Below are 1153433 nucleotides of genomic sequence, written 5' to 3'. Positions count from 1 at the left end.
ATAAATAGATTTTGCCAGGTTGGCTTTGAACCTATCTTTCACACCACTGTGAAGTGCGCTGCCAGGATGTGCGATATGTAGTTAGAAGCAGCAGATGGAAAGGCATTTTTGAGGGGCTTTTTGATGGTTCTGAATCTATGCAGCATTTACACACCAAAGCATGCTTGTTCATCTGTTATATATTTAGGGATATTTAAACTGTGAACATTTGTCTTCCTTAAAGACTACAAAAGTATCTGGAGACTGACTGACTTACTAAATAGATATAGTAAATTGATCAATAACTACTTTGACATCCCTTGTTCCCCTGCCCCCTCACTCCCAACCAACTCCTGGCCCCCATTCTGTATTGCCTGGCAGTAGCCTCATGTGGGGCCACAAGCATCCTATGTCATGGGAAAATGTCACAGCACCCAAAGAAAAATACCCTCCCAGTGTGTGTGTGTGCGTGCGTGTGTGTGTGTGTGTGTGTGTGTGTGTGGAGAGACAGAGAGAGACAGACAGACAGAAGGCACTTTTAAGAAGCCCTGTCGAATATGTGGGGCAGTGGGATGATATTTAATGTTGCCTCTACTTCAGCAAAAGTAGAAGTTTCCACTAACCTGGGCTCTCTGCTTAGAACTTTCTCCTAATATTTCTAAATATGATCCTGGAGATGAGTACCACCAAAACAAAATATATGTGAATGAGTCATAGGCTACTCTTTTTTTTTTTTGTCCCAGGTGCATGGGTCTTACCCAGGAGAGACCAATGAGTATAAAACCAAATCCTTGAAATTTAACCCTGGTGTTAGGAACTGAGTATTTGGGTCTCCCCAAATTTCTTATGTTGAAGCCTTGATCTCCAAATTTGGTGGTACCTCGAGGGAAGGCCTTTAAGAGGAAATTAGGTTTAGATGAAGTCATGGGGTAGAGTCTCATGATGCAATTAGTGTGTCTGTAAGAGGCGAGCAGAGGGAGTTTGGTCTCCCTCCCCGCTCTGGGAAGATACAATGAGACAGCCATCTGCACATCAGGAACCAAGTCTTCATCAGACAACAAAACTGTTGGGACCTTGATCTTACACTTTCCAGCATCCAGAACTGTGTGATAAGTAAATGTCTATTGTTTAAGCCACCTGAGCTAAGGTATTTGTTATAGCCTAAGCGAAGACACCTGGGATAAGCTGATAGCTACACTTCACAGAGCAAGCAACCAAAGGGGCCCTAAATTCATAACATTTAAACAAAATGACTGATCGTCTCTGAAATAGCCTAGGATCAGTCATCTGTGTTTATTACATACCCTCCCATCCATTCCTAACCCTGGGTGCCCAAAACTGACAGTTTCAGAGGAAGACATCATAGCAAGAGCAGGTAAGCAGCTACTCAGGGTCAACAAAGGAACTATTATAATATCATACTGGGTAAGAAGATAAAATTATTGACTCTAAATTGTTCTATGAATTTCTAAATACAAAGATTAATTAAGAGCTTCCCAAAACTTCCTTCAGCTCATCAGCCCATACTCTGTGCTCACATTGTGTAAATGCTACGGGGGATGTGAAAGAAAAGAAGGGACAGCAGAACTCTGAAAACAAGTACATCCACTTTCAGCACAACATCGGCAAATCAAACCAAAACTCTCTTCCAGAAAAAAAAAGTATTAATTTTTGACCTTCAAAACCAAGTTTATTTTCTCACTACTTGGTTGTCGCTTGGGTTCCCCACAATTGATACTCAAAGAGAAAGAAATCAATAGACTTAAACAATCAGTTGTTTGGATCCCATGGGTCTTCTGTGTTATACTTGCTCCATCTCAGAGTGATGAGAACACTGACCGTTTAATCTCACAGCCTAAACTCCAAAACTCCCCAAATTAATTAATGTGGACAAAGTACTGAGCACACAGCAGGAGTCCCAGAAGAGCCAATCAATAGGTATCCATCTGTCCCAAACTCCCTTGCAGTGTTGTTTTGAGGATTTCCTAAGTGAGACAATATTGCCTGGCATGTATTAGGAGCTCAATAAATGTTAATTCCATCCTCTCTGCCCTTTCCCTTATGGTTAAACAAAACCAAAAACCATGACATTTTTAAAATGCGAAACTCTGATAAATTTGAAAGAACATTCTGTGGACCCAAGAATTAAAAAAAAAAAAAAAATATCTTCTAACTAAAAATAATGTTTGTGAAACTGATTTGCATTTCAAATTTTGGCAGTACACCTATGAAGGGTGTCTCTGGCTCAGAATCCTGGCAAGAGGTGATGAGGACTTGAACTAAGGTGGTGGCAGGAGATTGGAGACAAACGGTTCTACGAACAGCAGAATTGTCAGGACTCGGGTGCTGTCGGCAGGCAACCTGGATTCCACTCACTACCAACCCTTACTAACTGTGCCGCTCAAGAGCTTGTCTCTCCTTCCAATCTGTGGAATCAAGGGGGGATGTCATCCCTACTTCACCAAAGTATGTGAGAATTAAATGGGACTATAGACATGAAGCACTTTGCATGGTTCCTGACACGTTTATGCCATGGGTGGTCATTACTAATACACGTCATTCACAACCGCATGCACACTCACAAGGACACACACATGCTCTATGTAGTCCCCATTTGGTCCCTGATCACATTAAAAATCTTCAATGAAAAAAAAAAAATGTCCCCTGGAGACTGGTCGGACTATTTGTTCTGTACAAAAAAAGTACAAGTCAAAATCTTTCGTTTTTCTAGCAGAATGTTAATTGGGACCTAACGATATCGCTTTTGGTGTTTGAGTCCTGCTTCAACCAACAACATAGAATTCTGGTGCCTCAGGTACTGGCCAAAAAGCTCGGACTGAGTCGAATGCCATTCAGTTTTTGCCAACAATCAGTTAGAAAAGTATATTTGAGAAAGGGTCTAAAATAGAGTGAACTCAACCATTCCCCCAAAGAGGGTCCGATTCTTGATAAAAGCAGTGTCCTGGGCCCAAGTTAGTTAGCTTTCTATTGAAATATTTTGGTTATATTTATTTTAAATTCAGAGTCAGTAGAAGACTTATCTAGGTGAAAAACATTTTGTATCACCAGGGAAACTAGACATATTACTCATTAAGTTCCTTAATTATCTGTGCGTAAGACACCACATAATAATTCCTCTTAGATATGCATGTTAGAAAGAGTCACTCCTGAAAAAATATTAGATCTCGGTGTTTATTTTTTTCTTTCCATCACTAATTACACTGTTTTGTTGCAGCTTCTGTGGGTATAATGATTAAACTTTGTGTCCAATATAATGTGATTTGTAATTAAAGTTAATAAAATTGGTGGAATTGTTCCCCTTATTTTCCCAGCATTGTTTTCTAGTCATTATGAGAGGACGTCACTAGAGGACCTAGTAAAGAACTGGCACATAATGGGTGGTCAACGTGTAATCTACCAACAAGTTTCCATTTTCTCTCAGATATTGTAACTGTTCCAGATGAGATTTTGGCAAAAGCTGTCACAAAAAAATGTAAGTGAAATATACATGATCTATCAATCAATTAAATAATAGGCCTCCACATATGTAGTTCTGATTGAAGCATTAAATAAATGTCTGTGGGATACCTATTGTGGGATAAGACGAAACCATACGGTATTGACAATGACAGATAAAATCTATTAGTTCAATACATAAATCAAAGTATTGGAAACAGATTACATACTCCTTTGGCTTTCTAAAGGAAGTTTTACATGACATGAGTAGTACATAACCATTTAAAGAAAAAGACTGAATTTAAAAAACCACCAGGTAGTAGCCAATCTAAAGAGACAGGAAAACTTTAGAACTACTACTTTAAACTAGTGATGTGAGTGTGAGCACCTAGAAGGCTGGGGAAATGCATGCTCTCCTGCCCACAGCCGGGTGTGTGAATTGTTATGGCTGGTCAGGGGAAAAATTGACAAGACCCTTCAAAAAGCCTAGCAAGGCACAGATCTTTTAAACTAGCAACCTGGCTTCCTAAAAGTTATCCAAAGAGAATAACTGAATCAGTTATGTCTCTTTATACAGATTATCACTTCTCAGTGGGATTAAAATAAGGAAAAACAAGATTTAGGAAAAGCTTCCCTATCTCTGTATTTTCTTCCCAGTACTTAATTTTTAAGTTTTATTTAAGCAATTGCTACACCCAGTGTGGGGCTGGACATTGTGACCCAGATCATGATCCAGAAATCAAGAGCTACATGTTCTGCCAACTGAGCCAGTCAGGTACCCCTCCCCCCAGTACTTAAATTTTTAAATCTAAGTTTTTCTAAATTTAATCTAAATTTTTCTAAATTTAATCCAAATTTTTAAATTAAGCCCTCTACAACCTGTTTTGCTATAACTTTGTTACCTGATAAATAATTAGTCATATATCCCAACACCATTTACTAATTAATCTGTCTTATTCACAATGCTATCAATAAAACTTTAAACATTACATTTCTTTAAAAAGCATATAGTTAGCTGAGTTTCATTCTGCCCCATAGGTTTGCCTTCTATCCCACTGACGGTACCAAATCAATTTTATCATTATAATTCCATAATTTTGAAAGTATTTACCTATGCAACAAATATTTATTGCAGATTGATTTATTTATAAGGTTTGATAGTAGACATGTGAGCAAAAAGAGATAATTGTTGCCATTATGAGGTTTACAGTTTAATGGGGAAGATGGAGAATAATAAAATCATCTCACAAGTAAATTTATGAATTTATAAAATATGAGGAGTACTAAGAAGGGAAGATTCAGAGTACTATGAAAGTATATATTAACTCTGGTATAAGAGATGCTTAATTCCTTCCAATTAATATTTTCTTCCAGAATTTTCCTAACTAAATATATTCCACAAATGTCAGATATATTTTCAAGTTTTTAAATAAATTCCATCTGGGTTTTGATCAAGGTTGAATTAAATCTGTAGTTGACTTCAGGAAGATTTCATATTGTATAATACTAAAAATTTATAGCTAAGAACAAGGTGTGTTTTAACTGTGTCTTTTTTGAAAAGCCCTTTATTAATTAAATTACAAGTTTTGGATAAAACTTGGACACTTTGTAACAAATATCTTAGCAGACATTTAATTCTTTTTGCTATAACTGTTAACAGAATCTGTTTCCATATCATTTTCTAAAGGCAGGTATTGTCATACAACATAGCTATGTAGTTTTGTGAGTATATTTGATGATCTACAGCATGCCTGGAATATTCTTCACTGTTAGAAGTTCTTGACTGCAACCATTTTCAATTGATTCTCTTGGTATTCTCTATTCTATTCCAGATAGATCATCAAATAATTTTTCTTTCCAATATTCACACTAACTGTTAATATTTTATTTAACTTTACTCACTAGCTCTGTCTTAACATTGTTACATGAAAATTTAGCAAGTGTATTTTTTTTTCTGACTTCAAATGCAATTCTTGTTACACTGATATGCATTATGCTGCCTGTTGGCCTGCTAGAAAGTGTATTTATTTAGCTTGTTAGAAGATACCTCTAGTATAGATAGAAATAGTGTTTTTTTTATTCACTAATTAAAATTTATTTATTTTTATTATTTATTTTATTTACTATTTTATTTATTAATTTATAATAAATAAATTATTCATTCATTTGTCAGACAGAGAGAACACAAGCGGTGGGGCTTGGGGAGCGGCAGACAAAGGGAGAAGCAGTCTCCCAGCCAAGCAAGGAGGCCCATGCTGGACTCTAGAATTCTGGGATCATGACCTGAGCGGAAAGCAGCCGCTTAAACTGCTGAACCACCTAGGTGTCCGTTATTTTTGAATATATTGACCATTTGAGGAGCTGATCATGATCTTTTTCTTCTTTTTGTCCTAAGGATATGGTAACTTACATTACTAAATTTCCTGATATTGAGCTATCCTTGAATAAAGGACAAAAATTGACCTGTGATAATTTACTCAAGATTTTTGTACTTTAAGAGAGTTCAATCCATACTTAGTTTTCTCTTTTTTCTTACATCTTTTACTGATCTTTCTCTGTGATAACGGGATTTTTGATACCAGAATATTCTGGTTCTTATATAGAAACTTTCTGTCTTCTTTTATTCTATTAAAGATGCTAATAGTTTAAGAATTTTCCATTTCTTAAGGTTTTGAAACAAGTTTTCCAAGAAACTCTGTAAGCCAAGAACACTTACAAAGGGAAATTTCTTTGATAATTTTAACATCCTCTATGATTACTAATATATTCAAGTTTTATTTAAATTTTTAACAGTATTTATTGGTCAAATGTATTAATATTTGTCAAATTTTATTAAATGTACTGTAAAAATCAATTTTATTTAATCTGGGTATGTAATTATATCATCTTCTCAGATTGAATTTAGAATATTTCTGTCTTCTTTCTTGTACTTGTTTATTATCTATTATTTTATTCTAAGAACCAGCTCTTACAATATTACCAATTTACTATTTGCTCTTATCTAAATTACTACCGTGTTTTTATTTTTATTTTTTTGGTAATGTTTTACTAGCATACTTTTGCTTGCTGCTTTTTTCCAACTTCACCAAATAGGCTCAGTTAATTTCTATATTTCCCCCCTTGGTTTTTTGCTTGATCATATCTCCTCTTGTATTCTGCTTTGACAATGAAAACCCTTCAGGTGAAGAATCTTGCTCTAAGAAAAATTTTTGGTTACATGTTGTGTAGTTTGACACATAGTGTTCTAAATTATTTTTTTTATTTTTGAAATAATCTATAACGGCAACTCCAGTTTAATTGTGAATCCATATGTGTGTATATATATATATATATATATATATACACACATATATATATATATATTTGTATTTCATGTGTGTGTATATAGATGTGTATACATTTAATATCCAAGTTGGTGTGTTTTTTATACATGTTATTAATTTCTAGTTTTATTTTATTATTGTTAGACAATGTGGCCTGTGTTGGAATTTACTAAGGTTTTCCATTTTTACAAATAGTCTATGGATGTTTGAAAATAAAGTCTATATCTAATCTATTGGTAATCCCATATTCTTGGCCATTTGTTGGCTAACCAGTTTGATAGAGTAAGATAAAGAAATGGATACACTGTTCCCTCCAACAACTAACTTCTCCATCTCTCTTTAAATTTATCCATTTTCAATTCTCCTTAAGGCTTTTCTCTAGACACATCGACTCTACCTTGGCTTCCTTTACACATTTTACTTTTTCCTGCCTGGTTTTGCTTATGTTATTCCTTGACTCTGTTATTCCCAGGAAGTATCCCTCCTGATCCACAGTCAACGTTTTACTGAAATCATTCCTCCTTCTACCCTTTGCCTCCTAGCAGCCTCACTTAACTAACCCTGTCATTCCCTTTTGCTAGACTCCCTGAGGACATGGATGGCCGACACTCTTGGTTGCCTACTCAACAGCGATTTCCTCATTACTGCTAACAGAACTCTAATATTAGTTATGATGAGAATACGCCCAGCTCCAAAGCAACGAACGGTGAATGGACTAAGCCAATCATGGCATTTCTCTGACATACTTTTTCAGATTACCTTGCAGCTAGGAGTGCCTATAGGACTGATAAAATATTCAGATTTTTATGGGATGTTGGAAAGCATTTGGAAAAGTCTGCCGGAGAGTATGGCTTCTGAGAAAGTTTTAGCTTCCCTAAAGAAATGTACCACATTTTCTAATGCTTTCCCAACTAGAATAAGGGTTTCATGGTTTGTAACTATTAGGAAAATGTTGAGAAAGCTGCAGAAACACTGGCACTAGTCAATATTCTAACACTAGCAACATCCTAGCCTCAAACTCCTTATATGAGAAATATAAATCCCTATTAAACAAAAAAATAGGCTTTTTTGTTATTTGCAGCCAAGTGCATCCCTAACTAATTCACTTCTGTGTTGCTTTTTAGTTATCCCTCATTTTCTTTAATTAACTTAAAACTACTAATGTGCAGGAAATTTTTTTTCATATAAATAAGCTATGGCCAGAAGTCAACACTTGTTGGCATTTAATTATGCAATTAGTTAGCATAACTAACATTTATAAAGCACTTTTCATGAACCATACACTCCCCTAGGTACTATACATATGTTCATTATTTACTCTCCAAAACCATTTATGAGGCAGCTATTATTATTGCATTCCACAAGGAATAATAGACAAGGAAATAATAGACAAGGAAACTAAGACACAAGGTCACATATTTTAAGTGGCAAAGCCAAGATAGGCACTAAAGAAATCTTGCCCCAAAACCTGTCTTATTAATAACCACACTACACTCTTATTTTCTGAGTGATTTCCACTTTCCAGTTTGGCAATGGCTTTTCACATTTGTATATACCTGACAAATATAGGTACAGGGCCATACCCACATATTCACAAATAGTAATAAGAATCCTTTACTATACAGGACAATCAGTCTAACAGATGGTCATTCTTTTCCCAGGAAGTCCCTGTTTTGGTAGCTGTGGTCAATCATTGAGTCCCCTTTTCAGTGAAAAGATTAATTTCAGCATTTCCCTTCAAAGGCTAGCTAAAACCAGAACTACCGCAATTCTAACTACTAGCTTGTTTCAAAATGAAGGCAGTCATTTTATATAAAATAAGATTTGACCTGACTCTTGACCCTTTATTGGACTGAAATCAAAACCTCAACTTTCCAAAGCTTTGAAAATGAACTTTGGTTGGCTTCCTCTTCTTTGTTTTTATACACCTCTTCACATTGAGTTTGCCCAGACTGAAAAACTGAATGACCAAAATACCAGAGGGAAGATGTCTTCTAAGCCCAGTAGAGCCAAGAATAATGGAAATCTAGAAAGAAAGCCTGGTTGTCTTTTTGTTTGTTTGTTTCTAGTGTCATTTCTAAATCACTATTGTTTGAATAGAAAATCAGATGTTTATATGCCCAATCATATGCGTTGTTATGTCTACGGCCATACCACCCTAAACGTGCCCGATCTCGTCATATGCGTTGTTATTTTATTATACCAAAGCAAAATTCTAGACTATCTAACTAACCAACTTATAGTAGAGTGTTTAAAAAAGAGTCCTTCCAAACATTATACACTTTGTGACCTTGGGCAAGGTACTTAACTCTTCTAGCCATCCATAATGAGATCAATAACGGTGCCGACAACTAGGGTTGACATGGATTTTCTAAGAGATGATGCTTGCAAAACATCATCATCATTATCATCACAGCAGAAGCTAATAGTTACATAGTTCTTACTATGTGTCAGGCTCTATTTTACATGTTTTATGGGTATTAATTTGTCTAATACTTACAACAATGCTATGAGATAACTACTGTTGTCATCATTTTGAGAGAGGAGAAAATTGAGGCAGATTGAGTAAATAACTTGCCCAAATTGACTTTTGAAGTGATGGAGGGGATTCAAACCAGGCAATCTGTCCCCCATGCTCATGCTTTTAACTGTCATACTATACCATGCTTTCAGAAATAACGATTCTTGTTAAGTTTTTGAAAATAATATATAAATAGCTCTTTAAACTAAATAAAATTACAGGTTAAATACTCAACATAAATAATTTCTACATGGACAAGTGTTTACATGAAACATTTCCAAAAATGAGTATAATCAATATTATGTTTTTTATTCAACTCGTTATTTTGAGATAATTATACATTAATATGTAGTTGTAAGATTTAACAGAGAGAACCCATGTACTCTCTGTTTTGTTACCCAAAGGTAACATTTTGTAAAACTCTGGCACAGTATCAAAACTGGAATATTTATATTTAAATACTTTATAAAAAATATTTCAAGGAGGGAGAGAGAGAGAGAGTACACATGCAAATGCTGGGGGAGGGAGAGGAAGAGAGAATCTCAAGTTGAATGCCCACTGAGCCTGGATTCCCAAAAGGGGGCTTGATCTCATGACCCTGAGATCATGATCTGAGCCAAAATCGAGAGTCATATGCTCACGTGCCTGGGTGGCACAGTGGGTTAAGCCACTGCCTTCGGCTCAGGTCATGATCTCAGAGTCCTGGGATCAAGTCCTGCATTGGACTCTGCTCAGCTGGGAGCCTGCTCCCCTCACCTCACACCTGCCTCTCTGCATACTTGTGATCTCTGTCAAGTGAATAAATAAATAAATCTTAAAAAAAAAAAAAAGGCAGATGCTCAACTAACTGAGCCACCCAGGTGCCCCATTATTTATATTTAGGATATGGTACATTTCTCTCATCAGTAAGGATCCTTTGTACTTCTGTTTCATAGCTGCACTCAATCTCCTCTCTCCCCTGTCTCCCTTAACTTCAAACCTCTAATATGTTCTCCACCTCTAAATTTTGTCCTACACAAATATACATATTTCCCAAGTTGGCACAAATACCAAATAACTCTTTGCTTTTAGGGATTCTGAACTTTCCTTGTGTTTTTTATGCCCTTAGAGTTGCCTACTGAATTTCCTCAATTCTAAGAGTGATCACAATTGTGAATGGTGAGAGAAGTGACAGCATTAACAAGAAAACAGACAATAAATAAAACATAAACAAGAGGGACTCCTGCTTGCTCCTCCTTGTCCATCTTCTTCCTACTTGTAACTACTGGTTTTAAGAAGAGTTTTGTCACTTATAAGCGTGAGGCATCTCTTTAGAAAATTTCATTTTTTGAGATCATATATTAATAAGCATTCATGGTAATAATATCAGAGGTCTTCCTGTTCACACTGTATTTCATGAAAGCATGTAAAGATGAATAGAGGAAACCTCATTCGAAACGGAGTCAGCAATGCAGGGAGGATTCTCACTCAGGTGACACTCATTGCAGCTTACACTACAAACCCGCAACAAGAAGAGCAAAGATTTCCTTTTAGCCTGGCAACGACCCAGCCAATGGGAAAGCACCATACATCGGCCAATGAGAAGCTGCAATCCCAAACGCTTGCTCTATCTCTAATGAAGTTTTGTTTAAAACAACCTCTCTCAAATTCCTCCTTTCCCCTATAAAATATGTTCCCCTCCTTTGGACTTTATGATTTGCCATAATTTCCATGTCTTAAGTTGAAATTCCATTGCTATTACCGAATAAACTCATTTGTTATTTGATATCTTTTGTGGTTGAATTTTTAAGGTTGATGGAAGGAAGCACAAACGATTATCTGGAAATGTCCAAAAGAAGCTCGCCTATGCACAATGAAAGGAACCTGGGTTACTAAGGAATTCTGCAGAGAAGGATCAAGATTTCATACAGAGTATGAGCAACATATAGAAAACAGCAGAAATTATCAGTATTTATTTGTGGAATTTGGAGCCATGAGTGAATTATTGTTTTATACTTTTTTATACTTGTATAATAAGCATGCATAACCCTTAAAAAATGGTACTTTTAAACAGAAACACAATGAACTTCTTTTCCTTATTCTGTACCACAGGGGCTGTTTAGGAGAAGAAAATATGCAACTGTATAGTGTCTCTGCATCTAGGAATGTGTGTTTATCCTGATCTCTCTGTGTATTATATTCTGAAAAACTACTTGGCAAATATTTATTAGGAAAGAGTAATGATTTTACTTACTTTCCTAAATGGAATTACGCCTGGTTTTATCAATAGGTCAGTAAAAATTAATTATCCTGCATAGAAGAATGCTCAAAAGTTGCCTTTCACACTTACAAAATGTTACTTCTTAAAAGCTTTAATGGGTTAAAATTTTACTGACCTCACATAAGCTATCTTACATGTAAGGTAGAGTGTTGAAATTAGCAAAAAACAAACAAACAAAAATCTTGACGAGTAAATGTAATCACTCTGAATTTGTTTATATTAAAAAATAAACTATCCTTATATTTTTCCAGCCTTCATTGTTGTTTGCACAATTCAAGGTTGCACTTTATTTTTCCCTAATCTCTTTTTTAGCCTTAGCTTTATTTTTTGAACTAGTTTGGTGAATAAAAAATATATATATAGAACACCTGGGTGGCTCAGTAGGTTAAAGCCTCCCCCTCCGGCTCAGGTCATGATTCCAGGACCCCATGATTGAGCTCTGCATCAGGCTCTCTGCTCAACAGGGAGCCTGCTTCCTCCTCTCTCTTTGCCTCCTTGTGAACTCTGTCTGTCAAATAAATAAATAAAATCTTTAAAAAAATGTAAAATAAATCTTTTAAAAAATGTAAATCTTCAAAAAAATAAATAAAATCTTTAAAAAATGTAAAAAAAATAGCATTTTTTCTTTCCTACCCCCTCCTCTATTTGGATTCTTATAAACATCTTTGCTGCTTGGAAAGATAGCTGTAATATCTCATGTACAAAAAAGCATTTCTAAAGTGGTCTAATTACCAATCTCAGAGCTCTCAGTTAGAGGCAAAAATTGCAGTGGACAAATAATAATAAAAATTCAGAGTCATTGGGGCGCCTGGATGGCTCAGTGGGTTAAGCCGCTGCCTTCGGCTCAGGTCATGATCTCAGGGTCCTGGGATCGAGTCCCGCATTGGGCTCTCTGCTCAGCAGGGAGCCTGCTTCCCTCTCTCTCTCTCTCTGCCTGCCTCTCTGTCTACTTGTGATCTCTCTCTGTCAAATAAATAAATAAATAAATAAATAAATTCAGAGTCATTAATTAATATATGATTTCTCTAGACTGACTCATACCTAAAGATCTTTGGGAGTTCCAAACAAACGTACTTATCAGGTGAGCACAAATGCTGCAAATAATACCAGGCAATTCTATCATTCTGAACATCCTCCTGATGGCCAGTATCTTGCGGCCAGTCCTTTACACACATGGCTCCTCCCACCCTTGACAATAGCATTTGGACCATCTGTACAGCACTAACATGCACAGTAAATGCTTCCCCTTCAAAGGCAGTTTTTTTGTTTGTTTTGTTTTGCTTTGTTTTGTTTTTTAGGCCCAGATAATATGAAGGCAATCATTTGAAATGGATCTAGCTGATTCCTTTTTTTTTTTTTAAAGATTTTATTTATTTATCAGAGGGGGGGGGGAGAGCGAGCACAGGCAGACAGAATGGCAGGCAGAGGCAGAGGGAGAAGCAGGCTCCCCGCCGAGCAAGGAGCCTGATGTGGGACTCGATCCCAGGACACTGGGATCATGACCTGAGCCGAAGGCAGCTGCTTAACCAACTGAGCCACCCAGGCGCCCCTAGCTGATTCCTTTTTTAAATCAGGAATCGGTCTATGGCGAATTTGCTGATTTATTAGCTGTTTTTTTGCCTTGATGCTTTGATAACGATTTTTGTGGGCTCACAGAAAGAAAACTCACTTTTCTTTTATCTAAGCTTTCGTTGCTGACAAGTAGATAATCAGTAACTCAAGTCTCAGTAACTTAATAGGCACATTTGATTCAAGTTCATATAAGTTTTTCCCAATAAGTGCCCTGGGAAATGAAGCAAACAAGAGAGCATCCACTTGCTTGGGTTGACTTACCAGGCTTGGCAAACAGAGGTGAAATCAGGCCTCATCGAGGATTATCGAATACAATTTTTAATGCTCGCTTAGAATTGGGTAACCATTCAGAACAAAAGAAACTTTCAGATTCATAGCATTTACAATGCTGGCCATCTGCACATTTGCTTCACCTTACAACACCAAAGACAAAGAATTTTGTCTTAGAAGTGCTGATGGTCAGATTGCAAAGTGATCAAACTCCTTTGCTTCAGAGTCAAATGTTAATTCTGTTACACAAACTGCTCAAGGTGATCTAATGGCCCACATTTATCCCTCCACTAAAAACTCCTCCTGGTCCCTGGGACCCCTGACTCATCATCCTGAGTCCCTGCGTTCTGTCGCAAGCAACAAATCAGTGGCCCTCACCGCTGCCCACAGGCAATTCAAAGTTCTGCTAAAGTTAACTTAGGAAACATGTAGACTATAAAGAAAGGGAAGCATCTGGGAGATAGATAGATAGAGAGAGAGAGAGAGAGAGACTGTGTGTGTGTGTGTGTGTGTGTGTGTGTGTTGGCATCCATTAAAATATATCTACTCATCCCAAAGTGCCCCCATTGTAAGGGGACTACGTAGATGAATTCCCCTATTTCTGTTTACTTGTTTAACTAACTATTAAGTGACATAATACTTGCCTGTTATGTAGCTATGTGTATTATGAATGACATAGTTATCAAAATTCTCAGTTTTAAAAGCCCTCTGTCTAAGAGGTTTTTTTTTCTTTGTGAAAATTAAAACAGTTACTTCGCTACATGCTCTATTGGGATGACTGACAATTGATGAAAACATACAAAGCTCCCACAAATAATTTTAATTTCCATCCAAAATAAAAATGTGTTAACTCCTCATGCCTATAACAAAAATATTTTCATAATGATACTGTTTGCGCAGATTTAATCAGTTGTGTCACTGGGGTACAGCAAAAACAGCAATGTGACCCGCTGAGTCTTAGCACCAGATTGCGATTTACAATCAAGGCAGCAAGAGTCACTGAAGTGCATAGCTCTCGCCCCAATTACTAATTAATCAGACCCAAAGAGGTCTCCATAAAAGGCACAATATTCAGCTGTGCATCCCATAAATTTAAAGGGCTCTTCTATTTTTTGAGAAGAAAAGGTGACCTAAAGAGGCAAATCATTACATGGTACCTGTCTTGTATCAAGCTCATTGAATCCATTCCACAGGGGGCGGGCTTCATCTTTTTGCCACTCCCTTTTTAAATGTTCTGAATACAAAATTTTACACCATGGCAGTATCCAGCATCATTAAAATGTCAGTATGCTGGTTTCTGTATAAAAACAACTGACTGGCTTGCTTTTTGAGTTTCTGTATCTGCACAAGTTTTTTTGTTGTCATTGCTTTTCTTCTGCAGTGTCTGTAAGAAAATGAAGGGGTATAATAGGTAAATGTATTTTAAGAGTTTGTTGGGAATTGTAGGGAAGAGCAATCAGTATAATTCAGTTCAGTTTCTACACAACTTCATCACATGAAAAATATATTTGATCCCCTTTGTATAGGGATCAGATAATAGGAGCCTTATAAACAACCCAGCTTTGACCAAAAGAGCCAACGGAGAAGTCTAAAAGAAAACATGCATCGCCGACTTGTTTATTTTAACCATCTTTAAAATAATGAGTTTGATTCTCATTTTTCTCCCTTTCCTAGATACCTCCTCTACAAGGAGCATTCCCTTTGAAGTAAATGGCAGCCCTGGACCTAGAGGAGACCTGCAAAGGGGAAGGAGCAAAATGAGAATCAGGCTGATGATTTCAGATTCTTGCTGAGCAGCCTGGCTGAATGAAAGCTAAAATGATTCAAGTCATGTTGCATTAACCACACATGGCTCTAAACGGACCACCCTAACACACGGCATTAAACTTAAAGGAAGAAGTATTAGTGGCCTCATCTGTGCGCAAGAAGAACTACCAACTGCAGAAATGGTAACTGTTTTAGCAGGAAGTCTGACCGTGCAGGCTGCCGCCACTTTTGCTTGTAGGGGATTTTTGGAAACCATCCCGAAAAGGGGTGTCTTAGAATAGATCAGGTTTTGCAGAGAAAAAGTATAACGACTGGGGATGTACGTCCTTTCTTTAAAAAAAAAAATGTATTTATGTATTATTTACTTATTTATTTATTTGAGAGAGTGGGCACACATGTGCGCTGGCGGGTGGGGACAATGGAGAGCTGAAGGAAAGGGAGAGAGACTCTCCAGCAGACTCCCTGCCGAGCTTGGAGCTCTACATGGAGTCCCATCTAAGACCCTGAGATCACAACCTGAGCCAAAACCAGTAGGTTAATACTGCACCATCTGAGCGTCCCTGGAGTTGGATGTTCTTAATCAAGGGTCACATTATATTAATCATGGCTGTGGAAAATACAGGCTGCAGTAGAAAAACAGGATAGCTCTAAGTCACCAAAATAATTTAAAAGTTTACTTATCCTTCAAGTCCAAAATGCATATTAGATACTGAGCAGACAGACGAGGGATCATAAGATCATGACCTGCTGTGTTCAGTCCTCTGCTGCCACTATGGGGCTGTGTGACCCAATGCAAGCCTCCACACCTTTCCCCTTCTCTGCAAATGAAACGCACTGAACTAGATGATCTCTGAGGTCCCTGATAGTTCCAGTACGTGTCAGCCCCACGAGGAGATTTTTTTTTTTTTAATCACCATTAATGGTACGCCTAGGTGGCTCAGTTGATTAAGCAACTGCCTTCGGCTCAGGTCATGATTCCAGGGTCCTGAGATCAAGCCCCACATCAGGCTCCTTGCTCAGCAGGGAGCCTGCTGCCTTGCTTGTGCTCTCTCTCTCTCTCTCTGACAAATAAATAAATAAAATATTTTTAAAAAATCACCATTTACTGTATGCACCAATTTAGTATTTGATTTTTAATGATTGTGTGTATTTCCTTAGCACATAGAAATACGCATATAATCAAATCACTTACAATGTAGCCAAAGAAGTTTGATCTGGCTGATGTTTCTTTCTCTCCTTCATGACTTTCTCTTCAGTAAATGGATGTGAGTGACAAAGATGGCAATGGTATTTCAACAGTAACTGTGTTCATATTAAGAATTTACCATATGCCAAGCACTTTGTTTAGTGCCTCCTGTAGATTCTTATTGTACCCTCACAACTCCATAAAGCTTTGATTATTACCCCAATTTTCAAGGGAAAAAATTGAGGCAAAAGAGGTAAAACACCTCTCATCTCCTCATGAACACTCACTCCCACTCCACTGTTAGGATTAAAAAAGTGCTTACCTGCTTTTAACCTCTGTGCTTCATTATAGTTGGGAATTCATTTATAAAATGATGAAGTCATAGGACTGTTTCTGAGGAATGTTAAGTCTTGCCTCAGAAACTGCTAACTAGCAGGGCCAGCTACCTAACCGGGACCTGTGCCAGAGGAAAACGTGGCCCCACCCCCCGGGAAGTCAATTTCCCCTTCCATGGACCTCTGCCCCAACACACGGCAGATGGGAAACCCCCAAGGAATTGTACTTTCTGTGCTTGAATGTGCTCAGCACAGAGATCAGAGTTGGCCAAGGGCCTCCATTGGGTCTTCTGCCAAATGAGCCATGGTGCTGCCAGTTCTAATCCCAGAAGCCAAGAAAGTGTGCAGTACATGCCTGACCCTACCCTCCTTTGGACTCAGGACCCCTGAGGGTAGAAACGGAATGTGGGTTCCTCCATCCCACTCACACACCCAGGAAACCCAAAGCGATACCTAGGGAGGGTGTTGGAGGTTATGGAAGATGATGGGAAGAAAGATCTGGCCAGGCCTCCAGCACTGGAGCAGACAGCTAAGAATCAGCTGGGGATAGGAGAGAGATCGTTCACGGAGGGTATGGAACAGACCTCACCTGAGCCCCAGAATATGTTCCAATGCCTTGTTAACATCTTTGAAACACAAATATCAACATAAAATTCAGAATTTCAATAAGGAAGCCACAGAGCATTAAACTCCAAGGGCTGGACCCTTCTGAGCATGAGCCCTGTGCATCGGTCACAGGCCCATGGCCCGGCCTGCCTAATAATCCTCCAAACTTTCCATGAAGCTGCATGTGAATGAGTGAAGTTGGTCACTGGAAAAGGAAATTGACTTTATATGCGTGCAGCATACTATTTCATGACTTCTATGAGGCAACACGACTCTGAATTATGCTTCCCCATCTATCATTGTTCCTTTCTCTCTTCAGCCCTCTTATAAATCTTCCTTGCATGGGGCGCCTGGGTGGCTCAGTGGGTTGGGCCTCTGCCTGCGGCTCAGGTCATGATCCCAGGGTCCTAGGATCGAGACCCACATCGGGCTTTCTGCTCAGCAGGGCGCCTGCTTCCTTCTCTTTCTCTGCCTGCTGCTCTGTCTACTTGTGATCTCTGTCAAATAAATAAATAAATAAATAAATAAATAAATAAATAAATAATCTTAAATATTCCTTGCAGTTTCCCTCCTGAGAGAAGGTCACAGAGGAGACAGGTTAAACCCCAGAAAAGCCACCTGGGGTGTTTATTTAGTAAAATTTTTCCCCAGGGGACCTCTTCCCTATGATATTCATATTTAATATTGAAATGCCAGATGCAGCAAATCTGAAAGTTTCTATGATTGTTACAAAGAGTACCTGTAGTCATCAAGTGTTAAGTGATGTTTTCTAATAATTTAGAAAAGAGCATTCAAATATTAGAACTTCTATCTTATATAAAGCACATTATAATCGTAGAGCTTTAAAACCATGTTCACTATGATAAATCACAATAAATCGGATAACCGTATTTCAATTTCCTTTCTCAGAATTTAAGTGTTTTGTTCCGTCTCTTACTATTTCTTCTGTGTGGTATAGGAAAACCTGCCTAATGTTTCTTTCTGCTCCGGTGATTCATGATGATGATACTCTTGTGCATAAAGTGTGTTACAGTAAATAAAACATTCTGTGAGTGGGCTGGTATAAATGTTACTGTCTCTGTCTTCTACATGAGGATAAAAGTTTCTAGAAGTCAAAGAATTTGTTCAAAGTTGGACAGAGTGAATGACTGAGCTCAATGTAGACCCTGGCCTGTGAGGGTCAGGCTGCTGCCCCCCTCCACCATCTGCCTGCCCCAGGAGTTGGGGTTTGGAGTGGGGGTGAAGCCCATCCATGGGTACCTGCTATAGGTCTGGTGCTTTTCACACGATCACACTGACTCCTCACAACCTCCACAACCTTGGAGGTTTTAGCTTCCACTTTTTATATCGTCTCCCTATGTTCCCAAGGGGGAGAAATGAAGCCTGTCTAAAACAGGAGGGAACACAAACTAAGCCCGATAAATTAGAATGCAGGTTGTGTATCTGTGACAGTGAGCACACCACCCATTTCGTGAAAGGTCAGAGAATAAAAACAACCCCCAACTGCTCTTGTGTGAAACCACAGGTTTGGAGTTGAGGTGGGCAATGACACGTGCTTCCTCTCTCCTGGGACAAGAGCAGGCTCTGCCCTCATTGTGCCCAGGTCTAGCAGTGAAATGACTACCGTCCAACAGGAAGGGAGCCTGGCTTCCATGAGGCCACATTAAAATCAGATTCTAGGCACAGCTTTGGCATAGATGGATTGAAGGCAAAAACAGAAATGCAGCTTTCTCCACACCATCTATATCAAAACATTTTTGGCTATCAACCAGAATTTTTAATGAGTGAAAGGGAATTGTCTATCACTGTGAATGCATAAAACCACTCTGAAGCACTTTTCATAAAATGAATTACTGACATGCTTCGTTTCCTTGTGCTCTCCACAAAAGAAAGAGTTGGAAATGCTTCGAAACCTTGCTTACCACAGTAAGACAACCTCTTTTAAATATGACTTGATAAAGTACAATGCTTCAGCCAATTTTACGTACAGCTTCTTTCCCTCATTAGATCTTTAAAGAATACTGAAATGAACTTCTAGCGGGAGAAAGCAGCTGGGTTTTGAAAGTAACTCTCTGCACTTCCAGGCCCTGAGCAGTACCTGACCAGCTCCCAAGGAACTGCCTGACAGCTTTCGAGGAAGCGTAGAACAGAATGGTGTCAAGCACAGAAGATATAAATCATTGTCTTTGCCTTTCACACGTACTTCTGTACCCCTTGCCTTTGCTTTTACTAGAACGTTATTTAAGCTAATCTAAAAGATATTCTTTTCATACCCACTTTTTTTTTTTTTTTTTTTTTTTTTTTTTTTTTTTTTTTATTTTTTATAAACATATATTTTTATCCCCAGGGGTGCAGCCACTCTGGAAAACAGCATGGAGGTTCCTCAAAATGTTGAAAATAGAACTGCCCTATGACCCAGCAATTGCACTATTGGGTATTTACCCTAAAGATCATACCCACTTTTCATTCCTGAATTTCCCAAAACCCATTTCAACTTCTCATGGTGAGGATATGTATATTCTGGGGAATGTATATTACAGTTCTGAATATGGAAAATAAACATGTATTGTTTTGCCTCAGTTTGACTATTGATGTTGCTGGTCAGGTTGTTTTGTGTTGTGCCTACGGTTTAAACTGTAAGCCTGTGATTTTTAATATGAAACTAATGCATGCTATAATAGAAAACCACGGTGTAGTGTTATTGTAGCATTAAAAAGAAAAGAAAGGAATAATAGTTTACTATTTTGAAAGATGAGCCAGACACTTTAAAGAGAATTCTAAAAAAAGAGAGAGAATTCGATACTAATTCATATCTGACAACTACCCATGAAATCAAACATGAGGCTATTTCTATTTCTTATTTTGTCAAATGCATGGCTATTCCCATAACACTGGTGGGGGTAGGGTGGGGAGGGAGAGCCTTTAAACTCTTCCTACCCCTCAACAACATAACAGGGAACTGAAATGCACATCTGTAAATAAATGCATCATTAGATTCTCATCAATTTGTAAGCTTCGCTTGATGTATGGCTAAAATAATCCCTCAAGGAAAACTAAAGAAGAATTTGGTTCCAAGCACATGCCAAATAGATGTAGGGAGGGGGTTGGTGGGTGGGGACCAAATTATTTACATGAAGAATTTTGCAGATACTACAAATATCTTTTACAACAGTCCAAAACAAGGAATTATTTTAAATACACTGTAACCAATGTATTCATTAAGAGAGGAGAGCTTTGGACATATTAAAGGAGCCAGTAAAACAACTAATGATGCACTTGAGCGGTAACAGGTTGTCATTAGACCAGCATCTGCTCTCATCAGAGTTAATTATTCAGTTGCTTTGTTTTCCAAGTAGGTGTCTGGTAAAATTTAGCAGAATCTTAATTAAAACACATTTTCAAACTCCTTGGATGCTCATCTCATCTAAAGAAATCAAGACAATTTCCACCATAAACATCAAGCTTCGGTTGAGCCATCAAATGGAAGAAGGAACTCAGCCAGTGTAAGTTGCTAGGTATTAACTATTAGGATGCCCAGAGCATGCAGATAATGAAAACCTACCTTGAGAAACAATCTACTTTTTCCAAACCACTGAAAATAGCACACAGTCAAATAAGAGGAATACCTAAGATGCATAATTCACCTTCTCGATGCAATATCGGAATGTTGTATATGAGTTCAAGACATCTAAAAGACAATGTGAGCTTCTGCATTTACCTTTGAATGCATTATTTAAACATTACAATAAGACATATATAGCAACTTCAATATTTGTAATACATTTCCCAAAAAGTGGAATTACTTCCCCAAATGACCACTGCTTACAATCAGCTACTTATATGGGGACACCAAGTTTGTTCTAATTAAAATTGTTGTGAATAGCAATATAAATCCAACAAAATATGAAAATCTGAATGATGAATCAAAAATTACCATCACCTTTAACCTACTACCTAAACAGTTGGAAAGTATACCACTGGAATGAATGGAATAGAAGGTAGAGAAAACAAAATTAACCAGGAGAATAAAGTCCAGAAATATGGCAGCAATTAGAGTGAAATCAAGGGGTGCTACCAGCTCCTTCCCTAGATGGTGAAGATTGTGCCTTCATTCTGAATCCCCAGGAGCTATAAAATGGTATGGAGCTACATACTGCACATTCAACAAAAAGGTTCTTTGTATGAAAAACTGATGAATATTGATTGCATTCTGACATCAAAATAAGGATAAATTTGCCATATACTTCCAATGTGAACCTAGAATTCTTAGAAAAAAAAATCAGATGCTGGCTATATAGTTCTATCTATTCTGGAGGCTATAATATCAACTCCCTAAATCAGACAGGGTCTGCTTGAACAAGTAACTATATACTATAATTTTCCATGGCTGGAGAATTATGGAGTTATGAAGATAACAATAAAGTTATTAAGATGAATAAACTCAATCAATAATAGAAATATATAGAGTTAATATTATCTAATGAACTATGAAGGATATACAGTGGTTTTGGCTTCGCCAGTTCTTCCTCACCAAGGAATAGTTAAAGGATAACCTTAACCACTATGACTAAGGGAAATTTGGTGCTCCATTTATATATTTGTGTAACTTTTTTAAAAAATATTTATTAATTTATTTGAGAAAGAGAGAGAGAGCATAGGTAGGGGTAGAGAGGGATGGAAGGGGAAAGAGAATCTCCAGCAGACTCCTCGCTATGCATGGAGCCCAGTACTGGGCTAAAGCCCAGGACCCTAAGATCATCACCTGAGCTGAAACCAAGAGTCAGACGCTTTACCAACTGAGCCACCCAGGTGCCACTCTTTGTGTAAGGACTTATTGCTTTAATTCTGCAGAGTCTGATGGCCCTCTTATGTTTGTTTCTTAATTCAGGGCCCATTTTATACTTTGATTTGGCACTTGCTCAATGCATAGCCTTTGGGAACTGAGTTATTCATGAAAGACCATCACTCTGTGCACAAGAGCAAGAGAAGGGCAGCTAGGTCCCTGACTCTCTCAAATGTTAGTGTTTTGTGTAAAGCTATGGTGATTGTATACTTCTCCTGCTGGGAGATATATACCATTCAGGCTAAGCCCTCTGAAATAAATAGATCCCCAACAGTGAATTGAGGAAGAGAGAATTTTATTTTTTCTTTATAAGGGAAGCTCCAGTTAATGGCACAGCTCTGTTCTAGAAAGTCACGCAGGTCTCAGTTTGTCTAGTTTGCCTTCATCTTGTTACACACACGAACCTCCAGTTCCCTAAGGCACTGCTGTCATCAACATAACTGGATGGGGGTCACATCTTTATTCCAGCCCATGGTATGGAGGGAAAAAGGGAAATGGTATAAACGTGATTTCCTTTTAAGTAAGTGACACATTAGAGCACATTGTTTGAAAATAGAATACATCACTTGAATATATACCACACTGATAAAAACTTAGTCCCACTAACCAACCTAGCTGCAAGAGAGGCCAAGAAATTTAGTCTATAATAGGGCAGTAATATGCCCAGCCATTTATTATCTTAAAAAAAGAAAGAAAGAAAGAAAGAAAGAAAGAAAGAAAGAAAGAAAGAAAGAAAGAAAGAAAGAAAAGTGGACTTTGGTGGCCAACCAACACATAAGCATTGAAATTTGGTCATTGTAGAACTAGTTGCTACTCATCTTTAATAGCTATCATTGTTTTATAACAAGAAATGGAAGCCTCCATACCACCTATTTGCCCACAGGGGAGGCAAAGGTAAATGAAAAGCAAGCATGAGGCACGAAACCCATAAAACACCGTCATTGTCATAAAAGAGCTTACAGTTTAGTGAACAATAAAGAAAATGTATTTGGGTCATACAACACTCAACTTCTCAGCAAATCAACAAAATGACACCGGGAAAAGGCAAATTGAGAGTAATATACATTTTCAGGGAAAAGGGGTGAAAAAAACAAATAAGCCTAACCCAGAAGCCCACCTAGAAACAATGTTTTGGGCTACAAATGTACTGGGCTACAAATGAGGGAGCAGTCATGTAAACATGAGGCTAGCGGAGAAGGACATCCCATAGGCAGGGGATCACTTCATCACAGTTGGCTCAACCTAAGAACCAATGTTCAGAATCGGGATGGGCCCAACGGGAGTCAAGGAGGGTAGGCTTCCATGAGAGCAACTTGGAATTGATGTTTTTCATTTGAAACTTCTAAGAAAGATTTCACTTGAAGAAATGATTTACCTGCCAAAAAATATTCTACCACTCAAGCATGATCTCAAAAGTCTATCTCTCATTCTCTCCAGAATGATATTGTATTATTTCAGTCCAATGAAAGGAAGTCATACCAGTATGGCCAACGGTTGAAGGGAGGGGGACGGATGCTAACCTGACTCTGCACGAGGTGAAAACAAGATTGAACATAAAAGACTGAGGAGCGACACAATGAGACACCAGCATACTGGCCTCAGGCTGTCTTTCTATAGCTGCCATTATTTCCTTCCATATATCATGTATTCCTTATGTATTCCTTATACAGCCTGTGATTTCTAGGTCTCATGCCCATCTAGTGAGACAAAATGGAAATTAAGGTCCACGTCCCAGGGAAAATATTGCACTTGGATAGTAATGCATAACAATGTTCATATGGTCTGATTTCACATCCTGCAAATCTTACCACTACAAATTAATTTCAATAAAACAATCACAGTCTAGAAAGTTGAATAAGACATAATCCATAGTTCTTCCTTGAGTCAAGTTTGGGAGCTACTGGTGACTGGTGGATACATTATGGCATGGGAATTCTTTAAACAGGAGGAATCATACTTTTGTCTGAAGCCTTGTTCATTCCCAGTCCTATTGCAGACATGACCTCAGACAAGGTGAAGTTGCAAGTTATTAAAAAAACCATCTCAATTCTAGACTCACACAAAGAATGTCAAATCGGAAGGCCAAGTTCATACTGAATCTAGTGTAATTGTTTAGTTTTAGTTCTAGTGCCGATATTTAGTTTTAAGAACTTTTTCCATAATTTGTAGATTTCATGTTTTCTGCCATTCTCTTAGTGTGTTACATTAGAGTTGGTATTCCACAGGAAATGATGCTTTTTAAAGAGCTTAGAGCTTTTGTTTTCCACTGCAGATTTTTTTTTTCTTGCTCCTGTCTTCCTTCTCTCCTTTCCTTTCTTTCCTCCTAGCTTCCTTCCACAAATATTGATTGAGCACTTAGGTGTGCTGGGGACCCTGTTCTAGATTAGGGTTATAGTAGGAATAAGACAATATTTGCTTACATTACACTTACAGTTTATTAGTGAAAGCTGACACCCACAATAATTTCTATTTTTGTTTAGGATAGTGGTGTATTCTCAGTATATGAGTATTTAAACAATCTTCCTTCGTCAATTTCTTTCATCTCAAGTTTGGAGAAATTTCAAAGTTCTACCCAAAGAAACATTCTTTCTAAAAAAAAAAAAAAATGCTTCTCATATTAAGTCCAACTCAGCAAACTCCCTTCTGAGATCAGGATTTGGAGGTATGCAATGATCACCCATCTAGGCCCTACTACAGCTTCTCTGTGCCCTAAAGCCTTTCATGGCCAGAGCAGTAGGAAATTTCCTCAGTAGACAACAAACTGACTGTTGGGCTCAATATTGCAAATTTGAATTTTCCATTGCTCTGGGCATAGAGTGTGCCTCTCTAAAAATGTTTGTGAACCTGTTATATTTCTATGAGTTAGCAAACTTGAAATTCAAGAATGGATAATAAAGCTTCACTCTAAACAAATGAAAAATAAAAGGAGAAGGGGAAGAGGAGTGGGAGAAGGAGCGAGGGGGAGAGAGGAGGGAGGGGTGCAGAACAAGGGAACTGAAAATTCCCACCACAACAGATGGCTTGTGCCATTTTGAATTTAGTCTCCCCAAGGAACAAACCCTTGTAGAGGCTATTAAAGCTTCTGCTTGCATGAGAAAATGCTATTTCAATATTGATGGCTATATCTATGTGACCTCCATTGAAAACAAAGTCACAGAGATTTACCCTTAATTCAGGAAGCATAAAACAATGAGGTTGGAAGACCACGCTCACGCAGTGTCACATGCGTCTTTGAGAACTGATTAAAGTGACAGCCGGGTAACAAAACCGCACCAGTCTATGCAAGATTTGCCTCTAGGAATAAAAATAAAATAGGCACATTACTCCTCAAAGACACATATTTTATTTAGTTGTTAAGAGTAGAGTGTTGGAATTTTTGAAGAACTGTTGCTATTTAATAGAGGTGAAAGTTTTAATGTGAATACTGCCTGTGTGAGCGTGTGTGTGCAAAGTTGGCGTGACACATTCTGCTCAAATTAGACTTCTAAATAACTAGTAACAGCTGTGGTGCTTAGAAATCGGTTTGATTTAAACGATGATGTCATGTGCTTATATAAGGAAAATAGGTGTAGTCATTGGAGGGGGGGAGTATATAACTCGCTTTTTATCTAAGAGATGGTGTGCAGGTATCTTCGTTTAGAGGCTATAAATATGCACACCTAAATCGAAATTATATTTTTCAACATCCTCAAAATTGTTAATGATCATGGACCCTTCATATGTATGTCCATATAGATAGCAGAGATAAGAATAGACATACAAAAATTACTTTGTGGCAGCAAGAAAAATTACCAAGTGCAAAATTACGAGTCTTTACTCACTGGTATTTCTATATCTTGGTTAAGATTCCTCGTACATAATTCACTTGGATCCTTTGACCATGGGAGGCGAAACAAGACCTCCAAAAACAGCATGTTTGTACAATTTTTACTTTCTAAAGGCGCGCAAATAATGGAAGCTGGCAAATAAAAATTATTTTGAGGCTCAATTACCATTAATTTGCTCATTTCTATCTGTAAACATTGGCCAAAGATTCATGTAAGGGAGCATGTTAGCCTGAAATTTAGAAAAATATATTATGGTAAATGGCAGTGAATTATTTTCTAGCCAATCTGATTCTAATAATTTGAGAAAGTGTTGTTATTTGGGTGGAGAAGAGGGAGAAATTTTTCCAATTAAGGATAAAAGGCAGGGATTCTTCTCTATTACTAGAGGTTTGAAATAATGAGTAAGTCTGGATCTGATGTCTCTCTTCCCGCCCACGAAGGTAGAGAGTTGGCAAGAAAGAACACAATGTGCTTACCTTGATACAATCTTATAAAAGACCAGGTATATTGATAAAAGCATTATTCATTTGTGTTAAAAGATTTCACTCATGAAATTGATTAAAGAAAAGCTCAAAGGAAATGAATTATTTTTGTTTTGAAACTCAAAATACAGCTCTCTTAAATGTCTTCCCATCCAAAGCCTAAAAAAGGGAGGGGGGCGGGGACAGGAATGAACAGTTTCTCATTCAGAAACATAGGAGACAAGAGCTCTTCCAAGGAAACCCACTGTGTTCATTCTTTGTACCCCTCATCTCTGAAACTGGGAGAGTGAGTCTCATGCTAACACACTTTTTTTTTTTTTGAAGATCACCAGCACCTCTCATTTCGGCTATTAAGTATTTAAGGGCAAGTAGTTTGAGAGTCTCACTCTTCTGCTAATCTTGTGTGGGCTAAATTAAGACCAAATTCTCAAAATGGCTTGTCATCTTAGAGAAAGAAGGAAGAAGTGTTTTAAGAGGACACTTAGAGGAAGAAGTGTTTCCAGAAGAAGTTATGGTGATACAATATGGTAAGCAAAAAAATGTTTGCTATGTCCTACCCTCGGCTGGAACCTCTCCTGTATGGAGATATTTCACAAAGTGATTTCACAGGCAAATGGTTTAATGTATGGCCAGCCAATTTAGCCTTTATTTTAAATATATTCTTTATGCATATAGATATTTTGAGATTGTGCCTTCTGGAATGATTACTGAAACCACATTGAAAAGTCATTATGCAGAAACATGGGTGTACAAATAGTTCATAGCTTAGGGGAACTATAAATAGAACTGACTGAATCTTGCTAAAGAGTTCATGTCCTGGTTATTTAAAACAACTATTTTGGTGACATTGATTAGCTATAACATTTCTAATTTGCATATCACTAAAATAAAGTAAGAAAAACAATCACATTCAATTTTTGGAAAGGAATATGATGAAAAATACACTGAATCAGAAAATGAAACACGGTCTAATTCTGACAAAAGGACAAGTTTTTCTTCTCCATTGATCATAATTCTTTAATTCTGAGGAAGTATAAAGAAAGTGCCTATAATTTTTAGGCTAACATATTCTAGAGGCCAAGAGTAATTGGGAAATACAGAAATATCTAGCTAGATACCAAGAATTTCACTGTTAATTGTTTGGAATAAAGTAACTATTGTGCCATGAATCATTCCAATGTTTTGTGACAATGTCAATTACATAGAGCTATAGTATAACACTAGTAGCCATCACTGGGGTACAGAAAATACAATTTTCAAAGTTTTTAGGGAAATTTATAAATTTGGTGAAATAAAATAGCATGCTAGCTTTGATAACATCCTCATCTTAAGAAATAGAGCTGTTAAGTAGTGATACGCTCACTTTACTATCCCTCTTCTCAGGGAATTCTTAAATGACTAATAAAATCTCCATTTCAACATGCCCACTTGGTTTTTCACATTTAATGTCTAATTCCTAGTATTCTATAATTTAGGAGAAATAGACAATGCATTGATACATTTGGTAGACTGCTAAAAGCCATTGAGAATAGTTTACGTTGAATATAGATATACCCATATATGTTTATACAAAAGATGTGTGTGTACACACATATATTCTACTTCAGCATCTACACAATCATAACAGTCATCCAAAGTTAAAACTACCTTGTTTTTGAATTAATGTGAACAACCTTATTCCTGAATGGGAAGTTTAAAGAAATACTTTAAATAAGAAGCCATAAAGATGGTTTAGGCTTATACACAGTAGCTGAGTTGGGAGTAAGATCCTTGATCTCCAGGGAGTCCTTTCCCTGAATACACTAATACTCTCTTCTCTACCACTGTCTTTAGCTGTGAATAAGGGTAATGGAAACCTAGCAAATTAGCCAATAATAATCTTATTTTAAATACTTTACATGTACAAGCCTCATAAAAAGAAGAGTGATAAATCATAATGCTTTAAGAGTTTGAAGGAGATTGTGTCACAGTATTTATTTATTTTATTATTTATTTGATTTTTAACTTATTATTTTTTAAATATTTTATTTCTTTATTTGATAGAGAGAAATAGGGAGAGAGAGAGCACAAGCAGGGAGAGTGGCAGACAGAAAGAGAAAGAGAGACAAGCTCTCTGCTGAGCAGGGAGCCTGATGTGGGACTCGATCCCAGAACCCTGGAATCATGACCTGAGCTCAAGGCAGTCGCTTAACTGACTGAGCCACCAAGGTGCCCTGTGTCATAGTATTTAAATAGGACTAGCTACTGAATTGTGTTCTATGAAGTATTATACAGACAAAGTGCTGAGGTATACAGAGGGAAAATTAAGCCAAGAACAATAGGAAAGATGTTTTTACAACATTTTTCAATGAAATAGTCACTTGCCATCACTTATTTAAAAGAACACTGGGTGTGGTGAAAAAATAATGAATACTGTTATGCTGAAAATAAATAAATTAATAAAAAAAACACAAAACATAGTATCTGGGACTTTTATCTAAAAAGGAGGGTTTGGTAGGGAATTACAAAAACTTCAAACTAGGGAAATGTACTCTCAATTCACTTCAAATTAAATGGTTATGGTTTAGTTTAGATATGCCTTATTAATCCACTTTAATGGATATTAATCACTTCAGTGCTTGTTTTCATACATTAGAAGACTGGTTTTTCATAAAAGGTACAATGAGGTTGGATCCACATCAGGAAATAGAACAAAGAAACCGCTAAGTTGAAATGATATGATACTGCCTTATAGACATGGACAAGTCTCTCACTTCTTTAATCAAATAACACATTATATTGTTGATCAGCAAATAATTACAAATGCTTATATGTGTTTATAACTCTGCTAAATATATAAGGAATACAATGCAGTTATTATTTGTTCATTTTTGTCACCTCACTTAAGAGAGAACCGACAACCTACTTGGCTTTAGTGGGGCCAGTAATAACAACCTACTGTCAATATTAAGTCATCCCTAGGCAAACACCTGACTCATGATAGAGCAGCTAGAGCTTTAACCCCAAACTCTTTAACAATGAGCGAGAGGGTGGAGATTATTTACTCTCTGGTGGTCAGTTTGTGATACGTGAGGCTTGTGAGTTCAGTGGTCATGTTTCCTGCCAAATGAACTGGGAAACCAAAGTCTGTGTTTAGAGTAGAGAGGAGACCAAGAGAGAGTCCTGGAGGCATTCTGTCCCTACTAGTCCCCAGAGCCAACAGGATCCTTGCTCTTCTTATAGTTACGTTAAATACTTCAGGGTCCTTCAAATCAATCTCTTCTAATACAATTCAAGTTATCATTTTTTGTTCTAAAGAATTATGATGAATATACCATTGAATTGGTTAACATGTATGCTTTTTCAATGTTTACTACTCTTGAAGACATTAAGAAGAATCCATAGATTTAGGTACAGCACACTAAGGTGAAATAGGAAACTCATTCAAACTCATTCAAACAACTCATTCAAACAACTGCAATCCAGCCCACATTACACAGGACCATGTATGGTCCTGTGTAATGACCATAGTAGGGCCAGAGGTGCCAAGGATACACTCTTTGGATAAATGCTAAAAATTAGAATAAATAAGTGGGGGAAAGAAAAACACTGAAGACAATAAAAACTGAGGTATATCAAAGAATATTATGCTGATTGTAAATGGTTTCTGCTCTCTTCAGCTTCAACTTACTCTTACCAGTTCATTAGCTTCCCATATACGCTACATTAGGGTAAAAAGAGTTAAGAGCTGCTAAAAAAATAGTTGAGATGGTAGAAATTTTAGTACCCCCACCCCAATAGCAAACACAGGACTAAAGCATGATTCTTTCAACCTTTTGATTTTTAAGATCTAGAAACCAAGAGTTTAGGAAACTCCTAGGAGTTTCCTGCGCTATGCCGCAGGAAAGTCCAAGTGGCTTAGAGTAGCTGAACACCCAAAATAATGGTGGAGGGAGGCATCTCTACACAGTATCTGAAGGTAACCTACAGAAGCCCTACCGGGGCTGGAAAAGCAGAAAAGAACTCCTAAACAGCCCTGAGGCCTCCCCTCTACAACATGAACTCACACTTAAGCAGCAACATTTTGAGAAGGCTGAGGAGAACAGGAGGGCACTGAGGTGAGAACAAGGTGAGGACGAGAGTGGTTTACATCGAGGTCTGCATCCTGGCAAGGAATATGGAACCTGAAGACAGATGACAGCACCACATGCTCATGGACCAGAGAGAGAAAAAGAGGTCAGCAGGGACCCAAGGTCCCTACTCAGACCAAAAGCCCTCCTGCTCCCCTTCACTCCTTGATGGTTGATGGTATGTAAACTCAGTCCTCACCCCAACACAGATGGCCCCAGAGAGGAGGCGGGGAAAAGGTACTGGAAATCAGAATGTTCACTGGGCTGACATGAAATTCTGGATTATGTTTAAGTTAGATTGTGACTGAAATATCTCCTACTGTCACACTGCCTATTCATTTTGTCATTAGTAAGAAAGTGTTAAATTTCCAATATGTTTGTGTATTTGACTATTTCTACTTGATGTTCCATTAATTTTGCTCTGGATATTTTGAAGCAGAAACTTTGTTGTTGAAAGATATGTTTGCTGGGTACAAAATTCTAGCTAAATGTTTCTGTTTGTTTCTTACTTTCAGTAATTTAAACATGTTGCCTCATTTCCTATTGCTTGTTTTTGACAAGAAATAGGACTTTATTCATCTTTGTTTCTCTATATGTAATACATGATTTTCCTCTGGTTTCTTTATATATATATATATATATATATATATATATATATATATATATATATTTTTTTTTTTTTTTCCCACTGTTTTGGACAATGTGGTTAAAATGTGCCTTGCTATAGTTTTAGGTTTCTTGTTGCCTGGGGTTCATTGAAATTATTGGTTCTCCAAAGCTATAGTTTTCATCAAGTTTGGAATCTTTCATCCATTATTTTCAATTTTTTTTTTCTGTCTCATTCCCTCCAGTGCTGCAGGGATTCCACTTAAACGCAATATTGACATGTTTGAAATCATTCCATAGCTCATTGCTGCTATGTTCATCTTTAAATGACCTTTACTGTTTTCCTATTTTATTTTTTATTGCTTCTAATAGTATTTATTCAAAATGCCTACTTTACCCTGCTGTGTATATCTGATATCATTTTCATCTCAGACATAGTACTTTTCATTTCTCAAAGTTTGCTTTGCAACTTTTTTTTAATCTTCCATGGCTCTACTTAACTTTTTGAACATGTGGAATATAATTATAATGACTTTTAATGTTCTTCTCTGCCAATTTTAACATCTGTATCTATTCTGGGTCAGTTTCAATTGACTGATTTTCTCCTCATCATAGATATTTTCCTAGTTCTTTGAATTTCAATTTCTGATTGGATGCCAGACACTATGAATTTTACCTTGTTAGATGCTGGATAGTTTTATATTTTTATAAGTGTTCTTGAGCTTTGTTATGAGACCCAGCTAAGTAACTTGGAAACGATTTGATCCTTTCTTGATTTTAAGATTTATTATGTAGGATCTGAGTATTTCCTGATCAAAGGTTAATTATTTCCTACTACTGAAGCAAGATCCTCAGTACCTTATAAAATACCCCATGAATCATACAATTTTCCAGTCTGGCTGATGGTAATAGGCACTATTCACTCTTCTGTGTCATTATCAATATGTTGTTGGTCCTTTTATTATTATTCTTACCCATTCACCAGACATTCAGTGAACTTTTAACCTGGATCTCATGTCCTCCAGCTCAAGGAAGTCTTACTCTTATTTCTTTGATAATTTTTCTTCTCTGTTTTCTAATAACAGTGCCTATTACCCTAATTAGTCTGACATTGGACTTTCTGGACTAATGTATGTATAAAATATCTTTCTTACTCTGCAAATGTTTCTTTTTATAGCATCATATTCTTTTTCTCTTCATTTTATTTCTTTTCAGTGTTCCAAAATTCATTGTTTATGCACCACACCCAGTGCTCCATGCAATATGTGCTCTCCATAATACCCACCACCAGGCTTGCCCAACCCCTCAATGCTCTCCCCTCCAAAACCCTCAGTTTGTTACTTAGAGTCCACAGTCTCTCATGGTTCATCTCCCCTCTGATTTCCCCCAATTCACTTTTCCTTTCCTTTTCCTAATGTCCTCCATGTTGTTCCTTATGCTCCACAAGTAAGTGAAACTATATGATAATTGACTCTCTCTGCTTGACTTATTTCACTCAGCATAATCTCTTCCAGTCCCATCCATGTTGATATAAAAGTTGGGTATTCATCCTTTCTAGTGGAGGCATAATACTCCATTGTATACATGAACCATATCTTCTTTATCCATTTGTCTATTGAAGGGCATCTTGGTTCTTTCCACAGTTTGGCGACTGTGGCCATTGCTGCTATGAACACTGGGGTACAGGTGGCCCTTCTTTTCACTGCATCTGTATCTTTGGGGTAAATTCGGTAATGCAATATCTACTCATTATCTTTCTGGGTATATTAAATACAAATTAAGTCTTTTGGTTTGGTATCCTTTCTTTAGTCTTCTGAACTCTGAATTGTCTGCTTTCTCTGTGTTATTGTGTTTTATTTATATATTTTGATCTTTGTCATTTATGTTATTGGGTTCCCTTATATTGCTATGATCTTAACTTACCATTCATATTTTTTTTGTTTTTTTTTGTTTTTGTTTTTGTTTTTTGTTTTTGTTTTGTTTTGTTTTTTAGAGAGAGAGTATGAGAAAGAGTGGGGTAAAGGGAAGGGGCAGAGATGAGAGAAAATCTCAAGCAGACTCCATGCTCAGCATGGAGCCTGATATGGGGCTTGATCTTATATCTCTCACCATTCATATTTTAATGGTAAGAATCTAAAATGCTGTTGGAAAACTCTAAGTGCATACGTAAGATCTTCAGGCTTTAATGAGAGATTCCCAAATGCCAATATATGTAAATGTTTTCTCATTTACTGGTAAGTTTCCCCAGAGAATATATCAATCCCTTGACTGGTGCTACAGCTTGGCTGCCAGTATTTTAGGGCTAAGATGGAAAAGGAGGTTAAATCTCAAGATTCAGTGGGAAGGAGTAATCCTGATAATTTCAATCTAGCAGTTCACCTTAGCATCTACTGTGTTTGGGACTCTCAAGGTCAGACTTCATTTCTCCATGGAATATATGCTATCTGTCTTCTGCAGGGACAAAACAGTAAATATGAGTGGTCTAAATATTTATAATACAGGTTGTCAATTAACCATTTCTTGACACTTACTGAAGTCCTTCCGTGCAAATTATCTTGCTTTTTCATTGTCTTCTTTCACTAAGAATGTGATGTATTGGCTTTCTCCATTCTGCTAACCTTTAAAATTTCCATCTTCTAAAATGTTGTTTACATCTCTAGTCTTCAGTTGTTCTTTTTGTCTTTGTGTAATTATTACTGTAATTTTAGTACAGTTTGGAGAGAGCCGGAATACACACACACACACACACACACACATATATATTTAAAATCTTTCACTTAACTGATCATCACTTTAAAGTTAAGAACAAGACCTTTTTTTTTTTTTTTTTTTTTGCAAAAGCCTAATTATTAGGGAAAAGAGTAAACAGATGCACAAAGAATTCAAAAGAATAAAAGAAACTACTGGATATCTGGTATACTCACATGTACATGTGTGCACATATGATGGTGAGAGAAAAGAGATAATTATGTTTGTGTTGGGGGCACTTGGGTGGCTCAGTTGGTTAAGTGTCCAACTCTCAATTTCAGCTCAGGTTATGATCTCAGGGTCCTGGAATGGAGCCTTATGTCTGGCTCCACATTCAACAGGGAGTCTGCTTGTGAATTCTCTCCCTCTGTCCCTCCCCCAGCTCTCTCTCTCTCTCTCTCTCAAATAAAATCTCAATAATTCTATTTCTCTTTGATCACAAAGGTTTATATTTGATTATAATTATATATTGTCTTCTCTGCTTTACAAAATCAATTTAGGGCAATAGTACTCTTCTTCATTCATGTCCCACAATTCTATTGGAATTAGATCCATCTTAGAAAGTAGTGAACACTCATGCATGGTAGACAGCATCTTAAATTCCCCTGGTCACAGGGACTAGTTCAGGAATGAACATGCAACCCACATAGAGCCAATGAGGTATCAGGCAATTTTTGCTGAGGTGGCCAAAAAGCCAAGTGTCCCTTCCCAGTGGAGTTGAGAGGACCTACATACTAGAGCCTCCAAAACACTGATACACAGGAGGGAAAATATATACAAATGGAGTCAACTTAAAAAGGAAATAAGCATCCATAGCAGGAAGAAAAAGCTAGGGCCTGAAGACTGTTTGAATTCCTGTCTTAAATGTCTGAGCGATATTGCCCCCTATTCCATTGCTTCCCAATAAGCCCCATTGGATTAGATTTTCTGTTACTGTCATCCAGAAGAATCATAATTAATACTTTACTGAAGACACTCCCAAGCTTCTCAGACCAAAATGATTCCAAATGAAAGGAAAGAAAGACACTCTTAAGTATCAGCAGACTTCACAATATTAGAAAACACTGGTAAGAGAAATTGAAACCCAAATCAGAGAGCATATGGCAAGAACCACTTAAATGTTCTCAGAAGCAGGTTTCCTGACCTGGTTCAAGTGAATGAAATACTGTAGCAAAAAACCATTTGACCACTACAATAGTTCTTTAGGAATGATAATGTGCAGTGCCAATGACTAGGAATTGGGAAAAAGAGAATGTTGCAATGTACAGTGTCAGTAAACTTGACATACATTTAGACAAAATTCTAGAAAAAAATTATTTAAAGATTGTGAAAACTTAGAATGTAAACTATTAATCACTTGAAGACAGAATAACATCAGGAGAAGTATCTTAGGTCAGAATTAATCTTAACTCTTTTATATTTTTTCTTACAGAGAAGATGGAGATATGAGAGCCAGAAAATAATTTTAGATGGACACTTAAATGACTGAATAATGTGGCTCAAGGAGTGCAGAATAAAAAATACCAAACAAACAAACAAAAACCTCACCTATTAGAGATCACTAGTAGCATAATTTAGGATTCACATCCCAGTCCTTTTCATTAAAGAATTTCATCACAGCCCAAATGAATATATGGATGGATTATTTATGAAACCACAATGAGAGAGAAAATACTATGGAAGATGGAATTAGGGGTATAACAATGACTATTTCTTACCACTGGGTTCCAGGTGCTATACCAAGTACTACCCTTATCTCAACACTGTAAATGCTCACTCAGAAATCCTATGTGGACAATATTGTCCCTACTTTATAGATGAGAGAATCAAGCTCCAACTGGATTTAATAATGTCTCAAAGCCATAAATGTTAGAATTAGGATTTAAACACAGGTATGACAACAAAAAAATTTACTCTTAACCAAAAATTTGTACTCTTTTTAAATGTAGATGAAATAAAGTATCTCCACTTCAATCTTAAAAGATAAACAATGTAAATGTTAAAGGGGGTATTGAAGTAGACAATGATGAAAGGTAACAGTGTTTTAAAATGATTTCATGATTTTGGTTGACTTCAAGCTCAAGAAAAATCTAGAAGATGTAACTGCCAAAAAATCAATGCTACTCTGAATTGACCAGAACACATTTTCAGTATCATGTATAATTTTTAAATTGGTTTGAGAACCAATTTAAAATCCTTCAACATGTTCAAATTCATTTAACTAGAAACTGAGTCATGAGGAAAGAGATTTTTTTTAAAGATTTTATTTATTTATTTGACAGAGATCACAAGTAGGCAGAGATGCAGGCAGAGAGGGAGAGAGAGGAGAAAGCAGTCTCCCCGCTGAGCAGGGAGCCCAATGCAGGGCTCAATCCCAGAACCCTGGAATCATGACCTGAGCCTAAGCCAGAGGCTTTAACCCACTGAGCCACCCAGGTGCCCCGAAAAGAGATTTTTTTTTAAAAGATTTATTTATTTATTTATTTATTTGCCCTATTTTAGAGTAGGGGGAGGAGCACAGGAGCACAGTCTTCAAGCAGACTCTCCGCTGAGTCCACAAACCATGAAATCACCACCTGAGCCAAAAATGAGTGGGACAATCAATGAACTGAGCCATCCAGGCACTCCAAGAAAAAGAGAGTAAAGAAGAACCCATATGAGCTTACAGGAAAAATATATAGGGTAGACACAGGTGCATTCTCCAAATATAGGAAAGGCTATTAAACAAAAGAGGGCTTAAAGTCATTCTACATTGCTCCAAAATTATGATTGCAACATATACTGATTGCAATATATACTGATTTCAGCTCCAGGAATTAAATTTATTTAACCTAATTCTCTCATTTTATAAGGAGAAAATGATGCTACAGGAAATAAGGTGATTTGTCCAGAGTGGTATTAGATAATTATAGATATAAAGTCTTATTAGTGATTATAGTGCTGATAAAGCTGAGACTAGAACTCATGTCTCACAACTTCCATTGCAGAGGGAAGGTTTCTACTACATTCCACTGTTAAAATAGTTAACAATAGTATCTGTATCTCAAGCTATCATGTTTGAACTTTCTAGTCAACAGGACCCACAGTTAAGAAAAAGTAACTTATTTAAAATCATTAATGAAAACTGTATTAATTGAAAGATTCTTATCCTTAGATGGTAAATCACCAAGTTCCATACTTATTTCTTTGTTCCATTTTAAAAGAATAGAACACCTATAGTGAATCTTAAGGGTCTCTCTGCAGAAGATAGTCCACTTGGTATTAGAAGCTGCTACCCTTGAACCACTACAGGGCAACATCATTCTGTCTTTATCCCCCCAGTCCCTAAAGCTGTAGGTCTGTCCTCCCTTTCAGGCCACTTCTAGGAAGTCAGCCTTCCAATCTGCTCCTTAGTGTGGGAGCAGAGCAGCTGAAGGGGAAGCAGTGATGCTGTGGCTCAGAACACACCCACTCAATTGCCTTCCTGCTTCTGAACATCAGCTGTTGAGCGGGGGAATGAAGCCAGAATTATCACCAGCTGTTTCTCAAGCTGTTTTGGCAGAAAGGCATAGAAGAATAGACTCCCCAGGCATATTCTTGAGTAATGTTAGTGGAATTGAAGATCTGTCTTCACAAATATACAGTACAGAGAAGAGACAGAAGAGATAAATGGGCTTGATCTCTTTCTCTTCCAATCTTCATACTAAAAAGCCATTTCAAGCCCTCCATACCAAGCTTATGGTCTCTAACATCTGCAACAGTAACCAACCCTTTTTATCATCCTACCGTCCATGTCTCTATGAGTTTTTGGTGCTTTTTTACTAACCAAATCCAACTGGAATTTGGTTTTGACATGAGAAACTATAGGAAAGACTAAGAGTCTACAAAACCCAAGTCAAACCAGCTTGATTTTTTTTTTCTTTGCAGTTGCAGTGTATTGTACAGAAAATTACTTTGAGTTTGAACAGAAAGAAGTTATCTCAAGCAGAAGTCATCTCCATGTTTACAGCCTGGAGAAGATCAGAGGGCAGAATTGCAGTATAGCTCATGGCCTAGGTTTCTAACTGTAGTCAACCAAACAAGAACTTCTGTTCATTATGATGTTCCAAATATGTGCACCTCCACACACATTCCTAGCCCTCATGTGCTTCAGACTATTTTTATGTAACTGGGAGGAATAATGTTCCCATGATAATCTCCTAAAGAAATATATAAACATGATCAATGTTCACTGTATATAAATTTATATGAAAATATAAATCATACGGTCTTTTACAACAAAGAATACTTGGAAAGAAATCATGTTTAATGAAAGTTCATTTAGAAAAGAAACTAGTCAAGAAAAACGCAAATGTAACAAAAGTTTATTGGGAAGTCAGAGCTAAGACAAATGTAACTCCTAAATTATTTTCCTTTGAGGGTTTTTCCAAAAGGATTCAAGATATCTCACATGTTTTTAGTGCATGACTGTTTTCTTGCCAAATCTAACTTGAAATATTATATTCTAAATATACATGTCACATAATCATGAATATCCTTTCCCTTACTTGAATGAGTCCTGGCCAAACATTTTCCTGGCAGTTATTATGTCTATAAGAATGTACTAGGATATTATAGAGCTAGCCAAGAAATTAGTAGGCTAACTGCCATGTAAGAAGATGAGAATACTTATTTGGTCAATATTAACAGGCATTATGAAACAGATTTATAACACAGACATTTGACATCAGTCTTTCAAAAGAACTTAATGGTAGAAGGGGAAAAAAGTTTTTGGAAAAGTACCACTATGAAGTGCATTTACCTCTGTATTTTATTTAATGAGGAAGAGGAAATTTAAATATGCAAAAATAAAGAGGAAAACTGCATTCATCTACAGTAGAAACAAATTAGGGTTTAATTAAACAAGAACACTTGCTATCCCTAGGCTCATTTGTTTAGGAATATTGGCATTCTACATCTACATACTTTTAGGTGTCTTATAGCACAAGCCAGGACCTTCAGTGAAATGTTAAAGAGGAGTGGTAAGAGCAAACATTCTCCCCTTATTCCAAATAGTAAGGGGAAAGGACTTAATCTGATTATGTATGGTGTTTGCTGTAGATTTTTTTTGTACACACCATTTATCAGATTGAGGAAATTCCCTCCTATTCATAGTTTACTCAGTTTTTTTTTTTTGTAATCATGAATGGATATTGAATTTTTCACAATTTTTCTGCTTCAGTTGAAATGATCATGTTTTTTTTTTCTCTTTTAGTCTATTAATACAGCAAATTATATTGATTGATTTTGGAAAAGTACAGTCTTGTATTTCTAGGATAACCATACTTGGCCAGGATGTTATATTCTTTTCATATACTGTTAGATTTGATTTGGTAACATTTTGTATCTGTGTCCATGAGTGATACTCTCCTAGAGTTTTTTGGTTGTTTAGATGATTGGTTTTAAAGATTTCATTTTCAGAGTAGTTTTAAGTTTGTAATATAATTGCAAGGAAGATAGAGATTTGTCATATGACCTCTGCTCTCACACATGTACTGCCTTCCCCATATCAACATCACACATCAAAATCATCCTATTTTTATTTTGATGAAGCTACATTGACATATCATCTGACATGCTCATCTATCTGAATGCTCATCTGTTAAGGTTTTTGACCCATTTTTCATTAGATTGTTTTCTTACTGTTGAATTTTAAAAGTTCTTTGGAAATTTTGGATAATAGTTTTTTATCAGATGTGTCTTTGTAGATATTTTTTTCCCATTTTTGTGGCTTCTCATTCTCTTGACATTTTCTTTCACAGAGCACAACTTTTTAACTTGAATGAAGTCCAGATTATCAATTATTTCTTTCATGGACCATGTCTAAGAAAGCATCATCATACCCACGGTTGTCTAGTTATCCTCTAAGAATTTTACAGTTTTGTATTTTACATTTAGATCTGTGAGCCATTTACTTTTTTGTGAAATATGAATAGACTTAGTTATTCTTCTAAACTTATCTTTTTGCATGGATATCCAGTTATTCCATACTCTTCTATAAAAGACTATCTTTGGGGCAATTGGGTGGCTCAGAGGGTTAAGCCTCTGCGTTCAGCTCAGGTCATGATCTCAGGATCCTGGGATCAAGCCCTGCATCTGGCTCCCTGCTCCCCACCCCCACCCCCTACCTCCCCGCCTACTCCTGATCTCTCTTTCTCTGTGTCAAATAAATAAATAAAATCTTAAAAAAAAAGACTATATTTGCTCCATTGTATTGCTTATGCTCATTTGTAAAATATTAGTTGACTATATTTATGCAGGTCTATTTCTTGTATCCCTATTCAGTTCCACTGCCTTTTCTATCTATGCTTTTGCCAATACCACATGGTCTTGGTTACTGTAGCTTTACAGTAAGTCTTGGTAGTATCAGCCCTCCAACACTTGTTCTTCTGACGGCTGGTCTCCTTCAATATTGTGTTGACTATTCTAGGTCTTTTTCCTCTCCAAATAACATTCAGAAGTAATTTATTTTTATCCACAAAATAACTTTCTGGGATTTTGATAGGAATTTCATTGAATTTATAGATCAAGTGAGAAAGAATGGACATCTTGACAAGATTGAGTCTTTCTACCCATTAACATGTATGTCTCTCCATTTAGTTTTCTGGTTCTGTTCATCAGAGTTTTATAGTTTTCCCAATATAGATCTTGTACATATGTTATTATACTTAAACATTTCATTTTGGTGGGTATGCTAATGTAAATGGTATTGTGTTTTTAATTTCAAATTCCACTTGCTGGTATTTGCTGGTATTTGAGAAAGAAACTGATTTTTACATATTAACCTTGTATCCTGCAATGTTGCTATAACAGCTTATTAGTTGTAGTTTTTTGTAGATTCTTTCAAATTTTCTATATAGACAATTATATCATCTGCTAACAAAGATAACAAAGTTTTCTTCCTCAGTCCATATACCTCTTATCCCTCTTTTTCTTGCCTTATTGTATTAGCAGGGATTTCCAGTATCCTTATTACCTGATCTTAATGGGAAAGCTTTAAGTTTCTCAACATTTAATATTAATTGTAGATTATTTTGTAGTCTTTATGAGGTTGACAAGTTTTTTCTCTATTCCTAGTTTGTTGGGAGTTTTTTTTTTTTTTATCATGAATCAGTTTCTGATTTTGTCAAACGCTTTTTCTCCAGCTACTGATATGATCATGTGATTTTTCTATTTTAGACTTTATGTGATAGATTACATAAATTGGTTTCAGAATGTTGATCCAGCCTTGCACACCTAGAATAAATTCAACTTGGTCATAGTGTGTAAATATTTCAATACTTTTAAATTCCATTTGCTAATATTCTGTTGAAGATTTTTTCATCTATGTTCATGAAAAACATTGTTACATAGTTTTCTTATAATATCTTTATCTAGTTTTAGTATTAGGCTAATGCTGGCCTCATAGAATGAGTTAACAAGAATTCCCTCTACTTTTAACCTGTGAAAGAGACTTTATGGAATTGGTTTAATTGCTTCCTTAAATGTTTGGTAGAATTCACCAGTGAACTGATTTGGGTTTAATCTTTTAATCACTTACAAACTATTTTAAGTGACAGTGCTGTACAAAGACAGTCGGCTATATTTGACCTGTGGGCTATAGTTTGCTGACCCCTGGTCAAGAGCTAATTTTGCTCCACAACTAAGGTAATATCTCTTCATGATATCCTATGTGATAGGAATTCTTTTTATTTTGCTGTGGCAACACAAACTATTCCTGGCTGTGTGTGAGCAAGCCATGTCTGATCTATCCTTTCTGGGGCTTCCCTAGCCTCATGCATTTCCTTCACATGCATATAGTAATCAAATCTCAACCGAAGACTACACTCCCATCTCTCTCTCTAACTGAACAGTTATCTTCTCTCCAACACTTTGCCCAAGGTCTAGCCACCTTGGCCACTCTAAATTGCATCTCCTTGTAGAGACTACTGGAATCTTTGAGGTTGATCATCTCTCTAGCACAGCGCTACTCGTGCAGGGGATCTGGGAATGTTAAAGCTGGGCAGTGTCAGAGGCTCTCTTGTGAGTTGCCTGCTTTTCAATCTCTAAATCCTTGTCCCCCCCCCCATATATTTTGTCTGGGTTTTTTAGTTGTTTAAGGCAGGAAGATAAATTGCGTCCCTGTTCCTGCCTCCCTAAGACTCCTAACAGTCTTTAAAATACTTAGCAGATTTCCCTGATAAGCAAGCCAAAATGCATATGATCAAAAAGAAATAGAGAAATTTTCCTGGTAGCTCTTTTTGTTTAAAGTTTTACTCTAGAAAAACAAATTCTGAAAGAGTATTCTTTAGAATATAAATTTACAAAATAAATCTCATCTAGTTACTCTTTACATATTTTTAAGTTCACACCTCAGGAATACTTCTAAATATATTTGCCCCTAAAATAAAACTGACAAAGAAATCTTGAAAATCTAGCAGGCCAGAAGTATAGAACTTTTAAAAAATAAATTATCCTTAAAATTTCTAATTGCTCCTTGAAACTGCTCAGTCATGTAATTGGTTAATAAGACATTATAAATCTGATATTATACCAATCTAGGCTGGATTCAAAGCTAAATGTAGTATCTACAAAACAGTGTTGGGAAATTACACCTAACTGTGAATGTGTAAGAGCCTATTTTCAAATAGTAATAACTATACTCATTTTCCTAAGAAAAATATTAGTTTAATAATGATCTTTCCTACAAATTTAAATGAGAAGTGGATATAACAAAGGTCTTTGAGTACATTAACATTTACAAGAAGCTTAAATGTCCAATTCTTAATGTTGAACAAGTTTTATGAATATAAAATGCAAGAATCTCTTAGTTACCAATTAAAAAGTATTTGCATTATTTTAGACAATAAACTAATTAAATAATTATTCTAGTTTTAATTATGTGCTTTTCCAAAAATAAACCCTTAATTTACCAAGCTTTAGATAGTCTTGGTTTAAAATGTATTATCTAGGGTGCCTGGGTGGCTTAGTGGGTTAAGGCCTCTGCCTTCATTCAGTTCAGGTCATGATCCCAGGGTCCTGAGATCAAGTCCCACATGTAGCCCCACATCAGACTCTCCACTCAGCAGGGAGCCTGCCTCCCCCTTTCTCTGCCTGCCTCTCTGACTGCTTGTGATCTCTGTCAAATAAGTAAATAAAATCTTTTAAAAAAATAAATAAAATGCATTGTCTTTTTATATGATAGATAGGCAGATAGATATTAATCTGCAATCTACCTTCAGTGGAACAGGCATTCAGAACAATATTTTCAAAAGGACTGAAAAATTGTAGAGACTCTCCCATGTTCTCCAAAATCTACACTGCTGTGTGAATTGAGACAAATGTATTTCAAGACTTCTGGTTATCGCTGCAGGTTATGGTAGTAGAAGAGAAATTGTGACACTGGAAACTGGTATTCATTTGCTCTAATACTTCAATCAGCCTGGGGAAAAAAAAAAAATCCAGCCCTTCCTTGTCCTGAAATAAAACTTTATTGAAAGTGGGCTCATATTTACCTATGGAAGATAAAGTTGTAAAGAACTCATCAAGTCATTTTTATATTATGGAAGAGATGGTATTTGTGACATTAGGAAGTATTTATTTATTCTAAAGTACCATAATTTCAAAATAATTAAGCATTAAATACATTAACATGACAATAACGGAGTTTTTTTAGGTTCAGTCAAATTTGTTATGATATCTGGCTTCCAGGAAAAGAACCATTTAGGCTTTTATCCTCTAATAAAAAGTCCTTTACATTTTGCATTATAATTGGGCTGTTTTAAGAGAACTGTCACTTGGCTAATTCCCTGTTACTTGCTGAGTTTAAAAGTGCCTCCAAGGACAGACATGCAGCTAATTTAACCTAAAATTCATTTTTAACCTGTAAATGCCCTAGTCATACTTTCCATCTGGAAATGATCAGATTTGGGGCAGGGGGAGGAGGGAGGCATATTATAAGAGTATTCTGACTGGCACTTGAGTCCATGACTTCAACAGGAAGCAAGTTGAGTTTTCTAGGGAAACATATGCTCAAGCACCCCATTCACAGCATGCACCCTGGGGCCTAAATATGTTTTCTGGGTTGAATGTAAGCAAAAGAAACATCAAATATTATCGACGGTAGTGGAGTAGTCAAGAATAACTTTTATCACAGTGTTTTGCATTTTTAATATAATTCACTCTTAATAATTATTGTAAGGTTAAATAAAATCCCTTCTCTTTTCTTTTTTTAATTTACCTGGTTTATGGGACACCTGTTCATTACTTCAGATCCTCTGGTGCTCCACACTCCCTTATGATCATCAGTTCCGTATCAGTTTTGACTTCTTTAACTCTGATCCAACCTGACATACCTGATCACATTTCTTGCCCGTCTCCCTAAGATTTCACTAATGTCCTGGTGTGGAGTATGCATGGGAGCTGTAAATCCATAGAGCAACTTTTCACCAAAAAAGAGGAGAGCCAATGATTAAATTATTTTCTTCTCTTCAAGCTTCCAGCTTCCAGTTGAACTATGAGATATTGGAATGTCTATATACTTGGCTTAAGGTAGGATTCAATAGAGACGAATAGAAATTGAGCCTGAGAACATCCAATAGTTTTCATGAATTCTACTCTTAACTAGCATAAAAGTACTTTATCTTTACAATTCTCCTCACCCCAGGTTTTTGTTTCCTAAAGGAATCAATTTGATTTTTCTTTTCCTCAGGATCACCCAAATAGATTTTTATTCTTCCAGGCCCTAATCCCACTGACTAGAAAAATAGATATATTTGAAAAAAGGGAAAGAAAAAAAAAAAAGAATCCGGGAAACGTGTAATAGAGATTTCCCTGTGTAAGCAAGAGTATAATTCTAAATTGACCAACTATGTGAAATTGTCCCCCATTTTCCCTAAAGGAACAATGATGCCCTCTCTAGTGTTTATGTTTCAGGACCTCAGTTTCAGTTATGCTAGGTTTGGCAGGCTTTTGCCCCACTGGTCTTTATTCCTACAGAATAGTGGTAAGGACTAAGGATAAGAAGCTGTAATTGGAGGTTAGTGAGGCACAAGTGAAAACACTCTCAGTAGGCTGCATTCAGATCCTACTAATAGAAATACAACAGAGAAATCAGTCAAAATTCCCAGTTTATAAAGGAGTTTTCTATCTCTGCGCTGAAGAAAAGCTTTTAAGGTATCCTGCATTTTATCTCCCAGAGTTCCTGATATGTGCTGCACGTGTCCACCCCAAAATTCATGTCTAAGTTTCAAGTCCCAGGACCTCAGAATATATAAAGAACTTTTACAATGCCTCAAAACAAACAAACAAACAAAAAAAACCAAACCCCTCGAATCCCACTTAAATATGAACTTAGGACTCGTTATTTAATTCTTACATTGTAGCATTCCTTGCTTCTACAATGCTATTATCTACCAGAATATGATGTCTCCGTTATTCCTCTCTGTGCCCTGCAATATCTAAGATGATGCTGAGCTCAGAGTAACCACTTCAGAAATGTTAGTGGATAAGACAAAACTACAATTCAAGCCTTGTGGATGAGTCATGAAATGGAATGCTACCCAGTAATAAAAAAGGAATGAGCTAGCAAAGCATGCAAAGATATGGATGAATCTTAAATTTACATTGATAATTAAAGAAGCTACATTCTCTGTTATTACATTTATAAGTGCAGGGAATAAACAAGATAAGCATAGAGCATTTTTTAGTGCCTTAAGGAAGAATGTGGTCTCACACACACACATACACATACACAGCCGATGAGGAGAGGTCAAAGAAGCATACAAGCCAATTGAAAAAGCTCCCAAAAGGTCAAAGGTGCAACAAGTTAGCAAAGAAATCAAAGTCGTATTTGAATTATAATCCAAAGTTAAAACAAATATTCTTGGGTCCATATTAAAATAATTGAATCAATCAATAAATGGAGAGAAAATAGATATCTCTCTCATACAAAAGAATTCAAAAAGCTTTAGGAAGATATTTTGCCCTCAAGGTGGTACCCATAACCCCCACTCCAAGTCTATTAAGTATTAGCTGCCCATAGTGACTTCCTACCAAAGAGTACAGTGTTAAAAGGAGGTGGGGGTCGAGGACAGGACAACAGCAACACCTGACAAATACTAGCCTCACAGGGTGGTCAAGATTATCAGCAGTGATAAATCATATACGTAGTACTTACTCTTGGTAGCGTATGGGGAGACTGGTACTTTGTTTCTGTGGGTCTTCTTTCCCCAAAATCACAACCTCAGTCTAATCATAAGAAAAACACCAGACAAATCCTAATAGAGGGTCATTCTACAAAATCTCTGGCAATTATTCTTCGAAAATGTCATGGTATGAAATCCAAGGAAAGTCTGAGAAATGGTCACAGATGAGAGAAACCTAAGGAGATAAGACTAAAGGAAATACGGTGTTCTGGATGGAATCCTGGAACTAAAAAGGAATATTAGACAAAAACTAAGGAAATGAATAAAGCAGAGGTTTCAGTTAATACTAAGGTATATTGGTTCATTAACAGTGATAGATGCACCATTCTAATGCAAGTTGTTAATCACAGAAGAAACTGGATATAGCGTATATAGAAGCTAACTTTGTAACTTTTTTGTAAGTATAAAACTATTCTAAAATTAAAAATCTATTTAAAAAAATGAATAAACTAAAGCTACATGCACCAATAGAGACGAATCCCACAAATATAATACCCTCCCCTTTTTTTACGAGAGAAAAAGCATGCACGTGCAAGTTGGGGGTAGGGGCACCGGGAGAGGGAGAGAGAATGCCTTCACGTCCACTTGGAGCCCACACAGGGCTCAATCTCAGGACCTGAGTCCAAGTCAAGTGTTTGCCACTTAACTGACTGAGCCACCCAAGCACTCTCCCCACAAATTGATTCTTGAATGAAAGAATCAAAGAGCAAAGGATGGATAATTTGTGAAACTGTTTTTCTAAGCTACGAAGATGGATTATACATGATGTATTAGATATCAAGAACATGATTACCTTAAGAGGACAGAAAATAAACGTAGAGGGCATGACAGCTAGTTCTGAAGTACTAGTGATACTCTGTAACCTCATCTGGATATTGGTTACACTGTTGTGTTCACTTTGTGCTAATTACTTAGCAGCACACTTGTCTATTGTTCACTTGTAGGTATATATATAACATATCAATAAAATATTTTAAAAATTAAACTTTGCATGGTCCAGTGTCTTCAAGATTCCTATATAGAATTAGAGAACTTCTTCAAAGAAATGTGATTGCATGACAACGGAGCAGCTCAGTGGGTTAAGCATCTGCCGTTGGCTCGGGTCATGATACCAGGGTCCTGGGATCGAGTCCTGCATCAGGCTTCTTGCTCAGGGAGGAACCAGCTGCTCCCTTTGACTGCTGTTCCCCCCCAACCCCCCGGCTTGTATGCTTTCTCTCACTCGCTGACAAATCAGTAAGTAAATAAATAGAATCTTTAAAAGAATTATGATTGCTGACTTTGAGAAAAAATGTTTTACATGGCATTTAATATCTGCTTAGCTATTTCAGCAACATCCCATTTTAAAAAGATGAAAGTTGTCTTTCTACTAGAAAATATGGATGGCCTCATTCTCACAGGAAATAACTCCAACTTGTCACTCAGAAAAAACTAGTATAGGGTTCCTTACTTTCTTCTGAGCATGTGAAATTCTAGATCTTCAATGTGATGAAATTTCTGAAAAATTCTACCTACTAAATCAAATTATGGGATAAGATGCATATCTGATTTCCAGTGACCAAACAAAAAGGCAGGTAATATTTGGCTAATGAAGAACTACATGAACATCATGTTTTCTTACATATTTCTAAGATTTCCTATCATTTAAACCTTTAGCTATCCTTGCTCTAGGCAAATCACATAATGACTGACAGGATTTTAATATCTAGTCAAGAAGGTTATCTATAGATAAAGAGAGTTAATGGTCTATATATTTAAAGTAAATTCTTTATGAACACTTGTAAGAAACATAACTAAAACCACTAATGGAAAACAGTGTGGGTTATTGGCAGAAAAATCATACATGCTACTTGTATGTACATATTTCCCATGTTAAGTAAGTGAATAAATCAGCAATGTTTCCCATTCTGGCAGGGGTGAAGAAAGGGAAGTTTCAGTGGCCAATACAAAGTTAAAAATAATCCTATCATATCGATACTTAACCTTTGCCTAGACTTCGATGTCAACAAACATGTCATTTAAAAATGCCTCAGTTTTGTTGGCATGTCTTCAATTGATGCCCAAGAAACAGATCCAAATATACTTTTTCACTGTTTATCATTTATCCTTTTTTCTGCCCAGCCATTAACAAAGGAGTGGTTTACACTGTTTAGTCTCTCGTTAAGATGGGATGCAAGATCTAAAGCCCCAGGGCAAGTTTTCTCCAATGCACTCTGTTTAGCCCACTGGTGAAATTACAGTATGTGGTTTAAAAGAGTCTTTGAGTCTTCATCTTTATTCAAATATATATAATCCTCAGGCAAAGGAGGTTTGGGAAAGTGCATTACAAAGAAAGTTCTCAACATTTTCACAAAGGAAAAAAATGTTTAGAATTCACTATTTTGAAGTTGAATTGTATTTGACTAGTTGCCTAATATTGATAACTATTTACTGACCAAGGAACCAGAAAATCTGATTTATGGTAATTTCATATATAAGGAAAGTGGACAGAAAATTAATAATTTAAGTAATTCTACTTCAACTGCAAATATACAGCCAACGAGATTGGGACTTAAAATTATACTGTAGGTCAGAAAATATTTTAATGTCATTTCCCATAATTTTGGTTACAAATAGCATATGGTTTGAAATCCTTTACCACAACCTTGCTGCCTAGATTCAAAAGAATACCAACATTTTGTTTCCTTCCCAACTACTCATTAGAGTTCCTTCTTTAGACCAAAAAGGTTCTTCAAGTACACTAGAATTGCCCTTCACTGTAAAAATAAAACACTTATCCTTTTTATCTACCAAAGAGAGGTAGACAATGTAAAATTATTAAAAATAAGAAGAGTCAGAGTTTCACAAATTCACAAAAAAAATTTAATTTGCTTTTAATACTAGTTGAATTAGATCATAGCATATCACTCAAGTATAGTGTCTATTGAAAACAAAGCATGCTTCAAGTTAAGTAATTTCTTCTCAGCAGAAGAAAAAGAACTGATACCCCATTACAGATAATCTTCCTTTTGCAAAAGTCTTGTGTACAAATTCTCACCCACACAGGCCTGCTCCAGCACCTACATGTTTGAATGAAGGTCCATCCCTGTGGATTATTGCAGTATTTTCCAAATAGTGTGTTGCTGCAGATGAATTCTTTAATGTAGAAAAGGGAAATAAATTTGGGAAATACCACATATTATTTTTAATTATTGGGGAATTAAAATGTACATTAAAATAAAATGGAATTTAAGACCTATTTTAAAAGACAGATCTTTTAAATTTTGTTTAAATCAATTATTTGCCCAAATTTAGAGGGCCATGGAATCCATGTGAGTTTGTGTCTATGCATGTGTATTTTTGCATATCTGTGTGTAACACTTATTAACATACCATGGCAGTCAGTGTTTCTGGAGGTGCTGGGGGAAAAGAGCATAAAGGCATTAAGCTCCAAAAAGCCACCTCTAACATGCAAGAATTAAACACCTGTTGAGGTCAATAGGTGTTCTTCAAAAACTGGGAGCAAGCTCTAATGGGCATTTGGTTTAGGTGAGGTTCAGTAAATCATGAACTCTAGAAATAAGTCAAAGAGGGGGTTGTCAAAGTAAAAGGTCACTGAGCTGACAATTTTTCCCACTAATAACCTAACTACTTACACATAAGAAACAATCATACTTACCAGAAGTTGAACATGAATGTACATTTCACTTTTTATTTTTTGAGGTATAATTGGTATACAGTACTGTATTAATTCAGATGTGTAACACGATTCAATATTTGTATATATTAAAAAATGATCATCACAATAAACCTAGCTCAGATTTGTCACCATATACAGTTAGAGCATTTTTTTCTTGTGATGAGAACTTCCAAGATCTACTGTCATAGCCAATCTCAAATATGCGGTATAATATTATAAACTAAGGTCACCATGTTGTATGTTACATCCCTTGACTTACTTCTTTATAACCGAAAATCTGTATCTTTTGATTCCTTTCACCCATTTCACCTACTCCCTACCTCCATCCTATCTGGGAGCTTTTTTAAGATTCCTCAGGAAAGTGAGATCACACACTATCCATCCTTATTTATCTGACTCGCTTCACTTAGCATAATGCCCTCAAGGTCCATCCATGTTGTGACAAATGAAGAGATTTCAATCTTTTTTTAAGGATGAATAATATCCCATTGTATATACATATACCTCATCTTCTTTATCCATTCATCCAGCAGTGGATACTTAGGTGATTTTATTTGCTGACTACTGTAAACAATGCTAATGACATGGTGGTACATGTGTCTTATTGAGTTAGTGTTAGTGTTTTTGTATTTTTTGAATTAATACCCGAAGTAGCATTGCTGAGTCATATGGGAATTCTTCTTAATTTTTTTGAGGAACCTCCATAGTGTTTCCATAGTAGCTGTGCTAATTTACATTTCTCATCAACAGCACACAATTGTTCCCTTTTCTCCACATCCTTATCCACACTTTATAGCTATTTTAATAGGTATGAGGTGATACCTCATTATGGTTTCAATTTACACTTCCCTGATGACCCGTGATGCTGAACATCTTTTCATGTACCTATTGACCATCCCTAAGTCTTCTTTGGAAAAAGGTCTATCCAGATCCTCTGACTATTTTTTAAATGAAATTGCTTGGCTTTTGTTATTGAGTTGTAGGAGTTCTTTATATATTTTAGATTTTTTAAATAGGTTTTACTTAGTTATTTGACAGAGAGAGGGTGAGGGAGCACAAGCAGGGTTGATGTAGAGAAGGAAGGAGAGGCAGGCTCACCACTGAGCAGAGAGCCCAATGCAGGGCTTGATCCAAGGACCCAGGGATAATGACCTGAGCCAAAAGCAGCTGCTTAACCAACTGAGCCACCCAAGCGCCCCTATATTAGATATTAACCTTTTATTAGATACATGATTTAAAAATATTTTTTCCCATTTAGTTGGCTATCTTTTCATTTTGTTTATGGCTTCCTTTGCTGTGTAGAAGCTTTTTAGTTTGATATGGTCTTATTTATTTTTGCTTTTGGTGTCAAATTCAAAAACTTATCATCAAGACTGATGTCAAGGAGCTTACCATGTATGTCCTTGTCTAGGAACTTATGATTTTGGGTCTTAGGTTAAAATTTTTAATCCATTTTGAATTACTATTTATTTTCTGCTGGTAAACAATTTTTTTAATTTATTTTAAGCATAACAGTATTCATTATTTTTGCACCATACCCAGTGCTCTATGCAATCCGTGCCCTCTATAATACCCACGACCTGATACCCCAACCTCTCACCCACCCCACCACTTCAAACCCCTCAGATTGTTTTTCAGAGTCCATAGTCTCTCATGGTTCACCTCCCCTTCCAATTTCCCCCAACTCCCTTATCCTCTCTAACTCCTCTTGTCCTCCATTATTTGTTTGTTCCACAAATAAGTGAAACCATATGATAATTGACTCTCTCTGCTTGACTTATTTCACGCAGCATAATCTCTTCCAGTCCCGTCCTTGTTGCTACAAAAGTTGGTATTCATCCTTTCTGATGGAGGCATCATACTCCATAGTGTATATGGACCACATCTTCCTTATCCATTCGTCCGTAAGGGCATCTTGGTTCTTTCCACAGTTTGGCGACTGTGACCATTGCTGCTATAAACATTGGGGTACAGATGGCCCTTCTTTTCACTACGTCTGTATCTTTGGGGCAAATACCCAGTATTATAATTGCAGGGTCATAGGGAAGCTCTATTTTTAATTTTTTGAGGAATCTCCACACTGTTCTCCAAAGTGGCTGCACCAACTTGCATTCCCACCAACAGTGTAAGAGGGTTCCCCTTTCTCCACATCCTCTCCAACACATGTTGTTTCCTGTCTTGCTAATTTTGGCCATTCTAACTGGTGTAAGGTGTTATCTCAATGTGGTTTTAATTTGAATCTCCCTGAGGGCTAGTGATGATGAAAATTTTTTCATGTGTCTGATAGCCATTTGTATGTCTTCATTGGAGAAGTATCTGTTCATACCTTCTGCCCATTTTTTTATATGATTGTCTGTTTTGTGTGTGTTGAGTTTGAGGAGTTCTTGATAGATCCTGGATATCAACCTTTTGTCTGTACTGTCATTTGCAAATCTCTTCTCCCATTCCGTGGGTTGCCTCTTTGAATTACTATTTGTATATAGTAGTAGATAGTGGTCCAGTGTGATTCTTTTTCATGTACTGTCCCGTTCTCCCAACATCATTTGATGAAAAGACCATCTTTTTTTTTTTTTTTTAATTTTTTATTTTTGATAAACATATATTTTTATCCCCAGGGGTACAGGTCTGTGAATCACCAGGTTTACACACTTCACAGCACTCACCAAATCACATACCCTCCCCAATGTCCATAATCCCACCCCCTTCTCCCAAACCCCCTGCCCCCGGCAAACCTCAGTTTGTTTTGTGAGATTAAGAGTCACTTATGGTTTGTCTCCCTCCCAATCCCATCTTGTTTCATTTATTCTTCTTCTACCCACTTAAGTCTCCATGTTGTATCACCACTTCCTCATATCAGGGAGATCATATGATAGTTGTCTTTCTCTGCTTGACTTATTTCGCTAAGCATGATACGCTCTAGTTCCATCCACGTTGTTGCAAATGGCAAGATTTCATTTCTTTTGATGGCTGCATAGTATTCCATTGTGTATATATACCACATCTTCTTGATCCATTCATCTGTTGATGGACATCTAGGTTCTTTCCATAGTTTGGCTATTGTGGACATTGCTGCCATAAACATTCGGGTGCATGTGCCCCTTTGGATCACTACATTTGTATCTTTAGGGTAAATTCCCAATAGTGCAATTGCTGGGTCATAGGGCAGTTCTATTTTCAACATTTTGAGGAACCTCCATGCTGTTTTCCAGAGTTGCTGCACCAGCTTGCATTCCCACCAACAGTGTAGGAGGGTTCCCCTTTCTCCGCATCCTCGCCAGCATCTGTCATTTCCTGACTTGTTGATTTTAGCCATTCTGACTGGTGTGAGGTGATATCTCATTGTGGTTTTGATTTGTATTTCCCTGATGCCGAGTGATATGGAGCACTTTTTCATGTGTCTGTTCGCCATCTGGATGTCTTCTTTAGAGAAATGTCTGTTCATGTCCTCTGCCCATTTCTTGATTGGATTATTTATTCTTTGGGTGTTGAGTTTGCTAAGTTCTTTATAGATTCTGGACACTAGTCCTTTATCTGATATGTCGTTTGCAAATATCTTCTCCCATTCTGTCAGTTGTCTTTTGATTTTGTTAACTGTTTCCTTTGCTGTGCAAAAGCTTTTGATCTTGATGAAATCCCAGTAGTTCATTTTTTCCCTTGCTTCCCTTGCCTTTTGCGTTGTTCCTAGGAAGATGTTGCTGCGGCAGAGGTCGAAGAGGTTGCTGCCTGTGTTCTCCTCAAGGATTTTGATGGATTCCTTTCGTACATTGAGGTCCTTCATCCATTTTGAGTCTATTTTTGTGTGTGGTGTAAGGGAATGGTCCAATTTCATTTTTCTGCATGTGGCTGTCCAATTTTCCCAGCACCATTTATTGAAAAGGCTGTCTTTTTTCCATTGGACATTCTTTCCTGCTTTGTCGAAGATTAGTTGACCATAGAGTTGAGGGTCTATTTCTGGGCTCTCTATTCTGTTCCATTGATCTATGGGTCTGTTTTTGTGCCAGTACCATGCTGTCTTGATGATGACAGCTTTGTAATAGAGCCTGAAGTCCGGAATTGTGATGCCACCAACGTTGGCTTTCTTTTTCAATATCCCTTTGGCTATTTGAGGTCTTTTCTGGTTCCATATAAATTTTAGCATTATTTGTTCCATTTCTTTGAAAAAGATGGATGGTACTTTGATAGGAATTGCATTAAATGTGTAGATTGCTTTAGGTAGCATAGACATTTTCACAATATTTATTCTTCCAATCCAGGAGCATGGAACATTTTTCCATTTCTTTGTGTCTTCCTCAATTTCTTTCATGAGTACTTTATAGTTTTCTGAGTATAGATTCTGTGTCTCTTTGGTTAGGTTTATTCCTAGGTATCTTATGGTTTTGGATGCAATTGTAAATGGGATTGACTCCTTAATATCTCTTTCTTCTGTCTTGCTGTTGGTGTAGAGAAATGCAACTGATTTCTGTGCATTGATTTTATATCCTGACACTTTACTGAATTCCTGTATAAGTTCTAGCAGTTTTGGAGTGGAGTCTTTTGGGTTTTCCACATATAGTATCATATCATCTGCGAAGAGTGATAATTTGACTTCTTCTTTGCCGATTTGGAAGCCTTTAATTTCCTTTTGTTGTTTGATTGCTGAGGCTAGGACCTCTAGTACGATGTTGAATAGCAGTGGTGATAATGGACATCCCTGCCGTGTTCCTGACCTTAGAGGAAAAGCTTTCAGTTTTTCTCCATTGAGAATGATATTTGCGGTGGGTTTTTCATAGATGGCTTTGATGATATTGAGGTATGTGCCCTCTATCCCTACACTTTGAAGAGTTTTGATCAGGAATGGATGTTGTACTTTGTCAAATGCTTTTTCAGCATCTATTGAGAGTATCATATGGTTCTTGTTCTTTCTTTTATTGATGTGTTGTATCACATTGACTGATTTGCGGATGTTGAACCAACCTTGCAGCCCTGGAATAAATCCCACTTGGTCGTGGTGAATAATACTTTTAATAAGAGATGAGGAAGGACACTATATCGTACTCAAAGGGTCTGTCCAACAAGAAGATTTAACAATTTTAAATATCTATGCCCCCAATGTGGGAGCAGCCAACTATATAAACCAATTAATAACAAAATCAAAGAAACACATCAACAATAATACAATAATAGTAGGGGACTTTAACACTCCCCTCACTGAAATGGACAGGTCATCCAAGCAAAAGATCAGCAAGGAAATAAAGGCCTTAAACGACACACTGGACCAGATGGACATCACAGATATATTCAGAATATTTCATCCCAAAGCAACAGAATACACATTCTTCTCTAGTGCACATGGAACATTCTCCAGAATAGATCACATCCTCGGTCCTAAATCAGGACTCAACCGGTATCAAAAGATTGGGATCATTCCCTGCATATTTTCAGACCACAATGCTCTAAAGCTAGAACTCAACCACAAAAGGAAGTTTGGAAAGAACCCAAATACATGGAGACTAAACAGTATCCTTCTAAAGAATGAATGGGTCAACCGGGAAATTAAAGAAGAATTGAAAAAAATCATGGAAACAAATGATAATGAAAATACAACGGTTCAAAATCTGTGGGACACAACAAAGGCAGTCCTGAGAGGAAAATATATAGCACTACAAGCCTTTCTCAAGAAACAAGAAAGGTCTCAGGTACACAACCTAACCCTACACCTAAAGGAGCTGGAGAAAGAACAAGAAAGAAACCCTAAGCCCAGCAGGAGAAGAGAAATCATAAAGATCAGAGCAGAAATCAATGAAATAGAAATCAAAAAAACAATAGAACAAATCAACGAAACTAGGAGCTGGTTCTTTGAAAGAATTAATAAAATTGATAAACCCCTGGCCCGACTTATCAAAAAGAAAAGAGAAAGGACCCAAATAAATAAAATCATGAATGAAAGAGGAGAGATCACAACTAACACCAAAGAAATACAAACTATTATAAGAACATACTATGAGCAACTCTACGGCAATAAATTTGACAATCTGGAAGAAATGGATGCATTCCTAGAAACATATAAACTACCACAACTGAGCCAGGAAGAAATAGAAAGCCTGAACAGACCCATAACCAGTAAGGAGATTGAAACAGTCATTAAAAATCTCCAAACAAACAAAAGCCCAGGGCCAGACGGCTTCCCGGGGGAATTCTACCAAACATTTAAAGAAGAACTAATTCCTATTCTCCTGAAACTGTTCCAAAAAATAGAAATGGAAGGAAAACTTCCAAACTCATTTTATGAGGCCAGCATCACCTTGATCCCAAAACCAGACAAGGATCCCACCAAAAAAGAGAGCTATAGACCGATATCCTTGATGAACACAGATGCGAAAATACTCAACAAAATACTAGCCAATAGGATTCAACAGTACTTTGAAAAGACCATCTTTTACCCATTGTACATTGTTGAATCTTTTGTTACAAATCAATGGACTATATAGGAATAGGTTTATTTGGGGGCCCTCTGTTCTGTTTTAGTAAATCTATGTGGCTGTTTTTATGCCAATACCACACCATTTTGATTATTATAGCTTTGTAATATAGTTTAAAATTAGAGAGTGTCGTGCTTCCAGCTTTGTTCTTTCTTAAGATTGATTTGGCTATGTGAGGTTTTTTTATGGTTCCATACAAATTCTAGGACTGTTTGTATTATTTCTGCCAAAAAAAAAAATGCCATTGGAATTTTGATAGGGATTGAAACTATAGATTGCTTTGGATAGTATGGACATTTTAACAACATTAATTCTTCAAATCCATGAGCATAGAATATCTTTCCATTTGTTTTGTTTGTTTGTTTGTTTGTTTTTAGTCTTTCATCAATGTCTTTTAGGTTTCTGGGCTTTTTATTTTTTTTTTTTTTACATATTTCATTCTTTTTGATGCAATTGTAAACAGTGTTTTCTTTTTTTATAGTTATTAATGTATTGAAGTGCAACAGATTTCTATATGTTGATTTTGTGTCCTGCAACTTTATCAAATGCATTTATTAGTTCTAACAGTTTTTTGGTGGTGTCTTCAGAGTTTTCCCACATATAGTGTGATGTCATCTGCAATAGTGACAGTTTTACTCCTTCCTTTCCAATTTGGATGAATTTTATTTCTTTTCCTTGTCTAAGTGCTCTGAGTAGGATTCCCATACCATGGTGAATAAAAGTGGCAAGAATGGGCATCCTGTCTTCTTCCTGATCGTAGAGGAAATTTTTCAGCTTTTGACTTTTAAGTATAACATTGTCTGTGGGCTTATCCTATATGGACTTTATTATGTTGAAATACCTTCCTCCCATATCTACTTTTTTGAGTGATTCTGTCATAAATAGAAGTTGAATTTTGTCAAATGTTTTTTCTGCATCTAGTGAGATGGTCATGTGATTTTTAGCTTTCATTTTGTTAATGTGGCATAGCACATTGATTGACTTGAGGATGTTGAACCATCCTTGTAACCCTAAAATAAATTCCACTTTGATCAGTTTATGAGCCTTTTAATGTATTGTGGAATTAGGTTTGCTAACATTTTACTGGGGATTTTTGCATCTATATTCAACAAGATTATTGGCCTGAAATTTTATTTTCTTGTGGTTTCCTGATTTTGGTATCAGGGTAATTCTGACCCTGTAAAATGAGTTTGGAAGTGTTCCTTCCTCTACTGTCTTCTTGGAAGAGTTTGAGAAAGTTAATTATTCTTTGAATACTCGGTAGAATTCACAGGTGGAGCCATCTGGTCCTGGACTTTTGTTTGTCAGGAGGCATTTGATTACTGATTCAATCTCCTTTATGGTAATCAATCTGTTCAGATTTTGTTTTTTCATGATTCAGCCTTAGAAGGTTGAAATTTTCTAGGAATTATCCATTTCTTCCAGGCTGTCCAATTTGTTGGTATATTATTGTTTGTCTATCTCTCTGTATTTCTGTGGTATCAGTTATAATATCTCCTCCTTCATTTCTAGTTTTATCATAGTCCATCCTTTTTTTCCTTTGCAAATCTAGCTTAAGGTCTGTCAATTTAATACTATTTTTCAAAGAATCAGCTCTTAGTTTCATTAATCTTTTCTATTATCTCTCTATCTCTCTATTACATTGATTTCTGCTCTAGTTTTTGTTATTTCTTTCTTTCTACTAACTTTGGGCCTCATTTGTTTTGTTTCATTTTTAGTTCCTTGAGGTTTTAGATAAGGAAATATTTCATTAAAATATATTTTTAAATATTTTATTTATTTATTTGACAGACAGAGATCACAAGTAGGCAGAGAAGCGGGCAGAGAGAGGTTGGGTGGGAGAAGCAGACTCCCCACTGAGCAGAGAGCTTGATGCAAGACTCCATCCCAGGACCCCAGGATCATGACCTGAGCCAAAGGCAGCAGCTTAACCCACTGAGCCACCAGGGTGCCCCTCATTAAAATACTTTTAAAGAGTAGAATTGGAAGTTATTTTTTTTTTTGAAGCTTACAGTGTAATGTAAAGATACTACCTTGTGAAAGCTAAAGTTTATGAAAAAATTATTGAATATCAGATATATAAGCAGCTTATAAATCTAGAAAGAATAACTATAGTAAAGTCTGTCTAGTTTTTCTGTTCCCCTTCCCTCCTAGGGAAGTCCAACTAGACATTTCCCAGTCTCCCTTTAAAAAAAAAAAAAAAAAACAAAGATTTACTTATTTGACAGTCAGAGATCACAAGTAAGCAGAGAGAGAGAGAGGAGGAAACAGGCTCCCTGCTGAGTAGAGAACCCGACGTAGGACTCGATCCCAGAACCCCAGGATCATGACCTGAGCCGAAGGCAGAGGCTTTAGCCCACTGAGCCACCCAGGTGCCCTCCAGTCTCCCTTTTAAGTAGGTGAAGATGTGACTCTGAATTTTGACCAAATGAAGGTAGATGGAATTGACAGACCCATCATAGGCCTGGCCCAAAAATACCCTCTCATGGGATCATTCTCTTTACTTCTTTTATGGCTGGAGAGCAAGATTTCAGCAGAAACCTATGAGACTGTCAGGGATAGTAGCACAAGAAATAAATGGAAACTGAGTCCCTGAATCAATATATGAAAAGCTGCTCCCAAAACATACATGTTGACCTGTGTGAACAGGAGTAAGAAATAAACTTACATAGATCTTAACTGAGATTTGGTATTTATTGTAGCAGTTAGATTACCCCAATATCTAGAGTGTCCAAAAAAAGATTAACAAATTGGGTGTCTGGGTGGCTCAGTGGGTTAAGCCTCTGCCTTCGGCTCAGGTCATGATCCCGGAGTCCTTGGATTGAGTCCCGCATCAGGCTCTTTGCTCAGCAGGGGGCCTGCTTCTCTCTCTCTCTCTCTCTCTCTCTGCCTGCCTCTCTGCCTACTTGTGATCTCTGTCAAAAAAAAAAAAAAGAAAAAGATTAACAAATTGCATATAGTACCTTTTGGTCTTTTGTGAGAACTGGACCTTTGAAGTATTTATTACAACAAATATACGAAGCACTATACTTTGAAAAGCACCCTTTAAATATAAAAGAATATTTATCAATCATTAAAATGAAGCATCTCTTTAAATCTAAAATACCAAAATCACAAAAAGACTGTTTATATAGCACCTGTCAGCAATAAGCTTAAACTTGCTGAATAATGTTAAAAGGGTCACATTATGCGGCATGCTGTATTTTAGAGTGTGAATGAGGAACACAGGCAAAATCTTCTGAAGTTACATATTATATAGTTATAAAAATATGAACAATAGAGAGAGAAAGCTTTATGGAAGAATGGAAACAGTTAACAGGCAGAAGGGAATAGCAGCTGGAGAGAACTCTAAACTCCTAGTAACGGGCACATAGGTATTTCTGTCACCTAGAAATAGGCTGACATCAGGTAGATCCCGTTGCAGTGACCCGATGTCAATGCTATTTTCCAGGAATCTAAGCCACATGGTTTCTATAACTTTCCTAGGATTTAGCCTGAGTAGGACTGGGGAGAGTGTACTTGGCTGCTGTAGGCAAACTGTGGCTAAAAACAGATTTCCCACTTCTATAATAGTCAATAACTTCATATAATCAGGCAAGAGACAATTATGCCAACTTGGTTGGAATTAGTCTCTTTCTGCTCTGTGCTCCAACAGAACTTAGATAACACTTCTATGCTAGTATTCATCACTTTGAGCAACCACGGTACGCGCCACGAATAGACTGAAAGTTCCTGGTGGTCAATTAATCCCTGCAACTCCTAAATTAACATATTCTGACAGCATTTACAACTTCTTGCTTAAGGAAAATTGCTTTATGTGATTTCTGCAACTTGTGTGTTTCTTTAAAAATATGAATATATAAACCATCTTAAAATTTCTCTTGAAAGAATTACATCTATTCAGTTCTCACAGAAGGTGACCTTCCAAGCAAGATTATGGCAGTTGCAAAAAAACCAAACATTCAATTCTTGAAATGATACTTGGCAAGGTTGACTGTGTGCAAAGAAAAAATATATCTGGATATGTATTGTTCAAACACCCCCTTTACAGAAAAGGTTCCTAGACTCCTGAAGGGCTCCAGGACCCCACAGAAAACTAAGATAAGGCTGTCTGGCTCAAGAGATCAAATCCTGACGATATCCACATTATGAGCATTAGAGGAAATGGTAAAAGATGGCTTCAAATAATTTCAATAGTTGAAATGAGGACTCCTGCTCTTTCCAAGTATAGTAATATCTAACACCTCTTTTGCACTTCGTGGCTACAAAAGTTGCCAAGGGAGATTTTTTCAGTGCCATTATATCATGCTGTCTGCTTTGCAAAGAACTGGAATCATCAGTCTGATTCATCTCATGCCAGTTGCTGATGCTACAATCCCACAGAAAATGACTAAAATTTAACACATTTTTACACAAAGATTTACCACTGAGCAACATTCATCATCTCTTAAATGCATATTTTTTAGTCCTTTACAGAAAACAGTCCTCAGCATCTCACAATAAAGGCCAGGAAGAGAGTATTCTTTGCAATGTCCAAGTTTGTGGGATTTTGGCTAGGAGAAGAGAAGAAGGCTTTACACTAAGAGAGAAAATGAGGTGTAGCATTTTCATTTCATCACAAGTTAAATAGAAGAGGCTGTTTCCATTGGAAACTGTGACAAATGTTAACCTGAATTTCCTGTGTTACTTTTAAGTTGCTTGTAATTGGCTTTATATGCATACATATCTGAGGTGTAGACTATATTAGGCACATATTATAAACTTGATCCAAATAGCGTAGCTTGGGCATCTTTTTATAAAACCAAATCACTATAAGATACAGGATCTGAAACTAAAATATTCTTCATTTCATCTTTGATCTTTCATCAACCTAATAATAAAATGGAAAATATGAAACTAAAACCACCTTTCTCTCAATGGAATTAAAAGAAATAGAAAGACCAGAACTAGGTTCAGAGGGAGGGGTATAAAAGCACAGAGACTCATTGTAATTTAGGTCCCACTTCCCTTTCCAAAGTATTTTCTAACTGCTTTTACACATATGCTGCTCTCTTCCAATCAACTGATATTCATAACATGCAATACTCCTTCCATACCCTGACCTCGAATATCTTTACATTTCTCCTACCTATTTATATCATTCTACACTGCTCAATACCAAACTTATGTCTTTGACAATCCCATCCTGGAGTGTTTATTTTTTTTTTTTTCTTTGAAACTTGAGAGGTAATCTTGTCTTACTTTGAATAAGTTACTTGATTTCCTTCCATAGAAATGAAGGGACTAAGACCAAATTTCAGTATTGCTGTAAGCATTAAGCAAAATCATTCAAGGAAAGGTATATGCATGCACCTTAGATATGTATGCATATAAAGCCAGGATTTTAACAGGCATATAGCAGCTGCTCAATAAATTCTAGAGAACTTAATTCTTATTTTTAAAATCATTCTGGTTAGTTCAGTGAATATACTTTTGCACTCACTAATATAAAAAAAATGAACTATATCTTTTACATATTTTTATCTCTCATAGTCTTGCTGCACACATAGATGCCCAGGAAATATCTACAAATTGAGAAATGGAATAATTCTGCCTTTTCGTCATACACAGACATGATCTTTTTATCTTTGGGTTTCTTCCAGGATCAGTTTTCTAGGATTTTTATCTGTCCTTCAAAAAGACTGGACATTGTCAGCAGTTATCCATGGTCATTACCAAAGTGCAACAGGCACAACCCCCACAGACCTACAGCCTAGCCTTCTATCCAGGCAGCTGCTAATTTACATATTCCAAATACATCACCAACACATCTTGGAAGCTACAGTGTTTATTCCGACATGTTTCCTTCATTGTTCACATGCCCTTGCCACCCTTGACATCCTTAGTCATTGCAAGTCCTAAACTCCTGAACTCCAAGGCAATCTGTAGCTCAAAGAGACTTTCTTTTCCCTTGTAGTACATCTATGAAGGAATGGTCTCACTATCTCATGCTATTCACTTCAAAATCTGTTACTATTAGTTTCCTCACCTTTATAAAAGCAATAGTGTATTTTCTGCCGTTTTTCCATCATGATTTGAGCAGAGTTGTGAATCAACATCAAACCTGTGATTTTTCACCTTTCAATGGAAATTTTTATAGATACATTAAGCTTCAAATAATCATTCAAGCTTCTCTTTTTATCCATAAATTACAAATTCTTTATAGCTTTAACCAGTCAATGTATTTAAGTCAATGTATTTACTTCTTTTTTATGTATTATCTTCCTCAAAAAAATGTTGCTACTTACTCTCTATCAAATCACTAGATCATTATATAGCAGGAAAAAATAAGAAATTCATACGATGAGAGTTAAAATTGGTGAGCAGGAGACAGGGAGAATTCTACAGCAATGTCTTTGAGTAGGGGAGAAATTTGGGAAACTACTGCACCATTACAAGACTGGCTTTAGAAAGGAAGAGTGAAGGAGGCGGAAGTAGAGCACAGGGGAAAATGAGGATAGATCTAACCCTTGCACTAACTGCTGGTTCACCTGTTAACTACAAAAACAATAAAACTGTTGTGCATGACTAGATTGGCTTACATAAGCTGGCAACACTAATTTCTCTATTCAACTGTTAGGGTCAAAGCTATATATATCACCCTACAATCAAGTCCAATATTGTGATATTTTGCCAGGACCCTTTGGGCAAGATTATCTTTTTGACTTTGCCCTGAAAATGCTCATTCACTCCTCCAGGAAGAACACTTCTCTCTTCAGCCCACCTTATACCCTGCTTACATAATAGTCTTGGTTTCTTCCACAGACTCTTTTTATTTAAGCTCCTAAAAGATAAAAACACTTTATAGTTCCATATTTTGATGTGAACTTCATAAGAATTTACACAGTATGCAAGTTGCTAATTATTAAATAACTCAAGTTCATGTAATTCACATAACCCTCTTTTCTACATCTGGAAATGCAAAAGGCAGTTGCTACACATTATGTTGATTATGGAATATAATATGCCAACTCCACTTACAAATAAAGCTAACTCAGCCTCTTTCTTCACACAAATGAATTTGAATCAAGTTTAGATTTCCAAATAATGAGAGATCTACAACTCAATTTAGGATGAATTCATCTTCAAGTAATTAGGAGTATGTGGTTTTAAGTGAGACAAGCCTCAATTTGAAGTTCAGTATCATCATTCACTAATTCACATGATTGAGTCTCAGGTACCTCATGTATAAAATGGGGATAATGCCAATCTCATAAGGTTATTACAAACGCCAAATGTGATAAGACACGTGTAGCATTCATCAGGGTACCTGACATGATCAATGTGACTACTATGCACTGGCTCCTACAACATACTTCTCTGATGGAATCTTGTAAAGTCATCTACTTTGTCAGCAAAAAACCTACAATACCCAGCTGAAAATTTAAATAATTTCTACAACAAATGTTGGAAAATTATTATATAAACTTATTCTCACTTTTTCCATTGGGGGATTTCATTTATAGCAAGCCTAATTTAAAACTGTAAACTCCATGATGTAAGACCTGGCGGAAGTGGTAAAATGGTCTAGGTCCATTTGGTGCTTATAAGGAATACACCATAACTGGCTGTATTCCTTATATGGCTGATGCTTTGAAGAAGCTATATGATACAGAGTTTTATATTGATAACTGAGTTTGGCTCCCCCTCTATCAAGCCCTGGGTTACTCTGAACTCCACTTCTGATCAGAAGAGTTTCTCAAAGGTGCTTACCCCCTTTCAACCAGCACCATGAAGCTGCATCAAGCTTGTTGAGTACTAGTGAAAAAGTATCTTGGCTAAGAATCTGCGTGAATAACTTGGGAATAACCTACAACAAGTATGATGAAAATAAAATGTAACAGTGTTGTTTCCTAAAATTTAAAGTCTTAGAAATATGATTACATCATCGGCATACTGCTCAACAATAAAAGCAGCATGGTGGTAATGAACAATTCCTATTCCACCAAGGTTAACAGAGAAGATTTCTAAGCAAAAGAAGAACTGTTAGTGATTCAGTTAGAATAACTTTGGGCTGTCTTACAGTTTTCCTAACTGAAAATAAAACAAAGTTCTTATGTGTCTCTGAAGTCTAAATCTCAGTGTCCTCCTTCTGGAACAGGAGCTGTTTGAACTATAAGCACTTTCCAGTTCTAAAGATCACGGTCTTTATGAAATTCACATAATCACTGAGAAAGAGGTCAACCTAGGTTTATTATATAACTGATGTCTTTTAACGGACTATTATAACACACACTTATTATACATAGTTGTATATATCCTTTATTTACACCAAAGCTTAACTTTCCCAACATCAATATATCATCAGAATTTGGGGGGAGGAAAACATTGGACCAGTTGTTTCAACCCCATGCAGGAATATATACCCTCTGTCCTGGCTCTAGACCAGACAACTATTACTGAGAGAGATGTCTGTATAAGGGTAGCAGGAAAGAAAAGAAGACAAATGCACACACAATTATAATACAATATAGCACATGTCCCATCATAGGCAGGTTTGAGGTCATATGCAAACCAAGAATAGGAAAGTTCCTCAGAAGAGTTGCACCTTGAGATAAGCCTTGAAACATGTACCAAATATTCTTCTTCATATTTTAACACAAATGTGGTGGTATAGAAAAAGGCCTTGACTCTTCATTTGAATGAGTTATCAAGCATATAACATGGAGTCCATGACATACTAAGAATTTATCTACGAAAGATGTGATTTAGTCATACTCACTGAATTTCATACAGGCCTTCAATTATGAAAAGGGAGGCATAAATAGCATTACTTACGGCATCTATCCTTAAGAAATGATAACAACGGGTGTTTTTTCTTGATAGACAGTTTTCTCTGCATGCTTGTTCATCTAAACGAACCCTCTGACAAACAAATGCCCCGTAAACCTCGTTTTTTTTTTCTTTGTTTGACATCTATAAATTTGGCACCAGCATTTCTAACATGGATGGCAGTTTGGGTTGGGGGATGTTCACAAACAGCTATATTCTGGCAGTTCTGCACGCACATGTGAGGCATGCAGCTGTTTCACTTTTTGAATTCCAACTCTAATACAGTCCTCAAAAAAGAAAAAAAAGGGAGGAAAGGAAAGAGAGGGAGGGAAGGAGGGAGGAGTGAAGGAAGGTAGGTAAAGAAAAGAAAAACTGGATAGTTGGATGTTTCTTCGAATAAAAGCCCAGAGCTCAGAGGCAAAATACTTGAAGACAATGTACAATAAGGGCTTTTTTTTTCAAGTCTTATAAAAGCTGTTTTATGAAATTAAGCTGGAAATATTATAAGTGGGAAATGACCACAGAATAAATAGGAACCTTTTAGAAAGAAAGCAAACATGTGTTATTTATTTTCCTAGTAAACAGAAGTGGCAGATTCAATCAGCAAGAAACATTGGATAGTTATGACCATTTTAATCATGTAAAAAATTCATAAGATTTGTTTATGGTGCATTAAACAGCATCTTCAGGTTACTATTAAGGAAAGTGAATAAATTCTATTTACCAATAGACTAGAGATAAGAAGAGGCTGGTTCTCTTATGTGGCTAGTAATGAAAAGGGACATAGAACATTTCAGCATCTCTGCTGTTACCTCCTTTTACTCTTTATAAACATATGGAAATAGTTATACCCAATTGCATAAAAAATATTTAAAACTATAAAACAGTTCCAAAGCATGTACTGTGCCATATTTCATGTGGAGAAAGACTGCCTTTAGTTCCGTTTTGAAAGGCCTAAAAAGTGCAAAGCAATAGTACTTTAAGTATTTATATCTACTTAGATTCTCTAATGTTTAAAGTCATGTTGAAAATGTTAATTTTAGATGTTAATTATAGAGCTGGAATAAAGCATTGGTTATAAAATAGCTAGCTGAGGTTAAATCCCTCCATAATGATCAGTTTTTTGGTACTCCCTGTTATTTAAAATACTACCAAAGAAATACATTACAAAAAATACACTAGCATGTGGCATATCTCTTCACTTGGAATTTTTATGAATGATCTAACAGAGGAATACAAGGAAACCAAATATTTATCTGGTCCTGACTCTACTTTATTCCCTAACTTGGGACATGCACATCTTACATTTTGTTTGTATAATCAAGCGTTAAAGATAATATCCCTAGTATGAAGCAAAGATAACAAGTGTTTCTAGAAGGATAGAGCCTCACCTTTACACAACTCTTAATTTTACTTTTTTTTTGCTTTGAAAATTCTTATTGGTTTTTGAGATAGGGATGTACAATTTTTTTTACATGTCAAGAACTATAAAGATTTAGTAAAATCCTGAAGGATTCTTTTAAGACATATGCATTCCAACCATGAACAAGTCTACTTCAGGAAGTCAACATAGAGAATTCCACAGTATGATGTTTCTTGGCAAAGCAGATTGACCAAGAGTAACTTTCTTTTTAAGAATCCTGCATCCACTCTCCTCCCTAGGTATATATGATATGGTTGTCCAAGGAGAAGTCAGATTTCCCTTGGATGTGCAGTAAGAGATCAGTATCATAAATTCACCTGTACTTTATTCTCTTTAGAGCAATATGTGAAGAGACTGATGCAGGTCATATGATCCAGGTCATATTGAGAAGATGGTGCAACATCTCTGATGCTTCCCTGCCTCTATGCACCAGCTCTCTTGTTTCTCTTTCAGCCTTTTCCTTCCTTTCAACCCCAAGTCTCCCATGGCACATGCACTTCTTGGACATCAATAATATTTGCTTTTGTATGAACTTCTGATCTACTTTCCCCTCATTACAAATACACCTGATCTTTATTCCAAGCCTTGTAAAAATTTTACCCATTTTTCAGTACAATAGCTGATAACCTCATACATAAAATTATTTTAAGGCAATCACAAATGAAAAAAATTAACGTGGTAGTCTTACATAGATATGTTTTTATTTTGTAGGCATGTAAATCTCAGTGCCTAATCTGAAAGTTGCCTGCTGCTCTACCTAAAGCCCCACTCCACTGTTAACAGTACAGAGAACGCCATCCATTGTAAGGCATATATTTATTTTATAACCACTAAGAAAAAATGCTGCTATTTAAACCATGACATGATGTCTTCATGTTAATCCTGTGCAACATGTGAATTGATAACATCAGCCCTTCATTGCTTTGAAATGATTTCGTCTATTCCAAAGATTTTGGCAATCTATCCTACCTTCAGTTACAGTGCTTAGAGGGTGAGAATAATCTCTTTGCAAGTATTTCAGGAACAAAACATAACACATCTTTATCTACTTGCAGATATCTTTCTTTTTATGTCCATAAAACCCTTGGCTGTTAATTTGCAAGAAAATATAAAATTCTGATCATTTCTACAATGACACTCCATTAATATCAAACGTCTTTTCTACCCAGCAATGTGGAGAGCTGGAAAGAGTGTTATTTACCCTTACATAAGAGATTTTTTAAAAAATCATGAATTTTCTTGAAATCACTGAAAACTAAGATTGAAGGGCAACCAATTAACCCAAAATCTAAGAAAAGACAGGTGCCTGCTAGGAGTGTGAAGACATAAGTCATAGCTTATGTAGGGCAGATGCAATTGAAACCAGCAAAAAAGAGTTCAATTGGATTATTTGGAAAACCGATGGAGGCAAAATATAATCCGGAGAAAGTGTGAAGTCCCTGGGAGATGAGAAACTTGAGGGATTCCATATTCTCTTTAGTTTTTTTTTCTTCTCCATGAACAAAGGACAAACACAAAAAATACTGAAGAAAGTTTTAAAGTGTTAATTATAGTGCAATCAGCCACTATAAGTGCTGGAACACGACCCTACCTATATCCTTCTATGATGGATCAAAAACTTTTTCTAAGTATTCCATCCTCCCCACCACCCAGATGGAGAAAAATATTCCCCTTAAACTATGAAGGTGTGGGGAAAAACAAAACAAGATAAACACACTTTCACCTTAATGACACCGGTGAAAACCAATTGCATAAGGGGAAGGGAAAAGACAATAAAAGAAATCCTACCCTGAGATGAGAAGACTGAATACAGGGCCCAGGACTAGAATCTGGGGAGGAACATCACTGAGGAGCCCACACCCCAGGACCCAGGGACATGATACCAAGCTGGTCTAAGAGTAAGGCTTCATGCGAACAAGAGAGAATGCCCACTATCACTCCCTTCTGACAAGTCAACAAGCGTCAAGTAACAGGTGAATTCAGAATATGGCTGAGAGAGTGATAGGGAGAAAGAAGAGCAAGGAAAGAACACTCTGAAGCTTGGCAAAAAGGAAGGTCTAAAATTAACATCAGAGAACTTGTTAAGGGGAAAAAAAAACTCTGACGAACCAACCTAAAACATGGAATCATTGCAAGAATTTGAAGCTGGTGATGCCCGAAGAGTAACCACCACAGCAACAAACTTAAAACTAGGCCCAACTTCTAACTACATTAATTCAAATCTCTACATTATAGATTTTAGCAGAAGGAAAGACATGCTGATTTTCAGGCATAAAAACTACACAAGATGCCCAACTTTCAATAACAGAAATTGCAAGACATATAAAAGGGCAAAAAAAAAAAAATACAACACACTCCTGAGAGGAAAAAAAGAAATAATCATTAAAACCAGACTTAGATATGACACAGATGGTGAAATTTTCAGAGAGGAAATTTAAAATAACTGTGTTGAATATGCTAAAACCTCTAATGGAAGAGGTAGACAGCATGCAAGATCAGTGGGTATATTCAGGAGGGAGATAGAAGCCATAAGAAAGAATCAACTACAAATGCTGAAAATTAAAAATACAACAACAAAAATGAAGAATGTCTTTGCCATGGCTCATCATTAGAACTGACACAGCTAGGAAAGGAATCAGTGAACATGAAGATAATCTGAAGATAGAGCCACAGAAATTACCAAACCAAACCAGAAAAAGAGTGGAGAAGAAAAAACCAAAAACAAAATCCAAAATGAAACCTATGGCATCTATGCTGAGTGAAATCAGTCAAGCAGAGAGAGTCAATTATCATATGGTTTCACTTATTTATAAGTGGAGCATAACAAATATCATGGAGGACATGGGGAGTTGGAGAGGAGAAGGGAGTTGGGGGAAGTTGGAAGGGGAGGTGAACCATAAGAGACTATGGACTCTAAAAAACAATTTGAGAGGTTTGAATTGGCTGGTGGGTGGGATGTTGGGGTACCAGGTGGTGGGTATCATAGAGGGCACAGATTGTATGGAGCACTGGGTGTGGTGAAAAAATAATAAATACTGCCATGCCAAAAATAAATAAATAAATAAATAAATATTTTTAAAAAGTTGAAATATTAAAAAAAGACACTATGGCATCTAAAGCTGTAGAACAATATTAATATGTCTATTTATCTAACATACATATAATTTGAATCCCACAAAGAGTAGAGAGGGAAAGAGGAAAAAAACAAAAAACAAAAACAGGGCAAAAGAATTATTTGAGTATAAAATGGCCAAGAATTTTCCAATATTAATGACTAATAGTAAACCACAGACTGAAGAGCCTCAGAAAACACCAGTAAGTGAAGTATAAACACACTACATAAGCATATTATACTCATAATGTTGGAAACAAGAGACAATATCTTAAAGGAAGTCAATAAAAAAGACATAATACCTACAGAACAATAAAAGACTTACACATTTCTCACTAGAAATCAATGTAGAAGGCAACAAGTGGTGTTTTTTAAATGTTTTAAAAAATATTTTAACCCAGAATTCTGTACCAAACAAAAATATGTTTCCAAACAAAAGTAAAGATTCTCTCAGGTAGGTAAGTACTGAGGAAATTTAGCACCAAAAGTACTACTCTAAGAAATACAGCAGGATTTTTTTCTATAGATAAAGAATATGGTACCATGGCAATTTATTTTTATATTTATAACAAATGTACTACTAAAATGTATGACAAAAAATAGCACAAAGAACGGGGAGGAAAGTGAGAACACACTATTATAAAGATACAACACTATCCATGAAGTAGTAAAGTATTACTTGAAGATAGACTTTGATCAATTAAATGTATATATTATAGACTCTAAGGCAACCACTGTTTTAAAAAATATAAATAATAAATCAATAGAAGAGATGAAGTTAGATAATAAAAATGCTCAATTAAGCTAGAAAAGATAAGAAAACAGGAAAAGAGAAACAAAGAACAGATGGGAAAAATAGAATATAGCTAGTAAGATAATTGACTTAATTCAATTATACCAATAATCACATAAAATGTGAATGGCTAAACTACAAGTTTAAATACAGAGATTATTTTCAGATTAAGTAAAAATGCAAAGTCCAATAATATACTGTCAATAAGAAACCCATTTCAACTATAAATACACAGATAGTTTAAATATAAAAGAATACACACACTCTTATTATATAAATGTTAATCCAAAGAAAGCTGGATTAGCTTTATTAGTTAGTGTCAAATATGTTGAACTTCGAAAAAATAATTACTATTAGAGATGTAGAGGGACAAATTACACAATGACAAAACTGTCAATTCTCCAAGAAGACATAAGAATCCTAAATGAGTATCACCTAAGAACAGAGCTTCAAAATATATGAACTTAAAATTGACTGAACTAAAAAAAAAAAGTAGACAAATCCACATTTGTAGTAGGAGACTTCAATAACCCTCTCTAACTGGTTAAACAAGGGAATCATATTATACAGATGGTTTGAAGACTATTAACCTCTAAATTTGATTGACAGTTATAGAACACTCCAACCAACAACATCAAAATACACATTTAAGCACACATGATACAATCACTAAGATAAACCATAGCCTGGGACATAAAACAAACTTTAACAAATTTAAAATAAAAGAAATCATGCAAAGTATGTTTTTGGACCAAAATGAAGTTAAATTAGAAATCATTAAGAGAAAAAAAAATGTTGGAAAAATTCCCCTGTACTTGGAGATTAAACAATACACTTTTAAATAACTACAGTAAAAAATGAGTTTTCAAAGGCAATTTTAAAAAATTTTGAACTGACTTTAAAAAAAGGAACAAAAAATTATAGGTGTACTTAAAGCATTTTAGAGGGAAAGTTGTAGGACAAAGTGTTTATAGTAGAAAAGAAAGGTTTCAAACCAGTACCTTTTAAGAAACTAGAAAAAGAACAGATTAAACACAAATAAAGGAGTAAAGAAACAAAGGCAAGAGCCTAAATAAATGAAAACAAAAATAGAAAGATAGGAAAAAATAATCAGTAAAATCAAAAGCTGGTTCTTGGGAAAAAAAATTAATCAATTTATCCCAGTTTCTATGCCTTCCTAAATATACAGTAAGTTTTCATTTCAACATTAAATCATAGGGTAATCTTCTAGAAGATATTTTAAGTGGCAATTGAACACAATATGCATCGTTTCAGAAGTGTACATCAATTAAAACAGAAATCAAGACAGATCCACAGATATTTCAAACAAAGGAGCTATCACCTAAGGAGGAACTTCTAAATAACTTTGATTAACATATTTTTTAAAATAAAATCATGTACAAAATAGATGAAAGCATGAAGGATTTTAACACTGAATTTCAAAAAAATGAAATGGAAATTCTAGAACCGAGTGATACAACATCTGAAATTCAGAACTTGCTAGATGAGTTTAACATTAGACTGGATACAGTCAGAGACTTGGATGAGTAAACTTGAAGACAGATAAATAGAAAATATTCAAGATGAAGACCCAGATGAAAAAAAAAAAGTTTTTTTTTAAGAGCATAGAATAACATGTGGGACATAAACTTCAACCTTCATTCATCCCATCCCAGAAAGAGAAGAGAGAGAAACTAGGAAAGAAGTAATATTCAAAGAGATAATGGCAAAGGTGTGGACCGACAGAAATGCTGATGCACTGCAGATGGAAGGATACATCGTCAACCACTTTGGACATCAGTTCAGTAGTAGTTACTACGACTAAAATATGTACATTCTGTGACCCCCAAAATTCCATTTCTGGATATATATCACAAAGTGAGTGCTTATATTTACAGAAGACCTGTGCAAGACTTCTTATAACAGCTTTATTCAATAGCCGAAAACTAGAAACAAACCGAATGCCCATCAATGAGAAAGTGACCAAATTATGATCCACATACAATGGGATACAGCACACTAATGAAAGAGAATAACGACACACGAAAACATCAAAGTTCTCAAAAACACTAGGTTCGGAAAAAAAAGAAAGCCAGACACATAACAAGATTATATACTGCATAATTTTACTAATATACATTTCAGTCGTAGTCATGTTTGCAGGTATTGACTGGGAAAGGCTACAATGAGACTTCTGAGTGCTAAACTATTCTGCACCTTGACCCAGATGATGATTATATAGGGGATTCACACACACACACACACACACACACACACACACACACACATTTTCATCAACCTTTAAAGATTCATGCACTGCGACAGATCAAATCCCCCCCCCCCCAGATACATATATGGAAACCTAATTCCCAAGGCGACAGTATCTGGAACTGCGGAAAGTTCCTCAGTTATGAGGGTAGGTCCTCGTGATGAGAGTCCCTGCCCTTACAACGGAGAGCCCCCTCAGCTCAGTGCCCTGCCCGAGAGAGCTGGCACACCCCCTTCTCCCATGTGAAGACAAAGCAAGAAAATAGCTGTGTATGAACCCGAAAGCGGCTTCGCGCCAGACACAGGGTGGGCCCCACCTTGACCTTAAACTTCGCAGACTGCGGAACTGTGAGAAATACATTTCTGTTGTTTATAAGCCACTACCTTCTGGCGTCCTGAACCAAGACACATACTTACTACGAACTGTATTTCAGTTGAACACATTTGAAATGGGGCGCCTGGGTGGCTCAGTGGGTTAAGCGACTGCCTTTGTCTCAGGTCATGACCTGGGGTCGCGGGATCGAGGCCCGCTTCACGCTCCCTGCTTGGCCGAGAGTCGGCTCCTCCCTCTGACCCTCCCCCTTCTCGTGTTCTCTCTCTCTTGATCTCTCTCTAAAACAAACAGGAAGCCCGCCGGAAGCTCACGGGAACAAAGAGGAAGGAGGAAGTCCCCGCTTTCTCCGCTCCGGCTCCCTAGCTTCCCCCTAGCGCCCTCTACTGGCCGAGTCGTCCAGAGCGGGGGGCGGCGGGGCAGGGGGAGCGCGCCCTCTGGCCAGGCGGAAATGTGGGGCGCAGAGGCCTGCCCGCAGCATCTTCAAACTGTGTGCAGAAGGCGGGCTGTGGACCTGAGGCAGAACTTATCCATAAGCACCGCTTTCGTTATAATTTGTGTGGAGCCATAAGCCGTCTTTGTTTAGGAATAAGATTTTCCACGTCTACACTCCCAGGAAAACATAATAAAACAAGAACTGTGGGGGAGGGGTCTATGTGCTAGTGGCTAAAAACCCAAGAAATCTGACTTTGTCTCTTATCAGTCAGTAAGACTTTTGTAAAGAACAAGCTGTCAGTTTTTTGCTTGTTTGTTTGCTTTTTCTTGAAGGTAGGAGTTTTTTGTTTTGTTTTGTTTTTTTCTCTCCCTGATGCCCTGATGGTCTGTGTCCTGGCTCCCACAGTCTCCTCCTCCCACTACCTCTTAGGTACTATATGGAAATGGGTTTTTGCGGGTTAGTCCTTAGCATCTATCACAGTATCTGGTAGGTCTTCAGGAAACATTACCAATACATATTATGTTCTTTGTCTTACGATATAACAGTGCAGTGTAACTTGAAAGGTTATCACTGCTATTCTTTCTTACCGTTGATAACGATTAATGCATTAAGAAATCTCTGGTTCAAGGTTTTACATGAAATAGTTTATTTTTTTGTTTGGCTACTACAGGCTTAGAGGTAATGAATGTTCAAGGTGCACAGTTCAGAGATCATCTTGCTCAACCACACCCACATTTACTGATAAATAAGTTGAATTCCAGGAAGGCTCCATGACTTGCCTATCATCACATAACTTGAATTTGGGTTTGCCATTCCCTATACCCCACCTACTCCTCTCTTGTTCAATGATTTTGCCATCAATATAGGCCTTTAAATATGTTCCAGAAAGAAGCAATGGACCATGGCTAGAAAAGAGTCTGTTCAAAATCCTAGATTGTATCTTTTTTTTTCTCCTAGATTGTATCTTAAAACTTCTCACATAGTAATAATTTTATATTACTTTATTTTATATCTCACCTGTTCTATAATAGCTGTCATTGTGTGTCAAAACTGTCCTAAGGACCTTACATATATCTCAAATAATTTTAATAACCATCAACCATCAGTAGGTTTCCAATTTTACAGATGAGGAGAACGTAGTATAGCGAAAGTAATCCGACCAGGGTCACAGAGCTATTAAACTGTTGGAACCAAAATTCTAGCCTGCATCTTTTGCCTGTAGAGGCTGTATTTATTAAGACAACATATTGACTGTGCAAGTTATCTCATTTTCCCCAATTTTTTTATTCCTTCTGAAAACAATTTTAATTTCCAGTTCAATTTTCCAGGTGTATGCTTCCTCTACTTGAAATCATTAAGAACTTGGAAATCTAAATGATGTGCTCTTTAATAAATTGGAAACTTCACATAATCCTGTAGGAAAACTGGCCACCAAATCAATTACCTATTGCTACAATAACACTATGTGATGATCTTTAGAGTTGGTGGCTTAAAACAACCATTAATTATATAAACCCAGGTTATCACTGGGTAGAGCAGTTCAGCTGATCAAGGGTGAGTTCCACCCATCCAGGCTGGCTCCTCCTACATTCAGTCAGCTGCTGGATGGACTGAGAGGCCTCAGCTAGGACACCTACCACCTTTTCTACCCTCACCCATCCCTCCAGCTAGCTAGTCTGGGTGTTCTTCTGAAGGTGGCAAGAGTCCAAGAGAATAAATGGAAATGCAGAGGCACTTTTCCAACCTCTTCTTGGTCAAATTTTCTGTAATTGGGGAAAAAAAGTTATGCAGCCAGGTCTAAGATCAGTGTGCGAGGGTGGTACCAAAGGACATGACTGCAGGAGATATAAAAAATTGGGACGATTGAGTCACTCTACAATATACACATTTCTTATTATCCCTGGACTCCATCTTCAAATTTATCAAAAGAAATCCGTTATTTGGGTAACGTGCAAGATGCTTATATCTCAAAGCATTCTTCTTTTCCCTTGAGGAGTCTTATAACTGAAGTGGTATTTCCCTAAGGGAATTATCAAATGTCACCTCAGTAATGAAGATTAATGCCTTATAAGGCTCGCTTTACTACATAAGCATCTAAAATTTCTTCTGCATATAGTAATATTTAACTCAGCTTTATTTTATGATAAAGTAAATGAGCTAAGATAAATGAAAGGCAATGTCTGCAAATATTAATGTTAATTTGAATCATTGTGAATTAACACCTTCTGCAGAACAGTCTGCACATGGTGAGTTCATTTGGTTGGTGAATGGAGCTAATACAGATAGAATCATGTATTTAATTTCCACTTATTTTGCCCCATGGTCAAAGAGACATTCTCTTATTCTAACTAGTTATTATATTAATTACTAGGACAATGGACAAACAAGTCCCAATTCATTGATTAGTGGATTACTCATTCATGCAGGGAATATTTAATGAGCACTTGTTATATCCTTAGTTCTGGGTTTACAAGTAGTAGTAGTTCTGGTCCCTGTCCAACTCCCCCTTATGGTAGAGAAGGAGGTGCACAGTGGGTACTACAGAGAACTTCTGTGGTCAGGTTTATTTAGATGGGTGAGCTCCAGCTGAGTCTCAGGTAGCAACAATGCAGCAGAGCCAGCTGACAGAATCCAAGCTGTTGCCAGGGTCAAGGGAGTTTGTTTTACATTAGTACTCTGGTGCACAGATGAAGTAGACCCATGGGAAGGTACAGAATTAGGTCAGACAGACACTTTCTTCCAAGAGGTCCTATGGCAAAGAGTTCTGTACAGATCAAGTACTTTGGAAATGATCTGAACCAAGTGCTAGGAGAACTTGGAGGACATGAGAGCAAAACAAACAAATACGAAACAATATGAACAACAGTAATGATGATGGTGATATGTTGTTTCAAGTGTTGTGACCCTCTTGTGCATGAATCCTATAGCTTCAGTTTCCTTTCCCCTGTAAGAGGTGGCAAAATATGGGGTCTAAAATGCATGGGGAAGCATGGACATGAGGTACAAGGAAAAACATTTGCAGGCTTTCTGTCCAAAGATGCTTTCTCTCCTCCAAGGGCTAGTGAGTCTTGGGTGTGTTTATTTTATTCTCATGATTGTGTGTTATTGTTATTGTTGTTGTTGTTTTAAGAAAAGTCAATGATAAGTGCTTAAGTTTTGAATACAATCATTTGATACTCTAGAAGAAGAGGAAGAGGAAGAGAAAGAGGAGTAGGAAAAGGAGAGGAAGAAAAGGTTGTTCTATTTCAACTGATGCAAACTAGGGGCCTAGAAGGTATCAGATCTGTGTGTATATGAGGATATAAAGCCCTGAACTATGTCACTAGAAATTTCACATTGGCAAAATTAATTTAGCCCCTGTCTTTACATGCAAGAATAAGGTAAGAAAATATCTGTTAAACCAACAACAACAACAACAATGTCAATAACAGAAAGGGCCTTCCAGTTTTAGGGAGATGATGTATTCACTTGAGAGGATCTGAGTGGGGGAAAAGACAGAATGTATCATTTTGAAACAGAACTAGGGAAACACTCTAGAAAGTCTACATAAGAAGAAGGATTTAGCGACAAAGAAAATATGCTATTTTTGGAGCCCAGTCAAGTCCAATAATTGGTAAATTGCTTCCCCCAGAAGACAGCCCATGATACATATCCCAGGAGGCAGGTAGCATTCTGTTGCCTCTGTTTGCATGCAAGCATGCTTCTTCGGTGGCAATTGGACATGTGAGGTGATGGTGCAATGAGGAAGTTGGTCCTCCTTCTGGACTTGTTGAATATTAACAAATGTCAAAGCTGTCTGGGGAAAAAACACTTTGAAAAAAATGTCTCTGGTGGAAAGCCCAAAAACCACATTAAGTCTTAGTATAAAATCCTTTGGTCAAGTTATAATTTTTGAAATAGGGACTCATTATGAAAATGCTGACATCATTTTAACCATAAAAACACTGATTATTCATAGTGCCCATACTATTATCTATTTCTGTAACTATATTTGGAACTTTCATATTATGTTGAGATTAGTTATATATTTCATCAGAGTGACACATCTGTATTTTGTTAGTGTGAATTTTATGTGGCACTGGATCACAGTAAAAACTTATGTAAGAACAAGCTAAATATAAAATCAGTTTATCAGAGGAAAAGAAGTCTAGAGATTTGAAACACCTCAATATCTTACCTTTTTGAATTGAAAAAAATGGGGGTGAAAACTTAACAAATATCCAGCATGAAAGAAGAGGGCAAAATGGTTACTTTAAATGGTTTCAATTACATTATAACTATATAATATTCTTAGATATTTTGAAATACACTTTTTGGTCAGTAGCATTATACTGCATTTGTGTGTTAGGCTAATTATATGACAACTATTTATAAGCAAAGAACACATTTTCAATAAATTTTAACTTCCTGCTTATCTCCTTTGTTTTGTATGCTGCTCTTTGCATTAAATGCACTTCTCAAATCAGAGATTTTGTTCTACACTAAGCTATAGCCCCTTTCTGTACCCATAATCAGGTATGATCACAAAAAACAAGCATGGGATTTAGATGATTCAAAGGCAGAGAGTGCCAAGTTAGTTGGAGCCTTTCATTCTCAACTGCAAGGCCTGTTCACATCCTGTGCTCCCTCACCTATGAACACGATATCCTCGAGCTTTAGGCAGTGTCCTTCCTCTTATGGAAATGGCACCTTACTCCTCCCAAGTTGTGAAATCTTCTGTGCCTTCAGTAACACACTGTGTTACAGGAAACTCTGAGAGGTGGTAGAAACCCAAGCGACAAGGTATGTCACATATGCATACTTCTGCTTTGCTGTTATTCTACGTATAAATAATCTGGTGTCCTGTTTCTTCCCCAGGCCTCACCGGAGCAGGTATGGACTCCACCTAATGGCATAGTCAACTCTTATTTGAGATTCATCGTGCCTAAGCTTTCAATACTGAAATAAAATATTACCTCTCTTCACTCTCTGCATTCAGAAGCAATAAAGGTAAAATGTTTTTCTGGGCAGGGATAAGAAGTAAGAAAGAAATACCAAGAACATAAGCACATCAGCTAATACCTCAAAAATATCTTCTGGGGTAGGGGACACCTGGGCGGCTCAGTCGGTTAAGCATCTGACTTATTTCTGGCTCAGGTTATGATCTCATGGGGTGGGATAGAGCCCCACATTGGGCTCCACACTCAGAGGGGAGTCTGCTTGAAGATTCTCTCCTTCTGCTCCTCCCCCACTTTCTTTCTCTTTCTCTCTCTCTCTAATAAGCCTTTAAAAAATATTTTCTTGGGATCATGAATATTGAGATCATGAATAAAAGAACATGGTTACTCTCCTTTATAGAATCACAATTCACGCTACAGGTAGCAATCACTCTGAATGTTTGCTCAATTCCTGCTTTGAAACTGCCCTCACCATCTTGATCCCACTATTGAACTTGTGCCAGAAAGTAAGTTCATAGGAAACCCTAAGAGCCAGGGCTCACTTACACTTTTGTGTAAGGCCTCGCCTGGTGCCAGTTGGAGCAGAGAACACCGTCTCTCAGTCCAGAGGACAAGCCTGGGAGATAGAACCTGAATCCTAAGGGCAGAATGGGGTAAAGACAGGATACAGAGTAAAGGGGGTTCTCTGGTAGGTTTTATTCCATCCCTAAAATCTCATGTGGAATTGAATGAGAGGCAGTTAGCTGTAAAGGCTATGAAAACTCTATTCTGTAATCAATTTTTATGTGTCACATACTCCTCAAATGTACTTTTTTGTACCTCCAAGTATTTAAGTAAAACTACTCAGGAGTCATGAGGTGCCTGGCTCCAAGGGAAAGGATTTTGACTCTGTTTGGGTAATAACCTACATGAAAAGAGTGGCATACCTCTGGAGACCAGTTCAGAGAGATCTCTGGGTGAGAAACCCAAAGAACTCAGGAGACTCAGGTTTGCTCTTTTCTCCACTGGAGATCCTCCTCTCCAAAGGCAAATCTAAAAGGAGTACTTTTCAAAGTCAGGCCCTCTTTTCCTAAAGATGAACACCATGCCCATGCACATATATACATACACTGCATCTCCCAAATGACAAATTACGTCATCTTTCCAGGGTAACCAATCCCGCACCGACTGAACACACATCAGTCTATCACTCACACCAAAGATGACTCATTCAACTTTACCTTTTCCGATTTTGTGTTCCAAATATAAACTTGTATATTGTATTGCCTTTTAAATGATGCAAACCCTAGTCCTTCTACCACTGATGGAAAGTCAATGCTATAAGGGATTTTGAGTTTTACCTGATTAAGGGTGATTTTAATATCTAATAGACCTATTGCATGTCAGACACCAAGGACGTAACATTAAACAAAACTTGGTTTCTCCATTCAAGAAGCTTAGAGTCTAGTGGTAGAGACAGAAATATAAACAAGTTACTGGAACACAATTTCCTAATAGATGCTGTGGGAAGACAAAATGGGAGCAATTAACACGGAGCTAGGCGAGCTACCTCAAGAAAAGACATTTAAGGTACGTGTGTTTGTGCATGTGTGTGCATGCGTGCTCAGTGTAATTCAGGTGATTTTTGTGATTATAAAAACTATGGCAGAAAAAACAACAACAACAAAAAATGCCACCAGGAATATCCATTAAAATGTTTTGTTCTGTTTTAGAATAATCTGTTTTTTAAAAAGAAATTTGACATATATATTTGATAATTTACTTTTCTTGAGACTATAGTTTTCAAAATTTTTTACTCACTCACTATTATTCCACAGAATGATTGGCAATGTAAGTACCTTTCCATAAGAATAAAAAGTACAGGGCACCTGGGTGGCTCAGTGGGTTAAGCCTCTGCCTTTAGCTCAAGTCATGATCTTGGGGTCCTGGGATCCAACCCCACATCGGGCTCTCTGCTCAGCCAGGGAGCCTGCTTCCCGCTCTCTCTCTGCCTGCCTCTCTGCCTACTTGTGATCTCTCTCTCTCTGTCAAATAAATAAAATAAAATCTTTTAAAAAAAAGAATAATAAGTACATATATGGGGTACTTAGCATGTGCCTCAAAATTTTCTAAATGCTTTATATGTATTATATAATTTCTAAATTAAATAAATAAAAGTAAAAATGAAAGCATTAATCCTTATTTTAATATTCTTATTTTATAGTAAATAAGGCAGAGAGCAATGATGTAAATTAGTCAAGGCTAGTAAATTCATAGCTAGTGATCATAGTAATACCTCATAAAAACAAAAGGAGAGAAGTGCCTCAGTGGCTCAGTGGGTTAAAGCCTCTGCCTTTGGCTCAGGTCATGATCCCAGAGTCCTGGGAGCAAGTCCCACATCAGGCTCTCTGCTCAGCAGGGAGCCTGCTTCCCAGCCTCACTCTCTCTCTCTGCCTATCTCTCTGCCTACTTATGATCTCTGTCTGTCAAATAAATAAATAAAATCTTAAAAAAAAAAAAAAAGTAAAAGGAGAACTCAATCCAGAAGTCTATTTCCAATGGTTCTACCAAATTCTCTCTCCAGTCTACTTTAAATACACACACACACACACACACACACACACACACACACACACACACCCTGTTGTGGGTTTTTTATGTATTTGACTCCTGTCAACTTCATGTACCAGAAGCCACACTCATGATTTTTAAAAAAGGCATATGGTCCATGGCACTGGAGATGAATCAGACATTTGTAAGATCATTCCCTTGAGTTTTCTAGGACCTTTTTTGTCCTAGGAGAGATCTCCTAGAAATCACCCTGATCCTTTTGAGTATCTTAAGAGGTGTTTCAGCCACACCCTTGGTTTGGTTATATCCTACTAGCTAGGTCTTTCTGATAGTACCTTAGATTTAGTCTTTAACCTGAGATTGTGTTATATTGATCAATTGTGTTGTAATTGATTTGGTAAGAAACAGTTTTATAGTTTTAACCTGCAATTTCTGGGTTATGATATTCCCTCTCCATTCTGCACATAAACTGACCAGTCCTTTTCCAAGCACTCACTCCGTAGGTTATCAAATTCAGTTGGCAGCAGCCAGTTCATACTTTCAGCGTTCCCTCTCAAATCTCTTCACCCAAATTTCCAGGTTTATTTGATACATTGTCTTTATCCCACAGGCAACAGTTTTACCAGGTTTCTCTGCTACTATGTAACACGGGTTGCATTTTTTTCAAACCTTGTGGAAGAGTTTCCCCATCATCCTACCGTCCTGACCAAAAGCCAAGGCCCTGCATTTCAAGGTTTTTTTTATAGGAATTCCCTATTTCTTGGTATCAGTTTCTGTACTCGCCACTTTTTTTCTGCATGAAAGGGACCATAACCATTTAGTGGCATTTAGCAATAGAGGATTTTTCTTGACCCTGCATCTGTGGGTGACTGGGCAGCTCTGCTTGACGAAGCAGGCCGATGGGTTGGCCTGAATAGCTCTGCCTTACAGGTCTCCTTCAGGCCGTCAGAATGGGAAGGCAGTGGGTCTCCGCGAATGTCATTCTTACAGCTGTGTCAGAAGGATAAGAAAGCAAGACCAACTGCAAAAGCCTAGTTCAAGCCTTCGTGCTGCATCCCTGACATGTCAGTGGCCACAGCAAGTCACATTGCAAAGTCCAAATGCAAGGGATGAGGAACTATATTCCACCCACCAGCAGGCCCAGACCAAAGTGGTACATGATACTGTTCCAGAGGAGTCCATATTTAGAACCGATCATTCAATCACTTCCAAGGAGAGTGGGAGAAGAGGAGTTGGAGAAAGAGGAAGAGCGAGGGAGGGGTTAGCTGGAGGCAGAAAGTGGGGAGGGAAGAGGAGGGAGAGGAATGAAAGAAGAGACGCCATGGGAAGGGTGAGGACGGAACGTGTACAGGCTTATAGGTACACAGGCTCTTACTTATTTTTTCATTATTATTTGTTTTGTGTTCAATTAACCAGAGTATAGCACAACATGAGTTTTTGATGTGCTCAAGGATGCATTAGTTGCGTATAACACTCAGTGCTCATCACCACACATGCCCTCCTTAATACCCAGCACCCCGTTACCCCTTCCCTCACCCCCCTCCCTTCTGTAACCCTCAGTTTAGTTCCCAGAGTCCAGAGTCTCTCCTGGTTTGTCTCCCTCTCTGATTTCTTCCCCTTCCGTTTTCCCTCCCTTCTCCTGTGGTCCTCTGCCTTATTCCTTATGTTCCACATATGAGTGAAACCATATGATAATTGTCTTTCTCTGCTTATTTCACTTAGCATATACAATGGAATATTACTCAGCCATCAGAAAAGATGAATACCCACTATTTGCATCGACATGGATCGAACTGGAGGGAATTATTCTAGGGAAACAGGTTTTCAATAAATGCTTCTGTTTTATGCCAGTTGCTTCTCCTGTCCCTCAGTATGTCTGCTGTATCTAATCCTAGAGCCACTTTGGGATTCTGGTGAGCACCTCAAGCTTCACTTCTCTGCTGAAATCCTCTTCTGTATATATTCTGTATTTAATGCATCTAGAGGTTTCCAAAGCCTTTCCTTATTCTGCCATGTGTTTGTAGGCTTATCACGGTGGGTCTCCTACTTCTCTGTACTATTCAACCAGGACAGATTAGGAGACAGCTATGCTGCAGTGGACTCTCATAAAAGGACCAGAATTGAAGGAGGCAAAGAACATTCCTGGAAGACAGATTGATAAGGGCCAGAGTATGAAGTACTTTGAAAAACATCCAATAGGTTCAGGTTTTACTCTGTATGTATGGGGAAGCCATGGAGAGTATTAAACAATAGATAAATAGGACACTTGTAGAATAATTGTCCCGAAGATCTCCAACTGAACATGGCATCCAAACCCAGACATTTATCTTATTTCAATCCCCAAATCCTACCAAAACCATAAAACTGCTATAATTCCAGAAGATCCAAAGAGGCAATGAGACTGGATGACATCAACTATGTTGTAAAAGACAGAAGTTCAAATGACTGCTGATTTAACAAGGCTGAAAAGGATCTAAGTGTCAAAGGAAGGGACTCCAATGAGGTAAAAATGGCCCTGCACTATAAGAACCTGGAAAGGCCACGAAGAAGAGCAAGCAAGTACTTCTGGCAACAGAAAAAGGTGCTTCCAATGAGAAATAGGAGGACTGGCTGAAACCTGGAAGATGGAGAACATGAACTTCAGCTCCTTACTCACCATCCTGCTCAGCCAGGAGGAAAGCCCTCTTGAGCCCAGCCAGAGCAGAGAAGGCAGACACCCTGGAAGAAGGTAAATGGAACAACCTGTGTCCTGGGGACACCAGGCAAACGGAAGGCTTCAGGGAAGCAACATTCTAAAATGAGTGGGATTAAATAAAATCTATTTTCTAAGCCCTGGCTTGTGTCTTCTAAGCATGAGTCTGAAGGGTTAGAGAACCCAAGACTAATTAGAGAACATGAAAACTGAAACAAGCTCAAGAAAAACATGCAGTCAGTCTCAAATTTGGCAGCAATCAAGTAAGATGACAATTTAAGAATGTCCTTGGAATGTGACAGTTAGAAAGTCATTTGCACCTTAAAAATAAAAAGGCAAAGATAAAGAAGCTGGGTTTGGGAGGCAATATTTTAACCCTGAGGAATTTCTAATGCGTCATGTCTATCACTGTGACTCATGCGGGTTGCAAAAAAATTTCGAGCGAGAAGGCATTCCTGGAATCTTCCCATCATATAACACAGATGACCACCCACTCGACATATGTAAAAGACAAGTCATGGGAGGAGCTCTAATGAGCCAAACTTTTTCAATTTAATCTTTAAATGATCCTGAAATTGATAGCCTAAAATTTAGGCCCTAAATCATCTAAAGATGCAGAAATCTATAGATAAAAGACCACCATGTTTGAATGGACTTAATAACCTCTGTTCTTAAAGAAAAATGGCAGGAAATTTTCAGTCTGATTACTTAAACAGTTTTATAATAACATTATCAAGACTATGAACTTTTCAATCATGATAGTAACCGAAAATGTAATGTGTAGAATGAGGTTTTCAGCCTTACAGCCTTCTCAGTTACAGATAGAACATTCTAAAGGCTTTAGCTTCTTTTCTTTTTGCAGAAACCTCAGTGAAGCTAGAGTCTGTTCACCATTCCTTGCCACAATGCCCCCTGTACCCTCTGTTCCAACCCTGGTGATCATTCTTGTATCATACCATACATTTCCCATCTCCATGCGTCTCTCCTCTTTGGAGAATGCCCTCCTCTTTGTTTTTTACCCCCTTTACATGGCCCACCTCTACTCCTTTTTAACTAGCAGTCCAGAAGTCTCATCTGTGGAGTCTTGGTGGCCCTCAAGGCTGAGTTTTTAGTATTTCATTCTTTATGTATCAAAGCACTTCATAAAAGACTTTTCTAGGGCACTTAATAATTGTATTACACGTACCTGCTTATACACATGTCTCCCCAATGCAATGAAATCAAAGACCATATCACATACAGCTTGAGAGTCCACAGCCCAGAAAACTTTCTGGAATACAGTGAGTTTTCAGTAAGTGTCAGCTAAAAATAATATAATTATTTGATTACTATTTTCTTTCTCTCTGTGCTTTTTTTCCCCTCATGACTATAGTTTTTGTTTTTCATTTTATAGCTATCAGTAAAAATATCTCATGAATATTTCATTATGGAGTTTTACATTTTTTTCCACCTGTTGGCACATCTTTTACTGAATGAGGATCACTAGGTCAAGCAGTTAACCATAAGTTTTGAATCAGAAATTTGATGTATATTAGAGCTGGAGTCAAGAAAGCAAGCTCGAGTCTGTATGTAAAATTATTTTAATGGCACAGTGTTCCCACATCTGCTTTTCCATTAATTATTTCTAAATAGTTTTAAGACTTTAAAATAGAAAGTACCACATAATTATAGAGTGTTATTATATAAGCGCTTATAATTGGAGATTACTGTTATCCAAAAAAAGTATGGAATCTCTTTTGAGTATGTATGTTTTTAGAAAAAGAAAAATTTTTATTGAATATGGTGTAATATAGTGGAGAAAGGAAATAGAAGGGGAAAAAAAAAAAAAAAAACCAAACCACTTGTTTCAAGATGAATTTGGTACAGACTCCTCTCTCCAACTCCTGACTACCAGGAAATGTGCTAAGCCTGAGAAGCTCAGCAGTAACCTAAAGACATGGTTGTCTGACCTCATGGCACTTACCATTTACTGGGGGATAGGATTAATTTGATACATAAATGAAAAAAGTAAATAAGCATAAATTATAATTCTCAAAAGGGAAACTACCAGGATGATGTATTAAAGATTTAAAAAGGTGGATCAGTATTAAATAGTGAGTCAAGGAAGATTTCTCTGGGGGTCTGATATTTAAACCAAGACCCAGATAGTGAAGAATCAGTTCTGGGGGTTTGGGGTCAATAATGAAAGAATAGGAAAGGGTCAGGCAGTCTAGGCAGAAAGATAAGCATAAGTACAGGCTCTGGAAGAAGTCAAGGTAGGTAAAGTCTGGTGTCCAAGGTGAAAAGCACATAGAGATGAAACTCTGGAGACAGGTATAAACCACATGATGTAGGATATCACTGGCCTTAAGGAGTCTGGATTTTATTTCAGAGGGATAGGAAAATATTAAAGGGTTTTAAATAAGAGAACTACAAAACCTGATTGTCATTTTAAAAAGGTCACTCTGACTGATAGGTACAAAATAGAGTAGAAGAAGCAAAAAGGAGAGTTGGCTGCTTTTGTTGTGCAGGTGTTTGTGTGAGAGGTAGTCATGTTTGGACTAGCAGGGTGGTTGGGGTGATGTAGACAGAAGCAGAGGGATTCAAGAATATAGTTTGAAAGTAAAATCAATGGGACTTACTGATGGTTTAGAGGTGGAAGTGAAGTTAAAGCAAAATCGAGCTTAAATGAGGAAAACTGGAGGAAGACCTGTTGGAGCAGGTGGCTGGGTTAAGATCAGGAGTATATATAGTTTGAGATGTCTGTTAAGTATCCAAGTGGATGTGGGGAAGATATAGGAGTCTGGAGTTAAGGAGAATCTGGGCTGAAGACAGAAATTTAGGAGGTATGGGCATATGGATGATATTTAAACTCATGAAAGGGATGAGCAGCCCAAAATGATGTAGAGAGAGAAGACAGCAAACCCAATGCTGTCCAAAGTTTACCCATCAGTTGACCGAGGAAGTAAAAAGAAGACATCAGGAAAATGAGACAAAGACCCAAAGATCATAGTGTTGGTGAAACTAAGAAAGGTTTCAATAGGGAAAGAGTAGTCAGCTCTGTTGAATGCTGCTAAACAGCTAGTAAGATGAAGACAGAAAATTATGTTTTTTGATGTACTTGACAACATGAATGTTACTTTGACCCTGACAAAATCTGTCTTCAGTTGAGCGGTAGAGGAGAAATCCATGTTCAACTGAAAAAGTAATGGGGTAGAGGGAGGGAGACAGCTGTTGAAGAATCTCCAAGAAGTTTATGCTCAAGAAATGAGATAGTAGCTGCCCAGAGTGTGAGAGCCAAATAAAGTCTTTGATGGCTTAAGTGGGATGGAGTGGGGGGCTTTCAGGAAGAGAAATTCTAGAATGGTTTGAATGCTAGTAGAAATAATTCAATATAGAGAGGGAAATGGTTGATGTGGGAGAGATTTGAGGGAATAACTGAAGAAGGAAAGTATTCAAAAAGGAAGGGCGGACATGTCCTACAGGACAAGTGGAACCATTTATCTGTTCTTGAAAGGTGGAGGTACAATTCCTCCACTTGAACAGCAAAAAGAAAGAAAGTGGATTGGCTGTAAGATTTATAAATGTATTGTTAGGAGGATGGAACACTCTAATAAGTTAGGTTTCTTTCCTTTTCATAAATAGAATGGGGAAGTCATGCTGTCAAGAATCTAAGAGGCCAGAAACAGACCTCCTCTTTACTGAAGAACCATGAAGAAGTAAATAGTAGTAAGAAGAAGGCATGTGGTCACCCCATGGATGCTGAAAAGCACAGCAAGATAGCCAAGTGTTGGAATATAACATGAAACTCAGATGAATAAGGATAAAATGTCCAAGTTGGTAGGTTTGTGAGAGGAGAGGATGAGAACATGGCTTGGCAGTACTAGGACATGACTTCAGAGTGGCAATAGGTTGTGCAGGAGTGAAGCAAACTGAAGCTTAATCTAGGCAACCCCAAGAGAGGAGGACACCTGCCTTCCCTAGTGACCCTGAAGCTTGGGAGGGCTACAGAGAAAGCAGTCTTCTGAAGGGACAACAGTTCTCAATTAAGGAGAGCAGAAGGAGTTCTCCAGAGCAAAGTTTAAGAAATATGGAAAGTCACTGGGCACCAAAGGGAGTGTTTGGTAGATAAACCAGAAGAGTCTGTGGATGGACACAGCACTGTCAGGTTGGGACCTGGAGTGATGGCTGAGATGGGACTGCAACGTGGTGACGGAGATCATAAGGGACGTGAGGGATGGTGAATTCTCTCTCAGTGTCTTAGAGAAGAAACGTAGCCTCGACTACCTCTTTGATAAGAAGCCAGCAAAATTCTAGAACATTCTTGGTCCTAAGTCCATTGTCAGAGCAGCTGTTGCTTTTGGTTACAGACAGAATCATGGCAGTCATGGGTGGTATCCCGGGATGCCCTTGGATGGCAGCTTATTGCTCTATATTTTATTACTCAAAATATACTGTCTTTTCCATTTTGATGTACTTAGCTCAGTCTGAGTTTTTTTAAAAATAGAATCCTATCTATAATGTATATTGTATACTTGAATTTGCTGCTCATGGCCATACTCCTCATAGGCTTATGATTGTTGTCAGGGATGGGTCTGGCAAGGCTTTTGAACTTCAGGCACCATGGAGGCTGTCCCGTGAGAAGAAGTTCTAGCGGGTGATCTTTGTCTCTGAAACAGCTACGTTTCCAGAAGCTGATTCTGGAGAAAATGGAAGACGATCTCCGGATTTGTCAGCCTCATCCCCTCTGGTGAAGTTTTCAATGGGAATGAATAGCTCTTTCATTTGTCATGCACAAAGTTATGTCCCAGCTGCATTCGGACCCCAATCGGAAGAATTAGAAACAGTAGCACCTGTATCCCCAAGAAGCCAAAAGGAAGCAGAAGGACCTAGTGGGGTGGCACTGAGAAGCTTTCTGTAAGAGATCCTTAAGAAGATAAGAGAAAAATGAGGGCTTTAATGAATTATGCAGAATGACAACTATATCAGAGCAGTCATGACCTTAGTATTTTGAGTAAGTAACATTTCTTCAGTTGAACCAGAGGAATTGGTCATTTCTCTCTGATGAGAATATTAGAATCAGGCTCAGAAGTAGACTCACGGACAAAATAGAGAATTTCATGCTAACAAGCAAAACTTATGCCATTTTTCTTCTCCTGACTACACATATCCTCTTCGACAAATATGAAAATTTTATCTCAACAGCTATCTGTGCAAGTGTAGGTTATCTTTTTATCAAAGGAATAAATGAATTTCATGCTTTAATGGGGGGACATAGGAAGCTGCAAGAATTGGAATCTTTGAGAACTGCTTTTACAAAGATTATATACATACTTACATGCACTTAATTTTAATGAGGAAATATAAAATGTGTTCTCCGCCTGTTATTTCTCTGACATTAAGCTCTCTCTCCTTCTGCTTCTTTCTCTCTCCCCTTCCCCTTCCTATCCTTCCCTCTCCCTCCCACCCCCCTCTCTTTCTCTGTCTCTCCCTCCACCACCCCCTTCCGTTTTCAGCTAAAATGTCAGAATCTACATAACTAAAACCTACCATAGCCTGTGATGACAAAGGCAATCAAACAGCACTGGTTTGAGGAATCTGGGGCAGGCCATCCATTGGCACCACCTTTGTTAAACCACACACAGAACAAAATATTCAGCCCCTTGAAGAGATTCTCTTGAAATTTCCAGGTGCCCTGGAACAGGAGAAGCGGCCCCTGGGCTTGGGGAAGAGAGCATGGTGAGACAGAGGAGGAGAAGCAAACACACTGCAGGGCTTTCCTTCCCTTGAGCTCGGCCAGAGCTACTGGGAACCATTCTCCTGGCAGCACGTCCCCCACAGGCAAGGACTGAGGCGAGCCCCCTCCACCCCCTGTGCCTCTCTGAGGGCTCCGTCTGCTTCCTCCCTTTCTGCATTGCTTCCCAAGCACACTGCATGTCCTGTCCCCACGGCAGGTTCCCTGCAGCAGCCCCTATGGATACCTCTGCCTATGGCTGCGGCTGGTCTGGCCCCAGGCTCTCCTTACTCAAGGGGCCACTTCTCAGAGCAAAATGCGCAGGAGCAAGCTAGCCAGAGGGAGTAATTGGTGTCATTATTTGTCTCTGAATAGATTTCTTTCTTTTTCCTGAGAACCCAGGCTGTGGGCTGTGTCCTCAAAAGCCCAGGGGCGCAGGGTGTTCGTCCTCTCCCCAAGGCAGTAATGACAAGTCATCCGCCTACTACGAAGCAGTGATACCGCTAGGATCAGGCCGAGGACAGGGAAAGACACAGAGAGAGACTAACAGGAATGCAGAGGAGACACACGGGCAGACAGGGTTCTTGTCTCCAAATGCTAAAAAAGCACTAAGACCCGAGGATGTGTGTGGGTTCCCAGCTGCAGATTTTATGCCTTTGATTTGATTGTCACCCCTGGTGGCTTTGCCACCTCAGTGTCCCACCTGGTGGCCTGGCAGCCTGAAGATGTACCCAGCCTGCTTCTGGGCCGGAGACAGGCCTAGATGACAGGGTTCCTTAAATGGGGCCATGGAGGAGTGATTACATGGTTCAATTCTTCCAACTTATTTTATTATTACTGTTGAAGGATAAATATAGAAAGGGGAGAAAAGCCACTGCAGACTTTGAAAAGAGTGTCTAGCAATTTCTCTGTGGTATGTTTAGTCTCCTGCATTTACCCCAGCTTTAAGTGCAATTAAACATCTGAAAATCTGATATAAAAAATAAAGGTAATGCTGAGATAAGACCTTTTTAAGTTAATTCTTTCCTCAGAGTCTTCTGCTGCCAATTTCCTCTATTTAATTCCTTCCTTTAAAATGTCCAACCATTCATTAAAAACCATTTGAATCATATTTATAAATATTATTGTTCCTCCACCTTGATACATATACATATATATAAACACACACACAAGATATATATATATATATATATACATACACATATATATACACACAATATATATATAACATATATTTATATATTATATATAAATATATGTATTTAAGACATATTTAATATATCTTGATGTTTAATCTCTCTAAATGGAATGGCCAACCCACGGCATTATGTGGATGTCACTGTGACCAGCGTAGTCATCTTCACGATCACCACCAAAACCGTGTCTAAAGAAATCAATCAACAGCCTGCGTTTATTCCTGGAGGGGGTTACAATCCAACTGGCCATTTGGAAATCCAGTTCAAGAACAGGGACCAAAAATGTGGTCAGAGCCAGCAAAATGCACATAAAATATGTGCATATATACATCTCACTAGTGGACATCCTGTTTGCTTCATTTTCATTCATTCTTTATATTCACTGATCGCCTACTCTGGGCAAGCATCCTGGTGGATCCAGGTGTCCCAGGGGTAGCAGGGACCATGAGGGAGCCGCAGGGACCTCCCTCAGGGTGTAGGGAGTGTGGCTGTGGTCTGGCAGAGGTGTACTCTCAGTGGGGAAGCACGGGGCATTCTGGGAACACAGGCGGGTCTCCTGACCTTGCCTGGGGCTCACCAAGTCTTGGGGACAGGGGAACCTCTAGGCAGACGCTGAAGGACAGTAGGATTTAACCATTTAACTGGGGAAAGGTGGGCGGGTGGGAGGTGGGAAAAGAGCAATCCTGAGCAGAGGGACCAAAGCATTGGAAAGAAAAAGCCCAGGTGATTAAGCAAACAGCGCGCAGTATGCCCAGGCCCAGAATGAGGGGAAGTCAGGGAGAGGGAGTAGAAGCCCGCCATCACCAGGAACTGAGCAAGCCCTGAAGTCTCAGTTCATCCAAGCAGTGGTTGTCCTCCAAACACTGTCTTTATGATCACTGTGTAATCCGAGTTTCAAAACCAAATTTTTAAATAAACCAAAGTTATCATTTAGAAGTTTTTATATTTTTCAGGAAAAAAATTTCATTTGCTCTTTTAATCTTTGCACAAAGCTTACAGCATATTTAGAATACAAATCAAACTAAATTTTCAGAAATGCTGTTTATGCTTATTTGTGGCAATTATTTACAGGATCCTTTCAATTATTAATTAAGTGAACAAAAAAGTTCAGTTCTGAAATTCCAGCTGACTCTGAATTTATTTTATAAAATTTTTCCCGAGCACCACTATCTCACTCAACATGCAAATTATAAAATGTTTGGCATCAGATTTTTAATAAAAATCTAAAATATTTATAACAGTTGCTAATGATTAATGAAGAGCTCTTCTGAAACCCATATGTGAATTATTCATATTATCCTTTATTTTTCTAATCTGTACCAGACTCTGTTCTATTTTTCTTTGATATTAAAATTAATTTCCAAATATTAAATATATGATGAAAATAATCAACTTAGGATAGCTGTTTTCTCCACTGCCACCTGTTATATATTGACAGCCATATGAATTTTAAACCTTAAAAAATGTGCACATTTTATATTTCTGGAATATATAACATTTCTGGAAATAAATCTAATAAGACATTGTTTATGTTTGAGTTAAAAAAATCACAAAACCGGGATAATGTCAGATAAAAATTAAAATTTCACAAGAATATAATCTATATTTCTTAAAAGCTAATGCCAGTAAAACAACTATGCTATTTACAATTCCATATGGAATCAGATGAGGAAGCTGGTTAAGAAAACAGCTTGGTAATCAGAATTAATGACAGTACATTAGGAAGACTCTTACAGTGCTGACATAGAATCACATTGAATTCTATGCAAAAGGAGAGCAATCAATTTCTATAGGCCCATCATAACTCAAGCACATCTATTTAGTAAAAATTTTCAAAACCAACTTGTTCTATAGTAGAACATAGAAGATACATATATTGGCATAACTAAGATCAAAACTCTGATTTTCAATAAAAATACGTTAGTACCAAGAGAGATCTCAGTAGCAGGCCTAAGATAAATGCCTCTTCTGATTATCTTCATCAGCCTGACTTATTTCATGATTTTCCAATTTCTTATTGCTAGAGGAAGGAAGGAGAGGGATAAGAACACATGTTCCTTCTTCTTTTACCTCATTTAATCATTTAATATTTACAACCAGCCAGATAGTTAGATACAACCCCCCTCACACTGATGAGAAGATGAGTTGTCCATAGTCACAAAGCAGATTCAAAGTAAAGCCCCTCCTTTACTGCATATAGAGCTCTCCCTTGCAAGATACTGCTTACGTTCAAAAAGGGGAAATTACATTTTATTGGAAGAGCTTTTTCTAGGCCTTAGACAATAATCTTCGGGTGGCAACATCCTTACTCAGCTAACTTTATCTGCCAAGAAATTGAAACATGCCTAAGAGGACCTATTATGTCTATAATATTTTTCTATGTTCCAAAGGAGATGGATACAAAATGTTTTAAATGACCCTTGTATTAATAAAAACTAAATTGGGATATGTATGTAGAAAACTTTAAAATCAGTGAAGTTTATACTAATAGGAGTTACTTTCTCTTTTACATAAGAAGTCTGAAAACTGGCAGTCTAACATTGCTCCTTCGAGTAAGGCAGCCCCATCAGGAAACCAGATTCTCATCTTTCTGCTTCATCATTCTAATGTATGGATTGGTCCAAGATGGCTGCTGAAGCTCCAGCCATCACAAAAGTGTTCAAGCCAGAATAAAAAAGAAAGAAAGATAAAAGAGTAGAAGACTGGGCACTCTCAGCTCAGATAGCTCCCTTTAATCAGCCTTCCTAGAAGTCTCATAAACTACCTCCTTATATACGGTATCCTAGGTAGGAACCTTGTCACATGGACACCCCTTAAAGCAGATGGATGGGAAATCCTTTTTTTCAGATGGCTGCATGTCCATCTAAAAGTTGGAGTCTGATGCTAAAAAGCAAAGAAAGAATGGATATTGCTGTAACCACACATCCTACTCTGGACTGTAGACTTTATGTGCAAAGACATTATAATGGAAATTAACACACATGTAGTGTTAAAAAAAGGAATAAATTAAGTATCTTTGTCTATAAGGTTAGATCTATATTTAAGCTGGCTTCAAGATCCCTCCCATCTTGATATTTTATAATTACACCTACACTACACATCCCATAAACCTTCAGCTTCACTCAGACCCAAACATCTCCTCAAGAAATGTGTGGGCCCTCTGCTTTCACTGACTCAGGAGTGATCACATTTTTGTTTTGTACATCCCAAAGCCTAACACAGTGCCTGGCATGCAGCAGTTACACTCAGCTTCACGAGTCTCTGCACCTACCTTGGGCAAGGTCATATAGACCATGCAGGATAAAAATTCACAAAGACTCCTCAGAAATATTGTTTGCCTCAAGGTGTAATAAATCTCAGTCAGACATACAAAAGAGAGACAGTATCTCTACCCTGTTAGGATGTCATTTGGATTGATTATTTTTACAGTTCTTTATTAAGTAGGTTTCTAGAGCAAAACACAAAGCGAAGTGCTACAGAGACCACAGAGTGGATGAGACATTGATCTAGCTTCTGAGGGAGTATCTTTTGAAGGAGGTGAGATGACATACAGAGAAGTAAATATAGTTCTTGGGGTGTCTGGATTGTTCAGTTGGTTAAGCATCTGCCTTCTTCTCAGGTCATAATCTTGGGGTTCTGGGATGGAGCCCCATGTCAGACTCCCTACTCAGTGGGAAGTCGTCTCCCTCTGCCTGCCCCTCCCCCCTGCTTGGGCTTGCTCACATGTTCTCTCTCCCAAATAAACAAAATCTTAGAGTAAATATGGTTCTAGATATCAAATGAAAATAAAGAGAGAATATACAAAAAGTGCTCTGGAATCCCACAGTATAGGTTGCAGCACACACACACACACACACACACACACACACACCAGGAAAGAAGAAGCTGTTCTAAATGGCAGAGTAAAAAAAGTTGGAATTCAAGCTTATTGGGCTTTTTTTTTTTTTTTATGATTCATAAGCCCATATATGGAGTAAGAAGAAGCAACCAAGTTAGCCATAATTGTGTTTTTATTAACTTGACCAGTTCGATGACTAATCCATGTCCAAATTGGATGGTTTTATAGGTACACATTTAGGTAATACTATGCCACATTAAAATCAGCTATTAAGTTGATTAAGACTGAACTCATTTTCAGGATCCATTGAAAACAATTTTCCATGCTTGACGTACACTCAGAGAACTTGCGGAAGGTACTGAAATGGGAGCAAAAGTGGGGGAGAGAGTGGCCCGTGGTGATGATAGCCTGCCAGGCACTGCTGCAGGCTTTAAACCAAATACCATCCTAGAATTTTACAACAGTGGCAGGTCAAGGAGAAACAGCGTCATAATCTTCTTTAGCTAATCAGGTACTCTATAATGGAAAATGGGCTCACACGTAAAATGAATTAGGGAAGGTCCAAGGCAACACTTTAAAGAGTCGCCAAAATCTGTTAAAAGTTTTCAGGGCTAGGTTTATGAGACTAAAAAAAGGTGGGGAGGGCGCTCATTTTTGTTTAAAAAAATCAAACTGAAGGAGACCATTTCACAACGATTTTCAGATATGTGAAAACAGGTTGCATGCTTCCTGAAGGACCATTCACAGGCAAAAGCGAGGCATAAAAGTCTCCTGACCCGCTGCCGCTCCCCCTGCAGCCTGGCTCTGTGCCACATCGAGCAAAAGCAACAATTCACCTGGGTTTCCTACCTTCTCCTTGTCATGGCAGACTCCAGCGGTTTTTTCAGTAGCTGAAGAGCTTTGACCTTCTTTGCTGCTCCCTGGGTTTAAATTCCCTGACTAGGTGTGCTGCAGGTGGGACCCTCACATATTTCCTGAGGAAAATGCACTGACCCACCCTCTCCATGGACACTGTTTGCTTCACCTTCATCTCCCTCGTTCCTCCCAGCGATTTCCTTCTACTTCTCTTATAGGATTTTTGTTCCATCCTTTTCTTATTGCTATAAATCCTCTGTCTGGCTGGCTTTTACCCATTTTCCCCCCCCCCCCCCCCACCTTTTTTTTTTTTTTTTTTTTTTTTTGATGGCTACCTTTATCTTTCTGCTCCGTTTCAATGATCAGATCCAGGCTAGGACTTAAATCTGCACTTATGCCGCTTATGTCTAGAATTCCCTATCGGAATTTCCAGTTCTCTACATAGGAATGTCCAGAACATCTCAGATTCATTGGACCAGAAACTGCATTTGTAGCTTCCCACCATGAGGCTTCCCACTTCCCGCCCCCCTCCTTCCCATCAGCCATGCGAGAAGAATCAGAGAGATGTGCCAACTCTTTGAGGACCACACACCCTCTCAGTCTTCCTCTACTACAATTTAAAAGACCCAGCACCCCCCCCACCCTTATTATCTGGTTTAGGGCCTCTAACCTAGTTTATCACAGCAGACTTTTACCCAGTTTTCTCATCTCCAGTTTTTCATAGAGATAGTCCTATCCATCTCTCATACCTGTGCCTGCATATACATGAACCTGGAGGTTTTTTTATTTCCCATAAGGTAAACCTACTCAAGGTCTCAGACATCAATAGGTCTAAGCTTGTTAAGGTGAGATTCTCAACATCCTGTTCTTGAATTCCCGTATTTTTGCCACTTTATCTGAGGCAAGCAAAAAAAAAAAAAAACTTTAACTTTCAAGAGACGGTAATATTTTTCACCTTGTCTACTTTTGCTCAAACTATTCTGTCAGCCTGAAATGCCATTTCCTCTTCTCTACCCCTTGCAATCATTTACAATAAAACTTTTCATAAACAATGAAAACCCCAAATGCTTTGTGGCCCACGTTGGCAAAAAAGAAGATTTGGACAAAATTCACAACAAAATATCCAAAACAAAAAGCGTAAACTGAGACAAATCTAACAACATAAAAGATCATGTTTTAAATATAGTGAATCAGTGGCCATAAAACAGAAAAATCATCACAAATAGTTTTTAATATCTCAGTCTAAGAAGGACCTTTGAAACTGTAGATCAGGAAGGCAAATGTTCATTGAACATTCAGTTGTTCCTGATGACTTTCCTGCTATTATGTACTGTTTATGAAAGTCCTTTTCTATTGATTGATGTTACTATGGCCTTGGAGATTATGAAAAAATTTAAATGAAATAATTCCATTTTGTCTGCTGTTCTGCAATAATCTTACAAGGAAATTCATCCATGGAAATATTCATTTATTTACTTGACGTGTTGAATAGTATTATTGTTTGAGACACATTTGTGGATAAAAATGCCTGGATGGTTAAAAACAAAATGTAAGCTGATAAATGCTGTAAGGATTGTGTCATGGACAATTCAAAGAAGAAAAAGATCACTAACTCAAGTCAGATTAACACCATGGAGGAAAAGACATTTGCAATAGTTCCTGAAAAATGTATGGTATTTCAAACGTAGCAAGATGACAGAGAGTACGGCTGAAGAAATTCCCCAAACAAAATGGGAGTATTAGGATTGTTTGACAACAGTCCAACAGTCAAACTTATTCAGTCCAACTTAATGCTTGAAAGTGGCATGGAAAAGAAGTGGGAAACAAATGAGATCAGGCTTTTGATCCAACCATCATGGGTGACCCTGAATGTCAGATTAAATAAAACTTGGACCAGGGGTGTCTGGCTGGTGTGCTTGGTTAAGTCTCTGACTCTTGGTTTCAGCTCAGTCATGATCTCAGAGTCCTGAGATCAAGCCCAGCCTGGGGCTCTGCCTGCCGCTCTCACTCCCCCTCTGCCCCGCCCTCTCACTCCCCCTCTCTCTCCCTCCCCTCTCCCCTCCCTCTCACTCCTCCCCCTCCCCCCTCCCTCTCTCCCCCCTCTGCCCCTCCCCCTCTCCCTCTCTCCCCCCCTCCCCCCCTCCCTCTCACTCCCCCTCACTCCCCCTCTGCCCCGCCCTCTCACTCCCCCTCTGCCCTCCCTCTCACTCCCCCTCTGCCCCGCCCTCTCACTCCCCCTCTGCCCCTCCCTCTCACTCCCCCTCTGCCCCTCCCTCTCACTCCCCCTCTGCCCCGCCCTCTCACTCCCCCTCTGCCCCGCCCTCTCACTCCCCCTCTGCCCCGCCCTCTCACTCCCCCTCTGCCCCGCCCTCTCACTCCCCCCACTGCCCCCCCTCTCACTCCCCCTCTGCCCCGCCCTCTCACTCCCCCTCTGCCCCGCCCTCTCACTCCCCCTCTGCCCCGCCCTCTCACTCCCCCTCTGCCCCGCCCTCTCATTCCCTCCCTTCTGCTAGCACCCCTGCCAGTGCTTTTCCCTCTCTCCAAAATAAATAAATAAAACTTAAAAAAAATAGAATTTGGACCAGTTTGTTCCTTATTCTGTCATCGAGGATGGTACATCCATGAGGTCTGAGCTTTAAGAGATTGGTCTGGCAGCATCATCCAGACTAGATTTTCGGAAGATAGGGAAGCACTAGTGAAGGAAAAGAAATAATGAGTGTGTCATAGGAAATCTTCAGATCCTAGCAAATACTTGGCTATGTTGGTAAGATAGGTGAGAGACCAGAAACACTGTGAAGCTTCCAGCTTCTGCAAAACGGAAATGCGGTGGGGAGTTGGGGGGTAGGGGGTAGGGCAGGAGCATCAGCAGAAATCACAAAAGGAGAAAGGAAATCAAGTGTGGGGAAAAATGCAAGGAATTGCAGTGAGATGTTTTCTTCTGGTGGTACAAAATGAGTTACTTGACAAACAGCGCTACTGCTAGCAGCTCCCAAGATCACTCACGTTCAAACTGGTTTCCTCCCACCACTAACCACCAATAATGCTGTGTTCCCACTGTCCCTCCTCTTGCCCACTGCAGCATTTTTGTAGCATGACATCCTAGCGCTCCTAACAAATTCTCCTCTTCAACCCTCAAAAACTTTAGACCAGACATTTTTTAAAGGAGGGGGGAAATACCACTTCATTGACCTAGGGAATGGATCATTTGGGATCTAAAAAGAAACTTTAGGCGAAATAAGTCAAGCAGAGAAAGACAACTATCATATGATCTCCCTGAAATGAGGAAGTGGTGATGCAACATGGGGGCTTAAGTGGGTACCAGAAGAATAAATGAAAGAAGATGGGATTGGGAGGGAGACAAACCATAAGTGACTCTTAATCTCACAAAACAAACTGAGGGTTGTTGGGGGGAGGGGGTTTGGGAGAAGGGGGTGGGATTATGGACATTGGGGAGGGTATGTGCTTTGGTGAGTGCTGTGAAGTGTGTCAACCTGGTGATTCACAGACCTGTACCCCTGGGGATAAAAATATATGTCTATAAAAAATAAATAAATTAATTAATTAATTAAAAAAAAAGAAACTTTAGGACTCCTGGGTGGCTCAATCAGTTAAGCATCTGCCTTCAGCTAGGGTCATGATCTCAGCGTCTTGGGATCGGAGCCCCACATTGGGCTCCTTGCTCAGCAGGGAGTCTGCTTCATCTTCTCACTCCGTTTGTTCTCTCCCTCTTTCTAATACATAAACAAAATCTTTTTAATTAATTAATTAATTAATTAATTAAAAGAAATTTTACCTTCAACCTAACTGCACCCCATCCCCCCCCACACACACCTTACAGGTTCCCAAGTCAGGGAATGGGAGGGAGAAGACTCAAGCCCGCCAGCTCACCTGGATCACCCAAGGCTTTGTTGCTGAAAGCCAAACGTTTTCAAATGTATTTTAAAACCCCTCTAATGTGAGTGCCTCAGTGCTCAGTCAGTTAAGCAGCTGCCTTCAGCTCTAGTCATGGTCTCTGGGTCCTGGGATCCAGCCCAGAGTCAGGCTCACTGCTCAGCCGAAGGTCTGCTTCTTTCTCACCCTCTGGCCCTCCCCACAGAGACCCTCTCCTAGATGCACATTCTCTATCAAATAAAACCTTAAAAAAAAAAAAACCTCTTAAATGTTTCTAGTTGTTATGACTTTCTCACTGATAAATTTGGATCAATTACTCTGCATCAAGAACAGTGTTATTTCTTAAACTAGTTTATACAGTTCTGCTAAAAAAAAAAAAAAAAGTAAAACAAGATACAAAAAACCCTGTTCTTATAATCCAATTTTGTCAATTACCTAATCATGTCAAAACGACTGGTCATACGTTAATGCTGATGACAACATACCTTGAAGTGATGGAAATATTTAATTTGGGGTATTTCATTCTGCTCAATATGTTTACTTTTAAATCTTCTAGATACTTAAACGCCAGAGAGATATAGAAATTCCTGGAGGTTTTGAATAGTTCATAACTAACATTAACATTTTATGAAACCCAATAAAGGCAGTTTTGCAAATGATTCTAAAAAGTTAATAACTTGGGAAGGCACCAGCTTATTATGTAATTAGCAGGCCAAAACTTTTCCAACTAATAACTCTAGAAGCCTGATTCAAAGATCAACTCCTTTTCCAAGAGAAACAGAACTACGTATGGCCTTCTGGACGTGTTTTCCTGTTTTAACTAGCCTTTCAAATTTCTTTTTGTGTGTGTGTTGAGTAAAAAATAGCTGAAATACTAAAACCAAAGCAAAACGTGGCACAAAATTCAGCTGATATGATGAAAATACTGTATCTTTAGCACTGACATCACCCACCATCAAGAACTCAGGTGTTGCTGCCAAAGGCAAACCAGAGTTTAGATATGTGGTGACATTTCATAACTCAACCCTCCAAAATTGCCTATTTTTTTTTCTTTATTTCATTCACTCACCCAGTCATTAAATGTTTGTTCACCATCTATTGCCACAAAGCCCTGAGAGGAATACAGAAATAAACAAAGTCATGAGCCTAAAGGCACATATTATCTGACTTCCTAGTAGTCTGCAATACCAAATTATCAGCCTAAGCATAATAACATTTTTTCAAAACTGAGATCAAAGAAATCTTCAGGAAACTGAAGATAGGCCTGTACCAAAATTTTAAATAAACAAATCTCCAGAAGCAATGGACATAAGGGCCTGAAATGTGATTTGAAGGATACTAAACACAAAATTGCAACACTACCAACAAGTATTCTAGTCTGGTTGACTTTTAAGAAAACAACAGAGAAGCAAGTAGATCCAATAAGAACTAAATGCAAAGACAAGTAGATTTATAAAACCACCTGTATATTGCTACTTTATAGTTTATAAAGTGTTTTTATATATGTGATTTCCTCTAATCTTATCTTTAGATATAGTACTTATGGCAGTGTGTGTGTGTGTGTGTGTGTGTGTGTACATTTTTTTTTAAAGATTTTATTTATTTATTTGACAGACAGAGATCACAAGTAGGCAGAGAGGCAGGCAGGGAGAGGGGGGAAGCAGGCATCCTGCTGAGCAGCGAGCCCAATGTGGTGCTCAATCCCAGGACCCAGAGAGCCGGATGCGGGGCTCGATCCCAAGACCTTGGGATCATGACCTGAGCCAAAGGAAGAGGCTTTAACCCACTGAGCCACCCAGGTACCCCTGTGTATACATTTTTTTAAGCAAACCATCATTCCTTTTCCTGTAGTATCTTCTATCTCCACAAACACTGATGATTCATCCATCTCTATCTAAGTTATGACAAGAAATGCTTTCTCTGATTTATTAGTAAACAACCGACCAGCAACATTAGCTTTTAGGAAAAGATTAACAACATTGCACTATAGTAGCTGTCATGTTAATTTAAGGAAAAGCTGTTTAAAATGTTTATTCTTTGTAACAGACCATTCAATAATCATTACCTAATGGATAGGAAAATATTATGAAATACCTTTAGAACTAAAGCAGAGTAATCAAGAAGTTGTGATGTTGGGGCACCAGGGTGGCTCAGTGGGTTAAAGCCTCTGCCTTCAGCTCAGGTCATGATCCCAAGGTCTTGGGATCGAGCCCCGCATCCGGCTCTCTGCTCAGCAGGAAGCCTGCTTCCACTTCTCTCTCTCTCTCTCTCTCTGCTTGCCTCTCTGCCTACTTGTGATCTCTGTCTGTCAAATAAATAAATAAAATCTTAAAAAAAAATTGTGATGTTTTAGTCTAAAAATTTAAAAACTAATACTGATGCTAAATTCTGAATGTAGGATATTTCTTTATGGTTCTTTAATTTTACAAAACATTTTTCTTTATTATAAAATCTTAATTCTATATTGCATATGAAATCAAGTATTTGATAAAACTGTTCCTTAATATTACAACTTTACTTGTTTTTGTCTGAAGATAGCTACCAATATATAGGCAGATCGTCTTCCTAGGTTGCAAAACAGTCAAATATGAGACTATGGGATTTTCTCCTGTAAATGTAATTATCATTTTTAGTCTGAAAGTGGGAAAATAAATCACTGATGAATAAAATTGTTTTCAGTTACATAAGAAATAACAGAATTAAGAAAAGAACCCTAAAACTTAAGTTATTGCTTTTCACCAAAAGCTATAGTAAATGTTCATTCCATCTATCCATTTAGATTAAGATTTTTTTTCAAGCCCTTGATAATATGCTCAAGCAAATCAACTTCATTCTGGCTCTGAATTATTAATATGAAGTTTATCTATCTCAGACATTAAATTTCTGAGTTCCTATTTAGAGATCAGGTTCATGTTCTTCTGAAAAACCTAGGTCAATGTGGTATTTCCATCCCAAATTTCTTTTCCTCTTCTGATTACAAGGTTGAACAACATGTGAAATCTGAATCTATAAATGTTTCCATTATACCCACATTTGTTACATAAGCAATGATAAATCAAAGGTAGTTGTACATATTTGTTTAGTTGATTTATTTATTTTTATGAACCTCTGAGACTAGAATCCCTATACTTTACCTAATTTATATTCATAGATACTAACCAAAATTCTTTCACTTGGAAAGAAATAAAAACATGCTAACTCCAAGAATGTCGATTTCAACGTAGGTTAAAAATATATTAAAGATAGGTACTGGTGGTCTTTATACAACAGAGACATTCAAGAAATCAATCAGCATCAAAAAGGCAACTTTAGAAAGTAGAAGTTGAATATTACCTATTGTAGACTAGTATTGGAACACCAATGAACAAAAGGGGTGTGTGTGTATGTGTGTGTTCCAAAAATGAAATGTAGAAAACTAATACAATTTTATTGTAAGATGGAATAGAATCCTGTGAGACTAAGTCATCTAGGAAATGTCTACCCATGTATGAAATACACTTAGAACAAGTGAATTCGCATATGCATGTAGCAGAACCGTGTGCAAGAAAGCAATGTGGGCTGAAGACCATTAGAAGCCTTCAAAGATGAGTGAGACAACACACATGGCACAGGAAAATTATTAGAACTTGTATTCATGTTTACTATTTATATAAAATGAGAAAGAAATAAAGCTTTATTAATATTCACATTTAGGTTGACACTCATGCCCTTGTTTGGTCTCTATTGGTGGGTAATGTGTGCCCCACAGTGTTCTTAATATTTGGATGGGAGAATCAGAGTGGGTGATGGAGGAACACACACTCATTTGGGAGTTCTCAGCAGCCCCTGGTGGACCACAGGGCATGGGTGCTCAAGGAAGTGGATTTACATGCTATCAAATTTTAACTAAACTAATTCTCACAAAAAGAACAATGGCTTGAAAGGTTACTGCAAAGAGGGGCACCTGGGTGGCTCAGTCAGTTAAGCATCCAACTCTTGATTTCGGCTCAGGTCATGATCTCAGGGTTGTGAGATCAAGCCTGGTGCTGGGTCTGCAGCCTGCTTAAGATTCTCTCTCATCTTCTGCTCCTCTCACCCTGTTGCACGCTTAAAAAAAAAAGGTATTGCAAAGAAACTAAACTATGGACGGACTTACCACAAAGTAGAAACAAACAGCAGGAGAAAGATAGTGTTGTCACTTCTCTTCTCCCTGTGATGAGCTTGCCAGCCACATTTTGGGGAAAAAGCAACTTCTAAGATGATGTAGGTTTGACTTTTTGCAGTCTTCAAATAGAATACTTAAAATATGGATTTACATCCACTATTTCTTACAGTAAACCTCTATTTAAGGGTCTAGTTTGCCATGTGATGTTACCGCATGTAAGTAGTACACTAGCTTATACAATATACTATTTTAAATTATTGGGTTTTTATATTAAATTTTGTTATAGTATTAAAATATTGGGTATATTAAAATATGACAAAACATGAGACTTTTAATCTCAGGAAACAAACAGTGTCGCTGGGGGTGGGGAGGAGGGATGGGGTGGCTGGGTGATGGACATTAGGGAGGGTATGTGCTATGGTGAGTGCTGTGAATTATGTAAGACTAATGATTCAGAGACCTGTGTCCCTGAAGCAAATAATACATTATATATTAATAAAAAAATATGTATTAAAGTAGTATCCTATGTAATAATAATGTAACAGATAAAAACACATGCATTTATTGAGTGCTCATGGTCTAAATCTTTCTCCTGAAGTGGGTCCATGACAAAAGATGTCTGACAATGGAACAAATAATCCTAAAACTTGTAGAGAACCAGAAAAGACCCCAAATAGCCAGAGGAATGTTGAGAAGTAAAGCTAAAGTGGGTGGTATCATAATTCCAGACTTCAAACTCTATTACAAAGCTGTAATCACCAAGGCAGTATGGTACCAGCACAAAAATAGACACATAGATCAATGGAAAAGAATAGAGAGCCCAGAAATGGACCCTCAATGCTATGGTCAACTAATCTTTGACAAAGCAGGAAAGAACGCCCAGTGCAAAAAAAGACAGTCTCTTCAACAAATGGTGTTGGGAAAATTGGACAGCCACATGCAGAAGAATGAAACTGGACCATTTCCTTATACCACACACAAAAATAGACTCAAAAATGGATGAAAGACCTAAATGTAAAATAGGAATCCAACAAAATCCTGGAGGAAAACACAGGCAGCAACTTCTTCGACCTCAGCTGCAGCAACTTCTTCTGAGAAACATCACCAAAGGCAAGGGAAGCAAGGGCAAAAATGAACCATTGGGACTTCATCAAGATCAAAAGCTTTTGCACAGCAAAAGAAACATTCAGCAAAACCAAAAGACAACTGACAGAATGGGAGAAGATATTCACAAATGACATATCAGATCAAGGGCTCGTATCCAAAATCTATAAAGAACTTATCAAATTCAATGAGAGACAAATAAAGAACAAATAAACCAATCAAGAAATGAGCAGAAGACATGAACAGACATTTCTCCAAAGAAGACATCCAGATGGCCAACAGACACATGAAAAACTGTTCCACATCACTCTGTATCAGGGAAATACAAATCAAAACCACAGTGAGATACCACCTCACACCAGTCAGAATGGCTAAAATTAACAAGTCAAGAAATTACAGGTGTTAGAGAGGATGCAGAGAAAGGGGAACCCTCCTACACTGTTGGTGAGAATGCAAGCTGGTACAGCCACTCTGGGAAACAGCATGGAGGTTCCTCAAAAAGTTGAAAATAGAGCTACCCTACAACCCAGCATTTGCACTACTGGGCATTTACACTAAAGATAGAAATGTAGGCATCGAAGGGGCATGTGCACCTGAATGTTTATAGCAGCAATGTCCACAATAGCCTAAACTAGGGAAAGACCATAGATGTCCATAGACAGATGAATGGATAAAGATGTGATTTTATATATATGTATATGTGTGTATACACACACACACACACACACACACACACGAAATATTATGTAGCCATTTAAAAAAAGAAATCTTGCCATTTGCAATGTCATGGATGGAACTAGAGGGTATTATGCTAAGCAAAATAAGTCAACCAGCGAAAGACGATTATCATATCATCTCATATAATCTTATATAATCTCACTGATATGAGGAATTTGAGAAACAACACAGAGGATCAAGGGAGGGAAAAATGAAACAAGAAGAAACCAGAGGGAGACAAACCATAAGAGACCCTTAATCTCAGGAACAAACTCAGGGTTGCTGGAGTGGAGGGCGGTGGTAGGGATGGGGTGGCCGGGTGATGGACACTGGGGATGGTATGTGTTGTGGTGAGCACTGTGTGTAGTGTAAGACTGGTGAATCATAGACCTGTACCCCTGAAACAAATAATACATCATACATTGATGAAATAAGATTCACATTGCCCTTACCTGGCGTCTTTTGTAACATTTTATTTATTTTTAAAACTCCTCAGAATTGTACCCTTTTTGTCTAGGTTCACTCAGTCCTCCACAGCCAGCTGGCCATTAAATAAATTCAGAGAGCGAGAGGTTAAAAAAAAAAAAAAAAAGATGTCTGTGTTCCACTGTGAGAGTAAATAAAAGAGTTCATGGTTTATCTATTGAAACACGTAATGGAGAGCTCTAGGAACCCATACCCTTAAGAAAAGCAAACCAGAAGAAAGCAGAGAGACCAGCAATGAGTCTGGTCATTTTTGTTGCGGATACCCGAGCCTCATTAAGTTGGTGTGTTCTGGTATTTGGGTCAGAGCATTTCTATGCATGTCTAACATGGCGAGGACACAGTTGTGTCGTAAAGAAGGAAGGAAGGGAGGGAACAGGGAGAAGGCAAGGAACGAAGGAGGAGCGGAAGGAGGAAGAAAGAACAGAAGGAAGGAACTAGACAAGAAAAAGCACAACTAGTAGTGCTCCTGTAAGAGACATAATGGCTCTTGTACCCAGTGTCTCTCTAGGGAACTGGGCCATGCTGCCCGAGCACTGGGGTGTCTGGTGGTCCTGAGGCCCTTCCTGCTTGTTCTCCCACCAGCCTTGCTAACCTCTCACCTCCCACAGGAAAAGCTCTAGACACTTAGAAGTGCTTATTTTCCCTCACGCCACAGGAATGAGCTGACGGCCACAATTTCCATTGCAAAGAAGATAAGAGCAAAGTACAAAACAGCAAGTAATTTATAATAAGGGCTAATTAGGTCTTTAAATGGCAGAAACCTTAATGTATAATCTTTTTCCAAAACATAGAGCAAAGCTGCAGCACAAACTCTGCAAAGAAGAAGGATTTATTTATCCCCAAGGATGGCTCTGTAGGTAGCAGCTGGTCAAGAGTGGTAGCTGGAGGGGCTAGAGATACTTGCAGGGTCTGGAATGTAGCATATTGATTTAATACAGGATGGGCCAGACTACCACCCATAATACGGGCATCAAAACGTAATGTTTTACATTTTCAAGACCTCACAACATGCCATAGACAATAGCTTTGGACCTTCAAGCACGCTTACTCTGCCTCCACAAGTTCAGGCCTGATGACCAACCATCTCCAGTACTTCACTCATCTTTTATGCGGCCACCCCGTCCTCCATTTTCCTCACTTCAAACTATCTCCGTAAGTATTGCCATAACCACTTTCCTAAAATGTTTTTGTTTTGTTTGGGTTTTTTGAGTTTTGTTTTTTTTTTTTAGGACTCTGTTTAAAATTTGTCAATGGGTACTCACTTCCCACTCAACACTTCAGTCTGGAATTCAACAGGTTCCCAACCCATCTTTCTAGGACTATTGCACTTTGTTCCCCCATCATCTGACAAGGTGGGTCCCCATCCCCTTGATTTAACTCAAAGATCCTCCGGCACCAAGGAGCCCAGCCAGCTGCACGCTCTCTCCCTCTCAACTCACCCAGCTCTTCGTCTTCATCAGCATGCTCTTGGCCTCCCCAAGATATGACCTTCAAACAAGGGACATGGTCTTGTTAAATTGCTGTCCGGATGCCACTGGAATGCTTCCGAGCACATTATAGGGCTCAGGAAACAGCTATGAAGGGACAGAGGAAGAAGGGAAGGAGAAAGGGCGGGAAGAACAGAGTGAGAAGTATGCCTATGTGTCATTGGTTACTTACCTTATTTTCCCTCCTGACCTAATCATATTAAAAACAAGACTGATGTCTTCTCATCAGAGCTCCTGCAGATCCTACATAGTAACTCATGTATGAAAACCCTACTTTTAATTCTCATATGATCAAGTATTATAACCTTCCAATCCTTTTGAAAAGGTGGGGGAGGTGGGGGGTGGAATTTGCTTCAAAGAGCAGATTCCATTTAATCGCCTATCTTTCTAAGCAATGTGCAAGCAAGCACTGGTCTGTAAGCCCGCTGCTGGGAGGAGGGCCCCACAGTCATTGCGACAGTGATTTCATTAATGGGCCAATAGAACCTCAGTCATGTCCTCACTCAGAAGGGACACAAAGGCCAGCAATTCTATCATCCTACACTGCTGCTCTCCGTGAAATGCAGCCCTCTGTGCACTAGGTCATCTGTCTTCGGTATGCTTAAACGGAGGACAACCCACTGTTATTCATTGTGAATAAAAGTAAGGTTTTCAATCACCAATAGTCCCGATCTTTTTAAGGACCAATGGGCCTTTCTGCTATAATCATACATCTGAAAAGACCAAGCATACCATATTTTGTCACTTTAACTCCACTTTAAATAAAAATTATTGCACCTTTGTTAAAGGACTACTTAACTTCTATTTTGATACTTGGGAACATTTTTTTTTTAAGATTTTAATTTATTTGACAAACAGAGATCACAAGCAGGCAGAGAGGCAGGCAGAGAGAATGGGTAGCAGGATCCCCACGGAGCAGAGAGCCCAACGTGGGGCTCGATCCCAGGACCCTGGGATCATGACCTGAGCCAAAGGCAGAGGCTTTAATCCACTGAGCCACCCAGGAACCCCTTGGGAGCACTTATTAAAGGGAAAAATTACATTCTCAAACCTATCCCCGCACTGTTCATCCACAGCATCATCATTAGCGATTAGCAACCAAGTAAAAGCCTTTTCATTAACAGAAGCTAAGAAATAGTTAAAGTAATCATTGTTTAACTGTTTTATAATTAATACCATGTTTCATAGCAATTCAATTTTATTCAAATTTAATAATAAGTATTTTATGTCAGTACAATTTTATTATCTTTATCATTCTTTTAAAAAAAAGTACAAGCCCACATATAATTCGGCCACAAGTGATTTCAGATATTGTGCCTTTTTTTTTCTTAAACCAGCTCTATTGTTACAACAGAGGCTCCACATAGGATATCAGCATTACAGAGAAAGAAGTGTTTCTTCAAGATCTGACTGCCTCAGTGGTCTGTACGGTGCATTTATCCACCCAGCCTGATGAAAAAACAATAAACTATGGTTCCTCAGAAGAACAAGATAAAACTCAGGGAGAGAGCCCTATCTCTCTACACAGACACAGATTCTCCCTACACAGACAACTGAGAGAATTCTGGCAAAAGCGAACATGGAGTTATACAACTATCAAATAGTCCCTAAATTTTCACTTTTGTAAGCAAAATATTGCTTTTCTCTAGCTAAGAAAACAGGCACTAAATTTGCAGTTTTGCTTCTTAAAAACACCTTCAACTCTTTTGTAGTTAGATCTTGTTTTGCACACAGCAGGATGAAAACAATTGTGTGTACAAATTCTCTGAGATTCTTACCTGTAAATGATCAGAGTTATGGTAATAGGCGAACTTTCCACGTTTGTGTTTTTTTTAGCATGGATCTTTCTTCACAAGAAAGATTCTTCCTCCCCGAAAATAGCCTTCTGTTGCCATTTCATATTAATTTTATGAAACATAAAAAATACATTTCATGGGTCTCCTGAGAGCTTCTAGGTAAACAATGAAAACCAAAATAAAACCGTGGTAAAAATCACCAAATAAAAACTTACAACTGCTTAAAAGTCACATACATACATACTTCATGTGCATTTTCTTTAGAAAATAATAAATGGCTTTTAATAGGTGAATTTTATGACAATCACCTACTAATTGACATCTGGCCCTTTGGGGAAAATAATTTATATTAACCTGAGCTCCTCAAACACTCCTTACTTGTGAGCTGGAGACCACATAGGATTCAGTAATTCTCAGTGTGTGCAAATTAAAATGATCTAATACTAATATTAATCCATCTTTGAGCTTTCAATTAAAGATATGAAGAAGCTCAAAGAGACTGAGTCAACATGAAGGCTGAAAGGCATGTGGTAGAGGGCTTCAAACAAGCATCTGGAGGCCAGATTTTTGGAGTTGGAATGCTGGTTCTTCTACATTTTTACCAATGGAACTTCTCTGGACCTTAGTTTTCTTACCCCAGAAGTGGTACAATAGTAGTGCTTACTGAACTACTGTGAGAGTTACATGAATTAGCATTTGTAAAGCTTGAGCAGTACCTAGCACATAATAAAAACTAGATGAACTTTTATTTGAAAGCGATACTTGTACTATGAATTCCATATGGTTCCAACTAAATGACATTCTAGGAAAGACAAAACTATGGAGACAAGAAGCACATCAGCAGTTGCCATGGCCAAAGGGAGAGGAGAGAAGTTAGGGCACAGAGGATGTTAAAGGCAGTGAAAATACTTTGTAGGATATATCTGATGGACATAGGTTATTACACATTCGTTCAAACATGCAATGTATAACACAGACACTGAAAGCCTAAGGTAACCTGGGGACTCTGGGTGATTATAATGCATCAACATAGGTTCATTCTTGGTTAAAACAAAACAAAACAAAAATACCATTCTGATGAGTGATGTTGATAGTGGAGGAGGCTGTACATGTATGGAGGTGGAGAGTATATAAAGAATCTCTGCATCTTCCTCTCAATTTTATTACAAATCTAAAAAAAAAAAATGCTCTTAAAAAATGTGTTTTTAGGGGTGCCTGGGTGGCCCAGTCATTAAGCATCTGCCTTTGGCTCAGGTCAGGATCCATGTCTAGTCCCACATCAGGCTCCTTGAACAGCAGAGAGCCTGCTTCTCCCTCTGCCTCCTGCTCCCCTGGCTTGTGTGCTCTCTGACAATTAACATCTTAAAAAAATACTGTCTTTTTAAAATAAAGTTAAATAACTATGAACAACAAAATAAAGTGTGAGCAACTATAAGGAAAAAAGAGTTACATCTGACAAGATAGCACTTCTCTGCCTACTTGTGATCTCTGTCTGTCAAATAAATAAATAAAATCTTAAAAAAGAGAGAGACAAATGAACAACAACAACAACAAAAAAGGACTCTTAAATACAGAGACCAAACTGGTGGTTGCCAGAGGGGAAGTAGGTGGGGGTGAGGGAATGGGCAAAATGAATGAAGGTGTTCAAGAGTGCACTTATCTTGATGAAAACTGAGTAATGTATAGAATCACTGAATCATATAGAACACCTAAAACTAATATAAGTCTTTGTTAATTACACTTCAATTTAAAGAGAAAAGTTGTTTTTAAAAACAATGTAGTTTGGGGCACCTAAGTGGGTCAGTGGGTTAAGCCTCTGTCTTTAGCTCCGGTCATGATCTCAGGGTCCTGGGATCAAACCCTGCATCGGGCTCTCTGCTCTGCAAGAGCCTGCTTCCTCCTCTCTCTCTGCCTGCTTGTGATCTGTCTGTCAAATAAATAAATAAAATCTTTTTTAAAAATGTAGTTCATTTCCTAGCTCATGAATGGATGGTAATCTCGTAGTCAAAAACTGACCATTGTTCTTCCCTCATATACCTATATTAGAGAAAATGGACAAGGTTGTGAATGTCTGCTGGGAGTTGGAGGAGAAAAAGGTGATAAATCCACACCTTCTGTAGTGGGAAACCAAAAATAGAAGAATAACAATAATAAACATGTTATTCAGAGACGTGAAGGCAAATTCTAAAATAATTGCAAGGGTTGGCTTTGGAAGGGGAAAATTCAGGAAAGGAGGGGTCAAGGAACTGCTATTTTTCATAAATAAAGCCCTTGTAATTTTGATTCCTTAAACTATGTCTCAAGTATAACTTTCATTAAAAACAACTAAACATAAAGGTGTTTAAATGGAAATGTAAAAATTTAAAATTAAAAAAATATATATGGGAGGGGAGCATGGCAGCAGAATTGGAGGACCCCAGCTCACCTTTTCCCATGAACACGACTTGATAACTATCAAATCAACCCAAATTTTCCCAAAATCAACCTGAGGACTGGCAGAACAAACTCCACAACTAAAGGTAGATATTAGGCCACATCAAAGAAGGTAGGAAGCGTGGAGACACAATTTGAGAGAGAAATAGATCATAGATGCTGTGAGGAAAGTGCTGCAGTCACAGAGAAGGGCAAGAGACAGACTAACACACAAGGGAGGTCACAGGGAAAATGATTCCCCATAGCAGCTGGCTAGGAAAGCAAAAGGGTGCCAAATTTGTGAGTTCTAGCAACCTGCAAGCCTTAAATCTTAGAGTTCTAAGGGCCAGTGGGTTTGGCTTGGGGAGATCCCAAAGTGATTGATGTGCTCTTGCAGAGAAGACAGGGAGAACAGCCTAGAGAACACAGCATGGAACCAGTCACTTAAAAAGCCCCTGGGGCAACTGTGAGGAGGTTATTTGATCATCTCAGAGTGCACCCCAGAGAGAGAGCAGTCACGGAAAGACCACTCGGTGAACAAAGGAACTGACAAATACCATTTCCCTCCCCTACTCCTCAACATAAATAGGAACCAGAACAGCACCTAAACTAGCTACGTAACTTGCTTATGTCAAGCCCCACCCTACTACTGCACTCTGCTAGAAATACCCTTCCCAATCATGCTTGCCTCCAAAAGAGCACAGCAGACCCCCCTCCCCCATTCCAGATGTCCAAACCCCTGCCCACACCTCTTCTCCTGATGCAGGAGTTACAGAGAGCCCCAGTTTTGGAGGTGGTGGTGACAAGTCTCATTTCACACACAGACCAGTGCACACCTAGTTAAAATGCACCACATTCAGGCCAGGGACGAAACACTGCCCACAAAAGGCAGAGAGGTTCTGCAGATGACTGGCCAAAAGGACAAAAGAGCAGAGCCCATGCAACACACATTGGAGACACCCTGGGAAGCACCAGGCTCTGCAGAACAGGGAACACTGCATGGCAGGTGACCACAGGACCTTTTCCTCTTAAGGCCATACCTCTCAAGAACAGAACATGTACCTGACTTTCCTAACACAGAGAAACACACAGAGAGACTTAGACAAGAATCATAAGACAGAGAAATTTGTCCCAAAGGAAAGAAGTAGATAAAAACCACAGCAAGATCTGTGTCAAGAGGGACACAAGTAATATGACTTAAAGCAATGGCCATTAGGATACTCACTGGACTGGAGATGAGTAGAAGGCATCAGTGAGACTCTCAACACAGAGATTTAAAAAAAAAAAAAGTACCAATCATTAGATAAGGAATGCAGTAAACAAGATTAGAAACACATTTGATACAATGAACAGACTGGAAGAAGCAGAGGAATGAATTAATGGCCTTGAAGATAGAATAATAGAAAGTAATCAAGGTGAACAAGGGAGAAATTAAAAAATCACACAAAATGAGAATAGACTTAGGGAACTCAGTGACTACCATCAAACATAATGACATTCATATTAGAGGAGTCCCAGAGGAGAGAGAAAAAAAAAAAGAACAGAAAATGTATTCAAAGAAGTAATAGCTGAAAACCATTAATCTGGGGGAAGAAAACATATATACGGATCCATGAGGCACAGAGAACTCCCAACAAAAATCAACAAAAGTAGACCCAGAACAAGACATTATAGTTAAATTATCAAATATAGTGATAAAGAAATATTTTTACAAAAAGCAAGACAAAAAAAGGGTAAGAGAAACCCCATTAAGTTAGGAAATTTGCAGCCAAGAATACTCTATCCAGAAAGACCATCATTCAGAATAAAGGAGAGAGTTTCTCAGATGAACAAATCCAGAGGAGTTCAATACCACTAACTAGGCCCGCAGAAAATATTAAAGGGGACTCTGAGTGGAAAGGAAAAACCAAAAGTGACAGTATGAAGGTATGAAACACAAAAGCACTAAAAATTATTTCTGAAAAAAAAAATCAGTCAAAGATATCACAAAATAAAAGGATGTAAAAAATGACAACATATACCTAAAACATACAGGGTAGAGGAGTAAAGAAATGGTTTCAAACTTAACCAACTTAATACAGCTTGGTATATGAAGAAAAGGTTATGTATAAACCTAATGGTAACCATATATCAAAAAAGCACTATTTCTATATGCAAAGAATAAAGAGAAGGAAATCCAAATACATCACTAAAGAAAATCAGCAAACCATGAAAAAGACAAGGATCAGAGAAAATCTTCAGAAATAACCACATAACAATAAAATAACAATAAATATATATCAATAATTACTTTGAATATAAATGGACTAAATGCTCTAATCAAAAGACATAAGGTGACAAAATGTTTAAAAAAGCAACACCCATCTATCTATACTGCCTCCAGGAGACTCATTTTAGACCTAAAGATACCTGCAGATTTAAGTGAGAGGATGGAGAAACAATGATCAAATGGATGTCAAAAGAAAGCTGGGGTAGTGATGCTTATTTTGGACAAAATTGACTTAAAAACAAGGACCGTAACAAGAGGGGGGAAGAAAAAAGGACACTGTACCAAAATAAAGGGGACAATACAGTTTATCATATAATACTTGTGACAATACAAATTATCACAATTGTAATATTTATGCCCCAACATGACAGCATCCAAATATATAAAGCAGATAGTAATATAAAGGATCTAATTGATATTAACAAATAGTAGGGGATTTTAACACCCCCGTTATATCAATGGACAGATCATTTAAACAGAAAAGTCAACAAGGAAACAACAGCTTTGAATGACACACTGGGATTGGTGGATTTAACAAGTATTCAGAACATTCCATCCTACAATAGAATACAAATTCGTTTCAAATGCACATGAAACACTCTCCAGGATAAATCACATATTAGCCCACAAAACAAACCCCACAAATCAAGAAGATCAAAGTCATCTTATGCATATTTTTTAATCATCATACTATGGAAAGACCACAAATGCAAGGAGGTTAAATATTATGTTACTAAACAATGAATGGGTCAAGCAAAAAGAACAAAGAGGAAATAAAAAAATGCATGGAGACAAATGAAAATGAAAACATGAAGGTCCAAAACCTTTGGGATGCAATAAAAACAGTACTAAGAGGGAAGTTTATAGCAATATGGGCCTACCTCAAGAAGCAAAAAAGTCTTAACCTCACCTTACACCTAAAGGAGGTAGAAAAAGAACAAACAAAATCTAAAACCATCAGAAGTAAGAAAATAAGACTAGAGCAGAAATAAATTATATAGAAGATTAAAAAAAAATAATAGAATAGCTCCATGAAACCAGGAGCTGGTTCTTTTTTTGGGGGGGGGATGGGGGTTTCAATAAAATTGATAAACCTCTAACCAAATTTGTCAAGAAAAAAAAGAGAGAAAGGATTCAAATAAAACCACAAATGGGAGATGAGAAATAACAACCAAGACCATGGGAATACCACCAATTATAAGATTATGGAAAACTACATGCCAACAAATTGGACAACCTAGAAGAGATAGATGAATGAATTCCTAGAAACATGCAACCTACTAAAGCTGAAACAAGAAGAAATAGAAAATTTGAACAGAACCGTAACCAGCAAAGAAACTGAGTTAGTAATCAAAAAATTCCCAACAACAAAATGGCAGGACCAGATGGCTTCACAGAGAAATTCTACGAAACATTTAAAGAAGAAATGATACTTATTCTTTCCAAACTATTCTAAAAAATATCAAAAGAAGGAAGGAAAACTGCCGAATTCATTCTATGAGACCAGCATTACCTTCATACCTCAACCAGAGAGAAACCATGAAAGAGAGAAAAGAATAGGCCAATATCCCTGATATACATAGATACAAAAATTCTCAAGATACTAGCAAACCAAATTTAACAATACATTTAAAAAGTCATTCACACAATCAAATGGGATTTATTCCTGGGTTACAAGGGTGGTTCAATATTAATATTATAATATCAATATCAATGTTAATATCAATCATGATACATAATGTCAATTAGAGAAAGTATAAGAACCATATGGTCATTTCAATAGATGCGGAAAAATCATCTGATAAAGTAAAACATCCATTCATGGTAAAAAAACCCTCAACAACATCTGTCTAGAGGGAATATTCCTTAATGTAATAAAGGCCATAGATGAAAAACCCACAGCTAACATCTTCCTTAATGGGGAAAAACTGAGATCTTTTCTCCCATAAGGTACAAGATGAGGATGTCCTCTCTTACCACTTTTATTCAACATAGTAGTGGAAGTCCTAGACACAGCAATCAATCAGTAAGGAAGAAGTAAAACTTTTATTATTTGCAGATGACATGATACTATGTATAGAAAACCCAAAAGACTCCATCATAAAACTGCTAGAACTGATAAAGGAATTCGATAAGGTTGCAGGATACAAAAATCAATATACAGAAATCTGTTGCATTTTTATACATGAATAATGAAGTAGCAGAAAGAAAAATAAAACAATCCCATTTTCAACTGCACTAAAAATAATAAGATACTTAGGCATAAACCTAACCAAAGATCTAGAAGACCTGTACTCTGAAAACTATAAAATACTAATGAAGAAATTGAAGACCACATGAAGAAATGGAATGACATTCCATACGGTTGGACTGGAAGAATATTGTTAAAATGTCTTAATACCCAAAGCCATCTACACATTTAATGCAATCCCTATCAAATTACCAACCGCATTTTTCACGGAACTAGAACAATCCTAAAATTTTATCAAACCACCAAAACCCCTGAATAGTCAAAGCAATCCTGAAGAAGAAAAGTAAAGCTGGAGGCATCACAAATCTGGAATTCAAGTTATGTAATGCAGCTATAGTGATCAAAACAGTATGGTATTGGCACCAAAAAAGGTACATACACCAATGAAATGGAATAGAAAATCCAGAAATGAACCCATAATTACATGGTCAGTTAATCTTTAACAAACCAGGAAAGAATATTCAATGAGAAAAAGAAGGTTTCTTTAACAAATTGTGTTGGAAATATTGGACAGCAATATGCAAAAGAATGAAACTGGACCATTATCTTACACTACACAAAAAAATATTCAAAATGGATTAAAGATCTAAATATGAGACCTGAAACCACAAAAAGTATACAAAAGAACACAGGAAGTAAATTCTTTCACATTGGCCACAACAACTTCTTTTTAGATAGGACTCCTAAGGCAAGGGGGAAAAAAAGCAAAAATGAACTATTGGGACTTCATCAAAATAAAAAGCTTCTGCACAGCAAAGGAAACAATCAGCTAAACTAAAAGGCACCCTACAGAATGGAGGAAGATATTTGCGAATGACCTATCCAATAAAAGGTTAGTATCCAAATATATGAGGAACTTATGCAACTCAACACCCAAAAAACAAATAACTCATTAAAAAATGGGCAGAAGACATGAATAGACATTTTACCAAGACATACAGATGGCCAACAGACACATGAAAAGATAATCATCATCACTCATCATCAGGGAAATGCAAATCAAAGCTACAATGAGATACCACCTCACACCTGTCAGAACGCCTAAAATCAGCAGCACAAGAAACAAGTGTCGGTGAGGATGTAGAGAAAGGGGAACTCTCTTGCAGTGTTGGTGGGAATGCAAGCTGGTGTAGCCACTGTGGAAAGTAGTATGGAGTTCCTCAAGAAAGTTAAAAATAGAACTACCTTATAATTTACCAATGCACTACTGAATATTTATCTCCAAAAAACAAAAACACTAATTCAAAGGGATATATGCACACCTACGTTTACAGCAGCCAAGATTATGGAAGCAGCCAAAGGGTTCGTCAATAGTTGAATGGATAAAGAAGTGATATATATCTATATATAGATCTAGATCTATATATAGATATATTTTCAATGATTATTATTCAGCCATAAGAATGAAATGTTGCCATTTTCAACAACATGGATGGAACTAGAGACTGTAATGCTAAGGAAAATAATTTCAACAAATACTATATTATTTTAATCATATATGGAACTTAAGCAACAAAACAAACAAGCAAAGAAAAAAGGGAGAGAGAGAAACCAAGAAACAGACTCTTTAAATTACAGAACAAACCGATGGTTCCCAGAGGGGAGGTGATTGGGGGAGAGTGGGAGAAATCGGTGATGGGGTTTAAGGAACCTACTTGCTGTGATGAGTACCAGGTGATGTATGGAACCGTTGACTCACTGTATAGAACAACTAAAACTAACATAACACTGTATAGTAACTAGAATTAAAATGAAAACTTTAAAAAATATAATAAAAGGTGTAGCCTTTTAATGAAAGGGAACATACAACCTTTTTCACTTTTGCAAAGACTCTCATAAAAATCCCAACTCATCTGCAATATACAGTTTTTTGAAATATTCTAATTCACTTAAAATTTTGCCATACATCCATGCATCCCTTCCTCACAATTGAAAATATCCATTTTATATTTGTACATTTTCAACTTCTACATTCCAAATTTTCACAAGAATAATCTAAACCAGATACATTTTAAATGAAACATTTGCTCCTGGGAATCCAGACAGACAAACCTGGAAGAAATATGCAAAAGATCCAGTATTGAAAATGTTTACAAGCCAATGAGAGAAGAGCATTCTATAGGCAAAAGGATGCAGAGGGAAGCATACCAAGCGTCCAGAAAAACAGACATTAGAGGAAAATCAGTGCCTCTCCATGACTGGTCAAGGATGAAGGGCTGCATAGAGGTGTTTGGTGTTTGTTCCGGGTACAAAGGCCCAACACCAGGAAATGACTGAAGTCTAGCGTAATGGAAAAGAAGGCTTTCAAGTTTTCTGACTTAAAGAGACCTCAGAGACTTGCAAGTTCAAGCCCTTATTTTAAACATGGCAAAATAAAATGTCCACACTTCGTATATCAGATTAATGCTTCCTGAGCAGACCCTCAAGCTCACCGGGGAGAAGAGTTTTGTTTTCCCTCAACTCCAGGTTCATACTCAAGTGGGATGTGAAGCTACCTCCCAGCCTAACTTACCTGATGCCACCTCCGACCTTTCAGGGCAACAACATAACCTGCAATGCTCTGGGGGGGCCTCTTTCGCCATCCTCATTGCCTTGCCCCCATGTCCTAGGTCACATGTTGAGAATTTGGCAGAACCAGGAAGATTATTTTTTTATTCCACATCTCAGAATTCCCCCCACCCAAAAGCAGTTCAAGAAGAAAGTGGCTCTTTTCGTGTAGAGCATTTTACTACCTTTTCAGGAAATAAGATCTTATTTGTAAAAATAGCCACCCAATCACGTCTACATTTTAAAGTACAGGCACCCACTTTCGCCCTGAGACCACCACCACCAACATGCAGTTTGCTTTTAAAGATTTCTTTATTTCGGAGAGAGCGCATGTGCGGGTGCACCCGTACACCGGGGAGGGGCCTACGGAGAGGGAGGATCTCCAGGTGACTCTCCTGAGAACGGAGCCAGAATTGGGACAGATCTCACATCTCTGAGACCAGGACCTGAGCCAAAATCAAGAGTTGGATGTTTAACTGACTGAGCCACCCAGGCACTCCCATGCAGTAGTTTATATAGACCCAGTGTTCATTATATCACAACTAAAATGGATTTACTCCTACTAGGCATGACCTCCTTGTAAGCTATAGATGGTCTAGTACTTTCCTACTGCTGGATATTGATAAATGGTTATCTTTTTTTTTTTTTTTTTAAGATTTTATTTATTTATTTGACAGACAGAGATCACATGTAGGCAGAGAGGCAGGCAGAGAGAGAGAGAGGAGAAAGCAGGCTCCCTGCAGAGCAGAGAGCCTGATGTGGGGCTCGATCCTAGGACCCCAGGGTCATGACCTGAGCCGAAGGCAGGGGCTTTAACCCACTGAGCCACCCAGGTGCCCGATAAATGATTATCTTAAGATCTGAGGATCTTGGTTCAAAGAAGGCAGTTTAATAAAACTATTATGAAAACATTTACTCCTGTGAGATCACTGTAAAGTTTAAATAATATACCTGTTGACTGTTTCCTTATTGGTCATGCTGATTTCAAACTAGTCTTGAAGGCATTTCATTTGCATATACAAAATATTCAATGATAATTGATGGTTTAGCCTGATTTACATGGTCTCTATTGAAACACTTCTATTAAACTTAAGGTAATTTTCGTGCACTGATGATTACATTTCTGGCAGTTTGCTAGTTTTTGCTCAGTATCATTTTTTTTGCTCTGAAAATCTCCAGGCAACCCTTCAAGATTTTCACAATTAAAAACAAACAAACAAACAAACAAACAAAAACCAGCACCATGGTAGTTACTTTACATATTCTACTTAACAAGACCTGTTTATTCTGAACCCAGTTTTCTATTTCAGCTGTAAACAATACTTTTTAAAGACACTAACACATTACAGGTGCATAAATTATAAAATTTAGTACCCTTTTAAAAAATATAATGAAACATTCATAACCACTAGAATCGATTCAGAAATATCACACGTGCAATCCCCTTTCAGCAAGTGATAATGCATATCCCCGAGTTTGGGTAAAAGCTTCTGTGAGCTCTGTAGTTCAAAGACAAAGGTTGTAGTACAGAGCAGCTCGGTTGAACACCTGAGTGGCAATCAGGAAATCTGGAAGCTGTCTGTTCCAAGACTTAGCTCCCCCACCCAACCTCACAAATGAACTGCATTCTCCGCCCGATAATTACTATGTGCTTTATAGTAGACTTCATTGCATACATTCCATTTTTACAAAAAAAAAAAAAATGGAAATGTTTGGTATCATGTATTGTTCTCATAACCTAAAATAGCTAGGAAGAGCATTGAAAAGAAGCACTATCAATTTTATGTGAATTACAAAAAAAGAATGGGCTATGGAAGATTGAAAGTTCACACAAAAATACATGTTAGATGTATTTCAGTTATTCAGGTAACAGATCATGGGAAAATGTGCCAACAGAAATAGAATTTGCAAAAATGTCATGCAAGTTTGAGGGAAGCTAAATAGAATATTGACCTTAATATGTCATTTAAGTGAAAGTATTTGAGCCCCTTTAAGGAGTAATATCTTCTGAGTGCATATAAGCTTATAAGAAGAAATACGAGGAACTCTCACTAGTACTCATTTATAATTAGCCATAATTTGTCAGTACATATATTGGTTGTAATATAGGGCAAATGGTAACACTTTAAGTCACTATTGAATATCAAAATATTTGTATTATTGTTGTAGACATTTTATTGATAACATGTTAGTTTCAAGAAAAAAAATTCCAGTCCCACTTTACAGTACTGGTTTTTATCATAGTAGGTAGAGATTCTGATGCAGTTACTTGTGTAATCTCAACCTGGTCATACACTCTGCTTGTTTAGACAGATTTTGACATAGAGTATGACTGCATACACTCTTGTTGCAAAGGAAATTTGTGTTGTTCTATTTCTTCCTCCTTATGCAGGTGAGGGAGGTACATAAAAAATACTTTCTAAACCTTATTTGATTAGAAACTTTCATTCTAGGTATGTCTTGATATGTAAATGTTTCAAATTTCAGATTTCTAATGTCACAAAACTGATAGTACTCTAACCAAAACTGGTATTTCAATGCATTAATGTATACACTAAAATACCAAAAACTAGTATGGACTCTGAATTTAAAAAGAAAAAAAAATCTAAGATTTGATTAAATTCTCCCCTTTTGTGAACATAAACAAAAACAGTCCCCATGCATGTCCTTGAGCGCAAATGCTGCTCTAGTGGATGTATCTATGTGTGATTATACGTCTCCATCTAGGAGGATAATATTGGTTACAGTCATTGCCAACATTACAAGCAACCAAACTCTACCTAAAGCTGAAGTATCAAATTCACTGCTGCAGGGGCGCCTGGGTGGCTCAGTGGGTTAAAGCCTTTGTCTTTGGCTCAAGTCATGATCCCAGAGTCCTGGGATCAATCCCGGCATGGGCTCTCTGCTCAGCAGGGAGCCTGCTTCCTCCCCTCTCTCTGCCTGCCTCTCTGCCTCCTTGTGATCTCTGTCTGTCAAATAAATAAATAAAATCTTTGGAAAAAAAAATTCACTGCTGCAATCTGACTGGTAGATGGGTTATTTTTTTTTCTAAGTTTTATTCAGTTGCCAACATTTAAAAATTGTAAGATTTCACATCAAAAGTCCATCTTTTCCATGAAAATCTAAGCTTCTAGTTCCTCTTGAAAACTCCATTCTTACTTGGCAACAAAAAGTTGTCTCCGGGAAGTCTTTGAGTAGGAGCTTGTGTTCCCCACGTGGCCCCAGCTTGCACCCAACACAACTGGCTTATTTAGATCAACTATCCGGGTGGGGGGCATTAGAGTTTGCAAATCCTTAACTTAAGGTGTGCTGGATGTGTCACTGCTGGGGGCCTAAGGGATGCAGGAGTCTAAATATGTGGAGACTGCTGAACCGTTATTATTCTGAGTGGTCCTAATCACAGGATTCTGAGCACAGACCCAAAAAATGCCATGTTGAGGAGGAGGTGTTAGGATCCATCTACATTGTAACCTCTTGCTTCTTCCTGGTCTTTAATGCAGTGGAGAAAGTTAAGCCTCTCTTCCTGGCTTTGGGGCAAAAAGAGCAGGCATCTAGAAGCCTACCCGTCCCTCCACGCAGGAAAAAATTTGGTTTATTGTGATTACTTTTGAAGGTCTGATTCCTATTCCACTCTTCTTTCTGAAAACTAATTTCCACATAGGTTGCTCTCAAAGATTTCAAACACAGCAAAATAGAAATACAGAAGGAAAGAATTTAAACCCTAGTAGTTTACTATAGAAATGACTTTATGCCTTAGTCCACTCAAGCTGCTGTAACAAAAATATCATATACTAGATGTCTTATAAGCAATCAACATTTATTTCTCATCACTCTTAAGACTGGAAAGTCCAAGATCATGGCACAGGCAAAGGTCTGGTGAAGGCCCACTTCTTGGTTCATGGGTTTCACCTTTGTCCTGAGTCTTCATATTGTGGAAGGGATGAGCTAGCTTTCTGGAGTCCCATTTATTAAGATTCTAATACGAATTATGAGGCTTCTGCCCTCCTGAACTAATCAATGCCCTTGCGCCACCACCTCTTAATATCATCACCTTTGGGGTTAAGATGCCAATATTTGATTTAGGGGGCACACAAACATTCAGAACATAGCACCAAAATCTCTTCACTTTTATTATTTAGGTCACTAGCTCCTATCAACTTAATACCATTTTATAAACTATCTCTTGGAAATATTAAAAATCAGAAAGATAATCAGTTTCTTACATTTGATCCTACATGAAGAAGTCTCACCCGGAACCTCCCTGACTCTCAGCCCAACCACCACCATTTACCCAGTACCTTACCTGGCGTTAGCATCGCCAGAGTTCAGAAAACTTAATTCATAAGGTAAGATGTGATTCAATGTGAGAATGAGTCAAATTATCCCTCAGGGTCTGAGGTGCCCAGGATGGGCAACACAAATATTCGAAGTCTTGGTCAGGGAATGCAATAAGAAACAATGGCCTCTTTTACCAGCTCCTCTACCTGGGACACAAACCAACTACTCAGCATCCCTGGCTTTTGACCATAATGATCACGTGAGGAGGAAACAGACTGAACCCAGCATTCCATCAACAAGGCTGAAAAGCAGAATGATTAGCATCAAGCTAATACTATTTTCTGCTCCCTTAAGAGTCTGGTGTGACCCTCTGCTGGACAGCAACTCTGCCCCACTTTGGGTATCACATCAATTTCCACATTTTGATATTTAGATATTTTCTAACTCATAAACTATTGCTGCTGGTGAGAAAAATATAACTACTGAGGTAATTTTTTTTCAAGATACAGAATAGATATTAGGAAGAATACATAGTTTACTGTCAGAATGAATCAGAAATATAATTATGTTATCCCAATTAAAGCATGAATGGATGTAAAAACTGGGGAGGGGGGATGAAATGTGTCTGAATTTTATTGAAGACAGATATTGTAAAGTTGTTTTTAGAAATTTGACACATCAGTTTTAATCCCCTCAATGCTGGAAAAAGAGAGCATTTCGAATAATGCTTTGCCCTAGTTTAGACTAGGTGAATTGAGTGTTTCTTTGATGTAACTGATCCCAAATCTTTTAAATATAACTGATCAATAATCTGCCTTACTATGATTTATACCTGGTTCCTGTGTCCTATCAAAAAGTTATTAAAATTAAAACAATTATCACAAATAACAAGTAAAATATTGTGTTCTGATGGAGTCCATTTTCTAAAACAGCAATAATGATTTCTCATTTTGTATGAGATTTGCTGAAAAACTAAAGGAGTCATATAGGCTTAAAGATATATCTATGATGACTTTTTATTAATTTGTTAACAAGGAAATGCTCTTAAAATTAAGAAATGAAAATTTATTTAAATACCAAACTTAAATAGATACTTTTTTAGAAGTTTGTATATGTTAAAGGCTTATTTAACTTTAAAAAGACAATTTGTATAACCCTAAAAAAAAAAATCAGCTCATTTTGCTTTTACTTCTCTCAGAGGAAGCAAACAATGCAAGCTCCAGACTTTTAAAATTCCTTTTAAAGTTTTACACTAAAGCCAGAAATAACACTGACGCAAAGAGAAACTCAAATAAAAGCATTCTAATATAAGAAAGCCATAGTGAATTTATAGAATTTGCTTTATATGTAACCAAATTTACTGCTAAACACATGCAGAGAAATTTTTTCGAATTCAAAATTTTTTTGCAGGTGTGACTGTATGTCTGCAATTTCTTGGTTTTAAAAAACCTGTATTTGAAATGAGTTATTCTTCCAATTACCAAATTATCCTCATGACAGGTGTACCTCATTCCATGATTGAACAGCTATGTAACTACTTAGCAGTAAGAACCAATCTGTAATTGAAATCCTTCCACTGAAGTGTTAAAAATTCTGCGTGCTTCTAGTCAAGGCATGCAAAACAAAGATCATTCGTCCATAAACAGGGTGGACTTATCCATAAACACTTCTAAGAGTCATGGACTCTTACTGCTACTTATGGGGAAATTGAAGCATATAGTCTTGTCCAAAATGGCCATCTGACATCAATCAATCAAACAGGAATTCTATTATCCCCAGATAAAGCCTGACTGGAAGTCAAGTCAGGAGAATGGCAGTACAAGAGTTCAAGTATCCAGACTCCAACCAAAATGTTTTTTCTGATCAATTTTCCTTTCTAATTCTTTTTCAAGGGAAGAATGTAGGAGTGTAGCAGTGGACATAGAGAGAGGGTGAGGCAAGTGAGCAAAGTGGCATTTTATATGATTTAAATGTGAGCTTCTGGCTCATTTAAATCCCAAAATGACTTTCCTATATATTAATGCTCTTAGGCCAAAATTTTTCAATCCAAATATTAAAGTTATACTCTAAAGAAAAAAAAAAAGATTACAAATAAAAAAGCAGTAATAATCCTGACAAGTAAATTTTAGTCTTAAGAACTATAAAGCTATGTATAACTAATGTGCCTTCCCCAGGTAATTTCCCACATATGTAAACATGCACATCTAAATCCAAAGGCCTGTGCAGCTGTAAAATAACACTGGGTCTGTTCTTACTGTTTGTTTGCAAGTTTTTCTGTCTCCATCTTTGAACACTATACCCCGTGGACACAGCACAATTGTAGGAGGCATCAGAACAAGGGCTGGGTGAGATCATTCTAGAACAGAAGGACCACATGATATGTGGGGTAGAGTTGGGGGAAAAAACAGTTGCAGTTATTCTCCAGATAATATCTGGATATATTCAGCAGTATTCTCCAGATAAACCCCGAATTAGTGTGTTTCTGATTAAAGCAGTTTTTTTTTTTTTTTTTTTTTTGGATCTCTTACTCTTTTAAAAGATTTTCAAAGATTGGGAGCACATAAGGTCTGCTACAGACAGGAACACCTTGGATTAGTACAGCTCCTTTCCATTCTAGTAGGACTTCAACATTCATTGACTGAGAAGACGATTTTGTTAAGCCACTATTTCAAAACCGTAAGATGTGACAGGTAGATCTTCAAGAGTAACTCTTTAAAAAATAAAAGAATTGGGAACCTGGGTGGCTCAGTGGGTTAAGCCGCTGCCTTCGGCTCAGGTCATGGTCTCAGGGTCCTGGGATCGAGTCCCGCATCGGGCTCTCTGCTCGGCAGGGAGCCTGCTTCCTCCTCTCTATCTCTGCCTGCCTCTCTGCCTACTTGTGATCTCTGTCTGTCAAATAAATAAAATCTTAAAAAAATAAAATAAAATAAAAAAATAAAAGAATTATTTAAATCAATCTCTTACTAGCAAAAACAAAAATCTCTACCACCCAATGTGGTAAAATAAGGGAACTCTGAAGGTCTTGCTGTGCCCAGCGTTCGTTCCCTCCATACCATGTTGTCCTCTCCCCTTTGCTCCCTCCCCCATTCTCGTTGTTCTCTCATTTCCCCCATACCCCCGCGGACATTACCCTGTCAAGTGAGTGATTAGATAAGAGAAAAATTCAGATTGCTTCTCTGAAACATGAATACAACCTATTGGTGGGCTGTAGTGCGTCAATAATTGATCAAAGCAGGGATGCATAAACCAAAATGGCTTGAGAAAACTAACCCAATTTGTGACTAACTAGCATAGTCAATTCAACAAGAATGATCTAAATGTTTCAGTCTAAGTGTTTCACTTTGTCCCCCCTGGACTTGTGAAGGGGAAAAGTAAAGTGAAGTAAACTATACTTTACTATAAATGTATTATGCTACAAAGATTTTTGTTTACGTTTTAAAAAATTTGTCTTGGAAAAATACTAAAACAATCCTTTCCAGATGCCTGCAGGTAATAAAATGATATTATACAGATTTTCCTTTAATGCCTACCATCTACTATTATTCAGGTATTACCAATCATTATATTTCTCATTCCTACCTTTGGCAGACATGCTGCTTGCCTACCTGATAGCAACGTCCTTCTTTTTTTGTTGTTAAATGTATCTCCATTTTCTTTATGTATCACACAGCCTTAGCCTTCCTGGAAGGGATGGAATGCTGATCATGTTTAAGTGCCAGACGGTAATTCCATTCTCCTGGCCATGGACAATACAGGCATGGCAACGTGACCCACCCTCAGACCAATGAGTCAAATGGGAATCTCTGATTTATGATGGCAGGGAGTGTTTTTTCCTCCCTTACCCTGGGACACATGACAGAAACCTTGTCATGTGTTTGGCAACATTGAGACACAAGAAGGAAGTCCCTGAATTAAACAGTCACGGACATGCCATCCACTTCTCGTTCTGTATGATAATAAAATGCCCTTTATGTTTTAGCCACATTTTAGGATGAGTTTGTTACTTGCAGCCAAAATCATCCTAGCTAATACACTGGTGTTTAGAACAAGAAAAAAAAAAAGCAAGTAGTTGTGGATTCTTCCTCGTCTTATGTAGGAATTGGCAAGATCTAAATAATTTAATAAGGGGTGCAGAGTCCATGTGAGAATATATGTTAATGCTATTACAAACAGAGGATAGCCATTTAAGAATTGAGCCACACCTTATCTGACCTAATTAAGAGACTTTCAAAAGTCTGGAAATAAAGCTGTGTTTAGTCCATATTTCTTTGTTTTTGTTTTGTTTTGTTTTGTTTTGTTTTGTTTCCCAAGTGTCCAGTCTATTTCACATGTCAATTTCAGAATCCCTTTTCTATCAAACACTGTCTGCAAAACAACACAAGGTAAAGGGAATCTTTGTAATTTTCTAATCAGTTGATTCTGTAGGTGAAAATGTTTTCACCAATTTAAACTATAGCTCAGGTTTAAAACGCACAAAAGATTGAACCTTGCTAAGTAGTCCCACCATTTTCTCATCTATTTGGAATAGAACTCACAGGTGTGCTTTGAAGTTTACAAACCATCAGTACTTTGAAAATAACTTCTGGAAAATTTAAAAAGGAGAGAGTGTGAATCAGCCCATGCTCAGGAAGGTGGACCATGATCATCATATTTGCTATTATGATATATTAGATTATTTTCTTTCAGTGCTCGAAAGGCACACACTTTCCAAAAGAGAAATACAGTTCTTTATATTTGGTTCACATAATCCAGACCTGCACTGTCAGTGCCTGAAACAAATTACTGTTTATATTAGAAACTTAGTTTAATAAATTAGGTCTGGTCTATGGACTGTCAAAGTCCTTATAGTCTGCAAATCATATATAACAGATGCCTTTTCCATGACTCTTAACTAGAAGTGGCCAACGTGATTGCTTCCTCCTTGCCGTTACTACATTTTGTAGGTTTAGTTATCTACTGCCCACAGAGAATTAAAAACAATTTAAAAGGGCATCTGGAATAAAGCACTCCAAGGGAAAAAAAAAATCTTTCCATATGCAATAACTTTCTGTTTAGGTCTGAGAATTATTCAATAATTGGCACTTGTTTAAATAGACCATTCAGGATCGGTTTGGTTTTCCAATTTCAGATTGAGTTACAGGACTCCATTTTTTTTTTTTTTTCCCAAACTCACTTTTACAAGTCCTAATTTCCAGCATATTTGTGGCACCACTGTGATTAACAGAGGAGCTAATTTTTGTATAAGATACAAACACATTTTTCAAAAGTGTGGTAAATAATTCACTAATTTTTCCACAGATTGTTTATAAATTATGAATTTTAGCTTACTTGCCCTAGTTTAGAAAATATACCAGTAAAACAGAGGAGCAAAAAGCAGTAACTTTTGTTTATGAATTTATACAATTTAAATTTCATGAGAAACCTGGGTTCCTTCATCTTTCGTGCTATTTTCCACACTAGCGTCCCTATAAGGGCAGGACCAAGAAATGTGTGCCTGCCACTGCTGGGATCTGAACGTCTTGCATTGTCTGCGCTCAACACAGGAACAGTTGCAGCATAAAAAGTTAATAATGACAAACATGTAGAAGATTAAATAATAAGGCCACGGCAACTTACATCAACTCAAACTAACACTTACAAATTCAGATCTATGGATATTTTCACCACCACGTTTTCCCTTTTGAAGCTCCACTGTGAACGTTATAATGTGTTTCCTTTGGGTTGTTTGGTCAGCAAACTCTATTCTAGAATTTCTATGCAAAGGATCAAGCAGATTGTATTAGCTCACATCTTGAAGACTAGATGGAGAAGGTCCTCAGTGACCTTCTGACGTTTATGTCACTCCATTGACATTTCAATAAAGAAAATTATTCTTGGTCTGATTTCCTTATAAAACCACCACCACCACCACCACCACCAAAAATACCAAGCAAAATTTTTAAAATCTTACAGATTTAAAGCATGCTTAGTAGATACCATATTTGTGTTAAATAGAAAGAAAGGTATTAGCCTGTTCCCACAATGAAACGCAGGTACGCAATCATCAATGCCTTCTTTACCAGCAACACAGTGATTTGCGAATATGTAATCTTATTTTAAATTTCACTCTTGTTCTTCGATCTTTCAAATGATTATAGTTTTCCTGGAGTGAAAATAACTTAAACTTACTAGACTTTTTAATATCTTTACAGCCAAACTGCTACAATTCTCACTTTGCTAATCTGTAATTCTCACAGAAGAACTGGCAGCGTTACCCGGCCTTTAGCAAGGACCCTGAAGTGAAATCACTTAAAACTTCCTCTATTTTAATTTCAAATGATATACTCTGTATATAAACCACACAAATATGCTCTATCAAATACGCTGACATGTACCTGCGACGTTAACATTTCTTCCCGAAACCCTGGGGCTGTGGACAGTCTTGCATCGTGGAAGACTTGGCTGACTGCAGAACCGGGACAGAACTCAGAAATCCAGAGCTCTCTACCGAAGGCCCAGACATTTTACAAAATTTGACTAAGATGCCACAGCTGAGCTGGGGCAGCAACTAGATCTGAACCCACATGTGTTACCTTAGTTTGTTTTTTAATCCTGGTTACCCATCAGATCAGATCACCTGGGAAGTTTTGCAAAGATAACATCTCAGACTTAACTCTACGTTCTTAGTTGGTCTGAGGTGGCAGCTAAGTCTTCAGTATTTTTTTCATCTCCTTGGTGATTCCAACATAGTCTAGATTTGGAACCACTGGACCACTGCTCTTTGTACCACAGTTTTGTATCTCAAAAAAATCAGAATTATATTTCCAGATTTATCATCCTTTCACAGCCTCTTCTCTGAAAGCGGCTGACAAATGTATTTGAATATTCAGAGAATGAAGCTGAAATTTGAAAAGTAAAGACTTCATTTCATAAGTACCCAACTGTACAGGACCCCTGAGGAACTAGATCATGGCAAGGCACTCTGGTTTAAATAGACACACTAATCACAAGACAGTATGGACATTTGATTTCAGCAAGGAAAGTCAAGGGAGAGAAAACATTTAAGTAAAGGATATACATATATTTAGGAAAACTCAAAATTGATTTTTCTCATAGAAATCTAGAGCTATAATAAAATGTAAAATAACAAATTAGAAAATTAAGCATCTTCTCCAAATAATAAACTCACAAAACAGGTAGAAACCATTACTTTATATATAGTATAATAGCCATAGTAACGTTGCCATTTTTTGCCAAATAAATTTATGTCTCCCCACTGTCGCATTTTTTTAATTTAAAATATCCTATGTCAACAGGCATTTTAGGAAACTAGACACTCTCCACTGATGATAATGTTAAGTTGATACAACATTTTCCCCTTGGAGGCTATGATGGCTAATTTTATTTGGCAATGGGATGCCCAGATAAGTGATTAATCATTAACTGTGGGTATGTGTCTGGAGGGTATTTCCAGAAGATAATAACACTTTGGTGAACTGAGTGAAACAGATGACCCTCCCCGAACTGTGTGGACTTCATCCTGTCTACCGAGGGCCTAAATAGAAGAAAAAGACACAGGAAGTTTGTTCTCTCTCTGTCTGCCTCTCTCTCACTTTCTCTCTTCCTCACTGCTGAACTGTGACATCAATCTCTTCCAGCTCATGGAGCTCCTGGTTCTCAAGCCTTCAGACTAACTGAAATTAATACCATGGGTAGCTTCCAGATTTTGTCTTGAGATTAGTATTAGTTTATCCCAATTTACTAAGCACTTAGAGCACTAGCTACACAGCTCCCTGGGAGAAAAGCATATAGACTCATGGGAACAACTAAGGGTCCAAGTCAGGTCACAATAGAGGAGAAGGAGAAGAAATGACACTGAGTACCTGAAATAAATGCAGTCCTAGACTAGGTATTTTTTTAGCCATCACTTAATTTACTCCCCTCTACAACCCTATGAGATGCAGATGATCCAGTTTCCCATTTTACAGGTGAAAACACTCGGGCTCAGAGCAGAAAACCAATTTATAGCTAAGGATCCAAACCTATGGCTTCAAAATCCATGCTGTTTCCCTCATTTTCTCCCCACAGTGACGGAAGACCCTGTGATGCCCACCTTCAACCAATAACTTGGAAATCCCTATATCTTGGAGGCCAAATGGAGAGTCTATCAATGTAATGAGAGCAGCTTATCATGATGCCATGTGGGGACCACAGGCTTCCAAAGGAGCTTCAGGCGCTTATCTTACCAGCTCCCCTGTGGGCGAAGCAGCACATCATCAAGCTCTTTGGGCTGCTTGGGATGAAGTCTTAGTGCAAATTGTACCTTCTCAGATCATTTGATCTATATCTGATACTTAAAATATCTGATACTTGAAATTTTATAAACCCAAGGAACATTCAAGGAATATTTGTCATCTCTATAGTGTTAAACAAGCGCTCAGGGAGGGAAAAAACAAACAAAAAAAAAACCTGATGTTTCTGTACCATCTTGGTTCCAGATTTTCACCAAGAGCCAAATGTAAGCAAAGAAAAACATCAGTGCTTAGAATTTAATATCAGCTCGCAGGAAAAACCCTATTAACTAGGCTGTCAATTTGCAACTCATGACATCTTTTATGTTTCTTAATATTTCCAGTATAGGCCTGGGAACTAGAATAAAAACAATTTCTCTTCAAAAATATGATCCTTTCTCAGGGTGCTTGGGTGGCTCAGTCAGTTAAGCGTCTGATTTTTTATTTTAGTTTAGGTCATGATCTCAGAGTCATGAGACTGAGGCCCCTGTTGAGTTCGACCCATCCCCCCCATGCCCACTTGCATGCTTTCTCTCACTCTTTCCCTTTCTGTCTGTTAAAAAAAAAAAAAAATCCTTTCTGATTGTGCATATTTAGCACAATCCAAATGTTGGTTTATTATATTTAAATATTAAACTCAAACTAAAAAGAATATAAAGTGAGGCAAGTTATGAGTCCATATTCTATTTTTAAACACAATTTTGATTATATATGATGTACTATTCCACTTAGAAATATCCAATAAATAGCACTGGAGTATATCAATCGTGATTCAATTAAATTGTTTAAAATCAATGACTACTGATAAAAAGGAAGTATTTTATTCTTGCCTCTAATGTTCTACATTACTGAAACAATTAGAAACCTCCTCAGAATTATCTTTAAGAAAGCAAAACATTTCATTATTCTGAAACCCAATACTTTATTCTCAATAGGACTACGGGAGAAGGGGGGTCTTCAGTTGCTCAGCCTCTATTTCCAGAAAGGATGAAAGACCTTTCTCAATCCTGTCACAGGACTAGAAATCTCCAGTCTCAACATCATTTTTAAAACATCTCTTTAAAGGACAAATATTGCAATTTCCCTAAAGTGCTCATATTGTAGAATAAATCTTTCATTTCCATAATTTCGCACCTGACATTGCAGTGGTTCCCTGAGGGAACAGAACATGCCATAAACCCATTGTGATAGGAAGAGCATATTGTGGTACCACAATGAGACCTTATATAGGCAGCATGAAAGAGCACCTTTTTATTCAATCGAGTAGAAAATTGTAACACTCTTCATTTGACACAATAACTTAAGACCAGACTGCAAGTGCTTCATTTAATTTTTTTTCTTTTCCTTCTCTTAACTTTCTACTCCTTTGTTGTGTTATTGAGCATTAATCTTTTACATTCATATTTATTTTTTTAAGATTTTACTTATTTATTCAAGAGAGAGTAAAAAGCAGAGGGAGAAGCAGGCTCCCCACGGAGCAGGAAGCCTGATGTGGGGCTCAATCCCATGTCCTTGGGATCAGGACTTGAGTTGAAAGCAGACACTTAGCCCACTGAGCCATCCTGGAACCCTCCACCCATATTTCTTTGTAATGCTTTCAGCATCCTTTCTTCGGTTTCATTGAAATTAAAGTCATGTCAATGGACTTGAGGGTGTTCCAAAACTCAGAGGATCCTGTGGACATTGACCTGAAGTAGTCTTAGAATGATGCTCATAGAACTTTGGTGGGCTCTTTGTACAAATGAGAACAGAGGACATGGTTTTCCTGTTGCTAAAAGTTAGGCAGCATTGTGCCATTACTTTCTACCTTCACCTATCACCAGCATTTTTCAAAATTTTAATTGTAGGTCTGCACATGTTCACAATGGTAAAAGTAAAATGTGTTCCTAACACAAACGTCAAATGAAAGTCTATAATCTTTGAAATAACTTATAGAAAATGAATCATGCTACTTTATTCATTTTTAGCTTTCTTTATGCTATAATCGCAAATACTTAAAAGACAGCTGGTAGAAACCGACTCCAAATGAGAAATTTATACTTTACATTTTAGTAAAATAAGTTATTTTAAAACTTGGTCCCATGTTTTCTTGAACACCTAGGCACATCCCTTGTTTGAATTTTCATCGGAACTCTCTTCTGAAACAATACTAGCCCAACCACACAACATCTTAATGAATTTAACCTTTTAACAACTTCCAAAGGCACCATATAACCTGGCTCCTTAACTTGTATACTTCCAGTAAAATGAATAGCTTAAATTTTATTTAGCTGTCACTTTCTCTTTTTAAGAAACTGAAAATAAATAATTGGATACTTTTTTACTTTTCTCTATTCACTAAGTTTTTATCTAGCCATATGCAAGCTCAAGATCATGTACCAGTCCCTTGAGGCTTTCATTCTCCAAGTGTAAGTTTGACATAATTTTTGAATGGAAAAAATGGGTTAAGAGAAAACGGTCATAGAAAATATTAATATATAGTACGTCCTCACCTTTGTATCTGCTGGGAGCAGAATCTCCATAGTTTATTACCATGTTTACTAATATTCAACCACTAACCTCTATCCTAAGAAAGAATTATAATGATGTATTTTTGGTTAACAAAAAATAACAAATAATAATCATTATAGATGTGTCTCTGAGGTTAAGTGAAATAGATAATGCCCTGAGATTAAAGGAAATAAGACAAATAAGAAAATAAGACAAATTTGTCCAAGACAAATAAAGAATTGAAACCAAAGATATACATGAAGCATCAGTTTCACTTACTTAAGCATTTCCCATCTCAGTCTAAAAGTATTATATGGCAAAAGGTCTGGATCCACTGTGTGAAGCCACTATGACTTCAGGGAGAAATAGTAAGTTATGGACCAGGTGCCCCTTAATTCAAGTCAATCAAAACAATTTTTTTGAGCATCTTTACAAAAAGCTCTGTACAGTAGAGTCTTAATAATTTCTCTGTTACTCTCTCTCTCTCTCTCTCTGTGTCTCTCTCACACACACAAAGATAATTACTATTCTTGCTCATACTTAGTCTGAAGCTAAGAAATATATGTTAAGTATTAATTGTATGTCAGTCCTACCCAGAGACACCATGACCAATCAGACAAGGTCTCTGTTCTAAGGACATCACAGTGTAGAAGAAGGAGATGGATAAGTGATCTCTCTATAGTTGTTCTGACATATTCTACTTGTTGGAATAAAAACAAATATGTGAATATCATGAATGCAAGATTCCCTGTGAGGGGTGTAATAAGAATAATGAAGTCATGGAAATAACCAAGTGCTCTTCACATCATGTGCCTCCTTAATGACCATCACCCACTTACCCTGCCCCCCCACCTCCCCTCCAGCAACCCTCAGTTTGTTTCCCAGAGTTAAGAGTCTCTCGTGGTTTGTGTCCCCCTCTGATTTCTTCACTACATCTGAAACTAATGATGTACTATATGTTGGCTAATGGAATTTAAATTAAAAAAATTCACTCAACAACAACAACAAAAATATATCATCAATGTGTCAGCTTTGTGAAATACTCTTCTAAGCTTTATATGGGTTATCCCAACCGAACTCTGACAGCAACCCAGACACCATTTACAGATAAAGAAACTGAGGCAGAGAGAGTTTTAATAGCCTCTCCAAGGACAGTAAGGGGCAGAATTAGGATATATTATAGGAATTATGTCTCCAAAGATTGTGTGTTTAATCCGATTCCTTCTCAAAATGCTAGGAAATAGATGGGAAGGAGAACTAATGATGGCAGAGGCCCTGGTGATGGTTTTTGATGGAGGTGGCATATTTCATTCATTGAACAAATATTTACTATCACTGGGGCATAAGACACTATCTAGACACCAGGGATACATTGACAGATAAATAACAGAAATACATCAGAGAGGCCAACTTGATGTTTAGGTGGGGTTTCAATAAAAAGAGATGAATCAGGGTAGGGATTAGGAATAAAAAGCCATTCCCCCATGAAAATCGCTCTATTTGCAAATGGACCCAAATGCAGATGAGTGATTGCTTCCACGTTTAACTGCAGGGAAATATATGAATTATATTTAAATTCCATTTTATTTACTTTTTTGAGTATCGTTGACACACAGTATTACATTCATCTCAGGTGTAAAACGTGGTGGTTCGACAAGTTCATACATTATGCTATGCTTACAAATGTAGCTCCCATCTGTCCTAATACATTGTGTTACAATATCATTGACTATATGCCCTATGCTGTGCCTTGTATTACCATGACTTTCTCCCTCCACAACTGTAAGCTTGTACCTCCCGCTCTCCTTTGCCCATTTTGCCCGTCACTCCTTCCCCTTCCCCCTGGGAGCCATCAGTTTGTTCTCTATATTTATGGGTCTGATTCTGTTTTCCGTTTATTCATTTTTTTTCTCTAGATTCTGTTGTAAGGGAAAGGAGGAGTGGGGAGACAAAATAAATACTTGGACCTTGTGGTCAGCAGCCTCTAAAATGGCCCCAAATAACCCCCACTTCCTGATAGTCATGCCCTTGTGCAGCCCTGTCCTTGAGGGGAGGAAGGGCTGAATGACTCACTTTCAGTGGACAGAACGTAGCAGAACTGAGAGGGGGTCACTTCTAATATTAGGTTATAAAAAGACTGTGGTTTCCATTTTGCATTCTCTCTGTCACTCTGTCCTGAGGCACTGTCAATGGGAAAACAGCCACATCATGACACAGTCTTGAAGAGAGGCCTGTGTGGTGAAAAACCGAAACCTGCCAACAACCGGCTGAGTAGTGGATTCAGCTGAAAGCGCGTTCAGACCCACCCTCCCCGCCGGAGCCTTGGCCAGCTTGAGTCTCAGATAAGACCCCAGCCCCAGCAGACAGTTTGACTACAACCTCATGAGATAACGGAGTTAAAAATTCATCTACACCTAGATTCTTAACCCCCAGAATCTGTGAGGTAATAAATACTTTTTAAGCTGCTATTTTAGAGTTATTTGTTACTCAGCCCTAAATGCCAATGCAAACATCTTTGTAGAGAACTTGAGCCTCTTCCTACAATGTTCACACATTTGAATACACCACATTTGCATCACGGAATCCTATTTCACAAAGAACCCTTACCAAGAGGATAGGAAGGCACAAAAGGAGAGAAGAAGGAAAAGAGGGAGACTAAGGTATGAAAGGAGGGAGCGAGAGAGGGAATGAAAGTTACTGCAAAGGCAACTCTGAGCAGATCCTCGGGCCCAGAGAGAAACTCCAGACTTAACTGTATGAGCCTGTGTGGGCAGAGTCGGCCTGGATATGAGTGATATCTATGTGTTGGAGGCACGAATGGGTTCTTGGTGTTCACACAGCTCTTGTGTAGTATTTTCTGGTTTGTCATGCTTGCACTTGGAAGTGGGTGACGGTGTTGGCTGAATCAATTTGAAAGCGTAGCCATTTCCTTAGTTGATGCTTATTGTTCCAGGATTGCTGCTTCTTAATTAATCTTTTGATTAATACTATGTGTGGCCCAGAAGTTCAATCAGAGATACACCTTTATTTATAGACAATCAACAGCATGTATCACCTGATGCAACTCAGCTTGGATAGGTAGTTAGAGTGGGCATTATTTTTTATTTGCTTTCAAACTACCGAGCGGGCTGAACAATAGACAATAAACAAGTCGTTGTGTATGGCTTTTGTGGGGCTTGAAAATAATTTTGACTTAATGGAAACTGATGCTTTGTTGGAAACCCTGCCAGGGAAGCAAAAGAAGACCCACATGGTAAGTGCCCCAGACGATCTTCACGAACGATAGAGTCACATTTAACTCGAAAATTGGGTGGCAAAGGTCAGCCTGTAGTGTAGAATTAATAGGTGGTGTCTCACTAAGGCTCTTCACCTCCCGCCTTGAGAAAACTTTCAAGGTTTCTACAGATAAAGAAAAGGACTCAAGGACCAGGGACACCTCAAATATGTAGATGACACTGTCATCTTTCGTTTAAGCTAAAGACCTTGAAGCAATGGTGAAAGAATGTAACAGAAGAGCAAAGAATCTGGATCATTATATAAAAGAAGCATATGCAAAATCACATCGAGTACATACATTCAAGAGGGAAAGCTGGCTGCAAAAAAATTAGGCATTGCAAAGAAGTGTTTGTTGAGGCCATATGGCGTACATTGTTACAAACCAGAAAGGTTCAGAAAGCAGAATAGACCCTTGTTAGAGTCTCTGAGGAGCTGAAAATGAATGGTTTTCTACATTTAAAGGACTAACTACTAGAAAGAGAGATAGGATACTAGCACATTCCTGGTTTTGGCAACTATAGTAAAAGCACACATATAGAACACGGAGAGAGAATAAAATGTAATAAAGTAGGAAACACTTTGACTGTGGTACTGTGTGAAGAGACAAAAGAAAAACTGGTAGTAGCAGAACAAGGTAGACAATCATGGGGAAGAAAATATATGGCCTCCCTTGGAGTTGTGACACATTAGAGTGCAGGATGAGCCTGGTACACACCCATGTGAACAGCTCTTCCCAGCAGGTTCAAAGAGGTCAATTAGGTCCCTTCGTGAATTCATATCTAAGTCTTTCTACGTTTACGTGGATGAGAATCATCAAAGAACTTACAACGAGATGAAAAGTCTGATTCTCTTATCTCTTAGCATAAAACTGGACTGTGGTTAGATTTCTTTAAACTGGTCCTGCCCTAGACTTGTATCATTACTACTTCCGCCTTGGAATCAGAGGGATGACGGGAAAAGTAATATCAGATGCATCAGGTTCTTTGTCAATATGCATGGCAAAATCTTCCCAGAGTCTTGAAAGATACAGGATTTTTCTAGGTTTTTAAAAAAATATATAATTTCTCTTGAAGTCAAGTGAGTAAGCAGATACTGAGATAAATATCACCAAAAGGAGGATCCTCTTCAAACAAAATCAGTGAGTAAGCACTTACTCCCTATACTCTTTCATACATCAAGCATTGTGCTGGGATTCATGGTGAATGCAACAGAAAAGTCCCCTGGATAGGCTCTCAGTTCAGTGGGGGAGAGAAGGAAGATGGACAAATAAGTGATGTCAAACTAAATAATCACAATTATTCTAACAGAGGTTAAGGAGGTGTGTACGTTGCAATGGAAGTGTATAACAAGTGTCCCAATCTAACTGGAGGGGCAGGAAAAGTTTTTATAAGTGAGTCCCTTCTAGTCGATTGAGGAAAAGATATATTCAGGCAGTAGGTGTGTGTGTGTGTGTGTGTGTGTGTTCACACATGCACACCTGCAAGTCCATAAGGAAGCAGGGGACAGAAAAAGAGTAACAGAAAGGAAAACACCTTGAAACCACCTGTGGAGATACAAGAAATCCAGTACTGAGTAGAGAAGCAAGGAAGTGGTACAAAGTGAAACCAGAGACCGTGTGAGGTCCGATCATGCAGGACCTTGTAGGTCAATATAAAGACTTTGGACTTGATTCTGACAACAGTGGAAAGCCATGAAAAAATGGCCAGCTGAAAATTCAGATTCTCTTTCCCTGAGAGAGATTATGGGACATAAATATTTGGTAAACCTCTAGCAATTCTCTGCATCTGATGTCGGACTCTGGAAGACGGGATCCATATCAAATTCATCCCTGTGTTTTACATTGGGCTTCTCAGGGGAATAGAGCAGAGCCAAAGTTGGCTGTAATGCAGCCTAACAAGCCACAGCACCCAAAGGAAAGCATGAGCGGATGCTCCTGAAAATCAGCTTTGAGATAGGTCACTTGCAAAATGGAATCCGTCTTAGTTTCCTGAAAGACATTATCTGAAAGGATGAGTACAGCATTCTAAATAACGGCCTCCAAATCCCTAAAACCTGTGAGTGTCATCTTATCTGGGAAAGCAACATTGCAAGCATGGTTAACTTAAGGCTCTTGAGATGGGCAGCTTATCCTGGATTAACCCGAAGGGTAGTCACGCAGGTCATCCTACGAGGGAGGCAAGAGGGTTAAAGGAAGACAAGGCGAAAGTGCCAGCAGAAGCAGGGAAGCAAAGACAATACGATGCAGTACCATGAGCCACGGGATGCAGGCAGCATCTGGTAGGTGAAAAAAAGGAAACTGATTCTTTCCGGAGCCATCAGAAAAATTCACCTCTGCTGTCATCTTGAATCTAGCCTGCAAGCCTTATTTCAGATTTCAGACCTTCTGAACTGTAGTAGAATAAACTTGTGTTTTTCTAAGCCCCTGAACTGGTGGAAATTTATTATAGCAGCAATAAGGAACTAATACAATAGGTATGATTTCCATAGAATAGTCGAAGAGTTACAATATCACTAGGGTGACTATAAGCCCCAGACTGTCCAGGGAAGTCTTGCGTATTACCCCCAGTGTATTTATTAGCGGTGTCTCTTTTATCTCCTGCAAGTGTCTTGGTTTGGATTATAAGTCTGTATATAAAAAGATGTTGAGTCAAGTATTGGGAATAGTAAGCAGGACCAAAGGGACATTCACATAGAAGCAGCCCCTGCCTTCTAGTCTGGCCACATAAAGCCCAACTTATGAATAACCATAGCAACACCTATAAAAGCCTCAAATTACACATTGATTGATAATATTGCTTAAATTTTGTTCTTAAATAAATGAGAAGAGGTCAGGAAAAAGACACTCCCAGATAAAGACAAGACTAGAAGGACCCAGACTCCCACAGTCAGTATAGTGAGGCAGAGAGGCCTCACCATGAGATGGTGAACGATAATCCTAAAATGCACACAGCCCAAACAGTGCAGTATCGGTCAGATAACCTGTTAGCACAGACAACCTATCCAAGGTTTTAAGATGGCTTGAAAGTGAAGATGCCGTCTTGTTTGGAATTCTAAGAGGTAGATTTGACATCTCTGAGGGGAGCAGAAATAACTCTGGTTTGTTTCTGTTCCAGGGACCGTCAGCATTCTGAACCCAACCTAGTTTTATCCAGTCCCTATCTTCATGTACAAGACCTATTTTACCACAGAAGGCTGTTTGCCTTATGCTCTTCAGCCATGCTATTTTCACCTCATAAGAACCAACAACAGTGTCCACGTTCCCTTCATTTAAGGTCGATCATACTGCCTCCCACTCTGTCAAAAAAAGTCACAGTTCAGATCTCTCCATTGTTCCCCAGACAGATGTCCCTTGTCCTTTGTATCACAGCCAATATTCTCCTGCACGTGGAATACCTTCTGTCTTCTCACTCACTCTTCAAAGACAAGCCCAGGAATCCTTTTGGGACTACTCCACAGGCCTCTTGCTTCTCTGAATATCTGTTGTATCTTTATCTAACTATGAAGCCATTTATGACATCAAGCTTTACACTGGTCACTGACACAGGTTGGTGAATTAAAAAATCTAGTCTCTGCCTTTAGATGACTAATGGCATGTAAAATTTACTGGGGAAATGAATAGCAGTCAAGGATAGAGAATATTTGGGGGGCCTTGACTTTACCAGGGCAGTTACTGATGAGGTGACATTTAAGCCAACACCTTAAAGAAAGCCTTGGCCATCCAAATCCATCCAGTAAGTGTTCATAGCTAGTAGAATGTCAAAGTTAGAAGGGGAAACTCTGATATAATTTAATTGCCTTAAGAGAAAATGAAGGAGAACTCCAGAACTCTGAACAACTTCCCCATGATTGTACAACCTGGGTCTACTGATTCTCAGTCTGAAATCAGGCTCACATCACCTTCTTTATCCAATTATCTCATGCGATTTTGGATAAGCAGAAATTCTATATCTTAAACTTAATTTTGTTTCCAACAATTCAGCATATATAAAAAGGCACTCAATAAGTATTTGCCAATTATAGACTTTTCTCCCTGTAACAGTGGCTATGTTTTGCTTCTATGTTCTGGACACTTCTACTACAGCACACATAATAGTGGGTTGGTGCTAAACAGTATTCCATAGGACGTGCCACAGCATCCACATTTCCACACAAGGGAGGAATTCTTGTTTTAGCTCAGATCCAATATACACTCAACCCACCACTTGGAGTAGATACTGATACCTTTTGTTGGTCCAGCATCGCCAGAACATAAAGGTAGCTGGCCTGGAAACAGAGGACACATACAGTACACAGGGGGCTGCTCTCACCAGTCAATTCTGTATTTCTCCAATAAGCTCACTCTCCATCTCTCCCCTGTGACTATTTATGCTCTCCCACCAAATTCCACTTTAGGCCACAACCAGCAAGTTCCAGACTTCTCAAACTCCATGAGAAAATAGAAGCCCTCAGCTGGGAACATCCCATCTTCTCAACCCCAAATCTTCCTCTGCTTTCCATTTGCCTTCCCCTCTCTCCTGGCCCATAAAATTGAAAATGTGACCTTTCTCTTGCCAAAGTCCAAGCCCCCAGATTTTGTTCTGGATCCCATCCTCTTAAACCTTCTCACTGTTTCCAGAACTTCTCTCCTTCAGTTATCCCCTCTGTCATTCAAATCTTCAAACTATCTCTCTACAAAGTCATTACCTGAGCGTTCAACGTCAGCCTGGTAACTATCATCATAACCAAACTTTCACTAATGCCTGTGTTCACCACCAGCATCCACATGGATTGTTTGTTTGTTTGTTTGTTTGTTTTTTAATCGCCAAGGAACTCAGTCATCATCATCATCATCATCATCATCACATCATCATCTACATAAACTGTGTCAACTACTTTACTTCCTAATCTCTATTTTTTAATTTTATATCAATAAAACTACTTTTGATATATAAAATCCAGAGTAATTTTTAGAAAGCAAACAACAAATAAAAGTGTAACAAGAAAAGTAAAAAGAACCTGAAATTCCATCTCTCTGAGTTGGTCACCACTAACATTTCAGAAAACCTCTTTTCAAGCTTCAATTCATGTATCTGAGCCCAGTCATAGTTACAATTTTATATACATGTCATCCTATTCCACTATGATCACTTTGTCTAAATGCAGTTTAAAAATTTTCTTCTTTTTCTCCCACCCCTCCAAAATGACAATGCACCCCACTGTGGGAGTCAATTCTAACCTAATCCAAATCCTTCTTTCAAGTTTTTTTTGTTCATTCAAATTGCTTGCAAAGATACATGTGTGTATTATACAGGTGTTCTAAATCTTGTTTACCTCCACGTAACAGTAGATGGTGAAGATGTCTCGAAGTTAACTGATATACATCACACTGATTTTTTTTTAATTTTATTTATTTTAGAGGTGGGGTGGGGCAAAGGGAGAGAGAGAGAGAAACTCAAGCAGATTCCACAATGAGCTTAGAACTCATCCTGGGGCACAATCTCCTAGCTCTGAGACCACAACCTGAGATGAAACCAAGAGTCAGATGCTTAACTAACTGTGCCCCTCAGGTACCCCACACACGGATTCTTCTTAATGGCTGTATAATATCCCATCATAAAAATGTAGCACAAATCATACAACTCTATAGTGACAGGCATTCATGTTATTTCCAGTAGAGGGTTGGCGGGGCACTTGTTGTTTCTTGAGACCCCAAACTCTGTTGCAAACTAATCATCCTTATACCTATACCCTTACATACTCCTGTGGAATAGATTTCCAGTAGGGGGAATGATGTTTGGAGATTATATATAGTATATTTTTCTTTTTAAAAGATATCACCAGGCACCTGAGTGGCCCAGTCAGTTAAGCATATGCCTTTGGCTCAGGTCATGATCTCAGGGTCCTGGGATCAAGCCCGATGTCAGTCTCATTGCACAGCAGGGAGCTAGCACTTCCCTCTCCTTATGCTGCTTCCCCTGCTTGTGTTCTCCCTCTGTCAAGTAAATAAATAAAATCTTCAAAAAAAAATCTAAAAAGTAAAAATAAAAAAGTAAAAGATCAAATCAAAACCACAATGGGATACCACTGCACGCCAGTCAGAATGGCTAAAATTAACAAGTCAGGATATGATAAATGTTGGAGAGGATTCAGAGAAAGGGGAACCCTCCTACAGTGTTTGTGGGAATGCAAGCTGGTGCAGTCACTCTGGAAAACAGTATGGAGGTTCCTCAAAAAGTTGAAAATAGAGTTACTCTATGACCCAGCAATCACACTACTGGGTATTTATCCTAAAAATACAAATGTAGTGATCCAAAGGGGCACATGTACCCAAATGTTTATAGCAGCGATGTCCACAATAGCCAGACTATGGAAAGAACCTAGATGTCCACCAACAGATGAATAGATAAAAAGATGTGCTATATATGTACAATGGAATACTATGCAGCCATCAAAAGAAATGATATCTTGCCATTTGCGACAATGTGGATGGAACTAGAGGGTATTATGCTGAGTGAAATAAGTTAATCAGAGAAAGACAATTATCATATGATCTCCCTGATATGAGGAATGGGGAATTTGAGGGGTAGGGAAGGAAAAAATGAAACTAGATGGGATAGGGAGGGAGACAAACCATAAGAGACTCTTAATCTCACAAACAAACTGCGGGTTGCCAGGGGGAGGGCTGTGAGTGAAGGTGCCTGGGTAATGGACATATGTGCTATGGTGAGTGCTGTAAAGTGTGTAAGCCTAACGATTCACAGATCTGTACCTCTGGGGCAAATAATACATTATATGTTAATAAAAATAATTATTAAAAAATTAGAAAAAATAATAAAAGATATCACAGGTTGTTTTCTCAAACAACTCCAATTTATCAGAGATTTATAATGCCCTTTATTCTTCAGCCACTCCTGAATAGGGGCTTAAAAAGCAATAATTAAGATACTAAATTCTAGGCATAATTCTAAAATTTCTATATATATTAGTTCCCTAATTGAGACCCTGTGGGGTTTAGGAATTTTCTCAATGAAGTACCATTTATCAACAGAAAAGCAGTGATTTAAACCCAGGCTATTTGTTTTCATAGCCCATGTTCTTAATTTTGAGCTAATTTTACTTTAACTAGTGTGTGTGTAGTGTGTATTTAGTGTGATGGGTATAAAGTGATATGCTCTGTTCCCTTAATTTCATTTATTTCCTGAATATTAAAATGGTAGAATTCCTTGTCAAAAGTATATTTCTCATTTAGATATGTTCTCTGGTGAATTATTTATTTATGTTCATATCACGGATTAATTTGGGTTGCTTTTCACAGAAAGCACAAATAAAAGTGACATAACAAGGATTTATTTTTCTTTCCTATAAAACCCAGAGCAAAGGTGAGCAGTCCAGCCATGGCGCTGTGGCTTCCCAAGGTCACCAGGGCCCTGGACTGCTTTGAGCTCTTCTCCTCATTCCTTCTTGAGGTATGACCTCATCCCACGCTCCCAGTGTGGCTGCAGAGCTCCAGTTAGAGAAGAAAGTGAAGTGTGAAAAAGCAAAAAGAATTTTCTCAGAGGTTCATACAGCAACCTGTGCTTATGCACATTGGCCAAAACCACAGCACGAGGACCTTGAACTGCAATGGAAGACGCAGTTCTTAGCTGGGACCAGGATGCCCTGGATGAAATCAGAGCTTTAGTTGTAAGGAAGGGAGAGAGAATAGACATTGGGTGGAACAACTGGCCTTCAGATTAATGGTCATTGCTCATTTTTCTATTGAGCTCGCTTCTTACTATGAATTTGTAAAAACTCTTTCTCTATGTAGATATTAATCCTTTACCTGCCATCTGATCTGCATCTGTTTTCTCTGTATTTCTTTTTTTAAATTTATTTATTTATTTTAAGCATGACAGTATTCATTATTTTTGCACCACACCCAGTGCTCCATGCAATCCATGCCCTCCATAATACCCACCACCTGGTACCTCGACCTCCCACTCCCCGCCCCTTCAAAACCTTCAGATTGTTTTTCAGAGTCCATAGTCTCTCATGGTTCACCTCCCCTTCCAGTTTCCCCCCAACTCCCTTCTCCTCTCTAACTCCCCATGTCCTCCATGATATTTGTTATGCTCCACAAGTAAGTGAAACCATATGATAATTGACTCTCTCTGCTTGACTTATTTCACTCAGCATCATCTCCTCCAGTCCTGTCCATGTTGCTACAAAAGTTGGGTATTCTGTATTTCTTTTGTCTACAGACTCACATACTCATCCTAGAGTTATTGGGGCTCCTCGGTGGCTCAGTTGGTTAAATGCCTGCTTTTGGCTCAGTCAGGGTCCCAGGGTCCTGTTTTGGAACTCCACATCCTTCTCACTGCTCAGAGGGGAGCCTGCTTCTCCCTCTACCTCTGCCTCTCCCTCCTACTCCTGTTCTCTCTCTCTTGCTCTGCATTTGCTCTCTCAAAAAAATTAATAAAACCTTTTTTAAAAGAGAATTATTTAGTATGTCCCTTATAAATATCAGGCAGGGCTCTTTTCCAAGCACTAAGGATGCAGTAGGGAACAAAACAAAGCAGAAACTCCCTGGAGGTGGGAGGCCTGAATGTCTCAGTCTGTTAACCATCTGCCTTTGGCTCAGGTCATGATCCTGGGGTCCTGAGATCAAGCCCCATGTGGGGTACCCTGCTCCGCAGGGGGTGTGCTTCTACTTCTCCCTCTGACCCTCCCACCTGCTTGTGCTCTCTCTCAAATGAATAAATAAAAATTCTTTAAGAAAAATACCTGATGCTTACATTCTAGTGGGAGAATTCACAGACCAAAAAAAAAAAAGGCAATGAGGGGTATGTAGTAATAATTCTGATGAAGAAAAATGAAGCTGAGATTGCAGAGATCCAATTTTAAGTAGTTTCATCAAAGTTAGCTACCAAGAGGGTGGCATTTGTGAAAAGACATGAAGGAAACGGAGGAATATTTAAGCCTTCAAAATACCTGCAGGAAGATATTTCCAGAAAGGACAGCAAGGAGGGAGTGACATTCCAACAGGTTAAAAAAGAGCATAATATATGGGGTGGTAGAGCCACTGTAAAAATTTTGACTTTTCCTCTTGTTGGCGTGGATACCATTGAAGGGTTTTATGTGAAGTTAGATAATCTGAGCTACATTTTAAAATGGTTATTTTTCTTGATTTCAAAATCAAGAAGACGTATAAACCAATAAAACAGAATCAAGAGGCCAGAAATAAACATAGGCATATATGGTCAACTAGAATTTGACAAGGGAGCCAAGAATACTTAGTGGAGAAAAACCATCTCTTCAACAAATGGTGCTGAGATAATTGGGTGCTGCTCTGAAAAGGAATGAAACTGGACCCGTATCTGTAACATTCACAAAAATTAATTGAAAGTGGATTAAAGACTTTAAATGTAAGACCTGAAACCATGAAACTCCTAAAGGAAAACATAAGAATGATGTTTCCTCGGCATGAGTCTTGGTAATATTTTTTTGGATATAACACCAGGCAGAAAGTACAGGCAACATAATAAAAATTAAAAAGTGGGACTATCTCAAACTAAAAAGCTTCGGCACAATAAAAGAAACCATCAACAAGTGAAAAGAAAACCTACCAAATGGGGAAAAAAAATTTGCAAACCATATGTCTTATAAAGTGTTGATATCCAAAATATACAAATTCCTACAACTCAATAGCAAAAGAGTAATAATAGTAGTAATAATAATAACCTAACTTAAAAATGGGCAAAGGACCTGAAAATACTTCTCCGAAGATGATATATGAAAAGATACTCAGCATCACTAGTCATTAGGGAAATGCAAGTTAAAACCACAATGACCAGAATGATATATTACCTGAGGCCTGCTAGAATGGCTATTAGAAAAAGAGTTAGCAAATGCTGTCACAGATGTGGAAAAAGGAGAACTCTTGTGCATTTTTGGTGATATTGTAAATTGATGCAGCTACAATGAAAAACAATATGGAAGAGCCTCAAAAAGTTAAAACTAGAACCAGCAAATTACCCAGCAATTCTACATCTGGGAATATATCAAAAGAAACAAAAATACTAAGTCAAAAAGATGTCTGTATCTCCATGTTCATATAGTAACATTATTTATAATAGCCGAGACATGAAAACAACCAGTGTTCATCAGTGGATGGATGGATGGATAAGAAATTGTGGTATACATATATAAAATAAAATACTATTCAGTCACAAAAAATATTAGGAAATTCTACCATTTGTACCAACATGGATGAACCTTGAAAACATTACGATAATTGAAATAATTCAGGCAAAGAAAGGCAAATACTCTATAATCTGATCTCACATACATGTAAAATATAAAAAAGAAAAAAATTCAATTCATGGAAAGATATTAGAGTTATGGTTACCAGAGGTGAAGCGTGGGAGAGGGGAAATTGGAGGAAGGTGGTCCAAAATACAATCTCTGAATTACAAGATACATAAGTACTAGGGATATAATGGACAACATGATGACTATGGCTAACACTGCTGTATGATATATAGGAAAGTGGTTAAGAGAGGAAATGCCAAATACTAAAAGTTCTCATGACAAGATTTTTGTTTCCTTTTCTACTTCATGTATATATATAAGACGGATGTTATCTGAACATATTGTAGTAATCATTTGACAATATATGTAAATCAAGAGCACCTGGGTGGCTTGGTGGGTTAAGCCTCTGCCTTCGGCTCAGGTCATGGGTTCAGGGTCCTGGAATCAAGCCCCTTATCGGGCTCTCTGCTCAGCAGGGAGCTTTCTTCCTCCTCTCTCTCTCTCTGCCTGCCTCACTGCCTACTTGTGACCTCTCTGTCAAATAAATAAACAAAATCTTTAAAAAATATATGTATGTAGATCAAACCATCATGCTGTATAAACATAAAAAATATATATTTTTGTATAAACAAAAAAATAAAAATGGAGTCATGTATATATTATTTCTCAGTAAAATGGGAGGGAAAGATTATCTGTGTGTTAGAATAAGGGAAAGGACACAAAATGGGAGCCAGTTAGGAGTTTATAGAAGTAACCTAGATCAGAGTGTATGAATGAATGACAAGTGGTTAGATTTTGTACATATTGGGAAGATAGATCATCCAGGTATACTGTTAAGTTGCAGGTGGGCAACAGACAAGGAGCTGGCGGTATTAAAGAGGACACATATTGCACGGAGCACAGGGTGTTATGTGCAAACAATGAATCATGGAATGCTACATCAAAAACTAATGATGTACTATATGGTGACTAACATAACATAATAAAAAAAAAAACACCACACACACACACACACACACACACACACACACACTAGGAAAAAAAAAAAAAAAGATAGATAAATTTCAGGTGGGTTGTAACTGAAGACAGCCCAGAATGACTCCAAGGTTTTTGGCCTGAGCCACGAGAATGATAGAGTTACTAGAAATTGTGTTAGGGAAGTCTGTGGATGGAGCCAGTTGGGGGAGGGCGTGCTGAGACTCTGGTCAAAACTTAATCTCACAAAACAAACTGAGGGTTGCTGGGGGGAGGGGGTTTGGGAGAAGGGGGTGGGATTATGGACATTGGGGAGGGTATGTGCTTTGGTGAGTGCTGTGAAGTGTGTAAACCTGGTGATTCACAGACCTGTACCCCTGGGGATAAAAATATATGTTTATAAAAAATAAAAAATTAAAAAAAAAACTGGATGTATAAATTTCAGTTTTTGATAGATACATGTTTTCTGACGTGATGAGATTGGGTGAACTTCTGAGATCCCAAAACCCTCACACTGGAAGCTGCAGTTTGGGTCAGTTATTACGTTCATATATACACATGCTAACACCAAAATCTCGAGGCACCATGCACATGGCCTTGATTTCACTAATGAATAGATTGGTGTCCCCTTTTCAGAGTTCGAGTTGGCAAACCAGTTAATTGTATATATCATGATCTAATCTATTATCCATCTGGCATTCATACATTGCAGTGGTCTCCACATTTTCATGAGCATGAGCCTGTACAAACATACGTGTGTGTGGGTAGTTGAAAAACTTCTTGCAAATAATACCTTTACTATAGGAAATGCTTTGTATACACTCTTTTCCATTTCTTTCTTTAAATTACTGGTTGTTCTTCACCAAATTTATTATATTACATCTTTATTATATTATGCCCTCATGACTGCAACCCACGGTTTGAAAAATACCAATTTAGATGCCTTTTAGTATACTAAGGCAAAATAAAATAGGAATAGATAATATTCTTCAAACTTTATAATGCATAAGGAACTATGCTAAGCACTTTACATGGATTATCTCATTCAATCTTAAAATAAGCATCAAGTTAATTATTACTGACCCCTCCAGGGTATGGAAGAGAATATGAGTATTAGAATGGTCAATTTGGTGAAGATCGCACAATATAGCCATGTCATTCTCAACACAATGCTGATAACTGCTATGGTCTGTTATCATCTACCTCACTCTCTGAAACGCTGAATCAATATACCTTGAAAAATTACAATTCCAAAATGCATGACTCCTTTCCCATGCATGTACCATCTCCACAGCCCTTTCAGTAATTACATCTCTTAGGAGGAGCTATGTGGTCTCCTGTGGTGCACTAATTCAATGTTTGTGGTGCCTGTTCTAATTTTCTCCATATACTGACTGGTGTCCTTTGTTTTCTTATATTCTCTGCTACCTCATGGCTATCCTGAATTCTTATCTTTCTTCATGATCTTTCTGATTAAGTACACACTGCTAATTGGCTAATTCAGTATACTTGGTTTAAACTCCTAAGGGAAGACATCTGATTAAATCTGCTCGTTTTTTTCCCCCTATATTTACAACCAGGGCACTGAGTACCTATACAATTCTCTACCTACTTCACCTACTTCTCTCTCTCCCCCTTGTAAGATTATAAACCCCTTGAGAGCAACAGGTGCATCTTATTCGCCATTGTACCACCTAATCTTGATGTATAGGAGACATACAGTAGTGAATAAATCAAAAGGAGTGAGCTTGCTAATCAAGTAGCCATGCAAAAGACAGAAAGATAACAAAATCATAGAACAAGAAGTCAGGAAGAGAAGAATAATAGAGAAGCTGTGTGGACAAAGTTCAGCCCTTAATAACAGAAAAGGATCCAGTGGGAGAGAATAAAAGAAACCTTAACAAAAGGAGCCTTACACATGATCTCAACCTTTCTTCAGAAGAAGAAATGAAAGATGGTGCCAAATGCTTTGCCTAAGCAATAGCTTGGAAATGAGGAATGGAGAACTGATTTGCTCCAAGCTCAAACTACTACAGACAAGTATAAGATGAATTCAATATGTTAAAAATATTTAGGAAAGCAGCATTGGTCAATTTGACTAGCACTTTTGTGTTAATTAAGTAATTTTCTGAGTCAAATGTTCATACCCAAGGAGTCTGGTTTGAATCACAAAAACCCAGGAAGCAGAGGCATGTCAGACTCTAGGGGAGATAGAGGGTCAGAAGGTAAAGCATGTCCCAGACTAGGAGCAAGCCAGAACTCACTCTCATGGACCAACATCAGGTCTCAAATCAACCAACAACTTTCAAGATGTAAGGAAACTTAAGGGAACAAAACAAGTTCCTGGCTGCTAAGTATTTTGTTTTGCACCCTTTCAAAGTCAAGCAAATATGAAGCCGGCTATTGAAAAGTTTGTATTGATAAAAGGAAAGGCACATTGGTGTTGCTGTGTATTCTAACTGGTCTGAAAAAAAATTAAATTAATTTTATGGAACTGAGTTTCTGATGATACTGAATGTAACTTAATGTAATTCATATATATGTTTTCAAGATGACATTATCAGATATTAAATTAAATTTGATTTTTCCTTAGATCAATCACCCAGATATGTATAAAGTGAATATAAAAAGTAAAAATTTAGGTAACATTTTAACGACTCTTTTATTGCTAAAAATAAGTTAACTTTCTTTCTCCTTCCTTCCTACTCCCAATATTTTGCCTCTAAATTTTTCATGGGTTTCCTTAGAGAATAATTCAGGTATCTAAACATTTCAAAAAGCTCTAACCAACGGATTCCCTTTGTTTGTTCCTTTGATTCCTTGTTTGTTTTGCTATTGTCACATTTGCTTCAAAGGCAAATTCTGTCTTTTAATGGCTCTGTGCATGTTTCCAAGGACAGGCTAGCCTTGTGTTTGCTACAACACTGTTTTTATGACCACTCTGTGCTTCTGTTGACCAACCCCATGAATTTACGTAAGCTCCCCTTATTTTTCCTCCCTCATCTCCCTTCTATGAGCCTTTAAGTATTAGGAAACCCATTTCTTCTTCTGTTGAAGCCTGTCAGATGTTTAGTAGTTTCCATCCTAACACGTGTTTAAAACAGTAATACTTGAGCACTCATGGTTGATCATGGATCTTTCTTTAAACCTCTTGAAAATCATACAGGAAATGGTACCTACTTATAAGTAGGTTCTCTAGAAGGTTATTGAATATAATGGCATAATTATTGAGGGCTTTTTCTCTTATTTAATAAACTGTCCTGACCGTATACTTTAACGTAGAAAATGCAAAAGAATGTTTACTACTTTTAAGTAATAAATCTTAAAATATCATGGTGCATAGATTTTGTTTTCATAAATTATTTTTTTCTTTTCTTAATTATCTTTTCTTAAATTACATTTTCTTAATTTCTTTTCTTCCAGACCTTTTGACTGGCTACTATGAGTCGTATCTCCTAACACATACTCTTGGCATATGAAACTAAAGACAATTTTTTCATAAATAGACCATGCTATGCCTTCATTTTAAATTAAAACTTATCATTACAATTTCAGATAGGAAAAATTTAGCTACTGGTATTGGGCCATTTATCATATTATGACTATCAATAAGACCAAAGGCTGCTGAAGACTCTCCAGTGGAAGTTAAGCTCATGCCACAAGCTTCGGATAAAAATTGGATTGCACTCAGGCAATGGGTTTGATGAATAGAGGTGTATATTCCATTAGTGAAGGCACAGAAACTACTCCAAATTAAGAGTAAGAAAAGGGGTGGGGGAGCACCTAGATGGCTCAGCTGGTTAAGCCTCCAATTCTTGATTTCAGGTCAGGTCATGATCTGGGGGTCATGTGGTTGAGCCCACAGCAGGCTTGCATCGTGCTGTGTTGGGCTCTGCACTCAGTAGGAAGTCTACTCAAGATTCTCTCCCTCTGCCCCGCCCCTGCTTACCCTCTCTCACAAATAAATAAATAATTTTTTTAAAAATTTAAATAAATAAATAAATAAATAAGTAGTATGAAAAAGGATCCCATTCTCTATCATGATGAAAATAAAGATCAAGTGTGGAAGAAGATAGATGACCAGCCAGCATTTTCAAATACCCATTTGAAAGCATCTATTACTTATTTATTTTTTTTATGTTTAGTTAGCCTGCATACAGTACACCATTAGTTTTTGATGCAGTGTTCAACAATTCATTAGTTGCATATAATACCCAGAGCTCATCACAACATGTGCCCTCCTTAATACCCTATCCTGCTTACCTGCTTAATACCCTCCTGCTTCCCATATCCCCCTACCTCTTCCCTTCTGTAACCCTCAGTTTGTTTCCCAGAATCCAGAGTCTTTCATGGTTTGTCTCCCTCTCTGATTTCTTCCCTTTCAATTTTCCCTCCCTTCCCTGTGGTCCTCTGTGCCATTCTTTATGTTCCACATATGAGTGAAACTACATGGTATTTGTCTTTCTCCTCTTGACTTATTTCACTTAGCATAATCCCCTCCAGTTCCAACCATGTCAATGTAAATGATAGCTATTCATCCTTTCTGATGATTCAGTAATATTCCATTGTATGAAAAAAAAAAAAAGAAAGAAAACATCTATTAGGGTATATGAGTGTGAAGGAGATCTACGCTACATCATTGCATACCATGTAATATTGAAAATATTTCAAATGGACACATGTATTGTCATTTAGAGTACCACACAACTATATAAAAAGTTCTAGGAAGTTATCAAAATGACCACAGTGACTAAATTAGGTGAAATAAGCCTAAAAAAAAAATAAAGAGGAGAGCTTAGGAAAGAGTTTTCAATATGGTGGTGAAGTCAAAGAGTGAGGAGAACCATGGAAATGGAACAGTTGCCATCTGCAAAGATTTAGGAGGCAGGAGTTTGGGATCTTGTACACATCAGCTTGTTTGCAACACTAAGAATTAGGGGATCTGATAGAAACTGTATTCCCATGGAGTCATGTGGTTTGGAATCTAAGGGCCAAAAGCAAGACCTCGCACAAATTATCAGTAGGGATATGTTGGATGGAATGATTCATGGGTGAATGGATGGAAGCAAGAAAACTAACATTAGCAGACATGCCAGCTATAATGCTGGGTACTTTCACCTACATGACATGATTTTATCTTTCAGCTCTAAAATTTAGGTATTATCCCATTTTTGAAGGTGAGGAAATTGAGGCACAGAGAGGACAGTTTCAAAGCCAAAGAGAATTTGGTAGACTGGAAAAAGGGGGTTTTCAACGGTAGAGGTAATTCATTGTTCTTTTTTTACATTATGCTTTTAAATGTATCTTTAAATTTTAAATAAAATCATTTCTGGTGGTAAAATAGGCAGGCTCCATAGGTAAAGCATTCTCTCCCTTATGAAACATTTCTTCTAGAGCTGAATGGGCCTCCCTACTCAGAGTTCTTCTCTACTTTTTCTCCTCTGTAAATTGACTTGTCTGTTCACTGACTATGACCACCACTGAACTTCTACTTGTTTATTTGCTTTGGAGTAGCCATTGTCCTGTGGTCACTGACCCAACCTCTTTGCAAATATTATAGAGTCTTTGAAGCATCTTCTTTGGAGGTGGTCAGCCAGCAAGGCCAACTGTATCATGTGTTATTTATCAAGGCAAAATTATATGGCTAGCAAAAAAAACAGCACACAGACAAATTATAGAGAGATGCTTATGTCTTTAGACCAATACCCACAGTGCACTGTTTTCCTTCTGAAAAACAGGTATTTGTTCACATCATATTGCTGTGAAACAAGAAAAGAATCTGGACTTTATAAACTAATTGACTGGAAATAATTACAGCCAATGAAGCAATGAAATCTATTTGTTTATTCTTTTCCATATGTAACTGACCTACATGTTTAAAAATGTAAACTTATTTTTGCATTTATTTGTAACTATGGCATTATTTATGTTTCTGTCAACTGACTTTTAGTGTGCTGCACTTTTATTTTTGCCAAGAGTATTGACAAACCAGTTCTTACATGAAAACAAAAGGCACGGGGTACATATGTGTTGTTTCCCATTTGCTCATCTCTAACTAATACTTTTTAAAAATATCATTACTCTACATTCGCTGCCTGAACTTCTCATGATCAAATATACACCAAACATAGGTCTGTCAGCTGATGAAGATTAGGTAAATTTAGCCCTGCCCATTTGCCCATTTGCTTGTCATAATATGTCCAAGGAAATAAAGACTGATAGCTGTTTCTTAGACAAACCCTTTATCCAAGATTATTCATGTTTCTTGCCACGGAACAGGTCTAGTACAAAAAGTGATAATAAAAATACTAAACTTTCAGGTTATACTCTGACCCCTGAGAATTAGTCTGTAGTTATTCTTTTTGTTCTGAAAAACAATCTAGCACTTAAAAAATCATTCCCAGAACCACAAAGAACTCTTCTTTACCCCGAGTCCTCCCGCTGAAGAGCTTTGGTCTTTAACATACTGATGCAGCTCAATGTCTCTATGTTCATTACCCTCCAGATACCATTATCATTGTGCCACAGACTGTGCTAAACCCCAGGAATGCAAAAACAAATCTGACACAATTACTACCCTCAAAGAGTTTACAGCTCTGTGAAGAAGAAAAGCAATAGACATGTTGTTTTTTTTTTTCCTACTGTGTCGTGGTGAAAACACTTAGCTTCCTAGGAACACTCAGGAAGAGCATGACATCTACCTTCTTAACAACATTTTAAGCGTACAATACAGCAGTATTAACTATAGGCACATTGTTGTACAACAGATCTCTAGAACTTACCATCTTGCACAACTGAAACTTTGTTCCTTTGGATTAATATCTCCTGTTTCCCCTTCCACCAGGTCCTGGAAACCACCATCCCACTTCTTGCTTCTATGGGTTTGACTGTGTTAGGTAAGTAGAATCATACAGTACTTGTCTTTGTGTGATTGGCTTCTTTGACTTAGTGTCCTAAGTCACATCTAATGTCCTCAAGATTCATCCATGTTATCACATATTGCAAGATTTTCTCTTGTTTTTTTTTTTTTTTAATTTTAAAGTGGCATTCTATTGAACGTATATACCATATTTTCTTTATCCATCCATCTTTTAAGGGACATTTAGGTTGTTTTCACATCTTGGCTATCATGAAGAGTGCTGCAATAAACAGGAAAGTGCTAGTATCTCCTCTGATGTCAGTGTTTTTGATAAATACCCAGAAGTTGGATTACTGAATCCCTTGGTAATTTTCCTTTTAACTTTTTAAGGAGCCTCCATCCCATTTACCTTAGGAACTACACCATATTGCATTTCTTTTCTTTTTTTTTCTTCTTTCTTTCTTTCTTTTTTTTTTTTTTTAAGATTTACTTATTTGGTGGAGGGAGAGGGAGAGATAATTTCTTTTTTTTTTATTTTAAAGAATTTATTATTTTTTTATTTTTTATTTTTTTTAATTAATTTTTTATTTTTTATAAACATATATTTTTATCCCCAGGGGTACAGGTCTGTGAATCACCAGGTTTACATACTTCACAGCACTCACCAAAGCACATACCCTCCCCAATGTCCATAATCCCACTCCCTTCTCCCAAACCCCCTCCCCCCAGCAACCCTCAGTTTGTTTTGTGAGATTAAGAGTCACTTATGGTTTGTCTCCCTCCCAATCCCATCTTGTTTCATTTATTCTTCTCCTACCCACTTAAGCCTCCATGTTGCATCACCACTTCCTCATATCAGGGAGATCATATGATAGTTGTCTTTCTCTGCTTGACTTATTTCACTAAGCATGATACGCTCTAGTTCCATCCATGTTGTCGCAAATGGCAAGATTTCATTTCTTTTGATGGCTGCATAGTATTCCATTGTGTATATATACCACATCTTCTTGATCCATTCATCTGTTGATGAACATCTAGGAAAGGAATCCATCAAAATCCTTGAGGAGAACACAGGCAGCAACCTCTTCGACCCCTGCCGCAGCAACATCTTCCTAGGAACAACGCCAAAGGCAAGGGAAGCAAGGGCAAAAATGAACTATTGGGATTTCATCAAGATCAAAAGCTTTTGCACAGCAAAGGAAACAGTTAACAAAATCAAAAGACAACTGACAGGATGGGAGAAGATATTTGCAAACGACATATCAGATAAAGGACTAGTGTCCAGAATCTATAAAGAACTTAGCAAACTCAACACCCAAAGAACAAATAATCCAATCAAGAAATGGGTAGAGGACATGAACAGACATTTCTGCAAAGAAGACATCCAGATGGCCAACAGACACATGAAAAAGTGCTCCATATCACTCGGCATCAGGGAAATACAAATCAAAACCACAATGAGATATCACCTCACACCAGTCAGAATGGCTAAAATCAACAAGTCAGGAAATGACAGATGCTGGCGAGGATGCGGAGAAAGGGGAACCCTCCTACACTGTTGGTGGGAATGCAAGCTGGTGCAGCCACTCTGGAAAACAGCATGGAGGTTCCTCAAAATGTTGAAAATAGAACTTCCCTATGACCCAGCAATTGCACTATTGGGTATTTACCCTAAAGATACAAACGTAGTGATCCAAAGGGGCACGTGCACCCGAATGTTTATAGCAGCAATGTCCACAATAGCCAAACTATGGAAAGAACCTGGAGAGATAATTTCAAGCAGATTCCCCACTGAGAGCAGAGACTGACATGGGACTTTATCCCACAACCCTGAGAACATGACCAGATGCTCAGCCAACTAAGCCACCCAGGTACCCCTCCACTTTTCATTTCAAACAATGTACATGGGTTCTAATTCCTCCACACCTTCACCAATACTTGTTGTCTTTTTATTATTTTTTAATAATAGCTGTCCTAACAGGTGTGAAGTCATAGCTCGTTATAGTTTTCATTTGCACTTCTTTGATGATTAATGGCATCAAGAATCTTTTTATATACCTCCTGACCATTTATATGTGTTCTTTGGAGAAAAATTTATTTGAGTCCTTAGCCTATTTTTTCCCATTGAGTTGTTTTTGCCATTGAGTTATAGGAGTTCCTTGTATATTTAGAAATTAACTCCTTATCAAATATATAATCTGAAAATATTTCTTGCCATTCTGTAGGCTGCTTTTTGCCTTAGTTGATTGTTTCCTTTGTTGTGTGTAAGTTAGCTTGGTGTAGTCACATCGATTTTTGCTTTTGTTGCACATGTTTTTTGTATAACTGGAGACATCCCACTTCTGATTTCAAAACACACTACAAAGCTACAGTAAGTAAAATAGTTTAGCGCTGACATAAAGATAAGCATATAGATCAGTGGGACAAAATAGAGAGCCCAGAAATAAATCCACACATACTCAGTCAACTAATATTCAACAAGGGCACCAAGAATGTATAGTAAGAGAAGGATCGTCTCTTCAGGAGATGGAGTTGGAGATACTGGATATCTACATGCAAAATCTTGAAACTGGACCCCTATGCACACACAAACACACACACACACACATCAACTCAAAAAGGATTAGACTCGAACATGAGGCCTGACACCATGAAATTCCTCGGCAAAACGAAAACTTCATGATATTGGTCTTGACAATGATTTCATGGACCATAGGTAATTTTAATGTTCCATATTGTGTGATATGAGGGGTGTCACTTTTTCCCAAGTATCCTGTTGGACATTCACTAATTTACATTGCGGCTGAGGATGTTCTGAGTTTGCAAAACAAGTTGAACCACATTTACAGCTGAGGGTTTATACTTATCTGACCATCTGAAGGGAAGCAAAAATCCTGAGCAGGGATAATAGTATCCTTAAGAAAGAATGTGTCACAAGGACAAATGTTTGGAAGGGTGACCAGATCCCACCAGCAAGTATGAGTGTCAGAGGGGAAGAATGGTTGCAGTCCCACTATGGTTGGTACGAGAACCCAGCCAGACTCAGCAAATTTGATGACATATGTGACCTTAGGAAGGGAAGAATCCTGTCATCACATAAAGAACTCCATAAATTTGGTAGCATTTCAGGACTCAATCAAGCCTCTGTGGGCGCCTCTCACAGAGGGTAACCCCAGATGGAAAAGAATTCTTAGCTCACCATGGTGGAAATTACTTAAGCCAGCTCAGCTCCCTGTGCAGCAGGGAAGGTAGCTTTGTTGGCAGTGGTATCTCAGCATGGTCAAGGCCAATTCTTTATACCACTTGAGGTAAGCCCAGAGCAATAGACCATATCCTGAAGTTTTTATACCCTATGAGAAAGATACCCTAAAGCCTTTTGAGACTTTCAATAAGGGCAATGGTTTAATCACATTTATGTTTTAGCATAATCATGCTGGTGGTTTTGAAAATGAACTGGAGTGAATTAAGGCATGTACACCCTTGCTTGGCTTACACCGTTGGGTAGCACCACACTGCCCTTTGTGCCTTGACCACAGATAAATCAAGAAAACACAAACAGGTAAGAGAGGGGGAAAAACTTCTTTTGGGTGACCCAGCCAGAATATACATGGAATAGTTAGGGGTTCCAGTAAGCTGTCAAACCATCACCAATAAAAATTTTAAATTTTGTATTTTGAGGTGGGGTTGAGGAAAACAAAATAATGGTTCAGAAATTGGGTTATAAATGAAAGAGAGAGCCTGCAATAACTACATGTATTTTGAAATGCTTTCAAAAGATAAAAATTTTACGCTTTTTTTGGGGGCGCCTGGGTGGCTCAGTGGGTTAAGCCACTGCCTTCGGCTCAGGTCATGATCTCAGGGTCCTGGGATCGAGTCCCGCATCGGGCTCTCTGCTCAGCAGGGAGCCTGAGTCCTCCTCTCTCTCTCTGCCTGCCTCTCTGACTACTTGTAATCTCTCTCTGTCAAATAAATAAATAAAATCTTTAAAAAAAAATTTACGCTTTTTTTAATTTCTTCTTTTAAAAAATTTTATTATTTTTTAAAATTTTTTAATTTTTTAAATTTCTTTTCAGAGTTCCAGAATACATAACCTTCAAGTATTTCCACTGAAAGGCAACAATTACAGTAGATAGGTTATTCAAGAAATGATTTAAACACTTAGGCAATAGCTTCTCAAAAACAATCCAGGTCAGTAACCTATTGTTTGGACCATAACATACATAAGAGCTAAACACTCCATTGGAGATCTTCTGGTGGCCCAAGGCCTTCACCTTGTGAACCACTTTATCCATAAATTTTCCCACCAAGTAGTCCTTTCAAATGTATACCATGGGTTGGACATCAAAGGAATGTGGTTTGGGACATGATTTTTGTGATTCATCTCTTTCCATGGGCTACACCTACTCTACCTTGATGCTTAAGAAAATAAAATGTGCACATGGTACCTGACACTCAGAAGGTGTTGCATAAGCATAGTTAAAATGAGTTAAGGAGCTACACCTATAAAATTAAAACACCATGCACAAGTTCTATCAGGTAGTGCTATTGAAAAAAGGTTGAAAAGAGAAAAAAGAGATTTAAAGATTTTAGCATCATTCCAAATATATATATAAAGTATACAGTAAGCACTTTCCATTTACATCCAGGAAAAACTTGTTCAGTTTCCAACTACTCATTCAGGTCAAATATTCCAGTGCTCTGATATTTCTCCATAACGTGCATCAGGGGAGGCATTCACAATATTAATTCTAGGAATTTCCAAATAAAAATTATATCCTCAATCCTTCATGAGTTTCATAGGATCTGGTTCCATTTTCTTGCCCAATAGTCACAGAAAACATTCCATGACCTGCCTTGCATCTGTTGTTTTAAAATAACTTCACAATAATGTATGATTTCTATTCTTATTTTGTTGAAACCACGGGCATTTGCCCAACCCGTAAACAAAAACAGCGTTCTAGAAACCGCCAGACATCAAGTATGCAATTTTCTTCCCTAATACTTGGTCTAAAAGAAAGGCTACACTTGCACATTTACTGTAACCATTGTGCGTGCTGTTCATATTCTGCCACCATCTAGTTAAATTCATGTTTAATGAGTCACATCATGAAGCACTGTATATTTTTGTTGCTAAATTTATTAACATATACTTATGGGCATACAGTTATACAGTTTTCCTTGCGGTATTTGTGTTTGGACTAATTTTTGCTAATTTTCTTTTGTTTTTCTAAAGAATATTTTTGTCTTTCTAGACCTCAAGAATTACCTTTGATGTGGTCATCAGAGAATTTAGAAGTTTGGGTGTTCTAAGGCATATATTCCTAATATGTAACACATATATATACACACTGAAAATTGATCTGGAAGATAAACCTGGAATGTAAATTTTACGTTCAAAGTTTCCTTCACTGGACTCAGTCCCAGGTATTAGAAATAAAGGGCAGCAATTATAGTGAGTGTGTTATGCCACTAAATTTCATACCTACACTCAAGATCTACAAGCTATCACAAAAAAAAAAAACAAAAAACAAGGTGGTCTATGTTGTGATCAATGAGAATAAGAACACAGTAACAAAAATAACAGTATGAGACAATAGAAATGACTATCGGCTTTGGAGTAAACAGACTTAGTGTGAATCAGAGTTACAAAAAGTGTTTTCATCTCTTGGAATCTGTTTCTTCCAATGGAATATGAGATTAATAATACCCACCTCAGAAAGCCATCCGAAATCTTAGATAAAATATGCCTGAAAATTCTTAATTTTGGAAACATCGATTCAATTGACATTAAATAAAACAGCCAGTTAATAATTTTGTGGCTTTACTCTACATAGCCTTGGGAATTTATGTGTAAATTTATATCAAATTATACATACTATAGACTTAAAGCCAGCTATGCTAACACAAACAAAAGTCCACAAAGAAGCAGGAATTATATGAGACTTGAGTTAGATAAGTGTAGAAAGATCTTATTTTCCTATTAAGGTCAGTTATATACATGCATCATTATTAAATAGGAAGTTGGACATTTATTCAATGTCAAGAAAAGCCATTTAGCACTGATGATTCACATTTTGCCTTGAGTAGTCTGGCAGGAAACTGGCATATCACTTATTGGCAAATTTGAATGGTATTAAATTGAACAGGTAAAAAATAGACTTGTGAATTAACCAAATTAAATTTGCAATACATGTTTCTGAGTGGCATGGACCAAGGAATGCTGACGTAATTTATAGAAAGTACAGGGATACACAGCACAGGCATCTTTTCCAAAATCAAACCTCTAGGGCATTTCAGAAGCCCCTATTCCTCCCACCTGTCTATCTGTCTGATGCATGGCCTTGAGCCCCAAGTTTCCTCCATCACAGCCAGAAGTCATCAGTCCCTACTCGGTCAGATAGATGAGAAGGTAAGGCAAAGCTCCATGGTCATCTGTCTGGTAAACCACCTACACTTACATTCACTTGCTTTTATAAACACTCTATTTGCACTTCTGCTTCATGTAGAATGCCATTTTGGTATTAACTCACTTCTCTACTTTGACCTTTAATTTCCAACAATTTCCTAGATCCAGACAATCTCTCGACCCTCCGATTCACCATTTTCAGCCTTCACTGATTTGGGTTGTAGCTTGAACCTCTAATTCTGCTTCCATCTCCCCCACTTCCATTCCCTTTCATTCCTCCAGTGATGTAAAATCATCAATAGTGTATTCACTCCAGGTATGCACACTTCAGGGCATCAACAGGGCAAGGACTTATTCCAACATTGTAATCACTGAACGGGAAAAGGGAATCCCTGATTTGCTTTTAGGAATGAAATTATGCCATTCATCCAAGGGAATATGAGTTCTCAGAGAGGAACTGCTCGTGCTGCATGAACATTTTCAGAGGGATATTTTTTACTTTTGTGTGTTCAACATAACAACCAAAATACAATTTCATGGGAGGTAGGAAGAACCTGGAATTGCCTCTCTTAGATGTTGACTTTTTTAGTTTTTCCACAAATCCAAGTAAAATCAAAATATAACTAATTTAGAATACTAAACTAACTCCAAAGCCTTGACTGGATCCTTCAGCAAAATTAGACCTCCTGGGCACAGTCCCAAGAGACAAGCTGATGTCCTGATGTTTCAAAAACAGTAACAAAGAAAAATGAGGTTTCCAACCACCAGTCTTTTTTCCATTTTAAACAAACAAGTCTTGGAATACTGATTTTAACCATGGCAAACCCGTCCTCAGCATACAGTCTGGATATCACTGGAAGATACAGGCTCTGTCAGACTAGCACCTCTCCGTGTTTGGGATGAATGGTAGTTTTATTTCCAGAGTGTTCTGCATTTCTAAGTTGCTTCTCCAACCTCCCAAAATGTTCATAGCTATGAGCCTTCGAATCTCATTCATTGCAGTGTTCCTAAATGGAGACCAGATGAGATGCCCTTTCTGAAGCCAGCCACTAGCCTTGATAACGACTGCTATTCCCTTTCAGAAAAGTGCCAAATGTCCAGGTTGGACCTATCATATACAGCAAATGCTTTACTGTCCCCTCCTGAGGACAACTTTTTTCCTCTCTTTCCTGACCCATATTACTCTGGGGATTCTTTTGTATCTGCCTCCTTCTCCCATGCAAATCCCAAAGATATGATCATAATAGATAAGGCTATCGACTTCTTGTGATTTTTCTTCTCATCTCTTATGGGACTGGCATCCAACCAAACCCAGATTAATTTCACATTAGAGATCTTTCACGCAATGGGCTTCAAAGGAAGAGCTTCAGAAAGGAGTTAACATTTTTCGTAAATGGCAACAAAAAAAACAAAAAAGCTATCATGTTGGAGTCCGAATATATACCATAAGTCACATATAGCAATACCTCTATAATTATTCTCTAAAACCCAGAAAACCAAAGTGGTTTGCATTCCTTGGTAGCTGGGGGCAGAAACACTTTCCCCTTACAAAACAATTGATGGAACTAAAATGAAGATCAACAACACAGAAACCCAAGGTTATAGGTGTGCTCCCTTTGAAAACAGTGGATGTTTGCTACAGTGCAGGGAGTCACACATGTCTCAGACATTCCCAAATACTTGCCAGGTCATATAGGCTCTACTGAAAAAAAAAAAAAAAAAACAAAACAAAACTGTAGTCAGGGCAAGAAGAAAGAACTCTCTAAAGATAATTTCAAGCTCAACCTAAGAAATGTGGCATAATTCTACAGTGTCATGAAGAAGGAGGAGCCAAAAAGCACATCTGTCATGTAGCAGGCAAAGAATGGTATATATGGGCAAAAGGAAATGGTATAATAAGGCAGAAAGGCAGAGCTGAGAATAGTAACATAAAGGCTTCCGTATATTTTCCTAAGTGAATCTGAGAGGCACAGAATGCATGAACACTTGTTCTGAGATGGGAAAAGATCTCTTCCTTTTCTGAGTCCAGCTTTCAACAAATACTCACTTAATACCACATGCTGGCTCTGTAAGACATACAAAGCTCTGCGGATACAGTTGCTCGCTGTGCCAGGCAGAGGTAACTTTGCTTTTAGCATCACTATTACATGCCTTTCACAGTGTGTTAATTTCACAGTTGACTTTACATGTTTCTAAATGATTCTCCACAACTAGGGAGGGCTCATGGAAAGAGAACTACCTGTTTATGGACAAGTTTTCAACATGGTCCCTACCATATATACAACTTTTAAATGCAAGGAGCAGTGACTGCATTATCATCAGTCGTAAATAAGGATGTATTTCTAATTGCTGGGTCATCATTCCCCCCTAAAAAATGGCACATATCTGTGCATGTCAGTTCTCATAGCTTGTGCGTGTTCTTAATACAGAAATAGAAAGGGCCACACATTCAATAGTGTGATTCTAAACAAAGAAAATGTGTGTGGGAGAGCATCCATTTATATTTAATTATAATTAATATTGAAAGTTAATTTCCAATAAAATGTCTTTTTGAGTCTATTAAAGTTAGCGATTCACAGGATGCCTGATCCATTCATTCTTTCCTTTTCCATCACTGTTTTTTGGGTTTTTGTTTTTTTTTTCTCAGATGTGTAGGATGTGATTGGATGGACGGATGATGGATGGATGGGCAATTAGCCATGATTAATTATATATCTTCCCCTTAACTTTTATTCCTCTGTCCACTGGCATCTGAAATACATTATCTACATCTTTGAGGAAACTTGATTTCTTAATTATTTTCTTCTCTTTCATTAATTTTCAAATGCTACATTTCTTTTACCTCTCTCCAACATATTCAGTGCATTCAGGACCCCCAGCTCCTCAAGAATGACACATGAGCCCCTACTGCACCTCCCCCTGTCAAAAAAATGATCTGGATTTAAAACTTCCCCATGGTACATACATTATCTTTTTAAATCTTATTAATAAAAATCAAAACTCTTTTTTTTTTTTTTCTCGGAAGTCTTTCCTGCCAAGGTCTCTGGTTTCCCACTGCCAAATTATCAAGCCATCATGATCACTTAATCATTCAAAGAATTCTTGATGACTCTCATTCCTAGAGAGCCAAGTCAGGAAAGCTCTTCCGTGTCTCCTGTCCCACGGTTGCTTAACCGTAGCTGAGCAATGTCAGTGGCAAGCCACAGAGAGCAAAGAAGACAGAAAATTGGTACATGTAACAGTACTTCAAGAAAAGTTAAAATCTCAGTGCCAAGAGAATGTTTTCAGAAAAGACCAGGTAACCTAATGATGGTGAGTGTAGGTCCCCGGCAACCATTAGCCAAGCTTTCTTATTCCCACTCTCTCTCTCAGAAGCCATGTGACCTTAAACAAGTTACTTTGTGTCTCTGTGACCTCAGTTCCTCTGAGTCTTTTTTTTCCCCCCATTTTCTTTTCTTTTGGGTATGAAATATCAGAGGTATTTTCAATTCTTTACGAGTTTATACACCTTCAGATGAACCTTACAAGCAAAACTTCTTCCTGAAAGCAACCCCCAAGTAGTCTTTTTCTCTTTATTCCAAAGTTGTATCTCAGGTTCTGAATTCCCTCTACTTTGAAACCTTACTTTTTTAAACAGCAGATACTGAGAATTTTAATAATCTTCTCTGACACAAATATATAATGCCTTCTTCTAGAAGCCCCATTACCTTACATAAAGGGGCCATTTTCCTTTCTATGTTCACAAGGTCCATTTTCCATTTACAGAAGACTCTAAAACCCTCACATTTCTTCAATGCTTCTGATCTGACTGTCCTACTCTGCTCTAGTCCTCTTCTATTCTCTTGTACTCAAAATTTCCTTTATCATCTTGATTCAATTTACCCAGATAAATCTAATTTCACTAACACTTTCTTTAAAAAAAAAAAAAAAAGTTTTATTTATTTGAGACAGAGACAGAGAGAGAGAGAGAGAGAGAGTGCACAAGCAAGGTGAGGGGCAGAGGGAAACGTAATTGCCTCCTGAGCAGGGAGGCCCATGCAAGGCTTGATCCTGGGACCGCGGGATAATGACCTGAGCAGAAGACAGACACTTAACCCCGGTGCTTCTCACCTACACTTTCAGCTCCACACTTAGTCACATCCATCTGACTGATACTTAAGCATGATGGATACAGAAATGGTGCTCCTAAACTTCCCAGAGTTTTGCTGGGAAGGGCAAACAACAAATCAGGAAATATATAACACATAGGCAGTAATACATTTTATAAGAAATTAAGCAGACTAAGAGGACACTAGCTAGAGCTACTACCGTCTAGGAAACTTGGTTAGAGAGGGCCTTTCTGATAAGGCGATATTTGAGCAGACACTTGAATATGGTGAAAGAATAAAAGATGTAAAAATCTCATCTACTGTCCTGAGTAATAGCCCAGGCAGGCATCAGCATCTTTAAAATCTGGAAAATGACTTCTATGAGCCTCAATTTCCTTCTCTGTAAAATGATGATGATGGCAATACCATCCTCTTCAGGTTGTTGTAACCACTAAAGATAATGTTTAACAAAAGATTAGAAAAAGACCTCGTGTCGGGCCACCTGGGTGGCTCAGTTGGTTAAGGGTAGGGGCCTTGATTTAGGCTCAGATCAGAATCTCAAGGTTGTGGGGTCGCCCTGCATCGGGCCATGCTCAGAGGAGATACTCTCCCTCTGCACCTCACAGATTGTCAAAATTTAGTATATATCATACTAACATACATATTATATTATTATATACATACTACTTTCTGAAGACTGTCTAAAAAGCATTTTAGAATTTATAGCAAATTATGTCAAGCTGATAATACAGAAGGGAGCATAATTCACTGAAAAGAATACAAGTTTGAGATACAGAAAAATCTCAGAAACCAAGCACACTAACACCCTGGGTCTAAGCTATATAATCTTTCCAAGTTTCAATTTCTATCTGTATAATGGGTTGCATTAAGGACTAAATAAGCTGAAATAGGAAAAGGCCTAGCATAATCTTTGGCCCAATCAAGTTGGTTTCTTTCTACATAGCTTCTTCCACACTTACATGGGTAAAGTCCCACCATTAGGTTATATAATTTGATGCACACAATTAAACATGTTACCTCTCGTAGGAAGAATATTTAAAATGTAATCCCACATGGTTACAATAATCTTGAGGTCATTGGGGTATGAAGGAAAGGCCAGGAGAACAGGAAAGAGAGAGTCCTGTAATCAACTACTTCTACCAAATTCCCCAAAATTCTGTAAAAAGAGAAGATTTTAACAGAAACTTTTTGCTCCATGTTTGTCCACCTCAGGAGTGCTTTTTCATTTTAGCAAAAGTAGGAAAGTCCATTCTAATGGGATTTGACTTTCCTAAACCCCAATAATTGCAAACCCCCTTTAAGAAACAAAACAAAATCCTCCTCCAAAGGGGGAAAAAAAAAGGCCTGAAGTCTAATGAGTTACTACATCAGATACTTATTAAATGTCAAAATGAAAAGAAGTTCAAAGTCAATTAAAAAGAATAGCCAAAGATACCAAAACAAAAGAAGGTGGCATCATTTTGAAAAGTTCTTTTAAGTCAGAAAGCAAGTTTTAAAACATAAGAGACAGAATATAAGTCAAATCCTGGTTGGATCCCAAATTTGGATGTTGATCCTTTCACAGGTGGTATATACTAAAATGGGTTCATTCATTCAGCAAATTTTCCTGAGAGTCTAGCACATATCAAATATCCTTCTAGGCAGTGGAGATGCCAGAGCAGAAACACTTTGGAAACACCTGTCCCTGGAAGATACCTACTGATGGGGCAACAATGACCAGTAAGTGAGTATCTCATAGGCAGATGATGATCGTAAGTGCTCTAGAGACAAATAATAATGGCAGGAAGTAGCGATACAGAATGCAGGGTCTGGTCAAGTAGACTTCCTGTTCTAAATAAGGTGGCCAGGGAAGTCCTGGTGACATTGGGGGAAAGACCTTACAGATGCGAAGGAGACAGTCATAAAGACCCCCGGGGAGAAGAGCACTCTAAGTCAAGATGCTCTGAGGAGGGACTTAGTAGGATTATTAAGCAAGTGCAAGGCCGTGTGTGTGGCTGACATGAAGTGAGTCAGGAAGAAGAGTAGGGGTGAGGCCTAGAAGTATCTCAGGGGCTGTGACATTTAGTGGGAGCTGAGGAGCCACCAGTGGCTGAAGGAGCTCCCATTGACCCACTGCTATATTATTGATGTATGTGTGTATTGGTGTGGACAGAAGCAGGGAGACAATAATTAAGATGAATGAAGACAGTGGCTTGGACTGTCATATAGACTGAGGTTTTATCTTGAGAAAACTCCCTTTGCTAAGAGGGGAAGACTGTGAAGAAGTGGGTTTGTTGGTTGGCCGGTTGGCTGGTTTGGGTGGGGATGGGTAGAATGGAGATCGAGAGAAGATGAGAGAAACCTAGAGAGACAGAGTATAGATATAGAAGATGGGCCTATGGACAGCCCCTTGGGATTCAAGGAGGTAACAGACAACTATGGGAGGAGCAGAGAAGGAGCTGTTGGCAATTTGGGGGGCAAGGAGACAGCCAATCTCCCAAAAGTCCAAGAAAGAACTATTTCAAGGCGTAAGTAGTCCACAGTGAGGGGGAAAAAATGTTACCGCAAGGACGGATCATTAGGTGTAGCAACATGGAGGTCACTGGTGAAGAGAGAGTCCGTGGAGCAAGTGGTGCGAGGGGACAACGGGAGGGACGGGAGTTGGTGCCACCAAGTAAGGCCAACTCTGGGAGGCGCTTTGCTGTAAAAGGAAACTGAGAAAGAAGAGATTGCAGATTGGAGAAATGGGATGAAGAGAGGGAGTCTTTTGAAAGTAGGAGAAATTACAACACAGAGCAGGAAAGTCTGACGACAAGGAGGGAGCAGCACCCAAAGTGCAGAGGAGGGAGAGAGTCTCCCTCCCAAGAGAAGGGACTGGTCCCAGACAGGAGGAAGGGGAGTCAGGGCCTTGAGAGATGCATGCCCCGCAGGAAAACCAGGAAAACGGGGAGGGCAGCGCGCCCAGATGCAGGGTAAGAAGTTTTCTGCAGAAGGAAAGGAAGTCTCCAAGCTAGGAGGCCAGGGAGTGCTACTGGTCTCTCTGAGAGGTAAGTACGGAAAGCCATAAAAAGCCCGAAGCAGCTGCACCAGCTGCTGCTGTGAACCCTGAAGGTAGAGACATGTGAGAGGCCCGTGTCATTATGCAGGGAAAAGGGATCTTGGGATTGCCACACAAGCAGTCTGTTGGGGATGGGGCAGGTCAGGGAAGTGAGAGGAGAGGGAAGGGAGTGGAGAGAAGGCCACACACAATCCTAAATTCAATATTTCACTCCCATTAAAGATAAGCTGTTTATAAGCTTCAGTGCAGGGCACATAATTCTATGTAAAAACTCTGTGGTTCCTCTTCCCAAACATAAATCATGATCATTCCACACCCTGCTCTCTGGGAGTCCTCAAGGCAAAGAGACAAGACTTGAGGTATAGTAATAAAAATCTGGGTATTATAAAATCCACCCTGAGCTCCAAGTAGAAAAGAATAACAAGAGGAGAGCTCTGGAAAGTACTTATTTACCCAGGCACAACGCAGCATTATAAAATTTTATTAACATCCCCAGGAAGCCAAATGCCCACCTTGATACCTCAGCGAGATTTCTTTTTTACTCAGTTATGAACATACGTGCTTTCAGGGTGAGCTATGAAGTCTTTTTAGACTAAATGCCTTGATAAAATAATGAATATTAAATACGTCTCAGAGCCACAAAAAAGGACTGAGCTTAAGATGGTCTCTGCTGCAGCTGAGGAGTGCCCCCTACAGTCTGACGCGCGCAACGCAAGCAGATGACACGGCAAGACCAGAACCACAGTGTCTGAGGATTCTCAGTAAGCGTCAGGGAGAGGAAGGTAAGAAGGCTCTGCTCACAAAATGTGACTTAAAGCCTAAGAAATACGCGGACACTAGGAATGACTATTTTTACATATTTGTGAACAGCAAGGAATGAAAAACTTTTGCATAAATGTGACTATCACCACGTATTGCCTACACCTCAAGGAAATGTAACCTCTTAGTAAAGTCTGTTTTTGTATTTTGGTTATTTCACATCAGTATTTGAATATACATGAAAATAACAGTGAAAGGAAACATTATATTTTGCTACGAAAAAGAAAACTATCTGGGATCAGAAATCACTTGATGTTAGTAGCATGAAAAGAAAATGTGACATATTTATTACAATGAAGTTCTGGTTTGAGGGTTATTCCTTTTTTAAAGATTTCACAGAGAAATGTTTACTTTCTGTGAACATTCTCTCTTAAAATGTTAGTGATTTTCAAAATAAAAATCACAAGAAGACATGAAAGACAAATCCTGTGGTTAGCAATATATTTTAAAATACTACATAAATAGATTTAAAAATCCTGTGAAATATGTTACACTAACACCCAATATTATATACTGTATAAGATATATTAAAATATTATTTGAGGTGCATAAAGTTTTATGGTATATCAACAAATCAGTTAGTACTTCTCATATATGATCACATATTCCAGTTTAAATTTCCATTCGTAAGAAAAAGGAGAGACAAGACATACAAAAACCTTTGAAAATTTTTAATGGAAGTGTTTTGAGTACTAACAGAGATGCAATCTAAGTGTATCAATGTATTTGATGATTGAAACTGTTAAACTAAAAGCCAGAATTATACAAATGTTTAGCAAAAAACACAGCAATAGGAGGGGACAAGATTAAAAAAAAAAAAAGCAATATTTATCAAAGCTAATTGCCTTTTACATGATCTATGAATAAATACGGATCTTTGGAAAACTGCATTTAACCTCATAAAATGTTCATTTAGACTCAGTTTCACATATACTCATGAGATATACATAAGTGTATGTGATTAAATTGATAAATTATACTTTAAGCATTTTCATAAAGAATATTTCTCACCCTCAGAAAGAGGCAATTAGGGTCATATGGCTTAAATACTTGTTTTTTCCTCAGGAACTTAATAAAATTCAAACTAATATCCATATAGCATTACTTCCTCTAAAATTATAAAGAAAATTGTATAATGATGAAGCTATTCAAATATATTATTTCCCATATATAATAAAAGCTCCATTATTTAAGAAAAACTGCTTTATATGTAAATATTCCTAAGTATCCTGGTTATTGACCTAACAATCACAATTGTCTCTTTTACTTTGTAATAATATATATGTGATACATTCAGATGTTAAAACACTTGTGGAAATGTCTGCTAAAAAATATCAGTATATAGCCCCACAAATGTACATTCAAATTAATTAATCTGCTTTCATATTTAACTATTCTTTTGAATTCACTCACCCACTTATAGAATCCTTGCCAAAATGCAGTTTGAAATTAAAATGATTCTTTTGTAATATGAAATAATTAAAATATTTCAACACTGCAATGATTCTTTGGTTTCTAATTTTAAAAAAAAAGGAAGGAAAAAAAAGAAGGAAGGAAGGAAGGATGGAAAGAAGGAAAGAAGAAATAAATCCCAGGGATTGATTAAATAAAATTGACATTAACAAGGTAAGATTTGTAAAATTAACAATTTCCAGAAGAAATTGAAATTAACAATTTCCAGAAATAGCACTGATCCAGAATGAAATTTTAATGTCCCTGGATAACAATTGTAAACAAGAAACTAAAATGTATCCGAGCCTTAAATATTATATAATGTTGATTATACAGATTCGACTTGTGGAAATGTACCAAAGAGCAATTAAGACCATTTTAAATAAACTTTTATTCAGATTGAAAACATAACTGTAGGTTGTATATACTTGCTCGGTATTTAGAAGAGATCATAAATTCAGTCACTTCCTCATGCCCCAGAAAATTCGAACATTTTTTAGCAAGGCTATTGCTTTCATACTATTCCTACCATGAAAAATGCTACCTTTTTTGGCTAATACAAAGAAACCACAATTAACAGTGAAACCATAAATACTTTCTGTGTTAACCACAAATGGCCTTTCCCATAGAGAAATGGCTTACATGTGTTCTAAATGTGTTTGGTTTCATTTTGTATGGAAGGAGCTGTGGGTATGTTTTTATCTAAGAAAAGAACATGGCATGCACATGCACAGCTTTCTAAAATGAGAAACACTCATTGAATTTAATCGGAGTTTTGTCTGGGCCGGAAATTCAGAATTAAGCTCCATGGGTGATGATTTTGGATTCTCTGGACAGGACTTGGGGCTCTACTTGCCAAACTTTCTTGGACTCTCAGTGTGACACAAGGCAGGAGGACTTCTGCCTGTGTCTTATTATCAGATCTGGTGTAACTGTGGTCGATCTCACGAATGCAGAGGGCTCGCACATTTCCACTGGGTTATCCGCTCAGTTTGGGTCAATCCCTTACAGCACTGTCAAATGCTCCCGTTCAGTCCTCTGTGTGTGCGGGTCTGTGTGTGACTGTACCTAATTTCTTGAGTATTCACTCATGATGTGAACATTAAAAAGTGTAGGGAAATCTACATGTGTTGATGTTAAAAATCATTTCTCTATTTGAATATAACATGTGCAGGGTCATTTTTTTAAAATTGTCCACAGTCTGAGAGTACATACGAAAGAGGAAGGACCTCCCACAATGTGGCGTTTTGCTCATTTCCATAACCAAGTCTCCTTGGAAAAGTTCTAAATGTAAATTAAATCAAATTTTGTTCTATAGATTTTCAGTGCTCACATATAAAATACGGAAATCCAACAGAAAATTAGGAATTATTCAGAATATTCTTTACCCAATTGAACTTACACCTACAAAATAAATACATCTGAGCAAAAGATTCTCCCCGTACAAATTATCTTTGGCAAACTTTTTGAAGAAAAGTGTGTCCCAATGATGATACCCCTAGTCCTCCATTTTAAGTTGATCTTAATAATTTATGCGACCAACACAAAACATAAAAAAGCGACGTTCCTATCATTTGTAAGCTTAAAACAATAAAACAAACATTTGTTTTTTCATCCTGTTTACTTGAAATATGCTAAGAGAATCACTAGTTTTAAAAGAAGGAAAGCTATAATCTTCAGGCCCCTATAAGTTCTCTCACTAAACAAATAAGCTGGGTGTTCATTGCACTAAAACCAGCTAAAAAAGAACAAAATTCAGGTCAGAAAACTAATAAACTCAATTGTTTAAGTGTCACACAAACAGAACTATTGATTATCAGTTGAGGGTTTTTTTATGATTTGTGAATTTGTGATTGATTTAAATATAAAAACCAATTATTAAGAAAAGGGCAGATGATCTGTAATTCAAAATTAGAATTCTGTGGTCGGTTGATTCATTTTCATAAGGATGAAGTTTAGAGAGGGTGTGGCAGGGAGCTTTTGTGGGGGTGGGGCCTAGTGCTAGAAGGAAGGGGCAATGCTGTTATCCACAATGGGGGTCTTTATTTATGCTTTTCCTTTGTTTTGGGCTACATGGTATACTCTAATAACACTTGAAAAGTCTTTTATTCTGCTTCCAGCCACTATTTTTAAAAGCCACTATCTTTTAAAATACATTTAGAATCAAATATATGAAGTCAAAAAACCTGTATTAGTCTTTGATCTGGGTGGCTCAGTGGGTTAAAGCGTCTGCCTTTGGCTCAGGTCATGATCCCAGGGTCCTGGGATCGAGTCCCACACTGGGCTCTCTGCTCAGCAGGAAGCCCACTTCCCCACCTCCCTACCTGCCTCTCTGCCTTCTTGTGATCTCTGTCAAATAAATAAATAAAATCTAAAAAAAAAAAAAAAAATTAAAGAATTAAGCTTTTCTCTTTGTAACCAGGGAAGTACTCCATATTTAAAATTTTATCAGATGTATCCTATTAGAAGGGTATGTGTCATGAGGGACATTATGATTTTAACTGTAGTTAAAAACTTCAAGTTAATGAAAACAAAATATTTACCTAATGAGAAAAATTGTAAACACTTTAGGTGTAAACACCTAATCTTTAGGTGTTTCTTAAAAAAGAAATTGTAAGGCAATAAAAAAAATCCTAGAAATAATTTTAGTATAACATGGTATTAAAAAGACAACTTTTAAAATTGTGAATTAAAGAAATAATTCATTTGTTTTATTACATAATGCTTCATTTCACCATTTGAGTCAAAAATAGTTTTTATGAGGATGACAGGGAGCAGGAGACCAAAAAACAAAACAAAACAATTCAATTTTAAATATTTAAATATGTCTCCCCCCCAAAAAAAATTATCTTGCAAAACAGAACAACTATTTTTCTCAACATATTTCCATCCCCAATACATTTCCATTTCTAATATCAGCAAAAGAAAACATATCATCACGCCACCTATAACCAAGACTATTTTTACTGTCACAAGAATGTTAAAACAACAACATTTTACCAAGAGCATCAGTTCTATTATGGTGTCTTAAAAAATATATTCCCTCATCATTTACATTCACTTATTTTTGAAATGACTAGAAGTTCCCTTTCGAGATGAATCTCAAAATTCCCCCAAGGGTTGCCATTCATTTTCCAAACGCAGAAAATTCTCAGGAGAAACACACTAGGTTCTTTGTCCACCCATACTGTTGTTTCTGAAAGTGAGACTCGGGAATTACATTAGAATTTCTCTCGAACACTTGCTGAAAACGCATACTGGAATACCGGAGTTCGCGCCTGGGAATATGCATTTAATCATTCCTCCAGGGCTTCTGACACTCACAGAAGCCGGAAATGCCCTAGAATGGAAGCTCTGGGAGCACAGGCCCTTCCTAACCTGTTCTCCCTCTACACCTGGCCCCGCACCTGGCCGAGAACTGCTCTGAGCAGACACCAGTTTAAATGCATATCCCTGCACCACTGCCCTCATGCCTGAGACCCACAGCAGTCCTTCGCTTCTGCCTGCAGAGGGTGTCCCCTCTTCCTTAAATTCTTATAGCACTCACCATGCAACCAGTTCTTGGAATGCTTGGGGAGCCAAGGCCTTGCTGTATGCATTACTATAGTGAACTGTCATTCCAACTAGGTGATAAATTCCTGAAGGAACAGGCTTGGATTTGGGTTTGCTTTTTTCTTTTGCTCATTCAGCATTCATTGAATAAATAAATATTGACCACTTAGTCCATGCCACTCAGAGTGGTGTCAGAACATTTACAGAATACATACCTATTATTTTATATTTTAGTATTTCCTATGTATTATAATTATGGCATTGCAGATTTTTTTTTTTAATGATGTGTAAAGGTAGGTATTATCTGTGAATTCCATTTGATTACTAAATCAAGCATCAAAAATACATATTGTCGAAAGGGAGCATATGGTTGAAAATCACTGACCTGGTGAACATTTTAACTTTAACCTGAAGATTCCCTTAACATAAGCAGAGTAGTATTTCCAAGTATTTGTTTAATAGAAATGGATAACTTACTGGAAGAAGTAGTATAATTTCACCAACAACTTCCTGATTTTACTGTAAACTTCCCTTTAGTCAATAAGAGTTTCCACATAATTCTCAGATATATACATTAATGGTCTGTGTGACATCAGATGACCAAAATATTTAAAGATACATCATCTCTATTAGCTGGCTATGGGTAACAGATATTCTATCACACTGAGGACATTCCGACCAACTAGGTGATTATCTTTCTCTAAATGACTTTTTAAAAAAATCAAACTGTCATGGTAATATAGTTTTATAATCTAGATTTCGCCCCATTCCAAAGGAAGCAAACAAAAGCTTCTAAGAAAAGTAAGTGAGATTTAGCCTATGACTACATACACTCTTGATCTTTTCTTATACTTGCAAGACAAAGAAATAAAAATTACTCAAAAGCAATTAAAAAACACTAACAACCCAAAATTTCAGGAGCTCTTTCCTTCATCTGAGTGCTAAATCAGAGGGACACTAACTGAGTTCTACCTTCTTAATAGGAATTGTCATGACTGTGCAAAATCTTTAAATGATTATCCTGTTCTAACATATATTGGTAATGAAATGCACCTGATAGAGCTCTTTGTTTGCAAATTAGAGTACAGTTCCAGAAATCAGTCTTTAGCATCAGGAGAAACTCTATCAGCAAAAGAAGAGTCAAAAATGACACCAAATAGAAAGTAAGTGATGATCCATAGAGTTCCAACAAGCTTTCTATCACCACTCTGTGTGAAGGCCATCACTGTACAAGGAATGGCCTTTCTCACCCAAGCTGCCCCCTCTAATGAAACCTGTCTCCCTCTTAATGAGCAATAACTCTAAGATGCTTATAGTTTGGCTTGCCACAGTAACTACGGATTTATAGGAAAGAGGTTAAAATAAACACAAATAATTTAAAATGCATTAAGTAGGAAATGTCTCTTTTCACTAAACGATGTTGTAAATTTATGAAAAATGTCAGAAAATATTTATAAATCTTATTTTCTCCTTTCTGCAAGAAAAAGTGATGTTCATTTTGCTTGGTTCAGCAGTACGAAGAGTTGTGTGAAACTAAAAACTTTGGGGGCACCTGGGTGGCTCAATGGCTCAAGCCTCTGCCTCCAGCTCAGGTCATGATCTGAGGGTCCTGGTTTCAAGCCCTGCATCAGCTCTCTGCTCAGTGGGGAGCCTGCTTCTCCCTCTCCCTCTGTCTGCCTGCCTACTTGTGATCTCTCTCTCTGTCAACTAAATAAAATCTTAAAAAAGAAAAAAGAAAAGAGAAAAACTAAAAACTTTTAAAAATAATAAATAGCTTTTAGGAAACTAAATGTCCTAAATGTAAAAGGAATTGTATAAAGAGTGTGTGTTTTTTTTTTCCTTAAAACTATTGTTTTTTCCCTTTAAAACTATGGTTTCAATAGTTTTGATTTACTGGGCCACAATTAATTTAATATATGCTTCATAATTATCTTTTTCCATATAACTAGTACAAAGCAGAAACAACGGATATGTTAAGACAAAGGTCTAGGACAGTGTGACATTTAGGCCATAAACATGTCCATTTGTGAAATACAGAATTAGTTCCTTTAGACAGATGATGGGGAACAAGAAGGCAAACTCCTATATGGCATCCAGATATGTAAGCCTTGTCCTACATAAAGTTTTCGAGATTCTGCAGGATTGGATTGATTTTCACTTATTCCAACACCTCTTCCTACGGCTATGATTTTGGTCTGAGCCCCTGGAACAGAGCTGCAACCCAGGAGACATGGAGGTGATAGAGTGCCGCTGAGCAACTTAATCTTTGTCAGAATGGAGCAGGCTGGCAACTTGGGAAGTCTGTCAACTACAGTGAGTCCCACTTCTGCTCAGTCCACCATTCTGCCTGCTTCAGCCCAGGATTTCCAGTCCCTTCCTCTCCCTCCTTCCCTGGGAGAATAATGGGTGAAAGAGGGTCTATGTATGTTCACACCAGTCTCCCAAGAAGAGGGAAGTAAGAACAAAGGAGAAAAGAAGAGGCAGGTCATTGGCCCTATTACACCCCCTGCTTAGATTTCCTTGACCCCAGAGGCAGAATAACACTGCTTCACTGGAGACCCAAGGACACACGATGGCCTGTCCAGGGTCTTTGTATCCTTACCCACCACAGAACCCCAGTGAAGGGCCACAGTGGCCCTTGCACAGCAGGTGGGCATGGGATGGGGGCGGGGAGTTGGTCCAGATTACACTGTGTGCGTTAGAAGAAGCTATTTCATGAAGAAGTCCTCATTCCACAATACATGTGGAAGATGTTCCTGCAGAGGAAAAATATAAAAAGGGAACCACCTTGTCCAAGGTTGGGCAAAAACGTGTTCGTTTTCACTGTCCGCTAAAAAGCCACTGAGGCTTCAAGCCCTACGTCTTCTTTGTCTTTAACCTCACCCCTGCCGCTTTCTTCCCCATGGTCCATAGTGGCTATCCAAAAATTCTTTTTTTTTTTAAAGATTTGTTTATTTGACAGAGATCACAAGTAGACAGAGAGGCAGGCAGAGAGAGAGGAGGAAGCAGGCTCCACACGAAGCAGAGAGCCGGATGCAGGGCTCGATCCCAGGACCCTGGGATCATGACCTGAGCAGAAGGCAGTGGCTTTACCCACTGAGCCACCCAGGTGCCCTATCCAAAGATTCTAAACTCCAGATTGTCTTGGTGCATCAACTGAAATCCCTTCTCAGGGAACCATCCCCCTAAAATGGCTCCCCAGTCCTAACCCCTGCAGTTCTCCTTCTACAACACTTGATGCCTCTGTATTTGTTCATTATCTTTCCAGAGAGACTGCAGTTCCAGGAGAGCAGAGACCATGTCCATATAGATCACCACTAGATTCCCAATGCCCATTCCTTGCATGGCATAGGTGTTTAACAAAACATCAGTTGAAGGAATGAGTGATAACTTAGCTCCAACTGATAGCAAATATTTTGTCATGGGACTCTAATAAATTCTCCAAATAATGTGTCATGCATGGGTGATACGGACTGACCATGACATTGCCCTGAAGACTGAACCCTACCAAGTTCTCTGGGTTCTTGTTCTACGTGGGTTCATCTTCCACCAGATTTCTTTTGCTGCCATTATCTTACCACACTACTCTCTCAGTTTTCTGCATGCTCCATTGATTCCTTTACCACTGCGGAGGTGCTAAGGGGCAATTTCTTTTGTTTGAAATGTTCTCCCCACCTCCATCTTGTGTCTGTCCTATATGGTCTTTCTCGTGGTTGAATCTGGCATTGATTTCTATGACCTTTTAATTCTCCATCAGATTGTGTGTTCCATGAAACTGGAACATTTCCTCATGCTATTATATCCCAATGCCTATCCCAACGTAGGTGCCCGATAAACACTGCTGCATGATGGAATGAATGAACAAACAAATATATTCTACCATAGCAAAATAATCCAAATGAAACTACCATCTCCTTATTGGCATTTATGGCAATATTATCTTTGGAACTTTAAATTCTTCCACTGCTTCTAAAGATGACGGAAAGCTAAAAGCGTGCCACCTCTTTCATAATTTCTCTTCTGTACCAAGCCAAGAATTTTTCATAGATATACATCAGATTTACCAATCCCTGGATTTTTCCAAGAGTATGCCTTTCCTGTGGGAAATGTTTGCCCTTGCATCCATGACTTGGGCATATTATTATAACCTTGGATTGTGGTTGGTCATGCTCCGTGGTCCTTGATATTGGTTCTTAGCAGATAGAATCTAAATTACTGCTCCTTCAAAAATGGGTCCTGGGGTGCCTGGATGGCTCAGTCATTAAGCGTCTGCCTTTGGCTCAGGTCATGATCCCCGAGTCCTGGGATCAAGCCCCACATAGGGCTCCCTGTTCAGCAGGAAGCCTGCTTCTCCCTCTCCCACTACCCTGCCTGTGTTCCCTCTCTCCCTGTGTCTCTCTCTGTCAAATAAATAAATAAAATCTTAAAAAAAAAAGGGGGGGGGTCCTAAGGACAAGATTGAGACTATTTAAGAGCTGTATCAGGCCAATGCATTAAAAAATATCCAAACTACTCACGTTTTATGGGAGGCCCACTCTCTCTCTTTTATGCACAGCCTCATTGCTACCCACTGCGGGGTGGATGATTGGAATTGGTATTTTGATTTCTTGCCTCAAAATGGGAAGGCCTGACATCACCTCTCATCAGAAGTATCTAAAATTGATTTCTTAAAATGGATGAAAGTGACTTTATGGATTACACAACGGACAGACAATGAAGCCGACTCAGAACAAATGGATAAAAACATACTTTGCTTCATCTCAGGAGCCCTCCGGGTGTTTGCCACTTGGTACGCAGCTCATTTGCTGTCATTCCTCTATTTTTGCTGTTTTTAAACCACAGGTCACCCTAAAGTAGATATAATTAGTCAATCCAATAGCCTCTTTTGCTGATCTGGGCCCGGTTGTGACAGAATCCGTGGGAAGTTGAATTTGGTCACCAAACCCAAGCAATTCAAAACTGCTGATGTGCCAGATGCAGGTTTACTTATAGGCATATGTCAGAGGCACAGTGCGTGCTCTGGCTCCCAAACAGAAGGGTTTTAGATCTGTTGGCTCCCTAGGTTGCAATTTAAACCCTGGAACAAAAGTATTCTTCTGGGTAGTGTGGGTGCGGTGTTTGCAAGCTTTAAGTTGTTTAAGCTGAGTTGCCCCACAAGGCAATTACTGGCACCATTTCACTATCTTTCTGTTCTTTTGATGTGGTATTCATTTTGTTCGAGGCATTTGCCTAATTTAGGAGGTACAGTGATTCTGTTAGGATTACCCCTGAACCCTCCTAGGTTTGGGGAATGGGTAGTCTCTGTGCAAACCACAGAGCCCACTGCATAAACTGAAACCCTAAGAGAGAAAGAGAGAGAGAGAGAGAAAGAGAAATTGCACATCCAGAATAATGGAACCTGCATCTAGGAAGGAAACCTGATGTCTGCAGATTATAGACGGGATCTTACCCATCTATAATCTGCAGACATCGGGTTTCCTTCCTAGATGCACTTTGGCCTCCTTCTCTGGTGAGACTCATAAGTAAATGTTTTGAACAACAACAGCAAAAGAAAACAAAAAATGCTCTGCTTTTGGATTGACAGCTAAAAGGTGTTATGGGCAGCTCTGTGCCCTTATTGTTTGAACTCACACAGATCTCGCGGCCATGAGGAAACATCTTCCATGTGTGAACACACAAGTCTTCACCTGGAAAAGAGTATGCCAGGTGGGTCCCAGAGCTCCATGAGCAGAAATAGAAGAAAGTCCTAGAGAATGAGCCAACATGCCTACAGCAACAGGTCGGGGCCTGTCTTCCCTCACTTTTAAATTACATCAGGGTTGAGCCTTGGTGAAACCCTCAAGTCCCATAGGCACTAGAGGAAGAGAGAGGCTTTGAAGCTGCCTGACAAGGAAGCTTCAACATGGAAGTAGGCCATAGTGATGCTCAAAAGTAGAGTTCCATTCAAAGATCAATAAAGGTTATTCCTCAGATACGAATAAAAACAACCTTGGGTTGTTGTTGGGTTTTGTTTTTTTTTTTTTTCTTTTCATGAAACTTTATTTTTGGAAAGCAAAGCATGGACAGACTTTTAAAACAAGTTATAAGAAATGAACCCATTTTCTTGAACTATTTTAAAACAATCCACTTTCCTTCATTGGATTTTTACTAGCATAAAACTTCAACTTATTAATCTAAACTGTATTAATATCCCAGCTACGAGAATCAATGTGCATATGTTAAACTATTGTGTACCCTTTAATTTGGGGCATGCACATTATTATTTATATGACTAATAATAATGGCTCCAAACCTGCAAACTTGACTTTTCTTTGCAAAATGATTTAATCATTCCCACATTGTCAGTATTACCACTATCACTCAGGATAATCTCTTTCTTTTTAAACAAACCTTTGCCTCAAAATATCTAGTTGCTACTGATAGGAATTCAGGAAGCATGGAGTTAAAGAAGTTGGCTTTTTTTTTTTTTCTTAAATCTGAACAATTGGAATCAGCAGTTTGCATTATTTTAAAAATGAATGCTTAGAATCAGCAATTTTCTTGTTTTTTTTTTTTTAAAGATCTTGAGGGTTTTTTTTATTTAAAGTGGAAAACTACATTAAGTGCAAGGCAGTCAACAAAGAAGCAGCCATAAAGCCTAAGTATTCCTAGAGTTATAAAATATGTCCATTGTGCCAATTCCACTGCCAACAATGAAGTTTTAAGCATTAATATGCCTTCATTGCAGTTTTAATGCCTTAATATTGAGTCGATAGCTCTTTGGGGTAATTCTGCGTTCTCTGGTACTTGAAAGGTGATGATGTCAGCGTTCTTCGCACTGATTCATATGCAGGTTGACGAAGCTGAGTTATTTATTCAGTTCCATTATATTTTCTATAAACATTAGTTCTCAATAAACAGAGACATTTAGCCGAGGGTTTATTTATTAAATAGGTACTGTACAGATGGTTTTGCCACACATGATGTGCTGCAGAGGATATTACTCAGGAATAATCAGCTGTGTTATAGCTTGGCTAAATTAATAAGATGATAATGATGAAATTGATGCTTTTGAGCTAGGCTTGGTAAATGGTTTTTGCATAAACAAACTGATAAATTTGAGAAGCAATTACTTGCTTGTCAAAGATAAAAACACAACAGGGCCCATTTATAGTTAGGTCCTATTTATTTTTAAAGATTGTACCAGATTTTATGTTTAATACGCTGCAATTAAAAAATAATACTTAAATGGAGAAGAATAAAAAAAAAAACACTAACTTTCTGAGTTCTCCTTCAAATCTGAAAAAGCAGCGTTGCTTGATTAGACACCAAGCAAACTTTTTTGCTGCGTGTGGAAGGAAAATCTATCTGACAAAAAACAGGGTAATACTCCACATGCATTTTTTAATCATAGAGGCATGTTGCAGAAATAGTTGACTGACAACTCCCTCTGCTCTGGTTCGTCCCCTTCCCCAGACACAAAAACACACACTAAATAAGGGCTCTCAAAAAACTTTTCGATCTGGTTCCTAAATAGCAAAGGACATGCTTAACCTGGCTTAGTGCTTTCTAAGTGGTACAGCATTCATCCACTCTCTTCACCCGAAGATTGTTCCATTTTTACTTGGAGCCTGAACACAAAAAACACATGCTAATTTACTGATACAATTTCATTACATAATGCTAACTTGTGTATTGTAAAAGTCAGAAATGAAGTCCAAGTTCAGAGAAATGTTAGCTTCCCTCCTCAGCTTCAGTGGAATTTTTTTTTTTTTTAGAATTCTGATTAAATCACACCCTGAGGGCCCACCTTTTAGACCTGAACATGAGCTGCATATCAAATATATAGTTTACATCTGTTTGTGTGTGTGTGTATTTTAACCATGAAAGAATACTAACCTACGGAAACCATCTTTATATATCCCACAGTATCTTATCAGAAACTGTTTCATGCTAGATGACAGGTTTCATTTTTCTTCTTCCCAAAGAGTTTATGATTACCGAAGGTAAGTTATAGCATATTTTTACTACTCGGGTATACTTTACTGTTATTTACAATGAACTAGCAGTCATACAGGAAGAGAATCATATGCAAAAATAAATATTTTAATTCTGAATGTTAGGATCCCAAACTCCTGTAATTGCAATACTTTTTTTAAGTTAAGTGACAGAGGCAACACCATCACTCTTCAAAAGGGCAGGATGAGGTCATCAGCTGCGAGATGAAATCAGATACCTGTTTCATTAAAATAGTTGCCTTCTTTACTTTTTTAAAAGAGTACTTAGGTGCCCTTCATTCAACAGTCTGTTAGCTGAAAATAAATTAATGCTGTGACTATTAAATGCAAGCCACTGTGTTAGAATGGGTATTTTGCATTTTGTTGTTTGTGTGAAATAAGTGAGTTACAGCAAAATGCTGTGTATGTGCATGGTAGAAATTCTGTCCCTCTGAGCAGCTCAAAATCAAGATATTTGTCTTCTCAAAAACTGCCAATAAAAACAGAAATATAATGATCACAGATAAGAATCAGCAGGATTATTTTTAAGATCCATAACAGGTTTATATCACAGAATTCAGAATATATTGGTCTGATATCAAAATGCCTAATGATTTGTTATAAAACTTCAGTTGTGATTTCCTCCTCCTGGCTAATTGGAAACAACTGCTCCCCAGGACTAATTACAACTCCATCAAAAAGAAAGGCGAGCACAAATATGTCTTAAGGGAACATGAAAACTTTGAAGGTGAGGCCCTGCAAACTGAATTAAGGGATGAAATTTAAAACCATTCTATGAGCTCTGCTTTCTAGAGACTGTTGCAGCGAGCATCAAGGAAACAAATCCAATGAGATTTTTAGTGCTGATATCAAGAGGCATGAAAGCATAACATATTGAAATGTTTGAGACTGCGAATCCTATCGATCAGCTGACAAATTGATTATTGTGAATAGAAATTCTATGTTGGATCTGTACTGTCACATGCTTTACTGAAAATAATCTTTGGTAAGTGCTCAGCAGAAACTTCTGCTGCTTGAAACTAATCTGAATTCTCTAACGCAGCACTACTATGCATATGAACTCTGCACAAGCTATAATCTTGGTAGGAATCTTGCCTTACAAGATGTACCATTTGGCTTGTAATTGAAGATATTCTAAATTACCTGTAAAATTAGAGAATGAATGAGGGCAATGGTCCATCTGTGTTTCTTGTTCTGCTATTAGAGATTGCAACCTCTGAACTGATTTTCCCTGGTTTCAAATATATATGGTCCTATGTCACAAACCTGTGTATCTGATTTCCCCTTTCCTTGGATAAATATTTTGCAATGGTGATTCTACCTAAAACACAGCACACTCCTGACAACTAATACAAGAGTTATTTGGTTCTGATAACAAGACAAATTGTAAAGATCTGCTGTTTGGGTGCTTGATAATCTAACGTTCAAGACAAGCATGTACAATATTGAACTAGGAAACTACATTGCTGCAAATGACAATATGAAAATGGTCATGTTTGTGAAGTTGTTTTTAATCAATATTCGGGTGACAGACATTTTTTTCTCAAAAAATTCTGTAAGAAACTACCCTAGTCAGAATTTACAATCAGAGCAAAAAACATTTAACTAGTCAAAAATCTTAAAAAGGAACTTTAGAGTTTTTATGTTTTTTCAGTCTATGTACTTTATCACATATTTTTGACACATATACCAGTTTATATGCACCATTTCTACATTTAATAGTCCTATTTAAAAACATTAGTTATTTATTCAAGTGAATAATCAAAATAACAATGAAATTAAGCTCTCTTTTTTAGACACGTTGACAACTATTTTTAGGTTTATAATTTTAAAATGGTACTTTAAAACTGGGGGGCAGGTAAATTATTATTTTTTTTTAAAGCAGAACACTTGGGAACATTTACTTGGTTCTCATGTATTTGAGTAAAACAGTTGTAATATATTTATTTGCAGTACCAAAATACAGACACGGTTTTTCATGTGTATGACATTCTCCCTTTTGTCGTAAGTGATTTCAATGATTAGGATAGTCAAAATCATTGTCATTAAATTATTAATTCATGTGAGATGAAGAATACTGGATTTAGCCGTGGTGAGACTATAAACTCTAACAGAGAACACAGAACCCCCCCCCCCCTTATAAACATACACTGGAGAAGGCTCTCAGTTACAAAGCTAAATTATACCGATTACAAAGCAATTGTGTCGGATGGCTTGCATGGATTGGAACACTAAGCAACCATTCAAAATGCAAGTGGGAGAATTTCAAAGGCACCAAATAGAATAGAATTACAAATTCCTACCGCTCCATCTCTTAAAATCTGTCTCTTTTCCTACTTACTCCTCATTTCATTCCTACATGTCAATATATGTCTCCAACGGGCTAAGAATGCATTCATTCATTCATTCATTCATTCACACATTGCTTCTTTCTTGTATTTGTTTTCTGAGTATCTGATATGCGCTCTGCAAGGTACCAAGTGCAGGGACAGTAAAATGAATCAAGCAAGGATCCTGTTCTCAAGGAGCTCCGAACAGTGGGAAAGACTGAAGAGGAAAGTGTAAGAACTTGTATCCCAATACAACCGAGTTAAATATGTCATGGAAGAAAATGCATCAATGGGTAGCCATTGAACCAAGATGCTCAGCAGTCTTGTGCACATGAGGACAAAGGTACCTTAAATCAGCAAGAAAACCAGCAAAGAACTCTGCAGACGAACTGATAAGAGAATAGAGTAGATACCCAAGCAGATGTTCTTTCAACTCAGAACATGCAGAATGGAACAGGAGATACAGAATAGAACAGGAGACCACAAGTCCAGTTTTAACACATAAAGGGATATGGAAGTAGAAAAAGAAATAAGAGAATGATGATGGACAAATAACAGACATTTCTTTCAATAGTGGAAATACCTTACCCTTCATCTAGTAGTGACTGTTATTTTCTGCTTATCTCCCCAAAACCTTTCTTATCTAAAGCAGGGGAATTTTCCATCATCTGTTGTTGGAAAGGAAACTTTTGAAGGGCAGGGCAATAATAATTTCTCCTCTCCCCCCACTGATTCCTCTGCTTCTCTGCTGAGACTCCCAGTAGGGGTGCTAATTAGTGCCAATTGTCATGATGTTTTGAGATGTAGACACCTGTCTTCTAATAACCGGACTGAGACCACTGACTCATTTCACACAGACCATCAAACAGACATCAACTAGTAATGGCCTATATTTACTACCAACCTGGGCTTAAGCCAAGGCCTTCTCCCACATAACTCTGTTAACATCCTTCATGACAAACAGTAAGTTCCATGTGTGTTCACTCCCCTCCAATAAATGGACCCGTGGCTGTCGCTGTAAGGGCCACTAGACAACGACGGTTCTCTCTAATTATCTATTCTACCTTCATATTTGAACTTTGTAGAGTCAGCCTCTCCTAGGCAAGTATTTTTAATACCCATTGAATTGGAATGCAGATTAAGATTCATGTACAATTTTTTAATATAGAAACTAAATTTGCATATTCATGTCCCACCATAAGATGAGGAGGTAAAGAAGGCCTGCTCTATGTTAAATTCCAAGAAGAAAAATAAACAGTATCAACATCAGGGATGCATGAATTCTATATAAAGTATTTTATAACCATCTGCATATTGTAGTTCTCTAAAATAATCTTTAAAGTAACTTTAAAGTACTTAAGTAGAAGTAGAGTCTCCAATTCCCATATATAACTTCAGACTTTAAGGGGGGTTTATTTTTTTTTCTCACATGTAAATCAAAATTATCCAAAACAAAAAAGAAAAAGTGATTTAGAGACAATGAAAGAATTCAAAGAAATTAATAAGCTCCTAAAGAAGTAAAATTTAAAGAGAAATAATCTTTAGCTCCAGTTATAAGAAATAGGGTTGAAGAAGTAAATTTGGGCCAGTTCTTAGTCCTCAGAGGGCTAAAGGATTTGTTGGGAAGAGTGTGTCTCAGGGATGATAACCTAACACTGTAAAGTATACATATGGAAGAAAGACTGGAAGCAGGAAGGGCAGTTAGAAGACAGTGACAATTGTCCAGCTAAGAGCTAGGGGATATCTCAGAGAGATTGTTGAAAAGAAGAATCAAGAAACTATAGTTTAGAAGTAATAAAACCTTTAATTGATTGGTAAAGGAAATGAAGAAGGAAAAGTGATAAAGTTTACCCTAAGCTGTGCCTAGATTCCTAGAAGACGAGTTAGTAAGAAAAAAAAATAATAATAATAATAAGACATAGAAGGCACAGATGCAAGGGGAAGGTGAGTTAAGTGGGATTAACAGTCATTTCCAGAGCTGGAGGAACAAGCAAGCACACCCATATTTCTATCTACTTTGAGAGTCGTCTGAGATGTAATAAGGAAATACAGAAGTGAATGAAAATGCAAGAGACTGCAGAGCTGGAAGAGAAAAAGATACAGATCCTTAGAAATACAACCCAGTCCCCACCCTCAGAAGCACCCTGTCTGACCATGAAGAGGATACATCTTCCTAACAAAACCACAAGAGAGAGAGTGTGTTAGCATGAAGGATATATTAGAGTCTCATTTAAATATGTATGCGTTTATTCTCTATAATCTATATCTAACTAATTTTACTGTCCCAGAGTTTTTGAAATTGTGAGTCGTGAAAGCTGAAGGTTCTCAAGTCACTACAGAGCAGTGGCTCTCAAATGAGGATAGTTTTGTTCCCCAGGGCAATATCAAGGGACATTGTTGGTCATCATAACTGAAAGTTGCTACTGGCATCTAGTGACTAGAGGCCAGGGGTGCTTAACAAACATCCCACAACGTATGAGGCAGTGACCCCCAACAAAGAATTAGGGGATCCAAAATATTGACAATGGTGAGGTTAAAACACACTGCTGTAAAGTTACTTTGGCACTGTGATTCATATTATAGAAGGTACTTGACCAGTAATGCTCACTATTGAGATGAGTTAGTGTATGTCCCTGACTTTGATTACTTATGACAGCCATTCAAGAGACAAAGAAGACACCAGAATTTTCTAGGGTTATTTCTACCATAAAGCAATATTTCTGGAAACTTGGACAAGTACGTGGTTTTAAGCATGCATTTAAAAAATCAGGTATTTAAAATGGCCAACATTTTCTGGTGTAATTGTGTTTCCTAAGTTTCTGTTTTCCAAAGTTCTATTAACCAGTTCATTCTCCACAGTTCCAAGCTGTGAAAATGTTAAAATAACTTAGTAGATACCGAAACTGACCATGCCTGACTCCACGGCTAATTTTCTCCTTAATACCATATAACCTCTCCAGCACTTAAATTCCAGTACACCCTTCCTCCTTGTTTTGTTATTTATGTCCATGTATCTCTGCAAAAACTTATCCTGCTTTTCTGCAGATTTTATTTTGGCAATGCTGCTACCGTTGTGTACAACTGCCTCCAACTAAGCTCTCTCGCAAGGAGTCCAGTCACAGAATTGCTTCACGTCTGTGATTTATTGCTCCCAAAGTGCTGCCATGACATCATCTCACTCTTCCAACAGCCCCATGATACCGTGTGGTACTTCATAGCATGTGCCAAGAGTTATCACCATGTTGGGAGTAGGGAACTGCGGCTCAGCAATGGTACTGAGGGCTGCAGTCATACCTAGAATCCCGGTTGTCTTATCCCTGGTCCATTCACCCACATCGCCTACCTGTCAGATGACTCCCTCAGGAACACCTGGTACCTCTTGCTCCTGCCTCCAAGTTCCATGTTCATACAGTTCATCGCTGTGTCTCCATCTCATACTGCACCACTAGGGTAGACAAAATAAAATGTCTCTTTTGATAATGACATTAAGGCTGAAATAATAGACTGCTTCAAAGAACAAGATTTTGATGACCATACTCCTTCTGGACAGACACTTCAACTACCCTTTCAGATAAGGCTAAAAGATGCTGGTTTAGCCCACCCTTCATTCCTTGGTAGCACAAAACACAAAATTGTAAGGGTACAAGTTAAGTTGCTGGCTTAAAATATTAAACAGCACTAGATTCTGCTTATATACATGGATTTCTTTGTTGGATATTCACAGATGTGTTGATGTGTGAGAGAGAATACTACCCATATGACATCCATATTTGCTTCCAGTGCTAATAAGGGAGCCCCATGGTCATCACGTTTCCCAGTTTCTTTCCCACCATACGGCCGCCAACCACCAACCCACACCTTGACATGTTGGCAAACTGACAGGCAGTGGAGTCAGTTGTCCACGTATAGCTCTGAAATGTAATGAGAGGTGACCAGAAATTAGACGGGACCCCTCTGAGTGACACACGGAGAAGTGGGAAATGGTATTTGTAGCTGATTAGAACTCATGAAGAAAAAAACGTACATTAGAACCAGAGAAAGAACCTGGCAGTTCATTTTTCCAACAATGTCACTTCCGACTGAGAAAACTGAGCCTCAAAGAAGAAAAACTTCAACAAATCCAAATCATGGCCATTGTAAATGTATTTTTCAAATGGTGAGAATATTTGCTGTCCATGAAAATGACCTTACATTCTAAAGCACTGATTTCTGTGTTTTGTTTTGTTTGTTGTTGGTTCTTCTTTCTCAGTATTTTGCCGTTTTTGTGACTCATCACTGAAGGGGATTATTTGCGCTGACACTCAGTCTGAGCTCTGGGACTACCTACATGCGCCTCCCACGGCCATCACTTAATAAGGGAGAGGTACTGGAGAGAGACTGAAGCTCCCTGGCCTTTATTTCCTCCTCTTTAACATAGTGATAAAGTTGTACCTACTCCATAGACGCTCAGAGAAAATAAAATGTGTGTGTGTGTGTCTGTTCACGCATGCATAAGTGCGTGCAAGTGCACACGCTTATATACACCAAGACATCCATGCCCAATGCTATGCCAGGCACGTAGTAAATGCTCATCAACATCAGCTATTATTTCTAAGACTGGTTCCTTTAATTACCAAAATCCTGGCTATTCAATTAAATTTGATAAAGAAAGATAGGTCCCAAATAAAACCACCTCATGGGTCACTATGTCTCTGCAGCAAGTAGAAGCAACACAAACATGCTGGGTAGGATGGTAACTATTGACCAGCACTGGGTACCAAGCATTGTGGTCAGAGATTTTGCTGCTTCATCTACCTGCCTCTTAAAACCATCCAACCCTCTTCTCCTTTTTCAGTCGAGAAAACATAACCAGGTCTGAAAGAGATGAAGATCGTTTGGAGACAAGACAGGAAATTTAAGGTGTCTCACGCCAAAACCCTTTGCATCTAAACCACTTTGCTATTTTCCTTCTCTAGTATGTGCCCAGATCTGGAGAGGGAACAGTACACGACAGCAAAGTGGCAGCAGTCCCCTGACCCAATTCTCACCCAATTTCCTGACATATACCGCTATTTGGTTGTAGTGCATGTCCCACCCAGTCTGGAGTTTAAATTCAGACTCCCGTCACAGGCCTTCTCCTGCCATTACAGATATCTTCATTTCTGTGCCATTTTACAAAAATGATTCAAAACAAAAGCAGTCAAAGTGCATTACAGGTACACTCAAGAAATGTTGTTTTTTTTTTTTTTTAAGTTCACCAATTTTATTCTATCTGCACAAAAGAAAAGAAAATTAAGAAATTTTCTCAGTGGCTCACTACTTCCAAAAAATTTCTGTCACATTCGTAGATGCTGAATAATAATACTTAGAGAAATAACAATGCTGCAATAAATAATTTTTATTACTTTTCTTCTGGTTAGGAATATTATGTATGTGTACATGTGCATGTGCATGTGTGTGCGTGTGTGTGTGTGTGTGTGTGTGTGAGAGAGAGAGAGAAAGAGATATGTGTTTGCCTTTTATATAGCCTCTAAACAAAATTGGAGGGTATCCAATCCAGGAAGCTCTAATGTCAATCTTTATTTTACAAGCACCAAAATGTATATCACAAGAAATTGTCATTCATCATGACACTTCACATGTACTGCATTGTTTTAATAGAAAAATCTAAAGTTTCATTATGTTAATGTTGAGCAATGAAAATAAAAGATCATAAAAAAATAAGCACTTTTTGGTGATTGGCTATAGCAATTTTCTGTCAGCTTCAAGCACAATAAAAGCACACTGAAAGGATATAGGGCAAATTCTAGGAATCCAGCAGCACCAAAAATGTTTTGCCGGATCCCTGGAAATCTAGTGTCAGCAAGTGTCATCCCAAATACAACACAACTTACCCAGTAAATTGGGTAATCATTTAACCACTTCAAGGAAGAATTTTTGGAGTCTTCCTATATACCGATGCTGAAAGCAATCAATCCATATAATATCTCTCATTCAAAGTGATAGAGTGACTTAGCTTGAAATTTAATAACTGGTTTAGGTCAAGTTCAAAATAGAGGAGTACTACTCTGAGGAGTAAATGCATCACAGAAGCTCATCAATAACTGTGTTGATTTTTCTCTTTTGTAGGCAACACAAATATAGAATTGCTACACTAAGAGGAGATCCATCTAGCACATGACCCTTGTGCCGACAAAGAAAAAAAAAAAACACCCATACAATACTGCTGTGAATAAGCCTAAGTATTTTCTGTATCCAGACGCGTATTTACTGGGCAATTAACTAAAAATGTGGATTGATATAAGAGGGAAGTGTAGAATTGGCTCGATATAAAATATGTTAATCTTAGGAAGTAAACTATTTCTTCTTAGGTGTCAAAACTTCCACATTTAGAAGACTTTATTTCATTCATATTTTTTCCTCTCTACTTTTTTCCCTAAATACTCCTCTGTTACAGAGATTATCTTTGCAATGGAACAAAAATTTTTCATGCGATGTGGTGGGTTAAACAAGATATAATATATATCATATGATAGACCTGTTATAAGCCATCAATATTTATCAAATCAAATGACATTTAATACTTTTATATAAAAATCCCTGAGCTCACCACTCTATAAATAAACTACATACCTCTATAATGTACTAATGTACATCTATTCCTTTACAAACTACTTGAAAGGAAGGACATACAGACTAGGTATCAAGCCAATACTTTTTACGTATCAACAGAGTATTCAGGTAATAAGATTTATAAAACATTTTTTTAGGAGATGATTAAAGATGTTTTAATTTGGTTTTCCTGAGTCAAACAAGGACATTATTCTTGAATACATTCCACTCTTTGATGAAATATATCTTGGAATACTGGTCAATTTCACTAAATTTTATCTATTTTGTGTCAAAGAGTTTGGATCTTTGCCAAAATTGACTTTCTACAACTCTGATTTCCTCTACTATTCCAATTCCTTTATATTCTAGAACAGTGACTATCCCATAAAAGCAAAATCTGAAATGATTGCCCAAACTGGTTTCATAACACCTTTTTTGGTATATCTGGTTTTAGCTTTGCCTTTTGTTAATAGCCGACGAGTATTTTGCTGAAGACTTGAATAAAAATGCCTACTTCAAGCGAAGGTTTGTAGGCAATTGGGGTCTGTAATATGTTCTATATGTTTTACAGTACACTGAATTGCAAGACAGCTCTATGTTCTCATCTTTTGAAAGTATCTATGTTGTTACTGACTTCAAAGCCTGAGTAATCCTGATTGGTTCTCGTAAGTTTGTTTTATAGGAATGGATACTTTCCATCTCCAAGAGGGCAAGCATTACCTGTCCTATGATATGTGACCTTGTCTTAAGAATTGATATGATGTGCAGGAAAGAAAAATAAGTATACTCCTTGCAAGAGACCTAGCTAGGATTTCTTGGGGTTTTCAGGACCCACTGGATCTTTTCAGTCTTGGTGCTCCTGCTTCCCTGATAGCAGAGGCAGGTCTGTGGCCGCTGGTCTGGTCCTGCCCATACCCTCCGCTGCGCCCTCTGCCTGAGTCCACACGGGACTCTCTTTGTTCTGTCGTCTGCGCAGACAACAGTCACTCGACTGGGCAAAGTGCTAGACTGGATCTGCATGCACATCAGTGAAATACTGTTGAATAGTGCCTAAGGAGATAGAAGAACATTATTTTAAATTATCTCGATCATAAAATTCAAGTGAAGATTTGGCAATATAGCAGCAAAAAAAAAAAAAAATCTCAAAACCAGTTATTCCTTTTAAATAAAAACAAAAATGAGAAACAGTAACTATTAGAAATCCCACCTGGTGCTTTTCCTGTGTTAATGATGCTTCTTAAATTGCATGTGGGTAAATGGTAATTTTGTCTCACACCATTAAAAACTAATGGAACCCTTGATGATAAGAAATGCCATAGCTAGCTTGTTGGAAAACGTTTAATTAATAAAGTAATAAAATTATTGTAAACTAGTGCAGTTTCAGGGAGAATTCAATGGGATATAAAACAGATAAAACATTCTAGAGAGTTTGTATAGGAAATAAACATTACTATATAAAATACCATATAAAGTTAAGGGGGTTTGTGTGACACAGAATTAAAATTAGCTATTACACTAATAAAAAAGAATTATTCTTTCAGGGAAAAAAATGCTAGAGAACCCAATTTATAAAAATCTATTTTTAATCATCCAAGAAAGTATCTCAATTATTTTTTAAAAAGGGGGAGAGTTGATTGTATTATTCCATAAACTGCAACTCAGAATTTAGATATTAGCATGTATATATAACCCAACCTTAAAATGATTAAACAATTGGTTACAGTGAAAACAATAAGTCATTTTCCTGTCTTTTTTTAATGGAGGTTAATTCTTTATATTATCTCTCACACTTTTCCCTATATACTTTACATCTTTGTCAGACATCTTTGCTCAAGAGTCCCAAATGAAAAAGATTCCAAAATGTCTTTTGTCATTCGTTTGTGGGTAAAGCACAAATAATGAATATTCTAGTGTCAGCCCAGTTTTAGCTTCTCTAATGTAGTGGTGATTCCTTTTTAATTCTCTTATCCTCCTTGGCATTATATTACTCAAAGACTAAAATTTGGGATCTTAAGGCAAGGAAAAAACTCTCAATAAACAAAAGGATTTTGAAGCTTAAATTACCAGTTTCCCAGTGAGAGTGAAAGTTGACATTGGTGTTCTCTCTCCTATTGGTGCTTATAGGAATAATACTGATTTTTAAATATTTCCTAATTCAACTTTTCACATGCTCATTCAGGCAAGCTTGGATGCATGCATGCTTTAATTCAAAAATATTATTAAGCAACATCTCTGTTCTAGGTGCTGCCACAGGGGGACACAGCAGTAAACAAGACCGATCTCCCCACCTCGTGCAATTTATAGCCTAGTCCTTTTTCCACTTTATTGTGAAATTAAACAAGTTTCTCCTTTTATTAGAGACCATCCCACAGTCTTTTTTTTTTTTTTTTAATCATCCCATAGTTTTTTTGCAATTCCCTGTTTTCTGTTAGTAAGCTCTGGGATTTCTTAAAAATTTTTCACGTGATCTTTTATCCCTAGGTTTTTTTGGTTTTAATGAAAATTTACTCTACTTATAATCTTGAGGAAGGGGAAGGCTCTCTTAGCAAATCTCCAAATCCTAAGTTGTAAGAAAAAGTTTGACTTTAGCATAGGAAGAGCTTTTCATAATCAATAAACAAAGGGGAACACAACAGAAAATTCAGCAAAAAACTTTATCAAGTAATTTGTAAAAGAGAATATGTAAAAGAATGATAAACATAAGATAAACAGTACCTGTTAAAGATAGAAGGTATCTAAGTTAAAGTAGTTATGAGTTTTGATTTGTTCTTCCTGCTTCTTAGAGAAAGAAAAATCAAAAGTTGATTACAACAAGGTAGGTAACAGTATGTGGAGAAAAGTGCTTAGTGGAACTTGAGATGTTAATTTGGAAAATATTTACCCAAATTCAAAATATATGTAGCATTTGATGCAATAGTCCTACTTTAGAAATTTATTCAAATGAAGGAATGGAAAACATAATAAATAAATATGTACCAGAATATTCATAGCAACACAGTTAGTTGAAAATTTAGGGGAAAAAGCTAAGAAGGAACTCAGTGAATAAATCAGATATATATAAAATAACACAAAGGATAGTCACGTATGTATTTCATGGAAATACATTCGTGACATTGGTAATTTAAAAAGACATATTACAGAAACTATGCGTAATAGCATTAAAAAAAAAATGCGTGTGCATCTGAAAGATAAGTCCAAACGTTAACCATTGTTTCAGTGATGGTATCGGGAAAGACACCATGGCACTTCTGATTTTTTATTTTAAACATTTTTCTTTTGTTTCTCTTTTGTTCGCAGTGAACATTTATGAAGTTTACAAACACAAAAGTAAGTATTTTCCACTTTAAAAAAATGTAAAAGCCATTCTACTCTCACAGATGCAAAGACTAAATAGAACCGTCCAGGTCAGTTCTCAGGATGCCAAAGCCAATTGGCGAATGGAAAAAAAAGTGAGGTTTCTTTGGGTTTTTTAGTGACTTTCAAGTATTCATGTTTCATAATTTATGAAAACTTTCAAATTCCTAGGATCAAATATAATCCCAGGGAAAAGAAAGAAAATGCCTGACATTTATATCAACTTTATACACTTTTCTGTACCATGGGGAAAAGCATCCTTGTGAATTCAGAGCATTTTCATTTTAGAATTACATTAGCATTTGTATATGGTTAATCATGTGTCATAGAACATAAATGGAGGCCTAGGATTTTTTTGTTAAGGTTTTATTTATTTATTTGAGAGAGAGAAAGAGACAGAGATAGCAAGAGAGAGCCTGAGTAGGGAGGTAAGAGAGAAGCAGGCTCCCCACTGAGCAGGGAGGCCTTTGGGGGGGCTCCATCCCAGGATCCTGGGGTCATGACCTGAGCTGAAGGCAGATGCTTAACTGACTGAGCCACCCAGATGCCCTGGATTTTTTTTTTAAGATTTTATTTATTTATTTGAACAGACAGAGATCACAAGTAGGCAGAGAGGCAGGCAGAGAGAGAGGAGGAAGCAGGCTCCCCGCTGAGCAGAGAGCCTGATGCGGTACTCGATTCCAGGACCCTGGAATCATGACCTGAGCCAAAGACAGAGGCTTTAGCCACCCAGGCGCCCCTGCCCTGGATTTTTTAATCAAGGTCCCCAATAATACTAAAAAGATGCCACTAAATCACACTCATATTTGGGAATTTTTTAATATACTGTATTTAAGAAATTTTAGCTGGTCACTGTCATTAAATGAACACTGTTGTTCAATGGGACGCTGTCATTCAGAAACTTAAATGCTTCCCTGTGTATAAACCAGCTATTCCGGTTACCACGACGCACATCCCAGTACCGTTAGCTCTAGAAATCCAAAGTAGGAATCACTGAGAAGGAAGCATGACCCTCACAAGGCTTCCCCTCCAGGTTACACCAAATTGGTCATGGAGCTCAGGCGATTCGATCTTCTTCTAGTCTCTCTCCTCTTTTCTCCTACTCATACACATAATCTCAGCTCGGGGTAGAATCTGTCACCTGGGTTTTTGGTCTCATGATCCCAGTCACACCTCCTTCTAATTCAGTGTTGGTATTCCTAAAAGACTGATGGTGTTACATGACTCTTTTGCTCAAAAACAATCTGCGAATTTCCAAAATTCTCCTAAAATCCAACCTCCTTAAGAGCAAGGCCTCCCCAGCCTTCCCACTCATCAAACTCTGCACATGCACCCTGAGCTCCAGACATAGGACATGCTGACTCCTCCCATCATGCTCCCACAATGCATCAGGCTTTCTACTGCTGGCTTATGCCTCTCAGCCTCTGCACATATTTTTCCTTCTGCTTGACAGTCTTCTTTTTCTTCTCTGTCACTCTCCCTCTCCTTACTCGTCCTCTAAGCTCATCCTTCTTCCTCATGCCACTGTCACCAGAAAACACTTGTTGAACGGGTACTCCACCTAGATGGATTCCAGAACAATCCAAGAGCCCAATGTTCACAGTGGAGCCATCTTGCCCTCGTCATATGATATTCTCATAATACACTGATTTTTCTGTCTCTCTTACAAAACTGAGACCACCCTCCAAAGCAGGATATACTGGCCTAGTTCTTGGGAACTAAGGAAATTTTTATAGTTTGACTAAATGAGTGAATTATTAAGGAATGTGCTATCCTGCACCCGGGAAACCTGCACATAGCCAAATATTTTCAATGATATTGCCGAATTGAAAACCATCACTTGCCTTTTGTACCCACTGACTAAACCAGCCTTCGGAGCTCTGGCTGACAAAGTCATAAAACCATCCAATGAGAAGCACATATACTCCTAGTGAGATGTGCAGGTCGGTTTGGCACCCGAAGACCATCGGGGTCCAGGTTAAACTCCAATTACACAGAGCAGTTTTGTTATCTCTCCTGATGTATGGCTCGAAGTCCACATGTTGTTTAAGATAATGGTGTTCCTAGTGACAGTCATACAAAACTATGTCCTCAAAATAGGTTACTAGACTGGAGGGAATCTCTTCCTATTGCAAAATGTCTGGATCTCTGTATGATTTGAATAGTAACAGCAGCTTCATGGTGTGATGAAGTTAGTCAACACAGGATATAGCTGTGGATTTGAAGGAAATGATAGCAGCAGACAGATGGACACACAAGCCTGGCCAAAAAAAAAGCAAGACTAGAGGAGCTTCTTCACAGCAACCAAGAGGCAAAGGAAAAACTCAAAGGGCAGCTAGAATGGCGGCAAGGGGTCTGGACTAGGGGAAGGGAGTAGGTTGGCTCCAAGCTACAAAGTGGGCCTACCCTCCTCTAAACCGCCAGTTGCCAACATGTGTGTGTGTGTGTGTGTACGGATCAAGTAAGATAATCCTTCTAATAGCCCGTTCAACATTATAAGGTACAATACATAGGAAAATATCATCATTAAATTATAATACAATTGTCAAAGACATGATTGGAAAAGATGGCTGGTCACCCACAGATTTTCAGTTTACCCCTTCACCTGGAAACATGCCAAAGTCTTTCACCATCTCCAAAACCAACAAAATGTAAACTTAATTTTTTACCCACCTCTAGCTATTTTTAACTGCCTTCCTTCTCCTTCACTTCAGAACTAAGCTCCTCAAGTCAATAACGCAAAGTTATGTATCGGTTCCCATTGCACTGAGGCTTTGGACCCCGATACTCTGGCAGCCACCACTCAATGCCTTTTTGTCTCCCTCTTACGTTATTTCTCTGTGGCTTTTGACACTTGGTTACCCTCTGCTGCTTGACATTCTTTCCTTCGTCTTCCATTTTCTGCTGCTTTTCCTCCCATATCTTTGACCCTTTCTCCTCAGTCCCACTCACTAGCCCTCTTCTTCAGTTTGTCCCTTAGGATTAGTGTCCTACCCCAACCACACATGCGCACACACACACACGCATGCACGCACACACACACACACACACACACACAGCCACCTAGGAAAAGAGACCCTTTGTTTCACTTTCCCTACTGTTCTTGGGCAGATTATCTGAGGCGTTTGAACATAGTTAGAAGAGACTTATGAAAATTTGGGTATAGATTAATAATATGGAAAAAAAGATAAACTCCGAGACTGTCCAAGAAGTTTTCAGCAAGGGTATTGTTGGGGAAGGAAGGACAGGAAGGTGTTAAATTCCTATCTTCCATACAAAGAAATTAGTAGGTATATCCAACACTGAAACATAAGGACTCTGTAATGTAAGTTGTTTTAAATATGGAAATAAACACCAGGAAAAAAGAAGTCCACTAGAAGAGTCAGCGGTGCTTCTCAGAAGAGTGAGAACCACAGGAATCCAGAGGCGACTAGACAGACAACTGCTGCTTCTCACAATACCCATTCTAATACCATTTGCCTTTTTTTTTTTTTTTAAAGATTTTATTTATTTATTTGACAGAGAGAAACCACAAGTAGTCGGAGAGGCAGGCAGAGAGAGAGAGAGGGAAGCAGGCTCCCTGCTGAGCAGAGAGCCCGATGCGGGACTCGATCCCAGGACCCCGAGATCATGACCTGAGCCGAAGGCAGCGGCTTAACCCACTGAGCCACCCAGGCGCCCACCATTTGCCTTTTTAAACGTTGTGCACATTCATATAAAAGGCGACAGGGATACTATTCAAAAGCCACCAGTTTCCTCATACGGAAAATCAGCATTTTGATATAAACTTTGCCTAAATGGTAAAAAATAACTGGCACCCTTTGAAAACAGACCTCAAGAATGGAGCAATAGAGAAGGGAGGAAAATGCTCACATGGCAGTTGAAGGAGGAGACGAAGCGATAACTGCTGTTCGGGATGATCAAGAATTACCCACACACCCGCTTTGGTATTAAGCTCAAAGCCGTATCACGACAACCATCTCCCAGGTCTTCCTGGGCCTGCTGTGAGCAACTGCCATGCTTGCCAGTGGGAGTCTCCTAGGTAAAATTCCATCTGCCAATTCTTGTTTCTGAAGTTAAATCTGTTCTATTTGATTCTTAATTTAGATGTTAGAATAAGTAACATAGCCTTATCTTTTAGGTCACTTAGGATAGCTCCCTTGACTCTATACAACAAGTATCAAAAATTTCAAAAGAAATTACAAATAGAAATGCCCTATAATCCAGTAATTTCACTACTGAATATCTACCCAAAGAACATAAAACACTAATTTATGGACCCTATATTTATTGCAACATTATTTAAATAGTCAAGATTAAAAAAAACAGCTCAGGTGTCCATCAATAGATGAATGAATAAAGAAGATGTGATGTATATGGGTACACACACACACACACACACACACACACACTGGAATATTACTCAGCCACAAAAAAAAAAAAAAAGAGTTCTTGCCATTTGTGACAAGTTCGATGGACCTATCATGCTAAGCAAAATAGACAAAGACAAATATCATATGATTTCACTTATATTTTAATATAAGAAAAACAAAACAAAGGAACAAAGTAGAAACAGACTCATTAATACAGACAGCTGGTGGTTGTCAGAATGGAGAGGGATGGGAAAAACGGGTAAATTACTATGTTGTACAACTGCAACTTTTGTAATATGGTAATATTGTGTGTCCACCATACTTCAATAAAATAAAGGACTGAACAATCATTATGAATTAAGAATCCACTAAAAAAATTCAAATACAAAATCCTTGACAGTATATCAAGGGTTTCATATTTATAGGACCTATATTTTCTGTATAAAATATATCATGAAAGAAGTGAACACAGCACCTTCCAGAGTCATATGTATCCCATGCTGTAGGATGTATAGTGGGAAGCCCCAGAGGGGCATCTCACAGAAGCCTTTGAAGCTTTACAAGTGTTATTGGGTTCTAGTCCCAAAAATTGTTCTGATACATCTTGTTTACAGGCACTCCTGATTAAAAAACATAAAAGAACTAGGTAGGTAGAGGAGGAGGGAGAAAGAAGGAAGATTCATTAGCAATCTCAAACTAAAAGGTACTCATAATCCATAAACTATTGACCCAATAGACAGAAATTTCCTTTTGTTTTAAATCAATTAACATTTATACATGAGCCATGAAAAAGCCATCATGCTTATAAGCCATTACGGCGTGTACCTATTGTATTGATTGGCGTGCAGTCGGTTATTAATTAATGACATCATCACTCTCAAACCTCTTACAGGCTTTAGGGCCTTAAAGACACACGGCACCCTTTAGAGCCAAGTACTCGACACGTGGCGTCTTTTATAGCCTTGAGCAGAAACATCTGTTTTTGCAGATCCTCTGTCCTAACGCATTAGTCAGCCCATAATATTGCATGGTGTGTCCTCCAAAATATCCCATCTCGTTTGATAGGTAAGCCCTAGAAATCAATGATTTACAAGAGTTTTAACGCTATTTGTATGCATGATAGTGGTCTATTAACTTATCAGCGCTTACTCAGGATGAAAAGTACAGTCATCTACAATGTCTAGAGGTCAATGCTCTGCTCCTGAAGTACCTACTGAAGCGAGGCCCAAAGCCGCATGAAAAGAAACTCTGTCAATGCTGTAATCTCAAAAGGGCTTCCCTTAATGCATTCAAACCAAACGACATATTTTATTAATTCCCTTTTCTCCTCTTTATCATCAGTCACAAGATGATCATCTCTTCAGAAAACAAAGACGTCTTTAAAACTCGGAGGATGAAAATTTTGTTTCAAATCTCCACCTGGATTCAAGGAGAACTAGACCACGACCCCAGATCATACCGGGACACGGAGTCACTGCCGTTTAGTCTGGTAAGGGACCGCACACTCTCACGCAATGATAAAAGTCACAGTAAGTGCACCATAGGGTCATCGAGTAAAAGCTACCCGCCCCCCGCCCCGGGAAGCTGAGATCTTCTCCAGAATGCTAACATCATCTTTCTGTCTAAATCAGACTAGCCTCTGAAGAGACAGACACACCACGAGATAACTGCTTATCATTCACCCCATCCCCCACGACTGCTCATCATGAATAAGCTAGTTGTTTGGTGTTCTCCATTAAACTGTTTAAATAATACAGAAATTTAATTAACATCTCTTCTTTTTTCAATTGTATTTTGTGGTTTAAAGAAGTTTCCCAATAGAGCGTCATTAAATAAGCACGAGGATGAGACCAAACCACCTGAATTAAAATCCTTCATTTTCCTACTGTCTTCTCCTCTGGGGTCTTCGCAAATTATTCATCGTCCTCATTCAGACTCATTGCAAAAAGAAGGTTGGACAAGTTTATGTTAATTAAGCCTGTTGAGGATGAAATACTGCACGGCCACGTTGACTGTGCGCTATCATCTCCCCGTCTAACGTTGTTACAGGCTCGCCGCTCAGGCTGGAGGACGGAAGGAAGCACCCTTGTAAGATGACATTATTATTATTACCGTCATCAGTATCGTTATTTTGCACAAAAGAGCTCGCTCTCATTAGGTTAGAGACTGTCCTGAAATCACGGCGACAATGTGAGAGGGTAGGGCAAGATATAGGTTAAATCATGCCCCGGCATCTGAGGCTTTACAATAGAAATCAGGTGTATTTGCTTTTATTGGACGATTGTGGTGCGTGGAACAGTTTTTTGGGTGATTTTTTTTTAAAACCACAACCAAGATAAGCTTATTTCTTCCATAAAGGAAGACATCTTTTTTTTTTTTTTTTAATAAAATTGGCAGTGAGGGTATGTGTAAGGCAAATTGTGACGGAGCCAATAATCTGTCATTCTTACCATCCAGAATGTTCACATGAAGATATAAACAGAAAAAGAAGCCACTTCATATGTAAAGAAAAAGGAAGATGCTTCCTCAAGATCTCAAAAGCCCGGATTCACACTCCTCATCCTCGCAGGGAGGAGCGAGGTGAGCAACAGAGGAGGTGCGAAGGGACAGAGAGGCAGGACGAACAGGGCGACGTCCCCACGCACGATTTTATGGCACGGACAGTGAAGCATGAACAAGAACCTCTGGTAGGTTTGCTAACACTGCTCTCATTGTCTTCATGACAGAAAATCATAACGTGCTACGTGGTTAGGACATGGGTACAAACAGGCTTTTTTTCCTTAGAAAGAATACCACCACCTCTAACCTCAGGGCCCTGAGATTATCCATGGATCATTAAAGGGTTCAGGGCAAGTTCTCCCCTTGGCCTCTCCTCTTTCTGTCCCTCGAATTCCCGGGGTTACATGAGTGTCTCTCCAGTTAAGGGAACATTTGTGGCACTTGAAAACTACCATTCACGTGCTCTGGGTACATCTCACTCTCTAAGATAATTATAGAAAGGTTGAGCAATTTAAGAAGAATACATTCACTGACCAGAGAAAAAGAAAAACCCCATCTCTAAGTATGCATGCATTAGCTACGTGGCACAGATCATTTTCCTGGCACTTCTCCTAGATGTCAGAGCCAAACAGTCCGCTTCTATGCACCCAGGAACCTCTTCACTAACGATCTTCGTTTACCTTAAAATAAAACACACAGCTAGACTGGAGCTGACCTAGGGAAAGCTCTATCGGGCCTCTCACTATTCTGAGATCACAAGGGAAAAGGGAGCGCCAAGGAACAAAATGTGTGTGAAGCATCCATTGTGTGTCAATGACTTTGTGTGTAAATGATTTTTCCCATCCATCCCTCACACAGCACCCCTGTTTGACAGATGAGGATCCTAGGGAAAACCACAGCTTACAAGTACTCAAGGCTGAATTTGAACCCAGCTCCTGCTGATGCTGAAGCACACTTCCTCACCACACCAGCCACCCCCACCCCCAATTTCATCTTGGTTGAGTTACACCAGGAGCAGTTATCAAAGGATTTCTCACAGCACAGAGCTCAGTCCCCAGCTAAGGCATGGCAAGGCCAGGGCTCATGCGTCGAGTGTTGTTGGCCCTGTTAAGCCTGCTTTGCAGCATGGGTCAGGGCGCAGACAGGTGTTAGGGACCACGGCCTGCCGTGCGTCATCTAGCAGAGGACTTCCCAGCAGACAGTAGCTATTTACTACTGATCGTGTTTTCTTGAGAAATACAGAAAACCAAAGTCCCAGGGAAATGGGTCACCTGTACACCGCAGTTTCTCCCAGTGGTAAAGAGCTTTACTTGTTCACAAAGAACGTGACAGAGTGAAAAAAAATAAATCAGCCGACATGAAATCGAAAGAAATTATTGATGCGTCTTCAAAAACCTCAAACCTATAATTTAAAAACAACAAAAATGGCAAAATTAAAATTGATAGCAGCATGAATTTTCATGTACACAAACACACCATATAGCCATGTGCGCTTTAAGGGAAATGTTCCCTGTCTTACGAGAGAGAGGCAACTTGTTATGATTTGTGCACACTTTCGTGAAATACCAAAGAGGGGAAAAAACCTCCTGTCACTTGTCAGCTAGTTCAGTCCCTGCTGCTGTAGAGGTACCCTAACATATGCACGTCCCCTTCTGAAAATGTATCAGAAGGGGCTTTGGTAAACTCCTGTACAAGCATATCGTATGTGCTAAAGCCAAAATGACTTCAATTCTATTCCCTGATGGATCTGCACATCAGATGCAAAACTGATTAGTGACAACTGACACAGAAACAGTGAAAATGTTCACTGTTAGGACGAACACACGATTCACGCAGGAGTGCCATCAAGATGGCAAACTACATTTTTTATATGTACAGAAAGTATGTCCCACTTCCAGGAGAAGATTCTTGTCAAAGACCTTTGCCCAGTCAGACTAAGCCCTCAAACAGACTTGGAGTTACTTCTTCAGGAATGCTTAGCAACTGAAGGTGTTCATCATTGGAAGTATAAACATTCCACTCTTTTGCGAAAAATAATTCATTCACAAATACTTCTCAAGTGCCTACTCTGGGTAGTGTACGTACTTCATTAAAGCATAAGGGACACGTTGAAAATAAGCTGGTGGCTGGTGGCATGCAGGACTTAACATGTAAAGTGATCAGATCATGCAAAGGATTCATACATTGAACGGTTCTCAAGGATTTCAGAGGAGGGGCCTCCAACGATGAGTGACTCACACCGAGAAAGGGATCAAGCATCAGAGGAAGAGACAATATCCGTCCTATACGCGAAAGACACATCGACGAAACACTGAATTCCTCAACTTGTTCATTTTAATCTGTCCTTCAGGAAACTTACCATGAGTATTTCACTAACGTGTGGAAAACTATATCATAGCATTGAGAACAATAAAGAATTCGAGCCAAGCGTGAAACTGACTTAGAAATACCGTCTTCTTTCGGAAAAAGCAAAACTATATTAGATGAGTGATTTCTACAAGTCTCACATTGGCAAAAATGGCATGTACCCTTGGCCTTAAATGTCATTTGATATTTTTTTTCCTTTTTTTTTTTTTGCTTTTTTTCAGGAAGTTTTTCCTCTCCCTGGATGTGGACATGATTCATTTTGTGATGTCCCCCCGACACCTCTCAAGGTTTGTGGTACACGATGAGGAAAGTTGTGTGTAAGGTTTCTGAGAATCAAAACAAAACAATTCTAGATTAGACCTCACTCCCATATTTCTTATTCTGAATCATTCGTGTGGGGTGTTTAGCTTCTCTTCCCTAAAAGCTTACTCTTGACCCCTACCTACCCACCTCTCAAAAATCTGATATCCAGCTCGTTGGACAGAAGGCTTCCCTCCACTATTATCTCTGCTCCTTCAGATCACGGGGAAGAGGTCAATGAAAATCCCCTTCTAGCAGTTGCTTAAAACCAATGCCTTCTTGACCCCCATCCCAAGTGCTAGGACATCTGGCCGCCTCCTGGGAACATGTACTATTATTGGTAGGGTACAAGGCCCTTGCGGCCACATCTTGTCAGAGCAGTAGGAATAGGGTAGCAGAGCACAGAGAACAGACATACTTCTAAGTACAGCACTTGTGATCAACTGCGATCTCTTCTTACTTCCATACCCATTTGAAGACCCTTCTTGTTCCTGGCCCTTTTCCACCTCTCCCTTCAGGTAGCATTTGCACAGAAAGCTACTGTGGATGTGCCATCTCTGGGACGGTGGTGGGCCTGTCTTGCCTGAAAGAAGGTGCTCTGCCCTGCACGCTTTGCTGCCTGGTGCCCCTGCCCTCGGAGAGCTCTGCAACCCAAAGCTCCCATCCCCAAGCCAATACCATACTTTGACTTCTATGCGGAAGCCAGCCACTCCAGAATGCTATGTATTTAAAGTGTTCCATACCCAGAAGTGCAGATAGAGGAAGAGGCATTTCCTTTTATTATTATTATTATTTATTTAAATTCAGCTAGCCAACTGATAATGCATCATTAGTTTCAGGTATGGTGTTCAGTAAATTACCAGCCGCCTACAGCACCCAGTGCTCCTCCCGCACACCTTCTCCTTAATGCCCATCCCCCAATTACCCCACCCCCCCCAATCCACCTCCCCTCCAGCAATGCAAACTCATCAGAGGGAGAGAAAAGCCATGGGAGACTCCTACCCAATGGAGGAAATCAATGGAAGGTCCATGAAGATGCATTTCTTCAACCAAACACCAAAACAAACCCCTGGAGAGAAGGAATCATCTCCTTCAAGTGAGAACCTAAAGGTTCTCACCCTACCTTCTAGGCCCTGAGAGTGTCCTTTTCTTGGGTTCTTTTTTACAAAAAGTTGCTTTTGCATTCTTCTTCCACAGAAGGAAAAATAAAATCATGTCGATTTTATACAAATAAAAAAAAAATTCTCTTAGGGCCATTTTTTTGTTGCTCTAGCCATTGGCACCAATGTCCTTGGTAGTCCTCTCCTAGCTCTCTTGCCTGATGCGTCTTTCACACGTCATTCTTCTCGGTCGTGTAACATATAATGAACATTTCCAGTCTCTGCCGACACTGTTTGCCAGGGATGGTTTACAGAAAACACAGCCAACCTATATGGAGTATAACATCCGAGGAATATTTCAAATTTTATGAGAAAAAAGCTGACAGGAGAGGTTTTGTTTTGTTTTGTTTTGTTTTTTCCTACTAAACAGGCCCACATGCCAGTTAACAGTTTACCAGGACGTTATCTCCTTCCATGAGTTGGCTGCCTTTTGCACCAGTTCCTGATGTTAGGCTGGGGCGGAGGAAGATTAAAAAAAAAAAAAAAAAAAGTAAAATATAGAGGAATAATATTACAAACCAACCTGTTGATATTTTGAATGAGAAAGCTCCTTCTCCTGCACTAAGTTAAACCCCAACTATGATCTAATATTTGGGATGATACTGTAATGCACTACAGAAGGCCTGTAAGATTTAAATTCTGATCCTTTCACTTCTAATAATTTTTATGATCCAAAGGAGTTCTCTCTCTAACATAAAACCTATCCCTGACTACCTACTAGTTCCGAAAGCCATTAAATTCTTGCAGATTGAAGGTGGAAAAATAAATTGTGTGTATTTTAGACCCTGAATGATCTTCCTATAGCAATTTTAGAACAAACTATGAAGAATTCTGCAATTTTAATCTCGTCAGTAGCTTCCCATTACTAAACAAGCAGAACGCCACGGTACAAATGTAGACGTTACATGTCATCTTGATCTGCTGCTTTTTTCTTTCATTAAAGCTTTAATGCAGCAATTATGGCTACGTTGCCCTATAAAAAAAGGAAAAGGCAGTTTACTTTAAAAAGTGAAATTGCATAGCCTACTATTTAATTATACACAAATGTAAATGGCCTATTTTTCCATAACTGGTTATTACAGCACTGTTTTACTTTCTGAGTTTTGACAATCTCTAAAACCTACAAAGCTTCCTGCTATATAATTGTTTTGTTACATTATTGTTTTCATCTTATTTTTTCTTTTAATGTGAGTGCAGCGGGATAAATCTTGGTTTTAAGCCAGCCACTACTTCATCTACTTAAGCTTTTATAGATGAAGATTGCTGTAATTATCAGAATACCCACTTATTTCTGCAGTATTATCCTGGCAACCTGCTGGCATTTACAACCAATTAACAAGCTTTGCCATTAGTTGCATAAGGGGTATCGCAGAGTAAACCCATTGTGTGCTAATTTTCTATTTTAGATAATCAGTTTGGCCATCCAGAATGGAAAGAAGAAGAAAAGGAAAGGTTTGACACTCAGTGGTAGACACGTAAAAATTGCTGCGTGCCCCGGAGAGACAAAGGTATCCTGCAACTCAATGATTGCTTCGTTGCTGTCACTATTGGTTCTTAAGTATCTCCCTTTGTCTCTTTTGGAAGAGAAAAAAAGTGGGGATTCAGCAAAGTAATCATGTCCTGTCTCTCAGGCTCTCTGTCTTTTAAAGCTGACTAGCTTCTCTTGCTGCCCTGCCCATAATTTGACCAAATTGTACAAGTGTTAAACACCTTTAAAAAAAGACAGAAAGAAATTGAGCGTGAGTTCTTTGGGCTTTTTTTTTTTTTTTAAACAATTCCTTTCAACCTCTTTTCCCCTCTCCTCCCCGCCTTGCTATTAGAGTAAATTAATGCATGGGCTTCCTCCAACAGGGCTGCCTTAAAATTAGCCCGCAAGCTGGGCTTAGTTAAAATGGTGCGTTGCCGTTTTATTGCTCTGTTTAAACAGCCTCTGATATTAATACGTCCCGAAGTTTGGTCTAAAGCAAGACAAGAAGCTGCAGTTCTGTTTTGCTCTTAAAACTCGAGCTTCACTCCAAGACAGTAGATGGCATCGCGAGGCTGACAAGGTCAGCGTGGGGTACAGGAGACACCCCGGGCTCGCGTGCAGAACTAATCCGACCCCGTCAGTCTTGGGAGGTACTAATAATTACTTCATCTCCGTTCTCTCCACTTCCATCTGAAAAGTGCTCCTAATGAAAACACTGTGTCCTCTCTCCCAACCCCCCACCCCCACCCCAGATGATTCCTAGCTAAATGCAACTACAATCTCCATGAAGAAAAGCACACTGACATTTTGGGAGTACCAGGAATGACCAACACCCATGCTTGGCATTTGTAAAGCTCTTTGGTCCCAGAGCTTCTTAAATCCCCATGCCTAGCCCCATTTTAAAGTCAAAGCCTTCGGCACTTTCAGCGTGAGTTAGTAGGTTTCTCTATTTGTCCTCACACTGGTTTCAGACCTGACCAGCAGCCTCCTTACTTTGCTCCTTCCTTCTCAAGGGACTTAGGACAACGCAGTGTTAAGAAGGACCAGGAGCTGCTTTACCCAGGCTTAATTAACTGCCTTACACACACACACACACACACACACACACATCCATGAGGAGACACCATCCCATACATCACAATGAAACTTCTAATAATTTCCTTTTGTCCAAGAGTTTGGTCACCGATGCAGGTGACAAATGCGTCTAGAGGCCGAGTCATATTATCAAGGCATGACACCACTATAACAAACTTTTCTATCTCGTAACCAAATTCACTCATTATGATGAGTGAATAATCAAATTATTATTTGAGTCTCGTAACTCAAATTCAAACTCATTATGGCATGATATTTGAACATACCTTTCCAACAAATGAAGACATTATTATGCTTCTCACAAATAGGGCTTACTGAAATCAGGAGGAAACACTCTCTTCAAGATTTGTTATATTCTTTCTATTGGAAAATTCTTATGGAGAAAATCCTAGCTTTCCACTTTCAAAGCACTAGGACCTAAAGACTTGTGTTTTATGCACAGAACCACCTAATCTCTCTCTCTGTCTTTCTCTCTCACACTCACACACACACGCACATGCACATATAAATTGAAATCTTGGAGAGGTAGAGAGGAGAAAAGGAAAAAATGCTGGCATTTCCTTTCTTGTTATGACTATTCGAGGTGACTATGTTGGTTAACCTAATAAAATAAATGTATATAGTTATTAAGTTAGCTATTATTATTGTATTTGTTTCTAGTAAAGAAATTACAGCTTTCATAGTTCAGTGAGTTGAATTTTAACCTTGCTGGGTCTATTGGCGCTGTTGTAAAAGAAGAGAGAAAGACAACAACCTTAAAATGCTTTTTAGAGATGCTGGAATTAGTAGGTTTGACAGGTAAAAAAGAAGAGCCTTCCCTGAGTCTTGCTCCTTCAATAAGAAGGCCACAGCTATATATTTTTGCAACTGAGAGACATTTATTTATTTCATGTGCCCTATATATATGCCTACATCTCAGAAGTTCCAGAGCTATAAAAATAGTTTTCCCCAGGGACACCTGTGTGGCTCAGCCCATTAAGCGTCTGCCTTCTGCTCAGGTCATGATCCCAGGGTCCCGGGATGGAGCCTGGCATCAGGCTTCCTGCTTGGCAGGGAGCCTGCTTCTCTCTCTGCCTCTGTCTCTCTCTGCCTGCAGCTCTGCCAGCTTGTGCTCTGTCTCTGACAAATAAATAAATAAAATCATTTAGAAAATAGAGTTTTCCCCAATAAATATTTAATCGCAGTGTTGGTGAGAATCATCTCTCCAGGGCAAGCCTTTTTCCCACTTTACTCTAACTTTGTGATCTTAGCCACATTCTGTGTGTGCTCAGTCTTCTTTTTTTTTTTTTTTAAAGATTTTATTTATTTATTTGACAGACAGAGATCACAAGTAGGCAGAGAAGCAGGCAGAGAGAGAGAGGAGGAAGCAGGCTCCCCGCTGAGCAGAGAGTCCGATGCGGGACTTGATCCAAGGACCCTGAGATCTTGACCTGAGCCAAAGGCAGCGGCTTAACCCACTGAGCCACCCAGGCGCCCCTGTGCTCAGTCTTCTTATCTGTAAAATGTGAGAGTAACTACCTCATTGAGTTGTTGCAATAATAAAATACAACATAGCATGTAAAATGCTTAACACAATGAAGCACATAGTAATACAAATGTGACTTATTGTTATATAATTTTATCTGGTGTCCCAAGGATTATGCTAATAACTTTGGGACTACTAAAATTCATCAGGGCAGGAGTCCTTCCCACATAGAGTTTACATAACCAAGTAAAAAACACTGGGAGAAGCCAAAGAGGAAGAATTTAAGAGTAGGTCACCATGTCCTCCTAAAGGTATTACCTACAGTTTTGATTGTGTTTGTTACATAGGTAAACCTTAAGCTAAAAAGATTGCAGCAGGGGTGCCTGGGTGGCTCAGTGGGTTAAAGCCTCTGCCTTTGGCTCAGGTCATGATCCCAGGGTCCTGGGATTGAGCCCTGCATTGGGCTGTCTGCTCCACAGGGAGCCTGCTTCCTCCCCTCTCTCTCTGCCTGCCTCTCTGCCTACTTGTGATCTCTGTCTGTCAAATAAATAAATAAAATCTTAAAAAAAAAAAAAAAGATTGCAGCAAAGGGGAGCTAATCTCAGATATGACATACCAGTAAGCACAGGCATAATGTTTTACAATCATTTGTTAATTTTCAAAAAAAAAAAAAAAAAGCCATTCCACCAGAGTAAATAAAATAAATAGTAGTATATGTCTATTACCAGTCAGTATTTGAAATCAGCTAGAGTTTATCTTACACAATTTTATTTTCAAAATTAGTGCCATTAGAGTTTCATTAGTGTCAATGAGATGTGCAGCCCTCAAAGGAAGGGGGTTTATTTTCATTGCCTGGAAGCCCCAGGACAGCAAAGACTATTTTGCTCATGTCTGTGTCTCCAGGACTCAGCCCATGTTTTACACAATCACTATTTACTGAGTGGATAAGTGAATGATCTTGTTTTCTGTTATGATATGTCTATCAACCATTGATCTTTAATGAAATAGTAAGTTAATAACTACTAAGCATCTAGTGGTGTGTTAAATTAGAGATCTAAAAATGCAAAGAAATTGATATGGAAGGATTTTGTTTCAAAACACTTTCCTAAACAGTTTCAGGATCTCTTTCAAGTCCATACAGTAAGGTTGCCAAGTTCAAAAACAGCATTACACTTTGCTGAAATCTACAACGGCATCCTCAGCCTGCAGTTGTTGTATAAACAGCAAACCGAACCTTTCCAGGTCATGAAAAATGCAAAACAATGACTTATCAAAACCCAAAAGTCTACTAAAGAATCCCAAATTTGCTTCTTCCAAGGAAAGCTTTACAAATTTGTGCAATGATAGGACCAGCCCTTCTTGATCTAATAATCCCTCATAAAAGTTAGAAAAGAAAAAGTACCGTCTTCATCGCAGTTTAGAATGATTAAACAAAGGAGAATTTAAAACTGAATATGCGTCAGTTTCCAAAATAAGTTAACAGTTTTTAATTTTAGAACAGAACCAGAACGTATCTTACAACTTGAAAACCTCTGTGACACATTTCCTTTGCTGTCAAGAGGTGAAATCGACTTCACCTCACTACAGGGTCCTCGAAGTTTTCAAATTGCAGACTTTAGCTGTTGAGTGTTAAGTTTTGATTTTATTTCAGATGACTTTTCTCACGTGTTTTTTAATTGGCAGGAGCTCAGGAAACGTTTTTGTATCACAGAATTTCCTTTTACATTAATGAAAATGAATCAAACCTTGGAGATCATTTTCTAGCCACTTGAAGTTCGTATTTTTCTGTATGATGTCAAATTAAGTAATAGCTGATCCAGCCGTGGGAAAGGTTTAGGATAAAATTACTGCTGGTTACATTAAAGGTACTTAAAATCTAGTCTCGCAAATGGATCTTGCAAGATACCTGTAGTTCTTGAAGAAAAAGCCAGTAAACATAATTGCAGCATATGTACGTTTCTAGCCCAATAATTGGAAGGGGAGGTGAACCATGAGAGACTATGGACCCTGAAAAACAATCTGAGGGTTTTGAAGGGGTGGGGGGTGGGAGGTCGGGGTACCAGGTGGTGGGTATTAGAGAGGGCACGGATTGCATGGAGCACTGGGTGTGATGCAAAAACAATGAATACTGTTACGCTGAAAAGAAATAAATTAAAAAAAAATACATTTTAATTGTCATTGTTAAGTTAAAACGTATTTTCATGGGAATGTTAGACCACAAAAGGATGTAAAGTTGTCTGCACTTCTCTTGAGTTCTTCCTGTATTACAGTATAAAATCACAAGAAATTCTTAGTTCGGCTCAAATATCACTATTACAGATTTTGTCTATGATACAAAAAAGGCAAGCACGTTCTGTCATTATGACTAGATTTTTCATTGTCTTCATAACATATCCTCCTAAGTTGTAGAATGTCATTTTTAACAAATTTAAAAATGCTCTAGAGGATATGAAAGTCTTTTTAAAATACCTATACATCCTTTTTCTCTAGAGTATAATAATTTCAAAAACATGTACCTAATCTTCCTTTTTGTTCTTTAAATTTATGGCTGAGAGCTTTTTGCATTGCAACCACACACACACACACACACACACACCTCTTTATCACTTTTTAACAACTTTCCTCAAAAGCATTTTAAAACAGTCACATATGTAAGACGATGTTTTCAAGATATTTGTGAAAGGAGCCTAGAGCAGAACCAAAAAATAAATAAAAGTGGAGAGACTCTGAGGAATATGCTTTACCATGTTACCACTTCTGAAAGGGAAGGGAATAAAGGTCAGGAAAAGCAGCTGCTCAGCACAACAATCTGGCAAGAAGAAGAAGTGTTGTTTACAATGACATACAAACCATCCACACAGACGAAGCGTTCCTGGGCTGGAGAAGGGTAACTCTCTGAAAGCGTTGCGGAATGTGGTGGCAGAGCAGTGGCAGAGAGGGTCTCTCTTCTTGATTCTCTGATACACTAACAGCAGCCCACGCTGTCCCGTGCCCTGGGACTCACTCCCTCCCATGCTGGGGAGGCGAACCGGCAGGCCAGATGCCAGCCTCAAGGCCAGCACCAAGGCTACCTCCTCTGCTCTAGGTCATCATCTTTCTGACCTTGACCCACACCCCCAGCCCCAGTCCTGACTACAGACCCTCTTGTTACCACCTTCACTGGAGGCCAGAGGGCGGAGAAGGAATCACAAAGGAAAGCAGGGGAGATCTGAAACCCACTCCCATTTCTAGGGCAGCAGCCATGTCTGAGAGAGTTCTAGGGCTTGGGATCAATTCTAACTTTGCCACTTTCCAGCCCTATGACCTCACGTAAGTTACATAAACTCTCTGTGGGCTTCGGGACTTCGGTTTCACGCTTTGTAAAATGGAGATGAGGATAGCACCGACCACGTAAACTTGTTTTGAGAATTAAACGAGTGCTAAGGCTCCCTGTGATATGCTTGGCGCGATGCCCAGCACGTAATCGGTCCTCTGGAAGCATCAGCCATTATTATCATTATTGCAATATGAACAGCGTCGGTCCCCTGACCCCTGGCACCATCCCATCTCTCTTCCTGATGTTGACCCAAAGTACCAGAGACGGGCAAAATACATCTGTGACTGTGGGCACACAGGAACATTTAGATAGTTTGAGAGAGCACAGTATAACTTCTGGTATTGAACGCTGCTCGTCTGGGAACCCTTTGGTATTGCACAAGCAGGGATAAGAAGAGGACCCCCATGGCCAGGACGAGTGTGTCATGAGAAGAGGGTCCCCATGGCCAGGACGACTGTGTCATGAGAAGAGGGTCCCCATGGCCAGGACGAGTGTGTCCCGCCGTAGACGTTCTAAGGCAGGCTGTCCGATGGGACCTGGAATCCCTTCTCTACCATGTAGGTGCTATGTAAATCTGTGACTTGGGCACCTTTCATAACCTTCCTAAGCAACAGCTCCTGGTCCTTAAAGTGGAAAAAATAATACCAATTACTTGCTTGCAGGGTCGTGGGGAATTAGAAAGTCATAGTTTGGATCTCACATCTAGAAAGCACCAATATGCGGTAATTTAATGATTAAGATTCAGGAAAGCATCGACCAACCATGGACCCAAGGGGCCCGGAGGAAGCCCCTAATAATGATTCCCCAAAGAAGTCCATGCTCCAATCCCTGGAATTTGTGAATGCTATATTTCACAGCCAAGGGGACTTTGCAGATGTAGAGAAGGTTAAAAATCTTAAAATAGAGAAATTATCTTAGATGACCTCAGTGAGCCTGATGTAATCACATGAGCCCTTAAAAGCAGGAAAGCTTTTCCAGCTGGAGGCAGAAGACTGGTGATGTAGAAGGGTAGAAATCAACAAGATTCCAAGCAGGAGACTGATTTGACTCACCGTTACTGGCTTGGGGAAGTAGGGGCCCACACACAGAGAAAGCCCTCTGGGAGCGAAGGGCCGCTCAGCCGACAGCCAGCAAGGAAGTGAGAGCCTGACTCCTAAAACTGTCAAGGACCAGATCAGCCAACACCTGAGTGAGCTGAGAAGCAGATTCTTCCCAGCCCCTCCAACAAGAGTCAGCTGGTCAAGATCTTGATTTCAGCCTCCTGAAACAAGGAGCGGAGAAACCAGCCAAATCCGCCCAGGCTCCTGGTCCTGAGAACCACGAGATAGCACATTTGTGTCATTTTTAAGTGCTAGGTTTGTGGTAATGTCATGGCACTGATCAAAAATATAAAACAGGAGTTATTAATGGGAATGGTGTTTACAAACCCCAGGTTGTGATGTGCTCGGTTGGAATGAGAGCTGCTGGAAGACAGAGATGTCACCAACTAATAGCTAAAGTTTTTGATCCTTTACTCGGTGGGGCACAATGCCAAGCATTTTACCCGTGTTACTGCCTGTTATCTTCACGAAGCTCATTACTTAGATGCTATTATCATTGCTATTTTATAAGTGAAGAGATAGAGAAACCAAAGCACAGGAAGACTTTTGACAATAAAGACGTGACAGTAATCGCACAGAGTGGAGCCGGGATTCAAACTCAGGCGGTGATTCCAGAGTACGTGCTACGAATCACAATATCATGCTCCCCTCTGCAGAGCTCAGGGCTTGACATACAATCTATACGGGTACCTTGCCAAGCAGTTGAACAAGTTAATAAAAGAAGACAAATGAAAAGTTGCTCTCTTCTGAATGAACCAGGGTTTTCATGATCTTTTCACAATTCTAAAACGTAAAGATTGAGCTGTCCAAGGCCGTATTAGTCGGCGAAGCTATGCTATAGTATGGTAAGTAGCCCCATAGTCGGCTCAACACTACCAAGGTTCATTACTCAATTATGCGAAGTCTCCTCTGAGCTCAGGCAGCATTCCTACCTTCCATGCAGTTACTTGGAGAATCTCAGCTACTTTAATTTTGTGGCTCTGTCTTCACAACAGGAGATCCTAGGAACTGCTAAGGCAGAAGAATCCCTGGAGACCTCTAACCTACATTTCCAGACTTCGGCCTAGAGGTGACATCACTGACACAGTGCATCGGTCAGAACTAGTCACATGTCAGCCCCAACCGCAAAGAGCCCAAGACGTGCAGCTGTCCATGCACCAGGGAGGAGAGAAGAATCGGACACAGATGAGCACTAACTAGTAACATCCACGGAAATCACTAAATCCCAGTCTCTCCCGAAGAAACAGCTTGAGTTATTAAAAAATAAGAATAATTTTGGGGCGCCTGGGTAGGGCAGTTGGTTAAGCATCAGACTCTTGGTTTCTGCTCAGACCATGATCTTAGGGTGGTGAGTTCGAACCCTGCATGGGGCTCCGTGCTCAGTGTGGAGTCTGCTTGAGATTCCCTCTCCCTCTTCCTTTGCCCCTCCCATTCATGCTAGCATGCACACGTGCTCTCTCTCTCTCTCACATAAATAAATAAATCTTTAAAACTTAGGGGCGCCTGGGTGGCTCAGTGGGTTAAGCCGCTGCCTTCGGCTCAGGTCATGATCCCAGGGTCCTGGGATCGAGCCCCATATCGGGCTCCCCCTGCTTTGCAGGGAGCCTGCTTCTCCCTCTCCCTCTGCCTCTCCCCCTGTTGTACTCTCTCTCTGTGTCAAATAAATAAATAAAATCTTAAAAAAAAAAGAAAAGAAAGAAAGAAAGATGACTTTCAGAGCTTAGTGAAACTGAAGTTTCCTAGTGACTTTCCCTCTCAAATGCCTGCTTCCGTAGGGGTTCTATGTGGTCCCAAAACCACATCCAACAAGCAACCCAGGTGCTACTGTATCAACCAGTGCTGCTCCAAGTGGTTAAAATACCAAGTGTTTATTCTCAGTCTGCCATGAAATGAGGAACTCAGGTCAGACCAGAGATGGGTGACCAGGTTTGTTCATCAATAAAATCCTGCTACCAAAAATTTTTTAAAGTTAATCAAGCTTAGCAGTGCTTTTGGTGAAGACTATTTCCATTCCGGAGCAAGCTTCTTGTCTTGGGCAGACAACAGTGGACAGACCCGGACTCGATGCACATTCCACAGTCTGAGGAGTGATACTTGGAAAAACTCCAGCTCTAAGAATACTGAGATGAGAGTTAGGATTCCTATAAAATAACCTCCTCTCCCTCAGGGAAGTCACTATAAAGTCAGACCCTGGTGAATAGAGATACTGAGGATGTTGTTCATCCTTGTTTTAATTGTCGGTTACAATTATATCCTAAAGTGTAAAAATGCAGCTCCGGTTCTTCCTGGGTGTTCTGATATGGGCCCTATACACATAGGCTTAAATAATCTTTTCCGGCACTGAGCCCAATTCCCACGTTTATTCATTTATCAGTGTTTTAGGAATGACCATACTGTGCATGGTTATTTATTGAATAAAATAAGCTTCTAGGACAAGACACAAATATTGTTTCTACTTTCAATGGAATCAATTAAAATCAGAATGTTAATTAAATAGAGCAAAACTTCAACTATCCCTGGTTATGGAGGTAATGGGTCAACTCTAATCCAAACTACCAGACATGACAGAATATGTACATTTTGACTTTGTAATCATATTATCATATTTAAGCATTAAATTACACTCATGGTTGAGAGAAGCTAGTCTTAAAGGCAAGATTTGAATATATTATGCAATACTATAACATCAGAGTCACAAAAAATGGATGAATTTGAGTTTCTTATTTTATCTTTTCATTGTGAAATGACAAATTTATTAAAGATAAAAGGGCAAAGTGCATGACTTACTCATCTTCATATCATTCAGAGTAACACAGACACAGTAGGGCTCAATGAATCAAATGAACTGAACGGTAGATTTAATCAAACATAATAATTGTCTGTTATGTGCTTAATAAAGGAAAATTTAGCTCTTTGTTTTAGTCCAACCAATAACTGTTTATCAAATACCAACTATATACCAATTACTGAGATAGATGCAAAATCAACTAGGACCAAGCGCTTGCATTCCAATCTACGAGACTGACCAACTAAATAAGAAGTTACTTTATCATATGACAGTGTCAGAAGAGTGATGACAAAGGAGTCACCAGTATTTCCACAGTTACTTGGAACCAAGTAGTACTGAAGCACTTTTCCTGTATTAACTTGCTATTCCTCCGAAGCGCAAATGTACTCTTTTGGTCTGGATTCTTGGATGCAAGCAACAGAAACCAAGTCTAGCTACTTTAGGGGGGAAAAAAAAAAAGAAAGTCTATGGGAAGATATCGTGGACCTCATGAAATAACAGGAAACAGGAAGATTGACTATAGGGCAGGATCCAAGAATCCACCAAAGGACCAAGAAAAAGGAAGCAGAAATCACAGCACCCAGCTCATGGCTGGAATTGCTGGTCAGAAAACATCACCACTACAGCAGCCCTGTCTGCCTCTGCTGCTGGTATGAAAGTCTCTAATCATGCCCCAGACCTTGTCATTTCCTCAAGACTTGATGTTCCCAAAGTGGGTGTCTAATTAGCCAAAATTGATAGTCATTCACCCCCTGGCAGAAGTAGGAAGGAAGAAAGACAGAATCCGATCCCTTGGATGAAAATTCAACTTCACCCCAGGACTACTTGCTATAGTACCCAAAAGGAGGAGAAAGTGCTTAAAGAAATAGTAGAGATTTGGGACAGCTAAAAATTGACAAATGTTAGAGTCAATGTAGATAAGACAAGGGCTATATTGAGTGTAAGGAGAGAATGCACAAACAAAGATGTTTTGAAAAACATTAAGGTTAAGGATTTCCCAAATTCTAATCCGTGTTTAAGAATTTGAATTCAACCGCTCTTTGAGGATACACCTGAGTTATTTCTTTCCACAGCCTGAACCACCCAAACTTTCAGAAACTCCCTACTGCTCTAGAAAGAATAAAGCCAGTTAAGTTACACTGAAGGAAATTTATCTGTTCATTTAACGAAAATTCATCCAGAGTCATTTTTTTTTTTTTTTTCTGCATGAAACATTTTTATTTATTTGTCTGTCAAACACAGTAACTGATTTCCATCTACAATGACTTAAGGTAAGCAACTGAGGGTCGAGTGGAGGAGGCATGCGGCCTTCCAGGAGCGCCTGTGGGGCCCAGCGGGGCAGGAGGGAAGCGCGGGCGGGGCCTTAGCGGGCCTTCTCCAGGAAGGCCTTGCAGCACCTCACACACTGCTGGTAGACAGTCTCAAAGTCGGACTCATTCCCATAATAGGGGTCTTCGATAATGAGTTGGTTTTGTGGATCATAGCTCCCAAGTAGCTCAATTTTAGCTTTGCAGTTTTTAATTTGATTACTTTTTCTATTCAAGTCTCTCAGATTGCTTTCATCCATACACAGTATATAATCGAATGTGGCAAAGTCTTCCTTGGTAACATGATCTGAAAGCTTTTGGTCAGTGACAAGTTTTCTGAACACTGCTTCCGCAATGGGCGACCGACAGATGTTACCCAGACACACGAACAGCACCGACTTGGGCACCGGCTCAGCCATCTTCCCGCGCGCACCCAGAGTCATTTTTGAGTTGGACATCTGTCACATACAGAGTGGCATACACCAAGGCAGACTTCTTGGGCCTTTTAGGCTCAAGAGTTTTGGTTTTGGTTTTCAGGTCCAAGAGTTTAAAAGCGAATTTAACCATAACACAACTTACATCCTATATTCCTTTTCATAGTCATAATGCCTTGCATTAAAATACATTTTTTAACTCAAGATATTTCACTGTCCCTAATCCTCACAGGCCTCTAGAACCTAAACAGAAAGTATCATTTATTTCACTCCAGATAATTAAGTCACTTGTCTGAAATCACACCAGCTATTTAGAAAGGGAATTACCAGACCATTCATGCTTATCTTTAAAAGTTAAAGTATTTTTCAAAGTCTAACTCTCATTCCAATATTCCTCTCACTTTAATAGAGAGCTAGATGAAAATAATGGGTAACCTAGGTTCCAGGATTTCCTCCTTCAAATTTTATAGTATCTGAAAATATTGGATGACAAAGTGCACAGTGACAGTGAGACAAGCCCGGAAGTGTTTATACAACTAATTTTCTCAGTGGTAACAGCAAGGCCTAGGGGGAAGGAGAGACTAAACCACACCTATAAATGGCAGATGAATCAGGCTGTGGCTCCAGAGTCTTTGTTTTGTTACCTTCACGTAGGATATGGACCACCACAACAGAAATCATTAGTGGGCACTAACCTCTAGTTATGGGAACAAACTGGTTATGTTACCATCATTTATTTCACACAGAGAAGTCTGCCTTGAGTGGGGAAAAAACACCTTTTGTGTTAACGATCATCTTTCACAACTAAGGACCACAAGACTCTAGTGAAGGTTAAATGAGATAATATATATGAAAATGCTTTCATAAACAGTAAGAGTATCCAGACGTCTGGTAGACCAGGAGTAGTACAATACAATATGTGAAGGGAGACGTTCACACACTTTTTAATAAGTAGCAAAGAAAGCCAGTGGCTAAATAAAGATTGAAAATAGCCACTGTTAGGAAAAATGCTCAGTTTTGTTAGCCTTTTTCCATAGTGAAATGAATGCCCTCCACTTCTGCAATGCTACTCCTGACACTAGGATATTTTTGCAAACCAACACCGGAGACATCCACAGGAAGAGCATTGGTTCATTTGTTGAAGACATTGAGCTCTACCTTGTATCACTTTCTTATTCCTGAGTTCACCTCTTTCAGACCTGTCCCCCAGCCCTATAGGGTAGCTGTTGTCTAACACTCTCATTTCCCTCCCCCCGACACACAAACTCTTAATAGGACAGCAAATCCCAAACTGATCACTAATTTTCCTTCCCAGTGAAGTACGAAACACTGAAAATGGTAAGGACTGCACCTCCCCCAAGAAAATGAACGCACACCTCCCTGAAATCGTTGCAACTGGTATGACCAAGGCATGAAGTAACAATGGCAGAATTTCAGGGATCAGACAAGTGAGGAAGAAAAAGATTGTGTGACATTGAAGGTCTCATGAAAACCCTGAAACCAAACTCCTCTGGTGATCAGCTGGTTGAAATAAATTGAGGCTGCGTGAAAGTGAATTCGAAGGACAACTGGTGATGGTCAAAATCCAATTAGTGATGACCGTCTGGTCCGCAACAATCAGAAGCCAGCATGACACACCGGGGTGCTCAGAGAGGTAAGATTTCTTTGCTCTCTGAAACCACTCACCCGGCAGCCAGTTTGATGTTAATTTGAGCTACTGAAGTTGGTATTTCTGCCATGGGGGCACTGGGAACCCAGTGGCAGCTGACGCCTGGTTTCCTTTCACTGGTCTCATGCTCTCTCAGAAGATACATCACTGAGTGTAAAATGGTCAAAGGCGAAAGAAAGGTATGTACCAGAGCCTTGAAGGCTACCTCAAGTTTCTTTCAGAGTCCTGACATCCTTGAGATTCAGGAACAAAAGACCATACTCATCTGTACTACTGAATTACTTGAAAAATATCTGGCAAAAAATACAAGTAAAATTTTATCCATTCAACAAATATAAATGAGGCACTTACTATGTGTCACCTACACTGTTCTAGGTAGGCATTTTATTTAAAAGGAGATGTGAACCAGGAAACAAAATTAATTAATTTGAGTGGAAAATGTCCAAGGTACTTTTTAATGGGATATGTGGGTAAAAATTGGGAGATATTCTGAAATAAATCAAAAAGATTGTAAGTGCTCTAAAATATCCTTCCAGGTTTCTTCCTTTCCTTGTGTTCGAACTGCTTTTCATCTCTGTGAGTGGTAGAAAATTAACAATAATGAAAATTCCTCGGGTCCTTAGAAATAGAAATATTAGGACCTCTAGAACGCAGCTGACTACTGCCCTGCACATACTGATCAGTTTCACATGTCTGTCCACTTCTGTCAACATTCTTCATCTGCCTATCTGTATGTGAATACAAATCTGAATTTTCCTTTGAGCAGGTTATAACACCTTACTGCTTCTCTCATTAATTAAAGAATAAATAAAACCTTTAAGCACGTGTTCATTTTGTGTTTATATGAAAATCACAATGATACATTTATATATATATATATATATAAATGATACCACTTAAGGGATATATATATATATATATATATATATATAAATGATACATTATATATATATATATATATATATATATCCCTTAAGTGGTTTTTAATAAATGCCCATTCTGGGACCACCTTCCTCAAAAGAACATGTTTGGAAAGAAACAGTAAATTAATTCTAAAGCTCTTCAAATGCGACGCCTTCAGTGCAGGGAAACGGTATCTTCTCGATACAATTATGATATTTAAGGCGCATTCAATAAGGCCTCCCTGTGCCCTCGCATCACTGATCCCAGAGAAAGGAATAGAGCTGAGCTGTGGGTTAAAAAAAGAAAACGAAAAAGAAAGAAAGGAAAAGAAGAGAATCTAAGATCCCCTCTGATTTTTTGCTTTAAAGAAGTAATAAACTGCATTGTTGTAACTCAGTGTAAGTGGCTTCGAGTAAGGCAATAGAGATGCGTGCCAGAAGCTACTCATATCGTTCTTTAAAATGGAAATTTACCGTCTGCTGCATCACATGGACAAAATACAGAACTATTTTTCACAGCTTGTTCACTGAACAGATTATTGTAGAAAAAAAAACTTTTACATTTTCCGCAGATTCCCAAATCTCAGTCAAAAAACTCTTGGCAATTTTTAGCAGTGAAACAGATTTCACTTTCAGATTGAGATACTCCATTTAGCAGTAGTCAGATGATCTTCCAAATAAATATAGACTCGTTTCACTCTTGATTTTATTTAAAAAAAAAAAAAAAAAAATGTTTTCATGAGGTGTCTTGGAGGAAACTTGCACTTATTTGGTTTTCCCAAGCTCAAGCAAAGAAAAACTCGAAGGTCTTAAAATCAGAGTTAAATAAAAAAGGAATGTTAAACTAAAAATGTTATTACAAATAATGCATGTTCATCACACTACCAATAAATAAATAACCCTATAAAATTTTAGAATTAGTTGCAGAGATGCTCCAGTCTTTCCTGCCCTAAATCTCAGCTCCCCAAAATATTACTAAACAGAAGTGCATGTGTTCGGTACAATATAACAGACAGCAATATGTTGAGTTACTTCACACAAAGAGGTCTCTGGGCCACTTTTCTTTTCCTACATTAGTTTTATCACTTAGGTACAAGGCAACTGCATTTAGGATTTTATTTCCAGGACCGTGTTTTCCTTGCCTCCCAGTGTTTCATGCCACAGAAAATAATGGGAAGTATGAAATTTAATAAAAAGTTAAAATCATGAGGAAATACCAAGATAATTTTAGTATTATTTTAATAATACTATACATAATTCTATACCCAAAACCCCGGTCTACAGACTCTACTGCCTCCTCTCCAAAGTCCTACACTAAATTTTCCCCATGCTTTTTCCTTCTATGAAAGGAAATTATATGAGAAATAGTACTAACACCAGCAATAGTGATTATGCCCTGCTTTTGTATTTGTAAAATCATATATGAATACCCTAGAATGCCCCTTAAATTTCACAAAGTTTGTTGCTATTTTTAACAAGATTGTATGGATTTGTTCAAAGATCATCTCAGTGACATTAAAGATCATCTCAATCAGAAGCAAAGCAACTTTAATTTAAAGCAACAGCTTTACCAAGTAAAGAAACCAGGAAAGAGTTTATACTATTATTCTTCCAATGACAAATTTACCAGTTGAAAAGGATTCACAGTATCTAATTCCAAAAGCCACATTTCTATGGTTAATTTGACATATGAGAATAGGTCAGTTTTTGAATCTGCTATGAATCATTACAAAATTTCAAAAAAAACCCACTAATTTTTCACATCCTAATTATCATTATATAAACATTTGGATACTGTGAAAGAACAAAATCATTCTTTTCATACAGATTCCTTAACAAAAAAAAAAAAACTAAACTAATATAAAGTGTCAGAAATGGAATAAAGTTACTATGTCATGAGGCTAAAGTATTAAATTTTATAAAATTTCCTATGATAAAAACTAACCTGGTTCCAAGGGACCACTGTGTGAGACAAGGTTACTGTGCTTCTGGATTTAAGTGTTGGCTTAGTTTTGGGTCAATAATCAAGGAGTAGGGATGGTAGAGCAAAGAGATAAATATAAAAGCTTCATGTTGAGACATTTTTCAATCCGAAAAAAAAAAAAATTTGAATTATATCTAAAAACTTCTTGAAATTGTAACTTAAACACGTGAGACATTTAGATCTCATTTGCAAAACTGTTAACACCCCCAAATAATATTTTTTTCTTCCCTTTCATAAGGTTAATCCAGCTGCTATGCCTGCGTTTAAAAGACTTACTGGAATAGTATATGTTATGAATCTCAAACTGATGAAAGTTTAGACAACTAAGGAGAATAACCTGGAAAAGTGAGGAAAATTGAACACCAACCTCCCAGATGCGTACAGCCAATCAGCAGACCTTTCACACGTGGTCAGTAATGAGCCCGTGACTTTGGGATTGAGAAGGGACTAGAGAAGCTGCAGGGAAAGAGAGAGGGAGACAGAGGCGCTGCTCCTAATTTTTTCTAAGCATCATGAAGTTCAAGCAAACCCAAAAAATCACATAAGCATTATACTTTGAAATATTCCTACATGACTCAGAAATTAATTCTGAATTCTGATCTTTTCTTATATTAAAGACAAGACAACAGGCCCAAAGTGGAGTCCCTTATGCTAAGCCTCACGTCATTGCACAGTTTCGGATGTTCCAGAAATGTACATTTATCCAGTCAATCAGGAATCGTCTGACCAGCATTACTTAAGTCATGTGCCTGATAAACCCCTTGCCATCCTCTGTAAAGAAAGGCACCTTGCAATAACCCATTAGCCTTTTTTGTCTCGTACAATTCCCTTGTTTCGGCTGCCTTCTGCGCATAGAACCTCTTGCCTCGTAAAGCTCTTCATAGGTCCTTTCTATCTGCCAGATTGGTTGCTGCCCCATTCATGAATTGCTGAATTAAGTCAATAAGACCTTTAAAATTTACTCAGTTGAATTTCATTTTTTTGCACTTATAAAAACTATCTGCGATTCTAATGTATCAAGAGAAATACTAATCTAAATAATAGTACTAATACTATAACAGCATCTCCTATTCCTAAAAATAAAGGATTCTTCCTGGGTCCTACATTTCCTTTTCGAGTTAGCATTCTGGTAGGAATGTATGTTGGTGCTGGCTACCAGCCTATGCTGCTGAAGCCCACTGCACAGGCTAGGAACCCAGACCTGTGCACAGTTCAAGACCATCTTGCTTAATGGTTAGGTCCCCTCCCTCCCTGATTGGGCTTTGGGCTATCACCCGTACAAGGCCTCTATCAGATACCTGAATCAAGCCCTTCATTAGCGCATCTTCAGTAGAGTCAGTGATTGCTGGACACTGAGAACTTTAATCCAAGCTCACAGCCCTTGTAAGAGATCCTCCCCTGTGGAAAAGGGTTAAGCCGATTCTATCACAGCTAGATTTTAGCTAAAAGAATCCACCGTAATGCTTGGTTGACAACTGATGTTTTCTGGCAAATGAAAATAATAACACAAGCTGGTGGTGAGGGTCTGGTCAGATCTAGCTGCCTGTCAGGCGCTGGTAGCCAATGATGCAACACCACAGGTCTTAGAGTCTAAAGTGCTGGGTATAGAAGGCAATTGGGGTTTTCCCAGGCAGCTGGTGCCTCCGCAGTAGGATCCGTTTAGTGGCTGTGGCTGGTTTTTTCCTTTTACGTTAAAGAGGACTAAAGGCAAAGAGGGTTAAGGTTACTGCTAAGAAGAGTTAAGGTAGTGAATTATTCATCAAGCAATTTCTATCACCCGGCCCTTGGCTGGGCTCACCTTTTACTTTCCTCCCCACTGAACTTCCTCCTTACATTCTCACTAAGCCAATCCATCTACCTGACATTTTGCTGACCTCACAGGTGGTGTGCTCACTCATTCGAACTCATTTTGAGCCATTTACATTTTTTAATGAAAAAAAATTGTTTTTTAAACTCAGTGCCTCACCATTGTAATAATGTGCATCTATATTTTTAGTGGATACAAAATATGGTAATCAAGAGATAAAACTCCCTTGATCCTACACAGGACACCTATGGTAAATCTCCCATGCAAAGATAGATAGTCAGCACTTCCCACTTTCTCTCTTTTCTTCTTGTGCTTTGGCTCTCTTTTGGTAGTGGGGAGGGGGAAATATTTTACCTACTTTAGAACCTCTGTTGTTCAGTGAGAGATGGCTTCTCAGCATTTATCTGTTTCTGGAGTAATACCTATACATTTCCGCCCACTTCCTTCCTTCCACGGCTCCCAGCAGCCATTTTACTATTCATTTTACTCTACATTCTTTGCATGACCTGTAATTGACTCTTTTGTTTGTGCATGCCAAAATACATTTTCTAACTCATTTTCCAAAACTGAGCATATAACATCGGAAGGTAGCATAGTATGAATCACCTGAAAAATACGAACAGCACCTTTTAAATAAAAAGAAAAATCAAATGGTATTTTCATTACAATTTCAAAAGTCATAAAATTATAAAGCTTGTCCAGACCCAAGAAATCACCTAACCAACCCCAAATCCTCATTTGATATCTGAGGAAACTAAGACAAAGAGAGCTTATTCAGACCTAGAACCAACTCATGGGACTCCGAAAATATGTTCCACTGCTCTATGAAACCAATGGTTCATTTTCACCTGTAACTTCAATTTTACTCTCTCAATAAATTAAGAAGTAAATATTTACCACACTGCATCTGTACTGACTATACTTTGTAAGGACTTCCTTATGAAATTCCTGACACCATAAAAAAAAGCATCCGAAATTATTATGCATTTGTTTTACTGCCCAACTGTTCTTGAGGACAATACGATGTGTTGTCACCCACTGGTAAGGTTATTTTTAGTCACTGACTATGACCCACACATTAGCCTCTTCTGGATTGATAATTTACAAGAATTTGGGTGTAAATGTGTATTTATTTTGCTATTTAGATTGTCATGGTTTCTTCTGCTCCAAAGACTTCTTTTTACATGAGTTTCTATCCCAGAAATGAATGTTGTGATTACCTTTCACCACTGACCCATCTGACTCACTCTCAATTCTTCTCCAGTGTGAAGCAGCCTCATTTTTTTTGAGCTATAAGTTTTGGTTAATTCACAGCCTCTGAGGAATCTGTTGAACGTCTGAGTGCCATTCCTTATTGGACCTTGCTCACAACCAAGGGTAGATTGTAAAAGAAATATTTTACTAAGTAAATTAAAAAATATAACACATCCATCTGAAACTCTCGCGGAAAAAAATAAAGCTAAATGTCAGTGGTGTTGCCACATAAAGTTTATAGTAACATGAGCCTCTGACTTCTCAGGCAACCTGGGATTTTGGCAGAAACACACTCGGAAGGGGGTCTTGGGTCATTACCCTCAGATCAACTCTATCAAAATTAGCAGAGATAAAAGCACTGAATGTCTTGACAGCCCTGATTTTTATTAAAAGCTTCCCTTACCTCCCTGGCTGGATGTACTATTCTCAACAGATTCTGGTGGTACCCATGGTTCAGATTCTATAACCTGGCCCTTTCAATTAACCTGTGTAGTGAAACCATGTCTTGGCCGTGGAGACGTAATTTGTGTTGGCACCACCAGTGACGAAAGGAAGATTAATAACTCAGCTTTAGAAAGAATATTCTTTTTTACCAGATTTAACTCCTTTGTATGTAATTTGCTCTTAATTCCACTTAAAGAGTCAAAGAAAATCTCAATGCATACACACACAAAAATTATGAGCATAAGAAATTTGAACAGTGAGTAATTATCCATTGACCATTAAATGTTTCTTTCTGTAATCAGCCAGACTCAGAGCCCTCACCCACAGATTACGCCCTGGCCAGAAGAGAAGGCTCAACAGTGTGATAGAACATATTAAATGAAATCTCTGTCTCGAATAAATAAAACATTCCCTCTCCTCCCTTCCATGTTTGAGAAGTCTAGTTTATTAAATCAGGAATATTTCTCATTTAGAGAAACACTGAATATTTACACAGTGCACTACAATTTAACAATTTGGGTTAAAAAATATGTGTTCCATCTGTATTTGCCAGTAAATCCCGAGCTTCGATCTTATTATCTTTTCAAAAGCTAAGGCTCTGCTCTTTATTTTTTTGCTCTCCTTTTCCTTAACTCTTACTAAGGTAAACTTTTCCTTTTAAAATACCTTTTCTGTCATCTACTACCCAGGCTGCAGTTGAAAAATCCATGAATTTACAATGGTAAAGAATTCCATTTACCGAAGAGCAAGAAACAAGTCATCTTAAATACCTTGGGCTTTTTATAATTATACAGCACGTTTTTATTTTTTTTTTTTTTAGAAAAGAAGAAAATAATATAGTATCTTCACATTCATATTATGCCATGCGACAAAAGTAATTCGTAACTTTCCCTCCTATTCAACCAAGTTTTCTATTAGAACTTCTTCCTGGCTATTTAAACATGCTTAAACTAATGGTTTTCTATAATTTGTCTTTTTTCTTTGGAAACATACCGTGCCATTGTCAGTTTTTAAAAAGAAGCAATTTTCTGACTTTTGAGATTGAGCAGGTCAAGAAAAAATTACTACTGTTGAAAACCTGTAATTAAATAGGAAAATGCAGCTGCATTTATGAGAAACTAAAATTAAGTTTATTCTATTAATTCTTGATTCTGAAATGCTGTTTGAATTTTTGGTTACGGATACATTTAGAGCCATGTCTTATCTATCTGCTATCTTTGCTGATTACTTTTAATAAGTAACATGTAGGAATATAATAGTCTTATTCTTACCGAGAGATAATTCTGATCACTTTCCCTTTTTTCCTTAAAATATCATTTTCGGCAGTACTTTTAAATGAACTAATGAAATATTCTTTACTAATTTGCATTTATTTTTATTACAATTATTCTGAATAAATATGTTGCCCAAACGTTAAAACTGTATATTCAAGAAATACACGTTAAACACTAAATCTTTATGACTCTAGAAAAAGGCTAGCATTTAGGAAATAAAATAATCTAAGCTTCATTTTCTGATTTATTTTCATTTTCATTAATTTTTCTAAATGTGATGTATACTATCTTATCACAATAGACAATACTCATGAAGGAGGGTTTACTAAGAAATCAAACTGATTGGTGAATTTATAAGATTACCAGACCTATTTCCTGATTACAGCTCCTGTATGAACAATTCATCAAAGTAGGTTATATTTAAAGAGTTAAATATTTTGTATAAACACAAGTCTAATAAACAAATACAACCATTTAGGACAATTTAAAAAGTCATAATATTTGTCACTGCTTAATTTTAATGGTGCATTTAACAAATCAAGATAAACACCCTTTAACCTCCCCTACAAAACTCTTGGATTGAAATCTGAATAACATTTACATAAAATTAGGTAAAATGTGAAAGCTTTATTAAAGCAAGTGGATGATACTACAAAATTATTTATGTACTGAAATGGTAGTAATCTGTATTTGAAAGCTGAAGCTGGATATCAGAATATACATAATTTTGCTATATCCTTCATCATATTTTATAAGGATATTTTAAGTGGCACAGTAATATAAAAAATAGTACTTACAAAACTGTAAATATATCTAAAAGCTTAAGCTTTGAAACTTATTTCTACTTTGGGGAAAAAAACTTTTTTTCTGGGAAAGAATGTTCTGGTTTTGCTTTTGCCTTTGTTTAGATTTGTTTTAAACATATCTTCAGCCAACGTGTGGATTTCTTCACTGTGGCTCCAGACCTATGTGATACTTTAAAACTGCGGTACAGTGGCTGGGAGACAGATAAACACACACACAAAATATACTTTTCAATAACAACAGATTTATGGAAAGAAAAGTAGTAGGAAGTAGTAAAAGTACGTGGTGTGAGGGGAAAAATACTACAATAAAACAAGGGCTTTAAGGACCATATTCCTCTTTCACATTCCCGTTCAATCCTGTTACCTGTTTTGTTTGGTCATTTCTGTTCATGTGTTAATGTGCTAAGACTCTTGGAATTCTATTTTCCAGATGCTTATATTCCACAGAGGAAAGGAAAACTGATCCATGAAGTTGCTATTTGCATAAAATGCAGAAGCATCTGTCACAGGCTCCTTCCTGGTTGAGTCTGGCATCTAGGGATCGTGCAGCTGGTCTGCCTCAACATTAGGTCCCCGTGAAGGCAAAGAAAGTCCCCAGTGAGGACAGCATCGAGGGGCAGGGCAAGAACTCGCTCAGTTCACAATCGGCATATTGACAATTTTATATTTGATCGGATGATGACATAACTGGCCTTGTCACAGACATACACACACTCACCACATAAACTAGCTCAGGTTCAGCCTGAGAACCATTGTAATTGACAACACTTCCCTGTAAATATGTTTCTTGTCAAGGTCATGATGAATTAATCATCACCATACTGCATTTTAGTAGGTAGCACAGAGGGTGGAAATTTTAAGGCAAGATTAGGGTTATTCACAAGGTTTTATTTTAGTGGGGATTTTTGCTTTGTTTAGTTTTGTTTTGTCTTGTTCTCTCTTACATCTAATTAAGATCCTAGGAGTGTGGATATCTTTGTGCCCACTTCACATGCGCACAGAAAATGCTTCTGTTGCTGAAGTAAATCGGAAAATCAGGATGGCTCAAATAAACTTTAAAGAGGTATATTTCAGTTTCATTCTTTTCCACACTTATTCCTCCCTGGCGCTCAAACCGACAATTCTAAGTGTCAAGGCCGGTGACCAGAAATATCCGTAAATGTCTATAAATGTCTGTTACTGGGTCACTGCAGAAAATGAGATACGGTTTCCCACACGGATGAAGATGATAAACCAATCCAAAGCCAAAATTATTTGCAGTATTTTCTAAAGTACATTTTAAATCTATCTCGGTGTCTGGTGTAGTAATGCTACTTAGAAGTAGTTTTTATTATTAGCCTCCTTTAATTTTCCCATGCCAATACATTCACTATTCCTTGTTGCCTGCAGATAGAGTTAAAACAATCTGACAAGGTCTTTGTGAGTAAATGGCACAGAGAAGCAGGCATAGTAACCAGTTAACAAATTCAGACTTTGTAATAATAACAGTTCTTTATAACAAACTGGCATAATTGGACTAAAACTTTCTCTGATGCAAGTTCATCAGTAAGCAGTAATCAGATAGGAGGCTTCTTTGAAACTTTTCTGATTCATAAATAATATAGTAGTTTACAAAGAGGAAGTTTGTGGGAAGCAGCAGTAAACAGTCTCGCAATCCATCTGTTATTATGGAATCCAGAAGAGCTGAATCAGGATCCACGTTGTTTATGATAGAAAAGATGCTTGGGAAATGTTGCTGAAATAATTATTAACCAAAAATGTCATGTTTTTACTTTTTAGAAGTCTAAGTCATATGGATTGCAATGAAGTGTACCCACCTGTGTGAATAAATGTAGGAAGTTTACCTGAATTAATTATTTGGTAGAATACCAAATGCGATTTGGGGTGGGGGGGGGGGCCATGCCATGGCAGAATATAACCTTATTCTTTAATTATTGATTAATTTTTAAAGTTGTTTTCAACTATGTTCTTTTTCAAGCATTGTGTGACTTTTAAGAATGAAGCTTGAAAGTCCCACATAGAACGCAATTAAATTCAGTATGTGGCACATGGAATTAAAATAGCCAAAGCCAGAATGTCTTTCTACTCTCTAGTCTCCTGACCTAAACCTCACCCCATTTTTCCTCCTCACTATGTTCCCAACACACACACACACACACACACACACACACACACACACAGGCACTCACACACGCACCCTTAAATGAAAGTAAAGATACAGTGTGAGTTTCACTCGTGTTGCCCTTTTAGGTACTGGAATTATTCCTCAGTTCTAACTTGCTTGATATGTATGTAATTTCATTTCGATTTTGGAAAGAACAAAACCAAGAAATGTGTTAATGCAAGGGAATTTCAACAGTGAGGCAGGCTTTGTTTCAGATTTACTCTAAATGAGATCAAAGTGTCTGTCCTTGTACAGTTTTTGTCCAAAGCATGATGACAATATACCCCACTATCATATGGTAAGCAACCACAGATGGAAGACGGGATAATATAAAACAAGAACAGAGGTTTAGGGTTTTTTGTTTGTTTGTTTGTTTTTAAATATCCTAAAACAATAGCAATACCAGTATTTCTATAGATATCCAATAATACTTAAAAATATAATACAATGAGTCTATCTCAGGTTTTTAATGAGCTAGAAATACATTTTGCTCTTTCTGGAAGAAATGAACTGAAAACTTAACCAAAAAGAATGCCAATGGAAAACTCGAACTACTCTGGCCTTTAGGGAGGTAGTAGGCATAAGGATCTAAAACATCTACCCTGTTTCACCTTCCTTGTTTCAAATTGTTTTGGAATATTTTGTTGTCATTTGCGGATAACAAAAACCTACACAAAATCCTCCCTTAAGTACATTCTGTTGCGCAGAACCGCACAGAAACCAGCTTGATACATTGTTATCGGGGCCCCAGAGCTAGAAGGCTATTTCCCTGCAAACGTTGACAATAGTGCCATCTCCTGGCTCCAGGAATAAAGTAATTCCTACGTTCTACTTTTGTCAAACTGCTGAAAGATCATTATTCGGATAATGAATAAACTTCAGCTTGGTTTTTAAACAGAGCACTTTTTTTTCAGTAAGTGTGATGTTGTGCCTCTGTAACTAGTACAGGGACAACATAAGTTCTCTCTTGTCTTTTGATGTACAATACACCTATGTCCCTAGAAAACCCTTGATTGCTTCTAGCAGCTAAATTATTTTAATTTCCTTTTCCCCCTTTCCCCTTATCTTTAATTCCTGGCATTTTACCTTAACCTTAACCTATGCCTACTTACTCATCTTATCCTAAGGATTATTTCTCTCTAAACAGTTCTGTGTGTGTCTTTGCCATTCTGTTGTATTTGATCTCCCCAGGACTATAGGTGACATTTATGGGAAATTCATTTCATATTTTAATTCTCACTCTCCTTTTCTAGCAATTTTTTATTCTTAACAATCTTTTCATGGCTCCTCAGGGGTGCCTGGGTTGCTCAATGGGTTAAGCCTCTGCCTTCGGCTCAGGTCATGATCTCAGTGTCCTGGGATCAAGCCCCTCATTGGGTTTCCTGTTCAGCAGGAAGCCTACTTTCCCCTCTCTTTCTGCCTGCTGCTCTGCCTACTTGTGATCTCTCTCTCTCTCTCTGTGTGTCAAATAAATAAATAAAATCTTAAAAAATGCTTATATATTTCTAACGTCACCCAAATTAGTAAAATTTAACAATCAGTAAAATGTACATGAATAGCTATAATTACTTTAAAATCTCCATAGCCATAAAATGCTAGCTGCTGTTGATGAACGTTGGAAGAAAAGCTACATCTTTTCATGTACATTCGGCAATAGATAAATAGCCAAAATAGCAATGTCTCTTTCAACCTTTCAATATGTTCAGTAGAGCTAAACACCAAATGGAGTAATGGTAATATGCAAGGAAAATTCTGTATCCTCATAAGCATTTAAAACACTCCCAAGGAGAGAGGAATGGTGGTGCTTTGGACAGGAAGCTCAACAGATACAGGCTGCAAAATAATTAGGTGACCAGGTCGGAACAGGAGCTCAAGAAACTAAAACTGGCACCAGTGAATGGAATACTGTTTTACCAACGGAAGGCAGAGCACGTGTAAATTTCCTAACCAAATGAGTTGCACAAGACACTTGAGCTTTTCTTATTCTAAAAAAAAAAAAAAAAAAAGTTGTTTTTTTAAGTACTGAGCTTGTCAAATTTTAATCAGGGAGATGGATGAGTGACAGATGAGGAGTAGCAAATGATGAGAAAATCTAAGTGGGCAAAAAGAAACAAGTGAGAGTGGAGAACAAAAGCTCGCCCAGGGAAGCCGAGGTTGCGGGGCAGCAGGGGGGTTGCGGGGTGGGTAGGGCTGCAGAGAGAGTGAGGCCCCAGAAACCCAGGCTGAGACTCTAGTTAACCCTGGACTAGGAGAAAACAGACCGAAGCACCCATTATTTCAGACGCTCCGGGAATCAAAGCATCTGTTCCATCCAGACCAAAGTGCGGGACACAGAAACGAGCCCACCTGAGGGTCCGCTGCACTGTTTCCAGCGCCCAAGGAATTATGGAAGTTCCTGCACATGCCAACCCTCGGCCAGGCCAGGGCTGCCCTGCTCTTCTGCGTCGCAGTCAACGTCCGCCAGCTCCACTCCCCGACCAGCCCGGGGGCTCCCAAACTTGGATGGCACCTCAAGGTCACAGGTCACTCGGGGAGTTGCTCCTGCTGTCCAGCTCACACTGCATGCGAGCCACCTGCAGGACTCTCCGGGATCCGGCAGGCATTTGCACGAGCTACAGATACCCAGGTCCTGCCAGCGGGGCCCAGTGTCTGGGAGCCACTGGAGCAAGTTAAACACCTCCCCAGGGGCAGACGTTAACCTCGGGGTATTCAGAAGCTACGAACACACCTTTGTTTGGTCAAAGTAACCAACATTAGCTTCTTGACTTTCATGGATTTTCATGCCAAATCTTTTTTTTTTTTTTTTTTTTTTCTTTTTCCCCCTTCTCCTGTGCTCTCCAGAATCCAACATTTCCACGTCTCAAGCCTGTGACCTGGGACGAGCTCCTGCACTCCCTCGGCTTCGGCTTCCTTGTTGCGCAGTGGGCTTCATGGTGCAGCCGCGGAGAGGATCAAGGAAGATATAACTCCAGCAAATCCCTCGGCTCAGCGTCTGCCAAACCGCGCTCCAAAAATGTCAGCCACTATTATTATCCATTTATTCATGAGTTAATTCCCTGCCAGCACCAAGGATTTTTTTAAAAGGCTTTTGTAAAAGAAAGTATCAAGAACTTCATCACAGTAGCCTGAAAAGGGAAAGTTCAAGAGACGAAAGGAAGAAGCGATCTCCATTGCAAGGTTCGGGCAGCGTCCAGGAGGAGGCTGGACGGCTGAGGACTTCTTTGCAGACCCAAAGGCAACCACACACCTTACCGTCCTCGCCCACAGCCTCCACTTCAAGACCGTGAGATTTGGAAAATCAACAGATAACCCATCAGCTGGAGAAACAGAAATGTGCTTCGAGGGAGGGAATGAGATTACAAGTGGTGACCAGGTGTGCCCGGGGCCTGACCTCCGAGCCTGGACAGGGCGAGCCTTCCACCTGCCGCGCGTGGATCCTCGAGAAATGCACCGCCCCCCCCCAGGGCAGTGTACACAGAGGTTGCCCGGGACGCCAGCCTCCCGAGGTCCACCAAGGAGACCTCCTTCTGCCTGGGTCCACACGGCTAGAAACTCTTCCTCAAAGAGCAGAGCGCCTCGTGGAATGAAGAGTCCCTGATCCCTGCCCCTGGGGCCCCCTGCGTGTGGGACACCCCGTGCAAGTTGTCCAGTTGCAAAGAACTCAGTTATCGCCCCTCGAGTTAGGGACGGGGCTGCAGGGGCCGAAGCCACCTCACTGTGCCCAAGACAGACGCGTATAATTGAGTTAAGTGTATTATCTTGAAGCCCGTGAAGTCTGAAAGGCAAATTAACCCAAGAGGCCCCTCCGTAAGCTTTATGGAGGGGTAAAAAGCAGATTGCTCTGGGTAGGAAGGGTTTCATCAAAGGCCAGGAAAGCTAGATGATTGGCCATTATGTGTAAATTGGAATCTATTTTCACAATAATCAACTTGTTAATTTTCCGTGAAATTATTTCAAAGAAATTTCAGCATTTCCTGAACTCTCTTTATTTGCCTCTATCCTTTTCTTTCACCAGATGGACATAATGTCAATGTTTAAAAGGAAGTATTTATGTCTTTCTTTCAGCAGTTAATTGCTACCTGTCAGGCAGTTGAAGATTTCAGGCAAGCCTGAGAAGAGTAAAATGTGTAGCCTTTCAAGGCAGAAATTCACTCATCCAACAAACCTGTATTGGGCATCGCCTGCGTGTAGGGCTCCGTGGTGGTTTCAGTCGAAGGTGGGCAGTGAACACTCCGAAGGAAGACTCTTACCCTCTCCATATTAAACTAACACAAATAGGAAGTCAAGTTGGGATGGGCTGATCTGGGTTCTCTCCAAATTTATAGGTGGAAACCCTCACCCCAAGTAGATCAGAATGTGACTCTGGAGACGAGGCCTTTAAAGAGGTGGGGAAGTTAAAATACGCCGTTTAGGTGGGCCCCTGGCCAATTTGACCAATGTCCTCATAAGACAAAGAAATGTGGACACACAAGGAGACACCGGGGCTGGGTGCGCGTGGAGGAGAGGCCATGTGAGGACAGAGAGACAAGGGAGCCACTTGAAAGTCAAGGACAGGGGCCCCAGGAGAAATGGACCCTGCCCACACCTTGAACTTGGACTTTGGGACTCCACAACTATGAAACAATAAATTTCTGTTGCTTTAAACTGCCTAGTCTGTAGATTCTTGGTACGGCAGCTCTGTCTAATACACAAGCCAAATCTCTATCTGGCAAAAACGCCTCAGTTTTCTTCCGCACCTACAACAAACTCCCGTTCTTTTAGGTACCATTTTGTGTCCTCTTTTTTCCAGAAATCTCAGCCCTAAATTAGCCACTGAGTCCCCTGGACGGCGATGAACTATTCTTTGCCTCTAATAAAGGAAATTTAATGTGTGTGTGTGTGTGTGTGTGTGTGTGTGTGTAGTAAGTAGCCTATGGCCAAAAACTATTTCTTAATGAGTTACAGAGAAAAAAATGTTTGAAAAAGTATGTGACAACTTGTTACATTCTCTTAATTTGCTCTAGAGTGAGTACAATAAAGTAAAGCTTCATTATAACACGGAATATAATTTGTACAAAATACTACTACTACTTGCGTGTTGAAAGATTAGTTCTGCCTGGATCCAGCACACGTGTCATATTTCTGGAAAGTCATTTGACACGAATCAGTCTAAAAAATAAAACAAGCAGGTGCATAATATATTACCCAGAATAAAATAAACATGGCTTCATTTTTAAGTGCCAGAGTTTATTTCGTCCATTAAATCTCCATCAGCTACCGCATGTTTGGCATAGAGGCTTGGCGCCCTCTTGTGTTCGCTCTGGGACAGCTTGGTTCATGGAATCCGAGCAATTCACCCCACACCGTCTTTGAATCCTTAAAAATTGCAATAGAACACGCAACAGAAATCAAACTCCCCTTTGCTACATGAGTTATAGCAATTATGAAAATACGAAGTTGCTATAATATACAGTGTTATAAAATTTCAAGTTTAAAATAAACCTTTCTGCTCCTGTGTGACTCCCTGAATATTTGAGCTGTCTTTTCTCTAGGTTCTTAAAGACAAAAGGGTTTTCACTTGCTTTTATAGTCAGCAGGCCTTCATATTGATTTGTTAATCCTTCAAAATTTTAGTTCTAAATCTAGTTTTAGTTCTCCAAGAGCCTTCTAGAAATTATGGATTTGACTCAGACTTCCCTGAAGATATTATACAAAATATTTTCAGAAATTAAGCCATAAAGCATGTTATCTGTAATGACTGTGTATCTGTACAGTTTTAAGAGGGCAATTGTTAATGTCACTGTTACCATTCCCATCAAAAAGATGCATAATCATAAGCAAATTGCCGAAACATGACCTCATGCAGGCTAGTTTAGTCTGTCGGTGATTACAGCACAAAAGGTCACATTGCACATTAAAGCTAATCTCCCCAATTCAGATCTAATGGGCATCCACCTTGGTAATTTCCTTGCTTTGTGTAGATATCATAAAATATGAATTGGCACCTCTGCTCCAAACCGTATGAGCCTCTCCTTATTTCTCATTACAAAAATTTAGTTCGAATAGCATACACCAAAATCTAACCACCCAGTTTATATTTACACCGTACTCAGATATATAACCATTTCCATCTGAGGTATAAGCTTCATTTTCCTATAGGCATCATTAAACTCCCCAAGCGAATTTGTTAAACTGAACTCCAAAGGCAAGAGGACTGGCAAACGGACAAGGGCTACTTCAGAAGCTTCCAGAAGATGCAAATACAAAACAAACACCTCCTAAGTCCTAAAAGACACTGCCAACTGTAGAGAACAAAGAGAAGCAATTTGAAGCTGGTATCAGCAGGAGCAGCTGTGAGGCTGAATAAGAACATTTGGTATAAAAGCAGAAAACAAGGGTTTGATCAAACTCTGCCACAGAGAGCCAGGGACCTTGGTCAGATCTGGCCATTTCCCTGAACCTCAATATCACTACCAGTAAAATGGAGATAATTCTTTATGAATTACTAATGATAAAGCACTTAATAAATACTCCAGTAGAAGGCTAAACTAGGAAGATGCAGTTAATTAATCAATGCGGCTTAGATGTTTAATACCGGCTTAGAAGCAACCGCACTAACAACTCCCTCATTCTTGAGAATGTGTCTTTGTTTTTTTGGACCTTGAGAGGAAGTCTGAAATCAGAGGTAAGCGCAAATGACCAAGACTAAGGTAGGAAGTTCTGGTCTGGATTCTGGAGGACAATTCATCAGGACAAGCAGTCCTGGGTCACTTTCTCACCCCCGTGAGATGCACCCATGCACATGCACACACACAGGCACACACAAATGCACACACAAAAGGCTCCCTACTCTTTGTAAGCCCAATGCAGTAATATAGATCAAATCTCCTAGTATGCCTCAATCACCTTTTAAAATTGTCTTTTCAATGATTAAAACAAAATAAAACGTGTAAAGATTTCATAACTGTTTGCTTCCTTCTTCCCTTCATTTCTGTCCTCCATCCCTTCCTCCGAGATGGCTTTGGCCAAGAATTTGAATTATTAGATTTTTCACCATGAGCTGCGCAAAGATTTGGGGCACACTAGTGAGCCCTGAGACCCAAAAGAGTTGAGTTCTTCACTCTGTAGCACCAGAAGAACCTTCCCTCGTCCCAGATAGAGTTCCTCCATCTTTGGAGTCTCCAAAAACTTTGTTCTTGCCCTTATTAAAATTAAAGTGAGATTGTAGTTGGACACAAATGTATGTTTGAGTGGGGCCACACGTTCCTTGAGGGCAGGAACCCTGTTTGATTCAGCTTATTTGAATTCCCAAGGGTCTAGACAGACCTGTGTGAGGTGGGGAGTGGAGAAGGCCTGAGCAGGAGAACCCACAGTCCTGGCTGAGTGTCCTAAGTGTGACCCTAGCCCCTGAGGCATGTTGAAACACAGCTCTGGACCTCATTTTCCTCCCCTGTAAAGTGGGTTAATAGAATTTCTACCTCTCAAGATGGTTGAGAAGATCAAATAGTGTGCACGAAAGCAAATTTTGAATGGCACGGCACCAAAAAAACAAAAACAAAAACAAAAAAAAAATCCTTGAGTTTGGCAACTTTGGGCCATGAAAGGAGCCGAACAGGGGTATGTAGAATCATGCAATTGTCTGTCACCCCTGAATTCCCCCTATTATGGGGAACACAGAAAAAAGTAAAGCAAGTAGTCTATAGTGGTGAATTTTAGGTGTCAACTTGGCTAGACTTTGGTGCCCAGTTTTTTGGTCAAACACAGACTGGATGTTGCTGGGAAGGTATCATTTAGATGTGGATTTACAATTAAAATGATGGACTTTGAGTGAAGCAGATTACCTTCCATAATGTGTGTGGGCCACATCTAATCAGTTGAAGGTCTGAATAGGACAGAAAGATAAGCCTTCTCCAGCAAATGAATTCTGTGAATTCTGCAACAAACAATCTTCAGACTTGAACTGTCAACACTGGCTCCCTTGGATCTCCAGCCTGCCAGCCCACCTTCCAGATTTTACACATAGTGAGTTCCATAAACCACCAGCCAACTCACTAAAATTAGTCCCTTTCATACATATATACAGATCCTAATGGTTCTGTTTCTCTGGAAAGCCCTACCTAATACACACACACACACACACACACACACACACACACAAGACACACACACAAGACACACACACATGTATTTTACACATACATATGCATACAGGCATGCAATGTTTTGTGTGCACATTAGATATATTGTGTATGCTTTATATGTATAGAGATGTTCTTATGTATGTATTTTTGAGAAAACCAGGCCCAAAATGCCCTCAGTGAAGAGATAGTGCCTATGGTCCTGAATAAGTGGAAGTTAGAGAAGAGCTAAAGGGTAGTATCCATCTCCAGGCCTGGATACAACCGGGGCCTGGGATCATCTGATTCTGCAGAACTTGCCCTCATGCTCCTCCCTGGAGGCCACAGAGCTAACATGGCTCCCTCAGCCCTCATTACACCCAAACCTGCCACTCCTCCCTCTCCCCACCGTCACTCCTTAGGCTCTATGCCCCTTGTCTGGCATTCTGTCTCCCTGGCAGCGTGGTCCCGGCCCCTCTCTCTGCAGCCTCCCTACCCCGTGCAAGCACCCCCTCTCCAGAGGAAGCCCGTCAGTCACATCACTCTTGCTTCTGATCTGTGGGAGACTGTCGCGCGCCTCCCCTCTGCCGCCCGCATGCTTGGAGCACGCGATCACTTGTATTTCTTCGACCACATTCTATTGTTTGCAGCTCCACAGGCTCGCGTTAAGTGCTACTGCGTGAGGTGGTCTTCTTCCCTTGCTTGCTCCGCATCTCTTGTCCACCAGTGCAACACAGTCCCTCGGGGACGCCTTCCCTCCAAACCATGTGCAGTCGCATATGCGCCAGCCTCCTCTGGGGGCTTCTGTCCATGCCCCTGGCACAGCGATCCACCCCGTGTACTCATCTTTGCCAACAAAGCCCCCGCCCCCTGCCCAACACAGTTTGCCCTTCCTACAAAATGACCAGATAGAAGTGGATTTGTTGCTTGGGGTGCTGAGTGCCGGCTGCGGTCCGGACTTACTAACCAGGGTGAGACCTTCTGAGAATGAGGAAGGTGACTGAGCCCTCCTCTGAGGTGTGTTCAGGAAACCTAGAGTCAGTGATCTGGTGCCTGGCAGGCCGGGACACAGGCCCCGAGGAGAACACCGGGCTGAAGACAGATGGGCAGTGCACGAGTGTGGAAGGGACAAGGTGCACGAGGGCAGGGTGGTGTGAACGGACAGAGAAGGTGATGAGGACGAGGATGACAGGGGAAGGTAAACAACAGCAGCACAACAATGATGGAGAGCGAGACTGGGGTAGAATGAATGGCGGCAGCTCCGGATTAGCAGGAAGAGAGAATAAGCAAATACAATTGTGTTGAAGGGAAACGAAGGGTCAACACATGGAGAAAAGGGGCGCAGGGCAACACGGTTTTTTCCTAATGAGTGACTTGTCTTAAGATGGTAAAAGAATTTGCTATTGATTTTTATACTCATCTTAGAAAAACTTCTTTGGGGAGCACCTGGGTGGCATATCCAGCCAAGGGTCTGCCTTGGGCTCAGGTCATGACCTGGGGTTCTGTGTTGGGCTCCCTGCTCAGCAGGGAGTCTGTTTCTCCCTCTGCCCCTCCTCCCCACTCATGGGGGCACGGTGCTCTTTCTCTCTCTTTCTCAAATAAATCAATAAAATCTTTAAAAAAAAAAAAAAAGAGAAACTTCTTTGGGAATGATGAGCCCTCAGATGACATAATATGATGCTGTCTTTGAAGTTTCCACGGATTTTTTTTTTTTTATAGCTGCCAACTTAAATTACATTGTTTATTATAATTTTTCTTTTGGGAAACACTCGTAGAAAATGTTTCAGAATCCGGTTATGAAAAAAAATTAAATTATCTTGAATTAATATGAAGGAAGAAAGTAAGAACATTCAAGGAAATACCAAAAAGGAAATTAAATCCAACAGTTTCCTATGTAACTTTAACAAACTCTAATAAAAGGATGACTCGTAAAATCAATAATCTCTCTCTTCTTGCCTGTAGAATCAAATCGGTTCAAAAAAGAAGCCAAACTTTTTACATTAAGAACAACTGGCATACTAAAATAATGACTTAAAAGTACTAACATGTTGGCCTGAAACTTTAGACACCAGCGCGGAATCTCAGGCCTGGAAACTGCGCTCGGCCCCGAGAGGGAGCCGCTGAAACACTGTGGGTTTGGCATCTCACGTCAAGCCAATCCCTTTGCTATTTGAGTTCATTTATTCTTGGCAAAATGGAACTTCCTGTCTCTAAGAAGAAAGATTTTTAAAGTCTCATAAAAATTATTCCAAAGTTTTCTTGGACTTCAAAAGGGTCTTATGAAACAACATTTTTATTAGTTAAATTTATGGAATACGGTACATAAGGATTATATTTTCTTCGATCTTAAATAAGTAACAATTAGGGCAAAACCAATGGGACGCAGAGTTTGGAGATGGTTGGCAAGGAAATCCCCCAGGGGACCACTTGACTGTGAGTTAAAGAAAAACACATACTTTCCAAGGAGGGAATGTGTTCTCTGTCTAGGAACTCCAGAACTGGGGTGTGGCCCTTTAAACCAAGTCCAAAGCGTACCACCAAGGGAGGCCTTCTTACACTAGGATCCTCCAGAACTTCTGAAGGTGAAAGCAGAAAAATGCCTTTGTGTTAACTACTGTGGCCTCTATCCGTTACCTATTCTCATGGGAACCAGTCTCCCAATTCCCACTTTAGGAGGCAAAGAAGTAAGATTCTCTGTGGCATGACTGTCATGAGGTCCATTCCAACACCAGGAGGCCAAAAGAATCCCACAGCCCCTATTGCTGGCACTTCACTCAGTGGGCACTTCACTCATCGAGACATGCCGAGATGGAAAGTTAGCTTCTCGATAAAGGGTGAGCACCAGCCCGAAGAGCTGAGGTCTGGGAAGAGAAGGCTAAGAAGCTTGTTCGCCTTCCAGGCTCACAGTGTGGGCAGTCTCCAGCCTCGGAGAGACCACAGGATGCTGTTGCACTCTTCCAGATGGCCAAGCAGGTTGATTATTTATTTTAAATTTTGAATAGTGGGTTAGGTTGGACATCTTGGAATTTAGTCCACCAGATTTATTTAATCTAATAGATCTTGTGAACCACACATTAATTATGCCATTTCCTGAAGTTGCCATATTGCTTAGCAAAGCAAAAGTCGTCAAAACATGAAATATTTATTAATAACCTGACCACAAATAAGAATGAGTCCTCATTCCAACAACCCTCCCAGCTGTGTCTATCCAACGCAGAAGGTCAAGTCTTTATTCATTTTCCTCAGAGAGTCTGCTTTTGTGAATGGTGAACAATACAGTGCTAAAATACCGCAAATGGATTGCAAGGGGAAATGCAAGTCATGCCAAAGAGGTAAGCCTTCAGGGAGCCCGCGGCAGTGGACCATGGAGAGCCGCGTAAACTGCAGGCAAAGCTAATTCCCTTTCTGCCTTGGAAGGCGGCTGGACAGCCAGCCGGCAGGGTGGCACTCCCTAAGGGGACGGGGGTCCTCAGGGGGCCAGTCTGTGAGTAGAGCAGGCGTCTGCGAGGGAAAGCGAAGAAAGTCCGTTGATAAACAGGCTAAGGGCCAACAGTGAGACTGGGTTAGGATGGTCCTGTGGGTGTCAGGAAACAAGGACAATGGCATGAATGATAGGGACAGTGACCAAAGATCCAAAGATTCCACATGAGAGCTTCTCAGTGGAACACTGTACTCATGCAAATGTAAAATGACTGATACTAAGTTATCCAGTAAAACAACAATTACTCAAATACCACTAAATCCTATTATAAAAAATGCTATTGGTCTTATGGTTATTTATGATGGCTCGATCGAGAAAATTGAAAATCATAATCAAATAAGACTTTTTAAATACAAAAAGGGAGTTGTAATATAAAAGAAAGATAAAAACAGGATTTACATTTGTCGTTATTTCATGAAGTATGCAATGTGTACGTGTGTGTATTCCTTTATGTATATCAATGGAGATATATATATATATGCACACACATTTTTTGCCATTACATTACTTTATAAATATATGTGTGTACATGTGTGTGTTTGTGTGTGTAACATCTAATATATGTTCTGGATACGTAGGAAAGAAGAGTGGTAAAAACAACTAGGGGGGCACCTGGGAGGCGTCTGCCTTCAGCTCATGATCCCAGGGTCCTGGGATTGAGCCCCGTGTCAGGCTCCCTGCTCAGTGGAAAGTCTGCTTCTCCCTCTGCCTCTTGCCCTGCTCGTGCTCACTCTTTTTCTCAAATAAATAATAAAATCTTTTTTAAAAAATTTAAGATTGAGCTAATGCAGAAATAAAAGAAACTATGCTCAGAATCTGATCAGCATTCTGGGAACCCACTTTTAACCAGCTCTGACAGCCACACACAAAATCACTAATAGAAGCAAGCTTCAACAGTGTGCCACACGCTGATAAAAGAGAGCAATGGTCCACAGAGGAGGGTTCTGGGAGCAGACCGACCTCATCTCTAGGTAATCCAGAGATTATTATAAAATACTAATAAGGAGTCACATTTCTTTTTTTTTTTTTTTTTTTTTTGGTTTTAGGAGTCACATTTCTAATGAGACTAAGTCAGTGAACCATGTCAGGACAATGGTTAGTACTCAATCCTGTGAATGGTTAGTACTTAACCTTCTTTGTGTTTATTCTGTTTTTAATAGTTTTCAATCTTTTAAAGATATGTGATCTATTGGGGCACCTGGGTGGCTCTGTGGGTTAAGTCTCCGTCTTCGGCTCAGGTCATGATCTCAGGGTCTTGGGATCTCTCTCTCTGTCAAGTAAATAAATTAAATCTTAAAAAAAATGTGATCTGTTAAACTTGTGATTTTAATTGTTTAGAATGCTCAATTATTTCATTATTTATTGTTGGAGAAATTTTATTTTGAAAATGCACTTTCTATGTAGTATGTGGATATTTAGTATAATTGTTTACTTTTTCAAATGCTAGCAGTTTGATATTCTGATTATCAAATTATCAATTACCAAAGTTAAAATTATTGAATTATCACACAAGGTGATTTTGTATATCCTTCCACACTACAAGAACCCTTAATGGCCTTTTTGCTGGAGAAGAATCTATTCATTTTTTTTTTTGTTCGTTTGAAAACAAACATAGAGTTGCAATTTCTACTTGTATTATATTAAATATAGCTTATCTTGATAAATTTAATTCCCTTCTTGAAGATAAAGTCTTATGTAAATTAGCATGAACCTCTTTGTATATCAGTTTATGAGCAAACTACCCTGGGATTGATCTTCCCTTGATGCTATTTCCAATACTTCCTAAATCAAAACATTTCAGAGCAATAAATAGAAGACATAGGAAAGTTGGTTTCTTGTGTGTGTGTGTGTGTGTGCATGTGTGTAGGAGGTAGAGGTGAGCAAACTTGTCACAATGTGACATGGATATTTCTGAAATAGATATTTCTTGGACAGTAAATCCTCTTGCCACCAACCCAGTGTCACAAAGTTATCCTGTAACAAAGTTGCAGTCTGTGACCTGCGCGGCAACAAAGCAAGACGATGCCCACAGAAACACAACCTCTGTGTGTCCCAGAGTCCCTCCCACTGGACCAACCTTTCGGAAAGCTGGGCCTTTGCCCTGAAATTTTCAACAAGTTACTCGTCTTTGCCTCTCTTTACAGAAAATAAAATGGCAACATTATCTGCTTCTTACTGTGAAGATAAAAAAAAGGCTGAGTAATTCTAAAATGTAAGGTCCTTTAGAAGCCATCGTGGTGGAGTAGGGGGTCAGTAAGAGAGGAAAGGGTGAATGAAACTCCGAAGACGAAACAAGCATTTGGAAGGCCCTACAGTGATGCGCTAAGTGACGTTGGTTGGACGAAAATCCTACACAGCGGCTCACGACAACATCGATCAAACAACCAAGCTTCAGGTGAGAAGAGGAAAACTGGAGGGAAGTTTCTCTCATCAAAGAAGAGACTCGGCTGCCCAGACCAGGCCAGGTCCCACTGCCGGTGCCTCCTCTACCAGGACACGTTTGCGGGGCTGGTGTGCCATCCTAGTGCCAACGAGGGATTCCAACAAGGTCGGGGGGGTTGGTTCCCAGCCCCTGCCTTCCTGCCGTAGTACTTGCTCTGACCACCAGCTCTGTGCAAGCTCCGTGCATGGGACCACAGAGGTGGGAAGCCCAGAACCAGGCATTGTAAAATGTCACCATGCAACAGATTGAGACAGTCCTTTCTCCAGAATGTTCCCGAAGTTCCCCAAGTGAAACAAGAGTTGTCTGAACCACTCAGACTCCTCCTGCTCCTGACAGGGTCACCACCCCCTCCAACCTTCTTCACGAAGGCCCAGGGTTCCTGCCTTTGGGGAGAGCCCAGTGAGTAACCTGGGAATTTCCCCCAGTTTTCGCCTGATTGGGTTCACAGGCACACCCGTGGCTAGTCAGGACAGGCCTGTGCATCCCTCCCCTGGCCCTACACTGTTGCTGCGTTTCAGATTTACAACGTCTCTGACTCTCTGCTTTCTAGATCTGGACGTTAACCTTGAACCAAGTTCTGTGGGACGTGCTGGACATTGAAGGAAGTTCTCCCCATCTTTTCAATTATCCCAAGCGCCTTTTAGCAGTTTCAAAATCCAGTGGGTAAAACACTGTGGGGAGAATATTCACAGTCACAGAGCATCAGGGCACGGAAACCTCATTCATTCCCTCTGGGGAAAGACCCCTGGACGTGGTAAATGCCCTGGGGTGGGGAGCTTTATGTCAACTTGACTAGGCTAGTCAAGTCCCAGTACACTGAGAAGAGCAAATTGCCCTGCACTATGTGGGTGGCCCTCGTCCCCTGAAACCCAACTAGAACAGAAGAGGCTGAGCTGCCCTCAAGTAGGGAGGAATTCTGTCAGCCTGACTGCTGAGCGGGGACCCTGGTCGATTCCTGCCTTCAGCCTGGAACTGAAAATTGTGTTCATCTTGGGTCTCGAGCCTACTGGCCTTTGGACTGGAACTTCTATCATCAGTCCTGGTTCAGGCCTTCAAATTTGCACTGGCAGTCCTGGGTCCCCAGCTTGCTAAATGCATACCTTGGGATTATTCTATCATTATAACTGCTTGGGCCAATTCCTTATTTTATATTTATATATATATATACATATATATATATACACATAAGTAAAAATGTTACATATGTGAACATATAAATAAAATATGAAATATATAGAAATACATATATATGCTATTGGTTCTGTTTCTCTGGACAACATGGACCAATTAAACAGATCAGGAGGTTAACCTCGGCCTCATTCATATTGGCGCAAACGGGAAGGCTGCAAGGTCACCCATACGGTTATTCTTGTCAGACCAGAGCCTCACCAGATGGAATTCTATCAGACAACAGAATCTTACTGGCCCGTGCACTTCGAAAATGGCAATGCTCTGCAAAAAACAGGCAAGGGACATGGTGAAGGGGACTTAGGAGACGAGAGAGCTAAGTGCTTTGATTGGATGCTGAATCAGAAAAAAAAAGCTACAAAAGACATGATGGAAACAGTTGGAGAAATTGTAAAGTAGATTATATGTAAGATAATATTGCTGTATCACTGCTAAATTGATTGGAGATAATGAAGATGATACAGCTACTTAGGGATGAAAAGAGGCAGGAGATAAAGCAAATTTAACATGTCACCATGCATGAAGCCAGATGAAGAATGTATGTATTATACTATTCTTTTAAAATTCCTGTTTCAACTATTTCTTTAAGTATTTCTTAAGAAGTACTTCTTTAAGTATTTCTTTAAGTACAATTTTGGGGAAATACCTATGCACACCAGCACTGAAACACCCAGACATTGTGAGCCCCCTGATGTGTTGCTGAGTGAGGGACACAGCCCACCTATGAAGTATTTGTGCAAAAAGGGGGGAAGGGGAGGGACGCCTGGGTGGCTCAGTTGGTTGGACAACTGCCTTCGGCTCAGGTCATGATCCTGGAGTCCCGGGATCGAGTCCCGCATCGGACTCCCAGCTCCATGGGGAGTCTGCTTCTCTCTCTGACCTTCTCCTCATTCATGCTCTCTCTCACTGTCTCTCTCTCAAGTAAATAAATAAAATCTTTAAAAAAAAGGGGGGGGGGGACCGAGCTTGAGTATAACCAGTTCTCTAGAGCTAACCTCCATTCTCAGGAATTATGGTCAGAGCGGAGAGAGTTATATGACACCACAACGGACCAAACAGACAACTGTGGAGTGGAGGACATTCTTTAGGACACATGACCTGTTTCTATAAGTCATGGCAGTGGGTAGGGGGAGAGGACTGTCCATACTAAAAGAGACTAAACATATAACAATCCTGGGCACCTCGGTGGCTCAATCGGTTGAGCATCTGACTCTGGCTCAGGTCATGATCTCAAGTCCTGGAATGGAGCCCCCGGCATCAGGCTCCGCACAGCAGGGAGTCTGCGTGTCCCTCTGCCCTCCCCACTCCCCCACCCCCTCCTTCTTTCTCTCTCTCTCTCAAATAAATAAATAAAATCTTTAAAAAAAAAGACATAACAATCAAATGGTATGTTTGGACCTTGTTTGAATCAAGATTTGAACAAACCAACAGAAAACATAATTCTGAGTTGCTTGAGGAAATTCAGTTATGGACTAGATTTTGGATGCTACTCAGGTATTACTGTTAATTGTATGAGGCATTCAGTGACATCATGGTAAGCAGATGTTCATATTTTTTAGGAATGCCTAAGGATGTTCTAAGACTGGAATGTTTGAGATCTGTTTAAATTCCTTAAAAATAAAAATGGAAGACAAGAAGATGAATTAAATGTGGCAGATGCTAACCGAGTGATGCTAACACTGGTAAACTGGGGTGATGGATAAGTTGGGGTTCATTACGGCTCGACATTTATGCAGGTTTGAAAATCTTCATGATAAAAATCTAATGCATCACATATTAAATATGTACACAACTAAATCCTTAATCAGTCTTTTTCACTTTATCAGAGTTTATTATTTTATCTTAAACAAGAACCACTAACGCAGGAAGCGCTGTTGGGGAAACACTTAATGCCCTCCACCTCGAAAAAAAATGAAGTCATTTTCAAGAGATTAAGAGGAGAAGGGACTAGAGGTAATTCCCTAAAGCCAAGGCCTTTTTGAGACTTGAAATGGGGGGGGGGGGCGTGCAGCTCAGCTACAAAAAAAAAAAAGAGAGAGAGAGAGAGAATGACACTGTTGTTGGCTCAAGGACAAAGGGTAAATTATGGTTTCTCTTTTTCCAGTGTTGGTTAAATGAATTACAAACAAATTTTAGATCATCTTAACTTTGAGGTACTCTTGGGGTATGTGGCTCAGCAGAACCAAATGATTTAAGTCAGGCTGGAGATTCCCCTGGCAGAAATGCCGCGGACTGCCTTCCCTTATCCATTTTTGAAATCCGCTGCAATTACTCCCGCCACCAAGAACATCGGGGGAAGAGCTTCGGGGTGTTTGTCTCAGCATCGTCAGGACACGGTCCCTCTGGGGTGCGAGGCAAGCAGCGAACCAGGACGCGCCTCCAATCGAAGTCTAAGTCTCACTCTCTGTACAACTCTCGCCAGGCTTCTTTGCCGTTTGTGTTTGTTTTTAATAAAATGGGAAGGTGGGTGAGTCCGTTCCTACTCAGACTCTGGAAGAGCTCTCCCGGGACAAACACTCCGCCGCGCTCCTTCATCCATACCCAGCGCCTGGCACTTCTTAAACATAGCAGTTCAATTTATATTTAATAAAAGGGGGGGAAAAAACCCAGAATGCCAAACAATAGGTCGAACTTAAGTACCACTCCAAGAACTTGTTGATCCAGAGAGTTTCCGATATTTGTCTATCTCTTTGCCCTTTCCAAGTTTAATCATGTCTGACCCCCACCCCCGCCCCAAGACTCCCTAACTGAGGGCGGTGCTACCACACATGACCACTAGATGGCAGCATGAGCCTGCCACAGAATCGCGCGCGCCGTGGGGCGCTCAGACGCAGGGTCACACACCCGCACGTGGACGGAGGCGTCGCGCAGCGCTGCAGCTGCCCGGGCTGGTGTTTACCCGACACCTCTTCCCTTGGTCTTTGATTATAAGGAGCCCACCGGAGTTTCACTCTTGAGGGGAACAGAACTATTCTTTGGTTTCAGCCCTGGGATATTGATCTCGCCTTTTTTTTTTTTACATTTTTGAGATGTTATTCATCATGAATCTTTTACATTAAATTTTTTTTAATTATTACTTTAAAATATCATTTGTCTCGGTTCCTGAGTTTTTCGGTGCCCCCGGGAAGTGCGTCGCCTCACTCTCCTCACACTGGGCCTGAAAAAAGAAGACTGCTTCGAACGTTCTGCAAAATAATCCTACAAAGACACCAGCAGGAAGCATCAGAGACCCAAGAGACCCAGAGATGGGAGATGGGAGGCCCATCAGGGACCTAAAACACACACGCAGGAGCTCGGGAAGGTCCTTGGGGTTTGAATGAACAAGGAGAAGGGTACTCAAAAGCCAAATGCATGGGTCAAAGATGAGTGGTGCTTTGTTTCTCCTCCGCCTGCTCTGTGCTCACTGCTCCATGGTCTGTCCCCTCTCCTCCTCCTCCCCCTGAGCTCCCTCTGCTTCACTCGGCACCACATTTCCAACTTCCTCACACACACCCGTTTTTACCAACTCCCTTCCATTCTCTCCTTCTGCATCTCTCACACATCGAAGTTCCCCTTCCTTCTGAGCCCATCTGACTTCTTCTTAGTGCCCCCAAGGAAGTGAGAAGATGGCCGTGGGAGGAAGCAGGGCAAGGGAGAAACTCCAAGACTGGAAGGCTCAGACCACTGTGCCTGCAGTCGGAGTCTCCCCACCAAGACCACTGGCTCCTCAGGGCACAGGCTGTGACTGGACTTGGACAGGGCTTTGCAGAAAACAGTTGAACAGAAGTTGGTAGAAAAGATTACGCATGTTGATTAACCGCATGTTCTTACAAATAATGAAAAGTCACATAATGAAGTGATTTGACTTTACCTCAGCCTACCTCATAGGCTGAACCAAGTGGCCACATCTACTAATACTGTGGCTCATGTCCTTGGAGCCTCTCCCCATTTTCCAGGGGCTTCAAGTGCTCAACTCTCAAAAAGCATGAAGATCAAAGAGTAAACAGATCCCAGACTTCCTTCGGGACCTTCTCTGAGACCCAGCACATGTCAGGCCACCGGCACTGCGATCTTCTCCTGCTTGGTGTTGGTAAAGCATTTACTGTGGCTGAGGCGCTGTTCACCAGCACAACCAGTGTCTGGCGCCTGTGTCTTCCCCTCCAGATTCTCTGCCCGTCCCTGGCTGCTCTCAGGCCTGGGGAAACTCCATCACCATGATTCCCAAGCCCTCTACATCCAAGGTGGGGGGACACTAGTGGGGACCTCTGCGACCAGCAGGAGGAAATGTTCTTCTGCCCCCTTCCTGCAAGCTTATCTGCATTTGACTGTGTCTCTAGAAAGAAGAGACAAGGGCAACATAGTCGACAGAGCTCAAGGGCGACATAGTCGACAAGGCCTCCTTCGCCTCCCACACCTAGAATCGGGAGAGCTCTGCTGCTACTCATAGATTCGGGCGCTGATGAACCTTTACTGAGGTCCCACTTGTAGAATGTTCTGTACACTCAGAAACTGGAATTCCCCACCCAAAGAGATCAGTTTCCCAGGTCTGAGCAGGTCTTATCCTCAGTTGTGACTCGGGTCTTACCCCTAGATCGAAAATGGCTAAAAGATAGCTCTTTGTGCAACTGTGAGCAGAGCTTGGATGCATGGGCCAGGGTTGTCCATGCACGAGCTAGTAAAAGTGTTTGCTGCATGCGCAGGGCTGGAGGAAGGCTGAGAGGGGGTAGGTGGCCCGGGCTGGCTCTTTCTTCCCACCATGTTCTGGCCCTACGGTCAATGAGCAGAAGAGTGCAGTGATTCCACATGCAGACCCAGCCTTCCGGGCCATTTCACAAGCGCCCTATTTGTGGAGGCAGGAACACAGAACAGATTTTATTCAACAACATGTTCTCTGGAGTTACAACTTTGAACTAGTCTGACGGGTGACACACGGGTGCTCATCGGTACTTTTGCCTAAGGCTCCCGGGTTGTCAGGGGAGAACCGCCTACTGGCTCCAGCTGCCAGACTAGCGTAGCTCCCTGTGTATGCAAAGTCGGCGGACAGCACCTGGTGCCTACACTCTCTTTGAATGATCTCTGTTGGAGTAAACCCTGTTTTCTATCGATGCCCTGACTGACCTAGATCACAAAGGCTTAACTCTCTCTGACACAGAAGCTCAGTTTTAACGAAAAAGTGGACTTTGATTGAATGGGTGGAAAAGGGAAAGAAACAAACCCTCACACAAAACTCCCCAAGGAGCAACTCGAAACAGGGGGGGTGAGATCAGGGTCGTACTCTTAGGAGTATGTGTTCCAGGAAGATACAGGCATGCCAAGGGCATGGGGAAGAGATGTCCAGCCCCTTGGAGGCCCCACCTGAAACAGCCCCAATGGGCCACTGCACATTGGGGGATCATGGACCCCGGGGCTGTATCTTGCTCGTCTTTTCTAGACCGTTACAATTCAATTTTTAAATGTTTGTTTAATAGCATCCCAAAGATCCGATGAAAGTCCTGATGGAACTGTCATCTTCCAAGAGTGATGATCTTGGATGGATACCTCAGAGTTATTCTGGGCTTTTCTGGAAATTTCCACATATGGGTTTATAATGACTATGCTCCCCTCAAGAACAGTTTTCGTGTGCTTTCTCCTGGCTTTGTTCACATACTCATTAAAAACACTTATTGAAATTAACATGTGCCACACACTATTGTTGGAGCTGGGGAAACAGTGTAGAGACAGATGGCAATGTCCTTGCCCTTGTGCAGATTGTGTTCTAGTGGGAGAAACAGAAATATTTAGATAAACATTCATTGGTTCAACTAATATTTATTGAGTCCTTTCAATAAGCCAGACACTGTCCAACACTCTAAGAATACAACCTTACAAGAAACACAGACACACACACACACACACACCCTGCTCTAAGCAGCTTATCTAGCATATCTACTAGCAGGAGAGATAAACAAGAATCAAAGTTAAAAAGTAAAGTATCTGAGGGGTTTGAAGAGGCGGGGGTGGGTGGGGTGGGGGGGAGGTTGGGGGAACCAGATGGTGGGTATTGGAGAGGGCACGGAATGCATGGAGCACTGGGTGTGGTGCAAAAATAATGAATACTGTTATGCTGGAAATAAAAAATAAAAAAATTTAAAAAATTAAATTAAAGAAAAAAAAGTAAAGTATATGATCTGGGACTTACCTTGGGTTTCCCCCAACACAGAACAGAACCTGAAGCAAAAGCTTATGACTAACACTTTCTCGAAGAGTGAAATACACCTATGCAGGAATGAGAGGAGAGAGGCAAGGAGAGAAGAGGACCAACTCAAGGGGATGGTTTACCAGTTGGCTCTAGCTTCCTAAAAAAGCACAGCCAATTACTTGATCTGAAGCAAGGTCTTATGATTTACTGCCTCAGAGCAATTCATCAAAGAAAGAAGTATGGCAGACTAAAAATAGCCACAACTTCTCTGACCTCCCTTCCACTGAGAGCTGGAACCTACATCCCTTCTCAGGAATCTGGACTGGCCTGTGACTCTTTGACCAAGAGAACATAGTAGAAGTGACAAGAAAAACTCTGTATTCAAGGGAAAAACAAATGATTGTTATTTTGAACCATTAAGATTGTTTACTACTCAGCAGTACAGAACCACAGTGGGAAGGGAGAAAACTTGAACCACAGGCTCTTGTGACGTATTAGATGAGTTTGCCCCATGAACCATCAACCCCACTACCTTACAGGTTGTGCCATCCTGCCTCTCCGGTAGCCACTAGAAAAGAAAGACCCAAGTCAGAAACAGCAGGCTTGTAGCTTATGAGCACAGGGCAGGGTGAGCTAGAGCATTCTCTGCCTGCCCCTCCCTGCCCCTCCACCCCTGGAAGCCTAGTGGCCGGCCACGGAAGTTGCTGTCTGCATGGGTGACGCACGACATCCCACAAATTCTCAGTCCTCAGCAGCGACCAAGATGCCAGAGGCGCAGACGTGTGAGATGGGATATGAGGCTCCCCTGGGGTATGTCTAAGCAGGGCACACAGGACCAGAAGCAGCTAGAAGGCTCACCTGCCCAACCCAGTGACAGCAGCTTGCTGCCCTGCTGAAATGGTAGCAGGGCTCTGGGAGTCTTTTCTCAGGGGAGACGAAGCCCCCTCCCCTGTATGTCCCCCAGTACGTGGTGGGGCTAGGTGGTCTTCCTGGAGGGTCATCAGTACCACTGAGCAGAAAAAGCAGGGCCGGGTGAGTCCTGGAAGGTGCCTAAATTGGGTCTAAAAGAGTATCTCAAAGGGGCCAAGTGTCCTAAATACCCATGAATTAGGACTAGGTGAGAAGAAGCAGCCAGAGGTCTGGGGAGTGACAGTTGTGGAGACTCGCAGTCAGGCAAGACCCCCTAAGAGGGGTGTGAACATTTGAACAAGTGTTTGAACCTATCTGGGAACAAGTACGGGGAACATTCTAGACAGAACAGTGGTGTGGCGTGGGGGCAAAGGAGACCAGTGGAAAGAGCGAGTGCAGGTGCCCAGGCCCCAGCGCGATGGAGGCCAGGAGAGAAGCCTGCTGAGAACGGCCTGAGGCCAGGGCAGGAGACCCCCTGGATGGACCGACGGCAGATGGAGGAGGGGGCATGAGGATCGCCAGGCCCGGGCTGGAGTCCAGGCAAGAGGCCGTGAGGACTCACACCGGACTGGAAATGGCAGAAGCGCTGAGAAAGGCTCAGAGCTCAGACAGACCAGGGAGGCAAGGCCAGGGGGGCTGCCGGGGCACAGGTGCGGAGCACAGGAGCGCGAGAGAAGGCAGGAGGACCCCCAGACTCTGGCCTGAGCAACGGGAAGGATGGAGACGTCGCAACCATCGTGGGGGCGGGTAAGAGCAGCAGGGCGACGGCCGCGTCAGAAGCTCAAGGTCTGGGCCTTCGCGTAGCAATAACGGGGTGTCACTTGTAAATCTGACCTGTTCAGGGCAGAAGTCCTCACTAGAGCTCTTATATGGGGACCTGTCCAGAGATGAATGGTTACTAGAGCCACTAACAAACAAGATGATTGCAGACAGTGGGCTCTAGAGGAGCGGTCAACAGGGTCCTGTAACCAGAGGCATCGAGGGGGATGGGCTGTCTAGGCGGGGGGTCAGAGGCCTCTCGAGAAGGGTATAAGAGGAGTCTTAAACAAGAATGATACATGAGCACAGTCCCCTATGCAAAATTATTGGGGAAGCGTATGTTTCAGGAAGAGAGTTTTTAGGCTTTAGAATGGAATGCGGTAGGCGCACCCTTTTGTATTCGAATTCTCAGCCAGGTGCGGGCAACACCTTATAGTTTTATCAGTAGTTCCACCCAAAACACTTAATCACACTAAGCAGGGCAGACAAACCCCAATAGCCTCAAGTCTGTTCAGATCACATTTTGCTGCTAAAAGACCTAGATTTTTTTCCACCTTTCTATGCAAGGCACTTTTTTAGGGGCTCACAGACATTGGTTTATTTACTCTTCACCACAGCTCTGTGAGTCAGGTGTGAGGAAACAGACAAAGAGAGGTGACCTGGGCTCCTACAGCTCATCCGGACTCCTCAGTCTGCCCTCTTGCATGCCAGGCCACTACCAAGTGCAAAGGTCCTGCGGCAGGAATAAGCATAGGGTGTGTGAGGAACTGACTGGCTGGAGGCAGAGAGTAAGCAGGGATTTGTATGGGACCAGGCAGGGGGTCTGACTGAGACCCATCCGGCAAGTTCTCCATGGACTCCTCTGCAAGACTGAGAATCCCAAGTACAGTACTCTTTCTTTGGACTATTCCTGCTTGGTTGCTGTCATATGAATTAATCAGATTTATGTCTTCATAAATTCATGCTGGCTGCCCCATAAGGGAGAGATTGAAGGGGTGTGTAGTGGACGCAGATGGACGGGTAACTCCTCCGGTCACACTACTCTGAGCCCCATGTTCTAATCTCGGCAGCCCAGGAGACCCAAATGGCATCTTGAACACTTCAAGTTTAAGCAATGCTAGAAAGGGAAATGAGAATGGCTTCTTAGTCCCACACAATTAATTAAAGAGTAAAATCAACCCAAAACTTGACTTGCCATCTACAATTTGGTCCCACATACACCTTCAAGAGATATTCCCTCACAGAAATACGTCAGCATTTTTTCTTAACTTTACCCCACCCCTGCCTTTATGCTGCTTTACGCTTTTAGGATTTTTGAGGCAGTTATGGCTACTCAGTTGCATGCCCCTCCCACACCCTGATGATCCGTCTCTCATGATAACTAGAATGACTCTGTATAATCTCCAGACTGCCAAACAGACTGGGAGTCCTGCCTCCCCGAGCTACCCACAGGCTTCAGCAGAACTTGGGAAGGCTCTGCCTGGCAAATCCACTAGCAGGCTCTCTGAAAGGAAATTTTGTTTGACACTTCATTGCCGTGCAGAATTGAGGCCATTAAATATCTAAAGGTGCAGGCAGATCAAGGCATTCACGAGCCAGTACTTTATAATACTTCTTGTTGCAGCCTCAGAAATACATCTCCCCAGGCTACTGCCAACCACATATTTACTGTTCTCTCCTTTCCTTGGATCTGCGCTGTCCGTTGCAAGTGGCCAGGAACCCATGTGACTACTGAGCCCTCGTTACGTGGCCAAGTCTGAAGTGAGCTGTGCTATGAGTGCAAAATACACGTCAATTTCAAAACATAGTACCCAAACAAACTAACAAAAAAACTCACAGAACCAAAACCAAAAGAATACAAAAGAGCACCTTAATAATATTTATATTGATCACATGTTAACATATAATATTTGTGGGAGATCATGTTAAATAATATTTTATTAAAATTAATGTTTCTGGGTACCTCGGTGGCTCAGTGGTTTAGGTCTCTTCCTTTGGCTCAGGTCATGATCTCAGGGTCCTGGGATGGAGCCCTGCATCGGGTTCTCTGCTCGGTGGGGAGCCTGCATCCCTGCCTGCCTCTCTGCCTACTTGTGATTTCTGTGAAATAAATTAAATCTTTTAAAAAGTTAATGTTTTGTTTCGTTTTTTAACTTTTTAAATGTACCTGCAAAGCGCTGGAGGAGACAGAAAGGAGAGGAAGAAAAAAGAATGGAGGGGAAGCAAAGAAAGATGGGGGGGAACAGTAAGTAGAAGAAAAAACTAATTTTTTCTTAATACCATTATCTCTTGTCTCTGGTCTTAATTCTATGTTTCCAGAGCTCAGTGATATTTCTACAGTGTAGTCAGATAGCATCTTCATAATCTCAGTCTACGGAGTCATGTTATCTTTGAGAAAAAGAAAGACACTGTATATGTCCTTTGATGAATCCTGTCAATTCACTATAGTCCCCCCAACACTCGCCCCACCAAGTCTCATTCAGACAGAGCCTGTCTCCTCACCCCAAACGCTCCCGGGATAGAGGGTAGACCCGCTCAGCTGCCCTCGGGATTTCTGAAACTTGATCTTAATCGGTACAGATCTCACCTGGAGCTCACTTAGCTGGGGCATAGCTCATTTAAGAATAATAAGAAAAGGGGAGAAAGTTAATCATTCTCTTCTTGCAATGACTTGTGAATTTATAGAAAATAAAGAATGCACAAGATTTTTCTCCTCTGAATGTCTGTTTCTGAATATCATTAAAGGCAAGTTTATTTTCATAACTTGCTAAGTTTTATAATATCCCTAAATATTATTTGACATCTTTATACAACTATGTTATCAAGTTCACCTCTAGTTAAACTGTTAAAATGAATGTTAATACACCATCTTTAAGGACACCCTTAGAAAGGAAAGGAGTTACCTTGTGAAGGATATTTTATAAAATTTATAAAATTCTAATGGGTTGAGATGGCCATTTGTTAATCAAGTGTACTTATTAATTTACCTGATACTACACATTCAAATGGAATTTGCCTCTTCCATTAGATTTTAGAATTGGCTCTATTACACACATCAGACAGCAGCCTGGCCCGTCTGAAAGGAGATCTGAACAAACGTCTCTCTTCCTGGGCATCAGCTCTAAAGGGAGGGCTAATTGGGTTATCATCCATGAGGAATGCAGTTGCCAACTCTACAACATCAAAAAGCAAATATTTACCTGATAATTTAAATTTAAATTACTTCCTTCGCAGCTAGGCAAAATGTCCTAGAGTTTACTGCTTTTGCTTTTTGTGTGTGTGTCTGACGTCAGTCACCATACAGTACTTCATTAGTTCTCTATGAAGTGCTCCATGATTCATTGTTTGCGCACAACACCCAGTGCTCCGTGCAATACATGCCCTCCTTAATACTCATCACCCAGCTAACTCATCCCCCAAACCCCCTCCTCTCTGAAACTCTCAGTTTGTTTCCCACAGCCCATAGTCTTTCATGGTTCATCTACCCTTCTGGTTTCCCCCACCTTCCTTTTTCCCTTCCTTTTCCTAATGTCCTCCATGCTATTCCTTATGTTCCACATATTAGTAAAATCATATGATAATTGTCTTTCTCTGACTTATTTCACTTAACATAATCCCCTCCAGTTCTGACCATGTCATTGCAAATGGTGGGTGTTCATCTTTTCTGATGGCTGAGTAATATTCCATTGCATATATGAACCATATCTTCTTTATCCATTCATCTATTGAAGGACATCTCGGCTCCTTCCACAGTTTGGCTATTGTGGACATTAGTGCTATGAACACTGGGGTGCATGTGTCCCTTCTTTTTACCACATCTGTATCTTCAGGGTAAATACCCAGTAGTGCAATTTCTGGGTCATAGGGTAGCTCCATTTCTAACTTTTTGAGGAACCTCCACACTGTTTTCCAAAGTGGCTGCACCAACTTGCATTCTCATCAACAGTGTAAGAGGGTTCCCTTTCCCCACAACCTCTCCAACACTTGTTGTTTCTGTCTTGTCAATTTTTGCCATTCTAACTAGTGTAAGGTGGTATTTCATCGTGGTTTTGATTTGAATTTTCCTGAAGGTTAATGATGATGAACACATTTTCATGGGTCTTTTAGCCATTTGTATGTCTTCTTTAGAGAAGTGTCTGTTCATGTCTTCTACCGAGTTTTTTACTTGATTATTTGTTTTTTGGGTGTTGAGTTTCAGAAGTTCTTTATAGATCTTGCTTTTGCTTTCCAAGTCTGGAGAATACTTGAAACATCATGGCTTAGGATTTTAAATAACCATCAAGTACTAGTAATGCTAAGCCACAAGGACGACTGTCTTTGCTCTTCTGCTCCGTCAACGGATGGTCCAGAATCCGGCAGCTTAACCTTCACCTTCCACAATATGTATTAAGTGCTACATGTTTTCTAGTTAGAAGCATCTTGGTAAGGCCTTAGAACACAGACAGTACATAAATCATCAATCTTTTATGGAGTCTCAGGATTTGCTTAAGCCTCATGTAATAAATGTTGATGCTTGGCATCTGAGTAGATGAATAGAGAATATTTCTGGATTATATGAGAAGTCATTTCCTTCACTCTCCCAGAGCCCAGGGCAGCAGAGCTCTGCATGACAGTGAGTCTCCCTGCTGGAGACTGCATCTCAGGGTCTGCCCTTCCACCCCGAGCGGGAAAATAAAGCCACTGCCCACTGATGCCGATGCAAATGCAGTGTGTGTCCATGGAAAGAAAGGAAAAAGAAGATGGGAAGTTTGGAATAGAGAGCAGAGAGTACTTCTGCAAGCAGCCAAAACCATTCCAGCTAGTGATCACATGTGCTCTCTAGAGCTGGGCCCATTGTACAAACACTCCACTAGAGACCCCACGATTGTGTCCCCTAAAATTCCTATCTTGAAATCTAACCCCATGTTATGGGATTTGGAGATGGGGCCCTTGGGAAGTGCTTGGATCATGCGAGTGGAGCCCTCACAAATGAGATTGACCTTCATAAAAGGCACCCCAGGGGATCCCTTGCTCCTTCTATCATGTGAGGTCACAGTGAAAAGATGGTTGTCATAAGGCAGGAGGTGGGCTTCCACCAGAACCTCGTCATTCTGACACCTTGATCTTCAACTTCCCAATCTCCAGAACTGTGAGGAATTAAGTTCTGTTGCTTAGAAGCCACCCAGGCTAGAGTATTCTGTGATGGCCTAAATGGATTAAGACATACACTAAATCTTGAAACCATTTTGTCTCACAAAAAGAAGTGCGTCTATTGCTTGGACCTATTTGGGGCAAAGAAATGAATGAAGAGAAGCCCTGCCATGTTCCGTCTATGGCAAAGACGACCCGTTGACTCTCTGCACTCCGTTCTGCCTTCTTTCTTTGTCACAGAGCCCTGAACCAAGTGCCCACAAATAGTGTCCCACTATCCCCTGTGTGATACAGTTAGATACAACCATGAACTGTAAAACTAGACACAAAAGCTCAATCCATGAATCTAAGTGCAGATGGAGAGACTCTGAGACAACCTAGCAGATTGTTTTCCTACTTCTAAAACTCTGATAAAAAGACCATGCATTAGTTGGGGCTCTCTAGAGAAACAAAACCCATAGGATACACACACACACGCACACACGGATGGATGGATGGATGGATAGGTAGGTAGGTAGGTAAACAGAGATTTTAAGGAATTGGGTCATGTGACTATGGAAGCTAGCAAGTCCAAAATCTGTGGTAGAGGCTGGCAAGCTGGAGACACAGAGAAGAGCTGATATTGGAGATCAAGTTCAAAGGTAGTCTCTTGACAGAATTCCCTCATTCCTGAGGAAGGTTTTTGTTTGTTTGTTTGTTTGTTTTGTTTTGTTTTTGTCCTTAGTGTTCAACTGATTCCACATTATGGAAGTGCTTTATTCAAAGTAAAAACTGAGTGAAGCAATTTGCTTTACTCAAAGTCTACTAATGTAAATTTTAATCTCATCTAAAGAGTATCTTCACAGAAACATCTAGAATAATGATTGACCAAACATTTGAGTGCTGTTGTCTAGCCAAATGGATATATGAAATTAATATCCCAAACCAACAAACAGAAGTACTTGTGAATGAGAAAATGTGAGAAAATTTAAGCCCATTCCTGGATGCACACTGTCCATCAGCATATATTTATCCATGCAGTAAAACTCTAAAGCAATGCACAGGAATAAATTTCAGGGGTCGGCCCTGCAGGATATGGCAGAAAAGACACTGGGGAAAGGTTCCCAAGGAACATGAAGACACCCAGTAAAACTACCAGCAAGCAGTGCTCCCCAGATTTCTATACTTCAGCTCTGTGGGGCTACTTCCAGAAGCTTCTAGTTTTTAACAATTCCACCTTCTCTTAGTTCTCCCAGCTGCAGGGAGAAGAGAGTTGTCTTCCTACTCTACCTCTTACGTACTCCCTCCTAATTCAGTGAGACATAACCTCTGGAATAATAAGCATAAGTCACTCCAGGAGTTGTTAGCAAGTGATACCTGCCTGCTTCCTAGCCAGCCAGCGTACAGAGAAGCCTGTTGATCAGAATGTGCCACCTGCTTTCACGGGGACGAGTACCATCCTTTCCATTCATGGGAGGAGTTTAGAGGGAAAATAGATCTGTGCAACCCAACAGGAAACCCATACCAACTGCCTGTACAAACCAACATAGGTTTATACATACAAACATACATTGATCAGTTTAAATAGTATGTGTATATCTTATATATATCATGCCATATTATGAATGAAATATGTGTATACAAATACCTTTGCTTCATTACATATTATCTCACACACACACACACACACACACACACACACACATAAAATATCAGATCTTTGAAGAAGACCAGTATCATAAAAGAAGGACACTGGTAAACTGTATTACTGTTTAACAGTATTTACTACCCTTTCTTGCAACAGGATTACATAACTATTCATTTGACATGTGAGTTGCAGTGTTTTGTCTTAGTTCAGGCTGGTATGAAAAAAAAAAAATGCTGTGAAGTGTGTAAACTTGCCGATTCACAGACCTGTACCCCTGGGGATAAAAATACATTATATGTTTATTAAAATATATATATATATACATATATATGTGTGTGTGTATATATATATATATATATATATATATATATATATATATATCTCCAGTAGTACTAAACCATTTGTTTTAGAGAGGTAATATAATCCATAAACAATTAGTTATTGGTTTTCTTGCTCTTCTACAATTCTTTGTTCACCTCTAAATTAGAGCACTGAATAATATTGCTGTGAAATTATGCTAAATATTTCATATAAAGCATATAAAATATAGATTCTATAAAATGAAAAAAAAATGCACACTGGGTAGATTTTAAACAACAGAAAGTTTTTTTAGGCTGGAATTCTGAGATCAAGGTACCAGCGTGGTCAGGTCCTGGTAAGGATCCTCTTCTCGTCTACAAACTGCCCTCCCCGTCTTGTGCCCTCACAGAGCAGAGAGAGAAATCTAGCCCCTTCCTCACCTTATAATGCCATTCATGAGGTCTCAGTCCTCATGACCTATTACTCCAAAGGCCCCATCTCTTAACACCACAATGGATATTAGATTCCAACTATGAATTTGGCAGGGGACAGAACATTCAGTCTGTAACATGCCTCCTTTGGGACAAACATACTTTCCATTCTATTGACAACACATCTATCCTTCAACTTGCTTCGGCAATAGCATGGAAGCAGATGTGATAGACTCCCTCCCCCATCCAAGCAAAACTTTTAAGAGCCCCTGTAGGTTTCTAGCAACCCTCTTGCTCTTTTCCTTCTCCTTCAGGAAAAACATAGCCCATATGAAGTCCCCTCCTTCAAGCCTCCTGGGATAAAGATATGAGGGACCAAGAGATGAACCAGCACTGACCTTTATTCAACATAATACATAAACAAGAAATAAACTTTTGTCCTTATAAACCACTAGGATTTGTAGGCTCATTCGTTACCACAGGACAGCTGACAAAGGAACAAACTGAATAAGGAAAACTGAAAGGAACATTTTGAGATGATATTACATCTGTAAGCAAGATTAGACTATGACAAAAATGAATAATCAAGAATTCAAAAAGTGTATAAAATTAAAATCTCATCTAAAATAAATTTCATGGGTGGGCTATATAATGAAATTGGCATCACGAAGACTGACCAGGTGATCTAGAACAGGGCTTCTCAACCTTAACGGTGCTTACTGGTCACCTGGGGATTTTGTTGAAAAGCAGACTCTGACTTAGCAGGAGTCCTCAGATGGGGAATGAGAAATCGCATTTCTAACAAATTCCCAGGGGATTCGGGTACTTTGGGTCTGAGTTTCAGAATTTGAGAACCACTGTTCTAGATCTGTGCTATTCAGAGTGTAGGCCAAAGGCCAGTAGCTTTATCACCTGGTAGCTTGTTAGAAATGCCATCCTGATCCTCCCACCGAGTAGCAAGGACAGGTAAGAGGTCTCTCAAATTGTGGTCCCCATACTATCAGCATCAGAGCCACCTGGGAATTTGTTAGAAGTGCTATTTCTTGGCCCCCACCCCAAAACTACTGAATCCAAACTCTGGGGGATGGAATCGATCAATTTATTTTTTAATAAGCCTCCCAAGTGATTCTGATGCACACGAAAAATTTGAGAACTACTGAATTAGAAATAATAGCAATGTCTCACAGAACATATAACAAAAAGAAAGAAAAGAAAAGAGGCAAGAAATTGTGAGGAAAAAAGGTAAAACAACAGATGTTAGATTGCCAGAAGAAGCCATAAAAGTTGAGAAGAGATTCAGTGAAGGTGAGAAGGGAGGCTTCTCAGACCAAAGGACCCATGAAATGCCAAGCAGAATGAATAAAGCAAACCCACGTCCAGATACCAGCCTCTAAATGTGCAAAGGGAGAGTTCTAAAATCGTCCATATAGAAAACACATTTTGTTCCATAAATCCCAGGCAATCCATTTCCCTTTTTTCATTTATAAACTCTGTAATTGATATTAGTGCTTTTAATGTCCTGCTCAAAATGAGCAATGAGGGGAGGTGCCTGAGTGGCTCAGTTTGTTAAACATTTGCCTTTGGCTCAGGTCGTGATCTCAGGGTCCTAGGATAGAGCTGGCACTCCTGGGCTCCCCGCTCAGCAGGGAGTCTGCTTGTCCCTCTCCCTCTGCCCCTCCCCCTGCTTGGGTATATGCTTTCTGTCTCAAGTAAATAAATAAAATCTTTTTTTAAAAAATGAGCAATATGGAATTAAAATGAGTAGACAGACACTTCTCTAATGAAGACATACAAATGGCTATCAGACACATGAAAAAATGTTCATCATCACTAGCCATCAGGGAGATTCAAATTAAAACCACATTGAGATACCACCTTACACCAGTTAGAATGGCCAAAATTAGCAAGACAGGAAACAACATGTGTTGGAGAGGATGTGGAGAAAGGGGAACCTTCTTACACTGTTGGTGGGAATGCAAGTTGGTGCAGCCTCTTTGGAGAACAGTGTGGAGATTCCTCAAGAAATTAAAAATAGAACTTCCCTATGACCCTGCAATTGCACTACTGAGTATTTACCCCAAAGATACAGATGTAGTGAAAAGAAGGGCCATCTGTACCCCAATGTTTATAGCAGCAATGGCCACGGTCGCCAAACTGTGGAAAGAACAAGATGCCCTTCAACGGATGAATGGATAAGGAAGATGTGGTCCATATACATTATGGAGTATTATGCCTCCATCAGAAAGGATGAATACCCAACTTTTGTAGCAACATGGACGGGACTGGAAAAGATTATGCTGAGTGAAGTAAGTCAAGCAGAGAGAGTCAATTATCATATGGTTTCACTTATTTGTGGAACAAACAAATAACATGGAGGACAAGAGGAGTTAGAGAGGAGAAGGGAGTTGGGGGAAATTGGAGGGGAGGTGAACCATGAGAGACTATGGACTCTGAAAAACAATCTGAGGGTTTTGAAGGGGCCGGGGGTGGGAGGTTGGGGTACCAGGTGGTGGGTATTGGAGAGGGCATGGATTGCATGGAGCACTGGGTGTGGTGCAAAAACAATGAATACTGTTAAGCTGAAAATAAATAAAAAATAATTTAAAAAATAAACTAAAATGAGTAGAGATTAAATTCTCAATTTCCCTCCCAGGTACCCTTCAAATGACTTCTAAAACCTGTTTGGCAAATTACTTGGTAATTTCATATTTACCAGAGAACACTGGAATAAAATACGCATGATTTCAGATAAATGTTATAGCTAACTTATTTTTTGTTGTTGTTCATGAGGCAAAAGTGCTTAAATTAAATGGCATTTGAATTTTGTTACCTTTAAATGTATCAACTTGATTTTTTTTTAAAAGAAGTCATTTTAATTGCTGGTTGTCAGAAAGCAATCTACCTATAATCTGTTTAGCAGCTTTGGGTCTAGTAATATAAATATTAAACTATGTAATTAAGTTACTATTAAACACATGTATAATAAAAATATTATAAAATTTTAGACAGTAAATTTGTTTCTGAAGAATTTTGTCTTGACAAACTAGAGAAACTGAACATATGTTTCATTAGTAGAGGAGAAAAATCACAAATTTGAGAGGAATTTCCATGTCCTTGTTGTGAATTAATTATCAGCTCCGTGTTGAGCATTTCTTAGGAGCCTGGCAGGCTCTGAGGAAGCAAGAGTAGAGCTGGCCACTGGCAATACCCAGATGGAGCTTCCGTTCTAGGCAGGCAACAGTAAAAGGGATGACGTCATTACAGTGGTGATGTGTGCTTCAAAGGAAAAGAACAAGGCACTGGGGTTATCCTTACAAAGGGTGCTGGGGACCCTTGCAGAGGTAGAAACACAAAGAATAATATAAGCTGCCATCCATGCAAAATGAGGCAGTACGGAAGTCACACCAGAGGGAAGAACGAACAGAAAAATCCTCACCGGAGGTAGACTTTACAGTGTCCTCGGAAAGCAAGGGGGAGTCATAGGATGAAGTTAGAAAAACAAGCAGGGGACAGACACGTTCAGGTCTGATGGCTTATGATAAAGGGTCATGAAAAGCCATGGAGTTTTAGGCAGGAAATGGTATTAATTTTTGTTTTGAAAATATCACATGTGCATTTCTTAGAATGATTATTATTTCAAAAAATAGCAAACGGACACATGTTGGGAAGGATGTGGAGAAATGGGAACTCTTAAGCAGTGCTAGGGCAGCTACTGTGGAAAACAGTATGGTGCCTCCAGAAAAACTAAAAAGAATCATCATATGATCTGGCAATTCTACTTCTGGGTATACACTCAAAAGAATTGAGAGCAGGGACTCAGATAGCTGTTTGTACACCAACATTGACACCAGCAGCAGTATTCACGAAGCCGAAACATGGAAACAACCCAAATGTCTATCAACAGATGAATGGATAAACAAGTATACAGTGGAATAATATTCAGCCTTAAAAAGGAAGGTAATTACACATGCTATGATGTGTACGAAACTTGAAGACATTATGCTAAACGAAATAAGCCAGACCCCAAAGGTCTGCTAATATGAGGGACCTAGAGTAGTCAAACTCAGAGACGGTAAATAGAATAGTGATTACCAAGGACTGGAGGTAGAAGGAAAAGGGAATTAGTGTTTAAACCATACAGGGTTTCAGTTTATGATGATACAAATTCTGGAGATGGGCAGTAGTGATGACTGCACAACAATGTGAGGGTACTCAGTGCCACTGAATTAATACATGTGAAAATGATTCAAATGCTGAGTTTGGCAAGTTTTCAGTTATGTTGGAGGCCACAGCACGGTTGGAGTCGTGGATCAAACCAGGCCCTGACTTGTGTCTCCTTTAAAGTCCAGACACCTTGGTAAAGGGTTAAGGACAGGAAAGTTGAGTAACACTGAGAAAGGGTCTGTGCTATGTGTCATACGCTCGCCTACGTGACTTCCCACACGCTCTCCCTACGGAAGGGAACAATGTGGTCAGGGTCATGAATTCCTAGTTGGTCTTTGTTGTTCCTGTACTTCCCATAATCCACTCCCTGGTTGATTGCAACTTCTTGAATCAATAGTAGCTAATGGCACTAGCCATGACTACCTGGCATCATGAAGTTTGCTTGTAGTTAATGTAAGACTTGTTATAGGAACTTGCGGTTGTCTGACACTGATGTGTTATTCCTTCTCTTGTGATCTGCCTTATAAATGCTTGTAAGATGTGGAATAAAATTGGCACTGTTGGACATCCTCCTCAGTGCTTCTCCTGCCCCCATCTCTTTGTCTCTTAATTTCTTTTCACCATCCTCTTACCCTCACGTTCCTGATCGAATTGTCGCGCCGGCTGCGACACAGTTATCTATATTTTACAATTTTAAAAGATCTATATTTTATAATTTTACAATTTTAGAAACCTTAAAAAATACATTTCACTTTTGCTGTTGTGTGAATGGACTCTAACGGGACAATAATGGAAGTGGAAAGACCAACTGGGAGACTGAGCAGCAGTGGAGGTGAAAGACAATGGCAGCTTGGGCTAGAGAGGGCACGTCGGCCTTCCCACTGGTGACGCCACCGTAATAACTGTTTTTGTGACAATAGTGTGAAACAAGTATGTTCTACAGCCACAAGTACCTTGATCAAGAATACTTACATTCCTATCCCGAGTGGTTCTACTTTGAGTCAATTTAACTGTTTTTAAACTAATGCTCTTCAGGGTTGTGCATGTGGGTGTGGATGTGGGTGTATGCGGCCATGCATTTGCAGAGAAGGAGCACCGTACTACTCTCTAAGAGTGGGAAACTCCTCATCTTAAGTATACTGTACTGTTAGCTCAGATTTCTGGCTATTTTTTGAAGTAAATGATAACTTTAAAATCACAGAGAAGTTCGATTAAAATAGAGGCCACATCAATACCTTTTTTAGCTTTTTCTTAAATATTTAATAAATTTTATTGGTTCTCAGTGAATCATTGTTTCTTGTATTTCATTTATTGGGTTAATTTTTCTTCCTGTGAGAGCACATCAGTTAGTATTATTTTCAAAAGGGAATTTTTTTTCAGTACTTAACATTCCAGGAAACCACATGTCTTTAGGATGTGGTTTTATTCTTACGTTTAACTGGGTATAGAATTTTGAGGTTGAAATTATTTTTCCTTATATTTTGAAGGTAATTAGTTCATTTTCTTCTTGCTTCTAGCATTATGTTGTTTGCAACTACCCTGGTTTTTGTCTGGAAATATTTATTTTCATTTTTTATTTTTTTAATTTAAATTCAAATAAGTTAACATACACTGTGGTATTGGCTTCAGAAGCAGAATTTAGTGATTCATCACTTATACATAACACCTAAGAGCACCTGGGGGGCTCAGTCTTTAAGCATCTGTCTTTGGCTCAGGCTACGATCCCAGGGTTGTGGGTTCAAGTTCCATATTGGGCTCCCTGCTCAGTAAGAAACCTGCTTCTCTCTCTCCCTCTCCCCCTGCTTGTATTTCCTCTCTCACCATCTCTCTCTGTCAAATAAATAAATAAAATATTTATAAATAAATAAATAAATAAATAATGACACCCAGTACTCATCCCAGAAAGTGCCCTCCTTAAGACCCACCCCCCATTTAGCCCATCCTCCCACCTATACCCCCTCCAGTAACCTTCAGTTTGTTCTCCATATTTAAGTCTCTTATGGTTTACCCACTTGTTTTCAACTTATTTTATTTTTCCTTCCCTTCCCCTATTTCATCTGTTTTTTTCCTTAATTTCTACATGAGCAAAATCATATATTTGTCTTTCTCTAACTTATTCTTAGCTAGTTCCATACATGTTGTTGCAAAGGGCAAGATTTCATTCTTTATGATTCCTGAGTAATATTCCATTGCATATGTATGCCACTTCTTCTTTATCCATCCATCAGCTGATGGACATTTGGACTTTTCCCATAATTTATCTATTATGGACATCACTGCTATAAACATCGAAGTGCCACTTCGAATCAGCATTTTTGTATCCTTTGGATAAATACCTAGTAGTTCAATTGTTGGGTCATAAGGTAGTTCTATTTTTAACTTTTTAAGGAACCTCCATGCTGTTTTCCGGAGTGGCTGCACCATCTTGCATTCCCAGCAACCCAGTGCACAAGGCTTCCCCTTTATTTGCATCCTCACCAACATCTGTTGTTTCCTGAGTTAATTTTAGCCATTCTCACAGGTGTGAAGTGGTATCTCATCCTGGTTTTGATTTGTATTTCCCTGATGCTGAGGAGGGTTGAGCATCTTTTCATGTGTCTATTAACCATATGGGTATCTTCTTTGAAAAAAATGTCTATTTGTGTTTTCTGTTCATTTCTTAACTGGATTATATGTTCCTTAGGTGTTGAGTTTGATCATTTCTTTATGGATTTTGGACACTAACTCTTTATCCAATATGTCATTTGCAAATATCTTTTCCCATTCCATCAGTTTTCCTTTAGTTTTGTTGATTTTTCCCTTCACTGTTCAGAAGCTTTTTATCTTGATTACATCCCAATGGTTCATTTTTGCTTTTGTTTCCCTTGCCTCCAGAGACGTGTCTAGTAAGAAGCTATTGCAGCTGAGGTCAAAGAGGTTCCTACCTGCTTTCTTCATGAGGATTTTGATGATTTCCTGTCTTACATTTAGGTCTTTCATCCACTTTTGACTTTATTTTTGTGTGTAGTATAAGACAGTGGTCCAATTTCATTCTTCTGCATGTCACAGTCCAGTTTTCCCCAAAACATTTGTTGAAGAGACTGTCTTTTTTCCAATGGACATTCTTTCCTGCTTTGTTGAAGATTAGTTGGCATTATAGTTGTGGGCCCATTTCTGGGTTCTCTATTCTGTTCCATGGAACTATGTGTCTGTTTGTGCCAGTACCATACTGTCTTAATGATTACAACTTTATAATACTGCTTGAAATCTGGAATTGTGATGCCTCCCACTTTGTGCTTTTTTTTTTTTTCAACATTACTTTAGCTATGTGGGGCCTTTTCTGGTTCCATACAAATTTTAGAATTTTTTGTTCTAGCACTGTGAAAAATGCTGGTGGTATTTTGATTGGGATTGTGTTGGATGTTCAGATTACTTTGGGTAGTATAGACATTTTAACAATATTTGTTCTTCCAAGAACATGGAATGTTTTTCCATTTCTTTGCATCTTCCTCAATTTCTTTCATGAGTGTCCTATAGCTTTCAGTGTACTTAACTTTTACCTCTTTGGTTATGTGTATTCTTAAGTATCTTGTGATTTTTGGTGCTGTTGTAAATGGGATCGATTCCTTGGTTTCTCTTTCTGTTGCTTCCTTATTGGTTATAGAAATGCTACAGATCTCTGTACATTGATTTTGTATCCTGCAACTTTGCTGAATTCATGTAACAGTTCTAGCAATTGTTTGGTGGAGTCTTTCAGGTTTTCTACATAGAGTATCATGTCGTCTGAGAAGAGCAGAAGTTTGACTTCCTCCTTGCCGATTTGGATGCCTTTTTAAAATTTCTTTTTGTTGTCTGATTACTGAGGCTAAGCTTCCAGTACTATGTGGAACAACAGTGGTGACAGCAGACATCCCTGCCATGTTCTTGCAGGCCCGATCAATTCTAAGTTCCATATGACAGATATTGGAACAATCATGAAGATTGAGTTCTTCTTATTTCAATAAATACAATATTAACTGGTTTCTGTGAATTTTATCTAATAAAATTTTTACAGCATAAATGAATAAACTTCTTATACACATATGGGGGAAGAAAGGTTTCCAATCATTTAAGATTTTTGTGTAAAATTCCTTTCTCTACACAGAACATCTGGAAATATGTTAATCTCTTTCCAGATATATTATATATATATATATATATATATATATAATATATATATATAATATATATATATATAAATGAATGACAAGGCATGCTAAACCCCTCTCTAATATATATATATATATTAGAGAGGGAAGGAAGGGGCAGAAGGAGAGAGAGAGAGAATCTTAAGCAGGCTCACACCCAGCACGGAGCCTGATGCAGAGCTCCAACCCACAAAACTAAGATTGTGACCTGAGCTGAAATCAGGAATTGGACACTTAAATGACTGAGCCACCCAGGTACCCTGGATATATATTTTTTTTTAATTTCAGGTTAAGCTCCCTTAATTTCTGCAGCAGGACCTACTCATGGGCCTCTTAGAAAGATGTGAAAGCAGCTTCTGTACCAAGATTCAGGTCTGAATTTCAAAGTGATGGTGACATAACAAAAACCTATAAAGGATTTTTTTCCAAGGGGATGCATGACAGACTGAGACCAAAATGCAAAATTATGAATTTTTGACACCCAAGTACAATATTTGAATATCATTTTTCTATCTTCATGACCTGTTTAGGAGTGACGTCTCTGTTGTAAATGAAGGCTTGACTTAAGAACACTTTTTAGTCTTTACTTTGGCTTCTCTCTCCTCCCTTTACAATTTGTGAAAACTTGGAACTGTATTACTTGGTGAAAATTTTCAGAATGTATTATTTAATTCTGTCTGCTCTAAAAGGAACTTTAGAAAACAATTCCCACTGGCACATGAACAAATAGCTTCCATTTGTGAAACAATACCCTTCTGGTTTTTAACTCTCCTGCTTCCTGAAAGTTATTTCCAAGGAAACAAACTGTAAATGTGGCATTCTATTTGTTCGGATTGAATTGCTACTTCCTAATGAATCAATGTTCAGAAATTTTTACATCTTGCTCAGCAGCCAAAGTTCTGCAAACTGTCCACATAACAGCAGCAGAAAATGAGAAGACAAAGAAGGAAAGACCCCACAAATCCTCTGTGGGCCACTGTGTAACCTTGGATGAGGCATTGGGAAAATCTTGCTTCTAATTGGAAACATACACACACTTAATGCTTTTGCCAGCTGGGAAATTGAAGCTTTTAAAATCTGGACAGAAAGATGTGCTACATGAATTTTTAGTGGAGGGGTTTCAAAAACTGAGATTTTTCACATGACTTCTTATAAATAGCAAATAGTGTGCTAGTTAAATTAATAGTTTTTAAAAGGTCTAAAATGAGACAAACTAGAAGTAGTGTTGTAAAGGTAACTTTTTTTTTTTTTTGAGGGAAAAGCAGTTTACTTCATTATAAACTTTGTAACATGAAAACAAGGAATAGAATTTTATTTTTCTTTTATTTACTCGGGGTTCCAAATTAAACCGTATCACAGTTTTCAATTGCACTGAACTGACCCAATAAGTATACTCTATACTAGTAGTGTATCTTCAAAAAGCTCCTACTTAAGGAACTGTGTTCTCAATGAAAAGCAAAAGGTATTTTAGTCTTAACTATGTATATATAATATATTATACTTATATATGCAAATTGCTTTTAAAACTATCTAATTTAGAAGACAAGGTAAGAGAAAATTTTACATTAATTTTTAAAAGGCAGTAAATTTTACTTTAGTTTCCTATAATAATATAATGTGAAAATCATGGACTCTATGTTTCATGTTACCAGAGGGAAAGGCCAGCTCTTGGAGACATCACAGTATAGGAAAGCACTTTGTATTTTGGCATTGATGGCACATTTAATAAGTAAAGCTAGCTGTATCAAAGCAGAAATCAAATAGCCATATAAATATCCATAATAGCCTTTTACAAGTTTTCCAATGAAGAAAAAATAACAATTGTTACTTCACTCTTACAAAAGCCATATAAATGTTGGGCTCTAATGTGCCTCAAAATTTGTTTGCACATGAATGTCCTAGGGATCAAAATACTGATATGAATGCATGGTCCCACATGGAGCTTGAGAATCTCCATTTCTAACAACCTTTCAGGGCATCCTACCTAACATAGTTTAGTAAATGTTCTGCTTTACTGTCTACACCATGTACTTATTTTGACACAGAAGAACCTCACTATCCCCTGTTAAATGAAGCATGCAGATTTCTAACCAATATATACTGTATGGTACTATTGTTGGGGGGCGAGCATTCCTATGTGCAAAGAAAATTATTGAAAAAAAAAAAAACCCCTGCTATTTCAAATAACTGGTCAGAGCTGTTTTTGCCCACCAGATGCATGGCATGATTCTTCTCCAGCCTAAAATACCTGTTGTTTAGGAAAGACATCTTAGTAGGCTTGAGTTTGGAAACTGACACCGTCCAGAAAAAGATCTGGAAAGAACCATTAAAACAGACAGAAAATTAACTTGCTCCCTCTAGGAAACTCACAAGAGTGGGCACAGTTGGAGGACTAAGTGAGGAGAGGCACGGGTTGAAAGAGAGAGAATGCCCCAGCCCAGCAAAGCAGATAGCAAGGCATCTTCAGGATGAGGTAGCTGTAGGCTTTCCAAAAAGTAGAGATGTGTTAAGCATGTTCTTTTCTGTAGCATTTCCCAGACTGTTCCTGCCCTGTCCTGGAAAGGAGAAGTACAGAATCAAGGATAAGGGGCTGTGTCCCACATTTGAGTCTACACTAGAAACTAGACACAGGGGAGATGGAAACAGCAGTGGAAGCAGGAAATTGAAGTGAGATGTGACCAAGAGAGATGTTTGCCCAACCCAAAACTCCCTAGAGAAACTGGCAAAGATAATGAGTTTTCCAACATAAAGAAGCAGCCCTGGTGTGAATTACATCTTATATTTATAGGATAAAATGATTCCCCCCAATTATAGGCCTTGGGGCCATGTAAACAACAGATACCTAGGCTATGCAGACAGAGAAAAGGTCTAGAAAAATACATACCAAGATGTTAACTATGTTTATTTTTGAGTGAAGGATGATGATGACTATTATTTTTACTTACCTGTATTTTCTAATTCAAAAAATATTACTTAAGAATTGAAAAATGCCATTTTTAAAATCACACACACATGTACATAATGATACCACATTCGAGGATAAGAGATGCTTAGGCTGAGATCTAATGGATGAACGAGCATTAGACAGGGTAGGAGTGGTAGTGAGAGGAGGGTTTTCCTGTGTTAAGGCCTTGGGACAAGACTGCAATGGTAGAGCTAAGAGATGGCATGGCCAGAGTGGATGACAAGGAGAATGACCCAGGTTGAGACTAGACCTACAGTCATAAGACAGGGCATGCTAATCTTTGGAAGCCAGAAAAAGCACTGTGCTTTTCTTCTGAGTGCAGTGACAAGTCACTGAAAGGTTTGAAGCAGGCAGTGACATGATCTGATTTATGTTTTAAAAATACCAGGGTAGGTAAGAGAACGGATGAGAGTAAGAGATCTGGACAAGTGTGGAAAGCTAGGCATCTGTTAGGAGTTCTTTGCAGCACCTTCCTCCTCCCCCACTCCCTATAGAGTTGAGAATCCATCTCTGGGTTCTCTATTCTGTTCAATTCATCTATGTGTTTCTGTTTGTTCCAGTACTATACTGTCTTAATGATTATAGGTTTGTCTGGCATTGTGATACCACCAGCTTTGATTTTCTTTTTCAATATTCCTCTGGCTATCTGGGGTCTTTTCTGATTCCATACAAATTTAGGATTTGTTCCAGCTCAAAGAAAAATGTTGATGGTATTTTGATAGGGATTGCATTGAATGTGTAGGTTGCTCTGGGTGGCCTAGACATTTTAATATTTATTCTTCTAATCCATGAGGATAGAATGTTTTTCCATTTCTCTGTATCTTTCTCAATTTCTTTTTAAGTGTTCTATAGTTCCTGGAGTACAGATCCTTTACTTCTTTTTCTAGGTTTATTCCTAGGCTTCTTATGGTTTTGGGCGCAATTGCAAATAGGATCAATTCCTTAATTTCTCCTTCTTCTGTCTCATTGTTAGTGTATTAGTGTATAGAAATGCAACTGATTTCTGTGCATTGACTTTATATCTTGCCACATTGTTGATTATTGTATGAGTTCTACCAATTTGGGGGTGGAGTTTTTTGGGTTTTCCACATAAAGTATGTCACCTATGAAGAGTGAGAGTTTGACTTCTTCTTTGCCAATTTGAATGCCTTTTATTTCTCCAAGGAAGACATACAAATGGCCAACAGACATATGAAAAAAGTGCTCCATATCACTTAGCATCAGGAAATACAAATCAAAGCCACAGTGAGATACCACCTCACACAGTCAGAATGGCTAAAATTAACAAGACAGGAAATGACAGGAGAGGATGTAGAGATGCAGTCTTACCTGTTGGTGGGAATGCAAGCCGGTACAGCCACTCTGGGAAACAGTATGGAGTTCCTCAAGAAGTTACAAAGAGAGCTACCCTATGACCAGAAATTGTGTTAGTAGGTATTTATCCCAAAGACACAAATGTAGTGATCTTAAAGAGCACATGCATTCCAGTGTTCACAGCGACAATGTCCACAATAGCCAACTGTAGGAAGAGCTAAGATGTTCACTGACAGATGAATAAAGAAGATGTGGCATATATATATACAATAGTATATATACATAAAATAGTATATAGTGTGTATGAGTATATATATCTATATATATAGTGTATATATAATGTATATAGTGTGTATGTGTATGTGTATACTCATTCATCAGAAAGGATGAATGCTTACCTTTTGCATTGACATGGATGGAACTGGAGGGTACTATGCTGAGCGAAATAAGTCAAATAGAGAAAAGCAATTACCATATAGTTTCACTCCAATGTGCAATATAAGCAACAGGGCAGAGGACTGCAGGGGAAGGGAGGGAGAATAGAATGAGACGTCATCACAGGGAAGAAGACCCATGAGGGACTCTGAACTCCAGGAAACACACTGAGGGTTGCTGGGGGGGAGGTGGGTGGGGAAATGGGGTAATTGGGTGATGGGCGTTAAGTAGGGTATCTGATATCATGAGCACTGAGTGTTATACACAACTGATAAATTATTGAACACTCCATCTGAAACTAATGATGTACTATAAGTTGGCTCATTGAATTTAAATTTTAAAAAATTGATAGGTCTCAGCAACAGATGGTCTGAGAAATGGGGAATTATAAAATACAAAATGGGGAATTATAAAATACAAAAAAAAATAAAAATAAAAATAAAGTCTCTAAGTTTAGAGTTTCAGTAATTAAGTGAGTGGAAGTACCATTTTGTGAGTTGAACACAAAGGAAAAGAAATGGGTTTTGGAAGGAAAAAAACAATTTTAGAGGTTTTTTTTTTTTTTTTTAAGATTTATTTATTTATTTTAGAGAGACAGAGAAAGAGAATGTGCATGCACTCGTGCATGTGAACCTAGGGAGAGGGACACAGGGAGAGGGAAAGACAGAACCCAAAGTGCTCTACCCACTGAGTGGGGAGCCCAACACAGGGCTCAGCCTCAGGACTGCGATCATGACCTGAGCTGAAATCAAGAATCAGCCGCTTAACCATCTGAGCTACCCAGGCACCCCTACACATGTTAAAGTGCCCACACAATATCCAAAAAAGATAATTAGTAGAAGGTTTGATAAATAAGAAGTCATGGATGAACCAGGAGCCATTGATATCTAGGGAAGGAGGATATATAACTTGTCATCAAACTAGGACACTTTAGAGAGTAAAAGTGTATAAATTAATTTTGCTTAAGATGCTAGAGGGGAGAGGGTTGGAGGAATGAGCAAAGAGGGTAAGTGGAGTGGGAGATACAGGCTTCCCTTTATATGAAATGAATAAGTCATGGGAATAAAAGGCACAGCATAGAGAATATAGTCAATGATATTGTAATAGCTTGTATAGTGACAGATGGTAGCTATACTTGTGCTGAGCATAGCATACCATATAAACTTGTCAAATCAATATGGTATACATTTGAAACTAATTTAACATTGTGTATCAACTATACTTCAATTTAAACAATTTAAAAAAAAAAGATTTTTGCTACAACAGAAGACATAAATAGGGCCACCTCTGGGAAATAACAGAGTGAGAAGAGAAAGAAACCTCAAGCTGACCTTGAAGAATTCTAATATATATCTTTAAGTAGTAAGCGGCGTGGGGGGAACAACAAAATATAGACAGAAAGAAGAAATCAAAGAGACTGTGGTGACATGGAAGCCAAAAGAAAGAATTTTAACAAGGAGGGAATACTCAATTGGGTCAAACACAGCTAACCATAGTTCTAATAAGACTGCAGGGAAATGTCCATTGGATTTGGCATATGAAAATCATTGATAACCTCAGCAAAATAGTCTGGGTGCAGAAGCCATAAGAGATTGATTTGAAGAGTGACTACACAGAGTAGACTGTATGTATACACTCTTAGAAGAGTCTTGGCTGGAAAAAAGAACACAGAGATCTGCGAGCAGTTGAAAGAGAATGTAGGGTAAGGGTAGGAACAGGTGAATTTAGCATAAGAGGCACTAAAGCATGTTTGAATGACAGTGAAAATAATCCAGGAAAAAATCTTCCTTCTAATAGAATAAATATGCTAGAGTGTTCAAAGTAGTATTGTTCATAGTAGTAATAACCTGGAAATAACCCAAATACCACCGACAGGAGAAAAGATGAATACAGGGTGGTATAGTCACACAACGGAATGTCACACAGCAGCAAAAATGAATGAAGTACAGTAACGCACAACGGTATAGATAGTCCTGGCAATGTAAGTGGAAAGTAAATCCCAAACAGTTACATCTATTATGATAATTCTTATCAAGTTAAAAATGTAGATTTTTAGGATTCTAAACAGATGAAATAAAACTTTGTGAAATAGGTAGAAAAGGAAAAATGATGAACATGGTATTTTGGATGATGAGTCCTCTTGGGTCAAGAAGGCAGAGTGAAGGGAAGAAGGGGTTAAGAAGATTATATAACATCTTCCCAGCTTCTGTTTCAAGTGGTGGGTTCATAGATGTTTACTACATTGTGAAAAATAAAAATAACTAGATACTAAAAAATCCATGACTAGGTCTATGTTGGGAGGATGTCATAAATCTTCTTCATGATTAATCTAGGTCTGTGTAGCAGGGTCCATTGCCCAGGGTGGGCATAGCAGGGAGACTGATCTACAATGATCTTGATATCATCAGAGAATACTTACATGGATCCCACAGTGGTCTCCAATATAATGGTCAAAGCAGAAGAAAGGAGACTGTGGCAAAGACCAAAGCAAAAACTAAAGAGTAAAGTCTTCTGTCTTTACAATCAAGGCAGTTCAAGGCATTTCTGTAAACAGCAGAGAGATGCTGTGTCATCTTCAATTCTGATATTGCCTCCTAGCCCTCTTTCTAGGCATCAGAGAATATTTAGTCCACCACTATGCACGGTTTGGGACTATTTTCCAAATCTACCATTCTTGCGTCAATTACAGCAGCCACTTGACTGTCTCATGTACGATGAAATGATTTTGCTAAGGTACCTTTATCTCTGATGTTTCTACTGACACTAAACAATATACCTACTGTCATTGTAACACACTCCCATGATTCCTGATCACATCAGTCATAGCAGAATCTTCACAAGCCTACGCGGCAGTATTATAGAAGCTACATCTTGCCCAGTTGAACTCTCTACTTTCATTTCTCCCCAGGTGGGCTACTTTACTAATTATTTTTAATGATATCAGGCTATGTCTTCATTTATCAAGATCGAATCACATTTTAAGAACATCTGAACTATTTGTAATTCCTTCCCGTTTTTGTATCATCTGCAGACTCATTCCATTAGAGTACTTTCCCACTTTGCTTCTGGATGCTTCAGAAACACATGTGGGAGAAACTGAAACAGACACTCAACAGTAAGCAAGACAGAATGTTGTTAGAGACAAAAGCTAACAGGATAGGATGGCCTCAGATGACTCATTTCCTACTGCTTGCTCAGCTGCTACAACACACGCTTGTAAGAAAATTCACAGTAGCTTGGTTTTGGTTCTGTCTTCACAACGACACGGAAACACTCTCCAGACCGCAGAAGGAGGGAATTGCTGATTTCCTAGGGGTTATATTAGCCAAATGTTTGCCCTGACAACAGATTTGGCCCCTGCCTGTCTTCTGGGAATTACACTTCTAAACAGAATTCAGGACTATGTAATGCGGGGCTTAACTCAGCATCAGCAATGCTGTCACTATTCTGACTACCTCATCGGACCTCACCGTACTTTCCAAGTGAGACGGGACAGCTGTCAGCCAGATTGTCAACTCTTCTTCTGGATTTTGATTAATTCAATGATTTGCTGATGTATGCATCCCTTCATTTACTTAAATGATTATAGAGTCTAGTATGCATTTAGTCCATTATAGGATGAAGGCTAGAAAATCTAAGTTAGCTGACTAATGCGTGCAGATCTCGTGGTCACTCCCCGCCTCCCATATTTCACTGTTGCCTTCCTCCCTTGGAACAGAGAGGCAATGATCGTGCCAGCCAAGACTTGTGATTTGAAAGATCCAGTGTTTTGAAACTTAAAGGCTGAGCCTTAAAGGAAATGAGGCTCAGAGTTCCTGCCATAACAAAAGATTGGAAGGAGACTAGAGAAAAGCCAGACCACCCCGCCTCCACAGAGAAAATCTGTTCACACTCTGAGCAGCACTTCTAGACAGGGGGAAAGAAAAGTCTAGATGCTGTGGCCTGTCCTACCCCAGTCAAGTCCTCTACAAGGTAAACCCTTTCCCCGTTTCTACCTCTATATCCTCAGTAGCGATCAGATATGGTTACTGACTAGCTGTAAGGTTCTTTTACAATGTTAACCACAAAACCAGCAGATGATGACACATTAGAAGCAAATTAATAATGTTTAGAAGCAAATTAATAATCACTTATTCAAACAGTATTTATTGAGCAGCTATTTTGTGCTACAGCTATGTACACATACTGTACTAAGTACTAGAAACAAAAGAAGAAGAAAGAAAGATGAAAGAAAGAAAGAAAGAAAGAAAGAAAGAAAGAAAGAAAGGCACAAAACTCCTACTTTCCTGCTGCCTGAGATCACTCTGCACCAGGAGACAAGATGCCTAAGGATGAAGAATGTATCCAGCTGGATATGGCCGAAGAAAAGAATAGAAAAACCCAGGCCATGTTGATTCCACTGGCTGGATAAAATAGTTCCTCTGTGCTTCCTGCCTCCAGGCTTCTGGTTATGTGAGATACATAAATATTCTTTGCTTAAGCCACGCTTGGTAGGTTTTTTGTTGTGGTAACGGAAAGTATCCTAAGTGATACATTCACCCCTTCCACCAAAGACCCTGCTCCAAGACCCCTTCTTACTCTTGGCTTATTAGGTATGAACCATTCTCTGATGGTATTCACACAAAGTATTATTGTGCCCCTAACATTTCTTATGATTCCAGGAACACCAACCCCTTTCCACTTGCCTCTGCCCCAAATCCGTCCTCAGTGGGCTCTGGCAACCAGCTTAGAACTCCCAATGCCAGTGCAACAATGTCCTTCCTTTTGCCACCCCCCAAGCCATTCTTGCCTGATGAAAGAGTCTATTTTCAATAATTCTTCATCTAATTCCCTAAATATATTGGAACTATTTTCTTCACAACATTTTAAACCACAAAGTAAAAGAAGACATAATCACACAAGAACAAACGTCTCTGCCCATCATTTTCCCTCCCCCCACCAGAAGAGAAGCATGGGGATGAACAGGAAAAGGGATGTGACAGCCAACCACGCCTGCCCTCCATTCCTTATGACTAAAGTCACTGCCTGATTTACATCTCTAGTCACATCTCCCTCCGACTCTGGACTTTCCTTGTCTCTCTCTTCTACTTTTAAGAATGCTTGTGATTTTTTTGGACCCATCTTGATAATCCAAATTAAGTTCCTCCAATTCTGACACAAATTCCAATATGTTTCTGCACCACCAAGAAATTCTCAGATACCAGTAGGTGTCCCACAATTCAACTTAATTCTGACACTCTCTACCTGGAGATAACATCATATCCCACAAGTTAAGGGCTCAGTTACCCAAGGCTGTCCCTCCCCTCCCCACAGCTTCAAATTCCAATCTCAAGTTCGTATGTCACTGTGCTTTCTAACCCACTGGCTATCAACCTGAGCTTCCAATTGACATGGGCAACAAAGGCAAATGAAAAATTTAATTTCCTTACTACTTACAGCCCATTGACAAATCCTTGAAACAAGCAGTGACATTCCTCTAGGAACTCAGCTGCCTTGATATTAATACTTTACTAAGGGATAAGCAAACTTATCCCTACCCTCAGGATCCTGTAAGTCTTCTTTAACATATAAAAATCCCTTCGGCAACTTCCTTTATCTCTACCCCCTAAGACACATGTTAGGGATCACCCTCCCAGCCCATGGCCCACTGCTGTACCTCTGAAGGGTCTCATGACTGTGTTTTTACTAAATAGTAATAAATGACCTTTTCCAAGAGCTACCCCCCTGAGGATCCCGGGAATCTCATTTCCAAAATACCCGAGGCTTGTGCTTGTCCCTAACCCCTTCCAACTTGAAAGTATACAGTCACCTGTCACAACGCCAGTGCAGCTCTTTCTGCCCGTGGGTCCTGTCCCCACGCTTTAATAAAATCACCTTTTTGCACCAAAAATGTTTCAAGAATTCTTTCTTGGTCATCAGCTACAAACCCCAACATTTTTCTACATCACAATGACCCTTTCTTCATGTTCCATTAATTTGCTAAAGTGGCTCACAAAATGCAGAGAAACATTTTGCTTACTAGATCACCCACTTACTCTAAAAAGATATAACTCAGAAACCACCAGATAGCAGAAATGCATAGAGCGAGATATGTGGAAAGGGGTGTGGAATGTCTATGGCCTCTCCTTGTGGGCCACTGCTCTAGGACGTCCACGTGTTCACCAACTGGAAGCTCCGCAAACACTGCCCTTTTTGAGTTTTTATGGAGGCTTCGTTACTTAGGCATGATTGATGAAATCACTGGCCATGGGCAAGTGATTCAACCTTCAGTTCCTTTCTAGTCCCTGGAGGTCAGGGAATAGAACTGAAAGTTCCAACGGGGTTGTTTCCCCTAGCAACCAGGGGCATTCCAAAAGTCACTCATTAACCATAAACCAAGGTGTGGTTGAAAGGGGTTTGTGATGAAAATCAGGACACTTACCACTCTTAGCACTTAAGGAATTCTGAGTTTTAAGTTCTGTGCCAGAAACAGGAACAAAGACCAAATACATAGTTCTTATTATAAATCATAGTATCACAACTTCCTATCTTAAAGTCAGCTAATTAGCAAATTGAATTCTATCTGCAACCTTAATTCTTCTTGCCTTGTACTGTAACATGCTATGGAGGTAGGGACTCACCAACCAAAGTCTCCAGAGAAACAGAACCTATAAGATGTGCATGCATATGTGCATATATATATATATATATATATATATATAAAATAAACATACATACATACATATTTATGTACATATATACATATATTTATGCATATATATACATATATACATATATCGAGAGAGAGAGAGAGAGAGAAGAATATGTATATATACAGAGAGAGAAAGACGGAGAGACGGGGGGAGTTATTTTAAGGAATTAACTCATGTGATTGTGGAGGTCTGATAGGTCCAAAATGTGATAGGGAAGCAGGCAGCAGGCAGGAGACTCCGAAGACAGTTGCAGTTCAAACCCAAAGCAGTCTGCCATAGAACCAGAAAGAACCATTGCTGACGAAGCCCAAAGGCAAATGGCACAGAATGCCCTCTTGGCCTCAGGAGGTCAGTCTTCTATTCTCGTCAGACCTTCAGTTGATTGGATGAGGCCTATTTGTGCTGTGGAGCGCAATCTGCTTTCCTCAAAGTCTGCTGATTTAAACCTAAATACCATCTAAGGTCACCTTCACAGAAACATCTAGAATAATGTTTCACCACATATCTGGGCACCATGGCCCAGCCAAGTTGACATATAAAGTCAGCCATCACAGTGTTACTCTACCAAAAGTAGAAATGTTTCAATAATCCATTTAGACTTACGTCTAGCTATTCCATCAAACCTGAGATGGGATAGCCAAAAAGCAGGCACTAACTGCCAGTGTTTTGTCCATTCTGTTTCTAATTCTCCCTTTAAAGCTTTTTTAAGGAGTCCTTTTCCTATGCAGGCCCATAATAATACCTAATATTTATTGAGTGCGTATTATTTGGCGGGTAATATTCTCTTTACACATATTAACTCAATTAACTGCAAGGCCACTAAATCTATTATTTTTCTCACGCTGGAGAGGAGAAAACTGAGACACATGGAGATTAGTGACTTGCTCAAGTCATTTACTTGAGGAAGAGACCACATCTAGACAGATAGCAAAGTAGGGATCCAAACACAGTGACCCCCATAGCCCTGCTCCTGATGATTAGGTAGAGCACCCAAGCAGGGAAATTACCAGTGACTACACAAACTGCCGTATTCCACCATGGTCAATGTAAGGTTGTAAAACAGACTAACAAAATCAGCCCATATAGCTGGGGTATCAAAACTTTTTTGAGTCTAAATCTCTTTGGGTGAGCTGCAGCCTCAGTCCAGCCACAGTCCCCATCTCTCCTGGATCATTTTACTTCCCTCCTCTTTAGGCATCAATGTTCCCTGCCTGACCTGTGACAACAATGGAATTTGCAACCTCAGAGTCAACTTTGACAAAGGCCATAATCGCCTTTATCTTGTTCATAGCCATCTTTCTGTGCTTAAGACAGCCACTGGCACCTAGTTAATATCTGGCTCTCAAAATAGAATCTGGTAAGGAGCAATCTGAGACTCAGAGAAAATTACAGTTGCCCAGAGTCACAAACTCCAGAAGGGGACAGATTTAGTCTCTCGGGTCCTCACACCTAAAAGCCTGTGCTTTACTCAATATAACATGATGTGCATAGATGGTGCTTCATTGCACATGCCTACAGGTTCCATCAGTTCTTTCAAATAAAGCCATGATGTATAAATAATGATTAAAAAAAAGTTTGGGGGCACTTGGGTGGCTCAGCTGGCTAAGCATCTGCTTCAGCTCCAGTTATGATCCCAGGGTCCTGGGACTGAGCTCTGCATCAGGCTCCCTGCTCTGCTAAGAGCCTGCTTCTCCCTCTCCTGCCTGCTTGTTCTCTCTCTCACTATCTCTGTCACTATCTCTGTCTCTCTCTCTCTCTCTAATAAATAAAGAAAAAATCTTTTAAAAAATCTGGTTTAGAAGAATAACTCAGGTTTTGCCATAATAACCCAAATTTCACAAAATACATCCCTGTGATATGTGGCATTTGGGGACAGGAGAACTCTGCATAGTTCTGTTCCCTAGAAATCTGTTCTTACAGAGGCCCTCTTGGATAACTTAAAATCCTGTGCTATCTCAATCACAAATGGAGTTTGGCAGAGTAAGGCTAAAGAGACCTCTACACATAAGATTTCAAAGATTGGAAGTCTACCGAGAGTCCCCCCCAACCCTCCTCTGTATATGTACTTTCCTGAGAGAATTGACCTATGACATAAAGGGATGCAAAATAAATCAAACTGCTAATCAGACCACTGCCAGTTTGCCAGCCTCAATTACAATCTCCTAGACAAGAAAGTCTGACAGTGCAGCTATATGACACAACCTTTGACTTATAAATGTTATTGTTCTGACCCAATAGGCCATATGTGAAGGCAGGATGAGAAAGGAACAATAGTGAAGTAAATGAGGATCCAACACATTTATCAGTAAAATCACACAAGAGCTTGTAGCAAAATAATGGACCATGACGTCCTCAAAATGGATGTAATACACATATAAAATTATATACACTAACAAGGGCCGGTAGTGCTTCCCAAAAGCATTTCAAATAGTACACACAACAGATTTATGCTCTTTTTTTTTTTTAAGATTTTATTTATTTATTTGACAGAGAGAGAGAGAGAGAGATCACAAGTAGGCTAAGCAGCAGGCAGGGAGAGAGGGGAAAGCAGGCTCCCTGCTGAGCAGAGAGCCCAATGCTGGGCTCGATCCCAGGACCCTGTGATCAAAGGCAGAGGCTTAATCCACTGAGCCACCCAGGCGCCCCAGATTTATGGTCTTTTAATCATAATTGAGTCCATTAAGGTCTCTATATAAACTTCTAAGGCCCTGGCAGGCAAGTGCAAAGATGTATTCATTGTGCAGCACCCAAGACAAGCCTCATACGTAAGTTCCCTTGCTTACTAGGACGGCCACTATCAACATGGAATGGTCTGATCTCTCCTTGCCTTTCATGTATGGAGGCCAGTTGCAAATTCATCCAGGCAACTCCCACGTTTTCGAACCAACGAGACATAAAAGAAGGACACCAGGATGTTGATGACCAGGGGGCTGCTGTACCAGTCCTGAGTTTCCCAACTCCAGAACTCTTATTTCTGAAAGGAAAACAGACCTAATGTGTTTAAACTACTATATTTTCTAAATCACTAAAGCTCAAACATTTCCTAATGGATAGACTCCACCTTGCCATGAGCTTTAGTATCAAGATCAAATATTAAATTTGAATATTTGTTTTAACTATTTTTTTTTGCCATTTTTAAGGAGTTCACTTCAGTCTCTTTATTTCACCAGAAATATTAGGTTAATAAATTGACAAGAGACAAATCTGGTTGAAGGATAGAATAACCGATGCATGCAGGACACGCATCAAATTTCTTTCTTGTCCCAACTGATTTCTGACCCAAAGCCAGGAATCCAACAGCCAGTTTGTGAGCAGGATCTGTTAGCATATGAATCTGCCTACAAGTTTAAACTCAGCAATTTACTAATTTCTACTTGTAAAACTTGGAGTTTGCCTTGGTACACCACCATTAACAATTTCTTAAATACACATACCTATAGGTGCGGAGTCAGCTTTCCTAAAGTGAATTTACTCAAAATGTTCATGATATGGAAAAAGTCTATTTAAACCTTGAAATTGGTCAGTTAATGTAGAAAAGGTTCCATACCCTGGTTTTGGCTACTGGCCTTCACCAGATGTTTCTTAATGGATCTCTCCTCAGTATCTCCTGAGTTGGAAGTTAGATTCCTAATTCAATAACCTAATTAATGTTAATTAGCCTCAGATTTGAATTTTGGACACATGCACTCCACAACTGGTGCCATGCATTTTATCCTGCATCATAACCGGAGTCCCTTCTTACCTGGTGTTTTCACTTTTAGTGATGCTAGAATTGATCAGGATATTCAACACTCCCCATCAACACTTCATCTAATAATTCTTGCAACTGCTGATGACCATTATCTGCATCAGTTGTTTCATTAGAGCTTGCAAAATGGTAATTTTTTCCAATTCTATTATTCCTTCTGCATTTATAAGCTGAAATTCTCCTGTACAGAAAATCTTTCCCTCATCCACCAATACCATTTGATTACCCTGAAAAATAGTTTATATGAGAAATCCAACATGAATACTTAATTCTTTTCCTTTAATTATCAATTTTCAGAGTAATGAACTGTGCCCTGACTCCCCTTGGTCTTAGTCAACCTACAAGACTCCAAGTACGCCATTTTCATCGGTGCATCGACCATGAATATTAATGAGCAGGCAGGCACTGAACTCACTGCTCTCTAAAAGACCTGTTTTCTGACTCTGCTAAGCTTCTTTTTACACTAGAGGAGCATGTGGGAGGAAAACCAAACAAAATAATGAAGCCGTGACCAGTCTTAATGTTTTTGAACAGATGTCTCCCTGCCTTTCTGCCTAACACTGCACCTGGTTATCCTCCCTCATTTAGAGCTTCTTTAAAACACATTTGACGGACAAGACCAAGAACAAATCCTAATGTAAATTAGGACTTGGGGCGATGGGGTGATAATGGTAGGTGAATGTAGGTTCATCAGTTACAACAAATGCACCACTCTGCTGAGGGGTGGTGATTATGGGGGAGGCTGCACATCGTGGAGGGGGCAGGGAGTATATGGGATATCTTGGTACATTCTGCTCAATATTTCCGTGAACATAAAACTGCTATAAAAAATAAATTCTGTTTACATAAATAAAAAGCACCACTTGGCTGCCAGAGCTGTCTCTACCATTTCCCCTTCTAAGCCTGCTTCCTTATATGATGCCTGATGCTCCCAAATTATTCCTCTCCACCAATGGGTACAAATTCCTATGATGCTCACTTCCTTCTTTCAGTTGTCAACTCATATAAATTAATACACAATGGGATTTTAGAATGGATTACTGAAAAAACATGATGGTTTCACCTTAACGTGTTCTAATAGGAGCAGTAGTTTGTGCTGACTGGCAAGAAATGTTTCCAAAGTCCTTTGCTATTACACTTTTCACCTCACATTGTAATTATATCTTATCTATGTTTTGCCCTCAACTAGACGATGAGCTTCTCAAGGGTAGGATGTATCATTCATTTTTGTATCCTCCAGCACCTCTCATGGTTCCTAGTCCATAGTGGGTGCTCAGTAAATGTTCTGAGTGAGAAGAGTAAATGAAATATTCCCACTTAATAAAAGCAAATGCAGTGTATTATAAATATAACAATCTATACTAGGGTTTGGGATGGGAAATAAGAAAGGAGCATCCATCCTCTGATACCTCAGTCCCAGCAAATGTAGGTATTAGAGAAGAAAAGAGTGGAAATGGGATGGTACCTCAGAGGGTCTGCACCTATTTACTAACTGAGCAGATGAATTAATAACAGCTATCGAAGGATGATGTTATTTAGGACCATTTGGGCATTTATTTAAAGAAAAATGCCTTCACAACAACCAGCACTCTAATCATTGAACACTGGGAAAACCCAAAGTAATGATGTACCATTTCTTTAGATTTGTTATTTCTCTAAATCTTCCAGACTACACAATTTTATAAGAGAGCAACCAAAAGAGGTGTGAGAAAATTAATCATGCTAAGGCTCAGCATTTAATTTCCTTTTATCCTGTAGTACCTTTAGCAATACATTTTGAACCTAACCCATTTTCATATTCTCCCTGAACAGGCAGACGCTTTTCGGAAATTTTTGTTTAAGAGATACAGTAGAGATATATTGTGTAACGTTCCTTTAATGACATTTGGAAATATAGCCAACACTGCCTAAACTGAGTTTATTGCAATTTCTAGGTGTTTGAATCAGTATTGAGCTCAATACTGAATTTTTTTAAGGCTATAGCTTTCATGTATCTTTATTCACCACCTCTCGCACCACAAAGATACAAAAAGCAAAAATGCTATTGGAAAATCATAATAGTTGTAGGTGAATTCACATAAATTCCATCAGTTCATGTTTGAAAAAGTAGACCAATGGATGTACAAGTACATTATATGATAAATCCTATCAATATGTCTCAAACTCAATACCCTGACAATAGAGAATACATTTTTGTGTGTATTCCCATGAAATCTCATACAACTGGTTATTTATTAGGTCACCAAAAAAGCTCAATAAGTTCACAAAAGTAGAAATCATATAGATCATATTAATTTACTTTTAACCTAAATAACCTAAATATTCTTTTTTGTTTTATTTTTTTTAATTTTTAATTTATTTTTATATTTTATTTTATATTTTATTTATTTTTATTATTTTTACATTATTATATATTTATTTTTATTTATTTTTAAATTATTTTTATTTTTTTAATTTAATTTTTTTTCAGTGTTCCAAAATTCATTGCTTGTGCACCACACCCAAAGCTCCATACAGTATGTGCCCTCCACAGTATCCACCACCAGGGTCACCAGTCCATCCCCCCTCCAAAACACTCAGTTTGTCTCTCAGAGTCCACAGTCTCTCATAGTTTGTCTCACACTCCAATTTCCCCCAACTCACTTCTCCTCTCCATCTCCCAATGTCCTCCATGTTATTCCTTATGTTCCATAAATAAGTGAAACCATATGATATCTGCCTCTCTCTGCTTGACTTATTTCACTCAGCATAATCTCTTCCAGTCCCATCCATGTTGGGTATTCATCCTTTCTGATAGAGGCATAATACTCCATTGTATACATAAACCATATCTTCTTTATCCATTTGTCAGTTGAAGGGCATCTTGGTTCTTTCCACAGTTTTGCAACTGTGGCCATTGCTGCTATGAACATTGGGGTACAGGTGGTCCTTCTTTTCACTACATCTGTATCTTTGGGGTAAATACCCAGTAGTGCAATGGCAGGGTCATAGGGTAGCTCTATTTTTTAATTTCTTAAGGAATATTCACACCATTTTCCAAAGTGGCTGCACCAACTTGCATTCCCACCAACAGTATAAGAGTTTTCCCCTTTTTCCACATCCTCTCCAACACTTGTTGTTTCCTGTCCTGTTGATTTTTGCCATTGTAACTGGTGTAAGGTGGTATCTCAATGTGGTTTTGATTTGAGTCATCCTGATGGCTAATGATGATCAACATTTTTTCATGTGTCTGTTAGCCACTTGTATGTCTTCTTTGGAGAAGTGTCTGATCTTGTCTTCTTCCCATTTTCAAAAATGATTATCTGTTTTGTGTGTGTTGAGTTTGAGGAGTTCTCTATAGATCTCTATAGATCTTCTCTATAGCTCTTGTCTGTCGTGTCATTTGTGAATATCTTTTCCCATTCTGTGGATTGCCTCTTTGTTTTGTTGACTGTTTGCTTTGCTGTGCAGAAGCTTTTGATCTTGATGAAGTCTCAAAAGTTCATTTTCACTTTTGTTTCCTTTGACTTTGGGGACATGTCTTGAAAGAAGTTGTTGTGGCCAATGTCAAAGAGGTTACTGCCTATATTCTCCTCTAGGATTTTGATAGATTCCTGCCTCACTTTGAAGTCTCTTAGCCATCTCGAGTTTATCTTTATGTATGGTGTAAGAGAATAATGGAGTTTCATTATTCTATACATAGTTGTCCAATTTTCCCAGCACCATTTATTGAAGAGTCTGCCTTTTTTTCACTGTATATTTTTTCCTGCTTTGTCGAAGATTATTTGACAATAGGGTTGACAGTCCATATCTGGGCTCTCTACTCTGTTCTTCTGGTTTTTGTCTGTTTTTGTGCCAGTACCATGCTGTCTTGGTGATCACAGCTTTGTAGTAAAGCTTGAAATCAGCCAACGTGATGCCCCCAGTTTTGTTTTTCTTTTGTAACATTTCCTTAGTGATTTGGCATCTTTTCTGGTTCCATACAAATTTTAGGATTGTTTGTTCCAGCTCTTTGAAAAATGCCAGTAGAATTTTGATAGGGATGGCATTGAAAATATATATGGCTCTAGGCAGTATAGAGATTTTAACAATGTATATTCTCCCAATCCACGAGCATGGAATGCTCTTCCATATTTTTGTGTTTTCTTCAATTTCTTTCATGAGTGTTCTGTAGTTCTTCGAGTACAGATCCTTGACCTCTTTGGTTAGGTTAACTCCCAGGTATCTTGTGGTTTTTGGTGGTAAATGGAATCGATTCTCCAATTTCCCTTTCTACTTTTTCATTGTTAGTGTATAAGAAAGCAACTGATTTCTGTACATTGATTTTGTATCCTGCCACATTACTGAATTGCTGTATGAGTTCTAGTAGTTTGAGGGTGGAGTCTTTTGAGTTTTCCATATAAAGTATCATGTCTTCTGCAAAGAGGGAGAGTTTGACTTCTTATTTGCTGATTTGAATACCTTTTATTTCTTTTTGTTGTCTGATTGCTATTGCTAGAACTTCTAGTACTATGTCGAACAACAGTGGCAGAAGTGGACATCCTTGTCATTTCCTGACCTCAAAAAGAAGGCTGTCAGCTTTTCCCCACTGAGGATGATATTCACTGTGGCTTCATTTATTTCCCTAATTCTGTTTTCATGGCTTCTCAGCTGCTTGTTCCAGGTCTCCTCCTGATCCTTTTTCTCTATCCGTTTGTCCTCCAGATCATTAATTCTATCTTCTGCCTTAGTTACCCTAGAAGTTATTTCTATATGTATATTAAAAAAAAAATAGAAAAGGAAAAGAAAAACCCAGGTATAAGTATGAAAAAAGTTCAAGTTAAAAGGTTATTATGGAATATGTTGTATTAAACCTCTAGTTGTAATGGTAAGTAGGCTTAAAAAAATTAAAAAGAACAAGAATAGTGAAAACAAATTTAAAATTAAAGTTGTATTTATGAAATACACAGGTTTTAGGGCAATACTGGGAGATTAATATATTATTTTCCCCTGGGGTTTTACAGTTTTATGAGAACCCTGTGGTGGTTGTCCTCTCCTTCTTTTGTCTGGCTTTCTGGGGGAGGGGCCTGACGCATTGTTTTTCAGTCAGTCTTGCTTAGGTTGGTCCTCCTGCCCTCTATCAAGGGGCTGGGCTCTGTGGAAACCAGTTTTTTAGGCTTTTTTTTTCTGGAGGTTTTTGTTCTTTGGCAGCTTTTTGCAGCTTTTCAGAGGTTTAGTGGAAAGCAAGCTGCACTCAGACCTCTGACTCAGAAAGACGCCTCAGTCCACTCCCCTCTGGGTGGTCCAGAGCACACAGCTTCCCCCTCTGCAAGCTCTGCTGAGCCATTAACCTCCCATAGTCAGTACACAACCCCAGACACCATCTCAGGGTCGCCTAAAGCGCCTACCCATCCCTGCACCCCCATTCCAAAACCACAATCGATAATGATCCAGGGAGCCCACTTTCGGTGGCTGCCTTTGCCAGGACTGCTGTCTGGGGTAGTTCCTTCAAGTCTGGGCTGGGAGTGTTCAGACTTTCCTCTGGTCCTGGAGACCACCATCTAGCACCCTCACAGAGCATTCTCAGGCATGGGTGGGGAGCGCCATTCAGACTCAGCAATTAGTTGATTCTGGTGGCTCTCTCCCCCTTCTGTTTATCCTCCAATATCAGTCCTATGGTTCCCAGTATGCTTTATCCCTCCACTAACCTCTTCTGCCCCTGTAAAGATCCAAATGTGTATAATCCTATGTCTCAGGCTGATTTCAAGGGTGTCCAGAGTGTTCTGGTAGATAATTAGCTCACTTTAGGGGACCGGTTGAAACAGGGTCTCCTACTTCACCATCTTGCCCCTCCCTCAATACTGCATTTTTAAATTGAGGTTGAATTCATGCAAATCTTTATTGAGTATACTAATTTATACAGACCTAGACATTCAATTTACCACCCAAGAAAGTATGACAAGAATAATGTCATAGTAAAGAGACTGTTATTTTTATGCTTAACTGTGAAGGGATGCTGCTTCTCCTTAAAAAATAATCTTTGATGTCACTTAGAGTTGAAAATAAGTATTTTTTTAATCTGACCATGCTCTCATAATACAAATATACAATGTTCCAAATATTACTTAACCCCCTATAGCTGAGATGGTTTTATAAAATAAATCTTTGTGGATATTAACTTTCAGACCTGCATAACTTATTTCTTCCCATTCTACTCCCTTCAATTCACTAGCGACACCCTATAGCAACCTTTACTGCAAGGCTATAGAAACAACATACAGTCTGCTCCCCTCCACAGTATTTCTCTACTCTCTGGGGTACCAGGAGGTACCAGGGCTCTGTCTTAGCACCTGCCAGACTGTGATTTGCCTCCTTTCTCCAAACCAGATATTTTCTATACAATTTTTTCTTCATTTCATCAAAGCGAAGCAAAAATTGCAAGTAATCATGAAAAAGATGAGTCAAAAGATTGCACTTCTCATTTAATCCCTGTAGGAACCAATGCCAAGTAATGTTGGTTTATTTTTTTTTAATGTGGTTGTTAGAAAACTTGAAATTGCTGTGGCTGACATTGGTGGCTTGCATTATATATATCTGTTGGACAACACTGATAAACATTCACTTCTCTTGCCTTTTCCCTGCCTCTACAGATGGATTCTTTCAATGACACAGAGTCCTGAACTTTAGAACTTACGGATTCCTTTTGGGGAACATAAGGCAAAAGAACTGTACACAACTTGTAGATGAACCTACATGAACACAAACCTTCCTGAGAGATGTTCCATGTGAGGAGATGGGAATTGTTCTCACCCTTTTTTTATTACTTTTCATTGGAAAGAAACTATAGCCCCATTATGACATCCTTTCAGTCAGTTACATCAGCTGAGACATAGAAAGGTGGGACAGTCTTCTTTTTTTTAGAAGCATAAAAAGCAAAAAAGCATGATCCCTAAAGAAAGAGGAAGGTTTAGGTAGGAATTCTGCCAAAGTCACATGTGTTCCTCCTTGACACGGATCTAATCTGTAGCCAGAGAACCTGGCCAGAGAAGGACAGAACAACTCCAAAGTCAGTCAATGGCATCCATTTCTGTTAGAAGTAAAAATGGTCCCATAGTGATACTAAAAACATAGGCCCCCACCAAATGGGATTCTTTAAAGTGTCTTCCATGAAAGACTCCTTGACTTCTCAGACCAAAGAAGCTAACACTATGTCATCGGTATGCTGCACTCTAAACATGTTGGTGAAGAGAACACAGTGCATCCTTTTTCAGAAGTTTCCAAAAATAGCTAATTACCAATATTACTGGGGGAGCTTTTGAAAAACCACAAATCCCCTCAGTAAGGATCTCTGGGGGTGAATTAATATGATCCAATGGCCAGAGTCTGAATGGTACCCACCTTTCATTCTGGGCAAAGAGAATTCTTAAGAGAATAAAATGAAAGAGGCCAGCTTCTGTCCCCAGCTTCTTTGAGAAGTTCTTTGTTTATATGCTGCGGAGGAAAAAAAAGGGTGGGATGAAAAACGGTGCTATGAACTAAAATTTGGACATATGTTAAGGCACATATACAACACAGAATGATTCATGAATTGGACTCAGCAAGCCTATAGTATATAATATATCCAAACAGTATTAATTACCAGATACACTGAGACATAAATTACATGTGTTGTTCTCACAGTGTTTTAAAAACACACTAGTGCACATTATGACTCTATCCTTAAAATCAATGCCTGGGGAGGTAATACCGTGTCTGGGACACATCAGCAACTTACCAAACAAAGGGAAGAAAGCCGAAAATATAAGGTAGACTGAATATGTTATTTTTACCCATTAGCTGCCCTCTTCCCAGTGTGAAGATGTTCCTCCCTGATCCATGCAATATGGAAAGAAATGTCAATTACGGGCCTTTCCTGACAGGTATCCACAAGAGTGAGCAAGTGACCCAAGCCTTGCCAACCCTCAGCTTCCAAACTGAGGTTGGTTCAAGATCCAGTCTCCAAGTAAAGTCAACTGTTGACTGTTTCTCTTCTCTTTGGCGCTGTAACCTGAGAAAACCTTGAAGCCTAGAGCTCTTCCACATCCTTTTACTCTTTCCTAGTTAAACACCAGCCATGGTTTGGTGTGATTGGCCTGAGCCCCAGATCCAGAGATGGACCCAAAGGGTAATCTGGTAAGTGTAATCTGATCATCCTAGACACAGTGACTGGTCCCATCAGCAGGAATGTGCAGGACTTCTATTTAACAGCTGAGGGCTCTCTTGTCCTGGACAGTATGGTGGATATGCAATACCTGAAGCTGCCACAGCCATTTCATTACCTAAGAGAAATTAGCAAGAGAATGTAGTCAAGATGAAAGAGGACAGAGTCAAACAAAATAGAGGCAGGGAGATAAATCCATGATCAAACCTCACTCAAGCCCTATCTACCTCCAGAATGTAATACTTAGTTTTGTAAACCATGTAACCATGTAATTTTGTTATTTATGTCAGGTTAATTATATTCTCTATTATTTCCAACTCAAAGGACTCAAAACTGGTAGAGTTTGATATTAAGAATGGGATACCACGTTGAGGTCTTTTATCCATTTTAAGTTTATCTTTGTGTACTGTGTGAGAGAATGATCGAGTTTCATTCTTCTACATATACTTGTCCAGTTTACCCAGCACCTGGAGGAGAACGTAGGCAGTAAGCTCTTCAATATCAGCCACAGAAACTTCTTTCAAGATATGTCTCCAAAGGCAAAGGAAACAAAAGCAAAAATGAACTTTTGGGACTTCATCAAGATCAAAAGCTTCTACACAGCAAACGAAACAGTTAACAAAACAAAGAGGCAACCCACAGAATGGGAGAAGATATTTGCAAATGACTGTACAGACAAAAGGTTGATATCCAAAATCTATAAAGAACTCCTCAAACTCAACACACACAGAACAGACAATCATATAAAAAAAAATGGGCAGAAGATATGAACAGACACTTCTCCAATGAAGACATACAAATGGCTATCAGACACGAAAAAAAATGTTTATCATCACTAGCCATCAGGAAGATTCAAATTAAAACCACATTGAGATACCACCTTACACCACTTAGAATGGCCAAAATTAGCAAGACAGGAAACAACATGTGTTGGAGAGGATGTGGAGAAAGGGGAACCCTCTTACACCGTTGGTGGGAATGCAAGCTGGTGCAGCCACTTTGGAGAACAGTGTGGAGATTCCTCAAGAAATTAAAAATAGAGCTACCCTATGACCCTGCCATTGCACTACTGGGCATTTACCCCAAAGATACAGATGTAGTGAAAAGAAGGGCCATCTGTACCCCAATGTTTATAGCAGCAATGACCATGGTCACCAAACTGTGGAAAGAACCAAGATGCACTTCAACGGACGAGTGGATAAGGAAGATGTGGTCCATATACACTATGGAGTATGATGCCTCCATCAGAAAGGATGAATACCCAACTTTTGTAGCAACATGGACGGGACTGGAAGAGATTATGCTGAGTGAAATAAGTCAAGCAGAGAGAGTCAATTATCATATGGTTTCACTTATTTGTGGAGCATAACAAATAGCATGGAGGACAAGGGGAGATGGAGAGGAGAAGGGAGTTGAGGGAAATTGGAAGAGGAGGTGAACCATGAGAGACTATGGACTCTGAAAAACAATCTGAGGGTTTTGAAGGGGCGGGGGGGTGGGAGGTTGGGGGAAGCAGGTGGTAGGTATTAGGGAGGGCATGGATTGCATGGAGCACTGGGTGTGGTACAAAAACAATAAATACTGTTACACTGAAAAGAAATAAAAAATTTTAAAAAATAGAGGCGCCTGGGCGCCTGGGTGGCTCAGTGGGTTAAATAAAGCCTCTGCCTTCGGCTCGGGTCATGATCCCAGAGTCCTGGGATTGAGCCCCACATCGGGCTCTCTGCTCCACAGGGAGCCTGCTTCCTCCTCTCTCTCACTCTGCCTCTCTGCCTACTTGTGATCTCTGTCTGTCAAATAAATAAATAAAACCTTTAAAAAAAAAATTTTTTTTTAAATAAAAAAAAAAAAAGAATGGGATACCAAAAAGGAAGACTAAAAAGAAGAGGGCCAGCAGAGGGCAATAGGGAGCCCAGTGTTCCAGTACGGAGGTTGGCAATCTTCAACTGAAGGCAAAGTGACAACTGACTTTTATCACCTTAATTGCAGTGTGGTTTTCTTCACAGTAGAGAACCTTTCTCCCATTGCCATATCTCTATCAAAAGCAGAAAAATATAAGATAGCAGACAATACTGCTGGTTTTAAGAAAAAGGAGGGAGGGACCTCTGGGCCTGCTATATTCATTTACATTATGGTCTGATCTCTATAGGTATTTGAATTCACATAGCCTGGAGTAGCTATACACCAGATGGCAAGCGGTGTGTGTGTGTGTGTGTGTGTGTGTGTGTGTGTGTGTGTGTAGGACAGTGGTCAAGAAGTGGCAGGGAATTGAACTACATTATCTCTGAGGTCTTAGAATTCTATGGCTTAAAAATATAGTATACGTGATAGATCTCATTGATTTTCTTGCACAACATTTATTCCTTTTTTTTTACATTTATTCCTTTTAGTTAATGAAGGCATGCATGAAATTAGAAGGATATTATGACCAAGAGAATATCATCATATCACAAAGTTTTGAAATTATTGTTGTTAATAATATTTAACTGTTTCAAATATTCTCATTGTTGAACTTATATGGGCTCTATCAAAAAAGCTCATGCTAATCAGGATTCTAAATGTTTTTTTCTCTTATTACAATAATTCTGAGCATTACTGTGTCAAAGTCACCAAGAGCCATCAGGATTTTTATAAAAATGCTTTCAAATACAACACCAAGAAAGAGTACTGCAAAACACCTAGTTTACATCTGTTACTATAGAGGTTTTGCAAGATGGGAGAAAGCAAAGCACAAGGAGATGTCGAGTTATTTGGTTTTGACATCATAAACTTGAGGAAAAGAGTGCTAGGAAAAAATAACTTAATTATATACTTGCCCCCCCCCAAAAATAATTTTTTTAGTGATATAATCAACTCTAAAACACTTTAGAGGTAAAAAAAAAAAATAGTGTTCTGTGGTAGAGTTGTGGGACTCTACAACCTTGTGAGTTAAATTTCTAACAGGCTGCATTTCCAATACTTCTACCTCCTGAGTCAGGACCAGACTAAACCATTTTTTTTTTTTTAATGGTCACAAATCAGGTGTTCACAAAAACATATCAGGCAAAACTCCATGTGATTTTATGTGAAAGATAGTGAAAGACAGAATTGATGGTAAATTGGTGCTTTCTCTTTGGTTGAGAGAAGTAAAGAATGTAACAGTGTGACCATAAAGAGGAGAGACGGACCCTTCCAAGGCTGGGCACAGCTCTGTATGTCGAGTGGGAGGTAAGAAGCTCAGGGCCAAGAAGTGAGACTCCCTGGCCTGAATCCATCTCCACCGCTTACTACCTAGGAAACCCTGTACAAGTTATTTATCCTCACTCAGTCTCCTTTTTTTCTATGTCAATTACAGCTTCTTTAGCAGTGTCCCATAAAGTTGTGAAGATTATATGAGCTAATCAAGTTAGAACAGCATCTGGCACATAATAGTTCTCAGTAAATATCACTATGTCCCTAACATCTAAATGTTGACATTTTTCAAGACACCTGGTAATATCAAGTTCTATTATGGGTTTCCATAACTTGCTGTTTGTAGGATACTTCTTTTTTTTTTTTTTAAGATTTTATTTATTTATTTGACAGATAGAGATCACAAGTAGGCAGAGAGGCAGGCAGGGAGAGAGGGGGAAACAGGCTCCCCGCTGAGCAGAGAGCCCGATGCAAGGCTCGATCCCAGGACCCTGGGACCATGACCTGAGCCGAAGGCAGAGGCTTTAACCCACTGAGCCACCCAGGCACTCCTGTAGGGTACTTCTGATCACTTTCTTGGAATTAGTTAACTTCTCCTGCTGACCTGGATTTTTTTTTTTAATTTATTTATTTATTTATTTGACAGACAGAGATCACAAGTAGGAGAGATGCAGGCAGAGAGAGAGAGGAGGAAGCAGGCTTCCCATCGAAGCAGAGAGCCTGATGCGGGACCCGATCCCAGAACCCTGGGATCATGACCTGAGCCGAAAGCAGAGGCTTTAACCCACTGAGCCACCCAGGTGTCCCTGACCTGGATTTTTGATAGAAGATATATAAAAGTGATTCCCTTAACTATTTCTCCGTACCATTTCTTAAATGTCAGTTTCTGAGAATGTCTGAACAATGCCTGAATTGTATAGTTCCATGTATTAAGTTAATTATTTTTGTTAAATGTCTTCATTATCAAACACTTATGAGCATAAGACACAATGCAGTGGCTGATGGCCACGTTCACCTTGGGCTTTATAACAAAACTTGCGTCAAGATAGTATAAGGAGATACTTCTTCAGGCCTAGGGATTTTCCTGTACAAACAGGATGTATGTCAAGGCTAAAAATTGGGTTACTGTGCAAATAGGGGAAAAGCAATGAGCACATTACTTATAATCCTATTTTTAGTTCCACTGCCTTCCACACTGCTGCCAGAGTGATATCAGAAACACAGATGGAATTGTGTTATTCTACTGCTTAATAGTCTTCAAATGGCTCCTCACTTCCTAGAAAATGTCCAAATTCCTTAAAAGCCCAAGGCTTTAAACAATCTGGTCTCAATCTGCCCCTAGAACCTCATCTTTACTCATTCCCTGCCCTACATCCACATTCTGACTTCTGAATACATCATGTACTTACTTGTTTCAATTCCTTTATTTATGTTACTCCCACAATTTCAATACCTTCCTTTTCTGGCATATCATCATCTGCCAAGCTAAACTAATATGCTATCTGTGTTGTGCTTCACACTTATTTCATCTCTTGCTGGCCCAGGAAGAATTAATCATTTCTCTCTCTGACTTTGTAGAGGACTCCTTTCAAGTACTATGCTGGGGAGACAATATGAGGTCAAAACAGACATCATCCCTGCCCCTCATGGAGCCTGAAGTCTCCTGGCAAGTCAGGTTTTAATGATATCTCACAAATATAAGTTAAGCTATGATAAGAGGAAATGGTGTCTTAAGATCATTTAGGCACTAAATTTTTTTTAAAAGACTTTCCTAAAAGATCTGAAGAATAGTGGTAAACTACATGAAAAAAGGCAGGAAGGGTAATAAAATCATATGCAAAGTCCCCATAGGCAGGAAAGATCATCAAAGTGCAAGAGCTAGAAGTCCAGAACAGTGGGGATGAAAAGATCGTTAAGAAGCCTACAGATGTGGGGCACCTGGGTGACTCAGTGGGTTAAGCCTCTGCCTTCAGCTTAGGTCATGATCTCAGGGTCCTGGGATCAACCCCACAGGGGCTCAGTGGGGAGCCTGTTTCCTCCTCTCTCTCTGCCTGCCTCTCTGCCTACTTGTGATCTCTGTCTGTCAAATAAATAAATAAAATCTTGAAGAAGAAAAAAAAAAAAAAGAGGCCTACAGATGGTTGACCCTGGAGAGTAGCACAAGAGTTTTCCTCCTCAACCCTTTACATTTACCTATTCTAATTAACCCTTTTGTCTCTAGAGAAAGATAATATGAAATGCCAAGAAAACTCAATATAGAATTTGTCAGATTTTCAATATTCTATTACTGCTAATTCTTAATGAGAAGGCCAACCAATTACTGAAGACTTCTTACAGCATTCACAAATAAAATTTCTCTATTCGTGGGGTGCCTTTGTGGCTCAGTCGGTTAAGCATCTAACTCTTGATTTCGACTCAGGTCATGATCTCAGCATCATGAGATTGAGCCCCATTGGGCTCCATGCTCAGCAGGAAGTCTGCTTAAGATTCTCTCTCTCCCTTACCCTCTGCCCCTCCCCCACTTTAAGATAAAGAATAAATAGATCTCGGGTGCCTGGGTGGCTCAGTGGGTTAAAGCCTCTGCCTTCGGCTCAGGTCATGATCTCAGGGTCCTGGGATCGAACCCCGCATCGGGCTCTCTGCTCAGCGGGGAGCCTGCTTCTTCCTCTCTCTCTCTTTCTCTCTGCCTACCTGTGATCTCTATCAGTCAAATAAATAAATAAAATCTTAAAAAAAAGAGAGAGAGAGAGAGAATAAATAGATCTTTTTAAAAAATGTTCTGGGGTGCCTGGGTGGCTCAGTTGTTAAACAGCTGCCTTCAGCTCAGGCCATGATCCCAGGGTCCTAGGATTGAGTCCCACATCAGGCTCCCTGCTCAGCAGGAAGGCCTGCTTCTCCCTCTCCCACTCCTCCTGCTGTGTTCCCTTTCTCGCTGTTTGCTGTGTCTCTCTGTCAAATAAATAAATAAAATCATTTTTTTAAAAAAATGTTCTTTGTTTTTTGTAGTCCTTTATATACTGCCCCTAACTGTTTATGAGTTACGAAATCTGTAAGCTCAGCATCCCGGGCTGCCATTGCTCAAAAAATAAAGTAACAGCTTGTTTTCACTGGCAGGAGTAAATCAGCCCTTCTGCCAACATCCTCCACCAGTACACCCTGATATACATACCCTATATAACCTGTAGAAGACAAATAACCTAATTGATGAGAAAATTTTGCCCCAAGTTTACTCCAGGTTATATTCCTTACAAGATTTCTAGTGTCATTGGTCATAGAAAATTGAGTATATCGCTCTAAAAGTAAATTCTTTAAAAACTTCCTCAAGAGATTGATTTGCTAGAGGCTTTTCACAGTAACAATAAGGGAGATAGCCAACTCTCAGGGTTCATTACAAAAACAAGAGTTTTTCTGGATCATGGATTTGAGGGTACTTTGTGACTATTTCTTTTAGGAAAGACATATCTGAATCCCGTGTGCATTACAAGTGCATTTTTAAAAAAATATTTTTATTTATTTATTTGACAGAGAGAGATCACAAGTAGGCAGAGAGGCAGGCACAGAGAGAGGGGGAGCAGGCTCCCTGCTGAACAAAGAGCCTGATGCGGGGCTTGATCCCAGGACCCTGGATCATGACCTGAGCCGAAAGCAGAGGCTTTAATGCACTGAGCCACCCAGGTGCCCCTACAAATGCATTTAGAAAAAGCAATGATTTGGGGCATCTGAGAGGCTCAGTTAGTTGAGCAGCTGCCTTAGGCTCAGGTCATGATCTCAGGGTCCTGGGATTGAGACCCACATGGGGCTCCCTGTTCAGTGGGAAGTCTACTTCTCCCTCTGTCCCTCACCCAGATTGTGCTCTCTCTCTCTCAAATAAATAAATAAAATCTAAAAAAGAAAGGAAGAAAGAAAGAAGAAAAGAAAGAAAGATATTTATTCCACTTACTCATGCAACAGATATTTAAGCATTTACCTTGGCTTCATCTCTATGACAACTGTAGTCAGAAATGCTATGTATTTATGATCTATTTTATTTCCTTAACTCAGACAACTGAAGAATCATAGAAAACGAAACTTATTTTCTATAAGACTTGCATATCTGTTTTATCTACTTGATCTTCAAATGCACACATAGCAGCTATGAATTTCCATTTCGTGGTTGAGAACACTCGCATTCCATAATTAATTTTAGTGACGGTCCCAGAAATGAGAGATGGATCAGCAGAAACTGTGAAGATGAGTCCAGAACCAAAGCGCTTCATCACTTTTGATAGAATCAGAACAGAACTCTCCATTCAATTTATGTGAGGTAGGTTACAGAGTAAAACAAATATGTAACTGGTCCCTCTCAATTCTAAAATTAAGGTTTTTTGGGTTTTTACTTAATGCTTTTGTTGGAGCTTCTCTATAACCATTCAGGACAAGAAGTTCTAAAGCTTAAATCTTTGGGGCAGGGGGAAGATGGAGTCATAGCAGCTAGCACTGTGTTCAATATTTGCTGGTAACCCTTCTTATTACTATAAAGGAGACATCACCTGTTTGCTCACAAGCAGACAGACCTAGACAACTAGACACACAAATGGATTTTTGCAGTGTCTCCTACAAGTTCAACATTATATTCTTTCTGTTCTTTTTAAAGTGAACCTTGTAGGACAGTTGCCTGGATACCAAGACTCCAACTTGTACTGCGGTAGTTCATACTTCTGTTTCCATCTGTTGAGTATTTAAGTCTTTACAATATCAAACACTAAACCTAGAGTTTACAATTGTAGGGAAACTAAGTTCCCTCCAAAGAGAGGCAAGAGAGATGGTGGTTTCTTTTCTCCCCTCATTAAATCACAGTTTTGCAAATAGCTATCTTTGTGATTTTGGACAACACAGATTCCTCAGTATTTTATTTTCAACCAAGGGTTACCCTGCTTCTTGTGTTTGTATATGTTTAGGTTACCTTTTTGAAAATAGTGCACTTGCAACAAGATGACCCTTTAAAAACCAGACCCTCAAGAATTTTGAAATTCTTATGCGTAGAAGTTGTAAACAAACCAAAAACTGACATTTAAAACCTGAAAAAATATTTTCTCTTAGAAGACACAGTAACTAATTCTCTTTTGAGACTTGCTAATTTCTTTTTTCTCACAAATGAATTGCCACACTTAGGTATACAAATAAAAGCCAAAAATTAATCGATTCTCTTTGGAGGGAGGGAGGACAAGTCTGAAGCCTCATAAACCCTTATGTTGGCATTATGAACGACCAACTAGCAGTTGATTGCTACCATAAGCTGGATGGGGTCTCTGCAGACATCGTTGCTTTTTTGTTGGACAGCCAAAGGAGCTGAGAAAAAATGTTTTCCTTTGAAATTTAGTGCGTACTCTGCCTACAAATTGTTACTGGTTTATGTGAAGAAATTGTATTCCTGTTTGAGCACAAACTCTTAGGCAAGATGAGGAGCTGAAATCCAGAAAACTGGGAAGAGATTCTTCAAATCAAGTTGGAAAAAGGACTCAAAAGAAACTTGACAGAACCTAATTGGTTTCAAGCAATAACAAGCTGCTAATGTTCTCCTTGTGCTATTTCATATGAGACAACCCAGACTTTGACAGATACAACTATTTTGGACCATTATGCTCTGAGATGATTAATTTATTGAGGCCAGCATATGAAGCCACAACCACATCCTGCAAGTACAGCTGGGCATTTCCTTGAAGGCGGTGGATTTCCCACTGTCAATCACTTGAGAAAAGTAATTCCAGGAACAGGAGACAAAAGTCTTAGACTTTGGTGAGGGCAAAAATTTCTTACCCATTCTTTGCCTCATGGCTATTTGTAATAAACTGACAAATAAAAGACAAATTCCCTTGCTTTCCTGGTAATGAGGATCAAGCCATTACCAGCTACATGGAAACAGCCTGGGGAATAGCCCTATTTATACTAGAACTAAGCATGTAAGTCCTGGTAAGATTTCCTGGTAGAAGTCTGGATCTGTGGATTCTGAAAGTCACCCCACCCAGTAGCATTTGTACATTTTTGTGTGTGTGCTCAACTTCCTTTTGAGTATGTCAATGTGCAGAAATCAGTGGCTTTCTTATACACTAACAATGAAAATACAGAAAGGGAAATTAGAGAATCGATTCCATTTACTATAGCACCAAGAACCATAAGATACCTGGGAATAAACCTAACCAAAGAGGTAAAGGATCTGCACTCGAGGAACTACAGAACACTCATGAAAGAAATTGAAGAAGACACAAAAAGATGGAAGACCATTCCATGCTCTTGGATCAGAAGAATAAACATTGTTAAAATGTCTATACTGCCTAGAGCAATATATACTTTTAATGCCATTCCGATCAAAATTCCACCGGTATTCTTCAAAGAGCTGGAGCAAATAATCCCAAAATTTGTATGGAATCAGAAGAGACCCTGAATCACTAAGGAAATGTTGAAAAACAAAAATAAAGCTGGGGGCATCACGTTACCTGATTTCAAGCTTTATTACAAAGCTGTGATCACCAAAACAGCATGGTACTGGCATAAAAACAGACACATAGACCAGTGGAACAGAGTAGAGAGCCCAGATATGGACCCTCAACTCTACGGTCAATTAATCTTCAACAAAACAGGAAAAAATATACTGTGGAAAAAAGACAGTCTCTTCAATAAATGGTGCTGGGAAAACTGGACAGCTATACGTAGAAGAATGAAACTCGACCATTCTCTTACACTGTATCCAAACATAGTAAAATGTAGTTAAAGGTTACTGTTTAATGGGTGACTCCCAGAATGGTACCGTAAGAACATTCTAAAAATCTGCTTTTCTATAAACACAAGAAGAACACTGGCAAAAAAATAAAATAAAATAAAATAAAATAAAACTATTCAGAACTCTGGAAATTTACTAAAGACTTGCAACAATCCAAGGAGTTTTATTCAAGAAAATGACTGAATCTCAGAATGAACTGTGAGTTTTGTGACATTTTAACTTGTTCTAATCCTGTCTGCCTCTCCCCAGCTCTATGATATCCTTGAGAAACAAGAGCCTAGGCTGTCGCTTGTTGGCATTTACAACAACTCTAAGTACCAACAGCCAAGCAGCCCCTGGAGGGAGAAGAATGTACTTGAAACTCCTCAACAGCCCCATCCCCAGAAAACTGTCATGATATGACTGGTCCGGAAGCTTACGGAAAAGCCTCGTTCTCAAGGCTGGTCTTGTTTGGCCTGTGAGAGCAGCTCTATCCCTAGAGTATTTGATGAAAGCAATCAGCAACAATTATATAACATTGCAGTTCCTGAGACAGCATTTCCATCTGGGGATAACAAGAGGCTGACCACAAAGCTTGAAAAGAAAAACTGGGAAATGAGATCTCCACAGAGAGACTTGAAAAACTTCTGTATATTTCTGAGATTCTAGAAGGCCAGACCCACATTCAGGACCTATATGTATGCCCAGGAAAGACTTGAGAAGACCCTAATCTTTCATATCAAACATATTTTGAGGCTATTCACAAGCAGGAAGTGAAAGCGAAGACAGAGCTGCAAACTGCCTACTGAAGTATTGAAGTTACGCCCAACACATACAGAGAGTTCCTCCACAGAGGCTGAGAGACCTTCTGATTCAAGGAACTTTAAGAAATCTCTGTCTGATCCTTAGCTCATCAAGAAGAAGATCAACTAGAGACTCCAGTGGCTGCATATGACAAAAAAATACAGACCTAAGAAAGTCACTAAACAAATAGCAATAACAAAAGGAAAGGTCAACAATCTGATTTTTAGCATTACATCATATTAAGTGTCCCATTTTCAACAAAAAAATTATAAAATGGGCATTCTCTCTCTCTCTCTCTCTCTCTCTTCAGGAAATTATAGCCAACACACAGGGGGAAAAAGTCAATGAAAAGTATCCCTAGAATACCCAGCCAAGGAACTTACTGGACAAACACTTTAATTCTGCTATTATAAATATTTCTTTTAAAAACTAAAAGAAATCATGTCTGAAATACTGAAGGCAAGTATGAGAACAATATCTTACCAAATATTGAGTAAGGAAAAAGAAAAAAATCAAGTAAAAATTCTGGATTTGAAAAGTATAATAGCTAAGATGAAAAATTCCGTGTAGGGGCTCAACAGCACATTTGAAGTGACAAAACAAAGAATCAGAAAATTGTAAGACGGGATAAATAAGATTATTCTGCCTGATGAACAGAAAAGAAAAAGGATAAAGAAAGAGGAATAGATCTTCAGAGGTCTGGGGGATATTATCAGATGTATCAATGTATGCACAATGGGAGTCCCAGAAAGAGAAAAAGGAAAAAGAGGCAGAAATAATACTTGGAGAAATAGTAGTCCAAAAATGTCCAAATTTGATGAAAACTGTCAATATGCACATCCAAGAATCTCAACAAACCCAAGTAGAATTAAATTCAAAGAGATCCTGCCCTATGCACATTGTACTCAAAGTACCTAAAAGACAAAAAGAGAATCCTGAAAGCAGCAAGAGAAAAGTTATTCATTATATACAAGGATTCTCAACAAGATTAAGAGCTGACTTCTAATCAAAAACCATTGAGGCCAGAAAAAAATGAGATGACACATTCAGAGTATTGAAAGAAGAAAGAACCTGTCCACCAACAATTTGTACCTTCACAACTGGTCTTCAAAAATAAAGGAGACATTTTAAGACACCCTCAGATAAACAAAAAATGAGAGAATAATTTCCAGTCAAGTCATGGCCACCAATAACCCATCTTACATTACTTATACATCATGGCCTAATGTTTATGTCCCCATCATTGCTCTTCTTATCTTATACTTGAAACACTTGTATCTGTCCTTTTATTCCAAACTAGAAATTGTGTTATGGCCCAATTACATCAATGGGAATTGATACATACTTATTAACCTTTAATGTAACCAAGCATCGGACTTAAAAGTACACTTTCTCCTATTTTGATTTAAAATGTGGATGTAATTCTGCCTGAGTCTAGAAGTGTGCCTATAACATAATTTATTCTTTCCCTAAATGTATTTATGTATCTAGCAAGTAAGAATCAAGAGGAGTGGAAAGGCGGACTAACGATAACCACTTTCTAAAATTCATAACAAATTTTGGTTAACTCCTAACAGTTGGTAGACTAGTGCACTTCAAAAAAAAAAAATGTTCATTATTTGAGAACTCTGAGTACAGACTCTGCTTATCTTTAGCAAAGATGCTTAAAAAAAAAAAAAAAAAAGGACCATATTCTACCTGTCCATCTGGATATGCCCAGCCTCAGTCCCAGTGTCTTTGACAATTGTTTTCAGACCAAACTCACCTTCCTCTCCTTGAACTCCATGCCGGAGAGTTCTTGGGATATGTCATGATCTTTTTAACTCAGTGTGTCCATTGACATAGTCAGACTCAGTATGTCCATGGACATAGATTCCTCATCTTTAAAGACCAAAATATCTCCTCCTATATAAATTCTTTTCTGACATCCTAGGAAATTGGTCACTTCCTCCTCTGCAGGTCCACTTCTGCTTTTATTTTCTGTAAGAATTTATCACATTATACAATAATTATCTGCCCATATGAATGCTACCATTAGATTCTGATCTTCTCCAGAAATGGCACCTCTCATGAATCTGTGTCCCTGACCCTCAAGACACAGTAACCAAAAGGGACTCAGTGAGGGTTGGCTCCATGAATTATTTGAAATAGGTTACTAAATTTTACTAATGAATAATAAGTATAAAAGCCTGTAATGGAATAATTGTGGGTCCTTACCATAACAGTTTCTAACACCAGCTCCCTGCTAATAATGTACTCTATGATAATCCATCAATGTAAAAATCCTGTGTTCATTCATGACTACTGTTCATAGAGAAGGGATGTGAGAAGTCAATCTCATTTCTAGGGTACTTTACCCTTGTTTTACTTATTTGAACAAACATTTGAAGCAGTACCTCTGAGAAAGAATTGATGCTAACCTCCACAACTTACATGATCATTCATGTAAATCTGTGCCTGATCAATTCCCTCACAAGTATTGCAAATAGGTCTAGGTATGTCTGACTCTGAGGATGAATGCAGGTCTCCCAGGGAATGTAGTACACAGGCTCATGTAAATTTGAGCACCAGAACTAACCATCTCATGTTTCTAAACACATGTCCGCTATTACATAGCACAACACTTGGCATATGGTAGATGATCGATGTGTGCTATGTCAATTAAACACAGTGGTCTTGATTTAAATAGTATAATTATCTCCTGTATCTTTCTCTACATTTTCCCCTTTTCTATCCCTAGTCAAAGGCAGGTTCTCTCTTTCAGCACATATTCTCAGCAAGGAACTAAATCCTTTTTCAGAATGATTTTCTATAGTTATTCCTCCTGAGATTAGTTCAGCTTCCATTGCCAGCATTTGATGCCTCAAATAGAAATCCTTTTAGTTTCCCATTTCAGAATTTGCACTGAAATAGTAACGAGTTTAATCTGCTCACACAGAAATAGTATCTTCTCATTGGGCTCACAGCCATTGTGAGCTTTCTTAAATTCACTCTCAAGACTTTGCTAAATGATTTTTCTGCAATACAGTCATAAAACTGCTTGTCTCCCAATTTTTCTCCAACTTTTTTCTTTTCTAAAACTGTTAGTGTTTATATTTCCACAGTCGACAATCATTTACATTTCTTTCCCTGAGATGGACTCCTCGGGCTAAGGATCTGCCACAAGAATGTTATCTTCTCTTAGCCCACTTTTAAATAGTATGGAGTCACCCTTTTGTCTGTGTCCAAGTAGAATTCAGTGTAATCAAGAAACTGGAAAAGAGAAGTACTTCTTTACATCCTGTTAGTGATGGGTTGTTTGGAAATAATTATACCTGTTAGATGAGAAAAATTCTAAACATTTCTCTATGCAAAATTTTATATGAATTCATGTTGGTAGAACATCAATTTTTAATACATTAGTTTGGACTGCTATGACAAAATACTGCAAATTGGGTGGCTTAAAAAACAGATATTTCTCACAGTGCTGGAGGCTGGGAAGTCCAAGATCAAAGTACTAGTAGATAGGGTTACAGATGAGAGTACTTTCCTGGGTACAGACGGCTGCCTTCTCACTGTGTTCTCACATGAGAGAGGGTGAGCGAGCCCTCTGGTGTCTCTCCTTATAAGAGCACTAATCTCATCATGAAGGCCCTGTCCTTACTGCGTATTTAAACCCAATTATCTCTCAAAGGTCCCATTTCCAAACTACTACACTGAAGAGCTTCAGTATATGAGGGGACACAACTCCATCCATAGATTAACATAACCTTATAAAAAGAATAAATTATAGTTCAAACTCAGCCAACTCACTCTTCCTTTATAGTGAATATCTTTATAATTCTCATTAAAATTTTGATCAAAATTTCAGAAATGGTAAAATGTTTTAAATGACTGCTAATACAACTAATGACATTTGAGGTCTTTTTTTTGCAAGGAATTACTTTTATGAATTTTATGATTCATTGGACTTTGAGATATCACTACTGAAAAAATTGTAAGAGTGACAAAGCAAAATAAAATGAAGATATAGAACAACTGGCATTCCTATATATTGTCAGTGATATACTGAAACTGGTACTCATTTATATTCATTTATAAGAGTGAACAGGGAAATACTAAAAATAAAAGTCTCTCAACAGTAGAATGGATGAAAAAGAAATTGTGGTGTAGCCATGCAATGCAATATTGCATAGCAAGAAAGAAAGTGAACGGATATCCCATAAATGAATCTCAGACATAATCAATGAGCAAAGGCAGCTAGACAAAGGAGAATGCTTCTTTTTCACTTATATGAATTTCAAAAACTGATAAAATAATCACTGCTGATAAATATCAGAATAGTTGTCATCCTTGAGTGGGAGGAGGCATGAGGAGTCCTCTGGGGCTAGAAGTGTTCTATATCTTGATCTGGGTGTTGGATACAGAAATATGTTGTACATTAAAATTCCTCAGGTATACACTTAAGATATATGTACTTCATGGTACACACATCACACCTCAATAAATATTTGAAAATAATTTTAAAAGAGGATTGAAAAATACAGTTAACAACCTGACCCACATTGTAACCGAATAAATGCCTAGACAATGGTGAACCCTGTGCTCCTCAAGAGTAACTCACTGCTTTGTCCACTGACTTCTCCAAAAGAAGCCCTTATGAAATTCCACACACATGGAAGCCAAATCATGACCTCAAGGCTCTCTGGGAGCCTTCATCTAACTATGGCAATAATGTACTTTTCTTAAAAAATTAGGTTTCTACTTTGCCACTCAGCTCCAAAAATAAGTCACTGTATAAAAATCTATACATATAGTCTGTGTCCATATTTCATTTATATCATTCAAAATAGGACGTTTGAGAGGAAAAGGAAATACTGTTAATAATTACTCAGGGACGGGTGCCTGGGTGGCTCAGTGGGTTAAAGCCTCTGCCTTCGGCTCAGGTAATGATTCCAGGGTCCTGGGATCGAGTTCCACATGGGGCTCTCTGCTCAGCGGGGAGCCTGCTTCCTCTTCTCTCTCTCTGCCTGCCTCTCTGCCTAGTTGTGATCTCTGTCTGTCAAATGAATAAATAAAATCTTAAAAAAAAATAATTACTCAGGGACACCATTCTTAAACCACGATTGTCTTAGATGAACTGGATGTGTGGTCATATTTTGTATAGGTGGTAAAACTATAAACAAAAGCAAGGAAAACAACACAAATTTCAAGATGGTGATTTCATTTGGACAAAAATGAGGTTGCCATGAGGAAGGAACACAGGGATCTTCAAAGTTTCTCTCCCAATTAACATCTCATATGTGTGTGTGTGTGTGTGTGTGTCCATCTGCTTTTTAAACCACAAATATGCATTTATATACTCACAAAAAAAATTCATAATAAATTTTTTAGGTTAGGTTTAAAAGCAATCACAAAACCCAAAATTAAGGTAACAGGGATAGGTATAATGTGGCTTATGCCTGCCATGATGGTAAAGAGTTCAAGTCACTGATGGTGTTTGGTTATATCCATATTTTTTATAGGAAATAGGATTTATCAGTGAGCATGAATAAGGAAGGGGCAGTGCCGAGGTTTTCATGAGTGCAGTGCCAGCAATTTGTCCAGGAGGCCATGACTAAGGATGTATTTGATACCCCCGTCATCTGGGATGAGCTACTTTTCAACCATCATGTTTTCAAATTAATCTACATTAAACTTACTAAAGCCCCACTTCTCAATGATGTGGTTTTCTGGAGGCCAGAAAGCTTGAACTTGGCCCTATACAAAGCTTCAACCACATGTTTCTGTTCTGCAGCTTGATCAATATGGACCCTAGCCACTGTATTCTAGGGCTTTCTGAAGGCACCCCACATACCTGTCTGTAGCCCCTTGGTTCCAGCACAGGACAAAATCTTGTTGATATGGATGACATGAAAGGGGTGAACCATACTTGGATGTGAAAGCAATATTTGCCACAGCCTTTCACCGTGTACTTTTGGGAACCATTAAAGGAAGTCTCCATGGCTTCAAAAGAGAGTTGTTCATATTCATCTAACACTATATGGCCAAGGTGTAGGAACTCATCTGCTTTTGCCTTCTTCCACCCTGGGACAAAGATGTGGATCTGGGCGTCAGGGACATCTCTGCAGACAGGAGACTTTGGATATGGCTTTTTCTTACAATATTGGTAACACCAGTAAGGCGGTGACCCATAGCAACACTATAACATTCTATGGGGTCCCAAAGGGAGAGAAGAGGTTGTATCCACATTTTTTTTGGTAATGTCTTTGTTTGGGAAGGAATTCTTTTATGCAGAACCACCAGTTATTCGGGCTACAATTTTATTTTTTTTTTAAAAAACCCAAGTTTTAAATATTAAGTCAGGCATTGTTCCTTGGGTATAAATATGAAGAAGCTTCAGGTTAGATACTACAGATATGTTATAGCCCAAGCAGATTCTCAGCTAACATTGAAAAGTATGATGTTGATTTTTCTCTTCCTCTTCCATCCCTTTTCCTTGAAGATAGTGGCATGGCCAGGGGCCAAACATGTGATGAGATCAAGGAAGTAGCAATGTGGTTGGTATATTGTTACATATAAATAGTTGAGCACATAAATACATATGTTTATCATAATAGGAGTCAGTTCTCAATGAAATACAAGGCTATATTAGCTGCCAAGATAGGGAAGAGCTATTTTGGAGAACAGGAAAGCAAGCATGTTGAAAGGTACAAATATCACACAGAGTTCAGTGGCCAGTTGAGCTTTGTATTGGTTTCTTATTACTGCTGTAACAAATTACCAATCACTTGGTGGCTTAAGACAACACAAATGTATTGTCTTCAATGCCAGAAGTCAGAACTCTGAAATGAATCTCACTGGGCTAAAATCAAAGAGTTAGCAAGGCCATATTCCTTCTGGAGGCTTTAGGAGAAAATCTTTTTCCTCACATTTTCCAGCTTCTAGAGGCTGCCTGAATTTTTTGATCATGATCCATACCCTCTCCCCTTCAAAACCAGCAGTATAGCATCAAATCTGTCTTTTTCTCTCTGACCTCTGCTTCCATCGCCACACTTCTTACTCTGCCTCTACCTTGGTTATTACATCACCTTCTGTGAATCTGGTTTGAGACATGGGCATCTTTGTTGGGGAGGATTATTCTTTCTATCACATGCTATGACTCTGAAATGAGAATAGTAAGAAAAAAAAAAAAAGTTCTACTTTTCTATAGCTGCTGGGGGGCCGAGGAAGAAGGAAGCAGAGGACTTGGCTTTACCAGGACTATAATTCTGCCAACGCTGGAGGGAGAAAGGGAAAGAAGGCAATTCTAGTGATGGATCTTAGAATCTTAAGTTGTACAGGAAAGAAAGAGAAGAGCAGGTGGAGGTAGAAGGGAGGGCTTTTATTGAGATAAAGCTAATGGGCTAAAGATCTCATAGGGTCAAAGAATTGCTGAATGGGATGGCTACAACAGGCTAGTAGAGGCGAGGAGTCAAGATTTCAGCAGTGTTCATTCATGATATGGATGAAGTCACGTCATGAATGTGGTGTGAAAGGGTGCCCACAGGAAAGGACAGCTAAATTGGGGAAAAAAAAAGAACATTTACTGGATGCAAGGGCATCACTTCCACTTATTTTAGGAAAGCTGTAAAAAGGGAACTCATAGAATCAAGTAGGTGAAGGTGATATCTGTCAACAAATACAGACCATGGCACCAGAGTGAATTTTTTTTTTTTTTTTTACTTTTCTGATCCTGTAGATTTGGCTCATTAACAGAGCCAATAGCAAAATGGGTATTATTAGAAAATTAAAATCACTCTATACTAAAGCTTTTCATGGACTTCTTTAAATCTGGGTTAGTGTAATGAGCTAAATTGTGTCCCCCAAAATTTATGTTTTAAAGCTGTACTAGTTCTAAATGGGACTATATTTGGAGACTGGACCTTTAAAGAGGTAATAAAGCAAGGCAGATAGACTGGGCTCTAATTCCATCTAACTCTTGTTAGAAGAGAGTTAGAGAAGGAATTTGGACACCCAAAAAGAGAAAGACCAAGGATGCACTTACACAGAGAAAAGACCATGTGAGGACAAAGAGCGTAGGCAAGCATCCATCTACAAGTTGAGGACAGAGGCCTCAGGAAACCGAACATGAAACATCAATCATGGACTACACACACAGGTTCCACAACTGTGAGAAAATTCTTGTTGCTAAGCCATTTGTCTGTGGTATTTTGTTATGGCCACTCCAGCAAACCAAGGTACCTAGTTTGTTTTAGAGATTATGATTTAGAAAGTGTTCCAAATTTTAACACTACTTTAGAAAGTGCTTTCTTTCTGGAAAGTTCTTTTTTTATGATCTCAAGATTCATTCTATCTTCATTTATCTTGGATTCTCTGAATCTTAATGAAGAGGGCACTGAGAAGGATTCATGTGAGTGGAGGAGAGGTAGGCGGGGACCCATTCCCCAGGGGCCACCAGACTTTGTTTCAATACACATGGATGCAGGCTTGGTACATGGAGCCCATTTTGTGAAATGCTCATCAGCAAGAACACACACCAAGTCTTTTCCACAGTCTGTGTCTTGGAAAAGTTTGAGTGCAAACTGGCAGTAATTTAAGAACAACCTTGGAATCCAAGTTCTTTTCTGCCTTCCTCTACCACATGTCTTCCTTGTGGCAACTGATTTTCCATTGGCAGGCAGACAAAGGTTTTGTCATATTTGAGTTAAGGTGTTCATGCTAAAACATCCAGGAAAATAGCAGAAGAGGAGGTTGTACAGGCCTAAGCAGCAAAAAAAAGCAAAACAGGTAAATTAAATGTTCTATAAAAGATGGCTTGACAAGATGACCCACATTAGACTACAAGATATTAAAGAGGCAATTTTGTCTATTTGGAAATATTACAATGGGAACATAATGTTGTGTCACTGTGTAGTTAAACTTCTGCTTCTTAGCTACCATGACATTAATTTGTAGTAACTTTCTACTCTCTCTGATCTTGAAGTACTTATAGAAACTACCAAGCTTTTGGCCACCAAGCATCTTGTGGATTTCATGTACAAAAAATAAAAGTGGAAACTGGCCAGTAAACTCAAGTTGAATGAGAGTTTTGGTGTTGTTTATTTCCCATGTCACCAATCTGACTCATCATTGGTAGCAGAAATCTTTTGTAAGGATCTGCACCTGGTGCACTCAGTTGAAGCAGCCCACCTGCATGGTTCAATGTAACAACCTTAAGGACAACATCTGCAGCATCCATCAGATAGTACACTCCATCTTTATGGTGTCCCATGAGGCGTTCCCACTGTTCCACCAGCTAATGCACCAGATGCAGGGTAAATGCTCTAATTCAGAACATGTCTGGATGCCCATTTGATGCCCAAGAGGCTGTGTATAAATAGTAGTCCTGCCACAAATGTCTACCATTGCCAAAAATACATGGCAAGAGAAGTGCATGTGTTTGAATGCTTACAGCACAAAGGGGTACATGCATTTTTTAAAAAGATTTATTTATTTATAAGAAAGAGAGAGAGAAAGAGAGCACAAACAGGGGGAGGGACAGAAGCAGAGAGAATCCTGGAGCAGACTCCATTCTAAACATGGAGCCCAACCCAGAGCTTGATCCCAGGACCCTGAGATCATGACCAGAGCTGAAATCAAGAGTTAACCTTTTAACTGACTGTGCCACTCAGGTTCCCTGTGTGCATGTATTTTTAAGCAAGTAACAGAGATAAAGGCATAATTATTGCTCTCGTCTCCTTCACATTAGAGTCTCCTGCACCATGAGAAAACAACCAATCTTAAGATATAACATACAATCATAGAAGCCAAGTCCTTCATTTTACAAATGAGGCCCCCAAACTGTTCAATGTCTCATGGAAGCTCATGATTATTTCTTAGTATTTGATCAAACATACCTGCTAGAAGTTTACAGACCCAATGTCCCACATGCTTTCATTCAGTGAGCCTGTGTAAATATACATTTTATCTGTAAAACCTACATTTTAACAAGCTCCCCTGGTAATTCTGCACAGGTGAGACATACTGGGATAATAAAAGCCAAGTTTCAGTCTTGAATTATCTCTTGATCATTCAGTCTTGAATGGTCTCTCCCATGGCATCAAGCTACCTATGGCTTCAATAGCCCAAAGATCTCTTGTTCCATATAGTTTCATGATAACTTTCTTATTTAAATCATAAATCTTTGGAACTTATGTTGAACCATATCTGTTATAGCATGGCTCACAACTAAAAAGTTTGTAATTATTTATTCAGAAAGCAGTAAAGAGATATTAACAATAAATATTTTATTTATAAAAGTAAGAAACCATAGAGATAAAATAGCAAAATAGGTAGCACTTGGAACACTGGACTAACTACATTAAAGCAAATGCATTTTTAAACAGACAAAATTGGAGTTCAAAAATGTTTCCCCTTCTTCCTCTAAAGTCCCAGATTTAACCAGTGTCAGCTGATCAGCATAGGAAGGGACAACATGTCAGGGAGAAGCTACTGGTGTGGGACAATGGAAGGACACCCCCAGGAGGTCAGGAGATGTAGCTATTGACTTCAGCTGACCTACTAGGTAAATCAGGGTTTGATTTATTCTTTTGTTGATCATTGATACCAGGATTCGGTAGACATTTTCTATAAAAGGTCAGATGATAAGTATTTTAGGTTTTGCAGGCACGATCTCTGTCACAGCTATTCAACACTACTATGGTAGTGAGAAAGCAGCCACAGACAATAGTAAATAAATGACACAGCTATGTTTCAATAAAACTATTTGCAAAAACAGGAGCAGTGAAATTGAGCCCTAAGGCTGTAGTTTGTTAACCTGAGGTCTAAACTTAACAATAGGATAGATAAAATGTTTACATCAAACTAAAAGGCATATCATAACAAAATGTAACCATTACACCATAAAGTGAACACACACACACACAAACACACTCTGAGGAAATATTATTCCAGTATTCTACAACCTATCACCCAAGTCAGCAAAAAAGTCTCTCATCTCTTTGATGAACCAAGGAAGTTCTAATATACCTCAAAGCTGTTTCACTTTCATCTTATTTGTCAACATAAATAAAAATATCAACAGATACTTATGCCAGAACCACACTTCTTAAAAATAGATATATCTATTCTGAATCAATGTGTCTCTAGTTTTTTTGTCAGATATAAAAATGTTTAAAACTAGCTGACATCTAATCACTTAGATTTTTTTCTTCATTTTTTTTTCTTTCTTATTTTTAAACATTAGAACTCATAACACTTCCCTCTAGTACTTATTTTGCTAATTTACTGTGCAAATTAGATGCTTTGAGCAAAAAATAACAGAAAAGTTCATTCAACCTATCTTCAAATGTAGGAAGTCTCTTGGTTTGCATAACTGGATGTCTAGAAGACGAGGTTTTAGAGTGGACATTTTCTATGGCTTTGGCTCCCTGTTGTTCTCCCTCTGGTGAATGGGCTTCCTACTGATGCTGGATATGAAATGACTGGAAATGAAATGAGAAGAAGACAGAAAAGTCCCAGATTATGGAAGATGCATTTTTCCCATAATCTGCAGCAAACCTCTCCTTGATGCTTATTGGCACAGACTGAGTCATATGACAATTTCTCAACCAATCCCTGGGGAAGAGAGGTAGGCTTAACCACAGCTCCATCCTGGAGCATGGGTGGGATCAGCTTCCCCTGAGACATGTGGACTGAGTCAGACATGGCTGGACACCTGAATAAAGAGGGGAGGGAGGAGGTGAATCATGAAAACATTTCTGAAGATAACCACTACCATTTATATTCCACTTAGTTTTTCTGTCAGTTTTATTTTCTTTGCAGCTTGCATATCACTGAGAAGTCATTTGAAACCTTTAGTGAAGAGTTGCTCAAAAAATTTACAACTTGAATAATTGAAAATATTTCCAGATATTTAACTGTTAAGGAATTAATCACAGCAAGCAAAAAATTTGAAACAAACTAAATGTTTAACAATGTTGAAGAAATTATGGCATTGAAACATAAATATATTTGACAAGTCATAAAATATAGAATAAAATAAAAAGTATGTTGAAAAATAATATTTTAGTGTCAAACAATAAAACAAAGACTACCAGAGCTTTAAAAGGAAACAAAACAAAACAAAACAAAAACAAAAAAAGCCCAAGTTTTGTCCATAATCTTACCTTGTGAGGGATCCTAAGGTAGTAAAGAAATCACTGAACAGAACAGTGTGCTAGTGGGGGAAAGTGAAGTGTTTTCAGTGTTAAAAAAAAAAAATGGTGTTCACAGTAGAAAACTAATTAAGTATTGAAAACTAGTTCTCTTAAAAAAAAGAGAGAAAAGAAAAGAAAAAGAAAAAAGAAAGAAAATTGAGCGCCTTGATGGCTCAGTTGTTAAGCTTCTGCCTTTGGTTCAGGTCAGGATCCCAGTGGGGTCCTGGGATCGAGCCCAGCATCGGGCTCCCTGCTTGGCTGGAAGCCTGCTTTTCCCTCTCCTGCTTCATCTGCTTGTGTTCTCACTGTCTGTCTCTCTGTCAAATAAATAAATAAAATCTTAAAAAAAAAAAAAAAGAAAGAAAATTAATCCTTCAGATATGATGGAACAACTCCACTGTCTGTAAAAAGTTGGCAACAAGTGCCACAGCTCACTGATCAGTGGCATCAGTTAGTTCCAGTAAGGGTCAAAATTCATAGTCTTCGATCAACTTCAAACACAACCAGTTGTGATGAAATCAGAATTCATTTTTGATATCTCCTAGATGAGTATAAATTTTCTATTTATATCGCTATCAACCTGCATCCATCAGCAGCCACCCAGGTGCACAAGCATATAAAACGGGGGAGACTTAAATTGGAGAACTGGATATGCAGGAGATGAAAGAGTTGAGAAATCACAGGAAGATGAGATGACAGACTCACAGGAGGAGAAAGCCACTACCCAGACTCCAGGCTAGAAGGACAAAGGGAAAGTGGTGACAGTGAAACCCAAAGGTCAAGGTCAGTTGACAGAAACTAGGACATTAACAGCCCTGCTACACAGAAACTGGAAGAGTTATTGCTAAAGGCAGAGAGAAGGGAATACAACCCCCTGCCTTCTCCCTTCTTCCTGCCTCCAAACTCATGAAAGCTTCTCATTTGCTAAACCTCAATGAAAGCCAGATGATGTGGTAACAGGAAAACAGGAAGCGCTGTTCACACTGGTCATCCCTTTTATAAAGAAAGAAGGAGGAATGTATCTGATTGCAAATAGTCAAGGCCCGGTACAGAGAAACTGTCAATAAATGTGTGTACAAATAGACCTTTACAAAGATGCTTCTAGAAGGCCATTTACATGGAAGAATGTTAGTCATTCTTTTTCTTGATTATAATAGTTTTATTTCTTTTCTATTTCTTTTATTTTCTTTCAATAAATATATATTACTAAAGTTATTTTTAAAGATTACAAGTTATTTTTAAGAATTATGTATTAAAAATGGAAGCAATTATTGCAAATATTTAGCCATTATTAATCTTATATAATTATATAATTATGCCATATTAATTAATCTTCAGTATTTTTATTCATGCCCATGTTGTCTGGAGGGCATATACATGTAACCCATCATAAGAAATAAACTCAGAGTCTTCAGAGTGGAATATTTGGGTCTTTTTTAAGATTTTATTTATGTATTTGACAAAGAGAGAGAGAGAGAGAGAGAGACAATGAGAGAGGGAATATAAGCAGGGGAGTGGGAGGGGGGGAAGCAGGCTACCCACCAAGCAGGGAGCCAGATGTGGGGCTTGATCCCAGGACCCTGGGATCATGACCCTGGGATCATGACCTGAGCCCAAGGTAGACGCTTAATGACTGAGCCACCCAGATTGCCCCAGAGTGGAATATTTGTAAGGACAAACAAGTCATTTTCATATTATTAGCTGTCTCTCATAATAAAACATAAATATATTATCGTACTAACAACTGACTTCTTACTCTTAGCAAGGCTCCCATCTCCTCCCAGGGTAAGGATTGGAAATAAAGAAGTGGTTAAAGGGAAGAAAGTCTCATTCTGCCACAGTTGTAATGGTTCAAATATTTTCCTTATCTGTGAGTATAGTTGCAGCGTTGTCACAAGGTTGGCAGTAAACAAGTGACAGAAACATGCTGGTGTACAAAGGTTCCTTTAAAGTACTTATGCTGAGTGAAATAAGTCAAGTGGAGAGAGTCAATTATGGTATGGTTTCACTTACCAACACCAGGGCCTCATGCCTAGAAATTGTGAGTGAATGAGTCTCATGTAGACCTAGAGCATCCACCATTCTATGTACTTGTTACAATAAGGGTTACAGTCAGGGTTGAAGATCACAATCCAGAGAGAACCAGGCCCAGATCTACCAGGAGTTATTTCTGAAAGTGCTTCTTAATATAAATACAGAAGGCTTCTGGGGAAGATGGCAGAGTAGGAGGAGTGGGAGAGGGAGAAGCAGGCTACCCACCAAGCAGGGAGCCACAGATACAACTAACTAGATAACTAGATAACACCCACATCAGTGTAAAGAACCCAGAAAATAACCCAAAGACTGGCAGAACAGCTCAATGTAGAAAAGGGGCCATGTGGAAGAGGGCAGGAAGGGCAGAGATATACTTGGGAGACAAAGGGACCTGTGGGGCTAGCTGTAGGAAGGAGGGATGCCACGAGCATGAGGAGGGAAAAGAGACACGCAGGCATCTCAACCATGGAGAGCCTGAAGGAAGGAAAACAAATCCTAATAACATTTGGCTTTGAAAACCTGAGGAGGTGAGTTTCACGAGTTCTTATAATCCATGGAATTTACTACCTGGAACTTTAAAAATCAGCAGGCTCAGCTCTGGGACAGCAGAGAAAGTGAGAGGAAATGTAGTGTCTGCCTTTAAAGAACCAGCAGAACAAATTACCCCATGGAGATACAGCATAGGAACAGCACTTTGAAAAATGCCTGGGGTATACCGGAAGGAAATTTGTTCACTAATCTCAGAATATGTGCTAGAGGGACAAAGGTGTTTGGGAGCTTTCTCCAGGAAGAAAGGAAGTGGTAGATGTTAATTCTCTCCACCCACCACACCCCCATCAGCCTAGACACATAGACACTATGGGAACCAGCCAAATAGCAACACCACCCACCTAACTTGTTAACACCATTCACCCTGTCCTGTCTAGCATGCCTTTGTCCCCATGTCTCCTGTAGACCTGTCCCTCCAATAGGCCACTGGCTGGAGTTGTTCCAAAGTGATGTTGTAAGTCTGGCAGGGTATAAGCAACTCTGAAAGGGACCAGCACCACTCCAAAGTAACTCCTCCCATGGGGAGAGGGAGAGATAACCACCTACACACACCAGTCTGACTAAGGCCCCACCCAGGGCTGGGGGCAGACATCTGGTCTGACTGCAGACTGCATCCACTAACAAAATTTCTCCAGGGCACAACATAGGAAAATAACCCTTTAGTTTAGTGCTACTACATCTCAAGCAAATACCTAGGCTACCTCAGCTCAAACCCAAGACTAGTCCACTGAAAACACAGGGACCAAATTCTGCCCACAACAAAGAAAGTCACTGAAGACAACAGAACTGAAGGCAAAAGAAGCTCAGCCACAAGAGTAGGGTGCATGCAACACCACCAGAGACACCCATGAAACACCACATTCCAGTGAACAGCAGACACTATGTGGCAGAACACATAGCTGAGCTTCCTGTCATATAGAAATTGACAGAGAGTTAGGCATAATGAGGAGACAGAAGAAAATGCCCCAAATAAACAACAATCACAGCAAAAAGGACGAAAATCACAGCAAGATTTTTAAATAAATGGAGAGGAGTAATATGTCTGATAGAGAATTTAAAGTAAAGGCCATAAAGATACTCACTGGACTTGATAAGAGAGTGGAGAACTTCAGTGAGACCCTTAACAAAGAGACAAAAAACATAAAAGAACCAATCAGAAATGAAGAACTCAATAACTAAAATTAAAAATACACTAGATGGGATGGAGGAAGCAGGAGGAGGATCCTAAGCTCACCTCATCCCACCGGTAGAACTAGATAACACTCACATCGGCATAAATAACCCAGACTGAAAGAACAAACTCTACAGCTAAAGGTAGAAAAGAGGTCTCATTGAAGAAAGTAAGAAGGGTAAGTATGAGGTTTGGGAGCAAAAAGACCACGGCCATTCAGAGTGGGGAGGGAGCCAATGGTGCAGACAAGGGTAAAAAATAGACTATCACACTGGGGAAGACTGCACGGGGAAGATGAATCCCCATAATATTTGGCTTTGAAAACAAGAGGGGCTAAATCTCAGGAGTTCTTACAACCAGTGGGACTTAAAGAATAGAAATAAAAATTTGTGGGCTTTGCTCTGGGAGAACAGAGATGGCATTAAGAAGTGGAGTCCTCACTCTTAAAAAGACAGCATGACAAAAGCCAGCAGAGATACAGCATGGAAGCAACAGTTTGAAAGATGTCTAGGGCAGACAGGAAGGTTAGTTATTCATCCAAGAGCATGGCCCAGAGAGGCAGTGATCACAGGGAGATCCCTCCAAGAACAAGAGTTGGCAGGTGCCATTTTCCTTCCCTGCCACCTGCATGAACCAATGCAGTACCAGCATATACTACCTAGCTTGATCACACCAAGGTCTGGATCATCACTTCAGCAGATCCACCCTCCCCAATCACACCTGCCTCAGTTCTGGTGCTACAAGACCCCTACTCCAGAACACCACCAATACCTCATCTCCTGACCTATGTGTTTTATGGGACCTCCACTCTGCCAACAACAATCATTTCCCGAGCAGACCAGTGCACACCTTGTTAAAATGCACTCGCCCTGGCTAGGGACCAAACACTGCCTACAACAGGCAAACAGAACCACTGTAGACAACTGAACTGAAGAAAAAAGTGGTAAGGATCCAATAGCAGGGCAGAGGCAACACACATAGGAAACACACCCTGAAGCACCATGACCTGGGGAAGAGGGGACACTGCACTGCATGGCACTATAGGACCTCTTCTTCACAAAGCCATTACCTTCAAGGGCAGGCAAAATAGCTGACTTTCCTAACACATAGAAACAGAGAAATAAACAAAATGAAGACAGTGGAATATATCCCAGATGAAAGAATAGAATGAAAACACAGCAAGAGACCTAAGTGAAACAGGCATAAGTAACATGCTAAATAGAGAATTTAAAGTAATCGTCATAAGATACTCACTGGAATTGAGAAAAGAGTGGAGGACATCAGTGAGACCATTACAAAGAGATCAAAAAAGAACCAATCAGAGATGGAGAACAAAACTATGAAATTAAAAATACACTCGATGAAATAAATGGCATGCTAGAGGAAGCAGAGGGATGAATTAACAACCTGGAAGACATAATAATGAAAAGCAGTCAAGCTGAGCAAATGAGAATAGACTTACAGAACTCAGAGACTCCATCAAGCATAATAACATTGGCATTATAGGGAACCCAGAAAAGGGGACCAAAAATTTTTTTGAAGAAATAATACCTGAAAACTTCCTTAATCTGGGTAACGAAACATAAATCCAGATCCAGGAGGCACAAAAACTCCCCCAACAAAATCAACCCGAGGAGAACCATGCCAAGACACACAATAATCAAAATGGCAAAGAGTAGTTATAAAACAAATTTGTTTTAAAGAATCAGAAGTCAGTTGCATACAAGAAAAACCCTGTAAGTCTATCAGTGGATTTTTCAGAAGTTTTAGTGGCCAGAAGAAAGTGGCATAAAATATTCAAAGTGCTAAATGGAAAAAATCTGCAGCCAATAAAGTTCTATCCAATAAGGATATCATTCAGAATAGAAGGAGAGATAGGGAGTTTCTCAGACAAAAACTGAAGGATTTATTGACCACTAAACCAGCCCTACAAGAAATATTAAAAGGGATTCTTTTAATCCCTTTTTAAAAGAAAGACAGTAAGTAAGAGTATAAGGAGTGGGAAGTAATAAAAGTAGTATATCTGTAAAAATCAGTCAAGGAATTCACAAAATAAAAGAATGTGATATATGATACCATATCCCAAAATGGGGAGAGGAGAGGAGTAAACAATATTGACTGCTATATGCAGAAGATGTTGTCTATAAATCAAATGGTAACCACAAATCAAAAATCAGTAATAGATATGCAAAGAATGAAGATAAAGGAATATATCACTAAAGAAAGCCACCAAACCATGACAGAGAGCAAGAAAAAAAAAAAAAGATCAGAGAAAAACTATAAAACAACCATAAAACAAGTAACAAAATGGAAATAAACATATCTATCAACTTACTAAATGGAAGATGGTGGAGGAGTAAGAGACCTAAATATCATCAGGTCCCAAGAGTTCAGCTAGATAGTTATCAAACCATTCTGAACATCTAAAAACTCAACAGGAAATCAAGAGAAGAAAAGCAGCAGTTCTAAGAACAGAAAAGCGACCACTTTCTGGAAGTTAGGATGAGAAGAGAGACCGCAAGGGGAGGGGCCAGCTCCCAGCAAGTAGAAGAGCAGTGGAGCACAAAATCAGAACTTTTAGAAGTCTGCTCCACTGAAAGATGTTGCTCCAGAGGCTAAGTAGGGGTGGAGCACTCGCAGGGACAGTGTGGTCTCAGAACTCAGGGTCACAGAAAGACTGAGGGTGTCTGAGTGTGGCAAAGCTGCCAGGTATCAGAGCGGGGAAGCCAACTACAGAGCCAGAGCCAAGGAGTGAGCTCTCAGCTTGGGATTACCTTAAACCATGATCCTAGGCACAGTTGGGCCACCACCCTTCAAGCAGAGACCCCATAAGTGACAGACATGGAGATACCCTCTCCTTCTTCCTCCAGGAGAAGCTGCACAGGAGCATGTAGCAGGAATCTTCTGGGTTTGGAGACTCCAAATGGAGCCAAGAACCAGAGAGAGAAACATTTGCTCATAGGCCGGGTAAGCATGGAGTGCAGCTGGAGACACAGGAGATGGGAGGGATTGGCTGCTTTTCTCTGAGGGTGCACTGAGGAGTGGGGTCCCTAGCTCTCAACTACTATGGGTCCAGAGATTGGGAGACCACCACTTTTGCTCCTCTCCTCCAAAGCTCTACAGAAAACGTTGAGGAAAAACCTCCTAAGAGTGAAACCAAAGAGATTACTTAAACTGTACTTAGCAAAGGTGGTGCAATTTTATCTTGGACAAAGACAGAGAATCAATTCAACAGTCCCCTCCCTCAGAAAATCAACAAAAACAACTAGCCAAGACCAAGTTCATTGATCAATGAGAACTACAAAAGTTCAGAACTACAGGAATATAGCACATAGAATTCATGGCATTTTTCCCAAGATCCTTCTGTATTTCAAAGATAAATTTTTTTAATTTTATTTTTTTCCTGTTCTATTTTTTAATATTTCCTCTTTCCTATTTTAACATTTTTTAAGATTTTATTTTTATTTATTTGACAGACAGAGATCATAATTAGGCAGAGAGGCAGGCAGAGAGAGAGGAAAGGAAGACAGCTCCCTGCTGAGCAGAGAGCCCGATACAAGGCTCAATCCCAGGACCCTGGGATCATAACCCGAGCCAAAGACAGAGGCTTTGGCGTCTCTTAACATTTTTTAACTATTTTATGTTATCAATACCTTTTTAAAATATTTTTTAAAAATTTTTATAAACATATAATGTATTATTAGCCCCAGGGGTACAGGTCTGTGAATCGCCAGGTTTATACACCTCACAGCACTCACCATAGCACATACACTCCCCAATGTCCATAACCCCACCACCCTTTCCCAACCCCTCTCCCCCCAGCAACCCTCAGATTGTTTTGTGAGATTAAGAGTCTCTTAGGGTTTGTCTCCCTCCTGATCCCATCTTGTTTTATTTATTCTTTTCCTATCCCCCAACCCCCCCATGTTGCATCTCCACTTCCTCATATCAGGGAGATCATATGATAGTTGTCTTTCTCCAATTGACTTATTTTGCTAAGCATAATACCCTCTAGTTCCAACCACGTCATCGCAAATGGCAAGATTTCATTTCTTTTGATGGCTGCATAGTATTCCATTTTGTGTGTGTGTGTGTGTGTGTGTGTGTGTGTGTGTGTGTGTGTGTATCCCAAATATTCTTTATCCATTCCTCTGTTGATGGACATCTACGTTCTTTCCATAATTTGGCTACTGTGGACATTGCTGCTATAAACATTCAGGTGCACGTGCCCCTACAGATCACTATGTTTTTATCCTTAGGGTAAACACCCAGTAGTGCAATTGCTGGGTCATAGAGCAGCTCTACTTTCAACTTTTTGAGGAAGCTCCATGCTGTTTTCCAGAGTGGTTGCACCAGCTTGCATTCCCACCAACAGCATCTGTCATTTCCTGACTTTTTAATTTTAGCCATTCTGACTGGTGTGAGGTGGTATCTCCTTATGGTTTTGATTTGTATTTCCCTGATGTGGAGTGATGTGGAGCATTTTCTCATGTGTCTGTTGGCCATCTGGATGTCTTCTTTGCAGAAATGTCTGTTCATGTCCTCTGTCCATTTCTTGATTGGATTATTTTTCTTTGGATATTGAGTTTATTAAGGTCTTTATAGATTTTGGATACTAGCCCTTTATCTGATATGTCATTTGCAAATATCTTCTCCCATTTTGTCAGTTGTCTTTTGGTTTTGTTAAGTGTTTCCTTTGCTGTTCAAAAGCTTTTTATCTTGATGAAATCCCAATAGTTCATTTTTGCCCTTGCTTTCCTTGCCTTTGGTGATGTTCCTAGGAAGAAGCTGCTGCATCTGAGGTCGAAGAGGTTTCTGCCTGTGTTCTCCTCAAGGATTTTGATGGATTCCTGTCTCACATTGAGGTCCTTCATCCATTTTGAGTCTATTTTCATGTATGCTATAAGGAAATTGTCCATTTCATTTTTCTGCATGTGGTGTCCAATTTTCCCAACACCATTTGTTGAAGAGGCTGTCTTTTTTCCATTGGACATTTTTTCCTGCTTTGTTGAAGATTAGTTGACTATAGAGTTGAGGGTCCATTTCTGGGCTCTCTATTCTGTTCCATTGACTTATGTGTCTATTTTTGCACCAGTACCATACTGTCTTAATGGTGACAGCTTTGTAATAGAGCTTGAAGTCCGGAACTGTGATGCCACCAACTTTGGCTTTCATTTTCAATATTCCTTTGGCTATCCGAAGTCTTTTCTGGTTCCATATAAATTTTAGGATTATTTGCTCCATTTCTTTGGAAAAAAAAAAAAAAGGATGGGATTTTGATAGGGATTGCATTAAATGTGTAGATTGCTTTAGGTAGCATAGACATTTTCACAATATTTGTTCTTCCAATCCAGGAGCATGGAACATTTTTCCACTTCTTTTTGTCTTCCTCAATTTCTTTCATGAGTACTTTATAGTTTTCTGAGTATAGATTCTTTGCCTCTTTGGTTAGGTTTATTCCTAGGTATCTTATGGTTTTGTGTGCAATTGTAAATGAGATTGACTCCTTAATTTCTCTTTCTTCTGTCTTCTTATTGGTGTAAAGAAATGCAACTGATTTCTGTGTATTGATTTTATATTCTGCCACTTTACTGAATTCCTGTCCAAGTTCTAACAGTTTTGGAGTGGAGTCTTTTGGGTTTTCCAGATATAGTATCATATCATCTGCAAAGAGTGATAGTTTGACTTCTTTGCCAATTTGGATGCCTTTAATTTCTTTTCATTGTCTGACTGCTGAGGCTAGGACTTCTAGTACTATGTTGAATAGCAGTGGTGATAATGGACATCCCTGCCATGTTCCTGACCTTAGCAGAAAAGCTTTCAGTTTATCTCCATTGAGAATGATATTTGTGGTTGGTTTTTCATAGATGGCTTTGATAATATTGAGGTATGTGCCCTCTATCCCTACACTTTGAAGAGTTTTGATCAGGAAGGGATGCTGTACTTTGTCAAATGCTTTTTCAGCATCTATTGAGAGTATCATATGGTTCTTGTTCTTTCTTTTATTAATGTATTGTATCACATTGATTGATTTGCGGATGTTGAACCAAACATATGGCCCAGGAATAAATCCCCCTTGGTCATGGTGAATAATCCTTTTAATATATTGTTGGATCCTATTGGCTAGTATTTTGGTGAGAATTTTCACATCTGTGTTCATCAAGGATATTGGTCTGTAATTCTCTTTTTTGATGGAATCCTTGTCTGGTTTTGGGATCAAGGTGATGCTGGCCTCATAAAATGAATTTGGAAGTTTTCCTTCCATTTCTATTTTTTGGAACAGTTTCAGGAGAAACTTCTTTAAATGTTTGGTAGAATTCCCCTGGGAAGCTGTCTGGCCCTGGGCTTTTGTTTGTTTGGAGATTTTTGATGACTGTTCCAATCTCCTTACTGGTTATGGGTCTGTTCAGGTTTTCTATTTCTTCCTGGTTCAGTTTTGGTAGTTTATATGTCTCTAGGAATGCATCCATTTCTTCCAGATTGTCAAATTTGTTGGCATAGAGTTGCTCATAGTATGTTCTTATAATGTCTTATCAATACCTTTTTAAAAGTCTTTTAAAATTTTCATTGTTATAGTCATATTCTATCCCTTAGTTGTATTCAATCTCATTTTTTGTATACATGTAAGTTTTACTTTCTTTAAAATTTTGGGCTACAGTTTCTTCTAATAGAACAAAATAGATCAAAATCAAAATACCTTAAATCTAGTGCATGGCTTTGTTCTAGGGTCCAGCCTGATAACATTCTTTCCTCTTTTTTTTTTTTTCCAACCAACTTCTTTCTTTTTTTAAAATTTTTTCCAGGCAATATACTTCCTCAACTTTTTTTTTTTCCATTTTATTTTATTTCCTTTCAGGGTTCCAGCATTCTTGTTTATGCACCACACTCAGTGCTTCTTGCAAAACATGCCCTCCATAATACCCACCACTAGGCTCACCCAACCCCTCCCACCCCCTCCCCTCCAAAGCCCTCAGTTTGTTTCTCAGAGTCCACAGTCTCTCATGATTTATCTCCACCTCCGATTTACCCCCAATGTATTTTTCCTTTCTTTCTCCTAATGTCCTCCATGTTATTCCTTATGCTACACAAGTAAGCAAAACCATATGATAATTGACTTTCCTGTTTCACTTATTTCACTGAGCATAATCTCTTCCAGTCCCGTCCATGTTGACACAAAAGTTAGGTATCCATCCTCTCTGATACTGAGTAAGATTCCAATATCTATATGGACCACACCTTCTTATTCCAATCATCTGTTGAAGGGCATCTTGGCTCTTTCCACAGTTTGGCCATTGTGGCCATTGATCCTATGAACATTGGGGTACAGATGGCCCTTTTTTTCACTACATCTGTACCTTTGGGGGAAATACTCAGTAGTGCATTTGCAGGGTCATAGTGTAGCTCTATTTTTAATTTCTAAAGGAATCGCCACACTATTTCCAAAGTGGCTGTACCAACTTGCATTCCCACCAACAGTATATGAGGGTTCCCCTTTCTCCACATTCTCTCCAACATTTGTTGTTTACTGTCTTGTTGATTTTGGCCATTCTAACTGGTATAAGGTGGTGTCTCAATGAGGTTTTGATTTGGATCTCCCTGATGGCTAATGACGATCAATATTTTTTCATGTGTCTTTTAGCCATTTATATGTCTTTTTTGGAGAAGCATCTGTTCATGTGTTCCACCCATTTTTTTAAAATAATTATCTGTTTTGTGTGTGTTGAGTTTGAGGAGTTCTCTATAGATCTTGGATATCAGCTCTTTGTCTGTAGTGTCATTTGTGAATATCTTTTCCCATTCTGTGGGTTGCCTCTTTGTTTTGTTGACTATTTCCTTTGCTGTGCAGAAGCTTTTGATCTTGATGTAGTCCCAAAAGTTCATTTTCACTTTTTTTTTCCTTTGCCTTTGGGGACATGTCCTGAAAGAAGTTGCTGTGGCTGATGTCAATGAGCTTACTGCTTATGTTCTCCTCTAGGATTTTGAAGGATTCCTGCCTCACATTGAGGTCTTTTATCCATTTTGAGTTTGTCTTTGTGTATGGTATAAGAGAATAGTGGAGTTTCATTCTTCTACACATAGTTGTCCCATTTTCCCAGCACCATTTATGAAGGTACTGTCTTTTTTCCATTGGATATTTTTTCCTGCTTTGTCAAAGATTATTTGACCATAGAGCTGAGGGTACATATCTGGACTGTCTACTACTCTGTTCCATTGGTCTATGTGTCTGTTTTTGTGCCAGTACCATGTTGTCTTGGTGTTCACAGCATTGTACTAAAGCTTGAATTCAGGTAACGTGATGCCCCAGTTTTGTTTTTAGTTTTTTTTTTTTTTTTCAACATTTCCTTAGTGATTTGGCATCTTTTCTGGTTCCATACAAATTTAAAATTGTTTGCTCCAACACTTTAAAAATCCTGGTGGAATTTTGATTGGGATGTCATTGAAAGTATAGATTGCTCTGGGCAGTATTGACATTTTGACAATATTTATTCTTTTGATACATGAGCATGGGATGGTTGTCCATCTTTTTGTGTTGTCTTCAATTTTTTTCATGAGTGTACTGTAATTCCTTGAGTATTGATCCTTTACCACTTTGGTTAGGTTTATTCCCAGGTATCTTATGGTTCTTGGTGTTATAGTATTGATTCTCTAATTTCCCTTTCTGCATTTTTATTGTTAGTGTATAAGAGAGCAACTGATTTCTGTGCATTGATTTTGTATCCTGCCATATTACTGAATTGCTGTATGAGTTCTAGTAGTTTGGGGGTGGAGTCTTTTAGGTTTTCCATATAAAGTATCATGTCATCTGTGAAGAGGGAGAGTTTGACTTCTTCTTTGCCAACTTGGATCCCTTTATTCTTTTTGTTGTCTGATTACTGTTGCTAGGACTTCTAGTACTATGTTGAACAACAGTGGTTACGGTTGGCATCCTTGTCATGTTCCTGATCTCAGTGGGAAGGCTGTCAGCCTTTCAGCCAATTTCTTATCTTATCAGCTCCTTTTATAGAATCTTTTTAAATTTTCATCTTTATAGTCATATTCCATCTGATCATTGTGTTTACTCTTATTTTTGTATATATATAAGTTTTTCTTTCTTTCAATGTTTTGAGAGAGAGTTTCTTCTAACAGACTAAAATAAACCCCAAATCAAGTGTGTGGCTCTGTTCTATTCACTATCCTGGCATACACACACACACACACGCACGCACACATACATATACACACACATATGTATATAAGTGTATATATATACATATATGTATACATATATACATTTTTTTCCTTTCTTCTCCCACTGCTCTAGGGTCTCTTCAGATTTGATTAGTGTATATATTTCTGGGATCATTGCTCCCCTTTACTATTTTATTCTCTCATTCATCTGTTTTTATATGGATAAAATGACAAGGCCAGAACTCAACACACACACACAAAAAGAATAAGATGCAGTACCGATGGCTAAGGACCTAATCAATATGGACATTAGTAATCTGTCAGACCTAGAGTTCAGAATGATGATTATCAGGTGTTAGCTGGGCTTGAAAAAAGCATGGAATATACTAGGTAATCCCTTTCTGGAGAAATAAAAGAACTAAACTCTAACCAAGTTGAAATAATGAGGTGCAATAAAAAATGGAGGCTCTTACTGCTAAGATAAATGGGGCAGAAGAAAAATTAGTGACATAGAAGACCAAATGATGGAGAATGAAGAAGCTGAGAAAAAGAGAGACAAACAACTACTGGACCATGAGAGGATAATTCGAGAAGATGAGTGCTACCATAAGACAAAATAATATTAGAATATTTGGAATCCCAGAAGAAGAAAGGGGGTGCAGAAGTACATTGGAGCAAATTATAGCAGAGAATTTCTCTAATTTTCCAAAGGGAACAAGCACCAAAATCCAGGAGGCACAGAGAAACCCCCTCAAAATCAATAAAAATGGGCCAACACCCCATCATCTAATAGTAAAACTTAACAAGTCTCAGTGAGAAAGAAAAAATCCTAAAAGCCGCTTAGGACAAGAGATCTGTAACATCCAATGATAGAAATATTAGATTGGCAGTAGGTCTCTCCACAGAGACCTGGCAGGCCAGAAAGGACTGGCATGATATATTCAGAGCACTAAAAGAGAAATATATGCAACCAAGAATACTATATTCTACCAGGCTTTCATTGAAAATAGAAGGAGAAATAAAAAGCTTCCAGGACAAACAAAAACTAAAAGAATTTGAAAACACCAAATCATCCCTATAGGAAATATTGAAAGGGGTCCTCCAAGCAGAGACCCTAAAAGTAACATAAACCAGACAGGAACAGAGACAATATACAGTAACATTCACCTTACAGGCAATACAGTGACACTAAATTCATATCTTTCAAGTTACCCTGAATATAAATGGGCTAAATACCCCCAATAAAAAGACACAGGGTATCAGAATGGATAAAAAACAAGACCTATTGTTATGGTGTCTGCAAGAAACTCATTTTAGACCCAAAGACATCTCCATATTTAAAATAAGAGAGTATGAAACAATTTACTGTGATAATGGACATCAAAAGAAAGTTGGGGTGGCAATCCTTATATCAGATAAAATAGATTTTAAGCCAAAGACTATAATATGAGATGAGGAAGGAACTATATCATACTCAAAGGGTCTGTCCAAAAAGAAGATCTAACAATTTTAAATATCTATGCCCCTAACAAGGGAGCAACCAATTTATATAAACCATTAGTAACAAAATCAAAGAAACACATTGACAATAATACAATAATAGTAGGGGACTTTAACAATCCTCTCACTGAAACAGACAAATCATCTAAGCAAAAGATCAATAAGGAAATAAAGGCTTTAAATGATACACTGGACCAGATGGACATCACAGATATATTTAGAACATTCCATCCCAAAGCAACAGAATACACATTCTTCTCCAGTGCACATGGAAACTTCTCCATAATAGATCACATCCTGGGTCAAAATCCAGTCTCAACTGGTCCCAAAATATTGTGATCATTCCCTGCATATTTTCAGATGAGAATGCATTTTAACTAGGACTCCACCACAAGAGGAAAGTTAGAAAGGGCTCAAAGCATGGAGGCTAAAGAGCATCCTACTAAAGAATGAATGGGTCAACCAGGAAATTAAAGAAGAATTTTAAAAATTCATGGAAACAAGTGAAAATGAAAACACAACTGTTGAAAATCTTTGGGGCACAGAAAAGGCAGTCCTGAGTAAAAAGTATATAGCAATACAAGCATAACCCTACACCTAAAGGAGCTGGAGAAAGAACAGCAAAGAAAATCTAAATCCAGCAGTAGAAGAGAAATAATAAAGATCAGAGCAAAAATCAATGATATAGAAACTAAAAGAATAGTAGAACAAATCAACAAAAATAGTAGGTGGTTCTTTGAAAGAATAAATAAGTTTGATAAACCCCTGGCCAGAATTGTCAAAATGAAGAGAGAAAGGACCAAAATTAATAAAATCATGAATTAAAGAAGAGAGATCACACCCAACACTGAAGAAATACAAAAAATTATAAGAACATATTATGAGCAAGTGACACCAGCAAATTTGAAAATTTGGAGGAAATGGATGCTTTCTAGAGAAATATAAACTATCAAAACTGAACCAGGTAGAAATAGAAAACCTGAATAGACCCATAACCAGTAAGGAGATTGAAGTAGTCATCAAAAATCTCCCAACAAACAAGAGCTCAGAGCTAGACAACTTCCCAGGGGTATTCTACCAAACATTTAAAGAAGAATTAATACCTATTCACCTGAAATGGTTTCAAAAAATAGAAATGGAAATAAAACTTCCAAACTCATTTTATGAGGTCAGCATTACTTTGATCCCAAAACCAGAAAAAGACCCTATCAAAAAGGAGAATTACAGACCAATATCCGTGATGAACATAGATGCAAAAACTCCCACTAAAATACTAGCCAATAGGATCCAACTGTACATTAAAAGGATAATTCACTAAAACCAAGTGGGATTTATTCCTGGATGGCAAATTTGGTTCAATATCTTCAAATCGACCAATGTGATACACTACATTAATAAGAGAAAGAACAAGAACCATATGATACTCTCAATAGATGCTTGAAAAGTATTTGACAAAATACAGAATCTTTCTTGATCAAAACTATTCACAGTGTAGGGATAGAGGGTACATACCTCAATATCATCAAAGCCACCTATGAAAAACCCACCACAAATATAATTATCAATGGGGAAAAACTGAGAGCTTTTCCCCCATGGTCAGGAACACAGCAGAGCTTCCCACTATCACCACTGCTATTCAACATAGTATTAGAAGTCCTAATTCAGCAATCAGACAATAAAAAGAAATAAAAGTCATCCAAATTGGCATAGAAAACATCAAACTCATTCTTTGAAGATGATATGATATTTTATGTGGAAAACCCAAAAGATGCCACTCCAAATATGCTAGAACTCATATAGGAATTCAGCAAAGTAGCAGGATATAAAATCAATGCACAGAAATCAGTTGCATCGGTATACACCAACAGCAAGACAGAAGAAAGAGAAACTAAGGAGCCAATCCCATTTACAATTGCACCTAAAACCATAAGATGCCTAGTAGTAAACCTAACCAAAGAGGCAAAGAATCTGTACTCAGAAAACTGTAAAGTACTCATAAAAGAAATTGAGGAACACACAAAGAAATAGAAAAACATTCCAGGTTCATGGACTGGATGAACAAATATTGTGAAAATGTCTATGCTCCCTAAAGGAATCTACACATTTAATGCAATACCTATCAAAATACCACCAATTTTTTTCCAAAGAAATTGAACAAGTAATCCTAAAATTTATATGGAGCCAGAAAAGAGTCCAGATAGCCAGGAGAATGTGGTATAAGAACACCAAAGTTGGCGGCATTACAATTCCAGACTTCAAGCTCTATTACAAAGCTGTCATCATCAAGACAGCATGGCACTGGCACAAAAACAGACACATAGATCAATGGAACAGAATAGAGAGCCCAGAAATGGACCCTCAACTCTATGGTCAACTAATCTTTGACAAAGCAGGAAATTATGTCCAAAGGAAAAAAGATACTCTCTTCAACAAATGGTGTTGGTAAAATTGAACAGCCACATGCAAAAAAATGAAACTGGACCATTTCCTTACACCGCACACACAAGAGACTCAAAATGGATGAAAGACCTCAATGTGAGGCAGGAATCCATCAAAATCCTTGAGGAGCACACAGGCATCAACCTCTTCAATCTCAGCCACAGCAATTTTCTCCTAGAAACATCACCAAAGGCAAGGAAAATAAGGGCAAAAATGAACTACTGGGACTTCATCAAGATCAATATCTTTGACCATATAGTTGAGGGTCCATATCTGGGCTCTCTACTCTGTTTCTCTGGTCTATGTGTCTGTTTTTGTGCTAGTATCATGCTGTCTTGGTGATCACAGCATTGTACTAAAGCTTCAAATCAGGCAACAAGATGGCCCCAGTTTTATTTTTCTTTTTCAACATTTCCTTAACAATTTGGGGTCTCTTCTGTCTGGTTCCATACAAATTTTAGAGTTTTTTGTTCCAGCTCTTTGAAAAATGCCGGTGGGGGGCGCCTGGGTGGCTCAGTGGGTTAAGCCGCTGCCTTCGGCTCAGGTCATGATCTCAGGGTCCTGGGATCGAGTCCCACATCGGGCTCTCTGCTCAGCAGGGAGCCTGCTTCTCTCTCTATCTCTGCCTGCCTCTCCGACTACTTGTGATTTCTCTCTGTCAAATAAATAAATAAAATCTTTAAAAAAAAAAAAAAAAAAAAAAAGAAAAATGCCGGTGGAATTTTGATCAGGATGGTAATGAAAACATAGGTGGCTCTAGGCAGTATACATATTTTGACAATGTTTATTCTTCCAATCCATGAGCATGGAATATCTTCCATATTTTTGTGTCTTCTTCAATTTCTTTCATGAGTGTTCTCTAGTTCTTCAAGTACAGATCCTTGACCTCTTTGGTTAGGTTAATTCCCAGGTATCTTGTGTTCTTGGTGCTATAGTAAATGGAATCGATTTTCTAATTTCCCTCTCTATATTTTCATTGTTAGTGTATAAGAAAGGAACTGATTTCTGTGCATTGATTTTGTATCCTGCCACATTACTGTAGTGACATGTTAAGATTCCCCACTATTAATGTATTCATATCAATATGACTCTTTATCTTGATTAACAGTTATTTTATGTAGTTGGCTGCTCCCATATTGGGGGCATAAATATTTACAATTGTTAGATCTTCTTGGTGGATGGACCCTTTAAGAATAATGTAGTGTCTTTCTTTATCTCTGACTATACTCTTTAGTTTAAAATCTAATTTATCTGATATGAAAATCGCTACCCCAGCTTTCTTTGGAGGCCCTATGGCATGAAAGGTGTTTCTCCATCTCTTCACTTTCAGTCTGGATGTATCCTCGGGTCCCAAATGGGTCTTTTGTAGGCAAAATATAGGCGGGTCCTGTCATTTTATCCAATCTGCAACCCTGTGCCATTTTATGGGAGCGTTTAGGCCATTCACATTGAGAGTAATTATTGAAAGATAACGTTTTTATTGACATGATGTTGCCTGTGAAGTCTTTGTTTCTATAGATTGTCTCTGTAAATTTCTGTTCTATGACACTCTTGGGTTCTTTCTTCTTTTATAGAACTCCCCTTAATATTTATTTCTTGTAGTGCCTGCTTGGTAGTCACACAGTCTTTTAAACCTTGCCAGTCTTGGAAGCTCTTTATCTCTCCATCCATTTCGAATGTCAGTCTTGCTGGATAAGATATTCTTGGCTGCATGTTCTTCTTATTTAGTGCCCTGAATATGTCTTTTCAGCCCTTTCTGTCTTGTCCGGTTTCTGTGGACTGGTCTGAGTTATTCTGATGGACCTTCCTCTGTACATAAGGAATCTCTTCCCCCTAACTGCTCTCAAAAGATCTTTTCTAAAATTATGATTCATAAATCTTCTAATCAAGTGCCTCAAGGTCTTTCTAGATTCACTCATCTTGGGGGGGGGTGCTCTTTCTACCTCTAGGATACAAATGTTGGCTCCATTCCTCAGATTGGGAAAATTTTCATGGAGAATTAGTTCAACTATATCTTCTAGTCTTCTTCCTTTCTCCTCCCCCTCAGGGATCCCAATAATTCTGACACTGGAATGTTTCATGGCATCATTTATTTCCCTAATTCTGTTTTCATGGCTTCTCGGCTATTTGTTCCAGGCCTCCTCCTGATCCTTTTTCTCTATCAGTTTATCCTCTAGATCCCTAATTCTATCTTCTGCTTCAGTTACCCTAGCTGTTAGAATGTTTATATTAGATTGGATCTCATTGATAGCATTTTTAACTTCTTCCCTGGTGGCTTTCACTTCTGCCCTAATCAATTATATGTTGCCATTAATGGTTTTCTCCAACATAGCCATTGCCTGGATAATTGTTACCCTAAAGTCCCTTTCTGACATACTGTTTATGTCCATATCCAAACAGGAAAAAATATCCAATGGAAAAAAGACAGTATCTTCATAAATGGTGCTGGGAAAATGGGACAACTATGTGTAGAAGAATGAAACTCCACTATTCTCTTGCACCATACACAATAATAAACTCGAAATAGATAAAAGACCTCAATGTGAAGCAGGAATCTATCAAAATCCCAGGGGAGAACATAGGCAGTAAGCTCTTCGACATCAGCCACAGCAACTTCTTTCAAGACATGTCCCCAAAGGCAAAGGAAACAAAAGTTTCCTTTTGTTTCAAAAGAAAATGAACTTTTGGGACTTTATCAAGATTAAAAGCTTCTGCACAGTAAAGGAAAGAGTCAACAAAACAAAGAGACAACCCACAGAATGGGAAAAGATATTTGCAAATGACACTACAGACAAAGAGCTGATATCCAAGATCTATAAAGAACTCCTCAAACTCAACACACACAAAACAGATAATCATTTAAAAAAAATCGGTAGAACACATGAACGGACACTTCTCTAACGACAACATACAAATGGCTAACAGACACATGAAAAAAGGTTGATCATCATTAGCCATCAGGGAGATCCAAATCAAAACAAACTACATTTAGATACCAGCTTACACCAGTTAGAATGGCAGAAATCAACAGAACACAGATGTTGGAGAGAATGTGGAGAAAGGTGAACCCTCATATACTGTTGGTGGGAATGCAAGTTGGTGCAGCCACTTTGGAAAATAGTGTGAAGATTCCTCAAAAAATTAAAAATAGAGCTACCCTATGACCCTGCAATTGCACTACTGGGTATTTCTCCCCACAGAGGTAATGAAAATAGGGCCATCTGTACCCCTATATTCATAGCAGTAATGGTCACAGTCACCAATCTGTGGAAAGAACCAAAATGCCCTTGAAAGGATGAATGGATAAAGAAGATGTGGTCCATATATACAATGGAGTATTATTCCCCATCAGAAAGGATAAATACCCAACTTTTGTATCAACATAGATGGGACTGGAAGAGATTATGTTGAGTGAAATAAGCCAAGCAGAGAAAGTCAATTATCATATGCTTTCACTTACTTGCGGAGCATAAGGAATAGCATAGAGGACATTAGGAGATGTAGAGAAGTGAGTTTGGGGAAATAAGAGGGGGAGACAAAACATGAGAAACTGTGGACTCTGAGTAACAAACTGAGGGTTTTGGAGAGGGTGGGTGGGGGTGGGGTAAGCCTGATGATAGGTATTGTGGAAGGCATGTATTGCATGGAGAACTGGGTGTGGTGCACAAACAATGAATTTTCAAACACTGAAAAAAATAAAATTAAGTTAAAAAAAAAACTTTTGCACAGCAAAGAAAACAGAAAAACCAAGACAATGGACAGAATGGGAGAAGATATTTGCAAGTGACATATCAGATAAAGGTCTTGTATCCAAAAATCTATAAAGAACTTATCAAACTCAATACCAAAAGAACAAATAATCCAGTCAAGAAATGGGCAGAAGACATGAATAGACATTTCTGCAAAGAAGACATCCAAATGGCCAACAGACACATAAACTGTTCAACATCGCTCAGCATCAGGGAAATACACATCAAAACCACAGTGAGATACTAGCTCACATCAGTCAGAATGGCTAAAATTAACAAATCAGGAAATGACAGATGTTGGCAAGGACGTCGAGAAAAGGGAGCCCTCCTACACTGTTGGTGTGAATGGAAGGTAGTGGCTACCTTCCATTGGAAAATAGTATGGAAGTTCCTCAAAAAGTTGATAATAGAGACACCCTATGTCCCAACATTTGCACTATTGGGTATTTACCCTCAAGATACAAATGTAGTGATCCGAAAGGGCATGTGCACCCGAATGTTTATAGTAGTAATGTCTACAATAGTCAAACTATGTTTGATATTAGATGTTAGATGTCCATCAGCAGGTAAATGGATAAAGAAGATGTTGTATAGGGACACCTGGGTGGCTCAGTGGGTTAAATCTCTGCCTTCAGCTTAGGTCATGGTCTCAGTGTTGTGAAATTGAGCTCTGCTTCGGGCTATCTGCTCAGCAGGGAGCCTGTTTCCTCCTCTCTCTGCCTGCCTCTCTGCCTACTTGTGATCTCTCTCTTTGTCAAATAAATAAATAAAATCTTTAAAAAAAAAAATAAGATGTGGTACACACACACACACACACACACATGGAACACTGTGCAGCCATCAAAAAAACAAAAACAAAAACATGAAACTTTGCCATTTTCCATGACATAGATGGAACGAGTGGGTACTATTCTAAGCAAAATAATTCAATCAGAGAAAGGCAATTATACGATCTCTCTGATATGAGGAATGTGAGAGGTAGGGTAGGTGTGAGAGGTAGGGTAGGGAGGAAAAAAATGAAATAAGATGGGACTGGGAGGAGAGGCAAACCATAAGAGACTCTTAATCTCAGGACCCAAACTGAGGGTTGTGAGGGGGATAGGTTGTATGGGTTATGGACTTTGAGAAATGTATGTGCTATGGTGAGTGCTGTGATTGTGTAAGACGATGATTCACAGACTGTATCCCTGCAGCAAATAATACATTATATGTTAATAAAAAATAATAATTACTAAATGGAATAACTGCTCCAATCAAAAGACATAAAGTTAAGGAATGGATAGAAAAGCAAAATCCATCATGATTTCAGCTCGGGTCTTGATCTCGAATTGTGCATTAAAACCTCATGTTGGACTCTACAGTGGGCATGGAGCTTTAACCCCACTTACATCAATGCCACATGATCCAAACAGGAAATCATCAAGGAAACAGGGGCTTTGAATGATACATTGGACCAGATGGATTTAACAGATATATTCAGAATATTCCATCTTAAAAAAGCAGAGTACACCTTCTTTTAAGTGCACATGGAATATTTTCCAGAATAGATCACATATTAGACCACGAAATAAGTCTCAATAAATTCAAAAAGACTGAAGTAATCACCATGCATTTTTTCTGAACACACAAAATGAAACTAAAAATTATCCATAAGAAAAATCTGGAATGAGCATAAATACATGGAGATTAAATAATATGTTACTAAACAATTAATGGGCCAAACAAGAAATCAAAGAGTAAATCAAAAAATACATGGAAAAAATGAAAACACAACGTTCCACAGTCCTTAGGATGTAGCAGAAATAGTTGTCAAGGGAAGTTCATAGCAATACAGGTCTACCTAAGAAGCAAGAAAAATCTCAAATAAACAACTTAACCTTACACCTCAAGAAGCTAGAAAAAGAAGAACAAACCAAACCCAAAACCAGTGAATGAAGGGAATAATAAAGATTAGAGCCAAAACAAACAAAACAGAAATTAAAACAAAACAACAATAGAACAGATCAATGAAACCAGGAGCTCATTTTTTTAAAAGATCAACAAACTTGATAAACATTTAGCCAGACTCATCAAAAAGATAGAAAGAGAGGACTTTAATAAGCAAAATCAGAAATGAAAGAGGAGAAATAACAGCTAATACCAAAGAAATACAAAGAATTATAAAAGAATATTACCAAAAATTGCATGCCAACAAACTGGACAGCCTAGAAGAAATAGATAAATTCCTAGAAACACATAAAACCTCTCAAAACTGAATTAGAAAAAAAATGGAAAATTTGACCAGACATCTTACCAACAATGAGATTGAAGCCATAATCAAAAAACTCCCAACTCAAGTCCAGGACTAGATGTCTTCACATGTGAATTTTACCAAAAATTTAAAAACAGTTAATACCTACTCTTTTCTAAAAAATAGAACAGGAAAGAAAGCTTCCAAATTAATTTTATCAGGCCAGCACTACCCTGATATCAAAACCAGGTAAAGATTAAAGTACAAAAAGAAAAGTACAAAATATCTTCCATGAACATAGATACAAAAATCCTCAGGAAAATATTAGCAAACTGAATCCAACAATACTTTAAAAATAATAATTTATCTGTAATCAAGTGAGATTTATTCCTGGGATGTAAGGGTGTTTCCATATTTTCAAATCAATCAACATGATACATCACATCAATAACAGAAAAGATAAAATCATATGATCATTTCACTGAATACAGAAAAAGCTTTTTTTTTTTTTTTTAGAAAAAGCATTTTTTAAAAAGATTCTATTTATTAATTTGAGAGAGAGACTGTGAGAGAGCATGAGAGGGGAGGTCAGAGGGTGAAGTAGATTTCCCTTGGAGCTGGGACTCAATCCCCAGATGCCAGGATCATGACCTGAGAATAAGGCAGTTGTTTAACCAACTGAAGCCACCCAGGTGCTCCAGAAAAAGCATTTGACAAAGTACAACCCCCATTCATGTAAAAACAAAACAAAGCGAACAAACAAAAAAAACCTCAACAAAGAAGGTTTAGAGAAAACATACCTCAAGATAATTAAGGCCATATCTGAAAAACCCATAGCTAACATCATATTCAATGGTAAGAAACAGAGCTTTTCCTCTCAGGTCAGAAGCAAGACAAGGATGTCCACATTCACCACTTTCATTCGGTATAGTACTAGACATCCTAACCATAGCAATCAACAAAAAAAAGAAATAAAAGGCATCCAAAGTGGTAAGAAGTAAAACTTAAACTTTTTTGCAAATGATACAATACTACATCCAGAAAACACTAAAGACTATCAAAAATTACTAGAACTGATAGAGTTCAGTAATGTCACAGGATACAAAGTCAATATACAGAAATATGTTGCATTTCTATAAACTAATAATGAAGTACCAGAAAGAGAAATTTGGGCACCCACATCGGGCCCTCTGCTCGGCGGGGAGCCTTCTTCCTTCTCTCTCTCTCTGCCTGCCTCTCTGCCTACTTGTGATCTCTCTCTGTGTCAAATTAAAAAAAAAAAAAGATATATTATAAAGCTATAATTATCAAAACAGCATGGCAGTGGCACAAAACCAGATGAATAGAACAGATTAGAGAGCTCAGAAATAAAACCACAATTACATGCCCAGTTAATATTCAACAAAGGAAGCAAGAATATACAATGAGAAAAAGACATTCTCTTCAACAAATGATATTAAGAAAATTGGACAATATGCAAAAGGATGAAACTGTACCACTTTCTTATATGATACCCAAAAATAAGCTCAAAGTGGGTTAAAGACCTAAATGTGAGACCTGAAACCATAAAATTCCTACAGGAGAGCACAATAATAATAATTTCTCTGACATTGGCCATAACATTTTTCTAGATAGGTCTCCAACGGCAAGAGAAACAAAAGCAAAAATAAGTTAGTAGAATTATTAAGAAGCATCTGCACAGCAAAGGAAACAATTAACAAAACTAAAAAGCAACCTACTAAATGGAGGAGATATTTGCACATGACATATCTGAGGAAGGGTTAGTATCCAAATATATATAAAGAACTTAAAAAACTCAACACCAAAAACCCCAAATATAATGAGCAGAGGACATGAACACAGAGTTTCTCAAAGAAGACACACACATATGGCCTACAAACACATGAAAAGATGCTCACCATCACTCATCATCAGGCAAACGCAAATGAAAACTACAGTGAGATACTACCTCCCATTTGTCAGAATAGCTAAAATCAAAAACACAGGAATCAACAAGTGTTGGCAAGGATAAGGAGAAAAAGGAACCATCATGCACCGTTGGTAGGAATGCAAACTACAGCCACTGTGGAAAACGATATGAAGATTCCTCAAAAAATTAAAAATAGAATTATCACATGATCCAGTAATTCCACTACTTGTATTTTCCCAAAGAAAATGAGAACACTAATTTGAAAAGATATATGCACACCTAAATTTACAATAGAGGCACCGTTATTTACAATAGCCAAGATATGGAAGCAACCCAAGCATCCATGGATAGATGATAAAAATGTTAAAGATGTTAACTTTAAAGATAGATGTTAAAAAAGAAGAGGTATATATAGACAGTGGAATATTCCTCAGATGTATTAAAGGATGAAATCTTGCTGTTTGCAACAACATTGATGCATCTAGAGAGTATAATGCTAAGTGAAATAAGTCGCACAGAAAAGACAAATACCATATGAATTCACTCATATGTGGAATTTAAGAAAGAAAACAAAGAAAAGATACCAAAAACCCCCAGACCTTTAACTATAGAGAATTGATGGCTACCAGAGGGGAGGTGGGTGGGGGATGGGTGAAATAGGTGAAGGGGATTAAGAGTACATGTAACTTGATGAGCACTGACTAATGTATAGAATTACTGAATCATTATATTGTACACCTGAAACTAATATAACATTGTGTGTTAACTATACTGAAATTTAAATTTAAACAAACACAGAGACGTACACAAATCCAAAGTGGGAATGTTATCACAGGTTCTCTGCCTCTTTTCAATGCAAAGACTAATAGGAATTTTCTAGCTGTTAACTTTAGACACCTTAGAAAAGCCATTTTGTTTAATAATAATTCCCACTTAAAAGGGGAAATGAAGAAAACCAGGTCTACTTGGCCTGCTGCTAGGCAGCAGTGAATGACTTTTTGCCCCATAAAAGAATGGAGTGGGTTTCAAGAAGGGTAAGTCATTTACCACTTCTCCACAGGGGTTTTGCATTATAGTTTTGTTCATTTTTAGTTCCCATATAAGACACGTCCATATTAAAATTTAGGCACACACACAGACACACAACCTAGATAAATCCTCTGGTCTTAGACCAAGTCCTGCTTTACACAATGGATCTTAGCTACATTACTTTCCTCACTTTAGTGATGGAGAAATTGAAAGGGTGGTCACTTTGGTGTTCAGCATAGAGGCCTTTTCTCTCAAAAAAAAGTCCCAGGTTCCACCATAAGTAACTTAAAGCCCTCTTCCTCTTTCAAACACATTTCACACCATTACAATATCCTGGGGTTATCTATTAAATGCAACTCTCTTCTTCACCTTTGTATCCTCAGTGCCAGATGCTAGAACACATTTTAGGGGGAAAGAATGGCCTTTCTTTCATTTTCCTCATGTGGTTGCTGTTTTTTGCATGAATGGAGTCAGATATCCTAGTCTCTCTCTTATAAAAACATCATTCACCTTAAGAAACAGGATAGGAACATGAACTCCTTCAAATCCATGCTGCTGCTGCTGTATCATTCATGGTAACACCTTCACAAATGAGTTGGAAGTTTGGACTGGGTCTAGTTAAAAGAAAAAAAATCCTAACAAATAAATAAGACATATGTAGTCCATATTATTGTGTCAGAAAGAATTACCAAGATTTTTTTTCTAAGAGAAATGAAAGAAAGAAAGAAAGAAAGAAGCAAAGCAATGAGAAGAGAAGTGTGTTGAGAAGTGAGCAGAGGCATTAGAGGCAAATTGAAGGGGAGCCCACTGGCTAGGACAAAGGAGAATTTTTAGATGATTACAGGCAGTTTTGGCTGGAATTTATGCACTTACTGGTTTGAAAGTGCTTGGAAGAAAATCAGCAGCCTGTTATTACTAAAAAAAATAAATTAAATAAACTACAAGATGTGAGCCAACAGCACAAAGTACTAATTGTGAATACCTAGAAATGTGCCTAATTTTTCAGTTGAGTGTTATGTGGAAGAGGTCTAGTGGAATGTATGCTTTTTTTCAATGTCCTCACTTTTCCTCAAGTGAAAGTACGTTTTAAGTCATTGTTTTAAAAATAAAGTATTTTCTTGTTAAAATATGTTTTCCCCCAACTTCCATATCAGCATAGTGTATGCTTGAATATATGAATATTTGACTTTTGTTTTCTCCTTTTCTTTCATAAAAAAATATATTGGTTTTATTTTTTTTTTATTTTTTGTGTTATGTTAATCACTATATAGTACATCATAAGTTTTTGATGTTGTCTTCCATGATTCATTGTTTGCTTATAACACCCAGTGCTCCATGCACTTGTACCCTCCTTAATATACATCACCAGGCTCACACATCCCACCACCACGCCTTCTAAAACCTCGTTTATTTCCCAGAGTCCATAATCTCATGGTTTTTCCACCACTCTAATTTCTCACCCTTCATTTTACCCTTCTCCTAATGTCCTCTATGCTATTCCTTATGTTCCACAAACAAGTGAAACCATATGATAATTAACTTTCTCTGTTTGACTAATTTCACTCAGCATAATCTCTTCCAGTCCCATCCATGCTGACGTAAAAGTTGGGTATTCATCCTTTCTGATGGCTGAGTAATATTCCATTGTGTATATTGACCTCATCTTCTTTATCGATTCATCTGTTGAAGGGCATCTCAGCTCCTTCCACATTTTGGCTGTTGTGGACATTACTGTTATGAACATTGGGATGCATGTGCCCCTTCTTTTCACAACATCTGCATCTTCAGGGTAAATACTCAGTAGTGCAGTTGCAGGGTCATAGGGTAGCTCCATTTCTAACTTTTTGAGGAACATCCACACTATTTTCCAAATAGTTGGAAAATACACCATTGGTGGGAACCAATGGTATAAGAGGGTTCCATTTCTCCACAACCTCTCCATCATTTGTTGTTTCTTCCCTTGTCAATTTTTGCCATTCTAACTAGTATAAGGTGGTATCTCAGTGTAGTTTTGATTTGAATTTCCCTGATGGATAATGATGATGAACACTTTTTGATGTGTCTGTGAGCCATTTGTATGTCTTCTTTGGAGAAGTGTCTGCTTATTCCTTCTCCCCACTTTTTGATTTGATCTGTTTTTTGGATGTTGAGTTTGAGAAGTGCTTTATAGATCTTGGGTATCAGCTCTTTGTCTATAGTGTTATTTGCAAATATCTTCTCCTATTCCATGGGTTCCCTCTTTAATTTGTTGACTATTTCCTTTGCTATGCAGAAGCTTTTGATCTTGATGAAGTCCTAAAAGTTTATTTTCACTTTTGTTTCCCTTACTTTTGGAGTCATGTATTGAAAGAAGTTGCTGTGGCTAATGTCAAAGATGTTACTGCCTATGGTCTCCTCTATGATTTTGATGGATTCCTATCTCACATTGAGGTCTTTCATCCATTTAGAGTTTACTTTTGTGTATGGTATAAAAGAATGGACCCATTTCATTCTTCTGTATATAGCTGTCCAGTTTTCCCAGCACCATTTATTGAAAAGACTGTCTTTTTTCCATTGGATATTTTTTCCTGCTTTGTCAAAGATTAGTTGACCATAGATTTGAGAGTCCATATCTGGGCTCTCTATTCTATTCCACTGGTCTATGTGAAAATATATTTGACCAAATTGTAGCTAAGAACTTCCCTAATCTGGGGAATGAAATAAGTAATTGTGTCCTAGAGGAAGAGAGAACACCCTCCCAAGATCAATCAGGGCAGATCAACCCCCAGGCATGTAATAGTAAAACTCATAAATCTTAGAACCAAGGAAACCATTTTAAGGGCAGTGAGAGGGAAGAGATTCTTTATATACAGAGGGAGAAACCTTAGAATAATGTCAGACCTGTCCACAGAGACCTGGCAAGCCAGAAAAGGCTGGCAAGGCATATATAGGGTACTAAATAAGAAGAATATGCAGCCAAGAATTTTTTATCCAGCAAGGCTCTCATTCAGAAGAGATGGAGAGATAAGAAGCATCCAGGACCAGCAGACACTGAAAGAATATGTAACCACTAATTTGGCCTTGCAAGAACTATTAAGGGGGTTTCTATAAAAGAAGAAAGACCCCAAGAGTGATACAGAACAGAGATATACAGAGGCAATCCATAGAAACAAGGACCTCACAGGCAACATGATGATAATAACATCTTATCTGTCAATAATCACTCTCAACATGAATGGCCTAAATGCTCCCATAAAATGGCACAGGGTTGCAGATTGGATAAAAAGACAGGACCCATCCATATGCTGTCTATAAGTGACTCATTTTGAACCTAAAGATATAGACTGATAGTGAAGGGATGGAGAACTATCATTCCAACAGACCTCAAAAGAAAGCTGGGGTAGCAATTCTCATATCAGACAAACTATATTTTAAGCTAAAGACTGTAGTTAGAGATACAGATGGTTTTCTTTAGCTACAGGGTCTCTGGTAGATGAACTGTGTCTTTAAAAAACATTTTCTCGGGATGCCTGGGTGGCTCAGTCAGTAAAGCATTTGCCTTCAGCTCAGGTCATGATCCCAGGGTCCTGGGATCCGGCCCCACATCAGGCTCCTTACTCAGCAGGGAGCCTGCTTCTCCCTCTCCCTCTGATGCTCCCCCTGCCTGTGTTCTTTCTTTCTCTCTCTCTCTCTCTCTCTCTCTGAGACAAATAAAATAAAATCTTTAAAAAAAAAAAAAAACATTTTCTCTTTCACATAAAAATATAGATTAAAAAAGATCCTACAAAATATCTTTCAAACAACTGTAGAGTTTTATTTTTCTGTTTGCCTTCTTCCTCTCCTGAACCCAGGTGTTACTACCAATACCTCCATCTGCCTTGCAAAAATGAAGATCTGGTACACTCACTCCTCTCACAGGTATTTGGCAAAACTCAGAGAGAAAGCTGTGCTTTTTCACAAGCCATTTTGTGCATTCTCTGCATCCCCACAGCCAAGATGGGCATGTACTTGGGTTTTCCCACTCCCCCACTCCCTGTCTCACCAGCTGACCTTCCTGGTAGTGGAAGAGGCAAAAAAGGCTCTTTTCTATAAGCACAAAGTTTGGTCAGAAAGAAAGGCTGTATCCACAGAGCAGTGTCTCCTTGGTGACAGAAAAGACAGGCAATGGAGAGATGCTGTTGAAAATAAATGCTTGAGAACAAAAAATAAATTCAAGTACCCAGGCAACCAGGAGGCAAGTCAGTGGGCTAAGCTGAATTAGGAAATTAAGAATTAGGATAGGAAGAAGAAAAAGAAGAAGAAGAAGAAAGAAGAAGAAGAAAGGGAATTAGGAGATAGTAGTGAATACACTGCTGGGCTTGGTCTCAAGAGTCAACATCTGCACATAAAATCTGGTACAGTTTATTATCAGTTTTGACTCCAGAAGTCTCTGTTTAAAGCAAAAGACTGAGCTTTCCTGCCTGGCCTGGGGACTACGTACCTACGAACCCCAGATCAATCTCAGCTGCCTGACACTGATAGCTAGTGTTGGGGGATAATATTTTTAGGAATTAACTGAGGTTCCCCCACCCCCTTGTTTAAAAATCACACAGAAATTTTTAAACAAATTAGTCATGAGAATATATAAAAATTTTACTCAATCTTGTTTCATGAGGAAAGTCCTAGAACAGACCAACTCATTAGAAAATAGAAGGGCTGGATCAGTGTTTCTCAAGCTTAACACTACGGACATTGTTGACCTGATGATTCTTCACCTGGCAGGGGAGGGCTGCCTGCATGTTATAGGATGTTTGGCAGTATCCCTGGGCTCTACACACTAGATGCTAGTAGCAACCCCCACCCTCCTCACCTGGTTGTGACAACAAAAATGTTTCCAGACATTGCCATCTGTTCCCCAGGAGGCAAAATTGCCTCTGGCCCAAAAGCAGAGGATTACATTATCGTTGGTTGGCTAAAATCAAAAAGAAAAGAATGGGTGGTAAAGCTTATTAAATTCTTAACAACGATCAGCTGGGTATGTAGGTGACTAGGTTTCCAGAATGAGTTTTTTAATCCCGTTAAAATTCCTCAGAAAATGGCTTAAACACTTTATCAGGAATGTTATTTTTTTCTCTCTGTGAACTACATCACAGAGAAGCTCTGTTCCAGATCAAATCAGATTTGGGACAACATCCATGACACACTTTTTTATATTCATTATTCTCTCCCCAAGCACTTAGGCAAACACAATGACAGTTTTTCATATGTGCTGCTCCTAAAGGGAGAGAGATACAGCATGGAAAAAAAAGCAAGCAGACTAATTTCTAAATATTATTACTAAATGCCTAGCAGGAGCAATCAAGGGAAAGTTCAAGTAGAAAAGCCAGACTTTCTATTATAAGAAGCAGGACTTTTAAAAGACCAAAAAGATGTTGAGTGCAAAGTAGGGGGAAAAATGCAAAATACGGTGTTTACACACAGGAAAATATAATGGTCAGAATACAGAGAAAGAATCAGACACAGGTAGTTATCTAAGAAGACTCTATTCCTGACCCCAACTGGAGTCAAAACACAGATACTGGAGAGGGGGAAGTGCATCAAAAGAAGCATCTAGATTCCCAAGAGTAATGAGGGCAGGTATAAACAGATAGAGGAACTAAGTGACCCATGCCACTCCCAGCCCAACTGGTCTCCATCAGCCCCCCAGAAGCATGGGGTCAGCAGACACTGAGGAGAGAGCTGGGTACCAGCAGCCAATTTATGGAGAGGAAGATGGTACTGAACAGGGGCAAAGTGACCCTCTTGCAGAGGGCTAGAGGATCGACCACTCAAAGCAAGGTTTAAATGAGAGTCACAGCTGAATTTGGGGCAATCTATAGCCCCACCAAAAGCCTGGATAGGCTCTGTCTTCAGGCCATCTAGAACAAGGAGTGGATTACAACAGCAGTGGGAACACCTGTGGTAGATGTAGCAAAAGCAGAGGGAAGAAAAGGCGAAAATGACAGGTCTCAAAAAGTACTACTTCATGACAAGAATGAAAGAGAGCCCTGAACTCTTCTGGCAGAGTATACTGACTCTTTGTCCTTCCTTTCTAAGAAACTCAGGAAATTGCATCTCACTTAAACATTAGCAAAAGAAAAAAATTCCAATTCAATTTCCTATAAAGTTATTATAAACTAAAGTGAGGTAAGAGCAGAACAATACCACACCAACAAAAGCATTTGGAAAAATACGTACAATACAAATGTATTTATAACATTTTAAAACATTAAAAGAATTTAAGACAATTACAGAAGCTATAAAAGAACAGCATAAATCTGAGTTTTTCAAATCTTAAAAATGAGATGATTGGGAAAAAGAGAGCAAACAGAAGAAAAATAAGAACTACTGATAATAAAGCATGTCACGAATTAAGACATACATAAGCACAAATAGTAATACCATACAAGAAATAGCAGAGTAAAGGAAGAAAATTTTAAGAACCAAAAGGAAGGGGCACCTGGGTGGCTCTGTTGGTTAAGCGGCCGACTCTTGATTCTGGCTGAGGTCCTATCTCAGAATATTGAGATCAAGCCCCAGGTCATGCCTCTCACTCAGCAGGGAGTCTGCTTCTAGATTCTCCCTCTTCTCTGCCCCTCCCCCGGTTTGTGCATGTGTGTGCATTCTCTCTCTCTCTCTCTCTCTCTCTCTCTCTCAAATAAATCTTTAAAAAGGAAAAGGAGAAAAAAAGTTTTTTAAAAGAGAAAGTGATAGATATAGAGGAAAGGCAAAGAAACTTCAGTATATATGCAATAGGAGTGATCTGCAATTAAATGAATGTTCCCTGAAATAGAAGAAAAATTGAATCTTCATATTTAAAGGGTATTTTGCATGCCTGCAAAAAGATCAAACCAGGTAGTTTATATCAAAACGTTGTCTAGTAAAACTACTGAACATTTGAAAAAGAAAAGGGAGGCTATTTAGGCAAACAGACTAAGTGACTTAAAAGGGAAAAAAAAATAAGATTGACATTATATTTTACAACAGCAATAGTTTATGCCAGGAAGACAATGGAGTAAAATAACTAAATTGCTGAAGAACATGTGAGCCATTAGATCATGAACTCAGGGTCATGGAATCAAGCCCTGTGTGAGGCTCTGCACTCAAAAGACTGGCCATCGGGGAAATTCAAATCAAAACCACATTGAAGTACTACCATACACCAGTTAGAATGGCCAAAATTAACAAGACAGTAAACAACATGTGTTGGAGAGGATGTGGAGAAAGGGGAACCCTCTTACACTGTTGGTGGGAATGCAAGTTGGTGCAGCCACTTTGGAAAACAGTGTGGAGATTCCTCAAAAAATTAAAAATAGAGCTTCCCTATGACCCAGAAATTGCACTACTGGGTATTTCCCCCAAAGATACAGATGTTGTGGGAAAAAAAGGGCCATCTGTACCCCAATGTTCATAGCAGCAATGGCCATGGTCGCCAAACTGTGGAAAGAACCAAGATGCCCTTCAATGGACAAATGGATAAGGAAGATGTGGTCCACATATACAATGGAGTATTGTGCCTCCATCAGGAAGGACGAATACCCAACTTTTGTATCAACATGGATGGGACTGGAAGAGATTACGTTGAGTGAAATAAGTCAGGCAGAGAGAGTCAATTATCATATGGTTTCACTTACTTGTGGAGCATAAGGAATAACATGGAAGACACTGGGAGATGGAGAGGAGAAGGGAGTTGAGGGGAAACTGGAGGGGGAGATGAACCATGAGAGACTGTGGGCTCTGAGAAACAATGTGAGGGTTTTGGAGGGGTTGGGGGTGGGAGGTTGGGTGAGCCTGGTGGTGGATATTATGGAAGGCATGTATTGCATGGAGCACTGGGTGTGATGCATAAACAATTCTGGAACACTGAAAAGAAATTTTAAAATTAATTAATTAATTAATTTTTTAAAAAGGGAGTCCACTTGAGTTTTCTATCTCTTCCACTCCTTTTGCCCCTCCCCAAGCTCAGATACACACTCTCTGTCTCTCTAAAATAAATAAATAAATCATAAAAAAATAAAAGAAAATATGAGCCATGTCATTTATATCCAAACTGACCTTGAAGTATGAAGTCCATAGGAAATCTATTGTGAACATGCAATGACAGAATGAATTTTGTTCCCATCATCACTTCCTAAAACTCTCCCAGAAGATGAGGTTTTCTAGAATCTGGAGAGGCATTAGCAAAAAGAATGCTGTTGAACATTAATATGAATTCTCCTGTAGAACTGATTTTAGTTTAATTGTTATGTGATAATACCATAAATTGTTAGTTCATTAAGTTTTTTTTGTTTGTTTGTTTACATAAGTAGCTTTCCCATTGATTTTTTGGGGCTCTCTAGATATATAATCATATCCTCTGCAAATAGAGATAGTTTATTTCTTCATTTCAATTCTTATACCTCTAATTACTTTGTCATGTCTAAATTCATTTACTACCACCTCCAGCATAGTGTAGAGATGTTTGCCTTATCATTTTAGCAATAAATCCTCTAATGCTTGCCCATTGAGTAACCCTGGCTTTAGATGGAGGTATATATTTTACCTTGTTCAAAAAGTATCCACCATTTTCTCTTTATTGAACTATGGTTGAATTTTGTGAAATTTTCTGCATCTATAGAAATGATCAGATGATTTCTCTTCTTATTAAAATGATGAAGATATTAGCTGATTTTCCTATGTTGAGCTTTTACATTTCAGGAAAACTACTTCATTTGATCATACTGTTTTTATTAATGAGCTAATAAATTCCTAAAATTTGATTTAGAACAATTCAATTTGATCATCATAATGAGACTGGCCAGTTTTATTTTGGGGTGCAAATTCTGTCAGTTTTTTTTCTTGAGTATAGTTCACACACAATGTTACATTAATTTCAAGTATACAAAACTTTGCTGGGTTTTTAGACCAATTTGCTTCATAGAAAGAATTTGAAAGACTTATTTTTAAACCATGCTCTGAAATGGTTTAAATACTATTAAAATAACTGATCTTTAAAGTTTTAGTAAATTCCCATGTTAAACCATCTGAGATTTATAATGGAGTGCTCTTTGATTTTTCCATTTCATCTCTGTTAATTGGCATATTTAGGCATTCCACATTTACTAGAAAATTGCATTACACCAGAAAATTATGCATTTTAAATTTCTTTGTAGAGAGCTGTGCAAAGTAGTCTTTTAGAGTTTTTAAAGCTTTCTTTCTTCCGAACCTCTACCTTAGGACTTCCAATTTTGTGTATATTTAAGTTTCTTCTTTAATTTCTTTGTTAGTTGGGCCAGTGGTTTGTCAATTTTGCCGATTTTTTTTTCCCCCAAAGAACCAGCTTTTGGACTGATTAATTCTCCCTTTTTGTTTTACTTTGTATTCTAATTCATTATTTTCCATTTCTATCCTTAATACTTTCTTCCTTCTGCTTTTTGATTTCTTTGTAGTTCTTTTTCTAGATTTCTGTGTATATTTTACTTTCATGTTGTCCTGTTTTCAACTTCTATTATCCTGTTTTGATATATTAATGGCTATAGAACCTTCTGTTGTCCCTTTCTGATATATTAATGACTATGGAACCACAATCTGGAGATCTAACCTGATACAGCAACTAAAGAATATTACAGACACAACGGGGGGAGAGGTGAAATGGAGTTACAGCCGTGCCATTATGCAGCCATGAAAATAAATGAGTTAAATCTATATAGTTGCCTGGTAAGAACTTCCATAAAGATTTGTTTAGTGAGAAAAGCAAGATGTGTAAACGACTATATTGTTTTCTCTAAAACAGTGACAAGCCTTTAAACACAGACTCAAATATGATCACATGTCAATGAAAAAGGACTGGAGGGATAAAACATTAGTTATTTGAGGGAGAAAGGAGAGCATATGAAGTTAAGAATGCATACAGAAAAATGCCTTTAAAATGTGATGAAGAAAAATAATATGATTGTCTTTAAGATAAATTATAAATATGTGAAAATATAAAGAGAAACAAAAAAGATGGTCACTACTATGTTAAATCTTCATAGCTCAAAATGGTGTGATTTTAGGTGTTTTTAACTTTTTCTTTACATTTTTTATATTTAAAGAAAAATAGCAAAAATTCTTTATAATTTGAGGAAAGCCTCTCACACTACATTCATCCTAACTGATCTTCATTCCCACTAATATATATATTTCCATATTTTTTATAATATCTTATTTTCCATATAGATTAAAAATCTCCCCCAAAGAAGCTGATTTTCCACCTGACATTATGAGGGCTAATAGCTTTGCAGCAAATGGTGTGAGTGATATTTTTCCTTTTTGTCAGGAAAACCACAAAGATTTGAAAAGTGGTTTAATAATGACATTTATTTTTAAAGTAAACATTGTACAGGGATGAGTAATCATTCCACTAATCTCAAAAATGCTTAGAAATATATTAGGGTTTCATGAAAACTGGAATTCCACAATTTTAGAACAGTCTGGTAAATTACAAAAGATTCAGAAGCCTCAGAAAGATCCCTGAAAGATCTGAAAAATAGAGGTGTCTGGGTGGCTCAGTGGGTTAAGCCTCTGCCTTCAGCTCAGATCATGATCCCAGGGTTCTGGGATCAAGTCCCGCATCGGGCTCTCTGCTCAGCAGGGAGCCTGCTTCCTCCTCTCTCTGTCTGCCTCTCTGCCTACTTCTGATCTCTGTCTGTCAAATAAATAAATAAAATCTTTAAAAAAAATTCTGAAAAATAAAATTTATGGGGTAAAATTAGAAGACAGAATTGTTCAGCAGAGTAGTGTAAGGGAAACTGCATAATCATTTTCGTGTCTATAAAAGTCCCTTATGCAGAAGAAAGAGGCCAGCTGCTTCCAATATCCATTAATGATGTAACCAGAAGTTTGGGAGAGGGTGATGGGGGAGTATTGAAGCAGATGAAACTCTGGCTAACTACAAAGACCCCAGTGGCAAGATTTGTCAAACAGGGGATGAGTTCCTAAGAGGGATTGTGAGATTGCTTTCTCCTTCTCCTAAGGGGCACTTCCCTCATCTGTCTGGAATGGTTTAAATGCAATCCAGCTTGGAGAGAGGTGAACGCCTTCATGACTTACAGGCTGCTCTTGTGCTGTATATCAAAGACAAATTTGAACAAGGGTAAATTTAAAGCTAAAACAATTACATTCCCTTCCATCATTCTCTACCCCAGTGTCCAATAATGGAATATTTACTGTAAAAGTTTATGAGGCAGCATGGCAAAGATTGGCTCCAGCAGGCAATGTGACAGAATGGGCCAGGAAAGAGCATAAAACTGGCTCCACCGCTCACGATTTCAACAAAGAAATTTCGCTGTGGCCTGTAAACCTAACTAAAATGTTTTTGCTGCTTTTGTAAACAATTCATTTTACTTTGGACCGTTGTATTGATAGAGGATCTTACAAGCAGCAGTAGAGTAGTCTTTTTTGCAAGACAATGATCTTATTTTGCAATTATATTTCATAAATAGTTGCTTGCTTTTGTCATTTGTATCCTGAATATTATTCAGGTAACAATGAAAAAAAATCGAAGATTACTTGATTAATATGGGATAAGGATCAAGGATTCTCCACCAAGTAATGTGGAAAAACATAAAAATCAGACTGAGAAATTTATGGAGAGACATAAAATGTTGGAAATAGGCAGTGGTTTTTTTTTTTTTTTTGGCAGTTTTTAATGGACCCTAATTTTTAAATAATTTTTAAATAATGTTTTTACAATTTTAATTGTGGTAAAAAATAGAAATTTTTATTTTTAATCATTTTTTAAATATTTTATTTATTTTTATTATTATTTATTTTATTTATTTCTGTTATTATTATCTATTTTCATTTTTGGAAGAGAGAGAGGGATAAAGCCTGCACATGAACAGGGAGAGGGGCAGAGGGAAAAGCAGACTCCCTATTGAGCTGGTAGCCCCAGGAGAGACCAGATCCCAGAACTATGGGATCAAGACCTGAGCTGAAGGCAGATGCTTAACCGGCTGAGCCACCCAGGCAACACTTATTTCTAGGTGTACGGTTCAGCAATCTTAAGTTTACTCACATTGTTGTGTAACAGATCTCTAGAACTTCCTCATCTTTGCAAAACAAACTCTATTTCCATTAAACAAAAACTCCCAATTTTTCCCTTCCCCCAATCCCTGGCGATCACCATTTTTTGTTTCTGTGTGTTTGACTCTTCAGATACTTCACATAAGTAGAATCATATACTATTTGTCCTTTTGTGACTGGCTTATTTCACTCAGCATGATGCCCCCACAGTTCATTTGCAGCATAGTATACGGCAGGATTTCCATCTTTTAAGACCTCGAATAGCCAACGGGATATTGAAAAAGAAAGCCAAAGTTGGTGGCATCACAATTCCGGACTTCAAGCTCTATTACAAAGCTGTCATCATCAAGACAGCATGGCACTGGCACAAAAACAGACACATAGATCAATGGAACAGAATAGAGAGCCCAGAAATAGACCCTCAACTTTATGGTCAACTAATCTTTGACAAAGCAGGAAAGAATGTCCAATGGAAAAAAGACATCCTCTTCAATAAATGGTGTTGGGAAAATTGGACAGCCACATGCAGAAAAATGAAATTGGACCATTTCCTTACACCACACACGAAAATAGACTCAAAATGGATGAAGGACCTCAATGTGTGAAAGGAATCCATCAAAATCCTGGAGGATAACACAGGCAGCAACCTCTTCGACCTCAGCCGCAGCAACATCTTCCTAGGAACATCGCCAAAGGCAAAGGAAGCAAGGGCAAAAATGAACTATTGGGATTTCATCAAGATCAAAAGCTTTTGCACAGCAAAGGAAACAGTTAACAAAATCAAAAGACAACTGACAGAATGGGAGAAGATATTTGCAAACGACATATCAGATAAAGGACTAGTGTCCAAAATCTATAAAGAACTTAGCAAACTCAACACCCAAAGAACAAATAATCCAATCAAGAAATGGGCAGAGGACATGAACAGACATTTCTGCAAAGAAGACATCCAGATGGCCAACAGACACATGAAAAAGTGCTCCATATCACTTGGCATCAGGGAAATACAAATCAAAACCACAATGAGATATCACCTCACACCAGTCAGAATGGCTAAAATCAACAAGTCAGGAAATGACAGATACTGGCGAGGATGCGGAGAAAGGGGAACCCTCCTACACTGTTGGTGGGAATGCAAGATGGTGCAACCACTCTGGAAAACAGCATGGAGGTTCCTCAAAATGTTGAAAATAGAACTGCCCTATGACCCAGCAATTGCACTACTGGGTATTTACCCTAAAGATACAAACGTAGTGATCCAAAGGGGCACATGCACCCGAATGTTTATAGCAGCCATGTCCACAATAGCCAAACTATGGAAAGAACCTAGATGTCCATCAACAGATGAACAGATAAAGAAGATGTGGTATATATGTACAACGGAATACTATGCAGCCATCAAAAGAAATGAAATCTTGCCATTTGCGACAACATGGATGGAACTAGAGCGTATCATGCTTAGCAAAATAAGTCAAGCAGAGAAAGACAACTATCATATGATCTCCCTGATATGAGGAAGTGGTGATGCAACATGGGGGCTTAAGTGGGTAGGAGAAGAATCAATGAAACAAGATGGGATTGGGAGGGAGACAAACCATAAGTGACTCTTAATCTCACAAAACAAACTGAGGGTTGCTGGGGGGAGGGGGGTTGGGAGAAGGGGGGTGGGGTTATGGACACTGGGGAGGGTATGTGCTTTTGTGAGTGCTGTGAAGTGTGTGTAAACCTGGCGATTCACAGACCTGTACCCCTGGGGATAAAAACATATGTTTATAAAAAATTTAAAAAATTAAAAAAAAAAAAAGGCTGAGCAGTGTTCCGCTAAATGTCTATACCACCTTCCGCAAACACATTTATCTGTGGATGGACGTGTGGATACGGGTCCTAGAGAATAGAGAGCCCAGAAATAGACCCTCAACTTTATGGTCAACTAATCTTCAACAAAGCAGGAAAGAATGTCCAATGGAAAAAAGACAGCCTCTTGAATAAATGGTGTTGGGAAAATTGGACAGCCACATGCAGAAAAATGACGTATTTAAAGAAATAGGTCAGTTATCATGCTATTATCCTTCAGCTCCAAACCCACCCTTTTATACTGTTCCAGACAAATGGGGTTCTGACTGTAAATCCAATTTCTGCGGTCCCCCTGACTCCCTGTTAGGCTCTGTCAATAGGGGGCGCTGGATGGAGCATGCTGGGCTGGAGAAGGAGGGAAGGACTCAGGCCTTCCTGGCCCTTACGGCTCTGCACACTTGCAGTCCCCGTGTCGCCCAGCAACATTCTTCACCTGGGCAGGCAATTCCTACCGGTGCCACCTCGGCAACTGAAGGCAATTTGCAGGTTTTCTAACACCTGGCAGCCAGCCTCAAGATACCACCACCAGCCATGGCTGAACAGTCCCCTGCCGGCTGCCTGAGTCGCACCTCTATTCACCCCTTCTCTGAGCTTCTGCCTTTTGGTCATTTCAACCTGAGGACCCGCGGCCCTGGCTTTGGTTAAGGGTGGCAGCTGCTTCCTGCTGTTGCTCTGAGAGATGTCAGTATCTCGTCTCACCTGGCCAGTTACACAGTTTATACCTTCATACCTACTTACTGACTCTGGATCCAATCCGCCCTGGTCAAACTGCTGGTCAGCTTTTAAATATTTTATTTATTTTTATTATTATTTATTTTATTTATTTCTATTATTATTATCTATTTTTATTTTTGGAAGAGAGAGAGTACCTGTACCTGAACGGACACGGAAATCAGGCAACGAAGAAATGCCACCTGAAATCCAAGCGTGGCCATGGTGAAATGACAGAGCACATCTAGTCAGTCACTCCGACAATCACAGTGTAGACTACAGGACAGTACGGCAAGATGTGTTAAAAGGAAACGCAGTTTGGTGTGGGTGGGTAAAAGCAGGACCACTTAACCCTGAGAGAAATCATCGGGAAAGCTGAGGCAGGCGACAACATGCCTGTGGGTGAGTGAACACTGGGGAAGGGCTGGTTCTGGCCTCAAGCCTCTCCTCTTAGATGAGCAGCCTGCACCCTGCTCGCCACTCTGGGTGCTTCTCTACGGTCATCCACAGAGTTAAACAAAAAGGGCATGTGTGTCCTTCTCCTTCACCATCTGAGGTCCTCAAAGGAGCAAAAGGGCACTAGGTGTCTTGGGCCGTTAAGTGTTGGGCTCTTGTTTCAGCTCAGGTCACGATCTCAGGGTCCTGGGATTGAGCCCCGCTTCAGGCTCCCCACTCAGTGGGGAGTCTGCTTGGGATTCTCTCTCTCTCTTCCTCTCCCTCTGCCCCTTTTCCTCCTCACACACGCTCTCCCTGTAAAATAAATCTTAAAAACAAAAAAAAAAAAAAAACAAAAAAAAAAACAAGGGAAATTGTGTCTTACCTTTCACTCTGCAACCCTTCCAGCACTGATGAGGGACTAGCCAGCAGGGATTTAGTTATTGGTCATCTACAATCTTGGCCTCTGTTTGCCACAAAATTCATTCATATGGGAGTTATATGTGAGCGGCAGTAGGAAAAGTCCATGGGTGCTCAATGAAAAATTAACATGGCCTGCACAAGGACTATGTGCCAGCCATTGTCCTGATGAATTCGTGTCCCTTACCTCCAATTCTTCAACCATGTCCTTATTATCATGGCCACCCTTTGGGGAATGCTCACAGAAATGAGGCTCGCACGGAGTTAAGGAGCCTGCCCAGTGTCCTATACACAGGATCTAAGTTTCATCCAACGCAGGACCTGTGGAGCTCTCTAGGGCCCCACAATGGTGCCCATTTTTACAAAAGCAAATAAAATTTTACCAGAGTATTCCTACCAACTTATCTTCTATTATACTATTTCAGACATAATATTTAAGAAATAAAAATCTATTGGGCACCTGGGTGGCTCAGTGGGTTAAGCCTCTGCCTTCAGCTCAGATCATGATCCCAGGGTCTTGGGATCGAGCCCCGCATTGGACTCTCTTCTCAGCAGGGAGCCTGCTTCCCCCTCTCTCTCTCTCTGCCTGCCTCTCTGCTTATTTGTGATCTCTGTCTGTCAAATAAAATAAATAAAATCTTTTTTTAAAAAAAAGGAAAAAGAAATAAAAATCTATTTTTTGCCTTAGAGGCTCTTCCTTGGAAGTAAAAACCATTCGTATTTGATAATAGTATGTATAAATGTAAAGTGATTTATACACTAAATTTTTGTAAGGCTACCGGCACCATTCTGGCAGTAATATCCTGGCAGGACTCAAGTTTTTTTTAAAGTGCGCATGTATTCTATAACCCTGTGATCCCACCTCTAGGGATATATCCCAGAGAAAATATCACATCACCTAGTCCAGAAGAATTTTCTCTGCAGTTTGCAGCTGAAGATGACAAGCAATCCCGGCGCCCATTTGAGGGGAGCAGACTGGTAAAATGTGATGCATGTATGTTATTTTTATGCTGGAAAGCTTTAAAAAAAAAAAAATCTTATTCCCAGACTCCCTTGCAGCTAGTACTCTGGATCCGACCAAGGCTACTGTCAGACGTACGTTCACGGCATTTGGACGGCAGCGAGGAGGCAGAGCCTGGGATTCTGCTGCTTCCACTGGCTCTGGTAGCAAGCAGTGTCCTGAAGATGCTGGTTTCTGCTGCCAGTGCTCCCTGACCCTAGCGGTCTCCTGGTTGTAGGGGGACCCCTTGATTTTTGGCACCAGCTGCTTTTACAACTCTGTAGTTTCTGGTTGGCCTTTGGGCCATTAAAGCAATTCTTTGAGTTCAACTTTAACCTTCTCAGCAATTCTATAAAGGGTTTATTAACCTGTAACAAACCCATTTACTCTTAAACTAAATAGAAAAATTCTGTTCCCTGCCATGATCAAAAATGCCACATCATTGTCTGCTTTGAAAAGCATCCACTGATTATACCTTCTCAGGACCTGCAAAGAGCCATCTGAATTTCCCTAGTAGAATAACCAGGCTGGGCAGGTTTTGGCTTCCCCTCCCCTTTCTCTTATTTAGAATAAAACTTGAAAGTCTAACATGTTTCATGGTCAGTGGAATTGGTGTTAAAAATAAAGCTTCTTAAAAAGAAACATGCAAGGATATGTCCTATGAGCTATATTCACAAAATGTTTAGAAGTACGACATATCTACCTCACTGGGCACGAATAGGACTTTTATTTATACCAATATACTTTGTGCAAGACTTGCAGGCACCTCAAGGAAAACCTTGAATCATGTCTGTTTATTTCTGTGTTACTTTATAGTCCAAGCTAAAACTGAATACGCTTTGTCTAGTTTTATTTAGCTTATGTGAGACTAACAGTGGAATTTCAGGAATCTTACCGAAGCTTCTCAGATTCCTCTCCAGCAAAACCAACAGCCATACTGCTGTCTGGGATCTATGCTGGGTTCCTATTCTTACAAGGCATTTTCTGCAATCCCTTTCCAGATAGAAACAACAATTTCCAACAGCTAAGGGAGGAGGCAGCAGCATTTAAAGCTAGTTTTACAAAAAAGAGCACATTGTTTTATAGAAACAGCACATTCCATTTTCCAGGACTGGAGAAGTGGGGACTAGAGAACCAAAAGCCAGTGGAAGAATGGCCCCACAGGATGGCTACAGTTAGTTCCCTAAGCACTGTACCTACTGCCCAGTTAGCCCCAACATCGATAATGGACCTGAACTTGGGGCTAGGTTTCTCTCACTTCTATTCCTTTTTTTTTTTTTTAAGATTTTATTCATTTATTTGACAGAGACTCACAAGTAGGCAGAGAGGAAGGTAGAGAGGGGGAGGAAGCAGGCTCCCCGCTGAGCAGAGAGCCTGATGCGGGGCTCAATCCCAGGACCCTGGGATCATGACCGGAGCCGAAGGCAGAGGCTTTAACCCACTGCGCCATGCAGGCGCCCCTCACTTCTATTGTTAATGTGGCATCTGATTGTACTTTTGGAAAGGGTTTGAGGAAAAAAAATTTTTTTTTTTATTCTCATTTGCCAAAAGGAAAAGGGAAAACTCAAGATTCCAGAAAGAAAAGGTGAGAATGCCAAACCGTAACAGCATCCATTTTATTTGTTTTAAATCTTAAATGTTGAACTTGAGAATGAAAAACCTGCGTATACATCCCCACCCCAGTACTCATTAGCACTGAGACCTTAGTCAAGTCACTCAAAACAGGTTTCTGCTCTTTTACTGTGGAGATCATTGCTTTCTGTTCTAATCCCAGAACCGGAGCTAGGGTAACATAAAATATTATATGTGAAATATCTTTAAGAACTGGAGAAGAATCACAACTGTCAGGTGTTAGCATAGAAATGTTCTGTTCTCGTCATCCATGTGATGACTGCCACGCTCCGAAAACAGCATCTGCTCCAAAAACTGTTGCTAACAGACACCGATCATACTTTCTTTGGTAAATATTTATAAGTCATAAACATTTGTTGAGTGACCATATGCATGAAGTACGGCATGCTCTGTGGGAGGGGGGCTGATTGAAGTCACAAGGCAAATGCATGACACGGTACTGCACAGAGCCAGAAGGAAAAAGAACAGATGCTTCGTGGCTGCATCATCTGTATTTTTCATTCAAAATAGAGCAACTGAACTGTAATCACTTTTGAAATCCCTTGCAGGTGTTTTACTTGGCTCCTCTGCTCTGGCTCCAGTGACTTTCCATATTCTGGAATCTGTGGTAATGGCTGATAATAATATGTGGTGACAGTAATTAAATTATGAAAGGGAGGAAAATGTGTGTCATGGCTGTTCTCAATGACTACAGAACATAAATCCTGTATCTGCTATGATATTACAGCCACCTAGGAATGGCTGCTGTGATAATACCCAATGTCCTAATGGATTCATTGATGTTTTTCCATAGTTATTGCACTGTCTTGGTGCATCTGTGTTAGTACCTACACAGCCCTGAAATGTATACAGACAGCAAGTTCTGGGCCTAGGGACGGTTTTAAAACACAAAAGAATGGGGAAGCAATTTCATAAGATATATCAAGCATTTTCTCTTTTCCTTCTTTTTCTAGGACACTGACAGAAGATTCTCAAATGACACTGAAATATGAACTTGGTTTTTTATTTTTATGCTCATTAAGAATCACTTTTCAAATTCAGTTAATTAGAATACTGCTTACATGGGTAATACATGGGGTCTTACTTGTCGTTTCTTCTAAATTTGAAACAAATGCTCTGAACTCTTGAAGCCATTTCTGGGTTGCTATTTTATAAAATATTTCTTAAGATTTCACCATCCCAAAGCAAATAACATTAAAAAGAAGAAATCTTGCCAAATTAAGAATCTTTGCATTTTGATGTAGACAGTCTGACTGTCTAGGAAGTATCCTCCTAAGGATTATATGAAACACATCTGTTTCTCTAGTCCAAAAAACTTTTCCTTATATATTTACTAATTTTAGGGTGGAAGCCATTTTTCCAGAAAACTTTCTCTTCAATCATGGCATCCTCCTGAGCCCCAATTCAGACCTGCTAAATCAGCAAGGGGGTCGGAGGGTGATGCAGAGACAGGAAACAAGCTGGGTTTTAATAAATCCATCAATGATTCTGATGTAGTATGGTTCTCAAACTCTCACCAGCCACAAATATGCATTTTTTAAAAGATTTATTTATTTATTTGAGGCAGAGAAACACAGGCGCATGAATGGGGGGAGGGGCAAAGGGAGAGAATCTCTAGCAGACTCTCTTGGAGGAGGGCCAGAAGCAGGGCTCCACCAGAGGACTCAACTGGGGGACTCAACCAAGTAGGTCCATGTGGGGGTTAATTCCATGACTCTGAAACCAAGACCTGAACCAAAATCAAGAGTCTAAGACTTAACTTACTGAGCCACCCAGGTGCCCCAGGAATTTGCATGTTTAGGTTCCCAAGCGATGTTGATACTATTGGTCTGGGATCACATATTGAAAACCTGCTCAGAGTATTTTTTTAAATCCTATTATTACTGTAAGAGTCTGACAAGCCAAACAGATGTCCCCACATAATTTGACTAAAATGATGAGTCACCAAAAAATCTCTTTGTGGATTTTCTCTTTCATATTGATAATAGGTAGGAAATAGCTAAGAGTATAATAGCATTTCATCCCACCACAGGAAAGCTCTCAATTGGTATTTCAATAGTATTGTGCTTTCCTCAAATAGCTGGGTCTTGAAACCTCTTGTATAAGTTCTGCTGCCTTTTGGTGTTTCTTTATGCACGTTCCCCCTTATCAAGCTACTTCAGGCTATTGCGCTCCACCATATTCCGTGGGTTGTAGACATGGGAAGAGATAAAACTTGGTTCCAGGATGGCTCCAGCCTTGTAACACACAATTTATAGAATGCCACACAAGTAATTTTGTAGTAGAATAATTCCTTAAACAAAGTTGAGAGCAAGGTAGCCACTTTGCCAAGTTCCAGGGGATTTCCCGTAACATTATGCAGGACAGTGGTGTTTGAAGGTGCACTGAGTACTGCCTGCTCTTAATAACCCTGGTTGAGAATTAGCCGACGATATTGCCACTACTTCCACGCATACATTTAGTACTTTCTTTTATTCATGACCTTTAATTGTGGTGCCTAAAATTAATCATCTTCCCCTCTGCCCTAAGAAGAGAGCTCTGATAGCATACTAATGACTTCATGTAATATACAACAACCACTCCTATATTTGAGTAGCTGGTAATTTTGGGGTGCCTTTCGAGCCATGATCTTCTAAAATTGCCCCCTTACCTAAGGGACTGGACCATTACTGCTATATCCAACTGCAGGATATAAGTTCCTGGGCACAGTTAGTTAGATCATGGGTAGCGCTTGACAAGAAAGAGACTAGACTGGCTGATTCATAGCCAATAAAAATCTTTGTCAAGAATTTGAACTAAGAGATATGGAGACTAAGAGTATTGAGAAATGAATCAGATCAATAAAAAGCATTAGGAGCAAAGTTCAATGAAGCTCTAAGTTTCCTGAAACTGGCTGGGTCCCCACTCTTTCTGAAATATACCAGCTTTCATTGATTGTATAAGGTACTCTATTGTCCTTTGGTACTGTATATACTCCAGATACTGGTACTTTGTACTGTATATTTCTCCAGATGTTCTGTGCCTTCTTGGACCTGACCTGGGTTCCAGGAGCTCATGAAGATGCAGTGCATCACTCTTCTTGTTTGATGCCTGGCTTCCATTGGAGTTGACCAGTGGAGGCACTTAAATGCACTTAAGGGTAGAGAGAAGAGAAGCCAGAGTGTTTCTTCCCTATACTCTTCCTCTGTGTTTCGGTGCCTTCTGCTAGTAGCTGTGTCCCTCCCCAACTATAATTCCTACCAAGCAAACCCTCCCTTAAGGTTTCAACTCTCAGCGGGCTCTAGTAACACTCTTTTCTCCCTTTTCCCTTTAGCAGTAGAAGTAGCACTGTTTTCCCGCTGTTACTGGTCTCCAGGTTTCTCACCATTCCCTGCTTATTTCTCTAACTCTGCCCATACCTTTGTACGCATTCTTTTCATTTGAGCCATCTGGCTGAATTCTATTTCCTGCTAGAATCCTGAGACTTTCCAATAACTTTTCCTATTATTAGCAATAATATTATTTGATTAAATAAGTTATGATTAGACCATGGCACTTGGAAACAAATATGACTAAAATATGCTACACTGTACAGAGGGATTCAAAATTCCAAAAGATGTTACCACGTTCAGATAAACATGGTAAATGTATCTCTCTTCTTTATAAACTTCCATTGAGGGATGCTTGGGTGGCTCAGTTGGTAAAGTGGCTGTCTTTGACTCGGGTCATAATCCCAGCATCCTAGGATCAAGTTCCACATCAGGCTCCTTGCTCGGCAGGGAGCCTGCTTCTCCCTCTGCCTCTGCCTGCCCCTCTCCCTGCCTGTGTTCTCTCTCTCTCTCTGACAAATAAATAAATAAAATATTTTAAATAATTAAATACATAAAATAAAATTCCATTGAATAGCAGAATAAAAACATTCAAAGTGGACCAGTCCACAAAACAGGAGAGAAGGCAACAATGAACTAAAGATAGCAATGGGGTTTACTAAATAAATGGAGTGATGACCAAATTACACAACACAGGAAACCAACCTAGCTGGTTTCTAGGGGGATACTAAGAGGTAACCTGATTCCCCCATTCACAACCCTGAATGGCTACAGGCTTAGAGGACCAGGAAAGGGGTAGGAGAAGAGACTTGACTCTAACTAGAGGGATTGATTGAAAGATTGTGGATATGAAGTTACTGTATATTCCCCACTCACCAGGAGGTTTTTGCTCTCAAGGCATTTAGCCAGAACTTGTGAGAGGTGGGTATGTAAAGTATGGAAATCAGGAGGTCTGTGAGAGAGTCTGAAAAAGAGGCCCTCTCCCATACACACCCACCCTAAGTCTTTCACCTATTCTACTTGCACAATTCTAGCCGGCAGAAGAGATTAGAGAATTCTCCTCTGAGAAAATGACTCTCCTGAAAGATGTCCAGATACTGACAATTGAGAATCCAAACAAAGGTCAGATTTATCCTTGTTCACTACAAAGAGTAACCTACAGGTTGAAAAGCCCCACTATTACACACAGAAAAATGTCTTCTCAGTGCCTTGCTCACATATAAATGGGAAACCAGAGCAGAACCACCCTGTGACATCTTGCCTTGCCTTCTTTAAAGATCCCCGCAGGGGCTCCTGGGTGACTCAGCCGGTTAAGCATCCAACTCTTGATTTTGGCTCAGGCCAAGCACAGAGACTGCTGGTCCCTCTCCCTCTTTTCCCTTCTCTCAATCTCAAATAAATAAATAAAATCTTTAAAGATCCCATATATCATAAGCACAAAAAACTCAAAGTATCAAAGAACGCATGATGCCTCTCACTTTAGACTTATCACAGCCAGTGCAGGAAGCTATAACCATTTGCATCATCCATATTTTGAGTAAAAGTGAATTTGACAATATACCTGAGAAATTAAATTTTTACTTTCTTATATTAACTTATATTTTCTGATGGAAAATGTGTTCAAATTATATACACTTTGAATACAATTATGACTATTTTTAACTCTTTAAATTACTGGCAATAACAATTATGCACAAATCTTCCCTATAACACCATAAATAGTATGTTTGTTGAAATAAAAGTGAAAAAATAATCTGGGGTATATATAATAATTCACAAATTATGTCTTTATTTCATTGTTTAACCAGACATCTATAGAGCTATAGAACATGCAGACATGAACTATAATAATTAAATTCAGTGATCTTTGATGTTTTAATGAAAACCAGCTTTACATACTTATGAAAATATTGTTACAACAATTTTGAAAATAACTTACCAAATTGGGAGAATTGAACAGTTTGTTCACTGGAATTATAATTTCTAAATATTTAAATATATGGCCTATAGGCTTCCATATATCTTCTATGTTGAGCCCCACAATATTAGGAACAGGCCTGAACCAAATAACTGGATATTTGAAGAAAGTCTCAAAAAGTAAATGAAGAATATAAAACAAAAGAAAAGAATATCAAGGAGGGGCGCCTGGGTGGCTCAGTGGGTTAAGCCGCTGCCTTCGGCTCAGGTCATGATCTCAGAGTCCTGGGATCGAGTCCCGCATTGGGCTCTCTCTGCTCAGCAGAGAGCCTGCTTTCCTCTCTCTCTCTGCCTGTCTCTCCATCTACTTGTGATTTCTCTCTGTCAAATCAATACATAAAATCTTAAAAAAAAAAAAAAAAAGAATATCAAGGATAAAAAAAATGCAGATGTCAAAAGTCCTTAAAAATTCTAGATGGTTACTATTCTCATAAAACTAAGAGAAGCCACTGTGTCCATTAGAAAAAATCAAGATCTTCTTTATTATTTGAATACAGATGAAAAGGGTATATTCAAAACAGAGGAAGCCAAAATAAAGTTCAGAATAAATACTGACCAAAACTCAAGAGTAAAAAATCAAACAATTCAATTGGAGAATGGGCAAAAGATTGGGACATTTCACCAAAGAGGCTACACAGATGGCAAAGAAGCAAATGAAGAGATATTCAACATCAGGTAAATATAAATCAAAGCTATATATCAGAATGGGTGAAATAAAAAATAATGAGAATATCAAATGCTGGTAAGGACACAGAAAAGATTGATCACTCATTCAGTGCTTGTGTGAAGTAAAATGGTACATCATTCTGGAAAACAGTTGAATAGTTTGTTATAAAACTAAACACATAACTACCATACAATCTCGCAAGAGCACTCCTGTGCATTTATCCCCGAAATATGAAACAGTTATGTCACACAAAAATCTGTGTATGAATTTTCATAGCAGCTTTATTCTTAAGAACCTAACACTGGAAACAACCCATATTCCCTTCAACAGTTGAATAATTAAACAAACATGCTACAGAATATTATTCGGGTCTAATATGGAACAGACAACTGATAGTGAATCTTACTAAGTGAAAAGAGACAACTCCAAAAGATTATACACTGTTTGATTCTATTCAGAACATTCTTGAAATGACAAAATTATACAAGTGGAGAACAGATCAGTGGTTACCAAGGATTAGAGTTGAGGTGGATAAGGAAAGTGGGTGTGGCTATAAAGAGCCTCAACAAGGGATGCTTGTAGTGACGGAAAAGTCCTCTACTTCACTGTTTCAATATCCTGGTTATAATATTGTACTACAGTTTTGCTGAATATTATCATTAAGGAAAACTGGGTAGCAGGTACACAGGATCTCTCTGTATTAATTGTTACAATTAATCAGGACACAAATCTCAATTGTTTCAATATAAAAAGCTTACTTTAGAAAATAAAGAAGTACTGAAGATAAATTCAAGGAAATCTAGAAAATGGAACATAAAGATAAAGACATGTAAGTAGGATACAGTGAATTAAAAAGAAAAAGTGGAGGGCCAATCACCCTGATCGAGCCCTGAAGACAAAAGTGACATGAAGAAATGGCCCAAATGTCCATGATCCACACTTCTGCTACACTGCCTCTCTCACTCTCACAGCCTGCTCCTATGGCTTCGTGTGGAGTTCCTGTGATCAGTTGACAGAGGAAGAGAAAATTCCGGCTGGGCTTACAGGTATACAGGTGTGCAGGTGTGTATGATATGCAGGCACCACTTGAAAGTGGACAGTTACAGCACGAAGGCACCTCCCAGAGACATCCCAGAAAGACATTGATAAGGGAAAGTCCTCTTAGTGGGCAGAAATTAGAGCAGTGCACCTCATTGTTTACTTTGCTTGGAAGGAGAAATGACCGTAGGTGTGATTATATACCAGTTCATGGGCTTTGGCCAATGGTTTGGTTAAATAGTCAGAGACTTAGAAGGAACGGGGCTGGAAAAGTAATGACTAGGGAATCTGGTAAAGACAGACATCTCAAAATGGGCAAAAATATGAAGGTTTGTGTATCCTGTGTGAATGCTCACAAATAGATAACTCAGCAGAAGATGATTTTAATAATAAAGAGACCAGAATGAGCTGTTGTGTAGACATTGGTCAGCCTCTTTCCCCAGTCACTCCAGTTACCTCCCAATGGGTTCAAAGTGCTTTTGGTTCCACATTTCTACCCTAATACAAAAGGCCAGAGTGTCCTTGAAATAAATGAAAAGGCTTCACAGGTAATCATCACCGTCAATAACCATGAAAGGTCTGACATTTTACCAAAGTTGCAAGCAAACAAGATAGCCTACCACAGTTTCATAGATTCTGGCAGAGGACGTGACACTCCTGGGTCAGAGACAAAGAACCCCCTTACAACATAGCAAACAACATGAGCTGGTTCTCCTTGCCCCCCAAGTGCACAGGGGAAACACAGAGCAACCCAGGTGGGTGCTACACAGGCTGTGGGTTCGTGTCACAGCTAAGAAAACCTGAGCTTGGAAAAACCCGTACTTTTATAGTACGCGTCAAAAAAACCTGCCCAGACTTTGCACCAAAGAGTGACACTGTCTGTATTATCCTGGCTAAAAAACAAAAGAGGCCCTCTGTTCAAGAAAGATACACTGTATCTTCCAAAGCTGTTGTCTATATAGATATCTTTGAAAAGATAGTTAGAATGAAAGGCTATCAGTGCCTCAGTTCACGAGACACACAGAAATGCTAGAGACCCATGGAGAATTATCTCCCAACAACAAGAAACAAAGGGAAGACTAAATGTTTCCACGAGGGAAGACCAAGTCTATTCAAACTTTTAACTACCAATCTTAGAAGCTAGAAGACAAGGAAACAATGCCAAAAGACTAAGGGAAATTATTTTCAACTTAAAATGCTATAGTTAGTCAAAATGTCAATTAAATAACAGAATAAAAATATGCTTAGGCATGCAAAAAATTTTGTAAATTTCTATGTACTTCTTACAGAAAACTACCAGGAATCTGCAGCAATCCGAATGACTATAGAAGAGGAAGAATAGGAGACTAGTATATAAAAGATATAACACAGGTGATCAGAAGAGATAAATTCCAAAATGGTGGTGAGAAGGGCGCCTGGGTGCCTCAGCTGGTTAAGCGTCTGCTCAAGTCATGAAGCTAGGGGTCCTGGGATCGAGTCTCATGTCAGGCTCCCTACGGGGCAGGGAATCTGTTCCTGATCTCTCCTTCTACCCACCCCCACTACTTGTACTCTTTCTCTCATTCCTCCTCTCTCTCCCTCTCTCTCTCAAAATAAGTAAATAAAAATCTTGAAATGATGGTGAGAGAAATCCCAAGATAACTGTGCAGCAGGTCATAAGACCATGCACTACAGATGAAAGAGTAGAGAGGACTCTGTGGGAGAGATCAGGTGGTAATAGAGTGGGAGGAAGGAGAACTGAAGGCTTTTAATTTAATTGACCAGTTGGAAAATTGCATTGACAGGGGCTCACAGATCTGCTTGAATTTGGAGGCTAAGTACTAATAAGTACGTTTTGAAAACCAAGCAAATGAAAAAATTTGAAGCAGTTAAGTCCAGGAAAAGTAAAATGTTATGAAAACCATAACAGTCCAGAGAATAATATTAAATAGCAGAGAATAATATTAAATAGACAAAATAATTCACATAAATGCCAGCTGTTGAATAATTGTGCTGTAGCTACATTGGGAAGATGCATAAAGAAGAATTGGGAGTGATACATAAAGGCTAAATTCTTGTCTGCTGGAATTCAACAAATGGTATCTAGATTAACAACTAAAAGAAGTGGCAATGTCAGCATTTAATTTAAAAATGTGGAAGTAATAGTAGCAATAGCTAAAAACGTTGAGAATGGTTTTTTCATCAGGGAATGGGACCAGGGGTGTGCCTGAGTGAGGTTGGAAAAGTCTTCTGGGGAAGGGAGTAATAGTAAATTTCTCATTGATTTCAAACTTATTTTCAGCTTTAATTTATTCATCTTTACTTCAAACCTCCCATTAAATTCCATGACTTTTAAAAGCATATGTTTATCTGACTCAGATGAAGGGAGGGGAAGGAAAGATAGAAAGGAAAGGAAGAAAACTAAAAGGTCTCAGAGCCTTAAACCAGTATCTTTCGAACTATGTCTTAATGGAGCGCCAGGTGTAGACAGAGGTGTTTAAGGTCCACCATTCTCTCAGTCACCCTTTGTTGTACACTCTAGAGTCTCATTCAGGTTCATCTTAAGATACTTCACCTGTTAAAATAAAACTAACATATGAATAAAATGGAAACCCAAAGTAATAATTTAACCTAACAAAATATGATAGTGAGATAAAATAAAAATCTAATAAAATACACCCAAAGTACAACCTTAAAACAAATAACAAATAACAGTAGTAAATTCCTAATCATAGGATATAATATATCCAAAAATTGCAGAAAAATCATGATTTTTATTGTTCTTTTATTTTTTACTTAAATTCAGTTAGCCAACACATAGTACATAATTAGTTTCAGATATAGGGTTTGGTAAGTCATCAGTGGCGTATCACACCCAGGGATCATCACATCCATCAGGTGCCCTTCATAATGCCTGTCACCAGTTACCCGATTCCCCCACCCACCTCTCCTCTAGCAATCCTCAGTTTGTCTCCTGTAGTTAAGAGTCTCTCCTGTTGTTCTTCTATATCAACCTGCCCTGGCAACACACAGAACAAGCTGTCCAGCAGACTAGTTGTAATTCTTCTCAGAAAGGAAAACCTTCCCTTCCACCTTTGTCCTTTATTTATACCCACCAAATCTTAATGACACCTTTGTAAGTGAAGATCTTTTGACTGCAGGTGGCATAAGTTCAATTCAAATTAGCTTCAGGGGAACTAAAATGGAACAGATTGACTTGTGTAACTAAACAACTCAAGAGCAGATTTGTAGCGAGAGGTGGATCTAAGAGCTCAAATATCAGGCTTCGGCTAACAAGTTTTATTCTCTCTCTGTCCCTCAGGTCTGCTTCTTCTATACTCATTTTGTTCCAAGGCAAGCCTCCATCATGGCATGGAATTCCAAGCTTATATTCAATAGTCTTTGTTACCTCCAAAAAGGAGCCACTCTTTTCTAAAAATTCTATATAATTTACAGATTTGGTCCTCATTGAGCCAACCTAAGTTGTGTACCCTTCTAGGAATCAAAGCTCTCTAGATCCACATAAAATACTGCAAATGGAGACTAAAAATAGAGGACCAAGTAGATTCTGATTTATTACTAAGTATTTAATACCATTATAAATCGTATCAGGATTCTGGTTACCAATTACAACATGCAGGTTTTGCCCCCCACACCAAGCAATTCTCAAGAAATTCAACTCAATTCTGATCCTATCTACCTGTTGATAGCATTAGATCCCACAGGTTAAGGGCTCAATCCTATAAGACTTCAGCACTGCAGATGCCAATCACAAGTCCAGGTTCTCACCTGTGCTTCTGACCAATCTGCTATAGACTGGAGGTCAATAATCCTCCTCCTTGGGTTCAGTGAATTCTCAAAGCAGCTAACAGAAAACAGAGAAATATTTTTCTTACTAGATCCTCAGTTTGTTGTAAAAAGACGGGACTCAGGAGCAACCAGATGGAAGAGATGCATATGGCAAGGTATGTGGGAAGGGGCACAGAGCTTCCAGGCCCTCTCCACGTGTGTCACTCTCCCCAAATCTCCACATGTACACAGCCTGGAAAATCTCTCCCTCCTCTATGGTTTTTCTGGAGACTTTATTACATAGACAAAATTGGTTAAATCATTGGCAGTTGGTGATTGATACAACTTCCAATTCCTCTCTCTTCCCTAACAGTGGGAACTGCTTCTTACTGAAATACAGTTTCCATTCCTACCTCTTGCCAAGGGCAGCAATATGCTCTTTAATCTGTATTTTATACTTCAGATAATCCTTTAACACTGGTGACCATTTCCTCCTAGAAATTTTTATACATATAAAAATTTTAGAGGTACAAACTAGAGGCTTCTTTTTAGAAATAATCTTTTCACTTAAATTTCATAACACTATACACTCCAACCTCTCTAGCTCTCTCTAGCTCTCCTTTTCGGTTTCCTGTGTGAGCTCTGTTTGTCATTTTCTAGGTTAGTATTTTTTAACATTTTTATACTAAGCTCTCCTCCTGTTCTACACATTTTACATTGGCAATCTCTTCTGCATCCATTATTTTAAATACTAAATTATAGCTAAATGACTAACTGTGTATCTTCCACCCCAATCTTTCTGAAATTCAGAAACTTTGCCAGAGACTGTAGATGTTCAACAGTATCTATATTCTCCTGTTCTTTATGAACACAGATCTAGGATGTATTTTTTAACCACATTTGCAGTTCAGACTGATTATGAGGTGGGTTCCAGACAGTAGAAGTTAGAAGGGTTATTTTCCGCTTCTAGGGCTAGCCTATAACCTCCCTGCCACAGCACGCCTACCCGACTGTGCAGTACTCATTCTGTCAGGTGAATGAAGGAATGTCAGGCACCTGGAAGAAAGTCTAGATGGAAAGTCTAAGTTATTTTATGGAGCAGACTCCATTGCACCACTCTAACCCACACTGTATTTTTAAATGAGAGGGAAATAAACTTTATTGTGCTAAACTACTAAGCAGTGGTCTGAATAGCTAATATTATTTACCTTAACTAAACAGATGCACACACCTAACTTGTTCTGTAGATTTGTCAAACTCAACCAGGTTCAAAGCAAACTCATCGTCTTCTTTCCCTCTCCCTCACCACTTAAACTCCTCCAGCTCTGATCGCTCTGTGACTATCTCACCCAATTAATTAAAAGAGATTAAATATTCACTTCAAAGGGAAATCTGCCAATGTTGAGCCCTTCCTATCCTGTATTGAGCAGAGCCAATCATCAAGTGATCTCTGGAATCAAACCAACTTTTCTCTATACCAGCAGCCACCACTTTCAGTCCAGGTATCATCAGCAGGCTAGATTGCTGTCATGGCCTCTTATCTGCTTTTCTTGCTTGTATTCTTGCTTTTCTCCACTCTCCACAATACAACCATATTGATCTTTGACAAATGCAAATATAACCATTACTCTTTCATTATTCTGAAGATAAACCCCACATGCCTTTCCATGGCTTAAAGGGCCATGATTATTTGTTTCTCATATCTCTTTCTAAGCCCATTCTGTGTCACACTCCAACCTGCACTATGCTGAATATCTTTCTGTTCCTTGAACAAATTATTGACTCTGCGTTCCTCCATTACTGCTTCTAACCAGTAAGCACAGGGATGGCACTCTCACCATCTAATTTTTTTTCTGATTAGGAGTTCTTTATTATATGTATTTCAAATATTATCTCCAATTACCTACATTGCCTTTTAATTGTTTTAAGTAGCTCATAGCTTTAGTTCAGTTAATTTAAGCTATAAGAAATAAAAACAGTTACAGGAGAGATTATGTAATATTTGTCATATATATATATAAACATAGAAGAAAGGTCTTATAGTATTTGTCTTCCTCTGACATTTTCACTTGGCATAATGCCTGGAGGCCTGTCCAGGTTATTGCAAATGGCAAGATTCTACTTTTTTATGGCTGAATATATATATATATCATAGTTTATGTCTTATGCTCTTGTATTTCCAGACCATTTGGTATAAGTTAGCATTCAGTGTTTGTTGAATGACAATACCTATGTGAGTATTTTTTACCATTGACAATACCTATGTGAGTATACCAAATAAAGACTGATATCCAAGTTCTCAGTCACAATAATATTCATAAATGAGAACTCCAAAAACAACAGTACTTTTGAAATAGTAATCAGTTAGGGGGAAATGTAGATATAATGAAGAGATTTATAAAGGGAATGGTTTAAAGAACAAAAACACTTATTTCCCTCGTATAACAGTGCTGATGTGGGTTGTCAAAGCAGTTCTCCATGTGGACCCTCAGGAACTCAAGTTCCTCCATTCACTCTGCTCCTCCATTCCTGGGGATAGTGTCACTATCAACATGGTCAAAACTGGATCACCGTGGGCTCAAGCTGGTGGAAAAGGAGAAGAGAACATGAAATAGAAGGGAACATATAGGAGAAAAGAATATACAGGATTCATCAGTCAGGATTCCAAGAGAAAAATAGAACCAAGAGAATAAATATGTATTACGAGAGTTATGGCAAGGAATGTGATTATGGCTCAGCAGGTTCAAAATCCACAGGGCAGGCTCTCTGAAACAGCAGGCTGGGAATTCTCAGGCAGAAACTGAAGCTTCAGTTCCCTGGGAGAAATTCTTCTTACTCAAGAAAATATGAAATCTCTCTTAAAGCCTTTCAACTGATTGGATCAGTCCAATCTCAAGGATAGTCTCTTTTACTTAAAGCCAATTCAGATATTAATCACATATACAAAATATCTTTACAGCAACATCTAGATTTGTGTTTTATTGATTAAATGGAGATGACAGCTTAGCTCAGCTGACCAACCGAACTGACCATTACAGAGGAGAGAAGATAGAAGAGAAGAGACAGAGAACACCCGGAGGAGCATTGCCCACTGCCTTGAGTTCTAGGTGAAACAGACTCGTTTACTTCCAGTCATATTCCATTATAACACCTTGGGCACATGGGCACACCTAACTACAAGAAAGTCTGAGAAGTGTAGTCCAGCCATGTGTTCAATATATAAAGAAAAACAGTTTTAGTGGATAACTAGTGAGCTCTACCTCAGCAATGGACAATTTTGAGAAAATAGATCTCAATTATTGGCTGTACATGTTTGTTCATTGTGCTACAGAACAGAAGATGCACTTTGCTCTTTCCAAAAGAATTCTTACTAATACATAAACACCTGAAAGGTACTATTAGTTCAGACCATCTTATTTACACAAGAGATGACTCAAGGTTATCTCTTTGGCATTGGTCACTCAGCCAGAGTTTATACCATAATGATAAGAGCTTTGTGATCCAACTTTGGTTGGATTACAAATTAGTTCTGCAAATTTCCTTCATCTACAGCCCTGCTAAATTCACTGTATCAATAAAATATCATTGACATTCTACACCTACTTAGAGTGAATTATCGAGAACCTGTGATTCTAGCAATGAACTAAGAGGGAATAATATGCTGAAATATTTTGGCTGTTTAAACCAGAGAGATCTAATCTTAGAAGAGCAAGCTTCCTGCCTTTAGTATGTGTCCCAGAGTGTGGAGCTCTGGGACTGGAGATGGGACAAACAGACCTCAGCTTTCTTGGTAGCTTTATTTCATTTCACTCATTCCCTCCTTTTTGTATCTATAGAAATGATCCTAGAACAACCTGTCTCCTGGCATCTTTCCATTTGTTTCCTCTCATTCTCCCTCTTCCTAAAATCTAACTAGTAAGGGAGGAAGGAAGAAATAGGAGACAGCCTCAAGTGGCACTTCTTTACCCTCCTTCCAGTTGTGATTTCTCCACATGCAGCACTCCCACCAATGAAAATCCTGAAATAATACCACATTCATGGGATGCCCATCAGTACACTTGTACCACCGCAGGGACCCTACAATATTATGTGTGGTCAGGGACTATGGTTACTATTCTGATACAAGTATCACTGCAAAGATGAGCTGAGGGTATCGAGGAATCCAAATAAGATAGGGTGCCTGTTCTTCAAAAATTCAAAATAGTGGCACCTGGGTGGCTCAGCTGGCTAAGCACCTGCCTTTGGCTCAGGTCATGATCCCAGGATCCTGAGATCGAGTCCTACATCATGCTCCCTGCTTTAGTAGGGAGCCTGCTTGTCCCTCTGCCTGCTGTTCCCTGCTTGTGCTCTCTCTCTGACAAACAAATAAAGAAAATCTTAAAAAATTAAAAATAAACAACATCGTAGATGAAGGCACAACAGAATTAGGGCCCATTCCTTACTGAAAGATCCTTTGGACTTTTATGAACATGCTCTCCTCCTCCCCTCCAGGTTTGTCTAGATTTTTCTGACAATATTACTAAAGCCAGTAGGGAAGAAGGTAGGTTGGAAAAAAGCTAGATTAGAAAGAGTTAATAAAACTAAGTCATCTATTCTGTACGAAAAATAAACAGCTGCCACCATCTTTCTGGGTATAACATCAAGTTCTTCATTGTCACTGAGAGTTTAAGTTTTTATGAATTGATTGCTTTCTGAGTCAGGTACTGTGTTAAGCACTTAATGTTTATAAGGAGATTTACTTCTCCAGAAAACTAATTCTGTGAGGTATGAGTGGCCCCCAATTTTCAAATAAGTAAATCAATGTTCAGAATGGTCAATGTATTTGCCCATGATCAAATTACAAATAAGTGGCAGAGACATTACTGTCTGTATTTTTTCTTTTACACACACAAAAGATACTGAGTTATACAGAAGAATTCACACTAGGTTTAAAAATTATGTGCAAAATATTTTTGTGAAATTCATGTGAAAAATAAAATATGAATCATTAAATAAATAAATTTATTTACATTAAATAAAAATATGAATTATTAAAGATTTTAATAAATAAGCAGACTGATTACAGGATAGATTTTCTAAGGATGACAAAACTACTGGATAAATAATGTTGAGGGCTAGACTGGGAAATAAGAATGGGAAGAAGGGCAAAGAAAAGGCGAGGAAGAAAGCGAACCAGAAGGTCTAGTTCATCCTTTGGCTGCTCAAAAGTTTGTTTGAAGTTAGGCGTAAGTAGAAACAAAAATAAATTCGAACACCTAACTCGGAATCAGTAGGACTTAAATTATAATATTAGATTCTTTAGAGACCCAAGATATTAAAAATGAAATTTTATTTGCCCGTGGTATTTTTGCTCCCTCATGCCAAATATGCCCTATAAACTATTATTACAAAATAATGTGGTTATCACTTTCTAAATGATATCAGTCTGTATTCCAGTTGTGCTGATGTGGTAGCCCATCCACAGACAATTCCCAAAGCACCACACTTGGTTCCTACCTCTATCAACATACAGTTTGCAATATAATAGAATTCCTTTTATACATACGTGAATAGTATCCCACCACAATATAGACTAAATAACAGTTAGTGCTAAGAAGAAAAAGGTGGAGGGGAAAGGAAGGAGAAGGAGATAAAGAAAAAGAGAGAGAAACAAACAATACTGATGAGTTTCCTTGAAGGCAGCGGCTTTGCTAAACACCAAGAGGAAAATTTTTTTGCCCACAATGCACTCACAGTCACAGAGAATAACACCATCATTATCCGTGCTACCATTAATTGAGTTCTTAATATGTACCATGCCCTTCTGTCTATATAGATACCACTATTTTAATTTTAATAGATGAGCACACTTAGAAATAGAAATTAAGCAACAAGCCTAAAATCATAGTAAATCATGAAGCCAAACCTTAGCAATGCAAGTCCAGATCCCATACTTATAATCAGAACCCTCTGCTGCCTTTTAAATAAACACATAGCTGCAGTGTTCCATCTCAGAGGAATACTCTTCTCCAAGTGCCAAAGGATAAGAGAAAGGGGTATTAGAGAAAGGAGTCTTCTGCCCTGGTGGAAGAAGTGTGGGTATTTGGATGGGACTGTGGAACAGGCCAAGGGAGGTGTTTACTGACAAGGTAATGTTTGGGCTTCATCTTGAATGATGGGGAGAGATTCCAAATTTGTTTGATTGGGGATGTAGAAGGAGGGAAGATAAGCCTAAGCAAAAAGGAACATTTGCCCCACACTATAGATATCCAAAAGGGCATAGCATATTCTGTATGCAGAAGGTAGTATGTATGAGGGGGTGGTGCATGGTAGAGGACAGAAGGGCTAGAGACTCTCAATGTGAGTGGCAAATGGATTGTGAAAAATATTTTTATCTTATTTTCACTCTACATTTAACAATCAACAGCCATTTACTGAACACCTAACTACATGCCAACACACAGCGATAAATAGAGAAACCCTTCATGGAGCCTAAATCCTAGTGGAGGTTGATAACAAACATACATAATATGGCATAGAGTGATAAGAAGGAAAATAAGCCAGGATAAGAAGGCATAGAGTGAGGGATGGGTGCTATTCGAGATAGGGAAGTAAGGAAAGACCTTTCTGTTTAGGGCATTTGAACAGAGACTTACATGAAGGAAGCCTTTATCTTATAAATAGGGAAAGCTGATGAAGGATTTCAAGCAAGAATATGGCGTGATCAGATTTCCTTTTCTAAGAGCCAAATGTGGCTGATGGTTTGGTGCAGGAAGAGAAAGTTAAGGCTAATAAGAGGGAGAGGACCACATAGAAATCTACCGCAGTAATCCAAACACACTAAACAGCAACATTGGGTGTGTGATTTTTAAATAAGAGTAAGCTCTGGAAGGGGACCTAGAATGCTAAGGAATTCTCTTTCTAGTAACTTGGACCAAAGGCAACTGTAGATGTGCTAAAAGGCAGAGGATATTGGGAAAGCTGACAGAGAGAAAAGCCAAGAGTTATTTATTGCTCAGACTGTAGCATCAATGGAAACGGACATGAATGACTGAAGGAGAATCTCAGCCATTTCCTCATTTCTGAAAGCAAGCGCTAAAGAAAGGTGGGAGAAAAATCTCAAAAATAGTCATGGCTTGCAACACTGGAGTCCCATGTCTCTATTGTCATGAAAGGAAATGAAATAAATGATATGACAGTTCCTAATACCTTCCCATTCACACAGACATTAATCTTCCCATGCTCAATCCCCCGAATGTGTGCCCACCACTAAAGTAGCAAAGATAGGCAAGGGCTGAAACCCTGTGGTGGGGCAGGGGCAGAAGTGAAGGCAAGATGCAGGCAGGAGAAAGGGACGGAAGTGTCCGGGATATGTCTGAGCTGGCTTACCATTAGAAGGTTAAAGGAACTGAAAGTAAACAACCCATAGTGATGGCAAACACCGAAGCCCGCCACAGAGATGGCAACAGGGGACTTTAGGACAATGCCCAGCCTGGAGGCTGAGGGTGGCATGAATTCTCTAGGTTTCTCCTTCCCTAAAATTACAGGATTGTGGGTGGGATTTTTGAAGAAAATGTGAGGATGAAACCAGTTGAATAGGCAATGGATGTGTCACAAGGTATTTATGGTTTTGTGTTTTATAGAATGGTGACAAATTTAAATGATTTTAAAACACAAATTCATAACATTTTTATGAATTATATTGTAGGGTTTATTTCATAAGTAGATGTAAAATATATGAAAACAATATACCAAGGATAGGGGATAAATGGAATTTCACTGTTGTGCTAACATTTTACTTGCAAATTTACAATACTAATCTAATTACACTTGGTAAGTTAATGTGCACATTATCATTTTTTAAGGAAAACTTAAAAAATAATATAGGGAGACACAACTAAAAAGTTTATGAAGAAGATTGGATAATAAAACACATATGGTTGACTCCAAGGAAGTTAAGGAAAGAAGAGAAAATCGAAACCAGGTTGTACCACTATACAACACATTGTAAATAGATGAATCAAACCATACTATATAAATAGTGACATTAAATGTACATGGACTAAACATTCTATGTAAAAGGCAGAGATTGTCAGACTGAATAAAAAGGCAAGATGCAATTACTTTGTGGCCTCAAGATTCTGCATTTTATGAAGACATGGCTGGGTTGAATATAAAAGGATGAAACTACAAAATAATCAAACACTAAGCATAAGAAATATGGTATGTTATCTTAATAGCAGACAAAGTTAACTTAAAAAGTATAACACTAGATAAATAGGAATCTATCAGAATCATAAAATGGTTACTTCTTCAATATATAAATCCTAAAGTCTGTGAATCTAATAATAGAACTATAAGATACATTTAAAAAAACATGGACAGATGAAATGGAAAAATAGACCAATGCACATTCATAATTGGTAATATTAATACCTTGTTCACTAATGAATAGAGGACCTAGAAAAAATATGAATAGTGATATTTAAACATAGAATATATAGTGAGATATAGTGGTAGAGAATTGAACATGCAATCATATAACTTGTTTACAATATATTTATACAACATTAATCTTAGTTATCACAAAAATGCATGCTCTTTTCAAGTATATATTGCATAGACTATATAATGGACCATAATGTGAGTCAAAATATAATCTAAAGGTATCTGGTCTGCCTACATATGTTCATGAACTTCACATTAGTCCTCTATATAAATATATCAGGTCAATCAAATTGAGCCAAAAGTGGCAAGTGTTCCAGACATCTAGGTGAAACATGTACAATCCTTAGGATTGTAGATAAAATAGGATAAGAGATAAAACTCTAGGAAAAGATAAAAACTCTTTATCCTTAGGATGAAAGATAAACTCTAATTTAAGACCTTATAAAACCAGTGAATTTTTCTAGGGACCCAGTGGATATGGGGCACACTAGAACATCACCTCCACAGTAAAGAGGGCCTTTCACTGGCCAACAGAGTAGAGGCTAAATTCATAAGTAAGCAAAATGACCTGGTCAGTTGACCTTGATCATGTCATTGGTCACGTTAGTGCTGCCACATGGGTATGTGAAAGAAGTAGTACCAATGGCAGGAATGGATGTGATATGCAGGCCCAAAAGCATGGCCTCTAAGGCTGTGCTAGCTATTGTTGCTGCCATGCATCAGGTTGCCATCAATAGAAATTTACACTAAGTTCCCGTGCCTCACCTGGGTAGCTCTGTGGAACTGCTTGTGGAGTCTGGCCCCCTACCTGTAGCAGGAGCATGCACAGAACCAAAGAGGCAGAATGGGGCAGGGAGGCCCAACCAGGTGGTGGTCCCTCACGCTGCTGCCCCCACTCCTCATGCCACCACTGCCACTCCTCATGTCACCACTTCGCAACCCTAAATTATGTAACATTTGAAACTATGCTTGATCAGTATTTTTGTCATGGTCCTTCTGCATGTTCCCTAACTTCGTGAATTCTTAACTTACTGATAACTTTATATGAAAGCAATCTATAGGGAGCTATCACATAGCACAGCTTCAACCATGTGAGACAGACATAAGTTTCTATGTGTGTCATAATGTCCAAAGACTGGTGACAAGGGTTCAACTCTTGGTTTTTAGTTGAGATGTGGTTTGCGACTCAGTTGCTTTCTACAGTGTCACTGCCACACAGCATATAGCCTGGCACCACAAAGAGTTCAGTAAGTGCTTATCAACTGGGAAGAAGCTTCAGCTGCTGGAAGCCCATTTGTGGCCTAGAGATCCCTTCAGTTTGCTAGTCATTGTTGGTTCTAAAGAGAAACTGGAGCAGGATAGGAAGGAAGGGAAGCTGGCTGCATGCCAGATTCAAGAGGCAGTGAGATGACGATTCTCCCAGAATTTTCCTCGAGCTATTCAGCTTAGTCTCTCCAAACAGAAAAGATGGTCCTGCCACCAGTAGGTGGACAATAATATACCTTCTTAACATCCACAAATCACTTATTTCTTCTTCATAGTAAGGAGCATGGAGGGTGTTAGAGGAAATGAGAGCAAGAGAGGGAACATTGATGAGAAATAGCTCCACAGCTTTCCACCTACAGAACTTCCCCAAGTGCGAATGTGAATCCATTATTCCCTTGGCCACTTGGTGCCCACAGGCCCCTCATGATATGAGCATCTTGCGGAGGAAGGAATGGATGTGATATGCAGGTCCAAAAGCATGAGAGAGTCCAAGTGAAAAGAGCACGAGCTGAGGGAGCAGCAGAGGGAGAAAGAAAAGTAGACTCCCCGCTAAGCAGGGGACACGGCTCAAACATTTAGGGGAGTTTTGTAGAGTAAATCATCTAAACACCAACACTTTACCTGGTTTTCAATTATAGAACCACTTTGTTGGACCTGTAAGAAATGGTATGTTGATCTCACCATGACACTTTCCTAAGGGGTTTTCAAAGGTTATTTAACACTTTATGATTTTTACCTCTCAGGCTGGGCTTAGTACCCAACCCTAGGTCTCTAAGAACATGTGACATTGTTATATTACTCAATGGCCTGTTCCTGAAAAATTGAGAAAAAGCAACTTTTTCCAGGCCAGGAATAGTTGTTGCCATTTTGAATAATAAGTAAATTTGCCAACTCAGTAATATGATAAAAGGCACATGTATGAAGACATGCTTTGCAGTTAGGTGTGTTGCTCTGAACAAGTCATATTTAGCTAGGACTTCCACATTGTGTCTTTCTCCAATGAGTAAGTCTCATAAAATTTCACTTATATTTCATAAACTATCTCCCTCTTAAAGTCTTCCAGGTATGCCTTATTCTAGTTCTTAGACCATTTTTCCCCTACTATGAACTCATGGTCAGGACTTTTTGTCCATGCTGTTCCCTGAGAGTGGAGAGTCCTTCCTCCTATTTTTATAATTACAAAAATCACGTTCTTCCTTCAGTAATAGCCTCTCCCCTATAAATGTCTCTTAGTGTAGCCATCACCTATACTTGCCTAGTTGTCTAATTAAAAGTCAGGATATAGTTAATGTACTGCTATAAGAGCTAACAGATTTAGAAAGGCCTTTAAACTACATATAAAGTGCTATAGAATTGTTACTTTTTTTCATTTTGTATTATCATTACTTATTTGTCTTCTTTCTTGTATTAGCATTTCCTGTTGCTTAGTCATCAAGCATTGGATGACTCCAGCCAAAGTGGTCATCCCACTCTAACCACAGGAAAGATCTTAAGCAAGAACCACCAAGCTAAATCCCATCAACTAGAATCATGAGAGGTAATACATTTTAAAACATTAAGTTTTCTAGAGTTTTTTGTTATGTAACAATAGAAAACCAGAACACAGTCAAAAGCATTCCAAATGACACAAAGATCTAGAAATAAGTTTCTGTGCATACTGGCGTCTGCTAGAAAAGAAAAAAAAAAAAGGGTGTTGCTAAAGTTTGAGACACAATAGGAAGCACAGTGTGTCAAGAAATTGGAACCTGGGAGGTGGGGGTGGGGTAGAAAAAAGAAAGAAATTGGAACCAGACACAATTTGGAGTTCCTTTGACATCATTTAAGAATCTGGGAGATTTAATAATAGCCCCCAGAAAAAGTCATTGAACCATTCCTTAACATACAACAAATAATGAGAAATTAACCAGAGGACAATAAATGAGTGAATGAATAGGATATACCAGAACTGGAACTTGGTAGTTTGTGGTGGTTTTCATTATTGCTGTCATTCCCTCTGCTACCTACCCCTCCCTGCTCTGCTGTGCCTGACCTATTGCTATCCCTCAAGTCCTCAACCTGAACACTCTGAGGCACTACTTGGCACAGCTCTCTCCTCAGCAGCCGGCTTAGCCACAGTGACCCTCACTGCTGCCCTCAGGGCCTCAGCACTTAGTGTCCAGGGACACGGCCATTGTCCAGCCATCCCTTATGAGACAACTGCATGCAAGTTGGGCATAGTGCTACTCTCAAGGAAATCCCCAGGCCATGTTATCTCCCTTTTCTCTGAAAGTGGCCATCTCTTGGGTCTCTCCACTTCTACCTTATCCAATCATCAAACTCCTCCATCTCTAGAGAAATCCAGGCTAATCCACCTCAATGATCTAGAAACTCTTAAACTGGCCTGTTACATTTTTAAAAGAGTGTATTTTAAGTAATCTCTACACCCAAGGGACAGGGAAGAGGCTCAACCTCCATGAGCCCCCTCAAGGTTGGTCTCTCCTTCCAGTATGGGTGATGAGAAGTGAAAGGAGAGAGTCTACAGGAAGGAGAAAATCAGGGTTTTTTTTTTCTTTTTCTAGTAGTTCTGCCTATTGCACATGCTATTTGAGAAAGCAAAATTTGGTATTCTAGTCCATGGGGGGAAAAAATCATTGTGAATTCTTACAGTACATATAAATTGTTTCCTAACTAAAATGACGAAAGGATATATCAGAGGAAAGAAATGAAGGTAAAAAGTTCACAGCAAAGATTTTCCTAATTTATAGCCTAGCCTCCTCTTGAAATGAACTGTATTTCTGTTCATATCAAGATAATTAATAGACGTGAAAAAGCAGTATTCCTAAAAAAGGTGATACTTAAAAGTGCCTATTGAATTAAAAAGAAAAATATACTACACGGCATAAAATCGTCCTGTGTGTCCACATCATAAATTTAATCATTCCCAAAAGGGTAAAACCATCTTAAGGCTCAGCACTTCAGGTATTAAACACAATCAGCTAAACAGGAAAGTGGGTTTTGATATTGATAGATTAACATGACAATTTGAAGTAGCAACATTTAACAAAAAATGGAAGCAATTTTAAAAGGGACATTTCCAGAGGTATCATCCTTCAACCACGGTTTCTTGCAATAGAGAGAGCAAAATAACATGGAAGTTACAACTCCTTGTCCTCTCACAAATGAAACACCCCCGTGGGGGAAGTTATTGTGGCTCCAACCAGAAGAGCTGGTGCTTGATCTGGCGCTGCAAGTCACTGACCCAGACACTCCTTTCCTTATCCCTACCTTGGGGATAAAATCACTCACACTGGCTATCTCCCTGGAGCTCAAATGAAAGTATGTGAGAAATGTGTGCAATCCTTTCTAAAACTCTATACAAATGCTGATTACCATTTTTATTATGTTGTCAAAGAGAGTTTTGTAGCAGTTGAGAAGTTGAGACATTGTCCTCTAGAGGATAGAAGGGACTGTCCTCCAAGAACTCAGGGCCCTTAAGGTTACAATGTGTGTGTGTCTCTATATATGTGTTAACCATGTCACAAAAGGACAAAAAATGGAAAAACAATGTTTTCATGATGAATTACAAAAATATTTGTTTGGGCACAATCTTCCCCTAGGAAGCTTTAATTTCTTTAAATTCAAGCTGCTTTAATTTCTTTGGTATTTTAACTTTTCACTGTGAAAAATTTTCAACATAATGCAAAAGTTAAGAATACATAATGAACTCCTACATACCCATCAGGCAGAATCACAGAGATCAACACTCTGCTTTCTAAGGACTGAGCTGTGTCTCCCCTGAATTCCTATGTTGAAGCCCTAACCTCCTGTACCTCGGTGACTGCGTTCGAAGGCAGAACCTTCAAAGAGGTAGTTAGGTTAAATTAGGGTCATTAAGTGTCCTTATAAGAAGTGTCTAAAAGTGTCCTTATAAGAAGAAGAGATTAGGACACAGGAGAGACCAGGGATATCCTCACACAAAGAAAAGCCATGTGAGGACACAGAGAACAGGTGTCTACCTGCAAACCAAGGAGAGAAGTCTCAGGAGAAACCAAACTTCCCAGCACTTTGATCTTGGATTTCCAGCTTCCACAGCTGTGAGAAGATATATTTCTAGTGTATAATCCATCTAGTCTGTGGTACTTTGTTATGGTAGCCCTAGCAGAATACCCTGTTATTCTTGTTTCTTCGACCCCCCTCTATTATTCTTTTTTTTTTTTTTTTTTTTTGGCTAGAGTTCCTGAGTAATTTGTCATTAATTAAAATATTGCTGTTTAGCTAATGGGCACCCTGTGCAATCCTGAAACAGTACTTAAGGACATGTTCCAGGACACTAACTGCCATCCTGGAATGTAAGAAGAGCCAGTTTCTACTACAGAAGGACCTGAAGTTGGTGCCCAAAGAAGGAAAGAAGCACGGTCACTTGTGTTCCTATAAGGGGACAAGGTCCAGAGTACCTTCCTCAGACCAGAGAGAGCACAACCATATTTTCTACTTTAAATTATGCTTCTTTAGGTTATAAACCAATTTTTTGCAAAATTTATTGGGACAAATTTGGAGACCTATTATAGTTAAGTCAGAGCATCCGTGAGCTACTCTATGTGGAAATTGTTAAAAATTAACCCAAAAATAGAAAGTAGAGCCTTACATCCCAATAAAAAATGGAATCTACTCAACAGTAAGAATACACTTCGCTTTCCAGGCTTATCTGCAACAAGATTACACCAATGTCCATCCTGGATAGGAATAAAATAAAGCCCAGTAGGCATGCCACAGGGATAAAAGTCAACATCACAGCTATAGCATCAGGCCAAATGAGAAAGTTATGAACTGGGAGAGGGCTGGCACTTGCCACATTCAACTAGACATGTATTTCCAGAGAATATGGGCCAGAGGTTGTTTCCGTAAGTTCTTTCCATTCCCCATATAAGGGTATGGAAGGTTTCAAGACTTGGGAGATGAGCGAAGAAGTGGGCTCTATTCATCTATTTCTTCATCTCCAACTTGCACTTCTGACCAGTATGAAATAACAGAGATCAGATTTCTCTTCCTGCATGAAAAACTGAAAACAAAGAAAAGAAAAAGAAAGAAAGACAGAAAGAAACACGTGATACAAAGGCTCCCATTACATTAGAACAAATGACCCCTGAGACACAGGAAATAAATGACATGGCCCTATGAATACCGGACTTTATTGCCTAGAGAAAATTTCTAGACTGTGATGGGAGGGCAAGCCCAAGCAGAGCCTAGTGGTGTCCCTGAGTTGAGGATACAGAATTGAGTATTGTTTAAGTTTATAGGACAGAGTATAGGAAAGGTGATAGCTACACAGAGAGAGAAACCCTGGGTCTGCAGAGGAACCCCTCAGGTGTTCAGCTGATTACTAAGGAGTGCACGTATTTGAGGAAACTACCTAAAGCCTGGCAAGGGTCAGATGAGGGGTTTGGGGAGTGGCAGAGATATGCAAGGATTGGTGGGGACAGTGTCCAGAGATCACACAGAATCAAGAATAATGTTTGATCCCAATAGACAAAGTAGAAAACCTCATAAATCATGGAGTATTTCTTAGAGAACTTAGTCTCTTGCTTGAAATAGTAGGGAGAATATAATCCTTGACTAAATTCTCTAACAAAGCTTAAAGGCAAGGCCCAAAAGATCAAAGCATTTCTAAGTAACTGCTTTGCAAAGTATTGCAGAATATTTAAGGGAATACAAAGTGTCTGGCACCCACTAAGGTATAATATACAGTAGCTGGCATCTAATCAAAACTTGCTAGTCATGTAAAGAAGTTAAAAACTACAATCAGGCGCGCCTGGGTGGCTCAGTGGGTTAAAGCCTCTGCCTTCGGCTCGGGTCGTGATCTCGGGGTCCTGGGATTGAGCCCCGCATCGGGCTCTCTGCGCAGCAGGGAGCCTGCTTCCTCCTCTCTGCCTGCCTGTCTGCCTACTTGTGATCTCTATCTGTCAAATAAATAAATAAAAATTAAAAAAAAAAAAACTACAATCATGTAAGAAAATCAAAACTAATTCAGAAATTATATTGATGATAAATAGTATATAAGGACAGCAAAACAGTATCATTGTATATCTTATTGTTTTAACTATACCATAACTATTATTTTAACTATATTCCATATATCCAGTGAATTAGAGGAAAGGTGAAACATGTTAAGCGAAGACATAGAAGATGTAAAGATGATTGAGTTTAAATGTTTAAGAGATGTCTGTGATGAAAAACACATTGATGGGAATAACATCAGCTCAGACACGGTAGGACACAAATCAGTGAACTTGAAAACAAAGCAATATAAACTATCCAAAATGAAATATCAAAAGAAAAAAGTGTGGGAAAAAAGTGAGTGGAGCATGCATGAACCATGGGAACACTGCAAGGAGCTAAAAAATATGGATAATTAGTGTCCTAAAAGAGCAAAAAAGCAAAATATTTTAAAATATAAAGGTCAAAATTTTCCCACATTTCATTAAAAACCTATTACCCCATAGATCAAGAAGTTCAACAAATCTCAAACAAAAGAAAGATGAAGGGGGCACTTGGGTGGCTCAGTCTGTTAAGTATCCAACTCTTAATTTCAGCTTGAGTCATGACCTCAGGGTTGTGAGATGGAGCATTGGGCTCTGCACTGGACATGGAACCTGCTTAAGATTCTCTCTCTCCCTCTGCCCCTCCCTTATCTTCCCTCTTTCTTAAGAAAAAGAAAGGAAGGAAAAGAAAAGAAAAGAAACAAAGAAAATTATAACAAGGCACATCATAATCAAATTCTCAAAACCAGTGGTAAAGAGGAATTTTAAAAGTACACATATTAACAAAGATATGTAAAGAAAAGCTAAGTTAAGAGTCACAGTATACTTCTTGTGGGTAACAATGTAAGCTAGAAAACAGTAAAGCAACATTTTCAAAGTACTAAAAGAAAAGAGAAAAAAAAAAGACGAGCCAAAATTCCTTACCCAATGAAAATAACTTTCAAAAATGAAGGTGAATGACACCAATTCTATATGATTTTGTCCAGAAAATAATTCTTAATTTGAGGCAGCACTACAAAACTAGATGGAGATAGTACCCAAAAATACAACTATAGGGCATTCTGCCCCATGAATGTCTTCATAGATTCAGAGACTCAGCATAGTTGTTGAGTCTCCCCAAGCCAATCTAAACATTTAATGCAATTCCAACCAAAATCCCACAAGTTTTTTCAGATGCAGGCAAACCAATTCTCAAATGCATGTTGGGAGGCAAAGCCATTATCATAACCAAAGTCATTTTGATAAGCAACAAAGTTGGAGGACTCACACTACCCAATTTTTAACACTGAAAATTAGGAACAATTAGAATTTTCATGTTCTTAATAAGATTCCAAAACAGGTAAGCTATTCTTGGAAACTGTTTGGCAGTTTCTTATAAAGGTAAACATATACCTTCCATATGATCAGTCCCACTTGTAAGTATTTAGCCTAGAGCAGGAGTCCTAGGCTTTCGTAAATGAAGTTTTACTTGAACGCAGCCATTCGTTCATGTATGTAATGGCTTTTCTCATACATCAGTGGCAGAACTGAGGAGTTGCCACAGAGATTAAATGTCCAGCAAGGCCTAAGTTATCAGAAAAAGTTTTCTGATCTCTTCCTGGAGAAATAAGCACAAATGCACTACAAAAACCTGCACACAAATGTACATAGCTGATTAATACTTGCAAAACAACAAACACAAATGTGGAAACTCAAACGTTCATCAGTGTGAATGGATAAACAAGCTATGGTAAATTCACACAATAAAATTTTACTCTGCAATACAGAGGAATGCATGACCGACACAGGCCACAACATAAATGCCTTAGAAAGTAATTTTGCTGAAAAAGCCAGGCCAAAAAATATATACATATGCTGAATGATTCCAGTTTTACAAAATTTCTGGAAAAATGGCAAATCGATAATAAAGTTTAAATCAGTTGTTTGGAGATGGGGATAGGGCAGGAAGGCGCAGGTGAGAAGGATCACAAATGGATAAGAAAAAAATTTAGGGGTGATAAATATGATCATTTTCTTGATTGTGCTGGTAGATTCATGGGTGAGTACCTATCTAGTCAAACACCTTATTTTTTTTTTAGATTTTATTTATTTATTTGGCAAACAGAGAGATCACAAGTAGGCAAAGAGGCAGGCAGAAGGAGAGGGGGAAGCAGGCTCCCCGCTGAGTAAAGAGCCTGATGTGGGGCCCGATCCCAGGACCCTGAGATCATGAGCCAAAGACAGAGGCTTAACCCCCTGAGCCACCCAGGTGCCCCTAGATGTATAGTTTACTGTATGTCTACTGTACAACATTAAAGTTTTAAAAACCCAGACCTGCCCGAGTACAATGCCCATGCATTTAACTGCTACTCTAGCTTCCCTCCCTAGACAGGAAGACACTACACAGTGAAGAGCCTCAACCACCACCACCAGGCTGTAAACTGCCTACAGTCCTTTAATCTCCAAGGCTCTAATTTGCAGGATGGAGCTCGTTAGGAAGACAATAGCTGCTTCTTCACAGCACTGCTCTGACTGATCCCAGAGCCAGAGCCACAGGCCTCCCAGTGAATGGGTCTACAGTGCTTTCCCCCACCCGACTTCAACGGACCCTGACTGCCATAGTTAACCCACGTGGAGCTTCTCAGAAGCAGAGAGAGGCCTGAACACCTCGATTTCTGAAACTCCAAAATGCCAGAGGACTGTAGACAGATTTAAAATAAATAGTGTCCATCCTAAGTTGGAGTCTTGGTAAGCAGATACTGTGAAAGGAAAGGGGAAGAGGCAAGACTGGGCAGGAGGATGATCAAATGTGACAGAGTCACCAGCAAAACCTCGGCCAACTTGGAAGGGTGCTCTGGAGTCCATGTTCTTTCATCAGAGATGTCCTGAGTCAGGTCCAGACGGTGGGTGATTTATCCTCGCGTCCGGCTCACTCTTCAGCCGCAGGCTGATCAGGAAAGAGTGTGACAGTGGCCAGCACGCTCGGAAACTGAAGCTAACGCTGGATGACCTCATGGCCCGAGGCTGCTGTCCTGTCCACACGCTGATCCTTGTAGAGTGAGCAAGACTGAATTTAGTTATATTAAAAAAAAAAATTATATGAAAAACATCAGGATGCAAAATATAAGTGGTGTCTCTTCTTGGCAGGAAACCCAAGACGGGAAAAGAAATTGGGTCCCGTAATTACGAACAGATGAACTTCAATAATTTTTTCTTTTTTGTTTTTCACATGCTGGCCTAAGCTTCAGAGCTTTGTCACATTGTTCAAGAAGATATTGGGTGGCAGACTTAGGAGCTGGCTAAAAATTAAAGCAAAAAGTAAAGCCACCTACTTGACCTATTAGGAAGAAACTGCATATTGTATTCAGAAAGAGAAAGTCGAGAACTATACATTAATTACCGGTACGCTTGACCAGTTATGGGTGTAACGTGGTGAGAAACTGGAAGAAGATAATGAGGCAGCCAACAGGGGCTGAGAATCCTATTTATGGTGCTGCGAGCTTAAAATGAGTGTCTGCAGAAGCAGCAGGAGTGTGGGCTGCCAGCTCCGTGATTAACAATAGCAGAATTTCAGGAAACAGTTGCAGCAGTAGTAAGGTTCTGCCAAATACCAATAGCGAAATGTTAGTGTGCTACAGAAGCAAGAAAAGAAACAATTATGAGTTGGTATTTCTTAAACGTGAACTGTCAGGAGTATGCTTTTATTAATCAAGTGATAATGTTTTGCTGTTGAGTGATTCTGTTTATGAAGTGTAGAGAAATAATGAATCAGAATTCACAGAATGTTTGAAATTCTGGTCTATGAAAATAAAATGCATTGCTTTTTAATGATGAAGGAAAACTTCTAGAATTTCCACAGAAATTATGTGAGGAGACAAGTGTAAGTAGGACTGGCAGCACAATAAATACTAAAATAGGCAAAAACAGGCCTCTGAGACCTCTTCTTTCTTTCATTGTCTCCTTCACAACTTCACACAGGGCTGTGGAGCCCCGGCACCTAATGGCCCCTCTTCCTCTCGTCGGACTTGGATCAGCTCCTACACACCAACCCCTTTCCAACACAGCGGCTGTTTGGTTTTTATCCTCAACGACCTTAATGGAGAGCTCATGGCAGAGAGCCACAATGCCCCTTTCATCATCTGTCATTAAGCAAATTAACCCTAATGTAGATTATCCTTCCAGAAGCATATGGATTTTTAAAAAGGATTCCAAGACATAGTCTCCAGCATGTTTACAGGTGGAAACATCTTTAAGATTGTTTAGGAAACCATCAGGGATTCTTAAGTCACAGCGTATATACAGTGATCCTTCCACCCAGGAGTCAGGCCAGCCCAGGGTCTAACTTTTGCTAAGGCTCATACACCCATGAAGACCATATCGTCTCTGGTCATCTTGAGGACGGTACTTTTCCCCATGACTTCTTTCCTTTATCTCTTTATTGTCCAGGTCCCTCTAGAGACATGGAAGAGACAACAGTGATGTGATAGAAAGAACAAGAAGATCTGGACATCAGTTCCGACTTGTGTACTCTCCAGATGAGACCTGGGGCAAGTTGCTTAAACCTGTTTCAATCTATAATTCATTTGTAAAAAAGACTATCTACTTCATAGGGCAGCTGTGGAGAACTGTTTGATGTGTGGCATATGGTAGGCTCTCAAAGTTCGGTTTTTTTTTTTTTTAATAGTTAATCTACAGTGTAATATTAGTTCAGGTGTACAATATAGTGATTCAACACTTCCCTGTTTCCCCAGGGCCCGTCACAACGGGTGCACTGCTTTACCCCATCACCTATGTGACCCATCTCTGCCCCCTCCCATGTGCCACCCCCAACCATCAATTTGTTCTCTTTAACTAAGAGTCTGTTTCTTGGTTGGTTTCTCTCCTTTTCCTCCTTTGCTCATTTGTTTTGTGCCTTAAATTTACATGTGAGTGAAATCATATGGTATAGGTCTTTCTCTGACTTACGCACTTAGCAGTATACTCTCTAGCACTATCCATGTTGTTGCAAATGGCAAGATTTCATTTTTTATGGCTGAATAATATTCTCTCTATATATGTATATATATACACACATACGTATATATACACACATATACACATACATACATACATACCACATCTTTTTGTAAGTGTGTGTGTGTGTGTGTGTGTGTGTGTGTGTGCGTGCATGTGCCACATCTTTATTCATCAATTGACTGAGAGTTGGGCTGCTTCCATATCTTGGCTATTGTAAATAATACTGCAATAAACATAGAGGTGCATGTATCCCTTTGGATTAGTGTTTTTGTATGTTTGGGGAAAATACCTAGTAGTGTGATTATTGATCGCAGGCTAGTTCTATTTTTCACTTTCTGAGGAACCTCCCTACTGCTTTTCACCATGGCTGCACCAGTCTGCATTCCCACCAACAGTGCAGGAGGAGTTCTTTTTTCCCCCCAAATCCTCACCAATCCTTTAGGATTCAGAGTGTGTGTGTGTGTGTGTGTGTGTGTGTGTGTGTGTTTTATTTTGGCCATTCTGACTGGTAGAAGGTTATGTAGCATTGCAGTTTTGATTTTCATTTCCCAGATGATGTTGAATATCTTCTCACATGTCTCAAAGACAGTTTCTTCTCTTCAAGTCAGAGAGTCATGAATAGATGCTAAGATTGTTATATGTTGCCCTTTGCATGCCAGCCTATGAAGAACAACCAAATCTTGCTATTCTTATATGAAGAATACCCAAATATTGAGTACAAAGAAAAAGGGACACTTGTTCCCACCCATTAAAGGCCATCTAAGGAAAAGTCTCAGGTTCGGAGCCAGGAGATCTGGATGCAAAACCTGACTTCCCCTCAGGCAAGCTGCATGATCTTGGACATACAAGTGCCTTCCTACACATCTGGGTCTTCGAATACAAAAGAAGGCTAATACACATGGCTATCACTATTACAGAGGAACATAAGATCAAATATAAATAAAATGACGTTGTAACAAGAAAATTTACAATGTAACATCACAGTTCTAGAAATCCCTTTAGTAACGTAAAGAAAACCATTAACTGGACTTCAGGAGAAGAACTAAGAAATACTGGTACAAGAATCAACAGCTGGATCTTTAGCGGTTCTATCCTCCAGATATAAAATTCAACCTGGCTTCAGACACCACCATCATTTAAAAGGTTGAAGTTATTCTTTTGATTTGAAAGAAGGCAAATTCATTTTTCTTTAATAATATTTTGAAAATATCAAATATCTAATGAATTACGGAGCTTAGGAAATTCATACAAACACATAGCACCTTACAGTATATAACACTTCTTCAACTAGCCAAAATAAGAAACCTAAACTTACACTATAGTCATACACTCTAAATTTGCTCCAGAAGGAAATCCACACCAAATTACTACAACCACTGTACCCACTACTATGGCAGAGCTGTCACTGCGATAAGTTTGTTCCATGGGATGCCCCAAGAACAAATTCTTGGAGAAGGGTCAAAGTAGGAGACTATGTGGAAAAGGTGTCTGTGGACCCATGTGAAGTTCCCTGAGGCTCCGAGAAATATGTGAGGGAGGTTTTCAAAGTGGGGTTATAGATTCCATGTCAACTGAGAGGACAAGAGGCAGGAATAACATGATTTGTTTTGACTATAGTGACCTCTGCTTGTATCCACAAGCTGAGGGCAGCCTGCAGAAACATCTCGACATCCATAGACATTCCAGCAGACTAGAATACAAAGAAACAAAGTATCCCAATCAAGTCTATTCGATTCAAAGTGCCCCCACCTTACATATTGAAGAGTTAGAAAGTCTTGAGGTTATTCAACAGAAAGCTTCCAAAGTGAGTTGGGCCAAATCCTTTCAATATAGTTTCGCTGAGCTTATTTTAATTAGGAAGAAAATATAATCACTACCAACTCTGGATCCAGATATGGTAATTAAGTATATTAATAGAAAATCCTATACTGTCTGAACTAACACCATTATCTTAAGCCATTTCATTTGGTTTAGTGTCCTCTCTAACAAGGAGGCCATTTAGATAAATCAGAACACATGTATACCTCAATAGGCTCAACAAAAGCTGTAAGGCATAGTCCAAGCACAAAAATATAGCTATAGGAGGGTGGAGAGAAATACCCTGAAAGCATGGTCCACATGGATATGGTAGGTTAGTTTCTTAACTGCAAGTGACATGAAATTGATGAGAAAGTTACAAAGACATAGAAGCCTTCTATATATGCTTGATTTCCAAATAACCAAATAAAGGAACAACCCTTCTAAAAGAAATTGCATTATTAAGTTATTTTTTCTTTCTAAAAATTTTAAAAGAAAAATTTTAGAGCATAGGACTCAGACACAATTGATACATACCTTAGATGTACCAGATCATTAATAAGCTGCCGAAACTCCCTCTGAAACACTGTTTCAGTTAGTTATCTAACCTTAGTGGCCACTTGTGAAGTTATGCCTTGTTGAGTTTGTCTCTGTACCATCCTTACTGTGGCAGACTCTGTACTTCCAATGAGACCCAGCAAGTTCACCCTCTCTGCCTCAATTACCTTCCAGCAAACACTTTTGTGTGCGGAGCAGCTCTTCTTCCTGGGAATAGTAAGATACCTTCCCACCTACAAGCACCTGTGAGTCCTCCTTACCTTCTACGGTACAGGGAGATCATGTCTCCATGTGGTCCATTCTTTGCCGAAGGAAACTTCTGCAACTGTCAAGCTCAAATTCTTGGGGTGGTTCTCTTTGCCTGGGCAAAATCTTTGCTTATTTCCTTCGTGTATTATTTCTTTTTTGCTTAAAACCCTTGCCATTAGCTGACAAGTAAACTGGTATTCCTGTATGCCTTTCTAGTTCCTCTGGCAGGAGACAAGCTCCTTTATACTAAGGGTGATCAAATTCTCCAGTTGGAGCCCCCAGCTTTTTCTTGATGCACCCAAAGCCTGTAGGCATGATGCCTACAAAAAACAAATATCCAATAGACTCCTATTGAACCAACTGGCACAAAAGGAGGATCAGCCTTCTTATGCAACCACACGTAAATGAATAATGGTCTTGAGAAAAAAAAAAAAAAAAGAATTTCCATAACTTCTGTTTCTCACTTAGAATCCCACAGAAGTTCTCCTAGAAACCTTCCTCAGGACCTGTTTGTGTTTTGTCAGGGCTCCCAGAAAAGCTCTCAGCTGCTTGTTCTCACCTGTCCCTACCTTTCTTTGCCAATCTTCTTACAAGATACATGGGCATAGTTTTCTCATTGAGAAATGACTAGTGTCTCTTCTCACAAGATACATGGGCATAATTTTCTCATTGAGAAATGACTAGTGTCTCCAAATGTCAGTTATAGAGTATGACAAATGAGTAGTGTCCCCCAATATTCATGTCCACCTGTAACCTCAGAATATGAGCTTATTTGAGAAATAAGGTCTTCACAGAGGTAGTTAGTTAAGGATCATGAGATGACATCATCCTAGATTTATGCTGGGCCCTAAATCCAGTGACTGGTGTCTTTAAAAGAGAAATACAAAAATTTAGAGTGGAGACACAGAGGAGATACAAAGAGGCCACATAAAGACAGAGGCAAAGTTATGCAGCTACCAGCCAAAGAATGCCAGAGCTTGCTAGAAGCCTTCATCCCAACCTCCAGCCTCCAGAACTACAAGAGAATAAGTCTCTGTTGCTTTAAGCCACCTGATTTGTCGTATTTTGTTACAGCAGCTTTGGACAACTAATATATGGAATGACAGTCAGCCTTAACAGGCCCAAACCCGCCCTTCACATTTTGCCACCTTCATGAAATGAAATGTTTCTTTATAGAATAAAATGGTACTGATCTCTAAGGCGATTAAGCCAACCCAGTCTTGGTCACATACTGAAATCACGTAGAAATCTTTTCACAAGTGAGTCCTAAAGTAGACTAGCCTCTGGGGTTGGAAAGGCATTGATTTTTCCTTTTTTTTTTTTTTTTTTTAAGCTCTTCTCTTTGCAACTTTCATATTTGTTTCCATTTCACAAACTATGGAATAGAATCTTTTAATAGATTATATCTAGTGATGTCCCCAATAATTTTCTTCCCTCATGTCACATCATAGAAAATATGATAAAATAATGGAGATTCACAGAAAAAGTCATATCCAATGACCCTTGCCAGTATCCCTTATAGCATAGGTACTCAGGGGAAAAGACACCACTAATGATAGCTTTCATCTCCAACACAAATTTCACAGTCAAGATGCCTGAAAATAAACCCTTCCATCTCAAAACTTACATATGCAGAGTAGCTCTTTATTATACTATGGTGTCTATTTTGTTGTTGTTGTTGTGTGTGAACATATGTGTATAGGTTTGTATATGTGTGTGTATTCTATTTAGCAATACCTAATTTGTCTTCTTTCTTCCTTCCTTTTGTGTCTCTTCTGCCTCGCTATACAAAAACCGACAATCACGTATGCCGCCTTAGTGAAGAGGCATTGATCGCCTTTGCACCTCAAGTATATGCAACGAAGTCATCTCAGTAGTCATAATGCATCAAAATGCTTCCAAAAATAAATATTAATAAAGGAGATGGGTTGCAATCTCAAATATAAAGCAAACCTTCCTAAAGAAAAAAGCTAGTAGTGTCCTTGGTGATGGAGTTGCCAGTTGCCATGGAAATGAATACAAATATTCTATGACATTCTCTGGGACCACCTGAGCTAAGTGGAAAGCATGCCTTTTAGACACCGACCTTGTTTTCATATCTCTTACCTGATAAAACTCTGGGTAAAGAAAAACTCAAGATGAAAAGAATATATGGGAACTCTATTATGTGGCTCAGACATTCTAAGATCTCGATTTGAAAACTGTTATTTTTAGCTGGTATACAAACTGCAGAAAAGCAAAATGAGAGAAAATAACAGATCACCTAAATTTTAATACCATTAAGTCCAAAGTATAATGCAACAGAACTCTCACTTAAGATGTCAGGACACTTCTCATTTGCACGTCACTAACTCTGCCGCAAGAGAAGTAGCATTAAGCTTTGTGGTTCATGTGATCACAGGACCTGTAGGTACCAGCGTAGGGACACCACTGCCCAACTGCATACATGTTTTGTACTCATTTGGGTTTCAAATAAGCTCCCTAGCCCTTAGATGACCGGTTCTGCTGCAACAGAAACCAAAGCCATTCAGACTCACTTTGTCTCTGTTCTTTATCAGGGAACCATGTTCCTAAGTCAAATGAAAGCTGGCCTGCTCCGTAGCCCACCGAGATGGTACAGGAGATCATCATTGAGGGATAACTTTGTTTGTAGGATTGGATTATCATGGGATAAATTCCCCCACCCCACCACCAGCCTGTACCTCTTAGGAACGTTCATCCTTTCCAGATACTATATGGAAACAACCTAAACTCCCAATCTTCAACCATTTTTGACCTATGAAAATGACAAGATCTTATGGACAACCTAATGCATTATTACTCGACAAGGCTCTACTTAGAATGCTGATATTAAATACATTGATATAAAAAATACTCCATGATTTAAAATTTACTTAAATATATATAGACAGAGGGGTGCCTGGGAGGTTCAGTCAGCTAAGCATCTGACTTTGGCTCAGGTCACCATCTCAGGGTCCTGGACATGGAGCCCCACATCAGTCTCCCCACTCAGCAGAGAGACTGTTTGTCCCTCTGTCTTTTTCCCCGCTCGTGCACTCTCTTGCTTTCTGTCTCTCTCAAATAAATAATAAGACATTTAAGTAGAAAAATAAATAAGTAAGTAAGTAAACATAGATGGAACTTAATCACCTAGCTATGCTGGATTTAATTTGCCTAAAGGAATTTATGTTTTAGACATTCCCATATTTCCAAAAGTACCGTGCATTTACTACGTGCTAGCACTATGCTAAATATCATGCTTTTGTTCTCATTTAAAACAATAACTCTATTAGATAGATACACTATTACCACCATTTAACAGATCAATTTAAAGCTAAAGCAGGTAAAGTATCCTGCTGTCAGTCTTACAGACCAAAAAAGGTAGAGCCATGAATTGGACCTTGGGCAGTCAGATGCCAGAGCTCAACAGACAAGGATCCTATGGCACATTAGAATGGAAAAAGCATCTAATATAGTGCTTTTCCATTTTTTTTTTTTACAGCAGTACGAATTCTCTTATCAAGTGAAATTTTCTGTAGAAGTCCCACTGATACAGCACTTGGAGCAGAGCAGCTTTGGTTGAACTAAGAGAGAGCCAGGGACTCCCCAGCACTTCTGACCCCACCAGGCATGTCTGCCTTGTTCAATTGTAGGCCATCGATGTATCCATGCTTCAAGGAGCCACCCAGCAGCATTTCCTTTCCAGGAAACTGGTGTTATGGGAGAAGCCTGCCACGTGAATATGTACCCCCCTACGAAGCCTTACATTTTGTTTTCCCTGGTACAAATTTTAAGATCTAATCTCAAGTGAGTTCTCCTGGTTTCACCGGTGTATGTGAGCCAATTTTTTTTTTTTTTTTTTGATGAGAGTAAATAATGTCGTTCCAGAGAACTCACTCCCCCTCTCCGGCTACAAAGAGACCTTCCCCTACTTACCGGGTTAGAGGAACGAGGCCAGGCAAGGATGGCTCTGAGGAGCGTGGCAAGTGTCTTCTTTCACAGCATCATCCTCAGGTCCGGGCTTTGAATAGACTCCTGGCAAGGAGGACTGCTTTCCTCCAACCTGTACCAAGGGGAAGAAGCTACTGCTACTGGTCCAGAGCTCAGACAGGTCTGGAGTTTCAGGCTCTTTGGAACTCACCCATCCAAATGTTCCCATGCCAATGGTCCTTTTCAGGGCCCTCATCTTTGCATGGAAAACCTGTCACATCTGCATACTCGGGCATGATTTTCAGTTCAGTCTTCTCTGTGGCCTCACGAGAAGAGAATCTTTCTAAGTGTTGCCATGAAGGACCTTGGACTCTGATGGTTCGCTCTGAGTTGACAGTAGCTGACCTGAGCCTGCTGTTTTTGTTCTTGAAGATTTCCACAGCTAGAGCCATGATCCGTTGAATTACCAATATCCCACACCATTCAGGTGCTAACTATTATATGAATCATGACTCTGCCTCCCACCTGTACCCCATCCTAATCAACAGCAGACAACTCTTTTTTTTTTTAATATTTATTTATTTATTTATTTGACAGAGATCACAAGTAGGCAGAGAGACAGGCAGAGAGAGAGGAGGAAGCAGGCTCCCTGCTGAGCAGAGAGCCCGATGCAGGGCTCCATCCCAGGATGCTGGGATCATGACCTGAGCCAAAGTCAGAGGCTTAACCCCCTGAGCCACCCAGGTGCGCCCAGACAACTCTTTTTGGCTGTGATCCTTCAGCATGCCACAGGCTGCTGTGAGGAATCCACCAGCAATAGGTACTTGTTGCTATTTGACTAGTACTGATTGTTCCAGAATCACATCCCAAAGGTCCACATTGTAGGGCTAATCCTGATACCAACTAGCTTATTTTGGGTCCCTGAAAATCACTGCCTGAGACAAGACTTGTGTGTAGGTAGTTTATTTAGAAATGATTCCAAGGAAGAGAAGTGAGCCACCAGGACGAAAAAGTTCTTTGAATATATTTTTACTGTTGCTTTATCGAACTTATCAAGTAAGTATATGAGCTTATTTACTCAATCTCTGCTTTCCCTATTTGACCGTAAATTCTTTGAGGGTATCTTTACCCATAATATTTACTTCTTTTTATTTTTTTATTTAAAGATTTTTACTTATTTGTCAGAGATAGAGTGGGACAGAGAGAGAGAGAGAGCAAGCGCACAAGCAGGGGGAGCAGCAGGCAGATGGAGAAGCAGGCCCCCCACTGAGCAGGGAGCCTGATTCAGGGCTTGATCCAGAATCCTGGGATCATGACCTGAGCTGAAGGCAGAGGCTTTACTGATTGAGCCCCCCAGACATCCCTATTCACTTCTTTTCAATCAGGATGTGCCTTTTAATTGATGTTATTCTATTGTCAAATGGACAAGATTCTTTTATTGTTAAGTGGTACATGAAATTATAGTGCATCTTATAATTTATGGTGCCTTAGATCAGTGAAATGTGGCTCCTAATAGTACAATATAGGTGTTCAATAATGTGCTCAATGAATGTACCTAATACATAATAGATGTTCAAAATAGTATGGAATTAAGACTTTTGTTTGGATCAGAGCTGTGAACTTTTTCTACTAATGAATCATCTTCCTCTGCTTCATATGAGAGTTTTCTTATTCACTCTGTCATACTTTCTGCCCAAGTTATCTGGAAGCCCAGAGCTAACTCTTACAGCCAATTAAAGTAAATAGCTTGCTAATGTTCAGCATTATCTGAATGTACCAAGTCTGAAAACAAGAGAAAGGAGATTATATTCTTGTGATTAAAAAACATGAAAAACAGCAGCTACTCTTACTATAGAAGGGACAGCCTACTGTATTGAACTCAGGTCATAAGAGACCAGCGTCTTTTCACAGAGACGGGCTATATAGAAACAGTAAGTGTGTTTGAGAAGAGGTTCAGTTTTTTAAAAGCAGAATTATGGGCCTAAAAAAAGATCTCAGGGAAGATAAAAGAATTCCAACATGAATACTTCAGAAGCATACTTCAGAAGCATTCAAAGATTTTCCTGAAGGCCTGGGTATGGAACCTGCTTAAGATTCTCTCTCTCCCTCTCACTCTGTGCCTCCCCCTCCATTTGCACACTATCCCTCTCTCTCAAAAAATAAATAAATAAATATATATATATATATATATATATGTGTGTGTGTGTGTGTGTGTGTGTGTATACATTTGCAGTGATGGGCCAGAGAATATTTAGGGATCCTGCTACTTCAGATTGTGTGTTCAGGGAAGGTCTCTCTGAAAAGATGACATTTGAGACCAGAATGACATGAAAAACACCAGCCACTGGAAGAAAGATCCAGTGTAATAAGCTTGATGGCTTGGAGGTAGAAATATAGTTGCAGAGGGGTCAGGGGAGGACAAGCAGGGTCTTAGCCAATAGAACAAATAACATATAGTGGGCAGCTTAAACAATAGACAATTATTTCTCCCAGCTCTGGAGGCTGGGAAGTCCAAGATCAAGGTACAAGCCAGTTTGATTCCTGGAGAAGGCCCTCTTTCTAGTCCACAAGTATCTTCCTATTGTGTCCTCACATGATGACAGAGAGTGAGTTCTAGTCTATTTCTCTTATAATAATCCCATCATGATCTTATTTAAACCTAAGTACCCCCCAAAGACCCACCTCCTAATACCATCGCGTAGGGGATTAGGGTTCCAACACACAAATTTTGAGGGGACACAAACACACAATCCATAACAGGCAGCGGGTAGGCAGGGGTCAGACCTTACAAATCATGAGGATCATGGCTGTGGATTTGGATTCTAAGTGCAATCAGAATCTGTTTGTGGGGGTGCCTGGGTGGCTCAGTGGGTTAAGCCTCTGTCTTTGGCTCAGGTCATAATCTCAGGGTCCTGGGATCAAGCCCCGCATTGGGCTTTCTATTCAGAGGGGAGCCTGCTTCCCTCTCTCTCTCTGCTTACCTGTCTGCCTGCTTGTGATCTGTCTGTCAAATAAATAAATAAAATATTTAATAAAAAAGAATCTGTTTGAGGGTTTTAAATAGACACATGGCACGTGATATGATGAGCACTAGGTGTTATATGCAACTGATGAATTGTTAAACACTACATCTGAAAATAATGATGTACTGTATGTTGACTAATTGAATTTAAATTTTAAAAATAACAAAATAAATAAAATTCACCTCTTGAAAAAATAAAATAGACACATGGCACAGTTCTATCAATTATATATAATATCTACATATTATACATGTGTATCATATATATGTATACACAATCATACACACACATACACCCGTACACACCGGCATACACACATGTGTATGTGTGTTTCTTTTTTCATTCATTCTGACTACTGTGGAGAAAAACATACTAAAGTGTCTAGTTGGAGGCTATTTCAATAATCCTGGCAAGACCATGGTGGATGGTAGGCAACAGAGGTAAAAGGAAAGCAGGTCCAAATCAAGCGGAGCTGCTAAGAGCATTGGTTGTAGACAGGGCAGAAGAGTGTGAGAGCATGAACAGAATGGAGCTGGCTTCTGGGGTGTGGGAGGAGGCAGTGATGTTCAGTAGGAACCGAAAGACTGAGGGGAGAACAAGTAGTAAGGGCGATGGGGGTTGAGAAATCAAAATTTTCTTACATGGTAATTTTACTTGACACTTCTCCTAGGTGTAATGGCAGAAAATAACTGCAGGCATGTTTATAACTATAGAAGGAAATAAAACATTATTTTGGACATCACAACAGAGTTATATCGCCATCTTATAATTCCTTGCACATACCTTGAGGAAAGAACATAATCTACTTGTCGCTGACTGAAGAAAAAGCTCATGATCCCTAAAGCTTTGTTCTCTCCATGGAAAAGGATTTTTCACGATTATTTAGAAAATGTTCAAGAAAGAAAAAACTAATGAACAATATTTTCTTACTCAGAAATGTATTCTAAATTGTAGAGGTGTCAAAACGTTCTCCACTAAAAAATCAGGGTAAAATCTGACACTGTTAACAAATGAACAAACATAGAAACCAACTTAAGAAAGCATATTCTTTTACAATTTGATTTTTAAATAGGAGACTTACAATTTCTTAAATTGTCATGTTGAATTTCTCCTCATGACTAAATTGAGTTGCTAGAAAAGAGAAATTAATTACTAGTAAAGAAATCCATTTTTATACTTCAACCAAAAGTAAAAAAGGAAAAGAAAGTCTTCCTAATTCGGGGACTGTGAAAACACACAGCTTCAATGTGTGAAAGCCCTTGGTTTCCACAGTGAATGGTGGTCTGCGGTCTGGCCCACGGAACAGGCTCCAAAACACAGGTTCTCTGAAAAATCGAAGAATTAACCAGTTAGCAGTATGAATGGTGAAAGGAGAGGCAAATCCAGAGTATTCAATGATTTTTCTTTGTGTGATACCTATAAGTGGGATTTTAAAAATGTTTCCGAAAAGCTTAGTACTTCTCTTATGTGAGAGGCTGACTGAACATTTGAATACAGGAGGGAATCAATGAACAACTCATGGAAACACGAGGCAACATCCGGGTGTGGTGGGAAAGCGTAAGACTGCCACAGAAAGAGATCTCTCTCCTGTGTCCCCCTACTGCTCTGCCTAAAGGAAGGAAGGCCCTCCTGGTACTATACAGTGCAACTTGACCCAAATATGGTGACAAGGAGGCTAGAACATTGCAAATCCAATGTATTATTCAGGCCTTCTCACCAAAGTGCTCGGATTTCTATACTCTCCCTAGCGCTCGGCAGCACTAGGTTGTACAAAGGAAAATCAGAACACGTGGTATCCCAGATATGGATACACTGAGGAAGGACCCTGTACAGAAAATCCAAAATCTGGCCTCTCCAGTTTGCAAGGTCCAATTTTTTACACTATATGGGCTGAACAGCCATCGCTACATCGAAATAAAACAGATAAGGGGATTTAAGAATATAGGACATTAATATTAGATACTGAGCAAAATTTCTAACCATTGAACAGCTACAATGCCCTTGAGATTTTATTTGAGCAGCATTCTTTTCCATTCGGCTGTGTCACACTGCTTTCCTTAGAGATAAGAGGGACTGTACAATATTCACATAAAAGCTACTCTTATCCTTTCCGATGTCAATGGTTTGTTTTACCCAACAAGTAATTATGGATTCCTTGTTGAGAATGCTGAAATCTGTGACTGCATAAATAAAAGACAGATGAAAAAAGGCTATTAAGCATTTTGCCAGCAGCTGTTAGTATGCTTGTTTTAGAGACCCTAACATCCAAACATTCATGCATTATATTTTTTAAAGAGACGATATGGAAGAGATGACGATATTTATATGGCATATCTGTTTATAGACAAATGCAGACACTGAACCTCAATACAACAGCATCAAACCTACCAATCTCCAAACAAAATATACATTCAGGTTATATATTCACAAATATATTCCAACATATCCAAATATATGTTCTGATTAGGTCCTGCAGAAATTAAAAGAATTTAGAAAACATGTAGAGCCTAGAAGTCCACTTATGCCTCATACTACCAGGAAGACAAAAACATGTTCACCCTGATGAAAACACGTGCAAAAGGAAATCCCCACCACTGCAAGGCTTCCCTGGCTTTGAGCTGAAACTGACTGTGCACTAAACATATTTTGGGTGAGTTGTTATTCCAGTTTCTTTTATCTTGTTGACAAAGTACTGCTACATGCTATGGAGAAATGAAAAGTCACCATATCAAGAGCCAGTAAGTATAACTTCTAGGGTCCCCTAGACAAAGAAAGACATCTTGATTTCCCCAAATGCCAAATGAAGATTATAAAATCTATCACAAAACAGAACACTGTTGCAAAAGAAAACATTGTACCATTTAGGAGTGAAATCAATAAACCATGTAAAACCGTTCACTTTTATTACCACGAAGTTATCCTCTCATTAGGAATTGGAACACTTGAGATTTTACTAGGTCTCAAGTCCTTACTCCTAATGTAACCAGATTACCAAGTAAGTAACATTAGATCCTGCTGCTTAAGATAAAATATTTAGTTATGCACTTAAATTTTAAGTAAGCATTTTAACAACATCCAAGCTAACAGTGAAGAATTCTAGCAAGAATAAACTCAAGCCATTTCTTAAGAAAAAAAAAAAAAAAGTTTGAATAAAATATTACAAGAGCAGTCAGAAAAGAAAAGCAAATCTATATGAATGTATACAGTAACATAAAAGACTATAGTACTAAATGCTAAAATATAACATAAGAGTCATACATATAAATTTTTAAGAACATTGGAGATAGCATCAGGGCATCTGGGTGGTTTAATCAGTTGAGTGGCCAACTCTTGATTCGGGCTCAGGCCATGATCTCAAGGTTGTGATATAGAACCGTGCATCAGGCTCCCCGCTCACCAGGGGTCTGCTTGAGTTTCTCCTGCCCCTCCCCAACACTCACACACCCACTCTCTCTCTCTCCCCCTAAAATAAGTAAATAAATCTTTTAAAAAATTTGAGATAGCATCAAGTTTTACTCCAGGAAATTTACTATCATTTTTATGAAATAAGATTTCTGTGAAGTAATCTTCCTCCATTATTATCATATGACCTTGGAAAAAATACTTAACTTCTCTGTGGAAGATTAAAATTTCCAGAATTGGCAACAGCAACATGTCTGGTTTCACACACTCTTCCAGAACCTTCCCATACCTCATCAATAGTTAACTTCATCACACCTCTCCTCCTTGACACTGGGCATGCCCTAATGGTCACCTTCAGTGAATACAATGTGGTAGAAATGGTGCTGTGTGATTTATGTGGCGAAGTCATAAAGGTGACCTGGCATTATCCTGGATGGCTATCTCAAGGAACACCGATGCAGAGGCCCTCTGTAGATCTTGCAGTTAAGTTCTCAGCCAGCACTGACTCCTGGCCCTGGGCGAGAACAAATCGAATGATTCCAACCCCTGGGGTTCAAATCATCCCAAGTGACACCGAGTAGAACAGAGACGGGTACCCTCCGGTGGAACCTTACCTAAATTGCAGATAGCTGAACAAAATGAATGGGCTCCACTCTTTAAACGGGGAGGTTTGGGGGCAATTTGTTACGCAGCAATTGAAACTGAGCAGTCTCTCAGCCCCGGTTTCCCTTCTACTGGAGAGAATATCAGTCTCTAAGACAGTTTTGAAAACTAAATGAGTGGACACAGTATGTGGCATGCAGAAGACAGGGTAAGAGCTAACTATTAAAGATGGGACCAGAAAATAGATCATGAGGGGAAAAGCTATCTGAGAGGCAAGCAGGAATTTAAATAAAGAGTGAGATGAGTTAAAGAAGAAATTCTTTGAAATGAAAAATGTGGTCAAATATTGAGCAGCAAGACTGACAATATAGAATATGGAATTTTTTTTGTAAAGGAAAGTCACAAGAAAACCTCCCCGAATTCAAAGTGCAGAAAAATAGCGTGATTACAGAAAACATGAGGGAAAGATATGACAATGATGAGGCCAAATGCTGTTCCTAAAGAGACTAAAACAGTGACACGAAGCAATATGTCCCTACATGCACGGGCATGCGCACACACACACGCTGGAAAATGCAGAAAGAAAACTTTTATACGCTAAAAAGATACCTAACTCTTCAACTCACTATTTCCCAACTAAAAATAAAATTGAATTATCTAAAAATATACAGAAGTGAAATCTTGAACATCAAGGGAAAAAAGAAACAGCAGACAGACAGGCAGGGGTAAGTTTACTTATAAATGAAAATAAATACATAAAGCTTCCTTGAAATTATTATTAACTTAGAGATACTGTTGTGTATTTTTAAGGGCTTTATTGGGGCATAATGTCATACAGTAAGTTCCACATATTTGCAGCATACAATTAGTTACACTTTGATGTATAACATGGGAAGCCATCACCACAATCAAGATAATGAGCACAGACAGCCTCCCTGAAAGTTGTCTTCTGCCACTTGGAGCCCCGACATCTCCCACTTTCCCCAGGCAAACACTGATCTGTCATGATTCATTAGTTTGCATTTCCAAACATTTATATTGTTAGAAACACGGTATGTGCTTTTTGTTGGACCTCTTTTACTCATTATAATCGTTCTGAGATTTGGTAGTTTGTATCTTCCAAGGAAGTTGTAGAATTTATGGGCCTAAAGTTTTCGTATTCCCCTCTTTTCTAATACACATATTAACTGCTCTAAATTTCCTCCTCTGAATGACACTAGTGTTATTCGAAGAATTTTGATGATGTGTCACTTAACGTTTAAACTACCTTCTGAGTTCCTTTTTGATTTCCTCTTTGACTAATGAATTATTTAGAAGTACTTCATTTAGTTTTTGAATATTTGGAGATTTTTCAAACGTCTTTCTATTATTGATTGCTAATGTAATTCCTTCGTAGTCAGAGAACACATTTTGTATAATTTTAATCCTTTTAAATTTATTGAGGTTGGCTTTATGACCCAGAACATGGTTTCTCTTGATTAATGTTCCTGTACACTCGAAAAACCATGTATGTTACTCTTGTTGAGGGCAGTGTTGTAGAAATATCAGTTATGTCAGGGTGGTTGATGATATTATTTAAATCTCTTAGATCATATTTATTTTCTCTTTGATCAATCAACTGCTTAGGAAGGTGTATTGAAGACTCAGACGATAATCATATGATTGTGTATTTCTTCTGACAATTCTATCAGTTTTTGCTTCATGCATTTTGAAGCACTGATTTTCGATGCATAAGCATTTAGAATTATAACATCTTCTTGATGAAGTGATTCCTTAATCACTACGAAAGGACCCTCTTGATCCCTGGCACCATTCATTGCTCTGAAATGTACTTCATCGGATATGAATACAGCCATTTCAGTTTTCTTTTTTTTTTAAAGATTTTATTTATTTATTTGACAGAGATCACAAGTAGGCAGAGAGGCAGGCAGAGAGAGAGGAGGAAGCAGGCTTCCCGCTGAGCAGAGATCCCGATGTGGGGCTCGATCCCAGGACCTGGGATCATGACCTGAGCTGAAGGCAGAGGCCTTAACCCACTGAGCCACCCAGACGCCCCTCAGTTTTCTTTTGATCCATGTTTGCATGATGTATCTTTCCCATCTGTTTACTTTTAAACTGTTTGTATCATTCTATTTGAGGTGTACTTTCCATAGACAGCGTACTGTTTAGTTTCTTATTCAATCTGACAATTTTATTTATACAATTACATTTAATGTGATTACTGACATGCTTAGCCTTTAAGACAAACATCTTGCTATCTGTTTTTTTTCCCCCATCTCTTCTTTATTCCTTTTTTTTTTTTTCTATTTCTGCCTTCTTGTGGTATCAGACTATTTCAGACATAGTACTGGAGTCTTTCTCTTCTACCAATTTGGTGCTATTCTTATCATACATTTTCCTTGTATATCTATTCCGATTTCCTTATTACCTTGTTCTTTTTGTTTAGACAGTCATTTAACTCTGTGGGATTTAAGTAATATACTTTTTAATCTATTTACCTCTATTGTTGCTATTCCTAGTGTTCTTTATTCCTTTGTGTAGATCCATATCTTCGTCTGACATCATTTCCTCCAGTCTAGAGGAATTCTATTGAGAATTTAGTCACACTGCTCCATAATGGTGCTGCCTCAGCATCCACTTTGTGTGGCCAGGAGGCCTGTGGAGGCCTTGAACCGACACTAGCCCCCTTCTTGAATGCATGCTCTAGATAACAGCGCAGAGTCGTAAGTAAATACAATTTCCCGATATAAATTCCCCAACCCCCCCCTTGTGATAAACAGTCTCTCCCCATCTGAGAGCCTTCTCCTTGGGTGCCCTGTAGATAAGACCCCCACAAAGTTTATGAAAACCCCACTTTTGAACTGGCCAACCCAGCCTCAGCCCAAGAACACCAAAGCTCTCCACCTCAGACCCAAAATAAATGTATGTGCCCTCAGTTCCCCACTTTCCTTCTGCCTGTGCCCTGCCTCTACCAGGCCATGGTCCCATACTAAAGTGTGCCACATACATTTTTGGAAGTTATGAATAACAAACTTCTCTACTTCAATTCCCTTGTGGCCTTCTGTGGAATCATCCAGCACCTTGGGACTTGACTTAATAAATGATCATTTAACAAAGTCAGAACTTCCTTTAACATTTCTTCTACTGCAACTGTGCTGGTGATGACGTCTTTCATCTTTTGAAATTCTTTATATCGCGTTTAGTTTTAAATGGCATTTTCACTGGGCATAGAATTCTAGAATTAAGTTTTTGCCTCTCTTTCAGTTAAATTTGCTCCATTGTCCATTTAGGTTATGCTAAATAATGTGCTTTCTAGTTTTCTATGTACTACATATACATGTCTTATCTCACTATCTACTTTTAAGATTTTCTCAGTACCACTACTTTTGAATAATTTTATTATAATATGTCTTGGTTGTTTACTTCATGTTTCTGGTCCTTGGGATTTTTTGAAGGTTCTTAGATCTGTGGCTTTATTTTTTTCATTCAAAGTAAGAGTTTTCTCAGTCATTATTTTTTCAAGTATCTTTTTCCCCATCCCTATCTATTTCATATGTATCAGATTTCTTGGAGTTATTTCACTATTCACTGGTGCTCGGCTCATTATGTAAACTCTCCTTTCTATGTTTCTTTTTTTTAAGTAATTCTTTCACTGATAGTTTACGTAATATAGAATTCACCCTCTTAAACTACACAGTAGTTTTTAGTACAGTCACAAAGCTGTGCAACCATCATCAATATCTAATTCCAGAACATCTCATCACCCCAAAAGAAAACACATACCCATCAGCGGTCCCTTCCCATCCCACCTCCTCCTAGCCCCTGAAAACCACGAGGATACTTTCTGTCTCCACAGATTTGCATCTTATGGACATTTCCTAGAAATGGAATCACACAACATGTGGCCTCCCTACCTGGTTTCCTTAACTTAGAATGATGTTTTCAAGGTTCATTCATGTTGTAACATGTCTCCGTACTTCATTTCTTTTTATTGTTGAATAACCCGTTTTGTGGATATACTATCTTATCATTTCATCTGTTGATGGACACTTGGATTGTTTGACTTTTTGACTATTTGACTTTTTGACTATTCTGAATAATGCTGCTATGAGCATTTGTGGACATGTATTTTCATTTTTCTTGGGGATATGCCTAGAAGTGGAATTGCTGGTCACATAGTAACTCTATGTTTAATCTTTTGGTAAAGTGCCAGGTTCTTTACCAAAGCAGCTGGACCATTTTACATTACACTAATAGTGTATGATGGTTCTAATTTCTCTACTTCCTCACTAGCACTTGTTGCTACCTGTCTTTTTCTATTATAGCTATCCTGGTGGGTAAGAAGTGGTATCTCATAGTGGTTTCAATTTAAATTTTTCTGATGATAAATGATGTTGAGTATCCTTCCATTTGCTTATTTCCCACTTGTATATCTTCTCTGAAGAAATGTTTATTCAGATTCTTTGTCCATTTTTAAAATTGGGTAGTCTTTTTATGATATTGTAGTGATTCTTTATGTATCCTGGATGCCAGTCCTTTATCATACATACAAGTTGTGAACTCATCCTACAGATTGTCTTTTCACTTTCTTGATGGTGTCATTTGAAGTACAAAAGTTTTGAATTTTGATGAAGTTCAGTCTTATTCTTCCTTTGTTACTTGTGTTTTGGTGTCATATCTAAAATTCATAGCCTTAACCCAGGATCAAAACTTTTCTCCTATATTTTCTTCTAAAGGTTTTATAGTTATATATACATATATATATGTGTGTGTGTAAATATGTATATATCTCACTAAATATATATATATATATTTAAAATTTTTTTCATTCCCTAATGAATCTACCAGAATACCAGAATCAGAGTAAACATCATACATAATGTTGAAATACTGCAAAATTCCTCTGAGGTTGGGAAGGAGAAAGGATGTTTACTAACATCATTTCTATTGAATATTATACTGAAGGTTTTAACCAGTTCTACAAATCAAGAAAAGCAGATAAAAAACATAAGTAAAATGCATACAGATCGGAAGAAAAAAGATAAAACTGCCATTATTTGTATATGACATAATCTGTACCTATAAAGTCCAAAATAATAAATAGACAATTCATATCAACAAATAGTTTAGCAAGTTCACTTGATAGTCCACATGATCATTACAAAACAATCTATTATATTTTTATATATAATTTGGAAACTTAAGTTTGAAAGCATTGCTATTTCTAATAGCATGAAAAATGTCAAATACCTAGGAATAGATATACAGAAAGATTTGTAAGAACTTTATAGAGAAATCTATAAAAATGTATTAAGAGAAATTAAATACAACCTGAATAAATAGAATAATACGCCATGCAGATGGATTGGAATACTCAATAATGTGAATTATGTCCAAACTCCCCAAAATGATATATCCATTCAGTGTAATACCAATAAAAGTTCCAGAAGGTATCTCATACAAATGGACATATGGAAATGCAAAGAGGAAATGTTGAAGAAGAAAAGTGGGGAGGCCTATTCTCTATGATACAAAAACATTACAAAGCTATCATAATTAGAACAGCACAGTAATGTTTCCAGGACAGACACCGACCAACAGAACCAAACAGAGATTCCAGAAATAGACACACATACATGGGTGCTTCCTTTTTTCCAAGGATGGCATTACAGAAGAATGGATAAAGGACAGTGTACAGTAAATAAGCTGGGTCACCTGATTATCCACGTTTAGAACAAATGACATTAGACATCTAACTTAATCTATACACAAAAAAGCAAAGCTAAGAGGATTATAGATTTAAATGTGAAAAGTAATTTAGGAGAATATTTTCATGAGCGTAGATGGACAAAATTCTCTTAACACTACTCATAATGGAAAAAATCATAATTTGGATTAAATGAGGGATCTGCATGTCAAAAGACATTGGTAATATATATGAAAAACACAGGGTTAAGATTCTTATTAAGTAAATACTTCTTAAAAATAATAATGAAAAGATTAAAAGTTACCACCCCACTCAAAAATGATCAGGAAACTCATATCTATATGAGATTATCCATAGTCAATGAACATACTAATATGTGTTCACTCTCACTAGAGAGTAGACATAAAAAGAAATAAAATTTTTTAATCTAGCAGATTGGCAAACATATACATAACAATAATTAAATTTAGTATTAGTCAAGATTTGAGCATTCCCACAAATTCTTATTGGGAATTGAAATTGGATACCTTTTTTGGAAGCTATTTTGTAATGCATCTCAAAATCCTTAAAATATCTATGTATCCTTTGACCCAATAATTCTACTTCTAGAAATTTATCCCAAAGAATAAAATCGAACCACTTTGAACAAATGGATTTCATCACTGCAATGCTTACATACATACAAGAAATTGGGAGAGAAATCAGGAGATTGGCTAAATATGTTATGATAATCCACACAATAAGACACTAACACTAATGTGAATCAAGAATCTCCACCTAAGACATCTACAGAGTCAGGAGGTGACATAAATGAGAGAAGAAGCCCTTTGGCAAATTGGGTAGTGCATGCCCCTCTTGGAGAAGGTGGTTTCAATTAATTGATGACAAATAAAATGTGGAGAGATATGGAAGGGTATCTATTGTCATCAGAATACCTAATCGTTTAGAAGGGGAAATTAAACTTTGATGTGAAATTTCCGGATTTTTGAAAATTGCCTATTATTTAAAATTTTTTGAAAAAGATTCAGTGACCAAATAAAACACATTATTAGCATACTAGATTCAGTTCAAAGGCTGAGAGCCCCAATGTACGTATATATTTATTGACAGAAAGTGATTCATGATGTATTGTCTTTATTGTGTAAAAAGATTATTACAAAAACACTTTATATAATGTAATCTCACTTTTCTTAAAAATTAAAGCATATTTAGATGTATGTATAATCAAAGCATGTTCAGTGTCTTAAGGGGTATAAATCTAAATGTTAATGGGGGTGATTGTTTTACAGATCTGTTTTTGCGTGTTTAATATTGATCTTTAGCATTTTACTATCAAAGAATACAATAACGGCCTTTTCATTTTTGGTTATAAGGGAAAGAGTTAGTACTTTAGTTTAAAATTATGAGAATTAAACTGAAAATCAAAACCACTGAACCAATACTCTTGCACATAAAATCAGACAAACCAGAATCCAAAGTCGATTCTTCCGTTTACTCTATCAGTGGCTCTGTCAGCGATGATGTCTACCATCTGTGCTTCAAAACTAATGAAAATTAATTGGCAATGTAAAAACTAATAAACAAAAACAGAAATAATATCTACCATTATCTTCCTAGTACTGTTGAAAGATAAGTGGACAGAAGGAGGATTTTTCTACTGCGGTACAAATCTGGAAAGAAGACAGACACTGGCAGGATGTAATAATATAAAAAGTTTTGTTTGTTTTTATTATTCTATCCAGAGGCAAGACCATTCTCGAAATCTAACACTCATCCCACCCAACCCCTCACTCCCTGACTATCAATCATACCCAACACAGTGGAGTACAGAATGGCAGATAACCCATGGCCAGAAGTAGCATTACATGAGGTGGAACCCATATCATGTTCTCAAGAATACTTGTGTTTTGTTTTATTCTGTTTTTCAAACTCTATTTAAACTAAAAACAAAAACAGTTCAAGAGCATTTGGGCAAGTTCCTAAGTGTGAGTGGAACTTCAAGGCAAGTAGAATGAACCAGGGAAGCCACTTTTAAGGATTGGCTTTGACCCTCAAGTAGTGAAATTAATAATATTCTTTGAGTGTTTTCACTCTTCATCTTCTCTTCTCACCTCTCTGTACCACTAGGAAAGGCCAGGACTTCTCTGAATAGAATTCAGGGAGGTGAAGAGGTCCAAAGGTGAAACCAACCAATTGACTGATGTAAAATGGGTTTTGTTTCAGTCTCTATCATCCGCTTTTCATCATAAGGAGTTTAGACACTTGCATTCTACTATTCCTTTTACTGCGCAGGTTAAGTGTAATGGAGGATAAAGAAATTTTTTCAGGCAATTGTAGTACCATTGGAAACCTACCTTAAAATGAGCTCATGAACCTCCCCCAGGTGCCCAGTTTGAAACCCAAGGAGAAATTTCCAAGGACCATATTTGGTCCATGGAAATATCATACCTTTGAGATATTTTTAATACAATATCATTATATTTCATTATTTTCATTTTTTCTTTCAATGAATTCACAATAAAGGAAAACAATGAAAGTGTTGTTTCATATCTTTACTTTCAGTAATGTGCAACATGAACATAATAGTGTTAAGAAGTCAGAAATAACTTAACACAGTAGCTACAGAAGATGCTTATATTTGCAAAATGTCAACAATTATCTTCCCTAGGTTCCCCCAAAACTGGTGTATTTGTTAATCAAATTAATTAAGAAGCTTTTCAAAATAAAAGCAATGTTTTAAATAAATATATTTTCATAACCATAGAACATTTAGTTCTTCTGGAGGTAACAAACATACTACACTCAAGTACTTTATGAATATATTAGGGTAAAAATTATCTGGATGCAATTATAAATGTCCCCTAATTAGTTTGCTTCTTTTGTCTGTATGTTTTTGTTCATGTATTAAAATTGTATCATATTTATAATCAGTTAGTTCTTAAATCATCACAAAGATGTTACCTGGCCCACAGAATTTATATGAGCTCAACATGATAATGTGGTATTGTTTGAACAATGTCTTTCAGTTTAAATTTAGTACAATAAATTATATTTAATCAAAGACAAGACCTCCTAGCTGCTCATGTCCATTATAGAAAATGAATGCTAGATTCCAGTTTGGAAGAATGAGACCTTCCAACAAATCTCAACCTTGAAATTTTATAACTGAAAATAATGTCACATTAAAATCCCAATTACAACAGAGCTCTCACTGTGTTTCAGAGTTCCACATAGGTGGATATAAATTCATTTATGATCAGCTTTTCCATTGAAATCAACAACTACCACAAACTTTCTAAAAATTGATTTGATTTAATGAATACTTTAAAGAGTTTCTAACTGAAGAAGTTATTTTGCTGACATCAGAAATTCTGATCACTTGTTTATCTTTCTCACTTTTATCTCTATTGCAATTCTTGGGAATTTTTCTAATCTATATTTAATCTACCAAAACATCTATGCATTGGTAAATTTGGCTTCGTTTGATAATAACCTATGTTAAGATCTCTAAATTGAATGACAAAGTAAAGTAAACACAGTAACCGGTTATAATAAGTGCTCTTTAGAATTTCAGATGAATAAATTTGTCCCAAAATGATAAGATAATGACCTACTGAATGAATAATGCAACATAGACTAGATTTTCATAGGATCTCAATGTCTCTCTTTTCCTTTCTCTGTCACGTTCTGGTTCTTCCTTTCTTTCTTTTGTTCTCTCTCCCTCTCTCTCTCTCTCTGTCTCTGTTTCTCTCTCTCACACACACACACACACATACACACACGCTCCCACCCACATCCACACATGGGTATGTACACATCTTAGAACTTTAAACACCGCTACTAAAGGTCTTAACTTAGATAAATTAACTACATTAAAATACTGACATTGTGAACATATCTATGTCTAACACCCCACAGAGGGCATCTTCTTGTGAACTTCTAAAAAGCTTAAAGAAAGAAAACCAGAAAGAAACAGCAGAGCGCTGGGGCGAAGGCTGGGTGGGCGTGTGGGCCCTGCCCGCGGTCACAGCTTCCCATTCTCCTCGCTGCTCTCCTTCTCCTCGATGGCTTCCAGGCTGCGTCTGCTCTTGGCTTCTGCACCACTGCTGGGTGCTTTACTAAGTCCACAGGACAGGCACGCCAGCTGGATCTGCTTCATGTTTTCTACAGCTTCATTCTTGGCATTCTTCAACAGATCTCCTTGGCCCTACAAACAAGGACAAATGTATACCAAAGGAGAAAGTTATGGACCAGGCGTAACCTGAGTGACATTACTTGATATATTAGTGCTACTCCTCAGTGAGGAAATGGACTTGGAACCTCAGAGCCTGGGAATACCCCCGGGCTTTTTTCTAGCACTGTTCAGGGTCTTGCTCTTTAAGCCAGGGACCTCGGCCTGGGCCTTCCTTCCCAATCAGGTCAGTGGTTGCCAGTAGCCTCTTGAGATTCTTGCAGTGAGGAATAACCTGGGGCGGGGGCTACTCTGCATTATGAGGATGATGCACCATCCCCATGGTCTGAGGCTTTGAAACTGCTGCAACTCCTGTCCCACCCAGGCCAAGCATTCCTAGGCTTGGGAGACAACAAGGAAAGAAGCTCCTCTTTAAAGAAGTGAAAATTAAATCAGCCCCTCAATGTACAAGAGCTTACAAAGCAAAACATCTTCTGTAGAGTAAATCACACTCCATTATGCTTAGTAATCTGGGTTTTTATATATTGGGTTATCTTTGCAACCTGCCTTTTAATAAATTATTAGTTACCCACATTCCTTCTCTCTTTTCCATCACCCTAAAGACAATGTTTCCATCTGGGTGATGGGGGGGGGGGGGGCCCGGAGCCTTAGCATGTCGATCAAACCAAAAAGCAAATGAGGATCATAGGAAACCATCCGCTGTCAGGAACATCAGCACTTGAGAAAGACTTTCTCTCCTTTTTTTTTTTTTTTTTTTTTTTAATTTCTTATTTTACTTCTTTGTTAATAATGATCAGGTGTATAAGCTGATGCTGCCGCAGGCACCCGACAGACCAAGTGTGGAGAAGCCGGAACCTACTCCCGCAGGGCACAGGCCAAAGAGGAAATGGTCCTTCCTCTCTCCCCTCTCCGTTCTCACGGCAGTGGTTCGGTGACCCCGCACGGCAGGGGACAGTGGGAGGATGTGGAGTTGACACTGATGGCTGGAGAGGTGCTCCACAAAGCACAGACTTGGCAAAAGGAGAAGTCACCTATTTTGTCCAATGTGCTCCATGAGACGCTGTTTAATTTGAGGAGTGGTTTTTCTTCAGGATGTCTGATGAAACATGTTAAAAAATGCCACAGCACATCCCATTCCTCAAAATCTACACAAGCACTTGCCAGTCTTACCTATGTAATAACAACAAAATCCTTCTAATAACAGGATTTAACTGAATGGGATGCACAAGGATGGCTTTGCCTAATGTGTTTGTGAAAGTGGACTTACCCCAATCATTTCAGTCATGGAATGGGGTTTTATAAGCAGACGTGGAGGTTTTATAGTCTAGCCTTCTTGTGAGGAGAAAAGAGGCAGAACCTGAGGAGGTTTAGTGACAGACCCAAAGTCACAGCTGGGAAATGACTGACCTGGATCAACACCTCTGTCCAGTGTCCTATTTCCCACACCACTAAAGACTAGAAAATGAACACTGTTCCATAGAGATGGATTTTCTAAGGGAAAAATATTCACTATGCCAGCAGAATCTGGGGAGACAGCTCTGAACAGTGATGAGCACCCTTGGGGCAGTGAAAAACAAAGTCACATCCACTCTGAAAAATGCAATTCTCAAATAGTAATAATAATACATATAAAGTGCTTACTCTGTACAGGCACTCTTTTTTGTGCTTTACATATGTTCATTCATTCAATTGTCAGAGAAACCCTACAAAGATAGACACTTTTCTTATTCTTGGTTTCTTGATGGAAACAACAACAACAACAACAACTAAGGCCCAGAGCAGTGCCCTTTCCCAGAGTCATGCAACAGCTATGTGGTCGAGAAGGGGTTTCAATAAAGTCCAGCAGTTGGCTCTAGTTACCCACTGTATGATACAGTGTCTCTTTAAGGAAAATCGTGCAATTTCTCCAAAGCACGTTAGAGCCTCCCATTCATTGTCTCATGTATTCACCCATGAAAACAATGCAGATGTAAAGAAAATCACTGCTTTTGTGGCAAGTCTGACAGATCAGGTGCACCAAGGACATGCTGGCAGGGACAAAAGTCAAGCTATCTTAGTTCTGCCCTTAGCTCCAACAATTTCTCCCTGAGCCACAGGCTCTTCTGTAAACACGAAAATAGTCTGCCTTCTTCACAGTGCTAAAGATTAAAGAAAATATGTTGAAGAGTTGTCTGTAATTTAGATAATCACAAGTAAACTATGCTATAAGATGATGTAAAAAGCGGGTATCACAGTCTGCTACTATAATGAATTACCTTGGTACTGTACACATGTTAATATATAAATTTTACTAATCTGTTTAAAATGAGTCTGCAAGAGTCTGTTTTACAGAGATAGGCATATTGCTGCTGGTTTTACAAAGTGAAAGATTCCTTTAAAAACCAAACTCTATTAATAAAAAGATCAGATCCGCACTCCTTTTCAGTGTTACTTTTAAGAGATCGTTTTCTTTTTGGTTTTTAAAGTTTCATTAAGCATTTTAAAATTGCAACAACAGCAAAATTGGCATCTCCCCTCACTGCAAGAGAAGAGTGAAGGATGCAAAAATATCAGCTTGATGCTGCTAATGCCTAGTGCTCTCCCTTCCCTTGTTCCGAGGCAGGTTATGGAATCTATGTAATTAATCAGCCAGAAGGCCGTCTCATCAGTTCCAAGAGGTGGCATCCAGGCCTGCATGCCAGACTGTGCTAGTTCTGGTACACAGAAGTCCCTCTCTCCAGAAAACAATGGCCAATTGGGAGAAAACACTTTGTGCCAGTGCACGAAAACACAACTACATCATCTCCTGATAACCAGGAGACAACGCGTCCTGGCTGAATCACAGAGGCAGAAAAGAAATAGAAAGAGAAACCCAATTGTTAACTAATAGAAGAAGACAAAATGAGAGACTAATTCTACATGTAAATTTTTACTTTTTATGTTGAAATATTTATGTAAAAAATTTTTTTCTGTTCTTTAAAGAAGGAAGAATTAAGGTCATCTTTCTGTTCTGTGGCTCAAGGATATCAGAACACGGAAAGGCACATACCAGGCAAAACTGTAAAAAGAGTGAAGTTTATTGTTAACCACCCCCATCCTGACATTCATTTTTAGTGCTTTTTCCCATTTTATGCACAGCAATTACTCCTGGCCAATAAGCATCCATCTCTCTACTCTGTTACGCTCCTTCTCAAACTCTTAACAAGCCAGCCTATACAGGATCTCCTCTCTTTCAAACACCTTTGTCCTATGTATCATTTCTTATAAGATGTATTGGGTATTCAGATCCTCTGATCAATTTAAAGGGATCAGTGTGCTATGTGTATTTAACGAGTACCGTAACAGGTGTTTCTGAAGGACCCCAGGTCAGAACTATAATATAGCCTATAAGTTTTGTTTTTTTTTTTTTTTAAGATTTTTTATTTTATTTATTTGACAGAGAGAGATCACAAGTAGGCAGAGAGGCAGGCAGAGAGAGAGGAGGAAGCAGGCTCCCTGCCGAGCAGAGAGCCCTATGTGGGACTCGATCCCAGGACCTGAGATCATGACCCAAGCCGAAGGCAGCGGCTTAACCCACTGAGCCACCCAGGCGCCCTAGCCTATAAGTTTTAACATTCTTTTTATAACCAGCTTATGCTAACTAAAAAACTGTGGCCAGCTGACCATAGATAAGGGAGTCAGCAAGCAGCATAACAGGATAACGAATAGCAAAAATCTGTGTTTAACCCAGCTGTTTCTGGCTTCTGTATAATAATGCTTCTAATGCTTTGCTAAGAGATGAAAAATTGCTTACACCCTCGCTCGCTGTGTAATCAAATAAAGTTATACCCTTCCCTTGTTAAGAATTTCCCCTACTCCTAAGTCTCCCGTACTAAGGCCGGAGACATGCGGTTCAGCACGTACTTGATGAGGGGATCCTCTCCCGTACCAAGGCCGGAGACAGGCGGTTCAGCACGTACCCTCTACTGTACACTATCTGAACGGTGACTGGCCAGAATGTAGGTCTTCCAAAGCCAATCCGCTAACACCAAGTATGCCTTTTTCAAATGTTTAAATTGTCAGCCAATCAGATCCATCCCATCCAAAACTTGTTTGTACCTGTCTATAAAAATCCTGCACCACCCCAGCCTGGTGTGCTCAGCTAGCAGGAGCTGCTGACCACCTGCAGGCGCTACTGACCACCCGCAGGCACCTGCGTAACAATAAAGAACCTCTTGCTGCTTGCATCCTGTGGCAGTGTTGAATTCTTGGGTAAGGGGATCCGCGAGTCTTTCATTTCCAAAGAAATATGCTCAAAAAATTTCTTCAAGTAGAGGTCTTGGGAGAGAAGAAGGAGATAGAGAATTTTACGTGGTGTTACATAAATCAAAACGCTTCTCAGATACGAAAATATCTCTGGGATTGTTATGGCCCGGAATGTAAAATTGGTGTACAATGTGATCATTGAACGTTCAACTTGAAAGAAATGTCAAGCTGCTGCCAATGTTTTGATATTCTAGCAATCTCGTGGCATTTTGTAGTTTCCCTCCTCTGATGTTAGGGATGCTTCGGGGGGGTAAGGGGGGGATGAGGACTGCTTTAACCTAAAGAAAAGCAGAAATAGTAGAGAGCATCTCAGGCAGACTGATGCTGATGGGACAGCAGAACTATCAAGTCTCAAGGGCAATGGCCACCAATTCAGCCTCCACAATTACCTGGTTTCCAAAATTAAGAGTTCATGGAAATCCTTGCATATCTAAGGAGTAACTCCTGGTATCATAGAAAACCATAGAGAGATCACTATAGGGATTTTGAATCTAAGAATTAGAATGAATTTTTAAAGAGGTTAAGCAGTCATAACCAAATCCTTACAACTATATTAAATTGAGATTAAAACACATTATACTGTCATTTGCAAATATCTTCTCCCATTCCGTGGATTGCCTCTTTGTTCCGTTGACTCTTTCCTTTCTGTGCAGAAGCTTTTGATTTTGATGAAGTCCCAAAAGTTCATTTTCTCTTTTGTTTCCTTTGCCTTTAGAGACATATCTTGAAAGAAGTTGCTGTGGCTGATATCGAAGAGGTTACTGCCTATGTTCTCCTCTAGGATTCTGAAGGATTCCTGTCTCACGTTGAGGTCTTTTATCCATTTTGAGTTTATCTTTGTGTACGGTATAAGAGAATGGTCAAGTTTCATTCTTCTACACATAATTGTCCAATTTCCCCAGCACCATTCATTGAAGAGACTGTCTTTTTTCCACTGTATATTTTTTCCTGTTCTGTCAAAGATTATTTGACCATAGAATTGAGGGTCCATATCTGGGCTTTCTACCCTTCTCCACTGGTCTATGTGTCTGTTTTTATGCCAGTACCATGCTGTCTTGGTGATCACAGCTTTGTAGTGAAGCTTGAAATCAGGTAACATGATGCCCCCAGTTTTATTTTTGTTTTTCAATATTTCCTTAGTGATTCGGGGTCTCTTCTGATTCCATACAAATTTTGGGATTATTTGCTCCAGCTCTTTGAAAAATACCGGTGGAATTTTGATCGGAATGGCATTAAAAGTATAGATTGCTCTAGGCAGTATAGACATTTTAGCAATGTTTATTCTTCCGATCCAAGAGCATGGAATGGTCTTCCATCTTTTTGTGTCTTCTTCAATTTCTTTCATGAGTGTTCTGTAGTTCCTCGAGTGCAGATCCTTTACCTCTTTGGTTAGGTTTATTCCCAGGTATCTTATGGTTCTTGGTGCTATAGTAAATGGAATCGATTCTCTAATTTCCCTTTCTGTATTTTCATTGTTAGTGTATAAGAAAGTCACTGATTTCTGTACATTGACTTTGTATCCTGCCATGTTACTGAATTGCTATATGAGTTCTAGTAGTTTGGGGGTGGAGTCTTTTGGGTTTTCCAAATAAAGAATCATGTCACCTGCGAAGAGAGAAAGTTTGACTTCTTCATTGCCAATTTGGATACATTTTATTTCTCTTTGTTGTCTGATTGCTGTTGCTAGGACTTCTAATACTATGTTGAACAAGAGTGGTGAGAGTGGGCATCCTTGTCATGTTCTGATCTCAACGGTAAGGCTGCAAGCTTTTTCCCATTGAGGATGATATTTGCTGTCGATCTTTCATAGATAGATTTTATGAAGTTCAGGAATGTTCCCTCTATCCCTATACTTTGAAGTGTTTTAATCAGGAATGTATGCTGGATTTCGTCAAATGCTTTTTCTGCATCAATTGAGAGGACCATGTGGTTCTTCTCTCTTTTATTATTAATTTGTTCTATCATAGTGATTGATTTCCGAATGTTGAACCATCCTTGTAGCCCAGGAATGAATCCCACCTGGTTGTGGTGAATAACCCAGGATCTATAAAGAACTCCTCAAACTCAACACACACAAAACAGATAATCATATTTTTAAAAATGGGCAGAAGATATGAACAGACACTTCTCCAATGAAGACATACAAATGGCTATCAGACACATGAAAAAATGTTCATCATCACTAGCCATCAGGGAGATTCAAATTAAAACCACATTGAGATACCACCTTACACCAGTTAGAATGGCCAAAATTAGCAAGACAGGAAACAACATGTGTTGGAGAGGATGTGGAGAAAGGGGAACCCTCTTACACTGTTGGTGGGAATGCAAGTTGGTACAGCCACTTTGGAAAACAGTGCGGAGATTCCTCACAAAATAAAAAATAGAACTTCCCTATGACCCTGCAATTACACTACTGGGTATTTACCCCAAAGATACAGATGTAGTGAAAAGAAGGGCCATCTGTACCCCGATGTTTATAGCAGTAATGGCCACAGTTGCCAAACTGTGGAAAGAACCAAGATGCCCTTCAACAGACGAATGGATAAGAAAGATGTGGTCCATATACACTATGAATTATTTGGGGGGGCCAGGGGGTGGGAGGTTGGGGGAACCAGGTGGTGGGTATTAGGGAGGGCACAGATTGCATGGAGCACTGGGTGTGGTGCAAAAACAATGAATACTGTTACAGTGAAAAGAAATAAAAAGTTAAAAACAAAACAAAAAAACAATCCAGTAGCAACAGGGCTGGCAACAGATACCATTAGTGATAGGTAATAGCAAATTCATCCACAAAACCTGTTACACTGAGATACACTTTTGACCAGAGTTTAAAAAGAAGTACTGGGGCACTCAGCTGTCTCAGTCAGTGCAGTATCCAACTCTTGATGTCAGAGTTGTGAGTTTGAGCCCCATGCTGGGTGCAGAGATTACTTAAAAATAAAATCTTTAAGGGGTGCCTGGGTGGCTCAGTCAGTTAACCATCTGAGTTCAGCTCAGGTCATGATCCCAAAGTCCTGGGATCACTCCTCACGTCTATGTCAGGATCCCTGCTCAGTGGGAAGTCTGCTTTTCCCTGTGTCTCCCCTCCCCCATCCCGATTCATCATTTCTCTCTCTCCTTCTCTCAAATAAATAAATAAAATCTTTTTTTTTTAAGTATAGAATTCAATATCTCTAAATCCCATTTGTTACCCCCATTATATGTTGTTCTGAGCTACCTATGTATGAACTGAGATACACCCACAAACTTCCTTTGATTTAGGAACAATGGAGATCTCCTTCAGTTATCAACAAGGACTTAGGTCTTCATTTTTCTTTTATTTCTATCTGCTCATCAAGCATGTTTACTAAACATATTCCATATACCAGACATTATCAATAACTTTTGGTTCTCAATCCTATCAAAACCAACACCCTTTATTTTTTTCTTTTTAAATACTTTCTTTATTTGAGAGAGAGAGAGAGAGATAGCAAGAGCAGGGGGCAGAGATATGGAGAAGCAGGCTCTCCACTGATCAGGGAGTCCAATGCAGGGCTCGATCCAAGGACCCTGGGATCATGACCTGAGCCAAAAGCAGATGCTCAGGTGCCTCAAAACCAAAGCCCATTCAAGCAAATATTTTGTAAGCCTCCCTTTACTATCCTAAAATGAAATATAAGCTGGTTAAATATATTAAAAATTGGGGCACCTGGGTGGCTCAGTGGGTTAAGCTGCTGCCTTCGGCTCAGGTCATGATCTCAGGTCCTGGGATCGAGTCCCGCATCGGGCTCTCTGCTCAGCAGGGAGCCTGCTTCCTCCTCTCTCTCTCTCTGCCTACTTGTGATCTCTCTCTGCCAAATAAATAAATAAAATCTTTTAAAAAAATATATTAAAAATTAAGTAAATATAGTATCCTAACACTACTGTTAACGAGAAAAAAAGAATGGTCATTTAAAACAAAATAATATGTACTACAATACGTAAATGCCCAGGGAGGCACACAAGAAACCATAATGAAGCAGGCAGAGGCCTGTACTTATTTAATATGAATTCATTTAAATTCAAAAGAGAAATAAAGAGATCAGATGCCAACCACACTCACAAAGAATATAGGAAAACGACAGTGCAAATGTACCAGATAGACACTCCCATAAAAACAAACAACGGCAACAGTCCAAACTTATTTGCATATAATAAATGAAGAAAGGAAATAACCTTAATTAAAGGAGGGATAGCATGCCAAGACAAGTACAGACTCTCACCAGGGAGAGAAAGTGTGATAATCCCACAAGTGAGAAAATAAACACTACCCATGCACCCCACCAAAGCTGCCAAGTCTTCAAAGGTATCTCAAATGATATTTTTCTTGTGATTGATAATATCAGCTTCAACTTCACAGGACACTGTGGGATGCCCACCATTGATTGTGAAAAAGAATAAAGTATCAAGTTAAAACCAGTATCTTACTTCCAGTTTGTTCCAATACCACTTACTGTATAGCAATCCTACAATCAATTTGACAGAATGCCCAGAGTGAATAAATTATTCAATAATTTAAAAACAATATCTTTATTCATTTAGACATGCTTCTCAGTAACTGTTTTCCTCATGTACTGGACCTTTCACATAACTTCTTGTAAAAACAATTAATTAATACCATCTACTAAAGTACTCCAGGTTTTTGCTTATTAACATATAATGTATTACTTGTTTCAGGGGTACAGGTCTGTGAATCATCAGTCGTACACATTTCACAGTGCTCACCACAGCACGTACCCTCCCCAGTGTCCATCACCCAGCCACCTTATCCCTCCCCTCCCCCTTCCCCCTAGCAACCCTCAGTTTGTTTCCTGATATTAAGAGTCTCTTATGGTTTGTCTCCCTCTCTGGTTTCACCTCGATTCATTTTTCCCTCCCTTCCCCTATGACCTCTGTCTTGTTTCTCAAATCCCTCATATCAGTGAGATCATATGATGATTGTCTTTCTCTGATTGACTTACTTTGCTCAGCATAATACCCTCTAGTTCCAGCCACGTCATTGCAAATGGCAAGGTTTCATTTCTTTTCATGGCTTCATAGTATTCCATTGTATGTATATACAACTTTATTGTCCATTCACCTGCTGGTGGACATCTAGGCTCTTTCCATAGTTTGGCTACTGTGAACACTGCTGATATAAACATTCAGGTTCATGTGCCCCTTTGGATCACTACATTTGTATCTTTGGGATAAATACCCAGTAGTGTAATTGCTGGGTTGTAGGGTAGCTCTATTTTCAAGTTTTTGAAATACTGTTTTCCAGAGTGACTGCTTCAGCTTGCACTCCCACCAACAGTGTAAGAATGTTCCCCTTTTTCCACATCCTCGCCAACACCTGTCACTTCCTGACTGGTTAATTTTAGCCATTTTTGACTGGTGTGAGGTGGTATCTCACTGAGGTTTTGATCTGTATTTTGTATTTCCCTGACGCCAAGTGATGTTGAGTACTTTTTCATGTGTCTGTTGGCCATTTGGATGTCTTCTCTGCAGAAATGTCTGTTCATGTCTTCTGCTCATTTCAATTCTTGATTGCATTATTTGTTCTTTGGGTGTTGAGTTTGATAAGTTCTTTATAGATTTTGGATACTAGCCCTTTATCTGATAAGCATTTGCAAATATCTTTTCCAGTTCTTTCATTGTCTTTTGGTTTTGCTGACTGTTTCCCTTGCTGTACAAATCTTTTTATCTTGACGAAGTCCCAGTAGTTCATTTTTGTCCTTGCTTCCCTTGCCTTTGGCAATGTTCTAGTAAGAAGTTGCTGCAGCTAAGGTCAAAGAGGTTGTTGCTCGTGTTCTTCTCAAAGATTTTGATGGATCCCTGTCTCACATTGAGGTCTTTCATCCATTTTGAGTCTGTTTTTGTGTGTGGTATAAGAAAATGGTCCAGTTTCATTCTTCTGCATGTGGCTGTCCAATTTGCCCAACACCACTTGTTGAAGAGACTGTCTTTTCTCCACTAACCATTTGTTTCTGCTTTGTCAAAGATTAGTTGACCGTAGAGTTGAGGGTCCATTTCTAGGCTCTCTATTCTGTTCCATTGATCTATATGTCTGTTTTTGTACCAATACCATACTGTCTTGATGATTACGGCTTTGTAACAGAGCTTGAAGTCTGGAATTAGGATACCACCAACTTTGGTTTTCTTTTTCAACACTCTTCTGGCTACTCGGGATCTTCTCTGCATCCATATAAATTTTAGGATTATTTGTTCCATTTCTTTGAAAAAAGTTGCTGGTATTTTGATAGGGATTGCATTAAACGTGCAGATTGCTCAAGGTGTCATAGATTTTTCAAAATATTTGTTCTTCCAATCCATAAGCATGGAACATTTTTCAATTTCTTTGTGTCTTCCTCAATCTCTTTCATGAGTACTTTATAGTTTTCTGAGTACAAATTCTTCGCCTCTTTGGTTAGGTTTATTCTTAGGTATCTTATGGTTTGGGGTGCATTGTAAATAGGATTGACTCCTTAATTTCTATTTCTTCTGTCTTATTGTTAGTATATAGAAATTCAACCGGTTTCTGGGCATTGATTTTATATCCTGCCACTTTAATGAATTCCTGTATGAGTTCTAGCACTTTTGGACTGGAGTCTTCTGGATTTTCAACATATAGTATCATATCATCTGCAAAGAGGGATAGTTTGGCTTCTTTGCTGATTCAGATGCTTCTTGTTTCTTTTTGTTGTCTGATTGCTGAGGCTAGGACTTCTAGTACTATGTTGAATAGCAGTGAACATGGCAGTGAACATCCCTGCCATGTTCCTGACCTTAGGGGAAAAGCTCTCAGTTTTTCCCCATTGAGAATGATATTCACTGTTTTCATAGATGGCTTTGATGATATTGACCTATGTATCTTCTATCCTTACACTGTGAAGAGTTTTGATCAAGAAAGGATGATGTACTTTGTCAAAGGCTTTTTCAACGTCTATTGGGAGTATCATATGGTTCTTGTTCTTTCTTCAATTAATGTACTTTATCACATTGATGGATTTGCAGATGTTGAACCAAACTTGCAGCCCAGGAATAAATCCCACTTGATCGTGGTGAATAATTCTTTTAATGTACTGTTGGAGCCTACTGGCTAGTATTTTTGCATCCATGTTCATCAAGGATATTGGTCTGTAATTCTCCTTTTTGATGGGGTCTTTGTCTGGTTTTGGGATCAAGGTAATGCTGGCCTCATAAAATGAGTTTGGAAATTTTCCTTCCATTTCTATTTTTTTTTAAAGTTTCAGGAGAATAGGTATTAATTCTTCTTTAAATGTTTGGTAGACTTCTCCTGGGAAGGCATTTGGCCCTGGGCTCTTGTTTGTTGGGAGATTTTGGATGGCTGCTTCAATTTCCTTACTGATTGTGGGTCCTTCAGGTTTTCTATTTCTTCCTGGTTCAGTTTTGGTAGTTTATATGTCTCTAGCAATGCATCCATTTCTTCCAGATTGTCAAATTTGCTGGCATATAGTGGCTCATAATATATTCTTACAATTGTTTGTATTTCTTTGGTGTTGGTTGTGAGCTCTCCTCTTTTATTCATAATTTTATTAATTTGGGTCCTTTCTATTTTCTTTTGAATAAGACTGGCCAAGGGTTTATCAATATTATTAATTCTTTCAAAGAACTAGCTCCTAGTTTCGTTGATCTGTTGTTCTGCTCCTTTGGTTTCTATTTCATTGATTTCTGCTCAAGTCTTTTTTTTTTTTTTAAGATTTTATTTATTTATTTGACAGAGAGAGATTACAAGTAGGCAGAGAGAGAGAGGAGGAAGCAGGCTCCCTGCTGAGCAGAGAGCCCGATGCGGGACTCGATCCCAGGACCCTGAGATCATGACCTGAGCCGAAGGCAGCGGCTTAACCCACTGAGCCACCCAGGCGCCCTCTGCTCAAGTCTTTAATATTTCCCTTCTCCTGGTTTTGGGATCAAGGTAATGCTGGCCTCATAAAATGAGTTTGGAAATTTTCCTTCCATTTCTATTTTTTTCTCCTGCTGGGTTTAGGCTTTCTTTGCTGCTCTTTCTCCAGCTCCTTTAGGTGTAGGATTAGGCTTGCATTGCTATATACTTTCCTCCCAGGACCGCCTTTGCTGTGTCCCAAAGATTTTGAACTGTTTGTTTTCATTTTCATTTGATTCCATGAATTTAAAAAAAAATTCTTCTTTAATTTCCTGGTTGACCCATTCATTCTTTAGTAGGATGCTCTTGAGCTTCCATGTATTTGAGTTCTTTCCAACTTTCCTCTTCTGATTGAGTTCTATTTTCAAAGCATTGTGGTCTGAAAATATGCAGGGAATGATCCCAATCTTTTGGTACCAGTTGAGACCTGATTTGTGACCCAGGATGTAATCTATTCTGGAGAATGTTCCATGTGCACTAGAGAAGAATGTGCATTCTGTTGCTTTGGGATGGAATGTTCTGAATATGTCTGTGATGTCCATCTGGTCCAGTGTGTCATTTAAAGCCCTTATTTCCTTGCTGATTATTTTGCTTAGATGATCTGTCCATTTCAGTGAGGGGGGTGTTAAAGTCCCCTACTATTATTGTATTATTGTCGATGTGTTTCTTTGCTTTTGTTATTAACCAGTTTATATAATTGGCTGCTCCCATGTTAGGGGTATAGATAATTAAAATTCTTAGATCAACTTGTTGGACAGACCCTTTAAGCATGATATAGTGTCCTTCCTCATCCCTTATTATAGTCTTTGGCTTAAAATCTAATTTGTCTGATACAAAGATTGCCACCCAGCTTTCTTTTGATGTCCATTAGCATAGTAAATTGTTTTCAACCTCCTCACTTTAAATCTGGAGATGTCTTTAGGTCTACAATGAGTCTCTTGCATACAGCATATCGAAGGGTCTTTTTTTTTTTTTAATGCATTCTGATACCCTGTGTCTTTTTATTGGGGCCATTTAGCCCATTTACATTCAGGGTAACTATTGAAATATATGAATTTAGTGCCAATGTATTGCCTGTAAGGTGACTGTTACTGTATACTGTCTCTGTTCCTTTCCGGTCTATGTTACTTTTAGACTCTCCCTTTGCTTAGAGGACCCCTTTCAATATTTCCTATAGGGCTGGTTTGGAGTTCACAAATTTTTTTGGTTTTTGTTTGTCCTGGAAGCTTATTTCTCCTTCTATTTTCAGTTGAGAGCCTAGTGGAATATAGTATTCTTGGCTGCATATATTTCCAGCTTAGTGCTCTGAATATATCATGCCAGTCCTTTCTGGCCTGCCAAGTCTCTGTGGATAGGTCTGCTGCCAGTCTAATATTTCTACTGTTGTAGGTTACAGACCTCTTATCCCAAGAAATTTTCTCTTTGTCTCTGAGACTTACCAGCTTTACTATTAGATGACAGGGTGTTGACCTATTTTTATTAATTTTGAGGGGATTTCTCTGTGCCTCCTGGATTTTGATGCATGTTTCCTACCCCAAATTAGGGAAGTTCTCTGCTATAATTTGCTCCAATGTACCTTCTGCCCCCCCCCTTTCTTCTTCTTCTGGGATCCCAATTATTCTAATATTGTTTTGTCTTATAATATCATTTATCTCTCAAGTTCTCCCCTCATGATCCAGTAGTTGTTTGTCTCTCTCTTTCTCCACTTCTTTATTCTCTATCACTTAGTCTTCTATATCACTAATTCTCTCTTCTTCCTCATTTATCCTAGCAGCAAGAGCCTCCATTTTTTATTGCACCTCATTAATACATTTTTAAATTTCAACTTGGTTTGATTTTAGTTCTTTTATTTCTCCAGAAAGGGATTCTCTAGTATGCTTTTTTCAAACCCAACTAGTATCTTTATAATCATGATTCTGAACTCTATTTCCAACATCTTAGTAATGTCTGTATTGATTCGGTCCCTAGCAGTCAGTACTGCCTTTTGTTCTTTTTTTTTTTTAAGAGTAATAATGAGTAATAATGAGTAATAATGACTCCAGAATAGTATACACTAAAATATACACTAAACAAATCAGGAGAGATCCAAAACCAGGGGAAAAGAAAGGGGGGGAAATATATATATATATACATATACACATATATGCATATAAATATAAATAATCAGGCTGGTGAATAGAACAGAGAACACACTTGATTTTGGGTGTATTTTGTTCTGTTAGGAGATACTGCCTCCCTAAATTTTAAAGAAAGAAAAAAACACATACACAAACATAAGGGTAAATACGATGAAGGGATGGACTATGACTATAAAGATAGAAATTTTTAAAGATTTTTAAAAAGGAATTGATAAGAAGTTGGTTTAAAAAAAGAAAAAAGAAAAGAGAGAGAGAGAATGTGATCAGGCAGGAGATTAGAACGAAACCGTACACTAGACATAGAGTATATTTTGTTCTATTAAAATAAACTAGATCCCAAAATTTTAAAGAAAGAAAAACTTATATAGATACAAAAAATAAGGTTAGATACAATGAAGGGATAGAATATGACTATAAAAAGGAAAATTTAAAAAGATTTTTAAAAAGGTATTGATGAGGAGTGCCTGGGTGGTTCAGTCATTAAGCATCTGCCTTCAGTTGAGGTCATGATTCCAGGGTCCTGGGATTGAGGCCCCCATCAGGCTCCGAGGAGGGAGCCTACTTCTCCCTCTGCCACTCCTCCTGCTTCTGTTCCCTCTCTTGCTCTGTCTCTCTCTGTCGAATAAGTAAATAAAATCTTTAAAAATAAGGGTATTGATAAGATAAGATGTTGGTTAAAATAGGAAAGAGGAAAAACTGAAAATATATAGAACATTTTAAAAACTTAACTTTGAAAGACTAAAGAATCATGGGGCATGGGGAAGCCATGAATTCTATGTGCTGTATTCCCCCAGCACTGGAGTGCAGTTCTCATTGATCAGTACACTTGATCTTCACTGGATGTTTCTGCTGATCTTCCATGGAAGGGGCCTGTTGCAGTGATTCTTAACTGTCTTTGCCCGAGGCGGAATTGTGCCACCCTTGACAGGGGTGAGGCTAAGTAATCTTCTCTGGTTCACTCTTGGGAGCTTTTGTTCCCAGAAAGATTTCTGCACAGTTTTGCAGGACAAGAATGAAAATGGCAGCCTCCAAGGTGCCGAGAGCTCGGGGCCCCCACTCCTCAGTGTGCCCTCAGAAAAAAGCAGTCAGTGACTCCTGTCTCCCTCGTCTCCAGCTGCACTTCATGCTCACCCAACCTGTGACCAAGCATTTCTATCCCTGACACATGGCCCTGTTTGGAGTCTCCAAACCCAGGAGATTCCTGTAACACACTCAGGCACCACTCTTCCTGGTGGAGGAGGAAGGGGGGTCTTCCCAGATCTGCCGCTTGTGGGGTCTCTGCTCAAAGCGTAGCGGCCCAATGGTGCCTCAGATCATGTTTTATGGCAACTCCAAGCTGAGAATCCACTCCTTGGCTCTGTTTTTGCAGCTGGCTTCCCTGCTCCTATACCTGGGAGTTCTACCATACTCAGGCACCCCTAGTCTTTCCGTGACCTCAAAGGTTCTGAGACCACTGAGACCACACTGTCCCAGGGAAGATTTCACCCCCCAACACACACCGCACTACTGCCACTTAGCCCTGGAGTGGCATCCCTCTATGGAGCAGACTTCTAAAAGTTATGATTTCGTGATCTGTCGCTCTATCACTTGCTGGTAGCCAGCTGATGGAGGCTATCTCCCCCCACAGTCTATCTTCCCAAATATCACTTTGGATTCACCTCTCCACATGTCTTACTTTCCAGAAAGTGGTCGCTTTTCTGTTCATAGAATTGCTGCTATTCTTTTCTTCAATCTCCTGTTGAGTTTGTAAGTGTTCAGAATGGTTTGATAACTATCTAGCTGAATTCCTGGGATCCGACAAAATTAGGTCTCCTATTCCTCTTCCATCTTGCCCTATCCCCCCCAAACGTTTTTCTTTTTTCTTTTTTATGATTTTACTTATTTGAAAGAGCCCACACCCAAGAGAGCAATGGAAGAGGAGCAGATGGAGCTCCTCTCCACTTTTCATTTTACTCCAGTTTTTATTCTAGATGGTTTAGTAAGGCAGGACTTAAAGTCTTGTAGGAGGCAGGCAACTTTCCATTATGTTGCTCTGTCCTGCACGGTGCCCGATACCCAGCATTCCTGGCTGCATCCACTAAATGTCCCCAGAGAATTCTTCCATCACCTTCACAATTTTGCAAACTGCCCTCTAGAGGGCAGTACTGTACTCATTAAGAACTACAGGGCTAGACTCAGGGTAAGATGGTGAGCACAGATGCTCTTCCTACCCACACAGAATGGAGGTCTAGTTAGGTATACAAGCATTAATCAAAAACCACAAAAATAAATTTGTGTCTGATCACAAGTTGTGCTGTGTGCTTAAAGGAAAGGAATGTAATGTGGTGGGAACATGTAGTCTAGGGGATCAGGCAAGTCTCCCATTTAAGTGACAAATGAGCAATAATCTGGAAGACAAAGAAGCATCTTCATCCCTTTTTTGGCATCTTATAATCAGTGAAATACAATATAAGGATTCCATGGTGCTTGCCTTGAGTCCTCAGTCCTCCCACAGTCTTACTGATAGAGAAATAGATGGTGCAGGCAAGAGCTCTGGAAGAATACTGCCTTTGTGGCACAGCACAAAATGGCCAAATGCATCCCATTTTCCCTATATTTTACCTACTTAAATTTTTTTTTAAGATTTTATTTATTTATTTGAGAGAGAAAGAGAAAACATGGACGGGGGAAAGGCAGAGGAAGAGGTAGACTCCCAGGACCTTGAGATTCCAGGACCTTTAGATCATGACCTGAGCTGAGGGCATATGCTTAACCGAGCCACCCATGCATGCCTATTTTGTTTCTTTTAAATTTATACTGAAGAAAAAACAATGAGAGTGAAAAATACTCAGTAAAGTATCACTTGGTGACAGTATCTTTTTGTTCTGCTGAGAAAGAGTTCTTCACAATTATTTCACCTTTTTGAGATATTTGAAGATTAGCTATAATTTTTTTTCAGCTTTACAGGTAAAGAAATGGACTCAAGAAAGTTAAGTAAATACATTGCTTAGGTTCACACAGGAAATAAATGTTTAGGAAATAACTAATATTGCCTGCTCCCTAGACCAACAGATGCTTTTTCTTCACTGTGTTTTTGTTTTTGCTTTTTCTTCACTGTGTTTTTGTTTTTGCTTTTTCTTCACATTTAGGTGCATTACATGATATGCTGCACATGTCATCTAATAGATCTTAGAAATGGAGAAAAAAAAACTGTTTAAGCCCTATTTGGCTTAAAGAAGAAAAAGTCTTTTGATGAAACCCCATGAATGTCCCATACATAAATACTTCCCTTGTGCTGATACTTTGATGTCCGATTTTTGCCTTGAATGCCGATATGGAGTTTGAAATAATTTAATAATTTTGGTCTGAGCCCAATTTTCAGAAAAGTGAAATACAAAAACAATGACAGAACATTCATGAGTGAGAGAAGTATGGAGAAGATGATTGATTTTCATTTTAAAGATATCATAAGCCTTGGGGCATCTGGGTCGCTCTGCTGGTTAAGCATCCACCTTCTGCTCAGGTCATGATCCCAGGGTCCTGGGACAGAGCCCACACTGGGCTCTCTGCTTGGCGGGGAGTCTGCTTCTCCCTCTCTGTCTTCCACTTTCCCTGCTTGTGCTCTCTCCTATTCTCTCTCTCTCTCACATAAATAAATTCTTTTTTAAAAATCATAAGCCAGGGGCACCTGGGTGGCTCAGTGGGTTAAAGTCTCTGCCTTCAGCTCAGGTCATGATCTCAGGGTCCTGGGATCGAGCCCCACTTCGGGCTCTCTGCTCAGCAGGGAGCCTGCTTCCTCCTTGTTCTCTCTGCCTGCCTCTCTGCCTACTTGTGATCTTTGTCTGTCAAATAAATAAATAAAATCTTTAAAAAAAAAAATCATAAGCCAAAATAGATCAGATCCAAAAAAGATTACAGAAGAATTGAATTCATTACTGGGACCAGCTGAACCATTTTCAAGGATGCCATTAATGTATGGACTTGCTAGTACTCAGATCCCTGGGATACGGATTCCCCTTGTTGTGTCCATAAGCTCCTAAAAACTTCTACCCAAGTTGGCTGCCCAAGATGGCACACACACAAACTGGGCAGCAGAGCCAGAACTCCAGGAATGTTGAAAGAACACATCTGACTCTACGGATTCCAAATTGCATTCATGTAATAATAACTTGCCCCATAGGCTTTGAAATTTAACCGTATTGCTATTCTATAGGTCACTGCATAACGTGACCTCTGCTGTCAGACTACCTACATTCAAATACTGGGCTCCAACACTTACTAGCTTTTTTGACCTTGAACAAGGGCAATTGGTGCCTCACAGTTTCCTCATCCATAAAATAGTTTTAATAATTGTACTCATCTCTGGGCTTATTTTAAGATTAAGAGAGGTAATACATGTGAATTATTTCGAATAATATATGGCAAACTCTAATGATTGTTAGCTATTATAATTATTCTATATACAGGACATTTTAAAGTTTCAGTAAATGTAATATTTTTCGATCAGTAATGACAATGTTATTCATATCTACTATACTATAAATTGAGAGGAAACAAAAACCACTTGGACAGTTTAAAAAGACAAATGGCAATACAGAGGGAATAAACAGTTACTGAGAATAAAATTCAGGACTGACAACATGTGAAAACCCCATAATGATTAAAATTACAAGAGTAACAATTCCATTGATGGGAGAATTGTCCTTGGGAAACCCCAGAACATGTCAACCTCTCCCCTACGAATGCTTAATTTCTTGTTTGTAAATTAGAGGTTACAACATTGCTCAGTATAAAACACCACAGCATTCATTGCTCACTATTGGAATAAAAAATGTTAAACAGCCATTTATTTAAGGCAGATGAGAAAATAAAAATGAACTGAAGTCATCTGTCACCAGAAGAAATTAATGACAAACATTATCTTTTGCGACAGACCCATTATATTTCTGAAGATACCCTAAGATAGGTTCCTGCAAGGATGCTCTGGTTAAGAAGCCATCTGTCTGCTTTGGGCAAATGACTGTGAGCTTAATCCACTTACAGAAAATGTCAGCAAAATTGCTTCAACACCAGTGAGCTGAATAATAGAAACTCCTGAGCTAAACTTTCAAAAATATGACTCAAGTGCAGAAAACTTCATGAATGTAGGTTTGTGTAACGATACTGGTATCCTGAGAATTCTCTTGCAGTCATTTTGACAAAAGAACCATTCAATAAAACAGTGAGAACCCACTGCCTGTTGATTCCCCTGCTCCCAGCTCTTTCCTTCCCATTACTGTGATCATCTGCTTCCGTGACAACAAATCTAATAAGAGAGGACAGAAGATTAGTATCCACCTTTAGCAAGGTGACAAAGATAATTAATTGCATTTCAAATGAAATTTCAGTAATGGATAGTCATCAGCACAAAAAACAAATACTGTTTACAAGTTCTGATATCTCAAATTGACTTTCATTGGATAATAAATGACCCTGAGTTCTGAATTCCTACTGCCATGAATGCTATAGACCAAACACAGAAGGGGCTTCTATAGAAATCTCTCCTCAGCTCCTATTTCCATTTCAAAAAGATCCTTTACAGCATCTTGAAAGATGTTCCAAACATGGAACAGACACAGACTATAGAGGCCCTTCCAGCACTGGAAGAATACTTTTAAATGCATTCTGTTTGCCTGGTGTTTGCCTGGTATGGTGTCACGGTAAGAAATTACTAATCACAGTTGCTTAAATGACTGGCTACTTCATCTATCCAAAAGATAAACCTGCAAAAATGCCGGAATAAGAGGGTAGAAAACCGTGAATGATCACAAAGTAACATCAGCTCCACAGTGCGGAGAATTTCAGCAGGCAAGCGGTATTTTGTGACATCTGGTCTGGGGCTGCACAACCCTAGGGGCACCACTGACAGCCCCTTCTATGTGCCTGGCATTCCCTACAGCCCGATGACAGCCATACTGCATCTGGTCTAGACGTGTCCTTTTACCAAGGACATCTTTATTCTCTGCAAAATTACAACAGTTTTAAATAAGCTAGAACTGTCCCCTTTAGCAGTGTTTCATCGTGTGCAGGGTAGCCCATCCTACAGCCCAGCAGGCACCCGGTGATGCCGGCATGAGTTCTAAGTTATGTCAGTTGCAGTGGCCAAATAGCTATTAGCAAGAAATTGTTCAAGGAGCAACTTCCCTGTGCTCTCCACGCAATAGGTCATTTTTTAATTAATGAAGGTAAGGCAGCTATCAGATGAAATGGCCATTTCTTATTAATAGTTAAATCCAGGAGTGGCCATCTTGGCTTCCTCTGCAATGACTTAGAGATTCGGTCAGTCGTGAGGTGTTCAGTGCCTCACATTCAGCAGGATATTTGGTTAAACTTAACAGATTACCCTTACCCCCAAGGAAATCTCAAGACCGATCTACCCTAATCTGAGACTCAGTCAAGTTTCAGATCTCAAACTCAAGCCATCCACAAAAGCAAACTACTAGCCACATATTTTGCTCCAACATGTTGTTTATTTTAAGAATTATGGTACAACAAATGTTGAAATAATGTTATCTATACTGGGGCTTCTGGGTGGCACAGTTCATTAAGCATTGGCCTTTGGCTCAGGTCATGATCCCAGGGTCCTGGGATCGAGTCCCGCATGGTGGTCCCTGCTCAGCCCGTTTTAACCTCTTCCTCGGCCATTCCCTTTGCTTGTGTTCTCTGGCTCTTTCTACCTCTCTGTCAAATAAAAAAGCAAAATCTTTAAAAAAAAAAAAAAAAGTATCTATATTTACCAACTGTTCATCTTATATCATTTTGGCTTAATCAATTTATCTATTCCAACTATCTACATATTTTCACCCTAAATATCTCAGTAAGTATATCATGAAAATGAGGGTATAACCACACACTATTATTACCCCAATGAAATTAGCACTCATTCAGCAATTTCATCTGATATGAAGTGCCTATTAAATTTTCCCAAATGTCCCAAAATATCTTTAATAGCTTTTTAAAATCCAGAATGCAATCAAGGTTCACACATTATTAGCACCTCTGAAAATAACGATCCAGCTATGTGATGTTAGAGGAAGAACCTGAGTGGCACACAGAGACACTCAACGGCAGGTTCACAGCCATGGGCACCACTTCCCTAAAAGACACACGTTTCCACAGCATCACCCCATCCACCTTCTAGAAAAATGCACCATTAAGTCATTACATACACCTGTCAAAACATTTCTTCTGAATGGCAGATACCACCACTCTTGCATTCTTGCTTTTAAATCTACATTATAAGTATACATGCCAGGAAAAATTCATCACACATTCACCAAACCCATTCAGTGTCATGAGTGCTCTGCTGACACCTCCCTAACTGCTCTCGTCCTATCCAGGCCTCACATTTCTTCCCATATAACTGTGAAAATCAAACTATCAGAAACTAGTGGGAGAGAACATTCAGAGGCAATTCCAATATTTCAGTAGCTGATATTTTTTAGGTCTTTGCTATGCAGACCAAAAAAAAAAAAAACACACATACACACATTTTTGGATGAACTTTAAATTATGACCATGTAGAAAATCTGGAACAAGCCTTGTGTGATCCTGTCCATGTGCACAGACCCTTGCTAAAAAGAAGTTAGCGCCAGGGGTACCTGGGCGGTTCAGTGGATTAAGCCTCTGCCTTCAGCTCTGGTCATGGTCTCAGGGTCCTGGAATCGAGCCCCACATCGGGCTCTCTGCTCAGCACGGAGCCTGCTTCCCTCTCTCTCTCTCTGCCTGCCTCTCTGCCTACTTGTGATCTCTCTCTCTCTGTCAAATAATAAATAAAATCTTAAAAAAAAAAAAAAGCTAGCTGCAGGTTGACCTCGAGGTGGGATGGCTTGAGTCTACTATTGGAGTCCGTCTCTCTGGCCACAGCTGGTTGGACTGAGCACACACAGAGCCCAAGAGTGGCCAATTATAGCTGGCCAGTGACCTGTCAGCTAGCCTGACTCCAGGCAATGATGGCAATTAGTGAAAGCAATCACATTAACTCTCTCAGAAGGTAACCGGGGAAATTCAAAGAGCCTTAGTCAGAAAGAGGTGCTAGAAAATATCAGAGGAAAACAAGAAAGGGGAGAGAGCTGAGCCTTTCCAAGGCCACAAACTAGAGCGAAAATTCACAATTCTTGCTCCTGAGAGAGGGAAAAAAAAAACCAGTTCCGTAAAGCCTCTTGGATTGCAATGGTCTTCCAGCCTAAATTTCTGTGCGGCTGCCCACTCTGTGGCTTCTCTTCTTCTCGGGAGAGATGTGTCTCCTGCCTTGTCACATACATGCTTCTCAACTGATAAAGCCTGAATGAATCCCCATTCCCTGTAACTCAGGTTAAAAAAAAAGAAAAAAAAAATACTTTAAATGAGAACTGACAGGCCTGTTACAATTTTAACCACACCATTTGATTGGTTGATAATCAAGACAAAATAGAGTTTAAATGATGCTTTTGCCCCTGCTAAAGCTTTCTAAGCTTCTCATAGAGAAAGCCAGAATGAGTTACAAGGGTAGAAAGGACAGGGATTGTGGCTGATGTCTGCAGTGGAAAGAACGATGAACAAATTAGGAACTGACTGGGTGACCTTGGAAATATCACCGCTAACTCCTGCGAGCTACCGTTTCCTTTTCTATTAAAGAAGGGGGGTTGGATGAAATGTTCTTTGAGCTCACCTTATATACTGAAAGTCTGTCATTTATCAATTAGGGCTCAGGTTAAAATTGCTATGTTAAAATTCATCATTTAATTATAGTGGAAAAGTGGGAAAGAGATAAGGAGAGAATTAAAGTGTTAGGATAGCGGAAGGACAGTGGAAAACACATTGGCGAGATGCCTAACCCTGTTGAGGATGGAGGGGCCAGAGAAGGGGCCGTGTCAGAAAAGGTGTCCTGAAGACTGGGTACCTGAGCTAATCCGCTGAAGCACAGATAAAGTGCCCCAGCCCCCGCAGTGTGTGAACAGAAGGGGGCTGGCACTCCAAAGACACTCCTTTGAAGCAGAAGGGACATGTCCTATGTGCATGAGCGCACAACTGGTAGCAGTGAGAACCCAGAGAAAGTTCGGTGTGACTGGAGCATCCCATGAAAGAGGAAGGCGAGGAGAGATGAAGCCGGAGAGAAAGAGAGATCACAAGAGCTCCATAGGGAGAGTTGGGAAGTTTGCGGGAGGCACCATGCGAAACCTCGGAAGAGCTTTAACCATGCCGAGTGGCCATGACCAGACTTTTGTTTAGAAAGGCCACCTCAGCCGCTGTGCTGAGGAAGGTGGCAGGGTTTGCAGGAAAGGAAAGACTTTTCACTAACTCGGTTGATAAAAGAGGAGGACTATGCTATGGGAATGGAGATCACTCAGGGACATATATCAAAGGTTGACCCAACAACACTTGGTAATTGTGTAGAGATGGAGGCTTCGGGAGAAGATCAAGAATAACTCCCAGGATGCTTGCATGGATAACTCCAAATTGTCATTCATTCTTTCATGCATTCATTCATTTACTCAAGTAGAGATAACAGGAGAGATGCGCATGGAGATGAACATAGTCTGAGACATCCTGACCTCCCTGCGGTGGAGAAAACTCCCCAGTGTGATGCCTGGAGAGTAACAGGGAGGGAACGGTGGCAAATAGAGGTCGCCCAGAGAGAAGGAGAGACCCATGGACCAAAGATACACATTTGGGATTTGACAACAGAGTGAGGGTCGTGAAAACCATTTGCATGGACACTGTGACTCAGGGGGAGAGGAGGGAGTGAGGAGAGCCTAGGCTGGAACCGTAAGAAGCACCAGCATTTAACAGATGAGCAGAGGAACGGCGAAGAAAGAGCCAGAGATGTAAGAGGAAGACCAGGAGAGTGCTGTGCCCAAGAATTCAAGGGAAGCAGTGGTGCGAGGAGGAGGAGGAGGAGGAGGAGGAGGAGGAGGAGGAGGAGGAGGAGGAGGAGGAGGAGGAGGAGGAGGAGGAGGAGTGACCAGCCAGGCAGAATGTTCCCAAGTGTTCAAGGAAAATAAAAGCTAAAAATTGTCCACAAGATTCCGTGACAAGATGATGACTGGTGACCTTGGTGAGGACGATTTAATGGAGTGTCAGAGGAGAAGACAGATTGAAGTTGGCTAAGGACTGCGTGGGAGGTAAGGAAGTGGATTTGGCAAGTGTACACAACCTTGTTAAGAAGTTTGGCTGTGGAGGCGAAGAGAGATAGGAAGTAGAGGCGCTGGAGGGGAGCTGAAAGTCTTTCATAAAAGCCATTTTATATGTATAAACATAGATAGGCTGAGCAGTGAATGTGAAAGGAAAAAGGCAAAATATGAAGTGGAATTACTAAATGCCTCTACTACTTGGATTGCTCGTTCTTCCAACTTGATGGTCATAGTATCCTAATATTCTTCTCCGTATTGTAGAGCCCTTTTATTGGTATGACCTGGGAAAGTTACTCATAAATGAAAAATGTAAAGCATATTAGATTAAACACGTGAGTAAATCTATCTAAATTTAAAAATAAAAAAGCAAGGATTTCGTAGTGTTTGTATTTAAGGCTACCTCTAGAAAATGAAGAATTCTCACATCGTCCACCAGGTGGCTCCCCTGTTTTGGGCTTAGGGAGGGAGTTCCTGTCTGTCCACAAAAAGCTTGTGCTCCAGTGGTCAGAAAAGGCCTTCTAAAACCATTTGGTTAATTCCTCTGCCTCCATGTCAGTTTGCACCTCAGTCGCTTTAAGTGTCCTCAAAGACATTCTGAAAACTTACAAAGTCATCAAAAAAACACTAATGTATCACCAACCTATGTAAGTAAACATTTAAATTAGAAACGAGCGCTGCATTCACTTAGTGGAAAACGATTTTCACGGAAGGAAAATATCTTAATGAAATCTGAACTAATCATGCTTCCTCAAAGGCAAAAAAGAGAAAAAAAATCTAGCCACTTGCTTTTACAACTTGATGAAAGGAGAAAAATGATAATTCTAAAGTGTCCAATAAAGTTCATTTTATATAATAAAAAATAAATGGGCTAACATACCAATGCCCCTTACATGTATAAGGCAGAATCCTTATACTTGCTGTTTGGAAACTGTTAATATATCCGACTCGATCTCATATGACCTAAAGCTCTCAGGTTCAAGTTATCTGTTGATGGTTATAAGACTTAAAGATCTTTCCTCTATTTGATAGGGGTTATTAGCATAAATCAGCATGAGGACAATGTTACCATTATGTCTTTACGAATATTCAAAGTAAGGAAGAACTGTGAATTGAAGGCAGTTGAAAGAGTCTACTCCAGGGATGCCTCCCTCAGCCCTTTGCCCATCTTGCTTTGCCTGAAACCCACCAGAAAGAAAAGAGGAAAGGGCGCAGGTCAGTTGTACAGCTAATGAGTGCACAGAAGCACTAAAAATACACATATATATGCACACTCACCGTAGAGCAGTTAAAACCAGCTTCCTTCATCTGCCAACCTTCTCAGGAAACAGTTCTATTGTTTTTAACTTGCTAACAGTGAATGTTAACACCTCAGGTCTGGACACAATGGGAAATGAGAGAGGGTCCAAGGAAGAGATGGCTCCTCCACCCAGTGCCTTGGGAAATCCTCCTGGCTGGGGGGGCAGATCATTTTACAACAGCTTTTTCCATCTTTCCTCATTTTCTGAGAAACTTACAGGGGAAAAAATATATATATATGTATGTATGTGTATATATACATATATATTTGTTTGGAGAATGAAAATATATACATATGTATATATATGTATATATATTTCATTCATATGAAAATATATATGAATTTTCATTCATGTATAAATATATGTATAAATATATAAATATATATTTAAAAATTAAAAATATAAATATATATTTATATGTATATGTATGTATATGCATATGTATATAATATGTATTACATATTATATGTATTTATATGTATAAATATATATAAATATATATTTAAAAATAAAAAATATAAATATATATTATACAGGGGAAATATAATATAATATAATATAAATATAATATAATATAATATAATATAATATTAATATTAATATATATTTATACAGGGGAAAATTCATATATATTTTCATATGAATGAAATATATATACATATGTATAATATGTACATGTACATATTATGTACATTATACATATGTATAATATGAAAATATATACATATGTATATATTTTCATTCTCCAAACAAATAACCACTAAGTAAAATCACCTCAGAAGGGAGGAGAGACCACAGGATATTTGGAGAATCACAGAGGAATTGCATGGCTAGAGCAAGGGGTAAGTGAAACCTAATATAAGACAGGTGAAAGCACCTCATTCAAGGAAAAGACCTACTTCACAAGATAGAAACCTCACTAGAGACAAATTAAAGGAACTGTATACACCTAGGCAAGATTTTGTAACTCTGTTACCCTAAAGACTTGAGAAGATATATTCCTCAGAGGAAAATATTGGTTTGTCCATATTTATTTTATCTGGTTCTATTTGTTATGCTGCTTAAGTAAAAATTCACATAATGTCTATTCAGAACAAACACTGAAGCCTTCCAACCGTCCTCTAGCAGGATCCCATGGGCCACAACTCCCTACTCTGGAACTTTCCGTATTTATGTGTTGGAGCAGCCAGGCTGACACCTGCCAGGAGATGTTTCGGTACTAGAGAGTAATCAATGGCTCCTGGCAGCCAGCTCAGCTGCCTTCAAAGGGTGACCTTTAGGTGTGGCGGCAAAAGCACATCCCCCACCATGATATATTATTTGTTCTAATCCTCAGCTTCAGGTCGCATATTTTAATAAAGTCTTCCACTGACGTCAACGTCAAGTGTATTAAACCAGCACAGCTGATTCTTTTCTTCTCTGCCCTCATAGAATTTTGTCCCCTTTCCTCTTGAACTTGAAGAAATGGAGACTCGCCATACGGAAGCTGAGATGAGCTCCCCCAGCTGTGGAGAGACCCAGGGCTGCTGTACTATTTTAAAGTAATAGTCCCCAGTGCTCTTCACATCTATACCCCACAGGAGGCTTATTTTCTACAGTCGGGGTTTTGGGGGGGGTTGTGTTTTTTTTTTTTTAATAAAAAGAAAAATATAAAACCCCCCTAGTTATTATAGACAAATTGTTCATGCATACGAAGATGAACACTCAAGGAAGGCAAAACCTCAATATTCATAATACGAAGGGAAGAGGAAATCTGCCTGAGTTTAAAATGGAGTCCCAGTCGTCATTTTGAAGGCCAGACTAAGAAGAGATTTGTACTGTGGCCTGCAGCCAAAAGTGGACTATTTTGGTCGATGTATATATCTTCTAGTCTCTAGGGAATTAACAGTTAAGAATTCTCTTTTCTACTTCATAATTCTGGTAAACCTCTATAGCCCAGATAGTGTTTGCCAACAAAACTTCCTGTGGGGATGCGATTATTCTATATCTCTGTGGTTCAGTATGGTTGTCACCAACCCCATGTGGCCACTGAGCACTTGAAATGTGACTTATGCCACTGGAGAACTAATATGTAATTTTATTTAATTTTAGTTATTTTTATTTTAATAGACACCCATAGCTAGGTTTTTCCATACTGGACAGCACAGGCTACAAATCATGCCAACCTTCCTCAATGGAATGAATCAAGTATTATTTTTCACTCTTTCCAACCTCTTTCCTGACCTAGCACTTGCCACAACTGCAATTTAATAACGAATGATGACTGGCACTTTTTCACATCTGCATCTCCCACAAGAACACGCACGCCCTGAGTCTGTGGTGCTTCCATCCTGTGCCCAGCTATATTCCCAGGAGCTTAGCACAAGGTCTTGCCCAAAGCAGGGATCCAAAGAATTTGTTCAATGAAAGAATAAGTTGGGTGCCACGGAATATACATTCATTCAGCCTAGAATTCCCAGGATAATCAACATCCACTCTCAGCAAAATCTTCATGTGCAAATTTTAACTCTTCAAGGAATACCAATTCACCCAAAAACTAGCCCATCCTTTTATAACCAATAAATTGCCTGCTCCCTTTTATTCAGGCCCCCCCTTTTTTTAATTTAACTTTATTTTTTTTTCAGTGTTCCAAAATTCATTGTTGATGCACCACACCCAGTGCTCCATGCTCAGATCCTCTTATAACAAGAGTTTTCTGGAGAAAATAACCAAAGGACTGGCCATGACGCTATTAGCCATTTCGAGGTCAGGTGGAGTGACCACAGGTGTAGCTGGGGGAGACAGGAGCCAGTGGAGTAACAATGGATACATCTGGTAAGAGGCGTGGGCTGGTAAACTCTTCTAACCACACCACCAAGGACATCGTCCTCTCTGCTCACATGGAGAACTAGTCACGTGACCATGAGTGCCCCACTTCACATAAAAGTGCATTCTATTCAAATTGTATTTTTCAGCCAACAATCATTAGAAAACAGGTTTCATCTTGGGTCACTACTATGAGCTGACTGTGTCCTTCCAAAATTCATATGTTGAAATCTTAATCCCCAGTGCAATGGTATTTGGAAGTGCAGACTTGGGAGGTAATTAGGTATGAATGCGGTCCCAGGGGTTGGGATTGGTGTCATTCCGAGGGAATGAAGAACTCAAGCTCACTCTCTCTCTGCCATGTGAGGAAATCAGGAAGAGGGCTGTCACCAGAACCTGACCTGCTGACAGCCTGCCTCAGACTTCCCAGCCTCTAGGACTGTGAGAAATGAACGCTTGTTGATTAGGCCATTCATTCTATGGTATTCATGTTACAGCAGCGCAAACTAAGACAATCACCGTATAAGTTTGCTAGGGCTGCTGTAACAAAGTGCCGCACGAATAATCAAGCAGATTAAACAACAGAAATTTATTTTTCTCACAATTCTGGAAGCTAGAAGTCTGTTATCAAGGTGTGGGCAAGGTTGTTTTCTTTGGGAGCCTCTGCCCTTGGCTTGTAGCTAGGCTTCTCCCTGTGTCTTCACCTGGTCTTTCTTCTGTGTGTGTCTGTTTTATAGCCCCTTTTTATAAGGACCCTCATCATGTTGGATTATGGCCCATACTAATGACCTCATTGTAATTTAACACTTCTTTAAGAACACTATCTCCAAATCAGTCACATTGAAGTACTGGCATTAGGACTTTAACACATGAATTTTGGGTGAACATAATCCAGCCCATACCAGTCACTTCTCTCCCAATGTTCCAATCTGTGTCTCAAATTAACTTATTATCTACATCCAACCATCTGAGAAACCACTGTTTAAAATTTTGGGATGGTTTGCCTATTGTACTATGAGTGACCAAAAACTTCTCTGCTTCTCTGTAGACTACCACTGCTTGCATGTATTTGTAGGACTTTATCATTATAAAGTATGGCTTTACCATCATCAATAAGCCTTTTCATGCATTATATATGAAATAGCCATGTGACAGGCGGGATGGTCTTGTCATTCCATGGATGATGACTCCAGGACACACAGCCTGGGTTTCCATTCTAGTTCTTCTACTCACTCGCTAGTTGACCTTCTTAAAGGTTAACTATTACCCAACCTTTCTGTCCCTCAGTTGTTCTCATGTACAAGTGAGAAATATTAATAGTATACCTACATCCTATGGCCGTTATTACAATTAAGTGGTTTAATAAGTATGAAGAACTTGGAACACTACCCCATAAAGAATAACATTCTATGTTATATCTGCTAGCTATTACTATGTGTTGCTATTGCTAAAGTGCACTCTGTATTTAAAGCATTTGAAAGAGAATCAAATTCAATGATTCTAATCAGCCATATGCTGGATTCCAGTTTTACAGTGAATTTCTCATTTTTCCTAAAATGCACACCTTTTTTTGGTGCACACAAGTTGTTTTTCAATAATTTTCTAAGTTATTGAATACAAATGATGATGATCTTAAGATGAGAGGATTTTTCCAGAAGTGTAACCAAGACCAAAGACTGTTTGGCAAGTGAATTCTAGGAAGGAGAGGGAACACTCAAGGAATTTTCATATATTTATAGCACTAAGCATATGATGAGCTCTTGATAAATATTTAAAAAGTGACATTGATGAAGATGGTGATGATTCACAAAGGGAGGAAGGAACTCAAGGATGAAAGTTACCCAGATTTTTTAAAAAGATCATATAAAAATGTCTAAAGTTCAGTCACTTAGAATTCTAATATCTGAACCATCCTGGAAAAAGACAAGAAACCTGAAGAGAACTGAAGTATCTTTTCTCACGCCTTTTATGAGAAACTAAAAGCAATAATGTCTAAATAGTTAGTTAATGCACCAGAGCAATTTTTAGTATTCTTTTCTAGGCTTATATTCAAAGAATCCAATTAAACAAACACATCTTGAGCACATACTATGTGCTGTTTCTACCATAACAATAAAGAAACTGAGTGTGGGCACTAGAATGATAAAATGTACAAGAAGGCCACCAAAAATTGTCTACAACATAGACTCAATATTTGTGTACTTGTAGGCGCACTGCACGCACACTGTGTAAACTGAGGGAAATGGCTGAAGAGAGCTGGGGTTGTGTTCTCGAAAAATGTGCAGCTCTATAAATACCCCTGAGAGTAGTCACTAAATGCCTGAAAGATAAAAGATGGGTATCAGGAAGATGAAATAAATAAAGGTGGGCATTAGGCCTACTGAGAAGAAAAGCTAAAACCAAAGTACCAGTTTAGTACATGTAGGTGCCTGCCGATTTTCTATGAAGACAGAATACCAAGGTAGGAAAAGATGAACCTGAGTAAGTGTAGGACAGGGACAATGAAACTCCCCAGAGGGAGAAGGAAAAAGGAAGAGGCAAACACATGAGAAAATGCAGCTGCCAAGAACCACAGAAGCACCCTCCTTCCCCCGTGGCACACAGACATCAAGGGATGCCATTGGACACCATGACTCTGGATGCAAAGAACAGACTCTGGAGTCACACAGATCAAGGTTTGCGTCTAGCTCCGCTTCTTACTAGCAAGTTATGTTAGACTGAACACATTGCTTCGCTTCTGTGATCCTTTCCCAGTTTAAGCTAAAAACTGTGCTTGGCACAGTCCCCATCCTGAAGGAGCACAGTGTCCTAAGAAAAAAAGACATGGGAAAAAAGCATTATGATATAGTGAGTCAGGGTGGGGAGCTCAGGGATGACATTGTATATAGGCTACAGACACAGCACTGAAAAGGAGATGATCTGGTTTTGACAAGAACTGGGGTTGGAGCACATGGAGAGAAAAGAGCAGGGAAAGTTTCCCTAGAAAGGTAAAAGATCACGTGTGCTGGATTTGAGCGATGAGGAGGGGATGATTAGGTGACTTAGGAGGGGAAGAACATTATATCGGCAGGAACAGCACTTGTGAGGGTTTGGAATCCTGAAACTGCCCAGTGTGTTCCAAGAACCACAGAACGGTGGGAGTGTGAAATGGAAAGTACAGTTAAGCAAAGGGCCCATCACAAAGGATCATCTTATTCAGGCCAAGAACTTGGAATTATGTCATAGCTCACAGAAAAACAATAAAACATGTATCTCACTTCACCTAGGCTATTAAAAAGTTTTGTTTTTTCATTCATTTTTCAATCCTCTTAAATTTTTTTTCAAAGTATTTTTTTTCTGAAAATTAAAAAATCTTAATTAAATTACCTTTCACAAGAAGCTTTATTAAAGTTGAAAAGTAGACTGGATGTTATTTTCCAAACGCCTTCTGTTTCTGTCATCTGGAGTCACAAACTGAATCAACTAAGTCTGACTGTTAAAACCAGTCAAAGTTTAAATCTAAGATCTGCCTGAGCTACAAATGAAATTTTCCTCCTCTGATTTCTAGAACACTCTGGATTGTTGAGCTTCTCTATCATGCTCCACTATGCCAATAAACAACAGGTTCACAAGAAGACACACCACTGCACATGATCCTTTTGAGATTACTAAAGACCCCTCTTAAGAGTAAACCTTAGCAGGAGCACCCGCATGGCTCAGTTGGTTAAGTGTCTGGTCTGCCTTCTGCTCAGGTCATGATCTCAGGGTACTGGCATCAAGCCCCACACAGGGCTCTCTGCTCAGCGGGGAGTCTGCTGCTCCCTATCACTCTCCTTCTGTGCTCTCTCTCTCTCTTTCTCTCTCAAATAAATAAAATCTTAAAAAAAAAATTTAACCTTAGCAAAGAAAATCACTGTGTTAAAACAAAAATTATAATTAATATAAGTAATAAATACATAAAGACACTACCAAAAACTCCATGGAAAATAGGAGGCTAGAGATAGAAAAAGGCTGACAGTTAATTCCATGGAGGTTCTATGACAAAACCAGGTGGCACCATTCACACAGACGCAAAGGAAATGGCATCCCCTAGAGCTGTGTAGGGCACAACTCACATGGTGTCATGTGGCAGCTCTGGCCAAATCAGGGATCAGATCCTTAAACTTTGTGTTGCAAAAAAGAAATGGCATTGGTGTAGAAATGTCTAATCAAGAGCTCCAGTAAGATAATTCTGGTGTATTGATGTTCAACTTCAATGAAATTCATAAAGTCTCAAGTAATGAATTATCAAGGTCAGCTGTAGTTCAAGGTCTCCTGTGAAAACTCTTCCTGGGTATCCTTGACAAAGGAGCCAAAGGAAATGACCTTCCCAGGAGCAGTTATTTAAAGAATAAGGACAGTGGTAATCACTCCACCATTTGCTCCCTCTCCCTCTGACCAGAAAGGAAGTTCTAGGACAAAAATTATACTTTCTGAGACAAACCCAATAATCTGTAAGTTGGTGGTTATTAAGCAAAGGATAAGAAGAGAAATGAGAGAGTCTGAATGATTAGCTACAATTTCATAGCTGAGACAGTGCTTTCCAGAATTCAGAAATGGAAAGTCTACCCTGGTGGTGGCTTATCATTATATTGTTACACATTTTTATGATTTTCACGAGAACTGAGAATAGTTTTAAATAACAAAAAATTCAGAGAAAGTCATCACTTCTTCAATGTTATTATTATATCTTCATACATTATTTACAAAGCTTAGAATAAGTAGGGTTAATAAATGAAGTGTTTAATATAAGAACCAGGGCTTATGTTATAACCTAGCACACAAGCACACACTATATATACATATAATTGTTCCTTTTAATGACATTCTTCCTCTCTCAGGCAAAAATGTATTACAGATAAAAGAGAACAGGAAGGAAGTTGCTGGGTTTTTTCCCTCTCTGGTTTCAGCTTACATGAAAAGACTCCATGGGCTGACTCAGAGGATACACAATATACATTGTTAAGAATCTTTAGTCTCATTTATTCAGATTTAATATTAGGACATAGTTACTATTAAAATACACTTTTCATACACAAGCATTTACATGCCACAAGCATTTTTGCAGGCTTGGATATTAGTTTCTTGGTTAATATCAAATCTGCAATAAACAAGAGCCACTTCTGTAATATGTACAATAAGTGTAAAGAACCATCTGGAAGGTAAGGGAATGGAGGAAGTGGTGTGCAACCAGCCATGATTTCACCAGCAAATAAACTGTCTATAGCTCTCAAGTGTCAAGATGACTATTCAATCCGATGTTCAAAATGTGCTCATCCATGCAGTGTGAAAGAATAAACTACTTCAGTAATAATGTACCGCCAGAGAACACAAGTAACTCTAAAACATTCAACCTTTCCTCTCTATATTTTTGCCAAAAAAAAAAAAAAAAGAAGCTCAACTAAATCTGGAGAAACAGAAAATTACAGTGAGATAAACCTACATTTCTGATCTAAAGCTATCAGAATTAGTACTGAAACGCAGCCCAGAATTTTAGGGTATCTAGTATATTCTGAATGTATATGAGAAATACATCTCTTCATTCATGTTTAAGGAAAAAAAGCTCAACTTTCTGAAACTAGATTTGTTAGTAATTGATCAGGAACTTCTTTTTAGCCCAAGAGATTACTATCTCTCAGGCAACAAGGTCCACAAGCCAATTTTATTGTCATTGTTCCATAATGCCAGTTGCTTGGTAGCAGTCAGCTGGGAAATCTAGAATATTCTAGATGATTAAGGGATACCTCTGAGATATGTGAATTGCAATCTTTTTTATTCTGCAATGCATTGCAAAGCAATTTAAGAACTTTCCATCCCTGAGTCCATTGACTCAAAAGTTCATTGAGAATAGTATCTTTTAAACAAATACTCAAAGAGTTTGGCTATTTTTAGAACACATAGCTTTGTCCTGACAGATTTACAAACCAAATCATGAAGAGATCACATATCTTGCTGCATACCAAAGGATTCTCTTCAGTGAGAAAGAAATCTATAGTCTTGGTTGTCTCTGAAAGCAAGCAGCTTTTACCTAATGACTTTATAAGCTATCCATAAAATCATCTGATAATCAAAAGTTTAAGACTCAATCCTAAATCATAGTTTTGTGATAGTCTTTTCCTTCCAGAAGTTCCTTTCTTTCAGAGCATTGATATAATGATACTGATACTTATAATGATAATGATGAACGTTTCTTGCCCTATTCAAATAGTTTTCTCTACAGTTACACGTAAATTTTTTATGAATCTAAAGTTACTTTTGGGGGGGCGCCTGGGTGGCTCAGTGGGTTAAAGCCTCTGCCTTGGGCTCAGTTCATGATCCCAGGGTCCTGGGATCAAGCCCCGCATCGGGCTCTCTGCTTAGGGGGAAGCCTGCTTCCTCCTCTCTCTCTGCCTCTCTGCCGACCTGATCTCTGTCTGTCAAATAAATAAATAAAATCTTTACATAAAGCCATAGATTTTTCCTTAAAAGGAAATTCTGTTTCTAACTATCCTTCCTCGATGAGTAGGTGCTTTCATCTATTACAAATGCTTAAAGTATCACAAATGTATGGGGAGTGATTAACAACACAAAATCGTTTTACAAGTGAGAAATAAGGAGGAAAAAAAGGTCCCCTTTCACCTACTCCCTCCCTCCTGGTCTGTATCTTTGGGTATATAATCTCATACATAATGTATATCTGAGCACACTGGATCTACCCAAAGTAAGAGAAGTCTAATTAAATTGGAAGATAATCACCTCTAGACTGAGAGAAATATATATATATATTTTTAAGATTTTATTTATTTATTTATTTAACAGAGAGGGAGATCACAAGTAGGCAGAGAGGCAGGCAGGGGCGGGGGTGGGGAAGCAGGCTCCCCGCTGAGCAAAGAGCCCAACTTGGGGCTCGATCCCAGGACCCTGAGATCATGACCTGAGCCAAAGGCAGAGGCTTAACCCCCTGAGCCACCCAGGTGCCTCTTGAGAGATATTCTTTCTACCCATCATGACCTTTTCAATATGGCTGTAAAAGAGTAACATCTAATTTCATTATTCTTAACCTAAATTGTCCTTTACCTGTTTACATTTACACATATATGTATATATGTATGTGGATATACATATCCACATACATATAACATTTTTATATACATATTTATATATGTGGGTATGTGTGTCGACATTGTTAGACTCAACCGGAGCCCTGTGCTGCTGGAAAGCAGAGACTAAGGAATCCCCCACCCATTTGTGTTCCAGGAAGTAGGCGCCCTCCTTGGTTACATATCCTGAGGCCAGACACAGACTTCCCAGAGTCTATTTCAGAAATGATTAGTTGAACTGTCTGAACATCTTAACCAATCTGGACAAAATACCTGCCTTCCTGATTTGGTCCAACTTTAGTTAGGCTTCTCTGCTTCCTCCAGGTCCCTAAACTTTACCCCTCCCCCAGTCTGAGCTGGCAGATAGCACCTGAAAAGTCTCTGGGGATCACACACCTGGTCACTCACTCCGTATACCCCATTCTTTCTAGCTTGCCTACCCCCTCTCAGGGGACGACATCAACAACAGTAACAACAGTCCTTTTTGCCTGACCTTGGAGCAGCTTACAGATTTTATGAAAGGGACATTCTCCCTCTTTATTTGCAACGGTCTCCTTCCTCATATTGCAATAAATCTTTCCAATAAAATCTCTCTGGATTGGCTTTTACATGACAATTTATACATCACACTTGCACACACATTCAGAGAAGTGAACTCATGTTGCTCTGATTTGAATTAAGAATAAGGAAATGGGTGGCTCAGTGGGTTAAGCCTCTGCCTTCAGTTTAAGTCATGATCTCAGGGTCCTGGGGATCGAGCCCTGCATCAGGCTCTCTGCTCGGCAGGGAGACTGCTTCCCCTCTCTCTCTGCTTGCCTCTCTGCCTGCTTGTGATCTCTTTCTCTCTGTCAAATAAATAAATAAATAAAATCTTTAAAAAAAAAAAAAGAAGAAGAAGAAGGAAATGAGATAGATGTATCCCATCTTCCCCCTCAAGTAATGTGGAAAGAAGACCCTGAGTCTAGGTTATAATATATATTATAACATATAATATATATTATATATTATTATATTATATTATTATATGATTATATATATTTTATATATAATACATATTATTATATATTATATATTGTATTATATTATATTATTATATATATTAATTATATTATTATTAATATATTATATTATTATATATATAATGGGTTTCTGGGTTTCTTATGTCAGGGATATAAGAAACTAGAATGAAACACTTTTGTTATCCATTTTCCCCACTTCCATCATTGTAGACATTAAACTCACCTCAGCTAAAACCAGCTTAAACAAAGACTGTGTAAAAAACAACTGTTCTCTAAAGAAAGTTTTCCTGTGAGAAAAGTAAGACCTTCCATAACCTCACAAGTTGGGAACCAAGGCCTCTGGTCTATGATGCATCTATCCATTAGGATTCTGCCACTTTTGAATTATTCAAAATCATTATAAAATACAGCTTTCATCTGGTAAAAAAAAAATGTACCTCTGAGAGACACTAAATTTAGTTCCATTGGAGATAAAGTGGTCTCTGCTTCCATAATCATGTCAACAGCCTAGCTTTTATCTCTACTAAACTCCTGGGCAGCACAGCTGGGATGCAGCCCCCCAAGGCAGAAATCTGGACACCATGTAACCAGTCTGCTTATTGCTAAGAAGCATTAACATTCATTCTGAACTGCCCTATACTTTTGAACAAGAGCTGTTTGAAATAATGTTTTACATTTGAAACTTTATTTTTATTACAGATGCATTGATTAGACTCCTTTTTTTAAAAATTTACTGCTTTTTCTAACACTAATACAGTAGTATTATACATTGTATAATTCTCTTTCTGCATCTTTTCAGCTTTAAATCTCAGAAAACTCTCAGAAAACAACCTTTCAACATCCTCCTCTGCAAATACAAGCTGTCAAATAAATTTTGTGGATACACATAAACATAGAACGTTGCTGCAGATTATTATTTTAGAAAATGGGTGATTAAAGTCACTTATAATTGACAGTATGACTCATGACCAGATTTGATATAATGACAAATTATCTATGATGCTAATGAGAGGTAATTAAATGAGTGAGGCAGACATCTTAGAACTCCTGAGACCAAGTTGAAGAAATGCATCACATCTTAATTTTGATTTGTTTCAGTTTCATCATTATTTTCAGATTGTTTTCACAACCATACTCAAGTATCAAGATACAAGGCAGAATTCTGGAATTGATGAAAAGCTAAAGATATTTACTTTCTGCTCAAATGGTACTTCCTCATGGAAAACTTCCCCAACCCTTACTATTGGGTCAAATCCCATCACACATAACGCCATGCAACTTCTCCTTCACCGACAATGACCACTGTGAAAAATTTAATATGCAGTGTGTGGTTATTAACGACTGTCTCACTCACTAGACTGTCAGCTCCATTAGACCAGGGGATCATCTTTTTCTTCACTAGTACATTCTCAGGTACAAAGCCAAGCACCCAGTAAGGGCTTACAGATACTGACTAAATGAATGAATGTGGTTTTACTGAAACAAAACAAACAAAAAATTACACTTTGCTAATTCATGCACTAGAAGACTCTTTTATGCTTCGCACTTTCTCATTTATGAATGTTAAAGTGGAAATAAATTAAACCAGCTTCTTGAGATGGAATAAGAAGGTCTTTTTCTACCCTAATAAACCAAGAATAACACGGTTTTAAAAAATGTGCCTGAAACACATTTGCCTGTCCTAATCTGCATATAAATTTATCAAATTCAGCCTATAAAATCCCAGGAATAGATGTTGTGCCTTCTAAATGTATACTCTTCCCTTCATAGGACCTAGTAATATTTTATTTTATGTATAAAAATGGTATTAACACATGATTAGAGTTGTTTTTCTAGGACTAATCCATGCATTCATTCTTTCTCACCTGCCACCTTCTTCCTGGTGAAAAATGGCATGCATTGTTAGGCACCTGGTTGAGATTACAGGTGAGTCTGAGGCTTGCTATGCTGAGTGAGACTAAACCAGTTACCACTAGAATCAGACATTCAATATTAGCATCATCACTATTTTGCCCTTCCTCACTGCAGTCACCAAATATTTCCAGGATGACAAATATCGTAACTACTTGCTAACATTTATACATTATTTTTAAAACATTTAATTAGCAAAGGAATTTAAATAAATTAAAAAAATAAAATGAGGGGCACCTGTGTGTCTCAGTTGGTTGAGTGACTGCCTCCAGCTCAGGTTACAATCCTGGAGTCCCAGGATTGAGTCCTGCATCAGGTTCCCTGCTCAGCAGGGAGTCTACTTCTCCATCTGACCCTTTCCACTCTCATGCTCTCTCTCACTCTCTCTCTCAAGTAAATATATAAAATCTTTAAAGAAAAACCTTAAAAAATAAAATGAAAGTCTGAAAAATTAATATAGCCTATAGAAGATATAGACTGGGTCAATACACAACATTCCTTTCATTAGCTATTAGGCATACGTGACCTAACAATACAAGAAATTCTTTAGGTTCTTAGGTATGTTTCTGACCAGGTGGATACACATCTAGCTGGCTAAACAGATGAACAGACAGGTATGTCTTGACATAGTAATTACTTATGTGGTCCTTGCAAAACATTTTACTTTTTCCTATAGAGAACTTAACTTATAGAGTTTAACAGATATACTATGTATTCTCAGAGCAGGAGAACTCTGAATTTAAACTTAATTTAATTATCAGACCCTTTATAATGTTTTTTGAGTATTTTAACTACAGGGCAGCCTTGCAAAATATAAGAAAGGATAAGAGATCATTCTGTTTGCAAAAGTCCCTAACAGGAAAACAATGTTGCTAAGATGTCAATACTACCAAAAGCAATCTACATATTCAAAGCAATCCCTGGAAAAATACCAATGATGTTTTTACAAAAATAGAAAAACCCAACCTAAAATTCATATGAAATCTCAAGAGACTCTGAATAGCCAAAACAATCTTGAAGAACAAAGCTGGAAAACTCATATTTCCTGATTTTATTTTTCTAAGGTATTTATTTATTTATTTATTAGAACAGTCTCTACATCCACTGTGGGGCTCAAATCCACAGCCCTGAGATCAAGAATCACATTCTCTTCCAAATGAGCCAGCCAGGTGCTCCTCATACTTTCTAATTTTAAAACCTACTACAAATCTACAGTAATCAAAACAGCATGGTACTAGCATAAACTCAGACATACAGACCAATATAAAAGACAGCCCAAAATTAAAAAAAAAAAAAACCCTCACATATATGATCAAATGATTTTTGATACGGATACCAAGAACATTCAGTGGTAAAAGGGTAGGTAGTTTTTGCTGGAAATGCTTTTGGGAAAACTGGATACTCACATGCAAAAGAATTAAGTTGGACATTTACTTAGCAACATATACAAAAATTAACTCAAAATGGAAAATACATAAAACTATAAAAGTCTTAGGAAAAAAACATAGGGCAAAGTTTCACAACACTGGATTTAGAAATGATTTCTTGGATATGACACCAAAGAAACAGGCAACAAAAGAAAAAGTAGACAAATTAGACTTCATGAAAAATTTTCAACTTTGTGAATCAAAAAGATAATATCATTAAAGTAAAAAGAAATCCACAGAATGAGATAAATATTTGCAAGTCATATATGTGATAAAGGATTGATATCTTAAACATATAGAGGTTTTCTAAAACTCAACAATGAAAAAAAAGCAACAATCCAATTCAAAAATAGGCAAAAAACTTGAATAGATATTTCTTCAAAAAAGATACACAGAATAACTAATAAGCACATGAAAAAATATTCAACATCATTAATCATTAGAAAAATGCAAACCAAAACAACTATAATGAGATACCACCTTACACCTATTGGGAAGGCTACTTGAGAAAGCAGGAAGGAAGAAAGGAAGGAAGGAAAACAAGCATCAGCAAAGATGTGTAGAAATTGGAATTCTTGTGTACTTTTGGTAGGAATACAAAATGGTATAGCCAATGTAGAAAACAGCCTGATGTTTCCTCAAAAATATTAAATGTAGACTTACCATATGATCCAATAATGCCACTTCTGGGTTCCAAAGAATTGAAAGAAGTGAAATCAGGGTCTCAAAGAAATACTTGTACATCCATGTTTATAGCAGCATTATTCACAAAAGCTAAAACATGAAAGTTTTCAAGTGTCCATCAACAGATGAATGGATAAGCAAAATGTGGTATTTTAGAACTTCTAGGGAAAATAGCAAGGTAGGAAGACCTTAAACTCATGTTCTACTATGAATACAACGAGACAATATTAACATCAGTGTAAATAACCCAGAAAAAAAACCCTGAAAACTAGCAGAACAAAGTCTCCACAGTTAAATATAGAGAAAGGGCTTCGCTGAAGAGGGTAGGAAGGGCAGAGATGTGATCAGGAGCTAAATGGAGCCCCAGGACTATCTACCGGAGGGAGGGAAGACATGGGCATGGGTAGAGGAGTGAAACGGACTCACACTGGGGAGCCCACAAAGGACGATGCTCACAACATTTGCCTTTGAAAACTAGAGAAGACAAATTTCATGAGTTCTTACAATGAGTGAGATTTAAAACCTGTAACTTTAAAGATTAGTAGGCTCACAGGAAAGGTGGGAGGGCAATGGGAAACTGAGTCCCTGCCCTTAAAAAGACAGCACCACAAACAGCCTCACAGAGATACAGCACAGAGCAGCGCTTTGAAAAATGTCTGGAATAAATGAGAGGGAAATCTGTTTACCAACCTCAGAACATGCAGTGGAGAGACAGGGATATTGGGAGATCTCCCCAGGAACAAGCCCTTTCCTTCATCCACTATGCAAACTAAACATGAAGCCAGGTGTGGAAATCAGCATGGAGCAAACACTTGCTAACTTTTAACAGTGCATCCCAACCCTGCATTCCTCTGCAGACACACCAACTTCAGCCAGGCTTCTGCTTCAGGTCTACTCCCATAACACACCAGCACAAACCTTGCTAACACTGCCACCCTGCCCCTGTGTGCTTCTGCAGTTCCACCCCCTCCAATTTGCTTTTGGCTTAGCCCATCCAAAGCAGTGCCACAAGCCTGGCAGTATGAAAACAACCCCAAAAGGAGTCAGAACCACTCCAAGTAATGCCTTCCCTGGAGAAACGGAAAGATAACCACATACACCAGTCAGACTGTGGCTCATGTAGTGGGCTGGTGGTAGATATTTGGTCTAACTCCAGACCCCACCTACCAACAAAAGATTCTAAGGGCACAACACAGCGGAAGCACTATTGCATCTCTCACAAATGCTTGGTCTTATTCAGTTCAAGCCCTGAGCAGCCCCAGACTGTCCCACTGACAACACAAGGACAAAGCCCTGCCCATAATGGGCAAAGAGAACAATCGCAGGCAACTGCACTGAAGGAAATTTACTCAGCCACAACAGCAGTGTGCATACAACACACATAGAAGATAGCCCTCAAGTGCCAGATTCTGGTGAACAGGGGACACTGCAGAGAACTAAAAGGCTGCTTCCCCATAAGGCCAACTACTCTCAAGAACTGGAGACATAACTGACTTTCCTAACACAGAGATGCAGACAGAGAGAGTTAGACAAATCAAGGAGACAGAGAAATATGTCCCAGGTGAAATAATGGGACAGTCATAGCAAGAGACTGAAATGGAGATAAGTAATAAGTCTGATAGAAAATTTGAAGTAATGCCATAAAGATATTCACTGGACTTGAGAAAAGAGTGGAGGATCTCTGTAAGACTTTCAACAAAGGGATAGAAAACATAAAAAAGAACTAGTCAGAGATGAAGAACTCAATAACTAAAATTAAAAATGCACCAGATGAAATAAACAGTAGAAAAGAGGAGGCAGAACCAGCAACCAGAGGTCAGAGAAGTAAAAAACAATCAAGATGAAAATGTGAGAGAAAAAAAATAGTACAAAATGAAAATAGACTTAGGGAACTCAGTGATACCATCCAACATAATAATATTCACATTATACGGCTGCCAGAAGGAGAAGAGAGAGAAAAGGAGCAGAAAATTTTTCAAAGAAATGATAGCTGAAAACTTCCCAAATCTAGGAAACAGAAATCCAGATCCAGGGGGGACAGTAGCCCCCAACAAAATCAACCCAAGGAGGTCCACACCGAGACATATAGTAATTAAAAATAGCAAAATGTGGTGATAGAGACAGAATTAAAAAAAAAAAAAAACAGCAAGAGAAATGAAAACATTTATATGTAAGGAAAACCTCATAAGACTATAACCTGATTTTTCACCAGAAACTTGGGAGGCCAGAAGAAAGTGACATGATACATTCAAAGTGCTAAAGGAAAAAGACCTGCAGCCCACAATACCCTATCCAAGGCTATCATTCAGAATAAAAGTAGATATAAAGGGTTTCCCAGACAGACAAAAAAAAAAAAAAAATTAAAGGAATTCATGAAAACTAAACCAGACCTACAAGAATGATAAAAGGTACTCTTTGAGGTGAAAGGAAAGACCATAAATAGGAATAAGAAAAGTAAGAAGCACAAAAGCAGTAAAATTAAGTATATCTATAAAAATCAGTTAAGGAATTCACAAAGTAAAAGGATGTAAAGTATGAAAGCATATTACAAAAACCAATAGAGAGAAAAGTAAAGAATTAGTTCAAACTTAAGCAACCATCATCTTAATATGCATAAGATGTTATATACAAGCCAAACGGTAACCACAAATCTAAAACCATTAACATTTAAAAAATAAAGAATGGATAACTAAAAAAGCCAACTGATTGTGAGAGAAGAGCACAAGAGAAGGAAGGAACAGAGAAGAACTATAAACACAACCATAAAAGCAACAAAATGGCAATAGGTACATATCTATCAAGAATTGCTTTGAATGTAAAAGGACAACATTCCAATCAAAAGATGTAGGGTGAGAGAATGAGTAAAAAGGCAAAACCCATCTATATGCTGTCTACAAGAGACTCATATGAGACCCTTTTAGACATAAGCAGATTGAAAGCAAAGGGATGAATAAGCATTTATCATGCAAATGGAAATGAAAGAAACCTTGTACTGGACAAAATAGATTTAAAACAAAGACTATAACAAAAGAGAAAGAAGAATACTGTAAAATTATAAAAGGAACAATCCAACAACAAGATATAACAATTCTAAGTATTTATGCACCCAATATGGGAGCACTCAAACACATAAAGCAGTTAACCACAAACAAAAAGGAACTAATTGATAGTAATACAATAATAGTGGGAAATTTTAACACCCCACTTATATCAATTCATAGATCATCCAAACAGAAAATCAACAAGGAAACAGGGGCACTCATTCAGTTAAGCATCTGCCTTGAGCTCAGCTCATGATTCCAGGGTCCTGAGATCAAGCCCCACATCAGGCTCCCTGCTCAGAGGGGAGTCTGTTTCTCCCTCTGCCCCTCCCCTATGCTCTCTCAAGCTCTCTCTCTCTCTCTCTCTCTCACTCTGTATCAAATAAATAAATAAAATCTTTTTTAAAAAATGAATGACCCATTGGACCAAGTGGATCTAGCAGACATCCTAAAAGAGCAGAATACACATTCTTTTCAAGTACACATGGAACATTCTCCAGAACAGATCACATACTGAGTGACAAGTCTCAACACATTCAAAAAGATTGAAGTCATATCATGCATCTTTCCTGACTACACACAATGAAACTAGAAATCATCCACAATGATGAAATCTGGAAGAAGACAAACACAAATAGATTAAATAACATGCTACTAAACAGTAAATGGATCAACCAAGATCAAAGAGGAAATCAAAAAATATATGGATACCAATGATAATGAAAACACTGTGGTCCAGAATCTTTGGGATGCAGCGCAGCAGTGCTAAGAGGGAAGTTTATAGCAATACAGGAATACCTAAGAAGCAATAAAAATCTCAAATAAATAACTTACTTTTACACTTCAAAAAGCTAAAATAAAGAAGAAAAAATGAAACCCAAAACCAGTAGAAAGGAGGAAAAAATAAAGATTAGAGCAGAAATGAATGAAATAGAAGTAAAAACAACAATAGATTAGATTGATGAAACCAGGGTCTGGTTCTTCAAGGAGATAAACAAAACTGATAAACATTTAGCCAGATTCATTTAAAAAAGAAGAAACAAAAGAAAAGAGAAAAAGAGAGAGATGACTCAATTTTAAAAAATCAGAAATGGAAGAGAAATGGAAGAGAAGAAATAACAATTGACACCACAGAAATGCAAAGGATTATAAAAGAACATTATGAAATTATATGCCAACAAATTGGACAACCTAGGAAAAAAATGACTAAATTCCTAGAATATATAGTCTCCAAAAACTGAATCAAGAAGAAATAGAAAATTTGAACTGATAGACTGACTACCAGCAATGAAATTGAAGCAGTAATCAAAAAACTCCTAACTAACAAAAGTCCTGAACTTTTGTCCAGGTGAAAGGTCAATTCTATGAAATATTTAAAGAGAATCCAAACCAATTCTTTTCAAACTATTCTAAAAAACAGTAGAGGATGGAAATCCTCCAAATTCATTCAAGAGACCAGCATTACCCTGATACCAAAACCAGGTAAAGACCCTACAGAAAAAGAAAAGTGCAGGCCAATATCTCTCATGCACATAGATTAAAAAAAAAAAAAATCCTCAGCAAAATATTAGCACACCAAATCCAGCAATACCTTAAAAATAATCATTCACCACAATCAAGTGGGATTTATTCCTGGGATGCAAGTGTGGTTCAATATTTGCAAAACAATCAATGTGATATATCACATCAATAAGAGAAAGGATAAAAGCTACATGATCATTTCAGTAAATGCAGAAAAAGCATTTGACAAAGTACAATATCCATTCATGATGAGAAAAAAAAAAAACCTCAACAAAGTAGGTTTAGAGGGAACATACCTCAACATAGTAAAGGCCGTATATGAAAAACCCACAGCTAACATCATACCCAATAGTGAAAAACTGAGAGCTCTTCCCCTAAGTTTAGGAACAAGAAAAAAGATGTCCACTCTCACCACTTTTATTCAACATAGTATTGGACATACTAGCCATAACAATCAGACAACAAAAAGAAATAAAATGCATCCAAATTCATAAGGAAGAAGTAAAATTTCACTATTTGCAGATGACAGGATGCTATATATAGAAAACCCTACAGACTCCATCCAAAACCTACTAGAACTGATAGAATTCAGTAAGATCACAGGATACAAAGTCAATTTACAGAAATCTATTGCTTGTCTATAAACTAAAATGAAAGAGCAAAAGAGAAATTAAGAAAACAACCTCATTTACAATTACACCTGAAAGAATTAAATACCTAGGAATAAACTAAAGTAGAAGAAAGATCCCTACTCTGAAAACTACAAAACATTGATGAAAGAAATTGAGGAATGGAAATATACTCCATGCTCATAGACTGGAAGAACAGATATTGTCAAAATGCCCACACTACCCAAAGCAGTCTACAGATTTAATGCAATCCCTGTGAAAATACCAACAGCAATTTTCACAGAAGTGAAAATAATCCTAAAATTTGTATAAAACCCAAAAATACCCAGAAAAGCAAAGCAATCTTGAAAAAGAACAAAACGAGATGTATCACAATCCCAGATCTCAAGATTTACTACAAATTTATACTAATCAAAACAGTATGGTACTGCCACAAAAACAGACACAGATCAATGGAACAGAATAGAGAGCTCAGAAATAAATCCACAATTAATCTTTGACAATGGAGGTAAGAATATGCAGTGGGAAAAAGCCTCTTCAACAAATAGTATTGGGAAAACTGGACAGCTACATGCAAAAGAATGAAACTGGACCACTTTCTTATATCACACACATTAAACTTAAGGATTAAGAACCTAAATGTGAGACCTGAGACCATAAAAATCCTAGAAGACAGCACAGGCAGTCATCTTTCTGAGGTTGGCCATAACAGCATTTTTCTAGATATGTCTCCTGAGGCAAGGGAAACAAAAGCAAAAATAAAAATAAAAAGCTTCTGCATAGCAAAGGAAATAGTCAACAAAACTAAAAGACAACCTAATAAAAGAGAGAAGATATTTGCAAATGATATATTCAATAAAGGGTACCCCCAATAAAGGGTTAGTACCCAAAATATATAAAGAACTTATACTACTCAACACACAAAAAACAAATAATCCAATTTAAAAATGGGCAGACTTTTAAACAGACTTTTCTCCAAAGAAGTTTACAAATGGCCAACAAACACATGAAAAGACATACAACATCACTCATCATCAGGGAAATACAAATCAAAACCACATTGAGATGCCACCTCACACCTCTCAGATGGCTAAAATCAAAAATACCAGAAACAAGTATTGACAGGATGCAGAGAAAAAGAAACCCTTGTGCAGTGTTGGTGGGAATGTGAACAGGTGCAGTCACTGTGAAAAATAGCATGGAGTTTTCTCAAAAATTTAAAATAAAAGTACCCTGTGATCCAGTAATTCTACTCCTGGGCATTTACCCAAAGAAAATGAAAACATTAATTTGAAAAGATAGATGGACTCCTATGTTTATTGCAGCATTGCTTATAATAGCCAAATTATGGAAGTAGCCCAAATGTCCATTAATAGATAAATGGATAAAGAAGATATGATACACACACACTCACAGTGGAATATTATTCAGCCATAAATTAGAAAAGAATCTTGCCATTTGCCACAACGTTGATGGATCTAGAGAGTATAAAGCTAAGCAAGTCAGTCAAAGACAAATGCCATATGATTTCACTCATATGTGGAATTTAAGAAACAAAACAAACAGAAAAAAAAAACAGACTCTTTAACAATAGAGAGCAAATTGATGGTTACCAGAGGGATGTTGTGGGGGGAGGATGGGTGAAATCGGTAAAGCGGATAACGAGTCCACTTATCTCAAAGAGCACTGAGGATAGAACTGTTGAATCACGACACTGTACACCTGAAACTCACATAACACTATGTTAACTATGCTAGAATTAAACTTAAAAGTAAACAAATGTAAAACACAAAAAAGTATTCATATACAACAGAATATTGTTCAGGAATCTCTGACATATATATTACAACATGGCTGAACGTTGAGGACAGTAGCCTAAGTGAAATAAACCAGTCACAAAAAAAAAGACAAATACTGCATGACTCCACTTTTATGAGGTACTTCGAGTAGTCAAAAATCATAGAAACAAAGTAGAATGGTGGTTTTCAGGGGCTGAGTTTTTTTTAATAAATCCCAAATTTTAGTTTTACAAGATAAGAAAAGTTATGGGCATGGGTGATGGTGACGGTTGAACAGCACTATGAATGGATTTAATACCGCTGAAATGTATGTTTAAGAATAGTTAAGATGGTAAAATTTATGTTCCATGTATTTTAGCACAATAAAAAAATTATAATAATATAAACTTTGGGAATCAAAAATACCCAGAAGATGGTAAGTACAGATCATCTTACTGGACAGAGCAATCAGGAAGTGGGGAAGATTGCAGTGAGAGTCTGGGAAGTGAGACTAGAAACTGAATGTACTTAGGGCTTGGTGGGGCCATAGGTTAAAAACAGAACGAAACAAAGGAGGGGGATTAACACATAGAAGAGAAGGTGTATAAATAGATTTACACTATTGATAGGTTTAATGGCAAAAGGATACTGTGTTTAAGCCATGTAATGAGTTAAGCACAGAGAAAGATTGCAACTAACTTTTAATCATAAAAAATGTGAAGACCTAGAAGGACTCGGGTTATCATAAAATCTAATCTCATCCTAATTTTTTAAAGAATTATTTATTTATATATTTGACAGGGAGAGAGCACAAGAGGGAGAAGGAGAAGCAGACTCCCCGGAACAGGGAGCCTGATACAGGGATCCCAGGACCTTGGGATCATGACCTGATCTGAAGACAGATGCTCAACCAACTGAGCCACCCAGGCATCCCCAGATAATCTAATTTTTAAAAATTATACTACTTGCAGATTTTTAAATTCATGTCTAGCTTCCTGTAGGTCTAAACTCTTAGATAATTAATTCTAAGATAAAATAGGCACTCACAGCTCAAAATTTTGTTACTTTGTATGTATTACTAGAAAGTATTTTCTTTAAAGAATTAAAAGCTGCGTGTGTATGTGTGTCTATTCTCTTTATTCAGAATTAAAAGCTTTGTTTAAAACTCTTTGAAAGTTCCCGTCTCAGGATTGGTGACTTAAAAGCTCTTCAATTTTTCCTTTCAGTCTTCTTTCTTCTCAGTGAAAGCGTGAGGAATTTGCCTAGAGACTTCACCTCTCATTTCTAAATCATCTCAGGTTTGTTATTCAAAGGAAGATTCCAGAACTTCTGCTCCAAAAGCTTAGGTCATAAAGGATAGACTGAGCAACTGAGAAGCAGAGGAATGGGCTGAGGAAGGAACAGGAGAAGAAGCATGGCCTTTGCAAAGCTCTTGCTGGCAGCACAGCTCTGGAAACTTCCTCCGCCTCATGGAGCTGTGGAGGCTGGCAAGGTCTAGTCTGAAAGCCAGTGTACGGTGTAGCTGTCCAAGAGAAACAGGAGGAGGTTGACTGGGTTCTCAGGGTGGGTCCAGGGTCGGCCCTCGGCTTTGGTGTTTTTGTTATTTTGTTTTGCTTTCCTAATCTCAGTGGTATCTGCCCAAGTGCTCAATTACATCCCATCGCCCTAGAGTGATCAGGCCCTGGGGAGCGGATTCACACTGTCCAAGCTCATAGGAGACGCACTGGTGAAAAAGGAAGTTAACTGACTCATTTACAAAGAGAAATGTAACTTCCAGGCAGATAGGACGAGTTGCGTCAGTGGGCCATCCATCCCATCACCACCAGAGCAGGATACTTGGAAAGACCAGTTGAGAACAGAGTAGCTTGGTGAATGCAGTGTGGGAACAGGGAGAACAGGTGGTCCGAAGCTAGACTCTTCGTAGGGACACACTGCCAAGGTGATTGGAATTCTCACGTTACCTGCACCGGACACTTACTCCTATAAGATACTAACTATAAAGTGCTTAGTACAATACTAAGCACATAGTAAGCACTCAGGTAACCTATCATTATTTGGGTGCTGTTAATATCCTGACAGTAGAGGATAGTGGATTTAGTTCCTTGCTCCACTGCTCAATTCCCACATGCCAATGGGAATGTTACTTAGCGTCTCCAGCCTCAGTTTTTTAAATCTATAAAACGGGTGTAGTAACAGCAACTTTACAGGGTTCTCCTTAAAATGACGTAATGTTGTGTGAAAATCACTTAACTGCCTATTGCAAGCAGTGAATGCTAATTATTAGTAATAAAAATAACAATTATACAGCACTTTTTATATGCTGGAGACGACTTGACATATATCAACTTCTTTAGTCCTCACATAACCCTATGAGGTAGGTGGGTGTTATTGAAGAACCTCATTATAGTCACCAAAATCTGCTCCCATTTCTTTTTTATTTTAGGATTTTATTTATTTATTTGACAGAAAGAGAGGGAATACAAGCAGGGGGAGTGGGAGAGAAAGAAGCAGGCTTCCCGCTTAGCAGGGAGCCCAAAGTGGGGGCTCGATCCCAAGACCCTGGGATCATGACCTGAGCCTGAGGTGGACACCCAACAACTGAGCCACCCAGGCTTCCCTGTTCCCTCTCTTTGAGGAAATGTATACATGCCCCCACTCCACTGAAGTAAGATCTGACCATGTGGCTTGCTTTTGCCAGTCAAATGTAAGTAGAAGAACACCTGACACCACTCGGCAGAAGTCTTTAAAACCAATCTGTGCTTCCCTACCTCCAGGATTGTAGAAGCATTAGACAGAGCTCCTGTTAGCCCGAGTTCCTAAGTGATACTTGCTACTTGTTTATCTTGTGAAGGACATACAGTGCAAGCAAGAAATATGCTATTATTAGGGCACCTGGGTGGCTCAGTCAGTTAAGCGTCTGCCTTCAACTTAGGTAATGATCCCAGGGTCCCGGGATTGAGCCCCACATTGGACTCCCTGCTCAGCGGGAAGCCTGTTTCTCCCCGGCTGCTGTTCCCCCTACTTGTGCTAGCTCTCGGTCTCTCTCCATTGCTCACTTTGTGTTAAATAATTAAATGAAATCTTTAAAAAAAAAAAAAAAAGGATAAAGGAAAAAAAAGAAAGAAGCTATTGTTTTAAGCCCTTGATGTTTTCAGAGTTTTGTTTCCACGGCACAATCTATCTCAATTGACTCAGAAGCATAGAGGAAAAGGAGATTTTTTCCAAGGCCACACGGCTAGAGTGTCTGGATTCAGAGTCTACACTCTTAACTACTTTGCCTTACATATCTTAACAATTCAATGTAATATCAATATAAGAAGAGTGTATTATTAATACCTGGTTATTCTTGGGGGTCTGTTTCTTTAGACTTCGTAAATGGCGGTTCTTTTGTGAGAGAGTTGCCTCAGGAGGAAAGCTAAACTCTCTTCAGCTTCTGCAACCAACAGCCAGCAGCTGCCGGAAACACCATTGGAGCAGTTCTCCATAGACAGCACAGAGGACACTGGACACGTTCTTTCTTTATATAAACTCAGAGCAGCCTCCAGGGGCACAGACACTATGGCTGCCAGGAGATCCTGACTTGGTACACACAGAATTACAAAGAATGATTAAAAATGTCCACGGTCATTCAGAGTCTTCATACCTCTTCTTAATAATACATCATCCTGCTGTACTTCTCCTACCTCTCAACAATTAGCAAAGCCTTCAAGCAGGTCTGCAGACTCTGCTAGAAAGTTATTACCACACTGACATCCATACATCCATTTAATTTCCCTTATGCAGCAAGATCCCCCAGAGATGTGGCGGCCTGAAATTTGGAGACCAAATAAGAGAGTCTGCCTACATGAGCAACGCAGCACAGGTTCCTGAGGAAAAGCGACAAGCCTTGAGCTCTGCTCTTCCCAAGGAAAAGGAAACTGTTGCCAAGATAAAAGCTGAAGAAGCAGAGGCTTAGACAGTAATAAAAAGCCAAAAGTTGGGCAGAAAAAGATTAGTCATATTTAATGAACATAAATCCATTAAAGAAACTTGTGTTTTTTTTTTAATGGCACACACTGGAATGAATTAAATTACAAGCTGGAAATCTATCTAGGGAAAGTAGAAGTACATATCAATTAATAGAAGTCCTCATTGATGAAGTAATGATTCATTCAAAATTTAATACAACTAGGAATCAATGAAATTTAGAGGTTAGCCATTTCCTAATATTTTATTCCTTTCTAAGCTCTGGTGACCACCTACCTTCATAACTTTTCCTTTACAATAAAATGTTCACTAGTTACATTTTTTCTATATTATTTTTACTTATCTCTACTTGACACATCTCTACCCTGCTAAAATTGATTTTTTTCATCAAATTTTTAAAAATATAAAGATAATGGAATTTAGTTCCTTAAAATAGCCAACAGGCCAAGTTAGAAAAATATATATTGGGAAAGCTCATTAAAAATGCTACCCATGGGCGCCTGGATGGCTCAGTTGGTTGGGCGACTGCCTTCGGCTCAGGTCATGATCCCGGAGTGCCAGGATCGAGTCCCACATTGGGCTACAAAGTCCCATGGGGAGTCTGCTTCTCCCTCTGACCTTCTCCCCTCTCATGTTCTCTCTCTCGTGTGCGTTCTCTCTCTCTTAAATAAATAAAATCTTTTAAAAAATGCTACTCATGGATTTTTTTTTTTAAGATTTCATTTATTTATTTGACAGAGAGACACAGTGAGAGAGGGAACACACGCAGGGGGAGTGGAAGAGAGAGAAGCAGGCTTCCTGCAGAGCAGGGAGCCTGATATGGGGCTCAATCCCAGGACCACAGGATTATGACCTGAGCTGAAGGCATGTGCTTAACAATTGACCCACCCACGCACACCTTGTGTGTTTTTTCTAATTTCAGTTTCGTAGGTGTAACCGCCTTACAGTGAAGTTCTTTTTATACTTGAGGAGTCAAGTCACTCGATGGAATCCAAGACTTTAAGTGAATTCTACTTTATAACACATTGTGTTTTATCAGTGACACAGTATAAATTTATATATCTCTTCCAAAAGATCTTCAGAACTCTCATGAGTGAAACACTTCCAAAATTAATAACAATTTACTACAATAGGTTAACTAAGTAAGTGAAGTTGTAGCATCTTTTTCTGGAAGACTTAAAGAACTGGGAAAATTCCCATTGTAAAATTTTAATACTATGTTAATGACCAAATAAAATTCTTTTCTGAAGGACAGCATAGAGAAAAGACAGATGGGAGGAACTCTTAATGTGTGAGGGTAGGATGAAATGGAGCTATCTTGGTCCAATGATTATCTGGGAAATATACTGAAGACTGAGTCATTGAGACATGTTTCATCATACCACTCCAAATAAACACAATGGCTATTTAAGGAGTTTGAGTTTGTGCTCAGCAATGAGAAAGAAAGAAAAAGATAGAAGGAAAATGTTATAGTTGTCTATTGGCATATGGCTAAAGTGTGGGGAAATGCAAAAAGTTCTGTTAAGCAAGTCCCTAATCTGAGCCCATGCATGGTGCTAAAATATGAATGGAAGAGAAAAAAAAAAATACATGGATGGGAGCTTCTAGGACCATCTTGATTTCAGCCTTCTTGCTGGATCCTAAGTCCTCATCTCTGGCTTGGAAAATGTGGACATTAAGCGTAATTCATTTCTATTGTATTATAGAGCTATTCATCTTTGTCTCTGCGAGTCTTTCTCTAACTTCCCTTTCATGTATTAATATCAAATCAATGTAATACTGAATTGTAGGAAACATAAATTAAAGAATTTATTTTTTAGTCTCAGCTCAGTTTGTTTGAAAGTCAGTCCCCCCTTCCACCATTCCTTGCTCTAACCCACCATGTCCCTCCGGGCACATCTGTCATATTTTCTAGCCTCTCCCTTGCTTGTTGGAATGTACATTGGAATTAAGTATGTTTAGCTACACAAACCCACATATTCAAACAATGTTAATAATTCCTCACTCCCTTCCCCTAAATTGTGGAGAGTACTTATATAAACTGTATATAAGGAAACCCTTCCAGTTGGCAATGCACAATTTTATAGTGGTCCCTGCCATAGCCTAGTAATTCAGTGAGTATATCTTATGAGTTTGGTTATTACTCATTCAACCAGTTGTAAGCAACATAAACTGAATCTAGAAAACTTAAGAAAAAAAGGCATTTACTAGAAGATGTTAGGAGCTTGGAAAATCAATAGGAAAGCTAGAGAACAAAGTAGGAACTAAAAGAGATACAAGAAATAAAGGGAGAGTGTCCGAAGGATCTTCTCAGAGGAGCACCATCAGACTAAAGAGGCTCCCAAAGAGCTCAGCCTCTGTCCCTCAGCTAAAAATTAAAATTCCAGGGGCCCCTGGGTGGCTCAGTTGGTGAAGCATCTGACTGGATTTTGGCTCAGGTCCTGAGATCAAGCCCCATATCAGGCTCCACACTGGGCATGGAGCCTGCTTGGGATTCTCTCTCTCTCTCTCTCTCTGTCCCTGTCCTCACTCTCTCTCTCACTCAAAAAAAAAAAAAAAAGAACAGCCAAATTCTAAGAAGGTCATTTGTTCAGCACTTGTGGAGAGAGCCCCTGATTAATAAGCCCGGGAAAGGAAATATTAAAAGTTGAGGAAAATTCACCCTTCATACTTGAGTTCTTAGCACACAAGCTGAAATACCAGCAGTTAGTTCATAAACTATAACAGTAGAATATTGGTCATGTTTCAAAAGGTCTGTCTTAGCATGACATGTACAGCATTTGCTCAGCCCTATCTAGCAATCCTTCTCTGCTGCTAAACCAAACCAATACAGAAACCAACCTCAGAAAAGAGTGAATGACCTTAAGTCATAGGTTAATAAAGAAATGAGAAATTATATCTCAATTTAAAAATTAGTTGACTTAAAAATTTATTAAAGAAGATAATAAAAACAACAAATTTGTTCCTCCAATGGTCATCATCACCTGCCAAAAGTAAGAGCATATGTGGGTGTGTAAAGAGAGTGCCTAGTTTTAAGCACGGTGACTCAGATTTGTATGTACTACCTCATTTAACTGTCACCAAACCCTGAGTGTTAATATTATTGTCACCCTATATTATTGTCAACTGTCAGAGGGATCCCATAACTTGGCTAAATCTTCACAGCTGTAAGGCAATCTGAACGTGGAGTCGGCCGCACCTCTGGAATAGGCTGACTAGACTCAATCACATGGGCTGAGTTTTATAGGAGGCAGGAGAATCGTGTAGTGTAGAACCACGGGCATGAGTTGAAATCTCAGCTTTGCCACTTACTGGCTGAAGGCAAGAAATTTTAAACCTCACTTAGCCTCAGTTTCCTCATCTGTGAGATGGGGAGAGTCACACCAGGGTCAGTGTGAGTTGCTGCAAGGTCAGTCCATCCTTGCAAAGAGAAAAGGGGAAATGTCTATAAACTGCTTAGTCATGAGTGCTTGTCACATAACTTACTGAGTATCTGAAGGCCATTTTTAGCTATACGTCTGTGTCCCTTGGTAGACTAGTCCTCGAGGTTCCAATTGTTACTCTGGATATTTCTATCCATAGCACCTTTCTCAGTAACCAGCACATTAACAAGCCCGCATAAATATTTGCTGACCAGAAAGTGTTTGTATCAGCATGCATGCTGCCAAGTTGTACTCTAATATTAGAAAATAAGCTCTTCCTTATATTAACGCTCCTCTCTATTCATTAAAAGAAATAATGCCTATTTTCTACCACCCCACTCCCTGGCCTCAGGCTTCAACTCATGAGGTCAGGGATGGTACCTCTTCTGTTCTCTGTGGATCCTCAATGCTGAGCACAGAGCCCAGTACATAGTGGGAGGTTAACAAATACTTGTGAACTGAATTTTTAATAAACATTTGTGATCTATCTTTCAGTTTATCTAGCACTTTCATTTAAACAGATTTCTCAGCAGAGCAAGTTCAGCATATCTCCTTGGCACCAGACTGCGTGGGTTCGAACTCCACCACCATCATTCACTAGCACCATGGTCTTGGGTAATACACCTAAGTTTTTAATGTCTCTGTTTTCTCACCTGTAAAATGAGACTAATAATAGTATTGGGGGGCACGTGGGTGGCTCAGTTGTTTAAGCACCTGCCTTCCGCTCAGGTGATGATCCCAGGGTCCTGGGATTGAGCTGGCATTGGCAGGGGGTGGGGGAATCTCTAAGAGGGAGACTGCTTCTCCCTCTCCCTCCCTCCCAACTCATGTGTGTATGCTCTCTCTCTCCCTCTCAAACGAATAAAATCTTAAAAAAATAATAATAGTATTGGGTTGTGTGTATTAAAATTTTAATTTATATAAAGCCTGTAAAACAGTATGTGAGACATAGTAGGTCTTTAAACTTCAGCAATGAGTAATTTTGTTCGTGGCTGTTTTTTTCCCTTCGCACCGTCAGGAATAAATTATTCCAACTGCCTAAATCATCTCTCTTTTCACAGAAGAAAATATGAAAAGTGGCATCTTTATTTCAAAATCCTAAAATCAATCTTCAGAAGAGCAAATCATAATCTCCAGAAACTGACTTCAAAAGCTATTTGTAAAAATCAATGTATTTATAGAGACTCTTCTTAAAATAAAATAATCCTAAATGACTCCAGATATTCTGTAATTTAAAGCTCTTCCAAATCACTGGCGCTGGATCCTTGTCCCACAACATTTGGCATTATTCTTTCCACAAACAAGAACAGCTATATTGACTTGAGGAGAAGCGTTCATTTGCGTAAAAACACAGGCTGGTGGAATTGGGTCACGCTGTCCTCCGTTTCCACCACAACCGTCATCTGCTCTATTACGGCAGAGAGTATGTCGATCTCCACATCCCTTAGCGCATGAACCTGGTGATTAGGCCACACATTACTTGAAAAGTCCAATCACTGTATTTGACCACTGATGCTTCACTACACATTCGAGAGATGAGCAGGAAAACATAAAGGCAATGGCGCACCTGAGAATTTCATTTACCTTCAATACTGTGATGTTCCAAGCAAAGCTCTCGGTCGCCTTGTTGAGTTTTCTACCTTTCAAGCCTTCTTTCGCCCCGAGATGATGAAGCTCCTCACGGAATTCCATCCCTTTGAAGAAAAGAACATCTAAGAATTCTTACTATACATTTCAGAAAAACGGGCCTCTTATAATGAAAAATTTCCCATTCTTTTCCTCTCATAGTTTTGAAAACCCTGAATGAAATGTTCCTTCCCATTCTGTTTGTCCCCACCAGTGGCTATCCTTAGGGGCAAACGAACAATGACCAATGCATTAGACCAAATTACATTTTAAACAGCCAGGAACCACCAGATAAAGACATCAGAAGGAGGTGAAGAACCAAATTCTTCTAGTAGATTACATGTGTCTTGTTTGTCCTCTACCTGGGTTTTATGTGAAATGGTATACTGTATGACAATGTGGGATGGCTAACCATATGTGATAGATGCACTGATTTTACTTTTCCTTATAAGCCACCCATATGGTTTGACAGTAGATCCTGGAGTCCATATGGATACTGATGTTAATCAATAAATGTTGAGTAAAAATAAAAAGATGTTTTATAAATAGCGTTTCTGGAAACAACTAAATACTGCAGATTTGGGAATGGCCTTAAGGTTATTTTTAGCTCAACCATTTCTCAAGCTTGACTACTATAAAAAATATCACCATCCTCAGAGCTGAGAATCACACTTTCTTCTGGACAGCTTACGCCATCTTTGGAAGGCTATGACTGATAGCAAGCCAAAGTCTCTCTCCCTGAAATCTTTACTCCTTGGTGCTAGCTAGACCCAGACCAGCTAAGTCTAACCTCTTTTCCACTGTGCAACCCTTTAAATCTTTGAAGAAAGATACTCGATAAAATCCACTAGAGTTTTTTCTCCTCCAGATTAAACATTTTAGCCTGTTTCAGCTTTACTAACAATGTCTCTTCTTTAAAGATGACATCCGGGCAGAGCCTCCACATTGCACCGCTTCCTGGAGTTGAGCTTGTAGGGACCTGCATCCAGGAATATCATACTCAAAGGGGGCTTGAAGCAGCCCACACAGGGTAGAGATTTACCACCACCCTCCTTGTTCTAGTTACTCTACTTTTCTAATGCAGCTTAAAACCACATTAACCTTTCTGGCGTTAACACCACAAATATAGCGTATGGTAAGAGCATGATTGTGGGGTTGGACCTATACTCTGGTTCTACTACTTACTAGTCACATAAGTGTGAGTAAGGCCTTGAAATGCTCTACCATCCAGTTTCCTCACTAGTGAAATGGTGATAACAAGAGAGCTTACCTCAAGGGATTGTGGTTGACGATTAAATGAGTCAATACATACAAAGCTCTCAAAGTAGTGTCTGGCATATAAAAGCATCCTATAGGTACTGTTATTATTTTTGTCCTTTCTGTCAACAGAAATATTTAAGCCTGTGGACCAGTCGGGAAAAAGCACCATTTTTTAAAGTCTAGTCTGGGTTCAGAGGTCAGCTCTACCCTGTGCTAATATGGAATCTTAGTGATTCACTCAATGTCTCAGAATCTCAGATGCCTCTTCTATAAGCTGGATTCAGTGGTGATTACCTTGCAGAATTGTTAAAAGGACGAAGTAACAGTGTGTGTGTGCACAGTATGTCATATGCAAATATATCAAGCAATTATCATTATTGTCATCTTCCTCATCATGATCATTCTGCGCGGGCATCAAGGAAAACAGAAATCTAAGCAAGATAAGAGTACAGTATGCGGATGAATGTGGATATAGATAGAAGGAGGGGTCTCTCAGAGATCTGAGGTAGCCTCAGATCTGTGTACCTCAGATCTGTGAGGTACCCTCACAGATATGTGACCCGTCCCATCCTTAAAGAAAGAACAAATCTAAAATAATGACTAATAAGTGAGGCAAAAGCCTAGGAGATTAATAGGAATAGGGCTCAAATTATAAAAATGAGGTGGTTCTTAAGGGGCAACATGTAGTAAAGGGTTTGGGCAGACTTCCAAGTAGATTCAGAACAGATCACCTTTCTAGGTATCTCTAGACACTCCCCTCTGTGTACATACACCAACCTACTGTCACCTGAATTTCTTCTGTACTAAACAAAGACTTCAGTTTAACTCAAAAGAATAGTTAAACTATGGCACAAAATATTTCAATTTTAAGGGTAGAAATAGAAACTTTAAAAACTACTACAAATTATCATTAAGTTTCTAAACAAAATGGGGCAGAAGTAGGGGGATTACCTGCTTTCTGACACTGCACAATCTTTTCCTGGACTGTATCTGCCATTTCTATGAGAAACCGGCTCTCTTGAATCATCTGTCACAAAATAAACATAAAAAAGTGGTAGTTAGAAGTCCTTAAACCAGCCCATTGGAAGGACAACATACAGAGAGATACTGGCAATCGTGGGGAACCATGGCCTTGACCACAAGAGACACAATATGGAAAGATAATGTCTGCTACAACCCCCATCCACTCTAGCAAAACTACTGTTAGAGTCACCTACTTCATAATTATTTCAGACATGTAATATGCTTGGCACCCCATGGGTGACAAACAAACAATTGTTAAATAAATGTATACACATTCTTTAAGTCCCAGATCACATTCATGAACACCTCTTTCCCACCAAGTGACTGCAGCCTCAAGGCAAGTGGTACCAGAACAACAGCAACAAGAATCGGAATGGAGAATCACCTAGTAGTGAGCTAAAGGACAACTAAACACATCAATGAAGTTAGCAGCTTGGATTTGGGTGGCCCCAAGAGAGTAGAGGTCTGGTCCTCCCTCTAAAGGGTTCCAGCTCCACTGGCAAGAATGAGAAATGGGACAGGCTTCAGAGCCACCAATTCAACAGAGGTTGTAGGCAATAACCCTGAAATGGTGGTTCCTGCCCTTGATCTTTGGGTAGGAAACAAAAACGTCCAAGAAATACTTAACATACTCAATGAAGTAGGGGAAACAAGAAACTGTTGGAGAGATGGAGAAAAGAAAAACCTGTACCTGAAGAGGGAAGAAAATTGGTAAAGAAGTTGTGATCAGGATAACAGGGGATTGGGGCGCTTCTGCAGAAGGAACTGAAGAAAGGTATCCATCAGACAAACCAACACTTCGTGACATCCAGCAGCTCTTCTCCTCTAGGTAAGCATTTTCCCATTTCATCTGCTACTCTGCATTTTGTCCGTCAGAATATTCTGAAGGGAATTCAAGGCAGAAGCCAAAGTGGACATAAAGGTTTGGGGTAAGACTTTTTTCACAATTAAATGCTGTTGAACAGATTGTAGTCTTCTACAATCACTGACAATCTAAAGTGGTTTATGATTACATATTTTCAAATAGAAAAGAATATTGAATCACATGTTTTTAATGCATAACAACTCTATAGGAGTAAAATCATACAATTCATTCATTTAATAATTATCTACTGAGCAGACACTATGTGTAAGCACTGTGGCAAGTATAAAGGGTATGAGCCATTAAGGAGCAAAACCAGACATATTTCTATCTCCATGGAACTCAGAGTCCAGCAGGGATGTCTGCCGAAATGGATGAATGGAATATGATAATTAATTCAACCAAACAAAATTGAGTTACTCATATTTTCTGCCTAAAGTGGCAGTTCAAAGTAAGTTATTTGGAGGGTTAAATTGACCATCAAAACTATAAAAGTAGATACCCATGAAGGTCTAGACTGAGTCACACATTTTAACTGCATTAATGCTTTTCAACTCCCAAGAGGAAGTGGAAGGTTAGTGAGTAACAATTTACTAAATCCCTAACAGTAGCCTGACTTACTGCAGCTTCCAAGTGAATAAAATTTACAAGCAGAGAAAGATTTAATATGAGGGCCATCTGATTTAGTCTTTTCTAAGCTTAGAATCCATGCATGTAACATCAACTGAGTTTTATTATACTTTCAAAAGTTATCATATGTTGCCATAGCTAAGTAGTAGACAAAATGTTTTTACAAAACTCAAGCAAGGGAGACATTCATAAATAATGGACACATTTTGTGACTTTACCATAAGCAAAATAGGTAATATAATATACATTTTTATAATCATTTAATTTTAAGACCAAAAGAATCTTAGGTATCACGACCACCCCCTTAATTTTGGAAGGAAGGAAGGAAGGAAGGGAGGGAGGGAAACGTGAAGTGAAGTGAAGTGAAGTGAAGTGAAATCTTACAGGAATTAAGATTCTTGTCTAAAATATAGAGCTAATTAATGATGGTGCTGGAATTAACCCCCCAGTTACCTTGTATCCACTTACTTTCATGAAAAAATAGCACCCCTCTGATTTTGTCTGGCCTGGCCATATTCCTTGAGAGAATGCATGCCTTCACATACATGCTATCTTTTGAGCCTGAAATACGGCATTTTCAAAGTCACCTGGCCCAGCCTGTCAGGAAAAACACGAGGGCATGCCCATAATCAATTCATTTCAACAAGATTCAAATTTATCCTTTTTAAGAAAAACCCAAAAATAATAGGATTGATAATTTCCTTTGATGATATCTTGCCTGACATCTTAACTCTCATTTCTCTTGGTTTTGCTTTCAGTAGAGAATATATTCTTTGACTTAAAGAAAAAAAAAAAAAACCCCTCTTTATTGATTTGTGGCCAGTTTTCTTTGCAGTATATTACTAAATATCTCCTCAGTGTTGATCATAAAAGGAATATACTTCCTTCATCCAAAACACCATACCCTCTTTCTAATAACCTTGAAAGGAAGTGTCATCTTTGCTATGGCTACCTCTTCTGCCTAGAGGTAGCCTAGAGGTTCAATCCCACCTCCACTACTTCCCTCAGGAATCCATTCCTAATGACCCCTTCTTTTTTCATCCGAAATCTCTACCTCTCTCCTGACTTTTTCCCTTCTCCCTACACTTCTTATTTTAAAGTAAGCAAACAGAAACAAGAACAAAATATTCTACTGGCCACTAATCCTCCTTTAAAAAATTAGCCCACACTCATTGCTTTGACTCAAGCAAGACTCAATCAAGAACTTCAAGTTTAACCTTGGCCTCATCAACTACATCCTGGCCCATCCTCTGTCTTCATTCACTCCCAACTCAGCAGCTGACATCTCTGATCATTACTCCTTCTTGATTTCTTGGGCGCATTTCTTTTTCAGCTTCACTCTTTCTCTGACTCCTGTACGACCTCTTTCTCCTTTTTCATATCTCTACATGTAGGAATCTTTTGAGCTGCCTGGTCTCAGCTCTCCGTTCTTTCCTTTCACTCTTCTCTCCTCAGAGTAATTTCATCCATTTCTAGAGCTATAAAATATTATTCTCATGCAGATCATTTCAAAGCTGGTGTTCCCAACACTGCCCCCTCTTCTAAATTCCAGATCCATACTTTCAATGGACTACCACAGCAGTTTCCGAAGTAGGGAGGTACGTGCACTCTGGGGCAGGGAGCCCAAGATAATACTTCGAGGTATGAGAAGAAACAATAAGGACTTTTATTCCGGTTTATTTTATCTGTAAAACTAGAACAGAAATTAAGCTTTTACAGGTTGACCCTGCCCTTGCCAAGTCAAGATCAGGTGTCTCCACTGTGGTAAGTGAAAAAAGACAAGGAAGAAGGGAGTTGCACACGGAAGAAGGGCTCACCGCAGCCTCATTTATTGGTTTCTTCCAGAATATTACAACTTACATATGCCTGCAAAGTAGTTGAGCAATACTATTTATAGTGTCTTGTCCTAAATAAACTAAACCTTCCCAGTATGGATTCCTGAGAAGATGAAGATCACCCAAGCACAAGCAAAAACGTGAAGATGGCAGAGCTTCTCCTCATTCCACTCACAGCATGATTTCTTCCTCAGCAACACACACACGTGAAAACGGTGACAGTGGGATCAGATCAACGTATCCAATTACATTAGAAGAGCAAAAAGATTTATTTCTATTACTTTTAAGTAAAACTTTTAAAATCCAATGCTAATTTCTATTCCTGATTTGGTTTTTACTGTATACGTTGTTATGTTATTAAGTTTATATCATTTACAAATGAACACATTCTCAAATTTTTACTGAGGAGTTGCCTATGCTGGGTCCTCTCTATTCACCCCTCCAGATCCACTCTCTGTCATGCTCCGTGCTGGGGAGGTTGGTCTCTGCAGGTAGCATCAAGCAGGCTCCCTTGCCTGTGACTTCTGTTGGGATGGCCAAGGGAACCCATCAGCAAGGGATCACAGCAGGAGGCAGGAAGAGAGAAGGCTTAGGATGGTTACTCCCTTGACCATTCCCTCCCTGTTGGACTGTGGCTCCATAGCTTCCTCTCTACAAGACCACAGCTCCTGTCGAGTGGCCCCTCTCTGCCCAGTGCAGATATGACTGTGTGCCTGAATGGCTCCCTCCCCTTCTCCTTTAGGCCTGGGAGTAATGACAGCTTTGCGCTGTTGCTATTGTTGGGGTGCTCACCATCTACTGTTGCTTCTCTACTGCTTACCCTTCCTTTTATAACCAAACCCCTCATTTACTCCTTTAATCATACCTTTGCTATCTGCAGAGAACAAATGAGGTAGAGATGCTTAGACTACCAGATACCTGTGCCTGTAATTTCCAGCATTCTCTGTCTCGTCCAGACATCCAGGTTCAGATCTCCAACATTCTCTTTGCCTCACTGCATCCAGAAGATAAGCTCCTACATTTTGTCAATCACCAAGATTTGCCTAACCTGCCACTTTTATCCCTTTGTTTCCTTCTTTAATCATAACACTCCTGGTTTAAGTCCACTCTCTGGACCATCTTTCAAATTCTAGTTGCATCTCAAATGTCATCATTAAAAATATGCTCTTCATCTCATTCACCGATTCCCACCCCAACTCTAGCCAAAAAAAAAAAAAAAAAAAGGAAAGAAAAGAAAAGAAATATCTCCTATTTTCTTCAAATGCTCACAAAGCTCTCTTGAAGGCACTCAGAGGTGGCTTTGAATCCCTGCTCAGCTACTGGCAGGTTCTGGTTCTTCCCACCTTACTCCTTCTCAATACTACCTTCAGAATCATCTTCCAAAAACATAGCACTGGTTACTTCCTGGCTTTATCATTTTCTCCTTTGCCTATTGAAGGAAGTAAAAAAAATTTTAAACCAGAATTCAAGTCTTCCCATTTGCCTCAGCAGCCTTTCCCCCCGTGGCTTCCTAATCCCCCTAGAACCCTATATGAATCGCGCTTCTCCAAATACAGACCCTACTTGTTCCTCCTTCTACACATTTCTTACTACTAGATAAGTCTTCTTAAGTCAAAAATCTTACCAGCTTTCAAGCCCATTTCAGTGCCCCCCCCCCTTCCACCGCTGCCCTGATTTCCCTCTCCCTCTCGCCTCCATATTCCAACATTCTATTTTTTAGTCTGTTTATAAAATTTCTTATTTTCTACTTCAAACTGCAATTATTTACTTACATTATCTCCCAGCCTTCATTTGCCCCAGGAAATTGTGATCCCATAATCCCAGTATATCCGGGACTTATTCACCCTTACAGCCACATAGTCATCAATTCATTTATATCATCACTTTTCCCCTTTTCACTGTGGGATATTTATTTCTTCTACGTATCAATTACCCACAATATAGTATTTTATTTACTATTAATCATTTCTCAAACCTATACTTGTCTTTTAGAACTTTTCTTTTTTTTTTTTTTTTTTTTAAGATTTTTCTTTGAGAGAGAGTTGGAGGGAATAGGCAGAGGGAGAGGGACAGAGTCTTTGAGCAGACCTCATGCTAAGCCTGGAGCCAGTGTTGGACACTTAACTGACTATGCCACCCAGGCATCCCTGTCTTTTGGAACTCTTATTTCTCTTTTTATCTCTAGTCTTTTTTCTAGATTTCTCCATTTTTCTATAATCTTGCATGAGTTGACTTTCAAATAAATACAAAGCTTTTAAGAGGATTAGACCTATAGTCAATGTATTACTCAAGTATTAGAAAATACAATGAATTTTTAAACTTTATTACTAGGGCACCTGGTTGCCTCAGTCAGTTGAGCATCCGACTCTTGGTTTTGGTTCAAGTCATGATCTCAGAGTAACGGGATGGAGCCCAAGCTGAGCTCTGTGCTCAACAAGGAGTCTGCTCGAGTTTCTCTCCTTCCTCTCCTCACTGCTTGCTGTCTCTGACTCTGTCTCTCTTTCAAATAAATCTTTAAAACAAATAAATAAACTTTATTACTTATTTAAGGTAAATTAAATCGAGAACCAAAACATTCAACAAATCCCATGATTCAAGTTCTCTTCAAAATCCCCCAAGTAAATATTTGTTAACCTTATAGTAAGAAGCTTGTTTTTTCCCTTGTCTAAGAGATCACTTTGTAAAGAGCTAGTCAAGTATGATTTAATTTTCAACATAGAAGAGCATCCCTATGAGATTACTTAGAAGATAACCTGAAATCCTTTAGTAATAAGATTCATAAGTATTACTCTAAAATACTCATCATTAACTTAAAGTCACTACTCAAATGGACTCCTCTCATGAGAGCTTTTGGTAACAGCTTTCATTGCACTTAGAAAAAACAATTTTATTCTATTTCTGCAACTTTCAAGTATTAGTAGTTGTAGAGAAGACAAGATGGATGGCCAATTACACCAAGATGGATGGTGTAATTTTTTTACACCAAAAATTCCTAACCACATTTTTTTTTAATTTATTTTCAGCATAACAGTATTCATTATTTTTTCTCCCAACCACATTTAAATCAACAATTTCAACCTCTCCCATTGGTTTATCTAAGTTGTAAAGAAGGAAAAACAATCCATTTGAATTTAATCTTCTTCCTAGGTCTCTACAGATCCTGCCATAAATGAAATATAAAGTGCTAAAGCCAAGGAGAGAAGGTGAGAAGCAGGTCCTCCTATAATCCCAGAGCTGGGTAATTAGTGTATTTAGCAAGTGAAGGCTGGGTTGACTCCATTGAATCTGGGAGTGTCCTGGATTTACATATCTGACGTCTCCGCCTTAGCTCCCAGTTGCCTTTGCAACTTGTTAATACAAAGAGCTTTTGTTTGGTTCTGTCACATGAATATCTCCTAATGGATCTTACTTACTTACTAAGGCTTTGAGTCTAAAAGAATTAGGGGACTAGGGCACCTGGTGGTTCAGTGGGTTAAGCCTCTGCCTTTGGCTCCAGGTCACCATCTCAGGGTCCTGGGATCAAGCCCCACATCCAGCTCTCTGCTCAGCAGAGTGCCTGCTTTCCCCTCTCCCTGCCCACTTGTGAACTCTCTCTCTCCATCTCTCTGTCAAACAAATAAAAAATAAAAGATTAGAGGTCTTACCTGGAAAAAGATTAGCATTACTTTAAGCATTAGACCTGTCCTGAACAAGGTTGTGTAAAGTTGTCAGTTAAGATCAAAATCACTTATTTAAAACAAAAGTTTTACTGAAGGGGAAGTAATGCTTTTACTCAGAAGTGGATGAAAGTGAATAAGCTGTCCTTTCAGCTCTTCTCAATAAGGAATTGCCTAGGGTCACTGCAGAGTCAATGAACTATTGAATGGTACTGAAAAGATGAACTCTCGTCACACCAAGACTCATAAATCTTCCATAGATTCCAAATTTCTCCTGATTATATCCAAATTCCTAGAATCACAGAACCTTATATTTAGAAACACCATAAGGACCACCTATCAGAAAAAAAAATGAGCCCCAGATGGACTTTCCTGAAAGTTTTAACTTATGTGTTATAACTATTTCACTGGTGAGTGAAATAGTTTAGACTAGAACTCAGGCTCTTGAAGAAAAGATCTAAGCTTTATGAATTGTGATACTGAAATCATTTTAAAATATAGAATTTCTATTGCAAGTAAAGGTCAGTGACAAACATTAATAATGTAAAATTTGCCGAGTAAAGTATCATAAAATTATATTTTGCCCTGACTCCTTCACCTTCTAAGTCTAATTTGCAAAAGGCACCAACCACATAGTCTTCCTACCAAGCCTAGAAAGAAATGTACTCAGAGGCATCCACTGCTCTTTCAGTAAGGAGTTATCTAATTTGGAAAGTTAATTACTTAAGAATATGCCCATCTGCTCTAGACCTATTTTGTTCTCTCCTCTTAAGAAGACTGAAATAATTAAACTATCCCTTACCTTCCTTCTAACAAAACACTGGGTTTGAGTTTTAATTCTGTAGATAATTTAAAATAAGACCTAAATTTGATCAAACTCAACACCTTTTAAAATCCGATTGCTGTTACATATATATTTGCCAACTAGAATGAAGATAATTTCCTTTAATTTTTAATGTCCTTAAAATTTTTAAATCAGATGAACTATTAATAAATTGGCATCTTTTGCTTTTAAGCAAAGTCAATCCTATGGAAACTGTTACTTTTTGGTGAAACAGGTATACACACAAGGCCAGAACATTTGCAAGCTCACTGGAAGTTCACTGCATTTGATGTATACAACAAAGTATTCTCTATCCTGGGACTAGCTCTGAGTCACATTTCCAAGCCTGAATTAAGATGGCATAGGACAAGAGAGCTCACACAGAGCAGGTCAAAGGATATTTGTCTCCACATCCATGATATTGACAGGATTTACTTCAGGGAGCTGCTTTCTGGATAAAGGGATTATCTCACCTTTTCTTCAGTTGTTCTACTTCCAAGATATAGTGTTTGGCTATATCTTGAATAATCATTAAAAATGATTACTTTTAGCCCACTATGATTAACATTAAGTTCATTCATAAAATTATCAGGTTACTAACCATCATGAACCATCTCTAGAACTTTCACTTGAGCATTCAGAAATGCAAAGCAAAATTTGAAGACACATGAAATGTGAATACAGCCTATAATGCAGCCAGTTTGTTGTCCAGGGTTCTTAGGACCCTGGTACCAAGCGGAAATCCTAACAACCTTTGAGATGCTGACAATTTCCCCAATACACAAAAAATGTACCAGAAGACATTGCCACAGCCACAATTAGAGGGAGTTTCGGTGCACTAAGCATATGATATCTTATTTATCAATAACCAGCTCTATTTTGGCACCTGCCAGCAGGCTGTTCTTTTTCTGCATTCCATTACTATACAAGCCAACATACTTTCTGAGATGCGGACTGATATAAAGTTCCACACAAACTTCACAATGAGAGAGTGATGGAAGAAGAGTGTCTATGACTTACTAATTTCAATTTAAATTGATTTCAATAAGCAAAACTGCATGGGGAAACTGGAGATATATCACATCTTTTCCATATCCCGAGCTTCAATATATCTTTGTAATAACACTGACAGAAGAGAATGTATTTAGTCCAACCCATTATGGATGGATGAACTGATACCTACCAATGTACTGATTCCACTGCAAGACTAATTAAAGATAGCAATTAGCTATTTTCACTAGAATCCTGGTCATGCTAACATAATCAACTACTCTCCAAATCATACCCCAACTGACTTAGTAAAAAATTAAATAACCCTTGACCCATGTTCTCTACATTGCTTTGATTTCTCTTTAATTTCCAGAAAATCTGTTGCTCTTACCATAATAAAGTTTTAACTTTTATGTTAATGTAAAATAATTCAGCACAGAAGTCACCCTCAGAGAACACTTTGTGTTTATTTTTACACTTATGATCTCCTGTAACTATTCCACTTCTGAATGTTGTATTCAAAATACTAATTACCCAAAAGTTTTCACATTAATTTAAAACACTGAAAAAGCCCAAATACGTAAAGCAATTACTTCTTGATGATGCATGAAAAAGTAGACAGGTAGGAACATTAGAAAAGTAAAATTCAGCTATCTAAAGAAAAAAGTTATATAAAGGTTAGACAGTATTTTTCTTTTAAAAATTAGTTGTAAATCGGGGTGCCTGAGTGGCTCAGTGGGTTAAGCCTCTGCCTTTGGCTCAGGTCATGATCTCAGGGTCCTGGGATCAAGCCCCGCATCGGGCTCTCTGCTCAGCAGGGAGCCTGCTTCCTCCTCTCTCTCTGCCAGCCTCTCTGCCTACTTGTGATCTCTGTCAAATAAATAAATAAATAAAATCTTAAAAAAATAATAAAATAAAATAAAATTAGTTGTAACTAGGGACTTCTCACTTGCATCTGCTACTCCTTATGAAGGATCTATCATAACCTGAGAATGTGCTGCCCAAGAGTAATGAGGACCATAGGTCCTTGAATCACCCGCTTAGTGCACTGGAGTAGACATTGGACAAAAATGCCAGAAGGTCCTGAACAACCTTTGTGGGTCCTCTTTACAGAACGGGGTGGTGAGTGAAAATAAGAACATTCAAGAGAGAATTTTTAAAAAAGTTCTTTGTAAATCAACTCCGCTGAGCATGGAGTGGAATTTGGGGAGTGGTCTATTACAAGTCACTGTGAAAAGTGCATCATAGTACTCAAGGTCCTCAGACTCCATCCTGCTCTGGACATAAAATATCATCTGCTCCACTATCTGGACCTTGTATGTCTCCGTTCCTGCCCTTTTAAAATTTTTTTTTAAGATTTTATTTATTCATTTGCAAGAGAAAGAAAGAGAAACAGAGAGAGCACAATCAGGGGGAGAAGCAGAGGGAGAGGGAGAAGCAGACTCCCCACTGAGTTGGGAGCCCAACATGGGGCTCCATCCCCAGGACCTACAGATCATGACCAGAGCTAAAGGCAGATGCTTAACCATCTGAGCCACCCACATGCACCTGTTCCTGCCCTTTTTAGGAGAAAGTCCTGCTTTCCTACCAGGACTTCTGTTCCTAAAGGATAGAAATTTTAATTCAGAGCATTTCATCTCTCTAGCAACTTGTACAGTAACAGGTATCCAAAATGTTTGTTGAGTTGACTAATCAAAAACCTAATGACAGGGGGTCCCTGGGTGGCTCAGTGGGTTAAGCCTCTGCCTTCACTCGGGTCATGATCTCAAGGTCCTGGGATCGAGCCCTGAGCCCTCTCTGCTCAGCAGGGAGCCCGCTTCCCCCTTCTCTCTATGCCTTTCTCTCTCCCTATCTATAATCTCTATCTATCAAATAAATAAATAAAATATTTAAAAAAAAAACCCTAATGACATATACAAAGTGATACATGAGAAGAGAAAGTGTTGTTTTATGAACATAAAATATACACATTCTCATTTCATTTTATTTATGTTTGTCTGGAGTCAAAGAGCTGTCAAGGTTTACATCTGGCTCTCTATGCTGATACCTGTCTCTGTTTGCTCATCTGTGTATTGCACAAAATCTACTAAAGTTCTTTATATTTGAGATGCATTGAATGTTATGAATAAGCTCAATAAATGAATCTTTTTTAATGTCAGTTTTGTGAGAAATCAGGACAAAGATCTGGACTTAGATTGGTGGAGAGGGAATTAAGGCTCGGAAGGCCTTCTAGGGGCTACAGAATGGAAACGCAAAGGATGGAAAATGAAAAGGAGATGGAAAACACAGCAGCGTGAGTAAAGGCGACGTTCCCACAGAGAGACTGGAAAACAGCCAGCACTGTGGAAGGGTGAAGACAAGTCTAGGTTAAAAAAAATCAAAGAATTTGAGGATGATTATTCCAATTGTTGAAAGAGGGAAAGGTAGAGACTAAATGAAGACAAGTCCGTCGGCTGAAAACCTCAAGCAGGGGGAGAAGAGAGTCTGGTAAGAAACTTAGCTAAGACAATGTAAGAAAAGGGGTACAAAAAAGAAGGAAGGAAGAAAGGAAGGAAGGAAGGGAGGGAAAGAGAGAGAGAAGGAGGGAGGGAGGAAGGAAAGAGGAAAGAAAGAAAAAGGAAATGGATACCTCTGAGAAAAACCACGAGGAAAGAAACAATGGATCTCATTAATATTGAATTGTAAATTAAAACACTGCATGGGCAACCTTAAAAGACTGGGCAGTGAGTGACTCTATGACTGCATTGCCTAGTTCAGTGGATATTTTCTTAGAGAAAGTGAAAAGCCAGAGTGGGGAAGGGAAGCCTGCTCTTTCAAAGACCTGAGGGAAAAAAATCACAAGGCAATCAAGGGACGGGCCTCTTAGAAATGATACCCTGGTTTTCAATGAAATTCTTAATACAGTTTCTGAAAACCCATCCTAAAGGCCATATAGAGGCACCGAAACAGTAGTACAGGGAGTGTAAGGCCAATGGCCCTCCGCTGTGTGTCTTTGGTCCGGGAAGGAGGCATCAACTCTATCTTCAGCTTTTACGCCTTGTTCTACTTCCTTCAGTTACTGATTAATAATGTTCCCAGTTTGCTTTAGTGCTTTTCAGAAGCTGTCACATCCCACCTAGGCTGGGACATGTATCTGATAACAGCAAAATCACCTCTGCTTCTGCTGCCCTGAATATCAAACATAGCTGCATCCGTATTCGGAGTCAGAGGGAGATCGTAGTTCTCAGGACAAATTGTAATTCTTTAAGCAACCCCACTCTGACCTAACCCAGACTCGGGGAACACTCTGTCATTAAGATCTCTTCCTTTTCCCAGGTAAAAATCCCGGGTAGGACAGGAGCTCTTAAATTCATTCAAAACTACCAATTACTGATAGTTCAATGTGTTATTATTCACAGAAATTTCTTTTTTTTTTTTTTTTTTCATTTTAAATGAGATTAAAAAGTCTTCAACCAAAGGAATTGGTTGTAATTTTGAAATTCCAAGTACCAGTGAGCAGATAGAAAATGCATGTTTTAGTAAGATCTGGAATAGGGAAAAGCTGTCCTCTGAAATTATGCCGCGTAAATAAGCCCACTCTACTATGGATATATTTGGTGTTTGATTTCTTGATGTCAACACAGATACTATAATAGAATTACTAAAATGACTTTTAAGACTAAATTTTTAAGGCCCTCAAGAGGATATATTTCCACATATTACCAGTGTTTGGTAAGGAAGAGAACCATCTCAGGTCATTAGGGAAAAGCTAAATTTAGCAAAAACCCGTGCAGATGAACTCCGGGCCAATGTTTTCTAAAATATCTTCACTTCATTTCCTGTTGATAAGTAGTATTGTTTCATACACTCGGGTTGATTTTCAGTAAATGGAGGTTACTAGTTGCCTGATTTGTTTCTTTTGAGGATGAAATAAGCCAAATTTGTATCTGTCTGGAAATGAGTTCAGGTCTTTCTTTATTCTACGTGTACTGTACTTTTTTTTTAGTGGTTACATCTTTTCCTCTTAGCTGGCATCTATATAGTTCAGTACCATTTTTGAGGAATCCAAATATTTAGGTGATTTGAGTTGAACATTCAAACTGCTCATTTTTGGGGTACCTGCCCCCTTACCACCACCGCCACCCTGGATTTGTTTTCTGCCTTAGTCATCCAATTTTTTTTTTTCTTTTAATAGTCTGTAAGGAATTGTTTCAGACTTTATTTTTATGAGAAGTTTTAGGTTTATGTAAAAACTGAGTTGAAAGTACAGAAAATTCCCATAAACACTCCAAGCCCACCCCCAGTTTTCCTGCTATCAACATCTTTCTTTAGCATGCTATATTTATAACAACTGATGAGCCAATGTTGATAGAGTGTCATTAGCTAAAATCCAGAGTTTACACTAGGATTAACTCTTTGTATTATACATTCTATGGGCTTTGACAAATGCATAATGATACGTATCCACTATTACAGCGTCATATAGAATAGTTTCAGTGTCGTAAAAATCCTCGGTGCTCCACCCATCCATCCCTCCCTCCTCACCCCCTCCTGACCCTCCCCCTGGCCCCTTGATCTTTTTACTATTCCATAGTTTTGCCTCAGTCTGTAGGTTTTCTAGCTGTATGTTTAAGACAGGGAGCAATTTGGTTAGTGTGTGTCACAGAGGTAAAACATACAAGATTGAAGGATTTACCATAAAGAGATCAACTACACTATTTTCACCAACAACAAATGCTTCTATTTACTTTTTATTCAACTGACATTAAAGGTCACATAGTACACGCCAGCCCTGTTTTCGAGGCAAGAGGTAAGAGTAATAAGCAAGACAGACAGGGTCTGTGCCCTCAGGAGTGTGCATTTAAATCAAAGGGTGAAGGAGGACAGAAATTCAACAAAAAGTCAAGCAAAATGTTTTTCAACCCTGCTAAGTAGGACGATGGAAATAAAACAAGGTTACATGGTAGAGTGACAGGTGGGGACAGTGGTAAGGGAAGATGTCTCTGACGATATGATATTTGAGCTAAGAATTAAGAGATAAGAAGCAACTATTCGTGCAACAAGATTTCAGGCAGAGGGAACCACAAATAAAATAACCTAGAGATGGGAACAAACTTGGAAGAAAGGAAGGAAGGAAGGAAGGAAGGAAGGAAGAAAAAAAAAGGCCATGTGGTGGGTTGGATGCAGTCAGGTAGTGACCAGGAGAGTGTGAGGGTGAGGTTGGGAGAGGCAGGAGACCTTGGAAGAGGGGAATGAGATAGGTACGCAAGGCCAGATCATAACTTCACAGTAAGGAGTTCCCATTTTATTTTAATGGGAAACCACTGTAGGATATTAAGCAGGAAAGTGACAAGATCCAATTCTTGTTTTTTAAAATGGTGGGCACCTGAGTGGCTCAGTTGGTAAAGCATCTGCCTTCAGCCCAGGTCATGATCCCAGGGTCCTGAGATGGAGCCCTGCACTGGGCTCCCTGCTCAGCGGGGAGCCTGCTTCCCTCTCCTCCCTGCTCACCTTCTCTCTTGCTATCTCTGTCTCTCTTAAATAAATAAATAAATAAATAAACAAACAAACAAATAAGCAAATAAAATCTTTTAAAATAAATCATTAAAATAAAATGATTACTCAATCTACAGAATATTTTAGAAGTCTTCTTTAAAATAAATAATAACACTGATATATCAAGAGCATTGAAGATGCCGACCAATACAGTGCAAATCCTCGAAAGTGAAAATGATATTTTTACATTCAAGGCCAATATCGTTACTTGTATAAGTTCCCACCCACGTTACCCCCAAAAGAAATAACCCAACAGAGCCATCAGTAGAGTTTCCAATCACTTGCTGGGTCTGCTGAGTTGACCGTTTAGCATAGGGATATTTATATTCAGTTCCCTACCAATATGAAAAACCATTTCCATAGGGAACTCTAAATGAAGATATCATTGTATCTTCAATGATATTTCTGCTTTCTACTGTAGCTCTTACTGAAGGTTTGGAAAGCCATGCTATGTCTGTAATTACAAACTGCATTTTAAAAATACAAATGAGAAAAGGCTGATGTCCAGATTTAGCTCCAGCAGATAGAACTGAAAAAACAAAATAGCATTGGACACTTGGGGATGTGAAATGGAAATTGGCCAAACATAGTCCAGGTGCTTTTCTGCTTATTCCAAGACCAGCTCCAGGGGACCAGCTTCCCCTCCCAAGGAATGATTTTTCTTTCTTAGCTTCACAGAGAATTGGAGGAATAAGTGATTTCAACTGTCTGTCTCTATGGCAACTCGTACCCTAATTTCACCTCTTAGATGGCAATTATACCTACTCACTGAATAGCTTTCAGGCCCCACTTTTATGATGAAAAGATTTATTTCATGAAAAATGAGATGTAGGTAATAGGTGAAGTTTCCCCCAGCAACCATGGAGTACAGTTTATAAGCGGTGTGATCATTCAGAAGCGGAATGCATTCTATGGGTTTTTGTTTTTGTTTTTTTCTTTTTCAGTTGTAGGATGTTTATCCCAAATGTCTTTCCTCTACTTATTTTTTTAAGGATAAAATATTATTCTTTTTTTTCTTAATATTTATTTTTTTGTTCAACTAAGGAAATTAGTTGGGTTCATTGTAAAGAGCTCGCAAATATAGAATAAAAACTACAAGAGCATAAACAAGAAAATAAAGTTCATTCTCCTTACTTAAAAATAATCACTCTAAATATTCTGTTAACATTTTAGATGTGTGATGTGTATACATATAAATACACTTATATCCTAGAGTGTGTAATTTTTTTGTAGCTGGACTTTTTCACAAAATATGTTATGAGAAGTTTTCCATACCATTAAATATTCTTCGAATGCATGATTTAGTGGCTTCAAAAGAGTCCATAATATTGGTTTACTGTATTTTACTTAACTAATAGCTCTATGTTGATATTATTAAACATAAATATATTATGTATTATTGCCTTAGAATAAATCTCAGAAAACAAATGCATAAATCACATAGGATAAACATTTTAAATTATATTGCCAAATTTATCTCCCCCCAAATTATACCAGTTTATTTTCCTAGTAGAGGTAAATGGATGAAAGTATCCATTACCTTAAATTCTTTATCAGAGATAATATTTTTTAGTCCTAATGAGAGAGGGAATATTTCACTATATTTCTTCAATATCTTTAATTTAAAACTTATTTTAAGGCTACTTATGTTTTTAGATTTTCTTTTTTTTTTTTTTTTAGGGGTGGAAGAGATACATGAATTTCTTATTCACCTCTGAAGCAAAGAATATTTGTTATCCCCTAATAACTCTCCTCTATTTCTTAGTAACAGAAGAGATAACTTTTAGCCGGACACATGGACCCTTGAAATAAAGACATTTTCCATTCTCCTTTGTAGCTAAGTATAGCTATGCATTAATTCTAGGCTGATGAAATATAAGCAAAAATGATCTATGCTATTTCAGAGAAATGTCCTTAAAAGCAAAAAATATGCCCTCTATTTCCTCTTCATCATTCTTCATGGTTGGAATGCAAAGGTTATGGTTGGCGTTTCAACAGCCATTTTGGACTACAAGGATAAGGATCACACTATAGGATGGCAGAGCAGAAAGCTAGAGGGAGCCTAGGTTCCTAAGAACTTTACAGAAGTTCCATCCTAGAAGGCTGGTCTCCAGGTTTTTATTTGAAAGAGTAAAACTGTACTTTTAGGCCATGATTGTGTTGTACTCTTTTATCAAGCTGTACTTAACACCTTACTGATGTAAGATATTTTTCTCCATATTTTTTTTCTTACTGATTTTTTTTTCTTCAGAGATTTATTTTAGAGAGAAAGAGTGAGCAAGCAGGGGGAGGTGAAGAGGGAGAGAGAGAAGCCTGAAGTAGACTCCCCTCTGAGCTCCATCCCAAGACTCTAAGATCATGGCCTGAGCCACAATCCAGAGTCACCTGCTTTAACCGACTGAGCCACTCAGGTACCCCTTCTTACCAATTTTTGAGTGCATTTTCTATTTTAAAGATAGGTACACTTTATCTGGTGTATTTGTTACAAATTTTTCCAGATTTTCATTTGTTCCTTATTTTTTTTAATGGAATTAGGAGATGCAAAAATATAATTATTTTTAAATTTAATTACTGGGGCGCCTGGGTGGCTCAGTGGGTTAAAGCCTTTGCCTCAGGTCATGATCCCAGGGTCCTGGGATTGAGCCCCACATTGGGCTCTCTGCTCAACGGGGAGCCTGCTTCCTCCTCTATCTCGGCCTACTTGTGATCTCTGTCTGTCAAATAAATAAATAAAATCTTTTTAAATTTTTAATTAAATTTAATTACTATATAAATCACATTATATATTTAAAAAATCTAACAGTATTAGCTCAGAAATATAAATTCCAGGGGCGCCAGGGTGGCTCAGTCAGTTAAAGGTCTGCCTTCCGCTCAGGTCATGATAGTCAATGTCCTGGGATTGAGCCCCTGCATCTGGCTAACTGCTCAGTGGAGTGTCTGTTCTTCCTCTGCCTCTGCCCCTCCCCCTACTTGTGTTCTGTGCCCTCTCTCTCTCTCAAAAAAGTAAAATCTTTAAAAAAAAAAAAAAAAAAGAAAGAAAGAAATATAAATTCCAGAGAAACATTTTGTCCCAAACATCACAAGGCAGCCCTGAGAAACATATGGCCATTTCTTATAGGTACACATTAAATGGTTATGTTGCAGGCCAAAGTCATTTAGATGATGGGAAACTGTGTATGTTTTTGAAGACTTAATAATTCATTCCTTACTGATGCAGAGAATTTCTGTCGGTAATCTATGGGGCTTGGGGTTCAAAGCATTGCCCCAGAGGTCTTCACTGGGGCTTAAGGGAACTGAATGGACCAGCTCTGCCTGCCACCCCAATGTGATTTATTCATCAGAGTTCCACAAAAGAGCTCCTGCCAGTTGATTCCCTGACCCCTCTCTCCCCCCACACACAGATAAGAAATCTAAAGTCACAATTTCCTACCAGATCATAAGCGGCCAACATTTTTTTCTGCACATCTGGAATTGCCCCCAGAGGCTCCAGATAAGGGAAGTTGTCTTTCATCACAAGAGAGACTGAAGGAGTACTGTCACTGGTGATGAGCCGAGAGGACAGGGTCAACAGGCACTGCTTCAGACTGGCAGTTGGAGGAAGTCCACACAGTTCCTTAATAGACACTATGGCATTCTGTGGGGAAGCAAACATGGAATGAGACTTCTGACCACATGACACATCACAGAGCCCTTCTAGGTTTAAATATTCATTAAAAGTATACCCTCTGATACATATGTGATTTGGAGGAAACTGGATTATAATTAACCAGAAGCATCATGTGTACCGAGATAACACACAGAACTAATTCACTATTATACCTCATCTTTGTCAATTTTTAGCATCTGCCACAAAAATGCCATAAAGCAGCTGATTGTGAACCAAGGCTACACAGCGCTTTTCAAAGCAGAGCACTGGCATATTCACACACATTAGCCTTGGCTGGTTGTGCATATCTTATTCCATTTGTAGTATGATGATCTGATCATAAGAACATGTCATTATACATTGGAGTGCATCTCCTTTGGGCTTTTCCCCCTCGAGGTACCAGGTACCAGGCTGCCAGTACCCACCGCCATGCATTCGACTAACCATCAATGGGATTTCTTTGTCATCCCGTCAGAAATGCACCTGGCAGATGCACATACTAAAACAAATTTCATGTAGCGCTACATTTGTCCATGTTTTACAGGCTTTTAAAATTCATTTGAAATAGAAATTATAACTATTACACGCTTTATTAACAGTGAGCAGTACCTAACCTATTGCATGTCGAATGAATTTAACAACAATGTTGGTATTTCATTTTTCTACAGATTAGGCTCCAAATAATCCTTAACCCAAAAGACTTTATGTTGAGATGATATAAATTATCAGGATTACCTGGGAAACTTTATCATAACCAACTCTCCTTACTACACATTTTAAACACACAGTATGTGTAAAGGGTATATTTCAGGAATTACATAGAAATAAATAAAGTCAACATCTAGCTTTGCGCAGTGGCAGTATCATAGCCAATGAGGTTTATCCGAGGCGTGGTTATTGCTAATTGAAACTTCTAATACATAAAGATAAGAAATGATGTATGAGTAATCTAATACAGGTATTTATAATAGTTTCATATTATGCCAGGAGAAAGCCAGATAGACAATGCTAATATTTGGAGCCTGTTTTTAAAATAATGGCTAAGACAACCAATGTTTACAATCTAAGTGTTCATGTACGATTCACATACCATACTGTTTTCCATTACTTTAGCTAATTAAAATTGATTTTAAGTCTATCCTGGAATTTCTCTGTGAAATAATGTAAAAATAAAGTATTCACCAAATTACGGGTTTGAGGTTCAACATCACCTGATTAAAAACCATGAGTGATCATGTGTTTTGGTGGCAGGCAATTCTGGATTTAAAGACCAACATTCCTATTTAGGAAATCACATAACTTCTTCAAGCTTGTTTTCTATCTTGAAAATAGGGATTTTTTTTTTTTTTTGGTGAGAATTACTATTTAAATGTTAGCTAGGGCTCCTGGGTGGCTCTGTCGGTTAAGCATCTGCCTTCAACTCAAGTCATGATCCCAGAGTCCTGGGATCAAGTCCCACATTAGGCTCGTTCTCCCTCTGCCTCTGCCTCTCTCTCTGTCTCTCTGTCTTTCATAAATGAATTAAAAAAATAAAAAATAAAAAATAAATAAAAAACTTATTTTTTTATTTATAAATAAAGCTCCTTTATAAATAAGGAGCTGCATTGGAAAAAGTTCTTCTCTTGTTGTGCTCTCAGAGTGCTACTTCTGCTACCAATCAACACCTCTTTGCACATTGCAGGAACTTAGTACTTGTGGTTTGGTTGTTTCTCAGTAACATGACCCTAGAATAAGTATATTCTAGTAGCCAAGAAAGAAATTGGCAACCATCTCTGACTACAGGCATTCATGAAAGAAAAGAAACTAACAATGAATTTCCACATGCCAGGAGCAGGCAATTTACATATACTGTCATTTAATTCTGATAATTATTCTGTAATGTATTACTATTTTTCTTACTTTATGTGGAGAAAACTGATGATCAGAGATCTGAAATAATTTGCTCAAGATCACAAGAGGATAGAGTTTAAGCCATAATCAATGATCTTTCAATTAAAGCACTTTTCTAAGGGAAGACTGCATAGTTTTCAACAAGTTCAAGTGGTGACTATTGTTTGTTTAGTTGTGTTTGTTCTGGTGGGGAGTAATTTATTCTTGCTGTTTTCATACACTTAATTAAAATAACTTAATAGGCATTGCATTTCTTTTTAGGACTTTAAATTCCCTTTCACGTTCGTATCTGCAAATATTGAATATATATACTTGTAATTAGTACTGTCTGTATATAGATAATATTCTATATGTTGTGCATACATATAATATTTTATATTTTATTTTGTTCACATTGTTTCATATACACAACCCCATATTGATTTTGTGGCAGGGATATTTAATGGATCTATAAAGCATTTATATTAACTGGTTTAGTTGAGGTGGAATTCAACAGCATTCATTCACAATCAGATACATAAAATATATCTGCTTTATCACAGGCCAACACTTAATTCAGTAGTAGTGGCTTTATACAACTTTTCTGATAGTTTTTTGAGGAATCAGATCACTAGTAAAACACAATGTTCACCAGTAAGGCAGGGGTAGGAAGAAGGAGGGGTAGGGAAGAAGAGCTTGGAGTTTTTCCCACCTGCATATTTTCTCTCATATCTATGGCTTCTCGTAAGGGGTGAACTGCTATTTTAAAGATGTCGTCTATGGTCTTAAGGCCGATATTCCTGAGCATGGTGTATTCTCGAACTTTCTTCCCCATTCTCACCGACAGGCTGCGCTTCTGCGCCTTTCCTCCTCCACTTCGGTTAGTTATTGCTATGTGGACGAAAAGGGTTACATGCTCCATGATGTCACCCACAAAAGAGCGCAGGGGAACATGCCGATATCCAGGCTGCAAACATTCAAACGGTATTGTATATTGTCCTATAAACTCATCCCCAATGTAGTCATCATCCAGAACAACAAAACGAATCATGGCCAGCTCAGGTAGGTTGACTTGAAACTCAAAAGTTTCATCAAAAATGGGGTTATCACTGTTCTGTTGGACAGTTTTAGTTCTTTGTTCTGAACAGTCTGCTGGAATTCCATGTATCTCTATACAAACGTAGGGATCTATGACGTCTCCTTTGGCACAAGCTCCCTTGGGCTTTGGAAAATTCTGACCACTGATGATCTTGATATGAAGGGCGAGAGGAGACACCCCAGGTACGATGCCCTTTGTGTTCGCACTGAAGTAAGAAACTTCATCCCGCATGATGGATGGCCTTAGAACATAACCACAGCCTCCGTTTTGAAGAAACCAGCCTGTGTGAAGGTCCATCATTGGACCTGGAGTCTGAAAATTCATTGCCACAATTTGACAGCCACAATTCCAAAAGTCCTGTGGATTCAAGTTACTGGAATCAATCCTCATGGCACTTGGATAGATTCTCGATAAGAACCTCTTATTGTAATTTACAAAATCCTCTGGGTACTCATTTGCAATTCGGCTGGCCTCTGTTTCACTAAATGAACACATTTCCCAATAGTTTTGGCTTTTCATAGACAGTTCAAAATCCCTGTACTGAACAGACTTGCAGATGGACACCAGATCAGAGAGTTCCCTACACAGCAGGATGTGTTTCTGCTCACCATTGTAATCTACCGACAGCCTTCGCGACATTTCTGCTTCTTCATCTTCATCTGTTACTTCTCCTTCCAAAATATCTGGGTCAGAAGGCAGTTTCTTTCCTTTCACAATAATCATTCTTTTTAATTTTTCCGGTGATGGGAGGTAGGTTTCTGATGGCAAAGGTGCCTCAGTATAGAGCTTATCGCCAAAGACCTTTTTCATCTGTTGAACCATTATCTTCTGTTGTGGTAGGGAGCAGTGATTTCCCAAGCAGAGGATCAGTGGGTATTCAGAAGCAACGAAGGCAAATTTATTTATCACCTCTAAGACACTTCGAAAGGAAAGGTGTGTTGTCACATTATTTCGATTACAGAGGATCGGTTCATTGTCTGAACCATCACTAACATCAAGTTCAATGCTTCGACAGCCCATCTTCAAAGCTCTAACGTACCCATTAATATCAGCCGGCCCCCTGAACTGGTCTTCTATGAGATAGGTGTTGTGGGAAGCATTGATGTAGTAGTGAGATAATGGCTGCGTCATATCCTGGGCAACCTTTTTTTGCTCAGGATCGAAAATGTCACATTCTGGCGACAACAGATACTGGGTAAAGCCATCAATTGCAAGAAACCCTTTTTGACGACCCTCTTCAGAAAGTTCGTATCTCCGAATAATGTCTAAGCACATATCCTCAGTAATATGGGTGACTCCTTGCTCAGCTTCTAAAAAGAGCATGAGATCATTGGCATCCAAATATTCTTTGTTCTTAGAGATCTGGACCAGTAAGAAATATACTTCAGGCCTGGTGCAAAGTTCACAAAAAGCTTCACAAAATTCCTCTTCTGTCACTCGTGTGGTTAGTTTTTCTTTGCTCTTCTGGATTTCTTTAAACTTTAACCTGATCTTGGATTCCTTCAGGGTAGGGTTGAGTTGTTTTATCAACTCTACACAAGTGTCTTCCAACATAATCCCATTCCCATCCACATCTGCCGCTTCAAAGACTGTTTTCAACCACATAAACCTTGGCGTGTTCTGGTTGTCCTCCATAAAGTCAAGGGGTTGCTTACTTCGAGAAACCAGGTACCGTAAACCTGACACCCAGATGTTTGCTACATCTGCTGAATTGGCAACTAGGTCCAGAGACTCGTAGTTTTCCCCATGGAGTATGGAGAAGGCAGAGTCCTCACAAATCTGGTCAGCCAGGCCATTGTTTCTAAATGTTTCTGTGTTCTTCCCCAGTCTGATCTCTTTTATAGCGGAAATGTCGAGCTTAGCTTTCTCAAGGTCTTTCTTGGAAGGTTCCCAGCGAAGAGCTTGGAGGTCTGTGTCCAGAGTGAAAAAACGGTTATAAATACGAGAATTTGGCCGGACTTTCTTCAGTTCACAGCCAGCTTGCATGAAGCTGATGCAGTCACTCGCGCTGCTAATTTTCTTTTCCGATGGCATACTGCTGAACGATACTGTTTTCTTTCTTCCACCACATTTTTGGTTTGAAGGATCCTGTAAAATAATTTGAAAATAATGAATCAATTTTCCTTAGAAAATAGACAGACTCAGTAACATTCTATGAACTCCTCAGACTCCATTCAGATATTATGATTATTTTCACATTTTCACTGTTCCAGAAAAAAGAAGAATCACTGAGAAAATTGATATTATTAGGTTCAGAAAAAAACTTATTTTTCAAATGCCTCGTGTTCTTTGAAATAAAGTCAACTATTAAGTTAACTACAAATCACTCGTTCGTTCATTAGAGCAGATTTCCTAAGAAACTCTACATGTTGCTACTTTGACACCCTAGCTCAAATTCCTGCAGATATGTGAAAGAAATAACACTGGATTTCTTTAAAAAGTTTTCTTCATTTATACTAAGCAACAGTTTAAGTTTTAAACTTAAAACTAGTCCAAATAAAAGATTTTTGGTTCATAAGCTGTACATCAAAAAGGACTGGCAATAGGGGCACCTGGGTGGTTCAGAGAGTTAAGCTTCTGCCTTCAGTTTGGGTCATGATCTCAGGGTCCTGGGATCAAGCCCCACATCGGGCTCTCTGCTCAGCAGGGAGCCTGCTTCCACCCTCCCCACCCCCAGCCTGCCTCTTTACCTACTTGTGATCTCTCTCTCTCTGTCAAATAAATAAATAAAATCTTTAAAAAAAACATTGACAAACCTGTAGCCATACTGACCAAAAAAATAAAAAAATAAAAAGAACAGGGTAGAATCTCTCCTTAAATAAGGCCTTAAATAAGGCCTTACTTATTTAATTGAGATCCTGCTTCTCTGAAGATGAAGAGCCTCCCTAGCCTGTGATTCAGGAAAAGGCAGGATGATTTATTATTCAATTGACTAAAACCTTGCCCATGAAGGGAAAACAAAATTTGCTTTAGTTATGGAATGTTGGTGGGATGATTCATTAACTCAAATATATATCTGATCTTCAAGTGACAAAGATATAAATTACCCAATTTATTTACAGAATAAAAAAAAAATTCTGTACAGATTACAGAATATTGTTTCTTGATGCCCTGGCATCTAACAACTTAGCTCTTGCTTTCCCAGAGAGTTGTTATTTTTAATGATCCCATAGTAGTCAATTTCCTCATCCTTAAGTTACAAAACAAGTATAAATCTTCAGCTGTTTATACGCAGTTGAACTATTAGAACACATTTAAATTCATCACAACCCACATGTTCAAAAATCTCGAATGTATGTGTGTATTTTTCCACATCATGAAAGCAGGCACCTAATGGCACTGTTGAGATGGGATTAATCTACCAAGTAAAATAAAGAGGGAAACTGTGAATTGTGATAGTAAATTAGACTGTGACTCAGCTTTGAAAGCTACCATTTGACTAGGCTTTTAAACTAATTAGACCTTTCACAAAAAAATTATTTTTATATAAAGCATATCGTGTTCCAAGTAGGATTATTGTCAACAGAATTATAAAACCTCTAATAGTTTCAACAAGGCTTAAGTGGGAAATTAATGTTGCTGTAAAGGCACGACTGTAGTTGCTGTGCCTTCTTATGTTTGGTACCCCAGCTTCACAGTCCTAACACTTCCCTCTGACTTGAGCCATAAGCTTCTCTTCCCTGTGGTGGTATCTCCTTAAATCAAGACTTTCTCTCCTAGTACAATAAGTCTTCAAGAGATAAATGTTTTCTACCTAGCCTAGGGAAGAACTGACCTGCTCCAAAATGCTCCAAAATTTCTTGTGTTGACCTCCAATTCCCAAAAGTGAAAACTTATCCCAAAGTGCCTTTAAACTTGAAACCAGTGGAAAAGATATACTCTTAGGTTGGTGTCTCACAAAGGACAAACTCTAAAGTTATTACAAGCCCCCCCAGAAGAGCAAAAAGCTAGCCAAAGCACATGTGAACAAATAGTTAGCTCATCTGCTGTCAAGATTATTTCTATTCAAAATATGCTGGAATAGTTTTAGGACTCCAATATTTCTCCAAGTCTGTTTTCAACAGTCATGCTATGCATTAGCTCCAAAAAGTTGAGAGGTGAGTCAGGTGGACCTGTACTGAGTGCACAGGGAAGACGGACAACTCCGAATCCCCTTCTGAGCCTCATCACCACCAGGGCCTCCGCCAAACCCTACACCCCCACACGTGTGTTTCCCTCAAGAAGATCTTGGCAGATCGGTGGTGGAGAAGGTAAACAGACAGGAGACACCCCCCCAATGAAAAAAAGATGAAGTGTTGGTAGTACAGCTTCCTGTTGATAAATACAAAAAATATCTGAGGGCAAACTGGGAGAAAATCACTGTGGTCATCTGTATCGGAGAGACAGGTGTTTTTTGCACTTTCCAGGAGAAACGAGAGCTCGTTGTGGGTTCAGGTGTGCTCTTGTCACCTTCCAGTTCATTAGATGATTGAATTGACTCCTATAGTCATAAGGTCATTTTGATAAAGAGATTATTATGAAGTATGAGGATTTTCCTTTTATGTTATTTTTTTTAAAGATTTTATTTATTTATTTTTCAGAAAGAGAGAGAACACAAGCAGAGGGAGGGAGAAGCTGAGAAAGGAGTCCAGAGGGGGACTAGATCCCATGTCCCTGGGACCATGACCTGAGCCAAAAGCAGGTGCTTAACCGATGACCCACCCAGGTATCCCACTTGCCATTTATTTTAAAGCTAAATCCTCTCAGTCTGAAATGAAGGGAGGAGGCTAAGGCACTTATTACCCCCAAAATTTCTCTTAGTGCAGCTGACAAAATGTGTTAGTTTGGATACAGCACACTATGGCACTTCTGTCCCCTAAATTAAAACTTAGCTTCGTCTTCCAGCAGGGTACAAGAATTAGTCAGGCACTGAACTCAGTCCTTTCTATTGCCTAACATTCTATGTTCAAGTTCCCAAATGATCATTTCACGGGAAGGGAACACATTTAAACAAGTTAAATAAATAAAATGAATAAACCAAATTATGTCTATATCATCTTTAAACATTTCCAGATAAGACTTTACATTTGGAATCTACTGTCTTCTTAAATTAATTGTACTTTACATAAAGGATTTAAGCGTCAGAATCAAGAAAAGTCTTGGGATCCTAAGGGAGCTCAGTTGTTAAGCGTCTATCTTCAGCTCAGGTCATGATCCAGGAGTCCTGGGATGAAGTCCCACATAAGGCCCCTTGCTCAGCAGGGAATCTGATTCTCCCTCTGCCTGCTGCCTGCTGCCCCACCCCACCCAACATTTGCTTATGCTCTCACTCTCTCTCTGACAAATACAGTAAAATCTTAAAAAAAAAAAAAAAGAATTTCAGAATACTAGGAGAAAATGGGAAAATGCTGTTTTCCATTTATTTTTCATTATTTTCTACAACATTGCTATTTATCTAGTTTTAGAACTAGGACACCAATCATGATTAAATGAGATTCTTAAATAACATTAAAAGCTAACCCCAAATATGTTTTATTTTATTTTTAAAAATATTCAAATATGGGGCACCTGGGAGGCTCAGTGAGTTAAGCCTCTGCCTTTGGCCCAGGTCATGATCTCAGCCGGGTCAGTCCCTGCTGAGCAGAGAGCCTGCTTCCCCCTCCTTCTGCCTGCCTCTCTGCCTACTTGTGATCTCTCTCTGTCTCTCTGTCTCTCTCTGTCAAATAAATAAATAAATAAATCTTTTTAAAAAATGTTCAGATAAGCCAAATTAATAAACTTGTTTCTATAAGTTTCCATTGGCATTTGTTCTCTGACCCAACAAGGCTGGATATACGGCAAGTTCCTTAACAAACACAACAAATAAAATCATTTTTCTTCAGGAACACACTGATGAGCTGCAGAAGCAACTCAACTTATTCAACGTGAGCATTTTGTGTCTCAATAACAAAAACTACTGAGTTATTTCAATATAATAATTTTAGAGAAAAGTACACTAAAGCAACACACTAACATGAATGTACCTGATGACACAGGGCTGTATATTTAAAAATGGTTCAAGGGGTAAATCTTATGCTATGTAAATTTTACCATACACAAAAAGAGTAAACTAAAGCATTGTATGCAAATTTAAGAATAAAGGAAACATCGTATCTATGTCTTGCTACTTCTCACCCGATGAGCTCATTTAAACATCAAATTGTATCATCGCATATTCTTTTCATTTTTTTGCAAGTTGTTTATAAATGAACATTTCAGAATGATTCTTTGTTAAAACAGAACCAATTTACAAACCTTAAAGAATACCAGTCCAAACACCAGTTGTCAGACTGATTAGAAGGAATCCTTGTCATAATGCCAAAATCCAGCTATACAGACGCAGATACACTAAAGTGGCATCCACTTCTCTCTTTTTGTATTGGGCGAGGGATGTTTGTTTTTGAAGAGCTCTCTTAAGAAAGTCTTCATATAAAAATTTAATAGATCATGATTAAAAGATAAGCAAAAATATAGGCACACAAATCTTATTTTCCCCATACGGATTCTATCTTGTTCTTACAGACACCCTATGCACTATAACACTATACTCTTCATTCTTGTTTTATGAACTTCCAAGCAAAATTCAGGAAAGAGATTTGGTTGATGCATGAAATCTTCCAAGGATTGTGGGCAATATAATCTAGAACCCAAATGAGGCCCAACCTTGGATATTGAGAAGCCTCAGGTTCCCATGCTTCATTCATTCATTTAACTAACAGTAATGGGTATACCTACTCTATCCTGAGGGACCAGAATCTTATAGAGTTTTGGAGAGATTGATAAATTCTAATTTTTATCTCAGAGAGATCCCTCTGCATGTGCACTAGATGGTGCCGTCGGTGACTGCTGACGCATTAAAGGAAAGAGATGGTGATTGCCTGAGGTAGATTATTAGCAAAAGGAACGGAGAGAGGTGAGAAGTATCAAATGAGTAGAAGGTAAAATCAAAAGTCCTTCACTGGGTCTAGGATGACTCCTAGGTTTTTGGTTTGAGTGAGAGGTGAATGGAAATATTGCTGAGATACGGACTACCAGGAGAGGTGAAGTGGGAGGGAAACAGAGTTTACTTTGGGCCATGGTGAAGTTTTTAGATGACTATGGGCCACCTAGTGAAAAGTTTAGGCAGAGGAGAAGACCTAAAATATGCAGTATGAGGAACAGGAGGACCAGGAGCATGACTCTCACAGAAGCCAAAGAACAGACTTAAAGGAGTAAGTGCTAGAAAACAAGATGCTAAGATTGCTGACTGGATTTAGCCGTTCGAATGTCTGCTGGTAACTCTGATTAGAGAATGTCTTTTTTTTTTTTAAATTAAGATTTTATTTATTTGAGAGGAAGTGAAAGAGGGAGAGACAGAAGGAGTGCACAAGATGGGGGGTACAAGCAGAGGGGGAGGGAGAAGCGGGGAGCCTGACATGGGATCATGACCTGAGCTGAAGGCAGAAACTAAACTACTGAGCCACCCAGGCACCCCATGAGGAGAGAATGTCTTACCTCGCCTTCAGGATAGTGAGGACAGTGACGAGGGTGAGAGCAAAGGGTTTCAAAGAAAGGGAGGAGCAGGTATAAATGTTCTTTGGTGGGAAAGAAGGCCAGGATGACTCTAGCATCAGTGAGGGATAAGTGACTCCAGTTGACACTAGAACAACAGGCAGACGCCAAGAGCGATCATCCTGGAAAAGGCTATTCTCACAAATGCGGGCTATATTAACTCGGACTGGAGATAGCTCAAGAAATGGAAATTTAGATCTAATGTATATATTAAGCATAATATATACATATAGCTAATATATCCTGTCCAATGTGCCAATGCCCGAATCCACATCCATGTGTGGCAGTGAAGCAGTCTAGAGAAAGCCCACTCCCCACACAAGGGCTACCACTTCACGCAGAACTCAAGGACATGGGGGAGGTGCTGGTATCCTCACTATCCTCACTATACCTGTCACCTTCAAGTTTCAGGTAAGGGAAGGTTGCAACTGTAGAATTATTCTGTTCATTCCACGTTAAAATTTCCAAAGTTACTTTCTCATAGTAAACTCAAATTATGTAATGTAAAGTCGCCAACAGGTGACATGACTTACTCAGGATTAATCCCACGTGACCCACCTAAAGTCACTATGAGGTACAGTGGGGATAGAGGTCCTGAAATCACTCTGCTGAGAAGGGGTGGACACCTGACCCAAGCTCTGTGTACCACTGGCTCTTCCTGGTGGCTCCCTAAGCCTCGCTGGTAAGAAGCTGAATAGCTATTTTATTATCCATAAAGAAAACATTCATTCTCTACTACACCTTATACTTCAACTAAAGGATAAATTAGGGGCAATGCTGACAGTATGCATGCACCTATCTCTTGCCAAATTAAGTTTTATGTCTGTATTTAACATGCATCTCATTTATAAAAAGTGATCTATTTAATAAAATACACTAAACTAAAGCCATCTTCTTTAGGAAACCTACTCTGATATGTATACACTGTGGCAGAGATGGAAAAGTAGTTGAGTTATAGGAAGCCAGTGACAATCTAAATATTCTCTAAAATGACAACTTCTCTTAAAAAAGAATAGCATCTTCTCTTACATGACTCTTCTCATTTGAAAGCAAAACAACTGATATCCTATAGGCAAACATGGGCATAGAGTGTAGAAAGTCCATTTCAGGGTAGGTTCTCAGTACCACTGACTTATTGAGCAGAGGAAGGTTCCATTGTGCTAAATCTCACTGCAATCATTTACTCAGAACTCATTAAGAAATGACTCAATAAAAATTATCTCAAGCTCTCTTGCTGCATGGTTTCTATCCTGGGCTTTCTGTAAATATGACTCTTATTATGCATGTCCTATGTACTATTTGAAAATAGAGCATCTGCTTATACCAAGATCAAGTGCTAACTATGGCACTGTCCTAGTGACTGGTTCTCTGGAAAATCATTAATCCCAAAACTAATGTTGCCTGGAATAATGCTTCTTCTCCATCACTATTTTAATGTACGAGTTTTTATAAATGATAAAATTGGTAGAACAATGACAAAAATTATCAAATTTGCTAATTCGAGAAAAGCATATAACAAATGCTTCTAAATAGATAAAAACAAGGGTGCCTGGTCGGCTTGTCAGTAGAGCATGAAACTCTGATCTCAAAATTGTGAGTTTGGGTGTAAAGATTACTAAATAGTGGTGCCTGGGTGGCTCAGTGGGTTGAGCCTCTGACTTCGGCTCAGGTCATGATCTCAGGGTCCTGGGATCGAGCTCCACATTGGGCCCTCTGCTGAGCAGGGAGCCTGCTTCCTCCTCTCTCTCCGCCTGCCTCTCTGCCTACTTGGGATCTGTGTGTGTGTGTGTGTGTGTGTGTGTGTGTGTCAAATAAATAAATAAAATCTTTTTAAAAAAAAGATTACTAAATAAAAAATAAATAAAACCCACAAACATTTAATAAATAAATAAGCAGCTTTCTATAACATTAAGAATGTTGGATAACCAAGACCACAAAGGGGAACATGAGCTGATAAGGGCATTATGAAAAAGAAGTACTATAGCAATTACATATAGTTATTCTATCTTTAACACTATGGCCTTCACTGAGATAATTAAAAACAGACAAGATACAAACTAAGCATTGAAGAAATGTCCAAAATCTATAAAGCTGGTCTTAGGAAAAAAATGCTAAAAGTATTGCCATTTAATAAGAAAACAAACACAACTTCCATGTGGGGCCTCCATATCATTTTATGTCATGGAAAATAAATCTCAAATTACACAGCTCTACCTAGAACTCTGTTATTCCTGGATGGGATAGAAAGACCTTGTTACTACCAGCGTGGCTTGTAAAAGTTTGCTGCAGGAACCCAGAAGATGGCATCAGCAGGCTTAGTGACACCAAGATCCTGTTGCCACCTCCCTAGTAGGGTATCTGCCTTGTCTGCAGTTTTGCTTTTCAGTTAAGCATGGTATAGAAGTAAATGATTCTCCTTCGGACATACTGTCAGAAGGTCTGTAGTAACCTAACGCCATGTCACCGTGTCTCCATCATTCAACTTGCTTCATCTCATCACATAGGCATTTTATTATCTCATAACCATCACAGGAAGAAGAGGGGTAAGTACAGCACAATAAGATATTTTAAGAGACAACATTCACATAGCTTTCATTACACTATGTTGTTACAGTTGTTTTATTATTAGTTATTGTTGCTAATCTCTTACTGTGCCTAATGTATAAACTAAATTTTATCATTGGTATATATGTACACGAAAAAATGTAGTTATCTATAGGGTTTGGTACTATCTGTGGTTTCAGGCATCCACTGGAGTCTTTGAACATATCCCCTGTGGATAAGGGGGTGGGGGGTGGGGTCACTGTAACTGTTAATAGTCAGACTGCAAAACATTTTATTAACCAGAATAGTACTGGATTTTCAGTAGATTAATGACTTTACAATGCCTGCTAAAATATCTGGAATTGAAAAATCAAGATTAAGGAGTCACATTCTATGGTTTTCATTTTTGAGACAAAGATTACTTTAACCTCATCTAGACAAAAATGTTTGTCTCAAACTAACTAATTTTGGTTTGAAATTTTTAACAAAACTGAGAAGAAATTGACTCAAAAGAACGGTAAGAGTAATGGTAAATAACATCAAAATATCCTCTCTGTGTTACAGTTTAAAGAATATTATATCCTGGTTTACACACTTAAAATGTTATTTATTAAAGATCTGAAATAGCCCTACTTATATGATGCTTATTCAGTATATGAATAAACATATATTCATATATCCAATATACAAAATATATGATGTTATTTATAAGGAAACCTACTTATATGATGTTTATTCAATAACAGTAAAGTTGAAGAATTATCGCTCCCTGTACTTTTTTCTATATGCTTCATCTTTGTGCTTCATTCAAGAAAAAAACCATTAAAATCTAGTAAAAATCACTGACTGTTCATTGCAGACAACAGTCACAGGTAAAATCAAAGACTATTTCACTTGCTTGGATTATTTTTTCACCTGTACGGAAATTACATCCATGTAGGTGAGGAGACCTGGCCACAGGGAAACCAGATAGATAAAGGCTTTGGAAGGCCATGTCTCCAGATGTTTAATTCCTTCCATAGTTTCATCGACTGCTGCCATTTCTGTTTTTTCTTGCAGCATTAGGCACAAACCCTGTGGTGGTTTGTTGCGAAACCTCACTGACTGACAGACTCTATTCTCAACTTCTTTCCCCTCAAGTCCATAAGCACAGATGTTCCCTTATGGTGTCAACTGTTTTTCTGGCAAAAGCCTTGTTTCTCACGTACATCTTCCTAATCTCTGCTTTTGCATCCTTCACGGCCCACTCCTTTGTGTACAGTTACACGGACCATTAATACTCCCCTTTTTCCCGTCAAAAACTACCTTTTCCAATTAACCCCAACTGTCGCACGCAATACGTGGTTGTGCTTATTGTAAGTCCCAGGAGAATATGTTCCATTGCTGTCACAGTCGAAGTGCCAATAAGAACAGAGTGAAGGGACCCCAGTAAAGGGCACCTCACAATTATTCACTGGCCTCTGAGGAATGACACACTGCTATCGGCCCGGTCCTCTAAGACGGACGTCCACCTCACACGCAAGAACAATACAAGTCATCGGTGCCAAGAACCACGTGGGCCTGGAGACTGAGATAGGATTCTGTCCCTTCTCAAGAGACTCCCCACACAGCAGGGCCTGAGAATCTGGCTGAACTCACAGCCTGCCCACGTAGACTTTGTTGTTTCTGGTGCAAGGATTCACGGGAGGTGCTCTTCGTGGAAAACAGCATGTCGTGTCCCTAAAGAAAGTCTCTGTCATGAAGAATAAGGAAACGTATTCTTTTAATGCCTGTATCTAACCCATCTCTTTCGGTGTATTATTTAGATATTAAATGTAATGCCCTGATTAGTTCACAGTTATAAGCATATACATTGATGCTTTATTAAGGTATCCATCAAAAACTGATAAATAATTAGTTGGAATTTGGGGCGCCTGGGTGGCTCAGTGGGTTAAAGCCTCTGCCTTCGGCTCAGGTCATGATCCCAGGGTTCTTGGATGGAGCCCTGCATCGGGCTCTCTGCTCCACGGGGAGCCTGCTTTCTCCTCTCTCTGCCTGACTCTCTGCCTACTTGTGATCCTTGTCTGTCAAATAAATAAATAAAATTTAAAAAAAAATAATTAGTTGGAATAAAAAAATCATGCATATGTAATTATGCATTCAGAATTACACATAGATTTGAAGGTCTAACTCAGGCTGCATATTTATTTACTTTATCCAAAAAATCAAAATATCAACAGGAATGGAACATTCTTAACTAGAGTTTATTTCAAAAATGTTCTTGAAAAAATTTTCTATTTTTCTTTCGGTGCTAAATAGCCAGTTCACAGACTAGTTTGTCCTTCATTGTAACTTCTCAGTGTTTAATGGTTATATTTACCATCAGATATGAAACACCAATGTATTTTTACATTGATTTTACATTGATTTTAGTCACTTTGGAATTTGCTCTAATCATCTAAATTTGAATAAAGCATATTTAAGAGTGAAAAGTATATTTCAATACTACGGAGTTCTACCACTTGTTATCATAGGGTGTTAGTAGAGTTGAGTTTCAAAAACAGATTTATAAAAATAAAAAAATCATTCAGAATTTGAAAGTTGCTGGAAGAGTATATCTTAACAGTTCTTTTTTTTAATCTTAAAAGTTCTTATCACATGAAAAAATTGTAACTCTATGTAGTAATGGATATTAACTAAACTTATTCTAGTAAACATTTCAAAAATACACATATTTCAAATCATTATGTTTTATATTTTAAAAATAATGTTATATGTCAGCATATATATGTTATATATGTTATATATGTTGATATATGTCATATGTTATATGTTAACATATGTTATATGTTATAACATATATGTGTTATATGTTATATGTCAATTATATCTCAATTTTTAAAAAAAGAAAAAGAGTTATATTAGATTAAATGAAAATAAATTAAATGGAAATGGAGATATAATCAGCCTTTTTTATAGCATAAAGTTTTAAAAAAAATAGAATTAGAAAAATAATCAACTTCTAGGAATTCATAGTTTTTTGTGCAATATTTGGTAAGGACAAGATTTCAGAGTATATATGTCATTTGTAAATTCCAAATAGAGTATATAAAAAACTTAACTATTAATAATATTTCTTAGAGATGGAATCAGTGCCATTGTTCTATATAGTAGAGATACATGTAGGCTTCTCATTAAGAAGCCTATTAAATTTAATTAAATTACAGAAAATTTAAAAAAGAATGAATTTATTCTTAGAAAACATTTTATAAATTTGCGTGACCTGGGACATGGAGATTAAATGCCAATTTAATAAAAGCACAATTCTATTCAAACTTAAGAAACAATTCATTTATAGATTAAATCCATTTTTCTTGGACTTGGAGAAGTCTAATCTTCCATTTAATAAGTATATGTATATGTTAACAAATGGACCATTTCTTGCACTTGTATTAAGTCTTCACAGATTCTAAAACTTACATTTATATTACTTTAAACTTCCCAGCTGAATATTTTTCTGTAATAAATATCTAAAAGAAATCTCTAAGCTTTTTATAAGGTGGATCTGTGAACCACAAATAAAACAAAAATTCCCTTGACCCAAAACAATGTGCAAACACATTCTTAATGCTTTTTCTCTCTTATAGTGATAATAGAATATGCTCTTCAGGATTAATGACCTTAGAGATATAAAAGCTTTGGCTCAAATAGTCAACTTGACCTGAACATCAAGATGAATCTGATTAAAGGTTTCAAGTTTTATCCATAACTTCCAGAATGGGTTAGAATCATCTAAAACTTTAATCCTTATTGTATGACTCTGATTAAATGAACACCAGCTTCTGTCCATATGCAAGAAACAGATGACAGATCTCATAGATGCATATTCTCAGCCCAGAGACTCTAAGGGTAAATGTCTCCCTCTGCCCCCACTACCTCCCCCAACCCAACCACTGATACCACGTTCAAAGTGGAACAAATAATTGTCTTAATTTAGGAAAATGTAAAAAGTAAGGATAGTTTTTATCTGTGATAATAAAACTCAGAGTCCATAAACAACTTTTTAAAAAAGATTTTGTATATTTACTTGAGAGAGAGAAAGAGCATAAGAAAGAGTGAGAGAGAGAACACAAGCAGGCTGGGGGGCAGAGGAAGAAGCAGACTCCCCACAGAGCAGGGAGCCGATTGTGAAACTTGATCCCATCAGGTCTGGTATCATGACCTGAGCAGAAGGCAGAGGCTTAGCCTACTGAGCCCCCGAAGTGCCCCATACATACATTTTGAAGTAATTAAATTTAATTAACTAATTAAATTTAATTACTGAAGTAATTAAATTCCCCCACCCCAAAAAATATTGAATTGGGGACTAATGGATTTTACACTCACCATCTCCACCTACTTAAATGACTTTGTGCAAAAGGTCTGTATCTACTGTTCTATATCTATTGTTTTTATTTGTCAATATAATTCCTAACCTAAATCATAGTACTATCTCAAGGATCAAAGGAAATAAGGCATGCTAAAGCACTTCGAAAATCATAAAACTGCAAAACAGAATTTTAGATATAGCTCAGTTAAGAATGTAAGTAAAGCATGGCAATGTATTAAAAGAGCAATAAAGTCTTTGAAAAGTTGGGTTTTATTCTAGGAATGTAAGAATGGATCAACATTAGGCATGCCATCAATGTACTTCAATAAACAAATAGGTTAAAAGAGAGAAACAATAGGATTATGCCTATAAATTCCCCAAAATGCAACTGATAAAATACAACATTAATTCCCAGTAAAGCTCTCTATAAAATGAGAAAAGAAGAAAACTTCCTTTATAAGACCAATCTTGTTCCAGAGATCCTAGAGGAAATAGCATACCAACTTGGAAAATTTTCAAAGCATTCTCATTATAACAAAAAACAAACAAAAAAACATTACTTGTTTTATATTTGAACATAATTTTGGATATTTAAGCCAAAGCAATAAGACAAGGTTAAGAAATTAAGTATAAAATATTGTAAAGGAGGTGAAAGATCATTACTATTTTAGAAAATATAATTATTTACTTAGAAAATAAAAAATGATCAACTGAAAAATTATCAGTACTAATAAAGTGATGGTGGCAAAATAAAATACAAATATTAAAAACTTAGGGGCACTTGGGTGGCACAGTTGGTTAAGTGGCCAACTCTTGGTTTTGACTCAGGTCAAGATCTTGGGGTGGTGAGATTGAGCCCCAAGATCTTGCACCCAGCACAGAGTCTGCTTGAGATTCTCTCGCCCTCTGCCTTTGCCTCTTCCACTCATGCTCTCTCTCTAAAATAAATGAATAAATCTTTTAAAAAATATTAATAGCTTTCTTATACATCAGCCTGCTTCTAAATGTAATGGCATGGGTGGGTGAATGCGAGGGGACTCCTACTCGAATTAACAACAGATACTGTAATCCAGTCAAAAACAAACTTAATAAGATATGTCCAAAAATTGTATGGAATTTTATTTCATTTAAAGTAAAAAAAAAAAGGATCAAATAAGTGAAAACATAAAAAATACTTAAAAAATAATACTGGCAAAATTCCACTAATTAGTAGGCAAATACAAAAAAAAAAAAATTGTTATAAAAGGCCCACTGGGCTCATTTCAAGAGGTAGAGGTAGAAGTGGCATTTCAAATAATGAAGGCAATTATTAATGTTGAAGAAATTCACTATCCATTTCAACAACAACAAAACTAGATTACTCCTTTCTGCCAGACCAAAAAAATTTCAAAGTATTAAGGATTAAATGAAACATGTTAAGTACTAGAAAAAACTATAACCATGTATTTGTATAATTGGGGGTCGTGAAAATCTCTTCTTACTAAACATATAAAGACCAGAAATCATACAGTAAAATACTGATAAAATTGACCACATTAAAACTTAAAACCATATCCAAATTAAAGAAAAAAGAGGGGAGGGAAATATTTGCTATATGTTTCTTAATTTACAAAAAGTGTTCACAAACCAATTTTAGAAAGATAGATTTACAAAATTATATGACTGCTTCAAAATTATATGAAAAAACTTTCAAACATATCTCATAAATAAAATTTTATTAAGTAAATAAATTATTTACTTAATAAAAAAATTATTGTTTTGCTTGTCAGATTATCAAAGGTTACAGAAAGTGAGATAATGGGAATTTTCAATGTTATGCTGAATATAAATGTGTACAATTTTTCTGGAAGGCAATGTAGCAATATGTTGTAAAATGTTAAGAATACATCTACTTTGATCTAGCAAGATCATTTTAGAGCATATATTTTAAGAAAATATTTGAGCAAATGATCAAAGATATAAGTACAAGGCGTTATGCCACTCTGGTGATGATATCAAAAAAATAAGTAAACTAATAAACTCTTATCCCTAGAAAGGACTGGCAAAATAAATTCTGGTACATTAATGCCACAGGATTCTATGCAGCACTAATATGGGTGACAGAGATCTATAAATCTGAAAATGGATAATATGTGTCTGTGTGTGTTTAAAAATGTAGGTATTATAAAGTGTACATGTAGTATGAGATCTCATTATTTATATATGGCAAATCTGGAAGAATATATTCCATTGGTAATAGTAGTTATCTTTAGGAGGAAATGTGCAAAATTATGGAATTAGTTTTCTCTGTATTGCTCAAATTATTTAAAATTAATAAATATTATCATATATTATAAGGAAAATGTTAAAGATATTTCCATAGAATTAGTCTTATAATTACCTCATTAATTATCAGACAGTTATACTTTGTAGAGGTAAATAATGATATCCATCTTAAGACTTAGTTGAGGTATAACTAAAATTGTTACAATTTCAAAGTACATTGTATTTATTTGTATTAAAATATTACATCCATGTTATTTTAGTTAAATAATAATATTCTAAATGTTTATTGTTCTTGGGACTGGTCAATGCATCCTTATTAAAGTAGAAAAAGTATCCTTTAAGTATCATGATAAATCTTTATCTGGAAATTACTTGAGAATGTTACATTTTAGGGGGCATCTGAGTGACTCAGTCATTAAGTATCTGTCTTCGGCTGGGGTCATGATTCCAGGGTCCTGGGATCGAGTCCGGCATCGGCCTCCCTGCTGGGCGGGAAGCCTGCTTCTCCCTCTCCCACTACCCCCCTGCTTGCATTCCCTCTCTCGCTATCTCTCTCTCTGTCAAATAAATAAATAAAATCTTTAAAAAAGAATCTTACATTTTAGAACTACTGATTCTAATTACCCTTTGTGGGAAAAATTTCCAAAACACAATGAAGTTTTATAACGTGTCTATGAAATTAATCTCATAACTACTTAAACAATTAATTTAAATGAAAATGTGAGGTATGTCTTCTCTTCAACTTTTGCTACCTCTAAGCTTTGAGAATAGATATAAGTAGATGAATTTCCCGGAGGAAAAAAAGAGATTAAACTGAGATTTCCTGACTAGTTGTTTAAATTAATTTGATTTCAATTAAATACACTCCACTGATAATGAGATTCAAACCCGCTGTATTAAATTAGGACTTAAACATATTTCAAAGAAATAGGATTCAGCAAGAATTCCATATAGGTTACAAGAGCTTTAATCTTCTAGAGGACACATACTAATTACAAAAATTTCAACAATTTTCACCAAGTACAAAGTGTAGCCTTCAAAATTCCCCATAGCTACCTTAGCCTAACCTAACCCTCTATTGTCTTTTCTAGATATGTGACTCCAAATTTTTCTTTGCATTTTTTTTTAGATTTTTCTTATTTATTTGACAGAGAGAGAGAGAGAGAGCGAAAGCCCGGGGAGCACCAGGGAGAGGGAGAAGCAGGACCCCTGAATCCCAGGATCCTGGGATCATGACCTGAGCTAAAGGCAGATGCTTAAGCAACTGAGTCACCCAGTTGCCCCTAACTTTGCATTCTGTCCTCTTTAACACATTCTCATATCTTCACAAAACAGTGTACAAAATCTTTCGTTGTCACCTAATCCACATTCCTTTATTTCTTTAGTTATAGCTATCAAGTCTCTTCTTTAATAGAGATTTCTTATTCCAATGCATAGAGTAATGTCTGTCCATCCTTGCCACTTAAAACACTCTTCTATCAGTTAAACTTAACTCTCTACATTTAACTTGCGAACTTTAGGAAATTCAACTAATGAACTCAGTATTCTACCTGGAATGCTACTTAGAATAGTAAGCATTTTTCTGAGTCATTTTTGCACTTTCAGTAAAAATAATGGCTGTCAATATATTAAAATACACTAAATCTGCTCAATTCCCACTAGAAATTGCCTCATGAGAATAAAATCTGCAGCATGAGAATATAATCCTAAGAAAATAAGAAATGGTAACTAGAATAAAAATGCTGTCATATCCCATGTAAATCTGAGCCAAATTCACTTGAAATACTAACAGTGAATTCTGGTGCATATTCTTAAGTACTGGCTCACTGTTCTTAAAAAACTGCCAGGTGGCTTGTTTTCTCGGCACTGAGAGTTTACAAAACCCTGTAAAATTTGAAACAGTTAAACTTACTCATCTTAGCAGTTTTAAAAACAAGACGAACATCACAACATTTTCAGGATTCTGTATTAGCACATACTGATCTCTAGGTTACCAGTTTGAACACAAAGATATTTAAAAGACAGTTTGAATTATGTGGGGGTTTTGTTGTTGTTATTGTATACAAGGTCATTAGTTTTACTAAAGGACTTTGAATTTCCATTTGTTAATGAAACTGGTACATCTCCTGAGAGGATAAATTTCTAATATGTCTGCTAATGTTCTCTGAAAAGGATATTTTATCCCAGGGAGTATGAATCCCATGGTGAAGAAATAAAAGTATTCACATTACAGATTCTTCTTTAGTGTTTAATCATAAAAGGATCATAGCAGCAAAAATTTCAAGCCATGCTGGGTCAATTAAATTAAACTTGTTCCAAAATATTGTTTCATCTCATAGATCTCATTTAAATTATCAGTAAAAAAAGGACATTAAAGTCATCTATTATTATAAAACTGGTAGGATGGTAGGGAAATAAAGTACTTAATAAAATCATTTGTAATCTATAATCATTTTCCTAAAATAGCATTTTTACCAAACAGTTTACAGTAAAAAAAAAGCATGGTAATTTACAAATAGCTTAGAGACTAGTCTCTAATTAATCTCTTAGAAAAAGAGACTTGACACCCCAACATATTTAAATTTAATTAGCATTGCTATCAGGAAAGCTTGCAAAAAATTACAAAGGAAATCCATAATGAATTCACTACACTCACTTACTTTCATATTATCATCCCTAGGTGGTTTCTTCATAGCAACTTCTATAAATTGAGAGAAAGTAACAGCCAGTTCCATCTATGACAGAGACTAAACTCATTATTGTTTTAACTACCTCCAAGTCAAGTCATTTTATGTTCATAAATGAAAGTCAAAATAAGGAGAGTAAGAGCATCTCACATTTCTAAGAAGTTTTACTACTTTTCAAAGGGTATCCACATTCATTTTTTTCATGAGATCTCCACAAGATTTTAAAGATGAGAAAATCCAGGACACAAGGAGACTGAATACCTTGCCAAAAACATAGACACCAGTGGCCGAGCTGGATGCCAAACTCAGATATTCTTATTCCTGGTTGAATTTATTTCTATAAACTCACACTACCTCTGCCTTTTACTACTCTATTTCTCTAGTTCCCAGAGTATCTTCTCACCCCATCACCATGATAAGAAATGTAAGTTTTACAACTCTAGCTATTTTTTCTCACTGAATGTTGAATAAAGGGGAATGCCACTTATTCTAGTTATTTCTTCCCAGGAGAGCTATGTTCCTTGGCAAAAATGCCTCTAAGAAAGAGGATATAATATAGAAAATTCTTCATAATTTTGGGATATTTTAAATTTTTTTCAAATACATTTGTAGAGCCACAGTCTGTGCCAGGCACTCATCTAGGTGAGCAGGCAGGCTCTCAGCTAACTTGCAGGTGTACTGCAATATCACTTGTAGTAGAAAGAGATCTCAAAAGACAATCACACAAACATGTAATTAAAGATTGTACAAAATGCACTGAAATATTTTAGGTAGGGGAGCTAATTTATATTGGACTGGCGTCCCATAGGTCTCCTGAGGAACTAACATTTAAACTGGGCAAATGGCCAGATAAATAGTGTGGGAAGAACATACTGGGCAGAAGAAAAACAAGGAAGATCCTAAAGTAAGTGTAGCAAATCCATAGTGACAGAGGGCAAAAGTGGAATGAAGCTGGAGGGTGGAGGAGAAGGCAGATCAGGTGGGACTGTGAAAACCATTTCTAAAAAACTTGGAATTTATTCTACAGAGATTTTAAGTCAGAGAGGTGAAAGTTCTTACTTTAAAAACGACCTCTAGCTGCTGGAGAATGAATTTGAGATACAGAACTATTAAGGGGGCATCTCTCAGATGGTGAACACAGAAGACTTAGGATGAGAATAAGAGAAATGGTTTTATTTGAAGACTCACCGGAAGTGGGCTGGAAGCACTGGAGTGGGAGATGGGGCCATTACAAGTGACTCCCCAGTTCTCTGGTTTGAGCAACTGAGAGGCTGGGGGAGCCATTTGTAGAATCGGAAAAGACTAGAGAAGAAGCAGATTTGTGAGTGTCTCTGGAGGTGTTCAGAACGCAGTTGCAAAATGGGAGTAAATCCTGGGATAGACATCTAGGTTCAAGATATAAATCTGGGTGCTGAGAACGGTCGGGTTATCTGTGGTCTCTGAAGCCATATGACTAGATGAGATAACTTTCGAAGACAGAATAAAAAGAGAAACAAATCTAACACTGACCTTTGTGACAGTACATTTTGAGATCAGTTAGAAGAAGAAAAGCTTACAAAGAAGATAGATAATGAAAGCCAAAGCAGCAGGAGGAAACCAGAAGGGTACGTTGTCACGACAGCCAAGAGAACAGAACACTGCAAGAAGGAAGGGGTGGTCAACTGTAGTCAATGTCAGTAAGAAGACTTGGATGACGAAAAAAGGTCTCCAATGGACATGGTAAGATGAATGCTTTTGGTGATCTTAGAGCAGTATCAGTGTAGTGTTGGATATAGAGGAAAGAGAGCAGCAGACTAAAGAATGAATGTGGAGAGAATGTAAGAGTTTGATTGAGGAAGGGAGTGATGAGACAGAACAATGGCTGGAGAGAGAAAGAAATGAATCAAAGGGGTTTTTGTTTGGTTTTGTTATTGTTCTAAGGGGGGAAAAAGAGAATAACAGAAGACAAGGACAATGTGAGGGTGGGGGAAGGATAACTAAGAGGTAGAAAAGGAGACCGAGGGCTAATGTGGACAGAACAGCTTTGATAATAGAAATCCTTCCTCCTCTGTAAAAAGAGGGAAAAAGAGGATGAGTACAGAAATAAGTAGATGGGAGGAATGAGTGGTGGTAAAATAGGGGAATTCCCATCTGGTAGCTTCTATTTTATCACTAAAGAATAAGGCAAAGTCATTTGTTGAGGATGAAGAAAGAGGTAGAGAAAATCAGAGATCTGACAAAAGTGGAGAAGAAATATCTTTAGTTGCTTTTGCAGGTTCACCTCCATTCACACTTCTGTTAACAGTGATTTCCCTAGCGAATTGCCTTTCCCCATTCTGAGCCTATGGTCTTGAGATAGAGCTGACACCAGTCTCCCTTTCCCTTTCCAGCCCCATCACTCCCACGACTGACCTAGAGCCTGGTGTGGGAATGTCCAGGCCTGGCCAACCGAAGCATCACCCTTGCATTAGCTATTGCTTCAACCCAATGAAACCCAATCCCAGAACTTTCAATGAAACCACTGGGAAAGAAGAAGCCCCTGGGGGGAAAGGCACACTTTTTCCTCTGGGGCTCCTAATATGGTAGGATGTAAGTCTGGAACTACTGGAATCAACCCTTATATATCTGGGAAGCAAACCTGGGGAACACGGAACTAAAAGATGTGAAGAAAGAGGTCCCGAAAATTTTGTTGCCCCAGATTCAGCTAGATACTCCCAGACATTGGATTCTGAACCAACACCTCCAACACAAAAATGTCAGTATGAGTTGGATTGTTGACACTTGCAAGCAAAGGCATCCTGACTGAGACAGAGTAATAATCCCTGTGGGGAAGGGAAGAATAACTCACTAGAGAAATGACTGTAAGACATTGCTGCGGATCCATTTGGCTGTCAGTTCTCATGAATTTGTGCTGATATCACTAACCGTGGGATTTCTACTAAACAAGTCAAATTCTTTAAAATTTTCAGTAATACTACCTAATTTTTGATATTTTGCAGAGTTAGCAACTTAATTTTATATAATTATTACTATTATATATAAAAACAAATAAGCTATTAAAAAACAAAGATAAGATTGAGAAGACAAGCTATAGTCTAGGAGAAAATATTTGCAAAAGACACATCTGATATAGGACTGTTATCCAAGATATACAAAGAACTTTTTAAAGTCGAGAAAAAAAATAAACAACCTTAAAAAATGGGTTAAAGGCCTCACAGACATCTCACCAAACGTCTACAGATGAAAACAACCACACAAGTACCCGTTCCACATCATAAGTCATCAGGGAAATGCAAATTAAAACAGCAATGAGATACCATATGCACCTATTAGAATGGCCCAAATCCAGAACACTGACCACAACACATGCCGACAAGGATTTAGAATGACAGAAACTCTCCCTTACTGCTGGTGGGAGGGAATACAAAAGGGTATTCCCATCTTGGTAGACATTTTGACAATTCCTTACAAGAGAACAGAACATATGATCTAGTGTTCCCCCACCCCAGTCACCTTGGTATTCACCCAAAGGAGTTGAAAGCTTATTTCCACACAAAAATATGCACATGCATGTTTATAGCAGCTTTATTCATAATTGCCAGAACTTGGAGACAACTAAGATGTCCTTTAGTAGATGAATGGATGAGTAAAATTGTGACATATTTGGACAATGGAATATTATTCAGCACTGAAAAAGAAATGAGCTAACAACTCCTGAAAAAACATGGAGGAATCTAAAATGCAAATTACTAAGTGAAAGAAGTCAGTCTGAAGGGCTACATGCTGTGTGATCTCAACTATATGACATTTTAGAAAAGGCAAAATTACAGAGACAGTAAAAAGCTCGGTGATTACTAGTGGATAGGGGTGGGTGGAAGAATGAATACAGAGCACAGATGTTCAGAGAGGTGAAAATACTCTGTAGGATACTATAATGATGAATATATGTCATCATACACTTACCTAAACCCACGGAATGTACAATCCTGTATGAACCCTAATGTAGACTCTGGAATTGAGTGATGAGTCAGTGTATGTTCATAGATTGTAACAAATACACCAGTCGGTTGGGAGGCTACACCTAAGTGGGAGAAATCTCTGTACCTTACTCTTAGTTTTGCTATGTAACAATCTTCCCCTTGTTTATAAAGTTTAAAGACATATTCAACTTAAATGCAAAAATAATATAAGATCACTCAGTATCTTATCAATATCTAAACTGGCAAAAGACAAGTTAAAAGATGGCCTTCTTATAACCATATCCAAGATGAGACAAAGACCTATATTTGCTACAGTTTAGCCAATGGAAAACAGACCCTATAAATTCTATTAAATTATTTAACAAATAATTTAGTTAAAGACACAAATAGATGCAATAATTCATTGCCAGTTAAACAAATAATTTTCTTTCTTCTCTTTCAATGCCAGTAAAGCAAACTTTGCAGGTGCTCAGTCAGCATCCTTGCATAAAGCCAAATAATACAACCTTTTTTGAATGACAAAGGAAACATACATTACCAAATAATGAGTCATTGACATGCCACATATTTGGATATTTAAAAGAACTACTCTAAAAAACATGGAAAATTTTACCATGATTCTAAGTGTAAAATTCATTTTGTTGAATTGACATTTATCAAGCAATTATTAGCGAGAATTACATTATCGAGATGTGAAATAGCTCTTTCTGACTTTCTTATACATTTGGACTAGAAAAGTGATTAGTCTGGATTGAGAGTACCCTTATAGTCTTTCGAAAACTGAAGAAAGAAGTCTTCTAAAGAAGTTTCCTAAGGTTTTCTGGCAAGCTGACAAGTCCAGAATGGGCTACCAGAGAAGATGCAAAATTTTCCCTCTCTACTGTCCTCACTTCCTAAAATTATTCCTCCTTTACAAATGAGAAAGGTTGTAATCTGAGATGAGCATTCCATTCCTCACCTACGGTGCAGGGTCTGCACGAGGTGTAAGTGTGATGAACAGGGAGAAGGCACGTGGAGGACTCCGCAGGAGCTAACACTGCACAGCTCCTCCCCCCACATACACTCACTCCCAGGTGGACTCTCCACAACATTCCTCCAGGAAGCTCCCAACTGACTCAATGTTAATGCCTCCCTGGAGGGGAAAACAACCCTAACTTGACAATGGCAAGGCCTCCAGTACCTTGTATGTCCTCTTGAGCATATGAAAGTTCTTTTGAGGGGCGCCTGGGTGGCTCAGTGGGTTAAAGCCTCTGTCTTTGGCACAGGTCATGATCTCAGGGAATCTGGGATCGAGCCCTGCATTGGGCACTCTGCTCGGCAGGGAGCCTACTTCCCCATCTCTCTCTCTGCCTGCTTGTGATCTATTTCGGTCAAAAAATAAATAAAATCTTTAAAAAAAAAAAAAAAAAGAAGAAAGAAAGAAAGAACGTTCTTTTGAAAACCTCCCTTTTCCTTCATCCCCAACTCCCAAATCTATAATCAGCCACCCCTCACCGTAGAGCCACCCCTCACCGTAGCTGGGCAGCAGCTCTTTCTGTCCAAGGGTCCTCTTCTCTCACCCCTCGCTTTAATAAAAATTCTTTGCTAAAGAATTCTTTCTTGGTTGTTGGCACGGGATCCCACCCCACCAAACCCCACCTATATTCTAAAACTACATCAAGAGTGCCTGCATATTAAATATGTGCATTATATGTGCTGTCTCTCAGACTTCTGCATTTCAAAAATCTTAATGCTTTAGTCCATGAGTCTGATTTTCTGAAGCTTTAATTATCTGTGTAGATTCCTTCTGAACAGGCATTTTATTTATCCTGACAAATCATTAGTGGCTAGGCCAGTACTGAGGATAGTAAAGAGGCCTCCAAGTTCCGAGGTATGGTACTTACCACGTATCTTTTATGATATCAGTTTTGCATTTCACTTACATGCCGAGTTAGTCCCACTATCACCATGATGCCTAAATTACTTCCTATCATATTTCTTTTCATATCTACATTAAGCTTCAATGCTTTTAGTGTCATATTTTCTTGTTACCATTATGCTGCTTTTGCCCTCTGATTTTTGGGCTCCCATGGGGCTCTGTTAGTTTTTAGCACTCACATCCACAAGTAAATCTATTTCAAGTACGTTACTGATCATGCTAAAAATCTCCAGGTGGATTTTAGACCTTCACTTTAGAGCAGTCTTCTATGAACGTGTCACAGAAAAACTGGAATTGGTCCCTGGGCCAGAAAGAAATCCGCCCAACCCACTAATGATTCTGCCTCCAGTCTTCCCAGTACCAGTCTCTTGAAATGATTTGATCCAACAGCTCATCCATAAGGGCAAAGGGGCTTTCTCGTCTACAAAACATAAAGGTTTTCATGCAGTCTTTTCTTTAAATTAGCTACAATTTTATATAATGTAGGAAAGATGTCAGGATTCAAAGACAATAGCCAAGAAAGAATTCTTGAGATGTCTTTGGTGTAAAAAGGTGATTCTATTAAAACATGGGGACAAGACATGTGGGCAGAAAGAGCTGCACTGGGGTCATGAGGAATGGCCCATTATATGTTTTCGAGTTGGGAGGGAATAGGGATAGCACACCCCAGGCATTTTGGAAAAAAGGTTTCCAGAATCCTAGGGGCCTCGCTATTATTAGAAAGAAGTCATTTAATACTGTTTAGTAAAAACTCAGTCGTGAGACTCTTCAGTTGTATGTTGGTGTGTCATATGCTCAGAGGATGATTGCCAACATGTGTCTTGGGGGTAGAGGGGTTAGACATAAAGGAAGTTTTCAAAGGAAAAAGGAAAAAGTAGAGTTACAGGATTTTCAGGCTTCACCCTAGACCCACTGAATCTGGGGTGGAGTCCAGAAATTTGGGGTATAATAAGACAGGGGTGATTCTGATGCATCCTAAAGTTTCACTACACAACATCACTGGTACCAATCTTACTGACCACAAGAATCACCTAAGATCACTCATTTAAATGATATATTCCTAAATCTGCTCCATCTGATTCAGTAGGACGGAGGTACATTCCAGGAATGCATATTTTTAACAAATGATGTCCCACCACCACCTCAAGTGATTCCTATGGTCAGGGAAATTTAAAAACACTGCACCAAATCAGAATATTGAACTTCGGTACAATTATTTTTAAAAAGTAAGTGGATATTACATATAATTATGTGATAGCTCCATGTTAAGAATATCTGTATACTGAAACCATATTTTTTCAGCATTTTAAATTCTATTGTTAGATCAGAAAGAAGATGAAATTAAGAAAGGTAATGGGGGGTGCCTGGGTGGCTCAGTGGGTTAAGCCGCTGCCTTCAGCTCAGGTCATGATCTCAGGGTCCTGGGATCGAGCCCCACATCAGGCTCTCTGCTCAGTAGGGAGCCTGCTTGCCCCTTCTTCTCTGCCTGCCTCTCTGCTTGTGATCTCTCTCTCTCTCTCTGTGTCAAATAAATAAATAAATAAATCTTAAAAAAAAACAAAAAAAGGTAATAGGGAGTCACCATTTAAAAAATATTAGGAAATACTCCTTTAGATAAGCAGTTCTAGAGAATTCATATAATTTGAGAGTTTCAGAGATTAATAGCTACATATAAAATTGCAGGCAACTCTGAGAAAAGCCCAATATCCATTCAAAAACACAGAAGCTAATAAAGGGTTTTTATTTGTGCTATAAAGGATTTCTTGCTTTAAGAAATAATTCATGGCAACAGTCTTACATAAATCTGACACTCTTCTAGCATAGCTAAAACTTTTTTGGGGGGTTGTTGTTTTTTTGGGGTTTTTTTTTTTTGATGCACACTATTTACCAGAAAATTAACCTTTGCCATTTCATATGCACAAAAATATAGTTTTGTGTTTAGTGAGGCAAACTATATTATAAATAAGAAATGTAAAGGGCTGTTTGGGGCTTACTTTAAACCTCCACTTTTATTTCCTGAGCAACAGGCTCCAGGGTCTCACCATGTTCTGGATAATTCAGATTTTTGGTTAATGGGTTGTAGCTCCTAAATTTTTCTTTTCTTAAAAATTTTATTTATTTATTTGAGAGAAAGAGTGAGAGAAAGAACATGAGCAGGGGGGAGGGTTAGAGAGGAAGAAGTAAGTTCCCTGAACAGCCAGGAGCCCCAAAGTGGGGCTCAACCCCAGAACCCCGAACCCCAGAATCAAGACCTCATCTGAAGGCAGCCGCTAAACCCTGGCACCCTGAATCAACATATCTATTAACCTAATAACGCATTTGAAAGAAAGGAAAGATTTGGTAGCTCCTAAACTAGTGTTTCCCACTCTCCCTGAGGCCACTGAAGCCAGTTTGACCAATTTCCCTCAGCTTCCTCTTCACCCTTTCCCCCTTCAGTAGACTTGCCCTCTGGCCACCATCCTTCATTGTTGGGGGCCATTATAGAGAATGTGAATGAGTAACAGCCCTTTAATATGTATAGGTAGTACAAAATTCTACCAGGAAACATTATTCACAGCCCAGCATTTTCCAGGATTCAAAGAATACTAGAAATTCCATCAGTAGGATATAAACACATTTAGAGTCACTAAGTCACAAAACATGCCTCATAGATTCCAGGTGAAATTTTCACTTTCTTTACACCATGCCACCCCCCACCATTGTCAGTGGGTTTCAGCAGTCATTCCTTTCCATACCTAATCCACTGCCACACACTGAATTCCTAACTATAATTACCCATAATCTTTTTTTCACGAGCAGATGGAACTAGAGTTCTACAATGGGACATTTCCAATGCTCATCATCACAGTTACTGGGTCGAATTTGCAGTCCTTAACTTCCAATTGGGATTCATTTAAAACCAAAGTAGCTTACTAAGAAAGTTAAATGGAAAGTTTCATATAGCTACTAATGTATTTTCAAAAGTAGGTCTGGGTCTTCTGTACCCAGTAGTGTTGATAAATGCTTTCTGCTGATAACCCCAATGTCTGATGTATCAATATTGGCACAGTAATCTGGAAACACTCTTATTAACATTCTTTATGTGCATTTTACTTAATGGTACTTTAAAGGAAGGTGACATGAGAAAAACTATTTTCAAGTCATCTCAGGAAATGAAACCAACCACTATCTTATAACAACAAATTCAACTTTTTTTTTTTTAAAAAGCAGCACAAAGGTAGAAAGCTCTGATCAGTTTGACCTAATTTATTTATTTTCAAAACGTAATGTAAAATGTATTAATCAAAAAGCTCTATATGAAAATTTTGGGGTGAGGAGAAAGAAAAGGATGGACTCCATCAAGAGTTCAAAAGCATGTATATGTTCACGCACCCCTGAGTCATCTCCCTGGACAAACTGACAGTATGATGGTGAATCATAGGACTGAGATATTTCAACCCATCCATCATGGCTGTTGTAGCTCAGCAGGAGAATACGTCTGAGACCAACTCAACAAGCCCTTATTTGAGTAGGAGCATTTACCAATACAATATTCTGCAGTCTCCAGACCCAGGAGTTTCTAGGTCTATACCGAATTTGACACCCATAGCGATTAACACAGAAACAACTTCAACTCACTAATCCATGCATCTTTATCAAAATTAGATCATGAATTTTCTGCTGAATATTGGAATTGAATCCATTACACTTAGCTAGTTGCTTAACGTTAATACATGTTTCTGTTATAAAGAGAGCCAGGAAATGAACTGACAGACCGTGAAAGGCTTTACTTCTGTGCATTTAAAGTGGAGCAGTAGCCTCTGGTTTCTTCTTCTTTTTTCTAAAGATTGTATTTATTTGAAAGAGAGTGAGAGAGAGTGCCAGAGAGAGAAAAGGAGGCAGGCAGGAGGGGGGAGGCAGAGAGAGAGAGGCAGGAGTAGACTCAGAGCAGGGAGACCAATATGGCGGGGGGAGGTGGTGCTTGATTCCAGGACCCTGAGATCATGACCCAAGTCAAGGGCAGCCGCCTAACTGTCTGACTGAGCCAGCCAGGAGTCCCTGATTTCCTCATTGCTAAGGAAACAGCAGTGAGAAAAGCTGACCAGTGGTCTTTTTTAAATGACTCAAATCCAACAGGACATCAGAGGTTTGTGAGCTGTCAGTGGTCAGTGGCCATCACTCCTACGTGTGTGCATGGGGAGGTACATCCCCTGCCTGGAGCATCCTGAGCACACACCTTTGCCTAGCTCTGCAAAACGGACACCCTCCGAAGTGGGGTTGAACATGGCCTGAATTCATTTCTACAGTCCATGACAGCCCAAAGCTCTCCAGACCACGTGCATTTCTGGAGTTCCTACAACATGTGTGCCCTAATGCTGCCTTCTGCCTGCTACCTCTGTTTGCCTGGGTTATTGATTTATTTGACAGAAAGAAAGAGAGCACAAGCAGGGGGAACAGCAAGCAGAGTAGAGGAAGAAGCGGGCTCCCTACTAAGCAGGGATCCCTGCTCCCTGGGATGCCATCCCAGAACCCTAGGATCATGACCCAAGTTGAAGGCAGACTCTTAACTGACTGAGGCACCCAGGCTCCGCTGCCTGGGTTACTTCTACTCTAGAAAACCTCTGCATGCAAAACAGAGAATTCAGAGCCTTTCCCAAATTCCTCTGAAATCCACATATAAATAAACGTCATGACTTGACTTAAAATTCTGAGTGTATGTGTCCCAGGCACAGGAATCAGAGGCATTAACTGACAGGGATTTGATTGGCTTTAACCCTACTCCCCCCTACTCTCTCTCAAATTTCTCCTCCCCCAAAGTTAAAGCTACTTTCTTTCAACTACATATGTAAACTCCTCAGGGTTTCTTCTTTCTCTGGTAAACAAAATACTCATCTCTCCCCAAACAAAATACCTTGTTTAGGCAAAAGAGATGATCCAATTATATCAAAGGAAATTTTCCTACCTCGCTATATGTAAAAAAAACATAATATAAAAATCAACTTTACTGGTACCACACAGAAACCAAACAGCTAGATTTTCAAAAAGAATTAAAAAGACACGAAATTATAGGAGTTGGCAAGCATGTGGAGTAAAGGCAACCCTTGTGCCCTGCTGGTGGGAAGGTAAATTGGTGCAGCCATTGTGGAAAATGGTATTGAGATTCCTCAAGGAATTAAAAATAGAATTACCATATGATCCAGTAATTCCACTACTGGGTATTTATTCAAAGGAAAACAGTTATTAAGGAAGATATATGTCCCCCTATGTTTATTGCAACATTATTTACAATAGCCAAAATTCAGAAGTAATCCAAGTGTCCATCAATAAATGAATGAATAAAGAATATGTGGTATGTATACATATATAGAATATTTTATATATATAATATATAATATATAACAATGGGATATATATATGATGGAATATTACTCAGCCATAAAAAAGAATGAAATCTTGCCATTTGTGACAACTTGGATGGACCTAGAGGGTATTACGTTAAGTGAAATAAATTAGGCAGAGAAAGACAAATACCAAATAATTTCACTTGTATGTGGAATATTTAAAAAAAAACAAATAAGTAAATAAACAAAAAAAAAACAGACTTTCAAATATAGAAGACAAACTGGTGATTGCCAGAAAGGAGGTGTGGATGGGGAGAGATGAGTGAAATAGATGAAGGAGATTAAAGGGTATAAACCTCCAGTTTAAAGTAAACATATCACGGAGATCAACAGTACATCATAGGGAATATAATGAATAATGTTATAATAACGTCGAATGATGACAGACGGTCACTACACTTAATTGTGGTGAGCACTGAGTTATGCATAGAACTGTCAAATCACAAGTTGTACACCTGAAGCTAATATAAAATTGTATGTCAACTATACTTCAATAATAATTTTTTAAGAATACCAAAAAAAAAAAAATGTCAATTTTACTGGCATTAAAAAGAAACCAAACTGCTAGATTTTCCAGAAAAAAAAAATCTTAATTCTTCATACATTCTTCTTAGTAAGTGAGATTTGTGAAATACAAACCTCTGGTTTTCTTTTTACACATTCTAAATCTTTTCATACATATCAATTCACACACAGGATTTTGTTAACATGTTGTCCATTTTCAGAGTTAAATGTGTTCAAAACAGAGAGCTTGCTGCGGCCCAAAAGGCTTGAGCTGTTTTCTGATTCATCAGTTCAGTGAGTCTGAAGGAGAGTTTTCCCGTTTAGGGCTCCTACCTATCCAAAAGGAGAGAATGTCGTCAGGACTGCTAATTGCTCAGAGAGTAGTAATTATCTGAATTTGGCTGGATCTCACAGTCTGTGTTGGTGTTTATAGGTAACGAACTTCCATATATTAATGTCACTCACATGGAGATGTGCTCAGGATTGTCTTCAGCTAGTTTCTTGAAAATCTTCAGCAAAAAGACAAAAAAGAAAGTCCTATCTTGCTCTATTATCTGTTTTTGCATGAATATGTAATCTTTGTGATTTCAATGCTGTCTTCAGATAGCCTCACTGAAGGAAGAAAGTCACTAGAATGAAATAAAATGGAATAAAACAAAATAAAGTAATCATATATCTAGACCATGACACTAAAATCTAAAGTGAATGGAGAATTTTTAAAACTGAGCCATACAAGACATATATTTGAGTAGGTAAAACAACTATTTTTCAAGATTGTTATGATATCTGGTAGAAGGAGGTAGAACATCTTGCTTACATAGAATATAATTAAAATATTTAATTATTTTTAATATTTTTAAAAGCTTAAACAAGCCAAGCAGTCTGGTAATTGCATGTGTTTGCTCCTACAGAATGGCCCTTTTTACTCCTGGAAATGCTCTTCTTTAGTTTGACTATAAAGTCATATTTTGCTTTAATGTATCAGAACTCATACAGTAAACTGTTTCCTTCTTCAACATAGACAACTTGAGAAGGGCTATACTTAATTCAGGATTCAGCCTTTGCCTATTATTTTATTAAAAATTAAAACAAAATTTCTGTTTTTTGAATTGTAGAAAAACAATAAAGAATGACACAAAAAAGAATGCAAAATTAAATCACTATTCCGAAATGCAGAGATACCACTATTGGTATTTTAGCAAACAACTTTCCAGATACTTACTTATGCAAATATATATATATATACACACACATATTTATGTATATAGAGAGAGAGAAAAGAAAGTTATGAAAAGGCCCTCCTGATATATATGCCGTTCCGTGACCATTTTTCACTCCACCACACACCATAAGCATCATTCAAAACAAGCAGTTTCTAAAACCACATAGTATTTATTTATCTAATTCCTGTTTGATGGATATCTCGGGGTTTTTTCCCTGATTTTCCACTGTTATGAGCAACTCTGCAACAAGCTCAGTGCATCTTCAGAACATCATTCAAAATTCTGACACATACATATGCTCAATTTTAGGAAACCACACTCCTCTGACTGTCTCTTTCCTTGGAATTATTCAAGTCTTTCAAAGCCAGTTCTAGTTAACAAGCCAGCACTATTTCTGGCCACAACCAGCTGTAACTGATGGAGGAAATTCCTTGGGGTTCCGTCCATCATACGCTTCTTTGGAAACAGCAAAGTAGAAAAGGGCACAGACTTTCCATCAGGCAGAAACTATTTGTTTTGATCAGTAACTTTTTACTGAAACACAATGTGGCATATGCACAAAAAAGTGCACAAATTAAAATATATATCTTCATAGGTTTTTACAGAATACGCTGTGTAACCAGAACTGGTATTTTCTTCTTTTAATTTGCTTTTCTATTCATGATGTAATCTTGGACAAATCATCTTTCTGAGCCTATGAAATGGGCATAATACATGCCTTAAAGAGCACTAGGATGGCTAAAAGAAAAGATGTAGGCGAAATCTTCTACTACACAGTATAAATGAGTTTCCTCCCTACCTGAACCAACACTAGAGAGCACGTCCTGGCTATAGCCCAGCCACCTCATCTCCTCCTTCAACTCAATGCCACCAAAAGCCTGGAATGCCTCGTCCCTCGGACTGCTTAAATTTCAAGCCTTTCACATTGTAAATGATTTCTTAATAATGTTTGAGAGGAATACAATCACATCAAGGATCCTAACTTAGAACCACAAAGTATTAACTACTAAAAGATAAAGAGGCTTATCTCCATTAAGAAAAGTAGTGGTTAAAATGATTCGCAAGTTTAAGTCTGTTACTTGCCAAGTTTTATTAAAAATATAATGAAAGGCGAAGGCCCCCTGGATTTTCACCCCAGCACCCACACAAGCCAGGTGCAGTCTCACTCAGCAGCTCAAAGGGTGTTATATCCTCAAGCACAGAATCCTATTTTTATTCAAAAAGCCCAAATCAAGGATTGTGAGTAGCACTGGTTAGAATGGAATTTATTTTCTGCCATTGCTGCCAAAGCTGCTGAAGGACCCAGTGTGATATCAAAGGGTCTAAATGAACAGCAACATCCAAACTTCCACAATTCTATTTCATCTGTCAGATCTCAACCTTCACTCAGTCACAGCTCTATGAAGACAAAATTTAGTGACACAGTAAGCAGACTGTCAAATGCTAATAGTCACAAAAGCAAATAGGCAGCATAATTTTTAAAATCAAAACAAACAAACAAACAAAAACCAGCTACTATGGTTTGGATCTTACTTTATGCCTGACTGTTTACATGCATTTCCTTATTTTTCCTTCACAACAGGTCTTCACGGTAGTTTCATTACCCCTATTCTGCAGAAGGTGAAATTGAGTTAGTGAGTTGATGTAACCTGCCCAAGATCCCAAGCAAAGGGGACTTGAGAGTCAAGTGTAAACCAAAGAAGAGATCACTGAACAGTGAAGCCTGAGTCTGTTGGACTGCAGTGTTCGTTTCTAAAGACCAGACGACCAGAAAAGTTGCCTTTGTCCACACCATGGTTCCAAACAAAGCATTATGCTTTTCCCCTGATGTCTACGGCAATTTAAAAAACTAATCAATCCCTTTGGGGTAGCAGAAGAGCTTGATATTGTTAAGGACAGGGAAAAATTCTTTAGCCAAAAAACTTCCCTGATGAAAAACTTTGTTACCAGAATTGTTCTATTTTGTTTTTAATTAGCGGGTCATTAATAATGGGGTAAACAACATGAAGGCAAGGAAATGTTATGAAGTGGTTGTTGCTGTCTGTAATAATATTCTCCATTTCTTGAATGCCTTTAAATTCAAAACTGAAACCCAGGCATCTTCGTATAACTCCTATTCCATCGGAAGCCAAGAGGTGGTAGAAAATTCATGTGGAAATTTTAATAATCCCTTTATCTCCAAAGCCAATTATTTTCCTTTCTTACTTGGAACCAGCCCACCCCATTTGACTCCCAGCCATGAGCTCGGAGGTTGGTTGGAAAGCTTTAATGAGCGAGGCGGCCAGCATGTCAGGTTCCATTGTGTTTGTGTGACCGCTGATCAGAGTGATGAAGCGGGGATTAGCATCACCCTTATCACTATAAATAAATGTGATTTTATGACAACACTGGAGCTTTCATCATTTATTAAAAAGGAAAGGAAGAAACATAAAGGTGGCTGTACAATCCTTATTGAAAAAATCTGCTTGCTCCCTGAGATCAGCAGTTGATTTTAATTTTATATTATTTAAGTTGTTGTAAATAAAAGACTTTATTATTTATGTGAACACCAATCAAAGGAGAACCATGCTTCACAGGACGTAACATAAATGGTTTTCCTCAGCCAAACTAAATTCACTCAGAATTGAAAAGAGACCACAGAACATAAAAGTTTAGTTTGGGAAAATATAAAATATTGATGCATTAAATATTTAATTAAATCAATTATTCAATTAACTGGAGATTATCTGGAATTTAGATATAATGCGATACTCCAAGGACATCTGGAATCCCTTTTCTCCTCTCTCTCTCTCTCTCTCTCACACACACACACACACACACATACACACACACACACACACACACACACACACGGTTTTCAAACAGTAGTCCTTGAGGTTTGTGCATATTATGAGTTTAAGGGTTTAAATCAATTGGTTTGTGCACTTTTCAGCCCTAAGCTCCTACAAAACAGGAAACGTTATATTTGCAGAAGGCAGGTCAGAGCACTAGCTGTTTCTTCCCAGAACCTTCGACCTGCACAACGTGACTGGAAAGGATCTGGGAAGAGAGTTTGGGAAAGGCTTCCTGTTTGTCTTCATTTATTAGACTCTCTTCTTTCCCAGTGCACATATAAAACGCATCACGAACGCCACATAATGTGCTCTTTCAGATTTGCCAGAATGATTTTCTGTTTGTTTTTTTATCTGAGGTCATTTCTTAATATATCTAGACGTTGTTCCTGGAGAAGCGAACTCCCTTCTCTCCCTCAGAGATCATTTTCCGTCAGGCCCCCGCACTTGGAGGAAGGGATTCCAGCCCGGCCGCAATGGTCGCTGTCCCCACAGTGAACTACCCTTGCCCGTGGGGAATCCCAGCTCAAGTAGCTGCTGTTTCGATTACTGAGTGTGGACCTAAGAGCTGGTCCCAGAAATGTCTCCTGATTTCTGCAGGCCACGCGGAAGTCCATTTTTGTCCCCTGCCATAGCGCTCCTCTTGCACGTGCTGTGCTTCTCGGCTTCCTCTGGGGGAGAGCTCGGCCCTACGACCAGAGAATGGGTTCCGAGCAGCCAACCTCCTGTTCCGCTCCCGAAAAACGTTCCCGTGGGAGGGTTGGAGCCCTGCTGCTGGAGAGATGCGTCCGGGCTCAGCAGGACCTGAGGGCATCCCCGAGGGCATCCCCTTGCGGCCGCACGGGCTCTCCTCTCCCCCCTCCGAACTTCCCCCCGACCCTTTCCAAGAGAGAAAGCCCGATCCGGACGTCCTCGGGCCGCGCAGCACTCGCAAGTGTGAAAGGCAGAGCGCCCAGACGGTGACATGAAGTTTCCTCTCTAACGTGCTCCACAGCAAGTCCACGACTAATACCCGCAAGAAATTCCCTTTCCAGTGGCCCATCTCCGTCAGGGGTCGTCCCTGCGCCCTGCGGGGCCTGAGTTCTCCTGATTCTCCCCTCTCTGCCCACTTGGTCCCTGCTCTGTGCTTCCTCCTTTGGCACATCTCGCTGTCCCTTCTCTTCCTGTCATTGCCCGCTGAGGCTCCCCTCAGTTCACGGGGTCCTGCCATTGGCTGTCCCAGCGACGGTCCAGCCACGAGAAGAACGGAAACTGCTCCACGTGTTTAGAAAAGAGGGAATTAGGGGCGCCTGGTGGCTCAGTCAGTGAAGCCTCTGCCTTCTGCTCAGGTCACGATCTCAGGGTCCTGGGATCGAGGTCCCTGCTTCTCCCTCTCCCTCTTATGCCCGTGCACTCATGCGCTCTTCCTCTCTCTCTCTCAAATAAATACAATCTTTAAAAAGAGAGAGAATTAAATACAGAGAACTGGCCATACAAGTGCTGGAAGAGCTGAGAAGCGGAGAGTGAACAATGAGGTGACCCAGGGAGAGATCACAGCAGGCCTGGCTGGAGGGACCAAAGCAGGAGTTGGTGTTCCGGCCCCAAGGGCCAAAGTCATGGAAGAAGCTAGAAACACTAGCCTGTCTTGTAGAAGCTGGAGCCACGGAGCAAACACAGCTGCAGCCCTCCGACCTCCCACCCGCGCCTCCCCCTGACTGGAATCAGAGCTGGGAAGTCAGCCTGCTGGGACTGAACTCTCTGCCGTGGTGGAGACCAGGAGGAACTCTGAGAGCAAGAAGGCCGAAGACCAGCTCATGAGTGAAACACACTGTTTAGTTCTCACAGTCGACAACATTCTCTTGATTTTCCATACTAGGAAATTAAGTCTCATGAGGATAAGTATCTCACCTGGGGTAAAATTGTGCAGCCAAGTTTTTGTTGTTTTTGTTTTTTTAAAGATTTTATTTATTTGACAGAGAGAAATCACAAGTAGACGGAGAGGCAGGCAGAGAGAGAGAGAGGGAAGCAGGCTCCCTGCCGAGCAGAGAGCCCGATGCGGGACTCGATCCCAGGACCCTGAGATCATGACCTGAGCCGAAGGCAGCGGCTTAACCCACTGAGCCACCCAGGTGCCCTGCAGCCAAGTTTTGAGCCTTGATCTCTCCACTCGAAACTCCTTCTCCCCCCACCTTGGCTGCCTTCTCTGGCTGGCTGTTCTTCTGCTGTAACACTTACATCATAATGGGATACAGTCTTTGATAACTTCTACATAACAGAAATTGCAGTTACAAACTCCAGGTACCCTTCTTCCCCCAAGCTAGGAATGAAGAGTGAGGTACCGCATCTTACTGAGAGACCCCCAGCACCTTAAGTCATTTGGTGCAGCGGTCAATCTCTTGTTCCTCTAGGCCAAGGCCTACAGTGTGAGATTTGATTAGCAGTGCCTGGTTTTCCTAGAATAAGTGAATGTTTCCAGGGTGGGATTTCAAAAGACATAAGAAAGGCCCCATATTGCAAAATAATATTCCAACTTTTCATTCGTTTGTTTAAAAATGTTTATCAAATGCAGAAATAGACACATTCAACGATATCCAGTAAGAGAGGGTTAATCAAAATCTGGGTGTGTATACGTCTTTTTTAAATGTTCATCAAAAGGAAAGATGCGTTATAAGAGCCTGGGGAATCTGTACTGGTTGGTGCTAAAATTTTACTTCCAAAGTTTAGATCAGTTAGTGTAAGGCAGTAGCTTTTCTATTTTTCTTTTCAACCTAATAGACATAATTCAAATCAGAGTGAATTACCTCTGGGGTCTTTGCGCTCTTAGAAATTATCAGAGTCCCACTTTAAGACAAAATTTTACTCTAAAAACTGCATGAATGTTATACTCTATTATGCTCTACCATAATTTCATATGCATTTTAATATAAAAATGAGATTTCCCCAAAAAAATTTTCTGGTAGAAACAATTTCCCAGGACACTATGTCATGGTAACACATCAAAACTTGGGAAGCTTGGGCATAAAACTTTGCATCCCTGCTAACATATAAATCACCCTGAAGGAGGACAGTCTCTTTAAGCTGTTACCACAGAGTCTTTCCTAAGGGGAGGTTTTGACAGTAGAGAAAGAGATGTTGAGAGCTTCAGTTTAACTGTGGAACTGAAGAGACTACCATCCAATGGAAAAGGTACAAAAGAGAGGAATAAGGACCTCAAAACAAACGTTACCCACTTCCCTCTTAATGGAAAGACTGAGGCAAAGGAACTGTCGTGGAGTAAAAAAGATAATTCTCCCTCCCCAAAACTCACAGACTACACCTGTGAGCACGAGGAGCCCTAGAAGCTATTACAGTCTCTAAGTGTAAACAGGAATATGAAGTTTTGAGTAGAGAATTCAGTATTTTTAATTTTTTCTAATACTACAAAAAAAAATAGTGACACCCATAAACCATAGATTTATGTTTAGCATAACCATTAAAAATACAGAATTAGGGGCGCCTGGGTGGCTCAGTGGGTTAAGCCTCTGCCTTCGGCTCAGGTCATGATCTCGGTCCTGGGATCGAGCCCCGCATTGGGCTCTCTGCTTAGCGGGAAGCCCGCTTCCTCCCTCTCTCTCTCTCTGCCTGCCTCTCTGCCTACTTTTGATCTTTGTCAAATAAATTAAATAAATCTTTAAAAAAAAATACAGAATTATAAGATGTTAACATTAGGGAAGGTTGGGTAAAGGCTATACAGCAATTATCTATACTATCTTTGCAACTTTTCTATTAATCTAAAATACTGCACAAAAATAGGGTGCTGTATGGCTCAGTCAGTCAAGCACCTGCCTTCAGTCCAGGTCATGATCTCAGGGTCCTGGGATGGAGTCCCAGCTTTGAGTCTCACATCAGAGTCCTTGTTCAGCTGGGAGCCAGCTTCTCCCTTTCCCTCTGCCCTTCCCCTCTGCTCACGCTCTCTCTCTCTCTCTCTCTCTCTCTCAAATAAATAAAATAAAATAAAATAATAAAATAATCACAAAATTAAAAATAAAATTACTGCAAAGGAAGAATTTCATTTTTAAAAATTTGCTCTATGTTTAAGGTCTCCATAGTATGTATGTGTGTGTGTATGTATGTGTATATATAGATATAGATATAGATATATAGAAATGTCTATCAATATGAAGATCCCTCTGTTTGTTCCTCTTGTTATCTGCTGTTTCTCAGTGCCCTTCCCAATGACTTTGTTCTCCTCACAGCTTTATCCCTGATCCTTCAGTTTGATTTCGTTTTGTGTTCAAGCCAGAAAAATCTAGCAATTTGAACTTGAAAGAGATAGAACACATTCAGCTTAATCTCCACTCTCTGCATTGTGGTTGAAGCATGTCGAAACTTCCCCTTCAAATAATTATATTGCATAGTGCTTTCAAATAAAACTATTTGAAGAAAGTCAATTTCAGAAAATCAAAAATAGTTCACAAAGGTGTTGACTGGGGAACAAACTGCATAATCTAGGACCATAGAATCCTTTAAAGAAAGAGTTTCCGGATGTTGTTAGCACATGAGAGAAAATAAAAGAATTAGGAAAGAACAGGCGAATGAGAGCAAAGTGGTATAAGAAGACAGACTTGTTAGGGGAAAAGCTAGAGAGAGGAATTTTTAGTTCCAGATCATTTTGTAGCAGTCAGACTGGGTAAGTGAATAATACTTGGTACATGGAAGTCTTAAATACCACCACTGAAGTCGAAGAAATGTTATGAAACTTATATTTCCACTCATGGCACACACTAGACAAAACAATCTTCTAAAATCCAGCTTTAAACTGAAAGAGTTCTATTAAGTGTTCTCTTCTTATTATCACTCCTCAGGTTCCCAGAACGATACTTTTACTAGATCTTAATTTCATGCATTCGAACAAAAAACACCTTTCATTTCTTTTCTTTTCTTTTTCTTTTTCCTCCTTGGCTCCCCACAACCCACCACCTCCCAGGGATGCCGGAGGGATAAAGAATCGTTAATATTAGTCACGTTATTGGAACTGAAAAGGTCACTCTTTTTTTTTTTTTTTCCTTTTTGGTGAATTCTATTTCGCTACGTCTGAATTCTCATCTACCATTGTCTACATACAATAACAACCATGAAGAAAAAAGAAGGAAAACAAACAGGCATTGGCAGACAGAGACCCCGAATATTAAGCAGGAGTTACTTCCATGGCTCAACCAGGCCAGCATGAGCCAGAACCCTTCCACATCAGACTGAACACAACAGGAGGCCAACTTGCGAGTCACAAACCTGACTCCTCGCCCTCCCTAACCAGCCCGGCTCACGAAGCCCAAGCTCATCTGGGCTTTCCTACAAGCTCTTCTAGGATACAGTGACACTGTGGGCGACAGATGTGCCCATCAACTCTTTCTATATACTGGTCTTTAGTTACAAAAAGACAGCCTCCCTGGCATCCTCTTACTCTGCTCACTGTGGAATCTTTCAGGCTCTCCAATCCATCATTACTGACACAGGCAAGCCCAGTTTCATTGTTCAGAGGAAGGTGCCATCTATTAATATTTTTGCAGTCAGGGACGGTGTGACCACCACACAGTAGTAAGCCTGAGGTGCCAAGTTTCACTCAAAAGGCGTGAAAGATGCTGTGATTTACAGCAGTCCTAATGAGCGGGGCATTTCTGGACCTCTGAGCACCTGCTGCTTTTGTAGCCTTGGCCAACTCCACTGCCCTGGGGTGTCGGACAGCAGCAAACCCCCCCCCGCCCCCGTCGGGAGAATTTATGGTTAAACTACACTGAAGAGCTTGCTCTGCCATCTACCTTCACTAAAAAGGCACCACTCATCGGGGAAGTCCATCTGAGAAACTGAGAGAGAGGGTCTCATCCTTGCTTTGTTTTCTTTGTCTCTGTGACTGCTCTCAAAAGGAGAGAGATTCCCAGCTAGAAGTACAGTGAAATAAAATCAGGAAGTCATTTTTTTAAAATTTTTTATTTATACCCTATATTCTTCTATGGAAGGCTTAGAGCAGAGGACCAGGACCTACAGGTGTTGTTATATTTTGGTCACTTGATGTTCCTCTTCTCTAGGAATGTGATTTGCCATGGGTTACAACTAGGAGCAGACAAAAAAAAAATGCCAGTGATTCCCAAATCAGGTAGACCTTCTCGCACCACCTGACCTCTCCTGCTCTACCTCTTCTATTCTCTCACTGCTTCAGAGCATTAAACACTCAACCCCATATTGCAGTGGAATCACAGAAACCAGGCTAAGCAAAATGGCGCCTTAGTTCCTATATGATCTGCCACTTACCCCCACCTCTTCCCACCCTTCTTGCTACTCAACCACCCTACTAACTCTAGGCATAAACCATCAACTCGATCTAAGTTCTTCTTCCCCACAAACCATGCTCATTCACATCCCAGAGTCCTGTCTCTCTGTCAAACCAAATTCATAATTCTCTCCAACACTGACATCAATTCCAAGTTTTCCACCACTTTTTTCCTAGATGGTCGGCTATCACCTTGACCTCTCCTTTCCTTTGATTTCTATGGCATCTCGTAGTTGGTACACTGTGACAAAATTGTTCTACTATAAAAGGTTCTCAACCTGCTAACATTCACATGGACGATTATGTGATCTGAGCTGGTATCTTACTCCCCGACTTTAACTTCCTGTAACAGCCACTTCAATATAGAACAGAAACACTTCACTGTTTAAAGCTGGGGCCTGCTTTATTATGATGCAAGAGAGTCAAGGTACAAAAATTAAACATAAATGAAACAAATTATAAATATATCATCTTGCATAGCTCATCCACGCATATAAGTTTGCACCAATGTATAATTGTTTCTGGTGCCCCAACTTATGTTTATTTGTGGGTCAGTTTATTTCTCTCAGTTCCATTTAATCCTTGAAGATAACAAATCTGCTATGTTTTGATCCCAAGCCTTTCCCCCTAGAACCTTATTAAAATTATATTCTGCCCCTTATGAGGGATCCTTAAACACTGATCACAGAAGTCTCCTGAAGTAACTACTTCTTTCCTCATCCATACTGAAGAAAGCCTAGTATATCATCCATCCAGACCCCTGCAATTTCTAGAAAAGACGCAGACTTCTTTAGAAATCTAATTTACCTACATTCAGCCATATAACTGTGTGGCAAAAAGCTAGTGTTCCCATTCCTAAGTCATAAAGTCAAAAATACCCCGATGTATTAGCATGCTCACATTACAATTTTGAGAACTCTGGCTCTGACCAGTTTGAAATAACTTTCAATTCACATATATTTAGGACATAGAATAGAGGAGGAGTGTTTTTTGTACTATCACACAATTTAGTCCTTAATTATAAAGTGTCATATTTTTCTCTGATTATTTCTTATGTGTCTTGTCTGAAAAGTTCTCTAAGGCCAGGAATAGGGTTTTTTACTTCTTTTCTAATTTCCTTTAGCATCTTGGTAATTTGGTCCATATTGACATGTAAACGATGGTATGCTATCAGGTATGAAGAAGACTAGAATGGAAAAGTTTGTCTTATACTAGGAGTTGGCAAACTTTTTCAGTAAAAAACTAGATAGACAATATTTTAAGCTTTGTGATCCGTATAGCTTCTGTTGAAACTACTTAACTCTGCCATTGCAGTGTAAATAGTATATAAACATATGAAAGTGTCTGTTTTCCAATAAAACTTTATTTACAAAAATAGATAGCAGGCTGGACTAGGCCTGCAGTTATAGTTTGCTGACCTCAATCTTAAACTATGACAACATCAAAAGAAACAAATGATGTACTAACACTTCACCAGTCACCACCGCAATTCAAATTCAACACAACAAGACGTTTTTGACTAATCACTAAATTGAAATTAAAAGTGGTAATCCTCAGTGAAGATGTCTGGGAAGTTAAGTGGTACATTTGTACCCTGTTAGGGCTTACTTCCAAGATTTTTGTGCCCCCTTGTGACCCATGTTATTCCTGAGTATTTTATTACAAATATAATAACAGCTAAACTCAAATTGGTGATTATGTACTATTATTAACATCTTTCAGTGGTTTTTATATTTCATCTCATTCCAAGGAAATCAATTCCTATGTAAAAGTCTATTTATTAAAGAGTAACATTTGAGACTTTAGTTGACCAAACAACTCTGGTAATTAAAATTCGTTACTCTTTGCCTGCCTCTCTGCCTACTTGTGATCTGTCAAATAAATAAATTAAAAAATCTTTAAAAAAAAATAAAAATAAAATTCATTACTCCAAAATGCATATGAATATCCCTCCTCTACTACTTTTGGTTACTTCTTTAGTGCTTACAGTAAATATAAATTAATGCAAAATAATTATCCCTTTTCATTGTCCATTTCAAAATGGAAATTCTATAAAGCAAGGTGAACCGACACACCAAGTATTTCCACAGTTAAAATAACAGTAAAAATATCCTGTGTAGTAAAATTTAAGATAGTATATTACAAGTTACAAACATTTTAACTTTCTGTCTAAAAGAATGAGGTATGGTATGTTTCATATTCCCAACATTCCTATGATTTATAATCCTCATAAACTACAATATTAAACAAAACCAAATATACACTGTGAAATTAAGACAAATCTGACTTGAATAGTTAGTTGATTCATTCAAATGAACATTTGATTTCCATTGGAAAACATGCAAAAACTATATTATGTTAAAAGGAAAAAAACCTGACAACATAAAAGGACTTATCACCCAAAATTAATTCATCTATTTTGAGCTGTAAGTACCTAATTATAATCAAAGTATAAAACTAAGATTTTTCTATACTTAGTGTTAATCCTGAAAAGGATATCGTATAAAACGTAATAGGGTTAAATCATCATCTTCTAAAGATTAGGGGCAATGAAGACTTTACTCACTGCAACCACATTTTTCTGAGTAGAAAATTAACGGAGGTCACAAATTAGTCAGCTTCTCTATCTCCCACAGAAATGCCTTCTGCTAACTCTTCTGTTGCACGCTACTTCCTTCTAACACCTTTTCTTGCTGACCTGAGTTTTCAGAAAATGAAACCAAAGTTAGAAGTGAATGGGCCTACTGGAGTAAAGGACAAAAGTATGTTTCATATGACCCCACTTTTGGGGGGAAAAAAAAGTGCCTCCCTCCACCAAAAAATAAGCGAATAGTGTTTGTCTCCAGGAAGTTGGAGCAATTTTTACTTCCTTTTGCCTTTTCTCTATTTTTAAAAATTCTCTTCCATGATAATGCCCCACTTTTAAAAATGAGATGAAAATAAGCATGTAAAGACCTATTATAGACCTCACAATTTGTATCTATTGCTTTGATCCCTTATTATTTATGTGCAGTTTCTAAACAACAAAACAAATGCTGGAACACACATATATGAAATCAATCCCAACATACAGAAGTGATCTGTTTATAAGTTAACAAAAGCTTGAGTTTCACAGGATTCCTCCTGAGTTGAGAGCAAAGTTCTTTATATAGTTCCATTGCCGTGTGGAAGTAACACCGGTTCGGAAATCAGGCAACACGCCATCTGCCATTTCATTAAAGCAGAATGCTTTTTTTAAGGACATTTAAAAATTGTGCTTCCCAGAGATTACTAAGAGACGCTGCTGTGAATGGATGGCAGGTTTCAACAAACCCTGTTGGAAATCCAGTGCTGAGCCCAGCAAGAGTAAAGTTGAATATGTGGACGGGTGGAAATATTGCCAGAATTGGAACACAGATAGCTTTTTAGTTCATGTTTAGGATGTCTCGCCAAAGTGAGATAAAGCACAGGAAATTTGTGCCTAACCTATACTCAGCAGAAATTGTATTTCTAAGTAAACAGTATACCAGTACATTTTTAAACAAATGACACACAAGTTTGCTTGTCTTTTCTTAAAAAAAAAAAATAATAATAAATAGAATAAGAATTAAACCTCTACTTGCAAGAAGTCCCAGGTGTTAAAATTGTAACACGTGTCCTGGCAATGCTCGGGTCTCACCATCCCAAGGTCTTGCTCCAAGTCTGAGCTCTGCACTTACTCTTCTCGGGCCACCAGCCCTCACTCTGCCACTTCCCCCCAGATCTGTTCTCTGTCCTCTGGAGATCCTTTTCCGGGCACACTAGACTCCTTCCTCTCCTCCCTCCCCAGGATCACTGTTCTAGAATCCCTTGCCTTCACTACTCCCTCTGACTGACGCTGGACCTCCTCCTGGGCCGCAGTTCTCTGCTATGATCCTGCCTGAGGCAGACCCAGACCCAAAAAGATGCAGCCTTGTACCTGCCGGACTGTTGCCGTCTCACTGAGGTTAGGCCTGCTGAACTTTGTGCACATGCCTCTTTAACACACATCCTCATGATCGTGCTCCAGAGTTAGCCCCTCCCAGGACACCCCACCACCACTTCCTCCCTCAACCAGACCAGCTCCCAACACCTGACGTCAGCTGCCCTGTGGGGACAGACACACTCAAGTGTCTCTGTTTCTACTTACTAGTTTCCACAGCTCACTTGGTGGTGTTCTTGCCTCTAAGTTCAGAATGTGAAGTCTCTTTCCAGTACCAGCTATGGCCTTTATGTTTGCCATGTTTGGACCTTCCCGCTTCTTCCATCTTGGTTTTCAATCCCTTTAAAACCATCTTCTGCTAAGTATACTACCTCTACAAGGATCAGGCCTTCTTCTCAATTCCCAAATCCTTCATGAATGATCTTTCTCTCTCACCTTCAGCTTCACTTACTGCCCCATCCTCTTTGCAGAACTGGGCAGCTGCTACATGGCTCTCCAGTCCGTAGAAACCCCTCTCTTGGAAATCTTGGAAATCACTGGTGTCCCACTTTTACTAGATTCACTTTTCTCCTCATACCTCCTCTTCCTGATCTCTCTAGGGCATTGGATACTGATGACAACCTCATTCATCCCTGCAATACGCATTTATTGGTGCCCACTCTGTACTCTCTGCTGTGATGGCACGGCACCCTGTTCAGTCTTCTAAGCCTCTGTTATCTCCTCACTCTGCCTCCACATTTATACAGGTAAACTCTTTTCTTCCTCTCCACTCATAATTGGAGGCATCATTTAGAGCTTTTGTCTCTGTCCACGTCTGAAGTCATAGATACCCTAGAGACACACCTAAATACAAATGCTATATTTCTAAATATTTATGAAACACTTCCAATTGGATGTTCCATCATTATCTAAAACTCAACATGCCTTAAAGGAGAATTTATCTTTATCATTTGCCTATCCCCAATGCTGTATGGCCATCCCACTTGTCTTCCTGTTCAGCAACTTCAAAGTTATGTGGCTTCTTATCTCCTTCATTGAATCTGTACTGAATCTTTTTGCTTCTTCTCAGAGATGTCTGCCTCTCCCCTACCCACCTTGCCATAAGTCTTGTCCAAAACCTCTTTACCTCAGGCCTATAGTGCTATGATAACAACCTCAGTTCTTACCCTCTTCCAATTCACCTCACACACTATTATGGATTAACCTTCTTGAAGTAATATTAAAATACTGCAAATAACTTTGAAACTCTTGACTCAAAGTGTTTTACAGAAACAGAGGTTGGTTTTTCTTACATAACAGGAAGTCCAGAAGTAGAGAACTGTTGGTAAGGCTATGGCAGTTCAGCGGTGTTAGAGACAACACCTCAGCGTTTTCCTCATGGTACCAAGAGTTGTTGCATGGCTCAAGGCTCTGCATCTTCATTCAAGGGTCACAAGAGGGGAAAAAAGAGTTCCAACATTTTATCAAGAGAGCAAAAACATTTCCAGAAATACCATCAGCATTCTTCAGCTTAGCCAGAATGAGGTCCCAGAGATGTCATATCTACAAAGGATGCTGGGAAATTGGGGAATAGAGTTGTCCTGAGTGGACTAAACCAATCATGATTCATTGCTAGGAAGTAATCATAAAATTCAGCCTCATTTATCAAGAAAGAAAGGGAGACACCCAACTTTATTTTTTTTATTCCTCCTGAATACTAATCTAGCCCTCTGGTCAGCCTGGTCTTTCCTCTCATTGTCCCAAACATAGGCCATGTTCACCTCTACCTCTTGACCTTTGCTCTCTTTACCTGGAACATCTTTCCCTCACTTCCCTCTAATTGCCAAATCCCATTCATCATGTGTGGCTCTGCTCATATCTCATCTACTCCATGACACATTGCAGTCCACAGTGATTTCTTCCTTGAATGAACACTTTTATGCAATTCATTCATTCATCTATATTCATTTTTTACTCACATATGGTTCCTATAGAGAGCACTACACAGTTGAATATTTAATTGTTCTTTGTTTCCTCTGACTTGGTTTCGTTCCTCTACAAAAACTATAACCTACATGAAGATATGCACTGTGCCTCAGATTTCTTTTGTTTTCCCCAGTTCCTTGAATAGTGCTGAAAATGTATGTGCTTAGTAAATTACTCAGTGACAAAAAAAAAAAAAAAAAAAAAAAAACAACTATAATTGCCTGGAAAGAACAATGCATGAATTACTTAATGTTAAAAAACAAAACCCGAAACACAAAACTGTAGTTGGCACTTTAAATACGGTACATTATCTACTTATTTCAGTCAAAATATACTCCTCAAGACAAGAAAATAACAATGATTATACTTGCACTTCAGTAGTAAAATATAATCCATCTCCTTTGAGAAAACTAAAAAAAAACAGCACAGCTAAGTAAAATTCAAACTTGTCAAGTAGAGAAGCAGTCTGTAGACATATCAAATCTGAGGGTTAGTCTTCTAAGCCATCTCCTGCAGTGTTAGGCAGAAAAAAGTCGAGTGATTTATTTTAGAGAGATGCTGATCTGTACAGGGATTAAAAGATCTCCACCTAACACCCCGCCAGCCACAGAGCAGCTTTGGGAGTGTACTAAGAAGATCTCAATCCAGCGCAATTTATGCAAGAGACACAAATCCTCCAGCTCCCTAGCGATCAGGCTTTTAAATAGTCCTTATAATCTGCTCATTGCCTTCTCTTTATCCTGTTTACTGAGTAGAATACCTAAAACGTTCTCTCCAACTAGAAAACCAGCAGCTTCACCATGAGTTTCACTCATCGCGGAGCCTGCAGAATAGAAAGATGTGTAACATTTGCCTCATTCCTCTTGGCCTGCATGAGTACATCCTTCCAGAAGCTGAGAAAAGAAAGCAATTCATAGGAAGGCTCATAAACCTCCTCAGGTCCTCACCAGAAAGTCAAATTCCACACTCCACCCGCTTCCAGGCAGCAGTAATCTGGACGCACTGTGCTATAGCTGCAAACTAAGTTTCTCTCTGTTTCCACTCTGATTCCAACAGGCCAAGGAAGACCCAGAGACTTTGGAGCAAAGCTGAAAAGAGGCTTCCTTTCTCTACCTTCATTGCTCCCAACACCATGTGAGAGTATTACAGTGGCTGCATTCTCAAAGAGAGCAAAAGCTGCAAATACAACTTGCTGAAAAATAATCACTGAAAAGGACTACTATGCTGATTATCCAAAACGTGAAACCCAAAAGCCAGTTTTTCCAACAAGTGAATGCTCACCCAATAAAAATCCTATCCCGTTTGGCCTCCATTTTCCCCAACATTCTTCAACTAGCCCTCTATGCTGGGAACATCAGCACGTTTTGTGACTTCTACTACAAGATTTAAAAAAAAAAAAAAAAGTACACCTAAAAGAACTATTACTCTTCGAGCGCTCTTTACGGTACAATATCCGTTCCCTCTCCCTCACTTCAATCTCAGTGTCTCTCACTTCTATGTTTTTCATGTAGATCAAGAGATATGTTTGCCCATTCTAACAAACAACCTTCGTTCTCCATTTCCATTATATGTTTCCATTTTCTAGGAAGTAGCAAATGAAAAAAGAATGCTGAGCTAACGTTCAGAAAATTCTCTCATTTACCTTAGTTCTTAGCAGTTATCTAAGAACTAGATCTCTAGTTCTTAACAGTTATTTGACTCAAACTTTTACTGAATGAGTGAGTAAGTGATGTGATTTAATGTTTAAAATGCCTACCTTCCTAACATAATAAAAGCTCCTCGAGTTTCTGAAAGTATATTGCGATAAATTGACCCCAAAGAAAAAAAGAAATCGGGTAACCATAATAAAATGATCAGAAAATTGAACCCCCACCAAGAAGGAGGTTTAAGGGTTCAATTACAATAGCACAAAAATAGAAGTCATCTCTCCATCTTACAGAATAAAGAAAACCACAGCTGGAGGTGCACGGAGGTGTAAGAAAAGGCTCAGTTTCCATAAAATAATAAACAAACCCGGAGAAGTCATTATGTATTGATCCCACAAAGGGTTTGACAGAAAATTATATCACTAACTACAAGATTTCAACTAAACATCAAAAAGGTTCCTAAAATGTCTATAGGCATTGATAGCAAATAATCCATTCTGCTTAGCATAAAGTATGGGCAAGTAGACCACTAGAGTTTAAAACAATTTTTCCATGTTGAATCGAAAATAACTAAATCATGCCAACTACTACTCTTCTTCAGAGTGAAAAGCCGTGGCTCTACACCTCTATTAGGTCCCTCTATATCCTGATACGGTTACCTCCTTAAAAGAAAATATGAAAAATGCATTATATTGAAGCACACAGAGTTTCTTGAGGTTTTTTTGAAGCAGCCCTTCAATTACCACCCTAATATAAGGGCTTTTAATGTTTCAAAAAAGCATTTTTTTGAATGCTTTCAAATTCAAGTACAGCTTACTATGTAGCTTCACAAATTACTATCTTACGGCTCTGTGTCTGGTGTTTATGAAAAAAAATGATAAAAATTGAGTGAATTCCAAATTTGTACTTTAATGAAAGAATCAGGCAACATTTTCTTCTTTTTTTTTTTTTGTCCCCATTTCGTCTTTGCTTCACTGGTTTTATAAACTACAGATCTTTATACAAACGCAGTCCTAATTAAACCTGAAAAATGACTGTTGTGTTATGTATTTCAGAAGAAAAAAATGGACCACAGTAGAATAATTGGTTTGTTTACATAGCACATATAAGTACAGATCCTAAAAATTCTTACATAGCAACATAACCTTAACCTTAAATTGTAGGCTACCATGGGGCAAAGCCTAAGAAAATCTAGATAGAAATCAAATATCATTTGCTGCACATTCTTTCAAGAACTTTTACTGTTAAATTATACTGAAAAGTTCACTATGAATAAATAAAATTTGTTCCCAGGCACCAAACCAAAAGCAGAGGCTAGAAAGGATGCACATGTGTATATGTATGGATAACTCCCAGAGAGAAATTAAAATTTTAACCCTCATTTTTAAACAGTATTATGGTACTAAGCATTCCCATGGACTTATAATAAAGCCAAAACAAAAACAGCAAGTAAAGAGGGGCAAAAGTTCTAAAGACACCTGAGACTGGCTTGAGAGACATGGACAAAATTTGCACTAAATATTTAAAAACATACCACAGAGTATATACACACTTTTTAAAAAAAAAGACTTTATTTATTTATTTGACAGAAAAGCACAAGCAGGGGGAGTGACAGAGCAAGCAGGAGAAGCAGGGTCCCTGCCGAGGGAGCTCGATGAGGGGCTCCATCCCAGGACCCTGGGATCATGACGTGAGCCAAAGGCAGACGCTTAACCAGCTGAACCACCCAGGCGCCCCTATACACATACTTCCTTTGCTTAGTCTTGTCTTCTGTTCTCTCTCACTAGAACACAGCCCTTTTATCTGACACCTACAGGGCCTGTAATTAGCCACTTAATTAAAAAATTCATTAAAAGTAGGAAATAATAAAAATCATTATATATGTACCTTAGATATTTTATTTAAGTGTAAGGCTTTGAGTATGGTTCCACTAATTTGGGTTTTCCACTTAATCTTCTTTAAATAATGATACATTTCAGTGTCTTTAAAATGCATCAGTAACTCAATAGATACTTGCAAAGCAATCTAAAAAATCCATTTTTATTATTTTCCCCAAATCATTTTAATGACACTTTCAGCAATTGCCCTTTACTGTGTCTTTCTGAAGTATTCGATTTATTTTTCAAAGAAACAATAACTCTTTATATTTACACTCACAAGTCACAGGATTATGTAATATTTAATTAAGTTATGTAATTGTAATTACAAGTACAAATGGAATAAACAGGTTTTGGAAAAAATTCAATTGACTCTTTGTAAGCATACAACTCCAGTGATGGGAGAGATGTTAAAGACGAGACTGTTAATCTCAAGTTTTAGGAAGGGAATGTCAGTTGAGTGGATTTTGGTTAAGAAAGTTTCTTCTTGAGGCCCCTGAGTGCCTCATTGGGTTAAGCTTCTGCTTTCAGTTCAGGTCATGATCTCAGCATCCCGAGGTTGAGCTCCACATAGGCTCCTTGCTCAGAGGGAAGTATGCTTCTCTCTCTCTCTCTCTCCCCTCCCCTCCCCTTGCTCATGTTCTCAGTCTCTGTCTCTGTCTGTCTCTCTCTCAAATAAATAAATAAAATCTTAAAAAAAAAAAAGAAAGAAAAGAAAAGAAAAAAAGAGAGTTTCTTCTATAATCTCTAGAGCAGTATTTTCTAAAGTATGTCCCAAGGAAAACTAATTTCAGGGGAGCAGTGAACAAAAGGACTCTTGGTCAACTAAGTCTGGGAAATGCAAGGTTAAACAAAGCTCAGCAGGTTCCTTTATTGCAGGACATCAGCCTCTGAATAGCTATTGTGTATTTTTAATTCCAAGATGGTACTACAGAATCTAGGTTTTTCCCAATGCATTTGATCAATTTGACCAAGAACTTTGTTTTCATCAAGAATCTCTTGGAACTAAGAGTCTTAAGTATATCCTGGTGCTTAGACCATCTCCTCCTCCCCAAGTTCTATTACGACTTGTGTAATTTGTTTTTAAAACTTTGGCACAGGCAGTGTGATATTGTGTGCTTGCTAGTTAGTTGAAGTTTTTACTCTGCAGCAGTAAGCAAGATTCCACATTCAGCCCATATCTAATTGGAAAGGCAACACTCCAGAAGCAACTACTATGAGAACTTCTATTATCATATTTTTATTACAGTATAAGTACCTCTATTATCTATATTAATAACTAAAACTTCAATCATCAGTATAATGAAATGTTAGCAATATATTTTACTTTGTGAAATTAATGGCTTATTAATTTTTAGAATCTAGAAGCAAACTCTCACAAATAAAGTTAAAGATAGTTAAGAATAGTGTAGTAGCAAAAATATTTTAGAGGCATTCTCTAGTGTGAACAGAATATAAAAACCCAGGGATATTCTCCCCAGGGGAGACACCTGAGGCTTGATCTCTAAATGACCCCATATCCACCTGTTGGTTTAAAAGGATTTGAAGTTGCCTATTAATTGTGATAAGGGCAACAGAATTCAGCTTCAGAATCTAGCTCTATCTGCATGAAGTGAGCTTTATGCAAAGTAGTAAAACTAGGGCTTCCTAACAAGTTATAAAACAAGCCATTTTTGTTTGCTTGCTAGTAAGTGTTTACTTAATAAATGTTTCTGTATGTAGCAGTATTTAGTCTGAGACTTACTTTTATTATATATAGTATCATATATATATATTATATATGTATATATAATATATATGGTAGTCTGAGATTTACTTTCATTTTGTGTGTGTGTGTGTGTGTGTGTGTGTGTATTCACAGTGGTAGATAGTAGTAACCTCAAATCTCCTCCAAATTAACAAACCAAGGGGAAAGAAAAGCAAAAAGGAAAACAACATTTTAAAAACGCTAAAGGCTGTGCATGACTATCAGCTTCAATCAATTCTCAACACCTCTCTCCAAGGCCAAAGAAACCTATCCCATGACACATGGGTAGACCCCAAAATTTGATCTGTCTGCAACAGATTCCCTTTTAGCTGCTTTCCAGACAGATAGCCCTCTCTTTCCAATCTGGATTTTTACCAATGGCATGTTTGAAATGTACTTGCATTAGTTGTCAGGGGAAGATGTTTCCAGGGAATTTCTCTAGCTCTCATCTTGATATGGATTGCTCTTATATAAGCTAAATGTTTTCTTGGAAGGTCTAGAGAATGCTATAAGATACTAATCAATAGTGGGAAAACAGGGTATTTCTGGTCTTAGATACTCAAACACATGGTGAGATAGGCAGAGGGAAGGCGCCTGGGTGGCTCAGTGGGTTAAGCCTCTGCCTTCAGGCTTCAGGTCATGATCTCAGGGTCCTGGGATGGAGCCCCGCATCGGGCTCTCTGCTTGGCAGGGAGCCTGCTTCCTCCTCTCTCTCTGCCTGCCTCTATGCTTGTGATCTGTCTGTCAAATGAATAAATAAAATCTTAAAAAAAAAAAAAAAAAAGAAAGAACAGATTTGACATTTTACGGTGCTGAGCACGGTGGGTGGAACAGGTGGGGAGGATTCAGGCAGAGCACATCTAACATTATTAAAAGTGGAAGAATCCATTGAGTCTTACCTCAGATGAGTTACTATAGTACTTGACAAATGGTGATTTTCATTCAATCACTCCTGCTACATTTATTTGTTGGAATTCTATTGTAAAGAATAACTTTCCCTACCCATTTATTTGTTTGCTTATGTGTATACTCATAAATTCTTATTTTATTCTGTCTGTTTACTATCATTTATTTTTACGTTCCGCGGGAGTTAGCCCTTCAAGCAGGCTCTGTGACTTCCTGACATGCCTCCATCCCTCTCTGCTCACGTCCTTACTTCCTGGTGAAACAAGCCGCTCCAATCTTGTTCTTTTTTTTTTCGTCTATTTTTATTGAAGAAAGGTATTTAGAAAATAAGATAGAATACTAGCTGTGCTCATTGTTACTGAGTTATTATTGCCTCTTGATCCTCTTAAAGGATAGAGCTAGGAGGATGATGGCTGGCTGGATGGATGGACGAACGGACAGGCAGATATATCTATAAAAACGAAGAGTTCATACTGTGACCTCTAATCCAATCCAACACCACATGGGTTCATTCTAGACTTCTACCTTTCCGTATTTGCATTCCCTTTTCCAGTAATGAGAAACATCACCTTCATTATCTATAATATGCATTGATTCTCATAGTCTCAAAGTATCTCTCCACAAGATAGTTATTAATGTAAGAAGAAAAGAATAATTTTACAGCACTTAACTAAGTGACCACAAGCAATGTCACAAGGAGATATCCTGTGCCCCTGAAAGGAGACATTAAAAAGAGCACATCGTTTCTGTGATATTTCTGCCAAAAACATATAATCTAAATCTAATCATTAGGAAACATCAGACAAACCCAAAATAACTGGCCTGTACACTTCAAAAATGTCAAGGTCATGAAAAACAAAGAAAAGCTGAAGAACTATTCCAAATTAAAAGAGGCTACAAAACATGAGGGCAAAACACAACTTGTAATCCTGGATTGAATTCCTAGACCACAAAATTTGTGGAGTTTTTTTGTTTTGTTTTTATTTTTTTCGTTTGCTATGAAGGACATTAGTGGGACAGTGGACAAAATTTGAATGACGTCTATGGGTTAGATAGTAGTATTATTAAAATTAATTTTCTGATTCTGATCATTGGTATATAAAAGAATGTCTCTGGTTTTAGACATATACACTGAGTTTGAAGAGACACTAAGTCTGTAACTGGTAAACATTTCACAAAGATACACACACACACACACGCAAGTGTTATTGGAGGGTCAGAGCATTAGCAGGGCTCCTAGGTGATTCTAAAACAGAATCTAAAGAGCAAGAAGAGGTTGGACAGAGTTCTAGGTTCTGGCAGTGTGGGCATAATGGTACTCACTGATTCGGCCACATGTATGTTATGTGAGAAACATGGGTGTGCATGAGGGAAATACAGAAACTCAGACGCTGTGCTCAGAGGGGCTTACACTGTCAGGTCCCCTATGAGAAAACAGTATCAGTAAAATAGGTCTCGTTTAAGAAAACCTGCTGTCTCTGAATCTCCACGTTCACAGAGCGCTCATGTGGAGAGACCTCCCCGAGGCCAGTTAGTTCCAGGCCCTTCTGACTAGGTTCCCTCCAGTGAAGGGGCAATTCTTTGGGAAACGTGGCTCTCCGATTGAATTTTATCTCTGAGGTTCAGATTCTAGGTTTGTCTTCATTGCTAAAATTATTCTTCAGTTCTCCATTAACAAGATTCGTATTTTACCCATTCTAGAACAGAACACATTTTCTATTCTGAGAGAATGAGGACACTGCTCTTGGTGTGTTGCCTGATGACCCTACATTTATTTACTTTTGTAAAAATTGGGGCTAAGATTCCTTGAGCACCAAACCTCAAGGCCCAGTTCTCAGCTTTTAAACAGATACACTAAAGAAAATTCCCAATTTTCTAGCAGAGTAATGTGGGTCAGAAGGAGGGGCTGAACAAACATAGACATTTTACTTTGTTGTCTACATAATAATAATTAAGATAATAACAAATGCCATTTTATATTTACAAAGTTCTTTCAAGTATGTTCGTATTTGATCTCACAACCTTGTACTAACCTGAACAAATAAAATTTCAAATCAAAAGCCACTAAAAATAAGTGATTTCCGTTTCCAGATTCCTTTATCTCCATAAAACAGTCTGTGTTAGCAGAGTGTAGCGTACCCTAGCCTAAACCCCCAAACCAAAAAAACCACACATAAGTTAGACTTGAAAATGTAATAATCTAAAGAAAAGGATGTTAATCTACTAATAATGTGGTTCACCTCATGCTTAGCAAATTATTTTTTTAATGTAATGGCGAATTTATCTGGCTATTTGGTTTCTTACACACTCCTTTTACCTTCATGAAAACCAAAGGCAGACACAGTCTTTATCTTTCTGGGGCAATCTCTTGTCACTGATGACACACAGAAGCTTTAATTAAAATGACAATTCACATAGGGATCCAGTTTGGCTTTTTTTTTTAATCTCATTTATTTTGAGCCTGCTTTAGAAATGTTAATGCCAGTGTGTTTGCCTAGTAAAGCCGTATCTCCGAGAAAAACATCCAAATATTTAAAAACTGGCTTCTTTTGCTTTTGGTTTAAAAAAAGAAAAGAAAAGCATCTGATAGGTTTTCACAGTCTGTTAGCACACAGATTTGTTCTCAGAAAATAATTAGTTTTTTGGAGACATATGTGATAAAAATGTCATAGAGATCACAAAGAAATTTTAGTCATTAACTTTTCTTTTTTTTTCAAGAAGGAAAATCAATATTTTGTCTCTCTAAATACACACGCAGAAATAAACTTCACCTCCAACTGAATTTTACAGATTAATTTATATGCCCAAAGAATGAGAGATTACCTAAATTTATAGGCCCCATCCTTATATAACAATGCCATAGGATTTGTGGTCTCCAATTGTTTTTGATACACCAGTTATCATCAGTTTCTGACTGTCACCCAACATATTGAGAGACACAAGTTTTATTCAGTCATTTGTGACACAAATATTTATTGCAAGCCCATGAAATGGAAAACAAACAAAAAACCTTAAAGAGCTTTCAGTTCAGTAGGGGAAAATAAGACATACATATGAATAACAATAATATAAACCAAAAGGGATGTGTAAGAAGAGGTAATGAAAAATACTGTTGAATGGTTAATCCTTATAGTGATAAATATAAAACTTCCCCTTCCTTTAGCATTGTTGGTATTTCTAAATGAAGAGGATATCATAATTAAAAAACAACCAATTATAATACTAAAAATGTTGTTTAAACTAAATACTCATTTACTCAAAAGATTCTGATAACTGCTCCCTGGGAGTGAATCCCAATATCACTATATTGATTTGTCTGTTAAAAGCAAATTATATTTTAAGAAATTCAACAATGATGCAATCACAAAAATTGGAAAATATATATTGAACATTGCATTACTAAAGCAACTAAGGTATCATGTACAGGCTTTTGTTCAATCATGTTTTAGGGCACCTTACTAAGGAACTGACATTTTACTTAAATTTGCTAATTCTGAACCTTTGAAAAAAATGTAAAATGAAGCAAAAGAGGAAATCTTTGGCAGTGCCATGTGCCCTGTGAACACGGGAAGTCTATGTTCTGGGTAACAACACTCACTAGTTCACATCCAGGTACCTGCCATGCCTCCTCAGTCAAAGCAGAGAAAATGGAGTCGAAAATGCTTTATTCATAACTCTGCCTTCACGGCACACAAACTCTAGAAACATGGCTAAGTTCCTGCACTAAACTCTCTAGGCTGCAGTAACAGGGTCCTTATCTCACAGAGCAGTTACGGAAGTTAACTACAATAATGAATTAAGTTGTGGGAATGTGTGTCAGGCATATAGCAAGTGTCCAGCAAGTGGTAACTACTATGATTACCATCAAGTAATAATAGGCTAGTATGTTGCATTTGTATACACACATTCAAAAACCACACAGAGCCCATACAAAAAGAGGAAGACTATGAAAAACTCTGTTACCACCTTCTCTGCTCCCTTCTCAACTTCTTTCATCCTCCTTCCCCCAGCTGGAGGAAAGCCTTTTAGTTATCAGTAATTCTGGGATCCAAAACTTTGGAAGACAAGTGAGATGACAGCACCATCAGTCGGCTGTGCTCGCCATTCCCCAGCTCAACAAAAGCAAGAGAGAAAAGCATGAGGCTGGACAAGTGATGAGCCACGCCAGCATCGTCTGCAGAGGGCTTCTACTAACCTACGCCTGGCGAAGGGTTCCAACTGGTGATGTCAAGTCTCCATCTGGTAATGTCAAGTGTAGCTACTGGTCTACATGGAATGTCCCTAGATCATTTGTCCAAAATACTGCTTGTCCTGGTGCTCTGGCTGTTCCTCGAAGATACAGTAATAACAATACACAAAAATGCCTGCCACTGAAGCATTTAGACCTCAAATAGAATGCAATTCTCATCTTCACTGCAGGAAAAATACAATTTCTAAAGATGCCGTCTAGTAGACGAGTTGTTATGTGTTTGTGAAGAATCTTTAAATTATACTCTAAAACAATTGCAACTTCTTTCAAGATCTGTCTCCAAAGGCAAAGGAAACAAAAGCGAAAATAAACTTTTGGGACTTCATCAAAATCAAAAGCTTCTGCACAGCAAAGGAAACAGTCAAGAAAACAAAGAGGCAACCCACGGAATGGGAGAAGATATTTGCAAATGACACTACAGACAAAAGGTTGATATCCAGGATCTATAAAGAACCCCTCAAACTCAACACACACAAAACAGACAATCATATCAAAAAATGGGCAGAAGATATGAACAGACACTTCTCCAATGAAGACATACAAATGGCTATCAGACACATGAAAAAATGTTCATCATCACTAGCCCTCAGGGAGATTCAAATTAAATCCACATTGAGATATCATCTTACACCAGTTAGAATGGCCAAAATTAGCAAGATGGGAAGCAACATGTGTTGGAGGAGATGTGGAGAAAGTGGAACCCTCTTACACTGTTGGTGGGAATGCAAGTTGGTGCAGCCTCTTTGGAGAACAGTGTGGAGATTCCTCAAGACATTAAAAATAGAGCTTCCCTATGACCCTGCCATTGCACTCCTGGGTATTTACCCCAAAGATATAGATGTAGTGAAAAGAAGGGCCATCTGTACCCCAATGTTTATAGCAGCAATGGCCACAGTCGCCCAACTGTGGAAAGAACCAAGATGCCCTTCAACGAACGAATGGATAAGGAAGATGTGGTCCACATACACTATGGAGTATTATGCCTCCATCAGAAAGGACAAATACCCAACTTTTGTAGCAACATGGACGGGACTGGAAGAGATTATGCTGAGTGAAATAAGTCAAGCAGAGGGAGTCAATTATCATAGGGTTTCACTTATTTGTGGAGCATAACAAATAGCATGGAGGACAAGGGGAGTTAGAGAGGAGAAGGGAGTTGGGAGAAATTGGAAGGGGAGGTGAACCAGAGGAGACTCTGAAAAACAACCTGAGGGTTTTGAAGGGGTGGGGGGTGGGAGGTTGGGGGAACCAGGTGGTGGGTATTATAGAGGGCACGGATTGCATGGAGCACTGGGTGTGGTGCAAAAATAATGAATACTGTTATGCTGCAAATAAATAAAAAATAAATTTTAAAAAAATAAGAGTTGCAAAATAATAATAATAATAATTTCTTCTCTCTGCCAAATTGAAACCAGGATAAATCCTCCTCTCAGGGCTTTGGTTATAAAGCATCTGAAGCACAGAAATCACCGTCTGAAATATATACATTCATCTAAAATTCCATGTAGAAAAAGGAAGGCCAGTGGGAATCCCAAAACCATTCCAACTAAAATTATCCATGGCCTGGAAAATTTTTCACTCCTGAAATAAGAAGTCCTAGTGAGGTTAGAAAAACTTTACATTAGATACACCAACTGATATTTTTAAGAAAATTACTAAACTCTTTCCAGATATTTTATCTCTTCAAATCTTTACATATGGTGATGATACCAATGTTCAGTGGAAGAACCGCATCCAATCATGACGGGCACATCGCTAACACTTGAGCCTCTGTTTCATCCCCTGTAACACAGGAATTATAACTACCCTGTTCAGTTGATTCTCTCTCCCTCTATCTCACTCTCTAAATCATTCATAACTGCAAAAAGCTTAACTATTACATCCAGCTTTTCTAAAATGGGAACCATGAAGAAAAAGGCTCCATTAAGAAAAAGTTTGTGAAAAGTAACTTTTTATTTTTCTTGAGAAGTCGCATACACATTAGTTATTAAAGGCCATGAGAAACCTTGCTATATAGAACTCTGTTCCCAGGTATATATTTGTTCCCTAGGACACTGTGGCAAATCCTGTGTGTGTTCATGAAGCCCACATACACACCACAACCTGCACAGCTGCACCTGAGATCTCAGACACTGCCCAGGGAATTTTTTAAAAAACTCTAGGGGCACCTGGATAGCTCAGCTGCCTAAGTGTCGACTCTTGATTTTGGTTCAGGTCATGATCTCAGGGTCATGAGATCAAGCCCCGCATGAGGCTCCACACTGAGTAAGAAGTCTGCTTAAGATTCTTTCTCCCTCTCCCTCTGCCCCCCTTTCTCTTTCCCTCTAAAAGAGGAGGAGGAAGAAGAAGAAGAAGAAGAAGAAGAAGAAGAAGAAGAAGAAGAAGAAGAAGAAGAAGAAGAAGAAGAAGAAGAAAAGGAGAGGAGGAAGGGGAGGAGGAAGAAGAGGAGGAGGAGAAAGAAGTCTAACACTAGCCTTGTAAACAAAACCAAACAACAAATGATCTCATCATAAATTTGATCAACTCTACCTTCAATTTGAGCAAAACTTTTGGTCCAATGGCTCCAGAACAAGCCACCCAAACAGGTTATTAAACACCATTTTAAAAATTCACAATCTAATGTTTTTCTAATTTTCAGAAAAGAGAAGTCTGAGTGATAATCATGAAACCCCAAACACTCTTTCTTCTAGGTTCCTAACACATACACAGGATTGTCCCAAACTATCCAGGGTAAGTCCTCTGTAGGGCATTGTGCCTTGGTAACTAGTTACACAGGTGCAAAAGTATTTTCCTCAGGGTTGTGACAAAAGTGAAAAGATGATATTCCAACTCAGGAAAAAACTGATACTAAGTATAATGTCTACAATGAGAAATATAAGCACCTACCGGCTAGACATTTTGATCAGCAATCAGCCTATTTCCTTTCCTGCTTGGGAAATATTATTTAAAGTCTGATATGACAAGCCATATGTCTATCAATAGGCAACCTAATGAATAAAATATTAGGTAACCACATAATGCGGTACTGTGCAGCTGTAAAAAGAAAAGGAGTGATGTTCAGGATCTATTGTTAGGTGAAAAAAGCAAGGTCCATTTGTAACAATGGAATGGGATTTATGAATATATACATGTATCTTTTATTTTTGTGTATATGTGTATATATTTGCTTTTATTTACAATGGGGAAAACATGAACAGAAAAAATAAAATAAAAATTAATTTTAAAGCAGCACCTGAGTGGCTCAGCAGGTTGAGCCTCTGCCTTCATCTCAGGTCATGATATCGGGGTCCTGGGATCAAGCCCCACATCGGGCTCTCTGCTCAGCGGGGAGCCTGCTTCCCCCTCTTTCTCTGCCTGCCTCTCTGCCTACGTGGGATCTCTCTCTGTGTCAAATAAATAAATAAAATCTTTAAAAAATTAATTTTAAAAATAAGTTTTTTAAATAGGTATAGAATAGACAGTCATTATTCTCTAAATGTACCTTGGATTATAATTTTGATTATAGAACCATGTACTATTTTTAGATCATTAAAAAGCTAGGTTAGGGCACCTGAGTGGCTCAGTGGGTTAAAGACTCTGTCTTCAGCTCAGGTCATGATCCCAGGGTCCTGGGATTGAGCCCCGCATCCGGCTCTCTGCTCGGTGGGGAGCCTGCTTCCTCCACTCTCTGTGTCTGCCTGCCTCTTTGCCTACTTGTCTGTCAAATAAATAAATAAAATATTTAAAAAAAAAACTAGGTTAAATCAAAAGGAAAAAATAAAGCAGTCCCAAGAAATAAAAAAACAAACTGAAACAAATTAGCTGTGTATCAAACTGAAATTAAAATAATGACAATTTTGACTATACACCCTAGTGGGGAATATCCTAAGGATAAAAAGAACCACAAAGAAATCTTGAAAGCTGTATCTGGTAGTCCTATTGTTTATGGTACTATCATTAGAAGTTATGTTAAAGCCTCTAGGAATAATGGCATCAAGTTAATTAGAGAAATCCATCTATTCAGAATTCGTCATGATGGCACATAAAAGATATATTAGTGTAAAAATATTTACCACTTGTTGCAGTAATTCTCAACCATCAGTTGCCTCAAGATATGAAATGATAGTGTCTGTATATAATTATAATGTCTTACGTGGCAAAATAGAACCTCATTGATCCTTGAAACTACCACACAACTTAGAACAGTAAATAAACATTTACTGTTGAAGGAAAGAATGTCTGACCAGTGCTGCTTAGGGAATACATATAAACTTTAAAATCTGTTTTGGGCTATAACTTTGCAGAATAAAGTTTAGCATTTTGGACAACTATGTTATCCCTAAAGCACTACAGAGAAGAACACTATTATCTGTCCCTATTGCCAGAAGCAAATATTTCCTTAGAGCTGAGAAACCAACAAGCCAATATCACACAATATCACCACATACTCCGGGGGTCTGTCCATATCTTTACACTGTGCTAGAATCAAGACAAACAAAAAAACAAAACAAAACAAAAAACTCCTTAGGTTTACAAAGAGATATGCAAAGAGAACATCTCCCCCACCCCCACCACTTTCATTCTTTAAAAAAAGATATCAGGGGTCCACTATGTGGAAGTATTTCCTTAGAGTCCTGTATTATGGTAAATAACTACAGTGCTGCCCAGAAAGCCTGGAAAAACCCCATCTTAGGATACACAATCCAGCCTCTGCAGATTCAGGAGAACACGGGCACTGCCATCTTACACATTCCGCCAACCTGGGTTTCCTCAGACAGAACTGAAACAAGCCCTTCGCTGCCCAGCCCAGTCTTAAGGCTGAATCCCGTAAGATAACTCCAGACTGTCTTAAGGAGGAAGCAGATGTTTAAAATTGGCCAGAATCCAAGGTCTTAGCCCCATGACTATTGTTCTTTATGAAGGTGAATTCCCATTGTGTCTTGGAGCATGCTGAATAGATAATACCCACTTCATTGTGGTTTTAATCATAATAAAATACATGACGCAATTTGGTCTACACACAGAGATTCTCAAACAATATGGTGCATTTTCTTCTCCTACTCCACATCATGACTTTAAGAGTTGATTTCATGTGGTGTCATTGGCTTTCCCTCATCACCAGCCCCTACCAAGATCTGTAAGCACACTGTGAAAAGCACCACTCTCCATGGCCTTCACAGTCCCTAATTTTAAGGAAATTTTCAAAAGACAGCCCAGAAGTGGCAATATAAACATCAATTAAGTGCTGACTCGGTGCCGAGGACTCTGCAAGACACAACAGAAGGTAGAAAGGAAGCATGAAATATGTTTCCTGTCCTCAAGATTCTCACCACACGATGGGGGAAATGAGACCTACAGATGAAACAACATGAAACAACCTCACAGAAGCTTTGTAACCTGAAGTCCTTTTGGAGTTAAGCCTCAAAAATGAAGCAAAACCAGCTAAGCACCAAACACAGTACCTTCCCTATGGTCACCCCATTACACTTCACACAGTCCTAGAAGGGAGGTTGTCTTCTCCACTGCTTTAGAGTCCAGGAAGTCATCGATCAACAAATAACTTGTTCAAGTCACACACCTATAAAGAGTCACAACTGGGATTTAAATTCAGAACTCCTAGGACCCCAAAACATTCCCACTAGGCCACGGCCTCTGGGCTTACAGGGGCACAGAACGCTGCAGTTTATAAAAGGCTTTCTCAAAAAGGAGATAGCCATGTGGGACTTGAAGGGAGGAGTATCTAAGAAAGCTCCAGGGGGAGCAAATTCTTAGCACTTTAAAGTTGGAGGAGACCAATTTTCTCACACAAAACCAGTTTGCGTTTTGTAAGCAGCATGAGCAGCATTAGCATGTAGATCTTTTATTCTTTCCCCAGCCTGCTCTCCTATTAATTGGCTGTTACCACCTTGACCCCAGAAGTGAAAGACTCCATTGATCAAGCAGAACTTCAAATGTGTTGCTACCAACTGGAACTATTCATCTGTTCCTCCCCAGCAGCATCTGCCTCCCCACTGAGCAAGGCGTTTATGTCACTATTTCACTAGATATTATACAGGGGAGTAGCAATTTCAGAAGTAAAAAAAAAAAATTAATCCACATGTCAGACTTATTATACATTTCACATAAATGTTTTTCAACACATAAAATCCATCATAATCTAGGAAAGATCACATCAAGTAAAGTTGTAAAAATCTCCCTTCAAAGAGAGAATTGTTTGTATGTGTGTGGGAGGGGGGGTGTGTATACATATATATAATTTATCTGTATATACTATACATATATTAACAAATATATATATACACATTTGTTAACTTAGAACATTCTGTTTCCCCATTGGCATACACATTGTTCTATTCACCATTTGTATTACCAATGTTTAAAACAGTATCTAGCCCACTCAATGAATATTTGTTAAATAAATAATTTCCACACCAAGAAAAAGTCCCCATATCTCTTACCTAGATATTTCTTAACAGCTATTAAATGATTGCTCACCATAACCAACAAGATTTACTATAAGCTAACTAGATTTAGGCCAAATAAGTTTTACTTTCTGATTTTTTCTTAAAGATTTTACTTATTTTGTTGGGGGGGAAGGAGTTACAGGAAGGGAGAGAGAGAATCTTAAGCAGGCTCCATCCATGCCCAGCGTGGAGCCCGACATGGGAGTTGATCTTACAATCTTGAGATCATGACTTGAGCCAAAATGATGATTCGAAAGCTTAACCAACTGAGCCACCCAGGTGTCCCTGCTTTCTGATTTTTCAAGTGATTATTTAAATTATGAAGAACTTGTGAAAAATTAAGCTATATGACATAATGTTTTATATTTCCTTTACTAAGTAGTTACTATTTCCCTCTCTTGTAAAATGTATCTTCCAAAGACACTTTTATTCTGCTTTTTTCCTACTTAACTCCTGTCTGTGCACCTAAAACAAATGATACAGATTAGATAAATAGACAAAGAAAGAGGGAAAGAGAGAGAGGCACGCAAGAGCAGTCAGACGCCCAACCTGAGCCATAATAATCTCCCTGAGGTTTCAGATTTGATGAAATAAAAGGAAAACAATACATACATCTTGTCACTTTTGGTGGCAGCAGTGGGGGAGGGGTGCCCTGGTTCTAGTGGGGTGGGAATCAGAGTTCCTTCATTTTATTTTCTTCTGAACCTCTAAACATGTAAGAGCCAAGGGTAAAGCAGAGGATAACTTCTGAAACATTGCAACAAAACAACCCACTGACTACCCCAGAAAAAAGTAAAAAGGGTAACTTTACTGGCTATAGCTATACAAATTGCATGAGATTCAAAAATCTTTGGGAAAAAGAAATGCCTGTAAAATCACCTATGTTTTCAGAATTGATGAAATAAAAAGGAAAGAAATTTGCATAGGTAGACCCCCCCTCTCTGTATACTTCCCAGATACCAAGATTAAGCCAATTGCTACATACAGAAGCTGGTATTAAGTGAATTATATGCAAAGACTAATCTGCTTATACATTTGAACTAAGTCATGAATCTTTCATTTAAATTAATTAAGTACTTGGAAAAATGCAAGAATTGTTTATGTACTCACTATAGATGCTATCACACCTTCTCTAAAAAAATCCGGTGTCGTTTACTATTCAGCACAACATTTCCCACACGATAATAACGAAGATAAATCAACAACAGAAATAACAAAAAAAGCTAACGCCTTCGAGAGTTTCTCATATGCCAGACACTGTGTTCATCGTTGCTTTACACAGAAGAGCATATATTCTAATTAGAACCCTGTATAATGTGGTCCAATCACTATTCCTATTTTTAGATAGTTAGACAACTAACTTGACCATGGTCACACAGATGGTATATTGAGCAACTTGAATTTGAACTCAAGAAGCCTCACACTTGATCCAGAGCTGAGCTTTTACCTAATAAACTATAGTTAAACCCTAAGAACTTTCATTCCTTTGAAACAAATTACCACTTTTCTTTCAAACTCAAACTTTTCTAAGACAGCCAACAAATCATTAAGCCAAAGCATGTCCTCATAGGTAGTACACCAGTTCATTATTCTAAACTGTGCTACTACCTAGAAAATTAAAAAGCTTACTTTGTTAACCAATCGTTGATATAAAATATCTTTGAGATGCTTTTCTAGACGTGATGGTCCATCAACATTCTTCCACCTCACTCAGCCTGGGAGCAGGGATGCACAAGTTGAAACAGGCCAGAGGAATTAGGGGCAAAAGCTATGGCCACAAAGGAAAGAGGTCACTGCTCCACAGTCTCACATGCTCAACTGGCCATAGGTAACATTAAGATCTCAGTAGAACTGTGAACTACTCATCTGAAAATAGTAATCCTATGATTCCAAATCCTCAGGATATTCAGCTGAAAGACAAAAGTTTAATGCTCACACAAAGCATTGTTTTAATTTCGTTCAGCTGTATAAAAATGATACACACAGCCCACACAGATGTCGAATCCTCAGCTGGGCTGGCTTACTGGTATTCAATCATGATTCATCTCCTATACATTCTCACAGCTTCCTTACCCATTTATGATTTGTCTAATCACTGCCCATATTTGTCTTCGGTTCAGACCAACTATGGAATGCTTTCCCAGATTTCCTTAGTGAAAGTCAACAGATTTGCAGTTAAGCTATGGTTGAATAAAACAGCAAGTGACTTCCCAGTGTAATATTTATAAACATGGTAGTAGACATGAGTAGAGTTTCTGTGTACTCAAAAGGTGACTTGAGTCAATTCATGCGACTCAACTGGAAACAAAAACCTTAAGGGAAAAGCACCAATCCTAATAAAATGTTCACAGTTAAAGGATGATGATGATGGTATCATTTAGGCATAGCACTCCCTACCACATATTGGTTTTTTAATATCACTACATACAATCTAAAACCAGGTCCAAAGAATTATTCAAACAAACATGACATAGTATGTAAAAGTTAGAAGAGCTCACTGTGGTTGTAAATCAAAATAAAACCTTGCTTTTGGAGATAATAACCAAGACTAGAGGTGATCATTAACATTTCTATGACAGTTTCAGCCTGGCATGGGGAGAAACAGTAAAAGTAAACAAATAACAAGTATTAAATTATATTTTTGGAGATCTCTTTTGTCTTGGCTGCCAGGAAGCTTAGAAATTAAGTATTAGCACTCATTCTAATGAGTGAATGTATTAGCCTGGATTTGGGAGGCATATTTATGTCCCTTCTCCTCTATAACTGTTTGAAATTTTATTTCCAACTACATATATCTTTCATGATAAGCCACTTTATATGGTTCTTGGAGTTAAGCAGAATGTAAATAAACTAGGAAATATCAATGGTTGTGGAGAATGAGTAGTACAACCTGAACTTTGAACAACTGCCTGATGAAAACAGTTATGCAAATCTTCGGTACGTCCAGGTGTTAATGTATTTTTTAAAGTTTTTGATGAAATTGGTATCACTGACTCATAAAAGGGAGGGCTAACATTCAACTAATATAATGGTTTCCTTTAGAGAAATGGTGATATTTAATTAGTATCTCTTGTTTGCACCATTTCCATAAAATTCATATCAATAGGCTCCTTTTGGCTGTGTATTATTGTAAGTTTAGTATTTTTAATGCAGGTGTTGAATTCCATACATGTACATTAGCTGTCACTGTTGCGACTCCCAATTCCAGCTCTTCTTCATGGGGTCTTGACCTCCAAAACCACTTCCCGTAATATACCTAAGCGGTTAGTAAACTGTCAGGTACTTAGCAATCCATACAGATGAATCAGAGGGATTTGGGCTATTTTTTGGTTTAATTTCTAGGTTTCCAAGAACTTTTATTTACTTACTGCATATAATGGGCTGAATGGTGATCCCCAAAAGATGTCAGGCCCCTGGAACCTGTGACTATTACTTTATATGGTCGTTTTTGCAGATATGAACAGATGAAGGTTTTTGAGATGAGAAGATCATCCTGGATTATCTTGCTGGGCCCCAAATGCTATCCCAAGTATCCTTGTAAGAGAGAGGCAGAAGGGGATAAGACACACAGAAAAGGCAATGTGAAGAAAGAGCCAGAGCTTGGCATGTTGAAGTCGTAAGTCAAGGAAGGCCAACAGCCACCAGAAGCTGGGAGAGGCAAGGAACAGATTCCCCCAAGAGCCTCTGGAGGGAGTTCAGCTCTGCCAACACCTTGATTCCAGATTTCTGGCTTCTAGAGTTTGGGGAAAGTAAATTTTTATTGTTTTAAGTCACCAGGTTTATGATAATATGTTACAACAGCTACAGTAATCCCTTTGGACTATAATCTGTGCTGTATGTGAAACACGTTAAGTAACCAGTTCCTTATATGAAAGTTTCAACAACACAGATTTGAGGCCCATAGTGGAAACTTCAAAGCTGATATAGCCAAGTGAAGCAGGAAGAGAACTAGAGAGCTTATCTGGAAATGTGGATTCTATACTAGGTCCTTATCAGCCAGGTGACCTTAAAAAAGATCATTTCCCTTCTCTGAGTTCTCATCAAAATAATAAGAGCCCAGCTGATGTTAAATGCTACTTTGCTGGCTTTGATGGTTTACCATTTTCATTCACAATGTCCTAACATTTAAAGCAAAAAAGCTCACTCGCTTTAGGGCATTTATTAATTCTAATTATGTGCTGCCTTTAAATTGTAAGGGTGTAAATATGTCTGGCTTATAAACGATTTGTACAGACACTACTTTATCTGGCACATTAATCCTCCCAGCAACATCCCAGCTTTTAAATTTTTTATTTTTCTCTTTAGAAAAACAGACTGTTAGGCATAGCATAGTTGCTTCTATGTGTCTTAATCAGATTCTATTTTTTTCATTTATCAACATCATCACCATCAATATTGAGGAACATTTTAAAATCCTGCCATCCAAAGCAAAAAATGTTTCCCTTTGTGTCGATTACCTCCTAATCTTTATCTTCACGGATCTGTTTCTCTTTCATGGTCTCAACATATGTGAACTGTCTGCTCGGTATCGCGGAGCTACAGGGGTTCCCACAGCTCACCTAAGATCTTCCTAAGAAGCAGCAGCAGATGTCTTTTGAAAGTGGTAAGAGTCTGTGGGGTCACATTTCAGTTTCTAAAAGGCAGATTAATGATCATTCTGTGGGGCTTTTGCAGCAAAAGCAGCCCTCATTTTTAATGCTCCAAAGGGCACCACACTCAGCAAAATGTTATGGCCTCATACTTGAAATACCAATACTGGAGAGGTAGAAGCCTAGAACAAGGAGGCAGAGTCTTGGCTATGAGACGGCAGGTTTCCCAGGAAAGGGATCCTTCAATATGTTTCTACACTCTCACCAAAGGTTCCAGGCTATTGGGAAAAACTCTAAATTCTAAAGATACATGTGGTGGGAATGAACTAAGAAAAACATCAGTATAAACAGTGTATATGCAATGGTTTAAAATATGGGGAGACAAACAATTCACCCCCAAAGTTTATGGAAGAAAAGGCCCATCTTGTAGGGTAATTTTAGGGACATAGGTATACTAAAAGTTATTCTCTGTTCACCTGAAATCTAAATTTATAGGCATCTTATATTTCATGTACTGAATCTACCAACCCTACCCTCTCTTACCAAAATTTCATTTGGTCTCAGCTGCATGTACATATAGGCACACACACACACACACACACACACACACACCCCTTGATATCTAATGGTAGAAAAGAACTGCCCATCTTCATAAAATCAATGCCATTATCACTGTTAACAACACTGTTAACAACAACGCTGGTAACGTACTTCTGAATCATAACATCACTAGCTTTATTTTCTTGTGTCTTCTGTCGTGAGACATCTCACTCCCACTACTAGCACCCTAGTCCTTTTATGTCACTTCTTTTGAAAGAGAGAACTGTTAAACTGCCTCTCTCTTCTCTTTGTTTAAAGGAGTCTTTTCTAGACAGCCAGGAATCATCTCTGAATGTGTTAAGCATCCTGCAACTGTTGGCCTAAGTGCCTTAATCAGCTCCCCTATTTCACTAAATGTTTATGAAGCAGCTATTATATACACACATGGGCTGTGTTGTACGTATGTGGATATTCCCATCTTAATAGGAAAGAACAGCCTGAGTTGAAGGAATCTGCAGTGTCTGCCCAGCTGAAAACAGGCCCTCAGTCCCCCACATCGTCTGGCATGGTCGTGTGAGACACTCCACTTTCCAGGCCACCAGCCTGGACTCCCCACCTCGGGGGATATGAGGGAGGCCTTTCTCTCTGCCACCTTCGCCCAGTTAACGAGCCTCAGGCCTCCCTGACCACCTCCCACACCTGTTCCACACTCTCAGGACACCATGTACCTTCCATCACATTGTGTATGTTGATATTTGTATGAGTCTTTAATTAATGTCTTCTTCTGTCTCCCCTTCAACATTTTAATCTTTTAGATAGGACCCCAGGACCTAGCTTAGGGTCTAACATCAGTTAGGCACCGAAGGAAAAAAGAAGGAAGGAAATAAAGATCTTTCTTGAGCACTAGCCTAGAGGGACCCTCATGTTGTAAATAAAGTGTGGACTCCTTTTCAGTCTCTCAAGACTTCCCCTTCTACAGAGTGGGCACCTTCTGCTGCAGGTCATATCAAACCCCCATACAAGAAGCACATTTTTACCTTGGAAATCTGGTGGTGGATTTGCTATAATTTGCCATCATTTTCACTCATTGTGTATGCAGGGATAAAGTGTGCTCTTCACTGCTCTCATCACTTAGCACTAGGAAGAGCTTGAATGTGAAGTCGGAGGAAAAGGAAAAATAAAGAAGGGGCAGAAGTGAGCGTGGGAAGGAAGGAAAGCTTAAAAAGAAAATAATTGAAAAACTCACCCTCCTACCCTCTCTTAACTGAATATTTCATTTTCCCCAGGCTATCTTAGGAATCGAAGGCTAGCTAGGGACTATTTCTAGACATGCTAATGGCCTCATGATCGCCCTTCATGTTCTGCAGCTAATTGAGCAGTAAGTACTTTTATGTGCACCGGCGAAACTGGACCTTTCTACGAATCTGAAATTGGAAACAGAACTTAAGGTTTTTTGTTTTTTTTTTAAGATTTTATTTATTTATTTGAGATAGAGAGAGAGCAAGAGAGCAGGGGCAGGGGAGCGGAGGGAGAGGGAGAAGCAGGCTCCCGGACGAGCAGGAAACCAGACATAGAGCTCACACCCAGAACCCTGGGATCATGAGCTGAGCTGAAAGCAGACACTTAACCAACTGAGCCAGCCATGTGCTCCTGAAACAGATTTTAAATAATCAGTCTAACACAGCAAATCTACTCTCTCTCAAGAAACCTCTTATACAAAAACATGTAGGAGATGCTTATGCCAGGAAACAATGCTGTAGGTTTAGTTGTTTGTATATCAGAGTGATATATGTTTAAATACTTGGGTTTTAAGTACTAGGTATTTTTTTTTCAAAGAATCTATTCTCCCAATATTTAAAGTTTAATGCCAGAAAAAGTTGTAATTTTAATCATCTTATTCTCAAATTTATCATTTAAACATAACCACCCTAGATCTTAAAAATAATACTATTAAATTTCTGTAATTCTTTCAAGAGCTAAAAATTTCTTTAGCCAAATATATAATGCACCTGACTTGGATATATAATCCCATGGTTAAGTCAGCCAGAGCCTCTTAGGAATATTGGAAACAAGCCTTAATATTATCAGTAGGATACGTTCAATATAATAAAGACGTTATTCAAAGAATACTCTCAAATGACAAGTTCATTCAGAACGTTTTAATCAGTTAAATGTTCCCTGGCATTGGTACCTGTGAATGATCCAAACAAGGAATTGAATGACTAATCCACTAAACTTCCCTGTAACCTTTCTCAACCCTTCTTGAAAGCAACAAGAAGAGTAATTTAAATGAACCAAATGTTTAAAATCTACTGTTTCTACAAAAGGCTACTGAGCAGAACCTTTATAAAAATAGGCTCAGCTTCCAGACTTCCTTTTTTTAAAAAAATGCTACATATATTACACTGAAACCTTAAATAATGCTTAAAGTTTAATTTAACTTATAGGAATACAGCAGTGAAATGACATTTTAGTTCTAATTTTTAATTACCCAGTCAGTTTAATAACTTATTAGAACAAGACTTTCTGGTCCTATGCATGCACTGACTAATATTAATCATTTCACTTACAGAAAAGTATCACAGACTAGGTCAAGTTCCTTTTAATGGATTCTCTAAGGAGGATCCTCAGTTGTGTGCCTATGTTAGAAAGAGGTCTTGAAGAACAACTTGAACTATCAGAAGCCCAACCTTTTCCAAACACAACACTTTTGTAACGGTTTCACCTTCAGTTCAAAAGAGCTATGGAAATACTTGTATAGGTCTGTACAAAGAGTATAAGAAGTTATTTGCATAGGCCATATGTTCTTCTGCAAACCACCTAGATGATGACGGAGTGGGCATTAGCTAAAAATATTAAGCATAAGTTGGGCCAAGAAAATGCCCAGGAGAGATTGCCTGTAATATTAGAATGTGGATGAAGTAAAATAGATCAGTCTTCTATTATGAGTAGAGAGTCTAAAGCTAGAAGCTAGAGTCCACATTTTTAGCTATCATGTTCCACATGATAACCAAACTCGCTGAACCAATAAAGGATTCCAGAAAGTAACTGCAAGAGGTGGCAGTTCCAGGCAGTTTTCATGCCTGGATAAGGAACATCACTGTTATTCATTCATTTATCCATTAAGTGCAGGACTGTTTAGACCTGTTTTCCCTGCTCCCCGCCTTATAGATTCTGTCCTTCATGAAGACTAGTTGAACCAGAAGAGACTAAATTAGCACAAAATGGTAAGCCCTACCCCTTGTTTTTGAAGCTATAAATATCCAGGAGTACCTGGGTGGCTCAGTCATTCAGCGTCTGCCTTCGGCTCAGGTCATGATCCCAAGGTCCTGAGATCAAGTCCCACATTGGGCTCCTTGCTCAGCAGGAAGCCTGCTTCTCCCTCTCCCAATCCCCCTGTTCATGTTTCCTCTCTCCCTGTGTCTCACTCTGTCAAATAAATAAATAAAATAGTTTTTTAAAAAAGCTATAAAGATCCATAAAAATATTAGTAAGTCTTAGTAGAGGTCTGCTTTAAGATGTTTACTGTAGGGGCACGTAGCTGGCTCAGCTGGTAGAGTATGCAAGTCTTGATCTCAGGGTTGTAATTTTGAGTCCTACATTGAGTGTAGAGATTACTTAAAAAAATTAAAATCTTTTTTAAAAAAAGATGTTTACTGTAAAAAAAAAATCTCTTGTTAGTTCAAAATAATGGTTGCTAAAATCTTCTTAATGACTTTCTTATGATTCTGTGTAATTCATCTAGTGTCTAGTATAAACAAAGATTATCCTGGCAATCCCTTAATCTAGAAGGCTACCTGGTATATATGTCTGTGCCTTGGGAACTGGTGGGAGCAGGTAGCTACCAGAGGCTGATTGGCTTAGGAATCATACATAGTTCAGACAGAAGCCTGGAAATCACTTGCAAAGAATAGTTCCCCTTAAGTAAAGATGATAATCAAATGTTTAATAAAGCACATGGCAGAGGACAGAACGGATGCTAGTTCACAGTGGTACTTTTGGTGACTGCCTGCTAAACCCAAGCCCAGGGAGAATGGACTGCCCTCAGGAAACCAGCACAAGTTACAGGAAGGAGGAGGGCCAAAGAGCCAAAGATTCAAGATCCCACAGCCTGGCCACAGTTCATTCCTATGACCTTCCTAAAGCTACAGTTCAGATTCTCTAATTCCACATGAATATGAAGCTTTCTAATAACAATCGCCCCAGTGGAAATAAGGCCCTATTCCACGTAATCTAAGAACATAGAAGAGGATGTCAACAGAAGAGAAACCTATATATATCCATTTTTCACATGAATCAAACTGTATTTTTGTTACATGTTACTACAGATTTAACAGAATTTTACTGAGGTTAAAAATACTCTATTGGCAGGACACCTGGGTGGCTCAGTTAGTTCATTGGCTGCCTTTTGCTCAGGTCATGATCCCAGGACCGAGCCCTGCATTGGACTCCTTGTTCAGCAAGGAGCCTGCTTCTCCCTGTGCCTGCCACTCCCCCTGCTTGTGCTCTCCCGTACTCTCTGACAAATAAATAAACAAAATCTTAAAAAAAAAAAAAATACTCTGTTTGTGAAGGTGTAAACTGGTACAATCACTTTGGAAAATTATTCATCAGTAACCATTAAAACTCAACATATGTATGCTTTTTTACCCATCAATTTCACTCCAAGATATATATGCAACAAAAGTGCACATATATGTTCCCAAAATACATGTATAAGAATGATCATGGCAGCAATAACCACAAAAGCCCCAAATTAGACTCAGCTCTCATGTCTATCAGCTAAAGAATATATATATAAATTGTGGTATATTCATAAAACAGAATACTATAAAGCCATGGAGTACAACTAAGTGGAACAAAATGGATTAACCTCTCAAACACAATGGGAGGAAAAGAAGCCAGACAAAAAAGAAAATATTTTGTGTGATTCCATTTATTTAAATGGAATTCCAAAATAGGAAAAACTAACCTATGGTGTTGGAAGTCAGGATAAATATTTTTGTGGTGAGGTAGCGAGGGTGTCATAGGGCCTAGTAGGATGTCCTATTTTATCATCTGGGTTCTGCTTACAGGGATGTGTTTACTTCGTAAAACTTCATTGAGTTGTACATAATAATATGTATACTTTTCTGTATGCGTGTTCAATTTCAAAGAAAGCTTATATTAATTAACTATATAAACTTTAAAAATATTCCTCAGTAAGTGGTGTAACATTGACCCTTCATTGTTTACCGTGTCCTAGCTCATCCGCTGTCTCCATTGTAATTACAACCCCATGTGGTCGATAGATGCAGTTAGAAGGAAATAAACATCACACACTTTACATAGGTTACTTCACTTTTATCTTTTCAAAAACCCCATAAGGATATTCCTCTATGAGCTGGTTATACATCTAGTAAACAGAAAACCAGAATTCAAACAGCACCTTTCTACCTTCAAAGCCCAAGTTTTGCTAATAAAGTTTGCTGGGTCTATAGGAAACTTAAGGCTCTGAAAAGTTATTTAACTTAGCTAAGTTAATATTTGGCTTAGGTAGCTCAGTTATTACTAACCCAGTCTTCTAACTCTCAGTTCATGGTCTTTGCAGAGCAAAAGTGACTCAGCCTCATGTACCACAGGTCATGCTTGTGGAGTCTGATCTCACTGACCCCTTGTGGTTAGTGCTAGAGGCATTTCTATTGTGGAGTTGTAGAGTTAAACAAGTAAGAGGAAGTAAAAAGCACCCAGCTCCTGCTTTTATATTTGTGTAACTTAGTGCCTGGCATATCATAAGCTACCAGTAAATAATTTATGATGATGATTTATATTTTAACAGGGTAAATACCCATAAGTCAACTGTAGCCACCATGAGAGCAGAAACCATGTATATTTTTTCAACACTATGTACAGATTCTATACCTAGCTCAGTGCCCAGAACTTAATAAAAGATTAATAAATATTTTCAGGGGCACCTGTGTGGCTCAGTCATTGAGCATCTGCCTTCAGCTCAGGTCATGATCCCAACGTCCTGAGATGGAGCCCCACATCAGGCTCCCTGCTCAGCGGGAAGCCTGCTTCTCCCTCTGCTTATGTTCCCTCTCTTGCTATGTCTCTCTTTATCAAATAAATAAATAAAATCTTTTTTAAAATAATAATAAAAATATATATTTTCAAATAAACAACCAAATTAGAACACTAAGACCACTCATAATATGGCCTCATAGATATGGGTCTAAAAGAAAATTTAAATGGTTCTTTTCTTATTACTATTAACATATAATGTATTATTTGTTTCAGGGGTACAGGTCTGTGATTCATCAGTCTTACACAATTCACAATATTCACCATAGCACATGCCCTCCCCAATGTCCATCACCCAACCACCCCATCCCTCCCACTTCCCCTTCTCTCCAGCAACCCTCAATTTGTTTCCTGAGATGAAGAGTCTCTTATGGTTTGTCTCCCTCTCTGATTTTGTCTTGTTTCATTTTTCTCTCCCTTCCCCTATGATCCTCTGTCTCATTTCACAAATTTCCTCAGATCAGTGAGATCATATGATAATTGCCTTTCTCTGACTGACTTACTTCGCTTAGCTTAATACCCTCTAATTCCATCCACGTCGTTGCAAATGGCAAGATTTCATGTTTTTGATGGCTGTATAATATTCCTGTGTGTGGGGTGTGTGTGCGTGTGTGTGTGTGTGTGTGTGTGTGTACACACCACATCTTCTTTATCCATTCATCTGTTGATGGACATCTAGGTTCTTTCCATAGTTTGGCTATTGTGGACATGGCTGCTATAAACATTGGATTAGACATGCCCATTCGGATCACTACATCTGTATCTTTGGGGTAAATACCCAGTAGTGCAATTGCTGGGTGGTAGGGTAGCTCTATTTTCAACTTTCTGAGGAACAATACTGTGGCCTTGAAAAGGTCCCCTGTGGGCATCAGTTTCCTCATTCAGAAAGTGGGGGTTTAAACCCTGTGACTCCCCTGATCCCTTCTAAGTATAATATATGAGGCCTCCATGACCACACAAGACCCCACAAATAAATATTAAATGTCAAAATACTTCTGAGAGTATATACTGCTATTGTAACATTACTTTTTCAACTTGGGGCTCACACAGCTGGCTTGGGAGAGAAGGGAATTATTTTTTAGAAACTTATAATGTATTTTTATTCCCAGGGGTCCAGGTCTGTGAATCGCCAGGCTTACACACTTCACAGCACTCTCCATAGCACATACCCTCCCCAATGTCCATAACCCCACCACCCTCTCCTGACCCCCCTTCCCCCAGGAACCCTCAGTTTGTTTTGTGAGATTAAGAGTCTATTATGGTTTGTCTCCCTCCCGATCCCCCTGATATGAGGAAGTGGAGACGCAACGTGGGGGACTTAGGGGGTAGGAAAGGAACAAGAAGGGAATATTTTTAATGCTACATTGAATCTCATTAGTTTTTTCTTCTAAAACTCCAAACCAAGCAGACATCTCTGTGATCACAAAAATCTGTGGAGTGCAAAATGTTGCAATTATAATGTACTGAACTTGACAAAAGTCAAAACCTGACTCCTTAATAACTCTGGTACCACCTTTCCTATGGGTAAGAAACACTATAGGTGCACAAAAAGCTTCTACTTGCAGCATAAAATTGTCATCAATTTAATGACAGGTCAAAAGTTACATACTTTTAGTATCCGAGGTATAAATTGAGAAAGAAACAGACTGGGTATTTCTTTGGGGTAGCAATGCCCTATGCATATAATCTATAGAATTCTGTACAGCTGAAATTACAGTTCTGTACATTACCATCTGTCCAAATTAAAGAGACAGGTAGCTATAAATTAACACCTACAAATACGACTGTGACAAAACAGTCTCACTTAAGCTTATTCCATAACAAAGCTGCCCGTTCCTATCCAACCTTCCCACCCTACCCTTAACACATCACCTCTCTCTCCCTCTTTCTGTCTCTCTCTCTCATTCGCTCTCTCTCTCACACACACACACATGCACAGTCTCTCATACAATATGCAAAAACCCTGTTCAATTCCTCTCAGGAAAACTGAATAAACCCAACAAGTACTGCTTCTCCCCTGGCCTCTCGTTTCATTCTCTGTGTCCCTCCATGTCACCCTCCACCATTCCCACACAAATCAGGCCACCCAACCCTCACACTTTTTTGTTCATCTGCCTTATCAATATCTGAGCTCTTTGCAGTTCATTCACTATAAAAACTATGATAAGAGTAATACGTTTGAAATATTTATATTTTAACATAAGACCTTCATCTAGAGTTAGTAAATACATTATTAATTATAAAATTAAAGGAACCAGCCTTCAGTGTACTTTTGAGGAAGCAAAGGGACCCTTCCTGCAGCTCCTGAAATTTCACCCCATGGGGCACTACCTCATCAGACTAACGCAAAGCTTTCTTTATTCTAGTTTTTGGTTGTTTTTTGTTTTGTCTTGTTTTTCCTCTCTGATGGCTCTACTCTGAAGGCTCAGGACGTGGGAGGATCAGGAATGCTTCCCCAAACCTATAATGTAGCAGATTCAATCCAGCTTATTTAGATTCAAGAAACCAGGTAGCCCCTTCGCACATAAAACTGAAGAGCTTCAAGTCCCTAGCCTTGTACAGCGGTCTACCTGAAAGAGAGTGAGCATGTGCAGAGCCAAGGAAAGGCCTCTCCTGGGTGTGAATCAAGGTCATCCGTGCCGAGAACAACCTCCATTAACAAATGACCATTTCTATTACACATTATTTCAGAACTGGGAGCATGTGACATATCAAAGGACACAGCTCAGCTGCACACTAAGAAGGGAAAGTCACCACCTATCTTTTCTGATAATTAGAGGCTGACCTCAGCAGACCACAAGAAACCATTCAGCTGCCATATCTGGAGCAGAAAGGAGAGGAAGTAGGAATGGCCTGGCACAGAGGGGCTACTTGGTATTCAGGGAGCATAAGTAACTACACTGAGAGAATTTTGCAGTCTCCTGCAGGTAATAGAATCAGCAATAAACCAGCCTCTCTCGCTCTCTCGCTCCCCTCCTTCTTCCCTCTCTCAGTTCTAGAATTTGCTATAGGTACTGAAGACTTTCCTCCAGTGCTCTAATGGGACGCTAACAGCATTAATGCAGCCTTAAAAACAAGCAACATTCTCCCTTCCTCCATGCAGTTTGGGTTGCTTTACTAGGAAACTGGAGGAGTTAGAGAAACAGGATGTACCACAGCCTGCATTCTGATAACTACCGATTTGTTCCACTGATTATTTCTCTTTGAGAGGAGTGTCATTTTTTTTTTTCTTTTAACTATATTAGGTAACCTGAGAAGAGTATGCTCACCAAAAGTAAAGTGCTATGCACATAACTGCATAGCAGTTTTTTTTTTTTAACTTTTTTTTAATTAACAGACTTTTGGGGGAGCAGCTTTAGATTTGCAGAAAAACTACAGAAAGTAGAGTTCCCATGTACTCTTCCTCCACACAGATTCCCCCATTATTAGCATCACTATGGTACATTTACCAATGTGTGGGACAAAACCCATATTTATACATTATTATTAACGAAAGGCTGTATTTTACATTAGGGTTCACTCTTTGTATTATACAATTCTATAGATTTCAGAAAATACATAACATCAAATATCCACCATTAAAATATCATACAGAATAGTTTCACAGCCCTAAAAATGTCCTATGCTCCACCTAACCAACCGTGTCCCCTGTCCCTGGCATCCGCTGGAACCACCGGGTCCATTCTTAGAAGATTCACAAGAGAGAAGAAGAAAGCCTTTACCTAAAATGATAGCACAGGAAGCCATGTCAATATTATATAGAAGGCTGAAATTATGAGTGCAAACAGAGCACAATGACAACACATCTGCACCAGAAGACAAACTTAGTATTTGCAATTTATTAAAGTCATATATATATCTTTTTTTAAGATTTTATTTATTTGACAGAGAGAGACACAGCGACAGAGGAAACTCAAGCAGGGGGAGTGGGAAAGGGAGAAGCAGGCTTCCCACTGAGCAGGAAGCCCCATGCGGGGCTCTATCCCAGGACCCTGGGATCATGACCTGAGCCAAAGGCAGATGCTTAACGACCGAGCCACCCAAAGTCATGGATACATGTCACAAGTAAAGTCTTCAGAGTTCCACTAAATGTATTTAAAACCTGAAAATTATGGGGGCAAGTATTAAGAGAATGTTTTGAGAAATGACAGCATAATATCTTGTTTCTGAGGGCAGATGATGAATACTATTCCACACTATTTCTGCTTGGGTAAGGAAACCAGTTTCCAGCACTCATCTGCTCTCAGTGACCATATACATGAAAGAGAAAATGGCTTAAACCTCAGTCTAAAATAAATTCAAAAATTAAGCCTTCACAATTGGAACAAATTAAAAGTATAAACAAATCATTTGGGAAATTAGTTACTCCACAGAAGATACTTTATCAAACTTACCAGGAACTAAACAAGACTATTTCTTGTATAAACTTTATCTTCAAATTAGGCTAAATATTTTTTGATATACTTAATTTGGGTTTTAGCTGTTTGAAGCTAAATAATACTTGGGTAAATTCCATGGGAATTATGAGCTATCCTAATTGATCTGTGTTTCTCCATTAGAAAAGATTCCAAAGAAAGCCTATCATATATCCCCAAGTATAAAGTGATCCCAAATTTAAAGCAATCTTCCCCATTCCCACTGAAGAGATTTGAAAAAAAAAAAATGCACTTAAATTAATGCAAGTAAACAAACTTTTTAAAAAATATATCTATTTATTTGTCTTTAGAGAAAGAAAGTCTGTGTGCAAGCTCAGGGGAGGGCCAGAGGGAAAGAGAGTCTCAAGAGGATTTCTTGCTGAGCACAGAGCCCGACTTGGGGCTCGATTTCACAACCCCAAGATCATAACCCAGGCCAAAACCAAGAGTTGGATGCTTTAAGCAACTGCACCACCCAGATGTCCCCCAAATATACAAACTTTTAGGAGTACATATTGCATATGATGTTTGTAACAGGTTGTTAAAATAGAATTAACTAAGGGGTGCCTGGGTGGCTCAGTCGGTTAAGCCTTCAATTCCTGACTTCCACTGAGGTCATGATCTCGGGGTCATGAGATTGAGCCCTGCAATGGGCTCTGGTTCAACCAGGAGTCTGCTTGAGATTCTCTTTCTCCCTCTGCCCCTCCATCCCCAGCTTGCATATGCACACATGTTCTCTCTCTCTCTCTCTGTCTCTCTCTTTTTTTAAAAAAAGATTATTTATTTATCTATTTATTTATTTTAAACACAAACACACAGCACAAGTAGGCAGAGTGGCAGGCAGAGAGAGAGGGAGAAGTAGGCTCCCTGCTGAGCAGAGAGCCCAACTTGGGGTTCGATCCCAGGACTCTGGGATCATGACCTGAGCCAAAGGCAAGTGCTTAACTGACAGAGCCACCCAGGAACACCCCCCCCCATCTCTCTATCTACAAAAAGAAAAAAAAAAAAAAGGAACTAATTCAGTTTTGGTTTTTGAAGTCCCTAAACCATAACTAATATATTCCAGAAAGAGCTGTGAGATTACTGTGCAAGACGTGGAGTTTCATGGCTTTTACCCCCTTTCCACAGCCACATGGAGGGCATAACAGGGCAGGTGATTGGAAAGGAAAGAATATATGGAGAAAACTGTTGGTGTGCTGACAGCTTCATCCTCCCTACAAGAGGGAGGAGCCAGGGAGGAACTTGCCCCTCACCGCAACTTTAGGGTGAGCCATTTAAATAGGACGACTTAGAGCAACATCCACTATGTTTCCTGCATGTGGTGGAAGGGCAATTGATGCACACACCCAAGAATCTGAAGGGCAAGAAGCTGGCTGAGCAGCCTGAGGCAGCAAAAGAGGGGCTGTAGTCTGAGAAGTAAATGCATTCCGAAAATAGGGAGAAAGTCCTGTAGACCAAATGGGAATGCCACACATGTGCTGGACATCTTGTACACCAGTTCAGATCCAGCCTCCACCTTTAACCATCCTGCTCTGTGCCCTGAGAGCAGACCTCTGTAGACTGCATCAACCAGGCTTCAAGACAGGACTGGCCAATGAAAGGTACCAGCAAGAAACAGCAAGGGAAGAGGAAGAGAATGGGCTATATATTTCTCCATTTCCCTCCCTACTGGCTGAAAGTCAATGGACGCTCAAGTCAAAACCCGCAGCTCTTGCTGGGCAGGCCTCTCCTGTGGATATATCTCTCACCAGGCTGTTACCACTCCAACCCCTTGTCCCCTAGCCCAGAGGCAATAAAAGCTCTACTTTTTTTTTTTAATATTTATTTATTTATTTATAACAGACAAGTATGCAGAGAGGCAGGCAGAGAGAAAGAGGAGGAATTAGGCTCCCCGCTGAGCAGAGAGCCCGATGCAGGACTGGATCCCAGGACCCTGAGATCATGACCTAAGCCAAAGGCAGAGGCTTTAACCCACTGAGCCACCCAGGAGCTCCAAAGCTCTACATTGTTAACAAGGGGTATTTTACATCCTTTACTAGTGTGCTATAAATCTGCCCACCCCTCACCAAGCTTTCCCTGGTCCCTTCATTGGAGTATGCCATCTAGGTCCTTCTCAGATCTTGATGATACAGCACCCAGGGGCCAGCATGAGGTCACCTCCAAACTTATCCAAGGATGATTATGCTCAACAACAAAAACACAAACAATCCAATCCAACAATGGGCAAGGGACCTGAATAGACATTTCTCAAGGATGATATACAAATGGCCATTTAAAGATGCTCAACATCACCAGACTCTAGGGAAATGCAAATCAAAAATCAAAACCACAATGTGATACCACGTCACATCCGTTAGGAGGCTATTATCAAATAACAAAAACAATAACAACAGAAAAGAGCAAGTATTGGTGAGGGTCCCTTGTAGACTACTGGTGCACAATGTCAAATATGGAAGACAGCATGACAGTTCCTCAGAGAATTAAACACAGAATTAACACAAATTCCAGCAATTCTATACATGGACATATACTCAAAAAAGTGAAAGCAGAGAGTTGGACAAATAATTGTATACCTCTATTCATAACAGTATTATTTATAACATATTAAATATGGAAGAAGCAGTGTCCATTAATATATGAATAAATTTTTTTAATGTAGTATATACATATAATGGAATAGTATTCCACCTTAAAAAGGAAGAAAATTCTATCACATCCTACAACATGAGTAAACTTTGAGGACATTATGCTAAGTGAAATAAGCCAGTCGCAAAAGGTCAAATATTATATGGTTCTTCTTATATGAGGTACCTACAGTCATCAAATTCATAGAGACGGGAAGGAAAATGGGAGAAAGTGGTGATAGGGGGTTCGTGTTTAATAGGTACACAGTTTCAGTCTGGAAGGATGAAAAAGTTCTGGGGAAGGATGGTGGTAATAGGTGGGCCACAGCGTGAATGTGTTTAAAGCCTCAGAAGTGTACACCTAAAAATGACAGAAATGATAAGCAGGTGAGGGGCTTCGACAAAAGGAACCATAGGTGAATGGGCAGAAGCTGAGGAGATGACAAAAATAGCCTGAAGGACCAGCCTGAAGAAATGCTTTTACCATGTGAAGAAATTACAGATGAGTAAGCCCCAGTGATGGAGAGATTTCCAGAACCCACAGAAGGTAATGAGAGCTTTCCTGCTCCAACCTTTTCTCTCTGAATACATACCCCAGTGTGCTTCAAGGTTAGCAAGCTGGGAGAAGAGAAGAAATAGAAGTGCTGAGTGAGAAAGAGAGACCGTCTCCGCGCATCTCCCCCTACAGTGGACAGTCTGCAGCCTCCTGCACTGGGAAAAAGGAGAAGCTTTAACTTCAATAAAATGTGAGGTCTGGGATAAACCCTGGATTAGACATCCTAGTTACTAAACAGAGACTGTATTTCACAAACTTCCACAGGAAGTCAAAATGCCTGCAAGAGTTATAAGGCTCTCTCTAAACTTCAAACAAGAACAAGAAGAGTAAGTTGAAAAGAACAGTGAGTGACAAAATTCGGTTGCTTTATGATGACGCTCCATGAATAATACTTGTCCGAGGTTAATGGTTACATGATTATTTGAATTGTTCATATTTTAAAACACATATCCTATAAAATTAGATGTTAGTTTGGGAATATTGCAAATTTCATGAAACCATTTTATCCAGACTCTCCATTTCTACCCAAACTTAAAGTTATCAAAGTTTTCCAAAAATTACACCTTTACATCTGTCTCAGTGCTAAAGAAACAACAGTTTCTGAATCTACCCTGACTGGAAATTTTATTACAAGCCATGAGTTCACAGTCATATTAAGTGAGGGAGCTGTTTTCCTTTTGGCCTGTGGGTATATATTCATGATGTCCACAACATAAATACCTACTACATGGCTTTCAAGGGCACATTTTAAATTATATGCAGCACCTACCAGTGCAAACTCCTCCTCCAGGAATAACAACAGAAAGTGTATTAAATTTCCTTGCCTCCTTTTTTACCCATCATGTCAGCATACCTCCATGAGCAAATAAAAATAGCGCTGATTGAGGTCATTGCAGAGTAATGTGTCATCCCCAAATAGTACTTTGCTGTTCCAAATAAGATAATTGAGTGAGTGCCCTGTAATATGAGAGGCTTTATAAGGGTTCCAATATAAGGTGACTCCCATGGGCATATACAGAAACTAAAAATAAAATGACATGCTAGACTCAATACTGTCTTTAGCAAAATAGGATTCTCCAGATGTAATCTGCTCCTCATAGGCATTCCCCTGTACCTTCACCCCTGGTCTGGTACACTGGTTTATGTACAACCTATGTTACACCTTGGAGGGTCTCCAAGGGAACTCCAAATGAGAGTCTGGGGAGTTGTTTCTCTCCTTAGGAAGGTTTGGATTCTCTCCCAAGCAAACTGTCTTCTAAACTGCAACTATTAACAGAGGCATTTTACAAACTCTACAGAGAGTTATCCATTTCCAAACACTGTTTAATGTATACCATATCTTGGCACTGAGCTCCCTAGGTCAACTATGGAAACCGTATCTTCAAAATACAACTTTCTAGCCTGGGAATCAAGGCTCTTCTACCTAGTTCAGCTCTCTTCCACACTGCCAGAAAGTTCATGTACTTCTGTCACATTTGTCTCCTTATAGCTCTCTGCCACCAGGCCTAGGTTCTGCAACTACACTCTCTAAAGAAGCACAGTTGGTGAACCACCCCACTCTTGGTTTCAGCTCAGGTCATGATCTCAGAATCTCGAAATGGAGTCCCACATCAGGCTTCATGCTCTGAGCTCAGCATGGAGTCTGCTTAAGATTCTCTTCTCCCTCTACCCCTTTGCCTCTCCCCACCTCTCTCTCTTTCTCGAATAAATAAATCTTGGGAAAAAAATAGCTTCCACCATTTCTTTGGTATTTCAAATCCTATTCATCCTTCAAGGTCTAGTTCAAATCCCTAGTCACCCTCCCTTAGAAAATCTCCAGATCAAGCCAGAAGAAGTGGTATCTCTTTCCCTAAATGGATAAAACATGGACTTGCAGAGGCTTGTCTTATATAAAACGTTTCCTGTCTTCCTATCTTAACTCCCCAACTAGTTTGAGAGCAACCCAAAGGCAGGGACTAATGATTCCGTCTTTGGATATACCCCACTACTAGTTAGTGTGTTTCCCTACACATTGCAAGTTGACATAAACAATTTTTGAATGAATGAATAACAACAAGAACAGCAATCATAACTATATGGAAATATATTCATCTAACATTTGTTTTAGGGATTTTAAAGGTCCATTCAAAACAAGAATGTCAACTATTCATTGTTTATTGTAGTTATTTTTGGCAAATCCCCTAGTTAGTTGCTTCACTCAATAGAATATAATTTATCCCTTTCGATTTAAACTATATAATCCATCCTAGAAATTACACTTCAGAAAAAAATAAATGATAAACACTGTGCTTCACTCAACCCATTTGTATACCTGACACCCTTTCTTATCACTGGGTAGTTCTCACCATTAATTCCTTTCAACCGCCTATACTCACTCACCCTCTGCAGATTCCTCCTGTGATAGTGCGACGTGGTCTGTCCCAGCCTGCACTTCTCTTTCTAGTCTCTCAGTATTTAACCACAGTTACTATTACCTGTAGTTACCTCTCTTCACTGTTTCTCTTTAACATACACTATTGCCTAGTATGCGGTCTTCCACAAAGGAGGCATTTTTCACATCCCTGATGATGCTTCCATCACACTCGAGAAAAACCACTTCTGCTTCTAAAACTGAAACTCAGTCTCTCCTAGATCCATTCAAAATGCACCCTCCACAGATGGTAACTAGGCCTATTGTAGTGATCATTTCACAATGAACACAAATATCACACCAATATGTTGTACATCTGAAACTAATACAACATGATGTCAATTATACTTCAATTAAAAAATGCACCCTCTAACCAATTTCTCCAATATAAGAAAATAAACTTCATTCACTCAATTTGTATAACCTTGTTTTCTGAACTGAAAGCTACAAACCACAGTCTGATAAAATATTTGAAATCTGGCTCACATAGCATAAATCTAAATATAGTAGACCCTCACCAAACAATCAGTTTATTAAAAAGCATGCATCATTTCTTGATGGATTAATTACTATTCCCTTGCTGTTCCATTATTCTTCAGTAATAATGATTAATATGAACATGGTGCCAGAGAGCCCAAGGGCTCTATCTGAGAAAAACTAGGTCTAATCTTGGGCCTGCCTAATTACCTTACTACTTCAAATTTAATTTTCTCATTCACTCATTCACAAAGTGAGTGTTCTAGTCTAGACCAGTGGTCACACATTCAAACGCCTACACGAGTCAGATAAGTACTATTAATGAATGAAGCATGGTATGGATGGGAAGATAAAGAGTGTGAGAGACTGATGGAAACTGGAAAGCAGATGCTCACTCCAAAGGAGGCAGGTGTTACAGCATTTAAATCCAGCCTATTGCCATGTAGGAGTGCAGGCCCAATATAGCCAATCTTCAGACTTGTCTAAAGAAGCTGGAAATTAGGACTTATTTATGTTATTAATCAATAGCTAATTTCGTGTATTTTTTAAAATAAAACCACATACAGGCCAAGATCATATAGGTTAAGTCAAATACATCTGCAGGCCAAATGAGACCTATGGGCCAATAGTTCGAACTTTAGGTTCAGGTAATCTTTCTTTCTAATATGAAATTCTCTATGTTCTCTAGATGTCTCTTTTATAAACTAATGGGATTATATATTGTACCTATTTTTCAGTAAGTTTGGCTGAGAGGGAACATCAGAGAAATTGAGGTGGTAGAGCAAACGCAGGATATGAAGTCAAAAGACAAATCCAAGGCCCTCCTTCACCTTTCAGAGCTGTATGGCTTTGGCAAAGTGCCTTAACTTCCTAGGACCTGAAGTTTTCATCATCTGTAAGAGAGGGGTCATTCCAGTCCTTCTAACATGAATGGTGATATTTGAGTAAAATAGTGAAAATGGAAGTACTGTGTAAACTCTAAAGCACTAAAGAACTTTCGGGAGTTATTATTGTATTGTCTAACTTCCCAAAGATCAGTTCAGGAGGAAAAAAGAAAAAAAAAAAACAGATTTTGAGAGTATCCAAGTATAACTTATTATGATAAATGAAACATACTCCTCAGAACTTCTAGTAGAAGCCAACAATTGTTCTGATGTTAAATCTATGAAAGTTATTAAATTAAGTGGGATGTGGTTTCAAACTTTCAGGCAATAAATACCACATCCCGACTTACTGATTTTGGCTCAATCCAGCACTTGGAGACTACTCCAATAACTAGGTAACATCCATTCAATTCAGGGTTTCAGATACCTGATGGCAATCTCGTAATTCAGGTCTTAGAATGATATGCAAGGATCAGTTGAGAATGACGAAGCTCACAGTGTAATCAGAGCTCTGAACAATTTCCTTAGAAAGGGGCTGATAAAGGACACCATACGGTGAGATCTGACATCAGTCTCTAGTTCCTCCCCTCTCTGAAACTGAATCACAAGAAGAGTTTTAGTTCCACCCAAATTCCCTTCTGTAGGGTTTGGATTTGTTATTCCCAACTGTTCCAGGAGACCTCACCACTAATCACAGATAATCCCTAGACTTCTCTAGTTAACTCTGGGAATAGCCAGGTAATACTATATTCTACTCCCCATGGCACCTCACCTAAAGTGGATCCTCCACTTACCCAAACCGTAACACTGCATAATATCAATTAACTAATCTCCTCACAACAGCTCAGACCAGGGGTTGGCAAACTTTCTGTAAAAGATCAGACAATAAGTATTACTGACTTTACCAGCCACAGGGTCTGAGTTGAAACTACATTGCTTTGATAGTGCAAAAGCAGCTGTGGACTAGATCTAAATGAATGAATGAATGTAGCTATGCTGCCATGAAACCACGGTTACCAAAATGGCAGAAGGCCATGGTTGGCCAACCACTGGCGTGGAATATTCTCTTTGTTCTGTGAGTTATATTCAATATCAGATAATATCAAACTTTTTTCTATTTGAGAGAGAGTACAGGTGGGGCAGGGAGGGGCAGAGGAGGAGAGAGAAGCAGGCTCAACACTGAGCAGGGAGCCTGACACAGCACTCGATCCCAGAACCCTGGGACCACGACATGAGCCAAAGGCAGACACTTTCACACTTAAGTGACTGAGCCACCCAGGTGCCCTGATAATATCAAACTTTTTTTTTTTTTGAATATTTTATTTATTTATTTATTTGTCAGAGAGGAAGAGAGAGAGAGAGCGTGCACAAGCAGGCAGAGAGGCAGAGAGAAAAGCAGGCTCCCTACTGAGCAAGGAGCCAGATGCGGGACTTGATCCCAGGACTCTGGGATCATGACCTGAGCTGAAGGCAGCGGCTTAACCCACTGAGCCACCCAGGCATCCCAATATCAAACTTTTGAAGAACTATTTTAATGAAAAAGGATGCCAAGTAAAACTAACAAAACACTCTAAACATCATGCTCTACATAATGAATTTCACTTCTCAAAGAAACCTTAGTAGGCGGTTATTTTGCTTCCCATTTTGTAAGTGAGGAAACTGAGACGAGGCAAGCTTAATCAAGTGGTTCAAAGTTACACAACTAGTAGGTGGTAGAGCCAGGATTTCATCCTAGGTTTCTCTGACCCTACCTGGCCTTTCCACCAAAGCGCTCAGCTGCCCATGTGGTATACTTGGGAATTTCCAAATGCCTCCAAAAATTCCTGAGCTAATCTGAGATACAGATACTTGTTAAATTTTCATTAAAGAATGCTCATAATGAAGGTGAGTATTTGAAAAATTTTAGCTGAAATGAGCCATGCTTTAATAAAACAAGAATACTAAGGCTGAATTCCATTCACTAAACTTTTATTTTCAATTAGGCCTAGAAAATTTTATTTACAAACTGTTTTGTGGAAAAAGCCAATGAAGTAATAAGAGGACCACTTCTAATTTTCCTAGATAAGATAAATCAGTTTCCTGGTATTTTCATTGGGCCACCTCACTCTCTTCCTATAAACAGTGTCACTAGAAATATGTTTTGCCCTTTTTCTGTAATTACATTTGAAATACAAACCAATTTTGTAAATCTAACAAAGTCAGTATTATGGACCACCCAGGAGACAATCATTAAAAGGAAAGAACCCCATTATTAAAAAATATTTACCAGGAAGAAAGCATGAACATGATATTCTTCCTATGGAGGATCCATATATTCAAATGGATTTTTTTAACTATTGTCTTAATATCAAAAATGTTTGCAATAGATCTTAGTTAATCATTTGTAAAATCCAACCTACCGGCTTTGATTTCTAAGGAAATAATGTACCCTAACTTCCTTGGAAACTAGTTACTGTTCAAAGTTTTGTAACACTTCTGAACATTACCACTTTAGATGCTAAGAAAAATGAGTCTCAAATGTTTTTAAGATAACCAAATTTTTCTGACTATAAATTACCATAAGTAGTAAATGTAAAATTAATACAGTAATTTGAAAGAGTTTGTCTTCTAATCAGTAATACGCCTTAAGCTACTGAAACACAGAAAGTAAAACATGTTGAAACAAACCATTAAAACATGTTTAGATTTCAAGAAATTGGAAAGTACCCATTTTCCACAGATCTGCTTAATCACTACACTAATAAAAACAAATCTAAAAAGTCCTTCAGCAAAGCCAGATTTGTGCTTTGATAACCAAATAGATGAAGCTTAACATAAATACCACTGGTAGTTGTGCTTCAGTTACGCTCCCCTTGAAGCGACAGGGAAGATGTAACTGATAATATAAAATCAAAACCCTGGGAAACAGAGTTGAACTTTTAAACTAGAGAATGCTGTTATGGTGAAAATATTACGCTTTATTCAGCCTCTGTAATTCTTTGCATACTATTTAAAGAGCAGACCTGCATATTATTTAAAGAGTAGATGCACAGAGACCTGGAGTTGCTGGTAGAAGGCTCTGGATCCAACCTACAAAATAGCCAAAATTCTATTTTCAGAGGACAATGGTAATTCCAGCTCTATGCCTACAGGCCTCATACCAAGCTTTGATCCCCTTGAAATAGTGTCCTTTTATCTTCTTTCTATCTAACACAGTCTGGCAATAATAATAGTAAAAACAACAAACTAACTTTAGTTCTAACCTTCCCATATGCCAGGTTCTGTGCCAGTAAGTCTTTTACAGAAAACGTTTATTTCAGTCTCAAACAACCTGATATTGCTAAGTAAATTTTAAATAAAGGAAAAAATATATTAACCTATATATTTATAACTATACTTTAAATGAAATGACTTCACTCTTGCAAGAAGCCCCTCAGCAAGCCAATTTATAAACCTGAGAGATGATTTACATTGCAAATAACCACTCCCCTCCTTACCTCCTCATTTAAACAGAGGGTAATGGGGAAAGAAAATATTTTTTAAATGATGAACTAAGAATCCATTCTATCAAAAACAGTTAATTTGTGGGGCAGCTGGATGACTCAATCAGTTGAGCATTCCGACTCCCGATTTCAGCTCAAGTCATGATCTCAGGGTCGTGAGATCAAGCCTGGGGCTGGGCTCCAAGCTCAGCATGAAGTCAGCTTGGGATTCTTTCTCTCCCTCTCCCCTTACTCCATGTGCTTACTCTCTCTTTCTCTCTCAATAAAAAGTTTTTTCTCTCTCTTTTAAAAAGTTTGGCTAATTTGTATACAGATTTTGAATATTTCCACCTTAAAATTAAGCAGCCACTTAACTAAAAAAAAATTACGCCTTAAAGTTTAGACAAATAAAACAATTAATGGAGAAATACTGATTTTTTTTTTTAAAGATTTTTTCTTTATTTATCTGACAGAGATCACAAGCAGGCAGAGAGGCAGGCAGAGAGAGGAGGAAGCAGGCTACCTGCAGAGCAGAAAGCCCGATGTGGGGCTCGATCCCAGGACCCTGGGATCATGACCTGAGCCGAAGGCAGAGGCTTAACCCACTGAGCCACCCAGGTGCCCCGGAGAAATACTGATTTTTAAATGCGTTGGATCAACAAATTGTTGAGGATTTCCTTTCTTAAGAGAAGTCAGTTGATTTGTAGCGAAGGATAGAAGCAAGGTCATGCCAAGGGTCCCGCCCTGGCTTGTAGTATCCTATAATGTATGCCAGAGTATCCCATCATCCGGATCACAGCTACTCTCTCAACAGCTCGGGCTACCTCATGTTTATTTCACAAAAGGAAGCAAACAATGGCAAGGCCCACTTAATATAAGAAGTGGCACATGAAAGTTTATGCATGTTAGAGTCCCATAACTGATTACTACCCAGAGAGGTCAGTAGTCTTTCAAACTTTAAAGATCTATTGACTATAAACTATAGATGGTCTCTGTATTTATAGACCTAATTCTAGAAACAAAATTTGGACTAAACTGCAGGAGAATTCCAATAATTAGCCAAATACCCCCAAAGAAACAGACCAAAAGAAAGAAAGAAATAAAAATAGGAAACTTAATTTCTTAGAAAGCACGGGGGAGAGTTTTTTTAGTATTACTGTGGTAAGAACAGGTAACACAAGATCTACCTTCTTAACTAATTTTTAAATGCATAATACAGTATTATTAACTATAGGCTAGAGTTGTACAACAGATCTCTAGAACTTATTTATTTTGTAAAACTGAAACTTTATACTCATCGAATAGCAACTCCCCACTGCTCCTTCCCCCTAGCCCCTGGTAACCACCATTCTACTCTCTGCTTCTACAAATTTAGCTATTCTAGATACCTGATATGAGTGGAACCATGCAGTATTTGTCCTTTATGACTATCATTTCATTTAGTGTAGTGTCTACTAGGATCATCCATATTATCACAAATGGCACGATTTCTTTTTTTTTTTTTTAAGGCTGAAAAGTATTCCATCATATGTATATACCACAGTTTCTTCATTCATTCATCCCTTGAATTTAAGTTGTTTTCATGAGGAAGGTTTAAAGATAGTTAAAAGTATAGTTTTCCCTATTGTCCATCAGCAAATTCCTAAATCTTCTCTGGCATTTGCACTTAAATTTGCAAAGTGTTTGGACAAATGGAAGTGGAAATAATGGAAAAATAGGAAGCCAAAAAGATAGTAGAAATATATAGAGTCCCTTCCTGTTCATTGTCTTTTTACTTTGTCAGTTTTAGACTTCTATATATGCTATGGACTGAAAGTTTGTTCCTCCTCCAAAATGCCTAAGTTGAAGCCCTAACTCCACTGTAACTATACTTGGAGATGGAGCTGTTAAGGAAGTAAAGATTAAAGGAGATCATAAGGGTGTGGCCCCAATTCCAGATGATCAGTGTCCTCATAAGAAAAGACAAGAGAAAGCTCATTTGCTTGCTGTCTCTCTCCACATGCACACACCAAAGACCATGTGAGCACAGAGAGGAAAGGCAGCCATATGTAATCTAAAGAAAGAGCTCTCACAAGACACCAACCCTGCTAGCACCTTAACCTTAGAATTCCAGCCTCTAGAAGAGTAAGAAAACAAACTTCTGTTGTTTAAGTCACCTAGTCTATGTTATTTTGCTATGGAAGCCCAAACTAACTAATACAATATATGTGAAAATTCTAGTGATAAAAGCATACCACTTAATAAAAATTCAAACCAAAATTGTTTTATTAATTTGGTAAGCCAAATAGAATAGCATGCCTTTTTTACTTTCCCATAGTTAAATACAAACTTCCCATAAAATTAAGCCATTGCTCCTTAAGACAAAATAATATAATTAAATTTGAAATTTATAACTATATTACAAAGCCTCTTATTTAAGTTAAAATAATCAAAATCCATAGATAAGATTATAAATGCAAAATGCTAGGTAAACTGGAACATCTACCAAGAAATGCTATCCAGAATCCCATTACTTCAAGACTGTGACTTTGGAAGCGTTGGCCTTTCCCCATTTGTAAACAGAGGCAACTGGATTAGAATCTCTCTCCTCAGCTTCTTTCCTATAGTAAGGTACTAATTTTCATCATGCCCCTCATCTGTGAGGTCTTTCTACGTAGATTTATTTTACTGATTATTATAGATAAATTCATTTTGGAAAGTGGAATCTCCTTTCTGGAACCCAGACAGACATTTCAGACCCTTAATAAACGTCCTTTCTGGATTTAACCATCATGGTCTCATCAAAAACTCTATCTAAGGAGGGCCTGAGTGGCTTGGTCAGTTAAGCATGGGACTCTTGATTTCAGCTCAGGACCCCAAGATTGAGCCCCAAGTCGGGCTCCCTACTCAGCACAGAGTCTTCTTGTCCCTCTCCCTCCCCTCTTCCTCCTTATCCGCCTCTCCCTCTGTCTGTCTCCCTCTCAAAAATAAATAAATAAAAATCTTTTTAAAAAACAACATTTTCCTTCCTATCTGAGAACAGGAAGGAAAATAAAAGGTTTTCCAACAACTAGTCTTCAGAGTTGTCCTAAATGGTTGACAAGGAGTATACATTATGTGTCAGTATGATTTCTTTGCAAAATACCTATATAGTTGAGGGAAAAGATGAATAAAAAAAGGGATGGCTTCTCACTGCTTGTTCTTGAGAACTTTCTCATTAAGAAAGTAATCTGAGCAGGTAAAGCAGACATACCTCTACGATTTTTCTGGTTTTGTTAGTGTTTCCAAACTTTGTCTATTTTAAAATCAGAATAATTTCTCTACCTTAGTTTTCATATAATTTCCCTGATGATCTTTGTCATACATTAGTGCTTAGAAAGGTAAAGTGTAATTCCCCAACCCCCACCCACAGGAGCTAAGTGGGTGATTTAATGTACATTGGAACACTGTTCGCCCTAACCTTACATTACACAGGAAAAAAACTACTGCTGGTTTGATTGACTGTAGCTGGATAGAGATGTAGTGTATTTAAAGGCTAGTGAATGTAACTTTAATGCTTAAAAAAAGTTTTTATTCTTTTAGGACTAAAAAAAAAAGTTTTTAGTTTACTTAAACTGCATAGAACATCCCTCCTCCAGACTTCCTGATGGCTGGCTCTTTCACTGTTCAGCTCAATTGTAACCTCTGAGATCTTTCTCTGACCATTCTAACCAAACTACTGAACTACCATCTCTGAGTCACTTGTTTCTGTATTACCTTGTTTAATTTCCCTCAGAACTTATTACCACCTACATTAAAGGATTTTGTGAGGATTAACAATTAACAGATCCTGACTTACAATAAAAACTCTGTAGTATTAGCTATCTCGGTTATTATCTTATTTACTTTCTTATTGCCTCCCATGTCATCTGCACTGCTTTATCTCCAGTGTCTAAGACCCTGCCAAGTACATAGAGGGTACTCAATAAATTATTACTAAATGACTTAATTATATTTTTCAATCACTCATGATTAAGGGACAGCTGAGTGAACTCACATATTCATTCTCTCATGTTAAATGAAATATTTATGTACAAAAGAATGTGGTAGGATACCAGATGGGTATGAGTCTGTGTCTTTATGAAGGAACTAAGGCATATCAACAGATAATTATGTTACAATTTGGTATGGAAACAAAAGAAAGGTATAAAGCAAGTGCCTGGTAAGTTCAGAAATCCCCCTGCCCAGACATCAGCTGCCTTTCGCTTATTGGAACACCCCAGAAATTTATTTGACCTGAGATCTTAATCCACATATCCCATTGTATACTTATCATGTTCACTCAGAAATCTTGGAGGTACAACAAGACTAAACTCATACTACCCACCTGGCCTGCTCTTTCCTTTTGTTTCCTATCTCTGAATGTTCACAGACCTACTATGTCACTCAAGACAGGAATTTGGGGATTATTCTATTTTCTTCCACTTTCTGCATTCCGCCACCATCTAATCAGGCACTAAGTGTTTCTTTCTAATGCTTCAGGAGGGTTTCAGGTTTGATCCCATCCAATCCTTCTATTTGGTCATTTTCTTGTACTTTTCCCCCATACAACCTCATACAGTGCATATATAAAGACTAGGTTTTCTATATAAGTAATAAATCACTAAATTTTACTCCTGTAACTAGCATTATACTATATGTTACTTATCAGAATTTAAATTTAAATAAAAACTTGAAATATTTAAATAAAAAATACAATAAAATACAGGCTTATGTTGTCATATACCAGCATTTTTCACCACCTAGATTTCAACACAAGAATGAATGAATGAATGAATCATACAGAAAAGGAGCCACTCTCTGAGGATGACAGGAAAAGTCTTACAAACAAGGTAATATTTGAGCTGGTCTTAAATAATCAATGGGAATTGACTAGGGTCAGAAATGAGTATATTTCAGGCCTCAGAAGAGCATGAGGAAGGCAAGTGGGAATTTGAAGAGAATTTAAAGTCCCACAAATGAATTTGGACTTACTTCTAGAAGCAACAGAGAATCAGAAAGTGCGGATAAGCAGAGGAGTGGGATCACCAGCTTTGTTTGGGTAGAGACAACTCTGCTGTGGAGATAGCAGGAGAAAGAAACTAGTGGTGGGGAGAGCTGGTGAGCATCAGAAGTGAGGTGCCAGCAGAGTGAGTGGAGAGGAGACAGATTTCATATGGATTTTAAAGATAAGATCAATATAGTTAACTAATGTTTAAAAAAAAAATGGGTAACTCAGTGTTAACTTGATAGTTGTTTAAATCTTTTTTGCTATTTTTTGTTTATTAAAACTGAAAAGACAGGGCCACCTGGGTGGCTCAATCAGTTGAGCATCCAACTCTTGGTTTCAGCTCTGCTTGTGGTCTCAGGGTCATGGTCTCAGGGTCATGGGATCAAGCCCAGCTTTGGGCCCCACACTCAGCATGTAATCTGCTTGTCTTTCTCCCTCTGCTCCTCCCCCTGCTTGTACTCTCTCTCAAATAAATGAATAAAATCTTAAATAAATAAATAAGTCTAAAAAGACACAAACAACCTCAAATCAATAGACTAAATACCCAGGGGAATAATTTTTATTATAGTGTTTGGGCTTTTTCCAGTAAAAATTATGTATAGTCCCAGAGGGCCCCAAAGCCGGATGTCCTCTAAGCATATAACAGATTTCAGGATCAGAGGCCAGGGGAAAAAGTCTAAACAACTAAAGCAACCAAACACTTGAAGAACTGTTCAAATAATATTAGTGAGAAATACTGAAAACATCAGCTGCAGACCAAATGATATGGAGGTATATAAAAATAATCATACAAAATAAAAAATGACAAAAATAATCAACTTCAAAACTCAGAAAGACTGTAATTTCTTGCTAGGAATGAGAGAAATCAGGAAAGCTTTTATGGTAAGTAACACTGGAGTCAGACCTTAAAGTGTGTAGTAATTTCATTTGCAGAGTTGAAGGGATATCCTCTTGAGAAGAAGGGAACAAAAATAGAGGTGGAAAAAAGTGGGAGCATTGAAGGAATGATCAGGAATTTTCAGTCTGATTGGCTCACTGGGTATATGAACAGGAGCAATGGAAGTTAAGATTGAAAATGTAGTATAGGCCCAGGTCATGATGGACTTGAATTCACACAGGGGACTCTGAACTTGAGGATTCACCGCAACTGGGCTGGAAAAGGTAGCATACTCAGCGCCATGCTTCAGAAAGAGTCACTTATCAGGGGTAGGTAAGATGGAGGGAATGAACAGGACCACAGATATTCACAGTGGGAACACATAAGGGAGAAAATTTTAAATCTTGATAAGATTGGGATGGGAAAAAACTCAGACAAGTCCCAGTAGGGAACCCATGTGCAAGCAAATTAGCAGTGAGATTGCAATGGAGTCAGAAGTCTCAATCAAACCAATTTTTCTGCCGAGTGTTACTTCTCTATGGCCCTTGCAACTGCAGCAGCTGTCCTATAATCACAAAGATAACTAGTCAGACTGCTAACACAATAGGAGCAACAGGTTGGGAGGAGAATGGGAAGACCCCAGGTCTTTAGTGATGTTATGAGTCACTGATTTAACTAACCATTAGCCTTTTGACCATGTACAAAACTGTTAAAATAGATTTTCCTTACTGTAAAAAAAAAAATCAAGTTTATGACTTTTTCCTCTTTTTAGCTCAGTAATGTGAGAGCAGGAGTAGAGAAATCAGTTAGTGGAGTCTATTCAGAATTATAGATTTGCAGAGCAATTAATGTAAGACATGGAAACCAGAACCTAAAGGGCATGAAGCTTGAAAGCCCTGAGTTTAAATGGTGGGCCAAAAGATCCGTATGGACAGGAAAGCAGGTGAAGCCAAAGTGAGAAGTAAGGGCAAAATACGGGGCAAGCAGCTGTTACAATGACAAATAAAGCCACGATTCAATTGGAGAGGGGATTGAGAAGAGGTAGAACCAGAACCAACATCTGAGAAGACCATAGCAGATGAGAAGTGTGGCAGTGCCTATAAGGAACAAGAGTATCATAGATAAATTTGCTTAAGGTCCAGAGGCCAGAGATCTGTGAAGACAGGGGCTGGAACAGCAGATAAGGGTTTAGGTTTCTGAGCTGCTAGAAGAAAGAGAGGAAGTCTGCAGCAACAGGCTCTCGGTGGGATGAGGAGAAAGCAGAAGTTGTGAGTTGAACATAAGATAGAAAAAGTGGGGTATACCCAATAGAGGACAGTTCAAAACACAAGTTCTTGAGAGACAATGTGCAAACAATAATCTGGGTGTGATGGGAACCAGGAAATTTGCTGACTCCTGCTCCTCAATCTGAGAGCCAGAGAAAGTGGAAGAAGTGACAACGAGGGATGGATCTGGCTCCGAAACTTAAAACTTAGAACGAGGCCAAGATTGAGTTTTGGCAAGAGTATAGGGAAATGTTGAAGTGAAAGGCTAAAGAACGTGAGGTCTGCTTCACTAACAGAATCCTAGAATGTAGAAGAGGGGCATGGTTGAGAAGAAGGCGAGTATGGCAGGGGCTGAAATCTACAGATAGAAATCAGAAGTATCAGAAGTGAGGCATGTGCATCTCTGGTGACCATTTTTAAAAAAGAAATGTAGGTGGTAGCTGATTGAGTAGTTGGCTAGTGTTGATGGGGAAACAGGGCTGGGAGAATAAACAAAGGGGAATTTTGGTAGCTTAACAACCTGGCAGAACAAAAAAGTGTAAATAAGTTTGGAAGCAGACAGACCTAGATGTGAATCCTAACTGCCATTTATTAGCCATGTGACTTTAAGCTTTTGTTTACTCACCATGAAAATGGAAACAAAAAAGCCAACATTGCAGGGGCATTAGTGAGATTTCAAGATAACCTATGCAAAACACTCAGCGTCATAACAGACACTCAATGGACACTCAATAAGGCGAAACATCTCTATAATCACACCTGGCTTCAAGCTTCTAGGTCTGCCAGTGCAAACAGCTTTCAAAGGTACAGCTTAGATGAGGGGGAGTTGGGGGGCGGGGGTCAGAATTTTCCCCAATAGCATTTCTCCTGAAGTACACAATACTATTAGAGAAGAAAGCCAATGGCTTACCAATGAAAAAGAATGAAAATTCTAAATTAAACTCTCAAGAATTCAGCCACCCCTAGCCTACAAAGACAGGAAGAGAAACTTCACCCACATGATTGCAGGGAAAAACTTTGTATTCCTTATTTTGTTTATTCAGTGAATCAGCCTATTATCAGTACTTGCAAATTAACTCTAATTATCAGATAGAAGCGATGTGGTTATTCTGTCTGATAATCAACTATTACAAAAGCCTAAGCAATAAGTAATAATTACCATATCATTCTATAAAAGATCTTTCTTTTTTTTTCCTGACTGAAAGTAGCACACACTCAAGATAAATTATAGGACTGGCTTATAATTTTATCTCACTTTTCAAAATTTATACTAGGTCAGTGCGAATGATTCCCAAATTGAAATCTCCAGTCTGGGCCTTTCCACTGAGGTCCAAATGACCGCTCTGACATCACCCCTTCAATATCTAATTGGCCGTTCAAACTTAAGGGGAAAAACAGAATTCTTCGTGTGCTTCCAAACCAGTCCCTCTCCAGCTCTTCCCATCCTCAGTCAATGGAACCACCATCCACCTAGTTATTCAAGCCCAAACATAGAAATCATCCTTGATTTGTGCTTTTTCTTATTATCCTAAAAGCATTCATTAACAAGCCCCATGGACTCTACCCTAAAATATATACGAAAGCCATGACATTTCTCTCCTTTTCAATAGCCGCTAATCTCATCTGAGTCACCATCATCTCTTACCTGAATAACTGGATTACTAACTCCTTAACCCTCCTCCATACTCTTCCAACCATCCATTTTCCACTGAATAGCAAGAAGAACCGTGAGAAACACAAATCAGATGGTTTCCTTCTCCTTCTTAAACCCTAGCAATGCTCTTACAATGAAATTCAAACTTTTCCCTACAAGGTTCACCTGACCTCACACCTGCACACCTCTGTGACCTCAACTGCTGTCTTTCTCTCCAGCACATATTGCACTCTAGCCACAATGGCCTTCTTTCTGTTCTTTGAACGTATGAAGCTCATCCTACCTTTCCAGAAGCTAGTTCCTCTGCCTGAAATATCCTAACAGCAGACCTTTTTATGGCCGACTCCTTCTTTTCACCAGGGAGAAAATGCTATCTCCTCAATGAAGCTATACTCATCTTAATTAGCTCCTTAATTAATATCTCTTAGTCTTTCTCTCTTGCATTATCCTGTTTTGTTTTTTCATATTTGTAGTCACCAAGAGGGCATTTGGTAGGCACTCAATAAATGTAGAATTAATGAATAAAACATATGCAACTTCTCTTCAATTGGAGTATTGTAAACTCATCAGACAGGCTTAAAATACCCTACTTCAGACAATCAAGTCTCAAGTTCATCTGGGATTTATCTTCAATTCAAAGGTTGTTCAGAAATCTGCTGGACGGACTTGTACCAGCTCCAAAACTGATGGAAAGGGGTGGGGAGAAATAATCCCAGAGCAAATTGCACTTACTGTCTTCTACAGCTTCATAATTCACACTACATGCACTGTTTGGCTTGGAGCCTCTCAGAGCAGCTGAGACTTGCTCCTGATAAAGGCCCAGACTGTGTTTCTTCAAGAACCTGACCAGACTTCCCACCCAAGGCAGGCAGAGTCACCATTAGCAGGATGGCTCCAAGAAGACCTGAGGGCAAGGGATACTTATCCGAAGATGGAGTAAATATTTCTGAGTCTCCAGGTCTGTATAGCCATCTTGTAGATACAGACATGAACCCATATTGGTTGGATTCATCCTGTCAATCACCATGACCCTTGTGGCAACCAAGCAAAGGCTTTCAAAGCGTGTGGAAAACTCAAAGGCACTTGGGGGGACGGTCATAGTTCTAGGCAATACCATAAACTCTTCACATCATAGAAGAACCAGACCTTAATAAAAAAAAAAAAAATTTTTGTTACTGATATATACCAAACAGTATATAAATATGTCAAAAATCATGAAAATAATTTCATTTTACTTTAAAAAAAAAAAGTAAAACCTAGGCAGGTTTTACCATCCAAACGCTCCATATTAAACAAATGAGGAAAAATGAGGCTCAGAAAGTTTCAATGACTTGCTCAAAATCCTCCAGAGATTCAGAATGCTTTTGAATACATAACACCTCATCTTTTGCACACTTTTAAAGATGAAGAAAAGTGAACTGATGGTGAAAGATGATTTTTTACTTTGCCCTTGCTCAGGAGTTTCAGCAAAATTAACCTTACGACGATGTCTTATATGACGCTATCAGAGTGAAACTGAATTCAACAAAGTCACAATCTCTGTGGGGGGAGAAAAACCTCCTTTTCTCATCTAACATCTTGTTGCACTTTGTTTTTACTTCCCTCTTGCTGTATGTAGTTTTTTGAAGTAGAATGGCTTCACACTAAATTTATCTTGGAAAGATTTTCCAAGAGATAAGAGTTCCAAATCTTCCAGATATTGCAAAACAAACCCCATATTTGCCTTTCTTTGACAAAACTTGGCACCCTGCCTCAAAAACTGACATTACTCAGCATGTGCCCTCATGGCGTAATTCCCAAATTCTTTATAATCTTACAAAAGCACTTTCTTTCTTTCTGAAGAAATGTCCAGTTTCAGATAAGATGCTTCCATTATCTGAACCAGCTATTTTGCTTTGTCAGTTAGGAAGGAAATTGAAGGCTAACTCATGAAAGACACTACCATACCTATTAATAGGTGCATTTAAAATAGCCCTGATAACCAAAATGAACACACTAATTTAATACATTTCTAATTACTTCTCTTTTTTACGTTTAACAACTTGACAGTCATTTCAATGGAACACAAATAATAGAGACAACTTCTGATTGTCTTTATTATTGTCTGATTAAACAAACTTTAAACTTTGTCATAAGTGCAAAAACGCCAGATCAGATTATTTACTGATTAAACAAAATACCCATTTGTGAAAAGAAGTCAAATGTATAACAAAGACAGTAAAATTATCTGAAATTCAGCTACAACCCAGAAAGAGAATTATCATTAATATTTTGGTAACCACCGTGTCATATGTAGTTCTATGCATTTACACATAACATAGGATTTTGTGCAAATTATACATAAATTGGTTTGTGGACAAGTCCTTGCTGATCCTACAGTCTTTTGATGGAGGCATCTCTCTACCCTCCGCCTATGGCTCCTGAGCCAATAGAATAGCCTAGTATATGTCCCTCCATAACTCCATGTTCACACAATCTTATGTCAATAGCTATAATTTATTAAGTGTTTATAATATTTTCCAGCATCTTTCCTCCACCCTTTTTTTCCCTAGATGTCTCAGCTTATTCTTTTTTTTTTTTAAGATTTTATTTATTTATTTGACAGAGAGAGATCACCAGTAGGCAGAGAGGCAGGCAAAGAGAGAGAGGAGGAAGCAGGCTCCCTGTTGAGCAGAGAGCCCGATGTGGGGCTCGATCTCAGGATCCTGGGATCATGACCTGAGCCGAAGGCAGAGGCTTAACCCACTGAGCCACCCAGGCACCCTCAGCTTATTCTTTTGTTTGTTGGTTGGCTGAAGTATAGTTGACACACAATGTTACATTAGTTTCAGGTGTACAACAAAGTGATTCCACAAGTCCATGTTTAAACCTAAATCTAAGTTGTGCTATGCTCAACACAAGCATAGCTACCATTTGTCACCATACAACGCTATTCCAATACTGTTGACTATATTACTTATGCTCCACTCTATTTTTTAAAGACATGTTACTTTCTTTATATAAAGATTTTATTTATTTATTTGAAAAAGAGAGTGAGAGAACGAGAATGAGCTCGGGGGAGGGACGGGGGAAAGGGAGAAGCAGACTCCCAGCTGAGTAGGGAACCCTGATGCGGGACTCCATCCCAGAACCTGGGGATCATGACCTGAGCTGAAGGCAGAAGTTTAACCCACTGGGCCGCCCAGGCGCCCCAAGACGTGTTATTTTTGAAACCTCCTTTCCTCACCTATTTTGCTTTCTGTCTCATTCATCTAGAACCCGAAAGCCCTGCTTCCTCAAACGAGGAGTCAGTCATCCACACTTGATGTCACAGAAGGTCCTCAGGGTGCTCTGCTGTGCCCTGTTTCCTTTTGACTTGTAGCATACGGCCTCATAGGAAAAGCCAAACAATGATATAAATTACAAAAGTGGATGACATTGGCAAATAAATAAAGGTCACAATATGACTAAACAAATAGGGACTTCTTGGTTATTTTTACAATGATTAAAAAAAAAATGCTGGCCATTGGGATTAACCATGCTAAAGTTTTGATTAGGCCATGTATTTAATGACCATAATTCCAGCATTTTTGTAGTGTGAAACATTTTAAAACATTAACATAACACAAACATTACATAAAAGTATAGTTGGTATTAAATTTTCTAATGGTTTAAAAAGATTGAGCATTTTTATTCTTTAGCTAAAGGAACTAAATGAGGAAATTATTAAACACAAAAATACAAATAAGCTTCATGGTGAATATTGCATTAATGTTAAACTAAATATAAATGGAGATGTAGTTCACTCATTAAACTTTTATTTATTTAACATATCCATACCCCAGATACTGTGGGATGTTGTAGGAGAACAAGGGTGAAAGATAGAGCTCCAGCCTTCAATAAGTTTATAGTTGAGTGCTGCACTGGCCAACATGCAATTGCATGTATAATTTTTAAAAAAGTAAACTGGGGGAATAAATTTTAATAATATACTTTATTTAACCCACTATACCCAAAACATCATTTCCACATGTAAACTACATTTAAAAATTTACTAATAGGATATTTTACATACTTTTTAAATACTAAGTCTTCAAAATCCAGTATGTGTTTCATACCTATGGCACATCTCCAACTGGACAGTCACATTTCAAGGGTTCAATAGCCACTCGTAGTTGATGGCTATTGTTTTGGAAGTACAGGCCTAGTACATTTGTCAGAATGGGCTAGGTTATGATATGTACAAACAACCCCAACATCCTAGCTATTTAAAGCATTAAAAATACATTTCTTACCCAAGCTACATGTCTTTTGCAGGTCAGCAGGGTCTTGGAAGTCATTCAGGACTCAGATTTCATCTCATCACACAATCACATTTAAGAGGAAGGAAAAGTAGAATTGAACACTGGCTATTAAATGCTTTCTCCTGAAAGTGACATACACTACTTCCATGCCAAAGCGAGTCATGCAGCCAAAGGTGGTGGGAAGTATGGTCCTATTGCCTGCCCAGAAAGCTGAGAGCTGCAATATTTGCTGTCCAACACCAGTGATTACCACATCTATTAAGTGAACATCATGAGTCAAACTATGTGAAAAGGAAACAGGGAGATAAGGTACACAGCTAGAGCTAAGTTACAACAGGGGGTAGAACGTGATGAAAGCAGCAAGAGACAGATAAAATGCTGAGGGAATTCAGGGGAAGGCAAACTTACCTCTGGCACCAATGGAGAAGCAACTATAAATAGTTACTGCTTGCCTAGAACTATCTGACACATCTGGAAGACAGTTCCACCTAATTAACTCAGAGGCTAGCCTTGAGAAACCAGATATCTCATCTCTATTATAGAGTACAAATTGCCACTGCACGCATCCTATAAAAATGCAGAGTACAATATATACTAAACTCACACATACACTTTGAGGGTAATTTTGTATAAATTGTCTTTTTAAACCACTCACTCTGAGATAATAAAACAGCCATCGCTGAACCAGTCATCAGATCACCCAGACCATTTCAATACCTCAGAAAAAGGGTCAAGGAAGGAAGGAACCTACAGTTACTAACATGCACTATTCTGGAAATCTACAACAGAACAAGAAATGCGATGAAAAAACATAGTATCAAAAAGACATTTCAATTTCCTAAGCAAAATCTTGTGACATTATTGAGACACTGATTGGTTGAGAGACCTCTTTTGCTCTCAGAGGCTCCTGTGGCCATTTGGAAAGGAGCTAGTTGTTTCTGGGAATATTTTATATATTACAGAATTGTGAGATTAATGGATTTTAAAGTATCAAGGAATGTAGGACTTGTGGATATCACCTTCCCACGAATAACTCATGAAAGACCTGTCCTCATGTCTGCATAGGTGGGTGGTTGAGTATCATAAACCTCAGTAGAGAAAAGTATACCTTGTAGAATACCTACTGATTTGTCGTATGTGCATAAGACATATCCCATTCTATCAATCACTAAAGGGAGCATATCAGATATGCAAAACAACCTATAGAATTTCTCATGAAATACAGCCTTATTCCCACATCCTCACTAAGAAACCAAATGGCAGGCAATTCTCTATTATACCAGAAAAAGGCAGGGTCACCAATGTATAATTCAGGAAACAAAAAAAACCAATTTACAGAATATCCACTAATCTACAAAAACTGTGCTACAAAAACTGTACCTCATTCTGTCAATCACTGAAGGTAAAAGTACATTAGATATTCATAATAATACATAGAATTTTTCATGAGAAGAGACCTTATTCCCAAATTCTTTTCACAGAAAAAACAAATATTAGACAATTATTGACCAGATCCTGAAAGCTTTATATAAATGTCAATATTATTATTCTTTAAAATGCAGTATATACTAGAATTGTTAATATACTTAACATAATTGTCAATAAGGTTATTAGAATCTACAGAATATCACCATGAAATGGCTATAATACCTCTGATAACCTCCTGTAATTCAAACATAGTCACACATGAAACCATTAAGAACATCAGAATTATAGGACCAAAGCCCATACTCTTCCGGTCTTCCACTGACTTTGACAGGGCATTAAGGGACATTGATCAGCTGATATTTTGTGGGTCACAGAGGGTATAAGATATAGTTTTAGGCTCTACTTAAGCAGAGAGAAAAGGTATATACCCATGAAGAGATAACAAGTTAAAAGAAGAGAAATCACTTTAAGTTGAGGTGGTCAAAAGACTTATAGGAATCAAAAGATGAGCTGACTCAAAAGGATTTCAACTGCCAAGAAGAAAACAGAAGAACATTCTGGGAATAAATAAAAATTCAAAAATGTAAGATTGTGGAGAAACAACTGGAAAGCCATATGCAAAAGAATGTCATTGGACCCCTAATTCACACCATACACAAAAATTAGTGGGGTGCCAAGGTGGCTCAGTTAGTTAAGCATCTAACTCTTAATTTTTGGCTTAGGTCATAATCTCAGGGTTGTAAGATCAAGCCCTGTGTTGGGCTCTGTGCTCAGTGTGGAGCCTGCTTAGGATTCTCTCTCCCTCTGCCCTGCCCCACTCTTTGTCTGTCACTCCCTCCCTCTCAAAAAAAAAAATTATTGAAAAATAGATAAAAAATATTACTATAAGAGATAAAACTATAAAGTTCTTAGAAGAAACTGGAGGCATAAATCTTCATAACCCTGGGTTAGACAATAGCTTTTTAATTATGATAATAGAGTCACATTCAAAAAAAAAGAAAAAATAGACATATTGGATTTCATTAAAAATTAAAAACTTGTGTGTTTCATCATTAAGAAATTGAAATGACAACTCACAAGAGAAAATATTGAAGCTCATATATCTGATTAGGGACTATTATCTAGAATACATAAGCAACTCTTATAACTCAATAATATAAACACAAATATAAACACAAATCCATTTTGTGCATAGGCAAAGGCTATGAATAAGTATTTCTCCAAAGAAGATATGCAAATGATCAATAAACTGATGGAAAGATACTTAACATCATTAGTCACCAGGGAAATACAAATCAAAACCACCATGTAATACCATTTCACACCCATTAGCATGGATATAATAAAAAAAAAAAAACAGATAACGACAAGGCAAGATAATAATAACGGCAAGAGTGTGGAGGAATTAGAATCCTCAGTAACTGCTAATGAGAATGTAAAGTGTGGTCGCTGCTGTGAAAATAGTCTAGTACTTCCTCAAAAGGTTAACCACAGAGTTACCATATGACCCAGGATTTACATTCCTAGATATATACCAAAGAAAAATAAAAACATGTATTCATGCAAAAACCTAAACATGAATATTCATAGCAGCATGTTCATAATACCCAAAAAGTAGAAAAAAACTATATGTTCATCGACTGATGAATGGATAAAAAATGTTATATTCGTACAATGAAATACTACTTAGCAATAAAAAGAAGTATTGACACATGGCTACAACATGGATGAACTCTGAAAACATCATGCTAAGCGAAAGAAGCCCAGTCACAAAAGCCCACGGATGGTGTGGTTCCATTTACTTGAAATGACCAGAACAGGCAAATCTAGAGACTGATAGTAGATTAGTAGCGTATAGAAGGGTGGGTGAAGGAGAGGAAGGGAAAGACTGTTAATGAGCATGGGGCTTTTTGGGGAATCTTAATGAGAAGATTCTAAAATTGTGCTGACAGTTGCACAACTGTATAAATATACTAAAAAGCACTCAGCTAATCACCTTAGATAGGTGAATTGCATGGTTATGTGAATAATAAGTGAATAAAACCTTTTTTTTTTTTAAATGCAAGGTGTGTTTGTAGGGAACCATAAATAGGCCATCTGACCAGGTACGATAATTGATAGTAAAGGAATGGAAATGAAAACCAGAAAACTAAGCTGCTGCTATGATACACTGAAAGCCCTTCAGTGCAAAGAAAAGGAGTTTGAACTGTATCCTACCTTCCCAATTGATTACCTGAGAATAATAGACATAAAGAACCCAAAGCCTAGTAAGTATCGCCATAATGACAGCTGCTCTCATTATTATCATTACTAAGAGGTCTCTGATAATTCTATGTTATGTATTCATCTTGCTTGGACCTTTAGATTAGCCTCTTGGGGCCTCCATAGTCTGAATTTTATGTGAGCACTTGGGCTTAGCTCCCCCAAGGCCAGAGGTCCACCCAACTGAATTCAATTTCCTGGTGAAAATTAAAGATAATAGAAAACAATTTGATTTTTGAAACCCAAAAAAAGCAGAAAATAATTTGAGCCTTGAAATTCTAGAGCACAATGTAATGCACAAAAGCAATATCCACATAGGTAAATTAGACTTGTAAGTTATCTTGATGTAATAGAATACCACTGGAATAATAAGTGAAAGACAAATTAAGTTCAATAATGGCTACATTCACTAGAAATTACTTAGCCAGACACACATCACCAATGGGAAACTATTAGAGAATATTAGTGTGTGAAAAAATGAGCCTTACAAGAACAAGGGAGAAACTGAAAGTCACCCAAGGTGACTATAATTTTTTCAGCTCTGATGTATCAGCCCTTTGAGCTACATGAAGAAGCATGTATTTTTTTTTCTACCCTTCTCTCTATTGAACAAAATAATTCAAAGTACACATGCATTACAAAGTTCAGCATTTAAAGAGCACTGACATTGTATTAATTGTATTAATATTAAAAATAAGCCAAGAGAGAAGACATAATTTATCCTCTGGGTTTCTTACCTTTTCATTTAGGATCATGAGGGAGAGATAACTTTTCTGACCAACATTTTAACTGTCAAGTAGATAATGAATATGTATGCAAATCATCCGAGTCACTAAAGAAACCCCCCAAATAAATTAACAAAGGACATGGAAAACAGTGTTCTACTGTTGAGTAGACTATTTCAGTTCTAACTACTCAGCTTAGAATTTATTCCAGTTGTCAGTACGTATCTAATCATACCCAAGTTACTTATCTCTCTCTTTTTTTTTAAATGTGTTCACTTACTTTACTAACACAACATTTACCATGTTATCACCATGGAATGTAAATTCAGGTTAGACAAGAAAACTTCACAACTGTAATAAAGCATTCTGGAGTATGTGAGCACTTGGGCTTAGCTTGAGTCTAATGCCTGACCAAACCTCCTTGCTTATAAATCATTAATCACTTCAACTATAGGTAATTTGTTAACATTTATAATTCTTACAGAGAAAATAAACAAACTTCATACATTTCAAAAGTGTTTTTCACTTACCTTTGCATTAGTACTTAGAATACACATCTCTATTTCAAGATGACATTTAAAAATTATTCTAATACAACAGCAGCATAAATACAACATTGCAATTACAGAAAAAGCTTAACTGGGATCCAGAGTTAAGTTATTCTCGTGTTTACAAGTATGATTCTGAAATAAACGCTACTTCCAAGCAGCTGTTATCACCTTTTTAGGTTTGGTTTAAATACACATATTTTCAGTTGTGGGGAAACTTATAACATATTAATAATATTAATTATATATAAATATAAATATTTTACTTATATTAATTTATATAAAATTTATATGAATATATTATCTATAAATAAAATCCATATAAATATACAATTAATATAATATATTAATAATATTCCATGCACTGCTCTGAAAGGGTCTGGAGCCAACCAGCCCTAAAAACTGGAATACTCAACCAGTCTGCAAAACAGGCAGAAAAAAAGTTAAACAGGATTCCTACACAACATCAAAAGCAACTGGGAGTAAAAGAATTGGTAAATTAAACTCTTCTGATAAAATTAATTATAAAGAGGACAAGAAGGAACATATATTATCACTATCAAATACATTGAAAGTGACATGTTTCTTTGTGCTAATCTGACTCCCCTGAATGACCTAACTAAATAAGTGGTCACTAGTAACTTTGTTACCAGGCAGATCAAGCCTACAAGAAAAGAAGCGAATATTTAAATTACCATGCTGTTCAGATGATTTATTTTCAACATAAACATATATACTCAATATATGAGATACCTAACTAAAAAAGCAAGCACCACCAACAAAACCAAGACCACTTCTCTTCTCCTAAGGTTTAGGCTTTGTCCAGAATTCCTTATACATGGAACAGCCCATAACAAGGGTCACTGCTCCCATAACAAAGCTTTGGGCTGCCACATGCATGTGGATTAGGTGAACAGACATTTTAGTATTCCCCTTCTCTTCAGTTTATATAATCCATATGCAACGATTGCTGCAAACCCTGCTGTTCCAATGGGAACAAACAGTGCGTCTTTAGCTTTTCAAATAAGTTTAGATCCCTGACCTTTCCTGGACGAAGAAAGAGAAACATCCATGCCTATTGACATAGTGACTGAAGACACCTCCTTCCTAGAGTGCTGATAGTATCCAAGTTACTTTGAAACTCAAGACAGTTATCAGTGAGTGAATAGAAAGTGAACAAAACCTCTAACATAAAGGGAGATTCTCCCACAGAGTGGAAGAGCAGGTTTTCCCACAGCTGCAAGGACCAGTACTCCCTGGGATTCTGCACTGTCAGAACCTGCTCAACTCTCTGCCCCTCTAGTTTCCAAGCAACCTCGTCTTCCAAGTTTGGTTCTGTCCCAAATGACACTACTTGAGGACCTAGCCTGGAATAAGAAATTAGTTGACATTAACACAGAATAACATGTGGTTCAGAAGAACTCTGAGTTGAAGAAAAAAACTAACCAGAGATTTCAAAACCACCATGGATAACCCACCTGTGATTAATCAAGAGGTAAAACACAGACAAGCCTTATGTCTATTACTTCTCTTTAAATGCCTGGAAATGCACGTGGTGACCTGAATTTCAGCAGTCTGCTCATGGAGCCCCTGGGTGGTCTTTCCACTGGCACCCTACCTGTCAATACATATGCTGTCTTAATCTCACAAAACAAACTGAGGGTTGCTGGGGGGCGGGGGGGGGGGGGGACGGTTGGGAGAAGGGGGGGTGGGGTTATGGACATTGGGGAGGGTATGTGCTTTGGTGGGTGCTGTGAAGGGTGTAAACCTGGCGATTCACAGACCTGTACCCCTGGGGTAAAAATATATGTTTATAAAAATTAAAAAATTAAGAATAAAAAAAAAAGGAGGAAAAGAATGGAGATAAAGGCATAATCTACAAGCTATTTTGAGAACATGGAGTCTTTTAAAATTTATTTTTCTCTCATTTAAAAAGAAAAACTTGACTATATACTATGCCATATAAAGTCCAAGCACAGTTCAATCACTTCTCTTATTCAAATACTAATTATTCGATCTTGCGTCCCCGCGCGTGTGCACCTAATCTCAGCTGGTCCGCCGGAGACCCCCAAGCGCCAACCCTAGTCCCCCGCGCGTCCCATTTCCGCTCCAACAAGATGAAAGAAACTATCATGAACCAGGAGAAACTCGCCAAACTGCAAGCACAAGTGCCCATTGGTGGGAAAGGAACTGCTCGCCGAAAGAAGATGGTTCATAGAACAGCTACAGCAGATGATAAAAAACTTCAGTTCTCCTTAAAGAAGTTAGGGGTAAACAATATCTCTGGTATTGAAGAAGTGAATATGTTCACAAACCAAGGAACAGTGATCCACTTTAACAACCCCAGGGTTCAGGCATCGCTGGCAGCGAACACTTTCACCATTACAGGCCATGCTGAGACAAAGCAGCTGACAGAAACGCTACCCAGTATCTTAAACCAACTTGGTGCAGACAGTCTGACTAGTTGAAGACTGGCTGAAGCTCTGCCCAAACAATCTGTGGATGGAAAAGCACCACTTGCTACCGGAGAGGAGGAGGATGATGAAGTTCCAGGTCTTGTGGAGAATTTTGATGAAGCTTCCAAGAATGAAGCAAACTGAATTGAGTCAACTTCTGAAGAAAATAAAACTTGAAGAAGTTACTGGGAGCTGCTATTTTATATTATGACTGCTTTTTAAAATTTTGTTCATGGATCTGATAAAATCTAGATCTCTAATATTTTTAAGCCCAAGCCCCTTGGACACTGCAGCTCAAATACTAATTATTCATGTTTCTAATTATAATAGAAAGGGTACTTTCAACAAATACAGTCTTCCTCCATCTATTTATTTTTCCAAAATACAATATAATTCTTGCTACTTTCCAACATTTACCTGAATTGAAAAGGCAGGAAGTATCCCAGCCTTTGAGCCAAGAGAAAGTACCGTTATCACCTATCCTTGTAGATCAGAAATAACCCCTCAAGATTTGAAATTTCATTTCCAAACCACTTCTCATATAGAGCTTATTACCTGGTCGGAGGGAAAAAACTTCCATAGCCCTAGAACCTAAGCTTATTTTGTCTCTGAGCCAAACAAGACTACAGTTCCTAACAGAATGGCATAATAAGCAATCTTCTAAGAGCTACAGTCAGTAATTTACTAAAATTACTCCAAAAGACAGCAAAGGAAGCATAAACCTTTTGCTAAGTATAATATTTCTCTTCCTATGACTTAAGGAAAAGGGATTTAGAAATAAACTACTAGGTGGATTTAAAAATAAGAAAACTACAAATTTATTCGAGATGAAAATAAGCAACTGGCTAGAGTAAATGATGACCTTAATATGTTCAAAATTAATAGAAAGGAAAAGAAAAAGTAATAGGAAATTCTACAAATGGAAAATCTAGAGGCAAGTATATGCCTCCCAAGTGGAAAATCCAACATTAGACATTAAAACCTAGGCATTCTTTCTCTGGATGATCTTACAAATTATCCACAGGAACCCAAATATCAGAGGAAAAAAACCCTGGCACATGAAAGTCCGTATTTGAATATATAGTCTGGGAAAACAAATAGCAAGAACATTCTTGCTGAATGGAATACAGCAGCGATTTATAGCTAACACATTTAGAATTATTATAAGCTTTTATTGATTGGGATTAATAAAGATGGCCAAATGCTGAATTCCAAAATAAAATTTGGAAACATTCCAGAATCATTCTAAAATTGTGCATCCTACGGAGGAGCATGAATATATAATCGAATACTGTTTGCCAAGAAACTGACAAAGATTCTAACATTCCTGAATTACTTTTATGAAGGATGACTTCTAGAGAAACCATAATAGGGCTATACATCTGAAATACATTTTTTAACACAGAAAAGGAGGGCATGTTTGCAAACCATATGCCTGATGGAATTAATTTTCAAGGTCCTGAAGGCAATTTATACAAATTTTGTCAAAAAAAGAAAAAAGTGGCCATAGGCATGTTTACTTAAAGAAACAAAACAAAACAAAAAAGATGTGTCTGGGCCAGCCATATTAAGTAGTCAGTAAAGTAAATTCTCTACTGTACTCTACTGTACTCTTTTTACCTCAACTATTTTCAGACCTACAAGGCCCCTGGGTTTCATCTTTTCCCTAGTCCCCCATCAAAATGTATTTGCAATATGGATCTAATATCACTGCTTTGTTCCTTAGGCCCTGTGTTGCTATTTTCAAAGGTCTCTGCTTTCTTTCCCATTATGGAATAAAAGACTTTGTCCTAGTTGAAGTAATTTCAGCATTCAGAGAACAACTGGGGAAGTTATAAGGCTATTTTACCTTTGAAATCTTACTATTAAACAACTGCCCATCCTATTTTCCTACAAAGCCAGTCTTGCTTTGGAAAGATAACCCTCACATTTGAAACTGCTTCTTAAACTATTTCAACTCCATACAAAAGTAGCAGGTTCTCTTTCTCTTTTTACATCAATATGCCTCCATCTTTTTAATCTGGTTGACCCCATTCAGTGACTGAAGAACACACTTCACAGTTTCTATCATCTCCTACCAAGAAGGTGTATGAGAATATGAAAGCATCCCTGTAGTTAACTCAAAAGACGTTAGTGATCTGAGAGGCCCAGAGAGGGTAACCGTGGGAGAGGTGATAAACCATACTGCACACATTGAAGAAATAGTGATTTCCTGATATAAGCTTTCATGTGTTTCAGAAATCTTACTTCTCCCTTTGTCATTTTTAAGCAGGGAGGTAGAGCTGCCACAAATGTTTAGTAGCTAGGAAGGCAATGGTCAAAAACTCAAATGCCTCAGCATTTTCTGTGAGCAGCTCATAGAAATAAAGGCCATGCACTCAGTGAGTGAGAAACAGGGAGTGAGATACAAAGAGGTAGCAAATTCCCCTAAAAGTGACATCTGTGACTCAGCTACATTGTGGCCATGCGACATTGTCAAATCTTTCTTTTTTTTTTTTAAGAAAACAGAAATATAGATTCTCTTGTAAATTTTGTCAGCAACTACCAGTAATTCAAATTTTGCAAAACACTGACTAAGACAACTGTGGATGAGTCAAAGTAAAGCCATCAGCTGTCAGGGTGTGTCCCATTTGTCACCCATTTGGAGCCTCTTTTATATAGTTATGATCACCTGGTTTTATTTCCTGATGATTTTACTGAAGAGACTTTACCTACAGAACTCAGAGAAATTACGTAATATGATGGTTAATTTTATGTTTCAACTTGGAGGGTGTTAGGGACGACATTACCATTGAAATCCATGATTCTGGGGTAAAGCAGTTTGCCCTCCATAATATGGGTGGGACTTGTACAAGCATGTGAGGGCCTGAAAAGAACAGAGTGGCCTCCCTGAGCTAGAAGACTCCAGAAGATTTCTGGAAGATTCTCCAGAAGATTGCTGTGGGACTTTGTACTATCAGCTCTCATGGGTCCCAAGCCTACTGGCCCACACTACAGATTTTGGACTCACTAGCCTCCACAATCATATAAACCAATTCTTTATGATAAATCTTTTTCTACATATATATACACAAATCCTATTGGTTCTGTTTCTCAAAGAACTGACTAACATGAATAATTTGGCCAAAGTCACATAGCTAATTTGGGGGCAGGTAGCAGGGAAGAATTGTTCTAACTCTGCCTAGAATACATTCCAGTATACTGTGCTAGACCAGTAATTCTGGTGGAGTAAGAGAAGACATTACAGATATGCCTATGTATGTATATCTATATACATTATAAAAACCTGAGAGAGTATGTCTGAGAGTGGAATTGTAGCACTGCAGAATCATGTAGATGCTTGTTTAAATGCATATTCCTAGGCCTAGCTCCAGATCTATTGAATCCAGGTCTCCAGGATGGGGCCCAAGAATCTTCATCTTGAAAGTTCCCTAAGATTATTTTAATGCATACTAAAATTTGAAAACAGTGAAATAATTAAGAGGCAATACAGATTAGTGTTTAAAAGCATGGATTCTGGAGGCAAATTGCCTGGGTTTGAAGCCCAACCCCACCACTTATTAGCTATGTGAGTGACCTTGGGCCAGTGATAAAGATGATGTGAGGATTAAAAAAAGAAATGCTGTAAACACTTACATGTAATTAGCATTTAATTAATGGCAGCGATTACTACTAAACTCTCTCATCACTGGTGTTTTGGCACAATTTCAGTATCATGCTAATCAATATTTATAGTGATAAGCACAGTGGCACTTTAAGATCTTGAATTACTTTCTTTTTTTTTTTTTTTTTTAGATTTTATTTATTTATTTGACAGACAGAGAGCACAAGTAGGCAAAGGGGCAGGCAGAGAGGAGGAAGCAGGCTCTCTGCAGAGACCCAAGCCGAAGGCAGAGGCTTAACCCACTGAGCCACTCAGGTACCCGTTGAATTACTTTCTAAAGCAAAGATCAATGTGGTTAGATGCTGAGTGTTTCATTTTATGCAAATTCTTTGTAACTGGTGATTCTTTGTAACTTTGGTGATTTGTGTGTAATATTTATAATAACTCTCTAAAGATTAAAACATTTGATTAGCCTGAATACCACATTTGACTACAACACATAACAGAGAATCTGTTGTATATGTGCACCATGTAGTGTGAAGACAAATACTTTAAGAAGTATGGTCTTTCTGCAATCTACTGATCTCTGCTCGATTTCTGTAAGGGTTGATGTTTATTTTATTTATGTTTTAGCTCTCCAGTTCTTAGCTCAGACAGCCTCCATTATACTTATTCAAAATATTTCTCGAATTAAATTTTTCTTGAATTAAATTTTAACACTAACATAATGGCTTTGATCCACCATTCTTCCACTAACAAACTGTCATACTATCTAAAGAAATATATAAATACAGTAGTTTAAAAAACAGACTAGAAAAAATATGGACTCATGGGATATTTAAGTGATCCCCATGCCCCCCCTCAAAGTCCAATTCACTTGTATTTTAATCTTTTATCCCACCAAATTCTTAACCAGAGAGCAGTTATAGCTAATAAATGGAACCTACCCAAATACAGGAGCTAGTACACAAGTAAAGGGAAGCCATACGAGAGAAAATTGAGAGAAGTCAGAAATATGGAAATCTTTTTAATCACTGAGAACTGTATACAAACTTGGGTCTCTCTGTGCATGAATTTGAGAAGGTCAAAAATTCTCTTCTAACAGATCTGCTTTAGGACAACTTAAAACATGGGAAGTATATTGCAGAACCTATGTGGCACAATTAAGGAATTAATTGAAGGTGAAAAATAAAAATAAGAGAAGTCAATAATTATGATAGGCAGGATTTGACTTAGAAGATAGGGAATATGCCCAAGAAAATAAACACATGGGCAAAATAAGGCTTTGGGTATAAAAACTGTTATTCTTCCATTTAGCACTTAAATCAGGAGGAAGAGCTCTCCAGAAGGGAGTCTCCTGGTTGAATGGAGGCAGAGAGACCAAGAGAGTGAAGTAGCTGTTCCCTATAGAGGAGATGATCTGAAATAGGAGAACATCAGTAATCTGAGGACTAGATTCAGGACTAGAATACCAGTGGTTACAATTTATCAGCCCAAGGACAGACTAACACATTTACATGTACCCAGTATCACACAAAACTTACCAGCTTCATGTTAGTGAGAGATTTCTAAATCAAAGAAAGAAGCAAGAATAAGGAAGCAGCAGGGAAAGGGGTTTTACCAGACCCTTCATCCACTGGCCCATTCAACTAGCAGTTGCCAAAGCCAATCCCATGCAAGATACCGTTCAAGGAAAAACGAAACCAAAATAAAACAAAAGACATGGCCTATACCCCCACAAATTAGAATCTAGTCAAAGGACAGAACATCAAGAATATGTATATAAGAAACAATAGCAACACAAAGGAATAATCATAATGTTTGAGTTTCAGTATTCTAGCAGAGTTAAAGGAAAGAAAGATTACGTTAATGGAAGTGAATTAGAAAGAATGAATGAATTTAGCGGTTTTTGAGAAGGCCTGGACAATCAAGCTTGACTTGATTATAAGATGGAAGGAAGCCAAAATATAGAGAAGCAACACAAGCAAATGCCTGTGGAGGAAAAAACACAAGAACAACCAAGTAAAGCAAGTAGTTGAATCCACTAGGACACAGAGTACTGGCTGCAGAGTTATGGGGGACAAGGCTGGAATCTCACCTGACCATCAAGGATCTTCAGTGCTAAGCTACATTGTTTGGGTTTTATTTGCTAGACAATAGGAAGCCCCTTAAGGCTTTAATCTGATTGTAGCTGCTTTGCTCCAACCAGTACAAAGTAGTATTTAGAAAAGGGTGAGAGCCAGAAGAAAAGCAAGGTGACTCCTACAATAATCCAAAGAGTGATAATAAATGCCTAAATTAAGGAAATGGGTGTAGGCACGGGAAGGAAAGGATTAATGGAAGTGGTACCTGTTCCTAAAATGTAGAATATTCTGATATTAATTAGCAGATACACCTAGAAAATGAACATTATATATATGAAAAAGATATGGGGGAAAAAAAAAAAAAAAAATATATATATATATATATATATATTCCCCCACAGGAATTAGAAACTGATCCTATTTTTAGTATAGTAATTCTTGACATGCCATTCCAAAATCCTTAAGATATTTCTCAAATGTAGCAAGATGGTGGAGGAGTAGGAGACTGAAATATCATCAGGTCCCAGGAGTTCAGCTAGATAGTTATCAAACCATTCTGAACACCTACAAACTCAACAGAAGATAGAAGAAAAGAGCAGCAATTCTAGGAATAGAAAATTGACCACTTTCCAGAAGGTTGGACATGGAGAGCAAAAGGAATTCTTCAGAATCTGAAGCAACAGGAAGATAGACCACAGGGGGAGGGGCCAGCTCCCAGCAAGCAGGAGAGCAGCAGAGCACAAAATCAGAACTTTTAGAAGTCTGCTCCACTGAGGGATATTGTTCCAGATGCTAAGTGAGGCATGGACCCGTCACCAGGACAGTGTGGTCTCAGGACCCACGGGGACACAAAAAGACCGGGGGTGCCTCAGTGTACCAAAGTTCCCAGGTATCAGAGCGGGGAAGCTGGCCACAGAGAGAAAGCCAAGAAGTGGGCTCTCAGCTCAGGGTTACTTTAAACCATGATCCAAGGCCATCCCTTTTTGAGTAGGGACCAACAAGCAGCAAATCCGGGGAGACCCCCTCCTACTCCTCTGAGAGGAGCAGCGTGGGAGTTTGTGGCAGGAATCTGCTGGGTTTGGAGACTCCAAGCGGGGCTGTGCACCAAAGACAGAGATGCTTGGTCACAGGCTGGGTAAGGTCCAGGTTGCAGCCAGAGACCAGGGAGACGGGAGGGATTGACTGCTTTTCTCTGAGGGTGCACTGAGGAGTAGAGCCCCAAGCTCTCAGCTCCTACAGGCTGGAGACTTGGAAGCCACCATTTTCATTCCCATCCTCCAAACCTCTACAGAAAGAATTCAGGCAACAAAAGCTCCCAAGAGTGAACCCAAGCAAATTACTTAGCCTGGCCCCTAGCAAGGGCAGTGCAATTCTGCATTGGGCAAAAACATTTGAGAATCACTGCAACAGTTTCCTCTCCCAGAAGATCAACAAGAATATACAGCCAAGACCAAGTTCACTGATCAATGAGAACTGCAGAACTCCAGAGGTAAGGAAAGCAACACATAGAATTAATGGCTTTTTCCCCATGATCTTTTAGTCTTTCAAACTTAATTTTTTTATTTTATCTTTTTTCTTATTCTATTTTTTAATTCTTCCTCTTTCCTATTTTAACATTTTTAACTATTTTATCTTATCAATACCTTTTTGAAAATCTGTTTTTAATTTTCATTGTTATAATCATATTTTATCCCTTCATTGTATTTAACCTTATTTCTTCTATACATATAGGTTTCCTTTTCTTTAAAATTTTGGGATACAATTTTTCTAATAGATCAGAAGATACCCTAAATCTAGCACATAGCTTTGTTCTAGTCTCAGCCTGATCATATTCTTTCCTCTTTTTTTTCTTTTTTCAAACAACTTCTTATCTTATCAATTCCTTTTTTAGAATTTTTTTTTTTTACTTTTCATCTTTACACTCATATTCCATCCCTTCATCATGTTTACCCTTATTTTTGTGTATATATACAAGTTTTTCTTTCTTTAAAATTTTGGGAGGTAGTTTCTTCTAACAGACCAAAATACCCCCAAAATCAAATATGTGGCTCTGCTCTATTTGCCAGTCTAATGAATATTTTTTTCTCTCTTTTTCCCCCCTTTCTTCTCCCCTCAAGTTTCAGATATCTTCTGATATGGATAGTGTATATTTTTCTGGGGTTGTTGATACTCTTTTAGTATTTTATTCTCTCATTCATCTATTCTTACCTGGATAAAATGACAAGGCAGATAAACTCACCACCAAAAAGAGAACAAAAAGGCAGTACCAACAGCTAGGGACCTAATCAATATAGACATTAGTAATGTGTCAGAACTAGAGTTCAGGATGATGATTACCAAGGTGCTAGCTGGGCTCAAAAAAAAAAAAAAGGAAGATATTAGAGAATCCCTTTCTGGAGAAATAAAAGAACTAAAATCTAACCAAGTTGAAATTTTAAAAAAATATATTAATGAGGTTCAATAAAAAAAAAGAGGTTCTTACTACTAGGATAAATGAGGTGGAAGAGCGAATTAGTGATATAGAAGACCAAGTGATGGAGAATAAAGAAGCTGAGCAAAAGAGAGACAAACAACTACTGGACCATGAGGGGAGAATTCAAGAGAAAGTGAATACCACAAGACAAGTATGGTGAAACCATAAGATAAAACAATATTAGAATACTTGGGGTCCCAGAAGAAAAAGAAAGAGAGAGGGGCAGAAGGTAGCTTGGAGAAAATTATAACAGAATATACCTAATTTGGCAAAGGAAACAAGTATCAAAATCCAGAAGGCACAGAGAAGAGAACCCCTCTCAAAATAAAAAAAAAGAGGTCCAAACCCTATCATCTAATAGTAAAACTTACAAATCTCAGTGACAAAGAGAAAATCCTGAAAGCAGCTTGGGACAAAAGGTGTATAACATAACATACAACAGCAGAAATATTAGATTGGCAAAAGACCTATCCACAGAGACCTGAAAGGCCAGAAAGGACTGGCATAAGATATTCAGAGCACTAAATGAGGAAAATATGCAGCCAAGAATACTATATCCAGCTAGGCTGTCATTAAAAATAGAAGGAGAGATAAAAAGCTTCCAGGACAAACAAAAACTAAAATAATACACAAACACCAAACCAGCCCTACAGGAAATATTGAAAGGAGTCCTCTAAGCAAAGAGAGAACCTAAAAATATTAGACCAGAAAGGAACAGAGACAATATACAGTCACAGTCACCCTACAGGCAACACAATGGCACTAAATTCTTATCTTCCCATTGTTACCCTGAGGGGTGCCTGGGTGGTTCAGTGGGTTAAGACTCTGCCTTGGACTCAGGTTATAATCTCAGGGTCATGGGATTGAGGCCCACATTGGACTCTGCTCAGCAGGGAGTCTCCTAACCCCTCTTGCTGCCTGCCTCTCTGCCTACTTGTGATCTCTCTCTCTCTGTCAAGCAAATAAATAAAACCTTTAAAAAAAAGAAAAATAGTTACCCTGAATGTAAATGGGCTAAATGCCCCAATCAAAAGACACAGGATATCAGAATGGATAAAAAAAAAAAAAAACACAAGACCCATCAATATGCAGTCTACAAGAAACTTATTTTAGATCCAAAGACACCTTATATGAGACAAATTAGCTTTTAAGCCAAAAACTATAATAAGAGACGAGGAAGGACACTATATCATACTTAAAGGGTCTGTCCAACAAGAAGACATAACAATTTTAAATATCTATACCCCTAACATGGAAACAACCAATTATATAAACCAGTTAATAACAGAATCAAAGAAACACATCAATAATAATACAATAATAGTAGGGGACTTTAACATTCCCCTCACTGAAATGGACAGATCATCTAAGCAAAAGATCAACAAGGAAATAAAGGCTTTAAATGACACACTGGACCAGATGGACATCACAGATCTATTCAGAACATTCCATCCCAAAGCAACAGAATACACATTCTTCTCTAGTGCACATAGAACCTTCTCCAGAATAGATCACATCCTGGATCACAAATCACGTCTCAACCAGTACCAAAATATTGGGATCATTCCCTGCATATTTTCATACAACAATGCTTTGAAACAAGAATTCAACCACAAGACGAAAGTTGGAAAAAAACTCAAATATATGGAGGCTCAAGAGCATCCTACTAAAGAATGAATGGGTCAACCAGGAAATTAAAGAGGAATATTTTAAAAATTCATGGAAACCAATGAAAATGAAAGCACAACAGTTCAAAATCTTTGAGACATAGCAAAGGCAGTACTGAGAGGAAAATATATAGCAATAACAAGGCTTTCTCAAGAAACAAGAAAGGTCTCAAATACACAGCCTAGCCCTACCCCTCAAGAAGCTGGAGAAAGAACAGCAAAGAAAGCCTCAACCCAGCAGGAGAAGAGAAATAATAAAGATCAGAGCAGAAATCAATGAAACAGAAACCAAAAAAAAACAGTAGAACAAATCAATGAAACTAAGAGCTGGTTCTTTGAAAGAATTAATAAGAGTGATAAACCCCTAGCCAGACTTAGCCAAAAGAATCGAGAAAGGACCCAAATTAATAAAATCAAGAGTGAAAGAGGAGAGATCACAACTAATACCAATGAAATGCAAACAATTTTAAGAACAAATTATGAACAATTATACACCAGCAAATTTGACAATCTGGAAGAAATGGATGCATTGATAGAGACATATAAACTAACAAAACTGAAGCAGGAAAAAATAGAAAACCTAAACAGACCCATAACCAGTAAGGAGATTGAAGCAGTCATCTAAAATCTCCCAACAAACAAGAGCCCATGGCCAAATGCCTTCCCAGGGGAATTCTACCAAACATTTAAAGAAGAATTAATACCTATTCTCCTGAAACTGTTCCAAAAAATAGAAATGGAGGGAAAACTTCCGAACTCATTTTATGAGGCTTGCATTGCCTTGATCCCTAAACCAGACAAAGACCCCATCAAAAAGGAGAACTACAGACCAATATCCTTGATGAACATGGGTGCAAAAATCCCCAGCAAAATACTAGCCAATAGGATCCAACAATACATTAAAATGATGATTCACCAGACCAAGTGGGATTTATTCCTGGACTGCAAGGTTGGTTCAACAACCACCAATCAATCAATGTGATACAATACATTAAAAAAAGAAAGAACAAGAACCATATGATACTCTCAATAGATGCTGAAAAAGCATTTGACAAAGTAAAGCATTCTTTCTTGATCAAAACTCTTCATGGTGTAGGGATAGTGGGTACATATCTCAATATCATCAAAGCCATCTATGAAAACCCCACAGCAAATATCATTCTCAATGGGGAAAACCTGAAAGCTTCTCCCCAAAGGTCAAGAACATGGCAGGGCTGCCCACTCTCAGCACTGCAATTCAACATAGTACTAGAAGTCCTAGCCTCAGCAATCAGACAACAAATAGAAATAAAAGGCATCTGAATCAGCAAAGAAGACAAACTCTCATTCTTTGCAGATGATAGGATACTTTATGTGGAAAACCCAGAAGACTCCACTCCAAAAGTGCTAGAACTCATACAGGAATTCAGTATAGTGGCAGGATATAAAATTTATGCACAGAAATCAGTAGAATTTCTATACACCAACAGCAAGATAGAAGAAAGAGAAATTAAGGAGTCGATCCCTTTTATAATGGCACCCAAAACCATAAGATACCTAGGAATAACCCTAACCAAAGAGGCAAAGAATCTGTACTCAGAAAACTATAAAGTACTCATGAAAGAAAGTGAGGAACACACAAAGAAATAGGAAAATGTTCCATGCTCCTGGATTGGAAGAACAAATATTGTGAAAATGTCTACGCTACCTAGAGCAATCTGCACATTTAATGCAATCCCTATCAAAATACCAGCAACTTTTTCCAAAGAAATGGAATAAATAGTCCTAAAATTTATATGGAACCAGAAAAGACCCCAAGTGGCCAGAGGAATGTTGAAAAAGAAAGCCAAAGTTGGTGGAATCACAATTTCAGACTTCAAGCTCTATTACAAAGCTGTCATCATGAAGACAGTATGATACTGGCACAAAAAGAGACACATAGATTAATGGAACAGAATAGAGAAGCCAGAGATGGACCCTCAACTCTATGGTCAACTAATCTTTGACAAAGCAGGAAAGAATGTCCAATGGAAAAAAAGACAGTCTCTTCAACAAGTGGTATTGGGAAAATTGGACAGCCACATGCAGAAGAATGAAACTGAACCATTTCCTTATACCACACACAAAAATAGACTCAAAATGGATCAAAGACCTCAATGTGAGAAAGAAATTCATCAAAATCCTTGAGGATAACACAGACAGCAACCTCTTTGACCTCAGCCACAGAAACTTCTTCCTAGGAACATTACCAAAGGCAAGGGAAGCAAGAGCAAAAATGAACTATTGGGACTTCATCAAGATCAAAACCTTTTGCAAAGCAAAGGAAACAATCAACAAAGCTGAAGGCTACCAAAATAGTGGGAGAAGATATTTGCAAATGTCTTATAAGATAAAGAGCTAGTATCCAAATCTATAAAGAACTTATCAAACTCAACACCCAAAGAACAAAAAATCCAGTCAAGAAATGAGAAGACATGAACAACATTTCTCCAAAGAAGATATACAAAATGCCAAAGACACATGAAAAAGTGCTGCACATCACTTGTCATGAAGGAAATACAAATCAAAACCACAGTGAGATACCACCTCACACCAGTCAGAATGGCTAACATTAACACGTCAGGAAATGACAGATGTTGGCGAGGATGCGGAGAGAGTGGAACACGCCTACCTATTGGTGGGAATGCACGCTGGTGCAGCCACTCTGGAAAACAGCATGGAGGTTCCTCAAAAAGTTGAAAACAGAGCTACCCTACAACCCAGCAATCACACTACTGGGTATTTACCCTAAAGATACAAATGTATTGATCTGAAGGAGCACATGAACCCAAATGTCCACAACAGCCAACTTATCAGTTTCTAGCAGTATCTAGGACATGGTAGTTCTCTACAAATGGTACAAATTATTATACTATATGGAAATATGATTAATTCCTAGAAAAGCAAGAATGTAGGATCCACATCAGAATACATCCATGATATAAAATACTATTTACCAAAAAGGGAAATGTTCTATGAGAGGCTCGCCAGTAGGAAGAATTTCAGCATTGGTAAACCTAATGGCTTCTCCTACTGAAAATTAGGTGCTCCTTCCACAAAAAAAAGTAATTTCTCCCCCTCTCTTACTATCACACCTTAAATCCACAAGTAGCTTGCTCCAGTGAATTAAAAGGTGAGTACTAATTGGAGAGGGAAACAAAATAAGTCATTATCAATGAATTTCACTTTAGCAGAGAGCAGTTTATCACATTCTTTGGCTCATCAGAAAGAAAGTATGGACTTAGAGCTGGGAAAGTTTAAGATAGGACATAAACTTGCACTACTTGCCTATATTGCCAATAAACAGCTTCAAGGGTATACTCCAAGGTTGTCCTAACTCATGCTTGAGAAAGGATCTATTTACACAGGCAGGAGACACAGGATAGGGTCCAATCATTCCCAGCAAATTGATCATGAACACTCATCACACAGACAGAATGAGTTTGGACACCTGTCCTTACCAACCAAAAGAGTTTGATTAGTCTTTAGGTCTCTTGACTGGTGATATGGCCCATTAATTATTTATCAGAATACAATCAATCACTTAATCAATGGGACTCCTACCGACCCAAGTTCATGTTCCTCAGTCATGTCCAACAACCAACCAGTTCAGAAGGTTAGAAACCTCAGAATTACTTTGATGCCAGACTGTCAGCCTTTAATGAAACAACTTTCCTGCATAAAGTGCCTGTGTGTTCATCAGGATTCTTTTTGCTAAGTAACAAAAACCAAGCTTAGATCAGCTTAAGCAGAGTAAAGATATATAGGAAGCACACTAAAGTACCTATGTTTTTAAGGGACTAACACTCAAACTACACGAAGATGCTTCTTTTCACAGTCTGATCCTTTTACTGTAGATTGGTTTCCTTTTCTGGGCAGCAAACACAGCTATCAGAAGCTCCCAGGATTCACACTTTATAAACTCCCCCAGCCCAAAGGAAATTTTTCCTAATTCATTTGAAAATTTCAGGGGAAGGACCAGCTGGAGTCAGATGCCCACTACTGATCGGTCCACTGTGGCCCACAGTGGTGATAAGAGAAACGACAGAGTAGGAAAGAATCATATAAAGAACAAGGCAGTGCCAACTGGAAGCTTGAGCCATTCCCAAACGTAAGGAGGCACTGTTCCCAAAAGAAAGTCTGAGGATAGTGCTGGATAGACAACAAAGGCAATCCACTACAGGTATTTATATGCAATTTTTATATTAGTAATCAGCATGGTATGAAAACATATGTGTTTGTTCATTTTGTAACTAAACCCTCACCAAATTTAATCACAGGCCATAAAATGTATAACCATTCAAGTCAGGTACCCTATTGTATCCTTCATCTCCTCAGGCCTCTATTTCTACCATTCCCACTCTAGACTTGCTGAAACACAATGAACCTCCTAAGTAGCAAATTCTACAGGAAGAAATGCATTTACAATGATTTCACAACTGTGCTTCTCTTGTCTAAAGCAGCCCTTAGGCAAGAATTATTTTCTTGTTATTCTAGATGTCTAATTTTGGTCTCAGATAACCTAAGAAGTTTTTGCAATGCAATTTTATTATTGGAAACAATTTCTTTATAGAAGAATATTAAGCAACCGGTAGAGTGAAGTCAAAAGGTCAGTGTGCACATATAAACCACTTTCCTAGCTTGCAATTCTGCCTCCTTATATTTAGCAAATTCTGAAGTAGCAAAATAGACTCAGTAGAAATATTAAAATATTTTTAAATTATCTTATATTAGCATTTTTAATCATTTCCCCTAAAAACATATGTGCTGACTTTGATATTTGCAGTACACAAAATGTTTTCAAGGCACTGGTTCTGGGGTTTACAAGATGGCTAATAATGAATATTTTGTTGTCTCCTTCCTCTCTTGCTATCATTTGATATGCCATAAATCCTCACCTATTGAAATCCATGTGATCATGGTAAACATGATCTTTGGAAAACAAATGTTTACCCATACTCACACTCAGGTAAACAATTCCCAGAATACTAGTCATGTCTAATCTTCCTTCCTGAGTGATCAGAGGTCTTCCAGGTTCAGGGACTGGACAGGGTACAACAGTTCCCTATCCAGGTACAGAACTGAAGAATTGATCTTGCACAAAGCCACAGGAGCAAGGGAAGGAGAACCAGATCCAAGACAAAGGGAGATCAGACAAAGGAGACTGCACAAGCTGGAGAAGCAAAGAGTGGAAAAACTCATGAGTCAGGGTCATGAGTTTAATGAAACATCTAGTAAAACTGAAGAAGAGCCCCTGGGGCCCAAATCAATTTAAAAGAAAAAGAACCCTAGATTTTTCAAGAGAAAACATCTTTGCTATCCAAAATTTCACAACTCAAGAGTCAACTGGGGTTTGGGTCTCCCACCAAAGTCCTGTGCAAAACTTCTGAGGATTTGTTAGGTGTGTAGAGTGTAAGGATTAGACAGAACTTGCATTCTCAAGGTCAGTTCAACTCCTACTTCACAGACTTGTCTGTCTCCACCATTCGACCTAATGCCAAACTCAAGCTTTACTCACATAAAACTTCAATGAATATAAGAGTCTTTGTCAATTATTTCAAAAGAGATATAAAAGGAGTATATACAAGAGCAAAGCAAACAATTTCAAACTGAACACAGAGTATTTCTTCCTAAGTTATCTTTTGGCCATCCTACCACTGTACCATTTCCACAAATCCCTTCACCCAGCTGTGCAGCATCTGTAAGCTTCTCTCTCTTCTCTCAATTTACCCCTTTGGAAAGAGTGCAACAAACTCTCTTCCTCATAGCAGGATGTCAACTTACCCCTCTCCTCTTCAACCTTGGGTCAAGCCTCCAATATGTTCCTTGTTTCACTTTGTGCTCCTAAGTGAATTATCAAGCTATTTTTACCAACAGAGCTTGCCTCTCCCTTCAGAACTTAGATGATAGATGTTAAGATATGGATTCAACTTCTTTCCCATTTTGCAAGACTGAAGCAGAATAATTTGTCCCTAAATGGAGCTAATAAGGAGAAATGAGTTTGAGCAGCTCTCCACTCCATGATTTAGGGACAGGGCAGCCTGAACTAGGGAGGGACTCCACATGTTCGTTCACAAGTTTGGGCATCTGAATACAGTCTGGCAACCATTCTCAGCTTCTTCTCTGATCTATTTGTAGGAACTGACCCTCCTTTTCAGAAACAAATTCTGACTTTTGGTTCATCAGAAAAGGCACTCATAGGCAAATGTTTATTATCTTTGACTTCTCAGATAAGTCGCCTACTATCTCACATTCCACACTGCATTTTAGGTACACTGCCTAAACATGGCTTATAGGTACACTGCCCCCAAACCTCTCTTCACCATGATATACAGAGAAACAAGGTCTCTTTCTATGAAGGCGGGTTCCAAATCTGATCTGATTCTGCTAAAACCACAGGTGACACTGGCTCATGAGAAAAATAAAAAAGACAAAGAGACATGTAACTAGAAATCCAGACAAGTCTTAGGAGATTCAATTTAGTATCCCTTTTTCTTGGGTATCACAAGGAAATCAATACAGCTTACACCAAAAACCTTCTTCCCTTTTGGATTCATTTGATCAGTTAAATATTTTATGATAATCTAACTGGAAACCACCAGATATTTATATTCCCTACACAATGTAATCTGAATACACATCACCCACCAAAATGATAAATAGACTTGATATATTAAAGTCCCCAGTTCACTCACTGTTCGTTGATTAATTCAACAAATGTTTACTGAGGGCCCACCACATGCCCACCAGCTCAAGCTCACAGGTTTTCTAGAAAGTTCTTGCCATGATTGTGTTCACCCATTTAAAAAAACACATAGTTAGAGGAGAGGTTACTGTTTTTAAGAAGCATGTGAAATCTACATGAACAATAATCCTTTCCTAGCCAGCTATCACACAGTCCTGTCAAAGGAGCAAGGCATGGGTTTACCCTCATTCCCACTCTCTTTCCCTAAAACTCATCCAGTGCTTCACTCTTATTAAAGGCATCTTTGAGTTAACAAAACCAAAATAAAAGCTTTCTTATTTCTCCCCAAAACTGTTATCTATCCCAGTGTTAACAGTTAATGGTGTCACCTTTCACCCAGTTGAAAGGTAGCCTTAGAATCACAGTTGATGTTCCCTCTCTCTCACTTCTCATATCCAATCCACTAGCAAGTCTCTTTTATTCTAACTAAAATCCCATCCACCATCCTGCATCCCATTTTTCACCATAACCACCACTGCCATGTAAACACAGCCAATATCACTTTTAACCTAGACAATTGTAACGTTTTCTTACTCGGCTCCTCATTCACTCTTAACCCCTTACAAAATCCATTCTAGCATCTAGAAATTAAACCCACATATGTCCTCTACTTCTCAATGGCTTCCCATCACACTTGATACAAAATCTTAACTTTTACACACTTACAAAGGGCCTGTATCCATCATTCTCGGTTTTGGCTGCTCAACAGAAACACATAAAGAGCTTTTAAAAATACCTAAGTGCCATCCAGATTAATTAAATCAAAGTCTCTGGAGGTGGACTCCAGCACTGGCTTGTTGTTGTGTTGTTACTCTGGATTTTTTTAAGTGTGCTTTCAGAGTAGAGGACTCTCTCCACATCTTCCTCTGACTGCATCTCTTGCCCCGTCCCCTCCATTCATTACTAGACTCACGAGCCTCTCTGCTTTCTTCAAACCACAGTTTCTCTGCTTTACCTAGAAAGCTCTTCACTCCCACCCCTTACCTCCTACACTGAACATCTTCATCTCACTGGCTCCTTCTCATTACCCAAATATATTACCTCTTCGGAGGCGTTCTGGGACCACCTAATAACATACACCAGTAGTTCTCAAGGTGTCGTCTCTACAGCAGCAGCAACACCTGACAACTTTTTAAAAATGTAAATTTCCAGGCCCCACATCAGGCCCCTATTAAATCAGGAACTCTGAGGGAGGGAATACAGAAATCTTAATGTTTTAATAAGTCCTTCAGGTGATTCAAATGCGCACTAAAGTTTGAGAACCACTAGTGTGTGTGTGTGTGTGTGTGTGTGTGTGTGTGTAATGTGTGTGCATCTGTATACATTTATCTACCTCTACACTTCTATTTTTTTTTAAGATTTATTTATTTGTTTGTTTGTTTGTTTGTTTGACACAGAGAGAGAGAGAGGAAAAGCAGCAGGAGGGGGTGGGGAGAGAAAGAAGCAGACTCCCCACTGAGCATGGAGCCCCATGTAGGACTCAAACCCAGAACCCCTCCCAGGACCCCAAGATCAGGACCTGAGCCGAAGACAGATACTTAACATACTAGCCACCCAGGCACCCTTCTACTCTTTGTTACCTGACTTTATTTTCTTCACAGCAGCCATATGAAATTTTTATTCAATTTTGTGAATTGTCTGTCCCTCCCCCCACCCAGAATAAGCTCCACAGAAACATATGTTCACTCTTATATGCCCAATGATTAGAGTAGTATCTGACACTTAGCACATAGTAAGTTCTCAACAAATATTTATTGAATAAATGAGCCCACAAACGAACCAGTCCAGTCACTTTCTCCCCCAGAAGCTCTGATGGTTTGGTTTGGTTTGTTTTCCTCTAGAGTAAGGGTCCCTGAGGAAGATGTATACAGAGATCTACAGTAGAAGGTCTCAGAAAACAATATCAAAATCAAACTAAACGGCCACACAGCAGTCAACTCTAGCTCTTCAGAAGGCAGTTATTTTAAATGTCGGACATGCTTGGCTCATACGAAAGTGAAGTAATTGCTATGTATGACTAATGTACAGCTGGAAGCCTCATCAGATCTCAGGTAACCTGCAAGGCATTTTCCAAGGAAAAAACAGGCACGGAAAGAGCGCTCTAGAAGGTACATTGAAAGCAGAGATAAGGGGGGAGGAGGGGCTGGGCACTCAGGTCAGAAGCCAAAATAATCCCACCCCCAAAGGATATTTTCCCTTGACTCAGGACCCTGGAAATGGTGGTTTTCTGTTCAAATGTGCCCCCCCCACTCTACCCATACCACCATGCCCAATAAATGAAAAATATCTTTTGTTTGATTTAAATTTCTTTAAATTTTAGTGAAGAACTTCGCAACTCTTTACATTTATAACATCTTCTTCTGTGAATGGCCTGTTCTTGTAGTTTTCTTTTAGGCTGTGTGCCATTCTCCAGTTAATTGGCAATTAAATTTACTCTTATGTATTGTATGTATCCTATGCGCTGTCATTATTCTTCCTAGTTTGCATTTCACTCTTGACTTTGTTTTGATGATTCCTCCCTCAGTCACAACTTAAATTTTTATTTTTATTTTTATTTTTGTAAGATTTTATTTATTTATTTGACACAGAGAGAGAGATCACAAGTAGGCAGAGAGATGGGCAGGGAGAGGGGGAAGCAGGCTCCCTCCTGAGCAGAAAGCCTGATGCAGGGCTCGATCTCAGGACCCTGAGATCATGACCTGAGCCAAAGGCAGAGGCCTTAACGCACTGAGCCACCCAGATGCCCCTTAAATTTTTATTTAGAAAATGTACCCATCTTTTGTGTTAATGTTTCTGATTTTATGTCAAAAAATAGAAAAGCTTCCTGTACATCAAATACATTGAAATATTCACCCATACCTCCTATTTGTATTTCTGTGGCTCTATTTTTCTTTTTTAAGTATAACTCTTTGATCCATCTGGAGTTTATTTTGATGTGACGAGGAGGAAAAGTTCTGGGGCACCTGGATGGCTCAGTCAATTAAGCATCTGCTTTTGGCTCTGGTCATGATCTCAGGGTCTTGGAATCAAGCCCTAAGTCTGCTTCTCCCTCTCCCTTTGCTCCTCCTCATTGGTCATGCTATCACTCTCTCTCTCTCTATCACAAATAAATAAATAAACTATTTTTTTTAAATATGAAAAAAGAATGAGGAAAGGTTCTAATATTATTTTTCTTCTCCAAATAATGAGTTCATTTGGGAAACTCTATAACCTCAGCATTTAGCACAGTAAAACTGTACATAGTTGGAGCTGACTTTCTGTCTATTAAATTATTGGGATGGTGATGAAGCAACAAGAGAACTATGGATCACAAACAACAGACTCCAATAAAACGTGAACATTATGACTTTAATGTGACATTAATGTATATTGATGTCTATTTTAATAGATAAGTATTAACCAATGTAAATTTGGTTATTACTAATGCCAGATGAAAGAGTAACAGTAACTACTGCTTATCAAGCACTTACTTTGCTTCACACACTGTAAGTGCCTTACATATGTTAACTTACTTAGTCCTCAAAACAAGTCTATGAGAATTTTCTAGTCCTATCTTAACTTCCCAGATGAGAATACTGAGGCACCAAGAGATGAAGACACTTGCTCAATTCCCATGACTACTAGCATCTGGCAAATTCATACCCTGAGACCGAAACACTGAGAATTCTATGCCTTAACCCCTATGTTATCCTGTCTTATAGATCATTGTTGACCCCAAAATAGAAAAAAAAGGGGGGGATGTTTTTGCTATTAACATCTAAAAGGGGTACACATTTTATTAGGACATTTTCTATGTTTCTGGGGAGTCAGTCATTAAGCGACAGCATTTGGCTCAGGTCATGATCCCAGGGTCCTGGGATCAAGCCCTGCATCGGGCTCCCTGCTCAGCGGGAAGCCTGCTTCTCCCTCTCCCACTCCCCCTCCTTGTGTTCCCTCTCTCACTGTGTCTCTCTCTGTTAAATAAATAAATAAAATCTTTATTTTTAAAGGACATTCTATGTTTCTAATTCTGTATTTCTAATCTGAAAATTGAATTGATATGCCCCCATCCCCACCCTCACCCAATTTCCCCCCCAAAATTACCTTCCTCAGAACTCAGTATTACCTTTGGCTACAATATCTGATAAAGAACCTATGAGGGCCCAACACAAGATAACTCCACACTTGATCTATATCTCCCCTAATCCACATTCTTTCACATCTTTTAAGTTCAAAATCCCACCACAAATTGCTGCAATTTCCAAGCATGCCCTGATCTGAACTGTAAGTACTACAGAGCTGCACTGAATAATTTGGTCTATGTAGCAAAGTCAAAAATTCCTTCTCCAAATTTTATGCTGTAAATTAGGTTTTCAAAGATTTGGACAAGATTATTCAAAATATTCTTAACAACAACAGGTGTCATTTTGTCATTCTAGCTTTTATTTAGAAAAATGAGTAGAACTTTTGGTTTCATGATGGCAACATAAAGGCATTTTTTGCTCCCTTCTGCTCTCAAAATTCTGAAACCACAAAGATGACAGGAAACAAAAACACAAACTCCAACTTCAGTGAAATGAAGAAGTGACTATAATCCAACATTTGAAGATGGAAAGCAGATGGAGGGAACATTTTAGCAGAGACGAGAAAAGTGAAGCCAATGGCTACAAGAAGCAAGCCAATTTGCCCCTGGAAATGCTCACAAAACGGAGATGCTAGGTACTCTGGAAGATGAAAGTTAGGGCCCTCGCTAAAGTGAAGGGATTTTTAGACTCTTTCAATCGCTGGCGGGCTGCCACTGGTTTGTACCAGCTTGCAAGAGGGAACTCTGCAGTGACCTCGTATTGAGCTGGAAAGCAACTATAGGATGAATATTTGGAGAAGGTGGCAAATGCTACAAATCTGAGTTTTGTTTTGTTTTGGATTTTTTTAGAGAGCTAGTTGTTAAACATCTCCCAGCACACCACAGCTCCCAAGTTCTAACCTTCAGTACCCACTAGAAATCTGAGCTTTATTTTCCAGAGAAAGCAAGTGACAGGGGTTTCAGACTCAGGCACAGCAGTCACGGAAGAGGGCAAGTGAAGGGGACAATGCTGAAAATGAGTGTAAGAAAATCTGTGCAACAATCACAGAGAATGCCTTCAGGTTGCATTCCCCTTGTCAAGGGATTGAGGAACCTTCTCTGGTGAAACTAAACTGCCTAAGAGAAAAGACTTATGTATTAAAGGTATTTTGTGGGTGGGTAGACCCCTCAACAAAAGATCTAGCTAACTCCTCTAATCATCCTGTGGTGAAGTCCACAAGCAAAGTTTTTAAAAAATTCACTTCCCAAGCACACTTTTTCAAGAAGCCATTGCAAGTTATGCCTTACCAAAACCAAAAAAAATAAACTAAAAAGGAAGAGGACATGAATTTAGAAAACAAGAAGCAGCAGTGGGCCCTCCCAGAGTGACAGCTGTGCCTCGGGCCCTTTGAACACAGTGCACACTGGGGTAGGAGGCAGAGACTTGAGCATACAGAAGACAGTACTGGAGATATTTTGCAGAACTGTTAGAGGATAGAAGACACAGCATTCCAAGAACATTAAAGGGGGGGGGGGAATGAGGCAATTATTAACTCCAGCTAAAAATAAGAACAAAAAAATAAAAGAAATGCAGTCACACAGGAGATCACTCAACTGCGGAAAGCACTGACATAGTCATAAGAAGATAATGGGAAAAGATGTTACTAAAAATTTAGACATAATAAATTATAAGGAGGAAGTGAAATTTTTTACTTTATTACATAAACCAAATTATTTAGCGTGGTTTTGTAGTATACACATTTCAAATCAGGGCATGCTTGGAAATAACAGCAATTTGTGTGGGATTTTGAATTTAAAGAAGAGGTATAAGAAAGTAAAGGTAATCATATAGCTTAATAGAAAGTAAAAATGATTAATCAAGAGGTATATTATTTTCAAATAAGGAAGTAAATGCCAGAACAAATATCTAAACACATTGAAGTGGTTCTTCCAGTTAAGTGAAACAAGGCAGTAAGAGAAGAGAAAAAAGAATATTGTTTTTGTCATATGCTCTATTAAAAATATTTGACTTAATAATTTTCATACTGTCACCATATTTTTTAATTTAAATAATTAAGAAATAAAGGAATAACGAAAAATAAAATAGTTTATAAATTATGGGCAACTCCAGAGAATGTGGCAATTATTCTGATATTCTAGTAATAATGGGATTCCTGCATTGTAACCAGACAAATCCAAATGAGGAGAGATCTGTTTAAAACACCTTGCAGTAAACTATCTGAGTATTCATCATCAGGTACTGTAGTCAAAGCCTTAGTTATGGATCATTAGACGAGATTACTTGTGATGACTATGTCAAGGATAAATTAGGACAGATTTATCTTCCAACCTTATCTTTTGGGGGAAGCCAGAATCTTTATTGGGACAACGATTCTTACTCATCAAATGTTCATAATAGATAAAATTTATGTATCCTTTTTGAATTTCCAATTTTATTTTCTAAAGAAGATAGAAAAAAATGTTCTTTTTACAGTTTTCTTCATACATTCTATTTCCTGCTTTGAAATGAAAATTATGAAAATTGATTTCATAATTAGAGGAAATTACTGGTGGGGGGTTAGAGTGATTAAAAACAGGAGCCCCGAAGCTTAGTGGCAAGGAAGAAATATACCGTTCTTTCTGAAATTTTGGTGGGGAAAAGACTGAGAAACTGAATAGTATCAGGGATTATGGGGGGAGGAGAATTTTCCAGAGAGGGGAAACCTGTGCTGTGCTAAGGCAAAGAGAAGTGGTACAATTAAGGAAGGAAGGGAGGCAGGGAAGGAAGGAAGGAAGAGAGAGAGAGAGGAAGGAAGGAAGGAAGGAATGAAAGAAGGAAGGAAGGAAGGAAGAAAAGAAGGAAGGAAAAAAACATTAGATGGTGGTGTGAAGGGAAATTAAAGATGAAAATGGATAGGGGTGATAGGGGTGCCTGGGTGGCTCAGTCAGTTAAAGGTTTGATTTCAGCTCAGGTCATGATCTCAAGCTCCTAGGATTGAGACTGGCTTTTGGCTCCCCGCTCAACGGGGATTCTACTCGTCCCTCTTCCTTTGCCCCTCCCCCTCCTCAGCTTCCCTCTCTTTCAAAAAATAATAATAATAATAATAAAATCCTAAAAAAAAAAAAAAGATGATAATGGATAAACTGAAAAGAAAGTAGAGTTTATTTTTTGATCAGGGAGCCCTTTTCTGTGAAATTCAAAGCAAGACGATAACTAGAGACATGTTTCTGAGGTAAACAAAGGGAACATGAGGGATAGTTTCAGAATGGACTTACTTTCGAATGAAAGGAAGAACCCAGTCATCTTCTGAGGCCGAAGTTAGGGCTGGAAACGTAGAGGATTGGAAGGAATTGAGAACAGTCACTCTTCAAGAACAGAGCACAAGTCCCCAGAGACCATTCCTGGACCAGCGAAAAACTGGCCACACCACGAATCACCCAGGAGAGGGTCAAACAAAGATTCCATATTCTCTTCCTCAGAAAGTCTGATTCACTAAGTCCAGGATAAAACTGAGGGATCAATTTTAAAGGCTTCCCAAGACATCTTTATGAGTATTCAGTCTAAAGCCAATGGATGGTGATCCCCAAGATACAGATAAAACAATATTAAAGGCATGAGGGAAGCCAAACTGCAATGTTTGCCAGGAGCCGTATCTCTGAGGTTTTGCTATTTCCTCCATCAGCAAAAGGCAGAGAGAGGGAAAACAGAACTGTGAGGGCTAACAATCCACACAATAACTGAGAATTGCAGCAGCCTTGAGTTGCTGACCAAACCTCCACTCCTGGTTCCATGGGGAAAATGATAAAAACTGAAATGCAAAACCTCATTTCTCATTCTTTTTTATTCAATCAATTCTTAACCAAAAGCAGCACCTTTCACTGAGAAAAGCACTACCTCACTCTACGTGGACGCTTGTGCCCCAGGTCAGGCCTCGGTTTGAATAAAAGAAAAACATATTATTTGGTTCCCCCGTTTGGGGTCTGTGCTAGTGAATTTCTGCACTCTTAAGTGTTCCTAACTGAGGTATCTATGCTTATTGATATACTTAGGTCTAGTTTAATGGCAGCCCTTGGAATTCTTATAGTTCCAGCAAGACATGGGTACCCCACAATTTTAGGAAGTGACTATGTACTGCACACTTGTAATAATAGTTGGGTTTTTTTCTTGTTGTTTAGTTTTACTTATAAGCTCACTTTCTGGAATGCCTGGTTGGCTCAGATGGTTAAGCATCTGGCTTCAGCTCAGGGTCCTGAGAACGAGTCCTACGTTGGGCTCCCTACTCTGTGGGGAGTCTGCTTCTCTCTCTGCCTCCCCCTGCTCATGCTTTCTCTCTCCCTCAAATAAATAAACAAAATCCTTAAAAAAAAAAAAAAAAGCTCACTTCCTCAGATCTCTGTCAGAAATCATCAAAGAGAAAGGACAAATAAAAATCAACTACACTACTGAACAGTATTTTCTATAGTTCAAATGGTTTTTGTGATCCTAAATATTGCTTCTAAAGCTACACAATTCAGTCAAAATAGAAATTACAGTATTTAAAAACAACTTTCAAAAAAACTGAAACCCAAATATATTATTAAGGCACAATGGGAAAGACAGTGTAACATAGCATAATAGAAATGGTCTTTTATCAATTATCAACTGTTTCCTCACTCAAGTGCAGTCTTCTTTTAAGCCCAGAGAGTGAAGTAATGTACACATAATCAATTAAAGCAAGTTACAAAAGCAGCTGATCCATGACTTCATAAAATAATCTCTGTCACAGTACTGCATTCTGGGAAGCAGCCAACTGTTGTCAAGCTGTAATGAAAAATGCCAGATAAGTGGCTTCACTTCAAAACACAGAAATAGGCCTGATTAAATCAATTAATTTCTATCAGATTTTGATATCATCTGGAAAGGAAAATCTAGCCTCCTTCTGAAAGCCAAAAAACATTACTTTAATCGAGAAATTTCCTCACTAGAAATAGGAAAAAGTGACACTAAGAGGTACAAACTTCCAGTTATAAAATAAATAAGTCACAGAGATAAAAAAATACAGAATTGGGAATCTAGTCAATAATATTTTCATAATGTTGTATGGTGACAGACAGTGACTATACTTACGTGGTGAGCATTGAGCAATGTAGAGAATTGTCAAATCACTATGTTGTGCACCTGAAACTAATATAACATTGTATGTCAACTATAGTGCAATAATAAAAAAAAATTGAAATGAACTTTCCATTTGCTGAAAGGGAAATTCTGTGAACTAAAAAAGAATAAAGTAAAACAAAGTTACATTTTTAAAAATTCCTCACTAAAAGGTATGACATTTTAGTCAACTTAATCAATAGAGTGTCAATTACCTAACTTCATTGGCTTTCTGAGGAATATACCCAAGTTTCTTTGATTTATTTTCATTAAGCAGAAAAACACCGTAAGCCTAATGCATATTGCAAAACCCACGCTTGACATTTGAAACTATACCACCTTAGAAGTATTTAGCTCTTTTTTTAGACCTGAATATTACTTTGTTGAATACACATCTTTCATTAAAAAGGAGCTGTGTTTCTTAATGAATTTTCAAAAAGAAAATCTAGAGAAAGATAAGAAATGTGCTTTCCTTTACACAGTTAAGAAATAGAACCATTAGGACAGTGGTGTTCAAAGTCCAGCCATGCATTTAAGTTACCAGGAAGCTTTTAGAAACTAATACCCCATCCCACACAGATCAAATCAAACCTCTGCGGGTGATGCCTAAGTATTGGTGTTTTTTACTTCTCCTTTTTTTTTTAAAGATTTTATTTATTTATTTGACAGAGATAGACACAGCAAGAGAGGGAACACAAGCAGGGGGAGTAGGGGAGAAGCAGGCTTTCCACTGAGCAAGGAGCCTGACATGGGGCTTGATCCCAGGACCGTGGGTCCTTGACCTAAGCCAAAGGCAGATGCTTAATGACTGAGCCCCCAGGTACCCCATTTTTCACTTTTTTAAAGCTACTCAGGTGATTCTAAAGGTTTGAGAATCCTACACAGGACCACCTGTGGGGCAGGGCTTAAAAGCAATGATTCTTTGCCCTTGTTATGAGCAGAATTGTGTTTCTCCAAAATTCATGTGTTGCAGTTCTATACCTAGTACCTCAGATGTGACTGTACATGGAGATGGGTTCTTTAAAGAGGTAAAATGAGGTCACGGGGGTGGGCTCTCATCCTTATAAAAATAGGGAAGAAAGTGAAGAAGAGGAGATTAAGTACAGACAGGTACAGAAGGAAGACCACGGGAAGGAGCACGAAAGGACTACCATCTACCATCTACAAAAACCAACCCTCAGACACCTTGAACTCTGACTTCTGGCCTCCAGAATCATGAGAAAATGAAATAGTTGAAAATAAAAAAATAACTATGAGCCACCTAAACAGTGATGCTTTGTTACAGCAGTTTTAGTGAACCAATCCCCAGAGTACTGATACCAGGCATGGATGTAGCCAGAGATTGGCACCCAGGGTTAAGGCCATAGCTTTTGGTATCCTGAGGTCTGACTTCCCCTATTCTCTACTCGATGTTAACTTGAGAGAGGAGCCACTTACCCTTTGTAACACCTCTCTACTAGAACTATTTAAAGAATATAACCAAGAAATGGAATTGAAAATTAAGTTTTTTATTTTATTGAGGACTTTGCTCCACACATTTAAGAACTCCCACAAGAGAGACTCTCTTTCACACCTCTGTTTCCAATACCATCAGTAGAAGGTGAGTATTTTTCCCTTATAGTGGTGATATATTTGTTTCCTATCATCCACAGATACACTTTTCAAATATTCTTACGTCTATTTATCTTCATTCACTCTTAATAGTGTCATACTATAAATCATTAAAACTTTACATAATTATTTCAAAATATGAATTTTAATAGGTTCAATGTTAATTTGGAGTGCAACAGCTATAGGTTTTCTTTCCCCATAAGAGTGATATCGTGGCTTTGGAGTCACACAAACCTCAGATCCATGAGCTCTGTCATCAGATAGTTGTGTGACCATCAGGAAGTTATATAAATGCTCCAAGCTTCTAGGCAGTCTCCAAAAAGAACAAGATATATGTTCCCCTGAACCTCTCCCTCTTACCTGCTGCTAGAAGATAGTAACAAGTGGAGTCTATGGCCCAAAATAGAAACCATGTTTTGACAATAGTAGAACAGACCATTAGCTGAAAACTCCCACTTAGATTAAATATTACTTGAGAGAGAATTAAATGTCTACCTTGGTTGAAACATTCTATTTTGGGGATACCACATTGCAGTGGTATGGCTTATCCCAGTTCTAATCATTGTGTGGAGAAGAGTTTGAAGAAAGAAAAACATGGAAGTTAGCTTTCTTTTTGTCTGACATCTTAGCAGGGTTGCAGGGGTGGCCACTGCTCTCTGAGCTTCACAATGTCACCCAAAGGCAACAAGAAGAGGAAATATGACAGAAAGTCAAAGCCAAAAAGACAAAGACCCAGTGAACAAATCTTGGGGCAAAGTCAAAAGAAGAAAGTGGTCCAAAGGCAAAGTTGGGGACAAGCTCAATAGCCTGGTCTTGTTTAACAAAGCAACAAAACTCTATAAGGAAATTCCCAACTACAAGCTTATAACCCTAGCTTTGTTTCTGAGAGACTAAGGATTCAAGGTCCTCTGGCCAGGGCAGACCTTCAGGAGTTCCTTAGTAAAGGACTTATTAAACTGATTTCAAAGCACAGAGCTCAAGTAATTTACACCAGAAGCACCAAGAGTAGAGATGCCCCAGCTGCCGGTGAAGATGCACAAACAGATCCCACCAGCTGTACATCTTAAAAGACAAAACTTCACTAAATTAAAAAAAAGTAAAACGTGGAAGTTATAAAATCACTTAGGAGTTTACTGCAGAAGTCCAGGCTCAGGCGGTGGGGTTGAGAAGTTGGGGAAGTAAAGAGGTACACTTTGGGGTGATGGGTTGAATAGGTGATGGGGATTAAGAAATGCACTTGTGATGAGCACCAGATGTTGTACAGAAATGTTGAATCACTATAATACCTGAAACTAATATTACACTGCATGTTAACTAACTGAAATTTAAATAAAAACCTTTTTAAAAAGGACACACTTTGAAAGTGCAGTCAAGGTGAATTGATGATACACTAAACATGGAGGGAGTCGTCAAAGGTGGCTCCCAAGTTTCTAAGAAGATAGAGGTATTATTTACTTATGAAGACCAGAAGAGAAGCATATTTCTAGAGGAAGATCAAGAAATTTAAATATGGAGGGGCCCCTGGGTGGCTCAGTGGGTTAAAGCCTCTGCCTTCAGCTCAGGTCATGATCCCAGGGTCCTGGGATCAAGCCCCGCATCGGGCTGTCTGCTCCGTGGAGAGCCTGCTTCCTCCTCTCTCTCTCTCTCTCTCTCTCTCTGCCTGCCTCTCTGCCTACTTGTGATCTCTGTCTGTCAAATAAATAAATAAAATCTTTAAAAAAAAATTTAAATATGGAAAATTTTCAATACATGTGAGATATAAACATGGTGCTGTCACATCAGAAATGAAGGGATGAGTTTGAATTCAAACAAGTTTGTTCCAGAGGTAATTTGAAAGTAACTTCTCTACTCAGTCATCACCCTTGGAATCATTACCCAACACATCCCCAGTATAAAGTACAAAACCAGCACAACCATCCAAATACCATCCTAAATTCTTAGGGAACTATATGGGGTGCCAAGTCAATCATTCCTCCACAAGGAAAAATCATAATTCTTTTGGTCTGTCTATTGGTTTTATTTTATGGCCTTTCCCTTTGAGGTTAATTGACTTTAATACATTCTTTAATACTTATGTGAAACATTCAGATATTTCTGTTTAATCTTTCATTGTAATTGTGTATATTTCATATGTGTTTTCAAAATTCCATGTCTAAAGTTTATTTCTAAGACGTCTTTATCCAAACAATCTCTGAGATATTTAGATGCCAAAATGGCAGAGAACATCTTAGGGTGTCGGTGACTGCAATCTATATAAGGAGCTAGTAAAGGAGGTAAGATAAGAGAGAAAAGGGCTTTATAAAATTTTATCCAGAGGTTAGAATTTTAACGTATGTCTCTCTTATCTGAAAGTACTCACTCATTCAAATTATATTAATCATTTTGATAGTGTTTTTGAATGTAAGAAAGAGAGAGAGAAGCTTCTGACTTGATTGCCATGGTTCTGGGAAAGGTGTTGTGGATGTGCTGCCTTCACAAAGCCAAAAACATGCACAGTAATCTTCTCGGCTCTAAGGAACACTCCCCAGCTGCACATTTACACACTTCCATGAACTAATTGAAAGTGAGGTCAGGGAGGAACGCCTGGGTGGCTCAGTGGGTGAAGCGTCTGCCTTCAGCTCTGGTCATGATCCCAGGGTCCCTGGATGGAGTCCCATGTCAGGCTCCCTGCTCAGTGGGGAGCCTGACTCTCCTCTCCCTCTGCCTCCTGCTCTGCCTACTTGTGCACTCATGCTCTCTCTTTCTTTCTCTCAAATAAATAAAATCTTAAAACAAAAGAAAGAAGAAGAAGAAGAAGAAAGTGGGTTCAGGGATCCAATAGGCATTTTATCTTATTATCCCTTGCTAACATTACTTTTTTAAAAGAGCTGAAGAAAGAAATACCTTGGAAGACCATTTCCTGTCCATTTATATCCTAGAACGGATCCTAACAAAAACCACCTGCTGGCCAGCCAAACGAGTTATCTTAAGAGAAGGAACCATAAACATATTCATTTTAAGGTATTCATCTTTTCACTATAGGCCACTAATGTTTTTTTTGTTTCTTTTTATTTATTTGACACAGAGAGAGAGAGAGAGAGCACAGACAAGGGGAGCAGCAGGCAGAGAGAGAGAGAAGGAAGCAGGCTCCCGGCTGAGCAAGGAGCCCGATGCGGGACTTGATCCCAGGACTCTGGGATCATGACCTGAGCCGAAGGCCGCTGCCTAACCAACTGAGCCACCCAGGCATCCCCGATAGGCCACTAATATTAAATGACAGCTGCCATAAACTCTAATTGGCTAAGGTGCATTAGAGCCAAAATACTCATATTTAACTTACGGATTTCTGGAAGCATCTCACAGCATGTATCCTTGCTGCTATAACCACTTTAACCCAGATTATTTACTTTAGACTCCAAAATTTAAATAGTGGACTAAAAAAAAAAAAGCATAAAGACTTTACAAAATCATTATATGATGCAGGCTATTGGCACAATGTATAAAACAAAGAAAAAGTATGAACATTAAGAGCCTTCCTCCTGCGTCTTGATGTTAAGTCATCCAGCAGGCCCAGTTCCATGGGTTTCCATCAGTCGTTACCCATGATGATAACGGACCAGAACAAATAGGCAATTTGTCAATCACTCTCATTTTGCCCAAACATCAGAGCCCTTTCCTAACCAATCTACCTAAAGGTTTGCAATTAATCTTTTTATTCTCCTTCCTCCCAGCTATGGAGGAATTAATATATAAAAAGGACACAAAGATCAGATGAGAGGCCAAAATAAAAGGAGGAGAAAAAGAGGGCAACTTAGATAATTCTCCAACTGGATAACGAGCTCCTGAATAATTAAGAATCCGCTAAGAAATGGTGCCCATTTTGAACGTTCTCTTTTAAGTCAAGGGCAAGCCCTTTAAAGAGCTCGTAACTGCTCCACTCATATGTGCTTTGTTCCTAAGAGCAGGTACTTTAAAATACTTCCTTTATTAATTTTTCACTTTTTATAGATTGATCCTAAGCCTCACCAAAGGAGGAGAAGGAGAAAACAATACAAAAACCAGCAGACGTGAGTAAATCAGGATACCTTCCCTAGTGGATGAGATCTTCCTTTCTTTTAATATAGCAAAATGCTTAAAATGCTGTCTTCTATTTCTTCACCATTGTGAGCCCCATCTCCCCACCCCACTTCAATACTAACTCAAGGCCACCATCTTTATGCCTCCCTCCAAATCCCTGCAGTGCCCGAAACAGTCTCTTAATCGTAATAGGTGACTACGGAATAGCTCTCAAATTAAACTATATTAAAAACACCTTTCTGCACACACACACACACACACACACACACACACACACTATAATGAGTTATCAAGAAAGCCAAAAGTATCTAGAAAGGGAGAATAACTCTGTCTGGTGTGGCAGAGAGATATCTCAGGATAACAATTCCTAAACCATCACAAGCTAAATACCCTGGTTCTCAGCACAGCCCCCTTTCACAGGTCCAGAGCACTGAAACTACCCACATCTCACCAGATGGTGACTCTGTGTAATGTGTCACTGTTGAGTGGCCCTGCAGTCAACATGAGTAGCAATGATCAAACAGGGAAAGTACGGGGAGACTTCCAGAAGCCTAAAACAAACTTGGAAATATTTTGGATCCTTAAGTCACACATGTCTTATTCATTCACTACTCGATAGGATTTATTCTAAAATAGCCCAATTTTGCTCCATGAAATATATTTAACAATCTAGCCCTCAACAAAATTGGGGATATACATGTAAAGTGACTAGAGCCCTGTAGTTTCAATAACTTCCCCGAACATCTTTAACTTCATTTCCCGGGCACCTGGGTGGCTCAGTTGGTTAAACCTCTTCATTTCCCAGCCTTGTTCAACTGACCTTGTAGTAATAGAAACATTCAAGAAAGAATTTTACATAGTCATTTATACATCACCGCAGCTTTAAACCTGGGGAATAAAGGGCTCTGTCCCATGGTCTCAGTTGGTGAAAAGTTGGTTGTTAGTTGGTTAGTAGATAGGTTAGTTGGAAAAGGGCAAGAAGTCCATTCTAATACCCCCAAAATCGTGCTTAATAAGGCCATCTCTAAACAGGAAGACAAAATCCACCAGGCCCATTCGTGTAAAGGTACTGGTAGCTTCTGCCATGAAAGAGAAGAAAATGGGTGGAACTTGGGTGGAGAGATTAGTGACATCATTAAGGACCAGACTTCTAAGTTGCTGAGCCTTATAAGCAAAAGCTGAGCCCCCTGTAATTCTAGTCCAGGTTAATGACTTTAATCCTCTTTTAAAAAATAAAATGTGCTCTGAGTAGTATAAATTATAGCAACTCCTCCAGACTACTGCTCTGCAGTGAGTTGGGCAATAGGGAAGAACAGAATGAGTATGATTTCCACAGACCTGATCTAAACACTTCTATAGGGACAAAGAGAGGCTGGGTGTGGCAGCTGGCAATAGACACTGCCTAGTCTGTACCTTCTCTTCTGAGACACCACCTACTTTCATTTACCTTTCAAGGTGGCCCTTATTTTCAACACAGTCAGAATCTATCCATGCAAAAGTTAAGAGAGCAAGCACAGAATATGACTTAGCCCTAACCCTTCACTTACCTTCCGTGCCCATCATTACCCTGATGTCCACAGCATCTGCTCTCTCTGAACTTTGATAATTAAAGCGTGAATATCACAAAGAGTGGCTTTCTACATTATTCAACAGACTATCTCTACAGAAAAGGAGAATAGAAGATACAATAAGTCAAATAAAGCCTTTCCAGATAGAATAAAAAACTTTAAAAAACTTTGAAGAACTTTACCCATCCTTCTCCTTAGGTAAGAATTTCTGTAAGTTACAAATGCGATTAGTAAAACTGCAAACGCCCCTCAAAATGTGTCTGGGTGGTGCAAAAATGGTTCTCTAAAAATTACAGAGGGAAATGACCTATTGGATTACAGAATTCAGAAATTTCAATGTCTGTACTTTGTAGCTCAGCCGGCCTGGCCACTGATAAAAGTAGCTGTTTGATACAAATTGATAAACTGCGGACCTATGAATTGTACATCATTTCTCTTAAGCTTGCAAGGAGATGAAAAGTATCAAAGGATAAAGCATAGGAGGAAAAGAAAGTCTCTTCACACAATAAACTATTAGTGAGAAAAATAAAAACTGAGTTATTTCATTTTATTTTTAACCCCTTAATTTTTCACACAAAGTCATTTAATATAAAAGAATCCAAACATCTTTTTCTCAAGATACCGCACCCAACAGCTCAACTGCAAAGCATGTGAGGTTTTAGTTCAGTCACAGAGTTTGCGTGTATTCTAGTTTGTGAAAAACACATCTTTTGGAGTCGTGTTTCTAACAACCAAAATTGTATGGTTTCTTGAAGCAATGTAGTAACTGAAGATTCTCCTTGACTGATGTTTCCCAAAGCATCTCTTTAAAATGGGAGGTTAAGATATGTGGTAAGTCATATGCTAAAAGGCCACTATCTTCTCTTTATAAAAGCATAATCTGGTTAAAAGCACCCAAATGGCACATATTCCATTTCAAACTACTTTCAATTACTTTTACTGCTTTTACCTAAAGCAATAGTAACGAATTTTTCTCTATTCCAGAAGTTCTATGACCAGTAGTCATTTGCACAAATTACTACACACTCTTCCATGCAGATTCACCCCATGGGGATGACTTCCTCTTCTCTCTTACTCAATGAGACATGTTTATTACAGGACAAAAATAGCAATGGAACACCTTTAGGCAGTAAGTGTGATTCAGTAAACGGACAGGCAGTAGGTGTGATTCAGTAAACGGACAGGCAGTAGGTGTGATTCAGTAAATGGACAGGCAGTAGGTGTGATTCAGTAAACGGACAGGCAGTAGGTGTGATTCAGTAAACGGACAGGCAGTAGGTGTGATTCAGTAAACGGACAGGCAGTAGGTGTGATTCAGTAAACGGACAGGCATTAGACATATTGTTTTCCTTTTATTCCATTACTCCGTAGCTTCACATGATGGATTAGAGAAAGCATGAAAGATGATGCAAGTCAAAGAAGGAGAAACAAAGATGGAAAAACACACAGAAAAAGTATTCTGTATCATTTATTTTGCTAGCTACCTAGGCACTGTTTTTGCCTTTTCCATGGTTTTTCACGAGAATTTCCAGCTGCCCAGAGTCCAAATGCATAGCTTTTCCATCCTCTACTTCAGAATCAAAACGTATAAAGTGCTCACCCTTTGATTATTCCTATAAAATATCATTCAACCACTCACATCCCTTCTACCTAAACTTCTGAAGCTCCTGAAAGCTGACAAGATTAAGAGAAGGCATTTTTGCTGAGGATCCCAGTGAGTCACAGTGAGTCTGCTAATATCCGAGATGCACCATTTCCAAGTGAAAAATGGGGGCTTTCCTGGCCACAGAACCAAGAGTAAAAGAGGGGAAGCATCTCTGTTCACCAGTAGAGAAACATACTGCTTCATCACCTGGAAGATGGAGCTGTGTCCCCATGGAGTGTTGATAAGACCACGAACATAAATGTATAAAACTGAAAGGAGGAAAATGTGTATAATAAACGTCACTATGGCACAAACGAAGCCAGAAAATGACTGACCTAGAAACTTTTCTTTGTTTATTCATGAACCTAATTTTAAAACCAACAATTAAGATGAAGAATAAACATTATCAATTACAATATCTCATTTAGTTATTTGACACATGCCCATGCTACAGTGTTCTCATTCCAGAAAGGTTAAAATTAAAGAAAAGTAGAAAGAAAAAACATCATCTAAGAGAAAAGATATCATCTAAATATACTAAGACAATGACTATGAACATGTTGGTATATTTTCTCCAGGTATTTTTCTAGGTCTATTTATTTTTATGTTATTGTGCCTAGATGTGTACATAATTATGGACCCTTTGTTTCATTTACTGTTGTAACATCTAAGCTATTAACAACCCTTTATAAATATCATGTTCATGAATGAATTTAATCTTGAAATAAGCAAAAGTAGAGACAGTGACTCATCAGCGAATTAGCACACATGCAAATAAAAAGAAAATTCAAAGATACTTTTCCATCATTAATGCTTCATCATGTTGTGTCCATAAATACTTTTCAAACTGTAGGATCTAGTGTAATTTAGGAGAGAAAAAGAGAGTTCCCTATCAATGCTTAACAACTTTCAAAAAATAATCCATTTCAGAAATCTTCAGAACTAAAAACCATACCAGTGACAATGGAATCCATACCAGGATTCCACTCAGAACATCTCAAATATTTATCTAGAACATATCTCAAGCATCAGCTATTATCTATCTTGCTTCTTTAAAAGTCAAGAGAATTTGTATACCAGAAACTGCCTGGAAGCTCCTAATACCTCTTTACAGTTAAGGCTTACTACCAAATAAACAACATTTACTTGCTTAATGTCATTGAGTACAGAGCCAGGAAGATTTAACCTTGACAGTTAAGCCATTTGTACTGAATAATAAGGTAAATTAGAAAAAAAATTACTTGTTCAAAATGAACTAATATATCATTCAGAATGTTTATTGAGCAATGCTAAAGGAAAAACTGACACTTATATGAAAGGAAGGTTCTAAATCTGTATATCTTTAGCTGAAATATATGCACATAATAACTAGATGCAGATATAGAGCAACACACCAATTCTAAAAAATCTCATACCACCAATTGGTATGAATGACCTTTGGTTCCAAATTGAAGCTTAATAGTTTGTGCATTTCTCAAAAAAAAAAAAAAAAATAGGTCCTTTTATGTGTTTTCCTAAAATAAATTACACATTATTTGTTTATTAATGTTCACAAGTGCTTGCCTTCACTTCAATAAGGCTGATTATAAGTAATGGTTTGCGTTATTATTCCCAACAAACTGCACAACCTCAAAATTTTCCATAATACACACAGGTGGTGGTACTCAAATTATTTTGTCTTAGAAACAGAATCATGCCACCAATATGTCCCCTGAGAAAAATATTAATATTCCCCCTACACATATTTGAATCACAAGTCTGACCCAAGAAGAAAGATGTCTACTGAGAATCCTCCTCTCAAAGAATCCTTCCAGATGAGCCAGAGAAGTTTATATGTCTAGAAACCAGTGTAGCTGTTTCCTCAGAATTTTTATAAAGATGATCTCCAAATTGATTTACATAATATCTGCATGTTTGCTTCGAAAAATCTAATTTTGTTCATTACAATGCTCCTTTTGGTGTTCTACCTCTCTTCTTTGTATTCCTAGCATTAGCAAAAGGCAGAAGGCTACCCTCAGAATGAGAACACCAGGACATACCAGCAAATTAATACTTGAAATCTCAAAGGCAAGAGACACACAGAAGACGATGAATACACTGGGGAGGGGCTCCCTGCCACTGCCAGCACCAAGATGAGTTTAAGTGATAATAGAGTCAGAATTAAATAACATTGAATTATACAGGGAGAAAGCCTTTTGATTCATTTTCAATCCTGATTACATCATGGAGAGCATCTAAGCTTGATGCCAGTTTTTAACACCACTCTAACAGTAGTTGTGATAAATTAAAAGTGATTTGCCATTTTTTGCCTTGAATCTGGACTGGACTTAGTGACTTCTAAACCAAGAGAAAGTGACAAAGGAGTTAGGCAACTTCAGAGGCTAGGTCAAAAGAAGCTCCAGAGTATCCACCTAGACCTCTTTAGACACTTACTCTTGGAACCCAGCCACCATGTGTGAGAAGGACACACCACATAAAGAAGCAATGGGTAAGAGCTGCAGTAAACAGTCCCAGGAGAAGTCTCGGGAAACAGACAACATCTCTTGCCCAGCTGAATGTGAGAGCCATCGTGACATCCAGCCCAATCAAACCTTCAGATGAATCTTTCCCCAGCTATTGACTGAAACCGCATGAGAGACCACTAAGTGATAACAATCAGATGACCCAAGTCAACCCACAAAACCATGAGAGGTAATAATAAAATGTTACTTTGAGCCACTAAATTTGGGGTGGTTTGTTTGGCAGCAACTGATAGCCAGAATACTTCCTGCTCTCCCCTTTCAATAAAAGAGAATAAGCTCAGGTTTAGCACCTGCACAGGTCAATAGTAGGATATATAAAAAGACTGTTTTTTTTATCTCATTTACATTTATGGCAATTGATAGTGAGGTTTTTTTTTTAATTTATGGTAATGATTAGAAAGAGAAACTTCATATGAATATATTTAGATTAGACAAATTTTTAAAATATCAAGTTAATTATAATTTGAGTTTGAAAACTTGTAACGAAATACGTGACTGTGTGTGGCTGACATTTGGGAAACATTACACAAAGAGATGAAGAGTGTTAACATGGGAATGTCCTAAAAGAAGAAACAAGAATCAGAAAACAGAAATCTGCCATTTTGTTTAGGAAAGGTAAAATGGCAGTGCAAGATCCAGAAGTGGGTTCAGCCTGTGCTTGACATTGTCTGAATCTCTTTATTCAGATGACACCACTTATTCCTGAGTTCTCATTGCAGGATCCGAGGGCAACTCTAACCTCTGCCACAGGGGTTGTTTGGGGGCTCTGTTTTGGGGGGCTCCTGATACTGTTTACTCCATGCAAGATTTTAGAAGTTTAAAAAAAAATCACAAAATGCCCATGGAAGTTTGACAAGTTATTTGGAACATGCCACAAACAGGAAGTTCACACATGTTCTAAAGCAGCAAATAAGGATCCATAAAGATGACAGAAAACGGGATTCATGAAGATGAGAGAGAAAGCAAAAGCAAACCAAAGCCGTAACAGGCAGACAACACAGTTTGAATACAATAAAAGATGACCTTCAAAAAAAGACTGACTTTGATTCAGAACATGTTTGCAATACAGAAGAAAGGAAAATGGATGTGCTATGAAAGAAACAACTTGAAATATTATAGTTAAGAGCATTTGAGACTGAGCGGAAAAGTCAGGTCCTTGGTTAGAAGAGAAACCAAAATGAGAGGAAACATTGGCAAAGGTGTGGGAAAGGTTTCGGCAGGAGGTTTTGCAGGTACAGAGGAGGTCTCAGAGAGTGGATGAGTCAGCGAATGAATGACGGAGTGAGTGAATGGGAAAAAACGTAACTTAAGTAGAACTTGTAAACATTACCATTAATGACAGACGTTCTTGGGCTTTTGTAGTTATCAAAAGAGCCTACGATTTCCTCAGTAAAATACACACTTGAAGAGTGTCTGGGGGGCTCAGTAAACTAAGGGTCTGCCTTCAGCTCAGGTCATGGTCTCAGAGTCCTGGGATCAAGCCCTGAGTCAGGCTCCCTGCTCAGCAGGGAATCTGCTTCCCCTTTCCCGCACCCCAACCTCCGCTTGTCTCTCCCTCCCTCCCTCTCTCTCTCAAATAAATAAAATCTTTTTTAAAAAATACGCACTTGAAAGATGTGGGTACAGACTCTCCTTGGCTGTGAGTGGCTCCAACACACCAGCCTTGCATTCTCAGTGTCATAATTACAATTTGACATAATTATAGATCAACGCACTGCAGAACTTAAGGTCCATTCCCAAATACTGGAAACCGAAAATTTAAATCTGGGAAAGCCAAGAGTCTATCATATTCACTTGGGAAGAAGTTTCTTCCCAGAAGCTGAACACTGATGACTGATTAAGCAATCCACTGGCTAGAACTTAGCCACCCCACCCAAAATTCAAGCTAACGGATTTTTTTTTATCCAATTGTGTTTTAAAACTTCTCCCAACATACTTTTACAGCATATAAACAAATCCTTCACAACTCTGAAAAATTCATTTTATATTTTTTAATTTATCACTCAAACATTTGCAGATTTTTTTTTCTTAAATGCTTAAATGTTTTCAGTTTGAGAAACTGCATGTGCTGTTCATAATTTCCTAACCAGTACATTCATAAATTCATTTTTATGAATTATTAAGACTATTAAGAATTACATCACTATCCACAAAAGTCTATCAGGAAAAATCAAGACAGATTCTTAATCTTTTTACTTATAAGCACTTCTCCATCTTAAAAATAGCTGTTTCACATTACATCTCAGGATGGTCTACTGCTGTAATTAATTCAATAAATTGGTTGGAAAACCAGAGCTAGAAATTTATATTCCCTTCACTTTATTCCATGTTCAATTCTAGATCATCCCCAATTATTAAGGAAACCCTAAACGTTTAATCTCTAAGTACTCAGAATTTTCAGTCAACCACTTACATCCTCAGAATATGAATATTTTTCTAATCATGACCCACAAAATGAGAAGCATATTTAACTGAGCTGCCGCCTGCCCCATGGTGACAGATGGATCGGCATAGTACTTGACAGCTTGGCTCTGGAATCAGTCTCAGCACTGTGGGACCTGTAGTAAAGAGCATAAGCTCTCTGTGCTTCAGTTTCCTTGTCTAAAGTGTTGATAATGCTCACGGGGTTGTTGTGAGAACTAAATAGTGACGTGTGTCACATACTTCACATAATGCATGGCACTACATACATTTCAGCTGCTACTCTTATTGCTGCGTTACTAAAATTTACCATGACCAAAATTAACTCAGATCTATAAAGTGCTCCCTTCACTGTCAATACCAATGAAGATCCACCTGAAAAGATCTTTGTGATATAACTGCTTTTAATCTCTAGCAATTAAGAATTTAGCTATCATCCTGCACTTGGTGTCTCTATCAGTGCCCAGAATTCTGTATAGAGGGTGGTTTCCTTAAGGGAAAAAAAAAAAAAAAACAGAAACATAAACTATAGAGATTATAATGCAAGATTGTATAACTTAAATTATAAAATAACAACTTCAACATCTGTAGAAATTCTAAGATCAGTGTGGGCCAGAGATGTCAATTGATATTTTAGAAAAGATACACAACTTCTATTAGACCTTAAGCTCCAAGAAGTTCATTTCATATGGACAGACAGTATGATCAAAAGTACACAAGTTTGGGCAGGGGGTGCCTGGGTGGCTCAGTGGGTTAAAGCCTCTGCCTTCAGCTCAAGTCATAATCTCAGGGTCCTGGGATCAAACCCCACATAGGGCTCTCTGCTCAGTGGGGAGTCGCTTCCCCCTCTCTCTGCCTACTTGTGATCTCTCTCTGTCAGATAAATAAATAAAATCTTTAAAAAAAAAAAAAAAGTACACAAGTGGGAACAAAAGTGGAGAATGCATAAAAATTAAGTGACAAAAAAATGGAGACATCTTGGTTGGTAAGTCTCCAAGCATAAACTAAAGGAATATTTGCTTGTTTAACAAATTAAAATTCTACTTATATTTTTATTTTCAACTTCTACCTGTTTAATTAAATCGCGTTTGCTAGAAGCTTACATCTGCAAGTTGTTTTTTTTTTTTTTTTAAGATTTTATCTATTGATTTATTTGACAGAAAGAGAGACAGAGAGAGAGGGAACACAAGCAGGGGGAGTGGGTGAGGGAGAAGCAGGCTTCCTACTGAGCAGGAAGCCCAATGTGGGCCTCGATCTCGGGACCCTGGGATCAGGGGCTGAGCCGAAGGCAGCCACCCAGGTGCCCCACATCTGTAAGAATTAAATATGAGTATGTTTTCTGCATGTCAATATTGATAATCAAGGCTTTCTTACCACATCTAAAAGCTTCCCCCGCCCCCGGACTTTGACAAGGACCCCAATTACTAAAGGTGCCTCTTATTTTTATATTTCATAGGTTCCATGCCATTGTAACACTCAACAAAAGATAGATTCCTAACATAATCTGAGCATGCCCCTAAAATTCATATGTTGAAACATAACACCCAATGTGATGGCATTTCTGGGTGGTACGTTTGGGACGCAATTAAGTCCTGAGGGCAAAGTCCTCACGAATGGGATTATTGCCCTTATAAAGATAGGCCCTAAAGAGCTCCCTCACCCCTTTGCCCTGTGAGGTTATAGCAAGAAGACAAATTTCTATGAGCCAGAAAGGTGCCTTTCAAAGGCATCACATCTGCCCACAACTTGATCTTGGGCTTCCTAGCTGCCAGAACTGTGCGAAGCAAATTAAAATAAAAGTTGTTTGTAAGCTGCCTAGTTTATGGCTCTCTCTTATAGCCACCCAAATGGACTAAGACACTTGCTATTATTCAATATAAACCAAATTTTCAAAAGAAATAAAATCACTAGATACCAAAGGCACAAATACACCTTTAATTTCACTTCTATATCCTTTTTCATTAAGCTGGGAAATTAAACTACTCATAAATCAAAACACAAAGGGCTTGCATGCTTTGGTTTGCAATGAACGTTAAATTGGTTTGCAAATAATGCTAGGTATTCTTCCATTTTTGGAAAATGGCTGCAAGAAATTTATAGAAAATATCCCAACTCATTCCACTCTTAGAGATATATATTTTTCTAGAGGGCACAAGACGATAACAGGTGTATCCTTTTATACCAAGTATGTCCATAATAACTACAGTAATTTGAATATGCATGAGCTATGTGGGCAACCTTAGATACTTTATCATATTTTATTGTATACTTATTGTTTTATAATCATTTCATTAATTTCAGTTACTTCACTTAGCAGAAATGTTAAAAGAAAGTGAAGCAGTCATTTGGTTAATAATAATTTTTCAAAAGATAAGGATACTATTTCAGGAGCTAGAAAAAGAAAAATTAATGCCAAGAAATTAATTTCAGTCTTCCTCAGGTTCTCTGTCCTCTGCTGTCACTGATGGAGCATCTCATACTAGAGCGTGGTATCCAATTTCCTCATGTTTCACAAACCTCTCAACATAAAAAGCACTATCAGGAAAGATGATACAAGCAAGCCTCCCAGGGAGCATTCTGAGACAGTCAGTGTAAAAGTTGCCTCTACAAGATTGCCCTATAGGAATAGCTGTACTATTCTCAACAATATTGTCCTAATATATAAATTCAAATGTATAATTTGGGAGGCCAATGACAATTTTTGAGTTACAGAACCAAAATACCGAAGAATAAATAAGAACTCGGCTATTATTAACTTTGTGTCAAAGGATAGCATATATTATCTCAATTAATCATCACAATGATCTTACATCATAGACATTATTATCCTCATTTTACACATGAGGAAATTAAAACACAGAGAGGTTAAGGGGCTTCCCTCAGACCACTAAACTAGTAAATGGTGTGGCCAAGATTCAAACCTAAGCAATGTAACTTAAAGACTTGTAATGTTTCTTCTAGTGACTTAACATAATGACAGTATATTTTTCATTCATGCTACAAGTCTAATACAGGTCATCAAGGAGGCTCTGCTCTTCACAGTCACTTAGAAAATTAGGCATACAGGAAGATATAAAGAAGAGCACCTGAATGGCTCTTGATTTTTGGCTCAGGTCATAATCTCATGGATCAGGAGATAGAGCCCTGCATCAGGCTCTGCACTGGGTGTGGAACCTGCTTAAGATCCCCTCTCCTTGTCCCTCTGCCCCTCCCACCCCTTGCATGCACTCTCTCTCTCTTAAAAAAGTATACAGAAAATAGATACATATTTCCTCACTCATGAAAAGCAGGAAAAGAAAATGTACAGACCTTATACGAGTTCTTAAAATTTCTTTCAGGAAGGAACATAAGTCATTTCCACTCTCGTTTCATTGGTCATCATAAGTCATGTGGCTACGCCAAACTTCAAAAGGGATGGGAAATTTAATCTGACCATGTGCCAAAAAGGCAGAGCGCCAAAATATTTTGGAATAGAACTAATGACAACCATAAAGGAAGTCAATGAATAAACGTTTCAAAGACAAAAGGAAAAACATTAAGAATTGGCAAGAAGGTTGAACCTCCAAGAATAGCCTCAATATTTTTGAGTTATGTTGAAATACCATTATGGTAAATGGTATATAGGATGAAAGCACCATGAGGGGGAAAAAACGATGTTTCAGTAGAAAAGTATGCATTGTCTAGGAAATACCTCACTAGGTTGTCTGATGCTGAATTTATGGGTGTTATTCTACAATTCTGTAAATTGTAGATAACTGCAATCCAAAACAAATTCTTGTCTATAGACTTGTAAATTCTATGCTGTCCAGTAGAGGTTAAATTGACTTATGTTGGAGTGCCCGGGTGGCTCAACAAGTTGAGCACTGGACTCATGATTTTGGTTCGGGTCATGATCCCATCGGTGGTGGGACTGAGCCCCGCATGGGGGCTCTGCACTCAGTGGGGAGTCTGCCTGGGATTCTCTCTGTTCCTCTCCCTTCGCCCCTCCTCACCACTCACTTTCTCTCTCTCTCTCTCTCAAATTAAATAAATAAATATTTTTTTAAAAATTGACTTATCTCCTTCACGCTGAAAAAAAGCTAGTTTTGCCTCTACTTGCACAATTGTTTCAATATTCTTGATCTATAAATGTGTTTCATACTTAGATTCTTTTTTAAATGGTTAGAGCATCTCCCTGGTTCCTTCATAATCAGTTAAACAAAATTTTCAACACTCTAATTTTTATATCTGCATAAAAATCATGATTTTACCTTTTAAAATTCTTTTTTTTTTTTGATGGATATTAAGAAGGGCACATATTGTATGGAGCACTGAGTGTGGCATATAAACAATGAATTTTGGAACACTGAAAAAATAAAATAATAATATTCTTTTAACCAAACCAATTATTTTTATAATAAACTTTAATTTTCAAAACAATTTTATAGAAAAATTATGAAGTTAGTACAGAGTTCCCATACACCTTCACATTCAGCTTCCTCTATTAACATCTTACATTAGAATGGTACATTTTTTATCGTCAATGACTCATTAATGATAAATTATTATTAATTAAAGTCCATACTTCATTCAGACTTCCTTTGTTTTTACCTAATGCCTCTTCTGTTTCAGGATCCCATCTAAAATACCACATTACTTTTTTTTTTTTTTTTTTTTTTTTTTGACAGAGAGAGAGATTACAAGTAGGCAGAGAGAGAAGAGGAAGCAGGCTCCATGCTGAGCAGGGAGCCCGATGCGGGGCTCGATCCCAGGACCCTGAGATCATGACCTGAGCCAAAGGCAGAGGCTTAACCCACTAAACCACCCAGGTGCCCCTAAAATACCACATTACATTTAATTTCATGTCTCCTTAGTTCCTCTTGGCCATGATACTTTCTCAGAAATCCTTGTTTTTGATGACTGATAGTTTTGAGGAGTATTAGTCAAGCATTTTGTAAACTGTCCTTTGATTGGTATTTGTCTAATGTTTTTCTCATTATCAGACTAGAGTTGTAGGTTTTGAGGAAGAAGATTATAGAAGTAAAGTACCATTTTTATCACATCATATACAAAATACATGCATACTATCAAATGACTTATCACTTTGGTGTTGATCTTGATCATATTGGCTAATATTCTCCAGATCTCTTCACTGTTAAGTCACTTTTACCCTCTTTTCTATACTGTTCTCTTAATATCAGTATGAACTCATATATATCGATATTATTAATTATAACCCTATACGTTTTCATTTTATTTTGTTACTCAAATACTTCCAGTTTGGCAATTGGGAGTCTTCTGGTTGGCTCCTGTGTCTCTTTGATATAACTCCTCATTGTGGGCTTTTGTTGTTGTTGGGGATTTTTTTTTTTTTTTTGCGATTTGTTTTTGTTACTGTCATTTTGTTTTGCTTTCTTTTGTTTTGTTTTGAGCACTTCCTTATTTTCTAGTACTGTAAGATGCTTATAGGCTCAGCTTGCACACATCCTGCCCAGTTCTGGAATTATCCACCTCTCTAAGGAACCCTGGTTCCTTTTACTAGAGAGTGGTATTAGAAACCAAGATCTGGCACTAGGTATGCTAGTTCCTACCAGAGTGTCATTGTTTTTAGGTACTCTCAGCTGTCAGAGTAAAGAGATACATGTGCAAAAATCAACCCACATGAATACAGACATAGCTATTAATATTACTAGGTGTATCCTCTTTATCTACACTAAGCTAAACATGATGAGATCGTACTGATGTCTCCAACTTTCATCCATAAGGACATGAATTATTCTAGCCTCCTCTCCCGGCTTATTTGTAAACTCCCACTCCAACAATGAGAAACCTGGCTCCTGCCATCTACAACTCATTTATTTAATTGTTCAACTCCAGTTCACATACATAACAGTATCAGAATTGTTCTCCCACATCCCCATGAAAAACAACTTTTTTCACCCTAGTACAGTGCTTATGCACAATTGGGGTTTTTTTTTTTTTGCCTTTAGTCTTACACACTCATTTCCAAAGTTACTTAGGTCAGCACCCTTTTCCATCACTCCCTTCAGTGAAGCTGTTTTAGACATTTTTAATACAGTTAGATTGTTTTGTCACAATCTGCATTCAATCCTGGGATCCCCTGACCTCATAAATGAATTTTTTTCACATATTAAGGTTCACTCTCTGTGCTATAAAGTTCTATAGGTTTTAACAAATGCACAGTATCACATATCCACAGTTACAGCACCATACAAAATAGTTTCACCAGCCTAAAAAATCCCGTGTCTCACCTATTGGATCCTGAGCCGTTGCCTGCTGGCAACCACTGATAGCTTTACTGTCACTACGGTTTTACCTTTTCCAGAATGTTGTCTCATCGGAATCATACAATATGTAGCCTTTTACCTAGCACTATGTTTTAAGGATTAATCTACATCTTTTTGTGGCTTGGTAGATCATTCTTTTATCATTGAATAAAATTTCATTGTATAGATACACCACAGTTTGTTTATCCATTCACCAACTGGAGGATATCTTGGTTGACTCCAGTTTTTGGTGATTATTAGTAGAACTACCATAAACATGTGGAAGTTACCAATAAACATTCACATGCAGTTTTTTACATAGATGTAAGTTTTCAAATCAGTTTGGTAAATGCCCAGAAGTGCACCTGCTGGATTACATGACAAGACCATTTTCAGCTTTGTAAGACAATGCCAGACTGTCTCCCATGGGCGATGAATGAGAGTTACTGCTGTTCCACATCCTTGCCAGCAACTAGTATTGTCAGGTTTGGGGGGATTTTTGCCATTCTAAAAGATGTGTAGTGGTATCATACTATTGTTTTAACTTGCAATTCCCTTATGACAAATGATTTGGAGCATCTTCTCATATGCTAATTTACCATCAGTATATCTTCTCTAGTGAAGCATCTGTTCAGCAATAACTTTTTAGCATAAATTATTTTCCCAGGCACTGGGAATCAGAGTCCCCCCTCAATTTTCCCTTCACTATAGTTTTGGGCAGCATCTAATATGCAATATGCAACTTGAATTGGCCTTCACTCTTACATTGTTAACTGTTACTTCATCCTGTTTAAACTGCTTCAGCCGGTGATGATGATAATGATGATATTATTAATGTGTTTTGACTATGAGCTGTGTGCCAGATACTCTGAGTACAGTGTATGGATTATTTCACTTATTCTTCACAACAACCCTAAAAGGAAGGTACTATCAGTATCCCTATCCCCTAAATTAGGAAACTGAGGCTTAAGAAACACTGAAAAACGTTTATAGCTCATAAGCAACTGAGCCACTATTTGAATGCAGGGAGGTTGAGTCCAAAGTCTGTGATCTTAACCAATATGGAATACCCACAATGCCTAAAAACTCAAGGCTAAAAAGCTAGAAACAACTTCTATTTGTTCCCAGTTCATAAAATATTTCATTTTAGACACCAAATCAGATTATTTTTTAAAACTATTTTTAAAATCATCACTACCTATGAAACAGGAATGAAACAACCATTCATCTCCACAAACAACTGGTGAACAGTCAAAATAATGTATCTTATTGCTGGAAATGTCCTGCTACTGAGTGAAGTACAGAGAGGCACAGACTTCCATGCCTCAAAGATGTCCTGCTTAGAACCAAGGTCAGGTTTCAATATTTCCAAGTGCCAGCACTTCCAAAACCACAAGCAGCACAGACTTTGGCCTACGAGGTTCCTCGGCTACCCCAACTAAAGCTGCTACATTGTTTAATGCTAATTTAGCCATTTCTCCAATGTATGCCAAAAATTGTATGCCAAGTCTAAAAATTACAGCAACTGAGATACCTCAGGAACTGTCATTGGCCAAAGAGTAACCCCTCAATACCTCCCAGCCTCCCACTGTCAAGCCCCTCTAGCCATGTGAGTTGGAACTTCGAGTTCAGGGGGGTGTCAGCGCCTCATGGCAGTGAATGTTGTCGGGCTGGAAATCAATACCAGCGTCTGAAGTCCTCATGGAGGATCAGCCAGTCACTTGCATGAAAGGAGCCCATGCTGTGAGAAGAGAGATGCTCTACCCACCTCTCCTTAGCCCTTCAGCACCACTCAACTGGGCACTTCATAACCTGTCATCACCAAGACTTTTTTTTCTTCTTAATCTTCTAGAAAGTAAAATTTTGAGTTTAAGCAAAAACTTCCCCATACCCACAGAGCTCCTGGAAAGAGCATCTTCTGACTATTTCCCCCTCTTTATTTCTCATTTGACACTTGAAATCCCTCCTGAACGCATTTTCCATTTAAATATGGTCAGGAAGTAAGAGTCTGACTTCTTGGCTCCCCATAAAATGGGACTGAATACATACAAATTCGGCTACTTTATAGTGCATTGTTGACTCTTTTTACTGGATGATCCTTAAGATCAGCTTTAATCATGTGAATCATTATTGCTTCCAAACATTAAAAAAAATATGAATCATTATCGTTTCCAAACATTAAAAAAAAAGTTACCAGATAGTTAGAGATTAAACCCCTTCGGAGCTCCAAGTTTATTAATCACTTCAATCTCATTAAGAAGACGGGATTGTTCCTACCTGAGCTGCAAACTAAGGAGGGCAGCCAAAACAAGAACTCAGGATCTCTGGAACTCTAAATGGTATTTTGGCTCCCTGGGAAGAGTTCCATGTCCTGACAATGTTTTAAATAAATGCTCCTTTATTCAATTCTTACTTCCAACAAGATGAGTCATGTTACTTTAAGAGGAAACAGCAAACTCCGCTCAGCCACTATGTTGCTCCTCCCAGATACTACATCAGGGCCTATTGTTCTTTTATAACAAGTGGTGTCTCCCTGGGGCACCTGGGTGACTCAGTCAGTTAAGCATCTGACTTTGGCTCAGGTCATGATCTCAGGATCCTGGGATCCAGCCTCTATTGGGCTCCCAGCTTGGCAAGAAGTCTGCTTGTCCCTCTCTCTCTGCCTCTGCCTCTCCCCTCACTCAAGCTCTCTCTGTCTCTTTCTCTCCAAATAAATAAATAAAATCTTTAAAAATAAATAGATAACAAGTGGTGCCTCCTGGAATTTTGCAGCAGCTGCCTCACATCATGACCTTATCTGTACCAGTAAAAATGGGCTGAGACCAAGAACTGCCCCTTTCGTCTCTATCCCCCGCACAAAGTAGGTACTCAATAAAAATTTATTGAACTAAGTGACTTAATAAGTCACCCAGACACATACAGGGCTCTTATCTGATAAATCTGTTTCACAATATCTCTTTCATGTGCTGAGGACATGTGTCAACAACTGCATATAGGACTATTTTTTTTACATTTTTTTTGCATAAAAATGTCAATCAGAAATTTACTTTCATTCACTTTTCCCTTTTCCTTTATAGCTCATTTCACATGGGTTGTAAATTACTCTCAGATGCTTTAACATTATGAATGTGCGAACAAACTTAAGCTAGTGTGTCAGTTACCTGAATCAGTGGCACACACTCCTGGGAAGGTTAGTTAACGTTTAATCAGGAGGGTCACAAAATCAGTGGCTACCACAAATACTTCCAAACTCTTCATATCTCCCAGTCTCTTTAAATCTAGTCATAACGAGAGGGTTTACTACTTAGCATAATGAATGTTAGAAATGAGTGTTCATAAGGAAAAAAATGGCTTATTATTTAGTGTAATGGGTGTTAAAAATGCAGTGTCATTGGCAAAATTCATGACATTCAAGTATATGAATGGGTTAAAAAATATTAAGGGATACTCTGCACTTTTGCATGGAAAGGGCATAGGAACCTGAAAGACTCTTCACCTCCACCCTCCGAGGTGGCATTGAAGGCTGATCCCTAAACAATCCTGTGTCCAGCCATAAGTTTGGAGGATTCTGGGAAGGAGTTAACTGAATCCTGCCCCTACCCTAGAATATTGTCTTGTTTGCCTTGAGTAAAACTGTCATGCAATATGTGGATAAAACATTTCTTCCCTGATTACTTGCAACTCCATCAACAAGTTGAATGAATTGTGTAATAATAAATGTTTATCTAAAACTTGTCTCTGTGTATGATGGAATTTGTTCAAGTCTTACTTTCACTGTAACCCGGCAAGGGAATGTCACGGAGAAGCTGACTTGTGCCTGTCCCTAACTACTATAGCTGCTTTCTATCAGAAAGAACCTAGTAGTCCTCCATAACACACTGGCCTAGGTCAGGCTGCAGCACTCCTGAAAACCAGTTACTGTTTGTTCCTGTTTTTATTTCATTTGCATTTTATGCTAAGAAAGCTTTAACTATGAAGCAGTCTTTTCTACAGCTGAATGTCATTGATGGAGAACATAATTACCAACCACATTAAGGTATGGGACTCCAACGTGGCAAAGTAGCACTGAGAGGATCAAATATGATTAGCACATACATGAAAACCTTCCCAGTCTTCACATAGGCACTTTTTGCCTAATAACCAAGTTACCTTTGCCTCCAGAAGGAAAGAGTGAGGAAGACCCATGGAGTCACACCAAAGGGAACGCTGTTCACTTCCTATCCTTTATGCTAAAGTACACAGTTTTAGCGTTGCTCCCAACATTCCATTTCAACGTATTTAAGCTTACATTGTTGAAATCAAAGGACCTTTCCCAAACCAAAATCTGAAGGTCCTGGGAAAAAGAGAAAGGTTTTACTATTCCTTGTCTAGTCAGAAAACCAAACTGATTGTTCACAGACTGCAACTTCTTCAATATCACTGCGTGAGAGAGCAAGGGAATGAATGTATCTTCAACACCCCCTGTAGCAGTGTCCAATGGCGCAACTCACAATTTATTTTCAGTGAGGCCTCTGAAGGCTCTGGTAGTAGGGAATAACCCCGGAGCTGTTAGGATGCATGAAGCCGTAACACCTCCCTCTATTTTCTTCAAAAGCATAACTTTCCAGAGATTGCTATGCATGCAAGGAATGTGTTCTAGGGGGGTCTGGAATGCTTCTCTGTGTGCTCTGGCAGGGACTCAGGGGCAGTGGATACTGCAGCCTGGGACAAAGGCACAGGCAGTGCTACAGGTCATTGAGCAAATGCCCAGTGTTTTACTGAAAACTATCCTTGTTTCAATCAATATTATATTCTAAAAGTGTTCGGATACCAGACTCAGGATATTTGGCATTCCACACAAATTAAGTAGAATGCTAGAGAGAGAAGAGGGGGAAGGGGGTATCAGGAGCTCCCAGATTTCGCCCACCTAACATTCAGGATACCTGCAAGCACTGGATGACCTTCAAAAGGCAAATAAAATATACTGTGTCATGCAGTTCCAAATTGTATCAAAGCCTGACTAAGTTTAAGAAAACTTGCTCTAAGAAAACCTTTTTTTCTATTCTTTTTTTTTAATTTTTTCAATTTATTTATTTTCAGAAAAATAGTATTCATTATTTTTTCACCACACCATGCCCTCCATAATACCCACCACCTGGTACCCCAACCTCCCACCCCCCCGCCACTTGAAACCCCTCAGATTATTTTTCATAGTCCATAGTCTCTCGTGATTCACCTCCCCTTCCAATTTACCCCAACTCCCTTCTCTCTAACACCCCTTGTCCTCCATGATATTTGTTATGCTCCACAAATAAGTGAAACCATATGATAATTGACTCTCTCTGCTTGACTTATTTCACTCAGCATAATCTCTTCCAGTCCCGTCCATGTTGCTACAAAAGTTGGGTATTCATCCTTTCTGATGAGGCATCATACTCCATAGTGTATATGGACCACATCTTCCTTATCCATTCGTCCGCTGAAGGGCATCTTGGTTCTTTCCACAGTTTGGCGACCGTGGCCATTGCTGCTATAAACATTGGGGTACAGATGGCCCTTCTTTTCACGACATCTGTATCTTTGGGATAAATACCCAGGAGTGCAGGAAACAACATGTGTTGGAGAGGATGTGGAGAAAGGGGAAACCCTCTTACACTGTTGGTGGGAATGCAAGTTGGTGCAGCCTCTTTGGAGAACAGTGTGGAGATTCCTCAAGAAATTAAAAATAGAACTTCCCTATGACCCTGCAATTGCACTTTTTTTCTATTCTTGACAAAAATTTGATTTTTGTATATTCTCTCAGAAGTTTCTCTTTTCCAAATTGCTAAACTATTATTAATAAGATCAGTGAAACAATATCACAAATATGTGCTCTTGGGACTTTCAAATAAGGTGCACTGTACTCAAGACACCAACATTCTGCATTATGATTTATTTTACAATGTGTGCAAGCTTAGTTTGTTTTAAATGAACACCATGTCCATTGATTTTAACATCAAAGTGTAAAGCTTTTATTTCTTGATAGGCTTTATTCTAACCTCTCTCTTACAAGTTTGCATATCAACAACGAAGATACAAAGTTACTGGACTTAAAAGTAAATACCAAATGTGATACATATTACATTGAACACAAAGCTATTTACTTTCCTAGTCATTTATTGCAGGATATTTGACTTGGCAGAAAAGATTTAGAAATTAACTCTGAATTAAGCTGAAATTCAAGTTTAAGAGAATTTAAGGGGATTTTTCCAGGTTGCTGGGAAGAAAGAAATGTGGTTTAATACCTAAGGCCTATTGAAACAAAGAGATGAAGACTCCATTTCCAAGGAATTGTCACAAAGTAGGGAAGAGACAGACTTCCAATGAGAAACAGCATAAAAGAAGTTATGAAGTAAGATTATTAACAAAAACAAAATAAAAAAACTGAAAGGGCAAGACAAAGAACAGTGGTGGGGTAGAGGGAGGGCTCAGGACAAGCCTTTGGAGAAGGGAGTAAGAAAGGAGCTGACGCTTCTGGAGCCCTCCTCTAAGTGCTGCCCAAGTAAGATGGGCAGGATGGTCCGCTTAAATCTTTAACAGCCTTCCGAGTCTGATACAGTTTTATACAGAATGAAGTGAAGAATTATAGAATGTAAATGCTTGGATGTCTTTAGTTAGAGATCATGCAGCTAGGGAAGAACAGAACAGGGTAGAACCTGAATGTGAATGGCTCCAAGGTTCATACTCTTTTGACCAAAAAAAAAAAAACTTGCTTTCCTGAGAAAGCACCTAACCCACCTAACCTCATTTAATTCTCCCCTAAAACCCTGTGCAATAAGCATTGTTAAGCCCCTTTTACAGATGAGGAAAACAAGCCCAAAGAAGCAAACTAACTTGACCAAAGCCCTACTTTGAGTAAGGACCAAGATTCAAACACAGGCCTGTTTCACTTGTCTTGAAGATGAGCCCCAAGGCTGGTAGAACCACAGCAGGTGGAGCTGGAAGGAAAGGTACATTTCCCCACACCGATGCCTGAAGGTCACAGTATGTGCAGAGCCAGAATTGAAGATCTACTGGATTTCTCATTTTCCCAAAGAACATTTACTACATCATATGACCCTTATCAAAGGGCAGACAGTATAAACTTTATAAGCTGACTGCTACCAGCACAACTTTTACCTAGAGAACTCCACTCTCCAAAATTCCAGGCCACCATCCAAAATTCCAAATATCCTTTCAGAGAGGCAACTCTGAGGTAAACAGATCCCATCCTCAGAGAGTAAGTGAGGAGCCTCTGGCCATGACTCAGGAGATTAGGCAGTGCCTTGATTTGTCTCTGTAAAGCCTGCTCATAGGGCTTCCCCCAAGCCATGACTAAGAAGTGGGCCAGGAAAGAATCAACAGTTGCCACCCACAGATGTGCATCTAAGTGCTTTGAGTGGAGTGACCGAGGACACCTAGGAAAGGTTCCCAGAACACACAGTAAAGCCTCTATGTTGGAGCAAACCTTAATTCTTCCAGGCACAAAATTTTCAGTGCCCACTGCTGTTCCTTGGCAAAAAAGCACTCAGGAATGAACTTTTAATAACATTCTTGCAAGCCAGAATGGGCGACAAAGGTTTTTTTCAGCTATATATGGAAACATGTCCTGGCTCTGCCAAGTACCTAAAGGAGACTCTAATTCTTCTCTGACGTATGAATCATGATCTAAACAGCAAATTCCAAGCTCAAAACAGTTTCCAAGGGAAGAAAAGGGAGATCACTTATCCAAATGTGTGCATACCTTCTGGAATAGAAGCAGTGGGAAACTGAATGCCACATTAATCCTTGAAGATTAAATCTTCCACAAGAGAAATAGCAAAAGTCTCACATTTTGGCCTTTTTTAAAAGTGATTATACTTTTCTATAAATCTACAGGCTTTTAAATGACCACTATCTTCACTCTTGAAACAAAGAGGTCAAGTATTTTTCCACACTGAGATAAATTCTCAAGATAGTTAAAAGGGATGTTTTTAATTCAACAAAGTGTAACATATTTTACATAAATTTTCTATCCTTAAATCTAATTATTTTTCTAAATGTAATGGGGTATAGAAAGAAAGAAAAACATATAGTTCAGAGAAGAATATCACCTCTTCTACACTGTAAGCATATACAGAGTTTTTTTTAAAGAGTTATGATATTTAATGTTGCTAGAAGGAAACTGATCGAGAAATGCATATTCCCTTTACTAATCAAGTTTAGGGTATTTAACATTCATGTTTTAGCTGGCTTGGTAAGAGGATATGCTAGACAGTATGACTATTTCAAGCATGTTAAGTGAGGAACTGGTAACCTGGAGCCCAGGGAAAAGAACATTTGAGAATAGATTTCTTCTCAGGCATGGAAGAGAAAGTGGACTTGTTCATGAATAGCTCCAAAGGAAAGAGAGGATTACTGGATAGAGGTTAAGAAGCAAGACAGATTTGTGATCAGTATAAGGAAGAACTTCCAAATTAGCTGCTTCAAAGACAGAATTGGTAATTCAGGGGCACCTGGGTGGCTCAGTGGGTTAAAGCCTCTGCCTTCGGCTCAGGTCATAATCCAGGGTCCTGGGATCGAGCCCCGCATCAGGCTCTCTGCTCAGTGGGGAACCTGTTTCTCTCTCTCTGCCTGCCTCTCTGCCTAAAAATCTTTAAAAAAAAAAAAAAAAGACAGAATTGGTAATTCATTCTCTATTGCCAGAAATATTTGAGCAAAAGTTGATAAGCATCTGGCAGGGAGACTTTAATATATTTAGCAATAGAGAATAAACCCCTATTCCAATTTTGGTCAGCTTTAATATTTCAGATGTTCTTTCTTATCTCCAAATGGATGTCCGCTGGGTTTGCTCAAACTCTCAAACCAAAACTGAATAATCACTTTCTCCCCTAAGCACGATGCCTATTTTTGCTATCTCAGTAAATAGAACCGTCCTATGCACATCCTACTTCCTGATCCCAACCATGTTCATCATTCCCCAAGTTCTATCCATTCTCCCTTTCAAACATCTCTCACATCAGATAATAGGTTAAAACAGACGACCCTCTTATACTAGAGCAGTGACTCTTGCCGTTAGCTGCTCATTAGACTCATCTAGAGACCTTTTAAAAATGTAATATGATTTTATTTTTTAATGTTATATGATTTTAATTTGCCCTGATGGTACCCCAGACCAATTAAATCAAAATCACTATGGGATGGACAAAACATCAGTACTTTTTTACACTTCAGGTGATTCCAATATGCAGCCAGAACTGAGAACCACTGATAAAGAAGAAAGCAGTCCAGACAGGAAAGTACTAAAATAATTGAAATATGAAATGATAGTCCAGGGAAGTAGCAACTTGTATGGCAATCTGAAAAAAATATTTTGAGGTAACTGGGAGAGACAGTGGAGAATGGTGCTAACCTCTCACAGCAAAAACCCAGCTCTTTTCATCCCATGCCATGGTCAGAGATATAACCCACACACCAGTCATCTTGTGGGGGGGACCAGGCAAAGATAGGTAGATAGATAGATTAGCTCAAATTTTATATATATTATATTATTTTATATATATTATAAATTTTATATGTATTATATTATTATATATTTATATATTATTTAATATTTAAAATATTATTATTTTATATATACATATATATTTTATAGATTATATTATATATTATATAGCTATATTAGATATATTAGCTCAAAATTTTCACTATCCTTGAAAATAATCTATAATAAGCCAGCTAAATTATCTACAGATGTGAAAGAAAGAAAAAGAGAGAGAGAGAAGGAAAGAAAGAAAGAAGGGAAGGAAGAAAGGAGAGAAAGGGAAATGGAGGGAGTATTTGTATAAGCAGATCACAAAATGTTTTTATACAGAGTCATCAAAGGCATGCCCTGAAAAAATTAGATTCTGGAAAAGTTTTGGGTCCTTAGAAAGCAAGGAAATATATCCATCTAAATCATATTCTAGTAGCAAATATTCACATATCTAATACACACAAATAGCACTAGTTATGTTTTTGATTGTTGACAAAATATTATGATTGAGACTGACCTTTTTTATTAAATGCACAAAAACAAAATTTTTCATAAAGAATTTCTCCACATCCTATAATTTGGAAAAGTTATGGTACTATTGTATGCATTTTGTTCAAAGATAAAATCACTGTCAGACTAAATAGACCTTGCCATTCCTAGAAACAGCCCTGATTTACCACAGCAATTTCCTGAGGAAGGGGGGTGGGAGAAGACAGCCACTAAACTCCTACACTTGTCTGTCAGCCTGTTCTCCGCTCTGTCACAAGAAACCCAAGATTTGGCCATGAAATGAATTAAAATCAAATAATCTAGGTCCTCTACTCTGGCTTCCTGGACCTTCTCAGCATATTGCCAAGAATAAACCAAAACAGAAATGTGCAACTATTCACTAAGCAAAATTTGGCCATCTTTTTCTAAACTTCAGAATACAAGAGAAATGAAATAAAACCATCTAAGAATGACTTTTAAACACTACAAGAAGGATATAAATACATGAGTAGTAAAACCATGAAGAAAAATAAGTGAATAAAAAACACCAAATTCAGGCAGGTAAACACCTCCAGGGTGAAGAGAAAAAGGAAGGAGCTGGGGTGGAGCAGACACAAAGCTTCAAAAGACGTGGTAATGTCTTCTTTTTTTAGAATTGACTTTTGACAGTAACACAGGTGTTCATTTTATTATTATTCTTTACATCTTCTATATATCCAGTGGATATTCTTTTGTAATTATATTTTTTAATTTTTAATGGAGTAGAAAAAAATGTCAAAAAAAAAAAAAAAAAAGAGGGACACCTGGGTGGCTCAGTTGGTTGAGCAGCTGCCTTCGCTCAGGTCATGATCCCAGGGTCCTGGGATCGAGTCCCACATCGGGCTCCTTGCTCGACAAGGGAGCCTGCTTCTCCCTCTGCCTCTGCCTGCCTCTTTGTCTGCCTGTGCTCTCTCGCTCGCTCTCCCTCTGTCTCTGGCAAATAAATAAATAAAAATCTTTAAAAAAAAAAAAAAAGAAAAGGAAAGAAGATGTCTAGATTTCTGCCCCAATTCTGCCAGTGTGTAACCTTTTGCCAGAAACTTGGGATTTAGTAAAAAATATTCATTGGACTAGAGCAACAGTCACCAAACTATGGCCCACCACCCACTTTGATAAATAAAGATTTATTGGAACATAAGTCCAATTTGTTTGCATATTGTCTGTGATTGCTTTTGCATTAAAATAGAACCTAGCATTAAGTACTTGCAATAGAAGCCATAAGGCCTATAAATCATAAAATATTTGTGATCTGGTCCTTAAAGAAAAGATTCCCAAGCATGAGTTAGAGAATTATTGTGACTTCTCCTAACTAATAAAGACTGATACTAAGGGAGAAAAAGTGGTACCAAAACATGCTCATATCAGTTAGCATGATATTAGCTAATCAACCCACTAATCAAAATTTCTTTTGGGTACTTTCCATAAATGGTTTGTTTAGATTAACTGTCCCACAGCCTGTAAAACCTCATGAACCATATCAATAGATTTTAAATGCAAATTCTGTGCAAAAATATAGTTTCCTCTAGGTCAATAGTAACACTATGGCAAAATTAGCAATCTCCTGTCCTGGATGCTAAGGTCTTTCTCTGAAACTAAATCTCGTAACTGAAAACCTGGTTGGGAAATCGCAGAACCAAAAACACCATTCTTGCAGAGTCTCGGCTCAGTAGACTCAGAATGGTTCCTTCCTCAGGACTCATTCAAATGTTTCCCCATTTGCTGGCCCAAGGAATATCTCAGGGAGATTTTCTTTTTTTTTTTTTTTTAATTTTTCTCTTAGCATGCACAGGCATGCACATTGGAAGCTTGGCATTCACTATTTTTAAATGACAAGGGTGGTAAGTCCATCCTGCTCTCCATCCCAGTAAGTTCATTTTTATATCTGTGCAAATAGTCCTTCAGCCTACAAAACCATTGCAGAGCTGTCTCTGCCAGATATAAAGAAGAGGGATATATTGTCTACTGAAACTTTATCTTCTATAACCTTAACTCCTTTTTCTCTTCTAATCCTTCCTCTGTTGCCAGTGATGCAATGTTGCATTCATACTTAAAACTGACAGCTATTGGACACCTAGGTGGCTCCGTCAGTTAAGCATCTGACTCTTGGTTTCAGCTTAGGTCATGATCTCAGGGTTGTGAGATCAAGCCCTGAGTCAGGCTCTGCATTCAGCACAGAGTCTCCTTGAGATTCCCTTTCCCTCTGCCCCCTCCACACCCATGTGCACGTATGCCCATGTGCACGCTCTCACTCGCTCTCTCTAAGAAATAAAAATCTTTTTTAAAAAATTATTAAAAAAAAAAAAAAAGAAACCATCAGTTGCCAACCCCAAACTTGCCAGGCTGCCTAAAGTCCAAGAACTATTGATGTTATCAGCTCATCCTTGGATTACCAAGTAGCATGAATGACCAGAAACCATTTTGCCTCTCTAACTTCCAACTACGTAAAATCCTTGAAAGTAATCAAAACTAAGACATCGTTTGGAACTACTGATTTCAGGGTTCACAGAACCAGACTGAGTTCTCTTTCTTGGTTGTATGAGAATAGCTAGATACCAGGTCCACAAAAACAGTGTGACAATAAGAATATGGGGCTACTTAGTGGAACCCAGTAGTCTCCTGAACCATAGCCAGAGGCTGTCTCTATTTAGCACACAGTGCTTCTGTTGTGGTCTTTCAGCTGAAAGCAATAAATCTCCTTTGTTTTCCTCTAAAAAGAGATATTTATAAGGGTTCATCTGATTTCTTTTATAGCCTGAATTATCACATTCTCAGATCAAAGTTACTTGTTTGATGAGAAATGCTTAACTTAGAAAATTATTTTCAGTATATAGGTCTTTGGGGGATTTTGACCTTTACCAAGAAAGAACACTTAGAGTTGAAATCATAAAACCTGGACTCTAGGGGCGCCTGGGTGGCTCAGTGGGTTAAGCCACTGCCTTCGGCTCAGGTCATGATCTCAGGGTGCTGGGATCGAGTCCCGCATCAGGCTCTCTGCTCAGCAGGGAGCCTGCTTCCTCCTCTCTCTCTCTGCCTGCCTCTCTGCCTACTTGTGATCTCTCTCTGTCAAGTAAATAAAATCTTTAAAAAAAATAAAAAAATAAAACCTGGACTCTAGTTTCCTGTATAAACGGTCTCCTTGAAAGGACCATAACCCCTCTAGACATGTCTCTGAAGTAAAGTTCTTAGAATAAATGGATCTGAAGATAACTTTCATCCCTCTCCTTCTTGAAAGATTAACTTGCCCCCTAATCTGATGAGGTCGAAGCTACGAAAAAGATCTCCTCTACCTCAAATTGCTCTTAAGATTCACCCAGTAGGTTTTGCTTCTGTCTCTAAATTGGAAGAATCCTTCTTTCTTATCACAGATGAACTGTCCACCCTGGCTCTTGACTGCATCCTCTTCTGCCTCTTCTGGAACGTTGCTATTGCCTAACGTGACCCATAATTTTCCACTTCCTTGAGGCTCTTATGGATTGCCAATCTATTCATCAGAAAATCTCACTCAAGATCCAGCACAACATCACTTCCTGCCTCTTGTGCTTTCTAAATCTTGACTAGGAGAAATCCCTTTGTCTTATGCACCTCCTCAACTTCTATTTTATTCAATTATTTTAGTATAAATGATTTGTATATTTGCTTTATCCTTTCTGCCACATTATAAACTTATTTCTTACTCAACTTTGTATACCTTATAAATGTCTAACACGTAATGAGCATTCGACCTGTATTGACTGAGTAATGATGAGTTACATAGGTTGAAAGTTTCCTCACGGACAGTTTCTAGATTCTGATTAGTAAAAGCTTAATTAATACTGTCTGCATTCCCTACCATGGAAGGCATACACTTTAGAAACATGTACCTTTCTTTATTGGATAAATTACCTGTCAGTCATATTTAATGCCCAAAGACATCACATCTGTATGCCTGTACACCTAACCCAGTTTTCTGTTTCTCTAGTTTAGAGAATTTTTTTCAAAATCGCAGCCAATAAAGTAGAATAAAAGACAGGTTGTCAATGGAGGGCTAAAAAAGAATGTTCATAATCTTTGGAGAAAAATCACTGTAGATGTGGAAACTTTGAATGTAGGGACAGGATATCCTCTTCAATCACCTTTCTCTTTTTGCTCCTTCCAAAGCATCCTTCAGCCCTTAGGTTTTACTGCTTGTTGGAAATTAAGCATTCTTCTTGTTTTGAAAAAGGTTATCTATAGCAATGTTTTCACTTTGTAAGCAACCAATACATATTAATTGGGTGAGAAAAACTTACCAATAAGAGCACAGGAGACTAAAAGGTAGTAATAAAAACTGAAATGAGACACCAGCAGCTCAATTTATCTTCCTCAGATTCTTCAGAGATTTCGTATCAGGGCTAAGTTAGACAATGATCCCAAGATCCAAGGACTGTTTGTTCTTTCACGTACTCAGGAGAGTCATAGCACCTTCGCCACTAAAATGTTTCTGAATATTTGTACTCTTGGACAATGTATTCAGATGAATAACACTAAATTGCCTGACATATTCCTTTTTCTCATTTTTTCTTAATTTCCCCAAATAAGATTTACTTCATTTCCTCCAACCGTCCATTCCATTTCATGTTAATCAGTATTTGCCTTACTCCCCTTATGAAAGCAATCATGATATTTAGCTCCATTTCTCTTAAACTTAGAATTCGATCTTTCATATTTAATACATCCTAAAACATTTCCTCTGCAAAGTCAGAAAACTCCTTAACATTGATTTATTCACATAGTGCATATTTATTGACCACTTACTATATGCCATTCACTACTCTAGATACTAGGAATATAGCAATGATCAAAACACAGTTCCATTTTAGTGGGGGACATAGATAACAGACATATGTGTATCAGGAGCTGCTTGGTGCTATAAAGAAAAATAAAGCAGGGTGAAAAACTAGAAAATACTATTTTTGGTAGCCTGATGAAAAGTAAAGTGAGGAAGCAAAGCTTACAGAAACCTAGAAGAACATTCCTGGGAGAAAGTACTTAAGTGCCATGACCCTGAGGCAGAAGCCTGCTTGGTCTCAAGGAATATCAATAGATAACCAGGAAACTCTATAGCTCATCTGATTATATCAGCTGAAGATTTCATTTAATTAAAGCTCATAAGCTTTCTACTATTTTTAAGATGACTTTCCCAGTAGAAACGGTCATATAACATGAAAAATAATCTAAAATACACTATGCTCTTAAATTAATAGTTGCTGAGTACTAGCAGTCATTCAGATAGTTCCAGATGGACAGAACCAGATCCTGGATTTGGAGCATCCTATATGTGACATATGACTTTGTGAGAGAGTAATTCAGTTCTTCCAAAATCTTGTTCTTATTCTTGGCCTTAGTCTGTCTAAGTAAATAAAATGACAACCTAAAACTATATAAATTACTAGACAGGTGTCTGTGAATTCTCACTTATCACGATTCACACTCACTTATGTATTGTCTTTCTCCTCCATGAGAATGTAAGTGCCATGAAAGCAGAGGATCTATTTTGCTCAACAGTCTACCCCTCGTGCTAGAAAAAGTAACTGACTTGTTTATTAGGCACTCAATACATTTTGTTGCGATAATAAATGATTCTTAAAGGAATTAAATTCAGGTTAAAATTACTAATGTGATAAACAAACCACATACGTTATATTTAAAATAAGAAGCATGTCAGGGAACTAGAGATCTGTCGACCAGGGTGAATCCCATGATACAAGATAGGGGATAGAGATAATGAGAAAACCCCAGGAGCCATGGACAGCAAGAGGTAGTGCGAAGGTCATTCAAGTTCAATAAGGTGGGTCCTATCACAGACTTCTCACTCATCAGGTCCTGGCTTGAATGCCTCAGTAAATAGCACTCTATCAACCAGACTAGAAAAGACAAAATAAAATATATAATGGTTCAAATTTGAACAGATTGAGTCTGATGCCTACAGAACATCAGGTGTAAGGAAAAATACTTTGGTCTCATAACATGTAAATAGTAGTAGGAGCTATTGAGGGGGAAATGAAGTGCTTTCTTCAAAAGCAAGTGAATTTAAATTTTTCAAAATTCAAATTGTTATATGAAATCTCTCAATTTGTCTAAGTTAAGAACCCATTAAAAATTTTTTTTTTGAAATTCTGTTCAAGCCAAAAAAACACAAAAGCATACCAGATTTGTGAACAGCACATCAGTTTATAATCTCTGAGAAGAGAAAGGGAGAATAAAATAAATCAGGAACAAAAACCTAGGGAATAATTTAAAGAGCAGGTGAAGAAATTAGATCTAGGGTCAAAGAGAAGAGTCAGAAAGTTAGAAAGAGAATAAACAGAAAGTAGGGGAGAAGGGCACCTGGATGGCTCAGTCGGTTAAGCATCTGCCTTCAGCTTGGGTCATGATCTCCAGGTCCTGGGATCGAGCCCCACATTGGGCTTCCTGCTCAGTAGGGAATCTCTTTCTCTCTCTAAAATAAATAAAATCTTTAAAAAGAAAAGAAAAGAAAGAAAGAAAAAAGAAAGAAAGAAAGAAAGAAAGAAAGAAAGAAAGAAAGGTATTAAAGCATTCAGGGAAGAGAGAATTTAAAGAAGGGAATAATTAACAGCTTCAAATATTGGAACACATAAAATAAAAGCAGGATCAAGGAATCATACAGATTTGGGAGGTGGGGGGGGGAAGCTCACTAGAGATATTAGTTGATGCAATTTTACCAAAGTAGTGGAAGCAAAAGCTTGACTTCAGTGGAGACTCTGTTTTATTCAACATTATTCTCAGTGCTGAGAAAACAGTCCCTGAGCTGTCCACTAGACACTCAATAAATACTGAAGAGCAAATAGGAATATAACAAAAAGGAGAAAGAAACGTGCTGTGTTATTCTGGTCAAAAAGAGGCTATGTTGGTGTGGTGATGACTATAACAAAACTTGTAATATTTTTGTGTGTCCATAAGGGATGTCAGGCGCTGTGCTGAACGCTTCGCAGTGCAGTGTGTAATATGTACAATCACATAAAGTAGTAACTATTATTATTTTTATGTTATGGTTGAGGAAACATAAGGTGAGAGAGGTAAATGTGACCAATATTAAATGCCAGAGCTCAGATTTAAATCCAGGATGTTGGAATCAATGCACAAGGAAACACACACACACACACACAAATCTTATTTAAATACATTATAGATATATGGAAAATGTTCTATCAGGAACATGAAACAGGAACAGAGCACAATGTTCGGGATGAACAGGTACTTCTCAGATGGAAGAAGGCAAAATACGAGGGTTCTCGGAGTGATGCCAAGACCAGCCTCGCTGTACATTTTATAAATGGACTAGAAGAGACTGAGTAATCTGATGTTTCAAATTTTGCAAATGACACAGTAAGCATCTCTGGGGTGTGAAATGCCAACCTGACAAAAATAAAACAAAGTATACTTAGAGAGTGACGAACTATAAGTACACAAGGACCCAGGAATTGGATCTGGCAACTCCATGAAGCAGGTAGGTATCTCTCCAATTTCTATTTCAGTGTTGCTTCCCTGTTCCAGTGTGTTCTTCAACTCTCTGGCCTATTGAAACCCTTGGGCATGGTAAGCTAGCCCATGGCAAAGCTAAGGCTAAAGGTCCCAAGGAACCACAAGCCAGCCAAGGACTGAAATTCTAAGTAATCAAAGGCTTGGGGTTCAGAGTAGGATATCAAGCCCTATTCCCAAGGGAGCAAATTCGAGAACACTGCAGCTAAGCTGTACCTCCTCAAAGTGAACAGGAACCTTTTCAGCTGAAGAGTCTGGCCATTCTGCACACAGATGGTAAACCTGTTGAACTCATTACTAAAACACATGGCACAAACCGAAAATATAAACATGTTTAAGTGCTTCTCAAATGAATTTAAATAAGATTTAAGGCAAACTAGGGCCGCTTCTAAGATGACAAAGATCAACTTCAGCTCCCATGACATGTTTCTGAAGTCAACATAGTATATACAGTACCAGAGCTGAAGAAATCACAGATGTGAAGTATATAGAGCTTCTCATATAAAATATTCAGTAGCTAGCAGACCTCAGAATAACTTACTTGCCTCTTACTACTTTTTTTTTTAAAGACTTTATTTATTTAGAGAGAGTGAGCAGGGGGAGGGGGAAGGCAGTGGGAGAAGGAGAGAGAGAGAAGAGAATCCCAAGCAGACACCAAGCTGAGCCAATCTGGAGCCTGCCACACAGCTCAATCCCAGGACCCTGAGGTCATGACCTGAGACAAAACCAAGAATCCGATGCTCAACCAACAGAGCCACTCAGGAACTCCTGCCTCATACCACTTTTAAACTTATAATGCACATTCACCTGACATCTAGAAACCAATAATCCTTATGCTTTATGTCTTTATGTTTTAGGTCTTTCAACAAATAATTACAGCATGACAAAAATGTTCAGTAACAAATAAATATCTCTATTGAATTTAAGCCAAATTAATTATATTTTTAGTTTCTTTTTATCTTATTCAACCCATACACAAAAAATATATAGTATGTAAGTATTTTCATATTACAGATAGGAAACTGAGGCTTTGAGAAGTCATGTGGCTGAGGCAAGTACACATGACTATTAATTGGTGAAACAGATACTCAAACTGAGCAATTTGACACCAGAAACCACAATCTGAAACACAAACACACAATAGTGCCTCCACTCTTCTCTAAAAAAATAAAACTTCATTATAATGTGTGTCCTTACAAATAATCTGCAAATACATCCATGTCAAATCAAATCCTCTAACCCAACACAACTACAGATTGCACATAACAGAATTAACCCTCCCCCAAAAAAGAGGGTCATAATCCTGTCCCCAATCATTATAAAACATTATAAAAATGTTCAACTATTCTTGTAGTTTGATCAGAAAATTCTGAAAGCAATATACAGTTTTCCAAATGAAAATAGCATGTCTACTTAAAATCCCAAACCTTAAATTTAGGGGTTTTTATCTCCTTTCCATCTGTTCTCAAATCCAGGAGGTGGCTTCAAGACAGAAGAGCACTGTTGGAGAGTAATCAGAGGTCATGTGAAACCATTCTCAGAGATAATATTTCCATTTAAACAAGATCAACTACTCAGCAGAAACAAAAATTTCCATCTGGAAAAAAGGCATCCAGTGAAAGGGAAAAAACTGAAAGCTGTTTTAACATTTTAACTAAATGATAACTACACAAAGACCACCAAAAATCAAGCAGCAAAAGTGGTAGTTTGCAGAAAATAAGCTTGGACATAGATGCGTGAAAACCATGTGGATGTGAAATCTAATAGCCTTGATGTCAAGTGTCATTCTCATGTTTTACACTTCAACCATATGAAAAAGCCATTTTAGGTGTTTAATATTAGGAATAGTCTATCTGTCAGAGCCACATACTGAAATATTTATGGATGAAACGATACAGTTTGCTTCAAAATAATCTGGATTGGGAAAGGGAGGATTGGAAAGAGGAGTCGATGAAACAAAGTAGGTCACAAGTCGGCTGTAAATTGTTGAACCTGGGGGATGGATGCACAGTGTCCACTACATGGTTCTCTAAGTTTTATTTATACTATTCTACTTATTTATGCATATATCTAACATGGCCCATAACAAAGGGGTTTTTTTAACAGGATTAGGAGTTTAGGAGCTTTAAAGTATATATTACACTTGGGATACTTTTAATATGTATTTGAACACCAGATAAAATAATATCTTCCAACAATTTGAAATTCAGAGTGTGAGCAAATGCCTCCACTAAACCGTGTAGTTTATAATCTGCCTCACTTCATTCAGTGAAAGCCTAGATAACTAGATCAAAGTCATAGGTTCAATTTTTTTGAGACCTATTTTGATTTCTTCTGTTCATCAAATTTAGCTAATCTCAACTAGCTATTTCGAAAATGCATCTTGGCCTGTAAAACAAGTGATATATAATCCTTAAAAAAAAAAAAAAAAGCAATTGCTGAAAAAAATAAACCTTGTTATTTGTAGCATATCACCAAAAGATGACCAAGTCAATAGGAATCACACAGGCTATGGTTCCAACAAGCTTTCAGCTACCATATCTTATGGCTCAGTGACATGTTTCATTTTTCCTTATGCCTTCTCACTCACTGTCCATATTTCTCAAGTTGTTCTCATGATCATTATATGACACTAAACCACAAAGTCTCACACTTTGATTCTACTAAATACAAATGACCTTTCTATGGTGCAAACCAACTTATCACTGAAGTGTTTATTGGCTATTTATGATAGTTGTGTAAAAAAAAAAATGTTTGCAAAGTACACTGCTCAAATATAATGAAATTTGCCAAAATGCTCATTGGAACTAGCAAACCAAAGTGCTAAGAGTATTTAATTACATTTTAATTATATTTTATAACCTCCTTTATAAATATCACAAAATCACTGTCTCAGAAAGTAACCCCCATTGACTTAATTAAGAATTAGGTTAAGAGAAGGAGTAAGATGGCCAAGGAGTAGGAGACTGAGATATCATCGGGTCTCAGAGTCCAGCTAGTTATTAAATCATTCTAAACACCTACAAACAACTATAATAAACAAACAACTATAATATTTCCCTACAGGAAATATTGAAAGGGGTCCTCTAATCAAAAAGAGAGCCTAAAAGTACCAGACCAGAAAGGAACAGAGAAAATATACAGTAACAGTCACTTTACAGGCAATAAAATGGCACTAAATTCATATTTTTCAATAGTTACCCTGAATGCAAATGGGCTAAATGTCCCAATAAAAAGACACAGGATATCCGAATGGATTGGAAAAAAAAAAAAGACCCATCAAAATGCAGTCTACAAGAAACTTATTTTAGATCCAAAGACACTTCCAAATTTAATGTGAGGGGGTGGAAAACAATTTACCATGCTAACGGACATCAAAGAAAGCTGGGGTGTCAATCCTTATATCAGACAAATTAGCTTTTAAGCCAAAGACTATAATAAGAGACAAGGATGGACACTATATCATACTTAAAGGGTCTGTCCAACAAGAAAACCTAACAATTTTAAATATCTATGCCACTAACATGGGAGCAGCCAATTATATAAACCAGTTAATAAAAGAATCAAAGAAACACATCAATAATAATACAATAATAGTAGGGGACTTTAACACCCCCCTCACTGAAATGGACAGATCATCTAAGCAAAAGATCAACAAGGAAATAAAGGCTTTAAATGACACACTGCACCAGATGGACATCACAGATCTATTCAGAACATTCCATCCCAAAGCAACAGAATACACATTCTTCTCTAGTGCACATAGAACATTCTCCAGACTAGATCACATCCTGGGTCACAAATCAGGTCTCAACCAGTACCAAAAGATTGGGATCATTCCCTGCATATTTTCAGACAACAATGCTTTGAAAGTAGAACTCAATCACAAGGAAAGTTGGAAAGAATTCAAATACATGGAGGCTCAAGAACATCCTACTAAAAAATGAACAGGTCAACCAGGAAATTAAAGAAGAATTTTTTAAAAATTCATGGAAACAAATGAAAATGAAAGCATAACTGTTCAAAATCTTTGGTATATACAGCAAAGCCAGTCCTGAGAGGAAAGTATATAGTTATACAAGCCTTTCTCAAGAAGCAAGAAAGGTCTCGAGTGTACAACCTAACCCTACCCCTAAAGGAGCTGGAAGAAGAACAGCAAAGAAAGCCTAAACCCAGCAGGAGAAGAGAATAATAACAATGCGAACAGAAAATCAATGAAATAGAAACCAAAAAAACAGTAGAACAAATCAAGGAAACTACGAGCTTGTTCTCTGAAAGAATTAAGATTGATAAACCCCTGCCCAGACTTAGCCAAAAGAATAAAGGACCCAAATTAATACAATCATGAATGAAAAAGGAAAGATCACAACCAACACCAAAGAAATACAAACAATTATAAGAACATATTATGAGCAACTATACACCAGCAAATTTGACAATCTGGAAGAAATGGATGCATTCCTAGAGACATATAAACTATCCCAACTGAAGCAGGAAGAAATAGAAAACCTAAAAAGACCCATAACCAGTAAGGAGATTGAAGCAATCATTAAAAATCTCCCAACAAACAAGAGCCCAGGGCCAGATGCCTTCCCAGGAGAAGTCTACCAAACATTTAAAGAATTAATACCTATTTTCCTGAAACTGTTCCAAAAAATAGAAATGGAAGGAAAACTTCCAAACTCATTTTATGAGGCTAACATTACCTTGATCCCAAAACCAGACAAAGACCCCATTAAAAGAACTAGAGACCAACATCCTTCACGGACACAGGCACAAAAATCCTCACCAAAATACTAGCCAATAGGACCCAACAATACATTAAAAGGATGATTCACCACAACCAAGTGGGATTCATTCCTGGGTTGCAAGGTTGCTTCAACACCCACAAATCAATCAATGTGATACAATTCGTTAATAAAAGAAAGAACAAGAACCTTATGATACTCTCAATAGATGCACAAAAAGCATTTGACAAAGTAGAACACCCTTTCTTGATCAAAACTCTTCCCAGTGTAGGGATAGTGGGTACATACCTCAATATCTTCAAACCATCTATGAAAAACCCATAGCAAATTATCATTCCCAATGCGGAAAAACTGAGAGGTTCTCCCCGAAGGTCAGGAATGTGGAACGGCTGTCCACCATCACTGCTGCTATTCAACATAGTACTAGAAGTCCTAGCCTCAGCAATCAGACAACAAATAGAAATAAAAGGCATCTGAATCAGCAAAGAAGAAGTCAAACTCTCACTCTTTGCAGATGATAGAATACTTTATGTGGCAAAACCAAAGGACGCCACTCCAAAACTGCTAGAACTCATACAGGAATTCAGTATAGTGGCAGGACATAAAATCAATGCACAGAAATCTGTTGCATTTCTATACATCAACAGGAAAACAGAAGAAAGAGAAATTAAGGAGCCGATGGCATTTACAATTGCACCCAAAACCATAAGATACCTAGGATTAAACCTAACCAAAGAGGCAAAGAATCTGTACTCAGAAAACTATAAAGTACTCATGAAAGAAAGTGAAGAACACATAAAGAAATAGAAAAACATTCCATGCTCCTGGATTGAAAGAACAAATATTGTGAAAATGTCTATGCTACCTAAAGTAATCTACACATTTAATGCAATCCCTATCAAAATCCCATCCATTTTTTCACAGAAATGGAACAAATAATCCTAAAATTTATATGGAACCAGAAAAGACCCCGAATAGCCAGAGGAATGTTGAAAAAGAAAACGAAAGTTGGCAGCATCACAATTCCAGACTTCAAGCTCTATTACAAAGCTGTCATCATCAAGACAGTATGGTACTGGCACAAAAACAGACACATAGATCAATGGAACAGAATAGAGAAGCCAGAGACAGACCCTCAACTCTATGGTCAACTAATCTTTGACAAAGCAGGAAAGAATGTCCAATGGAAAAAAGACAGTCTCTTCAACAAGTGGTATTGGGAAAATTGGACAGTCACATGCAGAAGAATGAAACTGGTCCATTTCCTTATACTACACACAAAAATAGACTCAAAATGGATCAAAGACCTCAATGTGAGATAGGAATCCATCAAAATGCTTGAAGAAAACACAGGCAGCAACCCCTTTGATCTCAGCTGCAGCAACTTCTTCCTAGAAACATCACCAAAGGCAAGGGAAGCAAGGGCAAAAATTAACTCTTGGGACTTCATCAAGATAAAAAGCTTTTTCAATCCAAAAGACAACTGAGAGAATGGGAGAAGATATTCACAAATGACATATCTGATAAAGGGCTAGTATCCAAAATCTATAAAGAGCTTAGCAAATTCAACACCCAAAGAACAAATAATGCAATCAAAAAAATGGGCAAAAGACATGAAGAGACATTTCTTCAAAGAAGACATCCAAAAGGCCAACAGACACATGAAAAAGTGCTCAACATCACTCGGCATCAGGGAAATAGAAATCAAAACCACAGTGAGATACCACCTCACACCAGTCAGATTGGCTAAACTTAACAAGTCAGGAAACGACAGATGTTGACGAGGATGTGGAGAAAGGGGAGAAAGTGCATTCCCACTGTTGGTGGGAATACTAGCTGATGCAGCCACTCTGGAAAACAGTATGAAGTTTCCTCAAAAAGTTGAAAATAGAAGTAATCTATGACCCAGCAATTGCACTACTGGGTATTTACCCTAAACATACAAATGTAGCGATCCGAAGGGGCACGTGCACCCAAATGTTCATAGCAGCAATGTCCACAATAGCCAAACTATGGAAAGAGCCTAGATGTCCATCAACAAATGAATGACTAAAGAAGATTTGTTATATATATACAATGGACTACTAGGCAGCCATCAAAAGTAACAAAATCTTGCCATTTGCAATGACACGGATGGAACTAGAAGGTATCATGCTAAGCAAATAAGTCAATCAGAGAAAGATAATTATCATATGATCTCTCTGATATGAGGAATTTGAGAGACAAGGCCAAGGGTAGGGAAGGAAAAATGGACCAAGACAGGATCAGGAGGGAGACAAATCATAAGAGACTCTTAATCTCAAGAAACAGTTGCTGGGGGGTGAGGGATTAGGGATAGGGTGGCTGGGTTTAAAAAAAAATAGAAAATAAAAAATAAAAAAATATAAAAACAATTATAAAACTTATTAAAAAATGGGGATAAATTCCTTCCGTCACACATCCAAATTAGCCGAAGGGAAAGAAGGGTTTTCTTTAAGCATGGATTCCATTTTGAGGGCACACTTGTATCCTGGCTAGAGTATCCTTTCTCCAATGTGATAACTTCGTGATAATTTAATTGGGTATTTGCCTTTCTTTCATTAGACAGGATTGCTGCATATTGACTCAGAAGGGAAGTCCACCCAGAGCAAAATTTTTAAATTACTTCCCCTTTCTGTAAGAAACAAACACTAAACCTTTTTATCAAGGGAAATAGATAAACTGCTTCCAAGGCTTGTTTGTTTGTTTGTTTGTTTGTTTATTGCTTTATTTTTTAGAAAGGGAGAGACTTGTGGGGGGAGAGGCAAAGGGAGAGACTTTTTTTTTTTTTTAAGATTTTATTTATTTATTTGAGAGAGAAAGAGAAAGCACAAGGAGTGGAGGGTCAGGGGGAAAGGCAGACTCCCTGCTTAGAAGCAGACTCCAGGATCAGGACCTGAGCCACAGGCAGTCGCTTACCCAACTGAGCCCCCCAGGGGCCCCAGAGAGAGATACTCTTAAGCGGGCTCCATGCCCATCTGGGCTCCGTCTCACAACCCTTCTTCTACTGAAATATAACTGTTGGCATTATTACCATAATAACCATTATTACCATAATGAACTTGCTGAAGTCCTAAGATCATAAGGTACATTGACACGTAAAGATTAAAACAGAAATCCTTCCTTGATTCAACACTCTCTGTGAACATATCTGCTATGCTAATGTAGCCCACAGATCATGGCCATCAACACCACCTGGGAGCTTGTTAGAAAAGCAGAACGTCAATACACTTCCCCATCCAACCTACTGATTAGGAACCCGCATTTTAACAAGATTACAGGTGACTCACAGGCACATTAAAGTTTGACAAAGTGATCTCTGCCCAGCCAGCATTTAGTTCTGCATTATTATTGATAAAAATAACCAGGAAACCAAGAAGAATTTATTTCTTCTACACAAGAAGCTGGGAAAACACTTCCATAATATTTTGTCTGTCAGATTAGTTTACCTAAAACACAGTTCTAATAATGACACTCAAAACTTTCAATGAGCCTCTGCCTTCGGCTCAGGTCATGATCTCAGGGTCCTGGGATCGAGCCCCGCGTCGGCCTCTCTCCTCAGCGGTGAGCCTGCTTTCCCCTCTCTCTCTGCCTGCCCCTCTGCCTACCTGTGATCTCTGTCTGTCAAATAAATAAATAAAATATTTTTTAAAAACACTTTCGATGACATCCCATCACCTACTGAACAGTCTAAAGCCCTTACTTCTATAGTCAAGGTCCTGTGTCATTTTCCAACCGTGTGCTCCTCCTTTGCCCCTTTACCTGCTTTACACCTATTTCACAATGTGTAAAGAGACCACTTGCAACAGAACCACCTGGGCTGCCCCCTTGACCTTCTGGATCACATTCTCTAAGGAATAAAACTGGAAAGGAGAAATGTTAACCACTTGTCCAAGGTGATTCTTGGGAAACAACTGCCCATCCTATCAGCCTAAGTCTTTCATCCTTGGTCAAGTTTCTCCTGATACACCCAAGCAGAGGAAGTCACCCTATCTTTAATATCAACATTGGCCCCATACACAGCTCTATTTTTGTCCACCTTACAAAGTATTCCGATTACACGTTACCATGCCTGTTTCCCCTTTGAGTAGGAATTCAGGAAATGTGTACCATGTACCATCCTCATACCCCCAACTTCCAGCACATTGTATGACAGAGTATGTATTCAATATTTGCTAATTTACTGCAGCATTATTTATACTAAGAAAAAAGAAACTGAAACAAGCTTAAGCTCCATCATTTAGAAACCACCTAAACTAATTATAGCACAATCATACAGTAGAATGTTGTGTATTCATTAAAAATGATGACACTGATCATTCATTGACTGGAAGCATATCCAGGATATATATAGCAAAAAAGAGGCAAATTGCAAACATCAGTATTAAGTGATCTGGAAGAATCTACATTGAAATATTAACAGGGGTTATCTCTGAGTGGTAGGATTATGAAAGACATTATTCTCTTCTTTATATCTATTGTTTGGACTTCCTACAATTAGCATGTATAACTTTTTTACATTTCTTAAAACTATTCCCATTGTAAGTGTTTATGGAATGAATGTTGTTATAGTAAATGATAGCTTGACTTATCCAGCTCCCAGAAACAGATATTTCCAAAGGTTGGCAATGATCCATGGTTTGGCAACAATCCAAAGGTTGTCAATGTTGTTGCTAAGGAGAAAGTAGGAGATGGGTAGTTCTTGGCAACTGGCTCTTACCAATGTTCCTACTTTAATCTAGGATTTAGAAAAATATCTCATATTTTATTACATAATGCTTTTCTCATAAAAACAGTGCTTTCCAATGGAAACAACTTTGACAATATCAATTAGTCTCAGCATAAAGAAACTATCTGTTGTCGATTTTTTTAGTTGTGAAAATCAGCTTCCAACCCCATCTCACTTCCCCACTAGTTCTTTCTCACTTTTCAGAATGCTCACTGTCCAAGATGAATTTGTTAAATACTATGTTTTACTCTATTTATTAGCATGATACCAAAACTGGATGTGCTAGCTAATGTCAACGACTTTCAGTTACTCTCACTAAATTACTTCTGCTCGAGAAGGGTGGATGAGCAGAGGGGAGGGAGGCCTCCAGCCTTTCTCCTCTGCTATAAGGAAAGCCTACAAATAAAATTCATTTCAATTAATATTTTACCTGGAATGAAGATGATTTAAAGAAAAAATAACTAAAATCAATTAAAGTCACACCTCCAACAACAGGAAGAACGTGTCATTTTGGTGTTTTTTTTTTTTCCATTAATTTCAACAACTAACCTAAAACAAAAGCAAAGCAAAGATTTGTAAAGAAAAAAAATAAAATAAACTTATTAGTCACTACTAGGATTTTATTACAGTTTTAATTAATTTTAAATGCTTTAAATATATATTCTGTTTGAATCCCATCAACAGAAAAATATGTATTGTTATAGTTTAATAACTTGAACAATTTCCTATTTGGGTTCTCCTAAAATGCCCTTACTACATTAAACATAAAGTAAACAGGGAAAAAAATCTTAAACATAAAGTAAACAGGGAAAAAAAATCTTTCAGAGGCTTGCTAGAATATTAAAATTCAGTGTAAATTTTAAGAATTTTTAAAGCCGGCTTTTTTTTTAAACCTAGTTCAAAGTGATCTCTCCAAAAAGGCAAAATATGACTATAACTTATTACCCCTCTAGGTTCAAGAAACATGGCTGGCTGCCTTTTTGACAAGTTTAGAAGTACAATTATAGCTATAAGCCCCAAACATCCAGACATGCAACCAATGAGTCCAAAATATCGTAAGATAGTAAAAGGGTCTCTAAATGGGGAGAGAAGAGACAGGATGAGTTCTTCACCTCTGTTCTGCAATGACCACATGACTTGTTAGTTAGTTTGCTTCTCAGAATATCTGACTTTCTTATCCATAGAAATAGGCATTGGCCTAGGTGATATCTAAGTTCTTTCCAAATCAAAACTTTTTAAGCTCTAATTCTATACATTCTCTTCACACATATCTAACCTGAAAATACTATATTTTTATGTGAAAGCTACAAATAAAAGAACTACATTTTAGAAGATTTTTCCACTAAAATTTTTAAAAAGGAAAGAAGATACAATTCTACCATGCTAACCTAATTATTTCACTTTTCATTATTAGTATCATCCTTTATTACTCACTAGTATTATTAAAGCATACTTTTTTTCTAGTCCCATGGTTAGAGGAAAAAAAACTGCCTTTCCAACTACTGAATCAACAAGAATCATGAGATGAGCTAAATGCAGAAAACTATCTGAGAAATAATAATAATTAGTTTTGTTTTCAAAAAAAAAAATAACAGAAGACAGAAATTCCACTTTCCTAAATATCATATTCCAATGTATAAAACAGTCTAGTTATCAAATCAGTAATAAAAGCCAATATTCTCTTGGTATACTTATAGAGCACTTTCACACGCATGACCAAGTTTCCATGACTCTGTGATTAAGTATTATAATCATCCCCACTCTATAGTTGAGGAAACTGAGACTCATTGACATTAATTAATTGCCCAAGGTCATAAGGCTAGGAAGCACCAGATTCATGACTCAACCTCCTGACCTTTTCGTCTGAATCTCTTGCTCTCTCTCTGACATTCTGCCAGTTCATAAATCTTTAATGTTTCAAATGAAGCACATTTTCACCTAATTTAAAGTAGATGGTTGCTTATAAACACCACAGTTAAAACCTATATGACAGAAAAGTACTAATTTCCTATCCATAATATATGTTGTGGCCTATAAAATTTTAAAAAGAAAAAAGACCAATAACTCATTAGAAAATTAGAGTAGAAGAGAAAGATAACCAGAGAGTTTACAGAAAAAATTCAATGCAAATAACTTCAAAATACATTAAGTAAAAAGGCTCAATCTCAGTCAATTAAATAAGGGCAAGTAAAATTAAACTTTTTTCACTTTCTTATTAATAAAACTTTAAAAATTAGTCATGTGCTAAAATGATCCTGGTGTAGGGAAGAAGTTGTTCTCCTGTACCATGAGTGGAGAATGAGCTGGTTAAAACCTCTTTGAAGGGCCACTTTACAGTACTTACCAGAACTAAAGAATTTTACAGTACTTACCAGAACTAAAGACATACAGTCTTGGATGCAACAATTCCACTCCTAGGAATTTACTTGTTATTTATTTTATTTACGTGGGAAAAGGAATAAAAATGTTCATCATGTAAAGAATTCCTGAGAAATTGACTCCTGCAGCAAAATACTGAAGACAATCCAAATATTCATCCACCAGAAGCAAATATTTTGTGTACCTCATACAATAGAACCCTACACTTCAATGTAAAACACTACACTTTAAAAAAAAAAAAAAGGCAGAATAACATAGACTTCTCATGTATGAAAAAAGAATGAGAGGAAATTATACACTAAGACATCGGTGTGAGTGCTTAAAATATTTCTGGAAAGACATCTAAGAAATTCCCTATAGACAAGGGAAATGAGCATTCAGGAGTCTGACCTGGGAGCAGGACTTACATTTTAGTTATTTTAATAGGTAATACTATTTAAAGTGCTGAATCCTTTGCAAGCCTGCCGGTTATTTGTGGGCTACAGGCAGCTTCCATGCTTACACTCAACTTGGCTGAGGTAAAAATCCAATGAGATAAAATAATGTATGTTAAAGCACTTTGCCTACTGAAAGGAAAATACAAATGTACAGTTCAGGAAGCCTTCTTATCGCCCAGCATCTCCTGCTAGACCCAGTGAGGACGATTCCTCAATAGACACTTCATGATGCATTAAAAAATAATCTATGAAAATGCAAACATCCAGTCGAGAGCTAACACCGTAAGCAGTGCTTCCGGAACCCCTCCACCAAATTGCCCCTAATGCCAAAGATCCTGAGCTCAGTCCCCCCAGTGACACTGTTAATATGTCTATACTTTCTTTTGATAGAAAAATATTGTTTTCTCATAATGCTTCAAATAAAATTAATATTCCCCAAAGATGCACTAGGTTTAGCCAGAGGTCTTGTTCTAGAAACTGAAGGGCATGAAGAAAAAAGGAATCAGATGTTTTGTGGTTTAATTTTCAGAACAGATTTGCCCTCATGAGGGTATAGTTTTTAATTCTAATAGATACTGTAAAATTGCCCTTCAAACAGATTTTAACCAATACACTCTCCACTGATGGTGTCTGAGAGTGCTTCTTTCCCCACACCACGGCCAGTTCAGCACATGAGCACACCTTTTGTCTAGCTAGCTGAGCAGGGCCCGGGTACATGTCAAGCACTGAATTAAATATAACTAGACTGTGAGACAGAGGATGGTCAAAATGGGCTAGAAAGAACTGCTTTAGCTCAGTGGTCAGTGAGGGTCTACTTGAGGGAGGGATGTTTGAGCTGAGACCCAAACTGTGGGAAGGGGGTGGCCATACAAAAATGGGGAAGAATGTCTTGGGGCAAAAGTCTGAGATAGCACATACTTGGTACATTCAAGGGACAGAAAGTGGGTCACTGTGATTACAGCATGAGAACCCAGGAATGAGGGGTAAACAATGAGCTTAGAGAGGCAGGGACCAAATGATATAAGGCCTTGTAGGGCAAGGTGAAAAAATGACATTTATTTTTATCGGGATGGGAAGCTATTAGAGGGCTTTAGGCAGGAGTGATCTCACTTAATTTTTGAGAAAATCATTCTGTTTACTATGCAAGCAATGTTCTATAGAGAGGCAAGACAAGAAGCAAAAAAGACCAGTCACGGAGCAACTGAAAGAATCCAGATGAGAGAATGGTGGCTTGAATTGTGGGTCTTATAGTGGAGACAGAGAGAAAATTCAAATTTCAGGATATATTTCAGAACAGTGGGAATTGGTGATAATTAGGATATGGGGAATAAATTGAATTAATCCCAGATTCTCAGACTGAGCTATCTAGTGGATGGTGGTACCATTTACAAAGATAGGGAGAGGAGGGGAGGGGTGTCCTAAGATGAACACTGCAGCTGAGACCCCTAAATACCACCCATAATGTACTTTCTACTTCTTCCTAAATAACCAAACCCCAATTTTATTTCAGCCAAAAAACTACATTTCCCATCTTCTTTCAACTGCTAAGTAAGGTTATGTAGCTAAATTCTGACCAATAAGAAATCAGTAGAAGTATTTATAGGATTTCTAGGACAACTGCAAGAGAGTTAACTCAGCTGGAAATTGTAACTTTTTTGTCCTATGTTCCATGTTCCTTCTTGCTGCCTATAATGAGGAAAATGGCTGGAGCTCCAGCAGCCATCTGAGTCATGAGGGAACCTTCAGAATGGAACTCACATGTTAAGTATAGCATATTAAAGAGTTTAAATGGAGCCTGGGTTGCATGTGACTTCAGAGAGCAGACACACTAGTGCTGGACTGCCTGTCTCTGGGCTTCTTTTAAGTGGAATTAAATTCTTGTGTACTTACAGTTAGTTTGAGTTTTCTGATCATGCAGCCAAACAAAATCCTAAATGATACAGAGATGTAAAGATAGATATAATATGCCTATTAAATATCCTAGTTAGGTAGAGTCCCCATTTCAAGGATGAGAAAGCTAAATGTCAGAGAAGTTATTTACCGAAAGTCAAACAGCTTGAGAGAGAGGCAAGATTTAAACCAAAGACAGTCCCACTTCAAAGTTTATATTTTAACACTATACCATCCTCTACTGAAAAAGAAAAGGGGAAGGAAAGCATCAGAGTCAAATGTTTCCAACAGCATAATCGTATCTAGGATCAATTGTGCACATGGTACCCCAAAATAGCCCTGCTCAGTCTGATATAAGGAAGAATTATCTTCTATATAAAAGTGTTACTATTTATATGATTTCAGTATTGTATTATGCTTGCTTTACAAGCAATATAGTGAATATATTCACTTGATCCACTTAGCTCTAGATTTATTTATATTGTATTAAAATGTTACTTTATATTTATGCTAAGTGCTATGTATGTATGTATATATATATATATATATATATATATATATGCACTGTCTTGTAATTAAATATAAACTGAACTTCATTCTGAATTTCTCTCACCATACTAAGGTAATTCCGTATCCTAATCCATACTCCAATACTAAGCCGAGCCTTCCAACACATGATCCATTAACAATGTCCCTTGTAAGATAATAGTGATAAGGTCTCCAAAGCTCCCAACACCAGCAGATTCGACTTGCAGTTCATCTTGACCACAGTTTCCAAGTTTATTAATGATTATCTTATGAAGCAGAGAAACAAATGTTTTGTGCAGTAAAAGCATTACGCATCTATCACTGCTTCCACAATCTCAATCTACCCGTTATATAGAACAGAGAAAATCAGATTAGTGAGGCAAATCTTGTTTCTTATAAGGTCAGGTAGACCTTAGGTGTTCCTAAGTAGTCAAAAGAAAAGATTTTTTCTTTTACTTTTTCACTGAACTATAATATACCTCCTGTGAAGTATACAATCTTCAATGGACAGCTTGATGAAATTTTACAAAATGAGCACACTACCCAGACCAGGTTACAGGACATTTCCAGTACTCAGAATCTTCCCCAGGACCTGTCAGCCATTGCCCATCCTCCTATAAAATTAACCACTATCCTGACTTCTGATTCCACAGGTTCATTTTGCCTGTGGAAACAACAGAATATAAAGTCTTTCCCTTAACTTTATATCTGTAAAAACCATCCACATTGTTCCAGATAGCCATAGTTCATTCTTTTTTGTTACAGCATAATATTGCATTTATCCATTCTGTCAATGGATATTTGAATTATGCACAGTTTTAAATATTATAAGTAATGCTGCTATGAACATTCTTGTCAAGTCTTTTAGTGTATACTAAAGGGAAATTTTTCACTGTGACTTTTTTATTCTTGCTTTTGTTTTATTCATGGTGTTACACAAACTACATTGCCTACACATTTGGGAGTAATACATCCAAAGCAAGCACACGTACTTCGGCTAAAATGTATTGTGCCTAATTCAATGCTCTGAGAAAAACTTCCATGGGGACTTCAGCACTGTTGGAAAAATAATGAAAAGAAAGGGGGTTAGGAGACAGGGGCTGCTATAAAGGAAATATAGAGAACATAGGAAACAGGTAATAGAAAATGTAAAATACAGAGAAGTAGCTCAGTCAAGAACTTCCTATGAATTTTCAAGTCCCTGATGAATTGGATAATCACAGTCTGGCCTTAGGTTGTACCATCTACTACAGCCAAGACAGTTCCTCAGGACGCACCCATAAAGTTGGATGCATTTACTGACCTTTGGCATGTACTTACCTTCTTGGAGCATGGAGGGCTCCCTAATGAAGGGTAATAGGTCATATGTAAAGAAAGTCTTTAATATTCTAACCACGTAAGGATTTCCAAACTGGAAGCTATGGCTTCTCCTCCTCCTCTACTCGGAGAAATTCAAAGTTAACAAATTTTATTAAATGTTTAAAATACCTATAATTTTGGGTGTTGGTTGGGGAGCCTAATTCTTCCCCTTTCCCAGGCCACTCTCATTCTTTTATTCAAAACTTATCATCTTGTTGTCTAATATATACAAGGTTCTGTATTAGATGCCTGAAAGGAAAAACACACAAATATGAAATATTTACAGATTAAATGACTTATTTCTAAGATTTGCTTCCAAATAAAGGAGAGTAAGAGGATGGGATATCATGGGGCAGGACTGGCCATAAACTGATGCATAGATTATTGGAGTTGGGTGATGAATCCTAAGAGGTTCATTAAGCTGATCTGTCTGCTTCTGTGCATGTTCAAAATTCTCTATAATAAAAATTTTTTTAAATACACACAAAAAAATGTGTAAGACAGCCTCTGACCGCCAGGAGCATGCAGACTAATAGAAACGTGAATTTATGCACTCAAATAATCAACCGAAATTTAAAAGGACCATAGCAGTTATGAATCTGAAGCCTGGCATTTTAAAATCAAGACTTTATCCAAAGAGGAGTAACTCTGAAGTCTAAATGTTAAGTGATTTGCCAAGATCACATGATTGGTGGCAGAGTGATACTGAAAATTAAGTTTCACACACACACAACACACACACACACGCATGCCCGCACACACAAGAGGCACTACTCTTTCTTCTAGTCAGACTGCTGCAGTGCAGTGGTAAAACAAAAGCCATGAAGCTAGTCCGAACCAGAGGCATAAGAATTCAAAAGACACACACACACACACACACACACACACACACACACACAACCTAGGGCTGAAAATCATGGACTATTTCACAAATTGTGCTCTGCTCACAAAACCAAGAGGGCTGTCTTTCTTATAAAAGAGAACAAATCCGATGAGTAAGGCAAGAATTTATTGTTTATTTGCATGATTGTTGAGTTAACCTCTGTCTCTCCTAAAGTCACACTGTTCCTCACAGGGTACAGAGACCTACACAGAGAAGCAACAGAAACTCTAGCCGTTGATTACGCAATCACTTGTCAGTCAGAAAAGACACAGCAAGCATTTTCTTTACTCCCAGAAATGTGTTAGGGGGTGGAGGTTCTGCAGAGATAAGCACAGTCCCTGCCCTTGGAGAGCTCACAAACTGGCAGAGAACTGTTAATCCAATAATTCTGGAGAAAAACCACAGGGTGCTTTAACAATCTAAATTTGCTATTATAGCCCCGCATTCAGATTGACTTACCTCTAAAAAGCACACTTCTGCACATTTAGGCATTTTCAGATGTGCATAATTTTAAAGAAATAAACCAGCATAAATAAATAAACCAGATATGGTTCTACTCCACCCAATAAGTCATCAGGCACTAATAATGTTTGCCTTTGACCATGATACCTAGCCTTTAAATATATCCCCAGGCGATGTTCCCATAAGTGAGCGTATGAGTGACTTTCAAGGAGATTTAAGCTCTCTGAGGACACAGTCCATGTTTTAGTCCTTGTAGGACAAATGAGAACAAGATTATAAATGTACTTAATTAACATTTCATGAGTGAAGCAACAAAACAAGACTAAATTGCATACACTATAAGTGTTCCATTTTTCCTTCTATATATAAATGTTTTCTCATGATAAACCCCAGAAGTGTTAGACAAAACCTTAACCAGTCACGGTCTCACCTCTAGTTCTTTTGGAGTAGATTGCCTTTCTCCTAATAGCGAGGAAAGGAAGTCAATGTTTTTCTTCTGCTTCTGACTATATATTAGAACATGAAGACAAGTAAAACAATAATACAAATTTAAAGAGTGGAAAAGCAGTAAAAATAATTCAACTCTCTTAAGGTATCTTGTTTTTCCTTTGCACATAAAAATAGATGTGTCCTCTGGTTAGTCTTTAAAAATCACAGAAATAGGGGCACCCAGGTAGCTCAGTCAGTTAAGTGTCTGCCTTGGGCTCAGGGTCATGATCCCAGGGTCCTAAGATTAAGCCCCATATCCAGCTCCCCACTCAGTGGAGAGCCTGCTTCTCCCTCTCCTACTCCACTGCTCATGCTCTTTCTCTCTCTCAAATTTAAAATCACAGAAATAGTATAAATTGCACGCAGAACATTCTACTACATACCCAAAATTTTCACTATTGAGGGAAATTTAGCAGGTTAAAGTGGTTTGCTCAATGTCCTTCAGCTATCTGTATGAGAAATAAAAGAAAGAAAGAGGAAAAAAACCCAAGACACCTAATTTCATAATCATTAGATCACTTCTGTATACATAAATAAATCCAAAGTGATTTATAGATGTAAAAAAAAAAAAATGTTGTTGATTTGGGCATTCATAGTTCTGTGGAACTTTTGTTCCTGAAGTCAAACGATAATTCTTTCTCTCAATATAAAACATTTGCCCATCCCCATGTTCAAATCCTGGGTATTTATGCTATTATGCTTCTACTGCATTGGCTAGTCTAGCAGTATATAAAAACCAAATTGTTTTGAAGGAAATGCAACTGTTCTGAGTTACTATACTTAGAAAGTTCTTAATTTTTCTTTTAAAAATGAAATATTAATTACCTTTATATTCATGACATTATAAACACTTCATGTTTCAGCCCCTTTATCTTAACTAAACTTCAGAATTTATTGCGATTTTTAAATTTTTTAAATGGTTTGCATAGACCTTTGATAACAAGCTAAAGGCCAGCCTTCCAACAAGCTGAATATGAGTTTTGGCAAGATTTCTCTTTCTCCATCAGAAAGGGTTATTTGGAAGAATTGGAGAGAAAGGCTGCCTGAATTTGTGTACCCCTTCATTTTGACCAAAATTATTTAAAGTTTAGAAATTAGAAATTTGCAGCCTCATGAATTAAAAAGACAACCCAAAATCTATTAAATTTTCCTGTTAAATGTCCACTGTACTTGAAAGCATAAAGAAATTATAATGTCCTAGGAATCTGCATGCTTCAATGCCTTTCAAAAGATTAAACTGTTTTTCTTAAGTCCCAAAGAAAAAGAAAAAAAGTGAAATTCCAAAACTAACAAACACAATTTTAGTTATAGCACCGCTAAGATTATAGCTTCCAACCCATTTTGGTAGACAACAACAGAAATTGGATGTTTGTTAGGGAAGATAATCATTTTAGGCGGTTATGTTCTCTTTATCTTATCGCCCATCCTAGACCCAAATTAGGAACTCTAAATCCTTTGAACCTGGAAATTATTAGATTTGATGGCCAGATGTCAAGGTTACAATAAATAGTAAAGCTCCCGAGGATGAAGAAGATAGCTATTATCTAAAACCTGGTTATTACCAGAAAACTAAGGTGGTCTCAAAGCAGCCTTAGATCAGTCTCAAATTCAGAAGCTTCCAGCAGTCCAGCAGGCAAATAACTGCACAAGTGCATTATCAGGCAGAGTAGGGGTGCTTGAAAGAGCTACAGAAGGAGACTGTGACCCGGGGTGGGGGGGGGGCAGTTGCCCCCAAGCTCTAGCCAATTGTTCCCTTATCTCCTGATTTCTCAAGACAAGCCAGAAATGCAGATTAGTATGTGAAACCTTCCTATTAAAATGTTGGCAAAAAATTTTTAAAAGCACTGCATGGGCCAAATAAAACAAGTCTGTGGACAGATTCAGCCAGCTGGCTGCCAGTTTGAGATCTCAGGGAAACTATGGAGAAGGAAAGATGTAAAATATTTCCTTGACTCACCCTCCGCCAACTTGGTAATGCACAGTCTTGGAGATCACTGTGGGAGTCTAGTCAAAGGACAATTAAAGATGTTTTGGAGACTTCATTTGGATCCTAAGGAGGACACTACTTTTCTACCATACTTTTTTCAACAAATTTTTCACACACGCAAACATGCAAATTTTTTTTCATAGATCCAGGATTACAAATCATTTCTGAAGTGCTTCCGTCACTGAATTAAAAGATATCATGCTTGCGTGTACCCAAGAAAATGGAAATCCATTAAAACACATTGATATCCCAAAAGATAGGCTGACCTTAATTACAGTTGTCTTTGCTTTTAACAAAAAGCAAAATGTACTTAACAGCCGCAAATCATTCTCAGAGGTATGAAGTAACCCATTCAAAATCTAATAAGCTCATTCTCACTGACAGGTAAAATGCTTGCTACTACCAGGCCACCCTTGGTTAATTCATTATTTGGTCTGTGATACAGTACAAACAAAGTGTGGCAACAGAAGAAGAAAAAACAAAAAAAAAAAAAGTCCAAACTTCAATTTACACACAGCTCTGATAATGAACAATGTTATTTCTCACTGTTTACAGAACAAGACAACATGGCACAGAGGAAAATAAATTTTTGCATCTCTACCAAGAGGATGAAGTAATCGATGCAAATATTTTAATAACATAGGCATCATTCTATTGCATTCCCAGAAATCTAAGTGCCTTTCATCTTTGTTGCCATATACATGGGTGTATTTTACAGACTTGTTATATTTTCCAACTATCTACCCACTATTTCTAATAAATATACACTGCTCATATGGGTTTAATCAATGGTCCTTAACTCTTTCAAGAACCTGATAAAAGTGGAGGACTCAGCGTAGCCCTGAGAAAAATGTTTTGATTTTCCACATTTTGCACAAAATTTTAAGATATCAAGGACTCCTTGAACAAGTCCACCCAAGAGCCCTCATTTAAGAACTCCACCGCAAAACCACTATAGTTTCATTTTTGTTTAATTTACGCCAGCCTCCAAGAACATTTGTTTCAGGATATGCTCTAAGAAATTAAGACAGTATATTTGCATGCATTTTCTCTCATGTTTCTATATATTTCATGCTTGAGGATTACAATAATTTTTAAATGAGTCAGGCCTGAGCGGATATAGTGATGTGAAAAAGTGTGAAGTGTCAGAGTATCACTGTCAAAAGATATTTCCCTCATCAACCATGTAAGATGGCCAGTATTTTCCATTTTGTTATTTTTTTAAGGGTATAATCGACTTTCAAAATCCATGAATAAACACAGAGCCCTCAGGAGTCCTCTTCTGCTTTATCACAAATGCCCTCTTTTCGCCCACCTGAACTTTCAAGGCACACCTACTAAAAAAGAGACAGGATTTAAGGAGTTACCTGTTTATCACCTAACTACTCTAGCAATAATTATAAAATATTTTCAAAAGCCACCTTAGTTAATGCCATTAGAGATGTAAGGATATGTCTATTGGGAAATGCAAAATAATACTTCTTCATAAAGGTTTTGATGCTATTCCATTCTCCTTCTTTAACTGAATCTCATTGCTGAGATTTGGTTAGGTCTGACCTCAGTTTACAAACAAGAAATCATGTACTAAACCTGATAAAAAGAATAAGATGATGCAGACATCAGATCTGAAAAACAAAAATGTCAACCTTGCCTGATTTAGCAATATGTTATATACATGAATTTTCCCCCCCTGGGAATTTAAGCTCATTTAAATGCCTATAAATGAAATCCATGGCATAGCCTATTTTTGAAAAGCATTACCATCAAAAGACACTAGGCAGCTCAATGGAATTTATTTGCAGTTGAATTTTAATATGTATGATTTGATGGTATTTGAATTTGGCTGGAATAAAACATCTAAATAACATTGAACCTAACAGCTCAGCACTTTGGATTTGCTGACAAATAAAGCAAATACGGTATCAAACTAAAGAAATTATTCCTACCAGAAATAGCCCCTTTCACAGAACACAGAGGATTTTTTAAGGCAGTGAAAATATATGAAACTATAATGATGGATACATGTCATTCCATTTGTACAAATCCATAGAATTTACAACACCAAGAGTGAACCCTAATGTTAACTATGAACTCTGGGTGATTATGATGTGGCAATATAGGTTCATGAAGGGTAACAAATGTACTGCTCTGGTTAGGGATTTTGATCACAGGGAGGCTATGTCGGTGTTGGGGAAGGGAAGTCTCTATATCTTCCTCTCAGTTGGGCTGTGAATCTAAAACTGCTTTAAAAAATTTAAGTCTAAGAAGCCAACTCCACAAGGGTGTGGTAACACTGCTGGATCCTATGAGAAAAACAAAGGGTTAATGAGGAGTCTACCTTCCAGCTGCCATTTCTGAAAATTCAATCTGCTGTTTCAAATTCAGAAATATGTACATAGTCTGAGAATCTGAAGTTTCCTAAAATTGGGAAATGGAAATATCACAAGGGAGAAATGTAGGAAATCTAACTGATCTATCTAGTTTTAAATACAGCTTCATATACTTAAGATTAGATTCAAGCACCCCCTCCTTCAGAAGTTGTCCCAGATACACTTTTCATATGAAGCTGGCTACTGGCCCTTTCTCTGTGGTCCCCAAAATCCTGTGCAAACCTCCATCATGTCACTTATCACATTGATTATGGTCATATCTCTGGGTCTGTTCCCCATGGAGGTGGGCACAATCCCCTGTGCTCAGAAATGTTTATTGAATCAGTCAGTACCTTCCCATCCTTGTAGTGTGCTTAGGCATTACTCTTAGATGCAAATGTAAATTTAATCTATAAAAACATTTTTATATTTTGTGCCTGTATGTGCTCATGGAAACCTTTTTTCCCTGGTAGTCCAAGGTTTTTAGAAACTGCGAGATATTCAGGACTGCAGCAGAGCTCTATAATCAGACAGTACAGAGAAATGTCAAAAGAACTGCATTCCAGATCCAGGCTTGGCCAAACATTCATCCTCCCTGTGTCTACTTTCCTTATCTGAACAATGGAGACAGCGATACCAGCCTATCTCACACATCTGTTGTACACAAGAATTAATAAAATTTATCAACGCTCTAGAAAATATTTAAGTGACTTGGAAATTTTATCACAATAGGGAAAAAAACAAATAGTAGCAGTCCAACTTTTTTTCTTAACCACAATGCATTCTTGGAAACCATGAATGAGTAACAGCAAAGTAGATCAGTTTCCCTGAGGAAATAATATGCAGACTGAATGTTATAAAGCCAGCAAAGAGTAGACATCAAATAAATATGATTTCTTTAATAATTATTTACATATTTATATTGAAGTATATCATACATACAGCAAAGTGCACAAAATGTAAATGAAGTTCAATGAATTATTTTTAAAAGTGACTGTACCTAAGGGTGCCTGGGTGTTTCAGTTGTTTGAGTCTCTGCCTTTGGCTCAGGTCACGATCTCAGGGTCCTGGGATCAAGCCCAGAGTCAGACTTCCTGCTCAGAGGGGAGCTTGCTTCTCCCTCTGCCTGCTACTTCCCCCCACTTATGTGCTCTCAAAATATTTCTCAAATAAATAGAATCTTTTAAAAAAATTTAAAAAGTGAATATACCCATGTAAGCATCACTCAGATCAATAAATTAACTATTTTGATGTTCCCCTCTGCCTCACCCAACCTCTAACCCCTGCTGTCTTCCCAAAAGTAACAAATATCCTGATTTCCTAACTATACTTGACTTCCTAACGATCCTGAATATCCTAACTTTAGTTTAGTTATACCTTTTTTAGAACTTTACATAAATACAATCACACAGTACATCTGACTTCTTTCAGACAACATTGTATTTGTGAGATTTATCCATGTGGTTCTACGTGGCTGTAGTTCACTTATTTTCACTGCTGCACAGTATTCAGTATAATAATGCAAGACATTATTTATTCTACTGTTAGAGATTACCATTTTGACTCTTATAAATTTCAATTAAAAATTTATATTCCAAATCCTAAAAAGCAAGCATAAATATACTGTGCACTATAAATGTATAGGAAACTTCAGTGTATTGTATGCAAATTGCATCCCAACACAAAACTATTCTACATAACATAAAAATATTTTTGAATCATTAACTTAATCTAAAATTAAAACAGTCCATAAGAAACATTTAATAATTAATTTCTTTTGCTTTTGCTTTTTAACATTTCAGATGAAATTTTTCTTAATTTTTTTTAGTTGTTTGTAGGCCTCAGACCTCTTTTGGAAAATTTATCATAGTCTAAAGAGATAATCTCTTTTTCTGTCAACATATTTTCTTGTAATAAATAATAATTTTTTTTAAATATTTCATTTTAAAAAACAAGTATAACAATGGTTTGCTCTGGGTAAAGAGATTATTTTTTTTTCTTTTGCTTATCTATATATTTTAGAAATTCTAAACTTTAATAATGTTACTTTTTTCTTTAAAAAGAAAAATATTTTCATAAGTTATTTTTATTTTATCAGTCTTCAAATTGCAATATTCAGAAATGTAGTTTCCTTTCCCCACTGAATGAAGTATAAATGCTTGGATAAATGAACAAACAAATGGCTTACCCATTTATCTTCACCTTTGAAAGGGGCAAAAAAAAAAATTTAAAGTAAAATTATAAAAAAAATTATAAGTAAATTATAAAAAGTTATAAGTAAAAAAATTATAAGTAAAAATTATAAGTAAAAATAAAAATTTTAAGTAAAAAAAATTTTAAGTGAAAATTATAAGTAAAATTTCAAAAGCTTGCTTGAAATCATGCTTACATTTTGGTTAGAGAACCATTCTAGATATATTAATCGTATTGTGTTACTCATGTTAATGCTAGCAAATACAAAAATTATTTCCTGTCAGAAGAAAGTGTTATCAGTTAATAATGGAGTATGAAAATGAAATGAACTGCATGGGAGATCAACAAGAAACACACAAACAAGTAAACAACTAGAAATGCTAAGAACTTCAAAGGTTTGTTTTTATTTTTTCAATCCACTGTCCAGAATGTTTTGTATCACCATTTAAGCCCTGATTGTGGTGTGCCAAGAACCTGGCAAAGATTGAAACTCCAATTTCAGGCCTTTTGTTTGTTTCATTTTTTTAAGATTTTCCTATTCAAGGAAGGTGGCCTGACACAGCGGTAAGGCAACGAAGACTGACCTCCTGAATCTGAGTGCTCTGCTCCCCCACCCCCGCCCCTGGCTGTGTGACATTGCAGACCGTACGGAAGCATGAGTTGTGACTCATAAGTCCCAGGGATAGCCACAAATAAGGGTTCCATTATTTGCATATGCGTAAAACTTACAGCCAGATGGGTGGGGGGGTAGCATAGCCCACATGCTTGCTACTTTGCAGAGGCCAATTATAGCCTGGTTGTGAGCAGCAACAGCCCAAAAGAGCCTCTCCAAGCAAGGGAGTTCTCCCCGACAGAGTTTAGGAACTTGACCATCACAGCTTGATGGCACAGTCTTACTACAGGGTCCATGCCGTCCATTGGGCCCAGGCACACGGAGTTCATGGTGGTTATGTGCCCTTGGCAGCCACCAGAAAGAAAAGATCACCCTGTGCCTGTAGATTCCTACCTAGAGATTAGGATACTAAGGCTTTTTACCTGTGCCCCACAAAGGACAAGTGTTTGTGATGTGTGTATTAACAGAAGAGTTTTTTTGAAAACTTTGTAGGGAACAAATTTTTATTGAATAAACATACGCTCTATTTGAATAATTTTATAATTAAAAATAGTAATTTGGAAGTGTCCCCTCTATTATTCTGTTGAAATACTGGAGTTACTGTAACATGGTACATTGTAAAAGTTTCTGAACAAGTTATAGGATTTCTCTGTGCTTGTTTCCTCCTCAGGAAAAAGGAATAATAGGAGCAGCTCTTGCCACACTACACTGATCAAATGCTTATTCATGTGAGGCCCCCTGGAATGATGCTACCACCTATTAAGAGCCTTTTCATGATTTTCCAAATAATTGTACTCAGTCTATCATCCTGTAGTCATTGGCTTCTTTTCTATTAAAAGAAATATTTTTTTCAAGTTCATTTTTTATATATTTTAAACAAAATTGAGAAAGCAGAATTTGGATGACAGCAAAAATAAAATAATTTTTATAATAACCATCATCACAAAAGTACCCAACACTTACTGAGAAGCTTATTATGTCCCAAACCCTCTGTAAGGATTACCTCATCTGATCTTCTCAATCATCCTGTGAGGGGGCATTAACACTATCCCCATAATCATCATTGTCCCCGTTTCTCAAATGGAAAAGCCGAAGTTTAAAGAGGTTGAATAACCTGCACGAGGTCACAAGCTAGTAAATGGTAGAGCTAGAATACAAACCCGGATTTTGGCCAGTCCTTACCCATTAGGGTGCAAAACCTCCCAACAAGGGATGCCAATCATATGTCTGGTATAAACGTATGGTTGGTACTGATGTCCACCAACAGTTTAAAGAAGTAAAACAGAGAAAGACAGAAACCGAGAGAGAATATGAATGGGGAGGGAGAGAGGAAACGGGCAGGAAAGAGATTTAAGATTCTAAGAGCCTTCCAAACTTAGCATAAAGGAATTAATTAGATAGGTGATTAGTTATTATGTTGACTTTGCTGCATTTAACTCAAAGAACTTCCTCTCCTTGCGTGGAGCAGGAAATTTGCTACCTAAACTAAGGTCACTCAAGAACCCGATGAACTAAGCAGAAAGCTCTTGGATTGGGCCAGGTCAAAAAACCTAACAAACTATTTCAGGTCAACTGACCTTTTTTTAATGCCTTCCTACATAGTAAATATTAGTCAAAGAATTGTTCACAAAACGTTTTTAACCCAGACAGGAGTTTAGTCCTGACAACAATAAAGCTGCTGCACAGCTGAGCAAACGAGAAGTCAGAGGAGCTGAGTACCGGTCCCAGCTTGTCACCTACTGAAGGCAAGTGCTTAGAAAGGTCACAGGGTTGATTGGCTAAAGAGCTTCACAGAGCCTTGGTAGGGGGGCAGATGATGTTGTACTGGGGAAAAAGCACAGATTTCCTCCTCAGACACATCCGCATTGCAATCCCAGTTATCTTATCAGCGGAGTGGTGACCACCAGACTGATCAGAGCCTGCGCAGAACACTGGAGGAGGGGCCACCAAGGAGACCACCTCACTTCATTTCCATTGTAGATTTTGTTTTTGTTTGGGGTTGTTTGGAGTGGCAGGGTGGTGAGACTGCAAAGGCTTCCTGGGGAGGTTTTGCCTAAAATGAATAAAGTGTTTAGAAATTGCATATCAATGTGGTTCAGTGTTCTGGTTTAGCCATCAGAAAAAACTGGATTCAAATCCCCACACTGTCACTTAAGTAATTGGTGGCTCCTTAACCATTTGAAATGAGACCATAATATCTCTCTCAGAGTACTGTGAATATTAAACAAAATCATGTACATCAAAGCATTTAACAGCGCTCAATAATTGGCACCTACGGGAGCACCTGGGTGGCTCAGTCGGTTGAGCAGCCAAGTCTTGGTTTTGGCTCAGGTCATGACCTCAGGGTCCTGGGATCTAGCCCCATGCTGGGCTCTGGGGTCGGCCAGGAGTCTGCTTGTGGATTCTCTCTCTCCCTCTCCCTCTGCTCCTTCCCCAGCACTCACACTTTCTCTCTCTCTTTCTCTCAAATAAATAAATAAATATTTTAATAATATTTCACAGCTACTGTGATAGAAAAGCCTAACAACAATTTGCTATTTCAAGTGTTTATGGTGCAAAAGAATCCATTCTGGGCAACCCCAGAGACTGACATGTCCATCCCACTTTTTCTCAAAATGTAGTCCTCAAACTATCTGTATCAGAATCACTAGGAAATTTTTTTTAAATGCAAGTCCCTAGACACTACCTGTAGTGGGTTTGAATAATGACCCCCCCAAAGATATGTCTACCCAAAAGGTGTGAGTGTGACCTTAATTGGGAAAAGGGATTTTACAGAAATAATTAAGGATCTCAGAATGAGATTATCCTTGATTAGGGGAAGTGAGGGATATAAATCCGAGGATTGCGGCCCTTAGAAGAGAAGGGCAGAAGACACACAGAGAGAAAGGACTGTGAAGGAGGCAGAGACTGGAATGGTGCATTTACAATGATGGATCGCTGGGTGCCATCAGAAGCTAGGAGAAAGGCATGGGATGGATGCTCTCAGAGCCTTCAGAAGGAACCAACCTTGCCAACACCTTGATTTTAGCCTCCTGAACTGTAAAAGAATAAACTTCTCTTTTAAGCCACCAAGTTTGTGGCTAATATGTTATGGCAGCCCTGGGAAACTAACATACTACCCTCAGAAGATCCAATTTGGTGTCTGGGAATCCATTTCACCAAACTTCCCAAGTAGGATTCTACTGCCCATAAGCACAGAAGAACCTCTGCCCTATCCTACTCCTCTGGTCTCAGGAGGCTACAACTGCCTACTCCCGCCCCACCCCACCCCCTGCTTTATGAGTGTCATCCTGAGAATTGGTCCAAGAGATATCTGAAGCCAGGGCTATGGAGAAGGCCAGGGATTTTTTTTTCCCAGCCTCAACATGAGATCTGCTTGGGGTCAAGCCAGTGAGTTTGCAGCTCCACAGGCCATTCACATCCCTCAACTAAATCTTCAGAATAAGTCTAAAGTAGGGTCCAGAAATTAAAATGCATCTCCTCATTCCTACTTGAAGGTAAGTGTCAAGTCTCTTTATTTCATGGTAGATCCGAGAAAGTACTCCCAACTCTAGCACAAGCCCAAACATGGATAGATATTTTTTAATATTTATTTATTTATTTATTTATTTGGGGGTGGGGAGCAGAGGAAGAGAATCTCAAGCAGACTCCCAGCAAAGCACAGAGCCCCATCTGGTGCAGATTCCCATGACCCTGAGATCATGACCTGAGCCAAAATCACAACTCAGATGCTTAACCAACTGAGCCGCCCAAGAACCGCCCCCCAAACATGGAACTTTACACAAATACAATATATTCACTCTTGGTCACATACTCGATCTCTAAAAAAATAACTCTACTAAGGACTGAATGTTTGCACTCCCTACAAATTCATACGCTGAAAAATTCATACATTGAAAGCCTACCCACCAATGTGATGGTATCAAGAGATGGGACCTCCGAGATGTAATTAAGATTATATGAGGTCATAAAGGGGAATTCTTCAGGAATGGGATTAGTGCCCTTATAAAAAGGATGCCAGAGAACTCTCTCGTTTTCTATCTGCCATGTGAAGGTACAGAGAGAAGATGGCCATCTGAAAACCACGAAAAGGGTCTTTCAACCCAGAAAAATGTTTATGGTGCTAGCAAGTATAAACATGCCCAGAATCTGCCAGCAACTTGACCTTGGGCTTCCGAGCCTCCGGAACTGCAAGAAATAAATTTCTGTTGTTTATAAGTCACTCAGTCTATGGCACTTTGTTATAGTCGTTCGAAAAGACTAAGCCATGTCTTACCCAGGAGCACACATTTGAATCAGTTACCTGATACAGTGAATCAGAATGATCAGAGTGAGAGAGGGGGAAGGGTAAAGGGTAAGTTTTTCTAATATTGTTTAAGAATCTCTGTTCTAGGAAGTGTCATTCCCATCCACCCCACTTCAATCCCACACCTGAGGAGAAAGAACTCTATTACAGCACAAGGAAAATATGAATCTTAAAGAAACACAATTAGGCCAAGGCAGTTGGGATTGAAATATTTGGAAACGTTCTATTTGGAAATAAAATAAAAAGGTTCAAAGTGCTCCATGTTTCAGGTTGACACTTTTCTCTCATTTTTCTCCTCCAACAAACAGAGTGACATTCTCTGAAGCTTATAAATGCCACATAATTGGGAGGTGCTATCACACTTAGGAGACTTTTGCTACAGTTTTCAAACATTCATGAAACTCACCTGGGAATTATATTTAAAATGGACATTTCTAGACCATAAACCAAGAGATTCTGATTCAACAGGTTAAGGGTGGGGCTGTAATTCCAGAAAAAGGGAACTATAAAATAAATAACTGAAATAGAACATTTTATGCTAAAATCAAAACACAGCGTCACCCCGGCTCATGATAGAGGTTTGGAGCCTGTACACGCGTCACTACTACTTCTTACACGCGATCCCTCTGGAATCAAATGGATTGATAGTAGTAAGTGACTACTTCAGAATTCACAACAAATCAAAGATCCCAGAAACAGGAAAAACATCCCCTTAGAGTTTATTCCAATTTCTTCCTGCTTTGCTGATTCTCATTCTGGCATAAAACAACTCTAATTAACTTTTTTTTTTTAAACTCATTTTTAGCTAAAGTTCACTGGAAGTACTAAAACCAGTTAACTCCAGAAAGAAAACAAAAACTCCATAGCACTTGGCCTCCCAGCCACAAAGTAATTGTTATAAACCTTTCATGTTTGACAAAGTTTGGTTTCTATCACTTATCATTTCTAATAAATAGCATCATGAAAAAGATGTATGTTTGCAATCTTTTTACTAAATCAGACAAGCGCTAGAAGATAACACGGTTTTCTTTCATGTGATCTCTGAATTATGTAAGCCTCCCCATGAAACTAACAATCGCACCATACATCGTACCATAGGTTGTTGCCACTGTTTTCACATGATGGATAGAAATCAATGGTATTAAGAGCTGGCGAGAGATTAAAAGAAACACTTCTGTCAGTCATGCCTGTCTCCATTATTTTGCTCCTCTGCGTCAGTGATGGCTCAGCAAATAAATTACATTCACATCACTATCAGTTCTCGTTAATCACCATACCACCAGTTGCCATGGCCACAATTATCTCGAAAGGGGTTCTGTTGCTTTTCCGTACACTCCTTCCCTCACATGATCCCTCACCACAAACATTCAAAGACCAAGTATATGCCTCCACGAGTCAAAAAGCATCAGGTGTCGGCCAGAAAGAGTATTAGTAAAGTCACTCATTGAATCTACACGAACTAAGAAAGTTGTTCATACAAATATAAACCAAAATAATCAAGATTTCTATATATCCATTCACGGGCAAAAAAAGACAAGATGTAAATTCAGGAGGGCCACAGGAGGTTACAATTAAGTCCCTCTAAGGAGCGTATTTCTCTTAAAACAATAATTCCATTAAGTTCATCAGGGAAATGTTCTGTATGGAGGCAACCTGCTATGACAGAAATGACCAAGGATTTTTTTTTTAAGATTTTTTTAAATTTATTTATTTGTTAGAGAGAGAGAGAGAGCGAGCACAGGCAGACAGAGTGGTAGGCAGAGGCAGAGGGAGAAGCAGGCTCCCCGCTGAGCAAGGAGCCAATGTGGGACTCGATCCCAGGATGCTGGGATCATGACCTGAGCCAAAGGCAGCCGCTTAACCAACTGAGTCACCCAGGCATCCCATGACTGAGGATTTTAAATCAGTTCTGGTTCAGTCAATTACTACTTGGCTTTGAACAAACCATTTCACTTATATGAGCCTCAGTTTTCTTATTTGTTTTAAGTGGCAATAATAATGTCTATCTCAAAGGCAAAGAGAGGACATTTGTAAAGAGTGCACGGCATTGCTTGACATATTAACAGGCATTCAATAAATGGTCAGTTAGAAGCCTTCTAACACAACTGTTACCAGTTTTATCATTATATTCGACTAAAACCCATTCTTCCACAAAATTTAATAACCTATTTAAAATATTAAAAAGTGTAATTTCTTGGTGTTTTTCTCTGGTAGTCTATTCTCCCTCTTCTCATGTGCTATTGACCAGAAAATTATATAACTAAACCACACCTATTAAAATCGTATGTAAAATACAAAACAACACTTTGACACCATACACAAAAAAAACCTCAAAATGGATCTAGGACCTAAATGTAAGACCTGAAACCATAAACATGCTCAAAGACAACACATGTAGTAATTTCTCTGACATTGGTCATAAAACATTTTTCTAGATATGCCTCCTGAGGTAAGTGAAAGAAAAGCAAAGACGAACTAATGGAACTACATCTAAAGCCAAAAACTCACGAAGCTACAAGTATTGATAAGGATGTAGAGAAAAAGGAACCTTGTGCCCTACTGGTGGGAATGCAAACTGGTGTAGCCGCTGTACAGTAACAGTAACAGTAGGGAGGTTCCTCAAAAAGTTAAAAATAGAACTAACCTATGATCCAGTAATTCCACTACTGGGCATTTACCCAAAGAAAATGAAAAACACTAATTTGAAAAGATATATGCACCCCTATGTTTATTGCAGCATTATTACCATAGCCAAATTAGGGAAGCAACCCAAGGGTCCATCAATAGATCAATGGATGAAGATTATGTGGCATAAACATACAACAGAATATTACTCAGCCATCAAAAAGAATGAAATCTTGCCATTTGCAACAACATGGATGGATCTAGAGGGTATTATGCTAAGCGAAGTAAGTCAGTCAAAGAGAGACAAGCACTGTATGATTTCATTCATAGGCAGAATTTAAGAAACAAAACAAATGAACAAAGAAAAAAGATACAAACCAACTATAGAGAACAAACTCATGGTTACCAGAGGGAGGTAGGTGAGGGGGATGGGTGAAGAGGTGAAGGGGATTAAGAGTATATACTTACCTCAATGAGTCATGAGTAATGTACAGAATTGCTGAATCACTATATTGTATACCTAAAACTAATTAACACTATATGTTAACTCTACTGGACTTAAAATTTAAAAATTAAAAATAAATAAAATAATAAATAATAATTATATTTAATACAATTATTGTTATATTTGTTATAAAATTAATTAAATTTAAAAAGAACAGATTTTGCATGGGGGTTTTCAAGGGGCTTTTTAGTGAATAAAGTATGTAAGAACAGGTACTGCATAGACGTTGGAATATCTCTTAGGTCATCTCACAGGGTAAGTTCAGCTTCTTACCTGTTTCTTGGCTAGATTCCACCTAGCTGAGGTTGCCAGATAAGCAACAGCTGATAAGATGCTGCAGTAATCCGTAATCAGTCTATTTGCCAGTGAATGCCTAATAATATGTTTAAATAGAAAATGTATATATATGAACATTGTTTAGCTTGAAGCAATATTCACAAGCATATGTAGAGTATAGAGTTTTGACTGGACACAAAAGGTTTACAGAACTTCCAGAAGGAGTTATAATAGCTAAGACCATACCCATTTCTAACAAATAATGCAGTGGTAATGGGACAGAAAGTCTTTTCAATTATAAAATTCCTTGGCCCTTTTTCGTATTTTACTTATAGGATCAATCAATGTCATTGTAGAGTATACAATATACTCATAGATTTGTCACTAAAATGATTAAAGGCAGTTGGAGAGATATGACTCTAAACTAAGACAAGCAATTCATGGCATATAGCAATTCTCAAATGCTTTATGAGCATTTCTGTGAGATCAATGTGGCATTCTTTTGAGTGGCATCTGAAAAGAATTGGTGATAAGGACATCTGGTTGGGGATGGTGAGCCATGCTGGAAACCCTTGAGCAGAGCAGGGGAGAGGATGATAGCTTTCACGTAACTATTGCCTTGGGCATTCCAGCAAACCACAGCCAGAACATCAAGTGCAGCCTGGGGTGTGTCAGGAAGAGCGGGCCAGGCTGCTGCCACGGAATTGGGCAAGACCTCCTTAGCGTATGTAGGTTTCCACTCAAAAGACTGCACAGAACTAATGAGAGTTGAAACAAAAGGTCAGAAGTCATACTTATTTCACCACTATCTTATCTCTAGTTTGCAAAAACAAATAATGAGAGGCTAATCTTGCCAATATTTGACAATGTTCTATAAGGTGATAGCAACAAAGACCAGCAGGTTCGTACGTGACCCAAAAGAGAACCACAGAGGCTAAGAGTAACGAACATAACAAAATTTGATGTAGTTCCTGACAGCACAGAGTCCGGCACATAGCAGCCCACTGATCAACAAGTATTCACTACGTATGTATGTAACACTGGGGAGGTTCTAGTAATAAATAAAATACGAGATCATTGCCAACATCAGTCAAGCAAGGAGGGAAATGCAAGAGTCAAAAAGTCATAGCAAAAACCCTCCTCCCTGGACTACTAGCTCAACAGCAAAGGCAAACCAATGTGACAGAGCATAAGGAAGTTTCATCACTCGAACTGGAGTCTTACTCTTCAGGCTCAGGTCAGAGGCTTCTTCCAAAGGTCAGATTTCCTGTGTTTGCTAATGCATTTTGGGTCATGCTAGATAACTCCTCCAGTCCATTAGTGTGAACTATCGATCCTAAAAGGCCTTCTTTTGCTTTAAAAACACTTGAGAACTCCTGAACCATGCACTCCACAGTGTTAATCCAGGAGGTGTTGGAAGTATAAACACAATAATGTGTCATGTTGTGATTAAGTTTGGGTTCTCCAGACACAGACTGCAAGACAAGGATTCAAGTGCAAATTGTTTTGGGGAGGGTAGGGGGCAATGGTAGGTAAATGGGGAAGAGAGAAAATGAAGGGAAGGCACTTAATGAAGGGTGAGCTTTCAAATCAGCTACTGCAGCAGGTGCCTGGGGGTGAATTCCCTAGGGAAACCTTGAGAAATGGAGCAAAACACAGTCTCGGGATTCTCTCATCTGACGGCAAGAGAGCTGGGGTATTTTATACACCAGCCCTAGAGAGTTAGCGGATGAGGCCTGCTGAGGAAGTGAGAATATTAATTCCCCAGAACCAACATACTGACTATGGACAAAGTGGCCTTTGGGGGGCAACTCTCAGGAACAGAGAAGCAGATCCTGACAGCTGGAAGCCCACCAGAGCAGAGTGAAAGGTCCCAGAGAAAAGGGTGGCGGCTAACAGCATCTGCCACAACAACATTCCCGTAAATTCGCTATTTTTGTTTGTCCACTAGAATGAGTGACAAATTAATTCAATGTGAAAGTACTGGGAAATATAATTCTCTTTTTAAAAAAATAATGAAAACCGAAGCTTTCTTCAGAACATTTTCAGCCAACGCAAATGTTCAAGATATTTTTAGTGTTGCATCTAAGAAAAGCTATCATAAATTTCTGCCTAGCTATTCAATTTTGCTCATGTTAATCTACAATAAATATTTAAAATATTAAAATATATCACTTGAAGCATGACGTTTGATTCCATCAATATGTTTCTTTTATTTTAATGTGTTCATTAGGGTTTTCCATCTATCTTTGGGGTTTTTTTAAGTCAAAATTGTTTTTGAAGATTTTAGTAGGGTAAACAAGGGGGGGGGGGGGGGGGGGGGGGGGGGGGGGGGGGGGGGGGGGGTCAAGAAGTGTGCACTGATCCTAAGCTTCTATCTAAAATAGCAACTGATGTGTCCAAGGTATTCCCAACACTATAACAAACAAGTACAGAGGGACACAAAAGAAGTGTCAGACTACCCTCTCTACCCTCAAGGAGATCTCAGTTTAGCAGGTGGTGGTGGGAGTGAGGGCAGCAGGGGGAAACCACACAGAAAACTATGAATACAGCCAAAAGAGCAGCAGGATCTCAGAGAAAGAGACCAATTGGGCTACATTCATTCAAAATGAGAGAAGATGAACCCTCAGCCAGGCTTTGAAGAATGGATAGAGTTTGGAAACACAGAAAGGAGAAAAAACATTTCAGTTAAAAGCTAAGCAGCATGGGGCGCCTGGGTGGCTCAGTGGGTTAAAGCCTCTGCCTTTGGCTTGGGTCCCAGGGTCCTGGGATGGAGCCCCGCATCAAGCTCTCTGCTCAGCCGGGAGCCTGCTTCCCCCTCAACCCTCTCTGCCTGCCTCTCTGCCTACTTGTGATCTCTGTCTGTCAAATAAATAAACAAAATCTTTTAAAATAAATAATAAAAATAAAACAAAAATAAAAGGAAAGCAGTATGAGCAAAGGCCTCTAGGGGGCATGACAGGGTAGAGGTCTGTGAGAAGATGGTCTGAAAGGGGCCTGGGATACAGACTGGGAAGTTATACGATGTAGCCCCTGCCTGTCTTTATGAGTCCCATCTCCTATGTTCTGTTTTGTTTTGTTTTGTTTCCATCACTGTCTCTGCTCCAGACCCTCTGGACTGATTTCTATTCCTGCCTCTGTCCTTTGTGCTTCCTGTTTGCCCTGCCTGGACTACTCCTCTCTGGAACTCGGCAAGGCTCCCTCGCCCTTCTCCTCATTGAGATCTTAGCTCAGATGTCAACCACCTCAAGCATAAAACCCTGTTTTGTCTTCCTGTGGTATTTAACCCAACTGGAAATATTATTAATTAATTTAATCTAACTATACCACTAAAAGATAAGTTCCACAAAAGCAGAGGTCTCCTTTGCTTTCTTGATCACTTATCACTAGTCTCTAGAACGGTACCTGGGACAGGCCTGCCACGTGGTAAGATGACATATTGAACAAATGATGGAAAGAGTCATAGGCATAGAGAAGGGCCAGACCAATAGGTCCTTGTAAGTCAAACAGAGAAGGCAAAAGGAAACCCCTATAGATGTCTGAACAGCATCTTAAGAAAAGTAATATAAGAACAATACTTACATACTAAGCATTTACCAAAATCATCCTTGATAGTCTAGTATCCTGCAAGGTAGACAGATACCTATTGCCCCCATTTTACAGGTGGGGAACCTTAGGCCCCCGTCATCAGAGGGAGTAACAGGGGTTTAACCTCTGATCACTCTAACACCCGTACTCTCCTCACTAACCATGCCGCAAAAGAAGACTTCCTTTTCAAAATTGGGATAATAGGCAATTTTTAGGTAGTAGAAAAGGGCTCGATGCAGGGCTCGATCCCAGGACCCTGGGATCATGACCTGAGCTGAAGGCAGAGGCTTTAACCCACTGAGCCACCCAGGTGCCCCTCAAAACACATTTAAAGGTAGAATTTATCATGCAGAAACAGACTGATCTGCCTCCGTTAAAATTTAAAACATTTGTTCATTATTCCAAAAAGATACCCTAAAGGAGCATCTGGCTGGCTCAATCAGTCGAGCATGTGACTCTTGATCTCAGGGTTATAAGTTCAAGTCCCACACAGGGTGTAAAGATTATTTTAAAATGAAACCTTTTTAAAAACAACAAAAATTTAAAAAATAAAGATTCCCTTAAATTAAAGGCAAATATTAAATAGAGGAAAATATTCACTCATGTAAGACAGAAAAAGTTACTTTTCTTAATACAAAAAAGTTATTAAAAATCAATAAGAAAAAGAACTGAACCCCCAAAGCGCATAGGTTATATATATGCAAATCACAATAGAAGAAATACAAATTGGCAATAAACATGAGAAAATATTTAACCTCACTAAAAACCAAATAAATCTAAATTAAAACAATAACATATCTAAATTAAAACAATAACATACCACTTTTTAACCTAGTAAATTTGGAAAAGATTTTAAAAATTATAATTACCCATTGTTGTGGAGAATACAGGAAAATTGGTTTCTCATACACTGCTGGAAATGCATGAGAAAAATACTTTTGAGGGCAATTTGGCAATACTCATCCAAATCTTAAAAAATTATATTTCTGTCAAAGAATGTATAGTATAGAAACAGCCACAGAATCACACAGTGTTTATATCAGTTTTTTTAAAAAGAAGTAGGGTAATCATTAAACAAATTACATCTCTGTATCACATTTCAACGCAAAATGTATACGTGATAATAATTTAAGAATATAATCAAAACAAGCCAAACAGTACATTACATTTTAGAAATCAGATTTCAAAACTAGGTGTGATGTGACCCCTGCTTTGTAATGTTTAAGTGCCTATATATATATATATATACTCTGAGAAAAGGGAAAAAACTAAAAATTAGAAGGAACCATATAAAAACACAAACAAGCTATATCTCTGGGTGGTGGATTGTGGAATCTTTTATTTTCTTTTACATCTTGATATTTTTCAAACTTTTAACAAGAAGTAAGGTTTATTCTCTAATTTTTTTAAGTTAGCCTTGGGGTTTGTGGGTTTTTTTGTTTTGTTTTGTTTTGTTTTATTTTTTTTTGGCTTGGGGGTCTTTTTTGATAGTTTAATAAAGAGACTCAGAATCTAGTTAGAATATCTCTAGTGCTGAGAAATTCTCCTTAAAATATTCTACTTGTAACTCACCTTTTAAACTGTCTGACCTGCCTCCCATGCCAGTTTCTCCAGTTTCACTGAACACCACAGGCCCAGAGGAGGTGTCCCACCAGAGCACTGCGATGGGCAACTACAACCTCGGGTTTTATTCTGAACTCCACCCTGCAATACGCCACTTTACCTTGCTCTACTTTAGATTCTTCAATTACAAAAAGTTGCACACTGCTTATTACCTTATTCTAGCACTGATTGAGCACTAAAGTCCAAGCCATTATACAGAATTAGAGGGTCTCTGAGCAGTGGGCTCAAGATCCAACTAACTTTAAATGAAATAGCTTAATGTAAAGTGGCTCAGATCAAGATGTAATTAGTATTAAGAGCATACAAAGGACTTAGAAGTTAGTACTGTGTGCCCTATACTTTCACAAGGAAGATCCCCACTGTTTTTGTAATTGCTAGGTTTTAACATGCTTTTATAGCTTTTAAAAATGTTGACATATGAATTCACACTACTAAATATCACTAAATTGCTGTAGTAGAACAGAAATTATACATAACAAAGAGACTCTACTCTTTAAAAAAACATAAACAACAGAAATAGAGCAACAAAAAAGGGAAGAGTTTTGGGGGCTTTTTTAAAGATTTTATTTATTTATTTGAGAGAGAGAGAGTGAGGGAGAGTATGAGAGGGAAGAAGGTCAGAGGGAGAAGCAGGCTCCCTGCTGAGCAAGGAGACCTATGTGGAACTCGATCCCAGGACTCCAGGATCATGAACTGAGCCAAAGGCAGTTGTTTAACCAACTGAGCCACCCAGGCGCCCAAAAAAGGGAAGAGTGAATATGAGATTTGTTTTCTTCACTCTTTGGTTCAAAAATCAAATGCCACCCAGATAGATAAGGATATCGGAAAGACAGCCTCTGTGTAATATATTGAAATCACAGTGCCAGGAGGGGACAACAGTAGCAGCCGTCTCAGTGTTCTTCCAAACACCACTGCCTTATTGAGGTATTGTCAATTAGGTTATCAAGAAACATTTATCAGGCATTACACTCATAGTTTACCTTGTGCACTCCAAGTTAATCTAGTAAGTGATCAGAGACATAGTTGGAGAGCTAAATCTGTCACTCAAAAAACTAATTCTCGGGGCACCTGGGTGGCTCAGTGGGTTAAAGCCTTTGCCTTTGGCTTGGATCATGATCCCAGGGTCCTCCGATCAAGACCCGCATCAGGCTCTCTGCTCAGCAGGGAGCCTGCTTCCTTTCCTCTCTCTCTCTGCTGCTCTGCCTCTTTGCCCTACTTGGGATCTGTGTCCATCAAATAAATAAATAAAATCTTTAAAAATATATGTAATTTACAAATCATAAAATTGACTTATTCAGTTAGTTCTCTGTATATTACAGATACAAATCCATTATTTAAAAATGTGATTTGTCAATATTTTCTCTAAGCCAATGACTTTTTTCATTTTCCTAATGGTGATCTTTTGAAGCACCAAAGTCATCCGTTTTGATAAGTCCAATTTTTTCCCACCCATCCCCACCCCTCCTCAACTCTGGCAGCCTATACATATACATATATATATATATATATATATATATATATATACATATATATAATATTCATCTTTGTATGACTTATTTGACTTAGCATAATGCTCTCAAAGTTCAACCATGTTGTCACAAATGGTCAGATTTCATTCTTTATCCATTCATCTATGAATGGACACTTAGATTGTTGCCATAACTTGGTTTTAGAAATAATGTTGCAATGAACATGACACATACAATGAAAAATAAGCATATATCTTTTTTAATTAGTGTTTTCATTTCCCTCAGACAGATATCAGAAGTGGAATTTCTGGATCCATATTGTAGTTCAAGTTTTAATTTTTGAGGAACCTACATACTATTTCCCATAGTGGCTGCACCAATCTACATTCCCACCAGCAGTGCACAAGGTTTTGCTTTCTCCACATCCTTGCCAACACTTGTCATTTCTTATCTTGTTTGATACTAGCCATTCTAACAGGTGTAAGGTGATATCTCATTGTGGTTTTGATTTAATTTTTCCTGATGATTAATGAGGTAGAATACCTTGCATGTACCTGTTGGCCAACTGTATATCTTCTTTGGGAAAATGTCTATTCAGATCTTCTGCCAGTTTTTAATCAGATTGTTTGGAATGTGTTCTTTATATATTTTGGTTATTAGCCCCTTGTTAGATACATAATTTGCAAATATTTTCTCCCAATCAGTAGGTTGCCTTTTCATTCCATTGATGCTTTTTTTGCTTTCCTGAAGCTTTTTAATGTAGTTCTGCTTATTTATTTTTGCACTGTTTTTCATATCAGATTCAAAAAGTCCAAGACATGTGTCAAGGAGCATACCACCTACAATTTCTTCTAGGATTTTTATGGTTTCAAGTCTTTTCTTCAAGTCTTTAATCCATTTCAAGTTCATTTTTGTGTATACTATAAGATAGTGGTCTAGTTTCATTCTTTTGCATTCTTTTCCCAGCATCACTTATTGAAGAGACTGTCCTTTACCCTTTGTATATTCTTGGCTCTTCTGTCATAAATTAATTAACAACATATACCTACATTTACTTCTGGGCTCTCTATTTCTGGGAATCTCTCTATTTCTGGGAATTTTTTTAATATTTATTCCTCTAATCCATGAGCACAGAACACGATTTCATTTTTTTATATCTTCTTCAATATCTTTCTTTTTTTTTAATATTTTATTTACTTATTTGAGAGAGAGAAGAGGGCATGAGTGGTGGAGAGCAGAGGGAGAAGGAGAAGCAGACTCTCTGATGAGCAGGGAGCCCCACATAGGGCTCTATCCTAGGACCCCAGGATCATGACCTGAGCCAAAAAGCAAACACTTAACCAAAAGAGCCACCAGGTGGGGCCATCAATTTCTTTCAATGTCTTGTAGTTTTCAATACACAGGTCTTTCACCTCCTTGGCTAAATTTATTCCTAGTTATTTTATTCTTTTTGATGCAATTTCAAATGTAATTGTTTTCTTAATTTCTCTGTCTGATAGTTCATTATTGTTTAATAGAAATCCTATAAATTTTGGATGTATTAATTTTGTAACCTGCAACTTTACTGAATTTATTAGTTCTAATGGTTTTCTGTTGGAGTTTTTAGGGTTTTCTACATATAATATCATGTCATCTGCAAATAGTGGCACTTTTTTACCTTTTCCTTTTCAGTTTAGATGCCTTTTATTTCTTTTGCTTGCCTAATTGCTCTAGCTAGGACTTCCAAAGTTATGTTGGATAAAAGTGGGTAGAGTGGGCATCTTTGTCTTATTCCTGATCATAAAGGAAAAGTTTTCAGCTTTTCATCATTGAGTATGATGCTAGCAGTGGGCTTATCATATATAACCATTACTATGCTGAAGTACATTCCCTCTATATCCACTTTGTTGAGAGTTTTTATCATGAATGGGTGCTGAATTTTAACAAATACTTTTTTGTGTCTATTGAAATGATCATATGAATTTTATCCTTCATTTTGTTAATAGGATGTATCATATTGAATAATTTGCAAATGTTGAACCATCCTTGTATCCCTTGAATAAATCCCACTTGATGATGGTATATGATGCTTTTAATGTATTGGCAAATTCAGTTGGCTAATATTTTGCTGAGGATTTTTGCATCTATGTTTATCAGGGATATTGGCCTATTCCTGTCTTGCGTGAGCCCTGTCTGGTTTTGATATCAGAGTAATGTTGGCCTTGAAAAATCAGTTTGGAAGAGTTCTCTATTCTTCTAATACTTAGAAGTTTGAGAATTGTACTAACTCTTCTTTGAATGTTTGGTAGATTTCTCCAGTGAAGTCATCTATTCCTGGACTTTTATTTGTTGAAAAGTTTTTTTTTTAATTTTTTATTTTTTATAAACATATATTTTTATCCCCAGGGGTACAGGTCTGTGAATCACAGGGTTCACACACTTCACAGCACTCACCAAAGCACATACCCTCCCCAATGTCCATAATCCCACCCCCTTTGTTGAAAAGTTTTTGATTACTGCTTCAGTTTCCTTATTTAGTAATTAGTTTGCTGTTTTAGTAATTGATTCAGTAGTTGGTCTGTTTAGATTTTATATTTCATTATGATCTGGTCTTGGTAGATTGTATGTTTCTAGGAATTAACCCATTTTTTTCTAGGTTGTCCAATTTGTTAGTATGTAATTGTTCATAGTAGTCTCATGATCCTTTGTAACAGTTATGATGTCTCTTTTATTTGATTTTTTTTTAACCTGAGTCCTCTTTCCTTTTTTCTTGGTGAGACTACTTAAAGGTTTATTTTATTTATATATAATTTTTAAACAAAAAAATAATTGTTTATCTTTTTTTTAAAGAACCAGTTCATTTTCCTTCATTTTCTTTTCTATTGGTTTTTTAGTCTCTATTTCACTTATTTCTGCTTTAATCTGTGTTATTTCCTTTCTTCTACTAACTTTGAACATCGTTTATTCTTCTTTCTCTAGTTCCCTGAGGTGTAAAGTTAGGTTGTTTATTTGATACTTTTCTTGTTTTTTCAGTAGGCATATATTTTATGAATTTGCCTCTAAGAACTGCCTTTGCTGCATCCCATACATTCTAGTACACTACATTTCCATTTTTATTTTCTCAAGATATATTTTTATTTCCCTTTTGACTTCTTCCTTGACTATTTGGTTGTTCAGTAGCACTTTGTTTTAATCCACATAGTTGTGAATTCTCCCATTTTCTTCATGTAATTAATTTCTAGTTTTACACCAGTGTAGTCAGAAAAGATACTTGATAGGATTTCAATCCTTTAAAATTTGGTTAAAATTTGTTTTGCAGCCTACCATATGATCTATCTTGGGAAAATGTTCCATGTGCACTTGAGAAGATTCATTCTGTTGCTTTGGGATGTAACATTCTGTTAAGGCCATCTGTTCAAATGTGTCATTTAAGTCTGATGTTTCCTTATTGATTTTCTGTCTGGATGATCTATCCATTGATGTAAGTGAGCTATTAAAGTCCCCTAGTATTGTATTGCTGTCTATTTCTCCCTTCAGATCTGTTAATATTTGTTTTATATATTTAAGTGCTCCTATAATGGGTGTACAAATATTTACAAATGTTATATCTTCTTGTTGGGTTGACACCTTTATCATTATGTAACAATCTTCTTTGTTTCTTATTACTGTCTTTGTTTGAAAATCTATTTTGTCTGATATAAGCTTAGCTACTCCAATTTTCTTTTTGTTTCCATTTGCATGGAATATCATTTTCCATCCTTCACTTTCATTCTGTGTGTACTTACATCTAAAGTGAGTCTCTTGTAGGCAGCATATAGATGAGTTTTGCTGTTTAATCCATTCAGCCACTATAGGCCTTTTGATTGGAGAATTTAGTCCATTTACATTTACTTATTGATGGGTAAGTACTTATTGCTATTTTGTTAAATTTTTTGGCTGCTTTTGTAGTTCCTCTCTGTTCCTTTCTTCTTCTCTTTCTTCCTTTGCAGTTTCATGATTTTCTTTAGTGGTATGTTTATGTTCCTTTCTCTTTATCTTTTGTGTATTTCCTATCAGTTTTTGCTTTGTGGTTACCATGAGGCTTACATATAACAGCTTGTATGTATAACAATCTATTTTAAGTTGATAACAACTGAAGTTTTATCCCATTGTAAAGTCAACATCATTACTTGCCCCCTCCATGTTTTATGTTTCTGATGTCATATTTTACATATTTTTTATCTTGTGTATCCCTTAACTAATTACTGTAATCATAGCTATTTTGTCTTTCAACCATCACGCTAGCTTTATAAGTGATTAATCTACTACCTTTACTACATATTTACCTTTCCTGTGAGATTTATTCTTTCATATGTGTTCTTATTAGGAATTACCACCCTCTCTTTTCAGCTTAAAAAAGTCCCTTTAACATTTTTTGTAAGGCTGGTTTAGTGATAATAAACTCTCTTAGTTTTTGCTTGTCTGGAATATTCTTTATCTCTCCTTCATTTCTGAATGATAACCTTGCCAGGTAGAATATTCTCAGTTGGCTGTTTTTTGTGGGTTTTTTTTCCTTTCGGCACTTTGAATATACCATGCCATTCCTTTCTGGTGTACAAAGGTACTGCTCAAAAATCTGTTGATAGTTTTATGGGGGTTCTCTTGTACATAACAAGTTGTTTTCCTTTTGTTAAGCCTCATGTAGAGAATTTAATATTAAGTTTACAGTAAATAAAAATCATATTGTTTATACATAAAGTAACTATAAGCCCTGATTTGTCTAGATTACACTTGGTCTCCCAGTGTAATTTTCCCCTTTTGTTTACAATAATGTCCCAGTTTAGGTGATTGAATACATGATCACCTATTTATACACTAACCTGTGACAATATATATTTTTTAAGATTTTATTTATTTATTTGACAGACAGAGATCACAAGGAGACAGAGAGGCAGGCAGAGAGAGAGGTGAAAGCAGGCTCCCTGCTGAGTGGAGAGCCTGATGCTGGACTTGATCCCAGGACCCTGAGATCATGACCTGAGCCGAATGCAGAGGCTTAACCCACTGAGGTACCCAGGCACCCCTAATCTGTGACAATATAAAAGGCAAACTCATGATACCTTATGCTATAAAGCGCCTAAACATCTTAAATAAGCCAAATTGGCAGAAACTAATTCATACACTAACTTGAATTTTACCAATAGGTAAAATAAATTAATATATCTATTCTAATCAGTTGTGTCCAAAAACTCTATAAATTGTGTCATACGAAAAGCTTCCCAAAAGCATGAAATAATATATCCCATATATCTATCTGGTATCAGACTAAACTGTCACAGACTATCTTTAAAAAATGTATTTGTGCCAATAAAATAAATATAGTTATCTATTTTGAGTACCTTCTGAACACAGTTTACAAAATTTCTTAATGGGGAGCATTTTCTTCTAAATTTGTCCAATACTATATTTTATAAATAGTATCAAGCCTCTTTATCATACACAGTGTCTGCCATCCATAAAAATAGGAATGCTATTATTGCTAAATAACCAGGTGGAAGGAACATAATCATTAATAAATGCCTTGGGGAAAAGTGTTAATTCTTATCTGTATCTACTTAGCAGAGGCATGAAAGCAAAAAAACTACACACACAAAAAGTACTTAAAATATCCTTTGCTTACAGCTATCTCTAATTCAAATTATGGAGATTCTACCATTTGTCAGGAATATGCACATAACATTTATAATAGATTTGATAGTGTTTGGCTTGCCATCATAGCTTCATCTTCACTTTAGCAACAGCCCCCAATCTACCCTTTCTCAACCCCAGTCTGTGCTGTTGGGATGAGCTCCAAAAGAAAAGCATGTGAAGCATGAAAGAGGTCTGAGATAATTAATGTATTCCATCCTCCTGGTCATACCGTTTGTCTGGAGATGGACAGAAGTGTGATGCCAAACCCAGCACAACTAATCAGAGCTAATCTCAGGATCTTTTTCTAAACAACTACTCTTTTCCACTGTACTTAAACCTAAGATACAGGGAAAACAACTACAGCCAAATTGTTCCCATATCAAGCCTGAGACTGACACCAGCACAGATGAAGGAGACACAAATCATGGAGGGAGAAAAACTGGGTCCTGATATCCTACAAGGTTCCCCCTGCATCCAGCTCTACCTAAACATCTTCCTCTTGACTCTCCCTTCACATGAACAAGTAATTTCCCATTTTTCATTTTCTGTCCTTTGTAACCTAAGAACCTAAAGACAACCAAAAGCTTATACTTCCTTTTCCTTTTATTTTTGTATCTCTTTTCACTCATTACTGTCTCTTCAAGAGTCATAAAGTCAAGTTAGTACTCATAAGAGAAACATTTCTTGTTTTCAACTATATATAAAAAACAAGTGCTTCAAACTCACTCTCCAAATGATTGTTTTTAGTTTTGATGATAATTATTATGATCATATATCATCAGGAGGACCTGGTTGACTCTCATAACCACTTAACAGGCTTTTAAAAGTTATAGATGTTGTTTAATCATTAAACACAGCATGTAACTCATCTATCATTAGACCCATTGATTTAATTACTCAATAAGCAGATAATTAACTGTCATTTACATAGGAAAATCATGGAATTTGGCTTTATTGGATTGCTCTTTTTATTTTAAGATTGATTTATTTGAAAGAGAGAGTATGAACGCACATGTGTGACTGGAAGTGGGGGAGAGGGAGAGAGAGAGAGAGACTATCAAACAGACTTCCTGCTGAGCATGGAGCCCAACTTGGGGCTTGATCCCAGTACCATGAGATCATAACCTGAGCCAAAATCAAGAGTCAGCCACTTAACTGACTTGAACCACCCAGGTGCCCCACTTTATTGGATCTTTTTAATGCCATGTATACAATTACACTAAACTAGAAGAGTGTCAGAGTTTTTATTAATAAACTGCTAAATACATCTTTTTTTTCTGTACTTTCAATTATTAATAGACTTTCATTACAAAACCAAATTTTCTTTAGCAAATTCTTTTATGTACACTTAATAAAGGCAAAACATTTAATGCCCCATATGAATATGTTATTAAATACCATAAAAATTCTAAGCATTTTATTTTTAAAAAGCATGAACAGATTTAAAATTCTATTTAATTTAAGTAACAGATTACAAATTTACAGGGAGGGGCAATTGAATGAAGATGGTCAAAAAGCACAAACTTCATAAGATAAATAACTACTAGGGATATAATCTGCAACATGATAGCTATAATTTACACTGCTATATGATCCATAGGAAATAAATTCTAGGGGCACCTGGGTGGCTCAGTCAGTTGGGCATCTGCCTTTGGTTTAGGTGGTGATCCTCACACTGGGCTCCCTGCTCAGCAAGGAGTCTGCTTCTCTCCCACTTCATTTACCTCTCTCCCCACTTGTGTTCTCTCTCTCTCTCCAATAAGTAAATAAAATCTTTTTAAAATTTTTAACTTAAAAAAAGGAAAGAAAATAAATTCCAGGGGTGCATTTGTGGCTCTTTCAGTTACACATCCAGCTCTTGGTTTGGGTTCACGTCATGATCTCAGGTTATGAGACTAAGGCCCACATACTGTACTCAGTGCCTGAGTCTGCTTAGGATTCTTGCTCTCTTCCTCTCCCTCCCCATCTGCTTCTTCCCCAACTTGTACTCTCTCTCACATGCACTCTCTCTCTGAAATAAATAAATAAATAAATAAATAAAATCTTGAAGGAAAAAAACTTAAAAATAAAATAAATCTTAAAATCTTCACCATATATATTTATCTCATACGAGATGATGGATGTTAACTAAACTCATTGTGGTATTCATTTCATGATATACGTAAGTCAAACGGTTATACTGTATACTCTAAACCTGCACAGTGCTGCATATCAATTATATCTCAGTAAAACTGGGGAAAAAAGGAAATTAGAATATTAAATCTCAGACACATTGGTGGAAGCCTTATTTACTTTCCTCTTCTTTCCTGGAAGCCTCTCTTCAATTCATGTTTATTTACTTTAGCAGAAATAAGGTTGGAAGAGGAAGAAGGAAAGAAAGCTACTCCCATGAAGTATGCTCAACACAAATCTGTTAAGTAGGGGCAAGTAGGACCTGGCTTCTACCCACTTCTCTGATTAGAGGAATCAACTGCATAAAAAATGCCCTAAATCAGGGACACTTGTATCTTCCCTTCTTTCACTATATGCCAGCTTCCTCATAGGCAAGGTTCTATAATGCCAAAAACATGAAGTACAGCTATCTTGCTCTCCTATCAGGTGTATGCCTTTGTCACTGCACTTTTCTGTTCATTTCCTAGGATGGTCTCCTCATGCCTAGTGTATTTATATCAAGTGCCTATATCAAGTGCCTATATCACCTTCCTTTTCAGGCACAGAGTTTGTGGTAGATTGAAAATGGCCACAAATTCTTTGCAGCTACTTTAATCAAAAAGTGGACTCTATTTCTCCACCCTTTAAATCTGGGTGACCTTGTGACTTGCTTTCACAAGCAGAATACATCACAAGACGTTCTAGGAGAGCTGTAGGCCTTGCAACATTTCACTCTCTCCCTCTAGCAATGCTGTGCCATGTGAACACCTCTGACCTCTTCTCCAGAAGAACCACCAGCCAAAGTTCTGATCAACAGAATTGTGAGCAAACTGCTGTGGTTCTAAGCCACTAAATTTGGAAGGTGGGTTGTTTACAGCAACAAAAAACTGATATACTGCTTTACATGGTTATTTCATTTAATCATAGTAAGAATCCTATGAAGTGAACCAGGGCAGACCCAGGTTTTGTGAGGCATAAAGTTTATGCAATTTGGAGAGTTCTCCTTAAGAAGAAAAATAGTACCAGGATTTAAAAAATAAGAAAATAATACAAAATTATAAACACAAAGGATATAAACACATACCACTAAACCCAAATGGCTACTTAGATGCCACCCCACACAAGAGGAGGTATAATAGAGGAGAAATCAGAATGGAAAGGGGCTTAATTAAAACATATGGCATGGAAACACATGGCTCGTGCCCCTCCCAGGTTGCTTCAACAACTAAGTTTCACTAATTTCATGGGAAATTCATTTCAATAGTTAACATTACTAATCAATTTTACAAAAAGGAGCTGTGACTTTGAGTGGCTGTCACTTGTCTTAAGGCCTATAGATGGTGAGCTGAAGAACCAGGATCTAAGCTCATATTCCTCTGTTTCCAAAACATGAGCTCTTTGTACCACTCTGTTTTCATTTTTACCTTGTGACCTACTCCACACAAAGTTCTATATAGAAATTAAAAACACTTCTACTTCAGTAACCCCAAGCATTTCCCTATGGTAATGGAAGTGCTCTGAGAGAGCCCATCATCTAAGCATTTCTCATCCCATGAAGTATGCTCAACAAATCTGTTAAGTAGGGGCAAGTAGGACCTGGCTTCTACCCACTTCTCTGATTAGAGGAATCAACTGCATAAAAAATGCCCTAAATCAGGGACACTTGTATCTTCCCTTCTTTCACTATACGCCAGCTTCCTCATAGGCAAGGTTCTATAATGCCAAAAACATGAAGTACAGCTATCTTGCTCTCCTATCAGGTGTATGCCTTTGTCACTGCACTTTTCTGTTCATTTCCTAGGATGGTCTCCTCATGCCTAGTGTATTTATATCAAGTGCCTACAAGAACATATATAAACTTGCTTATTTAGAATAAGCCCTAAGTGAAGCCAGATTTTAATCATTTCTAATCCTTCTTTGTCCAGGTACAGACATCACTGCTCCCTTTCCTTTCAAATGACCTCCACTAGGAAACCAGCGAATCATTACTACAACCTGGAAACCAGATCTCTTCTCATTTAACATTTACATAGGCTGTTTGCATGGAATTCCTAGCTTTTCACCCCACTTAGCTAATCCAATCAGCTGACCGCTTGTTTTGCACTTCCGTGTCAAGGTCAGAAGTCTGATTGCCAGCTATGCTGTAGTTATTCAATGCACCTACTCCTATCAGAGAACAAACTCTGTGTAAGGTTTAACTTGAGAAGAAAAATGAAAAGGAATAAAGGAAAATAGCCGAAGCTCTCTGCAGAGGTTGTACGGGTGGTGATTAAGAGCACCCCGGGCAGCCTGGTGTAGCACAAATGCAGGAATGGATCAGAGACTTGAACTAGCCACATGCCATCCCTGGGGCTCCACCTGAGACAGTTGGTGCAGGAGACCTTCCTGGTCCCTCAGCTGTAAAAGTCTATGAATGTACTACAGATTTTGTCCTCTATTAAAGTGATCTTCTGGGGCACCTGGGTGGCTCAGTGGGTTGGAGTCTCTGCCTTCGGCTCGGGTCATGGTCTCAGGGTCCTGAGATCGAGCCCCACATCAGGCTGTCTGCTCGGCAGGGGGCCTGCTTCCTCCTCTCTCTGCCTGCCTCTCTGCCTACTTGTGATCTCTGTCAAATGAATAAATAAAATCTTTTTTTAAAAAAGTGATCTTCTTTAAAAAGTGTTGAATCCTCAATAAATATTTTTAAAGTGTGGGAATTCTAAACATATGATCTTCTCAAAGTTGGACCACTTTGAAATGTATTTCAATAAGTAGTTTAAAGAACAGAATCATCTAGATAATAAATACTAAGTCACAATACTGCAAATAATGGTGAAATAAGAGCTCGTTTTATCTTTATCTATAGGTTGGTTATAGAAACTTGGCAACAAATCAGTGAAATGTCCTTTGAAGAGGTTTTCATATCTCATACATTTTATAAACCACTGGACTAGCTATAATTCTTCAACTTCCAATTAAAATATTCCAGATCTAAATTTCAAGAAAATTCTAAATTATTTAAATAAAATATGGTCTATGGTTCCTAGCCAACATTCATTTTTATATCATTTGTAACTGCATGCATACAAGTGAAAATTGTTTTGACAATAACATTCTATTCAAAATAAATGCTTTTCTTATTTTTTCACATTCCTTCCATGCATATGTAGCTTTTGATAGATTGTTTTTAAAAAGCAACATTCATAAAACTATCAGTGTAGTAACAACAAGCCAAACAGCATAAATCCAAGAACCCATAATGCTAAAGAAATGTTAGCATCATTCTGCTCTAACTTATTTCAACTTTCATCTCTTTTTTTTTTTAACCCAAGAGAGACTTTTAATCAGGAAAATCCTTTTTCATCTCATTTATAGATTGCCTTTACATGGTTTATATAATGATCATAAGAGTAAGGGAAAGTTCCATCACAGCATTATGGTGACCTCTGGAGCTGCACCTATTAACCTCTAAGGGGTCCATGAACTTCTAATACATACAAAATGTTGTGCATATGCATATTTTCTCTAGAATCAATACAATGAAAAGTACAATGAGCAAATCAAAAATGCTTGCTGTGCTTTTAAAGGTGAGTTCAGAATCACATTAGAAGGTAAGACTTAAGCAATGGAGAAAAGTTATTGGTGACCCTTGCTTAGACATGGCTAAATTCTATTTTAGGCCAAAAAGAGGCAGTCCGGCTAAAACAGATACCCCTATTGAGTTAACATCCTGAAACGACATTATTTTATTGTGTTCAAATGGCACATTTGAACAACTGGCTGAGACACAGAGGTTAACCAGGACATTCATAGTTCAGTGATCAAAAGCACAGATGTTGATAATTTTGCCACCGAATGGTTCTCCAAATCAGGACTCAGCTCAAGCAGAAATGGCCATATTAAGGAAGGTTAGGACACAAAGACTAAACAGACTTTCCCAAGTTGAAAGATATTTTGTCCTTGGGTAAAGAACATCAAGTGGGCAAACCTATCTAGGCAACCAGTAGTTAAATGTCTGAGTAACTAAAATTCTTGGCATTAGCAAGATATGTCAGCAGGTAAATTAAAACCCAGGCAACTAGGCAGTTCCAGAGAAAACAAGTAGGAGCCCAGGCCCAGAATAACCAGACTATTAGACAAGGTGGAATGAAGGCAATAATACAAGCTTTGATCACAAGGAACAACGACAAGGTCTATTATCAGAATCAGACAAAGGCGTAGCAAAGCTAATGGAGGCTGATTTCTTATGAACAAGCAGACTAAACCCCGAAGAACAGGATCATTACCAAAACCTAAAACATGGCAGAACCAACATGTGTAGGCTCTAAAAACAATAGCTGTGTTGGGAAAGAGGGCAAAGCTGACGGGAAGAGAGGATCTAGTGAGATGGAGAAGAAAGGGAAGCATTTCCGATGAGTGGAAAGTAATGCCAGGCACCAATCAGAAGCGCTGATGCAAGGGAAGAGCTCATTCTCTTAGTTCAAAGCTCAGTTTATCAAAATTCTTTCTGCATTTTCCGTAAGCTAAATGAGGAAATCAGTTTACTGACCTGAATAGTTATGAGTCTTTATTAAGTTATTTGCTCCCAGGATATTAGCTGAAAGAGGGCCTCAGCTACCATAGGGATATTTATCCCAGTTCCTGACCAGTTTTGTTATCCAAAAGAATATTCACAAAGATCATAAGACCCACTGTAAAAATTCTGTCTTTATCTTAAACACAAATGAGTTTCAGGATGCTATTTAACTTAAGCTTCAAACCAAGAAACTAAGAAAGGAGGAAAGCATAGCATTTTATTAATACCAAAAAAGTGTCAAGCCATCCAATTGAGCCACTCCATAATATACTCAAGTAGATCTCGACTGCTACTAATTTCAGGTCCTTAAATAATTCATATCTATCCACCTCTTCTCCTTCACACTCACACTCAAAAATAAACCTGTCTCTTCTACACTTCAGCAAAAAGTGTAGTCTACAAGTCCTAGCATACAAGTGTCATCCCAGTATACAAGTTTTTATATTATGTGCATATGAACTATTTCTGCATATATAAATTTTAATATAAATTATGTCGTCTAGAGAACTTCATTTTAGTATTCATTATTTTTTTTTAAGATTTTATTTATTTATCAGAAAGTGGGGGAGAGAGCAAGCACAGGCAGACAGAGGCAGAGGGAGAAGCAGGCTCCCTGCTGAGCAAGGAACCCGATGTGGGACTCGATCCCAGGACGCTGGGATCATGACCCGAGCCGAAGGCAGCTGCCCAACCCACTGAGCCACCCAGGCGTCCCAAGAGAACTTCATTTTAAATCCTTGCACTGTAACCCTTAATAAAAGCTAATTTGAAAAGATTTTTTCCCCCCCTGGGAGCTAAAGAAACATTAGCATTTAAAAGACTGGCATGAACCTGAGGTGATTTGAAGTAAACATGGCTCATCTCCTTCTCCTAGAGATTAGGCTGAGGCACTGAGCAGCCCCATTCAGCAAGAAATCAATAAATATGTAGAACTCCGGGACTGACTTGGTACTTCACTTGTTGGGAAAATGTAGAGTTCACCCCCATCTCACACTGCAGTTAACCTTCCCTAATACAGGATCTGTAAGAAGCCCATGTTCTTCCAACCTCATTGCAGTTCAGAATACCCTATTTCTGCAACAAATATTTTCCGCATATCTACTCGTGCCAAGACTCATGCTCAGAGCTAAAGGTGAGATGCAGAACGGACACAAGGCCCACCCTAATGCAATCGCCCAGCTCACAGGCCATGTACACAGGAGCCACCCAACATTTCAGATGCCGGGGCCGGAAGTATGTCAACAAAATTTCCAAGTGATTAGTTTCCAATGAAATGGAATTCATTTGGCCTTAAGAAAGAAGGAAGTTCTGATACATGCTACCACATGGATGAACCCTGAAGACATTTTGCTAAGTAAAAGGAGCCAGTCACAAAAGGACAAATATTTTATGATTCTGCTTGTATGAGGTATGTAGAATAGTTAAATTCATACAGAAATAAAACAGAATGGTGGTTGCCAGGGCCTAGAGGAGGGAGGCATGGGGAGCTACTGTTTAATGGTCAAAGAGGTTTAGGTGAGCAAGACAAAAAAGTTTTGGAGACGGATGGTATTGATGGTTATACCACGATGTGAATGTAGTCAATGTCACAGAACTATATACTTAAAAATAGTTAAAATTGTAAATTTCATTATGCATATTTTACATACTTTTTTTTTAAGGTGAGGGTTTTGGGGATTTGGATTGCTTCTTTTTTTTTTTTTTTAGCATTTGTCCTAGTGGTTGCACTGGAATTCAAGCATAGTTCTGTTTTCTAGAGAGACTAACTAGTTTCATCCTCAAGGCCAAAATAAAAGAGGGTGAAAGAGTTGGAGCCAAAGCTACCCACAATCCCACTACTTTAGAATCCTAATATAATTATCAGTGACTTGCACTTATCAATATCCTTGTATGTATCTGAATATTGAAATCAATCAATGCAAAGATGAAATCTGTAAATGAAAAGAAGCAAAGCAACCCATGAATCCTGAAAGCGAACTGATTTAAAAGGATAGTTACATTGAAAGCGAAGTGATTTAAAAGGATAGACTTGCATCTCCTGTTGTAATCTACCGTCAAGGCAGATGAATGAGCATATGAAGGGCCACCCATCTTTTAATCCCTACGTGTATGAAGATTTAGTCAAAGGCCTAGTGAACAAATAACAGCTACAAAGGTGGTAAAATCATATGTAATCCCATGACAAGCTCGAGGCAGGACTGTAGTCTCCAGCTGATGTGCCAGTTTTGCAAGCTGGATGGGCTCTTGCCCTCAGCAATGCCATCTCCCTCATTCTCCCTGCTCCCTCCCCTACCTTGCCACACTACAGCTGTGCAGCAGGGGTTGCCAGGAATAAAGAGGCATCCTGCCTTGAATGACACTGTTGCCATCATTTTGCATGCTCTTACGTCTCTCCTATCTCCAGCTACCACCACCCAGTACCTCAGAAACACGGCCAAAGCCATCACTGAATTCACTCACTGCATCTGCTGCAGATTCGAAATACACAGCAAAATCAAATGCCAACTATCCTTATTTACACACAAGAGAAGTGTCATTTGGAAGTTGTTCTACATTCACCTTTCACTACTAATGGCAAATCCAAATGCCAACCCATGAGTGATTTTTCACGTGGTCTCACACTAGTGCCAAAACTCTCTTAATATATAATCGTCAGACCTTGGGGAAAGGGAGTCAGGTAAAAGGAGCCAAGTGCCAGTTCTCCTTTTTCACCTTGTGTAGATTTAAAGGTCCCTTGAACTTCATCCAAAGCTATACGCTCCTACCTTCCTGCCTCTCCTGACAGGCCTTTTGCTGCACCAGGTGAGAGTGAGGGGTGAAAGAAACTGCTCCCCCTGGAACCACTGTAGCCATGTTTTAGATATCATTGGAAAAGTCTTTTTTGTTCTTACTTGGATCATAGACATTTCCAGAGCAATGACATTAAACATGGTGGTTCAGGCACCACATCTTCTCATAAACACCTATTATTTCATCTGTGTCTTCAAATAAAGACCCCTGCAGCCAGGCATAGCAGTGTTTTCCTTTGCAACTTGTGAAACAATACTTCCATCAGTGTGCAGGAGGAAGAAGTCTTCAGGTTGTAGGCTGGTTATTGCTTGATATCAAGCATACGCCACTTCATTACCAAAAACGTCTCTACTGAATTTTTTGCTTTATTTCTATGTAAAGAACAGATCCCAAACTCTGAAGTTTCCAGACACCCTATCTCCACATAACAAAAATTACAGTCACATAGAAGAGAAGATGAAGATCTTGAGTGGCTGAGTACAGCTGTTGTAGAGTATCACTTTTCTTCTTTGGGATCAGATGAGAAAGAAAATTATAAGCAATGAAGTAACTCTCCTGAGGTATGCATGGCCAGTTTATTCTCTTTATGAAACCCATATTCTCACCAAGTACTGTACAATCCTAATCTTTCTCATTCCAAATATTACTAAAAATTGTAAGCTGGCTCATCAGTTCCCCTCTTCTGTACGTATCCTCTACCTCATACAAACACACGCGTATGTATTAAGACAATTTGACAAACATCTGTTCTGGATTCCAGGCTGGATTTATATTATCTCAAATCATTCCTACACTCCTTAAACTCATATGTTTGGAAAAGCACTTAGTTCACCACCTGAACTGAGAATAGTGTAATTATGTTAAAGGCAAAAGGAAAGGATGGGGGTTAAACAGAGACAGAATGAGATCATTGCCTTAGAATAAAAGGGTTAGAGCTGAATGGGACCTTGGAGCAAATCTGGTTCTATATTGTCATGCTGCTAAACCTTGGAAAGTTTCAATTACTTGCCCAAGGAATGCCAGTACCTGGTAAGTGGGCCAGGTTTCCTGGCAGCCAACATGTACATGCACATTTGTGTTTAATGGAAGCAATGAAAATTTGGAGGAGACCATCAGATTCAGTGGCACTTCAACAGTCAGTGGCACTTTAAGAGCAGTGAGCAAACCTGAACCAGCCTCTCAAATGATAATCTACTCTCATATTAATGATCTCACCAGAGAGATCTTCCTTCAGTACGTATTTCTACATTTGGTGGAACTGACTTAACGCCAGTTCCACACATACTAAAAGGAGATGTGTCCAATCTCCTGTGTTATTCTTTGAACCCTCCTGAGCCCCTCAATGTGAAGTTCCTTCCCTTCATCCCACCCCGCCCACCATGGAATATTTTAAGAAAAGAATATACTATTTTTAAATGCCACTCATCTACAATTGTGTTTTTCTAAATCTCTTGCATTAAGCATTAATTACTCTTGTATTTAAGGGGGTGGAAAAAACTGATATATTTTTAAATTTCCTTTACTCTGTATCAACTGGACATCCCATAAAATTAGTTTGATCAAGATGAGTAAATGTTCCTTTAAAAGTCCAGGCAAAATCAAAAGAAATGAAATCTTGCCATTTGCAACAACGTGGATGGAACTAGAGGGGTATTATGCTGAGTGGAATAAGTCAATCAGAGAAAGACAATCATCATATGATCTCCCTGATATGAGGAAGTTGAGAGGCAACGTGGGGTGTTTGGGGGGTAGGAAAGGAATAAATGAAACAAGATGGGATCGGGAGGGAGACAAACCATAAGAGACGCTTAATCTCACAAAACAAACTGAGGGTTGCCAGGGGGAGGTGGGTAGGGAGAGGGTGGTGGGGTTATGGACACTGGGGAAGGTATGTGCTATGGCGAGTGCTGTGAAGTGTAAACCTGGCGATTCACAGACCTGTACCCCTGGAGCTAATAATACATTATATGTTAATAAAAAATTTTTAAATTTTTTAAAAATTCAAGACAAAGTTTAAGAAAGACCCTCCCTCCCCCACCCCCCCCCAAATAAACTATCTTCTTTTCTATTATTGTTGTGCTGTAGCTTTTAAACCACACTTATGGCAGAATGTCAATAGTATTGCAAACCTACTGTTCCCCACATGTGCTACTCTCTTGACTGCTACCATCATCCAGGGATTAAAGACAGTAGGGAGAAGGGTTATACTCTGTGGGCTGTGGCCTTGGAAACAGAGCCTGGCCTACCCTTCAATTCCCTCAATACCAAATCTTCAGCATCAACTCAGTCAAGCACCTAAGGCAAAAGATACTTTGTGAAGTATATCAGAACACAGAAGACATACAGATCTGCAAGTATGCAGGTTGGCTGATGGGACCATTCTCTCTAGTTCAAGAAAGGAATGTTTCTTCTCTTGATGTTCTGTGTCGAGGGCAGGCAGCATTTCTCCCATTCCCATGGCCTTATCTTTCTCCAGGCTTTCCAAACACCATCACAAGAATCAGGCCCAAACCAATTTCCACGCAGCAACACACCTGGTAGCTGGTTTGACTGTCCTGCTTGCCCTGACAAGTCTTGACCTTGTCTGTTTCCACAGCCCTTTGCTCTGGTTTGTCTTCTCAATCTGCCGCTTTCCAAGGATCTCCCTGAGACACCTTTCCACCAAGTTTTTACTTTCCTTCTTCGTTTCTTTTGTAAACATTGTTCTCCAATGACAGTTTATTAGTTTGTAAGAAATGATTGTCTCCCTTTACATCAAACATCCCTCAGTGTCGTCCTTGTCAAAACAAGAAAAACATTCAGAATAGGAAGGCTTCAACAAGCTTCCCTCTTATCTCCTTCACAAGACCCCATTTCTAAGTTTCAAATCCTAAATTGCTCACGTTTCACCAGGTAAGCTGAATTTCTACAGTTTCTCCTATTCTTCCATTTCAGAAATCTTAGTCTTTCTCCATGACTCTTCATCAAAGCAGCATGTTATGTAGAATTTCCTGGTTAATGAATGTGAAACCCTCACCTGGGCTAAGAGGTCCATACTCTCCCAAACTCGCTGTTTTCCTTTCAGTGAAACAGTTCAGAAATTTCAGAAATTCATCTGTTTACACTAAGCGTATCTACATTGATCCGACTTAAATCCCCTCGTCTACTCTAGTTTGTATGTGCTTTAGTGGAACTCATCCATTTCATTCTGCCATGTGAGTTCCAAGTAGTTTGGTCAACTGCAACCCTCGAGAAGTCCGATTATAGTTTCATTTCATTTAGCTCTCTTTAGAGACCGGGATAAGAAAAATCATCTTGGGTTGCACAGCTGCACTCTCTGATTCAAGCTACCTAGCAACTGTCAAAATACAACCCTAACCACAAAGGTGTTTGAAGCTGCCTGTGAAAGCTTATTCTAAGACAGACACTGCCAACTTTTCTACTGTCTTAAATGCAGCCTGTCTTTTCAGCACAATACAGTGGGGAGAGAGGCTTGTGAGTGGGGAGAAGTGTTCTGGTGGTCTAACATGTTTATTTTAAAATGAAAAATGAAATGAAAAAATATAATTAGAACCAAACCATTCAACACCCATGTTTTAGCAGGAGGAGAAAAATGACTATTTTTCTTCCAAATGTTGGTATCAAGGGAAATGTGTCTTCACAGAAATTCAAGCATCTGTTTCTTTGGTCAGAGGGTTTAACCCCGCTCCTCAAAACTCATGTTTCAAAGTTGCCTTAGAAAGAAAAGTTAAAGATCATTTACTGACTGCATTTCTGGGAAACTATAATTATCTTTATGCTGTCCAGAGGTAAAAGAAAAACCATTCTCACTATGAAAATAAAATATCCGTGGTGTGAAAGACCACTAGAAACTGATAAAATGGTTACCTCTGGGGTGTTGGGAACCTGGGGCTTTCTGTTCCTTATATACTCTATATATTGTCTAACTTTTTTTCATGTTCACTGGTTGTTTTTATAATCTTAAAACAAGCATTTAGAAATAAACTGACCTGAATGTTGCACAGGTTTAGTAATGAGATTATTCCCCTGGGCTCAGGAATGGAAATATATTTATGCTGGTGCCTGCAGACAATCACAGGTTCCTACAGTAAACATTCCACCCCAAGTGCTTTCTGACCATATTTAAGAAATATAGCTTTTCTCACTGGGACTACTGAGAAAATAAACTGGAGATCTATTTTGAGAATTCAAAGTACATACCATTCATGCAAACCAAAGAACACACATTTGCTCAATGACCCAGCCCTCTACTTCATAGTTATAAAATGTGGAAAAGAAGCCATAAGTCTCATACCAGCAACACAACTGCACAATTCCCCAGATCCTTCTCCAAAGAGCGGACCTATTTTTCATCATCAATATATTAAACTCATAAAACATCTTTGAGGCCTATCATCTACATATGGGTCTGCCTTGCCAACATTTATCATCAAACCACTACATTTGTACAACTTTTCTTTTTTACCCTTTCTTACCAATGTCAAATTAAATTAGGACACAATTATGTTGTGAACTGTGGGGCACTCATGTATCACAAAATATCTTCTATTTCATCGCAATCATCCTGTGTTCTTTACTGGATTTGTCAGCTTCCTGAAGTCTAGGGGATGCCATCTTATTCATATTTGTCATTCTCCTGACTAAATGATACACCCAAAGGCAGGAATTTAGAACTCCTGTGTCATTTTTTCCCCTACATCTTGATTTTTTTCTTTTTTTTAAGGTTTTATTTATTCAACAGAGATAAATCACAAGTAGGCAGAGAGGCAGGAGGGGTGGGGGGAGGGGAAGCAGACTCCCTGCTGAGCAGAGAGTCCAATGCAGATCAATCCCAGGACTCTGAGATTATGACCTGAGCCGAAGGCAGAGGCTTAACCCACTGAGCCACCCAGGCACCCTTGATTTTTTTTTTTCTTAAGAAATTTCTACAAACACTAAATGATTCAAATCTGAAAACAAATCCATAAAATTGACTAGCTTTTCAATCCTTTATATATGTAGCCCCTAAACACTCATCTATCTGCCTTGAGTTGAACACAGTCATGTATCTAGATATATAGATATATAGATATATAGATATATAGATATAGATATAGATATAGATATCTATCCATACGGATCTACAGATCTATACATATAGCTAGCTAGCCACCAACCTACCTATCCATAGATGGTCTCAGGGTCCAAATAGATATAAATGGGCCTCTATCCTATCCTTCCTTCCTTTGTATATATTTTAAGAGAGAGTTTCTTCATCCCTTTTCTACAGAAAATGGGGCTGAGAGTAGGACTCTCCCTTTCCTCAGGACTTGTTTGAAATAAAATTGAGCTGCTTGAGCTGTACCAATCTCTTACCTACCCACCCTCAGTCTTCCCATAAAACACAAAGCAAAGTAGCTTGAAAGAGTGGGCTTCAATTGGCAAAGAGAAGTTAATGAACAAGTCCCCATAAAAATACAGATTTGAAAATATATTTTATTTCACCAGTGGTGTATCTCCAAAGATCTCCAAAGCTGACAAAATTGAAATTATTTTCTCACCAAAAGGTTGCTGTTTGCATTTTAATCAACCAATGAGGTTTTTTAAAATCTCTGAAGATGAAGTACCTTACTGATCTGATATGGGGAAAGTAAATCGGATGCAGAAAAGCTTCCAAAGAAGGTGAAACAAACTATCTTTAATTCATCCCGAAATTTCGATCTCTGTTTTTGAAATGCTGCCAAGTTTCAGGGTGAAATAGGGAAATTTCTCTTCCCCTCTAGCCACCTACCTCATTTACTCTTCTTAAGGTATGTTCTTTCCTGGGGCTCCCAGGTGTCTCTGTCAGTTAAGGGTCAGATTCTTGATTTCCGCTCAGGTCATGATCTCAGGGTTGTGAGATCAGGCTCTGTGCTGGGCTTCCACTGGGCGTGGAACCTGCCTAAGATTCCCTCTCTTCCCCTTTATCCCTTCTCCTCTTCTCAAAGAAAAAAAAAAAAATCTTTCTTTAGAAATCTAGAGTCTTTTGTATTTAGAGATAACCTTGCATTTTTACTGTAATACTTTGTAGACAAGAGAGCAGTCTTCAGCTGCCAGGCCTTAAACAATTCTTGTAGAGAAGAAAAACAAATTTAGGTTGTGTTCTGTTTACATTATTTTCCTAGAATTCATCTCTAACAGGTATTTCTAACTATAGTGTACAGAAGTTAAAACCACCAAAAAAATAAATAAAATAAAATAAAAAATAAATAAATAAAAGGAAAGAAAATGCAGCCTTGGGATATACTAAGGCAATTTTTTAAAATAATAGATGGGTAATTTCTCTGAATAGTCTAATGGTTTAAAGGCTTCCTAAATATATGAAATATAAAATGTTTTTTTAAACAACACTTTACTCCCTAATGGACTGTATTCTTCCATATGATATTAAGGTAGCTTGTTAGAATTATTATTTAGCGTGTAAGTTTGTTTGATATTAACTCTGAATCTGGACTATTTTTTATGGCTGTTTTCAAAGTTTTTTATAAAACTATTCTGTATACTATTGATAGGTAGATAATTAATAAGTCTGTGTTAGTGAAATGTTTTTATTTTTAAGTATTTAGGGCAGTGTTGAAAAAGATGGTCTTTAAAAATAGACATGAGAAGAAATACTGTGGTATCCAACATAACTTTTATAAAAGTTGACAACAGCATTAGGGATTCAGACTGAATAGAGTGGATGTATAAGGCAATACTTTTAACACTGAATAGTTTTCTACTGAAATGCATATGAACTAAAACAGTGGGTTGTTCCTTTTTACAATTTTATTAGTTGTCATATTTCCAAAATAAAGTAGGTTCCTAAGACAATTCTTAAAGTCGCCTCTTCAGATGAATCAGGGAAAAGATTTCCATGTGTCAATTACAACTGAACCATTGGTTCTGCTGTGGGTCAGGAAGACCCACTCTGGATCACGTTACTGCCAAATCCATGTTGAAGTAAGCCAGTTCCTGTACTGCCAACTCCATCCTCCCCTATAAAACAGGAAGGGTACTTAGAAGCTTGACTGCTGCTCACCCATTAAAGTCAAATTTCAATCATTCTGTAATGTACGTGTTTATACTTCCATGAACAGTGTCCCCAGACTTAGGTCCTACTGGTATAGAAGTACTTAGCATAACCAAAAGGCTTTTCAAGAGTTTTTAAATTCATGAAGGTTTTATTCTGAAAGAAGCTGAGAGCCTGCTCCTGTTCTTTCTGATCCAATACTTCTCAAGTTAGAAAGTCATTTAATTCCTGAAAATTTCAACTTTATCTTTGCCCAAGGCTGAAACTGAGGAAATTACTACGTAGATTTTTCTGCCTCTAGGAAGTAAAATTTAAATATTAACAATGAAAAACATTAGAACTCATGATGCATTAGTTGCCTAAGTGCTTTTCTTTGGAGAAGATAGAAGCTCTTTGGAATCACATGTGCCCTCACATCTAAGTGAGGAAAGCAAAAAGCAGTTTATCAAACTGCCTCTTGAGATAGCCAACAAGAAACTAAAATCCTGTAAGATGATTGGCCAGCACTGCAAGTAACAATAGAACTCAAACAAATTCAGGGCTTCCTTAGAAATCAGCTTCCTCCTCTGAGACCAGTTTCCATATTAGGTATTATCATCTTTAACTCAACCTACTAGTTTAACCCACAGAGGAAAGAAATCTTATGCATCACATTCAAATTTAAGAATACAAGAATTACAAATTCCATAGCTGTATTCAATTTACATTTTGTTCTTTGAAAAAGTCACAGATTAGAACAACCTTTGAAAAATGTAAGTGCAGGGGCGCCTGGGTGGCTCAGTGGGTTAAAGTCTCTGCCTTCGGCTTGGGTCATGATCCCAGGGTCCTGGGATCGAGCCCTGCATCGGGCTCACCGCTCAGTGGGGAGCCTGCTTCCCCCTCTCTCTCTCTGCCTGCCTCTCTGCCTACTTGTGATCTCTGTCTGTTAAATAAATAAATAAAACCTTTAAAAAAAAAAAAAGGAAAGAAAAGAAAAAGAAAAATGTAAGTGCATAAAGAAGCCCTCAATTTCAAACAGAAATATTGCCACTATTTCCCCTCCCTGGTGATGCTAAATGTAATTGCATAATATTCTAGTTAGGATGAGGATGCCTGGCTGGCTCAGTCTGTAAAGCATGCAACTCTCAATCTCAAGGTCATGAGTTCAAGCCCCACATTGGATAAAAAGCCTACTTAATTTTTTTTTAATAATAAACATGATGCCTGTTTTCTTCCATTTTCAATATGAACCAAATGATATAAGCTTTTATAATAAAATCCCCCAAATTTTCCAGCAGTCTAATTTTAGCTGACAATGTTACCCTCTAACATTGTGTATTGAAATTCTACACTCACTTAGTTGACTCAATGGTTCATCCCCTGGACACTATCAAAAGCCTTCCCATACACCCAACTCCATGTTGTCTCTCCATCTTCCACACATATATTCCCCAAATTGGAATTTTGGCACCCATTCGTCCAGAGAAAGTGATGAAGATATGTGGCCTGAAGAGGGCTGACTTTGAGGTGCCCCCTAATATATTCCTGATGGCCTTCAAACACGGATTCTTCTACCTTTAAGAAGCCAGTGATTTTCAGAAAATGGCTAACCAAGTGGAGACCACAGAGAGAGGTAGCAGCTAAAAATTATTCAACTTGATCAATTTGTTGAACATTTAAAATATACTTATTATTTAGGGAGTGAGATTTACGAATTCTATCAACGTTGTATTTGTTTCATTAATGTTGAGTTAGGGACAAGTGGGACTATGTAGGGAGACAGAAGTAGGGAGAGATAGGCCCGGAGAGATAGGTAAAGGCCTACGGGATCAGCCTCACAAAAATTTGGAGGTGTAAGGAAACCAGAGATAAGGGAATAAACCAGACCATCCTGTACGAGGTGTCGGGGTGGAATTTTGTTATAACAGCTACTTGTGATCAAAAAAGAATTACCAGACCAGGAAAAGAAAACAAGCCATTGAAGGTGTTATCACTACTTCCTTACTCAATGGTGCTATCAATAGAGATGTTTAAGTTTCCTGATTAGCCTTCAATAAAAGACCTAAAGGTCCTCAGTGGCAACCCTATCAGGACCCCCTCATGCCTGAGAGCTTTATCTGTATCCTCACTTAATAAAACTCCAAGGCTTTACTCACTCTCCTTTGTCCATGAGATTCGTTCTTCGCCTCTGTAAGCCACGAACCTCACTCTCACTTCGATGTGTATAATAAACTCTTATGTAGCTACTTTCCCATCTTCTGTTATAAGGCTCAGGGCCTCATTTAAATTAGGATATCCTATCTTCAAATCAGATACAACATCGGTACAACCTAAATTGTCATCTTTCTCTCAAAACCCATGCTCCCAAACTTATTGAACTATAATCTTAAACTTTAATGCATGGGTGGCCTCCCCTTCCAAGGAGATTATAAACTCTTTGGGGGAAGAGACCATAATTTAAGCCTTTTAAAATCCTTCATAGAAACCACTCCCTAAAATATTGCCATAAAAAGGTGCTAAGTAGGGATAACTGGGTAGCTCAGTTGGTGGGCATCTGACTCTTAATTTTGGCTGGGGTCATGGTCTCAGGGTCATAAGATTGAGCCCCAAGTAGGGCTCCTCCCCTAGGAAGGAGTCTGCTGCAGATTCCCTCACTCCCTCTCCCCTGCCCCTACCACCCTCTCTAAAGTAAATAAATAAGGCTATTTTTAAAAAGGTGCTAAGTAAATACTTGTTGATGGTCAAATCAAAAATAGATATGTAACTTTACAATATAGGAATTTGCCTAGTGTGACAATTTGATTATTTGGGCAGTTTAACATATTTTTGAATCTCATAATACAGAAGAACTGTTTTATAAATCTTTACCAGAGCTAACAAAATTTTGGCAAACTTAAGTTAAACCACTTTTTATTTCCTCTACTTGCTCTAGGACAGAAATGACAAATGTAAACAGGACAAAAGAACATGGACTTTTTCAAATAGGTTAACTTGAATAGGAAAAATAGAGAATGATTTAAAAAGAACAAAAACAAAAAAACACTGATGAAGTTAAATCACTATGTACCTCTCTACTAGTAGTAGATAAAAAATTTATATCTATAGATACATCAAAACACTATTTAAAACTTCAGTTTTTGAAATGCAGTAATTTAAGATTTCTATTTTCCAAGGTAAAAAACAATGTCATTTGTAACATATAAAAACCAGATGAAAATAAGTACATTTGCATTCATAATACCCTAACATTATACTATTTTTTACTAGCTCTTACAGAGAGCTAATAAATAAATGAGCTTAATATTTTAAGAGCATTCTATATATATTATATTATTTATTAAAAGCCTATCATGTGACAAATGCTTTATATACATTATCTCACCTTTGCCCCCTGTCAACAGCACAATAAATTACTAGTTCTTTTTTTTTTTTTTTTTTTTTAATTTGAGAGAGAGAAAGCATGAGCAGGAGGAGGAGGACAGGGAGAGTGACAAGGAGACTCTGCACTAAGCACAGAGTCCCACACAGGGCTCAACCCCACGACATTGAGATCATGACCTGAGCTGTAATCAGGAGTTGGACACGCAACCAACTGAGCCAGCCATGCACCCCACTAGTTCTACTTTAGAGGTGAGGAAGCTGATGCTCAAAGAAGTCAGATCATTTGACCCAAATGACAAATAAAAAATGGCAGAAAGCGTTTGACTCCCAGATTTTTCCCATCTTCTCATACAGCTCCTATTAATAGTGGGTATCAATTTTTAACACTATTAAGAACGATCTTCACAAAATCACAGAGACAGGAAGTACAAGAGTGGTGGTCAGGGGCTGGAGGAGAAGGGAATGGGGAGTTACTGTTCAACAGGAAAAGAGTTTCCAGCTGGGATGATGCAAAAGTTCAGAAGAGGAACAGTGGTGATGGTGAATGATGTGAAGGTACTTAATGCCACTGAACTGTGCATTTCAAAATGGTTAAAATGGTGAATTTATGTTATGCATATTTTACCTCTATAAAAAATAAAGCATTCAACATCATACCCATTTTGTTGATATCCTACAAATTCTATAATTTTAATACATAGTCCAGAAGACTAAAAATCACAGATGTTTCAGTTATATGATTGTCATAATGGAAGAGTTAAAAATAATTTGAGGCTGCAAATCAAAATACTGATAAACATTTTTAAATGCAAATATTGTTATCACTGCAACTGAGGCATTTTATACCACTCATTAGAATCTCATTAGGTTCTTTCACAGGGTTTGTTTTTAAAATATAAAATGTAGACCAGGAAGAAAAACTCAAAAAAAATTAGTCCATTTATTGCTATAGTCTAATATCAGCATGCTTAATTAAATTAGTTAATTAGTAAGTAAGCCCCTTGTAATCTTTCTAAATAGTTCCTAGTCTATTTTTCTATTATTTAATCAAAGTGTCTCCTCTCCATGCTTAAATATTCTAAATTAGCATTACTATCTCCTTAGGAGGAAAAGTTCCCCTGCAGCAGGAAAAAAAAGAGATGTTAAAAATAAAAATCAAGTCAAAGTCGTTTCATTCTTAAGAGCTTATTTTTTAAAGATTTATTTATTTACTTTAGAGAGCAAGCATGCAGTTGGGAAGAGCAGAGCTGGAGGAAGTCTCAAGGAGATCCACAGTGAGCAGGGAGCCCGACCTGGGGCTCAATCTCAGGACCCTGAGATCATAACTTGAGCCAAAATCAACATTTGGTCACTTAACTGACTGTGCCACACGGGTGCCCCTCAAGAGCTTACTTTTAACAAACACAGCTTGCAATGTTTCGTCTCTGTATTTAAAAATTTCAAGTTTCAAGTCTTTTATGACTGTTAAGTTTTATGCATTTATATTTATAAATGAATGAATGCAGATCATGAATTATTTTCAGATCTCATATGTGGTGCCTGCCTAATTATTAATGAGCACTAAGTCATAAAAGGAAACCACTGTCACTCATGGGGAAAAAAAAAATATGCCCTATAGCATGGAAAGAGAACTGGACGATTGATGGCTACAGCAGAAGAGACAGAGGCCAGCCAAGCTAAAGAAACAAGCAAAACAGTACGTAGCTCCGAATCATGGCTGCTTCCCAGTTCCTTGGTGCAAAAACAGTAATTCAGTCTTAACATAAAAATTAAAAGCAAAGCACTATTAATCATCCAGCAAACAAAAACATTTGGTTAAATTAATGAACACCGCTTAGAACAGAATAGCAATAATCTACATGTTTCTTGAAAATTATCATGTCAAAAATACTTAGCTTTAGAAAATAATTCAATTTATTAACTGAATTAATTTCTCAATATAAAATAAAATATTTATTTTAAAGACCTTAAGGAAGCTAAACTTTGAAATAATACAGGATGAAATAAAGTAGAATATCAGAATTAACTTTAATTTCACTAATATAAATACTAATATATGAAAGGCAGTGCTAGAGCATGGCTCTTGAAGCTAAGTCCTTAGGTTCAAATCCAAGCTTCAAACTGACTTATCAGCTGGGTGACCAAAATATTCTTCATTTAATTTTGGAGGAACTTTAAGGAAAATTTCTGTTCCATTAGAAAAGCTGTTCCTGGGGCATCTGGGTGGCTCAGTGGGTTAAAGCCTCTGCTTTCAGCTCAGGTCATGATCCCAGGGTACTGGGATCGAGCCCCGCATCGGGCTCTCTGCTTAGCAGAGAGCCTGCTTCCTCCTCTCTCTCTGCCTGCCTCTCTGCCTACTTGTGATCTCTGTCAAATGAATAAATAAAATCTTAAAAAAAAAAAAAAAAAAGAAAAGCTGTTCCTTTGCTATTACCTATATTTTACCCAACCAGCTACAGCTAGAGTTGCCAGTCTTAACAAAGAAAAATGCAGAACACCTAACTAAATTTGAATTTCAGATAAAAAATGAATAATTTTTGCATAGGACACACTTACATTGAACAATTATGTGTTGTTTATCTGAAGCACAAATCCAACTGGGTGTCCTAAATTTTGTCTGACAACCCTACCTACAGTATTCCTACTAATACTATACTTTCTATTTTTTATTATTTTATTTAGTAAGACTCTATAACAATAGTACCATAAATCATGCTTTGTGTTATATGGCATGTAATTATACCGTCAGCTGGCAACTATGTAAAGAACTGAAATGAATTCAATAGGATTCCTAACTTTTGAAAGAAAGTAGTAACCATTTATAGAATTGTTTTAGGACAGTTAAAGATACTCTATTTCCATCTATTCTCAATATGCTTCTTAAGAGGGCATAACAGCTTTTACCCAAATAGCAATAACTGGAATATTCAATTATGGATTTACATACATAATTATAAAATTGATGCAATCTGTCCATACAAGTGCATTTCACATCACTATGTAGATATTTTTACAAAGTCTCCCCTGACATCACAAAGCTATGAGTTTTAAAAGATTTATTCTAAACTTCCAAATCACCATTACTAAATGTTTTACAAAAATCCATACTTGAAAAAAAAATCCATACTCGACTGTTAAATGATAATCAACATTCATAAGAATGTTTAAACAATCATAAGAATTTTTTTAAATCCCATGCTAGATATACAATTCCACTTAATCGAACATATTGAATTAGAAAAAAAGTAAAACTTTGAATCTAATTTTAAAAATCAAAATTATTAAATAAAATGTTTTGCTTTATTGTCAGTTTTGGACTCAAAGGTAATTTTGATCATTGAGACATGTTAATAGTATAAGAAAATCATTTAAGTAGCATGTATATTATTCCAAAGATACCTGACAACAGCCATCAGATAAACCAACCAATCTCTTGCAAAAAGTTTCATTAAATAAAGCATCCCTGAAATACTGATATTTTCAAAAGATCTATTTAAACTAATGAAAATGGATCTTTCAACCCAAAGTATGTAATACTACAAATAAACAGTAGTGAAAAACTTGTCTCTATCTTTAAATCATGACCTAAATGATTCAGCCTCAAGTTATTAATATTTGTCATGCTAGACACAAAATGTTAACCAAATTACACTTAATTTCCTCCCTTATACAGAAACACATTTGGTAATTGTGAGAATAACAGAAACATAGACTTTTGACCACATAAAGATAAAGATCAGTAAACTAAGACAGAAAACATTACATTCCCTGTGAGTCATCATATTCCATTGACTAAAAATCACAATTTAAGGAAATTCTGTAGCCAACTAAACACTTAACAACGGTACTATAACCATTTGGGGACATTGGAAAACAATGTAAATCTTGAAGAGTGACTACCTAGCAACTTGGCTAAACTAGATCATAACCTCAGGAAACAAAAAATTTCAAGATCCAACAGAGTCTTTTTTATATGCTATACTGAATTATTTTTCAAAACCAACCCCCAAAATGTTTTCCAAAAGTTTAATGGATTTAATAATTTCTTAATTACTATCATGGTATCCATTATCCATTTAGTGGACGGCACCTAGACTATTATCATATCCTCTTTTCAATTCTGAGCTTCTCTCCCTTCCAACCTTCCTTGTTTAATGCTCCTAAAAGCATTTTTTCCCAGTTGTGCCACTTTCGGAGAAGACACATCAAGAATAATAAGAATAGCTAATGTATATTGGCCAGCTCTGGGCAGGGCACTGTGGTCTCTAATATAAGAACATCTCACAGAATAGAAGGTGACAGGTAGGACATGGTGGGAGATGGAGCTGGAAAGATTAACAGGATCCACATTGTACCTGGCCTGCTGAAGCAAGTAAAGAAATCTGTACTTTATTCCAAGGGCAGTGGGAAGTCATCAAAATTTTTCAGCAGGATTTTGATATGACTAGATTTGCCTTTTAGAAATGAGACTCTGCTGCTATTACTACACTGAATGGAGTCGGGGAAAGAAGGTGGTTTGGAAGACAAGCTAGACACAAAGATGTGGTGGTGATAGAAGCCAAGTACAGAAGCAGCTGCAATCGGAGACAGTGAGAACTCTTCAGGAGGTAGAACCAAGAGAACATGACAACAAACTGGATGTTAGAGGAGAGAAGAAGGAAACTATCATGTCCAGATTGCTACAAGGGCAACTGGGAAGATGGGAAACATAGAAAAGGGCAAATCCAGGGATGTGGAAATATCCAGCAAACAGATACATGGCACTGGATGTATCTATTCAATAGATAATTTTTGAATTCAAAATTCAATAAGCATTTTTAAGCACCTAGCTTGGAGCTCAGTTCTACACCACTTTTAAAACACTTCTTTTCTTATATGAGATTCTTGCTTTAATAAACTGGGTATAAAGCATGTCTCTAATACCTTCAAATTTCTATTACAAACAGCAGAAGTATCAATGAACAGACAGTTGAATGAATCAATCATTAAAAGTAACTTTGCCAAATTATTATAGCATGAAAGAAATTGATGAGTATTGCCAAAAAGGCTGTTAGTAGAGTCAAATTTCGGTGGCCTTGGCACCACAGAAGAGATATTAAGTATACATTTAAAGATACAATAACATAAAACATTGAATAATGAGACACTAGCCCACATCCCTCCCCTCCCTCTCATGTGTAGTATTATATATCAAATTAATTTTCAATACTTGAATGAAAGAGAAAAAATTTGTCACAACCAAGAAATCCCTTTATATATAATTACCAAAAGAATTAATTTAGTTTTTATATTAGTTGTAACTCAGAGAATGAGGTGTAGGTGGCAGGGCTCAGATGCCAGACATGGCCCATGTCCCCATGCATTAATTTAAATGATTGTGGGCAAAGCATCTCATGAAAACAGAAGGATAACTTGACTGAATGGATGTCATGCATGGTTTGATGAAGAGATGGTGGCAGCCCATAGGATTGCTTCTTAGAGCACTAGCATGCTGCTGTTATGAGGTTTGGTGGAAAGCCACTGAGAAAGAAATACTGACCACAGCTGCTGAGAAAGCATATAAAATGTGCTGTAAAAATTTTTATAGAATTCTAGACTTTTCATTACTATCATCTAGTTAAATGTCTTGTCAAGTCCTCTCTTTGTTAGGTATAGCCTAAAATATATCTTAAATAGATCTATATAGATGTTGTATTCCTCACCTCCAGGCTATATAGCAAACTTGAATGACAGGCATCATAACTCCCATTTTACCAAAGAAGAAACTGAGGCTTAGAAAAAGTTTTGAAGCTTGCTCATGAACACACAGAAACAAACATGAACACCCCAAAGTAGCAAAGCTGAGATTCCAGGATCGCAGATCAAATTCTCAAGTCTCTGTCCCCTTCCCCACCCACCCAAGCTGACTCCCAAAGTTTTCAGTTTCTGTTAAGTATGGTGAACCTAGCAACAGTAAACTATGTTAACTGTAAAGAATTCTTTCAGAAATATGGGAAAGAATAAATGATCTTGATTCAGTCTGAGAGAGAAATACAAGATTGGATTGTGCCTAACATTCAGTAGGAGCTACAGAGGACACAAGAAAAATCTAAAATGTGGTCCCTCTTGTCAGAGTTGGTGAGATGAGACACAAGGCTGCTGTAATTTCCCAGTGTTCACAAGATAGGCTCTAATTCATTTCCTTTTGCCAAAATCAGGGTAATAGCTGATAAGCCTAAATAATACTGCTTATTTGTTCTACCAAAAGGGTTTACAGCCTTTAAACTGTCAGAAACACTGCCTCCTCAACTAAGTTTACTGGTAGGTGTACTGGGATTCGGCCCAAGGTCATCCAGCAGCAATGTATTCTCTTTAGTTCTTACTACGATCTTTCGGATTGAATGCATTGGTTTGCACGAGGATTCCAGCCAAAATTCCAAATACCCACGGTGCCTTAATAAAGGAAGCTGTGGATCCAGCAATTCCACTTCTGGGTATTTATCTGAAAGAAGAAAACACTAACACGAAAAGATACATGCACCCCTATGTTCACTGCAGCATTATTTATAGCAGCTAAGACAGTGCCCATCCATGGACAAATGGATTTTTTTTTAATTTTTATGTATTTATTTGACAGACAGAGATCACAAGTATGCAGGGAGGCAGGCAGAGAGAGAGGAGGAAACAGGCTTTCCGCGGAGCAGAGAGCCCGATGCGGGGCTCGATCCCAGGACCCTGGGATCATGACCTGAGCCAAAGGCAGAGGCTTCAACCCACTGAGCCACCCAGGTGCCCCGGACAAATGGATTTTTAAAAGTGTGATATATATATATCACAATACTATCACTCAGTGATGAAAAAAAAAAGGAAACAGTGACATTCTTAACAACATGGATGGAGACCTGGAGGGCATTATGCAAAGTGTAACAAGTCAGAAAGAGAAAGGAAAATATCTCACTGCTATGAAGATCCAAGTCATAGATACAGAAAACAGGTTAGTGGTTACCAGAGGTGGGGCGTTGGAGATAGGTTAAATGGGTAAAGGTGGTCAAAAGTTAGAAACTCCGAGTTATAAAATAAGTGAGTGCTGGGGATGTACTGTCCAGCATAATGACTATAGTTAATAATACTCTATTATATATTTGAAAGTTGCTGAGAGAGTAAATCTTAAAAATTCTCACCACAAGAAAAAATTTTAACTCTGTGTGCTGATGGATGTTAACCAAACTTACTGTGGTGATCATTTCACAATATATCCAAATATCAAATCATTATGTTGTACAGCTGAAACTAATATATTACATGTCGATTATATCTCAGTAAACAACAAAAAAACATGATGCAAAAAAAAAGCAATAATTATAAAAAAGAAGATATGGTTTAAATCTAATTATAAGAGTAGAGACAGAAAATGTTACATATCCTCTTCTAACCTGACTTGACCTCACCTATAAGAACCTGCCAAATGGTAACACCTAAGACAGAAGATGAGGGGAAAGCTCTGTGGATTCTTAGCAGCCTTGCTTGAAAAGGCTGTGGAAAAAAAAACAAACAGCATGGCCCCTTAACCATACTATTACTCACAATAAATTGAGAAACAGCTGCCAAAGTTATGGTTCACTCCTTTCCTTAATCTTAAGGATTTATTTTAAGATTGGTCATTATTTATTAAAAGGCCCATCTTTACAAAGCATTATGCTCTCTCTTTTTGTGGTCCCTTCTGAGGACCACAAATCAAACAGTTCCAAAGTGTTCTTGCTTTTAAGGAATTCACAATCAAATACGGAACACAGAACAGAAAACCTAAGTCTAAGTCAGACATGGTATTTTTCAATATAGAGTCAAGTTTTCATTCACGTTTTATATATATTTACAAACTTTCCTATAATGAGCCTCATTCCAGGAGAAAACAAGGAGGGTCAAAGAGATGAGGTGACCTGCCTAATGTCACCACAGCTAATAAACAGAGAATCAAGATTCCGATTCTGGTAGTCTAATTCTAAGACCTACCTCTGGAAAGACAATGGTACATTACCTCCTGGACCGAGCACCTAATTCTAGAAACTGTTAGCTACTCTCTTAATTCTTAATTATCTCCATTGTTTCACACAGCTCTTAAGGAAATATTTCTTAACTACTATTTTTTTTTTACCAATTACTCACCCATTTAAGAAAAGTACAACAGCTTTCCATAGCCTATTAAATTTAATGGAACCCCCATATGAAGCCTGTGTTCAGTGAACCCATCAGATCCTCTCAAATTCAGGAGCATACCCTCTGGAATACAAAGATAATTTGCTGAACTGCTATCAGTGAAATACGTTTGTTTTTGTTTCCTCAGAAGGAAAATTCCCCTGATGGTTGTATCCATTTAGAAATATAGCATCCAGGGGCACCTGGGTGGCTCACTGGGTTAAGCCTCTGCCTTTGACCCGGGTCATGATCTCAGGGTTCTGGGATCAAGCCCCACATGGGGCTCTCTGCTAGACAGGGAGACTGCTTCCCCCTCTCTCTCTCTGCCTGCCTCTGTGCATACTTATGATCTCTCTCTCTCTCTCTGCATCAAATAAATAAATATTTTTTTAAAAAAGAAATACAACATCCAGGAAAAGGGAGGTAAAACAGTCTAATATAGTTGGCCACAGTGCAAGTGACATAGCAACCAGCATTGTGATCTCAGAACAAAGTTTTAAACAAAATACAGATAAAGACGAGCAAGCCAATTACTTGCTGTGTGAATCTGGGCAAATTATTTAACCTTCCTGTGCCTCAATTTCCTCATTAATGAAATGGGGGTAGATAGGCCCTACTTCATAACCCTAGTGAGACTTATGTGAGTTCATACATGTAAAGTGCTTAGAACAGTGAGACATGATAACACTCAATAAACGTCAGGGGCTATTATGGTGGGATGTGGAAGGGGACATCCACATAACTCCTTTCAAATATGCTGAAACTTGTCACATGAGTAATTAAACTTACTTTTTCTAGCTCTAGATAGAAATCCAGATATCTAGATAGTAATTAAACTTACTCTTTCTAACTCTAGATAGAAATCAGCCGATGGGGTACCTGGGTGGCTCAGTCGTTAAGCATCTGCCTTCAGCTCAGGTCATGATCCCAGGGTCCTGGGATTGAGCCCCTGTGCTGCTGGCTCCCTGCTCAGTGGGAATCTGCTTCTCCCTCTCCCAATGCCTCTCCTCACCTCTGCTCTTGCACTCTCATCAAATAAATAAATAAAATCTTTCTAAATTGGATAAATTAAAAAAAAAAAAACTCTTTCTAAAAAATAAAACTACTATCAAAATCCTAAATCTTAACCCAATGGACTGTTCATATTTGTTAACAAAATATCATTCTGTTGAAAGGATCTTATAAAATTCATCTGAAACTGGAAAAAAACCATCACTGTAGCCATTACTTAGTTGTAAAACTGGGATGTGATAGACTCATGGCCTCCAAAGATTTTTATGTCCCATTCTCCAGAACCTGTGAATATATTAGTTTCCATGGCAGAGGGAAATTAACACTACAGATGGGATTAAGGTTGCTCATCAACCAACTTTAAAATAAAAGATTAAAAGAGGAAGATTATCCGGGATTATCTGGGTTAGCCTAATGTTATCCCACGGATTCTCTAATGTGGAAAAAGGAGGCATGAGAATTCGAAGGGAGCAAGGTGGAAAATCAAAGGGCATGTGATGTGAGAAAGATTCTACCAGGCATCACTGGTTTTGAAGATGGAAGGGTCCATGATCCCAAAAAAGGATGCAGATTCTAGACACTAAAAGGCCAAAAAACAAAAACAAAAACAAATCTTCCCCAGAACCTCCAAAAAGGAACACGGCCCTGACAATACCTTGATTTTAGCCAAGTAAGGCATATTTCAGACTTCAGACCTCTAGAACTAGATGATAATAAATTTGTGCTGTTTGAAGCCACTAAGCTTGTGGTAATTTCTTACAGCAGCAATTTTTAGGGTTTCTAAAATGTAGGTTTGGATGAGTATGAAACCCAAACTCCCAATCTAAGAGGTATGCCAAAACAATCACCTTTGATCTAGTACTGTTTCTTAGATCCCTCTGACTTCCAACTTAAATGAAATGATGTATGGGGGGCGCCTGGGTGGCTCAGTGGGTTAAGCCGCTGCCTTCGGCTCGGGTCATGATCTCAGGGTCCTGGGATCGAGTCCCACGTCGGGCTCTCGGCTCAGCAGGGAGCCTGCTTCCCTCTCTCTCTCTGCCTGCCTCTCTGTCTACTTGTGATTTCTCTCTGTCAAATAAATAAATAAAATCTTTAAAAAAAAAAAAAAAGAAATGATGTATGGGCACCTAGCTCAATAAATGATGGTTGCTTTTATTGCAGAACAAAGCAAGGTTGAACCACCTTAAGTTGTTTTCTGCCTGGCCCCATTCCAACCAGATCAATATGTTCTTAAATCACTGTTTTTTTGGAAAATTGGAGTATTGGAGTTGCAGGTTTGGTGAATAAAAGAAAATAAGGAGGAAAATTTCTGCCCTCCACCCACCTTAATGGGTGTGAGACCTAAAACAAGTTTCCACACCTCTCAGAGTCTCAATTTCCTCCTCCTCTCTAGGGTTGAAATGATAATGGTAGCTATGTCTTATCACGTTATCAGAATTAAAGATAATGTACAATCTTGATAATATTAGTGCCTGCTATTATTGTATACCATACCACGAAATCTTTAAAGAACCCTCCATTCCCTGTTTATGGTATCACAGATAGTTCTCTACAATGGTGCCCTGGATAAATAGGAGAGATGGTGGACAGCCATACTTAGGAAATGAAGGGGTAAATTTAGAGAATGATCTCTAAGCTCTCCAATTCTATAATAATGTAATTGATAGTTAAGCAGTCTCAGATTGTTAGAGTACAAACCTGCGAGTTTTATTTTTCCCAACCATACTGTCTTGGATGCTCTTTTCCCTGGGTACTCTGATTATTACCAATAGCTCACTCAGACTCCGTAATGTTTCAATCTCTCTCAGTTATTAGAAGGGTTCTTTCAAGTTCATAAAAACTCAGTCCTATTCATTTATAACTTCAGTCTTGTGTTCAAAGTCCTCTTCTTTACCCCATTGCCCACAAGGCAAGCTAGAATGGCGGTTACAGTGATTGGAGCTGGGGGTGGGTCTACTCTACCCACTTCTCCCTTTCTCTTCCTCTCTGCTCTTCCCTCTGAGGGATAGGAGAGGCCAAGGTTTTCCACAGATAGTCCCAGAGGGATGTTGCAGGCCTCACTGGGTAAGTTTTCTCTCCTCCTTAGGTTAACACTAACCTGGCCTTTGGCTCTCTCTGTGAGGCAGGCATCCAAATGCAGACTCTCTGGAGCTGCTGGTTCTCCACAGTGCCCTCCTTCCTTGCATATTCATCATCCTGGTGTTAGAGGTTTGACTTGGACACTGATATCTTCCTCTTACCCCTCACCTTGCCCCTTGTTAAGAGTCCCTCTACCCAAATGGCTTCTTTGGGTGGGGCACGAGCAAGATGCCTGGCCATCTTCTATAGTGTTCCCTTTCTCTATACCCAGCATCAGGGGGACTTCCAGAGAGACTGAGTATCTTCCAGAGAGAAGATGAGCATCAATCCCAATTTATATGGAGACTTGGTAGAGGCGAGGACTGTTGGATGTCACCACCATCACATATTCTTTCCAGTCCTTTTTCCTCTGCCTCAGAAAAGGTCATGAGCTCTTCCCCCCAAACCCCAATGAGGAATGTGAAAGGAACAGATTCTTCAGGAACCATCACACGTCGCCACATTACCTCCTCCCTCCCAGTCCTCCTCTCATTTAGCCTGGGATAGAGATATAGGTAGGGCTGTGGTGAAAGCAGCTTCTCTGTAACACCAGACCTGGTGGCTGAACACAATAGTTCATGGTCCCCTGAACCTATAAAATGTCAGACCTTTTGTTTTGAGTAATAGTTAATTCCAGCACTCCCAACTATGTCCATCTCATTACATTAACTTCTCTATTGGCCCATTTGTCAGAAGCCAGTCTTCTGTATTGGTGAGACTAGCATGCTGAGGGTACAACAGTGAAGAATTTCCTTGGACTTTCCTGGGGCTGAGGCTAGAAAACCAGCAAAATAGACAAAACTCATCTTTAATGCAAGCATTCTGTCCAACAACCCTGACCAATCTTTCCTAGATCCTTCCCAGGAATGTCTCGCGCAAATGGCTTTGTGCCCAGCAATTACTGTTAGGTGTGTTAAAGTGTGAGCTATTAGTTAGTTAAAACACTCTCCAGAAGAACCAAAAATCCATCAAAATCCGAAAAACCTGAATTCCCAAATGAACAATTTCTGGTAGAATGATCCAGGTAAAGAGACATTCGTTAAGCTGTTTAGCTGTCCATTTATAAATACGGGCCCATCTGACTCCATTTCCCTCCACCACACCCTGATCCTTCTCCTTCTCTTCTCTCCCAAACTCCAAGACTCTCAACATCTCATCAAACATAACTGCTAACTCTTCTGAGTATGACTTCTCATGACAAAATTGTCCTTGGATAAAGACTATCCCAAAAATCTGCTTTAAAAGAATGTGAACAAATATCTTATAGTGCAAATGTTGCAATAGGAAAAGAGAAAGCCAAGGTCCAAGGTCTTTTCAATAATTTAATATAACTGCAGGGCACCTGGGTGGCTCAGTCAGTAAAGCAGACAACTCTTGATTTCAGCTCAGGTCATGATCTCAGTGTTGTGGGATTGAGCCCTGCCTCATGCTCCACATTCAGTGTGGATTCTTCTTGTCCCTCTCCGTCTGCTCCTCCCCACTCCTGCCTCACTCATGATCACTCTCTCTCTCTCCCTCTCTCTCAAATAAATAAATACATAAAATCTTTAAAAATAATAACAACTTAACATAACTACAGATAGATAATAAAAACTAACATATGGATGTTTCAACAAAAGAGCTGACTATGCTTTTAATACCTAACTAGTCTCCAAGTGATGGGGACAAGTCTCTGGGTACCCCCTGGTCACCATACTGTATCTCTGAAGAGAAGAACAGACTCATTACCTTTAACACAATAAAGCAGCCATAAGCACAGTAATTTCTTGACATAATCATGTATTTGAATTTCCCACATATTGACTTTGGAATTTCTATCTCCCACCAAAAAAAATAAAATGAAATAAATGACTATAAACACTTCCAATTTAATGGAATTCCAAATATATATGGAATATATAATGGAATATATGCCAAGCTCCTCCTATGTGTGAAGAACTACACTTACCTCAAACATAACTGGAAGGAAATCTCAATCACACAACATCATATACACTACCACTAAACAAAATTACAAGTTCCTTGGGTTAAAAAACTCAAACGCTCCTTATTGATTTATTGATACTGGAAGGTAAAACTATCAAATTAGAAAATAAATTGTATCAAGTTGCAGTGATTAAGTAACAGGCCATTCCTCAGCCTGTTTTAATTTATACCGAAGTTGGATCACAAGCTGTGTCTCGTGGTAAGGGTGGTAATTCTGGTCAAAAAGTAAAATGCTAATAGGAGTTCCACCCTTCTCAAGATAAGGCAGGATACAATATTAATATAAAGTCATAGGTATGTTACATGAAAGGTTATAAAACTCTAAAAATGTATTCCAAAAAAAAATGTATTCAAATAATCCTTAAGAGCCTCCCAAAACTTTTTCAGAATCACTTCTTTAAAATTTTTGTTAGCTAAACTTAGTTTTTAAGGTAAGCATAAAATGCCATTTCACCCACAGTAGCTAAGGTTTAAATCAATATTATTTAAGAGGATGTATAACATAAAGATTAAGGCAACTTCTAGAGCTAGACTATTTGAGTTTATTTCCTGGCTCAGCCATTTGCTAGCTATGTGACTTTGAGCAAGCCACTTATCTCTCTGTCTATAAAAATGGAGATAATAAAAAATACTCACCTCGTGGTTATTGTGAGATTTGACTAAGTTAACACACGTTAAGCACTTAGAACAATGCGAGGCTATAATAGAAGTTACATGGGCTTATACTATTATTATAAAGAAAATGTCTCAATAAGAAAAATTTCTTCAAGATGTCACGTCTCTTCAAGATGTTTTATCTATTAGATAAACTTTTAAAAGAAATATGTTGAATTATTAATAATATTTCTAAATATGTAATATTTAATTATAGAAGAGAATCAATCATTCCCAGTATCTTGAAAGAGTTCACCAAATGCTGAAGAGGTCTTTGCAACTTATATGTCAGCCTCTAGGGGGAGAACAAACTCCTGTCCTCCTCCACCTTGTCCTCCAAAAATTAGTCCTGATAATTAAGAAGCTACAAGTCCAAGGACAATGACGGACAATGTTTTATGGAAGCGAAGCTTTCAAAGGAGAGAAAAGTCAGAGTGCACATAGGATGTTGTTCTCTCTTTGTCCTGAACGCAACATCAAGAGTTGACCTATAAGGGGTCAGAAGAGTGCCTTTTGCACTGGTTCTTCCAAAACAGGTGCCCTTTTTTTGAGCCAGACCCTAATTCAGCCTGAGTCAAGGGAGAACTTGGCAGGAACTCACTCTCCCCCCCCCTCTGACTCCTTATTTTCTGACCCTAAGAGTTGTGCCCCTGAGCAACTCCCCTTGTTATTGGCTGTCAGATCTGGGATGCGGGGTGTGGGCTTAAGCACACAAGCTATTTGGCCAACTTTGGTCTGAAATCACTTGTGCCTTAGGGGAAAGTCCCTACAACGTGATCAGGCCCAACTCTCTATAGAGTTCTGCCTTGAAATCTTGGCATTCTTTTGTCTCTTTTTGCCTTACTTGTGTTGATCTCCCTCAACAACTCAAAGAGAAGGTGTTCTGCATACTCTCTCACAATCATTTCTAACCATCACATTGTACCACACAGGAATTCAAGTATGCTAGCTTACACATATTGCCCATGCTTCGTCTAATACAGATTCAGCTAGCATCTTTTAAAAGGCTCTTGAGGGCACCTGGGTGGTTCAGTGGGTTAAAGTCTCTGCTTTCGGCCCAGGTCATGGTCCCAGGGTCCTGGGATCAAGCCCCACATCGGGCTCTCTGCTCAGCAGGGAGCCTGCTTCCCTCTCTCCCTGCCTGCCTCTCTGCCTACTTGTGATCTCTGTCTGTGAAATAAATAAATAAAATCTTTAAAAAAAAAAAAAAAGGCTCTTGGACAGGTCAACATGAAAGAATTAACAAGGTGATGTTATCTTTCAAAGGTGTTTTAATCTTTTGAATACAAAGTTGCATTGTTAAGGAAAAACACTGCTACGTACTTTCGTAAATTTACAAATGTGATTTAAGAGATCTTTGGAAACTAAACACACTTTCTAAAATAGTTTGGTTTGTAGGTTGTTTTGTTTTAAATGGATTGCATTGTTTTTTATTTTAACCTGCCTTTCTTCTTCCTGGAGTGTTAATGAGAATATAAATAATGATTCCTTTCTATTCACCATATACAACCCACTTTCTCAAAGAAATGCTAGATTAATTATTAGCAAAATGAGTTAAATGGTACAGTTAAAAATAAACTACTATATTTCTCTTAAACACATCCACATGAGATGTTACAAATAAAATGACAGATCAAGTTCAATTTTAAATCCAAGGAACTATTCCAATACTTTGTCATACTATGATTTTGTTGCCATCAAGTGTTAGCTGAAATACATACTACATTGGTGACAACTTAAAATAAGAGAAAAATTATTGTTATAGAATAGAATTAGTGCTAATTTTCATGATCACTTTTCACATACTCAATAATCAGAATAAATTTTGTCTTTTGTACCCTTTTATAGGAACCGGGATGCTGAGATAAATAAGATTCAATAAAACTACAAATAAATGCTTTTGACATTATTAAAACACTTATCAAAATATAAGATTTTATAGAACTGACAGGTTTCACTATAATAAAGTTTACTGATTTCATACCTTTGATTTAGATAGAAAGTTCAATCAGATTTTTCTCTCTTCCCATCTAATAACCAATGGTTCATTTATTGGTGTTGAGATCCCAACAGGAAACAAAACATTGCTTCTGCCTCTTGCTGCTGTTTAGTATTTTCAGTTGGACAATTGTTTCAAATGTCCAATCTTATACATATCTCAGTTGGGATATTACTCCTGAAAAATGGAATTATGTTTGATGTTCACAGTCATTCAAGCTGAACGAAAGTGAGGGAGGAGCAGGGGAGACTGAGCTACTCCTAGTCCACTGCCTGGCCAGTTGCACTGGCATTAGCTAGAGGCGGATTGTTTGTTCATTCACACTAAAGGCAAAGTTGGCTTCTCCTGGTATCTTCTCATAACACCCTGCTGTGCCTGAGGTGTTATTTGGCAGTATATGTTCAATTGACATTTTACAGTACAAAATTTAATTACTTGTGTTCTCTACTGTAAAATGGAAAAAAAAAACTGAAGGGAAAAAACCTATTTAGTCTAGATTGCAATGTATATGTCTCCTCTCAATGAATACATCATTAACTTACACTTTTTGAAACTTAAAACATTTTCCAAGAAGGTAAACAAATAGTGTAAATTCTGATAGCAATAGCAAACACTAATTGGCAGGCACTCCTAAAACCTTTCATCAAAATAAGACAAAGGTCTTTATCTAAATTTTATTCCTAATACTCTTACGAGGTATTATAAGAAACCAGATCAGAAAGGCACCACAATGAGAGGCAACCACTTCTAAAGCAAAATGTGTTCGTGTTTCTATGGCAATTTCAGGGAAAGTAAACACTGTAACTGAAGTTGCTGGGATAATAAACCAGATCAACCTAAGAAGTTCAATGCTATTTATACAGCTGAATCATACCTTGAGAGAAGCACCCCCGACTGAAGGCAGGCTCCCAGAAAGGCTGGTGGCTTTTCCAAAATTTACCCATAAGTTGGTTATTTGGAAATTTTAACACATATTTCGAAAGGCAATTTAAAAAAAAGTCTACAAATGCTGATTAATTCCCAACCCAATCTACAGAAGGCTATTTAAGTTATGGTGTGCCTAACAATTTTATTTTTCAATCATACTTACTCATCCTTCATCGCTGTCATACAAAACGCTTTCAGAGCTCCAACTTGAAAGCCCCTATTTCATCACCCTCCTGGGATTCGACATATTCCTATGCCCCAGATACTTGTTCCCTTTCTGTATCAGTCTAAAAGAGAGTCCAACCCCTCACAAATATGACTGTTGGTAGGGACATGGGAGAGGTGGCCTGGTGTAACACAATGGATGTGCACTCCTTTCATGGACGACAGGTAGAACACCTGCCAAATTGCTCTGCCTTTCAAAATACAGCGCAGGCCTCCCAAAATGACCAAAGACAGAAAGCTCTGTCATCCCTCCCTAGAGTCATCCACCTCCAGGTGTTCTGGGTTGGGAAGTGGGGGAGCAGAGAAAGGATCATTTCCCCCACAAGCCACAGGGCCCAAGATTCAGACTCTTCTGGCATCACATGTTCATACTGGATTCACAGGTTGTGAATTGAAAGTATTCACGGATTGCGGACTCCCTGCCTCTGAGGGTCAGCATGAGAGCACACGTTCTGGAGTTAAGCCCACACGGGTATGAATCCGAACTCCACATTGTACTAGTAGCCTTTTGTGCCTCTTTTCTCCGCTTTAGAGGGTTTGCTGTGAGGATTAAGTGACATGATGTATAAAAAGCCTCTAGTTTAGCACCTGACTCATAGTAGGCAGCGTTTGGTAAATGTGAACAAAACGCCTCTTGCCCCTCTGAGGATAGTCACAATTTTATGTGTCAACAGGTACCCAAGGCATATCTTTGACGCTATGGCTCAGAAACCCCCTATAGCAGTCCCACAATGAACATAACAAGATGAGGACGGCATAACACAAAATAATGATACAAAAAACACCAAAGCAGTTACTTTAGCTACTTTGGTGCAGGTATCAGCACCTCATTTCCAGCTCCGGTCTTCCTCCCACAAACCTATGTCCATGAGATCCAAAAGATGATTTTTTTCCTAGAAAACTCATACATAAGTAGAATTGAAAGGAAAAAAGTAGGACCCTTCAACATGTTACATATAATGAAAGAAAAATCAACTGCTATTCTGAAAACATGTATGTATCTCAGTTCTCATCATCTAGTATAAGAAATGAATTATGCTGCTTTCATTTCCAAAATATCACAGAGTTTAAATACCATAAACTACAATTTAAAGTGTTAAATATTTAAAACTTATAAGGTTGATAGCAAATATTAGATAGAAAAAGGCCTCATTTCTTAAACAGAAATATATTCATATGCAGAATAGTACGTAATTGTTAGATATTATCAGTCTTGCATGTAACTAACTTGTCATTTTAAACCACAAGTCATCAAGAAGCAATTAAGATGTAGTCTATTGCAATATGATGGTATTCAACAATGCACTTACCAAAAACATGCATCACTTTTCAGCGGCAATGCTATCGAATATCAATCCACAGAAAACACAGGGGAAAAAATGGATGGGTTAAAGAAAACCTAGTTTAAGTCTCCTATTAAATTTTTTAAAACTTTAGACTTGTGGGGTGCCTGAGTGGCTAAGTGGGTTAAAACCTCTGCCTTCGGCTCGGGTCATGATCCCAGGGTCCTGGGATCAAGCCTCGCATCCAGCGGGGAGCCTGCTTCCTCCTCTCTCTCTCTGCCTGCCTCTCTGCTTACTTGTGATATCTGTCTGTCAAATAAATAAATAAAATCTTTAAAAAAAAAAAAACTTTATACTTGGCATATAAGGGAAGAAACACTATAGTAGAAAGAAGACTTTACAAAGATGTGTAAAGATAAATGTTGTTATTGTCTTCATCAGCTCAGAAGGAAATGTTTTCTCAACTAAAACCATGTTTTTACAAATTAGAGAGGGCAAGTTTACTGAAAACATTCCTTTTATTAATATACAAGACTTTATGTTATTAATATACAAGATAGTCTGTTTCCTGGCATGATAGAGGAATGCACTATTCTGATTTGTCTAATATTCAAGTTAATAGAGAATTAGCAGTCAAATAATTAGAATAGAAACAATATCCTAAACTGAAAATAATTTAATATTTGATGATTCACAATCTTTCAGGGGCTCAGAGCTATGATCATAAATATGAATTATCACTATGTGAAGGCTATTTGGGGCAATCAGAGAAAATTTAATAGCTTGATTAATGTAAAATGTACTAAAGCCTTTCTTTTCTGTGTATGTTTTAATGCAAATAAAAAGAATCCTTGGCCAAACTCTGAAGAATGCATTTTTCTCTCAATATAGGCCACATGCTATATATTTCTTATATGAACTAGACCTTTTTTAGAGACTCTCCTTTTTACTTTGCTAAAGTGAAGCATGGGGCCGCAGATTCAAGATGTAAACAGAAAGGTCCTTATCTCCGAAATTGTGTGGAACAGAACCCCATCACCTGCTTCTTTCCCTATTGGAAGGGAATAAAGTTCTCTGAGAACAGACCCTAAGGACCCATACCCATCAATTCACCTTCCAGTTTATTCCCGAAGATTAACTGACACATCACAATGATTTTGGACAACCCACTGGGAATCAAAAACATTTGGAGCAAATTTGAGAATATGAGGCCTGTAAACTTTAAATTTTATTATATAAATCAAGAACGTCAATAACTCACCACACATATATACAGATACATATGCTTACATATGCATGGAATATTTCTGGAAGGATACTTAAGAAAGTGTTAGCAGCGATGGGGGCGGACCATGTAAGTGGGAGTGTGGAGTGGCTGGGAGTCTTCCCTTCGTGCTCCTTTGTAACATTTGATTTTTTTTTTTAATCATATGCTTATATTACTTTTTCAATAAAACCTAATTTAAAATAGTAACAACAATGTGCTTCATTTTCTAGGATCTTTAATTATAAAGGCCATTTATTAAATGCTTATTCTACTATTAAATAGGAAAAAGATTAAGTTGATACTCTGTTGCCTCCCTCTTTTTTCCACAAAAATAAACTTCAAAACAAAAGAAGCAAAATTACTCAGCAAGGGCCTTTTTGAGAATATGAACCAGCACATAATACAACTTAAAAACTGCAAATTGAGTTGCAAGAATTTGTATATTCCTTACACTCTGTTACTTTTATTTTTTACAACACTAGAGAGCCCACTGTTTTTTATGGTGATATGTTTTAAACTATCGTTGGGCGTTTGTTTTCACACACACAGGACCTCATGTTTTATCAATATCTTAGAATCCAAAATGTAATTGTTTCTTAATTGTGCTGTTTCAAAATAATATGCTTTCTGACTCGTGGGTTAAAAGAAAAAAAAAAGTGATCATTTCCTTGTTATCTAAGTTCACACCCAGAATAGCACATTCCTTTTCACATAATCTAAAAGGCACAAAATAACAAAAACTACTATAAGTCATTTGCAACTACCACCCACTCTTCTTTTTATATAGAAATCTTCCTGTTGGTTTTAAAACTTCCATGTGTCGGTGTTGGGGAAAAGCCTAGACAATACTTGGAGTTGGGTGGATGTACCGTGAGCACAGCCTTCCCACACTGGCAATGTAAGTTTGAGCCTAAGAAAGAGACATGCATTATGAGGTGGTTACACAGTTTAACCTTGAACAAGGGTCTTGAATGTATTAGCACACCAAGTAAACTGAAAATAGAAAGAAGTTTCAAGTCCATCTTTCACTGTCATCTTTGGAATATATATATATATATATATATATGTAGTCTGTATGACTACATATATACACACACATATATATATATTTTTTTTTCCATACAGACTACTTTCTCTACCAAAATCAATTTTAATCTCACATGTACATGATTACTCACATCCATTTATGCCAAGACGCCCTTTTCCAAACCCGGGGGGGAGAGCGACTTCCAGGATACCTTAACACATGTCATGCATCCAAAAGATGAAATTTCCAACAGGAAGTAAGCCCCAAGTGGAAGGAAGACAGAAAGAGATAAGGGAGAGAAAGGCTTACAGATTTCTGGCCAAACAGATGAGGAGAAATCCTGTCTGGTGGTTGAGGGGTGGGGAAGCATCTTCCCTGCAGGCAGCGGTAACCACAAAGACCTGGGATGATGCTTGGGGGATTCATTGCTTTCCGCTCGCGCTTTCTGCAGTGCAGAAACTCTGGGCTCCACCATCGCTCTCCGCTTAGCCGGAGGGTCCACTGAAAACTCTGCTTGTCTGCAGGGAAAGTTCACGCTTCTTGGGATTTCGGGACCGTCTGAGTCTTTGGGAAGGGGGTTGTTTGGGTTTGGGGTTTTGGTTTGTTTTTTGGTTTTTGGTTGTTGTGGGTTTTTTTGTTTTTTCACTTGAGGATAAACCGTGCATTTCCTTTACTGTGCTGGGGGAGGGGGCGGAGGTGGGGGGGAGCTAACCTTTCTCTAGAGAGCAATGCACAACCATCCCGCGGTCTGCATCTACACTGACTCCCTCCTTCTTCCTTCCATCAACGGCTTAGTGAAGCTTTCAGAGAAAATGAGGGAAAGCATCCATCAAAACGCAAAGACGCAGAGCGGAACTTTTCCTCTGCTGTCAGGGGGGGAAAAAGTGACTTCTGCTTCTCACGGCCAAGAGCTGAGTCTGGGAACCTCCGGACGAGGAAGGAAGGTCTGGTAATGAGGGAGGCGGGAGAAAACAATGCGGAGCCCGGCGATGCCTCCGGACACCGCGCATCCTGGCCGGATCCCCGACGCACCGAGCGCCCACACCCACGCTCCCGGGGCGGCGCGGCCTCGCTTACCTTGATGATGCTGCTGCGCCGGGGGGTCGCCCGCACGGCCTCCAGGAGGCCCGCCTCGCTGTCCGCCGGGGCCCCCGCGGCCCCCGGCAGCGCGACCCCGCTGCGACGGTCCCTCCACCGGCCCCCGGGGGCCCCGGCCACGCCTTCTCCGGAGGCGGCGTCCGGACCGACTCGGGGGTCGTCTTCACAGCCGGCTGCGTCGGGCGGCGCGGGACCCTCCCTGCCCGCGGCGCCCTCGGCCATGGCTGGCGCTTCGGGCTCTCCGGGGGAGACGGCACGCCCGGCAGCGGAGTCCAGCCTCTGGGCACGAGTGCGCTCCGGCACCCGAAGGCGGCCCCGCCAGACTTTGTTTCACCGCCCGGGGGCGGCGGCGGCGGCAACTTTCTGGAGCGGAGACATCGCTCGGCTGCAGACGTCCGCGGGCTTCGGTCCGGGAGGCCGGCGGTCCGCAGGGGGACGGCGGCGGGAGCGGGAGCGAGATGCGGGCGGGAGGGAGCAGAGGCGAAAAGGAGAGGGAGGCGTCCGAAACGCGCTGCAGACGCCCGCTCCGCGCCAGACAAAAGGCACCCGGCGCCGGGCCGGGCGGCCTCGGAGGCCGGGACGCGCGCGGCCTGGGGGGAGGAGCGGGGGTGGCCGGAGCCGGACGCCCGCGGCCCGTCGCACCCGCCACCTGCCCGCGGAGCGCGGCGCGGCGGCCCCAGGAAGTGCGGCGGCGGCGGCGGCCTCCACTCCGCTCTGTTGTGACAGGGAGGGAAGACTTGTTTTGACAGCCCGTGGGGATTGGCAGGCGCCGGAGCCTCTTAGGAGCCTGGCGTCGCCGAGGAGGGGTCGGCCCGACCAATCCCCACTGCGAAGGGGTGGGCCCGAGCGCGAAGAATGGAAGAATGTGTGCTGCGGCGCGGAGCCGGCGCGGCCCGGCCGGGGGACTCGGGCGCAGGGGGCAGCGCGCGGGTGCGCACCCGCCGGCGCTCCGCGTCCGCTTTAGGAAGTTTAGCTCTTCGAAATGGGCCTGAAGAGGCCACAAAGCCCGGGGGCGGGGGAGGGAAATCTTCGGCCCCGCAAAGCCAAGCAGTGTGGAGGAGAGGGGTGCTGAGCCCGAGTGTCGAAGTGCTGGAGGGTGACGGAGCGCAGCTTCGCACCATCAGGGCTTTGCAGCGTCTCCTACCAACCCTTTGAAGTCTAGTCCACGGAGAGGTAAACGACAGTGTCCTGCGGCCCTGGAGCTGAATAATTCGATTCAGGTTTCATAAAATGCTCTTCGGTTCCTTCTGCTCTGCAAATAAACATAACAGGGCAAGGGAATCAGATTTAAAAAAAAAAAAAAAAAAGGCGAGGGTAGCGGGCAACTAAACCAGCTAAATCCCTCTGGAGAGTGTCTCCTAGCAGAGCATGGATATGCTGGGAGTTGGTAAAGTACAAAATGAGGTGGGGGATTTAGCCTATCCTAAAACATCCCTATTTGATAACGGTTCAGCTTCCTCCCTCCAGATAATCCTATATGAACATATTTTGCTCGTTTCCAGCCAGTTAGCAACCAAGAAGAGAGATCTTTAGATAATGCAATGTCACTGAAATTTAACCACAGAATGCTCAGGTAGATGTAAAAGATGGCTGTGAGGTTCCATAGCAGGACAGAAGATGATGATTTCGTTTAAATACTTTCTAGTACCCAAATCTATATTAAACCTTATTTATAGCATTAGTTACATTTTAATTATATTATAGCATTAATTATATTTTAATATTTTAATTACTAATAATTTGATAATTTGAGATGATACCCATTCCTTTGGCTGGCCAAGAACATCAGAAATACTTCAGGCTTTTAGACCCAGAATTTGTTAGAATTTCAGAAGTTTAGAGGCTCAAGGAGATTAAGGGATCATCTCAGGCTGCCTTTTTATTTTACAGAGGAGTTGAAGGCCTGGGAAGCTTTAGTTTCTTGTCTACTGCTTAGTGCAGGAGCTTAAATTAGAATCTGCTACTTAACTCCTCCTGTAATCTCCGCTACTTCATCTCCCTCCTCTGGGTCCGCAAACAGTCAGAACTGGATAAGGCCCTTGGGAAGTTTCAGACTTGACATTTGCCAACCTTTAGGTAAGTCTGAGAAACCTCAAGTCTACCTTTTCTTTAAATATAAATGCAGCCCAGTACTGAATGTACTGTAGGTTAGCAACCTCTGGTTTTAGAACCAACACCACCCTCTAGTGAGAGTTTAAGAACTGCATCTGTAACAGCAAATAATCTCTTCTTTCCCTCTTACATGTTAAAGACAGAGAAACTCAAAGTTTCCTTTTCAAGTGACCTGCCTTTATTACCCCCTAGAAGACAGTAAAAGGGCCCCCAGACTTAAAACAACCATGCATGTCTTTCATCTCCACTAATTAGTTCAGGGGATCTGTTCCTCTCTTGTACGGGAAATATCTTTACTTGCTATCCTCACAAATATAACCTATTTTAAGCTATCTTTTTTTTCTTTAATATTCAACTATTACTATGGTTTACTTTTGTCTTTATATGGTTATTTCAGAGCTTCATTTTTCTTTGTTACCTTCACAAAAATTCCATTCTTGGGTTGTCCTCCAAAAAATGTAAATGGCCGTTATCTTACTCATTATCTTGTTCTCCAATATTAATACTATCTACAAAGACTTCCCATCCTACTGGCTTGTATATACAATTCTGATAATGTTTTTTAAACTATTAAAATTAGTGTCACCTTATTAACATTTAAAGTCTGTGATCTTCAAAAAAGAAGCAGCAGCAAAAGCAGCAGCAGCAGCTGCAAGAACTCATAGCATAAAAGCGTACAAATTTTTTTGTTTCAACTAGATGCTATCTAGTTGAACTTTCGCCTCTTCTCTCCTTTAACAGACTTCTCTCTCACCCTTATGTAGAGGCAAACACACACACACAGTCTCAGCTTCTCTCTCTTTCAGACTCTCTCTCTCACACACACACACGCACACACACATGCACACACATACACACCTTGTACTAAATCCTTTGTTCTGAGCCTCTGTTCATAAAGGCTATTATGCAATTCATTCTGCTTTGAGAAAATGGCTGGACCCTAGTCTAGTCTTTCATACTATTGTCTTCTAGTATAAGCTCAGTAGGCTTTTCCTGATACTGATATTTGCAGTTTAAAAAAAATAAAAATAAAAAGAGCCACCCATTGAATCTTCTTCTATCTGGGACAGATTCTACTCTGGCCCCATTCCCAAGACTGAAAGGTTTAACTAGATTTGGTTAAATCAGCAACTATTGACACATACCTACCCCTCCATTAATAATCGCGCCTTTCCAAATTAATAATGCCCACAATTCTTGCTTCTTAAACTTTCACCAAATAAGACAGCAATCACTCGACTGGCAAATTAGAAGCTGGGGTGAGGGGAAGGGAAAGGATGAATAACAGTAGTGAATAGTGATTCCAGTGTAACCACCATGGAAAGGTCTCCTTTGATCACAAATCTCAAGTTCTTTCAACCTCACACACACATACCATGTTACTCATATTATTCTGTTTTGCTTTCTCATAGAATTTCATCACTATGAATAAACTGTCCTGTCCATGGAATTGTTTACTTATATATTGTCTTACTCACCTCCTATCTCTGCCCCCACTAAAATTGAGAAAGTTATCTCCATGTGCAAAAGTCCTTGTTCATTGCTTTATCTCCAGCTCCCAGAACCATGCCTGGCAAAGAGTAGGTGCTCAATAAATATCCATAGATGGAATCTTCACCTTTGCAATCCTCTCACTGAATAAAATCCACTTCTTATTTAAAAAAAAAAAAAAAAAAAAAAAAAAGGCTCTGTCACTGCCCACACTATAGGACTGCTCATCTTCTGGGATCCTAGAATTCCATCCTAGGGCAGAAATCAGAACAGACCCAAAGCAAGCAGTTGCAAAAGTAGGAGGATGCTTATAAATTGGAATAACTTGAAATTGAGAATTAGACTGAAAGACAACTGGTGAACCTAACCAGGTCCAGTAAACCTGAAAATACCTAGCCCAGAATCAATGACCAGATATGTCAATGTAGTTCTTCCAGCCCAGAGAAGTCACCCCAGAGCCCTGGGCCTAAGAAAAATCTTGTGAGAATATTAAGACTTTCCGTACTCTACCAGGAAACCATAGCTGGGGAAGAGAACTGATAACTGCTTTCGATATGCCAGATAACCTTCTATGAAGTAGTTTGATCTCCACTTTACAGACAAGGAAGGTAAGGATCAAAAGGGTCAATGAGCTTGCTCAGAGTTAGAGCCAAAAGGAAGTGATGGAACCAGGATGAGGCGCTCAGAAGGTGCGAGTCCAGTGAAGTCCTGGAGACTTCACCTGTTCTGAAGAGCCACTTCTCCAGGTCTGGAACCACTCACATTCAGCATGATGGCCTCTCCTCTTGACATCAGTATTACCTCTATGTCATCATGGTGGAGTGTGAAGCTGACAGATTTATCGGTGTGTGAGGAAACACATTTATCCTCTTGTTCACATATGTGTAAGAAAGGGTATTTTGACATTAAAAGTCAGTTCTCCTGGTAAGTTCAAAAATACATTGAATAGGAGTATGGCATTTTCAAATGAGTCATATATATCCTTATATTAAGTCATAACACTCTCTAATACACACAGTAATCATTTCAATTTGTTAACTCAAGAAAACAATTTGCAGAGTAATTTGTAATATAAATATTGTAGTAGAATAAGTATGTATGAAGGCAAAAAAAGGTAAGCAAAACCAAATACATGTTCTTAAAATTCAAAGGCTTTTTCTTCAAAGGTATTCTTTTGTCCCTTATGTTAGCAATTAAGTAGGAAATTTCAGTAACTAAAACAAAAAAGTCAACTAATTTTGTGTAAAGGTACAAGTAATCCACTCCATGATAGTGGTCCTACAAAAATGAGAAATTACAAATTGTTTAGAATAGATCTAGATTCCTCAGTTTAATAAATCTTCGAAGTAATGAAAGGCATTACATTTAAGAAATCTTTAATTAGAGCCAATGTTCTTCAATGTTCTAAGGCTACTGCTTCCTTCCCATGTTGGGGAACTTCTACTACCTGCAGGAAAGCAGAATACCTGGGTGTCTGTCCATTAACACTGCCCTCTTGGGAATCATGTAGACCCAAAGGCTAAGATACAGGATTAGGAGCCCCAGGCAAATCATCTGGGAACATTCTGTATGTGTAAGGCAAATGTCTTTTTAAAATAGGCAGTGTTAAAAATAATAATAATAAAAGAAAAGAGGAAGTCAGTGTTGATTTATTTTCTATGTATTACTGACTTTTTATTGGATCCTGAAGATGGAGCTCATGTCATCATTATGGTCCACACTAATGCAGAAACCACAGAGGCATTTATGAAATCTACCCCTGGAATGGCACCAGTGAGGCCCACATGAAAACTTGTTTCTCTTCTTTCTCTATTTTAGTTGACAACTTGGATCTTTTCACGTATGACGTTATAATAGAAACTTCTTCGAACGAAACACACTCCCGAAGCCTGACACTTGCAATGCAGGAGTAAATATAAGTTTGAAGACTCTTCCTCTCCCCATCAGGTACATATCCCTAATCTAATTCATCTGCATGTGGTAGGGGGTTTTCCTTCAATTTATGCCAAGACATAAGGTTTATTAATGCTTTTTTAAGCATCCTAGGACCCATTGGAAGAAAGTAAAGAGTGATATTTCTTTCTCTAATTCATTTCCTTTGATCATGATGTATCAATCTTATATCTATTTTGTTAACCTTATTGATATGCCTTTGTTACATTCTACCTCAAGTGTTTTGGGAGGAAGAAGCAGAGTGCAATATTTAAATAAACACAAAATTGTAATGCATGTTCTGAAGTATAAAACAAAAATAAAGTACAGTCTCTTCTGTAAGGCATTTTTAGTTCCCCATAAGTTTTCAGGTACCTAGCTCTTTCGTTGAGCATAATGCAAGTTTATCCCGTTTACAAAATGAAAGGCCATAAAAAAGTGAGTCCTTTAAAAAAAAAAAAAAATCCATTTGAGGCCAAATGTCTACTGAAAACTGGATTGCTAGCATTTCCTCTGTCATTAACCCCGTGAGAATCCCCCAGTTCCCACCCTCACTGACTCATATAGGTCACCATGGAGATAGCTACTTCTTCCCTTATCCACAGTAGAGGAGCAACAGCTGCTGAACAGCACTTGGGATGTTTGCCATTCTCTGTTCTATATAAAATGTACTGGTGAAACTTCAGATGATGTCACAATTGTTTTTTAAAGATTAGGGTGGATAAAGTCATGTTGCAGGGATCATCTAAAATATAAAGCAGCAACAAAGAATTAAAATTTAACTTAAACTGTGAAGTAAGATAATGAACAACAAACATTGTGCAATATTACATTTAGTGTAATGAGACATCATAGAGCTTTCTTTAATTTTTCTCCTAACCAAAATGGGATTTTAGTAACTGTAATATAGAATTTATTTGGAAGATTCCTTATGAGCCATACTTAAACGCTAGGAAAAAAATACTAAACATCATCATTTTTAGATGATCATTTCTAAGGGAAAGGATATTTTTCTGATTTTTGATAGATACTATATTTCTCATAATCATACTGATGTAAATTCTAAACTTCAGAAAAATAAAATATATGAAAAAATAAAATCTTACCTCTTCCATATTTTTCCTATCTTCAAAATATGGATTAAACAGGTTTTTTATTTGTTTTCTGAAAATGTAAATAATGGTGTGTGGTCTGTGATTGAAACCAAAGTCAAAAGGAGTACTTCTTATCTGTACACCCAGGAGGTGAGAAAAAATAGCATTTGATTAGAAAAAAAGTATTTTCTCTTATTTCGCATCTTAAAATTTATTTAGTAATCTACACCCAAGGTGGAGCTTAAACTCACAACCCTGAGATCAAGAGTCGCATGCTTTTCTGACTGAGCCAACCAGGTGTCCCTCTTATTTCTCTCTCTTTTTTTTTTAAAGATTTATTTATCAATTTTAGAGAGAGTAGGGTAAAGGGCAGAGGGAAAGGAGAGAGAATCCTCTAACAGACTCCCCACTGAGCATGCAGCCCTACTCAGGGCTCAGTTCCAGGGCCCTGAGACCATGACCTCAGCCAAAATCAAGAGCCAGATGTTCAACTGACTGAGCTACTCAGGCACCCCTCTTTTTTCTCATCTTAATTCTTCATACTCACCAATCACTAAGGACACCCATTAGGTATGACTCACATGGAAATATTTCATTAACACTCTTCATTTTAAAGACAATCTTCATACTCATAGAGATGCTCACTAATCCTTCCTGTGGAAGGGCTTATGCCACTTCAACTGGTTAACAGCAGGCTCAGTCATGTGATTTACTTTAGCCCATCAAAGAGGAGTCAAAGCCCCTTCTGAACAGAAACTTCAAGAGCCAGTGTATGCTTACCATGATCTCATTTTCCTCTGCCGCAAAATTAATTGGTCACCAGATATAGGTTTGATCCTAAGTGAAAATGGCAACGGACAGAGCTCAAGCCAATCTACAGTGGATGTATAACATGAGCAAGAAAGCAATGTCTAAGAGGCTTTACTCTTAGATTTGGGGGTCATGTGTTACTGTAGTATAACTTAGTCTCTCCTGATACAGATACATAAGTTTACTGAAAACTCTATACTTTCTACAACAATGTTATTGGTCCATATGGCCAGATATTACTTGATTTATATAGCAAATAAATATTCCTGGCATCTACTAAACTAGTAAAAACTAAAAATTTCTGGATATCCAAAAATTGTGTATAGTTATTTCTATTTCTGTGACATATTTTTCTCATTTCTTTCCTATAAGCTATGTAAGTCTCTATTTCTGCCTTTTTTGTTACATGTGATCGATTGAAAATGCCTTACTCCTATTCAATGTATCTTTGAACTTACCAGGAGAACTGACATTTAATGTCAAAATATCCTTTCTTAAACATATGTGAACAAGAGGATGAATGTGTTTCCTCACACACCGATGCAAGAAAGGTGCAAAAGCGTGATCAATGCATGCTTCTTTGGTATAATTTTTCCTTCTGTCTTGAACATTTCTCTCCTCCTCCACCCACATCAACCTTCCCAATCCTTGCAAGGTAACTCAAATTAACAACCTAAGTTGCCAAGTTAAAGCATTTTTCAGCCTTGGTGTACATTCGTGTGTGTGTGCATGCACGTGTGTAAACTGTATACACATGTGCCTTGAATAATTTTCCATTGGACTGAATGCCTTTTTTCTTCTTAGTTTGTAAGCATTCTATATCAAACACAGAGATGTCACACTCAGATCCTGCTTCAGTAAGAGGCTCACTCTCTGGCTTCCAGACAGCCTTCAGCTGTTCAGTTACTCAGGGTTCACCTCAGCTTTTGAACCAAAGTCATGTTCTTCTTGGGGCATCCCATTGCCAGTGAATGAGTGAGGTGTTGATAGGTGAGGTCAAGCTCTTCTCTTCTCTGGGCAATCTCCAGTCAACGGGCTTTAGCCATTTACACCATGATAGGACTGCTCCAACAGGCAGTCATTGTTCCAGCTGCCCCTTGGGCTGTTTGAGATTTTTGTCGTGTCTGTATCTGAACTCCTCCTGCCCAATCCTACTTCTTCTTTTCCCTCCACATGTGTTACTTTCCAATAAATCTTTCATCTCTAATGCCACATGCTTCTCAAAGAACCCAACCTGTATATTATAGATGTCATCCTTATTAAGGCATCAGCTTTAATATTTTCCAGACTATTATTTATTGATTTTATGATATCTATTATATAATCTATTAATCGTTATATAAACAAATATGTCTCTCCTTTTTTCAGCATTAAGAAACACTTTCCAGGGCGCCTGGGTGGCTCAGTGGGTTAAGCCGCTGTCTTCGGCTCAGGTCATGATCTCAGAGTCCTGGGATCGAGTCCCGCATCGGGCTCTCTGCTCAGCGGGGAGCCTGCTTCCCTCTCTCTCCCTCTGCCTGCCTCTCCATCTACTTGTGATTTCTCTGTCAAATAAATAAATAAAATCTTTAAAAAAAAAAAAAAGAAAAAAGAAACACTTTCCAACCTCCAAGTTGTACATGTAATCTCCTACCTTTTCTTGCAAGGCTTTTTTTTTTTTTAACATTTAAGTATTTGGTCCTTCTATACTTTATTTTTTAATTTAGCTTATATTTGTATATAAGCATTTTATAAATTTTTTAAAATAAGATGGTGGGCTACTTTTATTTTCCTCATTAAGTAATCTATTATTTTCTCACTAAATTGAATTATCCCTCTTGTCATATGTTTAATTCCCACATACACTTCAGTCTACTTTTGGGTTCTGATCCAGTTGTGATGAGCACTGGTATTATATGTAAGTGATGAACCACTAAATTCTACTACTGAAATCAATATTAAACTATACGTTAACTAATTAGAATTTAAATAAAAATTTAGGAAAAAATAACCACCTTTTTGAAATGCAAACATCAAGAGGGATGGTTCCCCTATTTCCCAGTTTCAGTAAGAGTTAAGAGCCTAACTTTGATGTTTGCTTTACTACAGTTTGCAAAACTACTTCCTGCTATAAAGACATGAGGTTTTTTCCTCTCTATAAAGCCAATAAGATGGTGATTCTAATCATCAGGAAAGGTTAGGATGAACTATCTGTGATATGATGGGTTGTGTCTGCTTCGCAATATAAGTGCGTGAGATTCCTCTCTTTTTCTTTGCAATTTCTTGCCTGTGATGTGCCCCACAATGTTCATGCCTATTCAGTGGTGAAACTGGTTTCTGTCTCTATTACCTTTATGGAGAGGTTTTCTGACTGAGAAGATTTTGCACTTTAATTATAGTTCTCCAATGATGACCAATATGGATATTTTCTTGAGTGTAGAACCAACAGAGGGGGGCGCCTGTGTGGCTGTTGGTTGAGCTACTGCCTTCAGCACAGGTCATGACCCTGGAGTCCCAGGATGGAGCCCTGCATCAGGCTCCCAGCTTCACAGGGAGTCTGGTTCTCCCTTTGACCTTCTCCCCTCTCATGCTCTGTCTCTCAAATAAATAAATCAAATCCAAAAAAAAAAAAAAAAAAAAAAGAACCAACAGTGGGCAAACTCATAGAAAGCTGGTTTTTAGCCTGTAATCATTAAACACAACGTGCAACCTAAACTTTCAGTGTCACAAGATTACCAGATCTTGGGTTACCAGATCTGTGCTCCTGATATCATCCTTCCTGCAACCTCTGAGGTACCCTCTCTAAGAAAAAGACAAGTTTGAATTTTTCCTCAGTTATTCTGTTTTTGTCATGTTTTCCTTCAACCAAAAGCAAACTAAATTCAACCTGTTTAATCCTCTTATAGAGAAAAGATCATTCAATGGTTATGAGCACAATTTTGTATATGTGGTTGGCCCAAATCTCCCTTCAGGACCAACCTATTGTTCCACCAGATACTGGGTATGTAGACTGTTCTCACCTAAATTCCTCTCCAGAAATTTCCCACAGCCAAAGAAAGTCATCTTGTCCAAAGTCCAGACTCCTGTGTGGGAGCAGCCTGCACCCAACGTCTAGAGATGGGTAGATGAGGATAGAGAGTATGGCGGAGAGGGAAGGGACCCTAGTCTGTAGGGACAACTCTGCAGGTCATCCTAGTATTGCGGAGACTCTGTAGCAAAAATCACAATTCAACTCAACTTGCTCTGCCCAGTCCTGCTCCCCTCACTCTTCTCAGGTACTCTTCCCAAACTCGGATTCCCCAAAATTTCTACAGACAAATCTCAGAGTACGTTTCCTGAGGAACCCACTTGCAACATTCACCAAGATGAATATTTTTCCAAATCTCAAACAGTTACTCATGACTGAGAGTATGATAGTAAAACATGATGAACATGAGCGAGGGTTTCTTGACACCATCGTACAGTACAGGAGCTGTGTTTAGGTAGGGCTACCACTGGCCCATTCAACATCTTTTTATGAATTAGAAAAATGCATTCCCATTGAGTGGAGGGGCCTGTGGCTACATGCCTGGTAGAGCACTAAGGGCTGGATTTCAGACTACTAGCTCCTTTGGCCAGACACCCTTATGTGTTGATTAATCTATGCAACACCACATGGTGGCCTTTCTTAGATTCAGAAGATCAGAGTGTGCCGAGGCAATAATTGTCCACTACTCAAAAACAACATAGTTGCTGGAGGAAAGGACAAGTGACAACTAAATATTTACACAAAGATGTTTGAAATGTCATAGATAGAAGGATACTAGGAACATGAACTATTGCCAAGATGCCTATGGGTGGGAGAAATATGAATTAAGAGGTTCATGATAGTACCCGAAAATACTTCTTGATTTGAAGGAAACCAGGATATGTCACCCCAAAATATGCCTCTTTGACCTACTAATTATTATGAGTTGAAGGCAATTAAGAAGCAATAAACACAGAAAAAGCTCCCCCTTTTGTGCCTAAAGGCAGGAAATAAATTCTTTTATTGGAGACAGACTCTTATCAGCCCCAAGACAGAGCACCAGAGGAAACTGCAAACTAATCTTGTTAATCTAACCATGATCTTCCTAGTTACTTCTTCACCATTTACTATCTCTAGCCTAAACTCCTTCATCTTGTCAATTACTCATAAATTTATTGTTTGCCTAAAAGGTATAAAAGCTTTCTGATCTGAACAGTTCTTAGGTCTTCATTCCCTTATAAAGGCCCCCATATACACGTAAAGATTCAGTAATATTTGTTTGCTTTTCTCCTGTTACTCTTTGTCAATTTAATTTTCAGACCCAGCCAGGGACCCTCAGAGGGTCAAGGAAAATCTTTTCCTCCCAGACAGAGCATATCTAAAGATGAAATAAGAGTGGAAAGAGGTTAAAAAACAGCAGTTGTATAAACACAACAAACAAACAAAATCTTTATAAAAAAAAATGTGGGGAGGTGCCTGGGTGGCTCATTCAGTTAAGTGTCTTCCTTGAGCTCAGGTCATGATCCCAGGGTCCTGGGATTGAGCCCCTCCACAGGCCCCCCTGCTCAGCAGGGAGCCTGCTTCTCCCTCTGCCCCTCCCCCTGATCATGTTTGCTCTCTTTCTCTAATAAATAAATAAAGCTAAGAAGAAGACAGACAGACAGGAAGGAAGGAAGGAAGGAAGGATGAATGGATGGAAGAAAGGAAGGAGGGAAAAAAGAAAGGAAAAGAGGAAAAGAAAAGGAAACGAAATGGAATGAAACGAAAGGAAAAGAAAATAAAGGATAGAGAGAGTAAGAAAAGAAAGGAAAGGAAAGGAAGAAGGATGGAAGGAAGGAAAGGAAAGGAAGAGAGAGAGAGATAAGAAAGATGAAAGAAAGAAAGCCAGCCAGCCAACCAGCCAGCCATCTGTGGTCAGGTGAGATCAGGTAAGGGTAAAATAAAGGGCCAAGCCAAGGCAAACACTGCAGAACTGAGTCTATTACTGGACAACATGTTCTGCGCAATCACTCTTGCACTGAAGCTTTGCTGCACAGATCTTATTTCTGTATATGGTGTAGAAAGTAGAAAGCTTATACACTCTTATTTATTTGCTCTTAAGGAAATATCTGTGAATGTTCAAAGGATTTTGCAGATGGGATGTTCCAACCACAAGGTCTTCCCCTGAAAAGCAAGTGAAAATATGTGTATAATTATTAAACCATACTTGTGTAAGTGAATCAAGAAGAGATTTTCTGACAATGACTGTTTTCCATTCTTATTCCAGAAGTAAGAGTAAAATGGTAAGGAATAAAATGGTATAAAGGAATAAAAGGTATAAAATGGAGGGTGATGTGAAGGTTGTATGTTCATTTAGTCTCTATTCTATATATAATTACTGAGGTCCTACCTTATGCTGCACAGTGAGTTCTCTATTGTATACTCCTGTGTCTAAGTAGTTGCTCAAAATAAACAGCATAAGCAAATAAAACAATTTTATAAGGAATTTTCCAATAAATCACTTACTATTCCAATCTAGATCATCTCTATAACATCCTTTCTAAATGTAAGTATTACATTCCATAAAGGAAAAGGAAATCTGAACTGGACTCTCTGCTCCTTAAGACAGATTTTTAAAAACTCCTATCCCTCATCTTTCCTATTTCAAATATCTAACCAGCATAGAGAAGAAGAAAGCACCTAATCATCCTCCAAAATACAACAATAGGTTAACAGACATGGGAACAAGAGAGAAATAAAATGGAAGCAGAGACATCTTCTAAACCTGTCCTTTTCATGTTGTTTTAGTCACCCCCCCATCTCTGCACCTGGCAACTCTTCTACTGCTACACTTAGCACATTGAGTGTATAAACTTTCTACTTACTTAGCTCCTTCTTGCACTAGACCACAGGTTGCTGGAGAGCAAGAACCATTGCCATATCCACTCCCTCAAAGTAAAGCCTGGTCCATAGGAGGCCCACAAATAGTTACCTAGGTCTACAAGCTAGAGAACACATCCAAAGTGTTATTGAGGGAAAAGGTACCTAAAATGGATTATTAGGAGTTAGAATCAGTGTATAGAAAAGTCAATAAGAAGTAATGGAAGACCTGTCAGTAAGGGAATGCAAGCAAGGGGGAAGGCAGGTTCTGATAATTCCCTGAAACGAGAACTATGCCCTTAACTGACTGTGTGAAGGGAAGAGATGAGAAACATTGGGGTGCTACCACAAAATATAAACAAATGGGATATTAGGTTTGCAGTTTGTTATGGGTTGCACTTTTATATTTTTCTTTGTCAATGACATCTCCAGGATTTGAAACTTGAGACTTCTGAACCATCCTCACCAATCCCTCTCCATCATCACCATGTCCAAGAGTCTCAGTTCTTCTCTGGTTTCTCCTTAACCCTTTCCCAATATTTTATTCTCATTGCTGCCACTTCTGTTTAGATCCCCATTATTTTTCACTGGAGTAGTATGCTCCTAATTCAATTCTCTGTTTCCTGTCCTTTAAAAACTGTTCTCTGGTCTGAAGCTATCTTTCTAAATTTTGGTTCTGATTATCTAACTTCCTGATTCAATAACCTTCAGTGGCCTTCTGTTTGCAAAGGTCTCTAGAATAAAACTCTAAGTCATTATTGCCACAGTATAAATAACATCACGGAGTGAAAGTGCATGGGCAATGGGGTCAAACAGAACCAACTTTTGAAAACTGCATCTACCAGTCACCAGCAATGTGACTACATGAGTCACTTTCACCTCTCTAAGGTTCAGATTTCCAGAGAAAAGGAATGGTAACTAAGAAGACTAAAAAAGGATGTGCCTAGTCTAGTGCTGGGTAGATAAAAGGGGCTCTACATCTTTCCTCCCAATTTCCCACCCAGACCAGAATTTCAGCCTTGATGATAACTTTACCCAACTCCAGACATTGTGCTCCAGGATGCTGTCCCTTGCACTCCTACAGAATCCTTGATCACAGTTCATACATCACTTACATTATTCTGCTTGTGTCTTATTAACTACAAGCACATCTAGGTATAATTATTATTTTGAGCAATTAGTCCTTTTTCCCCTTCTAGGTTGAAAAAAACTCAAGTTGAAGATTTGATCTTGTTCATCTTCTCTCTTATAACATCAAACATTAGGCACTACACGTAATAGGAGCACAATAAACGTCTACTAGTTGAATTGTATACTTTTACATGGTCTACCCAAGTTTTAAAACAAAAATATCCTTTTGCTTTAAGAATTAAAAGAGAAGGGGCGCCTGGGTGGCTAGGTTGGTTGAGCGACTGCCTTCAGCTCAGGTTGTGATCCAAGGGTCCTGGGATTGAGCCCCACTGTGGGCTCCCTGCTTGATGGGGAGTCTGCTTCTTTCTCTGCTGTTCTGCCTGCTTGTGCTCTCTCGCTCTGTCAAATAAATAAATACATATCTAATAAATAAATAAATAAATAAATAAATAAACAAACAAAAAAGAATTAAAAGAGAAGCAGAACAAAGAATTACCATCTTGGGCCCTGAAATACAGCCACCGTTCCCTAAATTAAGTTGATGATTTACATGTCACAGACTGAACACCTACTGTGGTGAAGGCAGTCTTTTTAAAAATAAAGGTTTTCAGTCAAAAAAGACTTGAGCAAAAAATGAAGATAGTAATAGCCACTCAAATCTAACAATATTATTGGGGAAAAAAGCCCAAAGATTAGCTTTAATATTATCGAACAGCGAAGTTATTCTGCTCTACAATATGAGTATTAATTTGAACAGGTTCGTGTTTTCTGTTTCCACAGAAATTAAAACCTGAAATGAGCTTAAATGGCTCATGCAGAAATGTATAATGACTTTTAGGATGCTTTCGCTGAACTGAATCGAATGAAAAAAATTATATTTCCTATTTTTTGGTAAATAATATAAAGATCTGAGAGCATATCAAAAATTAATAGAGCGATAGTGCATATTGTTAAAGTCTTTCTCTTGAAAGTAGAATAACCCAAAGTCAAACTGTTATGAGAGGACAGAGGTTATTACTATTGTAAATGTTAAGTGTCGCCACGAACTTTTGTAAAATACGCGCCAACATGGTTAGGCTCGTGAATTCTTGTCAGGGAGACCCCGGCTGAGTCTCTGAAAGCTTTAGGTTTTGGCCGAGTGGCCTGGATCGCCGTCTGACTGGAGGCGCGGTCAGTGGTCGCAGCGACGGTCGCCAGCCCGGCCGCGCACGCTCACTCAGCTGCGATGACTTGGGGCGATTGTGAATTTTCTGTCGCCGAGACGTATATTCTGTAGGCACGCTCGCTGTCACATCGCGCAGTACGGCGGCCACGTGTAGAACTCTCGGCCGCCTTCCACGGACCTCGGCAAAGAACTCGTCCTTCCAAGACGGCCCCAAGGCTGCGGCGGAGCGGCCAGAGCCGCCCCCGGCGCGCCGCCCCCTGCTCCCCCCGCTCCCGCGCGCGACGGCCCCGTCGCCGACCGGCTCCCGAGGCTGTCGCGGCGGCCGGGCGGTGCTCGGCCGCGAGGGGCCCGCGGCAGCCGCGAGGGGCGCCGGCCTGCGCCGGGGGCCCGGACTGGGCTGCACGGCGGGTCCCAGCCAAGTCGCCCGCGCTGCCCCGCCCGCCGGCCGGAATGAGTGACGGCGACAGCAGGTGCGAGCGCGGAGTCCGAGGCTGCTCCGGAGTCCCCGAGTTTGGCGCGTCAGGCCCGGGGGGTCAGCGTTTGCCTCTGGAAACCGCCCTCCTCGCCCCGCAGCAGCCTCGCGAAGTGGCCCCTCGGCCGGCCTCGTGCTCCTTAGTAAAGCCTGGGGTCACGTCACCCACCAGTCGCAGCCGCCGACTTTCCCCCAAACGGGAGAAGACAGGGAGGCGCGCAGTGCATGGTGCTTTGCATAACCGTCCGCGTTCTCCTCCCCAGCCGTCCGAAGGCAGGCGACGGTGGCCCCTGGGCCGAGCCCTCGTCCGCACACCCCACGCCCACCCCGACTTGCCGCACGCTCTTCCCCTCAGACGGCCCAGCTCGGCGACGCCGGCCCCAGCCGAAACCGCCCGCCCGCGTCGCTCCCGGGCTTGCGGCGCCCGCCCGCCCCGCCGCCTGAGGCGACGTCGCTGCTCCTCCCCACCCCCCCGGGTGGCGGGTTCAGGCCCCGGGTCCGAGCCTGCGCCGCTGCAGCTGCCAGTGCCGCCGTCGCCGCCAGGGGGAGTGTCTGTCGGGAGCCGTGGTGTTGCTTCCGTGGTGTGAAGGTGCTTTCAGACTTCGGGTTTCCGTTCCTCGCCCTCGCATTTGAAGCGCGTGGAGGAAGATGGAGACCGAGTCCGGGGCGGTGAGTACAGCAGGCCGGGCCTCCGGCCCCGGGATGGCGCGGGTAAGGAGCCACGCGGACTCGGGTCCTCAGGGGCTGAAAACCGAGGTCGAGGGCCCAGACGCCCACTATTTTGTCGGGAAGAAACGCGGACAGGATGCCCCGTCGACCACCGCGAAGAGCGGCCCGGCCTGCAGGCCCCGTCCGGTCGTGTCGTGGGGTCCGGAAGGCGGGACCGCCGGGCCTGGGCCGGGTGTAGGCCGGCGGGGGCACCTCGGAAAAGGCCGGGAGGCTTCGGGAGTCGGCGGGGGGCCGGGTCCCGTGCAGCAGGCGGCGCGCTGGGCCGGAGCAACAGCTTTCCCGCCCAAACTGGGCTGCGCGGCGTCTTCGACGCTCGCTGCGGCGGGACTCCCCGGCCGCCCACCGCGAGGGGTTGCCAGGGCGGCGGACGCCGCGTCTCGGTGGAGACCGGAAGGCCTGAGAGACCTGGGGGGAGGGGAGGGGCACCGTGGCCCACGACGGACCCAGACACTCCAACACCCTGTGTGCGCTGGAGCCCCTCAGGGCCCCGTGGGGGGCGGGGGAAGGGGGCGGGGAGTCAGGGAAGGCCTGAGAGGCCTAAGCCTCCGAGGCAGGGGCGGTGCCAGGCGCGGCGGTGCCCCACCCCACCCCACCCGGCCGGCAGCCAATCAGCACGCGCCACGTGCGGCCGAGGAGTTGCCCGCGCTCGAGGCCGACACGCCGGCCCGGTGCGGTTGAGGGTTCCCGCCACTGCTGCTGGCGGGCTTGCGGGACAAAATTTCTCGCTGGCTGGCTTTCTTTTCCCTCCCGCACTTTGGTGGGGAGGGGGTGGACCCTCGTGTCAGTGCCCAAGTTCACGATGACCCGCGAGAACCTGAGGAAGTTGTCGCCACGGCCATATCCCCCAGCGCCTCGGCTTGCTGGCCTCGGAGGGGACGGAGCGCCGAGGCTGTGACCGCGACGGTTAGCCCGCCCTCTTCCTGTTGTCTTCGTTGGCAAAGTGGATGATAGATTCCGAGGTTAATTCACAAGGGAAGAAGTCAGTAAGGGCACATTTCTTTAGGGGGAAATTCTTAATTAGCGTTGGAAGTTTTGCTAAGCCAAGAACCCTTACTTCTAACCAAATAACAGCACCTACCTAAGTGCTTCCCATACACTTGCAAAATTATTGCCAGTGGAATCTGAGGCTTTCTCTGTTGTTCAACACCATGCATCGCTAGCCTTCTCGAAGGAATTCAGATGTTGCTTCTGCTTGAACCTTGTTGCCTAGAAAAAATTTTCTAGGCTATTTTTCTAGGCATGTTCTTAAACCTCAGCCTAATGATTGGGATATCATGAGCAGGAAGAAATGATTCATTCGTTTATTCTTTTGTTTCACAAATATTAATTGAACACCTCCTACGTACCGGCTTTACTTCAGACGCTGAGTGAGCAAAACAGGCAGAAATATGAACATTGCACTACCGTGGAAAGTGATAGACAATAAACACAAATTATATAGCATGTTGGAAAGTGATAAGTGGTAAGAAAAATGAGGCAGTTGGAACTCACAGTACAGCAGGAGTCTTAGAAACTGGAGAACGAAGTGAATAGGCTGGGAAAGTTGATGTTTTTTCTTTCTGGGTATCATTTAACTAGTTTCTCAAAGTAGGAAATAAAGCACTCTTTTCACTTCTGTTCATGTCATCTCTCTCAAGGAAAAATAATGGAATTAACTCTAAACAAATCGGAGAACAAACAAGTTCATATGTTGAACTCATTTTGTTTTGAAGAAGAAACTTTCATAAAGACTGATTTTTTTTAATTTTGCAAATACGTAATTTCTACTCTCTGTAAACAGAGACAAGATTATATCTACTAGAGATATGCTATTATCTCTAGCAATGCAAATACCTGGTAGAAAAATAAAACTAAGCATCCCCAGATCATCTATCCTTTGCACTACAGAGTCATTCCCTAGAGAGCATGCTGTTACGATTGGATTCCAGTTTCTTTCGATGAAAACTACAACACAGCAATTATTAAATGGGATAACTTTTGGGTGGTTTAATAGGTGTCTTTATGAACCCCCTTATACTGGGAATATGTGTTGTTTGTTCCTCCCTTAATACTAGTTGCAGAATAGAGCCCAATAAGGTCCAGCCTACAACCCCATAATCACTACTGGCCTAGTCATTTCTCAGTATATCTTGAAGAGATTAGGGGTTATGGTTTTATTGGCCAATGAAGTGAGAAAGGAGAGCAAATATGAAAAAGAACAACTCCATTACCTAAGTTAGAGATTAATTTTCTTGTATTTGTTTCTCAGAGAATTGATATTATGAACTGCAAGCTTTTTGAAGCTCTCATTTAGTATGTTAGACTGTCTCAGAAGTTGGTTAAGTGTTCCCAGAAGGAGAGTAATTAGCAAGTGCTTAATTGGTTTCTCTTCAAAATCCTATTCTCTTTTTTTTTTCAGATATACATTGAGTCTACCATCTTGCCATTGTACAAAGGCTTACATGTTAATATATATTTATTAAAATCTAAATTAGGCCCCCCAACTTAGCATTGTGAACATACATGTACTGTGCTCAGTTCTTTTTTTTTTTTTAAAGATCTAATTTATTTATTTGATAGAGAGCCGGGCAGAGAGAGAGGGGGATGCAGGCTTCCCCCAGAGCAGAGAGCCCAGTTTTACGGGGTTTGATCCCAGGAACCTGAGATCATGACCTGAGCCGAAGGCACTGAGCCACCTAGGCACCCCTGAGCTCAGCTCTTTAGTATACAGATTTATACCTATGAGTTATATGTATATACTTTTTTTTTTTACAAAATCAGTTTGATCTTCAAATTTAAAAATGTGACTTTAGAACTAAATATGGCGAACTTGAATGTCAGAGTTTATTGACTGACTCATCAGTGCCCTTTCGCCAAAGACTACCAGGAACATAGCTGTAGTTAAGTAATGTTGGGTCTATTGAACTGTTGACACAAGGAAGAGCATACATCATGGAGCCTCTAGGTAAGAGGATGTTAGAAAAGAATTTACTATGGGGTTTAGGCATGTATTAAGCTGTTTTTAGAGAATATTTAAGGAAGAAGGGCTTTACTCTGAAGTACATGTTGTCAGAAAGTGGGAGTAATTCTATGATTGGGTATGTTAATTTTTATTTAGAAGGTTAAGAAAAATAGATGGAGGCCAAATCTGTGATTGACAAAGAAGGAGCAGTTACACATATCAGCCAGGATAGAAGGATGTTTGGTCATTTTTGTGGTTTGGACAATGCTTTTGTTTTTGTCAGGGTTCAGATATGATTAAGGAATGGTGTATTTTTTTTTATAAACATATATTTTTAGGACTGGTGTATTTTTTATGGTGATTCATCACAATCACAGAATAACTTTGCCTAATGTCTGTTAAGAAGAGAATGCCACAACCTTACTATAAGTTCCAGGCCAACTCCTACCACCACCAGAACCAAGCCAGTCCCCAGATGTCTTGGGCTGCTTTTTCTCTTTCTCAAACTTCCTTTTGAATTTAATATTCCTCAAAATTTATAATACTTAAATAGTATACTTAATAACAACATGAGTATGTTTAAATAATATATGTTAATATTTAAGATTTTCTCTGTAGTGGAACAAATTCTGTATTTCCCATGTTTTTGTTGCTCCAAAAAGTATTAGTTCTAACTCTAATCTTTATAATATTAGCATAAAATTAAAGTCTAAAATATTACATTTTGCTTAAATGACTCATCTTTTTGATGGATATATGTTTTCAGTCTGCATCAAAACTTATACCCAATGCTAAAAGTTTAAAAGAATTTTATTTTACAGCAAACATCAAATCAGACGCAAACAGATTCATTATCTCCATCCCCTAATCCTGTGTCACCTGTGCCTTTGAATAACCCAACAAGTGCCCCAAGATATGGAACAGTGATCCCTAATCGCATCTTTGTAGGAGGAATTGACTTTAAGGTACCTATTTATGCATGCAATGTAGTGTATTTTTTGTATTAGAAGTTACTTTATTTCTCAGAAATACTTGGTACAACTGCAAAAATAATCTTATTTACTAATTGCATAATGATTACTAGGTTTCACTTTGTCTTATTATAAAGAATCTTTTCAATAACAATGTAGGTTGAATGGAACATATATAATTGTCCAATTTCACATACAAGGAAATTGAGGCTCATTGATATATCTGTAGGCTCCCAGCTTCTTAGTGACAGAGTGAAGATTAGAATCACAGTATTCTGACTCATAGTTTCATATTCTTTATTTCACCATACCATACTAATTATATTTTATTACATAGTACTCCAATAGACCAAATAATGCATGACTATAATTTTTAAAAAGATTCAATACTTTTTAAAAAAACCACAAAACTTAGTCTTATGAAATCCTGTTTCTTTATCCCAATTTTATTCTCAATTTCCTGCTAAGTAATCTGAACTTACATCTTTTACAAATTGCTTTCTGCCACCTAATTCAGAATTTGGTCACCAATAAAAGACCTGTGACCTTGTCAGAATAAAGCATCTTAACATTAATATATTTTAATTAGGTAATGAGCCATTTCACTGTTTCAGAGAGGCTTAGTTTGTTGTTGTTGTTAGTTGTTTTTCAGCACTATTTGGGAGTAGTAGTAAACACCTATGGGAAAGGCCTGCATGGCTATTTTAAGTAGAATATCCTTCTTTCCAAGCGGATATATAGAAGCATTTCCAAGCTTCCACTTTATATGCTAGAAATTACAGACAGTTGTTTTTCCTAATTTAAGAAAATCCTTGTGCCATTAGGGTATGAAATTTTATTACTATTTCCCTGTAATCAACCTTTTACATTTGGATGAAATTATTTTTTTTCTGCTCCAGAGAAATATTACACTTACTGTATTTGTCAGAATAAGATTATTAAGCAAGTATGTGATTGGTTCACTAAAAATAAAGAAAAATTATTTCTAATGAAATGTTTATTTTTTAAAATATTTTTTGTTTCTGTGGAAAATAGTAATGGCTGACCATAAATACACAAGTTGACTCTTCATGTTCAAAATTAATTTATGTTACAAACAGTATATTTTTAAAATAAATCCTCAATAAATGGAAGCATTTGTATGACTAGATTATTCTAGGTTACTGAATTCTGTCAACTACATTATGAACTTTGGAGGCCATTGTTACAGTGCAGTTATAATTTACAGGTAATTGCTAGGGTCCCCTCCCTGGTTCTTATCCCTTTTCCAAAACCAGACAATTGCCAACAAGGAAATAGTTTACTTTAGTAGGAAGCTGTGTCAAACTTTTTAAAATAATTCTTTTTAGAAGCTTATAGCCCCTCTTTCTTCATACTTAATCATCTTAACTTCCTGTCTCCTTATTTTTCAATTAAGAAGTAGAGTCGCAAAATTGAACTTGTGTCTCTTCTATCAGAGAATAGTTTGAATTAATTTGCATTCAAATCTCTAATAAAAATTCTTATTCTGGCATTGACTCCATTTTCAGTTTATTGAAATAAGAGATATTTATTATTCTTAGATTAACTCAGTATTTGTTATTATCCAGTTTAGCAGCTTTAGGATATCAGCTAAGCTGCTAATGGATGTAAGTAGTGAGGTAGCAGAGGAACTCAAGAGGCATAGCCCTTCTATTGGGCATGTCTTTTTCTATGTATCTAAAGAAAATTTTTTTCTAGAGATATTTAAAGTTCCCCATGGCATAGTTATACCTGAGCCAGAAAATGAAACTAAGTGAATTTAGTGTGACTACTCTAGGTAAAGGTGATATGAGTCTATTAAGAGACTATTTCAATTAAAACCATCTTTGTAACTATCTTGTCTATAACTATAATCTAATAATGACTCAGATTTTTATTTTGAATGACTCAGATTTTATTTTATTTTATTTTGAATCATAATGTCATTATTTAGTCAAAATGTATATTGAGTACAGATAAATTATCTAAACTTTAAATCTTGTAGTCACTTCACTGGTATCACAAACTGAGTTCAAGTACTTTTGGAAATACTCCTTTCCTAAGACCTCATTCTTTATGGAGACAGCTGATTAAAATAGAGGGACTGGTACATACCAAAATCCTTGTTCCACTGCCATAATCATGAGCCTCTCTGGGCCAAAAGAACCAATAGTACTATGCCATTGCTATAGGTTACAGCATGCCTAATTTAAATTATTTTTTAAACTGACCAAAAAGAATTCATCTAAATATTAGTGTACTTTCTTTGTAGTTATAAAGTAATTCAGCTTAAAATTTTTTTATTGCTTGAATAGTTTAACAACATGATTACTGCATAAAGCAATGTATTTACATTGATTCTAATAACTTAGTGGTTTGTGTACTGTTTTAATGCTAAGAGACATTCCTATATTCATATTACTATTTGCTTATAATCTTTTCTGTCTCCAAAACAAGTATAAGACTTGTTTCATTTTTTAGCAATTAAAAAAATTTTTGTGTGTTTCTTTTATGCCATTAGACAAATGAAAATGATTTAAGAAAATTTTTTTCCCAGTATGGGTCTGTAAAAGAAGTGAAGATTGTAAATGACAGAGCTGGAGTGTCCAAAGGGTTAGTATCACTATAGAAAGTACATAGAATTAACAATTGTGTTTTTATTGGGTTACTAGGTTTTATATACTCACTTACTTTGATTCCAATTTTTAAAAAGAGAATCTCATACCCTCTTCTTTTCTTCCTATCTTTAATCTTCCATTTGGTGTGGGTGTGTGTATTTTGGAGGGAGGGGTAACATAGTAACATTCCTTAATTTGTTGGGATGTTATTCTTGCATGGACTGAGGGGTCATTCAATGTTAGGTAGCAAGCTTTTAATTTTGAGTAATGTACAGCAGCTAAGGAACCAGAAGTTAAAGAAATCAGATACTTTTAGAATTGTATGCTTGCTTTAGACTAGAGAAAGCTTTATTTGAAAAAAGCTGACACAAAGGAATATCTGTAGGTTTTGCCTCAGATACCTAGAGAACTAACCTGAGAAATACAATTTTAATGAGAATGATTTTTAATTGCCAAATCAAAGAGAATGAAAACTGGGAAGAAATCAGTAGGATTTGTCTAAAAATCACTAATAACCTTAGAGCAGTTTCAGTGGCTTGGTATAAGCAAAAGCCAAATTTCAGAGAAGAAAGAGATAGTTTACATAGTGTACTCAAGAAGTTTGACAACAAAGTTAAAGAAAATGGGTAAGACAGTGGAGATCAGTGAAGGACTGTGTTTTCTTGAAGGAGAGGCAGAACATACATGAATAGACAGAAGAGAAAGGACCAGTGAGGTGGAAAGAAAATTATACTAGTGGAAAACCTCATTCAAGTATGTCAGATAAGCACTTTGGAAGAGATGGGATTCTGCAGAGAGGTTATTTTTAAGCAATTGAGATACTTCCTCAGACTGACAAACAGTATTAGGATGAAGTGAGATTGTACCTCTTGTATATGGTTAATAGAATTCTCAATATTTTGGTAATATCCTTTTTTTAACCATTGAAAAACACATAGAGATGTATACTGTATTTTATGCCTTTTCCACTGGGTGGTGTATGTGTTCTACAAAAAAATTAGCATAAAACTATTAGCCCTTGTTTAATGTTTGGGCACATAGAAAAAGAAATTCCTTTGTTTAAAAAAATAAACTTTTTATACAACAGAGTAATTATGAATCAAAATAGTAGTCAAAATATTTAACACTACTCTAGTTTCCTTAAGTTATCTACATTGAAATTGTGCTGGGGGGATATACCTTTTATTTCTTTCATATCTTTTTGTCTTCTTTGGCTTTTTGGATGTTGCATACATAATGTATTTGTATCTTGAACATTATACGAATTGTACTCTGAGAGTAACAATTATATATAAAAAGCAGATATAAAATCTAGGATGTACACATTTTTAATTGATTTATATTTGAAAAACACTAATAATTGCATTATCAGTTTATATGTACTAATAATAAATAATGTATCTATATACTCATTTTCACATATAAAAAATTTTTGTGTTGAAATTTTTATTTTTTTGAAGTTTTTTTTCCTACTCTGATTCCTATTTAAGCTAAACTTCTATTATTTTAAAAGGGATTATTGCTCTGTACTAAAATTTATTATATCCTAATTTGTAAGCTAGAACATGAATCCTTCATGCTTTCCTGATTTGTATACAGCTCAGATCTGAAACTGTTTTAAGATCCTGGGTTTGTTTGGGTTTTTTTCCCTCTTAGTGCCCTGACTCTAGGAAGAGGTCACAGTGTTATGCTCTGAAGGATTCTCTTAAATTTTGCATGGTGGTGCACCATAGAAAACCGCTCATTCCTACAGTGGCCCATTCTTAAAAAGAAATTTAATTTTAATATAACTCTAATATAATGTTCTAAGAAAATAATTTATATATTTATTTAGGTATGGTTTCGTCACTTTTGAGACACAAGAAGATGCACAAAAAATTTTACAAGAGGTGAGATTTTTTTGATGTATTTAACTTTGTTTTTTGGAACTTCTTTGAAACTAATCCTTTAGGATACTTTTTTATTATTAGCTTTTCAATACAATGATTAATTGCTAGAAAAATATTTTTATAAAATATAAAAATGCAAATATTATTTGCATCTCAAGATTGACATTGGTCTCAAAAAAAATTGAATAAAAAAAGATTAAACAGAGGCTCCTGACTGACTCAGTTGGTAGAGTGTGCAGCTGTTGATCTTGGGGTTGTAGGTTTGAGCCCCACATTGGGTGTAGAGATTACTTAAAAATTAAATCTTTTTTTTTTAAGATTAAACAGAAATTTTATCTACAGAAAAACATTCCAAATCATTGCATGAGTATGTTTGCAAAGTTATAATATAATTTTTTACTTTATTTGCTTACTAAGAACTTGGGAATATATGTTTTCTGTAGTGTTACTAGCACTTTGAATTACTAACAGCACAACAAACATGGATACCTAGAGTGAAATTATCTGAGATTATTTCCCTCCTTTCTGAAAAACTTACATAAGCTAAGAAAAAATCTATAGCCTGCAGTTCAGTGTAATAACTTTAAATCTGACAAATGTTACATTTTATTTTTTAGGAAAAAATAGAGTTCGAATTATACTTTATTAAATCACATGCAGCTGATCATTATTTTTAATAGTTATGTTTTATAAAGTCACCATGAACATTCAGTTAGCAAATACTGACTGTTCTTCCTAGAAGAAATACAAAGTTCCCACTAGTTTCTGTTTACATTAACCAACCAACCAGTGAATACATAACTTTGTTTTGTGTGTGTTTCTGTTTAAAGACATCATGTTAAATATATATTGTTGATTGACTAACATTGAACTCCTGGCCAACAGCACTGTAACTCGTGTCTGAATTAAGCCTATCTAAAACATTTTCTCAACAAGGCAAATGACAGTCTTCTTGTGCTTAGGAACTTAGCCAGCACTTTAACACTACACTTGAGGGCCATTTTAAATAGCAAAATTTAAAAAAAAACTAAAAAAAAAAAGATAGCAAAATCACCAACATAAAATACAAAAAAAAATTGGCACTAAACAACATGAAACGACTCTTTTTTAAGAGCTGAGACAGAGTGTTGCCTTATTTGACCTCAGCCTGGGACTGTGTATGTCAGGCAATTCAAAATTTTCACCTCACTGCTCATGTCCACTAGTAACTGCTTAAATTGCCACAAGTTTGCTTTGGGGGTTACAAATAACTTTAATGAATAGGAGAATTCCCAAATATGGGATCTATGAATAGAGGACTGACTGTATTCCAATTAAAGAACTGGGGTCAGACCATCGGAACCAAAATTCAAACCCAGATCTTTAAATATCCAAAGACTTTGTTCTTTCCAGTATTCTGGCTGCTTTCAAAAAATGTTATAGTCTGAATTTTAAAAATTGTTTCTCACTAATTTTTCATTAATGGTTTTGTAAAATAGTAGTACCAAGATAATAAAATAATTTTTTCTTATTTTAGGCTGAAAAACTTAATTATAAGGATAAGAAACTGAACATTGGTCCAGCAATAAGAAAACAACAAGTAGGAATCCCTCGTATGTATTGAGAACTAATGTATTTTTCAGTGTTTTTGCATGGGTTCTTTTTTGAAATATTACTTTTTTTGAAGAACTTAATTAAAATATCATGTTTCTTTCATTTAATAAAGTTATTTTAGCAAAGTTGGTGATCAAATGAATATTTCTTACCAAAATTAATATATGTTAGATTTTGGAGGTGCAGGGAAAATTTTACACAAACAATGGTGTTTACATATATTGCATATAGTGACATCTTTAAAGGAAAACGCTTCTACATAAAAATACAATTTAAAATTGCAAAGGTAATTAGAATTATTTTGGTAAAATAATTATTCTAATTATTAATTAGAAACTTTTCTAATTAGAAAAGTAATTTAAAATTGGAAATTGAAGAGGGGTGCCTGGGTGGCTCAGTGATTTAAGCCTCTGCCTTCAGCTCAGGTCATGATCTCGGGGTCCTAGGATCTTGCCCTGCAGCAGGCTCTCTGCTCAGCAGGGAGCCTGCTTCCCACCTTCTCTCCCCCTGCCTCTGCCTACTTGTGATCTGTCTCTTTCTGTCAAATAAATAAATAAATAAAATTAGAAATTGAAGATACTGAAAGTAAGAATATAGAACCAATATCAGAAACTCTAGTTGCAATGGTAGGTACTGTAGCCCAACCAGATATGTTATAATTATGAAGGAGCAATTCCTAAAGCTTTAAGAATTGGCACGGTTGTGCCTTCCTTAAATTTCTGTAATGCTGTCCACTCTACTCTTCTTGTTTTCTCACTCTTCCTCTATTATATTAGGCATCTTTACAGTTAGATTTTACCCAAAGATTTACTGAACTCTATAGTCGTCTTTAGCTGGAAGGAGATACCTAAAATCAGTAACTGAATTTTCTTATTCTTCCTTAACTGTGCCCTACTGTCTATTGGGATGTTTAAAACATTAGGTTGTTATTGTATACCTGTTAACAAATTAATAGCTGTGCTCCTTTGTACTGTTCTACTTTTGACTGAGAAATTAACAGTTATGGGGTACCTGGATGGCTCAGTTGGTCAAGTGATTGCGTTTGGCTCAGGTTATGATCTCAGGGTCCTGGGATCAAATCCTGCATTGGGAATCCCTGCTCAGCAGGGAGCCTGCTTCTCCCTCTTCCACTCCCCCTGCTTGTGCCGGCTCTCTCTCTCTCTCCCTCTGTGTCTCTCTGTCAAATAAATAAATAAAATCTTTTTAAAAAATAGTTATCAAGTTTAATTTTGACTTAGTTATGTTAATTTAGAAGATAACTGAAGAGTGCCCTAAATAGGTTAATACTTCTTATTAGTTCCAAGATGTAAGCTGTAACATATAGTAATAGTTCTATATTACCAGCCGTAGGTATAAGTAGTAATGTTCATATTATGACCCGTAAATTGCTTTAAAGAAAAAAAAACATAAATCACCATTCTGAATGCTTTCAAATAGTAAATTTGAGAAGTATAGGGTTAATAACGTAACCAAATAGTTGCATTAGCCTTCAAATCCAGGCCAAGTTGACTCCAAAGCTCTTTATACTTTTCTGCAAATAAATTTTAAGTATAAAAGTAGACTTATAAGATATGGGGGATTTTTATCTCAGTTTTTTTTCAAATCTATAGCTTGTTTCATCTCTATTATTAATATTCTAGTCCTAGCTACTCACCTCATTTGCCTTGATTACTGGATGAGCCTCCTAACAGGTCTTTCGTTTTTTTTTTTAAGATTTTATTTATTTATTTGACAGAGAGAGATCACAAGTAGGCAGAGAGGCAGGCAGAGAGAGAGGAGGAAGCAGGCTCCCTGCTGAGCAGAGAGCCCGATGCGGGACTCGATCCCAGAACCCTGAGATCATGACCTGAGCTGAAGGCAGTGGCTTAACCCACTGAGCCACCCAGGCACCCCTAACAGGTCTTTCTGAATCCCCTTTTTTGTACCTTCTGACCCATCATATACAAGGCAGCCAGAGTGATCTTTCAGAAGTGTATATTTCATATTATTCTTAGCTTATTTTGAGCTCTTCTTTCCTTTTTTTCCTATACGTTAGCCATCTAACTTTCTTTCAGTTCCAGAACAATCCATACTCCTGATATACATTATTTTCTTTGCCTAGAACACCCTTTGCCATCCCATTCCCATCCCAATCTTTTTTTTTTTTTCTTTAAGATTAGGTGTGGAGCCCAATGTGGGGTTGAACTTATGATCCTGGGATCAAGACCTGAGCTGAGATCAACAGTCAGACACTTACCCAACTCAGCCTCCTCGGTGCATCCCAATCATTCTTTAAAGCTCAGCCCAAACATCATTTCTTCACAAATTAAATATAATTAGAAAGTTCATACTACCCCGTGAAATACCCTATACTACCTCTTAATGTATTTATCAAAATTGTATTTAATTAATTAATTATGTAATAAACTAATAACTATTTTCTCTACCTGAAGGTAACTTTCATATGACAGGTCCAGGTTTTTTTTTTCCTTTTGGCTGTATCAGCAATGCCTTGTAATAGTACTTTCTCAATTTTATTTATTTATGTAACAGATAAACCTGCGGTTCCTTGAGTATCTTGAAGGGAAATCCATGAACCTCCTGAATTTGTGCAAAAAAAATTTTAATGTGTATATCCCTGAGAAAAGGATGCATGATTTTCATCAGATTCTCAAAAGGATGAGATTAAGAATCACTAAAATAAGTAGTAACAATACAGATGAAATATAGTGAAAATATAAAAGCTCAGAAGTGGTAGTGTTGCTTAAAGTGGTAGGCCAGTGCTCCTCACGGTGTGGTTTGCAGCCAGTAACAGTTCAATTGGAATCTCTCAAAATGCCCTATCCCAGACTTATTGAATCTAAATCTCTGCTAATGTGGCCCTGGAATTTGTATCCTAATAAACTATCTAGGTGATTTTAATGTACGTTAAAATTTGAGAATTACTGGTATAATGGAAAGAGGATTGCCTTTTCCAGTAATTTACATAAATTTGCTGGTCAAGTACTTAATTGACTTGGCTTAAGTACTTAAGTACTTAATCTGACTTGGCTTATATAACTTTTTCAAGTGTTCTCTTGACAAAAAAATATTTCTTTTATTTTGGGGGAGGGAGGGTTTATATATAACTTGATCTGATAAAAGAGATGGGGACCCAGAACTACACATGAAGATTTGTGTTCATGTTTGCAATAAGCAGCAGTTGTAGCAAAGGGAGGCTGGAAAGTAAGAGTCATGGTCTCAATGAATGCTTGTGGTAATAGAACCAAAGAATTTGTAGGATGGAACCAAAATATCTTCAGGAGAGTATGGAATCTTTTCCAACTTCACTGCCTTCATCATCTTTGGCCTTTTACAAATAAAGGTCTTAACTAAGGTCTTAGGTCTTTTTTTTTTTTTATTAGGGGCGCCTGGGTGGCTCAGTGGGTTGGGCCTCTACCTTCGGCTCAGGTCATGATCCCAGGGGCCTGGGATCGAGTCCCGCATGGGGCTCTCTGCTCAGCAGGGAGCCTGCTTCTCCTCATCTCTCTCTCTGTCTGTCTCTCTGCCTATTTGTGATCTCTCTCTCTGTCAAATAAATAAATAAAATCTTTAAAAAAAAAAAAAAGGTCTTAGGTCTTAAGACCCTAGGTCTTAAGGTCTTAGGTCTTAAGACCTTAGGTCTTAAGGTCTTAGGTCTTATGACCTTGCTGATAATAATTTAAATTTTTAAGCTTTGTGTTAGATCACATTGTTATTAAAATCTAAATTGGTGAGTTTTTAGTATTCTTTATTGAATTTATTTCTTTTTCCTCACTTTAAGCTAATAAAAGTTCTAAGATAGTGAGTTTGAAAATATATACTTCAAAAATACTTCAACATTTGGAATTTTTAATTTGCAACATTCAATTTTTACTGTAATTGTATCAAGTGTTCAGAAATTACCTTTTTAAAAGTTAAACTGAACATTTTAATTATTATTATTTAATCTTTATTTAGGTTCCAGTATAATGCCAGCAGCTGGAACAATGTATCTAACAACTTCAACTGGATATCCTTACACATATCATAATGGTGTTGCTTATTTTCATACTCCAGAGGTAGCTTCTGTCCCACCACCTTGGCCTGTAAGTAATTTTCATCTTAAAAGGGTTTCCATCTATTCTATCAATTTTTTAAAACATTTATTTCTGAAATATTTCAACCATAGACAAGTATGAATAATAATTAACAGCCATGTAGCTACCACTTATTTAATAAATGTTAATATTTTGCCATATTTATGTAAGTTCTTTTAATAAGGAGAAATGAAATAAGAGAAATTCAGGTATAGTCTCCTTGCCCCCATCTTATTACCCTCCTTTTCTCTTCAGACATATTTGGAATATATAACCATAATATCTTTCCTATCATTTTAGGTTTTTATTACAAATGTAGGTATCCTTAAACAATAGGGTGTTTTTCACATGTAGATCTTAAATCTGGAGTTCATGTTTACTAGTCCATCCTCTTTCATTATTTTGAAAGGAATCCTCTATGAAATACCACATTTTGAGGGTTGTTCCTCTGGGCTCTCTATTCTGTTCTGCTGGTGTGTTTGCCCTGTCCAATTCCATGTTAATTCCTATTGCTTTAGAATGAGTGCTAAAATCTGGGCAGTCCTGTCACTTTTTTCTTTAGGAGTCTCTCATCTATCCTTAAGTCTTTACTTTTGTAAATATAAATTTTATAATCCAGCTTGTTCAATTCTGTGAAAAGCATTTGTTGGATTTTTATTAGAATTGCATTGAATGTGTAGATTAATTTGGGTATAATACTGAATTTTACCATCCACAAACATTTATTTAGGTCTTTTATTTCCATCTGTCTATAAAATTTTCTTTCTCCGTAAAACGGTTTAGTATATCTTTTGTTGGATTTATTCTTAGGTACTCTGTGGGTTTTGTTGCTTTTACGATGGTATATTTTTAAATCATACTTCCTAATAGGTTGTGACCTGTTTGCAATAATACTTTTTTTAAATATTAACATTTGATCAGAAACCCTCCACAACTTCCATGGAGATAATCAGTTATGATTCAGTATACTTACGTTTCTTTCTGTTCTTTTCTCATTTTTTCTCCATTGAGTTATTGTACCAACATTTTCTCTGCCATAGTATTTATATGATAACATGACCTTGTTCTTGAAAAAGGAAACAAGTTCAATGATTCATGATTAAGCTTTATATATACTTATATAAGCTTTATATATATAGTGTATATATTTATGTACACACTGTAGGTTTTGGTAGATAATCTTAGCCAAAACCAAGGTTTCTCAGCCTCAGCAATATTATATTTTGGGCCAAATGATTCTGTGTTCTTGAATGCTAATCCTGTGCATGGTAGGATGTGTAAGCAGTGTCCTAGTCTCCCCACAACTATAAAAACCAAAAGTATTGCCATATGTTTTCTTGGGGGACAAAGTCACACCTGATTGAGAATTACTACCCCAAATCCATTAGGAAATTATTTCATATTCTGTTTGTTAAAAATTAAAAAGTATTGAATTTATCATGAAAAAATATTGAATTTTAATAAATTTTTCCCATATCTGCTGAGATTTTTTTCTCCTTTAATCTACTAATAGAAAATAAGTATCATAGTAAATTACATTATTCTTTTCTAATGTTAATCTGTGATATAATTTTATTAGCATATTATAGTCTGAAAATTGTGTAAAACTATGATATTTTTCTTCATTTTATGGAGGGAAAGGAGTGAACATTAAAATAAAACTGTAAAGTTAGATCCCATGTTAGAAATTGAATCTTAATTGCTATCATTAAAGCTAATTTTACCTATCTTATAATACAGTTTGCCTGCTTTATTAATGGTCTGGTTTTAAATACTCTATTTCGGTGTTTACTCTAGTACTTTGAATAATGAAGTGTTACGTGTATTTTCTTCAAACAGGGAGAAATCACTTGAAGTTTATTGATCAATTCATTTAAATATCAAATTAATAAAATAGGATTTTATCAATGCTTTAATAAATAATGTATTTGACTTAAATATATAACAAAGGAGCAGGATTTAATTATTTGTAAGCAGTGGAAAATCAGTGGCGAAATCAAATATGATTAATCATTCAGTTATGTGTTGTGTAAGCATTATCTACTGCTGGTCTCTTGATAGAAATAGGCACTGTCACCTTAAGTCCAGCTGCCATTTTCTTTTAAATATTCTCTTAGAACTATATTTTCATAATCTTTGGGGTGAAAGCAATTTTTCTGGTGGTTGTCTTTTAATATTACCATGAAAATGAAACCAAAGTGGGAATACTGTGATGATTTTAATAGACTTAAGTTGCATTAGTAATAATAATATGAAAAAGAGGTAGAAAAATGACATTTCCAATTATAGATCATAAGTTGATTGGGTTTAGGTAACAATTTGGGATAAATTTTATAATAAACTATTTTAAAGAATTTTGCCTAGGCCTAAAATAATCTCTCATTTTTTTCCCTCTTATAGTCACGTTCTATATCTAGTTCCCCTGTGATGGTAGCTCAGCCAGTTTATCAGCAACCTGCATATCACTACCAGGTAAACATGAAATTAAAAAGAAAATTCTCTTTAATACTCAGTCCTTTTTCAGTAAATTTCATTGTATTCTTTCTCATGTAGATATTCTCGTAATTAAAAAAAGATAGTTAAGCCTTGATAACAATGCTGGGCTTGGTTTTTTTCTTCTCTTATGGGGAACTAAACAATATTATACAAGAAGATGGCAGGTTTTCTTCATTTAACTAAATGTAATGAGGCCGGTTTTGCTCCCTTGGCTAACATTTAATTGTTTTTAAAAACAATTCCCAAAGCAACATATAGATAACACATACCAAATCACAGGTTGATTTTTTAATGTCATTGTTAACATTATGTCACTTTTTTGCTATTGTATTTAACATAATCCATATTAAAATAAGTAATATATTATGGTTCACATTATGGCAGCCTCTTTTATTTAACCACACTCTTCATTAATTCTTGTGGGAGACTGGGGATAAAGGAGCCATAATGCCAGACCTTTTGGTGTTTTGTAAACAAAGAATACCTGTTGACATACTGTCTATGACTGCTTTTGTACTATAGTGGGAGGGTTCAGTAGTTGCAACAGAGATATTATGGTCTGCAAAGCTTAAAATATTTTCCCTCTGGCCCTTTAAAGAAAAAGTTTGCCAATCTCTCATCTATTACACTCAAAAATAAAATCACATTCTTTCCTACCTCTGGGATTGTGGAAGAGAAATTTTTCTTTTTTTTTTTCTTTTGAACTTTTAAAATAGACCCAGATTAAATGTTAAGTTTACTGGAATTCTTTTTAATATTAAACTGGGTTTTGGGAGGACAGTGGTGTTTAAATTTTATTTTATTTTATTTTTTTAAGATTTTATTTATTTATTTGACCGACAGATCACAAGTAGGCAGAGAGGCAGGCAGAGAGAGAAAGAGGAGAAAGCAGGCTCCCTGCTGAGCAGAGAGCCCGGATGCGATGCACGGCTCAATCCCAGGACTCTGGGATCATGACCTGAGCCGAAGGCAGAGGCTTTAACCCACTGAGCCACCCAAGCTCCCCTTAAATTTTAAATAGTATTTAAGATTTAAACTTACTGGGGCGCCTGGGTGGCTCAGTGGGTTAAGCCGCTGCCTCTGGCTCAGGTCATGATCTCAGGGTCCTGGGATCGAGTCCCGCATCGGGCTCTCTGCTGAGCATGGAGCCTGCTTCCCTTCCTCTTTCTCTGCCTGCCTCTCTGCCTACTTGTGATCTCTCTCTGTCAAATAAATAAATAAAATATTTAAAAAAAAAAAAAAGATTTAAACTTACTATTATATATTAATGTATATCATATATTATTATATTACATTATTTATTTATAATAAATTTGTAAATTCTATTACTATGCTAATATAAAACTAAAGTGTTTCACTTACTAAAGATGAAAATAACTTTATGACATATGTTTAAAATATATATATTTAAAATATGTATACTAAAGTAACTTAATGACATATATTTAAAATACATGACTTTCCCTAAGTTACCTCCATATTTCAGCAGAGGCCCCAAAAACAGAACATTAGGTACCAGATCTTTCAATATGACAAGCCAAATATTGTGAAATTAGTTGGGGGATCCTTAGCTAATTGCCCACCTTGAGTACACATGAGGGGAGGATAAGATTGCAAGAAGTTGTTAGAATGCTGTAGCATGTCCCCTTCTTCACAACTAAGTAAAGAAGACATCGGAGAATGACTGAGAAAACTTCATGTTTGTCCCCTGAAATTTGTGAGATGGTACTTGGATCTGACCGCTCCTAAAAAAAAAGTCCAAAAAGAAAGACTCTGGATTTTTGTGGAAGCTGGCGGCAGGGGGAGTAAATTAATTAATTAAAAAGTCCAAAGAGGAAGCTGGGCTAGTCTCCGGAGGCAGAGCCTGGAGAGAAGACTGCAGTGAGAATGTACTGAACTTCTACTCACAACAAGCAAAGGTTTATGTGTCCCAAGAGCAAGACGTGAATCTCACAGAAGAGACCCTTTTCAAAAAAACTTTAAGGAGATCCCATTAAAGAAAGAACCTGTGTGAAGTAGACTTCTAGAATCAAGGGCTAGAACTGCAGTTAGAAGTTCTCAGCAGTGTGGGGCACCTGGGTGGCTCAGTCAGTTAAGTGTCCACCTTCCACTCAGGTCAGGGTGCTGGGATCTAACCTTGTGTCAGACTCCCTGCTCAGCAGGAAGTCCTTCTCCCTCTCCTGCTGCTGCTCCCCCTCTCATGCTCTCACTTGTTCTGTGTGTCTCTCTCTCTCTCAATAAATAAAAGTCTTAAAAAAAAAAAAAAGTTCTCAGAGAGATCACCAAAGAATCCAGTAAACTACCTATCTAGATAGTTAGCATTTGGAATCTGCCACACCCCCAAAAAATGATTTGTCCTAATTTTAATCCTAGGGCAAGGAAAAACAGGTCAACACAGTGCTTTTAAAGTGTCGGGATGAGAAAGAATAGAGCTGCTTTCTGCTTGCTCCCAATTGAGTCCAGGTCCTCCTTTTTTTAACTGATTACATACAACTATAGCTCATTTAACATACCAAATACATTCTTAAAAGTTTGTAAAACAGCTTAATTTTATACTCTGACTCTGGTGTTCTCCTTGACACAAATGATAAAATTGGAAGTATGTTACCTCAATATTACTCAGGGATATTACCAAAATCTTTTTTGGTACCAATTTATAACTATTTTATAATACAAAAAATCATTTCATCTCCCGTATTTATCTTCAGATATATATTCATCATTCTGCCTCTTTGATGAAAATCTTCCTTTGTTCTTTTCATAAATTCTAAGATTGGTAGCTTTATCAGTTGTTAGTCAAATCAGGTAATGCATGGTTCAATTAGTACTTATCTCGTATTTCTCACTTCATAAGTAGATAGTTATTTCATTTATCTAAAAACTATTTAAGTCATTTTATTTCCAGTTTTTTATTAAAATGTTTTCTTAAGAGGTTATTATTCTGCCTTTCTATTTTTTAAGATTTTATTTATTTATTTGACAGAGAGAGAAATCTCAAGTAGGCAGACAGGCAGGCGGGGTGGGGGGTGAGCAGGCTCCCCGCTGAGCAGAGAGCCCAAAGTGGGGCTCTATCCCAGGTGCTATTTTGTGGCACAAAAGTTTTTCAGTTTTGATGAAGTCCAATTTATCTTTTTTCTTTTGTTGCTTTACTGCTTGTGCTTTCCATGTCATAATTTTTTTAATTGCCTAATTCAAACCCACAAAGATTTACACATATTTTCTTCTAAGAATTGTATAGTTCCTGCTCTTACATTTAGGCCTTTTACCCAATTTGAATTAATTTTTGTATGTAATTTGAGGTTTAGGGATCCAGCTTCATTCTTTTGCACATAGATATCCAGTTTTGATCTTTGTTTATAATCTGGGTGAGTTTTTTTGGTTTTTGTTTTCATTTTAGGCCCCTGCACAGTGTCTACCAGGACAATGGCAGTGGGGTGTTCCTCAGGTAAATATTAACTTTTTTCATAGTGTTTTTGTGAAAACTGAATGAATATTAAAGTCAGGAGAACGAGATTTGAGATACTCCTCTTCTATTTAATACCTGTGATACCTTTGGCAGTTCATTTAATCACTCTATTTCTTAGCTTCCTCACTTGTAAAGTGGAAGTAATGATACCATACATTTGTAAATTTCTTTACCTGATCTTGGTGAAGATCACATGAGATCATGTAAGTGAAGTCATTCTTTTAAAAAGTGAGTACTTATATAAACATGAAAAATAACTTTTTACTGTTATGGGAAAATGTATCATTCTTCGATTGTACTTCAGATTTTGCTTCAGTTCATTTTTTTTCTTCAGTTTTCTGTTCCTAAGTAAATAAATCATCTCTCAACTTTTGATACAAATAGTATACCACCAAAAAGACTATTTAATGACATTTCCCACTTTCATGTGAAGTCACAAAGCTGAGAATAGATGTTTATGCCAACTCAAATACTGTACATTATATTACAATCTTTGATAGTGAGCTTAATATAACAATTTTCTGAATTTATAAAAGAAGTTCTGAAGCACTAAGAACTTTCAATACTTACCAGTGATAAAGTTCTTTAATCACATCTACACAATTGAAATTTGTAACAAGATACATCTATGCTATCTGGTAAAGAACTTCAGGAAAATATGAAATAATTATTTCTGTCATCTGTTGGGTAAGTCATTTGTTTTAATTGAAATAAATAATCGTATTTGAATTAGAAATCTGGTTTTGTTTTAGTCTCCTGCCTCGTCTGCTCCATTCTTATACCTGCAGCCTTCTGAGGTTATTTATCAACCAGTGGAAATTGCACAAGATGGTGGATGTGTTCCTCCTCCTCTATCTCTGATGGAAGTTCCAGAGGTAGGTATTACTCTCAAGGTAATTTATCTATAACTGTCTCATCTTAACATTTATTTCTTTTTCTTTTCTAAAAATACTTGTTTAAGTGGCGCCTGGGTGGTTCAGTCAATAAGTGTCTGCCTTCCGCTCAGGTCATGATCCCAGGGTCCTGGGATTGAGCCCCACATCGGGATGCCTGCTCAACGGGAAGCCTGCTTCTTCCTCTCCCACTCCCCCTGCTTGTGTTCCCTCTCTCTCTGTCTCTCTCTTTCTTTCTGTCAAATAAATAAATAAAATCTTAAATAAAATAAAATAAAAATAAAAATAATATTTAAGACCCTCATGGAAGCTGCACATTTTTTCTTTGACTTATTCACGCATTTCCCCTTTTATAGGTATCTAAGAATGCTTCATCTTTGACTTTTTTACTAACTAGTTCTGAACAATTTCTAAAACCACTGTTCACTGTACTAGGCTAATCTCTGACTTGATCTCCTTGAAAGAGTAAGACACCAAATGTTTTTCTTTCTTCTGGCTTGCCTGTCAACCTGTATTATTACTAATAGTCTGTCAATTAAAAGCATATAAAAATTCAAAAAATCTTAACAACTTCTTCAAATATGTAAATCAAAAGTATTTCATGGGCTACCTGGGTGGCTCTGTCAGTTAAGCATACAACTTTTTTTTTAATTTTTTTTATTTTTTTATAAACATATAATGTATTATTAGCCCCAGGGGTACAGGTCTGTGAATCGCCAGGTTTACACACTTCACAGCACTCACCATAGCACATACCCTCCCCAATGTTTATAACCCCACCACCCTCTCCCTACACCCCTCCCCCTGGCCACCCTCAATTTGTTTTGTGACCTTAAGAGTCTCTTTTGGTTTGTCTCCCTCCCAATCCCATCTTGTTTCATTTATTCTTTTCCTACCCCCCAAACCCCCCATGTTGCATCTCCACTTACCCGTATCAGGGAGATCATATGATAGTTGTCCTTCTCCGATTGACTTATTTTGCTAAGCATAATACCCTCTGGTTCCATCCACATCATCGCAAATGGCAAGATTTCATTTCTTTTGATGGCTGCATAGTATTCCATTGTATATACATACCACATCTTCCTTATCCATTCATCTGTTGATGGACATCTAGGTTCTTTCCATAGTTTGGCTATTGTGGACATTGCTGCTATAAACATTCAGGTGCACGTGCCCCTTCGGATCATTACGTTTGTATCTTTAAGGTAAATACCCAGTAGTGCATTTGCTGGATCATAAGGTGACTCTATTTTCAACATTTTGAGGAACCTCCATGCTGTTTTCCAGAGTGCACCAGAGAGCACCATAAGCATACAACTTTTGATTTCAGCTAGGTCATGATCTCAGGGTCATGGGATCAGGCCCCACATCGTCGGGTTCTGCGCACAGTCAGAAGTCTGCTGGAATTTCTCTCCCTCTGCCCTTCCCCCCCAAATAAATAAATAAATCTTAAAAAAATAACTTAATAACTAAAAATTATAAATGTTATTTTCAGTGTCTTTATGTTCCCAAACCATTACTTACCTTACCATCTATGTGCCAAGAACTGTAAAGGTGTGTTTTAAGTCAGTGTTGTAAAAAATTAGAAAATTAGCACCCACCTCCCAATTAGAATGTATTATATTATCTAAGGTTTATAACATGATGTTCTGGAATAATAATTTCCACAGTTGGATCTTAATGTTACTATCACTACTTCTACCAGGATTTCTGTTTTCATCTCACCCTCCACTCATCATTTGCTCGACTGAATCTGCAAAGTACTCTTTGTTAAAGAAAACTTGTGGGTGCTATATTCTGAATTCTTTCATGCCTCTTTGTTCAACATTGTTGTCTATAAATCTGAAAGACAATTACACTAGCTATAAAATAGCTACATCATACTGCCAAAACAAAGTGCCACAAACTAGGTGGCTTAAACAACAGACAATTATTTATTGTCTCACAGTTCTAGAGACCAGAAGTTGAAGATATTGGCAGGTTTGATTCCATCTGAGGGCCATGAAGGAAGCATTTGTTTCGGACCTCTCTTCTTAGCTTATAGATGGCCATCTTCTCCCTGTGTCTTCACTTTATTTTTCTATCTCTGTGTCCAAATTTCTCAATTTTGTAAGGATAGTAGTTATCATACTAGATTAGCTTCTACCCTAATGACCATATTTAAGTTGATTAACTCTACAAATTCCCTGTCTACAAATCAGGTCACATTCTGATATACTCAAGGTTAAAACTTCAACCAAATTCAACTCTTAACAGTACTATTTTTTTATAGAACATCTAGTCTACTCTTTTCTGGTGTTGAGTATAGCCAGAAAGAAGTTTGAAGCCAGCCTTATTTTCCCCCCTGAACATAATTTGCTTTTTCTTTCTGCATACCTTTTGATGGGAGGGTGTATTGTTGTTGTTGTTAAGATTTTACTTACTTATTTGAGAGAGAGAGAGCAGGGGAAAGAGCAGAAGGAGAAAGACCAGCAAATTCTGTGCTGAGCTCAGAGCCTGACATGGGGCTCAGTCTCACAATCTTGAGATCACGACCTGAACTGAAATCAGGAGTTGGGCACTTAACCCACGGAGCCTCCCAGGCACCTCCTGAGGTGTGTTCTTAGTTGTCTTTGCATATACTATTCCCACCTTCTTTCCCTTAATTTTTCAAATCCAAGCATCAATTCCACAAGAAAGCTTTTTCTGACTGCCTCCCCAGTTTTCTTAAGCTAAATCAAGTAGTTCTTTTCTTTTCTTCTATATATGTTTCATTGGACTTAGAGTGATTTTGGCGATTCAACTGTCCCTGGTCAATCTATAAAATAATTAAAGATAGAATGTGTTTTTCATTTGTGTTCCTCCATTGTGTAGCAAAATGCCTAGTACATTGCAACAATGAATAAAAACTTTGAATTAATAAATAAAAGGTAACACATGTTTTTTTCTTTTTTTTATAACAGCCTTATTCTGATCATGGTGTTCAAGCAACATATCACCAGGTTTATGCTCCAAGTGCCATTGCTATGCCTGCACCTGTGATGCAGCCTGAACCAATTAAAGTAAGAAGTTTGTTCTGATTTTTTAATTATTTTTTCAGTCCTATTTCAGGCCTTTCAAATTTATTTTCTAAAAAGAAATAATTTTGGATATTTATATCACATTTGTGATCAGAAGAACAGAATTAGTGAACTCTTTCATGTGAAGAGCGTACAATTCTAAATTAACTATAATTTTTACAGTTAGTTTTACGTAACTTATAAATCACACATGGTCAAAATGTTTTATTTACTGTAATAAAATATATATAACATAATTTGCCATTTTTAAGTGTTTACCTAAGTGGTATTAATTTCATCCATGTGCTGTGCAACCATTACTACTGTTTCCACACTTATGCATTAGCACAAAAAGAAAATCTGTACCCATCAAGCAATAACTTACCATTCTTTTCTCCCTACCAGTCCCTGGTACTCTGAAATCAACGTTTTAGCTCATTGAATTTGCCTCGATAGTTCACATACTCAGATTTTGGTTTGGTTAATGGCATATAGTATTTATGGGAAGATGAAATCGAGTTGACAATCTACTCTTTCAGTTTGGGAATTGTGCTTATGCATCCTAAATCAGATGCAGGCCAAAGAGTGGGAATCCAGTTAGATCCATGTATATATTCAATATATTTCAACTCTTGGCTGTGTAGCAGGGAATTCTGCTTACTCCCTTATGACCTAGTTTCTTAGTGAAACTCTTCATCATTACTTGGAGGAAACGGACTATATCTGTAAGAACCACAGACTGATTAACTATTGCGATGGTAATATGAATCTTGTTTACGGTATACTTTGGTAAAGAAAGTAGGCATACTCTACAATAAAATGATAGAGATTAACTATTTCACACGCATATTTATTTGTGTGTTGGAACTCAGTACCAAGATAGTCTACTTTAAGGAGCCCCCCCATATCCCTTCATCCTGTTACCACTCACCGCATTCCTTCACTGCTATTACTACCAGTAATGAAATAAAACTATAATTTGACCTAGTGTCACAGCCTCAAGTGTTCCTAAACTTTATCTATAGAGAACTATTATAGTATCAAAATCTTCTAAAATGGACTTCCTCTGATGTTAACATTTTCTCCAAATATACTTCTCTAAAGATAGTTGAAAGAGTTTTGCCATATTAAATAAGTACTAGTTTTTCCAGTTGCTGATTATATAGATCATATATATAAGCACAAATGATTGAAGTTGTACTGCTTGAATAATTCCAGTAGAGGATGGAGTGAATTTTCCATCCTCTACTAGAATAGAGGAGAAATTTTCAAGTAACATTAATGCTACCCATTCTTAATTTAAAGTTTAATTCCTCTAGTTTAAAAGTAAACACTTTTCTATATTTTCTTAAATCTATGAGTAGCAAATGACAGAAATTATACTGAGAAACTGCTATCTTACTCTTTAATTTAGTCATATAGAAAGTACACATATGTTGACTATAAATTATAACAGAGACATAAATAGATATCTTTGTACATATAAGCTTACAACTGGAACCAATAAACTGCCTCTAGATGTCTAGAGAAAGGCCGCTAAAAGGGACTTCAACCCCTTCTGTCCTGATACACATCTTTACTCTACCATGCACAGACCAAAAGGGAACAAAATTACTGACTTTTTCCAATTTGGAATTTAATCTGTCTCGTTAAGCATTATAATAATTCTGGTTATCACATGGGATATATCCTAGGGAATATTTTAGTCCTACCCAAGTTAAGATTTAAGAAATAGGGAAGAGTTGAAGAGCTATGAACTATACTTAACTAGCTTACTCTGAAGCCCATCATATCTTTCACAATCATGAGATTTCATTGAATCTACAAAATCATGGATTATAAGACACACCATTATTTATCACTATAAAAGAAAAAAACATTGCCATCAATTGTAAATGTATCCCTATTTAGTGGTTTTGAAATAAGAAAAAATGTATGGCTCAACATGAGTGAAATTTTAACATTTTATTTTTAATTTAGAGATGTAATGTTGAGAGAGAGGCTGGGGGAAAAAACAAGTCCTCTTTTGTTAGAGATGAGAAAAAAATTTTAATAAACTTTCAAAGTCAAAACTGGAACACAGGGCTATTGTATAGAGTTTTATATTCCCTGTTTTTGTTTTTATTTTTGTTTTAAGATCAATGTCCTATGTATTTTTTTAAAGATTTTTTTAATTTATTTGACAGAGATCATAAGTAAGCAGAGAGGCAGGCTTGGGGGAGAGTTGCGGAGTGGGGGGGGGCAGGCTCCGTGCTGAGCAGAGAGCCCCATGTGGGGCTCAATCCCCAGACCCTGAAATCATGACCTGAGCCAAAGACAGAGGCTTAAACCACTGAGACAGCCAGGCACCCTGTCCTATGTATTTTATACTAAATAACTTTTTTAGGTGATTTGAAGGCCCTCAACAGGAAATGCTACCCCACTCAGGGACAGAAACTCTAAAATCACGTCTATAGTTTTCTAAAACTATATAACCATGGGGAAATGCTTTAATATACCAAGTTTCGCTGTGTGGAAAATTATCTACTTTTGTTTATAGTACATTTGTATTATAACATAGAAGTCTTAATACATAACTATTATATCATTAGGAAATGATCTTTTCTCTAAAACATTAAAGTAGACTAATATTAAAATACTGATATTTGAAACATTAGCCTTTGTTCTTACTATGCAGATTTTCCCTGATACCAAATACCTTGGTGAATTAAAACAGAAAGGTGGAAATACTCCTTAGGATAATCCGAGCCTGTTGTTTTTATAAGTATGTGTCATTTTTTAAACTCTAATGATTATAATTTAAGGGTATTAACTGTATATGTTCCAGAGTAAGTAATTTCTGATGCCAAAACTATCGTGAAGCATCAAATCTAATCAATAAAATAGAGACTTGATTCAGAGCTCAGAGCACAAGTCTAACTACTGTAAGAGACTGCCAGAAACTATTCATTGACTGTAAGGTACACACTACTATATTCTGTCAGATCAACTACATATATTGTAAAGCTGACCAATGTAGAAACTACTACATGAATACGGTATTAATTAGAGTATCAATTTTTTTTTAATTCAGCAGAGTCCCATCTTAAATAGAACTAGGTTTTGAAGTCAAGAAAGCAAAATCACAGAATCATAAAATTAGCCCATTGAGTTAGACTACAGGAAGGAGCAAAAGGAAAATCTCTGTGTATCTGGGCATTTGAACTATTACGCTTTTAAGATCAGTATCAAATCCCTAGGTAAGAAGGGGAGAAGTAGAAAATTCTTAACTATTTCTGTTTTACAGTGTTTTTCCATTTTTGCATTAATACAAGTATCTAATAAATTCATTCTTATGAGAATTAACTGAGATACTGGAGACTGGGGAAATTATAATTTGAAGTTAGCCTTTAAGTTAAATGTTCATTTTATGAACTCTTACCATTTGCAACAACATGTATGGAACTAAAGGGTATTATGCTAAGTGAAATAAGTCAATCAGAGAAAGACAATTATCACATGATCTCACTCATATGTGAAATTTAAGAAACAAAACAGAGGATCATGGGGAAGAGAGGGAAAATATAAAACAAGATGCAATTAGAGAGGGAGACAAACCATAAAAGATTCTTAATCACAGAAAATAAACTGAGGGCTGCTGGAGGGGAAGTGGGCTGGGGGATGGAGTTACTGGGTGATGGATGTCAAGGAGGGTACATGATATCATGAGCACTGCGTATTATATAAGACTATTGGGTCACTGTTCTCTACCTCTGAAACCAATAATACATTGTGTGTTAATTGAGTTTAAATAAAAAATAATATAAATAAAAATGAAAACATTAAATGTTCATTTTTAACTCTAATATAGAATAGCTTTCATGAAAATATTTTATATTCAGAATAATATTTAACTACTTTCCAGGCTACTTTACAGAAACATTCCACTACTATCTTCTTCCTAACCATTTCCTCATTTCAGTATCATTAACACTTCTTATAAAGCAGTTTAGAGACTAAAATTTCCACACATTCAGCAAGTCCTCAGAGTAGAGGACAACAAATGTAAAGAACTGCATTCTGGAGGACAGAGACAGGAAAACTCTGTGCCTTGCAGTTCTGGGCATACAAGAGGATAAAAATTTTCATTCATTGTACATGTCAAACTATAGATAGTCTCAGATTCTATGGAATAAATTATTTTATTCAATAGAGAACTTGGCAGTAGGAGCAAAAAAGCTCATTGAGCTAGAGAGTAGAAATTGCATAGGTTCTGTGTGTATCAAGCCTCTTTCTTAAACTATAAACATAAAACAGAGGATGGGGATAGTAAGAGGAATCAGGAATTAACGAATCTTTTAGAATTGTCATGGACAGATCTTCATTTAGGAATAGGCTAAACAGTAAAGTATACACTGTATAGATCCCATGAAAATATATTTTTAAGATTTTATTTATTTATTTGACACGGAGAGAGAGATAGAGTCACAAGTAGGTGGAGAGGCAGGCAAAGAGAGAGGGAAGCAGGCTCCCCTCTGAGCAGAGAGCCCTATGTGGAGCTTGATCCAGGACCCTGAGATCATGACCTGAGCCGAAGGCGGAGGCTTAACCCACTGAGCCACCCAGGCGCCCCCCATCAAAATATTTTTGCATGTGGCATTACACTGAAGGTAAGGATAAACAGCATAAATATGGATATATGTATTAAGAACATATATATAAGAAGAAATTAAATAAACTTGTAAAAACATATCCCATGTTTCCAGTAATTACAGACTGAAAAACAGGAAGGATGAAATGGTTGCTGGCCAGTAAGAAAACACTGTATGAAACTATTGATATGATGGAAAAAATTAAATTTTTCTTTTCTGTAAAGGACCAGTAGTTACTACATAAAAACAAATCCTTGATATAGAAAGAATTTTTAAAAATTCTCCCAAAATACAGAAGATAACATGAAAGATTAAATGATGATGAAAAATAAAATGCTACACTAGAGAGAATAGAGACAAGTCCAACCAAAAAAAGAGTAACTCTCAAAAAGAATACAGAAAAAAAATTGAATAAAAAGAACAAGCAGAAATTTTAATAACAAAACAAAAACACCCTTGGTTTGTTTTGAATTTACAAATCAAAAGGGATTCACCATCCTTCAAGCAAAATTAATGAGAGGAAATCCATGTATAAAGTTCTGATAAATATCCATTACCCTCCTTCAAACATTCTGGTCCCTTTATTTTTTTTAACCATATATTTTTAAATAACTTTAGACTTAAAGTTTCAAAAAATAATACAGAGTTTATGTATCCCCTAGCCCACCTTCCCCTAATTTTAACAACTAATATAACCATAGAACAATTAGGAGAAACAACAATTAGCATTTGTACAGTACTATTAACTAAACTACAGACCAGTTTTTCCCACAAATGTTCTTTTTCTGTTCCAAGATCTAACCCAAGACCTCATGTTATATTAATTTGTAATCTCTCCTTACTCTCCTCCCATCTGTGAAATTTACAGTATTTCCTTGTCTTTCATGACTTTGACACTTTTAAAGAGTCAGTTATTTAAAGAGTCAGTTAAAAATAACTAGTCAGTTATTTTGTTGATTATTCATCAATATGAGTTTGGTATCTTCTCTTGATTAAATAGAAGTTATACGGAGGTTCCTAGGTGGCTCAGTCGGTAACACATGCAGCTCTTGATCTCAGGGTTGGGAGTTCAAGCCCCACTTGGGGTGTAAAGATTACTTTAAACAAATAAAATCTTAAAAAAAAAATGTTGTGCATTTGGGATAAGAATATCACAGAAGTGATGTGCCCTTTTCAGTGTATCATTTCAAAGGATACAAGATGTCAGTATATCTGATTGCTGGTAATATTAAACTTGACCACTTTAAGCATGAAAGGTAAATTGCCTAAGTAGCAGAGCTAGTAAGTGGGAGATCCAGGATTCCAACCTCAGCATGCTTTCTACCAAGAGAAAAACTTAGCTGGTCTTCTGAAATCCCTAACAGTAAAGTTCATTGACAAACCTATCTATGCACGAAGGACTTCACGTTGGGATTTTAGAGCATCCTTCTTAAATATGGACATGCAATCACATTAGAAGAGGGCCTCCAGAATGAGAGACCATAACAAGCAGAAAGAAGCATATAATGCAGGGGACAGAAGAAAATATCAATATCAAAGATACTATAATTAATATTCTCTTCGAGAGAAAATTAATGAGAAGTGGTCATGCATAGACAGACATCCTGGCAAACACTTCATTTTTTCTCAAACATATTGGTCCTTTTAACTCTGTATTATTTTGAACTGTTTTCAGATTAACAGAAAAGTTGTAGAAATAATTGAGTTTCTGTATATCCTTCACCCTACTATTCTTTGACTAGAAGGCACTGGTACAGGGAATGAACATTAATACGATCCTCTTAATTAAACTATATACCTTACTTAAATTGTACTAGTTTTTCCATTAATGCGATAGCTGAAATAAATTAAATGTAAAAGGATTAAACATTATAGGCAAAAGCTTTTGAGAAAATAGAACAAAAAGAGACAGAGATGAATAATAATAAAGAAAAAAATAAAATTAGGACATTAATCCAAAAAATTTTTTAAAAGATTAGAAGATCCAAAAAGTAAAATATTAATTCCAGAAAAGGAAATAGTTTGGAGGAAGTTAGCAAAAGGTTAACACAATAAAATTCCCTAGGAAGTTAAGGACAAGGGTCATTAGATTAAAAGGGCCTACCAATTACTTGGCATAATTACTGAAAAAGACTCACAGTAAGACACATTATTGTGAAATTTCAGAATGGCAGGGATTAAAAAAAAAGAAAAAAAAAACCTACGGCAAGAAAAGAGATCACATACAAAGAATCAGCAACACTGGAAGCTAGAAAACAATGGAGCAAAGCTTTAAAAATATTTAATGAAAACTTTAATCTAGGATTCTATAATAGACAAGTAAAAATGACAAAAATACATTTTCATACAGTAGAGTCTCAAAAAACTTTGCCCCACATGCATCCTTTACTCAGGTTGCTGCTAAACATATTTCACCAAACAACAGAATAAACTAAGAAAAGATATGGGGTTAAAAAAAAACAAACAAACAGGCATCTAAAACAGGGGCAAAGGCTATGAGAATTCTGAGGATGATAACAAAAAGAAGTCTTGGGATGATGGCTGCTTAGCTGATTTAAAAAGCAGTCAGCCTTGAATTGGAGCAAGACTCAGGATTGTTCTCTGCAGGAGAAGTAATTTTTGTGTAGAAACTTGTATTAGGTATCTTAAAGAACTGTGGAAGGAATATAGAGAGACTTAGCCAGAGGTTTGAAGAAAACTAAATGAGTGGAGAAAATGAAGCAATTAATAAAAACAAAAAGCTGTTCAAAAAAGAAAACATAGGGGTGCCGAGGGTGCCTGCGTGGCTCAGTGGGTTAAAGCCTCTGCCTTCGGCTCAGGTCATGATCCCAGGGTGCTGGGATGGAGCTCCGCATTGGGCTCTCGGGAGCCTGCTTCCCCCTCTCTCTCTGCCTGCCTCTCTGCCTACTTGTGATCTCTGTCTGTCCAATAAATAAATAAAATCTTTTTAAAAAAAGAGAGAACATAATTATAATATACCAGATGACTCATTAGTGAATAGCATTTAAGCATAATAATTAAAAAACAAACTTAAAAACAAACTTAAGCAAAACTTATGATGTAAAGAAGATGGACAAGGAAATAAAAGAGATATAAAAGAGTTAAAATCTTTATCTACCATAAAGAAGTAAGAAGTCATTAGATAATGCAATTGTTCATTTAATAGAGACAGAAATATAGAAATAAATGTTAGAAGAAACAACTGAAGTAAATGAATGTGGCCACCTCTGAAAAAGTGAAGTGAAATAGGAATGGAGAGGCAAGGGAGGAAGAGTGTGTTAAACCTTTTTTTCCTTACCCTTTAAACACTATTTGATTTTTAAAACTAGGTATATAATTACTTTTAATAAAAATTTAAAAATTAACTTCAAAAGTGCAATGAACATCAGATTGTTAACAGCCAAGATATATCAGACAAATGTGAACATTGGGGAAAAAACCCAGGATGACATTAATAAGAAAGTAAATTTCTAAAAAACAATCTGAAGGGTTTGAATTGGCGGGGGGGTGGGAGGTTGGGGTACCAGGTGGTGGGTATTACAGAGGGCATGGATTGCATGGGGCACTGGGTGTGGTGAAAAAATAATGAATACTGTTATGCTGAAATTAAATTAAAAATAAATTTTTTAAAAATCTTTAAAAATAAAGAAATAGGAAATAACCCCCCCAAAAAAGTAAATTTCAAAGTAAAAAGCATTGTAAACAAGACAGAGAAGTCCAGTTTATTATGATAAAAAGTCAAATCTAATATGAATTAAGTCTAATAATGTAACATCAAAAATATAAAATAGGGGCTCCTGCTGGCTCAGTCAGAGGAGCATGCCTCTCTTGATCTCAGAGTTGTGGGCTCAAGCCCCACATGGGGTGTAGAGATTACTTAGATAAAACTTTAAAAAATAAAATAGAGGGGGCACCTGGGCATCTCAATCCGTTGAATGTCTGACTCTTGATTTCAGCTCACGTCATGATCTCAGGGTAGCTTGAGCCCCATGTCAGGCTCTACACTCAGGGGGGAGTCTGCTCAAGATTCTCTTTTTTCCTCTCCCTCCATCCCCTCTCCCAGCTCTCAATCATTCACTCTTTCTCTCTAAAAATAAATTTTAAAATCTCCTTAAAAATTAATTAATTTAATTAAATGAAAAAGGTCAGTTGAATAATGTAACGTAAAAAGTAGGGGCACCTGGCTGGCTCATTTGGCAGAGTGTGCAACTCTTGATCTCCGGGTCATAAATTCAAGCCCCATCTTGAGTATAGAGGCTTCTTAGTAAAAGTAAAAACATAAAATACAAAGTAAAAACTTCTAGAAATACCAACAGAAAGAAACACAGCTGTGATAAGACACTTTGATATCACAACACAGATTTAAATAAGTAAGCCCTAAAAACACTATATATGAATAATACATATAAATTTTGTTCCTTGCAAAGAGAAGCTACCTCTTTTCTAACAATCACATAAGCTGATAATATTTTAGTCACATAGTAAATATAAATTCAATAAACTATACAGGCTATTTTCAGTAATTATAATGAGTTACATGCATGAAAGGAGAGCAGGTGCAAGGCAGAAGTATTGAGAGAATGACCCCTAGTAGACAAGATTGCCTACTGAAATAGCAACAAAGAGTTGTTATAACCTAGATGATGAGACCTAAGTGTTCTATGTTCTGGTCATGACAGTCCCCACTCCTCCTCAACCACAGCATGAACTAGGACCACTCTCCAGTCCTCTTATTTTTTTTTCCAGCCATCTAAATATTACCAACCATCTTAGCTAATAATACCCTCAAGAGAAAATTTTCTCTAGGTGAAAACCACAAAGCATCTGAAAACAACACAATAAGTAACATGTGAGAGAAATATCAATGAACTATAATTGACATATAACATATTAGTTATAGGTGTACAACATATTCATGTATATATTATGAAATGGTCATCACAGTAAGTCTAGTTAACACCCAAAAGCTCACATACTTACAATTTTTTTCTTATGATAAGAACTTTTAAGATCTACTCTCTGAGCAACTTTCAAATATGCAATACAGTATTATTAATTGTAGTCACCATGCTATACATTAGTGGTCTACTTAGAAATGTCTTCTATATGTATTACTAAAGCAGTTATGTTTGCTTACTTTTCCATTATTCAGACTTAAGATGCTATCAATTTGAGTTTTCTCCACACAACTAAATCAGTTAAAATATACTGAAATTTCTTATGTATTCACTTAGCCATTCTTTCTTGAATACTTCAGACTTTAGACCTTTCATGAAACAGTGTTGTTTCAGAGCGTCTATCTGTTGCTTATCTTAAAACTTCAGAATAAATACATTGGTGACAGATTTTAAAGCATTCGTGCATTGCAAAACACCTTACCTTCCTTCATGCTTTCTGCAGTGAAAAGTTCTTAATCTAAACCCTATTAGCTCTTCATTGCAAGGGTGAAAACCTCCTACTTCCTCTTGTAAACCTTTAAGGAAGAGATATTTATGTCATTCAGGAAATTTTAATCAAGGTTTATTTAAAAACCTCCTCTCTCAACTTTAAAAATTGGCCAAAACAACTTTTACTTGAAAAATATTTATAGGATATGTTTTGTTTTATATTGCCAATTTTGTCTTTTTCATATATACCAATTTACATCAATTCATACTGCTTGTACTACTTGGAGGTTACCTCATCTCCTTTATTTTCACTTTCTATCTTGACTTTTGTAATTTTTATCCTTTCCTGAATACTCTTCAAGAGTATTTTTCTTTAAGGGTGGCTCAGTGGGTTAAGCCACTGCCTTTGGCTCAGGTTATGATCTCAGGGTCCTGGGGTCGAGTCCCACATCGGGCTCTCTGCTCGGCAGAGAGCCTGCTTCCTCCTCTCTCTCTCTCTCTGCCTGCCTTTCTGACTACTTGTGATCTTTCTCTGTCAAATAAATAAATTCTTTAAAAAAAATAAAAAATAAAAGAAAGTTTCTTTAAAAAGAAGGGAGTCAAAATCAGTTTGCTTATCCTTCTAATCTGACAAAGATTTAATTAGAGGATTAAATTGAAATTGCACCCGAAATAAAAAACTTTATGGATTAAAATTATGTATTACTGTTTCTGACTCATATTACTGTATACTGTCAAATCTGACAGAATCTAAACAAATTATTGGTCATAAGTTAATTAATAAATCACATAAACAAATTACCCCTTGCATAGACATGTTATATGGATGCTACCATATAACAAGTCTCAAGTAACAACTCATTCTCAGTAGTTCAATTTATCAAGCATTTATATTGAACATTACATATGAAAAATAATATTTGAAGTGCTGTAAGTATAATTAGTAAGATTTCACCCTCAAGATTATATTCAGCTCTGTCCATGCCCCGAGCCCATAATTTTTTCTCACTTTAACTGTTACTTGTAATATAATGTTACATTAAAAAATTTTTCATATGTGGACTCAAAGGTACTTCTGTACTATATAGTGAAAGTATTAATGGGGTAACAAGGAGAACAAGGCACAGATGTCTTCACTTCACTTCTCCATTTCAGCATTGTACTGGAAGTCCTAGCAAATGAGGAAAGACAAGAAGGAAATAAAAATATACATATTAGGAAGGAATAAATAAAACTGCCTTTGTTTGCAGATGACATGATCATCTATACAGAAGATCCAGAAGAACTGACCAAAAAATTCCTGGAAGTAATAAGCAGTTATAACAAGGCTGCAGGATACAGGCTTAATATGCAAAAGTCAGTTGTTTCTGTGCTCACCAGCAGTGAATATAAAAATGAAATACTTAAGTGTAAATCTAACAAAATATGTACAAGATTTAGATGAGAAAAATTAAATACTCTGATGAAAGAAATCAAAGAAGAACTAAATAAATGGAGAGATATTCCATGTGCATGGATAGGAAGACACCATATTGTCAAGATGTCAGTTCTTCCCAACTTTATCTACAGGTTCAATGCAATCCCATTCAAAATCTCAGTAAGTGGGACGCCTGGGTGGCTCAGTTGGTTAAGCAGCTGCCTTCGGCTCAGGTCATGATCCCAGCGTCCTGGGATCGAGTCCCATATCGGGCTCCTTGCTCCGCAGGGAGCCTGCTTCTCCGTCTGACTCTGCCTGCCTCTCTGTCTGCCTGTGCTCGCTCTCGCTCGCTCTCTCTGACAAATAAATAAAATCTTTAAAAAAAAAAAAATCTCAGTAAGTATTTTATAGATATTGGCAAACTGATTTTTAAGTTTATATGGAAAGAAGACCCAGAATAGCCAACACAATATTTAATGAAGAGAAAAAAGCCGGCAGACTGACACTACTCAACTTCAAGACACGATAAAGCTATAGCAGTCAAGACAATGTGGTATTAGTAAAAGAACAGACAATCAATGTTAACAGAACAGAGAGCCCAGAACAGACCCATATATATTTCAAATAATCTTAGAGGAGCAAATAAAACACAATGGAGAAAAGATAATCTTTTCAACAAATGATACTGGAACAACCAGATATCCACATACAAAAAAGTGAATCAAGGGGCGCCTGTGTGGTTCAGTTATTAAGCATTTGCCTTTAGCTCAGGTCATGATCCCAGTGTCCCAGGATCAAGCCCCAGATTGGGCTCCCCTACTCAGCAGGGAGCCTGCGTCTCCCTCTCCAGCTCCCCTGTGCATGTGTTTCCTCTCTTGCTATCTCTCTTTGTCATAAATAAATTTAAAAATCTTTTTTAAAAAAGTGAATCTAGACACAGATGTTACACTTCTCACAAAAATTAATTCACAGATCTTAATGTAAAACATAAAACTGTGAAACTCCTAGAAGATAACACAGGAGAAAATCTAAATAACCGTGAGTTTGGCAATGACTTTTTAGATACAGCATTTAAGTCATGATTCATGAAAGAAATATTTGATAAGTTGAGCTTCATTAAAATTAAAAACTTCAGCTCTGTGAAAGACAGTGTCAAGAGAATGAAATGACAAGCCGTAGATTGAAAGAAAACAAAAACATATCTGATAAAGAAATGTTATCCAAAATATACACAGAAGTCTTAAAGCTAAACAATAAGAAAATGAACAAACTGATTAAAAACAGGGCTAAGTCCTTAATAGACAACTCAGCAAAGAAGATATACAAATGGCAAGTAAGCATATGAAAAGATATTTAACATCATAGGGAATTGCAAATTAAAATGAGATACCACAGGAGAAGCAGGATGGTGGAGGAGAAGGAGACCTAAATATCATTAGGTCCAGGAGTTCAGCGAGTTAACAAACCATTCTGAACACCTACAAATTCAACAGGAGATCAAAGAGAAGTGCAGCAATTCTAGGAGCAGAAAAGCAATCGCTTTCTGGAAAGTAGGGCATGCAGAGAGGTGAATCCAAGGTGATACACAGGAAGATAGACCACGGGCGGAGGGGACAGCTCCTGACAAGCGGTAGAGCAGTGAAGCACAAAATAGGAACTTTTAGAAGTCTGTTCCTCTGCAGGACAATGCTCCAGAGGCTAAGCAGGGGTGGACCCCTCGTGGGGACAGTGGAGTCTCAGGACCTGCGAGGTCACAGAAAGACCCAGGGTGCCTGAGTGCAAAGCTACCCAGGTATCAGAGCAGGGAAGCTGGCTGCAGAGACAGAGCCAAGGAGTGAGCTCTCAGCTCAGAGTTACCTTAAACCATGATCCAAGGCACAGTTGGACCACTGCTCTTTGAGCAGGGACCTCCCAAGTGGCAGATCTGGGGACACCCCCTCCTTCTTCCTCTGGGAGGAGCAGTGTAGGAATGCATTGCAGGAATCAGCAGGGTTTGGACACTCCAACCGGGGCTATGCACCAGAGATAGAAATACTTGGTCATAGGCTGCGTGGCACAGAATGCGACTGGAGACCAGGGAGATGGGAGGGATTGACTGCTTTTCTCTGAGGGTGAACTGAAGAGAGGGACCCTGAGCTCTCGGCTCCTACAGGGCCAGTGATTAGAAGGCTGCCATATTCATTCCTATCCTCCAAAGCTCTACGGAAAGCGTTCAGGAAACAAAAGCTACCGAACGAACCTGAGCAGATTGCTTAGCCTGGCCCCTGGCAGGGGTGGTGCAGTTCCGCCTCCGGCAAAGACGTTTGAGAATTATTGCAACAGCCCCGCCCCCCAGGAGGTCACCAAGAACATCCAGCTAAGACGAAGTTCACCCATCAATGAGAACTGCAAAACTTCAGAGCTACGGGAATACAAAACATAGAATTCATGGCATTTTCCCCATGATTCTTTAGTCTTTCCAAGTTAAATTTTTAAATTTTCTTTTTCTTATTCTATTTTTTTAATTTCTCTCTTACTTATTTAAAGTTAATATTTTATCAATGCCTTTTTTAAATCTTTTAAAATTTTCATTGTTACAGTCATATTCTATTCCTTCATTTTATTTAACCTTATTTTTCATATACATATAGGTTTTTCTTTCTTAAAAATTTTGGGATACAGTTTCTTCTAATAGATCAAAATATACCCTAAATCTAGCGCATAGGTTTGTTCTAGTCTCCAGCCTAATCACATTCTTTCCTCTTTTCTTTTTCTTTTTTCAACCAACTTCTTATCAATTTCTTCTTAGAATATTTTTCAGTTTTCATCTTTACATTCATATTCCATCCCTTCACCACATTTATCATTATTTTTGTATGTATATAAGTTTTTCTTTAAAATTTTGGGAAGCAGTTTATTCTAACAGACCAAAATACACCCAAAATCAAGTGTGTGGCTCTATTCACCAGTCTGATAATAATGATAATATATATAATATATACTATATATATTATATATGTTTGTGTGATACATATATATATATCACTACACACACACACACATTTTTTTTTCTCCTTCTCTTCCCATTTGGTTAGCATATATGTTTCTGGGGTCATTGCTACCCTTTTAGTATTTTGTTCTCTCATTCATCTATTCTTATCTGGATAAAATGACAAGGCAGGAAAACTCACCTCAAAAAAGTGAACAAGAGGCAGTACTGACAGCTAGGGACCTAATCAATGTGGACATTAGTAAGATGTCAGAACCAGAGTTCAGAATGAAAATATCAAGGTGCTAGCTGGGCTCAAGAAAAGCATGGAAGATACTAGAGAATCCCTTTTGGAGAAATATAATCCCTTTCTGAAGAAATAAAAGAACTAAAATCTAACCAAGTTGAAATTTAAAAAGCTATTAATAAGGTGCAATAAAAACATGGAGGCTCTGGGGTGCTTGGGTGGCTCAGACATTAAGCGTCTGCCTTCAGCTCAGGTCATGATCCCAGGCTCCTGGGATCAAACATGTATCAGGCTCTCTGCTCTACAGGAAGCCTGCTTCTCCCTCTCCCACTTACCCTGCTTGTGTTTCCTATCTTGCTGTATCTTTCTCCATCAAATAAATGAATAAAATCCTTTTTAAAAATGGAGGCTGTGGTGGGGGGAGGGGGTTTGGGAGAAAGGAGGTGGGGTTATGGACATTGGGGAGGGTATGTGCTTTGGTGAGTGCTGTGAAGTGTGTAAACCTGGCGATTCACAGACCTGTACCCCTGGGGATAAAAATATATTATATGTTTATAAAAAAATTAAAAATTGAAAACTAAAAAAAAAATAAAAATGGAGACTCTGGGGACACCTGGGTGGCTCAGTGGGTTAGAGCCTCTGCCTTCAGTTCAGGTCATGATCCCAGGGTCCTGGGATCAAGCCCCACATCGGGCTCTCTCCTCGGCAGGGAGCCATCTTCCTCCTCCCTCTACCTGCCTCTCTGCCTACTTTTGATCTCTGTCAAATAAATAAATAAAGTCTTTAAAAAAAAATAAAAAGTAAAAATGGAGGTTTTTACTGCTAGGATAAATGAGGCAGAAGAGAGAATTAGTGATATAGAAGACCAAATGATGGAGAATAAATAAGCTAAAAAGAGAGAGATAAGCAGCTATTGGACACAAGGGGAGAATTCAAGAGATAGGTGATACCATAAGATGAAACAATATTAGAATAATTGGAATTCCTGAAGAAAAGAGAGAGGGGGGAAGAAGGTATACTGGAGATATACTGGAACAAATTATGGCAGAGAATTACCCTAATTTGGCAAAGGGAACAAGCATCAAAATCCAGGAAGCACAGAGAATCCCCCTCAAAATCAATAAAAGTAGATCAACACCCCATCATCTAATAGTAAAACTTACAAGTCTCAGTGAAAAAGAGAAAATCCTGAAAGCAGCTTGGGACAAAAGTTGTCTGTAACAGACAATGGTAGAAATTTTAGATTGGCAGCAGGCCTCTCCACAAGGACCTGGCAGGCCAGAAAGGACTAGCACAATATAGTCAGAGTACTAAAGGAAAAAAATATGCATCCAAAATACTATATCCAGCTAGGCTGTCATTGAAAATAGAAAGAGAGAGAAAAAGCTTCCAGGACAAACAAAAACTAAAAGAATTTGCAAACACTAAACCAGCCCTACAGGAAATATTGAAAGGGGTCCTCTAAGCAAAGAGACAGCCTAAAAGTAACATACCAGAAAGGAACAGAGACAATATACAATAATAGTCACCTTACAGACAATACAATGGCACTAAATTCATATCTAAATGCCCCAATCAAAAGACACAGGGTATCATAATGGATAAAAAACACAAGACCCATTGATATCCTATCTAAAAGAAACACATTTTAGACCCAAATACACCACCAGATTTAAAGTGAGGAGAAGTAAAACAATTTACCATGCTAATAAACATCAAAAGAAAGCTGGGTGGCAATCCTTATATCAGATAAATTAGATTTTAAGCCAAAGACTATAATAAGAGTTGAGAAAGGACACTATATCATACTTAAAGGGTCTGTGCCCCTAACATGGGAGAAGCCAATTATATAACCAATTAATAACAAAATCAAAGAAACACATCAATAATAATATCATAATAGTAGGGGACTTTAACACCCCCTCACTGAAATGGGCAGATCATCTAAGCAAAAGGTCAACAAGGAAATAAAGGCTTTAAATGACATACTGGACCACATGGACATCACAGATCTATAAAGAAAATTCCATCCCAAAGCAACAGAATACACATTCTTCTCTACTGCGCATGGAACATTCTCCAGAATAGATCACATCCTGGGTCACAAATCTACATTCTACATATTTAATGCAATACCTCTCAAAATACCATCATTTTTTTTTTCAAGGAAATGGAACAAATAATTCTAAAATATATATGGAACCAGAAAAAACTCCAAATAGCCAGAGGAATGTTGAAAAAGAAAACGAAAGTTGGCAGCATCACAATTCCAGACTTCAAGCTCTATTACAAAGCTGTCATCATCAAGACAGTATGGTACTGGGTGCTGGCACAAAAACAGACACATAGATCAGTGGAACAGAAGAGAGAGCCCAGAAATAAGCCCTCAACTCCATGGTCAACTAATCTTTGACAAAGCAGGAATGAATGTCCAAGGGGGGGGGAGTCTCTTCAACAAATGGTGTTGGGAAAATTGGACAGCCACATGCGGAAGAATGAAACTGGACCATTTCCTTACACTACACACAAAAATAGACTCAAAATGGATCAAAGACCTCAATGTGAGACAGGAATCCATCAAAATCCTTGAGGAGAACATAGGCAGTAACCTCTTCGACCTCAGCCATAGCAACTTCTTCCTAGAAACATTACCAAAGGCAAGGGAAGCAAGGGCAAAATGAACTGTTGCGACTTCATCAAGATAAAAAGCTTTTTCAAACCAAAAGACAACTAACAGAATGGAAAAGATATTCACAAATGATATATCAGATAAAGGGCTAGTATCCAAAATCTATAAAGATCTTAGCAAACTCAACACCCAAAGAACAAATAATGCAATCAAGAAATGGAAAGAAGACATGAACAGACATTTCTGCAAAGACGACATGCAAATGGCCAACAGACACATGAAAAAGTGCTCAACATCACTTGGCATCAGGGAAATACAAACCAAAACCACAAAGAAATACCACCTCACTGCAGTCAGAATGGCTAAAATTAACAAGTCAGGAAACGACAGATGTGGACGAGGATGTGGAGAAAGGCAAACACTCCTACACTGTTGGTGGGAATGCAAGCTGGTGCAGCCACTCTGGAAAACAGTATGGAGGTTCCTCAAAAAGTTGAAAACAGAGGTACCCTATGATCCAGCAATTGCACTACTAAAGATACAAATGTAGTGATCCAAAGGGGCATGTGCACCTGAATGTTTATAGCAGCAATGTCCATAATAGACAAACAATGGAAAGGGCCTAGATGTCCATCAACAGATGAATGAATAAAGAAGAAGTGGTATACATATACAATGGAATTCTATGCAGCCATCAAAAAATGAAATCTTGCCATTTGCAATGACATGGGTGGAACTAGAGGTTATTATGCTTAGTGAAATAAGTCAATCAGAGGAAGACAAGTATATGATCTCTCTGATATGAGAAATTTGAAAGGCAGGGCGGGGTTCATGGGGGGTTGGAAGGGAAAAATTGAAATAAGATGGGACTGGGGAGGGAGAAAACCATAAGAAACTCTTAATCTCAGGAAACAAACTGAGGGTTGCTGGGGGTGGAGGGAGGGATAGGGTGGCTGGGTGATGGATATTGGGGAGGGTATGTGTTATGGTGAGTGCTGTGGGAACTCTCGTTTATTGCTGGTAGAAATGATACAACGAATTTGAAAGACAGTTTGACAGTTCATTATGAAATCAACCATACTCTTACCATAGAATCTAATCTCACTCTCAGATACTCACCCAAATGAATCGATAATTTATGTCCATGGCACCTGTTTGGCTCAGTAGATTAAGCATCTGCCTTTGACTCAGGTCATGATCTTGGGGTCCTCGGATAGAGCCCCACATCAGGCTCACTGCTCAGTGGGGAGCCTGGTTCTACCTCTCCTTCTGCCTGCCCCTCTGCCTGCTTCTGCTCTATCTCTGTCAAATAAATCTTTAAAAAAAAATGGAAACGTATGTCAACACAAAAGCTTGCACACAGATGTTTATTAACAGGTTTATTCATAACTGTCAAAACTTGGAAGCAACCAAGATGCCCTTCAGTAGGTGAATGGATAAATAAATTGTGGTACAACCAAACAATGGAATATTATTTAGCAACAAAAAGAAATGAGCTATAAAACATAAAAGACATGGAGAAAACTTAAATATACATTACTAAGTGAAAGAAGCAGTTTGAAAACACTACATACTATAAAATCTCAACTATATGACATTTTGAAAAGGTGAAATGATGGAAACAGTAAAAAAGGGAGTGGTTGCTAGGGGGTGAGGGACGGAGAGATGAATAGAGCAGAGAATCTTTAGGTCAATGAAACTACATGATAGTATTGCGATGGATACACATCATTATACATTTGTCAAAACCCATAGAATATATAACACCAAGAGTGAACCCTAATGTAAACTGTGGACCTTAGGTAATAATGATGTGTCAGTGTAGGATCATCAATTCACCATTCTGACTGCCTGAGGAGGTTACCCATGTATGGGGTTAGGGAGTTAATGGGAACTCTACTTTTCTGACCGATTTTTGCTATGAACTTAAATCCATTCTAAAAAATTTAGCCTGTTTCTTTTTAATTATTCAGGTACTTGGGTTCTAATCCATATTTTTAATTATTGATTTCCTATATTCAGTAGTATAATTAGTTGTGGATGTGCCTCATATGAAAAATGAATATTGAAATACTGTCAAAAATTGTTTCCTAACAGTCCATGATTATATTGTCATAATATGACAATCTTTTCTTTGTATTACATCTTATTCAAAAGATAATGTTCATTATACACAATATACATATTATATATTTAGTCATTATAATGTATAATTATTGGAAGTTTTTGTTTTCCACACAAATGGCAATTCATATCACTATACTTTTCTTTTTATCTTCTTAATACATTTTAAGTGATAGTATATCCCAGCTTGACCAGATTCTCTAAAAGAATTAGTAAATTACACTAAATTCAGAATCCTATTGTTGCTCTTAAATATACAGAACTGAATTTTGTTGCCTTTGGTTTTCCTGAAATGTTAAAATGCATCTGAGACTGCATTAAGATAGCCAAACTGAATATTATGTCATTTTTTATACTTGCAATGTTAATGATGAATGCATACAAGAGATGGAGTCTATATGCTGTCCTGAGTACCTTTGTAGAAAAAAAGTTACATACTGATTTCTTAGTGGTATTATAGAATAACTGCTGTTCTAATCATTTACATTTAACCTTTGAGCTTAAGGAAAAGAGTTAATAATATTCTACATTGAGTTTTAAAGTTAATCTAGTCCAAAGACCCCTCCCAAAGAGGTTATGGATAAAAATGTATTACAATATAACTTGTTTCCTTTCTAATCCCCTATGTTTTATATTTAAAAACATGGCTCTGAGAAGGGGTCCATATACGTAGGTATACTGCCAAAGGAGTCCATGACAACTATTTATGAAAACCTATGTTGTACCTGTAATATAAAGAAAGAAGAAACAATTAAAAAACATGTTTGCCTCTGTGTTAGTTACTTTATTTCACTTGTAACATAAATTTTTGCAAGGAGAAATGTCTTTAGCCACATGTTGCTAATTCTAAGAGCTTTTAAGTCCTCCATACTGGTTGAAGCTATTCAAACTAAATAAGCAATAATATAGGAAGCAGGTTGATAAGGAATAATACCAACCAGACATTGCAAATACAGTTTTCCACATTAAATAAACACAACTTACTACAACAAATATTATAATGAATGTAATTTTCTTTTTAAAAAACACTAATATTCAGTGTTAAAAAATCAAGGCCTTGGAAGTATTAGAAACAAACTTCAGTATTACAGGATAGTTCTTTGTGCTTTTGTCAAGACAGGAAACTCAATTTCTTATGGTAAAACATAGAATAAGAATAGATTTAACTTAAACATTATGGTAACTAGTTCACAGATACTCACTAATCTCATATATCTAAGCATGTTCCTAGTTAATCCTGTTCTTTGTAGTCTCAAAAACATTAGTTTCCACAGCTCTGAACTTCTCTCAAGGTTTCTCTTAAACTTGTAATGTCTGATTTTGACTTTCATTTAATCAAGGTGAATCCAATATATTTGAGGTTGGTGATAATTTACTTCCACAATATGGAGTATATACACTCTTTATATTTAAGGCATCTTATTAATGTTTTCTTTCATAGATTTTCAGAAGCTCTCAGACTGAAAATTTTTTTGCAGCCTGAACAGGTTGAAGCAGGAGTCAACAAACTTTATATAATAAAGGGCCCAATAGTAAATATTTTTAGCTTTGAGGCTACACAGTGTGTATCTCAACTATTTGCTTCTTGTAGCATGAAAACAACCACCGGTAAAATATAAATAACGAGTTGACTCTGTGCCAGTAAAACTTTATTTACAAAAACAAAAGATGGGTCAGGCTTGACCTGAAGGCCATAATTTCACAATTCTTGGGTTAGCCCATTGCTGGGATCATGCATCCTCATAAAATATAATGTGAAATACAGTACAAATGCTTTGCATATATTTCTATTTTTAATTATTTCTTTTTAATCATTTTTAACCTAATATGAATTATTTTACCCTGGGCCTCTGGACTACTTTAATATTTACATTTGTCAGAAGTTCTTACCAGCCAAAATAAAGACAAGTTGAGGTATATATTAATGACACCACAAAGGTGGATATTAGTTGATATAATATTCTAAGTCGATGTTATGCTTTTGGGTATGGGGAGAAAGCTATACCATTGTGTAGCACATTTTATTTGCATATCCCATTACATTATTTCCATTCTGAGTTTGAGCACTTAATTTCCTTGCGTTCTGTCATTCCCTCTGACTGGACATTTTTTCTCATTTTACTCAATCTTCTTTCCCCTCAGCACACATGAACATCTTCTTTTTCACAAGATTCAACTCCTCAAATCTTAATCCCTTATAGAATTGGAAACATTTTTTGGATCACATCATCCCCTACTTTAAGGATATATGATAATAAGCAGTAAGATTTTGTATTACATACTTCACGAATGATATTTTAAATTTACCTGTTTTGGAAAGGCAAGAAGAAGACTATAAGGGTGTCTTTTTCATTCCATATGAAATTATTTTTTCTTCAGTCCTGAGATCTATTCAAACTACTCATGTAAGATTGCCAAGATTTGATGCCAAATTCCAAGGGAGGGTCCTGTCTTAGTTCTTGTCCTCTTAGATTCTCTTTAATTCAATACTGTCAACAGCCTGTGCTCAAATTTTATTAAACTCAGATGTGGTTCTCTTTCCTTACATTCAGTTTGAGTTTTCAGTATCTCTTTCAAAAATATATTTCTTCTTTTACCAACTACTAATTATGGCTACTGACTATTCCCTTTGTTCTATAAATTGTCTTATAAGGGAGTTTTTCCTGTTTTCTTCTGTATTTTAATAGTGTTTAATAGTGAATCTGACCTTAGTGCTCTGATTCTTTTTCTAATTTAAGCCAAAAAAAAAAAAAAAAGAAAAGAAAAGAAAAAGAAAGAAAGCAAGATAAACCACATGAATAGGTGGTCACTCCCTCCTCTAACTCAAAATCACAAATACACAATTTTTCACATTTTATTTTCAGAATCCATACCCCTTAATGTTAGTTTGCCCATCTTTCTTCTACCCTAAAATAAAAACAATACCAGTGATTTTTCTGACCTCTTGATGCTACATGGTCCATTTATTTTATGTCCCCTTTTCAGTTCACTTTATAAAAATATATATTTTCTTTCCATTGTCAAATCCCTTTGTTAAACTCTATTATTGCCTTTCCAGATTACTATTTCTTCAAAACTTCCTTGTCTTCAGTTTCCATCCTTCAGTCATGTATACAATCTGAATTTAGGTTTTTAATCTGAAGTAATTTTTTCCCTCTTAGTCACTCTCATCAACTGTTATCCACATCCTTTCTAAATCCCTTACCATTAAATATTATATTCTCCCTTCAGTATTCACAAACTTACCAACCTAAATTATTCATATACAGATTATTTCTAGTTCTTTTCTTTGAGCTATAATGAAGCAAGACTGCTCCTGTTCTCTCCAGATATATAAAGTCTTCAAGAAGTTCCACTCACATAGAACAGTTTGTCTTCACTTCTCTATTTTCCGAGAGTACCAGAGCATATTGCCTATGAGCTGTGAGTAGTTGACCAGACTCAAATATTACCACAAATTTCATTCATTTACCAGATATTTATTGAGCACTTCCATGTGCTAGCCAGTATTCCAGATACTGAGAATAAAGCAATGAACAATACTGAGTGGTATTGGACAGTAGTGAACAAGCCAGAGAAATTCAGGTCAGTCTGTAGAGTTTAGCAAACCAGATGAATTCAAACCCCTAGAGTCATGCTGTCCCCAATATAGTAACCACTAGCCACGTAAGGCTAATTTCAATTTTAAATTATTTAAAATTAAACGAAATTTGAAATTCAGTTCCTCAACTGCAACTAGCCACATTTTAAGTTAGTAGCTACCATATTTGACAGTGTAGATACAGAACTTTTCCATTAACAAGTTCTATCAGACAATACTGCTCTAGAGATACTGAAACAAATATGGAAAATTTTGAGCCTATCTAAAATTTAAAAATATGTATGTCTTAGGACAGATTGCTTACATAAATTAGAAGCTAACCAACACTCAAAAGTACCAAAAGAATAGTAGCAACTAGGTGCTTCTTTGACCCAAACTAATCTTAACACAAAATCTCAGGATGACAAGATACATGGAATTACTCTATTATATGGCTAACCTACCACTGCCAACTTGAAGGGTATCCTTTGGGTTTTGAACAACTTTCTGAACAGCCGTCTGCCAAACTCCCCTTTTAAAAGCATGTTTTTAAAATCCACCTAATAATGTTTTCAAAAATAGAAGGAATGTTTGAAGTCACTTGTTTCTGTGTTAACATGTACCTAATGCTTTATACCAAGCATTGTACTGGTTAGATTAGATTAGAGATTGTCTAAATAGATTGTAAGCTCTTGGGAAGCAGGAAGCAGTTCTGGAGCCCTCCTCATCTCTAGTCTCTCACTTCTTAACACTCTAATATAATTTGTACACATGTTCTGCACGTATTGAGTAAATGTACATTGATGTCCCACATTCATCTACGCTAACTTGCTCTTTTTCTTTCCTTTTCAGTCTTTCTGATCTATATTTTCTTTCTCTTTGCTTGACAGACAGTGTGGAGCATTCATTATTAAGACAATTGGGCAGCTCTAGTCCAGCTCAACTGATTTCTTGTCCAGGGATCCTTGTGTGGCCGAGATCCAGCTTCGACGAACCGGCTAGAAGCTGCCCGTTGTGACACTTAGGGTTAGTTAATACCTCGCCATACTTATTTATTCCATTATAAGCTGTCTAAATTTGATGAAATTTGCTTTTTCAAATGTTCTACAAAACTAGGTAGTTGTGGCATGTTGGTTTATGTGTTAATCTAACTGTAGTGACATTTTCTACATGTTTTATCCATTCCATAAATAATAACCACATTGGGAATAGTGAGGTGTCTTTCATTTTCTCTGCTTTGTGTTATTTCTTTTCCTTTCAATTTTTTTGAAGTAATGTTTAATAGTATTTGCTATTTATTTTAATATTTAGGATGAGTCTTTCCTAATAGAATTTTTAATACTTTCATGCCTTTTAGTATAAGTACATTTGATCTTAATGATTCAGTTCCACTACTTGCTATTTTGTCATTTAATATGCTTTTGTCTAAGTTTTTATTTATTTGTTACTGCAACTCCTTATTTAATTTCGCTTCTGCCATCGTTTTCAAAATTTGAGTAATATTTATACTTTTTTAATAACATTTTCCAAATATTAGAAAAAATTCGACATGATCAGTGTTCTTGCCTTTTCATGTGATTAATTTGACTATATTAAACTTTTTCTCTCATATTTGTGATAATGCTGCAGCCTTCCTATAATATATGCCATCTGGTACCAAAATTTATATAATATGGATAACCCAGTAGAATTGTTTTGATAAAAGAAGGTTCACCTCTGACATGATCCCATAACACTGACTGATATTCCACTATATTTTCATGTTCTTTGAATGCTTTAATCTTTTGAACTTTTCTTCTTATAGGTTACCAATATATGCAATTGTAGATGTTATTAATATTTTAAAAGACAAGTATTTTCACAAGAAAGCAAAACTATTTCTTACAGCAAAGGAAAACTTTAGATTCTGATTCTAAAGCCAATTCTTATTATAAAATTGAAAAATAAGTGGGAAAGAAAGGCCATTGTTCAAGTTACAGATCAAAGCTTAAGTGTTTTTAATTACTAAAATTGCTGTACTAGTATAAAAAAATCCATTCTACATTCATTTGCTTTTTCTTTTATTAACTTCCTAATTTTAGGAGAGAAGAGGAAAATCCACAAATATTAGCATTACCCTAATAAGTCTCTCTCCCTTCCCCTTTCCCATCCCCAAATGTATACATGTCCAACAGCAGATGCAGAAACAATAGGACTTAGATCCTAAAGATTTTCCCAGTGAGTCAAATAGCGTGTTTCATTATGGTACATACTCATACCATAATGAGTATGTTTGCCAGCCAATTGGTTTCATGAGAACAGTAGGACTATATGATTATATACTAGCATACAAGTATCCCATGCACATTAATTATTCTCAGTTTCTAGAAATATAAATAGACATTAAATGTTAATAGACTTATTAAAGTCCCACAATGAAATATCAAAAGTTTTTGTTCTGTAAGTAAACATTATTAACCACTGATGTTAAAGATATTTTAATACCATTGTCCTTGAGAACAAAAAAAGTTAATGTTTTGATTTTCAAGATGTTAAACATGATGCTAAACAAATCCTGGACTGTTAATAAAAGTTAATGATGTATTATTGGATAAGGAATTTTGAATAATAATTGATACCCAAGTATGTTTCTTCCACAGAGCTGTATAGATGATATGCATACACACATATGTGTATATACATACATATATAAATTATTTACAGATGCACATTATATACATATGCATATATATAACTCACATGTATACACTTTCTTGGAATTTAACTTTATTTTGAGAAGCTAATTAAAGCTGAAGAATTTATTGTCAAACTGTATATATTGAAAACATCATCAACTTTCTTTATGGCCTGGCTTGACAGACCAAACATGTTACTTCTAAAAACTGAGTAAGAGGGTAAAAATTCTTCTTATATAACTAAGTAAAGCCCATTTTAATTTTTCTTTTTTTTGCAGAATATCTTCTATATATAAATATAAAAAGTTTTTATTTACTTAGTCCCCATTTTGAAAGGCCAATCTGAAGATATCTGAAATTCACTGTGTTAGAATGAAATGGATAATATAAATATTAGTACATGTACCAATCACAAAGTAATAACTCTGCAGCCTGTTTTCCTAAAATCTCTTATACAATCAGAGATAGAATGATAGTAGCATCTCAAAAGATAAAGGATTTTGGAAAATTAAAACTTTAACTTCCTTTCCTGTCAGCCAATTTCAGAATGATGGCTTAGAAAAAGAGGTATGATTTAGTTTATAATACTACTTTATAAATTTCTGCCAAAAATGTCAGTACAATATTTTCAAACAAATTTATACAAAAACCCCAGATATAAGAGTGTGTTTCATGGATTAATGCTACATTTAATTAAAGTAATGAATTGGGGGTCATATACACAAGAATTTTTTTTGTATTTCCCAGAAGTAGTGTTTGGATAGTATTAAAATGTAGAATCAAGGGACTAGAAAAGACTTCACAGGGACATCCTATCCAACTTTGATATCATGCTTCAACATGCCCTACTGTTATGATAATAAATTATTGGCCTCTAGACCTATACTTTAACTAAGATGTATTCTGAAATCTCTATAGACTTCTGGGGAAAAGAGCAAAATTTTCTAAAGGGTGGGTGTAATATCTTAACTGGTGCTGTTTCTTTCAACTGTATCCAATGCTTCCATTCCTCTGCATAAATTCCTAAAAATATGCTATCAGCTCTGTCCTTCCATGTTGAGTACCACTTTCTGATTAACAGCTATTGTTGTTTGTCGGACCTGCTGTATGTGTTTTTGTCTCTTTACTTTTATGTATTGCATAAAGTTGCTAGTATTTCCTGCCTTCTCATGATTCCTCTCAGAAATCAAGTGTCATTCAAGACTACTTGTTTTCACATTGTCATTTTTGTCCTTTCCACCCAATATAATTTTCTTCAGTTTTCTATATACTGGTTATCTTAATACCTACTTTCTGATCTGTCAGAATCTGCAAAGTAAAAGAGCAGGCATTGATTTTGAATTAGTGAACTAACAGATTGAGGTTTTCCAGTTTTACCATTCTTTTTAGGTATGCTGTTTAAAATAGTATCAGCTAATATAATACCAACCCTGATTGTATTGAAGAAAAGATACACAGCAATAGGCTGAATAGTCACTAAAACATTTTATCTAAGCTAGTGAGTGATATTATATTGACATCTGACTTACTTTTAAGACATGTAATTAAAAATTTTTCCAGCTGATTTGTCAGTTTTCCTCACTTGATATGTATTTCTTAGTTAAAACAAGCCAATACTAGATTATTTACTAATATTTTGGTACATAATTTTCTTAGTGAAGCTAGTTTTGCATTTCTGTCAAGGTATGTACCCATGAGTAAATGTCATTTAGTATTTCTCTAAAGATGAGTCATAAATGTTGTGACACACTTCTTACCTTTTGAAAACAGGGATATAAGAAGCTGTACCCCAAACCTAGGAACTAAATCTCTCCCCTTCCTTCCCTGCTAAGAGTTTTTTTCCCCACTTTAACCATTTTATTTACTGGGTTTTTTTTCTCATGAGAGAAAATTTGGGAATCCCTAGATCCTCACACTTCTTTGGGATATACTTACAAGTATAGTAGGCCTAAAAAGAAAATTTTTAATAAGAATGTCCCTTGATTAGACTCTTACTTTTTTCTTCATTTCCTCCTTCATGGGGTAGAAAAGATAAAACACATCTCTGAGACTTTTTCTTTCATGGGGAAAGTAACACTTTTGAGAAGACGCTAATTTTTTGTGTTGATATGTTGTTTTATAAGGAGTGTCAGGTTTCTGCTCTAAATTCTAAAGCCTTCAAAATAAATGTCTCCAAGTTTTTAGCATTTATTCTCTTCCTCTTACTGAACATTAGCAAGTTCTGTGGCATTTTCTGTAGTCTTTGATAGGTTTCAGTATTTTAAGAAGTTTTCCCTTTGGAAAATTCCAAACTATAAATCAAATGTACTCTTCATGCCCCATGAATTCCCTAAGCCTTCCAGTTGTCCTCTTTCAATCTGGAAAGAATTCCCTGTCTATTCATCTGAGTATCTACTTTCCAACTTGTTTTCCAAGTACCATATCATTATTGTTTGAATCAATTTTAAAAAAACAAACAAACAAAAAACAGCTAAGTGTGCTAACAATGAGAAAAACCTCCCTCCATCTGGTTTTTCCCCATACTGGCTATTAGCATTCTGAAGCACCTCTGTTTTCTATTTTGCATAGAATTTCTCCAAATTTTAAAGACCGTTGATTCTTTTCTTATCTACCCGATTTAATTAACTTTCTTGGACTTAAAATGACAGAGCTTAAGGATATTTACTGTGTAGTCATTATTTCTGCGGTTATCTCTGGTTTCATTTTCAAATGTGGCTCTAAACTGAAAGAAAAGAAATGCCATCTAGTATACTTAATTTTGGAAGAGTTTTGCCCCATTCCAACTATATTTAAAAATGTTGAAATTCACAGGATATTCCTACAAAAGATATCTGTACTGCGCTAAATATATAATCTAATAATACTAACTTGACTTGTAGATTTTGGAAATAAAAGCAAGAGAGAAAACAAGGATCTTTCCTTGCCTCAACTTGACTAGAAGAGGATTAAAGAGAATTCCAATGGAACCAAATAATCCAATTTGTAGAATTTCTAATAGTATAATCTAACATGAAAGAAAAAAAAAACAAACAGGTTCTATGGGGAAAGATGTTTTGGCTTAAGGAATCTAGCTTAAAAGCAACTAATTCATGCTTGAGAGAGTGTCATCTTGGTTTTCACAGCTTCTTTCTTTCTTTCATTTCTGAGCTTATTGGTACTCTGATAGCACCGTTTTTCTCACAATGGTTTCCAATAATAGAGTGAGCATTTTGGAAGTATGAAAAAAGAACCAAAAAGTTTTTGTTTAACATGGAGCGTTATATCTTTTTAATCTTCAACTTATTTTGCTTTATATGTTATAAATATATAAAAAGGAAATTTTAAAAGATGACGATCAGGAAGAGTTACCTCAGTGTCTAACTCCTAAAGGGCAGATACAACTATAGAGAAGAGAATATGTTAATTAATACACATCTTTCTATATATCTGTGCCTTATTCTTACTGTTTCCCAAAATGATTTTATAGATGCCACCCTGGAAAATAATGAAATATAGACATTCTGTATTGCACTTTAGCAAATTTATATTTTTGAAGTTAAAAACTTCTTTTATAGATTCTGATTTATGATATAAACCTAACACTACACAAGCCATTTAATCATTCACTTGCTTCTTGAAAATTACATTATAAACCATTGTCACTTTTGCTTAAAAGTTGTATATCCAACAGAGAATTTAGCTTTTCTGCTTTCTTTTAAATGATAAACTATTTGGGGAAATATTCAAAATTCATTCTAAAGATCATTTCTTCAAATAAATCATCCACTTGGTCTTTCTTTATTAAACATCCTTCAAAATAAACATATTCTTACTCTGTAGGTAAAGATAACCAACAATATAGTTTTCACTGACACGATTTAATCTCAGGTCATGCAGTTTCAAAAGAATCTTGTCTCTATTGTTAATAAAGTACAGTCTGTTCTATTATAATAAGATAAACTTATAATTAGGGTCTATCTGAATAGGGTCATGTGTAAGAATGTAAGTACATTTTTTCTCAGAAATAATTACATACTCAGAGACTTGGCCAAATTCCAATATGAATATTAGCTTTAAGCTTCTCTGAAATATGATTATATGGATTCAGAATTAGGAGTCCTTGTTCTCCAGCACTTACTTCCTCTTGAATCTCACTCTCACTCCCAACTCATCTATGGACGAGGTCCTCTGATGTTTTGTCAATCATAGGAAGTTCTGCTTTCACTTCTCTTTGTAGAAGTCATTTTCTGACTTTGCTAATCTCTGCCCCAAGTTCTTACTATATGTGGAAATGATATATTCATCATTAAATCAGGACACTTGAGAGTGAAAGGGGACACTAAAAATAATTAAAATGATACAATTTTTGAAATATGTACTTATTAGCCAATAAACAAGTTGATCTTACCAATAGACCTATAAAACCATTCTATTCAAAGTCTACTTTTCAAAAATAAAATTCTAATAATAGACATAAACTTAGAATATCCCAGGGAAATTAGAATGTTGGTAACACTACTAATACATTACAAAATGAAATTAACATTAAACTGGGATCAAAAATTATAGTCTGAAAGGGTTTAAGCCTCAAGGAATAGGCCTGAATTCCTTTATTACTTTGGTCCTTGAAGCTTTATGATTTCTCGTTTAGCCATTGATATAGCTATATAAGTTGAATTGTTTAGGTATAAGCCTATTTCCCTATGTTACAAACACAAAATCACAGAATCATACTAACTTGAAAACTACAAAGTCTACAACTGTGGAAAATACTCTTAAGATATCAGTCTTAAAAGACGGGTAACTTAACCTTGTAACTAAATTTGCTATGTAATAACTAGGTAGTTCTCAAGAAAAACTTTGGTTTAGTCATTGAAGATTATTTAAAGTCCATGATAATATTCCGTATAAAACTGTGTTAACTCTGTTGATAATTTGCTATAAAATCTTGCTTAGATTATCACATTTTTGCTTACCATATTATTCCAAAGCAACAATAACCTCTTATTTTTATAGCAGTTTATAATTTACGAGCACTTTTTGTATATTATCTCATTTTGTCCACTCAATATATTTGAGAAATAATCAGGCAACTTTTATAAGAGAAGTGAGGATTAGAGTAAAAGAATTGCCCCAAATGACATTAGTATTAAGTGGCAGAACCCAAACTTTTGATTACTAATAAATTTCACCAGTAAGGAGGCAGGTCATTTCTGGAGAGTACAAGAGCGGAGAGAGGAAGATCCTTAAAGAACATAATACGTTTTAGAAATAATTGTTGTCCAATCTAAGATTTATGGACCATCTTCCATTGAATCACTAAAATTAAATCTAATACAAACACAAAATGTCTATTCTAATCCCTTCAGCATCTGGGATTCAGAATCAGAAAATATTTCAATTCTAAAATAAATTATGATAAACATGAAACTGTTTAATCATGCTTCTAGCAAGTAACTGAAGTATGAACAGTTTCCTAGCCAAAACAGTGGAAACAGAATTGCCCTATAATTTAATTTTTTAGATTGTTAACAAAAAATTTTCCTTAAGAGTGCAGTGCATTTCAGCATTCTGGAAAATATAAGAAGGAACATAAGGTGAAAAGAACAGCCTTTTAAGTTATCTCTGAAAAGTCTAATCCCTCTGACAGCAAAAGATACCTATAAGTGGTACCATCTACTCTATATTTTGGGAACATGACCATTTCCACCTGTTTTGAGAAGCATAAAATCCATCAACAAAAACAAGCCTTTTATTTCTTTTCTTCTTCCTTTCCATTTTTCTTGCGAATAACTGCAATGTATACATTTATCAGTCTTTGTATAGACCCTCCATGTATTGCTTGTTATTTTGAGAAAGGACTATTCTAGTTTTCTTTTTTTACATCTTAATACAAGGGCCAAACTCATGTTACTATTTATACTTATAAAATGTGGGATTCTAAGATAAAGAGATCATTTTAAGAGATCATTATCATAATTGCCTACTAAAGTCTCCTTAGGTCAAAAATTTTAACAGTGCCTAAGGTTAGGTAGAGCATGATGTCATTGGAGTGAATTTTCTCAAACACAAATTTTGATAACTATCTTTAATTCACAAAACTTTATAAATGTTTCTTTTCTGGTTAGAAGACTATTTTGTACCTTCACAAATTATCCTAAAGTGATGTGAATAAATTCTGTGTAACCCCACAATTTAAAAACATTTTAACCCTAGAAGCATTTAGGTTTGATACACCATAAAATTACTTGTTTTTATTACTTACTCCTGATAATTAACCTATTCTTACAGCATTGGCAAGCTCTTACATTGTTAATAGACATGCTCAGAGGCTTGCTAGGTCAGTAGAGTGGCATCTGTACCCAAATCACAGAAACCAGAATACATAATCAACCATGCCTCTTGCAGAAATTTTACCTTTTATGTTAGAAGCTTCAGCTCATCTCCCCTAACTATATATGTTGCTATTTAAGTTTTTAGAAGAAGTACGTGACACTTGGCGTTAAATTTCTGTTGTCAGATTCAGGCTGGGCAACTGATATAGCCTTCATGCTTTTCCTGGAGTTTTGCAGTTTTAATAGATAAACTTGGCTTGATGCAAGCATTCCACTTGAATCACAATATTCAAACACAGATAGTTTAAAGCAGAAAAAATGACGAGATTTTTAGCCAAAAGGATTTTGCTAACCAATGATGCTCTAAAGTAGGCATTTACTCATTATAAAAACACCTTAGCTGAAATTTTCCTGTTCTCAACTATCTTGACCAAAGCAGTATCTTCTAACAATCTTTATGTTCAGTGGTGGATCAAATAAAAATCATTTGTTGGAACACAGAGTCTATTCACTGGATGTTTTACTTAACAGGTTATAATGTTAATCTAGTAATATCAAAGTTTATGAATAATTCCCTGATTTTCTCTGGATACTTGTTTTCTCGACCATAGGATCTAATTTTTATATAACTAAGTACAAAAATCTTTCTTTGAAACAATCTTTACCAAAGGGATGACACAAAGGAAGCATAACTTAATAATTTAGAAATGCCATTAAAATATGGCCATTTGAGATCCTTTGTAGTGAGTCTTTGTTAAAGACCTAGGATACAGTCTGGTCCCCCAGCAGGTTTTAAGGTAGCCGACTCTGTATAGTGGGAATTTCCTAAAGCACACCTCTCCTCAGAATCCAGGCCCAGTTAACACTCTATTTTAAATTTTCCACTTAAGTAATTATAAAATAAGAGCCATTTAAAATGCATTAAAACCCTAATTTCCTTTAAATCTCTTAATAGGAACCAAGGTTACATTCTGTGAGAAGCAGCTTTTCTCAACCTTCACTTGTTAGGTTTACAGCCTTGATATTCTTGAAGCCCACACTTCCATCCTAGAAAATATTTCAGAGCAGAGGATTCCATTCTTACTCCACCTTCCTCTACTGATTCTGTTAAGTAGAGTCTTAGATAACTATTACAGCCAGTATTAGAAAACAACTAGCCCCATGTGTGGTCTGGTAACAAATATGAGGGGTTTGAATGTGCCCAACATAAAATATTTTTGCTTTTTTAAGGGCATTAAAGAAATCTTAGTAGCCAGAACACTGGAAGTGTAAGATAAAATCATGGCTTCCTTTATTAATTTACATACATTTAAGTAACATAAACTTATAATTTGTAACAAATAGAACAAAGATTGTATCAACAGCATAACAAGTATTTTGAGAAAATTTGAAAAATTTGGTTATCATCTGGCTATCTTACCAATATGATAATGTCTATATAAGCCCTTAAAAACATTTTTGGTGTTTGGATTTTTCAGATTTATTCCAGATGTTTCATATTTGTAGACCTAAACCATGGCATATACAGAATATGCACAGCAACAGGCCATTTGTTGTAGTAGGACAAATTCAAAAAAACACTATCTTCCTAGGGAGATAATATATGTAGAAGACTCTAGCTTCTACATAATTTAGGCTTTGCTATACTCAGGTTTATATATATTTCATTTACATTAAACAATTTTTATAAAACATTTCAAACTAGATTTACATTAGAAATTTTGACATATATTAATATATGTAAAAGATAATTTATATATAGTATCTAGAAATCTGTCATATTATGATCATTTACTTTATACCAGTTACTATGACCAGAGTAGACCCTATTCTTAAATATGCTTAAAGATATCTCTATCTCTGGCCCTCTTCTTTCATTCACACCAAAAGTACATGGATTCTTATAGCATCTTAGCAAGTATATAAGTATTCACTGAATATACCATGTCAGATTCAATACATATTTCTTCCCTTAACACTGTAACACTATCATTATTCCTTTTTATCTTTCATTCCGGTCTTAGTTTGTGAGGCTTCTAGGTTTTCAAACATTAACTTTGAATAAAACTTAACCCATAACATTATATTTCACCTTTTAAATACAAAGAAGTTATGACTGCTCTTACAGAATTGAAAGTTTTTTATAATTAAAAATATGCAGCACTATGTAGAACTTTTTAAATAAAAAAATGGCCATGCCAACTTTTCTGTAAATGCTGTCTCCTGTATATCCCAACCTTTCTTCTGTAAAAAATCATATTCCTTATATACAAAACTGGATTGATAATGAAACAATTAAAAGTTACATAAATTAGCAACATTTAAATTAACTACATGTAAATTTATTCTAACATTTACTGAAATTTGATTGCACAGTAGTAGAAAAGAGTCTTTTTTTTTCACTATCTTAATTTCATGTCTACTACAAAAACTAAAGCCATTTTGCACCTGTTAGAAAAGAGTAAAAATTATATTATTCTTCTTATTATATATTATATATTAAAACCTTCTTATAATGTTAGGAAGATAACCCAATTATAACTTAATTTTTTTTATCTTGCCTCATAAAGGATAATGAATTATCCACTGATATATCTACTTTTTGAGTATATTGCCAAAATGTTTCTAGGCTAAAATATTTAGGTGGAGGAATAAAATGTAATAGCATAGTCATATTAATTATTCTGGTATACACTAAATCCACTCCAACTATTAAGAATATTTTATTTTGCTACCTTTATTCAGAAAGTAACATGCTATGTGTTAAGGTACAGTATTTTATAATTAGAGCCCTAGTCAAAAATATCATGAAATATTCTATTTAATACTCACTTGTCTGGCATTTTCATTTTAATCCTATATTTGTTATTCAGGCTTATTCAGTATATACCAAGGCATTTTTGTTCTAAAATTTTGTAGATTTCAAGAGTCCAAGAGTAATTGCATTTCCCTTCGAAAAAAAGACGTCTATGTGAAGTGTTTTCCTTAGCTAATTTATTTTAGGCAATTGTATTCTTTACCAAAATGTACTGATCTACTTTCACAGTGCATCCATTCAATTCTATAAAGATTATAATACTTCATTTTTCTCTCCAGATATAAATTACAGAAAAATGGAGATCGTATGAAAGTCATTAATATAACACAACAACAACAACAAAACAGAACCCTGTTATGCTTAAACTGTCATATCTGGCTCTTATTTTATAGAGAACATAAGATACCAGTAATAGCAAAAACAAATTTAATACCTTTAAAAGATAAATGTTTTAGCTTTTAATTATCAAGGTCCTTTCTGCTACAAGTCAAGATATCAAAACGAAGATATGGAGACTAAACCTCATCCTTAGCCTCACAGTTCTCAAATGACAAATGATGATATATAAAGGAAATGCTTAACACAAAAAGTATTACCAAAAAAGCATATTTTTTTCTTTGATGTTTATAGAAAATACCTAAAGGATAATAATTTTAAAGTATACATCAACAATTTGAGATGGTTTTAATACTTTCAATGTGTTGCTTGATGATGATATTTAGGATCTTTTGTTTTTAACATGTCTAACTTTGGTACCAAGCAAACTATACAGTATTTCCACTTAAATATTTTTAGCAATATATAAAAGACACTTCCTAAAATCCTTATTAGTATCTGACCTATTGAGCAAATTATTTTTGAAAGATACTAATTCAAGTAAATTTTTCTTGTACAATCTAAGCACTGACTATTAAAGTTAACCTTGGGATTATTTTATTCAGGCTATATCCAACCATTTGTGAGAATAGCTTTCAATTAAAATAACATATAATATCCTTATGTCCATGGCAAAGGAAAAATGAAAGTAAGTTCAGCAACAGTCCTATGTTTACTATTTAGATTTTTATGTCTGTGCCCTATGTGTCTATCTTTAGAGAATGACTTGTTTCAAAACTCTTTAGATCAAACTTAAACTACCTTCACTTATGAATATTTAAAACATCTCTCTCTGCAGACTTGCCAGTAATGGGTTTTGATAACTTGATTGGCTTTGGCTAGTTCCCTTCTCACTACTCTTGATGTTAAGCAATAAGTTTTCGCTATTTTCCCTTTGCTTTTCTGAGATCAGGTTGATTGCCTAATTTTTACACTTAGCTACACACCGTCAGTTAGACATTTATATTGGTTTTTGTGCCCCAGAATGGATAGCTCTACTTTTAGATAGTCTTCATAGATTACAGAAAAAGGAAGAAGTCCTATATATACTCCTTAGCATAGAAAACTAATTTTATGACATCAGTTACATCTGAAAATGTTTTATTTAAAATTTGCTACAAATTAACTACCTTTTAGAGGCTGATTTTTATGTGGACATTTAAATAAAAATTTGAGGATTATTAACAATTCTTTTATAATGCTAGGTCAGACAGTGTCACAATGAATGTTAAAAATTTTTTCCTTTCTATTCAGCAAAAGATACTCCTTCCATATTTTAAATGGTGTGAAAATGCAGTCATCAGTTTTCATGTAGTGAATCATACCTATTTCCAATAATTCATTTCAGTGCTTATATTTTTCCTCTATAATACCAAAATAGGCTTCTTACACATTGTTACTTGATTTAATTACATTCCAGTGATGAGTTATAAAATGCAACTGAACCCAGAATAAAAGGCTTGCTTTTTTAAAAAATAAGTTTTATAGCAATTTAAATATAAAAAGTTGATGGAGAAAACAAATTCAGGATTGAAGATTCTTTGCTTAATGAAAGCCTTTATAAATTGCTTCAGTAAGTGATTTTTTTTAAGACAACCTAAAAATGCTATATATTTTTTATAATGCACCAGTCTGATTGTATTAACAAGTCATAATCTACCATGCAAAAAATACTAAAAAAGTACCCATCATGCCTTGCTAACTTGGAACTTTGTAACTTGAATTTAAACATAACTCTGAAGAAATTGCTTAAACATAAAGATGTAGGTGTTCTTGGCTTCCAAGTTAGCAAGGACTTTAATACTTTTTTATACCTTTTTAAAAATACAATTTAAATGGTAGAGATCTACATAAACATGGGTTTCATCACACTTCAAGGTGTAGCTTATGTCCAATAGGTACATGGTACATGTCATTAAAAATGCAAAATATGACATTTTGTGCAGTTCATAATAAAATCTCTAATTAGGGGAAGCAAGAACATGTCTAGATGGTCATGTATGAGATAATTTACCAGGAATTATTCAATATGTGGCATTTTAGCTAACAGAGTGGTATTTGCTTTGGTACCAACTGGCGCCAAAAGGCATTTATGGTTTCTGCAGGCTTGTTAGGAAAGACCTAAGAATATAGCAATAAATTTTCAGTAAATTCATAGAATTTAAATTGTTAGTAAATAGATGAGTCTTTTCATAAGTTCACTTGTATTAAAACTGTATGTATAAAATGAAAAAGTTTCAGTGTTTGTAAGCTCTAATAAAATTCTCTGGCTTCGTTACTCTAATAGTCAATTCAAATAAAACTTTTGAATATTGGTATGTTTACATGTTTAGAGATAAATGTGTATTAGTAAAATGGTATCTTAAAATACTTAGATTCATAAACTTACGACAGCATACTTTCATTTAGAGAACAGTTGGGGGGCGCCTGGGTGGCTCAGTGGGTTGGAACCTCTGCCTTCGGCTCAGGTCATGGTCCCAGGGTCCTGGGATCAAGCCCCGCATCGGGCTCTCTGCTCTGCAGGGAGCCTGCTTCCTCCCCTCTCTCTCTGCCTGCCTCTCTGCCTGCTTGTGATCTCTGTCAAATAAATAAATAAAATCTTTAAAAAAAAAAAAATTTAGAGAACAGTTGGATTCAAGAATTTGGACCAGTGTTCTGAAAACAACAAAATAATCTTAAGGAAAAAGAAAAGGAGACTATAGTTATTTAAAACTTTTAACAATTTATACCAGCACATATAAGCAGGTTTAAGATATAAGGAAACTATTGAAAGCAAAAGAGAAATATATATTTCATGATGAAAGCAAGAGAGAAATATATTTCATGATAAAGGTTAAGTATTTTTTCTAAATTCATGTTTTGGCACTCGATCTATTTAATAATTCCTCATCCTGAATCATTAGGGTTTTTTTTTTTCAATTAAGGTTCTTTTTTTTTTTTTTTTAGATTTTATTTATTAGATTTTATTTATTTAGATTTATTTTATTATATTATTTATTTTATTTATTTATTTGACAGACAGAGATCACAAGTAGGCAGAGAGGCCGGCAGAGAGGAGGAAGCAGGCTCCCTGCTGAGCAGATAGCCTGCTTCGGGGCTCGATCCCAGGACCCTGGGATCATGACCTGAGCCAAAGGCATAGGCTTTAACTCACTGAGCCACCCAGGTGCCCCTAATTAAGGTCCTTATTTAGACTTTTCATCTTCACATCTTTGGCTCTAATTATACTACTTCTTCTTCCCCACTATACAATTCCCTTAGAATACTCAGTGATTGATTATGTTTGTTGTGGTGTTAGTGCTACGGCTCTGACATCAAGAGAAATCCGAGTCCAGGCTCTTCCATTTTACAAGCTATAACCTTAGCCAAATTACTTAATCTCTCTGTGCCTCAACTAAACAAAGAAAGAAAAATACTTCAGAGTTGATGGGTAAAGAAAATGAAAGAACACAATCAAGGAACATAGAACCATTGGTTCTCTCCTTCACCTTTGTTACTATGAACTAGTAACAAAAAAGTGTGGCAAAATTATGACCATTATATTCTCCCCTTTTAATCCAAAGAGAGGACCTACTGAACAGATATATTTGCTGACATTTCTATTTAAAAGGCAAGTTATTTTCACAGAGGCATATATGGAACAAGTCAGTTTTAGAGTCAGAAACCTTACCTGCTATAAAAAATTTTTTCTACACTTACAGTAATGATACACTTAGTAGTGAGCATTAAAGACTGAAGTACTAATATCCAGTTTAAGTTTTTACTTTCTCATTGCCTAATTCCTCTGAACTCATGAATGGTGGTTTCATTTTTTTTTTTTTTTTGCAGACTTGAACATGTCTTGTTATTTTCAATTTTATTCTTTTACCTTTTGGGAATATGTTCTTAGATCATACAAGTTCCTAATTGTTATAACCTGTTAGTGCATTATTTCTTTTATATTAAGTCTCACTTTATCTTTAGTAATGTTTTTCCCTCTCAATATAGACTGTCTACTATTAATATTACAGTACCAGCTTTCTTTTGGTTTATTTATATGCCTAGTGTTTCTTCATGTCTCATTTTCTCTTACAAGCATATACCTTTTAATTACATATAGCTAACTTTTTTTTTTTTTAAGATTTTATTTATCTATTTGACAGAGGTCAAAAGTAGGCAGAGAGGCAAGCGCGGGCGGGGGGGGGGGCGGGGGGGCGTGGTGCGCAGGGAGCCGGTTGTGGGGTTCAATCCCAGTACCCTGGGATGACCTGAGCTGAAGGCAGAAGCTTTAACCCGCTGAGCCACCCAGATGCCCCTATAGCTAACTTTTTAATTTCAGCATGAACATTGTTGTCTTTTGACAGAAAGATTCATCCTATGATGTTTATTACAATTCTAAAATATTTGTAATTATACTTGTTTCTACTGTCATCTTACAGGTTTTCTTTTACCAAATTTTTCATTTTTCTTTGCCTGTTTTTCTCCTTCCTATCTTCTATTGGGTTGAGTTTTAACATTTTTCATCCAGCTTGAAAGAAATACCTTCTACTTGTATTATTTTAGTGATTTAACCCAAACTGTGTAATGTTCTTACTAGCTTTATATTTTTAATATTTATAGCTTTTTAACCAAGAGACTCTTCTAAACTAGTTCAAAGGAAGCCAAATTACTGAAACTATCTTACTTAATGTTTTCCAAAGTAAATTATTACACTTTTTAAAATATTTGGAGAAAAATGTATAGTTATATTTTTATTGAATGTTCTAAGAAAACAAATTCTAATCTATAACAGTCAATCATAAGCTGGTTTTTGAAGGTTCATCTTCATGTTAAATCCCACAAACCAGTGACGATCCACTAATGAAGGGTACACACCTAAGGCATGGCCTTAGGAATGGTCGTGCAGGGAGGACAGAACCATTTTCCCCATACCATGCCATACACTAAGAAAGGTGGCAGCATCCATTTCCAGTCCCTCCTAGAGCTGTCCTATGACAGCTCCCTATGTCCTAGAGCTTACCCAATGAGTCTTCTAGGCTCTCTGCAGATGTTTCGTCCAAAACCCTTCATAACTTGAAGGCAGGGCTCATCTCTCCTTGGAGCTCTAATTTTCTTCTTGCAGATGGCACACTTGATTTCCTGAAACATCCTGACATCTCATACCTTCCCGTTCTTAAGTGAGGAGCTGCGGACTTCAGAATCTATGGTGAGTAATCCATGCCATAAACCAAATGCGGGTGAAATTCAGTTAACGGCCAAGGATGGAACTTCTGTACTTAGTCTCACCTTACTTCGAAGAGGTAAGTATGCTAAAACTCTCAATAGCTAGACATGAAAAGAGGCATAGTAGACAGTACATTATTTCTAATTATCAATGCCATAGGAAGATCCTCTCTTCTGTAGCTCTTCCCAATTCTTTCCTCATCATGAAAATATAATAGAAACGGATTAATGTGATATAATCTTACACAGGGTATTTTAACTGTGATCAACTATTCCCTGTTAGATAGTTCTCGTAATTCAGAGGATCTGTACTGGGTAACCCAGGACTTCCAAAAAACTAAGAGAAAGCAGCAAGTTCACCACTAAACTGGTTAGTCCCTTCCCCTCAGCTCAAAGTAGTTCTTAGTGATAGAGGAAAGTAGCTTAAGCTGGGTTTCTTTTATCCTGTCTCAAAAAAAGAGTAAGACATTCCTCTTGGAAGATTCAGATCCCTACTTACTAACCTTAATTAGCATGGTTATTACTGTTTGGCCCTTCCAGCAATATTAACCCCCAAATTTGGTGTATTCCTACTGATAAAAATTAACCAATGCTGTACGAAGCTCCTGTACGACGAAGGATCAGGACCACCCAGCTGTTGTGTTGAAACAACGTTATTTCATAGTGTTTTAGTTCTGCAAGGGACATAAAGGCTTTCTTCTAAAACTGATTCCCCTATGTTTTTGGTTACCCCAATCTATGCTCTATCTCCCTCCAAGCTCTCAGAATTAGTATACCTTTGCTGCAAAAATAGACACATGGCCCTCAGTATGTCCAGACCCTTATAGATCCACCCATATTATTCACTCAGCCAAAAGGTGAGGGCAAGGACCCATCACAATTTATAGTACCCAAGACTTCACCAACAAGAACAGTTGATCTGTATCTGGTAGAACTATGGATAGTAGGTAATTGCCCTCAAGAGACAATTTTAGATCATTACATAGCAGTTTTATGGACTAAGTCCTTAGTCCAGAGGCATGCCTCCCCCATAACTCAGGGTTGCACTAATGTAGGCCAACAATGCAACTACATACTTAACAGGTGTGGGGCAGTCAGAGATCCAGGAAACCATCCCTACCATAATGCCCAAGGAGGAATCTGCTGAATGCTTGGGACTGCCACCTGCTACCCATGCTACTTCTTGATAATAAGGATCTCCTTGATAATAAGGATAATATAGTAAGCATAATAAGGATACTCCTTGATAATAAGGATCCACAACCTGACCAACTACTGGCTTTACTTCAGTCTTGGAACTCCCCAGATCTAAAGAGCTATTTCCAGGGGGAAAGGGGAGGTGCCTGGATGGCTCATTCAGAGCATGTGACTCTTGACCTTGGGGTTAAAATTTTAAGCCCCTTGTTGGTTGTAGAGATTACTTAAAAATAAAGAGCTATGTCCCAACCACAGCTATAACTGTGCAAAAAAAGATGTATGCCTTACAGCCCAAGGCTTTCATGAGTACTTTGACATCAACTTAATATTCAACTTACCAGGCCTTTCTCAGCCCCTGTAGAGGTCATACAGGTTGTCAAGAAAAATAATGAAGCCTACTTCAGAAGAACTCTGAAATTTCAGTGAAACCAGAGATTGTATCTATTTATTATTCCCGCCTATTCTTGAATTCCATGGTCTTCAGACTTCTGAGGAGCCTAATCTATGAGTGCATTTGTAGAATTGCTCTCCATACACAGCACTGCCACCTAACATATGCATTGTCCACAATTTCTTGCATGATTTCACTGATAGGAGGGTAGCCTATTGACAGATTACTGTGACATCTTGTGAATACCTGCTCTATCACCTTCTGCAACTCTCCCCACAAGAACACCCCAAAATGAATATTAAGAGCCTCAAGGTTGTAATTTGGGAGAAACCTCCTTTCTGTCAAGGGATCCACAAGATGTCCTCTCTGGAAAGCACATGCTCTCCAGTTTTAAGTTTCACCTATTCTCCACTTGGCATTCCTAAACTGTTTACATCAAACTGAACACATCAACTGAGAAGCCAAAGGCTATCAGCTCTACCTATATCTTGCCTCCAACAGAGATCCAACTGATTTACCTTCCATAGCACCACAGAATAACTCAGATCCATACTTCTTCACTCAAAGTATCCTATCTTCTTTAATTATGCCCTCTCCTCTTTGGTTCCTCTATTTTCTTGTGCTCTTTGGTACCATAAATATTCTGGCAGCCAGTTAAGTGCCTATACAAACGACAGACTGCACAAAAGGAATTCCATTAACACCCAGCAAGCCTAGGTCCCATGTACTGACTAGCACTAGGCCACAGGAAAGAACATTCAAGTGGAAGACACTGTCTCTCCTTTCATGATAGGTTTAATAAGACTGCTCTAAGGGTGCTTCAAAGGCAGAGGTTGTCATTTCACTGGTTTTCCAAGCCCATTTTTGTTCATTCATATAAACACGTGTCATCTTTCACCACTCTGCTCCATCCAGCCCTAGCACATACTATACTCCCTCCTCAGCCCCAGTAATCAGCCCTACTAATCCCAGCAGGTAACCAGAATATGTCATGTGGAAAGACCAGGATTCCATCATGAAGAATAAGGAGGGTCTAAAGGAACATTTGTAGAAATGGTCTTTCCATCTTTAGAATGCCTTTAAGCATTCTTTTCTAAGCAATGTTTCTAAGCAACCAGAAATCTCTCACCACATTGATTCATAAACAGAAACTGGAGCTAAATAGCAGCACCTAGAATAAATCTGGGAGAACTTCCAGCACACTAGTTTACTTCATAGTGAGCCCTCTCTGCTTGCTACCATGCTTAGAATGGATATTTCAAGGCAAGTTCTCATTTTAAACTTTGGCCTAGCTGTCCAATCGCCTGTGAGATATAATGCTGGCTTACTGTGTTGTAGTCACTGTATCAATTGATACCTTAACATCTTCTCTATGATGTTCTCTTATGGAGCCTTGGAGAGATCCCTAAATCCAGTTTGAGATTCCTGGAGCACTGATCCATTTCCTCCCTGCACCATCACCTTCAACAAATTCAACAGAACAGATCTGAATAAGGTACTCACAAATTTTTAAGCTTTAATAACTTATGAAACCAAAAGAAATAATCAGTAAAAAAAGTACTTGAAAGTAAATGTATTAACATTTAAAACTACTTACACAATGTCTATATTGTATTATAGATTCTCATTGACCAAAAGAAATCATAGGTAAATTATCTATGTGGTGACAAAATTATGACTAAGAAATAAAAAGAAAATGTAACTATTTTGAACCATTTACAGATTTTTTAATCGTTATCTGTAAACCTAATGTTATTAAAGTTTAAAATTTTTAACATACCAACTACCTCGAGAGCTTTAGAATTTATAACAGATGGTCCAAACAAATTTGATACATTTACTTAATTGCTTCCTAAACATTTAATAGAGTAAAAGTCCTTTTTCATTAGTTTGAACAAAACAGGATTCTGATTTTTTTTATTGTTTTAGGTGAAACTAGTGGCTACAGTTATCCCTTATTTTAAGAAAAGCAATAAAATTTTTCCCTAAGTTTAAATTCTGCATAATCAGAAAGCAGAAACTAATTTTTTCTAAATATTCTGAAATGTCAATATTCTGAAATGAAATGTCAAGTAATTAAATATTGAGACATTAGGGACATCTACTGGCTGAAGTGTAATGTTACAAAGCACAACTATTAGACTATTAACTAACAAAGTACAGAGTTACAGTTGTAAGAACTGAAAATATAAATAAGGGCAAAAACCACCTCGTCTAGGATACTGGTTTTTAAATGTTTAAGAAAGAATCTTTCTAATAGGAAACCCAACATATATAACAAAGTCGGACTACTAAAAGCTGAGGTAGGGGCCTCCAACCCCCACTCTTCACTAATTTGCCCAGCAGAAGCCAGACTAATGAAAAGCCCTAAGAGGTAGTCTGGGCAAATAACATTAACTGTGGCTTGGAAGGAGGCACAATGAGAAGGAACAGTATCTGCAAAGTTTTCTCTTACCCATCTTTACCCTGGAGACATCTTACAGACACTGGTGTACAAAGGATAGTGGTTAATGGGCACAGAGAACAGAAGAGTAGGGCGTAGGCACCTGAAAGGCAACAAATCTCTTTCCACAGGGACATTGTTTATGTGCTCATATGATGCAGCACTTCAGAAAACATTAGTATGACTTTCCTGAAAATGCAAAATAAGAAAACAACACATTGGCTTTTTTACCACAGGCCAGTTAGAACTAAGTTTCTAGGTCCTATGGGCTTTTACCAGCCAGGCCCTGGACTGGTCTAGTCTTGGAAATAAGAGCCCAGTTTCAGGTCCCAGCCTCCTCCCTTCAAAAGGACATGGATGTCCATAAAATCGAGGCAAGAAACAGAGCTCTCCAAGGCCCCTCTCTGTGGCAGAGACTCCCAACCTGGATAGCAGCTTATCAGCCAGGCTTGGGGTGACAGGCTGCAGCAACGTTCCAAAGACCCGCAAACATTCCAAAGCCACATGAAGCACAGTACCCAGCCAGGGGGCATCCACTGGGCTCTCCCAGCTCAACTTCCATGGTGCATGCCTTTGGACAAAGCCATTAGTTTGCCGGACACAGCTGGACACTGCCTCCAGAGCCTTATAGATCTGAAAGTTCTCATAGTGCTCAGCTACCTGCCGGGGCAAAGTGGCCACTGCATTCACCAAAGCATAGTCCTCTGCCTGAGCACGAACTGATGGCCCCACCAACCCTGCCTCACTGGGAAAGCAGGCCGTGCAGAAAACCGGATAGGTCCCAGAAGGATTTATTCTTTGGGCCGTGCACCGGTTCAGGAGACCTCCCAAAGCATCTGCCAGCTCAGAATCTAGCAACTTAACCACCTTTTCATCATAGTAATCACAGTCCCAGTTGGGGACGCCCTGCCTAAGAAGAAAGTATCGGAAACCATCCACAGTGTAGCGATCAAGGCAAGTCCTGGGGTCCACCACGTTACCCAAGCTTTTAGACATCTTTTGGCCACAGACCGTCCAGTGAGAGTGGACATAGATGCGGTGTGGTGGGCTCATGCCGGCCCCTAAGAGGAGGGCAGGCCAGTAGATAGCATGGAATTTAAGAATGTCCTTGCCTATGATATGAGAGGTGGTGGGCCACCAAGATTTAAACTCAGCATTTGGGTAGCCAATTACAGTAAGGTAGTTGACCAAGGCATCCAGCCATACGTAGATGGTCTGCGAATCGTCCCCGGGCACAGGAATGCCCCAATGCAAGTGGCTGCTCTTTCGAGAAACAGACAGGTCCGGCAGCTCCTCCTCCAGCCACTGAAGAACTGCGCGATGAAATGGCTCGGGTGTGATTGCCTGAGGGTCGCCCCGCAGCCACCGCTGAAGCGGCTCTCGGAACTGAGAAAGCCTGAAAATGTAGTTCTCTTCCTTGGTCCAGGACACAGGGTGCCCACTCTCTAGAGACACAGGACACGAACCGCCTGACGAAGACGGCTGTCGGGTGACTTTGGCCTCAGGCAGGAAGCACTCTTCGGAGGCGCAATACCAACCTTCGTAGAGCCCCTTGTAGAGCAGACCCCGGGCCTCCAGCAGTCCCCAGAAGTGCTGCACAGCGATCCGGTGCCGGGCTTCGGTGGTGCGGATGAAGTCGGTGGAGGAGATGCCGGCCGCCCGGAAAAGCTGCTGGAACTGGGCAGACACTCGGTCGCACAGCTCGGTGGGGGCCAGGCCCGCAGCGGCTGCTGCCTGCTGAATCTTCAGGCCGTGCTCGTCCGTACCGGTGGAGAATCGCGTGGCGGCAGCGCCGGGAACTCGGAGGCGACGGTGGCGGCACAGGGCGTCCGCCAGCAGAGCGGAGTACAGGTGTCCGATGTGCGGCGCCGCGTTCACGTAGAAAATGGGTGTCGTGAAGAAGGCGCGAGCGCCGCCAGCATCGTCGCGGGCACCCAGAGGGCCCGAACTGTAGTGGCGTGGGCCGGAGTACTCCAGCAGCCGGGCTCCTGCACGGGCTCCCGGACGCCCCAGCCGCCGGAGGACAGAAGCTCGCAGCATGGTGCCCGCCCGGCCGCGGCGCCGCAGGCGGCGTCCTGGAAGCACGTGGGAGGGGCGCATGCGCAGCCGGGGCGTCCCGCGGCTTCCGGCCGGCCGGAAAGCCAATGCGGTGCGGCCCGGAGCGCCGGCCCACGGCCGCCCGGCCCGCCCCGCCTCTCGGCCCCGCCTCTCGGCCGTTGTGCCTGCGAATGTGCCTGCGCGCGGGAAAGACGGCTTAAAGGGACAGAGTTGGGGAGAGCTTAGGAAAGCGGGTTCTTGTAGAACATCCCGTGCGCCCTGCGTTTGGGCTGTCATTTGTTTCTGTGGATCTGATTTCCTCTCTCGGCCGACCTGCTCGTGGAGCGAGAGTTCCGCACTCGGGCACCTTCCCGACCCCGGCGGTGAGCGGCGGCGCGCTGCGCCACGCGGCGCGCGCCCCGCAGACGCCCCGGCCGACGCGGGGTCCGAAACCCGCCTAGTCTGATCCCAGCTCCTAGCGGACACGATGACTCTGGAAGGAGGTGCGTGGAAAGAAGCAAAATAATCATCTCATCACTTGAGGGGAGAATAAGAATCTGCAAACTAATGGAAATCCTCTCCCTAAACACAACCTTGTTACATCAGCCGGGGGGGAGATTTGTCCTGTGCCAGGTCTTCGCTAAAGATCACGGAGATCCCTCGAGACACGTGAAACGCAGTCTGTCGTCACTGACCAGAATCGACCTTCAACCTTCTTTCTCAAAGTGTTGTCAGTAATTTTCGTTCGACGTGGCCTCGCAGTTCTTCTGCAGCAGTTTTTCGAGTTTGCTTTTAGTGATGGAGAGTATGCCTCCTGAGACCAGACTGGATTAGTATTAATCCTCGCTCCGTGAAACACTCTCATCTTTGGCCCACGATTGGCTTTTTTTTTTTTTTTCCATTTAAATACTATGTTCACTTACTAATAAAATGCAATCCATGGCCTGTGAACCCGCAACCTAACCTAACAACCAGAAGCGGGTCTCTAACAGGTTACGAAGAGCAGCCCCGGGGACTTTGTTAGAACTGCACCGTCTCAGGCCACACACCCCGCCCCCCTCCCCACCTACTCTAGGGGTGGAACCCAACCATGGAGGTTTTAATGAGCAACCCAGGTGACTCTGATGCACCTTCAAGTTTGAGAACCACTGAAGGAGAAGATGGCCAGCGCTTTAGGTCTATGGGCTCCTTTTCTCCCTGTCTTCTTGTCTTCCTCCCAGAGGTCATCATTATCCTAAATTCTGTACTTTTGCATTCGTGTTATCACATATATAGTATGTTTAAGCAACATATTGTTTAATTTTGCTTGTATTTAAACAGTCTAAAAAAGGATATCATGCTACATGTGGTCTTCTTCCACTGATCATTTTCACTAAACGTTTTGTTACTAAGATTAATTCATTTTCTTTCTGTAACTCTATTACTTCATTTTGACTGCTGGATAATAATTTGTGAATGGAGGCATTTGGTAAGTTGGATCAGATTTCTGTGGTGATATGGAAAGTGAAGAAATCAAATTCTCTATACAAGTTACAAGAGGTAGCAGTAAATATTCTTTGAATACTTAATTGATACACTCTATTTAATCCAGCAGTTTTGGAAAGGAAGATGAAGAATACGTAAAACCTAAAACTGGAGGGGATGTATAACACCCTCCAGGACAAGGAGACAAATCCAGTCTTAAATGTCTAAGAAATCAAGTTTTCCAGTAACTCTCCACACCCCCCATCCAACCCCTTTTCCATGGAATCCATTCTTGAGCATACAAATATGCTGGGTTTTCTCCTGTTTTAAGGAGAAAAAAACTCTAGGGGGCGCCTAGGTGGTTCAGTTAGTTAAGAGGTTGCCTTTGGCTCAAATCATGATCCCAGGATCCTGGAATCGAGTCCTGCCTTGGGCTCCCTGCTCAGCCGGGAGCCTGCTTCTCCCTCTACCTCTTGCATTCTCCCTGCTTGTGTGCTCCCTCTCTCTGTCAAATAAATCGTTGGAAGGAAGGGAGGGAGGGAGGGGAGAAGGAAGGAAGAAAGAAGAAACTCAATGGGCACTACTGCTCCATTAACTTCCCTTTATAGCAAATTCCTTGAAAGAAATGGCTGTTGGTGAACTTCGAGTGGTTCAAGTTGTTTGCTCTAAGGAGCATACTATTAACTTTCTTGTATAAATCTTCTGGTACTTACATGCTAAAGTTTCTCTAGCTATGTATCTAGGAATGACATTGCTGGATCATAGAGGATACCAAACTTCAATTTCACAAGATAATGCTAAGTTGTTTTCCAACATGGTTAGACAAATTTACATCCCCATCACAACATACTATTACAGAAGTCTTTCCAATACCTGGTATTATCTCCTTAATTTTTCCAGTTAAGTAAGTATAAAATATTATCTCACTTAACATTCATGGAAACATTACACACAATATCCAAAAGGTAGAAACACCCCAAATGTCTATACTCTGATGAATGGATAAACAAACAATGGATGATGAATGGATAAACAAATGGTATATCCAACCATTAAAAAAGAATGAAGCACTGATACATGTTATCACATAGGTAAACCCTACATGGGTAAAACAATGTGCCAAATAAAAGAAACCAGGGATGCTGGGTGGCTCAGTCTGTTAAGCGACTGCCTTCAGCCCAGGTCATGATCCTGGGGCCCTGGAATTGGGTCCTGCATCAGGCTCTTTCCTCAGCAGGGAGCCTGCTTCTCCCTCTGCATGCCGCTCCCCTCATGTTCGCTCGCTCTCTCTCTCCCTGACAGATAAATAAATAAGTAACTAAAATCTTTTTAAAATAAATAAATAAAAGAAACCAGGCACAAAAGACTGCAAAATAAAGATTCCATTTATATAAAATATCCAGAATAGATAAATGCATAGAGATGGAAAGGAGATTTGTGGTTTCCAGGAGCTAGGGGAAAGTTGGGATGGAGACTGAATGCTTAGAAGATAAGGGTTTTCCTCTTGGGGTGATGAAAGAGATCGGAATCTAGATAGTAATGGTCATTATACAATATTGTGAATGTGCTTAACGTCATTGAATTGTACACTTTAAAATAGTTAAAATGATAAATTTTATGTGTATTTTACCACAATATAGTGTTATCTCACTATGATCTTAATTTGCAGTTACTGAAATAGAAGTGAAGCTAAGAATCTCTGTGTGCTTTTAACCATGTATGTTTCTTTGCCTGTGATGTGCCTATTTGTATTTTTGTGTCTGTTTTTTCTATTGACTTGCTTTTTATTTTCATAAGGTTTTTATATATTCTTGATGCTGTTCCTTTATCGGTTGATATTTTACAAATATCATATACCACATTTTTACATTAAACTTCTTAATGAGTAGTTCTTAATTTTAATTTCGTAGAATTTATCAAAATTTATCTTATGCCTGTCATTTTATGGTTAATCATTGTAATTATTTTGATTTTTTTTTTTTTTTTGCTTTAAAAGCATTTTTAAAAAGCATTTTAGGGCGCCTAGGTGGCTCAGTGGATTAAAGCATCTGCCTTCGGTTCAGGTCATGATCCCAGGATCCTGGGATCGAGTCCCACATCGGGCTCTCTGCTCAGCAGGGAGCCTGCTTCCCTTTCTCTCTCTCTGCCTGCCTCTCTGCCTACTTGTGATCTCTGTCTGTCAAATAAATAAATAAAATCTTTTTTTTAAAAATGCCTTTTAGTACTCTGATGTCAAAATAAATATTTATCCGTATTTTCATATAAAAAATAAATAAATATTATAAATATAAATATATAATATAGTTTATGTAATATATAAATATAAATAAAATATATATAATATAAATAAATAAAAATATAAAAATATTCTTTTGACGTTCAAATTCTTAATGTCAAATTGCAATTTTTATACATGATACAAGATGGGGAACCAATTTCATCCCCATCTAGATGATCAATTGTCCCAGCTCCATTTCTCTACTGATCTGCCATGCTACTTCCATCATATATTCTATTTCCACATATGCAGGCTTCTGTTTCTAGGTTCTTTAATCTATGGTATTGGTTAATTGGTCTATGCCTTGTTAATAACAGATTTAATTACTATAGACTTATAATAAATCTTAATATTTAGTCTTAGTAGCTCCTCCTTCATCTTCAGTAGCGTAGGGGAGCCTGGGTGGCTCAGTAGGTTAAACATCTGACTCTGGATTTCAGCTCAGGTCATGATCTCAGTGTGATGACATTAAGCTCCTCAACCGGCTCTTTGCTAAGTCTGTCTTCTCCATTGAACCATGAGTTTTTTTAGTCATCTTGTGTACCAGCCAGCATCTAGTTCAGTGCCTGGAATACAGCAGGCACTTAGTAAATACAGTGAGTACTTAAGTCATCTTCCAGGTCCTGTAACAGGGACTAGTGAACTTCATATATCCAATTTCTGCTACCCAGGAGCTCACAGCCTATCCTAAAAAAGAGGACCTGAGAAATGACTGGCATGAAAGCACTGTGACTATCAAATGAGTCACACTGGGTGAGAGTCTCCTGTCTTTTTAGCCAAATTGAAATTGCTTACCATCAACCATGCTCATCTAGGAGAATGAAGGACCGTGGAATTTTCTTCAGTTAAGATCACTTCTAAGAAGCAAACTATTTAAAGACAAGTAGGCAGAAGGAAGAGACAAGAGATCGTAGTGATCTATCATCTAATCTATACACTTTTTTTTTAAGATTTTATTTATTTACTTGAGAGATAGGTAGAGGGAGGAGAAGCAGGCTCCCACTGAGCGGGGAGCCCCATGTGGGGTTCAATCCCAGGACCCTGGGATCATGACCTGAGCCAAAGACAGACGCTTAACAGGTTAAGCCACCCAGACACCCTTCCCACCCCTACTTTGAGAGTTTTCATATGTACTCTTCAATGGAATTGAAAAATCTTTACAGGTTTATGTTCTCTAGAATCTGAAATGTGATCAGGTTTATTTTGTAAATAATGGGAGTGGTGGCAGAATCGCTTCCTCCCTATTCCTATCCCCAACCCTGTTTTATAATGGAAGCACATTAAAAAATTTATTTAGTGCTATTAGCCAAGCATAGTGTTAAGATATGAGATAAGGGCACCTGGGTGGCTCAGTGGGTTAAGCCGCTGCCTTCGGCTCAGGTCATGATCTCAGGGTCCTGGGATCGAGTCCCGCATCGGGCTCTCTGCTCAGCAGGGAGTCTGCTTCCTCCTCTCTCTCTCTCTGCCTGCCTCTCTGCCTACTTGTGATCTCTCTCTGTCAAATAAATAAAAAAAAAAAAAAAAAGATATGAGATAAGATGATCTCATTCAAGCTTCATAACAAGCCCATGAAGTAAGTCCTATTATTAACTCTATTTTGTAGGGGAGGAAATTGAAACTTGAAGGGGTCAAGTAACTTGCCCAAGATCACGTCTGTGGTAAGCATTCGAAGCAGGATTTGAAGCCAGGCAGTCTGACTCCAGGACTCAGAGCTTTGATGAGTGCACCACACTACCTGAGCTGAACATGATAAAATGCAGTGAACACTCATTATAATTGGTCCATTGTAAATTGTTCTTGAGTTCAGGTAAATGGCAATTTATAGCACTGAAAGAATCAAATTGTCAGTTTTGTCGCCTTTTTTTTTTAATTAAGGATACTTTGGGACCTGTAAAAGTGTTAATAGTTACTCTCATATGCTGCCTAACTATGGAGTATTTTAAACTGATCATCCACATAACTGTCCTCCTTTGCAACTAAATAAAATCTTTTTATTAAAATATTGTAATATAATTTTTTATATTTGGCAGCTTTCATTAGCATATTATTTTTCCAGCAGAAAGACTTTTCTGTTGAAAGAAATCCTCAAAAGTGCTACCTAAAGACTTAAGTGTTTGTTTTTAAAAAAACAAAAAACTACTTTTCTCCTTTTAGACTCCAGAAACAGTTTCCTCCTAAAGTGACTTCCTTTCTGGAAATGATTTTTGTTTCCAACCATGTTGAGAATCCTTTTTTTTTTTTTTCATTCCTTCTCTCTTATTCTTTCTCTTTCTCCCACCCTTCCTCCGTCCTTTTGCTTTGCTGGTAATAGCAGAGAGGAAGGAGGGGGTGGGCACAGGGAAAAGAGAAAACAGAGAAAGAATCGCATGCCATTATGCCTGAATATATCCTTTACTTGTAGATAATTCCATCCGAGTTGCACTTTTGCCTTTTATTTCCGTTTTTGGACGCCTCTTTTATCATCCAGCCAACTGGGACAGACAAAGCACTGTTGGTGCCCTGAGCGACAGAACTCTGGTAGGGGGCTGGCTGTAAATTGACGTGGCATGGAAATTCTCCGCTAAGTTGTAGCAGCTTGCATGTTTCTCCTAAGATCAAGCCCAGCCTCCCAGAGCTGTAGCTTAATCATCATGGGTTCAACGACTTTACAGAAAAATGGATAGAAAAAGTCTTCAGCTCCTTTCTTTGGACTCAAATGTTTTCCTTTTGACTACCTATGGTTTAGCTGGAAAAATCAAAGCAGTTAAGTCTGTAACTTTCTTTTTGCAGCTAAAACAACAGATTTTGCTGCTCTCCCTCCCCTATCCTGCAATTTAATTCCTTACAGATTCTGCTATGGGGTGCGGACTTAGAAAGCTAGAAGACCCTGATGATAGCAGTCCTGGAAAAATATTTTCTACCCTGAAGAGACCGCAAGTGGAAACAAAGACAGAATTTGCTTACGAATATGTATTGCTGGATTTTACTTTACAAGGTAATTTTTGCTTCTATTTTATTTGTTAAATGAAATCTTTCAGAGAAGGCACTAGTTTTTTTAAGTGTTGCTTGTGAATTTGTAGACTAGTCTTCACGATAGATTGTATAAATCTAACAATTAATGCTTTGTTTCTTGATTATATTTTTGAAAGATTTTTGTTTTATTTGCTTCGTTTTTTGTAATATGGCTTATATGTACTTTATAAAATTAGAAAATAATGCCTGGAATTATTTCTTTCATTTTTAAATCAAATGCTTATTTGTAGAAGGATAGATAAAAATATTTGACTTCCCGGCCAAATAGCTGTAGCCTTAATGACAGTTTGGGTCTTGAAAGAGATCTGAAAGTCACAAGAAGGTAGCATGTAGGGTACATGATTTGCATCGTGAGGAAGAGTATTTGCTAAGGTAACTCCGAGGTTTCCAACTATGTAAAATTTTGTGACTGTGCTAATCATTTTATATTTTTGACTAAGCTAAACTTGAAGTTTGAAAATACAGTAAAAAACAAAAAAAAAAAAAAAAGAGGGAGAAAAAGATAGTCTTCTGTAAGACACTTCCTTTGCTCGGTGCCCCATCCCTAACAGAGAAACTCCCTGTTCCAGAAAGTTAGAAACACAAATAAACAAGTCCAGATGGCAGCCCTGTGGAAGGAGCAGAGGCAGCTCAAACTCACAAACACTTTGCCTCACTTCTTTTGGAAACTTTAGAGTATACAACTGCACGGATAAAACTGAGTTTTTAAAACAGAACAATATCTTTAATCATGAGATACTGAAAATAAAATTTAGGATGTCTTGCTTGCTCTTAGAATTTCCAGATATCAGTATTTTAAGTTCTTATTACAAAGTTACACTTTCATTCTAATAAGGTACGCATTTTATCAGTTAATAGAAAGTTTATACTAAATAAGTTATCATGTTGGATATGAATTTCTTTTCAACTTAAACACAAATTCTCCATTTTTTGGTTTGTTGTGTGAACAGTACATCTTTGTGCCAGAAGCAAGAACAGCCCATTTTTCTTTGTCAAAAATTGAGCTAGCCAGCAAGCAAACCCCCTTCCAGGGACACATAAAATCTGTACATATACTTTCAACATATTCACATTTCTATTTTTATCTAAACCTAAGGCTGCCAAGGAAAAAATGTCAATACTCTTCATTTTATTTTTAATTATGGAAGTTAAAAGTGGATGGAGGAAACGGTGACAATCAGAGAGCTAACCAATCATGTGGATTTGTTCCATACTTTTTCAAAAACCATCCTTTGAGAAATATTCATGATATGCCATGTTTTCTCCATTGATTGTTCTTATCCGTTATTTTTAGGGCAAGTTTCTGTAAATTCATAGGACACAAACACACACTTTCCTTAACCTTAAGACCTTGTCTACTCAAACTTTAGGCCAGAGCCATTTTGATCTGCACTTTAAGAATTGCTGCACAATCTGCCCTAGAATCCCAGGGCTTAAAGTAACTTGACATTTTTTTCTGATTTATTTCCTTCTAACCATGCTAACAGTCTCGAACGAATGTGTATAAATGCAGTCATGCTTGAATCAGAAACGTCTACAGCTTTCTTCAGGAAGCATTTGGCTTTGTTGTTCCCAGAAGCCCTCCTCTCTGTGGAGGAGTGTCATTGCTCCCTCCACCCTAGGTGTTCGGAGGAGGTAACGGAATGTCACACTGTGAAGTGTAGGTAGGGGCACAGATGGCCAAGGTTAGACAGAAAGCAGGCACATATTTTAAAGTTGCATCTGGTTCCTATTTGGTTGAGGCGCCGCGTCTCCTGGTGCCCCTTTCTGTCCAGTTCTTCCACACTTTTTTTTTGTTGTGTTTGTTTTGTTCTTGCCTTTGCCTTTGCCTCAGAAGCCAAGACTCTGTATCCCCCCCAACTGCACAAGCTACCTTTCTTTATCCCGTTCTCTGACCTCCACCTGCCCCTCCAGTGTATAGAGGAACGAGGCCTGGAGTGGGGGAGTGGGGAGAACATGCCAGCCTTCTGTTAGCACGGGCAGCTCTGTCCTGGGATTGCTGTGAGTTCTAACTAGTGGCACCTCCTGCTTCTCAGGGGCCACTGTGAGCGACCTTTCAGGAAACAGAATGGTCTGGTGACAGCTGTGTGTGCTCACGACCCGCCTGTCTCATACCTTGTTTTCCTCCGTTTTTTCCAAACAGATGACATGAGACAGAGAGTAAAGTCTCAGTGGGTCAAGAGGAGGAGGCCCTTTGAAATTACCAGGGCCCCGTGTTCGGATGCCTAATTATCCTGAATGATTTCTTTATTTTCCATTCAGTTTCATTCATCTCTCTCTCTCTCTCTCTCTCTCTCTCTCTCCCCCCCTCCCCTCTCCCTGTCCCTCTCGCATGCGTTCTCAATCTCTCTCTCTCTCTCTCTGCTTCCCCACACTCTTTTTGGATGGGTGGGCAGGGGGACTTTGAGCCATTATTTACATCTCCATGGGAGAAATAATAGCACAGTCATTAAGCACACGGGACTCTGCAATCAAAGTTCCTGGATTCCAGATCAGGCTCTTTCACTCTCTAACTGTGGCAGGTTTATAAATGTTGCTATATCTCAGTTTCCCCTTCTGAAAAAGAAGGGTTCTGCTGGTGCTCACATAATAGAGTTGTTTTGAGGATTAAAGAGGATAATACAAGATAATCCACTTAATAAAAGTTAACTATTATTATCCATCCTGGCTTTGTGCCAGGTCTACCAACTGCACTAGTGAGATTTTGGTACAATTTTTGTGATAAATTTTCTGGATTATTGTATAGTAACCCACGAATGTGTATTTATGAGCATGTGTGAGTGTATATATGAGCATGTTACAGAATTTCTTAATGAATAGTTAAATTAACTTTGCAAAGGATCCAAAAGTGTTGGTTTCATCCTTAAAGCCCAGAAAAGAATCTGAATAACAATAGCCTTAAGGATTTTTAAAGCACTTACAGCTTTAAGATTAAAGGAGTTTTTACAATACTAAAAACCCAACAGGACAGATGGTAGCTTTGAATTTCTAGTAAAATTATGTAAAATATATGAAGTAAAATGTTGCTCGCCCCTAACTTGCTTCCTTATTATTAAAAGAAGAAACTCTCATTTTTTATCACTGCTGTTCACAGCAATCAATACATATAACATATGTATTCTGTAGAAGATGCTGATAAGCACTGGAAATACAAAGAGGAATGAGACAGTTTCTGCCCTCAAGTATTTTATATTCTAAAGGGTCAAACTGGACAAGATCATGAACGCGTCAAAATCGGGAACTAGATCTTATCCACCTTTGTATCCCGTGACTAGCACAGTGTTTGGCACATGAACAACGGTCAATAAGTTTTAACGAATTAATGAAGAAAAAATTACAATACAAGATACAAGAGGTGTCAGAAAAAGGAAAAATCAATTTTGAATAGGATCAGTTGGAATTGGAACCGGGACTTTAACTGACCCTGAAGAACATATAGGGCTTATTAGTCAGAAAAGGATTAAGAGGTTGAGACATATTCAAGGACCACTGACTAGAGCAGTGAGCAAAGGGGCGCGGGTGGGGGGGGTGTTGGAGAAAGGGAGAAAATGAGGTTGGAAATAAATGGAGTATGAAATGCTGTGACCTGGCTAAGGAAGGATTCTTTGATTCTACTGGAATTAAGTAGCTGTAAAGACTTTTGAATGAGTAGTCAACAGGTACAGAGAAGTATTTTTAGAAGATGAATGTGAGATTGAGTGGGAAGAGATGGGAGCGAGGCTAGTGATTTAGAAGGCCTCTTGTAGTGGTCAAGGCTACAAGAGGACAATTAGGACACACATGTGGGGAACAGCAAAAGGATGGAACGCATGGGCAAATATAAGACAATGAAGAAGGAACTTACTAGCTTGTGGCTGGCTGGATATGAAGGGACAGAAAGAATGAGGAATCCAGGATGACTTCCTGCTTCTGAGTAAGTGAGTGACTGAGCCTGAGTAACTGTGGAAATAATGATGCCTCTCACAGTAGGAAGGGCATCCCAGAAAGTCAGTGTGGGGTCAAGAGCAGCTCCGTCACAGGCATGTTGCATTTGGGGGGGCAGTGGACATCTTACAGCACATAAGGACTGCTTCTATGAGAGACTCTTACAGATACGGGAGCTGGAGTATGGTGATTTCCACAAGGATGAATTGAAATAAGGGAAGTCTTAAAGAGAGGGAATATGAGAAGGGCGTTAAGCATCTTGGGCTGAGTTGTCAGGCATAGTTAACCATATTGAGACAATTCAACAAAAAGACAGAGAAGGAAGACAGTCAGGACCATGTAGCACCAGAGAACACACGGAACGGAAAGGCTTCAAAAAGCAAGAAGTGGTCAATAATTTTAAATTGTAGAGAACTTTTTAAGAATGAAGATACAGCACTGAAGAGAACGCGTTGAGGAATCAATAAGCAGCAAATAAAGGATCAGAAATGAGGGAAGGAAGCGGATGGGAGAAGAAGAAGAGAAAGGAAGGGTGGGACCAGCTAAATTTTCTGTATCTGTCTGAGTCTATTAAGTTCATGAGCATTTCCTCAAATAGTCAAAAGTGATGAAATTTACTCAAACATCAACGTAATCCCTGTCATAGTGCCTAGCCCAAATTCCTACCAGGTGATAAAACCTATATGGGGAGTTCCATTATGTTTGAAATAATGGTGAGGTATTTGGTTTAGAAGAATAATAAAACCTCACAAATCCAGACTCTTGTGGAAGAGAATGATCCCAGCCTGAACTGAGAGAGAAGAGAATCTCTGGTAATAGCACACAGTCGATCCTCTTAAATACTGATGTTGAGAGAAAATACATATACATTTCTATCAGCAGTATAATTTCTATCTTCTGTCCCACATATACTTCTTATATCTGGGTGGACAGCTACTCATTAATTGAACTAATATTGCTGAGTACCTCCTGAACTAAGAGCTAGGGTACAAAGATAAATAAAGCCTAGTCCCTGGTCCTTATGAACCTGTACCCTAGTGAGCATCCTACTGACGGACACCCAATGAGAATGTGTACATCATACACTATGATACAGGCTATGCTGGAAGTGTGAGGGCTACAGAAGCATATACCTGATTGGTGGGATCCAGAAAGATTCCTTAAAAGATGGGTCACCTCAATCTGAGGTAGGATGTAAAGAATGAGTAGGACTTAGACAAAGGTTTGTACCCACAATAGAGAAAATACAACTGCAAATTTATAAGGAAAAAACAAACAACCCAATAGGAAAAAACTGAACAAGGAATTTGGACAGACATTTCACAAAATAGTTAATCCCAAAGGTCAATGGACATATGAAACTGTGCTCAACCTTATTAGTAAGTGGGAAAATGCATGTGAAGACCACAGTGAGATACCACTAAAAATCATCCAAAATGGCTAAAATTTTAAAAGACTGACGATACCACAGGTTAAACTATACACCATTTTGGGGGGGAAATGTTTTAGCATTACCTGGTTAGCTGAAGATACACCGAATACGGATGTGTGTCCATGCGTACTGTGAGGCACATACAAGAGTGTTCAGGGAAGTGTTATTTATGATAGCCCAAAAGAATGAACAACACAGAAATCCAAGAATAAGAGATTAGAAAAATCAGTTGTGGTATACTCACACAGTGGAACACTATACTGCAAAAGTCAGCAAACTCTTTCTGTGAGGGGCTACATAGTTAAGTATTTTAGTCTTTGTGAGCCACGTGGTGTCCATCACAATTACTCGGCTCTGCCATTGTAGTACCAACGCACCCTATGGTATGAAATAAGCCATAGGCAGCACTTCGCCAACCTGGACTGTACTGCAGTGAAAATGAATGAACTAAAGCTACGCAACCTACACAAGACAAATCTCACAGGCATAATGCTGAGTGAAGGAAGACAGACACTGGGGGCGCCTGGCTGGCTCAGTGAACACAGTGCGCGACTCTTGATCTCGGAGTTGTGAGTTCAAGCCCCATGCTAGGTGTAGAGATTACTTAAAAAATAATAATAATAAAAATAAAAAATCTTAAAAAAAGAAGAAGAAGATAGATACAGAAGGATATGCCATATGATTCCATTTATATAAAACAAAAAAATGGGCAAAACTGAACTATGGTGTTTAAGGGTGCATTCTTGGATAGTAGACTAGAAAGAAGAGAAAGGAAATGATGGCCATAAAATCCAAGATAGCCCAGAGAGGGCGAGGGAGATTGTGATTGGAAAGGGCAAAATGGGAAGCTTCTGGAGTGCCCGCCATATTCTGATTTTTGAACGGATGGTGGTTACCCACGTCCTGTCAGTGTTTATGTTTTGTCTTATTTTTGTATGCTAGTGACATTTCTACCCCTACCTAAAAAACCTTAAAAGATCTTTTTTCTTTAAAGGCTAAGTAGGAAGTATAGGTAAAGCAAATAAGGTTGAAAGACAAGATATACAGACTCAGAAACGAGAGAAAATGTCATGGAATTCTGTTTTATCTGTCCGGGAACCACAGATAAAACAGAATGGCTGGAGAGCAGCTCAGGAAGGAGGGAGCAGTGAAACAGAAAGCTGCAGGAGTCCGAAATGGTCATAATTGGATCTTTCATTTATCTGTCCATAGTAATGAACCTGTAGCTAAATAGAGTTTTAGCATATTTAAAACTGCAGTTACATTACTTCGATTAAATATACTAATGAGTGACTATAAAAATGACAGCTTCCATGGAAATATAAAAGATTACATAATTTGGATATTATTCATCTAGCAGTTCATATTGGTAAATAATTTTAAGCATTTTGATAAGTAGAGTAAAACCAAATATCCCTTCTAATATCCATACATGAAATTGCTTAACAATTTATTATAGTCCAAAAGCTTTAGCCTAACTCATGTCTGAACTTTCACAAATTCTTAACATGACCCAAAGAGATTACTTTCTTATAGGCACTGAAGTGTATGGCTGTGGAGTCATCTTGTCTGGTTTAATCGCAGCCTCACCACTTACTAGCAATTTGGACAAGTTACCAGATCTCTCTCTTCCTGGGTTTCCTCATCTGAGAATAATGATAGTATCTACCTTATGGAGTTTTGTAAGGGTTAATTAAGATTAGGCATGTAAAGCATTTCACATAGGGCCTGGCACAAAATAAGCATTTGGTATATGTTACCTATTATTTTTTTATTATAATTCCTAAATATATATAGAGATTGACAGTCTATTTCCTTTTGAGAATATGGTGAAATTACTTGCCAGTGTTTATACATTGTATGTTTATCTGAGGAAATAATGTTTCATAAATATTTCAAAAACACATACCAATCTTCAGAAGTAAATTGGTGGAAAGAACATATATATATGTCTTGGACAGTTTTCATAAAGTTATGTCATCAGAGCAAAGCTTTTGGCATTGAGCAATTTCTTAGCTTTATACTGGAAGGTAAATCTTTCTGTTTCTAAAATGTGATTTTTGCCTAAGAAGCTTTTAAGCAAATGAGCATAAAAAAGTCTACTGATATTTTATTTTAAAGATTTTATTTATTTATTTGTCAGAGAGAGAGAGAGAGATCACAAGTAGGCCAAGAGGCAGGCAGAGGCAGAGGGAGAAGCAGGCTCCCCACCAAGCAAGGAGCCCAATATGGGACTCGATCCCAGGACACCGGGATCATGACCTGAGCCGAAGGCAGCCACTTAACCAACTGAGCCACCCAGGCATCCCAGTTGATATTTTATTTTAGAAACTATGAGGACAAATGTTAAAATGTGCTTGACCTTCAGTGTGTTTCAATTTTAATCATAAAAATCACCTTTGCATCTATACAGTTTTCAAAGCAATTATAAAATATTTTCTTTCATCAGTAATCCACAATAGTCTTGTAAGGTATAATAAAGCATTTACAAATCGTGCAGCATCAATTTCACAGTAACCAACCACACCCAATAATGCTGTGAACAGCACCATTTGTTCCTTCTCCTAAAGAACTGAGAAAGGACGGAGGGTGGCTGCAGAGCTAGGAGGAGGAAGACGGATGGCTTGCAGCTGCTGCTCACCGCCTGTGCTGTTCAAATCCTAGCCAAAACAACTACCACCTCCCCCTGAATTTCCTGGTGTCAAAAGTAATAGAGCCAAGGGGTGCCTGGCTGGCTCAGTCATGTGACCCATATTGGGTATATAGATCACTTAAAAACAAAGTCTTAGGGGCGCCTGGGTGGCTCAGTGGGAAGCCTCTTCCTTCAGCTCAGGTCATGATCCCAAGGGTGCCCCACATCGGGCTCTCGACTCAGCGGGGACCCTGCTTCTTCTTCTCTCTCTGCCTGCCTCTCTGCCTACTTGTGATCTCTGTCTGTCAAATAAATAAATAAAATCTTTAAAAAAAATGTTTTAATCTTTAAAAAAAGTAATTAAAAAAATAAACAACAACAACAAATTGACCCTCTGATATTACTGCCCCAGTATAAAGACATCAGATCAAAGGCTTGGCCTCAAACACCGAGCCTGTTGAGGGGAAGTACTCACTCTGGTCAGCACTGATGAAAATTCCTCTCTGTGCACAACTCTCCCCTTCCTCACACCTCTCAGCTCAGTCAGGCTTCTTGTCTCTTCTCAGCACAAGTAAGAATCGAAAGGACTTACATGAAGGGAAGTCCTCATAAAAATTCCTCGATTTATTTTTCCTCTCTATGCTCCTGGCTTTACTTTTCTTGAATGGTGTTTAAAGCAAGTCCCAATGTCAGATAAGGAGAACAATTTGTTAAAAGAGTGAACCCCAGCCCTATCACCATCCTTCTCCTCTTCCCATTAATGAAGAATTGGATCACTCTTTCTGTGTCCTAGGATGCTGGACACTGCCGAATGTGATCTAGGTGTCCCGGCCTGGACCTGAGCAGGCTCTAGTCAACAGAGTTCCTGGTGTGACCCACAGCAGAAGTTGCAAACCAAGGAGATAATGGGCCATATTCAGCCTTCAGACAGGTCTCACTTGCTGTACACAGTATTAAAATATTTGAATTAACTATCTTTTTATAAATGTGCAAATATTACATAAGAATCTGGATTGGGGGGGTTCTTAAAAATTAGAAGATCCAATAACAACTGGGCCCACATGCTTATATGGCAGCCCTTAGCTGAACCTACTACTCTCTTTGGATGAGGTTCTGAGTCTTTTCTAGGTCCCACAGCCTCCTCCAGAACAGGTCCTTTCTTCACTTTAACAGCCTGGTGCCTTTAGCTGCCTTATTGGACACTTAAGTGTCCTTACTGGGACTCAGTGTACTAAGTCAGTGAGTTAGGAAGCCCTGATCTGGACTGTGAGCTTCGGAGCACCTAATCCACAGCTGAGTTGGGACACGAGATCTGGAGCATGCATAAGGACCTCTGATCTAGAGTGTGAGTTAGAGACCTCTAGAATCCTACAGGATGGGAAGCAGGCTATGTTTTTGAAATAAATCCAAATCTCTACAGTGATCTTTCTGGAAATTTTTTTAAGTGTTTTTTTTTAAGATTTTATTTATTTATTTGACATACAGATCACAAGTAGGCAGAGAGGCAGGCAGAGAGAGAGAGAGGAGGAAGCAGACTCCCCTCTGAGCAGAGAGCCCGATCCACGGCAACGGGATCATGACCTGAGCCGAAGGCAGAGGCTTTAACCCATTGAGCCACCCAGACATCCCCTTTCTGGAGATTTTTAAACCAACAATGACATCCTTGAAGACACTTTCACTGGAAGTTCTCTTTCCTGAACTGGACCACCAAGACACAGGCACAGCCCTGGTGTCTGAGCGTTTACTCTGTGCCAGGCGCTGGGCTCATGTTACTATTGAACAATCTATAAAGTACTACAGTTACTTATTCTTGTCTCAGAGAGGCAAAGTAACTTGTTTCAGATCTAGTAAATGGCATAATCATGATTTGAACCCAGGTGACTGCTTTAAGAGCCTAAGGAAAACTCTGAGGAAAATACTGCATTGCCTCTCTTTCCAGAGGAAGGGGCCTTATTTATTTAACAAAGAGGCAACCATTGTATGGCATATACTGCACATCAGCTACTTTATAGGAACAAATATTAACTTATTTAGTCCTTCTGACAATCCTATAGGGTAGATCCTATTTGGGGTGGGGGAAGGGAGGGGTAGATCCTATTCTCAATCTCCCTTTCCAGGCTAGTAAGTGTCAGAGCTAAAATTCGCATCCAGGTTCTAGAGTCTGTTTTCTAAACCCATGCTCCATGAGAACCCTGGAGCTCTGTTCATTGAATATGTTACACCTAATTTTTTCATTTGCTGGTCCTTTAATAAGTATTCTTAAGCACTTACCATAACTGTCATGTCTGTGTTGAGGGCTGCTTATCGAAAGGCACAGACCTGGGCGCCTGGGTGGCTCAGGGGTTTAAAGCCCCTGCCTTCAGCTCAGGCCATGATCCCAGGGTCCTGGGATCGAGCCCCATATTGGGCTTTCCGCTCTGCAGGGAGCCTGCTTTCCCCTCTCTCTCTGCCTGCCTCTCTGCTTATTTGTGATCTCTCTCTCTGTCAAATAAATAAATAAAATCTTAAAAACAAACAAAAGGCACAGAGCTGCAGATAGAACATACACACTTGAGGCAGTTCAATACTGACTATAAGGCACTGAGCCCAAATAAACATGATCTTTACATAAACTTATGCTAAGATATAGCTGTATAATTTTTTCTCCCTCTCTAACTTTTCTAGATTTCTCAGTTTGTAATTGCTCCCAAAACCGCTGTGTGTGTGTGTGTGTGTGTGTGTGTGTGTGTGGTGCATTAACATTTCTTTTGCTTTGAGACTCAAGACAATAACCTTACTTTAGTGAGAGTGCAAGAGGCTGTGGAGTTGACCTGGAAAGCTGGACTTATTCCATTGACATCACCAGAGAACGAGGTGTTCCTTAGAAATACATTCTCCACCTGAACAGGAACCCCCTTAAGCACCAATGTTATTCTGTTATAACTATCTTCTTGGTGATAGTTTTTAACATGTTACATAACTCTGCCTTTGAAAACCATATTCTGAAACAAGAGAATGGAGGGAATGAGTTTATTTTCATGATCAGTTTGGGACAATGAAGTGTAGAAAGCCCATTAAGCGACCCTAAACTGTAAAGTTTTTATAGTTCTTTTATCTAGTTTTTTAATTCATTTTATCCCTCTGATGTCATCTGTCTCCTTGTTACTGTCATTGTGTCCTTGCTCCTCCTCAATGGGTCTCTGAGCCTCGACCAAATCACTTGGCACTGGACATGAGATGCTTTCAAATTGTACACACAGGCAGAGAAATAACACTGAGTCTCATAGTTCTGCCCTTTTCAATTCTTCTTAGCCCTTCCAATCAGTTTGGAATTAATGTATCTTTAACACCTCTCTAATGGCTAATTTTCCTTTTCAACAAAGAGAGAACAGAGGTATGGTTCAGAATCTTTGGTAGAGATCAGTGTCTGGCTAGAATCTAGTATTTTCATTGCATTCATTTGTATGGCAGCTTTCTACTTATGGTAAGTGATTCTGCTTTTATGGTCATATGAGAAATATAGATTCCTTTTGAAATAAGTGGAAGTTTAAATGAAAAGTAAGAGGCACCTGGGTGACTCAGTTGAGCATCTGACTCTTGTTCTTAGCTCAGGTTTGATCTCACCATCGTGGGTTCAGGCCCCCGCACTGGGCTCCACACTTTAAAAAACAAAAAAGAAAAGAAAATTAAAAGAGGAAATTTAAGAATATGGAAATCCAATGGTACTCAGATATGACGAAAATTGTGAATGTGTGCTCAGTGACCTAAGTTTGGGATACACCACCTCAGTCCAATCACGCCTGGTAGTTAGGGGAGCTGCAGGCTGCAGGCGTGTCATGGGAAAGTGGGTGATCCCGGCCACCTGCAGCTGGGGTGAATACTCCTCCAGGTGGCTGGCCCCTCCACCATTCAGCCAGTGCCACACTAGCCTGCTGCTTCTGTGGGACAGCCCTTCACATACATCCAGATGGCATCCTGGTCCTCCCTTACTCGGCACATAATTGCAGAACACCTATAAGGGCCATCAGAACCCTCACTATCCTGAACATCTTTTTTTTAATGAACTCCAGCTTGAAACTGCATCTGATTTTGCCCTTAAATTGAACATAATCCACTTATTAATTCAACAAATATTAACTGAACATCGGTGTGCTAGGCACTGTTCCGGGTATAAAGAAATGGTGATGAACAAAGTGTGACTATCCCCCTGCCTTCATAGAGCTTTCAGTGTGGCGAGGGAGGCAGACCTTAAGTAAGATAACGGGGTGACGGGCACCTGGGGGGCTCAGTCAGTTGGGCCTCCAACTCTTGATTTAGGCTCAATCATGATCTCACGGGTCAAGGTATCAAGTCCCAGTTTGGGCTCCACACTCAGCAGGGAGTCTGCTTGAAGATTCTCTCCGCTGCCCCTGCCCCAACCCACATGGATGTGTGGGGACAGGTACCCACTCCCACTCTCTCTCTCTCAAATAAAATCAATCTTTAGAAAAAGATAACCAGGTGAATACACCAGTATATTCTGGTTATTATTTAGATGGTGATAAATGTGTAAGGGGAAGGAAAACAAACAGGAAGTATTCCAGTGTTGCTATACTGAGCACAGAAGTCAGTGAGCCAGCTTCCTGTGGAGGCAATTTTCTTTCAGATGACCATAATCACATTAGATTAATTGCTAACTTGTTTTTTTAAGATTTTATTTATTTATTTGAGAGAGAGAGAGAGGCAGTATAAGAGGGGGAAGGGTCAGAGAGAGAAGCAGACTCGCCACTGAGCAAGGATCCCGATATGGGGCTTGATACCAGGAACCTGAGATCATGTCCTGAGCTGAAAGCAGACGCTTAACTGGCTGAGCCACCCAGGCACCCCTAACTGCTAACTTATAATTAATCTGTGGTCAGCTGAAGTCTCTAGGATTTCCTCCTTCCCCCACCAAATGAACATGTAAATCAGATTTTTCTCATTCTGTGTTTTGAACTATGAAAAGAACTTAAGAATTTATCCTTGTTCAGATTTTTTTTTAACATTTAGAGCACCCAGCCAAGAGTTCTTCAAATCCTCATTCTCTTAGCCAATATATTTGCAACACTTCTTTGTATATAATTATCATTTTTCATTGACTCCAAAACATTGTTGATTGTAAAACACACTATTACTTTATGTACTGCTAAGGGAGAAAAAAAAAAAACATATGAATTAAACTATGACTTACTACTTTCTCACTTAGTAATTTAACTTTTATCAAAGATAAAACATCTTTCAGACATTTTTAAACATCAATTATTCCTTCTACCTCTCTTCTACATACATAGAAAAAGGAAAACTAAGTGCAATAAAGATATCCCTAAAACATCTTTAATTACACTCAAGCCCCAATTCTTCCAAATCACTTTCAAACTCAGAGCCCATGTGTCCCCTTTTTTCCACATAATTTTTTCCTCTGGGCTGTCAGGAGCATTGGAAATGCCACATTTCTTAAAAGACTGTTGGGCTTCTCTCTGAAGCACCTGACACACATTCTACAGGTTTGCGACTGGGGCTTCCTTGATATTGCCAGAAGCTACCAATGGCAAGTTTTCAGGCAAGAAACAGGGAACTAGGACTCACAGTTGTAGTTCAAGTGATCCTTAAATGGTTTCTTGACTGAAACCTTAAGCACTCTGTTTAGTCATGCCATATGGGAAAACAACCCAACTTCACACAGGTAATGATCCCCACTGTCATTATCACCTGCCAGCAGTAGTGGTTAATGCCAGGATAGATTTCCAAGCCAAGGCATATCCCTTACTCTTGTATTGAATTTTATAATTTATGAAGATGCACTTTCATAAAAATGAAATGCTCATCTCTGCTCATGTATTTTTAAGTTATCATCTGTAATCTACATACATCTGTGTTTCACTTTTGTCAGGTAAATAGTATTTCTCATAAACTTTAAAATTTCTTATACTTTCATGAATTTTTAAGTTTTCATTTGCCTCTTTGCCTGCTTGTGATATCTCTCTCTGTCAAATAAATAAATAAAATCTTTAAAAAAAAAAAACCTTTTTAAACCAATAAACTAGTGCCATTATACAAAACAAAAACAACAAAAAAAAAACAACCTTTGACCTAAATGTAAGACCTAAAGCTATAAAACTCCTAGAGAAAACATATGGGAGAACCTTCATGACATTGTATTTGGCAAAGATTTTTCAGATATAATACCAAAAGCAGAGGCAACAAAAGCAAAAATAAGTAATGAGACTATAACAAACTTAAAACTTCTGTACATCAAAGGGCACAATCAACAGTAGAAAGTCAGCCTATGAAATGGGAGTAAATATAGATCCAGAATATATAAAGAACTCCTACAACTTAACAACAAAATAACCCAAGTTAAAAATGGGCAAAGGGCTTGAATAGGCATTTCTCCAAAAATGATATACAAATGACCAAGGAGCGTATGATGTTCAACATCACTAATCATTAGGGAAATACAAATCAAAACTACAATGAAGTATCACCCCATACCCATTAGGGTGGCTACTATTTTAAAAAATGTACAAAAAACAAGTGTTGACAAGGATGTAAAGAAATTAGAACACTTGTACACCGTTGACAGGAATGTAAAATCATGTGACTACTATCGAAACCATATGGCCATTCCTCAAATAATTAAAAATAGAATTAACGATATAATTCAGCAATCACCCTTGTGGGTATATGTCCGAAAGAGCCGAAAGCAGGATCTCATACAGATATCAGCACATCTCCCTTCATAGCAGCAGTATTCACAATAGGCCAGTAGAATCAACTCAAACGTCCACTGATGTATGAATGGATAAACAAAATGTGGTATATACATACAATGGAATCTTCTTCAGTCTTGAAAAGAAATCCTGTCACATGCTACAACATGGATGAACCATGTGCCGTTACATTAAGTGAAATAAGCCAGTCACAAAAAGACAAAATAAGTTGACCTACGAACAACACAGCTTTGAACTACACAGATTCACTTACACGCAGATTTTTCTATAAATAGAATACAGTACTGTAAATGTCTTTCTCTTCCTGATGATTTTCTTCATAACATTTTCTTTTCCCCAGCTCACTTTATTGTAACGAGACAGTACAAAATACAACGTGTTAACCAACTGTTTATGTTGCTTCCAGTTGACAGGAGGCTATTAGTAGTTAAGTTTTCAGGGAGTCAAAAGTTACCCGTAGATTTTTGTCTGCATGGAGGCTGATGCCTTAAACCCCATGTTGTTGAAGGGTCAACTGTAATGTATGATTCTATTTATATAAAGTATCTAAGGTGATCAAATTCAGAAGGAGAAAGTAGATTTTAGTATGTACATATATGATATATGTTTTCTTTGACATAGAACCTTTTTTATTGTGGGAAAATATAAAGTTTACCATCTTCACCATTTTTTTAAAGATTTTACATATTTATTTAACAGAGAGAAAGATCACAAGTAGGCAGAGAGAGAAAGGGAAACAGGCTCCCTCCTGAGCAGAGAGCCCAATGTGGGGCTCAATCCCAGGACCCTGAGATCATGACCTGAGCTGAAGGCAGCGGCTAACAATTGAGCCACCCAGGTACCCCATCTTCACCATTTTTACGTGTACAGTTAGTGGCATTAAATACATACACATTATAGGCAGATAAAGATTATAAGCAGATACCATATAATCTTTAATGATGAAGGTGGCATTATGGAACTAAAATAAATAATATTAATTATTATGAACTTCTGAGCACCTGGTAAAATACAGAATGATTGAAGTATTTTCAAATATTCTATATTTACTAACAACTTAAGTGCCTTTTGAACTCAGTAAGTACCTTTCATATATGGGCTGCTGCAGCCCTCCATTCCCTGGGATGGTGGCAGTTTCACAGAGAACAAGCAGAGCGAGGGTTGCCTGAATTGCTCAAGGAAAGCAGACTTCTCCCAATCCTCAGTTCTTAGTTTCTGGGGTTTCATTCCCATTTGCGGCACGAGAGGAGACTAGGTGAGACAATATGGGGCCAAACAGTCACTGCAAGCACAGCGGCAAGGGAAGCAGAGCAGCAGGATGGAGAAGCTCTCCAAGCCTACAGCCTCACTCTCTGGAGGAGATGTGGCCCTTGGACAAATTTCTCCAGTTTTCACTCCAAGATAGAGCTAATTACACCCGATGTGGCTCCACCTCTCATTCCTTTTTAACCTCCTTTTCTATGTGGTTTTCTCATCACAATATTACTAATGTAAGGAACATAAAATGGGGCCTGAAGTTAGAGCCGTCTGAAGTGAATATGACCTTGAACTCTCCCTGGTTGGATTCTCACCAGGTTCGTGACCACCTTCACTTTTACAATCAAAAGAGTAGCAATTCCACAACACTGCCCGTGTGTTCATTCCCTTGGTGTCTCTCTCCAACAAGTCCTAGAGAAATTGTACTTTTGTTCCTGAACTTACTAGATAACTTTTTTGGTTTCCATTAGCTAACCTTGATGGTTTTCCCTCCTTTATGCAAAAATTTCACCTCCTAGTTCCCCTTATGAACAGAATTTCCAACTTAACATAATAACCTAAGGAAAATACTGGGCATAGAAAGAGTCATCAGGTAGGTTCCTTGCCCTGAAGGAGAGACAAACATAAAAACAAGTAACTCTCATCAAGTCTGAAAGGGAACTAGCAGAACCACAGCACAGGGGAAGAGGTGATTCACCAGGCGCAGGGAGCAGGACGGGAAATCAAAGCCTGGGGCGTGAGCCAGCGGGTGAGGTTCAGGAAGTGCGGTAGTACACGCCCGCCCCGCAAGACGCACCAGAAAACGGGTGACAAGAGTGAAGGCTGAATGAGAACAAAGAGACCAGACCCTGAAGATTCTTTGGTATCATGCTAAAGCATTTCCACTTTGGACAGTAAGCAACAAGATCCATTAAAAGACTGCATTTCTTTAAAATATTGTGGAATTAGTATGCAATTCTAAAAATAAGTTTAGGTTAGGTTTCATTCCTTAGTCTTAACAGTTTATTCTGTTTTATAGTTTGTCCTTCTCTTTGTTTGGAAATCGGGATGGGACGTTAAAGAGTAAAACCATATGAACGGCAGAGTGATCACCACACAACCACGCAGGACAGGGCCGTTTTGCCATGAAACCCAGCTGTTCCTTCAAAGTCCAAGATGATTCTCTGTGTTTTCGTTCCTCTACATAACGATAAAGAAAGTATATTGTAAATAGATTCGTGTAAATCCAAAGGAGGATCAGAATTTGAGGAAACAGATCTCTCTTGGTTTATTTAACTTACCAATTGAGTGTTTTATTTTCTTCTGGGAAGCTGGCGTGAATACCCAGGGTTGGAGGTTCTGTTCCATCACGTGGATTTTAGTGTCAGGGGAGGTGGGGATTTCCTCTGACCCTTCTTCTTTGTCTGCCTCTTAACCTCCTTCCTGTGTTCAGGCAATTAGCAGCAGTTCTTTGCTGGACTCCGCTGACCAAACTGACAGGAGGCCAAGAGCCAGCATTGCCTATACCTGGAATTAATTTCATATGTTTTTTTACTCAAGAGAATCAAATTGCAGGCCTATTTCTAGATACAAATTCTTGATTGTTTTCCAGAAAATGAGGAATATTGTTACAGAAAATAAAATTGTTTTTTAAATTAATTCTGCTTGAGCACGAAGAACGTTTTCCCAAATAACACACCCTTTTCCTTTTGCTAAAAACTGTACACAACATACTGCTCTGTAGTTTCTACAGATCTGCCCTGCTTCAAAGAGATAATTCAACTGCGTATCAATTTTGCATTTAAAGTTCCTCTACATTTAGGAATTTTACTTATTAAAAAAGAGCTTCTGGGGCATCTGGATGCTCGATCAGTTAAGCATCCAACTCTTTTTTTTTTTTTTTAAGTTTTATTTGTCTGAGAGAGCACATAAGCAGGGAGAGTGGCAAGCAGAGGGAAAAGCAGGCTCCCGCTGAGCAAGGAGCCCAATCCAAGGACCCTGAGACCATGACTTGAGCCAAACGCAGATGCTTAAGCTTGAGCTAACCAGGTGCCCCAACTGTCCAACTCTTGATTTCACCTCGCGTCATGATCTCAGGGTTGTGTGGTTAAGCCCCGTGTCAGGCTTTGTGCTGGTGTGGGACTGCGTGAGGTTCTCTCTCTCCCTCTGCCCCTCCCCCCATTCTTTTTCTCTCTCTCCCTCTCTCAGGGGGGAAAAAAAAAGACTTTCTGGTTCCCTTTACTTTTCAATTCCTTTCCTCAAGCATTTATATAAGTATTGAAGTCAGTATTCTGTGATATAAGTGATATAAGTGATATAAGTCAGAGAAAGACAAGTATCCTATGATTTCACCTTTGTGGAATTTAAGAAACAAAACAAGATGAACATAGGAAAAGGGAAGTAAAAATAAAATAAGTTTAAAAACAGAGAGAAAGGCAAACCACAAGAGACTTTACAGGTAAGAGAAAAACTGAGGCTCGCTGGAAAGGAACAAGGTGGGGGTGTACTAAATGGGTGATGGGCCTTAAGGAGGGCACTTGCTGGGAATGAGCACGGGGTGTTACACGTGGTAGAAATAAGAAAGCACTTGACGACCTCTGCTTAACAAATGTCATTATATCCTCTTGTAATTTTTATATTTGTATTAATTTTATATTACAAAATTATGCATCGGGGGCACCTGGGTAGCTCAGTTGTTAAGCATCTGGCTTCGGCTCAGGTCATGGTCCTGAGATCAAGCCCCATATTGGGCTCCCTGCTCCGTGGAGAGCCTGCATCTCCCTCTCCCGCTGCTGCGCCCTCTGCTTGTGCTCTCTTGCTTGCTCTCTCTCTGTTAAGTAAATAAATAAATATTTTTTAAGTTTAATTTAATCTAAAAACAAACAAACAAATAAATAAATAAATAAATATGCATCTTATCTTGTTCAGAATTGTAAAAACAATTAGCTCTTCAACTTAATATTGTTTCTCTTATGTAGGTCTTCAGTATCTATTAATGGAATACAGTCAATCAAAGGAAATCCGAAAGAATAAAGCTACCTTAATTGAAAAATATGTATAAGGCAACTCTACTTTAAATCATATTGGTAATATTACATATCTACCAGCTTAGAAGGTTACTTTTGCTTTTTTCCACAATTAATTTAGCTATAATACATGCTAGTGTAACTTTATTTGAGATTAAATCATATGCTTCCTATTCATTAGGATTATCACACATAGATAGAAATAATGTTTTATAAAGTAATATTTTATAAATGTGCAAATTTCTCATTGCATTTGCTATTTCAGCTTCGCCGAACCCAGAAGTCATCAAGATAAATTCAATTCCAGATATAGTAACAAAAGTGGAAGACTACTATCTTAAAGGATACATTGTTGGAGCCATTCATCCTGTGATACAACCTGTGGGGCCAAGGAAACACCTACCCGCAAGTTACATGTACAGAGTGGTGCTGTTGCGCTCAAAATCAAGGTAAGCCTGGGCTCAAGGACACAGAGGAGGAGCTGTTGAGACAGTTTTCTTCAGCTACAAGAAAAGGAAGTTTGAATGTAGTGATGAGGATTAAAGGATAATTAGGGAGGTTGGTTTAGAGCATATTTTCCAGTAATTCAACCTGGACCGAGAGAAGGAAACTTACACCTCCTTCCTTTTAAAGCTCCTCATGGATTTTACCCCTTTGCAGAAAATGGGTCCTACGTGAGGATGTTAGTGAACAAAGGAAAAGGAAAATAGACTCAAAAAGTTCCTAGAACCTTTAGCAGAGTAACCGTCAGCTACAGGTCCTGCCACTGGACTGAAAGAGCTGACTGGGCCAATGAAGGCCACTTTCACTGAGTGTAGTTTTTTTTAACTGTCCTATAGTATTTTATTTATAGTGGCGACAGAAACTCCCTCTCCCTTTTAAAACTTTCACAGCAGAAAGACCTACCTGCCAAGTTCTCACAAATCAGAGAGACTTACCAGCTTTAAAAAAAAAAAAAAAAAAAAGTAGGATGTAAAACCCATTTTTTAAACTTTTTTTTAATAGCTGTTTTCCCAAACAATACTGCAACCATTTTTGTCAGCCTTGCTTGTAAGTTTGATAGTTTTCAAAATACAGTTGCCCTTTCCAATGAAGAATGAAAATAACCAATAACATATCAATAACCTACCAATTTTTTTTTTTTTTTTTTACACAACCCTAGCACTATATCAAGCCATCTCAAAGACCAGGGTAAACACTGTTTACTCTGTGCTTTTACTAGTGCTGGCCTAGTAACTGATTACTTTAACTAGGAAAGAGCTAAGGAAGGAAAGAAAAATGAAATAGAGGGAAAAAAAAACAGGAAAATTGAAAATACAAACAAACAAAAAAGGACTTTAAAAAATTCCAGTTGTGGGGTGCCTGGGTGGCTCAGTGGGTTAAAGCCTCTGCTTTCAGCTCAGGTCATGATCCCAGGGTCCTGGGATAGAGCCCCGCATCCGGCTGTCTGCTCAGCAGGAAGTCTGCTTCCTCCTCTCTCTGCCTACTTGTGATCTCTGTCTGTCAAATAAATGAATAAAATCTTAAAAAAAAAAATTCCAGTTGTGCTTTTAAGGGACACTGCCCTGCTACTCAGTAACTGCCAATTTACGGAAATCTGAGAGGGTTTGTACAGGCCCCAGCTTTCACTATGAGATGGAACCTCATCTGGTATTTCAAGCATTAGTGAATAAACATGCTATTTTGTCTCATGGTAGCAACGCTTATATCCTAATTACAAATCTGTTAAACTATGTATAAATTACTGTTCCTCTTTTAGCATAACTTCCAGTGGACTTAGCAGTGCTCTGACAAGACTAAGAATAAGCAAGGGATAAAGATCAGAAAAGGAAAAAGACAGGATGATAGTTTTTTGCACAGGACACTTACTTGTGCTTCTGTACAAAAATGAGGTATAACAGTGATCTGAAATCATTTCTCACAGTTTTTATTAAAATGACTGGTGAATTTTTTTTCTTCCATATTAAATTAGAAAACAAATTAATAGAAGTTTAAACTAAGAAAATTAAAATTAATAGAAGTTATTCTGTTTTTCTAATATTTTTACCTAAGAAGACAACCTTTAGGCTTAAGGGGGAAAAAAATTGTCTTGACCTTATTTATGAGTTGTTCACTCATTTTAACATTGAGCATATTAGCTGAAAATAATCAACTAACTTCCAACATGAATATATTCTCTGTTACAGCCCGAAGCATTCAGCAGTACCCAGCAGACAAAGATGCCCAAGACTTGTGATTGAGGAATATCTTCTAACTGATGAGACACAAACAAATGACATAGCAAAAGAACTGATAGAAAAGGTACATGTATATACTTTTCCATGTGGTATTGAGAAATACTTGTATTTCTTCTTCATCAGTTTCCTTTCTTACTTTAAAAAGAACAGAGAAATAAGGTCAGTGACTTCTCCTACCAGAGGTTAAAACATACCGAAGCACACATACCAAATTGTACACTTAGAAACAGCAATGCAGGCCAATGAAACAGAATGGAAATGCCAGACATAAATTTACACACATATAAGAAGTTTGGTAATAAACCTAATGAAATAAAATGGGGCACAACCATCATTTAGTAAGTGTTGCTCGGAAAATGGATAATTGTTCTGTAGAAAAATAGACTCCACACATTTTAAATGAGATAAAGGGGTAACTTTTTTACCTAAAAAAAGTCCAAAAGAAAATGAAAGAGTATACTGAGTAGACATACTCAATTATGAATAGGTTGAGGAGTTTGAGTACATAAATATAACTTATATACTAGGAAAATTAAGCTTTAAAAAAAGAATGGTGGGGAGGAATTCCCAACAAATGTGTCCTATGGGAGCTCCATTTAGAATTTACAGGAAACAAATCCAAATACATGAAAGTAATACCCAGTCTTGAATGGACAGACAGAATCCATGGACAGCAAAATACAAAAGCAAACACGAAAGACACTTGGAAAAAGGGTCAACCTAACTAATAATTTTTTTAAGTAAAACAGTATTAATACCTCACCAACATTAACTGAAAAATTAAATTGAAGATATTAAATCTAGTGTTGAAAGAGCTTTAAGAAAGCATTTGTATATTGCAACTGGCATTGTAATGGATTAGTACCATATTTCTGAATATCAGTCTGGTGATAAAAATCATAAATCCCATTTTACCTCTTCTATTAGAATCTATCCAAGAAATTAACTAAAAAACGGAAAGACTTGGATGCCTGGGCGGTTCAGTCAGTTGTGTCCAACTCTTGATTTTAGCTCAGGTCATGATCTCAGGGTCTTGGGATGGAGCCCTAAGTGGGGCTCCCTTCCTAGCAGGGAGTCCGCTTCTCTCCATCTCCCTCTGACTCTCCCTCGTCCCGCCCCCTGTCCCCGCTCATGCGTGTGCACGCTCCCTCTAAAATAAATAAATAAATCTCTTTTTAAAAAGAATGAAAAGGGGGAAATGATTTTTATAGGAAGATAGTTTAATAATCAGTGAATAAGGGGCCAGATTCTCAATAATCAGAAAACCAAGGTGGCGGCAATGGTACATCCATACAATGTAACAGTTTATGGAGATTAAACAACTATATTGACTGTTGACCTAGAAAAGTCTACACAGTATAACTTAATTGAAATTCAAATGAAAAACTGAACACTATATATACATATTAATTAAACCCAGAAAAATTATACACTCATGAATATTCTAAATTGATGGGATTTTAAGTGAACATTTGTTCTTAGTTGCATTGATGTATTTGTAAGGTTTTAGCTTTTTTTTAAAGGAATACAGCCAAAAACCTAAGGCATTTCAAGTAAGCAACTGTGAAAATTGTTCACTGTTTCTATTATTGTCGCCAAGTTTTAAATGGCCATGTGTGTCTGTAGTTTCGTGCATGGCCAGTTATAGCTACTAATGATGTTCCCTTTTAGGTATAATGTCACCATTCAGTAATGTTTTCAGGAACAGTCCTTGAGACTAGATTTTTATAAACAACCTACACATACTGTTTACTACTACTATTCTGGGAAATTTCGATTTGTTTTTCTGGGAATAAATCCACTCCAAAAAATTTCTTTTGAAACAAAAATGTTACTACTAATTTAGTCTTGATAGATCACCATCAGAGCCCTTGTTTTGCATTTAACTTCCTGGACACAGTTAAAGATCTATTTAAACAGGAAAGTAACTGTTATTCCAGCAATTAGAGTAATGGGGTTATTTCATGAAGAGAAAAGCTTCAGGAAACCTAGCACATGAGCTCTTTGAACATTTGCCCCATGTGTGGACAGGAGCAGTAGATGATGCCAAAAGTTATTTTGGAACAGCTGTCTTACAAAAAGAGTTTATCGTTAAATAGCTAGATTTTAAGTCATTTTATCATTATATCAATATTTACTCTATTTTTAAAATTGGGTTTATGAATGTTTTTCCTAGGATTTTAAAATAAAAATAACATTTTAAAAAATATCAATCTTCCAACTTAAAAAAATGGGCAAAAAAAACATTAATATTCTATTTGTTACCAGACTTTTCCAGATAAAACTTTCTAGTAATAGAAAATAGAAAAAGCCTTCTGCACTTTTTCACCCAAATGAACTAATAAGACCTAGAGAAAGAACTAACAATAAATGTACCCTTTCCCACCTGCACAACCATGACTCCTTACCCCTTCTCTTTCCTCCCCCAGGACATCTGATACGAAGGACAGTTTGTGGTTAGTTTTAAGGCTTCATGCATTGTTACAACCTCAGTATGTTCGTTTGTAAGAGTAAATGATACTGGGTCAGTGTCGACCTCTGTCCCAGCTCCACACACCCACACCTCTGTCCTGCTCAGAATTCTCTTTTTTGGCTGGAGCTGAGTGACCTTTGTGGGCATTGCTGTCTGGTTTTGCCCCAACCGTTCCTGGCCCTTTTCATTTATTTCATTTCTGACCATAGGTGTTTGCATTTGCAACACGCACCATAAGTCTTTTCCCCTCCCAGGTAACATTTCAAATATGTAATTTAGGGGTGCTTGAGTGACTCAGTAGGTTAAGTCTCTGACGCTTGGTTTTGGCTCAGGTCGTAATCTCAGGGTCATGAGATCAAGCCCCACACCAGGCTCCTCACTCAGCAAGGAGTCTGCTGCATGATTCTCTCTCCCTCTCCCTCTGCCCCTCCCCACACATGCTCTCTCTCTCTCTCTCTAGCAGATAAATAAGTCTTTAAAGAAATCATTTAATTTAAATGTTTGAAACAGTGACCAAATAAAAAATGTTATTTCTTCATTTTTACTTATTTAACAAGTACTTATAGAGCACCCACAGGTACAAAACAGCACAATACAGAAATGATTAATACACACACACACACACATATAATATATATATGTATATACAGTCCTAGCCCTCAAAAGAATTGTCAGTTTAACAAAGGAGAAAAACACAGATACAAAAAGAACAAAGAAATGAAGCAAAAGCAGAGTAAGGGAAAGGTGCCTAGCAGAAAATCATCACTCTCAAGGTCTCACATTATTTCACCTCATTATATTATGTGCTCCTGAATCTTATTCTTTAACTTACATGATTGAATCTAATCATGTGCATTTGGCCCGATAGAAACAGCATCAAGATATAAGCATACATGAAAGCTTCCTGAGAGCGAATCAGGCCTACGCATTATATGCAACACATTTGTCAAGAATTAGACTTGTAGGGGCGCCTGGGTGGCTCAGTGGGTTAAGCCTCTGCCTTCGGCTTGGGTCGTGATCTCAGGGTCCTAGGATTGAGCCCCACATCGGGCTCCCTGCTCGGCGGGGAGCCTGCTTCCGCCCCTCTCTCTCTGCCTGCCTCTCTGCCTGCTTGTGATCTCTCCCTCTCTCTCTGTCAAATAAATGGATAAAATCTTTAAAAAAAAAAAAAGAATTAGACTTGTAACATTTTTCTTTACCTGCATCAAGAAAACAATGCTGTATGTTTTTGCTTTTAAATTAATCTTTCTTCTCATTGCTTCTCGGCCTTTTGGCTAAGATCAAGTGAAATTAATGTTTCTTCTTTATTAATTAGGATTGTGTTGTTTTTAGATTTCTTGGAATAGTTTTTAATATTGCCTCAATGAGAGAAACCATTGTTAACAAGTCTGCAAAAATCATGTTATAGAATTATTAGTTCTTCTCAAAGCAAACTTTTAAAGAAAAACATGATTCCTGTTCTCATAATTTCTAAAGCGTATCTGTTTGAAGTTCTGTTTGAAGAAGTCACAGTAATAGTGTGACGTAGTCTTAGGAGGAGTGCTTTATTGGAGGTTATTACTCTGTGTATGAATGGGTCTTTGCTTAGTGATCAATTTACTTCTTTTTATGGATTTCCTTAATAAGCCTATAGGCTAACTGATGAAGTTATCAATGTAAATGAATTTTACATTTTGTTCTATAATCTCTTTTCAGATTAATATAGCTGCTAAGAGAGGAATGAAATTTGTTGGATTCCTATCACAGCCTTACCCACCACTTAAATTCTGCAACGGAACCAACCATGATGGAGATACAGAATCAACACTGTCTGTGAGACACACTTCAGAGGAAAACTGTAAAAGTTGGAATGAAGGAACATTGAGTGGGCAGTCATCTGAGAGTGGAATTGAGGAAGAACTTCATCATGAAAGTGGACAGTGTCAAATGGACCGAGATGGCAGCCCCAGTTACTCTAAATCCAGAAGGGGAGAAGGTAATAGACAAGAGAAGTAGAAATAGTGCAATAGTTTAAATTTGGCAAAAATACATTTTTCAAGTTTTTTAGAAATGTGAGGCAAAGTAAATTTCTAAAGATTATAAACACCGAATAAACTAATATAAACTTGTCTTGAAATTTTTTGAAATTATTATAGCCAAAAATAAGATAGAGCAGTTTTTCAAACAGCTGTCCGTGGCATGGTCATACAATGCCATCCACATAAGGAAGTTTTGTTTTGAAAATTGGTTTCCATTTAGTCATTCACCAACTCCTGTATAAAATGGAGGCTGTGTGTGTATACAGAAAGTGATTCTATAAATATAGAAAGCTGTTCTGACTTATGTTTGTTTTTAAAAACAGTGTGTGAGAATTTTAGTTTTGGCTTTTCCCATTTCATGGATAGTTTTTGCCTTTGAAGTTAATTGGCTTTCTTTGATCATCAATTAGAATAAGAAAATGCAATTCATGATGAAACGATTAATATAACAATAGTGCCTGCATCCTAAAATAACCTTAAACATTAGTCTTCTTCTACTTTGCCAACTGGCAAGTCTTCCAAAAAACTGAGACTTCTTTTTCATGTATTTTGGCCTGCTCAGAGTTTTCTGCTACCTTCGCAGGCATGCTTTAAAAGGCACTACTAGAGAAAGTCAAAGACGATACATACCTTAGAATTAAGAGCTCTGGAGTCAGACTGCCTCAATTTCTTCATAGAAAGGGGGTTGTTGTGAGAAGTTGCTAAAGATAAGACACTTAGTCCAGTGCCTGCCGCAGAATCAGTTCTGTATTAAGTTAACTGTTGTTGACTGATCCTTTGATCTGTGCCAGGGCTGAAACTGCACACTCTGGTGTAACACAGCGCGCACACATACACCGGCCTTCCAGGTTGTAGTGAGATGTACTCAACATTCTGAGGATGGCAGAGACCCACTTGACCATGATCAGCACCATCTTTTTAAGAATGAACCAGAAGCATTTTCTAATTCATCTCACCTCTCCTCACCACCACCACCCTCCCATTTTTCTCCCCAGCTCCCTAGCTAACAACCATCCCGATTTTCCTGCAGTGTAAACATTTTAGGAACAAAAGAGTTGTTGGAGCTATGGTCAGAGACCTATTTTCTATCTTCCATACAACGCTACCTTTAAAGTCCTGCTGGTTCCCATCCTAACTTCGACAACATCAGGTGTTTATTCCAGTCCTTTTAAGTTCTAAATCCAATATGCTACCAATTTAATTAAATTGTCCATCTTTAGTTTCTACTTTCCTTTTTTTTAAGATTTTATTTATTTATTTGACAGACGGACAGAGATCACAGTAGGCAGAGAGGCAGGCAGAGAGAGAAAGGAGGAAGCAGGTTCCTGCTGAGCAGAGAGCCCGATGTGGGGCTCGATCCCAGGACCCTGGGATCATAACCTGAGCCGAAGACGACAGAGGCTTAACCCAATGAGCCACCCAGGCGCCCCTGGTTTCTACTTTCTTTTTTTAATTTTTTTTTTTAATTTTTAGAGGGTGCGTGGAGGAACAGAGAGGAAATCTTAAGCAGGCTCTATGCCCAGTGCAGAGCCCAACCCAGGGCTTGGTCTCACAATTCTAAGATCACTACCTGAGCTGAAATCAAGAGTCAGATGCTTAATCAACTGAGCCACCCAGGAGTCCCTAGGCTCCACTTTCTAAATAGTTTAAATCATATACTTCTTAATAATTTGTCTATGGCAGTATTTCTTAACTTTGTGTGCAGGGTAGGATGGTGGCAACATGAGTTTGAGGGAGACACACACAAAAGGCCTCTTGGAGAATCTGCTGAAGCCCATGGAGACTCAGTCCAGAAAAATGTACATGGGTACACCTGAGTGGCTCAGTTCACTGGGCATCCGACTCTTGCTTTGGGCTCAGGTCATGATCTCATGGTCATGAGATCGAGTCTTGAATCTGGCTCCACATTCTGAGTGGAGTCTGCTGGAGTTTCTCTCTCTCTTTCTCTCCCCCTGCCCCTTCCCCTACTTGAGCACTCTCTAAACTAATTAATTAATTTAATTTAATTTAATTTAATTTAATGTTTTTTTTTAATGCACGTAAAAAAAATGCACATGACATACATACCTCCAAGTACTTTTGCAATACAAGTGGCATTGGTCTTCCAAAACATAACCATATAGGTGGGTCCATAGACCACCCCCCAAGTTAAGAATATGTCAATTTATAGGGCGCCTGGGTGGCTCAATGGGTTAAGCCTCTGCCTTCGGCTCAGGTCACGATCTCAGGGTCCTGGGATCGAGCCCCGCATCAGGCTCTCTACTCAGTGGGGAGCCTGCTTCTTTCTCTCTCTCTCTGCCTGCCTCTCTGCCTACTTGTGATCTCTGTCTGTCAAATAAATAAATAAAATCTTTAAAAAAAAAAAAAAATTTGTCAGCTTATGGAAAACTAGAAGGTATGACCCAGCAGTTCAGTGTCTAAATAAGTATTCTAGAGTCACTCCTACATGAGAGGCATGCATAATGTTTACGATAACAAAATTTTGGAAACAATACATCAATGAGAATAATAAACTGCAGTTTAACTAAATGAATAAGGTCTATATGTATTAATTCCACTTCAAGCATTAAAAAAATCAATTTATAGTGGCATCTGGGTGGCTCAATTGATTAAGTGTCTGCCTTTGGCTCAGGTCATGATCTGGGTTCCTGGGATGGAGGCCCCCTCCCCCCATCTCCCCTCCTTGGGATCCCTACTCAGTGGGGAGTCTGCTTCTCCCTCTCTCTCTTCTCTCCCCCCACAAGACTTTGCTCTCTCTCTCTCAAATAATATATAAAATCTTTCTAAAAAATCAATTTCTAGGGCTGCCTGCGTGGCTCAGTTGGTTAAGCCTCTGCCTTCGGCTCAGGTCATGATCTCGGGGTCCTGGGATGGAGCCCCACATCGGGCTCTCTGCTCAGCAGGGAGCTCACTTTCCCCTCCTTCCCGTCTGCCTCTCTGCCTACTTGTGACTTTTCTCTCTGACAAATAAATAAATAAAATCTTTTTTAAAAAATCAGTTTATAGGGTGAGTGGGTAGCTCAGAGGGTTAAGCCTCTGCCCTCAGCTCAGGTCATGATCTCAGGGTCCTGGGATCGAGCCCCGCATCCAGCTCTCTGCTCAGCTGCTTCCCCCCCTTTCTCTCTGTCTGCCTCTCTGCCTACTTGTGATCTCTTTCTGTGTGTCAAGTAAATAAATAAAATCTTTTAAAAAATTAAAAAAATAAAAATAAAATCCCTGACTGACAAACAAGCTTTAAAAAAAAAAAAAGACCATTAATAGATGCATATATACAATATCATACTGCTTTAAATGTTTTTTTAAACTGCAAAACATGATATATATTAATAGGTACATAAATGTGCATTAAGAGAGTAAAAGTTTGAATGAGAATAATAAACACCCAATCATTATAGTAGCTCCTTCTGGAGAATTGGATTAGGGAAGATAACAAAGTGAGCCTCAACTACATCCATTTCTCATTTCCTGGAAAAAAGTCTAAAGGAAACATGGCATAAGGTTAACATTTAATAAAGCTGAGTGGTACGTAATTTTATTAATTCTCTATACTTATCTGTTTGCTTGAAATACATGAGTAATAAAAGAAAATTTTAGGAAACTTTTTAATAAATGAATAAATATTTTTTCTTCTTTCTGAACATCTATCCCCAGATAACAAATTGTATATAGTATTCAATGTTTTTGATGATGAATCAACCTGTTGGACCTATCAGGAAGGCGTCCTGTCAATGAAAGTAACAAGAAAAGGATCTGTCATTAGTACGCTTGATGCTGATTGGCTGGAATTAACTACATTTTATTATAAGCAAGGCTTGTCTTTAATTGATTCTTTTGTATGCTGGGAAACATCTAAAGGTAAGTTATATATTATTATATATTCATAACTAAAGAATTTGATCTGTGTCAGAGCTGGTGGAAATGTTTTTGTCTTTCAAGATCTGTGGCTAAAAGGACAGGTATTAATCATTAGGAATTAGATTGCAATTATGACACAGCCATGTAGCTCTAATTTAAAAGTTTAACCATCATGCTTTCCTGTTGCCACTGCTTTTGGCAACCTTGAAAGGAAAGAAAATAAAGAGGTGACCGAATTTCCACTAGACCCAAAAAGCACTAAGGAAAACCTTCTTCCCTCTGAGCCACAGGTCCTGATGACCCAGATTTTGGACAGTGTGTCACATCTGGTCAGGGCCAGTGACTAAGAAGCCCAATCATGTTCCAGTTTGTATAGCACGGGTTGTCGTGACCATAAATGAGAACAGCAAGGTGTACACAGCAAGCCCTTTCCACATCCCTGTGAAACAAAGGTCTTCAAGCTCAGCCTCCTTGAAGAGATGGCCTATGACCTGTCTCCCAGCCAAGCACAGGCTTGTGAGCGGGGCTCTGGGAACACTAAGAACCTGGAGGATCCAATGTCCTCTGGTCCCTTGTGCCTTTCCTATGTTCTTTTCTGTAGAAGGTAACTTGACAGTAAGCTGAGGGGAACATCTTCAAGCCCTGTTTTCCCACACCACAGCTGCATACTCCTCCCCAGGGCTCTGCCTTCTCTCCTGAAGATGCTCCCAGAGGCTGGGCACAGATTCCCGCTGTGAATCATAATAAAGAGATTGTGATGATAGATAGCAGATAGATAGATAGATGATAGATAGACAGATGCAAGCTTAACCATCATATGTGGTAGAATTATAGTGGAATGTTTGCTGTTGGGATGTAACTGTCAGGAATAGACAAAACTGTATGATTGACTAGGATTTTCCAAATAAGATGTGTTATAACAGCCCATTTAGGAGGATTATAATTGCATTTGACAGTTACTATCCAAACTTACACACTGTCTCAAATTTGGACACTATCTACCATGTATTCTAGTCTATATCTGACTCTATAATTTGTATAGAAAATAACCTTTGGTTCAAAAATGATATTGACGCTACTTATTTCTGCCCCCTTTTATCTTTCAACTTCCCCTAGCCTTCCTCTTAGTTGCAATGGAACATGTAATCATTCATGTCTAGCACAAAAACAAACAAATCTTTCCAAAAATTTCTTTCTAGAGAAACTATTTTGAAAAAGAGATTGGTGGTAAAAGAAAAGAAAAATTCATGGTTAGGAGATTTGAAAAATAAGTTAGGAAGGATGAAGGCTATGAAAACCAGGGTAATTAATTACCTCATTGAGGTTAGAGGAAAGAAAAAAAAAGCAAATAAGATGAGATCTCAATATACCTTACTATCATTAAATCAGACTACCATTCCGGGGTCGCCTGGGTGGCTCAGTCATTAAGCGTCTGCCTTCGACTCGGGTCATGATCCTAGGGTCCTGGGATACAGCCCCATGTCAGGTTCCCTGCTCGGCAGGTAGCCTGCTTCTCCCTCTCCCACTCCCCTTTCTTGTGTTCCTTTCCTCACTGTGTCTCTCTCTGTCAAATATTAAATAGAATCCTTTAAAAATAATAAAAAAAAAAGACCATCATTCAGTATGGAGTTTCCACAAAAAGTTAAAAATAGAACTATACTACGATCCCGCAATTGCACTACTAGGTATTTCCCAAAGAATTCAAAATACTGTTTGAAGGGACACATGCACCCCAATGTTTATAGCAGCACTATCAACAATAGCCAAATTAAAGAAAAAGCCGAAAAGTCCATCAACTGATGAATGAATAAAGATGTATGTATGTTTGTGTATATATACACATGCATACACACAATTAAATATTACTTACCCATCAAAAAGAATGAAATCTTTCCTTTTGCAACACTATCCGATGGAGCTAGAGTGTATTATGCTAAGAAAAATAAGTCAGGGAAAGACAAATGCCATATGATTTCACTCATAAGTGGAAGAAACGAAACAGATGAACCATAGGGTAAGAAGTAAAAAAGTGGGGGGAGGCAAATCATAAGACAGTTTTTTTTTTTAAGATTTTGTTTATTTATTTGACAAAGAGAGATCACAAGTAGGCAGAGAGGCAGGCAGAGAGAGAGGAGGAAGCAGGCTCCCGAGAGCCCGATGCGGGGCTCCATCCCAGCACCCTGGGATCATGACCTGAGCCGAAGGCAGAGGCTTTAACCCACTGAGCCACCCAGATGCCCCTTTAAGAGACTTTTTAAAAAAGATTTTATTTGTTTATTTGAGAGAGAGAGAGCATGAGCAGGGATTGGGGATGCTGAGAGAGAGGGAGAGGCAGACTCCCCACTGATCAAAGAACCAGACATGGGGCTCAGTCCCAGGAACCTGGGATCATGACCTGAGCAGAAGGCAGACGCTTAACGAGCTGAGCCACCCAGGTGCCCCATGAGACACTCAACTACAGAGAGCAAACTGAGGGTTGTTGGAGGAGAGGAGGGCAGGAATGGTCTAAATGGGTGATGAGTATTAAGGAGGCACTTGTTGGGGCACCTGGGTGGCTCAGTGGGTTAAGCCTCTGCCTTCGGCTCAGGTCATGATCTCAGGGTCCTGGGATCGAGTCCCGCATCGGGCTCTTAGCTCAGCAGGGAACTTGCTTCCTCCTCTCTCTCTCTCTCTCTGTTTGCCTCTTGCCTACCTGTGATCTCTGTCAAATAAATAAAATCTTTTAAAAATTTTTTAAAAAAGGAGGCACTTGTTATGAGCACTGGGTGTTATATGTAAGTGATAAATCACAAAATTCTACTCCTGAAGCCGATATTAGAGTATATGTTTAACTAAGTAGAATTTAAATAAAGACTTTTTTTTTTTAAAAAATTTAAAAAAAAGAAAGTCAGCTATCAGTTAACCAGGGATACCTTAACTAACAGAACTAAAGACTTTGGGATGGACATGCGGGGGGTATGTGCTATGGTGAGGGTTATGAATTGTGTAAGACTGATGGATCACAGACCTGTACCCCTGAAACAAATAATACAACATATGTTAAATGGAATAAAAAAAAAAGAACTAAAGGTTTTGGGTAATTATCTAAAATTATCAAGAATCATGGTCCAGGGGCACCTGGGTGGCTCAGTGGATTAAACCTCTGCCTATGGCTCAGGTCATGATCTCAGGGTCCTAGGATCGAGCCCCACATCCGGCTCTCTGCTCAGTGGGGAGGCTGCTTCCCCCTCTCTCTCTGCCTGCCTCTCTGCCTACTTGTGATCTCTGCCAAATAAACAAATAAAATCTTTAAAAAAAAAAAAAAAAGAATCATGGTCCAATAGGTTCTTTTAACTAGAAACCAAGACTAAGGATCTAGGCCACTGGAACACCCAGAAATTATGGCCCATAACACAGAGCCCACAGCTGTGCTCAATAGATATTCCTTAGTATTGGGGGTTATTATAAACTTTTATGGACGCACCAAAATCTAGTAAGAAGAGCGGATAAGCCCAGGGTTTTAATGTTATGTCCTCAACTTAGGAGTGGGTGATCTGGAGAAGTGAGGGAGCTTATGGAGCCACATTTTCCTGAAAGGCAAATAGAAATATGCCCTCCTTTACTGCTGTGAAAATTTAGTAAGACATAGGGTGTACGAAGTGACTCCACAGTCCCCGCCCCTGCCGGAGCTGGCTCTCTGCGGTCCCTTCCCCGCCCCACGGCTCCGGAGGGCTGTCACAGCGCCCAGGGCCACCGGCTTGGAGGTCGGTGTACGCTTCTGTAGTTCCCTTTCTTCTCTTTCTCCTTCTCTTCCTTCCAGAAAGTCTAAGTTGGAGCCATTTCAAATTTTGGTTCGTGACTAACTGCTGAAGGAAGAACGAAAAATACTCCTTTCAAAATCCCTTTCAGGCCTGCCGGCCTTGGGCCTCGCCCGGTGAAAATAAAATTAGCCCCAGCAGTTGCCAGCCGGAGGCTCCGGAGGCCTTTTGTTCGCAAAGCCTCAGAAGCTGTTAGAGAGCCCGGGGAGAAGCTCTCCCGCTCCGCAGCTGGGAGCGTCTCATTAGCCATCTTACACGGAGGGCTGTGCCAAGGCCCTAACGAGCCCCCGCGGGGTGTGGGGTCCGGCGAGTGGGTGTGTCCCTCGGGACTTCCCGACCAGCGCAGGCCAGCCGCGGAGGGGACCTGTGACCCGCGCCTGTGTCACTGTGAGAAGCAAGTCAGCGGAAGCGGGGCTGAATCGGTTGCTTTGTTCTGGGCTGTGTGATGCCTGACAGCTAGAGCACGGGGCACACAATGTGTGTTTGGTTTTGTCTCGCTTCCATCCTCTTCCAGAATACCGTCAGAAGTCAGCCTGTCACGAGGAATAGACGGACAAAACCAGACGGTGCACAGACATCTAAATGCATTACTGCACAAATCTCGTTTTATAAAATACCTTCCTCTAGAGACAGGGAGAGGAGGAACAACTTTTTAAAAAGTTTTCTCCTTGGGTGGGGTCACGGTGGAGGGGTCGTGAGGTCTGTGAATTCTTCTTCAGCGCCCTTTCCCACGCACCCTCAAAGCCTTTTCTGCTTCGGAAAGCTCCCCGGGAGAGGCGCGCCGTGGCCCGCTCGCTGTTCCTCCAGCCTGAGGCTTCCCACCGCGGCCGCCTCCTGTATCTGACCTCCTCCACACTGCCAGGCCCTCACCCAACTGGTCCTCTGCTGGAATCACTGCAGAAGCACTGGAGGGCAAAAACCCCAAAGGGTCCCAGGAGAGCCTGCAACAGGCTTCCCCAGATGAGCCGAAGAAGACAAAGCACTTTATTTTACCAGAATGTGCAGAGATTCAGTGGGCAGTTGGCACGGGCTGAGATGAGCAGCTTGGCCAGCTGGTATAAAACACACCCACACACTCACACTCACACTCACACACACTCACACACACACTCACACTCACACACACACACACACACACACACACACACAGGTCCTCCTACTTCACTAGCCTATAAATGCCCCCATCATTGTCAGAGAATAGTCTCTCCCCACCTTGAGTACACTCACATTTTAAGGCTACATTTTTATTTTTTAGGAATGTTTAGACTTAAATTCATGTCGACCTCTTCACCCCTATAAAACCGCGTGTGTGGAGCTAGCCGGCAGGCCGTCCGAGGAGGAGGAGGGGTAGAGTGCTCACAAAGCACCATGTGCTAATTCACGTCACGAGTGCCCAGGCACGTGGTTCCGAGGATGAGCAAACCCGACGCCTTCCCTGCTCTCAGGAACTGGCCCTGGGGCATCAGGCCGTCGGGCAGCCACGGGGTGGAAGCGCGCGTGTCTGGTTTCCAAACTGAGAAGCGTGGCGCCAGCCCCCAATGTCATATGGCAAGGTGGGGGTCAAGAGGCCCCGCCTGATGAGTCACCAGTCGCACCGAGACCGGAAAGCCGGCATTCGGGAGCCAGAGACAGGCCGTTGTAGGCAGAAGAAACACCCCCAGAGGTTCAGAAACCCCAGGGCAGTCAGAGGATCGGGGAAAGTGTGTGTGTGTCGCTGGAGCAGGGTGTGAAGAGAGACCGGCTCCCGGCAAGGGAGGCGAGGAGAGCGGCCGCTGGTCTTGATGGAGCGCAGCAAGGGCTGACCTGGATTTGTACTTGTTGTTATAAGCATAAATACTTATTGTTATAAACACCGTCCTAAGCACTTTACAGTTTTTAACTCATTTAACCCCCACGGCAACCCTATGAGGTTGGCATGATTGTTTCCCTTTTATAGATGAGGAAGCTGAGGCACAGAAATAGTAAATAAAAATGTGCCCATGCTCACGCCACGAGACGGTGAGGCACCGGGACATGGAGCTGGAGTGCGGGCTCTGAGCCCATGAGCGTCCTGTCATTCGCTGAAGATTTAAAGAGGGACTGATGACCTGATCTGCATTTCTTTTTTAAGATTGTATTTATTTATTTGAGAGAGAGACAGTGAGAGAGAGCATGAGCGAGGAGAAGATCAGAGGGAGAAGCAGACTCCCCGTGGAGCTGGGAGCCCGATGCGGGACTCGATCCCGGGACTCCAGGATCATGACCTGAGCCACCCGGGCGTCCCCTGATCTGCATTTTTAAAAGAACCTCTTTGGCCTCATTTTGGGAAGAGGATCAGGGAGGGCAGGAGTGGAAGCGGGTGCCATTAAGAGGCTGTTGCATTGACTCATACAGAGATAAGGGTAGAGACGGAGAAAAATTAACAGGCTGAGATTTGTTTTGGAGACAGAATATTTATGAATAATCTCCAAATGAGAGTTTCTATATGTGCTCTCCAATCCTCAGAGATGGTCCAGGCCAAAAAGGACACGTGCACCAAAAATACTAAAACAAAAGGTTACTTTTCCTCGCATTTACAGAAATGTCAGTGTCACGTATAGCTGAAATGAATGTGTCAGGACATCTGTCCAGACGAGTAAACCGTTCCCTGAGAATCCTTTAAGCTTGTGCTTCTCAAAACAGGGTTCAAATACTCTGGGGGTATGCAGCCTTGTGCTAGGGCTTACAAAGGTTCACAGGATAAAATTCTTCCTAGAATATCAGTATTAGTCAAGATGGGGAGATGGAGAACCACACTTTTTTACATATAAAAACATACTTGAAAAGTATGCAAAATTTGCATGGATTTTAAGATACAACATTAGAGTTGAAAGAATTATTCTTGCCACACTTGAAGTACACTTCCAACTGTACTTGGAGACCATCCTCAAGGACAAAGGTCTAGTTCCCTTTGCTATTGGTGGTATTTGGCTTTAAAAAAAAATTAAGCGGCACTGCATCAGGTCAACGACTTGTAACTTTTTCGTATTACGTACACGTAGGAAATGGTCATATTATATGAAGCATACAGGTAGAAGAGGATAACGTTTTTCTGAGCAGGAGGGGGCGCCCTATATCTTGGCACTCCTGTAGCAGGTTCTCTGCATACCAGTGAGTCAAGGCATATTGGGTGGGAAGCTCTGGGGTGTGTAATGTTGAGAAGTGACCCAGTTCGGGAACAGTTATTAAGTAACTGGTCAGAATTATCACCTCACACCATTACCTGAAAGATCTAACACACCAAGCACCCAAACAGTCATTCTCCATGGGACTGGCCCTGCCACCCTGCCTTGCCACCACTTCTGTTAGGGCGAATTTTTCAAGTGATCTAAGTACTTTCTGCTGTAATTATCCTTCGTCAGTGGCTCTGGGAATTGACATGGGCCCCAAGAAGGTCAGCCAGGGCTCTGGGAGCTCTAAAGTGAGAGGGAGAGACCTAAGTATAATATCCACATAGTAAAGTGCATTAACCTCACGTGTACAGCCAAACAGAATACAAACATTCAAGATATAAGACATCTCTTTATATGTCAGCTGTATCTCAATAAAGCTGCGAGGGGGGAATTTAGATCCTGAGAACAAGGAAACACAGAGCCACAAACCCAACGGTTCTCACATTATATAATACCCAAGTAAATAAGAGGCAGATTATAATTACACAATTATCACAGCATACAATTATTTCTAAAATTCATACCCCCATTCTAAAAAAGGACTTGAAGCATACATAGTTTTATAGATGGTGTTATGATGCTCTAAACTTACAGTCTGAAAGATTTACTTCCCCTGGCCACTTTGGGGTGACAGTGGACAAGTACATTTAAAGGAAGTGGAACATATACATATGCTGTAATCAGAAAACTAATTCCAACTAGTAAATTAAACTTTACTGGGTTTTTGGGAACCAGCCTGAACAATGTAAATTCTTCATGATGTTCCGCCCTAGCTGTAAATAATGTAAATAATAATAATAGTAAAGAGTTTCTCTTAAAGTACACAGCCTATTAATAAAAACCAAGACTAAAAATTACATTGAAATTATGTTTGTCTTTTTTATCTTTAAACATAAAAGATCACTTGAAAACTTTATAGGTTATAATTTAGATAATCCACCAGGGAGACCTTGATGTGACATTGTACAGTATAAAAAACCAAAATGTTTAACCAGCACGTGACCATGGGAAAATTGTCTCCTATTGCAAAATAAGACACAAAAGAACGTCCATAAAATCAGTTAAGTTTTCCCCAGCTGGTTATTTGTCAGCTATTCAAGAAAATGTCAGAGGCCCTCCCTTAAAACTTCCTTCCCAGCAGGAATTCTTTTGACAATGACTTCTGTGTGAGATTTTCCTGTTACCATTCTTTTATGATTTTTTTAAAGCATCGTGGAGGTGAAGAATTGTTTTGTGTTTACAGTTTTTGAAGGGGTCTTACCTCACATTAGTTTTAATATCGCACCTGTAACTTCAAGAATTAACATTTTTTTATGTTTTCTCTCTTAATGGTGTAATTCATACGCATAAACATACAGACCGGAAACCAAAATTTGATTTCAAGGTGAAGGTCATTTCCCGATGCTTTCTAGGCTGAGGAAATCCACTTGCTTCCCATTGTGCAATATTATTTTATCTTGGTTTTCTTATCGTAGTTTTCATATTTACAGTGTGATTTTCATTTAGTAGAGTGCAAACCTGTCTTGAGCTTTCCCACAAAAAAATATAATAATAATAACCTTCAAAGAGGAGGAGGAGGAGGATGTTGATTCAGCCAAAACAAGAGCTTATTAGTTTGTATTTCTGCTTACTAAAGTGTTATCTAAGGATTTAAATAATCTTAAGAGACACTCCGTATTTGCAACTCTTCTTAACTGTATCCTTTTCCTCACAGGGGACCCTCTGCCTAAATCTTTGGAAGGATTCTTTATCTACGAAGAGGAAGGTTCTGGAGTTCCAGGTTCCATTAGGAAGGGAAACGATGCCATCGTAGTAGAACAATGGACCGTTATTGAGGTAAACTGCAGTTTTCTGACAATTTAGCTTTACTTTTTTATTTATTTTTTATTTAGTTTTATTTTTTATTTAGTTTTACATGATAAAGATCTTCGTTGCCTAATCCAGGCAGCATCCTTCAAAGACGTGTCTGTGCAGGGTTCAGAATTTCATCACGAGTCTATCACTAAGCTTTGTTCGCATTTGTGAGAAGGCGATTTCCTTTACTCAGTGTCCCACTTCATTATGAGGCAGCAAAATAATCATCTATATCTAGATAGCAGTAGATTCCCATGCTAGTCCAAAGTAGCCTGGCACCAAGATTCTCTTGACGCATGCCATGACAACCAGCTGAAACTGAAAAAAACTCAGTCAATAACTACGATTTTATCTCCAAGCAAGCAATGTGACTGGCTTTTTATTTACCTTGTGAATTGACTTTCAACGGCAAAAATATCCAAAAGGTGTTCTCTCTCTCGCCAGGCCAAATATGTACACACAGCATTGTCCTTCCTAATCAGAGCTGACATTGCTGCTGATGTTGTGCACTCTGAATTCAGATGTCCCCGAATGGACTGCCCTTGAGGTGTACAGACTGAATTCAGGTATATCGTGTTGTGTGCATGAGGCCCTCACTGACAGGCTCTTTCGTGGACATGGTTGCAGTTCTGGCCTTCTAAGGGCATAGAAAGAGGCATAGCTCATTTTCAAAGAAACTAGAGATCCCACTGAGGGGGGAGGAAAGGATTTGGGGAGAGAGGTAAAGTTCCAAGTAAAAATCAATTCAAAGGAGTAAAAAGCAGGAAACCGAGTCCGATCGGCATCTAAGCCCCACTCACCTTTCACTTCCCCGTCTCCACCCCCTACTCTTGTCCTCCTGCCCAGTCCCTGACCAGTGCTTCTGAAACTGGGGTCTATAAACTACTTGGATCCAAATGAAAAGGGAGCTTTTTAAAATGCAGATCCCCAAGCCCCATACCTTAAAGTCTGATGCCTGAACAAGACCAGGGGAACAAGACAAAAGGAAGGCGCAGACTCTGGAGAACCATACAGAAACCTCTCTCCACGCTGATCCCCGGTGTTTCTACCTTGGTTCAGGGTTAGAAGGCAGCAGGTAACAGAAAACGAAGCCCAGGAAGAGTGCAGCTGGTGACACCGCAGCTCACCGAGCGTGAACTCCCCGTCCGGTCACACCCGCGAACTCCCCGTCCGGTCACACCCGTGAACTCCCTTCAGCGCAGTCCCCCGTGCAGCGCCTTGTCTTTGCCGTTAAGACTGTGAGCCCTTCCGCTTATTCACACAGGGCTATGGAATCAAAGCGGACTACGGCCCCCTGCTGCACACCCTGGCTGAGTTTGGATGGCTGCTGACCACAGTGCTGCCCACACCTGTACTAAGACATGACAGGTAATGCCAAAGGATCCTTACAGACTCTCATTTAATCCTAAAGCATAGCTCATTTGTTAGAGAACTCAGTTCAGTGAATGCTTATTTCATGTCTACAAAAGGTATTTCACCGAACTTCCGATCTGATTTCATCGACCTTGGAGATCAGCTCATCTAATCCCCTCGAGCTGTAGATGAACGAGCTACAACAGCTCCTTCAGGCAGGGGCGCGGGCAAGCTCGAGTCCACAGGGCAGAACCGGGCAGGGGTGTGGCGACTGACTCCCAGCTCAGGGCCACTCAAGACGCCAGCTCTTGCTAGAGTGCAGATCGAGTCGACATCGATCGGCAAAACAGAACAACTCGGCCCCCTCTGTAGACCCTTAGTCCTCTTTGGTATTGTGTGTGCAAATGTGCCCTCGCCACAGTGCACAGCCAGCGTCAGGACCACAGTCCGGCCGGGAGGCCCAGGTGCAGGACAGGCACTGCGGCCTCCCCCGCCTCCAGTGAGGTGGCTCAGCACCCCCCGCCCCCCCCACCCCCGCCAGACTTGTTAGCTGTTCGCGCTCAAATGAAGTGCGCGCATGAGAACCAGAATGCCATTACTTCTGGGACGCCTGGGTGGCTCAGTTGGTTGGACGACTGCCTTCGGCTCAGGTCATGATCCTGGAGTCCCGGGATCGAGTCCCGCATCGGGCTCCCAGCTCCACGGGGAGTCTGCTCCTCCCTCTGACCTTCTCCTCGCTCATGCTCTCTCTCACTGTCTCTCTCTCAAATAAATAAATAAAATCTTAAAAAAAAAAAATGCCATTACTTCCCCAATACCAATCTTTCTCTTCCTTTCCCGGGAAGGATAAATTGAATCGTACCTTTTTTTAAGAGAGAGAAAGACAGAAACCAGTTAAGTCTATATAAAGCGCTTTGCTGTCCCAGAGACTCAGCCATGTTCCCTCTACCTTCTTTGGCTTCCAGAAAATGACTGAGTGCCAGCCCGGCCCTGCCTGGGCATGGCTGCCTGCAGAGGACAGCACAGTGCCAGTGGCCTTCCCCTTCAGCGGCCTCAGGCACCCACGGATCAGCACTGAGTAACTGTCAGGGGTAAAGGTGGCAACTCCTTTCTCGGCCTCACCCACCCTCCCGCCTTCTCTGGTTTTTCCAGCCCAGGATTTACCCCGTCCGGTATCCCAACTTCCTCACAAACTAAAACATGTGATTGCCATGGCTTTATCATAAAACCACATCTTCTTCAGACAGGGAGAGGGACAAAGATTGATGCAGAGTAAATATACTCGGGCTTTGAAAGGAGAGGTTAGATAAGCAATTGGTCTGCTTTTCATCTCAGGGATCTGTTGGTAACTGTTCTCAGATGACGAGTGACAACTCCCTGAGGCATTATTTCCCAACTTTTTAAACCTGGGACGTTCCTGTCAGGTCACAGTACAGAGGTAATTCTCAAGATTTGGTTTCCAGACCAAGCAGTGTGGGCCCCCTGGGGAGCCCATGCACAGACAAACGCTGGAGGCCCACCCCAGTGGAACAGTCAGAAGCTTCGAGGGTGAGACCTGTGAATCTGCATTTTCACAAGTCCCTGAAGCTCTTTAACTTTAGAGGAGTTTTGCGGAAGGTAGTGAGAGGGACGCCTGCCCCGTCCCGCCTCTCTACCCCACACAGTCAGGCCCCCGCATTGATCTATTCCGCTCCCCACCCCCCTCCGAGAAACTTGTGTATGTGGCCTTCTCGCCTCTTTTTGGTGATTCTCACAGGCATATAATTTAGGGCGTCATCGAGCTCATTACTCTGAATTCTGAACCTTTCATGTTCCTTTTTCCTCAATGGAAAATATATTTATCACCACCTTTCCATTTACTCAGGGAGTCTGTTCTCATGAGTCTGTTTTTCGTGGGACGCCTGGCTGGCTCAGTCAGAGGAGAGTGTGACTCGATCTCGGGGTCCAGTTCAAGCCCCATATTGGGAGTGGAGCCTACTTAAAAACTTTTTAAATATTTTCTTAAAGTGGTATGAATGACAGATTGGGCACGGGTTAGGTCTAGCCTACCAGGCTGGGCTGGAGCTCCTCCAGCATCTCCTGCTTCCGGTTGGTTTGGGGATGAGGACAGGACTGAGACTGAAGGTGGGAAGGAAAAGCCCTCGAGCAGAACGTGAAGGGAGAGGGTGGCGGAACCTGGAGCCACAGTTGACTGCACCATCTTGTCCAGCGCGTCAAACTCCTTAAGGTCACAGGCTGTCCCCATTGAGTAGAAGGCTCAGCTCGCTGGAATGAGGAGTGGCTGTACGTTGTTTCTGAAGCAGAGGTAGCACCACTACCTCACCACCACCCCGGCTTCTTCTGTCCCCCTCGGACGCTTTAGGCACCGTGGGGTCAGAGCAGGGCTCTCTGGTCCTCCTTGTGAAGCCTCATCTCATACGCAATTAAAGTAGCAAAAAAGCTAGTTGCAGGACTACCTATTTAACAACTGTTTGTAATTGCAAAAAACTGGACGCAATATCAATGTCTATGGAAAGGAGTGGTGTGTGTGAGGGCTAAAAAGCTACACAGCAAATTCTAGCAAATGGTCAGCTCCTGGGATTACGGATGGGGGTCAGGACTACTTTGTCCTTCCTTATACGTTTTCTGTAATTTGACTTCTTACAAGGAATACATACCTATTCTGTGATTTAAAAAAAAAAAAAAAAAACGATTTTAAGGGTGCAGGGGGCTCAGTGAGTTAAGTGTCTGCCTTCGGCTCAGGTCATGACCCCGGAGTCCTGGGATAGAGCCCGCCTCGGGCTCTCTGCCAGCAGGGAGCCCGCTTCCCGCTTCCCCTCTGCTCCTCCCATCACTCCTGCTCTCATTCTCCCTCTCTCTCAAATAAATAAGATCTTTAAATACATACATACATACATACAATTTTTTAAAAGTAAAAAAAAAAATCAATCAATCAATTAATGAAAAGACGTGAAAGCTATAGATAGTGTCTGTCTTGAAGGAGCCTGTGGCTGGTTAAGCTGGTTAAGCTTGAATTTAGTACATAACCAGGCTTGCATTCAGGTTGAGGCAGGTCAAGCTTACGTACCTTAACAAGTGCAGATTGTACAAGAACAGTGAAAAGGAGAGGATAAACTTCCAATTTAGGTGGAATCTTCACTTAGTAATGAGATTAAAAAAGCATCCCCACTTAGCAGATCCCCACTTAGAATCTGCTATTTACCCTGGATAAAAGATAGTAGAAAAATACTTTTTTTTTAAGATTTTATTTATTTATTTGACAGACAGAGATCACAAGTAGGCAGAGAGGCAGGCGGGGCGGGGTGGGGGGCGTTGGAGCAGGCTCCCTGCTGAGCAGAGAGCCCAATGTGGGACTCGATCCCAGGACCCTGGGATCATGACCTGAGCTGAAGGCAGAGGCTTAACCCACTGAGCCACCCAGGCACTCTGGAAAAATACTTTTTAACAATAATCACCCTTATGCAACAAGGCACACTAGAACCAACAACGTCTACTGTTCTCCCATATGCAAGGAACATCGTGTAATACTGATATTTATTTTGTTCCTTCACTTTTTGTAACTTGGGTCCTTTCAGGTGTCTGCAAGGCCTAGGATGAAAGTGAAAGCTCATTGTTATTATCTGGTAATAAAGATGATTGGCAAAACCTCTTAATCCTCTGCCTTATCCAAATATGCCATCTCTGCCACAGTCACATCTTGTCTTGGCTGCTTCAGTACGCACAAAGGTTGTACTCACTGTCAGCCATACCATCTTTAAACATAAAGAGCAATACTACAGACAGTTCATGTTGGTCAAGGTAGAGGGTGGAGCCGAAAAGTTTTTTGGTCTCTAAAACTAGGAGGGTCCAGGCTGTGAACTAAAAACAGCTCATTTTAATTACAGCTTCACCGTGAACTAGCCACGGGACCTTGGGAAGTCACCCAACCTCCTTAAGTCTCATTTTCCTCATCTGGAAAATGGTACAATAATATCAACTTCACTGGATTGCCATAATGATTCAGCAAGACCATACTTGCAAATACCCATGCCAGAAGCTCTGCAAATCAGGCTAATAAGTTAGAGCCATATTATGGAAACCAATCCTTTAGCAGAGCCAAAATCCTGAAAAAACTGAAGCTAATTATACTAATTACACAAGGGTGATCACTCCACCTGTCCTAAATCAGGATATTCCAGAAAATGTAAATACCATAGTTCACTCTATGCCAAATCAGCCCTAAGGATTACAAGCCAAATAAAGGAACAGAAATAAATAACAGCACTATAAAGATACAGACTTACAGGGCACGAGGGTGGCTCAGTTGGTTAAGCGACTGCCTTGAGCTCAGGTCATGATCCTGTGTCCTGGGATCCAGTCCCACATCAGGCTCCTCCTGCTCTTCTGGGAGCCTGCTTCCCCCTCCCTCTCTGCCAGCCACTCCACCTGCTTGTGCTCTCTCTCTCTCTGTCAAATGAATAAATAAAATGTTAAAAAGAGAGAGAGAGAAAGATATAGACATAACGATCTTTTGGGGGCGCCCACATGTCCGCAAACATGACTTAGAACCAACCATTGCCAAGAAAAATTTTCTTCTTTAAATGTTTTTGCCTCTTACACAACAGTAGTGTCTTAAGCAATTTCAACTTTTCCCCACTCTTCTGTCACTTAAACCATAAATTGAATGGTCTATACATAAGGTATTTTCCTCTCATTTCTTTCATTACTCAATTATATTGTTACTGGATTGCATAAAAGTATTTTCCCAGTGTGTCCTTACACTAAGGTTGTTGCTTCATTATCCTAGGCAATATCACACCACCAACGTTTAAAGCGACATTGCCATGGAAACTTCGTAATGTGGTAATCAGATAGCACTACATTATTCCGGGGTTTTTGTTGTCAGCTGTGAAAACTTGCCAGAATCCCTTCTTAATCGTTATCACTATGTAATTATACAAACGGGCCCAATTCTTTTCTTTTCCAGAAATCAAGATGAAAATTGACACTAAACTCTTAGGGCAAATCTGGTAGAGGATCAAATTACCTCAACGAGCTGCTAATATTGCCGACCTTAAAATAATCACCAGAATAAAATGCGAGAGGAGCCCAAGTTCCCTCTGTTTGGCTACCTCAAACCAGCAAGGTCACTCCCCTCTTCCTGAATAAAAATCTGGAAAGGGAGGAGGGAGGGAGCATTTTAACAAGAGCCCCAGGTGATTCTGATGTACTTTCAGAACACTGAATTATAGCCTTATGGAGAGAGAAAGCAAACACAAAACAGAAGAAAGGTGTACACCCTCGTTTTTATCTTAGAAGACAAAATTTAAAGGCAGGGTCTTTTGGGTACCATGAATCAAGTTACACTGTTCCGAGAATACAAAAAAGTCTGGTCCTTAGGAACAAGATCTGAATAACAAAAAGAGGAAACTGTCTTCTCTCTGTGACGGGGGTGGGGGCTGAGGGGGGCCTCCTCCATCTTGCACTCTCGGCAGCCCTGTGGTCACCACAGCCCAGAAGCACGAGAAGTCTATGTAGCCGTTTGAGACACTTAAGTGCCCCCGTGATTTCCTCTCAACCCTCAAGTGGCAGCCAAAGCCGGGGCTGCATATTTATAGACAGGCGAGGGACAGGCTAGGGATTCATGTCTGGTCCGTTTTAATGCAGTTCTCTCCCCTTCCAATTTAAATTCTGTAGAAACAGTACGCTGTAATTCAGAATTAAGTTCATAGTAATCGTGCAGTGAGCAGCATTTTGATAAGGCCGCGTCTTTTTAAATGATCTGTCCGTCTCCTGCAGATCCTTCCAGTTAGCCCTTCCCCATCTGAACTTGAAGTTGTAACATTTTGTCAGGCAGAGAGGTTGGGGGGAGCTGAATTGTGGGAGTGCTCTTTTTAGTTTTGTATCAAGCACACTAACGTGAGTATGACCCTGAGAAATAAACCAGGGTCATCAGGCAAAGGAACTTTGTGACTAAGCACATAGATACAAAAAGTTGCATGCTAAAATTGAGTTTTATAATTTTTGCTTTTTAAAAAGTGAGTTTTATTTCCTGTTTTAAAAGCAAGAATTTACTCATTTATCTCTGAGTTGCAAACATTAAACATGGCAATTAATGAATGAATGAAATGATGCAAAACTAATCAGAAAAATAAATTAACCTAACAATTCTGTCTAATGGATTTGGGAACCAACAATGAACGCTTTTATTTCATAAATGACCAAGCAGTTGCAGATAAGCTATTCATTTGGAACCAGCTCACCTGTATTCAAACCGAACTACATTTTCACATTTTATTTTAAAATGTTATTTCAGTTCAACTCAAATATCTACTGAGGGCCTGGTATGTACAAGGCAATATTTTACCCACTCTAGAGGCTGACTGTGTTCTCATAATTGGCTTGGAGACACAACACAGTTACAAGTAACTAATGCAGCTACCCCTGAATCTAATAATACACTGTATGTTAACTAAACTGAAGTTAAATTAAAAAAATTTTTAAACAGACAGACAAGTAACTAATACAGAACCGTCTGTGACAGGTCCCTCGGCGGAGGGCTAGAACCTGTATTCTCAGGAGCAGCGATACTGCCCCGGGGCAGTGAACATCGGTTGTGGGAGGAGGTGAAAAAAATCTTAAGATACTACAGTGGTTTGTGGTCCTCTAAAAGGTCACAGAACATAAGCACAAACACAGCATATCTTTTGTATTAAAATTGTTATTTATTTATTTGTTTTTAGAGAGAGATGGAGAGTAAGAGCAGGAGGGGAGGGGCGGAGGGACAAGCAGCCCCCCTGCTGAGCCAGGAGCCAGACTCAGAGCTCCCTCCCAGGACCCTGAGATCCTGACCTGAGCCCAAGTCAGACACTTCACCAACTGAGCCACCCAGGTACCCCTCTTTAGTATTAAAATTTAAAGGGGGGGAGGGGGACATGGTGCCCCTGGCTCAGTCAGTGAAGCCTCTGACTTTGGCTCAGGTCGGGACCTCAGGGTCCTGGCTCTACACTCAACGAGGAGTCTGCTTCTCCCTCTCCCTCTGCTCCTTCCCCTGCTCCTCCTCTCTCTCTCTCTCTCAAATAAATAAATTAAATCTTTAAAACAAAATTTAATGGGGGATGTGGGAAATTGGAGGGAAAATATCTAAAAAGAAATTAGAGGAAAAAATCTAAAAAGTCTTCTTGAGGAAGCGATAATGAAAGAGTTGAGCAGAAGACAGGTGATAAGCTTGAGGACTTCAGTGAAGGAGGAGGACTGGGCTAAGAAAACTGTGGTGTCTGAGGGAGACCTTCCGGAAAGAACAGCTCCCCCCAGCGCAGAGGAGAGGAGAACACGCCGGCCGCAGACAGGGCTAAGTAGGTATCACTCAGTTTCTCCTCCCGCAGCAGCACTCGTCTCGTGGCCGCCTCTAACACTCTAAAACCCAAGGATTCTGAGACCAGAACCAGGCTTAGCAAGAAGGAACACAATGACCAGTTAGTGACGTTGGCCACGTGCGCAGAAGGCGGGAGGTCGATGTGTGAGCACCCCAAGTTGTTTCCTTTCTCTGGCAACCTTAGGCAAAAACAAATTAACAAACAAACAAGAGAAAACAGGAATGTGCAAGATACATTCAAGGAAAAGTGAATACAGGCCGATGAATTAATTCCTAAAGACCTCCTCTAATTTAAAACCCAAAGAATTCAAGACTGATTTTTGCCAGATAATAAATGTGAAAGGGGCGGGAGCATATGTATCACGGGTAAACTGCAAACGTTCTCCGGCACGTCACCATCGCGCGCACTCCTGAAACAGTCTGTCCGCAACACACACGGAGGCAGTACCCAAAACACAAATGGAGGTAACTGTAACCACTTGTGTCATTTCCACTGGACAGCCCACCTGCTGCTGGCGCCTTAGAAGCACCCTGGGGATCTCCTACTCTCTTCAAGCACCCTGGGGATTTCCTACTCTCTTCACTCGGGGGTAACATCCCAGTTTTTAGGATAATCACTTACGTGCTTGGCCTAAGACTTTGATCATGTATGTATACCTAAACAATGCTGGTTTTGATATACATACATATATGTATACACACACACACACAGAGAAAATATACTTCAACATGTTGTTTCTTTCACTTAACATTGTGAGATTTACCCTTGTTGTTTCCTATAGCAATTTATTAATCCACCCCGCTTACTGGTGATGGCGTTGCCTCCAACGCTCGGTTCTGACAAGCAGCGCTGTCCTGGACATGAGCAGGGATTCTAGCATATGGGGCCATGAGCTTCTCAAGGGTATAGATCTAGAAGTGGAATCGCTGGGCCATAGGACATTTCTTCAGTTTTATTAGATAAATGCCAAACTCTTTCCAAGTGGAATATTGCAGTTTGTGCTCCTAACCACAGAATAGGAAGTCCCTATTGCTCCAATAAAAATATTGTCAGATTTTCACATTTTGCCATCCTAGTGTGGATACAGTATGATCTCAGTGTGGTTTTAATTCGTATTTACGTAGTTACTACTGAGATTGAACATATTTTCATGTTTATTGGTCACTTGGATTTTTCTTTTGTAAAGAATCCATTTAAATCTTTCTCCTACAATTGAAGTTCTATTTATAAGACTTTTTTATATATATACTGGATATGAGTCCTTTATTTGTTACAAGTGTTGAAATTATCTTCCCTAATACTTTGTGGCTTGTCTTTTTACTCTTTTTGTGATGTCTTTTGATTAACAGAAGTTTTTGATTTTAAAACAGGCAAATGTATCTATCTTCACCTTTCTTGGTATATTGTTATAAGAATAATCTTCCCCGGGGCACCTGGGTGGCTCAGTGGGTTAAAGCCTCTGCCTTTGGCTCAGCTCATGATCCCAGGGTCCTGGAATTGAGCCCCACATTGGGCTTTCTGCTCAGCAGGGAGCCTGCTTCCTCCTCTCTCTCTTTCTCTCTCTCTCTCTCTCTTGCTTTTCTGCCTACTTGTGATCTCTGTCTGTCAAATAAATAAATTAAATCTTAAAAAAAAAAAAAAGAATAATCTTCCCCTTTCCTAAAGCAGGAGAAAGGGGAAAGGGGAAAAGCGAATTATTTTTACATTTGGCTGTAATACGAGACATTTTAATATCTCAAATTAACATAAAATTCTCTAGGTACAGTTATCATAAGCTGGTGTGCCTAAAGGGTAAGTTTTGTGAGGAGGAGAAGGAAGAGTTAAAGCTTAAAAGAGTCATACTAACCATCAATGAACATCATAGATGTAACAATACCTAAGAAGCCTTTTATTTCGCTTCCAAGACTTGGCTCACTTGCTATGATTTTATTTTTTAATGCATGTTCTGGAGATCAATACATTATCATAGAAACCAAATGACCACTTTTTCATAAAGTATTTGAGTCTTCAAATATTTCCTGAGCACCATTTAGAAAGGGGACCTTCTGCCAGTTAACGTGCAAGATGCAGGGGTCGGGAGATACGATCCTCTGGGAGCTCAGACGCTCAGCCCGGGGAGCAGGGAAACGTGACCCCCGCGAAGGGGAATGAGCTCTATGTGGGGCTTCATGGGGGCCCCAAAAGGGAGGTGTTGATCTTCAGTTGAGGGATCACTGAAGACTTTCTGCCGGAGGTCATCCTCAAAATGAATCTCAAAAGATGGGCAGCCTGGAAAGAGGCAGAGCTGCTGTCACGGGCTCTGCCGCTGGCGAATGCCACAAGCAGGATTCCGAGATGGGACATGAGCAGCTGACAGTTAACACAGGACTATCAGTCTTGGGGGTTTTTACGTTTTAAAGAACGTAGAAAGACTTGTTCCCATCTCCCCACAAATTCTAAGTGCTTCAGCTCTGTTTCAGAGATATGTGAGGGGCACCTGGGAGGCTCAGTCCGTCAAGCATCTGCCTTCAGACGGGGCCTGACGAACAGGGAGCCTGCTTCCCGCTCTGCCTCTGCCTGTTGTCCTCCCTGCTTGGGCTCTATCTCCGTCAGATGCATACATAAAATCTTAAAAAAGAAACAAAAAAAAGACGTTTGAAATCATAAGCAAATATTGGACCAAGCACAAGTTCATGTTGTCCTCATAACTTCCTGTAAAAATAACCTACAAGTTTAAGTATCACTAAAGATACTATCAAACTGTGATAGAACTGCTTTTCAATTTTGTTTTTGTGCTTGTTTTAAGTAATGCTGTTCACTCTTAACTGAATTCATAAATTTTTTAAATCACAGTTTCCTAATCCACCTTATATGTGGTACTTAACTGCCAAACGGGCCGAGAACTTCCTGCTGTCCCGCCTTCCTTTTGCCATAAGAGCACCAGGACCTGTGCGGTCTGTTTACAGTCTAATTGGCCCAAGGAAAAAATGAACACTTCTCTTTACTTTCTTCAGTATTCTCCAGTACAACTCCTAAACATTATAAGCTGAAATGATACATTTGGGAGATGCTACATAATGTCTGAACTTCTGCAAAACAGTCTGTGCTTATCCATTTACTACAAAGTTTTCCAGGCAGAACGGAATTAAATTAGGCCACTCCTCTCTGTAGTCAAGGCTTTACTGAGTTCATTCTACATTTCTTTTTTTTTTTTAAGATTTTATTTACTTATTTGAAAGAGAGCAAAACAGCAAAAGAGGGAGCATAAGCAGGGGGAGTGGGAGAGGGAGAAGCAGGCTTCCCACCTGGCAGGGAGCCAGATGCAAGACTCAATCCTAGGACCCAGGGATCACAACCCGAGCAGAAGGCAGACGTGTGACAACCAAGTCACCCAGGCGCCCCTCTACATTTCTTGTATAGATAGTATGGTGTTGTAGGAAATAGAGGAGACTCAAGACAAAACTCCGAAAAAACTCTGGGTCTCAATTTCATTATCCATAAAAATGAGGAAAATAATATCTTCTGTGCTCACCTTAAAGAGCAATCCTAAGGGGGTGTCTGGCTGGCTCAGTCCGTGGAGGGTGCACGTCTTGAGCTCAGGGTTGTAGTTTCGTGCTCCACCCTGGAGGTAGAGATTACATAAAAATGAAATCTTTTTAGAAGGTGGGGGGAAGAAACAAGCGTGATCATTTACATGGAAATTCACATGGAAAGGGCTCAGTACATCAAAAGCAAACACAAATCCAAGTTACCCTTCTTAGTTCAGTCCGAGAGGCCTTCTGCTGTTGGAAGTCGTTCTTTGTCTCGGTAGTCTGTTGAGGCCATAGCAAACCCCGCTCCCTTAAACAACACCGAAACCCACTCTCTTAAACAACACCGAAACAGAAAGGCTTCCTTTTGTCTTCATATGAAGGGCATAGGAGGAGGTAAGGAAAGAGGAAGGAAAATGTATTGAGCGTGTCTTACGCTGCAGGATGCGTGCTCAGAATTTTTCTTCCACCACCTCACCAGTACTGTAAGAACCACCTCTGTTTTACAGAAGAGAAAGAGAAGGCTCAGAACGTCTGGGTGACTAGCTCAGCATCATGTAGCTAGTAAGTGGCAACAGTGGGATGCAAACCCAGCATTGGTCTGACTCGAAAGCCATATATGCTGTTTCCCCCACACTCGACTGCCTCTCCAATAAATATCTCCCCGACAAATGATGTGTCCGCACATTTCAAAGCTGTAGAGCTGGTCAAAAACCCACTTTCTCTCCCATCTGTGGCCTGACTCCTCTGCTTCTGCTGTAAATACAATCCTGGGCTCACTTTCCCCAGATCCTACGCTAGTGTTGGCCCACATTGAAAGGTGAGTGTAATACCAAGACAGAGAGCAAAAGGCCCTTGTCCCACGGGACAGCAGCAGTGCTGGTGGCCTCTCTTGCTGCTTCTAGGTCTATACCTGCCCTCTGGTTTTTGCCTGATCCTAGGTATGAACTGAGAGCTGACTGAGGCTTTAACCTTTCACTCTACTTCAAGCGATTTGGTCTGGCGAGATGCCTGGACCTGACCTGGGTCTCCCACCAGTCTTATTTTCCAAGAGGCCTCACCATCTGGCCTTTGCCTTATGTCCTGTAATTGGATCAATGCCCCAGATCCCACATGGACTTCGGCCTCTGGAGTCAGGCTACTTTCCTGGTCCCCTTTCTGCACTGATGACCTCCTTCCCCTTCCCCAGGCTGGGCCCTTTTATGCCTTGGCCCTGCTCCCCACCACTGCCTGCAGGGAACCGCGCCCCACCCCAGGCCTGCCCCGGCTGACCTGTCCCTCACGCTGCCTGTGCCCTCACGCTAACAAGGGCACAAGGGATTATCTGCTGCCCTCGGGAAGGAAGAACTAGTGGGTGTTTTCGCATCTTTGCAGACTATTCCCTTGACCAGCTCGTCATTGCAGCTTATACCCTTGACCGACACAGGCTGGGCCGGAAATCTTTCAGAGCTTGTGTGCAAATCAAGCCTTTCTCAAAAGCTGCGTTCGTTTCTATTACATCAAAGCATGACTGTCTATTAATAATAGTACAAAAAAGAATTTGAAGATTCTTAAATTCCTCACAGGAGAATTGCTGTAGGGAATAGGAGACAAAGGTTCTGTCCTCTAAGCATCCAGGGCATTTGAACAACTCTCTGGTCCTGTGATGACTTACCTGTCAAATCCTTTCAGAATTGTGCTACGGGGCAAACATTCTATCCCAGCTCAGTAAATAGAATTACCCCATGAGCCACAGGAGACTGAGGCACTCATCCTGCCAACTAGTTGTCCCTCTGTAAAGCTTCAGACTTCTTTCCCTTAGTTCTGCCATGTTTAAATTCTTCAGACCAGAAAGAGTTCCATAGCTCACAGTCGTTCTGAAAATAGCAGGACACATTTTAAATCAGAATGGCCCTGGGGGGCTTGGCTGGCTCAGTTGGAAGAGCATGCAACTCTTGATCTCAGGGTTGTGAGTTCAAGCCCCACAGTGGATACGGACATTACTTAAATAAATAAACAACAAAGACAACAGCACCAAAAGAAAAATTTTGAAAATAAAACTTAATGTGAAAAAATATTCAGAATGGCTCTCAGAAAACCAGGGACATAGCAGTCTCAGACATATTTCAAATTGAGGAGCTTGTTCTCAGGACCTCCTCAAGATAAGGGAAGAAACTGTCTCCCACAGTCTTACGGGGGCTTCTGGAGACTGTCCTAAGACAGTCGGCCTTTGAGAAGTCATCTATTCATTTACTGTTTTACCCCATTAGGAAAGGTTGCGAAGCCTGCTCTAGTTCCAACATCACACCCTAGGGCATTCAGACCTGTACCATCCTATAATGGGTTGGAAAGAACTCACTCCAGGGGTCATTCACAATCCCTGCCCCGACTTTCTCTGGCTTTCTATTCAAAAAGAATAAATCCCTCCTCATCTTTGCATAGTTCTAGGCCTGGTTCCCTCCTGGGATTCTCTAGCTGAATCATACACTTTGAACAGTACCCAGAAACAACCTCTGAGTCTTGGGTACCCTCTCCACCCCCTTTTCTCTCTTAGAAGATATTCTAGATTCTGAGACAGTTCCCTTCCACTTAACTGCACTGTACATCTCATTAAATGAGTAGGAAAAGCAGAAGGAATAGACAAAGTAGAAAAAAATCACGTTTGTTGTAGACCTTTTAGTAGCAGGCACAGCCGAGGTCTTCATACACATCCACATACTTACCCTTTGCAAAGTCCCTCACGGGAAATGAAAGTTAAGAGAATTTTAAAACTTTGCTAAAGAAACCAGCTATGAGGTGGTATCATCAGCTATTATGGAAGAGTTGGAATTTAAAGCCACTGCTTTTTCCAGCATATTCTGTACTTCCCAAACACAGACCAGCCTATTCTGCACACTGTTAGTCTCTTTCCTGTATGCCTGTGTCATAACCCATGTCTCCTGATGAACAACTCTCTGGTCCTGTGATGACATACCTGTCAAATCCTTTCAGAATTGTGCTACGGGGCAAACATTCTATCCTAGCTCAGTAAATAGAATTACCCCATGAGCCACAGGAGCAGAGAGTTGATCCCAAAAGCAACGATACACAGTTGGCCCTTAAACAACATGGGTTTGAACTGCACAGGTCCACTTAAAAGCAGATTTATTTTGATAAATATAGTACAAAACTGTAAATGTGTTTTCTCCTCCTTATGATTTTTTCATAACAATTTCTTTTCTCTAGCTTATTTTATTGTAAGAATACAGTTTATAATATATTTAACATACAAAATATGTGTTAGTAAACTGTTAATATATTTGGCAAGGTTTCCAGTCAACAGCAAGCTCTTAGTAGTTAAGTTTTTGGAGAGTCTAAAGTATATGTGGATTTTTTTTTTTAAGATTTTATTTTGGGGGCACCTGGTGACTCAGTGGGTTGAGCCTCTGCCGTCGGCTCAGGTCATGATCTCAGGGTCCTGGGATCAAGCCCCACATGGGGCTCTTCTGCTCTGCAGGGAGCCTGCTTCCCCCTCTCTCTCTGCTGCCTCTCTGCCTACTTGTGCTCTCTCTCTGTGTCAAATAAATAAATAAAATAAAAAAAAAAAAAAAAAAAGATTTTATTTTTAAATAATCCCTACCCCCAAACTGGGGCTCAAATTCACAACCCCAAATTCGAGAGTCACATGCTCTACCTACTGAACCAGCCAAGTGGCCCCCCATGTGGATTTTTGACTGGGGTTGGGGGGGTCGATTCCCTTAAGCCCCACGTTGTTCAAGGGTCAACTACACTTCATACCAAGTCTTTCCTTCTAATCAAAGATAAAGTTAAACTAGACTGATATTAGACCAGAAGCATTCTTTTAAAAATAAAAAAGAAGCAGTCTCTCATTACCACTTTGGGGGAAACTTCCGCTAGGGCCGGAGTTTCAATGTTGCATTTGTTTTCCAGAAAAAGAGCTCCGCATAAAATGCAGCTAATAGTGAGGTTTTGTTTGGGTTTTTTGCATAATAAAAGTCGTAACTGAGCAACATTAGCTACAGACACTCCTCCCCATAAATCCATGGAGACTGTGAAAAGCATTTCAGAGAAATACAAACCCCAAGTAGTCTTTGGCGAGGGGTAATTTGCCATGATGATAGTTAAATAAGGAGAATACTGAGTAGCTGACTACAAAGAAGCATCTGAAAATAAAACTAGCTGTGGCTCAAGCCCCTCATCTGAAAATGTATATAAAATCTCTCACATGTGGCAGCCTAAATTAGTCTCTTCTTCTTATGAGGCAAATTTGACAATGCATACCAAGAAGCTTAAATCATGCCCTTTTGACCTAATAATCCCACTCCTGAGAGTTTATCTCAAAGAAATAAGTCATAAGAATAAGGAAGACTATCCATATTTTACAGAAGCATTATTTAAAATTTAGTGGAAAATTGGAAACAACCTAATTTTCCAATAATACAGGAAAGGCGTAATGCATTTTAGTATCTTAATTCTTTGAGAGACTGCAGCTATTAAGAATATGATCACAAGTGTACAAACAAGGAAAGGGGTGTTTAATGAAAAGCATAGAACACCGAAATGTGGAAATTCACATGTTGATAAAGACTAGGAGGGAGCAAATAAAAGATAAAAAGACTTACATTCGCAATATTGAGATTACAAGTTCTAAGCAAATTTTTCTTTGGTAAAGGACTGTATTCAGCTTTTAGGCATTTTTTCTTACTTTTCCAGTTACAACTTATATAGAATCATATTTCATAATTATTTTTGGATCAAAAGATTATATTACAAAGTATACATATGAAATATTCTAGCCAAGGATGAAATTGAGAATTACTAATTTGCAAACACTAATGCTATTGCTTTAATTTGCAGTGAAGGGAATTTGGCTACAAAACAAGTTGTATTCCTTCAAAGACCAGTTATGTGGAATTCAGCTGCACAAACACCAGAAGTGAGTAAAACTGATGCTTTATTACTAAATGTTCTATTGAAACATTCAATCCTTAACTCTCATTGTGATTCTAAATGGTGAATACAGATGAGGAAATGTGGACTTGATATGGAAATATTCTCTAAACCAACATATAGCAACAAAGGAAATGTGTCAGTAACTCCGTGCTGGGAGACAGTTTTGAAGGGGATCAAAATATGTCACCCCAAAATCTGCCACGTGGACTAAGGATTATTTTCAGCTGAACACAGCTAAGAATCACATACATAAGAGTAACTTTCTCTCCCCTCCCTTTATGATAAAAAGTAGGGCATAAATTTGCTTTTTTTTTTTTTTAATAAATTCCCCTTTTTAAAGATAACATAGGGCTGCCTGGCTGACTCAGTAGACTTCATCTTGAACTCGCTCTGACTCTTGATCTCAGGGTTGTGAGTTCAAGCCTCAGGTTGGGTGTAGAGATTACTTAAAAAATAAAATCTCAAAATAAAAAAAAAGTAACATAAATTTCCATTTGTAAAGGAAAGTTGCCCTCCTTCCCTGTACTAGGAAGAGAAGACTCCTACTAGTCATCAAAGATGACTTATTGCTAGATGTGGCACTGACTTGAGGTTACATAAGTAAATCTTATTAAAATAACCCTTATCTTCCATTAGGTTCACCACATATGCACAGTGGTGAACTTTCCACAGTCTGCTGCCCATCGAGGCCCAAAGCCCTGTTCCTTTGTCTAGTCACTTTGCTAAAATCATGTATAAGCTAGACTTGGGAGCTTATATGGTTACAGTCTAACTGCCTCTTTAAGTTTTCACTTTTTCTTTGTGAAGCCCCCATAGACATCCAAAATAAACCTTTTCTTCTGTTAATCTGTCTTTTGTTAGTTTAACTTGCAAGCCTCATGAGATATGAGGGTAGAAGAAAATTGTTGTGAGTGCCTAATATTGCAACAGACATACAGATGGCCCACACACAGGTGAGAAGATGGTCAGCATCGCTAATCATCAGAAAAATGCAAATCAAAGCCACAATGACAGATCACCTCACGCCAGTCAAAATAATTAATATAAAAAAGATAAGAAATAAGAAGTAGTGTGAGGATGGGGAGAAAAGGGAGCCCTTGTACACGGTTGGTGGGAATGTAAATTGGTGCAGCCACTGGGGAAAACTGTATGAAAACGGTATGTAGGCTCCTCAAAAAAACAGTAAAACAGAATTACCGTATGATCTGAAAGACCCGCGGATCCCCTTACCCAAGAATCCAACACTGCCACTGGATGCAATCAGCAAGAGGTTCTTTATTGTTACGCAGGCACCTGCGGGTGGTCAGCAGCTCCTGCTACCTGAGCACACACGGCTGGGGTGGTGCCGGGTTTTTAGAGACAGGTACAAACAAGTTTTGGGTGGGGCGCAACTGATTGGTTGACAGAACTTTTGAAAAAGGCATACGTGGAGTTTGCTGATTGGCTTTGGGGACCCGCGCGCGAAGAGAGAGGCGGGAAGGGGGAACAAGCTGATTGGTTCTGAGGGCCCGCGCGCGGGAGGAGAGAGGCAGGGAGGGGGAACAAGAAGGGGGAAGGGAGGAATGCCATCATGGCGTCTTCTATTATTTCTATAAGCCGAGCAGTTACAGAAGGGCAAAAGAGCAATTAATAACCTAATTTACGCCTAAAAGCCAGCGGTTCACAGAAAAGGAAACAAGCGGTTAGTTATCCTATCTATCTTCTAGGGGAGGGGTCTTTCAATCCAGTAATTGCACTTGTGGGCATTTACCAAAGAATGTGAAAACACTAATTTGAAAAGAGATATGCACCCCTGTGTCTACTGCAGCATTATTTACCACAGCCACGATATGGGGAAAGTCCAACAGTCCATCCATACGTGAATGGATAAAGAAGGTGTGATCTCTCTCTCAATATGTATATGTATATATATGGTAGAATATTATTCAGCCATAAAAAAAAAAACAAAGTCTTGCTGTCAGCAACAACATGGCTCAATCTGGAGGATATAAAGCTAAGTGAAATAAGTCAGGTAGGTAAAGACAAGTACCATATGATTTCACTCATATGTGAAATTTAAGAAACAAAATAGATGAAAAAAGAAACAAAACAAAACACCAGACTCTTAAATATAGAGAAGAAACCTGTGGTTACCGAGGGGAAGTGGGTGGGGAGATGGATAAAATAGGTGAAGAAGATTAAGAGTGCACTGATCTTGGGGCGCCTGGGTGGCTCATTGGGTTAAAGCCTCTGCCTTTGGCTCAGGTCATGATCCCAGGATCCTGGAATCGAGTCCCGCATCGGGCTCTCTGCTCAGCAGGAAGCCTGCTTCCCCCCACCCCTGCCTGCCTCTCTGCCTACTTGTGATCTCTGTCAAATAAATAAATAAATAAAATCTTTAAAAAAAAAAAAGAGTGCACTGATCTTGAACACTGAGTAGTGGATGCAACTGTTGGATCACTAACATAGCACTACCAATACTGCCATGCATTACCAATACTGTAATTTTTAAATAATAATAATAAATAAATAATAATAAATAAAAATATTATAGAGATTCCATTTATATGATATTCTCAAAAATATAAAACTATAATGTGGAGAACAGATCAATGGTTGCAAGGAATTAGAGTTTTGGGGGAAGGAAAGTGATAAAGGGATCCTGTGGAGGTTTTAGAGGAGATAATAGAACTGTTCTGTATCCTATTGTGGTTACACAAAACTATGCATGGCAGTGGGAATTCATAGAACTATATACTTTTAGCATATAATAATCTAAAAATTAAAAGACTACATTTCTTATGTCTTTGTCCTTCATTAAAGACTTTCCTTGGTAGAAACAAAAAGAAGAGTAGAACAAATGAAACTAGGACCTGGTTCTTTGAAAGAATTAATAATATCAAAAAACCCTTGGCCAGACTTATAAAAAAGAAAGGAAGAAGGACCTAAGTAGATAAAATCATGAATGAAAGAGGAGAGATCACAACCAATACAGAAGAAATACAAACAACTATAAGAACATATTATGAGTAACTATATGCCAGCAAATTAGGCAACCTAGAAGAAATGGATGCATTCCTAGGGACATATAAACTACCAAAACTCAAACAGGAAGACAGAAAACTTGAACAGACACATAACCAGTAAGGAGATTGAATCAGTCATCAAAAATCTCCTAAAAAACAAGAGCCCAGGGCCAGATGGCTTCCCAGGGGAATTCTACCAAACATTTAACAAATTGATACCTATTCTTCTGAAGCGGTTTCAAAAAATAGAAATGGAAGGAAGATTTCCCAACCCTTCCTATGAGGCCAGCATGACCTTCATCCCCAAACCAGACAAAGACCCCACTAAAAAGGAGAATTACAGACTATTATCCCTGATGAACATGGATGCAAAAATTCTCACCAAGATACTTGCCAATAGGATCCAACAGTACATTAAAAGGACTATTCACCAGGCACCTGGGTGGGCTCAGTGGGTTAAGCCTCTGCCTTCAGCTCAGGTCATGATCTCAGGGTCCTGGGTTCGAGGCTCGAGTCAGGTGCACTGCTCAGCGGGGAGCCTGCTTCCCCCTCTCTCTGCCTGCCTCTCTGCCTACTTCTGATTTCTGTCTCTGTCTAATAAATAAATAAAATCTTAAAAAAAAAAAAAAAAAAAGGACTACTCACCATGACCAAGTGGGATTTATTCCCAGGCTGCAAAGATGGTTCAACAGTTGTAAATCAATCAATGTGATACATTACATTAATAAAAGAGAGGACAAGAACCATATGATTCTCTCAATAGATGGAGAAAAAGCATTTGACAAAGTACAGCATCCTTTCCTGATCAAAACTCTGCACCGTGCAGGGATAGAGGGAACATACCTCGATGTGATAAAAGCCATCTACAAAGACCCACAGTGAATATCATTCTTTTTCTTTTTTTTAAGATTTCATTTTTATTGATTTGACAGAGAGACACTGAGAGAGTGCACACAAGCAGGGGGAGCGACAGGGGGAGAAGCAGGCTTCCCTCTGAGCAGTGAACCAGATGTGGTGCTTGATCCCAGGACTCTGGGATCGTGACCTGAGCCAAATGCAGACAGTTAATAGCTGGTCACCCAGGTGCCCTGCAAATCTCATTCTCAAAGGGGAAAAAATGAGAGCTATTCCCCTAAGACCAGGAACTCAACAGGGCAGTCCACTATCACCACTGTGTTCAATATAGTACTAGAAGTCCTAGCCTCAGCAATCAGACAAAAAAAAAAAAAAAAAAAAAAAAGAAAAGAAAAGAAACAAAGGCATCCAAATCCACAAAGAGGTCAAACTCTCCTCTTCACAGATGACATGATATTCTATGTGGCAAACCCAAAAGACTCCATCCCCAAATTGCTTGAACTCATACAGGAATTCAGCAAAGTGCCAGGATATAAAATCAGTGCACAGAAGTCTGTTACATTTCTATACACTAACAATGAGACAGAAGAAAGAGAAATTAAGGAGTCAATCCCATGTACAGTTATACCCAAAACCATAAGATACCTAGGAATAAACCTAACCAAAGAGGCAAAGGATCTACATTCAGAAAACTAGAGGACACTCTAAGAAATTGAGAAAGAAATTGAGGAAGACCCCAAAATTGGAAAAATGTTCTATGCTAACAGATTGGAAGAACAATTATTGTTTAAAATGTCAATGCTACCTAAAGCAATCTACATAGTCAATGCAATCCCTATCAAAATACCATCAACTTTTTTCCCAGAACTGGAACAAACAATCCTAAAATTTGCATGGCACCAGAAAAAGACCCTCAATAGCCAAAGAAATGTTGAAAATGAAAACCAAAGCTAGTGGCCTCACATTGCCTGACTTCAAGCTCTATTACAAAGCTGTAATCATCAAGACAGTATGGCACTGGCACAAAAACAGACACACAGATCAGTGGAACAGAACAGAGAAGCCAGAAATGGACCCTCCACTCTATGGTCAACTAATCTTCAAAAGAGCAGAAAAGAATACCCAATGGAAAAAAAAACAGTCCTTCAACAAATAGTGTCAGAAAAATAAACAGAATGGGAGAAGATATTTGCAAATGACATAACAGATAAAGGGCTAGTATCCAAAATCTGTAAAGAACTCATCAAACTCCACATCCAAAGAACAAATAATCCCATCAAGAAATGAGCAGAAGATATGAACAGACGTTTCTGCAAAGAAGACATCCAAAAGACCAACAGACACATGAAAAAATACTCCACATCACTCGCCATCAGGGAAATACAATTCAAAATCACAATGAGATACCCCTCACACCAGTCAGAATGGCTAAAATTAATAACTCAGGAAACAACAGATGTTGGTGAGGATGCCGAGAAAGGGAAACCCTCTTACACTGTTGGTGGGAAGGCAAGCCGGTATAGCCACTCTGGAATACACCATGGAGGTTCCTCAAAAAGTTTAAAATAGAGCTACCCTGTGACCCAGGAACTGCACTACTAGGTATTTACCCCAGAGATACAAATATAGTGTCTGGAGGGGAACCTGTACCCCAGTGTTTATAGCAGCAATGTCCATAATAGCCCAACTATGGCAAGAGTCCAGATGTCCATTGACAGATGAATGGATAAAGAAGATATGGTAGATATAATATACAATTGATACTATTCAGTCATCAAAAAAATGAAATCTTGCCATTCATAATGATGTGGATGGAGCTAGAGGGTATTATGCTAAGTGAAATAACCCAATGAAAGAAAGACAATCATCATATGTTCTCACTCATATATGGAATTTAAGAAACAAAACAGAGGATCCTAGGGAAGGGAGGGGAAAAATAAAACAAGTCTAAATGAGAGAGAGAGACGGGGAGCCTGGGTGGCTCAGTGGGTTAAGCCTCTGCCTTCAGCTTGGGTCATGGTCTCAAGGTCCTGGGATTGAGCCCCGCATTGGGCTCTCTGCTCAGCAGGGATCCTTTCCCTCTGCCTGCCCGTCTGCCTACTTGTGATCTCTCCCTCTCTGTCTAATAAATAAATAAATAATCTTTTTTTAAAAAAGGGAGAGGGAGACAAATCATTAGAGACTCTTACTCAGGAAACAAACTGATGGTTGCTGGGGAGGCAGTAGGGAATGGGGTAACTGGGGGATTGGCATTAAGGAGGGCACATGACATAATGAACACTGGTTATTATATAAGATTGATGAATCACTGAACTCTACCTCTGAAACTAATAATATATGTAAATTAATTCAATTTAAAAAACAATAAATCTTGCCCCCCCCAAAAAAGAGACTGTCCTTGATAATGAAATTCTGATGAAGTAAGGCTATTATTAAGGGTTAAAGTAAGGGTTCAAGCAATGTCCTTTCCATCTTGTTCCTTTTATCTATTCTTATTTTTCTTTTGGTGGGAGGCCTCTACATGAATTCAAGGATATGACACGCAGTAGATAAGAGACTCCCAACCAGGATTTTAACTCCATCTATTAAATGTTCCCAACTTTTTCTTCCAAGATTTTTTCTTCTAAGATCTTTGGAATTCAGAAAAGAGTTTCAAGATTCTTTTTTGTTTCTTTTGAAGACTCAAAACTAATCAAAATTTTTTATTACCTAAAAGTCTCCATTTCAGTTAAATTCTTCATCCCATTTCTCTTTGATAATTATATGAAAGTATTTAGTTTCCACTAACTCAGAGTAGAGTTTCCACTCACTGGTGTTTTCAGGAGTAGAAAACAAAACATGAAAAGGATTCCAGGGGATGGGGTACGTGTGTGTGTGTGTGTGCATGTGTGCTACACTCTCCAAGCCTTCATACCTTCATCTATAAAATATGGACAATGTTAATACTTACCACAGGGTTGTGAGGGGGATTCAATTAGAATACATGTAGAGGGGCGCCTGGGTGGCTCAGTGGGTTAAGCCTCTACCTTCAGCTCAGGTCATGATCCCAGGGGCCTGGGATCGAGTCCCGCATTGGGCTCTCTGCTCAGCAGGGAGCCCGCTTCTCCTCATCTCTCTCTCTGTCTGTCTCTCTGCCTATTTGTGATCTCTCTCTCTGTCAAATAAATAAATAAAATCTTAAAAAAAAAAAAAGAATACATGTAGAGAGCTTAGCACAATGGCTGGTCATATGAAATGTTGCTTTTGTTTTCAATAGGAACATTTTTCTTTCAATACTCCATAATTAAACGCTACAATAATTCTATGGAAAAAGTGACGAAGAATCTAGAAATTCCTAATGACACTCCATTTTCTCCAACTAAAAATTACCTTCAGCTAGTATGCAGGAATGTAGTGTATTAATGTTTTTGATTATCCAAAAAAAAATACATATACATATACATGAAATATGGTAACATATTAACATGTTTAGAATTAGGTAATGAGTATATAGTGTTTGATGTATTATACCTTTAAACTTTCTGTCTACTAGAAATTTTTCATAATTAGAAAGTTGGGGAAAATCAAGCTAAAAAGCATTAGTCATCAACAACTTTTTCATGTTATTAATTAGTAACTAACTAGTTACTAAGATGCTATACCAAAAAGGCCCATAAGGAATGATTTAATACAACAGAAGGGTCTCTCTCTCCCAATAGTCTAAAGATGGGCAGGACCTCCAGGGTAGGGCAAGGCTCTGCTTCATGACTGGTCAGCCCTGCTGCCCTCAACATTTGGCTTCTACCTCTGGACCCAGGGCTGGTCACAGTTGTTGCTATGTCCAGCCAGCAAGAAGGAAAGGGGCCATACTTCATAGGCACTGACATGCCAGACATACTTCAAAGGCACTGACCCTTAATCCCATATTTCTTCTCGCATCCCACTGACATGAACTTATCTATGCCACCATGAGGGTCTGCAAGGGAGGCTGGAATATGCCATCTGGGCAACCACGTGCTGGTGCCACAGCGAAATAGCCCACGGCCGGCCACGGATTGCAAGGCAGCGGCAGGGAGGAGTCCCATTACTGAAAGAAGGAGAGAATGGGGAGACATGAGTTTAATGTTTAATTTATCTTCCTTCTTTAGAGCAGCTTTACATTCAAATAATATTCTTGTCTTTAAAATTTATCTCAAAAGAAATGATTGCAGGAGGTAAAGCCTTCTTGGGCACATCTATGGAATCCTTTCTCTACCACAAACCTAGAAGTGAAGAAGCAGCAGCAGGAAAATGTTCTAAATTCGATCTTTTCCAAAGTAGCTATGATGAGGTCATAAAAATACTAAGAAATATTTAAGGTACACCTTAACTTCTTTCTTTACCTTACAGTGAGACGATTACTAAACTTTGTTCTTACTTTTTCAGTCATTTGAAGTTGATACGAAATTATCTGAAAATCACAAGGGTCATACTTTACTCATCAACTGTTAGTATCCTCAACTCAGGTCCATGTGAAATCAAATCAGGTGCCAGTGTAAGCAGAGGATGTCACGTGTCTCAAAGAGCATTTAGTAAAATTCAAGATAAAAACATTTTGCTTTAATATTTAATGATGTTCTTCACCTAGGGAATGCTTTCCACTCAAAGCAAATGGGTTTTTCTTGGTATGAGCTGAAAGAGGAAGAGGGGTCCCTGCTGCCACAGGGCAAGGTTCAGGCTGGAAAACAGCTCTCTGCTAGGCCACCCATGCTATGACCTCTTGGTGTCCCTCCCTGGGCATGTAAGGGACAGAAGCCCTGCTCAGACAGCCTATGTATGTAAGCGAATTTATTGACTTCTAGATGGGAAGGATACAGGCATAGCTCACAACATCAAAAAAGGGCTATAAGAACCCTCAGGTCCTGACATGAGAGAGTCAATGTTGCCAGGATGTTCTCCTTCATCTGTCTGTTTCATCTTCTATGTGCATATGTGCAGAGGCTTCTGATAAGGTGAGCATGGCCACCTCACCAAAAAGAGCTTCTTAGGGTGCCTGGGTAGCTCAGTCAGTTAAGCATCCAACTCTTGATTTAGGCTCGGGTCATGATTTCAGGGTTCTGAGACTGAGCCCCCACTGGGCTCTATGCTGGGCATGGAGCCTGTTTAAGATTCTCTCTCTCGGAGCACCTGGGTGGCTCAGTGGGTTAAGCATCCGCCTTCAGCTCAGGTCATGATCTCAGGGTCCTGGGGTCGAGTCCCATGTTAGGTTCCCTTCTCAACAGGGAGTCTGCCTCTCCACTCTGCTTGTGCTCTTTCTCTCTCTCTCAAATAAATAAATAAAATCTTTAAAAAAAGAAGAAAAAGAAAAAGAAAAGATTCTCTCCCTCTCCCTCTGTCCTTTCCTCATCCTCTTCTCTAAAAAAATAAAGAGCTTCTCTATCCTACAGTCCGTCTAGAAATCCCAGGGAAGGACTCTGATTGGATCTGATTGGGCATGTGTCCACGCAGCAGCAGAGAAGAAGGTGGATAGGAAAGCTGGCTTTTCCTTCCCAGACTTGAATGATCTTGACAACCCCAAGCTGGGTGCCCCAGGAACAAGTTCTGTGAGCAAGCACGGGTTGTGTGTCTCCATATGTTTTCAAAAATCCTTCAGACTCTTCCAAGTGGTACTAGGGCTACATTTCGGTGCGCAGAGGCTTCCTGATCCCACCCCCCCCACGCCTGAGACACACAAGGAAGACACGTCCTGAATGTCCACTCCAAGTTTTTACTGCTTTATAAACTTCATTCTTTCCTTTTTGTTTTTAAGACCCTTACAGTGAAAAATGGAAGCCAGAATGGTAGGATACCCTGACTTCAACTGACTTGTCATTGAGTCTCATATATTTGAAATGGGGCACCCATTTTTAGCAAATATTGACACTGATTCTCAAAAGTTAATAGATTTTTATCAAGAATGGCATTAGATCTGCATCCAGATCTTGGTATTTTCTCCAATTTTATAGTGAAAATATCAGGGGAAAAAAAAAAGTTACATGAATAAGCCTGGCCATGTATCATGGAAATTTTCTCCTTATTGACATAGAGAAATACTAAAAATAGAGTGCTAAGTTAAAAAGTGTGTTGTACACATCTATGTGTGCATAAGCAAATACATACATATTTACAGAAAGAAACAGTAAAATATGGCAAATTTTAACATTTTAAAATTTTAAATTTTATCTTTATCTGCAAGATAGGATTGTGGGTGGGTTTTGTTTTTCTGTTTTTGCCAGACTTTCTACACTGAACATGTATTATTTTTGTAACTGAAGGAAAATTATATTTGGGAAACACACAAATCTTTGACCTTAAATCTACTCATATTTTTGCAGCTGTGGGTGATATTGAGTTCGAAGAATGAGATAAGATACTTGAGATCTAGTTTGAGACCAATCATTCCCTGACCTTGGGCAAATCCTCTTTCTTCTGGGCCTGCATCTTACCTCTATAGGATGATGAGTTATAGTAGATGATCTCTCAAGACTGGTCGGGCTCCTACATTCTAAATTATGAGAACACTGCAACTTGATCTGTTGGAAAAGCATTAGCTCAGGTGGAAAGTGGGGTAGGGGAGGCAATAGCATTGCTGAAGAGGTCTTTATTAAGATCATATGGTAAAAAAGTAGAAGTGTTCTGAAATATTTTTTAGACTTAGCATGCTAGGTATTGTCATCTTCTAATATTTGAAATTTACATTTGGTGGCTGCTTACTTGTTAATACTTACCTAAAAGTAAATTACTATGAGTATCATATCATTCTGAATAACACCCACATTTTATTAAGAAAATTCTTCTTGACTATGTGAACTGGTTGACATACAATAAGGAATTTATTGCAGAATTCACGTCTGGCCCTGTTCCTGGTGAGAAAGGGAAGATCCAGGCAGCCAAGAGCTCCCAGGCCTCCCTGCCTTCCTACTTTTCTCTCCGGCTGCACTGAGAGGTCATTCGAGAGTGAGCGCGCTCCTTCTGCGTGTGCGAGAGGGCGCCCGCGGTCTGGCCGCACTCATCAGCCCGTCCTGCAGCCACGAGGCCGAATCCTCACTGACCAGCTAGCTCCCCGGGACCGGGACCGGGACCGGGACCGGGACCGGGAGAATGTGCCGTTCTCAAACTCAACACCCGAGGATAAAGCCTCAGGTTCCACTTCTTGCATTAAATCCCATACTTCTGGTGTGAGAATCCAAAAGAAAAGGATCTGAGAGCTGATATTTGCATTTGGTGAATACAGTGGGGCCAATGGAAGTGTCACAACACAGCCCTCTCTGATTGGGGACCATGAAGGCTCTTGTTGAGGCAGGACCCACTCGTTGCCTTAAACTTCCCCAAGGCCTCCAGTAGCTCAGCCAAGAAAAAGAACTGTGGACGCGCCTTTCCGTGCAACACGCCGAGGGCTGCTGCTTCCCACACAAACTAGATCTCAAGTATTTTATCTCATTCTTCGAACTCAATATCCCCCACAGCTGCAAAAATATGAGTAGATTTAAGGTCAAAGATTTGTGTGTTTCCCAAATATAATTTTCCTTCAGTTATAAAAATAATACATGTTCAGTGTAGAAAGTCTGCTGCAACGTCACACGAGGTGGTTGCATTCCATGGTAGCCGAGTAAATCTAATTTAATAAGGCTTTTGTTTGCGTTGTATATTTGCCATGAAAACCAGCAGACAATACTTTCGTATTTTACACACTACAGTTCAACAAACCTATGGGTTAACAGTTTTCTCAGACCAGCCTGGGCATCTGACTCCTACATTTTTTTTCCTAAGTTTTATAAGTTGTACCTCTTGCATTTAGGAAAATACAATCCTAGGTCCTTACTAACAGATAAATGAACTTCCAAGAAATAAACTCTGTAAATTGGGACATAACTATGCTTTTTTATTTATCTTTTTAAATTTTATCTTTATCTTTTTATCCTTCTTCAGACTTTGTGCCTAAGAGGATGTGATCATATTCTTTTTTTTTTTTTTTTAAGATTTTATTTATTTATTTGACAGACAGAGATCACGGGTAGGCAGAGAGGCAGGCAGAGAGAGAGAGAGGGAAGCAGGCTCCCTGCTGAGCAGAGAACCCGATGCGGGACTCGATCCCAGGACCCTGAGATCATGACCTGAGCCGAAGGCAGAGGCTTAACCCACTGAGCCACCCGGGCGCCCGGATGGGACCAGATTCTAATACGCGCCGTCATCAGTACCAGGGACACGGTCAGGCCCCCCGAGTGTTTCCCGGCCAGCGCGCGCACAGGTTCCCGGAGAGGCCGCAGACCGAGCTGCTCGCGCCGCGTCGGGCCGAAGCGAGCTGCCGCAGGACGGGGAGAGACGCGGCTGCGCGAGCCGGGAAGACCGTCCGGCCACTCCGCGGCCTCCACGCGGTCGGAATGTTGGCGACTCCCCGGCGCCGCCCGCGGCCGTCGCACCGGGTGGGAGGCGGCCCGCGCGGCGCTTTTCTGCTGTCCCGCTCCTGACCGCCGCCGAGAAGAAAACCGGAACTTGGCTGTATTTTTACCGTTTTGTTCCCCCGAGTAGGGTCTCGGCAGGTGCCTCTGCCCCGAGGGACCCGTGAGGGCGCAGACGCGCGCGCCACCGACGCGAGGAGGAGCAGAAGGCCGCGCCGGGCCGCTGCCGGGCTCGCCTGGGGCGGGTGACGGGGACGCGGAGCTGGTCCTGCGGGACGAGCAGGGCTCTGAAGGGCCCGCGGAAAGGACATGTTGGCAAAGTGGGGTCTGTGCTAGGGCGGGAAGGGCGCACCTTCTCACCTCCCGCGGCCCGTCTCTTGTGTTGCAGAGGAGAGCCGGCCGGCACGCGAAGGGTGGGGACCGCAGCAGAGCCCCCAGCAGGAGCGTCGGGGCGGACGCGGCCGCGTCGCCGCCCGGCGACAGCGGAAACCTGCCCGAGGAGCGCCTCGTGGCCCCGTCGCGGGAGCGCTGGGCCGGCGAGCGCAGGCCCGTCCCGCACGGCGGCGGCGACAGCGCGCTGCGGGAGCTGGACGACGGCCAGTTTGACCCGGAGGACGCAGTGACTCAAGTCACGTGTATGTGACCGACGAAGTCACGCCACAGAAGGCCTGTAAATAAGTGTTCCGGTAATCGCCAGCCGGCTTCATTATGTCACTTTACCTGCATTTATGTCCTACCTTCGACTGTGCCAGACTCGGGCTTTCCTCTAATCTGCATAAACTTTGGTTCAACCTCAGACAAGGAAACATAACCAACATATTTGTAAATTTAGCATCGTGTTTACACTTCTCTCAACTAAAACATCTGTTTAAACAGATGTTTCATTAGGTTATTAACCAATAATCTACTTCAGTTTCTCATGAATGTTACAGGATGTACTTTTCGTTCAGTTCCTGGAGAGAACACTAAATAGATCAACCAGTATTTCACCTAATTAGAAAGTTCTCAGGAAGTCAGAATCTTACTTAAGGTAAAAAGCAGTCTCTCTCTCTCTCTCTCTCTCTTGAAATCCCTCTCTCTCTTTCGCATACCTGTAAAGGGAAAATTAATGAAATACCTATTTCCTGAATATAACACTTAATCCAAATTTTGTCATTTAGTGATGATCTGTATATAAAAAGCAAGTTCCCATTTGTTAAAATATTCTTCAAAAACATCTTTTTGTATGTCTTTGCTTTTAAAGAAAGGGTCACCAAGTTACCAGCCCTGTACTGACTCATTGAGCTTAAATTTTATTGCTTCTAATGGCCTAGATATAGAGCAAAGCAGCCTTCCTCAAAATTCAATATGAAAAGAACCCATAATCTCAACATTTAAAAACTTTAGTAGAACGAAATAATTTTCTTCATCTTAAATTGCAAGAATAAAAAGGTACTCAGAGTCCATGTGTATGGAGACCCATCTCTTTTATCTCTGCTTTTCCTGTTCTGCCTTGCCCAGTCTTGCCTAAAGATTAAAATTCTACATCATAGAGGATTTTCATCTATCTATGAAAGGCTTACTCTGAAATGTGGGAATCTTCAAGTGAAATACAACTGACTTTGCCATTGATGAATGCAGCCTATTATCTATTTTTATTAGCATTGGTGTTGACATTATAAGATAATTTGAATAATAAAATGTCACTTGTTACTGGGCTGTCATTTTTTATCACAAATGCTCGTAATATGCTTTGTACGTATGATGGATAATTATTACATGTTATCAAATATAAAGTATGACTAAACTGGGAAGATCTCCATGAATTGTTGACCAGATCAACATGGAATCACTCTACTTCTACCGTGCAGAAGCATTTCCTCTGTAAGTATAAATGAGCTGAAGATCATTTTGCTTAGTATTATTCCATGGAAATAGCTATCAACAATATCTGTAGAAATGTTTTTTTTGTTTTGATTTTCAGATGAACTTGAGTCCCATATTCAAGAGTTGGTGAGTTTTGGGTGGAAACAAACATTACTTCTGGAGCCCACAAAGTGCCATGAGTTATGAAGCACAGAGAATGTTCTCAGAAAGGTCAGTGATTCCAATACCAAGATCTAAAAGAGACTCCTGTGTCATTTTGCCACCACACAGAAGGGATTTCAAGTATTAAAAACAGAGATAGAAATTTATACTTCTAATTTAAAGGAAAACTAGGGAATCTATCAATCACTTAATTTTTAAAAATCAGTGGTAAGCATCTTTTTTTTAGTTTGCTTTTAATCTAAATGTTATTTCTTCTTGTTAAAAAAAAAACTTAATATGAAAATTTAGCAGTTATATCCCCAAAACCTATTTTATAAGCATTTACTCCAACAACTACCCTTAAGTTACATGGCAAAGCTATATTACTGTGAATAAATAATGACCAAGTGGTTCTAGAGCATCTTAAATATATATAAGTAACTCCAAGTCTATTTAAAAAAAAAAAAAAAAAGATAACAAAACTTGGACTCTATATGCCCAAGGAGTTAAATGTGACCAATGATTATCTGCCAACTGTATATTTAGTTCTTTTCATAACACTATGTAATTCTAGGGGCCCTAGCAAGTGAACATATGAATTACTAACACCTATAAATTATAACAAAAAAGTATTAGGATCATAAATGTGGGTGTCAAGTTCTGCCATTCTCCTCTGTGCACTATCTCCAGGACTTCGGTCGGGGTTCTTAAAGACCAGCTGTTAGTTCCTTCCCATTTGAATTGAAGGTCACCCTCTTATCTTCCATGGGCAGCATTTAACACCTGCTCCCCAGAGAAACCGCCTCTGAGCTGATGAGCAGCTCTAGCAATGTCACAGCCATTCTCTTCAGTGTTAAATAAATGAACAGATAAACGGGCTTTCAAGAATCTTCAGGGGCGCCTGGGTGGCTCAGTGGGTTAAGCCTCTGCCTTCAGTTCAGGTCATGATCTCAAGGTTCTAGGATGGAGTCCTACATCGGGCTCTCTGCTCGGCAGGGAGCCTGCTTCCCCCTCGCTCTCTCTCTGCTTGCCTTTCTGCCTACCTGTGATCTATCTCTCTCTGTCAAATAAATAAAATCTTTTAAAAAAAAAAGAATCTGGGCGCCTGGGTGGCTCAGTGGGTTGGGCCGCTGCCTTCGGCTCGGGTCATGATCTCAGGTCCTGGGATCGAGTCCCGCATCGGGCTCTCTGCTCGGCGGGGAGCCTGCTTCCTCCTCTCTCTCTGCCTGCCTCTCTGCCTACTTGTGATCTCTGTCTGTCAAATAAATAAATAAAATCTTTAAAAAAAAAAAAAAAAAAAAAAAAAAAAAAAAAAAAAAAAAGAATCTTCAGACACCCATACAAGCAGGAGGCAGAGCTGTAGTCAACCCAAACCACAGCTATCGTCAAGTTATTCATCAGGAGCAAGTGTTTATATATTTGAATATAAATGTACCAGAAGCGGTTTTATTTCTTTCATCCTGGGAGAGCTGAGAAACGGTCTCATTTTCCTAGCCTTTCCCCACGACCTTGACTCCTCACCCCCATGCCTTCTGGGCCCAAAGGACTGTGGCTTTTTCAGCATCAGGCTAAAAAGGATTTCCTTCTCCCAGATCCTCAGGACCCCAGAGTACCCCTGTATGGAAAGCCTAATCAGTGGAGAATTCACATGGAATATGTGTTAACAACAAAGAGCGTCTGTCACTAAACGTGTGAAATCAATTTACCAGCAGATATATAGGAAAGCTGACTAAATGCCAACCATCAGAATTCGGGCCACATCCATTTACATAACATTCCTTGTGGCTATTTACTATACCTTGAGAGTGAAATTTATTTGTGCAATTACCTGAAGTTTATAGAGCCAGTTCTGACAGGTGATTAAGTTCTAAGATGGCGCTTGAGGTGGAAAATTAGGTAAAACTCTAAAATAATGAGCCCGGTTTCCGATATGGTCATAAATCCACTCCAAAAATGGATTCCAAAAATGTTTTGACCGTTCATATCATTGTATGTATAAGTATTAAGATGATTCTTGTAGGCTTGTACAAGCAGCATTTTTAGTTGGAAGCAATAGAAGTTGACCTTGGCTCATTCTGCATTAAAGCAGTTTATTTCAAAAGATATCTAGAATTGGACTTCATCAAAATTTAAAACTTCTGTTAACTAAACTCAGTTTTAGAAATGAAAATGGAAGCAACAGACTGGGAGAAATGTGTTTGCAAAATACATACCTGACAAAAGATTCGTATCTAGAATATATAAATGGCTCTTGTAAATCAATAACAAAAAGACCCAGTACCCAATTATAAATGGGCAAAAGGCTTACACACTTAATGAAAGAAAATACAGAGACTTCTGCTTCCAGAAAGATGGAGTAGATTCCTCCCATGAAGTATGTGTATCTAAAAATCCTGAACATTATATATAAAAAACAAACACAAGATGACCAGTGTCAAGTTCCTTGGTTTTATTTTTCCTCACATATCTCAGACTTGAGACCTGAAGAAGCCAGCAATCTAGAAACGCCCATGTTGCAGATCAAAGCACCTTGACAAAAGCCTAGCAGGACAGCAAATATTCAGACAATAGCCACTCTACTCCAGACAAACTCCAATAAAACCTGTGACCTCACCCCTACCTATAAACAGTGTGGACTGAACGGGAAGCATGATTTCCACCCTCACAGGTCTATATGAAGGGGCCCCAAATACTTTGGCTAGGGTGATGTCAGAGAAAGGCAAGCAGGGAACCATAATTTCAACCCCACTGGCCAGTAAGAGCCCCCCAACCTTATCCCAAAGTGTTAGTGGAGATCACGTAGGAAGCTTGGACTTCACTCCCATCCAGTAGCAATGAGGTGTGTCTCTCTCTCCCCATTGTGGTGGCCTCAGAGGAGGCTTCGTGCAGAGTCAGGACTTTAGCTATTGTTCAGTGGTAATGAGGCCAGTTCCACAGAGGCGTCATCAGGGACCATGTACGCAACTGGAACTCCCAGCCCTGCACAGGCCAGCAGTAGAGACAAATACCCACATCAGGCATCAACAGAGGTTGAGTGGGGAACTTGGTTTTCTACCTCTATTCAGCACCAAGCAAGCAGTACTCCGTTTCCCACACTTGAGTCGGGTCAGAAAAAGCTAGATGATGCAGAAGGTATATATGAGATCTAGAATCTCATAATATAAAAATATCCAGTTTCAGGAGACAATTATCCCTCAAACCAAGAACTAGAAAGATCCCAAGCTAAATGAAAAAAGACAAAAAATAGATGCTAACAGTACAGAGACATCAGAATTAACTTTAGAAGTGTTTGGAGCACCTACGATGAAAAATGCTTCAACAAACAATTACGAATGTGCTTAAAACAACTGAAAAAAAAAAAAATAGAAAGCATCAGCGAGGAAATAGAGGACATAAAGAAGAACCAAATGGAAATTTTAGAGCTGAGAGTTGCAGTACCAAAATAAAAAGCTCAGTGGATGGGCTCAGCACAGAATGAAGAGGACAAAAGAAGGGGGGGGGGGTATCTATGAACTGAAAGAGCAATAGAAATTACTCGATCTGAACAACAGAGAGAAATAGATTAAAAAAAAAAAAAAAAAAAAAGAACAACCCCTTCAGGGTTTTGGACTGTAACGAAACAACAAAGGTGTAATGTTTACATCATTAGAGTTCTGGGGGTTGGGGGGAGTATTGGAGGAAGGGAATCGGGTGGCTGAAAATTCCCAAATCTGGTCAGAGACAAACTAAGTTTCGAGAAGGTGAAACCAATCTTCGATGTTGAAAATCAGAGTAGTGGCTGCTTATGGGGTTGGGGCGGTGGAGCGGGGGTGACTGTTAACTTGGCTCACCCCGGCTGCTGTAACAGAATACCACAGGCCAGTGGCTTTTAAACAATAGAAATCTGCTTCTCACGGTTCTGGAGGTTCAAAGTCCAAGATCAAGGTGTTGGCAGATTCAGAGTCTGGAAAACTCTGCTTCCTTATTCATAGATGGCTATCGTCTTTTTTTTTTTTTTTTAACCTAAACTCAGTTTAATAGTGTATTATTAGTTTCAGAGGTAGAATTAAGTGATTCATCACTTGCATATAACACACAATGCTCTTACATCAAGTGCCCTCCAAGTGTCTATCACCCAATTACCCCATCCCCGACTTCCCTTCCAGCAACCCTCCGTTTATTTCCTTTAACTAAGGGTCCCTTATGGTTTGTTGCCCTCTCTGAGTTTGTGTTCCTTTTCCTTCCCTTCCCCTGTGTTCACCTGTTTTGTTTCTTAAATTCCACATGAGTGAAATCAGATGATATTTCTTTTTCTCAGACTAATTTATTTCACTTAGCATAATACCCTCTAGTTCCATCCATGTCCTTGAAAATGGCAAGATTTGATTTTTTGATGGCTGAATAATATTCCATTGTATATTATTACCACATCTTCTTTATCCATTCATCTGTCAATGGACATCTGGGCTCTTTCTACAATTTGGCTATTGTGGACACTGCTGCTATAAATATTGTGCAGGTGCCCCTCTCAAAGACTATGTTTGCATCCTTTGGATACTTCGTATTGCATTTGTTGGGCCATAAGGTAGATCTAGTTTCAAATTTTTGAGGAACCTCATACTGTTTTCCAGAGTGGCTATACCGGCTTGCCTTCCCACCAAAGTGTAAGAGGGGTTCCCCTTTCTCGGCATCCTAACCAAGATCTGTTATTTCCAGAGTTGTTAATTTCAGCCATTCTGCCTGGTGTGAGGTGGTATCTCATTGTGGTTTTGATTTGTATTTCCCTGATGCCGAGTGATGTGGAGCATTTCTTCATGTGTCTGTTGGCCTTTAGGATATCTTCTTTGGAGAAATGTCTGTTCATGTCTTCTGCCCATTTCTTGACAGGATTATTTGTTCTTTGGGTGTTGAGTTTGGTAAGTTCCTTATAGATTTGGGTACTAAACTTTAACTGTTATGTCATTTGCAAATATCTTCTCCTATTCTGTGGGTTGCCTTTTGGTTTTGTTGACTGTTGTCTTTACTGTGCAAAAGCTTTTTATCTTGAGGAGGTCCCAGTGGTTCATTTTTGCCATTGTTTCCCTTACCTTTGGAAACCACATGGCCAAGATCACAGACTTAGCTGTCTGTGTTCTCCTCTCAGATTCTGATGGATTCCTTTCTCATCTTCAGGTCTTTTGTCCATTTTGAGCCTATCTTTGTGTGTGGTGTAAGAAAGTGGTCCAGTTTCATTCTTCTGCATGTGACAGTCCAATTTTTCCAACACCATTTGTTGAAGAGACTGTCTTTTTTCCATTGGGCATTCTTTCCTACTTTGTCAAAGATTAGTTGACCATAGAGTGGAGGGTCCATTTCTGGCTCCTCTGTTCTCTTCCATTGATCTATGTGTCTGTTTTTGTGCCAGTGCCATACGGTCTTGATGATTACAGCTTTGTAATAGAGCTTGAAGTCAGGCAATGTGATACCACCAGTTTTGGTTTTCTTTTTCAACATTTCTTTGACTATTCAGGGTCTTTTCTGGTTCCATACAAATTTTAGGATTGTTTGTTCCAGTTCTGTGAAAAAAAGTTGATGGTATTTTGATAGGGATTGCATTGACTGTGTAGATTGCTTTAGTTAGCATAGACATTTAAACAATAATTGTTCTTCCAATCTGTTAGCATAGAACATCTTCCCAATTTTTTAAAAAGATTTTATTTATTTATTTGACAGAGATCACAAGTAGGCAGAGAGGCAGGCAGAGAGAGAGGAAGGGAGGTAGGCTCCCTGCTGGGCAGAGAAACCAATGCGGAGCTCGATCCCAGGACCCTGAGGTCATGACCTGTGCCCAAGGCAGAGGCTTTAACCCACTGAGCCACCCAGGCGCCCCCATCTTCCCAATTTTTTTGTGTCTTCCTCAACTACTTTCATGAGTGTTCTATAGCTTTCTGAGTGCATAACCTTTGCCTCTTTGATTAGGTTTATTCCTAGGTATCTTCCAGTTTTGGGTGTATTGTAAATGAGATTGACTCCTTAATTTCTCTTTGTTCTGTTTCATTGTTAGTGTATAGAAATGTAACAGATTTCTGTGCACTGATTTTATATCCTGTCACTTTGCTGAATTCCTGTATGAGTTCTAGCAAATTTTGCGTGGAGTCTTTTGGGTTTTTCACAAAGAGTATCATGTCATCTGTGAAGAATGAGAGTTTGACTTCTTCTTTGCTGATCTGAACGCCATTTCTTTTTGTTATCTGATTACTGAAGGTAGGACTTCCAGTACTATGTTGAACAACAGTAGATAGCTGTCTTCTTGGCATAACTTCACATGGTGGAAGGGGCAAGGGAGCTCTCAGACTCTCTTCAGTGTGGGCATAAAGCCCATTCATAAGGGCTCCATCTCATGATGTAACAAACTACCAAAGGCCCACCTCTCAACACATCACACTGAGGATTTCAACATTTGAACTTTGGGGGGACACAGCCATTCAGTATATAGCAGCTATAAAGGCACACACGGGAACTTTCTGGGGTGACAGAAATGTTCTATATCTTTATTTTGTTGAAACCCAAATAAAGGGTTAAAATAACACAAGTGTATGCAATTGTCAAAAACCCATTGAACTATATATTTACGATAGGTACATTTTATTATGTGTAAATTACATCTTATTAGAAGAAATACTGATTGGAGAATTTACAGAGTTGTCAGGAGGACTAGAGAACCAAGCTCAGTGTTAAGCTTCCAGGACAACGTGCAAACCTACACAAGAGAACAAGCCTGTTGAAGCACGAAGGGCCATTGTTGGGACTCTCAAAACTGTCCAGGTCACAGCTGTAACCTTTTTCGGGATTTTGCATTCCCTAAACCCAACTGTTTCTCCTGCCATCCTTTTTGGCAAAACGACTGCCCTTTGTTCAACATTCTTCCTCTCCTGACTCACTTGTGAATCAGCATCTCACATGGGTGAGCCTGTGCTCAACTTGGGGATGAGTCTTCTGGGTTCTACTGAATTAAGAATATGAGTATTTTAGGTACTGGGCAGGCGGCATTCATCAGGCTCAATTTCCCAAACATAGCACACATGTTTATTTATGGTGTCAAGTTAAACTTTGGACCTTAAGCAAAAGATCAAAAGTTACTATCAACAATAATGGAACAATAATAATAATGGAACAAACCAACATCCTGTGATTCCTGATATATGCTGAGAAGGACATAATATCATTTGTGGCTCTCCTGGCAAAAAAAAAAAAAAAGCACAGCCTGAATAAAATCATTAGGAAATGCTAGATGAACCCAAATGTTCTATAAAACAAGCGACCTACCTAGCTTTAAAAATGTCCAGGTCATGGGGCACCTGGGTGGCTCCGAGGGTTAAAGCCTCTGCTTTTGGCTCAGGTCATGATCCCAGGGTTCTGGGATCGAGCCCTGCATCAGCCTCTCTGCTCAGTGGGGAGCCTGCTTCCCCCATCTCTTCTCTGCCTGCCTCTCTGCCTTTGTGATCTGTTTGTCAAAGAAATACATAAGATCTTAAAAAAAAAATGTCCAGGTCATGAAAGACAGAGTACATGAAATACAATAGGAACTCTCGACAACTAACTACAATCCATGACCTTGGACTACATCCTAGATGGAGAGGAGGGTGGCTTTCGTGTCAACGGGAAGTTATATAACATAACTAGGACTAGGGCCTGCTGATTAGATTAAAATATTGTATCAATGTTAAATTTCTTTTTTTAATTTTTTAAAAGATTTTATTTATCAGAGAGAGGGAGAATGAGAGCAAGCGCAAGCAGGAGGAACAGTAGGCAGAGGAAGAAGCAGACTCCCTGTCAAGCAAGGAGTCCAATGTGGGATTAGATCTGAGGACTCTGGGATCATGCCCTGAGCCAAAGGCAGATGCTTAACTAACTGAGCTACCCAGGCGCCCCTCCATGTTATTTGGTTACAGTACTGTGGCTATGTAAAAAAATGTCTTACAAAATATACACAAAAATATTTAGACACAAAGGGACTAATGTCTGGCACTTAACTCTCAAATGATTCAGAAAATTAAAGGTGTATATGTATCTATATGGAGAGACAGAGAAGTAGAAAATTTGATAAAGCAAATGTGGCAAAACGTAAACAATTGGTAAATCTAGATAAAGTGTATATGACACTTCCTCTTTTTTAAAGTAAATTTTACACCCAACATGGGACTCAAACACATGACCCTAAGATCAAGAGTCTCAGACTCCACTGACTGACTGAGCCAGCCAGGTACGTTAAGACAGTTTTGGGGTTTTTTTTGACAGCTCCTTTCACTCTTCTGGCAACTTCTTTGTAAGTCTGAAATTCTATCAAATAAAAAGTTTCAAAAAAAAAAAAAAAGTTCACCAGTCAGCCAGAAAACATGACATACATTTACTACAAATAGCAGCTTTCTTTTTTTTTTTTTTTTTTTTTAAGATTTTATTTACTTACTGCAGGGCGAGCACGAAGAAGGGAGAGACAGAAGGGGAAGCACACTCCCGGCTAAGCAGGGAGCCCAACGTGCTGCAGAGGTCCAGGCAGGGCTCCTGGGGGACTCCATGCAGGGCTTAATCCCAGGACCCTGAGATCATGACCTGATCCCGGAGGCAGCTGCTTAACTAACTGAGCCACTCAAGTACCCCACAAATAGTAGCTTTCAAGGGGTTTGCTATAAAGCAGCAAATGCATGATTTTTAGAAAGTCTTGGTTCTGGGTCTCATTTGGGTACTGACACCTGGTATCATGGCGGGATAGAGCTCTTCCTCTCCGCCAGTTTAGTTAAAGATCCAGTATATGCTACTCAGAATTCTTACAGAGTGTTAAAAGGCCCCTTAAGGATATTCAAAATGCTATAAAACAATTGTATTAAATCCTGTAAAATTTTCTAACAAAAGATATCAAGCCCTAAAGACTAAAACCACTGAGTGGCTCGTATTTCCCAGACCAGGCGCTTTCACATGTGCAGTTGCATCCTCAGCGCAGCCATCTAAAGTTGGGTTTATTCCAGTTCACAGATTTGGAAACCGAGATCCAGAAAGTTACAGCAAATTGCTAATGATGCATACCTTGGAAGGAGAGAAACTAGAGTTCAGAACTTGGCTTGATTCAAGTCCACTGATCACTGGGAAGTGATAGATTTTCCAACTCAAAGTAGTATTTCTCTTTCCTAGAATTTCCTTTGTCCCTTTCTATTCTGAGCATTCAATTAGGTGTCATTCAAGCTCTGCAGGGAAGACAATGGATAATACCGGAAAGTACCAATGGAAGGAGTGATTAATCTGCCAGATCTTTCCTCACTGCTGCTAAACAGTCTACAAATCAATGTCAACAGAGAGCTAAACTCAAAAAGCTCCATTCATGACTAATCCTTCCAACTCCCTCACAAAACATCAGGCCACAGTGAGATTGCCAGGATGGCAAGACACTTACGGGAAAATCCACTCAATACTTTTGACTTATTAGGAGGAAACTCAAGAACGAGATATGTATGATTGGTCATTCCCTAGCAGTAAAAGAGAAAGAATGAAAAGAAAGCTATTATTATGAAACAGGAAGAAAAAGGAACAAATTCAAAAGGAGGTCACCACCTAGGAACATAGTTGAGAAGCAACTAGACATTAATTGTCTTCAGTTCATCCTCTCTCTGCTGTATGATATTAGACAAGTTGCATAAGGCCTCTGAGATTTAGTTTACCTGTAAAATGGGGGTGGTAATATTGATTTTGAGGGCAATACTGAGGATTGCACAAACAGCATCTGCCACGTTTCATTGTTGTACACCTAGACAGCAGCTTCAAAGGACAATCAGCTCTAGTAACACAGAGAACAAGTTTTGTTTTTTTCAGTTCCTTCACCTATTAAATCATTTCCCAACAAAATACTATCCCAGTTGCTGAAAAAGACATTCCAAAGCATGTACCAAGGCATAAAGTGTCAATGAAGCAAAACACTAAAAATGTAAATCAAGTTATTTTCTCATCAAAAATGGGATTACTAGGGGCACCTGGGTGGCTAAGTGGGTTAAGCCTCTGCCTTCAGCTCAGGTCATGATCTCAGGGTCCTGGGATGGAGCCCTACATCGGGATCTCTGCTCAGCAGGGAGCCTGCTTCCCCCTCTCTCTCTGCCTGCCTCTGTGCCTACTTGTGACACACTCTCTCTCTGTCAAATAAATAAAACCTTTTTTAAAAAATGGGATTACTAAATAAAACATTAAAGGGAATGAGAAGACTTGCCTGCATGGAAAGAAGTTTGAATGGACAAGTGAGTTTCACTCAAATGTTCCTTTTCCCCTCCCTATTAATCATTGCTGTGTCTGAGCCACTAGGCCTGGCTCTGGCTTGGGCTGGCCAAGAACCTCCCAAAGAGACATATGGGAAATCCTGAAGTCCAGGCTTCCCAACCTAAGAATTTCTTTTATTGGTTATGCAAAAAAAAAAAAAAAAACCTAAAACATGTGATCTAATGGGCATACTAATCTTTAGGAATGAAGTTGTTTTCAAATGTGAATTGGCATCTCACATGGGTGAGCCCATGTTAAAATTTCAAAAAAGAGAACCACTCACATCACTGTAATAGATGTAGTTAGTACAAGCGATTTTCTATTTCTTAAAGAATGTCTTTTGAAAATCAATCTGAGGGGTTTGGAGGGGCGGGGTGTGGGAGGTTGGGAGAGCCTGGTGGTGGGTATTGAGGAGGGCACAGATTGCAGGGAGCACTGGGTGAGGTGCATAAACAATGAATTCTGGAACACTGAAAAGAAATTAAAAAAATAAAAATTTTTCAAAAAAAATAATGTCTTTACATTTCAGTAATTAGTATAAAACTGAAACACACCAAATTTGGATATTTTATTAACATTTCCTTCTTCTTTCCCAGACTAAAGGAATAGCCTAATGTTTATACTACACGTACAAAAAGTGGGGTATAAAATTTCAATATTTTTTTCTGAAAATATTAGTTCCTTAACCACACATCATTTTTTTTTTAATTTGTTCTTCTGGGAAACCATGGGTCTCAAACTTTGTATTTTTTAACCCCCTCCAAAAGTATTAAGATTTCATTTTTTAAATGTCCAGCTTTATGACGCAGTTGCTGTCTGACAATATATGTATGTCTCTCCCTTTCTTTGTTTTTTTTTTTTTTTTTTAAGATTTTATTTATTTATTTGACAGAGAAAGATCACAAGTAGGCAGAGAGGCAGGCAGAGAAAGAGAGGGGGAAGCAGGCTCCCTGCCTAGCAGAGAGCCAGATGCGGGGCTCGATCCCAGGGCCCTGAGATCATGACCTGAGCCAAAGACAGAGGCTTAACCCACTGAGCCACCGAGGCGCCCCGAGAAGCATCTCCTTCTAACGAGACTCCCCCTTCTGACCCCTAACAACCATTTCACAGACTGGCCTCTAGGAATGGCCCAGAAATGTGACCATCAGGATGGTCACACTCTACTTGCTAGTATCTGGCTCAGTCTGAGCTCTCCTGATGGGTTCTTCTGCTAGTGATCGCTCTGCATCTGGAACTGGTATTTAGTTAGAGCAAAAAAACTTAGTCTCTACCCTTGCCCTAAAAGTTGACATCTTATTCAGAAATAACAAACCTCATTCATTCCACCCCTAGTGTTCTTACCACCGAGCTCATTTTGCCACATACCATATTTCCCTTGCCCCAAGCAATGCTTGAAAACTCTCCTCCTAATTCTCCTAAATCACCACTTGTTATTTTAAATCCTGTTGTAGTAACACATTTAACTATGATCAGATGTTCAAAATAACTATATATAAATACACCACAAAAGAAAATTGATTGGTAAATGGATAGGGTATGAATAAAACTTAGAAAAAATTCCCCATTAGTGTGAATGGGCAAAAAGGATATTTTAACAGAGGTTGTTACCAAGACCTAATCTCTTCAACTAGACATGATAGGACAGTGACATAAGCCATTACAGTAGCCCTCCCTTATCTGCACGGCGTATCTCCCAACACCCCCAGTGGATGCCTGAAATCAGGGAGAGTACTGAACCCTACACAGCATATTGGTTTTTTCCTATAGGTATATACCTATGATAAAGTTTAACTTATTAGACACAGCAAGAGATGAACAACAATTAATAAAACAAAGACAACAATACAGTTTTTTTTTTAAAGATGTTATTTATTTATTTGACAGAGATCACAAGTAGGCAGAGAGGCAGGCAGAGAGAGAGGAGGAAGCAGGCTCCCTGTCTAGCAAAGAGCCGGATGCGGGGCTCGATCGCAGGACCCCGAGATCATGACCTGAGCCGAAGGCAGAGGCTTTAACCCACTGAGCCACCCAGGTGCCCCAGCAACAATACACTGTAATGAAAGTTAAGTGAATGGGGTCTCCTCTTGCACTGTAATCAGCCTCCTCGTGGTGATGTGATGAAGCATCTACATGAGGAGACGAGTGAGGCGACAGGCGCGGGCCCTGCGATACGGCCCCTGAGCTGCTGCACACACGGCAGGAGCCGGGCATCTGCTTCCAGACCGCAGCTGACTACGAGGAGCTCAAACTACAGAAAACGGAACCACAGATACGGGGGAAACTGTCTTATAACACAAAACTGCTATGTTCCTCGGTGATTTTTTTTTAACTTTTTAAAGGCATTTTCACAAGTAACACCAGAATGTGGAATTGAAAGACTATATATTGTAAGATTTTCTGAACTTACTTAGGGAGAAATTGAAAATCTACAGTTAAAGATGCCCTTTCCGTAACTAGTTCGTCTGCCTTGGAGGTCAAAGACATCGCTGTTTCTTCCTTCTCCAGCAATCTTGTTTCTGGTGTCCAGAAACTGTGGGGTTTACATAGCTGTTATCTAGAGCTTATTTTATAATTTGCTTTCAAAATCAGAAACACGGCCCTGAAAATGTTTAATCCATTTACATAACTGGACAGATGCAAATGTATTCTCACCAGAAAACAGCGTTGTTTTAAAGGAAAACCATTCATGAATTATGTCATCTGCGTTAATAGCTTACAATATCTCAATTTTTTCACTAGATTATAATAGATTGAAATTTTGAAAAGTGAGGATTTAGAATTCCGTGTTTGATATTAAGTCACTTGACACATAAACAGAGAAGGCTACAGCCGAGCGACAACCCTGCATGAGCAAGTCTGACTGAAGCAGCTCATCCGGGTCCTACTGGAGAGATCTGTCAGGTTAGTGCATGCTTTATAGGAAGGCCCGGGGAAGAATGGGTACATTGTGAAGCTTCTGGCATACTTATAAATTAGCTAATGAAAGCTGGAGGCAAATGGGATTTTAGCCAGTTGATGACTGACCTATTTTTAATTTAGAATTGTAAGCAGGAGAAGGGGCTGTTTACAATCAGCCCAAATCACAGTAGCCATTAAGATATGCCCTAGAAATAAATCAGGAGTTTTGGAAGTCCCCAAACATCCCTACTCTTTAGTGTACTACATCTAATGTACCAAATACTCTTATTAGATGAAAAGATTTCGCACAACTCCCCACCTCTAACCTGCTCCCAGAAACTTAAGATAATGACTGCATTGTTAAGCTCTGGCTCCAAGAAGCACTTCGCTGTCCCAACTAGAGAGTCTTATCGAAAATACAATTTCACTTCGGTGTTTTAAGAATGGAGATTACCAGGGGCGCCTGCGTGGCTCAGTGGTTTGGGCCGCTGCCTTCGGCTCGGGTCATGATCTCAGGGTCCTGGGATCGAGCCCCGCATCGGGCTCCCTGCTCCGCAGGAAGCCTGCCTTTCTCTCTCTCTCTCTGCCTGCCTCTCTGCCTACTTGTGATGTCTGTCTGTCAAATAAATAAATAAATAAGATCTTTTATTAAAAAAAAAAAAAAGAATGGAGATTACCAGAGTCCAAGAGAGCCGAGCAGTAGGAGACCTTAGGTTTGTCTGGTCCCAGGAATTGGCCTAGATCGCTCTCAGATCACTCCGAACCCCCGTAAGCTCAACCATAGAGCTACGTGAAGAATAGCACAACTCTGTAAATAGAAAAGCCCTCACCTTCTTGAAGGTAGGACGTGCAGAGACGTGAATCTGAGGTGAAGTTTGGGAAGATAGACCATGGGGGCAGGGGCCCCTGTCAGCCCCTCCCAGCAGTGAGCGCGCAGCGGAGCACAAAATCCGAACTTGTAGAAGTCTGCTCGCTGAAAGACATCACTCCAGTGACTAAGCAGGGGTGAAACCCTCGCTGGGACAGTGGGGCCTCAGGACTCGGGGTCACAGAAGGATCGGGGGTGCCTGAGTGTGGCAGAATCCCCAGGTATTGCAGTAGGGAAGCCGGCTGCAGAGACCGAGCCAGGAGTGGGCTCTCAGCTCGGGGCTGCCATAAACTGTGATCTGAGGCACAGTCGGGCCACCACTTTCAAGCAGGGTCCCCACAAGTGGCAAATCCAGGGAGATCCCCCCAACTTCCTCCCCTGGGAGGAGTGGTGTGGAGCGCAGCGCAGGAATCTGCTTGGTTTGGAGACTCCACACGGGCACGGCCAGAGATAGAGACTCTCAGTCACAAGCCAGGTGAGCTCGGAGTGTGGCCATAGACCAAGGAGCCAGGGGTGATTGCTTTTCTCTGAGGGCGCACTGAAGGAGGGGAGAGCTCTTGGGTCCTCCAGCCCAAGGCTGGGAGGCCGCCATTTTCATTCTTGTCCTCCAAGGCTGTACCCACGCTTTCACAGAACGAAAGCTGCCAGAAGCAAACCCAAGCAGATGACTGAGCCTGGCCCCTGGCAAGGGTGGTGCAATATCACCCAGGGAAATACACTTGGGGGTCAACACAACAGGCCTATCCCCCAGAAGATCATCAAGAACATCCAGCCAACACGAAGTTTACTGGTCAATGAGAACTGCAGAACTTCAGAGCTACAGGAATACAGCACATAGAATTCATGGCTTTCCCCCATGAGTCTTTAGTCTTTCACAGTTTTTGTTTTTCCTTGCTTTTTCAACCAATTTATTATTTTATCAATTCTTTTTTAAAATCCTCTTTAATTTTCATCTTTATAGTTACATTATATCCTTTCAATATATTTATCTTTGCATATGTAAGTTTTTCATTTTTTATGATTTTGAGATGTAGTTTCTTCTAACTAACTGACCATAATACACTCAGGAGAGAGTATATTGCTCCATTCAGTTCACCTATTTGTTTATATCCCTTTTTTGTTTTTGTTTTGTTTTGATTTTCTTTTAATTTCCTATTTTACAGTTATATATATTTTTTTAAGATTTTATTTATTTGACAGAGATCACAAGTAGGCAGAGAAGCAGGCGGTGGGGGGGGGGGGAGCTGGCTCCCCATTGAGCAGAGAGCCGGATGTGGAGCTTGATCCCAGGACCCCGGGATCATGACCTGAGCCTAAGGCAGAAGCCTAACCCACTGAGCCACCCAGGTACCCCTTACAGTTACATTCTATTGTTTCAGTGTATTTAACTTTATTTTTATACATATATATGTTTTTTTCTTTAAATTTTGGGAACTAGTTTTCTGAAAAACAGACCAAAATACACAGAATCCAGTTACTGCTTTATTCTGCTCTCCTATCTGATTATATTCTTTTTTTTTTTTAAGTGTCTTCCCCCCCCCCACCCCCGGTCTCTTCTGATTTCTTTAGTGCATATTTCTCTGGGGTTGTTGTTGCCATTTTAGTATTTTGTTCTCTCATTCGTCTATGCTTCTCAAGGCAGAATGAAAAAATGGGAAAACTCACCTCAAAAAAAGAGAACAAGAGGCAGTACTGACTGCCAAGAACCTAATCAGTATGGACAGAAGATGTAGGAACTAGGGTTCAAAATAATGATTATGAAGATATATAATGATGAAATAATGATTATGAAGATTATGAAGATACTAGGCAGGCTTGAAAAAATCATAGAAGACACTAGAGAATCCCTTTCTGGAGAAATAAAAGAACTAAAATCTAACCAAGTCAAAATCAAAAAGGCTATTAATGAGATGCAATAGAAAATGGAGGCTCTAACTGCTGGGATAAATGAGGCAGAAGAGAGAATTAGGGACACGGAAGACCAAATGATAGAGAATAAATAACCTGAGGAAGAGATAAACAACTCCTGGATCATGAGGGGAGAATTTGAGATATAAGTGATACTATTAAGCAAAACAATATTAGAATAATTGGGATCCCAGAAGAGGGAGCAGAAGGTATATTGGAGCAAATTAAAGTGGAGAACTTCCCTGATCTGGGGAAGGAAACAGGCATTCAAGTCTGGGAAGCACAGAAAACCCCCCTCAACATCAATAAAAATAGGTCAACACCCTGACATATAATAGTAAAACTTACAAATCTCAGAGAAAAGGAAAATACCTTGGGATATTGGGAGAAGAGGTTGGTGACCTAAAAGAGTAGAAACCTTAGACTGGGGCGCCTGGGTGGCTCAGTGGGTTAGGCCGCTGCCTTCCGCTCAGGTCATGATCTCAGGGTCCTGGGATCGAGTCCCGCATCGGGCTCTCTGCTCAGCAGGGGGCCTGCTTCCCTTCCTCTCTCTCTTCCTGCCTCTCTGCCTACTTGTGATCTCTGTTAAAGAAATAAAATCTTAAAAAAAAAAAAAGAAACCTTAGACTGGCAGCAGACTTATCCATGGAGACCTGGCAAGCCAGAAAGGACTGATGTGACATATTCAGGGTGCTAAATGAGAAAAATATGCAGCCAAGAACACCTTATCCAGCTAGGATGTCATTCAAAATAGAAGGAAAGAGAAACTTCGAGAACAGAAACTAAAAGAATTTGTGATCACCAAACCATCCCTGCAAGAAATATTAAAAGGGATCCTTTGAGTGAAGAGACCCCAAAAGTAACAGACCAGAAAGGAACAGAGAAACAGTGACTTTACAGGTAATACAATGGCACTAAATTCGTATCTTTCGATAGTTACTCAATGTAAATGGGCTAAATGTCCCAGTCAAAAGACACAGGGTATCAGAATGGATAAAAAAGCAAGACCCATCAATATGCTGTCAGCAAGAGATTCATTTTTAGACCCATAACCTCCAGATTGAAAGTGAGGGGCTAGAAAACCATTTATCATGTTAATGAACATCAAAAGAAACCTGGGATGGCAATCCTTCTACCAGAAAATTTAGATTTTAAACCAAAGATAGTAATAAAAGATGAGGAAGGACACTATGTCATAAAGGGTCTCTCCAACAAGAAAATCTAACAATTGTAAATATTTATGCCCCTAACATGGGAACAGCCAATTATATAAACCAATTAATAACAAAATCAAATGCATCAACAATAATACAGTAATAGTACGGGACACTGACACCCCCCTCACTGAAATGGACAGATCATCTAAGCAAAAGATCAACAAGGAAATACAGGTTTTATTTTCTTTCTAAGATTTTACTTATTTGAGAGGGGGAGAAAGAGATCGCAATTAGGCAGAGAGGCAGGCACAGAGAGATGGGGAAGCAGGCTCCCTGCTGAGCAGAGAGCGTGATGTGGGGCTTGATCCCAGGACCCTGAGACCATGACCTGAGCCGAAGGCAGAGGCTTAACCCCCTGAGCCACCCAGGCACCCTGGAAATAAAGGTTTTAAAGGACACACTGGTCCAAATGGACATCACAGACATATTCAGAACATTCCATCCTAAAGCAACAAAGTATACTTTCTTCTGAAGTGCACATGGAGCATTCCACAGAACAGATCACATACTAGGTCACAAATCAGGTCTCAACTGGTACCAAAAGGCTGGGATTATTCCTTACATTTTTTGGACCATAATGCTTTAAAACCGGAACTCAATCACAACAAGAAATTTGGAAAGAACTCAAATACATGGAGGCTTAAGGGTATCCTTCTAAAGAATGAATGTGTCAACCAAAGAATCTAAAAAGTTCATGGAAACAAATGAAAATGAAAACACAACTGTTCAAAATCTTTGGGAATACAATTAAAGTTATCCTAAGAGGAAAGTACATATCAATAAAACCCTTGTCAAGAAACCAGAAAGATCTCAAAAACACAATCTAGCCTTAAACCTAAAGGAGTGAAGAAAGAACATCAAATAAAGCCTAAACCCGCAGAAGAGAAATAATAAAGATTAGAGCCGAAATCAATGAAATAGAAACCAAAAGAACAGTACAGGGACATCTGGGTGGCTCAGTCGGTTAAGCCACTGCCTTCAGCTCGGGTCATGATCCCGGGATCCAGGGATCCAGTCCCACATCGGGCTCCTTGCTCGGTGGCCTCTCTCTCTCTCTCTCTCTGACAAATAAATAATAAATAAAAATATCTTAAAAAAAAAAAAGAACAGTACAACAGATCAAGAAAACTAGGAGCTTGTTCTTTTAAAGAATTAATAAGATTGAGAAACCTTTGGCCAGACTTATCAAAAAGAAAAGAGAGTTGGGGCGCCTGGGTGGCTCAGTGGGTTAAAGCCTCTGCCTTCGGCTCAGGTCATGATCTCAGGGTCCTGGGATCGAGCCCCACATCGGGCTCTCTGCTCCGCAGGGAGCCTGCTTCCTCCTCTCTCTCTGCCTGCCTCTCTGCCTACCTGTGATCTCTGTCAAATAAATAAAATCTTAAAAAAAAAAAAAAATAAAGAAAGAAAAGAAAAGAGAAAGGACCCACACGAATAAAACCATAAATGAAAGAGGAGAGATCACAACCAACACTGAAGAAAAACAATTATAAAAACATATGATGAGCAACTATATGCCAGCAAATTAGGCAACCTAGAAGAAATGGACATGTTCCTAGAGACATATAAACGACCAAAACTCAAACAGGAAGACATAGAAAACCTGAACAGACACATAACCAGCAAGGACATTGAAGTAGTCATCAAAAATCTCCTAAAAAACAAGAGCCCAGGGACAGATGGATTCCCAGAGGAATTCTACCAAACATTTAAAGAATTGATACCTGTTCTTCTGAAGCGGTTTCAAAATGGAAATGGAGGGAAGACTTCCCAACTTTTCCTGAAGCCAGCATGACCTTGATCCCTAAACCAGACAAAGACACCACCAAAAAGGAGAATTACAGACCAATATCCCTGATGAACATGGATGCAAAAATTCTCACCAAGATACTTGCCAATAGGATCTAATAGTACATTAAAAGGACTATTCACCACAACCAAGTGGGATTTATTCCTGGGTGGCAAGGGTGGTTCAACATCCAGAAATCAAATCAATGTGATATGCTACAGGGGCACCTGGGTGACTCAATTGTTAAGCATCTGCCTTCGGCTCAGGGTGTGATCCCATGGTTGTGGGATGGAGCCCCACATTGGGCTTCCTGCTCAGCGAGAAGCCTGCTTCTCCCTCTCCCACTCCCCTTGCTTGTGTTGCTGTGTCTCTGTCAAATAAATAAATAAAATCTTCTTTTAAAATGTGATACACTACATTTAAAAGAGAAAGGACAAGAACCATATGATCGTTCAATAGATGCAGAAAAAGCATTTCACCAAGTACAGCATCTTTTCTTGATTAAAACCCTGCACAGTGTAAGGATAGAGGGCACATACCTCAATATGATAAAAAGCCATCTATGAAAACTTCACAGTGAATATCATTCTCAATGGGAAAGAACTGAGAGCTTTTCCCCTAAGGTCAGGAACACAACAGGGATGTTCACTATCACCACTGTTGTTCAATATAGTATTAGAAGTCCTGGCCTCAGCAATCAGACAACAAAAAGAAATAAAGGGTATCTGAATCAGCGAAGAAGTAGTCAAACTCTCACTCTTCAGAGATGACATGACACTCTATGTACAAAACCCAAAACACTCCACCCCAAAATTGCTACAACTCAAACAGGAATTCAGCAAAGTGGCAGGATATAAAATCAGTGCACAGAAATCTGTTGCATTTCTGTACGCTAACAATGAAACAAAAGAAAAAGAAATTTAAGAGTCAATACCATTTACAAATACACCCAAAACTGTAAGACACCTAGGAATAAACCTAACCAAAGAGGCCAAGGATCTATGCTCAGAAAACTATAGCACACTCATGTAAGAAATTGGGGAAGAGGGGCGCCTGGGTGGCTCAGTGGGTTAAAGCCTCTGCCTTCAGCTCGGGTCATGATCCCAGGGTCCTGGGATCGAGCCCCACGTCGGGCTCTCTGCTCTGCGGGGAGCCTGCTTCCTCCTCTCTCTCTGTCTGCCTCTCTGCCTACTTGTGATCTCTGTCTGTCAAATAAATAAATAAAAAATCTTAAAAAAAAAAAAAAGAAATTGGGGAAGACACAAAAAATTGGGAAGATGTTCTATGCTAACAGATTGGAAGAACAATTTTTAAATGTCTATGCTAACTAAAGCAATCTACACAGTCAATGCAATCCTTATCAAAATAGCATCACCTTTTTTCACAGAACTGGAACAAACAATCCTAAAAATTTGTATGGGACCAGAAAAGACTCCAAATAGCCAAGGAAATGTTGAAAAAGAAAACCAAAGCTGGTGGCATCACAATGCCTGACTTCAAAGGCATTTTGTGTGATGGTATGACTTCACAAACAAAGCTGTAATCATCAAGACCATATGGCATTGGCACAAAAACAGACACACAGATCAATGGAACAGAACAGAGAAGCCAGAAATGGACCCTCCACTCTATGGTCAACTAATCTTCGACAAAGCAGGAAAAAATATCCAATGGAGAAAAGACATTCTCTTCAACAAATGCTGTTGGAAAAACTGGTCAGCCACATGTAGAAGAATGAAACTGGACCACTTTCTTACACCACACAAAAAGATAGGCTCAAAATGGATGAAAGACCTAAATGTGAGACAGAAATCCATCAAAATCTGAGAGGAGAACACAGGCAGCAAAGCCTATGACCTCGACCACAGCAATGCCTTGCTAGACCTGTCTCCAAAGGCAAGGGAAAAACAAACTATTGGTACCTCCTCAAGATCAAAAGCTTTTACACAGAGAAGGAAACAGTTGACAAAACCAAAGGGCAACCAACAGAATGGGAGAAGATATTTGCAAATGACATAACAGATAAAGGTCTAGTACCCAAAAGCTATAAATAACTCAAAACTCAAACCCAAAACCAAAAGAACAAATAATTCAGTCAAGAAATGGACAGAAGACATGAACAGACATTTCTCCAAAGAAGACACCCAAATGGCCAACAGAAAAAAATGCAAATTTTTTCTGCTAAATGCTAAAATTAACAACTCTGAAAATAACAGATGTTGGTGAGGATGCCAAGAAAGGGAAACCCCTTTATGCTGTTAGTGGGAAAGCAAGCTGGTGCAGCCCCCTTGGAAAATAGTACGGAGGTTCCTCAAAAAGTTGAAAATAAAGTTACCCTATGACCCAGCAATTGCACTACTAAGTATTTATCTCAAAGATACAAATGCAGTGGAAAAAAAAAAAAAGATACAAATGCAGTGTTCTGAAGGGGCACCTGCACCCCAATGTTTACAGCACCAATGTCCACAATAGCCAAACTGTGGAAAGAGCCCAGATGTCCACTGACAGATGAACAGATAAAGAACATGTGTGTCATATACATATATATATATACACACACACACACATAAAATAGAATATTCAGCCATCAAAAATGAAATCTTCCTATTTGCAATGATGTAGATGAACCTAGAGAGTATTATGCTAAGTGAAATAAGTTAATCAGAAAGACAATTATCATATGATCTCACTCATACGTGGAATTTAAGAAACAAAACAGAGGATCATAGGGGAAGAGAAAAAAAAATAAAAGGAAATCAGAGAGGGAGACAAACCATAAGAAACTTCCATGATGGGAAACAAACTGAGAGCTGCTGGAGGGGAGGAGTGGAGGGATGGGGCAGCAGGGTGATGGCCATTAAGGAAAGCATGTGATGTAATGAGCTCTGGGTATTATATAAGACAATGAATCACAGAATTTTACCTCTGAAACCAGTAATGCATTATATATTAACTGAATTTAAATTTAAAAATACTAAAATAGAAGTCATCAGTCTTAAAAAAACAAAACAAAACAAAAAAACGGGAATTACCTGATGGTGCATCTTCACGTACTGGTACTACTGAGAAATCACATGGGAAGTGATGCTAGTTTCCTAGACACCATCCTTTCTTTGTCTTTTCTACATTAACTTCCACACTGTTCAGGGATTTGAGGCCCCAGCTCTGCACTATCATACTGTGGAAATTCTGGACCAACACTTAATTTCTGTGGCCTTGGTTTGTTGTTGCGTTTTTGTTTTTCAATCTGTAAAACAAGAAGACAAGGGAGCCTCAACTAACCAATTGCTAAGATTCTGGCTCTGAATATTATCTTTTTCCTTCGAATTTGCTAATACCAGCACAACAGAGCCCTCTAAATTGTGCTAAAAGAGCTCTTACTTTAGATTCAGTTTCTAAAATAAAGCAAATCCAAGTGATTCAAAAGTGGTGATATGGATTCAATGTCCATGTTGCTCCCAAACAGAAAAATATGTTTCCCAGTCTAGAAAGTGCTATACAAGACTGCACAAGCCTGATAGCCCTACGTGTCCTAAAGATTCCAGACCAGCTGGTATGGGGCACACTCAAGTCTTAGAAAAAGAACAACTAAATAGCAATTTCCCCTATTCTTACCTGGTATCTACCTGAGATGCACCTAGAAATTCTGTAATGGCAGCAATCTTTGTAAGCAACCAAACATTACAGACCAGTTAAAATTTACTTGATTTCTGGGGTGCCTGGGCACAGTCAGGTGTGTTCAACTATTGCTTTTGGATCAGGTTGTGATCCTAGGGCTGTGGGATTGAGCCCCAGGTCAAGCTCTGCACTCAAGAGTCTGCTTGGGACTCATTCTCCCTTTCACTCTGCCCCTTCCTCCTGCTCTAAAATAAATGGATAAAATCTTAAAAAAAAAAAAAATTAGGGGTACCTGGGTGGCTTGGTCAGTTAAGTGTCTGCCTTCAACTTGGGTCATGATCCTGGGTCTCGGGATCGAGTCCCATGTTAGGCTCCCTGCATGATGGAGAACCTGCTTCTTCCACTCCCACTCCCCCTGCTTGTTTTCTGTCAAATAAATAAATAATAAACAAATATTTTTACATGATTTCCCTCAATCAAATCAACCCAAAATACAAGAGGGTTATTCTCCCCAGTCATGGGTAAAGATTCTCATATAGTATTAATCTCATAAAACAAGACTTTTAGGGGCGCCTAAGTTGCTCAGTCGGTTAAGCAGCTGCCTTCTGCTTAGGTCGTGATCCTGGGGTCCTGGGATCCAGCCCCTGTTCTGGCAGTGGCAGTCTGCTTCTCATTCTGCCTGTCACTCCGCGTGCTTGTGCTGTCACATAAATAGATTAAAAAAAAAAAAAAAAAGACTTTTGAAATCCACCAAACTAATAAGATTCAACATGTCTGAAGTAGTCTGTCACATTTAAAAGATGAAACAAGGTAACTGACAACTCTGACCACAATCTGCTAAGAGGCAGAAAGGGCTATCCTCTTCCTCTTTTTAGCTCTATGTGGCTTTCATTATCCTCTGCAACCCTGGGAAAAACTCTTCCCCCCAGGAACTTACCCTAAAAGTGAATGTTTCTGATATCACCAACTTTATCTCCCTTTAAGGAAACAATAGCTACAATTACTACTTCTTGTTTTGGAGTCTTCTACCTCATCTCCTGATGATACATCAGAGGGACTCCTAGAGCGTTTATTTTTTAAAGATTTTGTCAGAGAGAGCACAAGCAGGGGGAGGCAGGCAGGGGGAAAAGCAGGCTCCCCACAAGTCCGATTAGGGGCTCAATCCCAGGACTCTGGGATCATGACCTGAGTTGAAGATAGTTAACCAACTGAGCCACCCATCCCCTCCCCGACCCCGGAAGCTTTTAAAATTGTGACCCTCCCATTCCAATCAAATCAGTTTCCAAAGGCAGAACCCAACAATCTGTAGTTTTAAACTCTTCCTTTTTGATGTAAAGAGAGGTTTGGAAAACATTCTTCCAGCCCACTGTCTTGCAACTCTCCTACTCTTTCACAAACTGGTAAGCAAGGTCTCTGAATCACAGAACTGTTTTATGTATCAAAAACTTAGTTATTAATGGATCAGTACAAAGAGGTTGCGATAAATGGTAACCTGCAGGAAATGGTCTCAAGGTCAACATTTTCAGAGACTTAAATGAGCCATGTGATTGGAAGGCATAAATAGGTAACATACAAGAAACAGGAAGTACCACTAAAAGATTAAAAATTAAGAGTGTAGGGGCACCTGGATGGCTCAGTGGGTTAAAGCTCTGCCTTTGGCTCAGGTCATGAACCCAAGGTCCTGGGATTGAGCCCCATGTCGGGCTCTCTGCTTAGTGGGGAGCCTGCTTCCCCCTCTCTCTGCCTGCCTCTCTGCCTACTTGTGATCTCTGTCAAATGAATAATTAAAATCTTAAAAAAAAAATTGAGTGTAGCATGGAGAATTGAGATTCACAATGAATTTGAGAATTGCTGTGGTAGGCTGAATAAAGGCCCCCTAAAACATCCATTTCATAATCCCAGAACCTGTGACTGCACTTAGATAAAAGGGATCTTGCAAATGTGATGAAGGATTCTAAAATGGGAAATTATTTGGATTACCCAGGTAGGCCCAATGACATAATCACAAATCCCCTGAGAAGGAAGCAGAGATCACTATACCGTATCAGGCAATGTGATGGTTAAGGGAGAGACTAGAATGATGTGGCCACAAGTGATGAATGCCTTCCAGCAACTTGCAGAAGCTAAAAGAGGCAAGGAATGGATTTTCCCCTGGGCTTCTAAAAAGGACCAGGAAACTAATTTTAGCCTAGTAAAACGGATTTCAAGCTTCTGATCTCAAGACTGTAAGAAGGAATTTATATTAAGTCACTAAACTACTATAGCAGATTTCAAAAATTAATACAATGACTAATGGTTATCTCAAGAATCAGAATCCAAGATCTGTGTTTTATAAAATGTTTTTTAAAAACCCAGAAGCACCAAATATTCTGGGCACCTGTGTGGCTCAGTTAAGTGTCTGTCTTCAGCTCTGGTCATGATCCTGATATAGAGTCCTTTATTGGTGGGGGGTTGGAAGGGGGGGGGGGGGAGTTCCTGCTCATCAAAGAGCCTGCTTGTCCCTCTCCCTCTGCCCTTTCCTCCAGCTCACTAAAAATAAATAAATAAATAAATAAATAAATAAATTTAACCCATTTAAAAACCCAGAAGCACCAAGTATTTTTTAAAGTGGTTTCAATATTACCAAAATCAAGGAAATCATAATTTTTCTCTATATACACCTAGTTTTAAAGACACAGTGAGAGGGGCACACGGGTGGCTCAGCCAGCTAAGCATCCAACTCTTGGGTTTTGGCTCAGGCTCATGAGATTAAGCCCCAGGTTGGGCTTAGCACAGAGTCTACTTGGGAATTCATTTGAGAGAGAGACAGAGACAGAGCACAAGACCTGAGCAGAAGGCTTCTCCTTGCCCCTCTGCTTCCTCCCTCCCCACTTTGCACCTACATGCATGCTCCCAAAAAAGAAATATTTAAAAAAACCCACAAAAACACCATGACATTTTTTGGGGCAGTTAAGTACAAATTTCCCACAAACATCAGAAGAGTTCTATTAAATTACCCGAATCGGATAAAATGGGTATCTCATTTCTTTTTTTTTTTTTTTTTAAGATTTTATTTATTTATTTGACAGAGAAAGATCACAAGTAGAGAGAGAGGCAGGCAGAGAGAGAGAGAGGGAAGCAGGCTCCCTGCTGAGCAGAGAGCCCCATGCGGGACTCGATCCCAGGACCCTGAGATCATGACCTGAGAGGAAGGCAGCGGCTTAACCCACTGAGCCACCCAGGCGCCCGGGTATCTCATTTCTAATGACCATATCCAGCATTTCCTTATCTCAGGAGTTTTGTTGTTCCTTTGACCCCCCTCGGTCTATCTCTGAGGGAGACAGAGGAAAAATACAAGGACACAATTTTATTGTTCCTATGTGATTCAACCTATTACTTTAAAAACAACGTATAAGGGGGCGCCTGGGTGGCTCAGTGGGTTAAGCCGCTGCCTTCGGCTCAGGTCATGATCTCGGGATCCTGGGATCGAGTCCCGCATCGGGCTCTCTGCTCAGCAGGGAGCCTGCTTCCCTTCCTCTCTCTCTCTCTGCCTGCCTCTCCGTCTACTTGTGATTTCTCTCTGTCAAATAAATAAATAAAATCTTTAAAAAAAAAAAAAAAAAAAAAAAAAAAAAAAAACAAACGTATAAGGCATTTTTTTTCTTTTTAAAAGATTTTATTTATTTGACAGAGAGAGAGAGATCACAAGTAGGCAGAGAGGCAGGCAGACAGAGAGGGGAAGCAGGCTCTTCCTCAGCAGAGAGTTTGATGTGGGGCTCGATCCCAGGACCCTGAGATGATGACCTGAGCCAAAGGCAGAGGTTTAACCCACTGAGCCACTCAGGCACCCCAGGGCATTTTTAAAAATAACATTTCCTGGGGTGCCTGGGTGGCTCAGTCATTAAGCGTCTGCCTTCAGCTCAGGTCATGGTCCCTGGTCCTGGGATCGAGCCCAGCACCGGGCTTCCCGCTGTGCAGGAAGCCTGCTTCTCCCTCTCCTATTCCCCTGCTGTGTTCCTTCTCTCTGTGTCTTTTATCAAAAAAATAAATAAAATCTTTTTTAAAAATTAAAAAATTAAAATTAAAAAATTAAAAATTAAAAAATAACATTTCCTTCTAGGCACTGACACTAAGGAAAATCAAAAATATTAAAATCAACAAATATAGATATGTAGAACATTTTCACATAAAGTTTACTGTATAAGAATATCCCTTTGACAGCGTTGCAAGCAGGAGTGAAAATCCTACAAATCCATTAACTATAACTTCTAAGTTATAGTTATAAGAATTTCTAGCTTTGTATAAGATATAGATGGCCCTCATGAGATCCACCCAAAATAAAGTAGAATACACTACTAATGGAATTTTGATATTTTATTTTTAACTCGTCTCTACACCAAATGTGGGGCTTGAACTTACAGCCCCGAGATCAAGAACTGCATGCTCTACCGACTAAGCCAGCCCAGGCACCCTCACTGTTTACAGAATGATAAATTGCTTTTACCAAGGTTTATAGCAGCAATACAGGATAGGATAAAATGCTAACTTCATTTTAATAAATGAATAGCTAATTTTGAATGTTGATGCTATAATTAATCCTAAAATCAGACATTTAATTGACATGCTTCCTTCATGAATATAAATTCAAATTCAAAGTATCAATTGTATTTATTATCCTTTGGAAATTTAGGTTATTATCAAAATTTAGTAGTCTGCTTAATTACATTAGGTACTCATATCTGATATACAGCTTTTAATACTATAAAAATAAATGTAAATAAAAACAAATGTAAAACAAACAAGTGAAGCAGTGTAATTAATTACCAGCCCATATAAAATAAAATACCCAGGTATCCCCAAATATTAAGAGTGAGACGCCTAGTTAAAATTTTTGGAGAAGTAATCTAACCCTCTAATAGATTCACTTGGTAGTTATCTGACTATGTAAACTACACTAAAAATATGTTTTTCAGAAACCGCATTTGGATCTTTAGACCATCTCAAATACGCTGCTGAATGTGTTGTACAATACATCTAACAGTGGCTGCTTAGTTAACAATTAGCTGCATTCAAGAAATGAATATCATCTACTTTTACTAAAACATTTACACAGCATGGAAAAACACCCAGAAACCTTTTAACCACATTCAAGTATTCAAAAAATAATATAAAGGGGTGCCTGGGTGGCTCAGTCAGTTAAGCCGCTGCCTTGAACATCTGCCTTCAGTTCAGGTCATCATCTCAGGGTCTTGGGATCCAGCCCACATCTGGCTTCCCTGCTCAGCGGTGAGTCAACTTCTCCCTCTCTGCCCCTCCTCCCTGCTTCTGCTCTCATTCTCTCAAATAAATAAAATCTTAAAAAAAAAAAAACAAGGTATATAAATAAAATGTAGAATTTAACTGTGCAGGGGCGCCTGGGTGGCTCAGTGGTTTAAGCCGCTGCCTTCGGCTCGGGTCATGATCTCAGGGTCCTGGGATCGAGTCCCGCATTGGGCTCCCTGCTCAGCAGGGAGCCTCTCTCTCTCTCTGCCTGCTTCTCTATCTACTTGTGATTTCTCTCTGTCAAATAAATAAATAAAATCTTTAAAAAAAAAAAAAAAAAGAATTTAACTGTGCAAAGAAAAGTATAGGAAACCTTCAAGCAAAAAGTTATCACATAGACAGACCCAGAGAAAAAACAATTTAGCTCTATTACAATGAATTTCACATCAGTTAGTAAATACGTTTAAAACCATAACATGGGGGGCGCCTGGGTGGCTCAGTGGGTTAAAGCATCTGCCTTCGTTTCAGGTCACGATCCCAGGGTCCTGGAATGGAGCCCTGCATCCGGCTCTCTGCTCAGTGGGAAGCCTGCTTCCCCCTTTCTCTCTGCCTGCTGCTCTGCCTACTTCTGATCTGTCAAATAAATAAATAAAATCTTAAAACAAACAAAAAACCGTAACATGGTCCTTGCTAACAATGTAATCATGGATTTCTAATTTGATTCTGATATTAAAAAGCATGAACTCATTAAGAATTTAACTGAGAAACTGTTTGAGAAACCCAAATTTACAGAGAAAATCAGAAATATAGACACACAAAAGAATGATACTTAGAGAAACATAAATTATTAAAAGTTAGTTTTCCAGAATGATAGAGGAAACAATGAGCTGACTATAGAATCAAAATAATTTAGGGGAATCAAAAGTGCAATCTAACTTCCTTATTGCCCAAAATGGAGTTTTCTATACCCCTCTTCTTAGATTTATTGTATAATTCCTTTGCTAGGCTAATTTTTTAAAATCCCACTTAGGTAGCATACATGTGTATTTTCAAAATTCCGTACACAGTATTAAAGAAAAATAGTAACTTTCATTTAGGTCTTACCTGGTACAGTGAGTGAATTTCATAGTACAACGAATATGAATGAGATGTCAGTATGAATACAAAAGCAAGCCTACAAACTGATGTTTCTTTTTGTGTTTTTCTTTTCATGGTCAGTTCCAAACACAGTATAGGGAAAATGGAATGAGTAAGAAAAAAACATCATATTTTATTTCCCCCATTAACACCAAGTCATATTATTCAGAATGTATTTCAAAATACTTAGCCAGATCACCAATCCCATCCACTGCCTTAGTTCAAATGTTCACTAAGAAAATAAGCAAACAACAGAAATCCATTATCAAACTCCATCTATAGAGAACAGCTACATTGCTACATATAATTTATTAACTTAGTAATTTAGTCTCCCAATATTTACCAAGTTTGTGTAAAAATTTCTATTCCCATTGGTTTATAGTGACATTAATATAAATGCATAATTTCAAAGTCAACATTCCTTTCACTATGAACATAAAACTTAGAAAGATACTTGTGGGTTACAGTAAAGTAATGACTGGTTGCTTGGCTAGCACTGTTCAAGGCCAAATACACTGGAAGGCTTAGAATGGCATAAATATATATACACACACTCTCAATACACTACTACTTCCCACATTTCTGCTATACATCCTTGTTGTATAATATGGCATAAATTATTTCCTCAAACTTGAAAAAAAAATCCAGATGAATACATTTTCATCTTCACTTCAAAATAACCCTTTTAAATGAAAAAGAAGTTCCCATTTGTTAACTCTGTTCAAGAGATGGATTTAAATATTTTCTGCACTACATGTATATTTTTTTTACCCTATCTTAGTGCCTCATTACAACCAGTTTAACAATAAGACCTCCAGTTGTTGAAAATTGCATTCAGTAGATTAAAAGGTTGTAAAATCTGCAGTTGAATCTTTAAGACATGAATCATAACAAAAATGTATGACCATCAACACCTTGGAAGCTATGAATTATTGCCAAAAAAACTCACAAGTGCATAAACATAAACTTTGTGGGGAAGGGATGTAAAATAAATACTACAATATTTTCAATTCTATTTAAATGTTACTTAGATGCTTAGACAGAAGGATTAATACTACCAACAGGAAGAATCAAACTATTTTAAAGACTGCTTTCCAAGTAATTAGGACAATTTCGCAAAACAAAGATAAGCAAGAGCCTATGCCAATACATTTTTCCTGTAGTGTAATTGCTAATATGAGGTATAATCTGTAAGCAATTAATACAAATATAAATAGGTATAAGCCACACTAACTCACAGTCTGGTGAAAAGCTTCTCAGCTACTGTAGTTTGGATAGGGAGTTAAAAGAAATGAGAACGGAAGGACAGGGCAGGTTTCCAGTGGGTATGTCAATTTACATGCCTTATCATTATCATCACCTTGTATTTAACAGTCTACTGTTGCAAAAAGATAAATCCTTTCCAAGTATGCTGGTCTAGAATATACTTTAGTAGCACAGTAAGATTATTTAAGTATTACTAATACTTCATTTGCATTTATATTTGGATTATACACATAATCTTATGTGTATCAAAAACTATAAACAACTTTAAAACATTTTCATCTCATTTCTGAAAAGTTAACAGTTAAGACTGAACTATGTACTATAGAATTTTCTAGAATATCTAAACTAGGGGTAAAACCAAAAGAAAACTTGACTATTTCTTTAGTAAATGGCTTGTGCGAAACCTCAAGCTCACTCATCTTTTTATAGATGGGTTTATTTGATGAGGATTGTGATCCAATGATTGTTTAGCAGCAATTTTACCAAACTGTAAATTCTTTTATTAACAGGCATTATAAACAGATAATACTAATCTTATTTAAAAACCATGGGTGCCACACTGGTGAATATACAGCTCATGAATAACTTAAAAAGTATTTCCCATTTTAAAAGGCAACACTCAGCATACAAAAACCTATACTAAACAAAGAAGCTATAATATGGATACATGATTGATGTGTCTAAAATGATATATATACAGTACATAATTATTGTTAATTATGTGATCAGTACATTTTTTTTCTATATGATTCCCTTCATGCTTCACTTTCCCCAGAAACTGAATTCTGAACTTCCTCTTCTAAAATTGGTACAATCAGGTTATCCTTGGACATCAAATTATATTTCATCACAAATTTAGTAAACCGGTGACACAAAAATGTTTCGTTCTGTAGAGAGAAAGGAAAAAAAGTAATTTTAGCTTACTATTCAGAACCAAAAAACTAGACATAACATCAACATATACCATTATCATTCTGCTAAAAATGCATCACGATAATTAGTGAAATACTTACTTCATATTCATCAAATATCTGCCGATGGTGAAAATAAGCATGTGAAAATATTCTGTAAATCCTACGGCATACTGATCCTAGTTTTGCTACAGATGATTCCTTTATGCTAACCCTAGAAACAGGAAAGAAATCAGAGTCATAGAGCTGGACAGATCTTATGAAAAAATAGTCTAATCTTCTCAATTCACAAGTGTGGAAACTTAGACCTAGGAGAAAAAAGTGACCAGTGCAAGGTCACAGTGCTAGTAGGTGGCAAGACTAGGACTAGGACCCCTGTTCTTTACTCCTAAGCCAGTGCTGTATCTACCTAACCACAGCAGCCAAGAAATTCAGTATTATAACTTTTGAAACTTTAAAGTTCAATGCAATTAAATCCCTGACAAATCAAAATTTACTAAAACTTAACACTTTGTCCACTAAAGATGATTAAAACCACTAAAGGGAATTGTTTTATTCTATACAACTTGACTTTTTAATAAAAAATGCCTACAAATTTTGGTATTAAAAAAATGTAAAGGGGCACCTGAGTGGATCACTCGTTAGGCATCTGCCTTTGGCTCAGGTCATGATCCCAGGGTCCTGGGATCGAGCCCCGCATCGGGCTCCCTGCTCATGGGGCTCCCTGCTCGTGGAGCTCCCTGCTCCCTCTTCTCCCTCTCCCACTCCCCCCGCTTGTGTTCCTGCTCTCGCTATCAAATAAATAAAACCTTAAAAAAAAAAAGTAAAAAAAAAAATTTAGGGGCACCTGGTTCAGTCATCGGAGTGGGTGACTCCTGATCTCGGGGCTGAGTTTAAGCCCCATGTCAGGTGTAGAGATTACTCAAAAATATAAAATTTTTAAAAATGGGGCACCTGGGTGGCTCAGTGGGTTAAGCCTCTGCCTTCGCCTCAGGTCATAATCTCAGGGTCCTGGGATCAAGGCCCGCATTGGGCTCTCTGCTCAGTGGGGAGCTGCTTCCCCCCCATCTCTGCCTGCCTCTCTGCCTACATGTGACCTCTCTCTGTCAAATAAATTAATAAAATCTTAAAAAAAAATTTGTTTTAAATGTACACAGGATACTGAAGCAAAAAACAGTATTTTTAACATATTTTATATGAGCTCTATATTTGGGGGAAAGAACCTCCAAATCTATCCACCTGGTAACAGATATCTTAATTGAATAAAGGCCAGGCAACAAACCTCTCCGATAATAAGCAGCTTCATCCCAGATCTTAAAAACCTACAGGCAAGAAAAGGAATCCTTCAAAAACAAGCAGTCCAACTTAGGAAATTCTGCTCTCTAGGCATACCATGTAAGAGGACGCTAGCTCTAGCACAGAGATTGAAGTAAGTCAGTGTGTAAGTAGCCCAACTCTAAAGTATGAGAGGGGAGAGCCTTGGAGGACACACAGTAGCAGTGACTACTCGTGACTAAACTGACCTATGAGCTTTGGGAGCCAAGTCCTGCGGCTTTTAGTTTAACCACAACCCTAAATTTCAAAATTTGAGTAATTCTGAACTAGTTAAACATATAATAGCATAAAAAAAAAAGTTTTAAAGAATACAACGCAGTAACAGCAACCTAGTTTGTTTTAATAAAAATACCAATCTTCTAAATTAAATCCAAAAAGTTTAACACTAAGTTTAAAAGTTTTATTTACCTGCTAGGAAAATATTTATTGCTATTCAGAAGACATGCAGCACCATCGAGTGTATGTCTAGTATAGTCTATTGCAGGACACTATAAAAGAAAGGACATACATGAGGTCCGTTTGTTATACATTTGTCTTATTCCAAAAACCTGAGCATGTTTGAAGAAAATGGTCTCTTAACAATATCAGAATGATTCTAAAATTCAATGTTACAACAAATAAAGTTATACTAAAAAAGTAAACAGGTGAAATTAATTAATGATAATTTTTATTTAACTCTAAATAGCCAAAATCATGTCAACATATAATTGATATAAAAATTATTAATGGGCTTCTTTGGGGTATTTAAAAAAATAAGATGTAATTCACGTACCATAAAATTTCTCTTTTAAAACATGTAACTCTCAAGTTTTCAGTATATTCACAAATTTATGCAACCATCACCAACTACATTCCTGAACATTTTCATCACCCCAAAAAGAAACCCAGTATCAATCAGCAGTCAATTCTCATTCTCTCCTCCCCCTAACTTGAAGCAACAATTTATCTACTTTCTGTCTTCCATGGATTTGTCTATTCTGGGTATTTTCTAACAATGGAATAATATGGGGATGCCTGGGTGGCTCAGTCAGTTACGCCTCAGACTCCTGGTACCAGCTCAGGTCATGGTCTCAGAGTCATGAGATCCAGCCCCACGCTGGGCTCTGCGCTGGCCATGGAGCTTCCCTTAAGAGCCTCCCTCTACCCGCCCTCCTCCTTTCAACGCCCCCCTCCCCCACCAACACATTAGCTCTCTCACTCTCTGTCTCAAAAAAAACAGAAAAAGAATAATATGTGGACTTCTGTGTCACTTAGCATGTTTTCAAGGCTCATCCATAGTGTAGCACTGAGTACTTTTTCTTTTATTCAAAATCTTTTGAGTTTAATGTTTCTAATATATACGAAATGTTATAATCCCTTACAACTTCCTTTTTATGGCCGAATAATATTCCATTGTGTGCATACACTACATTTTGTCTGTTTATGCATCTTCAGTTATTGAAAACTTGGTCGTTTCCATGTCTGGCTTTCATTAACAATGTGACTATACTAGTGTACAAGTTTTGTATGGACATGTGTTCTCATTTCTTTTGGGTATATACCTAAGAGTGGAATTGCTAGGTCATATAGTAACTATGCTTATCTTTTTAAGGGACTTCCAAACTATTTTCCAAAGTGGCTACAGTATTTTACAGTCCTATCAGCAGTATATGAAGGTTCTACTCTCTCGACATCCTAGCCAACACTGGTTATTCTCTTTTATATTTTAATCATTCTAGTAGATTAAGGGTATGCCATTGTGGAGTGTATCTTTTCTTTTTCCATTTAAAAAAATGTGGTGAACTGTATTTCAGATGAGGGCGCCTGGGTGGCTCAGTTGGTTGAGCAACTGCTTCCGCTTGGGTCATGATCCTGGAGTCCTGAGATTGAGTCCCGCATCCGGCTCCCTGCTCTGCAGGAAGTCTGTTTCTCCCTTTTACCCTTCCCCTCTCGTGCTCTTTCTCTCTCTCTCTTATTTTCTCTCTTAAAAAAAAAATCTTGGGGCGCCTGGGTGGCTCAGTGGGTTAAGCCGCTGCCTTCGGCTCAGGTCATGATCTCAGGGTCCTGGGATCGAGTCCCGCATCGGGGGGGGAGCCTGCTTCCTTCTCTCTCTCTCTGCCTGCCTCTCAGTGTACTTGTAATTTCTCTCTGTCAAATAAATAAATAAAATCTTAAAAAAATATATTTAAAAAAAAAAATCTTTTTTTTTAAAAGATTTTATTTAATTTAGACGCAGACAGAGATCACAAGTGGGCAGAGAGGCAGGCAGAGGAGGGGGGCAGGCAAGCCCCCTGCTGAGCAGAGAGCCTGATGCGGGGCTTAATCCCAGGACCCTGAGATCATAACCTGAGCAGAAGGCAGAAGCTTAACCCACTGAGCCATGCAGGTGCCCCTCAAATAAATAAAATCTTTAAAATGTTTTTTAATTTATAAAAATATATTTCAAATGAATTTTGCCATTTCAACTTTTTTAAATGTACAACTCAGTGGCATTAATTACATTCACTATTGTGCAACCATCACTACTATGTGTTTCTGACCAAAAGTTTTTCATCATCCCAAACAGACTCTATAAACCATTAAGCAACAGCATCCCATGCCCACCATCCTTTCTAGATATTTCATCAAAGCGGAATCATACAATATCTGTCCTTTTCTGTATGGTTTACTTCATTCAGCACAATGTCCTCAAAGTTCATCAACATTGTAGCATGTGTCAGAACTTCACTCTCTTTTATGGCTGAATAATACTCTATTCTATACATTCTGTTGATCCATTCTCATCGTGGTTTTGATACTTAATGATGCTGAAGCAACTTTCCATATTTTCTGGCCATTTGTTTACCTTCTTTAAAGAAATGTCTATTTAAATCTTTTGCTCAGTTTTTAATTGGGTAGTCTTTTAACTGCTGAATTGCAACAGTTCTTTATATATCTGAATACCAGACCCTTATCAGAGATACGATTTATTAAAAAATATTTTTCGGGCGCCTGGGTGGCTCAGTGGGTTAAGCCGCTGCCTTCGGCTCAGGTCATGATCTCAGAGTCCTGGGATCGAGTCCCGCATCAGGCTCTCTGCTCAGCAGAGAGCCTGCTTCCCTCTCTCTCTCTGCCTGCCTCTCCATCTACTTGTGATTTCTCTCTGTCAAATAAATAAATAAAATCTTTAAAAAAAAAAAAAAATATTTTTCCCACTCTTTAGATTGTCTTTTCATTTTCCTCAAAGTGTTGAGGCAAAAAAAAATTTTTTTTTAATTTTGAGAAAATCTGATCTGTATTTTCTTCTTTTATTTGTACTTTTGGTGTCATATCTAAGAAATCAGTGCCTAGTCCACGTGAAGAGTTACACATGTGTTTTTTCCTAAGAGTTTTATAATTCTGATTGTTTTACTTGGCTTTTGATCCATTCTCAGATAAATTTTGTATAAGGTGTGAGGTAGGTAGGAGTCTAACTTCATTCTTTTGGATGCAGATATCCAATTATCTCTTAATAAGATACATGATCTCGCCTTTTCGTACTCTCTGAAACCGGTATTTCGCTTTACACTTACAGCACATCTCAGATGGGACTACCAACATTAAATGCTCTCACCACATGTGGCTCATGGCTATTATTGTATCCGCATAACTTTAGATCTTTAATTGGTTTCTGAAAAAAATTTTTTTTGGAGTGGGAAGAAAAGTTTTATCTTGTTTTAGCTGCTTCCTTCCTTCCCTCCCCCCTCAATTAATTCTCAGTTAACTCATCCTACTTTGTATCATTTTTAACAGCAAAAAGTTGGCAAAATACAGAAGGTTACCAAAAAACAAAGTTTTATAAATTCGATTTTGCCAAGCATATATGTAAAATGCTACTGCGGTCTGCATGTGACTGAAAGGACTAGCAGATAATAACACATTATAACCTTTGTCACTTAAATAAGTGTCACTTATCACTGTGTACAGTACAGTTAATTTGCTGCAAGGAGTCTCTTTAATTCTCAAGACATTGAGTAAATCATCACTAGTGCAGAGTACCCTAACTCTTCTACTTCAAAATCCTGCCATTCTTTTAACCCAAAAGAGCAACTTTTTTTTAGCTACTAATTTGCTGTTAGTTGCTATTATTTCCTGCCTGCATAATTATTCCAAGAGTTCAGAAAGTATCCTTCCAAGATTTCCTTTTGTTTGTATTTTTACATGTAAGTCCCTTTCCAGAAAACTATCCCTTGAACATTCTACCATGATCTTCCCTTGACATATGAACAATTCAGTGGAGCTTGTCTTCAGCAAGCAATGTTACAATTTTAAGATGCATTCACAGGACTCAATGCTGATGATCATCCTATCTTACATTTAATATTAATCAAGAAAAGGGACGCCTGGGTGGCTCAGTTGGTTACACAGCTGCCTTCGGCTCAGGTCATGATCCCAGTGTCCTGGGGTCGAGTCCCACATCGGGCTCCTTGCTCAGCGGGGAGCCTGCTTCTCCCTCTGCCTCTGCCTGCCACTTTGTCTGCCTGTGCTCACTCTCTCTGACAAATAAATAAATAAAATCTTAAAAAAAAAATATTAATCAAGAAAAAAGTAGATGTGACAATGAGAGTACATATGTCTCACAATCACAAACTGGGTATCTTTTCTACTCTAAAGTGAGAATAACACATCCTTACTATTTGCGAAAATTAAACTCTTCTGGATTCAATTTCTTAATTGCAATTATCATGTAACTCAGTATACTTATTAAGTAGCAATTTCAGTAACTTATCAATAAACTGCTATGTGGGTTTCCCAGATGTAAAATGATACACAATCTTAATACTGCTTCAATTAACTAACACACACACACAAAAAACACCCTGAATAAAATCAGTCAACCAAATAAGCACTATTTGCTTAGACAAGTACAAGATACTCCTTATTTTAGAAAATTTACACTCTCAAATAAAAGAACACCAAATGCTCATTTTGCAACTAGAAAGTCACCTCTTGTCAAGTTCTAGAAGTCTAGCAATAAAATGATCATCTACAGGTCTAGAATTCTACAAAACTGGCCTAACCCAAATATTTTCAGTAAGTTTAAGTGTCAAGTAAAAAGTACTACAGATTAAAAGGAAATGCAGATCAAGGGAAATGCAATGCATAAACAAACCGGCTATAATTACTGAGATAACAAAGGAAAATTGAATTATGTGCTATTAGATAATATGAAAGAATTATTTCTAACTAAAAATGTTCTATAAACAATTGCTACTTCCTATATCCTCACCTTGACAAAAACTAAATGAGGAGAAAACAAGAATAACTTTTTCAATGCAGGACCAACTATGTAAGAAGAAAATCATTATGGTTGGTTTCAGATAAAGGGAATATTAGTAAAATGTAGAGCAAAAAATATTGACCTATAAAGTCAGAGAGTCCTAAAGCAACATTTCATTAATAGATTAAGCATCAACTAGTAATCACCAACAGTTACTACTATCAAAAGAAATTATGACTTGGGACGCCTGGGTGGCTCAGTTGGTTAAGCAGCTCCTTTGGCTCAAGTCATGACCCCAGCGTCCTCGGATCAAGTCCCGCATCGGGCTCCTTGCTCAGCAGGGAGCCGGCTTCTCCCTCTGCCTCTGCCTGCCACTCTGTCTGCCTGTGCTCGATCTCTCTTGCTCTGACAAATAAATAAACAAAATCTTAAAAAAAAAAAAAAAAGAAAAAGAAATTATGACTAGAAAAAAAGAAAAAATTATGACTGAACCAAAAAACTAAACACGTATATGTCATCCATTATACGTCAGATATCAGCATAATATGACAGATGTTATTCTGTGATAGCCAGTAAATCATAAAGTGAGTTCTAACCCATGATATTGCCCAGTTACCAAAAAATTGACACTAATCCTAAGAAATCCTAAAATAGCATGGTGGCAATAAATTTGCAGTGAAGAACTCTAAACCAACTAGCAAAAACAAACAGCAAACTAAACACTAAAAATTTATCTACCACTCTCTTGGAGAGATTAAGGTTACAATGATTTTATCAGTCATTCTATTTCCTAATTTCTCACCTCTTTTGGAGTTTTATGAGCTGCACAAAGAAAAATCCACTGTTCAGTTGCTGTCATCTGAGTACATGTATCTGGATGGCATTCACTCTGTTAGAAAAGAGTTACATTTCTTAATATATAAAGTTTATCATTTGGGTTACTACATTTCCACATAAAATTCTAGAATAATTAGAAATGATGGGTAAGTCCTTGGAAACACCTTAAGTTACAAAAACAGAAAAATCAGAACTTCCAATTATAGCTTTAATTTAAAAAAAATATTACCTGAAGTTTAACAGCAAGTCCATTTAGTTCAAGACAGAATTGCCTAAAAATGCAAATACATAAATGAAAACTCTTATCCATTCTCCATATTATTTTTAGAATTTCTAATTATAAAAACAAAATCCCATTCATACCATCCTTCCTCTCTCATCACCATTATTAACCACCATTGGAATTTTCATGGCACATTTCTTTTTTTTTTTTTTTAAAGATTTTATTTATTTATTTGACAGAGAGAGATCACAAGTAGGCAGAGAGGCAGGCAGAGAGAGAGAGGAGGAAGCAGGCTCCCTGCTGAGCAGAGAGCCCGATGCGGGACTCGATCCCAGGACCCTGAGATCATGACCCGAGCCGAAGGCAGCAGCTTAACCCACTGAGCCACCCAGGCGCCCTCATGGCACATTTCTTAAAAAGACATACATATTAGTAAGTAAAACCCAAAACTAACAACCCTAATAACGTTCAATATCAGAGTACAGTGAGTTGATAGACTTTTACACTGGAAAGTGTGTATTTTTTTCTAAGTCATTCTCTTAAGAAGTGTGTATTTTTTTTACACACTTTTAAGTGTGTAAAAACCCTAAGAAGTGTGTATTTTTTTCTAAGTCATTCTCTTAAGAATCTATTCTAATAAAATAATCAAAATTCCATGCAGATAGATGTACAAAGATGTTCAGAGAAAATACACATAAAAAACTGTTTATAAACATTTTTTTGAAATATTCCAAATAATCAGCAATTGCAGAGTAGTAAACTATTAGTATATATATGTTGTATATAAACAAACCACATATAAACAATAAACTATTGGTATATATATTTTGTATATACACAAACATTCATATAGAAAAAGGACTAGGGGCACCTGGATGGCTCAGTCAGTTAAGGTCCTGCCTTCAGGTCAGGTCATGATTCTGGGGTCCTGGGATATGCCCTGCGTCACGCTCCCTGCTCAGCAGAGTCTGCTTCTCTCTCTCCCTTTGCCCCTCCCCATTCCTTGTGCTCACTCTCTCTCATAAATAAATAAATTAAATCTTTAAAATAAAAAAGACTAGATCTTTTATATGCCTATATATTTTACAAGTTTTGTTCTGATTATAAACAACATACTCCTTATAAAAAGTCAAACAAGAACATACAAGGTACAATAAGAAAATCCATAATTCTACTACCTCTTCTCAAAAGTTATTATTTACAACTAACTTTGATTTTCTATGCAGAGTAAAATATACTGGGGTCATATCATACATAATTTTGTAACTTGCTTTTGGTCACTTAGTAGACTGCAAGCTTTTTTTCATGATATACTTCTCTTCTAAAACTGCCAAACTAAAAATTATAAAGCCTAGAACAATGCTCAGAACCTCGTGTGTGTGTTTTTTTTTTTAAAGAATTTATTTATATGATAGACGGAGATCACAAGCAGGCAGAGAGGAGGAAAGAGGCTCCCTGCCGAGCAGAGAGCCTGATTCGGGGCTCAATACCAGGACCCTGGGATCATGACCTGAGCCGAAGCAGAGGCTTTAACCCACTAAGCCACCCAGGTGCCCCTGAACCTAGTGTTTTATACATACACACACACACACACACACACACACACACACACATTTTTTTTTAAATTTTATTTATTTATTTGACAGAGAGATCACAAGTAGGCAGAGAGGCGAGGGGGGGCAGGCTCCCCGCTGAGCAGAGTGCCCAATGAGAGGCTTGATCCCAGGACTCTGAGATCACGACCTGAGCTGAAGGCAGAGGCTTACCCCACTGTGATACCCAGACGCCCCCCAAAATATTTTTGAATAAATGACGAATGAAGGAAATTTCATAGCATCAAGATTATCTTTTTTTTTAAACCATTTTAAAGATTGTATTTATTTAACAAAGAGAGACATAGCAAGAGAGGGAACACAAGCAGGGGGAGTGGGAGAGGGAGAAGCAGGCTTCCCGCTGAGCAGGGAGCCCAATGTGGGGCTCAATTCCAGGACCCAAGGATCATGACTGGAGCCAAAGGCAAACAATCAACCAACTGAGCCACCCAGTCACCCCCAAGATGATCACTTTTATATGAAATGTCATTTTTATATCATTGTATATGAAAAGACAATCATTTATATTATAAAGCTAACTTAATTTATTGCTGTCAAACTACTGAACGCACTACCTCTTAAAAATTTACCAATCACTATGTTTCCCCTACAAATGAGAACAATGTGATTCCCTAAAAATACAAAGCTAAACCTACAAAAGTAAAAAACAAGACAGTCCCAAAGGGCAAAACAAAACAAAACAAAACAAAACCCTGCCCACATATGAAAGAAAAACTAAAGTTTATGATAACAGAAGAAACCAAATACCCAAATTTTCACTTGTCTGTAAATGTATTTCCTTTGAGATTCCTAACAATAATGCTGTTTTTAAATCACAAAAATACTACTACTTCTGAATCAGCACATCACCCTCTACTCCCCCATATATATAGCTTGCATGTTTCAGGTTTTCGAGTTGTTTTCCACTCAGTAATAAAGACAGGTGGTGAAAAATAAGTTTCTCATCTAGTTTAGCTCACTTAGGGCCAACAGCAAAATTAAGCTACCGATCTGGCAGTGTTATGAGTACAATCTGTGGCACATAGTGCAAATTTAACAGCTTCAAGTTTATTCAATATAGGGCTAACAGATACAGTTGTGCCGCTGAACAGACAAGCCAGAGCTGAAATCCAGCCTACACTATAAACTCTAAACCAGGCATCCTGGCATGGGATTGTATCCACTCAGAAGGGGCATCTCTTCCTATTATAAATATTCCATATGGGCTAGTGAGAGATTTGAATGAAGTCTCATTAACAACATAATTATCAACTATATTAAACAATAAAAAAGAGCAAGTATTAAGCCTCAAATCAACTACATCAAGCATATGAAAAAAACAAAAAGTTACTTCTGAAACTCTTCTTGGTGAACTATAAAGATGTATAGACTATGATGAAGACACAAAAGAATATATTTGTGATGTATAATACATAAATACAAAACCAAAATAAATTGGATAATATTCAACGGGGGAAAAAAGTAAAAATAACAGCACCAGAACAGAACAGGAAAAAGATATTATAAATGTGCAATATAAAATATTACATATTTTATAGTCTAAGTTAAATTGGGAGGAAGAGCTGTTCTTAGATCTGAAATTAAGATCTTGTATACTAAAATCAGTCCTAATGCATGTGACTCTCGAACTCAGGGTTTCAAGCCCCATGTTGGGTATGGAGCCCTATAATAAATCAATCAATATAAATTTATGAACTCTAAAATCAGCCTTCACTTCTGTGGAATTACACTTGTAGTGGAAAAAACATCCTCATTTATTTTCATCATTAATCCCAACAGGTAAGTAGGTCGTTATTTTCAAAGCTGGATTAAAGTAAGGCAGAGAATATGCACTGAAGTGCTACCTTGATTTATAAGAGCGGGAAAATATCTACATGTTCATACTTTCAATTATCATGCATTAAGATGTGGTTTTAAAAAACTGGATCAGGAAAAATGAACTATTGGGACTTCATCAAGATCAAAACCTTCTGCACAGCAATGGAAACAGTCAACAAAACCAAAGACAACTGACAGAATGGGATAAGATATTTGGAAACGACATATCAGATAAAGGACTAGTATCCAAAATCTATAAAGAACTTATCAAACTCAACATCCAAAGAACAAATAATCCAATCAAGAAATGGGCAGAGGACATGAGCACACATTTCTGCCAAGAAAACATCCAGATGGCCACGAGACACATGAAAAAGTGCTCCACATCACTTGGCATCAGGGAAATACAAATCAAAACTACCATGAGATACCACCTCACACCAGTCAGAATGGCTAAAATTAACAAGTCAGGAAACGACAGATGCTGGCGAGGATGTGGAGAAAGGGCAACCCTCCTACACTGTTGGTGGGAATGCAAGCTGGTGCAGCCACTCTGGAAAACACCATGGAGGTTCCTCAAAAAGTTGAAAACAGAGCTACCCTATGACCCAGCAACCGCACTACTGGGTATTTACCCTAAAGATACAAATGTAGTGATCCGAAGGGGCACGTGCACCCAAATGTTTATAGCAGTGATGTCCACAATAGCCAAACTATGGAAAGAACCCAGATGTCCATCAACAGATGAATGGATAAAGATGTGGTATATATGTACAATGGAATACTACGCAGCCATCAAAAGAAATGAAATCTTGGGGCGCCTGGGTGGCTCAGTTGGTTAAGCAGCTGCCTTCGGCTCAGGTCATGATCCCAGCGTCCTGGGATCGAGTCCCACATCAGGCTCCTTGCTCAGCAGGGAGCCTGCTTCTCCCTCTGCTTCTGCCTGCCATTCTGTCTGCCTGTGCTCACTCGCTCTCCCTCTCTCTCTCTGATAAATAAATAAAATCTTAAAAAAAAAAAAAAAAAAAAAGAAATGAAATCTTGCCATTTGCAACAATGTGGATGGAACTAGAGGGTATTAAGCTGAGTGAAATAAGTCAGAGAAAGACAATTATCATATGATCTCCCTGATATGCGCAATTCTAGAGGCAACATAGAGGGTCTGGGGTAGGGAAGAAAAAATGAAACAAAATGGCATCGGGAGGGAGACAAACCATAAAAGACTCTTGATCTCACAAAAGAAACTTGAGGACTGCCCGGGGGAGCAGGGTAGGGAGAGGGTAGTTGGGTTATGGACCCTTGGGAGGGTATGTGCTATGGTGAGTGCTGTGAAGTGTGTAAGCCTGACGATTCACAGACCTGTACCCTGGGGCTAATAATACATTGTATGTTAATTTAAAAAATTAAAAAATAAATTGGGTTGCGGTGACTGGCCGGTTCAGTCAGTAAAGCATGCAACCATTAATCTTGGGGTTGTGGGTTTGAGCCCCATGTTGTGTGCAGAGACTACCTAAAAATAAACTCTTAAACAAAACAAAACTAGATCAAGTAGTCAAGTGATTTGTCCAAAAAACTGGAAACTGGTGGAATACAAAGAAGTCTTAGCAATCTGATATTGCTGAACTATTATGATAAGACATTATGTCTTAGCAATGTCTAGCAAGAAATGTGATCTAATTTATTTATGGAAAGTCCTATTTCTACTCCACATATTATGTAAAAATGAACTCAAAATGTAACAAACCCTGATGAACATTTATTTCATGCTACATTCCTTATATTTTACCAATCAACTCATCTCAGCTCCCATTTACAGTGGCAAGTTTGTAACTTCCGGAAACAACTTTGTAACTTTAGGATTTAGCTGTTTTTAAAGTTAACTCTAGTTAACTAGTCATTCACTAGTCATCAATTTGCTCATTCAAAGGGTATCATGAAAAAGTGCCCAAGCTCCTTACCTCAGAATTACAATTAAGTTTTTAAAGATTCATTTATTTGAGAGAAGAGAGTAACCACATGCGTACACATATGCTTGCAAGCCAGGGGGAGGGGCAGAGATAGAAAGAGAATCTCCAGCAGACCACCTGCTGGATGTGGAACCTGACAGGGGACTCAATCTCATGACCCTGACTGAGATCATGACTTGAGCTGAAATCAAGAGTCAAACACTTAATCTACTGAACCACCCAGGTGCCCCCAGAATTACAATTAATCTTTATTTATCACATGGAAGACTAGAAGTTCACAGTAGGCAATTCATCAGATACCAAGCCTAGACTAGGGCCTTCTTATGATCCTCTATAGAAAAATAAAGTTTGGGGTGCGCTGTGGCTCAGTGGGTTAAGTCTCTGCCTTCAGCTCAGGTCATGATCTCAGGGTCCAAGGATCGAGCCCCGCATCGGGGTCTCTGTTCAGCAGGGAGCCTGCTTCCTCCTCTCTCTCTCTCTGCCTGCCTCTCTGCCTACTTGTGATCTCTCTCTCTCTCAATCTGTCAAACAAATATATAAAATTTTTTTAAAAATCTTTAAAAAGAAAAATAAAGTCTATCTTGAGTGGATAAATTGAAATAATGCATTTGTGGTTAAGAAAAACTGTGTAGGGGCACGTGGCTGGCTCAGTACATAGAGCATGCAACTCTTGATCTTAGGGTTGTGGGTTCAAGTCCCACTTTGAGAGGTAAGATGTAGAGAGATAAGAAGAAAAAAAGATAAGGAAAGAGGGAACCGCACCCCCCGCCCCCTGTGGGAGGAGAGAGAGAGAGAAAGAATGAAAGAACAAAAAGCTGTGTAAATAGAAAATAATGCCCATATTCATAAATGAAGAAAAAATTCAGTAAATAACAAAGATGAAAACTTTGTAACACTGAAAACATAAAGGCTTTAAAATCTGGCTTTTTAAAGTCTGCGATTGCATAAAGATTTTATTTATAATTCATAATCATCAACATTAAAGGTTTTTTTACAAGAGGAAGTACTGCTACTATTTTGATACATCATAAAAATTTACCTTAAATGTTCATATTTCCATACACCTTCATCTTGGCCTTCAGGTGGTTCAAGTATTTTGTCAATATTGGAACAGTCTGCTCTTATGTTTTGTTGAATATACTATAAACAAAAAAAGTTCTCAGAGTTAATTAAGATATTATACTTCATGATAAATCTTACGTTAAATATATTTAATTTTTGAAGACATGACTGCTCTTACGTTCCAACTTTTTTGGGTTATACATAAAACAGAAACCAAGTACAAAATCAGAATCACTAATTCAGAAGAAAGGAGGTAATCCTTACCTATGCTTTCTCCAATTCAACTTCTTTGAGGTAAGATCTACCATATAAATGCAGATATGGTACTTACCAGGACTGGATATGGGATCAAAACTGTAAACTACAATCTTCCCAAGAACATAAAATGTAGACGATATAACTATGGAATATAGTATAGGATTCCACTAATATCAATGATCTAGAATAGGCAAATCTAGGAAGACCAAAACAGTAGTTGTTTAGGACTGGGGAGAGAAGAGGAGACCAAGGCGAACAGAGAAAACTGCAAATGTAAATGAAATTTCTTTCAAGGGGGAATGGAGATCTTCTAAAATCAGACTGTTGGGATTGTGTACAACCTTGTGAATAGACTAAAAACCATGTATATATATTTTAAATGAGTGATTTCTATGGTATGTGGTATCCCATAAAGTTATTTTCAAAAAATGTCCAGCAGAAAAAATAAGTTAAAAGAAAAAAAGGCATGGACATTCACTTTTAATTTATGTAAAATAAAACTTAACTTTCAGGTTTTTTTTTTTTTTTTAAGATTTTATTCATTTGACAGACAGAGATCACAAGTAGACAGAGAGGCAGGCAGAGAGAGGAGGAAGCAGGTCCCCGCTGAGCAGACAGCCCGATGCAGGACTCTGCAGGACTCAATCCCAGGAAATGAGCTGAGCTGAAGGCAGAGGCTTTAACCCACTGAGCCACCCAAGTGCCCTATAAATTTCAGATCTTTTTAATGTTTCATGCATTCTATGATATACTGTGAAATTTGAATAGGTTATATTAGCTTAAAATGCCTAATTACAGAAACTGAATAACTGCAGGGCCTTGTTAAAGCTATCTTTTATGCTTATTTTCAGGCAATATTTCCTGAAGATTACTCTCATATCAAAAATCTGCTCAAAAGATTCTGACTCCCTAATGCCTATTTAAACCACTCTCCCTAACTTTCTGACCCAAAGTTCTAAATTCCAAAGTTCTGCATGAAACTCACTTTCTCCTCAAGCAGAAAGCAGCAAATTCTTTACCTTTTCCATTGGCCACCTCAAACTCCATACAACTTTTTTTTTTTAAGATTTTATTTATTAGAGAGAGATAGAGTGTGTGTATGTATGTGTGCGCATGCGCGCGCATGAGCAGGGGGAGTGGGAGACGGAGAAGTTGACTCCCCGCTGAGCAGGGAGCTGGATATTGGACTCTATCCCAGGACTCTGGTATCATGACCTGAGGGGAAGGGTGACTGAGCCACCCAGGCACCCCCACACTATTCTTTCCAAATTCTCTCTCCCCCAGCACATTCAAATCTTTCCTGATTATTCTAGTACTCACAGAACTCCGTCTGATTTCCTCCATTTGTCACTATATAATCTAAATTAGCAACTTTTCTATGCACTCTTACCTTTCCTGCTCCCATCACACCTCCTATAGAACTCTTACAAGCATTTATTTATATTTAATATATAAGTTATTATCGAGGGTCTCTCTCAAATAAAAAAGAGAATTTTAAATTTTAGTATTAGCATCTGGCACATAGGAGATTTTTAACAAATTTGTATTGTCTTTTCCTAAACTATATTACTTGAAGTCCAGGATAAAGATATGTAATTACCTAAAATGTTAAAGCCATGAAAGATTAGGGATGAAAAAATTTACCAGAAATGGAGTATGGTCCCTGATTCTTTAATATTCTTTAGTGGTCTCAAAGACAGTTTGGTAGTGAGCACACAAAAATATATTCTCTGCAATATGGTTTACTCATAATCAATATTAATTTTTTAAGCACATATTTAGTAATTGAATTTATGTATAATTATTAAAGTTTTTATAAGTAGAATTATAAGCTGTCAATCGTTAGGGAATCTAAAATCTTTTTATTACTGATTATTTATCAAAATAAAACCTATTTAGCCTGCTAAAACAAAAATATCTATGGGAAAATACATTTTCTATGGGATTAAATAAAACCAGAGTCTAGGGGCACATGAATGGCTCAGTTGTTGAGCAAGTGCCTTTGGCTGGAATCATAAACCCCAGGGTCCTGAGATCAAGCCCTGCATTGGGCTCCTTGCTCGACAAGAAGCCCGCTTCTCCCTCTCCCCTGGCTTGTGTTCCCTCTCTCGCTCGCTCACTCTCTCTGTCAAATAAATAAATAAAATACTAAATAAATAAATAAAACTAGAATCTAGACATAATATTCAAAATGTCCAGAATACAATCCAAAATTACTCGGTATACAAAGAACACATGAAAATCTCAATACAAGAAGATGAGTGTGCTGGGGAAAGGGAATTGTGGGAAATTGTTGTTGTTTAATGGGCACAGAGTTTCAGCTGTTAAAAGTTGAAAAGTTCTTTTAAAAAAAGATGAAAGGGCATCTTTCGGGTCCCTTCCTCTTTGGGAACTTTTTTTTTTTTTTTAAAGATTTTATTTATTTATTTGACAGAGAGAAATCACAAGTAGATGGAGAGGCAGGCAGAGAGAGAGAGGGAAGCAGGCTCTCCGCTGAGCAGAGAGCCCGATGTGGGACTCGATCCCAGGACCCTGAGATCATGACCCGAGCCGAAGGCAGCGGCTTAACCCACTGAGCCACCCAGGCACCCCATTTGGGAACTTTTTACTATCACTCAATAAACTGCTTTGCTGACCACCAAAACAAAACAAACAAAAACAAAACAAAAAAACCTTCAGATAGAGTTGGTAATGATCACACAATAATGTGAATGTACTTAATGCCACAGAAGGGGCCGTAGCTGGCACAGTCGGTAGAACATGCAATTCTTGATCTCAGGGCCATAAGTTCGAGCCTCATATTGGAGGTAGAGTTTACTTAAAAAATTAAGTTAAAAACTTAAAAAGAATACATTTAAAAATGGCAAAGTGGTAAATTTTATCCTACACATATTTACCACAATAGAGAAAAGCAGAGTGAACACCAAACAAGAAAACCCAAAGAAACCCATGCCAAGACACATAAAGTGCCAAAAACTAAAAATAAGCCTTTGAAAAAAGATACAGGACCTACAAAATGTTCAAAAAACTGTAGCTTTCTCATCAGAAACCACGGACAGCAGGGAATGGTACATGTTGAGAGCACTGAAAGAAAAGAAGAGTCAGGGCACCAGTGTGGCTCAATCAGTTGAGATTCTGCCTTTAGCTCAAGTCATGATCTCAAGGTCCTGGGATTAAGCCCTACATGGTCATCATCGAGTTCCCAGCTCCGGGGGAGTCTGCTTGTCTCTCTCCCTCTGCGCCTCCCCCATCCCTTGCTCACTCACTTTCTCTCTCAAATAAATAAAAATCTTTTTTATTTTTTTTTAAGATTTTATTTATTTATTTGACAGATAGAGATCACAAGGAGGCAGAGAGGCAGGCAGAGAGAAAGAGGGGGAAGCAGGCTCCTGCCGAGCAGAGAGCCTGATGTGGGGCTCGATCCCAGGACCCTGGAATCATGACCTGAGCCGAAGGCAGAGGCTTTAACCCACTGAGCCACCCAGGTGCCCCTCAAATAAATAAAAATCTTAAAAAAAAAAAAAAAAAGATCGTCAGCCCAGAATTCTGTATCTAACAAATATACCCTTCAAGAATGAAGACAAGGACATTATCAGAAGAAAGAAAACTAAGGAAAAATCCAAGCCAGCAGATCTCTCTGAAAGAATTGCTAAAGGAAGTTCTTTAGACAGAGGAAATAAATAAATAAATAAATAAATAAATAAATAGCACCAACAGAAAAATTTAGAATGTCAGGAGCAATCAAAATTATAAATATCTGGGTATAAAAACAATAAACCATTCTCCCGCCTCCAGTTCTTTAAAATATGTTTGGCAGGTGAAAGCAAAAAATGTAACATTGTCTGATGAGGTTTTCAATGTAGGTAGATGTAATACAAACGACAAAAGCATAAAGGGGTAATGGGATCTGTAGGAAGATAGTTTTCACATTTTAATTAAAGTGATAAAATACTGATTCTAAGTAGACTGAAAAGTATTTAGTAATCTCCAGAGCAATTATCAAAAACATTATATAAAGAGATAGCTGGGGTGCCAGGGTGGCTCAGTCTGTTAAATATCTGCCTTCAGCTCAGGTCATGATCCCAGGGTCCCAGAGTGGAGCCTCACATCAGGCTCCCAGCTCAGCAGGGAGTCTGCTTCTCCCTCTCCCTATCTCCCTCCTCCTGCTTGTGCTCTCTAAGAAATAAGTAAAGTCTGGGGCGCCTGGGTGGCTCAGTGTGTTAAGCCTCTGCCTTCGGCTCAGGTCATTATCTCAGGGTCCTGGGATCGAGCCCCGCATGGGGCTCTCTGCTCAGCAGGGAGCCTGCTTTCCCCCTCTCTCTCTGCCTGCCTCTCTGCCTACCTGTGATCTCTCTCTCTGTCAAATAAATAAATCAAATACTTTTTTTAAAAAAAAGAAATAAGTAAAATCTTTTAAAAAATTAAAAATAAAAATAAAAATAAATAGATACTCAAGGGGTGTCTGAGTGCCTCAGTTGGTCAAGTGTCTGCCTTCGACTCAGGTCATGATCTCAGGGTCCTGGGATAGAGCCCTACAACTGGCTCTTTGTTCAGCAGGGAGTCTACTTCTCTGTCTCCCTCTGCCTCTGCTCCTGAACCGTGTGCATGCGCACACTCTCTCTCTCTCTGCTAAATAAATAAATAAAATATTTTTAAAAGATTTTATTTATTTATTTGACAGAGACAGAGTGAGAGAGGGAACACAAGCAGGGTGTTTGGGAGAGGGAGAAGCAGGCTTCCCGCCAAGCAGGGAGCCCAATGTGGGGCTCAATCCCAGGACCCTCGAGACGCTTAATGAGTCACCCAGGTGCCCCAAATAAAATTTTTTAAAATAAAAATTTAAAAAGATAATCAAAATTAGAATTAAAACACTAAAAGTGGGGGTGCCTGAGTAGCTCAGTTGTTAAACGTCTGCCTTCAGCTCAGGTCATGATCCCAGGGTCCTAGGATTGAGCCCCAAGTTGGGTTTCCTGTTTGGTGAGTCTGCTTCTCCCTCTGCCTACTGCTCCCCAGCTTGTGCTCTCTCTGTCAAATAAATAAATAAAATCTTTAAGAAAAATAAATAAATGAGGGTGCCTGAGTGGCTCAGTGGGCTAAGCCTCTGCCTTAGGCTCAGGTTATGATTTCAGGGTCCTGGGATCGAGCCCTGTATCAGGCTCTCTGCCTGCCTCTCTGCCTACTTGTGGTTTCTGTCAAATAAATAAATAAAATCTTTTTAAAAAAGAAAAGAAAAATAAATAAGGAAATAAAATAGTAAAAGTGCTCTATCTGTAAAATGGCAGAAAGGGGGAAAGGAACAAAAAAGAGAGAGAACAAACTGAAAACAAGTAATATGATGGCAGACCTAAATCTAAACATAACCTACTAGTAATTAAATTAATATTAAATGGCCTAAATATACCCACTAAAAGACAAAGACTATCACAAAGAATAAGACAGCCAAACACTGTAAGAAACTTACTTCAAATATAATGATATAGGTAGGTTAAAAGTAAAAGGATGGGAAAAGATATACTAAACAAACATCAATCAAAAGGAAGCTGCAAGGAATGAAAAGTGGCTCAAAACTAAGGGAAAAAAAAAATCAGAGCACCTGGTTGGTTCAGTCGGTGGAGTGTATGACTCTTAATCTTGTAGTTGTGAGTCTGAGCCCCACAATGGGTGTAGAGATTACTTGGAAATAAAAATTCTAAAAAAAAAAAAATTTTTTTAAGATTTTATTTATTTGACAGACATAGATCACAAGTAGACAGAGAGGCAGGCAGAGAGAGAGGGAGGAAGCAGGCTACCTGCTGAGCAGAGAGCCTGATGTGGGGCTCAATCCCAGGACCCTGAGATCATGACCTGAGCCGAAGGCAGAGGTTTAACCCACTGAGCCACCAAGGTGCCCCTGAAAAAAATTTTTTTAATCAATGAATATACTATGTTAATATACAAAGGGAAGAAACCACAATCATCTCAATGCAGAAAATGCTTTTGATAAAATCCAACATCTTTTCATGATAAAAACACTGAGAAAACTAAGTGCGGAAGAGAACTTCCCAATTATGATGAAGGGCATTATGAAAAAAATGTCATTCTCAGTGATGAAAGACTGAAAGGTTTTCCTCTAATATCAGAAAAGAGACAAGAATGCCAGCTTTCACCATTGCTATTCAACAATGTGCAGAATTTCTAGCCAGAACAATCAGACACGAAAGAGAAGTAAATAAAAGACTATCTCTATTTGCAGATGACATCTTATATACTGAAATCCCAAAGAATCCACAGGAAAGCTAATAAACAAAATCAGCAAAGTAGCAGGATGCAAGATCCATATGTAAAAGATCAGTTGTGTCTGTATACTCCTTCAATGAATAATCCAAAAAGGAAATTAAGAAAGCAATTCTAGGGGCACATGCATGGCTCAGTTGGTTAAGCAACTGCCTTCGGCTCAGGTCATGATCCCCCAGGGTCCTGGTATGGAGTCCCACATTGGGCTACTCCTGCTCTGCAGGGAGCCTGCTTCCCCCTTCTCCCCAAGGGGAGCCTGCTGCTCCCCTTGCTTATGTTCTCTGTCAAATAAATAAAACCTTTAAAAAAAAAAAAAAGAAAGAAATGGCTCAGTCAGTTAAGCATCTGACTCAGCTCATGATTTCAGGGTCTTGGGAGCAAGTCCCACATCAAGCTCCCTACTCTGAAGGGACTGCCTCTCCCACTGCTGTTGTGCAACTGAAGAAAAGCCCTGGGGCACCTGCGTGGCTCAGGGGGTTAAGCCTCTGCCTTCGGCTCAGGTCATGATCTCAGGGTCCTGGGATCAAGCCCCACATCAGGCTCTCTGCTCAGCAGGGAACCTGCTTCCCTCTCTCTCTCTGCCTGCCTCTCTGCCTACTTGTGATCTCTAGTCAAATAAATAAAAATCTTTAAAAAAAGAAAGAAAGAAAGAAAGAAAGTCAAGCCAAGCCAAGCCCTGGACCCAGTGGCTTCACTGGTGAATTTTACCAAACGTCTGAAGCACATCAACCCTCCTCAAACTCTTCCAAAAGACCAAAGAGGAGGGCATAGTTCCTAACTCACTCTATGTTGCCAGCACTGCCTGATACCAAAGACACCGAAGGAAAACTAGAAACCAATACCCCTTATAATTATGGATACAAAAATCTTAACAAGCTGAATTCAATTGCAAATTAAAAGAGTATACATCACGATCAGTGGGATTTATTCCTAGAATGCAAGGACGGTTCAACATGCAAAAACTGATCAATACACAACATTAAAAAATGAAGGGGGGGTAAAACCCCCTATGTTATCTCAATTGGTGTCTGTGACAAAATTCAGCACCTTTGTAGGATAAAAACGGTCAATAAACTAGAATTAGAAGGAAACCAGTAACATAATAATCCAACATAATAAGGGTCACATATGAAAAACTCACAGTGCTCCTTATACTAAATGTGCAAGACTGAAAGGTTTCCTCTAAGATCAAGAACAAGACAAAGATGCCTGCTTCTGCCACTTCTATTAAAAGCAGTACTGAAGTTCTAGCCAGGCAATTAGGTGAGAAATAGAAATGAAAAGCATCAGGATTAGAAAGGAAGAAGACTGTCTGTTTACAGATGATATGCTCTTGGTATGTAGAAAACCCTAAAGATTCCACAAAAAAAATTGTTCGAACAAATAAATTCAATAAAGTAGAAGCACACAATCCCTACTTTAAAAAAAAAAGGGGGGGGGGTTGCCTGGGTGGCTCAGTGGGTTAAGCTGCTGCCTTCGGCTCAGGTCATGATCTCAGAGTCCTGGGATCGAGTCCTGCGTTGGGCTCTCTGCTCAGCAGGGAGCCTGCTTCCTCCTCTCTCTCTGCCTACTTGTGATCTCTCTCTGTCAAATAAAATCTTTAAAAAAAAAAATTAAAAAATAAAATAATAATAAAAATTATTTATTTATTTGAGAGAGTGAGAGAGAGAGCACACGATCAGAGGGAGAGACAGACTCCCCTGCTCAGCAGGGAGTATGACACCTGAGCTGAAGGTAGACGCTTAACCAACTGAGCCATCCAGGCACCCCACAACCTCTACTTTTAAAGGTAGAAACACTTACACATTTTTCCTCTTATTTTTCCCAATTTCCAGACACTGAGCTCTAAGTTTATGTTTCTGTATCCTCCATAAGGCCTACCTCATTGCCCAATAAACACTTGCTGATTGAACAGTATCCTTTTTTTTTTAAAGATTTTATTTATTTGACAGAGAGAGACACGGCGAGAGAGGGAACACAAGCAGGAGGAGCAGCAGAGGGAAAGGGAGAAGCAGGTTTTCCCACGGAGCAGGGAGCCCGATGTGGGGCTTGATCCCAGGACCCTGGAATCATGACCCCAGCCGAAGGCAGACGCTTAATGACTGAGCCACTCAGGGGCCGCTGAGTGGGAATGTCCAAACAGCCATTCATTCATGAAGAGTCATCCATTTCCTATGCTAAGTATCTAAATATTATACTGAGTCCATTCTAAAGGTTTTTGGTATTTGTTAATATTATGACTTGTTTTTTATGCTCAAAGAATTCAACTGTATTCCTATTTCATTTTCTAGGATTTTCAAATAATACTATAAATCCAAGTAGCTATCTACGTTTATTATCTAGCCATCAAGATAAAGCCAGCTTCTGTTTATTATTTTTCCTTTAAATATGCTAGTTAACTAATGTCTAGTCCATATACTAGTACACCCTAATTTCAGTCATCATTTTGTTAACCCCCTAAAGCAATTTTTAATAATTAGTTACAGAAATTATCTTTCCCAAGATTATAGATTTTATTCATTTTGGAAGAACTGCTACTTTTTTTTTTAAACCCAGTAAGTATATAATGTGATTCTCATTAAGAATGTGTAAGAGTTGGGGCTCCTGGGTGACTCAGTTGTTAAGTGTCTGCCTTTGTCTTGGGTCATGATATGGAGCCCCACATCCTGCTGCCTGTGCGGGAGGAAGCCTGCTTCTCCCTCTCCCCCTCCCCTTGCCAGTGTTCTCTCTTTCACTGCGTCTCTCTCTGTCAAATAAACAAATAAAATCTTAAAAAAAAAAAAAAAAAAAGTACGTGTAAGAATCTCTTGAGGGGCTTTTCAAACCAAACATGCTACAAGGATGTTGATATTCAATGCCTTAGTGAGCTACTTGGTAGTGGCAACAACCTAAAGGGAGGCATCTTAGCCCTCACATATATTAGAGCGGCACGAAAGTTAAGAACTGATGGGAACTTTTGGTAAATTTAGATACATGTTCTCAATGTTCTCTTTCCTATTTCATTATGTTATTCTAATTGAGCATTCAATTAACTTTGAATTAAATTCACTCTAAAATCAAATTTGGTACCCTAATTTGGTAGATTATTAATAGATACTAAAATGTACGTAAGTTTCATTACAGTCTACTATATCATCTTAAAACAAAATGGAGGATTGATAAAAGTTTTAAACATGCATTCTATTATTTCCATGGATTCTGACTTGTGCTAAAAGATATAGAAATATTATGCCAAAGGAGGTAAAATGCTTAGGTTATTGGAGTTGTGAAAGAAACTACAGTTATTACCTGCTGAACAGCTAGGGTACTGTCCATTTCATCAAAGGATTCATCAGGCCAATTATAGAAATCCTATAAAAAAAAAAACTCATTATTAAAGCACACACAAAGTCAAAAAAGGCAACAGGACTGAGATTAACTTCAATTCTTAATAAAGATCCAGAATTGCACTAGAGAGAAAGCTCTCATACTATAATAACAGGATTATCAGTGAATAAGGGAACTTTACTCAATGTTTTTAAATGAACACCAAGATTTTATATAACTGAACTACAAGTTACATTTTTTCAACCACAAATCCCTCAAATAGGGCTCCCATAAACTTTTCATGCATTACCTGAAGAGATAAATCTATCACTTGTTTGTTTATGGCGGTTTAATATTTCTTAAAAAGTTAAGCTGAAAAAGAATCTCCAAGCACTGGATCAGTTTTTTACCTTAAGAAAACAGTCTGTAGTGGGGTTAGGTACTGTTCCATAAGTACTATTGTAGACTGACATTATAAATTATTATTCCAATTCCAAATGGTGTTTCAAATTTCTAAATCAAAATATGAGCTCCATCAAAAAGTAGTCATCCAGCCTTTTAAGGGCAATCAATACTTTTGTGGATCACCTGCACTGGTTCTGAATTCCTCTATAGACAGTCCAATCCACAGATATTCCCCTAAGTGATTAAGAGTCTTTCCATCTGACAGATTTTTTTCAGCAAGATCTACATATGGCAAGGTCTACCTATGTATCCTTAGCAAGCAGTACAATGCCTAACACATAGTAGTTGCCTGATAAATGTCCCTAGGGTATAACTGGGGGAAACAGTAGTAGTGAACCAATGATCTGTACCAATTAACATGGGTAAGTCACCAAACACCTCAAGCAAACTGGAGCAAACTTAAGAATTCAGTGTATGATACCACATGAATAGAAGTTTAAGAAATCCAAAGGATACCTATAGATATAATGCATACATAGGAAAAGTATGAAGAAAAGGAATGATAATCACCATCACTGTTTGGAAGGAGTGGGGAGAAGACAGAAGAATGTGATAAAGAGAGATTCATCTGTATTAGTAACGTCTTAGTTATGATGGTAGGTGATGAGTATACCTTCTTAAATGTCTTAAACTTTTCATATCATTCTTTATTATTATAGTGCCCTGTATGAATGAAAATGAATTTCTTTTTAATATGTTAAGAAATAAAAACAACTTTCTGGAAATTGTTTCAAGATGTCTCTCCCTAGATATCACCTAAGTATTATTGAAGACTAGTTTTTAAATTGTTTCTATGTTATCTATACCGAAAGTTGTTTCTATCGGTATGCTTTGACTACTCTTTCCTTTAAAAAAATTAAGGTAGTTTTAAAAATATTAGAAAGTACATAAAGGAATATCCAGAAAACATACAAAACTGTTAACTGGTAATCAAATGTTTTGTCTCATCACAACTGTTATATAAACACAAAAGGAACCAAAATCAGCTTAATGAACATTCTCATCTATTTCAAGGAATAAACATTGAAAACCAACTACATGCCTATATCCCAATCTAACCAATTAAAAAAAAAAGTAGGGGGACGCCTGGGTGGCTCAGAAGCAGCTGCCTTCGGCTCAGGTCATGATCCCAGCGTCCTGGGATCGAGTCCCACATCGGGCTCCTTGCTCGGCAGGGAGCCTGCTTCTCCCTCTGCCTCTGCCGGCCATTCTGTCTGCCTGTGCTTGCTCTCTGCCCCCCCCTCTCTGATAAATAAAATCTTTAAAATAAATAAATAAATAAATAAAATTTAAAAAGTAGGAAAAAAAGGTAGGAAGATATAGATCCAAATAAATCATTTAGAATAGACCTATTCCAGTGAAGGAAATTAGTGTGACAAGAAATAGGAAAGAATGCTGCTCATGCGGTCTTTTTTTTTTTTTTTAATCCTGACCTTTCCTATGATGATTTAACAACCTTGATCTATGACAATGTGGAAAAAAGCAAAGGAGATTTTTTTATGTGACTTATAACACAGAAAACAGATGTGTTACAATATTAACTTAAAATATTTTATAACATTTCAAAACAAATTTTATAACCTTTCAAAATTAAGGAGTAAATAAAAATGGATGGCGATTCTCAGAATGTGAGTACAAAAAAGTCGACCTCTGAATATAGTAAGAGAAACAGTGTTTCCAAAGAAAAAGAAGTAAAGCTATCTGAGAAAGGGGCATTTATAAAGAATGTCTGGAAAAGGTAAAAACAATAATACATAAATTTCCAGTAATATGTCCAGAAAACGGCCAGAAGCAACTGAGAGCTAAATCTGACGCTATAATGGGATGTTTAAGCTCAATACTCTAGAATTCAGTACTAAAAAAAACTTGTTAAAGAGAAAAGGTCACCAGTGAACTAAGAATCCACAGACTATGTAACCTTGAGCAAATGCAGCCGATTCTCTGGGACTCGGTTTCCTTATCTGTATCATGGATCTAGGAAGGTGTCTGGATCTAAAAGGTACTCTGAAAGGATTCCCTTTCTAAAATTTTTCTAAAATTCTGTAAAGCACATTAAAATCTATTCTCTGGCATACGGTCAGAGCTCCATCGTTGGTCCCTGGGTCTTCTTCCCCCCCTCTTATATCACCTTTTCTTTAAAATTACACTTGGACACGTCTCTTCCGATGCTAGCGCATACACTCAACAGCAATGTATTTCCGCTGGCAGGTGAATCACTTCAAATCTAAATGCCTGTTTGACTTTTCTTTATAATGTGAGACACACCGTCTTTTGAAAACCCCCAGAATCAATTCCTAACCGAACACCACCTCACCCCTGAACACTGCCCTACTAAAAGCGGATAAAACGAGCAGCTCATCCCCTGACTACGCCTCCCGTAACAAGGAATGACAGGTAAGCAGAGCAGCCCGAGAACGAAAGCCTGCTGCGGCGAGAAATGCTCAAAGGCCAACTGCAGGAGGATAAACTGTCGCCACCCGGATCCGGCTAGACGGGCTGGATGGCAGAGGCCGGGCAGGCACGTCACAAACCGGGAAGGAACCGGAAGCCAGGAGGAGGCCGGCCGTGTGGACGCCCCCTCCCGCCGCGGCGCCCCCAACCCTCCCGAAATCCCCAGGGTCTCCACCTGGCGGGCCGCGCCCTCCGACGACGGTCAGCTACGGTTCAGGGGAGAGACGAGAACAAGCAGCCGCTGCTGACACGCTCTCGGCCCCGAGCCTCGGCGGTCGCCGCCCGCGTCTTCCACCCACCCCTCACGCCCACCCTCAAGTCGGGGCTCCGCAGGCCTCACGAGCCGCCGCCGCCTCAGCCATACCCCGGGGCTGCGGCTCCGGAAGAGCAGGCCGGGTGCGGGTGCCCCTGCCCGCCAGCTTACCGCCCCGGCCCAACCTCCTCTCGGGGGCGGCCAGCTTCCAGGTGCGGCGCGGCTCGCCACCGAGAGTTCCAGGGCAGGAAAGGTGCAGAGAGAGTACCTGCGCCTTGGTGCCTGGCCTGTTCCGCCTCAGCACTGCCGTCCCCTCCGCCATGACCATAGTGCCAGAGTCTGGGCGGCTGGAGTCAATACCCGGATGTGGGGGAAGGCTGCCCGCGCGGGCGGAGGGCGGGGGGAGGCGGGCGAGAGGGGAGGGGCGCGACGGGGTGGAGCGGCGCTCCGGCTCCGGACGTCAGGGAGGGGCGGTGGCTGACGGATCAGCCGTAGCCCGCGCGGAGCAGGGCGGGAGGCCGGGGAGGAGTCCCAGAAAGGACCGGCTGGCGGAGGGAGAGACACAGAAAAGGGAACAGCCGACGACTCACGCGGCGCGACGTGGAGGCAGGGAGAGACATGGCCGCGGGGGCGGGGAGTGGCTTCGGGACAGCCGGCCGGCACCGTGGGCCCCTACGAGAGTGAGCAAGGCCGGCGTAACCTGTCGGTCATCTCCCTGGGCGTACAATAGTCGCGCTGAAAAGACAGGGTTTGCACAATGGTGACTGCTGCAGTAATCCCTTGTACAAGCAGATACCCGGAGGAGCAGAATTCTGCCCCCGAATCCGCCTCGTCCGAGTGGAGAAACAGGCCCCAGTCCGGGAAAATTCCTCAGACCCCCGCAGGAAACCGACCCAATTTCAAAAGACTAGGGCTTAGACTGTCAAATGATGTTTCCACCATCCGCTGACTTCAAAGCCAAGGTCCTTTTCAATGACAAGTTTGTGTAGATAAAAGACTCAGAGGCTAATTATCTGGGCGAGCGTGGACATCTGGTATTCTGCGTTAGGCGGACAAAATTAGCTCTTATTTTTTTGCAAGTCAGAAGCAGGAAGAGAAAACGAATGCCCCTTGACAGATGGTGGGAGTTGTACATCTTTACATGATTCTAAATTTCTTTTGTTGCAAGTTTTAAGTGTTCTAACGTTATGTAATCACGAAAGTTCGGCAAACTTTTGTTTCCTGTTTAGAAACGTTAAATCTTTGATCAGGGAGGAGGGAGGCCATAGGATACCAGATGTGAAGCCAGCTCAAAGGGTAAAAACCGCATATACTAGGGTGATTTCCAAAAGAAAAAAACATCAAATAAACCTAAAGGTGCATTGAGAATGCCTGAGAGCTGTATCACAGACAGCCTCCAAAAATGGAGGGAGGAAAGAAAGGTTCGTTAAACTAGCGGGTGCAAATTTTACTGAATAATTGTCAGAGACCTGGAACTTTGCTCAAAGGGGTTAGACAACAGGAAGTTGGTTTGCCTTTAAGATTCCTCCTTTCTGGAAGGTGTATAGACTGGTAACTTCTCCAGAGCAAGTTAACTTAATTCCATCACTACTTCCTAGTATATTTATTTATTCAACAAATATTTATTAAGCCCCACTATGTGTTCAGCACTGAGGTACAAGTATGAAAAGGCCCAGTCTTTAACCATAAATTACTTAGAGTGTAGCACTGGGGACAGACAGGCAATCCCCAATTCTCTTGCAAAATATGGTGAGACTCTAGGACAAGTGGCACCAAAATGATGCCTTCCTAAGAGGCATGGGGTGGGCCTGGGGAAGAACAGAGTCCTAGGTAGGCTTCTAAGTCTGTGAACAACTCTTACCTCCAAGGATTAAATTAAAATTTCCCAGATTGTGTGGTAGTGTCCCTCACTTGCAAGTAACAGTTACCTATAATTGAAGGGGCTCATCTTAATGTTCTCTTAAGTCCAGATCTGTTCTATGATTTCACCTCATCTGAAAAGAACAAGAGAAAAACTGAATAAGTAGGTTTTAAATTCAGGAACAGAATATGCATTCATCTCTGAAAAGTCTGATAAGGTTGCATTGTGATGTCAACTCTGGCCTTGCTCACAGGAAGAACCTTGTTCTTGAGAGTTGAAATGTTTCTAGCTCATAACCTTCACATTTTAATTCCTCTGTCAGTCTGCAGATTATCAACTCCAAACAAAAACAACTTTTAAACCAGTGTTAACCAGTGTTTGAGGGGTGAGAGAGGAAAGTGAAAAAGAAAAGAAAAGTTTCATCCTCATAGAGGACGAAAGCAAGTATAAAAGTAAATATTCCTGGGATACCTGGCTGGCTCAGCTGGTAGAGTATGTGACTTGTGATCTTGAGGTGGTGAGTTCAAACCCCACATTGGGTGTAGAGAGTACTTAAAAATAAAAGCTTAAAAAAAGTAAATATTCCTTGACTTTTTTTTTTTAAGATTTTATTTATTTATTTGACAAAGATCACAAGTAGGCAGAGAGGCAGGCAGAGAGAGAGAGAGTGGAGGAAGCAGGCTCCCTGCTGAGCAGAGAGCCCAATGTGGGGCTTGATCCCAGGACCCTGGGATCATGACCCGAGCCAAAGGCAGAGCTTTAACCCACTGGGCCACCCAGGTGCCCCAATATTCCTTGACTTTTATTAAAGTTTTAGAAGAAAATATTTTACAAATCCAAAATATCACAAATAATTTCAAAAATATCTATCTTATATGAAATTCTCTTTGTGGAAGGTTAAAATCCAAGTAAAATAGTGAATGCCCATTGTGTGAAGGGCAATAAGCAAATGCTGAGAAACATAAATAAGATGTATAAGCTCCTTTCCTCAGAGAGTTTAAAAATGAATGGGGAAGGGTGATATATAGATTACTATATTTTACTATACTACATAACAAAATGTCAGGGCACCCTGGGTCACTCAGTCAGTTGAGTGTCTGACTCTTGATCTTAGCTCAGGTCTTGATCTCATGGTCATGAGTTCAAGCCCTGCGTTGGGATCCATACAGGGTGTGGAACCTAGCTGAAAAAAAAAAAAAGGCAGCAAAATGTCTTAAATCTCTTGTTGTCCATTCCCCTTCCCAAGTGTTCTTTGCAAACATACTTTTATCTTGCTCAGTATCCATCTCTCCTCATGTGACCAGGGAAAGGTAAACCCATCTCTAGTTGAGGTTTGAGTCCCTATTGTCCTAAGCCAAGGTTTGGTTAAATGGTAAGCATCTGACTCCGTTTAGCCTAAAGAGGTATAAAAGTATATCTGATGGAGGCCTTTGGAAAGGTTTGGGGGAAGAGATAGGGTTAGGAGAAATGTTTTCTTGTTCTTGAGGAGATATCAAAAGAGATGTTTCTTTTTTTCTGCCCATGAACTTTGCCAAGTTCCTTAACTGCCTTAACCATATTGGCTTGAAGGGAGCCAACCTAAGAGCAAAACTGACACACTATGAATGATGCATGAAGTAGTGAAAATGTGGCTTAAAGTATGGGTAGCATTTCTATGTGGAGATGCAGACTTCATCCCAGGCCAAGCAAAGTTGAGGCAGCAGGGAAGTATGGGGAGGTATGTTCATAGTTGAACAGACTGAATAATGAACAACATATTTAAAAGATTTCAAACTTAGACAACTTTGACTACACTACAGATGAGAAGATACCGAAGTCCCATGGCACTTCACTTTTCTCTAGAATTCTAGAGCATTTGACCAAATCAGTGATTATAGTAAGCAGCTGCCAAAATGGGTCCCAGTGATTATTATATCCTGGTATGTACACTTTTTTAAAAATTACTATTATTTTTTAGAAATCTCTATACTCATTGTGGGGCTCAAACTCATGACCCTGGGACCAAGAGTTGCATGCTCTTCCAACTGAACCAGGCAGGTGCCTCATTTCCTGTTTTCAATAGGGCACCTGATGTCTTTCATGAAGTTAGCAGCACTTTCTGTCTTTATTTTCTCAATGACACTAATCCCTATCTAAAATTGTGCTGGGTACCTGGCTGATTCAGTTGGTAGAGCATATGGCTCTGGATCTTGGAGTTTTGAGAGTGAGCCCCATATTGAGGGTAGAGTTTACTTAATAAATAAAAGTATGTTATTAATTTAGTTGTTCACTTCTCCCTCCCCAATTTTATTCATTCCTGTTTCTCCAACAGTGCCTGGCACATATTAAAAAAAAAAAAAATTAATGACTTAAAGGGAACAAACTGGCCTTTCTGAATTGACACTCAAGTCAGGTAAGTAAGTACCCACTGATGCTTTTGCAAGTCAAGTCATGACTTGACTTTGCAAGTCAAGTCTAAATGCTACTGAAAGACCATTTTGCAAGACTTGGGCTAAATTTTAGCATGTCTTAAAGAACTAGGCTTAATCTGTAAGAGGGAAGGGGGTTGGTTGGATCCATTCCTTATGTTTTATAACAAGAAAATCTCCAGATAAAGCTAAGACTGAAATAATATATATATATATATTTTTTTTTTTTTAAGATTTTATTTATTTATTTGACAGAGAGAAATCACAAGTAGATGGGAGAGGCAAGCAGAGAGAGAGAGAGAGGGAAGCAGGCTCCCTGCCGAACAGAGAGCCCGATGTGGGACTCGATCCCAGGACGCTGAGATCATGACCTGAGCCGAAGGCAGCGGTTTAACCCACTGAGCCACCGAGGCGCCCCAAGACTGAAATAAAATTTAAAAAAAAAAAAAAACAAACCTATAGAAACCATGGAAGAACCTTTAAATATTGGAGAAGACTTTTCAGTTTGACTAATACCCAGAAGCCATAAATGGAAAATACTTATTTAGCTATACTAAAGTGACTTCCTGCAAGTTCAAAGCATAAACAGAATCAAAGCCAAAATGATAAACTAGAGGGAAAAACTTATCACAAAGAACCAATTTCCATAATAAAGATATCACACAAATCTTAAAAGGCCAATTGTCCAACAGAAAGACAGGTAAAGGATATTCACAGTCAATAAGAATAGTCAGCAGTAAAGAAACAGAAGTGACTGTCAAACACAAGATGCTCACCTATTCATAATGATAAAAGTAGAATTGTTTGGGGCGCCTGGTTGGCTCAGTGGGTTAAAGCCTCTGCCTTCAGCTCAGGTCATGGTCTTAGGGTCCTGGGATGGAGCCCCACATCGGGCTCTCTGCTCGGCAGGGAGTCTGCTTCCTCCCTTCTCTCTGCCTGCCTCTCTGCCTACTTGTGATCTGTCAAATAAATAAATAAAATCTTTTAAAAAAAAAGAAGAATGGCAACATAAAACCTTTATAACATCTTCTATCATTGAGGCTGGGAAGATATCAGTCTCATACATTGCTGTTAGGATTATTAATTGATAGAACTTCTAGGAAGGGCAACTTGGAGATATGCGTGTGTATATACACATATGACTAAAATCCACATACCTTTTGACATAGTGATTAATCTTATAGTTGCTCATGGGCAAAGTAATTTATACAAAAATTTTATTCACTGCAGAAGTATTTCTAATTTAAATAAGACTAGAATTTAAATATTCAACAGTGGAGAATGCTTAAATTATGATTCACCCATATAATAGGACATTATACAGCTATAATGAAAAATTTAAATTTTTTTTTTTTTTTGACAGAGATCACAGGTAGGCAGAGAGGCAGACAGAGAGAGAGAGAGGAAGGGAAGCAGGCTCCCTGCCAAGCAGAGAGCCCGATGCAGGGCTTGATCCCAGGACCCTGGATCATGACCTGAGCCAAAGGCCGAGGCTTTAACCCACTGAGCCACCCAGGCGCCCCTATAATGAAAAATTTAAAAAGCTCTAGTTCTTTATAGAGTCATTCCAAAGACTATTATAAAAAAAAAAAAAAAAGGTGTCAAATGGTATGTATGGAATGTTATTTTTTGAAAAAGAAAAAATGAATTATTCACATACATGAGACACACATGTATACATGCCCTAGCACACACGCATGCGCAGGCACATACACACACAATGTATACATAAGATACCACTGAAAATATAAAATGTAACACGAGTTGCCTCTGAGGATGGAACTGTATGGATGGGGGATAGGGTAGGGAAGGATATTTTTAGTGTATATCTCTTTAGTGTATATCTTTTATTTTTTTTAGATTTTATTTATTTGAAAGTGAAAGTGAGAAAGACCACAAAGGGAGAGGGAGAAGCAGACTCGCCGCTGAGTGGAGAGCCCAATGCTGGGCTTGATCCCAGAACCCTAGGATCGTGACCAAAGCAGAAGGCAGATGCTTAACGGACTGAGCCACCTAGATGCCACAGTGTATATCCTTGTGAATTTTTAACTATGTGAATGCTACCCATTTTTAAAAAATTTATTTATTTGACAGAGATCACAAGTAGGCAGAGAGGCAGGCAGAAAGAGGGGGGAACTCTTTCTGCAGAGCAGAGAGCTCCATGCCAGGCTCGATCCCAGGACTCTGAGATCATGACCTGAGCCAAAGGCAGAAGCTTAACCTACTGAGCCACCCAGGCGCCCCCCCCCCCATTTTAAAATAAAACCAAAGTTTAAGAAACAAAATAACAGGCCTGACTCAAAATGTTAAGGGATATCTAGTCTCCTCCTTTTACAATTAATTCTTAAACTAAGAGGTGATTTGTCCATGTCGAGCTTGGATTTGACTGGGCTTTCTCTAGAAGGATGCATAAGGGTAAAGGAAACTATATAAATACTCTTCACAGAAATAAAAGTTCAAAACTCCATTTTGGTGTGGGTGCAGAGAAAACTAACAACATGCTGGAAGAGGCATGACTTGGTGTCACTCTGGAGAGCAATCTGATAGTCTTTACCAAGGTTAAAAATGTTCACAAATAGGTAAGTGCATGGGAAGACTTACCTTATCAGATATCAAACTTACATATAAGTTTATATTTATATTGAATACAATGTGGTAGAATAGAGAAATCAATGGAACAAGGCTATAAAACCCACAAATAGACTTATTTAAAAATTTAATGTACAATAAAGGAGATTCCTCAAATTTCAAGGTGGGGGAGTGACGGTGGGTGAAATGGATAATCTAACAGGGTTGACACAAGCTAACTGTTGGTCAAATAAAAGTCAGACACATAAACCATATAGTAAATAAATTATGGATTAATTACTTACATGTTCAAAATTTTAAAAACCACTAGAAATGAAATTTGACTAGCTAAAAATTAAAAATGCACATCAAATTAGGACAAATATGACAAGCTAGTATCTCTAATATATAAAACCTTATGACCCATATTGGTTGGTGGTAATGCAAAATGGTGCAGCCACTACGGAACACAGTACATAGGTTCCTCAAAAAACCACGAACAGAGGGGCACTTGGCCAGCTCAGTCGGTGGAGCGTGCGACTCTTGATCTTGGGGTTGTGACTTAGAGCCCTGTGGTGGGTGCAGAAATTACTCAAAAAATATAAAATCTTGGGGCGCCTGGGTGGCTCAGTGAGTTAAAGCCTCTGCCTTTAGCTCAGGTCATGTTCCCAGGGTCCTGGGATTGAGCCCCGAATTGGCCTCTCTGCTCAGCAGGGAGCCTGCTTCCTCCTCTCTCTTTTTGCCTGCCTCTCTCCTACTTGTGATCTCTGTCAAATAAATAATCTTTTAAAAAAATATATATATATATATAAAATCTTTTTAAAAAATTTAAAATGGGACCACCAAAGTGCTTTTTAAGATCTTATTGCGGGGAGGGGCAGAGGGAGAGGCAGCCTCTTCACTAAGCAGAGAGCCTGGTGCAGGGTTTGATCCCAAGACCCTGGATCACAGCCTGAGCCGAATGCAGCTGCTTAATCAACTGAGCCACCCAGGCACCCCAGAAACTACCATAGGTCTATCAAGCAATCCCACTTCCGCATATTTATCCAAAAGAACTGAAATCAGAATCACTAAAAGGTATTAGCCCTTCCATGTTAATTGCAGCACTATTCACAAAAGCTAAAGATGTAGAAACAACCTAAATGCCTACATACTAGAAGAATGGATAAAAGAAACGTGGTATATACATTCAGCTTTAAACAAGGAAATACTGCAATATGTGACGTGAATGAACTTTGAGGACATTATAAATGAAATAGCCAAACATAGGATAAATATTGCAATAATCCGCTTACGAGTTATCTAAAATAGTCACTGATAGAAGCAGAGTAGAATGGTAGTTGCCAAGCACTAGGAAGGGGGGGAAATGGGGAGCTGCTAATCAAGACATAATGTTCCAGATAAGCAAGATGCAAAGTTCTAAAGACATGCTGTACAACACTGTGCCTATAATGAACAACATTATTGTACACTTAAAAATCTGTTGAGGATAAATCTCATGGTATGTTTTTATCATAATAAATAAAAATGAAAATCTTATGATGCCAACTTTTTAGATAAAAAATTTTGTAAAGCATACTTTCTGGACAATAAGAGGGAAAGCCACGTTATCAGTAATACTCAGACAACACAATAGCTTCCTGGTAATTTTATTCTCAATTTCTCCAACTTTCGGTGTCAAATAGTTTACGACACACTTTTTTAAAGATGTTAATCATTGAGAAAGAGATCGCACTTGAGGTGGGAAGAGGGGTTCAGCGCGAATCTCAGACTGCATGCCACGCGTGGAGCCCAAACACAGCCTTGAGATCATGATTCGAGCCCTCAGTTAAGTGGACACTTAACTGAGCCCCCCACACACCCCTTAAGGCACACTTTAAGTCAGACAAACCTGAGTTCAATCCCAAATTATAACTTAAAAGTGGTGTCACCTTGAGCAAGTTATTCACCTACAAGGCAAGGACTATCTGCCTCCCAGAATTGCTATGATTACATGTAATTAAACAAGGTTATATATTAAATGCCTAGACCAGTGCACGGCAAATGCTCAAAAATGGTAGTATAATCACAAAAATTCCAGTCGGAATTTTACCTCCGTTATTTTTCTGTTGACCAAAAAGATAAAGGACAGCATAGTGTTGTGAAAATTGTGGTTGCATACCCTCAGCACCCTGAGTATTGGTCTACGTTTCTCATGCCAAAATTCTTTTCCTTACTCATTCCCAATATAATCTCCTAATCTAAAATTATTTTAAGATTTTATTTGTCAGTGAGAGAGCAAGAGTGTGAGCCTAACAAGCAGGGAGAGGGAGAAGCAGGCTCCCTGCTGAGCAAGCAGCACAATGTGGGACTCAATCCCAGGACCCCACGATCGTGACCTGAGCCAAAGGCAGATGCTTAACCAACTGAGCCACCCAGGTGACTCTAAAATTACTTCTTTAGCAATTTTTCTAGGCAAGCATTATGGGACTACTTCTATGGTACAAAAAAAAAAGTTCCCCCATCCTTCTAATTTAGATTATAAATGGAGTCCTGAAATTTTAAATATACCAAGGATACACCAAAGTTTGGAAACTATTGCCTAAGATCTCAAAACTCATTTGCTTGGGTGTTTGAAAAACAAAAATTGGGGAACATGGCCTCTGCACTGGTTGCCTAACTACAATTTACCAGCCACAGAGCCTTGAAGAAGTTTCCTCATCTGTACTCAGTCTTCTCATTGGTAAAACAGGGAAATCCATGCTTGACAAGGTTGTAAAGAGCAAAGCTGATTAGCTGTGCTTCAGGGACAACAGGCAACTGATGACCCACTAGAGTGCTGTAAATCGAGCTTTTCATCAGAATTCTCCTAACTGAGGATGACAAAGATTAAGCTTTAGTATGCCAAATGGCACTAACACATACATTAATGCAGATACACATACTTTAACTGATATGGACATGACCAAAAGTTGAGACTTATTCTGTGCAATTTACAATTTTTTTTAAAGAGTTATCATTTGAGGGCCCCTGGGTGGCTCAGTGGGTTAAGCCACTGCATTCGGCTCAGGTCATGATCTCAGGGTCCTGGGATCGAGTCCCACATCGGGCTCTCTGCTTGGCAGGGAGCCTGCTTCCCTTCCTCCTCTCTCTCTGCCTGCCTCTCTGCCTACTTGTGATCTCTGTCAAATAAATAAATAAATAAAATCTTAAAAAAAAAATATCATTTGAGAGAGCACAAGCAGGGGGAGCAGCAGGAGAGGGAGAAGCAGCCTCCTTGTTGAACAGGGAGCCTGATGTGGGGGCTCAATCCCAAGACCCTGGGATCAATGACCTGAGCCAAGGGCTCAGACGCTTAGACAGAACCACCCAGGTGCCCAACCATTAACAATTTCACTTAGATTTCAATTCCACAAGACAAATACAGGTCACACTCTAAAAGACATGATCAGGCTCATTTTTAGGTAACCAAAATTAGAAAATTTGACCAAGAATAGCTGGTCTGAAAGGCAAAGTCTAGGGGTTTATAATTAAGTCTATAGGACTGTTTGGGTTCAAATTCTCCCCCTAGCTGCTATAGCTAAGTTAAGGTAGTTGTCCAGGTCTAACTCCATTCCTATTTGTTAAATTCAACAAATTACAAACTAGATACCAATTATTACCACTCAGGTGCTGCCCACACCTGATCTCAGTGGTTATCAACCATGATTGAAATGTCTATTGGGTGCTTAAAATTCTCTGACAAAGCAACCACAGATGAGGTTTTGGACAGGAGTATCTGGAGGTAGACTGCCAAATCCCAGCTTTGCCCCTTCCTGAGTGTGTGTGATTATTACTCAATCTGCTTGAGTGTTTTACCTTTCTCATCTGCAAGAGAACTACCGTACCTTAGAGGGTTGTTCAAAGATTAAGAGAAGCCATGCACACCAAGTACCCACAACAGTAGCCAGTGGACAGAAAATGCTCCTGAGGTGTTGGCTGTAATCACCATCATGCGGCACCAGGCACGTAAAAGGCATCCAACCAATGGCAGCTGTTAATCCAGCCATGGATTTTTGCAAAGTAAATTATGTAGTAATACCAAGTATTAAAAAACTAGACAACCTCACCAAGTTTTTCTAAATACTTACAACACAAGGTATTTAACTCTAGCTCCATAAATAAAAAACTGAACTTCAATGTAAGCTTGTTATAGATGAAGTTAAAATACTGCTTCTTTGTGGGGCTTGAAAGGTTGGGTGAGGGTGGTTGGATTATGGACATTGGAGAGGGTATGTGCTATGATGAGTACTGTGAAGTCTGTATGCCTGATGATTCAGACCTGTATCCCTGGGGCAAATACTACATTATGTGTTAAAAGCAATAATTTTTTAATAAGTACTGCTTTAAAAATGTAACTAAGTAGAATCCCATGGCTTTGTATCAGCATCAAAATCTTTAAAATAAATTCAGTGTGAAGACTGGAAAGCCTGTTTCCCAGAATTCTCTGCAGGTTACTTAAAAACATAAAATAAAAAACACTGGGGAACCCTAAAACCAGTTTAAATCACCAAATAAAGATTAACCACTCATTTATCCATTTTTATTTGCTAATGTTTTTATCAGTACACTAAAACTAAATTTTAGAGACACTGGATATTATTAGTTTGGATACTATTAGTTTATTATAAAAGAGACATGAAAATTATTTACATGATGAAAGATTTCACAACTTCACTGGAATGGGCAGCTTCACTTCATGCCATTTTAATAATGATTTCAGTCCACATACTTTCCAAGAATGTCACCATCTCTAAATAAGAAATAATCCTGCAAATAGAGAAACCATTAGTTAAGAAAACTAATCACAAATATTTAACTTTTAAAGCAAGTATTTATCTATTTATTTGACAGAAAAAGAGCACAAGAAGGAAGAGCCGCAAAAGGTACAAAGGAGCCTGATGTGGGACTCGATCCCAGGCCCCTGGGATCATGACACGAGCCCAAAGCAGCTGCTTAACCAACCCAGCCATCCAGGCACCCCACAAATATTTAAGAAATAATAAATTTACACACCTTGTCATCTAGAACTACTTTGGTGCCTCCATATTCTGGGAGAAGAACTTTATCTCCAACTTTCACACTAACTGGTTGAATCTCTCCACCCTTAAAAAAAAAAGGATATTTATCGGTAAAACATCTAATTTGCGAAGATTTATACCTTTTATTAACTAAATATGCTTATTCAAATCAACTGTTAAAAAAAGATTTGGGACCAAATGATATGATTTACGATATAATCACAGTTCTTCGCTCAAAAATATCACTGCAGGATTACACTTTAAAAATGCACACACAGAAGCTTAAACTAAAACCTGATTTTAGAGTAAAGTTCAGAGTTAAAATGGCAACGTTAACTAAAGCTAACTTTTTATTGTTAAATATTAACACAACCTCCAGAGTACGTGAAATAAATAAGTTCTAAAAACCAGATACAGTGGTCATGTTTAACTTCTTCTATTACATACAAATCCAACAGGTATTTCCAGAATTTGGAACATATACTTCTACCATGATTCCATCTCCTTTAGGTCAAAGTGCAGATTTAAGGAGACTGCAGCATAGTGCCCCCTCCTCAGAGCCTTCCTATTCCCGACTCCAGGTTCCCTCCTTGCTAGAACTTTCTTACAAGCAACTGTAACAATGCAATTAATGTTATTGCAATTAATGCAATGCAAATTAATTAATTTGACCCCAAAGGCACTTATTGGGTATTCAGGCTGACTTTGACATCTGAGGTTTAATCAATTAATTGGAGGAGAATGCCTGTAAGACTAGGTCTGATCTGTTCCTTGTTCAGAAGTATATAAACTAAGGCCAAAAATGGTTAAAAGATTAGGGCAATTAATAGTGTTAGAGATTAGATCTAGAATTTAAATTTCCTCTCAACTCATAAAAGTACCCATGGATCATCCTTAAGTATTACTTTTTGTTTTATCAAAAGTTTAGAATTTGAAGAGAATGTTGGTCAAACTAGACTATCAAAGGGTTATTAATTTTTAATACTCTGCAACTCTCCACCACACAAAATAAGCAACTTCATTCGAAAGTCATTTTCCTTTAAGAGGGAGAGGAGACGTGCCTGGATTATAGAATGATCCTGAAAATAACATAAAGCTGTTTAAAAGACTAGTTTTTTATTTTTTTAAAAAGAATTTATTTTAACAGACTACTTTTAATAATCACCAAGGATTTCTTTCTTCACCTCCACCTCACATAAAAATAGTTCCACGTTAGCCCCATTTACCTTTCCTTTAGAGCCGGATCCAACAGCTACTACTGTTGCTTGCAACACTTTTCCTTGAGATTTTTCTGGAAGCATGATTCCGCCTTTGGTTACAGTTTCAGCTGCACTCCTTTCAACTAAAACTCGGTCAAAGAGGGGAAGAAACTTTCTAAACGCCTGTCCTGCCTGTAGGAAGAGAAATGTTAAATCTGAAATAAAAGCAGTTACATGTTTACCTTCTAACCGTCACACATCAAAAAGCACGTGTGGCTTTCCAAATCAACGCCAAAACTCAGATTATTCGTGCAAGAAAGCCATCTGAATATTTTGTTCTGCATTCTGCGTTTAATTTCCCATTCCGTATGTTAGGGGTCATTGTTGCTCCTCTGGTCAGCAATCAAACGAGCGTTACGGGCAACCTTAGTTTATTTCAAGGTCAAGTATTTTTCCTTCCTCAGATTTCCCTGGGAAAGTTCAACAAAAATAGTCAACCCCTGCGCCTGAAGCCGCGCTTTTCAAGGTATTACATACCCACAAAGGCCTCGCAGGAGACTCGTGTGTCCCGCGGCGCGTGCGTTCGGGTCCCCGCCCCCAGGCCCCCAGGCGGGCCGGGGACACGCGTGCAGAGCCCTTGGCTGAGAGAAGGGTCGGTGGGCCCCGGCCTCTCCAGGGTTCCTGCAGGCGCGGGTCACTCAGGGACCCGCACCCCTCCCGCTACGCCCAAACAGAAACGTCGGGCCATCTCTGCGCCTCTCCCCGGGCTCCAGCCCACGCGGGACTCACCATGACTCCGGCCGCCGCAGTCCGTACTCCGCTCTAGAGCTGCCGCCGCTGCAAGGAGACGCGCAGTCCGACCCGGCGCCCACGTGAACGTGAGAAAAGGCCGCGCAGCGCGCACGCGCGCTCGCTCCCGCCCCCCGCTCCTCCCCGCAGAAGAGGGCGGCCGCTCCAGCGCGCGCGGCGATTCGTCCCCAGGTCTGCGCGCCGGCCACTGACGCGAGGACGGGGAAGCGGAAGAACAGAGGAGTTCTTTCTAGGCTTTTCTAGGCCGCCTGCCGAGGTGAAAGTACTAGCTCCTCGCCCCTCTCCCGGAAATGACGCGCCTTGAACCTTGACCCACAGAGCGCGCCGCGCTTCCCGGAAAGTTCTGGAACCGAGTGCGGCCCGGGAACTAGCCTAAGCCGGCCGGAGCAGGCTGCGCCCGCGGGCCCGGCGCTGCTCGGGTAGGCGGGGGCGGAGCTAGCGCGTGGCCCGTGCCGATTGCGGGGCCCCGGCCGACGGGAAGGGGTGGGAGCCGCCCGCACACGCGGTGCGGCGGGGCGGGGGGAAAAGCGGCGGAGGGAGGGGACACGGGCTCTTTGCCGTGCGCGCGGTGCACTCTGTCCCTCACTCGTCTCCGACGGCCTGCCTCACCGTGCGCACGCTCCGCCGCTGCCCCGCAGGTACACGGCCGGCCCGCGCCGCCGCTGCGGGCGCCCGGGACCCCCGAGCCGGCCCTCTCCCCCGCTGTGGTCCCCCGCTGACTGGGTCGGCGGGCGAGAGCCAGGGCTTTTCCCCGGCGCCGCAGGCCCGGAGCGCCGGGCCAGGCCTCACGGGTCCATGTCGGTGCCCATCACGTGCGGCGTGGATTGCTCGCCGGGGCAGGGCGCAGGAGGGAGGGCTTGCCCGGGACTCCGTGTGCAGTCGGGGGAGTGTATTCCCGTGGGCTTTCCGTGGCAACCCTGTCCTGGTCGACTGCAGGGCGCCGGGGAGGGTGGTCGCAGCCGCCTTTGGCCCCCCGGACAGCTCTCCACTCTTGACCTTGCTGAGGGCGTCCTAAAGGAAAGACACGTGGGGCCGGGCGGCGTGGGCCGGGCCGGAGCCCCCAGCATCGCGGCCCTGCGGGCTGCTCTGATACAGTAACCTGAGTAGATACAGGAAGATACATCTCGCTGAGCAGATTTTTGCACCGTCAGGAACGTTTTTTCTCCCTTGGTCGCTCTAGTTGGTAGCCCACCCCTTTGCTGCAGACTTGGTTTTTCAGGAGGACATTTGGAGTGGATTTGCTCTCAAGGCTATTTTAGCGCTGAAAGAGTAACTCGTTTGTAGCGGCCGGGGTAGGTGGCCTTGGGCAATGCGATGGTGTGCTTTGTGCTGGTGGTGCTCTAGGGTAGGCGCGGGGACGGCCTCACGTGGGGACTTACGCAGGTAGTTGGGTGTTCTGAACCTAGTTTCCGTGGCCCGGGAGCAGTGACTGGCAGAGGTCAATCCAACTTCTAACGTTTCTTGTTCTGTTGTGGCGTATAGATGCCATGTTTGCTGTAATACACAGAGGTACTGCTAGTATTGATGTACTGCTAATCTGATTGTTTCCCCCTTCCACAGAAATGCTTCGATTACCCGCAGTCCTTCGCCAAATTAGGCCAGTGTCCAGAGCACTGGCTCCTCATCTCACTCGGGCCTATGCCAAAGATGTAAAATTTGGTGCAGATGCCCGAGCCTTAATGCTTCAAGGTGTAGACCTTTTAGCCGACGCTGTAGCCGTTACAATGGGGCCAAAGGTATTGATGTTTTTTATTCTGTTGTAATTTATAGTATTGAGTTAAGGAGTAATATTTTAATGGTATCAGATAATCACACCAAGCTAATGAATAGTAAGTACTTCCGTATCCACTGTTGAGAAACCCCAATATACGCATAAGAGTTCCCAGTTACTGCTTAAACTTTTTCTTTTACTTAGATACAGTGGTCTTAAAACTTAAACTGTTTCTTTAAAATTTGCGGAACTTTCTTTCCTATAATGTATGATGTAACTGAGTAGTAACTCATAGATGAAAGAGGATTGGCAAATAGGCAAGCGAGATGAAGTCTACCTTCCAAGTTTTAGATTTTTTTCCCAGTAGTTCATACCATTGACGGAAGTATGTATTTTATCTCCTGTCGTACTTCAAGTATGTGCTTGTAGGTGCTAGTTTTACTTAATGTTTTTCTGTTGTCCATTCTATTCCAAAGCACATTTAAAAATTTCTGTTCCAAAGCACATTTACTATTTTAAGTCTCATATTTAACACGGAGAGGTTAGTGAGTGAGGGGTAACAAATAATTTGAGAAGGCCTTTGAGGGTGGTGCACAAGTAAAGTGATGATGGATTTCAGATTGACAGCTCCAATATCAAAGTGTTTTATATATATATAGTATATATAAAATGTATATAAAAATATGGCATGCCTCATAAGTAGCAGCTTTGGTTCAAATACAGAAGCTGCCAATGCTGTTTGCACCATAACGGAGATTTAACATGGAAGCAGCCCTCCGTGGAAGAGTGACTTACACTTCGCTTACTGTTAGTATTTTAAAGCCAGTTTTAAAGTAAATTTTCACATTACTATCAAAGGTAGCAGGCAGTGGACAAAACTTAACAATAAATTATGTGAAGAATTTCTCAAATTTCATTATAACCTACTAGGTTGTTTTGGTATATCTTGTTTGGGTTGGAGGGGTGTTGGTGTTGTCTTTAATAGATGACATCTCTTAGTTTCTAGGATTTTTATCTTTCATAAAATCTCATGCAGTAAACGCTTAGCAACAGAAGGGTCATTTTGTCTGTAAGCATTTTGTCTGAATTTGCTTTTGAGACTGATGCTGCAGATCTGATAAAAGTGACAATTTGTGTTGAAGTAATTATCCTATTATTCAAAAACTGCTTGTGTTTTCAGCCAATTAGCACTTAAAGTATGTGTTCTGTCACATTTTTTGTTGTTCTCTAATTATAGGGAAGAACCGTGATTATTGAACAGAGTTGGGGAAGTCCCAAAGTAACAAAAGATGGTGTGACCGTAGCAAAGTCAATTGACTTAAAAGATAAATACAAAAATATTGGCGCTAAACTTGTTCAAGATGTCGCCAATAACACAAATGAAGAGGCTGGGGACGGCACCACTACTGCTACAGTCTTGGCACGCTCTATTGCCAAGGAAGGCTTCGAGAAGATTAGCAAAGGTGCTAATCCTGTGGAAATCAGGAGAGGTAGGAAAGTCTTTTCATTGTCACCAGAGTGTTTTGAAGTATCTTAAAAAGTTGATTCTTGTTTCTCCTCTCTCAAAAAATAAAAATCTGAGTTTTCCTAAAGCAAATAGTGACTGGATTCTTGGTTTATGTGGTATGTGCTATGCTAGGTGTTAAGGAGGAAAACAGGACTAAGACATTACTTGTCCTTCTCTCCCGTGTTTTGTGCTCGCGAACCCCCTTCCTGCAGCACATAAGGAAAGTTTATTGGAAGATACAGCATGTACTGTGGACCTTGAAAATAGTAAACTTTTGGGAATTAGTGTAGGGAGAGATGATACACTTTCGATATTTTACAAAGTAGGGCTAAACTAAGTCATCCAGGATGTCAATTTTTTTTACTATATATGTAAAAGCAGGTGTTTCGTTTGTTTTTTGCTTGTTTTTACCTCTTAGGAGCACATGGTACATCACTGTCTTCATTCTGTTTCTTATTTCTGGCTTTGGGGAACTAGGCCACAATTTAAAGATCTGCTCTTCAACATGAGCTTCATAGTCCTGTCACTGCTGTTTTCTAGCTGAGTATTAGAACTTGGTTTTTCTGTCTTGAAAGTGTAATTGCTACTTATTTCTAGGGCATATTATTGTCCAAAAGAAGACTTGAGAGTAAGAGGGGATGCTAGTAACAGTTTTGTCAGAATTGGCATCCCAGCACACCGATGTGTCAGCATTCCGTTTATTTCTGTATTGGAGGTCCAAATGAATGTGTTACATTTAAAGCAGTTTCAGGGGTGCCTGGGTGGCTCAGTCAGTTAAGTGTCCAACTTTTGATTTCAGCTCAAGTCTTGATCTCAGGATCATGAGATCAAGCCCCCCTCTGGGCTCTGTGCTGGGCTTTGAGCCTGCTTAAAATTCTTGCTCTCCTTCTCCCATCTGCCCCCGACCCCTCCCCACCCTGCGCTCTCTCCCTTTCTCTCCAAGTCTGATTGTAAATAACGGACAGGTATTAACTGAGGTTATTAAGATTACTTCTCCAAGAAAATGATTGTTACTAGACGCCTTTCTTTGGATTTTTTTGAAGTTAACATTTCTCAAAGAAGAAAGAGCTAGCACTAACCCCAGCTGAACAAAATTGGGTTCCCTTAAATCCATGTTGTGATGCTGTTTACTGCTGAAACAAATACACTGCTTATAATTAGATATTAAATGAGGGCATTTCGGGTAATTTAAAAAACCTGTAGGGGTATAACTGTCATTAAATTGAGAGAAGTGTTGGGTGACCCTGTTGCAAACATACAACATGATTGGATTGGGAATAGTTTACACAGAATGAGTTAAATGATGAGATTCTTGAAATTACACACTGTTCTTTTTCCTTAGTTCAGTTTTCAAAATAATTTTGGCCTGTGAGTTTGTATTGATCTATGAAGGTTCCTGTTTCAGTGCATGCCATGAGGAAAAGTGCTGGCACAGAAGTTTTGTATAGGCTATTAACACATTAAAACGTTTAACATGAATTGAAATTTTTACATTAGAAAGTAAGTATTATAATGGCATTTATTCTTGAATCAGGTGTGATGTTAGCTGTTGATGCCGTAATTGCTGAACTTAAGAAGCAGTCTAAACCCGTGACAACCCCTGAAGAAATTGCTCAGGTAAGGATTTTTCATATTTTATGATAATTTCATAATCATGTATCAGTGTCAGAATAATGGTACCAACCAGTCACTAACCTTGAAAGCATTTCTTAACTGCTACAGAACATTTGAAAATAATTCAGTGACCATTACTAGAGTCTCAGTGGGCTGCCACTTTAGTTCCACATGGCTGTGAGTAAAACTCGTTTCTATGGAAAATATTCTTTGGCCAGTTGTCAAAAAGTGCATAATTTTTTGTCATGTTAGAATTTTGCCACTTTTTCGGGGGTGGGGGAAGCCTGCCTTTTATAAAAAGAATAGTTGTATGTTTATTTCATACCTTTTAACAACAGTGTAGCCAAGTGATGAATTTAAAAATAATTGAAAACCGGATCAAGGCTTGGTTAGAGCTATTAGACCGGATCATTGTTGACCATACTTTCCTCCCTGCCCCATGCCTCACCGCATCGCTTTGGAAGTTACTAGGAAAGGGAGGGGAGCTGATTGAGGACGCTGGCCTTAACCTTTTTAACTTGGAAGAGTAACTTGATTGTTTTAGGTTGCTACCATTTCTGCAAATGGAGACAAAGAAATTGGCAACATCATTTCCGATGCAATGAAAAAGGTTGGAAGAAAGGGTGTCATCACAGTAAAGGCAAGTGTTTTTAATGATAGCTTGGAAAGATTGTCTTACGATCAAAACAGTTTTCAAATACAAAAATTGAAACTATGTGTTTCATATATTTGAGTCCTTTATACATAGTGTTAGCATTTTTGTACATTAGAGTAGTTACTGAGTTCTATATGAATTTTTAGCCTTTGCTATCAGGAATGAATTTGTTCTAACTTAAATGATACTGTCTTCTAGATGTAAAAATTCAAATACGCATTTTGAAAATTTTTGAAGAATTGGAGTTGATGCTGTATGGCATTGGCATACTTTTTTTTTTTTTTTTAATAAAGAATTTATTTATTTATTTGACAGACAGAGATCACAAGTAGGCAGGGAGGCAGGCAGAGAGGAGGAAGCAGGCTCCCCGCAGAGCAGAGAGCCCGATGTGGGGCTCGATCCCAGGACCTGAGATCATGACCCGAGCCGAAGGCAGCGGCTTAACCCACTGAGCCACCCAGGCGCCCCTGGCATTGGCATACTTAATGCTTGTGATCAGTGGGGTGTCTTAATCTGACCTATCATTACAATTTTTTGTGCTTCCTTATGAAGTTCATAAAACGAATTGATTTTTTTTATAGGATGGAAAAACACTAAATGATGAATTAGAAATTATTGAAGGCATGAAGTTTGATCGAGGTTACATTTCTCCATACTTTATTAATACCTCAAAAGGTAAGTCAGTAAACGAAATTTTAAAAACATAGCTTGTGTGTGTCAGACTGTAAGCATTTACCAGGTCATACTTATAAGAAAATAAATATATACGTATTCCAAAAGTTACGGTAAATAAGAAATGAAAGGAAAAGCATGAATTCATTAGTCACTTGAAATGTACTGAAACTATGGTTTTTAGGATTTTCATTTAAAAAAACTACAGCTGTTTTCAGAATATTGTTAGCTTTTTAAGTTGGTTTGAAAGGTTCTTTGTTTTTGCAGGTCAGAAATGTGAATTCCAGGATGCCTATGTTCTATTGAGTGAAAAGAAAATTTCTAGTGTCCAGTCCATTGTACCTGCTCTTGAAATTGCCAATGCTCACCGTAAGCCCTTGGTCATAATTGCTGAAGATGTTGATGGAGAAGCTCTGAGTACACTCGTTTTGAATAGGTAATAAGCCATGGTATTTGGTTTACATTTCCAAGTGAAAGGCAACTTTTTTGATGTTTGAAATCTCCATTATGTACCCCCACATTGAACCACTTGTGTTAGTATCTAGCATTGTTTGTAATACAGGTGTGGTTCATGAACTCTAGATCCCATTATAATGGTTTGTTCTTTTTGAATGGGTCTGTTTGAAAGTCCTTAGAATTTTGTGCAGGTTTTTCATAAAATAGTCTAAGTTTGTATGTCATGTCTCTATTTTTATTATAAATGTTTACAGTTGTTTTGAAGAAATGACTGTTTATGGAAAAATATTTTCACAATTCTAATTTTGCATAGGAGGAAGTAAAGTATTTTTCAAATTTTAGATCAAAGTGTATTATCACTGTGTTATATAATCTTTTAAGGTTTTAATTAATGTTCAAATAGAGGAATTGACACATAACCTAAGATAAATTGAGGTCTATTCATTTAATTTAAAAATCTGTAATGTATTTTTTTTTTTAAGATTTTATTTATTTGACAAAGATCACAAGTAGGCAGAGAGGCAGGCAGAGGTGGGGGTTAGGAAGGCTCCCTGCTGAGCAGAGATCCCGATGGGGGGTCCACCCAGGGATCATGACCTGAGCAGAAGGCAGAGGCTTTAACCCATTGAGCCACCCAGGCGCCCCTGTAATGTATTAATTCTGACTTTAAGACAGGTAGGTAATGCTGTAAACAGAGTTTTAGGGTGTTATTGGGGTGCCTACCTGGCTCAGAAGAGTATAGTCATTCCAGTAGTAACTTGATTTAATACTATGTAGAACCCATAGGATAGGGGTAAATGCTCATTTGATCCCCAAATTTAGTAATTAGTAACTGTTCTGATTTTCTCAGTCTATTAAAATTGTTATCACTGTGTTTAACTTAAAAGTTTTTTGTTTATATTAACATTTTTGTTCCTGGGTTGTTTAACGGGAACGTAACCGACAATTTGTGAAGAAGGTAACTGGATATTGGCAAATACGGATGAATGGAAAGTTGCTCTTTCTTGGCTTTATGTGACCAAAAGTTATTAGAAAGCAAAGCATGGTTTCCAGGGGCGCCTGGCTGACTTCAGTATGTGTCTGCCTTCGGCTCACATCATAGTCCTGGGGTCCTGGGATTGACCCGTGCATTGGGCTCCCTGCTCAGCAGGGAGCCTGCTTTTCCCTCTCTCTCTGTGTCCCCCCAACTTCATGCGCGCTCTCTCTCTCTCAGTAAATGAATAAAATCTTTTTTTTAAATGTGGTTTTCTAAGTAATTGTAGTATTTAAAACTTAAGAACTAGACCAACATTTTTATTAAATTTAAGTCTCATTATTAACTGTTTTTAACAGGCTAAAAGTTGGTCTTCAGGTTGTGGCAGTCAAAGCTCCAGGTTTTGGTGACAATAGAAAGAACCAGCTTAAAGACATGGCTATTGCTACTGGTGGTGCAGTAAGTAAAATATATGTGACCTTGGTTTACTGAATGTTTTATACTTCCAGGCCTAAAATTTATAGGTAGAGTTTATTGTTTTCCACAGGGAGATATTACTGTCTGAACTATTTACTTTGTGTTTCTCTTGGATATCTGCGAGGTGAAGGTTGGATTAAAGAGTACTAAGGTGCCTTCTCTAACTTGCCATGAGTCTTGCCCAAGAATAGAGTTGTTTGACCACTCTGTTTTTAAGAAAACAGTAGAAAAGATATAGGACTTAGAAGATTTTAAGATCTAAGGTCTAGACCCAGTTCCACCAAAAGTGACCTTGGAGAAGTTTGAGTTTATTCTTTCTCAAATGAAGCTGATTATATTGAGGATTAAGTGAGAGGTGGAAGTACAGTGAAAACTTGATCAAGGCTTATTTGGACTAGGAATTGTCTTTATCTCACATTTCAGAAAAATACAGTATTACAAGATGGTTCTCTCACCAGAACACTAGCATGATGTATTGTTGATAAATTTGGTATAATGAAAGACTAACCTGCAACTGATTCATTTTTAAATGTTTTTGTGTAGGTTTTTGGGGAAGAAGGATTGACTCTAAATCTCGAAGATGTTCAGCCTCACGACTTAGGAAAAGTTGGAGAGGTCATTGTGACCAAAGATGATGCCATGCTCTTAAAAGGAAAAGGTGACAAGGCTCAAATTGAAAAACGTATTCAAGAAATCATTGAGCAGTTAGATATTACAACTAGCGAATATGAAAAGGAAAAGCTGAATGAACGTTTGGCAAAACTCTCAGATGGCGTAGCTGTGTTGAAGGTAAGATTGATTGCTGTAAATGAGCTTCTTGGGTTCTGGGCCCAAGAATCATCTTGTTTCTGTGGTATTCCCTGATAGTGCCTTGTAACCAACATGTTTTGGGAAATGGAGATAGTATATACTCTTCTTCCTTAAAACCAGAATTGAATCTTAAGAAGTATTGTTGTGGAAAAGGTGTTCTGTTAATGATCACTTTGGTAGTGGACTCATGTGGGACACTGCACTCACCCTATTAGCTGTTTAATCATGCAGTCGTTTTTAAACAAATAGGCAGCCTTTATTACATACCTTTTTAAAATAAACCGAGTGCTGTTTAGTGACTTGCCAGTTAGCATCTTGAATGGGAGAAGCCCATACTAACTGGGATTCTTTTCATCTTTAGGTTGGTGGGACGAGTGATGTTGAAGTGAATGAAAAGAAAGATAGAGTTACAGATGCGCTCAATGCTACACGAGCTGCCGTTGAAGAAGGCATTGTTCTAGGAGGGGGTTGTGCCCTGCTTCGGTGCATTCCAGCCTTGGATTCATTAACTCCAACTAACGAAGATCAAAAAATTGGTAAAATTGCCTTACGAATGAGTTGATTTGCAGCCTCACTTTAGTCTAGTAGAATGTTGTTGCTGCCCATTAAATAGAACAATAAATAACAAAGCAGTTTCCCGAATGACAAAGATAGAAGAGCACTGATAATCAGATAATATGTGAAAGATCCAGTCGTCACATCTTTTGAGGGGAATGATTTAAACTGTGAAATTTCCCAGTGGGGGTTTTCCTTTATCAGTAGTCTCACAAATAGAATTGTGTTGTAATTTTTACAAAAGAATGAAACTAAATTTGCTAAAATTTGTTGATCTTCAGGTATAGAAATTATTAAGAGAACACTCAAAATTCCTGCAATGACCATTGCTAAGAATGCAGGTGTTGAAGGATCATTGATAGTTGAGAAAATTATGCAGAGTTCCCCAGAAGTTGGTTATGATGCTATGCTTGGAGATTTTGTGAATATGGTGGAAAAAGGAATCATTGATCCAACAAAGGTAAATAGTTGACCATTTTCTAAAAATTCAAGAAGTCTTGTTCATTTTTTACTAAGAAAAAAAGGTAATTATTTTATCAAAACTTTTTTCTTAGGTTGTAAGAACTGCTTTATTGGATGCTGCTGGAGTGGCCTCTCTGTTAACTACAGCAGAAGTTGTAGTCACCGAAATTCCTAAAGAAGAGAAGGACCCAGCGATGGGTGGAATGGGCGGAATGGGAGGGGGTATGGGAGGCGGCATGTTCTGAGTCCTAGGATAGTGCTTTATCATTATGAATGAACTGTGAGAGGAAGCCCACGCTGTGCTCCTCACCCATAACTTCAGAGAAGTCAGTTGAAGGAAATGACTGAAGAAAAGGCTGGCTGATGTTTAAGAAAATCACTATAACCATCAGTTACTGGTTTCAGTTGACAACATATAATGGTTTACTGTTGTCATTGTCCATGCCTACAGATAATTTATTTTGTATTTTTGAATAAAAAGACATTTGTACATTCCTGATAACTGAGTGCAAGAGCCATGTACCAATGTACTGCTTTCAACTTAAATCACTGAGGCATTTTTACTACTATTCTGTTAAAATCAGGATTTTAGTGTTTGCCATCACCAGATGAAAAGTTAAGCAGCCTTTCTGTGGAGAGTAAGAATAATTGTGTACAAAGTAGAGAAATATCCAATTATGTGACAACCTTTGTGTAATAAAAATTTGTTTAAAGTTAATTGTGTTAGCTTTTCCATGATGTAGAAGTTCAGAGAAATGAAAGCCAATAGAGGAGGGGTAGGTTTTGGTACAAGCGTGTAAAAAAGTGTTCCGCCTGCAGAGTTCTGCTATTTCTTTGCTAAAGACAGTTACATTACCACAAAGATAACAGAAGATTTTAAAGGTGACAACTCATTCCTGTGGAGACAGTATTTTATGTTGAGGTCTCGTCATAAAGGGGCGATTTGTCATTTCTTGTGGAGGTAAAAAGGTACATCAAAGCCATGGCATAATAAGAAATAGATTCCTGGGGCACCTGGCTGGCTCAGTCGGAAGAACATAGAACTCTCCATCTTGGGTTTGTGAGTTTCAGCCCCCAATCGTGTATAGAGATTACAAGGGGAAAAAAATGGATTTGTTAGGTGAGAAGAAGGGCAGGGTTCATATTGTAGGCGTGTACTTCTGTGGAAAAGAGAGCTGTGCCATTCAAGCATAATGAGTAGTGGGGAAAGGCATCCTTCCATGATAGGCTCAGCCTGGTGTCTTCACCTTTATTAAGAATTTAAACCACATTTCTGGCTCAGTGCACTTGGTCTTGATTAGAGAAATGGAAACAGAACGGAAATATGGCTTGTTTTTATTATAGTACCTGGTGTGTGCATGTTGGGGGCAGAATGATTCACAAGACAGTTGCTTTCTAAGCTTACATTATAAATGGAAGGCATAAGATCTTGTGAAATGATATACAAGTTCTTGCTTTCACCTGTGCCAAAAGACCTAGTCTGCTCCTCAGTTTGGCCTTGGGGTGGCTGCCTAGACACAGGTATAAGCTAGGCATTGAGGCAAGTGCTCTTGTGTACAAAGCTTGGACAGAACTAGAAGGAAAAAATGTCCATCACAGATCAAAAGGCAAAGTCACTTGAAATCACACCTAAAATTATCTGTCCTTTGCTTGGATTAGAAACAATGACAAGAGATTAAAGAGGACTAAATAAAAGGCATTTTAAGTGAACAAAACATGCTTAGAATGTAGTTTGGCTACAGAAGTAGCAAAAGACAAACCAGTATCAAATCTTAGAAGGTTTATTTAGTTAATTATCTTACAGGCCAAGCTAGGTGATGGGAAGAAAAGGTATGAGATGAAAAACTGGACTTCAAAAGATTATTAGAGCATGACCAGCCTAAAGAGATGAGCAGAAGAAAAGAATCAGTGCTTGTCACTACATACTAGAATTAACTCTAAATCTTGGATTAGGGACTCCTTACTAAATCTATACTACCCTTACTGTAAATAGGCTGTGAAAGGTTAAGTAGCTTATACAAAGTCGCAGATAATTAAGTGGTAGACATCAGATTTGAACCTGGGTTTGAAGAGCTTACACTCTTAAACCAAAGAGCCAGCCTGGAATGAATCCTTAAGCCAGGATCTAGGCAATTACAAAACCCTTTGAAAGCTGTAACCAGAGAAATCATTTAATCGAGAAATTATATTTTCCCACTGTAACTAACCTTACAGAATACCAATTAGGCTAGGCATTATTTCTGCGCCCCCCCCCCATATTTCTCTAGGACAAGAAAAAAACAGAAAAGACTTTCCAGATTCTGCCATTTCAGAGTGAGTGAAAAGCCCGACTCACCTAATCACTACACAGTGAAACCCACTAGTCAGTATGCCCTACCTTAATGCCAATAAGCTTTTTAGTCCCTTCTTTTCAAATAATACCACCATCAGACAAGCCTATACATGAAGGTGGAATAGCAAAAACCAGAAGGGATCTAAGGGGAAACTTAAAAATCTAATAACTTAAAAATAAGATATTGTTGCCATAAACCAAGCAAGCCCTAATAAAAAGGAACAATTAGAAAACATTCTTGGAAATTAAAACTATGGCCAATATAAAGTTAACAGAATGGCTGGAGAAATAGAATTGAGGAATTTAAAAAGCAGAATAAACATGGACAGTCAAATATCTTAATCACTTAGGAATGCCCGATAGACCCAGAGAATATGGAGAGGAGGAAATTAACAAATAATTCAAATTCCTCACAAGGGGCCCAGCACAATTAATTAGGACAAGGCAACAGGGCAGATGAGCATGCAATTTCAGACTACCCAGGATAAAGAGTCGATTTTAAAAGCTTCCAGAGAGGGGCGCCTGGGTAGCTCAGTTGTCAAGGGCCTGCCTTTGGTCCTGGAATCGAGCCCTGCATTGAGCTCCCTGCTCCGTGGAAAGCCTGTTTCTACCTCTCCCACTCCTCTGTTTGTGTTCCCTTTCTTGCTGTGTCTGTCAAATAAATAAGTAAAATCTTAAAAAAAAAAAAGAGCTTCCAGAGACCAAAAAAATGGATCCTATACAAAGGACTGGGGATAACCGTGGCATCAGACTTCTCAAGCATGGCACTGGACGCCAGAGTACGATTAAGTCAGATCTTCAAACTGGGATGAGGAGGGAGAGGACATGATCTTTCGAGTTCTATACTCAAGTGTGAATATGAAACAAGGCCATTCAGACACAGGGATTCTAAAAATTGACATCCCGCTTGCCTTTTCTCAGGAAACCACTTGAAGATTTCCTCAGCATTTTGAAAGTAAATTAAAAACAGGAGGCCAGGGCGCCTGGGTGGCTCAGTGGGTTAAGCCGCTGCCTTCGGCTCAGGTCATGATCTCAGGGTCCTGGGATCGAGTCCCACATCGGGCTCTCTGCTCAGCGGGGAGCCTGCTTCCTCCTCTCTCTCTCTACCTGCCTCTCTGCCTACTTGTGATCTCTCTCTCTGTCAAATAAATAAATAAATAAATAAATAAAATCTTAATTAAAAATAAAACAAAAAACCGGAGGCCAAGATTCAGGATACAGGGAGCTTCCAAAAGCAAGGTGAAGGGAAATCCTGGGATCACGACAGGGGAGCCCTAGGATGACAGCTGCACCACAGCCCAGAGAGCAACCAGCACAGACCGCAGGACAGCGGGGTGGCTACAAGGAAGTGCACGACTGAAGACCGGACCTGAAGTGGTCGAAGCACGCTGGAACGCTGCTCTCTCATATAACCACGAAGGCAAAGCTGCCAATTGCAAGGTTGGTTCATTGAGCCCTTGATGTTCGAGTTGGCTCCTCCGGAATTACTGCCTCCTCCTTCCGTGACAAGGTGACAGATGTAGCTGCAAACCATGTCCTCAAAATCAGGAAAACACCAAGGAAAAGTTTCTCTTCGTTTCCCGAGAGAAAAACCTTACCTAGCAGTGCTATCCTATCAAACTTCCCCTAAGATTCCAATGACCCAGAAGTCACTTCAAGGAAAGTTGATAAAAATGTTGTTTTCTCTCTTCCAGTACAGAAAGCACTGACGCCAAGCTGAAGTCCACAGGTCATGGGCTCCAGAGTGTTGTACTAGATAAAGCAAAGGGCATAGGGACTGGAGCCAGATGCCTGGGCATTTATATATATCCCATCGCTACTTACTGTAATTTGGGTTCTCACCTTACTTAGGGAACCTCATGGCTGACTAAGATGGATGGCTAGATCAAGGTGATATTTGTGTATTCCTGGGCTCCCTCACCAAAATTAGCATCTACATACTCTCATAGTAGCAGCTCAGTTAGATCCCAACCATTAAGTTAGATTCTGAACCCAAGAGCTTATCTATGGCATTTATAAGAACAGTGATAAATTACAGGTTCTTCTATCTGTCAAAAGAAAAGGAATATAAGCAGGGATAAAAAAATATTATCTGGATCTTATCTCTGCTATTTGAAAAATAATTTGCTTTTGAAAAAGTAATTATAGGGGCTCCTGGGTGTCTCAGTCGGTTAAGGGTCTGACTTCAGCTCAGGTCATAATCTCGAGGTCTTGGGGTTGAGCCCCGCAGCAGGCTCCCCACTCAGCAGGCCATTGGCTTGTCCCTCTCCCTTGCCCCACTCATGCTCTTGTTCACTCTAATAAATCAATAAAATCTTTTAAAAAAAAATAAAAGGTAATTATATACAAACTACAGACACTCTGAGGGGATACCTCATTTGTAAGCGGAAAGACACTGCTTTCCCCGTGTGAAGCCCGAGCAGGCTGTAGGAGTCCTTCACCACCGTATGACCAGCAAGTGGTACACGGCAGGCAGTCAAAACAGATTTATTGAAAAAATTGGTGCAAACATGCTTTTATGTAGGGAGCTAATTACTGAGGTTCCTTGTTGATCTGAGGAAATAAACAGCACTCTGACTAGAAAGGTAATGCAAGAGCGTTGTTGGGTATGGAGTGAAAGGAAGATCAGTATTAATTAAAGGAAGACTGAATTTTGCCCAGATTTGTTTCATAAAATGCTACAGTGAGACTTTACTACGTCTAGTTAAAATACACATGGATAGGGGCACCTGGGTGGCTCAGTGGGTTAAAGCCTCTGCCTTCGGCTCAGGTCATGATCCCAGGGTCCTGGGACTGAGCCCCGCATCGGGCTCTCTGCTCAGCGGGGAGCCTGTTTCCCTCTCTCTCTGCCTGCCTCTCTGCCTACTTGTGTTCTCTGTCAAATAAAGAAATAAAATCTTAAAAAAAAATACACAGGGATATAACATAGGATTTCATTAACCAAAATAACTGTACAAAAAATAAACAAATTAACTTTATTAAGTTACCACTTCAGTCCTTCGACATTGATTTGTTTACAAAAATATCAGCTTGAAATATATCATTGAAAGTGAGTACACACAATAAATAGAAAATAGGGATGCATGGTGCTGGAAACATATCAACCAACTTATCGTCATCCGTTGCCCACTATTATAGGCAAGATTTGACGAACAATCAGCATTATTGAAGGAGTAGTGAAAGTACCTGGGAGAGGGTTGCAAACTACAAGGGAAGTAGCTTAAAGCTCTGGACCACTCACCAAAAAAATATTCACTGTTTATCTGGGAGTTAATCTCACTATACATGGCACTGAATTACCTACCGCCCATAAGAACAATTTAAAAATAAGGAAAGTAGCCAAGGAACCTTCATTAACAGTATTTTTAAGTCAAAGTTTACTTTAAATATCTGATGATTATCCAAATATCCAAAGCTAAGAGGCATGTCCTATGACAATAAGTTATAAATAGTCTGAATTTAATAACTTAAAGGTGATATGGTTAATAGAATACATACTACGTGAGTATCTCAACTAACCTTCAAATAAGGTGATAATTAAAAGGTTTAAATTTACAGTTTCAATTTCTGGTAAGAGTGCTGTCCATATTCTAGCAATAGTGATGACATCCCATTATCGTAAACATGCTAATACACCCATTACTCTGAATTACACTTGATTGAATTCTATATACATGTGGTTCCATATTCCAAGTGCAAATTCTCAATGGTGCAGATTGATAATCAAAGCTGGGTTTAACAAATGCTTTCTGACTCCTGAAGGCAAATGGTAAAAGCACTTCCTAAAAGTGAATAAGCTAAAATTATAAGTAGGTGACCAGTTCTTTTTCCCTTTACGTGTGATGAACTTCATGAAGCATTAATTCCCGAGGTATACTTGTTTCGGGACCATACAGCTTACACGCTCTTCTTTCGAAGGCAGCTACCATCTGCTTTACAACTTCATCGAAAAACAGTGTGGCAAGCTGAGAGTGCAGAAGGGAGCGAAATTCAAAAGAAATCTGTAGGAAAAGGTTAATTATTTTAGGAAGATCTTTCTTTAGCTCAGTCTCTACTTAGAGTACTGGTATACACACTGTGAAATGGGCTGCTTAGCCAGTATCTAAGGCCGAGCTGGAGGGGTGTATCTAGATGAAATTTTTTATCCTCCCTCAGAAGATAGATGCTCAGTTTCCACAGTAAACCCAACTCCTGCTGGTGCCATAAGCTTAAGTAAACACAGCCTGAATGTCATTTCAAGACAAATAATCTGCTTCTATTATTAAGTTAAAGAAAACTGGAAAAAAGCTTTACTGAATGAACACCATATTATTCTGGCATCTTTTTTAATGTACCCCTTTTAGATCTATCCTATCTCTCAAAAGGAAATAAAGTAGGGAACTAATCCTGCTGATAGGTATTCTGGGAAAAGTAGCAGCATGAAGAGGAGATTGAGCCACAAAACAGATGGGGCAGGTGGTACAATCTGGAAGTGAACAATGACGTAAAACTTCCTTTATAACTCCTCAAGATGTACGTCAAGGCAGGTGGCTTGAGAAATAGTTTTTAAGGACCAAATACCCACTAACTTTTTTTTTCCCACTAACTTTAAAAACTGCTTTAATTTTCATTTTTTTGGTAGTTTTTCATTTTGAAGTAATTTCAAATTTATAAAAAACATTGGAAAAATAGTACAAAGATTTCTCATACACCCATCACCCAAATTTCCCTTTTTCAATGCCTTATATAACCAAAATGCAATTAGTAAAGCCAGGAAATTAAGAGTTAATGCTACTAGGTAAAAACACTAATATCTAATCTACACAGGCCTTATTCAAATTTCCCCAACTGTTCCATTACTGTCCACTAATTTCTGAATGAAAACAACTCAAGAGCTTAGAACAGCAGCATATAGTAATTTAATCAAAATTATGACTATTCCTTGAAATGCAATGCCTGAGTTGCAAATACAGAAAATAACTCATGTATTATCTGTTCAAAGAAAAGCCACAAGTGGCTTTAAGTTTTCTATGGCTAAGGTGATGTGAACAAGGAAATACCATAGTCCCTAGATTTTAGAAACACATTTTCCCCCTTCTGCACTTTATTTCTGTATCATAAAGCAATATGTAGATTTTATTTGGTGTTAATAAACTCTTATTAAGCTCTTAGTGAGGTCATAATATGTGTCTTATAATCTGTGAACCTATAAAAATGAGACAATAGAGAAGGAATGACCATTCAAGGTTTCAAGAAACAGAAAAAGAGAAAGATTCATTAGTATTCCTTCTTAGAAAGTTAGTATAGAAAAAGGTATTCAATATTCAGAATTTGAGATTTTCTGAAAGCCATCTTTCAGTAATCACTATGCACGTGAGATTCATGACAGCAGGTGGATTCTAATCAATGGATTATTCCTTCTTTATCAACTTCACCTGATACTTGGAACAAACCAACGGCTATAAGAGAGACTTACTGAAAAATCCAAGGTACAAGTTCTTGGGTAGCCAGGAAGACCTGGGCTAAAACGCCAAACAGTCTCCAAATGATTGAAAAGCCTCCCATCAGTACAGGATGCCTAGAATGAAATGGAAAAAAAAAAATGCAGTAAAATACCATTTAGACTGTCTAGAATCTACAGTTGAGAATGATTTTTGTAATTTTTAATTTTTTCTAATAAAATCTTTTTTTATTTAAAGATTTTATTTATTTGACAGAGAGAGAGTAGGCAGAGAGGCAGGCGAAGAGAGAGAGGAGGAAGCAGGCTCCCCGCCGAGCAGAGAGCCCGATGCAGGGCTCAATCCCAGGATCATGAGATCCCTGAGATCATGACCTGAGCAGAAAACAAGTCAGTCGCTTAACCAACTGAGCCACTCAGGTGCCCTGAGGATGATTTCTTTCTAAAATATGTTTGTACGTCAGATCACAGGGGATAAAAAAACACCTCATTTTCAGTTTGGTACTAGGAAGTAATCTCTTGCCAATGTAAGTCATTTTCTTTCCTCCAGGGATTTCCCAAGATTGTCAGTTCCCCCCTTCACTGCTGTCACTCAGGGTACTCACAGTTTTCTCCTCCATCAGCAAAACAGGAAGTGATTTTTCTGGAAGTTTATTTTCGGCCCTGCCACTTATAAGTAATCCTGAACAATTTAATTCCCTGTACCGTATTTCCTTAAATCTATAAAATAAGAATAATATATATTTTATGCCATATAATATATATTTTTTGCCTAATATATATTTTATGCCTTATAACTATAAAATAGTTATAAGGTATCTGGCACAGATCCCAAGTAGGGTTCTAGAATTCTCCTTTCCTACCAAAGATTTTTCTCTTGGCTGTCACATTTAGTGACATTATTCTCTGTTTCTCTCTGTTTCTAAGGGCAACTGCGGTTCTAGTTTTCCTGAGTCTGGCCCTGGCCCATGTCCCTGATCCATTCTAACCTCAATTCTCTTCAGGGTTCATGTTTGTTTTAGATGCGTATGTACACACTGAAACACAGTAAGTATTTAGAGATGTTATGTACAGTGGCATCTTGGGATTTCCCATTCTGTATCATTCAAAGCAGGCTGACTGAGAACCACTTAGAGCTGCCTCCTGCAGTGTGAAAAAATGGCAGCCAAAATCCCAGTCACTAGAAGACTGTCAGGACTGATTATGACTTTGAATGAAGTTCAGCTTCTTTACTTGGTATCCTAAGACACTATCTGGGCCTTAATACTAGTAGACAACTGATCTCAAGAATACGTATCACCTTCCCTCACCAGCAAACCATCTTTTAAATTCTTATTTCAATGACAACACCCAGGGCTCCTGTGTGCCTCTCAGTCCATTAACCCTCTGCCTTTTGCTCAGATCATGATTTCAGGGTCCTGGGATCAAGCTGCATGTCAGTCAGGCTGCTCCCTTCTCAGCAGGGGCTCTGCCTCTCGCTTTCCCTCCGCTCCCGCCCTCACTCTTGTGCCAGAGTGCTCTTTCAAATAAATAAAATCTTAAAAAACAAAACAAAAAAAAAGAACAAAAAAACAAAGTCAACACACCCATCCCCAATTAAGCCTTAAGTTTCCATCTCTTTTGGCATATCCCAGGGCCAATAAATAATCAAGTCTCTCTACCCTTTTTTTTTCTTTTTTTTTTTAGAGAGAGAGAAAACACTCACATCCAGGGCCAGGTGAGGGATGGGGAGGCAGCACAGAAGGGGCAGAGAGAGAATCCAGGTGCCTCTATCCCTTTTTTCTTTGATAACGTATTCCTCTTACCAGTTTAGATGTCCCTCCCATGAGCTTACACACTACGGATCAGCAAAAAGGACTTGCACATATAACCTCTTTTCCCCCAGAGTGTACTTTTTCTTCCCCAGCTATTGGCTCCCTAAACACAGAATGCAGGATTAATTCTGATTATATCTGGATCTCTCCAAAGATAGTTTCAAGTAGAAGCCAAAGAGCTTAAAATATATTTACAGTTTATTCCTCACTGCCTCTTCATCAAAACTCTTTTGAGTCAATTATCAGATGAAAACACAGTAGAATCATTATAAAGAAAATCAACTGCATCCATATTAAAAAGCATTTACAGAGAAATGCTCTGTTTCCACATTTATAAAAGAAAATATTTTAATTGTTACAATGGAAGCCAATAAATGTTTTAAAATTTATTTAGACATGATAAAGTAATATTCATCAGAAAGCTAAGTAATAACTAAATTTAGTCACATTATGCTACGTCAGTGGTGAAAAGTGAAAGTTTTCTTCAAGGGTTCAGTTTTATATACAGTTCAATAATGACCATCTAATTTTTAAAAGCATCAACAATCTACTATAAAATCTTATTATTTCAGTTACTGAATTTTAAGGTAAATGTTCTACCCTTCTTTACAATCATATAAGAAGCTTATAGGAGGGGTGCCTAGGTGGCTCAGTTAGTTACACATTTGACTCTTGATTTCAGCCCAGGTCATGGTCTCAGGGTCATGAGACTGAGCCCTATAAAGGGCTCCACATTGAGAGTGGAGTCTGCTTAAGATTTTCTCAATCCCTCTCTCAAAAAAAAAAAAAAAAAAAAAAAAAAGGGCAGCTTATAGGAAATTTAACAATGAGGGAGAAACAGTTATTGGGAATACTCACTATAATATCCCAAATTCCTCTGACTACTTTTTCACAAAATGTAGCAGTGCTGTATTCATACCAATAATCTAGCCCAAGAACCCACAAATTTTTCCTGCTATGTTTAGATATTGCTAACAGCCTCATTCCTAACAGAAGAGATACTGACTACAATAGGAGGTGTTATGATGACGACCTACAACTGGTTCTTCTGATGAACTGACCCACACCATACAAACTACAGCATGTAAAATGTTTAGCCTGTGACCCAGGCAGTAAGATTTCCTGAACCAATGCCTTTATTAAATCTGCTGAAAACCTTCAAGGGCTTCTGGCCACTGCAAATTCATGTACAGTAGAATTACTGATATGTCACAGGCATATTTGGGGCAATAAATAATTTGCAGAAAAAAAGTCACATGGCTTCTGCTGATCCCTTGGTTTTAATAATTTGTATTTTGTGCCACAGGCTTATATTAGGTATTAAAATCCAAAACATGAACCCAGGGACAACTGAAAGCTTAGTGTATGTAGTTGCGTGTTATTCTCAAATACATCTTCAAACAATAAATTAGCACATTAAGTGAAGAAGCTTATTTTAATGGAAAAATAGCTTTGGGATCTGACATACAGTATTGAGTTTGCATATGGTTCATAATTTCTCTAAGCCTCATAAAATTGAGATGGCAATGATCATTTCATAGATGTTATTATGAAGATTTTTTCTTTCTTTTTAAAGATTTACTTATTCATTGGAGAGGAAGAGAGAGAGAGAGAGCACTGCACACAGGGGCAAAGGGAGAGAGAGAGAGAAATTCTAAGCAGACTGCGTGCTGAATGCGTAACCAAACGCAGGGTTTTTTTCCCCCCAAGATTTCTTTTAGTTAGATGCAGCATAATTCATGAAGACTTCAAGTTATAAGACACTAAGGTCAGGAAATAGAAAAACATTTTAAGATTATAGAGATACTTACTGGTGTCAGAAAGACTGAGCCAGAGTCTTGGCTCTGTAACCTTGGGCAAGTTACCTAACTCTTCTAAGCCTTAATTTGCTCAACCATAAGATGGAGAACAATTAACATTTGAATCTCAAAGGGCTGTAGAGAAGAATAAGTTAATAATTCCAGTAAAGCCCTACAAAGAGCTCTCTTACAATGCTAGCTATTGTAAGAGAGACAGCACAGTATATTAGTAAAGAACTCCAAAACTATGAGACAAACAGGTGGAACTATTCACAATGGCAAAGTCCCACTGGGGCATGGCCTTTTAAGTAGAGTTCAAGTTTGAGAATAAGATAAGTGTGGACTCCAAGTCTTAGCTTCACTGGGCAGTAGACTTTTCTCCGGTATGAGAGATACCACCTCCTTCAGTGCCTAACAAGGAGCTGACAAAGGCATTTAGCTCTGGCTAATTACCAAGAAATGATATCCCATGGGCATAAAATACAACTAAGCTCTAAGCCTTTGGTCAAAAAACTCTTAAGAGTTCACAAGAATTCGATGGAATTCTGCCTTTCTGTGTGTTTAAGCCTGGGTATCTGTCTATACACGTCCCCTCTTCTGACAAGGGTAAGATAATCAGTATAATGCATGTAACAGTACCTCCCACTTCAGTACCCACTGCATGGCAGGATGACCTCAACAATGTTTGTTATCCGTATTTGTATCTTTTTTACCCTTCTTTATCCTCTCACTTTCCCTTAACTTAAAAAAAAAAAAAAAACTAGGGCAAAAATTAACTTTAAACATTTTTCACTTGTGTGGTCCAATCTTTCCCAAGGGTCAGTAATCCTCAAAAGAAGAAAAAAAGAAAAAGCTTCTTATTTACATATTCTAGTCAAATTTCTGTTTGGATAGAAAAATGCTAATATTGTATAATTAAGAGATTGTATCTCTTAATTGCATAGTTAATTAATTGTATAGTTAATTATATAGTTAATTATATAATTAATTGTATAGTTAAGAGACATAAGAAATCATTTGTTTTTTCACCCTCCTTCTCTAATTAGTTTAGGGAAATACTTTTAAGCTATTATACTTTAACTCATTTGATATAATCAACATTTGGGAAATATTTAAAAACAATGAAAACCAAAACCATTACCTTCACCAAATGTGGTTTCACCAAGGTTACTACTGATGTGTAGCGCTCCAACACAGGTGGAAACCCAATTTCTAATCGTGTTTTGCAATATCCGGTTCTCTTTGATATTACATCTGATTTTTTGCACCAAGGAACAAAATGCTTGTAATCCTCCATTCCTGATACCACATCGTACATTTCCTGCATAGAGTATCTTGAAAAAAAAAGGGGGGGGGGTTGGTGTTAACTACACCTAGTTATAAGGCACGTAAATACTTTAAACTGAATATAAATAAAACTTAGTATGTATAAGGCAATAAATCATTTGGCAATCATGCTAAACCACATGATGAAATGAATGACTTCAAAGCAATACAAAAAAATAAAAGGGAGCTAAATATTTGTATAAAGCAGAGGTCATAATTTAGCATACATACCACAGGCTGAATCTGGCTAATAGATGTATTTTTTGAAATTTTAATTAGTGGCCAGCATTTAAAAATTGAGAGTTTGGGAAAAAAAAAATACAAAAAACAAAAAAAAAACAGGGTAACTCAGTGGCTCAGGTCATAACCTCAGGGTCCCAGGACAGAGTCCTGGTCGGGCCTCCTGCTCAGTCGGGAGCTGGCTTCACCCTTTGCCTCCCACCCCTCCCCCGCTCATGTGCTCACTCTCTCTCTCAAATGAATAAATAAAATCTTAAAAAAAATAACCTCAATTGAAAGCAACTTAAATACATATCAGCTGATGGACAGTAATAAGTGCTTAATATAATAAAAAGTATTAGTAAATTATGGTATATCCATACTGCGGAACTCTCTACCAGTTATTTATCTATTTATTTATTTATTTGACAGAGAGAGATCACAAGTAGGCAGAGAGGCCGGCAGAGAGAGCAGGAAGCAGGCTCCCTGCTGAGCAGAGAGCCTGACGTGGGACTCTATCCCAGGACCCTGAGATCATGACCTGAGCCGAAGGCAGCGGCTTAACCCATTGAGCCACCCAGGCGCCCTCTACCAGTTATTTAAAAGAATTAAATCAAATATATACTTAAAGTTTGTTTGTTTGTTTATTTATTTTAGTAATCTCTACACCCAACATGGGGCTCAAACTCATGACCCTGAGATCAAGAGTTGTGTGCTTTTCTGACTTAGCCAGCCAAGCACCCCCCACTTTGTTTTTAAAGTTTTGTGTCTTTTTTTAAAGATCAAATATATAAGTTAGAGCAAGGAGGTTTACAATATATTAGTGTATGAAAAAAAGCACTTTACAAAGCATGCAGGATATGGATAATTCTATTATCCATTTAGGAAAAATTATAAGTAAATACTGTATTTCTCACTTTTAAACATTTGATATTTAGTTTTCCTGAAACTAATTGTTATATTAATAGAATATCTGTAATGAAATACAATGTGGGGCTCGATCCCAGGACCCCGAGACCATGACCTGAACTGAAGGCAGATGGTTAACAGAGCCACCCAAGCACCTCAACAATAAGTAGTTTTTAACTCAAGAAAAAGAAGTAGGAGTAAAGATAGCACATATACTTCCATACTGTTAGGTTTTTATACAAGCATGTAGTATTTTTGTAATTTATAAAAAAAGAAGCCATTTTAGAACACAAGGGAAACCTCTCATTCTTTTAATGAGCCAGCATAATGCCCTGACAACCTGAATATGACAACATAAAATATAAAATCTGGGGGCGCCTGGGTGGCTCAATGGTTTAAGCCTCTGCCTTCAGCTCAGGTCATGAGCTCAGGATACTGGGATGGAGCCCCACATCGGGCTCTCTGCTCAGTGGGGAGCCTGCTTCCCCCTCTCTTTCTGCCTGCCTCTCTGCCTACTTGTGATCTCTCTCTGTCTATCAAATAAATAAATAAAAAATCTTAAAAAAAATAAAATCTGCAGACTAAATATGAGCAAATAAAATCCAGCAATGCATTAAAAAAAATTAGCAATCAAATGCAACTCGTTTAAAGATTCGTGGATGGCTTAGAGCCAAGAATTATATTATACCAAAAGAATAAAAACTGTGTAATTCCCTCCATAAATGATCAAATGGCATTCCCATTAGAGTTAGAAATAAGATAAAGATGCTAGTTATTGTGGTTAGGTAATGTTGTTTTGGGGAGGAGTCCAAGATGGCAGAGGAGTAGGAGACCTTAGTTTTGTCTGGTTCCAGGAATTCAGCTAGATAGTTATAAAATCTTTCTGAACACCTGTAAACTCAACTGGAGAGCTAAGAAAAGAATAGCTGCAACTCCACAAATAGAAAAATGACCACTTTCTGCAAGGTAGAACAACAAGATGGAAAAACTAACCTCAGAAAAGAGAGAAAGAGGCAGTACTGACTGCCAGGAACCTAATCAGTATGGACAGAAGTAAGATGTAGGAATGAGGGTTCAGAATAATGATTATAAAGATACTAGGTAGGCTTGAGAAAAAGCATAGAAGACACCAGAGAATTCCTTTCTGGAGAAATAAAAGAACTAAAATATAAAGTCAAAATCAAAAAGGCTACTAACGGGATGTAATAAAAAATGGAGGCTCTAACTGCTAGGATAAATGAGGCAGAAGAGAGAATTAGGGACACAGAAGACTCAATGATGGAGAAAAAAGAAGCTGAGAAAATGAGAGATAAACAACTCCTGGAACATGAGGGGAGAATTCAAGAGATAAGTGATATCATCAACCAAAACAATATTAGAATAATTGGGATCCCAGAAGAAGGTGGGGGCAGAAGGTATATTGGTATATTGGAGCAAATTAAAGTGGAGAACTTCCCTAATTTGGGGAAGGAAACAGGCATTCAAGTCCAGGGAGCACAGAGAACCCCCCTCAAAATCAATAAAAATAGGTCAACACCCTGACATATAATAATAATATTTACAAATCTCAGAGTCAAGGAGAATTCCTGAAAGCAGCTTGGGACCAGTGGTCAGTAACCTGCAAGGTAGAAACATTAGACTGGCAGCAGATCTATCCACGGAAACCATCAGGCCAGAAAGGACTGGCATGATATATTCAGGGTGCTAAGTGAGAAAAATATCCAGCCAAGAATACCTTATCCAGCTATGACGTCATTCAAAATAGAAGGAAAGAGCAAGTTTCCAGGACAAACAGAAACTAAAAGAACTTGTGATCACCAACAGGCCTGCAAGAAATATTAAAAGGGATACTTTGAGCAAAAAGAGACCCTAAAAGTAACACAGACCAGAAAAGAACAGAAACATATAGAAACAGTGACTTTACAGGTAACACAATGTCACTAAATTCATATCTTTCAATAGTTACTCTGAATGTAAATGGGATAAATGTCCCAATCAAAAGACAAAAGGTATCAGAATGGATAAAAAGGCAAGACCCATCAATATGCTGTCTGCAAGAGACTTATTTTAGATCCAAAGTCACCTCCAGATTGAAAAAGAGGTGGAAAACCATTTATCATGCTAATGAACATCAAAAGAAAGCTGGGATGGCAATCCTTCTATCAGACAAACTTAGATTTTAAAACAAAGATGCGGGGCGCCTGGGTGGCTCAGTGGGTTAAAGCCTCTGCCTTCGGCTCAGGTCATGATCCCAGGGTCCTGGGATCGAGCCCCACATCAGGCTCTCTGCTCCGCGGGGAGCCTGCTTCCTCCTCTCTCTCACTCTCTGCCTGCCTCTCTGCCTACTTGTGATCTCTGTCTGTCAAATAAATAAATAAAATCTTTAAAAAAAATAAAAAATAAAAAAATAAAACAAAGATGGTAGTAAGAGATAAGGAAGGACACTATGTCATAATTAAAGGGTCTCTCCAACAAGAAGATCGAACAATTGTTAATATTTATTTCCCTAAAATGGGAGGAGCCAATTATATAAGCCAATTAATAACAAAATTAAAGAAACACATCAATAATAATACAATAATAGTAGGGGAGTTTAACACCCCCTCACTGCAATGCACAGAACATCTAAGCAGAAGATCAACAAGGAAACAAGGGTTTTGAATGACACACTGGACCAGAGGGACTTCACAGCTACATTCAGAGCATTTCCATCCAGAAGCAACAGAGTATACATTTTTCTTGACTGCACATGGAACATTCTCCAGAACAGATCACATACTAGGTCACAAATCAGGTTTCAACTGGTACCAAAAGACAAGGATCATTCCCTGCATATTTTTGGACTATAATACTTTGAAACTAGAACTTAATCACAAAGGAAATTTGCAAAGAACTCAAATACGTGGAGGCTAAAGAGCATCCTACTAAAGAATGAATGGTCAACCAGGAAATTAAAGAATTTAAAAAATTCATGGAAACAAATGAAAATAAAAACACAATTGTTTCCAATCTTTGGGATACAAAAAAGGTGGTCGTAGGAGGGAAGTATATAACAATACAAGCCTTTCTCAAGAAACAAAAAAGGTCTCAAATACACAACCTAATCTTATACCCAAAGGAGCTGGAGAAAGAACAGAAAATGAAGCCTAAACTCAGCAGTAGAAGAGAAATAATAAAGATCACAGCAGAAATCAATGACATAGAAACCAAAAGAACAATACAACAGAGAAAGAATCCAGATAAATAAAATCATGAATGAAAGAGGAGAGATCACAACCAACACTGAAGAAATTCAATTATAAGAACATATGCTGAGCAACTACATGCCAACAAATTAGGCAACCTAGAAGAAATGGATGCATTCCTAGAGACATATGAGCTACAAAAACTTAAACAGGAAGACATAGAAATCCTGAACAGACACATAACCAGCAAGGAAATTGAATCAATAATCAAAAATCTCCTAAAAAACAAAAGCCCAGGGACAGATGGGTTCCCAGGGGAATTCTACCAAACACAAGGAAGAATTAATACCAGTGTGCCTGGGTGGCTCAGTCAGTTAAGCATCTGCCTTTGCCGCAGGTCATGATCCCAGGACTGAGCCCCGCAATAGGCTCCTTGCTCAGCAGGGAGCCTGCTTCTCCCTCTCCCTCTGCCTGCCACTCCTCCTGCTTATGCTTTCTCTCTTGTTACCTCTCTCTCCTTGTATCAAATAAATAAATAAAATCTTTTTAAAAATTACTATATACTTTTTTTTAAATATTTTATTTGTTTGACAGCTAGAGAGAGAGCACAAATAAGCAGAGTGGCAGGGAGAGGGGCAGAGAGAGAAGCAGGCTCTCTGCTGAGAGCCTCATGCAGGGCTCGATCCCAGGACCCTGGAATCATGACCCAAGCCGAAGGCAGCCGCTTAACCAACTGAGTCACCCAGGTGCCCCACTATATACTTCTAAAGCTGTTTCAAAAAATAGAAATGGAAGGAAAACTTTCCAACAATTTCTATGAAGTCAGTATGACCTAGATCCCAAAACCAGACAAAGACCCCATCAAAAAGGAGATTTACAGACCAATATCCCTGATGAACATGGATGCAAAAATCCTCACCAAGATACTTGTAATAGGATCCAACAGTACATTAAAAGGATGATTCACCACGACCAACTGGGGTTTATTCCTGGGCCATAAGGGTGGTTCAACCTCCTCCAAACCAGTCAATTTAATACACTACATTAATAAAAAAAAAAGGACAAGAACCAACTGCTTCTCTCAAAAGGTGTAGAAAAAGCATCTGACAAAGTATAGCATCCTTTCTTTTTTTTTTTAGCATCTGTTCTTGATTACACTCTTAACTACACTTCTTGACTACACTCTTCACAGTGTAGGACTGGAGGGAATGTACCTTAATATCATAAAAGCCCACAGCAAATATCATTCTCAATGGGGAAAAACTGAGCACTTTTCCCTAAAGTCAGGAACACAAAAGGGATGTTTACTACCACCACTGTTGTTAAACATAGTACTACAAGCCCTAGTGTCAGCAATCAGATAACGAAAAGAAAAAAAGGGCATCTGAATCAGCAAAGAAGAAGCCAAACTCTCACTCTTCGTAGATTATATGATACTCTATGTGGAAAACCCAAAAGATTCCACCCCGGAATTGTTACAACTCATACTAGAGTTCAGCAAAGTGGCAGGATATAAAATCAATGCACAGAAATTCATTGCATTTCTATATACTAACAAATGAGAGAGAAGAAAGAGAAATTAAGGAGTCAATAGCATTTAAAATTACACCCAAAACCGTAAGACACCTAGGAATAAACCTAATCAAAGAAGCAAAGGATCTGTACTCAGAAAACTATAGAACACTCATGAAAGAAATTGAGGAAGACACAAAGAAATGGAAAAATGTTCCATGCTCATGGATTGGAAGAACAAACATTGTTAAAATGTCTATGCTACCTAGAGCAATCTACACATTCAATGCAATCCCTATTCAAAATACCATCAACTTTTTTCACAGAACTGGAACAAACAATCCTAAAAGTTGTGTGGAACCAGGAAAGACCCCCAAATAGCCAAAGGAATGTTGAAAAATAAAACAAAACAAAGCTGGTGGCATCACAATGCCAGACTTCAAGCTCTATTACAAACCTATAATCATCAAGACAGTATGGTACTGGCACAAGAATAGATACATAGATCAATGGACCAGAAGCCAGAAATGGACCCTCAACTCTATGGTCAACTAATCTTCCACAAAGCAGGAAAGAATGTCCAATGGAAAAAGGACAGTCTCTTCAACAAGTGGTGTTGGGAAAATTGGACAGCCACATGTAGAAGAATGAAACTGGACCATTTCCTTATACCACACACAAAAATAGACTCAAAATGGATGAAAGACCTCAATGTGAGACAGGGATCCATCAAAATCCTAGAGAACACAGGCAGCAACATCTGTGACTTCAGCCACAGCAACATCTTTCTAGACACATCTCCAAAGACAAGGGAAACTAAGGCGAAAATGAACTACTGGGACTTTCTCAAGATAAAAAGCTTTTGCACAGCAAAGGCAACAGTCAACAAAACCAAAAGGCAGAATGGAAGATATCTGCAAATGATATAACAGATACAGGGCAAGTATCCAAAATCTATAAAGAACTTATCAAACTCAGCACCCAAAGAACAAATAATCCAATCAAGAAATAAGCAAAAGACATGAACAGACATTTCTCCAAAGAAGATACCCAAATGGCCAACAGAAAAAAATACAAATCAAAACCACAATGAGATACCACCTCCCACCAGTCAGAATGGCTAAAATTAACAATTCAGGAAACAACAGATGTTGGTGAGGATGCCGAGAAAGGGGAACCCCTTTATGCTGTTGGTGCAAAGGCAAGCGGGTGTAGCCCTCCTGGAAAACAGTATGGAGGTTCCTCAAAAATTGAAAATAGAGTTACCCTATGACCCAGCAATTGCACTACAAAGTATTTATCTCAAAGATACAAATGTAGTGTTCTGAAGGGGCACCTGCACCCCAATGTTTATAGCACCAATGTCCACAATAGCCAAAGTGTGGAAAGAGCCCAGATATCCATTGTCTGATGAATGGATAAAGAAGATGTGCTATATATATACACAATGGAATACTACTCCTCCATCAAAATGAAATCTTGCCATTTGCAACATGGATGAAACTAGAGGGTACTATACTAAGTGAAATAAATCAACCAGAGAAAGAAGACTATCATATGATCTCACTCATATGCGGAATTTAAGAAACAACACCAAGAATCAGAGGAGAAAAGGTAAAAATAAAATAAGACAGAATCTGAGAGGGAGACAAACCGTAAGAGACTCTTAATTATAAGAAACAAACTGAGGGCTGCTGCAGGGGGGGGTGTAATTGGATGATAGACATTAAGGAGGGCACATGATGTATCTATACCTCTGAAACTAATAATACATTTTACATTAATTAAATTTAAATTTAAAAACTTAAGTAATTCAAGATGAAAACAAAACATTGTTCTCAAAGTATTCGTCAATGTAATCAAATCAGAACATGAAATATGAGACACATGTGTGTAACTGTATTACGTGAAATGATCAGTCGGCAGGTTACAGGATTATCAATTCAGAAGAGAAGCAATTCAGAATTCAGTCAAGTAACCTGTTACAGAACTTTAAAAATTAATGCCTTTCCTATTAACAAGAACCTATTAGAAAACAGTCTATACTATAAAATGCAAAACACCTACAATAAATTCAACACAAAAACTTCAGGGCCTCAACAGAAAACAAACAACAGAAACCAACAGTCTATGGAACATGTAAAAGATGAGTGAATAAGGAGAGCCAGATTCATACTATTCTTATAAAGACTCACCACTGTTACAACAGTATTCAACTTAGAAATGATAACAGTATTTGAGACCACCGCTGTGGCCTGAAAAAGACGGCTGGGATGTGATTCTGTCCCCTCTTCAACAGGTACAGGGTCACGATCTATCAGGCCATGCCCTACAACTACCCAGTGCCCGCGACCCCACAGGGCCCAAGCTTGGAGCGGCTGAAGAAACTGCGAGCACCTCTTATGGCAGGGAGGACACCTCCTCCCAGTGGCCAATAAAATGCGAAAAGGGAAAGAAAAAATATATGCAGTAATTTAAACAATCACAATCTAAATTACAAAAGGGATGCTTTGGATTAAGAGAGAATGAGTCTTTTTGTATGTTTAAATTAATCTTTATGATCATGAAATGAAGTCCACAGTAGAGGGGAGGGGGGAAAAAAAAGCCCTACCTCCTAAAACCTCTGAGGTTTTACTCACTTTGAGATAAATGCTAAAATAAATCCCATGAAGAAGTATGAAATCTTGCAGCCAGGAAGTTAATTGTAATTAATAATAAAATAATGTAATAATGAAATATTTAAAAATTGTAATAAAAGCACCTAAGAAAGTAGTATAGCATAGTGGTCAAGGGGATGGGCTTGGTAATCAGAAAGGACTATGCTCAAGTACCAACCCTAAAACTAAGCCACATGACCCTGGGTAGGTTGTTTTGCCTCTCAATTTTATTCTCTTCATCCATAACAGAAAAGTAACTCTATAGGGTTCTTTTGAGGGTTAAGTGAAATCGTTTTGGTATAGTACACAAAGCTTAATAAGCATTTAATAAAGAGACACCTGGTTGGCTCTGTCGATTAAGCGTCAGACTTTGGCTCAGGTTATGATTTCAGGATCCTGGGATGGCGCCCCACGTTGGGCTCCTCACTCAGTGGGGAGTCTGCTTGTCCCTCTGCCCCTCCCTGCTTGTGCACACGCTCTCTCTTTCTCAAATAAACAAATAAAATCTTTAATTTAAAAAAAGAGAGCTTAATAAATAGTAACTAATATTATGTGTTTATGTCAAATATGGAAAAAAGGTAAGATGATCACTCGGTAAGACCAATTTGTAATAAAAAGAATTTCAGCGTGAGAAAGAATAAGGAAGTAAATAACAATAAGTAAATATGGTGGGAAAAAAATCTTAGGATTTATGCATGACACTTAATGTACATTATCTCCCTGAGCTTTAGTTTCCCCATCTCTAAAATGGGAATAACAACACCTACCTTACATGGCTATTGTGAGAATTAAATAAAACTGTAACTATAAAGCACCCAGTAACACCTGTCAAATGACAGGCACACAGCATAAAAAAAGATATTGGTAGTGATTCAAAAGTAAAACAGACCAACGTATTATTTATCTTTTCATTCACAGATACCAGCTCTGGCAAAGATGTCTCCCTACCCAATTATTTAGGCTCTCTTTACATGGTGTTATTGCTGGGAAGAAATTGCTCCCCCGCCACAGAGGCTACTATTCCCAATTTCCCTCTTGCATTTAGATGGTATTATGTGACTAGTTCGTGCCAATAATCCCTTCCAGATGTTTTTGTTTTTTTTTAAGATATTATTTATTTAATATTTATCGCCGTGCAGGGGAAGAGAGAGTGCACAAGCAGGGGGAATGGCCAGAAGAGGAAGAAGGCTCCCTGCTGAGCATGACCTGAGCTAAAGGCAGACACTTAACTGACTGAGCTATCCAGGCATCCCTCAATGCGGTTTAGAATCAAGTCTATCTATAAGAGACTCCGAGGACTAAGAAATTACAAAAGGCATAAGTTAGATGGAGCCTAGGTTCCTAAACTGCTGCCCATGGATGGGGAACACCCACTTAAACTTTACATAAGAAAGAAATAAACTTTGGGGTTTTACCTGTGTAGCTGCTAGTATTACCTTAACCAATACAGTGACTTAGCCAGTAATAAAGGTAATTTTAGTGACAAAAGCTGAGTCTGCTGAAGGTCCTTCACTACAGAAAAATCAGAACAGAAAAAGCAACTGAAAAAATTAATGAAATGCACTTGTACAAGAATTTATGTAATACTTAATGGCCTGTTGAGACCCCCTTGTAGAAATTCCCATATGAACAGATTCTGTATTTCTGGTTTAGCAGAACTGCAGTCTCTCTATTCTCTTCTCTATACAACCCCTAGATCAAGGGCCCAGCCTTGCCCATTGCACGGTTCGGCAAATAAAGTTTTATTAGCACAGAGTCACACATTTATTACATATTGTCTACAGTAATATGTCATCTGGGGTACAATTACAATGACAGAGTTGATTGGTTGCTACAGAAAAAGTACGGTCCACAAAACCTAACATATTTACTACCAGGTCCTTTACAGAAAAAGTCTGACAACCTACCCCCCAAGTGGTAGGAGCCACTTAGCACATCTGTATATTACCTTCTATGCATGTTTATATGTGAGGGAGCTATATAAACATATTGAGCCCAACATACCACTAATGTTGCCACTATAAAAACAAACGGTATACAAAAATGCAGGTCTAAACAGTTCAATTACTTCCTTTACACACCAAGGTTTAAATCTATCCTATAAAGTTACCATGTAATTATGTTTATTCAACAAATATTTATAAAAGAGCAAAAGCTATGGAAAGGCCCAACTAGAAAAAACAAAGCATATTCTGTACGAAGAAAATCCAGGAAAAAAAGTCACGATATTCTACAGAAAATTGTGAACATACTCTTTTAGCAGAACTATTATTCTATACAAACCCTAGAATTCTCCTCTCTGAATATTCTTTTCTTTTGTTTATTAATGGTGCAGCAATTTTGAAGAAGGTTCTTGCATAGATCTCCTTAGGCAAAATTGAGGTATGTAGCAGAAGAGTTCTGCTCATCAGTATGCCACAGGAAGCTGAATATCTAAAGAGACAAAAATTACTTGATTAAGAGTAGCACTGAAAAAAAAAAAAAGAGTAGCACTGAAAATTAAAAGAAAACACAAATTAGACTGTAAAATACTATCACATGTTACCTTTTTTTTTTTTAAGTAATCTCTACGTCAAACATGGGCCTCAAACTCATGATCCCAAGATCAAGAATCACATGCTCCATCAACTCAGCCAGCCTGGCACCCCAGTAACTATAACACTTTAGAAGGCTTCACAACTTTAGAATATTCCTGAAAAATACACACACACACACACACACACAGTTGTGCACACATGCATGCACAGAAACACACACAAAAAATAGTTTCTTAAGTGCCATAAAGAAAACTAAAAATAACAGCTTATGGTTAGGGTTAGAAGTTTCTGGCACAAATGGTATCTTTCCCAGAAAGTTGGCTTTCAGTCTATAGTCACAATATATTCTTCCCATACACTTGCTAGAATATTCATCATTTCTTTTCTTTTTTTTTTTTTTTAAGTAAACTCTACCCGCAATGTGGGGCTCGAACTCATAACCCTGAGACCAAGAGTCACATGCTCTACTGACTGAGCCAGCCAGGACCCCTCCATCATCTATTTTCTAACTCATCTATCCAGGTTGTCTTCCCAGCTGGATCCACAGAGGTTCCTTAATTCTTGATCTACTCCGAGACTGGAGACTAGAGATCGAGTGGCCCTGTTAGAACTGTTGCTTTGTTCTTTCCCTTCCAATCTCCATTTCAATGCACATATGTAAAAACTCATGTCAAGGAAACTAAAGTATGACTTGTTTGGGGTACTTCTAAATATAGATGCCTGATATACTTTTTTCCACCCGAATATTTTTGCCTTTCCCTACTAAGATTATTGCATAACTATTTTATACTACTATTCATGTATTAGTTCACATACTTATTGAGTTCTTGTTCTGTGCGCAGTAGGGATATAATGGTAAAAATAAAAATTCACTCTATGAGGATTTAGTAGGACTTTGTAGGTAAGGATTCAAAAAAAGTGCTAAGAAAGAAATGGGGGTGGGGACATGTAATCGGGAGCTCCTTTAGGAGTGGGGTAGAAGTTTTCTGAGGTTATATTTCAGCTGTAACTTAATGGAAGAAGTTAGCCATGTAAAGAGAGAAATAGCTATGTATGTACATAAGAAGTGTGTGTGTGTGTGTGTGTGTGTGTGTGTGTGTGTGTATGTACGGAAGGAGGAGAAGTAGATGGGGGGCATTCCAGGCAGTAGGGAAAGAGCCTGGCAGTATCCAGAGACTAAGACTAACAGTGTAGCAGCACTATAGCAGGCCAGGAGAGTACCATGAGATGATGTTAGACAGACTAGAGCTGGATCATGCTAGGAATTATTAACCAGGATAAAGCAATTTGGAATTTATCCTTGGTGAGAATCTGTTTAAGAATTCCAAGTAGAAGAGTGTTATTTCGGGGTGCTTGGGTGGCTCAGTGGGTTAAGCCTCTGCTTTCGGCTGCGGTCATGATCTCGGGGTCCTGGGATCAAGCCCCGCATCGGGCTCTCTGCTCAGCGGGGAGCCTGCTTCCCCCTCTCTCTGCCTGCCTCTCTGCCTACTTGTGATCTCTCCTCTTTCTCTGTCAAATGAATAAAATCTTTAAAAAAAAAAAAAAGAGAGTGTTATTTCATTAAATCAAATCTTCAAATTATTTTTTAAACGTTATTTTTTTAAAAAGATTTTATTTATTTATGAGGGAGAGACAACGTGCATGCACACTGGAGGGGCAGAGGGAGAGGGAGAATCCTGAAGCGGACTCCCTGCTGAGGGTAGAGCCCAAAATGGGGCTTGACCCTAGGACCCTGAAATCATAACCTGAGCCAAAATCAAGAGTCGGCCGCTTAATCCACTGAGCTACCCAGGAGCCCCCAAATTATTATTTTTTTAAATATTTCCTTTTTTTTTTTTAGTTTTTTTAAAACGGGTTGGGGGCTGGTAAGGAACTGCAGAACTACCCCCCCCCCACACACACACACACTCCTGTCCCACTTACAGGCCACCACCCGCCAGCGATGCCCAGGTAGGGGCCAACCCTCCAGCTCCATCCACTTTCAGGACTAGTTGATTCAGCAGGTGAGCTGTTACACAGTCCTTAGTGGGCCCAAACTATTTTTTAAAAGGGTAAAGAATAGCCTGGTCAAAACTCCTTGTGTCATACATAAAATTTGCTTTATAAAATAGGATTTACATATAAATAAAATTTCTTTAAAGACATAGACACCCTACAATGTGGCCAGGGAGGAAGAGACAATGAAGTCAAACAAAGAATGGTTGAAGAAATGGGGAATATTCAGCCAGGAGATAGGGATGATCCCTGAGAGTATGGTTCCAAAATGTAAAACAAAAGTCCAAATGGATGGAAACAAATTTGGGCTCCAGAATACAAGAAAGAACTTTTGAACAATTAACACTCTTTATAAAAATTAGATGGGCTTGGGGCACCTGGGTGGCTCAGTGGGTTAAAGCCTCTGCTTTCAGCTCAGGTTGTGATCCTAGAGTCCTGGGATCGAGCCTTGCATCGGGCTCTCTGCTTGGCGGGGAGCCTGCTTCCTCCTCTCTCTCTCTGCCTGCCTCTCTGCCTACCTGTGATCTCTGTCTGTCAATAAATAAATAAATAAAATCTTTAAAAACAAATATTAGATGGGCTTATTCCAGAGGCAGTAAAATAGAGGTCAATGAAAATGGTTAAGCTAAACACTGCACAACTATTAATTAAGATGTAACGTAAAAGAATAAAACAAAGAGGGGCGCCTGGGTGGCTCAATGGGTTAAAGCCTCTGTTTTCAGCTCACGTAGTGATTCCAGGGTCCTGGGATAGAGCCCCACATCAGGCTCTCTGCTTAGCGGGGAGCCTGCTTCCCTTCCTCTCTCTCTGCCTGCCTCTCTGCCTACTTGTGATCTATGTCTGTCAAATAAATAAAATCTTTAAAAAGAAAAAAAGAATAAAACATATGAACTGTATTATTGAACTTATTGGCCTCTTTTAAGATTTTAAGGTATTTATGTATCCAGCTCTAAATAACACTTCAAAAAAAAGAACAATGGGGAAAATATAGTAAAACAAGACAGCTTTCAGAATTCTAGGCTTTCTAAAGGGATATCAGAGGAGGTATTTGGTTTTATAATGATGGTAACAGCATATTTTAAAGATATCTATGATATTCTTTTTTAGTCAAAAGAAGTTTTAGATAGATTCAACTCCTAGAGAGAATATAAGTGCTGGTGTTCCCAAAAATCTTTAAAAATATGGTTTGTTATGTGAATCTTATTTTAAAGGCAGAGATAATATTAAAATAAGCCCATTGTGATTTTTCTTTAGAGTAAACCTATGGAGTTTGCTTAGCAGTCAGATTACACCAATAAAAATGAATGACAGTCACTCTGCTAAATGAAGCAGAACAGCGGAAATAAAAAAGTAGGCAGTTAATTCACCCCCCCTTTAAAAACTCACATAATTTAGGATCTCTGTTAGTTTTATTGATCACAAAAAGCAAATCTGGTGTACAAAATACCTAATCACATTTCCCTTGTAAGCTATTCTTTAGGCGACTTTGTTAAAAGTTTTATCTATTTCCCCACTTTTCGTATACTTTGTCACCTATTATTGGAAGCCAATTATGAGACAGATATTGAGCACACTTAATAATTTTCTGATAAATCAATGTCAGAAGAGGCAGCATCTCTGAAAACCTTTATTTAAAAAAAATCTAAGACCACTGCTTCTGAAGAGGTGACATGGTTGACTATGAAGCTTACTTGTCACTGTACATGGTTTTGAATTTTGTACCAAGTTTATGTAATACCATTGCCCCAACCTCCCCTTCTCCCTGCCCCCCAAAGCCCCAAAACAACCCTTACAGAATCTGATTACAATTACAAAGGAAATATCTGTCTTTAGAGCAAGCTAATAGTTTTCCTGATGATTTCCCATACTATGGTTACAAGCCCTGGACAGCAAATCTATTTTCACACATTACCAAGAATGATGTCTTCAACTGCAACGAGGAGCCATACAGTCATATGTATCGTTCAACTATGAAATTAAAACTGAATCAAATGATGGACAGCTTTTGTCACTCACCTTCCAATAATACTACATCTCAAATACTCTAATAAAGGCCAGAACGTATGTTAATGCTTTGGCCTAAAAATGAGCTCATAAACTCCTTCCCTCTTCATTATTATAAATATTTGTCTCGGAATTTAAGCCTTAATTTGATCATTAAAACAATCATATTTTTTCTTAGAAATAAGAGTTTTATTTGCAAGCCAACATTTTGTAAGAGTCACACAAACAGATCTAAAGCAGGACAGGCTATGTTCTGCTTAGAACTAGTTTTTCAGGTTGTTTCCTTCAGCAGGACTAAACGATATGCGATATTTTATTTCAATTTCAACCAGTATTTGTCTAAAAGGATTGAGAGTTGGCGGGGGTTTGGGGTACTTGAAAAATTCTTCACTAACTCTAAATTCCTGGAACTTAACATTTGTGCTTTCTCCCTTCATTCTGTACTGTTTACAACTGAATACATTTTAGACACCGTAATTTTCGAGCGCAATTTATTCCAAAGTCATTAGTAGAAAGAAACGAAGCGGTGGAAGTGGGGAATCGTTCCTGACTCCGCCTCCACCCACCAAAAAGGAACAGACCAGGAAAATCCCAGGCTGGTTCAAGGTTACAGGACGAGTTACAGTCGAGTGGAAAACAAAATCGAGGTCCCCTACTTCGGCTACGTTCCGTTTTGTAAGCACCGAAGGGCGGAGTCGAGGACCCCTACCCGCCGCTGGGAGAGGACTTCCGGCCAACTCGCCGGGGAGCAGGGGAGGGCTCGCCGCCGGGCCCCGAACTCCGGCAGCCGGCCGCTCGCGAGCCGCGAAGTTGGAACTTTCCGAGAGCGGCGACAGCAGGCCGTGGGGGGAGGAGACCGGAAGAGTCCCCAGTCCCGCGACGGCTGCTTTATCCGCGGCCGGTCAGTCGCGCCGCCGCGGATTCACCACCTCTCGCGAGGGCAGCGAGTCCCCGACCCCGGCGCGGCGTCTGGAGCAGGCCCGCGAGCCTCCCGCCCGGAGTGACGAGAGCGAAGTCCGAGTCCCTCACATGCCGATCTCAGGACACTCTCTCCCCTTAGAGACGCCAAAATGCCTCCGGTCCGGGGCGCCGCCTCACCTCAAAATTCCTCGGTCCCCCCAACTCAGCAAGCCCGGGCCGAAAGCTACCCCCGTCGCAGCACCCCTGTTGTTTATTACCTGACGTTCCCCGCAGGCCCCTGCGCCGGAGCCGGGGTTTCGGCCGCTGCCGTCGACTTCGGACGGCATCCCGAAACCACCTTCCTCAGAGCCCTCTGACCGGTCCGAGCTGCCATGATCATCTCACTGAAGCCGGTCGCCAACTCCGGGACCAGGCCCACGGCACCGCCCTCCTGCGGCGGGCCAAGCCGCCCGGCTCCCGGGCCTTCCCACCAATCGGCGGGCCCCGTGAGCCGCCAGACACGCCCCCTCTTCCCACCCTGAAAGCGCAAAGCGGACGCAAGCTCCCACTTCCTGTAAGGCCTACTGTAAACGCTGTCGTCATCCTCCTGGCCAATCAGAGGGAGCGCAGGGCCGCTCGGACACACCCCTCTGCGGGGCCGGCCTCTCGTAGCAGCCGCGCGCTCAGGCGCCTTTTTCACGAGACGCGCGGTGAGCGCCCTGCCCACCTCCCGCGCTGGGACTCGTCCCCGGATTCACCAACCGACCCCGTTCTCTTGGCTGCTGTTTGTGGTCGCGAGGCTTGGCGCGAGAGCCCAGCCCAGGGGTGGGAGGAAGCTCGAGGTTCTGGGTGTTAATTACGTAACTGTCCAAACCGGTGAGTGCCGAGCCGGACCGCCCTCGCTCCTGGCTGCGAAGTCCGGCTCCGGAGTCTCGCTGTTTAATGATTGTCTAACACAGCCCGGCGCTCACCCAGGAGGTTGTTGCGAGGGTAGCGTGAGGTCATGTCCTTAGCGAAGAGACTCCGTTCTCTTTGCCTGCCTGTTTGTGTGGCCAACATTCCAATTGGTGTTCGTGGGCAGTGTGGGTTCCCCATAGTCCGGACACACCCGACGACTTTGCTTTAATTTACCCATTTCAGGAATCAAGTCATCAAATCCTGACGTCCTGTTCTCCTCCCCTTTGTTCCCAGGTCCTTATTCAACCATTGCACGTTTTCTATAAACCGACTATCAGTACTGCCTACTGAACACAGTTGTGAGGAGTCCGTGAGAGGGTTGACTGGATAGAGCCAACAACTGCTGGGCATCTGTCACAGAAAAGAAAAAGCGGGGTAATGAGGTGGAGAGGGGTCAGGGAGGGTGCTAATCTGGGTGGGGTGGTCAGATGGGCCTCTGAGGAGGTGATACTCAGCAAAGGCCTAAATGAAGTGAGGGACTCTATGAGTATTTGGGGAGAAAAGAACTTCTGGTGGAATACCAAGTGCAAAGGCCCCAAACAGAAACAGTCTGACCCTGTTTTACGAAGAGCGCGGTCTTTGAGTCATAGGAGGAGAGAGGTAGGACATGAGGTCAGAGGTAGTGAGGGCTTTATCGTAGCGCTTGGGAGGCCATGGTACCAACTTTGGATTTTATTCTAAGTGTGAAGGGAAGTCATGCAAGTTTAGAGGTCAGAACAGTGACTTGATCTAATTTACATTAACAGAAATAGTCCAGCTAATGTATCTATGTATGATTATTTGGGGACGTGATACAAATATTGATATAGGAAATTGGGGTTTTTTTGTGGTTGTTTTTTTTGTTTTTCTACTCTTGCATTGTTCATTGCAGTCATGCTTTAGGGAGTGAGTTGAAATCACCAGCTACAAAGTTTGTCAAACGCTTTTCAGTATAACAGGATGTACCTGTTGATCGAGGTGGTTAGGTAGCTGCATATAAACAATTCTATATTAGATAACCTTCAAGTACAGAATGCATACTCTTTTTAAGTATTTCCAGTAATGTCTTCCTTAAAACACATTTTTATCATATTACTCTCCTGCTCAAAAACCAGTTGTCTAGAAAATTACACCGCTGCCGCCTACTAAGTTCTATTTCAAACTATTGGTATTGTTAACTAGAAGGCCTATTAAACCTAATTTTTCTGTACAATACATGATATGCTTATGTACTTAATATAAGGCCTTTTATTAAATTTGTCAGACATTTTCTCATTCAACTCTACCAAGACATATGAAAATACCTACTAAATTGGGTCACCTAACTGAATATAGTTTCCAATAAAAAAGGTTTTTTAAGGCAAACGAAATAATCTTTGTAACAGGTGACAGTGCATGGTACTCATTTGACTTCTTAGCAAAGGAAATAATGTCATAAGCTTAAAGGTGATAATAAACTCTGGCTCAGTTTCAGTAGATGACAGTGCTTCCATAAATTGGGGGTTAAAAGAGCTATCAACATGGAAAGATTGGTAGTAAATGAAAACTCAGCAGAGATCTGTGAGAGGCAGTCTCTTAGAGACCAAACCAACTATGCTGTCAAGAATATATTTGACACAATACTATGTTAAATATTCTTGCCAAAATAATTGAATCTAAATCTGGTCAAGCTTTTAGATAAGCCAGTTTAAATAGGGGATAGAAGAACAAGGTAAATGACACCAAGAAGATTCAATCTCCCAAATAATATTGGAAATCTTTTAGAATGACCCAATTTCTTCAACAAATGTCAAATACCAAAGGAGGAATGATGGGGCACCTGGGTAGCTTAGTTGATTATCTGACTCTTGATTTTGGTTCAGGTCATAGTCTTGAGGCCATGGAATCAAGCCCCCACATTGGGCTATTGTGGACTGAGCATGGAGTCTGCTTGGGATTTTTTCTTTCTATCCCTCTTCCCTCACCCCTACTCATGCTCTCTCTCTTAAAAAAAAAAAAAAAAAAAAAAGGAGAAAGGGGGCAGAGTTTATTTATTTATTTATTTTTAAAGAGAGGGAGAAGGGGAGAGGCAGAAGGAGAAAGGGAATTTTAAGCAGAATCCACTCCCAGCTCAGAACCCCACATGAGCTCACGATCCTGAGATCATGGCCTGAGCTGAAACCAAGAGACTCAGAGGCTTAACAAACTGAGCCACCCAAGTGCCCCCTTTTTTTCTTCCTTTCAGTGTTACTGATACACAATGTTACATTAGCTTCAGGTGCACAACAGTGATTGGATAAGTTTATACATTATGCTGTGTTTACCATAAGTGTGGCTACCATCCATATTGATTAGGTTTAAAAGATTTAAGAGGCATTTTTTTTTTTAAGATTTTATTTATTTATTTGACAGAGAGAGATCACAGCAGGCAGAGAGGCAGAGAGAGTGGAAGGGAAGGAAGCAGGCTCCCTGCTGAGCAGAGAGCCCGATATGGGACTCGATCCCAGGACCCTGAGATCATGACCTGAGCTGAAGGCAGCGGCTTAACCCACTGAGCCAATCAGGCGCCCCTTTAAGAGGCATTTTTAAAATTTTATTTTGAGCAAACTAAATATAAAAAGACATATACAAGACTAAGAAATGCAAGTGAAATCTCTACTTAAGTAAAGATTTATACTGAAGCTTTGACAAGTGAAATAAGATGTCTGTGATATGCTTTAAAATTATCCAATGGAGAGTGTAGAAATAGAGTGGATAAAACGAAGTTGATCATTTGTTGATAATTATTGATCTGGATGATGGCGAGTTTATAATATATCTAATTTTAATGTATGTGTGAGACATTTTGTTATATATATATGTATATATATAATATTTAATAAAAGAATGTTGTTAAACAGGGATTGCAGAACCATGGTGATGAAAAGTGGATACTGATATAAGAAAGTAGTAGGTATCATCGCATGTCCCAAGGACCATTGGTAGTTTTGATGATTTGCTGAGAAGACTCAAGGGACTCAACATATAGTTGTATTGACAGCTATAATTTATTACAGCAAAAGGATATTAAGCAAAATGACTAAAGGGAAAAGGAGCATGTGGGATATCTGGGGGAACTGGGTAAAACTTCCAAGCGTCCTTTATCTGTGAAATAAAATCAAACAGGACATGCTTAATTCTTCTGACAATTCTCACCACATGTGAAATGCCACCAACCAGATAAGCTTATTAGAGACTCAGTGTCCAGGGTTTTTATTGAGGGCTGATCATATAAGCATTCTCTGTCATGTACTCAAATTCCAGACTCCAGGAAAATTTATGCTCAGCATAAACCATATTGCTTGTACAGTTTAAGAACAGCAAGTCTTATCAGTTCTGGAAATGGTGAAAACTTACCCGAAATACAGGTCTCCAAATGCCAGCCAAAGGCCAAACTTGTAAGCAAGCCTTTCAAAGACTAGCAGGCAGGCCTGACTTTTCTGCACACTCCCCTCCTGCTGAGGGAACAAGGAGGAATTTGGGGGTATCAGAACTTAGAAACTTAGTCCCAAAATGCTGCGACCTAGATCTCTGAGTGGAGGCCACTGCTTGGCTGGTGCCAGTGTCTAAGAAGCACCTCCCTACTCAAGCCCCACAGAGCTGGGTTGAGGTAGCCGAGGAGGAAATGTGGGTTGATATGTGTACATCTGAGGGGTGCAATGTAGCCCTTTTGATCCACTCCTTCACACACTACGAACTTAGGAAACAGGTTTAAAAATAAGTAACTTGCACAAACTAGAAAGCAGCACAGCCGGCAAGGGAACACTTGTCTTCTGACCTTGCATCAGAATGCTGCTTTGTACTCTATGACTTCTTGAAAGAGGAAGCAGCAACTTTGTAATACTAAAATATTAGAACTCTATTTTTTTTTTAAACAGCTCAATTAGAGTCCGTGAGAACTCAAAACTTGAGATAGAAATGTGAACAAGAGAAAAGAGGATAATTGACTACCCAGGAAAGGCCCACAAAGGATAACAACAGAGTTTAGGGGCTCATCTCAGCTTTCCAGATTCAGACATTTTTAGTTCAGGACATTCAGAATTTATCAAGAAAATGGGTCTCCCTGGTAACATAACCAGCCTCTTATCCAATCCTAGACTTCCTCTTTTGCAACTCCCTGCTACACACTGTGGCATCTAGTCACAGAATTTCTTCTACAGACACTAGTGTTTGTTGCCTAAACTGTCCTCTTTTCCTAGAGGGTCCTCTTGCCTATTCGTCTATCTCTACTCCCGTTCACCTGGCTAATTCCTCCTTCATCCTATGAAACTGATCCAATGTTACCCCACCCAAAAAATCTCACCCTGGGAATTATATATAGCTATAGATAGCATGGTTTGATATTTCTGTACAGTCCTAAAATCCCACAAATATATTTATTCTAACCACTTTGTATTATAATTGTTTCTATGTGTCTTCCTCTCAGCACTGAACTGCTAAAAAAGCTGAAATATTAGGATTTCTGTGGTATTTCTATAATATGTGAAAACAAGATATTTTACATTAAGATTATTATTTTAAAAACCTGAAACATAGTTTCTATTCTCCTGTCTTCTCTTTTTGGTGTGCAATACTATTTCTTTAGTCAGTTTGCATATGGTATGAGGTTCAGATCTTTCAACTCTTGTGTCCTCCACAGGCAGCACATTTTGTTGAGACTGCAGTTAAAGGTGCTCTTGTGGGATGCCTGGGTGGCTCAGTTGGTTGGACGACTGCTTTTGGCTCGGGTCATGATCCGGGAGTCTCAGGATCAAGTCCCGCACCGGGCGCCCAGCTTCACGGGGAGTCTGCTTCTCCCTCTGACCTTCTCCTCGCTCATGCTCTCTCTCACTGCCTCTCTCTCAAATAAATAAAATCTTAAAAAAAAAGAAAAAAATAAAGATGCTTTTGTTACATTAGCAAGTTCTGTTGGCAACTGGGATGTTGGTTTAGACCAGGACACCTGCCCTCACTAGGCGCTATCAATTACTCAATTCATTTCCAGTTAAGCCCATTTCCCTCATATTTTTTCCTTTTACTTTTGGGATTATTTTTCTTAACAGAAAAGAAACAAATGAATTGGAGAGTGCACTTTGTCTTCTGTTATATTGAGCCGTCTCCCTCAGGTAACAAAACCAGTTTCATTATTCTTGTTTCAAACCAAACAAGCATTTTGTTTAAGTGTCAGGTCATTGAGATTTTAGCCTTTCTCAGAATATTTTTACAGGTTTTTACCACTTTAAAATTTCTTTTGCTTTTTATTTTCCACTCAAGAAATCTCATACTCTTTTTATAAGTTAATAAGTTTACAACATGCTAAACATTTTACCCAAATGCGGGAAAATGGTCTGGAGATTCAAAGCACAGTAAAATAGTTATATGAAAAGAAAAAAACAGGGGCGCCTGGATGGCTCAGTGGGTTGAGGCCTCTGCCTTCGGCTCGGGTCATGATCCCGGGGTCCTGGGATCGAGCCCCTGCTTCCTCCTCTCTCTGCCTGCCTCTCCACCTACTTGTGATCTCTGTCTGTCAAATAAATAAAGAAAGAAAGAAAGAAAATAAAGAAAAAAACAAAAATAGCTAGTCAAAATTATTATAGCTGGCAGTACTTAAAATTGGTAATTTGTATTTTTAATTTATTTTTTAAGGATTTTTTTTTAAATGAGAGAGAGAGAGCAAACTACAGATATTCAGGACAACAGGGTGGCTCAGTTGGTTCAGTGTCTGCCTTTGCCTCAGGTCACGATACCAGGGTCCTGGGATCGAGTCCCTCACTAGGCTTCCTGCTCAGGTGGGAGCCTCTTCTTCCTCTCCCACTCCCCCTGCTTCTGTTCTGTCTCTCTCTCTTTCTGTTAAATAAATAAAATCTGTCTTAAAAAATGCACGTTACTGAGTTCTGTATGATTGTCCATCTCTATATTACTGAATCTTAGAGAACTCCGATTTCTGGCTGAGTATGCCTTTTTTGTTTTTGTTTTTGTTTTTCTAGTAACAGATCTTCATATCCTCTCACTTTTTCAAGCATCTTCAAAAGACAAGAAAACCTATAAAAAAGGAATCTGAAGGGGGGAAAAAAGAGGAATCTGATGTTTAACTGAAGGGTGCTCAGGGCAAGATCAGTTTATCTCAAACCATCAGTACAGCCTTTATGATCTGTTAACAAGATAGATATATGTAGATGCGATCGTCCTGCTGTAATAACGCCCTGCTGAAGTTCTTCGGGCATATTGCACATTCCCCAGCATCTCTACTCAGTACATCCTTAGATTATCAGTTCATTATGAAAGGATATCTCCGGAACACGCAGATGGAAGCAATGCACAGGGCAAGATATGAGGGAAGGGGAACCAGAGCTTCCATGCTTTCTGAGTGAGCCACTCTCCCTAGGGGCCACATGTTTTAACCAACCCAGAGGTTCCTGATTGATTGATTGATTGATTGATTGATTGATGTAGGCCTTCTTTCATCTTTTGGCCTTTTTGTTAAAGTCAAGTTTTATCAGGAAGCTCCATATTTATTCACATTAGCATCTTTATGCTTGAATTCTTCTCTTTTGGAAGCAAAAATCTGTAATTTTTGCCAACACCCACCTTCTTAAACAGTCTTCGCTTTAGGAATCTCCCCGGTTTAAAAATTAGAAAATATGTATATGGAATGTGCTTTGTGTATACATAATAATCAGTGAATATATAAAACACTCTTAACCTTTGAGCAATAAGACAGGTGAGGAAATGTTTTTACTTTTTGTATCTTTGAGGAGATACTTTAAAAAAATATTTTATTATTTATTTGAGAGAGTGAGCAAGAGAGAAAGCACTGAGTAGGGGCAGAGGGAAAGGGAGAAGCAGACTCCCTTAATGAGCAGGGAGCCTGATGCAGGTCTTGATCCCAGGACCGTGGGATCATGACCTGAGCTGAAGGCAGATGCTTAACTGACCGAGCCACCCAGGTACCCTGCGAGAGGGAGGGGGAGGGAGGATAATTTTGAATAATTTGTAACATACTCTTTTTCGGAAGCAAAACTACCCTACCCATGACATTGGATTTGTCAACAAAAGATTGGATTTGTTTAATAGGACACCAAACACACAAACAACAAAAGAAAAAACTTGGACTTCATCAAAATTAAAAATTTTGTGCTTCAAAGGATACTGTCAACTGAGTAAGAAGTCAACCCATCGTGAATTAGAAAAACTCCTGTGTGTCTGCTTTACTACTCACACAAAACACTTCACTTCTGGTTACCAAATACATGAAAATTTTTCCCACACCAAGTAATTCTGGGCAATACCAGCTGGGTGTTATTACCATTGAACTCAGTTCCAACACTGTCTCTACCTGGAGAAAGTGTCAGATCCTACAGGTTAAGGGCTTAGTCCCACAAGACTGTCCCCATCCCATTTCAGATGCCACTTGCAAGTAGTCCACCGCTGGGTTACCCACAACTTCTGTCTCATTTGGCTGGAAATCAGAGATCCTACAATCCTTCTGAGTTTAAGGCTTACCAGTTTATTAAAGGATATGATAAAGGATACGGAGAAGCTGCCAGATGAAGAGATATGTAGGGCAAGGTGTAGGTGTGTCCCAAGTGCAGGAACTTCTGTCCTGTGGAGTTGGGATGTGTTACCTGCTCAGTGTGGATGTGTTCTCTAGCCTGGAAACTCTCTGAACCCTGTACTCTTGGGATTTGATGGAGTTTCCTCACACGGGAATGATCAATTATTAACTCCATTTCTGGCCCCTCTCCCTCTTTGGACAAGTTGGAGTGCGGCTGAAAATTCCAAGCTTCTAATTATGGTTTGGTCTTTCTGGGGACCAGCCTCTGTCTAGGAGCCCATCAGAGTCTCCTCACTGGAACAAAAGATGCTCATATTGCTTTTAATCACTTAGGAATTCTCAAGGGTTTTAGGAGTGTTTTTATCACTTAGGAATTTACAAGGATTTTAGGAGATCTGTGCTGGGAACTGGAGGCACAGACCAATGAATAAATTTTCTATTATTTCACATATAGAATGGAAGAAGATATTTGCAAATAGTTTATCTGATAACAAATTAAGATCCAGAATATATAAGATTTCCTAGAATTTAACAAGAAAAACAAAAATCACCTCAATTTAAGAATGGGCAAAGGCCGGATGCCCGGCTGGCTCAGTCCATAGAGCATGTGAGTCTTGATCTCCAGGCATGAGTTTGGGCCCCACACAAGGCGTAGAGATTATTAAAAAAAAAAATAAAACATTAGAAAATGTCTATTGGATAGACATTTCTCTAAAAGATGTACAAATGACCAAGAGGTATATGAAAAGATGCTCAAAGTCCATAGCCAATAGGGAAATGCAAATCAAAATTACAAAGAAATACCACTTCAAACCTCCTAGGATGGCTATGAAAAGTGATACACAGAACGTAAGTGTTGATGAGGATGTGGAGAAATTGGATTCCTCATACACTGCTAATGGGAATGTAAAATAGTTTAGCTTCTGCGGAAAACAGTTTGGTGGTTCCTCAAAAAGCTAAACATAGAATTATCGTATTACTCAGCAATCCCACTCCTAGGTATAGACATACCTAAAAGAATTATTTATGAGACTGATGGGTGCCTGCTGTGCTAAGAAGGCACTCCAAAAGAATTACTTAATGCGAAGACTCAAACATATTTATAAGCTGTGGTCACTACAGCATTATTCACAATATCCAATTGGTGGAAATGACCTAAGCATTCATTGGTGGATGAGTAGATAAACAAAATGTGGTAAATACATAAAACACAAAATTACTCAGCCTTAAACAGGAATGAAGTTCTGGTATATGCTACAACCTGGATGGACCTTGAACGTGTTATGCCAAGTGAAATAAGCCAGACACAAAAGGACAAATATTGTATAATTCCACTTATATGAAATGTCTTGAAAAGGCCAATTCATAGAGACAGAAAGAAGGTTAGGTATTACCAGGAGCTGGAGAGAAGGGGAAGTTGCTGCTTACAGAGTTTCTGTTTGAGGCGATAAAAAAAAAAGTCTGGATAAAGATAGTGGTGAAAGTTGCACAAAAGTTTGTCCTTAGTGCACCTGAACTGCACACATTACAATGGTTCAAATGGTGTATTGTTCTACGTATTTTACTACCAACTTAAATAAAAGAATGCCTGCCAGATACGGCCCATGGGCCGGAGTTTGCTGTTCCTTTTTTTTTTTTTTTTTAAAGATTTTATCCATTTTTTGACACAGATCACAAGCAGGTAGAGAGACAGGCAGAGGCAGGGAAGCAGGCTCCCCGTTGAGTAGAGAGCCTGATGCGGGGCTCGATGTGGGCCTCGATGCGGGGCTCGATCCCAGGACCTGGGATCATGACCAGAGCCGAAGGCAGAGGCTTAACTGACTGAGCCACCCAGGCGCCCCAAATTTGCTGTTCCTTCTATAGGCCATCATGATCTTAGTGCCCCACTTAACCCCTTCTTACTCACCTGAGGATCCGTGGGACCATTTATGGTGACAGTCTAATAGCAAGATATCCCTACTTATTACCCTTGCTCACTGTCTGAGTTAAAATCCTGTCTAGTAATCATCCTCTCCTATATCCTCATTATACACCTCAGTGTTCCTTCTCAGCTGATTTTCCCTCTTAAATCTTTCATTTAAGCCTTCTGGAACCTATAATCTGTGATTCATAAGCTTCCCTTCTCAATACATCTTTTAATATAAGTACCTTTTTTCACTTCTTTTATATTTCAGTTAGGGTATTTTATTAATATTTTTCAAAATTATCTGTGTGACCAGGACATATTGGCTATGATTTTTATTTCAGGAGAGTATAGGAGGTGTTGTATAGGGTTGAGAACAAGAGAATTAACTGCATCTTGGCTTCCCCGTGAAGCTTTCCTGTATTTTCCCTCTCATATGGAGGCTGCTTATTTTTTTCTCACATAGGCACATTTTATCTAAAAGTGGGAGTGGGTGACAGGTGTTGAACACTTGGCTACATTTATTTCTTTTTTCCAATCATTGATATACTGGAGATCTGTCTCTCTTCTCCCAGAATTCAGATGTAGATAAGAAAAGAGGCTTTGACTCTGGCTCAGGTCATGATCCCAGAGTCTTGGGATCAAGCCCGCATCTGGCACTCCGCTCAGCAGGGAGACTGTTTCCTCCTCTCTCCCTCTCTGCCTGCCTCTCTGCCTACTTGTGATCTCTGTCTGTCAAATAAATAAATAAGATCTTCAAAAATAAATAAGTTGAAAAAACGAAAAAGAAAAAAGAAAAGAGGCTTGGCTATGTAGTGTTTCTCAATGAATGGTAGTAGGCCACCTGGAAAGAATTATCAGCTCTTCGGCTCCACCTGAAATCTGCTACATCACTCTGAAGTTTGGTGTCACAACCAATACTTTCCAAGCTTCTCAGCACAGGGGTGGAGGCTGGGGGGACAGGGGACTCCTAGGTAGCTCAGTTGGTTAAGCATCTGCCTTGGGCTCAGGACATGATCTCAAGGAGGCCCCGGGATTGAGCCCCACATCAGGCTCCCTGTGCAGCAGGGAGTCTGCTTCTCCCTCTCCCTCTGTCTCCCCCTCAACACCCTCGAGCCCCTGCTCATGCTCTCTTTCTCTCAAATAAATACAATATATTTTTTTTAAAGCTGCTCAGAGGATTTGAGTGCTGTTATAATTTGAGAATAAGTGCATTAGTGGGAGAGAAAGATTTCAGAACTGAGCACATGCATGTGCCCCCGCCCCTGCTAACTTCCACACAGGAGACTCCTGGAGATGTATAACCATTGGTAAACTGCCGTGAATTAGAAAAAGAGGCTTTAAAAGTAATTTTATTTATTTATTTATTTTTAAAAATGTATTTTTTTTACGATTTTTTTTTTAATTTATGTATTTGACAGAGAGATATCACAAGCAGGCAGAGAGGAGGAAGCAGGCTCCCCACTGAGCAGAGAGCCTAATGTGGGGCTAGATCCCAGGACCCTGGGATCATGACCTGAGCCGAAGGCAGAGGCTTTAACCCACTGAGCCACCCAGGCGCCCCTAAAAGTTATTTTAAATTAGTCACCATTCCAAGAGAGAAAAAACATTTGAGAATTTTGGAAGGGGCACTTGCTAACCCATGTACTATCTATGTACTAACTATGTACTTCAAGAGAATAGGACCATTGTGTCTTTCACTCCTCCCTAATGCTTTCAGACCATTACTTACCCACATTTTGGTGAAAGCTCAAACTTTTTTTTTCATATCCTTAGGGGATAGTGTTATCCTCTGTCTGTCTGTGTCATTGTCATCTGATGGAAGACACTTTTGTACATTGTAGTGGAAGTTATGGTGGAGTGCTCAGTCGCCTGTCTTTCTCCCCTCATAACTGGAACCGTTGATAATTCTGTAGCAGCTCTCTGATGCATCCCTCTCTGGGTTTTGCTCATAGTTAAAAGAGAGCTACTTCTCCCAAGGTCATGCCCTCTTCCTGGGGAAGTTCATATCCAAAATCTTGTTGATATGGGAGTAGAAAGGCTCAACTCCCTTGCCTCAATTTAGGACAACTCTCAAGGGCCATCCCATCTCCAAAGCTCCCTATAGGGAACCCAACCTGTGACCCAAGAAAGCAGACTCTAAAATAGGACTTTTAGCTCTGAATCACTTACAGTTTGCCTGGCAATGAGGACCCTCCCATTGGTGGTAAGTGAAGCACAAATAGATTCTACTGAGATATTGGAGGAAAGCCACTGAAAGGTTAAGAGTGACTAATCGCTTATTAAAGGTTAAAAATAAAAGCTGGAGGGCATTCTTGGTGGTATATAAAGAGTCTCGTTGGCTGCAGGTAGAGAGCAAAAAAAAAAAAAAGAAGCTGATAATTAGGTTTAAGACTTAATACTGAGAAGCAGATCTCCAAAAGTGGACAGAATTTTCATCCTCAGCATATTTCTTAAACAAAGTGAGGGCCCTGATTGGGAAGGATTGCAGTCCTAAGAAATAGGACAAGGACATCTGGGTCAGTGCACTCAAGAATCTTGAAATCCTAGATTTTCCTGAGTGCTCTAGGCTTACAGAAGTGGCCTAATTGTTTTGTTAAAAAGCTAGTACTTGAAGAACATACAGAGACCTCTGACTTACAAGACAACAGATGTCCCACTCAGGAACTTTCCTTATGTTCCTTCCTGGACACCAGAACATTGGTGGTAGCAGAACAACATTGGATAGGGAGGGTTTGTCACTATGAAAGCACTATCTCATGATATGAAGGACCCTGGCAAGAATCTGTGAAGGCAGTGCTAACACTCTACTAGGATGCTCTTAGAAACTCAGAGAAAATTCTTTTATTAAAAAAAAGGTGGGGGCGCCTGGGTGGCTCAGTGGGTTAAGCCTCTGCCTTTGGCTCAGGCCATGATCTCAGGGTCCTGGGATCAAGCCCCGCATAGGACTCTCTGCTCAGTGGGGAGTCCGCTTCCCCCTCTCTCTCTGCCTCTCTGCCTCCTTGTGATCTCTCTCTGTCAAATCAATAAATACAATCTTAAAAAAAGAAACCTCAGAGAAAGCAATAGCCCATACTGAGTGGCAGGAACGACAGGACTACTGTGGAAGATGGTGGAAGAAGGGGTGATCAAAGGAGCCAATAAGTGGCTATGCTAAAATAAATAGTCAGTGCTAAATATTCAATAAATATTCACTGCTAAAAAACTAAGCAGGTAATTATGTTCCATGGGGAGGCTCAGAGGATACTCTGTGTCCTAAAGCTATAAGGAATGTGAGAGAAGCACCAGCACCCCTGAATAGGACTGAGGCTAGAGTGAAGTGAATGAGGTACTTGCCTCGGGTGTAAAACTAAAGAGGGGACCAAAAAGCTTTGTAACCAATATAATCTTTAAATATATTTTTAAAAATTGAAATTAGTGCAGAAAAATCCGTATCAACAAGATAAAATCTTAAATAAAGGCAGGATCAATATTACTGATTTTTCCTTTTTTTTTTTTAAGATTTTATTTATTCATTTGACAGAGATCACAAGTAGGTAGAGAGGCAGGCAGAGAGAGAGAGGAGGAAGCGGGCTCCCTGCTTTGCAGGGAGCCTGATGTGGGGCTCAATCCCAGGACCCTGGGATCATGACCTGAGCCAAAAGCAGAGGCTTTAACCCACTGAGCCACACAGGTGCCCCCTGATTTTTCCTTTTGCCTCCGGCTCCAATATGGCCTAGGGAAAGCACTGTTAGTCATGGTGGCTGTCCCTTATAGGCCTCAGGTGAAAGTAGCAAATAGCGTACAGAGCTAAGCTCCATGAGAGCAGTGGGGATGATGGGAGCCCAAAACAGAGGCCAAGTGCTGATGCTTAACCATCAAAAGCAAGGTGGGGAAAATTATAATTAGCACAGGGTTGGAATGGGAATGGCTGCCTGGGGGGCGCTGACCTATAGAATGATATTTAGATGGTTAATACAGTAGGATGTCCTTAGAGGCAAATTGATGGGCAGCGTACGAGGGTGTTGTTCAATCTGTTAGAACTGGGAGAAATTGAGGATGAATTTTCAGGAGGCCGAAGGCAGCTATTCCAGTTAGAGGGGAAAAAAAAGTGATTCTTTAGTTTTCAGACCTGAGCTAGTTTTCAAACTTAGAATGATTTGATTTTAGACCATTTGATTGAAAGAGAAGCTAGGTCCTCCAGGAAGTACCATGTAACACCAAAGTATGCATTAATGAATCCCCTAGTACTTCTCCAAAGGCAACTATCCTATTGCTCTGGTAACTATACCTTAGGAAGAGTGGAGTAATCTAATATGTTGAGGGCCATGGACACAGAATCCAAGTTGATACTGAGACACAGAGTGTGGTAGCCTGTTAGAATGGTGGTAGATAGGGTCAGAAATGGAGTCCTGGCCCAGGTCTGGCTCATGGTGTCCAGAGTCATTTTCTAAGTTCCTAAATGTGTAAATGTAATGAACATACTTAGAAGTTGGCCAAACTTCCATGTAAGTTCCATAGCCTGTAGAATAAGTATGGGGAAGGCTACTAAATAGCTCCCCCAACACCCTGCTAAGATAGTAAATAAAAAACATTATTATATTCTAGGAAATATGGCAGAGATTAGTGCCTTAAAGACCTAAAGCATGCAAGGGTACTGGTTCACATTATATTTACACTTCAGTCAGGCCCTTACAAAGCTCACACATACCCTGGAGGATGACAGTGAATTATCACATTCAACCAAGTAGTATCCTCAGTTGCAGTTGCTGTGTCAAGTGTGGTATCTAGCACAGATTAACAGATTAACACGTGTTCTGGACTGCCTGCGTGGCTCAGTCAGTTAAGTGTCCAACTCATGGTTTTAGCTCTGGTCATGATCTCATGGGTCATAGGATCGAGCCCCACATCAGGCTCTGCATTCAGTGGGGAGTCTGCTTGAAGACTTCCTCCTTCTGCCCCTCCCCCTCCACTCTCTCTCTCTCTCTCTCAAATAAATAAATAAATAAATAACGTTAAAGAATTGTTTTCAATCCCTAATGATATGGAGGATTTAAAACTGTGTGCATTCTCCTGGGCTGGACAACAGTGTACATTTTAAGTTTTACCCCTGTATTATGTTAACTCCCCTATAATACCATCTATCATAATAACTCTATCATAATACAGTCTTTTTTAAAAAAAAGATTTTATTTAATTAACAGAGAGAGCAAGTACGAGCCAGGGGGAACAGCAGAGGGAGAAGGAGAAGCAGACTCCCTGCTGAGCAAGGAGCCCGACGTGGGCTCAATCCCAGGACTCCAGGATCATGACCTGAGCCAAAGGCAGTTGTTTAACTGACTGAGCCACCCAGGTGCCCCAACTCTACCATAATATAATCTTAACCAATATGGACAGCTGGACATAGAGCACAACATTGTATTAGTCCACCATGCTGATGCATTACGTTAATCCTGTTAATAAGACTAGATGACCAGGAAATGGTAAGTACATGGAGGCCTTCAGAAGCCATATACTCTAGAGGGTGGGAGATAAATACGTAGAAAATAAAGGGTCTGCTCCGTTAGTGATAATTTTACGGCAGGATTTCTCTACTGTGGCACTATTGACATCCTGTGCCGAAATTTTCTAGTTTGGAGAGCTGTGCAACATAGGATGCTGTGCAGTATCCCTGACCTCTAGATGCCAGTGATTTCTCCCCTTAAGTTGCTCTAGGTCTTACAGTCCAGCTTAGGAAGACAGACCCATAGAAACCACAATAACACAAAGTTATTACTTAGAGGTCTGTGGCATTTCAGGAGCATGGCAAAGCATGCAATCTTTACCTAACTCCTAGGGGGAGATTCCTGGGTAGGTGACACTGGGTCAGTCTAACAGGTTGAGGAGAAGTTAGCCAACTGAAAGAGGGTAGAGGAGATGGGGTTGGAAATAGGAAGGAGGGCCCTCTAGGCAGAGGATAGAGCTGTGCCAACCAAAAATGTCTCTAGACGTTGCCAGGTATCCCTAAGAGACAAAATCATTTACAGCTGAGAACCCCTGTTTTGGGGGCATAGTGGCCTGGAGCATGCCTGGACATCCCCTCCAAAGTAAAGGACAAACTAATGCATCTTGTGTCTCCTATCGCTAAAAAGGAAGTGAATGAGGCTTAGTAGGTCTTTTTGGGTTCTGGGTGGCATCAAAAACTGATGTACTGTGGCTGTTGTTACCATTATTGCCAACTTGTTGACTCTGGTACCTACTGACAACACAGCACCTATCATTGACCCAAGGACTCTAGTCTCCCCAACATTCCTTACTCTTCTTCATGAATCCTACTATTCCTCCGATTCTTATATACCACCTTCCTCTACCTCCTACCAATTTCTTAGTTTAACTAGTGACAACAGTTAGCCTAAAGTGAATCATTAATGATAATGTTTCCTGCTTTTTATGTACATCTATCATGGAGAATCCAGTAGCAAAAATTATGTAGTTGCTCCCCCTGTGTTAGCTAACAGAGGCAATATAGAACGGGGAAGTTTAGAAGCTATCTTCATTCAACATTCATTCATTCATTCATTCATTCAACAGTGTAGTAGTACTGCAGGTACCTATGGTACCATCTTGTCTCCTGCCATTTTCCCCGCATCCCTTATGTCACTCTGGAGACATACAGACCTCAAGCTCATTCCCACCTTGGCACATTTGCACTTACTATGTCTGAAATACTCCTCTCCCCAATCTTCATTCCCTTATTTCATTTAACTATCTGTTCACATGTCATCTCCTTGGATATCTCACCATTTCTCTTCATATTATATTTCCATCCTGGCCCCTCTCCCTCCCTCATTCTGCTTTTTCTTCATAGTATTTGACAGTACCTGAATTTACACACACACACACACACACACACACACACAGAGTTATTAATCTTTCTCCTTCAGAGAATCTACGCTCCACGAGGACAGTGTCTTATTCACCATTATATTCCCAGCATCTAAAATAACGTCTGGCAATTCTACTACTGGGTACTTTCCCAAAAAGTATGAGAACCCTAATTCTAAAAAATGTATACACCCCTATGTTCACTGCAGCATTATTTACAAGAGGCAAAATATGGAAGCAACCCAAGTGTCCATCATACAAGAATGGATTAAAAAATAGATGAATGGATAAAGAAGATGTGTTGTATATATAAAATGGAATATTACTCAGCCATAAAAAGAATGAAATATTGCCACTTGCAGCAACATGGATGGATCTGGAGGTGTAATGCTAAGTGAAATAGTCAGAAAAAGACAAATATGGTATTTCACTCATATGTGGAATGTAAGAAAGATATGAACAAAGAAAAAAAATGAACAAGAACAACAAAAAACAACCACCAGACTTTTAAATATAGAAAACAAACTGGTGGTTGCCAGAGGCGAGGTGGGTGGGTGAAGGGGATTAAGAGTCCACTTATCGTGATGAGCACTGAGTGATGTACAGATTGTTGAATCAGTGCACCTGAAGCTAATATAACCCTGCACGTTAATTATACTGGAATAAAAAAAGAATAAGTTAGCTAAACACGAGTTATGGGTCTATATGGATATATAACTAGGATGATTCTTACATAAAAGTTTAAAAAACAAGCAAAATCAAACAGCATATTTGATAACATACACATGTAGTAGAATTATAAAGAAGTACAAGGTAATAATTAACACAAAATTCAAAAATGGAGGGGGGGCGCCTGGGTGGCTCAGTCGTTAGGCCTCTGCCTTTGGCTCAGGTCATGATCCCAGGGTCCTGGTATCAAGCCTGCATTGGGCTCCCTGCTTGGCAGGAAGCCTGCTTCTCCCTCTCCCACTCCCCCTGCTTATATTTTCTCTCTCACTGTCTCTGTCTCTGTCAAATAAATAAATAAAATCTTTTAAAAAATTCAAAACTGGGTATTTTGAGTATGACTGGTAGAGCTATAACTAAGGCAAGGCAGGGATAATGATAATGCTCTTGGATAGCAGCTGCATAGGAAATTGTAATAGACATAATCTGTATATACAACGTGCTCCATAATTTAACTTGAAAAATAATGTCTGGGGCTGCCTGGGTGGCTCAGTGGGTTAAAGCCTCTGCCTTCGGCGCAGGTCATGGTCCCAGGGTCCTGGGATCGAGCCCCACGTCAGGCTCTGCTCAGCAGTGAGCCTGCTTCCTCCTCTCTCTCTGCCTGCCCCTCTGCCTGCTTGTGATCTCGGTCTGTCAAATAAATAATAAAATCTCTAAAAAAAAGTTTAAAAAAATAAAAAAAAGAAAAAGAATGTCTGGTACACAATAGGTCCTCATTAAATATTTATTAGTAGGTCCTCAATATATATTTTTTGAATGAATGGTGAAATTTGCCTTTGGCATTTATTTTTTTTTTTTTAAGATTTTTTTATTCATTTGAGAGCAAGAGCACGAGCAGGGGCAAGGTCAGAGGGAGAGGAAGAAGCAGACTCCCCACTGTGCAGGGTACCCAGCATGGAGCTCGATCCCAGGACTCTGGGACCTGAGCCAAAGGCAGACGCTTGACCAACTGAGCTTCTCAGGTGCCCCTGCCTTTGACCTTTCTATCAATCAGGTTTTCACTGGAGAAACAGACCACCAGGAGATACATATTAAGAGATTTATTGCAGGGAATTGGTTTATACAGTTGTGGACACTGGCTAAGAAAGTCCAAAATCTGAAGGCCAGACCATCAGTAAGGGCAGGTTGGAATTCTCCAGCACAGGATGAAGTTGCTGTCCACAGGTAGAATTTCTTCTGCATCAGCGAAGCCTAAATTCTGCCGTTAAGGCTTTTCAACTGATTGAATTACATCTACCCAGCTTATCTAGGACAATCTCCTTTACTTAAACTCAAGCATCGTGTACTTAAAGCACATCTACAAACACCTAGGTTGGTATTTGTTTGAATAACTAGGGACTGTAGCTTAGCCAAGTTGACACATTAGAAAACATCACACCATTCCAGGCACCAAATGCTTCTTTCTGGGCCACAATCCCTAGCAGACTTTGAATCTAGATACTTCACCATTATGAATCAGAGAGAGTTCTCAGTTGACTTTTAACTGGAAAAAGAAGCTAGTTAATGAATTCACACTGAGATGTTAATATACTGCTGTTCTGTTCTAGTTAGGCCTAAAATAGCTGGAACAAAGAGACATCTCCCCAAGTCAGTTCAAGAAAAGCAGTACTATTTTTTTTTTAAAGATTTTATTTATTTGAAAAAAAAAAGATTTTATTTATTTGAGAGAGAAAAGACAGGAGCAGGAGGGGAGGGTAGATGGAGAAGCTGACTCCCCACTGAGCAAGGAACCCAATGCAGGACTTGATCCCAAGACCCTGGGATCATGACCTGAGCCAAAGGCAGATGCTTAACCCACCCCTTGAGCCACCCAGACAGAGGAAAAGCAGTACTATTTAAAGAATGGGCCATTAGATGGTTGGGGCTGGCGATGGTTCTGGATTTAGGGTCGCTGTGGGGACTTGAACAGCAGGAATTTGCGATCCCTCAGTCTTGTCATTAAAATGATATTTTCTTTTGATTCTTTCTGTTTCAATAGCAACTGATAAGTCCTTTTCATACTTCCAGTTCAAATTTCCAAGAGAAAGAATCTTAACTTAGCCAATAACTTTTATTTCTATGGGTAGAAATGTCCTGTATTCCAAACCAGGTTCTAGGTAGCTGGCCAGGTGCCTTTCTCTTCGAAGAGAACATCCCAGTGCTGTTTTCCTGAGCGGAGACTTTGGTCAGATAGCTGAAGCTAGAAGGAAAAGTCAGGCATGACAGGCACACTGACTGACATATTTAGAACATCACCTCAAGGTTATCTCTTATTTAACTGAGTAATGAATTAAATTTTCAGAAATAAGATTCTGTAGTTTTGGAACTTTAGGCGTAACTGAAAGGGAGATAGAAAGTTTTGGATTTTCAGCCTTGGGTAGGGAGAGTCTGATTCCTTTGATACGAGGCATCTAGGAAACATTACACCTCAAGATTGTGGGCCACTTATCCATAACAGTCCTTATTTTACCTGAGAAAAGATGGGCTTGGGGGCACCTGGGTGGCTCAGTCAGTTAAGCCGCTGCCTTTGGCTCCAGTCATGATCCCGGCATCTTGAGATGGAGCCCTGCATTGGGCTCCTTGCTCAGTAGGGAGTCTGATTCTTCCTCCCCCTGCTCTTGTGCTCTTGCTTTCTCTCTCCCTCCCTCTCAAAGAAACAAACAAACAAATAAATAAAACCTAAAAAAAAAAAAAAAGATGGGTTTGATTAACTGTCAGTGGTTTTCCTATAGCACAGAACTTTAAGGCCTATTTTATAGTTTTATCCCCAAAGTTGCTTTGAGCAAGTTACAACTAGCATTTAACATTCTGCAAAATTATTGTAACTTGTTTTTTGTTCAGAAAAATTATGTATGCTTGCTACTTTGCAATATTTTTTTGAGACTCAGAAAAGCCAGCCTCCAAGTACCCATGATTAAGAAAGGAATGGGGGTGGTAGGCTGGCTCAGTCGGTAGAGCATGTGACGCTTGATCTTAGGGTCCTGAGTTCAAGCCCCATGATGGGTGTAGAACTTATTTGAAAAGAAGAAGAATGGGTTTACCTTTTAATTGGATTATATCACTGTCAATTGTCTGGGTTTTAAAAAGATCAGATCACCTTTTCTAACCTGTGAAACAGAAAACTTCACCAGAAAAGAGCAGGAAATGTATTTTAATTGATATCTGAATATAGTTAATTAATATTGAAAATGGAAAGTAAAAGGTACTTATTGAAAAACCCTTGTTAACTTACTGTCAGAATGTCCAAGTCATTATTTTATTAAAGACAAATTAGTCTTTAGAAGAAGACTAAAAGAAGGGAATCTCTCTTGATCTTTGTCAAATTTTTTCATATCTCACTATCCCATATATGCCTTTGTCCTACAAAAGTTAACTTAATACCTAGTTACCTAGAGAAATATGCATATAATACATTGTGGCCAGCAGGTCCAGCTTCTATTTTGGAAAGACAAAGGACATGTGATACCTACTTTGCACATGCTTTTTATTTCATCTCCTTTTTCCTTTTTTTTTAAATAGTTTATTTTTAGAAATCTCTACACCCAACATGGGGCTCAAACTCAGCACCCTGAGATCAAGAGTCACATGCTCTTCCAACTGAGCTGACCAGGCACCCCACCTTTAATACATTCTTTGTGTGTGTATTTCTAAAAATATGTGCTCATAGCAAAGTATCAGGAAAATGCTAAAAATTATTTTATAAGTTCATAATTTCATCATTCATAAATATCTACTATTAACACTTTGGTAAATTTCCTTTGCATATATATATATATTTTTTTTTTAAGCTAGGGTTTTTTTTTTTTTTAAGATTTTATTTATTTATTTGAGAGTGAGAGAGAGAATGAGAGGGAAGAAGGTCAGAGGGAGAAGCGGACTCCCCATGGAGCTGGGAGCCCGATGTGGGACTCAAGGATCATGACCTGAGTTGAAGGCCGCAGCTGAACCAACTGAGTCACCCAGGTGCCCTCCTTTGCATATATTTTTACAGGACAGTAATTGCCTTGTAGATACAAATTTATTTTTTTTTTCTAAATAGAGCTAACAAATGCAATGACCTTGTGATTTTTTTTGTCGACATGGATTTTTTTATATTGTTGATTATTGATGGATATTAACACTCTTCTGTAATTCCTTATTTCCCAGGCATCCCTTTTTCCTTTTATTATTTTAAAATATGCTATTTTGTACATATAAAAGAACATACATAATCTATGGTGTAGGTTATAAACCATGTAAGGAATATCTGTGGGCCCTCTGCTAATCCAAGAACTAGAGTTTACCAATAATTTGTATAATAACCTACGTTCTTCTCTTTCATCGCGTTCCTCCAACTATTGTTTAACCCAAATTGAAACAACTAAATTAAAAATTGAAAATTTTATCCCATCAAATTGATTTTTTTCATTGATGCTAATAAAAATCCCAGTTTGTTACCAAGGTTTCTACTGTTTGTGTTGTGACTATCACACAGCCAGGTGAACTGGTTCCTTTGTGACAGCTTTAACCTTAACCCTCCCTGGTTTTCCTAGGCTGCTTCCTCTACCAACTTCCCTTCTAAGTTATGTTCTTTTTCATTTCTAAAGTCCAAGGCCGGTGTGACAGTTAAGAACTATGCTCGTGTAACTGATGCATAGAAAAAAAAAAAAAAGACAGCCATATTCCCATCTTTAAAATTCCTCATTTAAGAATGACATCTAGGATGAAGAGAGGCATTTCATCAATGTTACTGCTGACCATCCGTGGTTTTCTAAGAACCTATAAAGTTTTTAAACTCTCTAACTTTAGAGGTTCTTTTGGCTTTAAAAGTGTGGCCAAGTTCCTTCTGTGTGACTTAATGACCGTGTGACCTTGCATGTGGTCCAGGTACCCCCGCCCTAGTTTTTCTCTCATTTCTTAAGCGGGATTAGCAACACCTTGTCCACGTTGCTGGGTTATTTGTGAGGTACAAGACCGTCTGTAACAGAACTCCTACCCAAACCGTAATTATTTAAAAGGAAAGAAAAATGACCTTGAATTTCAGCGCGGAGGAGGTGACTGTTACGGACTGTTTCCACAAACTACCCACCGCAACAGCTGAGGCGGACGCTAAGGAAGGCTTTTGTGTGGCGCCAGCGCACCTTCCGGTCGGTTTGGGAAAAGGGAACGGACGATCTGAGGGTTTCTTCCAGCGCGGAAACCCGTAGCGTTTCTAACAGTGACTGTTAACTGTCCCCGCGCCATCCGCTCTCCTCCAGAGCAAAGCTACTCAGTTCAAGGCATCAAGATTGCCTAGTCCTTTTCTCACATCACCAGGAAAACTGCCTCCCGGCCCAGTCCTGGCTCCTCCCCGCCCAGTCCTGGCTCCTCCCCCTCCCCCACAATGCATCCCTCCGTTCCATCTAGGTGGCGGCTCTGTCACGTGTCACCCGACGGAGCGCGCTCCCGCTTGGCGCATGCGCAGAGAGCACTCCCCAGCTATTTTTCTCCGTGGCAGCGGCGGCGAGCGGAAGTCCTTGGGAGCGCCAGTTCCGTCTGTGTGTTCGAGTGGACAAAATGGCGAAGATCGCCAAGACTCACGAAGGTAAGCACTCTTCCCGTGGTTCGGTGTCTTCTCTGCTGCCCGGCCTGACGACACTCTATTCTCCTAGGTTTTTGCCTCGGTTTGTGGTTTCTTTGGTGGGGTGCGGCGCCCGCGCTCGGGGGTCCTGGTGGTTTCCTCGGCGCTAGCGGCGCAGGCCACTGCCCCGCGTAATGGCGTCCTACTCATACAGCGGCGGCAGGCGCTTTGTTCCGTGTTTGGGTCCTCTTCCTTCAGAGTTGCTTCTCTTTTCTGGCCGGAAGGCCTCGTTCAAACGGCTCGCCAACAAGGAGTCCAGGGCAGGGGATCGGGGAAACGGGCCTGGAAGCCAGAAGTCTCGCTCGCCTTTCGGAACTGTTGTCCGCACGGATTTTGCATAGGAGAGTCAGGAAGCACCGAACTACGGCAGCCGCTTTTCAGGCAGCCCCAGATGGAGTTTAGCCTAACCGAGACCCACGCCTCTTAATCTTGTCTAATTTGTGTGTCTTCAGGCCTCTAAAATATTTCGTTTGGGGTTTTTTTGTATGAAGGGATTTGGGAATAAAATCTAGTGGTTTTTCTTCCCTTGATCACTTGAATATTGGTCTTGTTCTTTGGAGACTGATTATTGGCGGAAGAAGGAAAAGCATGATTTTTATTCATGGCCAAAGGTTTCGAGGTAGTTGATCGTTTTATGGAATACGGAAAACACAAAATTAGGAAAATGTTGAGAATAGGCGGCGTCCTTTAGGAGGGAGTACCAGTACCCAGCAATGGCAGGAAATAGGGTCACTTCAGAAAAGATGAGGCACGGGAATTTGGAGGTGCATTTCGTGATTTCTGAGGTGGAATCTGAAGTGTTCATCCAACACGAGGTCTCCAAGAGTCACTTCTATTTCACTCGTCGTTTCCAAGTGCCTGGTTTAGTATGAGTGTGAAGTAACGAAATAAGGCCGTCAGAAGTTTTACAGGCTAATGGGGAAACGTGTGTATACGTCTTCATTCTTTTACGAGGCAGATTAATGCTTAAATGGAAATACAACATGTTGGGATCCTGGGTAACGGAGTGATTAATGTACGTTTAGGACTGCTTCATAGAGGAGATGACGTGTCCCTGGTCGAAAAGGATCAATCCGTTTTAAATTAGGGTGGCACATTTGAGCTTGAGAGAACATCTTGTAACGAGGCAGGGAGTCGTGGAAAGTGTGTTTGAGTAGTGTGGACTGTGGCAGTGCAAGGAAGGAAAATGTAGACGAATCTGGAAAGGTTGTTTGGGACCAGAACGTGAATGACATCGAATAATTGTGTTACCCACTAGAACTGAAGTCCAGCTTTCTGCAACTTCTGAAACATGCTAATTAATTGGCAATGATTTTAATATTCTTTTTAGATTTCAGCACTGTTTTAACCCTGAAGGGTTTTTAAGCACTTTCTTCTGTCGTTAGACTAATTTAGACATATCTTGCAGAGTTCTTAAAAGATGTAAAGATGTTGCTATTGTTTGTTCATTTGGGGCATTTTGTGGCTTTACTTGTTTATTATTACTTGGTACTTTCAAGATCCTTTTGGACAGGAAAATCAAAGTTTGGATCAGTTTCCCTGCTTTTCTGAAACCCAGTTGAAAACTGGTCTATAGAAGATTGAAATTCATTGGCCAAATTTGCTATTTTACTTGGAATCCTGTCCGTGTGAATTAACTGATGCTGTAAAGAAGTGTAGGAGTATTCAGTTAACATTAGGGCACTGTGTACAAGACACTGTCCATCACTGAGTATAAGACAGGAGATGATAAATGTTTAGTGGAATTGCACTGTAATATTTACATAGTTTCTTAACTCCCTTCCTCGTGATATTTTTCTAAAGAACTGTAGTCCTTTATGGTGCTTATCTGTTTCTGCGAATAAGTCATCTCTGATAATTTGGAGAATTCTTGGTGGGTTTTTATTTTTTTTCTTTGTGGTGCTACTATAGCACTTTATTATATTAGAATAGCCTGTTGTGTTAAGGTATTCATCCACTTTGAGATTATTGTGTACAGGAACTATATCTTGCATCCCCGGTACCTAGTGCCTAATGAGTACTGCATATTAACATTTATTAAGAGATTATATTGGAAATACTAAAAGTTTCACAGGAAGAGATCATTTTAAGCTAACTTTTGAATGATTGGATAGGTTTGGATACATTGTTTGGCTGAGATAAGTGAAAGTAGGACTTGTGAATATATATTGGGAACCTCCTGAACTGAGAGGAAGAAGTGTTAGGTTAGCATCACATTAAAGGTTCTGAATACTGGACTAGATTTGGCTTGGCTTTCCAGTGACTGCAGAATAAAGTGCCTTACTCCTTCTCCCAGGCGACCAGTCACTTCTGTGTTTTAGGAAAGTCATTGTTTGCAGTGTGAAGAATGACAGACCAACAATTCTTTTAAGTTAGTGGAGTAGTTGACATAGGAGGACTGGAGTTAATTTTTAAAATGTATAGTACTTGTTTTATTTTTTAGAGTTAGCCATCATAGTCCTTTTTTTTTTTTTTTAAGGCTATGGTTTTTTGTTTTGTTTTCTTTTAGATTTTATTTATTTATTTGAGAGAGCAAGAGATAGAGGGAGCAGAAGCAGGGGAGGGGCAGAGAGAGAGGGAGAAGCAGACTCCCTGCTGAGCAAGGAGCATGATGAGGGGCTTGATCCCAGGATCCTGAAGTCATGACCTGAGCAGAGGGCTCAACTGACTGAACCACCCAGGCGCCCCCCCATCATGTTCCTCTTTTAAGTAAAGAAGATTATGTAATCTTTTTATCCTAAGTAATGTTACTGATAAAGACTTTTCTTTGTTGTGTTTTGTGATTTAATTTTTTAATTTTTTAAAAAGATTTTATTTATTTGTCAGAGAGAGTGAGCACAGGCAGGCAGAGTGGCAGGCAGAGGTAGAGGGAGAAGCAGTCTCCCTGCTGAGCAAGGAGCCCAATGTAGGACTCCATCCCAGAACGTTGGGATCATGACCTGAGCCGAAGGTAGCTGCCCAACCAACTGAGCCACCCAGGTGTCCCGTGATTTTATTTTTATTTTTAAAGTAATGGCTGCATCAATAATTTTTACTTCAGTTTTGTGAATAAAATAATACTGTGTTCAGACTGAACTAGGTTATTGCTGTACTATCCTATATGTTTTTTCACAGATTATTAGTTCCCATTGTTGAGCCAAACTGGTAACTGTTTATTCTTCTAATGCTGACATATTCCTTTTGAATATTTCTGCTAGGATCAGCCCTTAACATCCTCTTTAAGCAGCCTGATTGTTTATTACTGTGTCCAGTATTGAAATCTGAAAAAGGAGCTGGACTGGTTCACATCAATAAAATCTTTTGGACCTTTCTGCATATTAAGTTGTGTCAAGTGTATACAGTTGTTAAAATACATAATCTTGCTCTCCAGCAGTTCACATATTGTTGACTTTGACAAACGAGGAAACACACTCTCTCTCTTCTTGGAATGGGGAAAATGGATTATCCTAAAATCTCATATATTGGCTTGTTTTGCCACTGTCTCTTGAATGGATTTTGGGGGGAATCACAAAGCTGAAAAAGCTTTCCCTAAATTTTTGCTTTTAGAATGTCTGGAATAGTCGTTGTAAACTTCATTTTCTGAGATTTTTATTTTTCTGTGTTCAGAATACTTACTATTTTGGTTTTGTAGTCTTCTAGTGTGAAAGTTGCTAGTAAAAAGAAAAGCAAATTGCTTAGATTTTTCTTTACTGTGTAATTAAAAATTGATTTAAGTAGTGCTAATAAGGGATTAATAAATAAGGAATTGATACTATAGTGATCAGTTAAAAAATTTACCACCATAGTTTTCTTGTTGAGCTTTGTGTAAGGAAAAGTGTGAGAGTTGGGATATAGAATATACTTTCTATTTTCTGGATGTCATTTAAAGGTGTCATATATGAGAAATCCTTGCTCACTTGCTTTTGCCTGTTGGGAGAATAGGTAACACACAAAGACCAGACTAAGGTGTCAGTAACATCCAAGGGCTGTGCCTCTGTGACATGTAATGAACAGTGATTATAACATTTTTCAATTGTTTTCACAATCAATTAAAAATGAGGAATAAAAAGATACATCAAGGAGGAGAAAATGCTGCAAGCTGGATGAACATCTGGAGTGTGGAAGAAAGAAAAGGCACAAAGTGGAAACCAGGAGAGAAACAGAATTGGTGGGGAGCAGTTAAACAGTTTTATCAGATGTGACTAGTGAGGTTTTGTCTCAAAGTTTGATATAAACTTGATATATAAAGTTTGATATAGGTTGTAGGTTAAATTATAAACAGAAGGTCAGATGTTGCCCATCTTTTAAAAGACCCCCCCCCCCCAGTTCCACACTGTTCTTTTAAAGTCACACTCAACTCCCACTTAAAACACATGATGTATTTGTATCAGAAATGTTTGTAATTTTAATATTTATCACCTTTTTTTCTGATTATAAAAGTAATGTAATTTTAAAGGAAATGGAAAGTGGAAGTCATTTTTAAAAAAATATTTTTTGATTTGTCAGAGAGAGCGTGCTGTGCACAAGCAGGGGGAGTGGCAAGCAAAGGGAGAAAGAAGCAGGCTCCTTGCTGAGTAAGGAGCCTGATACAAGGGACTCATGACTTGAGCCAAAGGCATACACTTAACTAACTGAGCAACTCAGGCGTCCCGGAAATGATTTTTGAATGAGTTGAGATACCAAGCGGACTGCTCACAAATTTCAATAATTCACACTGTTAGTTAATGTCTATCTTCTAGGGAAGGGTTTGTTTTCTGATACTTGGAAGCATTCCTGGGATCAGAAATCTCCTCCAAAAAGAGGGGAATTTCAATCGAATAATGACATCTATCTTCTGTAGGTAGTTGGAGCAAATTTAGTTTGGAAATGTATGTTTATATCTTAACATTTATTAAGATTTTACCTTACCAGTTAGCAAAATAAATAAAACTAGAAAAGGAAAAGAAATGAACATTGAGAAGAATTGGGACTTTTAAGATGGAAGGTATTTCATAAAAGAGCTAAAAAAAAAATCTGTTTTCATCCAGCAGAGGACTCCATTTCAAAGAAGAGAGAGCTTTTCTTTTTCTGTTGTGTGGGGTCAGAGGCCTTGGTTTCAAGGGGCTAGAAGAAGAACAAAGAATGAGGAAAAAAAGGGCAAAACTTAAGAGAACTGTGCTTACATTCTTTAAACTTTTTTTTTTTCAAGATTTTATTTATTTGACAGAGTGAAAGAGGGAGAGAGAGCACAAGCAGGGGGAGCAGCAGGCAGAGAGAGTGAGAAGCAGCATCTCCGCCTAGCAGAGAGTCTGATGCAGAGCTCTGAACCCAGACACTGGGAACATGACCTGAACTGAAGGCAGACGCTTAACCGACAGCCACCCAGGCTCCTGTTTTTTTGTTTTTTAACTTTCTATTGAAAACTGCAAACATACAAAAATAGAGAAGTGAAATGAACCCCCATGTTGCATCGTAGCTTCAACAGTTACAAACATGGGCCTGCTTTTGTTTATCTGTATTCTGGTCCCTTCTTCCTTCCCATTATTTTGAGGCAAATACCAGGCATCTTTTATCCATATTTTTCAGCGTGTGTCTCTAAAATGTAAAAACTTAAAAAAAAATTATTGCATCTAAAATTAATGCAACACAATATCCAGTGTTCAGTTTTATTGATTGCCATATAAAAAAATACGTTTTCCAGTTCATTTGAATCAAGTTCCAAATAAAGTGTATACATAGATTAGTCTTAAATCTTTTATGTTCCTCCTCCATCTTCTTTTTTCCTTGCAATTTATTTTGTTTTATTTGTAGAATTTCCCGTAGTATGCGGGAACAGGGAAGAGAGCAGAGCAGATACCCACTGCTCTCTCCTAGACTCTCCTACCACTACTGCTGCTAAGATGTCTGAAGGCCCACAAACAAGGGAGGCGGCAAAAAAAATTACTGGCTTTAGGGATGAACATGGTTCTGAAATCATACTTCAGGCATAGTTTGGACCAGTCATGGCAAGGAAATCTGATGAAGGATTTGCAAAATCAGGCGCCCCTCCCACTATAATTTTATTGGCGATGAATCTACTCTCACAGTTCTTACATAGGTGGTTATTTCTGTCTGAGGTAGTTTTGCTTGAGTGCCTGTAATACTCGTACCTTAAAATAGGAATACCAACTTGAGAAAAACCTCATTCTCGGATAGTTTACCTTTAGGGCTCCTCCTTTACTGAGGCTCTTGCAGACTTTGGTAAATAAAAGGTGAATACTTTTTTAGCGCACGTATACATATGTGTGCGCATATGCAAGCAGCCGGGAGAGGGAGGGAGAGAATCTTAAGCAGACTCTGTGCTGAGCATACCCCCCAAGGGGCTTGATGCCATGACCAGCTTGAGGCCACAACTCTGATGCGACCTGGGCAGAAACCAAGTCAGGGGCTTAACCTGCTGAGCCACCCAGGTGCCCCTAAAACAAGTTGAACACCTAACTAGTACTTTGATTTCTTATCTAAGGCTCTTTTTTTTTTTTTTTCCGTTAAAGTTAAACAAGTACTAGACTGCCAACTCTGGGGATTTGAAGGACAACCCATAACTTCAATTTTAAGATTTGAAATCTGCCATCACGATTCTTATTTTGTTTTCAGTGTCAGTAACTGAGAGTCTTTCTATATATGCTCCCGCTCCATAGATTGTGCTCAAGTTGTGGGGAGAGTTGGGTGGGGAACAGAAATGAAGCTTTCGATAATTTAGAAATCCACATTAGATATATCTGTCTCTTGATTACCACCCTCCCCCCGCCTTTTTAACACCATATAGCTGGTATTTTACTAATCTCACTTATCCCAGCTCGTCTTCATTTTACTTGTTTTCATTTCTTCCATTTCATCTCTCAAAATGTTTCTTCCTCTGTTACACGGAATAATTCAGCTCTTTTCTGTTCTCAGACTCATGTAATCAAGCCCACCAAAAGGACTTGTAAGTTTTTCATAAAATTAAACGTATACTGCTTTAAGACCCAGCAGACTAGATATTTATCTGTAAGACTAGATATTTACCCAAGTACTATTAAATGCCATATTTACTTAGAAACCTGTGCGTAAGTGTTCTGTAGCAACCTTATATGTAATCTTTACGAAGTGCAAGCAACCTGGATGCTGTCGTGCATTGGAATACTACTTGATGAGAAGTACTGATCGATGTGTCATGAAGACTGGAGTATTTGTGGGTCCACGTGGATTAGAGTGCCAGCTTTTATGTGTGGCCATGAGGAGATGGCCGCCGTCTCTTCTTGTCCAGTCGCTAGCAGACAGTATCCATTTTTCTCTATCTTCACATCTGAATGTCTCAACTACAGGGGGTCTGAGTTGGAAAGGGATGAGTCAGGAACAGAGGATTTATTCATGCTGGTTATAACTGAAGTAGGAAGAGAGTAGCATAAACATTTCCTCCTTTCTCTGTCTCCTCAAGTCTTTTATTTCACATTTTGGGCCTCTGGTTATTCTAGTTGGTGTGTTCCTTCTTTTTTTTCCCTATTTTTGCTAACAAATCTTACACATTTGTTGTCAGAAATGATCTTGCTCATCTTTGGTTTGTATTTCAGAAAGTACAGGAATGCCTGCATACTGGTAGCTACCATTTTGTGTGGGATAGCTTTGAAAATAAGAGATTAGAGGCAAACTTTTCCTTTCTGAGAGATGCAGAATGTTTACAAAATTTGGAAAAGTTACTTTTAATGACTCCTATAGATTGAAAGTTACTTTTAGTTACGAAATAGTGTAAGGTACAGAAAAGTACAGGAGAAAATACAATTTAATGAACCCAGTGTGATCAATTGCTCAGATTTACCGGTTCTTAGTATTTTGCCATATTTGTGCCACAGATTTAGTTTATTTTTGTAAACAAAATATCCCAGTTATTTTGTTTTTGTATAAATATTTGAGTTTATTGAGTTTATCATATTTCATATTTTGATGCATAGTTTTTTTTTTTTTTTTTTTTTTTAAAGATTTTATTTATTTGTCAGAGAGAGCGAGCGAGAGCAAGCACAGGTAGACAGAGTGGAAGGCAGAGTCAGACGGAGAAGCAGGCTCCCTGCGGAGCAAGGAGCCCGATGTGGGACTCGATCCCAGGACGCTGGGATCATGACCTGAGCCGAAGGCAGCTGCTTAACCAACTGAGCCACCCAGGCGTCCCTTGATGCATAGTTTTTTAAATACTGAGTTTTCTAGTTTTTTTAATTCTGTCATTTGCATAACTGAGTTGTGGAAACTGTTGTCTTGGTTTGTGGATAATGTGATGTTGGTGTAAATGTGCTGCAGTTTACAGTGGATGAACAAAACCCAGGAGCTTCTTAGGCTTTTTTATCCATAGTTTGAAGCAGATACACAGCACCTGGTTTGCACGTAAAATTGAACTATACAACTTGTAGAAATTTGGTAATGAATTCCCTTCAGAATTAATTAACTATCATAAGCTGCCTAGCCCCTAGGTATTTTGTTGCTGAATTTTATTTAATAAGAATCCAGTCATGATACATAACAAATGAATTCAGTTTTTTGAGTCGTTTTGCAATTAGAAAACTCTGTTGCTAATCCTTACATAAAATCAGTAGGTAAGATTCAGTAGATGAAGGTAGTTCCTGAATAAATGTTACCCAGATGAAAGACTAGCTGCTGAAAACTTGGGATTGGGAAAACTAAAGGAAAATAAAACTATGATGTATTTGTGTGTGTGTGTGTGTGTGTGTGTGTGTGTGTGTGTGTAGGGGGAGAGTATAGTATGATGCAGTTTTTTGGAAACAAAACCCCTTTCCTATTTTTGGTGGTGGTGGTTCTGTATGAGCTAGAAAAAAGTATAACCTGCCCTAAATGGGAAATTTTGTTAAGGACCAGCTGGGGTTGGAAGTGGGGAGTTTCCTGGGTGTTTGTTGCTAAAGTAGAAACCTGGGCTCTTCAGTTCGAGGTTCCAGCAGCTTAATGTATCTGAAGCCTGGAGTCGATTCTTTCAACATGGGCCCCAGGTGATTTCAGTGTAGGTTGTTAGTAGTTATACTGATGCTGTAGAGGTGGAGACCGTGAGTATTCTGCTGGCTTGATTTACCCATTGGTATGTCCTGTTTGGATCTTAATGGCAGTAGTATTTGTGGTCTGCTAGAAGAACCTATTTACTTAAGAGTGGTCCCTGCATCTAGTGTTTGTTTTTAAGCCTCAAATATTTCAGAAATGCAAATGTTCAGAAAGAAAAAAATAAAGACTTAATCTCCACGCACCCCTTAGACCGAAGTTTATTCTTCTGTATTTCAGGGCAGAAAATTCTGGGAGTAAGGGAAGAGACCACATGTGGATTTAAACTTTTAAAAAATAAATGTCAAACAGAAACAAAACTAGAATATTAAAATAAACCACCCAGCTTACCTGAGGATATTTCTATTTGTGATTGATCATGGTGGGGGCCCCTGGCTGCCTGGGCTGCTGTAACAGTTTTGAGGGAAGAGATGCCAGAAAAAGTAGTAACTGTGGAGATAGTGGTGCTGTGGATGCTTGGTAGTGATGACAAACCGGAGCTGCAAATTTCAGTGGTAAACTGTTCCGTTCCATTGTGTTTCTGAGACTTGCTCCCACTTTTACAAGGGAAAATGTGTCCGGCTAGGCTTTGGCCTGTATACTGTTACTGCATTTTCTGCTTTAAACCACACCCATCTAGAACTCCAGCTGGTTTTCTCCCTCTTTTGAGGGCGTGGGTTGGGCATTTGAATCTTTTTCCTTTTGGTCCTTGCAAACTAATAAATGAGCTTTTTTAAAGTGCCTAGTGTCAAAGAATTTTAATTCGGTTGAAGGTAACTAGCTGGCAAGAGTTCATTCATTCATGGAATGCTTTTAAGTACTTCATGTTCATTATCTCATTTAATCTTTTTTTTTGTTTTAAGATTTTATTTATTTGACAGAGATCACGAGTAGGCATAGAGGCAGGCAGGTAGAGAGGGGGAAGCAGGCTGAGCAGAGAGCCCGATGTGGGGCTCGATCCCAGGACCCTGAGACCATGACCTGAGCCGAAGGCAGAGGCCCAACTCACTGAACCACCCAGGTGCCCCTCATTTAATCTTTTAAAAAAAAAAAAATACATAGGAAACTGGGACACAGAGGGGAAATAACATTAATTTGTAGAGAAAGCCTTTATTTGAAGGCAGACATTTTGATTCCAGAGCTCAGACTCTTAATCATAAAATTCATGTCATGGTGTTTGTAGTCAAACTGTAGGGCTCTGAATTCTAGGCTGTAAAGAATTTAGACTTTATCCTTTATTATTTTATTTTTCAGAGTGTGGTCCTAGATGTTTAGGACAGCACCTGAGAACTTGCTAGGAATTTAGAAACTTGGGTCTGATCCAGGCCTCCTGCATTTTAACAAAATCTGTAGATAGTTTGTTGCCCATTCTAACTTGAGAACCACTCTCCATAGTGCTGTTGGTTTTGCATTTCTGGTCTTGTTGAGTTTAAATGATCTTGACTGCTGTTTTTGGTCCCTTATCAACATCGACAGTATTATTTTTTCATTTGGGGAAAGGTTTAGAATTTGACAGTAATTTAAACTTTGGTAACCTGTTCTAATTTGTAGTTGATGAAATGGTAAACATCTCTTCTGTGTACAAGTATTCTCTCTTGAGGTGGAGATGTATTAAGTGTATTAAAAATCAGTACTAGGTATAGTTCTACTAACTCCTTATGTATTATAGTTATTTTAAAGTTTATGTATTTAGAAGAGTAGTTTGATACCATATTCCTACTAGAGACATGCATTGTTTTGGGTCTCTTTGGAAAATTAAACTCTGTATTAACTTTCTTACAGATATTGAAGCACAGATTCGAGAAATTCAAGGCAAGAAGGCAGCTCTTGATGAAGCTCAAGGAGTGGGCCTTGATTCTACAGGTTATTATGACCAGGAAATTTATGGTGGAAGTGACAGCCGATTTGCTGGATATGTGACATCAATTGCTGCAACTGAACTTGAAGATGTGAGTTACTGAGCATCATGAGTCAGGCATTTCTTTGATGAGCAAAAATATAAAGGAATTTTCTGTTTTAGTCATCTTATTTAATCTGGGAAGACTTGGGGGGTTGAGGCATTTTTCTTTTGGAGACTAAAACTGTTTGAAGGTGTCCTTCCTCTTTAAGGTCCAGAAACTTGTGGAAGTGATCACTTCTGATTCTTTATGTTAAAACTAATTTGTTTATCCAGCAAAGAACCTGGAAATCATTAACTGTTATAAAGTAAATCCCTTTTGTTCCCTCCTGATCTCTATCTAGAGTAGCCAGTGTGAGATGTGACTTTATTGTAGATAGCCATCTGTCCTTGCCACTTTTGACTACTGACTTGTGTTTGATGCTGTGTGTGGTTTTCCCCTTGGTATCTTTTTTTTTTTTTTAAAGGTTTTATTTATTTATTTATTTATTTTGTCAGAGAGCAGAAGTAAGCACAAGCAGGGGGAACAGCAGACAGTGGGAAAAGCAGGCTTCTTACTGAACAAGGAGTGGGACTCAATCCCTGGACCTCTGGGACCTGAGCCAGAGGCAGACACCCAACCTGACTGAGCCACCCAGCCATCCCATCCCTTTGGCATTTTAATGAGAACTGAGTGCTGCTTATTACTGATGCTAATGGCCTTTTTTAGTTACTCTGGAGGATGACCACTTCTCATTTTGAAATGCATCCCTCCAAAAGTGTTTTTATATGGTCCTCATAGCTTGTTTTGTCAGACCATTCCAAATATCCACATTTGGTGAAGTGACTGTTCATTTTTTGCATAATTCAGTAACATTTTATGTATATGGATTTTATCAAACTTGTTTTTATTAAATGCAAGCCACATTTTATTTTATAGTTGGCACTTTTTTCTTTTAAGAAAAATTTTAAAGTTCTAGTGGTACAGTTTCCAGAAGCTAAGGAGGAAATTATGATTTTGTTTTTGAATAAAATAAATGAGGTGTTAAATAAAGTCTTGGGAGTTAATCTATTGTTGTACCTCTTATAGTTGTAAAGTAGCAATATAACATAGGTCTTTGAACATACTGCTAGGGAGACAAATACATTTAAAATTAATTATATTTTATTTGTGTGGTTTAATCATGTTTAAAAAACGCGAGTTAAAAAAACAAGGAGGGGCATCTGGCTGCCTGAGTCAGTAGCGTATGAGACTCCTGAGGTTGTGAGTTTGAAAGCCACATTAGGTGTGGAGATTACTTAAAAATAAAATCTTTAAAACAACAACCAGGAAACTAGAGAATTCTAAATAAGCTTTTGGCAGTTTCCGAATTTGAAAAACAAAAAAATTTTTAAGTTTTTCCTTTGAAGATTTTAATTTATTTGTCAGAAAGGGAGAGTGGGAGCTGAAGCAGGAGAAGCAGCAGGCGGAGCAGGCAGAGGGGGAAGCAGGCTCCCCACTGAGCAGGGAGCCTGATGTGGAACTTGATCCCAGAACCCTGGAATCATGACCTGAGCTAAAGGCAGATGCTCAACTGACTGTGCCACCCAGACATCCCCCCAAAACAAATTTCATTATGTTTTCTGTGAGAAAATGAAATGCTCAGGCTTTTTAGTCTATACCTACTTTATTTTAATTAGCTCCATAGAAATCATTCCTTGTTTAGCATTTTTTTTTTTAAAGATTTTATTTATTTATTTGACAGAGAGAGAGATCACAAATAGGCAGAGAGACAGACAGAGAGAGAGTTGAGGAGAAGCAGGGTCCCTGCTGAGCAGAGAGCCCTATGTGGGACTCGATCCCAGGCCCCTGGGATCATGACCTGAGCCGAAGGTAGAGGCTTAACCCACTGAGCCACCCAGGCGCCCCTTGTTTAGCATTTTTTAAAGATAACTAAATTTAATTTCTTTAAAAGGTTTATGAATTGAAAGAAAACAAAAGGTGTTTGCAAGTTTTATGAACAAAGGTTTGGATACCACTTTGCCATTTAGTCTTTTGATATTATGTTGAATCTGTATATTCTTTGTAATTTTTTTAAAAAGATTTTACTTATTTATTTGACACACAGAGAGAGATCACAAGGAGGCAGAGAGGCAGGCAGAGAGAGAGGGGAAAGAAGGCTCCCTTCTGAGCAGAGAGCCCGATGCAGGGCTCAGTCCCAGGACCCTGAGATCATGACCTGAGCCAAAGGCAGAGGCTTAACCCTCTGAGCCACCCAGGCATCCCTATTCTTTCTAATTGTTAACTGCTGACATTTTGTTTGCAATTTTTGGTGGGGCATTTCTTTTTCTTCTTCTTCTTTTTTTTTTTTTAACAATTTTTATTAATATATAATGTATTATTGGCCCCAGGGGTACCAGTGTTTGAATCCTCAGGCTTACACATTTCACAGCACTCACCTAGCACATACCCTCCCAGTGTCCATAATCCAGCCACCCTGTCCCTACCCTCCTGCCCCCAAACAACCCTCAGTTTGTTTTGTGAGAATAAGGGCCTCTTATGATTTGTCTACCTCCCAATTCCATCTTGTTTCATTTTTTCATTCCTAGCCCCTGCCCTACCTCTCAGATTCCTTATATCAGCAAGTTATGATTGTCTTTCTCTGATTGACTTATTTCCTCAGCATAATACCCTCTAGTTCCATCCACATTGTTGCAAATGGCAAGATTTTGGGTGTTTTTTTGTTTTGTTTTGTTTTGTTTTGGATGGCTGAGTAGTGTTCCGGTGCATGTATATACCACATCTTCTTTATCCCTTCATCTGTCAGTGGACATCTAGGCTCTTTCCATAGTTTGGCTATTGTGGACATTGCTGCTATAAACATTCGGGTGCACGTGCCCCTTCAGATCACTACATTTGTATCTTTAGGGTAAATACCCAGTAGTGCAATTGGTGGGGTTGTAGGGTAGCCCTATTTTCATCTTTTTGAGGAACATCCGTGTTGTTTTCCGGAGTGGCTGCACCAGCTTGCATTCCCACCAACGGTGTAGGAGGGTTCCCCTTTTTCTGCATCCTCGCCAACATCTGTTGTTTCCTGACTTGTTAATTTTAGCCATTCTGGTGTGAGGTAGTATCTCATTGTGTGGTTTTGATTTGTATTTCCCTGATGCCGAGGGATGTGGAGCACTTTCTCATGTGTCTGTTGGCCATCTGGATGTCTGCTTTGCAGAAATGTCTGTTCATGTTTTTTGGGGGGTATTTCATTGCAGGATGACGATGACTACTCATCATCTACAAGTTTGCTTGGTCAGAAGAAGCCGGGATATCATGCCCCTGTGGCATTGCTTAATGATATACCACAATCAACAGAACAGGTGACTTTCCTTTTGTTCTTCTCCCCTCCTGCCCCTTTTTAAAAATTAAAACCAGAGTTTATTCAGCTAAGGAAAACTGAATGTCTCAATTCCCATGGAAGCTCACATAGTTTAGAAATCAAGTTGTTGGAATGTCTTGATGAGAGTTGATTGGGAGGATTAGAAGTAATAACCTGATTTATTTTGTTAAGGTAATCATTTCATTTAAAAAAAAAGGAAATCATTTCGTGAAGAGTTGAACGATGTGGACATGCATATTGTCTCATTTCCCTCTGTCTTATTTTTTCATGTTAATATTTATTCTGAAATGATAGAAGATAATTCTTTCATTAGTAGGTGTTTATTAAACATTTTTACATGTCTTCTCATGTTCTGGTTTTTACATACTCTCTTTGGCTATTTAATAAAGTGGTTGTTAAATGAAGCCTGCCTCTTTTCAGTATGATCCATTCGCTGAGCACCGACCTCCAAAGATTGCTGACCGGGAAGATGAATACAAAAAGCACAGGAGGACCATGATAATATCCCCAGAGCGTCTTGATCCTTTTGCAGACGGTAATTCTTTCCCACTTTTCTATAAGTTTTCAGGAATTTATTTGTCTTAAGTTGTCTTTAGCCCTTTGATTTTTTTTGGCATGCTTATGAATTTGCTTTTCTTTTTTAAAATCCCCCTTATTATAGATATGTATATAGATTTGGTTGAAGTCACAGATGCCATATTCTTCATCTTTATAATGCAAGTTTTCTTTCCAGGTAGAAGGACAAGAAAATAATGAGCCAATGCCATAGAAACGCAAAGGGTTAAAGGTTTTTCTTTTACTTTTGTTTTGGGTACGCTTTCTATACTTGGAACAAATGTGTTTTTCTGCTCAAAATACTTTCAAACTATTGAAAGTTTTCATTCCAAATCCTAGACTTTTGGGCTTGTTACTTTTGAGAAACTGTTTCTCACATTAGAGCTCCCCTCATATTGCTCTAAATATAGTTTAGTAAATGCACCTACTTTGCTCTAAGCATACTTAAAGTTAAAACAAAAGTATGTATACAAAGACTTTGATATTTTTAATAGTGGAGTCTGTTTTGCTAATTTTAGTGTGCAGGTCAGCACAAGGGGCATAGTGAGCCTGATGGAAGCTTTCCTCAGGTGAGTTTCAAAAACAAAATTAGGTGCCTGTTTCTTAGAATTAGATTCTGCTGCAGGTTTACAAATTAGACTTTCAGCCTGCATGAATTAGTAGGGATATTCTTTTTTTACTTGCATAATTGTAATTGATTTAAACATGTATGTCAGAATTCACAGGCCCATACTAACTGTCCTTAATTTCTTTCCTACAGCAGTACTGCTATATGCCAGTCCTGTCTGCATTCTTAAGGGTGCAGTTCAACACATCCTCTCTAGATTATGGTGAAAAAGTATTCCAAAGGAAGTCTTATCAGAGCTAGTGTCAGAAAGAATGACACTATCAATTGGGCATGATCTTCAGCATAGGAAATGTCTTGGAATTTTATTATTTTTTCCTAAATTGTGATGCTATACTACTGGTATAGCTAATTATCACATTTCTAAAACATAGTGTGCCTCTGTGAATCTTGTTATATACTGTTTGGGCTTCTTTAAGATATTTTGAAGTTTGAAAGCAAATGCTGAAACTTGAACCAAGAGACTAACACATCTCTTTGTACACCACTTTTCTTCTGTGTGCAACATAATAACTGGTAGAAGTAATATATTTCAAGTAATATGTTTCCGATTGTAATTTATACTTTCTAAGAAAATAAAAATGTTTTTGGGTCAACGAAACTTAAAAAGAATGAAGCCCTTTTTAGTAACATGACATCAGAGTAAGATGATAGGTGTATTTTAAAAGTCAGATTTTCTAAACTGCAACTGTTTTAGAACGTTATATGGAGAACTTCTCTAGATATAGTTATTTGTAGTCAGGATTTTAACAGCTTGCAACAGGTAATGTTTTGAATATAAATATCTTTCCAAAGTGTTACTAATGGTAAAGAGATAATTTTCTAGGCTTCTATTCTGCTGCTTGAAGTCAGAACTGCTGATGGAGACAAAGGCACGAAAGTGTACGTATTCCGGATTAGCAACCCAGGAACCCATCACTTCTGAAGACTCTAAACTGTGCTGTCATTTTGTTTTTATATGCATTAAAATATTTGTTTTAAACTGCTGTAGATATGTTTGTGTTCAAACAGGTTAAATTGATCAGCAAACTCAATAAAAAGTAAGATGTATAATTATTAAAGCTTTCCATCAAAAAATAAATTAAATGATTATGCAATAACATAACATTAGAGCAGGGCAGATAAATCATTTTAACCTAATTATCTTTTATTTATTGTACTCTTGTCCTGTTGCTGTTCTTTTCTGCAGGAGGGAAGACCCCTGATCCTAAAATGAACGCTAGGACTTACATGGATGTAATGCGAGAACAGCATTTAACTAAAGAAGAGGTGTGTGAGCGTGGTTTTTTTTATTTTGGTGGTTGTGAAAGAATGTAAAAAGAAATTTCAGATTGAGAAACTTTTATGTTTCCTTTTTATTTGTTGCACAAGTAATATTTTTAATAGTATTAATAAAAATTAAATTGAGAAAGAACCCTTACCCAAAATTCTTTCTCCTCCCAAATTAAACTTTTCATACTTCTATATCCTTTTCTAGTCCTTGGCCCTTTGGCTGTATGTCTGGGTGTGTACACATACATGTAAATATATGTGTAGCTATACACAGACATTTATCTTGTGGTTATATCTGGGGGGAGGATTGGTGGTGTGTGTCTGAAACAGATGGCTGAGGGAAAAGTCATATAGTTAAATCATTCCTTGAAAAGCTTCTAAAATCTTCCGTAAGATTCAGTTTGGATATGGGTAGAGAATTCTGAAGGATTCTTACTGACCTGCGGTGATAGCTCCTTTTTTTTTTTTTAAAGATTTTTATTTATTTGACAGATCACAAGTAGGCAGAGAGGCAGGCAGAGAGAGAGGAGGAGGCAGGCTCCCTGTTGAGCAGAGAGCCCGATATGAGGCTCAATCCCAGGACCCTGGGATCATGACCTGAGCCGAAGGGCAGAGGCTTGAGCCACTGAGCCACCCAGGCACCCCTCCATTTTGTTTTAATAGTAAGCCTCTATAACATTATTACAAATATGTAATGTGTTACATGGAATAAGTGCGGTAATGGAACCTTATTAAAAATCATGGGGTAAATTAAATGTACATTTGTTACAACTACATTCTATATGATTTACGTAGTTATAATTTTTAAGTTTCTGCTTTTAGCCACTTTTCTATCTTACTACATAGTCTGAACTGTTACATATGTGAATTTTTTTTTTTTTTTTTTTATATTTTTATTTATTTTTTTTAAAAGATTTTATTTATTAATTTGACAGAGAGAAATCACAAGTAGACAGAGAGGCAGCCAGAGAGAGAGAGAGAGGGAAGCAGGCTCTCTGCCGAGCAGAGAGCCCGATGCGGGACTCGATCCCAGGACTCTGAGATCATGACCTGAGCCGAAGGCAGCGGCTTAACCCACTGAGCCACCCAGGCGCCCCTACATATGTGAATTTTAAATGAAATTTCTTCAATGAAAGCGTTACTCTTTAAGATTTTACTTCACTATTTTTAAAGTAGGGTGCTCTGTGTTACAAATTCCAGAGGTGCTCATCTTCTGTTCAGAAAGACACTGTATAGAACTAGAAATACAGAAAGGAAAGGGAAATCAGGTGGGACTCCCAGTAGCATAGAAAGCAGAACAAGCGAAGACAATGACATTAAATTGAATGACTGCTGATTATATGAAAATATGTTAAAAAGGTTTTAGAGATACTCAATGCCTGTTGAAATATTTTTAGAGAGAAATTAGGCAGCAGCTAGCAGAAAAAGCTAAAGCTGGAGAACTAAAAGTTGTCAATGGAGCAGCAGCGTCTCAGCCTCCCTCAAAACGAAAACGGCGTTGGGATCAAACAGCCGATCAGACTCCTGGTGCCACTCCCAAAAAGCTGTCAAGTTGGGATCAAGCAGAGGTAATTTATTTTTATTTTTAATGACGATTGTTACTATTTTTGGATTTTCTGTCCCACATGGAGTGTGTTAGCCTACTCTTGTTGACATCAAGTTAACACAGACCAGGTGGCTCAAACAATAGACATTGATTTTTTTCACAGTTCTGGAGGCTTGAAGTCAATATCAAGGTGCCAACAAGGTTGATGTCTGGTTAGAGTACCCTTTGGCTTGTAGAAGGTTGCCTTCTTGCTGTGTCCTTACGTGGCCTTTTCTCTGTGTGTGCATGAAGAGAGTAAGCGAGGTCTCATGTCTCTCCAAAGGACACCAGTGCTGTCAGGTTATGGCCCTAACCTTAGGACCTCATTTAACCAGATTACCTCACTAAAAGCCTAATTTCTAGATAAAATGACATTGGTGGTTAAGGGCTTCAACATAAGTTTTTTGGGGGGAAGACACAGTTCAGTCCATAACCTGGAATAAAGGAACGTCCCTTCTGGAGTATTAAAATAGATACTTCAATATGTCACATTGTGGAGGTTGAGTACAGTATAGTGAACTTCATTTTCGAGATGGATAATTGAACCACCTGACCACTGGTGTCACGTGGGTAGGGCTACCGCATTACCTTAGTCAGTTCGTTTTCTTAGAGAACATGTTTGGGGATTGTTTTTATGGTTTTATTTGTTTAAACTTTTTCAAAATTGTAAAATAATAATAACATAAAATTGCCATTTTAACCATTTTACAATGTACAGTTTGGTGGCATTAATTACACTCACAAAGTTGTATAACTATCTCCACTAATTTTGAAAGTTTTTCATTACCTTGAGCAAACAGTAATCATTAAGCAGTACTTCTCTATCCCCTCTAGCCCCAGAGAAAATTTCAGAAGAATATTTCCTTGAGAGCTTTTTTTTTTTTTTTAAAGATTTTATTTATTCATTTGACAGAAATCACAAGTAGGCAGAGAGGCAGGCAGAGAGAGAGGAGAAAGCAGGCTCCCTGCTGAGCAGAGAGCCCAATGCGGGGCTCCATCCCAGGACCCTGAGATCATGATCTGGGCCGAAGGCAGAGGCTTTAACCCACTGAGCCACCCAGGCGCCCCTCTCCTTGAGAGCTTTTTAGTTGAATTTGTTTCCTGTTTTTCCTTTCCAAAGTAGAAATAATAAAAAACCTTAAACTGTTCCCACTATGAAACTGACCAATATGCCTATGTCTGTTCTCATTTACTCCTTTATTTCTGAGTTCTAAGTGCAGGTTGAACAACAACTTTACATACTATTTCCCATCCCCATCCCCTGTTACTACTCAGAGACTTTGTGTAATGTCAGTTTTTTCTCTGTACTCCAGGTTATTATCAGCAAACACTTTGTACCCATTTTTCTCTTTAAAGAACAAAACACTACAGGACACCATCCCTTGATCCTCACATCCCCTTCCAGGGACCACCGCATTTCTGGCTCTTCACCGCAGAGTGCTTTGAATGAGTTGTCTAAAGCTGCAGTCTCTGCTTATGCCACTCCACCAAAACATCTCTTGTCAAAGTCACTTGACCTCCTGGTAAATTTGGAGATCAGGTCTCAGTCCTCATCCTGTATCATAACATCATAGATTCTATCATTTATCAGTGGCATTGACCATTACTTGATTCCCTTTTCTTAGGTTCTAGACTTCAGTCTCTCCTGTCCTCCTCATACTTTCCTCACTGACTCCTATTCCTCAGTCTTGTTTGCTGGATCTTCCTCAGCTTCCTTTAACTTGGGGGTTTTCTAGTGCTCAGTCCTTGGACCTCTTTTCCATCTAAATGCATTCCATAAGATATCATTCCTGTCTACATATACCATCTCTGTAAGACGCTCCCAAATGTACAAATCTATCCCCTACATGTCCTGAGTTCCTGGACTTGACACTTTGATTTCGATGTTTAATAGACATTTCAGAACGAGTGTTTCTTTCACTTACCCTTTCCGCCCTGTTTCCATGTCTGTTGGTGTGAGCCAGATCCTTAGAGTCATGTCGGTGTCATCCAGTAGTTACTCTCTTGTCCCAAATTCTATCCATAAATAAATTTTTTTGGCCCCACCTTTAAATATATTCGGAATCTAACCTCTTTTTATTACCTCTGTCTCCACCGCCCTAGTCTTAATCACTTATTTTTTTTTTCCCAAAGATTTTATTTATTTGACAGACGGAGATCACAAGTAGACAGAGAAGCAGGCAGAGAGAGAGGAGGAAGCAGGCTCCCCGCTGAGCTCAATCCCAGGACCCTGGGATCATGACCCGAGCTGAAGGCAGAGGCTTTAACCCACTGAGCCACCCCCGTCAATAATTTTTTTTTAAGTTTATTTATTTACTTCAGTAATCTCTGTACCCAGTGTGGGGCTCAAAATTCATGACCCTGACATCAGGAGTTGTATGCTCTTCCACCTGAGCCAGCCAGGCACCTCCTAAGGTCACTGTTTTAGTATAAGATTACTGCAGATTTATTTACACACCATGGCAGTATTTTCCCAAACCCAGAATTGGGATATAATAAACCTAATAATTTCCTCACACTTGAGTTTAAGGTAGACCTTGAGGAGTTCCCATTTGCTTGCTGATATGTGAGAAGATTTGGTTCTCTAGAATATGTTATTATTCAATTTATTATTTGTTTTAAAGATTTATTGATTCAAGAGTGCACAAGCAGGGGCAGAAGGAGAAGCAGATTTGCCTGCTAAGCAGGGAGCCTGACGTAGGGCCTCGCTCCCAGAACCCTAGGATCGTGACCAGAGCCACCCAGGCACCCCTAATTATTATTAAATTTAATTATGTAATTGACAATGCTAATTTTAAAAACTGGGAAAGAGAAACTTGTGCTGTTATTTGTATGCTCATGAAAACTAGACACGAGAATTTGTCTTATAAAACTGTAGAGTTTCAGATGCTGTTTTCTTTCATTGTGCTCGTTTAACACAGCTCCACCCTAAATCAGGACTGTGGGAGTTACAGTGGATAGTACGAAGAGTTTATTTCCTACCGGATCAGCAGGAGAAGCAGTTGCCAAATAGGAAATTTGAGCAAATTTATGTTTCACTCACCTAATTGAAAATTTCTCAGCTCTGAATGATACATAGAATCTTCTTAATGCAAAAAAAAAAAAAAAAAAAAATTGAGCCTTCAATTTGTTGTGGTATTTATGCAGTTTGCAAGTATAAAGCTAAATGGAATTCTTGTGTTGGATAGAGCATCCAATTTTAAATTAAAAAAGTGTATTACAAAACCTGTGGAATACTGCAGCGTCTTAAAATACAAATTTTGTTTGCCTAACACTGAAGCACCTGCTGCTTTGATACTGTATTGTCTGCACTGTGCAAGTTGTTACCACGGGCTGTCGGATGCCTTGCATCACCTACTCCTTGTCTCCATTCGAACGATAATGGGAGAGCTTTGATTACTTCACTCTACTTCTGATGGTTTTTTCACTAGTTCTGTCAGCATCAGTTCGAGAATAGCACAGATGTGACTGTAAACCTCAGGGTTTGAAGTTCTCTGACAATATCTAGTTATATGATGATTACCCAGGTGATCCAAAACATACTTAGATTAATTAAACACACAAGAAATTGAACAGAAACACTAAAATAGTATCTTAGTGAAAACTCATAGATAATATGTCTCTAAGCACAATTTGGGAAATAGTGCTGTAATTTAAAGTTGACATTTTTTTTTTTAAAGATTTTATTTATTTATTTGACAGAGAGAGAGATCACAAATAGGCAGAGAGACAGACAGAGAGAGAGATAAGGAGAAGCAGGCTCCCTGCTGAGCAGAGAGCCCTATGCGGGACACGATCCCAGGCCCCTGGGATCATGACCTGAGCCGAAGGTAGAGGCTTAACCCACTGAGCCACCCAGGCGCCCCTAAAGTTGACATTTTTGATCTCAGATCTAGATAGAGAAGGTTTAGTGATTTTCTCAGAGTTACGGAGCTACTAATGATATATCCAAGGCTTATACCCAAATACATTTTTTTTTAAGGTAGGGCTTTTTTACTGCTTCAGATTATTTTTACATTGTTTTTAGTCAGACATATTTGCTATGAAGAAGGTATCTCTTAAGCAGGACAATTTACTCTCATTTATACAGAATAAGACTAAAACATTTGTTTGCAATTTTTTTGGTAGAAATTTTCTAGTAATTTTTGTGTGGCTGTGTAGGTATATGAAATCAAGTGTCTTTTGCTTTGTTAAGACCCCTGGACATACCCCTTCCTTAAGATGGGATGAGACACCAGGTCGTGCAAAGGGAAGTGAGACTCCTGGAGCGACCCCTGGCTCAAAAATATGGGATCCTACACCTAGTCACACACCAGCGGGAGCTGCTACTCCGGGGCGTGGGGACACACCTGGCCATGCAACACCAGGCCATGGAGGCGCAACTTCCAGTGCTCGTAAAAACAGATGGGATGAGACCCCCAAAACAGAAAGAGGTACTTCTGTTGGAATCTTGGTGTGGTTTGTGTTTGGGTGAGATACTGACTTGAATGAGTGTATGATATGTTTATAGGAGGAAATCTGTTCACATCTCTAGTCCTGGGTTAGAAAGGCAAATAATCAGTCGCTTTGGGGATAAAGAACTAAGGAGATCATATGCCTCAATTCTTTTCCCTTCTTGAAAACATACAATGTACCATTTTAGCCATTTTAAGTGTAGCGTTCAGTGGTGTAAAGTACAGTCGTAGTGTTGTGCAGCCATCACACCACACTGTTCATTTCTAGAACTTTTTCATCATCCTGAACAGAAACTCTATACCCATTAAATGATAACTCCCCATTCCCTCCTCTTCCCAGCCCCCGGGGAACCTCTGTTCTATTTTCTGTCTATAAAAATTTGCCCAAATCTCTTGGTGTTTTTTTGTGTAAACTGTTTTAAGCTATGTTTTATTAATTTTTCGTGAGAGTAGCTGTGAGAAGTTAAGATTTATTTATTTATTTATTTATTATTATTATTATTTTTAAAGATTTTATTTATTTATTTGACAGAGATCACAAGTAGGCAGAGAGGCAGGCAGAGAGAGAGAGAGAGGAGGAAGCAGGCTCCCCGCTGAGCAAAGAGCCCCATGTGGGGCTCGATCCCAGGACCCTGGGATCATGACCTGAGCTGAAGGCAGAGGCTTTAACCCACTGAGCCACCCAGGCGCCCCAGAAGTTAAGACTTAATAGTACATCTGTTACACTAAAATTTTATAAAGGATTTCTAATGATATGTGAGAGGGCTTAACATAGGAAAGAAGCAGTTTAGAATTGGACATGGGGCATAATCTCAACTGTATAGAGAAATCAGAAGTAGCTCAGGATGCACAAAGTGGCTGTTTCTGGGTTGGGCCTTTGTGCCTGGTTAAAAAAATACTGTGGTGTTTTCTACTCCTCAGTGATTACTGTGTTTTTGTAATTAGTGGGAAAGAAACAAAAAATAATGTAGAAAGATAAATATGAAAATTTAAACTTTAAATGGGTCTCAATTTTAAGGATATCCTATTTTTGAACTTGACTAATTTTAATATGTTAGCTTTTTGAGAATAAACAGTAATTTTTTAACAGTAGTTAAAATGTATTTATTTCCTCTTTTTTGTTGTTTTAAAGATACTCCTGGACATGGTAGTGGATGGGCTGAGACCCCTCGAACAGATCGAGGTGGAGATTCAATTGGTGAAACACCAACTCCTGGAGCCAGTAAAAGAAAGTCACGTTGGGATGAAACACCAGCCAGTCAGATGGGTGGAAGCACTCCTGTTCTGACCCCTGGAAAGACACCAATTGGCACACCAGCCATGAACATGGCTACCCCTACTCCAGGTAGATAATCTCCCATTGGAAATAATTTTTTTCCCCCGGAAGTATTTTGAATTTTTTTCCTCTTAGGTATTCTGTTTGCTATTAATGCCTACTTTTAGCAAGAATAACTGGATTAAAAAGTTTTGGTTTGATTTTATAATATGAAGCAATTAAAATTATAATTGATATTAACTGTCTTATATCCCAAGGGCCTATGTAATGATAAAGACATGCACTATAGATTGTAATGGAAATTTGCTCTTTTGGTAGGTCACATAATGAGTATGACTCCTGAACAGCTTCAGGCTTGGCGGTGGGAAAGAGAAATTGATGAGAGAAATCGCCCACTTTCTGATGAGGAATTAGATGCTATGTTTCCAGAAGGATACAAGGTAATAACAAGTATCGGTTTGGTGATATTTAGGATGTGGACTTCATTTAAATGTTTTTTGAAGAAATTGATTGGTCAAGTTTGTATTGGCCTTGCCCAGATTTACTACTGCTGTTCCATTCTTTTAGCTATTTCCAAGTATATTTCAGTTCCAAAAAGTAATGAGAGATGAAAAAAATGAATGACATGAAGCTTTTATTACTTTTGGAAGGTGAGAAATTACAAGGACTTCTAGGACTGTACTTTGCTTACTGCTGCCTTCATGTGGAATAGCTTGAGGCTTTAGTTCATCAACTGTTGGAGATTGAAGCTCACACTTGGTCACAGTCTTACTTTGTGCCTCACAAGATTTTGTGTACTTAAGTTCTGGATTGCAGATAAGCACAAAGGATATTCTCTTTACCATAGCAGCTTGAAGTTTATTTTAAATTACAAAATTTTTGAAGTACCCGGGGCTCAGGAACCATTTGCTGGTCTAAAGGTAGCCTGTGGTCGTGTAACTGGAACGTAAGACATCTAGATGGCCTTTCCAGAGCCTTATGTTGCCAGTGCCTGCTGCTTTTTAAGTTTGTATTTGTCTGTTTTTCACCTTGTTAGATTTATATTAGAGTGTTTTAAGTGTGCATGAGTTTTATAGCCTTCGCATAGTGCTATGGAAATAGATGTTCTACAACTTACTGTTGACTGCCTAAATGTCTTCTCAGCTGCAGTCATGATTTTCTCAGTATCAGTAGGAGAGAAAAATCTTCGTGAAACTTAGGAGAAGTTTTTGGTTTAATCAAATGGTGTATTTTATAGGGCTTTGGTAAATATTTTACTTTTGGTTTTTATGCATTTAGTTTTATACACTTAAGTCATTTTTGTTCAACTTAAATATTAATATTCCTTTTTTAAAAAAGTGCAGAGATTTATTCTAATGGTTTTTCATTTTATTAAAATTAACGGTCTGTTTGCACTTTGTGAACTTTCTTCCATTTATGGCCTGTCGGCTCATCAGCTTGTTTATATAGGTTAATGTTTGAAAGTGATCAGAATATTGTAAGCCTGCTTTAGGTATCTCATTTTCTGACATTCCTAATATTGTTAATTTATATTTCAATTAGGTCAGAAATATGAATGGTTGTCATACAGATTTTAAACATAAGAGCCCAAAGATGGGATCAGTGTTTATTCTTGCTTCCAAGCAAGAAGTGTCTAGCTAATAAACTGTAGGATACTTAGTGTAAATATTACTTATTGTGTTCTTATGTAAAATAATGAAACTTTTTAAAGTCAAGAAAATCCTAAACTGTCTTTTAACTGTACTAGGTACTTCCCCCTCCAGCTGGTTATGTTCCTATTCGAACTCCAGCTCGGAAGCTGACAGCAACTCCAACACCTTTGGGTGGCATGACTGGTTTCCACATGCAAACTGAAGATAGGACGATGAAAAGCGTTAATGACCAACCATCTGGAAATCTTCCATTTTTAAAACCCGATGATATTCAGTACTTTGATAAACTTTTGGTGAGTGGTAATAGCAGAACTAAAATACTACTTTTTACTTAGGACTTCAAATTGCAATATCTTAATCTACCTTTACATTTTCTCTGTTTACTCTTAGGTTGATGTTGATGAATCAACACTTAGTCCAGAAGAGCAAAAAGAGAGAAAAATAATGAAACTGCTTTTAAAAATTAAGAATGGAACACCTCCAATGAGAAAGGTAAATACCAGTTCACTAAGTCATCAGGTTCTCTGTAATTTTATGTTTAGAAATCTGTAATTAATCTTTTCATCTTTACCAAGGGCAAAGTGTAAGAGAAAGAAAGGTGTGTAGTATGAGGGATTTAGCTTTTTAATCAAACAATTTATGCTAATAAGGATGTTGAAAAATGAGATTCTCCTTTTTGTTCTCAGGGCCTTTAAAACATGCTGAAGACCCTAAGGTAATTAGTGGAATTATGTGAGGAATTACATAATACCATGTAATCTGAAAATGGGCATTGCTTTAGTGGAAATCGAGGAGTTTTATATTATACCCTGTGGCTCCATTATCGTACTAAATTATTACGCTTTTTTGAATTAACTGAAAACATTGAACTTCTGTCACAGGAGTTCAGAGTAATTTGATGGGAATGTACTCATACTACCCTGTGTAAGATGGCTCTGAAGTTTACATTAAAAATATTAAGTTAAAGAAAATCATGGAGTAATTTGTTGTTCAGAACGCTTCAGTATAAAGGATTACAACTTTTACTCTTCCCTTTCTTCCCCAGGCTGCATTGCGTCAGATTACTGATAAAGCTCGTGAATTTGGAGCTGGTCCTTTGTTTAATCAGATTCTTCCTCTCCTGATGTCTCCTACACTTGAGGATCAAGAGCGTCATTTACTTGTGAAAGTTATTGATCGAATATTATACAAACTTGATGACTTAGTTCGACCATATGTGCACAAGGTTTGTTCTCCTCAAGTAGTGTTTCTGCTGGTTGAATATTTTTTAATATAAAGGGAATTCGTGGATTTTTAAAATCAGCTTATTGTATTTGTGAAATTTTAAAAATTCTGAAAACATAATAATAGCCGAGGCATCCATTCATAGTATAAAGGGAAATTTCAGCCCGTTGCAAGACATTGAGTTAACCAGTATTAAATTTACATGTCCTGAGACCCTTTTCTTTGCATATGCGTACATTACACATATACAAGTATGTGTGTGTGTATATATATATATATATATAGAAGGAACTTTTTGTCATTTTCACAATGGATTCCTGTATTCATATTTTTTCATTTGCTTTTATTGGTATAACATTAGGATGAGAAAAGATGTGTGTTGGTAGCACGCCGTTTAGCATTAAGGATCCATCTTTCTGCTAGTGGTAATAATGGCTTAGAATTGTAAAATGGAGATTGATGTATAAGTTACTATCTTCTAAAATGTTGACTGTTAATCTGTGTGATTAATAGTTCTCCCCAGTTTTTATCTTAATATTTGTCTTTGTATATCTTGAACTTGCATAGTTACAATTTTTAATTCATCCCTTGATTAATACAGTCCATAATTACATGTTTCCTAGTAAAACATGTTTTGTACACTTGTGTGTTTAAATTACATAAATGGCCTATAATACATTTTTTCTATATGTATATAATTTTGTTACAGGAGTATGGCATTAGTAATTGGTGTAAAAATGTAGCTCTTTTTCTTTTTCAGATCCTTGTGGTCATTGAACCATTGTTGATTGATGAAGATTACTATGCCAGAGTGGAAGGTCGAGAGATTATTTCTAATTTGGCAAAGGTATTTACATTGTATTTCTAGAGAAGAAAGTTTGTCTTCATTGATGGAATTATTTGATTATATAAAGAGTTAAGGGTTAAAAAAAAAAAAGTTAAGGGTTAATGTTATCAGCTTATGACTGTCCTTATTTCTTGACTTTTTAGGCTGCTGGTCTGGCTACTATGATCTCTACCATGAGACCTGATATTGATAACATGGATGAGTATGTCCGTAACACAACAGCTAGAGCTTTTGCTGTTGTAGCCTCTGCCCTGGGCATTCCTTCATTGTTGCCCTTCTTAAAAGCTGTGTGTAAAAGCAAGAAGTCCTGGCAAGCGAGACACACTGGTATTAAGATTGTTCAGCAGATCGCTATTCTTATGGGCTGTGCCATCTTGCCACATCTCAGAAGTCTAGTCGAAATCATTGAGCATGGTAAGTTGTAACATAACTTTGTCTTTTATAAGACAAGTGTCCTGAATTTGGCTTACTGATTTGGAGGGATAAATGGAAGGGCTTTAACTATATCAACACAATATAATTTATAATAGGAATTGTAACATTATCTGCTTGTAGGCTGTGGTTCGTCCTGGCTTTGCCTCATTTTGTCCGATGTGAACAGATTCTTCAGTCTGACACAATGGTGAGGTTGTGAAAATTAGGAAATGTCATTTAGTTACAACCTGTGTTTGGTTTTCTAGGTCTTGTGGATGAGCAACAGAAAGTTCGGACAATTAGTGCTTTGGCCATTGCTGCCTTGGCTGAAGCCGCAACTCCGTATGGTATTGAGTCTTTTGATTCTGTGTTAAAGCCTCTGTGGAAGGGTATCCGCCAACACAGAGGAAAGGTGGGTTCACCAGATAGATTTTATTTTTCATTTGATTTCTACTCATTGAGGTTAAGGGAACTTTAATTTATTAAGTATGCAAACTTTTTATTTTAAAATAGGGTCTGGCTGCTTTCTTAAAAGCTATTGGGTATCTCATTCCTCTTATGGATGCAGAATATGCCAACTACTATACCAGAGAAGTGATGCTGATCCTCATTCGAGAATTTCAGTCTCCTGATGAAGAAATGAAGAAAATTGTGCTGAAGGTAATTGTTACAAATTTTTATCCCAGATTTGTTAATCAAGTTGGATGTGTTTTATGGTTCAAAGAGAATGTTAAAGCACGTTAAAAAAAATAACTGTTGTGTGTTAAGCCAGGCCAGTTTTACTATTATTTTTTAACCTTTTAGGTAGTAAAGCAGTGTTGTGGAACAGATGGTGTAGAAGCAAACTACATCAAAACAGAGATTCTTCCGCCCTTTTTTAAACACTTCTGGCAACACAGAATGGCTTTGGATAGAAGAAATTACCGTCAGGTAAACCTTCATTGTAAAAAATATTTTCAAGGTATTCCTGGCTCTCTCAGTCCGTGGAGCCCGTGGCTCTTGATCTCAGGGTTGTGAGTTCAAGCCCCACTTTGGTTGTGGAGCCTACTTCAAAAAAGAATATTTTCAAAAATTCTTTCCGCTAATTTTTAAGTCAGTTCAAATAAATGTTACATATTATTTTTTGCCCTGGTTACCTCACAGTATGTGCTTGATTGTGAAAGGAAATGAATTTTAGTTAGCCAGTTAATTTCCATTTTGATTTTGCATGCTATGATCAATTCCCAACCAGGAATTAATGTCTTTGTCTAGTTGAACGAAATGCTGAACCTGTCTAGGTAAAAACATGACTACAGTCTTACTTAAATCACTTTGACATATACCCACAGTTGTGGTGTTTTTTTGGGTCACTTTTCTTTTTAAGGTTTTTAAAACAGGAGTTAACTGTTCTCAGCATGCTTGCTAACCTGAATATATCTAAGGGGTTCTTTTTTCCTTCCTTTCTAGTTAGTTGATACTACCGTGGAGTTGGCAAACAAAGTAGGTGCGGCAGAAATTATATCTAGGATTGTGGATGATCTGAAAGATGAAGCTGAACAGTACAGAAAAATGGTGATGGAGACAATTGAGAAGATTATGGGCAACTTGGGAGCCGCAGATATTGATCATAAACTTGAAGAACAGCTGATTGATGGCATTCTTTATGCATTCCAGGAGCAGACTACAGAGGTATTATTACAAATTATATAATGGCAGATTGCTGCATTCATGTTTGTAAAACACATTAGTTTTCAAACAAATAATTATTACTAAAAAGTAATTGAGTTTAAAATTTTTAAAATGCTCTTGGTCTCATTTCAATTTTCTACGGAATACTCTTCTACTTTAAATCTTTAGATTTCATTTTGTTAAAACAGTACTAGCATTTTTAAACTAGTCAGTCACAAATTGACTTCTAGTTCTCAGCGTAGTTCTAAAATTTAACTTCCATTTTCTTTTCTTAGGACTCAGTAATGTTGAATGGCTTTGGCACAGTGGTCAATGCTCTAGGCAAACGAGTCAAACCTTACTTGCCTCAGATCTGTGGTACAGTTTTGTGGCGTTTAAATAACAAATCGGCAAAAGTTAGGCAACAGGCAGCTGACCTGATCTCTCGAACTGCTGTTGTCATGAAGACTTGTCAAGAGGTAAACTTTTGTGTGAGAGTCTTACTTCTTCACCAGATAGTTTCATGTGAATAGTAACATTTTAATATTATTATTATTTTTTATTACAGGAAAAATTGATGGGGCACTTGGGCGTTGTTTTGTATGAATATTTGGGTGAAGAGTACCCTGAAGTATTGGGCAGCATTCTTGGAGCACTGAAGGCCATTGTAAATGTAATAGGTATGGAATTTGCTGGTCATGTAAGAATTTTTTTGTTCTGTTCCTCTAACTTCGTTTTTTTGTTTGTGTGTTTTTGTTAAAAGTAAAATACAGAATCGTATTTAGGAGTTGAATAATGGTTTCTGATATTTTGTTTTACTTCAAAATTATAGTGAAGTTGGGATGTCCCAGAAGTCTTAATTGTTTAAACTCATTTATATTGTACTTTAAAAAGAGAAAAGAGAAAAGAGGACAAGGTTAGGACCTGTAAGAGAGGTGGGAATAGTTAGAATTAGAACTTAAGAAACTTTGAAGTTGGAATAGAGATTTCCTAATAAAAATAGTATCTCACCTGAAATGTATTCAGGGAGTGAGAGGAGACAATGCTGAAGTTTGAGTTTCAGGACAAAATATTATATATTTCTTTAACCTTGAATTAGTACATGATTATGGCAGGTTTTTCTGTTTGCTGTCATGTTCCAGGAACCTAACCAGGGAGAAAAGTGAGTTTTTCAAGTTGTTGTTTCATTTTATTTATGTCTAATTCTTTATCCATTCAGTTTCCTAACCCAAAGTGAAGACACAAGTATATTACAAATGCTCTTGGGTATGGAGCACAGAGATTTTATTATTTTAGGACGTTATGGTGAAGCAAACAAATGGTGTCTTTTGTTTAATCTTTCATTCCAGTTGACGTGACTGTTGGGAAAGTGACTTCTGTATGGTTTAGAAGAGCCAAAATAACCTAGCAGGAGGTCAGAATAGCTGACTCTGGTAGCCACTGTTTCTCTCAGTTTATTTCGTAAGGGTCTTTTATGCAATATAGGAGATCTTTGAACCACTGCATTTACATATAATCCCCAATTTACCCCTGACTTCTATACTTGAAGATAGCTGTTTGCCAAAAATCAGTTACTTGGCCACTGTGGGGCTCTGGTTTGCAGGGAGTTTTAAACCATATTGTTAATCAGGGAAACATGGGGAAAGCAATGGAGAGAGAATCAGAGCAAGCAGTTCTAGTTAGAGCAAGAGCCCCCTGCCAGCTGCCTCCTTTTTTCTCTCTTCATAGGTGTAAATACCATCCAAGTATGCCCTGCATTGCAGGGAGACTGGAGATCTGTTTGTTTTGCAGTTAAAGGGTAAGGGGGCCCTTTCTGGAAAATTTTGCTTTAATTTACATGTCTACCTCTGGCTTATATTGTTGTGTATGGCCGGAACATAAACCGTCCCCATATTTAAATGTGAGTGTACAAATACATTCCAGAACCAGATAAAAGTTTTTTTTTGTTGCCGAGTATCCATCATTCTTTAAATCACTTCACTAATTTCTCTCATTTCTATGCATAATCAGAAGTTTTAATAAAAAGTTAAAAATTCTGAGTCTGGTCAGAATCGGGAGCTTTATCTTTCCATAGGCAGCTGTAAGTTTATATTTATGCCTGGTCGTGTATATTATATTGCTGAGTAAAAGGTGAAATGAACAAAGGGTATAGTTCAGATGTTTATTGATAGTGTGTTGACTTTCGTTAAATAGGTATGCATAAGATGACCCCACCAATTAAAGATCTCCTGCCTAGACTCACCCCCATCTTAAAGAACAGGCATGAAAAAGTACAAGAGAATTGTATCGATCTTGTCGGACGTATTGCTGACAGGTAAGCAGATTATGTAAACAGTTTTATGAGCTGTATGGGTTTTCACATTTAGCCACTTTTTATTTACTGCAGATTTGCTTAATGTTGCCAATATAACTATATATGGTAAGACTATCCAGTGAAATTTTCAGTGAAATTTCAATTTGGGTGGTAATGAGAGGTGGCAATATGGTTTTAAGATTAAACCATCCTTTCTGAAGAGTAATGTTTTTATTTAATGCTTAAACTGAGTAGGTGATCGTGTTTTGAGAACTGAATTGTAAGTTTACCTTCAAAAATGTCTTGTTGCCACCAAAAAAAGTAACTTTTTTCTTAAATTAGGGGAGCTGAATATGTGTCTGCGAGAGAATGGATGAGGATTTGCTTTGAGCTTTTGGAGCTCTTAAAAGCTCACAAAAAAGCTATTCGGAGAGCCACAGTCAACACATTTGGCTACATTGCAAAGGCCATTGGGTGAGTATTACTTACCTTTATGTATGTATTTTTAACTTTGTCATAAACTCATAGTGTTAGAAAAGCTTCTGTTTCTGTAGTCATTATCTAAAGGCACGGTGTCAGTAATACAGTTGAGAAGTACATCATTTAACCACCGACCTTCAGTTTTTGAGATGTTTTCTTAAATTTCAGATTGAATTAAAATCGTTTTAGGGTTTTTTTTCTTTTTAATTAAAGATGTATTTATTTATTTGTTTTTAGAGAACAAGAGCAGGGGGAAGGGATAGAGGGAGAGTCCTAAGTGAACTCCCGCGCTGTGTGTGGAACCCACTGCAGGACTCGATCTCAGGATCCTGACATGACCTGAGCCAAAATCAAGAGTTAGATTCTTAGCTGACTGAGCCCCCCCAGGTGCCCTTAGATGGAGAGTTAAAATTTAATCACACCTCAGATATTTTCAGAAGGAAAACAGTACCATCTTTGGAGTAATTTCAAATTTCTGTTGGTCTTTTTCAGGATATTGTTTAAAATGTTATGGCCAGTTCTTAAGAAAACAATCAGCATAATTTAAGTCTCATGTTAATGCTTGTGTGTTGTTGTTTTTTTTAAGATTTTACTTACTTTGAGAGAGAGAGAGAGAGTAAGCAAGCACAAGCCTGGGAAAGGGCAGAGCGGGGAGAAGCAGACGCCTTGCTAAAAGCAGGGAGCCCGCCATGGGTCTTGATACCCGGACCCTGAGACGTGTGCTGAAAGTAGACACTTACAACTGAGCCACCCAGGCACCTCAGTGCTTTGTGTTTTAAAAATAATTTTCTAGGGATGCCTGGGTGGTTCAGTCGGTTAAGCATCTGCCTTTGGCTCAGGTCATGGTCCCAGGATCCTAGGAATGAGTCCTGCATTGGGCTCCTTGCTTTGCGGGAAGCCTGCTTCTTCCTCTGCCTCTGCTTCTCCCTGCTGCTCGTTTGCTCTCTTTCTCTCAGATAAATAAATTTAAAAAATAATTTTCTAAAATGAATCCACAAACAACTGAAATTATATCTATTAGATAATCTATGGTTATTTGCTTCCACTTCATCAGAATCAAACTAGAAGAAATAGTCTTTTTGGAAAATGAGATACCATATATACATGTAGCTTAGTAACAGAAAATATTTTCAGACAGTAAAAGAATAAGAAGACAAAGTCTCTTTACCATCACCCTCTTTTGGTAGCAGTAATAATTTATTTCAGCAGTGACACATTCAAGATCTTTGCAATGAACAGCCTTTGTGCATTTTTTTTTTTTTTTTAAATAGCTCCCGTGTCTTTCTAAGTTTGTGGTAAAATAAATGCTTGAAGACGTATAGATGTAATAAAGTTACGTGGGAGGGAAGATGAGAAAAGGAAAGTAGATCTTGTGTGTTGGGGCATGAGAGACCACGGGTTGGATACTGCCAAGCTCTAGTGGCCGTGTTTTGACCACTCTAGAATCATTCATTCTAATCATTTAATTAAACTTCTTTATATTAGGAAGTTTACTAAAGACTAAAAATTACATTTGATAATGAATCCATTGAATTTTTTTCATTAAGAGATACATTTTTAATTCTTTTTTAAAAATATTTTATTTGTTTATTTGTCAGGGAGGGAGAGAGCACAAGCAGCGGTAGTAGCAGGCAGAACAGGCCGGAGAAGCAGGCTCCCCACTGAGCAAGGAGCCTGGTGTGGGACTCAATCCCAGGACCCCGGGATCATGACCTGAACCAAACACTTAACATACTGAGCTACCCAGGTGTCCCTTTTACTTATTTTTAAAATGTCTATCTATTTATACTTTGCAGGGGAGGCAGCAAAGCAAGATGTATTGAGTGATAGCAAAGTGATAGTACAAAGTTCCCAAGGAGGTGTAGGGGACCTTGAGAAGGTTGCCACTTCACAGGATACTTAATGGAAATGAAGTTCTTGGGTGTTTGGGCCGCTCAGTCATTCAAGTATCTTGCCTTCAGCTGAGGTCATGATCTCAGGGTCCTGGAATCAAGCCCTGCTTTGGGCTGTCTGCTTTTCCCTCTCCCTCTGTGCTCTCCTTTCTCTCTCTCTCTCTCTCAAATAAATGAAATCTTAAAAAATAAGTAAAAGTTCCTAGTATTTACCATAAAGTTATATTCCTTTGCACTTTCTTCTTTTCAAAAAAAAAAAAAAATTGACTTCTAATCTGACAGTTTGTTGACACATTGCTTTTTTTCAGCCCTCATGATGTTTTGGCTACACTTTTAAATAACCTCAAAGTTCAGGAAAGGCAGAACAGAGTTTGTACCACTGTAGCAATAGCTATCGTCGCAGAAACATGTTCACCCTTCACAGTACTACCTGCCTTAATGAATGAATACAGAGTTCCTGAGCTGAATGTTCAAAACGGAGTGTTAAAATCGCTTTCCTTCTTATTTGAATATATCGGTGAAATGGGAAAGGACTACATTTATGCTGTAACACCGTTGCTTGAAGATGCTTTAATGGATAGGTAAGTGACCTAAATTAAATGCAACAAAGTAGTTGTAATTCTTCCTTTAGAACTTACTGGAATAATTATTATATGACCCGTTTATTGGGCAATTAGCAAATTTTTATGATTAGCGGATTTTTATGAAACTGAACATGACTGTTCAGATAATATAAACGCTATATTGGTTCCCCACATGTTCTTTTCCAAGTACCCCCTCATCTTTTTAATCCCCCTTTCGTATCTTCGACCAAATACATTTTGAAAAGTAGTAGTTGATATGCTTTTGTTTCAAAAATTAAAGTCAAATATAGAGGAAGTGATAAGTATGAACCTACTGATGTGACAAAGAGACCTGATCTGTTTAGCTTTATGTTACTGGATGTGAAGCCGAGATTTCCGTTAGGCTTTTGAACTTCTGAACATTGCCACGCCCCTCCCCTTTCAGGCCCCCGCTTGTGCAGAGAGCGGCCATTAATCGAGCACTGCTTGAGTTGTTGGACCGACTCCTGATGCCTCTGTCTAGACTGATGAGGGGCTTTATGTACAAAAGTAACTGAAGAATGTAAAGGAAGGGTCAGGGTCCAGGTAGTGGGCACGACTGTCTTGGCTCTTTATTTTTCAGGAAAGATAAGCTATTCAAATTGGAGCCAGTTCAGTTACTTTTGTGTACAGATTAAAGTTACTCATTCATCCCCTTCCGAAAGGGAGACTTACTAGGACTGAACAAGTTACCACAAGGTATAAATGCAAGTCAGAGACAGAGCAAGAACCGTGCTCTGTAAAAGTCTGGACACCGTGGGCCCAGGAAACTAGAAGCACGTTGTTCATACTCCTCAGTGAGGCGTGCCTGATTGTCGTAGCGCAGGCAGCCTTTGAGGTGTGTGCCCTGAAGTTAAATATTATATTCTTTGTACTGTTAAGTTGAGGTGCAGCTCACTGAAAATTACTAAATGAGAGGAAACAGTACTTCATTTGGGGAAGTTATTAATGAGGAATATTGCTTTGCCAGGAGGGAGGTCTAATCAATGAAGCGTTATTACAGTGACGATAAGAAATAGAGTCGTTAATTCAGTGTGTTTTCTTAATACCTTTAAGGTATTGTTAATTTCCTTTGAAGTCAAAGAGCATGAACTTGTTCTTTATCCCCCCCGACAGCCTTATTACCTGATGTTTGTACTCAGTTGGGTAATTGTAGAATAACTCAGTGATTTGTCATAAACATAAATGCAGTTAACATGGGATGTTTGAAAAAAGTTTTGCTCCTTCTCCCCAAGTTGCATTTCTGAATGAAGGCAGGCAAATACTTGTAAAATTAACGGTGTGTCTTAACGAAGAGCTTTTGTGCCCCCCGTCCTGTTACAGGGACCTTGTACACAGGCAGACGGCTAGTGCGGTGGTGCAGCACATGTCACTCGGGGTGTATGGATTCGGTTGTGAAGATTCACTGAATCACTTGTTGAACTATGTATGGCCCAATGTGTTTGAGACCTCTCCACATGTGATCCAGGCGGTCATGGGAGCCCTGGAGGGGCTGAGAGTCGCTATCGGACCGTGTAGAATGTTGCAGTATTGCTTACAGGTGCAGTGACGGTTTCAAGGGCTACTCAGTGCAGAAAATAATTCAGTGGGATTCAGTTACTGTTACTAATTATGAAGAGGGCATTTTGTACCATATGGGAGGACATTTGTGGGGGAGGAGAGATCACATTTTGTCTTTGCTTGTTGCAGCTTTGTACATTTGTCAGGTTGTTTTCCCTTTTAAAGGGAAGTATTTGGAATCCATCTTTGTGGGCTTTTTGCTTAGTTTTGCTAAGGTTCTGTATGTTACTGAAAACTGAAATAAAATATGACTTGTAATTATTCTAGGGTCTGTTTCACCCGGCCCGGAAAGTCAGAGACGTGTACTGGAAGATTTACAACTCCATCTACATTGGTTCTCAGGACGCGCTCATAGCACATTACCCAAGAATCTACAATGATGATAAGAACACCTATATTCGTTACGAACTTGACTATATCTTATAACTTTATTGTTTATGTTGTGTTTAATGCACAGCTGTTTCACCTCTTAAACTTGCTTCGATTTGGTGATATAAACTTTTAAACATTGCAGATCAGGTAGAACTGGTCATAGAGGAAGAGCTAGAAATCAGTAGCATGATTTTTAAATAACCCGTCTTTGTTTTTGATGTTAAACAGTAAACGCCAGTAGTGACCAAGAACACAGTGATTACACACGCTATACTGGAGGGATTTCATTTTTAATTCATCTTTATGAGAATTTAGAATTCATTCCTTGTGTTTAAAGGGAATGTTTAATTGAGAAATAAACATTTGTGTACAAAATGCTAACTTGTGTGTGTTTTTTGAACATGACTTGTAAAATGCGGAACTTTGATGAAGTATTGGTTTGTGTAGAATAAGTGGCTTAATTTTATTTTCTGTTACCTGGTTTATAGAAAGTAGTTAGCAGAATATAAACTATATAAAGTGATGGCATCTTTGTCAAATTCCATTGTTCTGTTGATAATGACATCAAGAAGAGTAGCTTTGAGGGTTCACCTCAAACTAGCACAACCGTTCATCACCATAGAAAATAATAGCACCTTTGCTGACCTGTCTTGCATAATACTATTTTGCACTTACATAGCGCCTTTCATCTCTTGATTTCTCAAAATGCTTTATGAACATGTTTAAGAGAAGTGATTCAAGTCCTAACTCTTGAGTTAGTAGTTAGAAGGTGGGGAAGGTATCCTTACTTCAAAACTGCTTTCTACCTAAGTATTGCTAATAGAATAAGACAATCTTTGGGCTCTTTCCCGTGTCATAAGCCACTACTCAACAATGTATTCAGAAAATACTTGTTGAATACCTATTGTATACCAGTCACTGTGCTTAGTGTAGGGGATGCAAAGGTGCTTTTGACCTGCCCCTTGCCCTTAAGAAATGCGGAATAGTGGAAAAGAGGAGACACATCTAGTTGCCTATTACGTACTGTGGTTAAAATGTCTGGGTTTGCTTAAATTGATCTGTAGGTGTCAAGCATAAATCAAAATCGTTTAATTCTAGAGGAACCAAGCATTAAAGCAGTACTTACTATGTTTTGGCAATGACTTTAAATACATTTTCAGCTTTTCCTAATTTTCCGACCAAAATTTTCTTCATAGTCCTTTTACTGCCCACAGTAGTGTTGTCTCCTTTGGTTAGTACTTCGGTGAAGTGTAATGAGAAACGAGATTGTGCAGCAGGGTCACCCTGGGATGACTCTGCTGCTGTGAGGAAAACTGGTCCACTGGGACGAGGAGGTTGGTTCCTCCAACTGTGAACACTTAGGGCCTCCTGTTTTGGAGGCTCACACGACGCTTTGCAATTGGCTGACTCTTAAAAATGAATACTGAGCATTAGCTGACACTCCAGGCGGAATTTTTAACTCCTTACTGTTCCTTGTGTAACATAACTGTGGCAACATGTCAGTGTGTGCTAAAACAAATTGGCCAAATCATCTTTTTATTCTTGAAATTTTTGTAATAGTAGCCCCCGTGTAACTTTGTATGTTGCTCTTCCCCGTAGTTAATGTCAAATGACTCTTAGTAATTTCTAATAGTGAGAATTGAGGAAAATGATTAGGCTTCAAAGCCAAAATTTGTTTTAAACCAGTCTTGGATAAATTTAGTTCTATTTTCACTTCAAGTACTTGGGTAACTTCAGTTTGCTTGGGCCCTGGCTCTTTATGGAAAATAAATCTGCTTTGTAGTGGCGTTGTGGAACAAAGGAGACTGCCTGATCTGACTTTTTTACTGATGCAAATAATTTGAAGACAGGTGAGGGGAATATGGCAGTGACCTTAAAGGATGGGACCAAATAAAGGCTCATAGACGTTTGGATAATTTTGTATGCTTACTATTGAATAAGGAAAGCATTTTGTGACATACCCTTGTGAAAGACGCTATGTAAAGTTTTAACTTTGAGAAGACTTTTTCTTTCGCACTTTCTTTTGGTGTTTCTTAAAGCCAAACTTAAGCAGGAAGAAAATGTTCTTAAGGGGAGACAGTGGGTGGGTTTTTCTGTGGGCTTCTGTTGGTTCTTCTGGGGCCCTCCGATGGAATTGATCTCTTTGGCTGTTCAATTTTTTCATAATTGTATTTTTAAAATTTGTTGTACGGTGCCCTGTGAGCATCAAGTACCACCAGATGAATAAAACTTATTATATCTAAAGTCTTAAGACCAGTTTTTAATCTTAGTTGACTGTATTGTTACTGCACTGCACTGTTGTGGTTGTGCCATTTAAATAATACTGAGCTCTCTGGGTTTTCCAGACAAGGGAACTTAATACTTGAAAAACCAAAAAATTTCATCAAATAAGAAAGCAGCTAGAAAAGGCAGTTGCATCTGTATAGGTTTAATTGATTCTTTGGCTTCTAGTGCCCCTTAAATCTCCTAGGTTAAAAGAAATAGAAACTACAGCTATGAGAGGGGTTTTCAGCCATGGCATCATTGATATTTTGGGTTAGAGGACCTTTTTGTAGTGGGGGTGGTGTCCTGGGCATTGTAAGGTGGTTGAGCAGCATCCCTGACCTCAACCACTCACCCACCCTAGTTATAACAACTAAAAATGCCTCTAGGTTGATAACCATTGAGATTTGTTTGGACAGGACTCATGTCTGCTAAAATCGTGGTGTATAAAGCAGTTCATTTTAGGCAGCATTTGCCTAGGAAGTAACTAGATAAACTATTTCACAAATACTTAAACATCTATGTTGGATAAATGCCACGTAAGTCTTGGGGAAGGCAAACTAAAAGCATTTAAGATGCTGACTGACCTCTCTGATCCTCAGAGAATCTCTTGGCCCAGTTGGAGGCCACTGTGAAGTGCAGGGACAGGAGGGCCAGTGGCTCAGTGTGCACTTGGAGTGCAGTGTTTCAAGGCCCTAGTTGTCACCTGTGGGAGGTGGGGTGTGTGATAAGGCAGGAGGAAGAGGGCAGGCAGTGCACAGAGTCCTCCCCCACTCCTTTTTTTAAAAATGTGGATAGGAAAACAATTTAAGGTGATCTGACACAGAATTTAGATTTGCCAGGAAGTCAAGGTTTATAGTAGGAAGGAGTAAGTAAACTAGAGAGTGTACGTGATATTTCTAGCATTGGTGCTAGAAAAACTAAGTTTCAAAAAATTATTTAATAATCTAAAAAGAATATGAAAGGAAGTGCTTGTATATCATATTGGACGCAGACTTTTTAAAAATGGCCTAATAACTTTTTTTGGAAGATTAGTAGCAAGTTAGTGAATGAGAGGTTCTGGAGGAGATTTAAGACTGAAGTCATATTCTGGAATATGTCCTGGGAAGAAACTTGCAAATAGGAAAAACTGTTAATTATTCCTACATCTAACTGCACCCTAAATTTTAAAATTTTTTCAAATAATGAAAAAAGTTGGAAGAATAGTAAAACGAACACCTATGTATCCTTCACCTAAATTTAGCAATTAAAATTTTGCTAAATTGTTCTCCATGTTTTTTGTTTTTAAGGATTTTATGTATTTATTTGACAGAGACACAGAGCGCCAGGGAACAGAAGCAGGGGGAGTGGGAGAGGGAGAAGCAGGCTCCCTACAGAGCAGGGAGCCCGACGTGGGGCTCAATCTCAGGACCCTGGGATCATGACCTAAGCCAAAAGCAGCCGCCTAAAGACTGAGCCACCCAGGCGCCCCCTCCATATTTTTTTAAGTAGTGTATTTTTTTTTAAAGACTTAATTTATTTGTCAGAGAGTACAGGCAGGCAGAGGCAGAGGGAGAAGCAGGCTCCCCACTGAGCAAGGAGCCCGATGTGGGACTTGATCCCAGGATGATGGGATCATGACCCAAGCCAAAGGCAGCCGCTCAAATGACTGAGCCACTCAGGTGTCCCTTAAGTGGTGTATTTTTTTTTCTCAACATTTAAAGAATTATTTATAAACACATAATGTATTATTAGCCCCAGGGGTACAGGTCTGTGAATCTCCAGGTTTACACACTTCACAACACTCACTATAGCCCATACCCTCCCTCCCCAATGTCCATAATCCCAACACCCTCTCCCTCCCCACTCCCCCTGGCAACCCTTAGTTTGTTTTGTGAGATTTAGAGTCTCTTATGGTTTGTCTCCCTCACTTCCTACCCCCAAAACCTCCCACGTTGCATTTCCACTTTGTCATATCGGGGAGATCATATGATAGTTGTCTTTCTCCAACTGACTTTTTTTGCTAAGCATAATGCCCTCTAGTTCCATCCACGTCTTTGCAAATGGCAAGATTTCATTTCTTTTGATGGCTGCATAGTATTCCATTGTATACATATACCACATCTTCTTATCCATTCATCTCTTGATGGACATCTAGGTTCTTTCCATAGTTTGGCTATTGTGGACATTGCTGCTATAAACATTCGGGTGCACGTGCCCCTTCAGATCACTATGTTTGTATCTTTAGGGTAAATACCCAGTAGTGCAATTGCTGGGTCATAGGGTAGCTCTATTTTCAACTTTTTGAGGAACCTCCATGCTGTTTTCCAGAGTAGTTGCACCAGCTTGCATTCCCACCAAGACTGTAGGAGGGTTCCCCTTTCTCCACATCCTCGCCAGCATCTGTCATTTCCTGACTTGTTAATTTTAGCCATTCTGACTGGTGTGAGGTATCTCATTGTGGTTTTGATTTGTATTTCCCTGATGCCGAGTGATATGGAGCACTTTTTCATGTGTCCGTTGGCCATCTGGATGTCTGCTTTGCAGAAATGTCCGTTCATGTCCTCTTCCCATTTCTTGATTGGGTTATTTGTTCTTTGGGTGTTGAGTTTGCTAAACTCTTTATACATTTTGGATACTAGCCCTTTATCTGATATGTCGTTTGCAAATATCTTCTCCCATTCTGTCAGTTGTCTTTTGGTTTTGTTAAGTTTTCCTTTGCTGTGCAAAAGCTTTTGATCTTGATGAAGTCCCAATAGTTCATTTTTGCCCTTGCTTCCCTTGCCTTTGGCGTTGTTCCTAGGAAGATGTTGCTGCGGCTGAGGTCGAAGAGGTTGCTGCCCGTGTTCTCCTCAAGGATTTTGATGGATTCCTTTCGTACATTGAGGTCCTTCATCCATTTTGAGTCTATTTTTGTGTGTGGTGTAAGGAAATGGTCCAATTTCATTTTTCTGCATGTGGCTGTCCAATTTTCCCAACACCATTTGTTGAAGAGGCTGTCTTTTTTCCATTGGACATTCTTTCCTGCTTTGTGGAAGATTAGTTGACCATAGAATTGAGGGTCTATTTCTGGGCTCCCTATTCTGTTCCATTGATCATGTGTCTGTTTTTGTGCCAGTACAATATGATGATGGCAGCTTTGTAATAGAGCTTCAAATCCTGAACTGTGATGCCACCAACTTTAGCTTTCTTTTTCAATATTCCTTTGGCTATTCGAGGTCTTTTCTGGTTCCATATAAATTTTAGGATTATTTGTTACATTTCTTTGAAAAACATGGATGGGATTTTGATAGGGAATGCATTAAATGTGTAGACTGCTTTTAGGTAGCATAGACATTTTCACAATATTTGTTCTTCCAATCCATGAGCATGGAACATTTTCCCATTTCTTTGTGTCTTTCTCAATTTCTTTCATGAGTACTTTATAGTTTTCTCAGTATAGATTCTTTGCCTCTTTGGTTAGGTTTATTCCAGGGTATCTTATGGTTTGGGGTGCAGTTGTAAATGGGATTGACTCCTTAATTTCTCTTCTGTCTTGTTGTTGGTGTAAAGAAATGCAACTGATTTCTGCGCATTGATTTTATATCCTGACACTTTACAAAAATATGGAACACTTCACGAATTTGTGTGTCATCCTTGCGCAGGGGCCATGCTAATCTCTGTATCGTTCCAATTTTAGGATATGTGCTGCTGAAGTGAGGACTTAAGTGGTGTATTTTTATGAAAGTTTTCTATCATTATTACTGCAGAGAAATTTGAGACTATAAAACAGAAAGAGGCTGATGAGCAAGAAAAAGCTAACTGCCTGAATGAGTTTCTTGTGAGGTGGGAAGAGGTGGGAGTCAGGACACAGATGGATTTTCTCAGACAGGAAGAGAAACCTTTCCCTGAATCCTTAGGAAGCCAGTGTGGTGGCATGTAGGCATGAAAAGTTGCCCATAGTATGTGAGTGAGTAGCAAAAGAGAAAAACAGTTTTACTGCTATTTCAGAAACAAGTAGATGTAAGTGAGAAAAATCAAACTTATGCAAAAAATTAAAGTTTAAAACATGGAAGCTTAATAACTGGTGTCCATAGCGTGTAGCATGTAGAGTGAGTAACAGGCAACTGCATATCCACGTGGTTTTAATCTCCAGAGCAGAACGTAATTTACTGATTTGGGAAGAAAATCACTTAGCATTCACAGGATCACCAAGGAAGAACCGATAGTTCATGTGCCAAATATCAAGGGCATTTGCTACTCAGAAGTGGGGGCTGGAGGTCAGTAGCGTGGGTGTCACTCGGGAGTTTTTAGAAGTGCGGACTCCCAGGATTCACCCCAGACCTACTGCATAAGCATCTGCATTTTATTAAGATCCTCTGGGGATTCATGTGTGCATTAAAGTTTGAGAAGTGATCTGCTGGGGCACCACTCCATTCCCAGTGCGGTGTGGTGACATCTGTGCTTAGTAGGAGGGATGGAAGTGCCTGTGGAGTTGGGGACGTAAGTGGGCCTAATGGCGACAAGAGGTGGTCAGAATGGCCCCCGGTGGCACTTTACTGAAACCTACGTGAAAATCAAAAGGGATGGAATGAAAGGAGACATGTTTTTGTTTTGTTTTTGTATAAAATCAATTGCTTTTTCCAGTAAGGCTGTGCTATGGACTGAATGCTTGTGTCCCTCAAAACTCGTGTGTTGAGACGAATCCCTAATGTGATAGTATTAGGAGATGGAGTCTTTGGGAAGTGATTAGGTCCTCAGGATGGAGACCTTGTGAGTGGGATTGTATAAGGGGTAAGTGCCCTTATAAAAAGAGAGATGAGAGCTGACCCTTTCTATTCTCTGCCTTGCCAGGAGAAGATGGCTACCCGCAAACCAGGAAGCAGTGGGGCCACCCTCGCCAGACATTGGATCTTGCTGGCACCTTGATCTTGGACTTCTCCACCTCCAAAACTGTGAGGAATAAATGTCGTTTTAGTCACCCAGTCTGTGGCATCTGTTATATTCTGCTCTGACAACCTTAGCTGAGGCTGGTTAGGTCAATGCAGTTAATAAAACTCATAGATGTAGACCTCCACTGCCTCTCCTCCTACAGACTAGTTGACACTGGCTGCAGGAAAACTGGACTGAACAGAGACAGGCATGTTCTCTAGAGGCCAGCGTGAGCTAGCCTGGGGCCAGAGCCACACAGGCTATTAAAAAATCCTCTCCCGGCCTTTACCATGTCCCAAGAGAGGAGAAGAACAGGGAGTCAACCTAGTGTAGGCTTACCAGTACCAGTTGGCTCTAGAGTTTGTCATATCTGGTTATAAATCCAAGTCCTAGATTCAGGACCCGGATATTACACTTACGGACTGTGAGATCTTAGGCAAGTTATTTGACCTCTGTGTGCTTCGGTTTCCCAATTTGTAGAATGGGGATAATAGTATCTACGTCAGTAAGTGGTGTTCCTTGTGAAGATGAACTGAGATAATGCCCCCGAGGTAAAATGCCTAAGTAAGCATAGCGCTTGGCAAATGCTGTTGATATATTTTATTATTGTTATTATCATGAGGAGAGCTCTGTTGTCCTTGCTGGAATTGGAGGGGATGGAGATTGGTAGGTAGCTTGAGAAGAAGTAGTTTGGAAATAACTCTTGAGGGAATAAGAGAAGGAACTCATCAGGGACATTTAAGATGTCCCAAGGGAGGGGCAACTTGGTGGCTCCGTCGGTTAAGTATCTGTCTGTGGCCCAGGTCATGATGCCAGGGTCCGGGGACTGGCCCATGTTAGGCTCCTGGCTCGGGTGGGGGGAGTCTGCTTCTCCCTCTTCCTCTGTCCTTCTCCGCAGCTCATTCTCTCTTTCTCAAATAAAATATTTTTGTCCCACAGGATTGCAGGATATTCTCATATTGTTCAGCAGCCCAGGTAGATGGAGAATATGTTCAGTTGGATCGATCTGCATGTATAACCGAAGAAGTGAGACGATTAGGGGATTGACGTGAGTTCAGTTGAAGTCTTGAAACTATGGATTCATTTTAGAAAGAACTGGTGTCACTCAGCGATTCCAAGCACACTCTTCCAATTTTATTTCTCTGGAGATAGTACATGATTCTGCTTCAGATACTTTAATGAGAGATGCAGTCCAACACATTTTTTTTTCTTATGGGCATTTTTACATTTTCATTGCCTTGAGTAATCTTGAACAAATGACCTATTTGACTTTTGAGTTGATGAAATCATACCTTTAAGGGAATTTGAGAAATGTATTGTCAAGTGTGTAAACAGTTCTGCAACTTAAGTCGCAAGGACTTCATTAGTTCATTTGTTTATTTGACATGTATTTATTTACTAAGTGCTGACTCTCACTAGTCCGGCTGCTGTACATACAGGTGAAAAGGTCCTTCCCTGAAAGACAGAGGAGACCAGACTGAAGTAACAGTGATAGAGAAGATCATTCGAAAACAAAGCTGCAGGTGGAGTTCGCGGTGAGTTCAGAGGACGGTGCATCCTTCCCACCAGAGAAGGAGGAGAGAGAGTGTGGTTAGGAGGGAGCTCGCAGCAGAAGGCACACTCGAACTTAATTTTTGAGGGAAAAGTTTGAATTGCCCACAGGTGCTGCAAGGGAAGGATAAAGAACCTTGACAAAGTAGCAGAAGCTTAGATTATGTTTAAGAGAGTGTGGGCAGGTGGGCAGCCCTAGTGCTAATGAAGAGTGGAAGATCAGATATAGCCCCAAGAAGTTAGGTCCAAGTATGTGGTATATCTGTTCACGTCTGAATCTCCACCACCAAGAAAAGTTCCTTCCTTATTAGGTACCCAGTACATCTTCACTGAACGAGGGAATGAATGAGATATATATTGGCTTCCGTTTATGGAAATCTTCCAAGGCCACTTTTAAAACTTTATAGGCAATGAATAACCACTAACGATTCACCACTCATTTATTCAAAGATACGTATTGAAGGTTTTAAAGGGAAATGGCATGCACTGAATCGTGTTACAGGGAGGTTAGTATCCCTAGGTTCATTTCCTTGATCCAAAGCAGAGATTATTATATAAAGAGTTTATCCAGCAAGTGTTCTCAGAGCAGAATTAGTTCCACGAAGACACTCAGACTGATTCGGTCACGGCGCCCACCCAACACCCTTCTTTCCCCTCCTTTACTGGGACCCTGTGGCCCCTTTGCTGGATTTTCCTCAACAGGAGCTCGCCACCGTGGGATAAAGGCCAGTTGTGGAAGGAACTGGCAACAAGCCGGTTTTGTGTCCTTCAGATTACTTGCCTGTTTGCTTCTTTCCCTGAAAGTCTAATATTTGGGGGGGGGGGGTTGGTTTCCAGAGGGTATTAGAAAAAGGATTTTTTTAAAATATCACCAAGGAATCTGGAATAATCTGTCATTTTCAGGGGGGAAATGGTTTAAATAATGAACCTTTCAGAGATCATGGCTAATTTGACTTGCAGACTGAGGGGCTCCCTGGACGTTTTCCGAATGAAAAATTGGGATGGATGAGCTGTCAGTGCGGCTTGTGGAGCGCGGCCCCGCGGCACTCTGGCCGGGCCCCCCAAGAGATCACATGGGCGTGTTGTGACAAGGTAAGGAAACAGAAGCAGTTCATGCTCTGCAAATTTTAATGACATTTCTCTGTTTTCCCTGGAAATTCTATATGGATCCTACTTTTAGTATTTCTCTTAGAGGAAAAGAAATCCTCTTTTTGCTCTAATAAGAAAAAGAAGTTTGTAATTAGATGCTAATGTTGTCAATCATCTCTGTCCAAGAAAGGCTGTTAAAGGGGGTCAAGTTGTCTAGCCGCTTGGATGCAGTTCCTGAGTTCAGTCCCTGGAGGGTTACCATAGCATACCTGGGGTCAATCTCTCCCTTTAAGGTTTCAAGTGATTTGGGCTTCTAGAGGGAAAAAAAGTGGCCTGAAGAGGGATGGATGCTGAGTATTATTTGACTTTATCTTGGGTAAACAATGAAGGGGGATGAAAAAAAAAAAAAACCCTCTTTGAATGCAATGCTGTTCTCTTGTGTGCAGAAATTTTTGTCTTGCTAGTTTTATCAAGAGTCACTTAATTAACAGGAGCCTAGCAGAGAAAAGAGAATCACTCCTTTTTTTTTTTTGACAAGATCCTAGAACAGTGAGGTATGGGCAAAGAAAAATGTTGTCATGATTTGAACAATGGTGCTCAAAAGGAAATATTATGAAATCTACATCCCTCCACTGAGCAATTGAACAGCATGCCTTACATTTGATTAGTGCTTTATAATTTCCAAAACACTTACTTATTTGCTTGTTTGTTCCTTAAAACAAATGTATGAGGTAGACATTTATTATGCCCATTGTACACTGGAGATAATCGAGGCTCCAAGAGGTTAAGGGGCAGTGCCATCATCTGAACCATGGCTGGTGTGCCCCCAAGCCAATGGACTCGCCTTCCACTGACGCATCTATTCAGTGTTATTTTTAAGTATTTTAACTATCAAAATCAGCTTTGATCCTGTTGTTGTGGACTAATGAGGAATATGTCTTTTTATTTATTTGACAGAGAGAGAGAGAGAGAGAGAGATCACAAGTAGGCAGGCAGAGAGAGAGGGGAAGCAGGCTCCCCGCTGAGCAGAGAGCCCGATGCGGGGCTCAATCCCAGGACCCCAGGATCATGATCTGAGCTGAAGGCAGAGGCTTAACCCACTGAGCCACCCAGGCGCCTCTGTCTTTTGGTTTTGTTTTGTTTTGAGGGGTGTTATGTTCTTACAAATTCCTGTAGGACTGATAACACCAAAGAAGTTACCAAGAGGCCAGGAGAATGGAAAACCTTATTATAGGGTATAGAAATAAATGCTTATTTGATGTTTGAGAGTGAACTAAAAGGAAAGAAGAAAATAGAAAACTTTTGCCGAAAGGCTCTCCGAAGGGAAAGATGAAGCACCACACGGAAATGAGATCAATCATGAAAACCTAGAAATGATGAATGCCTGCCTGCGTGCGAATCTGACAAAGACAAAACGGCTTCCATGAGGTGCAGCAGCATCCCAGCGCGGAGGGAAACCAGGGCGAAGGAGCCCTAACTACAGTTTAAGCATGTCTCATAGGCCGAGGGTCAGATACCACGGGTGGTCCCTGGGGTTCTCCTCTCTTGGTGTCTTTCTCTGTCTTGCGCACCGTCGATGAGGTCAGGCAGATCTGTGCTGACGATCTGACGGTTCCCTTAGCTGGCGAACTGTTTTCCTGTTGGGCTGGAAACGCAAACCTCGCACCCCGCACGGCCACGGCCAGCAGCTGCTCCGGGGCCGCCTCCGGAATCCTCTCGCGCCCCTTGGCCCTGACCCCGGGCTCGGAGACGCCCCCGGGCAGCGAGAGGAGCGGACCCGCAGGCCAGCGCCGCGGGCGGGCACAGGAGGGCCGCCGGGCCGGGCAGCGAGCTCACCCCAGGATGCAGCTCCCCGCTTGCCTGGCCACGGGCTTCTGGGCCTCTCGGCCCGGCCCCGACGGCCGCGGCTCTTCCCTGGTTCTCCTGCTCTTCTCGCTTCGCCGGGACCGGCCGGTCGGGGAGCTGCCCCGGCCGCGCTCTCCCGGCCCCCGGCCCGCACCCGTCCGTCCTCTCCCGCTGCCCAGGCTGCCCGTTTGCTCGGGCGTCTCCGCCCGCGGTCGGGGAAGGGCGGGAGCCCACGGGGGGTGGGGGTGGGGGTGGGGGTGGGGGACCGTCCCCGTCCGCTGCCCCGCGGCGCGCCGGTCGGGGGGCTCAGCGGTGACCGCCCCTCTCCAGGGATGCCCGCCGCCGGGTAAGCGCTCGGGGCAGGGCGAGGGCAGGCGCGGGCCTAAGCAAATACGTCTGGGTATGAATGGACGAGAAGTGAAAATGTCCCATGTCATCGTGGGCTGCGGAAATCACACAAACCGCTGTTCTATGAAAAGCTTTGTTCAAAAAATCCCGTGTCCTGCCCCCAGCTCCGCACAGGGGGCAGCAGAGTCCGCGAGAAGGAAAGTGGGCGGCTCGCAGCGGGTGGTTTGCGAAACTGGGGCGTCAAACCGTCCCGGATTGTCAGCAGAAACCAGCCCTTGATATCACACAAAGCTCGTGCGGGGTACGGACTTGAAGGTAGAGACCAGCTTTTGTGAACGCAATATTCTTCGAAGGCACTACAAGCGGTTTGCTGTTTGTTCGTTTTAAGGAAAAACAGTTTATCATTTTTTTTTAAAAGATTTTATTTATTTATTAGACAGAGATCACAAGTAGGCAGAGAGGCAGGCAGAGAGAATGAGAGGGAAGCAGGCTCCCTGCCGAGCAGAGAGCCGGATGCGGGACTCGATCTTAGGACCTTGAGATCATGACCTGAGCAGAGGCTTAAACCACTGAGCCAGCCAGGTGCCCCAGTTTATCATTTTTTTAATGCAAATAGCCATCTCCCTCACTTTATTACTGGGTAGGAAAAACTCAGTCTTCCTTTGTGTTTCTCCTTTACTACTCACACACAACACTTCACTCTGGACACGTCTGATCACCAAATGTGTGTGGGTTTTTCCCCCACCAAGCAATTCTCTGTGAGACCAGCTTGTGTCCTATAATTCACTGAAAGTGTCTACCAGGAGTTAGCATAGACCCCATAGGTTAAGGATTCAGTCCCCCAAAATACTCCCCCCCACCACCACACACATGTCAGATGCCAGATTCGAGTCCCAGATTGTTACCATATTTCTGACCTACTGGCTATAAATCAACATCCCCACAAACCCCTTCTTGAGATCAATAATTTGCTAGAACGGCTTGAAGAACTCAGGGAAATCCGTACTTACATTATTGGTTTGTGATAAAAGGATGTGATAAAGGACACAGATGAACATCCAGATGGAAGAGATGCATGGGGCGAGACATGTGGGAAGGGGCACGGAGCTTCTCCACCCTCTCCCAGAAAACCCTCTCCGGCACCTCTGCGGGTTCACCAGCCTGGAAGCTCCCCAAGGCTTGTGCGTATGGGACTTTTGTGGAGGCTTCATCATGTAGTCATGCTCCATCATTAGCTCCATTTCTAGCTCCTCCTCCCTTTCTGGAGGACAGGGGATGGGGCTGAAAGTTCTAAGCATCTAGTTATGACTTGGTCTTTCTGATGACCAGCCCCCCTCTAGGAGCCCAACAAACATTGCCTCATTAGAAGAAAAGAGGATCCCATCACCTAGGAAGTGCCAAGGGATATAGGAACTCTCTGTTAGAAACTGGGCTCAAAGACCAAATATTATAGCAAAAGGTGTTCCCTGGGGCTCCTGGGTGGCTCAGTGGGTTAAGCCTCTGCCTTTGGCTCAGGTCATGATCTCAGGGTCCTGGGATCGAGCCCTGCGTTGGGCTTTCTGCTCAGCGGGAAGCCTGCTTCCCCCTTCTCTCTGCCTAGTTGTGATCTCTCTCTGTGAAATAAATACATAAAATCATCTTTAAAAAGGTGATCCTAGTACTCTTATCACTTATGAAATTATTAAGTTTTAGGAGTTCTGTGTCAGGAATAAGGGGCAGAGGCCAATATATATATATTTACATACATATATACATACATATGTAAATTATTTTACATTTTCATACATATGTAAATAAATAAATATATACATATATATATTTACAAGGTCTTAGGAAAGTACAGTGCCTGTTTTTTGCCAGGGACTTATAAAATGATGCTAAGCCATGAGATATTTCTAGTTGGTATTAGGGAGAATGTCAACATTGGTAAATTATTACCAGATGCTGTGGCTAATCCTCCCTCACTCCTCACTTTTTTCCTCGGGGAAAAAAAAGACATAGCGTAAATAAGAAAAAACATAATGATAGCAATTGCGATAACTACAGCCAATAGCCAGCGCCTCAGTTGTCCCTCCCCTGCCCATTCTGAACCGAGTCCTTTGGTGTCGGTCCCATGCCGCTCGCAACTTTCTGTGCAGTGACCAGTGTGTGGCCTGGCATGTGCCAGGGAGGTGCTCAGCAAACTTGTGTGGTTGAACAGACACTCTGGCCTGATCATCTGTAACTTCTCCAGGGGACTATCTGAGTTGTGTATCACATCTGGTTGTCCCATAAATACACGCGGGTGAGGACTTTGCTCTCAGAAACGTGACCACTGTGGGCGTTTACTCTCCCAGGGCTAACTTTAGGGCCTCTGTCAGTGTGTCTGTTGGCCTCCCGCCCTGCCTTTCATCCTTCATCAATTTCAAGTAATCTCTGTGCCCAACATGGGGCTCAAACTCACAGCCCTGAGATCAAGAGTCACATACTCTACTGACCGAGCCCGCCGGGTGCCCCGATGTGTCATTCTTTAAAAGGATGCAAAGATGAGCAGGGGATAGAAAATGGGCACGATTCCATGCGATTGTCCGGTAGGTTTGCGCAGGTAAGAGACAGGCAGGTGAGTTGGGTCTAGTTGGCAGAACCTTGTCCCACAGCCACACGGTCATCCTGAAATCAGGAATACAGAGGAAGATGGCAAGGTGGCCTAACGTCCTCTGGTGTCCTCCTCCCCCTTAGTCTAGAAATCAGCTCCAATTTTCAACTCTCCCTCTTTCCAGAGTACTGCAGTGTCTTCGATCCATGGGGCTTTCCCTCTTCTTACTACGTCGATGATTAGACCTTTGTCCTCCGTCCCTGTCTGTTAAGTTCTCTTCAGAATTTTCAGAGGCAGATTTCAAAACTGGGCTCTTGCTAATTTAAAGAGCCTGGCCATTTCTTTTCATAATCACTCAGGGCCTCTTATACTGACTTCACCTTTTTTTTTTTTTTTCCATTTGTTTAACAGCTTCATATGATTCATCCTGTTTGCAGAGACAGTGATTCTCTTAAGGGACAGGACAGGTATGAGAAGTCTCTCCTAGTGGGTGAGTTAGATGAGACTCGGAGAGGGGATGTTCGGGGCCTGTTGGTCACCGAGATCGTTAACGGTAGAACGGGGATGAGGATGCCCTTATCCGGACTGCTCTGGAGCGGCTCGTGGTGCTCCCTCATCAGTGGGGCCTGGGTTAGCAGCAGCGGGGGGGGGGGGGGCGGAGATTCCGGCATAGGGGATGGAGGGAAGGTGTGCGTGTTTGAGCTTAGCACGGTGCCTGGCTTAGTGCTGTCTTGAAGACGTGGCCGACTGGCATGGGGTGTGCCGGCCGTGGGATGAGTAGAGAGCAAGGAGGGTATTCACAGAAAGGGATATGGGCAGAGACATATGCAAGAAGGTGGAGATCAGGGGAATAGTCTTCCAGAGGCCCAGAGAAGTTCGGGGTTATCTTTTATTGGGCCAGGATTTATGTGATTTTTTAAAAAGCGATATTCCTTATTTATTTGCTAGAGAGCACAAGCAGGGGGAGCAGCAGGCAGAGGGAGAGGGAGAAGCAGGCTCCCGGCCAAGCAGGAAGCCCGATGCGGGGCTCGATCTCAGGACCGGGATCGTGACCTGAGCCGAAGGCAGATGCTTAATGGACTGAGCCGCCCAGGCGCCCCAATTTATGTGCTTTATGTTATTCAGTTGCCACCACAGCCTTGGAAGTAGGCATCACTACTCCCATTTCTGAGATGGGACTTCTGGGTCACGGGACAATCAAGTAATTCCCCGACTAGCTGCACCGAAGACCTCTTAGGACAGCATCCATGTGAAGCCCCGGGTGAATGAAGCCCCCTGGGATGACGCAGTGTCACACGGCTATGAAGAGGCCGAGTCCAGAGTCACATCGGGGCTGTTGGGCCCGCAGTCCCGGTGCTCAGCACCCCGCCCTACCGCATTTCCCAAGACAACTTTTCCAGAACCGAACGTTGCCCAGTCGGGCCCTGTGCGTGTGTGTCTTCAGTCCAACAAGAAGGACTGTGGCACGGTGTGTGGTGGCAGGGAGAACACTGAGCAGGGACTCAGAGCCCGGGGCTGAGGTTCAGGTCCTGGGTCTGCCCCTGACATGTGCGACCTTGGCCCGTCATCGCACCTCTTCACGAGGCCATTTGCTTCTGTGACGTGAGGAGAAGGGTGTCCCTTCTCTCAGGCTTGGGGGCGGGCTCTGTGAGACGGCTGAGTGGGAAAGTGCTCAGAACAACGTGCCGGGTAGTAGGAGCCCAGGGAACAAAGGCCGCCAGCGGGCGGCTCTTTCTCATTTGGCTGATCCGTATGCAGAGTCTTGACTTTTTATGCCTATTGGCTTCTGTGAAAAATGTCCCAGTGACATGTCTTGAGTCTGTGCATGGAGGATGAGGCCCTTGTGTGTGCCGTGGGGCTGCAGGGGCTGCGGGAGGAGGCCAGGAAACGGAGACCATGTGGCTCGGAGCTGGGCCGTGAAGCGTTACACTGGCCCACGCAGAAGGAGGAAATGGGCCGCATGTCTTTGGGGGAGGAGGATGCGAAATAGGAACCAAGCCTTCTTGTGTTTCTCTTGAGCCAATGTTCCTGTTCTTCAGGCAACTTAATAGCAAAATCACATTTCATTTGTTGAAATGTGACAAAGTTGGGCAGAATCAGAGGCTCAGGATGCTGTAGTAAAAATGAGCTATACAGTTTAACCAACTGAGCCACCCAGGTGTCCCAATGAGCTATAAAATTTAAATAAGTCTTAAGTGAATTAGCCTCAGGCATTTGCTAGATTGAAAAGAAGGATTGCAGGGGCGCCTGGGTGGCTCAGTGGGTTAAGCCTCTGCCTTCCGCTCAGGTCATGATCTCAGGGTCCTGGGATCGAGCCCCCATTGGACTCTCTGCCTCTTATGCCTCTATCTCTCTCTCTGCCTGCCTCTCTGCCTGCTTATGATCTTTGTCTGTCAAATAAATAAATAAATTCTTAAAAAAAAAAAAAAGAAGAAGAATTGCAGGTACTAGGATCATGTTTTTCCTTCCTGTCTTCTACTGTGCTGACCACGACCATATGGGAAAGTGCTCACACTTACATGTGTAATCTTTAAAGTTCTTCTTTAACTTTTCCTTTCCTCGTTAACCCACCACCGCAGGAAGGATCTAGCTAAGGTGTCTAGAAAGGTACACTCAAGGATTTCCGTCCAGGGACACCTGGGTGGCTCATTCAGTTAAGGGTCTGCCTTTGGCTCAGGTCATGATCCAGGGTCCTGGAATCGAGTTCCGAATCAGCTCCTTGCTCGGGGGGAGCCTGTTTCTCCCTCTGCCTGCTCCTCCCTCTGCTTGTGCTCTCTCTCTCTGACAAATAAATTTAAAAAGATAATGATAATAAAAGAAAAGAAAAGAAATAAAATAATGTTCCATCCATACGGATTTGCTGTTTAAGCATTGTAAGGTAACGGCATTTATCAGGGAGTGTGAATGACAGAAACAGGACGGACACTTGTGAATCAGGTGGAGCTGCGAGGCAGGAGGGAAACCACAAGATTATTGACCTCTATTCGAAAAACAGAATTAGCTAGAAGTACCATAACAAATGTATGGGTGTATATGGGAAGTGGGGGGTAGGGAGGAATTTAATAACACATAGGTGCTTTGGTCAAATATGAACAATAAACATTTCTTACACCAAAATTATTGAAGCAGAGCAGAGATGTATTGATATCTGTCATGTGAAGCTTTCTACACAGATCAAAGCCTCGGATCCGAGATGGAGAGGCAGCTTCTCAAACATCTCCTTTAACAGAGAGCTTTCCCCTAAGCGACTGAGATTAGCCACAAATCCCTCATAAAACCAAATTAATGAGATGATCCCTGGTTATGGAGAAAAGGAACTGGGGAAAAAAAGGGAAAGTGATTTTTCTCCTAAAAATGGTCAGTAGTTTTACATTTGAATTTTGGAGACAATTCATTGACTCTTCTGAGCTGGAATAACTTCAAAGATTCTTTCATCCAACCCCCCTCAGATGAGTAAACTGAGACCCAGAGACATTCAAAGTCTTGCCCAAGGCCCTGGATGGGAAGGGGGCAGAGCCAGCTTTGAGCTCCGCTGTCCTCTGTCTGCGCCCTGCATAAAAAGATCAGTGAGGTTCCCTCCTGAGCCGGGGACTTAGGATGCTGGGCAGTTGCTCTGGGATAAAAAGGAAGCTCTTTTAATATCCCCTCATTTAAAAAGTTTGCATTTAACATCTGTTACAGAGGGAGGAAAATAAATTCCAACTGGCCTCCTTTTTCATTTTATTTCTCATTTAAGAGTGGGGGTGGAAAGAAAGGCTGGAAGTTGAAAAACAGTAACATGAGCCATGAAGACACTGTGTGATCCACAATTAGAAAGTGAAATGCTTTACAGATGCTACAAGAAAGAAAGAGAGAGAGAGAGAGAAAAAAAGAGAGAGAGAGAGAGAAAGAGAAAGAAAGAAAAAGAAAAAGAAAGAAAGAGAGGAAAGAAAGAAAACGAAAAAGAAAGAGAAAAAGAAAAAATGGAGGGAAAGGCAGTCTTGAATCAGGGTACACCTTTCTACCTTCCGTATCAACCAGGTAAAATAAATCAGATGCTAATAAATAATATGTCCACTGGGATCCTTGAGTTTTTCTTCACTTGGCACAAGTGACAGTAGAGTACACATGCCATATGCTTTGTGTTCAGAGGACTTCTGCACTTTTCATCCTAGCTCTGAGCTAATCAAAGTGGATGTTCTTGTCCTGCAGGTTCTTTCTTCACAAATCTGACATCAGACTCAGAATCCCAAGTAGGGTGAAGGGCTGGGGTGTGACTAGTCTCTGTGAAAGGTCTAGGACTTGAACTTGTCACGCTAGTCAGAGCAGAAGCGAGTCTCTTCCTGGGACTGCCCATCTCCACACCAGGTGCCCACTCCCTATTCAGCCTGGCAGTAAACTCCCCCTATAGTTAGTTACCTTGGCCACAAGGCATTTTTTTTTTTTTTAAGATTTATTTATTTATTTGGAGAGAGCAAGAGTGAGAGTGAGGGGCAGGGGAGGGCCGAGGGAGAGGGAGTCATAAGCAGATTGCACACTGAGCCTGGAGCCCAACCTGGGGCTCGATCTCACAACCCTGGGGTCATGACCTGAGCTGAAACCAAGAGTCGGATGCTCAGCTGACTGAGTCACCCAGGCACCACCACTCCCCCCCCACTTTTTTTTTAAGATTTATTTTTAGAAGAGAGCCCATTAGGCATTTTAAAAAAATCTAAGAGAAACCTGGAAGCAGGAGAGGTATTCTTTGTTGATACTCTGAAGAGACTTAGTTAGTATGAGTAAGATTTTTCAATTATTGCTGAACATGGACGGGTATATTTTGTTCATTTTAGATTACAAATGATAATGATGGATATTTATCTCCCTAGAATATTGGCAATTTAAAGTGTCTCAATTAAAAATCTACTTGGCCACCTGTAACAGAAAACCTAGTTTGTAGAAGTTTAAACACATGTGTTTCAATTTCTTACTTAATGAGAAGCCTGAAGTAGGAGTTCGATATGGGTGTTTTGCTGGCTAGACGTGGTTGTCGGTGTCCTGGAAAATGTCTTGGCCCTTCCCTTACAGTTGCACTGCATCAAATAGCGACCAACATGCCTAAATAGAGAAAGGAAGCAGGGGAACCAGAGCAGGCCAGCTGACATTGACCCTTTGGGTTAGGAAAGCTAACCCATCTCAGACCATGCTACGAAGCAGGTTTCTGCTTCTGCCGCTTTGGCCGTTAGCGGGTTGGATGGCCGCCTCCACTTACGCAGGACATGGGAAAGCGAGGAACGATGGTCCTGATTAGTTTAGACCGTTTTGATCCCCCTGAGACTGGGAACACTGATTGCTTCTCTAAACCAAATCATTGTTCCAGCAACAAGGTACAAGGCGGAGGATAGCAGTGGGTTTTGAGTAATCACTAGCTCTGTGTATCACATAACCGACAGTTCCAAGTTTGTACAAGCGTGACTGTTACTGTTAACACTGCATATTTAAAATGCGGGATTTTTACACGATTTCCCCTTGCTTCTTTCCGTCATCTTGGTAGCCTTCTAGTTTCCATACAGTTTTCTTTGAAATGGCACTGACACCTGCTTTCTTAAAAGAAGCATTGTTGACCGAGCCCTGGCTGGCCCAGTCGGTGAAGCATGCGACTGTGAGTTCAAACCTCACAGTGGGTGAGGTTTGCAAAAGGAAGGCATTGTTGAGACCGGTCCCAGCTGTTTGCCTCCAGGGTTCTGACATGTGCTTGTCAGAGCTACGTTAGTTCCCTGGTACGTATAGCTTCGTGAGCAGCTGGAAGTAATTTTCAGTCTAAACATTTCACATTTCATGGATGGGTGAACTTTACAATCACTTTTGAAGCAACTATTTTTAAAAGCTCGTGCCTCTCTGATTGGACACTTGGCTCATCCCATCCATTTTACTGGTGCTTCAATATCTAAAAACTCCAAAAGTGTCCTTCCCAGAGTTGTGAAAGAGATACAAGAAAGGCACAAAGAAAAAAGATCCTGGGGGCGCCTGGGTGGCTCCGTGGGTTAAAGCCTCTGCTTTCAGCTCAGGTCATGATCCCAGGGTCCTGGGATCGAGCCCCACATCGGTCTCTCTGCTCAGCGGGGAGCCTGCTTCCTCCTCTCTCTCTGTCTGCCTCTCTGCCTACTTGTGATCTCTCTCTGTCAAATACATAAATAAATCTTAAAAAAAAAAAAAAAAGATCCTGTATTCTCTTGTCCCTCTTGGTATATTCAGTCTAGTCTCTATGCAACAGCTGACATGATTCTTCAAAACAAAAAGGAGACCATGCCATGCTTTTGTTCTCAGTCCTCTGGTGGCTTCTCGTCACCCCCTTACAATGACTTTCTGAGCGCTAGGAGACCTGGACCCTGTCTGTCTCTCACGTTTTTCTACCTATCTTCACTCTGCTGTGGCCACACTGGCCTTCTTTTATGCCCCTTCCATCAGCCAACCATGTTTCCATCTCAGGCCTTTGCCCTTGACTTTCTCTGGGCCTGGGATTCTCAGTTCTCACGTCCGTATGTGTCTTGCTCCCACCTTTATTCAGGTCTCTGCTCACATGTCACGTTCTCAGTGAGTTTTTCCTGATCACCCCTGTGGAAAGTATCAGCCCTAACCCACACCATCCTTCTCTGTCCTCTAACTTCCTGTATTTATTTATTTATTTTTACCAGGCCCTTATTTTATTTATTGATTTATTTGACAGACAGAGATCACAAGTAGGCAGAGAAGCAGGCAGAGAGAGAGGAGGAAGCAGGCTCCCCGCTGAGCAGAGAGCCTGATGCGGGGCTCGATCCCAGGACCCTGAGATCATGACCCGAGCCGAAGGCAGAGACTTTAACACACTGAGCTACCCAGACGCCCTTACCAGGCCCTTATTGTAAGCTGACATTGTATCATGTATTTATTAGTTGACTTGTTTATCATGTGTTCCCTCTTGGAATATGAATTCAGCAAGGACAGGAACATGGTTCTGTTCACGTCATCCTTAGTGCTAGAATGGGGTCTCGTATCAGTAGCGACACAAGCAATATTAATACGCATTTGTTGGATGAATGAAAAAGAGCTTCAAAAAATTGGTTCAGGGCGCCTGGCTGGCTCAGTGGATTAAGCCGCTGCCTTTGGCTCAGGTCATGATCTCAGGGTCCTGGGATCGAGTCCCGCATCGGGCTCTCTGCTCAGCAGGGAGCCTGCTTCCCTCTCTTTCTCTCTGCCTGCCTCTCTGTCTACTGTGATCTCTCTCTGTCAAATAAATAAATAAAATCTTTAAAAAAAAATTGGTTCAGCTATCCTCTATTCATAAGACTAATCAGAGCTAGTTGGGCAGTTGTTTTTTATCTATTTTTTCCCATGAGTGTGCTGGTACTTTATTTAAGTTACAAGAATAAAACTTAATAAAGATTCTCAATTAAACAGTGTTACATTGACATGTGGTCCTTCCTTAAACTATTTATTTAACAAATATTTATGAAGTGCCTCTGCCTTAAGGAAGTTGCCAATGAGTTTCCATATTTACTGTGTTCTAGCTCTATTTCCCTGTAGAGCTAACTCTACATTAACTATGAGTAAAAGGGACCAGGAGAAAGGTTTCTCAACATTCCTTAGGACTCAGTTTTTGGCCCTGTTTCATGAACATGTTTTATTGGAAACATTAATGAAGCTTATAGGAAACTCTTGGACCAATTTAGTAAATGATAGGGAACCACTTAACTCAGTGATATTATAAAATGAGGACCCTATAATGTCTTGACCAGTCTGTACTAATGAGATATCTCACCAAAGAGAAGAATATTTGGTAAGAAGACATGCTCCAAGAAGGAAACAGAAGTTGATTGGTAACATTCTGGGAAAGATCTAGACTTACAATCACTCTGACTCAATCATATGCCATCTTTATTACTAAGATGAAAGTACACTTAGACATGCTCATCTAGGGGCTCCTGGGTGGCTCAGTGGGTTAAAGCCTCTGCTTTTGGCTTGCGTCGTGGTCCCAGGGTCCTGGGATCGAGCCCTGCATTGGGCTCTGTGCTCAGTGGGGACCCTGCTTCCTCCTGTCTCTCTGCCTGCCTCTCTGCCTACTTGTGATCTCTGTCTGTCCAATAAATAAAATCATTGAAAAAAAATGCTCATCTAGTAGTATTACTACATTTTTAGTAGCTAATATATTTTCATGACTATGGTCAAATAAAAAACAAATCCAGACTTAGTAAAGGGACACTTCACTGGAAAGGGTTAGTGCCAGGAGGGGAAAGAGCTGACAGCGGTAAGGGACGGGAAGCCCTTGCTGCAACAGCGAGGATGTTTTGCTCGTAAGAACTGCAAGAGCCTCCAGAATCCAGTGGGGAGTTTTCTTTCACGCAGAGGTAAACAGAACGAGGTGTGGGGAAGCAGGATTAAAGGGTGGTATGGGGGGTAGTGGAGCAGCAAATGTTCTGCCCTGAGGCCAGCCCATTCTCCGGAGGGGCTGTACACTGATTCGGGCAGAGATGGGCCAAAGTTCAAGGGCCTGGAGCAAGCAGAGAACCAAAGTGTAGTTGGGAAGAGCGGTTTAGCTAATCATTTATGAGGCAAAGGGAATTTTGAGAGTCTGTTTGGCCTTGTAAACAAGGAGCATCCATGAGGCTTATCAAAGTCATATGGGGAAAGGTGGTTCTTTGTAGTAAACCATTTTCCAGAGCACAGAGAGGGAGGTTTCTTAACCTTAATTGTTTTCCAGGATCACAGGTAAAATTCAACATTTATGTAATGCATAAATCACATAATACATAGTTCTTAAATTTTAATTTTTTAAAAGATTTTATTTATTTGACAGAGATCGCAAGTAGGCAGAGAGGCAGACAGAGAGAGAGAGAGAGAGAGGGAAGCAGGTTCCACGCTGAGCAGAGAGCCCAATGAAGGACTCGATCCCAGGATCCTGAGATCATGACCCGAGCTAAAGGCAGTGGATTAACGCACTGAGCCATCCAGGCGCCCTAAATTTTAATTTTTATATCTCGTACAAATAAAATATGTTATATATATATATATATATATATATATATAATATATAATATATATTATATATAATAAATATATATTTATTATAAATATATAAATATATAGATAAATAAATAAATATATTTATTTATTTATTTATAGTGCACACACACCTAACAGCTAGTGTAGTGTAGTGTCAGCTGCCCCTTTAGTCTTGGGAAGGTGGCAGTCGGCTTTATCTTAGATAACTGTTGGCTCCCAAGAGCGACTGCGGGACCCAGGCCTCACGATTTCTTGGCCAGCATGTGGGTTTTGACTATAAAAGCCTGGAGTCAGGGTTTAAGTCCAGCTTCCACTGCTCCTAACATGGCACCCTAGCCACGCGTTTCCTGTAGTTGGGATCTGGCTTCTGAAGTGTCTGAATTTGCAAGCCCTGCTCAAGAGTATGATGGGCCCACCCTTTGAGGAATGCGGACAAACTGGCTCATATTCAAGAAGAAGAACACAAGATGGCAAAAGAAGAGAAACAACACCATATGATGAGTTCAGAGATTTCGTCTAGAGAAGATGGGCTTGTGGGGCTGGGGTGGGAGTTGGGAGAGCCCACCCTAACCGTCTCCAAATCCGAGCAATGCTCCCGTGTGGAAGAATGAGACTTTTCTGGTCCCCAAAGACCAGTATCAGGACAAGTGAAAGGATGCTGCAGGGAAACAGATTTTGTACCAGCATAAGGAAGGCCTTTCTAAGAAAGCTGCCTTGGGAAAGTAGGGTTCCCCCTCTCACTAAATGTTTTGCTGCAAAGCTTTATGATGGAGTTCAGGAGGGGATATAACTACTGAGTGAGTATGTTAGATTAAGTAGTTTGGAAGTTCCCTTCCTATTGTAAGACTCTGATTTTGTGAAATAAAATATAACCACATTATTTTGGCCTCCCTGATTTAGAATGAATGTAAATATCCTGTTAGTGGGGTGGAAGAATTTTTCCTTTTTAATGTTTTATAATGTAATGTAACGTAACATAATTTTAAAGCATTTATATTGTTTTCTAAAACATTTTAGAAACATTTTAGGTTTTAACTACATAAAAACAATAAGATAATTATTGTTGATTATGTATAGCACTATGCTAGAAGTTTTATGGAGTGCTAACAGACTGTAGATGCATCAAAAAGAATAAAATGCCTAGGAATAAATTTAACCAGGGAAGTGAAATACCTGTATACTGAAAACTATAAGAAATTAATAAAAGAAACTGAAAAAGACACAAATAAATGGAAGATATTTCACAATCATAAATTGGAAGAAAAGAATATAGAAGGAAAATATATTCTCCCAGGAGTAGCTTATACGGGAAAATTTGATAAACCCATGAGGCAATAAGCGAACCAGAAATTATGTTTATTTGCATCTTATGTATTTACAAAATAGAGTGACATTAGGAAACAATGTGCTAATTGTCAGGAAAGCTCAGTAAAAGGGGGACCAAGAATACAGTGAATGCATGGTTTATATACAAAATACCAGAACACAAATCAAAGATTACTGATCAAGAATTTTTTTTTTTAAAGATTTAATTTATTTATTTGACAGACAGAGATCACAAGCAGGCAGAGAGGCAGGCAGAGAGAGAGGAGGAAGCAGGCCCCACGCTGAGCAGAGAGCCCGATGCGGGGCTCGATCCCAGGACCCTGAGATCATGACCTGAGCCGAAGGCAGCGGCCTAACCCACTGAGCCACCCAGGCGCCCCTGATCAAGAATTTGAACCCAGACTGGACTAGAAAAAGAAAGCCTATAATCTTTAGACAAACTGAAAAGAATCACCATAGACAACCGTAAGTGAGAGGAAGACCTTGAGTTGCACTTGCACGTTGACGATGAGGAGGACAAACCCGCCCGGAGAGCAGCAGAGGGGGCGTGCGGCGGGCGGGGACCAGCAGGACCAGCAGGTTGTCCAGTTGACCCGGGGCGCGCGGGGGGCGGCGGAGAAAGCGGTTGTTGGACGGACCCGCTGTGACACTGAAAACCAGGCAGGGATATTTGCACGCAGTGCAGTAAGGAGCAGAAGAATAAAATGATGTGAAAAATTAAAAGAGCGTGGCACCTGCGTGGCTCAGTGGGTTAAGCCGCTGCCTTCGGCTCAGGTCATGATCTCAGGGTCCTGGGATCTAGTCCCGCATCGGGCTCTCTGCTCAGCAGGGAGCCTGCTTCCCTCTCTCTCTCTCTGCCTGCCTCTCCATCTACTTGTGATTTCTCTGTCAAATAAATAAATAAAATCTTTAAAAAAAAAATTAAAAGAGCATTTTCCTGTTCATTCACTAAACTTGAACGAGCGCTTCCGTTCACACCAGGCAGCCCGAGAGGCGGAGGCCCAGCACCCAGACGATTCCAACTAAATGGGCCAGAACGATAAGGAGACACTGTAGTTCGTCTGAGATGTCATGGACAGAAAGCACAGGCTGCGCGACATGGCTGGGTTTGGTGGGCTCCGTTCCAGGTGGGGGATGGCGTGATGTCACGGGCGACCTTCAGGCCAAGAAATCTGTGACCTGGGTTTTGAACGACGGGCATGTGGGGCTTGGGGGAGCGGCTGGCCTGCAAAGGCATCAGCATGTACAAGGCGGCCTGGGAGTCGGTGAGGGCGTTAGAAAGGTCACGGGAGCTGGAGTGCAGGACTCTGGAGGCTTAGTGAGGGGACAGGCGTGGTCCCAGCACTTACATAGAACCAACAGTAGCAAGTGGGTATTCCCAGTTATTTTTTAGGGTAATTTTTTAAAAGATTTTTTTTAAGGGGTACCGTACCTGGGTGGCTCAGTTGGTTAAGCCTCTGCCTTCGACTGGATCGAGCCCCATGTCGGGCTGCTTATTCAGCACGGAGCCTGTTTTCTCTCTCTCTCTCTCTCTGCCTGCTACTCTGCCAGCTTGTGCTCTCTCTCTCTCTCTCTCTCTCTGTCAAGTAACTAAATAAAATTAAAAAAAAAATTTATGCTTACTTTTTTTTTTAAAAGATTTTATTTATTTATTTGACAGAGAACACAAGTAGGCAGAGAGAAAGGAGGAAGCAGGCTCCCTGCCGAGCAGAGAGCCCGATGCGGGGCTCCATCCCAGGACCCTGGGATCACGACCCGAGCCGAAGGCAGAGGCTTTAACCCACTGAGTCACCCAGGCGCCCCACAAAAAAAAATTTTTTTTTTTAAAAACCTCTTTTAGGGAGAGTGAGAGTGGGGGCAGGGGATGGTAGGGGGAGAGGGAGAGAGAATCTCAAGCAGGCTCTGCGCTGAGCCCAGCATGGGGCTGGGTCTCATGACCCAGAGCTCAGGATCTGAGCTGAAACCAAGAATCGGACTCTTAACCAACTGAGCCACCCAGGTGCCCCTCTTGAGGGTAATTTTTAAAGGGTAAATGAAGCTGCGGGAATGAATGAGATCGCGGAGGGACTGAGAGGAGGCAAAAAACCTGGAGGGAAAGCCATGGTTTTCTTTTATGCACAGATGATTATCTCCTACATACTGATCATCTGCTCTAAAAGCAAAATTCCAATGGCCTCTGCTAGAGAACACTGGTGGATGTAGTTTAAGCCTTTATATCAAGGTGACAAAATGCTCATTTGCTTGAAAAGAATTTTTCGTGACTTATAGTTGTCTTTGTTTTCATTACTTAGAATTGGTGATATTTCTTTTTTTTTAATTTAAAAATACTTTTTTAACTTAAACCTATTTGTATTAGATACAGGTAGTGAAGATTGTATAATTAGCCAGAAAGAATTGGTGGTATTTCTATTGTTTGTTAAAGATGCTTTGCCAGGATTGGTTAAATAAATTGTGGCATATTCTCACACTAAAATACCACAGTTATTAAAAATGACGCCATGGAAGAATATAGGATGACACGGGGAATAGCTCAGGTTACGTAAGTCAGGGGTGGGCGGAGGAGAGAAAGGGTACTAGAAAACAATATCTATGATCTTATTTTTTATTTTTTAAATTTTTTGTTAAAATTTATTTTTTAAAAAAGATTTATTTCAGAGAGAGAGCGAGCGAGAGAATGAGCGGTGGGAGGGGCAGAGGCAGAAAGAGAGGGAGAGAAGCAGGCTTCCTGCTGAGCAGAGAGCCCAATGTGGGGCTCGATCCCAGGACCTGGAGATCATGACCTGAGCCGAAGGCAGATGCTTAAGCGAATGCACCACCCAGACACCCCTATGATCTTATTTTTTAAAAAAGAAAAACAAACCAAAGAAAAAGATTAGTCATTCCTTTCTTCTGAGATTCATTTTCCTCTCCAGGAAAATTAAAGTATTAGATAGTGGGTTTACTCCCCGGCCATAAATAGTGATAAAAGTGGATAAAATACGTGGAACAACTGTTTTCAGCAGCTAGATTACCTTCAGACACTGTACTTAGGAGAAACACAAAAGACGAGTCCCCATTCACCCCTGTTCTTTGTCCAAGACCATGTCCTGGACCGCGGCACAGAGCTGGAGCCCGAGCAGAAGGGTTGTCTCACTGAGGGGCGGTTTAGGGAGTCGAGGAGGCTGAGATCAGCACCCAGAGTGGCTGAGGCAGACGTTGTGCAGCAGAAAACTGGAGAAGAGGGAGCTGGACATGGGATGGGGCCCCTGAGGTCCGCAGGAGCATTGTGCTAGGGCTCTGAGCTGGTGCCGGCTGTTCACCCACAGGCGAGACTCCTCAGACTCCACAGCGTCTGGTGGAGAGAGGGGGTAGGGGTGGGGGGGGGTGCTGGCGGTCAGGGTGGAAAAAGAACTGACTGGGCAGAGGCAGATGCAGGGTTTGGAGATGCTGAGCTCCAACTAAGCCACAGTGGAGCGACTTCTCCGAAAACCTCGAGGATTCCGTGAAGACCCCAGGAATGCCAGGTCCTTGGAAGAAGCATCACACTAGATTCAGGACCAAAAATGCCAAACTAATCCAACCCTAATAACACCTAAAACTTTTCAATTTGACCTGACCAAGAGGAATTGACACTTATTTAACCACTTGCCAGAAAAAATTCAATGACTTTTTGAATCATTGAATTCAATGATTCAGTGATTCAAAAAATCCTTGATGTTGATTCAATGATTCAAAAAACCAGATTCCAAATGAATAAATAAAAGTATTAGACTAATGATATCCAAGACTCTGTTCACCTTAAAAATAAAACTGCCAGCCCGGGTGGCTCAGTCAGTCAAGTGACCATCTCTTGGTTTCCACGCAGGTGGTGAGGTCGGGGTCCTGGGATGGAGCGCCCTCCCAGCCCCCTCCTTGGGCTCCCTTCTCAGCGGGAAGTCTGCTTCAGGATCCTTTCTCTCTCTCTGTCCCTCCCCCCACTCACTTTCTCTCTCTCTTTCTCTGAAATAAATAAATCTTAAAAAAATAAAATAAATAAACTGCTATCTATTTTACCAGAAGAAGATGGTTTATTCAGAATATCAGAGAACTGTAATCTAGAGCAAGCAACTGGCAGCAACACCACAGGCAGGGCCGCAGAACAAAGAGGAAAACCCTTTTCTGGAGGAAAGGGGTCGCTGGGTTGACCCTTATAAACAAAAATCCACGGGCGTAAACTGGGAGTTGGGAGTATGGTGGCTTCTCATTGGCTGAGTTGTGAGAGTCTCTCATTGGCTGGGCTGTTGCTGGGGGAGGAGGAAAGCCTGGGGTAGCCAAGCAGTATCCCTGTGAAGACCTTCTCTTTCTGCTGGATTTGCCACTGATGAACGGCAGGGCGTGAGAGCTCCCCCTCCCAGCCTCCTGATTCCATTCTAAATGAGGTTTCCTTTTAGTCATTTTATTTTTTTAATTTTAAGTAGTCTCTACCCACAATGTGGGGCTCAAACAACCCTGAAATCAAGAGTCGTGGGCTCAACTGACTGAACCAGCCGGGTGCCCCACCTTTTATTAGTTTTTACAACTCCTTCTAAACATAAAATTCTGTGACCTAGAAAGAATACGTTGTTTTCCATTTGGCTTCCCATGTGGTCCCTCTTCTTTCTCTCCATTTTACAGACCTGGTAAGTAAATGATAGTTCAGTAGTAAATATTTAATTTACATTGTATTATTTAATCTTCAAAGAATTCTTTTATATTGGGCTGTATGATATGTAAATTACAAATATTTGAGTATGTGTTGTATACTTAAAACTTTGCTAAGTATTAAACATTCTTAAAAATTCCACCCTGAGGGAGTTTATAATTCAGCTTGGAAAGGAATGGAGATTCACATCTAAACCAAAGAATAAAATGGTGAGCAATAAAAACGAATCCAAAAGTGTAATTTCATCACTGCACAGAAGCAAGATCAGAGAAGGACCTATGACCTTGGCACATAGACAGATTGACTCCTGAGGTGACTTAATCCGTGGAGAATGAGACAGATTTTCTACCGCTACCACGAAGTCCCCACCGGACCTCCCAGAGCTTTGAGGTTCCGGAGAAGATGGCCATCTCACAGGCGCATTGCCTCCTACCACACAGCTGGAGGAAGCTGGCCGGTTGTGTAGGATTCTCACCTTTATCTCTTCCCATCATTGCTATTCCTGCTCTCAAGCTCTTATCTCCCCAGAGAGGATCCTAACTATCCTCTCTTCCCAGCCTTACCTGCACCTTCTCTCTCCAGATAAAACCGGGTGGTGGATGAATGCTTCCACGTTCCCCCAGTAACAAGTACTGAAGGATGTCATGCAAGGGAATAATAGCCACTAATTTTATGTTCTCATCAGTTAGAGCAGAGAAATACCAGCAAGGTCTGCTCTTTGCAGGTCTGTTCCCTTCTCCCTTCCCCGAGGCTGTTGCAGCAAAGACAGACCCTTAATTACTCCTCGACCAGCTCAGAGGTACAAAGATTAACTACTAATAGCTCGTTGGCTTGTCCTGATTCCTAAAGTATTAATATATTGTGGCCAGGTCTTGTTGACTAGTACAAATTATCTCAAGGTTTAAATTATATAAATTACTATAATTATATATATATTTATTTACATATATAAATATATATATACACCTATCTCTTTCCCTCTCTATATATTTTACTATAAACAATATATTTGAAACTAAAATGTAAGAATGACTCTCATTTCTACCAGACAAGATTATAATAGCTGAAACTTAAAATACCCTCTTTATAATTATATGAGTTCTTCATTTATATTTATATCTACATAAATAACATTTATCTATATTATCTATATTTTTAAATGTTTATAACAATAAACAGGCCAGTGTCTTTAGGAAAATAAGCAAAGGACTCAGAGTAAGTAATCCATGTGGTTAATAAGCAAGCATCAAGATGCTTAACTAATGAGTCACTGAAAAAATGCAAATTGAAACCATAAGATGATATTTTCACTTACCAGTTTGGTAAAGATTTAAATATTGAAGAAAGCATAACAAAAGATATTCTCATATACTATTGCTTAAAGTGTAGATTGGTAAAAATTTTGTGGAAGGCAAGATATACTCAATTACAAAAATCTGTATACCGTTTATGGTAGGCAGCCTATTTCTAAGACTTTCTAAGGAAATAATTAGGCAAAGGCATAAAGACAAAACTCCAAGCCCATTCACTGTAATAGTATGTGTAATAGTAAAACATAGTACTAGGTGAGTATTAATTTGGGATGAAGAGGCATATTTTAAAGACACAGACAGTGCCCAGCTCACGCATTAGCTAAAAACTGTGACGATATTTCCCATAAAAGCTGGGCTGAGCACTAGATAATTGGGACCAGAAAGGTCAGTGAGAAATGCCTCACCTGCTGTCCCACGGTGAGCTGACTGTGTAATATGCACTTAACGGAAAGGCAACTTGCCAAAAACAGATAGCCCTCTCCCATGTCCTGGGGCCCATTTGTTTTTAAATAAAGAACATATTTGAACTCACTTAGAAATGGCAAATTTAGTACAAAGCTTTCAATTGTTTTTTTGGGGGGAGGGGGAAGAAACCCTAAACTGATTCACAGAACACGGGGACTAGAATTTCAGTTGAAACCAGATGTTCTCGTGATTGTGTTTAATGGCTATCAACAGTCAAACCCCCAAACCCACATCTTCAACGTGGCCCAGCTAATGCGAGTGGCCCACGGACGCCCGAGCAAGGTACCTGGTTCCCCTGAGCGTGAGAAACGGACAGCTATGCCAGCAGCTTCAGTTTGGGGAGAATTTACGGTGTGCTGGGCACCAGGCTTAAGCATTATAACAACCTTATCTCCTTTAGTTCTAAGAAACCTACAGATCAGAGTGCTTTCTCCATTATGTAAATGCGATGGTTGAGACCCTGAGACGTTAAGGACTCGCTTCAGGTCACCCAGCAGGGTTTGGGGCCCCACAGCAGAGTCCACAGCCTGGCTCTTACTTCCCACGTTGTATGGAGTCTCTCCACGTTGTAGAGGGAAGGAGGGAGGCGGGTGAAAGCGTAGCAGCAGGGGTCTATTCGATTGGTAAATGCCAATGTGGCTGCTGTGATTCTGTAAATTTGAAAGTATTTTCACACTAATTGGTTAAAAGTGTCACCATGTCTCTCCCTTCCTCCCCAGTGATTTTCCATTTCCCTTCTCTAGGACCTCGGGGCCCCACATTTAGCGACAAGAGGGGCCACACCTGGTCTAGCAGGGCCCCTCAGGAGCCCTTCCAGGGCCTTCTTTTCGGGCAGTGTTGGGGATTATTAACTCTCTGCACATCATCCCTGAGGAGAAGCACCTCGCGAGAACAGGGCAGAGGCCCGGCCGCTAGCTCTCTAATTCACAGCTTTCTTTGCTCTATTCCATCTCTAACCACTTTTTCTTTCTTTTTTTTTTTTTTTTAAAGATTTGACACAGAGAGAGAGAGCACAAGCAGGGGAAGCAGCGAAGCAGCAGGCAGAGGGAGACGGAGAAGTAGGCTCCCCGCTGAGCAGGGAGCCCGATGCGGGGCTCGATCCCAGGACCCCAGGATCATGACCTGAGCCCAAGGCAGACACTTAACGGACTGAGACACCCAGGTGCCCTCTGACTACTCTTATGCTTAGAGGTTTCCTTCACATTGGTCATAAAGCAGTTCCAAGGTCCCTGGCTGCTGTCACCCAGGGTCAGCTGCCTGAGGCCTGGCCTTTCTGTACCCAGGAAAGAAGAGGTGGCATCATTTCCGCCCATCCTGCTCGGCACTGTCAGCTCCGCAGCACAGCCAAACGGGACTGTGGCGTTTGGAATCCGGAGGGAATTTGATCAAATCTAAGACATCATGACTGTGAGGTTCACCGTTTCTTTATGCCTCAGGAAGAAGAAAAGACCTGTGGCGCTCGCAGTGCGGTGCCATTACGGATCACTCGCAACAGCTTTGATCACCTGCCGCTTTGAAATTTCTTTCAGGGGTGCCTGGGTGGCTCAGGTGTTAAGCGTCTGCCTTCGGCTTGGTTCCCAGGGTCCCAGGATCGAGCCCTGCATGGAGCTCCCTGCTCAGCGGGGAGCCTGCTTCTCCTCTCCCATTCTCCCTGCGTGTGTTCCCTTTCTCGCTGTCTCTCTCTCTCTCTCTATCAAATAAATAAGTAAAATCTTTAAAAAATAAAGATAAAAAAATTTTTAAAAAGAAATTTCTTTCAACTATTCTGCAGGATTTGGCAATTTTTCCTGCCTTCGGTTGCCACGATAGGCAGTCCTTCCGCACATGTCTCTGTAACAAAATGTAACAGAGTCATGTGCTTGAGAGTACATCTCTTCCCTTCCCAGGTTCTGTAAAGGCTGTGCTTGGTTTACTGCTGTGCTAAAAATACGGAAACGTCATTCTTCCTAAGAGCGTGTGTGCGTCTTTAATACCAGATGCACGTTCTGCTGCTGTTTTCATTTTCTGCTGTGCTGTTTCTACTGAATTAATACCTGTGAAAATCCAAATTGGAGGTGCCAGTTACGTTTCCTCCTAATACATGTTAAAGATAGATTTGTAACTATTAAAATGGGAGAAAATGCTGTCTACGGTCATCTCATTGACCCCCGAAGCAGATCTCTGTGGCGGGCTGGTTGCCAGGAGCTCCTGGCAGCTAGCCATAAGGTGTAAGGTATTGTCATGAAGGGATAGACACAATTGTCAAACTTTGACATATGTCTAATGGGAATTCTTCCTGGGACTCAGTATACATATATTTATCTGATATCTGTCAACTGGGCTGGGCTGAGGGGGTTGTGTGACATGACACATAATGGCGTAGAACTTGGGGTGGTTGAGACAGGTGTAAAGGAAAATGCAAGTGAGTGTCAGAGGAAGCTTTTCTGTTGCCTGTATGTGATCCAGAAGGTCATTGTCTCAAAAATATATGACAGAGCATGGTCCGGCAGTAAAAGGGTTCGTTCATATAGTAACATGGCGCACAAGGGTAACCGTTACAACTGTGGCTGCTTTGACAGTCACAGTGACATTGTTGCACTAGAGCATAATTGTGTTGTAGTTATTGCTAATTTGTCTGGTAGTGTGTGAGCCTCCCTTCAAGCGTGCCACTGCTATTTAAAAATGTCTTGCGGACCAGAAAGTTTCAGGACGCCACCACAGTGCTCGAGACCACTGACAATGCACACACCTGCTTAAAATAGAGGGCCTTAAAGGTAATGTTACTAGTGGAAATTTCTGGAAACATGCAGACCAACAAGATACTAATGTGGAAAAACAAATCTGCCTCCGTCATTGACAATCCTAGTTACTAAATCTTCTCTTTGTACATTACAGATAGGGGGTGGGGGGGAGCCCATTTTGCTACTTAAAGGAATTCCTGAATGCCTTTTCAGTCATTTGTGCTAAACTGGCACTCTATTATTTGAGGTCAAGTCTACTTTCTCTGCCTAATTCCGGTTATATATTCCCTACCTTACTTAATTTTTTTATTGAATTAGTTTTGAAGAATTATATTTTTTCTTACTCAGTTATGCACTTAATCTGTTTTCAGGTTTATTGCCAGAAAGATGTTCTTAGTATTCTCTTAGCTTTAAAAATCCTTATACTTATATCATTTTCCCTTTTTATTCCCAGTATTGCCTATTTATGTTATCTTTCTTTACCAGTTTGTCAGAATTTTGTCTATTTTTTAAAACGTCTTCTAAAAGAAACAAATTTTGGTTTTGATTCTCTATATTAGCTTTCTTATAATCTATCTTCACACCACATCCCTTGTCATGCATTGCAGTATTTATATGTGAGAACTCCCCTCTTAACTCAAAACTGTTGCTCTGAATGAATGAAAAGTCCCCTCATCTGGAAAAAAACCTTAAAAAATTTCCTGTGTGGGTGTGTTTCCTTATTTTCTGTCTGCTTCTGTAAACTCATTTAATTTTGTTGTTTGAATTCTCTTCCTTTGGACAACACTTTCCCCAATTACATTATTTTTCAGTTTTATTGCTGTTCAAAGCCTGAAACACAGGGATAAAGTCCAGCTTCAGGACTTTCAAGTGATTAGTTTGGTTTGTTCTGGAAAGCTCAGACTCAAGTTAAGCTCTGAAAGACGATAAGGCTTTGGATATGGGGTACAGAGCAGTGATTTTCTGGGTAGGGCTTTGAAGGGATATGTGTGGACCACAGTGAGATGACTCACCCCAATCAAAAACCTGGAGATGCAAAGTAATATCCCACAACCAGCCTCATCTAGACCCTGTTCTCTCTGGCTCTCTGCTCTAGTGGCTCAGACCAGTTTTCAACATCTCAAATCAGTGCTGCTCCCTCTTACCTCAGGGCCTTTGAACATGTTCTTCCTTTCCCCAGGATGCTCTTCCCCATCCTTGTCACTTTTCCTACTTTATTTCTATTCTTTTTTCAGGTATCTGTCCTTTCTTCATGAATAATTTTCTGGTTACCACCAAAGGTCAAGTTCCCCTATTGTAACTTACCATGAATGTCATTTAACATAACTTATGTGATCTCTCTGTCTGGAATGTAAACTTTTTTTGAGGACAAGAACCATGTCCTTTATTTTTTCTTTTTGCCCATCATCTTACAAAGAGGAGGCACTCAGGTAATAATTGTTTAATTCCTCTTATTTGCTAATTAGCTAACATGTAGCTGAACAGTGCAGAGATCTACAAAGACATCTTTATTTTTTTAAAAGACTCTATTTATTTATTTGAGAGAGAGAGAGAGCACAAGCAGGGGAAGAGACACAGGGAGAAGCAGACTCCCCGCTGAGCAGGGAATCAGATGCAGGGCTTGATTCTGTGACTCCAGGATCATGACCTGAGCCGAAAACAGATGCTTAAGCCACTGAGCCACCATGGCGCCCCCAAAGTCCATCTTTAAAGACATAATGTCCAGACAAGAGCTACTTGAACCAGAACTGTTTAGAATCCAAGAGGCCCAAGTTACTCCCACTCATTAAAAGAAACAAAGATATGCAAAACAGATGTAGAAAAATTGTGCTATTTTAAATGTTTACATTGAGACAATTAGCACTTTAACACATAATACAATATAATTTGCTCCTCACAAGATGATTATAGGATTTATTACATTACTCTTTCATGTTGCATTCAGGCAGTGTGGATTGGTATTGAGGTTCAAGCATAAAGGCGTATAATAGATGCTTTATTCAGCCCCAGTATCCCTGGCCGTCTGAAGAGCCCCCTTGAGGCCCTTTGTCAAAGTGATGCCTTAGCACATCCCCTCCTGGCTACCCCCACCATTGATAGGACAAGGCCTGAGTGAAGGTATTCATCTATCCAAAGAGAGAGCCACGTAGAAAGAGATTCACTAGCCTTAGAAAAGGAGACATAGGGAGCTAGACCCTGGCAGGTTCTCTCCTGCACAGCGCACACCTTGACCTGGGTCCCCCATCTCACCTGTAGGGCAGGTCAAGGCCTAGAATTGAGTGGAAGCGTCTCGTGATTATAGCTCCATGATGCTCGCACGGCCCTGAGTCTGAGTTCTCCAGAGAGCCTGTGGTTATAACGTGAGTTTTGGTGTCGCCGCACTGTGAATCCGTCATCTTCTATCAACAACCACCTCTCATCTAGTGTTATGGGAACATTGCGGCATAACGTGGTCCCTAAGTCCAGCAACTCTGGGAGAACCTGAATTACCAGATAATTTTTCAGTCTCCAAGATATCTTAAGAGAATTAATGAATATAAAAAATACTTAACACATAATCCAGAAGCATAGGTAGGTAGATTGCCCATCGACCATGATAATTCCTCTGTTACCGTCAATCTCTAAAGACCGTTTACTTCGTTCATCTTTATTCTTTTCCTTGTAGAGGAATAAGGAAAACCGAGACGCACTTACCTCTGCGTTTGGCTAAGAAACGGGGTGACTGGAACAAATGTATTGAAGTCCAGTGTTCACAGGACAAAGGAGAATGCCGAGTCCAGCGAGCTCCACCTCTCCTTCCCCCCCGAGCGCTAAGGGAGGTTCTGTCTTTGCTGGCTTGGTTTCCGGGCCTTGTGAAGTAGAACTGGGACAGTGGTCGGACGTAGACGGACCGGAGAAGAAGAGATGGGCTGGGGTAGTTTCCTGGAAAAAGGGCAAGATTCGTCGGCTGGAGAGGAGGAAGAGGGGGGAGCGGGGGGGGGGCAGGAGGAGAAAGGAAAGTCCAGAACCTCCTCGTGTCCTATGGAAGAGTTTTGTAATGGAGAGCTGAGGGTCAGGAGAGGGAATGTGGCCTGGAGGGGCAGATCTTTTCCGTGGGAGGCCACAGAAAGTGTGGCGGTGAGAGAGGATTTTTAAAAAGAGTGTTTTGTTGGCATTTTTTTTTTTTAAGATTTATTTATTAGAGAGAGACAGCAGGAGCAGGGTGAGAGAGGATTTTTAAAAAGAGTGTTTTAAGATTTTATTTATTTATTAGAGAGAGACAGCAGGAGTAGGGGCAGAGGGAGAGGGAGAAATAGATTCCCCACTGAGCAGAGAGCCCAATGCGGGGCTCGATCCCAGGACCTGGGATCATGACCTGAGCCGAAGGCAGACGCCAACTGACAGAGCCACCCAGGTGCCCAATGGTGTTTTTTAAAAATTTTGTTTTGTTTTTTTTCAGAAATACACTTTCATATCCTCAGTGCTTTTTTGAGAGAGATCATAGTAATGATTTCATTTACATCAGTTTGATGCTGACCTATTTCTTTGAGTGTTGGACTGCTCTGAGAACGAGTTTGTTGGGACCCTGGTTCTGAGTTCAAGTTTGATATTAGAACAAGGCAGTTGTCTCACCAGAGTCTCTCTTCTTGCCTCAGGCTTTGGGGCTGCCATCCTGATCTGGTCAGATTATGATCTTCCAGGAAGTTGGTGGCCTGAAGTAGCTTAGTTTGGTAGCCTGGGGTCCCGAAGCAGATCCTGAGGCAAAGATGTGAGTTCAGGTAGACCGTTTGGGGTTGTGCTTCCAGAAGAAGTGAAGCAGGCAAGAGTTAACCAGGACGTGGCTGTGGCCACTGAGGCGGGCGCTGGTATGGGTGACTGGTGTTCGATCCTGTGGGAGCTTCTGAGGAGCTTTATGAAATGTCCCTCAAAATTATCCTCTTAGGGGTTGCCGGAGGGAGGGGTTTAGGGAGAGGGGGGCTGGGTGATGGACATCGGCGAGGGCATGTGCTATGGTGAGTGCTGTGAAGTGTGTAAGACTGATGAATCGCAGACCTGTACCCCTGGGGCAAATGAATACATTATATGTTGATAAGAAATGAAAAAAAAAAAATTACCCTCTCAGGGAACAAAAAGGGAAAGCATTTATTCATTGGCTCCAGTCTTCCAGTGAGTCAAGGGTGGCCTCAGAGGCTGCCATTATTCTGGGCTTTTGGGCTTATGTTCATATGAGAGTTGAGCAGTGTTAAAGGATAAACTGTGGCATATTGAAACTTTCAAGAGTTTACTTGAGCAGGGGTGCGTGGGTGGCTCAGTGGGTGAAGCCTCTTCCTTCGGCTCAGGTCATAATCTCAGGGTCCTGGGATCGAGCCCCGCATTAGGCTCTCTTCTCAGTGGGGAGCCTGCTTCACCCCCCCACCACCCCTTTTCTCTACGGAAAGGTATTTATAGAGAAGATGTGGCGGCAAAGCGAGGACATTATTTGTTTGACTACAGCTTAAAGCCTAGGTGGCTGTGGTTGGTTGTCCTTGGGTCTCCATTTCTTAACCTTGAGCATGCATAGGTTTCGATTTTGGTTTGTTTGCTAGACTGCCGTGCATGAGAGTCATTTCAGCCTAATGCTCTCCTGGTTTAATTAACTTAACAGCAGGTTCTCGTGGATGTCCTACCTTGTGAGGTTAGAGCAGCTACAAGTCATAAAGCAGAAAGGTTCCTGGTGTGAAACAGAAACAAGGCGGCCTTGGGCTGTACTTGATCCGAGTGGGCTGCCCAGACAGTGTGGAGTAAAACAGAGCGAGTCAAAGAGTGGAGATTCCTGGGAATGGCAGTGTGTCTGCCTGCGTGGTGGCTGCCGAGGAGAACAGAGGGACAAAGGAGTGCCGAGTGGGACCGTGCAGCCTCGTGGACTTTATTCTGAAAGCCACAGGGAGCCAGTGAGAAGTTAATGCAAGAAGGTGAACCCAATCAGATTTGCCTTTTAGGGGAAAAAGCAACCAGCAGTCACAGGGCAGAAGATGGTTTAATGGGGGGGGGTGTGGCCCAGGAGGGGAAGGGCCGTGAGACCTTTCAGGAATTAACACCGACAGTCTGGGTGAGAGAATTTGTAGATCTAAAGAAAGCCTGGCAGGTGGGGTTATTGAAGGAGAGATGCAGCGGGGAAACCTGCCCGTGCACGGGTCCAGCGACGGGCTTGTGCCGACTGCGTAGAGCAGAGCCTCCTTGTCTTCGAACCACAGGACGGAAAGATGTGACCCCGAAGTGAGCGCCTCCCTGGTCCTCCACCATGTGGAGAGACTGTATGTGGGCTCCTTTCAAGCACTTCGATTATTGCTGCGAAAGACAATCTTTCAATCCCTAACCATTAATGTACACCATTGTTTTCTTTCCTTTTTTTTTTAAAAAAAGATTTTATTATTTATTTGACACCGAGAGAGAGGTCATAAGTAGGCAGAGAGGTGGGGGGGGGGCGTTGCAGGGGCAGGTCAGGAAGCAGACTCCCTGCTGAGCAGAGAGCCAGAACCGGGGTTCGATCCTAGGACCCTGAGACCATGACCTGAGCTGAAGGCAGAGGCTTAACCCACTGAGCCACCCAGGCACCGCTGTACACCATTGTTTTTCTCTCAGAGCTTGGAGAACAAGGAGTATGGGGGGTGTGTGTGGGGTGTGTGTGTGTGTGTGTGTGTGTGTGAAAGAGAGAGAGAGAAACTGAAAGAGAGGGAGAGACTGAGAGAGAAACTGAGAGAGAGACAGAAAGAGAGAGAATGACTTAATGCTGTGGAGTCCCTGTATCTAGTCTACTCTGAAGTCTGTTTTAAACCTTACTTTCCATGGCTTGACGGTTTGTGTATATGAACATATAATTTCCCCTTTTGGTCTTAAACCACTTGAATTTCTCACAGGAGTCTTAACTAAAATAACATCTTTGTGTCTAAAGCTTTTTTCCTACTTTATTTTTTCAATACATAATCTTTTAAGGGAAAATAATGGGTCCAAAATTATCACCAATTTACACCATCCCCAGAAATGTATAATAATAACTCACCATACTCTTACAGGTGCTGAATACTACAATCTTTAAAACCTCTGTTAGTTTCTTAGCTTAAAAAAAAAATCTTGTTTAAAATTACTTATTCTTAATTACTGGTAAGGTTGAAAATATTCCAGTTCTATTTGTTTTATATCTTTTTTAAAAGTTGGTTGCACACCCAGTGTGGAGCCCCGTGCAGGGCCTGACCTCACAACCCTGAGATCACGACCTGAGCTGAGATCAAGAACCAGACACTCAACCGACTATGGCACCTGAGCACCCCTGTTTTAAATCTTTTTTTGGTAAATTATCTAGTTATGTCTTTTATTTATTATCCTTTTTGGGATCTAGTCAATTTTTAAAAGTCATTCTGTATGAATTTTCTCTGATGGAAGACTGTTAATTTGCCTGTCATATTTATTCCAGACATTTCCCCCAGATGAGTTGCTTGCGCTTAACTCCGTTTATTGTGCTCTTGGAGATACAGAAATAATAAAACATTATGCATTGGAGTTTGTGTTTTCTTTCACAGCTCTTAAATTTAGCAGGAGATAAGCCTGCCCTGCTCTTTTGTCTTAATAAGTTGGCTGCAAAAAATATTTTTGAAGAAATGCCTTTTAAAAACAGAAATCTTCATCATTCTTGTGGCAGCCAAGGAGACTCTGCCTGGACCTTGCTTCCAGAAGGAACTCACCTGTCAGTGGTGAGGGGCTCCGTGAGCTGAGCTGGCTCTCTACCAGCCGTGCCCTCGGGATCTGTCACAGCATTTGAGTGGAGGCCGATCTCCTTCCGGCAGAACCAGCCAGTGGCTGAGCATGGCAGGGCACTAGGCTGGGCCATCGGTGCCCTACGCGGGACTCCTCTGTGAGCATCTGTGCGCTAAGGGAAAGGTGCTCAGAGCTGTCCTGGGGTCTGGAGCTCTTTCCCTCTCTCCCTTCCTTCCCCTCTCCCCACAGGCATCAGACTGACGTGGGGGTCTGCGGCTTCCCTGCCTGCCCCTGCTCCCTCTCCCTTTTGCATTTCATAGGCATTACCCACAACAAGTCTCCGGCAGCTTTTTTTTTTTTTAAGATTTTATTTATTTATTTATTTATTTGAGGCAGAGAAAGAGAGCACACGTGAGGAGGAGGGTCAGAGGAAGAGGGAGAAGCCAACTTCCTGTAGAGCAAGGAGTTCCAAGCAGGACTCGATCCCAGGACCCCGAGATCATGACCTGAGCTGAAGGCAGACGCTTACCCCACTGAGTCACCCTGGCGCCCCCAATCTCTGGCACCTTTATCTTCATTTTGATATCTGCTTCTTGGAGAACACAAATGACAATTATCATTAAATAGTAAAGCAGTTCAGAGACACAACTGAGAAAGAACAAATCAAATTACGTTGTACATTTGAACACATTCAATAGCACGTAAGTAGTGAATGTTCTGTAGCTGGCCGGCTGGAGAGATGGGGCAAGGACTTATGTTTGTTCTGTTTCCCACTTATCTACACGTTTGTTCAAAGAATGGACAAATCACGTAGTTTTCTAAAAATGGGATGGAAGTATAATTTTTCCCCATTAAGCAAAAAGAATATTGAGTTTAATTTTACCCAAATTTATCAGAAGGAAATGCTTTGGTAAACCCTAAGGAATTTCTGAACTGTATGAAAAGATTTCTTACCAGGGCGCCTGGGTGGCTCATTGGGTTAAAGCCTCTGCCTTAGGCTCAGGTCATGATCCCAGAGTCCTGGGATCGAGCCCCACATCGGGCTCTCTGCTCTGTGGGGAGTCTGCTTCCTCCTCTCTCTCTGCCTGCCTCTCTGCCTACTTGTGATCTCTGTCAAATAAATAAATAAAATATTAAAAAAAAAAGAAAAGATTTCTTACCACCAAAGGTTTCCAATAGTCTCACTCTAAGATTTTAAAGTTTAAAAAAAATTCCTGAATGCATTTTCTTTGACATTTTCATTTTTCTAGATGAATTTTTGAGTCCTGTTGGTAACCCTGAAAAGTTCCATGAGGTTTAAAATATGGGAAGTATTTTAACTTATAAATTTGTGATAGACTGATATCCTTACACTATTCATTTTTATTCATTTTTATTTTTTTAATATACGTGCTTTATTAGTTTCAAATATACAATACAGTGATCCAACAATTCTATACGTTCCCAAGTGCCCACCAAGACAAGTGCACTCCTTAATCCCCATCACCTATTTCATTGTCCCCCCATCCACCTCCCCTCTGGTAACCATCAACTTGATCTCTGTAATGAAGAGTCCTTTTTAGGTTTGTCTCTCTCTTTTTCTCCCCTTTATTCATTTGTTTTGTTTCTTAAATTCCACATACGAATGAAATCATATGGTATTTGTTTTTCTCTGGCTTATTTCACTTAGCATAACACCCTCTAGATTCCTCCATGTTGTAGCAAATGGCAACATTTCATTCTTTTTGATGGCTGTATAATATTCCATTGTAGATACACACCACATCCTCTTTATCATTCATCTGTTGATAGACACTTGGGCTGATTCCATAGTTTGGCTATTCTAATAATGCTGCGATAAACTTGGGGGTGTGTATATCATTTCAAATTAGTGTTTTTGTATTCTTTGTGTAAATACTTACTAGTGAGATTACTGGATCATAGAATAGCTCTATTTTTAATTTTTAAAAAATAAAAAAAAATTATTTACTTATTTTAGCAGGAGAGGGTCAGAGAGAGATGGAGAGAGAGTCCCAGGCAGACCCCGAGCTGAGCATGGAGCCCATTGCAGGGCTCAATCCCATGACCTCCGAGATCACCACCTGAGCCCAAACCAAGAGTCGGACACTCAACCAACTATGCCACCCAGGGGCCTATTTTTAATTTTTTGAGGAACGTCCATTCTGGTTTCCACAGTGACAGCTGCAGTTTGCATTTCCGCCAGTAGTGCACACCAATTCCTTTTTCTCCTCATTCTCACCAACACTTGTTCCTTTAGTTTTTTAATTTTAGCCATTCTGACAGGTGTGAGGTGACATCCCATTGTGGTTTTGATTTGCATTTCCCTGAAGATAAGTGATGTTAATCATCTCTTTTGTGTGTGTCTGTCAGCCATCTATCTGTATGGATTCTTTGGAGAAATGTCTATTCATGTCTACTGCTCATTTTTAAATTGGATTATTTGGGAGGGGGTTGGTGTTGAGTTCTATAATTTCTTTATATGTTTTGGAGTCTAACAACTCTTTTTTAAAAAGATTTTATTTATTTATTTGAGAGAGATCACAAGTAGGCAGAGAGGCAGGCAGAGAGAGAGGGGGAAGCAGGCTTCCCCACTGAGCAGAGAGCCTGATGCAGGGGCTCGATCCCAGGCCGCTGGGATCATGACCTGTGCCTAAGGCAGAGGCTTTAACCCACAGAGCCACCCAGGCACCCCGGAGTCTAATTCTTCTTATTTTCAAGATATGTCACTTGTAAATATCCTCTCCTATTCAGGAGGTTTTCTTTTAGATTTACTGGTTGTTTTCTTTGCAGCACAGAAGCTGTTGATTTTGATGTAGTTCCAATAGTTTATTTTTGCTGTTGTTTCCCTTGTCTCAGGAGACACATCTACCGCATTCATTTTTAAATCTAAAAATATAATGTTTCAGCAATTATGCAAATATAATGTATCTTTTCAACTTGGATTTGCATTAAAAATCATACCATGCAAATTTTAATAAAAATATTCCTACTCCTAGGTATTTCATAGCTTGTGAGAAGGTATGTACCATTTACAAGCAATTATGTGTGCCACTTGTTCTTATGAACGATCCAGGGTTTGAGGACCCCGGGAGACAGAGGGAGGTGTAGAACCATTGTGGCAACACCTCCTTGTCTGATGGAGCCCTGCCTTCTGTACTGGGCGGCGTGGGCCTGGCTGATCCGTGGGCCCTGGATCATTTTTGTTCAGCTGATCTTCTTATTGGCATGGCCTTCTACCCACCAAAAGAGCTAAATACTATTTTGCTTTTCAGGCTCCCTTGCAATAAGAACCTGGACATAGATTCAAGCTTGCCATTAAAAGGTAAAAAGAAACCTGTGGAATTTCTAGAAAAGATGTGTGTGTGTGTGTGTGTGTGTGTGTGTGTGTGTGTATGTGTGTGTGTGTGTGTGTGTGTGAGATAAAAGAGAGACAAGCCGGAAGAGAGCCCATGCCCTCACTTTCCTCTTGTCCTCGAATGCTGATGTGTGAGAATGCAGTGTTTGGCGCTTTGGCAATCACCTTGCATCCTTGAGGGGAAAGTGAGGAGAATCCCACCAAAGCCATCCCAGAGGCCCCACATCATCGTGTCACTGCATTAACCAACTCTGGGATTGTCCAGTGGCATAATGGAATGTTATCATTCATGTTTCCTGTCACATGTAACCAAAGCATATTAACCGATACATTTTCTGAATCTGCCTTCCCTTCTTTTGGCGTGGTATCATACTACCCATTTTTAGTTGACAGTCTTTCCACTTAGAATGTCTGGGCAGCCTAGTCACTATCTCCAGATCTCCCCATTTCTAGCTTTTCGCTCTCCCATTCATTCCTCCTTCTATATTTAAACCTGCCTATTGCACTAGGAACCATGATTTCCACTGGTCCCACCTGCCCCTGGGGAGAGACTGTCTTCCACCCTCACTCCGTACGGTACCGGACCACTTGCTAAGAGCTTAAAAACAACACAGATTTTACATGGCTGTTGTGCACCTGTGCTGTTTTGTCTGCTCGTCATTTACTCTCCCGTCTTCTTGGTAGATGTGATTTGATTTCCCACGAGGAGCTGCCTCTCCTTTCCTTTCAGTTCATATCGCATGGATAAGGTCGATACCAGCCTTTGTGTCCTGGCTGCTCTTCCATTCTTCTGACCATCATTGGTTGGTTCATGCATGAGCAGGGGACACAGTCTGAGCTGTGAGCTCCAATCCTGGGACTTTCATTTTAGCTAAATGGAAAGAAATCTACACTTTTTGCTGAGATTGCCAGAGTCAGGTTGAAGGGAGCCTGGAGCTTCTGGGGCCTGTAGAAAGTTGGGCTAAGGAGAAGCCAAAGCAGAAAAATACCAAGCAGGAACTGAAGAGAAAAAAAAAAAAAAAAAAAAAAAAAAAAAAGCCAGGCCTGATGACATTGTTTGAGCCCCTGGAATTTTCTATCAAGTGACCAATGATTTCTTTTATTTTTTTGCTTGGGTCAGTTTGACTTTAGTTCCTTTTTAAAAACATTTTTCTTCAGAATTTTATTTAAATTCTCTTTCATTAACATATAGTTTAATACTGGTTTTGGGAGTAGAGATTAGTGATTCATCACTTACCTATAACACCCAGTGCTTGTCACAAGTGCTGCCTTGGTACCCTCCACCCATGTAGCCCATTCCCCACCCAATTCCTTCCATCAACCTTCAATATGTTTTCTATTGATAAGAGTCATATATTGTGTTTCCCTCTTTCTTCCCGCTTCCCATATGTTCATCTGTTTTGTTGCTTGAATTCCACATATGAATGAAATCATACACTATTTGTCCTTCTCTGACTGACGTATTTCACTTAGCATAATGCTCTCTAGCTCCATCCATGCTGTTGCCGATGGTAGATTTCATTTTTTTGTTAAAGATTTTATTTATTCATTTGTTAGAGATAGAGAGAGCACAAGTAGGGGGAATGGCAGGCAGAAGGAGAGGCAGGCTCTCTGCTGAACAAGGAACCCAACATGGAACTTGATCCCAGGACTCTGGGATCATGACCTCAGCCAAAGGCAGATACTTAACTGACTGTGCCCAGGTGGCCCAAGAGTGCATCATTTTTGATGGCTGAGTAGTATTCCATTGTGCGTGTGTGTATGTGTGTATGTGTATGTGTGTATACATATACAGACCCCCCACATCTTCTTTATCCATTCATCAGTTGATGGACATTTGGGCTCTTTCCATAGTTTGGGTATTGTTGATAATGTTGCTATAAATATCAGTGGGAATGTACCGCTTGGAATCTATATTTTGTATCTTTTCGGTAAATACCTAGTAGTGCAATTGCTGGGTCATTGGGTAGCTCTATTTTTAACTTTTTGAGAAAACTTCATACTGTTTTCCACAGTGGCCACACCAGTTTGCAGTCCCACCAACAGCATAAGGGGCTTCCCTTTTCTCTGCATCCTTGCCAACATCTGTTATTTCCATGTTGTAAATTTTAGCCATTCTGACAGGGGTGAGGTGGTATCTTATCCTGGTTTTGATTTGTAGTTCCGTGATAATGAGTGAAGTTGAGCATCTTTTCATGTTGTGTCTGTTGGCCATCTGGATGTCTTCTTTGGAAAAATGTCTATTCATGTCTTAACTGGATTGTTTGTTTTTTCGGTGTTGAGTTTGATAAGTTCTCTGTAGATTTTGGATGAGTTTGCTTCTCGTCACTTGGACTTGCAGCCATGAAAGTCCTGATCACCAGACCCCCTGCAAATTCAAGGTCCAGGCCTCAATGAGTTTTGGGTACTGAAAGCTTATTACACCGACCTCCTAATCATAGGTCTTTGGCTCTGTGTCCCCACCTCAGGGCCTCTCAGTTATTTCTCTCAGTGCCTCATGTATATATGCTCTGGACAAGGTCAACAACATTCTTCAGCTCCAGTCTCTAGATGATGTCTTCTGCTCATAAGTCACTGCTGTCTGAGCTGCCAGGGCCCTGCACAAAGACTGACCACTCTATTGTATCATCTCAGTTTAGACACCATTACAAATGCAAAGGAGCTGCCAAGGATGAAAATGCATTCAGTGTATAACAGCGCTGAAAACTCTCAGAGCCACAAGAAGAAAAAGTTCATGATTTATTCCCAAAGAGTGCATTACACAGAAATTCAATTTTAAACAATAAGAATGTTAAAATACTGACTTCCTATACGGAAAGCCAGAATTCGGAATCAGTTGAGGAACCCCATGGTAGTTGTGTGGTTAGCATTTCTAAGTACTCATGGAAACTTGCTAAGATGAACATATGTTCAAGCATATTTTTTTAAAAAGCTACAAAATACCAAAAGGAAAATTCCGTTATGCCTTAAAAGCCAAGACTATCAAGTATGTGTTAAGAACTCCTATGTGGGGCTGGATTGCTATCCACAGTTTTAGTAAATAATCCAAGGAAGATTCTGAGTTTATTGTTAGGTTAATGGTTTTTACTGAGCACAACTATCTACATCAAAGTCAGATCGACCTGTCATTGCTTCATTTAGGAAATATAAACCCTCCGGAAATCTGTCAGTATAAAAGGGGTAACTCCAAAGCCAATTCTTTCTGTTCTTCAAAGAAGGAATTAATGATTGTCTTTAATTTGTCAGAAGAAATCACTGTAATGGTAAAAATGATCCTACGGCACTTCCAGATTGTTCATGAGGGTCTAACAAAGTTAAAGCATTTGATTTTGTGCAAGATGGTGCTCTGTGCAACTGTAGTCTAAGTAAATCTGAGTTCCCATCTCAGTTCAAAAATGAGGTTGGCCACCCCACTCAAGCATCTTCCACCAAAATGACTCTCTAGGGAGTATGGGGGCAACCTCTTTATTGTCCTGACCTGTTTCAATTGGACTTTAAAATTGTAGCTTAAAATAGCAAGGAATAAAAAGATGATGAGGTAGAGGACTTGCAATTTTTTTTTTTTAATTATGTTATGCTAGTCACCATACAGTACGTTGTTAGTTTTTGATGTAGGTTACCATGATTCATTGTTTACGTATAACACCCAGTGCTCCCTGCAATCCATGCCCTCCTTAATACCCATCACCAGGCTCACCCATCCCCCCACCCCCATCCCCTCTAAACCCCTCAGTTTGTTTCCCGGAGTCCACAGTCTCTCAAGGTTCATCTCACCCTCTGATTTCCCCCACTTCAGTTTTCCCTTCCTTCTCCTAATGTCCTCCATGCTATTCCTTATGTTCCACGTATTAGTGAAACCATATGATAATTGTCCTTCTCTGCTTTTCACTTAGCCTAATCCCCTCCAGTTCCATCCCTGTTGATGCAAATGGTGGATATTTATCCTTTCTGATGGCTGAGTAATATTCCATTGGATATATGGACCACATCTTTATCCATTTGTCTGTTGAAGGGCATCTCAGCTCCTTCCACAGTTTGGTTATTGTGGGCATTGCTGCTATCAACATTGGGGTGCATGTGCCCCTTCTTTTCACTACATCTGTATCTTTGGGGTGAATACCCTGTAGTGCAATTGCTGGGTAATAGGGTAGCTCTATTTTTAACTTTTTGAGGAAACTTCATACTGTTTTCCAGAGTGTCTGTACCAGAAGGTTCCCTTTTCACTGCATCCTTGCCAACATGTCGTTTCCTGAGTTGTTAATTTTAGCCATTCTGACAGGTGTGAGGTGGCATCTCACTGAGGTTTTGATTTGTATTTCCCTGATGCCTAGTGATGTTGAGCATCTTTTTGTGTGTCTGTTGGCCATTTGTATGTCTTTGGAGAAATGTCTGTTCGTGTCTTCTGCTCGTTTTTTGACTTGATTATTTGTTTTTTGGGTTTGAGTTTGATAAGTTCTTTATAGATCTCAAATACCAGCCCTTTATCTGTGATGTCATTTGGAAATATTTTATTTGCAGTTTTGAAAGACATTATCATCCAACAGCAGTATGTAAGCTTCAATCAAACAAACAGTAAAACAAATTTATGACGCTTATGAAATGGTTGGAAATTTTAAAAACTACTGAATATTTGATGATATTAAAAAATTACTGTTGATTTTTAAGTTATGATAATGATTTTGTGATTATGTTTAGAAAGAGTCATTACCTTTTAAGGAGCCATACTGAAATGGCCGTGGATGGAGTGATGGGATGTTTGGGGTTGCTGCAGAATAAGAGGGGACGTAGTGGATGGGGGTATGGAAGAAATGAAAGTATCCATGAGTTGACAATTGTTGAAACCAGGTGATGGATAAAGGGGAGTTCATTTTGCTATTCCTTCTATTTTAGTATTTGTTTAAAATTCGTTTATAACAAAAATTTAAAAAATATAAAAGTTTCTGTCCTTTGGCATCATTTAGGATGTTTCACCTTGGGATTCTTTTTCAAGGAGTTGATACACTGACAGCCTCTGTTTAACAGCTTGTTCCCCATTCTTGCTGGTAGTTGTCCTCAGGGCCTCCCTTCCTGTCATTCTTTTCCTGTTCCCTTTATTATCTCATTTGCTCCATGGCTTTCATTATCAACCACATGCTGACAAATCTCAAGTGTGAATCTCCTCCTACCTATCCAACTCTAGCTACACATTTCCTGACTTGGATGTCCCAACCTCCAATGAGATTGAGCTCATTGTCTCCATTCCCAAAACCCACCTCTTTTTCTGAATTGCTCTCTTAGTGACCACAGAGAATTGGGCACATTTCTCTATTTGGCTCGTGTCTATTATTCTAGTTTCAGCAATTAGGAATTGACTGTGTCTTATCTTATAGTCATTCATTTCATGAATGAACTGAATGTTTATTGAGTGCCTGTCATTGGGCATTCTATTATCTTAGAATTATATGTCTCATTGCCTAGTATAGTGCTGGGCATAGAATTAACTGTCAAAGATCTCTTGTTGACTAATTCTTCTTTTTTAATTAATGAAATGTTTCAAGCATGCAAAAAAAAAAAGATTAAAGAATAAATAATGATCTGTGTACCTCGCTCAAGAAGTAAAATTTTGGAGATAAAATTCAAGGCTCTGAATATTCTCCATGACCCCATCTCTCTCCCTTCCTTTCCTTCCCCGAAGGCAATCATTACCCTCAATTTGATAGTTACCATTTCTTTCATTTTTTTTTTTTGTTTGTTTGTTTTGTTTTTCAGAGAGGGGAGGGGAAGGGCAGAGGAAGAGGGAGAGAGAGAATCTTAAGCAGGTTCCACACCCAGCACAGAGTCTGACTCAGGACTCAATCTCCCGACTCTGAGATCATGACCTGAGCCAAAATCAAGAGTCAGATGTTTAGCCGACTGAGTCACCCAGGTGCCCCTGATATTTATCATTCTAATGAATATATTTATTATTATTATTATTTAAAGATTATTTATTTATTTATTTGACAGAGAGAGAGAGAGAGAGAGATATCACAAGTAGGCAGAGAGGCAGGCAGAGAGAGGGGGAAGCAGGCTCCCCGCTGAGAAGAGATCCTGATTCGGGGCTCGATCCCAGGACCCTGGGATCATGACCTGAGCTGAAGGCAGAGGCTTAACCCACTAACCCACCCAGGTCCCCCAATGAATACATTTATATTTCTACAACTATTAGAGTATTCTTTTGAATATTTCAAACTTCAATGAAATGTATCATACTGTTGTATTTTTTTAAATTAATATATAATGTATTATTTGTTTCAGGGGTGCAGATCTGTGATTCATCAGTCTTACACAATTCACAGCCTTCACCATAGCACAGACCCTCCTCAATGTCTATCATCCAGCCACCACCCCGCCCCACACCTTCCTCCCCTCCAGTAGCCCTCAGTTTGTTTCCTGAGATGGTATACCTTTACGACTTTCTTGGCATAAGGTATGTTTTGAGGATTTATCTGTGTTGAAGCATGAGAATAGTTCCTACACTATCACTGTTGTGCAGTATTCAATTGTTGTTTATCCATTCTCTTGTTGGTGAACATTTAGATTATGTTCACTTTTTTCACTATTATAAACAGGCTGCCGTGCTCATTTCTCCTGTTCACGTGTGGAAGTGGAATGGCTGGTGATGTTACTAGATGTCACCAAATTATAAATGTTTCCCGTCCCAGGTGCAGATGGGACAATTCTCATTGCTTTACATTCTTACCAGCATGCGCATTGTCCGACTTCATTTCTTTGTTTATATTTGAGGATAGCTGACACACAATGTTACCTTATTTTCAGGTATACAACTTAGTGATTTGACAATTTATACATTATGTTAAATTCACCCACCACAAGTGAACCTCTGTCTCAATACATCCCTATTACAGTATCATTGACTGTATTCCCTGTACGATGCCTTTTATACCCGTGACTTATTCATTCCTTTGCTGGAAGCTGGGGTCTCCCTCTCCCCTTTGCCCATTTTGCCCATCTCTTCATTAACCCCCATCACCTCTGGCAACCACAAGTTTGTTTTCTGTACATATAGGTCTGATTCTGCTTTTTGTTTCTTTATTCATTTTTATATGAGAGTAATTATATGGTATTTGTCTTTTTCATTCTGACTTACTTCACTTAGCATTATACCCTCTCGGGTATAAAGTTGTCTCAAAGGGTATGATCTCATCCTTTTTTATAGTGCATAATATTCTAGTATGTGTGTGTGTGTGTGTGTGTGAGCGCTTGCGCATACCACGTTTTCCTTATCCATTTGTCTACTCTTGGAAGCGTTTTAAATTATTTTGTTTTAAATTATTTTGTTCATCTGATGACTGACTCATTGTGATTTCTCTGTTGACTACTGAGATCAAGCATCTTTTTTATTTATTTATTGGTCATACAACATTTTCTGTTTTGTGAAATAGAACATTTTCTGTTTATACATTTTTTGTTGTTGTAAAATATACACAATAAAATGTTACCATTTAAACCATTTTAAAGTACTATTTAGTAGTATTAAGCACATTCACACTGTTGTACAACCTATATATTTTATTAATTTTCTATTTTAGTGTGCTGAAAACTGTCACCCACTTTTAGAATTTTATTTTATATTGCAATCCAGTATGTTCAAATGTATATACACATATAGATATACAACAAAAGTTTCCCAAAGTATTATTTATCTTTAATATGTAGTATGTTCTCTATTCTAATCTATTTTATATTATTAAATACTAGTCTACAACCCACAAAATGGATTTCAGGACTCACTAATGGGTCTAATACACACTATTTTATTAGATTATTTTTATGTTTTTTATTTTGTTTTGGATACTGAATCTTTTTTAGTTATATACTTTGCAAATACCTGTTCTACTACAGCTTGTCTTTTAATATTATTCATATTTCAATGTACTAAAATTTTCTTTTTTGATGTAGTTAAATATTTTTAAATTTTTCCTTTATGTTTTGGACTTTTTGTGTCTTATTTTAGAAATCTTTCTTTTTCAGGGCACCTGAGTGGCTCAGTCAGTTTAGCATCTGCCTTCGGCTCAGGTCATGATCCCTGGGTCCTGAGATCCAGCCCCACATCGGGCGCTCTGCTCAACAGGGAGCCTGCTTCCTCTTCTCTCTCTCTGCCTGCCTCTCTGCCTGCTTGTGATATTATCTATTATGGGTGATAAGTTTGTATTTTTCCTTTTGGTTCTCTTTAAAAATGTTGAATAGAAGCAGTGATAGCTACTTCCTGGTGTTGTTTTTGGCTTCAAAGAAGACGCTTCTAATCTTTTACCATTAATTAAACAGGTTTGCTTTAAATTTTTTGGTAAATACCAAATATCACATTAAGGAGGTTTTCTTCTATTTATTTTTTTTTTATTATTAGTAAATCATGTATTACTTTTTTCAGGGGTGCAGGTCTGTGGGTCTGTGTCTACTTTTCCATTTTTAGCTTTAGGTGTTGTTTTGTAATTATCACTGGGCGCTGAGTTTACCAAATGCTTTTTCTCTGACTATTGAGTACCTATCGATCATGTGCTTTTCCTTTGATTATTTGACCATTGTGTATTATAGTCTGAGGAATCATTAGAACAAATATGATTTATTTGTGTTTTTCTTCATGTTTTCTAATTTCCTTTTCCTTACAGTCTTCAACAATGAGACCTCAATTCTATTCAACCACACAAAGTTATCAAATTAAAAAGAACCTCTTGGCCACAACTGTAGTGAATGCTTCTGGCTGTAACTGAGTGCAGATTGGTTAAGTGGTAGAATTCACATTGTGAATTCACATTCTACCACAGGAAATTCTGTAAGCAGATATGATGGTGGGGGTAGAGGGAGTGAGAGCACAGCCCACTGCTTGCCCACTGCTTGTCCTCTCACTCCCTCTTCCCCCCACACCTATGCAGGGGATGCGAACTCTCTGGAAAGAGGCCTGGTAACCGCAGTTTAGCATGGAAGAGAGCATGATGTTGGCACAGTGGGACCTGAAGAGGAAGCATGGCACTTGCCACATTGGAGGTTCATAGGAAGAGAGTGGAAACTGGGGCAGGATATTTTCTCTCTGAGCTTCAGCAGAGCATTAGCAAAGCTACAGGGCTGGTGGAACATTGTAGAAGCTCCACAGATTTAGCAGGGACCCAGCAAAACCGTGAGAGAGAAAGCAGCATGTCATGTGTCTTGATTTACTCCTAACACTCTTAAACACTTCCCAGAGTCACTTAGGGTTTGGAGTGGAAGTAGGGGATCAAAGATTTTGTGTGTTAAGAAGAGCTATTGTGGACTTTCACCAAGTCTCCTAAAGACTTGCCAGTGAAGGTCCCCTGGCTGGCCCAGTGAATAGAGCATGTGACTCTTGATCTCAGGGTTGTGAGTTCCAGCCCCATATGGGACATAGTATTTACTCAAGAAATAGATAAATTAAAACAAAAAAAAAGACTTGCCAGGAGCTCTTTGGTGATTAGATATTTACTAGCGTATTTTTCGCCATGCGCTGCGTACTAGCAATTACACAGCAGAGAAATAGTAAATGGAAAACATGCAAGAATATTTTTAGATTCTTTAGCTTTGTTCTTGATTTTCTTGTTAATGATGCATCCAAACACCACAGTTCCAGACGCCAAATCTTAATTCTTCACTGTTTCTGCAAAAGTTGAGGGTACTTTCCTATGGGTTCTATCATCGCTAGTTGAAAACTATGTGTTTGCATATGGGATGGGAGAACCCAACTGTATCTTTCTGTCTCTCAATGTCATTAACTCATTTTTAAGTATTCAATGAAACCGCAGATAGACTTGGCCAACCACTTTTTCCCCCGAGTTTTTGAAAGCATGCACATCTTAAGAAGTGTACTGCATGTGTTCTCTATTCATCTACCACCAAATGTTCCAAAACTTGCCTTGCAGGAGTTAGATGTTGTCCACAGAGCTCATTGAACCATTTTTGAAACTGCTCGTCTACAAAAACAGGAAGTCACAACATAATAAATGTCAAGTGAATTTGCACTTGAGAAGATTTGGATTAGGTTTAAAACTTTGAATTTATGAATTTGAACTAATTCTAAATAGGGCATTGATGAGTCTCCTAGTATCTAATTATTTTTTTTCTTCTGTGTGTGTGTGTGTGGGTGTGTGTGTGTTTATACAGTGCCTACTTGGTATGCATTTTAAAGTGAAGTGATGAGAAGAAGAAATTTCTATGTTTTGATGACACTGGATTTGGGGAGGGAAGAAAAACAACCCTGAGGCTATAGACTTGGAAATTCAGAATGCATATTTGATCCTCTCTGAGCAATGTGACTCTGGTCCTGTTTTTTGTCACTTGTTGAAGTTGCTGAAAGGGAGACATTTACACTTTGTGATTCATTTTATTTTATTTTTTTTGTGATTCATTTTAAAAATACAATTCAGGGGGACGCCTGGGTGGCTCAGTTGGTTAAGCAGCTGCCTTCGGCTCAGGTCATGATCCCAGCGGCCTGGGATCGAGTCCCACATCGGGCTCCTTGCTTGGTGGGAAGCCTGCTTCCTCCTCTGCCTCTGCCTGCCACTCTGCCTGTGCTCACTCTCACTCCTCTCTCTCTGACGAATAAATAAATAAAATCTTTTAAAAAAAAATACAATTCAGGTGTGCCTGGGTGGCTCAGTTGGTTAAGTGACTGCTTTCAGCTCAGGTCATGATCCCAGAGTCCTGGGCTGGAGTCCTGCATCGGGCTCCCAGCTCCACGGGGAGTCTGCTGCTCCCTCTGACCTTCTCCCCTCTCATGCTCTCTCTCACTGTTTCTCTCTCAAATAAATAAATAAAATCTTAAAAAAAAGATACAGTTCATAGAGTATTTAATATATTGTTGAAAAGAGTGCTTTGCCAAAGATAATCAACAAGTGTCTATGGTATATGTTATATAGACTGATCCTATCTTTTTTGGCAGGGGAATGGGCTGGGGATCAGGAGGGGAGACTAGGAGATGTTCCAGGACCCAAACACATAACAAAAAACTGACACCACTGCTATGCTGTGTATTTCTTTAGTAGATGATGAAACTGTGCAAGATGATTTAGAGAAAGTAGTTTTGGTGTATGAAGGCATTAACTTCTTAAGTTTCCCAATCATTAGAAGAGATCATTTTAGTTCAATCAAGTTTAACTGAGGGTGTATGAATGATTTGACCAGTTTTGGGAGACAAAGAGAGCTTGGGACACAAAGATGTATTTGAAATGAGCTCTGCCCTTAGGGAGTTTATAGTAGACTGGCAGACAAACAAATACTCAAAATTTAAAGCATCATGTCCCATAGTAAGAGCCTGTACAAGGTACAGGTAGCATACAAAGGAGGGCAGGATTAATTGTGTCTGGGCTGGTGAGGAAAAGTACAGCACCTGGCACCATGCCTGGCCCATAGTAGGGGCTCAATAAATGTTAGTTCCCCTCTCCTCTTCCTTTAGATCTAATGTGTTGACCTTTGCATGCAAAGATTATGATGCCACTGACCAAATATCATGGGGATATGGATTTAGATATTTTTCCTTGTAGAGTGATGATTGAGTATCAATTCCTCTGCATGAAACTATTTTTGATTCTTCTGGGGACGAGTGACCAGTTCTACAAAATTGCTTACCTATACAGTGGCAAGCTAGGAACAAAGAACAGACCCACATAGCAATACTCAGCTATGAACTTGGCCCTGATGTTAGTTTACCAGCCACATTGGCCATTTCATTTCAGCAGCATGGAAGCCTACCAAACTTCTAAAAGCAGTACTTATAACTTTTCCTAGGCACCCCAAGAGCATAGGTGGGTAAAAACGTACTCTAAGGGCTTCGGAGTTTGAAGGTTTGGTAGACGTTGTAGAGGGGGATAGTATGGAGTAATCCACTGCAAACACACAATGTTTGAAGTCTCGGCAACAGACCAAACTATAATATAGCTGTTTGTTTATATAGTTGTGAAAATGCTGCTTCAGGTTACTTACCAAGTTCAAAGGTTTAAGTCCCTCAATCACCAAGTGAAATTGATGCCCCAGAAAGAAAAGCTGTGTTTATCCTGGGAATGCCTGAGCCCTTGGTACACCATTTGGAAAACCTGGGTCTCAAAGAAAGCAATAATATGTATGCATCTTAAAGCACAGACTGTGTGGCCAGTTAATGAACTGAAAGCATGGTTCATTGCTACACTTCTCATTTCTGACTTGTCCCATCTTTTAAATCGTTCAGGTTGCTCACCCACAGACGAGACATGGAATCGGCACTCACTTCAACAGCGCGAGCATTAGGGTCTCATACAAACTGCAGTCGAGAGGGAGCTCTCATGGCTTCCCTTAAGATCATCCCAGTCCTTGTCACGTTTTCTTTATGAGATGCCATACCAATTGTTCTCTTTCTCATCTATTTTTTCCACTTCTCAATGCAGTTTTATATACATTTTTTCATGTCATTCTGTAAGTTATTGACGACAGATCCACACATCCTTGGCCTTATTTGACTTGTGATAATTAAAACCTAGCTAGGTTCATTGATTTCCTCAAAGTTGCATCCATTCAAAAGTATTTACTTTGCATCGACCATGTGCCACACACTATACTCTGAGCTAGAGACAAAGGTGATTAAAACAACAGTCTAAAGGAGGAGTCAGGAAAGTAAACAGGTAATTAAAAGATCAAGGGATAAGTACAATAATAGAGGTTAAGTAGAGGGCACCAAAGTTTATGAAACTGTAGGGAACCTCTTCATGGGATAAGTGATATCTAAACGGAGATCTGAGGGACAGGTGGAATCAGCGAGATGAAAACGACACTGGGGTGGATGAAATTATAGGCAGGAAACATGAAATGCAAAGGCTCAGAGTGAGAAGAAATACGAGGCATCAGAAAGCTGCTGTTAGCAGTATATAAAGTGTGACAGAGGCCAGACTGCCATGTTTAGTCCCGCAGGTTGTGCACTGCACTACCCGAGCAGTCACCATTCACATAGACTACGATGTGAATGGCACCTTTCCAAGTTGAGCAAGGTGGCTTTCCCGTGAGAATGATGGGTGGGGAGAAAGGAGGTCTTGGAAAACCAAGCATGCTACCAAGTCTGTCAATAGCCTGAAGACAATGGAACGCCACTGAAGGGCAGTGACTTGATCAGGCTTGCGTTTTAGACAGACCTTGTTGCCACTGGGGTGGAGAATGGATCCAGGGAAACCAGCTAGGAGGCCGTTCCAATAAACCAGGTTAAACACTGAGAATGGTCTGATGCGAGGTCCTGGAAATTGAGATCAGAAAAAGCCACAGATTTAAGAGAGATGATGAAAACAGAATCGATCAGACTTGGATAAGTCTGTTTTTGTTCTTAGACCAAACCAGGTCCATGGTGATGTCATTTACTGATACGGGGAATCCAGCAGGAGGACTGAGTTTAGGGAAAGATTATTACTGGACATACTGAGTGGGAGGTGATTCTGAAGCATCTGAAAGGGAAGTAGGCAGTTGGGTGGGTCTCGAGATCAGGAGAAAAATGGTTGGCCTGAGACCCAGAAGTGCACTTTGGGCCTAAACCGGAATGTTACCAGGTTGTACTAGTGTGGAGTTGCTCCGGGTGGTGTGTGTTCCGGGGGGTGGGCTCAGGGGAGTTGGAGAGGGCTAGAGGAAGTAATACAGAGGCGATGAGAAAAAAAAGAGAGACATCTCTCTCTCTCTCTCTCTCTCTCTCTTTTTTTTTTTTTTAGACAAGTTTGGCTGTGAAGGAGAGGACAGAGGGGCCAGTTAGCCAATTTTGTGAATTTGCACGATCATTCTTCTGGAGGAAGGTTGAGAATGGTGCCTCCCATTCGGGTGTCGCACTGACTTTGAAAGACCGCAGTTGCTCGGTCAATACCCCCAGCTGCGGGTTTTCCTCCCTTAATGGAGCCTGAGGTTCCCACTGCCTCCACCTCTTCGGCTTTTCTAAGCAGCTTCTCTTCCCTTCTTCATTTGTCATCCCTTCAGCTTCCTACATGAATCCTACCTTCCCACCCTCTATGGTGTTTGATTTTCTTTTCTTTCTTTCTTTCTTTTTTTATTTTTAGACCTTATTTACTTAATTGACAGACAGATCACAAGCAGGCAGAGAGGCAGGCAGAGAGAGTGGGAAGCAGGCTCCCTGCTGAGCAGAGAGCCCCGTGCGATGCGGGTCATGATCCCAGGACCCTGGGATCATGACCCGAGCCGAAGGCAGTCGATTAACTCACTGAGCCACCCAGGCGCCCCTTGATTTGTTTTCCTAAGAAAGCGGTCTTGAAAAGTTGAAAGCAAATGGGATAGAACTTTAAAAACTGCTGTCAACATTGGAACTTTTAACCCAGAGCAAATTCAATGTTCACTTCAGCAATCCCTTACAGGAAAAATTTAAATACTTTATTGCCAAATTGTTGTAATAACTTAGCTCTTTCTATTTGTTCTACTTCTGGACTTCTTCTTCTTCTTCTTTTTTTTTTTTTTTTTTTTTGCATTGTTGAATTTTACACTTTGGGTAGGAAAGTGGAATCACTATGTTCCCAGCTAATACTCCCTCCACTTGCATGCTTTTAAAATCAGATAGTTTGCCATTATTTATTAAATTTATACTTGGTAGCTACACTATAGGGGACACCAGAGAAGGATAAGGCATGCCCTAGTACGCACTGGAAGTTTCTAATATGAAGGAAACAACACATATGCAAAACAAAATATATGCAAAAGAAAATACATGCAAAAGAAAATATAATAAGTTATAGAAGACTGATCCTTCTAAGACAATACACTGCCGGACTTCTGCCCACAGTTCACGGTCACACTGCTTCCAAGAACAAAGGGATAGAACAGAGGAAGAGCGGTGGGCAGCAAAGTTTATTGGGCAAAAGTACAGAACTCCCAAAGAGGGAGGGAACCTGGCAGGGTTGCTAAGTATACGGGTTTTTATGGTCTTTTTGTCGAGCTATTTTAATCTGATTAACCCTATGCAACTGTCACCCAGTCAGGTTTTGTCCACACGACCATTTAACTATCAGGCAGCTGTTCATGTGGGAAAGGGTGGAGGGCTCCTTCCAGGCCCATGTTTCCTAGCCTGGGGGAACGAGAGGGCAGTAGCCGCCACGGCCCTAAGGCATGCGGGCCAGCTGCAGGCCACCAGATGAAGCTTTGTTTGACGATCCCACTGACTGTTGAGTTGTCCTTCCTAGGTCTGGGTTAGGATGCCAAGGCCATTCCTTTTCTTCCTGTTACATATAAGTAGTAAGTCCTCCCAGTAGGAAGACTTAAAGCTGGGGCAATGAGTAAAATCTAGATTAACAGGATGGGGTCTCTTTCCTTTTAAGGGTAGTTTTTCTCTTAGGACAGGGAGTGGGGGGCGTGTGGGGAAGTAGGGGGTGGGGGAGCCCTTGTCCCTGCCCACCATTCTTATGATTATCCTTCATTAAATTAAATACAATAGATGGATGACAGCAAATAAAAGGATGAAATACTTAATGCTACTGATCATATATATATATATGATATATATCACGTTTTATATATATATATATTACAGTCAAGGACAGCGAGGACCAAGAGTCAAAGAAGGCATTTTCTGTTTTAAAGTACATAAATTTGTCACTAAATTCTGCCCCTGAAACTAATAATACATTACATTTTAACTAAATTGAATTTAAATAAAACATTAAAAAAAATAAAGCATATACCTTTAAACAAATCAACACCAAAAAACCCTTTATATTATTTTTTAAAATACCTAACATATTTCTTCATTTCTAGGGTGGCATCCCTTCATATTTTAACACAACAGATATAATAGCTAACATTCATTTTTGTACCAGGTATGCCTATAAAGTGCTTTAAATATGTCAACATATTGAATATGGATCATTTAGTGGGGTGGGAATATTTCATCTTCTCCCTACTAGGTTCTGTTAAACAACTGGTACAAACTGAAATTCTGTGGCTCTTTAGGGTCTAGGAAGTATAGTATGTGTGGAGATAAGGAGTACTCATATATATTTAAAAAATAGAAAAGTTACATTGGTGAAATGTTGTTACCTCCTTAGCCTAGCTCGCCAGGCCCTTGGGTCTGCTTTGTGAGGATCACTTGCTAGCCCCAAGACACTCATGGATCTCCTGCGCCTTACACATTCAAAGGCCACACTAGTTTCAAAACAGAAGAGTCACCATGTTGAGACGGCGAGGTAACCTCATCCGAAATTTTGCCTCATTCAGCAATCCTTTACATACCTCTGCCCGGGGTCCTCAGCTGGGCCAGGGATGGGGTGCTGATTTATTTACAAACAGGGTATGAACTATGTAAACCACCTGCGTAAAGTCAAAACACATGATTATATTGGGTGGGGTTTCTCAGCAACTGGCCTCTGAGAGGGAGATTTGCATGCTGAGACTTATTGGGCCATGCTTTTGGGAACACCTAAAATGCCTTTGTATCTTGTACTCATTGGGTATGTATAACTTCCAAGGAGGGGTTATGACCTTGGTTGAGGTGGTTATTTTGGGTTGAGGGCAATTCCTGGGGGAAGACTCAGCTTTAAGCTTTCAGCCGGCAGCACTCCAAGCAGTTGCGGGGGATAAGGGCTTTGGTCCCGAAGGTGGGAACCAGATGGACACCACAGCACCATACGTTTACATGTCAATGTACACACACACGTATGCATGTAAGCAGGTACATTCACATATGTACCCACACATGAATATATAGACATACACATACATTTCGTGTGTATTTGTACTTAGGAAAATTTAAAAAGCATGAATCAAGCACATAAAACCACAGTGAAATGTGTTATTAGTAAATTGGGCAGATTTATTGAAATCATAGGCTATTATCACAACAGTACAGTGGTTCTCAGGATTGCTCCTGGATGTCTTTAATATAGTGATCCAGCTCTCGGCAGACTAGATCATGGCAGAGAGCAGGAGAGTTTACATCTCATAAAGACTACGAAGGTGAACTGTTGGCTCAGTCATAGAAAAGAGAAGAGCTTTTGGTGCAGTTTGGAATAGATAAAATAGCATTTGCCCTATCAGCAGATGTGTACCAGGTACCCCGGATTGCGCTGATTTGCTCTAGTAAAGACAGACGCATAGAACTGTGGTTGCAACTGGCTTTACCATCTGATTCAGTTTATACCGATTCATAATAATTCTCTCAGATTGATTCATCTGCCTCTGCGTAGGCCGAACAGGTGAGCTGAATGGGGGAAACAAAACCATCGTGACTGCTGCCTCACCCCCATCTTTTATGCTGTTACTAATTTTTACATCTTTCCAGGGATTTGGTATCGCTTTTGGTTTTCTATCCTTAGGGGGACTTAGCCTCCCTTTCGATCAAGGGGTCTGTGCCCTGGCTGACGTATGAAAACTGGCTGAGAAGGAGGACTTTTCATTTTGATGGCTCAAGTCCGGTTTTGGGTAGCAGGGCTAGTTTGCTTCTTACAGAGATCAAGGAGTATTTCAGAAGTCTGCCGGGGCATTACCGAATAGCCCCGTAGGTAAGAGTTTTCAGTCATATGTTTCCCCTGCTGCCCACTGCAGCAAATGTGTCACTCTGTTCCTGGCAATTAGACATCGTCACTTGGCCATTCCATTCCAGGATCCCACTGTCACGGAAATCAGGGAGCAATTTCATGAAAGCATCTGCCACCATCACATCCAGCTACCACAGAGCTTTTCTGCTACTCCCCTTACTAAAGTGTTTTTCAGGGCCTTAGAGTAAAGATAGTCACCTGGGCCTCCAGAGGTTTATAGTTCAGGCCTGGGTGTACACATTGTACATAAAATCACTCCAACTTTGCCATCTCCATGAGCCTTTGGATTTCTTCCTCTACATGATTTGGGCATCTTAATATCATTGAATATAGACTACCAATGGGTCTGAGTTTTGGCTAGCCAATTAAACAAACCATTAGAGTCACTTTCAATGTATGAACGAACACATTAAATCCAGGCTTTACAGTAAAGGCACCCATATCAACAAATTTAGCCCAATCCTTTGCTCTTTTTTGGAAACTTGACCAAAAACTGTTCAGTCTTTCACAAAATCATGTCACCTCTGACAAGACCAATGTCGATATTTGAGTTGCTAATACAACACACTTACAGTGGTCTGTCCTTATAGTTCTCTCATTCACAATGGTTCTACATACATGTGTAAGCATCTTACTATTTATTTTGTCTTCTAATACAAAGTTAATGACGAATCATTTTCCTTTTATTTTACCTTTATTATATCATTAAGAGATTATATTGATTTCTTGGGAAATTTGCATAGGTAGTTAATTATCTATGAATTTCATTTCAGGACAGTAAGGGGAGTATTACAAACTAGTTACAAAAAGGAGTTGATGGGTCTGATACAGTTGGGAACAGCTCCCTCCTCCTCCTTTTAAATTGGGCTTAAAGAAATTGGGGCGCCTGGGTGGCTCAGTGGGTTAAGCCTCTGCCTTCGGCTTGGGTCATGATCTCAGGGTCCTGGCCCCACATCAGGATCTCTGCTCAGCAGGGAATCTGCTCCCCCTGCCCCCCGCCAGCCTCTCTGCCTGCTTGTGATCTCTGCCAAATAAATAAAATAAAATAAAATAAAATAAGAAATTACACATAGGCACAGCCATGTTGAACCGAAGTGGGTAGTGAGTGCATTTGTAGATTCAATTACTTGTTATCATTCTTCTGCAAGGTAGCTATGCTTCAGTGGAGAATTCTGTGTCCTATTCCGTTTACTTACAGAGCCACGCAGGGTGATATTAGTACAAATACCAAGGACAGTGGTGAAGAGCTGCCTCCATATGCAACAGATGCGATCTATTTCGCGTTTGAAGGAGGACTTGAGGAGAAAAACGTTCTGTGAGCATTACTAAAGGCAGAGGAGTGGAAGCCAGGGGCCTGCTTCCTTAGCTCCCTTGTCTGTGTGATCCGAGTCACACAACGCCACGGTCAGGTAATAAAGATGGGGATGCTGAGCAGATGCTACCACTCCCTTCTCCCTTTCCCGCTCTTGATCTTTGGAGAGGCTCTGGAAGTAGGGATGGAGAGTCCACATTTGGTCTGTGAGTCAACGGAAGGTAGGTATTTGGTCTTAATCCAGAACCGCAGCTGCGTTTGCTGCTCAAGGCAGGTTTGCTTTGTGGCATGCCAGGGGCACAGGGGGCTCCCCGGGAGCGGTCCCCCAACCTGCTTCCCTACTTAACTCTTCCTCCTCCGGAACCTCAGCTCTTGGCACTTTCACAGGGAAGCTGCCCTCACCCACCAGTCGGGGTCTGGTTCCTTTGGCACGGATTTCCTTTGGAAGCATCCCCCGCGCCCCTACCCCTTACCCGTGGT

The 1153433-nt window shown here is 38.9% G+C and overlaps 9 protein-coding genes, 4 long non-coding RNA genes, 1 other non-coding gene and 5 pseudogenes across 24 annotated transcripts; 9 read left to right on the top strand and 10 right to left on the bottom strand.

Annotated features, from left to right (window-relative positions):
- Positions 1–217470: 217470 nt before the first annotated feature.
- Positions 217471–218022, bottom strand: LOC123391681 (low molecular weight phosphotyrosine protein phosphatase-like). The gene has a single exon (XM_045078937.1). It carries the CDS (start codon positions 218008–218010, stop codon positions 217648–217650), a length of 363 nt encoding a protein of 120 aa, XP_044934872.1. The 5' UTR covers positions 218011–218022; the 3' UTR covers positions 217471–217647.
- Positions 218023–308759: 90737 nt separating this feature from the next.
- Positions 308760–312456, bottom strand: LOC101692694 (annotated as a pseudogene).
- Positions 312457–412544: 100088 nt separating this feature from the next.
- On the bottom strand, positions 412545–755430 carry PLCL1 (phospholipase C like 1 (inactive)). The gene is made up of 6 exons (XM_004772178.3): positions 755090–755430; positions 493723–496197; positions 490926–491129; positions 473093–473168; positions 470840–470949; positions 412545–414214 (listed from the first exon to the last, which is right to left on the bottom strand). The coding sequence occupies exons 1-6, from the start codon at positions 755330–755332 to the stop codon at positions 414032–414034; spliced, it is 3291 nt and encodes a 1096-aa protein (XP_004772235.1). The 5' UTR covers positions 755333–755430; the 3' UTR covers positions 412545–414031.
- On the top strand, positions 491985–492175 carry LOC123391699 (annotated as a pseudogene).
- LOC106003740 lies at positions 602947–604114 on the bottom strand (annotated as a pseudogene).
- On the top strand, positions 604566–605210 carry LOC101686536 (annotated as a pseudogene).
- Positions 632966–633364, top strand: LOC123391668 (annotated as a pseudogene).
- A 16225-nt stretch (positions 755431–771655) lies between the features above and the next one.
- Positions 771656–833352, top strand: BOLL (boule homolog, RNA binding protein). 3 transcript variants are annotated; one of them, XM_004772173.3, is made up of 11 exons: positions 771656–771873; positions 775654–775797; positions 778325–778416; positions 780256–780310; positions 781827–781902; positions 785861–785988; positions 788380–788451; positions 791873–791920; positions 792694–792816; positions 795780–795878; positions 819753–833352. In XM_004772173.3, the coding sequence occupies exons 1-11, from the start codon at positions 771811–771813 to the stop codon at positions 819789–819791; spliced, it is 939 nt and encodes a 312-aa protein (XP_004772230.1). In that variant the 5' UTR covers positions 771656–771810; the 3' UTR covers positions 819792–833352. The 3 variants fall into 3 exon arrangements, with proteins under 3 accessions (XP_004772230.1, XP_012901173.1, XP_004772234.1); XM_013045719.2 differs by having other exon boundaries at positions 819749–833352; XM_004772177.3 differs by lacking the exon at positions 819753–833352 and having other exon boundaries at positions 771656–771831; positions 795780–795911.
- A 5969-nt stretch (positions 833353–839321) lies between these two features.
- Positions 839322–842384, bottom strand: MARS2 (methionyl-tRNA synthetase 2, mitochondrial). Its single transcript, XM_004772172.3, has one exon. The coding sequence runs from the start codon at positions 842371–842373 to the stop codon at positions 840529–840531; it is 1845 nt and encodes a 614-aa protein (XP_004772229.2). The 5' UTR covers positions 842374–842384; the 3' UTR covers positions 839322–840528.
- Positions 842385–848345: 5961 nt separating this feature from the next.
- Positions 848346–918564, top strand: RFTN2 (raftlin family member 2). Its single transcript, XM_004772171.3, has 9 exons — positions 848346–849026; positions 868308–868491; positions 870229–870343; positions 874448–874727; positions 878422–878625; positions 887328–887449; positions 888732–888835; positions 904521–904599; positions 917261–918564. Exons 1-9 carry the CDS (start codon positions 848888–848890, stop codon positions 917513–917515), a joined length of 1482 nt encoding a protein of 493 aa, XP_004772228.1. The 5' UTR covers positions 848346–848887; the 3' UTR covers positions 917516–918564.
- On the bottom strand, positions 897863–917332 carry LOC123391644. The gene is made up of 3 exons (XR_006606338.1): positions 917233–917332; positions 899687–899776; positions 897863–898782 (listed from the first exon to the last, which is right to left on the bottom strand). It is a non-coding gene; the product is annotated as an uncharacterized LOC123391644 (long non-coding RNA).
- Positions 918565–925465: 6901 nt separating the features above from the next.
- On the bottom strand, positions 925466–941781 carry LOC123391643. Its single transcript, XR_006606337.1, has 4 exons — positions 941721–941781; positions 940843–941057; positions 926164–928076; positions 925466–926074 (listed from the first exon to the last, which is right to left on the bottom strand). It is a non-coding gene; the product is annotated as an uncharacterized LOC123391643 (long non-coding RNA).
- Positions 941782–947915: 6134 nt separating this feature from the next.
- On the bottom strand, positions 947916–991072 carry HSPE1 (heat shock protein family E (Hsp10) member 1). 2 transcript variants are annotated; one of them, XM_004772166.3, is made up of 8 exons: positions 977331–977477; positions 973876–973938; positions 964034–964134; positions 957603–957645; positions 957339–957425; positions 951727–951806; positions 950086–950197; positions 947916–949959 (listed from the first exon to the last, which is right to left on the bottom strand). In XM_004772166.3, exons 1-8 carry the CDS (start codon positions 977388–977390, stop codon positions 949828–949830), a joined length of 678 nt encoding a protein of 225 aa, XP_004772223.1. In that variant the 5' UTR covers positions 977391–977477; the 3' UTR covers positions 947916–949827. The 2 variants fall into 2 exon arrangements, with proteins under 2 accessions (XP_004772223.1, XP_004772225.1); XM_004772168.3 differs by lacking the exons at positions 947916–949959; positions 950086–950197; positions 951727–951806; ... (3 more) ...; positions 973876–973938; positions 977331–977477 and adding exons at positions 988520–988687; positions 988934–989023; positions 990165–990329; positions 990927–991072.
- Positions 991073–991454: 382 nt separating this feature from the next.
- Positions 991455–1001557, top strand: HSPD1 (heat shock protein family D (Hsp60) member 1). The gene is made up of 12 exons (XM_004772169.3): positions 991455–991585; positions 992508–992683; positions 993896–994148; positions 995700–995782; positions 996324–996419; positions 997016–997109; positions 997374–997542; positions 998895–998994; positions 999556–999801; positions 1000184–1000358; positions 1000659–1000837; positions 1000932–1001557. The coding sequence occupies exons 2-12, from the start codon at positions 992510–992512 to the stop codon at positions 1001082–1001084; spliced, it is 1722 nt and encodes a 573-aa protein (XP_004772226.1). The 5' UTR covers positions 991455–991585; positions 992508–992509; the 3' UTR covers positions 1001085–1001557.
- On the bottom strand, positions 992027–1029971 carry COQ10B (coenzyme Q10B). Of its 2 annotated transcripts, none has more exons than XM_045078518.1 (5): positions 1029744–1029971; positions 1024313–1024462; positions 1013363–1013555; positions 1008627–1008728; positions 992027–992441 (listed from the first exon to the last, which is right to left on the bottom strand). In XM_045078518.1, the coding sequence occupies exons 1-5, from the start codon at positions 1029863–1029865 to the stop codon at positions 992163–992165; spliced, it is 846 nt and encodes a 281-aa protein (XP_044934453.1). In that variant the 5' UTR covers positions 1029866–1029971; the 3' UTR covers positions 992027–992162. The 2 variants fall into 2 exon arrangements, with proteins under 2 accessions (XP_044934453.1, XP_004772227.1); XM_004772170.3 differs by lacking the exon at positions 992027–992441 and adding an exon at positions 1006118–1007172.
- Positions 1029972–1030040: 69 nt separating this feature from the next.
- On the top strand, positions 1030041–1035787 carry LOC123391642. Its single transcript, XR_006606336.1, has 3 exons — positions 1030041–1030341; positions 1030657–1030797; positions 1035462–1035787. It is a non-coding gene; the product is annotated as an uncharacterized LOC123391642 (long non-coding RNA).
- A 17058-nt stretch (positions 1035788–1052845) lies between these two features.
- SF3B1 (splicing factor 3b subunit 1) lies at positions 1052846–1090393 on the top strand. 7 transcript variants are annotated; one of them, XM_004772162.3, is made up of 25 exons: positions 1052846–1052967; positions 1063795–1063961; positions 1067138–1067242; positions 1067683–1067797; positions 1069632–1069711; positions 1071112–1071282; positions 1075495–1075732; positions 1076886–1077098; positions 1077348–1077469; positions 1078777–1078974; positions 1079072–1079173; positions 1079727–1079906; positions 1080666–1080752; positions 1080896–1081166; positions 1081433–1081578; positions 1081680–1081826; positions 1081971–1082096; positions 1082613–1082834; positions 1083110–1083292; positions 1083382–1083493; positions 1085007–1085127; positions 1085449–1085580; positions 1087787–1088059; positions 1089404–1089620; positions 1089908–1090393. In XM_004772162.3, exons 1-25 carry the CDS (start codon positions 1052940–1052942, stop codon positions 1090064–1090066), a joined length of 3915 nt encoding a protein of 1304 aa, XP_004772219.1. In that variant the 5' UTR covers positions 1052846–1052939; the 3' UTR covers positions 1090067–1090393. The 7 variants fall into 7 exon arrangements, 6 of the variants coding, with proteins under 6 accessions (XP_004772219.1, XP_044934450.1, XP_012901159.2 ...); XM_045078515.1 differs by lacking the exon at positions 1089404–1089620; XR_006606335.1 differs by lacking the exons at positions 1087787–1088059; positions 1089404–1089620; positions 1089908–1090393 and adding an exon at positions 1084542–1084611 and having other exon boundaries at positions 1085449–1085539.
- Positions 1090394–1095852: 5459 nt separating this feature from the next.
- LOC123391705 lies at positions 1095853–1095956 on the bottom strand. Its single transcript, XR_006606400.1, has one exon. It is a non-coding gene; the product is annotated as a U6 spliceosomal RNA (small nuclear RNA).
- LOC123391641 lies at positions 1095906–1100810 on the top strand. Its single transcript, XR_006606334.1, has 3 exons — positions 1095906–1098212; positions 1098604–1098699; positions 1099676–1100810. It is a non-coding gene; the product is annotated as an uncharacterized LOC123391641 (long non-coding RNA).
- Positions 1100811–1153433: the final 52623 nt, after the last annotated feature.

Source organism: Mustela putorius, unplaced genomic scaffold, assembly GCF_011764305.1.
Source record: "Mustela putorius furo isolate JIRA1106 unplaced genomic scaffold, ASM1176430v1.1 tig00000275_pilon_pilon_pilon, whole genome shotgun sequence".
In the NCBI taxonomy this organism is placed as follows: Eukaryota; Metazoa; Chordata; class Mammalia; order Carnivora; family Mustelidae; genus Mustela; species Mustela putorius.
This window is presented reverse-complemented; position numbering and strand designations above follow the sequence as displayed.

Coding starts and splice junctions, on each gene's coding strand:
- LOC123391681 (XM_045078937.1), bottom strand. CDS start 218,010: ATGGCTGAGCCGGTGCCCAAGTCGGTGCTGTTCGTGTGTCTGGGTAAC.
- PLCL1 (XM_004772178.3), bottom strand. CDS start 755,332: ATGGCCGAGGGCGCCGCGGGCAGGGAGGGTCCCGCGCCGCCCGACGCA. Junction 491,130..493,722: donor ATATGAGAGAAAATATGCAG/GTGGGAAAAACT, acceptor GCTTCCCCACAG/AATGCCATAGTGTCTATTAA. Junction 473,169..490,925: donor TGTTGGCCGCTTATGATCTG/GTAGGAAATTGT, acceptor ATTTTGTGACAG/ATGATTCAAGAGAGCCGGTT.
- BOLL (XM_004772173.3), top strand. CDS start 771,811: ATGGAGACCGAGTCCGGGGCGGTGAGTACAGCAGGCCGGGCCTCCGGC. Junction 778,417..780,255: donor AGAGCTGGAGTGTCCAAAGG/GTTAGTATCACT, acceptor ATATTTATTTAG/GTATGGTTTCGTCACTTTTG. Junction 785,989..788,379: donor CTGTCCCACCACCTTGGCCT/GTAAGTAATTTT, acceptor TCCCTCTTATAG/TCACGTTCTATATCTAGTTC.
- MARS2 (XM_004772172.3), bottom strand. CDS start 842,373: ATGCGCCCCTCCCACGTGCTTCCAGGACGCCGCCTGCGGCGCCGCGGC.
- RFTN2 (XM_004772171.3), top strand. CDS start 848,888: ATGGGGTGCGGACTTAGAAAGCTAGAAGACCCTGATGATAGCAGTCCT. Junction 849,027..868,307: donor GCTGGATTTTACTTTACAAG/GTAATTTTTGCT, acceptor TTGCTATTTCAG/CTTCGCCGAACCCAGAAGTC. Junction 904,600..917,260: donor CAGCTGCACAAACACCAGAA/GTGAGTAAAACT, acceptor CTTGTGTTGCAG/AGGAGAGCCGGCCGGCACGC.
- HSPE1 (XM_004772166.3), bottom strand. CDS start 977,390: ATGGTCATGGCGGAGGGGACGGCAGTGCTGAGGCGGAACAGGCCAGGC. Junction 973,939..977,330: donor GGCCAGGCACCAAGGCGCAG/GTACTCTCTCTG, acceptor TTTTTTTTATAG/GATTTCTATAATTGGCCTGA. Junction 949,960..950,085: donor AGATATTTGATGAATATGAA/GTAAGTATTTCA, acceptor TTCTCTCTACAG/AACGAAACATTTTTGTGTCA.
- HSPD1 (XM_004772169.3), top strand. CDS start 992,510: ATGCTTCGATTACCCGCAGTCCTTCGCCAAATTAGGCCAGTGTCCAGA. Junction 992,684..993,895: donor CCGTTACAATGGGGCCAAAG/GTATTGATGTTT, acceptor CTCTAATTATAG/GGAAGAACCGTGATTATTGA. Junction 1,000,359..1,000,658: donor TAACGAAGATCAAAAAATTG/GTAAAATTGCCT, acceptor GTTGATCTTCAG/GTATAGAAATTATTAAGAGA.
- COQ10B (XM_045078518.1), bottom strand. CDS start 1,029,865: ATGATCATGGCAGCTCGGACCGGTCAGAGGGCTCTGAGGAAGGTGGTT. Junction 1,013,556..1,024,312: donor TCAGAGAGGAGAATTCTAGG/GTTTGTATAGAA, acceptor TTTTTTTTCAAG/ATACTCTATGCAGGAAATGT. Junction 1,008,729..1,013,362: donor TGAAACCACATTTGGTGAAG/GTAATGGTTTTG, acceptor ATTTCATTCTAG/GCATCCTGTACTGATGGGAG.
- SF3B1 (XM_004772162.3), top strand. CDS start 1,052,940: ATGGCGAAGATCGCCAAGACTCACGAAG. Junction 1,081,579..1,081,679: donor TCCGCCAACACAGAGGAAAG/GTGGGTTCACCA, acceptor ATTTTAAAATAG/GGTCTGGCTGCTTTCTTAAA. Junction 1,083,494..1,085,006: donor GGCCATTGTAAATGTAATAG/GTATGGAATTTG, acceptor TTCGTTAAATAG/GTATGCATAAGATGACCCCA.